General features: G+C 38.4%; 1 protein-coding gene across 1 annotated transcript; it reads left to right on the forward strand.

Annotated features, from left to right (window-relative positions):
- The first annotated feature begins 130235 nt into the window (after positions 1 to 130235).
- On the forward strand, positions 130236 to 874793 carry LRP1 (LDL receptor protein 1). Its single transcript, XM_068228249.1, has 75 exons — positions 130236 to 130344; positions 133675 to 133788; positions 159321 to 159452; positions 164884 to 165012; positions 169618 to 169731; positions 180410 to 180532; positions 187712 to 187966; positions 192784 to 193172; positions 205405 to 205576; positions 211360 to 211494; positions 218893 to 219066; positions 227173 to 227410; positions 234803 to 235025; positions 250710 to 250887; positions 259636 to 259908; positions 266860 to 267108; positions 270132 to 270274; positions 286688 to 286907; positions 290386 to 290562; positions 299227 to 299472; positions 307796 to 307996; positions 310037 to 310241; positions 310325 to 310495; positions 318173 to 318417; positions 318608 to 318610; positions 326537 to 326662; positions 327168 to 327170; positions 340049 to 340276; positions 341466 to 341765; positions 352051 to 352287; positions 375350 to 375523; positions 377934 to 378074; positions 397145 to 397276; positions 411177 to 411457; positions 427810 to 427958; positions 445390 to 445634; positions 456268 to 456501; positions 470437 to 470617; positions 476932 to 477136; positions 488918 to 489107; positions 509166 to 509423; positions 518335 to 518562; positions 520784 to 520930; positions 535823 to 535963; positions 550146 to 550259; positions 557714 to 557907; positions 563039 to 563219; positions 563301 to 563423; positions 564057 to 564302; positions 566233 to 566438; positions 569164 to 569351; positions 576619 to 576836; positions 588774 to 588968; positions 603114 to 603316; positions 617591 to 617752; positions 625449 to 625601; positions 664638 to 664762; positions 667830 to 667973; positions 685055 to 685300; positions 688021 to 688230; positions 688312 to 688400; positions 699367 to 699630; positions 706981 to 707240; positions 724134 to 724312; positions 724554 to 724783; positions 746369 to 746545; positions 752807 to 752955; positions 761212 to 761436; positions 785228 to 785366; positions 795784 to 796038; positions 810229 to 810460; positions 810850 to 811089; positions 814353 to 814538; positions 829417 to 829543; positions 869343 to 874793. The coding sequence occupies exons 1-75, from the start codon at positions 130236 to 130238 to the stop codon at positions 869481 to 869483; spliced, it is 14019 nt and encodes a 4672-aa protein (XP_068084350.1). The 3' UTR covers positions 869484 to 874793.
- The last annotated feature ends 22955 nt before the right edge of the window (positions 874794 to 897748 follow it).

Below are 897748 nucleotides of genomic sequence, written 5' to 3' on the forward strand. Positions count from 1 at the left end.
GACAACATACCACAGTACCTGCCACCCTCCATATACGGTTGGCGTCAGGAGGGCATCCGGCCATAAAAAGGGCCAAATCCACATGTGCGACGCAGTTCGCACCCGCGGCCCAACAAGTGTGGGAGAAAGCGGTAGCAAAAGAAGTTGAAGTTCAAAAACTAAGTCTTCACAACAGCGAAGGTACTCGACCGAATTTCCTATTGCTCTTCTATATTGGCAAAATGATTTAATAAAACTCAAGTGTTTAACTGAAGTAATCTTAAACTTAGCACACGATTGGAGGAACATTATTTTGAGACTGTATACCATTAATGGATCCTACGTATTCTTGCGCACGTTGAATGTCTAATTTTTGAAGATTTAAAACTCCGAAATTATGAATCAAATTCCATAAGCTTAATACATATACAGCACATACTAGACGTAAATAATAATGGAGGTTCCATCTCGATTTTTATCAGAGATCGGAGCTGCCCTTTATAAACATAAAATTATGTCTTCGATTTTAAATAAGTAGTGATCGTAAAAGAATACACCCCTAATGGGCTTGACTAGGAGTGTGAGAAATTATTACAAAAATATGCATTTATATGAAACCGTTTGAATTACGAAGTAAACATTTCAAATGATATCCTAGGTATTAGAAAACAGAAGGTGTGAAACAAATGTAATCCCTTAGAGAGTTAAATGGGGGTTGAGATCAGATAACAAATACAGTGACTCACATAATTATTCGGACACGTTAGTAATTATAGCCTTTGCTACACACTGTCCCTATATTTCAGAGAAAATATTGTACACGCAAACTAGTTTCTGACAGAACCCAGTTTGACTGATTCAACACGGCGTTGAAATGTGTACTTTTAGTTAACAGAAGAGAACCAGTGACCCTGGAACCTCAGAACGCAGTTAACGTACTTCAGCAAAATTATTCGGACACAAGTCAGTTGCCATGCAGAGGTCGTGTACAGAAGAGCCACGGACAGTATGAACTTAAACATTCAGTGAGTTAGAGTACTGTGTACAACGTCGGAGAAAATGGGCCGCAGAGGAAGAGAGAGCACAATCGAACAGCGGCAGATAGTAATTTTTCCACCATGCCAAAGGTAAAAGTTGTCAAATTGCTGAAATGTTACAAATGAAGAAAAGTACAGTCTCTGATATTAACACAAGATTCCGGGAGGAAGATAGGATTGAACATCTACCGCATACGGGACGTCCAAGAACTTTCTGTGTGAGAGAAGAGAGTTATATCACCTGAAAGACAAAAAAGGAACCCAAGTTAAGTGCTCCAAAACTCGTTACGCAGATTGCCGCAGACACCGGAAAGAAAGTGCATTTCTAAACAATACGGAGTGTGCTCAGAAGAGGTAACTTTCATGGTCGTATTGCAAGAAGGAAGCCCTTCATAAATCAAATAAATCGAAGAAGGAGAATGCTGTTTGCCAAAGAGCATGTTAGAGAGGACAATGAGTGGTGGAATGACTTAATATTTGCTAATGAGAGTAGATTTAACATATTTCAGTCTGATGAGAGGATAACAGTTTGGCGGCGTCCTAATACTGAGCTTCAAGAGAAAAATCTGAAAGCAACTGTGAAGGATGGCGGTGGGCATGTAATAGTGTGGGGGTGCATGTCGACGAATGGAGTTGGTGAACTGGTTTTTATTGAAGGTAAAATTGACCACTTCCTCAAGTCAATCGTATGTGGGGGATTTACTTACGTTGCATGTTTCTGTGGTGGTTAGTAGTATGATATGTTGTATGTAGGGGAAGGTGAATTGGAATGATCACAAACACTCAGTCTCCGAGCTAGAAGAATTACCTAACCCTTAGAGTAAATTTTTATATAATATACTTGATGTTTTCCGCTTTCTGTTTTCATACGATGCTAATAAAAGGTCCAAGGAAAACATTTTGGACAAGAATGACTTGGTCTGGAGCGCAAATAATTGAATGATGGTGCAAAATTTATAAAAAAAAATAAAAAGGCAATTCTCCCCAAAATTAACATTTTCATTTATTTTTTCAGTAAATTTGTTAACTGTATTCATAGAGAAACCCCTAAAGACAGCACAGTTTTATAGGTTAAATTCAGTTGTTTCATTTTCTAAAGTGTTGATCCCATAATTGTTTTCATTTAATGGGCTGAATTTTCGGTGACCCGTATGTGCTGTTTAAGTTTGTCAAGCCCTTGGGGGGGGGGGGGGGCGTTGAATCCCCCTAAACCCCGTCTGGGTACGGTCTTGCTCATCACTAAGAGATTCAGGAACTTTATTACAGCGGTTAGTACATATCCAGGGGCAGACGTATGTTCCGATCATAATCCACTTGTCACTGATGCACAAATGAGATTAACAATTTTGCATAAAAGCAAACATTCAAGCAGAATAGTTTCAAGAAACTTAAAGAACTGTCAAATAAAACAACTCTCTCATGAACTCATTGGTGAACTAAAGCAATTAGTATTGAACAGTCTAGAGGTACAGAATCAATGGAAGGAAATGAAAACCATTCTGTAGAAAGTAAGTAAAAAAAAACCTTCAGCCAGACAGTAGAACCAAGAAGAAGAAATGGGTGACAGATCACTCATAGTCTACTGGACTTGATGGAAGAACGCGGGAGTGTTAAATCCAACAAGGCTCAATGTCGGCAGGTTCATAATCAAATTAGAAGAGAAATTAGAAAAGCCGTACACGATTGGATGAGTGAAAAATCTAAAACTGTAGAGACTCTCGAAGAAAAGCATGATGCCTTTAAAATACGTAAAGTCATCAAATAAGTAACTGAAACCTTCAGGCGTAATGTGCCCATTTTTTTTAGAAGATAACTCTGGTAAGCCTTGATACCTTGACAAAGTCAAAACTTTGGGAAATATATTGCAGACCTCCCTTTTTTTTTTTTTTTTTTTTTATAACGGACGACCAGTAAATGTCAATTTTGAATGCACAGATGGGGCAATAATTTTGAAACTGGAAGTAACTCTTGTAGTAAACCACTTAAAAGATGGAAAAGCTTTCGGCTCTGATGAAATTTCAGCTGAAGTTATCAAGCTTTTCAATAACGAACAAATTTATAAGGTAGTGGGCCAATTCAATAACATTAATAACTCCGGATATACCCAAAGACTGGTTACTTTCATTCCCCTGCCAAAGCATTCAACTAAAAAAAATCAGTGACTATCGTTTAAGCCTAATGAATTGTTTGCTGAAATCCTTATTGAGAATTATAGATGCCTAAATAGGAAAGAAATATGAAGACCAGATAGAAGCTACCCAGTTTGGATTTCGAAATGGTTATGGAACTCGTGACGCTCTCTCCAAGAATGCTGGGGACCAGCAGAAAGATGTATTTGCCTGTTTTATAGATAATGAAAAAGCATTTGATAGAGCTCATCAGAATACTTCAACAAAGTGAATTGACAGTAAATATATAGTAATCATTGAAAGCCTCTACAGGCATCAAAAAGCTGTGGTGAAGATTGATGATGCTACATCAGACTCTATAGAAAATAGGCGATGGACTGGACGAGGCTGTGCTTTGGTCGCATTATTATTCAACATCTACTCGGGAACTGTATTTAAGGCAGTAGTGGGAATCAAGGTCAACGGAGAACTAATACGCACGCTCAGATATGCAGATGACACACTACTTCTTTCCAGTAGTATTGAAAGCAGACAAGCTTAGTATAGTTGGGGAAGGAATGGGTCTCACAGTCAACACAAAGAAAACGAAACTGGTGGTTTTCAGTTGAGAAACAGGTAAAGATATTCTGAAACTGAAAAGTCAATAAATCCAACGAGTTGACGAATTTAAATACCTTGGTTATTGGATATGAGATTATCTAAACCCAGATCTGGAATTTAAGACCCGTGTAGAAATGGCAAGATTAGCGTTGAAGAACATTACTGTGTGATAACGCCTTAAATTTAAATCTGAGCCAGCGCATGGTTAAATGTTATGTTTGGTCAGTTTTGCTTGATATAGTTGAAGCTTGGCCATTGAAAACGAACACCATAAAAGACTGGAAGCTCTGGAAATGTGGTTTCATAGAAGAATGTTAAGTCTCTTGGATAGAGCACGTCTTTAATGAACCTGCAGAGAGCAAACTCTAAAAGAGAGCTGCGACCACCATCAAATGCAGAAAAGACGCGGACCTGGGGCATGTGCTGCGTGGTGAAAGATATGCATCATTGCACCTAATTTTAAAAGGCAAAATTGAAGGGCAGCGAGTAGGCAGAAAAAGAATGTCTTGTGTCAAGAACATTCAAGACTGGACTGACATAAGAACCGTTGAACAACTCTGTCGTGTTACTGGAAATAGAACACTGTCCATATTGATTCCCAACGTCCGGGAGACTGGGCATGGCATATAGAAAAAGAAGAAGAAGAACCAATAAGACATGTGCCGCTGTAGAGTGAGTTAGGAATTGAAGACTCCACTTCCAAACCGGCTTCCTTTCAAGTTTCAGGAAAATGAGGTATTGGCGGTTTGAATCTCCCAACAAACTCTTCTAAGAAATCTGGTACGCATTTCATAGCTAAACTTGTTCCTTCCCTGCGTAACTTAGATTCAAAATTGATGTAATTTTTCAAAACTCTCTCCTTTCACCATGTGTACTGCTCCAAAACTCTCTCTTTCCCTACATGAATTATTTTCAGAACTTCTTCAATCCATAAGTAAAATAACAGTTGGTTTGGTTTCCAAAACTCTCTCCATCCTTTTCATTTTTCCCATAAGTTCAATTTAAGTTCATATTTTCAACAATTACTAACACTGTATAAGATATATTGCTATAACTTCCTGGTAGAGGACGAAAGAATCTGAAAGATCTGTCAAAATGGAGGAAAAACAAAGAGAAATCTGAGGTAAGGTAACCTATATTTTTAAAAAATTCCGAGGGTGCGAGTCCTAATGCTTTTAACAATTTCGAGTAAAATTGCTATAAATAATACAAAATAATGTCGGTTATTAATTACTTTTAAAACTCAATCAGGCATTTATGTTCACCTATGTATAGTGTCTGTGAAAATGGAGGAGAACTCTGTACAGACTTATGACAAATAAATAAATAATTACTTTTAAGGTATTTCTTTTAATAATAATAATACTGCCATTGGCTTTACATCCCACTAACTACTTTTACGGTTTTCGGAGACGCCGAGGTGGTGGCATTTAGTCCCGCAGGAGTGCTTTTACATGCTAGTAAATATACTGACAAGAGGCTGACGTAGTTGAGCACCTTCAGTTACCACTGGACTGAGCCAGGATCGAACCCGCCATGCTTGGGTCAGAAGACCAGCGCCTCAACCGTCTGGGCCACTCGACCTGGCTATTTCTTTTCAGAAATAGGCCTGTTTCTCTCTGTAATCTTCCAGGATGCAGTCAAAAGTAGTGTGTTTATGGTTGTGGTGATTTGACAATGCATGATATACAAAAAATTCATGCAGCCTTTTATGCCAACTGTTCAAAAATAGACCAAGATAAATCCATATTGAAGTATACATTTCAAAGTGTTCCTACAAGAAGGCGTTTCGTCAAAGGCATACAGGAAATACAGTTCCTATTTTTTTATATATTTTTTATTTTTTTGTAAAAAGTAAGCAAAGGTATGACTTCAGTCTGTAGTACTGCCTTTCTGAATATACATGGAATCTCAGTCGGAATAGAAAATTTATAAACACGGGCAGATTTATGAACCCGGGAAGCATCCCTAAAGAAAATGGAAGTAGTGATAAACGTAGTAATGTTTTCAAGAGGCATAAGGAGTCGGTTATTACTTTAATTTCCAATCTAAAGTGAGTCGATTCGCACTAGGGTAGAGAAAGGTCTGCACGGCAATATCTTTCTAGTGACAGTAACATTAAAACGTGGTGGAAAAGTTGTTGCAGGGAAAACAATGATTTGTCGGTTAAATATTAATGTTTTAGAAATGTGTTTGTAACATCCTCCAATATTGGCTTCAAATCTCCAGCAACGGATGCCTGCTCTGAGTACATCAGACTTAACGGCCTAGTTGTAGCATGTAAAGTGCCTCATTAAAAAAAAAAAACTCATGACAAAGTTTAGAGCGCAAAAGCAAAAGCATTTTATAAAGACCTTAAAACTCATGAAGAAAAAAAATTCAATTGCCATTTGATTGTCAGAAGAATATGCTTCTTCCCCGGGTTCCTGATCAATCTACCAATTTTTCTGGACATTACAATTTCAGTGATTTATGATGTCTGCTCAAAGGGATGTATATAATTATAATATTCCTTTAATCCAAATGATGATCATTTTCAAAATTCTCTCAGTCCAGTGTACAATTCCAAAACTTTCTACATCCAACCAAAAATCTTTAATAACTTCGCAAATATCGAACCTTGATTTTCATAATTCTGACTGTAATAAATGTGTATTCTCTCAGCTTTAAAACTGAAAAATGTTAGCCACTGTCACCAAAAGGAAATAAGTTATTAGTTTCCCGCGATTTGTACGAAATCATTTATTAGGATGTAGGCAGTTTTGGAAGTGGAGTCTTCAGTTGTAGTGCTTACCTGCGGTCCTCCATACTCTGGCATTCAAAGAAAACAGTAGTTTTATGTCGTTTACTAAGATGAAAGAACCACTCTGTGGGATTCGCTACCGAAGATTTGAAGACATTCTGCAGGCAATCGCACTCTTCGCACATCCAGTGATTAGGCGGTACCGACGGTATCCAAAGGCTTCCGCGTCGCTGAGAACAAGTAGTACGTAACGCTGGTGGCTACATCGAAGCCCTGTGCAATCTAGAAATTCGTATGTAAACCTGTGTTCTGTATATAGAAAGTAAATAGTTTGCAGTGCTAAAAAATCAACCTATGTATTTGTATATGCCAGTACTCAATATATGTGACTTACGTGTTGATTTTGACATTGAGTTCTAATTAAGATACAGTCCCAGCATTTTCCTGGCGAGAACATGGAAAATAATTCTCAGGGTTGTCAACAGTGGTGTTCGAACCCACTATCTCCCGAATGCAAGCTTACACTTGCGCACCCCTAACCGCACGGCAAATTCGCTCTAGTTTATACTACTGCTATCACTATTATTATTATTATTATTATTATTATTATTATTATTATTATTATTATTATTATTAGTAGTAGTAGTAGTAGTAGTAGTAGTACCGGTAGTATTCGCAGTCGAATTTAATCATTCGTAAATGCCGACGAATTGTGTTGAGATTCATCTTTAAGGCTGTTACAGTTGATTTATTTTCAGAGCTAGCGTCGTCGCTGGAATCATAGGTATTTTTAACTGTTCGTATTCTGTTTCTGATTGTCCGGCTTAAAGCTGGACTTCAGCGCTAAGAAGACAATACAAACAATTTAATAATTAATTCTTGTTAATGATATTACTAGTCCGGCTCTTTGGCTGAATGAGTGTACTGATCTTCGGTTCAGAGCACCCCGGGTTTGATTTCCGGCCGGGCCGAGAGTTTTAACAGCGTGTAGTTAATTCCTCTGGTGCAAGGTTTGGGCATTTATCTACGTCTCAATACATACAATCAATATGGTGACTAATGTAGCACATGAATAAATGTGTCCGGTTGGATCCTATCTTATCCGTGGGAAGACGAACTACTTAGAGTCTACTACCCTGATACCAGCCATCGGAATAACCTTTGCTATCTGTCAGTAAGTTTCTTGGGCCGAAATCATGTTACATACGATAAAATGGAAGGTCTTACCAAGTCTTTCCATGTTGCATGGAAAGATGGACAATTTCGAGTGTCGGTTATAAACTACTGCCTACCCCAGGTAGAGTATGATGGTCTAGCTATACTTCCTCTTAAAACAATTATCAGCGCTACCACCACCACCACCTACCCCAGGTGAGAAACTTTTTAACTGATGCCTACTATCTGCGTTTGGCGAAAAGTCGCAGCACCTTGTAGGTACGGCACGAGTATCAGATACTGCGCTCTTACCGACAGACATCAGTCGTGACAAACAATGCATATTCCTTATCAAACTGTTCATTATGCAGTACATACAACAAATGTGTAACTAAAGTACAATTGCTCTAACCACGTTGAAACCTCACGACAGCACCTCAATTCGCAAGAGTCACCGCGGACGGAACATACGTTTATTGTCAGGCCTTAGGACTTGAGATAGGTACATGCTTACCCCTCGCACCTATTACGCGGCATCCACGCGAATTCTCGTCAGACGACCGTAGTACTGGGCTTTCTAGATTACTGTCAAGGAGCAACTGAAAGTCCTAGCTCAGCTAGAAACAATGCAGCTTGAGTACGAGAAAATCAAAGAGCGTCGAAACTGTCTGCTGATTCGTGGCCTAAAGTAATGTGTAGTTAGTTGAATAGTAATGTGAGCAACACAGCGCAGTTTGAGAGAGAGACAGAGAGAGAGGGAGAGAGATTCGTGGATGGCCTCAGGCGAGTACCCCCCCCCCCCGGTGGGTGGAGGTGGTATAATAACACCCACGGTATACACTGCCTGTGGTAAGAACCGACTAAAAGGGGCCCCAGGGGCTCTGAACTTGGAAGCGTGGGTTGGTGACCACGGGGCCCTTAGCTGAGTTCTGGCATTTCTTCCAAGCGTGTCAGGCTTCTCACATTCATCTATCCTATCAGACCTCTTCATTTTTCGAAGCGACGGATCCCCTCCATATTTTTCTCTTATTAGTGTTATAAAGAGGATGGTTGTCTACTTGTACTTCCTCTTAAAAGAACAATCACCACTACTATCAGGCGAGTACAAATATTCCATGTGGGAATTTTTGTGTTTCATGTATAAAACAGTTGGCCGCAGTTCCTGCTGGTCATTGACTCTTAACTTATTAGGAAGAGAATGCCTTGATTGCCCATCCCCTGCCCCAGTATTATCCCGAACAACCACAGACCTACAGGAAGCTTTCTTCGTTTCCCCCGGGCGTTCCAGCCGTTTCACATCAATATGCAGTCTCTTTGGGACCATTTTATTGTTCAGTGCCATCCTTAGTCACGCTATGTGCGTTTCTGAAAGTTGCGTAAGTTTACATCCCAGCGTGTACTTTATTCAGAAATGATCGATCTGGTAAGCAGGGTGGTGATGTTACAATTTATTGTCGTAATGACCTTTAATGTAAAATAATTGCAAGCTTCCTTAACGTAGACTAATCTCGGCGTGAATATGTCGTGGTTGGTTGAGGTGGTTATAGCGGGTGGGCAAAATTAAAACTGGCCCGGAAAATATTTACAATAGGATTGACGCGTGATTAACCCTTGGTAATGAACATCACAGAAGATGAAGAAATGAAAAACTGAGGATCCAGAAGTCCTGACTCAACTTCACTCAGAAAACACCGACAAAACTCAACACGCGAGTGTTCGTCTGGACGCTGCCCATCACAACAGTAAATTAGTAACGGTCCTTTTGGATAATGTTTCGTCACAACGATATCTTAGTTCCCACCTGCACAGATAAACGACCTTGAGATTTCGTCGGACTTCGTTCCAGGCTTTCTTTCACTCGAGCAGTATTTTCTGGTGTTCAAACACTTTTCGAATAGTTACGGTTTTTATTCGCTACGGAGCCCGTTTTTACGCCATTTTGCCACTAAGTTTTAGATTACAGACATTTGCTGGAGATTTTGCCAAAACACTTCCAGTCTTAAACTCTTGTGCAAAGAGTTCCGCACATTTTTTCCCACGAATCGTGCTTCGCATACCACTTGACAATGAACACGCGCTATTTTATTGTGAACACCATTTTTTGTTGCATTCAACTGACAGGGTACCGAGGGAAAAGATGTTCGCTATACTGGGGGACTATGGAATTAAAGGTAGATTATTAAAATCAATCAAAGGCATTTATGTTGACAATTGGGCTTCAGTGAGAATTGATGGTAGAATGAGTTCTTGGTTCAGGGTACTTACAGGAGTTAGACAAGGCTGTAATTTTTCACCTTTGCTGTTCGTAGTTTACATGGATCATATGCTGAAAGGTATAAAATGGCAGGGAGGGATTCAGTTAGGTGGAAATGTAGTAAGCAGCCTGGCCTATGCTGACGACTTGGTCTTAATGGCAGACTGTGCCGAAAGCCTGCAGTCTAACATCTTGGAACTTGAAAATAGGTGCAATGAGTATGGTATGAAAATTAGCCTCTCGAAGACTAAATTGATGTCAGTAGGTAAGAAATCCAACAGAATTGAATGTCAGATTGGTGATACAAAGCTAGAACAGGTCGATAATTTCAAGTATTTAGGTTGTGTTTTTTCCCAGGATGGCAATATAGTAAGTGAGATTGAATCAAGGTGTAGTAAAGCTAATGCAGTGAGCTCGCAGTTGCGATCAGCAGTATTCTGTAAGAAGGAAGTCAGCTCCCAGACGAAACTATCTTTATATCGGTCTGTTTTCAGACCAACTTTGCTTTATGGGAGCGAAAGCTGGGTGGACTCAGGATATCTTATTCATAAGTTAGAAGTAACAGACATGAAAGTAGCAAGAATGATTGCTGGTACAAGCAGGTGGGAACAATGGAAGGAGGGAACTCGGAATGAGGAGATAAAGGCTAATTTAGGAATGAACTCGATGGATGAAGCTGTACGCATAAACCGGCTTCGGTGGTGGGGTCATGTGAGGCGAATGGGGGAGGATAGGTTACCTAGGAGAATAATGGACTCTGTTATGGAGGGTAAGAGAAGTAGAGGGAGACCAAGACGACGATGGTTAGACTCTGTTTCTAACGATTTAAAGATAAGAGGTATAGAACTAAATGAGGCCACAACACTAGTTGTAAATCGAGGATTGTGGCGACGTTTAGTAAATTCTCAGAGGCTTGCAGACTGAACGCTGAAAGGCATAACAGTCTATAATGATAATGTATGTATGTATGTATGTATGTATGTTCAACTGGTCGTTAAACACGTCTGCTCCTGTCACTCGCACGTAATGACACAGCGATGCATTCAGTAGATGCGGGAGATAGGTACGCGCAGATGAGACAGCAACCGATCAGTGCATCAAAATCGCTGTTTCCAGCCTATTCTGTGATGGGCAGTTCTCCTGTTCCTTAACAAGGCAGTTTTATTTTGCCCACTATTTGGTGACGCTCTCAATTTCTGACTTGACTCCATCCTATGGGCATATAATAATACACTGCCGGAAAAAAACATGCAACATCCCCAAGGGCAAGGTCATTTTATTCACAAGCGATGTAACGGGTAGTTCACCATTGCAGGGGTATATGATTACAAATTCAGACCAAATGAAGCACACGTCAAAGTCAAGGGTCACCGAACAGTCGCATTAATACACGGTGAGCCCACTCTGACGGCAATGCAGGTGTGTATTCGCGCATGCAAACGGTCATAAAGGTGCCGAATGGCATCCTGCGATAGATAGTCCCAAACACCTTTTGAAGTAATTCGGCAATGGTTCTTGCAGGCTCTGGAGAACGCGTAAGTTCCCGCTTCCTCATGTCGCATATGTGTTCAATTGGCGAGAGATCCGGTGATCTTGCTGGCCAAGCTAGTAGTTGTACACCACGTAGAGCACGTTGAGCTGCAGTAGCTGTATGTAGACCTGCACTGCCCTGCTGATAAAGTACATCACATTCCTGCCGAAGAAATGATAGTAGCACGGGGACGACAACCTGTGCAATTTAGCGGGCGCTGGTTATGTTATCCAGCGGAAGCACCAACTGTGACCGCGAGTTGTAACTGATGCCACTCACACCATGCAGTGGGGGGTTGGGAATTAGCAGTCGTGGGCGAATGCACTCTGGAATAGGCCTCTCACCAGGACTATGCCATACACGTGTACATCCATCACTTGCATCGACAGACAGAACCTACTCTCGTCACTGAAGACATCAGATCGCCATTCCGCTCTCCAGTCGACTCTTTCACGACACCAGAGCAGCCGTGCTTGGCTGTGTCGTGGTGTTAGTGGTAGCATGGCTAGATCGTAATCCTGCTGCAAACAGACTGTTTCCAATGGTCCTGGATGACACAGCAGGTACAACATATGACCGGATTTCCTTCCTGGATGATGTTCGGTTGGCGATCGCTGCTCGCACAATGCGTCGATCTTGACGTTCGTTTGTACTACGTCCGGACGTCCGGGTGTGGGAATATTTAACAGACCACTGCTGACAGCAAAGCAGCGCCACACTACCGATACATTGTGCTCAACATGTGCAGCAATCCATCGATACGTCCATCCAGCTTCCCGCAAGTCCACAATACGAACCCGTTCAAATGGCTGCAGTTGTTCAACAGGAGCACGTACGCGTCGGCCGGGCATGGTTGTACCCTCGAATGAATGTTGCAAACACTGTTCACCTCTAACCTCAGCAGAGTTACTGCTTGCAGCATCAAAACAAGTGTGCGCACGGACATGCCTCCTGAGCGCCATCTGATCGCCGGTGTCCGTGACAAATGTATGTATATAATAAGAGTTTTGTCTGTACATTGCTCAGAATTTAGAAAGGATAGCATTTATGTATCAGTCATGTCCACAGTAACAAGAAAATGCTGTCTGTCTGTCTGTCTGTCTGTCTGTCTGTCTGTCTGTCTGTCTGTCTGTCTGTCTGTCTGTCTGTCTGTCTGTCTGTATGTATGTATGTATGCATATGTATGTATGTACACGCATCAAGAGAAAACGACTGAAGAGAATTTAATGAAAATCGGTATGTAAAGTCGGGGAATAAGCCGCTACAATCTAGGTCATAAATAATTTTATTCACTCTAAGTGAACTGGTAGTTTAGGGGAAGGCCTAAAATTTAATTCTCAAATATTTATGTTATTAGTGGTATTTTAATGAAAATCGGCATGCAAAGTCGGGGAATAAGTTTGTGGTTCTATCTTAATGAAAATCGGTATTCAAAGGCGGGGAATAAATCGCTATAATCTAGGCCATAAATAATTTTATTCACACAGTGAAATGGTAGTTTAGGGGAAGGCCTAAAATTTAATTCTCAAATATTTATTATTAGAGGTCGTATCGATAAATACTACATAACTGAAGTTATATAGTATTACATTTCCGATCATTTATGTCTTATATGTTGTTACTGTACCGACTATGATCACAAAGATATTCATGAATTTGGATTTTTGTTGCTAAGTCTATATCAGCGCCGAGTCACGAGAAAATGGGTAAACAGAATTTTATGAAAATCGGTATGTACGCTATAAATAATTTGACAAATCACAGAGTCGAAAGAAAACTAAATGTGAAGGCCTACAATATAGAAAGCTCATAACATTGATCAACAATAACATTACATTAAGCATTGTTTGTTGTGATGTGTTTTCTGTTGCCACTCATCTCCGGTAGATAGGATTACTGCTGCGTACCGAGTATTTTTTCATTTGCTTTACGCCGCACCGACACAGATAGGTCTTATGGCGACGATGGGACAGGAAAGGGCTAGGAGTGGGAAGGAAGCGACCGTGGCCTTAATTAAGGTACAGCTCCAGCATTTGCCTAGTGTGAAAATGGGAAACCACGGAATACCATCTTCAGCGCTGCCGACATTGGGATTCGAATCCACTATCTCCCGGATGCAAGCTCACAGCTGCGCGTCCGTTACCACACGGTCAACTCGCCCGGTCGTACACAGTGTAACAGCCTGCCTGAATATTGACGGGAAGTAGGTGGGGAGTTAGATACGTTTCTTCTTTAGTATGCCATTCCTTTGGCTCGTAAATTTTCTGATACTACTGGTACGTAACACACTTGTTCATCATAGCATTCGAGCTATTCAATCGCTACTCTTAGGTACTGATTGGAATGAGCAGTGTGCATTTTTTAGGGAGTGATGGCAGAGGAGTGTTCACGGCTGTCTGTGGCCTCGTCATTCCAGTTTTGGAACTTTGGACTGTTAGATCGGTACCGTAGTACTGTTCGTTGAAAGCGATAAAATGTGCGGTTTTGCATTTGTTAGAGTATTTTATATATAACATTGCTTTTAATCGCTACATTCCTACTGACGATTTTGTAATGACCTATGTTTACTTCAGTTAGGAAAACCACAAAGTCAGTCTTTCTGAGAATCCCGTAGCGAAGCACGGGTACATCCGTTTGTTAATCACTAAAAACAACCGCTAAGTATGCACATACTAATTCCTGGTGCCACTGAACACAATCCGTTTGGGTGTTGCATTTTTTCCGGCAGTGTATGTTGTGACTTCAACATGAATGTACTAAGACAGACGTATGACGCAAGCCAACTACGGATTATTTTGAATATCTCATACTACAACTTAATGCCACAAACTACACAATCAAAGCGAACGGGATGGTACATACATTAATAGATCCCATAATTACTACAAACGCTGACAAGGCACTAGATTATGGGCATATCTTTATGCCCGGTATTTCAACTCACGACCTTGTTATCTATCATATTCTATTCGAACACCTAAATACAAATCACAGTACATAACCTATATAGACATACGTAGAATCAATATTGGATGTCTATGATACACCGCTGATAACGTGCCGTAGAATAACATCGAGTCGTTAACGAACATTGATTGAAAAGTTAAAATGCAAAACAATATCATGCTAAAACTCTGTGGCAAGCATGCTACCCTTGAACGAGTAAACGCTCCCCCGCACCCCCGTCCCCCAGCTGCCCCTTTGTTCATACATAGATGAAGTCGATCATGATGGCTCAGAGAGATGCTACATTCCATCGATACAAACAGTAACAATTCGGACGTTCTCAAGGCATACAGATTGCTACCAAGTAAAGTGAAACGAGAAATACCAAACGCGAAATTAAATTATATACACCGGATGACGGGGACAGCGAACTCTTCAACAGCGTGGAAACAGCTTAGATCCATGGTAATAGGGTGGGCCCCGCTTGTCAATAACATCGAAAATCATAATACCAACGAACTAAACAGACATTTTGTTGCTCTAGGAAAGAAACTGACCCGCGACGAAATGCTTGAAGTTACCAAACCAGCAACAGTGTCTTCTAAATTCACGCCAATATTCATTGATTGATGATGATTGTTGTTTTAAGGGGCCTAGCATCTAGGTCATCGGCCCCAATATACATTAATAAGACGAAAGCCGCAATTCAATTAGGTCAAGAGCAATAGGCCCCCGAGAACGTCTCCATACTTTTTATTTTAAAAAATCGGCATCCTGCTATAAGTTTTGACACACATACTTTAAGTATTGTATTTTAAGAGCATAGTTTCCATCGATTTGGAAGAAAGCCTTCGTTCGGCCCATTCCCAAAATACAAGCATCTGCAGAAGAGAGGGACTATCGCCCCATTTTCATCCTACCAGCCCTCTCCAAATTCACTGAAGTGATAGTGCATAGGCGAATTACATCGTACTTGAGCGATAATACTCTTCTTGATACGCTACAATAAGAATTTTGGAAAGGACACAGCACAGGCATAGCTTTAACAAAAATTATACATTAGACAATCCATAGACATAAGACAGGAACTGTTCTCACCCTCTTGGACGTCAGCAGTGCTCTCAACTCGGTCGACTTTCAAATTCTTCTTGCTAAGCTGCACACACTTTACAGCCATCCTAGTGCTATAGGATGTGTAAGATCTTATCTTAATGGCCATAGTCAGAGTATAGTTACTGTAAATAAGGTCTCAGATTGGGTCTCTCTTGAAAGTAAACTACCTAGGGATCCGTCCTAGATCTTTTTATTTTTATTTTCTGTGTATATCCATGACATATCTTTCTACTAACGGCCTCCAAATTTACCTCCATTCCGTGGTGCCGATGTTCACATAGTTATTCAGAATGCGAATGTAGATCTAAAGTCAGGTTTGAAATGAAGCCAGTGCAATGCTCTTGGTATAAATCCTCATAAAATCCAGTCTATCATAATTGGATATCCCAAACTCCTTAAAAACATCTACTCCATTGTATAAACCTTTTAAATATAACGGTAAACAATGCCATTATACCAATCATAAAGAACCTTGGTGTCGAATTGCCAATTGCTCAACTACTTGTAAAAAGGTGTATGCTTGTATCCACTCCGTGAAACAGCTAACGAATGTCTTTCTTTTCAAATTAAAAACAAAGCTTGTCCAGCACTATTATTTCCTTTACATAACTGCTATACGCGAACCTTTTCTTGAGCCCTGTGGCCTCTCTAGTGCTGAATCGGTAGACCTCGGTTATCTTCGGCATCCGTATACGCAACCTTTGAAACACAAACTATGAATCGCTTATGCATCGCTGTGCGACATCTGACGTAGAGTTTACGAACTAGTACTGTTGTTGCACGGCCGACTGGATACCTCGCTGCGCTCCTTATACCGGCCTTGACAATCGCTTGTGAAGCCCAGCATAAAGCTGTAATTGGAAAGTTTCACCATAATGCCGCTGGAGCGCTGGCCTACTACCCATTGACAGGATGCTGTATACCGCAAATTGCCGCATTTCCAGTTTTATTTTTTGGTTTTGCTGTCGTAAATGTTAGCAATGTGTTCGCAATGAGGTGCTTGTTGGCTTGATAATGAAATCTGATAGTTATGCGCTAGTGAGTTTATTTTTTATTGTGTAGTGTGGTGATTATATATATTTTTTTTAAATTGTGTTTACAAATCTTGGAATTTGAGACATTCTTGTGCACCTTTTCGTACTTCGAGCAGAAATTTTATGGAAACAAGAACAAAGTGATTTCTCGCTGTAACTTCGTCCTGAACAAGGATTTTAATTTATGTGCTAATTCGTTTTTTAATGGTGTATTGATTTGATTTTCTTTAACTGTGTTAGGAAATATTCGAATATATATTGCTGTGTGCCTTTTTTGTATTCCGAACAGGAAAAAAAAGCAAAGGGACACTATCATTTTACGAATTCTCTGTAGACCAGGACAAAACTACGTCTTAGTTTTCCGTTTCTATGTCGGGTATTTACCTTCGTTCTTTCTTTCTCTTTTCTTACTCTGTTTACCCCTCCAGCGTTGGCTTTTCTCTCGGACTCAGTGAGGGATCCCACCTCTACCACCTCAAGGGTAGTATCGTGGAGCGTGAGACTGCGGGTCGGGGATACAACTGGGAAGGATGACCAGTACCTCGCCCAGCCGGCCGCAACTTCTATGCTGAACAGGGGCCTTGTGTCGGGGATGGGAAGATTGGAAGGCATATCCAAAGAAGAGGGAAGGCATCAGCCGTGGCCTTAAGTTAGTTACCATCCCGGCATTTGCTTGGAGGAGAAGTGGGAAACTATGGGAAACCACTTCGAGGATGTCTGAGGTGGGAATCGATACCACCCTCTACACAGTTGACCTCCCAAGGCTGAGCGGACCCCGTTCCAGCCTTCGTACCACTTTTGAAATTTCGTGGCAGGGCCAGGAATCGATCCCGGGCCTCCGTGAGTGGCCGCTAATCATTTTTACCCATGAATTTTCTTTCATAGAATAATCCTTGAGGCGGTGTCGTATTTGCCATATGACAGCAACACAACACATTTTTGTTCAAGATAATCTGAACTTTAACATTTAAACATTGACAAGTAAGAATCACTACTGCTATGACGGTAAGGCCAGCGTATGAAGTGTTGTTACCTGAGCAATGGGGCCGATGACCTAGATGTTAGGCCCATTTAGACAACAAGCATCATCATCATCATCATCGAGCAGAGAACAGTTTACATTTTATTTACTCAAAATACTTTTCTCTCACTGAATTTTTATTTAAAATTCTTCTTCTTTCGCTATTTGTTTTACGTCGCACCGACACAGATAGGTCTTATGACGCGGATGGAATAGGAAAGGGCTAGCAGTGGGAAGGAATCGGCCGTGGCCTTAATTGAGGTACAGCCTGATGTGAAAATGGGAAACCACGGAAAACCGTCTCCAGAGCTGCCGACAGTGGGGTTCGAACCCACTATCTTCCGGATGCAAGCTCACAGCTCCACGCCGCGCGGCCAACTTGTTCCACCCTACTGCATTTCAAGTAAAATTTATTTTCTGAATTTAGCATGGCCAGCTTGCCCGGTATTTAATATTCTAGTGAAAGGTATGAATGAAATATAATCTGAAACTATATATATTGAAATTAACATTTAAACATGTTTGAGTCAAAATATTTATGTTCTGCATACAACGAATATGGAAAAAAGTAAGACTCTTATGTTTTGTCCAGCCCCCTTCCTGAGAGCAGCGCTTGAAGAATTTTAAAACTTTAATTGAACAATGACTCTTAATCTCGATATTAACATCAGAAGACAAAAGCATTGTGGTAAGTTCTGCTATGTATCTAAATGCCATGATAATAAAAACGATTACTATTATTCCTCACAATTAAGGAACGTCAGTTGGACTACTCCATCCTCCGCAGTTTCATTTCACGACGTTGTTTTGGCACATATCAATGAAAGTAGCCTTTAGGATTAATCATTTTAACAATATTAGTCAATGTAACATACTATTTTATTCCCTAAATTAAGATACATCGGCAATCAGAGTCAATATCAGAACGTCAGCTGGACTAAGTCATCTCCCCGCAGTTTCATTTCACGACATCATTTTGGCAAATATCAACGAAAGTAACCTTTAAGATTAATCATTTTAACAGTATTAACCCATGTAATATTCTCCATAGCTCTAAATTACGATAAATCGGCAACCAAAGTCAATATATTTTCCATAAAGAAGTATGCATTTTTACCGCAAATAGGTCGGCCGCCAGCGCCACGTGTCGAGTTGTGTAACTACTCCGATTACAGTACGTGGACCCGATTGTCAAGGCCGGTAAGGAGCTAGCTAGAGCGACGCATCAAGTCGGCCGTGAACTATCACTTGAGTTGTGAGGAAACAACACTAGAGCGCATTATACACCTAGCGCTAATGTGGGTCGTTCGCGTAATGTTCCTGTGATAAATGGAAACATCTACTAACACAAACACGCGTGATCAAAATCAAATGGTTACTCCGAGCATCGAATCATCGAATAAACTGAAAGAATCAAACGATGTCTCGCGAGATACCGACCTAATAACCCTGTCTACAGCTGTACAACAAGGTGAGAGAGAGGGGGAAGATGACTCAAACATGGTCGAGGCGGCAGAAACACAAAACAAGGAGCTTGTATTTGTAACGTTAGTCAATGAGATTAAAGAATGCGACAAAGTAAAATGGATCGGAAGATTGCAGCAGATGATTGATGCACGGTTTAGCAGGATGCCCCGAGGATGGTGGCCGAAAATAACCAAAGTGTTTCAACAACGCTTTGACCAAGGAGCCCGTCAAATTGATGTCAGGAATTTATACAATCGATTCAGACACAAGAGTCAGAATATTAATGCATGTGAAACGGATAACCTCGAAGAAAATAATGCAATACAAATGCCATCTATGGTGAAGAACACAGACTTGTTCCTCAAAGTGAAACCAACGTTATTGACAAATATTGATGAATATTGTAAAAAGAAAGAGGCAAAAACAAGAACTAAGAAAATATTTAGCCAGGAAATAAATCAAGAAATACTCGAAATGATGAATGTAATCATAAAATCGGAACGAGTAGAACAGCAAATAACCACGATCGCCGAAATGAATGATGTGTTGTATGCATGTCAACAGACGTATGAGATGGTGACAGCTAAAGAAAAGAAGGTATCTGGCTGGAAAAGCTCTATCGAAGCCAATATCAACAAATTGAATAGAAAATTGGAAATAATTGATGCCCACCGCCCAAATGAAAGAGCAAGTAAAGAGTTGATTAGAATGTGTAGAGAAAATCGAATTCATTCAAACAAGAGTAGTGATATTCAGAAGATGCGTGATTCGATTCTTGAGAAAATAGCTATTTACAAGAAGAAGATAGTGATAGCTGAAAATCGTATAGCATCTAGGAACACAAACCGAAAGTTTGAGTTTAATAGGACGACCTTCTATCGTGACCTTGAGGGCGATATATTTACAGTAAGTGAAGATATTAATCTTGAAGAAACCAAACGCTTTCGGACTACAATTTGGAAATATGATGAAAGACAAGGTTATGAGCAACTGATCAAAGAACTAAGTCCAGCGGATACGGAGGTAGACATGGATAGAGAAAAAATAAGAGGTCATATCCAGGTGTATAAAGTACCTAGCGAACTGGAAAGAAACAGGACCTGATTTTGTATATAATTACTTTATTAAGAGGATGTATGCATTACATGATAGGTTAGAACAACTAATCTACGAAATAATTCAAAACACAGACTTGATCGATGAAGAACTTTATGCTGGGATAACATATTTGATTCCAAAAGTCCCGAATGCAAACATACCGCAGCTCCTGAGGCCAATTACATGCCTTTCGAATTTATTCAAATTAATCATCAAAGTGTTCGCGGTAATAATAAATGATTTCTGTGACGTGAACAATATTATCTCAAGTAATCAAATGGGAACACGCAACCGATGACAAGGCGCTAAGGAACAAGCACTTACAAGCAAAACCATAAACGAAAAGTACAACAATAAATTGTGTACTGCTTGGGTGGACATTCAGAAAGCATATGATTCGTTGTCACATGCGTATCTAATTTAATGCCTACGGAAGATACATGTGCCAGAAAACGTCATTAAATTTGTCAATAGAACACTTGACAAACAGAGAACAACATTAATATGTGGAAATAAAGTGGTCGGTGATGTGAAAATAGAGGAATATTACAAGGAGATGCTCTATCACCCAAGTTGTTCGTAATTGCTATGGAATCGTTAAGTAGAATAATAAATAAGAACTGCGAGAAGATCCAAGCAGATGAACATGGAAGAATTGAGTGCAACCACCTCATTTTCATCGATGACATCAAAGTGTTCGCCAAAGATGCGCAGACATTTAACGAGCTGAGCCAGTGGACGAATCAATGTCTCAACGACATGGGTTTACAATCAATCAGCAAAAGTCAGCGAACAATATCAATTCGAACCATATCTTTGGAGAGAAGATAAATGACGTGGAAGGATACAAATACCTAGGAATATTAGAAGACTCGAGGAATGTAATTAAACCCGAGAATAAAGTTATCATAGCCAACAAGATCCAATCATGGGTAACAAATATATGCCAAACAAAGTTGAACACGAGAAACCTGTTTGGAGCAATAAATGAGTGTGCGTTGTCAACTATTGACTATTATATTGGCCTGATTCCGTACGAGCACGAAGAATTCAACAATATTGATCTGAAGGTGAGAGGAATCTTAAGAGAGCATAATATCGTCAGAACAGCAGGTAATATGGAACGACTGTACCTGAAAAGACATGAGTTAGGAAGAGGACTACAAAATATTTCTGAGAAGGCCTAATTGATTTTACTTGAACTATATAAATATTTGTCAACAAACACAAGAAGGAAGTTTATCGCAGAAAGTGAAAGAAGAAATGCAACCAATCTGGGACTGATTGAAGAACATCTGAAACGGAAGTATCTAATTGAGGACAAAAACGATGTAACGGTAAAAGTAGTTAAGCAGAAACAAAAAGAGATGCGAATGGATCGAATCATGGCAAAGTCAATGCATTCCACATTGTTCCGTGAACAACAGGAGAAATTTGTAGACGTAAAACAGTCATCGTTATGGCTAATGAGGGGGAATATATATCCGCAGGAAGAAGGAATGTTCTGTAAGATACAAGACAGAAACATCTTCTGTAGTCATTGGAGTATATTCCAGAGGTGCCCTCACGGCAACCAGGGCAATAAGATACTAGACCATCTGGCAACACAATGTGGACGAATGCTTAATTTGGATTACAAGAAACGCCACAATGACGTTGTCAGATGCTTGCGTTTCATGTTCACAAAAAGTATGGGCTGAATAATTCTAAGAAAGAACTATAAAGTGGAAAATGTCATATCCAATCAGCGGATTAGAATAAAGTCTGACGTCATCATACAAACTGAGCTTCGCATTGAACACAACAAACCGGATCTGATGATACACGACCTTTAAAAGAATGAAATCCTGTTAATTGAAGTTGGAATCACATACAAAAATATCTTAAAACAGACTGAAACCACTAAAGGAAGAAAGTACGAGATGCTAGCCAACGAACTCTCACTTACGTACAATGGAGCCAAGGTGACGATGGTCCCTGTGGTAATAACGTGGGACGGGCTAGTTACCAACTTGTTCAAGAAGCACATGGACAAATTGGAAGTGAGCAAACAGCTACAGGCCTACCTACAGACCATCGTACTAAAAAGAACGTGTGAGAGTGTGCTAATCGACTTCAGACGAGGCAACTTAGATAACGAGTTGTGGACGGAGGACTTACAAAGAATGATGGACCAGATGGAGGCGGGCCTGGTGCCGTAAATGGTGTACAAAAAGTGTGTATATAAATGCGGAGAATCATTGGATGTAACATGGACTTGAAAACTAATTGAATAAATGTATTACTATTATTATTATTATTATTATTATTATTATTATTATTATTATTAGACCCTTGCTGTTCCTCAGTATTCGTTATAAATAGGTCAGATAAGTCGTCTTGATATGCCTGTCACAGTCATATTGTTTTGCCTGCGCTTTTCAGTGCTTTTATGAACTTTTAATAAGAAGCGCGTTATGATATACCGCAATTCGTAGTCAGAATTCGTCCATTCTGACGCCACCATGCCGTCTGTTTGGTCAAAATATGTCCATATATTTTTTCGCTTTTTTTTAAATCCTGCAGCTCGATGTAAATCTATGTATTGTGTCGTAGAAGGCTTCTATGTATAACGGTTTTCTTGTGAGCTCATGGGTTAGTCTCGAAGGAGCGTTGTTTGCCAGGCAGAGATTTTTTAAGATACATGCCCTTCATTCGTTTTAATGCAGCTAGGCCATCCTTCTATAGGTGTTCTCAGATAATGTCTAAGGCGTGTGTCATGATGGGACCGTTTGTACGTAGACTTTTTTCTTTTTTTTTTTTTTTTTGCTAGGGGCTTTACGTCGCACCGACACAGATAGGTCTTATGGCGACGATGGGATAGGGAAGGCCTAGGAGTTGGAAGGAAGCGGCCGTGGCCTTAATTAAGGTACAGCCCCAGCATTTGCCTGGTGTGAAAATGGGAAACCACGGAAAACCATTTTCAGGGCTGCCGATAGTGGGATTCGAACCTACTATCTCCCGGATGCAAGCTCACAGCCGCGCCTCTATGCGCACGTTTTTTTTTTTCTTTTAGAAGCATGTAAGTTATATGGAACACTCTGCTATCTGTTGAATATATTTGGAAGGTGGGAAAGGTTAGAGAATCAAAGAGTATCTAGCAGGGAATAGTATTCGTCCGTGATCAGAGGAAGTGTATACTCTCTGGCCTGACAGGTAGTAATCAAACATGGCTGCACGCAATGACATTACTTAGGATGAAAATCACATATATCAGAATATTAATGAAAGTGTTAGTCGCTTAGCAACCTGCTAAGTACAGAATGTATGGCGGGTTAGGGTACCTTCGCCTGTAATTATTAGAGTGATCATTATTTTAATGATTTGATTTTATGATTACTCAAAGTTGGCTGATCTTAGAGACCTAACAATGATTCACCGGCAGGTAATTCTGGAAATAATAAAACAAAACAAACGGTCCAGTAGAACGGACGGATGGATTTGCCAAAGCTGTTTTAGTAAACTCTTTTAATATATATTATTAACGATTTGAACATGGAACTGTCACTTGCGACAACCCACGTCTACTTTTCTTTGCGTTGTTTGATATAAGAATACCAGGAGTCATGTGATAATGTATTTTGGTCTTGACATTGCGGTCAAATCCAAACTTGGTGTCCAACAGCATCTGATACCGCTGGTACAAGGCCTGTACTTATCAACACTGTGGCTCAGTGTGTTCGTAACCTTCGTGGCGTGCAGTTGCTTGTGTGTGATCGCTACGTGTGATTCACGCTCACTTAGAGTAGGGCAGTACGGACTTAGTATTTGTGTGGACATTTATTCGTGCCTTTCAGTGACTACGTCTACTGCTGTCTAGCCTAATGGCATACCTCGCAATTTAATTAGCAGTTAGTGCTATGGAAGGGGGCCTATATGGTGAGGGCGGTCCTTTCTCCATATCACCGTCTAATGTGCTCATACTGAACAGTATACAGCAGATGTCCCATAGCGTCGGGAGTGCTCTGGCGGTGCTAAATACACCACCTACCTACGACTGTAATATGGAGGCGAGTTTTCCACCTGTTGTGCCGGCAAACAAGCGAGCATTAGAAGAACCTTAGGTAACCGATAAGAAACAAGCAGTTACACCAGAAAACGCTACAGGTAATGTTTCAAAACACATGTAGCCTACTCTCCCAGTGAATCAGGGTCTAGCTCAGCTTATAGTCAATGTTATAGTGTTTCTGACTTTAATGCGGTACCAGCTGTGCTTTCCCCTCAGAATAGCGGAACACTGCATCGGATTAGTGCATATGCTTATAACAAAGCTAATCGGTACCACATTGATTATTCAGGGCCTCATTACATCTATGTGGAAGGGAAAGAAGGAAACATAGGTAAACTACTGTATATCCGATGGCGTTTGGTAAAGTGATTTATCGGGAGTGTCCATCTCAACGTCGAAATATTAGAGATATTTCTTCCATCGGGAAAAGTCGTCTTAAAATGGAATTTCATTCAGCACAAGCAGCAAACTGGATCGTTAGTTCAAACTTTTCCTCACATCAATTCGATTACATTCCTTCTCACGTTATCACTCGACAGGGTGTCATTCGAGATGTGCATACAAAAATAGAGGAAGACGAACTGTTACAAGTGATAGATTCTTCTATTAAAATCAGACGAGTCCGTCGTAGGTGTAGGCGCACACTGAAGGACACTGTTTCAACTGCTGTTCCAGTACGGACTTGTGTGGTTACCTTTGACTCTCAGACTCTTCCAGACAGTGTGTCAATATATGGGGCACGTTGTGAGGTTTCATCATATGTGGCGCCAGTACGTATTTGCTACCTTTGCTTGCGCTTCGGACACGTTATTACACGCGCAACTTTTAGTGATACTTCTTTGTACGGGGATGAGGAGTAAGGAGGGAACACTCCCGGTTCCGGTAATACTGCCAACCAGGGTGCGAAATCGCGGGGGGTGGGGGTGGGGGCAGGAGAGTTTCCCCCCACCGATGATTTTATCTCAAAGGTTCTCCCCGACTAGAATGGCCCAGGGGGGGATTATTTCATTATAAAATGAGGAAAATGTAACACACATAAGATAGAAATAATAGGTTGACTGCCAGACCTTGAGCAATGAAACAACGTAGCGGTGGCAACTCCGCACATGCAGCCTATTTTTCATGTTTCATTCTGGCAAGTCCATCTGAGACCCAGGAATAATTTTCCATTGAACATCATTATTTTTATTACAACAGAATTCAAACAAAAACATTTTAGATTTACATTTTTAAGGGGGAGGGGTTAATTTACTTAGAAAGGAGTTATATACCCCTATATAATGTTTGAAATAAACACTAGTACTTAAGCCCTACGATCCCTCTCCCCCCGCCACACCATTTTTTTCCGATTTCGTACCCTGCTGCCAACTGAATGGAAATGAAAACTGAATTGAATCGATAGTATGATCGATAGATATGAATTTTATAAAACCTTCATTATCTTAAGCCAACAACTGTGTCACGCACGCACATTATATAACATATAACGTTTCTCGTCCGCCTCTGTGGTGTAGTGGTTAGCGTGATTAGCTGCCACCCCCGGAGGTCCGGGTTCGATTCCCGGCTCTGCCACGAAAATTTGAAAAGTGGTACGAGGGCTGGAACGGGGTCCACTCAGCCTCGGGAGGTCAACTGAGTAGAGGCGGGTTCGATTCCCACCTCAGCCATCCTCGAAGTGGTTTTCCGTGGTTTCCCACTTCTCCTCCAGGCGAATGCCGGGATGGTACCTAACTTAAGGCCACGGCCGCTTCTTTCCCTCTTCCTTGTCTATCCCTTCCAGTCTTTCCATCCCTCCACAAGGCCCCTGTTCAGCATAGCAGGTGAGGCCGCCTGGGCGAGGTACTGGTCATTCTCCCCAGTTGTATCCCCCGACCAAGAGTCTGAAGCTCCAGGACACTGCCCTTGAAGCGGTAGAGGTGGGATTCCTCGCTGAGTCCGAGGGAAAAGCCGAACCTGGAGGGTAAACAGATGATGATGATGATGATGATGATGATGATGATGATAACGTTTCTCGATGCGAATCTTGTTCCTAGCATGTATTCTGTAGTTTGGCTTTGCTGTGTAAACACCAGTACTAGTACGTAACGTGTACGCCAGATGTCTCACGGCGATGTATAAGCGATTCATAGTTTGTGTTTCAAAGGTTGCCAATACAAATCTCGAAGATTGCCGAGGTATACCGATTCAGCACTAGGGAACCCTGGTATAACTAAAAGTTGCGCGAGTAATAATAAACACTGTAGCTCTCACGGTAGATGTAATAACTGTGGTGTGTCACACGCTACAAACCCCTGCTCACTGCCTCAGCCTCAACCTCAGTGCGTACAATGTAAAGGTCAACACAATGCCCTCTAAAGAGTGCTCGGCCCGGAGTGTAACAAATGATTAGACATAAACGAGGTTTCGGTCAGTATAGCATACAATTCAAGAAAGCTAAGGAAGCTGTTATGAAAAAGTCATATTCTGAAGTGGTTCAGCCATTACCTCTCACACATCAGCAAGTTTTTGCTCTCTTACCAGACAACAAAATCACAAAATTACCGTTTTTCAACGTCGGCGACCTCCTCCGGAGTTACCCAGAACGTCTATCCCCCACCCACCGGTATTTTACCATCCCCATGAAGTCATGGGGGAGGGGGCAGTGGGCCCAAACCCGTATCCAGCTCAGCCGCACTTAATAGCAGCCGTAGTGCTAGTCCCTTGTCTGGCAGCTTTTCGCTGGCATCCTTAACCTAGTTACTCATCTACACGGTATTCTCCTATCAAATCGTGGTATCCCTTCGGCACCGGAACTTCGCGAAATGGTAACACAAAACATTCATGGAAGATTTTGAAATAAAAATATTGCAGTGGAATAGCCAATCAGTGCCAGCTCATAAACACAGTCTTCAAAAAGAATTACATGATTGGCACATTAACTTGGCAACATTATCTGAGACTTGGTTTCACGCTGGTATACAAGTTATATTTCCTGGATATCGCGTCCTGCGTTCAGACTGATTGTGGATTATGGAGGCAGTGGTCTGTTAATAGGCAACAATGTTCGTCGTAGTGCAATGTCCCTTACTTTTCCCCGAGTTATTTCACACCAAGTGGTAGCGGCTCGTATCTTCCTCTCCACGGTGGCATTTGCATTAATATCTATGTATTGTCCATCACGTATTGTAATTCAACTAGGAGAATGGGACAGTTTATTTACCAACTGGAACCCCCATACATTATATGTGGGGACCTAAACGCCTGTAGTGTAACTTGAGGGTGTGCTTTTGCGGACCGCGCTGGAATAGCCCTTCAAGATATGAGGGATGACTACCACCTGGTCATACGCAACGACGGTAGTCCTACCCTTATATCTCGGCCTGGTCATCGACCTTCGGCAGTATATGTTACTATTTGTTCTCCAGAAATTGCTGCCAGCCTAACCTGGGAAGCACGACAATACTCCCTGGGATCTGATCATCTTCCTATCGAAATTCATTTACAACCTACGACCTTCTACCCCACCACAAAATGGAACATCAAACGAGCAAACTGGATAGCCTTCAGCGAGAACATAAGACCCCGAACTTCGTACTGCAACTCTCCCTACCGAACCACTTAAAAATTACGACTGTTTAATACACATCATAAATACTGCAGCTTCGGTTATTATACCAGTGCAACATCCTTTCAGTTTTCCGAAACATACCCCTACGCCATGGTGGGACACAGAATGCTCCTGAATGATTGCAACAGGAAAAGTTGCTTTTATGCAATATCGACGTCTTTCTTCCTGGGAAAATTACTCTAACTATCATCGTATCAGAGTACATTCCAAAAGATTTTTAAAACAGAAAAAAGCTGTCCAGTTGGGGAAAATACTGTGAAAAAATTAGCAGAGAAACCCCGCTTACTACAATCTGTAATAAAATAAGAGCCTTTAAAAGGGCAGAGACTTGCTCCCCACGTTCTTCATTTCAACCTGATTGCGTCGAGGCTGTTCATTGTCATATTGCTCCACCGACTGTGCCGCAATTGCCCGGTTGGTGATTTTCACCCAACTGGGATCGCAATCATTTTCTGTTACGGCCATTTACTTACACGGAACTCCAGCTGGAGTTAAAACATAACACTGCCCCTGGTAAGGACTACATCCAGTTCTCGATGTTATCCCATCTTCCTCGCTCAGCGCACGTTCTATTACTAGACATTTTAACAATATATGGACACGGGAAGAATCACCTTTGGACTGGATTACTCATATTGTCATCCCTATTCTGAAGCCTGGAAAAGACCCTAGTGGCCATTCTTCTTATAGAGCAATTGCTCTTTCCTCGTATGTGGTGATGACTGTGGAAAGGAATGGTGAAAACACGGCTCGAGTGGTGGTTAGAACTCCAGCATCTGCTTCCTCAGTCGCAGTATGGATTCCGCCGTGCGAGAGGAACATTGGACCATCTCAGTATATTCACTTCTGCAATAGAACATGCTTTTGCGATTAATGGATATCTTACGGCTCTCTCACTGGATATCACCTCAGCTTATGATAACGTCAGTATGCCTGTTCTCTTCAGTAAGCTTCAGACATTCCATATCCTTCCAGCTTTTATATATGGTCTTCAGACATTGTTACTATAACGCTATATCTTCGTACGAAATGGATATAGTCGTTTACATGGCCCTCGTCGCGTGTGTAAAGGTCTCCCACAAGGCGCTGTGCTCAGCCCGCTTTGGTATACAGTTCATACTGCTGATCTTGAGCATCTGTTCAGCCTCTCGATTCACGTTTTACAATACGCGGATGATGTGTGTATTTACACTAGTTCCTCTAGCTTCGAGGTTACATCTCTTCGTTTACATTATGTGGCCTGCGATCACTCAAAATGCATGCACGATAATGGTCTTAAATTTTCTCCATCGAAATCTACTGTGGTGACTTTTACCCGGAAGAGGACTTTATCTCAGCTTGGTGATATCCATTTAGGACCATTCACATTTCCTGTGAATCTATCATTACGCCTATTGGGTATGCATATTGATAGTCGACTAACTTGGCGTTCCGACTCGTTGGCTGAATAGTCAGCGTACTGGCCTTCGGTTCAGTGGGTTCCGGGTTCGATTCCTGGCCCTATCGGGGATTTTAATCGCTTTTGATGAATTCTTCTGCTTCGGGGACTGGGTGTTTGTATCCGTACCAACACACTCGTGTTCATATTCATACAACACACTACACTATCAACCACCCCAGAAAACCACAATAGTGATTACATCCCTCAATGTAGGGTTGGCGGCAGGAAGGGCACCTGCCGTAAAACAGGGCCGAATCCACATGTGCGCCGCAGTTCGCACCCGTGACCTCACACGTGTGGGAAAAGCGGTAGGAAAAGAAGAAGAAAAAGTCGACTAACTTGGAGTTGCCAAATTGCTCACGTTCTTCCAAAAATTGAACGAACGATTGATATTCTCCGCTTTGTGACACGTTCCTGTTGGGGAGCTGATCCTGTTATACTTTGGACGTTCTACGATATGGACCATGATCGATTATGGGAGTTTTTTGTATTGGAATGCTCCTGGATACGTCACGAAGAAACTCGACACCATAAAATTTCGGGCGATCCGCATCTGTTTGGGTGCTATGAGATCCACGCCAACAAATGCTCTCTTAATAGAAGCTGGAGAATTATCTTTGCAAATGCGCCGAGAAATGATAGGCAAGACATTTCTGTTACAACATTCCATCTTACATGGAAGATGGCCAAATGTTGTTCCAACAATGGTCAATTAAATAAAAAAATAAGAAAATACTTTTCTTTGAAATGTTTACACTCGTCTTGCCTGGTACGCTAACAGAGTTTGGTGAATCTTATTTGAGTGGTTTGCCCAGGGTCTCAGATAAATTCGGCATCTTTCCTGAAGAATTTTCGCTTTCCATAATATGTGTGCTGCGGGTCAGTATTTCTGCAAACATTTTATCACCTAGCGGTTTTCGCAGGCGCAACCATGATATACTTTTCTTATATTGTAAATATTTAACTACAGTACATTGCACCCAAGATATTGAAACAGATAGTTCTGTTAACATAATAAAATAGAACTGATACCTGGCACCAGACCCCCCCACTGTCACAGGTTCTTGAGGGATTTTCTCTTGCGACAACTACCGACGAATTGAGCTTCGTTCCTTCCTTCCATTAATTGCGGGCAGAAGCCAATTAGGCTTAGGTAAGATTTACGGCTTTATGGTCTCAAGGCTTTTTGTATACATGGGTTGATTTTTAATTGTGGCAACTATTTTTGTATGTAGATACATAGCATACTTACAACGGTAGGTGTTTTACAGGCCTTCGAAGTAACCACCACCGTTGGGTAGCACTCGTTCCTAGCGATGTGAAAGCTGTTGAATGTCGTTGAGAGCGCCTGATCTATGGAGGTTGCGGACGGAGCGGTCGGTGGCTTGGGGAATGTAATCCACTGTGCGGAATCGGACCCCTCGAAGTGGTGCTTTCATTTTAGGGATGAGATCTGGAAAATAAGGAGGGTTGTAAAGCACTTCCCATCCCCAGCGATTGAACAACTCAGTCACAGCTCTTGCTGCATGTGGCCTTGCATTGTCATGCAGAATGATGGGTGGGTTCTTCAGGAAGTGTCCTAGTTTTCTTCTTAGTGATGTTGCCAGGTTCCTTTGCAAAAATGCACAGTAATACTCCGCATAAACGGTACGTCCTTCGGGAACGGTATGCTGTATGATAACACCATCCCAGTCGTAGGCAACGATCAGCATGGCCTTCACATTGTTTCCGGTCGGCCGGACCGTTACTTTTCGCAGTGACCCGTGATGACGCCACTCGTTTGATTGTTGTTTCACCTGCGGTTCATAAGCTCTGGCCCAGGTCTCGTCAGTAGTGATTATCCGCCGTAACAAGGCCTCACCTTCGCGTTCATAGTGCTCCAAGTGCGTACGAGTTGCATCATATCGCAGCTATTTTTGATGTTCTGTCAAATCATGTAGAACCTATTTGGAGGCGATTTTCTGCATTCCCAGTCGCTTATTCAGGATTTGCAGCACAGTCGAAGGCGCCAGCCCTGTATCGTTGGCCACTTCACGAATTGTGGTGGTCCGATCCGCTGGCACTAACACGTACACATTCTGCACATCGTCATCACTTACTGCAGGATGACCACGCCGCAGCCTGTCTGTCACATTTTGTCGTCCGCCTTTGAAGGCCTTGACCCACCGTGCTACAATATGGTAAAGTAATGCACTTTCACCACACGCCTCTTGCAATCCTTTGTAACACTGCCTTGCATTGCGACTTCCAGCGCATTCAACTTTCAACCAGCTCCACTGATCTTCCTTCGAAATCATTACAGCTGTACTCCACGAGCGCGCGCTCAAAACTGCGTTTGTGTTGTCGCTGCATACGTGCATGGCGTGTGGAGGGCGAGTTCATTTATACTGAGCGAGGGTGGATATCTAAGCTACCTGAGGTGTACATTATATTGCCTGGCTACGATTCACGGCATTGTTACAGCATAGTTCTCTCTATACAAAATCAACCCATGTATCACCATTCTCCCATACCACTATCAAGTGTCGCCTAACCACAAGCAAAAGTAAGAGTATATCTGAGTGGAAATTAATAAACTTAATTATTTAGAAATTATCAGCAAAATTATCCGCACTGCCATACAGTATTCATCCGCCAAGACTGGTAACGTGGAAGAGCATAGCAGTAAAATACTTTGCATGCTACATCATTAGTAGTAGGTGTGTGGCTCTTTGGATGAATGGTTTGCGTACTGGCCTTGGTCCACTCAGCCTACGTGATTACAATTGAAGAGCTATTTGACGGTGAGATGGCGACTCCGGTCTTGAAAGCCAAGAATAACGGCCGAGAGGATTCAACATGCCGACTATATGGCACCTAGTAATCTGCAGGCCTTCGGGCTTCGTAGGCCATGGCACTTTGGGGCTGTTGTGGTCTGGGGTTTGGTTTAGTTTTAGTGGTTTTTAATGTCGCATTAACACATCAAAGGTTTTCGGTAGTGCAGGGACAGGAAAGGGCTAAGATCAGGAAGATAGCGGCCATGGCCTAAGGAACAACCCCAGCATTTGCCTGGTGTGAAAGTGGGGAACCACGGAAAATCATCTTCACGGCTGTCGACAGTGGGATTCAAACTCACCATCTCCCGTATGCCATATTTGAAGAAAATCTTGCTGAAAGTTATGCGTTGGGAGCATTTTTCAATTCTAGAAAATAACACTTTCCGGTATTTTACATTGAAAGAAGCCTTGCATCAAAATTGTTCTGATTCAGAATTCAGATTACTGAAGTAGGTGCCTCATCTCATGGTTTCTCAATATTACTAGCATGGTGCAGCCCTTGCAAGGCAGACCTTACGATGAGGGCGGGCGAAATCTGCCGTGTATGGGTAACTGTGCTTTTGAGGTGGAGGATAGTGCTGTGTGTGGTGTATATACTGCAGGGATGTTGGGTACAGCACAAATACTCGGGGATCGAACCCAGTACCGTGTAAACCAAGGCCACTACGTAAAGTATTCAGCCAAGGAGTCAGACACCCACTACTAACGATGTAGCATGACAAAGTCTTTTACTGCTATGCTCTTCCTTGTTACGAGCGCAAATATTAGTTCTAAACTTTTTTGAATGGTTAGAGACATACTCGTACGTTTATAATATCGTATGGAAACTGCCTCTTATGCAGTGGTTGTTAAGGTCCCTGTGAAGTATATCGTCCTCGCGCCTGCGAAAACTGCTGTGTGATAAAATGTTTGGAGAAATACTGGCCCGCCGCACATACGTTATGAAGAGCGAGAATTCCTTGACAATATTCACTCAATATTGAACCTTAGATGACAGAACCGTACCGGACAAAGTTCTAAGATAAAATATTTCACATAGTGGTTATTGCAGGCGCAACGACGATATGAATATCTGCAGGATTACGAAGTGCTCGAGAACTCGATATGAGGCCAAACGACTCAAATAAGATTTACAAAACTCTTTTAGCGTATCAGGCAACGCGAGTGTAAACACTTCAAAGAAAAGTAGACGTGGGTTGTCGCAAGTGACATATTCTCATATTCAAATAGTTAATAAATAATAATAATAATAATAATAATAATAATAATAATAATGCAGAAATTTCTAACCTGGTGCAGCCCTTGTAAGGCAGACCGTCCGACGAGGATGGGCAGCAGCTGCCATGTGTAGGAAACGGCGTGTTATTGTAGAGAAGGATAGTGTTGTGTATAGTGCAAGAGTTGCAAATATATTGGGGACAATACGAACGCCCAGTCCCCGAGCTAAGAGAATTAACTATTTAAAGTTAAAATCTCCGATCTGGCTATTTATCGAACCCGGGGCTTGCTGAACCGACGAGCATTACGCTGACCATCTAGCCACGGAGCTGGACATTGTCACTGACGATCACGTTGTTGATATTGAGGTGAAATTATTATTATTATTATTATTATTATTATTATTATTATTATTATTATTATTATTATTATTATTATTATTATTATTATTATTATTATTAATGGTGTGGTTTACTGTAGTCACGTCCTAGTTCGTGAACCAGGGGCAACGGCTGAGTGGCCTAGTAAGTGGTTCTGAGAGTCGGGATACCAGTTGCTACGGAATGGGAGTGGGCATCTCGGACATATTCTGAGTCATGGGCTTCCTTGTGCTCAGGCGGCTAGGGCTATACAATCCACCGTGGTCCATAACACGTTGGAAGCGAGATCCTCACTTGGATTATGTGTAGGTAGGGTAACATTCTGCTTCATGAATTTACCGAGCTCAGAACATTTTAAGCAAGCCTCGGGCGTATGGGAGTAATGGAGTCCCACTCCCATTTGACAGGCGAGGGAGTCCTTGGAAACAATTTGGCGAACGAAATTGAATTCGATGGGGAGCTATCAATATTAATGGGGCTTATGGAAGAAAGTGGAACTGACTGAGTCAGCAAACAGGATGCATCTGGATGTGCTTAGAGTAAGTGATATTCGGGTAAGGGGAGATAATGAGGAGCAGATAGGAGATTATAAAGTGTACTTTACGGGTGTTAAAAAGGGAAGGGCAGAGTCTGGGGTTGGGCTGTTCAGGAATACTATTGCACGCAACATAGTTTCTGTTAGGCACGTAAACGAGCGAATGATGTGGGTAGGTTTGGCAGTTGGAGGAATTAGGACGAGAATTGTCTCAGTGTATTCACCATGTGAGGGTGCAATTGAGGATGAAGTTGACGAGTTTTATGAAGCATTGAGTGACATCGTAGTCAGGATCAACAGCAAAGATAGGATAGTGCTAATGGGCGATTTCAATGCGAGAGTTGTAAATACAGTAGAACTGAAGGATACGAAAGGGTGATTGGTAAATGTGGTGAAGATATGGAAGATAATTAGAATGGGAAGCGTTTGCTGGACTTCTATGCTAGTATGGGTTCAGCAGTTACGAATACATTCTTCAAACATAAGGCTATTCACTGCTATGTATGTGAGGCTACGGGTACATGATCCATAATAAACTATATCTTAACCACTTCGAATTCAGGAAATCTGTTAGGAATGTACGGGTTTTTTGGGGATTTTTCGATGAAACAGGCCACTATCTGATCTGTAGTGAACTAAGTATCTGTAGGCCTAGGGCAGACAAAATGAAATCTGTTTGCAAACGAATAAGGGTAAAAAATCTCCAGAACGAGGAAATTAGACAGAAGTACATGGATATAATTAGTAGGAAGTTCAGAACAGTGGACAGTAATCAGGTTCAGGATATAGCAACAAATGGGTGGTATACAGGATGGTGTAGTAGCAACAGCAAGGGAATGCCTAGGAACAACTGGTTGTAAGATGGGGAAAAAGCGAACATCATGGTGGAATGATGAATTGTGAGCAGCTTGTAAACGTAAAAAGAAGGCTTATCAGAAATGGCTCCAAACAAGGGCTGATGCAGACAGGGAATTGTACATAGATGAAAGAAACAGACCGATACGAATAGTTGCTGAATCCAAAAGAAAGTCGTGGGAAAATTTTGGTAACAACCTGGAAAGGTTAGGTCAAGCAGCAGGGGAAACCTTTCTGGACAGTAATAAAGAATTTTTTTTTTTGCTAGGGGCTTTACGTCGCACCGACACAGATAGGTCTTATGGCGACGATGGGATAGGAAAGGCCTAGGAGTTGGAAGGAAGCGGCCGTGGCCTTAAGTAAGGTGCAGCCCCAGCATTTGCCTGGTGTGAAAATGGGAAACCACGGAAAACCATTTTCAGGGCTGCCGATAGTGGGATTCGAACCTACTATCTCCCGGATGCAAGCTCACAGCCGCGCGCCTCTACGCGCACGGCCAACTCGCCCGGTAATAAAGAATCTTAGGAAGGGAGGAAAAACCAAATGAAGAGTGTTTTGGGTAATTCAGGTGAACTCATAATAGATCTCAGGGAATCACTGGATAGGTGGAGGGAGTATTTTGAAAATCTTCTCAACGTAAAGGGAAATCTTAATGGTGATGTCGCGAACAACGGAGCTCATGGGGAGGAGGAAAATGATGTTGGTGAAATTACGCTTGAGGAAGTGGAAAGAGTGATTAATAAACTCCATTTTCATAAAGCAGCAGGAATAGATGAAATTAGACCTGAAATATAGTGGGAAGGCAGGGATGAAATGGCTTCATAGAATAATAAGATTAGCATGGAGTGCTGGTAAGGTACCTTCAGGTTGGACAAAAGCAGTAATTGCACCTATCTATAAGCAAGGGAACAGGAAGGATTGCAACTTCTATCGAGGCATCTCATTGATTAGTATACCATGCAAAGTATTCACTGGCATCTTGGAAGGAGGGTGCGTTGAGTGGTTGAGAGGAAGTTGGATGAAAACCAGTGTGGTTTCAGACCACAGGGGGGCTGTCAGGATCAGATTTTCAGTATGTGTCAGGTAATTGAAAAATGTTACGAGATGAATGGACAGTTGTGTTCATGTTTCGTAGAACTAGAGAAAGCTTATGACGGGGTACCGAGGGAAAAGTTATTCACCATACTGGGGAACTATGGGATTAAGGGTACATTATTAAAATCAATCAAAGGGATTTATGTTGACAGTTCGGCTGCAGTGAGAATAGATGGTAGATTGAGTTCTTGGTTCAGGGTACTTACAGGGGGTAGACAAGGCTGTACTTTGTTGTTCGTAGTTTACATGGATCATCTGCTGAAAGGTATAAAGTGGCAGGGATGGATTCCGTTAGGTGGAAATGTAGTAAGCAGTCTGGCCTATGCTGACGACTTGGTCTTAATGGCAGATTGTACCGAAAGCCTGTAGTCTACTATCTTGCAACTTGAAAATAGGTGCAATGGGTATGGTATGAAAATAAGCCTTTCGAAAACTAGCTAAGAAATTCAACAGAATTGAATGTCAGATTTGTGACACAAAGCTGGAACAGGTAGATAATTTCAAGTATTTAGGATGTATGTTCTCCCAGGATGGTAATATAGTAAGTGAGATTGAATCAAGGTGCAGTAAAGCCAATGAAGTGAGCTCGCAGTTGGGATCAGCAGTATTCTGTAAGAAGGAAGTCAGCTCTCGGATGAAACTATCTTTACATCGGTCTGTTTTCAGACCAACTTTGCTTTACGGGAGCGAAAGCTGGGTTGAATCACGATATCTTATTCATAAGTTAGAAGTAACAGACATGAAAGTAGCGAGAATGATTGCTGGTACAGGAAGGTACTCGGAATGAGGAGATAAAAGCTAAGTTAGGAATGAACTCTATGAATGAAGCTGTACGCATAAACAGGCTTCGGTCGTGGGTTCATGTGGGGCGAATGGTGGAGGATAGGTTACCTAGGAGAATAATGGACTCTGTTGTGGCGGGTAAGAGAAGTAGAGGAAGACCAAGACGACGATGGTTTAACTCAATTTCTATCGATTTAAAGATAAGAGGTATGCAACTAAATGAGGCCACAACACTAGTTTAAATAGAGGATTGTGGCGACATTTAGTAAATACACAGAGTCTTGAAGACTGAACGCTGGAAGGCATAACGGTCTATAATGGTGTGTGTGTGTGTGTGTGTGTGTGTGTGTGTGTGTGTGTGTGTGTGTGTGTGTGTGTGTGTGTGTGTGTGTGTGTGTTGTTATTCATCCGTTTTCCCCACACCCCGGTGGGGTTGCGGGTGTGAACTCTCTCGCATACATGGGTTTGGCTCTGTTTTACGGTCGATACCCCTCCCGACGACAATCCTATATTGATTACATCCCTTCATATTGCGTGTTCCTGTGGTGGTTGCTGGTGTGGTGTATTTATGAGCGTATGGCGAGATGAGTTTTCAGACAAACTCAAACATCCAGTCCCGGTGTCAGAGGAATGTATTGTTTACTAGCTGTCGTACCCGATGCCATTCGTTTCTTCCTCCGTGGTCTGTTGACGAATGTGTTGTGTGAAGATTACCAAACAGTTCGTCATTTGTTGCATAATAAAGTAAGCCTACATTGTCTACAGGTGTTGTAAGCCTCTCCCATTAATTGTTATAACTTCACGTTTCCGTGGCCTGCTATAATCCTTTATTTTTCTCTTTGCTTTAGGTTTCCTTAGACTGTAGTACATCCTGACTAAGATAGGCTTTTTTATCTGTCCCTTTACTTTGTAGTATAGTGAACAGATCTTCGTCAAATTTCCTACTCATCACTTTCCATATTAGGCCTACTCATGGTTGCTATTACTAACAACCACACCGTAAGAACAGTACACCACAAAAGCACAGTATGCCATAAACGGCACATTTCGCCCGCCCTCGTCGTAGGGTCTGGATCTGAGATCAACTAAGAACTCTGCAGACAAAACACGCGCTTACAGGATTTGGTCACATCCTTACAGAGTGGCCTGATTTCTGGACTTAGATGGAAGAAACCTCGGCCTTCAGGTAACATTCGAACTCGTCCTAGCCGATGGCGAGAATACTACAGATCAGTGGCGTATGCTGGGATCAAGACATAGACTACCACTAGACTAAGTTACCCCTTTTCGATGTTTGGTTTAGTGAACGCCAAGCCTTAAGCGTTTTTAGCTGCAGCCAATAGGCAACGGAGAAGCCTGCTGTGTTGTCAAGGCTGCTTCACAAGGTACTGCCCTGGCCTCTGTTACTATCAATACTCAGCACTTCATCAGTGGAAATGGTAACCTAAGGTTTGGCAAATTAAAGTCCGGCTTTGTGGCGAAATGGATAGAATGTTTACCTTTGGTCCGATGGTCCCGGTTCAGTTCTCAGAATCAACCCCCTCCTACTCTTAATTCCCCGGGCTTGGGGACTGGATGTCTATGGCGCGTTCGCCTTTCATTCCATCCTCATTAGGTCACCACCAATCCTATACAGATGCCATGCATTATTATTAAATTAAAAGTTTGAATGTTACAGCATTACTAATGGTCGTGCACATCGTTCACTGGTTTGTTAGCTTCCTCGGGAGATCAGTGTTGTTGTTCAACCCATGATCGCTGGTTCGATCGCAACCAACAAAAGGTAACACTAAACCTGAAAGATTGCATTTCATTTTAGTAGATCTACCTATAAAAAGAAAAGTATATTACTCCTATAACAGCAGCCCTGCAGTGTCTTCCTACAGGGATGTACGTAGAAGTAAACGGGAGTGAAATGCCAGCATTCTGTTATATATATAATTAAGTCAGAAGTATGAGGTGAGGCAGAACATACGATGAGTAACTCATGATAGTTCGTTAGCAGTGGCGATCTGATGGAGCGAAGCCTAGCACACCTATCCACCCCGGTCCCCGCACCTATCGGATATTTAACAGCAGCCGCGCGAGGTGAGTCGAAGGGAGAGGGATGCAGCTCTTAGAGTGCGATATCAGTCTCCGATGCCTTGCTCTCAGAAATACGTGCGATGTTTTTTCACATTGCTTTCGAGTTTTGTAAATGGAACAGTGTGCTAGATGCTTACATTATAAGGTGCTTTAGATTTCCATCCAACGAGCTCGATAGCTGCAGTCGCTTAAGTGCGGGCAGTATCCAGTAATCGGGGGTTCGAACCCCACTGTCGGCAGCCCTGAAGATGGTTTTCCGTGGTTTCCCATTTTCACACCAGGTAAATGCTGGGGCTGTACCTTAACTAAAGTCAGGCCGTTTCCTTCTCACTCCTAGCCCTTTCCTCTCCCATCGTCGCCATAAGACCTACCTTGCAAGGTTGAATGGGAAACAGCAGAGGGTTATCAGTCTTGTTCCCAGTAGGGATTAGAAATAGAGTCCTCAGACTTGGCCGATAATCCTACATTAAAACCACCGGTTTACAAAATTACATTAAAAGAAAAACGGTTGAAACCTTCCCTTCAAACTACCCGCCGGCGCTATCACATGTCTAGTTAAATTCTGCCATTACCTTTTGTCGCTGGATCTTCCTCAGACAGACCTCGCCCCTGCCCTCCCGGGCTCGTGTCAAGTTGCACCCCCAACCGCTGGAGCAGCTCAGACAAGAAGACCCTGAAGTGCCCTGCTTTTATAGTTCCATAAGGGGAAGCTTCCAGAACACTTACCTGATAGGCTGGATCCCCCGGTTTTGATAGGCTAGAGAATCTATTTATAAGCCTCTGATAGGTAGATTACAATAGAGGCAGAACCTGCAGAAGTGTTGACAACTACGGTGCATTAAGAAAAACAATCCCCACAAAAAATTACCAATAACAAACATGACATTTTCTAAGCTCTAGGTTAGTTTTTAGTCCATGAGAGTGCACTAGTAAATCGATGGTGGAGCCATATAACAAGAAGAATATGAAATTTCTTGGGAGTTTGCAAGTTCAAGTCAGTTGGCATAGATGGCCGTAGAGAAGGCGCGAAGTTTAAATAGCCGCGGAAGGTGTACCCCTGGTACATTTATATTCTTGTCCTAGACATTAACATTGTTATATAGTCAAGGACAGCGTGTATCTTAACCCTGTTGATTTGTGTTAGTGCAAGTATTTATTTGTGTCGCGAGTCTAAACAGTGTTATCCTTAGCTTACATGATAAATGAATGAATGATCGAATGAATTGCCTGATTGTATTGTATTCATGCATGCATGCATGCATGAGAGGATGCACACTCCTCTCTCCCAATCACGTATAGCCACCAACTAGGGAATTCTTTATTGAATGAGTGATCGAATGAATTGAATGCTCTCAGCTTATATCTACGGAATTCCAGCAGATAAGGTGAGAACATTCTATTCTAAATAAAGAATAAGGGATGAATGAACAGAATTCATGTTTGCATGAAAGAGGTCTCTCCAACTGGGGAGAGAGCTTTCATTATTGAATGAGTGAATGATTGAATGCCTCCAGCCTACATCTACGGAACTCCAGCAGATAAGGTGAGGACCTTAATGGATGGACGGACGGACGGATGGAAAAACATTTCTTTCCCACCCACGGATAACCACGAACTGGAGAGAGATCTCTTATTATGGGATGTGTGTGTGTGAATCGATGGATGAATGAATGGATGAATTGATGAATGCATCCTGTCAGCCTACAGCTGAAGAACTCCAGCAGCTAAGGAAGGAACATTGCCTAAAAAGAAAAAAATAAGAAAATTGCTGTTTGTTATGTGGAGAATTATTGGAGGAGGTACACTTGTTCATAGTATGTAGGGAAACAGAATCACTTTAGGGTGAAATACCTGGGTAGTGATTGTAAAATAAAAAGCATCTATTGTAACCTAGGCAAGCCCACATACGATTAGCCCATAGTTACCTTAATGAAAACAACAATGACAACAACAGTACAACCATAATACTAAAGTTGACTTGTGCTTGCTTTCCTTGATTCTCTTTTCCCACATATTGTTTACTATCTCGAAACATTTTGTTGTCCTACCCGGTGCGATCCATTCTTTGTTTAACAATTTATATAATTGTATAAAATTATTTATCTCTTTATATTTTTATTTTACAATCACTACCCAGGTATTTGATTCTAAGTGATCCTGTTTCCGTACATACTCGGAACAAGTGTGCCTCCTCCATTAATTCTCAACATACCAAACAGCAATTTTCTTACTTTTTCTCTCTTAGACCCTTATTATTATAGATACCCATTAGCCACCACAATATACGTCTTATTTCTCTATTCGTAAGTCTTTCTTTATGGACAGTCCTTTTGCTTATTTCACAGAATTCTAGTAATGCTTTTATGGTTCTACACTCTGACATAATCATGTTTCTCAGTGTCTTTCACTCTAATAATTACTTTCTTACTCAGTTTCATTTCTTTGTTCTGGATCTCTTTATCCCAAGCGTCTCCCATTCCTATTCTATCATCCTTTTCACCTTGGTTACCCTATACTCATCGAGAAGATGTTTAATCTTATGTTAGTATGCTAAATTCAGTATTTCCCTCCCGTTTCCCCTCTAAAGCTTAAACACTTTACACCTGTTTTTAGCTATATCTGCTTGTAACTTGTATCTTCACATAGAATTCTGACTCCACTGTTAGCTGTACATTCTGGTAGCCCCATTATTGTTTTGCAGTACTACCCCCTGTGGGTGGCGGACACAAACGAAGAATTCACCCACGGTATCCTCTGCCTGTCGTAAGAGGCGACTAAAAGGGGCGACGAAGGGACGATCAAATTAGAACCATGAAACTACTTGTGATTAGTAACACTACGCGGGGAACACCATGGGTCGCTTTTACTTGCGCGTATTACCACCATGTTGGGTACCAGATAGGTTTGTGATTAGTAGCAAACGAGGGCTCGACAGCTTTTACAGTCAATGTGATTAGTAGCACTGTATGAGCGACACCATGGGATGAGGGAACCCATGGTTCTGGCTTGCCTATCATTAGTACCCACTATATGAGGAACACCACGGGATAGTACGAGTCCCTGTGGTTAGTACCCTTATGTGATGAACACCATAGGTTTGCGTCGCCTGTAAATGGCGCCGCAATGTGCGAAACAGCGTAGGTCTGTAATACATGTGCAAATTTCATTACCTGTGAGTAGTACCATACTGTGTAGAATACCGCGAGAGTACGCTACTCTTTATTAGTACCGCAACATGACATATACCATGGTTCTACTTTCCTAGCGATAAGTACCATTGTGAGGGGCCACTGACTTGTATTTTGGACCCCGTTTGACTACAAGTATCATCGATTCAGTATTTTGCTATAGAAGCAGTCCCCATCCATCCATCCGTCCGTCCGTCCGTCCATTTTGAATTGTGGTCAGTGGATGTTTTTGGGCTTTTAAATTGTCATTTCATTTCGTACCATTAGGGGTCCGTTGACCTAGATGTTAGGTCCCTTTAAACGACAACCATGATCATTATTTTGCAGAAATTATCTATTACCTTTAGTTCCTTACTGGTGTGATTACTCAGTTCTTGAAGAATGAAACTGTATTAAAATGAAACAATATTAAAATATTCATGAAACAAAATGATAAATCATCGGACTATGTACCCAGACGTACAATTAGTACTTACCTGATTGATTTCACATACAATTGTTGATGGACGCCAGCTACAAATCAATGTAACGGTAATAGAATGAGAGTCTTGAATATCTCTAGGATGTGAGGTAATAAGCTTACTTTCACAGCACAACATATAGGTATCGGGAAAAGAGATTGGCGTTTGGTTTCCCCATTAAAATTTGAGGTTATCTGATCTACTATTGAAATAAAACAATAAATTGTATTTGATTCTAAACAAAATATATTCTTCAAATGCTGATTTTAACGAGTGAGATTTACTGTGACAATTCAGAAGATAATATAAAACTCTGACATTATAACTGAAGGAAACTCTAGGCATGAAATTTGAAATCCTCATGACCGGACATTTAAAAGTTGTACAAGAAATTTATCCCTCGCTGGTTCACGTAACAGTACCTTCAACACTTTGAGTGTTATTACGAAGTACTCCTTTGAGTTGGTATCAGCTGTAGGTATCTCAAGCCTAATTTGGTGATGTATCCTTTTAGTTTCACAAACGATGTATAGGATGGCTTGAAATTATCTTCACACTTCACAATCAACTTCACAAGTAATTCACTGATAACTGTTAGTCTGCATTACGACGACTCAATATTCGGCTGTCACCGAACTGACACAAGAACTCCTCCGAACAGATACACGAAACACACTCCGAACATATGAGGCGGTCCGTTCCAAAACTCGTCTTATCCATCATAAGTGATTTTTCAGGAAAAGCGAAAAACCTGTAATTTTTGTAATATAAGTCTCACTTGTTTAAATGTATTACGACGCGTTCAAGCCCAATGTCATAGGGTCGTCTTACTGAAGAATTTTAAATATAATTAGTAGAACGTCAATAAATTACATTTGTGTTTTGGATAAGACGAGTTTTGGAGCACCCAAAAAAATTAAAAATATATTACCTCGCACAATTTATTTTAAAACAATGAAAAATGAAAGGGTTGAGTATATAATGTTGGAATAAAACTCACCAGTACACTCATGCACCTTTTTGCTATCAGTATAATGATATTCGCAAATAAATTAAACACAGCAGTGTGATTTATCATATTTATATCCTATCCATAGTATTTGGAGAGACTTTTTCCTTTATAGGCTTCATGGCACTCGCAATAGAAGTAACTTGAACAATAAAACATCACTTAGTTGTTAATCAAACTCTCAAATCTCTTCCCTCCTCTTGAGATCCATCACAAAGAACTTCTGTTTCTTCAACAAGATTGTTTTCGTCTACAGAAATTGAGGTGAACAGATTCTTATAAAAAGAAAGCAACTCATTCCTATCCCAATCCATTCCAAAATGCTTTTCAAGCAAACTTTATACGCCCTTTACTTTGGCGGAATTCAAGTTTACTCCTGGCAATAATTCAGGTGGCATTAGCATATCTCGCAGGCGTTTTCCCTTTTTCATAACGGATTTTCCTAAACCGATGTCTGAGTTGTAAAGAGGTTCTCCCCATAAGGGTGACATTTCCCAGTGAGTCTTTGCTAATAACAAATCGTTTCACTGATGAAAATTCAAAGTGCCAAGATGCAGGCATTTTCATCATATTTTCAGAAACCATTTTCCAATTGTTCACCGAGCAGTCTCTGCCAAACTTGAAGACTTCATCATGTTTACTAAAGATGTCTTCATATTTGCTGGATTACAGATTATATGGCATTTCCGTATCTCTCTCTCTCGACTTTAGCAAATACCCTGTCAGAGGGCAGAAATGAGTGGCCTGTCATAGGAAAGACCAATTCAACACTTTCTATATTAGGCGGAGCTGTGTGTGTCAAGAAATATGAGCACATTGCAATCATTGTAGAATTGCGGTTCTGTCCTCCGCAGCCATCCGCACGAATTCGTATAGTAGTGAAGTTTGACAAATCAGTTTGTGATAATCGATGGTAAACTGCAGATGACGTTTCATTAGACCCCTTGTTGAATTCATGCTCCATCCATGTGTATGTAAAAACATTCTCCTTTGTCAACTTGGCATGTGAGGTACCCCTCACAATGGTAAAATTATAGGTGTATAATTGGCGACTCTAATAGGCAATTTGATCTGGAACTTTTGGATTCACAAGATTCTTTTGGCAGTCAAATGGAAATATTGCCATGCTGTCCCTTTCTTCTTGGATCTTTTTGAAAAAAGCTGCAGCACTTAGTTTGTGTACTCTAAGTTCCAAGATTAAATCATTCTTCAGTGATACGTTCGAACTTTCAAGTTTAATTTCCTCCTTGAGCTCTATGCACTTTGAGCATGCGTCAGTAACTGGTGTTCCGAATCCTATGTTGTAGCAACGCGTAAAAATTTCACGGAAGAACCACCGCTTCACCTTGAGTTCTTCAGGTGATTTCTTGTTATACATTTTGTAAAGCTTAGCGATGCTTAAATTTCTGGATAGATACTGTCTGACCGGTGACTTTCCGCGGCAATAGTGACTTTCACAACACTGCAAACTTTCAATGAAACGTTTCACGTAGTGCCTCTTTTCAGTGTACGCTGGTTTGATCCTAGCTCCTCCCCTCTTTTCTGTTGGAAGTTTCCCTGTCGTGAAGTGATTTCTGGCAATCCTCTGAACCCGATCTTTGCTGACATTCAATACATTCAAGAATGTCTTTTGGCAGACCTGAATGTGAAACTGTTCTGTATTAGCAAGTTTTATATACCTTCCACAACAAGAGCAATATTTTCGGTCATCTTAATACACTCTATTCACAGCACAAAACTGCATGAAAGACTAATACAGTTCAAGAACAACTCAAAGAGTGGAAAGACTGGCATAAAACGCGGGTAAATTGTAGCGTGAGTCATGTGCTGAAATTATCCATTCCTATTGGTTGATTGTAAATGGCGAGTTTTGGAACGACAAACGCCGTGGATAAGGTGAGTTATGGAACAATAGCCTAAGTTTGGTGACGGATTTCTGTGGGAAAAGGCGAGTTTTGGCGCTTAATTTTGTGACAGAACTATCACAAACATCACCAAGAAGGCAATGCTACCTCTAACACATTTTTTTAAAATGGATAAGACGAGTTTTGGAACGGACCGCCTCATATAATCCATTTGGTCACTGACGGTTACGTATCCGTATCACTGTTCGCCATCCGTCTTCTTCCAGTTGACTCTAATTGACTTCATGGCAAGTCCCGCCATTCAACTTCTTACAACCGACTGCTTCCAACCAACTGAACTATCCAACTGACTTCCCCAACTGAACTCCCGTAATAGGATACAGCCCTTTATAGAGACATAAAGTTGTCACACCCACGTCGTCTCTCAAGACAGCTATGATGTCACTCCCACCCAGCTACAAATGTTACAGACTGTGATGAAATAGCCTCAGGCAAATAAGGGACTCCCTAAATATTATCTCATCGCTAAATGCATACAATGACAGAGCGATGACTCGACAGGTACTGTAACAGTATTACACCATATGTTGCAATGTCAAAAGGTTTCACAAAACATATCCATATCTGATATTAGGCAGCAACTCTCACTCTACATAATATTGATACTAACACACACACACACACACACACACACACACACACACACACACACACACACACACATATATATATATATATATATATATACATATATACACAATAAATTAACTACGATGAAGCAAGCGATAATTAATACATAGCGAAATCAGATTATAGAACTGAATCAAACAATAATAATAGTTACAATAACTAATAATAATGCAGATGGATACTTGTAACGGGATTTGAACCGTTACACTGCCTTCTTCAGTGCCCCGTATTTCTGCTCCGAAGAATGCTCTGGCTTTTACAAGTGAATTTAGAAGATTTTTCTGCAGTTTATATTCTATACTTGGCATCTTGCTCTCCATACATCTCGTGCTACGTAAAGCTACCAGTCCTTTCATTTTTGCTCGCCTTATTTGTTCATTCCACTTATAGATGTTAGTATTATTCCTATATATTCTATTTTATTGACTACCTCTAACTCTACGCTTTCTAACCACCACTTTTCTTTTCTCTTAAACTTATTTCCATTTTTTACATACCGCAAGTTTTAAATTCTGTAAGCTGTGGTGGGACAGTGAACTGGAACTGGATGTTGTGTATTGCAAGAAGTTAGAGTTTGGAAATGTAACAATATTTTTTTAAATTTAACTTATCTGAAGGATTTTATTTTGTTTGTAAAATTTTGAGAAATGAAGAAATAAGAACTCTGGACCTTGCTGGAATATTTGTTTATGTAGCTGAAATATGTGTGTAATAATTTTTCAAAACATTGCGAGATGGAAGAAGTATTTTGATTCTGAAATGATGTAACTAGTAAAATGTAATTTAAGAAAACCTCAAGATTGGATTGTTAACATTGCAAGAGTGATAAAGTGATTTGTATATCATGATGTAATTTGGTAACATTTAAAAAATGTAAAGGTGCTTTAATTTGGAACAGCCTATACCGCACGCGCGGTTATAGATGTTGAAATAACTGATGTAATTTATCTAGCGTCTGTAGCCCGAAAATCACCATATATGGTTATGCGAATGTATTGGCAAACGAGAATCTAGTGGAAATTGTTTCTTATTGGTTGATTGTAATCGGGCCATATCCGGTCTTCTTGCCGGCTTTGGAAAAATGATGCGTATATTCGGCGTCATTTTCCATCCGACCGCCCTAGCGAGCGTTCGCGCTCGAGGGCTACCCTCGGGAGCTCCTGCCTTTCCGAGGTAAGTGTTATTTCAGTGCTATTTTCATGTTATTTTCAATGTTTTCTGATTTCGTTTAATTTAATTTAATTCCTTTGCGTCTCGGTATTTTCTTGGTTAATGTGATTTTCAAAGTTTTAATATTCAACGTGTCTTGAGTTTGCCCTAGATTCTCGATCTTGTAATTTAAAAGTCTTTCTCCTGTCTTTTACTCAACTATCCTTTCATTTCTGTTTTGGTTTCGTAGTTATTCCGTTTGTCAAATGTGTAAAGTATCTGCTGTTCTTTATGTAACTTTGTCTCTTGTAATTTTTTATTTGTTGTTTTAATAGAATTGAGCTAGAAGGTGTTTCATGTAAGTCTTTTCTCCCCCATAACGTCATACGTTCCATGTACCTCGATAAGGGCTTCCCGCACGTTCCACATCCTGTCTTAGTTGTCATTTTAGGCCTGTAAGTGTTTCCTATATTTGCTTTAATTTTGCGTATTTAAAAGATACTCGTCACGCTTCTATGTTTTGATGTCAATACACCGCCTCTGCGTTATTTACTATTTCCTTAGTCATATTATTACGTATTATATTATTTACTACTGGTATTATTTTATTATCATTATTATTATTCTTATTTTATTATTATTACTTCATGTTTATTATTATTATTATTATGGTAACCATAATTGTATTGTACCGAAACTTGCGGTTACAAATTCAATTTTGTACAATACCCTATTCTGCAGTTTTCGTGATGCTTCTTTGCATACCAACTGATGTTAAAGATAACGGAAGGATTTCATCTGCGAAGACAGCCCAGGAATTTATTTATTTTTAAAAGAAATGGGCTTGTCATGTTCTCATTTCCTTCATTTTACAAAATATCGTTAATAACAAGTACGAACAATATCTTGATAATTTGCAACCCTGCTTTAGACATATTTTTGAATAGGTCTATATCTCTCCCACTACATAGTATTCTTTCACTTTAGTCGTTCATTTAACCTCTGAATTCAATTCTTTTATGGCATTTATAATTTTGATTGACACTCGTATTTTAGCCAGCTTCGCAACGATCGCCCTTCTGCTTACAGAATCAAAAGCTTTTTCTAAATCTGTTGTTGTAATATACAGTTTACCCCCTTTTCTCTGTGTCTATTATTGTTTGATGACAAATATATTGTCTGAAGTTTTCATTCCTCTCTTGAACCCGGACTGATATATGGATTATACAGAGTAATCTTCCGCCAATTTTCCAGCATATAACTGTTGTAAGTTCTGTTGTAAATTCGTTATTCCATTAATAGCACCTGATTTTCCCCTCGTTCCGTTTTTCATTGCCCCTAATACTTCCTCCGTTATTATTGGATCATCCAATAAGGGTATTGTGTTCTCTATAATTCTAAGTATGCCATTCTCATTTTCCCTCGGTTTCCATTTATCCTGATCCCCCAATGAACCCTTAAAATACTCTCTCCATCCATTATTACTTATACTTACTTTATTATTATTATTATTATTATTATTACTACTACTAATCTTTATAAAAAAAATTCTGTTTCATATCTGTTTGGTTTCATTTTCTTTACGACATCTATTCAGTAACTGTACTTGTTTGTCTTGCCAATTTTTCATATTTTCACCTAATATATCTTTGCACTCCCTCCGTACAGAATTCTACCATTGATTCCCGTGATCCTTCATTTCTGCACATTTTAGGGCCCTTATCACTTACGATTTTTTTCTTCTACATTCAATATTTGTATGAGAACAACCTATTTTAAACTTCAGGAAGTGATAATGCTAACATAAGAATTGCAACCCATACAAACTTATAGAAGATAACACAACCCAGTATCTAAGAAAAATCGCATTTAATAACTGAATTTCACTTGAACAAATACTTCATTACCAATGCAAATTTGAACAGATACGTGAAAATTAAGAAATTAAGCTATGTTTTGATTGGACCATCGTCCTTAACAAACGCACTTGGGCTTAGTAGACCGGACATCACAATAGTAAAAAGAATGGTTATAAAAATATTAGCCTTTATTAACGCAGCTATTTCATTATCAAGAAACATGAGGAGGGAAGTACAGCAATCTTGCTTATCACATCCAGACAAAAGAGAACCTGAAAAGATGTATAGTAATAACCAGTGATTTTCCGGAGAAACACAAGAAAGAATCATCCTCATCCCATCTTCAGTCTACTACACAAGAAGTCGTTGGATAATCATTATCATAATGTGCACGTGCCTTTTCCTCACAGAGCTTTGGTGATCAGCAGCATGATCTGGTTTCTTATCCGTAGTTGTTCTAAACAATTAAACCGTATTTGGCTCCAAACCATTGGCTTAAATTATTGAGCCACGGTATTCTTCACCGTCCGGGACTTCGTCTTGCATTAATTTTTCCTTGGAGTATTGCTTGTAGTAGATGGTTCTTATTGTTTCGTATCATATGACCAAGGTAGAGTTTTTTAATCTTGATGATGCTGAGAATTTTAGGTTATTTGTTCATACGATCAAAAAAATTGGTAATTTTGGCTGTGCAGGATTCTTTCAGTATATGTCGGTATATCAACATTTCAGTTGCTTCTAATCTCTTGCACAACGTATCAGTTAAAAGTCCGATTGCGACGCTATGCAGCAGAATGCTAAATACACTGACTGACAGAGCAAATGCAACACCAAGAAGGAGTGGTCAGAACTTTATGCCAATTGCAGGGTAGACTGACGTCACTGAGGTATGCTCATGATGTGAAATGCGCCGCTGTGCTGCGCACGTAGCGAACGATAAATGGGACACGGCGTTGGCGAATGGCCCACTTCGTACCGTGATTTCTCAGCCGACAGTCATTGTAGAACGTGTTGTCGTGTGCCACAGGACACGTGTATAGCTAAGAATGCCAAGCCGCCGTCAACGGAGGCATTTCCAGCAGACAGACGACTTTACGAGGGGTATGGTGATCGGGCTGAGAAGGGCAGGTTGGTCGCTTCGTCAAATCGCAGCCGATACCCATAGGGATGTGTCCACGGTGCAGCGCCTGTGGCGAAGATGGTTGGCGCAGGGACATGTGGCACGTGCGAGGGGTCCAGGCGCAGCCCGAGTGACGTCAGCACGCGAGGATCGGCGCATCCGCCGCCAAGCGGTGGCAGCCCCGCACGCCACGTCAACCGCCATTCTTCAGCATGTGCAAGACACCCTGGCTGTTCCAATATCGACCAGAACATTTTCCCGTCGATTGGTTGAAGGAGGCCTGCACTCCCGGCGTCCGCTCAGAAGACTACCATTGACTCCACAGCATAGACGTGCACGCCTGGCATGGTGCCGGGCTAGAGCGACTTGGATGAGGGAATGGCGGAACGTCGTGTTCTCCGATGAGTCACGCTTCTGTTCTGTCAGTGATAGTCACCGCAGACGAGTGTGGCGTCGGCGTGGAGAAAGGTCAAATCCGGCAGTAACTGTGGAGCGCCCTACCGCTAGACAACGCGGCATCATGGTGTGGGGCGCTATTGCGTATGATTCCACGTCACCTCTAGTGCGTATTCAAGGCACGTTAAATGCCCACCGCTACGTGCAGCATGTGCTGCGGCCGGTGGCACTCCCGTACCTTCAGGGGCTGCCCAATGCTCTGTTTCAGCAGGATAATACCCGCCCACACACTGCTCGCATCTCCCAACAGGCTCTACGAGGTGTACAGATGCTTCCGTGGCCAGCGTACTCTCCGGATCTCTCACCAATCGAACACGTGTGGGATCTCATTGGACGCCGTTTGCAAACTCTGCCCCAGCCTCGTACGGACGACTAACTGTGGCAAATGGTTGACAGAGAATGGAGAACCATCCCTCAGGACACCATCCGCATTCTTATTGACTCTGTACCTCGACGTGTTTCTGCGTGCATCGCCGCTCGCGGTGGTCCTACATCCTACTGCGTCGATGCCGTGCGCATTGTGTAACCTGCATATCGGTTTGAAATAAACATCAATTATTCATCCGTGCCGTCTCTGTTTTTTCCCCAACTTTCATCCCTTTGGAACCACTCCTCCTTGGTGTTGCATTGTCACTGTCAGCCAGTGTACATAACACTGAAGTAGTCGAGTGCGAAGTGTTCAGGATAGGTCTTGGTTTGTTGTTAAAAAATATCATTTTCTGAAAAGAAGTCCTGGCTTATTCAATTCTGCATCGGATCTCACGAGAGAAATCCCATTCATCATTTATATGGCATCCCAGGTATTTAAATTATGGCACTTTCTCATTCCTATCATTGCTATCCTGCTTATAACCAGCCACTTTGTCTTATTTATGTTCAGTCTCAAGCCCATATGCCTTTGCTGGCAGGACCTAGTGTTTACAGGGCACTATGTCTTCTGGTATAGGCTAGAGCAATTTTGTTACTTTCATAGATCTGTCTCTGTCTTATCCTTGGCTTGGACAGTATGAAAGTGACTGAGGTATGAACGATGCTAGTAATGCCAATCCTTATGCAGCCAGTCCCTGCTATGAATGGTGTGAAAATGTTGCTCATAGGATCGGTTGGTGTATGCATTTCAGTGGGCTTGGCAGACTGATATGTAATAGCAACTGTGGCTCGGTGAGGAAAGCAATGGGAAACTACCTCACTCCTCATTTCCCTAGTACGCCTCTTCAGTGATGCCTAGGCCATCTATGACCGCTGATGGCAGAGCTGTTGAGGATCCTACCAGCGGAATTGCTGACGGACTGAACATACTTACATATTCAAGCCCATGATGTTGCTGGCTTCGTTGTTGCTGGCTTCTGTCAACCAAAGTGAGCAGTTTTTGTAGGTTCTGCAGACTGGTTGCAACTAGGACAGTGTCATTGGCATACCTAATATTAATGGTGACTCCATTAACCACGGTTCCTTGAGTCTTTCCATAAAGGGCATCTCGAAACATACTCGTACATTCTGAGAAGATGTTAGATGTAGATAGTATTGAGGAAAGAATGCATTCTTGACGAACTCTTTTCATAATCGAGAAAGCTGGTCATCTACTTTCATTCCAGCATTCTGGTTCCAATAGAGATTTCTAATAATGTGTGTTTCATGTCGAAATGTATCAAATGTTCTTCATAATCTATGAAACAAGCATAAACATCGACATTAACAGCTCGGCATCATTGGACTAATACCTGCAGACTGTATAATGTATCTCTAGATCCAAACCCATTTCTGAAACCTAATTGAGAGGTTCCGATGGGCTGCTCACATTTACGGTATATTCTTAAATGCAAGATGTTCAGGAATACTTTCAAAACTCTTTAAACGAAATGTTTTGTACCCGTTACATTTTTCGTTGGTTATCTTAGGCAGTGTTACAAAACATGATTTCAGCCAATCATGACTTCGATAAGTACTGTTGAATAAGCCAACCAATAAAATAAGTGATTTTTCTTCTTCTAGCAATTTGAGTAACTCAACATGCACCTCGTCAGGGCCCGGAGCTTTTACATTCTTCGAAGTTCGTATGGCATACAGTACTGCACTTTGTCTGCTGTGATATCCTCGCCGTCATTTACTCGAATACTATGGTCAGCAGTTCTCTAGTCCTGGAAGAGCTTTTGTATGTATTCTTTCCAGTCAATTAGTTTCTCCTTTGTACTCGATGCTTCCATTCGTGCTTATGGGAACTCTACCCTGTTTGTTAGGCTTATTCTGTATACCTGTTGCTTTCTATGTACCTATTGCTTGCCTCACTTTCTTGTACATGTTGAATGAGTCATATTTAGAATTTAGTAGTTCTAATTTCTCGCACTCCTCTGAGAGAATTTCCTTTGCATTTCGTATTTTTTTGCCGTATTAGCTTATTCAGTCCTATGTATTTTAGAGGGCCTTCGTTTTTGAAGTTTCTCTCTCATCCATCAGTTGCAAAATTTCATCCGTTACCCAGGATTTGTTTATATTTCTGTCAGTGTCATTTAATTTGGCCTGGCTTGCGTCAGTCACAGCAAACTTTATTTGATTCCACATATCCTCACTATCATTGCAAATCGAATAGATCTTGACGTTGGATGGCACTTTTTCAGCTTAAGATTCATAGTGGGAAGCAGAAGGAAATGGCCAGAGTTTGGCACTGGGATATATATATATATTGGCTTTACGTCGCACCGACACAAATAGGTCTTATAGCGACGATGGGATAGGGAAGGCCTAGGAGTTGGAAGGAAGCGGCCATGGCCTTAATTAAGGTACAGCCCCAGCATTTGCCTGGTGTGAAAATGGGAAACCACGGAAAACCATCTTCAGCGCTGCCGACAGTGGAATTCGAACCCACTATCTCCCGGATGTAAGCTCACAGCCGCGCGCCTCTAACCGCACGGCCAACTCGCCCGGTATATATTTTTATACTTCTGTTGGAGATTCGGAAACGTTTCTTAACAGTGATGTAATCAGTCCAATTTCTAATGTTTTTATCTGTTTTCGATATCCATGTATGAAGACGACATGGAGGCAGCTGGAAGTATGTATTTGATACGATACATTCCTCCTCCTGCAACATATGGACCAGTCGATCACTTCGAGCATTGCCAACTCTTAATCCGTAATTATCAACTATATCAGCACGTCGGCCAGGGTTTATTTTGGCATTGAAATCACCCTAATTATGTTGACTTCAGCTGGGTTCAACGATGTTTTGACTTGGGTGTGAAAGTGTTCGATATCGGTGTCCGATGCATCGCACGTAGGAGCATACACCTGGATGATGTTCAACAAGATATGCTACGTATTAAGCTGTAGGAAAATAACCCTGTCCGATATGGGCACAATTTTTTTCACGCATTTACTGATGTCTGGATGCACTATGAAACCCACACCATTGAAGTGGTGAGTATCATCATTTGCGGTATAATACACAAAATATCAATTGATTACACGTTTTCCTGAATGGGACCAACGCATCTCACTGACTTCAAGAAAGTCTATTTTGAGTCTTTTCACTCCCTGATGGCTTTGTGTCTTATTCTAGTCTGGTACAAGCTACGTACGTTCCAAGTTGCTATCATTCTCATGACTGGTCCGGAAAATTCTTAGCACCCGCTGCCCCATAAAGGGCTTCCGGGGTCAGGGGTCTTTGCAATAATTTTTCCAGTATGCTGAAGACTTTTTCTGGGGATTGAGTATGGCGTGGTTCCCCGTTGCCTTCCTCCCGCAGTATTGAGACAGCTTACGCCACTATGGCTACACTCTCAGATATGTGTCTTATCACCGTATCAGCTGCTGCGTTTGCTGGCGCCGATGTGTTCTTACACTGACTGACAGAGCAAATGCAACACCAAGGAGGAGTGGTTCGAAAGGGATGAAAGTTGGGGAAAAAACGGAGTCGGCACGGAAGAATAATTGATGTTTATTTCAAACCGATATGGAGGTTACACAATGCGCACGGCATCGACTCAGTAGGATGTAGGACCACCGCGAGCGGCGATGCACGCAGAAACACGTCGAGGTACAGAGTCAATAAGAGTGCGGATGGTGTCCTGAGGGATGGTTCTCCATTCTCTGTCAACCATTTGCCACAGTTGGTCGTCCGTACGAGGCTGGGGCAGAGTTTGCAAACGGCGTCCAATGAGATCCCACACGTGTTCGATTGGTGAGAGATCCGGAGAGTACGCTGGCCACGGAAGCATCTGTACACCTCGTAGAGCCTGTTGGGAGATGCGAGCAGTGTGTGGGCGGGCATTATCCTGCTGAAACAGAGCATTGGGCAGCCCCTGAAGGTACGGGAGTGCCACCGGCCGCAGCACATGCTGCACGTAGCGGTGGGCATTTAACGTGCCTTGAATACGCACTAGAGGTGACGTGGAATCATACGCAATAGTGCCCCAAACCATGATGCCGCGTTGTCTAGCGGTAGGGCGCTCCACAGTTACTGCCGGATTTGACCTTTCTCCACGCCGATGCCACACTCGTCTGCGGTGACTATCACTGACAGAACAGAAGCGTGACTCATCGGAGAACACGACGTTCCGCCATTCCCTCATCCAAGTCGCTCTAGCCCGGCACCATGCCAGGCGTGCACGTCTATGCTGTGGAGTCAATGGTAGTCTTCTGAGCGGACGCCGGGAGTGCAGGCCTCCTTCAACCAATCGACGGGAAAATGTTCTGGTCGATATTGGAACAGCCAGGGTGTCTTGCACATGCTGAAGAATGGCGGTTGACGTGGCGTGCGGGGCTGCCACCGCTTGGCGGCGGATGCGCCGATCCTCGCGTGCTGACGTCACTCGGGCTGCGCCTGGACCCCTCGCACGTGCCACATGTCCCTGCGCCAACCATCTTCGCCACAGGCGCTGCACCGTGGACACATCCCTATGGGTATCGGCTGCGATTTGACGAAGCGACCAACCTGCCCTTCTCAGCCCGATCACCATACCTCTCGTAAAGTCGTCTGTCTGCTGGAAATGCCTCCGTTGACGGCGGCCTGGCATTCTTAGCTATACACGTGCCCTGTGGCACACGACAACACGTTCTACAATGACTGTCGGCTGAGAAATCACGGTACGAAGTGGGCCATTCGCCAACGCCGTGTCCCATTTATCGTTCGCTACGTGCGCAGCACAGCGGCGCATTTCACATCATGAGCATACCTCAGTGACGTCAGTCTACCCTGCAATTGGCATAAAGTTCTGACCACTCCTTCTTGGTGTTGCATTTGCTCTGTCAGTGTATAACGAAGCTGCTGCTCTCTGTTATGATGTATTTCAATGGCATTTTCTCCACTGAGGAACAATCCCCCCAACCTACAGGAAGCCTTTGCCTCCCTAAGGAGGTCTGACACTCGGCTTTGAGTGGCTGTCTGTATGGTCTACTGGTCTACTTCATTAAGATAGCAAGGTGACCTTTGGCCAGACAGATAATCTTCATAGAAGAAAAATAATCACGTATTTACGAATATATCTACCCCCTTTACCGACTTGTTACATTGCTCACATGCAATTTCAAATTTGAATCTTAAGTATCGCGTACGGTTAGATAATGACTCAGAAAATAATTATATTGCAATGTACCATTGTAGTACATGTGGCACACCATTTGGAAAGGCCCTTAAATTGTTTAATTTCAAAAACACTAAAGCTAATTAGTAGAGGGCGGATTTTTGGCATATTTGCGTATTTTGTTTGTTTCAAGATATAGTATGCCCATAAGAAATAAAGGCGATGGATACTATTTGAAATCGAATGGCTAGGTTTTATATTGCATATAAATGCATATGTGCGAAATACGCGCATATTCTTGATATACGTGCATATACATGAATAATTGCAGTTTGTATTATATTTTTTTATAAAACAACAAATAATATTGTGTATTGATATTCAGATCGGTACGGTACAACAATGCTAAGAATGAATATGAAAAAATCCGTTCGCCATCGGAAGCCTTTACAATTCATTGTTGTCGACAGTATTAACAAGAGCTTGACATTGTGTAATTTTTTTTTTCGGTGGCTTATTTGTATTCGGTTCGGATGTTGGAATCATGGAAAAATTATGTTTTACGAGACCTGAAGTAGCACAGAGGAGAGATCCTTCCTCGATGCTTGGCAGGGACCAACCTACCCGCCTCCAAAAAGCATTCTTACTTATATTGAAGAATTAAACCAGAAACAGCCTAAAAAGTAATATTTTTTTTTCCGCTATGGTCTTATCACCAGCAGGACCTAATCGGTGCAGACTAATCGTCTTATCCGGATCAATATTTTGTAGCTCAACCTATCTTTATCGTTCATCTTCCGTGTTATACAGTATCTGTGGTTAATGCGCCGAGGTTGGCAAGCCTGTTCATTGGATTGCGAGACCCAACGACATTGGCGAGACCCCTCTCGATGTTGCGAGCTCGCCGGAGCCGCCATGTTGGATGTATAACTTATACTTTCATTTCTTGGTTATATGAAGACCAATCATGCCAAAAGAAGAAGCAGTTAAAAGTATTTTGCTTCAGCAGTTTATATTTGGAGAACCAACCTTATACATAGAGGAAAAACAAGTATTTTGCAGAGTATGCATATATGAGTGCATATATTGCTGTTTTTAGCGCATATATGCATGCATACTTTGCCGTTTTTAGTGCATATGAAGCCGCCCTCTACTAATTAAGCTTTGAGATTTCAGTGAAGGAACAAATACTCCCTCATTCTTCTCATTCAGTGCAAGTTAAAGTTTATGGACGAAATCGTAACTTCAAAATTTTAGGAGGATAAATCCTTGGCATTTGTGAATACGAATTTGCAAAACTTTGAAAGTATATTAAAATAACGTCTTATCCATGGTGATATTTGTCTTAATGTATTTTCGTGGGGAGCTAGTTTTAGACGGACATTTCAATTTGAAATGGAATCTAATAGCTTTTATGTTTGAATGAATGCTCGCTTTTGTCGAGTGAGATATTTAAAATCTTACAAAACCAAATGAAACACAATTCACTGCAGTGAATTTTTATGATGTCTTGTAATACAGTAGTGGGTTATAATGCTGGCAGGGTCCTTGATGAAACTCAATGAAGGATGTGAGGGAGCTGCACACTAGAAACTCATTATAGTGGGGATTAGATCACATCCTCTCAGCTCGGTTACTCATCACTCTTGCATATTGATGACCTGGTTAGAACGTTTCACCGTTCATTAGGTCTGGTATTTTTCAGATTTTCGTGGACGAATTTTGTATTAAGACAGCTTGCAGGTATATTCTTAATTTGTGAGATATCCAACTTTGCCAACGCGAAGATTTGACAAGGGTAAACGCCTGAAATTTAATCCGACGATTTCAGTTCCCATCTACTATCTTGAGAAGACTACTTTAAAATATACAAATCCCTCAATTTATGCGTCTTGTGGACATAAACTAGAACAACATTGGACACTGAAGTGGTGGTGGTGGTGGTGGTGGTGTATGAGAGACCATAACTTGGAAGATATCCGCTCTACTGCAGTATAGAATCCGTTTATAATATCATAATAATAAGTTATCGAATAAATATTATAAGATATACTTATAACTTCGGCTATGTCTACGAAATGATGTACGATTTGACTAGAGGCGGATCCAGAATTCCCTGGGGGAAGGGGGGGGGGGTTGGAGGCTAAATTATTTAACATCCCATACTACAAAGCAGAAAAAAAAGAGTTTACATTTTACAGCAAAGCCAGAAAAGAGAATCGTAGTAAGATGCTACATATCCCCTCCTCTTCATATTCATACAACGCTACACACCATACTACCAACCGCCACAGAAACACGCAATAATAATTACATCCCTCCATATAGGGTTGGCGTCAAGAAGTGCATCCGGCCGTAAATCAGTGCCAAATCCACGTCTGAGACGTAGTTTGCACCCACGATCCCACGGGTGTAGGAAAAGCGTAAGAAGAAGATGTATAAATAATGTAGAGGAAAGTTCTTACAAGGATTTGGCTAGTTCCTATCAAGAATAATCTCCTCGAGGAACTGTCAGACCTCCCCACTGGATATAATGAACGCCTTATGACATTAAGACTTCGGTTAAATGACAACCAACATGCCACGGATCAGCGCATGTGCCCCCACACTAGATTCTGATGATGACATCAAAGAATCATTTTATTCTGATCTGGATGGCATTCTGTCAAACATTAATCAACAAAACAAACTAGTCTTACTTGGAGATTTTAATGCCAGAATGGGTAAGGACAACATTGTGTAGTATGGTATCATTGGCAAGGATGGAATTAGCAGTAAAAATTCTTAATGGTATTCGACTTCTGTCAAAATGTGCTGAACATGATTTGACCCTCACTAACACAATTTTTCGCCAAACGAATCGCTTTAAAACTTCATGGCAGCATCCTAGATCGAAGCACTGGCACCTCAGTGATAGTGTAGTGTTGTCCGCAAGAAAGATCTTCGCGACGTTTTTATCATCAAAGCAATGCCAGGAGCGGATGACTGTTGGACAGATCACCGACTTATCTGATCAGTTATGAATTTGTCACTATCCGCTCAGAGGAGAAAACAGAAGAGCTGTAAACATGCTTTTGATACCGTGAAATTTGGAATTTCAGAATATGCTTCACGATATAGAGAACTGCTTCATCAGACACTGTCAGAGGAGTATCATCAGGATGTAACAAGGCACTGGGAGAGCCTGAAGGCCACTACTCTGAATGCTTGCAAAGAACCGATAGGTTATAAGACTAAGAAACATCAGGATTGGTTTGATGAAAATGAAGAGAGAGAAGCATTGATCTCAGAGAAGAGCCCTGCAAGCGTGTCGAAAACACGTAAACTGCCCCGCAAAGAAAGAAGCCTTTCGTCTTGCCAAAGCAAATGTCCAGAGAAGAACCCGTGTGCTCAAGAATGCATGGTTGACAACCAAAGCAAAAGAGCTGCAAAATCTAGCAAAGATCGCGGTAATTCTTCCAAGCCACGAAAGCAGTTTATGGTCCCACTACCTTTGGTAGAAATCCACTCTGGTCTATTGATAGGAGTACACTTCTAAAAGATCAGTGCTCCATCATGAATAGATGAAAAGAGCAATTTAAAGTTCTCCTAAATGAAGAATCAGTTGTTGATGAACAGGTGTATGACTCGATAGAACAAGCGCCCAACACTACTAACACTGGATGAATTTAAGCGTACTGTTAATCAAGCGAGGCGACACAAGGCCACCGGTCTGCATGGTATACCTGCGGAAGCTCTCGTAGAATGTGATGAGGAACTCATAAGACACGTATTTGAACTGATGGTTAAAATTTGGAACACTGAAGAAATGCCTCCCGATTTCAGAGGCAGTCTTAGAGTTCCAATATTTAAGAAAAGTGATCGAACAGACTATAATAACTGTCGGGGAGTATCATTACCGTCTTCCTTGGGAAAGTTTATTGCTCGAATTTTGGCAAATTGCATACTACTCTTAGTGGTGGAAATACTACCAGAGAAGGCTTCAAGCTTTCCTAATAAAAGAAATAGACAGTGTGCAGAGGAAAGCAGCAAGGTTTGTAACAGGGGATTTCAGGAGAAAGAGTAGTGTATCAGAAATGTTAAAGGAACTAGGGTGGGAAACTTTAAGTAAGAGAAGGGAGAAAACTAGACTTATATGGTTATATAGAGCCTATACAGGAGAAGCAGCATGGGGAGATATCCGTGAGAGGCTTCAGTTGGAAAATAATTATATCGGCAGGACTGACCACAAATGTAAAATTAAAAAAATTTAGTAGAAGCGATTAGGGTAAATTTTCATTCATTGGGAAGGGTGTAAAGGAGTGGAATAGTTTACCAATGGTAGTGTTTGATCCTTTTCCAAAATCTGTACAGATATTCAAGAAGAGAATAAACAGCAACAGAGAAAATAAATGAAATGTTAGAGGGCATTCGACCAGTGCAGGTTAATGTAAATAAAAAATGTGTGTGAATAAATTAATTCCATCCCCTAGTCTAAGGAGTTTGGGCAGCCAAAGTAGGGGACTGCCTGTAGGGGTGAAGTACAGTGGGGACTTCGAGGGCTCTGGGACCGCTACGGTAGCTGTGAAGGCCCTTCAGGAACTCTGAAAAGTGGTGGCAAAAGGGGCTCTGGTTAAGACGCAGCAGGTCGTTAAGCTACTTAGGTTCCAAAATGGGTAAAATATAAATATGTAAATAAATTCAATGTTAATTTTAATCTTATACCAGTTGTATAGTATTATTAGAAGTAATTTCACATACCGTACTGTATATGAGTTGACTATGTTTGTAAGATATTATAAGTAGAATTCTGTAAACAATATAAATTTATTAAGGATGATGTGTGTGTTTAATAGAAAAAATTATTAGCGTAAATTGTATAATATTGTATTCTAGGAAAATTTTCTTCGTCTCCTGTTAATTTAAAATTTAGTGCTTGACAGTAATGTATTTTAGTGTACCATTTGCCACCGAGGTAGACACCTCATTTGCAAATAAAGAGATTTTGATTTTGATTTTTGATTTGAAAAAAATATTTTAACAAGCTGGAATCACAACAGGTTATCGGTCTAGTCACAACAAGAACAGACCATCCGGGGTCATAAACAATATACCCTACACGAAGTTCAGGTTATCACAACGCAAGCAGAGATACATCCCCTTCCGAGTAACCTTGTAACACATGGCCAAGGCAACTCAGTCGATGTGAACGGACCAGAAATAGATCCACAACGAGCTCATGTCGGAACTGTAGGACTGGAACAATCTACGGATCAGATTCAAGTTGAAGAACACTCACCCCTACATAACACAAATGTCACTGAACTTGCGACAGGAAAAGAACTTATTAATTCTGACCTTGCATATACAGACTTTGACGTAACCAGTTTGTTGGCAGACTAGTTAAATAGTTCTAGTTACCCCAACACTAGAAGTCCTCCGAAGGAAGACATGGAACTAGATACTGATGATAGTAACACCACCGAAAATTTGACAGGTCATAGTGAGACTCCTAAACAGCTGGGCCCTCGCCTCATACACTGCTTAACGACATTACCGAAATTCCCTCAAGTCAGATTGTTCCGCCAGAGAAAAACGTTAAAAAGCTAAAAACTACCCAGTCCACCAAAGATGGCGTCCATAAGTCAGTACAACCTTATATCAGCCCAAAGGATCCTCGAAGACAAGGAGGGAAGATAGGTGAGAGACGGTAGTTTGGCAATGTCTGTCAGATCCAAAGGCTCGACAGTTCAGTTTGGTATCAAGATGAATGTTACATTCCTCATGCTATTGACGTACACTATAATGACCTTAAACATTAACTGTATCCAGATAGCCAGCAAGCAGCAGCTTCTTAAGAAATTAATTCTTTTTGCTAGTTGCTTTACGTCGCACTGACACAGATAGGTCTTATGGCGACGATGGGATAGGGAAGGGCTAGGAGTGGGAAGGAAGCGGCCGTGGCCTTAAGTAAGGTACACGCACGCACATTAATGGTGTCCCGACATAAACAATCAACACTGCCCCACTCCAGTACTGAAAAGGAGGGGAGAGAGTAAAGGAATAGTGTTGAAGGCCACTCCAGTACTGAAAAGGAGGGGAAGGGAGTGAACAGGTAGTGCTGAATACACAGTGTGTGTATTCCGACGTTATACTGTAACATTGTAATAAGATGGCTCCTATCCTATCACAGGTGAATCGAGGCCGTATTATTGGCATGTGGGAGGCTCACATGGTCCCCCAAGCAATAGCACAAGCAATACCATGCAGTCTTAAGACAGTTTGGAGATGGATAGAAAGATGGCAAGAACGAGGTGAAGAAGGATTGGTAGACCCGATATAACGCAGCTACAAAACATTCCTAACTAGTATAAAATACTTTTCGGTTAAAACCTCCTTTACCTCTTAATACTGAAATTAACAGAGTAGACTACTTTTTAATTCTTTTATACCGAGCTCGATAGCTGCAGTCACTTAAGTGCGGCCAGTATCCAGTAATCGGGAGATAGTGGGTTCGAGCCCCACTGTCGGCAGCCCTGAAGATGTTTTTCCGTGGTTTCCCATTTTCACACCAGGCAAATGCCGGGGCTGTACCTTAATTAAGGCCACGGCCGCTTCCTTCCAATTCCTAGTCCTTTCCTCTACTATCGTCGCCGTAAGACATATCTGTGTCGGTGCGACGTAAAGCAAATAGAAAAAAAAATATTATGTTAAAATGCTATTTGTTCGGGGCGTCGATCTATACAGTTCTCTTGCCCCTACTTGCACAATATATGAACCTGCATGTAATTGGAATTGCGGAAGTGTTGAGTGTTGAATGTGAGAAACGTTAAGGACGACACGAACACGCAGTCCCCAGGCCAGGGATATAATCATTTACAATTAAAAACCCCTGACCCGGCCGGGAATCGAACCCAGGGCGGCCGGACGCCTTGCCCCGTACAGCGTGGGGCCGGACGAGTAGGTAACGCAATGCTGTACTTCAATACATCCGCCACTGTGCCCATTTCGATCACAACGAAGTCTTGTAGCGGGCTGTCAGCATGCAGCAATGCGTTAAGCGAGAAAGTGAGTCATTGTGCCTTCGACACTACCCCTTCACTCCCTTCCCCCATGTTTTGTACTGGATTGGCCTTCAACACTACCCCTTCACTCTCTCCCCTTCTTTTCAGTACTGGGTGGGGCAGTGTTGATTGTTTATGTCGGGACACCATTAATGTGCGTGCGTGTACAGCCCCAGCATTTTCCTGGTGTGAAAATGGGAAACCACGGAAAACCATTTTCAGGGCTGCCGACAGTGGGGTTCGAACCTACTATCTCCCGAATACTGGATACTGGCCGCACTTAAGCGACTGCAGCTATCGAGCTCGGTAAGAAATTAATTCGTGACCAAGATGTTGATATAGCATTGTTACAGGAGGTTGCTACAGATGATTTAATTCATATCTTTGGGTATGAAAGAATAGTAAATATCAACGAGACCAGACGAGGTACAGCTATATATATATAAGATACAATTCCCCATACAGCTCCCGTTTTTCTTCCCAGTTTCCGTGGTATCAGTTTCAACACAAAAGGACTTCTAATTGTAAATATTTATGCACCTTCTGGTTCTCAGGCGAGAGCCGAACGAAATGACTTCTATACCAGTGATATCATACATCTAATTAAAAATCACAGAGATCGCATGGTTATTGCCGGGGATTTTAATGCAGTTGTCAATGCCAGAGATCAGAGCGGGAGTTTTCAGAACTGTGTAGCCTTATCAACTCTAGTGAAAGGGCTCAAACTGATAGACACCTGGGAATTACAAGCATCATCCGACCCAGGCTATACATATTTTTGCGCTACTGGAGCATCGAGATTAGACCGAATATATGTCAGTCAAAGTCTGCAAGAGCATGTTGGGAATGCTGATGTGTGCCTCGTCGAATTTTCGGACCATACAGCATATGTATGTAAAATAAAGCAATCAGAGCTGGGAGTAGCTCGGGGAAGGGGTGTATGGAAACTCAATACGAATATTCTCAACAGTGAAGAACTGAAGGAACAGTTTTCTGTGCAGTGGTAACTATGGAGGAAACATACTTCACGTTATACAACGAGACTTGAGTGGTGGTTATCTTATGCTAAGCCCAATGTAATCAAATTCATGAAACGGTTTAGTGCTCAGTATACTCGACAGATCAATCAAAAATCCGAATTCTTTTACAAGTGTTTACGTCAGCTCTATAGGGAAGATCCCAGGAATCCATCAACATATCTCCGTATCAAAAAAAAAAAAAAAAAAAAAACAAAACAAACAGGAGCACTTCTCCTCAGATTATACAGAGAAATGAATGAAGGACTTAAAATACGAGCACGGGATCAACGAAATAATACTGATGAAATGTCGTCATTGTACCATCTCATTCGTGAGAGTAAACGAGGCAAACAAAAATATATTTCGAAACTGGTATCGCCAAGTGGGGAGTCTTCTGGGGATGTAAATATCATTAAGAACACAATTGAGCATTTCTTTACACAATTGTATGAGCAAACGAATGATGTTCTTCTTGACAGCAACAGCGCCTTTTTTTGATTCTGTTCGAGGAAGACTGACACATGTGCAAAAAGACTATCTTATTGAAGAATTGCGGGAGGAAGACATTTATGAAGCCATACAGCGCAGTCTGCCTAACAGATCCTCTGGATTAGATGGCCTTGGACGAGTATTCTACCTGACATTTTGACCAGTTATCAAGGAAAACCTTACGATAGCCTTAAATGATGTGTTACATTCAAGACCAAATATAAGTCGCCTAAAAGAGGGATTGATTGTACTGGTACCAAAAAAGCCTAATCCTAAAAGTATAGATGATTACAGGCCAATTACTCTGCTGAATTTCAGTTACAAGTTACTCACCCGATGTCTTAAACAGCGAATGACCTTCTTTATGTCCGATGCTTTAGGGGCACACCAATCGTGTGGAGCTCCCGGTAGGAGCATTATACACTCAGTATGTGTAATAAGAGACATTGTCAGTGATTGTAGGGTAAGAAGGCGGTGTAAACAACTAATATCTTTAGATTTCGATCACGCGTTTGACAGAGTGACGTGCAATGGGACTAGACAACCGCTTTATTAATATCCTACAACATGTTCTCCAGGGAGATCTACGCAAGTCCAATTTAATGATTTTTTTACTAAGGCAATTAACATAAAAACAGGAGTACAACAAGGATGTCCGTTATCGATGTTATTATTTGTGCTATCTCTTGAACCACTATTGAGTAATTTAGCATGTTTACGCGATAGAGATATGATGGAAATCCTTGCCTTTGCTGATGATGTCACCATCATTGCGGACCGAAGAACAAACGTACAATATCTTCAAAAGACTATAAGTGACTACTGCAATATATCTGGTGCACAGCTAAACGTTAATAAATCGTGTTTGTTAAAACTAGGAGCAAGCCATATACGTGATAAACCTTTGCTAAACTGGGCAACGGTTCAGAAAAAGGAAAAAATCTTAGGACTTAGTTGTTTTAACAGTATTCACCAAATGATCCAGCATAACTGGGGCAAAACAGTGAATGTGATACGCGGACTGTTACAGCGAGAAAAATACATTAATCTATCATGAATGCAAAGAATTCAGTATCAATACATACATAATCAGTAAACTGGGATACATGGGTCAAATCCTACCTCTGCTTCGGGTATCCGGTATTAAGATAATGTCTGCTGTAGGATGGTACGGCCAGGTTCAATCCTAAGGGTGAATCGTGATACTTTAATTCTGTCAAGATCTACTGGTGGATTAGGACTCAAGAATATCCAGAATCATGTGACAGCCTTATTCCTCAATCGACACATAAAATTCCTTATTGGTGAAGGTCATCCGTATTCTCCAAATTTTCTCCAACAGTGGTGCAGTTTACAGCAGATGCCTAACCCTTCCCCTTTCCATGATGTGGATAAATTCGCCCCTCATGCACGATATTTGAAATATGAAATGAGCTATCTACCACAAACTTTTATGAACAATAACGTGACCTCGAAGAGCATCTATATGTTTATACAGCGTAGCCAATATGTAGCTCCCAGGATTCAGCAGTCTGTTCTGGTATGCAACTGGAATCGCATCTGGAGGAATATTACGCATCGGGTTCTTCCTCTTGAAAAAGCAAAGTGGTATATAGTTGTTCATGACATTGTGCCGACAAATAGTAAACTGTATAATATTCGTATGACAGAAAGTGTCCAACTCGTTGGCTGAATGGTCAGCGTACAGGCCTTTGGTTCAGAGGTTCCCGGGTTCAATTCCCGACCGGTTCGGGGGTTTTAACCTTCATCGGTTAATTCCAATGGCCCGGGGGCTGGGTGTCTGTCCCCAACATCCGTGCAACTCACACACCACACACACTATCCTCCACCACAATAACACGCATTTACCTACATATGCCAGATGCCGCCCACCCTCATCGGAGGGTCTGACTTACAAGGGCTGCACTCGGCTAGAAATAGCCACACGAAATTATTATATTATGACAGAAAGTTCACTATATACCGTGTGTCGCAGAGGAGAAGACACTCTTCTCCACCGTCTGCATGATTGTGCCCGTGTTACGCAAGCTTGGCGATTTGTGACGTACATCATCAAACGGGCTGCTCGATCCCGACAAAGTATCACCGGAATAGATTGTCCGTCCCACCTTTGGGACAACTTCAGCTCATTTTACATCTGTACTCGTGTTAGTGATTGCAGTGTATGCGAATACAGTGTTAAAAACTTATGGAACTTGGAACTCTCGACACCATAGTTTGTGTCCAGATATTCAAGATGGTCTTGGTCAAGTTTTATCGTCACCAAAAGCCAAATATGTGGGGGGATATAGTACGTTATTGTACTCAATAATGGAAGACTTCTATACTGAAAACAAGATGAATAATTAAGAAACATATTTATTTTTAATGTTTTTCGTAATTCTCCGAAACTTATGCTACTGTTCCAGCTCGGTAAAGCCAAAACGAGTGTGTTGCTATTTTTATTTATTTTATTTTTACTATTTGTATTTATTTTCATTATTTTCATCCTAACGCTTACATAGGAATGCTTGCTAACAAATTTCAATAGTGCCAAATTATCAAGGCGAAAAGAAACCTTTTAATTTTTCAATCTGTATATTTTACTAAGACATTGTTTGCTAATTGTGTAATGTCATCTATGTAATTATTGGTGTTGTATTCTGTATGTGTACCAACGGTACCAACTGTGCCGAAGGATTAGGCACAAGAGCTCTTCATTATTTTTACCCAAGACCAGGTCGTTAATGGTAATCAATTATTGTCATAGCAATGTAAGATTGTTCAAGAACTAACAAGAACCGCCAAGGTAGTGGAAGTGGAAAGGACTTGTAGATCAGGAGACATGAACTATGTAAACCTACCAGCTGTAAAACTTGTAAGCATGTATTTTTACCAATAAAAAGTTGTATTAAAAAAGTCCCCAGGCCAGAAGAATTAATCAAATACGATTAAAACCCCCGACCCGACCGGGAATCGAACCCGGGACCCTCTGAATCGAAGGCCTCAACGCTGACCATTCAGCCAATGAGTCTGATCTTCAGGTGTGTAGAATATCCCAAACTATATTGAAATGAGCTAAATTATCAGTGGTCTTAAAAATAAGATATAAATGATGTCGTAGCTTTATAATAATACCTTAAAATTGGGGGTTTCGTGTAAATGCTGTATTTCTAAGAAACTTGGTACCAGTATCGAAGATTACATGAAGTTGCTGTAAACAGAGGTTATTCCCATTTTAGAGTAGCTCTTTACGTTAAGCTTAGTTGTAGAGAATCAGAATTTCGTTGATACTACCTCCACCGCGTCTTGTACACTTCGTAGTTACAGAGAGGGCTATGTGGAGTACAGCCTACATCGATTTATATTAAGTCTCTAGAAATGAAGTGTGCCGCGCCGTTTTACAAGTTATTTAATCATCTCGTCTACTTCTGTCACCGGGTTCGCATCTCACTGTCGGCAGCCCTGAAGATGGTTTTCCGTGGTTTCCCATCTAAAGTCAAAGGGTGAATTAATAGGATAAGGGTTGCAGTTCCAGAGTTGACTTTTATGAAAGCTCGTATAAAGGCTATAAAAGCCAGTGAAGTGAATCAAAGGGAAGTGCAGCGGGCACTGGCGACATCTACGTACCCTACTTTTGGTTAATATTTCTTGAAGCTCTTCGCTTAAACAATGTACACTATCCCTTACAGCCTCATCAACAGCTTCCTTGTCCATGTTCTTACACATCCTCTGGCAATGTTTCACTCACTACGTCCACACAAAATCTAGCTTGTGTAAGCCTACTGTCCGCCCATTTCACTGCCCTCCAGTACTGTCTCCGTGTGCAGGGGACTTTCGTTAAAGCAACCTAAAAACGTACTTTAGCGTGTCAAATACATATTGTTGGCTACGAAGACCTTTCAAGATCTCATGTGGGTTAAAACCCCCGACGTCTGTAATAGACTAGAATTTGCCTAAATTGAGCGTGAACATTGAATATAACTATATTTAAAATAGCTGCCAAAAGTCGCCGTACCGAGCTCGATAGCTGCAGTCGCTTAAGTGCGGCCAGTATCCAGTATTCGGGTGATAGTAGGTTCGAACCCCACTGTCGGCAGCCCTGAAAATGGTTTTCCGTAGTTTCCCATTTTCACACTAGGCAAATGCTGGGGCTGTACCTTAATTAAGGCCACGGCCGCTTCCTTCCCATTCCTAGGCCTTTCCTGTCCCATCGTCGCCGTAAGACCTATCTGTGTCGGATCGACGTAAAGCAAAAAAAAAAGTCGCCGTGATTCAAGGTAGAACTACTCATCTGCGGTTATTCACGTATATTGTGAAGTGTTTCTTACGCTCTTGGTTATGGAGGACGACTTCTTGTATGCTAATAAGAAAAAATAAGAGTTTTTTAATAAAGAATAAGAGCATTTCATTGAATGGAAGATCCAGAATGACTTCTTCAGTATATGCCAGAAAATCACTTTATTTCTAACTCTTAAAATTAATCAATATTTACTTTTCGGTTATCTTTACTTTTTCGTCATTTACCTGCGAAATTCTTTGCTGTCAGTGTTAGGTTGGACTCGCTTTTGCAATGGAGCACAGAAGTCACGTTCCGCGTAAGGAGTGGGATATGACACCGTTCAAGGTATCCAGAGTATGAAACCGAGCAGTGCTATCTTGAATTTGTTTTCCCACGGTGGTACTCCATATTCACAACAGTTAAATATTGAATTAGGGCTCTGTGATATATTGCCAGTTGCGAAACTTCCTACCCATTCGTTTACCCAAATAATTTCAGTTACGCCTTCTACATTAGTGTATGAGACCGGTGAAAAATAAGCTTCTGTTAGGGCCCGTGGTCATCAGTATCGCAAATCTTTCGATTTTACGGTTGTGTATGTTGGAGTGGTGACAAAACAGGGCTTGATAAGATGTTTGTTTGTTTGTCCAACCCTTATTCCGTTTCTCTACGGGGTCGGGTATGAGGTGAGATGAATCTGTCGTGGCGGGTTTTTATGACCGGATGCCCTTCCTGACGTCAACCTCATCAGAGGAGTTAATGAGATGAAATGAATGACGTGATATATGATAGGAAGGGAGAGGTTGAAACCCGGTGCCGGCACATAGCCTACACCTGCCGAATAGAACCAAGGGGTTTGATCTAGCCTTCCCATACGGAGGACGCTTCACCATCAAGGGCGTCATATGCCCTCACTCCATATGCGCACTGTGTAGAGGTTTGGAATTTAATCCAGGCTTTTGGCATACAATCTAGCGATTAGAAATAGTCTACGCCACCATATCCCCTACCCTGCCGGCCAACATTCTCGAACCGCCTAACCACGGTGTCAGACCGTTTAGACTTCATTCCAAATATTGAATGTGATTTGATAGAATCAGATGATGTTCTTTTAAGAACGAACCATGTCATTCTTTGTTTAACAGTGTGTATTTGTATTCCTTGTTTAATAATGCGTTTTTTTTACGGGTACAGTATGTTGTAGTGTAATATTTATTTATATTGAAATTGTATGGTCGACAGACTGAAAAGCTTTTGAGCTACAAGTCCTGAAAAGTTGGTACGACATTCCTTGCGTTACTGAGATGATGTGTTTTTGACCTTGACCTTGCTTTGGCCTCGTAGGCCTCGAATAATCACGCACATTCTCCATAATCAGACCTTGGCCAGTTGTGTCAAGGAGAAGTATTCTTCAGTCTTCATCAAGTATGGACATGTGTGTAGGAGGGTATAATCCATAACATTCTTTCAGTTTAAAATCACAGTATTATCGGTTGTCTGCCAGAAATTGAAATTGGCTGTAGGTCAGGCTGGCCTTAAAGGAAAGTGGTCCACCAGTCCTTCGAAAAATGAAGGTATTGGCAGTGGCGGCTCGTGAAAAAATCGTCCTACGTGCTACAAGAAACAAGCTAAATACGCTGTTTTAAATCTGTATATTGCCATGATGAACAACGCATACTTCAAACTTGGTAATAATAATAATAATAATAATAATAATAATAATAATAATAATAATAATAATAATAATAATAATAATAATACAACTTTTCTCACAATTTATAACTCAGAACAAACAAAAACAACATTAATTTGGAAGCAGATGAATTATTCGACAACTGTCTACGAGATAAATAATTCATTCGAGAAATATTGTTTTTACTAACCGAATGGCGCAACTTACATCAGTGCAAATAGAATCGTGGGAATATAGATCCCCACTAAGAACACTAATTTAATTTCACTTTATATACACTGCAGTGGATAAATAATTTCATAAATCTCCGTATAAACTTTAGCGCTAACACAATGACAGAAAAAACACGCACCAGTAATATAGCCGCGAGATTAAAAACCGCACAAAGCAACTGAAAGAGCTACCAACTGATTCATTGGAACCTTCCCTATTACCAGAGTAAATGTTTGGCTCCATGGCTAAATGGTTAGCGCGCTGGCCTTTGGTCACAGGGATCCCGGGGTCGATTCCCGGCAGGGTCTGGAATTTTAACCATCATTGGATGTATGTGTTGTCTTCATCATCATTTCATCCTCATCACGACTCGCAGGTCGCCTACGGGAGTCAAATCAAAAGACCTGCATCTGGCGAGTCGAACATGTCCTCGGATACTTCCGGCACTAATAGCCATACGCTATTTCATTTCACCAGAGTAAATTACATTGTAATGCGGGATAACATTTAGAGTCACTCAAAGATTCTTTGACTCACCTACGAATTCCTTATTTTTGACACAAAAGGAAGATGGATATTTTAATAAGCATGTGTGAGATAGATTGCCTCCACTTACGCTTTACTTTCGAGCCCAGATGATGCTACTCTCTAGTGGCAGATTCGCTCACCACGTTCAACATAAGCACGGCCGACTGGATCCCTCGCTGCGCCCCGGGTAGCAGGAGACATCGAGCACTTCTACCCCCTTGCGGGAGAGGAAGTAACTATAGACGGGATCAGTGAAAGTTGATCCCGGTTTATGGTATACTCCGCCGGCTAGGGGGAGTGTTGCAAGCTTGGCTGCGCCTGCGTATTGCTTCCTTCAGGCTACAGGCAAGGGCTCACTTCACATGAGCACGAGCATTGTTCCCCGGGAGAACGGCGCTAGGTGTTCGACAGATCTCGTCCTGATTTGCACAAAACACAAATTCATATCGTACTCAGAACAACGAAAAGGCACCAGCATAATTGTACTGTACATAAATAATATTCCTTACAGTTCCAAGCTACGTGCTGGAGCCCGGTAGCACGTACTGACCGGCCGCCACTGGGTATTGGTAAAACAAAAGGAAGGTATTGGTATAAGAAAAGGAAGGACTATAAAATACCCCCTAGGCCTCATTAACATAATACCGCCGTGGCTCAGGCGGCGGCCTCTCACCGCTGGGTTCCGTGGTTCAAATCTGTCACTCCAAGTGAGATTTGTACTGGACAAAGCGGAGGCGCGACAGGTTTTTCTCGGGGTACTCCGGTTTTCCCTGTTAAATTACATTCCAGCAACACTCTCCAATTCATTTCATTTCACCTGTCAATCATTAATCATTGCCCCAGAGGAATGCGACAGGCTTCGGCAGCCGGTACAATTCCTATCCTCGCTGCTAGATGGGGCTTCATTCATTCCATTCCTGACCCGGTCGAATGACTGGAAACAGGCTGTGGATTTTCATTTTTTCAGTCGGAAGAGAGCAAGGGTTGGCCGACGGAGTTCGGGTAGGAAATATTCAAGTAAAGAGCCTGGCACAAGTAAATGGAAGCAATGCCAGGATTCAGCTAAGGGCTCCGTGGTCGCCAACACACACTCATCTCAAGTTAAGAGCCCCTGGTGTCCCTTATACTACAGGCAGGAGATACCGTTGGTGTATTCTACCACCAGTTAAAATATAATCTGACCGACTTATTAGCAGCGCAGTTTGTTTGGTGCTCAAGGTTTAATCCCTGCATAGTTGGTTGTCTTTTGACAGTGCTTAAATGTGAGAAACCCATATGTAAATAGTTACTTACTGGCAAGTTACCGAACCCTTTTCATGGCAGAATGCGAGCTTTCCCACCTTTATTCACACCGATAGTCATTAATCATAGCATCATCATATTCACATGAAATGCTTGTATACTTAGATGTGTATTTTCTTGAAATACTCATACAAAATTAAGCTCTAACGTAAACAGTCGGTTCTCAGCAACACAAATCTCCGATTTCTTCATACTACACTCATTGTCTAGGCAGTGTTTCGCAACCTTTTATACTTACCCATCGCTCGACACGGCACAACAGAATGTTTTTTCTCCCTCAAAGAAACGTATAATATGGCACTATTAATATAAATGTTACAGGGAAAGTCGGTTCGTAATAAGAGTTGACTCTCCCTAGGCAGATTCAACTCTTACTAAAAGTATCAGTAACAGTTGATTGAAAACAAACAGATCAATTTTTCCTAGGAAGAGTTAACTATGTCTGCTGTGGTTTGGTAAAACTTGATTCGCAGATGCTGCTCTGAAAATGTAACCGCGCGTGCCAAACCTTTGTTATGATTATTAAAACATTCCAATTGTTTGGACTCGTACTTCTTTATTGGAACTTTTCTTTGTTTTGATTACCTCAACACACAACAGGCAGCCGCCAGTCGTCATTACTCGGCTCGTTATTGTTGTGCAATAGTGAAAAAATATTCATTTACGTTTAAATAATTAGTTTAAGTGTGTAATAATAAGTAAATTCACTGACATTTACCAAATTGAAATATGACAGCTCCATTCAAAAAGTGAAAAATCTGAAAACTGCAAAGAAAAAAGAAAGTAACAATGTCAGGATTTTTAGACGATATGACATTATTGAAGTAAATGGTATTACAAAACTAATACACCCTGTCACAGACCAAGACAGCATAAGGTATTATGTTTTTGATGAAGAGTTGTTTGTATTTTTTATTGAAACGCACATATCCACTGGATATGGAGGAAGAGATCGTATTATTCAGCGATTGAAAGGAAAATTTCAAAATGTTACTACAAATGACATTTTACTATGTTTAAGCTTGTGCGAACCTTGTGATCAAAAATTGAAACATAAGAAGAAATGACTTGTTGTAAAGCCTTTGTTATTCAAGGAAAGGAATTCACGATGCCAATCGGATTTGACTGACTTTTCAGTCGCAACCTGATGAAGACTTCAAGTATTTATAATGGTGTACCAGGACCATTTGACAAAGTTTGTTGTGCCCAGACCACTGAAATCAAAGACTACATACGAAGTGTGTAATAATATCATTGATATTTTTACTTTGTTAGGCGCCCCTTGTATTTTTGCAGTCGGACAATGGCAGAGAATTTGTTAATAAGATTATTGACTGTCTGGTTAATATATGGCCTAACTTCAAAATGGTGCACGGCAAACCGCGACATAGTCAGATTCAAGGTAGCGTCGAAAGAGCTAAGCAGGACATAGAGAATATGATAACCACCTGTATGCAAGACCACAAAACATGGAAATGGAGTGAAGGCTTAACGTTTATTCAACTTATGAAAAACAGTGCATTGCATAGTGGGATAAAAAAAATCCCCGTATGAGGCAATGTTCGATTGCCCCCGAAACAAGGCTTATCTAGTTCAAAACTACCAACTGAGGTACTGGCAAATTTAGAAACCGAAGATGATCTTCAATACGCAATTGATCAAATTCAGCAACAACAAGAAAACGAAATTCAAAGTAACGAGAATGGAAATCCTGATGAAAATGAAACAAACCAAAAATTTATCAAGTGGTGAAAAGCTCGTAGATGTTAGTGATTACGTCCTCACTGACCTGGACAAGTCTACTCAGGACATCAAGAGACAGAGAAAGGAAGCGTTCTACTGTCTAGAACAACAAGCTAAACGCATGAAAAAAAAAAAAACCAGATCACATTCATCCGCAAATAGAAAAAGGAACATCAGTTCCAATTCCTGTCCCCGATGTTGACCGCGGTAGAGGAGATGCTCGAGCTATCCTTGGCGTGGTACTGGAGGTTGTCGATGACGGATTTTATCGAATTGGAACGAGAATGGAATTCTAAAGCATCTTTTCTCAATGTAAGTTTTCAAAGCTCAAATAAAAGATATCTCCCTCTCCTCTCTCTCTCGCTGCCTGTTCAGATTTCAATGATTATATTTTTTCAGGTCTCAGTTTAGTAAATGTCCTACGAACATAATACAAGAAAATGAAGTTCCTGTGGATAAAACAATAGCTGTGAAGACGGTTGCAACTTCACAATCACTTGGAAGTGGACAAGGTTTTTTTAAATGCTCTTGCAACATTAAATGTGAATCCATGAGTGTATTTGTAAGAAGAAAAGTGTGCTTTGCAACTCAGTGTCACAAATCTTTACCTTGCTGTAATAAATGATAAACATTTCTATCTCTTTACGTATTATAAAGGTTTTGCATTTTTATTAGTTTTTCTTAAACATTTCTGTATCTTTATGTATTGGTTTTGCCTTTATATTTGTTTTTCATTAGCTAGTACCGTTTCCTTGCAAATAGTCAACTGTTACTACCTCAAATCAGTGAGAGTATACTTTCCGTAGGTATAGTCAACTCTTGCTAGTAAATGTTGATCGAAATTGAACGCTTGCCGCTTTTAATAAAATTTTACTGAAAAGACCAGTAAGAGTCGACTTTACCTAGGGAGAGTCAACTCTTACTGGACAGTCGACTTTCTTTGTAACATAAATACGTAATGTCATCACCTTATTATTATTATTTAATAACAGTAACCCATTACTGGGGGAATTCCAGATTGATCGTGTTGCTATTTCCGTAAAGAATATGCTTGAGATTCAGAATGTTAAAATACGGAAGGAAGTTGTCGATTCGGATCACTATCTTACGCAAATCAAGGTTAGGTTCCAACCAAACAGATCCAGACCTAAAGGCAACAGATTTCCAAGGGTGGATCCGGACTGCCTGAGGAAGAACGCTGACGTTTTCGTACGTGACATACACGATCAAGATCCTAAGGTGTGGTCAAACATTCGCAACACTTTACAGTCATCAGCAATGAAATTCGGGCAGCCACCCAGGAAACGTGAACACAGGTGGTGGAACACAACCTGTGCTTAAGCTATCAATGACAGAATCAAAGCATGGAATCAATGGAATGGACACCGAACAGTCAACAGATGGGACAGTTTCCTGAAGACTCAAAAACTGACCTCAAAAACAATCCGCCGCGAAAAACGTACATACGAGAAAAACAGACTCGCAGAGATAGAACAGGATTTCCGGGAAAACAACACTCGGAATTTCTACAAGACATTCCGTGAGGACTTATCAGGATAAAAACCACCAACATTAAGTTTTCGTCGACCTAACGGATCAATAGAGACTAACAGTAAAGAGAACTGCAAGATATTGGCTGACTATTTCCAAAATCTACTGAACTGCGATCCACCAATTGAAAGACTACAGTTTGAAAAACCTCCAACAAACCCAGACTTACAGCCCCCAACAACTCAAGAAATAAGAGATAATCCATTCGCTCAAATATAATAAAGCCCCTGGGAACGATGGCATAACTGCAGAGATATTGAAAATAGGAGGAGATGACCTCATCAGAAGAATTCATACACTTAACAGAAATATGGGGAATCATGATGATTCCGAAGGACTCGAAGAATGCCATTATCCATCCGTTGCATAAGAAAGGTGATCGAGCGGACCTTAACAAGAGGCATATTCCTTTTACCAGTCATATACAAGGTTCTGTCTAAAGCGCTATTAAGTAGAGTTGAAAAACAAACAGACCATTTGATTGGTGAATACCAAGCAGGCTTCAGAAGAGGTAGGTCGTGTTCTGAGCAAATTTGGAATCTGAAGACGATATTAAGGACACGCCCAGTACCACCACATTTGTCACCTTCATGGACTTAAAGAGTGAAGTTTCTAGGTGAACTATCCTACGTAGCCTACTTCTGTCGAATAGCAACAAGGGGGTCTGCTCAAGTCTTTACATCCGTATCCAGCGGACGAATCACCACCAACTACGTTACTCTGCATGAACAGTGCAGAGAGATTTAGAATTGAATCCGAGCTTGAGCACACGATCATCGCCTTTCCTACTCTGCTTACCGGTGTTAACTTTTAATTCCTATAGCACAGGGGTTGGCTGTGTGAATTGCACCCAAAGATCTTAGTGTTCAATAAAGATGTTAGCGTGCTAGTTTTCAGTCCAAGGAAGGAGCCTCAGGATCGATTCCCAGTCGGCTCGGAAGAATTTTACCTTTCATTTGCGTTAAACATCGCACATTTACTACTACTCCGCTATTACACATACTCTCTCTCTCACATACCCAATCTCTCAACCAGTTCCCATAAATTAACCTAGTACTCATTTCTGTTAAAGGTAGAGTAAACCTCGGAGCTATCTCTGACTTCAGAACAGACAATCGAACGTACATCTTTTCAAACAGACTGAACAGCATCGCTGTTAAACAATAGACCTTATCCATTCAGATTAAAAATAAATGCCTCCATCCCCACCACCATTTAGAATCGAACCTTAAATCTTCGAGTTAAGAGATAGAGATTTGAATCGTATCCTAAGCAAGCTGTGAATGTCATGCTTTGAGATTAATAATTCTAAATGCTAATTGTGTTTAATGTACGCACGTTCGAGGAGAAGAATGAAAGATAAGAGCCCTGTGTAAAGATGAGGTGGATAGAGCCCATTGTAAGGAGAATGTCATACGCTACTACGTATATAAGGAGGTTATACTCTACTAAGTTTATCATGATGATGAGGAGGCGGATAGAGCCCCTTGTGAGGAAACTTAACTTTAAAGATGGTCAGCGTAATTGCCTTTGGTTCATACGACCTTGTGTTCGATCCCGATTGGCCAGGGACTTCAGCAACGTTTACTTAGTTTCTCTTGCTCGGGGACAGAGTGTGTGACTTTCTTAATACGCATCCTTATCCACATACAACAAAATGGCGTTACCAATCACGCAATAATGAATGCATCCCTCCACACAGGGTCCGCTTCAGGAGTGACATCAAAGCTAGGCTTAATTCACGTTAGTGCCGACCCCAGTTAATTGGGAAAAGAATCTAGAGAAGAAGAAGAAGAAGAAGGAGAAGGAGAAAGTTAAGACGAAACGTTTGAGTAAATATAAAGGGCATTGTTTACTGAAGATAGGACATCTGAAATAAAGAATCTGAGGAAAAGATTGTTATTGATTGCGGTATGCTTTCAGTTGGGATCGTGGAAAGGGGAAAACCTGAGAACGTATTTTCAAGTGCTACAATTAGGATTTGGTAACCTATTTTATTGTTTCAAACATAGATATACTAGACACATTTAAGATGTAATTCTAAACTGGGTGGAGTGTCAAACAAGTGTTGTAGGAACTAGAAGTATACATTCTTCTTCTTCTTCTTCTTCTTCTTGGCCCTTTCCCAATTATTTGGAGTCGGCACTAGGTGTAGATTTGGCCCAGTTCTACGGCTAACTCTGGGTGGAAGAATGTCTTCACTATTACGTGTGTCTGTGGCGATTGACATTGTGGTGTGTGTATAAAGAGGTGTAGTATTTGTTTCAAACACGGGTACTTTAAAAGAAAGTGACAAAAAAGTTAGACACATCCTTACCCAGTTCCCGAGACGGGGAATTAACCACACACAGCAAAAATTCCCCACCGGACCGGGAATCGCAGGTGAGACCCTCCGATTCAAAGGCCGCTACACTGACCATTCAGCCAATGAGCCAGATAGAAGATTGTTTAAATAATTAAAAATAAACTGCTTTTGACTTTCCGTAAGAGAGATAGGACAACCAAGTGATTCATGTACTTTACAAAACGGTGTTGCTTTGTTCGGTGATCGTGAGCCATGTGTAATTACTGTGTGTGTGGGCTTGATAGTCAAAGTCATCGTAAAGAGTTAATTGAATAAGCTAAAATAAATCTCACAGGGTTTAATAACTTGTGTGCATAGGCAGGGTCTGGCATTTTCAGTCACTTGAGTCAGGTTTTTCCTGATCCATACCTCTTTTAGCCAACTCTTATTCATTTACGACTACGGTGATAATGGTTTATCAGATTATCTTATTATTTTCTTTGCATCGCTTGATATCCTTTGTTCTCGAGGGATGAAAACTTCTCCAATCCGTCCACCTCTTGTGACTTACAACCCGTACATTTCAAGCACGAAGCACTGATAGACCTAAAGAAATTAGAATAATACCCTCTATAAGAAAATAAAGATTGAGGGAACAGAACTAATACAATAGTTACTAGGGACTTGTCTTTTGGAGAACACATGATGACAATGATATTATTATCAATAGAATCGTCCAGCCGACATGCTGCCCTTCCCTGAAGAAACACTAAGGAAAATAACGTTCCTAATAGTCGTAATCCATGGAGCCCAAGATTATTAAAATATATATAGAAAAATCGAAATTACCACTTGTAAACGTTCCACATCCATATCAGTTGACTTTGTTGTCAGACGGAGATGATCCTGTTCCCAGAAAGAAGCGTGTTCCACGCGTGTCTTGCCTCATTTCTTTGTGCACTCAAGCGAGATAATTGGCAAATTACAGTGCATCTTCATAGGCCTTATTACAACCCGAGCACAAATTGAAGCAGGCGGACACCATTAATATTGTAACACATCTCTGTAAATGTTCATGGAGTCGTCCTCTTCCTTCTCTCTCATCATCTGCTTCCCTTGTTCTCATATATCATGGCAGTTGTAATTTCCTCTCCTGAAACCTAATGCGATGTAGTGTATATGGTGTCGAATATGTTTGGATTTGAGGCTTGAGAAACATGGTTGTCAGCCCTGTGTATTCATTCGTGTATGACCTTTGCCGGGTAACTTGATTTTATGGTATTGGGGCTAGTCTGTTCGTGGGTAATAAGGTTAGAATTGACGACGCAGTGCTTGGGCTTTGTGTGGTCAACATCCCAGCAGTTTTCTTAAGGTAAAGTGGGGAACCATAGGATTCAATTTCAATGATGAGCGACTGTGGAATTCATATTCACCTGTCTACAGACTTCGCGCATGGTGATTAACGTGTCTAACGTTAACTTACCTTTCCTGCCCGGAGATGTTTTAAACTGCATGTTTAAAAAAATCATTCGGCTAGGGAGCCATGATTAGAAATTTCAGATACTCCGGGAAATTTGCATTTTGTCCACTCGAGATATTTGCTTGAAGGGTGCAACTTTATGTAGCACAGGAATAACCATCTTTTATATATCCCATTATTCACAGAATAAGTTCATTTTTTCTTAATTTCACATCACTTGTCCATTATAACATAAAAATATGATACGGTTGAGTTCTCACATAAGTTTTAAATGACACAGAAGTGGTGGTTAGTTACGGCAACCGCTATATAAATGTTGAAGAACTTGAAGCATATGTTCACTGACGCTAACCACTATGCACAAACGGGCTATGGTTAGAAGTTTACGACTTCTAATCGCCGTACTGAAACTAGTTTGCCTGTGGAGAACACTGAGCTACAGTGGAACGGGCACTGCTCCCACATACACGATAATAGACTCCCGTGTAATATTCTGTGACCAACATCCTCAACTGTAGGCTACTAGACTTCTGAATTCAACACATATGGTTCATCGAAATATCAATTTTATCAGTGTTTTTAATGGTAGGCCTACTTCTTCATCGAGGTTGCGGACCCGTTATGATCTCTTTTACTTCTTTTTGATTGATGCACACGAATGAACCATAGGTATTGATGCTCCTGTAGCTCTTACAGTATTTCAGTCAAGATTCACTATTGCAGAAGTGTGAAAGCAGTAGTCAGTTCGGACATCGTGATTTTTTCTGCTTCAGTGCATAATCGCTTTCACTTTTGGTGTAATAATAATAATAATAATAATAATAATAATAATAATAATAATAATAATAATAATAATAATAATAATAAGAAGAAGAAGAAGAAGAAGAATACTGTGACCTTGTCAACGATATCATCTCTCGCAAGTGGGTGATACTGATCTACCGTAGTCGGTGAACGAATACATCAGGAATGAAGCTCGATTTCCTCTCAGATGTCTCATAAATTACTTACCAGTGTCATTTCGAGGTATTGTGACATTACAGTAAAATATCAAACTGGCATCATTCCGTGAATAAAATTGTGTACTTAAGTTAACTCTATCGAAAGAAGCGATTAATAAAAGGGGACCCGCAATGGCTCTCAGCTTTAGCTTGGGGTGGCCAATATACGGGACTCGAGCAGTCTGACAATGTTTCCGCTTGTGTCAGGCGCTGCACTTTCATCTTTGCTATCCGACCGACCGTCCTTGGTCAACTCTTCCCTTCCGATTCTGATTGTATTGAGTTTTCGAGGCCTAGAATGTTTTAATTTTCACGCTCTTCTTCCGTTACCTACTTCCTTTTTCACTTCCGATTACTGAAGGGGATGATTACCCAGTAGGTACTTTCCACTTCTTATTACAGTTAAAAGTTGTACTTTCCCTTAAAACAATAATCACAATCACCTCACTAACAGCCAACAATTTGCGGTTTACAAGAAGTAATGCTACTTAGAGCTTCGGGGATCTCAAGGGTCAAGTGTTCAACATGACACTCTCGGTATTATTATTATTATTATTATTATTATTATTATTATTATTATTATTATTATTATTATTATTATGTCCGACTCGTTGGCTGAACGATCAGCGTACTGGCCTTCGGTTCAGAGGGTCCCGGGTTCGATTCCCGGCCGGGTCGGGGATTTTAACCTTAATTGGTTAATTCCTACGGCACGGGGCTGGGTGTATGTGTTGTCTTCATTATAATTTCATCCTCATCACGACGCACAGGTCGCCTACGGGCGTCAAATAGAAAGACCTGAATCTGGCGAGCCAAACCCGTCCTAGGGTATCCCGGCACTAAAAGCCATACGACATTTCATTATTATTATTATTATTATTATTATTACTATTATTATTATTATTATTATTATTATTATTATTATTATTATTATTATTATTATTTTTACAGCCCGCCCGGTGTCCGTGATCGTTAAGCCGGTGAAGTTTATATGGTCTGACACCGTCGTTAGGCGGCTCGAGTCCTGTTGGTCGAAAAATAATTACCATCAGAATGTTGGCCGGCAGGATAGGGGATGTGCTGGGGGGGGAGGGGAATGCCATGAACACCACGTAACTTAATGCTTTCTCGGGCATGAACGATGTAGTACTCTCACAGCTGATTCTAAAAAAAAAAAAAAAAATAGGGCAGCACAAAAGGTGTTCGTCTCTAAGACGGACACCTAGCTATTAATGGGGGGGGGGGGAGAGGTCGTGGTTCGAACCTACGAATAATATTTCCATCACAACATTCAGCACAAAATGTTCAACATTAAACATATTCGCATGCATGTCATACTCATGAATTTGAGTACCAGTACCAGTCCATCCCGCGTAAATATTCCGCTGAAAACTACCGGCACTCACTATTATGAATCGAAAGTCTAACTACAATCATATATGGTGTAAACCAAAAAATAAAGGAATAAACTCCCATGAAAATTTACCCAAATTTAAATAACTTCCTGCCAAAAGTACAGTGATAGGCACATTTACCCTAAAACTTAGCATTTATTATTTACAGTGAATTTTAAAAGGAAAATCCGTCACTCTACATGACATGCTATAAAACATAGTTGTATTCGGTCTCTGCCCTCAGAAATGCCTTCATTTACTCTTGGCCCTTAGTTCGATATCGTCTCCAGGTCGACTTTCATGATGGTCAGGTCCCGGCACTTGCTTCCGGAACGTAGAGTAGATCCATAATCCTTTCGTCCTACTGCTGCGACGAAGTACACATATAATTCTGTTGAATCCGAGGGTAAACGCGCACTTTGCCACACGAATGTGTCTGATTAAAATGTCCCGAGTTCAGATGATCAAAAATAGGGATTTTACTGAATTTATCGACAGGACCACTAGTAACATAAATATTTGAGGATTAAATTTTATGCCTTCACCTAAATTACCATTTCACTCAGCGTGAATAATATTTATAGCCTAGATTGTAGTGGCTCATTCCCCGATTTTACATACCGATTTTCATTACATTCTCTTCAGCCGTTTTCTCGTGATGCGTGTACAGACAGACAGACAGACAGACAGACAGACAGACAGACAGACAGACAGACAGACAGACAGACAGACAGACAGACAGACAGACAGACAATTCTTTTTCAATTCTGAGCAATGTACAGACAAAACTCTTATTTTATATATAGGCCTATAGGTTTTAGAACGAAATAGCTGTAGGCTAATTGTTAATATGAAAACGCTGATCTTTTCGGTGGCGTAATATTAAAAATATATAGCTCAGAAGTATGCTTGGGTCATATTATTCTTGTATTTAATACATCTTCTTCTTGGCCTTTATTTGACTGCATGGGGTCGATACTGATGAGGATTAAGCTCAGTTTGTGACGCCAACCGTACGTGGATGGATGTGTTAATTATTGCGTGTTTTTGTGGTGGTTTGTTGTGTGATGTGTCATATGGAGATGATGTGTCTTAAGACAGACACAAACACACAGACCCCGAGCTGGAGGAATTAACCAAACACGGTTAAAATCCATGGCCCGGCCGGGAATCGAACCCTTAGAACCGAATGCCGGTACTCTTGCATTCAGCCAAGGAGCCGGACTCCCGAGTTTAATACATGTCTAATAATAAATAAAATGTTGATACGTTTTGAACCTGATGCTCTAGAAGCAACATTCATTTTCCCCTTGATGCAAATAGCCTATTATATTACGTACAGATGTAGTCATTCTTTCAACATAACAAAATAAATAATTGTATTAAAGGCAGACAAAAAATACAAAACCACTTAAAATTAATAAACTGCCATTATTCATAAGTCAATTATAATTTGTTGTTCCAGTAACATAATCTGATTTTCTTGCTTTAGTTATTGTACGCGCAAACACCGCTGCGACGCGGAGCACAGAACTAAACTACAGGACAGTTGACGATGACTGCTTTACTTGAAACAAAAGCAGGAGTAACAACTTGTTGAGTATAGAAGTTGTTCGGACTGTCAGGGTTGATTGTCAGAACATGTGTGCGGTTTTTGTTGTGTGTAAATTGAGCGTCTGACATCACTGGTGATAAGCTAATGGTCGTAGAAAACACACAAGTATCAGCTGGAGAGTACAAGCTGTTCTCGTTTCCTGAACTTTTGTGTCGTAAGTGCAGCAGCTATAACCGCAACGAGACTGCTGCAGTGCAGCTTGGATCTTGATATAGGCTTACTCTCCCAACTCTCGTTGCGGAGCACTGTCTCTACTTCATTGACAAGTGAACTTTCAGGAGAGAGCACGTGTAAACTTCATGGAGATTCCTTTAAGGATCACATGACATATTCAATATTAAGTCGTCTATTCTTTTGTCTTTGTAGGATCATATTGAAAGTGAAACTATGTATTATTAGTACAGCTTCTTTGACAGATTATAAGTAACAGGCGAGAATGATAGCCAATAAAAACAGGTGGGGACAATGACAGGAGGTTACTCGGAGTGAGGAAATTAAGGCTAAGTTAGGAATATAGACGTACGCACAAACCGGCTTTGGTGGTGGGGTCATATTTAATGAACGGATGAAAATCGGTTATCTACGAGAATATCGGACTCCGCAATGGACGGTAAGAGAAGTAGAGGGAGTAGACGTCGATGGATAGACTAATGTTTTAGCGATTTAATGGGACCAAGTGTTGAACTAAACGAGACCACAGAGCTAGTTGTAAATAGAGGATTGTCGAAAGTTTTAGTTGATTCACAGAGGCTCGCAGACTGAACACTGAAAGGCACAGCAGTCTATAATGATGTATCTACAGTATATTGAAAATCGTATGCTAATATTGAATATTCGGGGACCTCTTCGGTTTTAATTCACATAGCCCTGGAGTTCACTCAGCCTATACTAGAAGTCAGTGCCAGGTTAAAAGGACCGGGCATAGATCGTAGTGTTCCAAGTTACAGATAGTGAAAGCCATTACCTTCCACTCCTCCAAGGACCATCATGGCCTGTGCGTTGATGATTTCGGTTTTCTTTAGTTAGTTGCGTAGGCTATATTTAAAATGTTAAAAAAGAAATTAAAATCCTGTCTTCGTCCCGTCGTGGTACAGCTCATTTCAGGAACACCCCTAAGGGAGATGAACTGCATGTAACATTTTTAACTACATACAAGCTCTTCTGCCAGTCTGAAATTTATGGCAGTACCCGAAATCAAACTCAGGTCTCTGAGGATGGAAGTTAACAGCGTTAACTGTTGTGCTACGGAGGTAATTAAAATATGTGAATATTTGTTGACGGAGATCTCACATTTAATAATGGACTTGTGGTACAGAACCAGTGAAGTTAGTTTTCGCTGTACCACCAAGTTCTATTTTTAATATATTTTTTCCGATACCACAAAACCTTTTAGGGTTACTGATTCTTGGGTCTGAATGATGGTGTTATTCAGGGAACAGTTCTGAAGAAAAGTTACAGCAGTTGGTGGCGGTAAACTAATTTGGTGCAGCGGTGAACGGTGTGAAATACCATTCATCCAGTGACGTATTCCATTGCGCATCGGTGGGCTATCCAGCCGATAATAGAGCTGAACCACGTCCTATTCTATTAAATAGAGCGTGGATAGTGGAAAACCATGTAATTAGTGTAGGTAAATATTGTGGCATAATCCGTATACCATTCCATATCTCAGATCTGTATAGATATATTTACATCATTATCCGTGCTAATGTAGACAACTAATTGATTTTACGTTTTTGTAGTACCGGTAATATATATATCCCAGCAGTCCAGAGCAAAGAGGATAGAATAGAGCCTCTTATTGGGATGTGATGGCGAGTAATGTTTTAAGAGGAAGTGCATCTAGGCACAAAAAAAAAAAAATGTGTTGGTGAAATCACTTTATTAAAGTTTAAACAAGTTACATGAACTTTCTTTATCCCAGTTGCTGGGTTCTAATAATTAATACACTTGTTATTCTGGATTGCACACAATATTTAAATGTTTTTGACAGTAAGTCGCTGACGTTTTGAACTCACGTCAGTAGATCCTTATATAGCGAGAAACTCCACTCAACATCTACAGAAACCAATGGAGAATATCTTGTCAGCACTCATAAAGGAAGTTCTGTCAAAAGTTGCAAAGGTTTACACATCTACGTATATGCATATACTTCTCAAGGAATGATCTGAATGCAGGATTTTTTGGACTGGAATTCTTGACTGGATTAATGCCATGGCAAGATCCGCACTGAACTCGTGCCGTGACTGCTGCTCTTCACATCCTGAAGCGAAGGCATGTACCAGCGTACTTTGCTTAGGTTCCGACTTGCGAAGTTCAATGTTCTTCACATGTTTACTGTACTGGATGTGCTGATTTATTTTGTTTCTTTGATGCTTGTCATCGATTGCAATGTTTACTTTGCAGATGGCACATCGAAGAATGATGCCAAGTTAGATAAACTGTACGTTGAATTCTTCTGAAAGTGCATACTACTTCTCCTTCTTAACCTTCGGCATGATTTTATGTTGTGAAAAATACGTTCTGGTCCGAACTGGTAACACTAACACGGCCAACAAGAGAGTACACAGTCGATAGATGGAACCGTTAAATTCATGCCAATGCTAATTGAACTTAGTTAAAACTGTTGCAATGTCATTGTTTAAATTTTAATTTGATTTCACAGTGTCATGTTGGCCATTCTTGCTGGGATTTGAATTACTGGTGGTTTCCATAAATTATATTTTAGTATTTATTTATTTATTTATTTATTTATTTATTTATTTATTTATTTATTTATTTATTTATTTATTTATTTATTTATTTATTTATTTATTTATTTATTTATTGACTATTTTTGACTTATGTTAAAACAAAAATTTTAAAATATGTTCAAGAAGAGAAAAAATAAAAAAAATAAAAATACAGATAAAAGCGGGAGGAAAAGGTGCTGAAGCTGAAATAGGTAAAAGGTGGCAAAATGTTGTCATTTCACGGAAAGGTGCAAAAGGTGCAACGAATTATGTTTATTTAGCTTCATTTCATGTCCCCAAATGGATATTATATTGACCTATCTGTATGAAAAGTAAACTGTGCATCTTATATACAAACGCAGGTGTGGTCTTGGGTTTCACTAGTCATTATATTATTTCTGTCTGGAGTATCCATGGATATATGAGTTACGAATTAATGCAAGTTTAATCTTGGATGATTAAAAAGGGTAGCTTAGTCTGCTGCAGTCGAAGGACCCTCAAGGGGAGGTTCTTATCACTAACATCGCTATGTTGGAATTATTAGTTGCGGACCAGTTCTTATCCTATGTAGCCAATATTTCTCTGTTGTAGGCCTATCTGTTTGCCATTAGGATACAATGGAACTCAAACTATATAACTGAAGATCAGTTAAAAGTTGTGTGTGGTGTGTAAGTTGCAGGGATATCGGGGACAGTACAAACACCTAGTCCCCGAGCCAGAGGAAATAACTATTTAAGGTCAAAATCTTCGACTCGGCCTGGAATCGAACCCGGGACGCTCTGAACCGAAGGAGACGTGTCTAGCACGGCCTGTGTTGAATTGAGCCGTGATTTGTTGCACGGTTGCCCGTCAGTCACTATTGACAATCCGTCTCAGATGTCGCCGGTCACGGTCATCGAGGGTGGCTGGGCGGCCGGTCGTTCGTCTGTTGTGGACGGTGACCATTCAGCCAAGGAGCCGGACAAATTATTTGTAAATATTGGCCACCTGAACGACGATCTGGACTGTATAAAATAATAGGCCTATACGACATATCCAACTTCCATGAAATCCTTTAATTTGTAATTTCGTCCTTGCGTCTGAAAAGACCGCTATGTGACGATGTTGTCGGAGAAATAATGCCCGAGAACGTACAGTATTGAATCTTACAACCGAGCTCGATAGCTGCAGTCGCTTAAGTGCGGTCAGTATCCAGTATTCGGAAGATAGTAGGTTCGAACCCCACTGTCGGCAGCCCTGAAAATGGTTTTCCGTGGTTTCCCATTTTCACACCAGGCAAGTGCTGGGGCTGTACCTTACTTAAGGCCACGGCCGCTTCCTTTCCACTCCTAGCCTTTTCCTGTCCCATCGTCGCCGTAAGACCTATCTGTGTCGGTGCGACGTAAAACAACTAGCAACAAAAAAAAAAAAAAAAAAAAAATGAATCTTACATTACAGAACCTTTGCGACCTGAGTTTAAAGCTGAAATATTTCACATAGCAGTTTTTCTAGGCGCAGGGACGAAATTCAGTTATACACTCTATTGCAAAATGCGCCAAAACATGTCAGTCATTAAATGAATTAAAGTAATTAAGTAATTTTTAGTAATTTCATGTATCGTGTTACAAAAATATTTGTCATGGAGCGTAGGCCCTACTTCCCGTACGAAAAACACATTAACTTCTACGTAGACTTGGACGTCGGGTCTGAAAGCCTAAGCAGCTAAGACTTTAGCATGTTCTCTCCTTCTTATCTACAAACGCAGGTGTGGTCTTGTTTACTTTGATATAGTGTGTTCGTAAATTCCTTGCCCAGATTTTGCAAAAAAGAAGCTCATAATTTTACCTTACCTACAGTAGATAAGAAATTCTAGGGAGGATGAGTGATATACACTGACTGAGCAAATGTCGTGGGATAGCGGAGCACTGATGCGCAGGTGTGTTGTCTGCGCACCACACGCCCCCTGTGCCAGCAGCAGTTGTATAGGAGACCTTGTGAGTAGTGGCTGTGCATGTGACAGGTGTAACATGGAACGTCGTCGTGAGCTGACACCGTTCGAACGGGGTATGGTGGTCTGTGCCCGACGGATGGGAAGTGCGATTTCGGAAGTGGTGCGGGAATTCGGCTTCACACGATCAACCGTGTCCAGGGTGTATCGTGAATGCTTGAATCCGGGTGTCACCGTCCACAACAGACGAACGACCGGCCGCCCAGCCACCCTCCATGACCGTGACCGGCGACATCCGAGACGGATTGTCAATAGTGACAGACGGGCAACCGTGCAACAAATCACGGCTCAATTCAACACAGGCCGTGCTAGACACGTCTCCCAGTGGACAATCCGTAGGAACATGGGTTCTGTGGGGTATGGGAGCCAGCGCCGCACACGGGTGCCACTGTTAACCCAACGTCATCGGGCACAACGATGCGCATTTGTCACCAGTCACCAGGGGTGGACACTGGAACAATGGCGTAACGTGATATGGTCGGACGAATCACGATTTCAACTGCACCATGCCGATGGGAGGCACCGTGTATGGCGCAGACCACATGAAGCGATGGATCCCGCCTGCCTCGAAGATGTGATCCAGGGCGCTGGTGTCTCTGTTAAGGTCTGGGGTGCATTTTCCTGGTATAAAAAGTGGGCCCCGTAGTTGTTCTGGAAGAGATTTTGAATGGTACGCGGTATGTTGAGCTGCTCGGAGACCATCTCCACCCATTTTTAGCCTTCCAGCGCCCAGACGGTTCTGCGGTCTTTCACGATGATAACGCGCCGCCACATCGCTCCCACGTCGCCCGGGAATGGTTCCAGGAACATGCAGCGGAAGTCCAACGACTGCCATGGCCACCCAGGAGCGCCGATATGAACCCTATCGAGCATATCTGGGATGTCCTCGAACGCAGGCTCCGTGCCATGGATCCTGCACCCACGAACAGACCAGCATTGGCGGCCGCTCTCCAAACAATTTGGTGTCAGCTGCGTCCAGGGACTTGTCGACTCACTTCCACGGCGTCTCACTGCAGTTCTCAGGGCCAGAGGAGGCCCCACACGCTATTCGGTGACTATCCCATGACATTTGCTAAGTCAGTGTAATATGTATAAAATAAATAGTGTCTATGTCGTCTTTCCGCCCATCATACAGCCGATTACAAGTACTGAAATGAAAGACCAGACGTTTTTTTATTAGGGGCTTCTTCGCAAAATTGTGGCAGCAAATCTTGAGTGGATAAAGTACTGCAAAGTTAACAACGAAGGTATATCTAAGATAGTTTCAGATACGTGTTAGGGTTGTTGTTGCAAGTTGCTTTACGTCGCATCGACACAGATAGGTCTTATGGCGACGATGGGAGAGGAAGGGTCTATGAATGGGAAGGAAGCGACCGTGGCCTTAATTAAGATACAGCCCCAGCATTTGCCTGGTGTGAAAATGGGAAACCACGGAAAACCATCTTCAGGGCTGCCGACAGTGGGGTTCGAACCCACTATCTCCCGAATACTGGATACTGGTCGCACTTAAGCGACTGCAGCTATCGAGTTCGGTGATACGTGTTAGGTACATTTATAATCTACTACTGAGATACCGTAAGAGTATGTTGGAAATGTTACATATGGACACAACTGCGATTGTCATATTTTTTCGTGCTGTCGCTATTTCCTGTCACCAGTTCCAAATAACTTACTTTATGGAGGGCCTATGATTTGTAGAGAGAGAGCTAGCAAGCCTGCCTCTTACCCAAAAGACCCGGCTAGGCCAGAAATGTGTACTTTGATCTGAGGGCTGGTTCATAGTCCATTCAGCCTACACGAGAAGGTGCTCAAATACGTCAGCCTCGTGACAGTAGATTTACCGGCTAATGAAATGGCTCATGCGGGACAAAATTCCGGCACGTCGGTGTCTCCAAAATTTGTAAAAGTAGTTATTGGGACATTATTATTATTATTATTATTATTATTATTATTATTATTATTATTATTATTATTAGCCTACACGAGAACATTTTAGGAGATACGTGACGATGAGATAGCGGCCCCGGTTTAGATAGCCTACAATAACGGCCGAGAGTATTCGTTATACCATAATGTATTGAAAGAGGAAGCTCGTAGTTTATAGGCGGTGGCGGCAGACCGCGCTAGTGTAGCTATGGGTGAACAGCGCTGCTCGCGTTAATACAATAAGTGGACGCGGCACTATACAAAACGTACGGTACACGAAGTAAATTCTCTAAGACTTCCAGTTGCCAGTATGACCTTTGAATTATTCCCTTTCATGTGCCATGTGTGTACGGTCCAGGAATATTTTAATAGAGGAAGCTGGTAAACACACTAATTGAATGGCTTAATGTTATCCTCTGAAATATTTGAACATCAGTAATTCTGAAATGACTTACAGAGTATTGAGATATAGTTGAAACTATTATGCATTTCACATTATCTAAGACATATACAAAAAGGTTTAACTCACCGTCGAAACCTTGGAGAACTTACGGGACGATTTCGCTGATTTGGACGATACCAGCTCTTTCCTTATTTCCTTCGTACGGAAGAAGAATCTGCACTTCATTTCCCACAAGGTCATATCTGTGATCACTGCTGCATCGAAAGTCTGTGGGTCGGACTATAGAGTCTATGCTGTCCAAACATGCTAAAAGTATATCACCTCATAAATTTTATTCTGAGCGCAGTGTTTCTGAGAAGATCTCTTGTGCTTGCAATAGCAACCTAAACACACGGTGAAGAATATGTCAAGCATCGCAAGCCTTTCTTCGTGCCAAAATATTTAATGAGGGTAAATGTTGCCAGTGGAAGCTCAGGTGTCTCTTCATTACGATGTGCGATCACAATCTAATTGTCCGACTCGTTGGCTGAATGGTCAGCGTACTGGCCTTCGGTTCAGAGGGTCCCGGGTTCGATTCCCGGCCGGGCCGGGGATTTTAACCTTAATTGCTTAATTCCAATGGCTCGGGGGCTGGGTGTTTGTGCTGTCCCCAACATCCCTGCAACTCACACACCACACATAACACTATCCTCCACCACAATAACACGCAGTTACCTATACATGGCAGACGCCGCTCACCCTCATCGGAGGGTCTGCCTTACAAGGGCTGCACTCGGCTAGAAATAGCCACACGAAATTAAATTACAGTCTAATTCTAAGCAGTCAACATCTTGGAAGGGAGGGTGCGATCAGTCGTTGAAAGGAAGTTGGATGAAAACCAGTGTGGTTTCAGACCACAGAGAGGCTGTCAGAATCAGATTTTCAGTATGTGCCAGGTAATTGAAAAATGCTACGAGAGGAATAGGCAGTTGTGTTTATGTTTCGTAGATCTAGAGAAAGCATATGACAGGGTACCGAGGGAAAAGATGTTCGCCATACTGGGGGACTATGGAATTAAAGGCAGATTATTAAAAGCAATCAAAGGCATTTATGTTGACATTTGGGCTTCCGTGAGAATTGATGGCAGAATGAGTTCTTGGTTCAGGGTACTTACAGGGGTACCTTTGCTGTTTGTAGTTTACATGGATCATCTGCTGAAAGGTATAAAATGGCAGGGAGGGATTCAATTAGGTGGAAATGTAGTAAGCAGTCTGGCCTATGCTGACGACTTGGTCTTAATGGCAGATTGTGCCGAAAGCCTACAGTTTAATATCGTGGAAATTGAAAATAGGTGCAATGATTATGGTATGAAAATTAGCCTCTCGAAGACTAAATTGATGTCAGTAGGTAAGAAATTCAACAGAATTGAATGTCAGATTGGTGATACAAAGCTAGAACAGGTCGATAATTTCAAGTATTTAGGTTGTGTGTTCTCCCAGGATGCAAGTATGTTTCAATGTAGATAACTTCAAACATTTTGTAATAAAGTATTGATTAGGTGGAAATCCATTCTTCATACTTGCATTCTTAATTCATCAATACGGACAATGAAGCTGATAGATTATAGTTCTCCCAGGATGGTAATATAGTAAGTGAGATTGAATCAAGATGCCGTAAAGCTAATGCAGTGAGCTCGCAGCTGCGATCGACTGTATTCTGTAAGAAGGAAGTCAGCTCCCAGACGAAACTATCTTTACATAGGTCTGTTTTCAGACCAACTTTGCTTTATGGGAGCGAGAGCTGGGTGGACTCAGGATATCTTATTCATAAGTTAGAAGTAACAGACATGAAAGTAGCAAGAATGATTGCTGGTACAAACAGGTGGGAACAATGGCAGGAGGGTACTCGGAATGAGGAGATAAAGGCTAATTTAGGAATGAACTCGATGGATGAAGCTGTACGCATAAACCGGCTTCGGTGGTGGGGTCATGTGAGGCGAATGGAGGAGGATAGGTTACCTAGGAGAATAATGGACTCTGCTATGGAGGGTAAGAGAAGTAGAGGTAGACCAAGACGACGATGGTTAGACTCGGTTTCTAACGATTTAAAGATAAGAGGTATAGAACTAAATGAGGCCACAACACTAGTTGCAAATCGAGGATTGTGGCGACGTTTAGTAAATTCACAGAGGCTTGCAGACTGAACGCTGAAAGGCATAACAGTCTATAATGATAATGTATGTATGTATGTTCTTACTATGTAGCCTGCCAAGTGTCCGGCCCTGCGGTGTAGGGGGCAACGCGTCCGCCTGTCACCCGTTGGCTCCGGGTTCGATTTCCCGGCCGGGTCAGGGAGTTTTTAATTGAAAATGATTAATATCCCTGGCCTGGGGACTGGGTGTTTGTGTCGTCCTTAACGTTCCTTTCCCCACATTCAACACACTACACTTACACGCAGGTTCATATCATATGGTGAAAGCAGTGGCGAGAGATCTACAGAGGTCGACGCCACGAACAAGTATCATAAAAAATGCCTGGCAAGTGAAAAACTAAATTCTGTTTCCCTCGTAAAAAAAGTTATTTCATTTCCCAGTCCGTGAGTACTATTTTTTTCTTTAATTTCTTTATTATTACGTTAACTTTCTTTAGCCATTGCACGGATATGACTAACAAATGAAGTGAGGGGGGAATCTATCACTGACTCGCAATTTGCGGTCGAATTTAAGGCGAGTAGTCCACAGTGGAAGGGTGATCGTCACAACGAAGGGAATGCAAAATACCGAAATGGCGCTCCAAAGGATCTTGATTAAATTTTGCCGTCAGGACATACCTAAATCCTCTGCTCCACAAGTAGTCCGCCATTTCCAGAGTACTTTTCGAGGTTACTCTTAATGATTCTAAAGTTCTTTATGATGCAAATGTGTTTTTCTGACATGTGATGTTTTCTAAACATTCAAGCTATATTTTGTGTGACGGAGAACCTTTTACGGCCAATGTGGAGTTAAGGGTATCTGCAAGATTATTGATTTCTCGTGTGAAAATTTGTGTGTGCTCACTTCACTGAATTCATTAGGCTTGATTTCTCTAAACTGCTTAATTTCGTTGGCTACACTATTACTGAATAACTGAAAAGCTAACCTGGTGTTCATCCTCTGAAATGAGGTTAGGTCTATGTGAGAGGATGTTATCTTAGGACAACTTCGAAGACCAACGAACTCAGGAGAAATGTCAATTTGATATAACTGTCTGTAAAAGTTGTAATTCACTTCTTTGGCTTTATAAGAGAAAAATAATGTTATCGTGGAAATACGAGGGTCGGGTCATACGTCATGACAACATTTTTTTTCTCGCGAACAGGAGACAACACGGAAAATGTAAGATATGCATTTGGTAATATAGGGCATGTACTTATGTAGAGTACCTGAAGACAAATTCTGACTTCAGGAGATTCTCGTAGGAATGTGGCAGAACACAGGCCATTGGTAAACATTGTTTTATTATGGTATAGACAGCAAATACGTATACACAAGACTACGTACAAAGGGCAGGTCTCCACTGGTTACAGACATTAGAAATAATCACCCAAGGTTCCCACTGTGCGTTGCCAGCGGTGGGGCAGGCGCTGAATACTGTTCGCTGCATGTGTATCGCTAACGTGTGACACCTCTCTTCCGAAATGGTGTTACGATGTCCTCTTTGTTAGCAAACCGTTGCCCAAGTAATGGCTTATTGACTTTGGGGATTAGATTATAGTTACACACCTAATGCTTCCCGCAGCTCTGCATGGCATTGGCGTGCATTTCTGCCGCGGGGAACTGCTATTTTAATATACGATCGTTGCTCCTGCTTGTTGACTTCCATTTTGTGACGCTCTCGCACACTGAACTTGGAGGCATGCTTAGACCCATACTGTTGTTTATATACACCATCTAGTGACATCGTACGCAAGTACATACCGTACGTTTCCATATGCATATCTTAGAGTTTCCGTGTTGTCTCATGTTCGCGAGAAAAAAAAAAAATAGTTGCCATGACTTATGACTCGACCTCCGTAATTACGTATGCACTTCAAAATATGCACGGAATCAGAAAATGCCCACACTCGCCTTTGATGATCTGCCGGGTTTTCAATGGAACATTTTATTTTGTCATTCTTCCCTGAAATTCCCACATTCATCCACGCCCTCTTATTACACTGACTTCCATCACACGTAAAACAAATTACTTTCACCCCAGCTTGTTCCAATTGAAATGACCTAAATTACTATTTTTGACAATAGTTCTCTAGGAGTTGCATTCTTGCTAGCATAAACTGCTACATGCTGGATCCATCTGTGCAACAAAGGGACAAACATAAATACAAGCGCGTGATTGGCAAGGACGTTCTTTTTGTCGTAGGGAGTTTCATCTCCTAAATCAAAAAATCCGTCAACTGTCAGTGTAGTTGCATTAAATCTAATGTCTTCTCTCAATTTCACTTCGTCAAAATCACTATACCTATTTTATAGTCGCTTGTTTTCGTCTTGCTCGTTTAAATAAAAATCTTTAATTGCATTCGCGGCATTTCCATTAATAATTACATTTGAACCCTTTGCATACTCGTCTCAAATGAGCTTCGGTAGGGAGAGGAAGTAACTCATGCTTCAAACAATGTCTGTAACCCTTACGGGATTTGATTTTCTAAAGCAAACTGTTTAATTTAAATTCATTAGAATAGCCCATACCTTTCGGGCTGGTGCTACATTTTTTGAGCATTGTGTCCACAATTATTTTTTGTTTCTTGCTGAGGAACTTAAGACTGTCTTCATCTTCACTCGACACGTTGACTTTATTTGCAATCTGCTTTAATTTAGCTCTGCATGCAGCTAATTTATTTTTGGTTCTAATTAAATTCCTACCAAGGTTTTAAACTTTTCTCCGTAAATTTAGAATCGTTCTAGAAGCATCAACGTCACTATCAGCTACTTTACGGAGCAAACTGAGACCTGGTTCTTTTATCTTTAAATTATCGTCAATATTAAGTATTTTAGATGTCGAGGAAAACTTTAGTTCATTACATTCTAAGTTACTACTGTTAATATAGTCATTGCCAACATTTTCTTTGAGTAACTCTCTTTTTAATGGGGGTTTTCCAATTTTCAGGGACTTGCTTAAATAGGACGGTAAGTTAGGAAACATGTGAGAGGCAGCTCCTGGCTTTAAGCTCCACCTTATTCTCGGAATTTAAACTATTTTCTCATTAATAATAAACGAGTCTACCTTTATAATAAGATCTTCCGAAAAATGACACAAATCCTAGACTTACGCGTAAGCTGCATGTCTTTTCTTGGGATCGCTGTAGCCCACTGAGAGAAATACTCCTCATTTTCAGGTGGAGATACGAAATGTTTACCTTCACCTGACCTGTAAGCAGATCGACACCCTAGCACAAAGGACGACGGCATTTTCACACTCACTATATTCCAAAATATAATTAATACACACAAAAAATCACTCCCGCTACAAGTTAAAACGCGCGCACCCATTATAAACAATGCCATCTGTTCACCCAAAGCGATCGTTGCGCTGCAGTAGCAAATCTCTGCACTGTAGCCACTAGTTTCTCCATTGCTGTAATGGGAAGCGAGTCGAAGTGCTCTCACTTCCTCTTCCTATTCGCTGGTTATACTGACCACGCGCCATGTCGTAATTTACAGGCCTTCCGGCTGAGCAGCGGTCGCTTTGCAGACCAAAGTCCATTCGTGCTGTGCGAGTGGGTAATTAATAAGAAACATAGATTTCCTGTCTGGTAAAAGTCAGCTTATTTGTAACCGTCTTAAACGTGCAAGGTATCCTGACTTGGTGTAGGATTCATTATCGTAGGCACAGTCATGTGTGAATAGTTCATTTTCACATTTGCTAGCGTTTCTGACAATTGTTTAAATCTGGAATCAGAAGGACATACGGAGTCTATTATGATGAAACCGTCTTTATAACCGTGCCCAAGAATATACCGTAATAGGCCTACAGGCCGTCGAGCAGCAGAATCAATAATACGACATTGTGACCGTCCGTTCTCACGCTTACATTCAAAATGACAGCCATCGTAGTCATTTCTGCTTAATTTGCTCAGAAACTGTTCTTTAGTGTTGAGATGGCAGGAGAATCCATTGTGCAGATGGAAAATATTGGACAAGCAAGAGCTTATTTACTGACAGCGAGCTGGTAATCGACAGATGTAGTACTTAACGCAATATGGTGCACATGGGTTTAACGCTGAACTATTACATGCATTAGCATTAAGAAGAAAAAGGTACTGTTCGTGAAGGGAATATCCTTATTAAGTTTACGAAGCCTACTCAACAAATTTCGAGGAAATAAATACGAAATAAACTCGGACTCTAAATATGTAGGAGATAATTTCCTTCATATGCACTGTCATTAGTAGGAGGTGTGGGGTGTTTTTGACCTAAAAGAATCACTGAAAATTATCAATAAAATGCTCTTAAATTTATGGGAAAACGTTATAAAGTACGTAAAAATGACTTAAAAATATCTGACCAAACTCAAATCTGGTGAAAGTGTAACAATGGTTTTACACGGAATATATCCCCGTTCTATTTAATGCACAGTTTTTGTTTTTACAGAAATAATTATCTCCCAGTTTACTTGGAAGGGTGTACAATATGGACAAAATGATTTGCTGGATGTAAATCTGGGAACTCTTACTGTTCTTCGCACTTGAGAAAGATTTCGGATGTTTTTCTCGTGCTGCTGGCATTTTTCATGCACAGAATAATTCTGTACAGATGCCGTAAGTTAACTGTTGTTTCCGATCCCTTCTCATTTTCATTTGGTCTTGGCCTTTTGGTACGCGGGGGGTGAATGGTGCTTGGGACACGTTAGGAAATATATTCTTCTAATTACTAGAGAGTCCTGTATAATGTTGCTACGCACGTCTTGGATATACAAAACTCACGGTAATGAATCCTTTCCTTACCCTTTCGCAGTTACCAACTTTGCTGGTCAGTGTGATTGGCCATGAAAGACATCTGGCAGGGTGGTCCAACAGCCCCTTGCGATCCAGTTTTATGCAACCCTTCAGATTTACTAAAATTCTGAAACACATCGGTCTCTCCCCTTAAACCGGGGTAATATAACGAGATGTGTGTTTACGGGCTAGAAGACAGCAGGGATCGTGAGCGCCACTATTAATTCATTATTGGTACCTCGAATGAACCCGTAAAACGAGTACAGATACACAGAACACGTACTTTAAAACAGGTGTGGACACACAGACCAGGAGCACGGTACTGTATAGACAGGGAAGTGGACGCCGTAGGTAAAGTGTTGCAGTAGCTCTCATGGCAAACGCGTGCTGGGTTTCAAACATAAACTTAATTTTTTTAAATTGACACACACGCTGTATAAGTGACACAACTTTACACAGGCATTGCAATAAGCAAGAATCAGCTCACGTTTCAGCATATAACATGCATATACAAACAAATCCGTGGTTCTAGAAGACATTATAAACTAAACAACACATTTACGGGTGAATAACACAACAAATCCCGATTCGCTACGAGCAGAATTACGTTTAATGATATATGGAATTCAACCGCATTATAGCACTTAAACACATTGTACTTACCTGATGTTTAGTCCCGTGATAATAATAATAATAATAATAATAATAATAATAATAATAATAATAATAATAATAATAATAATAATAATAATAATAATAATAATAATAATAATAATAATAATGTGTGTTTGAGTCATCAGTCCATAGACTGGTTTGATGCAGCTCTCCGTGCCACCCTATCCTGTACTAACCTTTTCATTTCTACGTAACTATTGCATCCTACATCTGCTCTAATCTGCTTGTCATATTCATACCTTGGTCTACCCCTACCGTTCTTACCACCAACACTTCCTTCAAAAACCAACTGAACAAGTCCTGGGTGTCTTAAGATGTGTCCTATCATTCTGTCTCTTCTTCTCGTCAAATTTAGCCAAATCGATCTCCTCTCACCAATTCGATTCAGTATCTCTTCATTCGTGATTTGATCTATCCATCTCACCTTCAGCATTCTTCTGTAACACCACATTTCAAAAGCTTCTATTCTCTTTCTTTCTGAGCTAGTTATCGTCCATGTTTCACTTCCATACAATGCCACGCTCCACACGAAAGTGTTCAAAAACATCTTTCTGATTCCGATATCAATGTTTGAAGTGAGCAAATTTCTTTTCTTAAGAAAGTTCTTCCTTGCTTGTCCTAGTCTGCATTTTATGTCCTCCTTACTTCTGCCATCGTTAGTTATTTTACTACCCAAGTAACAATATTCATGTACTTCCTTTAAGACTTCATTTCCTAATCTAATGTTTCCTGCATCACCTGCCTTCGTTAGACTGCACTCCATTACTTTTGTTTTGGACTTATTTATTTTCATCTGGTACTCCTTACCCAAGACTTCATCCATACCATTCAGCAACTTCTCGAGATCTTCTGCAGTCTCAGATAAAATAACAATATCATCGGCAAATCTTTTGATTTCCTCTCCTTGGACTGCGATTCCCTTTCCAAATTTCTCTTTGATTTCCTTTACTGCCTGTTCTATGTAAACATTGAAAATGAGAGAAGACAAACTGCAGCCTTGCCTCACTCCTTTCTGTATTGCTGCTCCTTTTTCAAAGCCCTCGATTCTTATTACTGCAGACTGATTTTTATACAGATTGTAGATAATTCTTCGTTCTCGGTATCTGATCCCTATCATCTTCAGAATCAAATAGCTTCGTCCAATCAACATTATCGAATATCTTTTCTAGATCTACGAATGCCATGTACGTGGGCTTGTCCTTGATTCGATCCTCTAAGATCAGACGTAAAGTCAGGATTGCTTCACGCGTCCCTACATTTCTTCTGAAGCCAAATTGATCTTCTCCCAACTCAGCTTCAACTTGTTTTTCCATTCTTCTGTAAATAATACGTGTTAAAATTTTGCAGGCATGAGATACTAAACTAATGGTGCGGTAGTTTTCACACCTGTCAGCGCCGGCTTTCTTGGGAATAGGTATAACAACATTCTGCTGAAAATCGGATGGGACTTCTCCGGTCTCATACATCTTACACACTAAATGAAATAACCTTGCCATGCTGGTTTCTCCTAAGGCAGTCAGTAATTCATAGGGAATGTTCCTATTTAGGTCACTCACGGCTCTGTCAAACTCTGACCTCAAAATTGGGTCTCCCATTTCATCAGCATCAACAGCCTCTTCATGTTCCAGAACCAAATTATCTACATCTTTACGTTGATACAACTGTTGGATATGCTCCTGCCATCTTTCTGCTTTGTCTTCTTTCCCTAGAAGTGGCTTTCCATCTGAGCTCTTATTATTCATACACCTAGATTTCCTTTCTCCAAAGGTTTCCTTGATTTTCCTGTATGCAGCATCTACCTTTCCCAGGACCATACAGCCTTCGACATCCTTGCACTTCTCCTTCAGCCATTCTTCCTTAGCTACCTTGCACTTTCTATCCACTTGATTCTTTAATCGCCTGTATTCTTTTCTGCCCTCTTCATTTCTAGCATTCTTGTATTTTCGTCGTTCATCAATCAGGTCTAGTATCTCCTGAGTTATCCACTGATTTTTAGTTGATATTTTCTTCCTTCCTAACATTTCTTCAGCAGCCCTACTGACTTCATTTTTCATGACTCTCCACTCTTCTTCTATAGTGTTTCCTTCAGCCTTTTCATTTACTCCTTGTTCAATATGTTCCTTGAAACAATCCCTCACACTCTTTTCTTTCAACTTGTGTAGATCCCATCTTTTTGCATTCTTTCCTTTCTTCAATTTCTTCAACTTCAGATGGCATTTCATGACCAACAAGTTGTAGTCAGAGTCCACGTCTGCTCCTGGGAAAATTTTGCAATCCAACACCTGGTTTCTGAATCTCTGCCTAATCATAATGAAGTCTATTTGATACCTTCCAGTGTCTCCAGGTCTCGTCCACGTATACAGCCGTCGTTTGTGGTGTTTGAACCAAGTATTGGCAAGGACTAAATTATGATCAGTGCAGAATTCAATCAGCCGACTTCCTCTTTCGTTCCTTTGTCCCAATCCAAATTCTCCTACTGTATTTATTACCTTCTCTTCCTTGGCCTACCACTGCATTCCAGTCTCCCATCACAATTACATTCTTGTCACCTTTTACATATTGTATTATATCTTCTATCTCCTCATATATTTTTTCGATTTCTTTATCATCCGCTGAACTAGTAGGCATATAGACCTTCACTATTGTTGTGGGCATTGGTTTGGTGTCTATCTTGACGACAATAATTCTTTGACTATGCTGGTCGTAGTAGCTTACCCGCTGCCCTATTTTCTAACTCATTATTAAACCAACTCCTGCATTTCCTCTATTTGATTTTGTGTTGATAATTCGGTAGTCGCCTGACCAAAAATCTTGTTCTTCCTGCCAACGTACTTCACTTATATCAACTACATCTAACTTTAGCCTATCCATCTCCCTTTTCAGATTCTCTAACCTACCACAACGATTCAAACGTCTAACATTCCACGCTCCGACTCGCAGAATGTCAGTATCCATCTTCCTGATGATCGCCCCCTCCCGTGTAGTCCCCACCCGGAGATCCGAATGGGGGACTAGTTTACCTCCGGAATATTTTACCCGGGAGGAAGCCATCATCAGTACACCATTCATACAGGGAGAGCTGCATGTCCTCAGGAGGTAGTTACGGCTGTAGTTTCCCGTTGCTTTCAGCCGTGTAGCAGTATCAACACAGCTAAGCCATGTTGAGTATTATTACAAGGCCGTATCAGTCAATCATCTAGACTGCCGCCCTTGCAACTACCGAAAGGCTGCTATTCCCCCTTTCGATGAACCATTCGTTAGTCTGGTCTCTCAACAGATACCCATCCGATATGGTTGCACCTTTGGCTCGGCTATCTGCATCATTGGGACACGCAAGCCTCCCCACCGCGGCAAGGTCACATGGTTCGCAGAGGAATAATAATAATAATAATAATAATAATAATAATAATAATAATAATAATAATAATAATAATTTTCGTACTTTCTTAATCTGTTTACCCTCCAGGTTGGTTTTTCCTTGGGACTCAGCGAGGGATAGCACTTCTACTGCCCCAAGGGCAATGTCCTGGAGTGTGAGACTTTGGGTCTGGGAATATAACTGAGGAGAAGGACTATTACTATGGCCTCTCCTGTTAAGAAAAGCTGATCTGGGCCTTGTAGTGGGGGGTGGGGATTAGAAGGGATAGTCAAGGAAGAGGGAATGGTATCTCATCCATCTCATAGGCCCCTATTACTCTTCGATTTACGGTCCCCAAGACGCCACATCCCCCACCTCACCATTGACCATGAAATAACTCTACCCTTTCCAACTGGTATGGATCAATTTGATTTTTATTTTACTTTTTCACATTGACTACTTATTTAAAACCTCTAATTTACAATACTGTAGAAAATGGCAAAATGTCTTGGTTTATGCAGTTAAAGAAAAAAGAAGAAATAAGCCTGTATTATTGTATCATTTATTTCGTGAATATGTGTAACCAAAAAAAAATCTTCTAAAAGGCTAAAGAACAAAACTAACTCAGTGATATAAAAACGTAAAAAAAAATAATAAAAACATTTAAACAAGAAAAGAGAGAAAAATAGCCAAGACGCCCACAATCATATCTCCCATTCCTATCACCTCTATTTACTCTCTCCCACATCTAGCACATCACCTTTAACCGCGCCCCCCCCCCCCGACCACTCTCTTGGCCAGAGAGTAGGTGTTCCCTACTAGGTGGCCCGCCTCCCCCCTCAGGGGTGGAATGAAAGCTTTTAGATAGATAGATTTGGAACTGCACGAGCAACCACCTGACTCCCTCTATTCACTGTGAATTTCGACCGTTCTAAATTGAAGGATTGTGATGTTTCATCACTTCCTTATGCACTTCCACGTCACAAAGTAGGACGAGCACGTTTACCACATTGATGCTGCCGTTTTATTTTGCGGTTAGATCTCCGTCATCATGGGAATATAATCTAGGTGCCTTAATCAGCAAGCATGAGTTAATAATTTAAAATATATTTAGATATTACACACATGGATGCGGAAAGGCTGTATTGTTTTCAAAACTAGTTGATGTTAAGCAATACGTCTTTTTAATTCACAATGTGTGACCGGACGAGTTGGCCGTGCGGTCAGGGACACGCGGCTATGAGCTTGCATCCGGGAGATAGTGGGTTCGAATCCCACTGTCTGCAGCCCTGAAGATGGTTTTCCGTGGTTTCCCATTTTCTCACCAGGCAAATGCTGGGGCTGTACCTTAAATAAGGCCACGGCCTCTTCCTTCCCACTTCTAGCCCTTTCCTGTCCCATCGTCGCCATAAGACCTAACTGTCGATGCGACGTAAAGCAACTTGAAAAAAAAATCCAAAAAAAAGTCTAAGAGACAACGAGGAAAAGTTGAAAACGTTATGATTACGAGGTAGCTCAATACCAAATACCAGTTTTATAACCAAAGACGAAATGTTGCCCATAAGTAATGGAAAAAATGAACAAGCGTCAAGCTTGCATAATTATAGTGCCAAGAATAACAGAACATTTTGAAAATACATTGGGTGTCGGAAAACACCACCACCCCTCTCCCAGATACATAAATAAATACTGACTTATCAGCTGATATTAGCTATAAAACGAGATACATCACATTCGGGGCATTAAACATAATAAAACTTGATCATCTAAGAGTTGATGCCTTGAATAGTCCTTGGGATGACGTAAAAAATATATAAACGATATCGATAAGAAAGTTGAAACGTTTAGTTCACTTATACTTTGCGTCCTTGACAAACTTGCACCTATAGTAAGCGCATGGCCGAAGTGTCCTGACCTCCTCCTCCTCCTCCATGGCTGACCGAGGATATCACACAAATTATGTTTCACCGCAACGCGTTCCACCGGCTCTACGGACGCACACTCTCTCCCAAGTGCGCTTAAACAGTATCGGATACTTCGGAATAGAGTTAAAGTAGTAATCCGAAACAAGACATTTTCTTTTTACCAAAACCTGGCTGGAAATGTAAATGTGGTAAACACTTCGAAGAAACTTCGTTCCATTGAAATTAGGAAAGCTTTGCCCCAGCCATGTAATCCAGACATCTCTCTGGAGAGATTAAATGCTCATTTTCCTGAAATAAAAACTGAACCGGAATAGCAAACAATATGTCAGACTATAAATTCTCCTCTGTCCAACTACCACCAAATAAGCATTCATTGAACGTCATGGATGTCAGAGAGATTGACGTGAAACGTGACCTACTATCAGTCACATCACCTGCTATAAGACCTGATGAAATACCCATACTCATAATAAAACACATCATTGACATTATTTTTCCTGTCACTACTCATATATACAACACCTGCCTCACAAGTGGCCCCTTTCCAACAAGCTGGAAAAAGCCATTATAAAAATTGTTCCGAAAACTCCCTCATGTACTTATAACAGATTATCGACCTGTTTGCATACTTTCATTCCTCTCCAAGCCTCTTGAACGTGCAATTAACTGACTGTTTGTTTGTACAGCCCTTATCCTGTTCCCTTACGGAGTCGGGTGTGAGGTGAGATGAATCTGTCGTGGCGGGTTTTTATGACCAGATGCCCTTCCTGACGTCAATCTCATCAGAGGAGTTAATGGGATGAAATGATTGATAGTATATATGATAATAGGAAGGAAGAGGCTGTATTTAAATAAATAGAAACTTTTTTACTCCTTACAGTCGGGTTTAAAAAGGGGGCACAGTACGGCCTACTGAAGGTTACAGACGACATGGGACGTGCGTTGGACGAACGGCGTTACTTGCGCTTCTTGATTTTAGCAACGCCTTTGACGCAGTAAATGTAGAAATACTGGTTGCTAAATCGAAATCACTTCACCTTGGACAGACACCTCTAGCATTTTTTCACTCATATCTTACCGAACGAAAACAATGCGTAATTTATCAGAATAGGTCATCTGAATGGGTAACGAAATATTCAGGAGTGCCATAGGGCTCAGTACTTGGACCACCTCTCTCTGTTATATATATTAATGATATATCGGCACGGCTAGGCCGCTGTAAATATCACTTGTATGCTGACGATCTACAAATCTATTATCACTCCAAAATTTCAGACATCAATCAAGCATTAGATTATATGAATTCTGACTTTAATAATACGTGTACACACGCTCATGACAACTATATTTTAATTAATCCATCAACATCTAAAGCTATTATTGTTGGACAGATGAAAAAATTCTTCGCGCTAACAAGCAAAAACATTCCTCCATTAACTTTATCTGGTAAAATTATTACGTACAGAAACTCGGTAAGAAATGTGTAATTATAAATGCGAGTCTGAACTGGGGAGAGCACATTACCAATGTCTGTAGAAACGTGTACGCCTCCCTGCACCCACTAAAATATCATCAAAATATGCTGCCACTAAACATGAGAATTAGACTTACAAATACTGTTATCCTCCCTTTATTTTCCTTCTGTGAGGTAGTACTAATTGATGCCACGAGAGAACTAAACCGATTACAACGTGTTATGAACTCTTGTATTCGATTTATTTTTTCCTTGCGCTATGATGTTCATGTTACCCCCCTTATTATCGTCAACTTTCCCTTCTAAAATTTGAACAGTATAGAAACCTCCACGTGGCAGTATTAATATTTCGAACAGTAAACAAGAAGATCCCATACTACTTATCTTCACAAGTGAATTTCCTTTCATCTTCTCACAAGCATAACACACGCTCCGGCAGCACATTTGCTATCCCTCTCAGCAGGTCAGCAGCATGTAGCCGTTCCTTTGTTGCAAATGGAGCTAGAATATGGAACTCTCTCCCATAAAATTAGAACCATAAAAAGCTTAAATCCCTTAAGTCGTCTTGCCGTGAGCATCTCCTTGATGTGTGTCGCCAGATTGAATGAATCTTGTGGTGTGCTTATGTAGTTTCTAAATTAAGATTAAGAATATTTATTTTGCTTATGTTATTTGTGTCATGATACTTCTAGTTTGTAAGATAAGATTATAAATATTTCTAAATATTTCTCTCATACGTACAATGCCAAAGCATTGTGGTTAAGTGTGAGGACCATGAATCCTAACTTATAATAATAATAATAATAATAATAATAATAATAATAATAATAATAATAATAATAATAATAATAATAATAATAATAATAATAATAATAATGTACCCCTGTGGGTGGGGGGCGCAGACGAAGGTAGTCCCTGCCTGTCGTAGAAGGCGACTAACTGGGTCATGTTGTCACAGTCCCATCTTTAATTTCTAAGTTTTCTTGAGGGTTAGATGTAGACCGAATCGAAATTCGATGTGCGTGCTGCTTTGGGAGGGGCCTTTTATGTGTGCGATTATGCTCGAAAGCCGAGACGGTATCCCCAGCCCTTCGAGTGGGAACGCTATGATCTAAGCAGTAATATCTGCCTAACAACGCAGGTCCTCACACAGCCGAATGCCAGAAGAACATATTATTAACTACTTTAAAAGAAATCTATACGTATCGCCCTGTAGACGCTATGGGGTAAATGCTATTGCGGCTGATTTGAGGAAGGGAGTCCTGGAGCTCATTGTCAAAGTCAGTCTGTATTAGGCATCGTCCAAGATCGGACCCCGAGCAATACCTGATATGGCCAGGTGAATATTGCCTTGGCTTCTTGATTCGGCTACAGAGGCCCCTGATCGGGTGGCTGGTATTCGGAGGGGGGGGGGGGAGTGGGGGGACGATTTCGAGCATGGCTTCGAAACGCCTCAAGTCTGCCCAGGGTGGTCTTCCAGCCAAGTTTTTAAATTTGTTTCCCTCAGGGGAGCAAAACCCCTGGGAACAGCGCAGCATGAAAGCATGGAATCCAGCTTCCCTTGGTTCCTGGTTGCAACCAGAATCGATGGGCAAAATTGCAAGTTCGTGAAGTGTACCTTGTTCACTAGACACATTGAAGGTGTCTACGGCGAACTTGAAGACTTAAAGAAAATGCGCAATGGTAGTTTGCTGTTCAAGACTCACATTGCACTTCAAGCTGATCAATTCCACAAGTGCGACCACTTCTGGCGAAATCCCCGTCAAAGTGGAAGAGCAAAAAGCCTTGAATCTAGTTCGTTGAATTATCTTCCACCGTGAACTCATCTAGAACACTGACGATGAGTTGATGGAAGACATGAAGCATTATTTTACCCGCAAAGTTAACTTTCAGTGTTATTCGAGAAAGTCACGGTTAAAACCTATCGTCGCGATGTGAGGCCGTACATCCCGCCTTCCATGCGGTGCTATGAATTCCTAAGATTCGGACATATGGTATCTCGTTGTTCGCATCCGTCTGTGTGTGGCAGATGTGAATGGGAAGCTCAAGCGCGCGCCATAAATTTAATTCCATGAACGCTCCTTCGAAAACACTAGACTTTAGGGTGATAGCAGAGAGTCTACCAGGTTCGTCGTGTGTTTAGTCAACATATGGGAAGATCGCTGCGCCCAAGGTGGCACTTGCTCCTGTGAGTAACGCCGCAAAGAGTAAAAGCTCGAAGGTGGGGTCATCCCAGCCTTCGACTACAAAAGCCCGTGCCGGCTTTAAAACCTAAACCTGCACTGGGAGGGTGTGTGTGAAGTGTTCCTCCCCCAAGAGGTCGGCGAAAACCGCATCCAAAACAGCGGAGGTGGCATCGCCGCTTAAAACCTAACACTTTTTAAGAAGTCCACACTATGGCATTGTTGCAGTGGAATTGTAACAGTCACGGCAGGCATCTTACAGAGGTGCCCCAGCTAGTCAGTCAGTTCGCGGCGAGTATAGTCTGCATTCAAGAAACCAGTCTTGAGAACAGAACGGAATTATGCTCACCGTGCTTTTACTCGTTGTAACACTTACAGCAAAGAGGTTCCACGAAGAACTCAGCTGGAGGCAGTAGTGGTACGTGTTTCGTTGCCTGTCATAACTACGGTTCGTAATGTTTTTCCCTGCAGGCCAGCGTCTTAATATCAATGACGTAATTTTTCTTATAGATCAGCTCCCACCTCCTATCCTCTTATTGGGTGATTAACGCCCATCATCCATTATGGACCTCTGAATTCCTTGCGCTAGGGGAAGGAAGGTTGAACAGTTAATATGAGAGCTGGATTTATGCATTTTGAATACAGGAGAACCAACACATTTCGGTGTAGCGCACAGTACCTTATCCCACATTGCGCATTGACGTTAGTCTGTGCAGCCGAGCGCTCTTTCCCCTACTTCGGTGGGATGCACGCAATGTCCTCTGTGTCAGTGACCATTTCCCCATTATTCTTAATTTGTGGAAACAGAAATTCATCGAGGCTTCTCCCCGATGGACTCTTAAACGTGCTGATTGGCCAAAGTTCACATCAGTGCCTGTCTTCAACGATACGAATTACCGGAGCTTAGACGGCGGTATGTCTTATATCACACAATTTATTCTTGCTGCTACTGATGAGTCCATTCCATCTTTTTCTGGGACTCTTTGGCGAAAACGAACGAAGAAATTGCAGCAGCTAATAGAGAAAGACGTTGCGCTCATAAACGCTATTGTAGGCAGCCTATTGTGTCCGTCGTGGCAAAGTTTTAAAAAACTTCGTGCATACGCGCGGGGTCTTATTTGGCAAAGTAAGAAAGCTTTATGGGAAAGATATGTGTCGCCTATGATTTCACATACATCGTCTTCCCAAGTGTGCACTAAACTTCGATGTATTTCGGGAGTATAAGGACCATCCTCAGTACCGGAAACTTCCAGTGCAGGCTATATTGTCACTAGTCCACTCACGGTTGCTAACCGTCTAGCAAGTCATTTCGCAGATGTGCCTGGTATCGGGAATTACCATCCTGATTTCCTGGCTCTGAAGCGGGAGACAGAACGTCATCATCTTAGTTTTGTCACTCAATCTTCAGAGGACTATAACCTGCTGTTTACGGGGTAAGAAGTCCGCATCACCTTGGCATTTTGCAAGGACACAGCTCCAGGACCAGATAATGTCCATAACCAAAAGTAGAAACACCTCAGCGAGGATGGCCTCTTGTATGTTCTTGGGGTGTTCAACCGAGCCTGGATAGAGGGCGAGTTTCCGCCACATTGGCGAGAGGGAATAGTAATTCCTCTCCTCAAGCCTGACGAAGATCCTAAGTATGCATGAAGCTACAGACGTAATTTGTCTCGCCAATTGTGAGAGGATGGTTTGTCGCCTACTTGTGTAGTGCTTGAAGAAAAGAGGACTTTTGTCCGAGTACCAGTGTGGAGCTGCCTGCTCTACTACTGACCACTTAGTTCGCCTGAAAATTTTCCATCAAGGACGCATTTTTCCGAAAATAGCATGTGGTGGTTGTTTTCTTTGATTTGGAAGAGGCCTATGACACTACATTGCGATATGGCATCCTTTCAGTCCTTTATCACTGGAATTTCCTAGGTAACTTGTCGCTTTTTATTGCGAATTTTTGTCCCTCCGTCTATTCCATGTCCGAGTAGGAAGGGCACAATACCACATTCAGGAAAATGGAGTCCCACATGGTTCGGTTCTTAGTGTTACTCTGTTCGCGATTGCCATAAACAGTATTGTCGCTGCTGGTGGTTCAGTAGTAATACCGTCGCTATGTGTGGACGATTTTGCTCTGCATTATAGCTCCCGTAATATGGCAGTTGTAGAGCGACAATTACAGCAAGCTATTAGGAGAGTGGAACAGTGGACTTCAGAACATAGCTTTCGGTTTTTCAACCGCAAAGACCTCTGCTGTACAATTTTTCCGGAAGCGCACTCTTCACTCGCATCCTGAACTTTATTTAGGAAATGTCGGTCTTCCTGTAGTTGACACATACCGATTTCTTGGGCTCCTTTTCGATAGTAAATTATCGTGGGAACCACTCGTGCGTCAGTTAAAAGTGAAGTGCTAAGATACTAATATTTTGAGTTTCTTAGCGGCAGTACATGGGGGCAGAGATTAAGGTGCTCCTACGATTTTATAGGATAGGACACATATTTTAACCAGGTTAGAGTACGGCAGTGCAGCATATGGATCAGCAAGACAAAGAGTCCTCTTGAAACCGAATCGCACCAACCACAGCGGAGTTACGTTGGTAGCGGGAGCATTCCGTACAAGCCCCATTGCTAGCCTGCTTGTTGAATCTGGTGTGCCGCCTTTACGTATGAGGCGCCAACAAACGATATTGTCCATGCTGCGAATATGCAACAGATGTCATTTCATCCAAGTTATCCCAGCGTATTCCACTATGGTAACCGTCGGCTACACGCTGCTTATCAGCGAGCAGCGCAACCGGTTGGTATACGCTTGGATAGTTAGTCACGGATTGTTTGATGTACCCTCAGTTCCTCGTCAGACGACCAAGTAAGGTACCTCCGTGGTTAATACGACCTGAAATCCTCGATCTGCACACCGACCCAAAAGTGAACATGGACCCCTCAATTTGTCGCATGCTCCTTATGTCCGTTGTTGGTGTGTACCCAGATTCAGTAGTTGTTTACACGGATGGTTCGACGGCAAAGGCGGAAGTAGGCTGTACGTTCGTTGTCGATAATACGAGGTTACTGTTTCCTCTAGCGGAAACCTGTGGTGTGTATACAGCGGAGCTCTATGCTATCCTTGAAGATCTGCGGTACGCGGTTCAATGAACGTCGGTACTTTATGCTGTGTATGGACTCTTTGAGCTCGTTACTATGCATTGGTACAAGTTTCCCTCGGCACCTTCTGGTGCGACGGATCCAGGATCTGCTTGCCGGGTGTTGGAGTGCTTTAAGAATCACGTTGTTGTGACTCTCAAGCCACATGGGTGTAGCGGGAAACGAGTTAGCTGGTAGGGATGCCACGGATTCAGTCACATTGCCCCCGTTGCCTTACGAGGTTCCAGCTAGTGATATTCGTTCTCCGCTGAGGCATTTGTTAATGATAATTGGCTCACAACCCCTCTTTTAAATAAGCTGAGAGCGATTAAAGGAATTACGAAAGTAGAGAAGACTTCCCTTCTGGTTTTTCGATGAGAAGCAGTGGTATTATGTCGTCTTCGGATCAGCCATGGTATAGCAACGCCCGCCCCCCCTGTGTACTTGTGATAATCTGACCGCAGTACACATCGTTACGGAGTGCGCGGACCTGGCCGATCTGCGCCGTAGTCTAAAGCTTCCAAGTACCATCTCCCTCATTTTACGAGATGGCGAGCAGTCAGTAGACCTTGTTATCCGTTTTATGAGGGATAGTAGCCTATTTTATCGTGTTAAAAAGTAAATTTAACTTTTAATTTGAATGAAATATATGGTTTCATTTCGAAGACGATGCCTTATTCTATTTTAATACATTTTAATATGTTTTTAAATTATATGCCAAAATAAGGCATTGCGAATAAGATCCACTGATTATTTTAACTTCATAATCATTTTCTTTATCATTACATTTTAACCCCCTGTGGGTTGGGGCGGTAGAATAAAACCCTCGGTATCCCCTGCCTGTCGCAAGGGCAACTAACAGGTGCCCCAGGGGCTATCAACTTCGGAAGCACGGGTTGGAGAACACAGGGCCCTTTGCTGTGTCCTGGCATCGCTTCCACATACTTTTGCCAGGCTTCTCACTTTCATCTATCCTATCCGACCTCCCTTAGTCAACTCTTGTTCTTTTTCGACAGCGACGCTGTTTGAGCATTCGAGGGCTAGGGAGTCTTTCATTTGCACTTTTTCGTGGCCCTTGTCTTTCTCTTTGGCCGATTATCTTAATTTTTCGAAGTGTCCGATCCCTTCCATTGTTTCTCTCTGATTAGTGTTAAATAGAGGATGGTTGCCTAGTTGTACTTCCTCTTGAAACAATATTAATCACCACCACCACCATCACTTTTTAATATGTATTCAGTGGGTAAATTTGAAATTTTAATTATTATTACATTTTGTTTCATCTCGTACATTAGGGGGCCGATGACGTAGATGTTAGACCCCTTTAAACAACAAGCAACATAATCATCATTCTAATGTAAAGTACAACGACTATTCAGATACAGTGCGGCGAACTCTGTTCTATGTCTGTTTGGCTGGGCCTGGAATTGCGCTCGATCCACAATATTCGTCCCTAGCACCGTATTGTAAACACGGTCGTAGTTCGCACATTTAGTGAAAATGTCGGGTTGTTGTGTTTTCGGCTGTATCAACAGGCCAGAGAAGGGATTTATAATGAAAGTATTTCCCAGGGAACCAATTCGAAGAATGAAATGGGCCGCCATGGTTGAAAGATAAGGAGGGTTTCCTACTGACTCATCACGTTTATGTGATGTAAGTCCATAATGCTTAATGTTTCTAAAGGTAATCAAAGTACCAAGAATATAGTTGGCTGGAATGACCAGCATGCTATTTTATTTCCCTAGCACACTTTGAGCTAGGTATGTGGGGAAAAAATATGAGAGGAAAGGAAAAGAATTCTGAGATGTAATGCCGTCGCCATAGTTTTCTTAACTCATTAATTACTTCAGAATATTATTTTTCACCTTGGCATTCTAGAGGGCGTTATTCCTCAAAATAAAAGCCGACCTCTTTAACAGCGAAGAAAAATAATTTGTGCTATTAATGGATGAAATGTCCGTTACACCAGGGAATGAACCTGACCATCAATGCAATGGGAAGTCACGTTACCTGGTCACACTGGGCAAGCTACACATGCTTTCTTGTTTATACGAGGCATATTTATCGAGTAGTTGGAAACAGACAATTGCATACTTTTTCGCTGGAGATAGTACATATGGCGCTGTGTGTGGACATATTATTTCAGACATTATAATGAACCTCTCCCCTCCCCCTAAAGAAAAAGACGTAGGTCTTAATATTTTGGCGGTTGTGTCCGATATGTATGCACCAAATCAAGGATTTTGGAGGAGTGTCGGTGTAACTGTTGGACGTCACAAGACGGTAGTGATGAAAACAGGAAAATCTATGTTATTCCAGATTCATTTCACTTTTTCAGGAATATTAAAGGCATGCTCAGTAATAAAAATGTGATCTCTATCCTACCATCAATTACTGAAAAATTTGGCTTACACTCTGTTCAAGTCGAGGTATTCCATGTGGAGGAACTAATTGCATACCAACAGAAATTCAGTTTCAGGTTAGCACCGAAAGTTATTAAATAAAATGTGTACCCATCTTACTTCAATTAGATCCGGGTATTAACTTCATTCTGTCAGTAGTGCTCTGTGGAGTTCCTGGTTGAAGTACTAAATCGTCCAAAATTTTACAGTATTGCTCGGTTCGTAGACTTTGTTGCAAAAATGTTTTGCACTTAGGGGCCGATGACCTTCGATGTTAGGCCCCTTAAAAACAATCATCATCATCATCATCATCATCATCGTCGTCGTCGTCGTCGTCGTCGTCGTTTTGCACTTATGACTTCTCGTAGCACAACCATGGCATTGAGCAAACACGATTCTGATGCATATATTGAAAATATTTCCTCCCTCAACCGTTTTGTGGACATCTTTTCTAATCTTAAAATAGGAGTGAGAGGTGCTTGGAAACATGTAAAACCTGGAATTATTCTGCGAGTTACAGGCTGTATTACTGAATAAGTTTCAGACCTGCTGCAGCACTGCTTTAGACTACAAAGAGCAATAGTGTCTGCAGATCTTCAGTAATTATTGCAAGCAGAATAGTATCATCTGCATATCGCGAATTAATTATAGTGATCCCATCGACAATGATGCCCTCCTTTTTTCCTTCCAGTGCTTCAGAAAATACCCTTTCAGAGAAAATTCTGAAGAGGAGTGGAGATAGAACACAGCGTAGCCTCACTCCTTGCTTTATTTCGATAGCACAGGTGTTTATACTGTCAACATTAATTGATGCGGTGTGATTCTAATATAGTTTGGCAATAATTCGAATATTTCTTCCATCCATGCCAATGTCATGTAGGATATGCAGCAATGTTTCATGTTTCACTTGGTCTGAGGCTTTTTCATAGTCGATAAAATAAGCATCTGCATCCACAGACATATCTATGTATCTTTGCACCAAAACCTGCATCTCTAGCAATGCGTCTCTGGTGCCAAATGCTTTAGGGAAACCAAACTGGGTGCTACCTATGTGTGATTCACATTTGCTGTACATTCTTGCATGTATTACTTTTAGGAAGATTTTGAGGCCATGGCTGATTAGGCTTATAGTTCTGTAATCTTCATGAGATTTAGCCATTATTTCCTTTGGAGTAAGGATGAAAGTGATGTCAACCAATCAGGAGAGATTGATCTATTGGTGTATACTGTTGTGTACGAATGTTCAAAGTACAACACGAACAATTATTTTATTTTCTACAAAAAAATTAAGGTTCTATGAATGTGACACTAACTGCTGTCTTGTGATACTTCTATCAAAAGATATGTATATATATACAACGTACACAGTTCTATGTTTCCAGAACACGAACTAAAGTTTTGTAGCAAAAGTATAAAGTCTCTGAAAGGAAATATTTGGCTAGATGTTTGAAAATAGATTGCCGGTCAACATGAAATCTAGAAAGGTAAGGTTATTTCTTGTTGCCGATGAGCACGCCCTAAGGTGAAAACTCGGTTGACTTTCGTTCACCTGTGCAGACATTTTAGAATAGGGAATATCCCTACGCATGTGCAGTACAGTGTGACAACCGGCTATCTGGTCTCTCCTTTTTCTTCAGCGGGTGGGAGGGGTGCCGAGGCCCGCTCCCCCGCGTGGCATTCGACTCAATCTACATTGCCTCCGACAAGCTATTAATTTCTAAGAGGAAACGAGATAGCAGGGAAGAGTGGAAAAGGTACTACAGGAGTACCTGCCTGCTTGGACGTCAGACGCGTTACCAGGCGAGGTTTGTGTTCGTAGGATGGTGTTAAGGCGTGGTATTAAGGCTCAGGGAGAACCACATTGGCATGTAAAACCTGACAAATTTTGATAGCACATGCAAAAGGATGTGGTTTCTGGATAGGTTCAGGTGTTTTCGTTAGTTGAGGAAAGGTATCATGCACCAGCCATGAGCCATAATCTCGCCATTCCAGTTATCAGAGGATCAGTCCGTCTGGGCACTGCCGTGACTAGCGCCACTGCCTTCGTAATGTACATCACGAAGGCAGGGCTAGCGCGGGCCTTGCCGGTTGCGGAGCCACGCGTCAAGTACCACTAGGGCCCGCCGCACAGCGCCACCTCCGTGGGGTCCCTCGTACCCAGTCTCCGATCCCGGAGAATGAGGCCAAGTCCGCCGCGGCGAGGGCCTCCTGGATGGGGGTGGGTTATGACGCCGGGCCTCATTCCTCTCTGCCCGCGCCATGGTCCGGTAAACAGGGCAACTGCGATGAGAGGCCGGGTGCCCCCCCCCCCTGCGCAGTTGGTTGCACCTCATCAAGAGCCCACACCTCCACTGCCGATGGCCCCACCTCAAACAGTGGAAACACTGCAAGAGCTGCTGAGGGGAACGTTTCAATCTCACCTGATTGCCGCTACCAGCTGAGATCTTCTTCTGATTGGCTCCTCGGTCGACTACTGTCCTGGAAGCAGTCCTGGGTTGCGGCTGGGTGGCTCTCTCCTGGTGGGCCGGTTGCGTCTTCTTCTTCCTTGTGCGGGGGCGACGCCTGCTTTCTGGCTGGGGCGGTCTCTTCTCGGCTGGGGAAGAGGCCTCGTCCTGGTGGCCCTCCTCCCGGCCTGGTGACCCTGGGGTAAAGGGTGGCCCCCCTGAAGCTCTGGCGTCTCCTTCCTGGCTGGCGGCGGCGGCGTCAATCGGTGATGGCACCCGACGACGTTCCTTGTCCTGTGGGGCGCACATCAATGTCTGCACCTCGACAGACCCTCTGGCAGGCCGGTCCTGGATAGCAGCATCCCAACGCCAGGGGGCGTCCTCTTCCACTGCTGTGCTGCCGTCGCCGTCTGGGGCGCTTTCCTGGATTGCGCCCGGGTAACAGGTCCTTCCTGGTAGGCCTTGGTCTGCGTCCACTTCGCAGAGGTGGTCCTGGAGGAGCGGTCTGCGTCCACCTCGCAGTGCTGAGCCGCTCGGCCTGGGTCGCACAGTCGCCGCGCCAGGAGGCGGCATACTCCACCTCCGTGGTGGCGTCGCTGGTCTCCGGCGTGGTCGGGAGGACTTAAGTCGGTATTAACTACCTTATTCCTCGTCCATCCGTCCTTTCTGGCCGTCTGGGTGGCAGTTGAGCTGGTCTCCGTCTCGGCCCTCCTCCTGAGGGCGCCGGCGTTCGTCCCTGGCACGCCGTCCCTCCCTGGTAGTCGGACGACCTGAAACAGAGAAGAGAGCTCGTTCTCCACGTCGCGCATCCGCTCCTGGTTGTGATACCTGATGATGAGGCCTCCTGGTAGAAAGCTCTCCACGGACATGGTCGTCGAGATCTTCTTGCCTCCGTGGAGAGGGCGCCGCATTCTGTCCAGGACGAGGCTCTGTTCAGAAGGTACAGGGTGCCCCGGCCTGTAGTAGACGCTGGTCTCTCCTATTGTGCGTATTCTTTATATACCGGACTCAGTGATGACGTGACTGCAGCTGGCTACTCGACGGTCGAACCAGCTTGCACAAACTGGAACTTCCTTCGTAGCGCACCAGTTTCAAAACCGGCATCACAACATATACCAGACTGAATAGCTCTAATAATAACGTTATTGCCTTTACGTCCCACTAACTACTTTTACGGTTTTCGGAGACGCCGCGGATTCCGGAACTTAGTCCCGCAGGAGTTCTTTTATGTGCCAGTAAATCTACTGACACGAGGCTGACTTATTGGAGCACCTTCAAATACCACCGGACTGAGCCAGGATCGAACTTGCTAATTTGAGGCTAGAAGGTCAGCGCCTTAACCGTCTGAGCCTCTCAGCCCGGCGAATAGCTCTATTAGGATATCCAATGATTGGTCTCCTTGAATAATATTTAATATCTCTGCAGGTATAGCATCAGGTCCAGGTGTTTTTCTGTTTTTGCAGTTCTTGAGTGCATATTCTACTTCCTAGCGAGTTATTAATGGCCCTTCACCTGTCTCACAAACAGAAGGACAAGGTCTCCTGTTATCATGGAAAAGATCAGTCGCATATACTTTCCAGCTGTTCAGTTTTTCTTCATGTTCGATGATGACCTTTCCTTGATTGTTACATAATAGTCCATTTGTTCTAGTATGTACCCCTGCATCTTCTCTAATCTCTTTTGTGCATGTTAGATGCTTAGATTCACATTCTTTTATGTCCTTACGCTGATTGCCCAGCCATTCAGCGTTTTCCGTTCTAATCATTTGGCGAATTTTGGTCTGGAGTTCTTTATACTTTTCCCAGTTCTTATTCTTTATCATTCTCCGTTGGTCCGTCAAATTAAGGATTTCGATAGTCATCCATGTGCTTTTTCTAACTCGTTTGTCTGGCAGTAGATGACGATTCCTTGTATCCAATACAGTTGTTTTGAATAGACTCCAACTGGTTTCATTGTCTTTTGGCATTTCAGTCTCGGTGGTTAGCTGCTCACTTGGGTCTTGTAGTACTGTTCTCCTATTGTTTGCTTCTTAGAGTTTAGCAGTATCAAATTTAGGACTGACAAACTTTTTCATGATCTTTAATTTCGGTTCAATTTTAGCGACCACTGGATTATGATCCGATGAACATCAGCACCAGGAAAAATCCTCACTGGCTTAATGCATTTTCTGAATCTTCTTTTAATCGAAATTTAATCAATCTGATTCCTTACAATACTTGAATCAGTTTTAACATTTGAATTCCAGGTGTACACTCTTCTTGCTTTTAACTTACAGAAGGTATTCACAGAAGGTATTTGTCACAACAAAGCTCTCATGTTGACAAAATTGAACAAACCTGTCCCCGCGATCATTTCTCTCACCCAACTCATAATTATCAATTTTATTCTCTCTCTCTCTCTCTCTCTCTCTCACACACACACACACACACACACACACACACACACGCACACACACACACACACACACACACACACACACACACACACACACACGTCCCAATTTTGCATTGCTTTCTCCAATTAGGATGGTTATTTCCGAATTTTTGGTTATTTTAAGGGGTTCAGTAATGTATCCATAAAACTTTTCTATATCAGCATCAGTCCCATCACGTGTGGGAGCACATACTTATGATATATTTGAGTTAAACTTGATCACTAAAACTCTGTCCGGTAGTGGAATGACGGCCTTGACTGCATTATTATCTTTCTTACCCAGTATGATGCCAACACCATTTAAGTGATTTTGTTCGTTGTTTCCTAAGTAATAGATAAAATGATCTTTGATTCTGCAACTACCTGATCGCTGGCCATCGCATTTCGCTTATTCCCAAGATTTATAAAACTATTTTTTAAGTGTTTCCAAATCTCTGATGGTGTTATAGATCATTCCTCCTTCATACATACTTCTTACATTCCAAGTGCATATCTTCATTACGGCCGACCCGGATATTCTTAGCACCCCCTGGTCACTGAAGGCCTGCCGGAAACTGGGTTCCGAGGTATTCGTTCGTTCAGCCATATTGATTATATCACTGGGAAAATTAATTGACGTGGTTTCTGTTGCCTTCATCAATGCCATTTTAGGCCATTCATCAGCCACCCTTAACATAGGGAACATTCGCTGTTGTAGCTGCCTCTTTGAGGTACAGACACTGCGGTTGATATCTGCTCCTTTTACTCAGTTAACCCCAGCGTTAGGCTGCCTCATCCGCCACCGACACCGTACCGAAGCCCTTCTTCACCGCTGTAGGTACCGTTGAGACGTCTTCACTCGTAACTCTGAGCTGGGTCCCTTAACAGATGCTGCAAATGTTCTTGAATTTGCATTACGCTACGTAGAACAGCACAGTGCTGCAACGCCGACTTGCCCCAGGGGCTCGTAACTTGGGAGCGTGAGTTGGCAACCACAGGGCCCTTAGCTGATTCATGGCATTGTTTCCACTTGTGCCAGGCTCTTCACTTTCGTCTATCCTACCCGACCTCCCTTGTTCAACTCTTGTTCTTTTCCGACCCCGTAGGTTTTAGGTTTAAGAGACCTAGGGAGTGTTCAATTTTCACGCGCTTCGTGGCCCTTGTCTTCATTTGGCCAATACCTTAATTTTTTGAAGTGTCAGACATCCATTTTCTCCTCTGATTGGTGTTAATAAAGGATGGTTGCCTAGTTGTACTTCCTCTTAAAACAATATTTTTTTTTGCTAGTGGCTTTACGTCGCACCGACAGAGATAGGTCTTATGGCGACGATGGGATAGGAAAGGCCTAGGAGTGGGAAGAAAGCTGGCTTGGCCGTAATTAAGGTACAGCACCAGCATTCGCCTGGTGTGAAAATGGGAAACCACGGAAAACCATCTTCAGGGCTGCCGACAGTGGGATTCGAACCCACTATCTTCCGGATGCAAGCTCACAGCCGCGCGCCTCTAACCGCACGGCCAACTCGCCCGGTAAAACAGTAATCACCACCTGCACGCCGACTGACGTGAAGTTCATGCGATGTTGGCGCAGTATCACATCATCTAGCGGGTTAAGTTCCTTACTCCAAAAGATGATTACTGATTATTATTTTTTAGTTAAGTGAAAGTTACGTAATGAAGAGGAACATAGTGTTAAACAGTACGGGTTCTTAGACATTATGCGATATATTAAAATTTCAAAGGCCCTCGTCGGTTCATTGACAAAGCCATTTGTGACCATCCTTCGACACCGTAAAATAACACGGGTAACACGTACTGTAATTCTTGTCGATACGCGACGAGTTTCGAATTGGAAGTTACAGTTGCACACAAGATGTTTTAATTTGAGAAACACACTGTTTGTGACGGTGATTATGGTTTGATTTTTACATCCAGAACCCATGTGTGGATCACGTCACCAACGAGGAGGTACTCGGTCGTGCCGGGAAATATGCAAAGTCGTAGCCTCGCAAAAGGCAGGAAAGCAGTGCATTTTGGTCATATCTTCCGAAATGACACATACAGCCTGATTGCGGATGACAAGATAAAGGGGAAACGTGGACATGGGCGATGAACTTCCGACAGTGGTTGGACATTTAGGGTACGGCAACACAAAATAAAACAAAAAACAAACGAAATGCTCATTGATGGTCGCCACCTTTTGTGAGATGACGGCCTCAAAAGGAGATAAGAAAATAATATAATTAGGTCCTCTAAGAATTGGAGAGTTTTGGAAATTAAGAAGTAACAATGATATTTACCAGAACATAGAAAACATATCAGAAACAACAAGAAAAAGGAGATTGCTATTTCTTGGACACATTTACAGAATGGATGACAATAGACTAACTAAACGAATCTTCAAGTACCTTTGGGAAAAGAAATCAACTACCGCCTGGATTCAAGAAGTCAAGAAAGACCTGGAAAGGAACAACATACGAGAAGAAGAATTATTGGAAAGAAAGATTTTTAGGAAGAAAGTCTTACAAATGGAAGGATTCCAAGGGAGGAAGGAAAAGAAAACAGGCACAAAGTGGACTGAAGACAGGAAAAAGAAGCACAGTGAAACAATGAAAGAATACTGGAAGAAAAGGAAAGAACTAAGGAGGAAGAATTGAAATTGTAACGTGGTCCTTACAAGGCCGGAACGCAATAAGAAGAAGAAGAATAAGAAGAAGAGGAGGAAGAAGAAGAATATAATTAGACCAGTGCCTCGAATTTTGGACTTATTGGTCTGTAGTTAGTGAGGGACATACTGTATAATAGGAGAACATAAATTGCTGGTAAATAACTAATTCACATGGATCAAAACCAAACATTCAAAGCAGCATTACATCTATCGACAACTTGAACTGTTAATGATTGGGTAAATCCATGACATTTACCCCGTAATTTAATTAATATCTTGGTCCATAGTGCTTTAGTAATTTTGTAGCCTGCCGAAAACGCTATTACGTTTGCTTTCGTCAGAGTGAGATCGCCAACAAGGCGGTAGCTGACTGAATAGAGTTAAGTCCAGTATACGAATGAATATCGGCTTTGTCTCTCTGTTCATTTATGTACCGAATGTAATGAGCTCGCCCTTGTGGCTGCATGACATCATCAGTTACTAGTCACTTGGAGAGGGTCCATGCGTGTTGAAGGGTCTTGTTCCTGCCTTCTTGGACGTGCGGGATGGCACATCACTCCATTAGACAGTTACTCGTCTGTTAGGTTTAAATAATACTGACTGTTAGGTTGTTTCAAGTGCATAGACTTCATAAAGTAGTATTTGTAAGGAATAACATATTCACAAAATATTTGTATTTTCCGAACTGTTAGCTAACTAGTGAGCTGACCGTGAAGAAAAGGAATTTTCGTAGTACATGATAAACCATGCTCGTTTATAGAGCATTCGGACCTTAAAATGTAGGACAGCAGTAATCGGATAATTCATGTCATTCCTTCTCCAACGTTTTGCAATTAGCGCTGTCCTTCTCTAATGCAGCGGGCTTGCCAAAAGTCCGAAAATCTGAATGTTATCGGTTAAAATGGGAGATTATCATGTTATGTTCAAATTTCAAGCGGCATTTGATGTCGTTAACAACAACAACAAAAACAAAAGAAACAAAAAGTAATTGAGTGTGAAAAAGTTAGTGTAAAGGAACGTTATGCCAAATGCAAAGTCTTCATTAGATAGAACTTCACCATGTCATAACTCCTATTTCGTATTCATTATGTTTGTAATTTTGTCACTGCTGGTCAGCTCGTCGCAGGTAAGTTTGATTTTACATGTGAATGATAAGGAAATGCAGTATGTGTGTTTCTTTTAAGCCATGTTCAGAGATTTTTATGTGCAGGTACGAAGAAGTCAGTCGCTGGCCAGCGTCTTTGCTTTTGAGTTTATATGGGGGCCAAAGCGAGGCAAATGGTCTTCGGATATTAAAGTTATTTTTAAAACCAACCCAAAGTTCATCGCGCTTAGGTCTTAATTTGTGACAGGTAGAACGTCTCCTTGAGGTAAGGGCAAATACAGTAGGGACAATACGCGACACTTACGGATTTAGCTTTGCTAAAATGGGAGACAATTCGACGGTGGCGCTCCTAGTGACTTGACCTGAAAAAATCGCGCTAAATTCAAATATCAATGGAAATGTATATACGGAAATGGACAAATAAATTACATCTACAAAGAAAGTGTTATTGAGATATTAACTTCGAAGTTGGTAACGCAATTCTGGATAAATGAATGAAGAATTATTTAAAAGGTTATTATTCAAAGACTGAAATTAAACATATAAACAAGATGTGAAATGGCTTGATCTTTCATTTATGCATTACTTTTTTAGCTTTAGCATTCCCGCCTGAACTCTTACGGTTGGATTTGTCTTTTTTCTCATTTAAAAACATTGTATCATCACATTAAGACACTTGACAATAAAAATATCTGCACATTCCTTACACATATGATGCAATGAATTAAAATTTAATAGCTGGACAGTTTTCGTAACATGAAGCCTACTAACACAAAGAAAATCTATAGAATCCCGGCTTTAATCTGAGAAGAGGGATAAAAGAAAGAAAAGTATGAAAATGTTGTCGATAGTGATGCTTTGAGGAATATGTACGTACAATTAGAGTAAAAATGTAACATACCCTTGGCTGTATAGTCGAGGATTTTTAAAGTCGCTGGCCTGGAAATGATCTGAACAGATCTTATAATTCTTTTATAAGCGTAACGTCCCTCCTTGTTGTACACCTTATCCAAATCACTTCTGTGACATTTCAAAACTCAAAGATCACACCTACAACAACACATCGGTATTGAAGGTTAACTGCTGCACTATACAATAAAATATGCGTATTATATTTTAAGCCAGTTAAAATATGGGTCGAGCAGGTCACAAGATTATGAAGTACTATGAGAATCTCTTTGTCAATGGAAGAATATATATGCAAACACAATATTACTTGCATTTTCTTGTCACGAGGGAAGCGAAAGAAAGACCGCTCATTCTTCTCTACTTCATAGTTACTGCAGCCAAACACAGCACATACCTTTCCCCTCATGTTGAGAGGAGATATCAAGGAATGACACACGCTACTATTTAATTATGTCAAATCACTGAAAACGCATACATAACACCAAAAACTTCACACACAAATACACGTGCTCTTATGACAGAATCAGTAGTTCTCGGGTCTACCCGCTAGAGAGAGCTCTAATAGCTGTCCCTCGATATTTCGCTCAGTGTCGCGTCTTGTCTCTACTGTATTTGGTAAGGGTCTCCAAAACAATCACGTGCTTTTAAATCTCCAGAGAGTCGTATGCAGTGTAGTGTTCATTTTGTCAGTAGTATAATAGTGATTGAGTACAGATCAATGATAGATATACGGTTCTTGAAGTCGAGTGGATTGTGTTTGTGTAGTTTATAAGTTCGTGTTCGTGCGTGGGGTATCTTAGATCAAAGAACAAAGGCAGAAGTGTGTACCGTGGATCTTTAAATTAAGAAGAAACGTTCCATAGGTAAATTCCTGGGAAAAGAACGCAGTATTATAATGAGTGTCCTGGATTATTTTTCAGATGCAATGCATCTGAGTAGCGCAGTCACTGAAACGGCTGGAGCTACAGGTTGTTCCGAAAGAACAGTATATGCTAAAAGGAAGACACATAGGGTCCTCCAAATAAAATGAAATGGGGATGGAATGAATACGACTCGTGGACAATATTATCATTACCTCTAGTTAAATAAATCTGGCGGTTGCCTCATCACTAAGAGTTTATCAAATAAATTATTTAATTATGCTTGTTATGGTGATACCCGTGGAGCAGAAAGAGGTTAAAGAAGGTGCCGGGGTGAATGGGTCTATCTAGAATGTCAAAATTAATTTTAAACTTGGACTGAACGTTATATTTCTTTTAGAACTTCAAACTTAACAATTTTTCATAACAATGAACATCGGGTACAAAAGCAATCTTGAAACAAAACTAGGAAGATCCAAGATCAGTTAATTTTACAGATTCTGGGCTTCAAGCCCCTAGTTTTACAATTCCAGAGATACCGGATCCAGTTTACAAAACTTTAATTAAAAATAAGGAATCATTAAGTCAAGGGCAGAAATCCCCTAATTCAAGAGCACTTGCTCCCAAAATACAATATCTAGCCTTCCAGAGGGACTCTTTACCATTATCAAAACTTGAAAAGTGCTAATAGGCTCTCAGTTTCTTATAGCCTGCTCAAGGAAATATGACGTCAAACTATTATAATCTCTGGCCTCACAAGGCACGAATTACAAATGGAAATTGCTTAATACAGGGGTATCTAGTACCCAACCTACAGGGCCTTTGCGAAAAAAGAACAGGTTAAATAAAACGGCCCGAACACAAACTGAATGAAGGCGAACACTGCGCTCCAGATAATGAAACATTAAAACCTATAGGGCTCTCGGCCGATGAAACAGGGGCTATTCCAAAACTACTGAGGTGGCTCGCGTGTAAATAACTTTAACATATTACAGCAAGGTTGCAAAACGTAGTCACCTCAAACCAAGATGAAGGGGAGCTCGAGAGGGTAACTCACTCTCTATCCCCGATTTACAGTTAAAGATTTTATGAAGTTTTTACATTAGCCGAAAGAAAAGTTACATTTTAGAAAAGTATTGATACAAAATCAAAGATTCGGACCTTCCCCTCGAATAAAGCTGCGGCGGTAGCAAGAAAGAATGAATTTATGTGTCCATTACCTTACAGATGTTCTGCTGACCAAAGAAAGAGGCGGCCCCGCCTCCTGCCTTAACACACACTTAGTGAGACGATGATCAGTTGACAAGGAGACATGAAAAGCCGCAGTTTATATACCCTCAAGGAAAGTTCGAGAGAATTCAAGACTAATCCAGACCTGCCCTCTCAAATTTTATTGGTGAATTCAAAGTGAACAAGAAATGCGGGATTGGTTGAAAATTAATTACCAAAATTTATGATTGGTCCGATTCAAACCTGGCGGAAAGAAAAAGAAGTGTTGCCAACCCAAAAATAAATGAACATAGTCAGTTATGGACGACAACCTAGAAACACAGAACTTCTTTAAGTTATAAGTTCTTTCACCTTGCACCAGAGTGCATGCTCAGAGTTTTTTGGTAATGTCATCTGTGGAAAGATGTTCAAACTTCTTGATGAATAGCAAACAAAACAAGGAGAAATTCAGTCAGTTTAGGAAACTTCATAATAACAAAATTACTTAATTTTTCAGTGGTGACATCTTCTGATTAAAGTTCCAACTTCATGTGGTATCAATTTCACCTTTTGACCAATAGAGGAGTTCATTAAGGCGCTTATTTTGAATGCGCGGCGTTGAGGTGTACCTCCCGGTACAATGCTTACTATGTACAAGAGAAGACTTACTTGACTTACTGCCTGTATTTCCTAAGTGGAGCATAGGGCATCAATGAACTTCCGCCACCGGACTCTGTTCTGCGTCATCGTCCTGATCTCTGTCCAGGTCTTCCCTCCTTTCTCCATCCCTTCTGCTATTACACTCCTCCTCCATGTGTTTCTTGGTCTGCCTCTTCTCCTGCTACCTTGTGGGTTCCATTCCAGGGCTTGTCTTGCTATGTTGTCTTTATCTCGCCGTAATGTATGCCCGATCCACTTCCATTTCCTACGACGCATCTCAATATCAATGGGTGTTTGAGGTGTTTTTTTTTTTTCACAGTTCTTCACTGGAGATTACTTGTGGCCACCATATCCTCAGGATATTCCTCAAACTTCTGTTCACAAATGTTTGAAGTCTGCTAATCAGTTGTTTGTTAGTCTTCAATGTTTCACACCCATAGAGCAGTACTGACTTGACATTTGTATTGCAGATGCGTAGTTTGGTATAGGTGTTACGTTCCCTTGATTTTCAGATTGGTCTCAGCATTGCAAATGCTTCTTTAGCCTTATTTATTCTATTTCCTATATCCTCTATAGTTCTTCCCTCAGGGGTGACTATAGTTCCCAGGTAGCAAAACTGGTTGACTTGTTCGATCTCTTGGTTTCCTAAAAATAATAGAGCCTTGTTTCGGTTATTATAACGCATCTCCTTGGTTTTCTTTCCATTTATCTTCAATCCCACTTCTGATTCTTCGGTTTTTAAATCATTCAGCTTTGCTTCCATATCCTTAAAACTATTGGCTAGCAAACACAAGTCATCCGCAAAGTCCAAGTCCTCCAACCTGCCTGTCAGTCCCCATTGAATTCCTCTTCGGCGATTCATTGACTTCTTCATCATAAGATCCAGCACCATCAGAAATAGTATTGGTGACAGCAAACAACCTTGCTTAACTCCTGTGTTTACTGGGATGGGCTCAGCAAACATCCCCTGATGTAAAACTTGGCATGTGTAGTTCTCATACATTTCTTGGTTATTTTTATAATTTTCTTTGGAATCCCAAACTCTTTCATGGCTTTCCACATCTTCTTCCTCATTACATTATCAAATGTCTTTTCAAAGTCTACAAATAGTAGATACAGTGACGACTGCAGCTCCATGGATTGTTCTATAATTATGCGCAGTGTGTTGATCTGGTCTGTACAGGAGTAACCTTCTCTAAATCCTGCCTGTACTTTCCTCAGCCTTGAGTTAACTCGCTTTTTGATCCTTTCTAAAATTATTCGTGAAAGTACCTTACTTGGTATCGAAAGGAGGGTAATCCCTCTCCAGTTATCACATTCTAATAAATCTCCTTTCTTCGGAAGCTTAATCAACAATCCTTTCTTCCAATCTGTGGGGATCTTTTCTTCTTCCCAAATCTTCTTGAAAAGTGGGAACAGAATCTCGACTGAAGTACCCACATCCACTTTCAAGGCCTCCGGTGTGATATTGTCCATACCTGCCGCTTTGCCATTCTTTAGTTGTTTAATGGCCCTTTGGATCTCTGTTCTTGATGGCGGTTCTGTACTGATAGCAACATCTTCCTGCTCTTCTACGGTCATCACCTCTGTCTCTTCTTCCTCGATTGTTTCACGATTCAAGATCTCCAGAAAGTGTTCTCTCCATCTTTCTAGCTGTTCTTTTTATGTGGACAATAATCTCCCATCTTTGGCTTTCACTGGCTTGTCAGATCTAGAAAACTTTCCTGTTAGTCTCTTGGTAATGTGGTAAAGGGTCTTACTATCATTGTTTTGTGCTGCCGTCTCAGCTTGTGTTGCAAGATTATTGATGAATGCTCGTTTGTCACGTCGAAATCTCCTCTTCACTATTTGGTAAGTTCATTAAAGTCATTTCTAGCTTGTGCCTTCTCTTCTTGTGTTCTTGCGGTATTGAGTCTCTTCTTACATTCCTTCCTTTTGATTCACGGCTCAGAAGTTATCCATTCCTCTCTTCCTCTCTCCCTTTTGAGGAAGAAGGACAGGATATTGAACATAATTGGAAGAGCATAGAGAGTACCTACATTAATACCTGTACAAGAGAAGCCCTCTGATTAATTACGTAAAGTATTACATTCTTAAGGAGCCTCCGCGGCTCAGGCGGCAGCGCGCCGTCCTCTCACTGCTGGGTTCCGTGGTTCAAATCCCGGTCACTCCATGTGAGATTTGTGCTGAACAAAGCGGAGGCGGGACAGGTTTTTCTCCGGGTACTCCGGTTTTCCCTGTCATATTTCATTCTAGCAACACTCTTCAATATCATTTCATTTCATCTGTCATTCTGCCCCAGGGGAGTGCGACAGGCTTCGGCAGCCGGCACAATTTCTATCCTCGCCGCTAGACGGCGCTTCATTCATTCCATTCCTGACCCGGTAGAATGACTGGAAACAGGCTGTGGATTTTCATTCATTACATTCTTAGGAATTTAAGAAGCTGCTCATCTCAGGTAACACTCTGTCTCAGGCTGGATGGCTCCATCTTCCTCGTCGGGAGATGTTCCGAAAACTCGTTCTCCACGGTTCTGGTCCTGACTTCTCGTTCCATAATCGCGAATCCTCTCTGAAGCTGCTGGTACTGGAACCGGCTGTGCTGAATCTCGTTCACTGCCGACTGATATAAGCCTGGTAACATGTATATGCAAATTTGTGACCGTTAGCTATTTGGCTTAGCTATAATAAGTATACGGTTACCTGTACGTGATGATTACACGTTACATCTGGCTATGGTCAATTCACCCGCTATTTCAGTATGTCTCTGCATACACGTAGTTCAGGAATTACGGCATCTCCGCGTCGCGATGACTGACAGAACACACGGCACTCTGTCACTCGTTCTGTAATATCGGAATCGAACTCGGCACTTCAACTTCCGCGCGCTCGCGTATTGTCGCGTTTTTGTGTTCTGGACGTGCACTAATAGATTTGTTTATGTCTTTCACACATGTGCATACACTAACACTGTGGCACTGCCTTATACATATTACGATCGCGCGACCCAGTCGGGAAAATAAGACATTCAGTTAGCGCGCGCCCTATGTCTGAAGAAATGCTCTCCCAAAGTTCAACTGTGCGAGGACAGGTATGCATGGTTAAAGTCTCCGCTGGAGATCGAATGTTGTACTAGACTGCTAACAGACCGGTAAAATGTTACTGATAGATAAAACGAATGTTAATTCTCCTCCGCTCTCCGACTTATCACTTCTGTTGCTCCTCCTACACTAGATTTTCATATTCACCTCCCAGGTTCTCTTCCAGCCATATTTCAATCCTTCTTCCCGCCTATCCCTCATTGGTCCTGGCTTCACTTTTGTGTCGGGTGGTTGGTCCCTAAGTTCGATTCCCCCAGTTAACCAGGGTCTGGCCTCAATCTGCCCTTTTGATCTCGTCTTCCGTCCTTTCGGCTTGAAAGATGTTTTCGAACCTTCGGCCTTCTCTCAAGGTTTGTTTTCTTTATATGACACTCTTCTCGAGTTCTTTACATATCTTATATTTTTGCGCACCCTTTTATCAAGCATATCCATATCCAGCCGGTCCAGGCTTTGTCACCTGCGATGTATTGTTTCGCTGGGCAAGCAATACGCTCTTTCGTCTGCACACTTTCTTATCCATAGTTTATGTCTGGTAGGGACAGGTTTATGAGCGGTATTGTCGTGTTTTTGTCTCTACGTCCTTTTCCACGCAGCTGTCTTTCCCTCCTGGCTTGCCGCTAATGTACTGTAAACATAAAACAAACATTTAGATTTCGTGACTACGGAATTGCCCCAAATAATGCTTACGCACAACAGAATGAGCGCGCAAGCATAAGGGCTCTACAGAGGAAGTCTAAATCACGCCAGTTCAAAATGTCTACCCACGGTATTATTATTATTATTATTATTATTATTATTATTATTATTGAGAGAGCACGCTTGGGAACATTGACTGTGTTTCTGGATTGAATAGATCAAAATTATAATATCTCAGCAATCTGCATTGGAATCTGCGATGATAGTGTATTCCACGTTCTTATACCGAAAAGAGGCTATGTTTACGGCAAATGTACCTTCTCTAGTAGTTCTTGGGATCAACGCTACAAACAACCACGCTTTTACCCGTGTTAAATCACGCTCTTCAATAGGATTGATACACTGTCATATTCAGACATCGGAAGTTCGTATCCTGACACTGACTGTGGCTATCATTAATATTGTTTCATCCATGTTTTTCCTCACTGCCTCTAGCCTAGTTGGGTCGTGCCTTATTCCTTGGCACCTATCCCATTCGTAGGTTACACATAAATGCACTGGTATAATGACCAAAAATGTTCCGAGAATGTTACATGAATAAAGAAGAACACCAAGAACAACAACTTCTGCAACAAACACTATGAACATAATTATTTTGGCTTCTATACTTTGATATTTTTTCATTCAGTCCAGACAAATTCTTTTTAAATGTGCTGCGTAACATTCCAGCTGCTAATGGTCTTTGGGAGATGGAGTTTTGTCGTGAAAGCAGCTCTTTAATTTTTGTATAAATCACCTGACATGGTTTAATCGCATTTGAGTATTCTTGAACGATGATCTACCTTGTTACGAATGGAAAACACTGATTGTACACATAGAAGGCAAGTGTCTAACCATTTCCACCACACAACTGGGTACTTTTACCCATCTTAGGCCCAAAAGTTTTCCATTTGTTCACAACACTATAGCAAAAACAAAGCCATTTTTGTACAGACCCTGAAAGGCCGTTGGAGGAGTGGAAAGTAAAGATTTTCAGTATCCGTAACTTATGCACTAAATTGTAACGAATGGGTAGCTCTTTGCCCAGTCGCCTTTGCTCACAGGAGTTAACTTTGTACTCACTTATGCTGTAGGCTGTGTGTGCCGCTCCACACAATTGAAAATTTCTACTTCTTGATGGGGAATCAAACTCGCGTCCTTCCGGGTGAACCGAGAACTCCTTCACCGCCTCGGAAAGGCAACTACTCATATCACTATAGTCAAAACTCAGATGACTTTCTTACATGTGAGTGCATGAATGTAAAAGTGTCCTACATGAAGTATTATTTTGTAACCTGAAATGGTTTCTGTGCCGGCGGACCGTTTCAAGGCCGGCAGCTGACGGGAAGACAGTAGCAATGCCAGTCGCGTCTCTTGGAGTCACGACGCGACGTTGCGTCACGCCCATCCTGTCCTCACAGTTCACACCTGACATTATTTATGAACTATTAAAATGTGTTTTACGTCGCACCGACACAGATAGGTCTTACGACGACCATGGGAGAGGAGTGGGAAGGGAGTGGCCGTGGCCCTTTAAGGTACTTCCCTGTATTTTCGCCAATCTACAGGGGCTGCCTAGCCGTGGCGGTAAAGGAGTGCTCACTTCATCCGGAAGTATGTGGATTCGATTTCCCGTCAGGAAGTAGAAACTTTTAAGAAATGACATTTCCACTTCTGGAGCGGCACTTAGCTCTTGAGACTCTGCCTCAGAAATGAGTACCAAGTTAATTCCTGGGATCTTCCACTTACCTCGGCACTCCCCGGAATTAACCTGTACGGAGATGGCTTTGCTTTCTTACACTGTCCTACAAAGAAATTAATTACTACTTTTTGACTTGTAGGGGTAGCGTGCCTGCCTCTTACCCGGAGGCCTCGGGTTCGATTCCCGGCCAGGTCAGGGATTTTTACCTGGACCTGAGGGCTGGTTCGAGGTCCACTCAGCCTACGTGATTATAATTGAGGAGCTATCTGACGGTGAGATAGCGGCCTCGGTCTAGAAAGCCAAGAATAACGGCCGAGAGGATTCGTCGTGCTGACCACACGACACCGCGTAAACTGAAGGCCTTCGGGCTGAGCAGCGGTCGGTTGGTAGGCCAAGGCCCTTCAAGGGCTGTAGTGCCATGGGGTTTGGTTTGGTAAGATTCTACGAGGCTGAACGTTTCGCTTGCTATTAAGGGTACGTGGCTGCGAAACCTGCGTATTTTAAGTCCCATTTTGTAGGGTCATATGTAGAAAACTATTTGTTCCAAGGCTGCCGAACTGTGTTTACGTTGCATTCGGTAGATAGTGGGTTCGAACCCCACTGTCGGCAGCCCTGAAAATAGTTTTGCGTGGATTCCCATTTTCATACCAGGCAAATGCTGGGAGTATGCCGTAATTAAGGCCAGGGTCGCTTCCTTCCCACTCCTAACCCTTTCCTAACCTATCGTCGCCATAAGGCCTATGTGTGTCAGTGTGACGTAAAAGCAAATTGTAAAACAAAAAATCCACCAAACAACCGCCCGACCGAACAATATGCTCACCTTTTAACGTCAACTAGGGGAAGATACATGCACAATATAAACTAATTTTTCTTCCTTAGTTTACCAACAGGGATGCAAATAGCAACAAATCAGTTTGAACATTCACATTTTTACCGCTTTAGGTACATTTTGACGGAGGTTCTGCTTCACGAGTCATAGTTTTGTTGTGCGAACTTAATACAATAAAGGCTTAACTTACAGGTGTATCCTATTAAAACGGGCTCTCAAAAAGATTATTTTCCCCCAAAACATTTGAACGGATTTAGTGCCATACTACATATATTTCAGGGAAAGATGTACGTTTTGGAAGTCGTTCTTATAGCCTTTACGCATTTAAAGAAATATACTGTTATGGTTCTTGAGAACAGTGTACCTGACGATTTAATTCCTATTTTTTGTCCAAAATGTAATATTTTTGCTAATGGCTGTACGTCACACCGACACAGATAGGTCTTATGGCGACGATGGGATAGGGAAGGCCTAGGAGTTGGAAGGAAGCGGCCGTGGCCTTAATTAAGGTATAACCCCAGCATTTGCCGACAGTGGGATTCGAACCCACTATCTCCCGGATGCAAGCTAACAGCCGTGCGGTTAGGGGCGTGCAGCTGTGAGCTCGTATCTGGGAGAGTGGGTTCGAATCCCACTATCGGCAGCCCGGAAGATGGTTTTCCGTGGTTTCCCATTTTCACACCAGGAAAATGCTGGGGCTGTATCTTAAGGCCACGCCTTTCCTGTCCCATCTTCACCATAAGACCTATCTGTGTCGATGCGACGTTAAGCAAATGTAATATTAGTTAACAGCTGTGGGGGTTGGGTGGCAGTCGTGCCGTCATATTTACATAGCCATTTAAAATACACTTTTGTTTCAGGAACGTTCAAATATGCTTTTGAATTCAAGACCTAAACTGGACAGAAACTTCCATTCGTCAGAGTACTGACTTAGGTTCTTCAAGCGTAGTCTCAATCGGCTAAATGGGGGATGGAACCCAATGTAGTCGTTGCACAATGATTTTATCTCCTAATATGAATTAAAATAGGAAACGATTTTACGTTTTATTAGCGTATTAAACCGGTATAACTTTATCTTCGATAAAATAGCCTGTGTAAATAAATAGATAAATTCTTAGCAACTCACAGTAAAATTGTAGTGCAAAATTCATAAGCGATACCTTAATGATGTTAAGGGCACCTGGACGCGAAAAGTAATGAAAAATAGACCTTTATTCATTCCGCGTTCTTCCTAGTATATTGCATTAGCTTATTTTTTTCTCTCTTGGGATCGATGGCATACATATGTTCCTGTCCTCATACGAACATCATTCATATGTCTCATTTTTTTTCTCTTTTTTTTTTCTCGTTTCACATTTTGGCGAATTGCTGATGACTTTTCACGTCCTGGTGCCCTTAACGTCATTCAGGTATCCGTAATGAATGTTACACTATTATTTCGCTGCGAGTTGCTAAGAATTTATCTGTTTATTTACTCCGGCTGTTTCATCCCAGATGAAATTCTTAATGGGTTAATACTCTATTAAAATATAGAAGTTTCAAATTTATATTCACATTAGAAGAGAAATCATTGTGCGACGACTCCATTAGGTGCCAAACCTCATTTAGCCGATTCAGACTACGCTTGGAGAACCTTAGTCCGTAAGTACCCTGACGAATTAAAGTTTCTGCCCAGGTTAGCGTTCTGAAAGGAAAATTATGGCTTACAGAATGGCTTAGAATATCAAATGATGATGTTACAGTTCAGAATGTGCTTCCAGTCGTATATCCTCACATGGACTCACAACTCATGAGACTTGTGTGGCGACCGTGGAACCCGAGCTGAACCTGGCATTACATCCAGTGATTTGTGTCAAGGAGTAATCTTTATTGTACGAATTTCCTTGGCCACCTCTTGTCGTCTTGGGACTCGTCCCCTCCCCCTTCGCGTTCTTCTCATAGTATATTACATTCTTTCCTTTCTTGGGACTGATGACCTATATGTTGCTCCCCCATCATACGAACATCATTCATGTATCTTATTTTTATTTTTTGTTTCGTTTCAGCGACATGCGGCCCCAGACAATGGCCCTGCGAGGATGGTACGTGTATACCTCTCCGGTGGCGCTGCGACTTGATGCCGGACTGCGCTGACGGTTCAGACGAACCACCCGAATGCAGTAAGTTGCTCTTGTGTGTGTTGAATGGTAGCCATGTTCTTAAGGCGAATGTAGACTACGCTGACATGTGGTATGACGTGTTAATAGGAGAACTAATACATTCATGTCGGAGCACTCGCATTGCGCCTGCATGTCATGTTGTGACATTTTTAAAATCATCGGGCGTCACAGTGCGGATGAACGTGTCTTGACATGCGTCAACCTAAGATCTGCACTGCCAGATTTTCGTCTGACGTGTTGAGGTATTAGGCGTGACGAGTAACGTAAAAGAGCCGTACGTTTGTTTGTTTTTAAAAATCAAGAAACTCTTATCAATAACATTTTGTCATTAAACATTGTTTTACCGAGCTCGATAGCTGCAGTCGCTTATGTGCGGCCAGTATCCAGTATTTGGGAGATAGTAGGTTCGAACCCCGCTGTCGGCAGCCCGCTGTCGCTTCCTTCCCACACCTAGCCCTTCCCTGTCCCATCGTCGCCATAAGACCCATCTGTGTCGGTGCGACGTAAAAGCAACTAGCAAAAAAAACATTGATTTTTTACAGTTGTACTGAGAAATATTCATCAATAAAATATTTTCATTAAAGTATACATTTTTACTTACCTTAGGTACACTAGTCTTTCCTGAAACGATCTACTGTCCCTCATTTGAATCTTTCATTTATATTTATTTGGCTTCATTATGTCCAGAACCGTAGAAATCCCTTCTGTCGACATTCTTGTATACATTTAGAAACGCTCTTCATCTTTTAAGAAGTTCAAGCCACAAGGTATTGAATTCGCCATATTCATTCCTGTTGGCATTTATAGGACGTACCCACCTCCTTGTATTCTCGAGTGTCAATGCTATACCAATAGCTGCTATAATTCCTTCCTCCTCACCAAGTTGCGCTAACATTTCTTCATACATTTAGTACTGTTGCCTTAAAATTAATTCAGCAATGGAATTGTAAAGAATGGCCATCACTGAGGGTCTTAGCTGACTAAACGGAACTTAATTTCATAACCGAACACGTCGGAGTAATGTGATCACGTGAGGCTGATGTGTTGTGTTGACGAGACATAACACCAAGACCGACTCCAATTCTGAGGTCTTGATAACACGTGTTAATATCGAATGGCTGCAAACATCCTGGCTGAAATGCTCTGTCCTTTCCCTTATCGCCTCCATCCACTCTTGCTTGTTACCCTGAATTGTCTGGGGGAATGCATACCAGAAGTGTAGTCGGCGGCAGAATTATGCCCACCACTATATTACGATGTGATATTTGCTCAGAATTGTGTGTCTATAGGAATTGGACCTTCAGCAGGTTGTCGGGAAAGCATATTTAAAATAGCCCCTGGTAGTTTCCAGTATCAGATTACTCATCTTCAGTCCAGTAGTTCTCGTATGGCTTGTGGCTTCAATAATCAATCAAACAAGCAAATCAAATAAACATTCGATCGATCAGTCAGTCAACTCTAATCTGTATTTAAGACTGTCACCCACATGGCAGATTCCCTGTCAGATGTTTACCTAGTCTTTTATTTAAATATTTCAAAGAAGATCGAAATTTGCTGAACATCTCGGGTGTAAGTTATCCCAATCCCTAATTCCTCTATTTATTAATTAATATTTGCCCCAATTTGTCCTCTTACATTAAAACCTTGTCTTCACATTATGATAATTCCTACTCTTGAAAACTCCATTCAAGCTTATTCGTCTACAAATAGCATTCGGCGCCATCTCTCCGCTGACAGTTCCAAACATACCGCATAGTTGAGCAGCTTGTCTCCTTGCGCCCAGGTGTTCCTAGTCCAAAGTTTGCAACATTTCGGTAACACAACTCTTATCATGGTTCGTGGTGTGGGTTACTGTCGGCACGTCCTAGTTCGTGAACCATGGGCAACGGCTGAGTGGCCTAGTAATGGTCCTGAGAGTCGGGATACCAGTTGGTATGGAATGAAGGTGTGCGCCTAGGACATATACTGAATCGTGGTCATTCTTATGGTCAGGCGATTAGAACTATACAATCCACCGATGGACCCTAACCTGTCAGAGGAGAAATCCTCACTGGGACTATGTGTAAGTAGGGTAGCATTCTGCTTCACAAAATTTACCAAGCTCAGAACATGTTAGGCAACCCTCGGACCTATGAGAGTAACAGAGTCCCATTTCGATACGGAAGGCGAGGGACTCCGTGGAAACAACTTGATGAATGGAGTGTAATTCGATAGGGAGATATCAATATCAATGAGGCTTATGGAAGCAGGAAAGTAAAACACGCTGAGTTAGCAAAGAGGTGCATCTGGATGTGTTACGAGTTAATGATATTCGTGTAAGGGGAGATAACGAGGAAGAGATTGGAGATTATGAAGTGTCTTTGACAGTTATGTTATTTGCGAATTGACCACTGAGGATCACGCTACAATTTCATTTTTCTTTGTCTGAAGTTTCCTCTTCCTCCATTACTCCTTCATATGGGCGCTATGCTGCTTCTTCTGTTCGTCCGTCCAGGCTCTTCCCTTCTTTGCAGTTCTTTCCACTTGAAAACCTTCCAAATTTTGAATCATGGTCCAAAATGTTTTCCTGTCCAACATCTTAACTTCCTGGATATTGGACTTCTCTAGATATTTACAAACTTCTTAATCCATGCTGTCCTTGTTCCTGAGATAGTCGAATACCTTTTTGGTTAGTCTGGTTATGTCCATTCTGTACAAATGTCCGAGAATTGATAACTTTCTCTTTTTCATGGTCTTTGAAATTTTCTCCACATTTTTGGAGACTTCATTGTTGTTTTGAAGTTTCCAGTCGATTTCAGTCTGGATTGGGCCCAAGATTTCGGTATTCTTCTTCTTTCTATGATCTTCAATTTGACTTCTAGTTCATCGTGAGGCATTCGTTGGCATACAGACATTCTGTTTTTACTACAGTGTTGTAATGCCTTATTTTGGTATTCCATGCGATGCATTTCTTGTTGTAAATATTTTTAGTCAGTCTATAAGCTCTCTCCATTTTTGAGATATGATCGTCTACAGCAGCTTTTTCTAGTCCGTTTTCTTGTATGATTTCACCAAGGTATTTGATGTTTTAACCCTCTGAATCCGTCCAATCTCTGTTTCAAGGAATTGTGGTCCATACTGTATTTGTCATTCATCTTGAACTTGATCTACTCTTTGGAGATCCTAAGTCTCGTCTTGCTAGCGATCTTTTCTAGGAGGTTGATTTGTATGGCCGCTTCCGCTAAGTTTTCTGAACGTATCGCAAAGTCATCACCGAAAGCCAAGCAGTTGACTTTGATTCCTCCCGATTTTCTTCCTAAGCAGATCGGGGTTATCCCTTGATTTTCAAGTTCGGAATTCCAAATTCTCACAATCTTCTCAAGAACACAGTTGAATAATAGTGGTGATAATCCATCATCCTGTTGCACACTTGTCTTAATTTCACATGACTGAGACAGTTCTCCCATGAATTTCACCTTAGAAGATGTGCCTGTTAAGGTTTCTCTGATAATGTTTGCCAGTTCATTTTTGACTCCAGATTCTCTGATGATCTTATCTAGGGTCTCTCTGTTCATCTAGGCGAAGGCTTTTTTCAGTCAATGAAAGAAACCACTCTATTTTTGCCATTCAGCGCTCTGTGGTGAATCATTGATTTCAAATTAAGGATTTGCTCAGCACAGGAGCGGCCTTTCCGGAATCCACCCTGGTATTCTCCAAGTTGCTTATCTAGGATTCCTTCAGTTCTGCTCAGAAGTATCTTGGAGAGGATTTTATAAGCGACTGGGAGTAGCGACACACCTCTGTAGTTGTAAACATCTGGCTTGTTCCCGTTCTTATGGAGTGAGTGGATCTGTGCTGTTTTTCCATTCGTCCGGTAGCTTTACTGTCTCCCATATTTGCTAGGAAGTATGGTGCAGATCGTCCCGGATTTTCCATTTAAACATTTCTGCTGATATTGTGTCTTCTCTACTGGCTTTCTTGTTCTTGAGACTTTTTAGGGCTTCTTGTATATCCTTTTTTGTTGGCGCCATATCATCTTCTGGGTTCATAAGAGGAGCCAAAAGTTCTAGTTTGTTTGTTTGTTTGTTTGTTGGAGGTGGGCAGTTAAGGAGTTTCTCAAAGTATCTGGCTAATATATTGCAGTTTTATTGATTGTTCAGTCCAATATTGCCTCGTTCGTTCCTTGAAGTTTATACTTGGAAATTGGTATCCTTTGAGCTCTTCCTTAAAGGTTTGGAAGATATCTCTGGAGTTATTCGTATTGAAGTTGTCCTAGAGACTTCGTAAATTTGCATTCTCAAATGATCGTTTGGTCCTGCGGAATATCGCTGATGTTTCTTTCCTTTGTTTTCTGAATTGTTCCAAGCGTTCCATATTTCTTGAACAATTCCATTTTCTCCACGCGTCAGATCTCTTTTCGAATGCTCTCTCACATTCTTCGTTTCACCAGTTTGTTCGTTTCCTCTTTGCTAGGCTGAGTGTTTTCTTAGCGGCTTCATTGGTCTCATGACAGAGATGTTGCCATATCTTTGTTCTAGGAGAGCGGATTTCTTCTCTGAACTTATTTGTAATATATTCTTTGATGTTCATTCGATTGGTGTTGTATTTTTCACTTTGGGCGGATCTTTCTCCTTTCTTGGTGGAAGAAAACGTATTTTAACTTTTGAGAGAGAGTGATCAGAGTCGAATTTACCATTTTTAATCACTTTAACATTCATCACCTCCCTAGTGTTTGTCCCGGTTATTGCTACAGGATCTAATTGGAATCATCCTAGGTTAGGATTTGGAGATACCCATGTCTTTACTTTTCTTGGAAGTTTCCGAAGGTGAGTTGGCATTAGATTCAACTGGAAGGTTTTGGTTGTTTCAAGGAGTCATTCTCCATTCCAAATTCTTGTTTGTTCTCTTGTGTGTTAGGTAGTCTCCTACTATGTCTCTGTATTTTCTTTCTTTCCCTATTTGTGCGTTGAAGTCTCCTAGAAGGAGTTTTACACGGTTCACAAGTATCCGGACGATTATCCTTTCCAAGAGGTCCCAGAAGTCATCAGCTTTCTGTGGGTTCTTTTTATTGTCTTCGTTGATAGGAGCGTGGCAGTTTATGAGAGTATACTTCTGGTATTTCTCACTTAATTGTCAATGGGGATAATCTTTCAGATTTTGATGAGAAGTCTGTGACACAATCTACTATAGTTTTGTTTATATAGAAGGCAGTCCCAAGGAGAGGGGTGTTAGCTATTATCTTTATTGCTGGCTTTCCTTTGAATACTCTGTAAGGTTGTGTATTCACAATGTGGTCATCTAGGAATCTAGTTTGTTGTACAGCCAAAATCTGGATTTATTTGTCGTCCAGGAGCTTTTCAAATTCTTTTTGTTTTCCAGCTCGGAGGAGTGAGTTGACGTTTATGGTCCCAATGAAGTATTTCTCCTTGAATTGGAATTTGGAAGGCATTTCAAGACGCTCCGACTCATCTTGCTCGCAGATGGTGAGACTCTCCAGAATCTTAAGTCCCGATGCATTGCGTACTGCAATGGTGAATTTCTCTTTCAAGTTACCACTTGGGGTAGTGCTCTCATTTAGTGACATTTCCATTCTGCATATGAAATTGTGTTATGTAAGGGTAGGAAATAAATTCCAAAATAAGATCTGATTGTTAGTAGTTTACTCCACTAGGTTCTTCTGCTTTCTCTGCCGTTGGGAATTGAAATTCCTCATCCGCCTTTGAGAGCGTTGACCGTGTTTTACCCTTCTTTCTCAACCGGGCTTGGGACCGGTTATGGCGGAATTATTTTAATTTTTCGTTTAGCATTCTGTGGACCACGTTTCATAATCTTTTCAGTATGTTTAGCCTTGTCTGCCTTCACTCTCTGCCAGTATCTTTTCACCCTTTCTCCAACTTCCTTCTTCTGCTCTTCCTTATAGGACCTCCCTTTCCTCACTAGCGTTTCCCCAGTCTCCTGGAAACCACAGAACGTTTTGACGAGTGGTCTGAATTGATTTCTGTTCATGATATCATCTTCCGAAAACCCCAATTTCTTCAAGTCCAACTTCACTTCTCGAAACCATTTCAGTTCTGTCTTCCTTTTCCTGAAGAATTCAAAGATTCTCTGTGTCAGTCTGTTGCTGTCCATCATCAACAGGTGTCCATAGAACCGTCATCAGTTCAACCACTCCTTCAGTTCCTTGATACAGATCTTTCTTAGATTATTATTATTATTATTATTATTATTATTATTATTCCCAGTTGATCATGTCCATTCTAGACAGATTTTCAATATATTTGTCTTTGTTCTGTTTCAAATTCTCTGTACTAATTCGAGGCTTCCTATTTGTTTTCGGCTTAGGTTTGTTCTGTCGGAATCTTACTTTGATCTCCGAGAGATAGTGGTCCGAGTCGATGTCTAGGCTTGTTATTACTTTCAAGTTCAAGACTTATTTTCGGTTCCTACCTGTTACGCCACATGGTTGATCTGGAACTGTCCCAGCATCGTGTTAGGCGATACCCAGGTTTTCTTCTTGCTCGAGAGTGGCTTGAAGTATATGGGCATGAGTTTTAGGTTGAAATGTCTGAAGAAGTCTATTAGTCTCTGTCCATTTATGTTTGTTCTTATTTTTTACCGGATAGTCATCTACCATTTTTATGTATCTTATCACCTTATCTATCTGGGCATTGAAGTCAACGACCAAATATTTTACGTGGCGTTGTGGTATTTTGGAGATAGTGTCTTCAGAAGTTTTCCAAAAGTTTTTATTTGTTGGGGAGTGTGCGTTGAGAATTGTACAGACTCTGTTTCCAGACCTAAAGGGGGGAGGCGAGATCATATCTGTTAATAAGATGAAGCTGATGACGGACTAAGTCATTTTCCTTTTAACGATGATAGCTGTGCCTAGGATCGTTACATTCGAGTTGTTTTTATCGCCGGTTTTCGCTTGTAAATTCTAAATCCCTCTGATTCCATAGGGTTCTCATCAAGGTATCGTGTCTCTTGTAGTGCCAGTATGTAGATGTTTCATTCTTTCAAAATGTTGGTCAATTCTTTTAATTTTCCAGCTTTTAGGAGCTTGCATTCCAAGCAGACTTTTTTGCCTAGTGCATATCTTCTGTAAAGTAGTTCTGGAAAGCTCCGACTCTTCCCTGCATGACGCTCCGCGTTCTCCAGAAACCAAGCGGTTGGTAGGGGATTTCCGTTTCTAGCTGCTCCATGGAGGCTTTCGTGATGGTGTTTCCATCATTCCCCACGTCCGGTTCTATGGCTAAATGATTAGCGTGCTGGTCTAGAGGATCCTGGGTTCGATTTCCGGCGGGGTCGGGGATTTTAACCTTCATTGGTTACTTCCGATGGCTCGGGGGCTGGGTGTGTGTGCCGAATTCATCAAAGGTAGGGCCCCATCCTCACAGACGCGCAGATCGCCTATTCTCGAAAAACCTGCACCAGGCCTCTTCGGAGGCTACACGCCATTATTATTATTATTATTATTATTATTATTATTATTATTATTATTATTATTATTATTATTATTATCATGCCCTATGTTGAAAATAGTCGGCAGGGCAGGCAAAGCCTGTTCCTCGGTGTTGAAACTGAGGTTGTAAGCGTCACAGTTTTTGTTAGTTCCTCCGCTCTTCAAGCCGTTGGGAATTCTTCTCTTCCGCCTTTGAGGCCGTTGACCATTTTCCATTTCGCCTCAGTTGATCCACGGGCGATTGTTTGGTCAAGCCTTATTCACACCTGTCCTGTATATCTACATGAACGTTCCCATCAGCCATTGGAACGCCCCGTGTTGGGATAGAGGCTCCCAGAATCTCATGCAAGGTTATGTCCAGCTCTTACTCAGTTAAGAGCTGAATTCGCACAAAAGCTGACTGGACACGGAATGTACTTATTCCACGTTGATATCTGCTTCTTAGCCCCGTTTCATGACATGGGGTCGGGAACGAGGCGAGATGAATTTACATACTATAGTTTTACGGCGCGGATGCCCTTCCTGAAATGGAATGGCGTATGGCTTTTAGTGCCTGGAGTGTCGGAGGACATGTTCGGTTCGCCAGGTGCAGGTCTTTTGATTTGACTCCCGGAGGCGACCTGCGCGTCGTGATGAGGATGGAATGGATGATGGATGATGAAGACGACACATACACCCAGTCCCCGTCCAGCAAAATTAACCATGATGGTTAAAATTCCCGACCCTGCCTTCAGTCAAACTCGGGCAGCATAGCATGTGTTCGGTTGTCTGAAGTTCACCACAGTCACAAAAGGCCGTATCAATGGGGAAGTTCCATTTTTGTAGATTCGCTCTGGTTCTACCCACTCCAGATCTAAGTCTGTTTAAGGACCTCCATGTCATCCAGTCCTCGGTGTGAGCGGGAGGCAACACTTCCCGTGGTTCCATCCATTTCAAGAGGCAAGTGCTGAGGCTGTTCCAAAATTAAGGCCATGCCACTACCTTCTCAGTCCTAGCCTTCCCACCCTTCCGTCGCCGAAAACCTTCGATGTGTTTGCGAAATGAAACCAGTAGAAAAATGTTATTGTAATCATGAAAAACTTCAGCCTTTACGTTTTTAAATTATGGGTATTTAAGATCCAAGTTACAAAAACCACTCTCCAAGATATTTTGTATGCTGTTTGTGGAGTGTTAACAACATTGAGGCGGGATTCCACTAGGGCAACATTTGGGCGACATGGAGCGTGCGACAGTGACGCATGCTGTGTGGCATGAGAGATGTTGCGATCTGTCGAACACTCTCTGGTGCCGCATGCCTCAAAAACATGCTTGTCGAATAGTTTCGTCCGGGATCCGACAGTGTATGGATCGGTGCTACAATTTCCGTGCGGCAAGATGGCGTGGGCTATTGAAAAAACTGTGAATTTAACCTATGATTACTACAATGCTCTGGAATTGTGGAATGGAACTTTGAGCGATTATAAAAACAATAGTATTAAGAAAGGATACGTTAAAACGACTCTCAAAAAATATACTGCAGTGTCCAGGAACTGGAGGCAATTAAACAAAAGGCGTTCGGGTATCCACCGAGAGCATAAAATAATTTAGAAAATGAAAATTAGTGGTGCTTCGCCATTGAGAGAAAAAATGCGGATCGGTTATTAACTACTTACATTTCTTCTTGACATCGATGTTCCGAGAAAAACTACGTGAACGTCAGGTGACAATGAGGAACGTGAGGTGAATTGATTTTTAAGCAACAGTTTTCCTATAAATAATAGTACATTACAGTAGCGTAGCCAGGATTTCAGTTTGGGTGGGGGAGGCATTCATCCAGAATTTTATTTTGATAGGTGTCCAAACTTCCAGAGTTTAGGTGGTGTAGAATACCTAAAAAGGAAATTACTGTCCTTGGATCCAAGTAAAAGTGGTGGATTTATGCGGATTCCGGAAGCTAATAGTAATCTTCTTCTTCTTCTTCTTCTTCTTCCCTCCCCCCGCTTTCCTCACATCTGTGGGGTCGCGGGTGCGAACTGTGCCGCACATGTTGATTTGGCCCTGTTTTACGGCCGGATGTCCTTCCCGACGCCAACCCTATATGGAGGGATGTAATCACTGTTGTGTGTTTCTTTGGTAGTTGGTAGTGTAGTATGTTGTCTGAATATGAAGAGGAAAGTGCTTGGTCAAACGCCTAGTCCCCGAGCCAGAAGAATTAATCAGACGCGATTAAATTCGCCGACCCGGCCGGGAATCGAACCCGGGACCCTCTGAACCGAAGGCCTCAACACTGATCATTCAGCCAATGAGTCGGACTTCGGAAACTAATATTAATATATGTTATATATAAAATGCTTAATAAAAGTAGATTCGTTAAAGCTCCTGGCGTGTCTGGACTCCTTGGACGACAAACCACCACCCCCTACCCCCTGCTGCCTCTGTTACTCCCATCCCAACATAAATGCAGCATTTCGTATATTCCGAGTACAAGTGAAATGAATGCAAGAATAAACAGTGTGAGTAAAGATGCAATATTCTGCTTTAGAATAAATACGGTAATGTTATTATTATAATAATGGTCATGTGATAAGCAATAAAGAAGTTACATTTTGTACAAATAATGCGGCTAAGAAACACACACACACACACACACACACACACACACACACACACACACACGTCGAATACAGGTTTCTCGCCCTTGTTGTCCATGGCTAGATGCTGAAGCCAAGAGAATGATGGCCCGCCGTGGCTCGCTATTTCGATATAATAAACAAACCCTAGATGACAAAGACTTCGAATCTTACCGCATCTTAAATCATCGCACAAAGCAGTTAATCAGAAATAAGAAATGTATGTATTTCCAGAATTTAGCTAACAACTTAAATTCTAATCGCGCATGGGACCAACTTGGAGCTCTGGGAATAGGAAAACATCAACAGAGACAGTTGACTTCTGACATTCCACTTAACGAACTGAACGATTACTTTAGTAGAATAAATATTCAACCTACCCCCATTAACAGCACCGACTCACCGCCCTCCCCTCCAGCCAATCCACCATTCACATTTAACATTGTCACAGAAAATCAGGCTGAAAAGGCTTTGCATTCCATTGAATCAAAGGCTACATGTGTAGATGATATTCCTATTATTTTTATACATAACGTTATGGGTGCTGTCCTGCCTATACTACTGACGCACACACTGAACTACTGTTTACTAAACGGAAATTTCCCTACTGTCTGGAAAACAGCCAATATTATAGCGGTACCTAAGAGTTAAAACCCACAATCACCCTCTGACTATCGTCCTATGTCTATACTCCCTGCGCTTTCTAAAGCCTTTGAACGTTTAGTATACGGGCAAGTTCTGGAATACCTAAATCAAAATGCTCTTTTGGACCCTTTGCAATCTGGATTTAAGAAGTGTAACAGTACCGCGACAGCACTTTTGAAGGCTACTGAAGATATAGAAACACTATGGACAAACGATTGCTCACTATACTTATCCTTCTTGACTTCAGTAGCGCCTTTGACACTATAGTAATTCCGACTATGATAAAGAAAATGAAACTGCTAAATTTCGACCTGGCTGCGTTTAAGGTTTTTAGTTCTTTCTTGAGTAACCGTCAACAGCGTGTAACAGTAAACGACAAGGCCTCTAAATGGAAAATGACACTTAGTTTTGCCACACAGGGCAGTATTCCAGGGCCTCTAATTTTGTGTACTTATATCAGTGACATACCATCTGTGACAGGAAATAACACACACCACCTCTATGCTGACGATCTTCAAATATATCGACATTGCAAGACAAGATATTAATAATGACCTCCGACGACTCAATATATACGCACAACGAAACTCTCAATATACTAAACCGCACAAAATCTCAGGCAAACATAATTGGATCACGAAAATTACTGAGCTGCTCAAACATTGTCGCAATCCCGCCTATCCTACTGAATGGTAACATTATTCCCTACAGTAAAACGGTTAAAAATCTCGGCGTAATGATGAATGAAACAGTTGATTGGTCTGATTACACGAAATAAATACGTAAAAAGATTTTTGGGGTCCTTCACCCTCTTAAACGGCAGAGGGATGTATTTCCTTTGAGCTACAGGCCAAACTCATACAGACACTCATTCTACCTATTCTTGATTATTGAGACGTTATTTTAGTTGACATGATAAGAGAAGAAACAATTAAACTTCAATGAGCACTGAATTCCTGCCTGCGATTTATTTACAATATCGCGTACGATGTTCATATCACCCCATACTATCAGGTTGTCTCATAGCTGATGTCTGATGAACGTCTGTAGCTACACAGTTTAACGATGATGCTTAGAATGATAACTGAGAGTCAGCCACTGTATATTTCTTCTAAATTAATCTTTTTATCCCCATTTCACGACTTAAATACACGTTCTAGATTCATTATTTCTATTCCACTGCGCCCCACAAATAAAGTTAATAGATCATTTATGGCGACTGTCGCCAGATTATGGAATTCCCTGCCAGCTCAGGTCACAGAAACTAGCTTTTTAAAATCACGATTTAAGGTCACCTGCCGAGACTACCTGCTGAGGACAGCTGACTTAATGGTTGAAAATGAATGTGTGCATGCTTGAGGATTAGTCATTTTTAAGTGTTTTTAATATTAATTAGTCTTAATATTAATTTACTTAGTAATATATATATTTTTTTCAATTCTATTTCTTTTCAGTTCTATTAATTTATGTAGTTTTAACCATTTTAAGTACATCAGTATTTTATTTAAGATTCTGATTAGTATGTGGTTAAGTGAGCGAGAGGGCCTGGAGCCCTAACTTCGCCACTGTACAGAAGGCACTAATAAATAAATGAATGAATGAATGAATGAATGAATGAATAAATGCATAAATAAATATAGAATGTAAAGCGTATGGGTATATATATTTTGTTAGTTGGTAAAGAAAAATTTCACGTCACAACATATGTTAGGTAGGGTTTACCTTGTCCTATTAATTTCCCTTGCGGTTATGGCAGCGCAGCTGTGAGCTTGCATACGGGACATAGTGAATTCGAACCCCACTGTCGGCATCCCTGAAAATGGCTCCACGTGGTTTCCCATTTTCACATCAAGCAAATGCTGGGGCTGTACCTTAATTAAGGCCACAGCGGCTTCCTTCCTACTCCTAGGCCTTTCCTATGCCACCGTCGCCATAAGACCTACCTGTGTCGCTGCGACGTAAAACAAATTGTTAATCAGTTTCCCTCGCAAGCCTGGGAAACAGAATATAGTAGTATAAAGTTACAGTTTTGTGACGCTAATATTCATGTGTATAATTTTTATTAACGCGCCATAGCCAATGACATGGAGCTGTTGCCATTTCAACACCGTTTTAAGGACCTCCGACCCAAGCCTGCGAACTCGGACTCAGAAGGACAGCGACTCAACCAACTGAGCCTCATGAAAAGGAGGCGTTTTTGTGATTATTGTTATAAATAGATACTGTTAGAAATTTTACAAAGTTTTTATGAGCATTTATTACGGCGTACGTTTTCCAACTGTCCTAAATGCACGAGGCCGGACAGAAGAAGTAGCTGGAAGCTAAAGAGCCTTGTAGGGGTGTCGCTTCTTTCTCTGTTCACTTTTCCAAACCAAACTCCATGGCGTAACAGCCCCGAAGAGCCATCTCCTACCAAGCGACCGCTGTTCAGCCCGGAGGCCTGCAGATTACCAGTTGTATGGTCAGCACGACGAATCTTCTCCTCCGTTATTCTTGGCTTTCTAGACCGGGGCCGCCATCTCACCGTCAGATAGCTCCGCAATTATAAACACGTGGGCTGAGTGCACCTCGAACCAGCCCTCAGATCCAGGTAAAAATCCCTGGCCTGCCCGGGAATCGAACCCGGGGCATCCGGTAAGAGGCAGGCACGCCAACCCTACACCGCGGGGCTGGCTGGTTACTTTTAGGTCTTCTTATTTTAGAATTTGACTTAAGGCATCCTGCATTCGATTCCCGGCATTGACAGAGTTAAGAAAGGCATGGGATGGGGAAGACACAACCTTGTTTGGGTGTAGAGTTGGCCTTGAGTCTCCCGTAATCGAAATATCTACGACCTGGAAGGTAGTCACCTTCATGGGGTGTAGTACCAAAGTGGTTCCTTTTTTTAAGAAGACAAATTAAATGAAAATTCTACTTCCTCACAAATGAAGAACGATATTATCAATTTTACGAACAGTTTCAATAACGCAGCCGGTTTATGTGTAGAGTACAGAAGCTACTATTGTACATGGTAACAATCAAAACCATCAATATCTACTGAAGATCCGTCACCGCACTCAAAATATACCACCATAAATGACGCGGTTATGGCTCAAAAGTATACAGAAAGGTAAGGGACGGGATCTAGTGTTTTAAAGTAGAATCCATATCAATACAACGTGACTTCCAATTTTAAAAATGCTTCATGCATCGACTGCGATTCAAGCCTGGGCCGTTCTGATGGGAAGATAGAACCATTGGAACTGAGTTATCACACCCGCCAATTACAAAATATTTACCCGTACTTTTGATGGTGCAATTTGAGGCTCCAATTAATCTCCGGGCATTTGACAAAATATATAGGCCTACATATCGAACTTAAGCACGCATCTGCGATTGTCTTGCTACTGTTAGAATTAAAAAAAGAAACTTTTTCATAACCTACCGAGGATGTACATAGTTTTGACTTCTCAGTGACGAAATGGCCCTCTTCAAGAAAATTTACTTATATGGCACAAAATGGGAAACTGACGTGCAGCTCAAAATCCTGCCACAGTCTTCCCGACGCTGCAACTTAAACATAGCACATCTCTCAACCACGGTACAACCCGAGGATTCCTAGGACATAGTTGTTTCCTAGAACCGATGTGCAAAATCTGACACTACGTTGTAAGCTTGCAGCTGTTTCTGTTTGTGGCCCCAGTGATCTCGGTGGTCACTTTCTGGCCCCCAACTGAGTAATCCCTTGGTAATTGCCCTTTTACAGTTCCGGCTCCAAGGCTAAATGGTTAGCGTGTTGGCCTTTGGACACATGAGTTCCGGATTCGATTCCCGGCAGGGTCGGGAATTTTAAACTTAACTGGTTAATTTCGCTGGCACGGGGGCTGGGTGTGTGTCGTCTTCACCACCATTTCATACTCATTACGATGCGCAGGTTGCCTACGGGAGTCAAATCAAAAGACCTGCACTTGGCGAGCCGAACTTGCCCTCCGGCACTAAAAGCCATACGCCATTTCATTTAATTTCTTTTCATTTTGTTGCCCTTTTGCTCATGTCTAGATATTAGTCAACACACGGTTACATTCCCAATACTGAGGCCTCTACAGGGAAATATCCCCGCGGATCACAATCCTAAATGTTTTCTTTTCATTCAAGCAGTACAAATATGGAGAATTATGATTAGATCTATTGAGCCTTGCTAGTAATTTGTCGCTACGTTAATTTAACATTTCGGCGTAATTTTTTAATTTGTTCGTACCGTACGTAAAACAACGGCTGATCGTCGCTCTAGTTTCAGGAAATATTTGTTTTTTGGGGGGGCGGCCCCACTGGGCCCCCCCTTGGCTACGCCAGTGGTACATCATACAAGCCTATAATGGCAGTAATTAAGACACGAGTATGTTTATAAAACTCGTGTCTTAATTACCATTATAGGCGAGTTGCATTCGACTGTTTACGCTCGACGATTATAATTATTTTTAAAATATTCATAAATTTCTGTCGAGATGTCGCTTGACAGTTGAGTTTACTGAACAGAGCGTAGAGCGCATGCGTTGGGTTATTGATTTTCAGTGAATGGATCAGAGTCCTTAAAAAAAATGGCGTATGGCTTTCAGTGCCGGGAGTGTTCGGCTCGCCAAATGCAGGTCTTTTGATTTGACTCCCATAGGCGACCTGCGCGTCGTGATGAGGATGAAATGATGAAGACCACACACACACACACCCAGCCCCCGTGTTAGCGAAATTAACCACTGACGGTTAAAATTCTTGACCCTGCCGGGAATCGAATCCGGCACCCCTGTGACCAAAGACCAGGACGCTAACCATTTAGGCATGGAGTCGGACATTTTCACAATGTCATATGTTTTTAAAGCTCTGATAGAAGATTATCATAACCTAGCTTTAATTCAAAATACAAATAGTTTATTGTATAATGTGCCGTGTGGTTGTAGAATATTGGAAGTAGAAGGTGCATTGATGTTAATGTGTGTGTCCAACATGTTTGATTTTGCTATCGTTACCTAATTGGTCAAACAGTTGTATCATAAGGAAAATCTGAACTCTGATTGGTGGAGAACCTGTATCATAAGGAAACTTGAACTATAATGAGCCTCATTAAGATTCAGTTTTCTGGCATATAATGTTTATATTTCGGCATCGTCGAGCATAAAATAAGTTAATTGCCTATGAACATTTGTAATATTGTGATTTATTCAATGCCTGCCGGGCTGAGTGGCTCAGACGGTTGAGGCGCTGGCCTTCTGACCCCAACATGGCAGGTTCCATTCTGGCTCAGTCTGGGGTTAAAGGTGCTCAAATACGTCAGCCTCGCGTAAGAACGTAAAATAACTCCTAGGGGACTAAAATCTGGCACCTCGGCAACTCAGAAAACAGTAAAAGCAGTAATGGAACGTAAAGCAAATAACATTAACATTATTGTATAATAATAATAATAATAATAATAATAATAATAATAATAATAATAATAATAATAATAATAATAATAATCTACGTATCAGTATCGTATGACATTTTCATGCCTATGGATTTCTCGTAAATACATCGTTTAACAGATTAACAACAAACGGTTCTCGTTTCTACACTGTTAACATACAGTTAATCTACTTTTAATTTGGAAATCTATTCGTCGCTACTCTATTTACGCAAAGTTTTCCAGCACTGTTTCATCATAGTCTTTTTCTTCCTCACTATGTCTGCTTATTGTCGTAGTCGCAACGAGTTATCTTTCATTCTCCTTGTATAAGTTTATTAGAAATGTGAACTGTAAGGGGGGAAAATAATCAGAATATGCTTAGGATATTATACTTAAAGCTAACACATTTTAATTTTTTTTAAATGTGATTAACTTGGAGTGTACACGAGAAGAAGCTTCTAAAACTTCCCGTACCTCTAAGCATACCGATCCTGCCATAGTCACGGCCTTCATCTGATAAAGTACTCCATAAACTCATCCCTAATGGCTTTCGCCTCATGAGAATTCAGACGTGGTTGTTTGCCAAGGACTCCATGCCATTTTTTGAAGTTATTATGACCTTCGTCCTTAGGGCATTTGGCAATCGACAATGTACAGTACAGTGATAAAAATGTTACAGAAAATAGAAAGAAAGAAAGAAAGAAAGAAAGAAAGAAAGAAAGAAAGAAAGAAGGAACAACTAGTTAGAAGACATACAAAATAACAGAAAGGACCTGAAGCAGAGCAAAAATGACAGCAAAACTCACTTGAATTAAAGACACTTGTTTCTTTAGATACTTACACCAGTTTTTGCCATGAATGTTTTATTTGCACTGTACATACGTAAGTCTCCAGTTGCCAGTAATAGCTATGTGTGGGTAAGGGAACCCGAAGGTGCACAAGCGTAGCGAACAATTCACTGCGAAAGGATAGCGTTCTACTGCACTCGAAGATGATGTGGTTCACATCTCCCGTGTTTCTTGCGCTACACGGACATTTTGCTGATTGGAGGACTCCAATCCCGTTGAGGTGAGCGGGGAATGAAGCATGGTTAAATCTCATCGGAATGATGGTAGTTACTTGGCCTGTTGTCCATCTGACGTTTTGATAATATGGTTGGTGTGGGGTAGCTGGCTGAATGCAGGCATAGTATCGTCCTTTATGTTGAGTAGTCCTGTTCCACAGAGGTGTCTATTTAACACACGTTTTCCTTTTGCTAGTTACATAAAAATCAGTACAGGGGAGGCGCAATGAAAGATGTAAGACAGTGCGTGCGCCTTGTTTGCCCAGACTGTCAACCAGATCATTGTATGGAAGTCCTGAGGGTCCTTTCACCCATAAAAATGACACACATTTTCCGCGCGATTTCATGACATACGATAATTCTAATATTTCATAGATGTAGGAGTGTGTTCGTATGTTTCTTCGAGGATGTCCCAATTTCCCAATAGCACTTTGAGAATCTGAAATAAGTATCTTACGAAAATTTCTTGATTGTGCGTAATACACTGCCTCCCGCATGGCGACAAGTTGAGCACTGTTGATGGACGCTTTAACGGGAATAGAAGAATGACCATATTTCTGTGTTTGAATTCAAAAATATGCAAAACAAACTGAATATGTAAACTCTGCACCGTCAGTATAAATGTGGATGTAGTCTGACCAGGTAGATTCAATAAAATCAATTACGTGTTTATATGGAGCAGGTTTTTCTGGTAGGTACCTCGGGACATATGTAGAAGCTGGACTCCTTGCCTTTATCAGCTTGGATCACTCCGCGCCATGCACACTTCCGGGATGATTCGTGTGATGCTAGGTTGAGAAACTCGAAACAAGTACATCAATGAAGTATAGCAGTCGCCAGTAGCCAAAAATCGAAGGTTAAGCAACTAACTTTTGGCGGTATTGCTTCACGAAAATTGGTATCGGACTTTGCAATCATCGGTCCAACCTTCTCTAACAAAAATTCAAATTCTTTCTGGCTCATCCTTGTACAATTTTTGAAATGCGCTTTGTCGTCAGCGAACAACTTCCCAAATAGTTCATGCTGTACTGTACTTGATTTGATCGAACAGATTATTCTCGCCTCCACAACTGGGGCCGTTTTCTCGTACGACCATGCTGAATAGCAATGTACGCTGCTGCCGCAGTAGTCTACAAAGACATCCTCCTCGGTCGAAGTCGGCTGAGGAACTGTTGCCTTGATGGAATGACGTTTGTACTTGGTGACACGTCTCCACAAGCGACGCTTGCTACACCCGGCAACACATATAGCATACCGCATCTTTTCTGCCCCGCCGACAACAAGCCCCATGCTACAAACAGCAACATTTGTTGCCACCCGCGTGCTACATGTGACCCTTTGTCGCAGGCAGTGGAATCGTACCTTTACAATAGACGTCAGGTACTCTGCCTGATAGCTCGCCCTCCAGGTAGGCAACCCAATATACATAGCTGCTGGGTAAGGTAATGGCCACAAACCGGTAGGCTGAGAATCTGACATTATTTTTAGCGCTTTCTTTTTCGCTTTGTGCATTTTCGGTTTGTTTCATTTCTCCATTGTGGTGGTACTTCAAGGGGAAAACAACACTGTTATTACTAGATTCCATTTCTTTCATTACTTGTGACCATGACTGAGAAAACAGAAGTAATCGCAACCCAGGGGTCCATATCCAACAGCTTAACTTGACCTAATAATTAGTTACTAATGAATGCACGGATTTGGTTACTTGTTCGATGGCTTACCGATTTATTTGACAACCTGTAGAACCCTTGTTTAAAGACTCCTAATACAGTAGTAGTCTGTATCTACTTTATAATATACCGGCTGATTTGGCCGTGCGGTTAGGGACGTGCAGCTGTGAGCTCGCATCCGGGACATAGTGGGTTCGAACCCCACTGTCTGCAGCCCTGAAGATGGTTTTCCGTGGTTTCCCATTTTCACACCAGACAAATGCTGGGGTTGTACCTTAATTAAGGCCACGGCCACTTCCTTCCCATTCCTAGGCCTTTCCTATTCCATCGTCGCCATAAGACCTATCTGTGTCGGTGCGACGTAAAGCAAATAACAAAAAAAAACACTTTGTAATATTGTGTCAGCTTTCACTGCGATCATGAAACTATCGTTGCCTTTTCCCTAACACATTTCTTTCAATTCTCTGTTAGGTATATGTCATGTCAGAACGCTAAAAACTGCACGTAATACAATTCTGTGAAGGATTGATAGGCCTATGCAAAAGCAAGTTTGCAGTTTGGCGTGATTGCTGATATCGTGACCGTAGCCACGGGACCACGTGTTTTATGTGGGATCCGAACCACAGCGAAGTGACTTTACATTTCAAAAATCCCACATACATTGACCAGGATAGGATGTCATTTCGCTATCCCGCCTGCACCCAATGGGATGATAATAGTGTACGTTATTCGCTTTGAAACAAACAGAAGCGGTTGCTATCATAATTATGCTTAGTAAAAATTGCATGTGGTGTCTTCGTTCTTGTGTCTTCTGCTCTAACCTATATAAGATAATATTCCTTTGCCGTAAGAAAATGGCTATCGATTGCAAGCAGTCGCTCACTTCTGGAACAATTATGAGAGAAAAGAGATTAATATTAAGCTATTCAAGCAGATTTCGATGCTGGTGCATCATATTATAGTTCAGCTGCTGCCACATCGATAAAACGTCATTCAGTAATATGAATCCTTTAAGTCTCTCTCCGAGTTGAGGCATTGACGTAATTGTTCTGTTTTAGGAGTATGTAAGAGGGCAGAACTAAGTATAAATTCCGAGTTTCAGAATTTTTTACTGCTGTTGTGCTTTTATGTAAGGTTTAGTGTTTTTGAGAATAGTTCAGTATTCGGGGGATACTGTGTGGCCTAATTTTCGTACAAGAGACGTATTACGGAGAGCAATGAGATAAGTAGACAGAACATCTCTTTGCTACATCGTCGTGTGACATTTCTCCGAGGACTGTGTTGAAGAGAAGGTACCTTTTCGACGTGCGTAGTGTGGGATAGAGGACTTAATTATATTCAAAACCACAAGTTTTCTTTGTACACATTCTAAATAAATCGTTCCGTCAACTGCTATCAGAATTTACAACACAATTTTATAATTCCACTAGTAAATATATAGTTATACTAGTTGATGTACCCGTGCTTCGCTACGGAATTCTCAGAAAGACTGTCTTTATAGTTTTTCCAACGGAAGTCAACATAGATAATTACAATGATGCCAGTAGGAATGTAGTGATTAAAAGTAATGTTATTATCGTATAAAATACTCGATGAAATGCAAAACCGCTCATTTTCTCACTTTTAGCGAACAATACTACGGTGCCGATCTAACAGTCCAAAGTTCCAGTTCTGGAATGACCAGGCCGTAGACAGCCACGAACACTCCTCTGCCATTATTCCGTTAAATGTACACACTGCTCATTCCAGTCAGCGCCTCGGAGTAGGGATTGAATAGCTGGAATGCTATGATGAACCAGTGTGTTAGGTACTAGTAGTATCAGAAAATATATGAACCAGATGAATGACATGCTGAAGAAGAGAGAGATGTAACTCCCCAGCTACTTCATGCCAATATTCAGGCAGGTTCTTATACTCGGTACGGAGATGAGTGGCAACAGAAGACACAAAGCACATCACAACACCAGTGGTCAATGTAATTGTTGATCAATTTTATGAGCTTTCTCTATTGTAAGCCTTCACATTTAGTTTTCTTTCGACTCTGTAATATTAGGACATCTTATAAAATTATTTATATTGTAGACTATAGTTCCTTATTCCCCGACTTTGCATCATCATCATCATCATCTGTTTACCCTCCAGGTTCGGCTCTTCCCTCGGACTGAGCGAGGGATCCCACCTCTACCGCCTCAAGGGCAGTGTCCTGGAGCTTCAGACTCTTGGTCGGGGGATACAACTGGGGAGTATGACCAGTACCTCGCCCAGGCGGCCTCACCTGCTATAGTGAACATGGGCCTAGTAGGGGGATGGGAAGATTGGAAGGGATAGGCAAGGATGAGGGAAGGAAGCGGCCGTGGCCTTAAGATAGGTACCATCCCGGCATTTGCCTGGAGGTGAAGTGGGAAACCACGGAAAACCACTTCGAGGATGGCTGAGGTGGGAATCGAACCCGCCTCTACTCAGTTGACCTCCCGAGGCTGAGTGGACCCCGTTCCAGCCCTCGTACCACTTTTCAAATTTCGTGGCAGAGCCGGGAATCGAACCCGGACCTCCGGGGGTGGCAGCTAATCACGCTAACCACTACACCACAGAGGCGGCCCCCGACTTTACATACCGATTTTTATTCAATTCTTTTCAGCCGTTTCCTCGTGATGCGTGTACACACACACACACACACACACACACACACACACACACACACACATATACATACATACATACATACATACATACATACATACATACATACATACATATATACAGGCAGGCAGACAGACAGACTTTGCGGAAAATTTAAAAAGTTCACTTCCTTGTTACTGTGGACACGACCGATACAGAAATGCCATTTTTTTTTCAGTTCTGAGCAATGTACAGACAAAACTCTTATTTTATAATATAAATATATACATGCGTTTGGCCCTCTAAAGAGCACTTAGAACCATTATTTAGCATTGGTATTGTTGATCTTCTTGTTCTTCTTATCTTCCCAAAACTTCCTCATCCTTTCACTATGGGCCTGTTCTCTTTTTTGTGTCCACGCGCTTTTTATTTTCAAATTTCTTGCCGTCGTTTTCTTGGGCGCAAACTCGTGGGTGTTGATCTTTTGTCTATACGAAGTCCTTGTAGTTTCCAGTGTGTCAATGTCGACTTCTGGGAGATTTTTTTGGGTGTCTACTAGCCAGCGCACTTTGGTTTGTTGTGTTCCATTGATAACGAAAAAGATGTTATTGGTCAATCGTGAATCATCGATTCGTTCTAAATGTCCGTCGAATTTCATACGTCTTTTACGTGCAAGTGAAGTGAATCGCTCAGTCAATGAATAGAGTTCCTCCGTGCTTTTTCGCATCCAAATGCCATCTTCAAACTTGGGTCCGAATATTTTCTTGAGTATCTGTCGTTCCATTTTCTCTATGTCTCTATTTTTGATGTTTAATGATGTTTCAATTGCGTAGAGTGCTTCTGGGAGAACAACAGTGTTGTAGTGTCGGAGTTTGTCCTTGGTGGAAAGTGATTTCTTGTTGTAAATGTTCCAGGTGATTGTATAGGCTTTATGTAATTTTTCAGCGCGGTTTTTGTTGGCTTCTATTTCGTTGCCAGTGCTCCCGATAACTTTACCTAAATACTTAAACGGTTTTACCTGTGTGACGCTGCTATAGTGGGTCACTAGTGGCACTAGGTTTAAGTTCTTGGGAGTCCATGTACTGTGTTTTTTAGTAAAGGATGTGGAGGCCGGTTTTGACAGCAGTCTCATGAAGCTTCTCGATGGCATGTCTGGCTTCCTCAGGAGTTCGGGAAATTATTGCTAGGTCGTCAGCGAAAGTGAGGCATTTTATGTTGATCTGTTTAGCTTTTGCTTCCTTATGTATTCCAGGCACTTCTTTCTCCCAAGTTTTGTACTAGGTTGAACAGGAGTGGGGACAGCCCATCACCTTGTCTAACACCTGTTCTAATTTCAAAAGTTTTAGAGATTTAACCCATGAATTTCACTTTAGAGGTTGTGTCTGTCATTGTTTGTTGAATTAACATGGTTGTTTTGTTGTCAACGCCATATTCGCGGAGTACATTAAGCAGGGTGTCACGGTCAACAGAGTCGGATGCTTTTTTTAAATCTACGAAAATGATTACTGTACGGTTTGACTGGCGATGTTGGAGAATAATCTTCAGGTTGCAGATCTGTTCCACGCACGATCAATGCGGTCGGAAGCTTGCCTGGTATTCACCGATCTTGTGTTTTGTATCGTGTTCCAATCTGGTAAGGAGGACACGTGAAAGCACTTTGTATGCAATTAGCAGAAGTGAGATGCCTCTGTAATTATTTGGATCCATCTTGTCGCCCTTTTTGTGCAGTGGGTGGATCAAGGCAGTTTTCCATTCTGCAGATATAACTCCGCTCTCCCATATATTTGCATTGATGGCTTGTAGTCGGTCAGTTAGGAGTTCACCCCCAATCTTGAGCATCTAGGCTAATACGCCATCTTCTCCTGGTGCTTTATTGTTTATGAGATTTAATATGATACTTCGTACCTCATCATGTGTAGGTGGAACTGAATCTGGGTTTGGAACAGGTATGAGGAATTGCAGTTTTTCCGTAGGTGGTTCACATCTGTGTAACTTCTCAAAGTGCTGCTTCAGGATGTAACAGTTGGCCTTTGTGATTGTCTCCAGTGTCCCATCAGGGCGTCGAAAACAAAGAGTGGGCGGCTTGTAGTTGCTCAGTTCTTCCCTAAAGGTTCTGTATTCCGTGTGTTGTTTCTTTTGAAGTCGTCATCAATTTATTCTAATTTTTTGAGATGGTATATGCGTTTAATTTGTCTTGAGTATTTTGGACGTTCGCTTCTGGGTTTCTGAAAATATCTTCCAATTCTCCTGGTGGCTGTGCCAATTCTTCCAGGCTCGAATACGTCATTCCAGAGCTTTGTCACTGTCAGAGGTGTTTCCGTTTCCGTGGGTGTTGGCCGAGTTTTCTTGACGATTCTTGGATGGTCTCAAGAAGCGTGTCCCATGTTTGTACATTTGTTTGTAATGATTGCGTAAACCAATGTGCATGTTCTTTCAGACATTCTCTTATTTGATATATATATACACTGACTGACAGAGCAAATGCAACACCAAGAAGGAGTGGTCAGAACTTTATGCCAATTGCAGGGTAGACTGACGTCACTGAGTTATGCTCATGATGTGAAATGCGCCGCTGTGCTGCGCACGTAGCGAACGATAAATGGGACACGGCGTTGGCGAATGGCCCACTTCGTACCGTGATTTCTCAGCCGACAGTCATTGTAGAACGTGTTGTCGTGTGCCACAGGACACGTGTATAGCTAAGAATGCCAGGCCGCCGTCAACGGAGGCATTTCCAGCAGACAGACGACTTTACGAAGGGTATGGTGATCGGGCTGAGAAGGGCAGGTTGGTCGCTTCGTCAAATCGCAGCCGATACCCATAGGGATGTGTCCACGGTGCAGCGCCTGTGGCGAAGATGGTTGGCGCAGGGACATGTGGCACGTGCGAGGGGTCCAGGCGCAGCCCGAGTGACGTCAGCACGCGAGGATCGGCGCATCCGCCGCCAAGCGGTGGCAGCCCCGCACGCCACGTCAACCGCCATTCTTCAGCATGTGCAAGACACCCTGGCTGTTCCAATATCGACCAGAACAATTTCCCGTCGATTGGTTGAAGGAGGCCTGCACTCCCGGCGTCCGCTCAGAAGACTACCATTGACTCCACAGCATAGACGTGCACGCCTGGCATGGTGCTGGGCTAGAGCGACTTGGATGAGGGAATGGCGGAACGTCGTGTTCTCCGTTGAGTCACGCTTCTGTTCTGTCAGTGATAGTCACCGCAGACGAGTGTGGCGTCGGCGTGGAGAAAGGTCAAATCCGGCAGTAACTGTGGAGCGCCCTACCGCTAGACAACGCGGCATCATGGTTTGGGGCGCTATTGCGTATGATTCCACGTCACCTCTAGTGCGTATTCAAGGCACGTTAAATGCCCACCGCTACGTGCAGCATGTGCTGCGGCCGGTGGCACTCCCGTACCTTCAGGGGCTGCCCAATGCTCTGTTTCAGCAGGATAATGCCCGCCCACACACTGCTCGCATCTCCCAACAGGCTCTACGAGGTGTACAGATGCTTCCGTGGCCAGCGTACTCTCCGGATCTCTCACCAATCGAACACGTGTGGGATCTCATTGGACGCCGTTTGCAAACTCTGCCCCAGCCTCGTACGGACGACCAACTGTGGCAAATGGTTGACAGAGAATGGAAAACCATCCCTCAGGACACCATCCGCACTCTTATTGACTCTGTACCTCGACGTGTTTCTGCGTGCATCGCCGCTCGCGGTGGTCCTACATCCTACTGAGTCGATGCCGTGCGCATTGTGTAACCTGCATATCGGTTTGAAATAAACATCATTTATTCGTCCGTGCCGTCTCTGTTTTTTCCCCAACTTTCATCCCTTTCGAACCACTCCTTCTTGGTGTTGCATTTGCTCTGTCAGTCAGTGTATTTAGATATAGCATATCAGATAATCACGAGGGATAAATTCCTCGAAGTTGTTCCTCAAGCACCATTGGTCGGAATTAGCAGGGAATTTACATCTTAGAATCTGAAATATAGTTGAGTGATTTTTCTCCCCATCGTCACGTGAGACTGATTTAAATTGTAGTAGGCCTAATTGCTACTTGTGTGTTGCAGCCCCGTCCGCGTGCAAGGCGGATCAGTACCGCTGTCTGCACTCACAACGATGCATTCCTCTGGACTGGTTATGTGACGGCGAGGACGATTGTGGGGAACTCGACGACTCTTCTGACGAGGACCCGCGTCGCTGTAAGTATTCACTGTATTGTGAACTGTTTGCAGAGGTGGCTACTCGCCAACATCCTGGGAAGGCTGCAAGTGTGATTTATGGATAATGATATTTAAACTAAATACTTCGTCCGAGGTTTCCTAATAGAATATGTTGCTAACAGAAGGTGTGTCGACGTCCTCAGTAGTGCAGTATTGTAAGTGTGTATGTGCAGTCCCTCCCTGCTCCATTTGGAATGGCCTCTGCTGACAGTTTCTCTTCCAGGTACGGTACTAAAATTCTGAAGCAATCTGTTAAGTACATTGCAATTACTAAACTCTACTAGGTTTCAAAAGCTACGTTAGATATCGTGAAACAGTCTCTAAATTTTTGCCTACATAATAATAATAATAATAATAATAATAATAATAATAATAATAATAATAATAATAATAATAATAATAATAATAATAATAATAATAAAGTTCCTAAGAAAGATAGTAGGACCGAGGATCCTGTCAGATGGAAGGCGATGGTACAAACCAAACTGTGAACCCTACCAACACCAAGAAATCCTCTCAGATGCCATCAGAAGAAGACGGCTGGCTATTTACGGACACCTGTATAGAATGGACTCCCACAGGCTGTCCGATAAGATCTTAAGTTTAAAGTAGCCAGCAAGGGTAAAGCCACTGGATCCCAGTAGGTCCACCAGGTAGAGAAGGAGCTCGCAGAACTTAATATAATGATTACGGTAACAGAAGCAACCACCGTTCTACTATCAAAACATCCCTTACAGAAGCAAACCATAATGAGACCAGGAAATGGTCCGAGGAACGCAACATAGAGTTCAGCAAGAAAAATGAGTGGTTACTGGGTCAGCAAAAGAGCTCAAGGTACCAAGAAGAAAGCAGCAGCCTAGCCCACCAGAAGCGGCTAACATCGACAACAACCCAGCTAAGGCAAGTACCGTGGTCCTCAGGCGGCCCAAACAAACCAAGGAAAGAAAAGTTATTGGCTTAAAGTCCCACCAATTTTTAGGTGTTGGAAGACTCTGAGAAGTCATAATATTGTCCCGGAGGAGGTCTACCGACACGAGGCACCTTTAAATACCACCGGACTGAGCCAGGATCGAGCCCGCCATCTTGTGCTCACGAGGCCAGCGATCTGTCGCCTGAGCTACTCAACTCGATTGTCCATAATGTATATGAGGGCTGATCAACAGAGAGTGAGACTGATTTATTTGATAGATATTTATTACTCAGTTGGAAGGGTAACATACCATTAAAAAAGTACTAACGCGTTAAAGTTTGTTCCGTGACGTAGAATGGGAAAGGGTTAGGACTAGGATTGGGAAGGTAGTGGCTGTGGTCTTAATTAAGGTACAGCCGGATGTAAAAATGGCAGACCACTGAAAACAATCTTCAGGGCTGACAAGGTGGGATTCGAACCCATGACATCCTGAATGCAAGCTCACATCTACATGACCTGAAACATGCGGCCGGCTCACTCGGTTCCTTGAAGTATCTCCCCCCAATTTGAATGCATTTCTTACGGTGTTTTAGTCTTCTGAACTCATGGTTTAAGTCTTTTATTTTGAGTTCCTGAAGAATTGCCCTACATTTCTTTAACACCGTTTGTGACTCCTCAAATTGATTGCGCTGTTGCTTTAGCTCGATACGAAGGAATAGAAAAGGTCACATGGGGCTAGTTCAAAGCTGTAAGGCAGATGAATTAGCCTACACATGTTGTATTGCATTTAGTCAAATAATAATAGAACACGACTTAATTTCGCTCAAGAAGTCATCAGTAGTCTTGATGGAATTATGTTAATTTCTATGCAATATTCCTCCTCATTGTCGCCATCCCTGATGCGTAGTACTATCTCTACTGCATTATAGTGCACTTATTCTATTATATAAGCTGTACAGTTAGAAAATGTAATTACTGCTGTAGCTAATTTGTTATCAGTAGAAATGGGCACAATATGGAGAATATTTTGCCAACATACGAAAATATGAATAAATCCATCTTGGGGTCTGGGTGTTTGTATTGCTCTTAATACATATCTTCATTTACATTCAGTACAACACATCACCCTACAAACCACTTCAGAAACACACATTGGTGAATCCATTCCTCCACATAAGGTTGGCATCATGTCTTAAAATTGGGCTAAATACATACAAATTGCTATTGCTAAATAATTGGGAAAAGGCCAGGAAGAAGAAGCACATATGGAGAAAAATTCAATATATGAAATACATATCATGTTAGCGATAAATTCTTTGTCCCTAAACCTTTAAGAGCAAGTTGGAAGGAATTGTGGACGATCTCTGCTACACCAGTACAGCAAATTCTGCAATGCATTACAACTAAGCCAATCTGTTCACCACATTATCCAAGATTGTCCACTAACATCATTCTCAGGGAATCCAGCCGGGTTCTTTCTGGCCACAATAAACTCCATTAATTATATAAAAGTGAAGAGCCTCCGTAGCTCAGGTGGCAGCGCGCTGGCCCCTCACCACTAGGTTCCGTGGTTCAAATCCCAGTCACTCCATGTGAGATTTGTGCTGGACAAAGCAGAGGCGGGACTGGTTTTCCTCAGAGCCCTCCGGTTTTCCCTGTCTTCTTTCATTCCAGCAACAGTCTCCAATATCATTTCATTTCATTGGCAGCCTTGCCATTCCTGACCCAGTCGAATGACTGGAAACAGGCTGTGGATTTTCATTTTCAGTTATATAAAAGATGTAAATCTCTCATTGTGACCCTTTTTATGTTCAGTATTGTAAATAGTTACATTGTGAAGTTATGTTTCCTTTTTTTTTTTTTTTTTTTTCGCTAGTTGCTTTACGTCGCACCGACACAGGTAGGTCTTATGGCAACGATGGGACAGGGAAGGGCTAGGAATGGGAAGGAAGCGGCCGTGGCCTTAATTAAGGTACAGCCCCAGCATTTGCCTGGTGTGAAAATGGGAAACCACAGAAAACCATTTTCAGGGCTGCCGACAGTGGGGTTCGAACCTACTATCTCCCGAATACTGGATACTGGCCGCACTTAAGCGACTGCAGCTATCGAGCTCTGTATGTTTCCTTCTTAGTATACTGTATCTACGGTATACTGTACAGTATGTTGTGATATGATTTTTCATTTTCAATAAATAAATAAATAAATTACAGCAAGTTTACATTGTTATTTTTAAATACAAGTCTGTATAGATTAAGTTCTGGCCATATTTAATGATAGGATATTAAATGAAATTTAATTACTGGTTACTTTAATTGGATTAACAATACTTGCAATATGCTGTAAGCACTTTTCAATATTCCTTTTTGGCAAAAAGTTGCATCTGCCATTGGTTAGAGTTGTTTTGTTTGATGAAGTAGATGGCACAGGTGCTGTGGGTTGCATGGAGAAGATAAAACTGGAGAGTCAGGTGGTGTTGCTAGACTGCTGTTGGAAAAAGAGACTGAGGATTTTCAGACATGTTTCCTAGAAGATTGTCTTGATACAATGTCTGGAAACCCTGTTTCATTGCTAATGGAAATATTAATGGAGGGAGAAAAAAGCATGCAAAATATGAATCAAAGAATAAAGCAACAAAATTGTACATCTTACATAATATAAAAATTGTCATAAAATATGAAAATGTTACTAAAATATTGTGACAATTTTTTGGTGTAAAATTAATTCTACACGCTGCAAACAATAAAAGTCCTCATTTCCATAGCACTAGCAGCGATGGTTTAGAATGTGAAATTTTATCAATCAAATCAATCAATACTGATCTGCATTTAGGGCAGTCGCCCAGGTGGCAGATTCCCTATCTGTTGCTTTCGTAGCCTTTTCCGAAATGATTTCAAAGAAATTGGAAATTTATTGAACATCTCCCTTGGTAAGTTATTCCAATCCCTAACTCCCCTTCCTATAAATGCAAAATATGAATCAAAGAATAAAGCAACAAAACTGTACATCTTACATAATATAAAAATTGTCATAAAATATGAAAATGTTACTAAAATATTGTGACAATTTTTTGGTGTAAAATTAATTCTACACGCTGCAAACATGTTATGCTTGTCTCTATTTATCAGTAACTGCTTTTTTGTGTTTGGCTACAGTTACTGATTATTTCAGTCATACATTTGTCATGTAAATCAGAAAGTATGGTAAAGAGCATATACTCCTGTCTTGTTAAAATGACATTCCCATCTTAATTGTTACAATTCTTGTTTTTTAATTTTCCACCTAATTCAATACATGAAAACGTTTGTCTCTAGAAGGATATTTTGTTACAATATAACACTAACAGGAACATGTTTCGCTCATATCGAGCATCTTCAGCCTCATTTGAACAAAATCTCAAAGGTTAAGTCTTTTATGTTCCGAGCTGTCAGCGGAGAGATGGCGTGGAATGACATTAGTAGACGAATAAGTGTTAATGTCGTTTATAAAAGTAGGAAAGATCACAATATGAAGATAAAGTTGGAATTCAAGAGGACAAACTGGGGCAAATATTCATTTATAGGAAGGGGAGTTAGGGATTGGAATAACTTACCAAGGGAGATGTTCAATAAATTTCCAATTTCTTTGAAATCATTTCGGAAAAGGCTAAGAAAGCAACAGATAGGGAATCTGCCACCTGGGCGACTGCCCTAAATGCAGATCAGTATTGATTGATTTTATATTGAACCTTCTTATAGGTAATTCATTTGTTCGTTAAAATTATTTTACACCATTAAAAAATCACCACTTAGTTAACACATAAATAAAAAGAATTGACAAGTTAAAATGTAGCAGTGATGGACTAGATGTTGATCACAATTTACTTATGTCCAAGTCATAGCAATGTTCTAAACATATGTACGATTTGGCTAAAAATCTCGTTAATTTCCAGGTTTTACTGATGCTATTTAGTGCAAAGTTATTTTTTTCTAAGTTTAAATGTACTGTTTGTTCAATGAGATAGCGGCCCCAGTCTCGAAAGCTAAGTATAACGGCCGAGATGATTCGTCGTGCTGACCACACCACACCTCGCAATCTTCAGGCCTTCGGGCTGAGCAGCGGTTGCCTGGTAGGCCAGGCTGGCTGTAGTGCCAGGGGGTTGGTTGGTTGGTTGGTTGGTTGGTTGGTTGGTTGGTTGGTTGGTTGGTTGGTTGGTTTGTTCAAATGAGGCTGAAGATGCTCGATATAATGAGTGAAACATGTCCCTGTTAGTGTTATATTGTGATAAAATGCCCTTCTAGTGACAATAAACATTTTATATATATTGAATTAGGTGGAAAATAAGAACAAGAATTGTAACAATTAGTATTAAGTTGAATACAGGTAAAAAACATGAAAATCTTATTCTCGTACATTTCAAAAATGGAAATGTACCTGTTAATATTTTAAATTATTGTCAATCTTGTAAGATTGTGTAGGAGTTTCTGTAAAACAATGTTAATTCATTGTTAAACATATTTCCAGGTCATAGAAATCTCACCTGTCCATGGAATCAATTTCAGTGTAGCAACTCAACAGAATGCAGAAATACATCAAGTTTATGTGATGGAAACAATGACTGTCCAGAAGGCACAGATGAGGGAGATTTCTGTAGTAAGTACTCCACTGTGTTGTTCCAATATACATTATTTGCTAATCTGAGGCATTTGATTTCTAAGAACTAAGACCGGACCTCTTTTATCCAAAAATAATGTATATAGTTGCTTTTTAAAAGAAAAGGTCGTGGGGGGGGGGGGGAGGGTGCATGGTGTTGAGTAAGTCATTGGTTTGCAATTTTCTTAGAAACAATTGAACCTATAGTTATAATGTTTGTTGTCCTCGCATTACACTTTTCTTAGAAACAATTGAGCTTATAGTCATGTTCGTTGTTGGTATCCACAAGGTTTGTATCCACATGGGAGGTGCATTATACAGGGTGCATCTAAACATTTGTAACAAACATCAGAGGGTGATTCGTAGAATCAAAACAGCAGAATATATCCTACAATCGTTGGTATTGAGGCACAGGTGTTGCACATGGCTACCACCTCACTGACTTTTTCCTGTCCGTTGTCCAGTTTATTTACCGATGCATTTGGAAGAGATGGCATCATAAACTTGTATTCCCTAGAGGGAAACTATAATATAATTTCATCGATTGCAAATGTTAAAAACATTTAAGCTCTTTAGGCTTTGTCACTTCTGAAATTTTTTATATAAAGGCCAATGGCAGGCATTTACACAAGTGGAGGCACATGCTTTCCCTAGTGCACCGTCACTGCATAATCCTACATAAGAGGTTGGTAGTGGTGTCTCAACGGTGCACTAGCCGCCAGCGTCTTGGAAAGGTGTACCAGTCAACTGATGAGCCCACTGCTACACTGGGGCGAAACGCTGGTAATTTCACAATTGTAAAAGACTAAAGAGCTTAAATGTTTTTTTTTGACACACTTATAGTTTACCCAAAATAGCTGTAATCAATTCGTAATGCAAAAAGCCCCTATTCTTCAATTAAATAGTACAACATTCTTTGGAAACAGTTGTGTATCAGTCAGTCAGTCAGTCAGTCAGTCAGTCAGTTCTTTGGTCCTATTTCAGTGGTATACTGAACATTTCTTCTAATTTTTTGTTGATAAGTATTTCTTATCTGTAATTACCTTCTTAATAGGATCTCCTCAGTATCTGAAGCCTTTCGTTCCTTTCCAACATTACATTTTTTTTAAAACCCAGACTTAAAAGCAGATTGTTTTAACATGGTTCTTCAGTATCAGCACTCGTTTGTGTCGATTTGCTATTGGCTTTACGTCGCACTGACACAGATATGTCTTATGGCGACGATGGGACAGGAAAGGACTAGGACTGGGAAGGAAGCGGCCGTGGCCTTAATTAAGGTACAGCCCCAGCATTTGCCTGGTGTGAAAATGGGAAACCACGGAAAACCATCTTCAGGGCTGCCGACAGTGGGCTTCGAACCTACTATCTCCCGAATACTGGATACTGGCCACACTTAAGCGACTGCAGCTATCAAGCTCAGTTGTGTTGATTTAACTAAGGCTATAAGTCTCCCCTGATATAACTATATTATACTAGGATCATCCAAAAGGATTTCTCTAAAGTAGGTATTTGTTGTATTTTGTACTTGTTTTTTAGGCTTCATACAAACAGGGCATATAAGTAAATAGTGATCGGATTCAATTTCTGGGCCTCTAAAGACTCCTGTATCTAGAACCATTTCAGTGAGTTTTCTGTTGTAAATAGTATAGTTAATTTTGGATCTCTGACCACATACTTCCTAAGTAAACTTATGACTATCCTTGTGCTGAAACATGGTATTAATTATTTTGTAGCGATTATGGTGGACAAAATTTATTTATCTAGTGCCATTTCTATTACGTGTTTCCTTGCCAAGTATTCCAATACATTTTTGCATTACCACCTCTAGCAATGAAATCTCCCATCAGCGTGATCATATCAAACTTGTTTATGTTGTTTATAAAATGTTGAAGTTTGTTGTAAAGTATATCATTTTCTTTATCATACCCCTCTCTTGTCACATAGATTCAATCAATTGCAAGACAACCTCGAGAAAATTTAAGTGATAACTGTATAATTCTTTCATTCCAGAAAATATCATTATTTGTTAAGAATCTTAAACGTTTATGAACCATGAGCATAACTCCTACTTTTGCTTGTATATTTGATCCAACTCCACTGTAAAACTGTAAGTAATTTACAAGTTATTTACAGTTTTCTTTGATCCTTGGAGTTTCTGTTTTGTTTCTGAAATGGCTGCAGTTAATATTATTTTTCTTTGCCAGAATATCATCTAATTGGTTGTCTTTATAGTCAATGCCTCGAAAATTCATAGTTGCAAAATTAAGTACATTTATCTTTTTCCATTCATTACCCTTTTTCATGCATGTGTCTTCATCTTTACGATCAATATTGAGAGGACTTGAAAGCAGCATGTTGTGATTTCAGCCAGTCGCTGGCTAGGAGGAAGCAAGTCTAATGATGTGAGTGCCACCTTAATGTCTCTAGACATCCCTAACTTGGAGAGCTGCCCTGACATGGAGAGCAGACACTGCATGATAGATTCCAGTATCATTTCCTCCACTGCAGGGACCACCACTCCACCTAAGGAAACTTATCTGCCTGAAGCCGTTGGTTCCCTTAAAGGGTCTGGTTATTTACCACCACCCGACACTCAGTGCTAAGCAGTTTAACAGCTGGGTGCCCAACCAGCAAACTCTCCTCCTTTCACATTCTTGAAGTGGGACCTGATAACAGTGGAGTTCAATGCAAGTTTTTTCTGTAAATTTTAATTATGCGGGGAAGCAAAACTTCTCATACCTCTCTAAATGCCACTATTGTCTTATAGTATTAAACAGGTGTTTTAATGAAGAATGCCGGAATTGACAGATACAATCTATTTTTATCAGAGGTGATAGTGATGATTTCTGTTTTTGGGATAAAATAATGGAAATATCAGCTCCTCTTTATATTAATTATTGGAGAAAGGGCTAGAAGAATAAGGGTTATCAGTTTAAAAAAAGGGCAAGGGGCATGAAAGGCTAGAAAATGACTCCCTCCCAACATCTTGCAGCTTAAGTTCCCGGAATGGTACCGTAATTTCAGTAGGAAGTGTCCACGAAATTCTTCACAAACATCTGAACATGCATCAAGTTTCTCGGAAGTTGATTCCAAAAATGTTGTTGTCTGAATACAAAGAAATAAGAATGATTCTTGCTGGGGATCGGATCACTATGTCTGATGAAGATGATTATTTCTTGAATAAAATTATTGCTGGCAATGAAACTTGGTGTTATTTGTACAATCCGGTGCCTAAACAACAGTCACGCGAGTGGAAATCAAAATCATCTCCTCGGAAACAAAGCTTTCTTAGGGATACTTGGAAAGGCAAAGTTATGTTGGAAGTTTTCTTTGACTCTCAGGGTCTTGTCCATCCATTATGAGTTTATTCCAAATGGTCTTACTGTAACGAAAGAACTGTATGTAGATATCCTTCATCGCCTCAGGCACGCAGTGAGAAGGAAACTTCCTGAAAAATGGGAGCAAAACAACTGGTTCATTTTGCAAGAAAATGCACCTGCACATCGAGCAGTTATTGTAAAAGATTTCCTTACCAGACACAGCATAACTGTTTAGAGCACCTACCATACCTCCCTGATCTCTCATCACCTGATTACTTTCTGTTTCCACGCCTGAAAAAACATGTGAAGGGACGGAAAATCATGGATGCTGGTGAAGTTACTGTCAATGCGACAAGAGCATTAAAACTGGTTTTACAAAATGGCTTCCAGGGCTGCTTGCAGGAACTTTTACCTACATTGGCAAAAGTGTGTTATTGCAGAAGGGAACTATTTCGAAAGGGATGCTGTGCAATAGTGTTCGTATGTATATTGTTCTGTGTTATCAATAAATTCTGGAAAATTTTTGAACCGAGTATGTATGACTAGTCATGTCTACAGTTGTGGAGAAGTGGGAAATCTTTTTAGATGTAGGAGATATTCAGCTATTTTTAAACTTCATTTAAATCTTTTCTATTGTAAGCTATTGAGGATGGCCTGTTAAGGACCGTGCAAATGGAATGAATTTTGATGTCATTAGTATGTGGAAGTCATGGTGCCAAGGTGGCTGGCTACATGGCTAGATGGTTAGTGTGCTGGCCTTTCATCACAGGGGTCCCAGGTTCGATTCCCAGCAGCATCGGGAATTTTAACCATAATTGGTTTATTCCGCTGGCACGGGGGCTGTGTGTATATATTGTCTTCATCATCATTTCATCCTCATCACGACTCGAAGGTCACCTACAGGCGTCAAATCAGAAGACCTGCATCTGGCAAGCTAAAATTGTCCTCGGATGCTCCCGGCACTAAAAGCCATACACTCTTTCATTTCATGGTGCTAATGTAAGCATTATGTAAGGGAGCTTAAAAAAAAAAAAAAAAAAAAAAAAAAAAAAGAGGGAAGGAAATACATCAAATGCATATAATTTAAATAAACTTCTCACTGTTAACATGCATATCATTGATAGTGCAATGTTTAACTGCTAGGGGAAAAAAACAACTTCCAAATAATGACCTAAGGTAGAGCTGTTTGTATACATTATTTATATAAACACGAAAGCCCATATCATGTCTTTATTAAAAGTGTAGGGAGAATGTTCTCTCAATCCTGTGATTTTGGTATTTACAGAAAACACCACTGCTTGTGACAACATCAATTGTGAACATCAGTGTCGACTCAGCCAAGAGGGACCTGTGTGTTACTGCAAACCTGGGTACCGACCAAACGGTACTGTGTGCATTGGTGAGTTTTTTGTCTATGATGGTTGTGAAGTCCTGATTGTTTACAAGTTCTGTGTGAATCATAAAGCTAATAATTATATACCTCGACAAAAGTTTAAAATATAATTATATGATATGATATATGATATGATATGATATGATATGATATGATATGATATGATATGATATGATATGATATGATATGATATGATCCTGAATGTTAGTCTTTTAAATATTATTGTTAACAATATGCAAGGCCAGTTAAACTTTTAAAGTTTCTTTCGAAAAGTTCGAAACTGAATTTCCCCAAAGTAGACTTCTCGTGTCACGAAATGAATTATTTTGCATCCGTTATAATTGTACATGGATTCAAATAATTGTTGATTGCAGCACTAGATATTAGTGGTGCGATATTTTGTTTCACAAATATCAATATGTGAATGTGAGACATTTTAAAACATTATGAATTAGCACAAAGGAGTAATTTTATAATTGAAGAAGTGGATTCCAAAATGCACTAAGTCAAAAAATATTATTTTTCAGGAGAAGTTTTTTATATATTTAGGTATTATTCATAATGTTCGTACCATGGCCTTTCTTAATTGCCTCTTAAAGGTAGAATGATTATTATTTTGATAATACAAACATCCATTCCTGGAAAAGTACTGGATTTTATTGAGTGGTTGAGTACATAGATAATAAAAACAAAACCATTTCTGAGTGCTACCTTCATTGGAACATAACTGAAGTAATCTTACAGCTTGACATCAGGGTTATATTACAGAAAAGGTTCTTCTTCATCCCAGTGAACATTGTCATTGTCCTTAGCTAGTGACATGCAGTGGCCCAGAGCTTTATCATACAAGGCTTTGTCCTTTGGATGTTAATAGTTTCTCCACACCCATCTTCTTTAACTAACTTATCTTGTTCTTCTCTTTGATTTCTGAACAAGATTCTTAGAAGGATCTCCAGAAAGAGCCTGATGTATGTGACAAGAAAATTGTCCTGCTAAGGTTTGGTTTTTAAAACATAGAACTTACTGTGAAAATCAACAATGTCTTCTTTTTCTTTGCTTCCACTATTTATTTATTTATTTATTTATTTATTTATTTATTTATTTATTTATTTATTTATTAGTCAGGTTTTTGGAGGTTTTCTTCTTTTTGTCAGCGCAATACTGTTTTATCCTCTCTGAACGTAATTTTCTTTCTGCTTCTGGAATCACTCTTCCTATTCTCTGCTTGCTGATTTTTTGTCTGTAGTCTAGTGTGTTTATCTTTCAATATTTTGGTTTTGTATTTTAAATCTTCTATTGTAAGGTGCAACTCTCTCATGTCCTCTATAAGTTCTGTAATCCATCTAATATTATTCTTACTCGTACTCTTCCATAATTTTTCTATTATTTTTCTACTGATTCTATTTTCTGGTGACTGTATTAGATGGCCTAAGAATGATATTCATTTCTTTTTCATTGTGCTAGTCACAGGTTTTATTTCTTTATTAACTCTTTCATTGGAAGCTAGTCTCCAGACTCCGTTTACTTGATAATTTTTATTTAAACAGGTCCTCAGTATTCTCCTTTCTAACTTGAGTACTCTATCTATTGCAACTATGTTTGTTGTTTTGAATAATGTTTCACTTGCATATGTAATTTATGGCTGGGTGACTGTTTTGTAGTGTTTCAATTTGGTTGCTATTGAGAAACACTTTTTATTATATGTATTCTTGGTAACATGCTGTGCTGTAACCAGTTTATCTTTTCTATTTTTCCATGCTGGTTTCTCGTTCAGGTTATATGTGATTATTTCACCTGAATATTTAAATTTTTCTACAGTTTTTATTTCTTGGTCTCCCAGCTTAATTTTGTTTGCAAGCAGATGTTGAGTTAGCATAATTTCTGTTTTTTCAGATGAAATGTTCAAACCAATATTTTGAGCTATTTCCTGTAAAGATTTTATTTGTTGTTTTGTTTCTTGAATATCATTGGCCAGAAGAGCTAGATCATCAGCAACTCCTTTGCAGTTCAAATGTATGTTATCCTTCTGGATTCCAATTTTTATAATTTTTGGGTTGTTCTTGTACCATTCCCTCATAACATACTCTAGTGCACAGTTAAAAAGAAGAGGTGACAATCCGTCACTCTGTCTTAAACCAGCTGTTACCAAGAATGGTTCAGAAAGTTCTACTCTTAACTTAATTTTAGAAATTGTATTAGTTAGAGTAAGTTCAATCAGTTTGATTAGCTTGGGGTGAAGTCCGAAATGTCTTAAAATTTTTAATAATGATGGTGTGTGGATGGAGTCGTAAGCTTTCTTGAAATCTATAAATGTTATTGAAAGGGGCTTATTTTGTTTTCTCTGATATGCCATGACTAGCTTCAAAGTTATTATTTGTTCAGAACAGCTTCTCCAAGGTCTGAAGCCTCCCTGGTATTCACCTAACTCTTGATCAAGTTGTTCTTTAACCCTTAAATGCACAGCATTGCATATGTGCAAAGAAGAATATATTTGCTTATTATATCTGCTTTATGATTTTACAAGTGTCCATTACAAACAAACTCGCTAGGGGTCGCCAGTGTATTAAAAAATGAACAACCTTTTATTTCATGACTTTTTTTGCTAATCAGCTGGAGTGATGTAAACTTTGAAAAGTTAAAATAAAACAAAATATTGCCATTGATGCTTTCATGGCCTGTACTTATAGACATGGTATGGGCTTTTGGGCTTATGCCGTGTCAAGAAAATAAGGTGAAATTCTTTATGTTTCGCAGAGAACTGTGCTTTGCGTCATCAGAATAAAATCTTGACAGTCCACGATAAAGGCTTGTTTACCTCGGAGAATTCATGAGCCAGGACATCCCTAAGATTGAAGTCTGGTAGTAGCTGCAGTAATCGCACAGCTTTGCATATACCGTTGCATAAAACATTAAAAAATCTTGACATTTTGACTAATTGAAATAAATAAAAATATATTAATTTTGACAAATAATTTTAAAAATATTTCTCTGGAAATAATCTATTATTTTTGTAATGAAAAACCATCATATTTCAAAGAAATAATAAATTGCACATTTAAGGGTTAATCCAATTGTATAGTATCTTAGAGAAAATGTTATAGGTGCAGTCAAGGATGGAAATACCTCTATAGTTGTCTGGATTACTTCTTTCACCTTTCTTATGAATTGGATTAGTTATAGCTGTTGTCCATTGTTCTGGGAATTTTTCTGATATCCAAGTCTTCTGTATTATCATATGGAGGGATGTCTGAGTTGCACTGCCGGCATATTTCCACATCTCTGCAAAAACCTGGTCTTCTCCACATGCTTTGTAGTTCTTCATTTCTTTAAGCACTGTTTGAACTTCTTTTGCTGTAGGTGGGTTTATATTTTCTGGTTTTGTTTTCATCGCAGTATGTGTATCAGTTAATAAGAGCTTTACAGGTTCATCACTGTTCAAGAGCTCGTTAAATGCTACCGCCATGATTTCTGCTTTTTCCTTATTGTTATGCGCTATTTTTCCATTTTTATTTTTCAACAATAATGTGGGAGAGAGGGGGGGGATTGTATTTTTTCAGTAGTATTACCAAATAATCTCTAGAATTGGTTTTGTAATAATTTTCCTCAATAGAGTTTATTCAATCTTTCTGATATTTTCTCTTAATTCTTCTAATAGTTTGGGTGAATTCTTTTCTGACATTCTTGAGCTTCATGGCATTTTCTTCTGTTTTGTAGGTTTGAAATTTCAAGCAAGCTTGATGTCTTTTTTTCATGTATTCTATCACAATCAGAGGTACACTAGGCGTGTCTTTTCCTTGGATTTAATGGAGATAGATCTTCTGCATTCTGTTTAAGAATTGGTATTACGTCATCTAAATTGTCTGTCAGTCTTGTCATTCCTGTTCTTTGCTGATACTGGGCATTCTGGATTAAGTGATGAGGGTTGTATGTCCTTTTCTTTCCAGCTCTATTTTGTCTTTTTCTTAATGGAGTAAATTTAATCTTGATTTTAATTAAGTAATGATCTGAACAAGTGTCTGTTCCTCTTCAAACTTTGACATTGTGGATTTCCTTGTGAAAGACTTTGTCCTCACTCACTCACTCACTCACTCACTCACTCACTCACTCACTCACTCACTCACTCACTCACTCACTCACTCACTCACTCACTCACTCACTCACTCACTCACTCACTCACTCACTCACTCACTCACTCACTCACTCACTCACTCACTCACTCACTCACTCACTCACTCACTCACTCACTCACTCACTCACTCACTCACTCACTCACTCACTCACTCACTCACTCACTCACTCACTCACTCACTCACTCACTCACTCACTCACTCACTCACTCACTCACTCACTCACTCACTCACTCACTCACTCACTCACTCACTCACTCACTCACTCACTCACTCACTCACTCACTCACTCACTCACTCACTCACTCACTCACTCACTCACTCACTCACTCACTCACTCACTCACTCACTCACTCACTCACTCACTCACTCACTCACTCACTCACTCACTCACTCACTCACTCACTCACTCACTCACTCACTCACTCACTCACTCACTCACTCACTCACTCACTCACTCACTCACTCACTCACTCACTCACTCACTCACTCACTCACTCACTCACTCACTCACTCACTCACTCACTCACTCACTCACTCACTCACTCACTCACTCACTCACTCACTCACTCACTCACTCACTCACTCACTCACTCACTCACTCACTCACTCACTCACTCACTCACTCACTCACTCACTCACTCACTCACTCACTCACTCACTCACTCACTCACTCACTCACTCACTCACTCACTCACTCACTCACTCACTCACTCACTCACTCACTCACTCACTCACTCACTCACTCACTCACTCACTCACTCACTCACTCACTCACTCACTCACTCACTCACTCACTCACTCACTCACTCACTCACTCACTCACTCACTCACTCACTCACTCACTCACTCACTCACTCACTCACTCACTCACTCACTCACTCACTCACTCACTCACTCACTCACTCACTCACTCACTCACTCACTCACTCACTCACTCACTCACTCACTCACTCACTCACTCACTCACTCACTCACTCACTCACTCACTCACTCACTCACTCACTCACTCACTCACTCACTCACTCACTCACTCACTCACTCACTCACTCACTCACTCACTCACTCACTCACTCACTCACTCACTCACTCACTCACTCACTCACTCACTCACTCACTCACTCACTCACTCACTCACTCACTCACTCACTCACTCACTCACTCACTCACTCACTCACTCACTCACTCACTCACTCACTCACTCACTCACTCACTCACTCACTCACTCACTCACTCACTCACTCACTCACTCACTCACTCACTCACTCACTCACTCACTCACTCACTCACTCACTCACTCACTCACTCACTCACTCACTCACTCACTCACTCACTCACTCACTCACTCACTCACTCACTCACTCACTCACTCACTCACTCACTCACTCTACATGATTCTATCTGGTTAATGTTGCTGGGTTGTGGGTTCCACTTGAGAAAGTACGCCGATGACCTATGGTAAATCTCAACCTACGCAGAAGGACGTCTCCAACACGCTATCAGTCGGATACCATACTTGCATGTCGCCAAAATTAATCGCAAATATCAGGTCAATACAATATTTCAACTGATTCGCATGTGTCGCCAACAAATTTGCAATTAAAAATGAGTTATTACAGTCTTACACCTAGTTCTTATACTAAGTAGGCATTAAAAGAATTATGAAGTTTCACTATTCAACTTTTATTGACTATTCAGTCCAAATACTAAGGAAATGTTACCTAATATATTGTTGAAAATGTCTCACACAACGTAGATAGCTTCGTAATGTTATAAATATCTCAATCAGTTACAGTTAAGTTGAGATAAAAAGAAATTAAGTTTGGAAAACTTGTAATAAGTAGCTGAAATCTAGGCCATAATTATTGATTCATTAATACCTTGGCCTGTTGAAAATCTAAGTCACATATAAATAATGTTCGAAGAATCAATTGAAAAATTTAAAAAAATTAGTCAAGTAAAACATACTAAATAGAATTGTAAGAATTAGATGCATCCAATTGGTTAAAAATGAAAAGAAAATTACACTCATTACTATATACATCATTCCAGATTATAGTCTTTAAACAGAATGTAGAACGCAGTGAAAATAGCCAAATAAATAAATAATTCATTAAGATTTGGAATCTCTTCTCTCTGAGCTGAATTGCTCCTCAAAGTCACTTAAAGTTCTGTCATTTAACCTTTAACTCAAATATGACTGGTGAAACGAATGTCACTTTGTGCTAAACCTAATATCAGTGTCCATACACAGTAGAAAATCATATGGGAAAGCAATATCTGTTTTCTAAGGACTTCAGTTAAATAATATGCTTGAAAGTTCACTTCGTCTTCATGTTTCATAGGATCTGTCTGATCTCCATATAAGCAAACTCAGGTCCGCTCTAACTCGTGATTGATTTCAAATTAATACTATCATATGGCTTATGTGGTTAATTCACATAATTATTATCTTAATCCATGGTTAAAATTCAATTCAAGTGCATATCTGGCTGAATATAGCATTGCCAAGTGTATTTTATTAAATTTCTAACAAATTATACCACAAGTGGAAAAACTGGCATGTTAGAAGACTCTACCTTCATCTAAAAATCCGTATATGAATGACTAAGTCACCAGTGATGTGTCAACATGCTCACATAAAATCAGGAATTAGGTTATCATGTGTGAGAATACTTGAAAATGGTCATAAATAACTCAGTGAGGGCCTAAATATTATCATTATTAGCCTCTTGGCTCATTTGATGATCCTACATACTCAAACAACACTGTATTGATGGCATTGAGATCGTATCCTAACCTACTTTGAGTGTATCTGGGAATAAAAACAGCAGTTGAAAGCAGTACGTTTCAATATATATCTTAGAATGCATAATTTGCACGTAATATCATCTCACAGAAGACTACTATGACCAACCTCTCGAATAAAAATAATTATCACCATCACAACTTAACATCCGCTTATATTATTACTTCATTCACCATTTACCATTCCAAATATCACGTAATATCCATATCAATGCATTACAAGCACCCATCTCATTAAATACGATGCGTATGTGCCATAACCTTCACATATAAAAAACATTATTCTTACCGTCATAGTGTCAAAGAAAAGTGTATCATAATACTAAGCTGTACTACTATATTTCGTCGTAAACATTCCCTAAATACGATCTCTTAGCTTGCTATTCCGATAAAGCCATCAGACATGTATATTGACACTCATATTACACTTTAACTCTTCACTGATAATGATTTAAAATATCTATTACATTCTCTCACACCACATTGACAATGTTGCGAACGGCTTTCACTGGTATATTACGCCTACATATGGGATTGACAGTAACATCAGATGAATACCTACATCCATGTAATTACACTTCGATTATATAAACGCACGCACAATGTCACAAACATATCAACACCTAGCCAAAAATAAAGGTTTCTACTTACGAACAACGACTCATAGGGGACTTAACTTTGCTTATTGGACCCTGTTTGCCATCTCGCTGTTGGTCATCGGGAATGGTAGGCCTCGCTCCATGGTTCTGCTTTAGGTAATCGGGTCCATCTCGTCTTCTCAGCTGATTTTCAATCCTCCTGGGTCATCAACCTTGTAAAGCGCCACCATAGTTGGAGTAGTCTCTGCCTTGGTCTTTTACAACATCATAGTGGTCTCGGGTACGTTTGGAACAGAATAATACAATGTATTAGTTAGTGTTGTCATCTTGCAATTTATCTTCGTTTCGTAATGCCTATGATATCAGAATAAAATGTGCTCTGGGACGATTAGTCTCAATATAGTAGTTCTAATTGTGCTATTATTGGTCAAAACTCTCTCGTTTGCAGAGCGAATGTGATTTCTCCGTCTTTATTAGAAATGCACTTGACAGCTGGGTGGTTTCTGCTGTCTACGATATGCAGTATCAGACAAATATAAAACTTCTAAGTCCAGCCGTGACGTATTTGCTGCACCAGACTTGCTAACTCCTTTTGCTGGTCTTTGAATTTTGCGCAGTTATTTGATCTATGAAGTTGACGTTGAGCGGGCTGCCGCGGATTTTATCCTCCGTCAATATTTGATCTTTAAATCTGATAGCTGGCACCTTTCTTTGTTCGACTCTGTCTTGCTCGCAGTAGTACTGAATTGTGAAGAATGTTCTAATGGAAGTCTCTTTTTTCTTTAATAATTGGTTTAAATAATCCGCTTCTGTCATTCTTTTTTCACAGCCTTCTAAGTATGGTTCTTTCGGTGACTACCGGTTGAATGGATTATCATTTCGGTTCGTACCGATGTTAGTTGCTTTCACATTGACCTTTTAATGGCTTGAACTCCATTTTTATTCCTACTGATCCAAATATAGAACGGTGAAATGGCACAATACATACATACATACATACATACATACATACATGGTCTAGCTGCCATTATCCTTTTGTCCAATCAGAATGTTGCCAAGTTTTAAGTTTGTGTGGTTTTCTTTTAAAATATCTAGATTTGGAAATTAGTCCATGGGTTCTGCAAATTTTTATGAGTCTTTGGCCATTTCTGTTAGTATATTTATGAAGAGCCCACTTTCCTACTATGTCTCGATACTTCTTTTCCTTACCCAGTTGAGCGTTGAAGTCCCCTTTAAGGATCTTGATGTTATTCATATTTATTTTATTCATTGTCTGATCAAGGAGATCCCAGAGTATTTGTTAGGAATTTTTTTTTCATTGGTAGGGGCATGGGCGTCCGACTCGTTGGCTGAATGGTCAGCGTACTGACCTTCGGTTCAGAGGGTCCCGGGTTCGATTCCCGGCCGGGTCGGGGATTTTAATCGCTTCTGATTAATTCTTCTGGCTCGGGGACTGGGTGTTTGTGTCCGTCCCAACACTCTCCTCTTCATATTCACACAACACACTACACTACCAACCACCACAGAAACACGCAATAGTGATTACATCCCTCCATATAGGGTTGGCGTTAGGAAGGGCATCCGGCCGTAAAACAGGGCCAAATCCACATGTGCGACACAGATCGCACCCGCGACCCCACAGGTGTGGGAAAAGCGGTAGGAAAAGAATTGGTAGGGGCATGGGCATTTATAATGGTGTAAAGTTTGTTTGTGGTTTGTAAAATTAGAATTGCAATTCTCAGTGAGATGGCTTTAAAATCAATTACGGAATGTATTATTTTCAAATTTACTATAAATCCTGTACCAAATTGGGGCAATGTTTCATGACCCTTTGGCTTGGCTTCCCATTGTACACTCTATAACCTTGAGATTCAAATGGATCTTCTGTTAAATTTCTCATTTCTTGGAGCCCTACCACAAGAATATTTTGCCTATCTAATTCATCTGTGAAGTTCTTGAGTTTTATGGTTTTCGGTAAGGAGTTAATATTGTGCGTCGCAATGTAGGTTTTCTATGTTTGTATGTTTGGTTATATGTATGTTTTTTGAGTGTTCATATTCATTCTTGTCTTTTAGGTGACTACCCACCGAATCTGATGTAGTCTTCTCCATCCTTAAGGGGTTGGACGGTGGAATTCTTTTACTAAAAAACTTTTCCATATCTGACTATCAAAGGTTATCAACCTTAAGTAAAGCAAGCTCCGATTTACAACTACGGTTGTTAGCCGCAGAAGATATTTATTCAGCTGCCACTAACGTGTGAAACAGACGCTGTTGGGGTACCGCCACTAACATGTGGAACCGTCGTGCCCTTCATTGCCTCAAGATGTTCATTTTCTGGCTGTAATTTTATGGCTTCCATTATATGATGATTGCAGTCTTTGCTAGGAGCACCATGGGCACTACTACTATTCCGAGCATACTTGCGTTTTTTTTTTTTCCAATTTTCTGGATTCAATTTTCTCTTCCTACTCTTCTCATTTTCTTGTGCATTAACTAAACACTCTAAATCAAAATCACACATTGTTCCACAAGAAATGTTGTGGTAAAATATTACTACTATGTGTTCTACTGCTCATGTGCAGCATAGCAGACTGTGACTAAGAACATTAAGGAATATTACATCAACTGCATTAGCACAGTTTGGAAAAAATCTCCATTCTTCCACCTGATTATCTATGTGACTAGAACAGTGTGGCAAATATTCTTCTCTCAAATGATACATCTATGCCTTCTAAACAATAAAAAACACAAAATGCAAAATAACAGAAAATTGACTTAGTGCATTTTGGAATCCACCTCTTCAGTTGAAAGTGGATATATAAAATTGATTTTAAACTTACAGGTGATTTTATTGAGAAAACATTTTCCTTTTTCAGTGTGAATATAATTTTGAATTTTTAAAATTTTAAATTTGTTAACTATATTTTTCTCCATATTGCTATATATATTTAGGAAACAAGACTCTAAATATTGATTTTTTTTTTTAATCTCTAAAGTTTTTATCCAAAAAAAAATGATAGTCACATATAATAATACAGTTTATTTTATTCAAAACTTTAATGCCCTAAAGACAACATTTACTTTTTTGATAGTTTATAGCAGTAAATGATTTGACTAAACTACAGCTGATGATGCTTTTTCTTTTCAGATGCTGATGAATGTGATGTAGATGGTTCTTGTGATCAGATGTGCATCAATACTGAAGGATCATTCCGTTGCTCATGTAGTTCTGGTTATGTACAAAGAGATATGAGCTGCAAAGCTGTTAATGGTGAGTCTTGTGTTGATCTTGCTGACCAGACATTCTGTAATCTTTGTTTATGCTTCCATATAATTGGTGTGCTTGACTGATTACAAATCAAAAATATGGATATTACCTGTATTTTTAAATGATTATTTTAGATTTTATTTATAGCTGGTTTACTATACACCTTTGATTACTTTTGCATTTTATAATATTACTAATATATCTGAGTTGTCTGTTTGATAACCCTTCACATTTTAATTTTTTAATGCTTGAAATTACAATTTGCTTTACGTCGTACCAACACGGATAGGTCTTACGGCGATGATGAGATGGGATGGGGCTAGGAGTGGGAAGGAAGTGACTGTGGCCTTAATTAAGGTACAGCCCCAGCATTTGCCTGTGTGAAAATGGGAATCTTAAAATTTATTGATCAATCAATGCCCGGTTCAGGTACCACACCACATACATCAGATATTTTGATCTATGCTGTAAGCAGGAGGGAAATGGAAAGAAGGTGGCAGTATTATATTGTCTTCATGCTTTGCAGACGTACTCGGTTCATAGAAAACATTCAGTTGGAAGTATGCCTCATTCTTTTCTGAGAGAGTGTTTAATGGATGTTGGTAAAGAGTGATCATCTCCACTTGGGTGATGATGATGATGATGATGATGATGATGCTTGTTGTTTGAAGGGGCCTAATATCTAAGGTCATCGGCCCTCTCCACTCGGGAAAAACAATGTAGTGAGAACTTCTGTGCCCAAATTGGTGGGTTTGATCCCAGCTGGTGTAGTGGTATTTGAAGGTGTTCAGATATGCCACCCTTATGTTAGTAGATTTGAGGACATTTAAAAGAACTTCTATGGGTACTAAATTCCTACACTTTGACATTTCCAAAATAATGTGAATTTGGTTAGAGGGATGTTAATGATACACAATGTAGAGAGGTATGGTCACAAATGTTGTAAAGTACTCTGAAGACGAAATGACTGCTGGAAGTGACTATAGTCTACTGGAACCTTTAAAAGAACATGTTTAATAGAGAGGCAGATTAGACTGACATTGTTGTGAGTTCCAGTAAAATAATTCATCTTACAGTTTATAGTAACATTTGAATGTTCTTACTTTAGCTTATTCCCTGCTTCTAGAATGAAGAGGTCCTTGTTTCAATCAATCAATACTGATCTGCATTAAGGGCAGTCGCCCAGGTGGCAGATTCCCTATCTGTTGCTTTCCTAGCCTTTTCCTAAATGATTTCAAAGAAATTGGAAATATATTGAACGTCTCCCTTGGTAAGTTATTCCAACCTCTAACTCCCCTTCCTATAAATAAATATTTGCCCCAGTTTGTCCGCTTGAATTCCAACTTTATCTTCATATTGTGATCTTTCCTACTTTTATAAATGCCATTCAAACTTATTCGTCTACAAATGTCATTCCTCGCCATCTCTCCGCTGACAGCTCGGAACATACCACTTTGCAGGTTATAAATTTCATCTTCTTTGTCCGTATTGAAGATCTACTTGTGATACAAATTCTTATAATTTTGTTATTATAGGAATTTGTATCACATACCACTTAGTCGAGCAGCTCTTCTTCTTTCTCTCAGTTCTTCCCAACCCAAACTTTGCAACATTTTTGTAACGCTACTCTTTTGTCGGAAATCACCCAGAACAAATCGAGCTGCTTTTCTTTGGATTTTTTCCAGTTCTTGAATCAGGTAATCCTGGTGAGGGTCCCATACACTGGAACCATACTCTAGTTGGGGTCTAACCAGAGACTTATATGCACTCTCCTTTACATCCTTACTACAACCCCTAAACACCCTCATAACCATGTGCAGAGATCTGTACCCTTTATTTACAATCCCATTTATGTGATTACCCCAATGAAGATCTTTCCTTATATTAACACCTAGATACTTACAATGATCCCCAAAAGGAACTTTCACCCCATCAACGCAGTAATTAAAACTGAGAGGACTTTTCCTATTTGTGAAACTCACAACCTGACTTTTAACCCCGTTTATCAACATACCATTGCCTGCTGTCCACCTCACATTTTCGAGGTCACGCTGCAGTTGCTCACAATCTTGTAACTTGTTTATCACTCTATAGAGAATAACATCATCCGCAAAAAGCCTTACCTCTGATTCCACTCCTTTACTCATATCATTTATATACAGGGTGAAGCGTAATTTGCGCACTCGGGCGTCGCAGCGCGACGCCTCACATGCCAGCAATAAAAAAATGTCTCTTACAAAATTTCGTCTTGCGAGTATATCCGGCAGAAAAACGACGTTGAAGAGTAGCAATCTGGCAACACTGTAACCACATGTAGGGTAACTACCTCTGTCAGCAGAAGTTAGTTGTACTGTACAGTTGGTGCAGTGGATAGAGTTTTGGGTTAGCATGCAGGAGGTCGAGTGGTCGATCCTGGGTTGAGGCGTATGTTGTTTATTTCGTAAATGTAGTCCAGGTGGTGTGGTATCTGGCATCTTAATCGTCAACAGCGATTGCAGTGAGTCCTCTGGAAACCATTTACACTTACATACTACGATCCTAGAAATGGAAGAACAATAGTTTTCATTGGTCAGCTTTGAAAGGCGCCCTGTCCACATCGTGGGTGTGAATTTATTCACACCACTTCATCTACTAGATGTGTAACCTGTTTGTTTCAGCTGTCTATTTCTTATTAGTCTAACCAGGTATTTGTTGTTTCAGTGTTACAAAATGTTGTAAATGTAGGATACATGTGACCTCAGAAACGGTGTTTTACTGTATTACAGTAGGTAATGTCAGATGGAAATTAGCAAATAAAAAATGCTCCTCAACCCAGGATCGAACCATCGACCTCCTGCATGCCAACCAAAAACTCTACCCACTGCACCAACTGTATAGCACGACGTGAACGTGCTGACAGCGGTAGTTACCCTACATATGGTTACAGTGTTGCCAGATTGCTACTCTTCAACGTCCGTTTTCTACCGGATTTACTCGCAAGAGACATTTTTTTATTGCTGGCATGTGAGGAGTCGCGCTGCGACGCCCGAGTGCGCGAATTACGCTTCACCCTGTATATAAGAAAACATAAAGGTCCAATAAGACTGCCTTGAGGAATTCCCCTCTTAATTATTACAGGGTCAGATAAAGCTTCAGCTACTCTAATTCTCTGAGATCTATTTTCTAGAAATATAGCAACCCATTCAGTCACTCTTTTGTCTAGTCCAATTGCACTCATTTTTGCCAGTAGTCTCCCATGATCCAACCTATCAAATGCTTTAGACAGGTCAATCGCAATACAGTCCATTTGACCTCCAGAATCCAAGATATCTGCTATATCTTGCTGGAATCCTACAAGTTGAGCTTCAGTGGAATAACCTTTCCTAAAACTGAATTGCCTTCTATCGAACCAGTCTAATATGTCTAATAAAATCAGAAAGAATGCCTTCCCAAAGCTTACATACAATGCATGTCAAACTTACTGGCCTGTAATTTTCAGCTTTATGTCTATCACCCTTTCCTTTATACACAGGGGCTACTATAGCCACTCTCCATTCATCTGGTATATCTCCTCCGACCAAACAATAATCAAATAAGTACTTCAGATATGGTACTATATCCCAACCCATTGTCTTTAGTATATCCCCATAAATCTGATCAATTCTAGCTGCTTTTCTAGTTTTCAACCTTGGTCTTTTTTGCAAGATTTAAATCTGTATCGTACCTACACAAAACTCAGGGAGATAGTTTTATTTAAAAGCGATTTAAAAAAAAATGTATTTTAATGTTCCTAGTTTGTTTGTTTGTTTGTTTGTTTGTTTGTTTGTTATTTTATTATGTAAGACTAGTAGACTTCTTTCCAAGCTATTTTAGATAACTCTCCAAAGAGAATGTTTCCTGAAAGTCGAGAGCGCTCTTTTGAGTTGCCTATGCTTTGGATAAATCATGATATAAAGAACCTATAACCAAAGAGGAGGTTTTAACAGTGATACACCAAGAAAAGAGCCTCAAAACTGGAATCTCAACCACTTTAAGGAAAATACAACGTTCATTAGTGAGCAGTTCGCTGCATGATCAGTAAACAGTCCAGTCTGCATAATACCATATCCATTTGCAACTTGCCCTGTGATAACTGGAGTGAAGACTAGCATCATACAACCAGTATCTTACAAGTTTGGTTGACATACAAACTTCTTTAGCCCCAGGGTTCTTCTGAATTATAAGTAGCAATATGTGGCAATAAGCTGCAATAGTCCATGGGTGACTAATGGCGAGGTATGTCCTCAGTACTATCTGTATTTAATCAATTTTGACCTTCTTACCACTGCTTGACTTTTACAAGCAATACCACACAGGGTGTAAAACAAGGTAGCGCACCCTCACTATTGCTATTCATTACTATTAGGGACAGTATTCTTAAAATCCTGAAAAGAGAACAAGATAGAGAACTACACACATTGGTATTTGCTGTCCAACTCGTTGGCTGAACGGTCAGCGTACTGGCCTTTGGTTCAGAGGGTCTCGGGTTCGATTCCCGCCCGGGTCGGGGATTTTAACCTTAATTGGTTAATTCCAATGGCACGGGGACTGGGTGTATGTGTTGTCTTCATCATCATTTCATCCTCATCATGATGCGCAGGTCGCCTACGGGCGTCAACTAGAAAGACCTGCACCTGGCGAGCCGAACCCGTCCTGGGATATCCCGGCACTAAAAGCCATACGACATTTCATTTCAGTTCATTTCATTGGTATTTACTGACAATGTAGCCATCTGGGGAGAGACAGAGGTAGAGGTACAAACTAGGGTAGCAAAGTTTAAGCAGTATGAGATGAAAGTTAGTACAACAAAAACTGTTACACCGAAAATGAGTAGGAAAGATACTAGCTGCCACACTGAAAGTGAGTGAAGTTAGTAAATGGCAAGCATGTGAAATAAAGGTTCTATGAACTATCCTTCAAAAATCACAAAGGACCATGTAAGGAACGATGACATCAGAATGGCTGTGGACTCCATAAATGAGAAACTAAGGACTTCGGGACTAACATGGCATGGACATGTGAAGTGAATGTCTGGCACAAGAACACCACATGCCTAGAAAGAAGGGTTGAAGGAAGAAGGCCTGTGGGAAGACCAATGAAGAGATGGCTACATGAGCTGAGAGAGGATGTGGAGAGAAGAGGAGGGAATTGTGAGTCAGTGGTGAGAAAATTTGTCTCTGGACAGACAATGATGGCAAAGACTCATTCAATACCACCGTGCCCAGCACGCAAGGTTTTTTTGTGATAATGATGATGATGATGATTTTTAAAAAAGTTAAAAAATTCTTTATGCTCGACGATGCCGAAATATAAATATTATATGCCAGAAAACTGAATCTTAATGAGGCTCATTATAGTTCAAGTTTCATTATGATACAGGTTCTTCACCAATCAGAGTTCAGATTTTCATTATGATACAACTGTTTGACCAATTAGGTAAGGATATCAAAACGAAACATGTCGGACACATATATTAACATCAATACACCATCTACTTCCAATATTCCACAACCACATGGCACATTCCCGCAAATTCACTTCACCAGCTGTACAATAAACAATTTGTATTTGAAATAAAGCTAGGTTATGATAACCTTCTATCAAAGCTTTGAAAACATATGACATTGTGAAGGTCTCTGATTCACTCATGGAAAATCAATAACCCAGTGTGTGCGCTCTGCGTTCTGTTCAGTAAACTGAACTGTCAAGCGACATCTTGACAGAAATTTAAGAATATTTAAAAATAGAGTTATAATTATCGTCGAGCATAAACAGTCGTATGCAACTCGCCTATAATGGCAATTAAAACACTTGTACGGAAATTATAAAATTCGTTTCACTTGTTTTTTAAACATACTTGTGTCTTGATTATTGCCATTATAGGCTTGTTGCATAATGCACTATTTTTTTTTAGTTCCGTTTGGGCCTGCTATGGACCACGTGGTTCTTATCTCTAACAGCTTTCTTCTTTGACCAGTACTCCTTCATTCTTGCACTGTGAATGTCTTTTCGCTCCTGAGTCCATTTCACACCTCCTCCTGGACGTACTGTTTTTTCTGTTAGTGACTGGAGAGAGTTTGATGTTCTGATCAACGTTCTGTACCTATTCCTGTCATAAATTACACTGGGAGCAATGTCCAATTCTTGAAGGTCTTTTCTGACGAGTCTTGCCCACTTGGCATTAGTCGCTTTCCCTCTAGAGATGGGGTGGAAGATTCTGGAGGTGAGCCTCTGATTGTCCATTCTCATGACATGACCGTAGAAGTTCAATCTCCTCTTCCTCATAGATGTTGTAATGCTCTTCAATTGTTGGTACAGTTCGTTGTTGTGCCTGATTCTGTACTTGCCTTCTTCTTTAATGGGGCCCATGATTTTTCTCATGGATCTTCCTTTCCTTCAGCTCCAGTTTTCTAAGTTGCCCTTTTCTTACCATGTTTAGGCATTCTGAGGCGTATAGTACTGACGGTCTCACTACAGTAGTGTAATGCACTATTATTATATGGCTATTATAATTTAAGGAAAGCAGTAGTAAACTGCCTGACGCCTGATCATGCGTAATATCTGCATCCCATGAGAAGTCGCGGCAGCTTGTAGGTGCGACGCGAGTAACAGATATTACACTAAGCTACAAAATTTAGTTGTGATAAACAGTGCAAGCGATGTGCGTTCACTATTAAATGGTTCATTATACAGTACTTACAGTAAATGTGTAACTAAAGCACAGTTATTGCACTACCAATTTTAAACTTCACAAGAGCACCTTTGTTCACAAGAATCACCACAGATGGAACCCACGTAATTTCAGGCCTTGAAACTTGAGATTAGCCTATGTGCAGCAGCCATGCTTACCCTCTGCACCCCTTACCCCGCATGCACACAACTTGTCATCAGACGACCGTAGTAGTACGCCTCATTATGGCAACACTTTTGGTTTTTATGATTTCCTTATAATTACACAACCTTTGATGGTGCACTTTGAGGATTCAACCAGCCTCTGGGCTGAAGACGTAACAGATAGACTCTATAATGTACCCACTCTGTACTGCAGACTGCTGATGAGACTTGCTGATTTGAAGCAAACCGTAATGTGATATGTGAACCTGTATCAAATTTTGATTTCTCCTATCAGAAAACTTATTCAAACATACATTTTTGTATTTACAGTGCCTCCTGAAGAGCCAGCAACCATCTTGTCAAGCACTTCTGAGGACGTGCGACGACTGTACCTGAACGGCACTGACTATCCTGGAAATAATTCCCTAGCTCAGAAACACGTGTTAGCACTGGACTTCGATCATCGAAACCGTAGTGTATGCTATATTCATCAACCTGGTTTACAGACTGTTCTGAGCTGCTCTAAAGTTGACAATATGTTGGACACATGGGACCTGCCTGCACCATCCATGTTCAAACTTGGCCGTGAGTACATTTTTTGCAATGGGAGGGCTATAGCAGATATTTTGCAGCATGTATTGAATGAGGGTTTAAATCCACTCTGAAGAAATGGCAGTGTTTTATGCAGAACAGTATTTTTCTCAATGATATAATGTAATGTATCTATCTTTTTGTGGACAAATATTAAAATTGTTTTTCTAATTCAAGATATCTCTTATGTTATTTTCATGTTGACAAATTTTTCTAGTAATCAACTTTTTAATATTATATGTTGTAGTTGGGTCATCATTTCACTGACTGGTTTGATACAGCACTCTGAAGTGAATATTTATGTAAACTGCTGATTGTCTAATTTATGAAATCACTTACACAATCTCCATAAGTGATTACTACTTCCCTGTGCTTACTTGTTCTATAATCTACACGGCATGTGCACATTTTTTTTCTTCTTTTACTCTATTGATTCTTTTCCTTCTTTTTACCATGTGCTTTTTTCTCTTTTATATACAAAATTATATTACTATTAACAACAGCAACAGCAGCAGCAGCAACAACAACAACAACAACAACAACAACAACAACAACAACAACAACATGACCAACCTTTTTATACTCAAGTTCATAAAAAACCAGAACACCTTGAAAGACTAGATATAGGAAGTTCATATTCACAGGATGTGCATTAGTATGTTCTGAAGAAATGATTAGCATTTGAACCATGTCGGCTCGCAGGTTCAAGGTCCTCATCGAGAATTCGGCGCACTGCTACTGACTGGTAAAATGCGCCTGCGGCTCTCATTGTCACTATAACCGAAGGTAATGGATCAGTGTGACTTGAGTAGACATGCAGGATGTTTCGCAGATGTATGCGAGAACCATACCATCAAATTAGTGAGTGTGAAAGAGGGCGCATTATTGGCATGAGAGGACTTGATGTATCCATCTGGGAAATTGCTGTTTGTTTGGGACGAAGTATGTTGGAAGTGCAACGGGTGTGTACAGAATGGTTCACAGAAGGCCCTAGAACACGATCAGATGGGTCTGATCGCACCAACCAGACCACCCACCCCCAAGAAAATTGACACCTCATCCGAATGGCATTGCAGGACAGTTCTGCGTCCTCCTCGGCTCTGGTACAACAGTGGAACAGTGTAACACATTGTAAACTATCAGTAGTGACAGTCCGTTGCCGTTTATTATGGTCTGGGTTACCGGCACGTTGTCCACTTCTCCACCTACCTTTGACTAATGAGCATAAACATGCTAGAGTGCAATGGTATATGGAACGACATCACTGGGGACAGGGATGGCAGCAGATAGTGTTTTCGAATGAATCCAGGTTCTGTTTGTTTGAGAAAGATGGCTGCATTTTGGTTCGCCGCAGCCAGGGGGAGAGGCATCACATTGACTGCATTCATACAAGACATACAGCACCAACTCGAGGCCTTATGGTGTGGGGTGCTATTGAGTACAACCACAAATCACATTTAGTGTGTGTCCAGGGCACTGTGACCAGTTTGACCTATGTGAATGACATCCTGCGACCCGTAGCCATACCCTTTCTGCATGACACCCCAGACACCATATTTCAGCTGGACAATGCGCGACCATATGCTGCTGCACGAACACGTGCCTTCTTGTTGTCACAGGATGTCAGACTATTGCCCTGGCCCACCCGATCACCGGACTTGTCGCCAATCGACAATGTGTGGGATATGGTGAGACGACGGGTGTAGCACTGTGACCCAATGCCAACCACCAAAGATGAATTATGGAACCAGGTGAATGCACCATGGATGGCTATACCCCAGGACACCATTCACGCCTTATACACGTCGATTGCATCACGCATGGAGCAAGTTATCAGTGCCCATGGAGGACTCAGGTGCCTACTAGGCAACAGGACACATGCTGAACTTAGGTGACTGAAATACTAATCGTTTCTGCAGACATACTAAAGAACATGTCCTGTGAATATGAACTTCTATCCCTAGTCTTTCAAGGTGTTCTGCTTTTTATGAACATGAGTGTATTTCTAATTAGCTACTACATCCTATGTCTGTCCTGATCTGTTTGCCCATATGTATGTCTTGATTTACCCCTACTGTTCATACCACCTCTCTTCCTGCCAAAATTAACAGAACAAGTCCTGATGAAGTCAAATATAGAAAGACAGAAACATCAAAAGCAACACTTAATATTATGAATAATATAACAATTTATTTATTATTAGTAGCAAATTCTCCCAATATTGGAAGACGTTAAGCAAATAACTCAATCATTTCTTCTGTGGGTTGTTCTTATTTTTCCAATAGGTTTTCATTCTTTCCGAGAAGGCTTGTTTATGTTCTGCGAACCACTTTGGCTTGTACTGTTTTTGTTGTGGTTGCTCTGATGTAGCTTCCCAATTATTTACTTATGCCTAAAGATGTCTGTTGAACTTATGTTTGAGTTTTTGAGATCCTTTCGAAGTTCGTTAAGCCAGGGTGTTAAGTTCTTAAGCGAGGTTATGTAATCTATTAACCTTTTTGTCAATCAATTTTCTGGTAAACTAGTCAGATGGCTGGAGAATTTCATTCATCTTTTTCTAATGTCAATTTCGATGTTTAAGAACTTTTCTGTAACCTGTAGGCCTAACCATGTTGGGTGTATCTTGCCCCTAAGTTTTTCATAATGATCTTCCTCTCTTATTTTTTTATTTCTTCAAGTTCTTGCTTTCTGTTGAGTGTCAATGTTTCACTTGTGTAAAGGACTGTTGATTTTATGACTGTGTTGGAATGCTGAATTTTTGTATATCTTGACATGGATTTTTTGATGTAAATGTTTTAGACTAACCCTAATGCACTTTTAATTTTTCGGAGATGAGTTTGTTGTGAGATCTTTTCAAGGTCTGTCGGTTTGATAAATTCTCCAAGGTATTTAACCCATTCACATACCATTTAATTGAACTTACTTATCTCTTGGTGTACCATTTATTTTCATCACTTTACATGATATTATCACCGACATTGAAAAAGCATGCTTTACAGCAACCTAATGAGAGAAAATATCCAAACTACTGTCAGATGTACTTTTTAAAAGTCTTTGTGTGTATGGTAGATCATAAAACAGTCATCTACATGCAGTGCCACCTTGCACTGGGGGGCATTCAAATGAAAGAACTGCTATATGCCATGATATGCAGACATAACTCTGATCCCTTATACATCCAGAATACTAATTCAATAATAAAAGAAACAGGATAAATAACAAATTAAACTTACAAATTGATTAGGACAAGTTTGTGTTTAGGACAGCGTTGGGAACAAGAAAAGCAATCTTGGTTCTCTGAACAATTTTAGAAGGACAGTGGAGATAAGTAGAAACGCCTATGTAGCATTTTGTAGATATTGGAAAGGCTATTGAAAAGGCTTTTGATATTGTGCGTTGGTACAAACTATTCAAATTCTTAAAGCTAATTGGTTTGGACTGGTAAGACAGGAGGCTGATACTACGACTCTATATAGTATACAGACCGTGATGATATATATCAGAGGAAGTATCCAGGTAGCAAAAAATCAGAAAAGATGTAAGGCAGGGCTGCTCTGTCTCACCGCATCTCTTTATTGTATTCATTCAAGAAGCCATAAAGAAGTTTAAGGCAAGTGAAAAAGGACTTAGAATAAATGGGGACCGTATCCAATGCATTTGGTTTTCAGATGACATACCAATTGTAGCAGACTCCGAGAAGGAGTTGTCAAAGATGCTGAATGTATTGCCATCAGCTTTGTCAAACTTACACTTAAACATTAATATTAAGAAGACCAAGGCATTAGGTGTGAATAAACATCCTGAATGAATTCACACCAACATCAAACTTACTGACACGGTAGTGGAATAAGTCACCAGTTTCCCTTATTTAGGAAGTCTAATAATCAATGACAACATGTGCAGTAAAGAGATCAGAAGGCAAATGATGCTTGCCAAACAGGCAATGAGGGACATGATTTGATCAGTGCAATAGATTTTAGTATTAAAAATACATTTTTGATGTCTTTTGTATGGAGAGTGCTAATGTATGAATGTGAATCTTGGAAAATCAGAGATCAGGATTGGAAACAATTTGAAGCATTTCAGATTTTTTTCTGGAGACAAATGCTATGGATTAAATGGATTGAAAAGAGAACAAACAAAAGCATCCTGGAAGAAATTCAAGGGAAGACAGAACTGATGCTAACAATGCAGAGAAGAAGGGCTTAATTTACTAGTCACATCTTGCAACATAATACCTATCTAATCAATCTGCTGAAAGGAAAAATCATGGCGAAGAAAGGCCGAGGATGACCGAGGGGGGGAAAATTCCTTCAAGACTTGGCACAGAATCTTCATTTTGGTTCCTTCTGTGAAATGAAATGAGGAGCTGAGGACAGGGAACAATGGTTGCATAAACAAGGCATTGATTTAGAATTTGATGATACAGAGTGTAAACTATTTAATTACTCAGTTAGCCTGGACTTTATACTTCATGAATTATCATTACTATTTTAAACATTTGAATTAAATATGTATTAATGATTTTTTAAATATTGTAATTTCATTATAAGAAAATAAGCTGTATTAATCAAATTGAAATAAGTAATTAATGTAATTAAAATAATTAAAAATAAAATAATGCAAATGTTCACTTATTGTTATAAAAACTATAAAACATTGATAAAATCGAAAAGGAAAAAAAAAGGAAACTGATATTGTGTTCACAAACTTTTACTTTTTACTTATGTTACTGTCCGCTGCTTTAATTTTGCTTTCCATTTATTTACATTTTAAGATGTTGCAAATACAATGGGACTTTTATTTTTCAGCTATGATGCATATTGCTCTGGACTGGATCTCAGGGAATTGGTACTTTCTGGATGATATTAATGAAGTTATCTTCTTATGCAATGCAACTCTCCAGTCTTGTGCAATATTGGTAGAGGGTGACTTGAGCAAGCCACGAGGCATCACTTTGGACCCCACGAGAGGGCTGATGTTTTTTACAATGTGGGGAAATTCGCCACCACGACTGGAACGAGCTCGGCTTGATGGTGAAGAGCGTGTTTCACTTGTGCAGCATAAGATAGTATACCCATATGGTGTAGCAGTTGACTTCCCTGCTCGTCATGTATATTGGGTTGACACTTACCTTGACTTTGTTGAGAGGATCAACTATGATGGTACCAATCGCCGAACAATTAAGAAGGGATTTCCTGTGAGTATATTGCTTTTTTTTTTTTAATAATGCTTGACCTCTGTATCCTTCTCTGCAAACTCATGTTTGCTAAAATTGGCAAAGTGAGATGCTATGATAATGTTTTTGATTCTTTTAAATCCCTTGATTTAGAATAACCAGTGGATCAGACTGACATTTTCTGTAGGATTTGTAGTAGGGTGTTTGTAGTGGTCTTGAGCTGTATAATTGGTTATTAATATTAATATCATAAAGCGTACTAGAACAGTTTTTGGGACTTTGCTCATAAATGAAGTGGTTGTTGTCATAAATTAAAAATGGCATATTGCAAGATTTTCTTTGTTGTGATGTTGGTCTCCTATTTCCTGTATAAATTGACAAACTGTAATGGGTGCCATGTTGCAAACATAGGCTGTAGTGTGACACAGTTTACTGACTGTTTTAGTATGCCTTTGAGAATTAATTATACAGAAATTCTAACTTATTTAGTTATATAATTTTTAGTTTTGATACATTGGTCTTCATTGGTAGCTGTGCTAATGCAGCTGTTGATGGTGCTCTGTCTTTTAGTATAGGTCCCGCAACAAGAGCTTGCCAAAGAAAGCTGCGCAGAACATCGGCAGTGTTCGGGTGGGCTCGGTAGTAGCACTGCACGCCCCCCTCACTTCGCTAAATCGCCTTACTCCCAGCAGCTGTTGTTAATGAACCGTCTGCGCTGGCGGTCTGGCCAGCTGGACTGAGTGAAATCTCAGCGCGTGTGTGTAATGCCTTATTGTAATTATAACCAGAGCCAGGACACATTACCCTATAGCATAATGATATTGTTGTACATGCAGAATCAAAAATATTGAATGAAATAACAATAACAAACAAAGAGATTAAGAATTATGTGATCGTAAAATAGCAGTTAACTTACCCAATGGCTTGTTCTAGTCCGCATCTTGTGAAAGAGGTTGAAAGCTGCTCATATCGCCTTCACTGTCATCCGCGCTATCACGAACGCTCTCTCCGTCACTGTCACTATCGTCCTCCAGATTAATGATTATGCTGTCTGATACTTCATCCATTATGTGATCGCTCGCAATGTACTTATTCTCAGTGTCGATTACGTGCCTACATCGACTCGACCATTCTTCTGCCCCAATTGACGCAATTCCTTCCATCAGCAATGTTCTTGCATCATCGAGTCTGAAAGTAACATTCTTTTGCGCTACATAATCTTTAACTTGAGCCCAAATCATTTCGATTGCGTTCAAGTCTGGATGGTATGGTGGTAGACGCAAAATCGTATGCCCATATGTAGCAAGTAGTCTGTCGATTTGATATGACTTATAGCGTGATTTATGGGATTTAATCAAAGCGTACAGTTGAGGTTTTATCATCTCTGTAGAAAACGGAATACCCTTATCAGTCAACCAATCCTGCATAATTGTTTTTCTGGATGATGATGTGGGTGCACGCTCACATTGGACATTATGGTACGAGGCATTATCAATCACGACTGCAGAGTTGGGTGGCAAATTAGGAATTAATTTCTCTGTCAGATATTTCTCGTAGTTTCTATAGTTCATCTCATCGTGATAATCCCCTGTTGTTTGGTTGGATTTGAAAACCAACAAAGCATTTGGAATGAAACCTGCATCTGAACCGGCATGTACCACTATTAATCGTTGCCCTTTCGAGATAGGTGACTTCAGTCCATGAAGAGTACCGTCACTCCAAGCACTTGACTTGGTGTGCGAACTATGCAAATATGTCTCATCAGTGTAAACAATAGGCCTACCCTCTTGTCGGTACCGCTTTATGCTTTGTATGTACTGCACACGTAGGAGCCTTATGTCAGGCTTCTCCATAAGTATTCTACGCATGTCTTCTGTCTTTCTCCATCGAAAACCTAGGCCTCGAACTATCTTGCTTAGTGTTCTTACGCAACCTTTAAACTGTATATCCTCTACCAGTTTCTTACGGATCTTTTCAAGCGTTGGTCTCCCGCCTTCGGTATTGTGAAAATTGTGAATCGTGCGCCTGACCGCGCATTTCTCAAAATCGTCTAATTCACACTTCTTGACAGACTTCGGTCTTCTCTTTCCAGGCGTTGAAAATGAATCCACTTCACCCATTTCGATCTTCTTTGCGTCTCGTATTACATTCCGCACGGACCTTTCCGACACACCCGTAGCTTCGGCCACTTTCTTTTGAATAGCACATAAGTTTCCAGTGGGGTGGGTTTCGTTTTTCATGAATTTATACACATTATAAATAACTTCTCTAGTTTGCCTGTGTAAAGTTTTAGCACTCCCTAATTTAGAATGAAACGGGGGCATCGCTCCGTACACTGATTATAATACTACAACAAATTCACTTTCAGCTACGAAATATAAATAAAATATTAATAATACAAGCACACGCTTCTTGCTTCTTTTCAATACACACTTGATAAAGAGCTGTACACTGTGTCTCTCAGTGAGCGGTTGAGTAACAATGAGCCCGGTAATCAGCATTCGGGCGACACACAGGAGCCCCGCAACGAGCTTAAACTTCGCCAACAGATATTGGTCTCTGCGCACGTTGGAGTTTCGGCAAGCTCTTGTTGCGCTTAGTATAGTAAAGTAGTTAATACAGCATAATAGAGAAAAGTTGTGTGTTAGTGATCCAGTTAGTAAATAATTTTTGTTGGATGTTCGTTGGAAGTAATAATAGTGATAGTAAATAAAGGTATTCAATTAGTCCACTTTAGAATACACCAAATGTGTCTTCAGCCTTAAAAATAAAATATAAAGTTAATGAAACTCTCTCAAACATAACACTAAAAGTCCTATGAAAAATTAATTTTGAAATCTTATCATGTTCTATCATTAAAAACATGACTATGTTCCTGTATGTGATGTGTTTGGTTATGTTTTTAACAATACGACAAAATAAGTTATTAAAAGATTAATTTTACATATGACTTTTAGTGTTATGTTTTAGTGTTTTAAAAAAAATTCTTTTATGCCCACACTGGAGCACTGTAATCACTCCGTATACATTTAAGTCTTAAGAGTATTAGCTACACATTTGGCTTCTTCTGCTTCTCTTTCTTCTTCTGCTAAGAGTATTAGCTACACATTTGGCTTCTTCTGCTTCTCTTTCTTCTTCTGCTCCCAGAACTTCTTTTTGGCTGCCCTTTCTTCGTCAGTTATGGTGTACTGTTTGCGTGTAAAAGTTTTTAGTTTAAGTCTCAAGTCTTTGTTTCTCAGGATCCTCTTCTCTTCTCGATCTTCAATTTGCTGAATTGTCAAGCCTAACTCATCTAAATCATGTTGGACTTCTTTGAACCAATTATTCTTCATTTTAATTTTCCAAAAGTAGTTGAAAAGATATTTCAGTACCCTGGTTTCTGGTAGTCTTTATATGTGGAAGGAAAATGCAACCCTCCTTTCCTACATTGTATCTATTATTGACTCAGTTTCCTGGTATATAACTTCATTAGGTAATAATCGCCATTGTCCATCTACTTAGTGGTTTTTTTTTTTTTTTTTTAAGGATTCTTCTTTCTGTCTTCTGTAATTTATCTGTTGTTGATTTGGTGTACAAATTGAATAGTGTTTCAGTAGCATAGGTTGTTTCAGGTTTAATAACGGAGTTGTAGTGTTTTAATTTTGCATTTATCGAGAGAGATTTCTTCTTGTAGGTTGGCCAAGTGATACATTGTGCTTGTTTCAATTTAGTTGTTCTACTAGCATGTGCCCACGGCTTTGCCCGCGTTTAGTAATTCAACCGTTAGATGTTTCAAAACTCTTTATTTTAAAGCAAGTTAAAGCATTATATTTATTAACTCACATCTTTTTGATTCAAATTGCATGAAATACATCATTTTATTTTTATTATATTGTTACTTTCAATGCTTTAAGATACCGGGTTGATGGATGGTACAGATAATATTAAAACCATGTAAAAGACCATGTTATATAATACAAAATATATTGTTTCCTTAGAGTTGCGGAATAAAATATAATAATGTCCTTCCATTTGGAGGTAAGGTGTATACTGTATTGTGTTTGCCTTTCGAACTCTTGAACAATCCACATACAGTTGACAATGGCAAAAGCACCGTTTTCGAAGATGGAGTCCTACAACTTTAAGCAATTGTCCTATGTCAAAATTTCAGATCTCTGTGTGTCGTAGATTTAACTGGGCTTCGCATACATACACACAAACACTTCCAAATATTACGGGCTGATGGCTCCTCGTGTCGCGGACCGAAAATAGCTTCCTACTCAATGGGCTTACAGTCCGAGGAATACTACTTCGCCCGCGGCATTCTCAGTCATGATAATATTCGTCATCAGTTTCAGAGCCGAATTCATTGCAGAGGGAAGGATTCATATTCCTGAGAAGGATAATCGGTGCCACAATCGTCCACCCCAAGATGTTCGAGGGTACTCCAGGTGACTCCAAATTGTTCAAAATCTCTGTCGTGTAGTTTACAGCCTCATCTGTATGACAAGTCGTGTTGATAGACTTTACAATTTATAGGAAACCGGATAATTCTTGAGCTTCATGTCTTGGAGCAAGATATGTTTCCTCTAAATGTATAAGTGTGCAACCCTGGTCCCCTTTCTCTACGAGGTTTGGGTATGAAGTGAGATGAATCTTCGTAGCGAATTTTTATGACCGGATGACTTTCATGACATCAACCTAATCAGATGACTTAATGATGAAATGAATGACATTATACATGATAGTAAGAATGAAGAGGATGAAACCCGGCGTTGGCACATAGCCCACTCCTCTCGAATAGCTCAAGTCTTCACGTCCTGATCCAACGGACGAATCACCATCAACAGTGTCATATGCTCCCACACTACATAAGACCAAAACTGGTTTCCTACGCCCTGGACTTAAAATGGCTCCTTGAATATTGTGTTCTCTACCTATGTTATGTATGTTGCCTAGCGACAGCGACTTTATGCATTTACTCTTGGTGACAGCACGTTGGATTGTCATATCCCAATGCACGTTTTCCAATGCTTTTTCGTTCATAATTCACCAACGAAAGTGAAAATGAAAATTCCGGCTTCGAGATGCATTAGGACCCCTTTCCATCTTCCTATGTTCAAAATTTCAGATCTCTGCGTGTTGTAGATTTTGCTGGCCATCGCACACAGACACACAAAGACACAGACAAACACTTCCTTTTATAATTATAGATATTCTACTGATACTTTCTTGTTGATAATCTCCTCAAGATACTTGAATTTATTTACAATCCTAATTTGTTTGTTATTATTCAGTGTGATAGGTGGTGTTTCAACCTTGAAGGATGGCATCTTTTCCGTCTTTTCAAATGAGATTTGCAGTCCGACTTTTGCTGCTATTTTTTTTTTTTTTTTAGTTCTGCAATTTGGTGTTTAGCCTCTTCCACACTATTTGCGAGCAGCGCAAGGTCATCTGCAAATGCCAGGCAATTGAGTTCAATATTTTTGCCAACTTGATGTTTGGTTGGCATTTCTTAGTCCACTCTTGCATGATTTTCTCCAGTGTGCAGTTAAATAATAATGGTGAGAGAACGTTACCCTATCGAAGTCCAGCCCGGATTTCAAATGATTCAGACAACTCCCGTCTGAATTTAACTTTTGATTTAGTGTTCTTAATGGTAATTCCAATAATGTTGATAAGTTTCTGGTGTTATCCAAATTCCTTGAGGATTTTAAGTAATGACACAATGGATACTGTCATACACTTTCTTGAAGTCAACAAAAGCGATGACTAACTTTTTGTTTCTCACTCTTCAGTGTTTCATGAGCCACTTAAGACTGATGATTTGATCCGGACAACTTCTTCCAGGTCAAAATCCTCCCTGATATTCTCCAAGTTCTTGGTTGAGTCCTTCCTGAATTCTTGTTATGATAATTCTAGACAGGATCTTATATTTGATATCAAGTTTTATTAATTTTATATTTTATTTTTAAGTACGAAGAAGGCCCATTGGGGCTGAAACATGTATGTGCTATGTGATTTTTCTGAAAGCTTCCTTTAAGACACATTTTGTGTATTGACTAAGGTGGACTAAGTATATATTTTTCTTTATCTGTACAGTTAATATGGAACAACCCAAATATGAGATTCTTAAATTTCAATAATAGTGATAGTTTAGTCATTATTTTTTAGAAAATTGATGTTTAGTAGTTCTGTTGGTGTTCAGTAGATTACATACTGTAGGTTGTATAAGTTAGGTTTACTTTGTTTTGGATCTGGGTTAGGGGAAATAGGAAAAAATTATTTCATTTTTGTTGTTTTAAATTTCTATAGTTTTGTTGGTAGGATACTTAGATGGGTTATTACACAGTGATGTGCCTCCTGCACTTCCTACATGTACATTCTTACAGGTACTAGTGATGATATTTCATATAACATTCTAAGATCCATTGCATGTATCATGAAGTAAACAATTTTTTAAATAAACAATATGATACTGGTAGCTTTGTTCATTTATTTAAAGAAAATAAAATGACTTCAAGAGAAAATAAGGACTTTCTCTATCTAGATAGTTAACAATCTTTGAATTGTTGGTGATAATGGCTGCTCTTCATATTCAAATATTCCACTGTTGGCATATGGTTGAGTAAATCAGCTGGTTTGTATATTTCAATATTTGTAGTTCAGTCTCCGGCATAGTTTCGAGATGTGTTATCGAGTCACTGTCTTAGATGGCTTCCCTTGTCGTCTTCCTCCACAGAGTTCGTCCCGTGGTTTACCAGGGTCCGCTTTCGTGGCTTTTTTTGTCCACTTGGCATGATCGTATGCCTGGTCGGGGCATAGACCTACGATATTCAGGTCATTATAAAGAGTGTCGTGCCATCACTGCTTCGGTCTCCTGCAACTTCCATGCTCAAACCTCTTTCTGCGACAGATGTGGTGTCTGTTTGAAGCACGTGCCTGTACTGTCATAGCCGGTTTTTCTTATCTTGTCTGTAATTGGCACAATTCCATGTCTGTTGCAGATGTCGTCATTTGTGACGTGATCGTGGAGTGTCAGGCTCGATGTCCAGTGAAGCATTCTGGTTTCCATAATTACAAGTTGATGTTCTACTTCCTTAGGTGCAGGCCAACACTCTGCACCATATAGTGCAACTGGACACATGACAGTCTGATATATTTTTGACTTTAACTGCTCAGGAATTTCCTTGTCATAAAGCACACCAGTCATAGACTGCCACTTTAGCCACGCATTACTGACACGCTTGGCTGTCTCGGTTCTGAGGGTCCCATTGGCAGTGATGGTTGATCCAAGATATTTGAAATCCTTTATTTTCTGCAGGTTGATGCCATTGATTTGCATAGCTTTCTTTGCACTTTTGATATATCAGGAATTAAAGTCAGCTTTAATTTCTGTTAGTGTGTAGTAAAATAAATTATCTGTCTGTATTTATTTTTGACTTACAATTAGAATATGCCTAAGTGCAGTTAGGAATTATAGTGTATTTATTTTATTAGATACTATCTTACTTTTATATTGGTGCGTAATTCTTTCAATATTTCAGCATTTAACTTAATGGCAGTTGTAGTTTCTGTTATGACATAGTAGGTTAAAATAATAGTTATTGTCTGTCTGTGTGTTTAGTTTTAACTACATTTGTGTAGTTTGTGTCATACCATACTGGATAGTTGAATACTCTTAAATGAAATCTTTCTAGTATATGTTTCATGTTCCTAATCGTTTCCTACATATTATCATGATGGTATTTTAGTTTAATGGTCTAGTGGTAGAATGCAAGCAAAAAATTAAACTAAACAAGAATAGAAGGCTACATTGATTAACTCAGGAGATCATGCTAAAGATACATGAGTGAAACAAATAAACACTTGGTGAACAAGAAACAAAATATTTGTTGGATCAGAAAACACAGGGTCACCAAAATTATACCGTAACATTTACAAAGCTACACTGTACAAATTAAAGCATTATTGAAGTAATCCATTGGCAAAATTATGGAAATTACCCCTCATCATATACCTACGGCTTTCATTTATACATTAAAAATATTTGCAGGATTATTAAATTGTTGCAGTATGACTTAAAGTCATAGAAATAATGAGACGTTGGTCCGCACTTTCACACATTACATTCAGCTAGTCAAAATCAGGGGAAATTAATTAAATGGTTTACAAATCTCTCGTAACCTGGCATAAACAAATCACGTTTATAATATCAGACATAAGAATAGTCTGGCAATAACGTGGAAATAATGTAATTTCCGAGGTCCACTCAGCCTACATGATTACAATTGAGGAACTATCTGACGGTGAGATGGCGGCCCCTGTCTAGAAAGCCAAGGATAATGGCCGAGAGGATCCGTCGTGCTGATCAAATGACACCTTATAATCTGCAGGCCTTCGGGCTGAGCAGCAGTCGCTTGGTAGGCCATGGCCCTTCAGGGCTGTTGCGCCATGGGGTTTCATTTGGATTAACACATCACATGATATATTCCTTGTCCAACCTCGTCATTGAAATGTATGAAATGGGAGATATAACAAATAACACACAACATAGAAAAGTATCATCACAAAAATTCCAATTGTCATATTAGAAGAATCTCCTGTTATTCATTTTGTCATTATGGGAAAGCATTTCTAGCATATGGCAACTTCAAACATTTGAGTGTATCTTCAATGAATAATTGCAAAACACTGTGTGGTTTAGCAAAATGATATAATCTTCTTCTTCTTCTTCTAATGTATAAAAATGGATATTTGTTTGTTAGTCTCAAATGGACTCAAAGACTACTGGACCAATTTTGCTGAAAATTTCACAGTTTGTTCTTATTACTCCTGAGAGGGTTTGAGAAGTTGTTTGAATGAAATCTGATGGGTAGTTCTTTTTTTTTTTTAAATGATAAGTAATTTTATGTAATTAATTTAATTACAAAGCCACACTAAGATTTGGATTGGCCTTGATGGACAGATTGTCTTTAGGCGACAGCGACTTACACTGTATCATACACTGTAGTCTGGTAGGAAATGCTGTATGTATGAGAACAGGAACACTCTGCCATGTTTTATGAAGTACCTTTCTGGCTAGGAAGTTTATGATCGTGCCTGTATATAAGAGGATGGGAATACTTCTCCTCCTAAATCATTGGAACAATTCACCCAAACTTTGTATGCTTGACTTACTATCTAGAAAAAAGTTCTGTGAGGGCAAGACATTCCTAGCACCCCTAGGAGAGGGGGTTAAATGTAAAAATAATTGAAAACGACCGACATTAGCATTGAATCCGTAGTTTTGGGGTTGCTGAGATGAAATGTGACACTCTGGATACCATATGAGTCAAACTTCAGCCCAATCAGAAGTGGGTTAGAAGGGGTGAAAAAGAAAATGTCCAAAATGACCAAAATTACAGGTGAATGTATGTTCCATCACAGCTCTCAACCAAACTTGGTACACTCATGACTTACTTTCTGGAAAACATACTGTGGGGGTAAGACACCACTAGCACTCCTAGGGGAGGGTTTGATATGTAAAAATAATTGAAAACGACTGATATTAGTGTTGAATCCATGGCTTTCGGGGTCGCTGAGATGAACTGTGACACTCTGAATGCCATTTAAGTCGAAGTTCAGCCTCCAATGGGATGGGGGTTTGAGAAGGGTTAAACAAGAATATGTCCAAAATGACCAATATTTGTGTCAACTCCACAGTTTTTGGGGTCCCTAGCCTGATTAGTGACAGCCCCAGTGAGAGTTTGAATCATGTAAATCATATCTAATGCATGAGGCATAAATACACACATTTATAACTTACTTTTCTTATTTGTTTGAGAGGATCAGCTACTACTCTGACAGTCTGGGCTGCCGCAAGGAGATAGTTTAATGCAAAATTATCTCAAACTAAAACTTAAAATTAAACACACAACAATAACTCTAAGTTTACAAAAGAGTTCATAGACCATCAGTCAACGTAACAATAAGAAGTCTACCAAAAAGTCACTTCAAACAGTTTATACAAATCCTAAAATAAAACATTCAAATAAAGTGCCCAAGCAGAGCCGGGTGCTACAGCTAGTTTCATCATAAATATTTCTCCATTATATATTCATTATAACATAATAATAGTTGATTCAACAACATCTATAAATTTTCCACACAGAAGACTCTTTATCACACATTTCACCAATAAATACGACATGTTGTAAACACACATCATAAATGACAAGAAACACTTCTCTATATCAACCACACATTATACATTCAGCACTCAGATTACTGAGCAAGTGACTGTGCAGTTTGTGTTGCGTAGCTATCAAATTGCATTCGGGGGATAATTGGTTTAACCTTGCTGTTGGCAGCCTTGAAGATGGTTTTCTGTGGTTTCCCATTTTCACACCAGGCAAATGCTGGGGCTGTACATTAATTAAAGTCATGGTTGCTTCGTTCCTACTCCTAGCCCTTTCCTATCCTGTTGTTGCCAGAAGACCTATCTGTGTGTCGGTATGATATAAACCAGAAAAAAGAAAAAAGGATTAAAATTATTACTATTATTATTATTGTTGCGTATATTGCCTGCCTGTTACGGTTTACAATCATCAATACTAGGTCGTAACAACTTTAGAATTCCAGTATCACAATGTGCATTAAATCCATAATAATTGAAAGGTAAGTTTATCTTAGAATTTTGTGATTATTAATGCAATTATAATTTATTAATGGTGGTGCACTTCATTGAAATTTTAATTTTTTAATTTTTTTTTGCTATGGGCTTTACGTTGCACCGACACAGATAGGTCTTATGGCGACGATGGGATAGGAAAGACCTAGGAGTTGGAAGGAAGCGGCCGTGGCCTTAATTAAGGTACAGCCCCAGCATTTGCCTGGTGTGAAAATGGGAAACCACGGAAAACCATTTTCAGGGCTGCCGATAGTGGGATTTGAACCTACTATCTCCCGGATGCAAGCTCACAGCCGTGCGCCTCTACGCGCACGGCCAACTCGCCCGGTAAATTTTAATTTAGGAAGACTAACAAATTCCTATTACTTATGATAAATATGATGTAGAAAACACTTCGAAAATTCACACAAGGCTAGAGAAAGACACATTATGTTTCACTAACAAACTATATCCTTCTTTTCTATTAAAGAAAGATCAACTATCCAGGCAAGGTCTTCTTTATAAGGAAGGAAAGGAAAGGAAAGGAAAGGAATTCAAGTATTTGTCATTTGATGTCTTCTCTCATCCTCGGCATGATAAAGATACCATCCATATCCTGCCATGGTGGTGCAAAAATGTTTAGAACTCCATCCTCTCGAACAATCAGAATCCATCTCCATAATTCCACAATTATCCAAATGTTTACAGATTGAATGTGGTAATTTTCCTGTTTCCTCTTCTTGTTGAAATTGTATTTTGGCAGTTCATTTCCCAATCTGAAAACTAAAAAGTTTAAGAAATCCACTCAGGCATGGTACTCAAATTTGGCAACATAGAAAAGACACTTATAGTAGTGAGAGAGTTTCCCCTATGTGCACTGCTTGTATGGGAGTGTGGCTCTCCATGAGATAAGTAAGTTTTCTAGTATCTTAAGTGATTTTACTAAGATGTAAAATAATTAGATATATTGTAATTAATATGTCTCATCACTTCATTCGTTCACTCTGTTGCATTTCCTTCTTTATCACAATACTAGTTTGATGCTCTTTTAAGCATTTCAGGGAGGGAAATTGCTTTATTGGTAAATTACACTCTTGCACTCAAGCATACATGAAACACATGGAGTAATAATTCTTGGGAATCCATGGTTCATATTCACTTAAATTAGGTTGCATGTCTGCATTCTTGTCTTGACAGTCATTTACCTTGGACTGTTCTCATTTTTAGCACGGCCATTTGACCATGAAAAGACAGGTAGAGTTGGCACAAAAAACAAACAACAAAATGAAAACCACCACCACCACCACCACCACCACCACCACCACCACCACCACCACCACCACCACTGTTTAATTTTAGTCTTTTGAATTCAATGTCAGTAATACATACAGTGTTTTACAAGGGATAAATGCATCTAGTTGTATAATATATTCAGTTTTAGACAAATAATACCTAGAACCCTCAAATTTTGTGTAAATGGGACTTCAGTCTAAATCAGTTTTTGAGCTGATTGATTTTGTACATCATGAAAAATATTTGCTATTTCCAGTAGAAAAAAAACAGTTGTAACATTTTTTTCCAAGTCATGAAATTGACCTCTTCAATATATATTTTTGAATATAGGTCCAGAATCTCTACGATGTTACTGTATTTGAGAATGATCTATTTGTGACAAGCTGGCGCAATCACAGCATTATTCGTATGGACAAGTTCCAGTCTGATAACCATGAAACTATCTTGAACCTGAGCCGCCCATTCCGTATTCAAGTTTTCCATCGCCAGCGCCAGCCTGATGGTAAGTTATTTGTATATTTGAGTATCTTAGTGTCTCGTAGACTCTGAATAGTCTATTGGAGAGATTTAATAGTAAGAATTCTGTTGTTAGTTGGTGACAGAAATATAACAAAATATTCTGTGCAACTAGAGCTTATCACCCTATCTTACATAATCTACTTCACTTTGTAACAGTTGGTTTAACCATGGGATGAGCTAGATGTTTCTTGGCCAGCTTCTGGATTCTCTCGTTTTTACAGATGGTGCAATGGACTCGCAGGATTCCAGGAAACATTACGCCTGATTATAGTACATAAAACACAAACAAGCTGCTTCAGCAAGTTTGTCTCGTAGCAACCCTAATCTCTTAGTAAGTTTGAGGAACAGTTCCTTTGCCAAATGCTTGGTAAACAGATCTGCCAGCATCTCATTTGTTGGGCAATAACAAATATAAATTATTACTGTTTCCTTCAAATCATGTAACCAATGATGTGTAACCGACTCGCTCAGGTAATGAAATCTTGATTGTCCTCAAATAGAATAGTTGGCACCTCAGCATATTTGCAACTACGCATTTCTTTGTTTGCATGTGAGGCTACTGATGACATTGCCACTTGTGGCTTGACCACGGCGTGATTCAATTTCCCAGTAGAATTTCATAAGCACTGGTAGATTTTCTGTCCTTCCAGTCTCCAGCTCTGTCTGCATCTGAGAAACAGATAAGTGATAATCCCATTAATTGAAGTTGAGTGTAATTTCTTATCAGTCATGCCTGCTAAGTAATGCAATTTACGCTTAACAGGTTTCCAGTCCTTTACATCAAATCTTGACTACTGTTGAAATGTCTGACCTAGACACTGTTATTAAATACAGTATCGATTCTGTAACTCACTTAAATTGTGTGTTATTTTTCAACTTCGGCCTGCTTTCTGTCATAATCCAGTTTCCTTCAGAGTTGCCCGTGGTTTTGGTTCAAGTATACCATAGTCGTTGAGCATTCTCACTACCTTTGATCTCTGGTTGAGAAGTTCCACTTCTGTTCAAAAGATAGTTGTTTTGCATCCCCCATATCTTTTATGTCAAAATGACTTCTGATTTTTCTGCTTATTTTGGCTGTAAACTTAATTAATTAATTAATTAATTAATCAATCAATCAATCAATGATCTGCATTTAGGGCTGTCGCCCAGATGGTAGATTCCCTATCAGTTCTTTACGTAGTGTTTTCGTAAACATTTTCAAAGAACTTGGAAATTTATTGAACATTTCCCTTGATAAATATTCCAATCCCTTACCCCTTGTCCCGTGATTGAATATTTGCCCCAATTTGTCCTCTTGAATTCCAGCTGTATCTTCACAATATCATCTTTCCTACTTTTAAAAGCTCTACTGAAGCTTATTTGTCTACTAATGTCATTCCACACTATCTCTCCACTGACAGGTCAGAACATAACACTTACTGTTGATAAATTTGACCATGATAGGTGCTGTTTACTCCTATATTGACTTGTATAATGTCATTAAAAACTATTTGATATAAGATGCTGGAAAGATCTGCCTTGCCAGTACTCACTATTATTTATTCACTGAAAACATTGTAAATGTTTTGAGAAAAACAAATATTATCTTCCTCACCAATAATATAAACTTATCTCATCTGTTAGAAGTCTAAGTACCGGGCGAGTTGGCCGTGCGCGTAGAGGCGCGCGGCTGTGAGCTTGCATCCGGGAGATAGTAGGTTCGAATCCCACTATCGGCAGCCCTGAAGATGGTTTTCCGTGGTTTCCCATTTTCACACCAGGCAAATGCTGGGGCTGTACCTTAATTAAGGCCACGGCCGCTTCCTTCCAACTCCTAGGCCTTTCCTATCCCATCGTCGCCATAAGACCTATCTGTGTCGGTGCGACGTAAAGCCCCTAGCAAAAAAAAAAAGAAGTCTAAGTTCAAAACAGAGCTTTTATATAATGACTTATAACGTAAGTGAATAAAAGAATTTCGTAATTTTCATTTTAGTCTGATTTTAAAAGAGAATTTTTATATCAAGACTTATAATATCAGTGAATAAAGAGTATATTAATGGTACATTCAGAACTACAGTACTAACTTATAATAAATATCAAGATGTTGTTAAATAAGATGAAATTATCTTATTGATAGATTCAATTTATAACAAAAGCAATCTGATAAGAGGATAAAATATAACCTTTTCTGAAAATAAATACTGTAAATACATAAACAAAGAAAGAAACATAAACAAATGAATGATCGTCTTTTCTAACATGCTCTATTATACTTCTATATTATCTTAACCAATACCCTAATAGTAAACATTTTCTTGTGTAGTCAGATCATAAAATATCTTCTTAATTTACCCTCTACTTGCTCTTTATCCTTCAAATATTCATCCAGGTGTTACAGATAAAAATTTTAATCAGTTGTTCAAAAATGGTTGAATCTGGAGGAATGGTTAGACACCACAGATGTAAATTCACTTGTTAAATATACTCGAGCTCTTCAAATCCTTTCTTTATCTCTTTTCTTTTCTTTCCTAAATGATTATTTACTAGTTTATATAAAGGATTTTAATCTGTCATTTTTCATTTAAACTCATATAAAAATCTATTTTTCTTTGCTAGATAAATTTCTAAATGTTCTAAAACGTTCTTGAATTTACTTTTTTGGGCTGAATGTATTAGATCCATGTTACTATTAATGTCTGTGAATTTATAATTATTTACTGCCATTTGTTCTCCCATTGCTGAATATCTCCTATGGTTGATGACATTAACATGTTTCTTATATGTTATTGCCAATCTTCTTCCTGATTATCCAATGTATTGTTGCTTACATGTTTGTCCTTTTAATTTGAAAATACCTGATGTGCACATATTTTTATTCTCAGTTTTATACAAATTAAAAATTATTTTATTAGTAATATTATTAGTTCTGTAGGAAATATTAATGTTCCTTTTTTAAAAAATTTTAGCCAGTTGATAAAGAGTACTTATTTCTAAAAATCAAAACTGCAAATTTCTTTTTCTGCTTTCAATTGTTAAATAAATTTGTTCTAGGTTAATTTTTTTTCCTTATTCATCATTATATTAACAAATTTCATGGAATATCCATTCTTATGGACAATTTGGTGGATTATATCTTTCTTTATCATAATCCTTTGTGGGCATGGGTATTTTCATAACTCTATTAATTAAGCTGTAATAATAGAATCAAAAGCATTGAGCTAACAGAAAACTAGACAGTGCATAGTTTTGATATCAAAGATATAAACTCTAACATACTTACCATAGATATTATGAAAATAGTAAGAGAGAATATAATACAACACAGCAAGTTGAGTAAGGTAGAAATTGAAGATTTTTAACATTATTAGTTTACTTTGGAAAATAACTACATATTCTGTTTTTAACAGCAATATTTACAAACAGTCAAAAGGTCCAGCATCAGGAATGTTAGCTAACATATACATAGATTACATGGAGTACCGTATAATAAAATAGTGAATAAATTAGATTGATTGGTTGCATGGTTGAGACATGTTGATGATATCTTTGTTATTGAACAAAAGGTAACAGTTGTAATCCAACCAGCAAGGTGAATGGACATGCAGTGAGTGCTGAGTGTGTGATAAGAGTGCATTCATATAAAAATGGGAGTGTCAGCTGAGCAATACAGATGTGCAACAGGGAGGTGGCATTGTAGGATGAATGTGAAATTCATTCATAATTAAGCAGATGGTGTTAACATCATTTGCTGCGATGGTGGTATTGGTGATTGTTGGTGGTGAGTTGAACCTGGACCCTGGACTGTGTTGGGAGGATATTGAGAAACTGAAGGAGGATATGAAAGACGTATGTCAAGTCAGTAAGACTTGGGAACTATTGCTGGATCAAAAGAAGAAATTCTAAGACGTGAAGAGTTACTTAAAAACAGAACTAAGTGATATCAGAGAGCTTGGTTCAAAATAACCTTGAATAGGATGAAATTAAGAATAAAGTTCTGGACTTAGAAGAAAGGGTAAGGTAACTTGAGCTGAAGTAATTGACATGAGAGAGGGAAGATAAGAGCAGAAATGTAATTATATGTGGACTGGCTGATTCAGAGAAGGAAACTTTTAACGATATGTTGGACAAAGTAATTTCCTTAATACAGGAAAAATTGAAAGTGGGATTGAGAGTGCCTTTAGGATAGGGAAAACTACAGGAAGAAGACTAGTTAAACTATGTATGGCATTATTACTATATCATTTATTACCCTAGACCACAAATATTTTAGAACAACTCTCCATATTCTAATCACCATCAAGTTATTTTTCTAATGTCTCTAAGGCAACAGAGCAAATACAATCTCATCTAATCTCTTTTCCTTCATTTGATCGTCCTGGTTTTTTTTTTTGCTTAAACTCCGTGTCACCATGGTGCCATTACATCAATTCTCCTCCAGTGACAACGTCGTGAAAAAGTGTTTAAAATTAATTGGGAACTCAAATAATAATACAAAAAATAAAATTAATTGGGAACTCAAATAATAATACAAAAATAAAGCAATATTTACAAATTACACAAGAACAACATGCTCAAGGAAGCATTTTGGAGAATGGACCGTTTTACCAACTCTGTACTTTCACTGTACTTTTTGGAACTACTTCTGTTTTACCCAGAAGTGGTGTCCTGTTTGTTGTTCTTAGTTTATCAGACCTTTTTTCTATTTTTCTTTCTTTTTTCTTTCTCATTCCAGACATTCACTCTATACCAAATTGTTGATCACTCCAACTCACTTGGAAGTTCATATACTCAACATTCAAATTGTGAATGTCCACTGGTTGAACGTCATACCTACATTGATAGTGTTACACCTAGCTACTTAACATAATTTTAGACACATACCCACCACCTAGAGGTTATACAGCATACATCAACACCATGATAAAAATATTACCATATCAACAGGCTTTGCAGTTCATTACTGGAAGAAGATTTTAATGTGTTACATTAACTTGTTTATCTCTTTTGATGATGATGATGATGATGATGATGCTTTTTGTTTAAAGGGGCCTAACATCTCGGTCATTAGCCCCGTTTATCTTTTCTAATTGTGAATGTGTAATCATGTAGTTTTACCTTAAGATTACATTTCCAAAGAAGACAAGTTACTCATACAGTGAAGGGCATAAATATAAATAACTATATTTTAAGCATGACACAAAAGTGCTTATGAACACTATTTGTCAATAAGTTTCATATATATTTCACTGGAATATAGCTGATTGTGTTATGTAAAATTTTATATGTTTTTCTAACTGGTAATTAAGGCTGAGGATGGCCAGTTTTCAGGGTTGAAACTAGTCCCTTATATCTAATTGAAATTTTTGATATTTAATCAAATGTATTGAATAGGTGGACCTCCCTTCCTCTGTTTGTCACTGTTCATTGTCAGTAGGGAACAAAATGAAGTTTATTACATATGATGCTCTGCTGTAACTTAGATGATTTAGCTTGTTAAAAAACAAAAAACAAAATCATACTTTTGTGAAACTGTTCCTACATTTTCTGTGATTATGTTGCCTAAGTTCTTAAAGTTTGACATGTTCAGAGTGCCACTTGGAGCAATATTGCATCCTCATGGTGATCTCAACTCTACATCAGGAACATAGTGACATTAATAGTGAGTCTGAATTTCATTCCAACTATACTGATTTTATTCATTAGTGATTGAACGAAGTGGGGTTGCCAGTGTCTAGGAAAAATCTCCCTCTTTTGCAATCTCTGACTGTGACTATTTTATGTTTTCAGCTCCACATCCATGCCTTAATCGCAGTGGTGTATGTCAACACTTATGTATTCCTGTCTGGAACCATGGTATTGCCACAGCAAAATGCCTGTGTCAGCCAGGTTATATGTTAGCACCAGACAATTCTTCCTGTATTGGTAAGTGTGAAAATAAACAACAAATTCAAACTATTCACAGGGATATTAATTTTAGGTTATGTGAACTGACTGGCAAAAAATGTGGATCACTTTCTAAAATTTGAATTGGAAACAAACACCAATGTACAGAGATAGTTTCCATTTAGGGAGGTTTTATGTACTAACAACAGACATGTAAACAATAATTTTGAAGTTGTAGGAGATAGGAGGCCATAAATGCCACTCCATGAACTGAAGGTGCTCTAAATGTATACCGATATATTAAAAAGATGTTAACAGAGCATGTTGCCCCATTTGTCAGCAAAAACTTGAGACAACACCTTCCCCAATGTCTCTCGTTGCATGTCGGAATTACTTTGTGCCGTTTGGTTACAAACCCCAAACTGGCCAGTACATAGCCCAGACCTCACTCTCATCGAGCAATTCGTGCCAGCACTGGCACCCTCTCCCTTCCTACTATAATGTATCACATCATTCATTTTATGTCTGGCTTCATGGGTAAATGGTTAGCATGCTGACCTTTGGTCACAGGGGTCCTGGGTTCAATTCCCGGCAGGGTCGGGAATTTTAACCATAATTAGTTAATTCCCCTGGCACGGGGACTGGGTGTATGTGCTGTCTTCATCATCATTTCATCCTCATCATGACGCGCAGGTCACCTACGGGAGTCAAATCAAGAGACCTGCATCAGGCCACTCCAGAGGCCACATGCCATTATTATTATTATTATTATTATTATTATTATTATTATTATTATTATTATTATCATCATCATCATCATCATCTTCATCATCATCTCCTCTGATGAGACTGACATCACGAAGGGCATCCAGTCATAAAATCCCACCACGACAGATTCATCTCACCTCATATCCGACCCCATAGAGAACCGGGACAAGAGTTGGACAAACAAACAAACAAACAAACAAACAAACAAGGTGTTCCTATAATCCTATTCTGTAAAACTGTTAATATTTGCAACTTAAAAAAAAATATCACAAATTATTGTAAAAAGAACTAAACAGTGTTTGTGGGGCACAGTCAATGCAATGTGTTGTATTATCAGATTTTTAAAAATAAGGAGGTTTTAGGTATATAAATATAACAATTTTTAAAAATATGAACTGATCCACTTTTTTGCTGATAAGTGCTTAAATACTTTCTCAGTGTGATAGATTATAAAAGCCTAGTTAGATATTGTATCATACCACTGATCAAAATTCTACAGTCGAACAGAATCCTGATATTGTAAGGTCACTTGCTATGTACAGAATTTTCACAAATTTTTTGTACAAAATTCATATACAATGAAGTTAGCGATACACCATTGTTTTCAGCAAAATTTTGTTTGCAGGTATTTACTATTGCACAATATTTCTTTGCCTATACCATGCCGCATAACCCAGCAGTTTACAAAGGAAATTTAATGAAAATGAAATGAAAATCCACAGCCAGTTTCCAGTGATTTGACTGGGTCAGGAATGAAATTAATGAAGCCCCCATCTAGCGGTGAGTATAGGAATTGTGCCGACTGTTGAAGCCTGTCGCACTCCTCTGGGGCAATGATTGATGACTGACAGATGAAATTAAATTATATTGGAGAGTGTTGCTGGAATGAAAGGTGACAGGGAAAACCGGAGTACCCAGAGAAAAACCTGTCCCATCTCCGCTTTTTCCAGCACGAATCTCACATGGAGTGACTGGGATTTGAACCACGGAACCCAGCGGTGAGAGGCCAGCACGCTGCCGCCTGAGCCACGGAGGCTTAAAGGAAATTTAATATGTCCTAATTCAGTACATACATATCTCCATCAATTTAGATGGAGTAATAATAGTCAGACCTGATTCAACTCATTTGAGCCATTTTCAGTGAAAAAAGGTTATAGATTTTTACATAATTGATGCTAAAAAATGTGTTAAAACATAATGAAGAAAAGAATAAAAACAGATGAGACATGACGGAATTAAAACAATAAGTGATTATGGCTAGATTGTGGACCTCTTAGTCTAAAACTTGTGGTGTGTTATAATTTAAAAACGAGGATGAAATCACTGTGCTAAAATTTAAAATGACAGTCTGTCTCCATTGAGTCACCATAAAAAATCATCACAAATAGTTAAGAGGGGAGCGAAAAACTTGAGAACTAAGTTTTAGAAGATAACAAATGCTAGGTAAAATGTATGCGACACATAGTGGAAACCACCAATGAAGTTCAAATCTATAATGGAAAAAATGAGGTTGTATGAGAAACTTGGGCTAATAAGTAAAAAATCTAAGTGTGAAGCAAACTTTTAAACTTGCTTATTAAATAGTTGTCCTCTTGAATGGCCTGATCTTCTCAAATTTAACAGTCCCGTTCTTACTGATCGTGTCTATTGTTGGCTCAGCTGTGTTTGCAAGGATGGGATGAGTGAACGGGGAAGGGGTGGGGGATGCAGGGCTGGTTAGGTGAGGGGGGAAGGAGGAGTGGTGGTGAGTCGGAGAGATGGAGGCGGGGTTGGCTTTTATTATAGAAGTTCTGACAAACATATGGGGTGAATTTTTCAAGTACAATGTTTTTTGTTGTTGTTTAAATTATGAGAGGAGTTCATAAACTGATCTGTATCAATGTGTGTGTATGCTCTTGAGAACGTTGAGCAAGATGCCTTTTTCCTTATAATGTAAGATCTTAAGATCTTTATCTATTGATCGGTGGCGTATACTGAGGGCTACCAAGGCTATCAGTGAAGCCCAAACCTCAAATGCGAGCGACGGAAATCTAAAGCACATTATATTGTAAGCATCTGACACATTGTTCCATTTGCAAACCTTGAAAGCAATGAGAAAACACGTCGCACGTATTTCTGAGAACAAGGCTTCGGAGACTGACATTCCAGCCCAGACTCTCGTCCCTTCCCATCGACTCGCCTCACGCGGCTTGCTGCTGTCTGCCTACAGGTGCGGGGACCGGCGGAGGATAGCTGTCCTAGGCTTCGGTCCGTCAGATCGCCACTGCCATCACCATGCGTTACTCATCGTATATACTTACTCACCTCATCCTTCTGTCTTAAATATATAGATAACGGAGTGCTGGTATTTCACTCCCGTTTACTTCTACATCCTTTTAGGAAGACACTGCAGGGCTGCTGTTATAGGGGTAATATAGTTTTCTTGTTATTGGTAGATCTGCTAAAATGAAACGCAATCTATCAGATTTAGTGTTCTCTTTTGTTGGTTGGAATCGAACCCGTGATCATGGGTCGGACACCACCACTGATCTTCCGAGGAAGATAATTAACCATTGAATGATGGGTACGACCACTGTAAAATTCAACATTGTTATTTAATAATAATAATAATAATAATAATAATAATAATAATAATAATAATAATAATAATAATAATAATAATAATAATGGTGCATGGCATCTACATAGGCTTGGTGGTGATCTAATAAGGATAACATGAATGGCGAAGACGTCATAAACACCCAGTTCCCAAGCCAGGGGAATTAACAATATGAGAGGGTTGATTCTGAAAATTGAACCGGGGCCGTCGGACCAAAGGCAAGCATTCTATCCATTTAGCCTCAAAGCTGGACTTCAATTTGCTAAACCTTAGGCTACCAACTCGATTGTGTTGAGTATTGGCGGTGGCAGAGGCCAGGGCAGTAGCTTGTGAAGCAGCCTTGACAACACAGCAGGCAGCTCTGTTGGCTGTTGGATGCAGCTCAAAATGCTTAAGGCTTGATGTTCCCTAAACCAACTATCGAAAAGGGGTAGCCTAAGTCTAGTGGTAGCCCACGTCTTGACACCAGCATACGCCACTGTTATTGATGTGTATTCGTGACTGGATTCTTTATGATGCTCATTCATAGCTGAAAAACTATTATATTTAAGAGCGTTGCGATGTTTGGCATATCTTGTGACAAAATTGCGGCCTGTTTGACCGACATAGCTGTAATTACAGGTTTTCCATTCTAATGTGTAAACTCCGGAGTTCAAGTACCTATTATTATTGTTATTATTGTTATTGTTGACAGTGTGCGGATTGAAAATAAGTCTGGAGTTGGTGTGGGAGGTTCTAAACGCTATTTTAATGTTGTGTTTTTTAAAGATAAATTTGGTAAATGCTATTGCTATTGAATGTGTAAGTGGAAAACTTCTCTTTAGGAGCGGAGTCTTTTTCTAGGGTAGACTTGGGTCTGCTCTTATATCTATTGATGATTCTGTTGATGAAGGTTCTACTGAAACCATTGTATTCTGCAGTATTGCAAATAGTATTAATTTCTTTTTTGTAATTCTTGTGAGATAAAGGAACAGTTAATGCTCTGAGTACCATGCTATTGTAAGCTGCTTTCTTATGTTTGTCTGGGTGCAGAGAAGCTTGTTGGATGGTATTGTTGGTGTGAGTGGGTTTTCTGCATATATTAAAGGATAAAGTGTTCTTGCTGTTGCATATAATGGTTAAGTCCAGGTAATTAAGGGCGTTCTTGTTTTCTGACTCTCTGATGAATTTTATATGTGGATCAGTGGAGTTGAGAAGTTCAAGTACTGTATTGCTGTTAGTAATACGGGAGTCTAAAATAACAAATGTGTCATCTACATAGCGTGTCCAGTGTTGAATGCCATTAATCTAACCAGTGATGTGAGAACGTTCTAAATGATCGATGTAAATATCCCCCCCCACCCCCACCAGTCCTGCACCCCCCTCCCATCCCCCTTCACTCATCCCATCCTCGCAAACACAGCTGAGCCAATAATAGACACGATCAGTAAGAATGGGACCGTTAAATTTCAGAAGGTCAGGGTGTTAGAGAGGACAACTATTTAATAAATAAGTTTAAAAGTTTTCTTCACACTGAAGTTTGATACCTTGTCATTCACTGGCTCAGAGATGTCCTTCAAAGAGAAAGGCGATTAGTCTTCATGGATGTACACAGCCACCCTCTGCCTTGCTTTAAACTGTCAGATTCTTATATTGCTTTTCTGTGCAGTCTCCAGTGTCTTTAGCTGTAGCATTTCATGCAAAGCTGAATAGCCATCGTTTTTAATCCAGTTATTATTTTAAAGGCCTTTTTTTAGTGTGCGGGTACTAGTCTGATTTTGGTCCCCAAAATGATAAGGCTGTCTCCTTGGCAAACTGCAACTGTTATTTTTATTTACACCGTTAGCATACAAAAAACTCATGTTGCAGCACAATTGTCGTTATTTTCTGTTAACATGATCACTGGAGGCCGGATTTCCATGCACTATAAAATATCAAAATATGCATGCATTCATGCACTATCATATGACAGAATATGCACAATAAAGTGGAAAATATGCACTAAAAATTCTGTTCCTTTTGAAACATTGTACAACTACCATAATTTATCCAGATTGTCTTGATTTAAGCTCATTCGTTTATCTGTCAGGATATTCTTAAACACACGATCTTTCTACGTCACAAGAAGTGAGAAGTGCATTTGTTCCAGAAGCTTCTTCCATTCCATAAATCGAAAGAAACATAATCAGATACCAGTACTCAAAATTTGGATTGAAGCCCCTTTTAACCATAACTTACATCAAAACTTTTGAATGTCTTCAATAACTGGTAACGATTGCCTGCTGCTATAACAGTGACCTGTGACAAGTAAGAGTTAGGAAATTCCAGAATAACAACGGAAGAGGGTTCAGTGCAAAACCAAGGTTTGTAAGCTACTATCTCAGTAATGGAGCGTCACAGAAGTGATACTGTATACAAGTTTTGTTTTATTCATCTAACATAGACGAGCAAATGAGCCGTCAATGAGTAATGCATAATTTAAGGTTCAGTTTATAATAATGGATAACTGGGACACCTTATTCCTAAGATTTACAGAGATCGACGTGGGGACCTCCGGCTTATGTCAATGTTTACTCAAGCAACAGATAAGAAAGTGCTTGGTTATTTGGAATATAGCATCCTTACCTTATATACTAACTTTGGTTGGATACTGTATAACGTGGAAATATGGTCCCAAGTTCTGCAAACCAACATTCATAAAAGGCACTATCATGCAAGTTAACATTATATATGCGCCAGAGTTGGAAGATAAAACATATTGTGCAATATAAAATGTCCAAATATTTGCTATTAATCCAAAATCTTAAAAATATGCATTACGCATGAATTTTCTCTGAAAAAGGCCAAAACATGCAAACATGCATGGAAAAAAGAACAGTTATTTGAAATAGTTAAGCCATAAAACAAATATTTGCAGAGATTGAGAAGTATAAACAGTTTATTTAAAAACATGCATTTGCATGGAAATCCGGGCTCTAGTAATCACTGTTAATTTAAACTGTGCATTATAACTCCAGTTTTTCATACCCATCACTAATCACTATTCACTTTCGTATGTAAAACTAATTAGCACAGAGACCACTGTATATTATAGACCAAGTGCACGTCGCCCACATAGTTACTCCAAGTGTATTAGCGATACATACAAAGATCAGCACTATGTGTTTGTTTTACCAACTACACATTTTGCAAAAAAATAAATAGAAAACACATTGACAACATTTACATAATCTTAGCAGGAAAATTATGCAATTTTTTCTTTTTTCTCCAAATTTTCATTTCAAAATTAAGGGCACACCATTGCAACCTGGCAGTCATACGAACATTTGTCAGCACTAGCTTTTGGAGAGGGCTATGAGCATATAAGCCCTACAGTAAATGGCTATGAACTGTTATAGGAGGTAGTGGATCATATGTTGCCTTTCACTAGAACTGCATAAATACAGCAGGTAAAGCAGAAGAGTCGCAGTTTGACATATGTTCATGATGGTAATTCTGTTTACTGTTTGTCATTGTCAGACATCTGGAACATTCTTTCCATATGTACTTCCTTTTTCAACTTTTGCTCTGCATACTTGTCGCTCAGCTGCTATACAGTACTCTTCCACTTGTGCAGTTTCTCAGAATGATTCATTACACTCTTATATGCCAACAACACAACCTCTTTTAAACCTGGTAAGTTGAGTGTATGGGTGTCTTACAGGCTTAACAAGTGGCATCCACTGGCTTCACTGGTAAACAAACACAGGCAGTATGATGCTAAACTGTAATCTATTTAACTAATTATCATCTACTTTATGTTTTGTGATTTTGCACTTTCTGTTTGATGTAGAACTCCTATACCTAGACCAGTGAGTATGCAATCCTGATCACTTCATCACTCTTCTGTAGTAAATGTTTCCTAGAAGATTATCATGAGCAGCAGTGCATATAGATGGTAGTATCATACTGGAGAGTCAAATTGGTAACTTGTACAATAATATTAAAATTCAGTGATTGAGTGAAAGTTAATTCATTGTTATACCACTATCGTAATTTATTGTCACTATTGTGTTTCATTGTTAATTGTGTAAATTCTTCTCTTTTGATAGTTGCTTCTGCACCAAAGTTTCTGCTGTATGCTAAGGGTCATCCAGCAATGATCAAGGGTATTCCTATGACACCAGGGAACAACCAGCAAGTTATTGTACCTGTTATTAACACACTCATTCCTCTGCTTTTCGATTATGATGCTCACTCTGGGTACATCTACTTTACTGGCTCACCGTAAGTACACACATTACTTGGACATCTTGTTTTAAAGAATGAGATAATATTCTTCTGAACATCACAGGATCAATAACTCTTGTGGAACAAATACATACAATATACTAGAAGAAGTGGTGGTGGTGGTGGTGGTAGTAGTAGTAGTAGTAGTAGTAGTAGTAGTAGTAGTAGTAGTAAAATTATGCCCTTGGAAGTTACGTTGAAATCTATGAGAAGAAGGCCAATTAAGTCAAGAAAACAGTCAAGATAATTGTTTTAGAACAGCTAAACTCAGCAAATACTGATGCTGAAGGAATTACCTTCCAAAACTTTAAAATATTCTGCACCGTTTGGTTTATTAATGTTCACGCGGTGACTTCCTCTATTGCGCCGTGTTGGAGCATTAATTAAATATACACCTGTTTAAACATTGCTCCAGCTACGAAATTCACAACATCGGGTCAAGAATCATACCTAGACTCTGTATTATATCATTTACGGATAATTTACATGAAAACTGGGATATCATGTATGAACACGAGCAATAACAATATGGTGCATATTCGTTTCTCAGGGTAAATTGCTTTCATTGTATTCCCATATACTCTAGATAAGTCGTAGATTCCGTTGAAGAGTAGCTATATGCTCAACCAGTCATTCAGTCTCCATACATTTAGGAAATTGCCTGATCAACGCTTAGTATTCGGCATAAACAAATTCAATTGATCCATATATTATCTTATTACTACGTACTATAAGTTACTTTAGGAATAGAAACGCAATATTAATACTATATCTAGTTTATTAGCATGCTAATATATTATAAAGTGGAATATTAATGCATCTATCGGCAATAAAGAAAAGAAAATCGTATGAAATTACAAAGATCATTCTTAAATTCTTGACTTCTGAGATAAACATAGTTGAAAATCTTTAAATTGCCATTATATTTGTTTACCTTTACGTTAACCTTCAATAATATATATATTTTCAGTATTCAAGTTGATTTATGGGGAAAGGTAGGGACCAAAACTTTATTCATCAAGGGGGAGTGGAATATCTTCCTGTTATTACTGTTTGGGATTGTCTTTGGGGCATCATTTAGGTTTTCATCTTTCTTTTCGGTCTATTTGTCTGAATTTATTTGGATACTTGTTTGGATTCTCACTTCTGACTCATCACGTCACGAGATAAGCATTACGTTGTTTAAATCTGGGTTCAAAAACACCAATGCAGTTATTAACATTCCTATCATAGCCAAAATTGAGTAAATTAAAACTGTACACCATCATATGTACATAATAAACCAAATATCCTTACTACAGAGTGCCATAGATATAATAGTAAATCAGTCTAACCTGCGAAAATCGTGCCACGAATTCCTAATCATATGCCAATGTATTTACTTATTCTCAAATATCTCTTCGCTGTGCCAAGATTTTGTCAAAGAAAACCGTTCTTCATATTAGCGTTGATGCGCTGAACTTCAAATATTTATACATGCGAGACTCCATTTTATTCTTGTATATTTATATTACGTAACGTATAACAAACAAGTAACCTATCAATACCTTCAGCTTGAAAGCCACTACGAAACATATTATGTTTGGCTCAAGTCATACACTCAACTTAACATGGCCTGAATCCTTCACTTGCAGTGCTAATCCTAATATAAATATAATATGTAACACAGGAATTCGCAATTCAATCAGCTATCCCTTACTCATGCAACGAACAGAAAACATATCTCCTCATTCTAACTATATCTTGCCACATTAAAATTCCATTTCCTTTATATATACCTCCATATTTAAAAACATATTCATTTAACTCCATTTAAATAACCTCTGTGTTACGGTAGAAATACTTAATAGCCTGAATATTCTTTCACACACTGCAACTCCGTAATATTTCAACATTTCCTTACAATACAATTATCGTACTGGCCATGACTGTAACTCATATTGACCTCAAATATTAGGTTACGTCTCGTATCTCGCATGCATTTTCTATAACCACAACTGGTTTAACGTTTTACGGTCTGCTCGTATAGATTGGCAATAAACATGCACAAATGCTCAATCTGATCTTGTTTCCATTAACCTAAAATTATCTCATAAGCACCATAGTTATACTGCAGAAATTGGCACATATCATCGGTTAATAATTGGCATTTATACTCTAGTATCCGTTCATTGGCACTAAATCTCTTACTTCTAGCACTCCTGCACACATACGAAATATTTTTCATCAACTAATTTCAAATTCAATACGATGCAACTCATAATACTTATCTCGTAACGGGATTTCGCTGCTGGATTTCTCCTGGTCTAGGACATCTTGGAATAGGCAGCCCTTGCAGTCCAAAGATTACGTCATCTGCGGCTCTGGCTGGGAATCTTGGCTTGAGCTATTTTCATTTTGAGCGATCAATTCCATCTGTTTAAGCTGACTCCATCTTGTCACCAGTTCTCATGAAATGATAAAACAACAAATACATGGTAGAATGCATATTTCACTGGTGATCAATAGGTTATTCAATACGTATTAATTTGCCTTGTGATTCTCGTATTGGTCGTAAATATCTTTCTTAATTTGGTAATTTCTTTAATTCAGCCTACTTTTTGTTAATTCTTTAGCCTAAACAGATATTGTTTCCCACTTGGAAACAATAAATTATGCCTTCCTTAGCATAAATTTGCCGCTATAATATTGATTTCGGCAATGTTCGACTCGGCTGTAGTCTCTTTTTGCTTCTGAATTTGGCTGTTGCAATAATAAATATTCTCCTTCAAATCTTCGTTTTTCCTGCCGATATTTTGCAGATAAAGTCTTCGACGATGTCTGTATATTATTACTTTAATATTTAACGTTGCGCTAATCTTTTTCTTCTCCTTCAGTAGGTTGTGCTAATCCTCTACAACTCGTAACTTTTTTCAAGGTAGCCAAGAATCGGTTCCATTCAAATTTTTTTTTTGGTCCATCATTATTTAATCTTGAGACTCTTTTCTTTGCGACTGGTCGATATCGATTTACTATATCTCTGCTCTGTGCATTTGCATATTGCCTGAAGCTATTGTATGCCATATTTGTCCACTGTTTCCATGACATTTACGGCCGCTAATGTAACGTAATGGTACAGTTCTAAAGGATGCCGAGTATCAAGTGGAGATTTGCTCAAAAGCTGGCAAAAGGCTATAGTTATTCCAATCCATAAGAAAGGGATAAATGATTATTTAGGAAATTACAGAGGTATTAGTCTGTTAAGCTTAGCTTGCAAGATTTGTGTCGGTATCATAAAAAGTAATGATAAAATTGGAAATTAACAAACTTGATTTTGTATAGGTCGATCGTGTTCTGATGGCTGTTGTTCGGTGAAAATTCTTATAGAAAAACAAAGAGAGTTTAATCTGGAAACACTTACTGCTTTCACTGATTTCAAAAAGATCGAGAAAATAAACAGTTATAATTAATTAATGGACATTTTAAATAAAGATGACGTCAATCCACATATTTTACATAATATATCTAAGATATATTAGAACAATTTAATGTCAGTTAGGACTGGGGACAAACAGAATGGAAACCAATTAATAGAGGTGTTAGACAGGGATGTGGACATTTCCCTCTTACTATTTATAATTTACATGAATTCTGTTATGAAACAGTGGAGGCAAGAGAAACATGGCTATATACATACAGTGTTAATAAAAACCTGAAGTTACATGCCATTTTGTTTGCAGGTGTTGTTGTTCTAATTACCCCTACAGAAGATGATCTGCAACTATCAGTCCATAATGTTTAAAAATTGCATCCAAGTATAATATGAGGATATTGAAACAGAAAACTAAAATTATGTCTTTTAAAGGGAAAGAATCCATTCATAGTGAAATTTGTTTGAATTATTAATTACTGGAAAGAGTAAATGAATACTTACGTAAGCTATACATTATCTTATAGAGAGGAAGCTGACTTAATGCATTAAATCGCAAAATATACAAAATATTTGGGAGTTACAAATTAGGTTATAACCATACCCATACACGTGTATAGAAAACCTTAGCAAGACCGGTCCTGTGCTATGGAAGTGAAACACGGACAGTAAGGGAAATGGATGCTAACAGAGTTAATGCTAATGAGATGAAATATGTGATAAGAATACCAGGATATACTCAATGGGCTCATAAAAGAAATGAAACGGTATTGAAGGAACTCAAAATTGCATTAGCAGTACAGTACAGTATATACATGGTTATCAGGAGAGGTGGAAAAATCAATACAGGAATTTCCCAGAGATATTCCCAAGTACTAACCTGAAGGAACAAGATCCATCTGTTGTCCAATGAAACTTTGGCAAAAGAATGCTTTATAGAAAAATAACAGGCCACTTGAATACTTGAATGGATGATTACGATAGTAGTGGTGTTGGATAAAAATGCAGAACTAGAGAGGAAAGTGTTTATTTCATTGTGGTTTATTTTTACCAGTATGAAATTAATGATTTTCTTTGAGTATCTCCACAGCACTACTGCATAAAGACTGCCAATTTCAGTGCATGTGAACCATGCATGACTCTCTCTGATTACACTAGAAGTCAATGAGTCCTGCTGGGTGGTCTCGGCACACACTGCACCGTAACACCGTAACACCTCAGGGTCGAACTGAAGATATGTAATAGTATCTAATATATCCGTTAGAGTTGAGGTATCCCTGAATTTTTACTTAGTTTCTAATGAATTTATTCTGAAAACAATACACCATCATCAATGTGTTAATGTTCTTTTATTGTTTCAGAACTTAAGTCATATACAGATCTTTACCTTATCATCTTTCTGCCTTATCTCCTTTCCCTAAAAGTGATTTTCCATCTACACTTCTGATATTTATGCTCTGCCTTTTCTCTCTGATTACACTGTCTTGTGTTAGTTTCATTGTTGCATTCCTGTATAGTTTTCTAGGATAGCTTCTGCTTTCTGAAACAAGATCTGGTGTTATTTTTACCGCATCACATCGCATTTCTTTAAAAATCTGCTATTCTTTAAAATTCCAATATTTCTTCTTTTATGCACATACACCAATGCATATATTACTTTGTTGGAAATAAGTGTTGCATTGAATAAGTTCTCTAAATTGATTTATTAATGAGATCTTCTGCATCCATCTGGCAGACCTGCATAATAACACTCACAGCTTAGAGTTGACAACACTGTACAACAATCAGGTTTTTCTGATTAGCGCCATTCCGTTTAAGTGCTTTGTGCGCTAAGTCTCGGTCATACTTCAGTTGCTAATGAGAATAAGTAGTGTCGTGTATGTGAACAATACACTGTGTTAATCTTTATAATGAAATTATAACAGTATGTCACGTCGTGGCTGAATGAACACTCCAGATATATTCTGCTATTTGTGTGGAAGTTTCGTGCCGATAAAACAACAGTGCAATATATATAAATAAACAACATAACTTCCGCTCAGTGCTTCGTCAATTAGAAGAGTTATTATTTTTAATATATTGCTGCTCAATATCCCACATGGTATGTACTTTTGAAAAGACTGTACTTGTGTTTACATTGTTTATTTTTTCTTCGATATTTACGCTTTAATTTACTTCAGGCTGATGTTGACCTATTACTAGGTCGAAACTAGTCCCTATGTAATTTAAACTATTTACATTTTGTATTGAAAAGGTGGACCCAAAATAATATATTAATTTACTCAATATAATTGAGTTCGTCAGAAAGGCCTACTGTGCCTACTTCGGCATCAAACTGGGAGCCCAAGACAAACTGTGGGTACTTTCCAGTATAAAGTTCATAGGACCTGTGTAGTGCTGTTACGACATTGGGTGAATGGTGAGCCAACAGAGCTACCATTCGGAATGCCAATAGTGTGGCGACAACCTACAGACCACAGTTCTCACTGCTACTTCTATTAATCAATGCCATAAGACCTGTCTGAGCCAGTGCAACATAAAGCCACTAACAAAAAAAAAGCTGCTTCGGTTCAGTGAATATGAAGGGTTTTAACAGCAGAAGTAAAAGTAAGTTTGTGTATCCAAGCAATATTTCATCCGCAATTCTAGCCGTTCCTTATGGCCCTGGTACAATTAAATGATGGCTCCTCTTCCAAAGATGAGGCAGAAATGGCCGGTGCTACCTTTGACTGTGATTTCTTACCAAAGTTACTGGGAAAGAACCCAAAGTTTTGAAGCAAAGTGCGTTAAATGACTTAGTTAGGGATCTTTGTCTTACAAAGAAATCAGTCAAGGTACTTGGGTCTAAGACTTCGTGAAAGGAACATGTTAGCACCAGGGACGATGTACTATTGGTACAGACAAGGTTAAGAAAAATTTGTACCCTCCTTTTCTGATGAGGGAACTTTGGTTTGCTGCAAAAACGTTCCAGAGGTTATGCTGAATCTTTGAGTACCACGTTATGACCCCAGTCACTGAAGAGTTTTTGCTGATGCCTACAAAGTTAGTGTGAAATGTGTTCTTCTTCACAATGAAAATGAACTTGCATCAGTTCCCATTGCTCATTCAGTTATTATGCAAGAAACAAAAATCTTGAGGTGATGATGTGTAAAGTAAAGTATCAGGAACACAAAAGGCAAATGGTATTCTTATAGGTCTACAAGCAGGTTCCACAAAACATCCCTTTCTTCTTTGTGAGTGGGACAGTTGAGCATGGTCACAACACTAGATTCATAAGGAATGGCAGCCACGTAGACGGTGGATTGTTGCCTTGAAAAAACATAAAACAAGAATCTCTTGTTGACAACTCCAACAAACTGTTACCTCTGCTTTATATCAAACTAGGACTTATGAAGCAATTCGTTAATGCTATAAACAATGAAGGTGAATGTTTCCAGTATCTGTGTCATTGATTCCCAGGCATCAGTAATGTCAAATCAAAGAGGGTACCTTCACAAGTCCAAAACACTATGTGTGCAGCCAAATATTCGGCATTGAAAGCATTCTGGGATATTGTCAAAAACTTTCCTGACGATACAAAGGATCAAGACTATAAACAGTTGGTGGTCAGAATGCTTGTTTCTTTCCAAGATTTACGCTGTAATGTGAGCTTAAAGGTGAACATGTTACATTCAGATTTGGAATATTTCCTTGAGAACTTAGGAATGCTGAGCAAAGAGCAAGGAAATTGGATGCAGATATCCAGGGAAATGGAACAAAAACATGCTGGCAGATTACTGCTGGATACTGAAGAGAGTGATTCCAGCTACACCTCACAAAAGAAAAGCAACAAAATGAAGTTTCATAATATAAGTCAAGATATACAATTGCAACCATGGACTTGCAATTCTACATGTTACCTTGCTTATGAATGATAACTTCAGGACCATTTGCTCCATGTATACCGTGGTTATGCTAATAAATATAACAAGTGTAATATAAGTATGTTCATATGAATAAAAATAACAAAGTATGTTCACATGAATAAAAATAACAAATAAAAAACATTATTTCTTACATGTAATAGTAGAGCGTATTAACCCTGTACTGTATATGCATGAGAGTCTTATATATTCATTTCGATTTTGCGAAGAAACCTGATGTGATACAGGAAAACTGACTTCAGTTCTGGATTCACTATGACTGAAACATAAAAGATACTATTTGAACTTTATGCAATGATCAGAAAGTTTAAATTTGCAGGCTAGTGGTTTATTTGATTTTACTGTATTAAAATCTACATCTTCGATAACAATGCAGTACTATATACGCCTTTACCTTCTCTTTCAGTCATTATATTTCCACTGCAGTTTCTGTGTAGTATTCTTGTACCTCTATTGTTTAACAACCTGATGTGGTATTTTCTGAATTATCCATTGATTTTTTACTAAATCTTCCCTTTCATGTTATCTTGCCATCTTCCATTCTTTTTATCTTAAAGCTTTGGGACTGATTAATCTTCATCCGTTCTGTTCCTTCCATCCTTTCATATTGGTAAATTGTGAAGATTGCAGAGACCTTAAATTTATTATACATATCTTTAAAGATGCAATTTTGATGGAGAAATTACTACTTTCTTATACTCTATGCTGTCAGATGATAATATGTACAAACATTTCTTAATGGAATTATTAATATAGTGTTTTATTTGTCGACAGAACTATTATTGAACGCCAGCGACTGAATGGTACTGGTCGTGAAGAGGTGTTGTCTCGTGATATTCAGGCTTGTGCATCCCTGGCTGTAGACTGGTTGGGACGTAATCTTTACTGGGCAGACTCTGGACTTGGAGCTATCAATGCAGCAAGACTAGATGATTTCACCAAGAGAAAGCAGCTCATTAATGAGTATCACATGGATCCACGTTCCATTGCTCTTGATCCTCATGCAGGGTGAGACTATATATGTTTTCTTTATATGCCTTTTCCCCTCACTATTTTGCCCAGACAGTATAATCTTGTTTTAAATCTGAGATAATTGGTGGGGTTTTTTATTTTTTATTTTTTACTATCCCAATTCCAGGGATAATTGAAGCATAACAGTGAACAAACATCCATGTCACATTTTCCATGTATTGAGAGAAATGGCTGTGAAGTTAAATATTGTCCACGGAGTGGGCCTCTATGGTATGAGGTAACTTGAACTTTTATTCCGTAGATCCAACACGCTGATTTACATGCACACTAATGAATACATAAGGAAAGAATGACATTTTTTAAATAGCTTGTATATAGAGAGAAAGCAACACGAAAAGGAACATAATAGGATGAATACAATGGTAAGTCAGTGTGGGAAGGGGAAACAACAGAAAGAGAAGACGAGGACAAATATAAAAATAAAAAAACCCCAGAAAGACAAGGACAATCTCCATGTTCGCATATGATGCTGTTGTCGAATAGATAGACTCTCTCCTAATCAATCCCATTTGTCCCACATACATTTATTGTCAGCCTCCATTAAGCTCATTTCTGCTTCCCAGCCTCACCAGGAGGGCTGGTATCAAGGCTCGTTTAAGAGCCGTCGTGACAGATTCACCTGAAATGAGCTTGTTGGTGGCTGAGAAGAGATGGATGTGGACTCTCTATAGCTAATTTAAAATATTTAGTGATTTGAATGAAACTTCCTAGATTTTCTTCCGAGCCATACACATCCTGTTAACATCGATGCATACCAACCACTGTTTATTTTCCGTGGGCCCTCCCCATCACGTTACCACAGGTTTCAGGAGTACCTCTGGCTCAACCTCAAAGACAGTCCAAGTTTTATGGCTCTGTTAATGCTTTAGCAAGTTCTTTTTGACAACTATGAAATAAGAACTAGGAGTGATAAGGAAGTGACTGTGACGTTAGTTAAGCTATAACCCCAGTATTTGCCTGGTATGCAAATGAGAGACCATGGCAAACCATCTTGCTGGGCTGATGCAAGCTAATGTTTACACAGTCCAAACTGAGCAGTCGACACACTCGGGTTTGTAAGAGTTAACCAGTGGTAATCAATGTTTGGCAAAAAAGTTAATATTTGCATCAAAATGATCAAAGTTTTCTTTAGAAGAGGTGCAATCTTTTTGTTTGACATCATTCAGACAATAGCAAAGGAGATTCTTCTTCTTTTTCTTCTTCATATTATTATTATTATTATTATTATTATTATTATTATTATTATTATTATTATTAACTAGTGGATGATATTGAATTGGTGGACCTTTCTCTGCTCTTGGATAGTGGGTCAACAATCGGACGATTCCCATCAAACAAAAGCTGACAGCAAGTGTAGTTGAGTTCCACCACCACCACCATCATCATCATTTCCCCTTATCCACCTCCTGCCTGGTCGGGGTATTTATGGTACTTCTCCATCTTCCTCTTTCCTTCCACCATTCCTCTTCCACGATCTTGTCCCAGTCTAAATTTCGTCTTCTTATGCTCCTCTTTACTGATTCAATCCACATAGTTCTAGCTCTTCCTCTTGCTCTCTTGCCCTTGTACTTTGCCTCCAGTGTCTGTCTTCAAATTCTATTGTCCTCCATCCTCTTTATGTATCCACACCACCTTAGTTTATTCTTTTCAACTCTCTAATTTAGCTTTCCTGTCCCAAATTCCTTCCTAACATCTTCATTTCTCACTCTGCCTTTCCTTGTCTTCCCTATCATACTTCTTAAGAATTTCATCTCATTGGCTTGAATTCTACTTCTCTTCCCTGCTGGTCAAAGTCAAAGTCTCAGCTGCATAAGTCACTATGGGTAGTTAGTACATTTTGTACATTACACCAGCTTAAAAAAAAAATCTCTAGCAAAAGGTTGAAGAGGTGATTTACCCTAATTTACGTGTGCTGATTTCAATTATGTGAACCGTTTTTGCCTATCACGTACAGTTTTTTTGCTATTTGAAATCCAAGTTTTGACATATAGTTGTAATTTCAATAGAAAACTCCATAATAGAGAATATGTGTAATTTTAATGGGACATGATCAAATTGCAATGAATATACAAAAAAGTAACATGTTCATTGCTAGAATGTATGAATGTCACTACAAGAACACTATTGTTTGCTGCACTTTGATGTGAATGAACGCTGTGTTGATTTGCATTTGTGTTCCTTGGTAGTGTTATCTCGCACTAGACACCAACAGTAATCTGACGTCATGGAGACGTACCATCTCCCCTGATACCTGATAGATCCTGATGGAACTGCTCACCATGTTTCTCACTGAATGCTCCTAAATTTGCAGGGAAATAATCGAGATGACTGTGCAGGAAATGTAATTCTAAGCTCATGCAGCAACCCAATTTCTGGAAGTTGTACAGCATGGTTTCCACAGTCTGTTGGTAGTTGACACCTTTAACATTACACAGGAATTTGCTGCAAACATCTTTGAATGATTCCCATGCCTGAAGCTGTGTTTCGTTCATCGTTGTACTGAATGTTGGATCCTTCATAAGCTTCTGAATTTGGGGGCCGTCCAAAACTCCTTCCTTAATTTTGGTGTCTGACAGTCCTGGAAATTTCTGACAGAGGTACTGAAAGCAGGAACTGCCTCTATCCAAACTCTTCACGTACTGCTTCATAATTCCCAATTTAATATGTAAAGGGGCAGTAACACACTTTGAGGATCAATTAATGGATGATTTATGTTTTTTCTCCAGACACAAACTGTTTCCTCTTGGGCCACTTGGACACTAACTAGTCACCATCCCTGTCCCGAGAGTCCCACTCACACAGAAAACAGGGGAACTTTGTATATCCTCCTTGCTGCCCTGATATGATACCGCACACTTTTAAATCACAGCACAGTAACTATTTGTATTCATTGTAGTTCAGTTTCTGCAACACCATAGATAAATTGTGATACTTTTCACAAAGAGATGTTGAATGGGCTATTGGCACTGAAGCAAAATTATTTCCATTGTGCAGAAGAACACCTTTGAGACTTCTTTTACTGGTATCAACAAATAGACGCCAGTCCTTTGCTTGGTAAATAGTTCCAAAATGACGAATCAAGCTAGGGATATCACAGCAAAACACAAGTTTGTCTTCATGAACAAAAAACTGCTGGAATTCTTCCTACCGATTTCTGTAACAATACGAATTTGTCCCAGGAAGTAAAAGATTTCTCTCTTTTAATCTTGATCCTGAAAGTTCACCCTTTTCTTTAGTGAGGCCTAGGTCACACACCAAATCATTTAAGTCACGCTGATTATTAGGATATGGAGTTTTATCCTCAACATCCGGTACAAAGGTATCATCATCTGCATCCTCCGCACTTGAAGATGACGAAGACACACTCTCTGGTAATTGTATTGGTGGTTTTGGGACAGGAATATTGGGTCATGTGGTACAGGGGTTATGGCAGATGGTAGGCATGAATACACAATATGCTTTTTGTTTTTTGTATTGAACCCAGACACTGTACATACACAAAAATAACATTCATCAAAATGATTTCTTTGTTCCCGTCGAGCCATTGGGATTCCGAATGGTATTGATGGCAACAGTCCATTGTACCATTGCCGCAGGTTTTCTACACACGTTTTACACACAATATGGGGTGCAAAATTCTTGTCCTGATCACCTAACTTCATGTTAAAATATGCCAAGTACAGGCTTTTTATAAATGGTGTAATATTTCACTTCTGGCCTTTAATTGTATACTGACCACATATATAACAGAAAGAGTTGGGATTGTTCGCACATTTTCGCCTCCGAACATCACTGCCACTTGCCGTTTTAACACAAACTAACTAGCTTATTCACTCAATCAACTTCAAGTGCACGTTGTAACTTGTAGACAAAGGCGTGATACACGTTCTCAGATTCTCCTTTCAGACTACGGAGAAATGCGATCTTGGCATTTTGACCTTGTCTTAAACTTTGGTAGAATGCATTACTCTGCTGTACCCTCCTGCTAATCTCCATGCCCACCCTAACATTTTGCATTAATTCACTTTCTAGGTATTTAAAGCTGTCCACAATTTCCAGACTCTGACTTCTAATTTCCACAGTGCCCTTTCCTTGCCTTTCCGCTCTCAACATCACCATAGTCTTTCTTTTCTCTGTACTGATTTTCATGCCATACTTTTCAATTTTTTTGTTCAGTACATCTAGTTGTTGTTGCATTTCTTTGTTGTCCTTTCCCCAGATCACATCATCATCTGAAAATAGCACCATCTTCATCTCTTTATCTCCATAGGCTTCCTTTGTTTACTTTACAATTTTGTCCATGATTATAATAAACAAAAGAGGTAACAGCACACTCCCCTGTCTTAGTCCAGTCTTATTCCTAAACCATTCTGTCTCTCGAGCTGGGGTCAGTATTCTGCTAACACAGTTGTACATTGCTTGCACCATTTGTAACATTTCTCTTCAGACTCCCTTTTTAACCAACGTTTCCCAAACTCTCTCTCTGGGTATACTGTCATATGCCTATTCTATATCTATGAAATTGATGACCAGATCAATTCCATATTCCCAGTCTTTTCCATCAGCTGTCTCAGGCTAAAGATTGGGTCCACTGTAAATTTTCCACTTCCTCTTGTAACACTCCTTCAATCTTTCTTCTCATTCTTCTTTCTAATATCCTTTCTGGTATTTTAACTATCTGCGATATGTGATTCCTCTATAGTTACCACAAACTTTCTTGTCCCCTTTCTTAGTGGCTGATATTATGATCTCTTTTTTCCAGTCTTCTGGTACACATTTGTTTCCACATACACTTTAGTAGTTGGTACGGTACAACCATTGAATACAAACAGTTCCAGCAGCCTTTATCATTTCCACACTGATTTCATCCATCCCTGTTGCTTTTCCCATCTTCATCTTTTATACCGCTAACTCCACCTCCCACATTGTTATATCATCTTCTGTTGTTAAGTCCTTACACTGTATTGCTTCTATCTCCCCTGTACAGTTGTTCACTTTCAATAGCTTATCAAAATACTCCTTCTGGCTTCTCTTTATCTCTTCTGGGTGTGTTAACAGTTCCCCATCTTCTTTTTTCACTAGCTTTGTGGTAACTCTTTCTGTCCTCTTTCTTCTTATAAGTCCATACAACATCCTTTTACTGCCACTTACATTTGCTTCCATTTTTTGTGTATATTCTTCCCAACTCCTCTTCTTTTCTTCTCCTACCACTTTCTTAAATCTCTGTTTGCTGTTGAGATACTTCCTTTTGCTTTCTTCTGTTTGATCTTGGTTCCATTCTCCCCAGGCTGTCTTTCCTTTCACCACTTTCCTCACTTCCTCATTCCATCACGGTATCTCCTTTTCTTTCAGTCTTGTAGATGTCCTGCCACAAGCACTCTCTGCTGCACTAACAAATGCCTTTTTAAAATTGGCCCATTCCTCTTCTACATTTTCCACTTCAATAACTGGGATTTGTTGCTTCAATATCTTCTGAAAATCTTCTTGTACATTTTTGTCTTTCAATTTCCATACTTTTATTTGACTTTCTCTAAACTCTCTTAGTTTTTTCATTTTTCCCAACCATAATTTTGCCACCACAACTCTATGGTCCTCATCAGATGCATCTCCTGGTAAAGCTGTCACATCCATAAACTTCCTGCAATTTGTCCTTTCCACCAAAAAGTAGTCACTTACTGATTTTGTTCTTCTGTCAACCCACCCATATCTCTTAATTTTCCTGCTGTTTTTCTTACGAAACCACGTATTCCCGACTATAAGTCCATTCCTCTCATAGAAGTCCACTAGTTTCTTTCCTTTGCGATTCTTTTTCCCATATCCATGTGCTCCAATGACTTCTTCCTTTCCTTGTCTCTCGTGTCTGACCTGTCCGTTGAGATCTCCCATAATAATCACTTCCACACCTGAAATTTCTCTTTCTACTTTCTCGAAGAATCCTTCAATATCTTCTTCCCTGTTTCCAGTCTGTGGTGCATATACTTATATGAAGTCCATCACTTCATTCTTCATTTTTAGTCTAATCTTCATTATTCTATCACTCACACATTCTACCACTTCATACTCCTTCAATTGCTTCAAAATGATTAGTGCCACTCCATTTATTGCCTCTTGGCCACCACTCTAGTATAAAGTGTGTCCTTTCCTCAACATCTTCCTTCGGTTACCTTTCCATTTCACTTCACTCAGCCCCAGCATTTCCACCTTCTCCTTCTCCATGAAATCTACTACTTCCTCTGCCTTTCTTGTCAGGGTCATAAGATTTACTATTGCTATCTAACTGTTGGTTACTGGTCGCTGATTTCTCACAGTTCCCCCAGTACCCTGAGAACTGCATATGCTTTAAGCAGGGGGCGCCATAGCCTTTTCAGAGATTGGTTTCCTAGTACCATACCATATATAGGCTATTATTATGATGGGGTCGCTACTTTCAAAGGCATTTTATACCTACTGCCAGGTGTTATTCTAGGCCGCTCCACTGGAGTACAGATGCCTTCTGTAGCCGCTCCTCTGGAGTACAGGCGCTACAAGTTTCCCTCTTCCGCCACTGATGCTGTTGGGATCTTCACCTATACCCTGCGCTTGGACCCTCCATATTTGTGACCCCTGGAGGGAGGGTGTCCCAGTATTTTAAAGGCCATTTTGTTTAACATTGTGAAGTTCCAAGTACTGGCCGTGCGATGCACGACGTATGAGATATTAAGCTGATAAGAACAGATTAAAACTTTTTTATTAAAATATATAAAATTATTACAGTGAGATTATACTTAAGAAATATACAAAGAATCACTGGTGTTTTTGTAAAGCAAAAGTTTTTAACGAGTCCATATGGCTCACTTCACTTATTCAGATATACACGAGAGATATATTTTTAGTGGCACAAGTAGCCCAGTCATAAGTTTTACAGTATTAATTAACATTCATCATCAAGGTATTAAATCAAATACAGTTGAATTTTATTTTAGTATTGAAAGGTTGAACCATCATAATATCTTCTGTCAACTTAATAGTGAACTCACTTCAATACGGAACACTATGAAATTCTTATCTCTTTAATGTCATAAGACTGACGAGGCTCCAAACTTGCTTCATTATCTGGGTAGCATGCCATGTTGTTCTTTACTCCACCAATAAGAAAAAATTGCTGTAAGTTTCACTATGTTAATTTAAACAAACAAAACAACAATAATCATTATGTGATAAGACCAACTCATTTTGCTGCTTCAAAAAGAACTCATAAATGATCAAAATTGACAAACCACAGATGTGTGCAATATACCCACAATATCTGTCTACCACAACTCCACAGAAAATGCTTTGCTAGCCATTGTTTTTATGGTAGGATAATATTAATTGTGATTATTGCTTTAGGTACATGTATTGGGCAGATTGGATACTAATGGGCAATAAACCTGCTAAGATAATGAAGGCCTGGATGGATGGATCCCACAGTGAAGTTTTTGTTGGTTCAAGTAAGTTGCCGCTCAAGAAACCCAATGGGCTTACAATTGACTTTGATAAGAAGAAGTTGTATTGGTGTGATGTCTTCCTGGGCAACATCTACAGGATAAACCTTGATGGTACTGGAGTGGAGGTAAGATTTTATTATCAGTTCCTTCAGTTTATGGACCAGCAGAACGTGCCTTATAATATCATACCTGCCAACTTTCCCGATTTAGGCGGGAGACTCCCGATTTTTGACAGTTCTTCCCGCCTCCCGATTATTCTAATATTTCTCCCGATTTTAGCCTATTTTTCGGCGAACTGCAAATATTTGTTTTTAAATCCCCCAATTTCAGCTTTTTTTTGCCGGTGGCCAGAAGTCCTTCGCTCATTGGCCACTTTCAATCGAAATCGACGTTTATTAATGCAAGAAATGTGCGCGAATTGCGATGTTTATTGAAACCTGCATATCGCGTGCTATATTTGTGTTCTTTCACATCAGTCTAATCGATTCTGTTCTCTTTGGTCATTTCCAGAGACTAGTCATTAGATATTGAGTCTTAGTAATTTAGTGACAGAATTTCAATGATAACGACTAGTAACTTTTCTAGAGATTTTAGGAGCCGTTTGGAGACAATTCTGACTAATTTTATCTCAATATAAATAAGAGTATTGTCTGTACATTGCTCAGAATTTAAAAATAATTATATTTCCGTACCGGTCGTGACCATAGTAACAAGGGGACGTTTTAATTTTCCGTAATTTCGGTCTGTATGTATGTATGTATGTATGTATGTATGTATGTATGTATGTATGTATGTACGCACGCTCGCTCATCACGAGAAAACGGCTGAAGAGAATTTAATGAAAATTAGTATATAACGTCGGGGAATAAGTCGCTACAATCTAGGCCATAAATAATTTCATTCAGGCTGAATGAAATGGTAGTTCAGGGGAAGGCCTAAAATTTTGTTCTCAAATATTTATGTTATTATTGGCCCTATTAATAAATACTACATAACTAAAGTTATATTATATTAAATTTCCTATCATTTATGTCTTATACAGTTTTACTGCACCGGCTATGATAAGAGATATTCATGAATTTGGATTCTTTGCTAAGTCCATATCAGCGCCGAGGTACGAACAGAATTTTATGTAAAGTTGGGGAATAAGGAACTGCAGTCTACACTATAAATAATTTTATCCACCCTGTTCGAAATGGTAGTTTAGGGGAGGGTGCCAAAAATTTAATTTTTAATTACCTATCTTACTGGTCATATTGAAAATTACTACATAATAAAAGTTATAGAGAATACAATTTCCGATTATTTATGTCTTATTCAGTTTTACCGTACTGACTATAATAATGGTGATGGTGATTAAATTTTGAACATAATTGTAAGAATGAGAAAAAAGCCATGAAGGAATGATTGCTTGAATGATAACACAAGAGGGAGTTATGAAAGAAAGGAGGACTCATTTTACATTAGGTGCTCTAATATCACAGATTCGGAAGGAAATTAAATGTGAAGGCCTCCAATATAGAAAGCTCATAAAATTGATCAACAATAACGTTACATTGACCATTGTTTGTTGTGATGTGCTTTGTGTATTCTGCTGCCATTTATCTCCAATAGATGGGATTACTGCTGTGTTTCGAGTATAACAGCCTGCCTGAATATTGGCAGGAAATAGCTGGGGAGTGGCGAGTTAGATTTCTCTCTTCTTTAGCATGCCATTCCTCTGGTTCTTAAATTTTCTGATACTACTAGTACATAACACACTGGATCATTATAGTATTTCAGCTATTCGATCCCTACTCTGAGGCAGTGATTGGAATGAGCAGTGTGCACACTTGAACGGAATAATTACACAGGAGTGTTTGTCGCTGTCTGCAGCCTGGTCATTCTAGCTCTGAAACTTTGAACTGTTAGATTAACACCATAGTACTTTTCGCTAAAAGTGAGAAAATGTGCTGTTTTTCATCTTAACGAATATTTCATACGATAGCATTGCTTTTAATCGCACATTCATACCGGCATCATTGTAATGACCTATATTTACTTCAGTTGGGGAAACTATGACAATCTTTCTGAGAATTCTGTAGCGAAGCACGGGTACATCAGCTAGTTATTTGCTCCAAATAGCATTGCACTTCGCATAATCGCGCGGGCGCTTGATGCAATACTATATTAATCTATGCATTTGCTAAGTAATGGCATGTAAGTGGATGACTGATTCACACATGTGGAGCATGAGTTCATACTATTTCCGTTAGGCTTATCAGAGACCGATCATCTCATTCTTATACTTCCTGTGAGGGAATGTGTATGTTTAGTCCTCAGCCCGAGAGATGTGTAATTTTTAGCCTTGTAGCCTCATATAGCAACAGTCGGACTTTGAGACAAAAAGTGTTATAAATATTTCATAGTATTGTATTGCGCAAGACATGTAGAATAAGCAGTTTTGACCAATTATATCTCCTGATTTTTCCTGATTTTTATATCAAAATCTCTTGATTTTCAGTTTTGTAAAGTTGGCAGGTATGTAATATAAATGTTGCTTTGTGGGTAACCAAACTTGATTCATGACCTCAAGTCCTCTTTGTTAGAACAGTTGCTTGATAGCCTTGATTAACTTTCCTATCTTCCTGCCCATTAAAATTATATATATTGCTACTATTTTTGTCAATAATTGAAATTGTAATAACTAGTTTGATCACTGTTTTGATATTTGTAGTACAGTTGTGTTCTTGAAGAATTATTATTTAAAAATTGAAATGAGAAAAAATCAGCACTTCGTTGTGCAGATAATTTCCTTTATGACTTTACCATGATAACATTTTTGTTGAGTTTCATAAATGTACAAATCTAAAACTAAATCAAACACTATGATTGTGACTTTATAAACTCCCATACCAATCCTGTTAGTATTATTTTTCCTTAAGAAAAAAGGGAAAAGAATTAACAATAAGTGTCCAAAAGATGGAAAAGGGAGGTTACAGTGACTCAGACACACCTCATATGCCACCTAATCATAGCTGACTTGAAATTGAGGGCTGTTGTATCCATGCTAAAGCATATGGATTTAGATTCCATTAAAAACAAAAAAACAAAAAACACACCCACAGATGGTCAATTCAGCAAGTTCTGATTCTGTTGAATTCCTTCCAGGAACTAATCCAATACCTTATTTGCACTTACCAAACATAGAATTAAAAATAAATACTTGTATTGTCTAAGCTGAATTTCTTGAGCTATTCATCGAGTTTCCATAAAAAGTGCCATATCGAAATGTGGCTATTTAAAAACAACAAATGACAGAAATCTTCAAAATTTTCACCTCAACAACACTGGATTCATTCCTTCATTGCCAAATAAATCTTCTTGCTGAGTGGGAATCAAATACTTCTTAAACATATTTCAAGAAGACTTGTTGCAAGAAAAGAAAAAGAAACATTGGAATAAATTGTATTATTTTCAGTATGCTAGTATATTTCCAAATGTGTTAATTTCTTGATGGATGCAGTACATTTGCATCTGTCTCTTGGCACTGGCCAGACCAGAATGTTGATGCTTGTTATTTTAAGGGGCCTAACATCGAAGGTCATCAGCCCAGACCAGAATGTATCTTCCACTGAAGTCTCGGCCTCATATATGACTGTGGCAGTATGGAAGCTACTGAGATATGGGTGGTAAAAAAAGAAAAAAAGGCAATGGCTTTTAGTGCCGGGATGTGTCCGAGGACTTTGGCTTGCAAGGTGCAGGTCTTTTGATTTGACTCCCGTAGATTGCCTGCGCATTGTGATGAGGATGAAATGATGATGATGAACACTCAGTCTCCATGCCAGGGGAATTAACCAACGGTATGGGTGGTGCTGAATAATGATGCAGGAAGCACAACTAGTGGATCTGAGTGTTATGAAAAGTGTTACTTATAGGGACAGTTGTGTTGTGATAGTGCTTTCTGCTCAAGTGAGGAAAGCTGTGACAAGCTACCTCACTCATCATCTTGCCTAATACGCCTCATGTTGGCTCTGCCATCAGTTTTTGCGGTTTCCCTGTAGCCGCATAACCTTTGGTGGTACTATTTGAGGATTGAGCTTGCTTATTCCTCCTCCTCCTCTTCCCCCTGTCAGTAGATGCCTAAAGTCTGCCTTCCATTTTGGGTTTATGATCTAAAGCCATGTTAGGCATTCTTGCTACATGCATTCTTTATTGTTGTTCTTTCCAGTTAAATTTCTGTTGCTGTTACATTGAGAATGTATGTAATTATTTTCAAATTTGTTCATTAGGGATTCTATTCATTTAAGTTTGTCTATTAGAAATTTCATCCCTGTGGCTTAGACGTGACTAACATCTTTCATCTTCCTTATCTATGATTCAAATACATTTATACCACAAATACGTATATATTCAGCTAATGAATGATGGTAAATGAAGTTGGGTAAGGAGATGGAAGGAATAGGCTCTGTCCCAGCATTTGCCTTGAAGTGAAAATGGGAAACCACAGAAAACTATTCTCAGGACAACTGACGGCAGGGCTCAAACCCACCCTGTCTCCTGAATGCAGAACTCGGCTCCATAGTCATAGCACATTCAAAATAAACACCTAATGCACCAAATTTTTAACAAAGCCGGTTTTTATTCTATACCTTTGTTGTTTTCATAATATATTGCTACATGCTATGGGTACACTTTCTCTATGTAATCTCTGCCCATTTCAACTGCATTACACACCTCGGATGGAGCATATGTGATCCTGCACGGTAAAAGTATTGAATTCTACGTCTATGCCACTATGCAGTAATTGTCATGAGGGAGTCAATTAGTGTAAAAATACTTCTTTCAAATGTGTGGTAGGTAGTGGTTTGGGCTATGAAAGCTTCAGATGCTTTCCTTTGTTTTGAGAACCACCTCCCGTGTGATTGGGCTTAAAATAATCTGCATTTAGTAGGACTGTCACCCAGGTGGCAGATTCCCTATCAGTTCTTTACCTAGTCTTTCCTTAAATTATTTCAAAGTACTTGGAAATTCATCAGACATTTCCCCTGATAAATTATTTAATTCACTAATTCCTTTCCCTGTAAATGACTATTTGCCTCAATTCGTCCTCTTGAAATCCAACTTTATCTTCATAATGTGACCTTTCCTACCTTTAAAAGCTCCACTCAAGCTTATTCATCTATTAATGTTACTCCGTACCATTTCTCCACTGACAGCTTAGAACATCCCGCTTGGTTAAGCAGCTCATCTTCTTACTCCCAAGTCTTCGCAGCCCAATGTTTGCAACATTTCTGTAACACTACTCTTTAATAATAGGAATCAATCCTGGGATGTTCCACCATTCAACACTTTATATATTATGTAACATTTATTAAATGAATACCGGTTTCGATTCCCATGGAATCATCATCAGTTCATAGCATATAAATAAATCAAAAGGGTATTAACACACATTCAACATGAAATCTGCCTTAAAACGCACTTAATATGACCGCATAGGATCACTTTAGTCAGTCCATCGTTTAGGTCTCTTTGGAGGGATTGTTTGGGCTTTGCGGCCCTCCCAGTACTTCTTCAGATGCTCCGATCTTCATGCCCTTTCCTGAGTTGAAAATATGCATGTTATTGGTTTGTTTCATGTAAGGGTAAAGCGGAGGTTTGTATTCTTGAGTTTTGTATTCAGTTTTATCTAATTTGTGGTGTCTTCTGTTGTAAGGCCTATTTCCTTCAGATCTTCTCTTACTTCTCTGATCCATTTACATCCTGTTGTGGCATTTTTTGAGACGAGCTTGTGTTGTACTAGTTGTTTCAGAAGTCTCAAATCCTGCATCCTCATGATATGTCTAAAGAATCCCAGTCTCCTCTAATGGGTTCTAGCTCTTAGTATAGTATGCACACTTTTTAGTGATAGATTTTTGTACTCGTTGGAGAAGTAAGAAGGGTTCCGTTAATACTACCAACTGAATGGAAATGAAATTTGAATTGAATCGATAATATGATCGATCGATATGAATTTTATAAACCTTTATTATTTTAAGCAAACAACTGTGTCATACGCACAATATATAATACTATATAACATTTCCCGTTGCGAAACGTGTTCCTAGCATGAATTCTATAGTTTGGCTTTGCTGTGTAAACAACAACAGTACGAGTACTTAAAGTGTACGCCAGATGGCGCACAGCGATGATAAGCGATTCTTAGTTTGTGTTTCAAAGGTTGCCAATACGAATCTCGAAGATAACCAGAGTCGACCTCTTCAGCACTAGGGTGTAAATCTATCACTAAAAAGTGCGCAGATAGTATACGACTTTGTTAGGTATTATCCGCCACTGTCCATCTTTCTGGTATTTTTTGTTGATGCAGGTTCTTCCAATCCTCCTTTCAATTTTCTAGTCTTTGATTGTTGATTCAGGTGAAAAAGTGTTTCTGCTGCATATTTAGCTTCTGGTTTAATATCTGAGTTGTAGTGTTTTATTTTTGCATTTATTGATAGACATTTCTTTTTGTAGATATCCCATGTTAATTTTTGTGCTTTAGCTAATCTATTTGTTCTTGTTTGGATTGATATTTTTTTCATTTAGGCTATGTGTTATTACTTCTCCAAGATATTTAAATTTACTATTTTGATTTTATTACCATTTAACTTCTTTTAGTTGTGTTGGTTTTTGGGGCATAATTTCTGTTTTTTCCAATGATATTTTGAGGCCAGTTTTATTTGCAGTGTTTTGAAGTTCTGATATCTGGGTTTTTATGTCTTTTATGTCCACTGCTAGTAATGCTAAATCGTCGGTGAAACCCAGGCACTTTGTTTTGATTTTTCGGCCAATCTTTATTTTTGGGGGACATTTCCTAAACCATTCCCTCATTACCATTTGTAGAGGACAATTAAATATTAGTGATGACATGGGTTATATATCATAAAAACACATCAAAATTTAAAGAATGTCCTAGGGTCCAGTTCACAAATAATTGGAGTGTGTTTGTACATTGTTGAGCAGAGTTAAAAAAAAAATATATATATAAAAAACTTGAAGCTGAGGAATGTTATAAAGTTCGTAGGTTGTTGCTGTGTATATAAAAACATATGTTAAAAAATGTTCATATATTCATAGTCGAATCGTTCATGAAAAATAAAAAATGTGTCAAAATTGACAATCTTGTAAAAGTGCCGCTGTTAAGGCAATTTACAGCTAAGGCAGTTTGCCAAGGAGTTGGGGGAACATCCTTTGTTGTTCTGTAACAGCTGCTGTATATTGAAAATGTCACTGTTGATATTGTTGTTGAAGGTAAAATGTTAAATGACAGTACAGCCTGGGTTGTATGGCACAGTAGTCACAAAAGGTGGATGTCTGTGGAGAAAGAAGAAAAAGAAGAAATGAGAGCTATCTGTATTCGGACTTTAATTATTGGAGAGTGGTTTAGTAGTACTTACTCCCTTACTCCTCGCTCTCGTTACCCTGCCGCTAGGAAAGCTGGAGGTACACTGCTCACCTTTATCTGCATGGAGCTTATTGCTGACTTTAAGAGGGGCCAGTGACTTGTTTTGGATTGGCTGTGGTGTGGAGGAGGTGCAAGAGAGTGAGCGAGTGATCTGTTGATGTGCTGTTCTCCTTAGATACGTCTTGAGAATAAGGGGGTGGATGACCTCGTAAAGTACGGTATGTTTGTTTTCTCGATAGATTCATTCAGATTGTGATTAAAATTAATTTGTTTATCCAAAGATATATAAAACATTTCTGTTATATTGAGCAGAGGTCCCTTTTTCATAATTTAATGATTTGTAAGTCCTTGTCTATATCGGAAAAATTGTGGTTAGATTCGTGCATGTGTATTCCCATGGCAGAATGCCTGTTATGTTTGACTGCATTAATGTTTGATGTACCTAGTGTTAAAGCTTCTCCCTGTCTATCCAATGTAACTTGCTAAACAAGACTGGCATTGTAGTGTGTAAATACCTGACTTGCCAAACTTATCGAATTTATTCACGGATCCTGGATTGTGGAAATAAGAAAGATTGCTGTTGGTTGACCTGAACGCTATTTTTACCCCGTGTTTTTTAAACAAGTTTGTTACTTGGTATACATAATCGTTGATGAAGCTGAAAACTGAATAACTGTCCTTCTGCTTCTTTTCTTTAATAAGAGTAGATGTTGGTTTATTTTGAATTGTAGATATTATTTGTTTGATGAACTTTCTGTTATACCCATTACAGTGAGCTATTGCCCTGATGGTATAAAGTTCTTTTTTTTAGGTTGGAATGGGATAATGGTACATTGGATACCCTGTGGACCAAGCTGAAAAATGAGGCTTTTTGAAAAAATGGGAATTGGGGTGGATTGAAAATTGCTTGATATTATTGTTGGTTTGTGTAGGCTTCATGTATATATCATATGAAAGGTATGTTGACTTCTTGTGACTGTTAAGTCTAGATAATTTAGAGAACGGTTAGATTCTGCTTCCAATGTGAAGTGTGTACGGGGATTCAACTTATTTAACAAGTGACTTATTTTTGGATTGGCTGTGGTGTGTGTGTGGGGGGGGGGGGGGGTGAGAGTGGGGGGAGTGATCCGTTGATGTGCTGTTCTCCCTAGATATGTCGTGAGAATATGGGGATGGATGACCTCTTAAAGTATGTTTGTTTTCTCAATAGGTTCATTCAGATTTTGATTAAAATTGACTCATTTATCCAAAGATATATAAAACATTTCTGGCAATTTTGATCAGAGGATCCTTTTTCATAGGGCTAACCAATCTACTCAATTAAGTGCCGAGGTTATGGATAGTGGAAGCCTTTACCTTCTACCCTTCCAAGGGCCTTCATGTCCTGTACGGAGATGACTTGACTTTGATCTTATCCTTCAATGGTATGTTTGTGTACATGACCCTCAGCATAATTCATAAAAATCATTGCAGTCCTTTCACGGTTACAGTACATCAGTTTAAGATACCGGTCTACTAATCCATTCATCCACACTCCTATATTTTCTCGCGTCATGATCTTTAATAATTATATTTCAATTCTACAGTTCTTTCATTTCAATGATAACAGTTCCCTACCTCAAAATGACAAAATCAGCCTGGAAGGAGAACCAGAGGACCTTATATTAGTGTAAAGACTGTAACAACACCTGTGTCCACCACATTTTGTGAAATACCATGCAAAATTCATTATTAATCATGAAGGTTGTGTGATTTTGTGATTTTTTTTTTTTACTTTTTTTGTGTATGACAGCCATTTAAAAAATATACTGTATTATGTGCCTTTACATTAATTTATAATGGGGTTTAGTTAAAAGTGTGCAAAAATCTAAATTGTAGGGTATGTCAGTGCTTTGAAAACTCAACCCTCAAAGGATTAGCCACTTCCTTTACCTCAACATTATATCCAACTATTTTTACATACTGCTGACTGAAGACTTCTTCCCTCTGTAGGTCCTCACATATAAACTCTCCTTGTTCATTAAAGATCCCTGAAATGTCTTTCATATGACTGCCAACTATGTTTACCACCATGTTATCCTTAGCTGACTTTTTTGTTAAATTCAATTTCCTATCGAAGTTCCTTCAGTCTCTCTTTACTTCTACAACCATTCCTAGATCTATGTCTTTCTAACCCGCATGTCCTTCTTAATCTCTTTATTTCTCTGTTGTAATATAGTGGGTTCTCCCTCTCCCCCTCCCCCCATTCCTTAGCACTTTCAAAGGTACTTACCTGGTTTTACACTCCTCAACGATTTCTTTGAATCTATCCGATAGGCTCTTCTCATCTTCATTTACCATTTTCCACTGATCATAATTACGTCTTAAAAACTACGTCATGGCTCTCTTATCAACCATATGGTATTATCCAATAGTCCTAGCTTTACAACCTTTTTTTTTTTTTTTTTTTTACTGCATTTCTTAAAAACAACGACAAAAACAGCTTTGTGTTATCTTACTCCATCTATCACCTCAGTTTCTCTATAGAGATCATCTGTCTGGTTTTATCGAGATTATTTCAAAATATTTTTCCCTCTAGTTGGTTCAGTCACTTCCTGATTCAGCTGTACTTGCCATATTAATTTATTTGCCATTTGTTGGTCCTTCCTGTCATTTGCATTACCTTCCCCATTAACATTTGTTAAATTGACATTACCCAATACAATAACATTTCTTTGAGTCGTTCCCCACGTTTATGATTATTGTATCAAATAATTCTGCATCAGCATCAGCGCCACTCTGTCCTGGTGTGTACACCCCAAAAAAAGCAAAAAGTCTTTAAGAGTTGAGTCCTACACCTAGAATTTCATATCTCGACTGGGGGTGAAAGCGCTCAGGTGTTCTCTTTTAATACTCAGACACCACTTATACTCGCCAGACTGAGACTCGCCAGACTGAGACATAATTTACTTATTTTTATTTTTGAATGAAATTGTTTGTGTATTCTTTGTCTTTGGCAGCCTCTAAGTGGAGGAAGATTTTTGAAAATAAAAATGCTCTCCTCCTATCTTTCCTAACCTGTCTGTATGATAAACAATCCACTTCTGTGAGAAATGTTCTGATCTAACATCGTATTTATTGCAAAAATATTTTCACCATCAGAATGATGGCTGGCAGGGTAGGAGAGGTGATGGTGTACAATTTCTAATCACTAGATTGTGTTCCAAAGGCCTGGATTAAGTTCCAAACCTCTCCACAGTGCTCGTATGGAGTGAGGGCATATAACTGTGTTGATGGTGATTCATTCGTCGGATGGGGGTGTGAAGCTGTGAAAAGACCCCTTGGTGTTATTCGACAGGAGTAGGCTATATGCCGACACCAGGTTTTACCCTCTCTCTACATCATCATTTACCGAGCTTGATAGCTGCAGTCGCTTAAGTGCGGCCAGTATCCAGTATTCGGGAAATAGTGGTTTCGAACCCCCGCTGTTGGCAGCCCTGAAGATGGTTTTCCGTTGTTTCCCATTTTCACACCAGGCAAATGCTGGGGCTGTACCTTAATTAAGGTCACAGCCGCTTCCTTCCAATTCCTATCCCATTGTCGCCATAAGACCTATCTGTGTCGGTGCGACGTAAAGCAAAAAAGAAATTATCATCATCATATCATCTCACATCCAAATGCGCAAGTCGCCTATGGGTGTCAAATAGAAGGACCTGCACCGGGCTAGCCGAAAATTTCCTCGGACACTCCCGGCACTAAAAGCCATATGATAAATAAATACCGTATTTACGCGAATGATCCCCGCCACCGAATAATCCCCGCACCCTAACTTTAGGTAGGCTTATTTTGGAAAAAAAAAAATGCCAACATTGACGCAAAAAAAAACCGCATTCCAATTTCGTACCTCAAATTTTTTAAAAATGTGCGGTTATTATTCGCGTAAATACGGGTATTTATGTGAATAATCCCCGCCACCGTATTTACGCAAATAATACCCGCCATCGAATAATCCTGCACCCTAAATTTAGAAAGGCTGATTTTGAAAAAAATGCCAACCTTGACACAAATAAAACCCACACCCCAATTTCGTGCCTCACTTTAAAAAAAAAATGTGCGTGTATTATTCGCGTAAATGTGGTATCCCATGATTCAAGTCCAATTACAATTTCTCGTACTGGTAAATATCTATAAATAATATAAAATAAGTGGTTTGTCTGTACATTGCTCAAAATTTAAAAATAATGGTATTTCTGAATGAATATTGAATTTTCACGACCACATTGTAATCGAAAGCAACTTTCAACCTATTAGGTCGTGTTACGTACATTTAGTACGTGATGAAGAGATGTTAAGTACAGAACAAAAATGGCCAACCAGACACCAGTGGGATCCGAACCCACAACCTCCCGGTTTCGCGTCGGTTGCTCTACCAATTGAGCTGTGGTGGCCTAGGCCATCTTTGTTCTGTTGGAAAGGATCTAAGCTACAGGTCTGGTACTACTACCATCACACTGTTGAGTGCGTTCAAGTTGCCCGTTGAGGGCCAAGTCTTATTAAGCCTTTTTGGTACGAGTCCTACATCCATTATTACAGCCTTATGGTCTCCTATTCCTTCAATTACCTCAGTTTTATCAACAATTTTCCATGGTTTAACCAAGAATACATCTAGTAAGTTACTGAGACGAGTCGGTTCTTGTACTACTTGTGTAAATCCTCCCTCTCATATTAACTTATTTGCCAGTTTCTGTTCATGGGCTTCACTTACAGCTCCATTCCATTCAACTTCAGTTAAATTTAGATCTCCCCCAATTATTACCATATCATTATTATTGTTTTTATGAGTATAATCAATTATTTTCTCAAATATTTCCATGTCTCTTTCCTCTCTTCCAGGCCTGTATGTTCCTATAATTCCCACCTCCTTCATATTATCACAAACTAATTTTATCCCTAATATTTCATCCCTTTCATCGGTAAACCATTCATGTGAACAATAAGTTTCCTTCACCAGAATAAACACCCCCCCTCCCTTTTTATCTCCTCGGTCTCTACGATAGACTGTGTACCATTCTAGAAATACTTCTCTATTACCCACCCCTTCTCTCAGCCACGATTCCACTCCTATCACCACATCAGCCTCATAAGATTCCATCAATGTACCAAATTTTAATTGTTTATGTACTACACTTTGACAGTTTACCAAGAGTAATCTCAGATCCCCTCCCTCCTTAAAACTTGACTGTTTCAATTGGGTAACTTGAAATTCCTTACTTTCCTGAGTTTCATTTTCTAGTTGACTGAGCCAGCTTGAAGTACAGCTGGCTCTTTCTACTAGTTTTCCTGGTCAGTATTATAACTCAAGGTACATATGTTAATAAAATCTAGAACAATATTTGCTATCTTTCATTTACCTGAATTGTTTAGATGGTGGCCATGTTTTGTATAACAGTATCTCTCAAAACTGCTGCATTCAATAACCTGAGTATTCCGAAAATGTTTACAAATTTTAACAATATCTGTATTGACCTTGTCCACTTCAATGTTCACACACGAGTCTGTACTCACTACGTCGTTCGTCCCACCGATGATAAGCACTGCATCGCTGCTCCCGAAGTTCCTAGTTGCTTCTTCTATGTTTTCCAGTACACTGCTGATAGAAGCTCCTGGATATATTTCTCCGGTTGCTGCTATATTGTCGTCGTTTATCACTCCCGCAATTCTCCTTCCTTGGCTATCACAAACACAGCTACCTTTGCTTATTTAGGCCTAACTGGGTCTTGAATCTGAAATCCAAGCCTAAATTTTAACCTCGGCACGGCAATGGCAGCGGATTGCGATGATTTGGTTTCAGTAACAAAAAAAATGCACTTTTTAATTTTCCGTCATTTCTGTCCATATGTATGTATGTATGTATGTATGTACGTATGAGCATCTCGAGAAAATGGCTGAGGAGTATTTAATGAAAATCAGTACATAAAGTCGGGGAACGGACGACTACAGTCTACGCTATAAATCAATTTATTCACGCTGAGTGAAATGGTAATTTAGTGGAAGCCTTAAATTTAATCCTCAGATATTTGTTATGGGTGGTCCTATTGATAAATACTACATAACTAAAGTTACATATAATTAAATTTCCCATCATTTACGTCTTATACAGTTCTACTGTACTGGTTATGATAAAAGAGATATTCATGATTTTGTATTTTTGTTGCTAAATCCATATCAGTGCCGAGCCATGGGAAAATCGGTAAAGAGAATTTAATGAAAATCTGTATGTAGAGTCGGGGAATAAGAAACTACAGTCTAAGCTATAAATAATTTTATTCACTGTGGATTAAATGGTAGTTTAGGGGAAGGCATCAAAAATTTAATTTTTAAATACATATGTTATTGGTCCTATAGAAAAGTACTACCTAACAAAAGTAATAGAGAATAGAATTTCTGATCATTTATGTTTTTTCAGTTTTACCGCACCAATTATGATAAGAGTGGTATTTCAGAGTCGGGAAGAAAACTTTTTTCTTTTTTCTATTTGCTTTTACGTCTTACCGACACAGATAGGTCTTACGGCAAAGAAGAAAACTAAATGTGAAGGCATACAATATCGAAAGCTCATAAAATTAATCAACAATAACATTACATTGACCATTTTTTGTTGCAATGTTCTTTGTCTCTTATGCTGCCACTCATCTCCGATGGATGGAATTACTGCTGTGTACAGAGTATATCAGCCTGGCTGAATATTGGTGCAAAACAGTTTGGGAAATAGATAACTTTCTTCTTTAGCATGCCATTCCTCTGGTTCATACATTTTCTGATACTGCTGGTACGTAACACACTGGTTCATCATAGTATTCCAGGTATTCGATCCCTCTCTGAGGCGCTGACAGGAATGAGCAGTGTGCTCTCTTAATGTAATAATGGCAGAGGAGTGTTCACGGCTCATGGCTGTCTGCGGCCTGGTTATTCCAGCTCTGGAACTTAAGACTGTTACATCGACAGTGTCGTACTGTTCGTTGCAAGTGAGAAAATGTGTGGTTTTTTATTTGATCAAGTATTTCATATGATAGCATTGCTTTTGATCATGGCATTCCTACTGACATCATTATAATGACCTATGTTGATTTCAGTTGGGAAAACCACTAAGACAGTCTTTCTGAGGATGTGAAAAGGCAGGTGGAGAGTGAGTGTCTGCTATTATAATGAAAACTCCCTAGCTTGATTTTGACTGATGGTAGGCAAGAGGGCCTACCATTACAGTGAAAATTCCCTAAACCAATATTCACATGAGAAAAGATGTTTGGTGACTTCCCTGTCGCGTTTCTGGGGTAACGTTGAGAGCTATGCAATTTAATACAATCTTACTCACAACGTGTACACTACCTAACCTAGAATTCTGTATACAGTGTAGAATTCTGTAGCGAAGCACGGGTACATCAGCTAGTCTGTATTAAGTTAATTCTGTTCCTTTCCTTACAATATTTCTACAGTGGAACACTAATAACTTCTTCATTCTTTTGATTTACAATTGGATTCATGTTGTTGCACTGACACAGATAGGTATAATGGCGATGATAAGATAGGTAAGTGCTAGGAGATGGAAGGAAGTTGTCTTGTCCTTAATTAAAGTACAGCCCCAGAATTTGCCTGATGTGGAAATTGGAAACCACGGAAAACCATTTTCAGGGCTGCTGACTGGGCTTCCACCTCACCTATACTGCTCCCTTGTCCAGCCCATTTCCCTGAATGTACCTTCCTATAACTCTATCAGACAGTAATATCATGGTTTGTCAGATGATTTATTTGATTGGGTCTGGTGATTAGTTTAGTAATTTTGAAATATTTTGGCAGACCTCTCGATGTTGGGGTGCATGAATGAAACTTGGTCAGCCATTTTCCCCATCTCCTTCCCAAACTGAGATGAAATATGAGAAATGAAATAAAAATTACGTATATATCTCATGAGATTAGATGGTGGTAGAATTCTGCTGGACATCTGATCTTGCGATACCTTTGTATTGTTGGAATGCTTAGTTCTTCCTTTGTCAGGAAGTTCCATGATTGTCTACTTGAATTTTAAAAATCTGTGCTTCAGTCAGTTTTTGTAAGAGGTTATCTGCTAAATCCAGAACACAGTTCGCTGTACAGGATTCATAAAGCATTCATTGTTCCACCTTAGTATACTATACATATCTCGCAGTATGCCGTTGGTGTTTCTGAGATCCGTCTTGTAACTTCATCAAGATCCGGGGAAAAATTTTCCCTGGTTGTCTTTTTGAAGTTATGAAGATAATTGTTCATACTGTTGAAATATATTGGTTGTGTTGTAGAAACCTGTTACTAGACTCATGCAACATGAAATGATTACTGAAACATTGGAACCCAATTATTTTGCTTGCAGTCTGTACTCACTCAACTGGAGGAGCCTGTGGGGCTAGCCATAAATTCTGGTATTCTCTACTGGACTGAGATGCACACTGGCAATGTGATGTATTACAATTGGCAGAAGAAGGGAGTCTTGGCCAAGGGAAACCCACTCCTCTATGATTTAAAGGCTGTAGACAATGAAACACAGACAGGTAGGTTTCATATATATTAAGAGACTTTTATTTATTTATTATTTACATAGTTTATGCCCACATTGGAGCACTTAAATCAAATCCAAATACGTTTATGTTAACAAAGATTTAACTGAAGATTTAGCTTGCATCATCTTCTTCCTTTCTCAAAACCTCTTCATTCTGGCTGACCTGGCTGCCCTTTCTTCATCAGATATGACATATTGTTTGTGTTGTGCAGTTTTTAATGACAATCTTATTTGTTTGTTCTTGAGAATCCTTTTTTCTTCTCTATTTTCAATTTGCTTCATTGTAATGTTCAGCTCTTCTAAATCATTCTGAACTTCTTTAAACCAATTATTTTTTGTTTTACTTTTCCAAAAGTAATTAAATTGTTGTTTTATTGTGATAAATTTCATTACTCTTTCTTGAACGGCTACCCTTAGATTAAAGTCCCTGGTTTAGGACACATGTGGGACTGATCCATGTAAATTTCATAACCAGGAATGTCATTGAATATTTCCTTGTGTGTGAATTCTCTAGTTCTGTTAATTGGAGAAGGTTCTTTGATGAGTTTAGAAAAGTTCTCTGACCCATCAGTCATTTTCAGTTCCCATTTATGTCTTTTATAACCCTTACTATTCCAGCATCATGGTACACTCGACAGTGAAGTCTGTTCTTACAGGCTCAACATCAAGCATCACTTGACATTTTTTATGACAGCCATTGCTATGATATTCGTTGAGCTAATGCCATCTGTTTTTATTAATGAACTTCGTGGGATTCCCAAAGCAACTTCACGAGTATGGAGGAATGTGTTTAGTTATTTCTGTGGAAATGGCACGAAAAACATTTGACTGTGTATTGGTACATTTTCACTGCATTTAGTTGGCTTTGTTTACATCTTATTGTAGCTATTCCAGATAGATTTATATGCATTTCTTTTTGTTTACAGCTGAATTTATATAGTATATAAGGGTGTAAATGTACTTACATACGAGGGACAACAATGATTATTTATGTGATTTAGAGTACTAATTTCAAGGCGAATGTATGAATCTTAGTGGTATGAGTGAATCTTCATCTCTGACTGGAAGTAAAAAATGTAATGTGTATTACCAGATACCTAAGGCTAACTAATAGTTAATATCAGGCTAAATAATGGTTAATATCATTGTTCAATCCATGTCTGACTCCTTGGCTGTACGGTCAGCATTCTGGCCTTTGGGTCAGAGGGCCGCGGGTTCAATTTCTATGAGTGGTTAACCCCTCAGCGTCGCAGCCGTTTAAAGAGCTTCCTACCCCGCGACCGGATGAGATTTCAACTACACGCGACTGAAATACAATGATTCACTTAAAGCGTTACTACTAGTATAAGAGTAGCCCGATATTCACGAAATTTGGAATTCCATATGGTAGAACTATGTACATGAAGATAATTACATAATTGTTTCACATTTCCTTAGTAATTTAGTTCCGTGTGATAGAGTTCGAAGCACTCTTCGAGACAGAGACCCAAGGCACACTCCTGGCAGCAGTACACCGATGTCTTCTTTTCACCTTGTTTTGAACACGCGATACAACGTCTCTGAGGTTTGGATTTCTCACTCTTGGGTGCTAATTTCCTGATAAAATGAATTTCCTGCAACCTTGGAACTGTATTATCTGATGCGCGCCGGCCTTGAATATTTCGTTTCCCACCCGAGAAGCGTATTTTGTACTCCGTAAACAAACCTTCCATCAGCTGAAACTGATAAGATAACTGCTCAATGTTTGTCCCTGTGACTTGTCTAAATATTATTGGAGAATCTAGGAATCATAATTCACTGTTGAAAACTTCCCTTTGACCTGTATGCGTATCTATAGTCTCCTACACGAAATTTCCAAGTACTGGTTCCTCCTCATCGTCATTCTCATCATTTACCACTGCATCGGCCACAGCCACATCATCTATTTCATTATCACTACTGCTAATACTTCCACTACTACTTCCGACTAAACTTTCATTTGAATTATACAATATTTCAAGCACGTGACTCTCAGCAAGAGCTAGCCATTGACCGCGGTGCGTCACACAAGCTGATGAAGCTGCAGCGGGACCGAAAGCGACAGGACGAAACTGAATGAGGGGAATAACATTCATGACGAATCGAACCAACTCGATACATATTTCAGATTAAAAGGTCGATACATCGTCTTCCAAACGAGATATATACCATGCACAACTGCTTCTCGTGTCGTATGACAGAAAGCAGCACTAACTGATGCCTACACAGAGCGCTCGTGGAGAGTTATGAAAAGACTACAAGCTGAGAAATAAAGACAAATATAATAAATAAACCGCACTCTTAATACAAAATTAGAGCAAAGAACATCACACAATAAGACAAACTTCTCAGATCATCATTTCTTTATTTTATTCTGTGGGAAAGAATGAAGCAAACGGACTATTAAAAAAGCAGGGATTGGTGCTCAGACATAATTGACAAATACTTATCCTTGCAAAAGCAACTACACTTTAACGATTTTCAATTCTTATTTAGTACACTGATAAACCCGAAAATGTCTTCTTGGAAACAAAACAATTTGCATATCCATAACACCAAAACTCTTGGCGCTATAGCCGTAAATGCGAAACCATGTATGGGTCTATACCACATATAGAGGTCGGCGGCTACGGAAGAAAAGGGTGTCTATACCACGTATAGAGGTCGGCGCTGAGGGGTTAATTATTCTGGCTGGCTTGACAACTGAGTGTTCACAATCATTTCAATACACAGAACATACTACCAACCACCAAATAAACACACAGTAGTGATTACATCTCTCCCCATAGGGTGTGGCAGGAAGAGTATCCAGTCATAAAACTGGGTTACATCCACCTGAAATGCTGACTAAAAATTTGGGGAAAAGTCCAGGAAGAACAAAATGATCATTGTTCAGTCTTTGCATTTTCTTCAAATTTCAAGTCAATTTCTATCCTTACCCTTAACGATGATCTTCTTCTTCCTCTCTTCTTCATCCATTCCCTTTTCCAGATTCTCCCTGAGTAGGTTAGTGTACCAAAGCCGTCCACCTTACTTGATCTTTCCACCATTCCTCTTCTAGTACTTTATTGCTATCGACTGCTCTATTTGCAATACAGTACACAACAGACCTCCTCCTCTCACTCTAGGATGTCCCCTAGGCCTTCACACAAAAACTAGAGGACTCAAAAGGGAATCAAAAGATGTTGCATGGAATATTGAAGAGTGGGAGATCAGACAAAGTGGATATTAAAACAATTGAAACAGAGGATGGAATCCTAATCCAGAATATAGAAAACATCAGAGAAGAAATGGGAAACTATTTTGACAAGTTGTTAAATGGCAGTGAAGAAGAGAAGCATGAAAACAATGAACCTGTCAAACATGGAGAAGAAGAAAGACCAATTATGTGGTCAGAAACAGGAAATGCCCTGAAGCTTATGAAAGTAGGAAAATCACCAGGAGTAGATAGATTATCTGCAGATATAATCAAAGCGGCAGGCATACAAGGTCTTCAGTGGCACAATTACTCATTCAGTTATACTGAATTGCGTTGTATATTTCTATATATACGTACTTAACTTCCCGCAACCGACGCAAATACTGGATCTTCAGGATATTCTCCATTCTACTTTGTCGTTCGAGACCACAGCGCATGACCTTGAACGTACCGCGCTGATCACCGGGAGCTAGCAGTTTGCTTCTATAAATCTATTCGTCTGCGACTTCAACATATTTATGGATCTTCATATGTTGTTCGATAGTGTTGTGACTTTGTACCTGACAGAGTGTAAAAACTGACTCATTTGACTGTTCTCCACTATTCATAAACATTGTGAAACTTTACCTATCATTGCGTGTGCCGTACTACCATTCATAATATTACGTACTGTTTTCTTTTAAGTGACTCACAATTTCTACCCCCATCATCAATTTATATTTCATCTTATACCGATCCAGAGTTCATTTAATCTTTTTCATATGCATTGTTTCATGTTTTTTATGTTTTGAACGGCTGACGATGACCTGGACTAGGGTCGAAACCGGTCCCATTTTTAATTACTATTAAATAAGAATGTAATCACTACATTTCTTTCTCTTATGTATTGAATAGGTTGAACCTCTTTTTCAATTATTTAATTTTTAACGTTCAGTGGCTACGTTGAACACTAGGAGTAATTTGGAGAGAAAATAAGATACCAGATGAATGGAAAAAAGGACTGATCATACCAGTATTCAATAAAGGAAGCAGAAAAAAGTGTAAAAACTACATAGGAATTGCCCTGCTACCACACTGCCTCAAGATATTGGAAAAGATCATAGCGAAGAGATTAAGAACAAGGATAGAACATCAGTTTGAAGAAGAACGACATGGCTTCAGAAGCAACAGAGGAACAATAGACCTAATTTTTGCCATTAGACAACTAATGGAAAGGTACTGGGAAAAAAGGAAAGATCTGATAGTAGTGTTCCTAGATATAGAAAAAGCCTATGACTGTTCCAAGTAGCAAAATATGGGAATGTCTGCATAAACTAGGGGCTCCAAGTTCTCTAATTTGTAAGATCCAGTTGCTATATGAAAACTGTGAAAGTAGTGTACAAATAGGGAATGGTAGATCTGAATGGTTCTGAACAAAGAGAGGTGTACAACAAGGCAGTGCACTATCTCCAGTACTTTTCCTTGCACTCAAGGATGTAATCATTAAAGAAATTAAAGGAGGAGGAGGAGGAGGAGGAGGAGGAGGAGGTTCATAATTAACTATAATTGCTTTAGAAAGTAATGATGCATACTTGCAACACCCCACAGTTCCTCAAGACATAACCTCACTACCCATTACTTGTAGCTTGAAGATGGCTGATCTTCACTACTCATATTAAGATTTGCCAATAATTTTAATTGAGCAGGCCACTATTGAAAAATAATAAGATACCTAAACAACTCTATCTTCTCCTTCATTTGTCGTACTTCATTCAATATTCTGACTTATTTTGAGTGGCAATAGGACCAATTGCATGAAATAAATTTCTTGGTTGAAAGCCCATGTTGATGGTGATTAATATCATCTTAAGAGATATTTTTGAGAGAAGCCCAACTTTTTTTCAAACATCACAACAATGTATTCACTTATGAAAATACAGTTATGTCAAATAGGACATGTTTCACCCCTTCTTCTGGGACAATCTTCAGCTACTTAATGAAATCAGAACAATTCCAATAACATAGAAAGATATACGTTGAATAAAATTATATCACTTCATTATACTAATATGGTTTATCTTGCATTAAAAAGTCTTTAAAAACATGATTCTTAATTCTGGAGAACAGTCAAGTATGCCTATGTAGGCCAAATATGGTATTATTAACATAAATTCACTTTAAGTACTATTAATTGTATGGTATAATTTAAAAAAAAAAACCCTTGTGTCCACAAAATCATACGGGTGTGTATTGCGCCATCTGACTAAGGTTGTAGTGTGGTACTCATGCAAGTCACTCCAGATATCATTTATATGCATGCTCCAGATTTATAATCTCATGTTATTAGGCAATATTGACTCCAGCCAATCAGAAATTGCACATGTCATCTGCCCAAGGCTAAACGTAAAATACAGTAAGTGATGGATTATACTTGTATCAAATGTTATTGTATGTAAATACAAGAAAAATTGAGAAAAATTTCAGGAACTTCTCAGCATATTTATTTATGTATTCGATTAGTGGTTTCACCAGAGGTATTAGTACTGAATATCCCTTTGTATCTTAGGGGCATGTACCCAATCTAAAAAGGGTGGGATGCTCCAGGATTTTCAAAGTGGAAATTGTAAAAATTAATCTTCTATGAGACAGTTTAGAGAATGTAATGATCAAACCATGATACAATTAGCCTACTGTGACAGGATTTTCCTATCCAAGCTGTCTCAATTTCAAGTTGGAAAACTGAGAATGCCAAGTTTGAATCTCCTGCATTATGCAATCAGCCGGACAGAACCATCCACTAGGTTTTGGCGGTCTTGTCTTAGTGGCGATATACTCTTCTTGATTGCATGTTATAAATCTCATTCCGTATTGACAGTTATCACTTTACAAATAAAAAGTTTTATATAATCCTCCTTTTCAGTACAAAAGAACCATCTATATTAGATGGAACAATATATATACATGTTTCAGCCTATCTAAAGGCCATCCTCAGTAGAAGCTCAAATATTACATTTATGCAGACATATAAAAACACTGGTGCAGTGAGCAGAATTAAAATACAATGATCATGATTGACAAAGTAAAAACATGTTCCGGTAGAAAATCCTCTTGTCTAAAAACTCGTTTGGTTGACATAAAACTTGCTAATCCTTTTTAAAAAGTGGAACACTGTGTTGTGCAGTGTAGTGAGACCGTCAATAAAGGGAATAATAAGTGTGCATCATCTGTAATGGGGAAACAAAAAAAAAAAAAAAAAAAAAAAAAAAAATCGCATGAAAAGAAATGGCTCAACCGACTTCCTCATTAAAAAGTGGATTATATAAAACTCTTCATTTGTAAAGTGATACTCTTCTTGATGTGTTCATAGGCAATGTCCACATCCGATAGTGCTTTGATTAACAAAGACTTGATTCAAAAAGTTGTAAAACACAAGCAAATAGATTCTGAAACAGTAGCTTTATTCTCTCTCATGGAGGTAATATATCTACTCTTCTTTAAAAATGTGTGGTAATTGAGGTGCAACAACATGACATCATCAAAGTAAGTTTTGCATTAAAGTAGCTGATGACTATGTGTGTATTAGTAATCTTAGATTATTGTGTAGTTAATGAGTTGGAAGAAAAATTTATGTGGGTTAATTGGACTGTTAAAAAAAGTATTTGCTCAGAACCACAGAACTTTTCATGAGATGGCAATAAGTAGGGTATCTTTCATCAGTGTATTCGAATGGTAAAAGACTTTCGTTGGAATGCAGCCATAAAATTAATGGTTTTCTTTGGTCTTGGTATTGCATTATTTGCCAGGACAGATAAACAATCCTTAGTTGGCCATTTGAGGCATTGTTAAGGTACTCAAGCGAACGCTGTAATTATTTCCTCATCACAGGGTACGTTTGAATTGTGAACTTAATTGCCATTGCCTAAATTAAGCCATGAAATTTTGGTTATTGTTGGAGGTACTACGATGAAGTTTGGGGTGTATTGTAGGAGAGGTTAGTACTACTTACAGATGCTCATCAGACAAGAAGATGGCTTCGCTTCAATCTTCATGGTGTAAATGCGCATGTATAATATAATTATTTTTAGTGATGTGTTTCTTTTAAATTAGTGTATTTAAAGGTATATTTATGAAATGCATTGTTGAGGGCACGAGAGTCAGCTTTAAGAGCCACATAATGTATCTTGTGTTGAATGAGAAAAGCAAAAAGGTTTCTGTGTTGTTCTTCTTCATTTCCCGTTTCCAGTCTTCTGGGTCAGGTTGTGAATCAAGCACCTCCACAGTTCTCTCTCTTTTCAAAACTCCCTTGCTTCCGCCAATATTTCTTCTTCTTTTAATCCTCTCTTCTCTATACTCTCCTTCACCGTATCCATCCACCTCTTTCTGGGCCTCCCCCGTTGTCTTTCTCCTATTATTTTCTCCATAAATACTCACTTTGAAACTCTAGCCTCTTCCATTCTCATCATGTGCCCATGTCCGACTCGTTGGCTGAACGGTCAGCGTACTGGCCTTCGATTCTGAGGGTCCCGGGTTCAATTCCCGGCTGGGTCGAGGATTTTAACCTTAATTAGCCAATTCCAATGGCACGGGGGCTGGGTGTATGTGTTGTCTTCATCATCATTTCATCCTCATCATGACGCGCAGGTCACCTACGGGTGTCAAATAGAAAGACCTGCACCTGGCAAGCCGAACCCATCCTGGGATATCCCGGCACTAAAAGCCATACGACAGTTCATTCATGTGTCCATACCATTTCAGCTTACTGGTCTCTATTTTGTCTTGTAGTTTTGTAGTTTAGGGAATCCAATTCTCTCTCTCTGATTTCTATGTTTCTGATTTTATCCCTTTGTGTCTTCCCAAATATTCCTCTAAGGAATTTCATCTCAGCTGCTTTCATCATGTTTTGTTGTTGTCCATTTGCCTGCTGCGTGCGTCTGAAGTGTCTGAAGTAATTCTGTGTGCTGTCAATCTTAAAATTAGGAACTACCTGAAAAGGAAACCGTATGAAAACAGAATTAATTAGTAAAAAAAATTAAAAAGCACATTTTGTTTCGAATTTTAGCTCATCAGTCAGGAATTCTGTAAACAATGTGGCAATATTTTCAATTACAACTGTGTGAATTTGTGTATTAACTGTTATCATCCCGGTCCAATTATTATTTACTTACTGAAAATGTCATCTGTGATTGCTTTCTTCTGTGACATGATGATAGTTGCTTTTGCCTGAAATGTGTTTTCTTCAACATTTGCACAAAATTAGCAATGTTTCCTTTACTTAAAGCCATTTCCTTGGATTTCTTACTTCTTTCTTAGAATCTTGCACAAACAAAGAATTAGAGATAATCCAGGTCTTCACTGTCACTGCTACAACCAGGAGTTATAGTAGCAGCCTGTATTCACATTATCGACTACTAGTGACCCCCTACTATCGATGTTCAAAGTTTCAGTTTGCAAACACACAGGTGAACTGGAGAGGTCTGCTTGCAAGTAATTGTCATAACAGTGACTGGTACAACAGCTAGTGATATTGTATAAAACTTGTTACAGGTTCAAATGAATGTTCAAAAAATAATGGAGGCTGCCCGCACTTATGTTTAGCCACCCCTGGCAAGCCTGTATGTGCTTGTCAGGATGGCTTCATCCCAGCTGCCAATGGCTCATGTATCCTTCAACCTGACTATGTGCCTCACTCCAACTGCCCATCTGACTTCTACCAGTGCAAGCAAAACAGGAGGTGCATTGATCGGCGATATCTCTGCGATGGAGATGATGACTGTGGTGATGGGTCTGATGAAAATGCTGGCCCAGGAGGTGAATGTGGTAAGTTGAAGGAAAAAGTTATTTTATTTCTCAAATGGTGGTACCGAAACAATGTTTTGTCTTCTGACTACTTTATTAATTATACAATTAGTGTACATGGTTTTACAAAAGATATTAAACCTCATCAAAATGCATACTGGGCTGTGTAGCCTTCATATTCTTGCAAATTTTTGGATGTTGTAAGAACCTGTAATTTGCCCGGTGCAGTGGTCTTGTTTCACCTCCATGATCTTCCTTAGGAAGGGGTGGATCCAGGGAGCAGTATTGGGGGAACATTGATGGTCAGCTCTAGTGGGTATGAAAATTTTGTAGGAGTAGTAGTTTGGGGCAATCCTAAAACATAATTAACCTTACACCGTAGCATATAGAAGAGAAAGTGTGATCATTTCTTCACGCACCCATACACTTGTCATCGCCCAAAACTGTGACATGGCAGTCGCTACCTGACTTACCGTATAATCTCGAATATCACCCACCACTGAATAAGACCCACACACCTGAATTTCTAATCACAAAATTTGGAAAAAAATAAATCACATGTTTACTTACCAATGTGTTTAATTTCTACAAATTTGTCACAAAATTGCTAATTTTAAACACTAAAAACACCACAACGAGAAATAAAACTAGTTCAAAGTACAAATCAATCTTGATTCTACTTCATCAGAACTACCACTGTCGAAACTTTGATCACTGTCACCTTCCCGTACATAGCTCTCCTCACTACCATCCATAGAATTTGGAATTTCTCATTTCTCGAAACTTTTCTTCACCAAGTCGTTTGAGATGCAATCTCATCTTTATCCATTTGCATAGAAGTTTCACTTCGGGTTGTTCCACTCTTCCATTCGCTGTCGATGCATGATCGCCGGCAGGCACCATTCACTCTGTGTAGAGCTATTTCAATGCAGCTTTGAAAGGTTGGTTCACACAAACATCCATTGGCTGTAGCATAGAGGTCAGCCCTCCTGGAATTATTGCCAGATCAGTTTTCCTTTACTTATCAATACCTTTATGCTATTTGTAGTTTGCCTGCCATAACTGTCGAGCACAAGCAGGTTCTTCTTCTTTAATAAAGCCCCCGGGCGATGTTGCCGAACACACTTCACCCAGTCCTCAATTAGCTCACTGTCCATCCAGCCGGATTCTTGAGTTTGAATGGAAATCTCAGGTGGCAAAGTTCCTTTTGGAAGTGTTTTTTTTTTCAGAACCACATGTGGAGGAAGTTTGGTTCCGCTAGCGAATGTGCATAACATTACCGTGCGTTGCATTCCGTTACCACCTGTCCTGATAGCGATGCTTTTAGATCCCTTAATGTGACCCGTATTGTCTGTGGTGGCATTTCAAAATAAACGGGTGTCTGATCAGCATTCCCAATTTGAGAAAGCAAATAGGTATTTTACTTCCACAAACGAATAACATGGTGATGAAAGGCCGTCAACTTTTCTTTGTAGACGACAGGGAGACGTGAAATAAATGTACCAAATAAATGTACATCTTTGTATACACAATCCGTTCCTTTAATAAAAGTACCTCACCGCCGACGGCTTGCGTTAAAACCTTCCTTTCTAAGTTCCTTTGTGATCTCTAATGCTTTTAGTTGACACATTTCAGTTGATACACCATAACCTAGAGTTGTGTATTTGTAATGCTGTTCTTTAATTTCAGGAAACTGTGCACTTAGCCCTCAGAAAGCTGTACAATCACTGTTACATTTTAATAACATTTCCTTCTTCTTCCTCCAATCGCAAATACTTGATTCATCAATATATTTTCTGCGGCGGCACGATTTTTGATAGTTTAAGCTTCTGTTACAACTTTGTAAGTTTCTCACTCACAGTAAATGACTGCAAAAAGGTTTTTTGAATTCATCACTTGTTACCACTGATGCTTATTCACTCAGAACACAAAGTATTAATCAATTGCCACACCATGTGGTTCCAGTAACACAGAAGTGAACTACAGAGCAAGATTTCAGCTGTTGCCAAGTCGTATGACATGAAACTGCTGTTGTGGCATTGATGCATCTTTGGAACAAGGTATTATGAGACCACAATACGAAAGGCTTAAGTATGACCCACACCCAAATTTAAGGAGCAATATTTCTGTTAAAGAAATGCAGGTGGTGTTAGGGTTTATATGGTATTTGCTAATGCAGCGCGTCATATTGCGCATGAAAGTTCAGTTTATTTTTAACGTTCATGAATCTGTCGATCTTCACGTAACATACCCTTGATCGAAAATAATGCTTCAGACCTCCAAACAGAATATAATGAAGGCAATCTGAAGGTCTTAGCTTATTTTTTATGCCTTTTGAATGGCTGAATCAATTCTGACCACCAGCTCACCTCTCAAAAACCTCTAGATTTTTCAATAGCAATGGTGATGAAGAAATTTTTATCTCTATGACCCTCTTCAAAAGGGCTACATTTGGTGAGATACCACTCATTTCACAATACTAGGTATGGTGCTTTGGCAGCATAATGATTTCATGTAGTTTGCTCTTTTGTTGTTAGCATGGCATTTTAATGATTCTCTGTATTCTTTGAATGCATTCTTATTGCCGTGATGGAGACATGTATTGTTTATAAACAAGGGCAATACCAAGCACCGATGGGGAGTGTTTTGGACTGAATCACAATTACCTGTGAAATATTTTACTCAGTTACGACCTTTTCAACAAGTAATCAGTAAAGTTCCACTTACTTTACAGAATGCTAGTCTTAACGAAATCACTGGATATTTGAGTTCATACTCTTTACTTCATGTCCGTAAAAACTGTAATACAGTTGATAGATCCCTTACCATGGAAATAGTGGATTGAAATCAGTAATTGTTTCACTTTTTAAAAAGTTCAACGTATAACCTTAACTAATAAAATATGGCGTGATATTGAATTTATTTGGTTTTTAGGCCAGTCATAATTATTTTTGCAAGAGGTAAATCTACGTAATAATTTGTACATACATTTTATGTGTGACCTGTTAAGTCTGCTCAGTTGATGTAGATCACCGTCGTTGAGTCCATATTCGCGCGCTGCCACCATTACGTGCACACTGTTGTCAAGTCGACACAGCTCTGACACGATTTGAAAGGAAGAATGTGATGTGTAGAGCTGTAGTTTGCTGCCATATATATATTTGTTTTGAGAACTATATGAGCCAAATCTTATACGGCAGTGCCAGTCAACGTGCATAGTATGTTTATTTCATAGTAACAACGATGAAACCCAGAGAACGTACGCCATGTGGGCTTCGATCTCCGCAATAAATGACACAGGAAGACAAAGGCCTCAATGTGTCAAGTGTCTATTATCACTAGGTGAGACTGAACACGATAGCTTGGAACTTTTGAAATTCTCTCTTCCCATAAGTTTTATTATAGTTACTGACTTGTGGCATTTCAAATAATTTGCTATTTACTTTACAGCTAAAATAATAGGTTCTTAAAAAATTCTCATCACCAAGCTTCGATCTGTTTGGGGGAATACATTGTTGCATTTACTGAAAACACAAGGAGCACTTGAAAGAATACCTGTGTGTGAGAAGTATGATGCATTTGGAAGTACTGGAGAGATAAGGAAGTACCTAATCCAGAACTGGTGAAGTTACTGGTTCTACTGTAGTAGAAATGAGCAAACTTGGAGAGCTCCTTCGAAACACAGTGCATATACTTCGACATTGGAGGGAACGCTTTAATGTCAGTTGTAATTACGAGTTCCCACATCCAACTAACCCCACAGCCAATCCAGTGCGGAGTGCAGTCTATTCATCTTGCCTGTCAAGGTTGCAGCTGCCATCCATGCAGTGAAACACAGCAAAGCAACTGAACATAATGACATTCCTGTCGAAGTTTGGAAGGAGATGGGGAAATGTGGGACTGATTTTGTAGTAAAACTCTTCAGCAAATGCTTTGAAAACAATGACATACCATCCATGCCAATCTGGATAGGCAAGGATGATGGTATGTACTATCTGCACAAACTACTACCCAATTCGTTTCCTCTGCTACACCATGAAAATCTGTGAGTGGGTTATTGATGCACACCGAGAAGCATCATTACTGTCTCATCAAACCATTGTGGGCTTCATTGAGGACAACAGAACAACAGATCCTATCCGTGATTTCCAGTTGCTGGCAGAGACGCACAGAAAGAAGAGAAGAACGGTCCATATGGCCTTTCTATATTTAGAAAAGGCATTTGACTCATTTAGTATTTAGTATTTGCTCCATACCCATGGTGTCCCAGAGCAATGTAGGGGTAGGAGAACTGCCAGACTTCGCTCAAGGTCAGTGTCCCATGTGTTATATTTAGCTTTCGCCTCATCTAAGGCACTTGCACACTGAAAACTATTATTTTTGTTAATTCAAATTTTTTTAGCTTGGATTTATGGGAATATTGAACTATCAAGAACCGAAATACCGAGACACTACTGTAGTAACAATAAGAATGTAGTGAATGTGGAAGTACTGAGAAATTTGGATAATTTCTCTATATTGCTCCATACAATTTTCTGTTTACACTTGAGTTATGTTATTCCATTAAAAGATCTTGATTAATTAGCAAGTTATTATTTCTTCAGATATTCATCCTAAATTAAACATTTTTTGACAATTTTGGTCTGTGGTATCCATTGTATAACAGTTTTTCTTTATGTTGAGGAAAGTAATACAGGGTCTTTATTTATGCTTGGCAAGGAATTTCTCGCTCGAGCTTGGCCGCCGATGACTGGCCACTACCGGCCGCTGGTGTGCGCGGTTTCCGGCACTTCTTCCAGTTGCTGAGAGCTGAGCTCTGAGATAGTAGGGTGTTCAATGAAGCTACTGCGTACTGTATATCGTATTGCATAGTGTTTTATTGTGATTGTGTATAGTGCTGTAATGTATGTGAAATATTCGTTATGTGAACAATACTTACATTAAGTGCAGAAAACCGTGCGCTCAGACAAGACAAAAGTTTTGAGCGAAATTTTCAGGGAGAGCCATTCCTGTCAATGGGACAATAAAACAACTGGCCAAGAGATTCAAACGTACAGGTTCAGTAAACTATAAAAAATAGACGTAAAGGTCGTTATCTCCTTACTGAAGCATGTTTCATACGAGGATCATAAGTAAAAATCTGTGGCCCCCTCATACCCCAGATTTAACGGCATGTGATTTTTATTTGTGGGGAATGTTAAAAAATGTAGTTTATGGGAACAACCCTCACACACTAGATGAACTTAAAGACAATATAAGAGCTGCAATTGCATCCATCAGTGCTGAAGAACTTGGTAGAGTAACCGAAAACTTCATTAGGAGATGCCGATTACGTTTGGCAGCACATGGGGAACATTTTCAGCATAAACTGTAAAAAATCGTGAGTAAAATGCATGATAAATGCATGATAATGATTTTGAGGATAAACTGTAAACTGGGTGAATAAAATGCATGATAATGATTTTGAGCACGGTATTCTGCCGTACATACGCATGCGCGGTAGCCGGCAACTGAACTGTCACTGGCGGCCAAGGTCGAGTGAGAAAGTCCTTGCCAAGCATAAATAAAGACCCTGTAAAAGTGACATATTTTCTGTAGAGTATGAAGTAATTATCCATTCTGCATCTTTTACTAGTTACTTTGTTGAATGGACATGAAAAATATCACACTCTTGAGTGGTGTACTATATCCAAAGTCTATAATTTAAAATTCCATTTTCATTGGCTTAGTCTTGTAATCACTCATTCACTCCGTTGGCTTCTGAGGGACGTGAAGTTCCCGTGCCGATCTCGCAATCCTCTTCCATCCTTTTCAATCATGAGCCCGCTTTTCCCAGTTATCACTTTGGAAGGTCCGGTATACCTTGTTGATCTCCTTCTTCCAGATGCTTTGGGATCTTCCTGAAGGTCTTTTCCCATTAAGAGATCTCTTGTGTAGATCTACTGGTGCTCTGTTATCCTGCATCCTCAGTACACATCCAGCCCAGCGCAGTCTGTTGGATTCTATCACACCCATTGTAGTGGTTGAGAGAGGGTGTAAATATCATAATTAGATCTTTTCTGCCAGCTTTGGGAGATAGGATTGAACCATGGGCCAAATATTTTTCTATAAACTTTATTCTCAAAGACTTGCAACTGCTGCTGTTCTTTCTTGGTTATACTCCATGTCTCAGAACCATACAGAAGTACTGGTCGAATGATTGTATTGTAGATAATCATTTTTGCATTCCTTGTTAAAAACTTGCGGAGTCTAATATACGGCTCATAGAGTAAAATGTCATATTTGCATTCTTAATTCTAGCTTGGTGTTCCTGTTGCCTTTGGTTTTGCTCATCAATTAATACACCAAGGAATTTAAACTCCTCTACTCTTTTAAATATATATTTCCCAATCTTCAAAGGCAATCTGTCTTGTAATCATGAATATATATTTAATTTCTACTCCTTTACAGTCCTGTTGTTAACTATTAACTGAGTGAGTGGGCTGTATGGTTATGGTTGTGTGGCTGTGAACTTTCATTCAGGAGATAATGGGCTCGAACCCCCACTGTCAGTAGCCCTGAAGACAGTTTTCCATGGTTTCCCGTTTATACACCAGTCAGATGCTGGTACGGTATCTTAATTAAGGTCACGGCCACTACCTTCCCAATCCTAGCCCTTTCCCATCCTTCCGTCGCCAAAAGGCCTATATCTGTAGAATATATATTTTTTAAATACAGTGTTCGTATGGTTAAAGTTAGTTAGTATTGGAGCAACAATAACATAATAATATTTTAGAAACTTTTACTGAATATCTGTTATTTCTAAAGAAGTTTCCAGTCATTTGATTTTATCATACTCACCAAATAGGTTCTATAAATAATATAAAATTTTATGATTTAAGTAGCTTAATGAGCTTGAACCTTTCAATTTTTTAAAATCATATAAACATGAATTAATTTTGCTAATTATATTTCATATGTTGTATTGTGTAGAGAAGAAGAAGTGCAAGGAAGAACAGTTCCGATGTGATACAAACAGGTGTATATCTGTACATTGGGTGTGTGATGGTGATAGAGACTGTGCTGATGGAATGGACGAGGAGCCTGCCCACTGTACCAATACTACGTGCAATGCCATGCAGTTTGCCTGTAATAAGTCTGGCCGCTGCATCCCGAAGATGTGGAGGTGTGACCATGCCTATGACTGTGGAGAGGGTGATAAATCAGACGAAGATATGTGCGGTGAGTTTCATGCTTCGTGTTAATACTCTTGCCAGGGTCTTTAAACATGTTTCATAAATGTCATCAGTTTTTCCCTAAGTTCCTCAAGGTACTTGTAACTCGCAGGATGCAGATGATAAGACCCTGTTGCAGTATTGTTCCCATAAAGTTATTTCAAGCTCCTTGCTTTAATTTTTTTGCAGCTGGCCACTCTTGGTTACCTCATCTTCTCTTCTGATGCCACTGGTGTTGAGGAAAGTGAGAGCTAGAGTATATTTCGATTTCCCATGATCCTTCTCTTTTTATCCACTGTGTACATTTTTATTTGTTGTGGAGTCAGAACGTTTCATTGTGTAGTTTACTTCCTTTGAAAATACCTCATTTGAGTTCTTCTGCTTTCCTTTGGTCATTTTCGTTAGGTATGAATGGAACGAAACCTCAACATTAGGACCCTTCTCCTTCTTCTTCTTCTTCTTCTTCTTCTTCTTCTTCTTCTTCTTCTTCTTCTTCTTCTTCTTCTTCTTCTTCTTCTTCTTCTCCTCCTTCTTCTTCTTCTTCTTCTTCTTAGGTTATGTGCATTTTCTTACATATCAAAACATTATGATCTCTTGGCTAAGGTCATCCAGTCTCTCATCGAACAGTGAAATTATTCCATTTTCAAAAATCATGAACAGAAGTGCTATATGTTTGTGTAGCTTCCTGCAATAATTTTGCAATAATGCCCTCCATTCCATCATTGTGAATGGTCTCTGTGTTAGGAGTTACTAGCTGTAGTGCCCGGACATTTTCACCCCTTCTGAACCCCCATGCTGAACTTGGACTTAAACAGCATCCAGAGTGTCTCATTTCATCTCAGCGACCCTGTAAACTATGGATTCAACACTAATATCGGTTAATTTTTATTATTTTTGCATGTCGTGTCCCCTCCCCTACTGGTGGTAGGGTTGTCTTACCTCCATAGTAATTTTTGCAGATAGTAAGTCATATATGTACCAAGTTTGCTTGAGAGCTATGCTGTAACATACACACATACATCTCTGCCATTTTGGACATACCTTTTCATCTCTTCTCAATTGTCATACTGATGGAGGCTGAAATTGGACTTAAACAGCATTCAAAGTGTCACAGTTCGTCTCAACAATCCAGAAAACTACAGAAAACTACAGATTCAACACTAATATTGGTCATTTTTTATGATTCACTCCCTGCCCCCACGGTGCTAGGGGTCTCTTGCTCCCACAGTTGTTTTTGCAGATAGTAAGTCATATGGGTACCAAGTCTGGTTAAAAGCTATGCTGGAACATATACAAATTTGTCCGTAATCTTGGTCATTGTGGACATTTTCTTTTTTTACCCCTTCTCACCCCCATGCCAGTGGGGCCTGAACTTTGACTTAAACATCTGGAGTGTCACTATTCATTATAGCGATCCCGAAAACTATGGATTCTACATTAATATTAGTCGTTTTCTTTATTTTTTAATTCACCCCTTTCCACCCCCGCCGAGTTGGGTACTATGGGTGTTTCACCCTCACAGTATTTTTTTTTTTTTCCAGATAGTAAGTCATAAGTGTACCAAGTTTGGTTGACAGCTATGCTGGAACATACATACACCCATAAACTTGGCCATTTTGGACTTTTTTCACCCTTTTTCACCCTCCGTGCTGATGGTGGCTGAACTTGGACTTAAATGACATGCATAGTGACACTGTTCATTTCAGCGACCCCCAAAATGATGGATTTGACACCGTTTTCAATTACTTTTATATGCCACCCCCTCCCCACCTCCACCCCTAGGGGCGGCTTACCTCCCACAGTGCTTTCTTTCTGGACAGTAAGTCATATGTGTAGCAAAATCTCTCCTTGGCCCAGCCTACATTCATGCACGTGTTTACTTCAAACACTAGGCCTGTATTCTACTGTAGAATCCTTGAGCTCACATTGCTATGATTACAGGTGTCATTTCTTCATCCGGTTCCTAGAACAGGTGTAGTATGGTGCCAATATCTCCATGATGGTTGGTTTTAGGGCCTCAAAACATGGTTTTTGGCCTACCGAGATTTGTTCTTTGCATTGTGAGGCATAAAATGAACGTTGTCTCATCCTATTCTATATTTTCTATATTCTATATCCTATATTTTGCCTGTATCAGCTTGTGTTAATGTGCCAAAGGGCCTAAATCTAAGGAATTGAGAGAACTGGTAAAATTTGTTGTAGATATGTTTACCTGTAGGGTTCTAGAAAGTAAGTATCCAAAATTTGGTTCAGATTGGTGGAACGGTATGGATTTGTATAAGGAACAGACAGACAGACAGACAGACAGACAGACAGACAGACAGACAGACAGACAGACAGACAGACAGACAGACAGACAGACAGACAGACAGACAGACAGACAGACAGACAGACAGACAGACAGACAGACAGACAGACAGACAGACAGACAGACAGACAGACAGACAGACAGACAGACAGACAGACAGACAGACAGACAGACAGACAGTAATTCATTTTGCTTTATATATAGATTTCAGTGCACTAAATTGTATTCTACTGTTTGATTTCATCACATTATTATTAATTACTGAGGAACAGAGTATACTTAGTGTTTTCATGATTGGTCCCATTCTCACATGTTTCTTAACAAACAGAAATAAGCAAAAGTAAGCTTGATGCGTATTATTAGATTTTTATTTTTATTTCTAGAATTTCCGATGTAGGTAATTATCTTAATGGACAGGACTACCATTCTAACAAGTGAGAGAAAAATCTAATAAACTTGTTCTTTTGCATTTTGTATTGTAAATAGAGTATACAAATGTATATATGCATATAATTTAGTGACCCTAAAAATTGAAACAAATATAAATTTTTGTTTGAGAGTCCGAAGTCACTAAGGTAACAACTAAATGTCACTTCACTAACAGAAAGTTATTATTCAATTTATATATTTTTTATGTGTTGTAAATTGTAATTTGGTTCATTTCCTTAAGTGTTCTGGTTGCTGGTTGCTTGTGACACTGATAAAATGTTTATTTTTCATAGATTTTCCCGAGTGCTTTCCCGAGCAGTTCAGGTGTGACAATAAACGTTGCATTTCTCTGGACTTTCTTTGTGACCTGTATGATGATTGTCAGGATGGCAGTGATGAACGGAACTGTTCCCACAGCTGCAATCCTGAAACTCATGTGAGTCTCTTTCAGCAGCATTACCTTACCAATATCATTGATGTAGAATGTGGTTCTCAAAGAGTTGAAAAGGGTTGCTGTCAATGATGGGCATGATCTGTATAGTTATTAATGCAATGAGTGTACTTTGTCCTCATGGGCAACCTCCTCATGCGGGGAGTGTTTATTCTATGAATATATATATAGTAATACAGTAGATAGAGTTTTTCATTTGTAATAGTTAAAATGATGGGGAAATTGATAGCAAATTACTGACATGTGCTTCTACATTTGTAATTCAAATAAGGTTTGTCATAGTTTCCACAAGGTTCAAAACAATATTATGTTCTCAGTGGACGATGAGTTCAGATTGCTAATAAAATAATTCATATAAGGGTCAGTGAGAGCATGATTTGATCACTTCCTAGCTGTTTGACACAAACTTCATGTTCTCTGCTAAGAATTTTGATGTCACAGAGGCAAAACTATTTCATGAGTGAAAGACAAACTAATGTTTGTTTGTGAAATACTGTAGATGTCTGACAAGCAAAGCAAAGTCACCTCTGTACAGGCCATGAAGGCCCTTGGAGGAGTGGAAGGTAAAGGCTTCCACCATTGTTAACCTCGGCTAATGATGGGGTAGAGTGGTTAGCTTTACGCCTGGCCGCCTTTGCCCCCAGGAATTAACCTGGTACTCATTTTTGGTGTAGGCTGACTGAACCTCAGGGCAATATGCACCTCCGGAAATGGAAATCTCATTTCTTAAATTTTAAGACTTCCTGACGGGGATATGAACCCACATACTTCCGGGCGAACCGAGCACGCCTTTACTGCCTCGGTCAAGCAGCCCCTGTAGATGTCTGACAGACACAAGGAAACAGAGCAATTCCCAGTAACAGAGAAGCTAGTGGTAATAGTTTAGTTTGTTCAGGAAATAGTGAAGACTGGTTTTTTTTTTTTTTTTAATAATGTGGTTGCAGCATTGGCTAACACAAGAATGGAATCTTCGTGTAAAAATGAAAATCAGAATGGGCATTGCAGAAAATGTATTTCTGAAAATAAAACATCTAGTGTGCAACTATGACCTCTTGTTCAAGGCATGTTGTGAAGTGTTTCTTGTTACCAGTGGTGCTTTATTTTGTGGGTTGATGTACGTTAAAGGCTTTGTCATTAACGAACTGCACGCCTTTGAAATGTGAACTATCACAGAATGTTCAAGATCCCGTGTATACCGGGTGAGTTGGCCGTGCGCGTAGAGGCGCAGGCGCATGGCTGTCAGCTTGTATCCGGGAGATAGTAGGTTCGAATCCCACTATCGGCAGCCCTGAAGATGGTTTTGCGTGGTTTCCCATTTTCACATCAGGCAAATGCTGGGGCTGTACCTTAATTAAGGCCACGGCCGCTTCCTTCCAACTCCTAGGCCTTTCCCATCCCATCGTCGCCATAAGACCTATCTGTGTCGGTGCAACGTAAAGCCCCTAGCAAAAAAAAAAAAAAAAAAAAAATCCCGTGTATAGACCATGTCACCAACAAGGAGGCATTCTGTTGTTCTGTGAAATCATTTAAAGTGTTAACCCTTGCAAAATGCAGGAAAGCAGCTTATTTGGGTCACATCTTCCAACAACTGATCATAGAAAGAAAGATAGAAGGGAAACATAAATGCAGGCAGAAAAGTTTATTCTGGGCCTTAAGACAGTGGTTCGACATCCACAATAAGGAAACTTAAAATTGATATGAATGAAGATCCAAAGGTTAGGAGTAATTTGGAACAGGGATGTTCCCATTCGTACGAAAGACTACGAATGATTTCTGCCATTTGTCCCATTTCTTTAATACCTTTCTTTATCTCTGCTTTGGTATTAGGAGTCATCTTTACTGATGTTAATAAGTCTTCACTATACATGACTAAATTCTCAATATCTAGTTGCATCCCCTCTAATCCTACTCTTTGGTTTGTAGTCTTTGTACTCTGTAGTTCCATGGTTATGTCCAGCTCCTCATCCAACATAGTACCTATGTACTACCGCTAAGCTCTCCCGCTTGTGACAGGCCTTGGTTTTCTACATCTATTTCAACCTCTCTGAATTTGACATTGCTACTCTCAATACCTCTACTCTCTTTTCTCTTTGGGGACATAACCTTAAATCATTAAAGGGTTATAAATGAGTTCAATCAATCAATCAATCAATCAATCAATCAATCAATCAATCAATCAATCAATCAATCAATCCTGATCTGCACTTAGGGCAGTCGCCCAGGTGGCAGATTCCCTATGTGTTGTTTTCCTAACCTTTTCCTAAATGATTTCAAAGAAATTTGAAATTTATTAAACGTCTCGCTTGATAAGTTATTCCAATCCCTAACTCCCCTTCCTATAAATGAATATTTGCCCCAGTTTGTCCTCTTGAATTCCAACTTTATCTTCATATTGTGATCTTTCCTACTTTTATAAACGCCACTCAAACTTATTCGTCTACTAATGTCATTCCACGCCGTCTCTCTGCTGACAGCTCGGAACATACCACTTAGTCGAGCAGCTCTTCTTCTTTCTCTCTACTCTTTTGTCGGAAATCGCCCAGAACAATCGAGCTGCTTTTCTTTGGATTTTTTCCAATTCTTGAATCAGGTAATCCTGGTGATTGTCCCATACACTGGAACCATACTCTAGTTGGGGTCTTACTAGAGACTTATATGCCCTCTCCTTTACATCTTTACTACAACCCCTAAACACCCTCATAACCATGTGCAGAGATCTGTACCCTTTATTTACAATCCCATTTATGTGATTACCCCAATGAAGGTCTTTCCTTATATTAACACCTAGATACTTACAATGATCCCCAACAGGAACTTTCACCCCATCAATGCAGTAATTAAAACTGAGAGGACTTTTTCTATTTGTGAAACTCACAACCTGACTTTTAACTCCGTTTATCAACATACCATTGCCTGCTGTCCATCTCACAACATTATCGAGGTCACGTTGCAGTTGCTCAGAATCTTGTAAATTATTTATTACTCTATACAGAATAACATCATCCATGAAAAGCCTTACCTCCGATTCCACTCCTTTACTCATATCATTTATATATATAAGAAAACATAAAGGTCCGATAATACTGCCGTGAGGAATTCCCTTCTTAATTATTACAGGGTCAGATAAAGCTTCACCTACTCTAATTCTCTGAGATCTATTTTCTAGAAATATAGCAACCCATTCAGTCACTCTTTTGTCTAGTCCAATTGCATTCATTTTTGCCAGTAGTCTCCCATGATCCACCCTATCAAATGCTTTAGACAGGTCAATCGCGATACAGTCCATTTGACCTCCAGAATCCATGATATCTGCTATATCGTGCTGGAATCCTACAAGTTGAGCTTCAGTGGAATAACCTTTCCTAAAACTGAACTGCCTTCTATCGAACCAGTTATTAATTTCACAAACATGTCTAATATAATCAGAAAGAATGCCTTGTTTACCTTGACAGAAAAGGGATGCCTCTTTGATTCTTCAAATTGATACCACGTTCTGAAGAGCAGCACTTCCACTTATAACTGCAATACATATATATATATATACAGGGTGAAGCTTAATTCGCGCACTCGGGCGTCGCAGCGCGGCTCCTCACATGCCAGCAATAAAAAAATGTCTCTTACAAAATTTCATCTTGCGAGTATATCCGGCAGAAAAACGACGTTGAAGATTAGCAATCTGGCAACACTGTAACCACATGTAGGGTAACTACCTCTGTCAGCAGACATTACTCGTATTGTACAGTTGGTGCAATGGATAGAGTTTTGGGTTAGCATGCAGGAGGTCGAGTGGTCGTTCCTGGGTTGAGGCGTATGTTTTTTATTTCGTAAATGTAGTCCAGGTGGTATGGTATCTGGCATCTTAATCGTCAACAGCGATTGCAGTGGGTCCTCTAGAAACCATTTGCACTTACATACTACGATCCTAGAAATGGACGAACAATCGTTTTCATTGGTCAGCTTTGAAAGGCGCCCTTTCCACGTCGTGGGCGTGAATTTATTCGCACCACTTCATCTACTAGATGTGAAACCTGTTTTCTTTGTACCCTCCCCCAATGGTCCCATAGATTACTACCAACTATTATTCTTGCCTCGTTCAGGTCCATTACATTTCGTTAGGGCCTTACGTTACCAGTAGGCCTAGCAACATGCTCTGCGAATAATGTCCAAACTCGGTTACAATTTGTATGTGTTATCACCATGGTCCCAATAATTCTGCCTTTCAACATTGCGTGTTGCGTCTGGTAACCGCATGCTGTTTAGTACGTATCTCAATGTATTATTATTATTATTATTATTATTATTATTATTATTATTATTATTATTATTATTATTATTATTATGTTGTAAATGTAGGATACATGTGACCTCAGAAACGGTGTCTTACTGTATCACAGTAGGTACTGTCAGATGGAAATTAGCAAATAAAAAATCCGCCTCAACCCAGGATCGAACCATCGACCTCCTGCATGCCAACCAAAAACTCTACCCACTGCACCAACTGTACAGCACGACGTGGACGTGCTGACAGCAGTAGTCACCCTACATATGGTTACAGTGTTGCCAGATTGCTACTCTTTAACGTCCGTTTTCTACCGGATATACTCGCAAGACGAAATTTTGTAAGATACATTTTTTTATTGCTGGCATGTGAGGAGTCGCGCTGCGACGCCTGAGTGCGCGAATTACGCTTCACCCTGTATACAGCCTTTAAAACACCACTTAATTAAGGAAATATGCAGAGCACCAAACAACACCATCCATTCAGTAGTAGTAGTGGTAGTAGTGGTGGTGGTGATGGTGGTAGTAGTAGTAGTAGTAGTAGTAGTAACCTTTTGATGTTTCACAGGCACCAATCGTGTTCGAGGCAAGCACGATATGAACAGCCTGTCTTGCGTCCTCTAAACTAAAAACAAATACCCCTCGGAGAAATTGCGGTGAAAGAACTTGAGCGTAGCCTCCAGTTCAATGCCGAATTGGTGAATGAACTAAACAAAAAACTCGAGTGCCGCAAAAGAGAAATAAAACATCTCAAAGAAGAAGTTGAGGCAAAGTGGGACTCCCTGGAACAGTACCAAAGGTCAAGTTTACATCTGTTTGGTATTGTTGAAAGTGAGGGTGAGAACACAGATGACATTGTTGTGAGCCTCTGCAATAAACTGGAGGCCAAGGTAACCAAAACTGTCATTGACAGGAGCCACAGAGTAGGTCCAAAGGTGCCTGGTAAGTTCACGTCCTTCCGCTCCAGGCAAGAGGTTTGCTATTGAGCAACAGTTCCAGTTGAGATTTTTCGAGAACTTATTATTCATTCAGTATCAACACAAATGGCAGGAAGCAAGATTTACCTATTAACAATTATCACTACATTAATTATTCTAATGTTACAATGAATACTTCTTATCCAGTTGCACTGCATGGTCTGACTTATGCCTCTTGTTTTAAAGTTGATGTTGCATAGATCGCATCACGCACGAGTTAATGTTATACTTGGGTTTTAAATTACAAAAGTTCCCCTAACAGAAGGTGTCATTGGACCCACGTCTTTTAATGTTATAATGGCAGCATAAATTGAAGAAGATCCATTTTGGTTTTAGACATTCTACACTCCACATAAGTTAGGACTGATTATGTTCTAAATTTTAATTAAAAAAGTGTATTTTATCGCTAGTTTCCTCCATTAACCATAATTTGTTCTGTCCATATATTTTAGATCTTTTCTAGTGTGTTAATTTTAAGATGAAATGGCATATGGCTTTTAGTGCCTGGAGTGTCCGAGGACATGTTTGGCTCGCCAGGTGCAGGTGTTTTGATTTGACACCCGTAGGCGACCTGCGCGTCGTGTTGAGGATGAAATGATGATGAAGATGACACACACACACACACCCAGTCCCCGTGCCAGAGAAATCAACCAATTAAGGTTAAAATTCCCAACCCTGGCGGGAATCGAACCCGGGACCCCTGTGACCAAAGGTCAGCACGCTAACCATTTAGCCATAGAGCTGGACAATTTTAAGATGCCATGATGTTAAAAAGGTTATTATAGTAAAACTTTATATCTTACAAGGATTGTTAAGGTCCAAGTCCAATGACTTTAAGGTTTAGTTCAGTCTGATGATGCCCCTAGGAGAGGGTGAAACATGTACCTAATAAGACTGTATAATATTATGTAAAAGTTTAACCATAAGATTCTTGGTATGTATTGAATAGGCGGTCTTATTAAATATTCTTGTAATATTTTTAATATATGGTCAACTTCAATTTGTAACAAATATGAGAGTTGGAACTTGTAACATACCACTTAGTCGTGCAGCTCGGTTGCTTTCTCCAAAGTCTTCCCAGCTCAAACTTTGCAATTTCTTATGAACAAAGCTCCCAATATCAGGTGTGATAGATGTAGCGATTTGAAGAGAACTTTCCAGTGATTTGCAATCTTGTTGCATGCTTCACATGCTTCATTCTGAAGAAAAAAGTGATGCGAGTCAAATTGCATGTCTATAAATAGTAGGAAACTTTTCCCTGGGAACTTGTTTGAATTAGAATTCTAACAAAGGGACACTGTGAAACTTACTTCTCAAGTTCGATGAGCACTGAAAATTAACTCACTTCATGTGCAAATTCTCATGGATCTCCTCTATACTAACGGGGAACAGAGAAGAAATCAGTCTGAATCTAACGAGAATTGAATTGAAGTCTTTAAATTTGGAGTTGAATTCATAACTTAATTCTGAAAATTCCTGCATAGTTTTGAACATTTTGAACATTACATTTTTCGAGGCCAGAAAATGCACAAAGTTGTTTGCTTTCAATTGTGATTCCCAACATTGGAATTTTGTTTTAGCTGATTTAAGTGATCGCCTGATTTTTACCTAGGAGATGTAAATTTAGTTAATTCAAATGTGTTTTAATATCACCTAGGAAGGAAAAATTGCACATCCATGATAGATCATTAAATTCAATAATAGGCTAAGTTTTCCCATTTTCTCTATAAATATTTGTATTTAAGATTTAATACTTGCTTTAACATTATACCTCAGCTGAGCCACCCGACTCAATACTGTGTGTGTGTGTATATATATATATATATATATATATATATAAAAACAAACAATTTCTTCCACTTTCCTTTCAAGGGGGGAGAGAAAATCCACAAGGGATAGCTGCCCTAGAACATGGGGGGTATGCACAGTAACAGCATCAAAGTGACAGTAATGTACTTAATGCCCTTCCAACTTTCACACTAGTTATTTAAGGAAAAAAATGAGCTTATTTTTAAATTTTGAAATTCCCCTGTAGTACGACTTTAATGAAAACTTAAAAGACATTATTTGAATTCAGTAATTGCTCATTCAGAGATTTTTTTGGTATAGTAAACAACAATATTGCATTACAGAAATATTTTCCAACTTAGCTGCTTTGACTGGGAGTCTTTGATTGTATTGAGTGGTGAATTTCATTTCAAGCTGGTTCAGAGTGTCAGTTACACCCCCTGTTAAATCAGTGAATTTTGCAGTGCCTTTAAGAGGAACAAAAGCTACTAATTCTTCAGTAATATTGAAACATCACCTCGCCTTGTGAAGATTGCTAACTGGGCATTATTGAATGTTCTTTCTACGCTGTAGTCCAAATACTTAGTTAACATCCTGCATGGGAATCGGCCGCGTATATGGTGAGGGGCAGTCGAGGGGGGGTGCCTCCTCTCCCACTCCTCCCACTGCCCAGCCTTCGTCTACATGTCGTGCTAAGCTGATGTTAAGAGTGTGTTGCAGTGGATGATTGAAAGGCTCCTTGCTCACTCCTAGGTCAAGTTCTTAGTTTCTCGCACAGTTTCACTACGTGTGTTTAGGTCTATAGTTTGGTTTGATAATTATATAAGCTTATGGTTTGTCATGATATATATTTTATTTTAAGTTGTACATTGTTCAGCTTTAGACTTGTTAGTTGTTCGACTCTATTATAAAATGTAATGGACATGAATTCAAAGCCTGCTTAAAATCCTGGGAGGCCTCTGCGAGAGCAAAACGGTATTGTTGTATATACAATAATTTCCTTGTATACCAGTAAAACATATTGTCTGTTTTTTTTTTTTTTTTTTTTGTTTTTTTCTGAGCAGAAGTATGCCTTACATTCAGGTTACAGTTTTGTTATAACTAAACTAACTGTGTTGATAAACTTACCCATAATAGGATATTTTATTTGATCCTGTATTGACTTTTCTGAATCTATTAAAGAAACTATTATAGTTTTATTTTGAATCCACCTTGTCAATACACCTTATAATGATAGAAAATTATTAAATTATCATACATGATTTGTGAAAATCATCCATTCCCTTCATCAGTGATGTCTGTTCCTTTATCGTCATGTTGCGATCTTTCCTACTTTTTAAACTCGCCACTCAAACTTATTTTTCTACCAATATAATTCCCGAACAGTATTGCCAACTTAGCGGATTTTCCGCTAAATTTGGCGGAATTAGAAGACTGTCGGCAGAGAAATATATCATTTAGCGGACAGCGGAATTTTTGGTGGAATTCTAGATTTATTACAGCGGAATTTATTGTTTTGTCCATTTTATGTTTCTTAAAAATTTGTATTCGTCTGTCTCCAAGCTATTCCGTATTTCTTGTCAGGTGCTACCAGTCACATGAGGAAAGGATGTTATTTCGATTTGATGTTATGAGATCATGGTATCATAAATTTGTAATGCGTGGGGAAAGGTTACTTATATCTTAGTTGACGAATGACGACAGATAATGAAACTGTGAGAGAGTGGCATTTATATTTATGCTATGAAGGAAGACCGTTTAATGAACTGGCCTGTTCTGTGTGTGGCCCTTGAGGTAGGGGATTCACCTAGTTTGCACCTGGCAGTAAAACGCCTACAAGTTTCAGCTCGCCAGCTTGCAGGCAGGGGGTGAATCCCACTGAAACTCACAGATCAGGTGAGTGCAGACATTTTTTATTATTATTATTATTATTATTATTATTATTATTATTATTATTATTATTATTATTATTATTATTATTATTATTATTATTATTATTATTATTATTATTATTATTATTATTATTATTATTATTATTATTATTATTATTATTATTATTATTATTATTATTATTATTATTATTATTATTATTATTATTATTATTATTATTATTATTATTATTATTATTATTATTATTATTATTATTATTATTATTATTATTATTATTATTATTATTATTATTATTATTATTATTATTATTATTATTATTATTATTATTATTATTATTATTATTATTATTATTATTATTATTATTATTATTATTATTATTATTATTATTATTATTATTATTATTATTATTATTATTATTATTATTATTATTATTATTATTATTATTATTATTATTATTATTATTATTATTATTATTATTATTATTATTATTATTATTATTATTATTATTATTATTATTATTATTATTATTTGAGATCGGATTTTTTGGCAGAATTTTAGCGGATGGTTAGTAGTATTTAGCGGATTTTGAAAATATAAGTTGGCAACTCTGTTCCCAAATTGACATCACTGATGAATGGAATGGATGATTTTCCTGAAACATGTATGTTAAATTAATAATTTTCTATCATTATAAGTGTATTGACAAGGTGGACTCAAAATAAAACTATAATAGTTTCTTTAATAGATAACTAAATGTGTACGGTATCTTTCATAATTGAAAAATCTAATAACTCTGTGGTAAGCGTATGTGCATTCTCCACCTCCTTCCTGATCCTCTCTCCGACTGTAAACACGTGCATTAGTGCATTCACCACAGTTACACAGGTTATCAGACAAATCTTCACACTTTACATGGGGTTGTTGACCTTGCTGTCCCAAGCCCTGTCATGAAACTACAACAACAACATCATATGTACATTAATGTCTTTGTTTGTTTCTTAAATTTAAGAAGGCAGGGACGGTAATATCTTGCTCCAAGCATACCAGGATGCAGTATTTTTTCTACTCATGGTGAAATGAATTTTGAATAATTCTTAGAATATAATTATAAAATTAATGTTGTAATGGTCCACTTTTCAATACTATAATATGCAATATTTTGCTTTACATTAACTAGGGACTAGTTTCGTCCTGGGCTGGCCATCTTCAGCCTTAATATAAAACATCTAATAACTAAACCAATGTACATACACACAATTGACATAAAACAAATGAACCAATAAATATATACAATTGGCATTAAAAATTATGAGAATAAACTAGGCTCCGAATTCTTAGCATCTTGAGTATGGTCATCATCGAGACTCTTTCACACACTAATATTCATAGAACTGTTAGTTCCATCACTGCTAATCATTGCAATTTAAATTGTAAACGGGAACTGGTAAATGTTGATCCTGTAGTCAATCACCAAATCTACTTGAGTGGTGTTAGCCATATGCAAGTCACTGAACGCCACTGTAAACAACCACCAGTTGACGCAGAACTGCTAGATGGTGTTTCAATATCAATCAAACCATGAAGTTTATATTCTATGAATAATTCTTAGTCTAACAGGTAGCATACCTGCCTTCTGCCCTTTACTACTTTTCCAATGGAGTCCTCTAAGCATTCTTGATGGCTTGATATTTTCCTCACCGAGCTCGATAGCTGCAGTCGCTTAAGTGCGGCCAGTATCCAGTAATCGGGAGATCGTGGGTTCGAGCCCCACTGTCGGCAGCCCTGAAGATGGTTTTCCGTGGTTTCCCATTTTCACACCAGGCAAATGCCGGGGCTGTACCTTAATTAAGGCCACGGCCGCTTCCTTCCTCTTCCTAGGCCTTTCCCATCCTATCGTCGCCATAAGACATATCTGTGTCGGTGCGACGTAAAGCAAATAGCAAATAAAAATAAAAAAGATATTTTCCTTATATCTGTATTATTCGAGTTGTTGATGCGTTCGTATGTTGATTTCAGTGACGGGTAATTTCTGTTCAGTGCGCGTGCTAACTTAAGTTTAGAGAGAAGTTTAATTTTCTCATTCACTGTTCGCAAAGCAATAATTACTTGGTGATGAAAAATATCTTGATGTTGTTAGTGGAAGTGATGAATCATATAGACTTTGTTTATGAAAGCGGTCATACGAACGATCCTGAGTAGGACAGCTGTGCGTCAGACAGAAAGGTTTTTCTTTCAAGAATCTCTTCATGAAGCCGATCAGGACTAAACCCCATTAGCTATAAAACTTTATGTTTATCAACATACTAACTTCTCACTGGGAGGTATAGTCTTTATCACTCTATTCTTATGTTCTGTCTGCGTAATATTAGTCTAAACAGTTGTTCATGTTTATTATTGTGTCATCAATAGTAACTTTATTAGACCTGTAGCAAGCAGTGTTGTTGTACAACTGAATATGTTGTTTAATAATGTAAATTACTCATTATGAAGATTCTACGTTCCCACATGGTTGATGTGTAGTACCAAGATTTGCACCAATTTTTAATATAACTTTCCGCCAACGATGTATTATTATATTCTTAAAGGTACAAATAGATACAGCATTTTTCTTGTCCCATTTAAGACCTACTTATACATGTGTTATTCAACAATAAACTAACCCCTACCTAACCCCATGGCACTACAGCCCTTGAAGGGCCTTGGCCTACCAAGCGACCGCTGCTCAGCTCGAAGGCCTGCAGTTTACGACGTGTTATGTGGTCAGCATGACTCGGCCATTATTCTTGGCCTTCTAGACTGGGGCTGCTATCTCGCCTTCGGATAGCTCCTCAATTCTAATCACGTAGGCTGAGTGGACCTCGAACCAGCACTCAGATCTAGGTAAAAATCCCTGACCTGACCGGGAATCGAAGCCGGGGCCTTCGGGTAAGAGGCAGGTACGCTATCCCTACACCACGGGGCCAGCACAACGATAAACTGGTTGGGTAAAATTTACCCAGTGCGTGCTCATACATTACAAAATCAGGTGCATTTACTAGGTATTTGAACTATAACTTATCTACACAATGAACTACAGTCTGTCATGATAAGCTTATTTTAGAAAACTGTGTGATTTCTTGTCAAGGCATATTATTTCAGCAACACCTTCAAGGCATTCCTTAACCACTGTGCTGTGGGAGGAGTTCTAAGGCTGGTATTTCTGTTTTCTCAGATTTGTGCAAGACTTTCTTCAAAGAAGCATAATAGTGGTACTGTTTTATGGATTTCAATAATACTATCACATTCATGTTTTAGAAACTGTTGTTTTAAACAATATGATGCTATCTTGCCTTAATAGCTGAGCTTGGTATGGAACATCTTGAAACATTCCTCAATGCATAGACCCCCTTCACAGCATCACATTCCCCAACTGCTTCATTGTGAGGTCCTGGGTTCCCTGTAAACTGTTCTACTCGGCCCATTTAATTGGATGTGTTCTCCTATCAAAATGGATCAGCAGTGACATGCACATTGACATTGTGCGCACTGTCACTCGCATCTGATTCCAAACCAAGTACTTTGCACACAGCAATGTTATCCGCATTATTCGGATCACCATCCGAATCTTAAACACATTCAGTATAACCACCTGAATCTAAAAAACATTCAATAATATCACTCTTCTCCTAAAACATCCTCTATTTCCATGCTTGATAACCCACACTTTGCTTATAGAAGCCATCTCGACTCATGACCCAGGGGGATGCAAGACAGTGTGTGATAAAGAAAAGGATCAGGTAAAATCTGCCTCAAGGGAGTGCTGAATAGACAGAATTTATGATTATGTTGACAGTCAGGTTCTTCCCCAAGAGGTAAGATAGGTATAATTCAACAAGTCCGCATAATAGGTGCTAGATAGCAGGCAAAGACAATGGCTTCTTCTGGTGGCAGAGATAAACATTCCTTTGAAAACCATTCGAATTTCTGTGATCAAAACACTATCAAAATAGGGATCGAGGTACATCATTCGAAAGTTCAAACCTTCCCGTTCGAGGAAAAATAAGCTGAGACAGAAATGGCTTTGATCATAACCGCTAGATCGCAGTACAATACACGCGTATACCATGCAATTTAAAAGTTTTTCAGTATGTCAGACACACAAATTCAATATAAATATTACACTGTAACATAACTGTAAAAAAACACACTATTAAACAAGGAATTAAAATGCACACTATTTTATGTATATATTTATATTGAACTTGTGTGTTTGACAGACTGAAAATATTTTTAAAGTTACATTTAGCTGAGTCAGCACTGGAAAGTACGGCTTCCTTCTTAATAAAAAAAAAGCAAACAACCAGAAAAAAAATCAGTGTACCATGCGAGCAGTGCTCGTCACTCCGCTACGCACGATGCTCACTACATGATGAACCCTGCTCGGCACTCCACGCTGGCAGGTTAACTAATTAGCTATCTGAAAATGGTTTTGATTTCTTTGTAGTAATTTCCGCTACTACATAGCTCGCCTTGACAAGCGATATAGATTGAGTAGACATATTCTTAAAACACGATTATTGTACTGAAAGCTTATATTTAAGTTCAGTCACGTTGTCTTCATGAATTGTCTCTAAAATTGATCATATGAAGAAGCTTGTTTGGAGTTGTAATGTTGCTTAACATTCAGTTGTTTAAAAATGAAACCACTATATTATGATTAGACACATTGCTCTGTTTTTTAGTTTCAGTAAAATGATACATATTTGTCCATCTGACCTGAAATGATCGTCCATCTGATGTGAAATGATCAAAATGATCTGCCTTTGTCCAGAACTTTTCTTTTCTTCTTACTAAATGTAAAACCATAACCACTACTAGCTATAATTTATATCAACAGGCACTATTTGCATAGCTTTAAAAAACATTGGAAAGTCATGAACACTGCTACTTAAACACTGACCTGTTTCAAAGTGAGAATGTGAGAGCTTTTTTAAAAATATTAAATCACATTCTGACACTTTAAAATATTCTGAGTATCGGGATTCAACAATGGACAAAGACTTCAAAGTGCTACGAGTTGTTTATTACTAAACTGTGATTGAGAGTGTTTTCCCCCTTTCAGTACTTATTGTTATAGCCCTTCCTATACTTAGTCCCAAGTACATGTCGGATTTACAAAATGAGTACATCACTGAATTTGTTAATCGATTCTTAGTTGTTCTGTTGGTGAAATTAGTATAGTCCCATTTAAAGAAACAAAGTTGCTACTGGTTTCTGGGTAATTATCTATGTGATAGACAAACTGGACAATGTTTTATGAGCCTCCTAATACAATTTAAGAATATGAAAAATGGAATGTCTATATCTTCAACAGATCAGAAGATATTTTAGGGGGACAACTTACCTGAATAACCCTGTGTGTATATGTATCAGCCTGTTATAATAGCTGGCCCTTGAGAAAGCCACCTCACTTCAGTATGTAATGAGAGACTTTTGTGAAAAATGCCCATTTCTTCACACAGCTTTGCAAATAGTCAGCATTGTAAGAGACAAATTCTAATCATGTTTACAACTTTTATTGCTTCATTAAAAACCTGGAGAGTCAGACTCCCTGGCTGAACAGCCAGCGCGTTGAGGCCTTCGTCGGTTCAGAGGGTCCTGGGTTTGATTCCTGGCCAGGTTGGAGAATTTAATTGTATCTGATTAATTCTTCTGGCTCGGGGACTGGGTGTTTTTGTTTGTCCCAACACTTTCCTCTTCATATTCATCACAACATACCACACTACTAAGAGAAACATGCAATAGTGATTATATCCCTCTACATGGAGTTGGCATTAGGAAGGCCATCCGGCCGTAAAACAGGGCCAAATCCACATGTGCGACCCAGTTTTCACCCACGACTCTACAAGTGCGTGGGAAAAGTAATAGTAGAAGAAGAATAACCTAGAGAAATTCACTTGCCTTTTTTTGTTGTTGACACAAGTGCTTGGTGGTATAAGAAACAGTGAATCCATTTTGCATTTAGCATTACTGATTTCAGTCTTCTACTAAACCATTGTTATGCCTAGTTGATGTTTTTTGCACCATTACTGCAAATAGCAATACATTTCCCCTGTCCATGTCAAATTGGCTTGTAGCTTCGAGAAACAATATATATAAGCATTTCCCAGTCATGTGATTGGACAATTTTTTACAAAAAGAAATCTCTTCTTCTATTGGTCCATCTGATTCAAATTTGATAAAACACATACATTGAGCTCAATTTGACAATTTGAATTTAAATAAATTCACTATTTTTTCTTTTTTTCTTATTTGTCCCCAACATTTTGAGTCATTTCAGAGAAGTGCCTTGCTATTGTATCATTTGATGGGGATTGTTTCCAATTTATTTTGCATCTTTAGTCCTAATCATTGTTGAAACTTATCACTTGCAGAGGGAAGGATAACTTCTTTAGCAGTAGTGTATGGCTTACCTCTCTCAGCTATTCTTAAAGCAACCTGTTACTAGGTTATGCTGTAAGAGCCTTTTCACTCTTCATGGCTAAATAGTTAGCATGCTGGCCTTTGGTCACTGGGGTCCCGGGTTTGATTCCTGGCAGGGTCGGGAATTTCAACCATAATTGGTTAATTTCGCTGGCACGGGGCCTGGGTGTATGTGTCGTCTTCAACATCATTTCATCCTCATCCCGACGTGCAGGTCGCCTAAGGGAGTCAAATCGAAAGACCTGCATCTGGCAAGCTAAACTTGTCCTCGGACACTCCTGGCACTAAAATCCATACGCTTTTTAAAAAAACCTAAGTGTGCATTGCTCAGCTGTTGGTTCTGAAGTACTTCTATGCTGGAAAAAGTCAATGGGCTATTTTTAAGAGTTGGGTGTTTTGTTTTCTTCAAGGCATTCATTTTAGATGGCTTCATGCTTTCATTAGATAAGAGTTCACAACACAGATTGCAGCTGGTTCCCATATATCAATAAATCCTAACTTCAGATATGAGTCATTGTATTTTTTACATTGTTTTGTTTCTTTTGATTCATCTTCAGAAGTAGGTGGAACTGTTATTTCAAGATATTTACTCATTTTAAAATCTCACCAGTTTGTCATTTACAAGCAAGCATGTCTATAACATTTACTATCTTGGGAGTTACCTCGCCAAGCAGAACAGTCTCTCTGTCTAAAAACTAACAGGGAGGAGTTAAGGAAGATACATTTGGGTAGGATACCTTCTCTTGAGCAAATTAAAGATATACATCAGTACAGACTTTTAGAATTAATTTTAGTGAATGAAGTTGATTCTAGACACTCGGTATGGGAATTGATAAAATTTCACAATAGCCTATTTATGATAATTATGAAGCTCTTAAACATAAGGAAGAGGATAACACAGGACTGTTCAGTTTCTGAATAATCTAATTTTGTGAATAAACACTTAGTAATCCTGTTGAAAAAGTTATGTTAACCAAATTGATTTTTTTTGTTTTTGTTTTAGTTTTACTGTGCTGCTGACAATACTTGCCTGCAGCATTCAAAGAAATGTGATGGTCATCCTGATTGCAGTGATGGAGTGGACGAGTTTATATGTAATACCAACGCTACCCGCTTCAAGTGTGGTCATGATTTCCAGTGTGGTGATGGAAGTTGTATCCGCAAGAAATTCACTTGTGATGGAGTGTTTGACTGTCTGGACAAAAGTGATGAATTGAATTGCAGTAAGTTAAGAGTCTGTTGGATTTTCCACTATAGTTTGTGTCTGCTCAGTGGCTGCTATGTTGTTATGTTATTGCACTCATTCAGTATGTTATACTCTGCGGAAAATGTCACTTGCACCAGGCCAAATTATTTTTACTTTATAAAAACCACCACAGCGGAAACAGCTTTCCATTTTACACAGACCATACTTGTAAGTGCTTCATATTTTCTCTTCAGTGCTATATGTAACATACAATTGGGAGCTCACCATGATTACTGTTTATTATTTGTAACTTGTCTAGTGGGGAGAAAGGATTAAGAAAGAGATTTTGCTTGAAACAAGTTTATTTTTAATACAACTCCTGTTTGCCATTAATCAAAGTTATCTTATGATTCCTTTCACACCTCAGAAATGTTCACACCTCAAAAATTGTCATGTTATTGGACCTCCTCTCTTCCCTACAGACCAATATTTTTGTTTTATTTTATTAACTTCCTCTGCAACTACATTAGTGGAGCACAGAGTTGGTGCTTTAAGATAGTTAAATACCCCATTACAGCATGTAGAACAATGTCTTAAAACCATGTGAAGAAATCTTTAGAAAGTGGGATTAAATCAGATCTACACACTAGAAAATAAAAATCCCAAACACCTTGGCTGGAAATATTTCTTCTAGCTAGCTGATGATTACGATTACTTAAAATGTCTATATTCACTAAATTCAGTAGAAGTCTGCTATAGCGAGTATGGCATATAACGAGAGCCCCGTTATAACGTCAATTTTTGTCTGTCCCTTAAAAAATTCCTGTATTACACTGTGTATTATACTTCAGTTACAGCGAGAGCCCTGTCACTGAGGCATCCGTTATTATGAGCAAGTTTTCCTTGTTACTAATATTTATGTGCCCCAGCGAATATGTTGCATGCGATCTATCACCTTCGGTATCGTTTCTTCACTATGTCCACTAGCGAGTTCTCTCATCGACATCCACAGGTGATGTCGGAGTCAATTAGTAATACCCGTCAAGTGCTGTTCCGTAAAGAAAATTCAAAACGAAAGAGAACTTTTTTTTTCATAATAAATGCGTGAATAACATGTCCAATAACAGTTGTTAACTCGTTAAAAATAAAGGCTGAAGTAAACAATCTCAATGTTATGTACTGAAATTAAGTAAGAATGTGATACACCTCAAGATATGAAAGGGTACATCACTAATTTCAGAGGATAGTTTATATTTTCTCGCGTCTAGTTAAATTTCGGAAAGGCTATTCCCATGTAAATTTAAGTGAGAAGGTTATCATTTCTCTACGTGCGTTTGAAATACGTTTTCATGATACATATACGGTTAGGTTAGGTGATGCTGTTTGAAGTAGAAAACTGAAATGCTTGCCACAGAAACCTCTTGAGTGATACCATATTTCTCCAAATCCAAGATGACATTTTGTCAGATTTTCATGTGAAAAATCAAGGGTCATCTTGCATACGCAGCCTAACAGTAATTAACACCACTGGCAAATACTGCAGTAACCACGCTGCTTCTTTTTACAACCCCCCCGTGCACGGACACGCAAAACTTGTTGACAGTAAATGCCCGCCTCCTTATTATACATCGCTAGCTGTGGTGACCAGTTGTACAGTGCCTATGTGTAACGTCACTGGATCTCGGAAAATAGTGAAGAGAGAATGACATTCTGTTAGCCTCTACATAATCGTTTCTCAAATCTGCAGAATGGCATAAAAAATGCGAGCCTTCGAATTCTTAGAATGTCCCTGGCTACTCTGTAGCATAGTTATAATGCGTCTACTGTTCCTGACGCTTAGTAAAATTAAGTTTTATAGGTAGCAGGAATAATTTTTGATGGATCGTCGTATTGTAAAGATACTTGGAACAGGTATTGCCAGCAATTTTTCAATGGGTTCTCGTCGATATTATGATGCCAATTTTAAGTTAATGGTTATTAAACACTCGGAAATGTAGAATAATTGTGCAGCCGCAAGAAAATATGGCATAGGCCTAACTAAAGCCAATATTCGGCATTTAGCTTGAAGACAAAGATAGCTTAAAAATGCGTACTGTACAAAAAATACATTCAGTGGTCTGCAACAAGGATGCTTCAAAGAAGTCGAAGATGAAATTGTGAAGCATGAAAAACGCAAGTGCGGAATTATACCGCGGCGTAATAAACTCGTTCGTTGTCCTGCAATGTCCGCAATTAGGCATATACATCACTAGCCGCTGAAGTTGGCCGAACCTGGCAAGTGAGACGTGCGTGTAGCAGCAGCCAGTTATATCTGATGCTGAGTGAAAGTAACAGTTTTATAGTAAGCAAAGATATTTTCCTGATGGATCGTCGTATTGTCGAGACACGTTGAATAGGTATTGCTGGCAAATTTTCAACGGGTTCTCTTCGATATTATGATGCCAGTTTTAAGTTAATGGTTTTAAACCCGCTGAAATAAAGATTAGTTTGCAGCCGCAAAAGAATACGCCATAACTAAACCCAATATTCTGCGTCTAAAAATAGTCTAAAATGCATACTGTATAAGAAAGGCATTCATATGATTTTACAAAGCACTTTTTAAGACTAATTTTTTTTTTTATGGTAAAGGTCGGGGTCGTCTTGGGTTCAGAGAAACACGGTACTATGGTTTTTTCAGAATGAAATCAAACATTCACTTTCATGTAGTAACTGATCTTGAAATATAACAAACAAGTAAGCCAGAGTGTGGATATTATCCCTGAAAATGCAAGTTTTGAACAAACTGATTGCCGCTTCATACTGATTTTAACATGTATGGGGGTTTTGCCGACTTTTACAAAAAATCTGATACAGGGTGCGGCAGAAATACCTGACAAATGTCAAAAGTAAATGACTCGGCAACGCAACAAGCCATTTAAAGATTTATTGCACAGTGGGAAAGAGTAGTGTATGCCATTTGCATCACATACACATACACACTAGGTTTTGAAAATAATGTCATCCAAAATGCCGACCATCCTGTTTGATGCACCTCTGAAGCCTCTCCCCGAAGTTCCGCATGACTCACTTGAGCATGTCTTGTGTGGTATTGCCTTGATTTCTTCACAGATAGCAGCTTTCAGGTCCTATAGTGTCATCTTCAGATGTTGCAGCCTTAAAGTTCCACATATCATGAAGTGTTATTTTTCTTGAAGAAAAGAACACAGAACTTGGAGTGCCAAATGATAGACTGAAATAATAACCAGTATTTGTGTGCAAATAATTTGTATTTGTCAAATAATAATTAAATTATATTAGCTACTAAAATCATTTCAACGTACCATAACGTAGTCTGTTTGCATTTCTTATGTGATGAAATTATGTCAGTTTCATTCAGATTTTTAGGTCATTTTATGGGATATTTGCAGTCATTTTATAGGTCAGTTTTTAAACATTTTTAGGTCATCAAAATTCAGGCCCTAGTCATTACTTTCCATCCTGGATATGTTTTCAGAATGGGGAACTTTTTCTTTCAGATATCTCCAGTGAGACCCATGTGAAACAGACTACTCATACTCCTCTGGATTTCACTCCTGCCGATTGTGAACACCCATCACGTATGTGCGACAATAACACTCGCTGCATTACAGTGGATCAACTTTGTGATACTAAGGCTGACTGTGCTGATGGCTCAGATGAAGGGATGCATTGCGGTAAGTAATATATTTCTTAAGCCTATTCACTCTCAAAAAAGAGCCACTGTAAGTTATTCCTTAAAATGGAGTAAGTGATAAGAAGTTAAGGCATGATAACACAGTGATATCATTACTTAAGTGGCCAGCATGGAATTAGACCAGCAAGGTCATGCCACGTTCGTAGAATGTTGCAAATGAACAACAATATCATTGTTTGATATTAAATTCACAATATATGCTACAACATAGTACTTACTGCATTTCCTCGGGTATTAGACCCCCCCCCCCGCGGATTGTCAAGACGAAGTTTAAAAAAAAAAAAAAAAAAAAAAGAAGCTTGCTTGTAAGGAGACCCTCACTGTAATTCGTCATAGCGAAGAACAACGATTCCGCTTCAAAGCAGGTACAGGCTGATAACATCATGAAAATTTGTGAACAGTTTTGTCCCTCTGACCTGCACAATGAAAACATTAATCAAAGTCATGCCGTAAGTCTGTGTTTTGTCCGCCTCCCTAGCATACTGCAGTTCTGATGATGTGCAAATAGATAGTTTTGTATGTCCAATCCATGCATTGCAAGCACGCATCAGTCATGCGATATGTCTGTGTGTTTTGTAGTTAAAAATGTCTGCCATCGTAATGGTTAGCACAATTAGCTGCCATTCTCGGGGGCCTGAGTTCGATTCCAGAGATTTAAGAATGGCAGGAAGGTTGAGATGTAGTAAAATGGTACATACAGCTCACTTCCATTGGGGGCGTGCTTAAAAAGAGCTGCACTATCTCGTGATGAGGACACTAGTTTACTTTAGTTAGGAAATATTCACGGTAGTTGCTATTAATGTACAGCTGTGAACTCACATCCGGGAGATAGTGGGTTTGAATCCCACTGTCGGCAGCCCTGAACATGGTTTTCCGTGGTTTCCCATTTTCACACCAGGCAAATGCTGGGGCTGTACCTTAATTAAGGCCACGACTGCTTCCTTCCCATTCCTAGGCCTTTCCTCTCCCATCATCGCCATAAGACCTAAATGTGTCGGTGCGACCCACCCCCCAAAAAAAAGAACTATTAATGTAGCGGGCAAGATCATTAACAAAGTGGTAGTTCAGTATCTGCCTTTGGGTGTGGCAAGCTCATTGTAACAATAGCCTATATGGATAAAGCAGATATGGTGCCTCAGAAGGTTAGGGCGTCCCCTGCTAAAAGCGACGTGCAACTCTTCAGTTGCTGGAGGGAACTGTGAGAAGTGGGCAACCAGCACCAAACTACATCAAGATTGCGACAGTAAATGTCCTGACACTGACGGGAAAGACAGAAGAACTGGTTGACTTCATGAAAGAAAAAGAAATAGCCATATTTGGACTGTGTGTGACCAAGAAGAGGGGTACAGGAGAGAATCCTCTGAAAGAACGATGCAGGCTGTATTACAGTGGAGGACCTGAAGCAAAAAATTGAGTGGCCATCATACTTAGAAAAGAAATCCAAGAATATATGGAATCTACAAAATGCGTCAGCAATAGGATGATGGTGATGAGACTCCAGTTTGAAGATGGCATGAAAGATCTATTTCAGTTGTATGCCCCACAAAACGGGTTGCATAGATAAACATCTAAAGGATCTTTTAGAGGAAGTGGAGAGACAGATAGAAGATAAGGAAGTGCTATTGATGGGAGATCTAAATGCACCAGTTGGAATGGAAAGACAAGGAAAGGAAGATGTTGTAGGGCCCTTTGGATATGGAAATGTAAATCCAGAAGGCAACTTGTTGGTGGATTTTTGCATGAGGAACCAAATGATTGTTGGAAACACCTGGTTTAGGAAGAAGAACAGTCAGAAGATTACAAGGTATGGTTGGGGAGACATATCAACAAAGACCCTGATTGATTATATAATCATAGAGAAAGAACACCAGAAGAACCTTGTAGATGTTACAGCTATGCGTGAAGAAGCCTTTGATGGAGATCATACAGTTGTAATAGGAAAATTGAAAGTGGGAAAGATTGAAAAAAAAACCCATTAAGAATTAAAGCATGGAAGTTGAAGGAGAAAAGCATACAAGAAGAATTTCAAAGGGAAATAATATCCTTGGTACCCAGGATAGAGATGGGGAATGTTGAAGATGAATGGAAAAGATTTAAGGAAGCACTGGTTGGATTTGCTGAAAAGTTATGTGGTAGAACATCAGGAAATGTGAAAGACAAAGAGACACACTGGTGGAATGATAGGGTAAAGATTAAAGTGAAAAGGAAATGGCGTGGAAAGCATGAAAAACATCTAAAACTGAAGAAGTAGAAGCAAATATGTGGAGGCTAAGAATTTGACCAAGATAAGTTCACTTTGAAACTGTTCTGATATATGTCAGACATATAAGTATTGGTTTTACTATTCTGTCTTTCACATGTCCTGGAATCAAACTCTTTTATATTTACAAGTTCCTCAACGAGGTTCTACTTGCTGAAAATTTATACGCTCTGTAACACTGGAGTTATTCTATGTCCAAAAGTTTGCACATCATTAGGACATAGTGTCGTCTTGTAGACACGACTTTGTAGCACGCGGTGAACCAACATCGTCAAGTTGCCAGTGTAGACTGAAGTACCTAGCTCTGAACCCTGGGCCTTTTATACAAATTTAGCTCTGACATAATGTTTTCTATTATATTGAATATCTCCATATTCCCTAGGTTCATTTCAATTAAATCAATATATGTTTAAAAAGTGCTCAATAGAATGCCATTGTTTTCATGCCAATATCTTAGTCGGTTCAAAAGATAGAAAATTTTCTTTTGTGGAACCTTCCAGTCTGCATGATGCAACTTGTTCTAGATCATGTGCTTGCTTTGCAGCGAACATGCTGGTGTCATTCTGAGCACTGTTACTACACTCGCTGATACTTAGAAATTATTCGCAATGTATTTTACTTGAGAAATACTTTGTCTGGTCAATCCCGGTACACTATCTGTAGCTGATAGTGTATGAAGTTGTGGATATTGTCCTTGTCCTTTTGTGTTTCTTTGTATTTCTCTCTGTTGCCACACTGACCTGTCATATTGTTTCTCCTTTTAAGTTTTCCTTTCATTGTTCCTGTCTTTTCATATATGACTGTTGGTATGATTCTGATTAGTGTTTGTTTCATCCAAGTAAATTATAGGCCTGCTGTCCTCGATATGGAATAAATTCAAAATTGCAAAATCTTTGTCCTTGAGGCAGTAGTTTCAGGACATCATAATAAACATTTTCGTTCATCGTTGTACTTCTTAAAAGCCGCCTGGTGGCTATGATCATTAAGGCGCTGCAGTCTAAACAGTCTGACAGTGAGGTTAGCCGGTTCGAGTCCCATTGGTGAAAAAAAATTTCACCATCAGAATGTTGGCCAGCAGGGTAGGGGAGGTGGTGGTATACAATTTCTAATCACTAGATTGCATGCCAAAAGCCTGGATTAAATTCCAAACCTCCCCGCAGTGCTGATATGGAGTGAGGGCATATAACGGTGTTGATAGTGATTCGTGCGTCAGATGAGGACTTTAAGCCTTGAGCAGACCCCTTGGTGCTATTCGACAGGAGTAGGCTATGTGCCGGCACTGGGTTTCACCCTCTCCCTACTATCATACATCACATCATTCATTTCATCACATTAACTACTCTGATGAGGTTGACGTCAGGAAGGGCATACGGTCATAAAAACCCGCCACGACAGATTCATCTCACCTCATACCCGACCCCGTAGGGAAAAGGGACAAGGGTTGGACAAACAACAACAACAACAACAACAACAACAACAACAACAACAACAACAACAACAACAACAACAACAACAACAACAACAACAACAACAACAACAACAACAACAACAACAACAACAACAACAACAACAACAACAACAACAACAACAACAACAACAACAACAACAACAACAACAACAACAACAACAACAACAACAACAACAACAACAACAACAACAACAACAACAACAACAACAACAACAACAACAACAACAACAACAACAGCAACAGCAACAACAACAACAACAACATTGTACTTCTTAAACTTATGAACTAAGCACAATTAGAAGGCAAGGAATGGATGTTTCTGTACCTGAATACTCTTATTTTATGACGGAGAACAGCCCGCATTTTGCTAGCCATGGGTATCTCCTCGGTCATAGTCTATAGTACGCCCTTCCTGCGTCCAGGTCGGTGTTCGTAAAAGAATCCCAGCTTGCTTCTCAGGGCATCAGATTTTAAAAAATTATTTTATGTGGGATCCCAAGAAGGTTGATGCGTCGACCACGATGTTATCTAAACTTACAGTCTACTCGATGGACGTATCCATCCGACGCATCAGTGGGGTGACACAACAACTCAAAAATGCATTACCTTAATTCTAACGTAGCTTACATTACTGTAACAAACCATAAATAATAATATCTTGAGTTACTTTTTTCAAACTATAATTGTTTATTAAAATCAAAATATAAGAATATTGGAAGAGAGAAATAAGTAATGTTCTCAAAATTCAAAGACTTAATAAATTGGTTATATATACAGCTGATTTGTCAACTTCATTTGACATATGATGACATCTTTTATCTATAATCTGACCTCTCTTTATCACTTTGAAATGAGCTAAATTTAATTTATTTACAATCATCTTACCGATATGAAATATGTTAAGAAATTGCAAACTCCTTCTGGTAAAGTTAAGTTACCACATGTTCATACTCTCTGACTTAAACATACATTCATCATTCATTACAATATGAAGTGGGTATAGAAATCTCCCTAGGTATATCACAGTTCTGTAATATTTACGTTTGTGAGCCTATTATCTCTAAATTCATAGCTTAATATCATCTCTAATTTATTAGCTTGATGTGATCTGAATTATTTCCTATGGTCTGGTCTTCTTAATATAAGCATTGGACGACTCAACAAGTCCCTTGTTTAATATCATGCAATATCAGCTGTTCATAGCCTACTACTATATAATCATTGAAAGGTTGGGTCCTGACTTCATATTCTTATCAAAATAAGACAATCGTAACTGCAAATATATGTCATGCGTAACCTTACTTGAATTAAAATAACCGTTAGATCTCGTATTAGTCAATAAGCATTAGGGAATACCTTTCTTAGAAGACATCACAATATAAATCATTTATATACACAAATGCAGTAGCAGTGATCCACAATATAACTTCACTCATTGTCCTGATTTAATTAAAGGTAAGTATCTATCAGTAAGAAATTCCGTTTAATGAAATCCAAACATAAGGAACATTTATTACTTGTAGTGGCAGTATTAGATGGCCACCGCTTAATATTACTTACCTGACGTTTGGTTAAATATGTTGTAATTATCATATTATGCATTTTCTCGATGACATAGGGGAGAGTCTTGCAGTACCGGCCACCTTAACGTTTTCCCTTATAAAAAATAAAATGCTGTTCGGTATGAGATTTTCATACCATAATCTTGTACTTCATTAAATGCTTTTGCAATGTCAGGGTGTGATTTTCATAAAATCTTACCAAAAGTTTATAATATTTAAAAATACAACAGAGCTTAATTTCCAAGGACTGCAAAAATCTTCTTCCAGTACCGGCCAGTTAGCATTTTCTGAGATTTATATGTCTAATAAATTACTAACATCAAAGAAATACAGAATGAACTTGACAACACATAATTATTGGAACTGACATCCACTAACTTCAAGTTTCATTTAATTTTTGCAATTATTACAAATAAAATACAAAATATTCCCTTGGTCCACACATCCAACATGCGCCCAGTCTTTGCATTTGGTACACTGCACCCATTCTTCATCCAGTGACTCACAACAAATAATGCATAATGTGTTTTCTTCCATTTCCTTAGTATCTACATAATAATCATAATAAACCCGCTTTCCAGCAGTTTTGTTTCCCTTGTTGAATTGGTGGGGTACTTTCGAATGCTCGGCCAATGCGATTGCTAATTATAAAAGTTTGTTCCTGCTCAGGGACGTGAAGGTTATCTAGATACTTCATATAAGTAACCAACTGATTTTACATATCGCAATCAAAGGATTTTTTAATTCGTCCCATCTGAGGAGTTAGATCCACAATCACACCAACTCTAAGTGCTCTCAGACGATCTCCTAACGTACTTCTTGGCGCACAAAAAGCCTCAGCAGCCTGCCTTGCAGTCATTTTGTTAGAAATAATTTAGTTTAGTGCCATCTTCATCCCGTCCTCAGTCCACTTTTATTTTATTTTACCCCTTTTCTCGGTCATTCCACACCGGAAAGTGATAAGAAGTGGATATAATTTTATTTCTTTAAAAGTCCTATTGGCCGGTACTGTACGAAACTCACTTGAAGGAACTTCCCCAACTGGATATTGTTTAATAGACGATATCGTGAAACTCTTATCGGCTATAGCATCCTCAAAGAATGTATATAATATATAAGTAAAAACAAAATCAACAGCTTACCTGGAAATGGAGTACCTGGGGCTTGAAAATAACTTTTCGCGGGAGATCGTAAGCCGGCCAACGTATAACACTCGCATCTCACACAAGCCTTAACGCTAAACGAAACCCCCAAAGTATGACACGCGGGAATGTAGCATCCTTTATGTGCCACCTGTAAGCTACTGCCATATAGCACCTAAAACGAGAACCAGCAATGGCCGGTACTGCAAGCCGGCCGGTACTGTAGGACTCTCCCCTACACTATATTTAATTACCGATATGTGAGATCCCAAACTTGTGTCAATTTTTCCTTAAAATATTCCATTTCTTCTTCCTCGTCGATGTAGAATAAACTTCCCATTGCTTCATATACCATTTCATCTTTCATATCAACTCTATTACTTCATAAATCTGCATTTCAATACCTGTCTCCTCATATCATCTACAACTCTTGCTAAGAATGATTTCCCTCGACACACAAATATTTACATCCTCGTATATGTCTTGTAACAGGTCCATATCTTTTCATTTTTTCGTAACCTTTGTCCTGAATAATTACATTTCAGTGTATCATAACCTATCTCGATAACCAAATAACATATTCCCTACGTATTCTTTAAAAAAATGTCGCCTATATTAATCTAGAATTACAACTTGGAATCTTTATTATTCTTATAAGATGCTCCACTTAAGAGAACTTGGTCTTCAGCAAAGGCACAATACTGTTTGGATCATCTTTCTCTCTCTTGTTACCTTGTAACTGGGTTTTGCATTATATTCACAGAAGACTACCTACTCCTTATAAATCAATCTATATAGATGTCATTCGCAAGAACCTAACATGTGAAAATGTTAATTTTGCAGACTAAAAACGGTATCACAACTACTTTTCAAATACTGCTGACTTAAGAACATTATTTCCTATCAGTTGGCATCAAATTTTGGTTAAGAGGAACTTACCTTACCGTCCTCCGCCTTTAGGTTGGTCTAGATCTGGTCCTTTCTCCTTCGCTGCTGGTGGGCATGACCCATCGAGTCTGGCAGTTGGTTCTGTAGTCGTCGCATCTGGTGTCCGCTGATCACAGCATTGGCACAAGTAATCCCAGGCAGCTCCTCCCTTCATCTTCTCTTGCATGTTCATCGGAAACACAGATACATATAACATCAGCTGACACATTGTGAAGTTTTCTAAGCCTAATAATAATAATAATAATAATAATAATAATAATAATAATAATAATAATAATAATAATAATAATAATAATAATAATAATCTTCTTCTTCTTTTCCTTTCAATATCAAATATTTGATACAATATTAGGATGATGTAGGCTGTCTTTGTGTAATTCCACGATATTATCTCGGTAATGTATAACCCATCTCTTCTTGGATCTTTTAATCGTGCAGGCATCCATAAGGATGATATGATGATAGAATATCGCCTATTACTTTCATGAAAGTATTGCGTTCTGTTGACGTTTCTAGATTTGCTTAATCCTCTTGCTGATATCTTATATATTTCTCTCCTTTTCTTGATATTTTTCTTAATTAATTGCAATGCTTGCTAGCGATATGTATATCTATTCAAGATGTGGGTCATTTTGTCAGTGTTGACCCTCTTTTAACAATCCAACTCTCATGTGTTTGTTTTTTTAACACTGCCATTATGATGATACTTTTTCCCATACTGTGTCACTCTGGACCTCTGTGGCAAACTATGAAGTTTTTTATTGTGTTTAACTTTGTTCTGAGTAATTGCGTTTGCTCTGATCTGATGAGAATCTCACTTATGAAATAGTGGAATGGCACAATAGTATTGTAGACTTCTTTATTAAAATTGTCCATTAAGGTGCGTTTGTGTCCTAGGTGAGTGGAAAACAGTACACACTCCTTGAGCTTAAGTTAAGGTACCGCTGATAATACTGTACTGATTTCTCAGAAATGCCTCAAGCTTTGGCCATACATTTTTTTACTCGAGAAAAATGTGTGTTCCTTATTGCTTCTTCATTATAGGCAAGATTCCTGAAAAACTTCATAACCTTTGATGTTATTCATCAAGCCATAGTTCAGTGACAAAATACATGCAGAAAATTTATCATGTGTAGTATTCTGTGTAGTAAAAGCTTCAATAAAAAAGTTAGGAGTTAACTTTCCTTTGTATTCAGAAAAACCTGTCTTTAATTAAAGAGCTATGAGTGAATATGAATTGAGCTTCTGTATCTTCACATTTCAGATGAAAATATGTGTTCATATCGAAAGGATTGCTCCAACTATTGTCACAATGCTCCTGAGGGTATGGTATGTTCTTGCCCAAGTGACTTGTTTCTGCAACCTGATGGTCTTACTTGTCTGGAATGGCACCCATGTAACATGTGGGGCACGTGTTCTCAGTTGTGTGAGCAGCATAAGGCTCGACACAAGTGTACCTGTCAACTTGGCTATGTGCTGCAAGCAGATCACTACACCTGCAAGAGCAATGGTATGTCTTAAATATGCACTATTTCCAAATTCTATCCCAAAAACAGCTTACTTACATTGCAAATTCTGTAATATATCATTTAATATTGGCCCATGGTCCTACCATTTTGAATTAATTGTGAAAGACACTTAATGAGACTAGGCTAATGTTCTGCTGACATTTGATAATATTGAATCATTTTATATCTATTCTGTTCTTACCCACTTGATGATTTTGATTGTTTTGTTTTAGCAATATTGTGACATTCAGTTGTTAAGTATAGAGTCCGTAGTCATACCCTTTACAGAATTTCTCAATCATTTTTATCTTTAATGCCAAAACCATCTTATTTAACATTGTCAGCCTTTAAAATAATTTAATTGGCAATTGTTGAGAACTTCAGTGGCAAAGTTAAGTTATTACTCACATTAGAAAAATAAGGAACTGTCAGCTATATTATACCTAATAGCGAAAATCTTCATCAACAATATGGATCTTACCTTGTATCATAGGACCAGCTGCCTGCCAATGTGATCTAGGCATGCATTTTAAACTGACCTGAGATGTTTGAATAAGATTAATGTAGCATCAGGCAATCAAGTAACATAACTATGAATTTGTATATGATGATGCTGGATTTAGAATGTTAAACTAGTAGTATTTCTTGTATTATTTTCTTTCCATGGAATTGCTTGTTGTACTCTTGTTGTTAGGTAATTATATTTTAACATTGTTATCACACTACCGTAAGTGACCATTGCACCAGGATACTTCCCAATTGTGATGTATTTGTTGTTGTTGATGATGATGATGATGATGATGATGATGATGATACATCATCTATCCCATCCCATACATTCCCATCCACTCTCCTCTCCAAGTTACGGATGACCACCAACTGGGGAGAGAGTATTCATCGAACCCAGAAGCATATACCTTGGATGTGGTTGTTTATTTTGGTATGTTCAAGATTAGCCATGTAAATTTCAGATAATATTCTGAAACCTGAGGCTCCCATTGGGAGGCCAATTTTGTGATAGATATAGTTATGAAATGTAAAGAAGTTATTGTCCAATATAAACTTAAGTAAGGTTATGAATTCATTGATTTCCTGTTCACTAAGTTTATTATATTTATTCAAATTGTTTTGGATTATGTTTAAGGTTTCTTTTATAGGAATATTAGCATACATGTTTGTTACATCAAAACAAAAAAAATGCAAGGTATGTGAGGGAGATAGTACTACCAATGTATCCACAAAGACGCACATGAAATGCTGTCAGTTGGTACACTTATTTATTTCACTGTAACTTCACATAAACATACAAATACACATACCTAATCAACTGCTGTCACAAACAAAATACACACATCAACAAACCGTCATTTTAACAATTGTCTATCACAGCACATGGAGATTGCAATCTTAAAACACAGTTGAAACAGTTGACTGCTGACAGCTACAGCATGTTGGTTCAACACAACACAAGGTCACAAGTACAATTCCTGTTAAACCATAACTCCTACTACACAATAACTCATCTCTACCATGAAGACCACCTGCTTATATATGTGCCTGGCCAGGCTTCTATAAAGGTACATTTTCTCGTAAATTCTCGAGTGCTTAAGGCCCAGATATAATGTACAGAATATTCTACTGAGTTCTCGTCTACCTAGTACCATTCTGGATATTACAATGAGTTACACAATACTGTAGCAGACTACACATCATATACAGGTAATAATAAATTATATAATATTAATTACAGGTTCTTACATTAACTAACCTCATATAAATATCTATATACATCAAATGTTTCACGACATAACCTCACAAATAATGCGATTGTGAACTAATAATGATACTAATAAGTGGATGTACATAACAAGTAGTAGTAATATAATAATAATAATAATAATAATAATAATAATAATAATAATAATATGTACCATTTCATTGCCCGATTTGCGTCATGATCGGGAGTTGCATTCCTAATACTTGCCATGCATCGCGATAAAAATGGCGGAGGTTACATAATGAAAGAGAAAATGCAGATATAACTAATCAAGTAGGCCATGAGTTGATATTGCAACGATCGGACCTTAGCAATCCAAATGGCCGTGATAAAGAGAATCAGATTGTTGTCCCGAGTAAAAAAAAGACGACTTTAAAAAAAAATCGTATTGATCATCGGAACGAGATTGTGAGCAAGAATTGATATTCAAGAAAAGAAGAGGTTGAATTTACAGAAGAAATCTGCGAATAGTATAATTACGGCGGTAAATAAGCCATAAAGTACGAAGTAAAAGCATCGGGCGTGAAAGCAGTGAATCGCCCATAAGATTTGCCAACACGAACTCATAGCCGAAATTTTAAAGAAGAATTAGAGATCGGCAGCTTATTCTTTAAGCTAGCGACAAACTAGAAATACCTAAAGTATTTGGGCTAAATATTGCATCTTCACGAATAACTTACTAGATAGCTAAAATATATATTCAAAATTATTTATTCCCTAATGCTATCTTTCATTATGTTTTTACCGCACGTAATCGACGGAGATACGATGGCTAGCTAAACCACAAGAATGGGATCGCAATCCGGTGGGAGCCCTTGCCAGCCGACATCACCCACACCCGAGGCCAGTCACCAGTAACCAACGATGACGTGAACCGCAAGTCGAGTCGGGAGCCAAGGGAGATCCAGAATGAAGACCATCCCAGTCGAATAACGAAAGCAAGATAAGTCAAGTTCCTTATATTTAAATTTTCGTAGTTAGAATTACGTATATTTGAATGAACGATAGTAAATATTTAATTTAATATATGATTGCAATATGGTTAATGTTTAATTCTTCAAGATAAAATTCTATGAGTAGGGTCATTAAAAAGGAATCCTTATAGCTTATTTAAGATACGGAGTTAGGTAGTCTTTGACGTTTCAAATCTATAATCAACGAGTAGGAGTGCTTGTTTATTTTATGTGAAGCTTTGAAAACCGACGTTATCGATGTAATTCTGAAGACTTATGCCTTTCACTGGGTAATTCAACTCCAGTCCAATGCAGAATGGTATTAGACCGTCTTCTAGATTAATAGAATTTCACTTGACGATAACTTGACACCAAAAGTAAGTAAGTAGAACCTGAAATATTAACACTCGCATTGTTTTGATGAGAATATGTGATTGCTTGTGTTACGGAATGCCGTAAACCCATGATTGATGATGAGAATATGTGATTGCTTGTGTTACGGAATGCCGTAAACCCATGATTGATGATGAGAATATGTGAATGGATTATACGTATACTGCACTACAGTTAGAGCAACGAATGATTTTGTTAGGTGGAATCGTTGTTATGATCGATAATCTAGATTATAAGCTAAAGAATGGAGATAGGGAAGTGTATATGTAATAAGGAATTGTTATTGGCAGAATGAGTATTTGGAGAAATACGAATAGATTGGAGCAGTTGGTAATATTTAAGCAACATAATGCTAATGTTACGTTACAGTTGATGTTTTCGTCGTGTGAATTACGTAGCAGTATACGAAGTCGGGTTATGTGGCACATGCATACGATTGTAAGAGGTTAATGAACTTACAGGCTACTTATGGTATACGGTCATCAAAAATTATATCCTAAAACAAGGCATTCGCGATTGAAAGTCAACATATATTTATTTTTTTCAGTTGAATCTCACATAATAAGCTAAGCCTAAGTTGAAGTTCTGTCGAACGCAGGTTTGGAGGGAGGAAACGTCTTCATGACTAAAATGACTACTGCTTATGGACAGGCAAATTTCGGATACCATTTTCTGTTTTAATTTCGCAGAAAGATGTTTATTCACGAATGGAAGTATTGCATTCCTAGATGTTTGATTAGCTTGTTTGCATACGTATGTTATGATAGGCTAATCCTATTTATTTATTTTTCAGGTGGTTTTATGACCAAATTAGTTTACCTAGTATAAAGAATATTTTATTTTCGGTTTTATTTTGAGTCGATATATATATAGCTGTATGGTGATTCTTGAACCATATTTATGGAACTTACTTATGTTGTTTTCGTTATTACACAATGAAGACATGAGAAAACAAAGAAAGCAAAGATCATAAATTTATGGATTTTTTTTTTTTTTTAGGATATACAATGAAACTCTAATGTTATTTTAATGATGTCTAGTTGATATTTGAGTGGTACTTAGTTAATATTCTTGATATTTCGACATTATTTTGCCGATATTCCATGGTGTTTCAGTCACTTCAGTGACCTTTCAATAATTATTAAGCAATATAGAAACATTATTTTGCCGATATTCCATGGTGTTTCAGTCACTTCAGTGACCTTTCAATAATTATTAAGCAATATTGAAACATTATTTCGCCGATATTTCATGGAGTTTCAGTCACTTCAGTGACCTTTCAATAATTATTAAGCAATATTGAAACATGATTTCGCCGATATTTCATGGTGTTTCAGTCACTTCAGTGACCTTTCAATAATTATTAAGCAATATTGAAACATTATTTCGCCGATATTTCATGGAGTTTCAGTCACTTCAGTGACCTTTCAATAATTATTAAGCAATATTGAAACATTACTTCGCCGATATTTCATGGAGTTTCAGTCACTTCAGTGACCTTTCAATAATTATTAAGCAATATTGAAACATTATTTCGCCGATATTTCATGGTGTTTCAGTCACTTCAGTGACCTTTCAATAATTTTTAAGGAATATCTAAACATGATTTTCACCGATATTCCAAGGTGTTTCAACCATTCCAACGACATCTCGACAATGTTTAGGGGATATTTTATAAGGTTTTAATAACATTTCGATGAATTATCAATATTTCAAAAATATTGAAACGAGATTGTAATGTTAAATGTCAACGATTTTTTTTATATGATAAGAAAATATTGAATTGTATCTCAATTTGGAATTGGAATTCCTAAGAGTGTAACAGAATATGTAATTCTAATTATACTTCACTCCAAGTACAACGAACTTTCAATAAAATAGGAGATAAGGATTTCAACTGGAATTCTTGTTATTTATTCAATTCATCATTGGAAGAGATATTAGATGGAGTACTTATAAATAATCAATAGATAAAGTCAAAGATCTATTTTATTCTTGACTACAGTTAATTGGAATTGGTTTTGCGGACGGATTTGGGGAAAAGGCTGTGCATTTCTCAGTTGAGTCCACGATATAAAAAAGGTTAATTGATATGTATATCCCTGAAATGTATTGTGCAGCGAACGAATATATGATTTGATGATAAAAGTATGGTTCTCATGTGTTATTCACCGAGATAATCCAGTATCGGTGTAGATAAATGAATGCACATGTTGGATGGGATGGAAGATACAAATAATTTTTTTTTGTTTGCAGATACAGATGATGGTAATATGATTTGGTCGCAGACCTAAGCTGATGTAATTATTTTATTCTTACCTGCGTGTCGTCCTAAATTTTTAGGAGATGATTATATTTATTTGTCCATCCAACATTTTATATTAGATTATTAGCCGGAGTATTTGAGGCAGTGAGGGAAAAGGCACAATACGAATAATGTACCCCGTACGGTGCAAATAATAATAATAATAATAATAATAATAATAATAATAATAATAATATATTTTTAATAAGGGACTGTGGAAAATCTTCAAAAGACACTTGTTAAGGGTCCGCATTCCACAAGTGTGTGGGATTCTTACTCACTAAAAACCACACACCCTTTTCCCACGATGTGTATCATCACCCCGGAACCACTCTCACATTACTTCAGGGTGATATCATGCTTACTTTGTCTTTCAGACTTCTTTTTTCTTCATTTCTCCTTTATGAACGTTTGTACGCTTCCAAATTCTTCTTCTTCTGGCGAAGGACATCCTCCACATACACTGCCACACGATCCCAAGATTCCTGGTTTCGTAGCATCACAGAAATATTATCTGCTGTCAGTTCTCCTAGTTCAGTTTCCACACATCTTCTCTGTATCATCCAGTGGCCACACACAAAGAAGGTGTGAAATACCTCATCGATGTCATCACAGTATACGCATGCTGCATCACTTGCTCTGCCCACTCTATGCAGGAATTTCTGAAAATATCCATGTCCTGTTAGAAGCTGCGTGAGGTAATAGTTTACTTCACCGTGAACCCTTTCCACCCAGATATCCAAGCGTGGTATCAGTCGCTTGGTCCATTTACCCTGAGGGTTACTTTTCCATCTGAGTTGCCATCGCCTCATCCATTGACTGAAGGCACGCTTCTTTGCACTTTTCTTTCCCAGCTCTCGTTGGGTATGCCAGATTTCTTGTCGCTCCAATGCAAGTAGGTCTATTGGGGCTATTGCTGCCACCATGAGGATTGCAGGTTCGGAAACCGTGCGGTTTTCATATGCAATACGTAAAGCTGCTCTTCGTTGTACGGCAGCTATCCTCCGATACCAAGCAAATCTCAAGGATTCAGCCCAGATTTCAGAACCATATAGGAGCATTGACTGAATTGGCGACATGAGAAGACATCGTTTAGTGGATTTCGGGCCTTATATATTTCCCATCAGTCTGCTAAGTGCAGTCATGTATTTTACTGCCTTATCTGTCGCTCTCTGAATATGATTCCAGAATGTGAGCTTGGAGTCAAGTGTCATGCCTAAATATTTTGTGTTCGCAGATGTTTCAGTCACTAACTCTCCAAGAGTCATTGGCACAAGAGTCTCGATCCTTTTCGTCGTCAGAAGAACTATCTCCATTTTGTTTTCGGCCAGTGTTAGAGTGTGACTCATCATATATTCTTTTATGTGCTGCATCACCTGGTTCAGTTTGATTTGAGTCATTTCAACATTACAAGTCACTAACAAAGTGGCCACATCATCAGCGTAGCCCACAATCTTCATGTCCTCTGGCATCTCCAAATGTAACAAGTCATCATACATTATGTTCCAGAGATCTGGACCAAGGATCGATCCCTACACTGCACCAGCCATCAGACATTTTGTCTTTTGTCCATCTTCCGTATCATACAGTTGAATGCGGTCTTTGAAGTAATCTCTCATTATGCACATAAGATATTGTGGTAGCTTGAAAGTTCCTTCAAGAGCTACCAACATGTCGCTCCTCCTTGCCGAATTGAAGGCATTCTTCACATCCAGGGTCACAAGAAGTGTCAATTTACAGGAGTGATGATTGCCCGTTTGTGCTCTTTCTGCACCAAGTTTTCCTTTCTGCACTGCATCCAACGTCGAGTGCCCTCACCGAAATCCATGTTGGAGAACAGATAGATCCCCTGCTAGTTGAACTGCTGCGAGGATTCTGGGCTGCAGAAGTTTCTCCAGGCCTTTTCCAGCTCTGTCCAGCATACATAGAGGTCTATAACCACCAAGTTTTCCTTTATTGATCAAAACCAATCAGGTCATTTTCCATCGGGGACTAAAAACACCCGCTTGCAGGCAGTGATTGTACATATTCAGCAACAGTTCTGGACAGAGTTTTGATATTATCTTTAGCACTTCTGCAGGTATACCATCTGGTCCTGGGGTCTTCTTGTTTCTAAGGGAGCTAATAGCTCTATTCAACTACTGTGAAAAGGGGAATATCATCCAGTTCTTTTTCATCGTCACAGTCAATCCTCCCTGGATGGTCTGGGAATAGGGATAGGATATCCACAATTTGTTTAATGGTTTGCGGATCCATACTCGGGGTTGAAAATGTCCCAAGTTTATTCATTAAAATCTTGTAACCTGGTCCCCATGGATCATCTTCTGCCTCTTTTGTCAACGCCCACCATTTATTGGCTTTACTCTTTCTAATTGTGTTACGGAGTTCCTTCTTCGCTGACTTGTACTCCACTGTATTCTCTGGACTGCCTTTCATCCTCTGAGCCCTGCGTCGAAGTCACACACAATTCCTTGTCAGTTCAGCAATCTCTTCAGTCCACCAGTATGCTGGGCGCTTGCTATTTCGTGGTCTCTTTCGGGACATTGAGGCATTGCATGCTTGGTGGATTAGCTGCATGGTGAGTTCAACACATACGCCAGCTGCTTCTTTCCTTCTGTGACCAAAACATTTTTCTGTTATGTTCTCCATTCCATTCCATTCCATTCCATTCCATTCCATTCCAGTAATAATAATCATCATCATCCTGCTACATTCATGTATATCTGAGACAAAACTAACTGATAGGTATTTACTGAGTCTGCATATTAGGTGTTGTTGAGGTGATTCAGGTGGATTTAACTTTACTAGTATGGTAAAATTGAATTTATCTAGAACTCAGTAGTAATTACCGCATATATTTGAACTGTTATTAATTGAGAACTTCTGGTTGCTTACAGATTCCTCCGTTCCATATGTAATATTCAGCAATCGTCATGAGTTGCGCAGTGTTGATCTCCATACCTTTAATGTGAAGGCCTTGATCATGAGTTTAAAGAACACAATTGCACTTGATTTTTATCATACTCCTGAAGGCAATATGATATTCTGGACTGATGTCATTGATGACAAGATTTACCGTGGAACTCTCATCAGCGGTTGTAAGTGTATTAATCTTTTCCTTTTTTTCTTTTTTTTTTTTTTCCTGCAGAGTATGTGTGCTTTGTGTAGCCCAAGTATTGAAATTGTTACTTTTGTGATAATTTTACAGTCTGCAAGTTGTTCTCCCTTTAGGTTATTTATCTTGAATTTGAGAACTCTTAACAGACGGTCTTGTGTAATTTTACTTCATTTTCTAGGAATATTAGATTAACAGCTATTTTTTTAAATTTAATAATGATGTTATTGGTTTTACGTCCCACTGACTACTTTTGACCATTTTCGTAGATGCCAAGGTGCTGGTATTTTGTCTGGCAGGAGTTCTTTTATGTGCTAGGAAATCTACTGAGACAAGGCTGACGTATTTGAGCACCTTCAAACACCACCAGACTGAGCTAGAATCGAACCTGTCAAGTTTGGGTCAGAAGGCCAGTGGCTAAACCATCTGAGCTGCTCAGCCTGGCTAATTTTCAAACTGCCCTTGATGATAAAGGAATCAAGATAATCAGTCATTTAATAAACACCATTCACTATGTAGATGGTACTATGATACTTGCTGACAATTTTGAAGACCTTTAATTTACAACATCAGCAAGGAGTTGGACATTAAAATAAACATCCAGAAAACAAAATTCATGGTAATTCAACTAGTAGTAGAAAATTACTAACACTGTTATAATTGTAGGCAGAAACACCATTGATAAGGTGTCATATCTCAAGACTAACAGAAGATGGAGTTCCAGTCGTAAAAATCAAATCAAAATCAGAATTGGCATTGTAAGGAGTATGTTTCTGAAATTTACGGTGCAGCTGTCGAAAGTTGTTGGTATGTCTTAAAATGTAGTAAATTGTGGCAAGCTATTGTGCAGTAAATAATATGATCTAGTTTATCTTATATAAACGTATATTCAGCAATCAAGTAAGTTAGGTACAGTTTATGGAACAATGCAAAAAGGTGAATATTGACATAAAACAAAGGAAGCTCTAAAACCGAACTTAAGTGTGTACTTTGCCCTTTGGTGACGTCATTCGGGAATCATTCATAGAATCTCTGGCAGAGTTGGATTGCTCTGTAGATATTTCTCACATAAAGTGTTATGGGTTACCAGCTCTGCTTTACGGTGTGGAAGGATGTATACTAAAAGTTTCATCAGTGAACTGATTGCAGGCCTGAAAAATGTGGATATATTGAAAAATATTCAGGATCCCATAAGTAGACTAAATCACCAATGAGGAGGTACTCCATTGTGCCAGGAAATCATGTGAAGTCATCACCCTTGCAAAATGCAGGAAAGCTGCATATTTTGATCACATCTTCCAAAATGACAAATATAGCCTGACGCAAATGAAAACATGGATGGGAGTGGAGAAGATTATCCTGGAGCAGAACCTCTGACAGTGGTTCGACACCAGGGTGTGACAACTTTTATTCGGAATAAATAAATGTGGCAACTTTGATTCGGAATAAATAAAATGAGAAAAAATTATTCTGTGAAGGTCACCGATCTTCTGTTTGGAAGAATTGTCAGTCAAGATTACACTGTGTATTTTAAGACACAATCTACATATCAAACATAAGAGATGCATGTATGTTTTGTTAAAGGACTAATTCACCAAATGAGTGTTAACCACAAAGATACGAACTGTTACTTATTGTATGATGGCACAAGATACATATTCATAGCTATTGCCATTACAGATCACTCATTTGTCATCATTGTCCCATCAAGCATCACCCACCACAGAGTCCAAGTAACACAGATTGATCTCCAGCCATTGTCTCATTTTAAGGCCAGGAACAAATAAACTTCTGGACCATTGTTTTTGTAACAGTGCATATTAGCACCTTGACTTTAGGCAGTTATTCACAAAGTTTTGAAATTCTACCTTTATTTATCAAGAATAAATAGTTCCTATAGAACTAAGAATTTCAACCAACTGTTTTTACTATAATGGTACATTACTTTAAGGAGGATGGCAGATTCATACATGCCTTTCTTGGCTCCATGATGATGTTGATGCCTTCTTTTCTGCTTTTTCAGCTCTGAGTAACATTGAAGTTGTAGTCCAGACAGGACTGTCTACTGCTGAAGGTCTTGCTGTAGACTGGATTGGAGAGAATTTGTATTGGGTTGAGAGTAACTTGGACCAGATTGAGGTAGCAAAGCTCAATGGCAGTTACCGACGCACTCTAATAGCTTCCGACCTTGAGTCTCCACGAGCCATTGCATTGGACCCTCGCTTTGGGCAAGTATTGGTTCATTTGATGTTAAGCATTTGCTTGTTATGTTTCCTTAGATTAAAACTAATTGATACCTTAAATATTACAGGCTACTTTTTTGGACAGACTGGGATGTTAACTCTCCACGCATAGAACGATGCAGTATGAGTGGTCAAAACCGAATGGTGGTAGTCCGTGTTGACAGACTCACTTATGGTGCCTGGCCAAATGGTCTGACTCTTGACTATGAACTGCAAAGAATTTACTGGATAGATGCCAAGTGAGTAGCTACTCTTCTAATTCCTAAACTAGGTACATTATTATGTTGGTGTTTCCATCCAGCAGGATAGAATCTACATCTACCTACATATATTTCAATGGTACATTTTTATTGTTCAGCAAATCTCTTATGCTATGTAATCTAAATTCAGAAAACTCCTCCCAGGTGATAGCTGTAAGCGCACATAGGAGTGTCCTAGTAGTTATTGCAGATGTCAGAATGAGAGCCTATGGTTTTATTAAAGACTACGAATAATACCAGAGATTTCTTCCAAACCTTTAATGAAAAGTTCAAAGGATACAAATTTCCAAGTATAAGCTTCAAAAATGAAAAACGCAAAAATGGACTGAATAAAAAAATTGCAATATATTAGCAAATGAGAAACTCTTCAACTGCCCACCTCCAACAAACAAACTAGAACTTCTGGCTTCTCCTATGAATAGATGTTGACTCCCATAGGGAATCTGAAATATTTGTCCTGAATGAGTAAATTTATAATACCAATATAAATGGTCCGTTATTGGACATTATAAATTTTCCTGCTAACTCATTCTTGGTTGCCAGCGTTTCGCCCTCGTGTGAGCCCACCCTAGCACACGAGGGCGAAACGCTGGCAACCAAGAATGAGTTAGCAGGAAAATTTATAATGTCCAATAACGGACCATTTATATTGGTATTCTCCTATAAACCCAGAAGAAGATATGCCAGCAAAAAAAAAAAAAAAAAAAAAAAAAAATCAAAGGAGCCCTAAGAAGTATCAAGAACATCTAAGCCAGTGGAGAAACTCAGTATCAGCAGAAATGTTGAAATGGGCTGAACCAAAAATCCTGGACGACCTGCACCATATTTTCCAGCAAATATGAGAGACAGAAAAGCTTCCAGATGAATTGAAAACAGCGCTGTTCCACCCTCTGCATAAGAAAAGGAAACAAACAAAATGTTAAGAACTACAGAGGCATGTTGCTACTCCCAGTCATTTACAAAATCCTCTCCAGGATACTTCTGAACAGAATTGAAGGAATCCTGGATAAGCAACTTGGAGAATACCAGGGGGTTCCAGAAAGGCTGTTCCTGTGCTGAACAAATCCTTAATTTGAAATCAGTAATTTGCCACAGAGTACTGAATGGCAAAAATTTAGTGGTTTCATTCATTGACTTCAAAAAAGCCTTTGACTCATTGGACAGACAGACCCTTGATAAGATCATCAGAGAATTTGGGATCAAAACCAAACTGGCAAACATCATCAGAGAAATCTTACAAAAAGAACTTCTAAGGTGAAATTCATGGAAGAATTGTCTCGGTCATTTGAAATTAAGACAGGTATGTTACAGGGTGATGGATTATCACCACTACTGTTCAACTGTGTCCTGGAGAAGATTGTGAGAATTTGGAATTCTGAACTTGAAAATCAACCCTGATCTGCTTAGGAAGAAAAGTGGGAGAAGACCAAGTTCATGATGAATGACTAATATGGACCACAGTTCCTTGAAACAGAGATTGGATGGATTCAGAGGGTTAAAAAGTTTAAATACCTCAGTGAAATTACACAAGAGAATGGACTAGAGAAAGCTGCTGTAAATGATCGTATCACAGAAATGGAGAGAGCTTAAAGACTAACTAAAAACATCTACAACAAGAAATACATCTCATGGAATGCCAAAATACGGCATTACAACACTGTAGTAAAAACAGAATGCCTGTATGCCATCAAATGCCTTGTGATGAATTACAAGTTGCAGAAGCTGGAGATCCTAGAAAGAAGAATACTATGGAAAATCTTGGGTCCAATCCAGACTGAAATTGGCTGGAAATTAGAGAACAACAATGAAGTCTACAAAAATGTGGAGAAAAATGCAGAGACCATGAAAAATAGGAGGTTATCATTCCTCAGACATTTGTATAGAATTGACAAAACCAGAGTAACCCAAAAGTTATTTGACTACCTGTGGAAAAAGAAGACAGCAACGGCATGAATTAAGGAAGTTTGTAAAGATCTAGAGAAGTCTAACATCCGGGAAGTTCAGATGTCAGATAGGAAAACCTTTTTGGACTGTAATTCGAGATTTGTAAGGGTTTCAAGTCGAAGGAACTGCAAAGACGGGAAGAGCCCGGGCGGATAAACAGAAGAAACAGCATAGCACCCGTATGAAGGAGTACTGGAGGACCCTAAATGCTCAGTTCACAAATAAAAATATTAAATTTTTAAAATTTATTGTGGCAAAGTAAGGGATGCACTCTCTTTCTTACACACTTAACCACACCGGACTGAGTGACTCAGATGGTTGAGGCGCTGGCCTTCTGACCCCAACTTGGCAGGTTTGATCCTGGCTCAGTCGATGGTTTTGAAAGTGGTCGAATACGTCAGCCCGGTAGATTTACTGGCATGTACAAGAAGTCCTGCAGGACCAAATTCCGGCATCTCAGCGTCTCTGAAAACCGTAAAAGTAGTTAGTGGGACGTAAAGCAAAATAACATTATTATTATTATTATTGTTGTTTTTGTTATTATTATTATTATTATTATTATTATTATTATTATTATTATTATTATTATTATTATTATTATTATAATACACTTAACCGGTTGGGAATACTGTTAAACTACTACTTTTAATTGATGCAAAAAATTGAAGACAATAAGATGAAAAAATATTAACAGTATTAATAAAATAATCAAACCTAGTAATGTCATATCATATAGCTTGGGAGAAATCACTACTCATCTATCAAGAAAGTTTAAGTGTCCCCATTTGACTTAGGCCCTGCTTATGCACACAAGATTGTCAAACACTGGATAAGTTCTAATGTTAACAATTTTAAAGAGTTGCAATATCATAACCTATAACAAATAACGCACATCAGGTCGGACGTTTTGTGGACCAACAAAGTAATAATTATGCCTAATCTCATTTGTTTTGAGAGTGAATCATGGTTTCATTTCTAAATGGTACAACATGTGCCAAATTTTAACAAAATGTTTTTTATGTTCAAACAACAAAAATGTTAAGTCATTTAGCAGTTTTAAAAGATTGTAAATGTCATTATACCTAGACCAACTAATAGACATCGCATTTCTGAATATTAGAATAAGTTTTAATTTTAAACTCAAGTAATTGCCATGTCACACCTTAATTATATGACATAATATATAAAAGATTTATATTTAATAGGGTTTTTTAAAGATTGTTATTGATAAGTATGTTAATGGCAAATCATATATGTAAGTTCTGGATCAATGAAATATATTATTAACAAAGGAACGTATGAAAAGAGGCATACAGATTAACACAACGCTAATAATGGAAATAAAAAAAGATTCGTCATAATAAAGACTCGAACCTATATAACTCGTATTAGGAAGCGAGCGTGTTAGCCATTACGCTACGAGAACGCTTGAGGTATTACATAAAATCAGCTTCATGGTCCGTATCGCACTTCGTATCGACTAGGTGGAAAATAAATAAATACTTAATTGTGAACGCTTGAGGTAGTTAGGATACATACATCAAGTTATACCTCGTGTCTGAAAACTGAAAAAGTAGAAAATGAAAGCTCATTTGAAATGATTTCCAAATAGATTTTGATTTTATTTTCTTTACGAAAGCTAGACGTATAAAATGTGTTCCCTAAGCTACCGATGCAAGAGGCTGGTGTGACCGTTGCAACTCAAGGGAAGCAATAATGTTCAAGATCCTGCAATATAATATTGGTCAGTGATACAGTATCATGCGTTTTCAGTATACTAAGCTAATTTAAGTTGAATGTCACCAGAAATAGAGCTAATAATGTTCAACTCTCAAAACTTGCCCGGCAGGTAAACTCTTATCGGGCCCTCAAAGTGACCGATAAATTACGCGCCGGGTAACTACGATTTATGCTGCCGATAACGCTACCTGGGGGTGGTTGAACGGAAACATCCTTTTATGCAAAGGGCAAGTTACGCGCTACTTTACCGGTAGGTGGTAGAACCGGCCCTAAGTTAATGAAAACTATCCACACGTTCTAGCTGGTGGTCTCCTAGTTTTACACTTGCTGGACACCCTTCTCTGTTGACTGCCATCACCACTGTCTTGGTCTCGCTGATGTTGAGGTTATATTTCTGGAACTGGGATTTCCATACATTGAGTCTGGTCTGTACATTCTCTTCTCTTTCACCCCAGATCATGATATCATCAGCAAAGGCCTCTGCATTCAGTTCACCTAACTTTTCCTTGACGTTCTTCATTATATTGTCCATAACAGTGATGAACAGTAGTGGCGACAGTGCACTTCCTTGCTGAACTCCACTCTTGGTCTCAAACCATGATGATTGACCTTCCCCAGTTTGTGCACAGGTAGTACAGTCTTTGTACAACATTTGAATTTTCCTTACCAGTCCTCCAGGCACATTTTTTTTCTTCAGACACTCCCAGATCTTATCTCTTATAACACTATCATAGGCCTTTTCTATATCCAGGAATACAATGACCAGGTTCTTGCCGTTCTCCCAATACTTTTCCATCAGCATGCGAGTGCTAAAATTAGATCCATTGTTGATCTGTTACCGTACTTCTGAATCCATATTGCTCCTCCTCTAACTGTGGTTCAATGATGGTTCTCAGTCTCCTTTCTGTGTTCTTCTCTAGAATTTTTTGCCCATGAGGCAGCAGTGTTATTCCTCTAATTGGCGGGTTTCCGTCTGCTGCCTTTCTTAAACAGGGGAGTTATAACGCCCTTACTCCAATCTGCAGGTATTTTGTTGTCTGTCCATATGGCATTTAGTACTCTGTGCAGTCATTGTATACCGTGGATGCCTGCTGCCTTTATCATGTCCGCATTCACTTCATCTGCACCTGAAGATTTTTCTTTAGGCATAGATTTTAAGGCTGTCTCAGTTTCTCTCCAGATGATGGGAGGTTTCTCATTGTAGGCTTGGATTTCCAGCTCTGTATTGTGTTCTTGAACTTGTCTATTCAGTAGGTGGTCGAAATGATTCTTCAGGACATCTCTCATGTCACATTCTGTCCTAAGCAGACTTCTATTTTCACGTTCAAGTGTCTTTATGGTATTCATTGGTTTCCTTTTACCTCTGATAACACTATACAGTAGTTTCTTATTGCCTCTGCTGTCTTCCTCCAGTTTCTGAGTGAATATATTCCATGTCTTGGTCATTTCTTCTCTAACTGTTCTTTTAACATCCAGTTTCTTGTTTCGGTACAATTATTTGAGGTTTCTGATCTTTGCCTCGTCTCTAATAAAATCTGGTTTATTTTTCTCTCTATCCCTTTCTTTCCACAAGAGATTTCTTTTCCTGATTGCTGCTCTCACTCTTTCATTCCACCAAGGTGTTTCCTTCTCCCTTTTTTTCATACTTGTCTTTCCACAAACTTCAGTTGCTTCCTTAACCAATGTGTCCCTTAGTCTGGTCCATTTTGCTTCTCCATTTTTCCTTTCATCTCTTGTAACAGGGTTTTTATCATCATCATCATCATCTGTTTATCCTCCAGGGTCGGCTTTTCCCTCGGACACAGCGAGGGATCCCACCTCTGCCACCTCAAGGGCAGTGTCCTGCAGCTGCAGACTCTTGGTCGGGGATACAGCTGGGGAGAATGACCAGTACCTTGCCCAGGCGGCCTCACCTGCTATGCTGAACAGGGGCCTTGTGGAGGGATGGGAAGATTGGAAGGGATAGGCAAGGAAGAGGGAAGGAAGCGGCCGTGGCCTTATGTTAGGTACCATCCCGGCATTCGCCTGGAGGAGAAGTGGGAAACCACGGAAAACCACTTCCAGGATGGCTGAGGTGGGAATCGAACCCACCTCTACTCAGTTGACCTCCTGAGGCTGAGTGGACCCTGTTCCAGCCCTCATACCACTTTTCAAATTTCGTGGCAGAGCCAGGAATCGAACCCGGGCCTCCGAGGGTGGCAGCTAATCACGCTAACCACTACACCACAGAGGCGGACAACAGGGTTTTCATCCAGTTCTGAAACTCAGTTCTCTTATCTGTTTTCTGGAGTTCCCATACTTTGATTTTTGGCATTTTCCTGTTCTGTACTTATGGCACATAGCAGTTTTCCAGGTCCGCTACTAATAGACGGGGGCCGATGACCTTCGATGTTAGGCCCCTTAAAACAACAAGCAAGCACTAATAGACGGTGGGCACTGTCAAGACTCTCGTTGGGTATTATTCTGACATTTGTTACCATTCTGCTCCTTTCTTCATCTGAGATGACATAATCAATTACAGTCTTTTGTAGTCCATCCCTACTGTATTATGTTATCTCTTCTTAAACCAACTATTTTTCACCACCAACCCATTCCTCATACAGAAGTCAAAGAGATGTTCACCTTCTAAATTTCTTCCACCATATCGTGAGGTCCCATTACGTTCTCATATCCTGTTCTATCTGTCCCAATCAGTGCATTCAGATCTCCTATAATGATTACTCTCTCTTTACTAATAACTTTTCCAAATCATCAAGAAACTGGTTCTTGTCCTCTTGACAACATCCAGATTGAGGTGCATACATACACCTGTACCAAAGTTAGTTTTTCTTTCCCTAAATGCACAGTCACCTTTATTATTCTCTCACTAACATACTGACATACTGAATGTCAGTGACTCCTTCTAGATCTTTACTCGTGATGAAACCAACACCATTCCTCATCTCTTTGTCTTTTTTTTTTTTTCTAGTGGCTTTACGTCGCACCGACACAGATAGGTCTTATGGCGACGATCTTTGTCATTTCCATGCCAATACAGTGTATACTGTTTTTTTTTTTTTTTCCTTAATTTCTTTCCCTCTCCATTTGGTTTCACTCAGCCCCAATATCATTGATTTCCTCCTTTCCATGAGGTCTACTAGTTCTTCACATTTTCCTGTGAGACTGAGTAAGTTGATGGTCCCAATCAGTGTTAGTCTCCTCCGGGATTTTTGCATTTTCGCAAGACCCTGTCTATCATAAGACCATAAACCATCCTCCCTGACATGAGTCTGCTCATGCTGGCCTCTTAATTTAGTTGATAAATGCATTCTGGGGCTCTTATGTGTTTTGAAAGCAACTACAAATAAGCTCTTTTTCTGGCTTGCTAGGCCTAATGTAATTGAGGAATTTCTTTTGGGGTTTACTCCTTTAGCCTTTGATGATCCCTCCTCATCCCACAAGGCAGTGGGTTCCATCTGTACTACCCCCAGATGAATGGGTTGCTTCCTCTACCAGCTCCACCGTAACGAATCATATAGTCCGCTTTTGCTGCCGTTGAGGTCTTCACTCGTTACCCTGAGCTGAGACCCTTGACCAGATGTTACGCTCATGGAGAAATGTATGTCCTAAATACCTAAAAAATTCCCTTATAGGTATTTTGATTATGTCCATTATTTATGAACGATGTGCATAAATGTGTCATCACAAGAAACATATCACCATTTTGAAGAAAATTGTTATTTCAGTTAAAAGATAATGAATTAGAAATTTGGGAAGTTGAACGTGTTCACAGAACATATTTTTATATTTTTAAAAATGTATTACAGACCATAAAATTTGTAGGAAAAAATATTTCTGTGAATATTAAAAACTTTTCTGTGTATTATTCAGAAAGTTTTTCTTTTTCCCCCTCAGTGTTACCCATAGGTTGAAAGCTTTAATTCTGAAATACCTTGCTAACATGCTTTTAACCAACAAATATTTTACTTCAAGGTCAGATTCTATTCATACGACTACCTATGATGGATTGGAACATCATGAAGTAATGCGTGACCATGAGACATTATCTCATCCATTTGCCATTGCACTGTTTGAGAACTATGTTTACTGGACAGACTGGAGGACTAACGCTGTGATCAGGGCCAATAAGTGGAATGGCTCAGATGTGAGTGTGATTCAGCGAACATTGACTCAACCATTTGACATCCAAATCATGCATCCTAGTCGCCAGCCAAGAGGTAGGTGTGTGGGAAATATATGTATATATTTTTACCGTATTTTGTGCCCAAGAGCATTGATTCATATGTATTTCATGATTGGAATGAGAAGCTGATTTTCTCTCTCTCTCTCTCTCTCAAAGGAAATATCAATATAGGTGAAAGGAACCAAGTGAATTGGCTGTGTAGTAAGGGTTACATGACTGTAAAGATGGTTGTCTATAATTTCCCATGTTCACACCAGGCAAATACTGGGGCAGGACTTAACTTAATTAAGGCCATGGCTGCTTTCTTCCATGTCCTAGCCCTTTATTGTGCCATCAACACTGAACATCTGTCTTAAGCTAGTGCAACTTAAACCACTAACACTTTAAAGGAAAGATAGTCCTGAGTCTACGGCATAAGACAACAGACTTGAACTGAAACACAATGATGATGATGAATATATGTATATATGACTGTGTGTTGCCAATATGAAATGAGCTGCCTTCAATAACACTTTTTATAGCCAAGATCATGGACATCTACCTCACAATTGCCATTTTCCAGTGAGGGTTAACGTTGAAAAGTTATAGCACTTCTGATTTTGGCCCTGAATTTTGAGTAGTCAACATTTACATTGTTAATTACCCCCATTGTATTGCTTAACTGAAATAAGATTTTCAATACAATCCTGACAGTTGCATAAGGAGGAACTTAAAATCAGAATTACAATGAAGATCATTCCAAATTTTCACCCACCCTTTGAAATATGGCATATTTGTATTACTTTTGTTCATAATTTTTGAGATTTAGATAGCCTTCCCTTGACTAGTAAGTTTGGGACTTCTAAAATCAGAGGTCTTGAAGTGCTTAGCACATATTTTTTGAGATTAGTACACCTTAACAGGCCAATGTGTTTTAAAAATCTCACCCAGATCTGATCTCCGACAATCGTTGATCCACATGTCACAGCTGCAAGTAGGATTAGAAAATGATTGCAGGGCAGAATGACTCAGACAGTTGAGGCACTGGCCTTCTGACCCCAACTTGTCAGGTTCAAGCCTGGCTCAGTCTGGTGGTATTTGAAGGTGCTCAAATACGTCACCCTTGTGTTGGTAGATTTCCTGGCACGTAAAAGAACTCCTGTGGGATTAAATTCCAGCACTTAGGCATCTCCAAAAACCATAAAAATAGTTAGTGGGACGTAAAGCCAATAACATTATTTTTAGAACACGATTCCACTTAATCTTTATGGAATGAAGCCTTCAACACTTAGAGGGTATAGATCTGTGCTACAAATATTTGTCATCCGCTGCAATCAATTATTCATCTTTGTAATTACACCTCTAAATTTCATGACTATTGAACAAAACATGATACTGTGATCACCCAAAACGAACACTAATATTACTTACGCCTTTATCTCAAGAAATTGAAATGAAGAAACTATCATGTTGTCATTCATAGTTTGGGAAGTAAAATACTGCACATACTTTTCCATTTATTATTGAAATGAATGAAAACCTACAACCTATTTTCCAGTTACTGACTGGGTCAGGGATGTAATGAATGAAGTAGATGTAGACTATTAGTACGATGGGGTCGCCACTCCCAAAGTGATTTATTAATGGCTGATAGATGCTATGAAATGAGAATGGAGAGTGTTGCTGGAATGATGACAGGGAAAACCGGAGTACCTGGAGAAAAACCTGTCCCGCCTCTTCTTTGTCCAGCACAAATCTCACATGGAGTGACCAGGATTTGAACCATGGTATCCAGCGGTGAGAGGCCGACGCTCTGCCATCTGAGCCATGGAGGCTCCTCCATTTATTATTATTATTATTATTATTATTATTATTATTATTATTATTATTATTAATTTAGAGGGATCTGGATGCTCACGATCATCAATAAAGAGAAACAAAAAAGGAAGAAGTCTGACAGGGTACAAGCACAATGCTGCACTGAAGTAACGCAAGAGCAATTTTGGGGAAGAGATACATGTCGTGGGGAAAGGGTGTGTGGTTTTCAGTGGGTAAGAATTCCACACATTTATGGAGTGCAAACTCTTCACAAGTGTCTCATACAAGATTTTCCACACTTCCTTATTAAAACAAAAAAACAGAAACTCACTCACTCACTCACTCGTAGAGGCGCGCGGCTGGAAGCTTGCATCCGGGAGATAGTAGGTTCGAATCCCACTATCGGCAGCCCTGAAAATGGTTTTCCGTGGTTTCCCATTTTCACACCAGGCAAATGCTGGGGCTGTACCTTAATTAAGGCCACGGCCGCTTCCTTCCAACTCCTAGGCCTTTCCTATCCCATCGTCGCCATAAGACCTATCTGTGTCGGTGCGACATAAAGCCCCTAGCAAAAAAAAAAAACTCACTCACTCATTCACTCACTCACTCACCAAAAGTCATGATGCTTGTTCTGAAAAGGTCTCGTTTCTCGTTTCTGCATGTCATCTGTTCATAGGCCCATTTCTTCAAGGTCTTTCTTGACATTAACATACCAGGGAATTTCAGTTTTTAGTTTTGAGTTAAAATTGTTAAAAGTGTATTGTGTCCATTGAGAGTCGTTCATCCACCGTAGGTGACCATAGAAGCGAGCCCTGCATTTGCGCATTGTGTCCATGATATTCTCTATCGTAGAGTAGATTATTATTTATTTATTTATTTATTCATTGGGCTGATGTCCTTAGATGTTAGGCTCCTTTAAACAACAAGCATGATAATCATTTATTTATTTTACATAATACTTCCTCTCGTGCAGAGGCTTCCTTGCGACAAAGTAGCCTATATTTTACATTAACTTTTAGGAAAGAAATAGATACTCTTAAAAAATTTAAATGGTAATGTAATTGTAACAGTGATTTCGTAGAATTATTAATGAACCCCTTAGTGCAATGATGGCAATTTCCCCTAACATTGTAACTGGCAGAGACATCTGTTTCCAAAAATTGGCAGCATATAACGAGAATTTTTCCCCTTCCTCCAATCTTCAGATCCACTGTGTCGATTTCCTCTAGCTATTACTTATCTCTGTAGTAAGGAATTGTTGGTAAGTAAGTATTCCTTTTCTTGAGGTTGATATCTAAGGGTTGCAACATGTCTTTCAAAGCAGACAGTTGAGTCAATGATGTAACCTCTCTTCTTATTTTTGAAGGCAATGATGTAGATCCTTCTGTGACTTCCATTGTCTGCTAAGCCATGACTCTTCAAATACCTGGAAACCATAGTCTTTCACCATTGTCGCAATTAACGTGCAGATGTTATGATGACATGTATTCCTTAAACTTCACCATGAGGGAAAGATTCTAGAACATGCGCAAGAGTTTCAATCTCCTTCGGACATTGCCTGCAAAGAGAATCATTCGGAGATCTTCCTGGCACCGACCTAACTTCAGAAATGCTTGCTGTCATCTTAATTGTCTCACACCATTTACTACATGACAAGCCTTGATGGTCTTGAAACCAGGAGTTGACAGGAGCATTCATAATCAATTTTGGCGAACTATGGTTCACGTAAATAACTCTTCAGGATTTTAGTTTTCTTTGGCACCAGTATTAGTTCATTCTCTTGCTTAAAGCTTCTTTCTTTTCAGCCATCTAATGTTGTTTCTTCTTGATCGCTCTTTCTGACTCTAGGAAACCCTGAAATGTATCTTGTTTCTGAAAGTGGTTCTGTTGTGGATGTCTTGATCCATGATGGTTATTTTTTGCAGATCCGTCTTGGTGTTAACAAATTATATGTCATAAGAGTTGCCTTTCCTATTGGGTTTGTTGAAATGATTCAAGTCTGTCGTCGGGCTTTCTTGATATATGTCCAAAGAATTTAACCCTTCATTTGTGTATTGTATCTGAAATCCTGCTGCATGTTTTATGTACTTCTTGGTATAAACATACACCTTTTCCTTTCTGTGTCAAGTCATACCATCCACTGAATGCCCTTTCTCTTAGTGCTGTTCTCACTTTTCTGGCGTCAGTTATTTCTAAGCAAGGATGTTGCAAATTGTCAGATGGAGGGACATCGAGGGATTGTAGTGAGGGAGGGACATTGAAGGATTGTAGTGAGAGAGATTTCTTCTGTCAGATTGCTTGTAGCATGGATGTATTCATCACCTGAGCTTAATAGTACCTTACAGATGTTAATGTTCTGAAGATATGCTTTCCAAGTGACACAGAAGAGTACCTATCCCTTATATGTTTTCTCAGTGTAGACCTATCTGTCAGGATGTCTGCAGGTAGAATTTCCTTAAGAACACTTTGCATTAGCATATCTGTATCTGCAAGGAACATTTTTGGAATTTTCTATGGTTTGTTAGCTTGGAATGGGTATGTGAGAGATGTGCATATAACTGTGTTCATAATTATAAATTTCTGTTATAGTGGAGAAGAAATCAATTTCTCAATTTTGTTTTATAATTTTTAAATAGCTGTGTGTAGGTTGGAATATTAATTCATTCGAAAAGTTGACTCCCAGATAGCGGATTATTTCTCCATGTTGCAAACTTTATATATAATAGCTCTTGAATTCAGTTGGGTCTTTGATTAATTTTCCTTGTTCGCTGCAGATTGCCGTGGATTTCATTGGGTTAATATAAAGCTCCATTTCGTGAAATTTCTCTGTGACTATTTTAGAGAGCTCAGGTTGCTGCTGTTCAACTATTGCCTATGACAACCAAGTCATCAGCAAAACCCATGATCGTTAAAGTGGAAGATGTGGTACTAAAGAATATGCATAGTGGCTTGTGAGATAGTCTTATTTAATTCGTCTAAAAGATGATCTATTGTTAAATTGTAGAGACAGAGAGAAAGAGGTGAGCCCTGTAAAACACCCCATTTTAGACTTACGGTTACAGTTACAATTTCTATTTTGGTAATGTTTCCTGTTTAGAGAATACCTATTAATTACTTCAATTTGTCAGGAATTCCTAATGTATTCTAGGTCTCTTGTAAATGATGATGCCCAACATTGTCAAACACTTTCTGACATATAGAAAAATCACTGTTATATCAGTTTCATTCGGCTTTGCGGAATTTAAAACCGAATTGAGAGTAGAGGTGTTGATGTGAGTACCAGGTGAAGATGTAAATCCCCATTGTTGTGGATTAAAAGCAACGTATGCTCTTAGGCGTTTATCAAGAGCTCATTCGATTACCCTCCTAACAATAGAAAAGATTGTGATTGGTCTCCAGTTTGCAATGTCATCAATGTCATCTGTTTGAGAACGTTTCTTGCCTTTCTAAAATATGGTGGTACCTGTTCTGTTTGAAGCATACAAGTGGCTATTGTTGCAATTATCTTGGAAGCTATGTCTTTTTTTCACTTTTTATAGCTCTAACAATGACATGATCGGGTCCAGGTGAAGTGTCTACCGCGATTCTAATTGTTGCAAGCTTCATTTCATCTTTAGATATAACACTATTAAACATGTCATTGTGAACCGTTTGTAGAGCTTTACCAACTTTTGGGGATAATTTTCTCACACTGGATTATTTTCATGTCCTAATGTTTCATGAAAATGGCCATATACAGGTTGAGAATTAATCAGACATCTTTCATTGTTTTCATGAAGGACTGTTCTAACTGCTTTCCTATGTTGATTGTGGTACTGAACTTGTGTAAATTGATATAAATATTTACTCCGTTTTTTTTCTCTATCCCCATTAGCCATACTTTGGAGATTTGAACTTGTTTATATCCTTTTTCCATATTAACATAAGATTTTTTTATGCTCCTCATAAAATTTTCTTGCTGGGTGCTTCAGCTGTAGCAAAAAATCAATAGTAGTGAATAGAAACTTTACAAAGTCTTCTAGAAATAAGAAAAATTCTGAATCATTGATGTCACTTTGTATTTTTCCCTTCCAGAACACCATTTGCTCTTGGCAGTACGAGTTACAGTGTGATTTACTGTTTAATTTTGTTTCTGGCTCAATGCCCTTTTTCTGAAGATGTTCCTAAATTTACTTCAGCACTTACTTAGTGCTTTGATGCCTCAGATATCTGTCTATTCACTAACAGTGTTCGGTGCTCATTCGGATGTGCTTTTGAGAAATGCATATTGACCCCTCGAGTGGACTTAGAGTTGCCCGCAATGATTATATACAGGCTGAGAGTAATTACTTTTGTCATTAGCTAAAATATTACTTCTGTTTGAGTCATACATCTCACTACATGAATTGTCAACAGAGCTAGATAAACTTCAGTTAACCTCGCTTTGTGATCACCAGCTGACCATCGAGTGCTATGGTAACGCAGCACTGTAAGTAAATAAACAAACAAATATGGCTTCCCAGACTGAAGATGTATACACGTTCAACTCGAATAGATTATATCACAAAATAGGCTAATGAAAACACAGATAACATACATAGTATTGTATAAAAATCTATGTACATAACCACAATCACAATCCTATTATGCTGAAAAATACATCACTTAATTACTCTGTAAAGATGAAATGCAATATTCTTGGCTAATAAATTCTCGGTTATTATTATTATTATTATTATTATTATTATTATTATTATTATTATTATTATTATTATTATTATTATTATTATTATTATTATTATTATTATTATTATTATTATTATTTCGGACAACTATAGACCACAAGAATTAAACAACCTTCAAAGAGAAAGTGAACAAGGAACAACTCAAGTTGTCCAATGTATTTAATAATAATAATGAATTATTTTGGGATGATTTAAGGGGTGTTTAATGAGCATTAGTGAATAACTGAATTATATAATTTAATGGTGTTTGAATTGTTGCATTTTACTGATCTGTGGTGTAATTTAGTATAGTGAAGAGTGGGTAATCTTTTAGGTGTGTGTGATCGTTGAAGTTTTTGTTATGTCATGCTCTGGTAATATCATTGGCTTTTGTGTAATGGACCAAAACTTCAGTTCTTCACAATACCAAATCACACATCATTAAAGTACAACAATTCAAACTCCATTAAATTATAATTCATTAATTCAGTAATGCTCATTAAATATCCTCCAAATCATTCCAACACAGTTTAAAATACAACAACAAGAACAACAGTTCTGCAAAAGCTGATGACACATTGCACTCCCAGCTAGACCAGTGTAGATGGAGGAAGCACAGGAGTACTTCATAAATATAAGTTATAAAATTTCAACTGTTATTAGAAGGGTGTAAATAGGATTTTACCATAAATGGTTTTACACTTTTTAATAATATTCATCAATAGAAATAAATCCATAAAAGATTTTTTAAATATTTATATTTATTAAAAATGTATGATTTGATAGAGTCAGATGATGTTCTTTTAAGAACACAACATGCCATTCTCTGTTCAATTAAATTATTTTTTTCCCAGGTGTAAGCTGCTGTTAAATGTTTTCTTTTTAAGGTATTTTCTAAATTTATTTTATCCTGAATTTGTTTTGACAGACTGAAGAACCTAACAGTTATAGATAAGTGGTATGTCGTGTATAACAATACATTTTTGAGCTTGTCCGTGGAAAAACTTGGTTGACTAACAAACTCAGTTATCCGTTACGAGTCTGGTCCTGTTACTGCTGGATATGAGGAATTCTGCTGTACATACTTTATATGTGATCCACAGGGACCCAAAGCCAGTAAAGAAAATTTTACAGCAGAGCTGAACAAAAGTGTCTGGGCTATAAAAACTGCATTTCTATGTTTTGATTTCTTGTGTTACCTATGGATCTTCTTAGCAAATCAAATTATGCTGTAGTTCAAGTCTTCACCGCCTGATGTCATGAAAACTTTGTACAATTGGTAAGAAAATTTGTGAAAGCTGTAACTGCGTTTTTCTCAAAATACAGTTTTCTTAATGGCAACAGTCAATAATTACGATAATATCTCCTGAAGTATTGCATCTAGAGGCATGGACCTTTTTTAAAATAACCAGTATCTTATGCCAATTTTAGAACCACAGAAATCTCAAAAATAAAAAATCTGAATTTAGGTCCCTTTCTGGGCAATGGGTGACAGATAACATTTTGTGAGAATACATTGAAAGAAATGTAGTGCAGAGATATTATAGTTAACCACTTGGTTGAATATGTGGCTGTGTTGTACAAATGTGTTTTACATTCATTTAAAGCTGTAATATTCACATGATCATGACATGATAATATTATTCTTTCTAGTTCCCAATCCATGTGGTACTAATAATGGCAACTGTTCTCACCTGTGTCTACTCAACGAAGGTGGTACCTTCAAGTGTGATTGTCCACATGTTATGCGGCTAGGAGAAGACAATCGTACTTGCATTGGTAAGTTGCAGTCCTCAGCATTGTGAAAATTAATGTATAGTAAGACATTATTATTATTATTAATTTTATTCATGCACAACTCTGCATTCTACCAACCACCACACAAACATACAATAGTGAATACATTTCTCCATGGATTCAGGAAGGGCATCCAGCTGTAAAACAGCAGTGGTTGTGATTATTATTTTAAAAGGAAGTGCAACTGGGCAACCATCCTCTGAGCCATGACCTCATGTGCGTTACAGATCACACATGTGACCCCGCCATGGTATGGGGGAAAAGCAGAAGATAAAGATATGGTGGTGGTCTTCTTCTTTGAATAATAATAATAATAATAATAATAATAATAATAATAATAATAATAATAATAATAATAATAATAATAATAATAATAATAATGCAGGAGATATTACTGTAATGGATTGTTTATCTATTATTATTATTATTATTACAGTATTATTATTATTACAGTATTTTTTTTTTCCACCCTAGAAAGATCTGAGAGCAGGTGAAGCAATCCTGTAATCATTAAGAGGGGAATTCCTCAAGGCAGTGTTATTGGACCTTTATGTTTTCATATACACTATATATATAGATATAAGATATAAGTAAAAGAAAAGGCATAATGCAGATGATGTTATACTGCATAGAGTAATAAGTTACAAGACTGTGAGCTACTGCAAAAAGACCTTGACAATGTTGTGAGATGGACAGCAGGCAGTGGTATGATGAGAAACCGTGTGAAAAGTGTAACCGCAATTCGGGACATATTACAGTTACCATAAATAATAATAATAATAATAATAATAATAATAATAATAATAATAATAATAATAATAATAATAATAATAATAATAATAATAATAATAATAATAATAATAATAATAATAATAATATAGAAATAATAATGATAATGAGATAGGAAAATAATACCAGTAGTAAATAATATAATAATACTTGTAGTAAATAAGATAATACTTAATAATATGAATAAGGAGGTAGAAATATGATGCAGTGGCAGAGAATTCATATAAACCAAAACAGGGAACACTTACAGGCCTAAAAATGACAACTAAGACAGGATGTGGAGGCTGCGGGAAGCCCTTATCGAGGTACATGGAACGTATGACGTTATGGGGGAGAAAAGACTTACAAGAAACACCCTCTAGCTCAACTATATTAAAAATGACAAGTAAGTTTTACAAAATACAGTTCCACGACACAGAAACAAGACATACTTAAGTAAATTAACATAAAACTTGATTTAACAATGAAGGTGATGCTACATTAAAGGTATAGTTTAAAGCGAAAGTATTTAATGGATGAAAGAATTGAAAATACGGCAATTGGAACCTAGGGTAAATTCGGACTCATCAAATTAAACTTTTAAGATAACATTAAGCGAAGAAATAATGAAACACAAAAGGAATTAAACTAAATGAAACGAAACCAGAAAACATTGAGAATAACATTGCAAATTAATGGTTATGAATTTCATGTTTTTGGTCCGTATTGAACTGAGAATAATATATAAGTAATAATAATAACAACAACGTAAACGTTTCCACCTTTACAATACTAAAATATATTCACAAAATTATAAATTACACGGTACTAGTTTCGACCCATCTAGGGGTCATCATCAGCCGTATTGGAGCAAAGATCACTTTTGGCGAAATCCTAAGAAATTGAGGAATTTTCTTAGGATTTCGCCAAAAGGGATCTTTGCTCCAATACGGCTGATGATGACCCCTAGATGGGTCGAAACTAGTACCGTGTAATTTATAATTTTGTGAATATATTTTAGTATTGAAAAGGTGGAAATGTTTACGTTATTATTATTACTTATATATTAACATTGCAAAAACACTGAAATAACACTTACTTCGGAAAGGCAGGAGTTCCCGAGGGTAGTCCTCGAGCGCGAACGCTCGCGAGGGCGGTCGGATGGAAAATGACGCCGAGCTCACGCATCATTTTTCAAAGCCGGCCACAAGGCCGGAAATGGCCCGATTACAATCAACCAATAAGATCAAACTTACCCTAGATTCCTGGACCTTTTTGCCAATAGGAAATCTTGTGACCATATATGGTCATTTTAACATCGTTAGCAATTGCACAAGTTCTGGAACATTACGATTACAACACCAGAATTTCATCATAGGAAACCACACGTGTGGTACAGGTACAGGATGCTCCAAAATAAATCACCTTACAAATTTTACATCAGATTACATAAAAACTACATTAAAAAAAAATCACTTCAAAACACTTTTGCATGTTGAAATGTTCATACAGTTCAATATTCCTTGCGGTTACATAAAATTCCAGTAGGGTCCAGAGTTGCAAAAAATCAAATCCTTCAGACAAATAAAAAAAAATTAAAATTTACATTTCCAAACACACTGTAGTTTCAGTTCTCCGTCCCACCAACCGGTGACATTCTCCTCCTCCCAACGTTGAGCTCCGCTCGACAAATAATTACAGAAAATAACAAAATTTAAATGAACTTAAAAGGGAGGCTTAATGGAGATTTGAAGATTCTTTCAACGCCACAAATTGCACCACACCACAATTTCTTAGCAGGCAGTGGTATGATGAGAAACCGTGTGAAAAGTATGGTTGTTTTACAAAGAGGAATAATCCCCTCAAGAAGCAATGTAAAATATTGAAAGTCTCCCACCTACATCAGCAGAGTTGGCACATATCAATCTGCATTTAGGGCAGTTGCCCAGGTTGCAGATTTCCTATCAGTTGTCTATTTAGACCTTGCTTATATGCAGTAATTTCAAAGAATTTGGAAATGTATCAATATTTAAATTATTCCAAATTATTCCAATCCCTAACTGCCTTTCCTATAAACGAATATTTGCCCCAATTTGTCCCCTTAAATTCCAACTTTATCTTCATATTGTGTTCTTTCTTACTTTTAAAAACACCAAACTTACTCGTCCACGAATGTCATTCCGCACCTACTCTCCCTTGACAGCTCATCTCCTTTCTCCCAGTTCTTGCCAGCCCAAACTTTACAACATTTTTGTAATGTTATTCTTTAGTCCGAAATCACACAGATCTCATCAAGGTGCTTTTCTTTGGATTTTTTTCCAGTTCTCAAATCAAGTAATCATGGTGAGGGTCCCATACACTGGAACCATACTCTAGTTGGGTTCTTACCAGAGACTTGCATCCACTCTCCTTTACATCCTTACTACAACCCCTAAATACCCTTGTAATCATGTGCAGAGATCTGTATTCTTTATTTACAATTCCATTTATGTGAATACCCCAATGAAGATCTTTTCTTAAATGTCTTAAATTAACACCTAGGTACTTAAAGTAATCCCCGTAAGGAACTTTCAATCCATCAACACAGTAATTAAAACTTAGAGGACTTTTACTATTTGTGAAACTCAGAACATGACTTTTAACGCAGTTTTTTATCACACTATTGCCTGCTATCCATCTCACAACATTATCGAGGTCATTTTGCAGTAGCTCACAATCTTGTATTTGATGTATTACTCTATACAGAAAAACGTCAAACTGCAAAAAGCCTTATCTCTGATTTAAGTTCTTTACTCATATCATTAATATATATAAAATAAGAGTTTTGTCTGTACATTGCTCAGAATTTGAAAAGAATGGTATTTCTGTATCGGTCATGTCCACAATAACAAGGAAATGCACTTTTTTACTTTTCTGTTATTTCTGTCTGTATGTATGTATGTATGTACAAGCATCACAAGAAAATGGCTGAAGAAAATTTAATGAAATTCAGTATGTAAAGTCGGGGGATGAGCCACTACAATCTAGGCTATAAATCGTTTTATTCACATAGAGTGAAATGGTAGATTAGGGGAAGGCCTGAAATTTAGGATGATTAGTGGTCATATCGATAAATAATACATGACTAAAGTTATATAGAATTATTTTTCTGATCATTTTTGTCTTATACATTTTTATCATACTGGCTATGATAACACAAATATTCATGAGTTTGTATTTGTGTTGCTGAGTCCATATCAACGCCCAGCCAGGAGAAAATGGGTTAACAGAAATAATGAAAATTGGTATATACAGTTGGGGAATAAGAAACTACAGTCTAAGTCAGGGCCTCTCAAACGCCCAAAATCTCATGTGTGCAGATCGAGGCGCAAGAGCTCCGTGCACTGTGCATCGGTGCCGCTCGGCATGGTTCGGATCAACGCTTCGTCTCTGGGCTACTCGGCTAAGCTTGGCTCTACTCGGCTCTACTCGGCTCAACTCAGCCCGGATTTGGAGCGCTACGGCACAAGTGGGGCAGAGGGAGACAGGCGGAGCGAGCGAGACAGGCGTGAGGAAAGAGAGAGTAAGCGCTATTGCTCCAAATCGAGGAGTGGGGTGTCTGCACTCTGGTCTTTTGCACCGTGCACAGTGAATGCACCATGCGCATGCACCCTGAGAGGCCCTGGTCTAAGTTATAAACAATTTTATTCACCTTGGATGAAATTGTAGTTTAGGGGAGGGCACCTAAAAATTTAATTTTTAAATACCTATATTATTGGTCCCATCAAAAAGTACTACACAACAAAAGTTATAGAGAATACAATTTCCGATTATGTATTTTACCGTACTGACTATGATAAAGAGTAGTATTTCAGAGTCGGAAGAAAACTAAATGTGAAGGCGTACAATATCAAATATGATCAGCAGTAACTTTACATTGACCATTGTTTGTTGTGATGTTCTTTGTTTCTTATGCTGCCACTCAACTCTGATAGATGGGATTACTGCTGCATATAACAGCCTGACTGAATTTTGGCCGGAAATAGCTGGGGAGTTAGAAAACTTTAGGATGCCATTCCTCTGGCTCGTAAATTTTCTGATACTGCTGGTATGTAACAAACTGGTTGATCATAGTATTGTAGCTATTTGATCCCTACTCTGACACACTGTTTGGAATGAGCAGTGTGCACACTTAAGGCAGAGGCTAGCAGCAGCAGCAGCAGCAGCAGTAGTAGTAGTAGTAGTAGTAGTAGTAGTAGTAGTAGTAGTAGTAGTAGTAGTAGTAGTAGTAGTAGTACCTGATCTAGAATTACAATTTAGACCTATTCCAAATTATAGCACCACAATTCACTAAATAACTCAAAATTTAATCCTCAAAAGAGCCATTTTTTAAGAAAAGCTTCTTCCTCTTCACTTTTATTAAATTCTACATGCATTTTATTCCAAATTAGTAGTGAAGAGGGGGTAAAAATTTACACTTTCCAAGCCTCTCGAGACACAACCTACATTTTACAATTCAAACGGTATTCTCCTCTGGCTTGGAGGAAAAATTTGCCTCCTCAAGTCAGATGGTTTCTTTCCCGCCACCAGTGTAGTGAATTGAGATTTTCTGGCTCATCGGTTACTCCTAGGAAACAGGTTGGTAAACGGGCATAGTTTTTTCCCTGGGACTCTCCACTATTCGACCACCACTCCTGCGCCGAAAAAAGACTAAGGGCTTGGTCATTCCAGCCCTGGAACTTTGGACTCTTAGATTGGTAGCATAGTACTGTTCGTTAAAAGTGAGAAAATGTGTGGTTTTTTCATTTGATCGAGTAGTTCATATGAAAGCATTGCTTCTAATCATGCCATTACTACTGACATCATTGTAACGACCTATGTTCATTTCAGTCGGAAAAACTACTAAGACAGTCTTTCTGAGGATGTAAAAAGGCAGGTGAAAAGTGAGTGTCTGCCATTATAATGAAATCTCCCCAACCTGATTGGAGTAACAATGATAATTCCCTAACCCAGTCTTCATATGAGAACTTTTGGTGACTTTTCCATTGTGTTTCTAAGTTAAAGTTAAGAGCTATGCTATTTAATACAATCTTGCTCACAACGTGTACACTACCTAACCTAGAATTCTGTATATAATGTAGAATTCCATAGTGAAGCATGGGTACATCAGCTAGTTTACATATATAAGAAAACATAAAGGTCCAATAATATTGCCTTGAGGAATTCCCCTGTTAATGATTGCAGGATCAGATAAAGCTTAACCTACCCTAATTCTCTGAGTTCTGTTTTCTAGAAATATAGCCACCCATTCAGTCACCTTTTTGTCTAGCCCAATTGCACTCATTTTTGCCAGTAGTCTCCCATGGTGGACTCTATCAAATGCCTTAGGTAGGGCAATCGTGATACAGTCTGTTTGACCTCCTGAATCCATGCAAACAATAATCACACACGTACTTCAGATATGGTACTATATCCCAACCCATTGTCTGTAGTTCATCCCCAGAAATATTTTAATTTCCAGCTGCTTTTCTAGTTTTCAACTTTTGTATTGTATTGTAAATGTCGTTACTCACAGGTAAATTTTAATACTTCATTAGTATTAGTCACCTCCTCTATCTGGACATTATCTGCTATATCTTGCTGCAATTCTACAAGTTGAGCTTCAGTGGAATAACCTTTCCTTAACCCCACCTGCCTTTTATCAAACCAGTTATTAATTTTTCAAACATGTCTAATATAATCAGAAAGAATGTTTTCTCAAAGCTTACATGCAATGCACTGATTGGCCTGTAATTTTCAGCTTTATGTCTATCACCCTTTCCTTTATACACAGGGGCTACTATAGCAACTCTCCATTCCTTTGGAATAGCTCCTTCATGCAAACAGTATTCAAATAAGTACTTCAGATATGGTCCTATATCCCAATCCATTGTCTTTAGCTTCTCCCCGTAAATATTTTAATTTCCAGCTGCTTTTCTAGTTTTCAACTTTTGTACTTAATTGTAAATGTTGTTGAAAATGAAATGAAAATCCACAGCCTGTTTCCAGTCATTTGACCGGTTCAGGAATGGAGTGAATGAAGCCCCATTCTAGCGGCAAGGATGGGAATTGTGCTGGCTGCCGAAGCCTGTCACACTCCTCTGGGGCAATGGTTAATGAATGATTAATGAATTGAAATGATATTGGAGAGTGTTGCTGGAATGAAAGATGACAGGAAAAACTGAGTCCCTGGAGTAAATCTTGTCCTGCCTCCGCTTTGTCCAGCACAAACCTCGCACGGAGTGACCGGGATTTGAACCACGGAACCCAGTGGTGAGAGGCCGGTGGGCTGCCGCCTGAGCCATGGAGGCTCTAAATGTCGTTGTTATCGTAGGTAAATTTTAATACTTCGTTAGTGATAGTCCCCTGCTTTATATGGATATTATCATTGTAGCCAAGAATCTTAACATACTTCTGACTGAATAATTCTGCCTTCTGAAGATCCTCGCATACACACTCCCCTTGTTCATTAATGATTCCTGGAATGTCCACCTTGGAACCTGTTTCTGCCTAAAGTACCTATACTTACCCTTCAATTCTTCACTAAAATTTGTTCGACTGCCTATTATGCTTGCCATCATGTTATCCTTAGCTGACTTCTCTCCTAAATTCAATTTCCTTGCAAGTTCTTTCAATTTTTCATTATTTCCACAGCCATTTCTAACTCTCTTTCTTTCAGACTGGCAGCTCTTTCGTAGTCTCTTTATTTCTCTGTTATAATATAGATGGTCTTTACCATTTCTTAACACCAGGCAAACCGAGCTCGATAGCTACAGTCGCTTATGTGCGGCCAGTATCCAGTATTCGGGAGATAGTAGGTTCGAACCCCACTGTCGGCAGCCCTGAAAATCATTTTCCGTGGTTTCCCATTTTCACACCAGGCAAATGCTGGGGCTGTACCTTAATTGAGGCCATGTCCGCTTCCTTCCCATTCCTAAGCCTTTCCTACCTCATCGTCGCCATAAGACCTATCTTTGTTGGTGCGTTGTAAAACAAAAAAATATATATTCCTTACCAACAATTGCTTGAAACCTATCCCACAGTCTGTTTAGATTTTTATTTACCATTTTCCATCGACCATAGTTTCTGTTTAAAAACTCCATCATGTCTGTTTTATCAGTCATATGGTACTGCCTAATATTCCTGCTTTTACGACCTTCCTATGATACTTATTTTTATCTATGACAAAAACAGCGTTGTGATCACTAATAACATCTGTTATTTCAGTATCTCTATAGAGCTCATCTGCTTTTACCAGCACCACATCCAGAATATTCTTCCATCTAGTTGGTTCCATCACTTTCTGATGTCTGCCTCTGTAGCGTAACGGTTAGTGTTATTACCTGCCGTCCTCAGGAGCCTGAGTTCGATTCCTGGTACTGCCAGAAATTTAAGAATGGCAGGCAGGCTGGTATGTGGTTGAAATGGTACATGCAGCCCACCTCCATTGGGGGTGTGCATGAAAAGAGCTGCACCACCTCGGGATGAGGACAAGTTCACTTTATCACTTTCTGATTCAGTTGTCCTTCCCATATTAACTTACTTGCCATTTGTTGGTCATGCTTCCTGTCATTTGCATTACCTTCCCAATTGACATTTGTTAAATTGAGATCAACTGCTACAATCACGTTCCTTTGCGTATCGTTTCCCACATAGCTGTTTGTCTTATCAGATAATTCCGAATCAGTGTCTGTGCTACCATTTCTCGGTCTGCACATTCCAAAGATATCAAGTTGCCTATTGTCTTTAGAGACGAGCCTTACACCTAGAATTTCATGTTTGTCATCTTTAACTTTTTTGTAGCTGACAAATTCTTTTTTCACCAGAATGAATACATCCCCTCCTACCATTCCTGTTGTATGTCTGTGATACACTCCAGTTCCATGAGAAATTTTCTGCATCCATTATATCATTTCTTAGTCATGATTTAACTCCTAATACAATTACCTGGTATGCACATATCTATTAAATTACATAGTTCTATTCCTTTCTTTACAATATTTCCGCAGTTCAACACTAACATTTTTATGTCATCCCTTCTTCAGTTCCAGATCCCTGTAGCCTTATCACCGCTCCCTAGACCACCCCGATTCCCTGAATGTACCTCCCTGTTATCCTTCTAAAGAGATTTCCTAACTTATACATACCAGTGCGGTTTAAGTGAAGGCCATCTGAGTGCAATTCAGTATGTCTTCATTTGTAGTTTGATTTACCAATCTTGCCTTTAACATTCTTCTGCATTTCCATACAGTACATGCTTCACACAAAAGTCTTCAGAATCATATTTCTGTGTTTGAGGTGAACAAATGTCTTATCTTATGCAAGGACTTCCATGCCTGGTTTTGTCTACATATTATGTCCTCGTTACTTTCGCCCGTACCGAGCTTGTTGTACATTTGGTTAGGGGCGCACAGTTGTGAGCTTGTATTCAGGAGATTGTGGGTTCAAACCCCACTGTTGGCAGCCCTGAAGATGGTTTTCCTTGGTTTCCCAATTTCACACCAGGCAAATGCTGGGGCTGTACCTTAATTAAGGCCACAGCCACTTCCTTTCCACTCTTAGTCCTTTCCTATCTCATTGTCACCACCAGACCTATCTGTGTTGGTGCAACATAAAGCATCTTATGAAAAAAACTTCTGCCATAATTTGTTATTGTAAGTTTGTCCTCTACTTGATTCGATCTTCATGAATCCAAAGATCTTCATACTAGTGCTTTCAAATGCTGTGTTCTATGATCAGATCTAGAACAACTATTCTTCTCATTTTAAAATCAATTCTTTGGAAACCAAACCAATATTCTCCCAATTTGAATTCAACTACTCATTCTATTCTTCTGTAAGTAATTAGTAAAACTTGACTTGTGTGAAATACTGTATTAATCTAATAGGAAAATACTTTTCACATTTGTCAGCATATACTTTCTAAGCTGTAAGAATAAAAGAACTTTCTTTTTAAAATTGAATGGCACTTCTTGTGCCACACACATCGTATATAATAAGTGGAACAATTTTGCTGTGCCTGCTTGTTCTAAGGCAGCCAGTCATTCTGAGCATATATCGCAAATTTCAGGTGCCGTATTCGTATTTACAAATCTCATTGCCCTTCCATATCCTGACTTCAGTTTGGGTGTCCCTCTTATCCCTTTTCATATTATCTAATGTGTTTCCTTGATACAGTTGCTGAATGTGTTCTTGACTTCTTCTACAAGAAGTGGTTTTCCATCTGAGCTGCTAAGGTACCGGTTGAGTTGGCTGCACCTGACTTTTTCTGTTGTTAGCCTTCCCAACAAACGTCACTAGTGGCGTCAGGTCAATTCTCCTTTGCCGTACACCAAGCACCAATTGCCTTTAATCACTTACTGCACCATCACCTTTGCAAAATCATATACCGTATGTGACAGGTATGCATCAAACCGTCATACGGTTATGTAAAAAGTACGTGCAATGGCATCCTGATATAAAATATGTGTGCATTTGTGAAGTGGAAATAGTTTCAGTAGGCTTTCCGGTAAGCTACTTGCTGGAGTCACCGTGGTGTCATAGGTTAAGTGAGGTGCTGCTAATACAACTGTGCTTGGTAGGTGAGTTCGAATCCCACTTTAGCCTGATAATTTTATTTGCATTTTGTACTTCAAGAATCATCCACAAAGCCAATGTATCCGAATGCCCTCATATCGTGGGTTATTTATTAATTATTAGTAAATAAGTATAGAATGGTTGGGACTTTGAATCCGCTTGACTGAGCAACAGCCTGTTAGTGCAGTTAGTGTTCAAATAAATCGTCTTCTGCAGTAATGTGGGGGGTTGATGTTGCTCACGTCTCTAGGTTTAACCTCAAAATACCCTACACGTGACCCCTGGGTGGTGCTAAGCAAGCAACAATATATTTGGCAGCCAGTCTATCACTGCGATCTCCTGGCATTTACTTACAATGACATATCAAACACATCACAACAGCTCTTTTAGCCCCTCAGGGCAGTGGATTTAAATGTCCAGTCGTCTCTGTGCTGTGGGAGGAGTTCTGAGCGCGGTGTTTAAACTTTGCCAGACTTGTGCAAGACTTTATTCAAAGCAACACATCTTTGGCACTATTTTTTGTATTTCTATTTCACATGCATAGACATGATATAGGCTTTTGGGCTATGTCGTGTCAAGAAAATAAGGAGAACTGTGCTCTGCGTCATCAGAAGAAAATCTCGGCTGTCCACTAGAAGGCTTCTTAAACAATGAGCTTTGATCGCCTTCATTGGACCACTTTTGTCAGTTATATAAAAAGGGGTTTTCAGTTTTCTGTCAGTCCAGTACTCCTTTAATCTCTCAGACCTTAACTTCTTTCTTCATCTGAAATCATCCATCTCATTGTCCATCTGTTGGTCTTGGTTTGTAGTCTGGTTTGTCTGTCTGTGTGTTTCTTGATTTTGTGTCTAGCTCCATGGCTAAAAGGTTAGTGTGCTGGCCTTTGGTCACAGGGGTCCTAGGTTCGATTCCCAGCGGGGTCAGGAATTTTAATCATCATTGGTTAATTTTGCTGGCACGGGGACTGGGTGTATACGTTGTCTTCATCATAATTTCATCCTCATCACGGCGCGCAGATTGCCTGCGGGCGTCAAATCAAAAGACCTGCACCTGGCGAGCCGAACTTGTCCTTCGACACTCCCGGCACTAAAAGCCAGACGTCATTTCATTTTCTTGATTTTGTCTGTTTTGTGTTTTAAATTTTATATTGTAATTTGTAGTTCCCTCATATCTTCCTTGATTTCTGTATTCCATTTAATGTTACTCGTACTGTTTAATAATTTTTCTATAATTCTCCCGATGATGCCATTTACTGGTATCCTGAGTAGATATTGAAAGAATGAGATTGGCTTCTTCCTGATTATGCTCATTTCCAGTTCCATTTCCCAGTAGAGTGTTTAACTAGAAGGTAGTCTCCAGCATCCATTTTCTTGGTAGTTTTTGTTTATGCACGTTCTGATTGTTCTTTTTTGAATTTTGAGTATTCTGTCTATTTTTTCAGTGTTGATTGTCTTGAAAATGGTTTCACTTGTGTATGTTATTTCTGGTTGTGAAACTTGTTTTATAGTGTTTGAATGTTGAGGCTGTTTGAGAAGCTTTTTTTTAATTGTATGTGTTCTTTGTGATATATTGTGCTCTGGCAAGTTTGTTTATTTTGTTATGCCATATTGGCTTTTTGTTGAAGTTGTATGTTATCATTTCTCCTAATTATATCAGTATGTCACTGATTTTGATTTCCTGTTGTTCTATTGTGATTTTATTTACGAGTGGTGGATCAGTTAACATGACTTCTGTCTTTTCGAAGGATATTTTGAGGCCGATTTTCTGTATTTCCTGTAGTAATTTAACTTGGTGTCAGGCTTACTGAACATTTTTGGACAGGAGAAGAAGGCCATCAGTGATGCCCAGGCAGTTTAAACTTAAATTTTCTTTGGATCTTCTGATTTTTATGTTCTTGTACCATTCTTGTACCATTCTCTCATAAACAGCAACGGTGACAGGCAGTCTCCCTGTTGTAAACCTGCTTTTATGAGAAATTGCTGAGAAAATTCCTCTCTGAATTTTATTTTAGATTTTGTGTTACATTAAATTTATCTTATTGTGAATATTTAACTTGAAATTGAAATATAAATTATTATTATTAACCTCACCCACCTGTTAAAATTTTAAGTGTGAAACATGAAAATGTTTGTTGAGTTAAAAATATGTAGTATAAAATATGTGTTCCTCCATGAAATCAATTTTGTCATATTTGTGACACTTAAGAAATCACATACTGGTATTTGAATAATGAAACAAACTGCCTGGTTCATAAAAGATCTGTTCACAGTTTAGGACATTCACTGGAATTGTAAAACTGACTTGTTGAAGTTGTGATAAGGGATCCTTCTTTAGGGCTGGCTTTAACTTGGAAAATTATTTACCATTTATTGCAGTAGTAGGTAAGTTATTGTAAGACGGAAGTAAGATCCCTTCAGACTTGATCGTTAAATTAAAGTAAGTTAAATTAAAATATACTTCATCAAAGCATAAAATCAAGCTTTTTCTTAAGCAAGTATTTTTTATACATTTGATTCGTATCACAGGAAAAGCATTTTTCATTTAAGGTAAATTTCAGATTTCTCACTAAGTTTAGGGAGAAAGTAATGTTGTTAATATTATAAAATGAAACAAACAAGCAAGCAAACGAACAAACAAATAAAGCAATCCAAACCATAACAAAAACACCATCAAGAAAATTGTTTAGTTTCTGTAGATGGACTTAAAAGTAAAATATTTCTTGTTTGAAAGTTTTCTTCCTTCAGTTCATGTATACTTGTCTTTATTACATTCTGTACCCTATTTTTCTGGTAGTATGAATAAAAGGGACTATTTTCTACGATTCTACTATTAATCTATCGTGAAGGATTGGTTCTAGCTGCCTAATTATAGAATTACCACTCACCTGAGCATTTTCACAAACCAGCATTATAATATGGGTTTGTAGCATGCTGTTACATATATAGCTGTTCATTAATCTGTACTTGGTTATGTCTGTGTGTGTGGCGTCCTTTCCTCCGTGTTGCAGTGAATGAGCAGGTGCTTCTGTTCTCTCGCAACAATGAGATTCGAGGTGTTGACCTGAGCATGCCATACTATCACACAATCCCAACCATCAGCCTTCCAGCAGTGCTGTCTCCATCGCAACTTGACTTCTTGGTGTCGTCTCGTAGTATCTACTGGACTGACATACAAATCCATGAAGTGAAACGCACAGGTCTTATAGGTGGTGCCACAGAAACTATTATAGACAAAGGTGAGTACATAGGGTCTTGTTTATATCTAGATTGTTTGTGAATGCGATTGTCCAATACATAGTAGTGATGTGCAATAGGTATGAAATTTAAGATTTTGGAAGTTACTACACTTATTATTAATCCAGTTAGTTTCTTTGTTTGTATGCCTGTTACCGTAAGGATCATTGTCTTCAGCAATTTATTCCAAGAGCACGAACTTTTGAGTTTCTGTTTGTTATTGTCAAACTTCTGTTTGGAAAGACATTTTGATGTAGTGTGGCTTTATAATGTACAGGTATGTAATTTTATTTTTGTGTACTTCTGAGAAAGTTCTGCTTTGCAAGAAATAGAAAGAGGGAGATAAATTTTCTTTTTCCTCCTTTGTACTGATATTGAGAATGTGTCTGTTAATGCATGTGTGCATATTCTTTGTGAACTAATGGTATTTGTAGGTTTTCTGAAATGGTATTTCTATTTTCTGTAGAATTTCTTGTATGTAGCATCAGTGGAACCGGACTAGTGCTGATACCAGAACTAGAATATAATATGGATTAGTTTAGTACTGACAATTTTGGACTACTCTATGTATTAATGCAGTTTGATATATTTCTGCATCCTAATGTCATAGAACATTACTTCAGTTTGAATTAACTACTAATGTGCTGTTGATAATGTATTAACTGTTACCTACCCACTAGTGTTGTGAATTGTGATGAGTGAATGATAGTGTGTGTGTTTGTGTGAATTAAACATTAATTCTCATGAATCTTAATGCAATATTAGTTTGGCTAATGGCATGTATATATTAGTTTAAAATGGTTCTCATGTTGTAAATGATTTTATTAATATTTTTTGTCATTTCTGTCTTTAATGTGATTAAGTATAAGAGAGGACTGTGAGTTCTGACTTGGTCAGTTGTTAAGGATAAGTAAATACATGTGTTATGTCTAAACATTAATGTAGATGCATGCAAGCAGAGAAGGTTTTTGGCTAGATACTTCCCATAAAGGAAACAACTCATTAACAGCCTTAAAATATTCAAGCTCTTGATTACTTTAATATTTGCAATAGGTGAAACTTTAGTTTGTTTATATGAAAACCTTAAAATAGATAGTTTTGGTTAGTTCCATTTGCAACCAGAAAAGAGACAGGTGAGAGTGATTGTCCTAGGCTGTGTTGAGAGATGACTGTGTGTTTTCTCTTTTATAGGTATTGTACATCCAACTGGTTTTGCCATTGACTGGATTTCAAGCAACCTCTTTGTGAGTTCAGCTGGAGGCACACACAATCACATCACTGCTTGCAATCTGGAGGGAGAGTTCATGACCACCATCGTGTCAGACAATGTCTTTCAAATACGTTCCTTGGCTTTGGATCCAACTCGTGGGAAGCTGTACTGGAGTCATTTGCATGACAATCAGCATGCTGTTGAGCAGAGTAATATGGATGGATCCAATCGTACAGTTCTTACTACAAGCAGAGACAATCATCTTCTTGCAGCACCACAAAGTAAATAATAATGCAGAATATATAAATAGTTCATTGTCAACTATTGTAGTTTTTACAATGCTTAGTAAAGCTAAAGGTTCCACCTATTCAATACGTTATCATAATGGTCTAATTAGAACATCATATATTTATTTAACTTATTATAAAATACATCTTTGGGACCGGTTTCGGCAATCCGCTATGCCATCATCAGCCATTGAGTTTTTTATAGCAAGGAACATTCAAAAAATTAAAAATATGCAATAGCAAGTCTTATTCTTACATGAAAAACATTAAAAATATAGCTAAATAGCATAGGCCCATTGTACTATACAAATAACATGTCTTTTTTGAAAAATACAATATTATTTAGTGCATCTAAAATTATTTTTTATATATAATTGGGAAAGTCTATGATTTGGTGTAGCTTATGTACAATAGATTCATGTAAAATTGATAAAAGAATCTATTTTTGCCATTTAAACCACAGTTTTTAAAACAACAAGTCCTATTTTACATGGAAAATATTAAAAATTGGCTAGTTAGTATTAACCTTTTTTAAATTTTTTTTTGTACAAGTAACATGTCTTTTTAAAAAATATAGTATTATTTGGTGCGTCTAGAATTGTTTTTAGTTGCTTAAAAAGGCTATGGTTTGATATAGTTGATACACAGGAAATTTTCTATAAAATTGATGAATGATTCTATAAAAACATCTGTCATTTTTTAAAGCACAGTTTCTTAGTTCCTCATGATATGCAACTTGTACTGTTTTAGATAATAAATACAGGTTCTTCTTCCTTAAAACTTATTGACACAACAGTCTGTTTGACTATGTAAGGAGTAGCAGATTCTGATATGTTTTTTCTTGTTTGAGTATTTGAACCTTGCTTCTAGTATTTTCCAATGTGTGGCTGAGGCCGAAACTATGGTTGAGATCTTGAATATTATTTTATGTGCCAGGTGGAAATGGGCCATAAATAGTGTTAATCTCGAACCAGTACGGACCTAAAAAAGGAAATAGTGAAATGAGTATGAGTTATTGAGAACGATATGCGGTACTATAGAAAAGAATTGAAGATATGAAACTCACCTCAGGTTGAATGTAACAGCGTGCAGAGAGAGTGACGAACAACTGCTGAATGTCAAACGCCAACCAGCCGGCTCTGCTACTCTGCTACTCTGCTACTCCTTACATAGTCAAACAGACTGTTGTGTCAATAAGTTTTAAGGAAGAAGAACCTGTATTTATTATCTAAAACAGTACAAGTCGCATATCATGAGGAACTAAGAAACTGTGCTTTAAAAAATGACAGATGTTTTTATAGAAAGAATCATTCATCAATTTAGAAAATTTCCTGTGTATCAACTATATCAAACCATAGTCTTTTTAAGCACCTAAAAACAATCCTAGATGCACCAAATAATACTATATTTTTTAAAAAGACATGTTACTTGTATTAAAAAAAAGGTTAATACTAACTAGCCAATTTTTAATATTTTCCATGTAAAATAGGACTTGTTGTTTTAAAAACTGTGGTTTAAATGGCAAAAATAGATTCTTTTATCAATTTTACATGAATCTATTGTACATAAGCTACACCAAATCATAGACTTTTCCAATTATATACACTGACTGACAGAGCAAATGCAACACCAAGAAGGAGTGGTCAGAACTTCATGCCAATTGCAGGGTAGACTGATGTCACTGAGGTATGCTCATGATGTGAAATGCGCCGCTGTGCTGCGCACGTAGCCAACGATAAATGGGACACGGCGTTGGCGAATGGCCCACTTCATACCGTGATTTCTCAGCCGACAGTCATTGTAGAACGTGTTGTGTGCCACAGGACATGTGTATAGCTAAGAATGCCAGGCCGCCGTCAACGGAGGCATTTCCAGCAGACAGACGACTTTACGAGGGGTATGGTGATCGGGCTGAGAAGGGCAGGTTGGTCACTTCGTCAAATCGCAGCTGATACCCATAGGGATGTGTCCACGGTGCAGCGCCTGTGGCGAAGATGGTTGGCACAGGGACATGTGGCACGTGCGAGGGGTCCAGGCGCAGCCTGAGTGACGTCAGCACGCGAGGATCGGCGCATCCGCCGCCAAGCGGTGGCAGCCCCGCACGCCACGTCAACCGCCATTCTTCAGCATGTGCAAGACACCCTGGCTGTTCCAAGATCGACCAGAACAATTTCCTGTCGATTGGTTGAAGGAGGCCTGCACTCCCGGCGTCCGCTCAGAAGACTACCATTGACTCCACAGCATAGACGTGCACGCCTGGTATGGTGCCGGGCTAGAGCGACTTGGATGAGGGAATGGCGGAACGTCGTGTTCTCCGATGAGTCACGCTTCTGTTCTGTCAGTGATAGTCACCGCAGACGAGTGTGGCGTCGGCGTGGAGAAAGGTCAAATCCGGCAGTAACTGTGGAGCGCCCTACTGCTAGACAACGCAGCATCATGGTTTGGGGCGCTATTGCGTATGATTCCACATCACCTCTAGTGCGTATTCAAGGCACGTTAAATGCCCACCGCTACGTGCAGCATGTGCTGCGGCCGGTGGCACTCCCGTACCTTCAGGGGCTGCCCAATGCTCTGTTTCAGCAGGATAATGCCCGCCCACACACTGCTCGCATCTCCCAACAGGCTCTACGTGTTGTACAGATGCTTCCGTGGCCAGCGTACTCTCCGGATCTCTCACCAATCGAACACGCGTGGGATCTCATTGGACGCCGTTTGCAAACTCTGCCCCAGACTCGTACGGATGACCAACTGTGGCAAATGGTTGACAGAGAATGGAGAACCATCCCTCAGGACACCATCCGCACTCTTATTGACTCTGTACCTCGACGTGTTTCTGCGTGCATCGCCGCTCGCGGTGGTCCTACATCCTACTGAGTCGATGCCGTGCGCATTGTGTAACCTGCATATCGGTTTGAAATAAACATCAGTTATTCGTCCGTGCCGTCTCTGTTTTTTCCCCAACTTTCATCCCTTTCGAACCACTCCTTCTTGGTGTTGCATTTGCTCTGTCAGTCAGTGTATAAAAAATAATTTTAGATGCACTAAATAATATTGTATTTTTCTAAAAAGACATGTTATTTGTATAGTACATTGGGCCTATGCTATTTAGCTATATTTTTAATGTTTTTCATGTAAGAATAAGACTTGCTATTGCATATTTTTAATTTTTTGAATGTTCCTTGCTATAAAAAACTCAATGGCTGATGATGGCATAGTGGATTGCCGAAACCGGTCCCAAAGATGTATTTTATAATAAGTTAAATAAATATATGATGTTCTAATTAGACCATTATGATAACGTATTGAATAGGTGGAACCTTTAGCTTTACTAAGCATTGTAAAATCTTGAGTCAATACGGACAAAAAATGAAGTTTTTAATACTATATAAAAAACTATTGTAGTGGTTTTGTTTTAAATGGTATGCTTCTAATAACTCATTAATTGTTCATGAATAGGAGAGCAAAGGTTGAAAGTAAAAATCAGAGATATGGAAAATATCCATGTAACAGGCTTGAGTGATATATGAAATTGAAAAATGTTACAGCTGTGATTATCGTGATGATCACAGAGCATTGATAACAAAACTGAAAGTAGACACATTAGTGGCTTTGGGAGGGGGGAGGTGGAAGTGAAGCAAAAAGACACAAAACATAAACAAAACAATCATCTCAGGGAGTTGGGAAATGATGTTTGTAGACAAATCATCAATAAAGTTAGATTTCAAGAGAACAGTCTGGGGCAAATATGTGTTTATAGAAAGAGGGATCGGAATAATTTACCAAACCTTCATCCGGCTTGCTGGAGTGGACAATTGATGACGACGACGATAAAGAATAATTTATCAAGGGAGAAGTCCAGTAAATTTCCAACTTATTTGAAATAATTTAAGAAAAGACCACCTGCACATTTTGATGAATAATCTACCACCTGGGTGACAGCCTTGGGTGCAGATTGACTGTTCGATTTATTTATTTATTTATTTATTTATTTATTTATTTATTTATTTATTTATTTATTTATTTATTTATTTATTTATTTATTTATTTATTTATTTATTTATTTATTTATTTATTTATTTATTTATTTATTTATTTATTTATTTATTTATTTATTTATTTATTTATTTATTTATTTATTTATTTATTTATTTATTTATTTATTTATTTATTTATTTATTTATTTATTTATTTATTTATTTATTTATTTATTTATTTATTTATTTATTTATTTATTTATTTATTTATTTATTTATTTATTTATTTATTTATTTATTTATTTATTTATTTATTTATTTATTTATTTATTTATTTATTTATTTATTTATTTATTTATTTATTTATTTATTTATTTATTTATTTATTTATTTATTTATTTATTTATTTATTTATTTATTTATTTATTTATTTATTTATTTATTTATTTATTTATTTATTTATTTATTTATTTATTTATTTATTTATTTATTTATTTATTTATTTATTTATTTATTTATTTATTTATTTATTTATTTATTTATTTATTTATTTATTTATTTATTTATTTATTTATTTATTTATTTATTTATTTATTTATTTATTTATTTATTTATTTATTTATTTATTTATTTATTTATTTATTTATTTATTTATTTATTTATTTATTTATTTATTTATTTATTTATTTATTTATTTATTTATTTATTTATTTATTTATTTATTTATTTATTTATTTATTTATTTATTTATTTATTTATTTATTTATTTATTTATTTATTTATTTATTTATTTATTTATTTATTTATTTATTTATTTATTTATTTATTTATTTATTTATTTATTTATTTATTTATTTATTTATTTATTTATTTATTTATTTATTTATTTATTTATTTATTTATTTATTTATTTATTTATTTATTTATTTATTTATTTATTTATTTATTTATTTATTTATTTATTTATTTATTTATTTATTTATTTATTTATTTATTTATTTATTTATTTATTTATTTATTTATTTATTTATTTATTTATTTATTTATTTATTTATTTATTTATTTATTTATTTATTTATTTATTTATTTATTTATTTATTTATTTATTTATTTATTTATTTATTTATTTATTTATTTATTTATTTATTTATTTATTTATTTATTTATTTATTTATTTATTTATTTATTTATTTATTTATTTATTTATTTATTTATTTATTTATTTATTTATTTATTTATTTATTTATTTATTTATTTATTTATTTATTTATTTATTTATTTATTTATTTATTTATTTTGACAATGCTGAAGTTTGTATACTTAGAAACATATGCATCACTGTAAAAGAATTTGCTTCATTATTAAGTATAACGTTTGGTAATTTAGAAGCTATCATTAAATACCTTTTATATAACAGGAAGGTGAACACCTGTTGGTTCCCACAGGAACAAAATAATAAGCATACAAGGGTCAGTCATCTTCTATAACGGTTTGAAGCAAAAGGAGAACAATTTATGAAGTCTATAGTAACCACTGATGAAATTTAGATTCACTACTGGTATTTCATTTTTAAGCCTCCATGGTGGAACCGTATCAGTTCTATAAGACTTGCACAACATTCTCTTAGGTTTGGAAGGGAGTTATCCAGGTTGATTTTCTTCAGAAATGCTGGACCATCAGTGCAGAATATTACTCCAATATTGTATTGAGAAAAGTGAAGAAAAAGATCTGGTCCAATAGAGTACCAGGAGTAAATTGAGTAAAGAAAAAGATGTGTAAATATCTCTTGGTACCAATCATCAGGACAAATGGCTTTTCTACATTTGATATGCTTTTATATAGTGTAGAGTGCAGGTACTAGGAGTGGGAATAGATTCTGAGAAGAATAGTGCAAACTTCCCTGAAAATAAAACTTGTTTGGTCCTGAGGACAGTTGCCTGATTTCTTACCTAGTATCATACGGTCTCAACAGGAAATTTATAATACCGTATAATCTCGAATACCACCCGCCACCGAATAAGACCCTCACCCTTATTTATTTTGAAAGAACAAAATTTAAAAAAAATAGTTAAGTCAAAATTATTAACAATCTTGACTAACACACATCAAATGATTAGAAAATACAAATAAAAGTAAACAAACATTTCCAGAACGATATCCAACGAGTTCATTCATCATCATCATCAGTATTAACTTTGGAACTTTCATCACCATCATCTTCCCACGAAATGTCATCATCGCTGCCATCCATAGCATTAGAAATGCTACATTTCCTGAAGCTCTTTCGTATGAGGTCTCCAGGGATACGATTCCATGCCGTCAAAATCCATGAAGAAAGCAGCCGAACTTCCCGGCGCTGATTGCGACCAGTTGGTGTCTGCGTGTGATTATCAGCCGCCATCCATTCTGTATAGAGCTGTTTCAAGGCTGCTTTAAATGGACGGTTCACGCAGACATCCAGCGGCTGTAGAATAGACGTCATCCCGCCCGGAATAACTGCCAGGTCGGTTTTCCCATTCTTGATATGTTTCTTCACAGCGTCTGTTATGTGGCCGTGGTAACTGTCGAGAAACAAGCAAGGTCTTTTGTCCCAAAATTCACCAGGGCGACGTTGCCAGACACACTTTACCCAGTCTTCCACAAGTGAACTGTCCATCCAGCCAGAGTTCGAGATTTGACGATAACACAAGCGGGTAGATTTTTAGGAAGCGTCTTTCGCTTGAGAACAATGTTACGGCAGCAATTTGGTTCCGTCGGCAAGAATACACAACAATACCGTACACCGTTGTTTTTCATTACCACCTGTTTCTAATGGTAACACTTTTTGCATCCATAACATTCCCAATCCTATCCACTGGCATTTCAGAGTAGACTGGCATCTGATCTGCATTGCCAATTTGGGAAAGCAAATATGCATTTTCCTTCCGCAACCGAATTATGTATTTAAAGATAAAAATTTCATTGTTCTGTATTGAAAAGTATCACAGGTTAAAATAGAAATAAGAAATAAAGAGGTTCAACCTATTCAATACAAAAGAATAAGAAATGCAGTGATTACATTCTTATTTAATAATGAGTAGAAGTGGTACCGGTTTTCAACCCTAGTCCAGGTCATCATCAGCCAATTAAAACATGAAAAAACAATGCATAGGAAAAAGAAAATAAAAGATCAAGTTCACTCCGGATCAGTAGAAGAGGCGATAATAAAAATGACGGGGGTAGACACTGTAAAATTCAGAAGAAGTAAAATGTAAGTCACTTAAAAGAAACAGTGCATGATTTTCTGAACGGCAGAATGGCACATGCAGTGTTAGGCAAAGTCTTATAATGTTTATGAAAAGCGGAGAACGGTTAAATGAGCTAGCTTGTATACACTGTCAGGCACAAAGTCATAACACAATCGAACACATATGAAGATCCATAATCGTGCTGAAGCTGAAGATGAGTAGATCAATTGAAGTAACTTGCCAGCTCCCGGTGATCAGCGCGATATATTCAACATCAGGCACTGTGGTTTCAAACGCCAAAGTAAAATGAAGAATAGCTTAATGATCCAGTATTTGCTTTGGTTGTGGGAATGTAAGTATATATAGATACATATAATATAATTCAATATAATTGAATAAGTAATTATGATCCTGTAGAATTTTTGGAATAGTTGACATGAAAAAAACAATTGTGAAGAGAAAAAAATATAGTAAAAAGTGCAATACTGGAAACAAATGAAAACATATATGCACAGTGCGCTATTTTTTAAAATGTAAAAAATTCAGGTCATGATTGAAGTAGTCGAAGTCGGCGCAAGTCAAGAGTTAAATTTGAATGAGAAGAACCGAAATGAAGGTGGCATTGTTTTTTTTTTTGAGGTGAAAGAAAAAAGATAGGATTAATTAATAGAGGAGGAGGAATAGTGGAATAAGAGAAGAATAAAAGAGATTTAAGTTAGACGGTGTTGAGGAAGGATAAGATAGGGAGATGGAGGGGTAGTTTAGGGTGAGTTAGGAGGGTGAGTTATTGGAGGTAGAAAATGTGGGTAGGAACTTTTTAAGGCATGGAAAGTAGAATTGGGGTTTCTAAATCTGGAGTATACAGATTCAAATGTAACAACTGCAGCTCCTCCTACATCGGACAAACTGGCCGCGACTTCAATATCACATACTCCGAACATATCAACGCCATTAAATACAACAGATTCTGTGCCATGGGACAACACATACAAGACTCCAAGCATAATTTCACCAATATTGAAAAAGACATGAAAATACTTAAAATCATTAACAAAGGCCCCCTCTTAATCACTACTGAAAATTGCTTTATTCACCATGATTAATACTTCAACCCTAATTTCAATTTAAACGACATTTCTGAAAAACCCAACATCCTTTTCGACTTCCGAATTCTTCTTCTCAAAAATTCTAAATTTCAAAACTCAAATTCTATTTTCCATGCCTTAAAAAGTTCCTACCCACATTTTCTACCTCCAATAACTCACCCTCCTTACCCACTCTAAACTACCACTCCTTCATCTCCCTATCTTATCCTTCCTCAACACCGTCTAACTTAAATCTCTTTTATTCTTCTCTTATTCCACTATTCCTCTTCCTCTATTAATTTATCCTATCTTTTCTTTTCACCTCAAAAAAAAAAAAAAAAGCCACCTTCATTTCGGTTCATCTCATTCAAATTTAACTCTTGCCTTGCGCCGACTTCGACTACTTCAATCATGACCTGAATTTTTTACATTTAAAAAAATAGCGCACTGTGCATATATGTTTTCATTTGTTTCCGGCATTGCGCTTTTTACTATATTTTTTTCTCTTCACAATTTTTTTTTCACTTCAACTGTTCCAAAAATTCTACAGGATCATAATTACTTATTCAATTATATTGAATTATATTATATGTATCTATATATACTTACATTCCCACAACCAAAGCAAATACTGGATCATTAAGCTATTCTTCATTTTACTTTGGCGTTTGAAACCACAGTGCCTGATGTTGAATATATCGTGCTGATCACCGGGAGCTGGCAAGTTACTTCAATTGATCTACTCATCTTCAGCTTCAGCACGATTATGGATCTTCATATGTGTTCGATTGTGTTATGACTTTGTGCCTGACAGTGTATACAAGCTAGCTCATTTAACCGTTCTCCGCTTTTCATAAACATTATAAGACTTTGCCTAACACTGCGTGTACCATTCTGCCGTTCAGAAAATTATGCACTGTTTCTTTTAAGTGACTTACATTTTACTTCTTCTGAATTTTACAGTGTCTACCCCCGTCATTTTATTATCGCCTCTTCTACTGATCCAGAGTGAACTTGATCTTTTATTTTCTTTTTCCTATGCATTGCTTTTCATGTTTTAATCGGGTAATGATGACCTGGACTAGGGTTGAAACTGGTACCACTTCTACTCATTATTAAATAAGAATGTAATCACTGCATTTCTTATTCTTTTGTATTGAATAGGTTGAACCTCCTTATTTATTATTTCAATTGTAACCGAATTATGTGACGCTGAAATGACTACCTCTCATTTTAGGCACCAGAAAAGGCTGTGAAAATGAGGTATGTCTTCGTATGTTCAATCCATTTCTTGTATAAAAGTTACAAACCCATCCTCGGCTTGCTTTAAACCCTTCCAATGAAAGTTCCTGTGCGATCTATAATGCCTTTAGCTGACACACCATATCCCTATTCCCACCTTTATGTCACATATTTATAATTTTTTTTCAATTTCTGGAAACTGTACATTCAGTCCACGAAAAGCTCTACGATCACCACTACATGTTAATAGCACATACATGCGAATACACAACTCATCAATACCTATTTCCTACCGGCGGCACGATTTCCAATAATTTCGGCTTCCCGAATTGCTTTCAGTTTCTCACTCACAGTAAAAGATCACAAACGCTTTGTGGAATTCACGTTGATACTCCGAGAACGTGCATGAGACTGACGCAAGCGCGAAAGTAGCTTATACTGAGAGCGGAGAGCACTGTTGCCAAGTCGCGCCGGCGATGCCCGATTTACGCGCGTTTGGAAAGATAAATTTCCCAAAATTTTAAATAAGACCCGCACCCAATTTTGGAAGCAATGTTTTTGAAAAGACAGTGCGGGTGGTATTAGAGATTATGCGGTATTTATCAATGATCCAAAGATCTCTTAACCAATGTTTTTGACCTTATGTTCATTTTTCTCCCCACATATATTGCCCATAGCAACTCTTGTATTTATATGTTAATTTTGGAGCAAAGGACATAGCTAATATGCTTATTTTCATGCTGAATTACAGGTCTGGCTATGGATTTGGATTCTTGGCGTCTGTACTGGGTTAATGTTGAAAGTTTTACGATTCAGTATTATGACTTTGCTACACAACTTGTTCAGACAGTTCAGCTGCGTGAAGGGCAGAAATCTGCTGTTGTGGCCTATGGTGGAATGATCTACTATGCAGACCAGAGTGACATGGCAATTCATGTTGCCAACAAGACCACTGGTGGGGACGATACCATCCTCCGTAATAACACTCGTGAGTACTTTGTTTTGTCTTGTTTATCTAGACCAAGTGATACTGGAACTGATGATGATGATGTTACTGGTTTCACATCTCATGAACTACTTTTACGATTTTCGGAACTTTCTAGGAGCTAGAATTTAGAATTTATCCTGCAGGAGTTCTTATACATGCCAATAAATCTACCAACACCTTCATATATAGTTGCCATAGCCATTGGATCCCCAGCCAGTAGCCTTTGAGCTGTAGTAGAAGGGGTGCATGTCAAGTTGCCTCTTTGGATCAGTGGTAGAGTGTCGGCCTCCGGATCCCAAGATGGCAGATAAAAACCTGGTAGAGGTAGTCAGATTTTTGAAGAGCAGAAAGAAGTCCATTCGATACTCCGTGTTGTATGATGTCAGTATGTAAAAGATCTTTGGTAATACATTTGGTGTTTACACGACAAAATTAATTAAAATTCGGTTATATATGTCCAAGAGAGATTAGGTTTACCCTGCCATCTAGTAGGCTTAGAGCATAAAGTGGAACATAAAATTGACAAGCAAGCAGCCAGATGGCATCAAGCATTGTAACTTGCACACGGTAGATGAGCCCATATTTATTATTGTTATTGTTGTTGTTATTATAATAATTATTTTTTAATTTTTTTTTTTTGTTTTTTTTGTTTTTTTCGAGGGAGTGCAGAAAATCTTTCAAAAGATGCTTGTGAGGATCCGCACTCAACAAGTGTGTGGAGATTCTTACCCACTAAAAACCACACTCCCTTTTCTCACGATGTTTATCTCCACCCCGGAAACAACTCTCGCATTACTTCAGGACGGATGTCGTGGTAAATGCATCTTGTGCTTCATCTACCTTCTTCTGCTTTACTGTCTGTCATAATCATCCAGATCCTTCTTCTTCTGACGTAGAATATTTTCTACGTAGACTGCCACCTGATCCCAAGACTCTTAACTTCATGGCATTACTGACACGATGCCTTCTGGTGTCAGTTCTCCTTGCATAACTTCTGAGCATCTTCTTTGTGGCAGCCAGTGAACACACACAAAGAAAGTATGTAATGCATCATCGATATCACCACAGTATATGCACACCGGGCTAGTTGCTAGCCCTAGTCTATGGAGAAATTTCCGAAAGTATCCATGACCTGTCAAGAACTGTGTGAGATAGTAGTTCACTTCACCATGATTTCGGCCAACCCATACACCCAGAGAAGGTATCACTTTTCTTCCATTTCCCTCTAGAATCATCTTCCCATCTCATTTGCCATCGTTGCATTCTGCGACTAAGATTCAAAGCTTTTGCCCGTCTCCTTCCTAGCACTCCTTGTGTGAGCCAAATTTCTTGTCTTTCAAAAGCCAACAAGTCAGTAGGAGCTACTGCTGCTGCTGCTAGAATCGCAGGTTCTGATACTGTTCGATATGTGCATGTAGTTCGTAAAGCTGCTCTCCATTGTACAGCCGCAATTCTTGTCTGATACTTTGCAATTTTTAACGATTCAGCTCAAATTTCTGAACCATATAGAAGTATTGATTTGACAGTCGACATGAGAAGCTATATTTTACTAGATTTTGGTCCCTTGATATTTCCCATCAGTCTACTCCATGCAGTCATGGTTTGTGCTGCCTTATCTGTTACCCGTTGGATGTGGTCCAATATGTAAGCTTAGTATCAAGTGTTACACCAAGATATTTTGTGCTCCTAGTTGTTTCAATGACTATCTGCCCAATCTGCATCGGTACAACAGTATTAACCCTTTTCTTCATCAGGAGGACAATTTCCGTTTTATGATCTGCGAGTTCTAACCTGTGATTTATCATCCTTTCTTTAATCCGTCGCATCACCGTATTCAGTTTAAATTGAGCCAGCTCTAGGTTACGGGTTACTATCAGGGCAGCCACATCATCAGCATAACTGACAAGTTTCACATTTTCTGACATCTCCAGCCGTAACAAACCATCATACATGATAATCCAAAGGTTTGGTCCAAGAATTGAGCCTTGTGCTGCACCAACTGTGAGCCATTTTCTTCTCCGACCATCTTCCGTTGTATATCAATGTGCAATCTTTCAAATAGTCTTGCAATATGTACATGAGATATTTTGGTAGCTTGATCGTTTCTTGTAGAGCTTCCAAAGTATCACTTAATCTTGCCAAGTTGAAAGTACTTTTTAACATCTAGGGTCACAAGAAGCATCAGCTTTCTAGAGTGATGATTACTCATTTGAGCTCGTTCTGCTGTCTTCACCACTTCCTTCACCGCATCTAGTGTTGAGTGACCTCTGCAAAATCCATGTTGTTGGTCAGATAGATCGCCAGCTAATCAAACTGCTGAGAGTATTCTCGGCTGTAGCAGTTTCTTTAAACCTTTCCCAGCAGTGTCCAGCATACATAGACGTCTTTAATCCCCGGTTTTCCCTTTACTGATTAAAACCAAACTAGCTATCTTCCAACGAAAACTAAAAATTCCCGCTTTCAAACAATGATTATACATTCTCAACAGCAGTTGGGGACATAATTCAGTTGCCACCTTTAGTACTTCTGCTGGAATACCATCTGGTCCAGGGGCTTTCTTATTTCTAAGGGACCGGGCGAGTTGGCCGTGTGCGTAGAGGCGCGCGGCTGTGAGCTTGCATCCGGGAGATAGTAGGTTCGAATTCCACTATCGGCAGCCCTGAAAATGGTTTTCCGTGGTTTCCCATTTTCACACCAGGCAAATGCTGGGGCTGTACCTTAATTAAGGCCACGGCCGCTTCCTTCCAACTCCTAGGCCTTTCCTATCCCATCGTCGCCATAAGACCTCTCTGTGTCGGCGCGACGTAAAGCCCCTAGCAAAAAAAAAAAAAAAAAAAAATTCTAAGGGAAATAATTGCTGTTATCAATTCTTCAGTTGTAAAAGGTGGTGCATTATCTAGTTCTTTCTCAGCCTCATCATCAATCCTCTCTGCATGATCAGGGAATAGTGCGTGTACTATTTCTTCCATGGTGCTTGGATCCATGATCGGGCTTGGGAGCATCCCAAATTTCTTCATAACAATTTTATACCCTAATCCCCATGGATTTTCTTCCACTTCCTTAGACATTTCCCACCACTTGTCAGCTTTACTCTTTTTAATTGTATTTCACAGTCTTTTATTCATAGTCTTATACTCTACTGAGAGAGCTTCATCGTTATGTCGTGCTCTTTGTGTCCTTCGTCTGAGTCGCAGGTATTGTTTCCTCAGCTCAGCAATTTCTTCATTCCACCAATATGCTGGATGCTTGCCTCTCCGTTGTTTGATTCTGGTCATTGATGCGTCACATGCTTGCTGGAGGAGTCTCATGGTGTGTTCCACGCATTTATTAGCAATTATGCTTCTTTTGTATCCATGACATGTATTCATTATACAGTCTATTCCATTCTGTATTACTTCATGAAATTTCTCTCTATCCATAGTGGCTATGTTCCATCTTTCTGGCTTGCGCATGGTAATTCTTAGATGCGGAGTCTCTTGAAGTACACGAAAAATTATATTCTGATGATCGCTTCCAGTATATTCTTCAATCACTCGCCATTCAGTTATTCTAGATGCATTGTCTTCAGGAGCAAAGGTTACATCTGGTATAGTTCCCTGACATCCTGGTCGCTGAAAGGTTGTCACCTTATCAACGTTGATAACTATTAATCCCAATCTGGCGGCCATCTCCATTGTACGTCGTCCTCTAGAATCTGTTTGAGGCATGTTCCATTCCACTGCTTGAGCATTAAAGTCACCAGCAACAACTAGGTTATTGTTCATCCCTTGCAGGGTATCTTCAAGCCCATCTAGTTTCATCTGGAAGTCAGAAATAGCCTTATTCGGAGTAAAATAACAGCTGACAAAAATTACCTTACCAGCTTGGACCCAAACAAATCCATCCCCGCATCCTTGATTTATAACTGAATATTTTCCAAGATCTGGTACCCATATCGCAGCTGTCCCTAGATTGTCTGAAAACCAACCTGGTTGATCTCTGTCTTGATATTGTTCACTAAGAATCAAGATGTCTGCTCCTATCTCATAGGTCATTTGCTTCAATAATAATAGGACAGAACTACAGTTAGATCATCAATTGGGAGAATATCAAGCAGGATTCAGAAAGGGGAGATCCTATCTGGAACAAATCCTGAACCTTAAAAATCTCATAGCATACCAGAAATCTAGGGCAAAAACATACGTCATCACCTTTATTGACTTCCAAAAGGCATACGACCCACTAGACCGGGAAAGTCTCCTTTCTGTACTCAAAGAATTCGGTTTAGACAACAAAACAACAAACCTCATTAGGGAAACTCTCACTAATACATTTTCCAAAGTCAAATTCATGGGAGAATTGTCGGCTCCTTTTGAGATCAAAACTGGTGTCCGACAGGGACTGTCCGCCATACTGTTCAATTGTGCCTTGGAGAAGGTAATCAGAGAATGGGATAAGACAGCCAGTGATGGAATTCGATTGGGATCGGTAAACAAGGGTATCAAGATCAAATGCTTAGCTTTCGCAGACAACATGGCCTTACTAGCTGAGACGTGGGAGGAAGCCAAGGAGCAGTCCTTTGAACTGCTGAAGCAAGCAGAGAAGATAGGTCTCAAAATCACCTTTGGAAAGACCAAAATAATAACCAACATTAAGAATCCTCCAAAATATTTGAAAGTGGGGGAACAAAAAATAGAGATCATCACAGATTTCAAATACCTTGATGAATGGATCAGTTGGAATGGTCTTGAGAAGAAAGCAATCGAATCTAGATGAACCAAAATAGAAACAGCCTTCCAGCTTACGAAAGACACCTATAACAAAAAATCACTCTCCTGGAATTCCAAGATCAGACACTATAATACCGTAGTCAAGTCTGAAGCCCTTTATGCTGCAGAAATGCTGTCTATAACTACACATGGTCCAATGGAAAAGTTGGAAATAAAGGAAAGGAAAATACTACAAAAAATTCTAGGCCCCAAATTCCATAATAACTAACTTTCACACATCAGCAGTGAAACCCTGTATAGGAAATCAGAAGTGATTTCCGACACAATAAGGAAAAGGAGAATTGACTTCCATGGTCGCATCCTAAGAATGGACCCGAAAAGGATAACTAAAATAATCTTCGACTATTTCCGTAATAAGAAAACCAAGCCGAACTGGTTTAAGAAAACTGAGGAGGACCTATGAGAATTCAAAATTACAGAAGAGATGCTTGTAGATGGATCTGCGAAGAAAATAACCAAAGATAAAATAAAGAGGTTTCAGGACAGAGTGAAGCCCAAGCAACTATACAGAATTTCTGAAGAAGAGAGGAAGGCAAGATCTGAAAGAATGAAAAAGTACTGGAAGGACAGGAAAACACAACTCACTAACCATTGATAGATCTATCACACAAAATAACAACAACAACAACAACAACAACAACAACAACAACAACCACCGCCGCTGCCGCCGCCACCACCACCACCACCACCATCACCACCTTCTTACATCGTACAATCAGCTATATCATGCCTCATGTGTATTGTCTGAAAAAGTGACCAAAATAGGTTCTTTCCTGTGCTTTGCAAGGATTAAGACTTCACACAATTTTTCAGGACAGTGAGGTACCTCATGTTTGGTAATGGAATAATTCCATAACAATGGAATAATATTATTATTTCATGAAATAATAATAATAAATATTATTATTATTTTTTTACAGGGAAGTGTGTGAAATCTTTCATGAGACACTTGTGAGGGTCCACACTCCACAAGCGTGTGAGATTCCTACTCACTAAAACCCACACACCCTTTTCCCACGACGTACGAGGTGTGTTCAAAAAAAGACCGAACTGTGGCTAGAAAAACTTTATTATGTAGCTTACATCATTTCACAGACTGTCCCCTTCAAAATAGTGCCCTGCACTATCAACAGCGTGTTGCCAACGTTTCTTCCACTTTTGGAATGCTTCCTAGAATGCACTTTCTTTGATGACGGGAAGTTGCCTCGTCGCATTCTCCTTGATCTCTTCAATGTCTTGGAAACGATGTCCTTTCAAGGTGGTTTTCAATTTGGGGAATAAGAAAAATTCTGCTGGAGCCAAGTCGGGAGAATAGGGCGGAAAGGCACAACAGAAATTTGGTGTTTTGCCCGATAACTGCGGACCGAGAGAGAGGCATGTGCTGGCGCATTGTCATGGTGCAACATCCAGGATTTGTTTTCCCACAGTTCAGGCCTCTTCCTGCGCACAGGATCTCTCAAATGCGTTAAAACATTCTGGTACAGTTCTTTGTTCACTATCTGGCCTCGGGGTACAAACTCGTGATGGACAATGCGGTTTGCGCGCAATTTACAAAGTTCGGTCTTTTTTTGAACACACCTCGTACATGTCTGCTTGGAACCGCTCTTGCATTACTTCAGGGAGGTGTGCAAATTTCTCTGGTTTCTTCTTCCTTTATTTCTCCTTACTGTCGCTCATGAACATCCATGTCCCTCTATTTCTGACGCAGAATACCTTCTACATATACTGCTACCTGATACCAAGATTCTTGGTTTCGTAGCATCATCTGCACAATAGTTTCTGGCGTCAACTCTCCTTGCACAGTATGTAAACATCTTCTATGAGTTGACCAGTGATAGCATGCAAAATATGTGTGAAATACATCGTCTACATCATTGCAGTAAATACACACCGAGTCACTCGCTCTACCTAATCTATATAGAAATTTCTGGAAGTATCCCTGACCCGTCAATAGTTGCATAATGTAAAAGTTAACCTCACCATGAGCTCGGGCAACCCAATCAGCTAGATGTGGTATCAGCTGCTTTCCATTTTCCTCGAGGATCTTCCTCCCATCTTTGCTGCTACCACTCCATTCGTTGCCTATAAGCTAGCTCCTCAGCACGCTTCCTTCCGAGCTCCCCTTGAGTTCGACAGACTTCCTGTCCCTCTAAGGCAAGTAAATCAATCGGTGCTACCACTGCTACCGTAAGAACCGCAGGTTCGGATACTGTGCGATATGCGCTTGTAATACGCAAAGCTGATCTCCGCTGTAGCTCACCTATCATTCGCCGGTATTTTTCAAACTTCAGAGATTCAGCCCAGACTTCAGCACCATATAGAAGTGTTGAGTGAACTATCGACATCAGAAGTCGTCGTTTGCTTGACTTCGGACCTTTAACGATGCTCATTAATCTACTCAGTGGAATAGTTGTTTTCACCGCCTTATCTGGCACCCGTTTGATATGATCCCAAAAAGTAAGTTTGGTATCGAGTGTCACACCGAGATACTTTATACTTCTAGATGTTTCAATTTCTGTTTGTCCAATATACATTGGAATGAAGGTCGTGATCCTTTTTCTTGTCAAGAGAACGATCTCTGTTTTATGATCTGCCAGTTGTAATCTGTGATCCGCCATCCAGTCGCATCACTTGATTTAACTTGAACTGAGCTAACTCCAAATTTTGAGCTACTATCAAAACAGCTATGTCATCAGCGTAGCCCACTAGCATTGCGTCTTCTGGCATCTATAACCTCAACAATCAATCATATACAATGTTCCACAGATTTGGGAATAGGATGGACCCTTGTGCTGCACCAGCTGTGAACCGTTCCACTCTCTGCCCATCTTCTGTGTGATATCCTGGAGTACGATCTTTTAAATAATTTCTCATTATGCGCATGAGATACTCGGGTAGTTTGAAAGTATTTTGAAGCGCTTCCAATATCTCATTCCACCTTATCGAGTTGAAGGTGTTCTTAACATCGATAGTCACAAGGAGTGTCACACTTTTTGGTGTATTCAACACTTCCCATACTGCATCGTTTGTCAAATGTCCTCCTCGGAAACCCTGTTGACGATCAGAGGTCCCCAGCTAGTTGGACTGCTGAAAGTATTCTTGGCTGCAAAAGTTTCTCTAATCCTTTACCAGCCGTATCCAGCATACATAAAGGCCTATAGCCCCCAGATTTCCTTTTGCTTATTAAAACTAGCTGAGCTGTTTTCCAGCGAACACTAAAACCCCCCGATAGCAGGCAGCTATTGTACATTTTCAGAAGTACTTGTAGACAGAAATCTGCTATCAGCTTTAATATCTCTGCTGGAATACTATCTGGTCCTGGGGCCTTTTTATTTCTAAGGGACCTAATCACTCTCGTCAATTCTTCTTGTGTAAAAAGTGGTACTTCATCTATGAAGTCATCATCATCATCATCAGACCTCTCAGGATGATCTGGGAATAATGTATCTACAATATCCTTCATTGGATTTGAGTCCATGATCGGGTTCAAGAAACAACAATCTTGTATCCCAAACCCCACGGATCATCATCCACTTCCTTAGCCATTTTCCACCATTTGTTGATTTTACTCTTTTTGATAGAATTTCTCAGTTCTTTCTTCGCCGACTTATATTCAGCTGTGAGTGAGGTGTCTTCTTGGCTGACTCGTGCTCTCTGTGCCTTCTGTCTAAGTTGCAGACGACGTCTTCTCTGGTCAGCAATTTCTTTGGTCCACCAATACGCTGAAGGCTTCTTGTTTCGTAATGTATTACGAGTAATGGACAGATCACATGCTCTCCAAATAAGCTGCGTGGTGAGTTTGACACGTTTCTCAGCCGCTTCTTTCCCTTTATAACAACAAATTTGTTCTATTATACTATCCATTTCATTTCTTAAGATAGCAAGAAATTTTTCTCTGTCCATACTTTCTATATTCCTTCGTGTTGGTTTATATGATGTAATATTCATCTGTGAAGTTTCAGGAAAAACACGAAAAGCAATGTACTGGTGATCACTTCCCGTGTATTCTTCAATCACCCGCCAGTCATTGATTTTGGACACGATGTCCTCAAATACAAAAGTCACATCCGGTATGGTTCCCCTACAGCCCGGTCTTCGAAAGGTTGGCACATTTCCAATATTAGCGACCATCAAACCCAACCTAGCGACCATCTCCATAGTTCGATGCCCTCTAGAGTTGTACTGTGACATACCCCATTCTAGTGCTTGTGCATTGAAATCACCAACCACGATTAAACCGTTGTCAAAACCTTATAATACATCCTCTAGGCCATCCAGCTTAGCCTGAAATTAAAATACCGACTCATTTGGCATAAAGTAACAGCTCACTAAAGTATATCTACCAGTGCGGGCCCAAACAAAACTGTCTCCGCATCCTTGGTTTGATACTGGGCATCTACCCAAATCTGGTATCCAAATTGCAGCTGTCCCACAGTTACCCACGAACCATCCTGAGTGGTCTCAGTCTTGATAAGGTTCACTAAGAAGAAATACATCTACTCCTATCTTAAAGGTCATCTGCGTCAAAAGATCATTGACAGTTCTACTCCTATGCATATTTGCCTGAATAACCTTCATCATTTACTACTAGTTTTAGCCTTTTCGAGACCTTCACGAACGCTGTGCAGGCTCTTAAGCCAAGAACATGACTTTGATTAGCTTCATCGACGTTAATGTCTGTGCAAATTATGCACCTTGGATTTGCTTTGCAACCTGCCGCCCTATGCCCGGCTTCTCCGCACTTAAAACAAAGTTTGCTTCTATCTGCACGTTTGCAATTTCGTGCATGGTGCCCATATGAAAGACATCAAAAGCAGCGAGATACCACGATCCTTTTTCGAATTCTACAATCCAACCATCCTATTTTAATTTTACCAATTTCTAGAAGTTTCTGAGCCTCCTTATCATATCTCAATAATAGCAAGTGTTTGACCTCTGCTCTTTGGATTATTAATTGAGACTTTCAGTTCTCCTTCGAAATTCTGAAGATCCTGCCTTAGAGCTTCCTCTACGTCTAAAGCAGTGGTGATGCTGTCCACGTCCCGAATTTCCAAGGTAGTTCGGGGAGTCAAAGTCTTCGTCGCCATCTGTTCCAAGGACATCTCTTAAAGATTTATTAAAATTGTCCCTGTTCTCATTTTGTGTGGCTTTATTGAAAGCGAGAAGAATCGCCCCAGTCTGAGTTTTACAAATAGATTGAATGCTCACACCGCTGTCTTCTGGTTTTATTTCACTCCAAATACCCTTCAAAACATCTGCAAAAGTTTTGCCGTTTGTTTGTTTAATAAGAACAGCATCTGAACGATCCCTTGGTTTTAAATGGGTCCGTTTATCTTTTTTTTCCCCACTATCAATGACCTCCATTCTGCCAGAATCCACCCCGACTGTCAAAGGTTGAATATCTTTATCCTCCTTCATTTCCTTCTTCTTGTTTTTTCTTTCTTGTTGAAATACTTCACCCATTTCTCCTTATCGTTCTCCTCCCTGTTCATCACTAACGGTGTTGCAGGCAATTCGTTTATCTCTACGGTTGTTTGTTCCTGTTTTAGATTTTCCCTAGCTCTCTTCCAGGATGTCCTGCATGTTGCTCCAGCATCGAGAGCTTCCTCCAACTTTCGTAATCCATTCTGGATTGCCATCTTAAGATTCTTAAGTGGAATAGCTAGAATGCTTTTCACCAATGCCCTAGCAATCTCAAGAAGTTCCTCCTCCTTACGCCGTTCGTCCATTATAATTTCCTCACTCCTCCTATTAGGTACTTGCATCATATCCTGTGTTCCAAAACTGGTACATTCAAGTACGTTTGTAGTCCTATTCTGACAGGAAAAAGAGAACTCTGCCGGATCTCTCTGAACTTCTGCCTCCATCATCATGCAAGAAAGGAATCTAACGGGCCGTGACTGAGCCACGGCGGCGAAGGATCCTGTCTTTGATGTCGTATGTTCCTTGAAAGCAACTTATAACCTATAATCCTAAATGATCAAACACTTATCTACAATTAATTTATCTACAGGTCAACGAAATGATTTGATAAAGTTGTAAATCAATACTACAGGTACTAGAAGGATATTCTAGCTCGACTTCTAGTGACGCATATCATTAGTTACTTACGAATACATCATAAGAAGCACACAGATATTCACCCATCGCCTTTGGAAAGACCAAAATAATAACCAACATTACGAATCCTCCAAAATATTTGAAAGTGGGGGAGCAAAAAATAGAGATCGTCACAGATTTCAAATACCTTGGTGAATGGATCAGTTGGGATGGTTTTGAGAAGAAAGCAATGGAATCTAGAAGAACCAAAATAGAAACAGCCTTCCAGCTGACGAAAGACACCTATAACAAAAAATCCCTTTCCTGGAATTCCAAGATCAGACACTATCTCATAGGTCATTTGCCTCAATAATAATAGGACAGAACTACAGTTAGATCATCAATTGGGAGAACATCAAGCGGGATTCAGAAAGTGGAGATCCTGTCCGGAACAAACCCTGAACCTTAAGGCATTCATATACGTTTCATTAAAAAATCCATAATTTTACACCAAAACTTTTAAAAATTTGTTAGTAGTTAACAGGAAGATAAATGAAGACTGTTATCTTATAAGATTGCCCAGTTTACAATTTAAGGGCTGTCCAAGAATTTTTTGTTAACAAAAACGGCACTTTTTTGAGACTACCTAGCAAGTACAAAAATGCATTTATTTTAATATTTCTTTTGCCGAACTATTATCATTAGTGTTCTTGATGTCCCCCTACTAAATGTATTAGTTTATCACTATTACACAAAGAATTATAACACATTCTTTCAAAAATGCAAAATTTCAAACATAATTTTTCATTTCTTCGTACTCAGATTTTGAACGGGGATATATTTTTTCTCACTTCTAGTACAGGACATTCCTAAATTAATTATCTTCAATTTGAGACATTTTTGAGGTAGATATCTGAATTTGAACTCGACTTATTGTTGTTCAAACCTGAGAAGAAAACATAATTTTTAGTTTTGAGTAAATTAAGTTTAAAGTTTTGTATTATGATTAGACCTCTTTCTTTTTATCTGAAAGCATTGGAATTCTCCCGCTGCATAGGTGGGACCTTCCTCTTGAAGTTTCTTGTCCTCTTTCAGCTTTCTTCTACCCCTGAGGTACCTCCTTCGCTATCTTTGTTCAGCAGTGCTCTGAAGCTGACTTCTGTGTACACGTGCCTCATCAGCTTGTGACACTCCTTATGCTGAGTACATACCAGGCACAATCTTCATTCTTCTTAAAACCTCTATTTCAACCTTGCTTCCACAATTAAGGTGTAAAACTGCATCCATGACACCCAGTTTGAGAGTGGACAGCCTCTCATATGTATCTTTTCTACACCTCTTCCATACCATACCATTGAATGACTCATTGGTATTTTGAGTAAAATCATGAAGACATTTTGATAACATTTTTGGATCACAGAGCATTTCATACATAGGCTTCATTGCATGTAGGACTTCTAGTGGTATCCCTGCTTTATGCTCATAATTGTCAAGTAGACTGCCAGCTTTGGCTCGTTGGTATGAAGACCAACTGTCTGTCCCTATAGGCACCGTGCAGGTAGATCGAAATGCTACTACTAGCACTACATAGTGGCCCGTTCTGAAACAAGAGGTGAGGCGCAGTGCGAGAGTCTCAGTACAACGTGTGTAAGATTCGAACAAGTTGCGGGTTTAAAGCGATTCAATTCGGGGATCTAAGTGAATCATCATGCAATAAAGGGAGAAACCTTGTTGTCAGTGGCCACGTGAACGGCGTTGAAGAGTTAATTTCGAATGGTTTCGGATACATCACAGGAAAAGTCACCTGACAAACGTCTGGCAATTTGCCGCCTTATATCGTGAAACTTGAGGTAGGCAAGGTGTAGTTAGGTAAAAATTTATATAGTTTATTTAGTAAGGATTAATTGATGCATGTTTGCTAAGTTGTACGCATTTTTATTTTGTGTTCAGATTGCCCAGAATCGTAATGTCTCTACCAGCGAATGTTCCTGTCCTGCCGGCGCCAGAAGAACTTGCAAACGCGTAGCTGCGGTAGTGTATTATATAAATAATGAAAGTGTTGTCTCCAAAACAGACCGTCCGCAACAGTGGGGAAAACCGAGCCCGAAAACAATGTCGACAGAAAAATATAGAAAAGGCAAACGCGTGAAGTACTGTTCGGTAAAAAGACTTTGAGGGCATCTCTTCCCCCCTTCGAATTAACTGAGGATATTTTAAAACACATCCCTTGCAGTCTTCGTAAAAAGCATCGAGCAGAAGCAAGTACTGAGATCGAACAATCGTGCAGGGCCGTAGTCACCTTATTGATAGACAGGGTAATGAATGATGAGGAGAGAGAAGAATGTGAGGAAATTGTGACACAGCTATTACATTTACAAGTCTCTAATGACGTGTGCTTGCCAGACAAATACACCTTTCGCACTGTGAGTGATGAAATGTCTTTTACCAGCAAAGTGCAGGTTGATACAGATCATATAATTAAAATGTCCCCGGACACTATCTCAATCAGGAAGCCCTCGATGGTTTCAAGAAAAAAAGATAAGAAATCTGCTAGCACGAAAGCAAAGCGGATCAAAACTAGGCGACATAACTTTGATACTTTTGATCTTGCATTTGTAAATGAATCTCCAATTAGGGGAGCTGCTTTGAACATTCTTACAGAAGTGAAATGGAAAGTGAAGCAATAGAATGCTATGGAAGTTCATTTGTTGTTCGTGTTATTCGATGAGGTTGCAAATTCGTTAACACGCAACACACAGACGATGTCATCCACGTGTGGAAAAAGTTCTGTTGGCAATTTCTGTAATATATTGTATATTTTGATTCTTTGAATACACCTTTCTACGTGAATTCTAACACTCGCAATATTGTAAGTACTCTCAACTTCCTCAGCTGTTAATCTCCCGTCATGTAAGAACGGTGGTGTCACGATTCTGATACCGCGGCCAGATAAGTTAGTTCTGATGCCTAAATCCTTTATCAGCCATGACCTCATCGCCAGGTTGAAGGAAAGTAAACCACTGACGGTTGTTATGAATGAGTCGCTAGCTCTTCCACCGTAACATTTAGATTTAAAGCGATCGTACCATTAGGCATGATTGCAATTAAAACTTTTGCAGTGTATCAACCCTTGTATTGAGAATAGAAATACAATCTTTTGATCTACTTGGGGAGGCTGTTCAACTCTAAATTCCGTGCAGTCAATAATGACTCGACAATTACCGTAATTTCTTTTAAATGCTGGAGACATTGTTTTTTGAACACTTTCCTTACTAGGCCAGAATATGAAATGTTTCATAAGCAGTGCAAGTTGCATAAGCACAGTCGTAAAAACACATGAAATTGTTGTCTTGTGAACACTCCCAAAGCAGAATAGGACAGTCCGATTTTCATTTTCATTAGGAAAATGAATAATCTGGTTTCTTCACATAATTTCGAAACATTACAGTTCGGTAATAACGCAAGGCGAAGATGTTGAAGTTCACACCTGTTAAATCATGCATTTGTGTATTGTTCCTTATGGAACTGTAGTCTTGGAAACCTGGACACTTGATGTCTGCACGATCGTCTTCCGTTCCACACATTTTATCATGTTTTGTAATGTCCCTTCCCAGACCAAAATTAAGTGGAATCCATGCTTGTGTATTTACGTTGGTTTCATTTATTGAACAAGAAAACATGAAGTCTGAACAATGAAAACCAGATGCATCTGTTCCCACGGATGCATGCTTGGTTATGTTACTTGGGCAAACTGTACTTGAAAATTTTCCGTTTGATTCTTCCTTTTTTAATCGCTTGAGTTGTCAGTGAAAGCGCTGTAAGCTGGATCCCGGCGACACATTCCTCTTCATGGATTCATCCGGAATTATTGTCGGAACATAGGCTGGTCTTAGTGGGTGTCCAGATCTTTTGTTTCCGATGAAATGTGCACTACATATTCTTTAGTAAGTCGTAGGTTGCCAAAGTGATCCATCAGTGCCAAAAATTAAATTAAATCGGATCAACTGAACTTATTGCAAACATGTGCAGTACGTATGTGTAGGCCTACTTACTTCGTTCGGTCAACTCCTTGTATTATCCATCACTTCCTTCGGTCCACATATATCGCTCGTTTTGGAAAACAAAACTTCACTTCCCATATTTGCGTAAGTATTGGATCATCTGACAACACAACAATTGCGTTTACTTGATCTCCTTTTCTCTGCCATTATCATCTGAGTGACTACACGCTCAGTCATAACAGAACAGCTACTGCGAGTCTGGAGTCTGCCTCACGTGTTGTTCTCTGCCCAGCCGCTAGAGCGACGCGCACGGTGCCTATAGGGCACCTGTGATGGGAAGGCCTGTCTTTATGGGCTGTCAAATGATACAATATTGCCCATATAGCATTTGCCATATCTTTTATGAAACTGTAGTTGGAACGCAAAGCAATTTCAAAATAATTCTGACACTTGTCTATCAGTGCTCCAGTTAATTTGCCACTACCACCCATCTTTTTCTTATGTTGTACAATTTTTCTAAGAGCTGTTCCTAAACGCTTTTGGTAGTGGCTCACACATTCCAGTTTATTGACTTCTGTACCATTGCATGGATTGGAATCACACACTGCCTTGTAACCTTTGGAATCCCCATCCCCATAGAAATCTACATACTCCAGACCTCTACTCTCACTTGAGTGAGGAAATATTTTTACTGTTCCATATTATATGAAGACCTACTGTAATTTTTCGCACAGACTGCAGCATGATCAGACTTCCAACCTAAATAGGATGGGGAATGCTTATCATCATCTGAATGCTTCTTACATCCAATACAGTTTCTAGATATTATCTCACAACGAATATACATCCAAATGCACACAGGTAAACAGGCAACATGACAATATTTTCACTCAAAACACACAGTTATGGAAACCATGGAAGCTGCCATTACCAAAGAGTATTACTGCTGCAAACAAAGAATACGCACGTAGAGCCATCTATGGAGAGCTATTCTGCAACAACGAGCGCTAAACTTGGATTGAAACATCAAAAGGAACCATGAAATTCTCCGTGCAGCAATGTCACGCCCACCTCAGACCGTGACATGGGTGCACTGTTCCCTTTAAATCAATTTTCTGAGCATATTTATGCACGAAATATGTAAGAACTATAAATTTTCTTCAAGTAGAAGAATTAAGCTTTCATTAGGAAAAAAAAAAATGAAAAAGTGAAATTTCCGTCCAAATACGTCATTTCAAATGTATATCTCATAGCTTACCAGAAATCTAGGGCAGAAACATACATCATCACCTTTATTGACTTCCAAAAGGCGTATGACTCACTAGACCGGGAAAGTCTCCTTTCTGTACTCAAAGAATTCTTCAGTTGTAAAAGGTGGTACATTATCTAGTTCTTTCTCAGCCTCATCATCAATCCTCTCTGCATGATCGGGGAATAGTGTGTCTACTATTTCTTGCACGGTGCGTCGATCCATGATCGGGCTTAGGAGCATCACGAATTTCTTCATAACAATTTTATACCCTAATCCCCATGGATTTTCATCCACTTCCTTAGACATTATTATTGTTATTGTTGTTGTTGTTATTATTATTATCATCATCATCATCATCATCATCATCATCATTGCAGCAGCTGAATGCATTGATATTTTCTGTTTTACAACCTTAAGATGGTTCATGTTTGTGGGTTACTGTAGTCACGTCCTAGTTCGTGAACCATGGGCAACGGCTGAGTGGCCTAGTAAGTAGTCTTGAGAGTCGGGATACCAGTTGCTATGGAATGGGAGTGGGCATCTCGGACATATTCTGACTCGTGGCCCTCCTTGTGCTCAGGCGGCTAGGACTATACAATTCACCGGTGGTTCATAACCCGTTAGAGGAGAGATCCTCACTTGGACTATGTGCAAGTAGGGCAGCATCCTGCAACATGAATTTACCAAGCTCAGAACACTTTAAGCAAACCTCGGACCTATGGGAGTAATGGAGTCCCACTCCCATTTGACAGGCGAGGGACTCCTTGGAAACAACTTGGCGAACGAAATGGAATTCGATGGGGAGCTATCAATATTAATGGGGCTTATGGAAGAAAGAAGGTAGAACTGGCTGAGTCAGCAAAGAGGATGCATCTGGATGTGCTAGGAGTAAGTGATATTCGGGTAAGGGGAGATAATGAGGAAGAGATAAGAGATTATAAGGTGTACTTGACGGGTGTTAGAAAGGGAAGGGCAGAGTCTGGGGTAGGGCTCTTTATCAGGAATACCATTGCACGCAACATAGTTTCTGTTAGGCATGTAAATGAGCGAATGATGTGGGTAGATTTGTCACTGGGAGGAATTAGGACAAGAATTGTGTCCGTGTATTCACCATGTGAGGGTGCAGATGAGGATGAAGTTGACAAGTTTTATGAAGCATTGAGTGACATCGTGGTCAGTCAACAGCAAGGATACCGGGCGAGTTGGCCGTGCGCGTAGAGGCGCTGTGAGCTTGCATCCGGGAGATAGAAGGTTCGAATCCCACTATCGGCAGCCCTGAAGATGGTTTTCCGTGGTTTCCCATTTTCACACCACGCAAATGCTGGGGCTGTACCTTAATTAAGGCCACGGCCGCTTCCTTCCAACTCCTAGGCCTTTCCTATCCCATCATCGCCATAAGACCTATCTGTGTCGGTGCGACGTAAAGCCCCTAGCAAAAAAAAAATAGCAAGGATAGAATAGTGCTAATGGGCATTTTCAATGCGAGAGTTGGGAATAGAAGTGAAGGATACGAAAGGGTGATTGGTAAATGTGGGGAAGATATGGAAGCTAATGGGAATGGGAAGCGTTTGCTGGACTTCTGTGCTAGTATGGGTTTAGCTGTTACGAATACTTTCTTCAAGCATAAGGCTATTCACCGCTACACATGGGAGGCTAGGGGTACCAGATCCATAATAGACTATATCTTAACAGACTTTGAATTCAGGAAATCTGTTAGGAATGTACGAGTTTTTCGCGGATTTTTCGATGATACAGACCACTATCTGATCTGTAGTGAACTAAGTATCTCTAGGCCTAGGGTAGAGAAAGTGAAATCTGTCTGCAAACGAATAAGAGTAGAAAATCTCCAGGACGAGGAAATTAGACAGAAGTACATGGATATGATTAGTGAGAAGTTTCGAACAGTAAACAGTAAGCAGGTTCAGGATATAGAAAGTGAATGGGTGGCATACAGGGATGCTGTAGTAGAAACAGCAAGGGAATGCCTAGGAACAACTGTGTGTAAAGATGGGAAAAGGCGAACATCTTGGTGGAATAATGAAGTGAGAGCGGCCTGTAAATGTAAAAAGAAGGCTTATCAGAAATGGCTCCAAACAAGGGCCGAGGCAGACAGGGATTGGTACGTAGATGAAAGAAACAGAGCGAAACAAATAGTTGTTGAATCCAAAAAGAAGTCATGGGAAGATTTTGGTAATAACCTGGAAAGGCTAGGTCAAGCAGCAGGGAAACCTTTCTGGACAGTAATAAAGAATCTTAGGAAGGGAGGGAAAAAGGAAATGAACAGTGTTTTGAGTAATTCAGGTGAACTCATAATAGATCCCAGGGAATCACTGGAGAGGTGGAGGGAATATTTTGAACATCTTCTCAATGTAAAAGGAAATCATGCTTGTGGTGTTGTGAACAGCCAAGCTCATGAGGAGGAGGAGGATAATGATGTTGGTGAAATTATGCTTGAGGAAGTGGAAAGGATAGTAAGTAAACTCCATTCTCATAAGGCAGCAGGAATAGATTAAATTAGACCTGAAATGGTGAAGTATAGTGGGAAGGCAGGGATGAAATGGCTTCATAGAGTAGTAAAATTAGCGTGGAGTGTTGGTAAGGTACCTTCAGATTGGACAAAAGCAGTAATTGCACCTATCTATAAGCAAGGGAACAGGAAGGATTGCAACAACTATCGAGGTATCTCATTGGTTAGTATACCAGGCAAAGTATTCACTGGCATCTTGGAAGGGAGGCTGCGATGAGTCGTTGAGAGGAAGTTAGATGAAATCAGTGTGGTTTCAGACCACAGAGAGGCTGTCAGGATCAGATTTTCAGTATGCGGCAGGTAATTGAAAATTGCTACGAGAGGAATAGGCAGTTGTGTTTATGTTTCGTAGATCTAGAGAAAGCATATGACAGGGTACCGAGGGAAAAGATGTTCGCCATACAGGGGGACTATGGAATTAAGGGTAGATTATTAAAATCAATCAAAGGTATTTATGTTGACAATTGGGCTTCAGTGAGAATTGATGGTAGAATGAGTTCTTGGTTCAGGGTACTTACAGGAGTTAGACAAGGCTGTAATCTTTCACCTTTGCTGTTCGTAGTTTACATGGATCATCTGCTGAAGGGTATAAAATGGCAGGGAGGGATTCAGTTAGGTGGAAATGTAGTAAGCAGGTTATCCTATGCTGACGACTTGGTCTTAATGGCAGACTGTGCCGAAAGCCTGCAGTCTAATATCTTGGAACTTGAAAATAGGTGCAATGAGTATGGTATGAAAATTAGCCTCTTGAAGACTAAATTGATGTCAGTAGGTAAGAAATTCAACAGAATTGAATGTCAAATTGGTGATACAAAGCTAGAACAGGTCGATAATTTCAAGTATTTAGGTTGTGAGTTCTCCCAGGATGGTAATATAGTAAGTGAGATTGAATCAAGGTGTCGTAAAGCTAATGCAGTGAGCTCGCAGTTGCGATCAGCAGTATTCTGTAAGAAGGAAGTCAGCTCCCAGACGAAACTATCTTTACATCGGTCTGTTTTCAGACCAACTTTGCTTTACGGGAGCGAAAGCTGGCTGGACTCAGGATATCTTATTCATAAGTTAGAAGTAACAGACATGAAAGTAGCAAGAATGATTGTTGGTACAAACAGGTGGGAACAATGGAAGGACGGTACTCGGAATGAGGAGATAAAGGCTAATTTAGGAATGAACTCGATGGATGAAGCTGTACGCATAAATCGGCTTCGGTGGTGGGGTCATGTGAGGCGAATGGAGGAGGATAGGTTACCTAGGAGAATAATGAACTCTGTTATGGAGGGTAAGAGAAGTAGTGGGAGACCAAGACGACGATGGTTAGACTCGGTTTCTAACGATTTAAAGATAAGAGGTATAGAACTAAATGAGGCCACAACACTAGTTGCAAATCGAGGATTGTGGCGACGTTTAGTAAATTCTCAGAGGCTTGCAGACTGAACGCTGAAAGGCATAACAGTCTATAATGATAATGTATGTATGTATGTATGTGTGTATGTATGTATGTATGTATGTATGTATGTATGTATGTATGTATGTATGTATGTATGTATGTATGTATGTATGTACAACCTTAAGTTTTAAGTCTTAAAATTTTGGAACCCTTCTCTCTGGTTCAGATGGTTTGATGTCATCCATACGCTGTTACATGATGATTCAGGGTAGGAAACAAGTCAAAAACATTTTACTACTACTGTGGTTCAAATAGTTGCATATGCAGTCAGCGGACTTGTTCTTTTTTCTTTGGCTATCTAAGAGAAATAAAGTGTTATATGTTAAAAGTAGTAAAAATATGGACACTGACGGCTTTAGGTCTTTGTAATGTGGATGTATAGCAGAATGTTCAAGAGTCCATCGGTAGACTACATTACCAAAGATTAGGTACCCCATTGTCCTGAAAAATCGTGCAAAACACAGGAAAGAAGACTATTTTGGTCACATTTTCAGACATTACAAATGGGGCATGATACAGCTGATTGTAGGATGTAAGAAAGAAGGAATACATGAGCAGATAAGATTGTCCAGGATCTGCAACCTCTGACAATGCTTCAGTATCCATGGTATGGCAACTCTAGTACAGGAAACACAAAATAGGAAATCTTACTCCCTGATGGTCTCTAACCTTCTGTGAAGAAACAGCACCAAAAGATGATGAATGTAAGAGAGAACAGGCAAGATTGGATTTTATGTGATTGTTATGTAAGTTTTGTGGGGAATCTGATCCACAGAAGCATGACATTTCAAAAATTTATTGTACATGTAACAGCCTTGATGAAAAGGTAGCAATGATTTCGCTGAACTTTCTTGTTTTCCATTAGATTTTTTTTCATTGTGCTTGTTGTATGGTAAATGTACTTTTTTTCTACAGCAAGTGACTAATATTTATCGTTGACTCTAGGCAAATGATTTGAATGAGGAGTTGAAAAACTCTGTTATATCGTGATTCTTCTTTATTTACCCTGTTAATGGAACTTAAAACCAATAACATTATTCATTATTCCTGTCTTTTGATCATCCACAAGTTGATATCTAGAATCTTCTGCTGTAGCTTTTCTTTCTCAAGCATTGCCATCACTAGTGTTGTGATCACAAATAAATATTATTTATCTTATTATGCTTATAAAATAGCTATTTGTTTATAAATCTCATACCGGATGAGTTGGCCATGAGGTTAGGGGTGCACAGCTGTGAACTTGCATTTGGGAGATAGTGGGTTGTTGGCAGCCCTGTAGAAGGTTTTCCTTGGTTTACCATTTTCACACCAGACAAATGTTGGGGCTGTATTTTAATTAAGGCCATGGCCACTTCCTTTCCACTCCTAGGCCTTTTGTGTTCAATTGTCGCGATAACACCTCTCTGTGTCAGTGTGATGTAAAGCAAATTTAAAAGAAAATATATATAAACCTCATGATACGTAAATTAGAACTGCCAGGCTGAGTGGCTCAGACAGTTGAGGTGCTGGCCTGCTGACCCCAACTTGGCAGGTTCGATCCTAGCTCATTCCGGTGGTATTCATGTCAGCTTCATGTCAGTAGATTTACTGGGAAGTAAATGAACTGCTGCGGGGCTAAATTCTGGGACCTTGGCATCTCTGGAAACCATTAAAGTAGTTAGTGGAATGTAAAGCAAATAACATTAATTAATTATCAATCAGTCACTACTGATCTGCATTTAGGGCAGTCGGCCAGGTGGCAGATTCCCTATCTGTTGTTTTCCTGGCCTTTTTTTAAATGATCCCAAAGAAATTGGAAAATTATTGAACATCTCCTTTGGTAAGTTATTCCAATCCCTAACTCCCCTTCCTATAAACGAATATTTGCCCCAATTTGTCCTCTTGAATTCCAACTTTATCTTCATATTGTGTTCCTACTTTTAAAGACACAACTCAAACTTACTCGTCTACTGATGTCCTCCCACGCCATCTCTCCACTGACAGCTTGGAACATACCACTTAATCAAGCAGCTCGTCTCCTTTCTCCCAAGTCTTCCCAGCCCAAACTTTGCAACATTTTTGTAACGCTACTCTTTTGTCGGAAATCACCTAGAACAAATTGAGCTGCTTTTCTTTGGATTTTTTACCAGTTCTTGAATCAAGTAGTCCTGGTGAGGGTCCCTTACACTGAAACCATACTCTAGTTGGGGTCTTACCAGAGACTTATATGCCCTCTCCTTTACATCTTTACTACAACCCCTAAATACCTTCATAATCATGTGCAGAGATCTGTACCCTTTATTAACAATCATATTTATGTGATTATCCCAATGAAGGTCTTTTCTTATATTAACACCTAGGTACTTACAATGATCCCCAACAGGAACTTTCACCCCATCAACGCAGTAATTAAAACTTGAGAGGACTTTTCCTAGTTGTGAAACTCACAACCTGACTTTTAACCCCGTTTATCATCATACCATTGCCCACCATCCATCTCACAACACTATCGAGGTCACCCTGCAGTTGCTCACAATCTTGTAACTTATTTATTACTCTGTACAGAATAACATCATCTGCAAACAGCCTTATCTCTGATTCCACTTCTTTACACATATCGTTGATATATGTAAGAAAACATAAAGGTCCAATAATACTGTCTTGAGGAATTCCCCTCTTAATTATTACAGGGTCAGATAAAGGTTCGCCTACTCTAATTCTGTGAGTTCCTTTTTTCTAGAAATATAGTCACCCATTCAATCACTCTTTTTTATAGTCCAATAGCACTCATATTTGTCAGTAGTCTTCCATAATCTACCCTATCAAATGCCTTAGATAGGTCAATTGCAGTACAGTCCATTTGGCCTCCTGAATCCAGGATATCTGCTATATCTTGCTGAAATCCTACAAGCTGAGCTTCAGTGGAATAACCTTTCCTAAACCCAAACTGCCTTCTGTCAAACCAGTTATTATTATAAATTAGGATTGATTATTTATTCTTCTGATTTTTAGTATTGTTTTTGAAAAATGCATCTATTGTCTCTGTTACAGCAAATGTATTGTCATTAAAAATCTACGACCCAAATGTGCAGGTTGGTGAAAATGCTTGCTCGATGAATAAGGGTAACTGTTCACATTTATGCCTGCCAATATCAGAGACTCATCGTGTATGTCAGTGTGCCACTGGCTATAATCCTAGCCCTGATGATCCTACTCAGTGTATAGGTATGTATCATTTTATTGTTATTCTTGTCATTATTGCAGTTTAATTATTATTAAGTCTATAAGTACTATCCATTTAACCTGCTCAGATTTAATATCATTGACATATATACAGTGACGCAGCTTGGCCATTCTATCAGGGTAGGCTGTGAAGTGATTATTGTGTGGTATTTCTGTACATTTTCTGGGTATGTAAGTAAGGCTGTACCTTAGTTAAAGTCATGGTTGCTAACTTCCCATTCCCAGGATTTTCCCATCCCTATGCAGCCTTAAACCACTAAAAAAATAAAAAAATGAAACTGTTCACTGAAAACACCTCATGCTATATATAATTGTTATGAATTTTCTAAATACGAGAATATAGACCTTCAAGTTTGAATATATGTCTAAATGTAAATTTGCCTTATATGGCTTTAATTCATTAAAATTTACAGAAGCTGTGATATGTTAATATTAAACATCCATGCTTTTTAGCTTTCACTATGAAATTTGTTTTTCCCTATGTCCACTTTTTTATATCATTCCTTATATATTTTTTGAAACTGTAACAGTGGATAAAAATAGAGCAACTTAATTTTTCTTTACATTGCCTGTCAGCCACAACTCTGTGTCATTTAGTGTGCTTTTGGAAATGAGGCAGTGAGTGAGAGAGTGGGCTATGCCAGAGTTGAATGGAACAGAGATATTTTATGTTTTGTGTTTTCCGTAATAATGAGAAATTTATTCCTGTTAACCATCACATAGTATACATTTCAAACTCTTTAGGAAAATTATTTACAGGATGTAATTCCATCATTCAACCATCTCCTTAGGCCTTTTTCACCTGCAAATGAACAAAATAATCTTGCATTTTCATAGATGTGTCTGCTCTGTAAGGTTAGTTGTCTAGCCTCCTGCATATATATTGCAAAGTTGTCTCTCCTCCAGCTAATTACCTATGAAATATCATGGAAAAGCATTGTTCTATCTTTACATCAGTCTATCTGCCTTCCTATCAATCTAACTCAGTACCTACCCAAAAAACACCATTTCCTGTTTACTGTAGGTCTCTTGTTCCTTGACAAAATATATTTGGTATTATATTATATATTTAGATTATAAATTTTTAAAAAAGTAAACAACATATCAGTCCAAATTTAAAATATTTGTGCATAGAACGCACGTAATATAGAACCTTTTTTTAGTTTTTGTAAGGTTGTGGTAATTACACCAGCTCAAGTTAGCTGCCACCGATCACACATTGTACTCACATCCAACACCTTGCTGTTGTGCAGGAACCACCTTGTTTGTTTTATCACTGATAGACTCTAATCCTAAGTTTCTACACACTTTAGCCCTGTTTCTTTCTAACTTATAATCATTTCCAACTTTTTTCTTTATTCACAAATACTCACTATTACTTCTACTTCATTATCCGCCATGTTGAACACGACTAACATGTGTTTGAAAAGGCACAGCTGTTGGGCACGTTGCATAGCCAACAGGCAGTGCACATCATGAATGCTTCTGTCTCTTTGGCACAGTTCACTCTTGCAAAAAATCAGCTTCTTTTCCCGTATCAAATTTTATTTACCTTAAATCAATAAAAGTCACTTCCACCTGTTTGATACTATATATTTGCTTCAAGCAAATTAATTATTTGTAGAGCATGTTTCATTTCTTGGGAACATCTTTAGCTACATAATATTGCTTAGGTTAGCATCAAAGGGTTAATTGCAATTGTAATAGAATATTTATGGTTAAGGATACTCTTATTTACACAAAATAAATATTAATTCATTTTATGAAAGAGATCTGCTTTAGATTCATTGATGAATTTTGGGTGGCATTATTTTAACCATTTTTGTTTTCAAGACTATAACTAATACAGCTAAATTTTTGCTGCAGTTAAGGAAACGTTTCTCATGGTTCTATATTTGTAATTTGCTAGAAGTGGTATAGTGGAATATTGTATGTGGCTTGACTGGGAAGATTTTACAAAAGGTCAAATTTAGAGGGAATTACCATGTGTTATGGTGGTACTGTTTCACTTTCACTCTGCGTTTTCTCTTCTAAATTGAGTTTCACAGTTGAAACATTTTCATGTTTACGTGGCAAAGTATTACAAGCCTGACCATGTGTCTTATTTGTTATGTTATGTTAGTTCATTGATCTGTGTGAAGCTCTCTGTTCTCTGGATCAAATTTACTCAATTGTAAATGAGGCTTGCTGGAAACTTCAATATTCTTACTTACTGCCAAGTTTCAAGTTGAAGTCATGCAATAAGTTGCTATGTTTGTTCTGGAGTTGCAGCAGACATACTGCAAGTTTGCATTTTGTAGGGATGAGTGTGCTAAAGTTAAGTTCTGAACAAAATTATGTAGCTTACGTCAAAATTATGATTTACAGATTGCAATGTGTTTGACTCTCTTAGGTGTCCCAGAGTTTCTGTTCTACTCAATGACTTCAGATATCAAAGGCATGTTATTAGAAGAAGAGCCAAATGGTACAATAACTGATGTACTGGGTCCAATTTCTCGAGTATCTGTCGCTACGAGTATTGATTTCCATGCAGGTGAGTTAGCATATATAACATTTAGAAATATACCGTTGAAATTTGTGCTCTCTTGATTCACCTGTTTATTCCTTTCAATGGATTACACATGTTCTGACAAAGAAACGTGAATTGTTCAGTCATTTAACATTTTGAAGTCCATTATTCTTAGCATATGCTTCCTGTTTCACTCCTAATTGAATGGATGAAAACCATAACGGTATAAGTGATATTTTTTAAAAAATGAGTTAAGTGCAGGATGAAACTCCGGGAGGATGTATCTTTCCACCAGCAAAGAGATACAAGTGATAGCGGTAATATTCTGGCTCTAGTCATGGATGGTATAACTACAAATAGCATGCTTTATATGAGTGTTAAGATGTTTAAATGCCTTTTCCTCTGAAATGAACAAAATGCTACTTACACCGTTATAGTTTTCATCCATCCAATTAATATCTGCACTTTGAACAGCTGTAGGAAGGGAACACTGCAAAACAGTCTAACGCGTTACGTTAAATATATTTACATTGCAGTGTTGAAGGATTGTTTCTACGTGATGCCTTATATCCACAAATTGTTTTGTTGAATAAGAACGCAGGTAAATCAGGATCACCAGCGCTCCACTCATGCCATGGATTTGGAGGAGCATCACTACCTCCAGTTTCACTTTTATTATCACTGTCTTCACTTTCAGTTATATAATTCACTATTAAATCATCCAAGTTAGTTTTTGCTTCATCAACGTCACTATCATTGGCCACTAATTGTTCTAAAATATCAAATTCCTTGAGGGAAGATGAAACAGAAGTCATGTTTACATTCCATCTTTAACATCAGACAAGGGGATGGATTATGTCCAATTCTCTTCAACTGCCTACTGGAGAAAGTCATTTGTGAATGGGCAAACGCACAAACAGATGGCTTTGGGTTGAGAATCTGTGACATGAAATACAAGCCGTAAGCCAACTGCCTGGCTTTCGCGGATTATGTTGCACTCCTCGCACCCAGTGTGCAAGGAGCTACATCCTAACTCTCCTCCCTGAACCTCATAGCAGTAAAGTAGGAGTGAGGATCGCCTGCAACAGAAGGAAGTTCATCACAGACGTCAGAGATGCACCCAAACCAATTACACGGGGGATACAGTAATACAAAAGACCAGCTCATTTAAATATCTTGGAGAGTGGATAACCCCGAACATCAGTGAAGACTTGGAGCAAGCTGGAGAGAGCTTACCACCACTGTAAGAACATCTGCAGACCTAATTCTCTCTCCCTTAACCTCAAACTCACACCCTGCAGCGCCATAATGAGGCTGTTGGTACTGTACACCTTGCAAGGCTTTAACCACGGTCAGAAAGGGACAATTCCAAAAACTGAACCTGAAGGATCAAGAGATTGTGAGAAAAATCATGGGGAAAAAATACAGAATCAGGAAAAAGAAGGAATTCTACCAATACGAAAGCTATGAGGAAGAGGACACTAATTTTCTATGTTCGAGTAGTCAGGATGGACAAACAGCGACTTGCCTCAAGGGTCTTCATCACCATCTCTGGAGGGAAAGTGGCTAACACCAAGTAGAGAAGACTGATTAGAAAAGACCTAGAACACCTAGAAATTGACCCCAGAGAGATAAGTACAGAATGCTGTGCAGAATATCACACCTTCTCCTGTCACTAACTGCACCTTGGAGTAGGGGTGAAATTAACTCCATTATGAAAAGATACCCACGGTGTGAAGATGAGAGAGTACTGGGCTAAGGAAAAAGCCCAGTAGAGTTAAGAATCATTAGGTCCGTAGTCGGCCTAAACGAACAATACTCCCCCCTCCCCTCCCATCAAAACAAAATTAACAACATTGTTGGAAATTGGTACCACTGCATTGAGCATAGAAAACGAGCAACTGAAACAATTTCAGTTGTACTCAAAACACCGTTAACTCCTTCATGCCAATATGTATATATAAAAACTGTATAGCCTTTGTGACTCAGGTGGCAGCACGCTGGCCTCTCACCGCTGGGGTCCGTGGCTTAAATCCTGGTTACTCCATGTGAGATTTGTGCTTGACAAAGTGGAGGTGGGGCAAGTTTTTCTCTGGGTATTCCGGTTTTCCTGTCATCTTTCATTCCAGCAACACTCTCCAATATCATTTCATTTCATCTGTCATTCATGAACCATTGCCCCACAGGAGTGCGACAGGCTTCGGCAGCCAGAACAATTCCAATCCTCGCCGCTAGATGGGGGCTTCATTCATTCCATTCCTGACCCGGTTGAATGACTGGAAACAGGCTGTGGATTTTCAATGTATGTCCATGTCCTTGGCTGAATATACAGCGTAGTGGCCTTCAATTCCCTTCCGGAATTTTAGCTGCATTTGGTTGAGTCGTCTTATTTCAGGAGAAGGGGTGTTGGTAATCATCTTAATATACATCTTAATCTACATTCAGTGTATCACAGCGCAGTGTGAGGCAACTTGTCTCTTCTGGGATTAAAGAAGAAGGAAACCACTGCTTATGGAGGAGAAGGATCTTCAAAGGCAAATGGAGCAGACCCTGAGAGAAAATCCTTCTTTATGTTAGATCCAACAAGTCAGTAGAGGAGTAATGTTTTGTTGCTTTCGGAGTAAGAGCAAGCCTTGAATGAATGAATACTGAACCAAAATATTGATCTCACTTGTGTCGCAGGAATGCAACCAATGGAAGACGCAGCACTCTGACTTAATTATAAATGCAAACTGAGACCGAGAACCCTAAATGTGATTGTATTAATAAGCAAGAGTGAAGAGATAGTCTAGATGATTGAACAGAGGAGAATATATGCACAAAGCATGTTTTTAAGTAAGTACTGTTTTTAAATATGGCCACTGCAACGCTTCAATCATTCAAAGCAAGCAGCTCAGTGCGTACATCTGTAGGCTAGCCACAAACACCTACTAATGTCCAGGACGAGAAGCGTAGTGGGCAACTGTTTGTCATTACTGAAGACTTGGTGCAAAAAGTTGATTAAAAGGTTCGAGAAACCAGATGCTTTATGATTTTGTCATTAAGTTATGATTTGCCTGAAATTTCAAGGGGTGTTGTTTATTAAATTGTGTCAGGACAGTTAGGTTACTGGAAGTTCTGCTCACGCTGGATACCGAGGATGCTGACAGAGGTGCACAAAACCAGGTGCGTACGCAGTGCTTTGACTTTCCTTGAGTAGTACAGTAATGAAAGTGATGCATTGCTAAGCCAAATTGACACTGGCAATGAAACATGGGTGGCTTATATTACACCAGAATCAAAATGGCAATTACAAGTAATCGTGTATTGACTAATAACTTAAGGGGAAAAAAAGTTAAACCACCGAATCTCTACACATATTACAATCTAAAAAGATTATTAATGGAATAAATGTGAACATGTTTCAGCTCTTGGAGTCATCATCAGCACAAACTTATTCACACTTATTCCATTAATAATCTTTCTAGATTATAATATGTGTATTGATTTGGTGGTTTAACTATACATATATTTTTTTCTCAAAACAGCAATCCATGGAATGGAGACACTCAACAGCACTCAAGAAAGTGAAGTACACAAGAACCTCGTTCATCCGGCCCTCATTAATCTGGATCTCTGGTTTATCCAGATCGAAAATAATAAAAAATCATTTTTACTCGTACAGTATTTCTTTTACGGGGTCGATTCTTCTTGAATGTCTTTTCCGCCAAGGATAGTTAAGGACAGGAATTGGAAGTAAGTCGGCCGCGGTCTATCACAGGTACCGTCTGGGCATTCGCATGGAATTGAGAATGGGTAACCGTGGACTCTTCTGAGTTTCTTGACACATTTGCACACATTCCCGGATGCTCGGACGTAGATGTGAATGACGTAAATGACTGGTTGAAAAATGGCTGTAATTCAGGCTACGATATAATGACAGATGTATAAATTATTGCCTCTTGTTCCTTGGCAGGTAATGATGAGAGTAATGGTGAATTAAAAAATGAAACCGGCGCTCCATCACAAGAAACAGTGACTTATGGAGGTGGAACAATGCAGCTGGACAAACTGATGGCCTATTTAGAACCCAGACTGTAACCACACCGGCAGAACTAATATTAGTATAAGTCTTCATGATCATGCTGCGCGTAAATGCTATACAAATGTAAAACGGAAAAAGTGCGCACATTATTTTAGTGCATAAAACAGAGTTGTAAATGTAAGAAAAGTGTTCTTATATTTCTTGTGTAGTTGAAAAAAGGTATTACTGTACAACTTATGTTAATGTATAACATGTACTGTATTTGTTTTTTTTTTTAGTTTTTCCTGATTATCTGGATTTTTGATAATCTGGATCAGTGCCGGTCCTACTTAATCCAGATAAATGATGTTCTTGTATACAAGCAAACAATTTCAGCTCTCAAACTCATGTGCTCTGTGTTTTGGGATAGGCAGGGTGTGTTGCTTGCAGATTTTTTGTATTGGGGTGACATAATAAATGCTGAGATTTATTGTGAGACCTTATGTAAACTACATTGTGCAATCCAAAACAAACGATGTGGCATGCTCACAAGGGGCATTCTTTTGCTTCTTGGCAATGCGCGACCTAACACGGCTAATCGAACTCGAGACCTCATCGCTTCATTCGGTTGTGAACAATTTGATCATCCTCCGTAGTGCCCAGAGACTACCTCTTGTTCTGCACTTGAAAAAGCATTTAGGAGGTCAGCGCCATGACAGTGATGATGACATAAAAACGATTGTGCTGCAGTGGCTGGCACATCAGGTGACAGATTTCTATGAGGTTGGAATTCAGAAGCTCATTTCATGATATGACAAGTGCCTTAATGTGCTTGGAACTTACGTTGAAAAGTATTTTAAGGTATAGGCTTTCATGTAAAGGAGAATTGTTTAATAAATATCAATACTTTTTTTTTCTATAGCAAAATTGTATTTATTTCAAGAACATGCCCCCCTATTAGGGCCGAGTGAGACTAAATGGAAGGGAACAAAATCAAGGAGGTTGCAAGTTGTTTTAGAATGTTATCAGAGGTGGTAAGGAGTAGAGTGGCTTTTATGCTTCACAAAGATGATGCCGCTAACACAATTTCCATAGTCTGTCACTCTCTCTTGTTCCTCACTGTTAACTACACACAGACTACCTCAGTCACACAGCTCTCCTGTTAGCGCTGTTGAAGTCCACAGTTCGCAGCCAGGCATTTCAATTGGGGGCCACCACCTTCCCATGGTGGGTTCGCTGGGTCCAGTCGACGGAGTCTTGGTTCCTGGTGATGATGATCCACAGGTCCTCGCGTGGCATTCGAAGCTCCGCTGGCTTTCCCCTCGTTCGTACCTTTGTGTTCTGTCAGGGACCATGAACCTTCATAGTCCACCGGTGTGATGCATGGGCCAGGCTCGCATGTCTCAGGCTTGGCTCTGTTGAGTCTCCTCTTTTTCCGGGGTGCTGATCTCAGTGTTCTTACTGGTACATGGCTTCATGCTAGGACGAGTGTTCTGGTCAGGTGGCACCCTCGTTTGTTGGTTGTCGGTTCGGACCCCATTGGTTCTCCATCTCCCAGAGGGGGTCCCACTGGCTGTCATTGCCATCGCTGCCTCCATCTCCTGGGACATCGTCCGAGCCTCCCCCTAGTTCTGCTTCATGCTGAACATCCTCCCTGGACAGTTCACAGTTCCGTGGAGCTTACTGCGGCTGTCGAGCGCCTTGCTCTTGGTCTCATACTGGTACGGCCAATTCACCATCGTGTTGTTCTGTGCTCAGTTTCGGCCTCGAATACCCGCGGTGTTATATCATTGCGCAGAGTTCTCTCTTGCAGGTGGACTCGGCAGTCTGCTCTTGGTTGATAGACACTGCCGCTCCCGCTGAATTCTCCCACAACTTCCTCACAGATCGAACATGGCTGCGGGCTGCGTTGTACTTCCATCTCCTGCCCACGAAGTCCAGCGATCGGGTATTCGGCTCCCTCTGCTGACGTCAATCCAGTCTTGAACTGGGTCTCGATTTTTCCCTCGAGTTTTCCAAATTGGGCCTCGATGTTTTCTTCAAGTTTGCCAAACTGGGCCTCGATGTTTTTAGACTGGGCCTGAATCGAGGAAATTAACTGTTCAAACATCACCACGGTCCTTTGGTCGTTCTTCATTTTCGAGTCCAATAGATTCTAAGAGTCCTGTCACGGTCGCCAGTTGAAGTATCCACAATGACGCACACAAAATGCTGTCAACTTGTGTACATGGATTTATTTACAATTATTTACAAATTAAATGCACATAACCTAAATCACTGCCATCACAACAAAACACTTCACTCCATAAACATCAACAAGCTGCCAATTTAACAACTGCCCATCACAAAATCATGGAGGTTACAACCTTGAAATAGATGACTACTGACTGCCTACATCTGGCATGTCAGCCTAACCACAACACATGTTCACCAGTAAAACTCCTACTAAACAATACTCATCTCTACCACCAAGACCACCTTTTTATATAGGTGCCTGGCCAGGCTTCTAGGAAGATATATTACAAAAATACCTTCTCGTAAATTCTCTAGTGCCTAACAACATGGTTATAATGTACAGAATATTCTACCATCATCTCGTCCGATCTAGAGCCTTTCTGGATGTTACGGTGTGTTTCACAATTCTGTAGCGGATTACACATCATATACAGGTAATAATAAATTATATACAGGTTCTTTACATTAATTGAACTCGTATAAATGTCTGTATACAGTACATGTTTCATGACATAACCTCACAAACACTGCGATCATTCAACTATGTAAATAATTATACTAATACTAAATGGATGTAAACACTTTATAGCCATACATTACAAATAATAATAATAATAATAATAATAATAATAATAATAATAATAATAATAATAATAATAATAATAATAATAATAATAATAATAATTCGAGCTCGATACTTGCATTATTTACCCATGGGTGAGAGAATATTGTTTTCAAGTTATTTCTGTTTATCACACTTGCGTCAGTGCTGCACAAAGATAATGACACTAACACAGCTAAATGTATAGAAGGGATTGAAGCAACATGGCGGTAAACAGTGATTTAGTTTTTTCTACAAGTGGTGAAATGTTCGGTAATAATATGTGTATGAAGCGCAATGGATCTGTTCAATCAATCAGTCAATCAATCAATCAGTCAATACTGATCTGCATTTAGGGCAGTTGCCCAGCTGGCAGATTCCCTATCTGTTGCTTTCCTAGCCTTTTCCTAAATGATTTCAAAGAAATTGGAAATTGATTGAACATCTCCCTTGGTAAGTTATTCCAATCCCTAACTCCCCTTCCTATAAATGAATATTTGCCCCAGTTTGTCCTCTTGAATTCCAACTTTATCTTCATATTGTGATCTTTCCTACTTTTATAAACGCCATTCAAACTTATTCGTCTACTAATGTCATTCCACGCCATCTCTCCGCTGACAGCTCGGAACATACCACTTATGTCTCAAATATTATTACAATATTATAAGTCCACCTGTTCAATACAATACAATATGATCCACTATTTCATATGGTAAAAATTTTTATACATGATACATAAAAGTCAATGGTGCATGTTTCAGCCTCCTTACGGGCATCATCAGCATATATCAATCTTAAAAATAATACATATATGGAGTCATTCTAAACTTATAAATTATAGGTTAAAATGTTTGAGACATACGTCAACTTCAATACGGAACCAAAATGAGAATAGTTACTTGAAACATACCACTTAGTCGAGCAGCTCTTCTTCTTTCTCTCAATTCTTCCCAACCCAAACATTGCAACATTTTTGTAATGCTACTCTTTTGTCGGAAATCACCCAGAACAAATCGAGCTGCTTTTCTTTGGATTTTTTCCAGTTCTTGAATCAGGTAATCCTGGTGAGGGTCCCATACACTGGAACCATACTCTAGTTGGGGTCTTACCAGAGACTTATATGCCCTCTCCTTTACATCCTTACTACAACCCCTAAACACCCTCATAACCATGTGCAGAGATCTGTACCATTTATTTACAATCCCATTTATGTGATTACCCCAATGAAGACCTTTCCTTATATTAACACGTAGATACTTACAATGATCCCCAAAAGGAACTTTCACCCCATCAATGCAGTAATTAAAATTGAGAGGACTTTTCCTATTTGTGAAACTCACAATCTGACTTTTAACCCCGTTTATCAACATACCATTGCCTGCTGTCCATCTCACAACATTTTCGAGGTCACGTTGCAGTTGCTCACAATCTTGTAACTTATTTATCACTCTATAGAGAATAACATCATCCGCAAAAAGCCTTACCTCCGATTCCACTCCTTTACTCATATCATTATATATATAAGAAAACATAAAGGCCCGATAATACTGCCTTGAGGAATTCCCCTCTTAATTATTACAGGGTCAGATAAAGCTTTACCTACTCTAATTCTCTGAGATCTGTTCACAGAAGTAATGCTAGTCTTAATAGTCTTTATGCCTCTTATGAGTGCATATTTAAGAATACGTTTGGTAGCGAAGTGTCGGATCTGGTAGGTGATCTCGTTTCCGATAACCTCACTTTGGACTCCTCGTATTTGAGGTTTAGAATAAGAGATCTGGAACTTGAACTCTCATCATCATCATCATCATCATCATCATCATCATCATCATCATCATCATCATCTGTTTACCCTCCAGGTTCGGTTTTTCCCTCGGACTTAGCGAGGGATCCCACCTCTACCGCCTCAAGGGCAGTGTCCTGGAGCTTCAGACTCTTGGTCGGGGAATACAATTGGGGAGTATGACCAGTACCTCGCCCAGGCGGCCTAACCTGCTATGCTGAACAGGGGCCTTGTGGAGGGATGGGAAGATTGGAAGGGATAGGCAAGGAAGAGGGAAGGAAGTGGCCATGGCCTTAAGTTAGGTACCATCCCGGCATTCGCCTGGAGGAGAAGTGGGAAACCACGGAAAACCCCTTCCAGGATGGCTGAGGTGGGAATCGAACCCACCTCTACTCAGTTGACCTCCCGAGGCTGAGTGGACCCCGTTCCAGCCCTCGTACCACTTTTCAAATTTTCGTGGCAGAGCTGGGAATCGAACCCGGGCCTCCAGGGGTGGCAGCTAATCACGCTAACCACTACACCACAGAGGCGGACTTGAACTCTCATTCAAAGATGAAATAATTAAAATGTTATCAACGGATCTAGAAAATGCTCTGTTGGAATTGAAGAACTTTAAACAAAATAATGTTGAAATGCCAAGACAATACAAAAATGATTTTAAAGAGGTTAAGTCGAAGAATGTTAGGCCTAATCGGAAACATGTTGCATTTAAAGACTCTTTAAATAATAATTTAGTGACATGAAACAGTTTTCAAGTGTTAGAATCTAATGATCATGAGGCAAATATAGAACATGAGTCAGCTGCAGAGTCGAAAAGAAAAAAAAAATCCCGTCGGCGACCGGTACATAAACAAGCCCATACAGTAATAGCGGGGGACTCAATAAGAAATGTTGGACCTGAAGTTGAAAATGGAATTGCGTACTGCTATCCATGCATATGAGTGGGTCAACTTACAGAACATGTAAACAGTGACAGTATTAAAGAAAATCCTGAAGCCCTGATAGTTCATATTGGCACAAATGACCTTCATAATTTCTCAACACCTAGTGACATAATGGTCGAAACTGATAGGCTTATTACTGCAATACAAAGGAGGTTTCCAGCGGCAAAGCTTTGTTTCAGTGGCGTTTTATATCGGCATGATGTTGATTACATGTTATAATTCTCATATTTTGGTCCGTATTGAATTGTACAACTCAACTTTACATTAACCAATTTAACATTACTAAGAGACTTCAAACCAAATTTCCCTTTCGACTCTACACAAGAAGCTACAGTCGCTCCTTCCAGCTAATATTTAACACAGCTGCTTACCATTGAGCACTCCTCTTCACTCGTGCTTTAAGAAGACTACAGATTTACCTCTTCACACGAGATTTACAACAATCTAACTACTTTATATGTTATTATAAACCCCACTTAAAGTATCAAGCATTTCCCTCGCCCCTACAGCATAATTTGAGTGAGCGGCAGGAACGTCTCATTACTAGCTTTAAAATGTATTTAAACTCCACTTGGAGTAATCAGCAACATTCTTCATTATTATTCTGACGTTTGAACTGTTTAGGTTCCAAACTTATCTCTAACGCCCTCAACCAACACAGGGCGCCGCTTTACAAGATTCAACGTAGCAATTTGTGTTCTTACAGAACTACCAATATGCATCTTGTTACCACATTTTTAGATAAGGTCATTCAAGAAAGTGTATAAATTACGTCTATTTCCTACATCATCCTCACATTCATTTGTAATTTATTTTTAAAAAGTCAACCACAATTAAGAACAATCAGGATCCTGATTTTTTATCTTTCAGATTGAGGTTTAGGCTGAAGATGCCCTTAAATAAAGGGCGAAACATGTCCCTATAATTTAAAATCACTTTTTATGTATTGAATAGGTGGAATAAATAAACATTAATTTTTCTTTGATATTATGATGTTGATTATCGCTATATAGGTGCTGTAAACTCCACTCTTGACTGGTTATGCCGTAATGGAGATGTCCTTTTTGTCGATGCTAATAGTTGGCTTAGAGGTAGCGATTTTAGAAAAGATGGGCTACACTTTAATAGAAAAGGAACCTCTAAGTTTGGTAAACTTCTCAATAGAATATCTAGTAGAATGCTCTCGGGAAACTAATTACGAAAATGAGGGGGGATGCTAATCCTAATGCCAAAAACTTAAGTGATACAGAAAATGATTTAGAAAGTATATCAGGAATATAATACAAAATGTAGATAGGGATTCATTTCACAGAGATCAGATACACAATACTAAGAAAGCACCAAAGACATCAATAAAAAGTTTAGTTTAACACTTTAGAGGATACTATCAAAATGTAAATGGACTTCTAAGCAAACTAACTGAACTTAAAATTTCTTCATGTTTAGCTGACTATGACTTCATGGTATTAACCGAAACAAACTTAAATGATGAAATTAGTGATATGGAACTCAGACTCGAAACGTATTCAATTTTCAGATGCGATAGGTCTTCTTTAACAACTATGAAGGCATCTCATGGGGGGTTGATCTGTATTAACAAGAGGTTTAAACCTACTCTGATACCATGCATTAACACATTTGAACAGTTGTGTGTGTCCCTGACTTTTAAAACCACAAAATTAATCATTGGTGCTGTATACATTCCACCAAAGTCTCCTGTCCAAAAATATTTCGAACATTGCAGTGCTGTTGAAAAAATTATGTCAAATCTTGACAACCGTTTATTGCTCATTGTTGGTGACTACAATCTACCACATCCTAATTGGATAGTAAATGAAGAAATATCTTCTGGCCTTATGTCAGAAGGTAACCACACTATGCAGTCCAGTTTAGTTATAGACACTTTTTCTTATCTCTGTTTAAATCAGTTTAATGCTATCCCAAATTTTCTGAATCACTTTCTTAATTTGGTTTTCAGTAACTCCAGGTCCATTGAAGTTTTATTTATTTGTCCGTGTCCGAAATCACTTCAATATATTTACAAATACTCTATTTACACTTTGTCTCTCCAGTATTCAACTGTCGAGATTGCACATTCATTGGCTTCCACCAAATCCTTCATACTACATGGTTTAGGCAGATTTCTACAGGTGATACAGAAAATGATTTAGAAAGTATAACTTATATCAGAAATATAATACAAAATGTAGATTGTAATGAAAGCATTGTCCCCATCGATAGGCACCACCCAGCATTAGAGATTTCTTTACCTATAAATGAGCTATAAAATTCCTTGCCTGCTGAAAGTTTTTATTTTGACTTTTTAAATGGTGAATATAATGGACTAAATTATTATCTGTCACAGTTCAGCTGGAAGGTGATGTTTCAAAATGTATCAATTAATAAAGCAGTAGAAACCTTCTATTCATTACTACATTATGGCATGGTTTAATTATAAATTGAAGTCACTGATTATTGAAAAGAAGAAAGCACAGAAGCGATACAAAATATCAGGTCTCAATAGTGATTATCAGCATTTCTCGAAATTAAGAAATGAATGCAAGCCTGAATCTAAATCTTGCTATACAATGTATGTCTACAACTGTGAACGAAGTATTACTTCCAATCCACAGAAATTCTGGCAATATCTAAGTTCTGAAAGGTCATGTAATAATATTCCTTCAACAATGCATCTTAATGAAGTTACAGCAGATACTGGAGAAAATATTGTCTATCTTTTTGCTAACCACATTTCATCTGTTTATTCTTCTTATCAGAATAGTAGTAGTAGTATGTCATATGATTACCCTTTCTCTGTCAATCTATAAGTTATAAACATTAGTAAGGCAGAAATTTACAACAAACTGATATCTCTGGAATTAAAGAAAACTGTAGGACCTTATGGTGTTTCAACTTACCTGCTCAAGTACTGCTCATTTATTTTATGTGAAGCACTCTTTTATCTGTTCAACTTATCATTAAACCAAGGCGTTTTTCCAGTGGAATGGAAGAAAGGATTTGTTAGTCCAGTTTCCAAAATTGGTGATAAAACTGACATAAAACAATATAGACCAGTTATAATTTCTTATATTTCCAAGATTTTTGACTCAATAATTCTTGACAAAATCACACCTCTCCTTAGAAACATTATCATTTGATGAACAACATGGATTCTTTTGAGGACGGTCAACCTATAGCATTCTTCTTTTATTCTATCAGTTCCTTTTGGATGCAATAGAGAACCACTCCCAAGTGGACTGCATTTATACAGACTTCTCAAAAGCTTTTGATATTGCCGAGCACGATATCTTGCTGCAAAAACTAACGGGCTACGGAATTAATGGGCCTCTCCTCTCATGGTTTGAATTGTATATCAAAAATCGCCTGCAGATTGTTAAAATAAGGAATCATTTTTCTGCGCCTGTTATTGTTACCAATGGAGTTCCTCAAGGGTCTCACCTTGCACCCTTACTTTTTACTCTGTACATAAATGACATTAAAAATATACTTAAGAATTCTGAATTGGTTTTGTTTGCTGACGGTGCAAAAATGTTTATGCAAATTAATTGTCCACTCGATTGTTTAAAACTTCAAGATGATTTACATAATCTTGTAAAGTACTGTATTTAAAATGGGTTGAAACTTAATCATGAGAAATGTAAAATAATATAATTTTTTTTAAACAAGAAGAAAATATCATTTCAGTACAAATTTAGTAATAACAACATTCTAACTCCCGTTTCACAAGTTAATGACCTTGGTGTATTATTCAGTTATAACCTATCGTTTAATGAACATATTGAAAATATTTGTAAGAAAGCATTTCAAAGATTATGTTGCATTACTAGATATTCTAGAGAATTTTCAAACTTAGCTACCTATCGATTGCTGTCTGTGTCTATGGTATGCCCTATACTAGAATACTGTACACCTGTTTGGAGCCCTTCTCATCAGACCTCTATCCAGAGATTAGATTCAGTACAACATAAATTTCTTCGTCTATATTCATTTAGAGCAGGATTCTCATATGATAATGTTGATTATACATCCCTACAACAGTCCTTAAATCTGCATAGCCTGTCACAACGCCGTGAATTATTGGATACACTCTTCATTTTTAAATTGCTTAATTCCTTGGTGAATTGTCCACAACTCATTGCAAAATTAACATACATGTACCAGACAGACGCACGAAGTTCAAGAATACATTGTCTACAAATTGGCATAGAACTAACTACACATTCAGTGGGCCAATCGAACGAATGTCAAGATCTCTAAACAAAGTGGATATTGATATAATTATTTAACTACTCATTGTCAAAATTCAGAAATCACTTACATAATCTCCAGAATTGATTATTACTTTCCTGTGCTTACTTGTAATATAACCTGTGTATATATCTGTACATATTTTTCTACTTATATTCCATTGAACTTTCTTTTTATTGTGTTCTGTTTTGTTTGTTTCTCTACTGTTATGTAAAATGGTATTACCGTTAATAAAGTATTATTATTCTTTGTAAATGAACGAGTCATTGAAGCTGCAGTAAGTCTAGACAAATCTGTTCCTCAATCAGTCAGTCAATCCAATCAATCTATCACCACTGATATGCACTTAGGTAGCTTGCCCAGGTGGCATATTCCCTATCACTTGTTTACATTCTATCGTGGATCACATTCTTCCACACACTTTCATCTTTTGCCTAACAGTGCAGTGCAGTCCCCCTTGACCAGAACCTTAATCGTACTCAACTCGTTAGATATCCTCTCCTCCTGATTTCCCCTATCTTCCCTGATGGCTCCAGTACCTACTTCCTCCTCCCTTTCCTCCCTTCCACCATCCTGTTCCACCTCCCTCTACCTATCATCTACTGTATGTTTCCCTTCCCTGTCTTTCCATTTTCTCTTACCTTCCTTGTTCATCTTCCCTCTGCTGTTCTACCTGCAGGGACTCATACAGATTCCTTATCAATATCTCTCCTGAACACTCCCCCTGACTAGTTTCCTTGGCCCTCAATTTCCTTCACCTGACTTTCACAGCTTCTCCCCTTCCTTCCTCTTCTTCTTGTCTACCACCCATACCCTTTGTGTTGTTGAAGGGAGAGCTATCTAGATTCCTACAACAAAGTATATGTCCCACAACAAAAATTCAATGTTGACAAGAAGGAAAAGTTTCTTGAAGACCTGGAAGACCAAGTACAAGAAGATAACATCATGCTAATTGGGTATTTCAATGCTTAAGTTGGAGAAGATAGATCTGGCGTAGAGAAGGACCCTTCTGAGTATGGAGTGAGAGATATGGAGGTTGAACATCCTACACTTCTCTGTAAGAAATGAGAACATTTTCTTCAAGAAATAAGACAGTCATAAGATAGCTAGATACAGCTGGGATTGTAGATCTAAAACAGTTATGGATTATATGATAACAAATAAAGTAATTGGAGAAGGAGTGAGTTACAAAGTTTTTTCTAGGGAGTGTTTATACAGTGACCATAGGCTCCCAGCGGCTGAAGTATATTACAAGGTTACACATACCTCAGGTACAATGAAAATATCCAAAATAAAGGAGAAGATATAAAGAAGAAAATAGGAAGGCCTTTTGAAACCTAGTATTGCAGAAGTTACCAAGAAATGGAACACAAAATGCAATTGAGGAATGGAACTTAGTTAAAACAACCTTAGTTAACTGTGCAGTAAAAGTGTATGGTCAAACTGGAGGGAGAGTAAAGGAGAAAACTAGTTGGTGGAATCAACGAGTGAAAAAGGCTATTCCATAGGATGTTAAAAAAAATAGCAAACTGTGAAGAAGAATAGAGAAATAGGAAACTATTTGTAAAGAGAATTGTGAAGGAAGAAAAAATCAAGCGTTGGGAGACATTTACAACAAAACTAGAAGAGGACTGTAAAAGGAAACAGAAAATGTTGTATGGAGTATATGGAGTATAAGGTCAGACAGAGATAATATTAAAGCAATTGAAACAGAAGATAAGCCCATTGTTAGGAATGCAGAAGGGATAAGAAGGTAGATGAAGACTAATTTTGACAAGTTGCTGAATGGGGAGGAAGAAGAAAAGATCTGTGAATTTGTTAAACCTTAGGAAAAAGTGAGTGCTATTAAATGCACAAAAAGAGAAAGTGTGCTGTGAGGAGGAAAGTCATTAGGAGCATGTAGATTGAAAACATATATGGTAAAAAGAGCAGGAATACATAGTATGCAATGACTCCACTGAACACTAGGGCCAATATGGAAAGATACTAAAATGCCTGATGATTAGAAGAAAGGGCTGATTATGCTTTTTTTTTTTGAAGGAAGTAGGGGGAAGTGTACCAACTTTAGGTGGATTACCCTGCTGTCACACTGACTCAGGATATTGGAAAAAACAATGGAGAGGAGATCAAGAGCAATAGCAGAACACAAACTTGGTTTCAGATGCAATAGAGGTACAATAGAACTTTGCCATTAGACAGATAATGGAAAAGTACTGGGAAAGAGAGAAAGACCTAATTATTGTGTTTTTGGACTTAGAAAAAGCATATGGCAGCATGCCAAGAAGTAAAATATGGGAGAGCCTAGAAAAACTAAAGGTTCCATAATCTCTAATTTGGAGGATTGAGATGTTGTATGAAGATTGTGAGGGCAGTATGAGTATTCAAGTATGAAATGGTAGATATGAAAGTTTTGAGAGCAGTGTACAAGAGGGAAATGGCAGATCAGAGTGGTTTCAAACGAAGAAGGAGCACAACTAGGCAGTTCACTTTCTCCATTACCTTTCATCACACTCATGATTATAATTATCAAGGAAATTACAGCAGTAGATGCTGGGATGCTGAAGATTTGAGTGTGTTTCTTTTTTTTTTTTTGATGATGTTGCCATCTGGGGAGAGACAGAGCAGGAGGTACAGAGGAGGTTGGATTGTTGGAGCAGTAAGTTTAGTGAAAGTTAACTGTGAGTAAGCGAAAGACAGTGGCAGTGAAAACATTCCCTCAGTGTAACTTCACACCTGAAGGAGAGAGAATTGAATGTGTGAAAAGTCTTGGAATTGTTGTCTCCAATAATGGGAATGTTAAACTGGAAGTACAGAATAGAGTGTGCACAGGATCCAACTTCATATACCATGTGCAGAATCTAGTCTGGGGCAAGGCAGTTCTTTTAACACATTGGCGACCGGCCCCAGAGATCCCCGTAGTACTGCAGTCAGCGGTTGTTGACGGGCCACAGAGATCTCCGTTTTACGCACAGGCATTGTTTGTACAGTAGCTTGTTGTGCTATTTGTTGACTATAATTGTAACTACTTTCAATCATGTTATGGAGTAGAAGGATTGTAGATTTTAGTGTTGATGTATTTTTTTTTCAATTGTAGCCATGTAAACTTCGTATATACTGTAGGTGGGCGTTCTTACACGCCGAGAATCATTGTACAAGATGGCATGCCCATGGCAACATTTATAGGCAGATTCATTATCTGATGTGCCACATGGGTGATGAGCCCTGAGAATTCTCATAGTTTATCAGCTGACAGTAGATGACAGCCGACAGTAGCTGACGGGCAACATGAATTCTCGCTTTTATGCACCTTGTATTTCTTGATTATTGATGAAATTGTGGGCGAGATTATGAGTTCCAAATGGTGTAGTCATGGAATATAAATTATCGCTGCATCTTTCTTTCTTTAAACTTAATGTATTTAACAAAATAATGTTGGATATGCAGAGCTATTCCCTGGAGCTCCAGTGCAGATGTCAACATGTTGCGGTGTATTCAGTTGGCGACGGCTACCAATAATTGTGGTTAATTATGTACAGACTGGTTATAATAGGTACTGAGTGACAGTGAATTAGGTATTTGTAATGATTAACGGTTAACACTAAACAGGGAGTAGCCGTAAAGAGAAATTCTTGCATCGTTCAAAACAATGAGTACACGAATGGCACAAACATGGCATTCATACTACACTGTGCTTAGAAAGACTATTAAGTGGAGCCACAGGCGGTATTGCTCTGAAAAGTATCACAACGTACAGACTACAAAGAAACGGAGTGAGTACATGTTCCAAGCTTGAGGTCAGTATCTTGAATACATTTCGATTTACAGTAGTTTGAGTGCAGCATTGTAATTTCTTTCTTGGAAGCTTGAACTATCCAATTTACATGGGGTAGCAGCCTCCGTTCGGGCCCCTTCGTCAATGTGTTAAGAGCCTAACAGGACAGCATTCAAATAATACCTCCTACCAGTTGATGAACGCCTTGGAGAGCTGTTTATTAAATACATGAGATTAGTAATTTACAATCCTGTGAAATGAAGTTTCCAACATCATCTATGTAGAAGATGAAAGGATAGAATCAGGAATGATTACATCAGAAGGGATATGCAGGTGAACTCTATAATGGAGGAAAGACTGAGAACTGCACAGCTGAAATGGTTTTGGCCATGTAAAGCGAACACAGAAGACACGGATTCCCAGACAGTACTTAGAGAGGATGCTGCCTGGAAAAAGACAAGTCAGTTGTCCCAGGAGGAGTTGGTTGGACCAAATGAAAGATGATGTAATAAAACGGGGAAAGATGTAGGATGATGTAACCTCAAATGTTGCCATGGGAACAAGTTTGAGGCTACAATATCATATGTGTAGTAAGCAACTTCAGTTACCTTTGTAGAAGAGTGTTCTGATTGTTGAATTTTTATTTTTTAACAAGCAGTAAAAGGTGAACCATTTAATGAATAATGTGATTTATGTTTCTGTATTCTCAGAAATACTGTATGTCTTCTTTCTTCTGAACCACATGCACAGTCATTGAACAAATGTGATATTGCAGTCTGTGGTGTATTAGCAGCTTTAGGTGTAGCAGTATCACAGAAATCTCTCTATCCTTGTCTCCACAGTGACTCTTGCTCCTATCTAGAAAGGAGTGTGTGGCTTTTTGAGGCCTAAGTGGAAAAGGCGTTGATAGAAGGTTTTCTTTTTTTCAAATAACTTTTGAATGTAAAATATGTTCTTGAAACACTAGAGTGTGTCAAAGTGAGCAGCTTATTCAATTTAAAGCTGCAATTTATCAACTGTTAGTCTGAATTTTATACTAAGTTGTTTTAGAATTAATTGTGTTTATTAGTTCTTGACAACTATGTCACCATGTGATGTCCTAAGTATTGCATCTCTCATCATTCTCTGGCTCCATATAATAACCAAATAGTTCTATTTTCAATTACAGGGTTACCAAAATGGTTTACAAACATTTTAATATCTTGTATTACCTTTAGTAGTTTGTGCAATGCTTCTCTTTTTACAAATTATATCATGTTTTGACACTGTAGCCAAACACTTTTGAATTAATATTTCGGCTTTCTAATGTGATTTGTTAACAATAATTTTTGATAATTGCATGTTCGCATTGTATGATTATTTCAAGCAGACACACTGTTATGATGAAGGGCTCTTATATTTGTTTAGTCACCTTCAGAATAGCTGGTATATGTATGAAATACCATAATGATGATAGTAATGCAAATTATTCTTACTATTATCATCAGCTGATGACTACTTATATTGGGCTGACAGTGACCATGGCTCAATAACAAGAATCCGACGTGATGGAACTGGTCGAGAGGTGGTTGTTAAACACTTCGAATCCATGGATAGCATTCCTATCGACTGGCTGACAGGTTAGTTCTGTTCCCACTGTTCGGGTGTTTATTATGTACTGTTTGTATGTTACATGTTAAATACACCTATTTGTCTGTACTGAAATTTTTATTATTTATTAAGGATATTCTGAAATTTCAGTGGCATTTAAAATTGCTAGAGCAGTTAACAACCAAACCACTTAACATTATGAATTTCCTTTATTAGAAATATTTATAAATTACTTTTGTATAATTTAATAATTTGTATCTTTTAACAGCACATCAGTATATTACTCGTTTGTTATCGCACTTTGTTGAATAGGTGCGATGTCAGTTGCTACAGTATTATCCATATGTATGCTAGTGAAGATACACTGTTAGTAATCATTTCATTCCTATTAATATTCATGAAAATTTTGAAGATCTACATTTATGATACTTAAAGAAGTAAATTAATGAAATACAGTATTATCATAGTCCTTTTCTGCCATAAACTACCCAGATGTTATACAACAAGGAAGTGAATAAAATATCTCTTCAGTTTAACAATTTTCATTATAAACCAGCAATTACCTTTCATAAAATGGGGAATCTTGTATAAAGATAACCAAAGAATTTGTCATGTTGAAGGATTTATTCTCTCAAAGATTATGACAGCCTACAGGCATCATGTACAAATTCTTAAGGGTATTTTGGTTTGTGTGGTGGTGAACAATTTCTTTCTATGGTTTTGATAGGCTTTGCCATTGTTTTTGCTTCTGATCATGAAGTAGTGAACAGTCAGCATTTCCTACATTCGAGGATTCAGCCCTCTACCTTAATAATTTTAACAGCATTATTCAGTGTTTCAAAAGCTACCGATACTTGACTCATGACCATCATAACCATTTCACCAGTTTCAGGGCACAAATTATCTGGATTATTTTCAGAAAATCCAATTAGAATTTCACTACTTTACAACCAGGAGCAAAACATATCAGTCTTCTACTAAGACAAGTATAGATGTCAGTTGATAGTTCTTCTTTCACCACTTGTGACGAGGCATACCAAAGCAGGTTAATATTAACAAATCATAATGAACTCTTGGTTAAGTCCACAGCAGCTGTAGGATAAAGCATTGATCTTTAAGTGTGTTCTAGCTTTTATTCTGATAAGACATTGTTTTAGGGTCATAGACGGATAGTGGAAAACCAAGCGAGTTGGCCGTGTGATTAGGGGCACACGGCTGCGAGGTTGCATCGGGAGATAGTGGGTTCAAACCACACTGTCAGCAGCCCTGAAGATGGTTTCCATGGTCTCCCATTTTCACACCAGGCAAATGCTGTAGCTGTGCCTTAATTAAGGCCACAGCTGCTTCTTTTCCACTCTTAACACGTTCCTGTCTCTCTTGGTGCGATGTAAACTTCCTTGTAAAAAAAAAAAAAGATAGTGTTAACATGTAAAATTTCCAATAATTGCAATAGAAATGCAGGCTATCTGCCTACCTTTCAAGATCTGTGAAGATACATTTTGATCATCATCATCGTCATCATCATTTTCCAGCTCCAGTTTCCTGGGTGTGATGTGCAAGTGCTCAGCACTTCTTCCTGTCAGATTATAGATTCTGTTCCTCTATGTCCTCCCACTTGGTATTCCTCTTGCTGATCTCCGATTTCACTGTGTCTATCCATCTGTTCCTTTGTCTCCCTATAGGCTTCTCCCCTTTCACTTCTCGGTCAAAGTAATTCCTTGGTGTTCTCTTTCCGTCCATCCTCAAAACATGTCCAAACCATTGTAGCCTGCGTCTTCCTAAAAACTCGGTAACAGGTATTTTGATGCCAGCCTCCTTCCTGTTTGCTTCATTTCTAATCTTGTCCTTCCTGGTCTTTTGGTTCATTGTTCTGGTGAATTTCTTTTCTGTTAACTGGTATTTTACTTTGCCTTGTTATGGAGGGTATATGTTTCGAGTCCATATGTGAGAATTGGAATGAAGTGGGTATAAAACATGGTCAGTTTTGCTTTCTGGGGTATTTTATCATCCTAGAGTAGTTTTCTCACTTGAAAATAAAACTGAGAAGCTTTCTGAGTCATATTAAGTATTTCTTGGTTTACTGCATTATCTTTTGAAATGTTACTTCCAAGGTATTTGAAGTTAGAAACAGACTGCAATAGAGTTCCCTCCAGGAAAATGTTTGAATCTGTGCCTTTCTTCTTCTTTTATCCTTTAGCCTGCTGTGGACCACGTAAATAACTCCTCATGATTTAAATTCTTTTGGTGCCAGTACTCTTTCATCCTCCTGCTTGCTGCTTCTTTCCTTTCAGCCATCCATTGTTGTTTCTTCTTGGTCACTGTTTCTGGCTCTAGGAAACCCTTATAAATGTGTGTAACTTTTTTCTGAAGGTGGTACTATTGTGGATGTCTTGATGTGTGATGTTCATTTCTTGCAAATCCTTCTTCGTGTTAACAACCATTTTTCATAAGAGCTGCCTTTCCTATTGGCTTATTGATGTGGTTGAAGATTTCCTTGGCAAGTCTGTCATCAGGCATTCTTGAAATATGTCCAAAAAATTTAACTCTTCGCTTTCGAATGGCATCTGAAATCCTACTGCATGTTTTATATATTTCTTTGTTATTGCGTAATCTATATGTGTCAGTACATTTCTTTGGACCGAGAATTTTTCTTAAAATCTTTCTTTTCTTCTTCTCAACTTCTTCAATGTCTTTCCTGGTTGTTAAACCCAGGCATTCTGAAGCATACAAGCACTCTGGTTGAATTACTGCCTGATAGTGGCGTATTTTTGTCCTAACAGAGATCGCTTTCTTGTTGTATGTGTTTTTCGTAAGGTGGAATGCAAGCTCCATTTTTCTGGCTCTCTTGCGGTTTGCTTCTTTATCAAGTCCATTGGGTTGTATAATTTCACCAAGGTGTTTGAATTTAACAACTTTATTTATCTTATCATTGTTTGTTGTTACTATGTATCTTGGGGCTTCTTTAATGTTGGTCATGATATGTGTCTTTTCAAATGATATCTGCAGGCCGGTTTTCATTGCTACCTCTTTTAAAGTGTTAACCTGTATTATCACCGATTCATTATTTTCTGATATTAGTACAAGATCGTCAGCAAATGCTAAGCAGTTGATAGTGATGTTCTCTTTCTTGTATCCTATCCTTATTTGGTCTTTAATGCCTTTTTCTGCGAGTTCTTTTTCCCATTCTTTGATGACCTTATCCAGGACACAATAAAACAGCAGTGGGGATAGGCAATCTCCTTGCCTTACGCCTGTCTTGATTTCAAAGGGTTCAGATATCTCTCCCATAAACTTAACCTTTGAGTATGTGCTTGTTAAGGTCTCCTTTATTAGCTGTAATGTCTTGTTATCTGTACCCATTTCTCTAAGGATGTTAAACAATGTGCTCCTATCAACTGAATCATATGCTTTTCGAAAGTCAACAAAAACTGCTACATACTTCTTGCTCCTGGCAACTCTGTCCTTCAGTATTGTCTTGAGGTTCCAAATTTGTTCCACACACGATCGTCCCTTCTGAAAGCCTCCCTGGTATTCGCTGATTTTGTGTTCAACTTGTTGTTCTAATCTTGATAGCAATGCCATAGATAGTATCTTGTATGTCTCTTGAAGGAGTGAGATGCCTCTGTAATTGCTGACATCTGTTCTGTCCCCTTTCTTGTGTAGTGGCTGTATTAATGCTAATTTCCAATCATCGGGAATCTTACAAGTGTTCCAGATTTCTTGCAGTAACTGGCATAGGTTCTTGATCATTTGGGGGCTCACATGTTTCCATAGTTCACTCGTTATTGAGTCTTCACCAGCTGCTTTGTTGTTCTTAAGCTTCTTGATTAGATTTGTGATTTCTTTTTCATCTGGCGGTGTTGAGTCTGGGTTCTGTTGCGTTTGTTCTGTGGTGAGCTTCTCCTCTGGCACTGGGCAGTTAAGTAGCTGTTTAAAGTATTCTGTTAACAGTTGGCAATTTTCTTCATTGTTTGTTGCGATGGTGCCATCCTCTTTCTTGAAACACAAGCTTGATGGTTGGTATTTAGAAAGGCTCCTCTTAAATGTCTTGTAAAAGTCCCTCGTGTTATTCTTTTGGAAGTTTTGTTCTATTGCAGCCAGGTGTTCTTTCTTGAATTTTCTTTTTTCTCCTCTTATGATTTTTGTGGTTCATTTTCTTTGTTCTTTGAAGCTGTTGTAATCTTCCTCTTTCTTTGATGAGTACCATTTCTTCCATCCTTGTAGTCTGAGTGATATTGCCTGTTCACATCTTTCATTCCACCATGGATGTTTTCGTGATTTCTTGAGTAATGCTGTTTCTTTGGCTGCTTCTATCATGGTCTGCTGCATTTGCTTCCATTCAGTTGTTTCAATGTTCATCAGTTCTTGGTACTTGTTGCTGTTCTGTTTCAGCTTTTGAGTGTCGAATCTTAGTACTCTGTTGTTTGTGTTTTTCTTCTTGCTGCTGGGAATAAACTTTATCTTCATGATTGTTAAATAGTGATCTGTTTCTATGTTGGCTCCTTTCTTAACTTTAACATTCATAATTTCTTTTTGACTTCTATGGGAGATTACAATGTGATCAATTCGATATTCTCCTAATAGTTTGTTTGGTGATGCCCACGTCGTTTGTTTCCTAGGAAGCTTCTTGAAATGAGTGGACATCAGTTTCAAATTAAAGTTCCTACAGAACTCTATAAGTCTTTGCCCATTTCTGTTCGTTCTTCTATGAGCTGGGATATCCCCCACTATTCTCTTGTAGACTTTCTCGTCCTACCTGTGCGTTGAAATCTCCAAGTAGTATTTTCACATGATTATCAAGAATTTTTGATGTCACCAATTCTAATTCTTCCCAAAAGTTATCTACCTTTTGTGAGTTAGTTCGATTGTTGTCATTAATTGGCGCATGAGCATTGTTGAGGGTGTATATTTTTCTTTTCACACTTAATGGTTAGTAGTGAGAGCCTTCCATTTGGAGACTGGAAGTCTATAACTGAATTTAGAATCTTTTTATTGATTACAAATGCTGTTCCTAAATGTGACATATTCTTCATGATCCTTATGCCAACCTTGCCTTTCAGGATTCTATAGTTGCTTGATTTCATCGCAATGTCATCTGTGAATCTTATTTCTTGAAGTGTCCGACTCGTTGGCTGAACGGTCAGCGTACTGGCCTTCGGTTCAGAGGGTCCCGGGTTCGATTCCCGGCCGGGTCGGGGATTTTAACCTTCATTGGTTAATTCCAATGGCTTGGGGGCTGGGTGTTTGTGCTGTCCCCAACATTCCTGCAACTCACATACCACACATAACACTATCCTCCACCACAATAACACGCAGTTACCTACCCATGGCAGATGCCGCCCACCCTCATCGGAGGGTCTGCCTTGCAAGGGCTGCACCCGGCTAGAAATAGCCACACGAAATTATTAATTATTATTTCTTGAAGTGCCATGATCAGAATATTTTGCTGGTCCATTACATCTGTAAGTTGTTTAAGTTTTCCTGTTTTTACGAGTGAATTTATGTTCAGCGTGCCAAAAAAGTGTTTCCGTTTAGGTCTTAATTTTGGTGTATTCAGTTTGGATGCGTGTGATGGCAATGGGTTTCCTAGATGCTCCGACTCATCTATGCATGATGGTTTGGGCTCTCCAGAATCCGATGGCCCAAGTGCACTGCTTGTAGCAGTGGTGGATTTCCTCTTGAGGCTGCCACCTGGAGTAGTTACCGTAAGAAATGTTTCCATCATGCGAGTTAATGGGAGTTGTTGGGGAAGCCGACCGGGGTCAGCTCAAGATACCACTCAGGTTGTAAGTCTTAGGGTTGCTCCTTTCCAGTGGATGTGTCTGGATTGTAGCTCAACTGTCAGGGATAGATTATTCTTCACCTTCAACACCATTGAGGTTATGTATTCTATTTCTATGAAAGCTGTTGGTTGCCTTCTTCGTCTGTAACCCAAATAGGGGCCCTTACTGGGTGCTATCATCTGGAGCCAGATGAACCCTAGTTTTTTTACGAGGTGTTACTCCTCCCCCCCCCCCCCCCCCTCTCCTTCCTCATACTTGCGAGATGAAGCCCCGGGCTTGGGACCGGTCTTTCTTGTTGATAGTCATTTCAACAGTTTTTGTTTTACAATATTTAGTCCATATTCTTTAAACCTGCTGTTCCAAAGATTTAGTTTCTCCTGTACTTCTGCTTCATTTTCTCCCCAGATCAGAACATCATCTGCAAATATTAGAGTGTTAGGCTCTTTGCAATGTTCTTTGATGGACTTTATGATCCGTCCATAACAATGATGAACAGGAGTGGTGACACGGCACTTCTCTGTTGGACTCCTCTTTTGGTTTCAAACCAATCTGATCTTCCATCCCGTACTTGGACACAGCTTAAACTCTTTTGATAGAGCATCTTTACTTTGTTGACCAGGAAGTTTGGCACACTTATACCTTCTAGGCATTCCCAGATTATCTCTCTAGGCACACCGTCATAGGCCTTCTCGATGTCCATAAAAACCATCACTAAGTTCTTGCCATATTCCCAGTGCTTCTCTGTTAGCATTCTGATGGCAAATATAAGGTCTGTAGTGCTTTTGTTCTTCCTGAACCCGTGTTGCTCCTCCTGCAATAACGGTTCAACTATATTCATGATTCTTCTTCCAATTATCTTCTCCAGAAGTTTAAGAGAGTGAGAAAGTAGAGTGATACCCCTATAATTTCTTCTTGATGTACTGATTTCTGTTTTTTGTTATCTAGTTATCTAATCTCTTCTTTGCTGCATTTCTTTCTTTTACAGCAGTTTTCACCCTCTCATTTCACAATGGTGTTCCTTTTTCCCTATATATTGTACTTGTCTTTCCAAGTAGTGAGTCAGCTTCTGAAGGCAGGGTGTTCTTGAATGACAGCCACTCTTCTTCTATGCCTCTTTTTTCTGTTTTTGCTAATTTGGCTGAGATCTTTCTTTAGTATTCTTCCTTCTTCCCATCTTCTCCTAGCAACCAGATCTTTATCTTTGGCATTTTCTTGTGCTTGACATTCTGCAGACTGTACACAACCAAAAGGCGGTGATCACCATCTAGACTTTCACTCGGAATCTGGCTAGCACATCTATGAGTTATTATACAGGTGTAACTAAATATGTGGGAAAGCTCTTGGGATTCGATAAAGGATCTGACAACTAGCGGAACATGTCCTGTAAACATATGGTTTATTTGCTTTCGTTTCCATGTTACAGGCATTGTTTGTGGTGTACATAACACAGACCACTTCATTATGCAGGTTGGTCATTTGTGTTGATAAAGTGTAATTTACTACTTATAGTTCTCTACAGAAGGTGCTGTCCTGTGCTTCCCTTCCCAACTGTAGTGTGTGATTTTATGGATGTTCCTCTTCTGAAACCAAGAGCTATGTATGCTATGGTTATTCATTGCACAGAAGTCTATCAGGTTTTTTCCCTCCTGGTTTTTGCCACCATAGCCATGGGGGCCTATGATGTCTTCGCAGCCTTGTCTATCTGTCCCAACTTGGGCATTTAGGTCTCACATAATTGTGATGTAGTGTTCCTTTATTTGGTCCTCTAGATCTACAAGGAACTGATCTTTTTTCATCTGTTTGTCATGCATATACTTGGAGAAAGGTATGGAATACCTGGCCAACACGCAATTTCATTTTAATGATTCTGTCACTCATATAACTGATGTCTGCCTGCACATGAACATTGTGGAGAATGAAAGCAACTCCATTTCTACCTTCATTAGGGTTCCCACTCCAGTACAGTACATAACCATAACGGTGGCGTGTTGCTTCAGTGTCGATAATATTATGAGATTTTAATTTACACCGTAAGCGATATTCTTATCTGTGGGCAAGTCATGCTCAGCCATATTTGAGTAATGTGTAGGAAGACAAACAGCTGACTGGTGTGTGGCGCGCACACCGACGAATTTCATTGGTTACGACAAGCAAAGAGTTGCATGCAAGATACGTCTGTCTCCATTTTCAAACCAAAATTGAAACTTTAAGGGATGTCTAGTTAAACATCAACTGAACATTGTTTATGCAATGGAAGATCTAAACGATTTAGATGTTGTTTAGGTAGACGATGTCTAAGGCTTAAAATTAGTTATCATTTCTGCAATCGGCCCTGAGTGTTCATCTGTCCATGAGGTGTACAATGATAGAATAGTACATTTCTTTTATATATGTATTATCTGTAAATTAATTATGTGGTTAAGTGTAAGAGGGGGCCACGAGCCCTAACTTCACCACTGCTAAAGTCAGTCGGTCGGTCGGCGTTTACCAGTAAGGGTAAGGATATTGAGGGTTCCAATTCTGCGCTGTTTCTTTCTGTGTAATGTCGGTCTTTTCCTGCATCTCCGATGAGCTTTGGGTTGTTGGCCGTCATAAGTTCGTGAGTTGCATGAAGAGTTGTTGTCCTGTCGTGTAATTTTAATACTTTTACATCCGAGACTTGTTTTGGTTTTGAAAGCAACAAACTCTTCAACTTTGTTCAGCTGACTTGCTAGGCCTAACACTGTAGAGGTTTTTCTGTCAGAGTAATTTCCCTTGGCATTTGGCAGTCCCCTGCCACATCTGCAAGGCAGCAGCGTTTTGGTGAATTTATGTGTCATTTCCTACACAAAGGCTTCACCAAGCCTCCTATTTGTTTCAATTCTCTTTCAAAATTCTACTTTTAGTATTCAAATTCTTTGGATGGGACATGCCTCTTTAAGTTTTTAGAAAATACCACAACCATGAGAAAAATTTCTTCCAGTCTCCAAAAATTGATTATATGGCATGTCATTATATAAGGTTTTCCTTGTGTATTGCATAGTCACACACCACACACAACATTATGCTCCTCTACAAAAACACGCATTTTCCATACACGGCACATGCCACCCATCCTCGTTGTAGTGTCTGCCTTACAAGGGCTGCACCAGGCTAGGAATAGCCATACAATATTATTGCTTACTGCATTGCATTTTCTTACATTTGGATTGGGTTTCATTTCCACTTCCAAAGGAATTTCATACCTACTACCAGATTTTAATTACCCTGTTCCTCACGTGGAGATAGACAACTTTTGATAGTCATCCCTAATCTGGAAAATAGTTGCTGTGTGACAGATTTTGGTGTCATTTCCTTCACTGAGGGGTCATCACTTGATCTATAGGGTCTTTTCCACCCAAAATGGTTGGCTTTTCTAGGCAGATATATTCTTCACTCTCGCTAAACACTGGTGTAGAGTACTGGCTGTAAAGTCTACTCTGTTACCATAACAGATACCTAGCAAGTCAGTCAGTGTTCCCGGTCATTTATATTGCATGTTTACACAACCATGAAAGGAATACTAGACAGAAAAATTGGAGAAAAAGTGGAAAAGCATCTAAAATACAAAAATTCAGTGTCTGGAAGGTAATCATTCTCATTATAGATAAAATGTGGAAAAACATTGGTAGTACAAGAAGATTAGATTATTGACATTTATTGATTTAGAAGTAGCCTCCATGAGATTTATAATCATTTCATAATCATCTCCAATATTCCTTGGTCTTGTGATATCTGAAACTCGTAATAAACTATGAGAATAGATTTACATGCATTAACATCATTCACAATATTCTTGTACAACACTTCAAGAGAACTAGATGCGCATCTTGTTTCTTTTACAAAAGTTATCATTACAATTGACAGTTTTGTATTATAATCTACTTTCTCATCTAATATCTTTCCGATACGTGTGTAACACTTCTGATACCCTCTAAGTTTCCAACAGAACTGTAAACTTCTCTTATTTTGAAAACAAAATCTAACACCAGGTTACAATAATAACAGAAGGTTTGCTTTTAAAAGACTTCTCTATATTTCCTGGTTTTCCAACTGATTTTTGACAATTAAACACCTGACTTCTTAATCTGGAGTGCTCTTACATAATCGTTTACGTCGGCAAAGGAATTCATTCAATAATCTGTCATATAATATTTTGGTTATCAATCAACAATTTCATCAACAATTTCATCACCAATCTCGATTATCAAATCGTATCGGACTAGATAGGCAAGGTATGGCCATCATATACAGATTGAACTTAGCCCATTTAATTCAAGTCGTTCCATGGCCTCCGATACATTTCTATCATTGATATTCTCACCATGTATTTACATTTATTAAATTTTTACTTGAGAAAACTGCGATATTTACTTAATTCTGTATTACGTGCCACGAGATTATTATTACCCACCATAACTTAACGAGATACTTTGGGGTTCATAGCTTATCATTTTTGCCAATTCCTTCAATCCGTTGCCTGTTGTTCATTTAATCGAGCGAGTTATTTGGGTTCCTGATACACTTGGACGAATAGTGATCGGACATATGATTTCATTGATTTTTATTTTCACCATAAGCTTCCAATGTCTTCACCGACTCCAATCCAACATTCATTGGAAGGTTATAATATATAATCATTTTACACTTAATATGCCCAATTTGGACACTCAGACATGTTGTTTTCCTATGGCATCTCCCGTTACAAAAGGCAGTACCAATTAATGCTTGACACATATGTAAAGGTATTCATGTTCAGCTGATGATGACTGTTTAAAGTCGAAACCGGTCCTGTAAACTAATCCTTACAATAAAAACTGTATTGATAAGGTGGAACCCTTTCTTGTCTATACATACTTACTATTTTCTCTATCATTTTACAACACCAACCCCGAGAGATAACAAAAAAATTGAACAGAAGGAGACAGAGTTTGTTTGTTTGTTAGTCAACACTTGTCCTGTTTCTTTATGGGTCGGGTATGAGGCAAGATGAATTTGTTATGGCGGGTTTTTATCCCTTTCAGACCTGAAAGAAAATTGGAGGTGTGAATTTTTTTTGTATGTCAAAAACTGAATAAAATGCTCCTCAATACACATATTGATAGTTTATTTTACAAAATAAAAACTATCATCCGAAAAACAGGACCCACACAATTGTGCGTATCAAAATTCAAAACCTCGTATCACATACGATGATGTATCTTCAAAATTTACGTTCACTAACCAATGTACACACTTCATTGAATATATTCCGGTATTCAGTAAAGCTTCTAGATTAATATAAACGCAATAAATAAATACTTACTTTTGGCACTACTGCTTCCCGCCATCTCGCCGATCAACTGTGCTTTTTAAACTCTTCTTCCTTCGCCCTGGCGGTCAAGCACATACTAAAAGCAATTGAAATACACGCCACGTATCCTGCACAATCACTGCAGTCCGGTCTAGCGCCGAAAAAACATCAAATACGGTCAGGGAACTAAAATACGAACCCGCACAATTGTGCGTACATGGTCGGAAAGGGTTATGACTGGATGCCCTTCCTGATGTCAACCTCATCAGAGGAGTTAACGAGATAAAATGAATGACGTAATATATGATAGCAGGAAGGGAGAGGATGAAACCTGTTGCTGGCATGTGGCCTGCTTCTGTCGATTAGCACCAAGGGGTCTGCTCAAGGCTTAACGTTCCATCCGACAGATGAATCACCATCAACAGCGTCATATCCCCTTGCTTCACATGAGCACTACGGAGAGGTTTGGAATGTAATCCAGGCTTTTGGCACGCAATCTAGTGATTAAAAATTGTATACCAGCACCTCCCCTACCCTGCTGGCCAACATTCTGATGGTGAAAATTTTAACTGAAGAAGAGAGAGTAAAAGTATTAATTCCGAGGTCAGGGCCATACAGCATCGTAGTGGTGGATAAGTGAAAAACATGCCAAAACAGAAGTTTACACTTGTTGGACATTAACACCAGCTTCCAACGAAAATGAGCCAAAAAACAAGATGAGAGTGATTTGTGTCTTAGTTGATCAGCAGTAGATTGTTAAGTTCATGAGAAATATATCACACAAGGCAAAAAGGGTAGAGTGCAAAATGAGGACATATGGAAGGAATTAAAAGGGTGCTAGAATAGAGGAAATTAGACTCAGTTGGACGTACTAAACAGATGAATTAAGAAATAATGCCAAAACAAACTATGGATTTGAGATGAAAGAAATGCCAAAGAAGAATAAAGATTACAAATAAATGGACCTGAAAAAGTACTGCATAAACCAATAAGGCTTGCTTTGGAATATAATGGATATGGAGTGGTGGAAATTCAGAGCAAATAGAAACGAGCAATATTTGTGAAAATCATCTGAGTAAGGGGAATTGATGAAGATCGCCATGATGATGTATTTTCTTAAGAGTGTATGGATTTATGAATCAATTTATTCCTCTTGACAAACAAGGAATAATGCATAAATACAGGCAATTATGTACCACCAACCTTCAAAACTGGATCTCTCTTGTAAAATGCCATGTATTTGCAAATTCAGTTAACAAGACATTCCATATGATTAGACAAGTTTAACCCTGGAGTGGTGGCATGGGGTATTTTGTGACCTGGCGCAAATTTATTTTGTTTGATTGCACATATTTTTAAACTGCAACTTTGGAAACGCTCATTTGAAACCAAGTTATTCGTGCTGGGTGAACAAAGAGACTATGGCTGCCACATACCTCTTCCCACATTCCTTGCCTTTTGTGTGAGATCAGTGGCATTGTAGTGAAAGGTGTTGATTCTTAGAAAGAGGGATTATTGTCTAGCAGTGCAATAAAGTGTCTTGTAAGACCCCATGCCACCAGTCCCGTTTGTTGGAAGTACATCAGTTGCAGTGTTGAGTGCACCCAGTGAGTTACTTGTGTAATCATATTAGGAAATCATTTGGTCAGTCCCTTATCGCCTAAATGATTTATCAAGAGTATGAGGGCAGGATGTTATGTCTTTTACAGTCTGTGGAGGAGGAAGAAGTTTTAGTAACAGCGAGGATGAATTTATTAGAAGCAGTAAACTCTAACACTGACACGTGATAGAACGCTAATGAAGAATTACATATTGGTGATGATGATTTCCGTATTTACCCATTTCTCAACCACAACAGGAAAGGATGACGTTGCAAACTGGGACAAAAATTCCTCCTACTAAAAACTCACGTACTTGAACTCTCGACATTGACAGTCATTTACCATGTCTGAAACTCATAGCAAGAAGTGCATCATCACCTGAAGAAGCTTCGAGCATTTGTTTCTAAAATGATAATACGTTGCAACTCATGTAAACTGTACAAACCTGGAAATTGAAAGTCAGGGGAAATTATAGTCACAACCAAATAACTTATCAAGATATGGTTCGCCATGAAGAGGATTATTATTTTCAGTAGCTTAATTATTTTGGAAGAATCCCTCCCCACCACCCAGGGATATACTGCAGGAATGACATTACATAGTTAGCAGAATCTAAGCCTGTCAGCTGAATTATGCAAGATAATATATTTAGTAAATTTTTTTCCTAAGCATGGCAAGTTTTTACTTTTATATGCTGTGGAACTAATTAGTATTGGATATATTAATTTATTTTTGATAAAATATCATGCCATTGAGTAAATAAATCTAATACATCAATATATAATTAATAAAAATGAGTAATTTTGTCATTAAAGCTAATTCAATCATAGTGATCAGAAAGTACCCCACGCCACCTCTCACGTTGCACCAATGAGTGCTACCTGTCCAGGGTTAAACAAAAATTCACTAGAATTACAGAAATTATAAAGTGACTTCACATTTCATCTAAGTTAATACAAGTTTCTTGTAGGGCATTAATCAATCCACAGATAGGCTTTCTTGAACAAATGATCAACATAATTTATCACTGTCTATCTTTACATGTACAAGTATATCTTCAGACACACCATTGCTTTAGATTTGAGATTTCTGCAAGAGTAAAAATATACAAGACAGTAAAAAATTTCTAGGACTTGTAATTGTTTAAATAATTCAGTTGGTAGTACTTGTTCTGTCTTTTATGCAATTCCTTACTCTAGAAAGAGAATGCTACTTCAGATTTTTAATGTTTCAGGACTGGCTGTTGACTGGATTGCTGGCAACTTGTACTGGACTGATCCCAAGTTTAGTGTTATAGAAATGTCAAGGTTGAATGGTTTAAATCGTTACGTAGTGGTTGCTGGTGATATGGAACGTCCTGCAGCTATTGCTCTGGATCCTGAACACGGTCTTCTCTTCTGGAGTGATGTTGGTAAACAGCCTCGTCTAGAGCGTGCTCACCTTGATGGCTCTGGGCGCATGGTTTTGGTCAATCACACCATAGTTCATGTCAATGATATTGCCCTTGACTATGATGTAAGTTTAAAGAATAGTAATATTTTACGACAGCCACTATAATTATTAAATGTGGTAGAATTCTTTATTTTCTTCCCCTCCTTCGTTCATATATTTGTCATCATTGTTTACCTACACTATTTCCCATTACCTAGCTGCAACTGGATTGGTTATTGAGGAGGTTCCCCTCCATTTTACTCTCATCATCATCATCATCATCATCATCATTACTTATCCATCACAGTGTTCCAATCCAGGTTCTGGTACCTTCTTCTCTTCTTAACAAAGTCGTTTCATCTTGAGCTGTGTTTTTTTTTAAATTCCATTGTTTGCTTTGGAATCATTCCCTCTTTCATCCTTCACTTCATGAAGATCATTTCATTTTATATTACTTTATCATTTAACGTTTCTTTCATCATGTCTAAAATTCATTCTTTTCTGTTTTCATGGTGTCAGTATCTGATTTTTGTCCCTCTTTCCCAATGGCCAACCTCAGTCTCATGTCTTCATAGGTATATCTAGTAATTTGCACAGTAAATAACATGATCCTGTTTATCTTTTATAAACACATATATTCAGCAATCAAGTAAGTTATGTACAATTTATAAAACAATGCAAAGAAGTGTGTGTTGAAATAAACAAAGGAAGCATTAAAAACAAACTTCAGTGTGCATAGGTCAGGAATCATTCATGGAATCACTGACAGAGTTGGATTGCTCTGTAAGTATTTCCTACACTTCCGCTTGAGACAATCTGCAAGTCTTCAATTCTCGGTCTTGATAATCCCAAAAATTGCACACACCAGTTTGTGTTTCAGTGTGTACAAGGCCTTTGTCCGTATAATCAGCTGGCATGTCTCCAGAAGCTACGTGCTCCAAATTCGTGGCTCCAGACTAAACAATTTCTTGAACAAAGTGATGGCAAGCATCTATTTGTGGCCCAACTTGGCAGCTTTGATCCTGGCTCAGTCCGGTGGTATTTGAAGGTGTTCAGATATGTCAGCCTCATGTCGGTAGATTTACTGGCACGTAAAAGAACTCCTGTGGAACTAAATTCCGGCACTGTAAAAGTAGTTAGTGGGGAGTAAAGCCATTAACATCATCATTATTATTATTATTATTATTATTATTATTATTATTATTATTATTATTATATAATTCGCTGGGGCCATCATGGACCACGTTAAGTCTTGTTGCATTTGACACTGAACTTCGCCTTCTTTAGAGCCCAAATTTCCCTCATTCTTTGTGAATGGGCCTGCTTACGCTCCTCTGTTCAAGGGCCACCGTGTCTTCTCTTCGTTTGCTCGTCTCGGTTTAGCCCGTTCATCAATATTTTCTTGCGGAAGAGATCTCTGTTGCTGTTGTTTGAGTCATCAGTCCATAGACTGGTTTGATGCAGCTCTCCATGCCGCCCTATCCTGTGCTAACCTTTTCATTTCTACGTAACTATTGCATCCTACATCTGCTCTAATCTGCTTGTCGTATTCATATCTTGGTCTACCCCTACCGTTCTTACCCCCTACACTTCCTTCAAAAACCAACTGAACAAGTCCTGGGTGTCTTAAGATGTGTCCTATCATTCTATCTCTTCTTCTCGTCAAATTTAGCCAAATCGATCTCCTCTCACCAATTCGATTCAGTATCTCTTCATTCGTGATTCGATCTATCCATCTCACCTTCAGCATTCTTCTGTAACACCACATTTCAAAAGCTTCTATTCTCTTTCTTTCTGAGCCAGTTATCGACCATGTTTCACTTCCATACAATGCCACGCTCCACACGAGTCTTCAAAAACATCTTTCTAATTCCGATATCAATGTTTGAAGTGAGCAAATTTCTTTTCTTAAGAAAGCTCTTCCTTGCTTGTGCTAGTCTGCATTTTATGTCCTCCTTACTTCTGCCATCGTTAGTTATTTTACTACCCAAGTAACAATATTCATCTACTTCCTTTAAGACTTTGTTTCCTAATCTAATATTTCCTACATCACCTGCCTTCGTTCGACTGCACTCCATTACTTTTGTTTTGGACTTATTTATTTTCATCTTGTACTCCTTACCTAAGACTTCATCCATACCATTCAGCAACTTCTCGAGATCTTCTGCAGTCTCAGATAAAATAACAATATCATCGGCAAATCTCAAGGTTTTGATTTCCTCTCCTTGGACTGTGATTCCCTTTCCAAATTTCTCTTTGATTTCCTTTACTGCCTGTTCTATGTAAACATTGAAAAGGAGAGGGGACAAACTGCAGCCTTGCCTCACTCCTTTCTGGATTGCTGCTTCTTTTTCAAAGCCCTCGATTCTTATCACTGCAGACTGATTTTTATACAGGTTGTAGATAATTCTTCGTTCTCGGTATCTAATCCCTATCGTCTTCAGAATCATAAATAGCCTGGTCCAATCAACATTATCGAATGCCTTTTCTAGATCTACGAATGCCATGTACGTGGGCTTGTCCTTCTTGATTCGATCCTCTAAGATCAGACGTAAAGTCAGGATAGCTTCACGTGTTCCTACATTTCTTCTGAAGCCAAATTGATCTTCCCCCAACTCAGCTTCAACTTGTTTTTCCATTCTTCTGTAAATAATACGTGTTAAAATTTTGGAGGCATGAGATACTAAACTAATGGTGCGGTAGTTTTCACACCTGTCAGCACCGGCTTTCTTGGGAATAGGTATAACAACATTCTGCCGAAAATCGGATGGGACTTCTCCTGTCTCATACATCTTGCAGACTAAATGAAATAACCTTACCATGCTGGTTTCTCCTAAGGCAGTCAGTAATTCCGAGGGAATATCATCAATTCCAGGTGCCTTGTTCCTATTTAGGTCACTCACAGCTCTGTCAAACTCTGACCTCAAAATTGGGTCTCCCTTTTCATCAGCATCAACAGCCTCTTCATGTTCCAGAACCAAATTATCTACATCTTTTCCTTGATACAACTGTTGGATATGCTCCTGCCATCTTTCTGCTTTGTCTACTTTCCCTACGAGTGGTTTTCCATCTGAGCTCTTAATATTCATACACCTAGATTTCCTTTCTCCAAAGGTTTCCTTGATTTTCCTGTTTGCAGCATCTACCTCTCCCAGGACCATACAGCCTTCGACATCCTTGCGTTTCTCCTTCAGCCATTCTTCCTTAGCTGCCTTGCACTTTCTATCCACTTCATTCTTTAATCGCCTGTATTCTTTTCTGCCCTCTTCATTTCTAGCATTCTTGTATTTTCGTCGTTCATCAATCAGGTCTAGTATCTCCTGAGTTATCCACTGATTCTTAGTTGATCTTTTCTTCCTTCCTAACATTTCTTCAGCAGCCCTACTGACTTCATTTTTCATGACTCTCCACTCTTCCTCTATAGTGTTTCCTTCAGCCTTTTCATTTAGTCCTTGTGCAACATGTTCCTTGAAACAATCCCTCACATTCTTTTCTTTCAACTTGTCTAGATCCCATCTTTTTGCATTCTTTCCTTTCTTCAATTTCTTCAACTTCAGATGGCATTTCATGACCAACAAGTTGTGGTCAGAGTCCACGTCTGCTCCTGGGAAAGTTTTGCAATCCAACACCTGGTTTCTGAATCTCTGCCTAATCATAATGAAGTCTATTTGATACCTTCCAGTGTCTCCAGGTCTCGTCCACGTATACAGCCGTCGTTTGTGGTGTTTGAACCAAGTATTGGCAAGGACTAAATTATGATCAGTGCAGAATTCAACCAGACGACTTCCTCTTCGTTCCTTCGTCCCAATCCAAATTCTCCTACTGTACTACCTTCTCTTCCTTGGCCTACCACTGCATTCCAGTCTCCCATCACAATTAGATTCTCGTCACCTTTTACATATTGTATTAAATCTTCTGTCTCCTCATATATTCTTTCGATTTCTTCATCATCCGCTGAACTAGTAGGCATATAGACCTGCACTATTGTGGTGGGCATTGGTTTGGCGTCTATCTTGACGACAATAATTCTTTCACTATGCTGGTCGTAGTAGCTTACCCGCTGCCCTATTTTCTTATTCATTATTAAACCAACTCCTGCATTTCCTCTGTTTGATTTTGTGTTGATAATTCGGTAGTCGCCTGACCAAAATACTTGTTCTTCCTGCCAACGTACTTCACTTATGCCAACTACATCTAACTTTAGCCTATCCATCTCCCTTTTCAGATTCTCTAACCTACCACAACGATTCAAACTTCTAACATTCCACGCTCCGACTCGCAGAATGTCAGTATCCATCTTCTTATGATCGCCCCCTCTCGTGTAGTCCCCACCCGGAGATCCGAATGGGGGACTAGTTTACCTCCGGAATATTTTACCCGGGAGGAAGCCTTATTATCATTATTATTATTATTATTATTATTATTATTATTATTATTATTATTATTATTATTATTATTATTATTATTATTATTATTATTATTATTATTATTATTATTATTATTATTATTATTATTCCCTACTTAGGAGCCCGATTGAACAAGCTTAGCTAATGTGTTGGCCTTCTTCTCCCAGAATCTCTTAATCCTCTCGCTAATAGTCTTCGTTCGTTCTTCTGTCCAAGTTATAATGGCTCTGGTATTGGGTTTGTCTTCAAACTGGTGATTATCGATTTTGGTGAATTCACTGAATTTTCTGAATTTACATCTGTCCTCTGTCCATGTCTTCTGAGATGTTGATTTCCTGGAGATCTGTTTCAGTTTCACGAAGCCAACTGTTACTCATTTTAGATGAAAGGGCCAGGTTGGGAATTCTTTTAGTTAGACTGTTTCTGTTCATTCTGATAATGTGTCCATATAATTTCATTCGTGTTTTCCAAAAAGTGCTAGATATTTTTCACAATGATAATATATTTCCTGGGATGATTTTTTCCTCCATATTCCCTCTATTCAAAGTGGGCCAAAATTTTTTCTTAAAGTTTTCCATTCCTGTTTCTCTGTGTCTTTGGTTAGAGACCCACCACCAATGATTAAGGGTTTTGAAGCATATAACACTTCAGGTTTGATTACTGTATTATAATGTCTAAGTTTTGCTTTCCAAGATATTGATTTGTTGTTGTACCTGTTCCATGTGATCCTGTAAGCTTTCTGTAACTTGGAAATTCTTTCCTTATTTGCTTCGCGGTTTAAACCAGAGGGCTGAATAATGTGTATATATATATATATAAAATAAGAGTTTTGTCTGTACATTGCTCAGAATTTAAGAAATATGATATTTCTGTATCAGTCGTGTCTACAGTAACAAGAAAATGCATTTTTTAATTTTCCGTAATTTCTGTCTGTCTGTCTGTATGTACGTACACGCATCATGAGAAAATGGCTGAAGAGAATTTAATAAAAATCGGTATGGAAAGTCAGGGAATAAGTCACTATAATGTAGGCGATAAATAATTTTATTCATGCTGAGTGAAATGGTAGTTAAGGGGAAGGCCTAAAAGTTAATTCACTGAGCTCGATAGCTGCAGTCGCTTAAGTGCGGCCAGTATCCAGTGTTCGGGAGATAGTAGGTTCGAACCCCACTGTTGGCAGCCCTGAAAATGGTTTTCCGTGGTTTCCCATTTTCACACCAGGCTGTACCTTAATTAAGGCCACGGCCGCTTGCTTCCCACTCCTAGCCCTTTCCTGTTCCATCGTCGCCATAAGACCTATCTGTGTCGGTGCGACGTAAAGCAACTAGCCAAAAAAAAAGTTAATTCTGAAATATTTATGTTATTAATGGTCCTATCTTGATGAAAATCAGTATAAAAAGTTGAGATATAAGTTGCTATAATCTAGGCCATAAAGAATATTATTCACGCTGAGTGAAATGGTAGTTTAGGGGAAGGCCTAACATTTCATTCTCAAATATTTATGTTTTAGTGGTTGTATCTTAATGAAAATCGGTAGGCAAAGCTGGAGAATACGTCACTAAAATCTAGGCTATACATAATTGTATTCATGCTGAGAAAAATTGTAGTTTAGGGGAAGGCTTGTAATTTAATTCTCAAATATTTGTTATTAGTGGTCCTATCTTAATGAAAATTGGTACGCAAAGTTGGGGAGTAAGACGCTATAATCTAGGCCATAAATAATTTTATTAATGCTGAGTGAAATGGTAGTTTAGGGGAAGGCCAAAAATGTAATTATCATATGTTTATGTTTTTAGTGGTCGTATCAATAAATACTACATAACTAAAGTTATATAGTATTAAATTTCCGATCATTTATGTCTGATACATTGTTACTGTATAGGCTATGGTCACAAAGATATTCATGAATTTGGATTTTTGTTACTAAGTCTATATCAGCGCCGGGTCACAAGAAGATTGGTAAACATAATTTAATGAAAATAGTTATGTAAAGTCGGAGAATAATGAACTAAAATCTAGGCTATAAATATTTTTAAGACGCCCTAATTCACAGATTCGAAAGAAAACTAAATGTGAAGGCCTACAATATCGAAAGCTCATAAAATTGATCAAGAATATCATTATATTGACCGTTGTTTGTTGTGATGTGCTTTGTGTCTCCTGTTGCCACTCATCTCGGATAGATAGGATTACTGTTGCGTACCGTTTTTTAAAAGTTTGCTTTACATCGCACCAACACAGATAGGTCTTATGGTGATGATGGGATAGGAAAGGGCTAGGAGTGTGAAGGAAGTGGCCTTGGCCTTGATTAAGGTACAGCCCCAGCATTTGGCTGGTGTGAAAGAGGGAAACAACGGAATGCCATCTTCTGCGCTGCCGACAGTGTGGTTCGAATCCACTGTCTCCCAGATGCAAGGTCACAGCTGAGCACCCCTAAGCACATGGCCAACTCGCCCAGTCGTACTGAGTATAACACCCTGCCGGAATATTGGCGAGAAGTAGCTGGGGAGTTAGATAACTTTCTTCTTTAGCATGCCATTCCTGTGGTTCATAAATTTTCTGATACTACTGGTACGTAACACACTGGTTCATCATAGCATTCGAACTATTGAATCCCTACTCTGAGGCACTGAATGGAATGAACAGTGTACACATTTAATGGAATAATGGCAGAGGAGTGTTCACGGCTCTCTGCGGCCTGGTCATTCCAGTTCTGGAACTTTGGACTGTTAGATTGGCACTGTAGTACTGTTACATGTGATAAATATAATTTTTGATCCGTATTGATGATATTTGATTGGAATAATAACAATAAGGTAATTTATTAATTTGACCACCTAATCAATACAATAATACATAAACTTGACCACCTAATCAGTACAATAATACATAAACTTATGGTATTAATTAGGTGGTCAAATTAATAAATTACCTTATTGTTATTATTCCAACTGTAGTACTGTTCGATAAAAGTGAGAAAATGTGCAGTTTTTCATTTGATCGAGTGTTTTATATGATATAACGTTGCTTTTAATTGCTACATTCCTTCTGATGTTTTTGTAGGGACCAATGTTGACTTCAGTTAGGAAAACCAAAAAGTCAGTCTTTCTGAGAATCCCATAGCGAAGCACGGGTACATCAGCTAGTTTCTCCTAAATATCTGAATTGGTTCACTTGAAAAATTTTGCCGATTTAGTTATCATAGGTTGTCCATCTAAATATCGTGAAGCTCCTTCCATATATTGAGTTTTCTCATACGAGATTTGAAGTCCCGTTTTGATGGCAATTTCATGTAATTTTTCAGTGGAATGAATTGCTTCTTGCCTGTTATTGGAAAGGCTTGCTATGTCATCTGCAAAGGCCAGACAGTGCAAGTAAATTCTATCTTTAACCTTTTCACTGTTGAGTTTTGATGACCAGGCGAGCCCTATGGGCTGGGTTTTTTTAAAGGAAGAAGCACTTTTACAGATACATATTTACCGATACTATTAATGGTGTGCATATTGCCTCCTTAGCCCCGCAGTCCAATGTGGTGTCAGGGTTGAAGTGACATATTTTACACCATATTTTTACAGTCGGATGCCCTTCCTGATGCAAACCTCAGTTGAGAATATGAAATGGATGATGGTGAGTGAAACTGGGTAAGGAAGTGGAAGGCTTCGGCTGTGGTTTATGAATAGGAACTGTCCCAACATTTTTTTTTGGGAGTGCAAAAGGGACCCCCCCCCCCAAAAAAAAATCTCAGGACAGCTGACAGTGGGGTTCGAAGCCACTCGCCTGCCGAGTCCACAGTTTGGCTCCATAGCCGTAGCATATGAATATGTGCGGCTACTCCACTCGGTGATACTATTGCTGAAATAATAATATGAAATTGTTGATCCAAGAACTGGTATTATCAAAATCATTTACATTTGGGGAAAAATAATTTATCTGAGAAAGAGGTGACAATTCCGCATGAGATTCATCATTACTACTTTGTCTCGCACTTTCTTGTAGTTCAGTATCACCACTTAAATATTCTTCAACTTCGTTATAAAAATATAGCTCTCCAGAATCACTATTTATGAGGAAACATTGAATTTCTTCGTCAATATGAGATGAATGTATACTTAAAGACACCATGATGGCTACACATTAGCGGGAAAGATGTTCCACTCCAACGAAGCTGAAATAACACCAGTTCACTTTCAAAACCCGCAAAGTGGAGTGTTATATCTGCCATACAGAACTTCTTTGAGCATTTCCATGGAATCTCAAAGCATGACAATATATCGCGTTCGTTTGTGAGATCGGTGAAGGACACCCTGCACCAAAACGTATATGTACAGGTTTGAGGGACTAGGCACGGCCGCCAGTAACGTAATTATACGGGTTTGGCAGTGAATGGGTTAAGTAGTCTGCCAAGGGTTATTCCTTTAATTTCCTTTTCCCAGGTCCTGATTACTTTCTCAAGTATGAGATGAACAGTAACGGAGATAATCCGTCTCTTTGACGGACCCCTGTGTTAATATTAAAAGGCTCAGATATTTTGCCTAGGAATTTAACTTTTGAAGTAGTGCCAGTTTATGTTTTTCTGATTAATGCCCATGTTTTTTTATCCACTTGAAATACGTCTAGAGTATTGAAAGGTGTTTGACGGTCTATAGAGTCATATGCTTTTTTGAAATCTACAAAGTAATGACAGTTTGTCTGGTTTTGCGTATTTGTAGGATAGTTTTAAGATTAAGGATTTGTTCTGTACAAGATCTTCCTTTTCAGAAACCTGCCTGGTATTCAGCAATTAGATGGTCTGTTTGTTTCTCAAGTCTAGTGAGCAGGGCTTTGGAAACATTTTTGTAAGCAACTGGTATCAAGCTAATTCCTCTATAATTATTGATGTTGGTTTTATCCCCTTTCTTGTGTAGTTGATGGATTAGTGCACATTTCCAATCTTCAGGGATTTCTTCAGTGATCCAGATGTTTTCAAGAATCAAGTGGATTTTTCGGGCTATGTGCTCACCTCCTATCTTCAGCATTTCAGCAATTCTGCCATCTTCCCCTGAGGCTTTGTTATTTTTGAGACAATGGGTTATTTCCTTGACTTCTTCCAATGTTGAGGGTTCTGAATCTTGATTAGATGAGGGTGTTTCAAAGGTGAGTTGTTCTTTAGGGGATTCATAGTTTAAAAGATCCTTGAAATACACTGCTAGAAGTTTGCAATTTTCTTGATTATTAGTTCCTAATGTTCCATCCAGGCATTTGAAGCAAAGACTAGGTGCCTGATAATTTGATGATTCTTCTTGGAAAGTTTTGTAGAAGTTACATGTATTGTTTTTTGTAAAATCTTGTTCAATTTCTGCCAATCTGTAGTGATCATATTTGCTTTTCTCAGATGTTTGTTTCTGTATTTTGGTGAATTTCCACTAGGTTAGTTCAGTTTTATGAGAATTCCATTTCTGCCAGCCTTTAATTCTAAAGGTTTGGCAACTATGAAATTCTTGCCTGCTGTCTTGTAGGGGAGAGAGGCAATGATTTGGATGATTTCTTCATTATCAGGAGGAAGCGAATCTGTTGAAACGAAGGATGAACCAGAAATTATAATCTTTGATGCTGGAGGGCAGTTGTATAAGGACTCAAAATATTGAGCTAATCATTCTCAATTGTCATGATTATTCAGAAACATTACGAAGGGACTTGGTAGCCAGTAAGTTCAGATTTGAAAGTATGGTAAAGTTCACAAGTTTTGTTCCTCCTGAAGGTTTCTACAGTGGTCTTAGGTTGAGCTTTATTATAAACATGTTTTGCTTTACATATCAGGTTTGTTTGATGAAAAATTCTTTAATTTTTCTATCTCATTCCAGCAATTCCAGGCCTGGGACAAATTTTTGAAAGCTTCATCACACTCTTCAATCCTCCGTGGGTGTTTCTTTTTCTCTCGCTGAATTGGTCGTTAGAGTAATAACATCATGAACCTTCTTTGCAGTGTCTTTCCACTTGTGATGATGATGATGATGATGATGATGCTTGTTGTTTTAAGGGGCCTAACATCGAAGGTCATCGGCCCCTAATGGTGCGAAATAAAAGAACAAAAATTTCAAAGGCATCCACTGACCAAAATAAAAATAAAATATGTCATGAAGAATGAATGGATGGACAGGAACCCAACAAAACACAAAACAAACAAACAAGAACTCAATAGAGATCGAAAATAACATTATTACCGACCAAGGAACCACTTATAAAGCACAATGATGCTTGGTGTCTAAAGGGGGTGCAAAATCCAAGTCTAAGGCCCCACAGAACGGTACATGTCGCGAGTAAAATAGAACCATGGTATGTGTCATGTTGAGGTATTAATCAGAAGTAGCAAAGACTCACGGTGTGCCACAAAAGATGATACTACTCACAAGTATTGTACTTCGTACAGGTAACGCAGACCTATGGTGTTTCGGACACAATGGCGCCACTTACAGCCAACGGAAACCGATGTGTTTCCTCACCTAGGTGTACTAGTCACGGGTGCCGGTCCCAAGGGCCCCGTGGTGTTCCTCACATAGTGAGTACTAATCACAGGTAATGCAGACCCACGGTGTCATTCATATAGTGGTACAACTCACAGGCTACGCCCAGACCCGCGCTGTTGCCCACATGGGTACAACGCACGGGTACTGGAATCCACCCGGCCAGGCTTTTTACTGCAACAAATCACAAACCTATTTTCGTACCAAGGTAGTGATACCACTCGCAAGTACATGCAACCCATGGTGTTCCCTGCATGATGGTACGAATCAAGAGTAGTTTCATGGTTCTAATTCATTCATCCCTTGGTCGCCCCTTTCAGTCGCCTCTTACGACAGACAGGGGATACCGTGGGTGAATTCTTCGTCTGCCTCCCCTACCCACAGGGGGTCTTTCCACTTGTATGATTCTAGATAATCAAATTATTTCTGAAAATCATGAATGACATTTTGATTTATCTTGAGTTTGGTGATCTGAAATCTATCAATCTTGTGCATTTGGGATTTGTGATTGGACTTTGCTACAAACTGTATTCTAACCTTAGTTAGATAACAGTCCAAATGAATATTAGTACATATATATATATTTTTTCTTATTTAAAAACCTTTATACACTGGTGGAAAAAAATATCCAAACACCAAGAAGGGGTTGTGCTAGATTAACGATGATGTTGCACTTCATCAGGCTTGCTTGGGTCGTACTGTGCAAGAGCGTTAGTTATAAACATGTTTCCTCACCTAGGTGTACTAGTCACGGGTGCCGGTCCCAAGGGCCCCATGGTGTTCCTCACATAGTGAGTACTAATCACAGGCAGTGCAGACCCACGGTGTTGTTCATATAGTGGTACAACTCACAGGCTACGCCCAGACCCGCGCTGTTGCCCACATGGGTACAACGCATGGGTACTGGAATCCACCCGACCAGGCTTTTTACTGCAACAAATCACAAACCTATTTCGTACCAAGGTAGTGATACCACTCGCAAGTACATGCAACCCATGGTGTTCCCTGCATAATGGTACGAATTGGACGGAGTGACTGTGAGTGGGTCAAGAATACCTTTACAATGATGAAGAGGCCAGTGTGATCAGCTCACTGCAGTTGAACGAGGCCGTATAATAGGGCTACGTAAAGGTGGATTTTCCTTCCACGGTATTGCAGAACGACTTGTCAGGAATGTCTCCACTGTGCATGCATGCTGGCAGCAGTGGTCGCGAGAAGGTATGCTCGCAAAAAGACCGGGCTCTAGACGTCCCCATGGCACCACTGAGCGGGTGGACGACTGTATTCGGCGTATGGCTGTGGTGCAGCGGACTGCGTCTACAGAAGCAATTCGAGCATTAGTTGTCACCACAGTGACGCAACGAATTGTTTGAAATCAGTTACTTAAAGGACAGCTCCAAGCCAGGCGCCGTGTGGCATGCATTCCACTTACCCCAGACCACTTCATTGGTGTCAAGCGAGAGCTAATTGGAAGATGGAGTGAAGGTCCATTGTGTTTTCCAATGAATGCCGGTTCTGCCTTGGTGCCAGTAATGGTCGTGCATTGGTTAGAAGGAGGCTTGGTGAGCACCTGCATTCAAACTGTCTGTGGCATTGACACGCTGGACCTACTAATAGTTACAATTCTTGTTTCATTTTCCTCCTAAGGCAGATAAAAGCGAAACAATAATTCTAGTAAATAAAGACAACTACATTAAGAAAACTGAAGAGTTTTTCTCGCACAAGTCCTATACTGTGGTGAACAAAGATCTAATCTCCAGAATCCAACAAGGTTTAAAATCTATCCTTAAAAATTTTAATTTTTTATTTAAAGAACAAGAGCGACAGAAACTGATAAACATGAACCCGAAAATACCAAAAGCAAAGGCTATGCCCAAAATACATAAAAACAACATACCCATTAGACCAATAATAAATAGCAGGAATAGCCCCACTTACAACACATCAAAATTTATACACCAAATTTAGAGAAAACCTTACAAGTTTAATAATACCTCTTCAGTCAAAAACTTGATAGAATTCTGTGGAAAATTAAAAAAGTTCAACCTTGCAAATCCATCAGAAAATAATCTCATTTGATAGCACTAAAATGTACCCCCAACATACCCACTAATGAAACAGTAGAAATAATTAAATCCAATTGATCCAAATATAGCAATTTAAGTAAATTGGAAATAGAAGAATTTATTAAATTACTCAAATTTGTATTAAATAACAACTACTTCTCTTCCAATAATAAGATTTATCACCAATTAAACTTGGCAATGGGGGACCCCAGCTCAGGGATACTGGCAGATATTTACATGGATAACTTGGAAGAATCTAAAATTAAATTGGCTTAGGTATGTGGATGACATGCTTGTAATAATAGACCACCGAAAAAATAATATTACAAAAGTTGTAGAATTTTTAAATAGGGTAGACAGTTGCATAAAGTTCACCAAGGAGGACGAAAACAGTGGTTGATTAAATTTTCTAGATGTAACTGTAACATGTACAGATTTTGGATTTGACTTTCAGACATACAGAAAACCGACACACACACCAATTACAATAAAAAATTATTCCCTTCATCTGAAATCCCATAAACAGGCATCCTTTTTCAGCCTAGTGTATAGAGCCTTCAAAATACCTTTATCACCAGTTAACTTAAGGAAAAACTTAGATTTATAAAAGAACTAGCAGTGACTAATGGTTACAAAACAGAGTGAATCGAATCATTAATAAAGTAAAACTTAAACTGGCCGCTAATCTTACTGCAGAAAAAACTCAAGAATCAAAATATGCAACTTTCACCTACACCAACCCTGCGATTCACCAAATTACTAATTCCTTGAAAAAACAAGATTTATAAATAGCCTTCAAAATACCTAACACTAATAAAAACATATTTTTCAATCATAATACAGTTAATTTAAATAAATATTAATATCAGGGATCTGGAATATGCAGGTTAACATGCACACAGTGTAATTTCTCATGTTGGCCAGGCTGGGCACAGTTTTACTACAAGATACATTGGAACACTATAACGCATTAAAACATAGCAAGTATTCTGCAATGGACAATCACATGAAAGAGACTGGCCATCAGTTTAGTACAATAGGCAGGGATCTCAAAATAATAAAAAGGATCGAGAAAGGGAAGTTAATGACAGAGTTTGAGAACATTTATATTCATTTGGATCAGTATTTCAATTGGGAAAAAACCTAAATGATGCATTTGAAATAAAAAGCCCATTAATAGAACAATTGCCAAAATTGCTACAACTTTTCAAATCAGATAACAGTAAAATCTTTAAAATATTAAATTATAAACCCTCCAACACATTAACAAACACAACTCCCACCTTGAAAACACAGAGACCTCCCTCCACAAGCTACGTCAGTATCCAACATCCTGCCCACAATCTCTTCCCCCACGTCCCCTACTTGCCCGCCACCACACCCGCCCCATGCATATAACACAAGAAGCAGACACACAATAACAAATAATCTCAGTACTGCAACAGACACAGCTAGGCATTACAGCATGAAAAAGAGGGTTAAGTGAAATTCCAACCACAAGATTTTCTGATAACAATTACAAACACACTCATAAAATTATTTTGTTACAGATACATTCATCCACAAATGTTGCAGTAAAATCAATACACCAACTACTGAGCATCATTTATTTAGTCTCCCTTTTAACCACAGTTCAATAACAAACACATCAGCTTAAAAATAGGCCGACTCAAATCAGATGAAGATCGGTGAAAACTACTAGTATGACGTATCCAGTAAACCTTCAATGCGCAATCTTTTAATAATGTTGTTGTTTCTCAACTAAGAAAATAAAATACAGCGAAGGAGAAAAAATCGCAAGTTTAATCTTCTAACATCACTAATTTCAAATAGGACATTTAACTTACAAGAATAACTTAGCACTAGTGTTAGAAAAAACTGGGGGGGGGAATCCAAATCTTACAGTTGTTTAGAACTTTACTATGACTTGGACATCAGTATTTTATGATCGATGTCTATTCCATCATAGATATATTTTAATTGTAAATATTTTAATTATATGTTATTTAGTCATAATATTTTATGGATGTAAAACAATTTTAACGAACAAATTAATTATAAGAGGGTTCAATGTAAAGACTCTACCTTGAGATAATCGTTTAAAAAGGCTGAAGATGCTCAACATAACGAGCAAAACATGTCCCTGTTTATGTTTGTATTGTAATAAAATGTCCTACAACAACAAACATTTTAATCTATTGAATTAGGTGGAAAATGAAACAAGAATTGTAGCTATTAGTATTAAGTTCAATACGGGTAAAAAGCATGAAAATAGTTTTATGCAACACTGGACCTACTGGGAGTTCTGGTCTGGGAAGCAATTTCCTATGGCAGCAGGAGCACTCTCGTGGATATTCCATGCACCCTGATTCCAGATGTGTACGTCCGTCTGGTGATTTGTCCTGTTGTGCTGTCATTCACGAACAGCATTCCTGGGGATGTTTTCCAACAGGATATTGCCCACCCCCATGCCACTGTTGTAACCCAACATGCTCTACAAAGTGTTGACATATTGCCTTGGCTTGCTCAGTCCCCCGATCTGTCCCCAATCAAGCACGTATGGGACATCATTGGACGAACTCCCGCATCATCCACAACCGACGTTAACCTTCTCTGTATTGACTGACCAAGTGCAACAGGCATGGAACTCCCTCCCACAAGCTGATGTTCGGCACCTGTATGACACAATGCATGCACATTTGCACGCCTGCATTCAACAGTCAGGCAATTACACTGATTATTAATGGACCAGCATGGCATATTTGTGATGGCTTTTCTCGCGTTGATATTAACCTGTAGTTTTGTACCTTTAATCAATTAAATATATTACCTCGACAAATATATTGCCAAAATTTCTTTTTTCTACATTCCTTATTTCATGGTGTTTGGGTATTTTTTTTCCACCAGTGTATTTTGGTTACCTTCTTTATGGTACTTGGTGATAGGAGCACACAGTTATTGCTGTTATGAGATTGCACATTCATTTTGATAACAAGAAAACATACACTTTCCAAAGACAGAATAACACTGGCTGCATATTGTACAATGGATGGTCGCTGTGATTGTTGTAGCTTGGGCATGTGGGAAGCAGGTACATCACTTTCATGTTCAACATGAACTCTTGTTCTATGATAGAGGCGTCATTAACCTATGTTCTGCAAATAACTCAGTTTTTATAAAAATGTAGCATAAACCCTGTTTGCAGTTATGCTTCAATTATAGATTTAGTGACTGACAGTGCTTTAAGACAGATATATATATATATATATATATATTGAAACAGATTAAGTAGTATTTCATTTTTCATTATAAGTATGATTACCTGATCTATGCTTATAAATATGTTTTTATATTCCAGTATACTGTATGTTCTTAGCACTAGACTTGACGGTTTAATGTTTTTTAAATCATGTTTATAGACCAGAAATAACTTCAGGTTATATTTTTCTTTTCATAATTTTCAGGCTCAAAAATTATATTGGTGTGAATCGACTACAAATACAATGGAGCGCATGAACTATGATGGAACAGAACGAGAAGTGGTGCTAGAACATCCTCAGGACAGCCCATTTGCTATCAGTATTTACAATAGCAAGGTGTACTGGATTGACTTGTAAGTTGGTTCGTGGTTAATACTCCACTTTCTTTATGTAAAAGTAAACTTATCAGATTAGTTTTTGTCCACGCATGTCCATATTTCTGACTTGCATGGATTACTCAAACTCACAGATGACTTCTGAATGACTGAAACTGGTGTCATTCAAATCTTATTTTGTAAATTTTTACTATGGTTGTATCTCACAAACAATTTGTTAAACAATACTATAGAAAGATAAGAACATGCAAAGGAACACATAATAGGATAAACACAACAGTAGGTCAGTATGGGAGGAGAAGTAATAGAAAGAAAACACAAAAGGACAAGGACAATGTCTATACTTTCACTCTCTGTTGTTTTAAAATGTACTCCTAGCTCATCATGCATAGTTCTTCTACATTCATTCTTCTTAGGCACCAGCAAGCTTGTTTCTGCTTCCTGGTTTCGTTAGCAGGGCAGGCATCAACACTTATTGAGGGGCCATCTTCATAGATTTTCAGTCTTCATGTGGGAACTTCGGGGTAAGAAGAAAGTCAGGAAGATGAAAAGAGACAAAAATTGAAAATAAAGCAATGTCAACATAACTTCTCTCATTATGGAAGACTGTCTTTTAATAAACATGGTTGGCTTGATGGTTTAATGGTTTCTAAATCAAGTTTATGTACCAGAAATATTCACTTGTTGACAGGTAGATTAGATTAACTTTTTCAATATACGTAGGTGGTTTGAAAAGTTCTCGGAATGTACTAGAATTAAGTATCTTACCTCGGTGGAACTGCATTTATTTTTCAACATAGTCTCCCTGTAGACTAATACATTTGGTCCAGCGATGTTCCAATGCCTTGATCCCATCTCGAAAATGAGATTCCTCCAGGCCTGCAAAATACCTCTCCAATTCGGCTGTCAGTTCTTCCCTTGTAGAAAATCTCTGTCCACTGAGGAAAATTTTCAGCTTGGGGAGTAGATGAAAGTCTGATGTTGCCAAATCAGGTGAATAAGGTGGATGTGGCAACAATTTGTACCCCAGTTCATGAAGTTTTGCCATGGCAATAACACTTGTGTGCGGCGGAGCGTTGTCCTGATGAAAGATGACCTTTTTCCTTGCCAAACCAGGCCTTGTTTCGCATATCTTTTCCTGTAGTTGGTCTAGGAGGTTTGCATAGTATTGCCCCATAATTGTTTGGCCAGTAGGAAGATAATCTATCAGCAGAATGCCTTTTGCATCCCAGAAAACTGAGGCCATGACTTTTCTGGCCAAACGCACTGCTTTGCTTTCTTTGGTGGTGGTGAATCAACATGTTTCCACTGCTTTGACTGCTGTGTTGTCTCTGGGGTATAGTAGTGGACCCAAGTGTCATCTGTAGTCACAAACCGGCGCAAAAAATCTTGTTGGTTGCACTGAAAATGGGCCTGACTTTGTTCGGACATTTCCAGTCTGGTGCATTTATTGTCCAGTGTCAAGAGCTGCGACACCTATCTTGCGGATAATTTTTTCATGCCCAATTTTTCGGTTAAAATATAATATACCCGTTCAGAAGACATCCCTACAGCTTCAGTAATCTCCCGCACTTTCAGTCGACGATCCTCCACGACCATTTTATGCACTTTTGTGATAAATTCTGGGGTCGTAACACTTTTTGGTCGTCCACTACGCGGATCATCATCCAAGCTCTCCTGACCAAATTTAAACTCGCTGGTCCACTTGGCAACAGTTGAGAATGAAGGAGTAGAGTCCCCCAGTGTGTTCTGAAAGTTGGCATGAATTTCCTTTGCTTTCATACCTTCCTTTACAAATTATTTTATCACTGCTCGAATCTCAGTTTTTTCCATTGTCACAAATCACTACGCGGGAACAACAACAAAGAGTCGTCACTACCACACTCCTGCAGCTAGAGCACTGACGCGCCACATGTTCACTCACAAAAGATGTATGATTATTGCGTGGGAACCTTGTTGCACTAGCACTGATATCTAGCGGTGATTCCGAGATTTTTTCAAACCGTCCTCGTAATTCTTGATGTATTAGATCACTAAGTTAACGAAACATATTTAAAACTGTAGTACATGTTTCATCCCTTTATGGGACATCTTCTGCCACTGAATAACACATAAAAATGGCACTGTTCACATATTGATATGGGGAATTATAACCCCTCTCTGGTCTTAAAAACACCAAGTGATTATCTGTTTAACAGTGCTGTAGTAAAATGCAGTACTGTACATTATATTGTTGATAGTAAACACACACGCACACAAAAAATTATATTAAACTTGATAAATAATAGTACTGGTACGTGAGTTGTGTTCAAGTCACATAAAAAACATTGGATGACTGTGTATTAGATCATACTTTGGTGAACTGCAATATTGTACTGTGCACTGTCATATGCTGTGACACATGAAAAAACATTTTTAAAGTTCCATTGATATTGATAGTACAGGAGTTGAGTTAAAATTATGTTAAAACTGCCTATTATTGAATGACTTATACTGTGCAGGTGGAAAACTAGTTGAAATGAGGGATGCCAGTAGCAGAAAACATCTCTCATAAGTAACAGTGAACAGCTTCTGGAAGATTCTCAGTTAGCACAAGTTGAAATGCCCGGTCCTGAAGGACTGAATTTTAGTGACTGTAAGACTATGTTCTCAAGCTTGAATGAAGAGTCAAAAGAGCAATGAATATATTAGAACGAAAACTACAAGAAATCTTAGAATAAATTAAAAGGATGTGGAGAATTAAATACTTACTCTCCGCTGGTCTCATTGAATGGACTGTAACTTGTTGTTGCGCCTGTGCTCAACTGATTGTTGCGTTGAGGCGAGGCGGAGGGGGGAATGGGAGGAGGGACTGCTGTGGGCGGGGCAAGAGTAGAGCTAGGAGAAGTATGGGTGATAATAATTTTTGCATTGTAATTAATATCTTTTTGACCGAACTCGATAGCTGCAGTCGCTTAAGTGTGGCCGATATCCAGTATTCGGGAGACTGTGGGTTTGAATCCCACTGTCTGCAGACCTGAATATGGTTTTCCGTGGTTTCCCATTTTCACACCAGGCAAATGCTGGGGGCTGTACCTCAATTAAGGCCATGATCGCTTCCTTCCCACTCTGAGCCCTTTCCTGTCCCATCGCCGCCATAACACCTGTCTGTGTCGGTGCGATGTAAAGCAACTTGTAAAAAAAAAAACTTTTTGCTTAATGATTCTTAATATTTTGTCAAAAAGGATGTTGTGTTTTTTCTGAAATTTCATTTAGATTTCCTATTTGGTTGAATCTTTGATCTACCGGTTTGTGAATAGAAATTTTTTCGAAATTCTTTAGAAAAATGTCGTCGTTTTCAATGTGTAATATGCTAAGATCGTTACATAAGGAAGAAAAAAGTGGCTGAAGTCTGTCATAAGGGCTCTCATGGTAGAAAATCTATTACTGTATTTCTCCAAATCCAAGACGAAGTTTCTTTCTCAGAATCTTGCATGAAAAATGAAGGTTTGTCTTGCACTCGCGTCCTAATAGTAGTGAACACCACTGGCAGGTACCACGAAAAACACGTTTCTTCCTTTTACCCCTCGCATGCTTGCGTGCATGAAACTCGTTCACCTTCAGTGTCCGTGTCTTTATTATACATCACTAGCCGTGGCAACCAGTTGTACAATGCCTCTGTGTAATATCACTGGTTCGCAGAAAATAGTGAAAAGAGAATGACATTCTGTTAGCCTCTACAAAAACGTTTCTCATATCCGCAGAATGGCATCAAAACATTCAAGCACCGAGCTCGATAGCTGCAGTCGCTTAAGTGCGGCCAGTATCCAGTATTCGGGAGATAGTAGGTTCGAACCCCACTGTCGGCAGCCCTGAAAATGGTTTTCCATGGTTTCTCATTTTCACACCAGGCAAATGCTGGGGCTGTACCTTAATTAAGGCCACGGCTGCTTCCTTCCCACTCCTAGCCCTTTCCTGTCCCATCGTCGCCATAAGACCTATCTGTGTCGGTGCGACGTAAAACAACTAGCAAAAAAAAAAAAAAAAAAAAAAAAAAAAAAAACAACATTCAAGCCTTCAAATTCTTAGAAAGGCCACAGCTATTCATTGGCAGAGTTATAACGCATCTACTGTACCTGACACTTAGTAAAATTAGGCTAACAGTTTTATAGACAGCAGGAATATTTTCCTGAAGATTCGTCGTACTTTAGAGGTTTACATAAAATCAGCTTCATGGTCCATATCGCACTTCAATAGATTCACAATTAAATAAATACTTAATTGTGAATCTATGTACTTTAGAGGCACGTGCAACAGGTATTGCCGGCAAATTTTCTATTGGTTCTCTTTGATATTATGGTGCCAATTTTCGGAAATAAAAAGTAATTATGTATCTGCAAGAAAATACGGTTTAACTAAAGCCAATGTTCAGCGTTGGCGTGAAGACATAGATAGTCTAAAAATGCGTACTGTACAAGAAAGGCATTCATATGATTTCACAAAGCACTCGTTAAGCCTGATTTAATTCTTTTGAAGGAAAAAATGGGGGTCGTCTTGCATTCAGGGTCGCCTTGGATTCGGAGAAATACAATATATTTCTTGGAATCGAGGCATTCTTTGTGTCTGATAATAAAACTTCTGCCAATCACACTGTTAAAATTTTAATTTATAAACTCCAGAGTTTTGTAATTTATAAGTAATATTGACACTGTGTGTATTGTTAAATGATATGTAATTGGTATTTTGTCCTGAAAGGCTATGCTAAAAGTTTGCTTTTTGAAAATATTAGTACTTGGATAAATATTGTTATTGTTGTACATGAAAGTGAGATTTTTTTTCATTTTTCGAATCTCTAATAAGTGTACTAGAATGTTTATTTTTATTTTGGTGATGATTCTGTCTGCAAAGCATCTTTTAAAACCATTATTGACTGTGATTGAATAAATGGTGTTGTTTCTTTCTTTCTTAAAATATTTTTTTGAGAAAGGGGAACATTGAATGCTCTGAAGACCAGACTGAAAAACGTTGCCCTTTTATGAGCTCCTGGATGAAGGGATATGTGATGTTTGAGTTGATTTCCTGAAAATATTGAAAGAAAGATCTTTCTCATTTCTCTAAACTGTGAGATGAAGGTAGTTGAGCAACTTATTAATTTTGGATTCTAAACTAAACTTAATAAATGTGTTTAATGACTTGATTTGACCCAAAATTGTGAAATATTTGAAATCTGCTGCTCAATTATTACAAAAATGCCATCAACGTATCTTGCCCAAAATAAAATCCCATTGATGTTATTAATGATTCTAGTATTTTTCAAATTAGCAACATAAATTCTTGATGCAGGTGTTGTGCCTGGTACGCATTCTGTCCAGTTTCTCCGTAAATGAGTAACAATCCACATACTTCTCGCTGGAATACATCACAAGGCTGTGAATAAGCTTTGTGTTGTGACTTACCTTGATGGAGGGGAGTTCATGCAGCTATATACTTACATGCCATTGTTTGCTGTTGTTGTTGTTGTTGTTGTTTCAACAGGGCATACTTTGCCCTACCTGTAGACTGCGAAGCTTGGAACGTGTACAACGTAGCTAATTGGTTGCTTGTTTCCTAGCCACAGACCATCACCTCCTCATCGTCACCCAACCCAGCTCAATACCCTATGCCATGATACATACGGCCCATTACAGAGCCAAGTAAACATATCAGTCTGTGGAAGCGATCAAGTATACAACTTCACTTCACTGCAGGCATTTGGTGACAAAATAAAAAAAAAATTTAAAAATGTACCAAGGGAAAGAATTTGGCAATGCATGAAAGAACTTCAAGTGCGAGACAGCATCATAGACAAAGTGAAAATGTTGTATAGTGGGAATAGAAGCTGTATTCAAGTAGGATGTGGTTTGTTGGACTGGTTTGGAACAAAGAGAGGAGTGCAACAGGGCAGCTCATTGTCACCACTTCTATTTATTATTGTAATGGATGTAGTAATGAAATCTATTAAAAGGAAAGAACATGGAGATATCAAAGCCTTCACATTTGCAGATGATGTTGCGATCTGGAGTGACTGAGAAGAGAAATTGGGAGAGAGAATGCAAAGCTGGAATGAGGAGTTTAAGAAATGTGGTTTAAACATCAGCAAGACCAAGACGGTGGTGATGAAAGTGTATGGGGAAGAAGCAGAACCAATAGTCGTGTTACATGAAGCCCAACTGGACAGCTTTCCAGTTTTCAAATACTTGGGTGGCGTTATATCAAAAGACAACCTAGCAAAATATGAGGTGAACAATCGAATCAATAAGGCAACACAATTTTACCACCAGGTAAGACACCTGCTGTGGGATGAGCAAATACCCATGAAAACAAAAATGACATTGTACAAGTCCTATTATACACCAATTCTTACATACAGTCTCGAAACCACAACACTGACCAATAGTGATAGGCAGCTGGAATGAAATTCCTACGCACTATGATCCGCAAAACCAGGAAAGACAAGATTAGGAATGAGAAAATTAGAGAAGAAGTAGGAATAGATGATTCTCTCCTCAATAAGATTCAGATATCAAAACTGAAGTGATTTGGTCACATGAAGAGGATGCCAGTAAACAGAACTGCAAGGAAGAAATTTGACAGAAAAGTAGAAGGAAGACGACCCGTGGGAAGGCCACGAAGGAAATGGATAGATTTAGTTAAGAACAGTGTGCTGCTGAGAGGTCATGATTGGGACAAGTTGGTGGAGGAGGAATGGTACAAGGACAGGATGAGATGGAGGAGGCTCATATACCACACCCGGGAAACTGGAGATGGTTTAGGAGGATGATGATGATGATTACTAGCGTGGAATTCGAACCTTCAAGCACCGTCCACTATAACGACTCCTACCGCGCCTCTGCCAAGTGAGTTGTTGCGAGGCTTGATGTGCTGAACGCAGTTTTCAGCCTAAATAACACCTGCTCCTGGTCTGCGTGTTCACCTCCTGTTGTAAGGTACGTGTTCTTCGTATCTGTGCTTGTTTTACAGGTTCATTCGAGGTATCCATAATGAATTAATAGCAGTGCTCACGATTCCTGCTGTCTTCTGTCCCCTAAACACACATCTCGTTATATTACCCTGGTTTTGGGAGAGGGACTGACGTATTTCAGAATATTGTAGTAAAAGTGGCAGGATGCATAAAACTAAATTGAAAGGGTCTAGTGAACCCCCTTGTATACACTCACAAAAATTAATTGGTTCTTGTTGTTATTTAACATAATTTTCATTGATTATAGTTCCTAGTTTCAAAATGTAAATCATTTTTAAGCCTGCACTGTCACTTGTAAACATTATATTACATAAAAAATTATGTTTGAAATTAACTGTTTTTTTTCTTCCTGGTTTAAATGTTTGTCACTAACTAAAGATTTTAAGATCATAATTAAATCATGATGAGAACAATTACTTTTTACCAAGTGGGATAAACATATTTACAATAACTGGTAGTAGCTTGTTTCTTATAATGGAAAATGAAAACAAATTGTTCTTCATTTCTAAAAAATTCTAACAAAAAACATTTGTGTATTATTTATTCTTTTAAAAGCTTGTCATCACAGAAGATATTTTGGTAAATTATTTGCACAATTTAAAGAACATTGTATTTCAGTCAGTGACTGGAGACAAAAAATAAAAATGCTTTAAAGACTAACATTAGTGATGACGACTTTGTTAAAGTTGTCCATATCATATCGATAAACATTGCCCGGTGATCATCGTTCTTGAGAGTTTTGGTATGTAGTACATAATGTACTACTGCAGTATAAGATGACAGTGGTACTGCTGTAAGTTAAATCATTCATCACGGATAGCCAGTTAACTGTTGTGAGGTGGGAGTCGTGTGCAAGTATGTGCCATCTGCATTGACACATCTACATTATCATCATCATCATCATCATTTCCCCTTATCCAGCTCCTGCCGGGTCGGGGTATTTATGGCACTTCTCCATCTTCCTCTTTCCTTCCACCATTCCTCTTCCACAGTCTTGTCCCAGTCTAAATTTTGTTTTCTTATGCCGCTCTTCACTGATTCAATCCACCTTGTTCTAGGTCTTCCACTTGCTCTCTTGCCCTCACACTTTGCCTCCAGCATCTGTCTTGGAATTCTATTCTCCTCCATCTTCTTTACATGTCCAAACCATCTTAGTTTATTTTTTCAACTCTCTCGTTTAGCTTCGCTATCCCAACTTCCTTCAACTTCCTTCCTAACATCTTCATTTCTCACTTTGTCTTTCCTTGTCTTTCCTATCATACTTATTAGGAATATCATCTCACTGGCTTGAATTCTACTCTTTTGCCTACTAGTCAAAGTCCTAATCTCCCGTTACCACAAACTTTCTTGTCCCCTTTCTTAAACACTGGTATTATTGTCCCCTTTTTCCAGTCTTCTGGCACACATTTGTGTTTCTATACACACATTAGTAGTTTGTACAACCATTTCGTACCAACAGGTCCAGCAACCGTTATCATTTCCACACTGATTTCATCCATCCCTGTTGTTTTCCCATCTTTATCTTTTGTACCACTAACTCCACCTCCCACATTGTCTATTGTTGAGTCCTCACACTGTATTGCTTCCATCTCCCTGTACAGTATTTCACATTCAGTAAATACTCCTTCCATCTTCTCTTTATCTCTTCTGGGTGTGTTAACAATTTCCCATCTTCCTTTTTCACTAGCTTTGTGGTAACTCTTTCTGTCCTCTTACTTCTTATAAGTCCTTACAGCATCCTTTTACTGCCACTTACGTTTGCTTCCATTTTTTGTGGTTGAAATTCTTCCCAACTCTTCTTCTTTTCTTCTCCTACCACCTTCTTACATATCCGTTTGCTGTTGAGATACTTTCTTTTGTTTTCTTCCATTTGATCTCGGTTCCATTTTTGCCAGCCTGTCTTCTTTCTTTTCACCACTTTCCTCACTTTCTCATTCCACCATGGTGTCTCCTTTTCTTTCACTCTTGTAGATGATCTGCCACAAGCACTCTCTGCTGCACTATAGATGCCTTTTTAAAATTGGCCCACTCCTCTTCTACATTTTCCACTTTAGTAACTGAGATTTGTTGCTTCAATCTCTCCTGAAAATCTTCCTGTACATTTTTGTCTTTCTATTTCCATAATTTTGTTTTGCTTTCTCTTATCTCTTTTTTTAGAGATGTTCACCATACTGGGGAACATACGGAATTAAGAGTAGATTATTAAAATTAATCAAAGGCATTTATGTTGACAATTGGACTGCAGTGAGAATTGATGGTAGAATGAGTTCTTGGTTCAGGGTACTTACAGGGTTAGACAAGGTTGTAATCTTTCACCTTTGTTGTTTGTAGTTTACATGGATCATCTGCTGAAAGATATAAAGTGGCAGGGAGGGATATAGTTATGTGAAAATGTAGTAAGCAGTCTGACCTATGCTGACGACTTGGTCTTAATGGCGGATTGTGCCGAAAGCCTGCAGTCTAATATCTTGGAACTTGAAAATAGGTGCAATGAGTATGGTATGAATATTAGCCTCTCAAAGACTAAATTGATGTCAGTAGGTAAGAAATTCAACAGAATTGAATGCCAGATTGTTGATACAAAGTTGGAACAGGTTGATAAATTCAATTATTTAGGTTGTGTGTTCTCCCAGGATGGTAATAGAGTGAGATTGAATCGAGATGCAGTAAAGCTAAAGCAGTGAGCTCGCAGTTGCAATCAGCAGTATTCTGTAAGAAGGAACTGAGCTACTGGATGAAACTATCTTTACATCGGTCAGTTTCCAGACCAACTTTTCTTTATAGGAGCAAAAGCTGGCTGGACTCAGGATATCTTATTCATAGGTGAGAAGTAACAACATGAAAGTAGCGAGAATGATTGCTGGTACAAACAGGTTGGAACAATGGCAGGAGGGTACTCGGAAGAAGGATATAAGGGCTAAGTTAGGAATGAACTCTATGGATGAAGTTGTACGCATAAACCGGCTTCAGTGGTGGGGTCATGTGAGATGAATAGAGGGGGAGAGGTTACCTAGGAGAATAAAGGACTCTGTTATGGAGGGTAAGAAGAGTAGAGGGAGACCAAGACGATGATAGTTAGACTCAGTTTCTGATGATTTTAAGATGAGGGGTATAGAATTAAATGAGGCCACAACACTAGTTGCAAATCAAGGATTGTGGCAACGTTTAGTAAATTCTCAGAGGCTTGCAGACTGAACGCTGAAAGGCATAACGGTCAGTAGTGATTATGTATGTATGTATGTATGTATGCATGTCATCTCTTTTAGTTTTTCCATTTTTCCCAACTGTAATTTTGCCACCACAACTCTATGGTTGCCATCAAATGCTTCTTCTGGTAAAGCTGTCACATCTATCAACTTCCTGTGATTTGTCCTTTCTGCCAAAAAGTAGTCAATTACTGATTTTGATTCTTAACACATCTTACTGAATATTAATAATACGATTTAAGTGTGGGCAAAGGTCGGTGTCAGAAAGGTGTGTTAGGTCGTGGGAGTTGGCTGATTGTGAAGGATATTAGGGGCAAGCGGCTATAAGCTAATTGCTTCCAGTGGTTATGGAAGTTTACGGGAGACATATCTTTCAAGGTAATGAAGTTGGGTGGAGTGGAGTTGGGAAAGGATCATTGGAAAGGTGTATAGGTAATTTATTATCTTGATTCTTGTTTGTGGTTGGAGTGTGTAAGCTAATCGCATAGCGTGTCTGTCTAGTTTAACATCTTAACTGGGCGTGACGAGTTAATTTATCTACTAATAGTTGTTAATCACATAATGACGAGTTAAGTCATCTAGAGCCATCGAGAACTGTTATCTGCTGTCTCTCTTTGTTGCTGAGTGTAGTTCTATGATCGCTTTACAGATGTCAATAGATCCCAGCCTTGCTGTGCCACATTGCACGCCAATATTTGATTGCAATTATCGTTCTGCAATGTGATTTTATTTGACAGAAATAAATATCACACGAGAACACGTTCATTTTCTTATATAAATTACTTTATTGTCACTGTAAGTCACAACACACAATTATACACAGTAGCAAATGACACTACAACACTTGATAGCGGAGTACCCTGAAGTCCATTCTGACAAGTACAGATATCAACAACACTAACTCGCGCACTATAACATGCACTCTCTTGAATTCCCCGACTCACCTCAGAGCCCAACAGTCACTCGCAGTCCATCACTTGCCTTCGAGTTCAACGTGACTCTGAGTCCAACACTGACTGACTGTCTCACTGACTGACAGCTCGATATATATACTATTCGATCAACCGTCTAGAATTATCAATTTCTGGAAGAGTTCTTACAACACTCTAATGGAACACACTCGAAACATTGATCGACCAGCTCTTCGAATGGATACTCAAACTTTCTTTTACTGTTTACCAATACACATGGAAATCTCTACAACATTCCTAATGTCTCTACACGTATCTGGATAATGAAACCTTACAGTAAGTTTCCAGAACCCTTCATATATATAAAATTATAGTACAATAAGTCTAACATATGAACATTATGGAATTTTCTACCACTTTCGACTATATAGATTTTGAGGTTAAACTTATACACAATACGTATTTGAGGTTATACAAATTTACTCTACATATTTACAGCTAAACCATGTACTAGTCATGTTTAACATTTAATAAAAGATAATTTAGCATTAAATAAACTATAATTAAAATATATTAAACATAATAATTGAAGGTTTTACACCATTTACGATGTCGTACCTACGACACAATTTCTTCCGTACATAATTGCTAGGTATGCTCATTTGGATGATGAAACTATTCTACATCTCATTGATTCAGATGATGAATTATATGAGAGCTCTTTGGATAGAGAGGATAACACAAGTGTTGACACTCACAGGGAGCTTGCTTCTGTATCATTATAAATAGGGACTTGAAGAAAAATGATGTTGAAGATTGTCTTGCTATTCTTTTTGAAACATTATGTACAGTACAGTACTTTACTACTATTTTTCACTGCATTTCTTGCTATCTATTGTAGTAATATGTGTAATGTATTTCATTAAACAGTGGCATCGTTTCATTGGTTGCAGTTGCAATAAGTCAAATCAAATATTGAGTTATGGTTTGAATTACCAAATGCAAATCAAATGAAACCACTTTTTCCTTTCCAAAAATCAAATTATGGTAAGTATGTCTCTCAGTCATGGTCATCCATCAATGGCTGCTAATTTCAGATTACCACCGGTCATAAGACATAGCGTGCACGGTTCTAGGTAACATTGTCTGACCATCGATCCATACCATACATCACAGCCCGTTCGGTTGCTAGGATTACAGTACCGTCACACCTTTTGTGACGCTAACTTCCATAACGCAAATTTTTAGACGACTACTAGCCATAAGACATATTTATGTCAAAACGGGCAGGACTAGATAACTCTTCTTTTGCAAAGGCATGCAAAAGAATAAGAAATGTAGTAAATTACATTCCCATTTAATAATAAGTAGAAATGGTACTGGTTTCGACCCTAGTCCAGGTCATCGTCAGCCGATTAAAACACGAAAAACAGTGCATAGGAAAAGGAAAAGATTAAGTACACTGAACTGGACTAGGGTCGAAACCGGTACCATTTCTACTTCTTATTAAATGGGAATGTAATTTACTACATTTCTTATTCTTTTGTATTGAATAGGTTGAATCTATTTATCAATTATTTCAATTTTAACTGTAATATTCTTCAATACGGAACAATGAAATTTCTAACTTTAAAAGGCATGCATGCATAATGGGCGGGACGAGTTCCTCCGTCATTTGCGGAAGAGTAATGGGTGTGATAAGGTAAGTCATCACCCATATCATGATAATGGGTGAGATGAATTAACTCATTTTCCGTCAAAATATATTTCCCGCTACAAATGTTCGTTTCTTAGTGTGAACTCCCCAGTTAAGAGGCAAAGGAGTTAGCGGTGGTCACTGTGCAGGTTACTTGGAACCTCAGGCAGTGCCAGTGCACTATGAGAGGCTTGGTCTCTTTTGCAAAATTTGGTGCCCGCTAGACCATCAGATGATACAGATGTCAGTTCCCATTGGGAACTTCATATATGTCCTGAATCGGGCGTAGAATATCTGACCGTCTTTTGACACAGATGATCTGCTGTGGGCAGTTGAATGTTTGTGAGGACAAATATACACAATTTCATCACACACTCTGCTTTCCCCAATGTTCAAGGTCTATTCTTTATCATATTGTGACAGACCGCATAGGATTTTGTATTTTGTGCACTGTGGGTGCCAGAATACCTCACTGAAGTAGACCAAACAATTGGATACTTAAAGAATTTACCGGCAATTTTGTTACATACAATTTTATTTTGTACAAATCATTGAGAAATCTTAGTAGGCATAAAATATATTTTTATGTATACTTCAAGAATTTACTGGGATTCTAGCCTCATAATTTATTTTGTACAGAATATAGAATTCTCCAGTGTGCTCGTAAATAGTCAATAATTTTGTTCTCATTCCTATATTCTTCGTATTGTGCTATGACCCATTCAACCCTTTCGTCAAGATGTATTTTCTCTGTTTGTTTATGGGTGGATGTTGACGTTTTGAGTCTTTCAATATCGTGACTTACCTTAGCTTTCTCTTTTGACTTACCTTAGCTTTCTCTTTTTGCACGTAATCGAGCAAATGGTAAAGTGAAGAGTGGTTTTGACTGACCATCCTGTTTATTCTATTGTGCCAAGCTTCACAGGTGTTGGTTGTTCATGGAAGTTATGAAATGACTCAGTTATAGTCATATCATGTGCCAAGTGGAAACATTGATGTTCTTTGCCACCTAACATAATAATGACAAATTCCTTGTAGATCTTCACAAATTTCTTTTCCTAGGATCTCAAATACTTCAGGGACATGTTGCACAGGAATAAAGACAAATGCAATGATTGGGTAAAACTGTGTGTATTTCAGTGTTCTGTCAAACCTTCGGCTTGCAATTTATGCCACATGCTGTGTGGAAAAGGAAAGAAGCAATCTGCCACATTTGAGTTAGGGAAAGCATTATTCACTGCTGATATTACAGAAATTTCATAGTTAGTTTTGATATGTTATCATCACTAAATGATGGCTCATTTCTTCTTTTATGTTAGACGAACAAAACAAAACTTGTATCAAACTTCTGTGATGTCGCGATACTGAGATAGCAGTTTACAAACCTTGGTTTTGCACTGAACCTTCTGTTTCCATGCACTATCAAATCTCAAAATATGCAATGTATTCATGCACTATCATATGGTGAAACATGCACAATAAACTGGAAAATATGCACTATCAAAATTCTATTCCTTTTGAAACATTGTACAAAAACTAATTTCTCCAAATTGTCTTGATTTAACATCATCTGTTTATCTGTCAGCACATTCTTAAGCACAGGAAATGACCTTTCTACGTCACAAGAAATGACAGGTACATACTTAAATGAAGACATTTGGGACAAAGTGAGGTCAAATTGTATGTCTTTGCATTTTCAGCATAAGACCTTTTATATAAGCTTGACAAATTCAAAATCAGGATTTGAACGGATCATTTTGTTCAGCTTTTATCTCTAACTGCCGCAGTGACTTCTCCGTGCGATGACTACAGATGATGATGTCTTCAATAACTGCTAAAGTTTGCCTACTGCGATAACAAAGACGTGTGACAAGTGAGAGTTCCGAGTAGGAAATTCCAGGATAACAACGGGAGGTTGCTTTTGCATGGAAATCCAGGCTCTAGTAATCACATTGGAGACCTGTCCCTAAGTTACCTAAAACCTTCTGCTTAAAAACGTAAAATATTTCAGCATATATTTCTTTATCCTGTCTTTTTTTGTCATTGTGGATACAACAGGGAAAAACAATCCTCATACAGTACAGTGTATGCTATAAAATTACTTTACTACTTTAGGCACAATTTGAATGTCCCATTGCAAATCCAATATTTTGACCTTTCTAATATGTTCAAGTTGTTGTCTGAGCAGAAGACTAAGGCACCTGTCTGTGTTTGTAAATGAAGCAGGCACTGTTCGCCATCTATTGTTTCTTTTTATAATTTTGAGGGAGATCTTCAATTGCTTCTACAAAATTTGGTTCAGGGGGTAAGTTATCTCTTCTGACATGGTTCTCTTTAAGGTTTCCCTTTTCGGGAAATCACTGGACGTGCCAGCAGTTGGGTTTTATATGACGATCAATGTTGATTCAATGGAGCAGTCAGCTGTTTGCTTAATTTCCTGTTTCAATTCTTCAGCTTGCATTTCCTGTTTCAAATCTTCAGCTTTGCAGAGGCCCCAGTCAGGAATATGGCTTGTGTTTCGTTTTTGTCAAAATGGTTAATCCATCTTCAAATGTAATAATCATTGCATTGTATTGGGCTGTATCATCCCATTTCCATTTGGACCTATGTTTGAGGTACATGTAGCCTTTGTACATATGTTTTCTACCTCCTTTTGTGGTTGGTGTGAATTTAGGAGTTACATCCAGTCTGAAATTTTGTGAGATTGAGATTTTTCTGACTCTTCGAGGGCTGTAAATAAAATAGTGACAATATTGGTAGAACGTAATATTTAACGAACTAACAAGTAAAATTGCATTACATTCCTTCAATGTGGTCATCCGCAAAGTCTATTACCTTTCGCCAAATGGTCAGAAATCCGTTGGTGACCACTGGCAAGGCGTTGTCTGTTGATGACAGCGATAGAGCGCCCTACTGCGCGGAGTACAGATGTTACGTCAGGAAATCAGTGGCCTCAAAGGGGTTCCTTCATCTTCGGAACAGGCTGAAGTCACAAGGACTCGTATCTGGTGAGTACGGAGGGTATTCCAAGACTTCCCAATGCCACCGTTGTAATAAGAGCTTGACATTGTTTGCGACATGGCATTGTGCGTTGTCATGCAACACGATAGAGTGATCATCTTGCAATAAACGTGGATGTGTGCTTCACATAGCCGGACACAGATATTGCTCCAGAAATTGACAGTAGTCGCTGTTGGTGGTTTGTCACTCAGGCACAGCATGCTTAAGAATTACACCCTCATAGTTGTATGCCACAATCAGCATAAGTTTCATCCATGGGTTCCTGTGAGATCAAATATTCTGTGGTCATGGCGAACCTGGGTGACACCATTCATTTGATTGACACTTTAATTCATGCTCGTAGACTTGTGCCCACGTATCATCAATGGCAGCATTACGCTGCAGAAATGCGTCTCCTTTATTGCAATATCTGTCCAGGTGGATGACAGCCAGTGCATACCGGCACCATTTCTGTACATCAGTGAGTTGATGTGGAACCCAAAGGGACACAGTTTTCCTCATGTTAAGACATTTCGTCAGTATGTGCCACACCCTTTGATGTTTTGATTATTGAGACCAACCTCTACGGATAATTTCCGGATAGTCCATCGATGGTCTACGGAAAGGAGACCACTCATTATGTCAATCTGATCATTAGGAATGGACGGCCAACCTGTGCAGTGCAAATCCGCAGTCTCATTCTGAACCGCACGAAACGCCTTCACCAATCTTGCAACCGTCCTATACGATAATTCACTCTCACCACAGGCTTCACATAATCCTCAATAACATTCTGATGCATTTTTCCATGGGCAACCTCGATTTTAATCCACGAACACTGATCACCTTTTGAAAACATGCTTTAGAGCAGTGAAATATACACTCTTCACTCAGTGCCACAGAGCAATAACACTCCCAACTGGATGCTCGTCAGATGCACACTACACATCGACAACAGCACAACCTGACCGCTTCCACATTCTGTTTGCACATGCTAGATCTCCTGCGAGTGTCTGGACTACGTTGCAATACTTTATTTACAGCCTTTGTAATTGTTTCCATGGAAAGAATTCACATTCTAGAACTGTGAATTGTTTTTATCCATACTGAAATTTGATGTGTGGCTTTGCTAATTTCCTAAAGTATGATGACAAGTCCTGTGACAAAAAGTCTGTGTTATGTTTTGCTTGTAGCATAAAGTCTGGATATGATGTACATATGAAGCTTGTCATTCTTCTTTTGTGTTTTCTTCCCATTTCTCCCTCTTCCCACACTGACTGTCCTTATTTTTATCTTTCTATCTTTTTGCACGTGACTTGATTTGCACTTGTTTGTTCTCTTCTGTTACTAAAAAATTACACAGATGTAATGAACTTCAGTTCTTTTAGATTGTAATTTGTAATTCAAACTGTGGCTTTGTTCATTTATCTCATTTGCTATTAGGCTATTTATGACTTTGCATGATTTCTGGGAGAAAGAAAGTAAAACAAGAAAGTCTGACAGCAAACACAATGTAAAGTAAGCTAAATGTGCAGCTGCCATTTTTAATTTGAATTATCTTTAATTGCATAAATTATAGATAAGTGAGCATTCTACATAATAAACTCAGAAAGGTTTCGTTTTTGCTTTTGGACAGGTCCTTTGAGCGAGGGAGCATCAAGGTAGCAAGCACAAACAATGTGTCGGATTACACCGTGCTGGTACGAGGGCTAGGAGAGTCACTGAAGGATATCCAAGTCTTCGCCAAAGCTAAACAGAAAGGCACCAACCTATGTGCAAAGGATAATGGTGGTTGTGCTGAACTGTGTCTGTTTAATGGCACCCAACCCATATGTGCTTGTGCACATGGCAAGGTAGCTGCTGACAAGCAGACATGTGAGGGTAAGTGATTCCAGAATAATGCCATGATTATTCATTCAAGGTTGAGAAGAATAAAATGTGTTAAAATTTGGAATTTGGCTTGTGAGACAGGTATTCTTGATCTGGAGTCCATTACTAACATTTCTGTATGAAGTAGTTCTTTTGGACATGGGATTTTAATTACGTCAGTTTTTTTCAGTTCAGCATGCGTGTGCACACGCTCTTTCTGTCTTGCCTTGTATGATCTGTTGGATCAGGTTGTATTTGTCATTTTGGAAGACGTGATCAAAGTAGGCTGCTTTCTTGCATTTTGTTAGGTTTAGGACTGCATATCTCCACACCTAGCTCTATCCTATCCCATCATTGCCGTAAGTTCTTGTGGGTACTGCAATTGACACTGTTCGGAATGAAAGAGAAGGAAACCCCTGGTGGAGTGATGGTATCCAGAGTGCCATAAGAGAATGAAATATGGCAAGAAAAGAGATGGGCAAGGAGAACCAGAACAGTGTAGAAAAGAACATGGACAGGCTTAGAGAATTAGATCGACATTACAAAGAACTGAAACTGAAAGCAGAAAGAATAATTAAGATGGAAAAAGAAAAATGTTGGACAGAGTTTACTGAGAAATTGAAAAAAGACGGTAAAAGCAGCAAGAAGCTACTATGTAAGGTCGTGAAAAATAAAAAGAACCCATTTATTTCAATAAATGCTCTAGAGAAAGAAGATGGAACTATCACATGGAAGAGTAAGGACATGCAGAAAGAAAATACCTCATTCGGTCCTTTGAGCACACCATGATGTATTTGTGTAGTAGCCGTGGTATTTTGGAGGGGAGGAAAGAGTGGGAGAAAGAGCGTGCACGCATTGTGTTAGTTGTTATCTCACAGCGCAAGCGGTCGGGTGTGTCTAATCAGTGAGTAGCGTTAGGGGAGACCTAACAGCGCGAGTGATCATGTGTTTGTGATTTTCTACAATTTGATTTATTTTTATTGTTATTGATGGCAATATGCATGTAAGTCAAATCTAGCAAATCATTAGCTGGTTGTTAGAGGAACATGAAGAAAAACCCATTCACACAGGATACACACAATGACTCACACAACTCAGTTTTATGTTTCCAGGAAAAACTTTCAGTGGTTATACAGAGTGCTGAACATCATCTGGGAAAGAAGGGAAGGTCCCAAAAGCCTCGAGAAAAGGCATCGTTGTTCCCCTCTTCAAGAAATGAAGCGGGCAAAAATGCGGCAACTACTGAGGAATGACACTTCTGTCACACGGACTCAAATTGATGGAGAAAATTATTGAATGACGATTAAGAGCCATTATTAAACCACAACTTGAAGAGGGACAGTACAGGTTTAGAAGCAACAGAACAACGGATCTTATCTTCACTATTAAGATGATAATGGAAAAACGCTGGGAGAAGGGGATTAATATCATCTTTGTCGTCCTGGATACAGAAAAGGCATATGACAGCTTGCCAAGAGACAAAATACGGGAATGTCTGGAAAGAAGGAACGTACCAGTATATCTTACCAACAAGGTAAAAATGTTGTACAACCACTGCCAAAGCTGTATCCAGATAGATGGTTATTCTGACTGGTTCACTACAAATAAAAGAGTGCAACAGGGCAGCACTTTTTCACCTCTCCTGTTCATTATGGTGCTGTATGAAGTAATGAATAGGGTGAAGGATGAATCTAATGAGGACTTCAATGCATTAATCTTTGCAGACGATATGGTGATTTGAGGAGGAACAGGAGAAGACGTTCAACAGAAATTAAACACTTGGTACCAGCAGTTTAAGCAGTTTGGCTCAAAAATCAGTCGCTCAGAAACAGTAGCGATGCAAGTCACCATACAAGCGCTACAGGTTAGCGTCCGACTCAATGGCAAGAAACTAGAAAACGTTAACCATTTTCAGTTATCTTGGTAGTATTGTAACTAGTGATGTAAAGTCCACTGCTGAAATCACTTACAGAGTCCAAAAAGGAGCACAATTTTATCACCAAATTAGGTCTCTTCTATGGGATAACCAAATACCTTTAAGTACAAAGAGAACAGTTTATCAGGTATATTTCGTGCCAGTAACTGCATATGCCCGTGAAACCTGTATGATCAACACTAGAGATAATAGCAGACTTCAAGCTGCAGAAATGAAGTTCCTGAGGTTAATGCTACAGAAAACAAGAAACGATAAGATCTGAAATGAAGAGATCCGTCATAATACACAAGTAAAGCAGTCGCTAAGAGAAAATGTAAGAACAAGACTCAAATTGTATGGCCCAGTAAAAAGGAAAGATCAAATGAAAACAGCAGGAAAATAGCTAGAAAAGGAATTGGAAGCCAAAAGACCTAGAGACAGACCAAGGAAATGCTGGATCAGTCAAATAAAGCAAGACTGGAAAGAAGAGGAGTGGAATAGCACCAGGTTGAGAAGGAAGAAATGTACCTGGATAGACAAAGATGGAGAGCGTTCTTGTACTGCACTCGGGTGACTGGAGACATTGCAAGTAATCAGCTTCATTTTCCGTATCAAATTCTAATCACAGAGACTTACAATAATTGAAAATATTCCACCTTTTTTACACTTTTTATTTGTTTTTTTAGCAAATTAATTAATTATAAACAGTACATGTTTCGTTCTTATTTGAGAACATCTTCAGCTGTTGTTTAGCTTAGGTGAATCACTAAGTTTTTGAGTACTTTATTATCGGGTACATTGTTTCTCTTAAAAACTATATGAATATAAATTAAATTAAAATGGTGTTAAAACAATGTGGTGGTTAATGGGTTGATGAAATGAGACAGGATGAATACATACTTAGCGTACTTAAAAAAACTATATCTATTTATTAGATTAGTTGTTGTTAAAAGTTTCAACACTGTTACACTAAAAATATCTGTTTGTCTTCCAGTTAAAAGTTTTTTTTAAAATGATTGACCTCTTGACACTGTTCTAATTATTGTTGAATGTTCATTTCTTTCACTCCTTCCAGGTTGGCTGTTATTTATTTTGAGCTTACTTTATGTGCCTTAAATTGAGTCTAACACAGAACTATGAAGCTGATTGCCATTCACTTCTTGAGAAGGGAGCTTCGTCTCAATTTCTTACTGTTGTTAAACTCCAATTCTACCATGACCCTGGAGGAGCTACGTTTGAAGCTGCTTTACGTCTTGTATAATAATAATGAGCACCTACATTGTAATATAATTGTGTCCTCAAAATTTCTTTTCGTTATGTCCAGTAGTTTTGGCTTGACGATGAATCAGTCGGTCGGTCGGTGTTCTTTTATATATATAGATATAGTGAGCAGGAAAACTAAAGAACTTGACGGACGAATTAGATAAACAGAAAATTGTAGTAGCAGGACTCCAGGAGATGAGAAATACTACAGAAGAACCATTTGAATCTCAAGGCTACAGAATTTGCAACAGGAAACCTGGACTAAGGGTTATGAAACAATGTCCCCAATTTGGAACTGAGTTTATAGTCAATGTGAAAATAATAGATTCTTCAAGCTATCTCACCTAGAATTGCAACTTTGAGTTTAAAAGCATCCAACAAATTGTATACCATCATAAATGTCCACGCCCCTACTAATGAAAAGAAGTTTCTAAAAAGGACTAGGAAAGAAGTGAAGTTTTGGGATCTCCGTGATGAAACAGTAAACCAAGTAAATATTAACAACGTTAAGATCCTGTTAGGGGACTTCAGTGCCCAACTCAGAAGAGAAAAGAAATACTGAGATATCATTGGGAACTGGGCTCCACATAAAATATACAAATGGTCAAAGACTTGTTGAACTCTGCAGAGAACACAAACTGATCTCGAAATCCACATACTTCAAAAGGAGGCCAAACAACCTTAAAACTTTGAAACATCCTGGTTGGAGAAAAGGGGAATGACAGCTGGATCACGTATTTATGGACAAATCCTTCTACACAGAAATCAGAGTGTGCTCATCACACTGCTCAACCCCTGCGCCCGGCCATTTTCTGTGTAACTTACTGCTACAGCGCATGTACATAAACAAATTAGTCTAACTTCACTAACCTTCTACTTATTATCGTGAAATTTACTTGAGACCTTTGGTAAGAGTCCTAATAATGTTTCCTGGTGTGGTAAGTTGTGAAGCAATGACCTCCGTGAAGGGGCACACAGCAAAATTTGAGGAGATCAGTTGACCAGTAGTCTTTCCAATATGAGTTTTTTTACCTGTCTTATCAATATAAACAAAGCAAAAAAAAAATTTGCTATTCACAACTAGTTACATCAGGCCACTTCAAGCCCTTAGGGGATATTTTGTGTAATGAAGTAGTTTGCTGGATACAAGTTTGTCTGCTCGGCAAAAGGTTCAAAGAAATCATCACAAAAAGTAAGCCTTACTACTTCGTCAATATTTTGAGGTTCATCAAGTCTTACAGTTATGCCAGGAACTCCTGGGAAATCCTTTCAAGTCGGTGAACTATTATTTTCTACCCATTCGTCAGAAGAAATAGACATATCACTTCCATTTACACTTACAACATTACTTTCAGCGTCGTTCTCGACCACCAATACTTCACGTTGTTTTGGAGGGTCACATCATTATTATCAACCGAGACACTTTTGTCAGAATAGCTATCAACTTGGAACTAGTGATCATCAACATCACTGGGGCAATCCAAATACTTATCCACATATACTTCATTAAAAATCGTGTCTGCATCTACGCTCTAGTTCAGTCCAGGAAGTGCCATCTTACCCACCACATGGTTCCTTGAACAATGTAAACATGAGGTCGGAAAACTTAGCAAATGAATCAAAAAACAGAAGAAGAAGGTAAAGCAAAGCTAGCATGGCATAAAAAAAAAGCTTCAACACCGAGATTCTAGTGACCTTGAATGCCAGATAGTTTCAGAGGTTTTGACAGATGTCGCGGAATGTACAAGTCTCGTGAAGACAAGTTAACTAATCTCCCGTCCACAACGCTCGGCCAGCGAAACACGAGTAAACTCGTCTCCTGCCCGCCAATGTGTTGAGAGGAGCAGATACAGGTTCATATCATTACATAGCCAAAATCAAAAATAAGTTCACACCACTAAAAAAGAAACCGAAACCCAATAAGTGAAAGAGGAACTTTGATCCACACCAATTAGAAATGATAAATATAGGGAAGTCTCATAAAGCATAAAACTGACAGATAACTTGGAAGAATTGGTTCCAATTTTCAGGCAACAAGCTGAAAATATAGCCCCATTGAACACACATAAAAGACATGTCTGGTGACCTCAGAATGTGATAAAATTCATGAAGAACATCAGGCATGGTTAAAATTTCAAACACACAAAACAGAAGAAAGTGCAACCAACCTCAAAAATATCAAGAAAAAGTTCACACAAATTATCAGGCAAACCAAGAGACAATTACAGAAAGATCTAATTGACTCAGTAGAAGAAAATTACCTCAAAACCAATTCCAGAGACTTTTACAAAATGTTTGGAAGACAACTACAAAAATTTGCCTCTCTCGTATTAATGCTGTAAAGTGAGGATAGAAAAATGACACATAATGACAAGGAAAATGCCAAAATCATGGCAAAAGCATTCATTAAACTTTTGAATTGTGAAGAATCCCAAGAAGTTTTAGCAATTAATACAAGCATACCCATCAACCCATCAACCCCCCAACAGTCCAAGAGGTGGAAACAGCACTCAGAGAGTTAAAAAATTATAAGGCATGCAGAGAAGACCAAGTTTTGGCAGAAATGTGGAAATATGCCAATGATACAGTTTGAACATCCACATGGCCCTAACAAAAATCTGGATAACAGAAAAGTTCCCCAAACATTGGACCACAGCCATAATCCACTCACTTCACAAAAAAGGAGATAAAAGCAATCCAGATAATTACAGAGGTATCTCTCTCTTAGACTGCACATACAAGTTTTCCTCCAAATCCTATACAGGAGATCAGAGAGCAACTAGAGAAAGACTGAGGTGAATACCAAGGAGGCTCCAGATCTTGGAGAAGCTGTGCAGAACAAATCATTTTAAAATTAGCCATAGCATATTACAAGAAGCAAAACAAACATCTTGCAATAACCTTTGTGGACTTCAAGAAAGCTTATGACTGTATCCATAGACCTTCAATGTTGAAAATCTTAAGATATTTCGGGCTCCATCCAAAATTAATCAAATTGATAGAACTCACCTTAACCAACACTAAATCAAAAGTCAAGCTCAAGAGGGGAATTCTGTGAGCCATTCATCATAAAAACATGTTTAAGACAAGGAGATTGCTTGTCACCACTGCTTTTCAACTGTGCCTTGGAATATATAATGAGGGAATGGTACAAGATGATACAAAAGTACACCCCAATTGGAAGACCTAAAGACAACATAAGTTTAAATTGCCTAGGATTTGCCGATGACCTTGCCCTCTTGCCCAACAATATTCAGGAAGCCAGACAACAAGTTATATCACTACAGGAAATAGCACAGAAAATTGGTCTTGGAATATATTTTGAAAAGACAGTAATCATGTTAACTCTCTTGGTGCCAGGCAGTAGTGCGAGCATCCGCCCTTTAAATTGCCAGAGCCGATCTGGTCAGCCGTTAACAATCCAGTCGGAAATTGCCAGAGCCGATTACATCAGCCGGCTTAAAATTCTGTGATATACGTCATTTTGAGACAACCTGTAGTGAAATGCATACTTTCGTTACAACCTGTAGTAAAAGGGCTACACGTTATTGTGTGCCTGGTCTTGCTTTGGCAGTTCTAAGAAGGTGTATACCTTTCACAAGAGTCGTTTCCTGTGTTTACAAATACCGCTAACCGGTCAGTAAGAGATTGCTCCTTGCAGTGAGTGGATTTGTGACAGGAAAATGGCATGTTTTTCACATGGTAATTTTTCAGCATGTATTGATGACAATAAATTAATGCAGTATTTAGAACAGTGCGAAGTTAACGCTGATGATTTATCGGATAGCGATAGGAAATTTAGTTCAGGGAGTAGCGATGAAATTATACCGGACACGTCCGCGGAATCACCGGAGCTAAAGAAGCGAAGTTTAATTGTGTCTAACAGCACTAAAGCTACTCTGAATATGGTGATAGATGAAACTAGTGATAACGAATATGATGATGATGATGTCTCTGGAGAACATTTTGTGGAAATTTGTCCCAATGAACCCGACAACATTCCTCAACCTTCTGTCTCCTTCAAGGAAGTTCTTGGACCTAAACATGCCCTACCGTCTGATTCTCCACCCATATCACACTTCAGTTTACTTTTCACTTACTCTCTGCTAAACCTTATAGTCACATGTAGTCCTCTATCATTACCTAAATGCCGGGCTCCGCGGGCCAAGTGTAGCGTGCCTGCCTCTCACCCGGAGGTCATGGGTTCGATTCCCGCCCAGGCCAAGAATTTTTGCCTGGTCCTGAGGGTTGGTTCGAGGTTCACTTAATCTAAGTGACCCTAAGTGATTGCAATTGAGGAGATATCCGAGGGTGAGAGGACCCCAATCTGGAAAACCAAGAATAATTACTGAGAGGATCTGTCTCACTGACCATGATTCACCTCGTAAACTCCAGGTACCGAACTGAGCAGCGGTCGCTTAGTAGGTCAAAGCAAATCACGGCTTTAGTGCCATACATTTCTTAATTTCGTAAATTCTGTTGTATGGTAAAATTATTTTTCTAATATATACTACAACCGAAAATGAGAAACTATTTTTTCTGAAAACAAAAAACTATAATATCAACTACTATTTTTTACTTATTTAGTAATTCAGAATTATTTTAATACTGTGTTGTCCACACGTAGAAAATTTGTTGTCAGTATTTGCCAAACATCGATACATACACGCAAATTTTATCGGTGAGTAAAATTGTCTTGTTTTTATTAGTGACATATGTTTGAATTTTTATTTTTTACGTTTTTATTTTTCTCATTCAAATTAGTTATTCTATAGAATTGTATTTAGAAATACATTATACATAATTACGTATATTCTTTTTTCAAAGTAGATATTGAGAGAGAAAGTGCGAAAATATTTTTCTCTTCCTAAAAATAAACGTTTTCGACAACTATAAATCAACAATAAAACATTTTTGACTCTTTATATCACTCCAAACCAGTTTCTTATTCTACGTAGTCGATATGTAGAAAATTTCATGCCGGTATTTGCTATACACCGGTAGATATACGCGAATTTTAAAATACATGTATTTCCACTGAAAACGGCCTGGCACTTTACAGTAGTAGAGTGGAGGCGGAGCTCTGGCCTCTTCCAGCTGATGGGGAGTGGCCGACTAGATCGGCTCTTGGCTCCAAGAGGGTTAACTGATCCAAAACTCATAAACAAAATTGCCATAGGAAACTAAGAAATCAAAATTGTAGATAAATTTAAATATCTGGGAGAAATCATAACATATAACCTCAATGAAAAGCCAGCATGGCGTAACAGAATAAATAAATTGACCAGAGCACAATATGTCACCAAGAATACATACAACAAAAAGGGCCTGTCCGTAGCAACAAAATTAAAACACTACAAAACAGTCACTCAACCAGAAATAATATACGCAAGTGAAACCATCTTCAAAACAACTAACACTGCACAAATAGATAAAATTACTCAAGATAGAGAGAAGAATCATTAGAACATGCATCAACAAATCATACCAGAAAGATGGACACTGGAGAGTAGCTTCTAATGAAACAGTCTACAAGGAAATAGAACCAGTAATGAGCACAATCAGGAAGAAACGCATTTCATTTTTTGGACATCTAATCAGGACATCAGAGAAACTTCATAGGTTGGACCATTACTAAAATTGATTATAGGTCTGATAGCGGTGCCAATTTTATGAATCTTAGGTAGAGCTCTGGCTGAAGGAAGTGTAGGGTTCACGTTCATTAAACTGGAAATTTTCTGTTCACTAAGAAGAAATTGTAAATTTTAAGAATTGTTTTTCTTTTGTATTTTGTCAATGGGGTCTCTTTGAGTTTGGAAAAATTACTCTCTTAAATACCTGTTCAAATTTAACATAATCATTTTATATATCATTTTATCAGTTTATTTACATGTAAAACTAGGATTGGTCAAGAAGTTGGCACTGGTGGAGAGAAAAATTTTGAGGAAGATCCTGGGACACCAAGAACAGAGGATGGATCATGCAAAAATAAAGGGAAAAAAGAATTGTACCTCAGGACAGAAAAGATCTTGGACACCATCTGGAAGAGGAGAGTCATCTTCTTCAGGCAGATCTATAGAATGGACCTGGGAAGGCTGCTGACCAACCAGGTGGTAAGGTTTTTGAGACCAAGAAAACTATGGAGCACTGGCATCTGGAGGTGAAGAATGACCTGAAAGAAATTGGAATACAAGGAACAGAAGTTAGCAACAGGGAAGCTTTCAAGTTGAGAATCAAGAATCCCAAGAGTTTCCAAGAAAAATTTAGGTCGTGGACGTAAGCACTATGGATTGCAGAGTGAAAGAATGAAGGAATACTGGGTGAGTATCGAAGCCCCCGAAGAAGAAGAAGAAGAAGAAGACGGAGATAATATTGATATTCGTTAAACTGAAGACCAGGCCAGAAAATAGGAACGAAGGTTGATAAAATGCACAAAAAGGAAAAAGCTTCCTGTGATTAGATAATTATAGAATTCACACATTATCGGAGAAAAGCAACGGGAAACTACCTCACTCCTTATTTCCCTAGTATGCCTCTTCAGTGAGACCTAGGCTATCTGTGACAGCTGTTGGTGGAGCTGTAGAGGATCAAACCAGCCTTTGGGCTGAATACCCAACATGCAACAACATACACGTTATCTAGAACCAAGAATGCAGCATACAAAGAAGTCTAATAGCAAAACTAAACTAGTGGGTAAAGGAAAAAAGAAAAAAGTAAATAAATGCAATGTAAATTTTAATCTTATACCAGTTGTACAGTATCATTTGAAGTAATTCCACATACTGTATATCAGTTGACTATATTTGTAAGTAGTACAGTTGATATTATTAGTAGAATTTTGTAAACAATATAAATTTACTAAGGATGAGCTGTGTGTTTAATAGAAAAAATCATTAGCGTAAATTGTATAATATTGTATTATAGGAAAATTTTGTTCTCTTGTTAATTTAATATTTAGTGCTTGACAATAATGTATTTTAGTGTACCATTTGCCACCGAGGTAGGCACCTCATTTGCAAATAAAGAGATTTTGATATTTTGATTAATCCACCATGGTTAAAATATGCTTCATGCTGCTTTCATAACTGCAGTTATAGAACCTACTTCTAACTACTTCTAACTACCATATTCTAGGCATTAATTCACTAAAATGTTAATACAGTCCTTATCCATGGCATTTTGTTGCAAACCATTTGAGAGTGTGAAGGTGAAGTGTGAATGTATTTACATCAAAACTACTTCTTTCCTGTTATGAACAGGCTTATATACAGCTAGTAATTATAATATAAGTACAAGAAATGTACACGTAATTTAAAAGTAATTTATGTTACATCATCATCATCATCATCACTTACTGCCATTTTCCTTCTTGAGAAATCACCTATTCTATGACTTGTACAACTTAGAATGAATTATATTGCACTATACTGTAATGAATATTTATGGATTTGATTTTATTTGTTACAGATTATGATAGCTTCTTGGTATATTCTCGTGTTCAGAGTATTGACAGTATCCACATGTTTGATGAGTTTAACTTGAATGCTCCATTTCCAAGTATTCAGTCTTCGCAGTACATGAGAAATGCTATTGGACTCTCATTTGATTACCAGCGCAGCAAGATCTTCTATTCAGACATCCAGCGTGGCAGTATTAATTCAGTCTTTTTCAATGGGACCAACCATACGGTCATTGTGGAACGTGAGTTATCATCAATTATGTTTACTATGTGTTCTTGCTTATGGTTAGGTACTTAGCAGTTCAAATTTGGTTTTCTGTTTTGTTATAGATCATGAATTTTATCTGAATGCATCAGGCATTCATATTTCATAAATATCTATGTGGTATTAGCATAATAGGTATGTTACCTTGTGCACACAGTTCGTGAAATTTACTGACATTAGCTGTACCATACTACTGGTGAACAACTGGTAGATCTCGGATAACAGCAACAGTGATGGATCGGTTTAGTGAAGGACTGTATGGAGGTAGTGCAAGCATTTCTGATTACATGCGAGCAGAAGATTATGAGAAAGCTATTTTCCTACAAGAATTTGACAGGGACTTCAACATATTCAGTAGCTACTCAGACCCAGCAAGAATCTGCAAGAGCGTTCACTAAGGATGCTTACTGTCTCCCAGATTCTGCAGTGCTTTTGCTGATGCAATCTTAAATGAGGCCTTGGAAGGAACAAGAGGGTCTGAAGGTAGCAGGTTGAGTTGTGCGCACTCTGAAATTTGCGAACGATTAAGCCATGCTATTAGGAAACCCTAGTTCCGTCGGCAAGATGATTTTATGGATACGCAAAGTGCCTTAAAAATACAGAATGAAAATCAACGTAACAAAGACAAGAATGTTGTGGTAGGTAAATCGAGGATAGATTTCAAAATTTCCATTCATGATGATACACTTGAACAAGTGTCTTTTTCATATACTTGGGTAGGATCATTTTGGAGAACAGCTGTTATGATCTTGTAAAGCGTTGTCTCACCAACGTTTCCTTGGATGACCTATGGATCTCCTTCCTTTTGAGTAGTACTTGAAAATTTCTCTGAAGAATGGTCAAAGGAAGATTTCTCAAACATGCTTTTTTCCACCTGTCTTGATAACCATGTATATATTGACCCCTTTAGGTCCATATAGTGGGATACCTACCTTCCTTACCTATCAGCAAAGTTCATGAGATCTGTCTCTTGGGTCGTATCGGGTTCTTCATCACTTGCTGAGGTAAAGGTAGGGTTCAGTAATTCTAATCTATCTACTGGAATGAAAGGTCTGTTTAAAAGATTCCTATTTATTCAGGAAAATTCTGAAGCATTCTGATATATCAACGGTATCATAGAAGTCAATTGTGTCCACTGGACACCACAATCATTTTTACATAAACGTCAGAACACTGGTGTGAGACTTTAACGTAACTGCCTGACGGGCATTCATACTAGAAACTATTGTCTCAATTATTAATCATTTAAGAAGGGAAAGTCTGGAAATCCTTAAATTCGGCTTCCATGTGAGACCACATGTACCATCATAGTGATTCGTTATGGTCCAGCCCTCATAACACGAACTCTGGACTCTGGGTATAATTAAGGCAGTCCAATTGGTGTGTGCCACACAGTGGTTCTACAGCATGGACCCTTAATTGAATCGATGTGACCTGCGTCTATGTCATGGACCGACATCTAATCTTCTAAGTTACTTTAAAGTCATTGTACCGGGCGAGTTGGCCGTGCACGTAGAGGCGCGCGGCTGTGAGCTTGCATCCGGGAGATAGTAGGTTCGAATCCCACTATCGGCAGCCCTGAAGATGGTTTTCTGTGGTTTCCCATTTTCACACCAGGCAAATGCTGGGGCTGTACCTTAATTAAGGCCACGGCCGCTTCCTTCCAACTCCTAGGCCTTTTCCATCCCATCGTCGCCATAAGACCCATCTGTGTCGGTGCGACGTAAAGCCCCCTAGCAAAAAAAAAAAAAAAGTCATTGTGGATGATGACCGCAAGGAAATGATGCTACAATGGCATATGGCCCTAATCTAAGTCACTGAGGTTGATGACCCCATGACCATCCAAGTTTCTAGGCTGAAGGCTAAACACAATTAAGTTACATTGGTTGATGACCAAAGTTTTCACTTTACTATCCCAGCACATTCACTGCTCAATCAATCAAAGTTCAATAATTACAACAATAGCAATGCTCACAAACTTTGTGGCAGTAAAATCCATTTCCTTCGGATATGTCCCCTTGAACGTTACTTTATATTTTAATATTCCCCCAGAAAAACAAACTAAAATTTCCACAATGCATCTCCAAGTTATTCGCTTGATTAAAGTTATTTCAAAATGCGGTTTCACTGAATTTAATAATTAAATAAATTTAAATGATTTAGCGAAATGTTAAAGAACAGTAAATTTTATCTCCGCGGACTCTGGTTTCTTCACAAATTCCTACGCAGCTGTGATGTAAATTCAATATTGCGATGTTTATCTGGCTGGAAAAGAATTGTTACATAATTCATGTCCAGTTATATATCTTGTCTCCTGATCTCACACTTTTAAAATCTAATCTAGTTCTAACTGTTATTAACACTTGGATATCCTAATAATCTACGTACAAACCAAACAACTCGCCATATAATTACGATGTCATATCTCGTCATTACCATTTATGAATTTTGCACACCCCTCACAGACAAACCGATCATCACAACCATCGCTCTATATTTTGGACAACCCTGAATTTGGTTACTCTGTTCCTTATACTCAAAGTTCGTGATTTCAAATGTTCATTACGTCCCCAATTACAGTATTTCACAATACTCAGATCATTACCGGCTATGAATTTCAACTAAATCCAGCATTTTAACGTTTTCCCTGGCCGAGAATACAGTACAATCTCAATTCCACGCCTGTCCCGTTATCACAGCTGAGGCCTCTCGCCCCCCAAGTTCGCTTGGCAGTTACATGAAACACCTGGTTTATTCACAGTTGACTGGCTTCTCAAAATGCTCTCTTTAAACTCTGCCGACAAAATTAAACAAATACGATATTCTAACCAACAAAATGCACAGATTATGCTTCAAGATGCCCACACTAATTATACGCGTCGCCAATTGATACCGCTGTGGATTTCTATGAATTTCTTTCCATTCCCAACATAAAACATTCCTCGGGCTTCCATGTCCCGGCTTCAATGACAGGACTCTAACCTGATTCGCACATCTCATCTCAACTCATATAAAACATTCCTCGGGCCTCCAGGTCCCGGCTTCAATGACAGGTCCAACCTGATTCACAAATAACATATCAACGAAACTAACCTCTGTTTCCCAGCTCCACAATTATCATCGACAAAGAACTGGAATAAAATCCTCACTAGAAATCTCGACGTCTAATATCGCACAATCCATTAATCATGAATAACTTCGCATAAATGATATCGTATTTAATAACTTGATTTTTACGAGAAATGACTGAAACATTCTACTAGATCTTTTTATTGTCAGTCAGACACAGTTTAAAATGGACATAGAAAACGTTTCTCTCCGTGACTAAATTCATCACCCTAGGTTCTCACCCGACAGCGCGCTTCCACTCAATTGAAAATGAGTGACCATGGATTATTATTATTAACGTCAAATTGCAGACAGAAAAATTTTACGTCGAATGAACATCTTAATTTGGCATCACAAAATATAGGCAGTACACTTCACACGGATGACGATCTACATTGGACGTGATATCACTTCGGAACCCTATTCAATAACTTTTTACAACATTATACGGCACTCACAAGACTTCAAAATTTTTATCCAAGTGGAAAATGAAACAAATGACTCTTTTAGTCGTACTCTCACATTTACAAAACTTAGTAGGGTGACCACTGCGTCGTATATCCCCATTCAAATACACCTTTTGAGATCATGAGACAAGATATAAGAGGTAGTAAGATGGAAAGTCACCTACCTCATTTAGTCATGCCAGTGTTCGTCATAGGGCTCACCTGCGACCCTGGCATTTTATTTAGCCACTTTTACATTCATGGCTTTACAAACCATTATGTTTCTTCAGGTTTCCTGGAATAAAGCATAAAAAAAAAGAAAATCCCCTTCACTTGTTTGCTGAGTGCACACGATGGATTATAATTATTTCCGCACACGAATTACTTAATCACATTAGAATTTATTCAGTACTTTGACCGTCTTATCTGGTACAATTATTTCACTCAAGAAAACTATCTCCTCACGGAGTCAAGACCTAGCCACACTGGCTGAAATCTGCAGTTGAACTCAGTCTACTTTCGTTGTTTGATTTCGCAGAGCAGCTCAACAATTTTCGTCCGCTTTGTATCACAAATGCCGGAGAAGGAGACTTCGTCATGGCGTCCCTTCATATTTATAGCAGTTACCCCCTCTCTTCGGATATCGCCCTTTGCCGCCAAGAAAATTTCTATAAATTTTCTCACTTAACTAAACTGTAATTTCAAGAGTTTTGAAAGTGACTACATGCTTGCTACATTTCTGGCGGTAGTGTTCATGGACATTTAAAATTTTTACGGGTTCGATTTGCGAGATGATTGACCTCCTTTGATAGGCACTATATTTTTTTGACTTGGCTTGGATCACGCCATGTACACGCGCTTTGAAATAGTTCACAAAAATGACTTGAGATTCTTCCGCCATCGACACGTGTGGCTGACGTCACGTACCCCAGAGCGTGGGACCGAAGGTAATCACCCCCTCGTCACGTGTCAAATCCATGCTATCAAGAATCCAACTTTTAAGTGATTGTCGATTTATGCATAATGTTCTTAGGGCACAAAGGTCATGGGTTCAATATTATACTACTGATTCAATTTTGAGTTACTTCAGTACTGTCTCATTTCATTTATGATCCCATTGAGTATATCTTGCTGTTCTTCTCATGTATTTCATCTCATTAGTGGTAATTCTATTAGCATCAGTTTTCCTTATTGTCCATGCTACACTTTCATAGCATAGGGCTGGTCTTGCTAAGGTTTTATCTACATGCATGCAGGTATGTCTTTGAAGTAAGGATGACTAAATAACCTGATTTATAACTCCCAAAGTTTTATGATTTTATGTGGTAAGTCAGCTTCCTCTCTGTAAGATAATTTATAGCTCAGATAAGTCAATTTATTTACTCTTTCCAGTAATTCATTGTTTAAACAAATTTTGCTTGGAATGGGTTCTTTCCCTTTAAAAGCCATAATTTTAGTTTTCTGTTTCAGTATATTCTTATTATACTTAGATCAGTGGTGAACTGTTGGCTTTTGGATTCCAAGATAGTGGGTTCAAAACCAGCAGAGTTAGTAGGATTTTTGAGGGGTGGGAAAAAAATAAGTCCATTCAACACTCCACTCCATCTCTGGAGACACATTTGGTGTTCACCCAAGAAAATTAATTAAAACTCAGCCATCGATGCCAAAGAGAAATTTGGTTTACACTGTCATCTAGTGAGCCTAGAGTAAAACAGAACAGTGAAATTGAGAGCAAGCAGCCAGATGGCGTCAAATTCAAATTCTTGCATGTGGTAGATGAGGCCAGATGTTTATTATTAATGATTATTATGATTCTTCTTCTTCTTTTTAATTACATTTGGATACAATTTTGTGCAAATTGTGAACAAATCATTGCAGGTCGTTTTTTGTAGGGGCAATTAGTACAACATCATCAGCCACAAGATAGCACACAACATGTTTCTCTTGCCTCCACTGTTTCATAATAGTATTCACGAAAATTAGAAATAGCCGAGGGGAAAGTACACATACTTGTCTCCATTGTCTGTCTGTCCCCTATTCTAACGGATATAAAATTGTTCTGATAGACCTTACCTGTATTATATTATATGTGGATTCACACAGTTAAAATGTCCATTTATTTAGATCTGTTTATTTTGTCAAATGCTTTTTTGAAATCAATGAATGCAGTGTGTGTTTCCAGATTAAACACTCTATGTTTTTCTATAAAGATTTTCATTGTAAAGTAGCCATCAGTACAGGATCGACCTGTACGAAACCCGTTTTGTTCATTTCCAGTTTTATCATTGTAGTATTTTTACTGCTTACTTTTTATTATACTCATACAAATATTGTAGACAGAGTTCAACAAACTAATTCTGCTCTAATTGCCTGAATAATTCTTTTTCCCTTTCTTACATATCAGAATAACAATGGCCTTTTGTCAACTTTTGGGAAGAATCTTCTTTCCAAACCACATTTAGAAATCTTAGAAACCTGTAAATGAATTCTTCACTTGAGTATTTAAAGAGTTCCAAATTAATTTGTTCTTCGGGGGGAGCTTCATTGTTCTTTAGAACCATTTTAAGTTTGCCAGGGTAATTTATTCAGTATCATCTAAAATGTAATTATCTCAACTGTCTTATTGACTTACCTGACTTACATTCAAAAATAAAAGGTGGGATTCTCCACCTGTTCAATACAACTTAAAATGTGATATAAATTAAAATGTCACATTTTTACATTTGACCACCTGAAAACATCATTTCTCATGAACACGCACCCGTTAACCTACGGCCTCAGTCCATTCACATATTTGAATATACTACTGAAATATAGGTTTAAAAACCATTTTATACCCTGATAGTCAAGCTATTTCAGTAAGATTTAAGCAAGATACAAGCCACGAAAGCCTTTTACTTGATTCTAAAAAATCCGACCAGTTTATGTTGGCTTTCCGATTATAATCTGTTGAGGAACTATCTTTAACAAGCATCGGACAATAAATGCTCTTCTCTCTTATACTATATAGTAATACTGTGAAAAATTTAGCTAATAATGTATATAGGCCTATGCTGAAATCTCCCATGATAGAACGTTCAAAAAGATTTTATATATTGCTTCAAGATCAATACTTTTAATTTTAATCAGCTGTGTAGATAGTCTAGACAGAAGATTTTACAAAAACTTGGTGGCTGCTGTAACTCGATACACAATCGTAGCATTTAACATCACCAGGTGATAGAAATGCACAAGGTTGTACATAGATCAATTTTACCTTTTGCTTAGAAATTTATTATGATGTATATATGAGAGTTTTATGCAGTCAAATGTTTTATATTGAGACACAATTATAAATTGCTAGACTTTTAGAACGTTTATTTGTGGATATACATATGTAATTTATTCATTGTCCTTGTTTGCTAAACCTAGACTGATTATGGCATAAAATATGCCAAAACTGGTACCTAAAAATTATTAATAAAATGTGACATTTTAATTTATATCACATTTTAAGTTGTATTGAACAGGTGGAGAATCCTACCTTTTATTTTTGAATGTAAATCTTTTTTCAACCAGTTATGTTTTTGACGTTAAATTACCTGACCTTCCTGGAAAATACTTGATCCATGTTTCAAGGGGTGTAAAATTAATTTTTCGGTTATCTTTCATTTCTTAAGTGCTTGAAAATTTTGTATGTTTTGATGTAAGGTCTCATTATGTCTGTTTCAAGGCAGGAGAAATTTTTCCTTCCAGCTTTCTCTTTGTTGCCGGCCCCGCAGTGTAGGGGTAGCATACCTGTCTCTTACCCGGAGACCCCGGGTTTGATTCCCGGCCAGGTCAGGGATTTCTACCTGCATCTGAGGGCTGGTTCGAGGTCCACTCAGCCTAGGTGATTACAATTGAGGAGCTGTCTGATGTTGAGATGGCGGCCCCGGTCTACAAAGCCAAGAATAACGGCCAAGAGGATCCGTAGTGCTGACCACACAACACCTCGTAATCTGCAGGCGTTCAGGCTGAGCAGTGGTCGCTTTGTAGACCATGGACCTTCAGGGGCTGTTGCGCCATGGGGGGAGAGTTCTCTATGTTTTTTCAAACTTCTGTTCTTCTGCGGCCCTTTGTCATTGCTCATTGGTATTCTAACTTTTTGGTTCATTAATATCTCATGAAAGGGAACCTCTGTGGCTCAGGCAGCAGTGCACCGGCCTCTCACCGCTGGATACCATGGTTCAAATCCCGGTCACTCCATTGGAGATTTGTGCGGGACAAAGTGGAGGTGGGACAGGTTTTTCTCCGGGTACTCTGGTTTACCCTGTCTTCTTACATTCCAGCAACACTTTCCAATATCATTTCATTTCATATCATCTGTCAGTCATTAATTATCGCCCTAGAGGGGTGCGACATGCCTCGGCAGCTGGCACAATTCCAATCCTCGCCGCAAGTTGGGGGCTTTGTTCATCCCATCCCTGACCTGGTCATTGACTGAAAAACAGGTTGTAAATTTTCAAATATCTCATGAAAGCCTCTCTCATGTTTGTACTTACTTTCTTAATATGAACATCCCAGAGTCTTAACCTTCTCTTCTTCGCGACCAATTTTTGTTACCAAGAAATTTTTGAGTGCATATTATTAAGTAACTTTCTGTCATTCCTTGTCACAGTGGTACACCTTCTTCCTGGTCCTGAACATCCTGCTCAGAAATATTATGAGGGCAAAAGTAAGAAAATGTGATGTTGTTGGTCAGCAATTATATAAAACTAGTTCCAAACCAGAATGAGGTAGAAACAAAAGAGTAAAGATTTGTATCAGTTAACTCAGTTCCATTTTTTTATTTTATTTTAAAAAAATTTTTGTTTTTTGCTAGTTGCTTTATGTCGCACCGACACAGATAGGTCTTATGGCGACGATGGGACAGGAAAGGCCTAGGAGTTGGAAGGAAGCGGCCATGGCCTTAATTAAAGTACAGCCCCACCATTTGCCTGGTGTGAAAATGGGAAACCACGGAAAACCATCTTCGGGGCTGCCGACAGTGGGATTCGAACCCACAATCTCCCGGATGCAAGCTCACAGCCGCGCGCCTCTACGCCCAGGGCCAACTCGCCCGGTCAGTTCCATTTTTACAATCAATGTAGGAAGACTATTTGGACAGTATTCTGATGTGAAACACCTTTATGCAGTATAAACTGAAATTGCTTATATACTTTTTCAGCTTCTTTTCAAAGCCCAATTGTAGCGTGTGACTGGAATATGCTTTGAAAGTTTAAAATGCTGAACTTATTGTGCAAAATGTAATTTTTAATGACATTGTTTCTAAAGAAGAGTAAAGTGTTGCAATAAAGAGAACTTCAGTGGACATGGCCAGTGGTCGCAGTTGCATCATTTTATGGACAGTTAAGAACGGAATTACCTATGACATTTCATTCGTTGATTGGTACTAGCTTGCTGCAAACCAGCTTTGTACTGCTCACTGTGGAAAGAGGCAGGACAGTTCTCATTTTCAAAGGCAGAGACACTAATTGCCCGGCTAGCTGGCATCCAATAACCATCTGTATCATGATTTGGAGGATAAGGTTTCATCAAAACCAGAGGGGATTCAGTAAATCACCAGTGATCTAAGCATATCATTATTAGAGGCTGGTTTGCATTCTGCTAAAATGAACAAACACGATGCCTGCGTTGTATTTTCAGATATCAGGAAAGCTTTTGACAATGTGGGGCACCTCCATCTACGGAAGACTCACGATTCAACAGGTATTCCTGATAAATTAACAAATCTCATTATGAATTTACAAGAAGGCGTTAGTATGCAAATTGAAACACACAACTAAAATAGACCCCATCCAGTTTAAACTTGGTGTATTGCAACATTCTCCACTATCTCCTGCTCTGTATGATTTAGCAGCAGATCATAATTCTTGCAGAATTATGCAAAGAATCCATAGCTAGTCAATATGGTTTTCTCTAATCAAAGGAGGAGGAGGACTGACGGTCATGAGTTTCTCGGACGATGCTGTAATCACCGGTAACAGTGTGGAAGCAGCAGCTGAATTGAGAAAAGGTGCACTCAAACGTTTTAAATAAATGGGCCTTGACCTCATTGTAGCTGTATGCATCAGGAAAGAGAAATATTCAGATGAAAACTTCAGTATGAGTCTACAAGAAATAAGAATACATGCTCTCGGTGAACCAGTATGTTATCTAGGCATAAACTTCTCCAACAAACTGATATTTGATCCTCTGAAAAAATGATGAGACCATGCAACAACTCATTATCTTACCTTTCCTACAAGCAGACCAGAAATTCCAAATTAATAATAACTAGAGTACCCACGCTGCTCTGCACCATTCATTATAAATAAGTCAGATAACTTGTATTGATATCCCTGTCGTAGTCATATTGTTTTGCCTGCCCGTTTCAATGGTTTTATAAACATGTAATAAGAAGCACGTTACGGTATGCCGCAGTTCGTTGTCAGAATTTACCCATTCTGATTTCATCATGCCGTCTGTTTGGTAAAATTCTATCCATATATTTGCTTTTTCACCCACCGTTCTTGATGTAAAGCTTGGTATTGTGTTGTAGAAGGCAATGACATTTTTAATCGCAGTTCGTCTGCATGGAACGGTCATATTGTGAGCTCGTAGGTTAGTCTTAATGGAGCGTTTTTTGCCAGGCAGGGAAATTTTTAAAGATTTATAGCCTTCACTCATTCTAGTGTATCTAGGTTATCCTTCGATAGGTGTTCCCAGATAATGTCTAAGGCATATGTAATGATGGGGTCTGTTTGTATGTAAACATTTTTCCTCTTAGCAGCATGTAAGTTATTAGGAACACTCTGCCATCTATTGAATATATTTGGGAGCTGCGAAAGCTTATAGAATCAAAGAGTATCTAGCAGGGAATAGTATTCTTCTGTGATCAGAGGAAGTATATATTGCCTGCCTTGACAGGCGGTAATCAGGCATGGCTGCATGCAGTGACATAACTAAGGATGAAAATCACATACCAGAATATTAATGAAAGTGTTAGTCGCTTAGCAACCTGCTAAATACAGAATGTATTGTGGATTAGGATAAGCCTTCACCTGCAATTATTGGAGTTATCATTTAATGATTTTATTTTATTATTACTCACAGTTGACTGAACTTGAGAGACCTGCCAATGTTTCATGATTCATCAGCAGGTAATTCCGGAGAGAATAAAACAAAGGTGCTCAAATATATCCACCTCTTACATAAAATCAGCTTCATTGTCCATATCACACTTCAATATTAAGTATTTATTTATTTTCCACCTAGTCGATACAATGATTGCTTAAGGCAATGTAATGGTTAAAAGTTGATTTAATGTAATCCTAATACCAACCAGGCAAGCAAAGAAGCTAACACCTACCTCAGCTTAAAGATGAAAATAGCTAAAGTGACAAAAGATATAGTGTTTTTGAAGGAATGCCTTAAAAATAATGTTAATTTTAAGGACACTTCGTCTTAAGCATTACTTTATCATTTTATGTATTTTTCATCTAAACAGTGTTATGTGGCTGAAGATGTTGATAATATACGAAAAATGTACCACTTTTAACCATTAAATTGCCTTAAGCAATCATTGTATCAACTAGGTGGAAAATAAATAAATACTTAATATTGTCAGCCTCGTCGGTAGCCTGACTGGGAAACTGATTACTTCGGATCGAGTAGGGGTGTTTCAGTCGCCTTAACAAAGAATACTGCAATGTATTTGAAATGTCGACAAACTGTACAAAATGTACAGAAAACAACAACACGGTTCCACTGATATATTTTTTGTATGGGGCAGTCATAGTTTCTCCTGAACATAGTGTTAAAGCTCAAACCAGTCAAGGGTCACTTTCAGAAAATCCAATCACTCTTCTTTAATTGTCATGGAATGACTTAAATGTTAGTAGTTGGTGTGTAATCAATACTTCGAGATTCACTGGAGCCTCCTTTCCCTCTGAAAATTTTATCTCCTTATGAAATATTGAAAGTACTGTATCTACTTACATGTTAGACCATACTTTTTTCCATTTTTACAGCTGCAAAAAGTAACAAGTGAGAACCTCCCATTTTGTAGGGTGAACATATGACTTTTAGGCCTACATACTGTATTTACTGATGTAATGGATGCCACCAGATAATGGACATAAGGGACGGACACCAGTTTTTCCCCCTAAAATTGTGGAAAAAATTCCTCGCTTAATGGGCATTTAAAATCTTAAAATAGGATTGATTGCTGTAGCCTGTGTAATGAAACTAGTAAATGGAGATCTATGGCTGAACACCCAATACCTTACACTTACTGCAAAGCATAGCAATTACTTCCTTAGCAAAGGGGATGACAGAGTGCATTATTTTTAGAGTGTGTGGGTAGTAATTATTGGTGATGATGGGGAATGAAGGATGGAGTAGTCATGTTCAGATTCAAGTTGTTGAGCAACAGTGCACAAAAAACTCTAATTGCGACTGATCAGTTTTTATGTGCACAAAATAACCCAGTATTGTTAGAATGCCTGATGGTTGGTTGTGTTGGTAAACACTTTTTTTTTTCTTTCTTTGCAGTGGATAGGATTAAACGCCAAGTTAGTAACTGCACTTTGTTTCTGATTTTATGTTGCAGTATACCATCCATGTTTTGTTACATTAGCTACACAACTGATGGTAGTTGTTGACTGATAGATCGATCTTAGAGACCATCAATACATTGTAGTCGCTACTGGCTTGCTATATTACTATTCATTGCTGTTGCTATTATTTCACATTTGAGATGGTGCTGATTTTAATGCATCTAATTTTTGTGTTATAAATTCTTATTTGCGTAAAAGCTCCCTAGACTTTAGTTATAAAAATTGGAAAAAGAGTGCCTCTACTTTTGCCAACTGAGATTCAATACTGTATTTTTGCTGCTTCTGGTGCTCTTAGTTGAATCATATCATGAGTTATGGTGAAACCATAACTTCAAAACTTCTGTAATTATATACTCTAACACTGCAGTATTGATTTCAGGACAGTCTAACGTCTATGGTTATATATTTTATTCATTTTATGGAAAATGTTCAAATTTGTTGATTAGTGAATTAGGGAATTTGTAAAATAAAGTAACGAATTATTAATAATAACATCGTTGTGCAAAATCATTGATAAGAACTCATACGTGTATATACCACTAACAATCACCACCACAAAACAAAATCAACACGCATAATTTTTATTTTCATATATGATAAATTTCATTTTGATCCGTATTGACTATTGATCACAAGTTAATAAAGTAGGAATGGATGCACCTATTCAATACATGTAGATGATTTAACTATGTTTTATTCATAGATTATTCATTAATGATTCGACCTCTATGTTGTGAGGTCATCCTCAGCCATAGCAAAAGATCCATAATTGGTACAATATCAATAACTGAAACACAAAACACTAAAATATGAAACACTTAAAAGTCTTGAGTTTGGTTTATGTTGTCATTAAAGATGAAAGCAATAATTCATTGTCCATTTCTTTATTATAGCAGTAACAGTAATTAGCTGATAAGCGTGAAGTTAATATGTGGCTGCAAAAGACACAGCTTTTAATTTGAAAACTTTGGTAGAACTACACTTTTTGCTTCTCGTGTTATTCAACTCCATAATTTAAAACAACAACAAGAAGAAAAATACCTCTGTTAGCACCAGGCTATTGTACAAAAAAACAGCTCACTATCAAAAGGAAGTTATTATGGCATTGTTATAGTTGATTCATTAACATTTGAAATACAATGTGTTGTTATTGTAGCTCTGTGAAAGACGCTGCTACCAAGTGTAATCCTTGTTCTTCTGTGACTACCTAATTATGTTGGGTTGGAGTCTTGTATGCTAGCTTGTTAATATTGAAAGCAACTTCCTATAACCTGCTAGGCCTAACATAATTGAGGAGTTTTCTTGGTAGCAACTTTGGCATTGGTTTACTTCCTTAGACTCTTCAAGAGCTTTATTAGCCTCCTGAGTGTGAGTTCTTCCATCCTTAGTGATCAGTTTTCCCTTAGTTTGTCAGGTTTAGTATTGGCTCCACAAAACTCTGTATGCTGTGAAAAACAAGAAATGATTAGGTCCAAATAACATCCCTATGAAATGTCTTGATATGATAGATGAAGATAATATCCCATTAATATCAGATCATTGCAGCACTGTTGAATTGGTTTAGATAAATTTGTATTGCACTGTAGATAAAGGTAAACAAACAAAAAAAAGATTTGTATGAGTGGTGATTAAAAACATCCTTAATCAAACATCTAAAATTATATCATGTAGCCTTATTATTACTTTTCTTGTTAAATGAAATAGAGGAAGTATAGTAGTAAACACCACTGGTTGCAGGGCAGGGCTCTGTGGAAGGGTTGGCCTATGAAATGTTACATAACTCACTCTATTGGACATGCAACAATGATGCCACCATCAACAAGAAAGTCCTGGACGATGAAGATAGAGAGGTGGAATTGGTCATCAAACTTGGCGTGAATGACAAACCACGAGGGATTGAAGTGGATAGCTGTGATTCGTAAGTTTGATTTCTGAAATATTTTATTATTTTCAAATATTTAGACCGTATAGTTTCAGCATTCTCATCAGTTAACCAGTTAAAAATGTCTTTCTCTGGAATGGAACTTACCTATGTGATAGTCTTTTTGTGCTGAGATGAATCAGTTATGTTCTTGTCTCTGCAAGGTACTCTTGTATCATTTTGTAACAAATGTAACTTGTAACTGGTTTCTGCAGGTTTTCAAGTTTAAAAAAGGAAGTGATGAAAGAAATCTGAGACAGAATCTGTAGTCAGTTATAAAATGAACTGTGAGAAGTCAGCTAATTGGGCTGTCTGTTCCTATGTATGAGTTGCTCAATTAAATCCAAATACAGTATGTTTGTTCAGCAGACCAAACTGTTGATAATTGCTCAGAGATAAGACGGTGCTTTTTGGGTAGTGTCTACTATAGTTGTTCAGTTATCTTCTGTGTGTGTGTTGAGCCATATATCCCTGGAATTTTTCTTTTTTGATCCAATCCCCACTGCTCAATTTGCTAATTTATAGTCTAAAGGATCAACACAAATAATCAATACAATGCAGCATTCACACAGTCACCTTTCTTCTGGAAATAGACTTAAGACATTGTGTACAGATAAAGAATATTATTTCATTGCACTGATGTATGTTTCATTAGCGTTTGTAATATTTAATACAGTGGAACCTCGATTCTCTGCTTTTGGAGCGACCATGGAAGAAGAAGTACAACACAGGAAAATGGAAAATCCTGGAACGAATGAAGCATCAACAGTTTGGCTAAATATAACAAAAATGAAATATGTATAATTTTAATCTTGCAAACACTTGTAACCAAACTACAGCCGCAATGGGCCTTAGCCTACCAAGCGACCACTGCTCAGCCCGAAGTCCTGCAGATTATGAGGTGACGCATGGTCATTGTGACGAATCCTCTCGGCCATTATTCCTGGCTTTCTAGACCGGAGTTGTCATCTCACCACACGATACCTCCTCAATTAAAGGTAATTGTAGGCTGAGTGGACCTGGAACCAGCCTTCATATCCAGGTAAAAATGCCTGACCTGGCCGGGAATCGAACCCGGGCCCTCTGGGTGAGAGGCAGGCAAGTTAGACCGCGGGGCCAGCTTCAGACATTTATTACCAGTACCCAACTTAAAAATCTCAAAACTTTACAGTTCGTCAGTTCCCCGTGAAAACTTCTTTCAGTTCAGCAACTTTGATCAACCATACTCTTCAAAAAATCTAATACCGGTAACGCCAAGCCAAACAACAATTGACCACAAGTAGTTTTTAACCTGCGATCAGTCGCACTGTGAGGTTCAATCTAACATTTTTACAAATTTTGCTACAATTCATTTGTCCTTAGCTTTGAATCAATGTCCATTTGAAAATACCTCATTCGGTCCTTTGAGCACACTATAATGTATTTGTGTAGTATCCGTGGTATTTTGGAGGGGACGAAAGAGTGGGAGAAAGAGGAGTGCAACAGGCTTTGGCAGCCGACACAATTCCTATCCTCACCGCAAGATGGGGGCTTCATTCATTCCATCCCTGACCCAGTCACTGATTGGAAAACAGGTTGTAGGTTTTCATTTTTTCACCTTAGTGCAAGCAATCCTGTTTGATAACAAAGCTACAAGAAATGAAAGAAGAAAATGTTGATAAAATGGCTCCTATTCGTAACATATTTGTAAACTTATGCAAAGTGAGCTATAACATTGGTGACTATGCAATGATTGATGAGATAGTTGAACCTTTTAGAGGTAAATGCAAATTCCGACAGTTCATTGCAAATAAACCTGCCAAGCACGGAATAAAAATATATGCACGTGTTGACTCAAAGACATATTTCACTAATAACATAGATACACATGCTGGGAAACAATCCTATGGACCATATAAGATACCTAATGACGCAAGTAATATTGTGTAAAGGTTGATAACAAGTGTTGACAACACTGGGCAAAACATGACAATGGACAATTACTACAGTAGTGTTCCTCTTGAAATGACTTGTACACAAATCACAGACTGACATTGGTGGGCAAAGTACGTAAAAACAAACCACAAATCCCACCAGAGCTACTAAACATAAATGAGCGATCTCACTGCAGCAGCATGTTTGCATTTGGAAAATATCCTAACAAGTGTACGTACCAAGCAAGAAGTTGAAGAAGAATCTGTTACTTGTCTCATCAATGCATGCCGATGACGAAATTGATGAGGAATCAGGAGACTACGGTAAATCAGTAATAATAACTTTCTACAACATGACTAAAGGAGGAGTCGATGTTGTTGATAGGATGAAAAGCAAGTACAGTGTCACCCAAGTTAGTAATGGTCCTCCTGAACTAAACCATGGAAAGAAAACAAGGTGTACTTTCTGTCCACTAAGGAAAAAACCAATTTATCCTGTGTATGTGCAGTGGATTCTGTAGGTATATCTGCAATGAACATACTGATTCAACCGCTCACATATGCCAGACGTGTGCTGTACAGTCAGATTCAGATTCATAAACAATGACAGTGATTCAACAAAATGTTGAAAAAAATGTAGTCTGCTTTTATTTTCATGTTAGTCTATTTAATTTTCTGGTGTTGTTCATTTGGGAACAGCTATGATTCGTGTTAAATGAAATTTATGTTTATCACGTAAGTTTCCCTGGGAATAATTGTGTGTTGCTTGTGTGAAGATGCTGAAAAGAACATTATTACCATAGTAACCTAGCTTTAGACTGTAAACCAGTATAGACTTCACTAATATTCCAAATTGTATTTGTGATTTAGTAAATAAGTTGATACGTTCATAGGCTACTTTTATCAGTAGGTGCTATTTCATTTGAAATAAGTATAATGTTTAATTTTAACTGAATGTCGTACTCAAAAAAAAATGTTAAAATTATCAGAATGCATAAAAACATAAAAATAAAATAAAAACAGAAAGAAACATACAAAATTAATGATTTTATAAGAGAAATACAGATGTTAGGTTCCCCTAAATATGTGAGTGATTCCGTGTTAATTCTCTAATCTAATAAAATAAAGCACACCAGATACAAAAGCGCCCAATATGATGGCAAAATCCCTTTTCTTTAATATACCATTGTAATTTGGTCACCGGTATACTGTTCGTAGTCAGTTTCTGGAAATATTGTACTGCGGGCATAAATTAGGCCCACATCGACTTTTAAAGGTTATGTTGAACTTGAGAATGTGGATTTGAATGTAAGTATTGATTCTCAAAAGTTCTCGAATGCATTATACATTCAATTCTGCCCATCACTAATCACAATCAAATTGGAGAGAAAAATAATATTATCAAAATTTCATAAATTACGCTTATTCGTGACCTTGAGCTCAACTGGAAAGCGTGCTCGCTGTACAAGCCAGTATGAGTGGGAAATGATACAAACTTTTAAAATGTAATGTGCGCAAATAGAATTACTGCAGTTTTTATAACACTTTAACACAAAAACATAAAATACCCAGTCTGATATTAGGACCAAAACAGTAATAGGCAATCCGGAAACCTCCCCTGGCTTTATGTATGTAAGGTGCAACATCTGTTCTGGCGTCGGTAACATAATCGTATACGATAATATTAAAATACTAAATTTGTGTTACAAAGGAGTAGTTTTGATTCTTGCCTGAAAGCCCAGTGACTATACAGTGCCCTGAGGGAAGTGCCGAAAACCTGTTCAGCGATACAATCGTGAAAAGTAAAAGATTAAATATCTAAACTTGGACATACTGTAGACGTTTTACAAGTACGAACCTTTGACGAAAGTCGTTCCATCGTCAAGTAGAGCTGTCTAAATGTGCTCTCTCTCCTTCCAGTTATTGTGGCCACTCTCTGTTTTATGATTTCCTAGGATTATCTAAACAATACCATCCGAATGAGATGCTAAGATGGTCCCTTATGCAAGTTCACCGCCGATCGCTTTTCCAGTACTCTAATTATCGCAATGATGGGACGTTAATGCCAAGATCCACAAGTATGCTGTAGCCATCCTTTTGTGAGATAGCGTTTCTTGAGAAACACTTGATCGAGGATTTAGTGTTGATGGGACTGACATTTCTGGACAGTTGATCCGGAAAATGGTTTCTTCGAGGAATGGATAATGCAGGATTTTTACAACGTGATTTAATTAGGATGCTCCCGGGACCACGTAATTTGAATTAATAATCTGGGAAAACATAGTTCCTGGGGACGTATAATCAAGGTTCTACTGTACATGATTTGTCCTTGGTATTGGTACACTGTTTTTGTTTTCATATCATGAGAGTGAAACACCACATAAGCAATGTTCACCATCAGTAAGAAGTATGTTTTTAGAAGTATCCTATGCTGGAAAGCCATCGGACTTCCTCAGTTATACACATGGCGCATAACCACCACACTTAGTTACGACATGTACATAGCCTGCATATGAAATGCTAAGGATTTGTTAACTAACATATCATCAAGTGGCTTTGTATTTCTACCTTCTGACACCATTTGAAATTACCATATACCATTTTCAGCTATCAAGCATCACTTTTAAATTTACTTGCCTTGAAAATAATGGTTCTTATTAGGAATTACCTACAAGACAAAGGATGAGAAAAGATATGATCATAAGGGGCAAATAATAACCCTTTGTTGTACAGTTTATATTTTGACTCTTTGGGCATATTCAGCCCAGTTTCATGGCCGGATGCCCATAGTGATACCAATACTATGTGGAGGGATGTGGTCACTAATGCACATTTCTGTGCTGTCTGGTAGTGTGATGTGTTATGTGTATATGAAGATGTTTATTAAGATGATTGCAAAGTCTTCAAGCCGGAGCAATTAGCCATACACAGGAATCGAACCTGGGACTCTCTGTGCCAAAGGCCTGTATGCTGACCATTCAGCCAAGAAATCGAATATGGATTGAACAATGATGTTAACTATTATTTTGTCTGATGTCTAGTGATACATTCTACAGTTTACCGTCCAGTCTGAGATGGGGATTCATTCATAATGCTATGATCTATACCTTCACCTTCACTTGACAGTTATTGAAATTTGTCATCTAAATTGCATAGGTACATTTGCATCCTTATGTTGTCTTCTTTCATACTGAATCACTTATTTGTTTCAGTACTGTGATAAATGGTACTGTGAACACAAAATAACATCTGTGGATCTATTTGTAATAGCTACACCAAGATGTAAGCAAACCTGACTGCAGCTGAAAAAATGCTTTGAAAATGTGCTAACACACAGTCAACTGTTTCCTGTGTTATCTTCATGGAAATAACAAAACTCATTCAGGAACTTGCTCCAGGAAACACACAAATTCACTCAGTCAAAAACAGATTGCAGAAGCTCAACAAATAATTTAGCAATGGCTCTCAAAATAAGTGTAGAGTGGCACTTGACTTTGGACCTGTGATAACAGACCTCAGTCGAGTGCACATTGATATTGGATTAGTAAGGATTAAAGACGAGCTATGATTTGGAAATGTAAAAATATAAAGGTCAAGGAAATTTGTCAGGAAATTTTCAATGGCAATAGCCTATCTAGAATATTGGCTTTTATATATATTTTTTTTTTTTTTTTTTTTTTCCTGTCTACTTTGACACATGAAATGAATGTATTCAACACCTTGCCAAAAAGATCAGCATTGGATCCTTCCATATTGCTCTAGAATATACCTGATGTTATTACTATCTGCTTTTAAATTGGTGCATCTGTAGCCTTTAGAGAGTAGCTATTGTATGGTATGTGGGCCATTATTCTAGGAAAAGTTTGGTCAAGTCTTCGACTTTGCCTTCAGAATCCAGAATAGCCTTATAATGGATTAGGGACCAGAATATCTAGCAGCTGTTTAAAGAAAGAAATCATGTTAGGTAATTATACATAATTCACATCTTTATTACAGTCAACAACAATGCATTGCTGAAGTTCAGTAATGTTCAGTATTTACACAAGTCAGTTCCTATTAGCCAGTGGAACAAGTATAGCACATAAGACACAGCATGATAACATTACTCTTTTATAATATATTTGCATTCTTTTGTGTAGAAGTCCAAAAGCGATTGCATGGCATATGGATTAATATTTGTTTTTCATTATCATTTTCACTCTCTAATTAAGTATTTTCAATTTGTGATAGACTGCTATAATCAGTAATGACCAGAGTTAAATTTCTGAAATTTAAGCATTAATCTATCAGAGAGTTCTCATAACAAGCTTCTGTGTTTGTTAAGAAAATTACATTTATATCTTAATTAGATATCTCCTATGCTGCAGGCTACTTAGACAATATTATCCTGTGTTACAGCCGAATTTATTGGACAAACTGGAACTCTCACAACCCTTCCATCCAGCGTGCCTACACAAATGGTTATGGTCTTGAGTCAATTATTACAACAGAGATTCGTATGCCCAATGCTTTGGCACTGGATCATAAGGCCCAGAAGCTGTACTGGGGTGATGCTCGATATGACAAAATAGAACGAGCAGAATATGATGGTTCCAATAGAGTGGTAAGCATCACAACAATGTTCTTATTTCTATATAAATCTATATCAGATTTTATTACATTATTTTTTAAGCTTATGAAAGTGTGTGAAGTTATAATGGATATTCAGCTTATGTGCTTATTTCTCTCATTCTGTTTAAGAATTGGTTATATACTGTTCTTTTATTAAGTTGATTATTCTTTTCTTAGGAACATGTAAAATGAATACAATTTAAATGATAGGAAATATGGGATGAAATGATTTCATTCATAGTCAGTGAACTGCAGTATTCTGAAATGCCTTTCTTTTCCCGTACTGTATATGTGTACACAGTATGGGCACTCCAAAGTATCTCTCAGTGTTGACTCTTCTGATCTATAGAGAATATCCCCTCCACTTCTATATAAGGGAAACAGAGATGTCCTTCTTCCTTGAGGTAGTTGCAGCTGTTTGCCAACATGTTGCCCTTGGGCATCCTGGGCCTCTCATTGATTCTGTGATGGCAAGAGTTTTCTGTACAGGATGATCTCCATCACACTGCTTGACATGCCCATCCCAGCAGAATTCTCTCCCCTCCATCTTCTCACCAATAGCGGTGATACCGAAGGATCCTCACACATGCTCATTACATACTCAGTAGATCAGAGTAATACCCAATGACCACTGCAGCATTTGCATCTCTGTAGTGTATTAATAATTAAGTATGTTCTATTGGTTCCACCTTTCCAATACAAAATGTTCCGTAATGCGAGTTACAATACAAGTTGTTTATGCATGGTACTAGTTTTGACTCCAGATCTGGGTCATCATCAGCCAATGACACAAATTATACAAGGCAAAAAAAAGTCCTAAAACAATGTACAAGCACATAACATAAAACATGTGTGGATTAAACTGATCAGTTAAAAAGATTAAAATTGTCTGTGATGGATGGTCACAGTGATGTTAAAACTTGGCTGTGTGTATAATACATTAGAATGGGGCACTTGAAAGCCATTAAAATATTTTTAGATAATTATTCTTGATGCTGAATGTACCTTGTATAGAATATTTTATTTGTATTCCTTTTATCTATCTAAATTTGGAAATGTAACTGCTAAATTATAAATTCTTCTTCATCCATTCCCTTTTCCAGATTACCTCTGAGTAGGGTAGTGTATCAAAGCCCTCCAGCTTACTCGAACTTTCCACCGTTCCTCTTCTAGTACTTTATTGCTATCGACTCCTCTATTTGCAATACAGTCCATAACAGAGCTCCTCCATCTCATTCTAGGACGTCCCCTAGCCCTCTTTCTAGTCTCTGTATCCATAAATGTCCCCTTGGGTATTCTTTCTCCTGGCATTCTCATCATGTGTCCAAACCATTTTAACTTTGCTATATCAGTCTCTTTTTGAAGTTTACACACTCCCACGTTTCTCCTTATTTCCTCATTTTGTATTCTATCTCATTTTGTCTTTCCCTGTATGCTCCTCAAGAACCTCATTTCAGCTACTTGTATCTTACTGTACTTTGGTTTCACTTAGTTAACGTACAGGCTGCTGAAGCATAGGTCAGTATAAGTTTATAATAGGATGAGTATAAAACCTTCTTGCATTTCATTGGCACAGCTTTGTTTCATACAATGTCTCTCATACACTGGTAGAAACTTACAGACTGCTGTATTCTTAAATCAATTTCTCCATCCAAATTTCCATCTTGTGATATCATGCTGCTCAAATATTAAAAAATTTTTACTACTTCAAGAGGTTCATTTCCTATTTTTATCACTCCCCTGGATTTTCTGTTACGTCTTGCAATGATCAAAGTCTTACTTTTCGCGTACTAATCTTCATTCCAAAATTTCTTATCTCCTCATTCCATAAATCAACTTGTGTCTGTACTTCCTCTGCATTATCTCCCCAACCTACAATGTCATCAGCAAACAGCATAGACTTTACTTGGTTGCCCATCATCTTCTCCTTGATATTATGTAGAATTCTATCCATGATGATAATGAAGAGTAAGGGAGACAATACACTTCCCTGTCTTAAGCCTGTCTCAACTCTGAACAATTCAGTTTGACCCACTTTGGTTCTAACACAGCTTTTGCAATTTTGATATAATGCTATTACCATCTGCATTGTTTCATTCCTATCTGTGCCCCTGTCAATGTTTCCTGTACGAAATTCCTTGGGACACTGTCTTATGCCTTTTCAATATCTAGCAACGTTACTACCATGTCTTTTCCATATTCCCAATACCTTTCCGTCATTTGATGAAATGTAAATATTGGGTCAAATGCGGACCTCCCTCTTTTAAATCCATACTGGTGTTCTGCTAATTTTCCCTCTACTCTGTCTCTTATTCGTCTATCCAAGATTTTTTCAAGATCTTAGCTGTATGAGGTATCAGTGTCACTCCTCTGTAATTTTCGCATTGCTTCCTGTCTCCTTTCTTGAAAATTGGTATAATGACCCCTTTGGTCCACTCTTATGGAACAGTCTTTTCTCTCCATATCACTCTGAAGAGTCTATACAACCAATGTAGACCAACTATTCCTGCTGCTATTATCATTTCTATGGTGATCTCGTCAGTTCCTACTGCCTTGCCTCGTTTCATTGTTTTAATGGCCCATTCAGTCTCTGCCATGGACACCTTGTTTTCCTTATCTGCCATCTTCACTAAATCTGGTTCTTCGATTTCTCCTTGTACCAAGGTATTATGCACATTGTAAAGCTGTTCAAAGTATTTTCCCCACCTCTGCAATATATCCTGCTTCTTTGTCATCACTTCCTCTTGTTCATATTTAATGAAGTTATCACATTCACCTGAGTTTTTCTTCTTTTTTAACCCACTGGAATAAAATCTTTTTGTTTCCGGTTGTATCTTCTTGCAGAGGTTCAGTGAATTTTTGCCAGCATTTCTTTTTCTCTTCTTGAATCACTTTGGAGCACTACTCCTTGCAACGCCTGCATTCTGTTTTGCATTCTGTTGTTCTGTCTCTCAGCCATCTTTTCCAAGCTTGTTTCTTCCTTTTAACTATATCTTTTAGTGTGTCATTCCACCAGAGCGTTTCTTGATCTTTCTTCCTTCCTGAAACTCTTCCATAGGTCTTTTCTGCAGACTTGACCACGACTGTTTTAAAATATGCCCATTCTTCTTCGACCTTCCCGACGTCTTCCTTAGGTATACTTGTTTTAACGTGTGTCTGGAACTCTTCATTTATTTCCTTCTCCTGCAATTTCCACACCCTTAGCTTTCTCTGCCTAATCTCAGTCATCTTTTGTATCTTTCCCATCTTTAACTTAGCTATCACAACTCTGTGATCTCCTTCAAAAGATTCACTTGGGAGGGCTGTTATCTACCAACATTTTCCTGTTACCTTTCTCGACCAAAATGTAATCTATCATAGTTTTGATTTTGTTATCCCAACTATATCTTGTTATCTTCTGACTGTTTTTCTTTCAAAACCATGTGTTACCAATGATCAGCTCATTTCTTCTACAAAAGTGTACCAAAATATCTCCAACCTTGTTTCTCTTCCCATATCCAAATGGACCTATAATCTCTTCATCTCCATTTCTTTCCTGACCTACTTGGGCATTCATGTCTCCTATGATCACAACTTGTTTGTCCTGTATATGGCCTTCTAGATATTCAAGGTATTCCTCTATATCCGTATCTGTATTTCCTGTTTGCGGAGGATACCTTTGAATTATATCTGTAATACCAGTTTCAAGTCTCAATCTGACCTTAATCAACCTGTCATTTATGTTTTCCACCAATTCTAGGTATTCCTTTAGGTCTTTTCTAATTATGAGACCTACATCATTTTTGGCTTCTCTTTCTCCACTATAGTATAAGGTGTATTCTTTCTTTAGTTTCCTCTCACCTTTTCCTTTCCATTTGGTCTCACTGATTCCCAGCAATGCTATAACTTCGTCAACCATAAAATCTGCAATTTCTTCCACTCTCCCTGTTAGTGTCCCTACATTGGTGGTCACTATCTTGATGTATTTGGTTGCTGGTCTCCCATTTCTCACATTTCTCCCAGCATCACAAGAATTGCCCGTCCCTTGTGGGGAATACCCTAGTCTTTTGCACGTCACTTGTGGGGAACGCCCTAACATTTTCCAAGGCTTCAGTACACTTGTCTTCATATAGGCTTTTATTATGATGGGTTCGCCACTCCCAAAGGCATTTTAGAGCTACTACCAGCCAAAATTTGTAGGCCGCTCCTAACATGGAGAACAGGCGCCTTTTGTAGCCGCTCCTCTGGAGTACAGATGCTACAGCTGATATGGGGTTTCAGTGGCATTCCCTGTTATTTATTTCCCTATAAACAATTATGTCATCTGCATACAATCTTATTTTCTATGTTATATTGTTCCCTAAATCATTTGCGTATATTAAGAAAAGTAACGGACCGATTATACTACCCTGTGCAATTCCCTTCCAAACTTTCTCTTCCTGTGATATATTATTTCCTACTTTGACTTTCTGAACCCTTGAATTTAGAAATGTTCTTATCCAACGTATAACCCTTATGTCCAATCCTATTCCCTCCAATTTCTTTAATAATATTCCATGTTCCACTCTATCAAAGGCTTTGGAAAGATCTATGGCTATGCAATCTAACTGGCCTCCTGAATCCAACTGATCTGATATGTCCTGCTGAAATCCCACCAGTTGTGCCTCGCAAGAAAATTTCTTTCTAAATCCATACTGGTTCCTCATGAACCAATTTTTATCATCACATATCCCTCTGATGTACTTTGCTATTAAACTCTCCAGTATTTTACAAACTATACTGGTCAGGCTGATTGGTCTGTAGTTCTCTGGTTTCCTTTTATCACCCTTTCCTTTATAAATTGGTATTATTTTAGATTCCTTCCATTACTTTGGTATTACACTATTATTTATGACATAGTCAAAGAGAAATTTTAAATAAGGTACTATATACCACCCCATTGTCTTTAATACCTCCCCAGTAATTTGATCACTTCCTGCTGCTTTTCCTTGCTAAAGCAGTTGGATTTCTCTGAAAATATCTTCATTTGTGAATGAGAAGCTTCTTTTTTCCCCTGTGTGTCTCTCCCTCTCTATCTTCTGTTACGGTTTCCAAGTCCTGACAATCTTCTACTGAATCTCTGAATTCCCTACTAAAGAGGTTTGCTTTCTCAGTATGTGTTAAATAGTGTTCACCCCCTTCTCCCACCATTGTAGGAATTTGGATTCCTTTTCCTTTTTGATTCTTAATATATGAATACAGCTTTTTCCATTTCCCTTTGTGGTCATTACCCTCTTGAAGAATGCCATTCATATAATTCTCTTTTGCTTCCTTTTTCACTCTATTCAGTTCCCTCATTAGCTGTTTTCTAGTTTCTCTATTCTCCCTACCCTCTTTGATTTTCCTGTTTACTATTCTACATTTTCTTTTTAATTTTCTTATTTCCCTTGTATAATAAACAGGGTCTGAGGTCATTTTACCCTTCTTAACAGATACAAATCTCTTCTCTCCTTCCCAAATGATTCCTTTAAATTTAGCCCAAAGTGTATCCACATTATTCCCATCACTTATCCAACAACTGAATTGTGATTTAAGGTAAGTCCCAAATTCATCAACTTTAGTTTTTCTGTATAATTTCTTGTCTTGTGTGACCCTCTTATTAAGCATTTTTTGGTACGAGTCCTACATCCATTATTACAGCCTTATGGTCACCTATTCCTTCAATTACCTGAGTTTTATCAACAATTTCCTATGGTTTAACCAAGAATACATCTAGCAAATTATTGAGACGTTGGTTCTTGTACTACTTGTGTAAATCCTCCCTCCCAAATTAACTTATTTGCCAGTTTCTGTTCATGGGCTTCACTTGCAGCTCCATTCCATTCAACTTCAGACAAGTTTAGATCTCCCCCAATTATTACCGTATCATTATTGTTTTTATGAGTATAATCTATTATTTTCTCAAATATTTCCATGTCTCTTTCCTCTCTTCCAGGCCTATATGTTCCTACAATTCCCACCTCCTTAATATTATCACAGACTAATTTTATCCCTAATATTTCATCCCTTTCATCAGTAAACCATTCATGTGAACAATAAGTTTCCTTCACCAGAATAAATAGACATTTCTAAAACTCTTACATAATCTCTTGATTTTTATATTTACATCATGTACAGCTTTGTTCACACATGAGTCCTCTAAAAGGTCATACGTGGGTGGCACATTAACTACAATTAATTTTTAGTCAGGTAGTTTGGAAATCTTACCTCTGAGAATCGTAATTAGTTCCTCACCTTCATTTGCAGCAATGTCATTTTACCACTCAAAATCACCACATAATTGTCCTTCTCTAACACAGGATCACAACTTGAAAGGACGTCTTCAGTTCTGGCACCTGGTTTTATTAGTCCTAAAACCTCAGTTTCTGGATTCTGCAGCTCATCCTTGATGCCTTCTGCCATACCCCGCCCTTGACTCTCTGCGTAGAGATGAATCTTTGGCGATCTTGACTTTCGGTTGGTTTTCTTCTTCTGTAGCTTACCTCCACTGGATTTAAAATTATTTGGAAAACTTGGTGTGTCTTCTTCTGGAACTTGCTGCAATAACTGAAATCTATTTTGGCACTGCAAAGAGTTTTTTCCCGGTTTTAAGTTGTACGTAGTTTCTCCCATATGTTTAACATTAGGCCTAAAATGGCTACGCATCACATCCGTCCACGGCGATCTTTCTTCTCCAATGTCTTCTTTATCTTCCAGTTTCTTTATTCTGTCCTTTAAGCTTTCATTTTCATGTTTCAGAGCGCATAAGTCTTCTTGTAGCACTCCTAAAATCTTAATTATAGTTTCGTACTAAAATCTTAATTATAGTTTCGTAAGTCTCTCTTTCTTGTTGTTCTGCCTCACTATCAGTTTGTTTACACTCGGGACACAGCCACTCACTTTCTTCAATATCAGTCCTATTTACAATATTTGCACAACGAAAATGGTACCATTCATCACACTTACGACACAGAATCCCATTTTTAACTACTGTTCTGCATCTGCCACATTTTTCACTGCATCTTACACCATTATCTACTACGGATATCACAGACTCACACACAGTAGTCGCCATCTTGGAAACCTCTTGTGCGTAGTACCACATTGGTAGGTACACAATAGGTTTGTGATTAGTAGTGACAGTATATGAATAAGGGTGGGTTTTGAAGTACCTGTGATTAGTACCACTCTATGAGCGACACTATGTGTCTGCCTTTGCCTATGATTAGTACCCACTATGTGAAGAACACCACGGGATAAGAGTCCCTGTGATTAGTACACATATGTGAGTAACACCTAGGTTTGTGGTGCCTATAAATGGTGCCACAATGTGAGAAACACCATAGGTCTGTGTTACATGTGTGCATTACATTACCTATGAGTAGTACCATAATGTGTGGAATACCGCAAGTCTATGCTACTTTTGATTAGTTCCGCAACATGGCAAATACCATGGTTCTACTTTCCTAGCAATAAGTACCATTATGAGGGACCTGGATTTTGGGCCCCTTTAGACTACATGCATCGTTGATTCAGTGTTGTGCTTTAGAAGCAGTCCCTTGGTCAGTAATACTGTTGTTTAACACATTGCGGGTCGAATCCACTGATAGTTTTAAATTAATGTCCATCCATTTATTCTTCATCGTCACGTTTTGAATTCTGGTAAGTGGATGATTTTGGACTTTTAAATTGTTATTACATTCTGTACCATTTGGGGTCAATGACCTAGATGTTAGGCCCCTTTAAACAACAAGCATCATCATTTCCGATGAAGAAGGAAAGATAAGATCCGAGAGAATGAAGAAGTACTGGGCTGACAGGTAACTGAAAAATTCTTTGTATAAAGTTAGCTAGAGTGGTCCAATGAAGGCCATAAAATGTAAATTATAATATGAAAAGCAAATCCACAGCCTGTTTCCAGTTATTCGACCAGGTCAGGAATGGAATGAATGAGGTCCCCATCTAGCGGCGAGGATAGGATTTGTGCTGGCTGTCGAAACCTGTCGCACTCCTCTAGGGTAATCATTAGTGACTGACAGATGAAATGAAATGATGTTGGAGAGTGTTGCTGGAATGAAGATGGCAGGGAAAACCGGAGTACCCGGAGAAAAACCTGTCCCGCCTCCGCTTTGTTCGGACAAATCTCACTTGGAGTGACCAGGATTTGAACCATGGAACCCAGTGGTGGGAGGCTGGGTGCTGCTGCCTGAGCCACAGAGGCTCATTAATAATAATAATAATAATAATAATCACATCCTTCAAGAAGAGAAGACTCTGCTTCTATGGACACATTAAAAGAATGCCACCAGAGAGAACAGCCAAGCGAATTCTGGAATACATGGAGAACAGGAAGACACAAACTAGCTGGCTTAAAGGGGTCAAGGAGGATATGGAGGAAAATAATATATTACAGCAGGTAGTATACAACAGACAGGAATACAGAAAAATCATCAACAAAATTAAGGGATTCCAAGATCATAGCAAAAAACGGACTGGCAACAACTGGTGACGAGAACGTAAAGAAGCCCACTCCGAAAGGATGAAGAAGTACTGGGCCGATCGAAAGAGGAAGAACCGTAAATGAATGATGCTTAACGTGGTCCATAGCAGACCCATTCGAAAACAAGAATAATAATAATAATAATAATAATAATAATAATAATAATCATCATCTTGAAATAAATAACAAAAAGTGAATGCACCATCTCTAAGATACAAATTATTAGTGATACTCATTTGTATTTACTAGATATTTTCTTTCCTAAATAGATAACAAGTTGTTAGTGCCTTCATCATGAATTTCTTGTTTTTAACCCTAGACCGGGCGCGCCAATTTCTGTCACACTACCGGGCGCGTGGTTGACTTTGTCAACCAGTTACGTTTTCAGTTGTTTACAGGCTTCCTATCGCATGAACATTTAATTTAATGGTGTTTTATCTTTTGTTTCAATGTTATTCTCGAAATAAAATTAAAAACTTGTATTAGTGATTAATATGAATGTACTTAAAATGGATAACCATGAACACGTGAACTAATTCTGATAGGGACATGAATACTGCGCCTATTTAAAATGAGTTAAGCACTAGATACATAATTAAATTAAAATAATGGACATATTTTAATATTTGCACAATTATACATTAATAATAATTTCGTGTGGCTATTTCTAGCCGAGTGCAGCCTTTGTAAGGCAGTTTGGGTGGCATCTGCCATGTGTAGGTAACTGCGCGTTATTGTTGGGGAGGATTGTGTTAGGTGTGGTGTGTGAGTTGCAGGGATGTTGGGGACAGCACAAACACCCAGCCCCCGGGCCACTGGAATTAACCACTGAAGGTTAAAATCCCCGATCCACCCAGGAATCAAACCCAGGTTAAATTCCCCCGACCCGGCCGGGAATCGAACCTGGGACCCTCTGAACCAAAGGCCAGTACAGTTACCATTCAGCCAACGAGTCGGACAATTATACAATGAAATGATCAGATATAATAGCAAAAACGTGGCTGGATGAAAAATGAACTTTGTCGCCATGTCCAAGAAATCTTTCACACCTTATCGCCTGAGCAATGCCATAATTTCACTGCGATTCGCAAATTTAGCATCGCGCTCATGGCTGTAATTCACTTCCTCCCGCTTCCTAGAAATGTATAAACTAGTCCAGTATAATAGTTCATCGACCATCTCAGCGCTAATCAACTGCATGAAACAGTCAATTTCTGTTGATACCTTCTTCGTCTCCCCTTCCGGTCCTGGCAGTATTTTTACAATATTCCTCGCTTTGACACTCGAAGTAAGATTTAAAAAGTCTGTCTTGGACCACATTGTTCCTCGATCTCTCCCGGAGATAAATTCCGTTTCATTATCGTCTTCATAGATCCCATGGTACGAATCGGCCACTTGCACCGTATCACTGTTATGATCCTGATCCGATACGTTTATAATTTCCTCCTCCCCCATCCTAAAAATCCGAGGCAGAGTCCTCTATTTCATCGGACAACTGGCTCAAAATATCAGCTATATCTTCATCATTGACAAAACGAGACCTAAAATAGAAATCTACTACATGTAATTACACCTGACTTTGCCTAATCACCCAAAAAGTACAGAAGAAAGGAAATTTTAAAGAAATATTACTTACATGACCAGGTGCGCAGTTGACTTTGTCAACCAGCTTCGGGTTCCAAGAGTTTGCTCGAGATAATTACACACATATCTCTTCCACTGTTGTCGAAACTCTACTGAAGTGAAGGTCAAGAGTGAAAGAAAAGGTATTAGTTGCGAAGTGGTGAAAGACTGACAGTTCTAGGAATTACGGCGTAAAATAGCGCACTGGTTGACAAAAACACCAGCGCGCCCGGTCTAGGGTTAAAATTATTTTTTATGAGCTTTAAATGAAAATTGTTACATATATGGCACTTGAAATACTGTATATTAAGATTTGCAGAACTCTGTTTACTGAGAAAGCTGTACAAAATGGGTGACCAGTGTCAAACCTCACCTAGGAGGACACCATTAGATTGTCAAGAATCACCAACTAGACAGTGATAATGATTCAGGAACTTGTCAAATTCATTAAGGCAAGGTACATATCCATCTCTGGACTAAGTGAGACCAGGTGAAAGGGAAGAGGAGAAAGGATGCAGGTGAAAGGATACAGGCTGTTTTACTGTGGAGGACCAGGGGAAAAGAATGGGGTAGATCATATCTTAAGAAAGGGTGTACAAGAATATGTGGAAGAGGTTAAATACTAAAAAGTTTTAAAATTTGCCATTTCTTACTTTTATGAAATTAGTTATTCATTGTAATTTTTTTTAAATCGGTGTTCAAAATTTTTGCTTGATCATCTGTCAAATGGGAGCATTTCAAGGTCAGTATTAAGAGTATACCATGTGTAATTAAAAGAAGAGAATGAAGGTCCTTCACTAGATGACTTAATGTCACTTCACTTGTTTGTTTGGAGGGTTTTGGGTTTAATTCTCGTTACTTCCAGAAATGTAAAATTGTGGTTAAATATGTGGTTAAAGGTACATGCAGCTCACCTCCATTGCAGACATACCTGAAAAGAGCTACACCACCTCAGCTTAAGGACACGTATTTATTCAGTTAAGTTAATTAACATGATTTTGTAGATTATAACATTCAGTCAGTTCTTTGAATCTGAATATAATTAACCTGAGAACTTTAACAATCATGTAGAAAGAACTGTTAGAGTAAAGTAGTCATGTTTTCTAAAATATCAATATTTTGGGACACTGAAAATGTCAATCTTCACAAAATGGATGGCATTTACACTGCCACAAACTTATCAACACAGACACAGAATGGAATACAACAAGATGAGGAATTGAAGCAATGTTCAAATCTGAGAATTACAACTTGGAAGGTGGATCAATCAAACAATTGAACTGGGAAGGTTTGAAATTTAAGAAAGAACATTTTACGAATTAGCTGCTGAGTGATGCTGTTAAACCAGCCGATTGTAGGGAACACATACTTTTGGAAGAAAAATAGACCAAAGATTATCAGTAGGGAACAGAGGACCAAAAAGAAATGGATGTTGAAGAACTGGGATCAGTGAAGAGAAAGCCTGTCTATTTGAAGACGACAGTGTATGAAAATGTAGAGGTTGTTCTTGTTCTTTTTGTTTTGTTTTTGTTTGTTCTTGTCTCCTCTTTTGATTGTTCCCTATTCCCACTCTGACCTGTGATTTTGTTCATCCCATTGTGTTCATTTTTAATGTTCCACAAATGAATGTAACAGACTGTATCCTTCTTACAGATCCTGAATAAGGTTAAGCCCCAGCATGCATTTGACATTGCTGTGTATGGGGACTACATCTTCTGGACAGATTGGGTTCTGCATGCTGTGATCCGAGCCAACAAGTACACGGGTGATGATGTGGTTTGGCTACGAACAGAAGTACCACGTCCTATGGGTATCATTGCAGTAGCTAATGACACCAATGATTGTAAGTCTCGTAAACATGTTTTATTATCTAGTTTTCCTTGATCTAATTCATGTAATTCTTTTATGTTGAATGATTAACCATTGCTGCCTGTATTGGGGGAAAAATACCAATATTTTGCACTTAGATTCCAGACCTCTGTTTGAGTTTAATTCCAAAGAAATTCAGTTGTTTAGTGATTCTCTAAAATGTAAACTTACTGATGTTTTGATCTATATAAACAGATGATGATTTGTGCTTTCAAAGAGAAGTCTCTTAAGTATGTCAAGTTTAGAAACCATAGGATGGTGGTGCCTGGCTGTGACATGATGGACATCTAATTGAATTGTACAGGAAGTTCTGTAACTCAGTTGCCTGAGGTGCTCAAGATCACACCTTTTTCTGGCAGAGATAGTAGGCATTTCAAAGTGCCTAAGTGTCATTAGGCTATGTCAATAGATTTGTTAGCCTGGTAGGCCCTTGAATGTTTCTTAAGATCATTCAAAGTTGAGGGGTATACACTCATGTAGTTATTGTGAATCATCACAATGTTTGTGATTCAAGAAATTTAAACCAGTTGTTTGTAGAAAAATAGGAACATTTAGAGGAACACATAACAGGATAAACACAATGACACCGAGCTCGATAGCTGTAGTCGCTTAAGTGCGGCCAGTATCCAATATTCTGGAGATAGTAAGTTCGAACCCCACTGTCGGCAGCCCTGAAGATAGTTTCCCATGGTTTCCCATTTTCACACCAGGCAAATGCTGGGGCTGTACCTTAATTAAGGCCACGGCCACTTCCTTCCCACTCCTTACCCTTCCCTGTCCCATCGTCACCATAAAACCTATCTGTGTCAATGCGACGTAAAGCAACTAGCAAAAAAAAAAAAGACCACAATGACACATCATTGTGACAAGAACAAGGACAGTCTCCACATCTTCATGTACTGGCATCTTCAGATTGGTTGGCTATCTCTTGTCAGCCCCTGACAAGCTGATTTCTGCCTCCCAGCTTCATCAGGAAGGTGGGTATCAACAGTCAATGAGAGGCTATCTGGATGTTGTAGGATAAACACAGAAAAGAGAAGAGACAAAGAGATAAAGATGAACACAGTTGTTTAAAATAAAAGCTTATGACCAGGGAACGAATTTATATGTATTAATAATTATTGAAATATGTACATATATATTTAGTTATTTTTATTGAAATATGGAATTATACATGGACTTAAAAATACACACATAACATTAATTTCTATTTAATATCAAAGTTCAAAGAAGCTAAACAAAGTAGATCTACATGCAACGTAATGTTATACTTCTCATTTTAATATATTTGAAGAACACACAATCTTTTATTCTCTGTTACCCAAACAATGGATTACAAAATGTTCTTTTAAGTGCTGGAAAGTGAAGATTCTCCTATTATCTCTAAGGACAGATTTATATTGACTGAAATTGCGGTCAACATCAGAAGAGGTAATGGGGGCATAATTCAACTTCACAATATCTGCTGGAGTTGAATCCAATGTTAATTTTACACTTAAATCTCCACACAGCATTGCAGCAACCTTTGTCATTTCTTCATATCCAGGGTTCTTTGAAAGTACAGTGGCCATCTTCATGTTTTATACATCCGCAACTTTACCTGTACCACAATTTAGTTGTTCCACAGTTTTATTCACAATTTCACAACTTTCAGAAAGTGAGAGATGCGAGTTTTGGAGCCGTTTTAGTGTTTTTGCATGAAAAATTATGATGAATGTAACATTAGTCATTTCTCACACTTGTATCGCAGACAACTCTTTTTGCAGCTTCAATTGAGGCTGCATCTTCAGAGTCCATGGCACGCAGAACGTTCTTAATGCAGTCTATATATTCAAAATAATATTCAATCGCTTGCAGCCACGTACCCCACCTAGTTAGAATCGTATTTGGCGGCGATGGAATCTCTGGGCACATTTCTTTCAAAAGATTAACTGTTCTGTGGGCTTTGAGAAAAAAAATTCACTGAGAAAATCAATAAATGTACTTTGGGGTAACTGCCTCTTACCACTTCTGCCACACGATGAAAGGCATGTGCTACACATGTTAAATGAGTCATCTTAGGATATACAACACATATTGCTTCTCCAGCTTTTATCATATGAGATGCGGCATCGCTAATAAAAGTTAACACTTTATTATACTTAACGCCCTGTGGCCAGAGGATACCCATAGCCTCACTGAACAGTTTTGCTATAGTTTTGTTATCGCACTTTTCTAGAACATCACAGTGTAAAAGAATCTATTTACAATAATCTTCGCTTAACAAACCAATGATTACGTTACCAATTAGCCTGCCTTCTTTGTCTGTCGTCTCATCAATGGAAACCTAAATTGGACCGTCTTTAATCTCTTACCTTATCTTCGGAACAGTTTCATCGTATATGTCTGAACAGTACGTTTTTATGAACGTTGACTCATCCGGGACGGATCGTTTAGTATATTTCTCGAGGAATTCCCCGAAGCACTATTATTCAGTTTGAAGAGAGGTATGTCAGCAGTGATGAGAGTACAGCAAAGATCGATGTTGAACTTGGACGTTACACTGGAAGTTGCTGGTTGTGTAAGAAACAACTGTCTCTGCTTGGAATCTCGTTGTTTGTTAGCCTGGTGTTTACTGGTTGAAACGTGCTGTTGCACAAGGAACCTTTGAGTAGATGTCACTGTACAATGACACAAATTACAAAATAATATCGTACTGTCAGTTGATAAACTTTCTTCTTTAAATTCTGATACGTAACTTTTCAATTTTAAACTGGTTGACTGAACTACTTTAGGCATATTGTAACAACGTTAATGTCTTCAATGAATATCAATATACAACAGCACACACTGAAAGTACAAGAACACTATGATCCGTCTCACTGCTAATTCAAACTGTGAATGACTGGTAGTGAACTAGATGGAGTTATGAAGCAATCAAAGGGAATGCCCGAATTACGAACTAATCCGAAAACCACTAGCACATCGTCGATGAATGAGATTTCCCTAGTTACGAAATTATGGCACAGACACAGTCGATATTATGTAATGCAGCTTATCAGTGCTGTACGTGTGATTCAGATGGTCATGGTACTGACCGGCTGATCTCCACCACTTCGGGGCTCAACCTCTCTCTTTCTTCGCACCACCTATCAGATTATTTTATCAGCCCAGATGTGGACAGGCGTGATAATGACCTGCATACCAGTTAAAATATTAATTTTTCAAATATAGATTTTAAATTTATTTCCCCATTATTGAGAGGACTGCTAATTTAATATAATTTAATACTTTTTAGCCGAAATATGGACTATATTGATTTTAATGACGAAGAATATGGAACATATGTCTTGAACTCCAAAATATGGAAAAATATGGAAAATGAATACTCCATTTTTCAGCTCCACGCGTCATGATTCGTAAAGATAATGCAACATATAATTAATTTTAGCTTCCTAAAGAGATATGTATTTACATATAAATCCGTTCCCTGCTTATGACTTTTAGTGCTGGGAGTGTAAGAGGAATTGTTTGGTTCAATTCTATAGCTGCTTTTCCTGGGACACCCCATGGTGGTATGCTGCATGTACTGCTGTGTGAGTATGCTGTCTCTGGGTAGGAGTGATTGTACAGGCTAGGAATGAAAAGAAAGCAGCCATGGCCTTGAGAAAGGTACCATCCCGGTGTTTACCGAGAGTTGAAATGGAAACCACAGACAACCATTTTGAGAATGACTGTTGGGGGAATCGCCCTGTCTACAGAACTAGCAACAAAAAATGGTCATGCTGCTAATCTGTTCAGGTAAAAGACTAGGAACAGAGGACAAATACAAAAGCATAAAAGGAACCCAATGGGTCTACATATAAACCATTTGTTTTGTTGGCTTTATAAGACACTTGCAAATTCTCTTTCCCACCTATCATCCTACGGTAATGAGTGCAAACAACATCTAGACATCTAGACAGGTACCATTGTGTTCAGGGAGACATGATCAATGATTGTGAATCGCAGATTATAATAATAATGATCAATTTTTAAGTGCCTCTAACTACTTTTATAGGTTCTTTAAGACTCTTAGGTGACAAAAATATTTTCCCATAGGAGTTCTTTTGCATGTCATTAAATCTACTGACAAGAGACTGGCATATCTGAGCACCTTCAGATATCACTGGACTAAGCCAGGATCAGACCTGTCACAAAGCCCGTGCTCTACTATCTGAGCCACTCAGCCCTGCAAGAATCATTCAAATAATTACACGTCAGAGGAACTTGCATTTAAAGTTGTTGATATGTACTCTGCTCTGTCTCGGAGGATATTATGCTAAGATATCTTAAGACATCTGCTGAACCACTGTCATCATCATCAATTTGCCCTTCCATCAAGCCAGGTAGGGTGTTTGAAAATGAGCATCTTCCAAAGTTGCCTATTCAAAAAGATTTTATTGTCCATGACAGATTCCCACTTCCATCCTCTTCTCTCCACGTCTTCCCTCAGTTGGTCCATCCATCTCCGTCTTGCTCTTCCAGCTGGTCTTCTCCCTGTTATTCTTTTTCCCAAATAAGCACATGGTAACCGTGTGGTATTAATTTGTTTAACATGTCCAAACCATTTAAGTCTAGATAACCTAAGTCTTTCCTCCAATGATTTATTTAGACCTAGGTTAGATCTGATCTAATCATTTTTCACGTGATCAAGTCGTGTCTTTTAGAAGCAGTTCTAAGATATTTCATTTCACAAGCTTGAATATGTAAGGATGGGAATGATATATGACTTGTACAGGATCATTTTTTGTTCTTTGTAGGACCTTTTCATCCCATAGTAGGTGTCTAATGATACTGTAAATGTTAGAACCTTTGGTTACTGTGTTTGTTTTTCTATCTCAGGTCTGTTATTACTAGCTATTAACCCTCTACTGCATACTGTTGCCTTTAGGCAACAAATAACTTTTCACCTGTATAAATGGATAAATATTGTAGACAGAGGTAGTTTTACGGCACACCTTCAACTGTACAATCAATTAAACACATATCCCAGTGATGCCTTGTTTTTTTTTACATAACATAAGTCAAAACAGCCCTACAACCAAAGGTACTCCTTCCACCCTGTCAACATCCACACGAACCAACCACCGTTTATTTTACGTGGGCCCTCCCCATCACATTACCACAGGCTTCAGGAGTACCTCTGGCTCAACCTCAAAGACATTACCGACCTACGGTTCTGCAAGTTGTACTTGCACCTTGCAGTATGTACCCATGGCTAGTAGGTAGTAATGTTCGGTCTTTGAATGTTAAAAGCTTAGCGTAAAATCGTGAAAAATCGTATATATATTAAACTATGGCAATCCACATCACATATGAGTGTTAAGCTATTAGCCCCAGTTAAGAATTGTTGGTACATCTAATACACTGTAGTTATACCTGTAGTTATATGTCGCATTCTGTATTATATCTGCTGATTTTCAATGCTACCGTTTTTGATGGATTCAATTTCATTCCATAATTATCAAACTTCTAACACCATGCATTCAGATTATTTTACACTCCCTCGTCTGTTTTATCCCATATTGCCACATCGTCTGCAAACATCAGAGCTTGAAGATCTTCGTTACCTTTTCCTTTTAGTTCCTTGAAAATGGGTATCCATAACTACTATGAATAGAAGAGGTAATAAGGCACTTCCCTGTTGTGCTCATTTGGTTGTATTGAACCATTCAGAGTGTTCATTTCCAATACTGACACAGCTTTTGCAATTAGTATATATCATTTGGATCTTCTTAATAAGGTACTCCGGTACACCAAGTTTTCTACGACTTTTCCCAATAGATGATCTAGGAACATTATCATACGCCTTTTCAAGATCCATAAACACAATAATTAGGTCTTTTTCTCTTTCTCAGTATTTCTCTGCCAACATTCTCAAAGCAAATATCAGATCTGTTGTGCTTCTTCCAGCTCTAAAGCCATGTTGTTCCTCATCTAAGATAGGCTCTAGATATCCCTTACTCTGGCTTCATGATTTTAAGGCAATGTGATAGGAGGGTAATGCCTCTGTAATTTTCACTTTTGCTTCTACTCCTTTACTTAAAGATAGGAACTATCATCCCTTTTGTCCAATCTTCAGGTATTTTGTTATTATTCCATATTGTTCTGAGAACTCTATACAGCCACTGTATTCCTGGTGGAGCACCAGCTTTAATCATGTCAGCTGTAACTTCATCAGCTCCTGCTGACTTACCACTTCTCATCTTATCGATAGCTTGCTCTACTTCTGTCCATGTAATTGGGATATCGTCCTCTATTGTTTTCTGTCCTACATCCTCAGTAGAGATCTCATTAGGGCCATTTAGGAGCTTGTCAAAATACTGTCTCATTGTGTCCCTGATATCTTTTATAATGTGAACTATATTCTCATCTGCTGTCTCCAGAGCTGTAGTTGCTTCTTTATCTGATCTTTTACTTTTTACTATTCTGTATATTATTTTCATATTCCCTTTACTGTCTTCTTCCAGTTTAGTTGTAAATTCTTGGCAACTTTTCTCCTTTTCTTCCCGTATAATTCTCTTGACTTCCAACTTCTTGTATGTATATTCTTTCGCCATCTCTTCGAATTTATTGTTGTCTGTTGATTTTTCTGTCAGACATAGCCACATCAAGAGTGTTTTTGGCTTTATTCCTTTTTGTTATGGCTTCTTTGACTTTATCATTCCACCAAGATGTTCTTTTCTCTCTTAACTCTTCTGCTTGTTCTTTCACATATTTTATTTACACTACCAACCAGACTTGTCTTAAAACCATTCCATTCTTCATTACCTCTCTTTGTGTCTGTAATTGGTATTTTAGTTCTGATTTCCTGTTAAAACTTTTGTTTGACTGCCAGATCTTTCAATTTCCAGTCTTTGATTCATGGTTTTTTCTTCTTGTTTACTTTTTGCTATTTGCTTTACGTTGCACCTACACAGATAGGTCCTATGACGATGATGAGATAGGAAAGGCCTGGGAATGGGAAGGAAGCGGCCATGGCCTTAATTAAGGTATAGCCCCAGCATTTGGAAATGGGAAACCACGGAAAACCATCTTCAGGGCTGCCAATAGTGGGTTTCGAACTCCCTATCTCCCAGATGTGAGCTCACAGTTGCGCGCCACTAACCGCACGGCCAACTTGCCCGGTCTTGTTTACTTTAATAATAGGTTTGGTGACTCTTAGGTCTGCAATGAGGACTATGGTCACTATTAAGGCTCTCATTAGGTATCACCTGTACATCGTGCACCTTTTCTTCACTTGCTATTTTTTGCTATTTGCTTTATGTCGCACCGACACAGATAGGTCTTATGGCGACGATGGGATAGGAAGGGCATAGAATGGGAAGGAAGCGGCCATGGCCTTATTTAAGGTACAGCCCCAGCATTTACCTGGTGTGAAAATGGGAAACCACGGAAAACCATCTTCAGTGCTGCCGACAGTGGGGTTCGAACCCACTATCTCCTTTATGCAAGCTCACAGCTGCGCACCCCTAATCGCACGGCCAACTCGCCCAGTTTCTTCACTTGGCCTATCAGTGACGATAAGGTCTGTCACTGATCTATACTGACCATTCCAGCTGTATCTCGTTATCTTAAACCACGAGTTCTTGATCAGAAATTGGTTTTGTGTACATATATCAAGCAGAAGTTCACCCTCCTCATTTCTATTACCAAATCCATAAGGAACAATAATTCCTTCATAACCTGACCTATCAGTTCCTACCTGGACATTAAAATTCTCAGTTATCATTATGTACTCTTCTTCAGTGATGTTGATTAATCTCCCATTGATGAATGAGATGTCTGTTACTATCAATGTCTTTATGGAGTACAAAACCAACTCCATTCCTCGCCACCACAGGATTACCACTCCAGTATAATTTATATCGATCCTCTAACATTCATGTGTTGCAACTTTTCCATTTGGTTTCACTCAGTCCTAGTATGTGAATATGTCTGTGGCCGATGACCTTAGATGTTAGGACCCTTTAAACAACAAGCATCATCATCATCATCATCATGAATATGTCTATGATTCATTAAATCCGTGATTTTGTTGCATTTTCCTGTTAAAGTCATAACGTTTAAGGTTCCAATCCGAAGCTTGTTTCTGTGATCGGTTCTTCTCGTGCACCTTGAATGAACATCGGACATGGTTTCGTCAGTTTCAATAGTTGGTACTTGAAGTGTTGTCAACATTCAGAATATGTTTCTTTCTGAAGCTCATTTTGGTTTTGAAAGCAGCTGCATTGAACTCCTGTACTGACTTGCTAGGCCTAACATACTAAAGGATTTTCTGTCTGGGTGGTCACTTAGCGTTTGGCAGTCCCCTGCCTCACTGCAAGGCAGCAGCTGATGAATTTGTGTTATTTCCCACACAAAGGTCTCATCTTGTCCAACCTTCTAAGGGAAAACTCCTCTGCTTGCAGCTGTTGGTTTGCTTGGTTTGGTATTGGCCGCCAGACACTCGCAGGTAGTATTGTCTACTGTCGCATACGATAGCAGAATATCTTCTGACCTGACAGTGGTGCTGAACCACTGTACCTTTCTTTATGTTGACCATTATCAATATACAATGAGGGCAATACAATGACTCAGGGAGGAATTCAAGGTCAAATCCCAGAATGGAGGTGACTTATGGCATATCTTGAAACTCTTAAGGAGCGAAAATCTTCCAATCTTGGGACCACTGTTGCACCATATCAAAGTTCTCACCGATTAGTCTCGCAGCTGTCTTGAACGAAGTCTGGTTAGACAAGCATCAGTATGAATAGGAAGATACTAATTTTGGAGTATCTTGCAGTACTCGTTGACCAGAACATTACACCTGCAGAGATGAGGTGGAGGGATCTAGCTCAGAACTGGAAGCCATTGGGTGGGGGTGCAATTAAAGATACCGAAAATCAGTCGTATTGTTGTATCGATTTCAGGATCAGTCTTTCTGATGTGAGGGCCGTGTAACCACACAGAGGCGCAATATTCAGTTGCTGATAGAACGAGACCAATAGCCAAAGAGTGAAGAGTTGAAGAATTAGAGCCCCGTGTTGTTCTGCATAGTTTCTGGATGATGTTTTGTGATCTCAGCTTTGTAGCAGTCTTCAACAAATGTTTTTTGAAGGGTAACATTCTATCCCAAGTAAACACCCAGGTGCTTCAGATATTGATTGTGTAGGAAAAGGATGTTATTAAAATACATGCTGAGATCCATGTTAGCCATGCAGTTTTTCAGATGGAAGGAACAAACTTCAGTCTTGGTCATACTTGGTTGGAATCTCCATTTGCAGAAACAGTCACCTGGAACACTCAGATCTATTGTGAGGGTAGACTCAGTTGTTGTTATGTTTGAATTCCTAGTGGCTATTACCCAATCATCTGCGTATCCATACTTTCTTGATTTCGTCCTAGGCATATCAGCTATATACAAGCTGAAAAGGAGTGGAGGTAGGATAGAACCTTGTGGTAGTCCAACACTTAGTTTTCCTGGTGTACTAACTCTACTGCCTATGACAACTCTAAACAGTCTGTTACTCAGCATGTTATTGACAAGGTTGGCAACAGTCTTGCAGGGAATTAATCTGAGTAGCTTGTAAATCATATCTTTCTTCCATACAGTGTTGTAGGCAGACTTAAGATCGATGAATGCCACAGATGTCTTCAAGCACTATTGGAATCCTGCGATAACGAACATAGTTAGTGACAGCACCTGGTCTGTACAGCTGTAGTGAGGCCTAAATCCTGCTTGCTCTATGGGTATTTCCGCTAGGAATTTTGGAGAAATTGTGTTCAGGAGAAGTTGTTCCATTGGTTTGAAACACATACTCAATAAGGTGATTGGTCTGTAGCTCCCTGGTTTACTGTTGGGTTTCCCAGGATTCAATATAGCAATGATTTTTGTTTGCTTCAATGAGGAAGAATTGTACCCATCTGTAGAATGTTGATAGCAAACTAACACAACCATATATGTGCATTTTTACCACATTTGACAAGGAATCTGGGATATACCCTGTCAAATCCCAGAGCTTTACCAGTTATCATGTCCTTCAGGACTACTTCAACCTCACCAGCAGAAAAGGGATGAGAATAATCCAAGTTTAGTTGTCTTTGGGCTTTCAGATATATAAGTTCCCTCCGGACTTGTCGAGCATGCTTCACATCCATTATTACTCTCAACATAGAGGCTATGTGTGCAGCAACATTATTAGGAGTTATTGTGGGTATCTCACAGCAGGAACCAAGCTTGCCTGCTAGATTTCTTGTGGTCAATAGATTCCACAGTCTCTTTTCACTTTTGTCTTCAGGAGCTATCCAAGCTTTGGAGGAGCTCGTCAACAACTTCCTGGTTTCTGCTAGTAACAAAGTCTTTGTTAAGTTCCTCAGAAACATCTGTCCAGCCAGGAATGTATACTTTTCAGTAGCCTTCTTGAATATGTTTTTTGAAAACAGTACCAACAAATCTGCTGTAATTATCAATATTTGGGGGGATCCATCAAACATATTTATCTAAGTCTCTTGAAAATTTATTTCAGTTTGCTTTCCTGAAATTCCACCATGGTTCAGGATAGAAGGCCACTAAAGGTATTTGAGTACCAACATCTAGGACTACAGAGCGATGTTGACTGTGTGGAAAATCAGATAGAACTTCCGTGTAGTGGTTAGATGTTGGCCACAATTGTCTATGGACACAAAGGACAAGTCTGGGTTAAACTCACATCTCCATCAGCAGATCTCCATTTACATCATCTTGAGTGTCATTGCAAGGACATTAATACAAGTGAATTATCTTAATATTGAAATAATGTACATATTGCAGTACACTACAAAATTTTACATTAAAGTACAGAACAAGAACAACTCGTGATCAACAGTCGGCACTGCGGTGATGCAGATGCTGAATTGCAACAGTTATAGACTCATTGGCAAGTGTCATTATCTAATTTAAGAATTTTGTATTTAGGCTTCAAAATTCAGCAAATTAAGGAGAAAAATCTATTCTTCTTTCTTCTTTATGGTTTCTGCTGAGATGCCGGGACCATAACATCATTCCCAACTGTGTGAAGCTGAATCACATGGTGAATACTCCAAAGGCTAGGAGAATATATAAACGCGCTAGCAAGGCTTCTGTGATCAAGAGAGATCATTACACTCATAAGGAATTGGATTCAGTCTCTCGAGAGTTGTTTCATTTACACCTGCTGTTAAGCAACACTCTCTCGCAGGAATTGTGGTTGTCTTTTGATTGCATTACTGCTATACAGGCTGAACACAAATTCAACCAGGTATCATTCAGACTGAAATCTAAGTTCCTCCGACTAGCTGAAAAACAGCTGGTCTCTCGCACGAACCCAGATGCTAGTAAAACTCTCATCAGTCTTTTCAAGAAATCCTTGGATGAGAACCAAATGGCAGTTCTTGCTAGGGGTCTTAATTTCCCTGCCACTCCACCTAAAATTCCCACTGAGGAGTTAGTTACTTCCGTTGAGGCAGCCATCCACAAACTACCTACAGATGAGGCTGAGGAGTTAAAACAGAAATGTGTGAGACTCATAAGGTCCGCTGTTGTACCCGTGCGAAATTTAACAAGAGGCAAGAGGAGAGCTCTGAAGGAACCTAGAGATGATTCTGAACTGACCATTCTCTAAGCTGATAATGGTAATGCGACAGTGGTTATGGACACTGACGAGTATAAGATCTCGGCTATATTGTCCGAGCCTGTTTACAGACTGAGCTCACATGACCCTACCACTTGTGTGACGAACGCCACCGTGAGGTTCTTAATGCAGTCTTCAATTCCAAAAGAGGAGTCTAAACATCTGTCCCTGGGGATGCAGTGCCACCTAGATTATATGGACTTCATAAGATTCATAAAGATGATGTTCCCCTCAGACCTATTGTTAGTGCGATAGGTTCTCCTACATATGCTCTGGCTAAATACCTAAGCAAATTGCTTCAGCCACACATAGGACGTACTGAATCATACGTTAGGGACACTCGGTATTTTGTCAACAAGTTGTTAACCATAACCCTTCAACCTAATGCACTTTTGTTGAGTTTCAATGAGGAGTCCTTCACTAAAGTGCCAATTGACTCGGTCATGTCTCTCATTGAACATCTGTTCTCTGAGGACATTACTAAGCTATTTTACCACTGCATGTCTTCCAGCTATTTTTGTGAGGTGGGAATTTTTACAAACAGACGGACGGAGTGGCTATGGGAAGTCCACTTTCACCCGGATTTATCCGTGGATATCCTCAAAGTTAGTGTCTTGGCGGATACAAACTGTATGTCAGTGCGGATAATTTTGCTGATAATTTCTAAATAATGACGTTTATTGATTTTCACTTAGGTATACTCTTGTCTTTGCTTGAGGTTAGACGACCCTTGGCATTGGTATGGAAGAATAGTAGTGATGTCTTGAAAAGATAAAGCTGCAAATATGACTTAAGCCTAACTGGCTCCTGCCCACAATTAATGGAAGAAAGAAACAAAGGTCAATACGTCGGTAGTTGTCGCAAGAGAAAATCCCCTATAAACCTGTGACTGTAGGGATTCTGGTGCTAGGTGTCACACCTATTGTATTATGTTAACAGATCTATCCGTTTCCATGCCTTGGGTGTAATATACCGTAGTTAAATATTTAAATAATCTGCGGATAACTATTCACGGATGCGGATGAAGGAATTGCAGATGCGGATATTATTTTATATATCCGCGCAGGGCTCTAGCTATTGCTTCAGTGTCCGTCAAACCTAAGATTTGGAGGAGGTATGTTGATGATACATTTGTGATCTGGACAGAAGGTCCTGAGAAACTTCATATATTTCTAAACCACTTAAATCAGCAACATTCTTCAATTAAATTCAGACAGATGCCTTCCTTTCTTGGATATTCTAGTAAGAAAGAAACCGGACGGCTCCTTAGGACATTAGAATAATAACAGTAAGTTATTTATTAAATTGACCACCTAAACAATACAATAAGTCATTGTCTTGGATGATTTACATTGATCTATTAACTAAAAATGGTACATGTTTCGCCTAGTATGAAGGCATCATCAGCCATATTCTTAACCTCAAAATAAAAAATAAGCACTTGAAATAACATATAATAAGATGAAATTGATTTTAAAAAGTCTTGAAGAGACTTAAACTAAAATTAACATTCAAAATAACAATGCTGGTTTTAAACATTTTTTTACAGTGTGAAGAATTACAAAGGTGAAAGTATTAAAATTATTGACATAAAAGTTGCTATAAGTAAAATAGACAAAGCAACAGACTGTGATGAACAGGTAGTAAGATTGCTAAAAATTAAGTTGACTGATTGGCGGTTATAATTACTCTGATGAGAATGACGATCAGTCATATTTATTCAAAAAGTAATATTGAGGAAATAATGTTGAAGTTTGGTCAGGAGATCACTAAATTCCTTTTCAGGAGACAAAAGACGAAAGTCGTAGGCATATGGTAGAAATGTAGAACACATTGATGAGAAGATAAAAAGTTGTAGATTAAAGGTTGAAGAACAGTGTTAAAATTGGACCTCTGTGGACCATCTCAATTTGAAGTGTCACAGGTGAACAATGTAGTGGAAGTAGAAAATGTTTATTGAAGACTTTATTTGTAAAGTGTGGTAGTATGTTTTATTTGTAATGACTTAACCTGTACTGTGTAATATTTGTAACATATGGTATTTGTAAATAGTAGATTTCTGGAAGTATCGAGAAATGTTACATGAATTTTTGAGCAGAGTGTGTTGTATTTTGTTGGTTATGTCTTCTAGAATATATTTTCTGACTGTTCTGGAAATGGAAGGTTTGCGAGCATGTGTATTCGAGAATGTTATTTAAAGTTTGCAACGGGAGTAGGAATTGTGATTGGTGAACCTAGGAGGGCATAGGCGGACTCATGCTTTCTGATTGGCTACTCCAAGGCCAGGGTTTACCTATATATTGAGAGCGAGGCAGCGTTCGTGATAATTCGGTTTTGTCTTGTCTGCTTTAGTCTGTCTGAAGTTTTACGTCGTGTGCGACGCCTCGCTAAGGGGATGGGCCACCTTCGGGTAAGCACTCTTGCATTCCGTTCCGGCTAAAATTTCCGTAATGTTCAGTTGCTATTTCGTATAGGAGTCTGCCCTAGCCTAACCTAGATTCGCCAAATTAATTATTTATGACGCCTTAGCTTTTCAGCTGGGCTTGCCTGTTTGCTTTCGAGGCATTCCCATTTCTTGTTTCACTAAATATGTAGATTGTAGTTTAATTATTTACCTTGGGGTTTGCCTCTGGTAGTTCGGTGTCTCTTGATGTACGCTAGAGTTTTGGAGAGTACGTTTACTTCACTGTAAATTGCATTGTACAACTGGATTTGTAACTAGATGTATAGTTGGTTTGAAATTTTGAACTTGTAGAAGGACATTATCATAGAACTTCTAAATTATGTGTATCACAGAGAATATAGTTCGTAAGTTGCAAGTTGGCGGATTTGTTCGGAATGTATTCGTAAAATTGTTTTGTATATAACATTTTTCAAATTTCAGGATCATGGTTGATTTGTTTCGGAATCTGCAATCTAAGCCATGTCCATGCCCTCGGTAGGTCCTGCCTGTTTCCACCTTCCTGGTTTATTGTCCACTAGTTGGCCCTACTGATATTTTTGTATTATGTTGTTGTTGGCGGAGATCCGCGTAATTTCAGCTAATGTTTCTATGAGTGTGTAGTGGTTTCTGATATTGTGTAGTTGCTCTTACCTTCCCCCCTTTACTGTGTTTAGTGCTTTGTTTTGTGTAACCACTGTAGTAGCAAATGTTACATGAAGCGATGTTAAAATGTTGTGAAGAATATGAGTTTATTGACAGTTGAATCATTTGACAAGGTGAAGGTAGTTTGTACGTTTGGTAAGAAGTCTACAGTTGTCAATACACTTGATTCATAACGTACAAACTACCTTCACCTCGTCAAATGATTCAACTGTCAATAAACTCATATTCTTCACAACATTTTAACATTGCTTCAAATTGAGATGGTCCACAGAGGTCCAATTTTAACACTGTTCTTCAACCTTTAATCTACAACTTTTTATCTTCTCATCAATGTGTTCTACATTTCTACCATATGCCTATGACTTTCGTCTTTTGTCTCCTGAAAAGGAATTTAGTGATCTCCTGACCAACCTTCAACATTATTTCCTCAATATTACTTTTTGAATAAATATGACTGATCGTCATTCTCATCAGAGTAATTATATTGTAAGTGATAAAAATCATTGTTGTCCGTATTGAAGATACTGAATGTAGGATGCTAAATGGTTTATCTTGTCACCTATTCAATACATATAAATTTTACATTTAGGAATTTATTATTAATTCCGCTTGAGACATGTTTCGCCCTTCATTGAGGGCATCATCAATTAAATTACCTCCTCAAGGCAAAAATCAGGTACCTGATTAGTATTTAACATGCACAAATTAATACATATTACAATGGGAAAATTAAGTACGAAAAACTCTTGTACAATGGTGATGGTTAAACATATTTAAAGAATAAGAAGTCGGCACCAATGCTTAAAATTACTGGGTAATTATAGCAGAGTTCAGCAGTGGTGCTCTGAAGAATAATTGATGCACTCATAGAAAATTATAAAGTTTATAAAATTATTTACAGTATAACAGTCGGGGGGGGGGGGGGGGGGAAGGGTATAGTGCTCGGCGTCAATGTTTTTAACAAAAATTACTGCCAATGGTTGGTAACTATACAGTAAATTTACATTATCCTATTTGAACAGTTGAGAATTTACAGTTTATATACATATTTACAAGAGAGCAGCTTGGTGAGCAAGAATATAAAAAAAGTATATTACCAAGTGCGTCCCGTTGCTTTAATCATTGGAAGATGATTGTAGCATTGACATATCAGAAATATGCAGAGTGGTTTCATCTTAGTTAATAATCATAGGGGGCAGGGAAAATATTCCATAGCCAAATGAGGTTCTAAAGGCATCAAACAGAAAGTTGTCTGGTTGTAGCACCGGGTTCGGTACGGTGAACTGGTCAGCGTGGACGGAGACTCAATGGGTGTCATTGAGTAAATAGTGCATTTGAATGGCAACAATGATGGCAGTTATTTGTAGGTAAATGTATTACTGGGAATATGTTGCAGGTTGAATCCTTCGCTTTTTCTTAGTTGACTTCTTGTAGCTTGGAATGATGTGTGAAAACATCGTTGTGAGATGCCGGTGAGACTTAAATTGATAGTATTTCGTAAATGGATGTATGAAGGACCTCAGGACGAAGTTACAGTTTTTTGTTGCTGGTCTAGTGAAATAGAATGGAGTTGCTTATGCTATGAACTGCAGTGGAGAGATTAGAATGTATACGGTAACTATTCCACATCATTCCAAGCTACAAGAAGTCAACTAAGAAAAAGCGAAGGATTCAACCTGCAACATATTCCCAGTAATACATTTACCTACAAATAACTGCCATCATTGTTGCCATTCAAATGCACTGTTTACTCAATGACACCCATTGAGTCTCCATCCACGCTGACCAGTTCACCATATCGAACCCGGTGCTTCAACCAGACAACTTTCTGTTTGATGGCTTTAGAACCTCATTTGGCTATGGAATATTTTCCCTGCCCCCTATGATTATTAACTAAGATGAAACCACTCTGCATATTTCTGATATGTCAATGCTACAATCATCTTCCAATGATTAAAGCAACGGGACGCACTTGGTAATATACTATTTTTATATTCTTGCTCACCAAGCTGCTCTCTTGTAAATATGTATATAAACTGTAAATTCTCAACTGTTCAAATTGGATAATGTAAATTTACTGTATAGTTACCAACCATTGGCAGTAATTTTTGTTAAAAACATTGACGCCGAGCACTATACCCTTCCCCCCCCCCCCCCGACTGTTATACTGTAAATAATCTTATAAACTTTATAATTTTCTATGAGTGCATCAATTATTCTTCAGAGCACCACTGCTGAACTCTGCTATAATTACCCAGTAATTTTAAGCATTGGTTTCGACTTCTTATTCTTTAAACTTATATGTTCAACCATCACCATTGTACAAGAGTTTCTCGTACTTAATTTTCCCATTGTAATATGTATTAATTTATGCATGTTAAATACTAATCAGGTACCTGATTTTTGCCTTGAGGAGGTAATTTAATTGATGATGCCCTCAATGAAGGGCGAAACATGTCTCAAGCGGAATTAATAATAAATTCCTAAATGTAAAATTTATATGTATTGAATAGGTGACAAAATAAACCATTTAGCATCTTACATAGAGTAATTATAACTGCCAATCAGTCAACTTAATTTTTAGCAATCTTACTACTTGTTCATCACAGTCTGTTGCTTTGCCCATTTTACTTACAGCAACTTTTATGTCAATAATTTTAATACTTTCACCTTTGTAATTCTTCAAATTATAAAAAAAATGTTTAAAACCAACATTTTTATTTTGAATGTTAATTTTAGTTTAAGTTTCTGCAAGACTTTTAAAATCAATTTCATCTTATTATATGTTATTTCAAGAGCTTATTTTTTATTTCGAGGTTAAGACTATGGCTGATGATGCCTTCATACTAGGCGAAACATGTACCATTTTTAGTTAATAGATCAATGTAAATCATCCAAGACAATGACTTATTGTATTGATTAGGTGGTCAATTTAATAAATAACTTACTGTTATTAGTCTAATCAAATATCATCAATAGGGATCAAAATGATATTTATTACATGTAATCCTTAGGACATACCGTCCATCGCAAGCCTACCCTCACAAAATGCTATCTTCATGCAGATTCTCAGCCCCATCCAGCACAAAAACAAGTGGAGGTGGACACACTCCAAGTCACGTTCAAGGGTAATGGTTACAGCGATTTGCAGATTCATAGAGCCCTGCATCTCAGAGAAACGACTAAGCAAAGCTCACAGAAGGAAGAAGTGAAGGAAATTGCCTACCTGCCTTACATTCACAGCACCACAGATCTAATTGCCAAGGTCCTCCGCAAACACAATATAAAAACCGTGTTTGGTACTGTCACTAAAGTGCTCACAGTCTGGGTAAAACCAAGGACAAATTTTCCTCACTTTCACATCCTAGGGTATACAAAATTCTCTGTACTTGCGTCAAGGTATACATTGGCCAAACATGCGAGTCCATTGGTACTTGTATCAAGGAACATGAATGAAATATTCGTCTCAACGAGCCAGACAAATCAGCAATAGCTGAGCACGCTCTGTCATCTGGTTATAATGTCATGTTCCAAGATGCTCGAGCTTTTATTCACACTAGACACTACAGGTCCAGGATCATACGGACGGGAAGATGTGGAAATACGTAGAAATCCTAATAATTTCAACAGGGACACTGGCTATCTATTAAGTAATATGTGGTTGCCAGCCATTAAGGATTTATGTAGGTGTTCCCCTCCCCTGTCCCTTCACTATTGTTATTTTGTTTCAGTGTTTTCAAAATTTGTACGATCCTCATCGCCAGATAATTCATTCGAGTTTTGTATCTATGTCATACTTTCATATGTGTGTACTCCTGTTGTTATGTGACTCCCTCTCAGACTGATTCTGATGGTTCCGTCAGCTTCCTTTGCGAACGCTAGCACTGCATCATGTCCAGTGAGCCATTTGGTGATGAGTGAACGTACCACTTCCACTTCTGTTATAACATCTAAATTCAAACTTCATTTCTTGAGATGCCTTTCTCATGAACAGTCCAGCTTTACTTCTGATGACGCAGAACAAAGTTCTCTGTGAAATGTAAAGAATTTCACCTTATTTTCTTGACACGGCATAAGCCGAAATGCGTATATCATGTCTATAAGTATGGGCCGTGAAAGGATCAATGGCAACATAGTTTATTGTTTATTATCAGTTTCTACTTATTTTCTTCCAGAATTCCATGTGAAGTGTGGGAGCAGGTCTAACCCCCAGTACCTTCTTCAGCTGCGCTTTTGTTCCTAATGGTTTTTGATTTTATAATTGGGTCCTACCCTTTGCCTATTGGGTTTACTGGGCATAATTATCAGGTTTCCCTGCAGTAAGTTTAAGTAGAAATTTTTGGGACATGTTATTCACATTCATGTGATTTCATCAGAACAGTGCTCCTCCGGGCTTGGGTGTTCAAGCATACTAGCACCTGACAAAGACATTTGATGACAAATGAATAAGTTAGAGTAGAAATGTGACAAGTTCTCAGGCCACCAGATTTATTGCCTCTCAATTTCTTCTTGAAATCTGAGGATGTTCTGATTATTGGCACATTGAAGCATCTAGTACATTTTTTCATGCCTGTAAACCAGCCATCACTGTGCCTTAAATTGGCATGTAGGTATTGATAACTTTGAATATTTGTGATAGAATCAAAGTGATGGAGAAATAACTATTGATGGCATGTTCTTTTTCCTTTTATGCAATTTTCTATAATCATGTATACTTAGGTGGATCAAAATCATTATACTACCTTTATTATCGTGTGTTTCTATGATTATTTGATCAATTATTATATTCATGCCAACTTGATGTGATAGAATCTCTCTCATTCCTGTTGTTAGTTTAATTTGTGAAATTCAGCCAATTAACAGCTCCCTCAGGTACCTTGAGTTGCATTGTGACAAGTCACTCAAACGCCTGTTGCACCACAACAAAATATTGCTGATGTATGCCTTACTTACTTACTTAAAGGTCCTGATCTGATCCTCTTTCTTATATTCGAAAATGATGGCACGTAGTTTTTCCTCATTACAGATGTCTACTTACAGTTCTAATTTAAATTTTATTTTGAAATATTTCAGTCCATCCAATAATAGTTGTTTCTTCCCAAAACTGTTTAGAAATGATAGTATATTCTTTCTCACAGACTATAATGTATTCATAAATATAATTATAACAGTGCAGCAGATGAGATTATTGGTAACAAAAGTATTCCTCATTAAATTTGTAATGCTGCTTAAATAGCAATTATTATCCTAAAGTCGATTATACTGGGTTGTTCAGGTATGTCCAATCCATGTCGTATCCAGAATGGTGGGTGTGAGGACATCTGTAAGCTTGATGTAGCTGGAGCAGTTTTATGCTCATGTTACGGGGATCGCAGATTGCTTGTGGACGAGCGTCGCTGTGTGGATAACAACAACAAAACATGTGGGGAACATTACTTCCAGTGTTCCACAGGCTCTTGTGTACCATTCCATCTCACTTGTGATGGGGTGTCACACTGTGAGGACGACTCAGATGAAGATATCCAGTACTGCAGTAAGTATTTTTAACTGTGAAACTAGGTTTTAGTAGTAGTTAGATCCTAGCAAACACCAACTTGCAAACACCTATCCTATATTTATTTCAGACTCTCACTAATTCAGACAAGACAGAGCAGGGGAGAGAAAGAGAGAGAGTGTGTGTAAAACAAATGAATTTATTATCAAGGAGAGCTTGTTGTAAATATTTTATGCACAGTGCAGAATTAGTGTTGACAACTGATTTCTGTAAAGCTGCTGCTTATTTTCCTCACCTTTTTAGGTGGTTGTTATTTTAAAGAAATATCCTTTCAGGGCCAGTTTCCTACTAGGCAGATGTTGTTGTATACCTCTTCTGTCATTTAGTGGCATTATTAACCCGATGAGTGCTACGCCCGCCTATAGGCGGCCTGACGTGGCCGGTCCACCAGTGCTACGCCCGTCTATAGACGGTGCGTGAGAATTTTAATTTTTTTGAGTTTTCCGGTTCACTTTCTAGTGCAAATTTGATCTCTGACATATTCTGCCATCTGTTGGGCATTTTGTAGAACTAATTGATCAGAGATTATAGCTGCAAGAAGTAACTTAGAGTTTTTTGTAGACGTCTGTGGACTTTATCTGTGATGTAAACAAACATGGTGGATCAACAATCTATTTGCTCTTGCAGCGATGTTATTTCCGATCACAGAATCTTTCAGTTATTAACCACTGCGAAAAGCGATGATGGAGATGATTTAAGGAATTGTTAAGCGATTTTGAAAGTGAGAGTGATAGAGATAGTGCCGAAAATATTGTATGTAAGAGAGAAACAGAGCGTCCTTATAAACGAAAGAAGGAAAACACGGTGTACCGTTTTCATCGTCCTGATAACGGAATAAATGATGTCATACGGCGTTAAAATTTGCCATGCACGGTAATGAGATCACAGAGATTATGTAATTGAGCCATACATCTAAAAAGAACGAATGTATTAAGTTAAATAGGCCGTGATTTCAGAATATATAATACGGACGCATAAAATCAAGGAGGCCATGAATGTGACGGCAAAGATGTTCATTTGGCGAATCAAGTATGCCTAGGTCACGAAATTAGACATAAAGATATAAAGGATCCATGCGGCCGTGATAAAAAAAATAATAGAAAGTTTTTAAAATTGTTAAAAAAAGAAGTGGGTGAATAATAAAAAAAATTTATGCAAGACTTCGAAGCAAGTTCATCCACGAAGAAAATAGTCCTCGCGGGAAGAAGAAGGGAGATATATAAAAGAGCAAGAGCTAAAGATCCAGCACATTGAAGAATTTTTAAAGTTACGCCGATATCTGACCTAATATCGAGGCGGAAAAGCAGAAGAAATTGAATAATATTTAGATAGTAGTCGGAATACAAACTGAAGGTCGTCGCGAAATACCAAAACAAATTAGACTTCTCATATGCTGAATGTCTAAATGAAAAACTAAGAGCTAATTCGATAATTTACTTGTTAAAGTCTGTTACGAGAAATTGACATTGAATTTCTGCTATAATAACCTGATACAAAACTATAATCTAGCTTCTTTGTAGTACATTTTGAAGGCTATGGTTGTGACATTAATTACGATGCTGGAAATGTTTCTTTCACATGTGACTAACGGCTACAACATGAGAGGCTAAATCGGAGATGGGGCTGACTTTCCGACATAGACCGCCCAGCTGTTCCTGCTAGCCCGAGTCTTAAAAATACCGCCAGATGATGACGTAACGGATGTTGGAGACTATCTACACAGCCCTAAGATGACAACATCGGAGCCTAACCCAGTCATCTAACATCGGCAGTCGCAAGTTAAGTTCCAAAGAATTATTTTATAATCTTGAAATTTATGTGTCGTAGACGTAGTATATAAATACTTGCAGTAAACATTGGTATGTAGCTTGTTATGAAGTTCTTCGTGATGAAATCTCAATCGATACTATCTTTGCAATGAGGTTATCCTAGTTGATTTATCATTATGGGAGTAGGTATTCTTCGAGTGTATATAATCAGTGTCATGATATAGGAATGCTTAAAGTTAAACAAGGAGAGATTTCAAATGATGTTTTCAACCATTATGGAAATGAAACGACGTACACAATGTGGTATATTCCAGACGTAACGTTTTAAAGAAGATAATTAATTGCTGAGTTGTTTAGACTTGGTTACTATTACGACGCGACTACATGTGAGTAAATATTAACTTATTTTGTTTATACATGTGTTTCCTTTACAGAATAACGTGATCATGTGTATTACAAGTGAAACTTAACCCAGAAATGCACCGCTGTAGTATATTAACGATATGTTAAGACGATTTGCCGCCTAGATGGAAATGATTAATGTTTATGTAGGAAAGTAAGGATTTGAGCGACATGTTGATGTGGTTATACGTATAATTATTCGTTGAGATATATTTATGGTAATGAATGACGCGGTATTATAATATTTAATATTGGTATATGGAGAGATAAATATACTTATGAATTTTTGGTAGTAAATACGATGTGTTACTAACCAGTAATGTTATTTAACGTATGCGGCATGATTTTTAAAATAGTAATGCAAGATATGTTGGGTTAATGATACATGTATACAAGGAAATACGTCGCAGAATTCGTATTTTGGTTACCGTAAACTGTCTTCAGATTAAATCTCCAAATAAGGAATAAATAAGGGTAAACTTGTTGTCTTCATGGAGAATATGTCAACGTTGTAATGAATGTTATTTGATATTTGGTCTCAAGGATATATTTTAATGGATAAAGCGACTTCATAATTTGAATCTCTACCACAATTAAATAAATAATGTTACTAAATACATTCCTACGAATTTTATGGTACTTGATTGGACATAGGTGCAACCATAAATCATGATAGGTATAATTTCTGATAAAACTACGATAATAACTGATCATTATACGATACCTACATTTAATTTTAGGATGTAATATGATTATTTTTACCAAATGACATGGTCAAACTGACCAATATTTTTCATTTAATGATCGATATATGTTTGAAATAGCCATTTTGAGCTATTATATACTTGGAACTTACTTGCAACTGCTGATGTTACGATTTTGGAAGATATGCATTTGTTTAGTGACAAAATATGAATTCAATATCAACGAAAATAAGCGTTTAAAAAAAAACAAGAGCCGAAGGACTCTAACTAAACATATTTATTATACATTTTTCTAAGGCTTAGGGACTTGGTTTTTTTTAACCAATATTAATTTATCTGCTTACCAATTGATTGTCGTTATTAATATGAGATACTTAATTTCAAAGAATATTTGACTACATCCTCATCAAATATGACTGATACCTACGATTTATGTGATTATGAGAATTTTTCTTTGTTTTTATGATGCGGATAACAAGTATTTAGCAAGAGGATGAATTGAATCAGATCGTAGATAGTTTAGGTTTATATTTGATGTAAATGACTGTTATCATATTTTCTTTTATGATTCTAGAATCATGAATAAAATTGTAGATTTTTACAATTTAGAGGTTATTATTGAAAATAGGCTGATATAATTATGGTAGATAAGATGATTTTGTATTAATTAAAAAAAATTTTTTTTTTCTTTCTCGAATGAATGGACATGGACAACTTAACATCGATTCCGACGGATGGTTGGTATCGCTGGTAATTTATTAAAAGGAAATGCGGTTTCCCAGTTGACCTCACGTAAAAAAATACTATTCACAGATGCATTTTAATTATCCCTGAGAGGTGTCGCGTGGCAATTTAGGAACTATTTTGATGACAAATGTGACATATGAAATGAAGATTGCGCCGTTGCTTAATTTTTTTTTTAATGGCGCGGTCACTGATTTATTCATTGATTGATGGAAGCAAGTATAGCTACCGACACTAAGCATCGTTTTCATAAATGCATTGATCCATTCTACTGATTCGAAGAGATGATAGTCGGAGGAGGGGAAAATAGCCGGAGCATTCGATAGGTCGCCCATGATGGTGCAAGAAAATTATTCCCCCCAGGATGGTGCAACGGTGAGTACAAAAGCTATTTTATCACTATTTTCATAGCGGACGGATTACTTTTCTTCACCAGAGTTTCAAGTTACTGTGACAGACTCTGAGGGCCAAGTAGTGTTTGATGATGACCTGAAAATCATTGATTTTTAGAAACTTTCTTGCCAGCGGAGTTGGTGCAGATAGTTGAACAAATCGGCATCACCAAAACCAGTAGAAAACATTTAACTATCACCACATTCCAGGTTTGGAAACTATATTAAAATATCAACTTATATAATTCTAAGAAGTTACATGTATTAGTTGCCTACAGATTTTAGGAAATAATATTATTTTGGGCTCTTTACTTTGTATAAATATAATGCACACAGGGGCACATAACTGTAATTTTGTTTTCTCTCAAAATAATATTGAACGTGTAGGATTTCCCATTTGCATTTAGATTTATAATTAACACATTACATACAAATGAAAAACTCAGCACTGAGGTACCAAACAGTCAACTGGTAACTCAGCACTTAAAAGGTTAAAAGTGAGATGCATCTCAAGAAAAACGTGAGTTGTGAGCTGAGATTTGTTAGTTTGGTATCAGTAAAAACTACTTCTCTCCGCGGAACCATGTCTCTGCTGCTTGGAGACGCAGTAATGAAAGTCCAATTATTTTCATCCAGCCAACTTCAAAGAAAGCTTTCTATGAAGTAACAATACTGTGTATTCATGTCAGTTTGACTACGCAGCACTGTTTTAATAATTTCAAATCAGGAACCATGTCTCAGCAAGAGAGGGGATGGAGCATTGGTCATGCTCAAGGTTGTGCCAGGCTTGAGATAAGCAATTCTGTTAATTCTTGGTTCTAAGTGTTAAGATGTGGCTTGCTTTTATTAATACATCTCATTGTTTGTGGTCCTCCTCCTCAATTATTTTCAATCTAATTGTCTACCATTCAGAATCAGGAACAAATCCAGATATGCAACTTATGATTACTTGGGTATTCAAATTCTTTAAAGAGAGCTTTTCTTCAAGGAACTGAGGTACAACAGAAGAACTTTCTTTACCGTGTTAGTTCTTTTAATGTTCTTAGCTTCATTAGAAGTTCATCCTTTCATTTATTTAGACAAGGTCTGACACCTATAACTGGGGCTACACAACATATTCAATTAAGTTTTAATTTATATACCGTAAAGTGGGGTAACTTCGGCCATACAGGGTAACTTCGGCCACTGACGAATATCAATACTTATTGTCTCCTGCCTCCTAAACTGAAAAAGATAAACCATTTGCAACAACTGAAATGCACGTACAATAGAATGCTCTATCAAAACTCGGTAGTCCAAAGAACATTGGCGGTCTCATTTTTGAGTCAATCCATTTTTTTCGCAGCCCCGACTATTGTCTTGTCTGGTAACAGCAGAAAACAAACTGTTCTCTAGCCCCAGCATTCAATTCTCCATTCCAGTGGTTTATGGGGTCCAAATGTAAGTACGTCTGGTAACTGATCAACCTAATTTGATGCATTTTATTCAAATAGGTTCTTCAGGGAATAGTTTTGTGATGAAAGTTGTCCACTTCCGGGGTAACTTCGGCCATGCCAAGAACGTATAGGAAAACATTACGCGGCCACATATTTTGTAATTACGAGCCTGTTTACTTCAAGAATGCTTTAGAAGAGATTAATAAAGCCACAATAACAATAAACGGGGAAGTTTATCCCGACAGGGAGGAGAAAGACGGTTCCTATTTTCAATGATAAATAGACGGAAATCAGTTGACATGGACAAGGCGCAATTAAGAACTTGATTGACGGCCCAGATATTTTCTAATTTAGAAGACAGTGTATTATGAGAACAGTCTACAAGATTGCTTCTTTTTCGATCGCCTTTTCCCTCCATACTATTGGTCTTTATGATTTTCGCACTTTTTATTTATTATCTTTTGTACCATTACGAATAATTACGCAATGCAACACGTAATTTGTAATATCATACAATGCTTGTACGCTTAGGCTAAATAAAATAGTTTCTTCTTTGTGAAAAATGTGAATTTGATCACTATACTTCTGTTTCACCACAAATCGTTTTAATTTTTTTGTGATTGTTGATACTGGGCTATTTGCAGGCTTTTAAAAAACATTCACAGTGGCCGAAGTAACACTACATCGAAGAAAACTTTGTTTTAAGAGATATTTTTATGGCGGCCGAAGTTACCCCAAAACATGGGGTAACTCCGGCCACTCTTTCGATAATCATAATTCTTTACTGAATAACAATTAGAATTATGTTCATATTTAGAAATGAAGAACAAACATGGCAGAACTTATATTATATTTTTCAGAAAATTAGAGGGAATATTTCATATTTTAATTTTAAAAATATACGAGAAAGTGGCCGAAGTTTTACGGTACTTCTGAAGAAAGTTTAACAAAGAATACTGTATATGAGAACCATCATTATTAATTTATTTTGTATGATATCAAATGTGAAGTATATGAAGAATTTTAATACAAGCTCAATAATTGAGGAATTTTGCAGAAGAATGGCTCATCTGTACAAATGGCCAGTTACTGGGCGAGTTGGCCATGCAGTTAGGGGCGCGCAGCTGTGACCTCGCATCCGGGAGATAGTGGGTTTGAATCCCACTGTCGATAGCTCTGAAGATGGTTTTCCATGGTTTCCCATTTTCACACCAGGCAAATGCCGGGGCTGTACCGTAATTAAGACCACGGCCGCTTCCTTTCTATTCATAGGCCTTTCCTGTCCCATCGTCACCATAAGACTTATCTGTGTCGGTGCGACGTAAAGTAAATAGCAAATGGCCAGTTCAAGTAAGTATAACTAAATGTGTCAATCAATTCTCAAAATAAAGTTTTAAACAATTATTTACAAATATTGTAGAAATTAAAAGAAGGCAAATACTTTCATATACTGTAGAATGAGTGAGCATTCTGTGATTGTATTACAACATATATTTAATGTTCATATATAGTCAACTCTGGTTTTAGTGAACGTTTGGCTGTAGTGGACAAAAATTATTGATCCCAAGTCACTTATGTTTAAACGTACACAAAATTTATAGTGAGCCCTTGATTTTGGCTGTAATGGACCTATAAACCGTAACAGCTAAGGAAAATCACCACTGCAGTAGAAAGTACAGTTTTTCTTTCCAGATTTTCTTGTATAAACTTGACTATTTGACTTCTTTTTTGCTGAAGATCTTTTGATAGGACATAGTGGCTGAGAATAGGAATATGATTGTAGAGGATGACTGAAAGTAGACTACGATTTGGTGCTCATTTCAGTTAACAGTTTTCAGCATGAAAATATCAAAGTGTTTTCTTTGAAAGAAAAGACAAACATTGTCTCTGATATTGGGCATGGCCTTTCTGAAGTGATTGTGGGTTGGAAGTATGGCTTGAGTAAATCTACCTTGAGCAACATCGTTAAAAAACAAGGACAAAGTTCTGTGTGCCCTAAATACAAACAAGCCTCAAACAAAATGACTACCTTACAGCTGATCAAGGTGATGTTGACCAAGCATTGCTGAAATGGTTCACTATTCAGAGATCTGCTGGGGTTGCTCATAACAAGTTGGTGTTGAAGATGAAGAATGAGCAGCTATCAAGTTGCTTGATGTGATTTGGGAGTTTGTGTGTAAGGAAGGGTGGCTGGATTGGTAGAAGAGACATGATATTACAGCTGTGAAGATAAGTGGGGAAGTGAAATCGATGGATCCAGAAACATTAGCGGAATGGTTGACTTCAAAGTGGGCAAAACTTTCCTCCAGTTACTGACCCGATAACATTTTCAATGTTGACAAGGCTGGACTGTTGCCAGACATAGCACTTACGTTTAAAGGGGGTAAATATATGGATGGTAAAATGTCAAAAAAACAATGAAACAGAAAAAAAATTAGTAATGCCAGTTATTTCCACAAATTATATTACGCATACTGAAACATATTTTATTAAATAACATCCAAATTAGCATGGCAATTTTAAATGTTCTATCAGGATACAAATACCCAGGATCCGGGATATTTTGATCATCGAGTATAGAAACAATGGCTGATGATGCCCAAAATGTGGGCGAAACATGTCCCGTTTTTAATGTATATAAAAACCACGTTGTATTGAAAAGGTGGACATTCAAAAAGTGTTACTTTGGAGAGAAAAAAAATAGAATGGTGAATGTCGTTGACCTATCATACTGAAGACCAAGGCTAGTCTAAACTGATCCCATTGAACACTTCATGCCGATATCACTATTCAAGCTACTTAATTGTACAATTCTCTACTCTCATGACATTTATATGAACTGGAGTCACAAATGTATGAATGAGGCATTAGTTTTGATCATTTTTCCCATTATTTTCTTATTTTGTGAAATAATTTGATTTTGAGGTAATAAGCCCATTTCATAGCATTTTTTGCTTTCTGTACCACTTCAACTTGGGTCTTATACAAGTTACATCTACATAAGCATAAATACCACTCTTACAAAAAATTCTGTGGGAGTTGTTATTACCAAATAATAGAGTCTTTACTTATGCTGTAATTATTGTTTTTTTATTACCAAATTTTTGTTCAGTCTTTGTATCTTCATCTTGTCCGGCTCCATGGCTAAATGGTAAGTGTGCTGACCTCTGGTCACAGGGGTCCCAGGTTCGATTCCCGGCAGGGTCGGGAATTTTAACCATTATTGGTTAATTTCGCCGGCACAAGGGCTGGGTGTATGTGTCATCTTCATCATAATTTCATCCTCATGACGTGCAGGTCGCCTATAGGTGTCGAGTTAAAAGACCTGCTCCTGGCAAGCCAAACATGCCCTCGGACACTCCCGGCACTAAAAGCCATACACCATTTCATTTCATTTCATCTTCATGTTAACGTTGATCTGTTTGTTCATTTATTTTTTACAGCTCAGCGTATATGTCGGCCCAACTATTTCCAGTGCCACAATAGTCGTTGTATCTTCAGCAATCGCACTTGTAATCACGTGGATGATTGTGGAGATGCAAGTGATGAATTGAACTGCACCTGCTCAGATGACCGTCATTTTCGGTGTGCATCGGGTCAATGCATTCTATCTGACTTCCTTTGCGACACTGATCCTGATTGTCCTGATGCAAGTGATGAAATGGGATGTCGTAAGTGTGACACTGCTTTTATTTTTCTTCTTAGTTTAAGAGTGCTATTTCTGAGCCTTTCTTTCAATGTATATTTTAAAAGTGTTGCACTGCTAGTTTCGAAATATGTTTTATTAATTTTATTTTCCTGATATAAATGTTAAATGTCAGGTCTTCGTTAGAAAGTCAGAAGGGAAACTGCAGTTTATATTCAAATTATAATCATAATCATAGGATTGGATTGTTTTCATATTTAAATCTAGAAGTATGAAAGGTCTAGTTTTAGGGCATCATAATTATATAGAGCTATAACAGTTGTTGTAGTTCTGCTTGAGAACATAGGACATACTAATTTAGGCTTTCACGGCCAGTATTAACTGACAAGTGATGGTCTTCCTTCAAGATCAGTATGATGTAAAAATGTTTTCTTATCAACTATTGTGCACTTGCGCTTGTCAAGATGAAATGACTAACAGTGAGGAGGACCCACACTATCATTGTAAATGCAGTATGTCAGCATTTCAGCTGCAGTGTAGCAGCTCTTGTGAACGACAGAGGTGGGGTGTGCAGTCATAATAGCAATCAGGAGGCTTGATGGTGGTACTAGTACCAAGTTACTTCTTCTCTCTCAGGTTTGTGTTATCAAGATATGTACATTGTGACCATTCTGTGGCCATTTTCCATCCATCGCTCTAAATAGAAATGCCCGATGAAGAGGAAAATGTTTGAGCAAACTAAGAGCTTATGTCAGTTAGATCTGTTTTAGAGTGAATAGATTGATGAGATAATGAATGAGATCAGGTGTGCTGTCCCGTCTACCGTCAGGAGAAACAAGAAGAGACTCGCGAGAGAAATGTATTCCTTCCATACCTGCCATTTATTGTGGACTGGAACAACTAGATTTTAAAGCATCACGACATCAGGACTGTCTTTACAATCACAAGGAAACTATCCCAGAAGTTATCCTTAGCTAAAGATCCTTGGGACTTTCACACCTGCACTAGAAAGAGAGAGAGAATCATATACCTTGGTGTGTGAAATTAATTAGGACCATAAAATATAGTATTAACACCAGGCTGAAAGAGCATAAACATCATTGTGACTTTGTATAACTAGAAAAATCTGCAATGCTGGAGCATGCCCTCTTTTTCTTCCTCACCTACAAAATAAGTTTTGAGGAAATGGCACTCCTGGCTATCACCTGCCAGTTTGATGCTTATATCTACCAAGAAACTATTGAAGTAATGAAATGTGACAAATCTTTCAACAAAAAGGAAGAGAGACTACAGGTTAGCAGAGCTTGGCAACCACAAGATAGCACAGAGAATGGCTGCATTGGCTCACACAGCACAGGTCTTGATAATGCCAGTCTGGCAGAGAGACAAACTAATAATAGTGCTACCCCCTAGCCTGCTCACTGCTACATAAGCTCATGAACCACCCTGCTTGTGTCATTTCATCTTGATCTGTTCAGTAGTTGGAAATGATGTAAAATTTAAAATATATCAAGGGAAAACAAACACTTATCAGTAAAATGATACTTCATCAAGTAAGAAAGGAGGAAAGGAATATAAAAATATACATCTCTGATGCACGATGTGCATTTCCTAATACGGTATAAGGTATCCGGCATTTGAGTCAAACAGATCTATATATTTAAGGGAAATAAACAGGTGTGTAAATGTAAATCAAATGTTTATATGAAATAAATATGAGGATGCAAATATGTTAAACAGGACATCAGGTCAGCGGAAGGAAGAGGCATCAGAAAGGAGAGACAAGGTTAAACATGAATAAAACATGACAAGAGTAAACTCTTTCTTCTTAACTTCTCATATCGGGAATAAAGATTTCTCACAAATAGCCCTCTTAACATATAGGGTTGCTTGCCACCCCCTCTCCCCTTCCCTGTATTAAGCTGGAAAGCTGAATTGAGCTCACTGGAGCCTTAGAAGAAAATATAGTTGGTTTTTTTTGTCAGTGTCTCTCCTTTGCTCCCCTTTCCTCACACTAACCTGTCAGTTTCTTCATCTGTTTTGTAAGTTCCTGTCTTCAATCTGAGCTTTGTCTAGGATTTATATTTGCATTTGTTCCTAAGAAAGCTAAATATTTTCTTCTGTTTTCAATGTTCTATGCATGCTTTCAATAACAGTGCAGTAAGGAATTTTTAAATAAGATTCTTACAGGATTTAGTAATATTTCTCATTACAATGATATCTCACTTTATCTTTGTCATTTTCAGGTCCTCGTAATTGTTCAGAATTGAGGTATCACCAAAGTATAATACCATGCAACACTACTACAGCATGTATTCATGTACTGTGGTTATGTGATGGTGAGAATGACTGCTGGGATGGGAGTGATGAGCAGAATTGCCATTATACCTCAAGTGAGTAGTTATTACATATGCCCCAACATGCAGTCTGCACGCCTCTGTGAATTAGCTAAGTGCCTCTACAATCCTCATTTTGCAACTAGCTCTGTGGTCTTGTCGAAATCCACCACCCCTTATAATTAAAACATCCAAAGCAGAGTTTAACCAACATCACCTTGGTCTCCCCCTGCTTCTCTTAGCATCCATGGCTGGGTTGATCATTCTCCCAGGTACCCTGTCCTCTATTCACCTCACATGACCTCACCATTGAAGCTTCATTCATCATATTAATTTCTGACTAGTCCACCTGAGGGCCATGATTGTTTAGGCATCAAGTCATTTTGATCTGACACTGTGGTGTCTGCTTTCAAAACTAAAAAGAGCCTCGGATGCAATGGAATTCAAGTCCCGAATATGACAACATCCTCTTGTACTTTTGCTAGGTATGATGGCTGGCAGCCCAATGATAATCAATGAAGATATGCTAAGAGGAAAATCTACGTGAGGAAAAATAAAATAAAAATTGGAACATTGAATATTATAACCCTGACAGGAAAATGTGATGAACTAGTGGACCAAATGGAAAGGAGGAAGTTTGATATTCTATGATTCAGTGAGATGAAATGGAAAGGGAAAGGTGTAAAATCATTGAGGAAGGGTTATAAGATCTATTGGCATGGACACGAAAAGGAACCCCGTAATGGCGTAGAATTTGTCATCAGTAAGAACATTGACGTAGTGTTAGATGTAGAATATGTCGATGACAGAATAATTAATCTAAGATGGAAAATAGGGAAAGAGGTCCTAACCATAATCCAAGTATATGCTCCTCAGTCTGGGTGTACTCAAGAGGAACTAGAAGAGCATATTGAAGAGAATAATATAATCACGATGGGAGATTTGAATGCCCAAGTTGGTGTTGATAGAACAGGGTATGAAAATGTTATTGGTCCAAATGGCTTTGGAAACGGGAACCAAGAAGGTGAAGATTTGCTGGACTTCTGTTAAAGAAATAACCTCATAATTACAAACACCTTTTTCCAAAAAAGACCCAGCCATAAAGTAACAAGATACAGCTGGGATTGACAGCAGAAATCTTTAATCAATTATATTATCTCTGATAAGGAAACTGGTTTGTTTATCACCGATGTGAAAGTATTGCCAGGAGAAAGCATGGACAGTGACCACAGATTACTGATGGCAACCTCTAGAAACATTCCAGTGAAAAATGTGAAGACCAGGCAAAAATCTAAAATAAGGGTGTGGACATTAGATGAACCTGAAAAAAAAGAAAAAAAAAGAGGAATACCAAAGAAGGATCCATCACCAGCTCCCGACAGATGAAATAGAAATGGGAGAAAAGGAATGGACATGATTCAAGAAAATACGTGTGAGCTCAACTGTTGGTATTGTAATGAAAACATGTTTTATACCAAAAAAAAAAAAAAATGGAAACTTCCTGGTGGAATGATTCTGTTTAGCAAGCCAGAAAAGATAGGAATATGGCAAGATGAGAAAGAGATAAAGAGAACCTAAAAGGCGCAGATAAGGATTATGTAAAACTAAGAGAACTAGAACAGAAGTGTAGAGACCTAAAACTCAGAACAAAGAGAGTAATTAAATCTGAGGAAAAAAAAAGGCTTGAATTTACTGACAAATTAGTAGAAGACGGTAAAGGAAATATGAAACTTCTCTACAGAATTGTGAAAAACAAAAGAACTATTCTTGTACCAATTAATGCATTGGAAAGAGATGATGGAATTATAACGCGGAGAGAGAAAGACATTCGGGAAGAGATGAAAAGGTATTTTTCTTCCTTGTATAATGGACCAGACCCAGCAGAAATCACTCAAGAAGATTTGGATACTGAGAACAAGGCTGGAAAAAGTGAATCCCCATTGACTTGGTTTTAGATTGAAAATGGTGTGAACACTACGAGCAAAGACAGATCACCTGGCCTTGATGAGGTGAGCTCAGACATGATTAATGCTGCTCAAACTCATGGACTTCAGTGGCTATTTAGAGTGATGAATGCTGTGTGGAATAAAGAAAAAAATCCCGACTGAATGGACTAAGGGTTGTATAGTCCCCCTCTTCAAGAAAGGAAATTCACTGATATGTGGCAATTATAGAGGAATCACACTCCTTTCTCATGGACTTAAGTTGATGTAGAAAGTGATAGAAAAAGATTACGAAAGATCATCGAACCACAGCTTGAGAAAGAACAATACGAGTTTCAAAGTAACAGATCAACAACAGATCTCATTTTTGTTGTTAGGATGATAATCAAAAAACATTGGGATAAGGGACAAAATGTCATCTTTGTCTTTCTTGACCTAGAAAAAGCCTATGACAGCATACTGAGGTATAAACTTTGGGATTGCTTGAGAAGGAGAAACGTTCCAGAATCTCTCATCAGTAACGTAAAAATATTGTACAAACACTGCCAGAGCTGTGTAAGGATAGGAAATGGCTATTCCAACTGTTTTGTAACAAGTAAAGGAGTGCAACAAGGCACCACTTTGTCACCTCTCCTATTTACCACAGTGATGGATGAGATAATGAAAGGAGTGAAACAGCACAGCAAGAACAGTGCATTCAAGGCATTTACATTTGCAGATGATGTGGTGATTTGGGGAGGTAATGAGGAAGAGTTCAAAGAAAGATTAATGCTTAGAATTGTCATTTTAAGGAATTTGGACTTAAAATCAGCCTAAAGAAAACAGTTGTTATGACAGTCAATGGACAACATTCAGGAGCAAATATCACAGGGGGACAGAAATTGCAAGAAGTTAACCACTTGCAATACCTCGGTAGTGTCCTGACTGAAGATAACCGGTCAAATGCTGAAATCACAGAGTTCAAAGAGGAGCTAACCATCAGGTTAGAAGCGTTCTCTGGGACAGCCAGTTTCCAGTACTAACCAAATGATCACTTTATCAAGTTTACTTCTTGCCCATAATAACCTATGGCCTTGGAACTTGTATCATCACAGGCTGAGATAAAACAAGACTCCAAGCTGCAGAAATAAAATTCCTCCAGACAATGCTACGAAAAACCAGAACAGATGAGGTCCTTAACGAGAGGATTCGCCAAGAGATTCAAATAAGAGAATCGTTATGTGATACCATTGAAAAGGTATGGCCTTCTAATGAGAATGGATTCTTGCTCAGTAGCTAAGGAATGGTCGGAGGAAACCTTAGACGGCAAAAGACCTAGAGGCAGACCTTGAAGGAGATGGATCGAATAAGTCAAACAAAATCTAGAACACAGAGGAGTGGATTCAAACCAAGTACAGGAAGAAGAATGGTACCTGAATTGACTGAAGTGGAGAGCGCTCATACACTGCACCTGGGAAACTGGGGACGGTTAACTGATGATGATGATGACTGTGGTTAGTAAGTTTGAGTCTTTTAGTGGGAAATAAGTAAAATAAATAAATAAATTAATTAATTAATAAATAAATAAATAAACATTAGAACATTGGCCGGCAGTGTAGGAGAAGGGGTGGTATACAGTTTATAATAATATGATAGATAATTTTATAAGTATGTAAATGTTATTTAATTCATCCTTAATGAATGGGTTTGATTAACAAAGTTCTTGAAACTTTCTTAACCTGCGCTAGAGATGGTGGTGGTGGTGGTGGTGGTGGTGGTGGTGGTGGTGGTGGTGATGTCATTTCTAACTGCCAATAATTTTAACAGTTGCCAAGTTATTAGAATTTTGTCCCTTAAATATGCTGGAGGGCAATGACTCAGAGTTGCCACATCAAAACTCTCTTATATGCTACCAACCTAAACCCCCCATGGCACTACAGCCCTTGAAGAGCCTTGGCATACCAAGCGGCCGCTGCTCAGCCCGAAGGCCTGCATATTGCGAGGTGTCGTGTGGTCAGCGCGACAAATCCTCTCGGTCGTTATTCTTGGCTTCCTAGACCGAGGCCGCTATCTCACCATCAGATAGCTTCTCAATTCTAATCATGCAGGCTGAGTGGACCTTGAACCAGCCCTCAGGTCCAGGTAAAAATCCCTGACCTGGCCGGGAATCGAACCCGGGACCTCCGGGTAAGAGTCAGGCACGCTACCCCTACACCACGGGGCCGGAGCTACCAACCTTAGCCTGGATTAAATTCATTATCTTGGGAACAGAAGACTAAGAGCCAACCTCCTCCATCATTGCGGTCTACTTTCTCAGTAGATCAATAACAGAAATGTAGTCTAGTTGTTAGATCATGTTGTCTCAATTGATGAATGACTGTAGTTGTTATAGGGTTATAGTTTTAATAATTGTATGGTGATTAAAACAGAAGTTGACCTTGTTCCAATCTTTTGGCTGTATTTTGGAGATACTTCCAATATCTTTCAATACTTCCAATACTTCCAGTGCTACATGTCCTACCATGTAGCATTTTACACAGACCATTTATTAACTGGCAATAATTTGTATTGGATAAGTGGAATTAATACATGTAAATTCTTTTTTAGAATTTTATCCTAGATATATAAAGTCAATACGGAACTGAAATGAAGTTCATTACTTGTAAAAAGATATTTCCAATGCAAGCATTTGGCATTTATCATATCTTTTCATGCCAATGAACATTTCCATTAGTCTTACTTTCTTTGCAAATCTTTCTATTTGGAGTCAAACACCCAGAAAAGTACATGCGTAATTTCTTCATACTAGTCCTGCTTTCCATTTACTGTATATTTCTCTACAACGGAGTCTACTATAACAGAGAAAACTTTGCAATTTCCAGCCAGATTTGACATAGAATACTATCATGTTCTACTAATTCCTGTGCTGTTGATGCCTTTGAATTTTTCTGTACTGAAATAACAATACATATACAGTGGAACCTTGATTATCTGTTCCCGGAAACTACGTTTTCCCGGAATATGCGTTCAAATTACGTGGTTCCGCGAGCATCGTAATTAAATCACGTTGTAAAAATCCCACATCCGTTCCTCGAAGAAACGATTTCCCGGATCAACCGTCCAGAAATTCCAGTCCCATCAACGCTAAATCCTCGATCAATCGTGTCTTAATAAACTGTATCTCACGAAAGGACGGCTATGGCATACGTATGGATCTTGGCGTTAACGCCCCATCATTGCGATAATTAGAGTAAGTACCGAACTGGTACTGGAAAAACGATCGGCGGTGAACTTGCATAAAGGACCATCTTAGCATCGCATTCGGGTGGTATTGTTTAGAGAATCTCGGAAAATCATAAATCAGAGAGTGGCTACAACAATTGTAAGAAGACACGGCGCATTTTGACAGCTCTGCTTGAAGACGGAATGAGTTTCGTCAAATGTTCGCACTTATAAAATGTCCACATTATGTCCAGGGTTAGATGTTTATACGTTTAAATTTTTTCGATCGTACTGCCGAACAGGTTTTCGGCACTTTCCTTAGGGCACTGTAGAGTAACTGGGCTTTCAGGCAGGAATCAAAACTGCTCCTTGTTAACACAAATTTAGTACGGTACCGTATTTTAATATTATCGTACAGGATTATGTTAGCGAGACCCGAACAGATGTTGCACCTTACATTAAAAAAGAAAGCCACGGGAGGTCTTGGGATCACCTATTACTGTTTAGGTCCTAATGTAAGACTGGGAATTTTACGTTTTTATGTTAAAATACCAAAAACCACAGTCGTTTTATTTGCGCACGTCACATTGAAATTGTTTGTATCATTTCCAACTCGTACTGACGTGCAGCGAGCGCGCTTTCCAGATGATCTCAAGGACATGAATAACCATAATTTCTGAAGTTTTGATGATATTTCTTTTATCTTTCCAATTTGATTGGATTAGTGACGGGCAGAATTGAATATAATGCATTCGAGAACTTTTGAGAATCAATACTTACATTCAAAACCATGTTTTCGAGTTCAACATAAACTTTAAAAGTCGATGTAGGCCTTAATGTACGCAGCGGCGGTACAGGTACAAGATTTCCAGAAACTGCCTACAAACAGTAATACCGGAGACCAAATTACAATGAAAGATTAAGAAAAGAAGGGATTTTGCCATCATGTTGGGCGCTTTTGTATCTAATTTGCTTTATTTTATTCGATGAGAGAATTAAAAACTTGTAGTCTATTGTCGTTTGGCTTGGCGTTATTAGATTTTTCGAAGAGTTTGGCTAATCAAAGTTGCTGAACTGAAAGAAGTTTTCACGGGAAACTGACAAAGATTCCCCTGTAAATTTGAATATAAATTATCGAGATTTTGAACTTACGTACCGGTAATTAATGTGGTTTCACGATCTAACATGCCTGCCTCTTATCCAGAGGGCCCGGGTTCGATTCCGACCAGGTCAGGCAGTTTTGCTTGGATATAAGTCTGATTCCAGGTCCACTCAGCCTACATGATTACCTTTAATTGAGGAGCTATCTAATGGTGAGATGGCAACCCTGATCTAGAGAGCCAGGAATATCGGCCGAGAGGATTCGTCACACTGACCATGCGTCACCTCGTAATCTGCAGGCCTTCGGGCTGAGCAGCGGTCGCTTGGCAGACAAAGTCCCATTGAGGCTATAGTTTGGTTTGGTTTAGGAGATTTGTAAGATTATAATTATACATATTTCATTTTTGTGGTGTTTAGGCAAATTGTTGATGGTTTTCATTCATTCTCGCATTTTCCGTTTTCCCGTATTGTACGTTTTATTTTCATGGTCCCTTGAAAAATGGAGAATCAAGGTTCCACTGTATAAAAAATAAGGTTCCTGGAAGGACACCATATTTCACGATTGAAAAAGCCTAAAGAGCTTAAATGATTTTAACAGTACATATGTTGATGTACCAACACTTAGAAGGATCTATCATTCTCATAACCATTTTCCTTTTATTTAAAATAATTGTCAAGTGGAAGTTAATGACAGATTTGAAATCGATGTGAATTATATGGACAAAGATCCATTTAGGAATATAATAGAAAGAATTCCAGTACAAATGATCAAGAATTGTTGGTTTGGTTATAACAACGTGCATTCTCCACTCCCATTGTTGCTAACAAACATGAACCGCTTATTGCAGAAACCTCTCATGTCCACTAAGAGTGATTTTTTGGGATATGGAAAGAACTAAATAATTCTTCACGTAGAGTCACGATGTGAACCAGTTTTGATGTATATTAACTGCATGGTATGTACATATTTTCCACAACTTTGAATGTTTAATTAATATTCATTTTGGGGATGTAAATTGTTGAATTCGTCAGACATGAGGGGTTTAACAAATGAAAATTTAAGTGATTAAACTATTTCATGTAAAAACCATTACTAAGAGTACATAATTCACCACAGTATTACATCAGTTATGTTTCTTTATCCTCATACATGGGTTCGGAGTATAAATTATTGTAGAATCGCTGAATTCCTTCATAATGCGGTAGGTAAGGTTTACATTTTTTAATCTGCTTTTTTTTCCCCCCGCTTGTTTTGGCACTTCAGAAGGGAAAGCTGGTTGTGATGGAAAATCTGGAATTAGCTCTCCTTCTGCAAGTCTGAAGGTATGTTCTTGCAATCCACCAATGAAATTTTGAGTTTTCACCACACCAGGAGTAAGTTTGCTGTAGGAAAACTCCATAAAGTCTGAAATTGAAAAACGTTGCTTTCTTTCTCGCGGAATTATCCTTCCTTGTGATTCCACAGACACCACTTTCTTCTTGTAATGCGCTGTCCACCATGATTTGAAGTCAAACATTTCTTCTTTATTTACCATGTGTAATGTGAGAGCACTCTTAGAGCTAGAAGAGAAGATTAATTCTGTATACTCCACTGGTAAGTACACTCTAACAGTCTTTTTCACGTTTCTCTTCACAACACTGAAGTTCTGTCACATGGCAGGTAGCTGTGCCCTCTGATGGGGAAATATTGATGCATTGAATCAAATCTTCCTTTGGCTTTCAATGTCAACATGAGCTGGATTAAACAATGATTTTCGTTTTGGCTAGCACAGCCATCAGAGAAAATATGGAAATGCCGAATATTTTTGCCAACATATTCATTTATATAATTTAAGATAAAGGAGTAAACTTCATTGTGGCTCTCTTTAGCTGTTGTTTCATCATATGTGTAGAATACAGCCCTCCCAGATTTTAAATCGTGTATATTGAAGACATTGTAATTAAGCGCATGCAAATAGAACGTGTCTTGAATGGGGATAACTGAAAGCATCAGATGTTGCATGTAATCAACACAAATCCAGCGACATCTTCAGAATCTCTGCAAATGTTCTGCACACAGTCTATATTGTCCTGTGGAACTTCTCAGCTTTTCTTTTATGAATTAATAGTTCGGCTGCTGCCACACGATGATGCAAGTGTAATGGACTAGTATAACTTGAAAACAATTCTCTAAACCCATGGGTAAATAGTGAAAATATCGAGCTGGTTTAGTAGGTGGTGGTGGTGTTGTTGTTTTTATTATTTAAATTTTTTGGACACATACTGTACATCGTTTGCTAAATTTTAGACTCCTAAAACAGCTTTTTGGTGCCAGCTCCATGGTGTAGGGGTAGCATGCTTGCCTCTTACCCGGAGGTCCCGGGTTCGATTCCCAGCCAGGTCAGGGATTTTTACCTGGACCTGAGGGCTGGTTCGAGGTCCACTCAGCCTACGTGATTAGAATTGAGGAGCTATCTGACTGTGAGGTAGCGGCCCCGGTCTAGAAAGCCGAATAATGGCCGAGAGGATTCGTCGTGCTGACCACATGACACCTCGCAATCTGCAGGCCTTCGGGCTGAGAAGTGGTTGCTCGGTAGGCCAAGGCCCTTCAAGGGCTGTAGTGCCATGGGGTTTGGTTTGGTAAAACAGCTTTTTGATTTGTTTTGGAATAGTAAACCAAAAACATTTGGTTTAAAGAAATGATGAATTGAAAATTACTACTGAGCAAATTAATAATAGAGAAGAGAAGAAGATTCAATGTACAAAACTATCACTTAAAACATCAAAACATAAGCAGTATGTTATATCAGCAGAAGAACAGGCTGCAAGATCATCTAGAATGAAGTTTTGGGAAGAGAAGAAATGATCTAGTTTTAAAAAAATGAACTTATTTTTTGATGTACTTATTTTTGAAGATTTTATTGTATAAGGTTGATTTTGGTGCTCCAGTGTGGGTGTAAACAGTGTAAATAAATAAATAAATAAATAAATAAATAAATAAATAAATAAATAAATAAATAAAAAAATAAATATTTATTATTCACATAGTAATGTATAGACCTTATTTTTGTGGTCGTAACAAAACTTGTGAGGTTATGTCACGACACGTCTTCTGTATGTATGAGTTTACTTAATGGAAGAACACGTACTTAATAGTTTATAATTTATTATTACCTGTAAATATGATATGTATAAATCCAGTGTAATATTGTGCAATACACAGTAATAGTCCAGAACAATGCATCTTGTCACTAGAACTCTATAGCAAATTCCATTCGTTGTAAGTAGGTTATGAAAGACTCTAGAAATTACGAGAAAACATGTTGTGTCATTCTTTTCTAGAAGTCAGGCCAGGCAATGTATATAAAGAGGCAGTCTTGGGAGTTGTAGCTGAGTTGTTCACTAGAGTTGCTAGTGAAAGTCCTTGGTTTTTAGTCTTCTGTTCCCAAGATAATGGATTTAATCCTGGCTAAGGTTGATAGCATGTAAAAGAGCTTTGATGTGACAACACTTAGCATCCATGGCTGTGTTCATTACTCTCCCAGGTAATCTATCCTCCTCTATTCATCTCATATGACCCCACCACTGAAGCTTCATCCATCATATTCATTTCTGACTTGTCCACCTGGTGGCCGTGATCGTTTAGGCATCAAGTCTTTTTGATCTGATACCGTGGTTAGTAGGTTCAAGTCTTTTAGTGGGAAATAAATAAATACATTTAATTTTTAACCACAAGGACTCACGCGCAGACTTGTAACATGCGGACTTGCGCGTGGTCTTAAAGACTACAATTACACTTAAGTGAAATATCACTTTAAAATGGACTGAATATTGATTTGTTGAGTTTTTATTAAGTTTTGGTTTTGTTATAGGCTTCTTTTGATGGTTTTATCGTATTTTACTGAATCATATTGTTTTTATTCGCCATTACAACACACAACGTATAATAAAGTGACATAAGCAATATTAAAAAACCACACAAATTTTATTAAACATACAAACTCATAATGCTACATAAAACTAAAATTTCTGAAATTGAAATGGACATAAGAAGTGAAGTATATTTAAAAAAAAAAACTGCTACATAAAACTAAAATTTTCCAGACCTGATAAGGAAATATCTTTACATAGTTCAACATAACGTTTCGTCAAGGTAATATCAACACAGGAATAGTTGAAAACTCCTTTTAGTCCTCTTCTTCGAGGTTTCCATTAGCACAGTCCACACAAGAGAATATAGTGTGTTCCCTGCAAATGTAATTTGAACAGTGCACACATGTTGTTTTGGTCTTTCTGTTCTTTTTCCTTCCACAGTAAGCACACATTCCTCAATACTGCAGTTCCCTTACAGCGTCTCGGTTCATTGCTGATCCCTAGAAATTCCTGGAGCCTCATTTTGATGCCGTGGGGAATGCATGCCAGTGATGTGCGATACTCCATGTAGTCTCTGCACAGTCTTCTAGAAAGTGTCTTCAGAAATTACCTTCGGTTCATCCTGTCGACTTTACTTTGGACAATCATGTAACTGTTTATGCCACCAATATTTAGAAGGGAGTAGAATAGAGTTACTGATCAATGGTTGCTGATTCTTGAAATGGAATAATTACCCTTTAACTCATCAACGGCATGTACTCAACCTTTCATAAGGTTATAAAATGTCAACATATCTGGTTTATTGGCGTCGCCTGATGAGGGGTCAATTGCATCATCTGCTCACATGGATGAGTACAATAAGACAACCTTGTTCTTTTTGGGGACGTATGATAATAAAACTCCTTGACTAAAACCAAATATACTGCTTTTTTCTGGTCTGTTCTTTGTTTCAACAAAGATACGTGGAATTTATTTTCCGTTTATCTTTCCTGACAGTAATTTACCGACCAATGTAAGTCGGTGATTTGTCAGCAGGCTCTGAGCAAGAGGAAGAGTTGTGTACCTGTTGTCTGTGGTAACATTTCTCCTGTTTTGTGAAATTGTTTCCACCAGCCTCTCAATGACACTGTGAGCACTTTTACTCACTGAAAACTGTCCATCAGGCTGCTTGCCTGTGTATACTTCCATGTTGCAAGTATAATATGTTCTTTCGTCTGCAAGGGCGTGGACCTTGATGCTGTACTTCGCGGGCTTGTTAGCAATATACTGTCGAAATGAACACCATCCCCAAAACCCCTCAAGCATCTCATCTATGGTGATGTATTCTTCAGGCAAATAATTCATTTTGAAGCTGTCAACAAAACCTTCAAATATTTCTCATATCAGAGCAAGTTTATCTTCTTTCCTCCTTTAGTTCCTGGTGTGGATGTCGTCAAAACGAATAGCTTGCTGGAGGAATTGGAATCTTTTCTGACTCATAGTAGTACGGAATTATTCTACACTAGTTCTGTCCATTGCCCATAAATCTCTCGAATTAGTGTGGGAAGAGTTTAGTACCCCAGCTAAGTACAAAAGTCCAGTGACTGCTTTGATCTTGGCTCTTCCTAGTATCAACAGCATTCCTGTCCGTTTCACAATTTTTTCTTGCCTGTGCAATCCAAATATTGGTGTACGTAACAATCTGCTCCAGTACACCATCCAGGAAAAACAGCATCCAGGATTCCAACGGAGAGGTGACATTTCTGACTTGGTTTGTTGGTCCAGGCAGGTGGGTAAAATTATTACACCATCTGTTCCTACATAAGTACTACAGGTTAGCTATGGGAAAAACACACTACTTTCCATAAATTATACTAAGAGGAAATGCTACGCCTAATTACAATAATCAGTCTGAAAGGAGAAGTATTACGTAACTTTTGGCCTCTTCACCCCTTCTTTTGGTTGGTGTTGGTTAATACCAGTATAAATGGTTCGTTATTGGACATTATAGCCACCGGCCACAATTAGCCTATGCAGTGGCGTCCACAGTATGCACTAGCCAGCATCTTGGTAGATGTGCTAGGTACCAACTGATAAGCCCAGCCTAGCATACGGGGGTGAAACGCTGGCCACGAGGAATGAGTTAGCTGGAAAATTTATGGGGCCGATTGCCGAAAAGGCATTTAGACGATGTCTACGGTTAAACAATGCCTAAGTATGGCTGCCGCATTGCAGAGACATTATTTATCACTTAGACACTGTCTAAAACCGATGTTCAACCGGTCATGTTTAAACACTGCCGAGAACACTGTTTAACCTCAAATGACAGGAGTGAATCATAATCAGAGATTATGTATCGTGAAACATGTAATTTGTATTATCATGTTGAGACGATTCCGGGAAGAAAGGTTAGTCCGACGGCCTCTCTGTGGGTCGCCCGCTGCTAAATCGCAGCAATTCGTTAGACGTGCACGGGGAGATAATCATAAAATAAGGTTTCGCTTTACGAGAGACTTGTTTCTTGAGACTGACAAAGTGACAGTCTGGTAACTGTCAACTTGAATACAATTCTTGGCAATCGATATATTTTATTATATGCATGGGGTAATTTCCATGGAATTATAGGTCACTTTGACTACATACATATCACAATTACGTGTCCCAATCGTCTGAGGGCTGTCACATACATCAACCGGGAGAGATTCACTTATATTTACTGCCAAGTAAACACACATAATAGTGAAAACTAAAAAGTAGGTTGTATGCGATTTTTATATATATAATCGCATGGGTTTTCGGCAACTATCAGATAGGAAAAGGCAAGTGGTGGTGATTATCATATAAAGAGGACTGGGGAAGAAGAGCCGTGGCCATAATAACAGCCCTAGTATTTGCCTGGTGTAAAAATAGGGAAACTACAGAAAACAATCTTCACGGCTGCCGATGATGCGTTTCGAATCTGCGATCTCCAGAATGCAAGCTACATCTGTATGGCCCGTACAACACACTCGGTTACACATTACTATTGCTTCATCTTCTCTTCATTGAAGCTACTGTATTTATGAGTAAATTACACTCGCTGTAACAACGCTATAATGAAAGCTACCCTTCCCCGTACGGTGGCGTGTCTCTTTAGTGTCGATAATATTATGAGATTTAATTTGCACCGAAAGCGATACTCTTATCTGCGGGCAAGTCATGCTCAGCCATATTTGAGTAATGTGTAGGAAGACAAACAGCTGACTGGCGTTCAGCGCGCGCACCGACGAATTTCATTGGTTGCGACAAGCAAAGAGTTGCATGAAAGATACTTCTGTCTCTATTTTCAAACCAAAATTGAAACTTTAAGGGATGTCTAGTTAAACATCGACTGAACATTGTTTATGCAATGGAAGATGGTGAATGATTTAGACGTTGTTTAGGTAGACGATGTCTAAGGCTTAAAACTAGTCATCGTTTCTGCAGTCGGCCCTTAATGTCCAATAACTGACCATTTATATTGGTATTATAAATTTACTCATTCAGAACCAATATTTCAGATTCCCTATGGGAATCAACATCTATATCATGGTTTTGGTTAAGTTCTTAAGTTTGCCATGCCTCCCAATTCCAATCCATTTTAGAGGCACATTGTATGGGGCATGACATTAAAGCACACTGGCCCACACTGGTGTACCTGTAACTTAAAAAGATGCAGTTAAAATCACTTCACTCCTTTTCACAGCTTTTAGAATTACTGTATTAACATGCAGAGTAATATGCATCAGAGTTATTTACAAACATACACATGCATGAGAATGAAAGAATCTCCACTTTTAATAATTCGTGATTAAAACTTTTTTCAGCCATTTGCAGAAGGCTAAATGTTAGAAATTCACATTCACATTCCTTGTGCGGTAAGATTTAGCAATACTCCAGTCCATGCTGTACTCAACATGTATAATTTTGTGTTTTTTCAAATGATGCTCTCCAACTCGTAGCATACCGTATTTACATGAATAATACCCGCATATTTAAAAAACAAAACAAAATTGAGGCACGTAATTGGGGTGTAGGTTTTATTTGAGTTAATGTTGGCATTTTTTTTTCAAAATCAGCCTTCCTAAAGTTAGGGTGCGGGGATTATTCGCGTAAATACGGTAATTTGCATTCATACTAGTCGGGATTCCAAAGTACTCTCTGTCTTTAAAAAAAAAGGAATGCTCCAGTGAAGGATGAAGGATAACCTAGGAAGTCATTGAAATATCGATATTTACTGTCTTCAAATTACACTGACATAAACATTACTTTGCTTATTTTGAAATTCTCATCTCATATTCAATCCATTAATAACATATTCACATATTTCTACAAATCAAACTTGTTTGACATTGAATCCAAAAAGACACAAACTTGATCGGACTGTGCCCTAACTGCATGCCATTGAGTAAAACAGCCTTTCTTTCGTGTGTTGGTATTATAATTACACCATTCTCCCACAAGGAATAAACAACTCATCCATCATTGTTCTCCAAGTTACAGCCATTTCTGTTCCAGTTATAAGGTATCAATATTAAAGTTGTCACTTGACATACTGAACAAATTCCAGGTGTGAACCATAGTTCCAGTTCATCTCGGACTGATCAGTCCAAAGGAAATTTTATTATTACTTCCTGTTTTGTTTCAGCTGAATATTAGACTAGTTATTATGGAACAAATGGTACTTGGTCTATTAATGCTTAAGTGAATCATAGGTCTTGAATCTCATTATGGCTTTAGTATTTTGAATACTCTTCAAAAAATTCTGAAATAAAACTTAAACCTAGATCATCGTAATACTTGGCATAGAATGTGTATAGTGTATATTTACAGCTAATTTGGGATCATTTTACAGCAGTGTTACCTGAGCATTGTCCAGAAAATAAATTCCAGTGTGACAGTGGCCAGTGTATTCTACAAAACTGGGTTTGTGACAGGGACAACGATTGTGATGATGGAGGTAGTGATGGACCCAGCTCTGATGAACGTGGTTGTGGTGAGTATTAATTTTTAGAATGGGGATTGTTGGTGTCTGTAAAATACCTTGATTTTGGGACCTGAATTTTACATGAAAGACAGTTTGCAATTACACTGATTGGCATGAAAACAACACATTTTAAATATTGAAGGAATTATGTTTAATTGTGCAACAAATGCTATTTCAGTCCTCCATCTTACAGTTCTTGATGGGAAAGGTCATCTATTATATTTTTGTAAGGGAATAATACATTAAAAGTGGTTTATGAATCTATCCCTGTGATCATCACAATCTTCTCTCTTCCATAGCTTGAAAAGTGTTTGTACACAATATTATGCAGTGAAGGTTGTTATGAGCTTTCTCCACCTAGCTTTGCTCTTCATTCACTTAGGAATGTACTGAGCAAGTAGCTGTGCAGTTTGGGTCACGTAGCTATCAGCTTGCACTCGGGAGATAGTGGGTTTGAACCCCATTGTCGACAGCCCTGCAGATGGTTTTCCGCAGTTTCCCATTTTCATGGCAGGCAAATGCTGGGGCTGTACCTTAATTAACCCGGAAACCGTACATCGAGGCACTGAGTGCCCCAGGGAATTTTTAATTCGCAGTAATTTAGTGTTTGCAATGTCTATAGTCTCCTACTTCCGTGACTGTTCTTTGACCTTCGTACTCTCTCAGCTCATGCACTAATTCTATCGAGAGACGACCGCGTGTATATGAAAACATATATCTGGGGCATACATTTCCCTGGTGTATGGTGTATTTCTTTGTAGCCAGTTTGGTTTTTCAGACTGTTTTAACATGTACCTTTGTACATTGTGATAAGTGTTTGAAAATGATTGCCTTGAGAGTAGTGAACCGATTTTACCAGAATCATATAGGTCTTAGCCTGATATCCTTGATGATTTCATCGGTGCTTCAGACGATGATGGAAATAAACGTTGTTGAATGAGATGATGTGATAAAACATATATTTTCCCTTTGTGCTTCAGATGAACTTACTTTCACGTTGGCAGAAGAATTAATGAAATCCTGGGTATGATGAGGATTGGAAATCCCATCATCACATGGAGGAAGCCACCTTTCTATTGTGCAAAAGGTGGTATTTGCAATATCCAGTCAGTCTCAGGTGTGGAATATATAATGACTGTCCAAAGAGTCTTAAATCATTATTATTTGCAGTGAACGAAAGATTTTCGTATGCAAAAACCATATGCTGGAGTTGTGCTCAAATTTTGCAAAGTGAACCTTATAGTAGCACCAAAAACCAAAAGGTAGATTTTTTAAAAATATGACTTTTTTATTTCATTACCAGCAATTACAGTACTGTTCTAATTTGCAAATATATATTCATGTATTGAAAATAATCCATTTCACTGATTTCTTGAGGTTTTAAAATAAATCTTAAAGTCTGGATGTATAAAATACATGTTTCTTTTGTGGGGTACTCAGTGCCCCAGTGTATAGGTAGTGTCCATGAAACATGGATGTACGGTTCCAGGGTTAAGGCCATGGTTGCTTCCTTCCCACTCCTAGACCTTTCCTAACCTATTGTCGCCATAAGACCCACCTGTATCGGTGTAACGTAAGCAGATGAAAAAAAAAAAGAAGAGGAATGTTTCTCTTTCAATAAAATGGATTTCTAGGCATATCTGTCGGATTTACAAACATTTCTGTAGAGAGAACATGTTGTTAAGTCCTGAGGATGCTGCACAAACTGTCGCCTTGGTGAAAGGTGGTCATAACAGGAGTTATGTTGAATGGATGGTGAGAACTACGGTTTCATCAATTTTCAGAACATCTCAAAGATATAGGGAAATTGTACGTTATTCTAGGAGACCAGGAAGAGCCACATCAGCTAGGGACAATCAGTTCCTCCAGCTACAAGTTCTCCATGACCATTGTACCACTGCTGTTGAAATCTGAAATAGACTTCAGGAAGTATGAAGAGTGAATATTAGTGAGGAAACTATCTGAAGGAGGTTAGGAGAAGGGGCAGTCTTCATTCCACATAACCTTCTGGGTGTCCTGAAGTCACCCGATATCATCGCATTGCTTGACTGCATTATGCAACAGAACATTGTGATTAAACAGTTCAACAGTGGTAGCTAGTGTTGTTCACTGAAAAGTTTTGATTTGCTAAATGTGAATGTGACATATTTTTTTTTGACTTTTTCGTTGAAGTAGTTTTGGGCTTGTTAGTATGTTTATTGATTAGCTTCTTTATAAATTTTGTGCTGAATCTGTTGTTCAAAGCTATTTTGCAGATGTTCCTGGTTTCTTTTTTCAAATTTTTCTTTGAGTGCAGGATTTTTAACGCTTTTTCTAACATGCTATTGTAGGCAGCTTTTTTGTGAGCTTCAGGATGTATTGAGTTTTGTTTAATGGTGTTAGCAGTGTAAATTGGTTTCACGTAAATGTTAAATGCCATGTGATTATTCTTATGACGTGATAGTGTTATGTCTAAATAATTAAGCGAGTTATTGTTCTCCATTTCCATAGTGAATTTAATATTCTGATCTAAACTGTTGAGTAGTTCCAAAATTTCATTTCTTTCGTTGATGCTGCTATCTATGATGGGTAGCACATTGTCGACGTAACATGTCCAGTATTTTATAGCTTTGATCTTATCTGTGATGTTTGTGTGTTCTAAGTGGTCCATATATATGTTCAACAAAATACTCGAGGACGGTGCTCCCATAGGTAAACCTCTCTGTTGGTAGATTTTATTCTCAAAAATGAAATAATTATTACTAAAAGAGAATTTTAATAGGCCTATGACTCATCTATTTTACAATGCTTAATTTAGATGGATAGATAGATAGATAAATGTCTTTATTGGTGTTGTTAAGGCCATTGGGCCTTCTCTTACACTAAACCAATTAGTATACATTAAAGTCACAAGTAATACTACCGTAATTAATACTAGAAGAGACAATTAAAATACAACTGAATTAAAATTCCACCACAGTAGGACATACAACAGCAATGATGATGATGATGATGATGATGATGATGATGATGAGAATAATAATAATAATAATAATAATAATAATAATGTAGTAGCACGATCACTGAAAGGCCAGAAATTCACAGGTCACTCACATCCTGTTGTACCTCTTTACACTCTTTTAAATGAACCTGTAGTTGGTATTCCTCTGACGTCGTCCGGTAAACGATTCCATTCTTGTGTGGCAAACACCGAGAATGAGCTGTTATATGCGGCAGTTCGATGGTGAGGGATGATGAGCAGGTTGGATGTTTGAGCCCTTGTATGTCTGTCATGAACATATGAGAAGTAATGGAAATGCGAAGAAAGGTAAGATGGGGAAGATGTAGTAAGAACTTGATGGAGGAGAGCCAAAGTATGATGGTTACGACGAACATGGAGTCGCGACCACTCTAATTTTAGGAAAGATGGTGACACATGGTCATATTTTCTTAAATTGCATATATATCTCACACATGCATTTTGAGCACGCTGTAGCCTTGGGGAAAATTGCGGCCTGACGTCATTGAAAACAACATCACAATAGTCGAAATGTGGCATTACAGGGGCTTCAATTAATTTCTTATTAAGCTTCATTGGAAATATATGTTTATTTATATAAAGAATGTAAAGCTGAGTAAACTTTTTGACAGATATGTAAGACATGTGCAGACCAAGTCCTGCGTTCGTCCATGATAACACCGAGATTCTTCACTTGTTATAGAAAAGGAATTGGAACATCATGCAGGATTACTCTTGGCAACGGACGTTTAGTTATACTTGTTATTTGACTTTGATGGCCAAGAAGGATTACTTCTGACTTTGTAGGGTTCAATTTCAGGCCGTGCGCAGGAGACCAATCACTAACAGACTGTAAGTCAATATTTAGTAAGTCGATATTTTCCTGGAGGTCTCATGCTGTAGAGTCTGTGTCTCACAACACAATAACAAAGGGACAAGAGTGTTAGCACGACCTGGAATAATAATAAACAAATAAAATAATATCAGAGTACCTACCTATTATCCCGAAAGAAAGGTCGTTGCCAATTGCGGAAGCAAGGGCGCAAGAGTTCGAGTGAATCAAATAAACAAAATAACTAACCAATTGGCTAAAATAATAATTCCTTGATAAATTGAAGAACAAACTTTAATAAGACAAATCATTTAAGAACATCTGACCTCCAAAATAATAATTTGAATTTCCGAGCAATTAATAAATGAAAAATCAATTCAAAATATAATATTAAAATCAACCTTTAAGAATGAGCGTAGAAAATCTTTCAGAACAATTAATCAATGTAGTTGAATTGAAAATTAAAAACATTTAAGGTAACTACCACCATCCAATCTGTAATTCAATTCTGAGCACTTAAGAAATGAGAGATGCACTCAAAATAAAAACTTGAATCAATTATCTCAATATGCAGGCTGAAAACTTCTCCAATGGGTTATCTCGGTTACCACAAACGGTGTAAGGAACAGTAGTAACCCAAAACACACATTATTTCAGGAATCCGGCAGAAATTATGCAATGACATGCAAATAATTCACAATTAGCACAGTTAATTAAATATTCCACAATGAACAGTAACTTCAATCAAACCAGTCACAAGACCAGGTTAACAATCCTTCCCAAAATCAGATGACAGTCAAGGTATTAATAATTAGCCGACACTCATGTGTCAAATACAAGGAGCAACGCCCCCTTTACGTTTGCACTCTGTTACACCGAGTAACAGAATGACAACCGCCATGATCAAATTCCTACATAAGTACCGAGTAAATCATCAGAAAGGCTTTCATCCTAAAACTTATTCTTTTCTTTTACTTGCTCGGAAGGCTTGAAAATATTAAAATAATAAAATAATTATTATGATTAAAAGAGGAAATGAAATTAAACCACCATAAGCTTACACAAACACTTCGTGTATAATACTTAGTTGGGAGCTCCGCAACGTAAATATACTTTTACTAACATGGAACCTTAAATAATTGCATTAAGGGAAACATTAATATATTTCATACCATCGAATTGAAACCCCAAAACTATGAGTATTACATAATGTATTACATAGACATGATGAAGACCAGATTTTTTATTCTTAAATTTTTAAGCTTGGAAAGTCCGAAGGTTCAGCAGTAGAATTTCTCACATATTGTAGCGTTTAGTACTGTTCATGTCTCTTAACACAAATAAATAGCAGGTTTCGATGGGGTAGATAAACCAGTATACATATGCTTGAAGTTACTTACAAGGTCAGACACAAGAAGAAATGAAATCTTTTAAAAACCAAACAAACCAGTTCTTCGGCCCTTACGGCCTGATGGTGAAACCATCACCCGGGATCAAGTCCCACAACCATTTCTCTTCTCTTTACGGATAATTTTATCTTAAAACCAGGATCAGAAGCGTAGGTTTCAAGGCGTCTTTTTCCAATTCAGCAACAAGAATAAAAAACAACTGCCATCAACATTATTGACTAGCTGCGTTCACCGGCCTAGCAAGGTTAACTTTTTTCCAGCCAGATAGCAGCACCACATAGTTATTTCGTACGACTAGTTCCAACTCGACCGCCAGATGGCTCACCATTACCAAATCAGAGAAAGTTCAAAGAATCTTGATGTTTGAATTCACGGTGAGTTTGACAGTAAGGTAACGCATGAATGAAATCCAGAACAGATCGTACCATAGCGAGGAATAATTTTAAATCCATTACATGTGTAGAGTTGAAGATCGTCAGCGTACATATGATATTTGCAGTGTCTTAAATTGGATGATATGTCATTCACAAAGAGTGCAAAAAGAAGAGGACGAAGTACAGAGCCTTGAGGGACTCCTCTCTTCACGTGGCGCCACGAGGAAATGATTCCGTTATTACTTTTCACATATTGTTGACGTCCGTGAAGATAAGAATGCATCCAAGCAATCGTACTCTGAGAAAAATGTAGAGCTTTCAGTTTTACAAGTAAAATGTCAATGTCTTCGCTGTCGAAAGCTTTACTGTAATCTAGTAGTACCAGAACTGTGAATCGTCCTCTGTCTGTTGCTTGTCTAACATCCTCATTCACTTTAAGTAAGGTTGTAGTTGTACTATGTCCTTGTCGGAAATTGGACTGGAGAGGATTAAGGAGATTGTGCGTTCGAAGGTACTCGGATATTTGTGTATGGACTACATATTCTAATATTTTAGATAAAGCTGATAAAATACAGATTGGACGATAGTCTCCCTCGTTTGAAGGCGTTTGACTTTTTGGAAGAGGTAGCACAATAGCCTTCTTCCAGAGACTTGAATATGTGGAATATAGAAGAGAGAAATTGATTATATGAGTTAAGGTTGGTAATATACAATCAAGAATTAGTTTGACCATGTCAGTCCCAATGTCATCAATTCCTTTTGCTTTCATGCTTATTCTGAGGACTGTTTTTCTGACTTGGAGGGGCGTCACGTGACTGAAATAGAATTTCTCTCCGTCAGGAGTAGGGTGTGTACCATAATAATTCATAAGTCTCTGTTTGTCGTCACGTCGTACTGCGGAGCAGCTAGCAGTAAAGTACTCGTTAAGAGTCTTGAGAGGTACTGTAATTTCTTCTCTGGTCTTGTTCTTTGTAAGTCCAAGCTTATTAATAGATTTCCAAAATGTCGCTGTTCTACCGTCAGGCGTAATTAAGCTGTAAGTGTGTCACAGTTTAGCGTTTCGTATTTGTTGTGTTGTCTTATTTCGTAACTTCTTATATTCGTCAAAGTTTTGTACAGTAGGGTCATTCTTGTACTGTCTGTGAGCGCAGTGTCTTTGTTTCATTAGTTGTCTAATTTCGTCATTTAACCACGGGGAGGGTCCTTTCGATATTCTCGCTCGCCACTTTGGGGCATGCTTGTCAAATAATTCCGTTACTTTGCTATTAAAGAAGTCAACTTTGTCATTTAGATTGTTATAATTCGTTATGTCATGCCAGGGTATTTTGCCTGCGTCCTCTAAGAGTCTATCTTTATTTATATTTTTCAATGGTCGATAGGTGATAAATTTCTGGGAGGGTTTCGGTGGCCGGAGGTTATACGAAATGTATATTGCGTCATGTGCAGATATACCAGGTACGGAGGTTTGACCAACATTGAGAACTCTGTCTGAGTTGCTGGTAACTATAAGATCTAATAGTGTGTGCAAATGAGATGTATGGTGAGTCTGAGAGAGAGGTAAGATTTCCAGATTATAGGCTTGAAACAATGTTTTAAGTTGTGTGGATTCGGAAGAAGTTGCGTCAGTTAAGTCTGTATTGAAATCTCCCATAATTATTGTGTGAGGGTAGTCTGGCAGTAATTTAGTTAAGTCAGCTTCAAAATCCTCTAAGTGACCTGTATTCGGAGGTTTGTAAACTACTCCTACAAGGGCTTTAATCCTGTTCGTTGTTATTTCTATGAACATGTATTCTGGTTTTCTCTCATACCTGCCTGGTGAATGACCGAACAGCTTAGGTTTGAGGCTAGTTAGGAAATAGCCACATACCTCTCCACCCCGTTTGTGAGTGCGGTCATTTCTCAGAAGCGAGTAGCCTTCAAGATGACACAAAGAAGACTGGCTATTATCTTTTAACCATGACTCAGACACTAGCAGAACATGGAAAACAGGTGGAGTGAATATTTCTACAATCTCGTCCATTTGGTTGGCTGCTAATATACTTTGCGTGTTTATATGACAGACGTGTAGGGCTCTGGGATGTTGCGAGACAAAATTCTTTAGGATACTAGCAGTACTTTGGTCAAGGTTTGCGCTAGAGGGTGAGGGGAGTGGGGACAGCGGAAGGATGGGAGAGGGTAGCTGGTGTGAGGCGACATACAGTAGCTGTTGAAATCGACTGGTGACGTCAGAGGAATTTGTTTTGTCACTTGTAACTCTTGCCAACTTGGAATGATGAAGTTAACAAAATGTACAGATAAACACAAAGAGCTAGGAGGAATTTAACGTTAATTGAAGTAGTGAGGTGCAGGAATATAATCAACTGTGCCTAGAATTACCTATTATTTTAAAGCGCGACTAAATTAAGGGTGTTGTGTCTAAATTAATAAAATAAAAATAAAAATTATTTAAAATTGAAAGTTATTAAATTAATCATAAGGAAATAAGAAAGTAAATGCAATTATTTATTAAAATATATAGATAAATTGTTGCAAAAAAGAAATTTTAAGTAAGCTAAATGAAAATAAATGATAATTCACTAAACTATTCTAGTCCGACTCGTTGGCTGAACGGTCAGCGTACTGGCCTTTGGTTCAGAGGGTACCGGGTTCGATTCCCAGCCGGGTCGGGGATTTTAACCTTAATTGGTTAATTCCTATGGCACGGGGGCTGGGTGTGTGTGTTGTCTTCATCATCATTTCATCCTCATCACGACGCGCAAGTCGCCTACGGGAGTCAAATAGAAAGACCTGAACCTGGCGAGCCGAACCCGTCCTGGGATATCCCGGCACTCAAAGCCATACGACATTTCATTTTTACATTCCACTAAACTATTCTAAGATAAAATTTAACGATCTTGAGAGAAATAAATATGGGCTAATCTAGGAATATAAACACTCAGTTCGGTGTACTCAGTTCAGTGAATTGTTACATTTAACTGCTGTCACTGTCCTTAGGAATGTCACTCAGCCGGTTAATTCTAATTTTACTGCCATATGGTTTCTTGATAATGATGTCTCCACTCGAGGTCCAACAATTGCTCTGATTAAAGCGGAGAATAGCTGCCTTATGAATTGACAACCTGGTAGAGGTTAGATCCTCGCGAATAGTTACTGGGGTACCTTTCAATTTTTGCTTATTGCGAAACACTTCCTGCCTTGTTCGATATGATGTGAATTTGACAATGATTGGATGAGGTTTCCCTGGATATTTAGGTCCGACTCGGTGACTCCTATCAATGTCTTGCAAATTCACATTCACACCTATCTCCCTAAAAACATTTATCGCAAGTTCGTCCGTATTTTCACTTACACTTTCCTGTACCCCAAAAATACTAATGTTAGCTCTTCTACTGTACTGTATTGTTCCAGTGAGTCGTCACATCTTGCAGCAAAGTCTTCCGTCATCTCATGGATTTCTTTAACCCTGCTCTCGAGTTTTGCGTTCAATTCTGCCGCAATTTCAGAATTGAACTGGAGAGATTTTTCTAATTCCTTTATGACAAGTTCTGACACACGCTCCGATATGGAGGCTACTATCTTTTCAAGGAACTTACCAGAGCTGATGGTTTCGTTTAGTATCCTGGTGACTGCCTCTTCAACAGGGTTGGCACTGCTGTGGTTGGCACTACTGCTCGGGTCACTGGTGTTGCGCTTGCTACGGCCCACATTGCCTGAGAAATCACTACTTGATATTGGTGAACTGATTGTTACAATGACTGATACTCGCTGGTTTGATTCAACATTGTATCATAAACTCGTGAAACTCGTGTACCACTTATTATATAGCTCCCTTTAGAATAGCACCTTCTAATTCACTGAAACTGAGGAGCCGGTCTTACGCACGTCCGTCGCCCATGAGAAAGTAATTTTGTTAAATTATTCCGTATTAGATTTATAGTGGTCTTAACGGGGATATTGGCATACATATTGACGACATCAAATGAAAAGATCTTGTGGTGTTCTGGTACCTTTATATGTTTTATTCTTTCACAAAGTTCTATGGAGTTCTTTATCGTTGTATTCGCTTGGTAGTGATAATGTGTACTAAGGAAATCTTGAATAAATTGAGATAATTTGTACGTCGGGCTACCCCTAAAATTTAAAATTGGTCATGTAGGGGTGTTAGCCTTATGAATTTTTGGTAACGATTTTGCTACGGGTAACCTAGGGTCCATGACAATGAGTCTTTTCTTTTCAAATTCATTGAAAAGGAAAGTACTATTATTGACTATTGATTTTAATTCTTTTGCAGGTTATTTAAGAGATCCTTCTTGATTATGTCAAATTTGTTTTCCGCAAAAAACGTGTGTGTTTTATTAATATAATTGTTCCTTTCCTTGATTACTATTGCATTCCCTTTATCAGATTTAGTTGCTATTAGGTCATAAACCTTTAATTTTATTTGAAGTTTTTAACTTTCATGTTAATGGATCGGTCTGTGTTATGATTAAATACTTGTTTATGCTAAGGTAAAAGTTTGTTTTTTATAACATATTTTATCTCTTTGTGTTTTTCTAAGGGTAATTTGTTGACTGCCATTTCTGTTTCTACTCAAGTGGTAATTAAATTATTTTTGAAAGTGGTGGGCCAATTCTGTTTGGATTCTCAATTGTGACACCGCTTTATGCATCAGAAAATATATGCTCATTTTTTAAAATTACAACATTTTAATAACAACACTCAATCTTAATCTGATTTATTATTAAATATCCAGCTGTTGTTTATAATTAATTGACATTGATTTTATCAAGTTCAGGTACAGAACATTTGGGACTTATGTAGCCAAAGAAGATTACACTCTTTACTCAACACTGTTACTATCCCAGTGATCTTCAAGTTATTATGAAGATGATCCATTTTAGCTTTGGACCTTTTTTAAAATCTAAAAAGAACATCACTAACAAAAAAAAAAAAATTTTCACGAGTATAGACACTATCTATTAATATGGTTGTTTGATCCTGTATTGACTTGTTTGAATCTATTACAGAACTGTTTTAAAAAATCTGATAAAGGGAATGCAACGATTATATTATTATAATGATTATATTATGGGAACGGATGATTTTCCCAAAACATGTATGGTAAAATAAATAGTTTTTCTGTCATTATAAGGTATATTGACAAGGTGGGCTCAAGTACAACTATTTTAAATAGTTCTGTAATAGATTTATGACACACACGTCTTCGAGTGCACTGAAGGCCAAATGAAGCATTTCATCCTAGATGTGCGCAAGGTCAGGTTTTTGATGTTTTGAACCAACATGTTTATTTCAATATTCTGGATGATCAGGTGTTGCCTTTCAGTCAACATACGCATGATGAGTATGCTATTGATACCCCAATTTTTCAAGATGACAACAGCAGAGTTTGTCAGGCTGGACGCATATGTGACTGGTTTTATGAACACTCCCCCACTGTATTTCATCTCGACTGGCCTGCAAAATCACCTGACTTTAACCCCATTGGAAATCATTGGGACATATTGGAACAGCGGGTAAAATGTTGACATCAGCATCCCTGCAATTTGGTGGAATTGTTCAATCAAATCCTCAGGGAGTGGATGCGATGCACCTGCACAACATTGTGGACTCACTTCGTAACTGAATCCGGACAGTTATAAAATTCAGAGGCAGAGTTACACAGTATTAAATTATGCTTGTAATGATTTCTCCAGGGATGACTAATTTTTTGTCCAGTGAGCTTAATAGCTTCCTACTTACTTGGCAGTCTTCCTCTTTCCTGGTAGAAAAGTCATCCCAGAACTTTTTCTTTTGTTCTTGGAATAGTCATTTTAGAGTGGACTTTTTGATCCTATATTCCTTTGCTTGCTCTTCAATTTATCATTTCTTCTATCACCCATTTTTTGTTTTACTTGATCTAATTTTCTTTTCAGCATATTTCTTTCTTTTACTGCTGTTTCCACCTGGTCTTTCCACCAAGGCGTTTCCTTCTCTGTCGGTTTTTTTCCACAGATTTCCTCTGCTTCCTTTACAAGAGTTTCTTTGAACAAGGCCCACTCTCTTCTACCCCTCTAATCTCAGTTTTGGGTAACTTTATTGTTATACTTGCCTGGTATTTTTCTTTCCTCTCGGAGTCCTTCAACAACTAGGTCCTGAGCTTTGGCATTCTATTAAAGAAACTATTTAAAATAGTTTAGGTTGATGATTGAAAATTATTTATTCTATCATACATGTTTCAGGAACAATATGCATTCATCAGTGAAGTCAAATCAAGGATTTATACAAGTCAACACAGGATCAAATAAAATACTTATTATGGTTAAGTTTATCAACAGCTTTGGCATTTTCGTGCACTTAGCTTTGGCGACATGGACATCTTTAAGATCAGCTATTAATAGCCAATGGTCGCTATCTAGACAATCACTGGGTATGACTTTGACATGATGAACACACCGATCAGCTTTGCCATCAGTGATTATATATTCTATCACAGTCTTGAGTTTTCCATCCCAACTGTATCTTGTTATTTTATGACTCCCTCATCTAGTACCATGTGTATTGGATGGTAAAGTTGATTTGCTTGCAGCAATCAAAATACACGTCTTCTCCGGAGAGCCATGAGGTGCGATGATGTTTTCACAACCTTCTCTCTCTTTACCAACTTGGGCATTCAGATCACCCATAATTATGGTGTTCTCCTCCATTAATTGTTCTCTTAGTTTGGTAAGGAATTATTCTTTCTCATCTGTGGTACATCCTGTTTGTGAGGTGCATATACTTAATATAATGTGTGATGCACATTTCCATCTTGTAATCTCATCTGGGTGGTCCTATCATTCACATAGGTCACTTCTGTCTGTACATCTAAATCTTTGTGAAAGAGCAGACCAACTCTGTTTTTGGATTCACTCAAGTTCCGACTCCAATATAACATATACCCTTTTCTCAGAGATTTCTTTCCACAGCCTTTCCACTTCATCTCACTCAACCCCAATATCCAAAGCTTGCGCCTGTCCATAAGGTTTGCGAGTACTTCACATTTGTTAGTGAGACTGAGGATGTTGAGGGTTCCAATTCAGAGCTATTTCTTGATTAATGTCTGTCTATTCCTGCACTTCTGATGAGCTTCGTGTTGCTGGCCATCATAATTTCATGAGCCACTTGAAGAGTTGTCATGTCATGTCAGTGTATTTGGCTTGCTAAGCCTAACACTGCAGAGGGTTTTCTGTTAGGGTAATCCCTTGCCACATTTACAAGGTAGCAGCACTTTGATGAATGTATGTGACATTTCCTACACAAAGGCTTCATCAGGCCTCCTAAGGAAGAAAATTAAAATAGTGAAAACACTAAAACTCTATAAAGAAACAGCTAAAATATGAGTGATCCACAAGCATTTAAACTGTGTTGATAAAAATTCATAAAAGTCTTGTAAAAGATAAAACATTGACTTGATTATGAAGATATTAGGTATAAACCAGTGCCCATTTTTGTTTCTTGGAAAATGTCAAACTTGAATGAATCATACACCACCACCAAGAGATGGCAACAAAAAATTAACTCTCAAGGGCAAAAGATAAAGAGATACCAGGAAATCATCACTTATAAGTTGGAAAAAGGGAAGATTATCAGTCACCATACATACACAGCTCCAATTAGTGCAGCCGTACACTGAACGAGAATCTAACTTTTCATTTGTTAAAACATAAGATGTTCAATCTCCACGCACAGTCTCCCTGTCTTCTCATCATACGTTCTCGCTCCGACTCGCTTTGTTTTGACAAGTCAAAACATGGCTGCCCTTTGTGAACTTGCCTCCGTAAGAGGTGCTGATATCAGGCATGCAGATCGTCTATGTTCTTCTACCTCACTGGTTCATTAATTCATTATCCATTCATACCAAAACTTTCAACCATTCATCCATGAACTCATTCATCTGCCATTTAATTCACCTATAGAGGAATTCATAGCCATTCATCCATGTAATTATCCAGCCAGTCTTTAACTCACCTATTTATTCATCCATCCACCCATACATAAATACAGTCGCTCATTCATCCAAAAAAAGAAAAGTAATAATGAAAGAATGCTGATCAACAAACCAATCAGATATACATAACTGCAAGCAACCTGCCCTTAATGTAATAAATCTTTAGGCAAGAGGTCGAAACCATTCTCTTACCACCTTCAATAGTCGCATTTCTCCAACCATCTTCTTGCATCCCTCACATTACCTACACCCCAGAGAGGGCCTCTAACCCCTTCAGGAAAACTTGACAGTAAATAAGTAAGTAAGTAGATTATTTTATTATATCCCTTTCAGCCAAACTCCATTCTGCCCAAGTATTTATGAAAGCTTTCTCTCTCTGTGTGTACACTCGCAACAGGACTACTTAAGTAGAGGTTCAGATATTTTAATTGTAGGATGTTCCCCATTTAATATATCAGAGATTTTATTCCAACATTTCATAATAATTGTATAAATCTTAAAAAGGACTCTTATCATTAATTATTTTCTACACCCCCTGCCCTGTTTTCTCTTTCATAGAAAACTGATGGTGTATTTTGTTCCTTCTTACAGTGTACAGCTGTGGCCAAGGTCAGTTCAAATGTAACAGCACAGAGTGTATACCAGCAACATGGCAGTGCGATGGTATGCAGGACTGCCATGATGGCTCTGATGAAGTGCAATGTCGTAAGTATATTTAGTTAGTTATTTTAAACACTTACATCATGGAAATAAATTTGAGTCCCTTAAGTATTTGTGACACATAAGTTCAATGTTCATCATCATCATCATCATCATCATCATCATCATCATCATCATTTTCCAGCTCCAGTTTCTTGGGTCTGTTGTACAAGCATTTGCCACTTCCTCCTGTCAAAGTATAGTTTCTTCTCCCACTTTTCATTCCTCTTGCTGATCTCTGACTTCTATAAATCGATTTATTGGCCTCCCTACTTGCCTCTCCCCTTTCAATTCTCTGTCAAAGTAATCCTTTGCTGTTCTCATTCCATCCATCCTCGTAACATGTCCAAACCACCATAACCTGCGTCATCCTGTAAGCTCAGTAATAGGTATTCTGATGCCAGCCTCCTTCCTGTTTACCTCATTTCTCATTTTGTCCTTTCTGGTCTTTTGGTTCATTGTTCTAATGAATTTCATTTCTGTTGACTGGATTTTACTATTAGCCTTGTTATGTAGGGTACAGTACATGTTTCAAGTTCATAGGTGAGAATGGGAATGAAGTAGGTATGATGATGATGATGATCATCATCATCTTTCTTCCAAGTATTGGGCCATGTGTTCCATTACAGCCTTGCATTTTCCCTTCATCTCTTGATCGGATGTCCTAAAGACCTTTTTGCTCTGGGTTGGTATCAAAGAATCTCTTTTGGCAATCTACCAGGTTCCATCCTTTTTATATGATGTTTCCAGCTTTCCTGATAACTGAAGATGTAGTCAGTTATCGGTTGCACTTTCAGTTCTTTTAGCACATCTTCATTCCTTTTATGGTCCCATTTTGTATACCCTGCTGTCTGACACATGAATGTCATTTCTCATGCTGTAAATCGAGACAAGTCTTGAGATCTTAATGTCCATGCCTCACATCCATATCAAAGCATTGGTTTAGCTAGGCTTTTATAAAGGCGCAGTGAGTATGTTTCTGAACAAGTGATTGTTTCATGATTGTTTATTACTCCTGTAATTTTTGTGCATTTATTAATTTCTGCTGGTATATCTAATTCTGTTTGCTATGATAAGTTGTACCCGAGATAAGTGAACACATTTAGGTACTCTTTCCAGTATTGTATTAGCATATTTTACTAGATATCAATTCTCTTCCCTTGAAGAAAATCTGAGGAAACATTTCTTAGATTGAAAACTGATCGTTATAGGCCATCTTACGTCGTAGCCAGCAATGAAACATCATCAGCATATAATATGGCGTCAAGGTGTTCAAGGCGTCTATTTATTGATATTGATCCATGGCGTCCTTGTTTCCAAGTTTCCATTATTGCATTCATATATATTATAAAAAGTAAAGGGGGAGGCCGCAGCCTTGTTTTACACCACCATTTATTGATTTCTGCTCGGTCTGATTCTTGTTCACTTTCACAGAAATGAGATAGGATTTGTAGATGTTCTTAATAATCTGTTGAGAGACATTGTTTTGTTTCAGAATTTCAAGTAATTTGTTTCTGTTTACTCAGTCAGAACACTTTTTAAAGTCTACAATATTGCAATGTTGGTTTCCAAATTGAATTATCTACATTTTTCTATGAATATCTTCATAGTGAAATATGCATCAGTGCAGGAGCGCCCTTTATGGAAACCTTGTTGTTCATTCCCCAATTTATTTTCATAATGTTGCTGCAACTTATCTTTAATGATATTTGCATATATTTTATAACCTGAGTTAACAGTGCTAATTCCTCTGTAATTTTCATTGAATTTTATGTCACATTCTTTATCAAGAGGGATAACTATTGCTTTCTGTCAACTTTCTGGTGGATTGTCTACATTCCAAATTTGATTTAAAAAGCTGAGGAATCTTTGTTTGAAACTTTTACTTGAATATTTAAACAGTTCAGCATGTATTGTAAGGGAAACACATAGTCAATTTTTCTTTCTGGAGCATTTTATCATCCCAGAGTAGATTTCTCACTTGAAAATAAAATTAAGAAGTTTTTCAAATCCTGTTAAGTATTTCTTGGTTTATTGTGTTATCTTTTGAAATGATATTTCCAAGGTATTTGAAGTCAGAAACTGATTGTAACAGAGTTCTCTCCAAGAAAATGTTTGAAATTGTACCTTTCCTGTTGATAGTTATTTCAACAGCTTTTGTTTTACTGCTGTTTAGTCCATATTCTTTAAACTTGTCATTCCAAAGATTTAGTTTCTCCTATACTTCTGCTTCATTTTCTCCGCAGATCAGAACATCATCTGCAAATATTAGACTATCGGGCTGCTTGCAATTTTCTTTAATAGATTTTATGATCTGAACCATGACAGTGATGAACAGGAGTGGTGACAAGGCACTCCTTGCTGGACTCTTGTTTTGGTTTCAAACCAATCTGATCTTGCATCCCGTAGTTGGACTGCTGAAGCATTTTTGGTAGAACATCTTTACTTTTTTATCAATCAGGAAGTTTTGCACACCTATACCTCCTAGGCATTCCCAGATTATCTCCTGTCACTGTCATATGCCTTCTCGATGTTCATAAAAACCGTCAACAAGTTCTCACCATATTCCCAAGTGCTTCTCCTTTAGCATTCTGAAGGCATATATCGGGTTTGTAGTGCTTCAGCTCTTTCTGAACCTGTGTTGCTCCTCCTCCAATAGCTGTTCTACTATATTCCTGATTCTTACTTCAGTTATCTTATCCAGAAGTTTAAGAGAGTGAGAAAGTAGAGTGATACCCCTATAATTTCTGCATTTCTTCCTGTCTCCCTTATCATATAGGGGGATAATGATACCTTTCATCTAGTTCTCTGGTATCCTGTTCTCTTTCCAGATGACAGAGAGAACTCTATACAACCACTGTATGCCTTGTGCTCCAGCTGCCTTTATCATGTCAGCATTGAGGTCATCAAACTGGGAACTTCCTGATTCTCATGTTCTTTAGCTCAGACTCCACTTCTAGCCATGTTAGCTGGTGTTGTGCTCCTTCACTAGCACGTAAACTGCAGTCTTCAGTGGTATCAACTCAAAGACTTTCTCAAGTAAATGAAGTATTGAAATAGTTGTTCATTTGTTTTCTGATACCTTGATCTGTCTTTACAAAATTCCCATTATCTGTTTCCAGTGCAATGATATTGCCATGTTCACTTCTGTTTTTGACTACTGTATAAAGCAACTTCCTATTAATTTCAGTCTTCTGTTAGCGAAATAGTGAATCATCTCAACACTTTTTGTTTTCTTCTTTAATCAGTCGCTTCACAAATAGTTTCTTGTTACGGTACTCCCATGCTAGGTTCTGAATTTCATCTTCTTGGTGGACTGATTTCTGTGTTTTGTTATCTAGCCTCTTCTTTGCTCATTTCTTTCTTTTACAGCAGTTTTCACCCTCTCATTCCACTATGGTGTTTCTTTCTCCCTGCGTATTGCACTTGTCTTTCCACATTGTGATTGGGCTTCTGAAAACAGGTGTTCTTAATGACAGCTACTCTTCTACTCCTCTTTTTTTTTTAATTCTTTGGTAATTTGGTTGAGGTCTTTCTTTGGTATTCTTCTTTCTTCCCGTCTTCTCGTAGCAACCAGGTCTTTATCTTTGGCATTCTTTTGCACTTGACATTCTGCAAGTGGACGTTCCCAATGTGCGCAACCAAAAGCTGGTGGTCACCAACTACACTTTTACTTGGAATAATTTTAACATCCATGATGAACTGGCTAACACATCTATCGGTTATTATATAGTCTATCACTGTCCTCTGCTTCCTATCCCAAATGTAGCATATGATTTTATGGCTGTCTCTCTTCTGAAGCCAAGAATTTTGTATGCTCAAGTTATTCTGTGCACAGAAGTTTTACTAGGTTTTGTCCCTCCTGGTGTCTGCCACCATAGCCATGGGGATCCTGTGATGTCTTCGCAGCCTTGTTTATCTGTCCCAACTTGGGCATTCAGGTCTCGCATAATTGTGATGCTGACTTCCTTTACTTGATCCTCTTGATCCACAAGGAACTAATCTCTTTCATCTGCAGGCAGCCTGCCTGTGGGGCATATACTTGGAGAAAGGTGTGGAATACCTGGCCAATTTGTAATTTAATTTTAATGATTCTGTCACTCATATAACTTATATACATATCCAGTGGGCTTTGGGTTGTTGGCCATCATAATCAAGTAAATAATATTACATTAGTCTTGGGACTAGTAATGTAGTGAAACACTCTTCAAGTTGAACACTAAATCAACAACCAATAAATTGCAGAAAGTAGATAGAAGAATCATCAGGACAATCATCAGTAAGAAACACCAAGTTGATGGGCAATAGAGATTATTACCTAATGAAGTGGTATATCGTGAAAGCAAATCAATAATAGATACGCCGGGCTGAGTGGTTCAGACGGTTAAGGCGCTGGCCTTCTAACCCCAACTTGGCAGGTTCGATCCTGGCTCAGCCCGGTGATATTTGAAGGTGCTCAAATACGACAGCCTCGTGTCGGTAGATTTACTGGCACGTAAAAGAACTCCTGCGGGACTAAGTTCCGGCACCTCGGCGTCTCCGAAGACCATATAAGTAGTTAGTGGGACGTAAAGCAAATAACATTATTATTATTATTAATAATAGATACAATGCAGAAAAGGAGAATTGCCTTTTTAATCATATATTTAGACTGCCAGAAACCTGACCAATGTAGCAGTTATTTAGTTACTTCTGGAAAAACAAAACAAAGAACACTTGGTTCACTGAAATCATAAATGATTTAGAAGAATTAAATTTAATCACTGCTCCAAATTGAAGGCAGAGAAGTGAAGAGAATTCTAAGGAATAAACACTTGCGATTTAAACTCATAACATTTGAATGAAGGAAGTACACCATTACTGACAACCAAAGGGCAGCCAAGTCTGACAGGATGAAGAAGTTTTGGGAGCAGAAGAAGAAGAAGAAGCTGAAAAGCTGACTCTATTTAATACTATTAGACTTTAATGTATAAGAGTGATTAAAGTGCACCAATGGGGGCATGAACTATATAAAAGAGATTGCACCTCAATACAAAACAAAAATATAATTTATAGCTTATAATTTGGAAGAGTTGTTCTCATGTCTGGTAATTTTAACACTTTTGCATCCAAGGCTTGTTTCGGCTTTGAAAGCAACAAACTCATCAACTCTGTGACTTGCTATGCAGAACACTGTAGAGGATTTTCTGTCGGTGTAATCTCCTTTAGCATTTGGCAGTCACCTGCCACAACTACAAGGCAGCAGCATTTTGATGAATTGGTGTATCATTTCCTACACAAAGGCTTCACCAAGCCTCCTAAGGGAGAACTTCTCCGCCCTCTGGTTCTCCCTTAGTTTGTCGGGTTTGGAACTGGCAGCCCAACCCTCGGTCAGACAGATCTTAAATGTCATGGCACAGAAATTTTTACAAGCCCCAAGTATTGTCTTGGCAATTAGGTAACACATGATGTGTGTTAAATGTTTGTATGGCAGAAATAATACAAGTTCCCAGATATTATAATGCAAGGATAATTACAAGTCTCCAAGTACCATACTGTCTTGGCAATTATTTAAACACTTGAACCAAAAGATAGTGTAAATTAATTCTCAGATATTATGACAGTGAAATAATACAAGTCCACACGTCTTGCCTTAGCATATTATTCAGTCAGCTTGGGAGTCACATGTTAGTGAAGATTTTAAGTTCGAAAGTTATACTGCAGATCACATACTTTGTATTTTGCACTACTCTTATATTAAGTGAACGGCTGTCTCATAGAGCTATCGATTTAGCAAATCTCACTGACTGGCAAGAAGGAACTGAACAAATGCTCTGATTCTCACCAGCATTATATAGCTAGGTAGCAAGTTGCTTGAGTGACCGCTTGTCTGTATTGCATCGGCTTTTGTATTTCTTTTTGTAGGAGCCATAAGACTCTTATAATTGCCTGAAAATGTAGTCATTCCTTTAGGTACTGTAGGAATGCACTTGTTACTGGTGTAGTTTTTATTTTATTCCAGTGATTTAGGGAGATGAAAATCTACAGCCTGTTTCCAGTCATTCGGCCGGGTCAGGAATGGAATGAATGCAGCCCCCATCTAGCGGCAAGGATAGGAATTGTGCCGGCTGCTGAAGCTTGTCACACTCCTCTGTGGTAATGATTAATGAATGAAGGATGAAATGAAATGAAATTGGAGTGTGTTTTTGGAGTAAAAGATGACGGAAAACCCTGAGTACCCGGAGAAAAACCTGTCCCGCATAAATCTCACATGGAGTGACCGGGATTTGAACCACGGAACCCAGCGGAGAGCGGCCGATGCGCTGCCACCTGAGCCACGGAGGTTCCTGTTTAGGGAGATATTAAGATGAATTGTAATGCCAGCTGGTTCTTGGTGAGGTGTAGCTAGCACAAGCTGGAAGTGATGCGGCATTCGTCATTCCCTCCACACTGGAACTTGTGTGGCTGTTGTACTGTGAATCACTAGAAATAATTCATGTTTTCAACTTAGAATATTTACTGTACCAGTGTTATTGGTATAATATGGTAACTTTTACTAAAGCATTTATATTTACATCTCTTGAATTTACAACTTGGATGGGAGATAATGGATTTCAAGTACAAATTCCTTAGAGAGAGAAGGAAAGTAAAAGGTCTGGTACTGAGTATCAACTAATGGCATAGCCATGTTGAATTGCTTTATCTCATGATATCTTAGAAGTTAAAAAACATTGGGCATGGTCACCATTTAGATGTGTGGCCCACATGGTGTTCACTAGAGGAGGAGCAGAGGGACACCCTAATGCAAGTAGACTCTGGCTCAGGGTGTTTGATCAGTAGCCCGTGGCCTAGCCGGGGATGCTGATGACTAGATTGTCATTGTCCAGGTTTGGATAAGGCACTTTGGATTTGATTTTAATTAAGTGTCAAGATGAAAAGTAGAAAAGTCAGTTAGGAAAGTAATTTGGTGAGGATGTGGTACACAAGGTATTACCATTCACAACCTGTAAAATTAACCTCCTCCTTTTCCCCTATGCAGCTCCTGCTGGGTCAGGGCATTTATGGAACTTCTCCACCTTTCTCTCTTCTTCCACCATTCGTCATCCATAATTTTGCCTAGTCCAAGCTTCTTATTCTTCTTCTCTTTAGAACCTGTAAAAAATGTCCTTATAAAGCCTCAGCAAGTCACTCTTTTTTCCCTGTATTTTTCATTTGAAGGCTTCATTGCATGTCAGAATATTGCTTTTGTACAGTAATGTGATAATTACTCAATTTGGTTAATTGCATTCTGGAGGCAGATATCAAAGAAAGTTCAGGTTTGACCAAAAGAGGGAGGAGGGAGGTTGTCTTTTAATTTTAGTTTGCGGTAGTGAAAGATCATAACACCACTTCCTTTTTAATACCTTTTAATATAATGAATGAATGAATGGAGTGATTGATTGATTAATTAATTAATTATCTGATGCAATATGATTATGTAGAGGAGCGTCAGTGTCCCGACACAGACTTCCGGTGTAATTCCACTGGCCGGTGTATCCCCTGGGCCTGGGTGTGTGATGGTGAAGATGACTGCCGTGACAAGTCTGATGAAACAGTAGATCAAGATTGCCTACACACCTCCATACAGTGTGGTCCCAACCACTTTGTGTGCCACAATGGCAAGTGCATCGCCAAGGTGAGTTTCAGTCTCCTAATATGAATAATGTTCTTTGTGACTTAAACTAAGAATAGGGTCTCTGTCTTTTTCCTAAAAGGAGTCTTCCAAAGAAGGTCTTGTCAACTGTGCCTCTGAAGACTCAAAAACTGCACCAGGACATAGGTATGATCCACTTGGAAATAACCTGGCGGTAGTGAAGCAGTGGATGACAGTGATATGTTACAATAGCTTCAACAAATACTACAATCACTTTCTTGGAATATAATAATGATAGGGACAGTTTTAAGGTCGCCAGCTTCTTTGCAGGTCCCCCAAATTAAGAGAATAAGAGTTTGTAGTCTTGACATTAAGGCCATGGCCGCTTCCTTCCTTCTCCTAGGCCTTTTCTATCCCATCGTCGCCGTAAGACCTATGTGTAATAATTAAACTTATGTTTTAAATGGTCCACCTTTTCAATACTATACAGTAGAAATCCGTTATAGCGAGAATTCATAAAAGCGAAAAAATTACTCGCTATAACGGATTGTCGGATGAAATGTAGTATTACATTCCTATTTAATTAAAAGTGGAAGCGGTACCGGTTTCGACCCTAATCTGGGTCATCATCAGCCAAATAAAATGCAAAAAACAATGCATAGGTAAATAAGATATTAAAGAGTGAGTCTTTCACAAAAACAGTTGAAGAGGCAAAGTATGTTAACTCATTGCGGACCGTGGACGGCGAAAGACGTTTAAGCTTGCTCCTATGCTGCGGGCCGTGGACGGCGTAAGACGTTTAATGTTCCGCGCCAAGCAGTGCTGTTTATATTCGTCATCTATGCATTCTTACACCTTATTCAGCGTTATTAGTTGTAGCAGGAAGTTGGTTGACCTTCCTGAGATAACCCTCGCGTTGAGTGGGCTCATGTTTATCTTAGCTGTTTTAGCGGGAATATCTCGGCACTTCCTCGCACGTCAAGACGGTACTTGAGATTCCAATGCAGTGCGTGTCGTTCTTACTGAGTGTAGTATAATGGCTTATAAAACAAAGTTTCTTACAGAAGATTAATTATTAGATATTGTTCACAATGATTATTCTGGTGATGAACTTATTCCTGAAATAGACTCAGATAGTGAAAGTGACGAGGAAATTCCGATTCCCGAATCCGATAGGCCTATAGAGAAAAGTGAATTGCCTGATACATTATCATCCTAGTTATTGTCCACCCGTTCCGCCATTTAGAGTGAATTCAGGTATAAACGTTCAAATAGAAAATAAGCAGGATATTTTGAGTTACGTGAGTATTTTCATGAATGACGAATTTTATCAGTATGTGTGTGAGCAGACAAATCTATACACGAGTCAAGTGATAAGTGCGGTGCCCCGGCCTTTCACAAAGAATTCAATCATGCAATCATGGAAACCGATTAGTCCAAAATCCTGATATAAAATGCACTGGACGGAAGACCCTCTTCTTCATACCCCGATATTTTCCAATACAATGTTCCGAATACGTTTCCTTCATATTCTTTCATTTCTTCACTTCGGTGACAGTAATCATTATGCTGAAAATACAGATAGGCTGTATAAAATTAGACGTATTTTGAAACCTGTGACACCAGATATCACACCCTAAATATTTACTAGAGGTAAGCACAAAGTATTTTTTTTCTAACATTTATAGTTTAGGAGTAATTGTCAATTGTATTAAGTGATGAGGCCGGCCCCGTGGTGTAGGGGTAGCGTACGTGCCTCTTACCCGGAGGCCCCTGGTTCGATTCCCGGCCAGGTCAGGGATTTTTACCTGGTCCTGAGGGCTGGTTCGAGGTTCACTCAGCCTACGTGATTAGAATTGAGGAGCTATCTGATGGTGAGATAGCGGCCCCGGTCTAGAAAGCCAAGAATAACGACCGAGAGGATTCCTCGTGCTGACCACACGACCCCTCGTAATCTGCAGGCCTTCGGGCTGAGCAGCGGTCGCTTGGTAGGCCAAGGCCCTTCAAGGGCTGTAGTGCCATGGGGTTAGGTTAGGTTAGGTTATTAAGTGATGAACGTCAAGAGGGCCGGGCATGAAAATGGCTGGTCCAGGCATTCAAGTATCCCGCTCAGAAGCAGGTACTGAACGTGTTAATGGGGATTAGCACTGTGCAATTTTAAATCGTAAAATCTAGAAGAAGTAGAAAGTCAGTCGCTTATAAGAAGTAAGGCACGATCTTCTGAACAGTAGCACAACACACGCAAATTTCAGCACTGTCTCATAATGTTTACAAGAAGAGGTGAAAAGTTAAATGAGCCAGCAAATGAGGCGCGATGTCATAATATAATTAATGAATATGAAGTCCCAAAATTGTTTAGAAGTCGAAGACGAGTCGCTTGATTGAAGCGAATTGCTAGCTCCTGAAGATCAGCACAACACACTCAATGTCCGGCACTGTGCTTTCAAATGCCGACTGTACTCGGTGAATAGCTTGACGAACCAGTCTGTAATTGCTTCTGTTGCAAAAATGTGTGTGTGTGTGTATATATATATAATGCAATTTAATATAATTTAAGTACGTAAACAGGATCTTGTAGATTCTTTAGAACAGTTGATGTAAAAAACAATTGTGAAGAGAAAAATGGTAAAAAGCGCAATACCGGAAACAAATGAAAAGCATATATGCACAGTGCGCTACTTCTTGAATATATACACTGTTTTATTCAATCTAGTTATCTATATATTTTAAAAAATTTATGAAAACTAAAGTCAGCTAGTCCGGCCATTCTATCCAGTCTATTTCCTTCACTTTTTAAAACTGAAAGGTATTCACAGATTTGTCATCGGGTGCTATAAATCACTTGACTTCTCCTTCCTCAAATTATTTGATCTTTTCATTTTTGTTGTCTCGTTGAACCAATCATATCCTTGGTTCTAATTTAGGTACAGAGTTTGTTCTTGCCTAAGAAAACTCATTGGATCAAGCTCTTTCATTTCAGCTCTCAACTATTCAAATTGGCTAATTCTGAGGAAAGTTATGAGTGCACATTCAATTTGACGTCTCATTTCTTCAACATTTTTTTTCCCATTGAAGCAATCATATCTTTCGTTCTAATTGAGGTATGCAGTTTGATTTGGTCTAAAAACACTCAGCGGATCAAGCGCTTCCTTTTGAGGTAATAACTACTTAAATGGGTAGATTCTGAGAAAAGTTATGAGTACATATGTTCCATGACAAAGATCTTTGAAGGACTTTTTAACAGTTCGGCACGTTGTGTTGTTCCAAGGAGCATTTAATTCAATTTCTTTGTGTGATGTATTTTCAAGTGTTTTGTTGCCATAATATTACATTCTATTAATACAGCAGGTCATGTGCTTTATTTCATTAACTCAAAACTTTGCAAATACATCCGTGAGGATAGTAACGAACAACACCATACTTTTTACATTGCGGGCAGAGCCAGAGGGAAACTGCTAGTAAGTTTTAATGTGGAACAGTGAACATTTATAATTTAAGAACATTGTACTTTTAACGTATATCATCCATGTACTTAATAGTAATGTCAAGTTTTAATTCTCATATCATTTAACGTAGACGATTACTTAAGCTAGGGTGAAGAATATTTGCAAATTGACAATTTTTTTATGTATACTATGTGACATTCTTATTGTATCAGTGATGTTTTAATTACATGTTATGTTAGTCAGCTGAAGATGACCTTCACAAGGTCGAAACTCGTACTGTAAAATAACAATACCCAAATAAAGTATTGATTAGGTGGAAGTTTCAAAACTTCAGATCTGTGAATATCAAAGATCAATACGGACATGAAACTTATAGATTATGGCTTATATAAGTTTGCAATTCAATGCAGTGTCCATAAAGTTAACCTAAACAAATGATAGAATTAAGGGGAGAGAGTGCTAATCAAATGGCATAAGCTATATGAGACTCACCTTTCGTTGTGATATGTGGTGCATGGCCTACTGTTTGCCTTACTGACGGGGAGGAGTTGAGATTGGTTTGTGAGATTCAAAGGGAACACGGGAAGGGAAAGGGCGTGGCAAGGAAAGAGGAGAAGGTGGAGAAAGGAGGTTTGGGGGGATGTTGGAGATGGGCTGAGTCACGAACTCGTGGACAAAGACCTAAAGGATTTTCATAAATTTGTAAACAAAATAAATGTTGACATCTTACAATGAGATAGCAATTAAGTTTAATATTGGCAAAAGTCATATGTAATTAATTGTATATAGGGTATTAATTGGTACTGTCATTATGTAAGCATGTAGTATTAGTTCCTGTAATGGAGTATGCTGTTTAAAAAAAAAAAAAAACATACGTCCTGCACAATCTTCTACATGTAACTAGCCTCATTTAATTCCATACCTCTTATTTTTAAATCATCAGAAACTGTCATCTTGTTCTCCCTCTATTTTTCTTACCCTCCATGACCGAGTCATTATTCTCCTAGCAATATGTAAGGTACTTGTAATGGTTTCAATGTCATCATCTTGCAATTTCTGTTATAAAAGATTTTATAATATTCCATTCATATACAAGGCTCAGAGGTAATTAAATAATTTCTAGATGTTTTATTAAGGTTTAGATTTCAATTACAGATGTATATGATGATATAGATAATGGTTAGATTGATTGATTTTATTCTAAGATGTGTAGAACTAGGCAGTTCTTCGGTGATAGCTTCAAATAATGTCTTACACTGCAATAGTTATGACAGTGCTATTTAACACCTACTGTATATGATTTTTCATATTTTTCACCCCAATGTTGGATCAAAATGAGTTTTTTTGTTACATTGTATTTCAGTTGAATATTACTAGACCATGATCTATAATTTTACTTGCTACTTATGGAAGGTTACAGTTGCATGGACTAATCACAGGTAACAGCAGCTTACGGGAAACATAATGCAAAAGAATGTTTGGATTTTTAAGTTTTGTTAAGTCTTTAGGTTCAGTCTGCAAAAATGTTTATTATTTGAATTCTAGATAGTTCCTTCTGTTAATTGTATAAGTAGAACATCATCATAGTCTTGGATTTGCTCATTCACAGTTCTGTTTCAAGTGTGAATTTTCCATAATGAAATTGTTATGAATCATGTTTTTTGAACTATTTAATAATAATTTTCCTTAATAAGAGACAGCTTCCTGATTCCTCTGGCATTCCCTAGGAATACTACTGTGACTCCGATTATGACTGTGATGACAAAAGTGATGAACCTGATTCCTGTCAGCACTCATGTCAGGAGAATGAGTTCTTGTGTGCAAACAAGCATTGTGTTGCGGAGCACTTCAAGTGCAATGGAGTAGACGACTGTGGCGACAGTTCTGATGAGTCTTCAGAAACTTGTGGTGAGTTGATGTTAGTCATAAACTGTTATTAATTAAATGGAGTTCGTTCTTAGTCACCATGGCTATTCTGTTTGTGTGCAGGTCTCGGCACCACCTGCCATACTGACGGTTCATTCCTGTGTGAGAATGGTCTGTGTGTGAACGAAACCTTGTTGTGTGATGGAGCTAATGACTGTGGAGACTTCAGTGATGAGGCTTTGTGCAGTAAGTAGTGCTGGCTCTGCCCTTTGTCTTTCTCATCAAAGACTTCAATATATTTTCACAACTTGTATTAATGGACATATGTTCTGGGTTTTAGCCTTGCAAAAGAGGCTGCATGATCTGAACTGCGTAGCCAACTTGCTTGGCGCTTGAAAATTTAACTAAGATTTTGTATTAAAGCGTGTTAATTTAGGTACCAATTTTGACAATTTCAGGGCTCCACTTAAGCGTGGAGTTGCTTCCCCTTAATTGTGTCAGGGTTTTCTCATTCATTCTGATGTGTCTAGAACCCTTAAGACAACTGTTATTCTTATCTGACCTGAACAGTGTTAAATTTATGAAGTATACATAGTCTTATTTTTCACCTCGTGTCTTCTCTCTCTTTCTGCAACCCAGTAACACTTTAGTTCTGGAGGGGTTGAAGCCATTTTTCATTCTTCAGCATCATATTCAAATGTACCCTTCTTGATAAAAATTAGTGTATACGTAGTAATAGACCTATAATTGTGCTTAACTGAAATCCTGAGAGTATAGAATTTTACCTTAATTGATAAATGATGATACTCCAACTTAAAAAAGTCTGAAGTATTTCCTGTCTGAATGTCTTATTTTAACTCACTGTTTACTTTGTTGCAGATATCAATGAATGTATGAACCCAGTATGTGCACATGAATGTCACGACCTCAAGATTGGTTTCCGCTGTTCCTGTCACCCAGGTTACAAGCCTCATGAACGTAATACACATCTCTGTTCTGACATAGATGAATGTGCTGATCGGCCCTGCAGTCAGAAATGCCGCAACACTTTGGGTTCGTATGTGTGTTCCTGTGTTGAAGGATATGCTCTGACTCGCAATCATCATTCCTGCAAGGCCACATCAGGTAGGTGTATATAACTGGTATCATCATCCACAAGCTCTGTTTTCTGTGGATGATATTTACTCATTTCCATGTCATCTGTATATATTGAGTCAAGATTTCAGTATTATAGAAAATTATTATTTGAAAGAAGACTTTTATACAGACAGTAAAACTTGCTCAAAGTGGAATCTCAAGGGACGAAACATTTTTTCCAACTTAAACATGTCTCCGCATTACACAAACTTTTTTTTTTTTTTTTTTGCCTTAAAAGACCATTTACCAGCACTACTATACAATAAATGATACAGTATACAAGGGAAGTATTTTTAAATAATATGATGTAGAGCGTACCTCTATCTGCTTATGCAGGATGCTCTGCTATCCTGTTTTATATACATAGAACTGTAGTACACTGATTTGTCATTATTATTATTATTATTATTATTATTATTATTATTATTATTATTATTATTATTATTATTATTATTATTATTATTGTTATTACTGCACTTTATTATTGTTATTACTGCACTTTATTATTACACATATACAGCTTGATACATGGTACGTAATTTTGACACTAACACAACACTGTATGTATTACACTATTTCACAACACTGAATATATGCTCCTTAAAATTTCCATCACAACACTCTACACAGTACTTTACAACACTAAGCTTTCTTTGTGTCTTTCTGTATGTAGTCCTAAGCTGAGTACATTAGTTCAAGAAGCATGGAGGAGTTACATATAATGGCAAATTGCTTTAGGTTACAAATACACTCCAGGGCTTGTTCATGGGTTTTAACCTGGTTTTGATCTTAATCTTTTTGCACATCTCCTTCTTCCAACTCCTTTTCTTTTTCTGCTTTTCTCACTTCTAGAAGAGCTGTAGCTGATTCGAAATTGTGATGTCATAAGTTTTTCAACACTTCGAATTAAGTTCTCTGCTTTATAGGGAGCGTTTCTTGCTTGACACAATTCGGATATTGCCAGTGCGTTTTCAAGCATTTCAATTATTCCATCATCTGTATTGCTGTACCTGTTTATCTTAGGAGACTGACTACTGGCCTTTCCCTCATGGATATTCCTGAAGTTTCCCAGTTAAGAAATAGAACGGCAGGGACGTCCAAAGACGTGATTCATTTTGTCCTTCCAATGACATTGATCATACCAGTACCAGAAATGCACAAATATTATACGCAGGACTACATCAGTTCATAATATTTTCCGCATTATACAAGTAGATTTTTTTTTAATTCGTTATTCGTTTCCGTTTCCATGTTGAGGGGATTCTGTATTATACAAAATGAAAAACTTTTACTGGAGAGAGAGCAAGAGAGAGAGAGAGAGAGAGCACAGAAGATATGTCAAGAGTGTTGATACCCATCCTCCTGATGAAGTTGGGAAGCAGGAACGAGCTTGTCGGAGGCTAACATGAGATGGATGTAGAAGAACTAGGATTGATGAAGAGAGAGCCTATTTATTTACTGACGGCAGTTTGTGTGAAGATGTGGTGGAGATTGTCCTTGTCCTTTTGTGTTTTTATGTTTGTCCTCGTCTCCTCTTTCTGCGCACCCTCCCCATACTGACTGCTCATTTTGTTTGTACTGTTATATGTTCTATTCCTCGTTCTCTCTCTCTCTCTCTCTCTCTCTCCGACTTGATATTATTTGAAAGAGTAAAACAATGGAATTTCCAGCCTACAGAAACTATGATGAATAGTTAGTGCCATATAGGCAAGTTCCTAATACTTGAAGGATTGCATGAACAAATGCCACTCGTCAGGTCGTGCACAGTTTATCAATCGAGTTGTTACATATTTTCGACATCCTGCAGAGGGGTGTAGCCCAGATGGACTTTGGTCTACCAAATGACCACTGCTGTTCTACCTTAATCTCAACATAATGTGCAGACAGACACAATGTGGCCTTTTTATGTATTTTTCAGATGTGGAGCCGAAGCTGATCTTCTCAAATCGTTACTATATTCGCCAGTTGGACCTTGCAGGGCATGCATCATTACTGGTTTATAACTTGACCAGTGCTGTGGCCCTTGACTTTGACCTACAGGAAAACTGCTATTACTGGAGTGATGTAACCATCCTAGGCAGCAGTCTGAAGCGCATCTGTGGTGGCAGTAACAGCACACCTGAAGTATGTATTCATGTAGTTTCACTCATTGTCAACAGCAAATTCATGTTCTGTATGGTTTCTTTTGTCATCTTCATTATCCAAATTTCACACATGGTTCTCTTCTTTATAAGTTAAGAACTTCATTTTCCCGTATTGAACTGAGATTCACAATTAGAATTAAAGAAGGTTCAACCTATTCAGTACAAAATGTGTTGTACAAGGTGTTCACAGCATTAACACTAAAAAACTTCTTCCCATAATCCAAAATAACCTAAAAACATATAGTGGGCTAAGTAAACTCAAGATCCAGGACTTCATGCAGGTCCTGGAACTAGTGATACACAACAACTATTTCACATTTGACAAATGTATATACCAACAAGATGGATTGGCTATGGGGTCGCCGGCCTCAGGAAATTTGGCGGAGATATACATAGATTTCCTAGAAGACACGGCAATTAATAACAATAATATTTTCTCAAACATACTTTTCTGGTCCAGATATGTTGATGACACTCTAGTAATTCTGCATGACAGAACGGTTAATGCAGCTACCACCCTTAACAATTTAAATAAGATAGATCCTAATATAAAATTGACATTGGAATCCGAGACCAATAACTCAATTAATTTTTTGACCTCACAATCAAGAGACTTCCTTCTTCACTAGAATATAATATCTACAGAAAACCAACACAAACAGCGACAACTATCAGAAGAGACTCCACACACCCACACGCACACAAGTGCGCCACTTCCTATAGTATGGTAGACCGTGCACTAAAAATACCATTATCCAAGGAAAACCTAAAGAAAGAACTGAATACCATACGTGCCATCGCTAAATGTAACGGTTATAATTCTTCATTCATAGAACGCATTATCAACAAATGTAAACGTAGACTAATGACAACATTAACCAAAGAAAGACTTAACCCTGCCCTATACGCCACCTTCACTTTTAATGAAAACATACACAGTGTAACTAACATCTTCAAGAAACACAATATTAAAATATCATACAGAACCAACAATAGAAATATGGATATAGTTCACAATACCAAGTCAATAAACAAATCCGACATTCACGCAAAATCAGGTGTTTACTGTTTCCAATGCAATAACTGTTTTTCCTCATACATTGGACAGACCGGAAGAAGCTTCAAAGTTAGATACTTAGAACACGTCAATGCCATTAAGTATAATAGGTTTTCTGCAATAGGCCAACACATACATGACTCGAAGCATAATTTCACTACCATAGAACAAGACCTAGAAATTCTCAAAAACATAAACAAAGGCCCTTTACTCGATGTTACGGAAAACTGTTTTATTCACTTAGTTCAATTTTTCAATCCTAATCTAAACCTTAATGAAATTTCAGAAAAACCTAATATCCTTTTTGATTTTCTAATCAAAGTCTTTAGAGGTATCAAAATCACGGAGAGGAAATCGATCTTTTACGCTCTCCAAAACACTCTTCTGTTTCCCACACCACCGCCACTCCTCACCCCTGACCTGCCTTGAACTCCGCCTTCCCATCCCTTCCATTCCATTCCTCTCTTCTTCTCCCCCCTCCCCCTCCTCTTCCCACTCCTCCCACCCTACCTTCACACTCACTCAACTTACTCACACCCATCTCACTCGTCCACAACTCTTCTCACAACATTTCTCACAACATACAACCAGCAAGCTAAACAAGGTGAGTCTCATATCCTATCATATTCGGCCGTGATCCCATTTTTAGCTATCCATTTCATTAACTTAGTTTTTTCTTCCTTTTAAGCTTCACCACCCACGTTGAGTTGAGACAACCTTAAAAATCAACCTTATTCAACCTCTCAATGTCAGGTGTCCCGGCCTTAGACAAATATTTGATGGTCTTGCCAACCACATACAACACTGGACCTGGACTTATATATGTCTCCATTGAACAACAATAGAAGACTGGACAATTTTACTGCATCGTTGTATTATCATATGAAGACTTTTATTCTCATTCATCAGACCAATTTTATTGTACAATACTCACTTGCCTTATTAGACTATAACGCCTCTATGTGTTATATTATATCACCATATTTTACACATTATTCTTCTAGCTTTTAATGAGAAAACAGCCTATCATTTGTATTTTGCAATGTGTGTATTATCTATACAACTTTTATGACATGTACTCTGCCCACTTTGTGATTTGTAGCTGATGATGATGCCATTAAGCGTCGAAACCAGTACTAGTAATAATAAATAATATGTTGTGAACACCTTGTACAACACATTTTGTATTGAATAGGTTGAACCTTCTTTAATTCTAATTGTGGTTCTCTTCTAGCTCTTCAAAACTATGACAGGCTTAAGAGTTATTTTCCATTCTAAAGTGAAAATGATCTGTAACAGTGTTATGTCGAGCTGGAATACGATTTTTAAAAAAAATTTAAAAAACACCACCTTACATTATAAAGGATAGCGTATATTAAGTGGGTGCGTATTATCCGAGTACCGTGCTATCCTAACTGTAAGTCATCTTCTATTCTTACAAAGATAAAATCGAAATGTTTAATTTCCCTTAAATGTCATGTTACTTTGAAGTGCGTGTATCCACCCTTCCCAGAATAATTGTTACTTTCTCTTTCTTCTTTTCCAGCAATTTAGTATAGCCTGTACTTTGCATTTCATAACTTTTCATAAGATAGATCATGTTATGACTCCTTGTTGAAAATTTTAATATTAAGTTTTATATCATTAGGTCCTTCACTCTGCTACACTTCGAAATGCTGATGGATTGGCTGTTGATTGGGTGGCCAGGAATCTATATTGGTGTGATAAAGGTCTGGATACTATTGAGGTTTCCAAGCTAAACGGCAGCTACCGCAAAGTACTCATTAACCAGGGATTACAAGAACCTCGGGCCATTGCCCTCCATCCAGCAATGGGGTGAGTATTACCATGTTATAAGTTTGTAGTGATTCTGACATTTTAGAAACATTTAGAATGTCCCTTCAGAGGTTAATTCAGGTAACAGGTCACTTTAGATTTATTTGTAGGTGATAATGATGATGATCTATTATGTAAAAACAGTTTGATGAAGATATGCTGAAGAATATTATTTTGCTGTTTTGAATCAGGAGGTGGGGGTGGTGGGTATTTTCTTTCAATTTTCAGTTTTATGAGCAGTGGAACAAGAGTGAATTATTGTCATAGTCTTAACCGGTCTCTGTGACCATGGTGAAAAAATAAATAAGTCCTTTTCCTCACTTATCCCGCTCAGAGTTTGCTTCTTTATGATAACTTCCCAGTTTATTCAGGTCTATTACTCATGCTCATCTTGCTGCTGTTGGTAATGTGGTCATAATAATACACAGTTGTTTAATATAGTGGTCCAAGTACCACACATCCATGGTTTGTATAGCTGTCAACAGTGCTGTATGTAATACTGAGTCAGCAAGCAGATACTTCAACAAGTGTGGGAATAAGTGCTGTGACTTATGAAGACAAAATTACAGATTTATTCTTAAGAAGAAGTGTTGTGAAGAGGGAGACGGTGAAACAGAGAGTGAATGTATTACCTATACTGAAACAGAAACCGAGGAAGAGAAAGTAGTGCTTCAATGTGAGTAACTGAAAATGCACGTTCTGAATATTTGTATGGGAGGAACAGATACAAATGGTCAGTTTCAATTTTGTAACAGAATATGTGTAAACATCATTATGATACACCAACGGCCGTAGCCGTGTTGAAACACTGGTTCCTGTGAGATCTCTGAAGTTAAGCAACATTGGGCGTGGTCGAGAAGTGGATGGGTTGCCACGCGCTGTTGGTGGGGGGGTAAGGAAATGGAGGAGCGGAAAGGAAATGGCCACCCTACCGTACGTAAACTCCGGCTCAGGTACACCTCTGTGGAGGTTCGGACCTGCCTTCGGGCAGAACACACCCTTACCTTACCTTCATTATGATACAGTGATTCGACTTCCTGATTTGTGACATGCAACGGAAGTTGGAGGCAGTACAGAATCAATACCAGCGTGGTCACTGGTTTTAGTGACAAAATGGTAAATTTAGTAGTGAATTTGAGGAACTCAGTGATATGAGAACCAGTCGTTATCAATGTTCTTGTCCAGAGCTGTAGGATGTTGACACACTTGAAATGAAGGCATTTCTCGGTAATCCTATTTATTCAACCACTTGATAATAAAGACATAACTTCATTTTTCACAGTGGATGGCATGGGCCAAGAAATATTTCTTGTTGTGAGGTCTGCAAAAAGATTTTTAATACCTCTTGTAGATAGCATTTTCACAGCCCAGGAGACAGAGGACTGCAGAGAGTTACTGATTCTAGAGCATGTACATCAAACTTGATGTTGATTAGGAATTCATAATAATGTTATTCTATGGGTACAAATGCAAAAATAGATTAACCTTAAACATTAAGTTTCAATAATAAAGGACAGCTATATCTTTCAAAGGTTGTACTTTGAACAAGTCTGTTTGCAATGATTGGAATTTATGAGCACAAACACTGTATTAATTTGTGATATCTGAAATTATCTCTTTTCAGTTTCGACTCAGTTAATTTATAACTTAGGTTCTTCAGTCTGACGAAACTAATTTTGAATAATCGAAACAGACTTTCAATGTATTAGGTCGTGTTACGTACATGTAGTACGTGTTGAAGAGATGTTAAGTACAGAACAAAAATGGCCAGCCGGACACCAGTGGGATCCAAACCCACAACCTCCCGATTTTGCGTCGGTTGCTCTACCAATTGAGCTATGGTGGCCTAGGCCATCTTTGTTCTGTTTGAAAGGATCTGAGCTACAGGTCTGGCACTGCTGCTAGCACACTGTAGTGTGCGTTTAAGTCACAGAACAAAGATGGCCTAGGCCACCATAGCTCAATTGGTAGAGCAACCGACACGAAATCGGGAGGTTGTGGGTTCGGATTCCACTGGTGTCTGGCTGGCCATTTTTGTTCTGTACTTAACATCTCTTCAACACGTACTACATGTACGTAACACGACCTAATACGTTGAATGTCTGTTTCGATTACAATGCGGTCGTGAAAATTCAATATTCAATATTCATTAATTTTGAATAAATACACTTATAAACTACTTGAAAAAGAAAACATATGGTAACAGTATTATACGTCAAAAAGAAACAAAAAACAGAATGGCATGTTTTACTCTTGAAAGAACATCAGATTTAATCAAATCACAGTCAAAAATGATTGGAATGTATAAACATTTATGTTTATTTCTGTTTAAATCCTTGGAAACTTGAAATTTGAAACTTATCTTAATGAAGTCTTCATGTCTCTTCACTGTAACAAAATACAAGTTGTTGCAATATTAGTACTCTCGTCATTGGCATTAGTTCAGCTGGCTAGTCAGTCTGTTGACGTCCGCCATGCCATGCCCCCCCTCCATTCTGTCTAGGTAAGTATAGTTCACTTTGAGCCCCATGAACTCTGCCATTTCCTCTTTAAACATGTCTTCAGCATGACATGATTCATCAGCACCTGACATATCACCAGTTTCTCTTATTTCCACAGAATTGTCTTCCTGGCGTTGTTTTCTTCCTGGATCATCCTGCCCATTTTGAGACATTGAGATGGAGTTGCCTTTACTGTTTGGCCTCGTAGCTAGAATTTTAGCAGCTTCTTTCTTAAGATTTTGAATTATTGTGGCAGGAAGTCTGTTGTTGGTTACTATTGCACGTCTTTGGTCTGCAACTCTTTGTTCTTTGACAAAGGAGTACTGGGGGAATTTGTCCACAACAAACAACAAACAACTTCCCCTATCAGCCATTGGGACGCGTCGTGTCGGGGTTGAGGGCCCCCACTCCAGTGTCTCATGTAGAGTTATGCCTAACCCCTACTCAATTCAGTGTTGGACCCCTATGCAAGCTGACAGGGCACGGTCATCATCATCATCATCATCATCATCATCATCATCATCATCATCATCATCATCATCATCGTTGTCGTCGTCATCATGGTATTAAAATTGCTTTGCAAATCGTGAGGAGTTTCTTAGTGAGCATTTATTGGACTGCCTATTATACCAGTAATTTTCTGTTGTGCCATTTTTTGCTTATGTCATCTTTTTTGGAACTGTACTTGCAGGTTTTTTTTTTTTTTTAATCTGTTGTGGAAATATACTTTTGCTTGACCTGTATATATGTGGTGTTGCAGTATGTTACTTGACATGATTAATTAGAGCATACAACATCCCCCTGACATAGGAAGCTTTCAAAAAGAAATTAACATTACAGTATTTTCAGAATAGCAATTAGCATATCATCATTTTAAAATAGCCTTCCATACAACAATACAAACAGCCAACTAATTTATAATCATCACAGTATTATTCACAAAAATACCAGTCTTTTAATTCCGGCATTAATAAACTTAACTCTTCTCAATGTAAAGCTACATGTATTGGCCAAGCAAGAAGAAGTTTTATAACACGCTATCAAGAACATACTATTGCAGAGAAATACGATAGGTACTCGGTTATGAGTACTCACACGATAGATTTCAATCACACTTTTACAACCATAGATTAGGACTTAAATATTCGCACAAAGGCATTTTAATGAATATTTTAAAAACTATTTGCATAGAAATAGAGCAGAAATTAAACCCCAGCTGTAACTTAAATGGAATGACCTAAAATATTAATATTCTGCCATAGGAGTTCTCCAAAATATTTTCCGAGAAAAAAAACATCTACTAATGACTGCATGAACTCCCCTCCTATATGTTTCCCCTACCATTAGCTTATCTCTCCTGCCCCTACCATGTCTCCTCCTCAACAGTTGCTGTATGAACTCAATCAGTTGCTGGCAACACGGATCTAAGACATGATCATTCTAAAGGGACCAGCAGGGAAGTGAGTACTCAGCTCGTTTTTCTAATCATTTTAAGTAACTGTAATATTTTCCATACCTCCTACAATAAAATACTAGAACTTCTATATCTAGGCTTCTCAACAAATATTTTGGAAAATATTCAAGCTTTAGTGGTGAATGTTCGCATCCGTACTGCAATAAAACAGTATCACCGCAATATTAACACCTCACGTCCTAAAGTACAAATTGATCAGCTTAAATGGAGAGCTTTTAACTAGTCTAATTTTAAATGTCAACACAATATCATATTTTATGACCTGGATTATCATCGCCACAAGATGCAAGATACAAGAACTGTAAATTAAAAAAGACTACAGTGTTATTAATATGCAATGTTCGAAAATCTTCAAAAATTAATTCTAGAGTGTTTAATTGTTAATTATTTGGTATCTATTTTGATATACCTTTCTATGTTTGTGCCTTCTATAAGTTGAAGATGTCTGCAACATGGGACAAAACATGTTTTAAAATTTTTTAGAATAGTTAAAAGTGTGTTTCTTTTCAAACGATAATACAGTATTCTAATATTGAAAAGGGTGGACTCTTCTCAATTTCATTTGAACGGTTTCCTAGCATAATAATTTATTTCATGTGTAATACAGGGTACGGCAGAAATACCTGACGAATTTCAGATGTAAATAACTCAGCAACGCAACAAGCCATTCACAATTTTGTTGTGCAGCTTAAAAGAGCAGGGTTTGCCATTTATGTTGCATACAGTAGATTGGAGCGGACTAAAGGTCGTATTGGCCACAGCTTTCAAGCAGGTGTTATTGTCGTGGTGCGCACAGTCTTGGCCTTGGCCTTGGAGAACACGTGCATCTTCTCGCCCGGGCTAGTCAGTCAGTCAGTCACCCATTCGCTAGCATGGTGTGGAGTGTTGAACACCGAGGTTTCGTGATTGAGACTTATTTAAAAAATGCCGACTCTGTTACCACAACACAGCGTTTGTTACGCAGGCACTTTGGCTTAGGTCGACATGAGAAAGTTCCGAGCAGGAACACCATTCTGTTATGGCTGAACAATTTGAGAAAAAGTGGTTCGAGTGTGGAAACAAAAGCCGCCCAGTAGGCCTCATAGCGTCCGAACACCAGAGACCGTCTGTGCAGTGAGACACCGTTACACAATTTCCTCAACGTTCGGTGCGTAGGCATTCACGTGCTCTGGGAGTCTCGGATCACACCGTAAGGAGGATTTTACACGCAGACATGAAGTTCCATCCATACAAAATGGAGGGTGTTCAGAAATTCAGTGAACGTGTTTGGGCCAACCACAGAGCATGTTGTGAGACTATCCTGGAAGCTGCAGCAGCTGACACCAATGCCCTGGCAAGTGATGAAGCGCACTTTCATTTGTCCGGCTACGTTAATAAACAAAATTTTCGGTACTGGTCCGCAATCAGTCCTCAACAGATCTATGAGCGACTTCTCCACAGTGAGCGTGTTACTGTTTGGTGCGCTGCCGCTGATTTCGGAATTGTAGGCCCTCACTTTTTTGAAGAGGAGGACAGAACTGTAACAATAACATCAGATCGTTACGTACAGCTGTTATGCAACTTCCTGCAGCTGACACTCACCAACTTAGGGAATCCTGCTGTGTGGTTCCAACAAGATGGTGTCACTGCACACACAGCCAGGGTGTCGATGGGTCTCCTCAGAGAAATGTTTACAGGACGTCTCATCTCCTTAAGGGGTGACATTCCATGGCCAGCCCGTTCCCCTGACCTCTGAGGATATTTGAAGGATTGTGTCTTCCGACATAAGCTGGGAACACTACATGACCTGAAAGCTGCCATCCATGAAGAAATCGAGGCAATTCCACAAGACATGCTCAAGCGAGTCATGCGGAACTTCGGGGAGAGGCTTCAGAGGTGCATCGAACAGGACAGTCGGCATTTGGATGACATTATTTTCAAAACCTAGTGTGTGTGTGTGTGACACAAATGGCAAACGATACTCTTTCCATCTGTGCAATAAATCTTCAAGTGGCTTGTTGCGTTGCCTAGTTATTTACGTTTGAAATTCGTCAGGTATTTCTGCCGCACCCTGTATTTGAAAAGAGAGGGGTTCACATAATCTAAAAATGAAATCTCTAATGGAGGACACTCCTGATCCTTATTCTGAAGCATTTCAGATAGATCACACTTTTCAATGAATGAATGAGTAAACTATTGGAATGTTTTCTCTTGCCACCCATATCCAATCATCTTTGTCCTTCTCACATGCTTCCGTTGTAGCTGTACTGTCAGTCTCACTTAAGTTGTTATTATCATGAGCAGTTTCATTATCACCTTTGGTGACTTCTGATCCACTATCTAACATTCTTTCAAGAAGACTGAATGCGTTCATATTCACTGCGCCAAACTCTATTCTACTAAAAGACATGCAGGCTAAGGGAGTATTGCTGCTAATTTTAAGATTTGACATAAACAGAACGTACAAGGGTAGGACAACAGCATTCCTCTGCTACTCAAAGAACCTCGAACACTGGAGGCACCAGAAGTTGCAAAACATGTTCTTTTAATTTAGAATAGTTAAAAGTGTACTGTATTTCTTTTAAAATGATAATAATACAGTATTCTAGTATTGAAATGGGTGGACTCTTCTCATTTTGATTTGAACTGTTTCCTAGCATAATAATTTATTTCATGTGTGATATTTGAAAAGAGAGGGGTCCATATAATCTAAAAGTGAAATCTCTGATGGAGGACACTCCTGATACTTATTCTGAAGCAGAATTTTATGGCACAGAATTTTGTTGCCAACAATTTTATGGGGTAGGCTGAATGTACAAATTCTGGTAGAAACTTTGTACTGTATTTATATTTTATTTTTTGTACATCTTTTGTGTTGTATCTAAAAGGAGGTGGTACTAAATTTAGAGATGTAGCAGCCTGTGCTGGACAGATGAGACATGTCCTCTGAGTTGAAGGCCATAGAAGAAGCAGCAGGGCTAATCATCCAGGACAAATGGTTTAAAAGTGCCACCTGATTTTAGGAACAGTTCAGCTGTGGAAACACTATTACAGATTATTGCTAGATATGAATTAATCAGATGTTGATCACCCTACATGCTAGTAAAATTTTATAGTTCAAAATTTTGTCGCCAACAATTTTATGGGGTAGGCTGAGTGTGCAAATTCAGGCAGAAACTTTGTACTATATTTATATTTTATTTTTTGTACATCTTTTGTGTTGTGTCTGAAAGGAGATGATACTACGTTCCAATTTGTTGCTTGTAGAAACTAGTACACAACTTTTGTTAATCCTCAGATTTTCCATTCTCAGGTTTATCTTTTGGACTGACTGGGGAGATCATCCTCACATAGGCAAGGCAGGTATGGATGGCTCAAACCAGCGAGTGATCGTAAATGAGTCTCTGGGATGGCCAAATGCAATCACCATTTCATTTGAAACCAATGAACTGTTCTGGGCTGATGCACGTGAAGACTTCATAGCAGTATCTGATCTGGATGGGAACAATATTAAGGTTGTTCTTAGCCGTGGTGAGTGCATCAAAAATGATTAAATACCTGGAAGTGAGTTGTGTTGACAAACTGTGTATATTTCATTGCATATCTAAATATAGCAGTTAATTTTAACACATTCACACCCACCATCTGAGCGGGCTATTTAAATGCCTGGCCCAGCTATTCAAGCTCTTAGTGGCACAGCAAACAACAATGAATTATTTTTGCAATAAGTTCTAAACTAAACAAGATATGGAAACAAAATTTTGGACATACCTTAAAGAAGTCCTCTAGTATCTCTGGAGGGTGTGGTAGCTAATGTCACACTTTCCTGGGTGAATGGGAACACTGCACTTTCCACAAAAATACCGTGTTTCACTAATAATTTTATTCTTGAAGCACACTTTGCACCTTCTTGAGGAGAACTATGCTTTGTTTGATGGTGGAAACTTCAACTCTTTTCTCTTCCCATCTAATCAAAATGGTGGATCCTTGGCCGGTGCCCTTTTTGGTGGCAAAATTGCAGGACGTGGACTTAGACCTGATGAAGTGAAGGGTGCTGAGATGTCGGAGAGAGGTGACTGTACTTGTACGTCGGGTTCACTTTTTCCTGGAGCAAGTTCCTAACTACTGTCTGCATGAAATTCAGGAATGTTATTTTTTTTTATTTTTTTTTGAGGATTTGAGTTCTGAAAGAGTTGAAATGCATTGAAAAGTGAGCAGTGTACAGTAAATAAAATAATATTTTTTGGGCCACTTTACTGTTTTCCTTGTGAAAGGATAGAGTACCGAGTACTGCTCTACAGTGTAAACACCATGCATGTGTTGATTATAGTCAGTCACGATTCTGGTTTCAGTTGGTTTTTTTCTAGATTTGTTTGTTTCAACCATTTCTGCCGAGTGGATGGTAGTTACCACAGTAATAACATTTTTATTATTATTGAAAAAATGCGCGCATGCCGTGCAGAATACCATTACATTACATTTACATTACATACACATTACTTTTCTTTGCTATAAGCTACGATGGATTTCTGTCTATTCCTGCATTTTTGTCCCTCCAAGAAACAAGCAATATATCCTCGTCCCTTCTGAAAGTCATTTTGCCCCGTTTGAGAATTGTCTGGTGTTTCTTCAGATCTTTCGGTACATCCCTGTTTGAGCGTATTGTTCCACATACAGCAGTGTTCTGTTCCCGTAATTGTTTTGCAAGTTCAATGTTCTTGTAATAATTATCCATATATACTGTATAACCCCTGACCAAGATAATTTTCAAGCATGTGAAAAACTGTGCTTTGTAAATTCGCACCACTTGCATCATATATCATGAGTTTACAGATATACGCCTTGTTAGACTCGCAAACCATCCTTAGTAAAATCCCATATTTTATTTTACTGGGGTTGTATACACAGAATCTTAGGCGCCCTCTCCAGGCTAGCATTCCCTCATCCAGAGCAATTTTCTGTTTGGGAGTATAAAGCTCTGTAAATCTGTCACAAAATTTCTGTAAAATGGGTCTAATTTTTTATAATCTGTCAGTGCTGTGCTCGTATTCGCTGCTGTCACTAAAGTGGAGAAATGACAGGATACTTTCAAAACAATTTCGTGACATGGTTTTTGAGAAAGTAGGAGTGGAGAAAATTGGATTTTCTGTCCAGTACATTCTGAGGGATGGTTTACTAATGATGCCGGTAGTGAGCATCAAACCCAGGAATTGTCTCATTTCTGAAACTGTCACCGGACTCTAGGTTTGTGTAAGAGAGTGTTTAGAGAAGGGACGTGGCGCAGCACTGATTACCTGACTGGCATACAGATTTGTTTGCTCGCACAGGTATTCGAGAATTTCAGCTGTGAGAAATAGATTTACAAATGATACCTCGTTAGAGTTTTCTGTTTCAATATATAGATGTGGTTTAGCCATAAATGGGATAGCAGGAGGGCGAAATAAAGGCAAAACTTCAGGTACTCTGCTTTCTGTCATGTGTCCAGAAGAATCTTCTTCATTCATCGCTGTCACTTTCACTTAGTTCAGGAATTACTTCATCGCCTGAGTCTGCATTGAATAGTATGTCTGCAATTTCGTCAACACTTATATTATTCCTAAACGCCATGGCTACACTTCAGAACATGACTATACACATGCTTGTGCAATCACAAACCACCTACGCAGCTAGCTTGGCCAGCACTAGCCTTTGTTCTGAAATGGAATAAAAAAATGCATTGGAAGGTAGTGTCTCCAAGCCCATGTGGTTTCTGGAGAGTAGAAGCAGGTAGAGGCATTCATATGGGTATTACCCTCATCTCTGTCACACATATTTGTGACAGAAATAACCACAGCAGTGTAGGAATGGCTACAATTCAAGGTTGTGCTTATCCAGGCTAACTCAAATACGGTCCAGAGGATGGACACGTGCTATAGGCAATAACTCAGATACGGGCGTGAACGTGTTAAGTACCTGTACATCAGAGGATGATGATGATGATGATGATGATGATGATGACGACGATCCGACTCGTTGGCTGAATGGCCAGCGTACTGGCCTTCAGTTCAGAGAGTCCTGGATTCGATTCCCGGCCAGGTCGGGGATTTTAACCTTCATTGGTTATTTCCAATGGCCCGCGGGCTGGGTGTTTGTGCTGTCCCAACATCCCTGCAACTCACACACCACACATAACACTATCCTCCACCACAACAATACGCAGTTACCTACACATGGCAGATGCCGCCCACCCTCATCGGAGGGTCTGCCTTACAAGGGCTGCACTCGGCTAGAAATAGCCATACGAAATTAAATTTAAATGATGATGATGTTTGAATTTTAGCACATCTACGTCTAAAGCTTCAAGAGAGGTCATAAAATTATCTTCTTCTTCTTTTTCTTCTTCTTCTTCATCTATTCCCTTTTCCAGATTCTCTCTGGGTAGGGTAGTGTACCAAAGCCCTCCACCTTACTCAATCTTTCCACCACTCCTCTTCTAGTACTTTATTGCAATCGATTCCTCTGTTTGTAATACAGTCTACAACAGAGCTCCTCCATCTCATTCTAGGCCATTCCCTAGGCCTCTTTGCAGAGTGTGTATCTATGAATGTTCTCTTTGGTATTCTCTCTCCTGGCATTCTCATAGTGTGTCCAAACCATTTTAGCTTTACATTACCCCCTGCGGGTGGGGGACGCACATGTAGAATACACCTGTGGTATCCCCTGCCTGTCAAAAGAGGCGACTAAAAGGGGCCCAAGGGGCTCTCAGCTTGGGAGTGTGGATTGGCGACCACGGGGCCCTTAACTGAGTATTGGCTTTGCTTCCACGTACTCGTGCCAGGTTCCTCACTTTTGTCTATCCTATCCGACCTCCCTTGGTCAACTCTTGTTCTTTTCTGACCCCGACGCTATTAGAGCATTCGAGGCCTAGGGAGTCTTTCATTTTCACGCCCTTCTTGGCCCTTGCCTTACTTCATTTTTCAAAGTGACGGATCCCTTTTTCTTCTTTTTTCTCTCTCTTTACCCCCTGTGGGTGGGGGATGCAGACAAATAATACACCCATGGTATCCCCTGCCAGTCGTGAGAGGCGACTAAAAGGGGCAACCAAGGGATGATTGAATTAGAACCATGAAACTATTTTTGCTTCGTCTCATCACACGGGGAACACCATGGGTTGCCTGTACTTGCGAGTAGTACCACTATATTAGGTACAAAATAGGTTTGTGATTAGTAGCAGCAAAGAGTGGGTTCTCCTGTGGGCTTCCAGTACCCGTGAGTCGTACCAATGTGAGCAACACCACGGGTCTGGGCTTTGCCTGCGAGTTGTACCACTATATGAGCGACACCGTGGGTCTGCGTTGCCTGTGATTAGTACCCACTATGTGAGGAACACCACGGGAATACCGGCGCCCATGACTAGTACATCTAGGTGAGGAACCTCATTGGTTTGTGTTGGTTATGATTGGCGCCATTGTGTGAGAAACACCATAGGTCTGTGTTACCTGTATGAAGTACAATACTTGTGAGTAGTACCATCTTGTATGGAACACCGTGAGTCTTTGCTACTTTTGATTAGTACCCCAACATAACAAATACCATGGTTCTACTTTATTCGCGACATGTACCATTCTGAGGGGCCTTAGACCTGGATTTTGGACCCCTTTAGACATCAAGCATCCTCGTTTCAGGATTGTGCTTTATAAGTGGCCCCTTGGTCAGTAATACTATTATTTATGACCTTTTTTGAGTTGGAACCCCTGGTTTATTATTTTTTTTTTGTCCATCCATTCATTCTTCATGACATTTTCTTTTAAATTTTGGTCAGTGGATGGTTTTGAACTTTTTGTTGTAATTTCATTTCGTACCATTAGGGGCCGATGACCTCGATGTTAGGCCCCTTTAAACAACAACAATCATCATCATCATCATCATCATCATCATCATCATAGCTTTGCTTTATCAATCTCTTCTTGAAGTTTACACACTCCCATACTTCTGTTTATTTCCTCATTTCTTATTCTATCTTGTCTTGTCTTTTTACCTGTATGCTCCTCAAGGATCTCATTTCAGCTGCTTGTATCTTACTTTGGTTCTGCTTAGTCAACGTCCAGGCTGCTGAAGCATAGGTCAGGATAAGTTTGCATTTCTTGCATTTCATTGGCACATCTTTGTTCCATACAATGTCTCTCACACACAGGTAGAAATTTCCTGTGAAACTTCCTGGTAGAACCTCCTATAAGGTAATAATGTCAGATTGTATAAGATTAACTACAGACAAGTATGATGATAATGGCATATGGCCTCTGGAGAGGCCTGGTGCAGGTCTTTTGAGTTAACACCTATGGATGACCTGCACTTTTGCGAGTATGGGGCCCTACCTAAGATAAGATCTAATGTTGAAGACAAGACAAACACCCATTAGCCTAGGCAGAGGAAATAATTAATGAAGATTAAAATCCCCCAAATCAGCTGAGAATCATCTGGGATACTTTGGACCAAAGGCATGCTAACCATTTAGGCACAGCAGACATACAATTACAATAGTGAAAAACAAACAGGACCACAGAAATCCTAATCTTGGGGTTAGTAAACAAGAGTTAACCAAGAGGGATTTTATAGAAAGTATGGCAAAAGAAGTCCAGCACAGGTATGTTGAAGCTTTTTCTGAGATCCTATGGTTACCATGATCATTCTAAAAGTAGTTAACTTGCTGCTAGTGGAGAGGTTTCTCATGTAACAAAACTCAAATCTGTGAATCTTTACTATTTTTCTTGGCTTTGTCAGTGGTCAGGCTGTTTTTAAAAATGACCTGATAGCTCGGTAATTATTTCTATTTGTATAATGTTACTTTTACCACAAGCACCTGTTTGTATAGAAATACAAACAAACAAATGGCACTTTTCAGAGCCAGTACTGACCATTATGTTGGTAAATATTGAAGGCGTAACATCAGCCAAACAACAACTGCTTGGTGAACTGTATCCTGTAAAGAGATGTGATGTCTTATGCGTTCAGGAAACTCATTGAGATTTTTACCACAGATGCCCTAATGTACCTGAAATGATGATAGTTGTCGAAATACCACGTGCAAAACATGGAAGCGCCGTCTTTGTGAGACCGGAAATAGAAGTCACTAGTGCATATTATACAGTTAATAATTATATTAAAATCATATCTTTGGAGCTCAGCAACTGTGTGTTTACCTCTAATACAAGTCACCCACTGCAAGGTTTACTTCACTCCACTAGAGAACTTCAACCGAAGTAAAATATGTATAGTGATAGATTGTTGGAGTCACAAAGACACACACAAAATGCTGTCAATTGTGTACACTATTTTATTTAAAAATTAATACACAGTTCAATATAGGAATTTTGGAGGACAGACAAAAACTGTCATTATAGCGGGGTTCTCGTTATATCCCGTACTCGCTATAGCGGACTTATACTGTATTTTAAACAGTGCATCAATTTTAACTTTTGCTTCAAGCTGAAGAAAACATTTTACAGAGTCATATAACATAATAAAGGAATTTTACTGGTATCAGTGCACGAGTCATATACAGTGTTAATAGTAGGTTAGTTAACAGATGACAACCTACAGTTATCAATGTAATTTGACAATGCTCATATTGTACAAGTTTATGAAATCATGCATTTGTCAGTTCCGAATGTAGTAAAATAATGAAGTATTTCAATAAGATATTGTAAGACATTCTTGTGCGAATATTTGAAAGGTTTTGGGAAGCTTTTTAGTTTGTTCCAGAATTCCTAACACTGGATTAGAGACTCATTTGTTTTTCTATCTGTTATGAACTTTTGGATTGTGTTTACAAGGATGAATACTTTATGAAAACAATCATAAATTATGGTTTTGTGGATTTGACATCAAAATGGCTGTGGAAGTAAGGAGAAATTGAAGGAACTTACTAGAAAATTGAATCTAGCAAAGAAGGCAGCTAAGGATAATATGATGGCAAGCATAATTGGCAGTCATACGAATTTTAGTGAAAAATGGAAGGGTATGTATAGGTATTTTAAGGCAGAAACTGGTTCCAAGAAGGACATTCCAGGAATAATTAATGAACAAGGGGAGTGTGTATGTGAGGATCTTCAAAAGGCAGAAGTATTCAGTCAGTAGTATGTAAAGATTGTTGATTACAAGGATAATGTCGAGATAGAGGAGGAGACTAAGGCCAAAGAAGTAATAAAATTTACATATGATAACAATGACATTTACTATAAGATACAAAAGTTAAAAACTAGAAAAGCGACTGGAATTGATCAGATTTCTGGGGATATACTAAAAACAATGGGTTGGGATATAGTACCATATCTGAAGTACTTATTTGATTATTGTTTGGTCGGAGGAGCTATACCAGATGAATGGAGAGTTGCTATAGTTGCCCCTGTGTATAAAGGAAAGGGTGATAGACATAAAGCTGATAATTACAGCCCAGTAAGTTTGACATGCATTGTATGTAAGCTTTGGGAAGGCATTCTTTCTGATTATATTAGACATGTTTGTGAAATTAATAACTGGTTCGAAAGAAGGCAATTCGGTTGTAGGAAAGGTTATTCCACTGAAGCTCAACTTGTAGGATTCCAGCAAGATATAGCAGATATCTTGGATTCTGGAGGTCAAATGGACTGTATGGCAATTGACCTGTCTAAAGCATTTGATAGGGTGGATCATGGGAGACTACTGGCAAAAATGAGTGCAATTGGACTAGACAAAAGAGTGACTGAATGGGTTGCTATATTTCTAGAAAATAGATCTCAGAGAATTAGAGTAGGTGAAGCTTTATCTGACCCTGTAATAATTAAGAGGGGAATTCCTCAAGGCAGTATTATCGGACTTTTATGTTTTCTTATATATATAAATGATATGAGTAAAGGAGTGAAATCGGAGGTAAGGCTTTTTGCGGATGATGTTATTCTCTATAGAGTGATAAATAAGTTACAAGATTGTGAGCAACTGCAGCGTGACCTCGAAAATGTTGTGAGATGGACAGCAGGCAATGGTATGTTGATAAACGGGGTTAAAAGTCAGGTTGTGAGTTTACAAGTAGGAAAAGTCCTCTCAGTTTTAATTACTGCGTTGATGGGGTGAAAGTTCCTTTTGGGGATCATTGTAAGTATCTAGGTGTTAATATAAGGGAAGATCTTCATTGGGGTAATCACATAAATGGGATTGTAAATAAAGGGTACAGATCTCTGCACATGGTTATGAGGGTGTTTAGGGGTTGTAGTAAGGATGTAAAGGAGAGGGCATATAAGTCTCTGGTAAGATCCCAACTAGAGTATGGTTCCAGTGTATGGGACCCTCACCAGGATTACCTGATTCAAGAACTGGAAAAAATCCAAAGAAAAGCAGCTCGATTTGTTCTGGGCGATTTCCGACAAAAGAGTAGCGTTACAAAAATGTTGCAATGTTTGGGTTGGGAAGAATTGAGAGAAAGAAGAAGAGCTGCTCGACTAAGTGGTATGTTCCGGGCTGTCAGCGGAGAGATGGCGTGGAATGACATTAGTAGACGAATAGGTTTGAATGGCGTTTATAAAAGTAGGAAAGATCACAATATGAAGATAAAGTTGGAATTCAAGAGGACAAACTGGGGCAAATATTCATTTATAGGAACGGGAGTTAGGGATTGGAATAACTTACCAAGAGAGATGTTCAATAAATTTCCAATTTCTTTGAAATCATTTAGGAAAAGGCCAGGAAAACAACAAATAGGGAATCTGCCACCTGGGCGACTGCCCTAAATGCAGATCAGTATTGATTGATTGATTTGATTGAAAATAAAAATGCAGTCATTGCAGTAGACAGAAAATCATTTGCCAAGACAAAAGCAAGCACTTATACTGTTTGTAACCCCACCTTTTACAGAAGAAGGGCACATAATACAAGGTACATATAAAACAAGTAATGATTTAATAATCCTAAACAACAAACCTGAAAGAATAACGTTAGCCGATGATACGCCCGGAAAAACATTTTAAAATTTCAACAACACATGGCAACGCAGGATAACCAACATCACAACTAGAGAAGGATGTATGGAAAGCAGGCCAGGAAATGCTACAGAGGATAAGATCTTACGTGACGTTGTAGGGAAAGAAACGTAACAACATTAACCCTTTTGTCTGACTTTTACTCAACATATAGAATTTAAACAAGGTATAAAGAACACCAATTAAAAGGATAACATCATCAATTAAGAAAAAGTTTAATGGAACCATGAGGTTCCTATCGGAGGTTCTTCAGAAAAGTAAATATCTACACAAAATTACAATTACATTTAAAAGGTGAGCATAACTTCGACGTTGAAATTTACAAGGGAAATTTAACGGGGAATATGACATTACAACCATCTTACAAGGCAAGTTGAAAAATGTTACCAGGAAAGAAAACAACGGAAAGTAAATTTAGCACAGAGGCCTGTAGAGGGGCAGTCCTCTCCTAATACACATCAGTGAGGGATGCATAACTCAACAGGTGTACGCTAAACTGACGCGGAATTACTGGAGGCAACTCAGAAGGAAAATTAAAATTTACATTTACACAAAAGGTTAATAAAGGAATTGCCTCCAAAACAAAGGACATGCCTAGCTGACGAACTAAGGCATTACAAAATCAAACCAGTGAAAACCAGGGTCTAAGGTAAACTCCGAACAAATTAATTTACATTTTAATTTAACACTTGAGAAAAGAAAACATGCTTACCCCGAGATGGCTGGAGCTGCTGAGCGGACCACCTTACAAGGTGCGTCTGATCGTTAAGATGCATGAAAACCAAAGACGCTGAACCGAGCCTTGTTCCTGCTGAGAAGCCAAAAGGCCAGAAATTGGGAAATACTCAAACAGCCAATCAGGGAAGCTACCTATGATTCGACCTGAAGTTTCACCAATACAAATTAATGTTATTTTCACCAATAGTATTACAACACCATGTATGGTAATGTGGGAAATATATTCTAGAGGTTTTGATTGCAAAACTCGGCGATTTGGTGATCGAAACCTCCACGTGGCAACTACAGGGTTATACAAAAATGGGTTACAACAAACATATTACTGGAGATCTCCAATATCAATATCTTCCAACACTCATAATGATTATTAAATATTAACAGTTCACAGTCTTTCCTGTAAGTCTTAAAATTTCACAAAATTTAAAACACATAGAAATTGACATGAATTTACACCAACAAAAAAAAAATATTTCAATTGACTTCTTCATGACAAATCCAGAATTAAATGTTTCCACTGACTCTATCAACTCACCACCGGCGACACTGTTGATTAGATTAAATATGAAAGTGATATTACCTCTTCTTGACAACAACAGTATTGTGTATGTAGCAGCAATTGTTGAGCATGTACACAAAATAATAATAATAATAATAATAATAATAATAATAATAATAATAATAATAATAATAATAAAACAATGAAATAGAAAAATATGAAATTAAAAAAACCAAATTTAATGCCAAATTTCCATTAGGCATACTTAAAACTGAGAGGTCTAACAAATGACAACTATGGAAGGATTGTGGAACGTGGAAGGAACCCTAATGAGGCTATGAGATAGTATCTCATTGTGGGGAAAGGGAGACGCACGAAAAACATCCTCAAAAAAACATATATATCAAACAAATTAAATATAACTTAAAACAAAAGGAGGCCAGCTAAATTTTGGAAATATAACCCAAGTACCCTAAACTAAAATCATACTGACATAGAAAACTACAGCTCTTCTGATAGTGGATTGTACAATTTTTTAATTTACATAGGTTACGAATTTAGAACACAAAAAAAAAAAAAAAAAACAAGTTGCCTCGAAAAACACAAATGCTACTATGACTGCCATAGAGACACAGTCATTCAAAAACCTAAAACTGGTGAATGTGGAAGTCTAGAGGAAAACCCCGTTATGGGAAAACAAATTACATTACCACCAAAAGTTACATTAAGCAAGAGAGGGCCGAAACACAAGAATAAATTTAACGGAAGTGAAAAGCAATAACATAGCGCTTACCTAGAGGGTCAATGTCCCAAAGCGGGACGGACACCGAGTGCGTCCACCCGCTAAGGTGATCCAAATTCAAAGACACGGACAGTAGACTTAGCTCTCACGAGGAGCCAAAAACCGGAAATCGCATGATTACAAGGTAACCAATGAAAACACAGAATTTCCCTAGATCTCCGTATTCACCAATGGAAAAAGGTCGTTATTCTAACCAATTAAAATACACTTCCATATATGGACAAGTTCTAGAGGATTTGATTACAAAACATAGCAGTTCCATTATCGAAACCTCCATGTGTCAGTACAAGCTGACACAAAAGTTGGGTTTTCAATTTTAAATACAATTTACAACAGACTGATGACACAACCACAACTACAGGAAATTTTAAATACCCGTCAGTTACAATCATTTAAAAAAATATCTTTCAATGTATTCTTCAGTACTGTCTCTGTCGAGAATCCTAAAAACCTTATTCTAATTAACGTCTTGTAATTCACATAAATTCTCAAAACAAATTTTACAATCTCAAAATGACGATGACTTTTATCCTTAGTATCTTTTCTTGATGACTGTTCACCCACAGGTCACATCTTCCCTAAATTGCATAAAGAAATATACTACAATAATATTTAAACCACAAACTCTTGATGACTGTTCAAACCGCAACAGTGTACAACAAATTGCTATGTGAAGGGCAAATGCAAAATCACTAGTATTATTGCAAAATGTTTGAGAGAAAGTTTTCAGGAATTGTGCTGAAAGAACTCTGGACCCTCCTCTGTGACAACATGCCACTTCATATATCTCTGCTAATTTGTGAATTTTTGGTACAAACAAGGACAGCTGTATTTTACATCTATCTTGCTCACCAGATCTGGCCCTGGCATCATTATTCTATTTTCTAAATTGAAATTCTAATTGAGTGGATGACTGTTTCAGTCAACTGAAATCATCAAAAAGTAATCATGGATGCCAATCAGGACTAAATTTAGTTTAATATTTTGATCAGTCATCAAAAAGTGGCAAGTATAATTTGTATACTGGTCCAGGTAGTTCTCTGGTGGGATTAAGTAGGTTAAATCCTATTAGAGTTCATACTTTGTTGCTAAGTCCACCCCACTGATGATCTCATATTGCCAAGTATGATATGTTTTTCTAGTTTTTCAGCTTAAAATAATTTGATTGTTGTATTCTGTTTCTAAGAATTAAAATTTTCGTTGAACAGTTGCACATCTCTGTTCAATAGATGGTCGTCATTCATATATTCAGTTGAAATCAAACAGTGCTTAATGCCCGAAAAGATAGTTAATGTAAAGAAAAAAAATCTAGTACTGTATTTCATGTAGTAGTATCTGACAGAATACAGACACTATACGCAGAATTAGTGTTTGTGAATTTTACATGTCTGTCAACCTGTTCATGTATTCTTCACTTTTAGCCTCTCATCTTTTTTTTTCAGCAAGTCATTCCAAGGTTCTTCCTCATCACGTATTTGCCTTAGCAGTGTTTGAAGACTATGTATACTGGACAGACTGGGAAACGAAATCTGTCAGTCGATGTCACAAGTATAATGGTAGTGATGCAAAATCTCTTATTGTTACCATACATCGACCAATGGACATACAAGTACTGCATCCATATCGTCAGAAGAACTGTGAGTACATTTTTAATATGAAGAAAATATGATGTTTTCCAGTTTTATTTTCTCTGTTAATGATTTATTTCAGTAGTGTAAATATTTCCCTAATGATACTTTTCTTTTAAAAATCCTACCTCTGCCAGATCTGAACCCCCATTGGGTTCTGAAAGCTGACTCGCTACCATTAATCTACAGAGGGAACTATTTATTCAATGGAAGTATGGTTATTATATGAGGGGCATTCAATATCTAATGCAACGCATTGTATTTCTTGGCCAATTTCAGTTTTTTTTTAAATTGGAATTTTGTTTGTGACACCTTTGAATATTCCTGCTTCGTCTCGTAGAGTTTAATTAATTTCCGATATGTGGCAGCACTATAACTAGCCTTCAAGATGGCATCTGTAATGGAGCTGCATACCAAACAGAGAGCAGTTATCGAGTTTCTTTTGGTGGTAAACCAGGGCATCGCCGATATTCGTAGGCACTTGCAGAATGTCTGGAGACCTGGCAGTGGACAAAAGCATGGTGAGCCTTCTCCATGACAACACAAGACATCACGCAAGTTTGTGCATCTGACAGGAGCTCACAAAACTTCATCCACCCTACAGCCCAGATCTCATGCCTTCTTCCATCTGTTTGGCCCAGTGAAGGATGCACTCCATGGGAAGCACTACGTGGATGATGGGAAAGTTATCGATGCAGCACGACGTTAGTTCTGACGTCGACTGGTTCAGTGGTGCCTTGCAGGCATACAGGCCCTCACGTTATGGTGGTATAAGGCTGTAACATTGAATAGAGATTATGTTGAAAAATAGGGTATTGTAGCAAAAGTATTTGGGAATAACAAGGTGTATTTGAATCCTCAATATAACCAACAAACTTTAAAAAAAAAATGTGTTGCATTATATATATTGAACTCCCATCGTAGTTTGAATGAAAGCTTTTTACAACTTACAGTATGGAATATGTATTTTGTACCAAGATGAGAGTAAGATCTGAAAAAAGGAAGGAAAAAAAATTGCAAAAAGAAAGAGAACACCTGTTATCACAGGGCGTGTCTCACAAGGGTTGCTATCCTTCCTGCATTCTGTGTGCCGGTAAACAAGAATGTGGTCTCCATCACACTATTCCCATAACACATTTCCCATATGCCCATAGTAAACCAATGAATTTCAAAGAAAGGATATTCAGCCCCAGCATTTGCCTGGTGTGAAAATGGGAAACCACGGAAAACCATTTTCAGGGCTGCCGACAGTGGGGTTCGAACCTACTATCTCCTGAATACTGGATACTGGCCGCACTTAAGCGGTTTCCCATGTTCACACCAGGCAAATGCTGGGGCTGTACCTTCATTAAGGCCATGGCCGCTTCCTTCCCACTCCTGGCCCTTTCCTGTCCCATCGTCGCCGTAAGACCTATCTGAGTCGGTGCGACATAAAACAACTAGCAAAAAAAAAAAAAAACTAACATAACCATAAGAAAAATATATGAAATATAAAACAAGGATACATTAAAATTCACTTGTTAAAAAGCACTGGGTATTTCTTGATATATTCTGTCCAGTGCCAATTTAAAACATAACCGTTCTCAACTTGCTTGCAATTGGTGTTGAGAAATGTATAGAACTGGTTATAAAAATCAAGTTTCTTGAAAAAATTATGGCGTGCAAGTAAGCCGGTAAGGTTGGATTGTGGAATGACTACAACTGAGTTTAGTTGAATACTTGAGTTATAATTCTTAAGAGTTCAAGTTCTTTAGCCAGAGGGCTGATTCAATTCTAAATCTTGGGATGGGAGGAACTTTTCTTGAAAATACATAGACTGGGTGTAGGCTTGTCTTCACAAGATGATAAGAAAAGAAGTCTGAAAGGAAGAAACAGTAACTGAGGAGCGAAGTCGTCTGATCTAATCCGTGTTAATGAAAGTACATTTGAGTACATATGCCTGTGCCAGTCTTGTACCATTGCAGACAGGTTGTATGCTGTCTTGAATGAACTGTCTGTGGGCTGCTCACAGGCCTGTGGCAGCGAATGTAGGGGAAGGAATGAGGATGTTAGTAAGCGAAGGGTGGGAATGGGTAGTTCTAGCATTATAAAGAGTTGTGAAGGATTTTTTAATAATCTCTTTGACTAAAACGTTAGTATTTTCAGATATTTCATTCAAGTTATAATTCAGGTAGCATCTTCGATCTATATTAATGAATATTTTCTCAAAGATGTCAAGAAGATTACCTTTGTTCATTAATTAGAGGATGGATAAATCTTGATTAATAGAAATGAATGAGTGGTTAAAGTCAGCCATATGAGTGCTCACCACCAAGAAACTGTTATATTTGTTGTCATTGACGTGTTCATTATAACGGATGTGGAAGTTTGTGCCTGACACTGATTACATATTAGTCTGTGAGTGTTAGGTAATACAAATTCTAGGATGACCGTAAATTTGTCTATTTCTTGTTTACATAATTTGCAGTTTTTGTAGAGGTTATCTTTAATCAGTTTTATGGTTTTTGGTACCAGTATGTTTGAATACATATTTTTAAAGTCAAATGAATGTATTTTGTGATGGGGTTGCTGTGCCAGATTCTAAGTTATATTGCAGAAACCTATGGAATTTTTAATAGATTTGTTGTTCTTGAAAGTGTAATATTTCTTTAGGAAATTATGAACGGAGATAGAGACTTTGTAGGGCAGGCTGTTCTTAAAATTATTTACAGGTCTTATGGATACACCCTCCTTGTGAACTTTTGGTAGCGCCCTTGCTGTGGAGATGTTTGGGTTCATAATAATAAGTTAATGTGCTTCTTGCTTGCTGAGGATAAATGATGTGTTCTCAAGTATTTGTTTTAGATTCCTCTGGATTTTATTAGTTGGGTCTTTCTTGACTGCCTTGAATGAAATGTCTGAAAAGAAAAATTCAGCTTTTTGTACGTAATCATATTTGTTTGTAATAACCGTTGTATTGCCTACGGTCAGCTTTATCCTTGCTTGACGCTATGATCTCAGACTAGAATTAGATGTAAAGGTCATACCATCTGATTGTGTAGCCCCTCAACATAAGCTGCTTACAGCAGACTTAGGGATCTGTAAACATCGTAGAGGTGGGGGGATAAATGCCTCCGAAAAGATCAAGTGGTGGAAGCTTAAAAACTAAAAGGAGACAGTAGCAGGCAGTGTAAATTTTCCTCTCATCAACCTGAATGTGATTGACAACACGTGGGCCACATTCTGAAAATCCGTCACTGCAATCACCACAGCAACCTTGGGTAGAACAAAACCTAGTTCCCACCATATTAACAAGCAAATTTGATTACGGATTGTCCAAGTCCAAGAAAAAGTGCATGAAAAGAAGAAGGCATATAGAAACTGGGTTTCACAAAAGACTCCAGAGAATAGGGAAAGTGATGCAAGTGTGCAATGGACTAGTATAACTTAGAAACAATTCTCTAAACTCATGGGTAAATAGTAAATGGCATATGGCTTTTAGTGCCGGGAGTGTCCGAAGGCATGTTCGGCGCGCCAGGTGCAGGTCTTTTGATTTGACTCCCGTAGGCGACCTGCACATCATGATGATGAAGACGACACATACACCCAGCCCCCGTGCCAGAGAAATTAACCAATGATGGTTTAAATTCCTGAGCCTGCTGGGAATTGAATCCGGGACCCCTGTGACCAAAGGCCAGCATGCTAACCATTTAGCCATAGTGCCGTCTGGGTAAATAGTGAATATATTGATCTCGATTAGTAGGTATCGTTATGTAGCAAAAGATCTTAGAGGTCGATGCTAATTAGGAACTAATATTTGGAGGCCCCACGAAGAAAAGAAAGAGAAGGTGGTGGTATTATTATTATTATTATGATCAAACTTAAAACCATAGCTGAAGAAATTGCCCCAATCAAAAGGAGAAAGAAACATGCGTGGTGGAACGAGGAATGTGACAAAGCAATTCAAGCAAGACACAAGGCATGGATAAATGATCAACAGAGGAAAACGGAAAAATCTCGAGAAGAACTAATTAATGCCAGAAGACAAACAGCTAAAGAAATTAGGACAATTAAAAGGAATTATCAAAAGGAAATGCTTAGCACTATAGAAGAAACATTCAATCAGCATAAAACAAGAGACTATTACAAAACATTCAAGCAATATCAATCTAAATTTACCCCTCCCACACTTATGTTAAGAAATAAAAATGGTAAAATGGCACACAATAATCAGGATAATGCTAACATTCTTGCAGAATACTTTAAAGAGTTACTTAATTGTGAGGATCCTGTGGAACATTTAGAATTTGATCCTAACCCAAAAAATAAAACTCCATTACAAAAGATTATACCACCAGTTTACAATGAAGTGAAAATGGCAATTAATGCACTTAAAAACTACAAAGCAGCAGGAGAGAATCAAATAGTAGCAGAAATATGGAAGAATGCTAATGATCAGACTATTCAAAACCTACATAAATACATCATTGATATTTGGAACACGGAGAAGCTTCCTGAGGAATGGAATACAGCGATAATCCACCCGCTGCACAAGAAAGGTGTTCGCTCCGATCCAAATAATTATCGGGGGATATCCTTACTTGATATTACATACAAGATTTTATCCAAGATTATATACACAAGAATCCAAGAACAACTCGACCAAGAACTTGGAGAATATCAGGGAGGATTTCGACCAGGTAGAAGCTGTCCAGATCAAATCATTAGTTTAAAATGGATAATGAAGCACCAAAGAGTTCGAAGTAAGGGTCTGGTCATCACGTTTGTAGATTTTAAAAAAGCATACGACAGTATTCATCGTGACTCATTATTAAAAAGCCTTAAAGAATTTGGCTTACATCAAAAACTTGTTAACCTCATTAATATGACTTTCAAAAATACGAAGGCAAAAGTTAAATTTAGAGGTGAATTATCAGAATCATTCACTATAAGAACTGGACTTCGACAAGGAGACGGACTTTCACCATTGTTATTTAATTGTGCATTGGAGAAGGTTATGCGTGAATGGAACAAGAAATGCCAACCAACTATCAAGATCGGTAGAAATATTAAACTCAACTGCCTTGCTTTTGGGGACGATTTAGCATTACTTGCAAATACAATAGAAGAGGCTAAATTTCAAATTGAACAACTAGAAATTATAGCTAAAAAAATGGGATTACAAATTTCATTTGAAAAAACAGAAATGATGCCAACTTTTAAAGTTGATTTACCAGTTATTCAGCTGAACAGTAATAAAGAGATTAAAATTGTTCAGAAATTCAAATATCTTGGGGAAATAATAACATGGAACACAAATGAAAAAGAAGCAATAGAACACAGAACAACTAAATTTAAACAAGCACAAAGACTTACCTGGCTAACCTATAAAAAAAAATCTCTTTCGATAAACGCTAAGCTGAAACACTATAATTCCATAGTTAAACCAGAGGCAACCTATGCTAGTGAAACTTTATTCAAATTAAATGTAAAATCTACAACAGACAAATTACAGAAAACTGAGAGAAGAATTCTTAGAACAATTATTAATAAAAAACACCAAGTTGATGGACAGTGGAGATTGTTGCCTAACAACATTGTCTATCGTGAATGTGAATCAATAATATCTACAATGCGTAAAAGAAGAATTTCCTTTTTCTGTCACATATCAAGATTAGCAGACACCAGGATATTGAAACAACTATTCGATTACTTTTTGAAGAATAAAATCAATAATAATTGGTTCAAAGAAGTTCAGGACGATTTGGAAGAATTGGGTATAACTCGGCAACAAATCAAAGACAGAAAAGAGAAGAGGATTTTGAAGAACAAAAGCATAAGTCTCAAACTAAAAGCAGTTGAACGGAAACAATATACTATATCGGACACACAAAGGGCTTCCAGGTCGGAGAGGATGAAAAAGTTCTGGGAGAAGAAGAAGAAGAAATTAACTCAAATGTATTGATTTCAGTGCTCCAATGTGGGCGTAAAATATGTAAATAAATAAATAATATTATTATTATTATTATCTATGTAGTTATGTACAATGGGTTGTCAGTATGGACTTTATTTTGGTATAAATTGTACTCGTATCATTTATGGTTTGTGTGTTGTATGATCTGTCTTGTGTAACAAAACGTGTGAAGTTTTGTCACGATACGTCTGCTGAATGTATATTAATACAACTTTATTTAATGTAAGAACATGTAATTAATAGTATATAATTTGTTATTACCTGTAAATGTGATTTATGAATCCAATGTAATGTTGTGCAACACAGGGTAATAGTCCAGAACAAGGCATCTTTGTCACTAGAGTTTTACAGAATGTACTATCCATTTGTACATAGGTTATTGGAAACTCAAGAAGATACAAGAAAGCATGTTGTGTCACACTTTTTTAGGAGCCTGGCTGGGCAAGGTATATAAAGAGACAGTCTCGACCTGAGTTGAGTTGAGTTGTTAACAGAAATCGTTAGTCGAATTAAGTGTGTAAATTCATGTTATGATTTTGTTGTGTTGGTAGACGGTTGACATGCTAATGTGACAGTCAAATGTTTATTCAAGATGGTGGTTCATTAATGTGTGTGTATAATGTGTATATAATTTAACCGGGCTAGTTGGCCATGCGGTTAGAGGCTCGCAGCTGTGAGCTTGCATCTGGGAGATAGTGGGTTCGAGTCCCACTGTCAGCAGTCCTGAAGATGGTTTTCCATGGTTTCCCATTTTCACACCAAGCAAATGCTGGGTCTGTACCTTAATTAAGGCCACGGCTGGATCCTTCCCACTCCTAGGCCTTTCCTGTCCCATCGTCGCCATAAGACCTATCCGTGTTGGTGCAACATTAAGCCAATTGAAAAAAAAAGTATATGATTTGTAAATAAAACAATGTACACAATTGACAGCATCTCATGTGTGCGTCTTTGTAGTATGGTAAAAGATATGTCACAGAAAACATGAGGCTAAGTAAGCTGTCGCTGAAGCTAGGTGCAGTCACTTTAATTACCTGTATGCAACACTGGACTCAAAGGAATGAGAGAAAACTATCTTCTGGCTGACCAAAGATAGGACAAAGTCAGCACATGATATTGAGTACTATCTGTGCATAAAAGGCAAAGATGGTCTGCGATTATAGGATAAACATTCTCAAACGTTGGCAATAACACTTGGAAGAGATTTCCAACATCGAGTTCCCACATCCTCCTATTCCAGAAAGTAATCCAACAGCAGGTCCTATCTCACACATCACACCAGAGGAAGTCACCAGTGCCACCAGGAGTATGAAGCACCAAAAAGTGCCAGGACCAGATGATCCTTCGGCAGACTCCTGGAAATTGCAGGAATTAAAGAACCCGTGATCAACTGACTGACCAAGTTTTTCAATAACATAGTTGACTCTGACTCTGTTCCCAGTGATTGGGCTACAAGCATCACTGTGCCTATCATTAAGCAAAAAAGTGACCCAGCAGAATGTGGAAATTACCATCCAGATCACCTCCTGTCGCACACAATGAAGATTTTTGAGAGAATCCTCGTTCAACAACTGTGTGGCATCACCAGCATTAGTACCAACCAGTCCGGCTTCGTCAGGGGTGCTGGAACAACCGACACTATCTTCACTTCCAGAATGCTCATTGAAAAGCACTGAGAGAAACAACAGCCACTGCATATTGCCTTCCGTGATCTTGAAAAGGCTTTCGACTGTGTTCCACATCATGTGATCTGGTATGCACTTCATGACCATGGTGTACCAGAAATGCTTAGCAATTGGATCAAGATGCTTTACATGAACACCACAAGTCATGTGTGTTGTGCTGTTGGCATCTCAGAGATCTTCCCAGTGAAAGTCAGTGTACACCAAGGCTCCACATTGTCCCTATTGCTCTTTGTTCTCTTCATAGACACAATTACACGGGACCTGCAGTGGAGTGTCTCTTGGACTCTCTTATATGCAGATGATGTCACACTTGCTGATACCACCGAAAGTGGATTGCAGCATCAGGTTGAAGATTGGAACAGCCATCTCTCACAGTACGTTCTTAGACTGAACAAAAAGGAGACCGAATACCTGGAAATCAACCCAAGCAGTGGCTCAGTACAAGTTTATGGAGAGACCTTAATGAAGACCGTAAGCTTCAGCTGTCTATGATCTGGCCTACAGACTGATGGTGGGATACGTAATGAGGTGCGAAGTAAGATGAAGGCACCATGGATGAGATGGAGGGAAGTAACATTCGTACTCTGCGATAGAAGGATGTCACTACACTTGAAGTCCAAAATATACTGCATGATAGTACGTCCTGTTGCTTTATACGGTATTTTATGTCGACCAGCTGACAAACTTTGATGTATCCACAAAGACGCACACAAAATGCTGTCAGTTGGTACACTTGTTTATTTCACCTAACTTCACTTAAACATACACATAACCAACTGCTGTCACAAACAAAATAAACACATCAACAAAACGCCATCTTTAACAAATGCCTATCACTAAGCCACACAGAGATCGCAACCTTAAAATAATTGCCTGCTTACAAGCATGTCATAATACGTGGTCACAAGTATAACCTTCTACTAAACCATAATTCCTACTAAACAGTAACTCGTCTCTACCATCAAGATCACCTCCTTATATACATGCCTGGCCAGGCTTTTTGAAATATACATTTTCTCGTAAATTCCAGAGTGCTTAAGGCCTAGATATAATGTACAGAATATTCTACAGAGTTCTCGTCACCGACTACCATTCTGCTGGATGTTACAGTGTGTTTCACTATTCTGTAGTGGATTACAAATTATATGTACAGGTAATAATAAATTATGTACAGGTTCTTATATTAACTAAAGTCGTATAAATATATACAACAAATGTTTCATGACTTAACCTCACAAATAATGCGATTGTAATCTAATAATGATGCGAATAAGTGGATGTACATCAAAAGTCATAATAATAATAATAATAATAATAATAATAATAATAATAATAATAATAATAATAATAATAATAATAATAATAATTTGAGCTTGATACTTGTATTATTTACCCATAGGTGAGAGAATATTGTTTTCAAGTTATATCAGTTTATCACACTTGGGTCAAGCTACAGAACGCCAATTACACACCATGGAAATGCGTATATACTGTGTTGGTCGATTGGCATCACACTCTTGCATCATGTCAAAAATGACACCGTTTTATCATTGCCCAGCAAATGGGCATTGCACCCATCTCTGAGAAGGCACGGGTAAAACTTCTCCAATGGTATGGTCATGTCGTGCATTCTGCACCTGGAACAGTTGCCAATATCACCCACACCATTGAAATTAATGGGCTACAACCATGTGGACGTCCTAAGCAGCACTGGCATGACACAGTGAATGGTGATATAACGACACTGGACCTACGACCACATGATGTCCAAGACTGTGCAAATGGTGAGCCAAGATAAGAACAGCGGACCCTGCAGCAATGGATAAACACTAGGAGGAGGAGGAAGAAGAAGATCGTTATCTTTTTTGTCGTAAAGCCTCAAATGTTTTTTAAGAAAAGTCATTGCTGAATACAAAATTATATGAGGCATATTTGAGTGCTTTGTCTGCGCTGTTCCCATTTGAATGGGGCTCTTTTCAGAGGTTTGTCAATGAAAATATCTCCAGTATACTTTCCACAAAACAGATCACATTGGACAAAGAGACAGATACACTCATTCGCAACAAAAATCTTAACAAAGCATCTTTTTTGAGAGATATACATCATTCTGGAACTCAAACAGAGCCAATTAAATTCTATTCACCTGTAATAAAGCTTTCAGACATACAATTAAGTAACACAGAAATTAATGTTTTGGAGAAAGGTCCTAAATTTAATTGGCCTAGTTCATCAAATTTAAAAGGAGTAATCAGAAGCAGAATGTGCTATCCTAATGATTCCATTTGAAGTTCATGATGAGGCCAGGTTTCAGATTAGGAAAAACCTCTCTAAATTAATTAACAAATGCAAAACGGCAATCTCACAGATTCCTAAAAAAATCGTTTGGAGTTTTACGACAAAAGTAAAAGATATATGATCTGATTGTAATTAAAGTCAACAAAGACAACGCAACAGTTATTATGCACAAAGATAATAATCCACCAAACAGAATCTAATGTGGAAGTCTCGTATCATCCATCGGGCGGACATGTCCCATCCACCTAAGCTGAAGACCAATATGGATGCCTCTCTACTATTAGCATGCTCTTTCTCAAGAACATCTAGGTTGGTCATGTGGTCATGTTGGTGGAAGCGCTCAAGCTTTTTAAGGTCACATCGGTATAGGGTCCAATTTTTACAGCCATACAGTAATATTGAGATGACAACAGCCTGGTACACCATAAGCTTCATGTACACGGTCAGATCTTTGTTGGTTCGAACCCCACTGTCGGCAGCCCTGAAAATGGTTTTCTGTGGTTTCCCATTTTCACACCAGGCAAATGCTGGGACTGTACCTTAATTAAGGCCACAGCCGCTTCCTTCCCACTCCTAGCCCTTTCCTGTCCCATCGTCACCATAAGACCTATCTGTGTCGGTGCGACGTAAAGCAAGTAGCAAAAAAAAAAAAAAGATCTTTGTTCATGAAGACCCGGTGCGATAGTCGCCCAAATGCTCCATCGGCAGCACCAATTCTCTTCTCCACATCCTCTTCATTGTTAAAGCGCACAGATAAGGTATTACCCAGGTATGAGAAGTGGTCTACCTGCTTCAGTGATGTATCTGAGATGGAGATGTTGAATTGTGGAAGGATTGTGCCTGGTGAAGGTTGTGCTAGGACCTTAGGCTTTTGAACATTAATTGTGAGACCAAATCGACCACATGCACTCTTGATTGAAAAAAACCTCTACAAGAACTGCAAACTAAGTAAACAAGAAATAGGCAATTTTATAGTCATCCTAGAATTTGTATTATCTAATAACTATTTTACTTTCAGTGGGTCCTCCAATGGAAGGCCTTCCGATGGGCACCCCAACCTCAGGGATAATAGCAGAGTTCTATATAGATTATTTGGAAAGGATGAAAATTTTTAATAATGTTAAAGGAATGTTCTTTTGGATGTGTTTTGTAGATTACATTTTCACCATAATTGATGATAGTACCACCAATAGTGACAGGGTATTGGAACATTTGAACAAAATACATTGACGGGTTAAGTTTACACTTGAATCTGAAAGAAATAATTCATTAAATTCTTTGGACTTAGTTTGTCAGAATTTATATAACTATCATATGGAAGTTTTAGGAAACCTACACTGGCAGTCAGTCCAATAAAATAATAATCGGTACATCCTGAGGCCTAAAAAAAAAAAAACCCTCCTTTTCCAGTTCAATTTATAGAGCTTTTAACATCTCTTCATTGGATGAGAGTCTTAAAAAAAAATTAAACACTATTCATCTCATAGCAAGGAAGAGCAGTTTTAAGAGAGATTTGATTGATGAGGTCATTAATTAGATTAAAAATAAATAAACTTCTACTCTGCTCAGAGAACCAGTTAAGAAAAAAGGAAGCTACGCATTATTCACATTCAGTAACAAAAACATCTACAAAATTACGAATGTATTAATAGAATATTAATATAGCAATCAGAACAATCAACGATAATGCCAACCTTTTCTTACAATCATCATAAAGTGAATAATACTTCCAATAAATTCTCAACATCTGGAGTTTACAGACTAAAATATAATCGATGTCAGGCTAGTTATGTAGGTCAAACAAACCACAGCTTCCAAATCTGTTATATTGAACACGTCGGTGCCAATAAATATAACAAGTTCTCTGCGATATGCACTGATATGTCCAACTTTAACCACTCATTTTCTTCTATTAACCAAGATTTTTCTGTTCTCCAATTAATCAACAAAAGTACTGTAACGTGTTGGCGGGGTAAATAAGTAAATAAATGAGTACAGAACCTGGTAGCAACCTATTTATAAGATTTATTAACTAAGCACTACAATTACAGATTTACACACGCACAGACGATAGCAGAGCCACAACTTATACAAGTACACGGTTACACACTTATACGGTTCGCGCTCTCTCTCTTAGTTTCTCATGTCCCATCTACAATGACACACGCACGCGCACGCGCGCGCGCGCGCACACACACACACACACACACACACACACACACACACACACACCAATTATGTACACTACACTCACTCAGCCACTCAGTCACACTCGCTAGCACTGTCACGGTCCACAGCCTACTCGTCAGTCTCGCAGGTCGGGATAGTATCTGCTGTTCACTCAATCCGTCGAACCCTGTTCGCAGTCTACACACGTCATCACCCAGTGTACCCTTCTTCGCCGCTTCAGAACACCCAAGGTTCTTCTCTAGCAGCCGGCCACAAGGGACTCGCACACACACGACGTCAGGTGAACAGGAACGAGTCCTTGGCTCCAACAGGCAGACACTCCATCAGGCTGCACTCTCCCAGGCCATCACTGACTGCGCTTCAGCGAACTCAATCTCGTTCTCATTCACTCTTCCTCACTAATTCCATCTCTCACTGACTGACTGACTCAAAGTTACTCCTCTCCTTATATACCTGCTCTGGGCCTTCCAGAACAGTCCGTATGCTAGATGTATCCAGGAACCTCGCGAGATAGAAGACTCCAGATTAATCTTCCAGTCGTTTCTGTAGTTGTCTGCTGCGGGACCGTGGGCGGAGGTGAGAGTGGCTGGCCTAGCACTAAAGTGCTGCATGTGATTGGCGTGGCTGAAGTAAGGGGGTGGGCCGAATACGGTGACGAGGCGGGCCCGTAGCAGGTTGGCATGGCGGACACTATAACCATTACAGTACTATCTGAAAATACTAACATACTACTATTAACATTATTTAAAAAATCCTTTGCAGGTCCTCATAATGCTAGAACAACCCATTCCCACTCTTCGCTTACTAACCTCCTCATACCTTCCCCTACATTTACCGCCACAGGCCTGCGAGCAGCCCACAGTCAGTTCAGTTCAAGAGAGCTCAACCTGTCTGCAATAGTACTAGACCAGCGCAGACATAAGTACTCAAATGTACTTTCATTTAACATGGATTAGATCAGTCTACCTTACTCCTCAGTTATTGTTTCTTCTTTTCAGATTTCTTCTCTTATAATTTTGTGAAGACAAGCCCACGCCCAGTCTCTGTATTTTCAATAAAAGTTCCTCCCATTCCAAGATTTAGAATTGAATCAGCTAAAGGAACTTGAACTCTCTCAAGACTTAAAACAGCTTTCTGATCCCAGCTTGGCAGGTTCAATCCTGGCTCAGTCCAGTGGTATTTGAAGGTGCTCAGTTACATCAGCCTCCTGTCAGTAGATTTACTGACACGTAAAAGAACTCCTGCAGGACTAAATTCTGGCACCTTGGCATCTCCGAAAACTTTAAGAAAAGTACATAGTGGGACGTAAGGCCAATAACATTATTAAGATTTAAAACTCAAGTATGAAACTATACTCAGTTCTACTAATTCTACAGTCCAACCTTACCAGCTTATTTGTAGGCCATAATTTCTTTCAAGGAAGTTGTATAAATGACTTTTATAATCAATTCTATACATTTCCCTATACCAATTTCATGCAAATTGACAACAGTTATGTTTTTAATCAGCATTGGACAAAACATATCACGAACTACCCAGTGCTTTTTCAATGTGTGAATTTATCCTTGTTATATTTTTTTAAATAGTTTGTCTTAGATGTCTCAATGGGATGAAATGTTCCATTTTTCAAAAATAATGTTATTCTGAAAAGAATAAAAATAAGTGTATTGTAAAGGTGGAATTTTTACCTGAAAATATATCGCTGAAATAACTCTTTCAATGTTCTCTCCATGAACTATCTTAAGCAAAACATAATTAATTTTAATCATATTGTTAAGGTTTGCCATAACCTAACGTACCAGCCTGATGAATTTTATTGTTTGAGACTGCTCACTTGAGATTTAATGAATACATTTGATTTGAATACATATTTACTGTGCATTCTTGTTATTTCATCAATATACGAAGTCTACTATTATCGTATTTAACAAAAACATTCTGTATTACTATCAAGAAAATATTGATGTTACAGTAGCAGTATATCTGGCTTATTTGCTATGTTTTAAGTTCACTTTTGATTGGCTTGTATTTTAGTGACCCATAATCCTTGTGAGAACAATGGTGGCTGTTCTACGCTGTGCCTATTAGCTCCAGATGGAAAACACCGCTGTGCTTGTCCAGAGAACTATGTTCTCGCTGCTGATGGTGTTACATGCATTGCCAATTGCTCTTCAGCTCAGTTTGTGTGTGAATCAACATATAAATGTATTCCTTTCTGGTGGAAATGTGATACGCAGGTGAGAATGTTCTTCAATTCGTAACTTTTAAAGATATGTCGGATGGAAATATCACAAGTTACTTTTAAATGTTCTTGTCAATAATCCTTTATATTTTAGAACACATTTCTGTGGATCAGGCTGAGCGATTCAGACATTAGTGCACTTTCCTTCTGAGTCCATATTGGTAGGTTCAATTCCAATTCAATCCAGTGGTATTTGAACGTGCTCAGATATGCCTTCCATGTATTGATAGATATACCAGCTCATAAAAGAACTTGTACAAGATGTAGCGGTAATTCGGCATTTAACATAACAATTAAGAGGATGGAATTTGAAAAATGAGATAAATTTTAAAATGTTAAATCCATTGTAATATCAAACTTAAACAAGGTAAATACACGGCAGCTAAAGGCAGGATGTGTTGGCAGCAGGAGCCTTACGAGGTTGTGGATCAAAGGACTTTTGTGGCTGAAACTCCGATCAAAGAATAATTTAGTTAATACCTATTTATAATTTTTAAAAAGCACAAAGGAAAAGGAACTAGGGAACACTAGTATAAACATGATATAAACACGTAACCCTGGTGTAATTAAGTCTCAGTCCTACAACAATCTTGCCAGTACTAGTCTTGAATGCTTAAGTGCGGCCAGTATCCAGTATTTGGGAGATAGTGTGTTCGAACCCCACTGTCAGCAGCCCTGAAGATGGTTTTCCGTGGTTTCCCATTTAGATGAGAAAGTAAATGGGTCAACTGTGCAGAGTGGCTCGATATTCAAAGAAAATTAAAAGTTGATAACGTGAAGTGACCACCTACGTCAAAATAATAAACTACAGGTCATACAAAAGCAATTTAAAATAAAACATATTTACTGAGGTCAAGCTTAGTGAGAAATTTTGTTTTAAGGTACAGAAACTGTTAGAAAAGCTTGCATCGTGCAAAAAACAATGGACGTAAAGCCTCTGTATACTATCATAAATTACAATCGATTCCTGATAGAAAGATCTACAGGTAAACTCCTGTGACAAATTAAGATATAAAATGAAGTTAAATTAAGTTACATTAGGAAATTTATTAGGAAATTTAAGATTGCTTACCCCAAGAAAACCAAAGCTTCCCATGGAGCACAAAGCTCCCGGAAAACACGTCCGCTCTACATAGTCCCAAAGACAGAATGAATCTACCCTGCAACATGCTTTCCGAAGGTAGCCAGCACTGGGTGTGCAACGGGACACAGCAAAATGAATGACTAATGACTGCACAGGAGTTACCTTTCAGTTTATATAAACCGATCAAATTAACATTTTTAATGTGATGCTTGTTGTCTTGTCCTTGGAAACTTCTCAAAGCTTATGTCTTTTAAAAGTCCCAGAAAAGTTTGTACATGTAATACAGGGTGTCCCACAAATTCATATGATTAAATTTAATACATTGTTTTAAATGATCTAGAATTTACTTGAAGTAGGCCAAATATATAAGCTCTCACAGCACATGTCTCAAAAGACACTATTCTGGCACCTCTGAATCTCTGAAAACCTTATATTTAATTACTGTCGTGGGACTAGTAGTGGCTTGTTCTGCGCTATTCACTGCTTGTGTGCCTTAGTTATTTTGTTTACTCATATTGTTGTATACTTCAGAGTTCCAAGTAATTGGACTGTCAGATATTTATGCTGATGAATAGAGCCTACTATTTTATATTTTGAAAAATAACTTCCCCCCCCCACTGCTCTATAGTTTTGGCTACCTGCTTGCAAATAAGCTCTCCATACCTGTCAGAAATGGTCCCATAGAGTGAAGTATAGATCGTTGTAGAATTTGCTGTTACTTTTAAATGAGAAAAATGTTTATGCCACTATCAGTTCTTTTCTACAACCTCAATAGAGAAAAGCTGTTTGAGGATAAATTTTGGCAGTAGGAATCAGAACCAGTTTTGGTATAGAAATTAAAGTTGTATCTATAGCTCTACAATCAATAGTCACATCAAACAATCTATAATATGAATGCTAAAAGAAGTATAGAAGGTGGTATATCTACTCAAAGAGCAAGAGAAGACTGTAGCTTCTCAGTGGATTGCTTTGCATGCAGGAGTTCAGGGGAATGAAATAGCTAACGTGCTGGCAAAGTGAGGAACTGCTCTTGCTCTTCAAAGTAAACAAATATCCTGCTGCCTTTTCTTTCAATAAATAAAAATGCATTGAATATAAAATTATAGACATAATCCATGAAACAAGCCATAGCAATATTTTGTCTTGCTTACCTCTACTGTATTAAAGTTTTTGGTGTCCACTGAGTGATCTAGGTTTCCCTTTCAATTAGTTAAGGTTCACTTTCCCTTTCAATAAGACCGGGTTTAGTTCTTAGCATTGTCATGAACCTAAATGTTCAATCTGAAGCCAGCTTAAAAGACTGGAGCAGGTTGTCTTAGAAGCTTTCCTTAATTCTTCACAGACAGAAACGTACATACATGCCTTACTTTACTTTCTCTTAGGGTGGAAACACGTATATGTGTTCTGTTTGAATTTTGCGGCTTTGCTAGACAAGGAAGTACATAAATATGCCCATAGATTGCAGAAGCAGTTCCTTCAACTCTACTGATGAGGGAAATCCCATCAATATCTTTCAAAGTTTTTCTACTGTTAGTGGGAATTGAATAATACACACGTTATGTGATACATTGTTTTTGTGCGCATATTTATTACGTATTTTCATGGTTCTGGGGTGAAATGGCGTCTCAAGAACATATTAATGATGCTGATATAGTGCCAATATTGGATTATACAGACAAAGAAGTATCAGATTTTAGTGTTTGTGACCCTGAAGACGAAAATTCTTTCTCCATCTCACCTGAGAGTAACAGCTGCACAGGTGATACTAGCAGCGATGGAGTGAATGGGGCATAAGTACTGTAATAACAGTCCTGGAACTACTACTCTTATTCTTGTTCGTAATATTGATCAAAGGTCAGTGTTGCCATCAAACTTTGATAAACCCACCCTGTAGCATATTTATTATTTATGTTATTTGTGTGGAACATGGGTTCAACTGCTGTGACTTTTCTTTAATTTTTCTACTTTTTGATGAACAAAGCCATAAAATGAAACCAGAACATCATTGAAAGTAGCTTTTGGTACATATATTTCATAATAGTGGACTAAAGTGTCCCGAGCAGTGTAGGTGCACTATGGCTATGGAGCTAAGCTCTGCATTCAGGAGACGTATGAGTTTGATCCCTGCCGTTGCCTGTCCTGACAATAGTTTTCTGTGATTTCCCATTTTCACTTCCAGGCAAATGCTGGGTCAGTTCATGTTTATATGCCACAGCTGTTTCCTTTCACCTACTTACCCAGTTACCGAGCTCGATAGCTGCAGTCGCTTAAGTGCGGCCAGTATCCAGTAATCGGGAGATCATGGGTTCGAGCCCCACTGTTGGCAGCCCTGAAGATGGTTTTCTGTGGTTTCCCATTTTCACACCAGGCAAATGCCGGGGCTGTACCTTAATTAAGGCCACGGCCGCTTCCTTCCACTTCCTAGGCCTTTCCCATCCCATCGTCGCCATAAGACATATCTGTGTCAGTGCAACATAAAGCAAATAGCAAAAAAGAACTTACCCAGTTTCACTCGCAATTGAATCGTTGAAGCCAAGAAGGGAAAGATTCCACTTTTTTGACAAAATGAGGTGAAATAGCCATGTTGTTCTTTGTTTTAAAACACATCTCTTGAGCTAAAAAAGAACATTCCACCAACCATTATGCACCAATAACCCAGTAAATATCTCGACTTTCCAGCCAACAGAGTGCTCTGTGGTGATGCGCACACTACAGTTAAGGTCTGTTCTGCTTTGAAGTTATGTGAAACTGTGTGTATGTGCAGGAAGTTAATCTGTTTGTGATATGTTACCAGATTATTTAGAGCATATTACTTTATTACCAATGTTTCAAACAATCAGAATCTGAAGAGAGCCCTACCAAGAAGAGAAGAGGTCCTGGAAATATTGAGGAAATGATGAAACAGCAAGACTTAAGGGACAGGAGTTTGTGACAACATCTGGAAGGTTAGTAGAGAAAAAAGAAACTGGGCCTGATTGTGATTGTAGAAAAAAGTGTAGAGTTTACTTAGGAGCAGAAAGGAATGATAATCAATACTGTTTAAAGTGTCAGGCACCAAAAGCAAACAGGACACATTTCTAATAGGTTTAATTGAGTGTCATAATGTTGAAAGGCATCGGTCTAAAGGTCCAGATTCAAAACAGTTCACATTATCGTTTAAATATTACTCTGTGAGGGATACCAATAGAGTAGAAGTTTGCTGTAAGGCTTTTATGAGCTTACATGCAGTTTCTAATAAGGTGGTTTATCAGTTAACGACTATTTTAGCAAAGGGTGATCAACCTATTGACATGAGGGGAAGACATTGTAGTCAACAGAAAATTCTGCAAGACATTTTATTCAAGGTGAATGAACACATTGAATCTTATCCCCCCCCCCCCCCCCCCCCAGAAATATCTCATTATTCTTCTACACCATTCACATACCTAGAAGCGGGCCTGACATGCAAGCAGATGCATGAAATGTTTCTTGACAAACACCCAGAACTCAAAAATGTTATGAAATATGAATATTTTTTAACCTACTATAAGGAAAATTATGGATACTGATTCGGAAGGCCTGAAGTAAACGTGTGTTCAACATGTGAAGATTTTCATATAAAGATAAAATCCTCAACTTCGAATGACAATGCAAAGCGAATTGCCATAGCAGAACTAATGGTACACAAAAGGAGAGCATATAAATTTTACAAAAAAAAATGTAATATGTCACTGATCTATGCAGTGATAGGAGGGAATTCACTGTGACTTCATGCAAAATGTTCCTTTCCCTTGCATGTCTGTACAAGACGTGTGTTATCGTAGAAAATTATGGCATTATGTGTTCATAGATTAGGAAACAAAAAAGCTACAATGTACACATCATGAGGGTGTGGCAAAGAAAGGTGCAAACAAGGTGTGTTCTATGTTGTGTGACTATATTAAGAACAGCATTGACCCTAAAGTAAAAACTCATTATGTGTTCATTGACTCGTGCACTGAGCAAAACCGAAATCACACATTGGTGAGGTTTTTTTTAAATGTTTCTGACTATTATTAAGCAATTTAATGAGGTGCATGTACTTCTTCCTATTAAAGGTCATACTTTTTTACCCTGTGACAGGAAATTCGAAGTGATTCATCGCCATGGCAGGGTTTGTTCCCCTGATCAATACGACAGCATGGTTAGCACTGCTAAAACAAAGCAGCCTTCATTCATCGTTAATACAGTAGTAAATAAAGATATTTTGAACTTTAAAAGACTGACGGCCGCAATTGTTTAAAAAGACTTGTGTTAATGTTGGTAATAAACAAACTTTCAAAACAAGTACACTTTCACAGCAGCAAAAAGAGGATATGTTACTGCTTATACGTTTATAGATAGTATAAGCAGTGAAGTTTTCAAGCTGTACGAAGGAGGTTAAGCTAACCTGCCTATTGGAAAAGTATATAATGGAAAGCTTCCCATTGAAATGAAGAAACTTGAAGCAAAAATAATACATTATATGCCTGATATATACAAAGAGTTTTATAACAATATTTTACAATGGCCTACAGCTACCACTTGTCAGACTGAAGACGATGACAGTGAGTAAGGACTCTGCAAAGACTAAAAGGTGAAGAAATTATGCCTTTTCTGAAATTTATATATGTGTCTATGACTTATTTAATCCATTTTTAGTGTTTTAGGGCAACAAAGTCGTGTAATTAACACATTGACGATGGGCCCCAAACAGAGGCTACTACCCCATGTAGACCGGGTAGTTCAAGCCTCCAAGAAAGAAATTACACTGCTGCACTCAAACTACTGTAACTTGAAAATTATTCAAGATATCGATCTCAAACTTGAAACATGTACTCCCTACGTTGCTTAGTAGTCTGTACGGTATGGCTCTGTTTACTAGTCTTTCTAAGCACTGTGTAGTATGAATGCCCTCTTTGTGCCTTTCATGTACTTATTGTATTCAAGTATACAAGGACTTCCCTTTACAGTTACTTCCCGTTTAGTGTTCACCATTAATCACTAGAAATATGTAATTCACTGTCACTCTGTACCTATTATAACCGGTCTGTACCTAATTAATTAAAATATTATTGGTAGCCATTGGCAACTAAATACGCCACGCCATATAGACATCTGCACCAGAGCTCCAGGGAATAGCTCTACATATCCAACATTATTTTGTTAAATACATGAAGGTTTAAAGGAAGAGAAATGCAGCGATAATTTATATTCCATGACTACACTATTTGGAACTCCTAATCTCGCCCACAATTTCATCAATAATCAAGGAAATACGTGGTTCATAAAAGCCAGTATTCTCGTAGCCCGGCACCTACTGTCAGCTGTCACCTATCGCCAGCTGAGAAACGACAAGAATTTCCAGGGCTCATCACCCATGTGGCACATCAGACAATGAATCTGCATATAAATGTTGAAATACTTTGTCATCTCATAGGGCACGTTGCCAGTGATTCTCGGTGTGTAAGAACACCCAAGTACATATGAAGTTTCCATGCCTACAAAGACTGTACAATTAAAAAATTACATCGACACTAAAATCTTCGATCCCTCTACTTGATGACATTATTGAAAGTAGTTAAAATTATAGCCAACAAATAGCACAACAAGCTATAAATTATGCCCATGCATAAAAACGGAGATCTCCGGGGCCCGTCAACAACGGTTGGCCGCAGTACTACGGAGATCTCTGGGGCTCGTCGTCAATGTGTTAACAGTGAAAAAATTGTTTGTGTATTAACCTTACTATTTTACTCAGTTGAGACCAAGAAGGGAAAGATTCTACCAACTTGGAAAACATATCAGAGCTGAAATAAAGATTTGAAAAACAAACCACTAGTGTGGAATATTGCTATTGTGGTTATAATGAATAAGTTTGTAATTTAAGTTTCTTCATCCAACTTTTAGTTTGGTTGCTATGAAGGTTTTGTTTTCGAAAGTAGGGCCAAGTTGAATTATTCACTTCTTGCTCTTACTGGTTCAATTATTCATTTCATTTTCATTAGCTCCTCAACTGAGGTTGATGTCGGGAAGAGCATCTGGCCATTCAAACGTGCCATATAAATTCATCTTGCCTCATCCGCGACACTGTATCAGAAAATGAGGTTAACAGGTAGACATACTGTACCCGTAAAAATGTGTTCATATCTTTAAGGCGCTTGATATTAAATGAACGAGCAGGATTCTTAATCTAGGGAGTGGCTTTATCATTGGAGCTGGAGAGATTATTATGATAAATTGAGTTTATTGATCATCAAAAGCAAGTTCGTATCACCTTCGTACAGCAGCGTGGAAGTGTCGTGGCTGGTTGGTACCTCCAAGTCCTGGGATGGTGCTGGACATCGACTGGGCAGGGACCACACCTGCTCGGATGAGGAGTTCTGGAATGTCTGGAGGTTCTGGAAATGTCTCAACGTTCTGGAAGTCTCGACGTTCTGGAATGTCCCGACATTCTGGAATGTCTCGAAGATTGGCACAAGTTCCGGGGTTCGATTCGAGACGTAATTCACACCTGAATTTCCTGCACGGCACTCCACACATTCAGGGCACTGTCTGAACAGATATGACCCTTTAATTATGGTTATTGCACTCTAGATATTAAATCAAAACGTTCTGGAATAATCACTCGAAGAACAAGTACTGGTAGAAATGCAAGTTCATAATGCAAGCCCACTGTAAGTCAGAATGTTCTAGAGGATTACTGTCACTGCAGTCCTAAATGCATAGTTCTGAAGATTTAAAACATATTGGCAATGAACTGAATAAGTAGCACTCGGAAACTGTCCTGTTGCATTAATAAGCGAAGTGAATAGCCATTAAAGAAAATAATATTCGAAAGAAAAAGTCTGACTTCATAAATTACGGATCACTCAAAATACTGGAAAGTTCTAGGCTTTCGGGAAATGCAATATGCGTATTCCGAATTGTCACAGTCTTTAAGAATCAAAACATAAGTCCCTGTGCAGCACTTGGAAAGCATTGCATATTTCACAATTAAACGTAATGTTGAATGTCCCCTAAGTTCAATGTTCCAGAAATTGATTCAAAAATATAAGTTCGAATAAGTTCGAAACGTAAGTTCAATGCGATACACAACACACGTGAAAATTCAATCGTCGTCGAATAAGTAAGTCCTTATGTGGGTGGCACTTCAAAAAAAAAAAAAAAAAAGTTCCAATGTGTAGAGATAACAAAGTTCCAATGTGCCAAAATGTTAAAGTCCCAACACGACACTCGAAGAAAATAAAGTTCCGATGACAATGTTCCAGTACGTCACCTTAAGAAAATAATAAAGTCTTATCGCGACACTTGGTGAAAATAACTAAGTTCCAATGAGACGCTTCAGAAAAAAACAAAGTTCTTATATGGCACTTTAAGAAAATATCAAAGTCCAATCACGACACACGAAAAAAAAACAAAGTCCCAATGTGTCAATATGACTAAGTTCCAATACGATGCTCTCAAAAGTAAAGTCCCATTCAGGCACTTCAAGAATATGACAAAGTCTTGATACAACACTTAGAAAATACCGAACTTGGATTTCGCAGACTGTCGACTAGAAGTTCGACACGCACAAGACTTCTCTTGTCACCCGTGTCACAGAGACGGCGGAGTGACAGACACTGAATTCGTAGGTCGGGTGGGCCTCCTTTTATACACGTTCGCATGGAAGTGTCTAGAACTCGGGTACTATCTACCCTTATAACTTCTATAATACTCGGCGGATTTTCTTGAAATCTTAAGATATGATGTCCATTGTAAAGGCTTTCAAGTTGGCAGTGTCAAAATAGCGATGAATTAGCTCAAAAATGTACTTTTGAGGACGAGCTGGATCATTACCATATATGGTAGCGGATAGCTGGCTTACGGCGGCCACGTCACTCGCTGGGTACGTCACTGCGTTCGGCGGGCTGCCTACCTTCCACCTTGTGCGAAGTTCAACAAACATACTTCGGACTTCTGTCGTAGCGGTGTTCCCGGTACAATACAGAGGACTAATGTGTACTTACAGTCAACCATTGCCAGATCATATCATGGAGTGTCCTTTGTGCCGTTCTTCCAGTGAAAATATTATGGGATGATATTTATTTTGCCTTCATACCACTTCAAAATTGGGTTTCCACTCTTAAGGTATGTGGTTAATTTGGTTATATTTTCATGGTTTTAATTAAATTTTCCAAAATTTTGCTTGCATCTTTTTTTTTTTTTTTTTTTTTAACCGCTCATTAACAGCCATTAATTACCACCATCCACAAAGGTTTATTTTCTCCTTTGACCCATCTGTTTGGATGAGAACATAGTGGAGAATATAATGTACTGCACAAGGAAGTGTGTTATTACCAGGGCCTGGATTTTGCTGGCTGAATAAAGACCAAAAATAACCTATAAAATGACCTAAAATTCCTCAAAATATGACTTAGAATGAGAAAATGACTTAAAAATATAAATAAATATATAAAGGAAAATATGCATTTTCCTAAAATAGTAAATATGTGTACTGTCTACATTACCTTTAACTCAAATGCAGTGAATACAATTATTATCAAATAATAATAAGAAGAAAGAAAGATTAATATTTCAGTCCTTTTTAAAAATGCGGTTATTACAAGCAGCATACAGTATATATGTGGTCATTATTAGGATATTGTACAGTAGCCTCTGTGGCTCAAGTGGCAGTGCATTGGCCTCTCACCGCTGGGTTCTGTGGTTCAAATCCCGGTCACTCCATGTGAGATTTGTGCTGGACAAAGCAGAGGCAGGACAGGTTTTTCTCTGGGTACTCCAGTTTTCCCTGTCATCTTTTATTCCAGCAACACTCTCCACTATCATTTCATTTCATCTGTCAGTCATTAATCATTGCCCCAGAGGAGTGCGACAGGCTTTGCCGCCGGCACAATTCCTGTCTTCGCCGCAAGATGGGGGCTTCATTCATTCCATCCCTGACCCGATCACTGACTAGAAAACAGGTTGTAGGTTTTCATTGGGATATTGTACAATCACTGCAACCCACTGATATTCTGGATACCACATGTTTATCGCGATCCCCATGTATCTGAATGGAAAATCTTATATTTGCTGCCCCTTTTACTTCACATATGAGGACAAATCAGATATAAACAGGATTTAAAAAAAAAAACATTTATTGAAAAACAAAAGGCTATTAGTTTTTTCCATATAATTTCCTGCTTTAGAAATACATTTCTCCCAGTGAGAAGGAAGGTATTTTTATCGCAGCATCGTAGAATGAAGCTGGTTGTGTCAGCAGCCATTTGCGCACAAATTCCTCCACGTCCTCATCATCTTGAAATCATTGCTGTCGTGGAGTTTCTTTAAGCGGTACAAACAAATGGAAATTGCAGGGCGATAGGCTGTAAGGAGGATGAAGAAGTTCAGTCCAGTGCATTTCCTGCAGTTTGGAGACTGTTAGAGCTACAGTATGGGGCCTGGCATTGTCATGGAGGAGGATCACCTGTCGAATCGGTTGGTCTGATCTTTTGCGGCGATACGCATCCCTCACCTTGTTCAACAGCTTGCACTAGTAAGCACAATTGATTGTGCGTCACTCATGCAAAAAATCAGTTTTCAAAGTTTTCAAAGTGAGTAATAACCCTTTGTTTGAGTATTCTCTTTTATTGAAATCTCAGACTATACTCAGATATGTTGATTATCCTATGTAAATGCATAAAAAACTAAATTATAATGTACAATAATTAAAAATAACTTGAAAACAAGATATTATAACAAATTGCTAAAAATGATAAAATAATGAGGAAAAATTGAAAAAAGAAAAAAAAAAACAACTTAAAAGTAAATAATGGCAAAAAATGACAAAACTTAATAAGTGGGTGATTAGAAATGTGTATGATGCACTTAAAATATGACTGGGCATCAAAATTTGGTCCCTGGTTATTACCTCTACAGGTAATAACTTATGAATGACATCATGAAGACCGCAAGAATGAAATGATGATGGCCAATCATCATGTGATCTTGGGAAAGTATAAGAGGGCCTGATGAGTTGTATGTTAGGCCCCTTTAAACAACAAGCATTATGAAAGTATAAGAGGAAGGTGCAAAATTCTGAATGTAGTGAATGGAAAGGTTGAACAATGGGGATTGAAGATCAGCATGGAGAAGAGCAAGGCAATGGTGATGAGTAGTGAAAAGAAAGAAGAAAGAGGAACTATTAAAATTGGAGACAAGGAACTTGAAGTACTTGGGAATAGAACTGATGTAAAATGCTAGACTGGATATGGAAATCGGTGGAGGAATACAACTTGGGAGTCTCTTCTATCACCAGGTACGGAATCTAATATTGAAGGTTGTAGAAGCAATGTACAAGAGAAATTGTGTACCTGTAATGACATGTGTAGCAGAAACCTGTACAGTGACACACAGAGAGATAAGAGTTACAGTAACTACAGACAACTGTAATGAAGCTCTTGAGGAGTATGATGTGGAGTTAGAAGTGAAGACGTATGAAAATATTTAAGAGTGGAAAAGGTAAATTTAAAAACTAGACCAAACCATACTGAAATGGTTTGGATATATCAAACAGATAAATGAAGAAAGAATGCTAAAACAAGTTCTGGAAGGGCAGATGACAGTGAAAAGAGGTTGAGGAAGACAGAGATTACAATGGATGGACTTCATGAAAAATAGTACAAGACAATGGAACTTTGACTAGAACACAGTGTTGGATTAGGAGTGGTGGAGAGGAACCATATTTGCCCCCACCCAGTGTCAACTGGGAAACGGAAACTATGATGATGATTTTGCCTCTGAAGATGCCAAAATATGGCATATGAAAAGGAATAGTGAATGGATAAGACATGAAGAGCAGGAAGACGCAAATTAATTGGCTTAACCCTTTGGCACTCAGCCTATATGCAGGTGTTTGTTCGAAGACACTCAGACCAATTTTTGTGATTTTCCAAAGCAAATTACAAAAATTTAACACGTAAAGAGTTTAACACACATTAAAATAAAATTAATCACACTAATACAGGAAACTATGAGCATTTCAGAAATGAATATACCTTGAAGGTATTGTTATTGGTTAAGCCCAAAAAATTTATTAAATTTCAAAAATAAATTTTTAAAAATAAATTATTGTTTTCAATGACAGAAAAATTAGACATTGTTGCGTCTTCCTTCTTTACTCTTAGACGTGGATGAAAGAACATTTAATTCTGAATAATTTGATATCAATATGATGTGTGTGCTGCAATTCACTCATGAAGCATTGCACAAAGTTATTCAGTGTACATGTAATGGTCATCGAAGTCAGGGCCTCGCGGTCCGATGCACGGTGAGCAGTTACGACCGTGTCACTTCCCACATAACGGGAATCACTTTCGGCAAAAGAAGGTCATTATTACTGTCTAAATCATCTGAAAATTCATGGATATCGGCCTCATTCGGCCTTGAATATGGCCTAGCCATTACTATAAAAAGATGACGCAAGCACGTGCAACAACGGAGTTATGAAAAGGGGTAAAATTGTAGTTTATGAAGTGCATCGAACACACGATATACCAAAGAAATGAAATAAACTATAAACAAAACTCATAGCAAGATCAACTTGTTGTATTCATAAGCCAATCAAAACAGATCCATTCAATAACAACTTCAAATAACCACAACATAAACATTCACGGTCAACAGATTTCATTTGTCGAAAATAAAAATATTTTGTAGGGCTGGTGGATATATCTGTTGAGTTAAACGCAAATTCAACGCTTTAATGTACCGTCATGATCAACTGTTACGATTTAACAGCTACGCAAATGATCAAAATCCGTAATAAAGACAGAGCCGATGTATCGGCGCCGTGAGTGTTTTCGCCATAATCTCTCGCGCCGATAGATCGGCGCGCTGAGTGCGAAAGGGTTAAAGGAATAAAGGAGGACATGGTGGAAAAGAAATACCACAGAATGCAGTTTATATGGTAATGGACATTATTATTAGAGGACCATCAACAAGATTACAGGATTCCGAGATCAAATGATCAACCAAGATCGCATGAATAGGAATCGGGCCAGCAACACCTGGTTGCAAGAGCGTAAAGAAGCCCATTCCAAAAGGTTGAAGAAATACTGGGCTGATCGAAAGAAGAAGAACCGGAAATGAATGATGCCCAAAGTGGTCTTGAGTACAAACAAACAAACAAACAAACAAACAAACAAACAACAAAAACCTAATTGCTGATATTGTGTTACTTAGTATATCTAAGAAATGAGAGTAATAGGAAAGAATGAGTGATGGCTTCTATGAGAACAACAATATGGAAAGGTATCAAAAGAAGAATTACCTGTTAGTACTTTTCTCAAGTGCTGTTATGAATAACGAATTGTTTCAGTGTATAAACTGTTTTATGAAAAAATTCCATTATAGACCGTTGAGGCCTCAGGAGAAGAGGAAGGACTTTGGTTCTAATGTCGTAAGAGGCAACTGAAAGGGGTGCCAGGGGCTTTTAACTTAGGAGCATGGGTTGGTGACCACGCGGCCCTTAGATGAATCCTGGCATGGCTTCCCCTTGTGACAGGCTCCTCACTTTCATCTATCCTATCCAACCTCCCTTGGTCGACTCTTCTTCTTTTCTGACCGTGACTGTATTAGAACATTGGAGGCCAAGGGAGTCTTTCATTCTCACACCTTTCGTGGCCCTTGTCTTTTTTTGGCTGATACCATCAACTTTTGAAGTGTTGGATCCCTTCCATTTTTTCGCTCTGATTAGTGTTAATAGAGGATGGTTGCCCATTTTTACTTAAAACAATAATCACCACCACCACCACCACCACCACCACCACCACCACCAACATTCCTGAGGTAGAGGATTGGAATTGCTATCCATTGGGGGAATACAGCCAGCGTTATGGGCATGTTTCCAAATACTGCTCCATTAGACAACATTTTGAATTTTTGATATTATGTTGAACCTTGATTTAAGTTGTTACTTTGATCTTAGTTGAATATTTTCCTGGCAGTTTGTATGACCATAATAAGAATAAATCTAATTTAAAATGGATTGCTTGTTTGTGGCAGATAAGTTATTACTGGATTACACTATTTTGCATGATGTTCCTGTACCCTTCAGGTTGTTTTTGGTAAGAAACTGTTTGTAAATAACTTAAGTATAAATTTGTCGACATCTCTGCTAACCAAGTACAATTCTTTGAACAGGATGACTGTGGTGATGGATCTGATGAACCGAAACATTGCCCAGACTTTCACTGCCTCCCAGGTCAGTTCCAGTGTCATAATAATCTCTGTATCCATCCATCACAGTTGTGCAATAGTGATGATGACTGTGGAGACAATTCAGATGAACAGGACTGCAATAACGTGAGTATCACCCTTTGAATCTGATACCTTGTAAAATTAACAGAAAGATTGTTCAGTAAATTTTGGGATATTGAATTTAATTTTTACTAGTTTTTATCACTCATCATTGACCCGGTGACATCTTGAAATGTTGTAATGTTTTAAGCCATTTTGACATGTAAAGAGATGAATTTAGCTTGCTGGCAAGTTCAGTTAATGTAAAGAATAGAATAGAATTTATCGTCATTAATCAATATACAGTAGAAGTCCGCTATAGCGAGTACGGCATATAATGAGAACTCCGTTATAGCGACGACTTTTTTCTGTCCCTTCAAAATTCCTATATTAAACTGTGTATCGCCCTTCGGTTACAGCGAGAACCCTATCACTGACGCATCCGTTATTACGAGCAATTAAGCGCGCGCGATTTTTTCCGTTACCGATATTTAAGCACACCAGTGATGATATTGCATGCGATCGATTACCTTCGGCATCGTTTCCTCGCTATGTGCACTAGCGATTTCTCTCGTCGATATTCGAAGGCGATGTCGGAATCGATTAGTAATACCCGTCGACAGCTGTTCCGTAAAGAAAATTCAAAATAAAAGAGAACATATGTTCGTAATAAATGCGTAAATAATGTGTCGGATAATGGTTGTTAACTCGTTAAAAATTAAGGTTGACTAAACAACTGCTTAATTTTGAGGCTAAATACTGCAATTAAGTAAGAATGGGATACACCTCGAGATATGGCAGAGTGCTTAATTGATTTCTGAGATTAGTTTATATTTTGTCGCGTCTGGTTAAATTACGGAAAGGCTATTATGAAAATTTATAGCGAGAAAGTTATCATTTCTCTACTGACGCTTGAAGTGTGTTTTCATCATACGTATAGTACGATGTATAGTACCATACGGATAGGTTAGGATATGTGACGCTGTTTGAATAAGAAAACTGAAACGTTTGCAACGAAATGCGATCGATCATCTACGGTACGGTATAGTTTTGTCACTTTGTGCATTTGCGAGCTCTCTCGTTGATATTCAAAGGCGATGTTGGAGTTGATTAGTAATACCCATTGACTGCTGTTCTCTAAAGAAAATTTGAAATGAAAGAGGATAACACGTTTTTGTAATAAATGCGTAAATAACGTGGCCAATAGCAGTTGTTAACTCGTTAAAAATAAAGACTGAAGTAAACGATATCTTAATTTTAATGTTATATACGGAAATTAGGTAAGAATATGATACACCTCAAGATATGGCAGAGTACATCACTGATTTCAGAGGATATTTCATATCTTCTCGCGTCTAGTTTCGCTAGCTGCGACAACCGGTTGTACGGTGCCTCTGTGTTTCTCAAATCTGCAGAATGGCGTCAAAACATGCGACCCTTTGAATTCTTAGAAAAGCCATGGCTACTCAGTGGCAGAGTTATAACGCATCTATAGTACTTGACGCTTAGTAAAATTAAGGTTTATAGACAGCAGGAATATTTCCGTGATGGATAGTCGTATTGTAAAGATACGTGAAAAAGGTATTGCCGGCAAATTTTCAACGGGTTCTAGTCGATATTATGATGCCAATTTTAAGTTAATGGTTATTAAACACTCAAAAATGTAGAATAATTGTACAGCCGCAAGAAAATACGGCATAGGCCTAACTAAAGCCAATATTTGGCGTTAGCGTGAAGATAAAGAGCTAAAAAAATGCATACTATACAAAAAATGCATTCAGTGGTCCGCAACAAGGACACTTTAAAGAAGTTGAAGATGAAATTGTGAGGTATGTGCACAAAAAACGCAAGGGCCGAATGGCCATACCGTGGCGCAATAAACTCAGTCATTGACTTTCAACGTCCGCGATTAGGCCTATACATCGCTAGCCACTGAAGTTGGCCGAACCCGGCAAGCGAAACGTGCGTGTAGTGGTAGCCGGTTATATCTGACGCTGCATAAAAGTAACAGTTTTGTAGACAGCAAGAATAATTTCCTGATGGATCGTTGTATTGTAGAGACACATGGAATAGGTACTGCCGGAAAATTTTCAACGGGTTCTCTTCGGTATTATGATGCCAATGTTAAGTTAATGGTCCTTAATTCCACGGAAATGAAGAATAATTGTGCAGCCGCAAAAAAAAAAAAGAAAAAGAAATACAGCGTGGCGAATGGCAATGTTCGGTGTCTAAAAATAGTCTAAAAATGCGTAGGCCTACTGTACAACAAGGCATTCATATGATTTAACAAAGTTCTTATTGAGCCTGATTTAAATTTTTTGAAGGAAAAAGAGGGGTTCATCTTGGATTCGGAGAAATATGGTACTATATTTTTTTCAGAATGAAATTAAACATACACTTTCGCGTAGTATAGGAATCCCCCCCCCCCAAAAAAAAAAAATAATTAAGTAAACTGTAGTGTGGATATCATCTGCAGAAACACAAGTTTTAAACAAACTGACTGCCATTTCTCACCAATTTTAATGAGCATGGGGTGTTTTCCGACATTTATACAAACATCGGCTATAACGACAATCTGTTATAGTGAGTAAATTTTTCGCCGTCATGAATTCTCGCTATAATGGACTTCTACTGTACATGTAATAGACGAAGTCAAGCAAAAATTGTTCTTAAAATTATGAATATACAAGGTTTCACAATATAGCTAAATTAGCTATGTTGATTTCCCTTTCAAGTAGCAATAACAATATACTCTTTTACACTTCATCTCCCTTGCAATATATCCTGTATTAAATATTTTATGCTTTACCTACAAGTAATATGTCTATATATGTATTTACATATCTTTACTAATTTAAATGGAGGTAATAATAATTTCGTGTGGCTATTTCTAGCCGGGTGCAGCCCTTGTAAGGCTACGCAGTGGCCTCCACGGTATGCACTAGCCATGCGTCTTGGTAGGTGTGCTAGGTACCAACTGATGAGCCCAGCCTAGCACACGAGGGCGAAACCCTGGCAACCAGGAATGAGTTAGCTGGAAAATTTATAATGTCCAATAATGGACCATTTATATTGGTATTATAAATTTACTCATTCGGAACAAATACTACAGATTCCCTATGGGAATCAACGTCTGTATTATCTGGTATGTGAGTTGCAGAGATGTTGGGGACAGCACAAACACCCAGCCCCCGAGCCATTGGAATTAACCAATGAAGGTTAAAATCATCGACCCGGCCGGGAATCAAACTCGGAACCCTTTGAACTGAAGGCCAGTACGCTGACCATTCAGCCAACGAGTCGGACATTTAAATGGAGGTGCACTAATCTCTTCAAATTCCTGCACAATTTTAATGCTTTTCACTGTCAGCTAATGTTTTAGAGTAATTTGAAAATTTCATTGACCTCTTAATTCCAATGAGAGCTTGTCAAAAAAGTATAATTCCTGTAATTATATTTTTGCATTTTCCTTAATCTAGAGGAGTGTATTATTTCTCCTTCTTGTTACCGGGTGAGTTGGCCATGTGGTTCGAAGTGCGCAACTGTAAGCTTGCATCGGGGAGATGGTGGGTTCAAACCCTAATTTCGGCAGCCCTGAAGGTGGTTTTCCATGTTTGCCATTTTCACACCAGGCAAATGCTGGGGCTGTACCTTAATTAAGGCCACGGCCATTTCCTTCCCACTCCTAGCCGTTTTCTCTCCCATCGTCGCCATAAGACCTATCTGTGTTGTTGTGACGTAAAGCAACTAGCAAATAGTTCTCCTTCTTGTATTATGCTGATGTACCTCCATCCTTAATGGGTAATTAATCAGGTTTTCTTTCATGTCCATTATGCATTCGTAAGTGTGTATTGAGGGAAGAGTCATTATTCTCAGTTCATGAAAAATGGCTATACACAATTCCTTGTCTGAAATTCCCTGTATGCATGTGATTGTTTTCTTTTGCCATATAAAAGCATCCTGAGCCCCTATGCAATTCCCCTATATAATTGTGCTATACTGTAGATTTGAATGAAAGAAAACATTGTAAGCAGATTTCATTTGAAGTTTTTGGAATATAAATATATCACTCAGGACAGTTTCTTACACAGTTGTTGTGTATGAACATTCCTGCTCAGTTTTGAATCTGAATGTAATCCTAAAATTTTCACTGACTTGTTACTGTTCTCCCTAGTTGTATTGCTTAGATGAAAGGAAATATCTTCAGTTTTATTGCTGTTTCAGATAAATTTGTTCCCATTGAACTGTGCTAATGACTCCTCTAACCTCTCCCTGTTTTGATTAACTACATTTTCGAATTCTTTGTCTGCTGTTATGAGAATAATACAGACTTGCCTGGTAAGTTCCCAGATAAGTCATAATGTATACAAGAAAAAGGAATGACCCTACTACTGACCCTTGTATTACTTCTACTGTTACTTGGAGTAACTTCAAGTGTTGATCGCCAACAATTACCTTTTAGCTTCTGTTTGCGAGGAAATATTTAACTAATGATAGTTCAAGACCATTAGTGCTTAAATTTAGAAATTATCTTCTCATGTTACACTGCATCAAGATCAATAAGTGTGGTACAAGTAATTTTGTGGGACTCAAAATGATTGTTTCAGAGATTGCACTTTCTCCAAGTTGGATGATTTCCCTGCCCAGGAACTAAATCGAGAAGCATTCATTAACCCATAGAGTGGGGCTCACTTCAGGTGACACTGTTGGAGTGAGCCCGATAGTGGGCTCATCATGCGAGGTGCAGAAAATATTTTTTACTTTTTATCTCCGTTGCAAAACAAGCACTAGGTTTGAAACTTTCTCCATATGTTCTGAGAGGTTCTGCCATGTGATAGAATTTTTTCACATTCATGCATCATGAATCCCCTTGTTTTCTGGTACAGTTGCGTAATGCAAGTACAACCTATGTGGCGCTTACCTATTGCTGGTGTGTGAAGATAAGTCAATGTGCTCTGTGATATTGCAAATTTTGATTAGAATGTGTTCAGCTCTCATAAGTTATTTTGTTGGCATATAAATAGCTCTTTTGTAATTTTTTTTTAAATTCTACATGTAGCGTTTCCTACTTGTTGTGAACATGTCTAAAGGAATTGTAGATCTTCCGAGTGATGATATAGGCCTATAGGATTTCCTTGAACTCAGTGACTGTAGTTTAGAAAGTAATGGCAAAACTATCCCGCTATTAGATGCTCCATCCGAATAGGCTTACTGCCTAGATGCCACGGCCAGGTGCTGAGTTGAAGCTCTGATAAGAGTAGCGAGTCAGAAAGTTAGAGTGATTTGCCTCCCACTCCACATATTGGGATGTAACAGGATGTAGGAGAGCCTAATTTCCAGCTACATACCAAACTGGAATTTAGGGCAAAATTTAAAATAAAACAAGCATCGGACAAAATATTTGAGCATTTCATTGATGATTAAGCCAAAGCCCAAAAGCCTATACAATATCATGTCTATAAGTACAGGCCGTGAAAGCATTAATGGCAACAATAATAATGCTATTTGCTTTACATCCCACTAACTACTTTTACGGTCTTCGGAGACGCCGAGGTGCCGGAGTTTAGTCCCGCAGGAGTTCTTTTACGTGCCAGTAAATCTACCGACACGAGGCTGTCGTATTTGAGCACCTTCAAATACCAGGATCAAACCTGCCAAGTTGGGGTTGGAAGGCCAGCGCCTTAACCGTCTGAGCCACTCAGCCCGGCACACATTGATGATTAACTATCTGAACTTATTTGCAGAACAAGCTAATCTGTATGTTCAGTAGTCAGTCAGTACAAGCTAGTATAGGAATGGCTAAAATGAAAAGAAGTAGAGAGGGGGATTGGGTCACTACTAACAAGGGCATAATTCAAAAGCTACAGTTATTGCATTATTTTTCTCACAACAGATTGTTTGTCACGTTTGTGTTTCACAAGACCATGCCTGAGAAACTTCTTTCCTTCCTCTGAAATTTTTATGATCGGTAAGTATCCCCGAAACTCTACAAAGTGAAGCCAGTTTTAGACATCCTAGTAACAAAATTTAAAATCTCCTATTTGCCAGAAGGTCATCTAAGTATTGACAAAAGTTTACTCCTTTGGAATGCTCGCTCGTAATGGTAAATATACATTCTGAAGAAGAAATCTTGTTTTGGGATGGAATTTTTAAATTATATGAGGCCAAAGCAGGATATGTGTAGCATGTCTTGTGGTACACAGGCAAGGAAACTGATTGGTAAATGAAGTTTGTAGGGTTGAATATTTCTCAGCATACCAAGCACTGAAAAGTTTTGTTTGTTCTAGCCGAACTTCTTCTAAATAAGGAATACCTCGTAGATTTAAATAGCTATTAAAGTAGCCCAGAACTCTTCAATCAGCTCAATAAGTTTCAGACAGACGCTGTCGGTACTGTAAAATCCAACAGAAAGAATGTTCCGAAGGACGTCATGGGGAAAAAGGTTAAAAAATGTTGAGGTGGTTTTTGCCTATAAAATAAGCTCATGGCCTTGAAGTGGAAAGACAAGAGAGATGTATGCATGCTGAGTAGCATTTGTAATGCAGAAATGCGCTCTGTACGAAACAAGAAAGGAGAAATAAAAGAGAAGCCAGTCATATGTATTGAGTACAGTGACTCAATGGGAGGGGTGGACTTAGCGGATCAATATATCGTGCGATACAGTCCAGCTAGAGGAAAAAGAATACAAAGTAGACACCTACAGAATATAACGATGTTCAGTGCTTTCGTGATATATATAAAACATGGCGGCAAATTCACTCAGTTTGAGTCTCATGTTCAAATGGTGCAGATGGTGGTGATTGTAATCTTCAGGTATGCAAATGCTACCCCTAACGCAGCCTTGCCAGTTCTTCATTTTGGTAATTAGGTTGATGGGGTTGTAAATATAATTTACGTATCTCTTCATATGGTTATGAGTATTTAAAGGTTACATGCATCGGAGAGTGCATATAAGTCGCTGGTAAGACCTCGCTTAGACTATTATTCCCATCTGTTGGACCCATATCAAGATTACTCGATTCAAGAACTGGAAAATATCCAAAGGAAAGAAGTATGATTTCTTTTCTTAGGCGATTTCCGACAAACGAGTAGTGTTATGAAATTGCTGCAAACATTCAGTTAGGTAGACTTAGGAGTAAGGAGACAATGTGCTCAACTAAGTGGTATGTTCCAAGCTGTCAGCAGTTACATGAGGTGGAATGAAATCAGTAGACAAATAAGCTTGAATGGAGTTTTCAAAGTAGGAAAGATCATAATATGAAAATTAAATTGGAATTCAAGAGGACAAATTAAAGTAAATATTTGTTTATATGAAGAGGAATTAGGAATTTAAATAATTTACCAAATTTTTGATGGACTTCCATCTTCTTTGAAATAATTTAAGAATAGTTCGGGTAAACAATTAATAGGAAATGTACCACCTGGGTAACAGCCTTGAATATTGATTATTGATGATTGATCAGTTGATCTTGAGAAGCACAGTACATGATCTTGAAATGTCTTCAAAGATCTATTCAGTCAAAAGCAGGAAACTATTAATGTATTGCATCCATCTCCTCAATATTAATTTATATGATCTTCCAAGATGTGCCACCAGCATTTCAAGTGGAAGGTTCTGGACCTTCTGCCACATAGTTCAGACCTTGTGCATACATCTACACTGTAAGACTATTACCCTAAATTTATGTCTATGCTTCCCCAGAATACTTTTATCAGTATGTTTTACCTGTAGTGTTTTGACAAGTATAATCTTTCATTTCAGTACACTTGCCTGAATACACAGTTTAAGTGTCATGGTAATGAAACTGTTCAAGATCACTGCATCTCTCTCAACAAGAAATGTGATGGTATCGAGGACTGTATGGATGGAATGGATGAAAAGAACTGTCCACCCAAGACATGTTCTACTAATCAGGTGAGTCAGGTTTTGTGAATGTCCTATTGAAAGTCACTTTTGTATCTTCTATTATAGCTTCATGCATTATTATGTATTTAAACCTGGACTCAGTTATAAGTGCTTTGATGTTGACATCCATTTACAGTGAAACCTCTAAGATGCAGACACTCCCCTGATGTGGATATAATTTATGTTGTGACATAAATCCTGAAGCAGCAATGATAACGTTATTTCTTTTTTCTTTTTTTTGCGGACACTGCAAGGTATGGGCACATACACCTATGCTTTAATCTTTTCACTACGGATGCAAATAAAGGAAAATTTGAACTGCAAGACAGTGTAGGTTTATACAATCCAAAAGACTTGTTTTTTTTTTCAAAATGGCGCCCGGTAATGACGACGTAGTGTTTTATTCTCCGAGTAAATTAACCGTAAAATGTGACGAAAAGTGCGGAAAATGTCGAAAATTAGTGAAAAATGGAATGTTGTGTGATTCATGTGATTGATGGTGGCATTATAAGTGCGGAAATTGCCCTAGAGACGTAAAAACTAATGAAAATGTTGACTGGATTTGTGAGCAGTGTGTTCGTAATGTTGTTGTTGGGGACGGCGTTGACGAAGCACCGAAAATAGTCGATGAGGAATATAAAAGTGCATTAGAAATTATAAACATTCTAAAAAAGGACAATGAGACTCTTAAAGTCGAAAATCAAGAATTAAAAGAAAGACTGCGATCGCTAGAATTTGGGACTGACCATTCTTCGAGTGATATACCGGTACAAGTAACAAACTCGAGCACGTGGTATCAAGTAGTTCGTGGATGGCCGGCTAAGAAGAAATCTACAACTGAATTTCCGGAAATAAACATCAGAAATAGGTTTTCTGCCCTAAATAATTTAATTCTGGAAGAAAGTGATCGCGCGCGTGAAACCAAATCATCGCGATCCGTTGCCGTGCCGAGTTTAAAATTTAGGCCTAGAATTCAGATTCAAGACCCAGTTAGGCCTAAATCAGCGAAGGAAGCTGTGTTTGGTGATAGCCAAGGAAGGGGAATTGCGGGAGTGATTAACGACGAGAATATAGCAGCAACCGGAGAAATATATCCAGGAGCTTCTATCAACAGTGTTGTGGAAAACGTAGAAGCAGCAACTAGGAACTTTGGGAGTGGCGATGCAGTGCTTATCATCGGTGGGACGAACGACTTAGCTCGCGACGACGCCAAGAATGTAGGATCAAAACTTAAACATACACTAGGGAAGCTGACCCACACTAACGTTTTTGTAGTGAACGTGCCCCACAGGCATGATTTGAGTAGAGACTCGTGTGTGAACATTGAAGTGGACAAGGTCAATACAGATATTGTTAAAATTTGTAAACATTTTCGGAATACTCAGGTTATTGAATGCAGCAGTTTTGAGAGATACTGTTATACAAAACATGGCCTCCATCTAAACAATTCAGGTAAACGAAAGATAGCAAATATTGTTCTAGATTTTATTAATCTTAAGATATGTACTGTAAAACAGGCAACTCCCTTGAGTTATAATACTGACCAGGAAAACTAGTAGAAAGAGCCAGCTGTACTTCAAGCTGGCTCAGTCAACTAGAAAAAGAAACTCAGGGTAGTAAGGAATTTCAAATTACCCAATTGCAACAGTCAAGGTTTAGGGAGGAAGGGGGTCTGAGATTGCTCTTGGTAAACTGTCAAAGTGTAGTAAATAAACAATTAAAATTCGGTACATTGATGGAATCTTATGAGACTGATGTGGTGATAGGAGTGGAATCGTGGTTGAAAGAAGGGGTGGGTAATAGAGAAGTATTTCCAGAAGGGTACACAGTCTATCGTAGAGACCGAGGAGATAAAAAGGGAGGGGGGCTGTTTATTCTGGTGAAGGAAACTTACTGTTCACACGAATGGTGTACCGATGAAAGGGATAAAATATTAGGGATAAAATTAGTTTGTGATAATATGAAGGAGGTGGGAATTATAGGAACATACAGGCCTGGAAGAGAGGAAAGAGACATGGAAATATTTGAAAAAATAATAGATTATACTTGTAAAAACAATAATAATGATATGGTAATAATTGGGGGAGATCTAAATTTGCCTGAAGTTGAATGGAAAGGAGCTGCAAGTGAAGCCCATGAACAGAAACTGGCAAATAAGTTAATTTGGGAGGGAGGATTTACACAAGTAGTACAAGAACCGACTCGTCTCAATAACTTACTAGATGTATTCTTGGTTAAACCATGGGAAATTGTTGATAAAACTGAGGTAATTGAAGGAATAGGAGACGATAAGGCTGTAATAATGGATGTAGGACTCGTACCAAAAAGGCTTAATAAGAGTGTTACACAAGACAAGAAATTGTACAGAAAAACTAAAGTTGATGAATTTGGGACTTACCTTAAATCACAATTCAATTGTTGGATAAGTGAAGGGAGTAACGTGGATACACTTTGGGCTAAATTTAAAGGAATTATTTGGGAAGGAGAGAAGAGATTTGTACCTGTTAAGAAGGGTAAAATGACCTCAGATCCTGTTTATTATACAAGGGAAATAAGAAAATCAAAAAGAAAATGTAGAATAGTAAACAGGAAAATCAAAGAGGGTAGGGAGAGTAGAGAAACTAGAAAACAGCTAATGAGGGAACTGAATAGAGTGAAAAAGGAAGCAAAAGAGAATTATATGAATGGCATACTGCACCATCCTGAGGGGTAGTTTCATCCTTGCACCATATTGGGCGACCATTTTTAATATGAACGCTAACTTGGGTAACAATTGCTCCGGCTATTTTCCCCTCACTCTCGCATCACTCTAATAGATCATTTAATGGATGAATGCATAATAAATTTGATGCAAAGTGTCGTTGGCTAAGTTCACTTTAAATATTCATCATATACGCAGTTATCGCCTCATAGAATTCTAGCGATATCGTAACTTAAAAATTCTCCTATCAGAATATATGATATGGTAATCCTTACTTTGCCTCGTGACACCTCTCAGGGATAATTAAATTGCTTTTTTGAACCATACTATTTTACCGTGAGGTCAAGTGAGGCACCACATTTCTACTTCAATAAATCATTATCGATACCATTCATCATCCTAAATCATTATTATGTTTTCCAAGTCCAATCATCCGAATATAAGTGAAGAAAGTAAATAAAATATTTTTTTTAATGGATTAATTCAAAATTATCTAAATCCTAAAAATATTAGCCTATCTCCTAAAATAATAACCTCTAAATTAGAAAATCTATATTTTATTTCTTGATTCCGGAATCACAAAAGAAAATCCACTAATAATTATCATCATTAATTATCTTCTTCTTCTCTAATAAAGAAATCTTTAGGTTGAAAATAAATCTAAGTCCCTAATCCTCATTAAATTTCTTAATAAAATATAGTTTAAGTCCATCAGTTCTTGTTTCTTCTATATAAAAAACAACTGATAATTAAAAAAAATAATTTAAAAAAAAATGCTTATTTTCATCATTATCACTTCAACATTCCATCACAATTCACTCATTTCGGCGTCTTAACGTTAGTAATCACAAGTAAGTTCCAAATATTTTGGCCCAAAAATGGCTATTTCAAATATATTTTGTTCTTAAAATGAGAAATATTGTTCTCCTCGACCGTATCATTTGATTAAAATATTCAAATAACACCTTAAATAAATGTAGGTATCGTTCAAAGTCTAATTATAATTGTAGTTCTAATAGAAATTGTACCAAACATGTTTTAGGGTTTAGCAATAATTAATCAGGTATCACTGATTCCGTAGGAATGCATTTGGTTACCTCTTATATTTAATTGCGGTAAAGATTTTAAATTATGGGATTATTCTTTGAATCAAATTCATTCTTGACAACAAACTTCCAATAATATTTAGTACAACGTTGGTATAAATTAACTATGAAGACAACAAGTTTCCCTTCATTTATTTCCTACTTGGATATTTCTTCCGAAGACAGTGTATGGTAACCCAAATATACGAAATGTGCGATGTATTTCATTGTACGCGTGTACCATTAACCCTATATACCACTCATTACCATTTTATTATTCTGCCGCAAATGGTAATCATCACCATCGGCCCATACTACGTCGTATTTACCGCCAAAACTACCTATAAATATATCTATCTTTCCGTCTACTAACATTAATTACCATAATGTCTCATAATTCAATCACATAAACATATCACGACGAATAGTTATTCACAATTGCACATTAACATGCCACTCAAATCGTAAATTCTCTATGTAAACATTTATCATCACCAACATGACGGCAAATCATTCCAACAATATATTACTTTACTACAATGGTGCTCTTTTGGGTTAAAATTCATATATTATACGCGGAAACACGCTAGCCTAAAAATGAAATGCATATATAAATCAAATAAGTTAATATGTACTCACATTTCATTGCGTCGTTTCGGCAATCACATTTAGGTTATTCGTAAATCAACTATCTTCTTCAAGAATATATAATTAAGGTTACGTCACTTTAAATACGATGTTTTTATCCCATAATGGTTAGAAATTACATTCCAAATCTCTCCTGGTTTAGCTTTAAGCATTCCTATATAATGGCATAGATTGTAAAATCTGGAAGAGGTACCTATTCCCCTATTAATAATAATAATAATAATTCAACATGGACAATCTCGTTTCGAAGATGGTAATGTCTGTGATTTAATCACGAAGAACTAGGTAAAACAACGTACCAAATATACACTATAACTACCACTACAAATTTACTGCATATCAATTTCAAGAAAATAAAGTAACTCTTTGGAACTTATCTTGTGATCACTGACGTTAGATGGTCGGCTTTGGCCTTGATGTTGTCATCTAGGGATTGCGTCGTACGGCTCCATCCTCTGCTACGTCACCATCAGGTTGTGATTTTGGGACTCGAGATAGCAGAACAGCTGGGCGGTTTCCGTCAGACAGCCGGCTCCATCTTTGGTTTAGCCTCTCATCATGTTGTTGCAGTCAATCATAACAGAAAGAAACATTTCCAAATCGTGAATTAATTTCATATTCATATTCTCAGGAATAAATATCAGGTCTGTCTCTAATATCAGGTTTTTTAGGACAATACTTCAATATTAATCTTTGGTAGCAATTTAACAGTTAAATTGTTTCAAGTTATCTCCGTAAATATTTTCTTCTGTTCGGCTAATCAACCTATACTGCGTAATATTCAACTTGGTTGCTCGCACGGACTTGAGTATCCACTCCGACTACTGTTCGGGTATTTCCTAACTCTTTCTTCACGATATTCCTTTGTGTATGTTTGTTTTCCAAATATTCTCTCACTTCGCAAGTTCTCCAGTCGGTAACTTCTACAATATCTCCCTTCTATTCACACGAAGATTGGCTTTACTTCTTGAGGATAAATTTATTTCGATTTACGTTACGGATTTTTCTTATTGTTCAGCTTCTTGTTCTTGTTTTAACAATTTTGAAACCCTCTATTATTTTATCACGGCCGCATGGATCCTTGACAATTTTCCGTCTCGGTCCGTGATCTAGGCATCTTTAATTCATCAAATAAATATCTTTGCCGTCACGTGCACGGCCTTCTTGATTATATACACGTTCGTAAAATGTATACACTTCGAAATCACGGCCTAATTTATTTAACATATGCATTCCTTTCTGACATATGGCCCAATTACGTAATCTTCGCGATCATTACCGTGCATGGCAAACTTATAACTTCGTATGACGACCTTCATTCCGATATCAGGACGATGAAAACGGTACAATACTTCAAGAGGGTAATGACCACAAAGGGAAATGGAAAAAGCTGTATTCATATATCAGGAATCAAAAAGGAAAAGGAATCCAAATTCCTACAATGGTGGGAGAAGGGGGTGAACACTATTTAACAGATACTGAGAAAGCAAACCTATTTAGTAGGGAATTTAGAGATTCAGTAGATGATTGTCAAGAGTTGGAAACCGAAACAGAAGATAGAGAGGGAGAGAGACAGAGGGAAACAAGAAGCTTCTCATTCACAAACGAAGATATTTTCAGAGAAATCCAACTGCTTCAGCAAGGAAAAGCAGCAGGAAGTGATCAAATCACTGGGGAGGTATTAAAGACAATGGGGTGGTACATAGTGCCTTATTTAAAATTTCTCTTTGACTATGTCATAAATAATAGTGTAATACCAAAGGAATGGAAGGAATCTATAATAATACCAATTTATAAAGGAAAGGGTGATAAAAGGAAACCAGAGAACTACAGACCAATCAGCCTGACCAGTATAGTTTGTAAAATTCTGGAGAGTTTAATATCGAAGTACATCAGAGGGATATGTAATGATAAAAATTGGTTCATGAGGAGCCAGTATGGATTTAGAAAGAAATTTTCTTGTGAGGCACAACTGGTGGGATTTCAGCAGGACATATCAGATCAGTTGGATTCAGGAGGTCAGTTAGATTGCATAGCCATAGATCTTTCCAAAGCCTTTGATAGATTGGAACATGGAATATTATTAAAGAAATTGGAGGGAATAGGATTGGACGTAAGGGTTACACGTTGGATAAAGCATTTCTAAATTCAAGGGTTCAGAAAGTCAAAGTAGGAAATAATGTATCTCAGGAAGAGAAAGTTTGGAAGGGTATTGCACAGGGTAGTATAATCGGTCCGTTACTTTTCTTAATATACACAAATGATTTAGGGAACAATATAACATCAAAAATAAGATTGTATGCAGATGACATAATTGTTTATAGGGAAATAAATAACATTGAGGATTGTTCAGAATTTTAAGGGACCTTGAAAGTATCCAACAATAGGTTGAAGAAAATAATATGAAGGTTAATGGAGGCAAATCAACTGTTACAACTTTTACAAACAGGAGCTTTAAAACTGAATTTGAATATACTTTGGATGAGGTAGTTATCCCAAAAGATGGCAAGTGCAAATACTTTGGTGTGAGATTTGAAAGTAATTTGCACTGGAAGGGTCATATTGATGACATTGTTGGGAAAGCATACAGATCACTACATGTCATAATGAGGCTACTTAAAGGATGCAACAAAGAATTAAAAGAAAAAAGTTACTTGAGTATGTTTCGTCCATTATTGGAATATGCAAACAGTGTTTGGGATCCTCACCAAGAATACCTAATAAAAGAAATAGATAGTGTGCAGAGGAAAGCAGCAAGATTTGTAACAGGGGATTTCAGGAGAAAGAGTAGTGTATCAGAAATGTTAAAGGAACTTGGGTGGGAAACTTTAAGTAAGAGAAGGGAGAAAACTAGACTTACAGGATTATATAGAGCCTATACAGGAGAAGAAGCATTGGGGAGATATCCGTGAGAGGCTTCAGTTGGAAAATAATTATATTGGCAGGACTGACCACAAATATAAAATTAGAAGGAATTTTAGCAGAAGCGATTGGGGTAAATTTTCATTCATTGGGAAGGGTGTGAAGGAGTGGAACAGTTTACCAGGGGTAGTGTTTGATCCTTTTCCAAAATCTGTACAGATATTCAAGAAGAGAATAAACAACAACAGAGAAAATAAATGAAGTGTTAGAGGGCATTCGACCAGTGCAGGTTATTGTAAATAAAAAAATGTGTGTGAATAAATTAATTCCATCCCCTGGTCTAAGGAGTTTGGACAGCCAAAGTAGGGGACTGCCTGTAGGGGTGAAGTACAGTGGGGACTTCGAGGGCCCTGGGACCGCTACGGTAGCTGTGAAGGCCCTTCAGGAACTCTGAAAAGTGGTGGCAAAAGGGGCTCTGGTTAAGACGCAGCAGGTCGTTATGCTACTTAGGATCCCGAACGGGTAAAAAAAAAAAAATTGCAATGTAAATATTAATGTTATACCAGTTGTATAGTATCATTTGAAGTCATTCCACATACTGTATATCAGTTGACTATATTTGTAAGTAGTACAGGAGATATTATAAATAGAATTTTGTAAACAATATAAATTTATTAAGGATGAGTTGTGTGTTTAATAGAAAACATTGTTAGCGTAAATTGTATAATATTGTATTATAGGAAAAATTTTCTTCTCTTGTTAATTTAATATTTAGTGCTTGACAATAATGTATTTTAGTGTACCATTTGCCACCGAGGTAGACACCTCATTTGCAAATAAAGAGATTTTGATTTGATTTTGATATAAATAAATGCAGAATACTATAGCAATTTCCTGGAAATGCTTGTGTATTTAGGATGTATGTGGTAGCCTACTGAATCTTGGCAATTACAGTGGCATTAGTACGGATTTGAAGGGTGTGTCATAAATATGTTGCCTTCATTTCTACAACTTTTCACTTAGCTAATTATCAAGGCAAGACAACAAAGCTGTCCAGTAGTTCTGTGTAGTCGCTTTCTTTCAATACATAGCTGTGATGTCTACAAGGAAAAGTCTAACAATTCTGGTAAAGGTTAAAGTAATTGACTGTGCTGAAAAAACAAAAAGAAAAAAAGTTTAGTCTGCATGTGCTTGTAGATAAATTTGGTGTGGGAAAGAGACAAATAAATTCAACTCTCCAACAAAAAGACAGCATATTAAAACAGTGGTGTGAGAATTGTGTTGACAATAGGACAAAAATTCCAAAAACTCATTGTCTTGCTATTGATAAAGTTCTGTTTTAGTGGTTTTTTACTGCAAGAAGATAAAGTTAAGGATATTAACTCTTTGAATAGTTGGCTGAAAAAACTATTTGTGGGGAATTTGCTGTGTCGCTGGCCTGCAAAATCGAACTATGGTAAGAGAGAATCTAGCATTATTGCAGGTTGTAAAGAAGAAGATGCTTATAATGCAGACAGAACTGGTCAATTTTTTCATACTCTTCCCTTCAAAACTTCAAGTTTCCAGAGAGAAAAATGTAGTAGAAGAAAAATTTCTAAAGAGTGTCTGACTGTGTTATTCTGCTCAAACATGGTAGGTGAAACATCAGAACCTCTTGTTTTTGAAAGGCATGAAACCCTCAGTGTTTTAAGGAACTGAATGTACGGATGTTACCATTAGAATGCAGAACTAATAGAAAAACTTGGATGACATGAGAAATTATGACTGACTGGCTTCTTTCTTTCAATAAAAAGAATGAAGAACTAAAACAGGAAAGTTTTACTTTTCGTAGACAATGTGACCTATCCTGAATTAAATTTAAAAAATGTCTAGTAAGCATTCTTTCCCGTGACCAATACTTCTATCTGTCAACTTGTTGATCTAGGTATCATTCACATTTTCAAAGGCCAGTACAGTTCACAGAATGTGAGACTGTTCATAGCAAGCCTTGGCACTGCGTCTTTTGCCTCTGATCTCACAAAAATCTGTCACTGTGCTGGATGCAGTGATTGAATTGGCTTTCAAAGCTGTAACTAAGGACACAATTCAGGAATGTTTCTTCAAGGCAGGATTTTGTGCCTAAAGGAACTTGGAAAATAAAGAGGAACAAGAACTACTACAAGATTAGATTCAGGACCTTTTGAATCAGGTAGTGTATGATAATGTTGACGCTAGTGAATACATCTTGATTCATAGGAGTGTACAGTTTGAGGAAAATGAATTGGATAATTCTGAGATGTTGAAAGATGCGCAAGCAATAGAACTGAAAGTTCATGAATGTAGTGACTGTGAGGAAGATGGTAAAGATGAAAACTCCAGTTTAGGTAGTTTAGATAATTGTGCTTTGGCTTAACAAATGGTGGAACAATTGAAGGCATTCACTCTTTGTTACCGAGGTGCTGAAAGTCATCAATCATTACAACACTTGCAGGCCATTTTGGAAAAGAACATAATCCACGTGAAATGTTCTCAACAAACCAGTCTAGACAAGAAGAGAAATATATCATAAAACATTGAGAGTTAGGATGTTGAAGTACAATATACAGTACAGTAGTAATTCAAGGTGATTCTAATTAAAGGTTTTACAGCTCTTAACATACAATAAAACTCCATACTAAGTTATCTCTTAAAATGTCTTATAGGTAGTACCATGACGAATAGAATACCAAGTGAGATCACTCACCGAGCTCAAGCGCTCTCCCGCAGAGCAGCGCTAGTGGAGCCTAACACCAACGCTACACAGTCAGCTGATTTAATGGAAATTACATTCATACACAAATAATCAAATACAACACATGAATAACACTGTCAGAGAGTTATAAATAATATTATCAGTCCGCACGAGGAAAAAATCTTTGAACTTCGATAAGAGAACACACAAAATAAAATGAAACATTACAGAAAGCCAAAGCAATATTGTGCTTTACATAGTTAAAAAATCCTTTTTAAACAGAGCAAATTAAACATACATCAGACAGTAAATAACACTTGACACTTTTCTCAAATAAATTAAATGAAGTAAATTACTCACCAAAACTAGTTTGAGGCCACTTTTGATAGTTTACGAGTAGACTTAGCAGATTGTCGAGCTTGCATTTCTCTGTGGCTTTCTCCCACTCTGAAGAAGAATTGACACTATAGTGGGAGACCAGTATTGGAATAATGTCCAAAGTGTGTTCAATACAACAGCCAGCTCCTGATGGCACAACTGAAATTGCCTCAATCTAGTCAAGACACTTATAAAAAATATCGCCCCACGTTAAATTGAATCTCTTCTCTTAGTTTAACCTCATCGAATATATATATATATATATCCTGTACCGTTTATTCTCGTTCATTTCATCTTTAAAATAATCTGAAATAGCACTTAAGCAATGAGGATTTACACCATAGGGACATTTTAGTCCTTTGCAGAGTTTCCTCAAATGGCTTTGTGGGGGAAGAGGTAACAAATTATGTCTATATCCTATCCTCTAGGTCAGGACTGTCCAGTGTTCGTTTCTACGTGAGCACATTCACATGATAACTAAGGGTATGCGGGCGCCAGGTACGATTCCACTAATTTGACTACTGTTATTGGTTTAACATTAAGAATTTCATTCTTCATGTTCCGTATTGAATCAACATCAACGTGCAGTGACATCCAATCTATTAAGTTCAAGCTCAAGCCACATTCGAATACTTTCTAGATTTTACTGTACATACTTTTATGTAGAAACACTCATAACTAAGCATGTGTCTACTTCTTTTATAGTGTTAAATATGGCTACAAAGCCTTCATAAACATAACCCTACTGTTCAACAGACAAATATGTCACTAAAAGCTGATTATTATACTTCACTTTCAATATTTTCTCCTTTTTTAACTAAAATACTAAGGTGTACACCTTATAAGAACAATCTTTTATCGCACTGACTGTCAGCTTATAAATGTATATACTTTTAATTATATTCATGTTTATATTTAATACTATTAATGTAATATTACTGTAGGAGTCACGATTAATGTAATATATCTTTGTATAGTTGTCCTGGCTGATGAGGACATCAAACATTGTCGAAACCGGTACCAAATGTAAATAAACGTGATGTTTTAAATGTAAACCTTCACGTAATATATTGTATTGAAAAGGTGGATATTAACTTTCCCATTTCTCTACTGTTATTGGTACCACAATGACTAAACAATAATAATAATAAAAATAATAATAATAATAATAATAGTAATAATAATAATAATAATAATAATAATAATAATAATAATAATAATAATAATAATAATAATAATAATAATAATAATAATAATAATAATAATGGGCCGATGACCTTCGATGTTAGGCCCCTTAAAACAACAAGCATCATCATCATCAATAATAATAATAATAATAATAATAATAATAATCCACAGAAAGTAGAAAAATTTTGGGAAGGTCTGGAAGAAATCCTAGGAAATACTTCAGAGAAAAATGTTGTAATTCTGCTAGGAGACTTCAGTGCACAAATTGGAAGGAATGAACCATCAAGAACCACAGGAAAATTCACGACTCACAGCAAGACAAACATGAATGGTAAGAGGTTGATAGAGTTGTGTGAAAAATTCAATTTGAACATCATGACCACCAAGTTCCAGAAGAAGCCAAAGAAACAAACTACATGGATATCACCTAACGAATTATTGGGCGAATTTCAGATTGACCATGTTGCAATCAGTTATGAAAACTCCAGAGAAATTCAAGATGTACATGTAGCTAGAGGAGCAAACTTCGACTCTGACCACTATCTGACAAAAATTAAGATGAAATTAACACCAGAAAGGAGAAAAAGTAGTGGTACAAAAATTACAAGATACAGAATAGAAGATCTGAAGTTCAATCAGCAGACTGTGAATGAATACCAGAACAGGATAAATAAAATTCAAAGTCACAGTTGGACTGAGATGGCAACATCAATACAACAAGCAGCGGAACAAACAATCCTATGAAGTAGAAAGAAGAAACATCCGTGGTGGAATGAAGTTTGCGAAGAAGCACTACAAAGAAGGGCTCAGACATGGAAGAAATGGAACTCAACTAAGAAACCAGAAGACTGGGAGGCATTCAAAGCACAAAGGAAAACAACAGCTAAAACGATAAGAGGTGAACGGAAACATTATGACACACAGCAACTAAAGGAACTAGAAGAAGATTTCGTGAAAACAATACACGTAATTTCTACCAGACATTCAGGAAGAACTTAACAAGATACAAACCGCCAACCCTATGCTTCAAAGATGACGAAGGAAATCTAATCACTGGAAATGAACAGAATTGCCAACACCTTGCAAATTATTTCCAGAAACTACTGAACTGTAAAAAACCTGAGGAAACTCTAATGTTTGAGAAACCCAAGAACCAGACACCGGACTCAGAACCACCTAATAAAGAAGAAATCAGGGGAATAATAACAGGACTGAAGAACAATAAGACATCAGGTGAAGATTCAATAGTTGCAGAGTTATTGAAATATGCCGGAGAACACTTAGTGACTCAGCTAGAAGCACTGTTTGAGGAGATTTGGCAGACAGAGAGCATCCCAAAGGAATGGAAAACATCATTAATACACCCGCTGCACGAAAAAGGAGACAGAACAAACGTTAACAATTACAGATCAATATCATTGGTACCAGTTGCCTCTAAAATTCTATCCAAGGCACTACAAAACAGGACTGAAGGGATAATAGAAAAAGAACTTGGTGAATACCAGGCAGGATTCCGGAAAGAGAGATCATGCAACGAGCAAATTTTCAACCTAATCTCCATAATACAACTACGTGCACTCACAGCCAAAAATCTAGTGATTGTATTTGTGGATTTTAAGAAAGCCTGTGATTCAGTTGACAGAGCAACCTTGATAAGCACGTTAGAAGAGTTTGGGATAGATAAAAAAACTAGAAATTTAATCAAAGAAACCATCACTGACACTACATCACAGGTTAAGTTTATGGGTATGTTGTCAAAACCATTCAAGATCGAAACAGGTGTCCGACAAGGGGACGGGATGTCACCACTCCTGTTTAATGTTATACTTGAAAAAGTGGTCAGAGAGTGGAGGAAGAGACTGACGGAATTAGGAGTGGAAAATGGAATATCACTGGGAAGATCTGGAGTCAAAATTGACTGTCTAGCATTCGCAGATGATATGGCAATACTGGCAGAAGACACTGAAACAGCCAAGGTACAAATTGAAACACTTCAAGAGACTGCTGTAAAGACGGGACTTCAGATATCCTTCGAAAAGACGGAACTAATGATTCAGGACAAAAAGGATCCGACACAAAATATTGTCACCAAATATGGAACAATTAAGAGTACAGAAGTTTAAATATCTAGGGGAATGGATAACCCCAACAGGACTACCAGGAATAGCATTACAGGAAAGGGCAAGAAAGATGGAAGCAGCATACCAGTTATGTCGAAATGTCTACAATAAAAAATCAGTTTCATTCACTGCAAAAATCAGACATTACAACACTGTCATCAAACCAGAAAGTCTGTATGCGATCAAATGTATTCCACTGAACAGGAAGGGCTTACTAGAAAACATTGAAAAGACAGAAAGGAAGATCTTGAGGAAGATACTAGGGCCCAGGAAAGTGGGTCAAGAATTTAGACTGCGACCAAATGAGGAACTATACAAAAGGACCGAAAAAATCACAACATCCTTCAAGAAGAGAAGACTCTGCTTCTACGGACACATTAAAAGAATGCCATCAGTGAGAACAGCCAAGCGAATTCTGGAATACATGGAGAACAGGAAGACACAAACTAGCTGGCTTAAAGGGGTCAAGGAGGATATGGAGGAAAATAATATATCACAGCAGGTAGTACACAACAGACAGGAATACAGAAAGATCATCTACAAAATTAAGGGATTCCAAGATCAAAGTAGCAAAAAACGGACCGGCAACAACTCGTCACAAGAACGTAAAGAAGCCCACTCAGAAAGGATGAAGTAGTACTGAGCCGATCGAAAGAGGAAGAACCGTAAATGAATGATGCTTAACGTGGTCCATAGTAGACCCATTCGAAAACAATAATAATAATAATAATAATAATAATAATAATAATAATAATAATAATAATAATAATAATAATAATAATAATCTAGAATTAAAAATTATATGAAAATATATTTACTCACATAATTAATGTGAAATCTGGCACTGCATGCTCGCTGCAAGTTGAGGAAAGTCTGGTGTGTAACCGGAACAGGCTGCTCTTAACGTGTCATCCAGGTGTGAGTCTGTCAGGCAGGATTGGTATTTGTTTTTTTGTTATGTTCATAGACGAAAACGTGACTTCACAAAGATAGGTTGAACCAAAACAAGATTGCATCTTCAGAGCAACACTGCGGGTAATGGGATATTTTTTACCATCCACCAGGAGGATTTCAAAGAAAGGTCTGACTGAAGGCTTAAAATTTCCATTTCTAATTCCTCAGGATTATAATTTTCAAATATTTCACACACCCACCCTCCAAGCTCACAAACGTCAACAGAAGCAAAGGGATTATTGACAAACATGATCACTGGTTCGAGCATTGAAAACTGGCTAAATCTGCTACCAAATTCGGACCCAAGAGTTTCAAGATGTTTAGCAAGAGATGAAAAATCATGCTTGCTGCCATTTACTGTATCTGCCATAGATTTCAAATTTGGAAAATGAGAATGGGAATTTCTATTTAAATGGACAATCCATACCTTAAGTTTCTTTTCAAATGCTGTGACAATACTTATCATACCTGAAATATTATGATCTTTTCTTTGCAATTTGAGATTTAACTCGTTTAATTTTGAGGTGATGTCTGCCAAGAATGCTAATTCGATTAGCCAAGATATATCAAGTTCATGATAATATTTCCCAGGAGATGATTTTATAAAGTCTCGTATCTCATTCAGCAGGCAGCAAAACCGTTCGAGTGTTTTCCCCCTACTAAGCCACCTTACGTCTGCATGAAGGATGATGTCACCATACTCCGAATCTGACATACTTAAAATATTTCTGAACAATCGATGACGAGTAGATGACGATCTTATATAATTCACGACATGAGTTACAATTTTCATGACATGATCAAACTTTAAAACCTTTACGCATAAAGCTTCTTGGTGAATAATACAATGATAAGAAAGAAATTTTGGAAATGATTCATCCTTAGCCCAAAGAGAAAGAAATCCATTATTTCTACTGGTCATAGATGGTGCCCCATCTGTTGTTATAGCGACAAGCTTTGACAGTGGTAAGTTACTCTCTTTGGTGAATTTAATGAAAGCATTAAATATGTCTTCTCCCCTAGTATGTCCATGAAGTGGCAATAGCTTGACAAATTCTTCCTTTACTGTAAAATCATTAAAAACCATTCTAGCACATACACGCAACTCAGCAGTGTCAGACATATCATCACTTTCACCACACTGGAGTGAGAATTGTTATTTCAAATCCTGATGTAATTGAGATTCCATATTATTAGAAATCTGTTCAGCCGGCCTAGCAACAGTTTGGTGAGACAACTGATGTCCTTTAATTGAAGATATCAATTCAGATTTATCTTTGTGAGATTCGAACAGAGATTCAGCAGCATTTAGCATATCTTCTTTCACTGAAACCTTTTTTCCTTTTAGCTAGGACGTAACAAACTTTGTAAGAAGCTATTGTCACAGTTGCGCGTTTGCTGATCTGTCTTCTTAAACGCACATTGTTGCAATGCTAATTGAGATTTTAGGTCTTTCACTTTGTGTTTTCTTAGTTCAGAATTAACAGGAAATTCACTGTCAAATTTTTTGTGATTAGTCAAAAAATGTCGTTGTACATTACTTCTTTTAGGAACAGACATGCTAGCATTACACAATAAACACACAGACTTTCCTTTGTTTTCAATAAAGCAATACTGGTCCTCCCAATCACTGTTAAAGTTATAATTTCTTTGCCTTTTAGCCATATTAAGAAGAGTTATGTTTAATGAAATATAACTGATTATAAACTGAATAATTTAAAGTTTAAATAGTAATGAAAAATAGCACACGAAACATGTTGAATGTACAACTTATCACAACACAAGGCACTCAAAACGTATTCCGTAAGCCCTGCATAAGCTCACAAGTAATACTGAATGTTCGCCTGAAAGCTAGGAACTGGGAACATTCCAATTGCAAGACTTTCATAAATCGTTTGTTCATTGTTTACGGCACAGCTTTGTTGGGATTAAAGTTATTTTGTGGGCAAATTGGGTGTCCCATTGTTGTCCTGGTGAAACTGTGTCATGGTAGGTAGTTTATGGCATTGCAGTCAAGTGAATCATAAGGAAGTGGTTCTGTTTGGCAGAATAAATATGCAGCTATATTGGGCTCCGTGAGTAGAGAGGGCCTTATACCTGGCACTAGCCCCCCCACAGTGAGAGGTTTGTGGAGGATTTCCCTTTGTCGCAACTACTTACATGTCGAATAGCTCTCTTTCTGAACCTTTCTTCTATCTCTTCAGTAATTGTGGACACTAGTCAGTTAGGCCTAGATCACATTTATAGCTTACTCAAAGCTCTTTGTGTATTTGGAGGTACGGATATAACAAATTTCCTGACTTTGAGGATGGTATTTTTAAGAGAAAAGTAAGAATATTTATTGAAATGCAAAAGTATTTTTTTCAAATATTAAGTAAAATTTAATTTGGAAGTTAATTGCGAAGGGCACCATAAAAGGGCACCTTGGACTCCATGGCACCTGCAGGCACCGCGTTGGACAGGGCTGTTCTAGGTGATGTTATTCTAAGTAATAAACTCTCTAAAAGAAAATCACTGCTGCACTTCATACCATTGGGAGATTTTACTTGACATTTCTTTAACACAGTGTAATAATTTTCTGCTTCTTACTAAGAAATTTACAATCTAAATGTGACCCCCCCCCCCCCTATTCACAGAGGAGAGCACATAATACAAGGTACATATAAAACAAGTAATGATTTAATAATCCAAAATAACAAACCTGAAAGAATAACGTCGGCCGATGATACACTCTGAAAAACGTTTTAATTTTGACAACACGTGGCTTCGCAGGATAACCAACATGACAACTAGAGAAAGGATATATGAGAAGCAGGCTGGGAAACCCTACAGAGGACGAGATCTTGCATGACGTTGTAGGGAAAGAAACGTGAGAGCATTATCCCTTTAGTCTAATTTAGTCAACATATAGAATTTAAACAAGGTATAAAGAACACAAAGCAAAAAGATAACATCATCGATTAAAAACTTAAATCGAAACACGAGGTTCCTATCAGTGTTTCTTCAGAAAAGTGAATATTTACACAAAATTACCATTACATTTAAATAAGTGAGCATAATTTCGATGTTGAAATTTTCAATGAAAATTTAAAGGGAAATATGACATAATTACAAACATTATACCAGGCAAGTTGAAAAATGTTACAGGGAAAGGAAACAACGGAAAGTAAATTTAGCGCAGAGGCCTGTAGAGGGGCAGTCCTCTCCTAATACACATCAGTGAGGGATGCATAACTCAACAGGTGTACGCTAAACTGACGCGGAATTGCTGGGGGCAACTCGTAAGAAAAAAATTAAAGTTTACATTTACACGAAAGGTTAATTAAAGGAATTGCTTCCAAAACAAAGGATATGCCTAGCTGACGAACTAAGGCATTACAAAATCAAAACGGTGAAAACCAGGGTCTAAGGTAAACTCCGAACAAATGAATTTACATTTTAATTTAACACTTGAGAAAAGAAAACATGCTTACCCCGGGATGGCTGGAGCCACTGAGCGGACCACCTTACAAGGTGCGTCCGATCGTTAAGACGAACGAAAACCAAAGATGCTGAACAGAGCCTTGCTCCTGCTCAGGAGCCAAAAGGCCGGAAATTGAGAAATACTCAAACAGCCAATCAGGGAAGCTACTTCTGATTCAACCCGAAGTTTCACCAATACAAATTAATGTTATTTTCACCAATATATTCTAGAGGTTTTGATTGCGAAACTCAGCGATTTCGTGATCAAAGCCTCCACATGGCAACTACAGGGTGATACAAAAAATGGGTTACAACAAACATATTACTGGAGATCTCCAATATCAATGTCTTCCAACACTCATAATGATTATTAAATATCAACACTTCACAGTTTTTCCTGTAAGTCTTAAAATTTCACAAAAATTAAAATACATGGAAATTTACATTAATTTACACCAACAAAAAAATATATATTCAATTGACTTCTACATGACAAATCCAGAATTAAATGTTTCCACCGATTCTATCAACTCACCACCGGCGACCCTAAAAATTGAAATTCGGTGTTCTTAATCTGCCCCTGTATGAAATTACTTACATTTGGCTAAGGAAAGACTGCATTTAGCTCACATTAAATTATGAGTTGCATTCTTTAGTTGCTTTCTGAGAGATAATAGTATCTTTTTGGCATCGGTATGAGAACTAGACTGACCCTGAATTTGACTTAAACTAGGATGACCTTGAACTTTAACTTCAACCTCACCACCTACTGTTGTCATCACTGCTTCACTCACTTCGTGATTCTCGTTCCTTATCCTCTTGATACTGTCCTCACTCCTTTTGATACTGGGTGCCTTTCGCAACTTTACCTCAGTGGAGAGGTATTTTGGTAAATTTGAAAATATATGAGGCACCGCTCCTGGTTTTATTATCCGCCTTGCACGAGGAAGTTCAATGCTTTCACCATTCACAGTGAAACAGTCCCCCTTTATAATTAAAGATGCCGAAAAATACAGGTCACATATTCTGCTTTTGGCCAACAATTGCTTATCTTTTCGCGGAATAATTCTAGTCCACTTCACAAACAGATTATTTCCATTTGGTGGTGTAAAATATCGTCTACCATCACGCTTCCTTCCGCAATTCGATTTACAACCAGGAATGAAAGAGTACGACATTTTGTCGAAATAATAAAAAACTAGTTGATTGCACACACAAAGCACTGCACAGATACTAACACGGACTTTCAGTAAATATTAAAACAAACTAATAGGAGTTAAAATTATCACCATGACTTTGCGCACGCTCGCTATACCTTTGCTGGCAATTGGGCACACGTGTCATTGCAGTTGGATCATTGAGACTGCAGCGCCACACTCCAGCAGGACCACCAACTACAATGTTAAGAGAGTGGAGTGATCACACTTGGTATTCTATTCGTCATGGTAGTACCATATATGCATGGCGAGGGATAAATTTTGCTTATGTAAGCATCTCCTTCCATTAACAGACATCTCCTAGATTTTTATACCCAATCAGTTTCTGTATTAGAGAGGTTATTGTAGGAAAAAATTAACTTTGCAGCAGAACTAACAAAACTTGCTAAGCCTGGAGAATACTTGATCCTGTTATTTTAATGTTTTATATAGTTTATATTTCATTACTCTTGGATTATTTACAAGATCACTTGTTCTGAGTTTGGATATTTTAATAGCATATGTTAAGAATATCCTTTGCATAGGACTGTAGAGCATTATTTATGTGTTATTTACATTTTTGGTATTTTGTTTACAAACATGGCAACCATATGTTGTGTTACTACATGTGACCATGTGCCAAAAGATTATGTTATTGATATATAATCGGTGCTATTCTGGGTTATTGATTCATTTGCATGGTTGGTTTGTAGTTTAGATTGTGTTGTTAAGATTCTTTCTGCTGCTTTACGATGTCTATTTTAATTTCTTTGGAGATACTGTCTTTCATTTCTCATTTCTAAAGATAATAGGCAACTTGATATATTTGGAGTGTACAGACCGGGAAAAGGTAGCACTGACATGGATTCAGAATTATTTGATAAGATAATCAGCTATGTAGGAAACGACAAGGAAAGAAATGTGATTGTAGCGGGAAATAAGAATTTACCAGATGTCAGTTGGGAACGTAATGCGAACGACAGGAAGCATGATCAACAAATGGCAAATAAGTTAATATGGGAAGGACAGCTGATTCAGAAAGTGATGGAACCAACCAGAGGGAAAAATATCCTGGATGTGGTGCTGATAAAACCAGATGAGCTCTATAGAGAAACTGAAGTAAATGGTATTAGTGATCATGAAGCTGTTTTTGTCGTAGTTAAAAATAAATGTGATTAGAAAGGAAGGTCTTAAAAGTAGGACTATTAGGCAGTACCATATGGCTGATAAAGCAGGCATGAGGCAGTTTCTAAAAATTAACTATGATTGGTGCAAAACGGTAAATAAGAATGTAAACAGACTCTGGGATGGGTTTAAAGAAATTGTTGAGGAATGCGAAAACAGGTTTGTACCTTTAAGGGAGGTAAGGAATGGTAAAGACCCACCTTATTATAATAGAGAAATAGTCTAAGAAGGAGGTGCAGACTGGAAAGAAATAGAGTTAGAAATGGCTGTGGAAGTAAGGAGAAATTGAAGGAACTTACTAGAAAATTGAATCTAGCAAAGAAGGCAGCTAAGGATAACATGATGGCAAGCATAATTGGCAGTCATACAAATTTTAGTGAAAAATGGAAGGGTATGTATATGTAATTTAAGGCAGGAACAGGTTCCAAGAAAGACATTCCAGGAATCATTAATGAACAAGGGGAGTGTGTATGTGAGGATCTTCAAAGGGTAGAAGTATTCAGTCAGCAGTATGTAAAGATTGTTGGTTACAAGGATAATGTCCAGATAGAGGAGGAGACTAAGGCCAAAGAAGTATTAAAATTTACATATGATAACAATGACATTTACAATAAGATACAAAAGTTGAAAACTAGAAAAGTGGCTGGAATTGATCAGATTTCTGGGGATATACTAAAAACAATGGGTTGGGATATAGTACCCTATCTGAAGTACTTATTTGATTATTGTTTGGTCGGAGGAGCTATACCAGATGAATGGAGAGTTGCTATAGTAGCCCCTGTGTATAAAGGAAAGGGTGATAGACATAAAGCTGAAAATAACAGGCCAGTACGTCTGACATGCGTTGTATGTAAGCTTTGGGGCGGCATTCTTTCTGATTATATTAGACATGTTTGTGAAACTAATAAATGGTTCGATAGAAGGCACTTCGGTTTTAGGAAAGGTCATTCCACCGAAGCCCAACTTGTAGGATTCCAGCGAGGTATAGCAGATATCTTGGATTCAGGAGGTCAAATGGACTGTATTGCGATTGACCTGTCTAAAGCATTGGATAGGGTGAATCATGGGAGACTACTGGCAAAAATGAGTGCAATTGGACTAGACAAAAGTGTGACTGAATGGGTTGCTATATTTCTAGAAAATAGATCTCCGAGAATTAGAGTAGGTGAAGCTTTATCTGACTCTGTAATAATTAAGAGGGGAATTCCTCAAGGCAGTATTATCGGACCTTTATGTTTTCTTATATATATAAATGATATGAATAAAGGAGTAGAATCAGAGGTAAGGCTTTTTGTGGATGATGTTATTCTCTGTAGAGTAATAAATAAGTTACAAGATTGTGAGCAACTACAACGTGACCTCGAAAATGTTGTGAGATGGACAGCAGGCAATGGTATGTTGATAAACGGGGTTAAAAGTCAGGTTGTGAGTTTCACAAATAGGAAAAGACCTCTCAGTTTTAATTACTGTGTTGATGGGGTGAAAGTTCCTGATGGGGATCACTGTAAGTACCTAGGTGTTAATATAAAGAAAGATCTTAATTGGAGTAATCACATAAATATGATTGTACCTAAATTAATGGTAGGCCTACAGATCTCTGCATATGGTTATGACGGTTTTAGGGGTTGTAGTAAGAATGTAAAGGAGAGGGCATATAAGTCTCTGGTAAGACCCCAACTAGAGTATGGTTCCAGTGTATGGGACTCTCAGCAGGATTATCTGATTCAAGAACTGGAAAAAATCCGAAGAAAAGCAGCTCGATTTGTTCTGGGTGATTTCCGACAAAAGAGTAGGGTTACATAAATGTTGCAAAGTTTGGTCTGGGAAGAATTGAGAGAAAGAAGGAGAGCTGCTCGACTAAGTGGTATGTCATAAAAGGAAAAGAAAGTTCCACCTGATCAATACTTTTTTTATTTACATGTAATGCTGATTATCACATGTCTAGGACTGGTTTCGACCTCTTAACAAGGTCATCCTCAGCTACATTAGGTGAAAATGCAAATAAGATTCTAATGTAGCTGAGGATGACCTTGTTAAGAGGTTGAAACCAGTCCTAGACATGTGATAATCAGCATTACATGTAAATAAAAAAAGTATTGATCAGGTGGAACTTTCTTTTCCTTTTATGACAATTGGTAACTATCAATATGGAAAAATTAAATTTATAAATCAAGATAAGTGGTATGTTCCGAGCTGTAAGCGGAGAGATGGCGTGGAATGACATTAGTAGACAAAGAAGTTTGAGTGGCGTTTTATAAAAGTAGGAAAGATCACAATATGAAGATGAAGTTGGAATTCAAGAGGACAAACTGGGGCAAATATTCATTTATAGGAAGGGGAGTTAGGGATTGAATAACTTACCAAGGGAGATGTTCAATAAATTTCCAATTTCTTTGAAATCATTTAGGAAAAGGCTAGGAAAACAACAGATAGGGAATCTGCCACCTGGGTAACTGCCCTAAATGCAGATCAGTATTGATTGATTGATTCACTTGGTGGTAATGATATTTGCTTGTATGGTTGCTGTGGAGTGAGTAACGAGATATTATTTGACGTACTTTATATGAAGATTTCTGTAACAGTATTTTTGATCAGTTTTTGGTTTTCATTTGTTGTTATTAAGGTAAATTTTGAAGTGTTTTGCTTCTGTTTTTCTAATCTTTGACATTACAAAGAAGTGTTGATAGATTTTTTATCGTCACAGATCTTAAGATCAGGGAACACGCATTGTCTGTACGCCTGGTGGTTATACTACACATTCTTCTTATACTATTAATCTCACTTTAATCATATAGACTTGGCAGTTAATAATTTATAAGAGCAGGAAAATCAAAGTAACAAATCACAAAGCTTGTTAGCAACATCACATTACATGTTATGATATGGAGACAGAATTCGTGAAAGCCAATAAAAGAAGCAACAGATTCTATGAGTGTTGTAGATCATTTTGCAAGGAATATCTCTTAAGTTTGAAGGAAAAACCACGATTACCCTGTCCCCACTGTGGTAAACACTACCTAAAACTCGATACACACGTAGTTGATCTCGTCTGGATATCCATTGCAAAATAATAGTAGAGAGACAGCCTACCACAAACCACTCTGCTACCTGGCCAAAAAATACTTTGAGGCAAGAAAAATGGAGAGATATACAAAGCTACAGAGAACTTACAAGCAATACTCAAATCCACCGAGGGCAACAAATAGAGATAAAGAAAAGAGACATAGTAAGTACCGATATCAAGACGTGCAGTAGTTCTATTACAACCAGCAAAGAAAAGTCATCAGGAATGCTCTGAATGACCAAACAACTCGCTGTACGGGTGGTATCGAGGATATTGAGAATCATTTTTCATTTATTTTTGACACACCTAACAACTGTGAATGCAAACACTACAACGACCTGCTGACCGATAGGGAATATGCTGTACAAGAGGAAACCTTCGATGTAATGGCGCACAAGGGTGAGGTAATCCTGGCTATGAAGAAAATGGCTATGGACTTATCAGCCGGATCCAACAGAGTTCTAGTCAGAGCTATCAAAGATGTTATGGCATCAACTACCATAGCTAAAATTGGTACGATAATAATGTTACAGACTGTGTATGTTCCGTTATTGTTCACAAAGGCACATACCATTTTGTTACCTAAAAATGGAGATCGAACAGAATTGTCAGACTGGAGGCCATTCACTGTATGTTCAGTGCTTTGATGTATCATCAAGAATGTCTTTGGCGTAAGATTAAGAAGTTACATCAAGTTTAATGAACATCAAAGAGGATTCATCAAATCACCTGGCACCGTTATAAACACTGCTTTACTTAGATCTGTGTTAAATTCAGCAAAACACAACAAACAAGATGTTAACCTGGTCTTCCTAGATATAAGCAAGGCTATCGACAATGTGGGTCATAAACACTTAAGCAAAAATGTTAGCTACATCAGCTGTGCCATGTAAGCTGAGCAATATAATTTGCAAGCTTCAGGAGAATAATAACCTCAAATCCAGGTCAATCTCAAGAAAACTAATCACATAAAATTACGCTGTGATGTAATGCAAGGATCTCCATTGTTACCAGTTTTATACAATCTCACTACAGACCACATTTTTCAAGAAATTGGTGAAAAAGAACTATGCGACGTGCATGTTATTCTCTTGCAAATGGAATTCAACAGAATAATGGACTTTGCAGATGATACAGTTATTGTAGGAAGAAATCAAGACTCAGCAGTAGAACTGACAAAACTAGCTTTAGAAAGGTTTTGTGAACTTCGTCTAACAGTAAACCCTGAAAAAATTAAATTAATATCAATAGGGGAGAAATAAACGAAGGGCTCATTACAGTCGAAGGAGTTACAGAGATTAAGTGTATTTCGAGGAACGAACGTGTGAAATACTTAGGGGTAAATAATGCAGATGCTACTGTACGTTATTTGATTACAAGAAGATAATGCCACTCCATCAGAAACTCGCCTCATTATCATCCTGGCCCTGGCTTCATCCAGATCAGAATTTCTCAATTCTAAATAATTGTTCAGTTTGCCCTACGTTGACTTACCAGTTCCTGTGCATTCCAGCAGGAAAAATACCACAGCAGTTCTTGGAAGATACTGATGAATATGTTAGGAGTACACTAAAGGAGATCTTATCCCTTCCTGCTGACACTCCGGATTCTGTGATTTACTCAGATAAATGGTAAGAAAGGCTAGGTGTTTTTAGGGCAAGTTGGGAAGCCTTGCTTCAGCATATAAACAGCTGCAATATTCTGAAATGGGAGGGGAACTAATATATTGAAGCCACTAGAAATGTAGGTGAAGAAATTAACAGATCAAATGAAATGGCGTATGGCTTTTAGGGCCGGAAGAGTCCGAGGACAAGTTCGGCTCGCCAGATGCAGGTCTTTTGAGTCGACTCCCATAGGCGACCTGCGCGTCATGATGAGGATGAAATTATTATGAAGACGACACATACATCCAGCCCCGTGCCAGAGAAATTAACCAATTATGGTTAAAATTCCCGACCCTGCCAGGAATCAAACCCAGGACCCCTGTGACCAAAGGCGAGCATGCTAACCATTTAGCCATGGAGCCGAACAATTAACAGATGATTTAACTGAACTAAACGTGAAACTGAGGATATGAAAAACGGACACTATGAGGAAGAATCTGAATTTGAGAAATGGTGCCAGCTTAGAAGCAAAGCTCAGTGTGTGTGTCTGTACATGGAGCAAGGAGTTCCCACCTGCAAACAGCTGGGTTAGAAACCACGATGGTCTTTCTAACGCAGAATGGGGAGACGTGCTGAAAATGGCATGTAACGTTGCACCTGTATGAGCTGTACCGGGAAGGTCCCGTGATGGTAACCACTGCAGAATATGCAGTGAGACTGAAACTTTATCTCATGTCTTGAGTTTCTGTGCCTTTGGTGAAGCTTTTTGAAACACCAGATATCACAACATCAGGTCATTCATAGCACAGATGCTCCGTGAGAAAGGATTTCAAGTGCATGAGAAAGTCCATGGCATCGGAGTAAATGTCAACATGAGAAGGATAGACATGATCACCATTAAAGGGAAAGAAGGATATATATTAGACCCCACAGTAAGATTTGAAATGCACTCTGACCAACCAGAAGAAGTAGACAGAGAAAAGAAGTCTATCTACCTGCCTACAGCACCGAAGTATATAAATACGAGCTGGACGATGTAGTAGTGAGGGGTCTCATGATCAGTGCGAGAGAGATAGTCCCTAAGAAGCCAATAGAGCTGATGAAGACCTTCAACATCAGTTACAAGAAGTTCAGCTGGGGACTAAAAGCGCTCAGGGGTTCTCTTTTGATATTCAGACCCCACTTACATTTGCCCGACTAAGACATAATTTACTTTTTTTTTTTTTAAATAATGAAATTGTCAGTGAATTCTTTGTGTTAGGCAGCCTCCAAGTGTAGGAATATTTAGAAAATGAAAACATATCATTTATACAGATTGTGAACTTATTAAAAACTAGTTCTGTTTCTTCTGTATGTATCTTAAGAATGCAAAAGTCCATTTTAGATCAGAAAGAGATTCATGTTGCTTAAAACATGGCTTCAGTCATGGCCAAGATAGTTTGATATTTGAAAGGCAAGCAAGTTCATGGCTGTCTCGATTGTGCATGGTGATAGATAATTGCAGATGTGGAGATTGTTGTCCTTTGTGTTTTCGTGTCTGTGACTATTATTTCGGATGCTCGTTCTTCTCATATTGACCAGTCATTGTATTTACCAGTATCCTGTTTTATGTACCTATTCATGCTCCTTTCGATATATGACTGTATTTGTCACTTGTTTGTTCCTTTCATTACCTACAAGTGGTCCATGTTGAAGAATGATCATCATGTAGAATTATTGTCATTATTGATTTGTTGTTGTTACCAGGCTGAGTGGCTCAGACGGTTGAGGTGCTGGCTTTCTGACCCCAACTTTGCAGGTTCGATCCTGGCTCAGTCCGGTGGTATTTGAAGGTGCTCAAATACATTGACCTCGTGTCGGTAGATTTACTCTCATGTAAAAAACTTCTACGGTACCAAATTCTGGCACCTCAGCATCTCTGAAAACCATAAGAGTAGTTAGTAAGACGTAAAGCAAATAACATTAATTGTTGTTGTTATTGTTGTTGTTGTTGCTACTAGATAGCAGTAAAAATTAAATATCAAGACTTTGATTTGAGGGACAGGATCCATACTGGGTGTTTCTTTAGCCTCCAAAATACACTGAGATTCAAAACTCTTTCATGGCAAACAAAGATAAAGATCTACAACATCATTATTTGCCTGATTGTATTATTGAATTGATTATTTTCCTCCAGATCTACATTATATGTACTGTATATGATCCATTAATGGAGAGAAAAAAGAACAGGTCTGACCTAAACCACCTCACAAAAATAAAAGGAAAAGAATGCCACCAGATACGCAGACATATGAACAAAACCAGAAATAATAATAATAATAATAATAATAATAATAATAATAATAATAATAATAATAATAATATTAATACACTATCGGCAGCCCTGAAAATGGTTTTCCGTGGTTTCCCATTTTCACACCAGGCAAATGCTGGGGCTGTACCTTAATTAAGGCCACGGCCGCTTCCTTCCAACTCCTAGGCCTTTCCTATCCCATCGTCGCCATAAGACCTATCTGTGTCGGCGCGACGTAAAGCCCCTAGCAAAAAAATAATAATAATAATAATAATACACTGTTGTATGGCCCAAGATCAACCCTTATTGGTGGTCTATTGGCCATGGCAGAAGGCAGTATGGCAGTATGATAATAAGAAACCAAAATAATAAAATATTTACTGTGTAGAATACAATAGTGTTGGCAGACAGCATCTGTGATTTAAACAAACTGCATATCACTTCCGGCTGGATTCGCAACTCAGCACAATCCATCCTGAACACTGACCTCTCTGTTGCTCAACTTAAGTTGCAAACCCAGGTTTCGCGTTACATCCACTGTCGTGCCGGTGTGCAATTATTTCCATTACATTTCATTACTAGTGTCTACTGTTAAACTCCATTATCTAGCTACAGCACCAAGCATTTTGATTTACCAACTGAACATAATCATGATACCTCGCTATTATTTACAAGCTCGCCAAATCTACCATTGTGCCGCTGATTCACAATCATCCTCCACCTCTGATTATACCACCTAGTCTTATTCTTCCACCACGTATCAGTTACGTACTCAATTTCAACCCACCATTCAGAATTTCAGGCCCATCTCCTCATTAAATTAAACCATCACACTTACCAGTCCATACTCATAATCACTCTTGACGGCCTTCACACAATACTATCATCTTCACCCAATTAATTTCCTTCCTCCAATACCATTATATCCATCAACCACTTCTCAATATTTACATACCATATACTACTCATGATACCTCACTATTATTTACAGACTCATCCAACATACCATCGTATCGCTGGGTCACAGTCAACCTCCATCTCAACTTATACCAACTGGTCATATTCTTTCACCACGTATACATTTCGTCCTCAATATCAACCATACTTATTCTCTTTTAAAATTTCAAACCACTCCCCACAATAAATTAAACCATCTCACTTGCCATTCTATACATTACCAACAATACATCACTATCTCCCTTTTCATCCACCAGCCTTAACTCATCACAATCTTTACAGCCACTCGACTACCTTATTCACTAACAATTGACTTAGTCCATAAGATCATGTACCAGCCATCTCCACACATTAACTTAATCACGAAATCTTGTGATTATTTACAAAATCACCAAACATTCCATCGTATCATTGAATCACAATCATCCTGAAACTACTAGTATTCACCAACCAAAATATCTCAACTATAGTCACATAAGCCTCTCACCATATTAAATTATGCCACTACATTTTACTGTCTCACTATGTTAAATTATGCCATCACATTTTACCATTTAACTTTTACCCTTATCACCTAACCATTTTTTACAATCACTGTCATCCTTACTTACGGTAAACACATTCATAAACTGAGTTGAACTGGTCAATGTATGCAGATGTAAGAGAAGATGGCGACTACTGTGTGTGAGTCTGTGATATCCGTAGTAGATAATGGTGTAAGATGCAATGAAAAATGTGGCAAATGCAGAAGAGTAGTTAAAAAAGGGATTCTGTGTCGTAAGTGTGATGAATGGTACCATTTTCGTTGTGCAAATATTGTAAATAGGACTGATATTGAAGAAAGTGAGTGGCTGTGTCCCGAGTGTAAACAAACCGATAGTGAGGCAGAACAACAAGAAAGAGAGACATACGAAACTATAATTAAGATTTTAGGAGTGCTACAAGAAGACTTATGCGCTCTGAAACATGAAAATGAAAGCTTAAAGGACAGAATAAAGAAACTGGAAGATAAAGAAGACATTGGAGAAGAAAGATCGCCGTGGACGGAAGTGACGCGTAGCCATTTTAGGCCTAATGTTAAACATATGGGAGAAAATACGTACAACTTAAAACCGGGAAAGAACACTTTGCAGTGCCAAAATAGATTTCAGTTACTTCAGCAAGTTCCAGAAGAAGACACCAAGTTTTCCAAATAATTTTAAATCCAGAGGAGGTAACCTACAGAAGAAGAAAACCAACCGAAAGTCAAGATCACCAAAGATTCATCTCTACGCAGACAGTCAAGGGCGGGGTATGGCAGAAGGCATCAAGGATGAGCTGCAGAATCCAGAAACTGAGGTTTTAGGACTAATAAAACCAGGTGCCAAAACTGAAGACGTCCTTTCAAGTTGTGATCCTGTGTTAGAGAAGGACAATTATGTGGTAATTGTGAGTGGTACAAATGACATTGCTGCAAATGAAGGTGAGCAACTAATTATGACTCTCAGAGGTAAGATTTCCAAACTACCTGACTCAAAAGTAATTGTAGTTAATGTGCCACCTAGGTATGACCTTTTAGAGGACTCATGTGTGAACAAAGCTGTACATGATGTAAATATAAAAATCAAGAGATTATGTAAGAGTTTTAGAAATGTCTATGTAGTAGATACTTTAGGTCTTGGCAGGCAAATGTTCACTAGGCATGGGTTACATCTGAATGGTAATGGAAAAGCAAATTTCTGTAGACAAATTGCTACAATTATCAACAGAGATTTGCAAACTAATCTGTACTTAAGAAAACCCATACCACTAAACTGGCACATACAGGAAAACTTGCCAGAAAACCCAGACCCTTAAATCAAGATCTGTGTACAAGGATCTGGGTTCCAGGGACGTTCTCCACTCATGAGTCAAACGTTACCCAATTGCAACAGTCAGGTTTTAGGGAGGAAGGAGGTATGAGATTGCTCTTGGTAAACTGTCAGAGTGTAGTAAATAAACAATTAAAATTCGGTACATTGATGGAATCTTATGAGACTGATGTGGTGATAGGAGTAGAATCGTGGTTGAGAGAAGGGGTGGGTAATAGAGAAGTATTTCCAGAAGGGTACACAGTCTATCGTAGAGACCGAGGAGATAAAAAGGGAGGGGGGGTGTTTATTCTGGTGAAGGAAACTTATTGTTCACATGAATGGTTTACCAATGAAAGGGATGAAATATTAGGGATAAAATTAGTTTGTCATAATATGAAGGAGGTGGGAATTATAGGAACATACAGGCCTGGAAGAGAGGAAAGAGACATGGAAATATTTGAGAAAATAATAGATTATACTCATAAAAACAATAATAATGATATGGTAATAATTGGGGGAGATCTAAACTTGCCTGAAGTTGAATGGAATGGAGATGCAAGTGAAGCCTATGAACAGAAACTGGCAAATAAGTTAATTTGGGAGGGAGGATTTACGCAAGTAGTACAAGAACCGACTCGTCTCAATAACTTACTAGATGTATTCCTGGTTAAACGCTGTGAAATTGTTGATAAAACTGAGGCAATTGAAGGAATAGGTGACCATAAGGCTGTAATAATGGATGTAGGACTGGTACCAAAAAGGCGTAATAAGAGGGTCACACAAGACAAGAAATTATACAGAAAAACTAAAGTTGATGAATTTGGGACTTACCTTAAATCACAATTCAGTTGTTGGATAAGTGAAGGGAGTAATGTGGATACACTTTGGGCTAAATTTAAAGGAATCATTTGGGAAGGAGAGAAGAGATTTGTACCTGTTAAGAAGGGTAAAATGACCTCAGACCCTGTTCATTACACAAGGGAAATAAGAAAATTAAAAAGAAAATGTAGAATAGTAAACAGGAAAAAAAAAGAGGGTAGGGAGAATAGAGAAACTAGAAAACAGCTAATGAGGGAACTGAATAGAGTGAAAAAGGAAGCAAAAGAGAATTATATGAATGGCATTCTTCAAGAGGGTAATGACCACAAAGGGAAATGGAAAAAGCTGTATTCATATATCAGGAATCAAAAAGGAAAAGGAATCCAAATTCCTACAATGGTGGGAGAAGGGGGTGAACACTATTTAACAGATACTGAGAAAGCAAACCTATTTAGTAGGGAATTCAGAGATTCAGTAGAAGATTGTCAGGACTTGGAAACCATAACAGTAGATAGAGAGGGAGAGACACATAGGGAAACAAGAAGCTTCTCATTCACAAATGAAGATATTTTCAGAGAAATCCAATGCTTCAGCAAGGAAAAGCAGCAGGAAGTGATCAAATTACTGGGGAGGTATTAAAGACAATGGGGTGGTATATAGTGCCTTATTTAAAATTTCTCTTTGACTATGTCATAAATAATAGTGTAATACCAAAGGAATGGAAGGAATCTATAATAATACCAATTTATAAAGGAAAGGGTGATAAAAGGAAACCAGAGAACTACAGACCAATCAGCCTGACCAGTATAGTTTGTAAAATACTGGAGAGTTTAATAGCAAAGTACATCAGAGCGATATGTGATGATAAAAATTGGTTCATGAGGAGCCAGTATGGATTTAGAAAGAAATTTTCTTGTGAGGCACAACTGGTGGGATTTCAGCAGGACATATCAGATCAGTTGGATTCAGGAGGCCAGTTAGATTGCATAGCTATAGATCTTTCCAAAGCCTTTGATAGAGTGGAACATGGAATATTATTAAAGAAATTGGAGGGAATAGGATTGGACGTAAGGGTTATACGTTGGATAAGAACATTTCTAAATTCAAGGGTTCAGAAAGTCAAAGTAGGAAATAATATATCACAGGAAGAGAAAGTTTGGAAGGGAATTGCACAGGGTAGTATAATCGGTCCGTTACTTTTCTTAATATACGCAAATGATTTATGGAACAATATAACATCAAAAATAAGATTGTATGCAGATGACATAATTGTTTATAGGGAAATAAATAACATTGAGGATTGCTCAGAATTGCAAAGGGACCTTGAGAGTATCCAAGAATGGGTTGAAGAAAATAATATGAAGATTAATGGAGGCAAATCAACTGTTACAACTTTTACAAACAGGAGCTTTAAAACTGAATTTGAATATACTTTGGATGAGGTAATTATCCCTAAAGATGGCAAGTGCAACTACTTAGGTGTGAGATTTGAAAGTAATTTGCACTGGAAGGGTCATGTTGATGACATTGTTGGGAAAGCATACAGATCGTTACATGTCATAATGAGACTACTTAAAGGATGCAACAAAGAATTAAAAGAAAAAAGTTACTTAAGTATGGTTCGTCCATTATTGGAATATGCAAACAGTGTTTGGGATCCTCACCAAGAATACCTAATAAAAGAACTAGATGGTGTGCAGAGGAAAGCAGCAAGGTTTGTAACAGGGGATTTCAGGAGAAAGAGTAGTGTATCAGAAATGTTAAAGGAACTTGGTTGGGAAGGGAGAAAACTAGACTTATAGGATTATATAGAGCCTATACAGGAGAAGAAGCATGGAGAGATATCCGTGAGAAGCTTCAGTTGGAAAATAATTATATTGGTAGAACTGATCACAAGTACAAAATTAGAAGGAATTTTAGCAGAAGCGATTGGGGTAAATTTTCATTCATTGGGAAGGGTGTGAAGGAGTGGAACAGTTTACCAGGGGTAGTGTTTGATCCTTTTCCAAAATCTGTACAGATATTCAAGAAGAGAATAAACAACAACAGAGAAAATAAATGAAATGTTAGAGGGCATTCGACCAGTGCAGGATATTGTAAATAAAAAATGTGTGTGATTAAATTAATTCCATCCCCTGATCTAAGGAGTTTGGACAGCCCAAGTAGGGGACTGCCTGTAGGGGTGAAGTACAGTGGGGACTTCGATGGCCCTGGGACCGCTACGGTGGCTGTGAAGGCCCTTCAGGAACTCTGAAAAGTGGTGGCAAAAGGGGCTCTGTTTAAGACGCACCAGGTCGTTATGCTACTTGGGTTCCAAAATGGGTAAAATATAAATATGTAAATAAATTCAATGTTAATTTTAATCTTATACCAGTTGTATATTATTATTAGAAGTAATTTCACATACTGTATATGAGTTGTCTATGTTTGTAAGATATTATAAGAGTAGAATTTTGTAAACAATATAAATTTATTAAGGATGATTATTAGCGTAAATTGTATAATATTGTATTCTAGGAAAATTTTCTTCGTCTCTTGTTAATTTAAAATTTAGTGCTTAACAATAATGTATTTTAGTGTACCATTTGCCACCAAGGTAGACACCTCATTTGCAAATAAAGAGATTTTGATTTTTGATTTGACTTACTAACCAAAAACCCACCTCATCTTAATTACAGCCTTCCAATACCATCTAAATTCACTACTTCTCCACTCATTCCAACATAGAACTCTGATCACTATTGCATTTTCGATACATTTGACACCAATCAAGCTCACTATACATTTCAAATACAGTGACAATTAATATATACACTTCACCACCTACCAGTTTAACTACTTAATCACTCTTATCTCGTTACAAGTAACACACACACACTCTCTCTCTCTCTCTCTCTTTCTCTCTCTCTCTCTCTCTCTCTGAGCAGTATTTTCACTTTGTTTATGGGCATGGGCATTTACCACATCTTGTGCTCCCCCCCCCCCCCCCCCACATTCACTCCCTGTATCTTCCTTTCTTCTCTCACCCTGCCCTCCATTCTCAGCTCCTTAACTATTGCCGTGATCTCCCTCATCTCATTCACTGCTTCTCTGGCTCCTTCTAGGATCACTTCAGAGATAGTATGCACATCCTCCTCTGCCCTACTAATTTCTTCTTGCTGCAAGCTCTGTTCCAATGCTTTCAGGTTCGTCACTGTCCAATTTCCGTGGCTCACTACCAGTGTCTGGCCCCTAATATATGCTCTCAACCCCTGCAGTTTTGCCCTCACTAAATGCTTCTTCAAAATTCTGAAATTCGTTATCTCCTCTCTTCCCTAATCCCTATTAATCCCAATTTTCTCACTCCGTACAGATTACCAGCGTTCCTTATCACTATATCTGCCATCAATTAAGATATCAGCGATACTTTTATGGGTCTGCGCCCTCTCACCTCGCCTATCCTCTCCACATTGTCTATGTTGACCTCACTGAAGTTGATTTTCATTTTCTGTTTAATGGCATCCACCACTTTGTAGATAATGTCTACTTTCATTTCCGTCTTGTCTTCCTCCACCCCATAAATAAATATGGATTTCTTCTTGCGGTCCTTGTTGCAGACTGCTATTTCTTTCTTCAAATTTACCACTTGCTCTTCCATGTTTTTTATTCTTTCCTTTAGTGACACCAGTTCTCTCTCGCTGTCCTCCATCTTTGCCTTAGTATCTCCCGTGTGTTCTTGGATCCACTGTCTCGTCTTTTCGTGCTCCTGGACTTGCTCATGTAGCAATTTCTTTAGCTGCTCAAATGGGCATAACTCCTCCACTACCTCCTTTACCACCTTCCTTATAATTTCAATGTCTTCCCAGCTCATGTTGCTACTACTCTGTGGCCCCGGATTTACCTCCCCTCCTCCAATGACCAGCAGCATAGTAACCACCATTGCCCCAAGAAGCACCTTCTCCTTCATTGCCATCTCTACCTTACATTCTTTTTTATTATTTGTTCTCTTCCTCATTCTTCCCTGCCATCTCCCGATAGTGACCATGTACTGTTCAATGCAGATCATCTTCCGAGCTTCCTCCACACACTCCACTTGACCCAACCGCTCTCCCACTCTTTCACCACTCCACACAGCCGGCACACACCGCACGACACGTCTGACCTCCTTGCTGATTTAAGCTAGACTGCCTGATTGTATTATATTACTCCAAAAAATGGATAACTGGGGGAAGACTGACCAAGACTGGGTTGATATCTTCGGAAATAAAAGTGATAAATCCTCAGGCCTATACAGATGAAGGAGAATGCAGGCAAGGGTGCAGATAAAGAGATGTATACACCTAGACTACCTCAATCACACTGTCTTCTCATGGGCGTTGTTGATGTCCACATATCGCAGCTAGATAGTTCAATCGATGGCCACCACCTTCCCATGGTGGATCCACTGGGTCCAGCTGACGGTGTCCCTGTTTTCCATAGCAATGATCCGCAGGTCCTCGCGTGGCAGTCGACACTCCACTGACTTTCCCCTTGGTCGTGCCTTTTTGTTCTGCCAGGACGTACGCGTCTTTGCAGTCCACCGATGTGCTGTATGGGAGAGGCTTGCACGTCGTGGTCTTGGTCCCGTTGAGTCTCCTCTTTTTCTGGGGTGCTGAATTCAACGTTCCTACCGGCATATGATTTTGTGCCGGAAGTAGTGTCCTGGTTACTTGGCACCCTCGTTTGTCGGTTGCCGTCGCCACAAGGATCCGTCGTCCCGTGGATTTGTCATCTTCACGACACCGGAGCCGCCATCACTGCTTGCGGGCTTATCCTGTGTCTTCAGAGCTGTCGTGCTTTCACACAGGGCACTCGGCTTTTCCGCTGGGCCTTGATCTACAGACTCCACCATCGTTACAATGATCCCGTCATCCCGTGGAGTTGCCATCTGCACGACGCCAGAGCCGCCATCACTGCTTGTAGGCTTCACCCGTATCTCCAGAGCTGTCGTGCTTTCACACAGCGCACTTGCTGTTTCCGCTGGGCCTTGAACTACGGACTCCACCAAGGCTCATACTTCGTTGTCCAACGACTTGATATGGCCCTTTATTTCTTGAGACTGGGCCTCGATTTTCCTCCAGAGTTTTTCAGACTGGGCCTCGATTTTCCACCCGAATTTTTCGTATTGGGCCTCGATACCCTCGAGTTTTTTGGACTGGGCCTGAATCAACACAGTTAGTTGTGCCAACATAGTGCTTACCCGGTCGTTGGTTTCTTCCTCCAAGGTGACTGCGAAGTCGAAACTGCCTGGGTCCTCCTCATCAATCAAATCCTGGCGCAGCCTCTCCTGTAGGTCCGCTTTGCTTCCAGCCGTCGGTAAACCTCAGGATGCCAGCGCTTTCCGTAACATCGCGACGGTCATTTTTTCGATCTTCATTGCTGAGTCTTGAAGTGTCCTGTCCACGGTCGCCAATTTATCGTTCTACATTGCGATTTTATTTGACGGAAATAAATATCACACGAGAACACGTTCACTTCCTTGTATAAATTACTTTATTTACACTGTACGTCACAACACAGAATTTTACACAGTAGCAAATGACACTATATACAACACTCAATAGCGGAGTACCCTGAAGTTGATTCTGACAAGTACAGATATCAACAACACTGATGCGCGCAGTATAACATACTCTCTTTCTAATTTTCTGCCCGACTCACTTGAGTCCAGTACTCAGACTCCACCTCGGAGCCCAACAGTCACTCCCAGTCCATCACTTGCCTGGGTCCCAAGAACTAAGAATTGCGAACCTAGAACAAAGAACTCTTCACTGACTGACAGCTCGATATTTATACTACTCGATCAACCATCTAGAATGATCAACTTCTGGAAGAGTTCTTATAACACTGTAATGGAACACACTCGAAACATCGATCGACCAGTTAGTCGAATGGGTACTCGAACGTTCCTCCAACATTTAAAAATGTACATGGAAATATCTACAACATTCGTAATGTCTCTACATGTATCTGGATAATAAAACCTTTCAGTAAGTTTCCAGAACCCTTCATATATACCAAATATAGTACAATAAGTCCAACATACGAACATTATGGAATTTTCTACCGCTTTCGACTCTCTAGATTTTGAGGTTAAACAATACGTATTTGAGGTTATACAATTTTATACTATATATTTACAGACAAACCATATACTAGTCATGCTTAACACTTAATAAAAGATAATTTAGCATTAAATAAACTATAATTAAAATATATTAAACAAATTGAAGGTTTTACACCAGTTACGATGTCGTACCTACGACATCATTTACACTAAAATCCCCAGACAGCTGCTTTGAAAGTATTTCTGCTCTATATAGCCCTTATATTCTCAGCAATTTTGTTTCATTCATATGACAGGAAAATTTTGAAAGAGTTGGTGAATTTGGTGAAAGCAGAGGAGTAGTATAACATGTGTGGGTATTTCTGTCATGGTGTGAGGAGATGTAATTGAAGGAATTTCTCAGGTAGGTGGGTTGTAAAGAATTTCATATTTTATGAAGGATGCTTAGGGTGTGGTAAATGTGCTGAATAAGACGTGGCCAGGATAAGTGTTTAAATGATGGTAATATATGATCAAAGTACCTCAGATATTGCTTCATGTTCCTTTTCTCGTTCCTGTCTCTCTCTATATATGACTTGATAATGAAGAGTCAGTGTGGGAGGAGGAAGCAACAGAGAGGGGACAAGGACAAAGACAATCTCCATAACTTAATACACTGCCATCTTCAAATAGATATGTTATCTCTTTATCAGTCCCAGTACTTCTCCATCTTCATCTTCTCAGCCCCCTTTAAGCTCTTCTTCATCAGGAGAACGGGCTTCACTCATTGAGGGTCTATTTTGACAGATCTTCTGTCTTGATGAGGGAAGGATAGGGTAAGAAGAAAGCCAGGTAAATACAGGGAAAGGGAAAAGACAAAATGAACACAGGTGGTAAAAGGCTAGGAACACATGATACACACAAAGAATCTCATATGAGGAAAAATTTCCTAGTAACTAGCTAGTGTGTGACTTAAGAACTCCTGTGTGATTTTAGACAGGTTTATTTTGGCTTTAATTATTACAATAGTAGTCTGAGAAAACAGTATTACATACATACATTATTAATAATCTTCATCATAATGGCCCGTATTGGGTCCGTATTGACTTAATCACTGTATATAGAGAGATGGATAATCTGCCTAGTCAATACTGTACTATATATATTCTAAATTGTAAAATGTAAATACATTTTTAATACTTAGTAATGACTAGGCATATTATCAATTTCTTCTTCTTCTTCTTCTTCTTCTTCTTCTTCTTCTTCTTCTTCTTCTTCTTCTTCTTCTTCTTCTTCTTCTTCTGTTGAGACCATATTGGATCACTTTAATCAACCCTTTGGTTTGCCAATTTCTTGGTTCGATCTGTCCAAGCCTTGTGGTCCTCCCTGTACTTCTTCATATGTGTTGATATTCTTGCCCTTTCTTGTGCAGAGAATATTCTAGTGGGGATTTTCTTCTTTGTGAGTGTAAAGTGGAAAGTAATATTTTTAAGTGTTGTGTTTACTTTTTTCTTATCCATAGTGTCATCCAATGTAAGGCCGATTTCTTTCAAATCCTCCCTAATTTCTTTTATCCATCTGCATCCAGTTGTAGTGTTTTTTGAAGCAAGACTGTACTGCACTAGCTGTTTCAGAAGTCGTGAATTCATCTCTCTATTATTTTTACTGTACACACACATACACGCACGCACACACGCACGCGCACACACACCGTTCCATCGTAATTGATGGGTTGGCTAACTAGGCTTCTCCACCAGTTTCAGTCTCTGAACCCCTCTTCGATGCTTTCCAAGATATGTCCTCACTGTTCAATGTCATTTTTCACCATGTCCTTGTACCTGAGTCTTGGTTACTCTCTTGGTCTTTTATCTCCAATGTTTTTGTTTTTTTAATTGATTTTACATTACCTATTTATTGTTTCAGTTCCTTTGTGCCAACAACAAGTGTGTGCCATCTGTGTGGGTATGTGATGGAGATGATGACTGTGGTGATTCCTCTGATGAGAGTAGTAACTGCAAAGACCGCAAGTGTCCCTCTGATCATTTCAGGTAGGTTTGAATTTTCATTTCATTTGCAGTAATGAAAGACAACTTTGGAAGTAAGGGCATCGTTAATATGAATATATGCAGGCTTCGTTAAAATGTAATATATTTATAACTGAATATAGAATATTAACTTAGTTCTCACAAGTACCATTCCTCTTCCTGTAATCATTAGAACTGGCTATTTTATGAAACTACAAAATGAAACACTGAATTGATCTGACCATTATTAACTGGATTATAGCACATATAAATACCAAGTGGAGTCGCCATACGTGTTAATATGCTACGGCTATGAAGCCAGGCTTTGCATTTGGTAGACAATTGGGTTTTAACTCCACCGTCAGCTGTTCTGAGAATAGTTTTATGTGGTTTCCTATTTTCACTTCCAGGCAAATGCTGGAACTGTTCTTATTAATAGGCCACGGTTCCTATTTGTAGGCCACAACCAATTTCTTCCACATCCTTACTCTCTTTCATTCATCATCATTCATTCCATATTCATTAACTACTCCACTGAGGTGGGTGTCAGGAACAGCATCCAGCCAGAAAAGCATGCTGTATAATTTCATCTCACCTTATCCCCAACCCCATATCAGGAAACAGGACTAAGGGGTAGATATACATTATAAAACAATTCTTCTCCTTCTCCTTCTCCTTCTTGTACTATATCTTCACTGAATGTCGGCTGTCATCAGGGCGATCTGTGTCATGTTCTCAGCAACTCAGAAGAGAGTGGGGGCCCGGAGGCCATACCATTCTCATAGATTCTGTTGCCAAGATATTCTCCTTCTTCCTGTACTTTTCCTTTCTTCAAGTTTACCTTGTAAGATAAGCTGAAAGAGTCTATATTTGTCATTTCAAATGATATGGCCAAATTACTCCAGTTTCTTCTTTTTTATGTTGTGCATGACTCTAGCTCTTTGTTCAGGCATTGTAGTACTTCAGTGTTACATATTCTGTCAACCCGTGATATTTTGAGCAGGCGTTGGTAGCACCACATCTCAAAAGATCGAAGGATTTTGATGGTGTTCTCTGTTAGGGTCCAAGTCTTGGCACCATAAAATAAGACAAAAAATACATAACACCGAAGTAAACGGAGACAGATATTGATCTTAAAGTCCCTATTACAGGGAAGTTTGCTCCTTCTCTTGAATGCAGTCCTTGCCTGTTCAATCAGGGACCAAATATCAACAGCATTGTTTGAGCTGTGATCAAATATGCTGCCAAGATACTTAAGCGTTTGACTTGCTCGAGTGATGTGCTAGCTATTGTCAAGTTAATATGTTGAATGACATGTTTGCATATGACCATCACTTTGGTCTTTTTCATGTTTAAACACAGAACTGCTGCAGCACTGGGTTCAACCACACAGTTTAGTAATGTCTGTAGATCTTCAGCACTTGTTGCAAGCAGAACAGTATCATCTGCATATCGCAAATTATTTATTGTGATCCCATTGACAACGATGTCCTGCTGTTTTCCTTCTAGTGCTTCAGAAAATACCCTTTCAGAGTAAATATTGAAGAGGAGTGAAGATAGAACACAGCCTTCTAATCAATCAAACACTATTAATCTGCATTTAGGGCAGTCGTCAAGGTGGCATATTCCCTATCTGTTGTTTTCGTGGCCTTTTCTTAAATGATTTCAAAGAAATTGGAAATTTATTGAATATCCCCCTTGGTAAGTTATTCCAATCCCAAAATCTTCTTCCTATAAATTAGTATTTGCCCCAATTTGTCCTCTTGAATTCCATCTTTATCTTCATATTGTGATCTTTCCTACTTTTAAAGACACCACTCAAACTTTTTCATCTACTAATGTCATTCCACGCCATCTCTCCGCTGACAGCTCAGAATATACTGCTTACTTATTAAATGACAAAGTAATTTATTATCATCCACATATTCAGTACTAGATAATCCTTATTTAGGATATAATTATTTTACATTAGTTGTTATGATACCTGTTTTGCTTGTCCTTGCAAGCATCTTCAGCCATTTTAACCTTTTAAAATCTAGGTGAGGGCCCTGTATTATTTATACAACCTATGAGATTATCCCTTAAATTCTAATGTTACATATATTTTTTGAGAATAGTACATAGTTGTTACATTTGAACCTTCTATACAATGGATTGTTGTTTTGGTTAAAAATTACACCATAAAAGTATCATAATGAACAAGATTTCTTATAATGTTTTTTATTATCTTCACTTCAAATGAGAATAACAGTTGTGATTGTAACATCTATATATCAGTGTACTAACACAAGAGTTGACAATTAATATCATTTATGCATATTGTGTAAATTATTTTAATTATTTTAATCTTCCACATATGTTGCAATGTGTGTGAATTAATAAAATCCGTAAATATTAAACAATTCTTCTTAAAATTGGTAAAACTGGAATTGTAATCAATAATGTCAGAGGCAGAACCACTGGTTGAACAACAAATGTGTGGATTTGTGATCAATCATTAGCGAACGGCAATGCATCAATTATGTTGAATAGTTTAACAAATCGTCAGATGTTAGAATAGCTTGTGCTAGTCGAGTCTAACGTCTAGTCTAATGGGGAATTCTACTTGGAACGTAGATGTAATTAAGTGTAAGTTTTGGTAAATGGAATTAAATGATATTAAAAATAGTAAATTGAACTAATTAATGCTTACCTCTTTGACTATTGGAGAATTGATTAGCAGAGTACAAAACTTTGCTTCATTAACTACATAAAAAGAAAATGAGTACCTGGATAGATTTTTATTGAACCCAGGCTACCATGACACGTTTTCTAGTCCATGGATTTTACTGCAAGCTGTGTCACAAAAAGATCTTCCATGAGCCAGATGCAAGCTGCGTAAAATTATGTGTCACAAAAGAAAAGTGTTAACACTATCACACAAATATATATGTCAAAAGAACATTGTCATTAGTTGAAAGTTCTTTGACATTTTATGTATGTATATTGTACAATATTCCTTATTAATTAAAATCAGAATAGAAGGATATGAAGAAATATGTTACAGGGTTTGTCTTTTTGGATTTTTATATAGTTGATTTATTTGAAACAGGTGTGATTCAGGACGCTGCATCCCCATGTCATGGCTCTGTGATGGTGATATGGACTGCAAATCAGGTGAAGATGAGCCAGAGTCATGCACGAGCTCCACAGCACACACGTGTGACCCCACATACTTCAAGTGTGCTAATGGCAAGTAAGTGAGTTCTTTTTAATTATAACTGGGTTGCAAGTGATTATCTCTTACTAATAAATATAGTCTGGCTCCATGGCTAAATGGTCAGAACGCTGGCCTTTCAGTCCAGGGGGTGGCGGGTTCAATTTCCAGCTGGGTTGGGGATTTTAACCTTCCTTGGTTAAAATCAGAATAGAAGGATATGAAGAAATATGTTACAGGGTTTGTCTTTTTGGATTTTTATAGAGTTGATTTAGTGTGTACTTCAGTTAATTAATTTTGTAATTTCTATTTGAAATGGCTCAGGGGACAGGGTGTGTATGTGCCGTCTTAATCATTAGAATTCATTTTAGGTAGAGCCCCATTCAGATGTAAAGGTCGCGTCAACTCAAAAGACCTGCACCAGGCCTCTTTGGAGGCCACACGTCACTAAACTGAAAAAAATAGCCTTTATTTTTGCAGTCTCCATAGTTATGATTGAAGTGTGCATATGAATCATTACTCCTTATTAAAACAGAATCATGAAATGCAGTGTTCGAGTATAATTCAGTATTGCAGCTTGGTGAGAGGCGTTTATACCAGCAAGTTATGAACTCTTATTGTTCTGCCTTTAAAAAATTGGCTCTTAAACTTCAGTAAATTGGTTTATAAGTGGTAAAGATGCATTTCTTCACTATTTCAAGAAGATGATGAAGCTTATAGTATGATCAGTGGTTATAGTATGATCAGTGTATATGTGAGAAGCAATGGAGTAAAATAGAACATCGAAATTAACCCGCAATCAGAATTAACCCACGAGCATCCCTGATGGCATTTGATTCAAATGTCTGCAGACGGTAGCTGAGGTCTGATGATGATGGTGAAGATGTTTATTATGATTATGATGATGATTATTATTATCAATATTTATCATTATTTATTATTCCAGTATTACTGTATGTACTTGTGTAATTCTCACCATCACAAAATGTATACAGCCTAATTTCTTCAACTGAAAGTAGGGGGAATTTTTTTGCTTATTTGACATGCCCATTTTCTTGAACATTTACTGAGCATTTCCTTGAGTGTTCCAAAATGCAGGTGGCATGTAGCATCCTTTCTATTTTGAAATCTGATATTTCCAATTCGCAGCACTGACTAGCACTTTGCGCTTGTTCTGTGATTTTGTAACTGTTTGTTATTATACTGCAATGAACAGCTATACATAGTGTAAACTTGTGGTAATCAGTTACATTGAGATTTACAAGAATAACGGTAGCAGTCTTTAAGTTTTCAGTGTCCGAGTGCAATATGCGGTACTGACGGAAACAGGAAAATGCACTTCTAGCTACCAACAATTATTGTAAAGTGTTTCATGGCCCTAAAATTAGTCAGATTTCACAGTGAGAAGAGGAACTTCTAGAAAACTTGATATCATTGCATTATGCTGGATGTACTGTTTTTCATGAAATGCTGCATATTAAAAGACATGAAATAGCTGCAGCATATGAGATTAGCATCTAGGGATTGTAAGGTAAGCCGAGGCTGGATAGCAAAGATCATGAGGGGAAATTATCTTTACTGAGCGAGTTGGCTACAAGATTTTGTTCACATAGCTTTTGGGTTGCGTTTGGGGGATATTGGGTTCAAACTCCACTGCTGGCTGCCCAGTAGTCTCCTGTTTGTGTCAGGCAAATGCTGGTCTGGTACTTTAATTAAGTCCATGATTGCTCCCTTCCCTGTCCTAGCCCATTATCACCAGAACACCTGTCTGTGTCCGTGTGTATAGCAAATACAGAGCGATCCATATAAAACTTGTCACCAGTGGTGAGTTGATAGTTGGCGGAATCATTTTTGACTTGACAAAAGAAACTAAGGAACTAACTTTTTTTGAAGAATTTGACTAAATTTTTGTTGTAAAATATTATGTAAAAATTTGTGTGTTTTATTTTTGATGAAGTTGTATTTTAAAGTATTTTCAGGACTCACTGAAGAGACAATTATTTACTTAATCATTGACATTGATATTGGAGATCTCCAGTAATGTTTTTTTTGTAATCCATTTTTTGTATCACCCTGTAGTGCCACGTGGAGGCTTCGATCACGAAATCGCTGAGTTTCGCAATCCAAATCTCTAGAATGAATTTCCCACATTACCATATTTGGTGCTATAATTCTATTGGTGAAAATAACACTAATTGGTATTGGTCAAACTTCGGATCGAAACATAGGTAGCTTCTCTGATTGGCTGTTTGAGTATTTCCCAATTTCCGGCTTTTGGCTCCTTAGCAAGAGCAAGGCTCTGTTCAGCGTCTTTGGTTTTCGTACGTCGTAACAATCGGACGCACCTTGTAAGGTGGTCCGCTCACCGGCTCCAGCCATCCCGGGGTAAGCATGTTTTCTGTTCTCAAGTGTTAATTTAAAATGTAAATTCATTCGTTTGGAGTTTGCCTTATACCCTGGTTTTCACCGCTTTTGATTTGTAATGCCGTAGTTCGTCAACTAGGCATACCCTTTATTTTGGAGGCAATTCATTTTATTAATCTTTTGTGAATATGTAAACTTTAATTTTTTTTTTTCCGAGTTGCCTCCAGTAATTCCGTATCAATTTAGTGCACACCTGGTGAGCTTTGCGTCCCTCACTGATGTGTATTAGGAGAGGACTGCTTCTCTATAGGCCTCTGCGCTGAATTTAATTTCTGTTGTTCCCTTCTCTTGTAACATTTTTCATCTTGCCTTATATGATGTTTGTAATTAGGTCATTGTTCCTTTTAAATTTTCATTCTAAATTTCAACATCGAAGTTATGCTCTCTTATTTAAATGTCATTGTAACTTTGTGTAAATATTCACTTTCCTGAGAGAAACATTGATACATCTGAGTAACTCCCCCTTTTAAACAGAAGGAAGCACATAATACAAGATACATATAAAACACGTAATTATTTGATAATGCAAAATAACAAACCTTACAGAACGATATCAGCCGATAATCAAACAGGAAAACATTTTACCTTTTACAAACACGTGGCTTCGCAGGATAACCAACATGCCAACTAGAGAAAGGAAGTATGGGAAGCAGGCCCGGAAACCCTAGAGGACGAGACCTTACGCGACGTTGTAGAGAAAGAAACGTGAGAACATTAACCCTTTGTCTAATTTATTTAACATATAGAATTGAATCAAGGTATGAAGTCCACAAGGTTAGATAACATTATTAATTAAAAAACTCAAATCGAACCACGAGGTTCCTATCAATGTTTCTCTCAGGAAAGTGAATATTTACACAAAGTTACAATGACATTTAAATAAGTGAGCATAACTTCGATGTTGAAATTTACAATGAAAATTTAAAGGGAACAATGACCTAATTACAAACATCATATACCGAGCTCGATAGTTGCAGTCGCTTAAGTGCAGCCAGTGTCCAGTATTCGGGAGATAGTAGGTTCGAACCCCACTGTCGGCAGCCCTGAAAATGGTTTTCCGTGGTTTCCCATTTTCACACCAGGCAAATGCTGGGGCTGTAACTTAATTAAGGCCACGGCCGCTTCCTTCCCACTCCTAGCCCTTCCCTGTCCCATCGTCGCCATAAGACCTATCTGTGTCGGTGCGACGTAAAGCAACTGTTAAAAAAAAAACATCATATAAGGCAAGCTGAAAAATGTTACAAGAGAAGGGAACAGAAATTAAATTTAGCGCAGAGGCCTATAGAGAAGCAGTCCTCTCCTAATACACATCAGTGAGGGACACAAAGCTCAACAGGTGTGCACTAAATTGATACAGAATTACTGGAGGCAACTCGGAAAGAAAAAAAAAAAAAAAGTTTACATATTCACAAAAGATTAATAAAATGAATTGCCTCCAAAATAAAGGGTATGCCTAGTTGACGAACTACGGCATTACAAATCAAAAGCAGTGAAAACCAGGGTCTAAGGCAAACTCCGAACGAATGAATTTACATTTTAAGTTAACACTTGAGAACAGAAAACATGCTTACCCAGGGATGGCTGGAGCCGGTGAGCGGACCACCTTACAAGGTGCGTCCGATCGTTACGACGTACGAAAACGAAAGACACTGAACAGAGCCTTGCTCTTGCTAAGGAGCCAAAAGCCGGAAATTGGGAAATACTCAAACAGCCAATCAGGGAAGCTACCTATGTTTCGATCCGAAGTTTGACCAATACCAGTTAGTGTTATTTTCACCAATAGAATTATAGCACCAAATATGGTAATGTGGGAAATTCATTCTAGAGATTTGGATTGCGAAACTAAGCGATTTCGTGATCGAAGCCTCCACGTGGCACTACAGGGTGATACAAAAAATGGGTTACAAAAAAAACATTACTGGAGATCTCCAATATCAATGTCAATGATTGAGTAAATAATTGTCTCTTCAGTGAGTCCTGAAAATACTTTAAAATACAACTTCATCAAAAATAAAACACACAAATTTTTACATAATTTTTTACAACAACAAAAATTTAGTCGAATTCTTCAAAAAAAGTTAGTTCCTTAGTTTCTTTTGTCAAGTCAAAAATGATTCCGCCAACTATCAACTCACCACCGGTGACAAACTGAACTACTCTAATGAGTCATAACATTTGAATCAATAATAAGACACATGTGCAACTTTTTGAGATGATAATGCACAATTGGGAGATAACATACATACATACATACTGTACCCGCTCAAAGCCTGAGTCCCAACCAGCATTTATCTCAGGGGGTGTCACGGTCCGAATCTATCGCAACTAATAAACAGTTTTAAAAAATGAAGATATAAGATCTCCAATTGAATGTATGGGCGCCATCCAGTCAGTACTACAGGGTTGAACGGGACACTCTAATCATTAACTTTAAGGCTCATTGTAAAAACACACAAAAATGTATTAACTCAGATCAGAGGGAAAAATTGGAATGCTCCGTCCTAGGAATGGGGACGGATATTTAAACGGTCATCAAGGGTTTACTATGCTACAAGAACTGGGAACTGTTTTCCTAGAAAATGCTAAAGGAGCATTTTATTTAAGATATATAATTTTAACAAAATCCGTTGACCCTTATTTTGCCGGTAATTTAGCTAATCATTCCTGAAAATTTCACATACTATTGTACACTTTTCACCACTCATCCATTTGGGTGGTGGAACCGTTGATTTCTGAGGGTTTCAATTCGACTGTTGTGAACACAATGACCATTGATGGTCATGGACCAATTACCTGTTGGCCAAGTGGGCGCGATCACATGAATCATGTCATCGCCTCCACTTTTATTGAGATGAGACCAACCCGGGATAATACAAAACTCCTCCTGGGTTCCTAACCAAAATAAGCTAATCGTTAACTGAAGGAAACGAAAAAGGACTCTAACCTAATGGTCCAGATGTAGGGATTTGCCATCACATAACAAATATCAACTTAACTTATTATTTACAACAACTTGGCATTATTACGTTATTTCGCCGGCTGACTTCCCTAGTATCATTCAACATCATCATCCGAAATAATAATAAAAATATTTTTGTTTTATTATTATTATTATTATTATTATTATTATTATCATCATCAGTGGAGTTCATGATTATCGTAACACGTAATCATCATTGATTTAACCTTTCATTTTCATTTTTTCACTATTGTTATCATCATCATAATCCTCCGAAAAATTCTTCTTCTTAATCTTCTTCAAATTATTATTATTATTATTATTATTATTATTATTATTATTATTATTATTATTAGTTTGAAAATTTTATATTTTAATTTCAATTCCCACCATTATTATTATTATTATTATTATTATTATTATTATTATTATTATTATTATTATTATTATTCTCAGAAATAATATAATACATTCTTCTTCTTATTCCTCTTCAAATTATTTTATTATTAGGAATTAATTTCACTTGTTACACGACCTTTAACTATTATTATGTTTAATGCATAACCCTTTACAATTCCAATCTAGTTTGGCACTTAATCAATCATTTAAGACATGATTTACTTGTAATATTATTACTATTTCAAAATTTTATATTTTAATTTCCAATCTTTAGAATATAGTCACATATGTTAAATCCAAATATGAACCATCAAGCTCTGAATTCACATTGGTCGGGACATAATAACGGTATTCAAACCCGCAACCTTATTTTCGTACTGCCGTTAATTTCTGGGAACACTATGTCCTCCCACGACAAATCTCAAATCCCATGGCACCTCGCAGTTGGGCAAATACATCCAATCTCTGCCAGTGCTAAATTATTCCTTCCTTTTCATTTTGAAGTCCATTTATTCCACTGGAACTCTTCAAAACATTTATTTCATTAATTAATTTTCAGTGCATGGACTCCCATACCACTCATAACACTGGAATCGGCTTATTATTTTGACATAGGCCTCAAGATACAACTCTTTCTTCATCAACTTCAGTACAACTCAATTTCATCTCGTGCTGGATTTTTGTCCCGCACGACTTCCAACATCAAAATTGGGCTCAAACCACTCTGGGCTTTCAACATAGCATGACCATCATATATAAGTGCCTCTATCACTTTTAAACAAATATTTATGATTATTATAGAGTCCAAAGACGTTAGGTCAACAATTTATGTTAAAATCAAATTTACTGCCTGAATGAAAGTCTTCCACGCCACATGTTATCTCAACATTTAAATTACTTTAACTTGCAATCATTCTATCAAACTAGGCCCGTGCCATTATTCACAAAGCATTATTATTAAACACGCATTTACACATTACCCATGTTCATTTATCACTCTGATACTTCTACTGATTATTATATTTCTGTCCACTGGCGAAACTTTGCGGCACAAATAATCAGACAATTTACAGACAATTCAATGGACTTCATTCCGTCCCACAACAGTTAAATTCACTTGGCAACCCTCTATCTCTGGATAATCCTACAACATGCCTTAATATCTATAAAGTTTCCGATAACTGAGAAACACATTTGAGCACATCTAAAATGAAAATTTATCTTATTTTTACGTGAAACGTGCTCCTGTATAATTACAAACATTTCAAGCACTTGAACAAACAAATCAACCCTAATCTACTCTATTAAATAATCAAAATTATGATGAGTGCTTGATCTAATAATGTACATACTAATTTGTCCCTTTGTCTGTCTCTGAATTTACATGAGCCGAAGGCGGTTCGTTTCACAATCAAGTTACCATAATGAAAGAAGATGATTTCCTCCCGCTAACATTAGCAAGCTACAATCTCAGCCTTGTAGTTTGCTAAACTGGACGAGAAACCTCGCCCCATCCAGTTTTAGCACTGCATCCTACTGGTATTCATGCCAGCTTGAAGAGGTAATCCTTGGCACTTTTCAACATTACACATTTTAAATCTTATAAAAACTAATAACTTTTTGCACTTGGAATATTTTCCACTCTAAATTTAACACATAAATTTTACACTCTTGGCTTTTTATCTAGCCCACTTAAGGTAAATATACATTCTTCGTTCCTTCCCTGGACACTAGGAACATGGGATACCTCGGTATCACTTTCTACGGCCCGGCGTGCACTCGATTCTCCCGTCTCACGTTTGCGTGGCTGGCCTGGTATCAGTAATTGACTGTTCACTTGGTAAAATTACATTGAACACCTGTGACCGTTCTCGCGTAACATACTTACTATTCTTGATACAGAATCTCACCCTCCTATCCGTAGGTTTTGATTTAATGCGTTCTGTAAATATTTTGAACTCCTGCTAGTAGACTGTTCAAGACTGTAATACGAACTAATTCACTTCATGTATCACTGTGCTACGTATCACCTCAAACAATATTCCACGAGTGAGTACACACACGTACTTGCGTAGTAACGGCTCCGACAATTCTCCACAAGTAAATCTGCACCCTGGCGTAGTAATGGCTCGAACAATTCTTCACAAGTCCGCACCCTGGCATAGTAACGGCTCGAACAATTCTTCACAAGTCAGTTGCTTCCGTCTCCACGACCATGTATTTATATTCATCTCCCCCTCCTCCGAGTTCATGAGAGGTCATCTCAAGGCGCGCAGTTCCAATATCCTCACACGGCTATTTGCGGCCCTGCCAGTGACTTAAACTTGGGATCCACTGGTCTAATTATATTATTATAGCCTCTATGCCAATTTTCAAATATTATCGTCCGCTGGTAATTAATATAATCGTGAATTTAGCTCCCATTCCCCAGGCGGGGGATTTTGCGCCATTTGTAGCGTCTCTTGCCTGCAGCCAATCATCTAATAGCGTCCATGAATTCTCAGAATTACGCCAGTCAATCTCCCTCAATTAATAACTTTTAATAATTTTTATTATCTGGTTAGGCTTCTAAATTTTGTCATATCTTGAATTTATAATCCATTTAATTTAATTTAATTTAATTTAATCCGTGGAGTTAACGTTGATAGTGTTTCTTACAATACGAAGTTGTCGGGACTGCTTCTGCCCAGCGAATTTTACGATTGGTCCAAGCTTACACGGGACTGAGAAATTTCATTTTTTTTTTAAGTACCAACCTTGCACCCAGCCCCCTTTTGGTTCACTGGAGTTCCCCTGACGTCATTTCTAGGAATCCTGCCCTCGGCCCACACGTTGTTCCAACTATAACTTCGCCCGCGGCTATGAAACTTTCCACTGACTCGGAAATAACTCTGCCTTTCTCCTTTTTCCCTCGTCACAATTTCTGAGAAAACTAATTCTGCTGGCCATTGTATTTCTTAATCTTAGAGGAGACAACAGTCTGGGGCAGGTTTCACAATACAACTCGAACTGGCCCATACTTACAATATATAAAGTAAGATATTCTTGCTTCTGAATATGAAAAATATATTCCTCAATTATTACGTACAATTGAATGACACCTATCACACCCCCACCAGGGCGCAATACATACATATGATAATGTCTGGTGATCTGGGGGGGGACAATTTTTTTGAGATTTTTCGGTCAGCAAAGAAACGGTTACAGTACAGTAGAAGTCCACTATAGCGAGTACGGCATACAACGAAACCCCGTTATAACGACAGTTCTTGTCTGTACCTTCAAAATTCCTGTATTAAACTGTGTGTTATCCTTCGGTTACAGCAATAACTCTATATCAGTGATGCATCTGTTATTATGAGTGATTAAGCATGCACGACTTTTTCCGTTAAATTGAAAACAAGAAATAAAGTGGTTTAACCTATTCAATACAAGGAAAATAAGAAATGTAATGTTACATTCTTATTTGATTAAATGCCGTACCAGTTTCGACCACTCTTCTGGGTCATCATCAGCCGATTAAATAAAAGTATAAAACAATATATATGGGAAAACAATAAGTAAAGGATAAGTCTTTCACTAAAAGCAGTTCAAGGAGCAGTATAACACTATAGGGATTAGCACTGCGTGATGTAAGATCCTACAATCCAGAAGAAGTCAAAGATCAGTCATTTAAATGAAGCAAGGTGCAAGTTCTTGAAGATGTTACAGATGGTTTGTGGTGGGACGGGGGATACATTTAGTGTATCCAGATTAGGTGTGTTAAACAGTACAAACTCAGTGAATAGTCGGTGATGACTAATAATATGGGTAATGGTGTACGAATGCTAAATTAAGTAGCAATCTGCCTGTGCGCTGAAGCAGGAAACCCTGGGCCAAAGGACGTGTACAATAGGCACCAGAAAGCAAAATAGTTATGTGGCAGACACAAAATATTACCAAGCTCCAGCGCCAGACCAAAAAAAGGAAAAACACCGCGAAGCATAATCACAGATCAAAACCTTAACATATCAGCAGAATTAGTGCAGAGCTCACTGGCCCATTCTTCCAGTAGGATGTTGTATATAAAAGTCGTATATAAAAGTTCCGTGTTTGTCAGTCTCTCACTTGATTCAATATTGAAACGTTCACCCAAGCTGTGAGTCCTTTGTGACACAAATGTACAAGATTTTGTAGCTAAGTAATTAAGCGCATAGTAAGCAGTAGAAAAAAAAAAGGGGGGGGGGGTGGTAGTTACTGTAGGACAGCTAGGAAAGCTCAAATAACAGAGTTCAAAATCACAAATTTTTTTATAGATAACACCCAAAGAAGAAAGAGTTTTACAATTAGGGATTTCCACAAATACCAACATTAAATTGTGATATCATTATTTCAAACCAAAAATAACTTAAAGAATTTAAAATATGTTATGGTGCTCATTGAGGAAGACGTTCATTAAGGTCGTGACTAAAATTTTACAATATTGCTTTGGCAATACAAAGAAGACTATAAAAATAACTGATCATTAGACCAAGATTAGACTTAGGTATAATTACGTAGATACAAATAACATGACCATGAAAGGTAATGCTTATGAGATCGTGACTAGAGTTCTTTCATAATAAAACACTGTTATCGACATTAATAAGAGATCAAAATAATTAATTTTACACCGTAGGAGAATATGTACAATAGCTAAACACCGATATTCATAGTAGATGAATCACGAAGGCCACTTTTACAAATTTAGAATCACGGAAATTATGGAAAGGAAAAAGATTAGAGGGACAGGAAAGGAAAGTACTGGAAATAATAAGCAATGTTAACAGTGATAAGAAAAAAGAGAGAGAAAAAATAGGAGTGACGAGGGTGAGAGATGGTAAAAATCAGGCTGCAATAATTGAGTTATTCTACCACACGCACACAGGTCGTATATAAACATTCCGTATTTGTCAGTCTTTCACTTGATTCAATATTGAAACGTTTGCCCAAGCTATGAGTCCTTCGTAACACAAATGTACAAGATTTTGTAGCTAAGTCAGGGCGATAGAAGTTCATCAAATAAGCAGTGAGAACTGCCCTGCAAAGGGCTAAGTTTGAAACACGAACAAGGCCCGAGGGGCAAAGTTGTAGAAGATTAAATCCAAAGTGTCTAGAATAACATAATAAAATTCTGCTCACCCAGCATAGCGAAGATAAGAAAGATGTCACGTAGAAGATAGAAAAATTTTAAAATCGCAACGGACCAGCCATGCGAAACAGTTTCTGCTCCCTCCACTCAGATTAACACAGAATGCCTGACTGCCAGTAACAGGGCAGCTACGACTTATATACGCAAGAGAAGCTGAGCCGAGAACATGCAAGAACATTGTGACGTAGTAGAATGGACGCCAGGAAGGAGAAGCAACAAACAGTCACAGGTAGGCCATGTGAGCAGGTGGTGCAAGATGAGTTGAGTTGCAATATACACAGCAGCAAGTCAGCGAAGTAGGCAGAAGGTAAGATCAAACATCAACATAGTGAATAGGATTAGGGAGCACGTAACAAAGAGCAGCATAACATACATAATGTCCAGCACTGTGCTTCAAAATGCAAATGAATAGTGGTGAATAGTTCAGTGATCAAGCCTGCAAATACTTCTAGGCGCAAAAATATATAATACAATTTGATATAATTGAAGTATATATTAATATTTATATGATCTTCTATGATGGATTCTTTAGAGATGCAGAACAGTTGACAATTTACTGGCATGTAAAAGAAACCCTGTGGGACTAGATTCCAGCACCTTGGCATCTCCAAAAACCATAAAAGTAGTTAGTGGGATGTAAAGCCAATATTATTATTATTATTATCAACAAAGATTTAGCATCTTCATGCCATACATCTACTGAAACTAGTCTAAGTTCTTCAAAAGTGATGACCCAGTTGTATGCAAATAATGCACCAACATCCAGAGATCTTGAAATTGTTGCACATGGAAGAAGTTCAGGTCTATCGTATAATTAAATATAATCAGTGTTTTTGCAGAAATGATTGCTCTTCAAAACTAATTCAAGTACATTTTGAGCCAAAATGTTCATGCTCCCATACAACATGTGAGGCCGTTGTTACAGAAGTAACTGCATCGTTTTCAGTGCAAAAAGTACAGTAGCAATTAAACAGACACTTCGAATCATGGACATGTTCTATTATTTCCCATTCGTGTTCAATTTTGTCGACTGTACTGTGGTGAGCAAATGAAACTGTTGTACCTAAAATCACAACCAGGAGATATCTCAAATAATGTAATTAAATATTTAAGTGAAATGATGGTTGAAAATTATCTCACAAGTAAGGTTTCTGTGATAACACAAACAGCAATTTTGGTTCAGTCGAAAGAAAAGGACAAAATAACAGATTCAGAAAAATAAATTTTTGGACAGAGAATTTTTAGATATAGGATGCCGGATGCGGTGTACACATTATTAGCAATGCAATACAGTTGGTGATTGCTTGCTCATTCATTTGGAGACTGTGATAAGTTGAGAAGATTTACTTGTTTTTCATATACAGTACGTACCAAAACAAAGAACACTGAAAATTATTGTTCATCTGTTGTCCAAGTTTCCCTAGCAATAATAGTTTGACATACTGGTAAATTCAGTGTTATGTTGATTTCTGCAATTATGGTTCTTACAACAAAAGAGAAGGTATTTGTCATTGAACATTATTTCCGGTTGTTCAGAGTGGGCCAAGTTTGGTTCCCATTAAAGACCAGCACGATGTGCAATTTAATAAGGATGCACCAAATAATAGAACAATGTTAGCTGTTGTTGACAAGTTCCATCATATGAGTTTAGGCTTTTAACGAAAGTCGATGGCATGGTGTCCAAGAATTGTCACCATAAACAAGAATCATGGACGACTTTTCCCAAAGCGTAGTCTACGACTAATGTTGGTTTGAGCAATGTTTAAAGAGCTGGGTGGATTTGCATACCACATTCAAGTGGACCAGATAGTATACAGAGCCCTTATTTTACCCCATTCATGCAGGATTTGAGCAGCTGTTGTCATGTCAGAAACTTACCTATCCAAGGACAATCGATGCAGCAAGAGCAACAGCCCAGACTACAGGGGAGTCACTTACCCTTCTGCAATGACTCTTTGGAGATAGCCCAATTTCTCAACGAACTCCATTCCCGAACCTTCCTGCTCCCATGATTTCATGGTCCCCCATACCTACATATGGGGCATGTTGAAAGAATAAGTCTTCAAGACAGATGAGCCACATACAAATTTCCCAAATTATGGCAGTGTAAAGACAGCAGTGGGAATTCATTTGAAATTTCTTATTTTATTGTATTAAATTTTTTAAATAAGATTTTATTCTGGTTGGACTTGAAAGAATTGTTTCAATTTCATAAATGTGGACCTATCCAGATAATTTAAAATTCTGTTTTAAAATCTCTTATTTATGGGTTTATCAAAATTATCATTAATTTATGGTTTTTAATATTTTCATTTTTCATCAAAATTTGTGAAACTGCCTGTACCTACACACGCACATTCGGAAGAGAGTTTCCTGTTGCGTAAACGATGACTTTTCTTTAACATTTATTATGACTGTGTCAGCAAGGAAGAAGAAACTTTTGATTGGAGAAAATAAAAGTAAATGTAATTGGTGAATGTGAAAATCAAAGGTGAATTCTGCATTCTGATTGATTCTCTTTGGTGATTGCACCATTTCCTGTTTCTCAATTTTGCCCCAATTCTTTGGTGAAAGGGAGGTAGCATCTGTGTCTTTGATCATCTGACCATCTTAGCGAGTGGACATGCTCGTCCTTCGGTCCCCTCATGGGAAACCCGGTCTCAGGGTAAGCACTCATAAAAGACTTATTGTGTAGTGAGAATGCAAAAGACATACAATTTGACCTTTGTCCAAAATATCTTCATTTAAGCATGCATCTGTCACTTCTTGTTTTAGAATGTCCTGTCAGATAAACGGATGAGCTAAAATCAAGATAATTTGGAGAAATTAGTTTTGCAATATTTCAAAAGGAAATGAAAATGTAATGATGTTGAACTAAATTTTAATAGTACATATTTTTCGGTTTATTGTGCATTTACGTGATAGTGCATGATTTCATGCATATAAGATTTGATAGTGCATGGAAATCCAGGCTCTAATCATTACATTGATTCTTTCCCCTCTATAATCTTCCCATACTGCCTTTATGATGTCACCCATCACCATTATGAACAGTATAGGTAACAACACATTCCCTTGTTTTAGTCCTTTCCAAACCATTCTGATCTACCCAATGTTGTCTTCACACAACTGTAACAGTTATCATATAGGCCTATTGCTGTTATAATTGTTATTAGTTCCTTGCCAATGCCCCTGTATGTCAGGCTTTCACAAACTTTTGATCTGGGTGTTGTCGTATGCCTTTTCCAAGCCTATAAAAGTCATCATTATGTATATTGTCACCTCCCCCCTTCCCCTTTGGAGCAGGTAACATTAATTTAAAGCACACACAAAATCAAATTAATAAACTTGAAGGAACATATGTCAACTGATCAGACACCAATTATAACATCGCAAGTTTCAAAAACACACACAAGGCTAGAAGCAAAAATAAGCAGGATTACCAACATGACAACTAGAAAAAGGATGTGGGAAGCGGACTGGGATCCCTAAAAGGTTGTAATCTAACATGACGTTGTAGGGAAATAGACGTGAACGCGGTCACCCTTCAATCTGCATTTACTAACAAATAAGGCAAGCTTAGCATAATTGTACAACAGAAATTTAAAATAAAGTAACATGATCAGTAAAGAACAACAAAGGAGAAATGAACCACGAGGTTCCTATCTATGGTTCTTCAGAAAACCAAAATTTTATATCACAAGTTCATCTCCACAAGAATCTGTCCAGCGACAAACAATAAAATATTTATAAGATTATATTTAAGAAAAGGAGATCAACTTCTGCAATTAAAATCAATTACAACAATTTTACAAGGAAAATAGAAAAGGAGATTTACAGACTATTACATTTAATTTACAAGGAAAATTGACAAAGGAATTTAAAATCTAATGCAGAGGCCTTTAGAATTGCATAGAGAGACGCATAGCTCCAAACAGTATACATTAAATCGACGCAGGACAACAGGAGGCAACCTTCCATTCATTGAGTCTCAACTGTACTTGTTCCTCAGTTTCTCACCAGATCATAATATCATCAGTCATGCTAGTAAAATAAGGGTACTCAGCCTCATCCTAAGGACACCTCGTGTAGCTATGGGGCGCCCATAGGTCGATCTACTGCTTTATAGCTTCCATGTCAACTGCTTTGTTGACCAGGTTCAAACTGGAACTCTTAGGATGAAACTCCATATTCCTTGGCACTGGAATCTCATTGGTCTACAGCACACAACACACACAGTTAGACCCGTTACGTACGTCTGCTTCAAACGCACACTTTATGGCCTGATTTTTGACCCAAGATACCAGGATCAAAAATACTACTACAGGGTTATTAATTAAACGCCTACATTTATTTAGTAGTGACGTCGTAGTGTCAAGCCCTTTGTCTCTGCTCAGGATATTTATTATTATGAGGGTTTTAGTAGTCCCTTCTTTGTTTCGAGTGATAACGGTAATGATGTTAATAATAATAATAATAATAATAATAATAATTCAAGTTCATGCTCAGAATTATAACCCGAATGTGCACTCTCATATATCACCGATATCACTTCTTGTCATACACCAATTGTTTAAGACATTACCACTATTGTTTAAAACAAAAGTTCACATACAAAAGGAACTGCTACTCGAGACAGTCACACATCTGTTTCTCATGAGACAAAAACACAGACTGCCCATGGACGACGCTCCCCAAACTTTATATTAGCTGAGAAGTTTCCCCCTCTCTAATATCCCATACACCCTATTCTTGGTGCATTAGTGACGCAATAATGCAATAATCAGGTGGCCAGTGGTCTCATATTATTGTTAAGACTCGCCCGGACAAAATTTGATTGCAGAATCGCCAGTAATTAATGAAAAACTGCCTTCAATTTTCAGCTTGCTCATGGGATTCCCCGTGTCACATGGCAATGAAGTCATTTATCACATGGCATCTGTAACTTTCCACTGTTATGTAATCATATATTTTTTCTTTTAACAGGAGATTATTACCCTAAAGGAATAAGAATCTCTTATTTCTTTCACATCGTACGATTACCAGAAAACAGGATTTTATTACAACTAGTAATGAGAAATCTGGGAAAGAAGACAGGAGGGCATTGGATCAAAGAAATTCAAGAGGATCTCAAAACAGTTGGACTCAAAATTACAGATGCAGAGAACAAGAATAAAATTACCACCCTTCTTTAAAAAAGGACGTCACACACTCTAAATAAATTCACAAATCACGAACAGCTCTTTTGAATGGTTATACAGTGCAGTATTATTAAAATCGTTAATTCCTTTAATACAGAAAACGAAGTTGGCCAAGCTGTTTTAAGGATGGTTCCAAGATTAAGATGCTAAAAATTTACCTCTCCTACTCATCAATGACTTGTGGTGGGGATAACTTTTCCCTCCTTTCCATGCAGGGATTCCCTAGCTCTGCTTGGGGGCATATAATTCCTAGCCTCGCCCGTGGCGTTCCAAGCTTCGAGATCCCACGAACTTGTTCCCAGACAAAGAAATGTGCATCCACTTGATCCCTAGCCCTTGGTTCATGTCCCTGTCAGGTACAATACATACATATTCATTATAGACTGTAATGCCTTTCAGCATTCAGTCTGGAAGTCTCTTGTGAATTAACTATAAGCCTCCACAATCCTTTATATATAACTGTGACCTCGTTTAGTTTCACACCTTTTATATTTAAATCATTAAAAACAGAGTCTAACCACTGTCATCTTGACCTCTCTCTGCTTTTCTTGCCTCCATAACAGATCTCTTATTCTCCTAGGTAACCTATCTTCCTCCATTCACCTCAAATTATCCCACCGCATAAGCCATTTTATATGTACAGCTGCATCCTTGTTTAGCCTTTATCTCTTCATTCCTAGTACTGTCCTGTCAAGGTTCTCACCTATGTGTGCTAGCAGTCATTCTCACCATCTTCATATCTGCTACTGAATTTTGGGGAGGGAGAATTTTTGTGGCTTATAAAGTGATAATTTGGTCTATTGCACCTCTTCCCATGAACTTCTCTTAAATATTACTGTAATATCACGTTTAGAAGAGATTTGGAAAGTGGCAAATTTTGTTCTTACTCTGTTCTCTGTTCTACTTTTTTAAATAGATTGTTCCATTTTTATCTGTATTAATTAACTAATGCTTTCTGTGTTTATAGTTGTATACCGGGTCGGTGGCACTGTGACTACGACAATGACTGTGAGGATAATTCAGATGAGATCAACTGCACGCCCCGTAACTGCAGTGAGTCAGAATTCCGTTGTGCAGATGGCCGCTGTATCAGAGGATTGCACAAATGTGATGGTGAATACAATTGTGACGATCACAGTGATGAAGTGGATTGCAACAGAACATGCAACAGCGATGAGTTCCAGTGTAACAACCCTCACCATTGTATTTACATGTAAGTAACATTTTCAAAACATATAATAGAGGATAGAACTTATAAGATTTTCAGTCTGTTGAAACACAAAATGTAAAGATTTTTCAATCAACATGAATTTGAAACAAATAAAACTTTATAAAAATAATTTTTAAACAGTTCTTGAGAATGTTTACTGCACATGACGGTCCCAACATTGGTCACAAAATGCTGCACCTAGAAGTATGTATGTATGTATGTATGTATGTATGTATGTATGTATGTATGTATGTATGTATGTATGTATGTATGTATGTATGTATGTATGTATGTATGTATGTATGTATGTATGTATGTATGTATGTATGTATGTATGTATGTATGTATGTATGTATGTATGTATGTATGTATGTATTTATTGTGCCGGTAAAAGAGCCCGACTCTCAGATTATATTTTAAAGTAAGCAAGTATATGGTTCTCAGGGCAAAAACTGGGTGACTAGTAGCTAGGGCTCGGTACAGGAGGTAGGGTCCTATCTACAAGAAAACTTTGACTGAACATGAGTTTATTCATATAAGACATGAAATTGCACATCACCTCCAGGTAGATATAAGTTGTCTTCCACACAGTCCTATAATATGGCTCGGATTCTCCAGTTCACCAAGCCGGGCAGGTTGGATCACGCTCCAGAAGATTCCAGGGACTCCGTACAGAAGCGGCTGGACTGTCTGGGTTGGTAGAAGGTAGAGATGCCTCAAACTTTCGAGGCCCAGGTTAAACCCCGATGATCCTGGTGATGTTGCAGATAACCATTTACTACCTCAGTCCAATGTGACTGAGAGGGTTGATGTCTCCAAGGTCACTCGCAGTACTGATAAATCTGAGTTCATAAAAACCTTGGGTGATTAACCTATTAGCGAAGTCACTGGTTATCATTCATCAAGACTTTCAAAATTTAACACTCGTAAAAATGATATGTATCTGTATACGAGGAAAATAATTTCAGAGTTCACCACTAGCAAAAGTCTTCGTCTCTGAATAAATACTGGCAAAAAAAAAACATAAGTCCCTTCTCATGAAACTATGACCAAATTTAAGGTTCACCACTGGCGAAGGTACAAGTCTTTGAATGAACACGGACGAAAAACATAAGTCCATCCACATGAAAATCTGAATAGATTTAAAGTTCATCACTGACGAGATTTATAAAGTTTTGAATCAACACTGGCGAATGTACAAGTCTTTGAGTGAACATGTACGTAAAACACAAGTCCATCCACATGAATAAATTTACAGTCTATCACTGGCGAAATTTATAAGTCTTTGAATCAACACTGGCGAATGTACAAGTCTTTGAATGAACATGGACGAAAAACACAAGTCCATCCACATGAATAAATTTATAGTCTATTACTGGCAAGGTATCCAAGTCTTTGAATAAACACAGGTGAGATCCTAAATTTATGTTTTAAAGACGTTGAATGAAGTTAGAGTTCATCACCGGCAAAGTCTATAAGTCTTTGAACCAGTACCGGCAAAATCACAAATTTATGCTTACGGGAACTTAAAGCTCATTCAGAGATCATCACTAGCAAAGTTTATAAATCACTGTTTATTAGAGGAATGAGTCTCTTAACACTCGTAAGTATTGCAGGTTCAATTTATGAAGAATTCGTTCCTTAGCATACGTAAATAATACAAGTCCAATTATGAGTTTAACACACGTAAATAATACAAGTCCATTTCATGAATAATTGGAAAAATTCCAAGCTCGAACACCCATAAATATTGTAAGTTCAATTATGAAGACTTAGAAAATGTTCTTCAACACTCGAAATATTGCAAGTCCACTTGAGAATACTTGGAAGAATTCGTTCTCCCACACTTGAAAGAAAATACAAGTTCACTTTATGAATACTTAGAAAATTACAGAGTTCCTCGTCGGGACTATCACTACACGACTATAGTAGCAGCGAGAGTGTCTACGCTGACTACTCAGCTGTAACTGAGTGAACAGGCTACAGTGGGTCCTCCTTTTATTCGATCCGGGACGTCTACGTCACAATACGGCTTGACTGAATATCTCCTGAATCCCTCGATGGATGTACTTGAAACTCAGGCATTGCGACGTTCAGGTGATCCCCAACAAGATGACATATCGCTCAAGCCGCTAGCATAATTATTACGGGAGTTACAAAATTTTCCCCGTCGAACAATCTGGAAGACGTGACGTGGAATCTAGAATATACGAGTCCAGGCTGGGAACACGTGATGTGACGGGCGGGCGGTCTAGCTAGCCCCTGTGGCTACGTCACAGCTCACAGCTGTCCTTCACTCGCTTGCTTGCCCCGCTGACGGTAAACAAACCAGGCGTGCTCAGAACTTTACGCGTGATAATTAAATGTCATTTATACTAAAAAAATACACTTGTACATGTCGTAACCAGAACAGTATGTATGTATGTATGTATGTATGTATGTATGTATGTATGTATGTATGTATGTATGTATGTATGTCATAACACTATTAGATTAACTGTATTATGGCTAATATATACACAGCAACATAAGGTATGAATAACTTCAGCATTTACTTCACTTCAGACTGGACTACAGAAGGAGATGTAGATTTTGTATCCATTTCACTGCTTCAGGCGTTGCTGAATGACGGTCTTCTATGCTTCCAGGGAAATAGATAAGATATAAAGATTTTTATTTCTTGTTTGTGAATTATGAAATGTAGTATTTCTTCTGTTTGCTAGTGACTGGAAGTGTGATGGTGATACTGACTGCAGTGATGGATCTGATGAACTCAACTGTAGTGATCCATGCCCTAAGGGTCAGTTCATGTGTAACAATACCCAGTGCATCATGCCAAGCTGGCTCTGTGATGGAGATGATGACTGTGGTGATGGTACTGATGAGCATTTAGCTATGTGTAGGAAGCAAGAATGTCCTGCTAGCCGCTTCAGGTGAGTTAACTTGCTCTGATTAATTCCATGCTGAAATTAACACATTTACTTTATTTATGAGTCACACATTTCTGTCTTCAGGTGCAGCAATCATGTGTGTATTTCTCTTATGAACATTTGTGATGGATACGACCACTGTGGAGATGGGTCTGATGAAGAGCCAGAAACATGTAAGAATAACCTTCTCTTCTGTGCTTATATTAAATTATAAGAGGAGTCTTATTCCATCCCTATTTACTATTGTTGCAGAGATGTTTATGTCTATTAGGCATAAGAGAGATTCAAGAAGTAAGATGGGAAAATTCTTGGAATTATCCATACGTAGAAATGTATATATCTATTTAAGTTATGTAAAATAGAGGAAAATTTGGTGTTGTAGTTAAATTATTAGTGAAATTTAAGGGTAACCAGCAAACCTATTTACAGTGGAATCTAAGTGCGGCCAGTGTCCAGTATTCGGAAGATAGTGGGTTCGAGCCTCACTGTCGGCAGCCCTGAAAATGGTTTTCCGTGGTTTCCCATTTTCACACCAGGCAAATGCTGGGGCTGTACCTTAATTAAGGCCACGGCCGCTTCCTTCCCACTCCTAGCCCTTCCCTGTACCATCGTCGCCATAAGACCTATCTGTGTCGGTGCGACGTAAAGCAACTAGCTACAGTGGAATCTCGTTAGTACGTTCCTCAGTGACGTTTTCCCGTTAATCACGTTGAATTATAAAAGTCCCGTCCCAAAGCACTAAATTTCATGTAAAATATTACTTTAGCACATTTTCACACTCCTGCTTATTAGGTTCAAATTTTGACATTCGATATTTTGGCCAGTCCTTGCGCATTTGTCAGTCCAGTTGGATATGAAGCTACTGACATGCTTGTGTGTTAGTGATGCAATGTGTGGTAGGTTGAGAGAGAATGCTTAATTACCCTTAAGGGCAGCTGGCGCCACGCATTTTATGTTGTAAACATTGGAACATGCCCTGGAGCATTGACATTGACATGGACATGACATGTTTGGTTTCCTCTGCTAGTTCGGAAAAGAGTCGAGAGAACGGCGGCCGTCTGCCTTCACATTGCTTCATATTGTACAATATTAGAGCGATTAGCATTCAATTGCTGTGTAAAGCATCATCTTGTTGAATTCTGTTGTGGTAGTCCTCACTTTTAATATCATACGCACATCGTTATTGCTCATTAAGTACTATGAGTTTGATTTCTGTTCCACTCCAACAGTATGAATCTTCCTGAAACCGCCAACAACCTCATTTGAGCGGCGTCAGTTCGGATCGTGTCACTTTGGCCAAGGTTAAGTGATTGCCTAAGCTTGGCACGGTAGCAATCGAGAACTCAGCTCAGTTTACCAGCAAGTGTGCTCCACGTAGTGTCATCTATTCATTCAGTGATAATAGCTTGCCGTATGGTGATATAGTGTACTTGGCTATTTTTATGTAGGCATTATTTACATGTTTGCAATGGAAAGGAAGAAAGTGAGGTAAATAACAAACAGTGAAAATCTACAAATCCTTCAAGAAGTGGATTGCAGTCCAAATATGAATCAATCAAGCAAAGAAATTGTTCCACCTAATCGATACTTGTTATTTTACGTTTGGCAGATTAATTCACAAGTAGTATATGTTTCATTTAGATCGACTAAACATCATCAGCTACACTGTTTGGTTTAGGTAGAAATTCTGAAAGTACAGAGACATACAATTCCATGTGAATCTTAAAACAATTCTCTAGTATGTTAAAAACTTTGGGTTAGATCTTTAAAAATCAAATGAAGTGCCGAGGGTAGGGGGGGGGGGGGGAAGGAGGCTGAGGGATGTTAAGAACTTAGTTATGTCTATTTTGGTTAAATCTTACACCTAGTAAATATCTAAAAACATGCTATAGTAGATGACTAGAAAATGTCTTTGTTCTTTTTTGGTGTTCCCATAACTTAGAAGATAGCATGTGAACTGTTTTCTTATGGCATCGTGTTTGAACTATGTTGAGCGTGTGGGTGTAGCGTGAAAGTTAAACATTCCGCTGTCAACTTTAAATACAGTTGTTAGCAAATGTAAACTGATTGAAACTGCTTTTTAAGGACTTGGTGCTCAAAGAAAATGTAATCACCAGGGTCAGTTTCCAGAATTAGAAGAAGCTGTTCTAAAGTTGTTTGTGCAAGCGTGAACTTCAAACATGCCGGTAGACAGTACTGTGGTTCGAGTTCAGGCAACACTTACTGCTTTTTAGATGTGTGCCAGGTGAAGCTGCTGCCCTGGATAATGTCACTACAATATGCAAAACTACTGAAACATGGAGAACTAACAACGCTTCCGGCAATTTTGAAAGACTATACTCCTGACTATATCTTTAATGCAGATGAAACAGGGCTGGTTTCTTTTTTCATCTTCTTCCAGATAAAACTGTGGATTTTAAGGTCACAATGTGTCATGGTGGCAAACCTAACAAGGAAAGGCTTACAGTTCTCCTGCGCTGTAATGAAAGTGCAACTGATAAGTTGGTACCAATGATTATGAAAAAAGCACACAATCCATGCTGTTTCAAGAATGTACAATCCTTTCCATGCAAATACACTTACTACACAAAAGCATGAATAATATTGCAGTATTTGAAAATTTATTATGCGCATGGGATACAAGGCTTGGTATAAGAAGTAGGAAAATTGCACTCTTCATTGATCAGTGCCCTGCTCATCCCCTAAATGTTTCTAATTTGAGAATCATAAAGATCATTTTGCTCCCAGCAAACTGTGCAAGTAAGCCACAGCCGTTAGACCAAGGCATAATACGGCACATGAAGCAGAAGTATCATAAGAGGCAGGTACAGAGAAGATTGGCTGCAGTGGGATCGAGGAGAAAAGTCACTATCTTAGATGCCATGCATTTCATTAAGGCTACCTGCGATTCTGTGGAGCAAAACACTATTCCCAACTGCTTCAATCCAGCCGGCTTTTGCTGTGTTTGCGCTGATGACGTCGCACTAGATAATTTTTCTGAGAGTGAAGAATGGCACCGAATAGCAGAAGAAGTAACTTTCCAAACATACGTCAATGTTTATGATGATGTTCCAGTGTATGAAACTGGTGACATGAAATACTTGAAGAATGGTAGATGGAAAAAAGCATCAGTGTAGGATGAAATTGATGACGAACCAGATCCTGAATCAGGTCCCATGGTGTCAAAAGTGATGGAGGCAATGGACATACTGAAGCAATACATGTGTAGTTTCGAAATTGATGATGAAGTAATGACTTCATTGAACAGGATGGATGATACAGTTTTAAAATTAAAACTAAGAAAGCAATCAGCGATACTAATATATTTCAAACCAGTGTAAATATTTGTCTTCGACTGTGAAGTAAGATGTATTATTAGAATTAAAGTTCATATACTGTAATTCAATTTTATGATGTTATTTCTTCCCCCCTGTAAGTTACTGACAAACCTATGTTTATGTTGTGACTGTAGTAGTGCATGTAACTAATTCTTAAGCTTGTTGATTTCACGCGCATGTCTATGACACGCTTTATTTTTACACGTAAATACAATATAGCATTTTCAGTTGTATGTTTTCCCACTCTTGACGTCCAATTTTTTCAGTCCCTTCAACAACGTACTAACAAAGTTCACTGTAATTTCAATGTTAGGCATTTTTTGATGTGTTGATTTTATAATGCTTGCGTGACTCAAATGGTTTGTCAGCTTTAACAGCTTAAGTCTTGGTGAGCTCATTCATAATTGGTGGGACTGGCTTTTTCAGGAATATCCTATTTTTCCTATTATTTCTGTTCTAGTTATGCTCTTATTTTGGTTAATGGTACTCCACATGATGTCATGTAGGACTGTCATCCATTAGTAGATCTCTGAAACATTATACGTAAAATTCAGTGAGATTGTGTAAGGCCAAACTACCTTATTTACAGATATTTTTCCTAATACTGCTTACCAATGTTTGTTAAAATCTGATATCTCTAGGGCTCATAAGTCCTAATTCCACTTGCAATCTTGGAGCTCCTTCAAACAATCCAACAGCTGGGCTGAGTGGCTCAGACGGTCGAGGCGCTGGCCTCTGACCTCAACTTGGCGGGTTCGATCCAGGCTCAGTCCGGTGGTATTTAAAGGTGCTCAAATACATCAGCCTCATGTCGGTAGATTTACTGGCACTTAAAAGAACTCCTGCGGGACTAAATTCTGGCATCTCGGTGCCTCTGATAACTAAAATTAGTTAGTGGGACATAAAGCAAATAACATTAAATAATCCAACAAACTGATACCTTCTCTGGTGTCTGTTTCTCGACCTACGGATAATTGAAAAAAATTTTCTATCTTCTTGAACCTCTCTTAATATCAATGGGATCTATAGAAAAAGGAAAATGTAACAGGCTGAGACAGCAAGGAAGATAGATTAGGTGTTTCACCAAATGGTGATTTAATCTGAAATGAGAAGTAGAATAAGAAATAGGACATATATTGTGAATATTGTGTTTCTATGAGGTGTCGAATTTGGTTGGATACTCCAGAGAGTATTATTGATCATTAAGGAAGCAATGACTTGCTTAGGTTCTGTTGGGTATGTTAATGAACAGTTAATGAAGATAGGGCCGAAATTCTTATTACAGAAACAGATGTGGGTGCGTTTGACAAGATTTTCAACACTTTCTAAAGCAATCGTAAGGTTCCACAGAGAATATTTTGTAGTAATCACAAGTGATTTCTATCCCAGGGTGCAAGATAGAAAATTACAAGAATTAGGAGGTAAGGGGTGTGCATGGAGATGGTATGGAAGCCAATCATAATAGAAAATACTTTATAAATTTCTTGTACTAATATGGCATTAACATAGTAACATGTTATGAGAATGTTGGGAAAGAACAAATGATATATCCTGGTTGAATGACTTGTCAGCATTTGAGAGTCCATGGTGATAGTGGAGATAGTAGGGAAGAAAGAGAGGAGGACTCAATGAAAGTTTATACAAGTACATGAACTGTGTATTCCTGCAGGGTGAGAGATAGAATGAAAGTGTAGGAAAGCTAAAACAACAAGCTCACAATTGTGGCCTACCTGTACTTTTATTTTTCTCAGCCATGCAGTACAGGCCATGTAGTCGTAAGCTTGCGTTTGGGAGATGATAGGTTCAAATTCCACCATCGGCAGTCCTGAAGATGCATTTTCTTACCTTCCATTGGCACACCGGGAAAATGTCAGGATTGTTCCTTAACTTAGACTTTGGCCGCTACCTTCCCAGTTCTGACTTTTTCCTGTTCCAGCACAGTTGAAAACCTGTTTGTATTAATGCTGTGTTAAATTAGTAGCACAAAGAAATGTGCTCCAGTCTTCTATTGCACTGATTTTAGGCTTTTGGAGCAAACATGGGGATGTCTTATAAATTAATCAAATTAGAGGTAACTGGTGAGACTGTGAGCTTCAGATACATAGATGGATTGTGATGGTAATGAATTCAGTACAAAAACTTACCCATATATGGAAGGACATCTCTATCACTGTAAAGATGAAACTCATCCTCATTTGAACTCTAATCATCCCGATTATGACCTTTTTTTTTGTCATCATCATTTCCCATTATCCAGCTGTAGCAGAGTAGGGGCAAATATGGTTCCTCTCCACTTTCTTCGGTCTTCCCACCACTCCTCCTCAAACACTGTGTCCCAGTCCAGTTTTCTTTCTCTAATACTGCGTTGAATTGTGTCCTTCCATCTCAATCGTGGTCGTCTGCGGCCTCTCCTTCCTTTCATTTGCATTTCAATCACCTTTTTTGGCATTCTTTCATCACTCATTCACTTTATGTGCACAAACCATCATAATCAGCTCTTCTCTGTTCTGTCATTCATTTTTTCCACTCCAATTTCTTCCCGGATTTTCTCATTCCTTATTCTGTCTCTTCTACTCTTCTGTATCATACTCCTCAAGAACTTCATTTCGGCTGCCTGTATTTGACTCTCATCCTCCTTGTCATTGTCCAAGTTTCTGCTCCGTAAGTTGTTATGGGTACGTAATACATCTTGTACATAGTTTCCTTTGCTTCCATTGGGACAAAGATGTGCCAAAACATGTTTCTTACACTATGATAGAAACTGCTTCCAGCTTGAATCCTCTTACTAATTTCAGCATCCAGTCAAGCATTCTCCATTAATTCACTCCCCAGGTATTTGAACGTCTCCACTACTTGCAGGGGCTTTTCTGCAAGTCTAATCTGACCTTTCCCTTCTTTCTTCCCTCTAGTCATAACAAGAGTTTTACTCTTTTCTACACTTATTTACAATCTACATTCTTCGATCTTCCCATTCACCACACCCAACTGTTCTTGAACATTCATGTCCTCTTCTCCCCAAATCACAATATCATCTGCAAATAACAACATGTTCATTTCTCTCCCCCCATATGCTGCTTTCGCTGTTCTCATGATTTCATCCATTACCATTGTAAACAGGATTGGCAATAGAACACTTCCGTGTCTCAGCCCAGTAGTGATTTTGAACCAACTTGTCCTGCCAACTTGTGTTTGCATGCAACTTCAACATTCCTTGTACAATGCCATGATCATTTTTATTAATCCCTGTCCAGTTCCTTTTTGCACCAGACTGTCGCAAACTTTAGTCCTGGGGACACTGTCATATGCCTTTTCAATGTCTATGAATGGCATCACCACATCATTCCCATACTCCCATCGCTTTTCCATTAGTTGTCTGATAATGAAAAGGGCTCTATTGTTGACCTTCCACTTCTGAAACCAAACTGATTTTCTTGTATCTGATTCCCAACCCTCAACATTATCCTACTTTCCAGTATCCTCCCCATTATCTTTGCATTGTGGGATATTAGAGTAATTCCCCTGTAGTTCTTCAATACCTTCTTATCGCTTTTCTTGAAAATTGGGATGATTATTCCTTTTTGCCAATCCTCAGGGACCTCCTTATTCTCCCAGATAATCCTGAGAACTCTATATGTCCACTGCAGGCCTACAGCTCCAGCTGCCTTTATCATCTCCACTGAAATTTCATCTATTCCAGCAGTTATTCCATTCTTCATCGTTCTTACTGCCATTTCAATTGTAATTTCTTTATCCATTTCTTCATCAACTAATTGCCTTTCCTGGTGGTCCATTGAATGACTGTCGTTAGTTCTCTTGTTCAGCAACTTCTGAAAATACTCTCTCCATCTATTTCTTATTTCTTTTGGCTTTGTTAATATTATACCACCTTCATCCTTCACAAATCTGGTGTTTACTTGATTTCTCTTTTTGTTCTTAAGATACCATACAATAATTTCGTGCTGCCCTGCATATCATCTCTCAATTTCTGTGTGAATAAGGTCCAGCTTTTTCTCTTTTCTTTCTACACTACTTTCTTGGCCAAATTCTTTGCCTCCACATATTTTCTTGTACTTTCTTCAGTCTTAGATGTTTTCCATGCTTTCCATGCCATTTTATTTTCTTTCACTTTAATCTTTACCCTATCATTCCACCAGTGTGTCTCTTTGTCTTTCACATTTCCTGATGTTCTACCACGTACCTTTTCTGCACATCCAACCAGTGCTTCCTTAAATCTTTTCCATTCATCTTCAACATTCCCCATCTCCGTCCTGGGTACCAAGGGTATTATTTCCCCTTAAAATCTTCTTGTATGTTTTTCTCCTTCAACTTCCATACTTTCATTTTTTTCCTCTCTTCTTAATGGGGATTTTTCAATCTTTCCCACTTTCAATTTTCCTATCACCACTCTATGATCTCCACCAAAGGCTTCTTCAGGCATGGCTGTAACATCTGAAAGGTTCTTCCAGTGTTCTTTCTTGATGATTATATAATCAATCATGGTCTTTGTTCGTCTGTCTCGCCAACCATACCTTGTAATCTTCTGACTGTTTTTCTTCCTAAACCAAGTATTTCCAGCAATCATTTGGTTCCTCATACAAAAATTCACCAACAAATTGCCTTCTGGATTTACATTTCCACATCCAAAGGGCCCCACAACATCTTTTCTTTCTTTCTTTGTCTTTCCATTCCAACTTGTGCATTTAGATCTCCCATCAATAGCACTTCCTTATCTTCTATCTTCTATCTGTCCCTCCACTTCCTCTAAAAAGTCATCTAGATGTTCATCTATGCAACCCGTTTGTGGAGCATACAACTTAAATAGATCTTTCGTGCCATTTTCAAACTGGAGTCTCGTCACCATCATCCTGTTACTGATGCATTATGACCTATACAGTGGAAATTTGGATTTTGAAGATGGCTGATCATCGGAGAATTGACTCTAGAAATGTGATGCTATAGGAGATTACTCTGAATACGTTCGACGGTACACCAAACTAATGAATCAAACCTGAAACAGCTAAGCATCGGTGACTCTTTGAAGCTTCATTGAGCAGTACAAGTCGGGGACTTTGGTCACATTGCCAGGAGACCAGAGGCAATGGAAAGATACATCACAGAAAGTGAAGTTGATGGGCCGAAGACCCACAGCACTACCAGAGCAAGAGATTGACCGGGATGACCCTACACTACAAACTTATGTAGGGTTGGGCTGAGAGAGAGCTAGTGAGTAATTAATGAGCAAGACTCCTCATTTTAAACAGTGGGGAATTGTAGTGAAAGTACTTCAGTAATATAGAGAGTAAAGCCATATGAAGAATAAACTGTTGACTGAAGCTGTGTTAATGAATCTGCTTTAATGGTGGACCATGTGATATCCTACCTTGCAGATGAATTTGGTTACAGATAATAAGAGAATGAAAGTGAGACGTATGAGACAATGGATAGGCTTCTTATGAAAGAATTATCATGTTAGAGGCATGGAAACAAGGCACCACTGTGTTAGCTTCGAATAGAGAATGATAGAATCACTTCATTTGTTTTTAGAGGTTTGTAGATTTTTTAAAAATGACTTGTTCTATTCAAATTCATTTCATTTTATGTCTTGTCAAATCGAAATGTCTGCAAACGGTAGCTGAGGCCATACGATTATTATTATTATTATTATTATTATTATTATTATTATTATTATTATTATTATTATTATTATTATTATTATTATTATTATTATTATTATCATCATCTTAAATCATCTCCAGCTACTTATGATAAAAGTTGAATGGGTCCCAACCAGCAATTACGAAGTGCCATCACACATCTAGCTGTCCACGGATTTCACCGTAAGTTCTGTGAAAATATTTTCACCAACTGAAATAAAACTGTGTGTGCAAACTATGTCAAAGAAAATGCAAAAGATACCATCTTGACAAATGGAAAATTGAACAATGTCTCTGAATGATTATAGTAAAGAACAGTCCTGTACCTTAATTTTAAGCACCTTTGTGCACATCTGGACACGTTAAAATCATTTATTAAATGTTACATCCTTTGTGTGGCTATTTGGCTGCAATAGAAGTTGTTGATTCAGTTGTTTTCCCAGGTTATCTTTTGAGACAATGCTGCCAAAGTACTCGAAATCTGGGACACTGTCCAACTTTATTTCATTGAGCATGACAGCTGGTTCATCTCCTTCCTTTTGCACCATCATCACCACTATTTTTGTCTTGCTGATGTTCAGGCCATTGTCATTAAAAATTGACCCTTGATATTTGAGACTTAACCTGTCTCATCCTCTTTGAATATTTGTGACAGCACATCCAATAAGAGACATCTGTGTCAGTGCTCATTCAGATAGTAATAACAACTACAGTACAATAATGTGCCATATATTAAATGCCTGTAGTGTCTAATTTAGTGGCATCAGTGCCTTTTAATTAGGCATCATCTGTATTGAACACAGAGCTTGCTTTATGTACTTACTATCTCTAAAAGGGAATCTAAGCATTCCATGATACATCTGTCTTGAAGAATTTATACACCGTGTTCTTGTTTTACAGCGTATATTTTTGCATCCTGCTGAAAATTATCCTTAAACAAAATGAGAGCCAATTCAATTTTTATCACCTGTCAAATGTACTGTAGGCCTATGAGTGTCTTGCCAAATATTCAAGGAAGGAACTGTTTTTGGTTCTCTTTCATACTGAAACCCAAAGAACAACTCAAGCACTTCATGTTTTAGGATTCTAATGCAGTAGAACCTCGATTATCTGTCTCTCAACTGACTTATTGTTGGATTATCTGATTGTGACCAAGGAGTTGGCTATGTGGTTTGGGTCACATACTTGTGAGCTTGCATTCAGGGAGATGATGGGTTTGAACTCTGCTGTCAACAACCATGAAGATAATTTTGCATGGCCTTCCATTTTCACACTAAGCAAAATCTGGGGCTGTACCGTAATTATGGCCGCAGCCACTTCCTTTCCAAACCTATTCCGGTTGTCTCCCATTGTTGCTGTACGACCTGTATGTTTCAGTGCAGTGTGAAACAAATAGCAAAAAAGAAAATTCTATGTACCTACTAGATTATAACAAACATATTGGTCTCTTATAAAGATAAAATATTGAAGAAGACATGCTGCACAAGGCTAGTTACCATTCTTGACACTTCGTATTCATATCTGTTGGGTGGGTGGGATCCTTACAGGCTGCTGTTGTGACCAGTCTACCAAACCTTACCGGCTTATCATGAAGGTTTTAAAAAGTAAATTGCAGGATTACATCTCATCAATAATTGTCAGTTTAGCTTGAGTTCTCACATCGAATTTAAAAGTTTTCTGTGCCACCGTGTCTTCAAAAACAATTAATAAGAATGCAAAGTTTGAAACAAAAGTTAGAATGATAAGTTTTGAAAACGACCAGTCGGTGGTGTGGGAAGTGATAAGGAAGAAGAGACTGCAGTAATCTTTATGTAGTCTCTAGAGCAAGAAGATGAAACTTCATCTTTGTATTTTACTCTGGAGAATTACAATGGAGATCAGAAAAAAAAAAAAAAAAGTTACTGGTAGTAAAGTTCAGGTAAAATGTATAGACTTCTTTAGCAGAACATAAAATAGTAAGAAAAGTTGAATGGATTATCAGCCTTTTCTGGTTATCCATTCCTCCCCTCCCCTTCACTACAATGGATAGTCAAGATTTTATTGTAGTTTTTTCTTTCTTATTTTTCAATGTTTCTGTTAACTTAATCTGTTATTGTTGAATATATGTAAAACATTGTTTTCTTTAAAAACTCTGTCCTTTACTGCAGGTAGACAGGCAGGTCTGTGTACTCATGATGAGCTCATGTGTGCCAATGGTAACTGCGTGAACAACACCTTGGTTTGTGATGGTGACAACAACTGTGGAGACAATTCAGATGAAAAAGACTGTGACAAAAAAATTTGTGCATTTGGCGTCTGCTCGCAGATATGTGTAGAGAAGAAGTTTGGCAACTATACTTGTCATTGTGCACCAGGATACAGTATGACCCCTAGTGGCCGTGGGGCCAAAAATCGTACTTGTATTGCCCAAGGTGAGAGAGAAATGTTGTTATAACTTTTACTTATTCAGTTATAGTTGGCAGCAACTTGAGAGACTTCTAAAGGCTTTTAAAATGGCACTCTTCAACAAATACACCTTTTTGTCAGTCACTGACTTTTCTAAGTCATGCCTACTGATTACAAATCTGGCTATGAAAACCATGTTGCACATTATTTTTATGTGTCAGAGAGGTATATTGTTTTTAGTAGTATACGCTTTGTAATGTTTGTATTTTTGAAATCATCTACATTGAATAATAAAGGAATACATTTCTTGCTCTCTAATTTAGATAGGATATACAGTATTATTTTAAAGAAAAACAAAGATTATCAGCAGAATATACAAAAAAGAAAAGGTTGACATGTGCAGCAATTGTATGTTGTTAAAAGATAAACAATTTGATTTTATGAAATATCACATTTAACTCTTGGAAAATTGAAGACTTTATGAACTAAAGTAGTAGAAATCTCAAATTGATAGAGGCTCTTCACTAGCAGTAGTCCATCGTATAGAGATATTTACTCACTCGCAGTTATTTCTTCCTCTTATCGGAAGGGCAAACTCTAGAAACCAGCAGCAGTCCATCAATCATGTTGGGATCCCATTTTTCTTAATATTGTTATTCCATTGTAGAAGGTCTTTGTAGAATCTCTCCCCTCTATCTAGATGGAAATGAATGAAAAATGTTTTCTTTGACATTGAACATCCTAACTTCTGGTAACCATCTGAACTGACCTAAATGCGTTTCAGTCTACTAATTCCTATAATTAACTGTGGCAAAATGTTGCAAGTTTCCTGCAATCCACTTAATGTGTCACTAGTGTTTATGATTTAGTGTTCCTATCACCCTGTCACAATCTGCTTAAAATATTTGTACCATAAATTAAAACTACATGTTCTTTAAGTTAGTCCTGAATTAAAATACTTGGACTAGCTGGGATTTAAATCCAGGGCCTCAAAGTAAGAGGCAGGCATGCTATTGTACACCTTGGCACTGAAATGAAAATGAAATGGCGTATGGCTTTTAGTGCCGGGAGTGTCCGAGGACAAGTTCGGCTCGCCAGGTGCAGGTCTTTTGATTCGACTCCCGTAGGCGACCTGCGCGTCGTGATGAGGATGAAATGATGATGAAGACGACACATACACCCAGCCCCAGTGCCAGCGAAATTAACCAATTAAGGTTAAAATTCCCGACCCTGCCGGGAATCGAACCCGGGACCCTCGTGGCCAAAGGCCAGCACGCTAACCATTTAGCCACGGAGCCGGACTGACAGTGTTACCAATGTCTCGAGAATTGAAGAAGGAAAAAAATGACTATTAAACAGATTTTGAACCATGGGAAATATCCAGCATAATCCACTGGTATGCCGTGATTGGACCAATTGTCCTCTTCAGAAAACTGTGGGTGAAAATCACACAAGCTATCAAGAGAGGAAGCCAGTATTATGAAACCAGTAAGAACTGAAACAAACCATTGTGATGGGTCAGCACAATAACAAAAGAACAAAGAGCTGCAAATAGGAACTGGTACTACAGTCTAGAAATTTTTTAAAAGCCCTAGCACTGAGCGAGTTGACCATGCAGTTAGAGTCCCACAGCTGTGAGCTTGCATTTAGTAGATAGTGGGTTCGAACCAGACTGTCGGCAGCCTGCAAATGGTTTTCCATGGTTTTCCATTTTCACACCAGGCAAATACTGGCACTGTACCTTAACCACTTTGCAGTGTCAACTACGTATAAGCATCAGGTAATTATTCGCAAGTTGTGTGAACAGCTTATAAGCGTCATCCATGCCCGTGTGTTTATTACAGATTGCATCAATTGTTATACATACATATGACATCTATTGGCCTTATTTTGTAACAGAGTACTACATTTATTTTTATTTATGAGGAATATCATATTCCATGTAGAATTCATGAGGCTGTGCACATGTTTTCCTTGTGGTCAGCAGTCAATGCAGAATGGTTTCTGTGCTAAAACCCCCGAGTGTAAACAAACAAAGTTATTTAGCAGTGATATTGAACATCCTCTTTAATATTGAGCGAATGCTCTTGCTTTGCAATGAAAGCAAAGATGAAAGTGACAATTATTCTTACGAATCGAGTGATGAATTCCACAATGACAAACAGGAATGTGAAGAAATTGAAGAACCACACAACAGATTCGATTTTGCTGGCAATAGTAGGATTCATGCTAATTTTGGTAATTATCCTGAATTATTGAAAATATTTGAACATTTTCTTTGTGATGAAAAATTATCTGAAGTTAAAAAGAAATGTAACATGTGGAAAATTAATGTTCAGTTAAGGGATTAATTAAGACCACAGCTATTTCCTTCCCACTGCCCGTTGTCACCATGAATCCTATCTGTGTTGGTGCAGTGTAAAAAAAGTACAACCCTAGTAACAAAACTTAATGTAAGAATATTAATAAGTCACTTATCAATAAACGTAATTAAAGAAAAGGATAGAAATATAAGAAACAAATTACAATTAACATAATATCTAAACAGATAGAAAAACCCCTGAAGAGTCTGATGGTGACAGTGGTGCTCAAATACTGGGAACTACACTCTAAAAGAATGCTTAAAGCATTCAAAGTAGGCATTCCCCATGAAGACGTGCCCAAACTTATCTCCCCAGATTTATGGTCCGAAGGGGCTAGTCATTTTTCACCTGTACAGACAAGGATTCCAATTCACAGATTAATCTACTACTTTGGAATGAAGAGGGGCTTAAAAGCACCTTAGATATAATGTCCGGTAAACCTTTTAGTCGACACAACATTTTCATATTGACAGAGACGATCATAACCAGTAATGTAGAAATTCCCAGATTCTACTCACAACAGGTTTTTGCCACTCAGTAACCCGAAGGAAGACCTGTATAAGAGATATCATGCTTGTATGAACATTTCATAGGAAAAGCTTCCTTTATCTACCAAGAGTATAACACTATAGTACTTCACACCGAAATATCCATGACCATAGGACTTTATATCAAACCCTTGATTCTGATAGGGGACACCATATAAATTGTTATGACTGCCTTCGTGAAGCAGTCGCAGGAAATAACCTCATAGCCAGCGACCTAAACTGTAGGATAGACCTTAGATTAGTGACCACAGGAGTAAATAACTTTTACAGCTAATGACTGAAGAAGGGTTAATGCTCTTAAAACAGTGAACCACTATAAAACATACTTTGCTCACAGTGGCAGTAGCGCAACAGACCTAATATTCTACAAAGGCACATGCCTTAACATAACAGATCATTGAGTGTGCTATTCGGCAGCAGAGGTGTCCTTAAACAAGCATTGCCTCATTATGGCAACTTCCAGCATTGTGGGATGTCAAAAAATATAACATGAACACAAAAGCATGAAGTCCATCTCAAGAAAATTAGATGTAAAACATATTGATGAAAAATACATACAAGATTACCACCCTTGAAAACAAAATAAAGGAGAAAAATCTAGATTATGCAGCACTGATCATCAGAAATACTTAAAACAGCAGCTACTACAGCCACCTAATGAATCAAAATTTCCAAGGTAGTCTAATCAATGTTGCCACCTAGTGAGGAGATGAGGTGCTCTTCATACAGCCAAACATAGTAACAGAGAGAGCTAGACACACACCATACACAAAGAAGGGAATATAAAAACCTTCTTAAAAAGAACAGTAATGACTTCACAGAACTTGAAGCAAACAGGAAGGTAGAAAAACCCCTATGTTGCCTTAAACAACAGGGAGCACAAACAGTGGGGAATGCACATTGGGAAGAACACTCCATGAACATCCTCAGCCAACAAAGATCCATGGAACCTACACCCCACTGATAATCAATATAGCCCGTTACACCATCATTAAATTCACATTGGAAGAGATTAGAGATGTCATATCAAAATTAGAAAACAAAAGACGTCAGGTCTGGATGGTATCTTTAATGAACTTCTAAAGACATAAGCAGACATAGTACTTCCAGCCTTCATGAACATAATGAACCTCTGTGTTTGTGTCAGCAATATCCCAGAGACCTGGAAGGCATCCACACTTAAGATGTTTTACAAAGGGAATGGTGACCTGCGTGAACCAAACTCTTACAGAGGAATTGCCTACGAAAACAATCTATTAAAATTAATAACAATATTAATGAATCAAAGGCTAACAGAAGAAATTGACATCCAAATCCCCAAAGAGCAATTTGGTTTCAAGAAAAGAAGATACACAATCCAGGCAATCAGGAATCTTTTTGATGATATAAAAGACACTGTTAAACTTCTTTGCAGAAAATTCTGTGCTGTATTCATTGACCTTTCCAAAGCATTCGACAAACTGAATAGATTGATCATCTCTTCCAAATTAGACCAGATGGTTCACAGAAACAAGGAGTTTACTGTCCTGACATAACGTATTGAGGATTGGCCATATTGATAAGTAATTCCTCATGATGTTGTCATTTTATCAGTTGCTGAAGTTAGTCAGTCAGATCACTTGTGGGAGAATGCACTTTGCATGGCGGTGTTGCTAAATCTGCACATAGTTTATGACCAGCTTGAAAGCACCAATTGAAGGAAAAAATTGTACCAGGGGGGGAATATGAACACTGATCTCTATGCTGACAGGATCGCGCCATAGCAAGTATGCTATGGCGACACCGGCTGAAATCCACAGTGCGTTTGATTCTGATTTCACATCATCGGTAGCTGCTAGGCGATCGGTCATTTACGGAAATGTTCGTTACGCAGCCATGTATACAGTGGACTTTGACAAAAATTGCAATGCAAGCCTTCTTCAATTGGTGCTCTTAAGGTAGTCTTAAGCTCTGTGCAGATTTAGCAACATGGCCTCCCAAAGCCCATTTGACCTCGCCTGTGAAGCAATGTGATTGGCTAACTTGAACAGCTGATAACATGACAACCGCATGAGATATCAAATTATCGTTTTCAAATTATTTACCCTGTTCACATTATTTCTGACCACCTTGTATTTACACCGACAACATTGTAGTTGGATCACATGACATAAAGGAGTTGTAAAATTAAATTAACACTATAGAAATATGGGCAGACAAAACATGACCTGAAGATCAACTCAGAAAAGACTAAACACATGACCTTCAGAAAAAAGGGAGGATGTCTCTCCTAAGAAGGCATAATATATCTCACCAAGCTCGATAGCTGCAGTCGCTTAAGTGCAGCCATTATCCAGTATTTGGGAGATAGTGGGTTCAAACCCCACGGTCAGCAGCCCTGAAGATGCTTTTCTGTGGTTTCCCATTTTCACATCAGGCAAATGCTGGGGCTGTACCATAATTAAGGCCACGGTTGCTTCTTTCCCACTCCTAGTCCTTTCCTGTCCCATTCTCGCCACAAGACCTACCTGTGTCGGTGCGATGTAAAAGTAACTTGAAAAGAAAAAAGGAGTATATTTCAGACAAGCAAGTCTGAAGCAAAACTGTTCAAAACTGAAACAGATGTCTGACAAGGGGATGGGATGTCACCACTCCTGTTCAATGTCATACTTGAAAAAGGGGTCAGAGAGTGGAGGAAGAGATTGACAGAATTAGGTGTGAAAAATTGAATAATACTGGGGAGATCTGGAATCAAAATTGACTGTCTAACATTCGCAGATGATATGGCAACTCTGGCAGAAGATGCAGAAACTGCTAAGGTACAGATTGAAACGCTTCAAGAGATTGCTGAAAAGACAGGACTTGAGATATTGTTTGAAAAATCAAAACTAATGATTCAGAGCAAAAATGACCTAACAAAGACTATTGTCACTAAGTATGGAACAGTTAAAAGAGTGCAGAAGTTTAAATACCTAGGAGAGTGGATAATCCCAAGAGGACTACCAGGAATAGCGTTACAGAACAGGGCAAGAAAGATGGAAACAGCATACCATTTATGTCAAAATGTCTATAACAAAAAATCAATCTCAATCACAGCGAAACTCAGACATTACAACACTGTGATAAAGCCAGAAAGTTTGTATGTAATTGAATGCATTCCATTGAACAGGAAAGGATTACTAGAGAACATTGAGAAAAAAGAGAGAAAAATCTTGAAGATACTAGAGCCTAGGAAAGAGGGACAATAATTTAGACTGCAACCAAATGAGGAACTAGACAAAAGGACCAAGAAAATTGCAACATCCTTTAAAAAGAGAAGACTTTGCTTCTATGGACACATTAAAAGAATGCCAACAGAGAGAACAGCCAAGAGAATTCTGGAGTACATGGATAGCAGAAAGACGCAAACTAACTGGTTTAAAGGAGTCTAGGATGACCTGGAAGAAAAGAACGTAACACCGGAGGCAGTATACAATACACACAATCTCAGGATGGCCATCAACAAAATTAAGGGATTCCAGGATCGAATGAGCAGAAAACGGACTGGCAACACCTGGTCGCTAGAACACAAAACAGCCCATTCTGAAAGAATGAGAAGTACTGGGCTGATCAGAGGAAGAAGAACCGGAAATGGACAATGCTTAACGTGGTCCATAGTAGACCTATCCAAAGAGAAGAAGAAGAAGAAGAAAAGAAAAAGAAGACAAGCATTGCTTCAGACCATCACCAGCTTCAGACATCTAGGTCTAACACTTCAAAGAACAGCACACTTGTTCCGGGTTCACACAACATAAATAGAAGAAGCTTCTGTTAAGGCTATATGTGACATCAAAACTATCTCCAGCCTTTCTCCGACATCTGTCATGGTTCTCTTGAGATTAAAATAGTCCCCATCCTGACTTATGGGATCAAACTACCTTGGGAAAAATTAAGATCTACTCTGTATAGAGAAGGTCAAAGCCCACTTCCTGAAGGCTCTCCTCAAAATTCCCACTCACAATTATTTTACCGACTCGTAGGAGTACCCTTTTTAATGGAGGACCTGAGATATAAATTCACTCTGCCCTACCTGGACAAGTGGAGGAAATAGCTTGATCAAAGGGAGGAGAAAAGAAAAGAAATTTGGCCTAAATTGGCAGTTTTTTGTTGGTTTGTTACCATTTTCCTTTTTGTTGCTTACTGGGAGAGTTTGAGCAGCAGCTTGTGTGGAGGAATGTGGTGATGTTATACAAACATGTACGGGTTTAGCTTTACATTAATACATCAATCACTTCTACATTGCAAACACTAAATGAATCAGTTTGAAAAAACATTCTGGTAATTATACTGTTATTTCATGGTTTTTCTTTCAAGGTATGTAACTGAATATAATCATCTACTGTTGGTTTGCCTGACTTTGCTTATCTTTATCAAATTATTACCAAAGAGGTTTTGAATCTTTAATCATTATTTGAAAGGAAATTATAATTTTGTTAATTTTTTCCAGGAACGCCTGCATTTTTGATGGTGGCGAGTGACTCTGAGTTGCGATTCTTGAATCCATACAAGCCTGGAGAAGAAACTTCTCCTAACCAGTTGACAGAAGGTTATAAGATGGACTCAGTTGATGTGCTTTGGGACCCTCAAGAGAGTTTGGTATTTTGGACAGACCATCTCCATAAATGCATCCAGTTTCAACGTATGAAATTGTCAGAGGCTAGTAAGGGTCTGCGACGACTTCGCCGTGACGAGTCCATTAGCACTCTGGTAAGTTGGCATATTCTGTATTATTGTTTCATGTATTCTAGAAAGGGTGGTCCTTGAAGTCCTATGCATAGTTACTTTCTTGTACACCCAGTTGTTTGTGATAAATGATGAGATTGTTATGAAAACATGTGTGGCCAGACCAAAGGAGGAGTGAAAAGATTTCATCTTCATCACTTCAGCTCGGCAAACAAACAGTATCAAATTAGGAAATTTTTTAATGCCTATTTATATTAGAGTGGATTATTGGATTATCATGGAAATATAGAGAGGAAATTTAAAACTGAATGTCTCAAATATTTGAAATATTTCAGCTTGTCATTTGACTCTTGTTTCTCTGCTACAACTTACACTGGTCCATTTTGACTTGGTAAAATATATTATTTTCTGTGATTTCATTTTCATGAACTACATTCTTATGCCCGTTTTGGTAGTGACCAGATTCAGTTTAGTCTTATGACTTGAAGAGTATTTTAATGTAATTTCTCACTATTGGTTTGTGCCCTGTGTTATCTCTGTTTCACCAGGCAAGTTGGCCGTGCGTTTAGGATCACGTGGCTGTGAGTTTGCATCCGGGAGATAGTGGGTTTGAATCCCACTGTTGGCAGCCCTGAAGATGGTTTTCCGTGGTTTCCCATTTTCACACCAGGCAAATGCTGGGACTGTACCTTAATTAAGACCATGGCTGCTTCCTTCCAACTCCTAGGCCTTTCCTATCCAATCGTCGCCATAAGACCTATCTGTGTTGTTTCGACGTAAAGCCACCAGCCAAAAAAAAATATGTTTCCTGTTCTTTAAAATTAAACTCTGTAGAAGTGAGACACATTAATTAGTTCCATCACAAACTCCTGCCGAGTGTATACTGAAAGCCAAAATGGTACATTATGAAGATGTGCTTATGTCTTTCCGTATGCAGAAAGGCTGTTTTTTCAACCTCCGATCATGCATGTAGGTAAAGAAGAGTTAGCCGGGAGCCAGGTTCTGTGTGTCATGTGATTTTGCAACATACCCTCCACAACCTCTGCTACTGTCGGCTCCAATCCGCCAGTAATAGCCACTAAGATCAGTACTCCCGTCAAGTGTTAATTGCATAGTGTGATACGTTTTCTGCAAGCAGAAGGATGTAGCGCTGCTGAAATCCATTGCAGAATGAGTGTAGCATATGATGAAAAATGTATGAGTGGCGGTAGTGTACAGGAATGGTGTCGGAAATTTAAAGAAGGTCGAACAGACATTCTTGATAAAACTGGGCAAGGACACAAGTCTGTCACTACCGTACCCATGGTTGGGTGTGTTGATGAGTTTGTCCGCTACAAATGGAGGTTTATGATCAGCAAACTATCTACAGCAATCCCAGACATTTCACGGTCTTCACTGTACACAATTGTGACTCAACACTTCGAATACCGGAAACTTTGTTCTCATTGGTTCCGAAGAATGTTAACTGACGATTACAAAACTCAGCGAATGGTGTCATCCATAATGTTTCTCACGCTTTACCATAGTGAGGGGGAAGAGTTCTTCTAAGTCTATCATTACTGGCAATGAAACTTTGTCCTGTATGACACTCCATCAAATGCACCAGTATGGGAAAATAGACAAAGTTTGTTTTTTTTGTTTTTTTTTGCTAGGGGCTTTACGTCGCACCGACACAGATAGTCTTATGGCGACGAGAGACCAAGTTTTATCATTGGGTCTCCCAAAAATTAATTTTGCAAAAGGAGCTCTTTCTTTCTCATGTTGACCTTCTTGCCGGTGTGTCACAAGATGACTGACTGCTTTCTGTTTTGTGAGGCTTTATTCTACCATGGGTGGAATTTGACTCATGAAACAACATGAAATTTCTCAAGGACTTCTCTACCATTGACAACACTTAACCACTACTATTTAAAACTAATGTATCCAAATCAAAACAGATATACTGGGAATTGTTGCCTCTTGTCTGTCTGTCTGTCTGTCTGTCTGTCTGTCTGTCTGTCTGTCTGTCTGTCTGTCTGTCTGTCTGTCTGTCTGTCTGTCTGTCTGTCTGTCTGTCTGTCTGTCTGTCTGTCTGTCTGTCTGTCTGTCTGTCTGTCTGTCTGTCTGTCTGTCTGTCTGTCTGTTAGGTCATCATCCCAGAGGCTGGTTGGATCCTCAAATAGCACCACCAAAGGTTATGCGGTTATAAGGAAACCACAAAAACCAATGGCAGCACCAAAATGAGGCGAACTAGGCAATACGAGTAGTGAGGTAGTTTGCCATTGCTTTCCTAATTGGGTCAGAAAGTGCTATAGCGGCACGACTGACCCTATGAGCAACATAACACTCAGATGCACTAGTTGTGCTCTGAATGTCAATACTCGGCACCACCCATACCCCAGCAGCTTCCATATTGTCACAGCCATGGATGAGACTGGGACTTCGGTGAAAGCTACACTTTACTCTGGCCTGTGCCAAGGGATGGATACAAAAGTACTGTATCCATCAAGAAATGGCAGCAGGCAAATGTTGCCTCTTATGTATTTTATATTTTAGACAATGATTTTTACACATTCACACTTATCCATCAACAACATTATAGTGTAAACAAAAGACTACTTTCATTTGAAGATACAAATGAGTAGTGCAAAACTTTAATCGTTATTATTAAAATGGATGTAAAACATCAAGTCAAGTTTTAAGTTTTAAATTGTATTTTAATTTTTCACAAATTTGCAGGACAACAACAAAGATTTTATAATGTTACAAATTGCACATTTAAGTTGTGTTTTTTTAATTCTTGAAGATATTACCAAGAAAAGGAATGAAAACTTTACAGTATAGAATTTTTATAATTGTTTATAGTTTGTAATGTATGGTTCTTAAGTTTATCATAGTAGCTGAAGATGGTCTAAACAATAGACCGAAACTAGTTCTACTATAAAGGAGATAGAATAAAATTGTATAACACAATTTGTAAGTGTTGATTAGGTGGAAATGTCCAAAACAAAGCTAAAGCTACTGGAAGTGAAAAATCGACATGGAAAGCATTAAAATAATAAATTATGGCTCAGGATGGGAATCACAAAAATTTCATGGTGTTCTGATTTTGATCCTGCATACAAGATTACAAATTTCTCCTCAGTTGTTAACACTTTTGACCCTTGTCAGACTGAGTCATGATGACAATTCTACAGATGTGAGTGATATACAGTAATGTGAACTAAACCTAAACAAGTCGTATAGTTCCAAAACCTGCCTTCTCCTCAATAATAAAAAAAAAGAGATATTGACACCAAATTATAAAATGGCGGAAGCTCTACAGATATCAACTCTTGGTTTGTTCCCAAAAAAATCTTATCTCAGGCAAAATCACCGACAAAATATTGAGTTTATTTCAAAAAGAGTCTAATCCTCAACTAATTTGTTCCAAAACACTCCTTCTCCACTCCATTCCAAAAACTGCCATATGCTGCAGTGCATAAATATGGTGAAGGAAGTTGTAATTCCAAAACATTCCTATTCCATGTAATGTATTTATTAACTTTATACTGTATCAATCGTGACTAATTTGCCACAATAACAGATTTGGCTGGCATGTTTTTGTTTTTCAGGTTGTTTACACCGGTTATTATTTTGTAAACAGAGTAGCTGAGGCTGAGAACAATAGAGTGTTGTTTTGTTGCATCATTGTTGCATGAGGTTGTGATTATAGAGCTCTGGTTCTGATAGGTACAAAGAAGAATATAACATCTTAATCCGAAATGGATAATAATAGTTTTGTTCGTCCTCAAGAAAGAGGTCGTAAAAGAAAAATTATTGAAGAAGAGTGGGCTAAATAAAAAAACCTGCGAAGCTAAACGATATGAATGAGCTCCTATCGAGTCATTTTGCAGAAAACTGGCGAGATAATCTAGATCTGGCTATCTGTGTTCTCATTCTGGACAGAGGGTGTGAAAATGTTGAAGACGAAGAAGTGTGCGAACATGAAGATGATTCTTGGGAGAATGAATTAAGAGTTTAAAATCTTTTGACCAATGATGACATCAAACCCCTTTTTCATACGGTTTTGTATTGTCTAACCCGTTATCAATACACAAAAGAATACATTATCATTCAAGGTTACGACGCAACCATGATTCTTTCATTCTAAAGCCTGCATGCATCATTGTTATTCCCAAAACTACCTTTTGCATATTTCAAAGGATTGTTCCATAAACTGCCTTATCCAGTGGAAATTGCTCCAAAACCTGCCTACAGCCATGTGCGTTTCTAGAAGCTGCCTTATCCTTCATCAAAACTTAAATATAAATAATACACACTTATGTGAGCAACTTTTCAATATACAGTTAAATTCTACAATTCAAGATGGTCAGGTATACCTCAACATATCATGTTGAAACAGTTTTTGCTCTTTCCTGTAAAAATTAAAAAAAATGGATTAGGCAGGTTTTGGAACTATACGACTCAAAACGTTTTGTTGTATTTTTTGTTACCAATCATGTTTTGAAAATTGGGTTGTTTATACCATGCCATGCTGTTGGTTTATTTCTTGTTTTTAACAGTGCCCTGTTGTTTGTTACTGGGATAAAATTATTTTGTTGTATTAATATGTGATCGGTGAGATAATATTGGAAACTTGTCATTCGAAGTCCAATTTTTGATTCCCAAGCACTTCAAATTAACTATTTTTTACCAAATGTATTTTCCTTTATTTTTAAAGTAACTTCTCTTTTGAATTGTCTGTCTTCTCTTCAGTATTTATTGCATTAGGAAGGCTCCTATATTGTCATATGTTTATCAGTTTGATCTACTAATCACCCATTAAGGGCCAGTTTCATAAAAATTGCTAACTGTGGTTTGCTTTTAATTGATGTTCATGAATGAACTTATTTTTTATCTCTATGTGCATTGTATAACTGCAATCTTGGATCATGTGAACTTGGTTTAGTGCTGACCTGACATCACAGAAAGACGTTTGATAGCAGTACCAAGTAGGAGTGAAATGTAAGGGTAAAGAGTAATTATATTGCATCATTTGTCAGTCCTGGGTACTCTTTAATCTTATTAACACTTAGTTTTGCATGAAGCTTTTGTTTATTCTTTGCATATTTATGCAAATAACAATAATATTCTTTCATCTTCATATATCTTGATTATGTACTGTTGCATAAACAAAAACAATAATGAATGGTGAAAAGAAAAGATTGCTCACGGCAAATTTTAAAAAAAGAATAGCAAGAAATCTTAATAGATCTTGTTCTCAAACATACAACAGTAATTGATTACAAGAAAACCAATAGTATCACTACCGAGAGGAAAGATGATGCTTGGAAAGAAATTGTGTTGAATACATCTTCAGGAATTTTATTTTTAAGAGATAGACAATGCTTCAAATTGTGTTATGAAAATACAAAGAAGCGAGTAAAGAAAGCAAATGCACATGACAAAGTTCAAATGTGCAAAACAGGACGGGGTAAATATGTGCCTCCTTCCTTGGATGAAAGCAGACAGTAATTCATTGCAACGTTTAAACTGCGCAGTTTTCTTCCAATTGCACATGACCTGGATGACGATGTAGACTTCCATTCACAACTCGTTAGTGATGTAAGGGATGTGGATGACATGACTCCAGTTTCAGACACCAGTTCAGGAATAATTTGCATGGCCAGTGAGAATGAGAAGAGTAAAGAAGTAAGAAATACAGTGGAGGTAGAAGTTGACTGTTCTGATTCACATCCATCGATATCACCGCCTGACAAAAAGAGAAGGATGACATTAGGGAAATATTTTAGAATGGAGTGCTTGGAAAAGGAACATGATATAAAAATGAAGATTCCGAATTTGGAACTAGAAATTAAAATTAAAAGAGCTCAAAAATTTTAAAAATGCTACTTTTTGAAGTATTAAAATTATAGCTATAAAATTTTACCTGAAAGTGTTAATCAGTGCAATTCTCAGTGCCGTGTTTTATCTTCTATCCATCTGATTCACTTCAGGAGTGTCATCCAGGTCCTGTCTTGCATAGCAGATGTTGTATAGAAGTCCTCTAGTATGTTGTTTGTCTTCTCATGCAGATCTTGTATAAGCTGTTTGAAGCTGGTACTAGCTGGAAGTATGAGCTCGCATCTCAGACCCTCTATTAAGAAGGTCTCCCTGGTAAGCTCATGCACTAGCCTCAATCATGCATTCTGTGCAACTCCTAAAATTCTCTTCAAGTATCTAGCCTTTACTCGCTCCAGTTCTTCCAGCTGTTTGTATGTGAGGTATTCTCCCACCAATTCTAGGCCATACATCAGAACAGGTAGTATCTTCAACCTAAACAGGTCCATAGCTGTCCGATCAATAGTTGTGTGATATTTCTGATTTCATTCATGGCTCTAGTGGCCACCACTGCTCTAGATCTTTTATGTAATCTGAAACTCTTTCCCGTTGTTTGGATTGTGATACCTAGATATTTAAAATTGTTAGCCCTCTTGAGTAGTTTCCCATTGCGTTTGACGTTTTCTGCTTCAGTGAGTCTTCCTCCTTTCGTAAACACTACCAATTCCATCTTCTCTTCGTTTATCTGGATGTCGTTTCTCTCCGCCCATTCACATATTGTGTTTATTGTTACTTTCAGTTTATCTATATCTGTCGCTGCGATGGCCATGTCATCAACGTATATGTATGTGCTTGTTCCTGCCATTCCTTTGGTGACATCGTATGTGAGGACATTAAACAGGATAGGACTGAGTGGATCGCCTTGGAGGACACTGTTCGTCTGCGACAGGCAGTCAGATATGCCTATTCCATCATCTATCTGCATGTAATTTTCTGCCAGTATATTTAATATCAGGGTCATTGTGCTCGTTCTTCCATTTAGTTCCTTCAGTTTATCTATTAGGGGCTGCCTGGCCGAGGCGGTAAAGGCGTGCTCAGTTCGCCCGAAAGGACATGGGTTCGAATCCCCGTCATGAAGTCGTAAAATTTAAGAAACGAGATTTCCACTTCCGGAGGTGCATATGGCCCTGGGGTTCACTCAGCCTACACCAAAAATGAGTACCAGTTTAATTCCTGGGGGCAAAGGCGGCCGGGCGTAGAGCTAACCACTCTACCCCATCCAGAGGTGCCAACTATTACAGATTGTCCGTAATGATTACGGACTTCACTTTGTGATTACGGCATTATGGTAGAAGGGGAAAAGCAACATCGTCACAATAAAAATTAATTTCTACGAAGAAAAAGGAAAGAAGTAAAAACATGTTCAATCCCTTAGAGCATTACTGGTCAACCCTCCTCATTTCATTGTTTGTAAGTTGGCAACTAAACATATTTGGCAGTTATATAGTCGTCACTTCCTTTTGTTTCCCGCGAGCGTTGTGAAATCACGGCCAGCTACATACAGTAGATATACGCTGCTCTCTTAGCTATAATTCATTCCATGTTAAGAAAACAGCATTGCTCTTACGGATTTACCAGGAGTAAACACCCATATTTCCTCGTCATTAAAGGATATTATACTGCACTTTGTAATGTATTATGAAAGAGAGATAAAAGGATGAGGCATTTTTGCCCTGAGTTATTAAAATAACTACATGACATTTCTTTTTCATTAATATATTCGCAGGGAGGAAGCAGAATGGCAGGAACAACTATCACTTCTTTGCCTTCCTTCATTTTCCTTGTTATGTGTTCCGCTGGTACAAGCCTCGTGTAGTCCGTCACTCTGTGAACCGCCGGCAGCTCACTTCTGTAGTGAAGTCATCTACAGTATTTATTTGTTGCGTGTGTATTTTTAGGCTTTAAATCAGTGCATACTTATCTTGTGTTGAGTGATAGTTGGTTGTTTATTGCATAGTATTTGTATGTGTTCTATTATTTTCGTACTGTACAGAAGTTGTTATTGAAGATTTTGGTGGTGTTGTGTGCAGTGATACATCATGGCATAACTTGTACTGATAAAAAAAATGCCGTGTGTTTTATTTCTGCTTGGTTTTGTTATTTAGCTGTTCATTCTTAAGCGCATTTTAATTTTACCACTTTTTTCACAACCGCATTTAAATTTTGCTATTGCTTTTGTGAGCGATATGACAGCACAGTAGTACCCCGTGTTGCCTGGGGAAATTTATTAAATGTAATTAAATGCACCCCTCACCCCTCGAGCCCATAACAATATTATTTTTCTATTTTCTGCCCCAATTTGCCTTATGCTCCATTGCTGAGGTTTTTCACGTGGCGTAGTGTACCTCTGATTCCGTACAGACCAAAAATAGCCCCTGTAAATCCCTGTCCCCTTTACTTCATAAAAGTCATTTGCAGCTTATTTTCTTCCGCTTTTTATCTTGAACTTAAATACTGAATTTCACAAATTTGTGTGTCGCCGTTTACCTGTGATGGTGTTGAGCAGAGCCGTTCGATATGGCAACCCTGTTGTCATAAGAGCAATGCTGTTTTCTTAACATGGAATGAACTGTAGTATGATGCGGGAATGATGCATGAAGTCGGCCGTGAGGTAGGCTCTACTCCTTGCTACTCGCTACTCCTTGGTCTACTGTCCTCCAGTGCGTGCACTGTGTGCGTAGATCGTGCGGTATATTTAGTGCATTTCAGTTCTAATTACCCTAGTAGTTGATTCAAAAAGAAGTGATTGGTTTTGTGAAATGAAGCGGAGCAATTGTCAAATTGCATCTGCTTCTAAGAAGACAACAGTGTTACACAAATATGGAGACGGTTACACAAAGGAATGGCCATGCCTGCTTGCTTCTCGTGTTAGTGGAAACCACGTGTTCTGCAGTGTGTGTTCGTGTGATTTCTCTGTGGCTCACGGTGGACGAGATGATTGCAGAAGACACATAGAATCCAAGAAACATCACACATACGGTGAATCAAAATTACGGAACCAGTCTGTTTCATCGTTCTTCATAAAAGGTAATGAAACTGCAGTGACAAATGCAGAATTGCTGTTCACATCATTTCTTTTGGAGCATAATATTCCGGTATCAGTTTCAGACCACGCTGGAAATTTGTTTAGGTCAATGTTCCCCGACTCTAAAATATCTCAGAAATATGGTTGTGCAAAAACTAAAACCTCTGAGACAAAAAAGGAAATAAGTGAACTTTTGTAAATAACTCCATTTTTCTTTGGGTACTGATGGTAGTACGGATTCAAATGCAGTTAAACTTTATCCTATAGTTGTTTCTTTCTTTAATGCTCAAAGAGGCCAAATATCAACTCATCTATTGTCATTGTTAGAGGGTACCAACAATACAGGTGAGGGAATTTTCTCTGTTATTAATAGTGAATTGTCTTCTTTAGCCATTCCATGGGAAAAGTTGCATTTATTTTTCATCTGACAATGCATACACAATGATAGGGGCAAATAAAGGTGTTGCCAAATTTGTGAAGGACAGGCATTCTTCTATTTATGTCCTGGGTTGTTCATGTCATCTCATATACATCTGTGCACAAAATGCAGCAGCTCAATTACAAGTCAATGTAGAAAACGTTTTGGTTCAGTTATATTACTATCTTGATAAGAGTTCTAAAAGGCAAAACACGTTGAAAGTTTATCAGGCTGTTTGTGGCACAGAGGCTCCACGAACCTACTATGCTGGCGTAGCAGGGGGAGAGGTGATACTCCCCCGTGGCGCATCCCAGGTGGCGGATAGGGGGGCCCTAACCGGCTTGCCGGCGCACTTGAGGGAAATAAAATACCTCTCGCGGACCAAACACACTACCCACTGCGGGTGCAAGACGCACATCTAGAATACACCTGTGGTATCCCCTGCCTGTCGTAAGAGGCGACTAAATAGGGCCCAAGGGGCTCTCAACTTGGGAGTGTGGATTGGCGACCACGGGGCCCTTAGCTGAGTCTTGGCATTGCTTCCACTTACTTGTGCCAGGCTCCTCACTTTCGTCTATCCTATCCGACCTCCCTTGGTCAACTCTTGTTCTTTTCCCATCCCGATGGTATTAGAGCATTCGAGGCCTAGGGAGTCTTTCATTTTCACGCCCTTCGTGGCCCTTGCCTTTCTTCGTCCGTTACTTCATTTTTCTAAGTGACGGATCCCTTCTTTCTTCTTTTTTCTCTCTCTTTACCCCCTGTGGGTGGGGGACGCAGACGAATAATACACTCACGGTATCCCCTGCCTGTCATGAGAGGCAACTAAAAGGGGCGACCAAGGGATGATTGAATTAGAACCATGAAACTACTTTTGATTCGTACCATCACGCGGGGAACACCATGGGTTGCCTGTACTTGTGAGTAGTACCACTATATTAGGTACGAAATAGGTTTGTGATTAGTAGCAGCAAAGGGTGGGTTCTCCTCTGGGTTTTCAGTACCCGTGCGTCGTACCCATGTGAGCAACACCGCTGGTCTGGGCGTTGCCTGTGAGTTGTACCACAATATGAGCGACACCGTGGGTGTGCATTGCCTGTGCTTAATACCCACTATGTGAGGAACACCACGGAATACCGGTACCCGTGACTAGTACACCCAGGTGAGGAACTTCATCAGTCTGCGTTGGCTATGAGTAGTGCCATTGTGTGAGAAACACCATAGGTCTGCGTTACCTGAATGAAGTACAATACTTGTGGGTAGTACCATCTTGTGTGGAACACCACGAGTCTTTGCTACTTTTGATTAGTACCCCAACATGACAAATACCATGGTTTAACTTACTTGCGACATGTACCATTCTGAGGGGCCTTAGACCTGGATTTTGGACCCCTTTAGACATCAAGCATTCTCCATTCAGGATTGTGCTTTATAAGTGGTCCCTTGGTCAGTAATACTCTAATTTTTTTTTTTTGAGTCGGATCCACTTGTTTTTTTGGGGGGGGGGGTTCATGTCCATTCATTCATTCTTAATGACATTTTTTATTTTGGTCAGTGGATGATTTTGAACTTTTTGTTTGTCATTTCATTTCGTACTATTAGGGGCCGATGACCTTGGTGTTATGCCCCTTTAAACAACAAGCATCATCATCATCATCATCAGGCACAGAGGCTCTCACTTCTTCAGTCTATCGATAGTGTTCTTGAGCAATGGGAAGCTTTGACACTCACGTTTTGTAGTGAGACCCACCATAAAAATGAGACCACCAAGCAGTTTGAAACCGTGAAATCTTTCATACAAGACCCACGCACAAAACCGTTTTGCTACTTTCTTCAGAGTACACTTCCTGTTTTTAACTTGGTGAATATATTTCTGCAACAAGATGCTCCAGCCATACATCTTCTTAGGAGGAAGTCTTTTAACTGACCTATTGGTCAGATTTGTTCAGCCATGTTCTATTCAGTCAGAATCGGCTGATACATTCCCTAAATATATTGTACATGGATCTAACATTGATGAGAATTGGGGCAACAACGTAGAGCTTAAAAATGAAAGTGGACAAATTAAGTATAAAACCTTAAGTAATGTTGTATTTGCAGTACTAAGTGTACCTCATAGTAACTCTCCCACTGAAAGAGTTTTCAGTGTTAGGAAAAATAAGACAGAATTCAGGCCTGCATTAAGTACATACACACTGGAATCACTTATGCTTCTGAAGACGAAAATGTCATCTCAGGGGGAAGCATGTTTCAAGAAAACCGACAATGAAAAGCACCTGCTGGGTGCGAAACAAGCTACAAAGAATTTTTTATTGCAGAACTAACAGATAATGAGCAAATTTTATTGTGTAATATGATATACTTTAGAACAGATTGCTGTAGGAAAGGGCAAACGGGGTGCTTTGGATTGGACTCGTGAACGTTTTGACGGTGAGAAGGGGGAAGGAGGGAGGGGGGTGAGTGAGTTAAAAATGGGATTACTGATAACCCACTTCTGCCCATCACGTGCCGAGGTTAACAATGGTGGAAGCCTTTACCTACCACTCCTCCAAGGGCCTTCATGGCCTGTACGGAGGTGACTTTGCTTTGCTTTGCTTTATTTTATCTATTAACACCTTTCTGTTGACCATATTGAAGGCTTTTGAGTAGTCAACAAAAACCACATACAGTTTTCCTTTTGGTCTTTCTATCGTCTGTTTTATTTGCTCCAACAGGTTTTCTACTGCCAGGGTCGTGGACCTTCCCTTTCTAAAACCAAACTGTTCCTCTGGTAGAATGGGTTCTAGCTTCTCTGCCAGTCTATTGGCAAGTTTCCTGTTAAGATTTTCAGTGATGTAGATTCCAACGCTATTCCTCTATACGAGTCTGGGTTCTCTGTGTCTCCTTTTCCCTTGTATAATAGTTTGATTGTTGACTTTCTCCATTTGTCGGGTATACTTCCTAATTCTAAACATTTATTTAGAAGGGGCGTCCATATCGGTAGATATTCTTGTGCTGTCTGCTTTAACTGTTCACTTATTATTCCATCTACTCCTGGAACTCTGTTATTCTTCATTTTCTGTATTGCTCTCTCTATTTCATCCGTGGTGAAAATCTCATCAGCTTGTGGAGTCCTAGGTGTCTTAATCATGGGTCTTCTTTCTTTTGAGCAAATTACTATTCTTATATGATCTATCCATGTTTCCATGGGTATGTTGGGCTGTATTTTCTGCCTTTTCGGTCTCAAAGCTCGGTAAGGGTCTTCTTCTGCCTCCTCTACCATTTTCTTATGTTCTTCTTTCAGGTGTTGCTTTTTCGTCTTTCTTATTAGGTTCTTGTATTTCTTTCGTTCTCGTTGGTATTCTTCAGTGGTTGCGCTTGCGATTTGTTCTCTAGTTTTATGTAGTGATTTCAGTGCCAATTTTCTTTTTTCAAAATATTCTCTTGTCAAACCATGGCCTCACTTGCCTATTTGTATCTTGTGTGGAAGCTCCATTTATTATAGTTGATTTCAGCTATGTAGCGGACTCATCAGTATTTCCTGCTCGTATTGCTCTTTCAACCTTATCTTTTTTGTCACAGGTGTAGAATGTATTGGAAGTGGAAAGTGTTTATTGAAGACTTTATTTGTAAACCTCCCGTAGTACTTACTGTATGATCTGAAGTGTGGTGATATAATGTTTTATTTGTATTCCATGTAACGACCTAACCTGTACAGTGTAATATTTTGGTAACATATGGTATTTGTAAATAGTAGATTTCAGTTCTGTGTTTACTGGAAGTGTCGAGAAACTTGTCACATGAATTTTTGAACAGGGTGTGTTGCCTTTTGTTGGTTATGTATTCTAGAAAGTATTTTCTGACTGTTCTGGAAATGGAAGATTTGCGATCGTGCGTATTCATGAAACTTATTTTAAAGTTCACGACTGAAGTAGGAGTTGTGATTGGTGAATCTGGGTGGCGATAGGCGGGCTCATGCATTCTGATTGGCTACTCCAAGGCCAGGGTTTACCTTTTAAAGAGAGCGAGGCAGCATTTCGTGATGTTGGTCTGTCTGTGGCCTGTGAGCCGTCTGTCTGGTTGTCCGAAGGTTTGACGTCTCGCTACTGGGATGGGCCATTTAGGGGTAAGCACTCTTGATTCCTGTTCCTTCTTAAATTTTCTGTAATGTTCGCTTGCTTTTCATATAGGAGTCTGCCCTAAACTCACCTAGATTCGCCACTTAATTATTTATGATGCCTTAGCTTTTCAGCTGGGCTTGCCTGTTTGTTTTCGAGGCATTCCCCGTTCCTTGTTTCGCCAAATATGTAAATTGTAGTTTATATATTTACCTTGGGGTTTTCCTCTGGTAGTTCCGTGTCACTGATGTACGCCAGAGTTTTTGAAAAGTACGTTCAACTTGACTGTAAATTGTAATAGCGTATTACGTTTCTTCTTACCTACTAAATTGCATTGTACAACTGGATTTGTAACTAGATGTATAGTTTGTTTGAATCTTTGAACTTAAAGGAAGCTATTGTCAAAGAACGTGTATTAATAATTGGTGTGTCTCAGCAGAACATGCAGGTTGTATTTTACTATCGTTATGTGTCGGTACCTTCCGCATGGTGGATTTTGTTCGGAATTCATTTGTAAAGTCCTTTGTAAACAATATTTTTGAAAATTAAGGATCATGGTTGATTATTTCTGAAACTGTAACCTAAGCCATATCCATGCCCTCGGTAGGTTCCCAGCTCCTTCCCACCTTCCTGGTTTATTGTCATCTAGTTGGCCCTACTGATATTTTCTAATGTTGTTATCTGCAGAGATCCGCGTAGTTTCAGCTGATCTTTCACTGAGTGTGTAGTGGTTTTTGGTACTTTGTAATTGCACTTAATTGCCTTCCTTTACTGTGTTTAGTGTTTTGTTTAGTGTAACTGCTGTAGAAACGGTTACATTTTTCTTTCATTTTCTCTTTAATTTTTTCCATGTCCAGGATCTTGCCAAATGTTATATTTCGTCTTTCTTCTAATTCGATAGTTCTGCCGTTTCCTATATTTAATTGTACTGGAATGTGTTTATGGATAAGTGCTTGTTCTTTTTTCACTGTGGTGGCAGGGTATTTTATTCTAAAGCCCTTTGTTATAATTAGGTCTATTGTGCTAGCTCCGTTATGCCCTATGTATGTCCAGTCCTCCTGTCTGTTGTGTATTGTAAATCCTTCATTTGTTACATATTCCATTACTTCTTTGCATTTTCTATCTTGCCTATTTATCTCCCGCAATGATTATCTTATCCATACTTCTACTGTGATCCAAGGCCATCCCTAGTTTACCTATTATCTTTTAGTCTTTCTGACCTTGTAGATTTAACCTCAAATCTCAAGAAAAGCATTATTTCTCTGAATCTGTCACGAGGCATTGTTGATTTTACTATAGGATTACCGCACTTCTCTGACCACAATAAGTCCAGCCTTTGGCTGCTATGGCACTGCGAATGTACAGTATAGAAAGAAAGGCTTCCATCTCCTCTATTTTTAGATACCAATCATCTGACATCAGTACACAATGTGCCTCTGTCTCAATACATGTCACAATATGTTTCAAAATCTCGTCCGTGATCATAAGTTGCCAAGCACTTCGCAAGTCTCATTCACATTACGTTTAGCATGTGCAGTAGTTCCAGCATGATCTCTGAACACATTTTGAGCTCCACGTGTACCAGCTGTAACATCACCAATTACCCCAACTTTCTGGGTCGTGCCATCAGGAGATACAATTTCTGTACCTGCTGGAAGCTGAATCAGGCTCTGAACACAAAACCTGCCTCGTTTCATTGATGGCGTATCCTCTCTGTTGTTGTCAAATTGTACAATTCCGTGATCGTTAGCGATGGCCTCCTCTCCCGATGAAGGAACTAAACAGTGCTTCTGGCCACGCCCCTTTTGACAACCGCGAGAAGTTCCTGGCATTGCAAGACCTGATTAAGTACAAAGATAAAGTTTATCATAGTTTTTCCACCTGAAAATAATATTTACAGCAAGTAAAAATGCACCAGGCTATATAAATCTTAATAGCCCGAACATAAATATCACAGTAATAAAGAAACAGTAAACTAAATACCTTTAGGCCTGAAATTTGCAAAGAATCTAAATTATAGTCCATAAATTATGAAACAAAAGTTTAGAAATGCATACCTGCTCTTTCAGAATTTGCTACAGCTTCAAATAGCATGACATCATCATCTTCTGATGACAAATCTGAAGGTACAAGCTGTGATCCTTCATCAGACGAAAAATCCAAGGGTTCCCCTTCAGATTCATCATCGGAAATGTCATTTATGGCATCAATAATATTTTTTTCAGTAATAAGGCATTGATGTGCGGCCATTGTCAACTATTCGCACACTATTTACACACTGATACTGCAAAACTAACAACCTATTACACAACAAAGCATGAGTAATAATAATAATAATGTTATTTGTTTTACGTCCCACTAACTACTTTTCTAAGGTCTTCGGAGACGCCGAGGTGCCGGAATTTAGTCCCACAGGAGTTCTTTTATGTGCCAGTAAATCTACTGACACGGGGCTGTCGTATTTGAGCACCTTCAAATACCACCGGACTGAGCCAGGATCGAACCTGCCAAGTTGGGGTTAGAAGGCCAGCGCCTTAACCGTCTGAGCCACTCAGCCCGGCCAAAGCATGAGTAGTGTCCTTACTGCATGATTGTTCAGATGTGACTAAGCGGTTTTGTACCTCTCCCTTCTTCCGCAGCCAGTGCAATGTTGCCAGCTTGGGCACAGTATATATGCTTGGAGAATCCTGATGACATATGGACTAAAGGTATAAGAAGCTAAATGGAAGAACAGATGTTAACATATTATTATCAATGGCGGGTCAAATCTGACCCAGCTGCGGTTCTAGGTATATCTGGATTTTTTTAACAGGGGGTTGCACCCCGAAAACTAAAAATTATTTTTATTTTTTTTTTATTTTTTTTTTGCTATTTGCTTTACGTTGCACCAACACAGATATGTCTTACGGCGATGATGGGATAGGAAAGGCCCAGGAATTGGAAAGAAGCGGCCGTGGCCTTAATTAAGGTACAACCCCGGCATTTGCCTGGTGTGAAAATGGGAAACCACGGAAAACCATCTTCAAGGCTGCCGACAGTGGGGCTCAAACTCACTATCTCCCGATTACTGGATACTGGCCGCACTTAAGGGACTGCAGCTATCGAGCTTGGTAAACTAAAATTATGTGTGGTTGTTAAAAATCCTTATTTATAAAAAATCATAAAAATCTAGCACTCCAGGTAGAGACACAAAGAAGATAGGGAAAAAAGAACTAACAGCTGGGTCACAAATGACCTAGCTGCGGTTCTAGTGTTTAATTTAACGTTGGATCGAACTGAAATGATCTTGGATTAATTTTTATGCAACCAAAATTCTAAGTTCAGTTTCACTGAAGTTTAATTTTGTTGCTCTATCTTGGATTAAAATTTTATGCAACTGGCCCTAAAGGTAATATTTTTGACTGGGATAAATTAGTATTTAAATGTGCCAAAATATTTGAAATTTCATTTGTACTTCATGTCAGCTCTTCAGTGAATTTTGTTGAAAGTTTTAGTATGAACACTATTGTTATCTTCAGGTCTATAACCTGAATGATCCCCGTGGATTGGCTGTGGATTGGGTTGGACAACGGCTTTACTGGGTGGATGCCGGAACAAACGCTGTGATGGCCTCCTTGCTAGATGGACGATCAATTGTGACTCTAGTTGAGAAGGATGTGGATCACCCACAGGATATTGTTGTGAATCCACTCACTGGGTAAAGAGCTTTTAATCACTTTGTGATATTATATGTGAATCAATATACTTGTGATGTCAAGTCATATACAGAAAGTAGGAACAGGGAGCTTCCTCTTCCAGTGCTGACTCATCATTTTGTTTATCCTATTATGTGTTCTTATTCATGTTTCTGCCTTTCTGTAAATGACTTCATCCACCACTTCTTTGTTCCTTTTCACTGCTTATACTTTGATATCATGTATTTTTTGATTTCCTCACAGATTGATGTTCTGGTCAGAGTTGGGTGCCAAACCAAGCATCAAAGTTGCTCGTATGGACGGTAGCCTGCATCACATTCTTGTCGACACACATGTACTGTGGCCTACTGGACTGGCCATCGATTATGCTGGTCATCGATTGTATTGGGCTGATCCAAAGGCTTTCACCATTGAGAGTATTAGAGCTACATTTACTGAGAATGATCGTCAGATTGTAAGACGCTTCCAGCATGGTAATTGGCTTAACACTGACGTAATGAATATTTTAAGCTCTGAACAATTGAAAATGATGTTCAGTAAACACTGATATAATTTCTGTATACTGCACTGTTATAATTGTCATCTTTTTTTTTTTTTTTTTTTTTTTTTTAAGTTTTATTTACTTACCTTTACAGATAAGCTATCAGATCCACATCATGATAACTGTTCGGTGATCTGAAGTCCAGGGAAATGCTGGAATAGTACATTGTTAAGCTTTGTTACTCTTGCATAGTCCACTACAGACTAAATAACGCAGGTTATCAGGTAGTTCGTATACTCACATATATAAATGACACTTGACCAAAGAAATACATACTCCCTTTCATAAGGACTAACTAACCTACTTACATATATTTCATACATAAAAGGTGGAAACTGCTTCTCTATCATGATTGCAGAATTACCCCATACCATTGTTAGGAAGCTTTCATGGAAGTATCAAAATGCTATTAATTCCTTGAGTTTCAATGTGTATTGTCTTAAAAGTAATTATACAATGTAATTATTCACGAAGATTCTGCAATTATTAGTAATGATCACTGTAAAGGTTTATGTAAATATTGTTTATTGTGCTAGAGGGGAATGAATTGTTGTCATCTTAATATCTGAAGATATTGTGATTAGAGATGTGCGTTTACAGTCTTGAGCTAGGACCGGACTGGCTCTTCGCTGTGCGAGTGTTTCAAGCTAAGCTCACTGTGGGGCAGGGACCGAAAGACCAAGACTGCCCAAAGTACGGTCCGAGCCTAAAAGCTCATGGACCAGCTCGTTAAATGCTAGCGTCCATCTATAGCGTAACTACAGGAAACATAAAGCATAAATTGTTGTGTTGTGTATTTGTAAAAACAGGTATCATCAAATGATATATTTATTGGTTTAGTGATGCAATAGTAGTTAAATTAACAATCTGACAATTACAAATGTTACAAAAAGAGGCGCATAAACAAAAAACTTTTTAGAATATTTTGATCTCCCATACACGCTGATCATCATTCACTAGAAATAAAAATATTTGCAATTTTAAACCTTAGGTGAATTTATATAATTAATCGTACAATAATGAAAATCCACAGCCTGTTTCCAGTCATTCAACCGGGTCAGGAATTGAATGAATGAAGCCCCCATCTGGTGGCGAGGATAGGAATTGTGATGGCTGCTGAAGCCTGTTGTTCTCCTCTGGGGCAATGATTAATGACTGACAGATGAAATTATATTAGAGAGTGTTGCTGGAATCAAAAATGATAGGGAAAACCAGAGTACCCGGAGAAAAGCCTATCCCACCTCTGCTTTGTCCGGTACAAATCTTGCATGAAGTGACTGTGATTTGAACCACAGAACCCAGCGGTGTGAGGCTGGCACACTGCCACCTGAGCCTCAGTGGCTCTGCTGATTATATCTTATCCTGTCCTTTGGTACATCAGAATTCTTCATTGAAAGTATGCCTCAATATTCTTCATTGAAAGTATGCCTCAAAACTGTATTCAAACAGTGTACTTCACAGGGGATTTGAGAAAAGCCTTCTTGAATTTCAAACACATTCTTCATATTACAAAAGTAACATTTGGAGTTCAGCCTCTCCCTGTATACAATACTTCTTTGCTGCATTTTACAGGCACCTCCTTATTCATACTATGCCTTTAAAATTCTGATAAAAACCTGTTTTTTGCTCTGTCATTCTTTCTATCTACAGTAGAGTCTCGATTATCCGACCTAAACGGGACCTGGAGTATGTCGGATCACCGAAAATGTCGGATAATACAGAACAACTTTGAAAATGAACTGAAGCAAACAGGAAGGCTGTACTCTAGCACTAAAACAATGTCATGTTTTACGGTACTATATTTAATGCATTATCAGATCAATTGTACATTGCATGCAGTATTGAATGAAAGCATTCCAAATGTCTTATGTAAAGAAACTTGTCAACAATGTCTGCTTGCCTGCTGATCCACGTTTTCTTGCTGCGAGATCCTGCCATCGATGAAAAATCAGCACCTCTGTTGCGCTTGCTTCCGGCTGTTGCTCAACATAGGTTAATGCCATTTCCAATGCACTTAATCCTTCACTGTGAGTCATCGTTTTCTCCTCTTGTTCTGCAATGCCTCGTTCTTCTTCATCATCATCCTCATTTCCATTAGCATTCACAAAATCAATAATATCAGGGTCAGTTAGTTCAAACACCTGATCTTGTGCACACCACTTACTCGCATCTTCAGTCGTAGCATCCTCACAGCCAGGAATGCAATTCAGTAGGGGCACAATATTTTCCATGTCTTCTTCTACCACCTCTCGATGTTCAACCTCACTCAACAATATGTTCCAAGACTTTGCTAATGTCGTTGTTTCAACTTCTTCCCAAGACTGCGCTATCCAATATGCCACGTCTTTCATGTTGATTTGTTTTAACTTTTCTATCATGTCATTGCCATTGTCCATTTCCTCTATCAGGGATGAAAGGAGTTTCCGCCGATATTTCCTCTTCAATGTTTCCAGCACACCTTGGTCCATTGGCTGGCATAATGACGTCACGTTAGGAGGGAGGAACATGACTTTGATGTCACCACTTCTAAGTTGCTCTTCATTTGGGTGTGATGGAGCGTTGTCTAGTAGAAGAAGCGCTTTTCTCGGGAGATTATTCGAAGCTAGAAATTTTTCTACATCTGGAACAAACTGTGTAAAAAACCAGTCTTTAAATATGTCAGCAGACATCCAGGCAGCCTTCTGATTCGTGTACTGGACTGGAAGAGCATTAACAGAAATGTTTTTAAAAGCCCTAGGCTTCTTTGCTTTACCGATCATAAGCAATTTTGCTTTTAAGTTCCCAGTAACATTACTACAGGCAAGAACAGTAACTCTTTCCTTACTACGCTTGTAGCCAGGTGCAGACGTCTCGGCTTGGGCTGCGAGAGTTTTTGATGGCAGCATCTTGAAATTTAGCCCAGTCTCATCACAATTAAAAATCTGATCACCGGTTAATCCTTCAGCAAGAATTATTTCTTGAAATTCCTTTTTAAATTTCACAACCTCATCGGATTTAGCTGACAGTTTTTCTCCACAGATATTAAGCTGCCTAATGCCGTACCGTTTTTTCCACCGATCAAGCCACCCCGCACTGGCAGTAAAATTAGGGTCCCCTTCATTAAACTCCTTCTGGAAATACACCGCCTTTTCTTGCAGAATAGGGCCCGATATTGGCAGGCCCTTTTCCCGGTGTTGAGTGAACCAAAGAAATAGCGCTTCACTTACTTTTTCGTACTCACATTTTTTTCATTGTTTTTCTAATTTTCAGTGCATCACTTGTTGCTCTGGTAGAGCACCACTTTTCAATTTCTTCCCTCTTTTTTTTCCAGTCTCCCACTGTAACACGTCCAACACCATAATCTGAAGCCACTTTTTGAAGAGTTTCCCCTTTGTCCAGTCTCTTTAGTGCACTCAACTTGTCTTCCATAGAAACAATCACTTTCTTCCGTTTACTCGCCATACTCACAAAGGATATGAAAACTATAACATCCGCACCCAACCAATACTATAATGAACAATGACTGAAGACTCACTGCACCTGTCCTTGAGAGAAAAGCCGGTCCTACCGCCAGCGGTCAGGCCAGTGCTTGTCCCAAGGTCGCACCGGGTGTCCCTGAATTTAGTCTCCACCAAAAGTTCAAATTAAGTCTACCAGTGTCGGATAACACGGAATGTCGGATAAGCGAAGGTCGGATGAGCGGGACTCTACTGTACTGTCAAAACTTTTAGGTTTTTTTATGACCTCCAGTGTTTTTATAGTGGTAAATAAATGTTCATTACAAAGCAGTTGCAAGTGCTCCAGTGAGATCATTCCTTTACTGTTAGAAGACAGTATGGACGTCTGAGAAAATTATTGATTATATGGAGTTATATAGAGTAAATTCATTGAGAACTGGTTGGTTGTTATCTAAGGAAGATCTTGTAAGTTGGCACTATTAGCTTTTATTTTTTCCAGTCGATTTAACATCACACTAACATATCAAAGGTTTTTAGCAATGCAAGGATAGAAAAGGTTTAGGATTGGGAAGGAAATGGCCATGGCTGTAGTTAAGGTACATCCGCCTCATTTTCCTGGTGTGAAAATTGGAAACCATGGGTAACCATCTCCAGGGCTGCTGACAGTGGGATTCAAACCCACCATTTCCCCTTTGCAAGCTCACAGCTACACAACCCTAACCACACGGCTACTTGCTTGCTACTGCTAGTTTTGATATGGGAACATTTGAAGTTACCATCACCCTACAAAGATACTTTCAAAATTCTGAAGTAGTAACTAGTGGAGCTACTGTTGAAGAAGCTTCCATGTGAAGCAGATGCTGTGTATTCTCTGTGGCAGAGAATCTTGAGTATTTCTGATTCTTAGCAGTGTTATGATTTCTTTGTGCATTACACTCTTTTGAGCTGATATTGGAACTTTATACAATATAAAATAAATAAATCTCAGTACATATCCATTTCGAATGACCTGCATAAGCAGAAACGTATCAGGAAGTAGAAGAAGAAGAGATATCCATTTCACAAATAATTTCACTACATTTGTTTACAGTCCATGAATATTATCATCGTTAGCATATTAAAATCACACTGAAGTTCCAGGCTCAAATCAACAAACAAAAAGAATCAAAAAAAGGGTAGCAGTGAAGGGTATGGAACATGTTCTAGAGTTTTTCTCTTAATTTCCAGGAAACGTATCCTATATCCTCCTGCTCCTTGTTGATCCATGAATATATTAAAACATATACTGTATCGTTTATTTAATAAGTATGGGAGGGGGGAAAACATTCCAGATTGTCCTTATTTAGAGACTTGCCACTCATCATCAAGTTTATTTCTGTTAGAACATCTGAAAAGCTCACTTTGGGTGCGTAAATACTGCTGTCTGCTACTAACTGCTCATAAAAAGTTAACATTTTCTACAGAAAACACCTGCTTAGCTGTAGGTAATATCTAAATTATTGTGAAAATTCTACCATAAGTTTTAATGTCACAAAAATTACTTGCAACATAAAATACATTGAATTTGACACAAAATCTTACTTAATACAGAACTAACTAAAAATAAAATCTATATCTTATAGTAGTCCAAAACAACATAAACTTCCCTTTAAAGAAAGTGTAACACTTTATATTTTTTTAAATCTCCATTTAGTGTGACAAAATTCATTTTTATTTTCAAAACATCATTACAGAATTAAGGAAAGAATCTTCCCATTTCTATTTCAAAGATGATAATGCTTAAAACGTTTCCACTTAAAAAGATACAGTCTTTTAAATTACAAGAAGCAGAATCTGACAGATTTTTCTGATTACTGAAATTATTGATTTCAACAATGCAACTTGCTTTACGTCGCACCGACACAGACAGGTCTTATGGCGACGATGGGACAGGAAGGAGCTAGGAGTGGGAAGGAAGCGGCTGTGGCCTTAATTAGGTACAGCCCCAGCATTTGCCTGGTGTGAAAATGGGAAACCACGGAAAACCATCTTCAGGGCTGCCGACAGTGGGATTTCAATGACATAAGTTTAAGGAAATGAATTGCAAACTTGTTGGATAGGATTACTTGATAAGTAGGCTGCAGTTACCACCACGAGTCTTCTGGGCATGCTCCTAATCAAGCTCCGGATGTCCTATTGTAGTTCGTTTTCCCATTCTTCTTGCACTGCCACCTTTAGTTAGCCAGATTGTTGAAAACTCTTTGCTGAAGACGACAACCAGTCATGTCCCATATATGCCCAATAGGGTTGAAATCTTGACTCGTGACTGGCCAGTTCAGTTCAGAATGGAAATGTTGACCTCCAGAACTCACTCTGTGGCACACTGAGTAGCATTATTGTGCATAAACACAAAGTTTTTGTCAAAAACGAATGGAAATGGCATTACATGATTAATAAAAATCTCCTCTATGTGCATTAACATAGCTGCAGCAAAGTACTTAAATAATAATAATAATAATAATAATAATAATAATAATAATAATAATAATAATAATAATAATAATAATAATAATAATTTGACTATCACTGACTACACTTATTAACACTTAACACAAATACAGTAAGCCAATACTTGAAATCTATGCATAATATGTACACACTCTAAATCTGTACACGTATGATAGCTCGCTACATCAACAGCTGACTGTCTCCACTCACGCCATCAAACCATTATTGATCTGCCAATGCAGTATCACCAACACAACTCCATAACAACTCGCTGCTGATCCGCTTCCTTGCAGTATCAAAGAAGCTAAACTACGATAACGACACAAACTGATGTACATCTCTGTGCAACTCAACTCTACTTCTCTCAACACTCCTCATGTATATATTGGCTATGATTCTAGACAATTCTGCTTTCTAACCATATAAACTTACTACAAGATAACTGGAATATTCTATAATAACATCGGGATTTCATTCGGGAGTACCTGTTCTAGAATTGTCTTGAAACAAATTTGTCACAGTGGCACATAACATAAAGATATCTACAAACATCTAGAATATTATACACCCTGTCCTTTTGCATGAATATTCCAGAGCTCAGTTACATTAACACATACACACACTAGGGGTTTTCCTAACAACGTGGGAAAAACGGGAAGTTACTTACAGTGATAAACATGATGTAACCTTAACCTAACTTCCCTTGAGTAACATACATATAACCAGAAGTTTCCTGAATGACTGAATACATCAACAGTTATGGAAAATTTAGCCTAACCTATAATACATGAGATAAATACACATGATTAAACCTAAATACATAACCCAGCCGATAATGCAAGAAAAACTATTTTTAGTTACACACATAACCTAACTTGTGTGCCGCAAGAGAACCATTCTCAACGAGTACAAGATCGATATGGTTATCTGAAGTTACCACCATCCCACCATAAGGGAACTTCCTCCAAACACGGTAATCTCTGCAGAGGTACAGGAAGCAAAGCATCAGGGCACTGAAGAGTAGGTGTCCCTACTGATCCTCAGTCCAACGTTCATGCACCTGCACAAAATTGAGACAGCCTCTCTGGTATTGTGGTACTAGTCCTCTGTCTGGTTTTCTAGAGGCTAAATTTGCCTCATGGAGCCTCCTTCTGACTGTGTTCTCACTCAAAGCCTTACAGTGGACCTGCATCAGACTACTACAAGCCTCAACTGCTCTAAGATGTCGGTTCCTCAACACTTGTAGCCTCAAAAAGCAATCTTGCAAGGCAGAAGTGCACCTAGGACCACCTGAATCAGGTTTTCTGTGGAGGTATAATGATTCTGAAAACATTTTACAGCCCAATGAATGCTTGGTAGGAGACGTATTCAAAACCTCTGCAACATGGCAGTAGCTATGGCCATCATTCACTAATGTTACTGCTTTGGTCGAGTCTACGGGATTTGGAGGCATGTTGATGAGTTGTTTCTTGCTCAGAACCTCCTCAGGTAATGTTCAGATACTGGACAATGAGCATCAGAGGTACAAGAGCTACTACAGTGCTGAAATAATGGTTTTCATGAATGGAGCAAAATGAATAAGAAATGTTCAGGAGCACTCACGATTGTGTGAATGGGTAACAATATTGCATTAAAAATCCTTCTGTTGTTATTCATTGTTGCTACTCCTTTGGCAATGTTCATAGAACACTAGCCAATCAATAAGTATTAAAAGTCGTAAGGTAAGTCGTATTCAGTATAGAATTTAACTGAGCTTTCTACCAAAATATTAAGTGCATACCTGGCATCTTTCCCGGTTTAGGTGGGAGACTCCATTTTCCGTAGTTTTTCCCGCCTCCCGATTATTCCATTATTTCTCCCAATTTTAGCTTATTTTTGGTGAATTTCAAACATTTGTTTTAAAATTCCAACCGTTTCGGCTTTGTACGTCAGTGGCCGGAAGTTCTTCAGTCATTGGCTACTTTGAAACAAAATATCGACGTTTATTAATACAAGAAATACACGCTAATATGCTATGTTTATTGAAACCTATATGTCGTGATGTGTATATCGATTGTCGTCTCTCGTTCTCGCGTGCTATGTTCATGTTCGTTCACATCAGTCTTGCCAATTCTAGACACAAGTCACTAGATCTGGAGTAGTTTTTAGTAATTTAATGACAGAATTTCAAAGGAAGGGACTAGTGACTTTTCTAGAGATTTTAGGAGCCATTTGGAGACAATTCTGGTGAATATTAATTTATGATTTGATAAATTTGGTAAATGAAGTAAGCTAGTCAACACTAGCATTGCGCTTCATATAATTGTGTGGGCGTGTGATGCAGTATATTAATCTGTGCATTTACTAAGTAATGGCATCTAAGTGTATGACAGATTCACAAATGTAGAGCACGAGTTCATACTATAATTGGAAGGTTTATCAGAGAGCGATCGTCCCACTCACATACTTCCTGCGAGGGAATGGAGATGTGTAATATTTAGTCTTCTAGACTTGTATAGGCAACAGCTGGGTTTTGGGACAATAAGCGTTATAATAATATTATGTACCATAGAATTTCTGTATTGTTTGTAGTTGTAGTGCAGTATTCTTAATTGTTATAAGAAGTATTAGTGATTTTCATGTGTGATCATAATTATGTACAAAGCTAAGGCATTGGACCGAGCCAGTTGGCCGTGCAGTTAGGGATGCGCAGCTATCAGCTTGTATTAGGGAGAGACCCCACTGGCGGCAGCCCTGAAAATGGTTTTCCATGGTTTCCCATTTTCACACCAGGCAAATGCTGGAGCTCTATCTTAATTCCTTACCTGGGAGACAAAAGAGCGTATGTCCATTTTTTGTGATTCTGAGTTACGGCCATTTTTGTGTTCGGAATAATCAACCACATCTATGGAATAAAGGCGGTTATCCTGTTGCCATCCCTGTGGATTTAGTGTGTGGCATAAATATGGTAGTTCAGAGTGCTTTTAGGACAGAAAGGGTACATGTGGGTCATCCGCCTTTTGCAAGAAACCTTTTAATGCTGCAAGGTCACACATGGGACATCAGCCTTTTTTCTTCTAAGTAATTTCTCTGCGCGAAGAAAGAGTCAACAGAAATTCATCCTATGCGTACATTATTGGAGTACAATAATGAAGTGTGCTTATTATTGTGAACGTTATTATTGTTTCCTGTGTTACGAGAATATAAAAGACCTGCATTATCACATGCAAATTAGCGTGAAAACAACAACAGTGAAATATTGTAAGCCACAAGAAGGTAAAAGTTTTGTGAGACTTTGGTGTTTGAACGTACGCAAAATGAATAGTTTTTCAAGAGGAAAGATGATATTGCAACTTGCTCTAAAGCAAGCACGTGAAGTGAGAGGTAAATATATTTATGTTACTAAAGAGTTCCTACATTTTCTTACTGACTATGCTTTGTGGAGTTAAGTCCTAATCACCAACTTAAATGTATAGAATGAACTAATACTAACTACAACTGATTAAAATTAGATCCCATTAACGTATGCTGTATTTTTTGTAATCCCTTAATCATCATTATTATTGTTTTAGTGCTATTTATCAACATTAAACTTAGCTCCAAACTTCCAACCACAAATATCGCATATTGCTAATTTAAAAAAAAAAAAATTCTCAAATGAAGATACACTGGACGGCAAGCGTTCACATGAGAAACCTGTTGATAAAGAGCATATAGAAGACTTGCAGGATGACATTGCATCAGACTTTTCTGAATTGGACCCAAATTACGAACCTGAAGGCAGTGAAAGTAATGAGCTTTCTCTAGATGGTCAGTTTGATTGTTTGTACCCATGACATTATGCCAATTATAATTATTAATATTAGTATTATTATGTGTGGAACAGGAAAACTTGGAGATCGCTAATTTATAGAATCGCCGATGGTCGGATTCGACTGAACGGATGACATCATCATTTTTTTTTTTTATCATCATAAAGTTCCTTTTAATTTCAGACTGTTAAAATAACTCCACAGAGGCATGTGAGTTACCTGCAGCTAATGGAAAAATAAAAGAAGGAATAGTACATCATGGGAGAAAAATGATCAGAGACCCCTCAAGTTGGAAAAGAAATAGTGCTAAAAGAAGTAGGTTCATTGAGGCACTTTATAAAACAGTGAAAGGTGGGAAAGAAGTCCCAGCATGCACATTTAAGCCTCCATGTAAGTGTAGGATGAAATGTGCTGAAAAATTAACTGAAGAGGAATGAAAAAATATATATTAGTCACCTTTTGGAAGTAGTCTAGTTCATGGGAGCAGAAACGTCAGATAATAGGAATCTTGGTGAAGGAAGTTCCAAAAAATAGATACAGAAGTCGTAAAGAAATGGGTAGTTCTACAGAGAGAAGAAATATGAGAGTACTCTACACACTGGAAAATAAACACAAAATAATTCCTGTGTGTAAAATTGTTTTTGAATATGCTGTGTGTCACTGACAAGTTTGTCTGGGTTTCTATGTACAAAAATATGAACGGGGTAGATACATGTGATCGAAGAGCAAAATCTACGCCGACCAATAAAATACCAGAGACAGTGATACAAAGTGTAAAATCTCATATTTCAAAATACCCAGAATATTAGAGCAATTATTCCAGACAAAGGTTAGAAAGGAAGTATCTTGGGCCTCATCTTAATATTTCAATTATGTACAGAGTATACATCACAGAATGCAAGGAAAATAACTTCCCTGAAGAAAATGCAGTCAAAGATTGGTTATATAGAAAGATTTTTAACGAAGATTTCAATCTCTCTTTCCTGTTCCCTAACAAAGACACTTGCGACGATTGTGGTCAGGTAGCAAAAACAATTGAAAGGTGCTGAAAATGAGGAGGAGAAGTAAAAAATTGTAAAATAATTGGAAAATCACCAAACGTAAACTGATGGCAGGTACGGCTTTAAGAAGAAAGATGAAGAGGAATCAAAAGTAGATGCAAGGAAGAGAACAATCACAATGGACCTTCAGAAATGTCTTCCTACACCCTGCCTATCAAACTGCCAATCCTTTTATTTGCACAAGCTCTAGACACTGAATTTGACAACCCATGACGCTGTTTCAAATGATGGTTACTGTATGTTGTGGCATGTACAACTGGCTTCTGATACAGTTCCCATAACTTCAAGAGATCAGCCGTAAATTTCTTCTGAAAGGCCACACACACATGGAAGTGGACAGCATTCAGTCAACCACTGAAAGGAAAAAGTCGATATTCACCAACTTGGAGATTGCTGTACCATGTGATTGGGTTCAGTTCATTAGAACGTGCCAGGTAAAGAAGCTGCTAGTAGTCCATGAAATGCAATGTAATGATTTCAAAAATGTCACATCTTTAACTGAAAAATCTAGATCCCCTTTCACAAATTGCAAGAAATCTACTACTGGTGTAATGTTTCTAATCTCAAAAGTTATATGGCTTAAAATTTCAGCTGATAAAGCTGGAATTATTACCTACAAGACATCCTTCAACGACACCTGTTTTCAAATAAGAAGATGTACAATATTATAGGGAAGGATCCACCTTTCAATACTCCGTAGTAAAAAGTAGTTACAACCTGTTGATTGGGACCGGTTTCAACACATTTCAAGTGTCATCATCAGCCAATTAGCGAAGATCTTAAAACAACTAATATATTGAACACAGGCAAAATATTAACATTGTATCATATTGTAGCAATTCAGTTAATGTTCAAAACACAATAATCACAGTCAAGAGAGTAAACAGAACATCACTATCTTGCGCCGAAAACAAATATATTTGAAGTTCATAAGCAGATCAAGTATGCACTTATGTAAAGTCGTTGCTAGGCAGGTCTTGTAGGCATTTGTTTCTCTGGCCGAAGAGTAAAAGGTGACGTGAATGAAGTCTTAGGAAAACAGTGTAGGATTTAATTTCGTCAAAATCAAAGTGGATATATAGGTTTTAAAATAATTTTAAAACGTTAAAAAAGAATAAAGCCAAATAAAAATATATTAAAAAATGGGAAGAAATAATGAAAGAAATACGAGGTTCAGCTCGAAACAACTTGCCGTAGTAATTGATAAAGAAATGATAAATAGAGAAAGGGGGTGGGGAACGTTTATTAGAGGGTGGTGATGGTGGTTATTGTTATTACAGGAAATAAAATTTGGCAACAATCCTTTATATAACACTAATTCGAGGAAAAAAGAGGAAGAGAACCGACACTTCGAAAAATGAAGATATCGGTTAAAGGAAGACAAGGGCCACGAAGGGCGTGAAAATGAAAGACTCCCTAGCCCTCGCAAACCTAATAGCATATTTTTATTTGGCTTTATTCTTTTTTAACGTTTTAAATTATTTTAAAACCTATATATCCACTTTGATTTTGACGAAATTAAATCCTACACTGTTTTCCTAAGACTTCATTCATGTCACCTTTTACTCTTCGGCCAGAGAAACAAATGCCTACAAGACCTGCCTAGCAACGACTTTACATAAGTGCATACTTGATCTGCTTATGAACTTCAAATATATTTGTTTTCGGCGCAAGATAGTGATGTTCTGTTTACTCTCTTGACTGTGATTATTGTGTTTTGAACATTAACTGAATTGCTACAATATGATACAATGTTAATATTTTGCCTGTGTTCAATATATTAGTTGTTTTAAGATCTTCGCTAATTGGCTGATGATGACACTTGAAATGTGTTGAAACCGGTCCCAATAAACAGGTTGTAACTACTTTTTACTACGGAGTATTGAAAGGTGGATCCTTCCCTATAATATTGTACATCTTCTTATTTCTCTATTCAATACGGAACAATCATGAAGTTTTTAACTTTAAACCTGTTTTCAAGAAATTGATATCGGAAGATATTGTAGAAATGCTCTCCTGTTATCAAACGAAATTCCAACCGTACAAAGCGGACCCCAACCCATTAGTTCAGCAAAATACACGGACCTGCAAATGTTAACTCAGTGGGTTCCACGGCAGTGCAATGCATTTTACAGTGATCTCCCTCATGGAGAAGACGATGAATATCCTAACGGTGAGTGATACTTCTACAGACATAAATTGAAATTCACCAGAGAACGTTTCATTTGGGAAAAAGTAATTTAAAATAATTATCTTACTCAGAACTTCAGTGACAAATATTATGAAAGAAAAAAAAAAAAATTCTTAATGTGATAATTATAAAGTTTTGTGTATTGTACCAGTAAAAGAGCCCAACTTTAAGATTTTAATTTTAACGTAAGCATGAAATAGTTCTCAGGGCGAAACTGGATGGACACTAGCTAAGACTTGGTACAGGAGGCAGGGTCCTATCTACAAGAAAAATTTTAATCAGATTGAATAAGAGTTTATTCATGAAATGCATATCAAATTGCACATCACCTCATTGTAGATAGGAGTTGTCTTCAACATCGTCCTTTTAATGGTCCGGGTCTCCAGCTCACCGGGCCGAACAGTCTGGAACACATTCCGGAAGATGCCAAATACTCCGTTAAGATGAGGCCGGAACACCCAGGTTGGTCGTGTATGAGTAAGTCTCGAACTTCCGATGTTCTGGATGATCTCCGATGGTCTCTGACGATGTTGCAGGTAATCACTCATCACCTAAGTTCAATGTGGCTGATAGACTCAATGTCCACAAAGACTTCAAAAATGTGTTCTTCGTCACTCGCAGAATTTACAAGTCAAAGTTCATAAAGACCTTGAATAATTGGTTTCTCACCACTGGCAAAATTACAAGTCACTGTCCATAAAGACTTTAAAGAATTCGTTCCTTAACACTCGCGAAAATGACAAGTCCATGTTCATAAAGACTTTGAATAATTTTAGAGTTCATCACTGGCAAAAATTACAAGTCAATGTCGGTAAAAACTTTGAATAATCACTGGCGAAAATCACAAGTCAATGTCCATAAAGACTTTGAATGATTTTAGAGTTCATCACTGGCAAAAGTTACACGTCAATGTCCACAAAGACTTTGAATAATTTTAGAGTTCATCACTGGCGAAAATTATAAGTCAATGTTCATAAAGACTTTGAATAATTTTAGAGTTCATCACTGGCAGAAATTGCAAGTCATTGTTCATAAAGACTTTGAATAATTTCAGAGTTCATCACTGGTAAAAATATAAAGACTTAGAATAATTTGTTCCTTAACACTCACAGATATTACAAGTCCATGTTCAGAAAGACTTTGGATAATTTTAGAGTTCACGCGCGCACAATTGATAAGTCCCATATGGCCGTGATGGTTTAAGTTCCGAATGAAGACTGTAACTACTCGAAGATAGCCTCTGACGACTACAGCAGCGTGTAGAGCCAGGCTGAATACTCGGCTGTGACTGACTGATCAGGCTAAAGTAAGCCCTCCTTATATTCGGTTTGGGGGCTTCTACGTCATCATATAGCATGATCCCTTGAAGCTGGTTATCTCATGAATCCCTCAACGGATTTACTTGAGATTCACGCTTTGCGATGTTTATGTGATTCCCTTCAAAATGACATGCCGCCCATGTCGCTACCATAATTATTAGAGGAGTTTTAAAATTTTCCTAATCTAATGTTCGTGAAGGTGTGACGCTTGAATCCAGAACATACCAGGTCAGGCCAGCTACACTTGGCGTGTTAGGCGGGTGATCTATCTTGCCCCTGCAGCTACGTCACACACACAGCTGTCCTCGACTCACTCGCTCGCTCGTTCCACCGAATGTAAACAAACCAGCCTTTCTCGGAATATTACGCGTGATGATTAAATGCAATTAACTATCAAAAAATACGCATGTACAGGTCGTAACAATTAAAAATAGGAGAGGATTTCCACCAATCAATACTTATTTATTGCATATATTAAACTATAGGACCGGTTTCGACCTCATATACAAGGTCATCTTCAGCTGAACCATATGAGGTCGAAACCGGTCCTATAGTTTAATATATGCAATAAATAAGTATTGATTGGTGGAAATCCTCTCCTATTTTTAATTGTGCAATTCGTCAATACGGAAATGAAGATTATAGATTACAATGTACAGGTCGTAACCGGTACAGTATGTTATATTATGTTCTTCTTGTTCATTTAGCTACAAAACAGATATAAACTGATATTACAAACAGTTATTTACATACGAACTCCTCTAATAATTATGGTAGCGACTTCGGCGACTCGTCATTTTGAAGGGAATCACATAAACGTTGCAAAGCGTGAATCTCAAGTAAATCCGTCGAGGGGTACATGAGATAACCAGCTTCAAGGGATCACACTATATGATGACGTAGAAGCCCCCAAACCGAATATAAGGAGGGCATCCAGAAGTTTTGTAAGGAATTAAGAATAAAAAGACGTATGTTCATTTTCACCGTTTTCTACATAAATGTATGATATGCAGAATAAATAGATATGAAACATTTACAATTCTACTGCATTTGTATAACGAGGAATTGGCATAAATGCCCAGCCAGTTATTGTTTTATCTTATGCTGTAAAATTAACAAAATGGACATAAGCCCTTTTGCTTCTCAGGTATGGAATTAAGGCCTACTTCCTTCCCACTCTCAACCCTTTCCTATTGCTTCATCGATGCAACATAAAGTAGATTGTAAAAAAAAAAAAAAAAAAAAAAAAAAAAAATCATAAGGCATCAGCATAAGTGGTCAACTGTTTCAACGATTCTACAGAAAAAGCATGTTGTTGGTACCTATGAACTTTCTGAAAAGTTATGTTTAAAATTGGTATGTATCAACATATGCATGCAACCTTCGTTGTCTTCTGTGGAGGAGCTGGAAAATTAAGATTTTGTTTTTGACTACATACGTGAAATTAGTTTTTTAAATTATTGAATATCATACAAATAAATGCAACTGGATTATGGTGGTTAATTCGATTTAGCAACTTTTAATTTAGAATTTGGCTACTTTTGGCTAACACTAGTTGGCAACACTGGTTTGGATGCTTCCGTTGTTGAGTGCTGTGATATATACACTATGTGATCAAAAGTATCCGAACACCTGACTGAACATGACGTACAAGTTCGTGGTGCCCTCCATCGGTAATGCTGGAATTCAATATGGTGTTGGCCCACCCTTAGCCTTGATGACAGCTTCCACTCTCGCAGGCATACATTCAATCAGGTGCTGGAAAGTTGCTTGGGGAATGGCAGCCCATTCTTCACGGAGTGCTGCACTGAGGAGAGGTAGCGATGTCGGTCAGTGAGGCCTGGCACGAAGTCGGTGTTCCAAAACATTCCAAAGGTGTTCTGTAGGATTAAAGTTGGGACTCTGTACAGGCCAGTCCATTACAGGGATGTTATTGTTGTGTAACCACTCCGCCACAGACCGTGCATTATGAACAGGTGCTCGATCATGTTGAAAGATGCAGCCGCCATCCCTGAAGTGCTCTTCAACAGTGGGAAGCAAGAAGGTGCTTAAAACATCAATGTAGGTCTGTGCTGTGATAGTGCCACGCAAAACAACAAGGGGTGCAAGACCCCTCCATGAAAAGCATGACCACACCATAACACCACCGCCTCCGAATTTTACTGTTGGTATTACACACGCTGGCAGATGATGTTCACCAGGCATTCGCCATACCCACACCCGGCCATCGGATCGCCAGATTGTGTACCGTGATTCGTCACTCCACACAACGTTTTACTATTGTTCAATTGTCCAATGTTTGCGCTCCTTACACCAAGCGAGGCATCGTTTGGCATTGACCTGCATGATGTGTGGTTTATGGGCAGCCGCTCGACCATGAAATTCAAGTTTTCTCACCTCCCACCGAACTGTCATAGTACTTGGAGTGGATCCTGATGCAGTTTGAAATTCCTGTGTGATGGTCTGGATAGATGCCTGCCTATTAAGACTATGACGACCCTCTTCAGTTATCAGTGGTCTCTGTCAGTCAACAGACGAGGTCGACCTGTACGCTTTCGTGCTGTACGTGTCCCTTCAAGTTTCCACTTCACTATTACATCAAAAGCAGTGGACCTAGGGATGTTTAGGAGTGTGGAAATCTTGCGTACAGACTTCTGACACAAGTGGCACCCAATCACCTGACCACGTTCGAAGTCCGTGAATTCCGCGAAGTGCCCCATTCTGCTCTTTCACGACGTCAAATGACCACTGAGGTCGCTGCTATGGAGTACCTGGCAGTAGGTAGCAGCACAGTGCACCTAAGGTGAAAAATGTATGTTTTTGTGGGTGTCCGGATACTTTTGATCACATAGTGTATATATGTGTTCAGTGGTGTTCTGCCTTGTTTGGTTTGAGTGCACATGTGTTTCAGTGAAGTTCAAGTATATCCAGTATTTATAGTGGGCTGAATGTTATTTTGGTACCCGAATCCCTGAAGGGGTTTGTTTTTGTGTTAATTGGCTGTTTATAGATTATAATACAAATTTTTATCATATTGTAGTGTCTTTGCTTGGTGTTTGATTGTTCACTATTGCCAAAAATTACAATTCTTTTTCTTGAAACAGTTTTCGGAACAGTTTCCATCCATTATTGAATCCAGGATAGGTGCAACTTTTGCACCTTTTGCATTTTGTACTGTTTGTTGATGTGATACAGAAGTATCACATGATCGAAAAAGTAATGTTTCAAAACATGGAAACAAAGAAGCACCGATAAAACATGAAGTGTATAGACAGTAATAAAAAACTGAATTTTGCTGTTAAAAGTGAAGGTGATGGAGGGTCACTATCAAAGGGTAGAGATTTTATGTTGCTCCTGTTGCTGTAGGAGGGACGACATAGTTCGGGACCAACCACAGCAGTTTTGATGTGTTATTTGATTTTGATTGTGTATGTGTTGTTCGAATGTTTTAAATTTGGATTGTAAATTGAGACATACCAGACTGCTTACTTTATTTGCGGTTATACGTGAACATACGTTTTTCCAATTGGAACGTGGCTGAAGATGACCCAGTGTATATGGGCTCGAAACTAGTCCCAGTTATATAGGACACTATACAAGCTAATGGTATTGAATAGGTGGACACTTCTCTACCTTTTGATACTGATCAATTTTTCAATACGGACCATTATGAAATTCATAACCTATGGTGATGGGGGTGATAAATGCCAAACGCTTGTTTGCATAATTCAGTTTGGAGCATATTTTGCCACTCAATTGTGCAGATCATGCAAGTCACCTTCTCAGAAAAATGTTCCTGGACAGCGATATTGCAAAGAAATATGCCTGTGCAAGAACAAAATCTGGAGAAATGGCAAAGAAAGAGAAAGAAGAAATAGTAGAAACTTTGAAGAAATGGCCATTTTCTGTTTCAACTGATGGAAGTAACAAAGGAGGTTGTAAACTTTATCCTATAGTTGTTACCGTATATAAGATACCTTAACAGAATATTAGGCAGAGAAGGAGGCCTTCGGAATGGCGAAGATAGTGTATGAGGCAACCCATCCTCTCTGGGGAAAATTAGAAGAGGAAACCACTGCCTTGTGGACAAAATGGATCTTCAAAGGCTAAGGGAGTAAACCCCAAAAGAAAATCCTCAGATGCGTTAGGCTTAGCAGGTCAGCAGATGAGTAAATTTGTACTTGCTTTCAACTATAATACAAGCCTCGGATGGAAGTTTGAAAATGAAAATGGAATTGACAAGTCTCTGGCTACAGTTGCACAGTATGATGGCAGTGCTGATGTTTGTGCAAGTGCGGCTACTCCAGAGATGGCAGCACGAGCATTGAACCGTTGTTGGTTGTTGATCTCTTTCATGGGGTTGGAATGCGGTACAAACAAGCACATCCATCAAGAGGGCAGTGCAAGGTGGAATCCTTCATCCTGTGCCGTAACTTATCGCATATGGGTGGGATTTCTTTGCTATTTTGTGAAATACTGGAGTTCTTGCTTGTGAGTGGTTCTTTTCTTGTGCTATAAATGATGATATGTAACAAATGTGTGTTGAAGTAATATAAATGATTTAGTTTCACGTGCTTGTAGTGTAAATATCAAACAGAGAAAATGAGGGAATGATGCAATTTTGAAATGACATTGCACCGATCAGAGAGTAGTTCAGCAGGCATGGATGTAGGAGCGCCAGGGTTGCGCATTTCTACCGCGCAATCCAAATTGAATTCTGACCATTGTGTAATCAAACCTTTATTAAGAGAACCATTTAGTACACTTTCTTTTATGGAGAAAAGCAGAATTATAAATGAAGGACAACCACGTCCAACTCTGAATGTAACTACACAACAAAAGTCGTGTGTTTGTCATTTCAACAGAAATATTTATGAAACGGACCCTTGGATTAGTGGGTGTGAGATCATAAATAAACTTTTCTGTTGGCCTTCTTTGTTGTTTTCTCAGGAAAATTGTGTTTGGAATGATGGTGATTACAGTGACTTGAACAATATTTATAGATTTATTAAATGACATAAAGACTCTGCTAATCACATTAAGTGTGAAAAAGAACTACACATGTTTGGTAGAGGGGCAAGGACAGAATTTTCTCTCAGTGAACAATATAGGCTTTCAATAGAGCAGCATAATCAAAATGTTAAACAGAATAGGGAAATACTTAGTCATCTTATTTCTGCAGCATGCTCTCTCGGTAAACAGGGCCTAGCATTCAGAGGGCACGATGAAAGTAATTCTTCTAAAAATAAAGGTAATTTTCTGGAATTGTTAAATGAATTTGCCAGGATAGATGGTGCACTCAAGTCACATATGGAAAATTCTACTTTCTCTCATGGTACGTCGTCTTCTATTCAGAATGATTTTATGTTTTCAATTGGTGAAGTCATTACAGAAACAATTATGAAAGAGGTGTCAGAAGCCCCCTTTTTGGCTCTCATTTTTGATGAGAGCTCTGATATTTCTATGAAATCGCAAATGGCTACAATTCAGCAGTACACAACTAAAGGAGGATTTGTTGAAGAACGATTATTGCATTTTTCAGATGTTAGCTGTGACAGGTCTGCTGATGGTTTACTGCAAAACACCCTTCAAACAATTGACGATTTTAAGTGTGACGCGAAATTAATCGCTCAAAGGTACGATGGTGCGGCCGTAATTGCTTCAGAGCATAATGGTTTACCGGCAAAACTTCGCAGTCATTTTAAAGCTGCAATGTTCGTTAACTGTTATGCTTATAAACTTAACCTTGTTCTTTCTCAGTCTGCTGGTTTTATTAAACAAGTAAAGGTCTTCTTCATTAAAATTTTGGATTTTCAAGCTTTTTCTTCAAGTCTTCAAAACGAACACATGCACTTGATCTAATTGTCAAAAAAAGGTTGCGCTCGGTCTCAGCAACCCAATGGAATTTTCACAATTGAATTATCGAAACTATAAGCAGTCACCAAGCTGATTTTGAACAGTTATTTGAGACTATCATGGAAAATGAAGATTCTGAATGGAATGCTGATGCTGTTGTTTGTGCCAGAGGTCTTCTAAATATGCTAAAAGACATGGATTTTCATTTCTTGCTTATGCTATTTTCTGGTATATTTCCTCATTTAGACATCTTATTTAAAGTGCTACAGAATAAACTGTCAGATATTGCTTTTTGTAACAAGCAAATTGAAACCTTTGAGAAACACGTAAGTTTAAGAAGCATTTTTGAGAATTTCTGGAAGGGTATGGATGAATTTGTTCCAGAAAGTTGCCCTCCATCTAAAAGATGTCTACATTCAGTCCCTGAAGAGGACAGAAAGATGGCATATAAACATCTCTATAATGAGATTTTAGACATTATCAGATTAAACATAGATCAGAGGTTTTCTGAAAACTCAAAGTTCTTGGACTTGTTAAATGGTTCTCAGTTTGCTACATTTTCACTCGTTCCCAAAAGATATTTTCAAATTCCTCTAAGATAATTATTTAGAATATTTTGATTTCATGCGTTTGAAAAGTGAACTTTCAGTGGTGTATAAAGACAATGATATGAAAAAAGACATTGTGATAGAGCTCTACCCGTATATTACATCATTGAAGTCGTGTTTGATTTTCCCAGAGACAACAAAATTGATCCAGTTTTAGCTATTCCTGCCACAGGTGCCTCTGCAGAAAGATCATTTTCATGCATGAAGAGAATAAAAATTTTTGTTCGTAACTCACAAGGTCAGGCTAGGCTTTCAACTCTTGCATTGATGAACATTGAAAATGATCTCCTAGAAAGACTGCGATCAACCCCACCAGTTTCAGGGACAGGTGATAGAAGTGTTTGTCAGGAAAACTAGAAGAAATGATCTGCAATTCAAGAAATAACATATGATAATAGTACTGAATATAATTTTGTAAATATAAGTTGATTTTCAACATTTGAATTTATAACTGTGTACATTTATGTTTATAAATCATTATAAGGTGTTTTGTTCTATAATCGGTCTGTTTGCATTGTTATTTGCAATTTTTTTCAGTTACATCCCCTAAACCAAAATTCAGGAGTCGCCATTGTTATCTAGAGATATTATTGGAAGGATATACACTTTTACATACTTAAGAATTAAAACAAAGGCTTTAGGAGAAAGCACTGCCTTATAAGTCCACCTGCTACTTGTAATTTGTCCATGAATACTCCTAGCCGAGTGAATTTCATATTTTAATACCTAGAATTTCATAGTATTTTCTGCCTTGCTTCTTGTTTCAGAGGAGAGACCTTACAAGTTGGATGTGTTTGAAGACTATTTATATGTGACAATGTATCGTACAAACAACATAGCCAGGCTCAACAAATTTGGTCATGGTAACTTGACATTCTTGGTACAAGGACTGAACCGGGCCTCAGATCTGGTGGTGGTTCAGGAGCAGAAGCAGGAACAAAACCGTAAGTACTCAGAAACATCAGTCTAGTCAACCGCATGCAGTTGGATAGTCACAATAATAGTGGATAATGCACTCATTTCTATATTTTCCTTGTAGCAGTGAGAGTCTGTATGTCTCTATCTTATTCTCTCTCAACTCTATAGTCCTGTGTTGATTGTGGCCTCCGTAATCAAAGTGTTGAAAGTATTCCTGCATTAAATGAAGTGTTTTTCCTCCAAAAGTTTACAAATCTTTCTTCACCTCCAAATCCCTGGCTAACAATGAAATTTTAACCTTGTGCAAAAAGAATAATTTCCTTCACAATTTCTTACAGAATACCAAGTATTTCAGAACCTGTGACTAGACTTAACAAAGAAATAAAATTAGCGAAAAGGTTGTCAAATGATAATTTCAGTAAGGAAGTGAAAAGTGAAAACAAAGCAGCCTAATCCAGGCTATGCCAGATGGCCCATAAATGCCAGAGTGTTAGATGATGATGATGATGTGTTGACAGATGATAGCAACTCCAGTGCTGATCCAAGGTTTGATTTTCATCATTCTTCAGTCTCCAGCATGGAGGAAATTAAAGAACTGAATCGAACACTTCATCCATCTGATGCTAATATTTTCAGTTGTTAGCAAGAATTTACAATCATAAAATTCACTCAAATGCATTGTCGGCGGCGGCGGCTGTAACTTGATCTGAGTATATATAACTTCTTCCTGCATGCATTGACCAGTCAGTGTATGGATATGTGTGTGTGATTACTAAACAGACCAATCCTGGCATAAAACATACGCCCATACAAATCACACTGAATAGATGCAGGAGGGCGGGGTTGTAATTCACGGAGTTTTCTTGCTTGTCGCTTGGCCTTTTGATGTCTGCGGCGTTCTCTTCCAAACAAGTTGGCAGCGGTGGATGTAGTGTTCCACCACAGTGAATGGTCCACAGCACATTCTTCCCATGTCTGTATATTTATACCAGTTGTCTTCATGATGTGTTTCAGCTGGTCCTTAAAATGCTTAAGAGGGGCTCCATAAGGTCTACTGCTGGAGCAAAGTTCACCTTAAAGAATTTGGCGGGGAAGCCTGGTATCACCCATGCGGTGAACATGGCGTAACCATCTCGGTTGATGACCGATGATTGTTGCCTCAGTGCTATTTAGCTGCGCTTTATCGAGAACTGCTGTGTTGGTCACATAGTCCTCTCATTTAATATTCAAGATGTATCTCGTTTTCTGTTGGTGGAAGCGCTCAAATTTTTTGATATCACGGTGATAGAGTGTCCAAGTTTCACAGCCATACAGCAGCGTGGAAATGACAACAGCTTTGAACACCATGAGTTTGGTATGCAGTTTTAAGTCATTATTCATGAAGACTCTGTGCATTAACCGTCCGAATGCTGCATGAGCAGCCCCAATTCTTTTATCAATTTCTTGTTCACAGGTACATTGTTTAGACAAGATGCTTCCAAGATATGAAAAGTAATCAACCTCTTCCAGTGTTGTGTCTAGGATGGAATACTGAACTCAGGAAGAGTTAATCCTGGGGCAGGTTGTGCAAGTACCTTCAATTTTTCCGCATTAACGGCAAGACCAAAGCAATCACATGCAGTTTTAAAGCAGTTGACTGACTGTTGTAGTTCTGCAGATGTTAGAGCAGGAGGTGCAGTGTCATCGGCATACTGCAGTTCTGTCACCCGGGTAACCAGAGTACGTCTTTGTGAGTGAAGTCTTGCCAGATTGAAAAGGCCTGCATCAAAATGAAATTTAATCTCCAGATGATTCATGCAGCATGGCAGCTATGTACAGTGCGAAGAGTGCAGGAGCAAGCACACAGGCTTATTTCAATCCAAGAGTGATGGGGAACGAATCCGATACTGAGTTACCATGAAGAACGTGTCCAGACATGCCATCATGAAGAGCTTGAACCAATTCCACATTACGTTCAGGACATCCAAAATGTCTCAATACTTTCCACGTAGTAGCAGATCTTGGTACTGAATCAAAGGCTTTTTTTCAGATCATAGAAAATTAAATACAGAGGCTGCTGTTGCTGTCTGCATTTTTTCTGGAGTTGTCTAGCACAGAAGATCATATCTGTTGTGCCTCTGGAGATTCGAAAACCACATTGAGACTCAGGCAAAATCCTCTCTGAGATAACTCGGAGCTGGTTTAATAGAATCCTTGCAAGAATTTTACCTGCAATTGACAAAAGTAATATACCACGGTAGATCCCACATACACTATGATCACCTTTGTTGAAGATTCTTCAAGTCGTTAGGTACTTCTTGATTTCCCCAAATCAAGGGGACGAGTGTGAAAAGTGCATTGTCATAGTTTATTGTTAAACTAGTTTTATTGGAAAGAACATGTGTTATTGGTCTCCAGTTTCTATGGAACCACAAAATACTTGGTCAGCACAAGAAATATACATTTTTGGCAGGAAGAAATGGAACCAAAAGCAAGAACCTTCTTTCTTTTTTTTTTTCTCTATGCTCAATCAAATCAGACCATTATTAAATAAATCAGCATGCAATTGCTACAAATGATAGTGTTCAAAGAGCAGCTGCATTTGAGGGCATCAAAAGAAAATTTGATGCCTTTTCAAATAATTTTTATATTATGTGCTGTAAAGGGAACAATTACTTATCTTTGAAAGGTGATTTGGAAGTCTATGGAATTATATTAACAGATACATTGCAAAACCAGAAGCACACTTGTAGTTTTACAAGACTGTTGATATTTTGTTATGGTGGACATTGAAGGGACTTATTAGAAAATCGAATCTACTAAAGAAGTCAGCTAAGGATAACATGATGGCAAGCATAATTGGCAGTCATACACATTGTAGGAAAAACGGAATGGTACGTATACTCTAGGTAATTTAAGGCAGAAACAGGTTCCAAGAAGGACTTTCCAGGAATCATTAATGAACAAAGGGAGTGTGTATTTGAGGATTACGTAGGGAAAAAGTATTCAGTCAGAAGTATGTAAAAATTGTTGGTTTTAACGATAATGTCCAGATAGAGGAGGTGACTAATACTAACAAAGTATTGAAATTTACCTACAATAACATTTACAATAATATACAAAGATGAAAACTAGAAAAGCGGCTGGAATTGAGAAGATTTTTGGGGATATACTAAAGACAATGGGGTGGAATATAGTACCACATCTGAAGAACGTATTTCATTACTGTTTGCATGAAGGAGCTATACCAAATGAATGGAGAGTTGTTATAGTAGCTCCTATGTTTAAAGGAAGGTGTGATAAACATAAAGCCAAAAGTTACAGGCCAGTCAGTGTGACATGTGTTGCCTGTAAGCTTTGGGAAAGCATTATTTCTAATTATATGAGACATGTTCGTGAAATTAATAACTGCTTAAAGGCAGTATTATTGGACCTCTATGTTTTCTTATATACAGTATATAAATGATATGAGTGAATGACTGGAATCAGAGATAAAGCTTTTTGTGGATGATTTTATACTGTATAGAGTAATAAATAAATTAATTACAAGAATGTGAACAACTGCAAAAAGACCTCAGCAATGTTGTGAGATGGACAGTAGGCAATGGTATGATGATAAATGGGGTTAAAAGTCAGGTTATGAGTTTCAGTAATAGTAAAAATCCTCTCAGTTTTAATTACTGCATTAGTGGGGTGAAAGTTACTTTTGGGGATCATTGTATGTACCTAGGTGTTAATAGTAAAAATCTTCATTGGGGTAATCACGTAAATAGGGTACAGATTTCTGCACATGGTTATGAGGGTATTTAGGGGTTGTGGTAAGGATGTAAAAGAGAGGGTATGTAAGTCTCTGGTAAGAACCCCAGGTAGAGTATGGTTCCACTGTATGGGGCCCTCATCAGGATTTCTTGATTCAAGAACTGGAAAAATCCAAAGAAAAGCAGCTCGATTTGTTCTGCATGATTCCTGACAAACGAGTAGTTTTACAAAAATGTTTCAAAGTCGAGCTGGAAAGAGTTTGGAGATAAGAGACGAGTTGCTCGACTAAATGGTATGTTCTGAGCTGTCAGTGGAGAGATGGTGTGCAATGATACTAGTAGACGAATAAGTTTGAGTGAGGTTTTTAAAAGTAAGAAGGATCACAATATGAAGATAAAAATTGGAATTCAAGAGGACAAGTTGGGGCAAATATTCATTTATAGGAAGAGGAATTAGGGATTGGAATAATTAAACAAGAGAGATGTTCAGTAAGTTTCCAAATTCTTTGCAATTATTTAAGAAAAGACTAGGTAAACAAGAGATGGGGAATCTGTCACCTAGGTGACTGCCCTAAATACAGATCAGTGGTGATTGATTGTTGTTTGGAAGCCATTTCTTTTCAATTTTGACTCAATTAATTTAAACTGTTGCTGTTGTGATCATGGTCATGGAACCTTCAGTTTTATGTGGAATCCAAACTACGGGGACTTGACTTTTCATAAAATCCCATGTGCTTTGACTGGTATTCAAACCACAGTTGCCTTAGTGAGAAGTCAGCAACAAATTTGCTGGGCTATTTGATGTGATTGAATATCAAAGCTTGAGGGGGGGGGCAGACAAATTTGTTCCCATAAGAGATATCTGAGAAGAGTTTACCACATTTGCTTGTAAGAAATTGTATTCCTTACAAATGATGAACAGCTTTTTGCCTCCAAAGGACAATACACCTTTAAAATAAATTTAACAAGCCATAAAAGTTTGACATCCAAATTGTAATGGTGATAGAATATATGATCAACAATACCATATCTTCACAAGATCCTTGTACTTGTATATTTAATATTGATTGATTTCTTTATGAATATGCTAACCAGTAGTGTATACAGAAATTAAAATTTTGGTTGCTCTAGCAATGGAATTCTTAAAAGCAATATTCTCTGTAAGAATAAGGATGAACTTTCACCAGGGTTTCCCAGTCATAAGACCAGAAAAGCAGGCTCATAGTACAGTAGAGTCTTTGTAGTCCAACACTTCACAGTCCGACACAGTGAGCCCCAGTCACATGACGTTTTCATTGTCAGAGAAAGTTCTAAAAAAGGAACAATGAATAACAATTTTCCAAGATAGGCCTATTTATGTAGAAGATGGACTTTAAAGAAATTAATCATGTTATAAATTGTTGTTTATTGAATGAAATGTCTTTTTCATTTAACATTTCTCTATAATACAGTATTGTTTTGCTTTTAACATGTACTCTTAGCAGTTCTCAGAATTATTTTAAGTTTTTTCAATAACTGTTTTTTTCATCCAGTAATCCAGCAGATCTCTAGATTTACAAGAAATAAATGTCATCTTATGGTCCATATTGAAAATAAAACTTATATTTTTTAAAGGAGGAATAGTCCACCTTTTCAATGTACTGAATTGTTAATGATTTTATATATTTTTAATATTTAATATCTTGAAAAGGTGGACTCCTTTTCTTTTAAACAATATAAAGTTCTCTATAATCTGACAAGCTCCGGTCCCATATGTGTCAGACTAGAGGGACTCATTTGTATTTTGTTTTGATTAATAAAAGATGGCATATGTGACCAATGATCATTCAGATAAATGTCATCAGAAAAACTGGAGCATAATTGCTCTTTGTCCCTTTTAAGATGCTAAGTGCTTTTCTAGTAAACAGTTTTGTCACATCGGACACAAAATCAGAAGAAGGAAAAAGGAGCGAGCAAAAGCAATTTGCAGCCATTTTTCTGTATTTTGAATGTGACAATTGACTTTTATTGATGTTTGATTGTTGCTACTATGTTCATTAATATTGCAAGTAATAAGTTGTGTTCCTTGGCATGAAACAAAGTACTGATACATAAATCTGTCCCCGTAACAAGAAAGGATGGTTCTCAAAATGATGGTTCTCAAAATAACTGCATTAGTTTAAATGTTGCTGACAACAAACCTTACCTCTCCAGAATTACAATGAGAACACTGCCTAGCAGCCTAGAAAATACCTGTTTTTTGTCTTTATTTATAACTGACAACTGATCCTTTCACAGCTTTTTGCCTCAAATCAATAAACACAGTTGTTTTGTCACTTCAGTTAACTGCTGGTTAGTATGATACCTTAGAGAGAACTTCAATTTATATACACACACTAGTACAGGAGAACATTCATTGTCCTGCATGATTCTTTTCTCCATTTATTTCAAAAATTGACTGATGTCTAATTTTTCAAGAAATATACCTTTTGGAGAAGCATCTTCTTTTTGTTGCTGGTATATTTGGCTAATGTAGTATTTACTACTTTGTTATTGATTTCCTTTTTACAGTTACAAACCCCTGTGCTAAGTCTCCTTGCCATGAGTCTGCAGTATGCTTCAGTGGAGGGATTGTTGACTTGAATGGTTTAGGGCATTCCTGCCTCTGTCCTAATGGATTCATAAAAACAGTCACCAACAGCAACAAGGACTCAGAACAGGTAATATAATATTTTGGATGCTTTAAATGGAAGTGTTCTTGATTTCCGGAACAACAAAGAACTCCTGTGGGACAAGATTCTGATACCTGTTTGTCTCTTAAAGTATACTGAAGGGATGTTAAATAATAATAATAATAATAATAATAATAATAATAATAATAATATATATATATATATATATATTATATTATATTATATTATATTATATTATATTATATTATATTATATTATATTATGACCTTTCACACACATCTCTAAATTCTGGGTTGTTGTTGAAAAAGTGCCGGCCCCGTGGTGTAGGGGTCTCACCCGGGGGCCCCGGGTTCAATTCCCGGCCAGGTTAGGGATTTTTACCTGGACCTGAGGGCTGGTTCAAGGTCCACACAGCCTACGTAATTAGAATTGAGGAGCTATCTGACGGTGAGATAGCGGCCCCGGTCTAGAAAGCCAAGAATAACGACTGAGAGGATTTGTCGTGCTGACCACACGACACCTCGTAATCTGCAGGCCTTCGGGCTGAGCAGCGGTCGCTTGGTAGGCCAAGGCCCTTCAAGAGCTGTAGTGCCATGGGGTTTGGTTGTTTTTTTTTTTTTTTTTGTTGAAAAAGTTATACCTCGGCTGGTGTCATGCGGAGATGCAAAAGATTCCACTCTAGGGACGTGAAAGTTCATCGGGTTGGGTCACAGAATCGTATCGTTGGCTCTACGTTGATCTGACTGATATATGAGGAAGTTTATTAATTGATATCTTAAATCATCATAATATACCTTATTATTTTAAATCAGAAGACCAGAGATATTACTTTTCGTGGAAGGTTGTTCCATTTAATGACTAACATTCAAGATGACAACTACTATATTAATAACATAAACGCAACACAAAATGGATGTTAGGAGTGACTGAATGTAACATTAATCAAAAGAAAACAATCTTAATCTTTGACTGTTGTTAAAAGTTCGTTTCACATCATCATGATCTTATGATAGGTTGGTCACAACATTAAACAATAAACTTGGAAATTAATCTCTAAACTCAAAAGAAAAACCAACCTCTTATTGCTGAAGGCTTAATTTATAAACAAGTCCATCATTATCATATGTCTTTTAACATGGTTAAAAATTATAAATCTTGTCGACTTGGCACACCTATATCATAGAAAGAAAAGAAAGATCCACCTGATCAATACTTATTTATTAAATTTCTTAATAACAGAACCAGTTTCGACTCCTCACAAAGTCATCTTCAGCTGTCTTATACATTTACATTAGATTACATATTCTTAAGTGTTGTGCCTTGCTAATTGAAAAAATTTTTGTATTTGACTGACATTAAGTAGTCATGTTTCAGAGTGGTTAGTCCAATGTTTATATGTTTAAGTTTGTTTGAAGACTTAATACACATATTAAAATGATAACTATTTAAACACATTAAAGAGATCACAATACACGATAAAACACTTTACTATGTACATATATACTATTACCATCAAAGTTTTGTGGGTAAAACAAGTTCTTAAAATAACTTTGTCATTTTTCGTTATTATAATTCGTCAGGCATAAAAAGATAATATGCTTTAGTTCAGCTGTATTATGCTCTTGTAATATTTTGTATTAGGCTTTATACCTTGTCAAATGAAAGAATATGTGTCAGAAGCTGAATTGACATTTTTCAAAGTGAACAGTATTACGTTCATAATGATGGTATATCAGGTAACCTGAAACCTGTGTTAAATGACCTATTAAGTATAAACTATATAAATTACATTAAAATACAACACTTTTACCGGCAGAAGGCCAGAAATGGACAAATCACAATCAACCAATAGGACACCGAATTCCTCTAGATTTCCGTTTTTTGCCAATTGGAAAAGTCGTTATTCTGACCGATCCAATTACATGACCATGTGGTCATTTCCTAACTTGCTGATGTAAGCGGAATTGCATCACCTAATCTCTCCACGTGCAGTACCTACTGTTCCAAAAGTTATGTACCATACTCTTTGTGCAAAAGCACAATATTACAATTCTTCAAGTAAAGAATATAAAATGATAATACCATTTAGCTCTTCTTCACACAATAATTAAAAAATAACTTCCAATAAATTCTTCAAGTTACATTAAAACAAATTTCTTCCTTCAGTCCAGAATGTTTTTTTCTTCACGCTTCTTGAAATTAATTTAGCTGTTACATAATACTAATACTACACAACAAAATTAAATTAAAATACAAAAGTCATTGCTGTTGCAATGTTAAAAATATTCAAAAGTTCATAAGTCCCAAATATTATTCTTGAGGTTTCCCTAAATTGCATAAAAGACATATTACAAACATATTCAAATTAAAATTTTCTTCTAGTTACATTAAAATAATTCCTGCAGAGTCCAGAGTCCATATTTCTTCATTTTCCACAATACTGATTTTTTTAGAGACTAAAATGGAATTCTGCTGTCCTTACTTGATGACACTCAGATCACAATTAGATTTACATGAAGAAAAATGTCCAAATACAGTACTCGTATTTTATTATTTTGCTTTCCCCCTATTTTTTATTTTACCCGTTTATTTTCCCGCGTTCACCATCGTTTTCCCCCTTCCCCTTGAAAAACGATGCATGGAGGGTTTACTGTATCTGTCTTTCCAGTACTTATCTTGGCATTCTTCATCCATTTGACATGTCCAGAACACATCGATCTATTCTGTTCCAGTTTGTCCTTTTTTTTGCACATTTAGCATTTTTCATATGTCATTTCTCACCCTATCCGTTCTTGTACCATACTCCTCAGGAATTGCATTTCAGCTGCTTGTACTCTACTCTCATCTCTGAGTCATTGTGTGGTGTGAATAAAAATGAGCACACACTCTTTACTCTTGAATTTAGAGCAGGCACTCACAATGAGGTAAATAAAAACCGCTGGTCAGTAGCAGTCAGTCACAGCAGAGCGGTGCCCTTGAGCACACACTCGAGTAGCAAAGTGGGCGCTCCAGATTTCTAGTGAATAAAGGTGAACCAAGCACTCATTCCTGTTGGTGTTTGCTCGTGTTTCCTTGAGCTGATTAAGTAGATGACTTGAAGTGATAGTGTCAAGTTCAAAGCATGGTAGACTTTATGATGATGATTAATCTGAGAAAAAAATTATATAAACTTTGCAGAGCATCATCTCAGTTTGATTGCAGAGTGTTTTATAGGTTCAGTAAGGAACATGTTGTATGGTTAACAGACCATTTCCTTGGGCTGTCCAAAGAACAAGAGGCGGTGCACTAACAAATGTAGAAAAAATGAGAATTTTCTTGCGGTTTATGTTCGTGATCCTAGGTTTCAGAGTGGAGTTTGAAGACATCGGTGTAAGTTGGGGCACTATGTGAAAAACATTTTTGCACGTTTTGACATCAGTAGAGATGAAAACAGATTATTGGATAAAATTTACAACAAACTTTGCTGAGGTGCAGGAAGCACAGGCTAAGTGGCAAGAATGTTTTACCTTCCCTTATGCTATCAGAGCTATGGACTGTACCCATGTACAAATTATAAAGCCACATGTTCGTGGGGATGAGTACATTAACAGAAAAGTTCTTTTTTTTTTTTTTTCCTACAAGTGTGGTGTTTTTTTGCACTGACACAGATAGGTCTTATGGCAACGATGGGATGTGAAAGGGCTAGGAGTGGACAGGAAGTGGCCATGGCCTTAATTAAGGTACAGCCACAGCATTTGCCTGGTGTGAAAATGGGAAACCAAGGAAAACCATCTTCAGGGCTGCAGACAGTGGGTTTCGAATTCACTATCTCCCAGAGCTGCGCGCCCCTAATCATACGGTCAGCTCATTTGGTATTAACAGAAAAGGCCTGCACCACAGTAATATACAGGCCGCTTGCAGTGGAAAGGAAGAGTTCACTAGTGTAGTTTTATCATGGCCTGGCTCTGTCCATGACTTCCGAATGTGGAAAAACTCCGATGTTTGCAGAGTCATGACCAGACGTAATGGAAATGCACTCCTGCTTGATGACATGGCTCATGACACCGTTTCATAACACTGGTCACTCCTGAACAAAGGAGAGAGCGATTCATGATAGAAAGATTCTTTGGTCAGGTAAAACAGCGTTTCGCTATTTTGTAAAGCAAGATTAGATTAGCCGCAGAGAAAATTCTATGTGTCATTTTATGCTGTTTCATTCTTCACAATGTCGTGAAGTATATCCAAAATGAAGATTCTGAAATTAGAGTTTTTCATGACAAAGAGGACGATAATGTGTTGGTTGAACATGATGGTGTTCGTATTAGAGAGCGGGGACAACAAAGGCGAGATGAAATAACAACAGCAATATATGTCTTAAGAATGAAAATACAATGTTTTGAATTATGTTGATGTAGGCCTATGCATTTGAAACCTTCTACAATTAATATGGTCTCTGATTTTAAAACCTCGAACTTATGTACTGAAATGCTTACACTCTTTAGCCATGGCACGAACAATGTATATGGCATGTGCCCGACCTTGATCAATGTCATTAAGTGGCTGCTCCAGACACTTGAGTTTACGTTATGCTTGCACTGTACATTTTTACTCACCTGAAATGTAGAGTTGAAGCTCATTGGCAGTAGGACACTTAGACACACAGCAAGCACACACTCATGGAATTAGACTCATTTTATTCACATCATCCACTGTCCAGGTTTTTGCTGCATATGTCCTGAAATGCAACTACTTTTGACTTACACTCTTTAGTCCTGACACGAAAAATATACATGGCATGTGCCCGACCTTGATCAATGTCATTAAGTAGCTGCTCCAGACCTCTCTGTTCTACCCACTGTTGTCTTCACACTGCTGTAACAGTTATCATATAGGTAAGTAATATCCCGTGTACAATACTTCTTTAGCCCTCATTGTTACAGCTTTATTCCTTATTGGGCCGATGACCTAGATGTTAGGTCTGTTTAAACAGCAAGATCATCATCATCATCATCATCATCACTATTCCTTATTAATCTCCTTACCTGATGGTAAAAGGCACTCCCCAGTTGTATCCTTTTACTAATTTCCATATCCATTCTTCCATTTTCTGCCAGTTCATTTCCCAAGTATTTGAAATGTTCTACTATTTCCAGTTCCTTGTCTCCAATTTTGATAACTCCTTTTCCATCTTTACTTCTTTACATCACAATTGTCTTACTCTTCTCCACGTTGATCCTCAATCCCCATTATTCAGTCCTTCTATTCAGTACATTCAGCTGTTGTACCTCCACTTCATCTTCTCCCCAGATCACAACATTATCTGTACCCTTTGCATCCCTTGCATCCTTTATGATGTCATCCATCACCATTATAAACACTCACTTGTTTTAGCCCATTGTAATTTCCAAACCATTCTGTTCTTGCCACTGTTGTCTTCACACTGCTGTAACAGTTATCATATAGGCCTATTGCTGTTATAATTGTTATTAGTTCCTTGCCAATGCTCTTTATGTCAGGCTTTCATGAACTTTTGATGTGGGTGCTCTCATATGCCTTTTCTAAGTCTATAAAAGTCATTATTACATATATCCTTCCTATATTCCCAGCTCTTCTCCATGATCTGTCTCAGAATGGTTTATACTGTTGACCTTCCACTTATGAATCTAAAAACCCCTGTGGGTGGGGGACGCAGACGAAGAATACACCCACGGTATCCTCTACCTGTCATAAGAGGTGACTAAAAGGGGCAACCAAGGGATGATTGGATTAGAACCATGAAACTACTTGTGATTAGTACCACCACGCGGGGAACACCATGGGTTGCTATTACTTGCGCGTAGTACCACTGTGTTAGGTACCAAATAGGTTTGTGATTAGTAGCACGCAGTAGCACCGCGCGCTCAGGCGTTTACGGTACCTGTGATTAGTAGCACTATATGAGTGACACCAGGGTTCTGGCTTTGCCTATGATTAGTACCCACTGTGTAAGGAACACCACGGGATAGTACGAGTCCCTGTGGTTAGTACACTTATGTGATGAACACCATAGGTTTGCGTTGCCTGTAAATGGCGCCGCTATGTGCATAACACCATAGGTCTGTATTACATGTGCGAATTTCATAACCTGTCAGTAGTACCATAATGTGTGGAATACCGCGAGTCTACGATACTTTTGATTAGTACCGCACCATGACAAATGCCATGGTTCTACTTTCCAAGCAATAAGTACCATTATGAGAGGCCGATAACCTATATTTTGGACCCCTTTAGCTTGCAGGCATCACCGATTGTTATTGAGCTGTAGAAGCAGTCCCTTGGTCAGTATTACTATTGTTTTCCATCAGTTTCTGAGACTGAGGCATTGTGCGTCGGCTCCACTGATTGTTTTAAATTCATATCCATTCGTTCATTTTTCGTCCTCACGCTTTGAATTCTGGTCAGTGGAGGATTTTTGATTTTATTTTTTCATTGCATTTCACCTCATTTCGATGACCTAGAAGTTAGGCCCCTTAAAACATCAAACACCATCATCATCATCATCATCATCATCATCATCATCATCATCTGAATCTAAATTGTTCCTCTTGTAACTGACTTTCCACCTTTTCTCTAATTTTTTTTTTTTTTTTCGAATATCCTTTCCATTATCTTGGCAACATACGAGATTGTTACTGCACATATTCTTATCTCCTTTCTTGAATATCGGTATATTAACCCCCTTTTCCCAATCCTTGAGCACTTTTCCCTCTTTCCATATACACTTGAGTATTTTTTAAGTCCACTGGAGTCCCACTGGTCCTGCAGCCTTGGTCAATGCTACTTTATCCCATTTTGTGCCTCTTGTGTTGTTAAATAGGATTGTTTTGAAATTGAAGATTTGTTCTGCACAGCTTCTTCGTGGTTTAAACCCTCGCTGGTACTCTTCCTATTCATTGTCCGTGATTGGTTGGTTTCTGTTTAGTAGCACTTTACTCAGAATATTATGCCCTGCAGATACAAGAGAGTTCCCCCTGTAATTGTTTGGATCTGTTCTATCCCTCTTCTTGTGGAGTAGGTTTATAAGTGCAGTTTTCCAGTCGTCCAGCATTTCTCACTTTTGCAAATGTCCTTGAACAAGCAGTCCAGTTTGTCTGTTAGACACACTGGAGCCATTTTGATAATTTCTGCTACTAAAAGGGAAAGTCGCATACTGGGAAATTGCTGATCTTATGTAAATTTTGTACACACATTAAATGAGCCAAGAATAATACAGTGGCCACAATATTTATTTTGAAATTAGTTCTTGCGACCTACAGAAAGCATTAAAGCTTGTATTAGTGTGCTCGGCTATGCAGAACTGCACCACGTACTTGGTTCTCTTTTCGAGAGGCTGCTACTCCATACCCTACCCACAGCTCGCACCGTCCAACTGCAATTTGAGACCATGCTTATGTATGCTTATAGTTTTTGTTGGAGCAAGTACTTGTTCATATAATGGCAATCAACATACACTAAGTTATATTTGCTTTGGAAGAAAACTATGGAATATATGGTATTAAGCTTGTGAACATTCAGAACACGATGTGGCAGGCGGTATTCACGGTATGTTGATGTGTGGATTGACAGTAAGTTGCAAACCCAGTACCTTCATTTCCTTGTCCCCATATTTTACTCCTCTCTCCTTCACAATTTCATTTCTTACCATATGAATAACACTGGTTATAACACACTTCCTGATCATAGTCCATTTTTGTTCCAAAGCCACTCTGTCCTCCCCATATGTGTCTGGACACTGCTGCAACAATTTTTATACATTGCTCACACATATTCTATGATTTTTTATTCAAATCCTTTCTGTTGCATTATGTTTCATACCTTTGCTCTGGGTACACTATTGTAAGCCTTTTCTAAATTGAGGAATGTCATTGCCATATCTCTTCTGTATTCACAAAGTTTTTCCATGAAGTGCCTCATACTGAAGACAGGGTCTAGTTTGCATATGATATCATATTTGTATCTTGTGATAAAACTTAAGTGCACTGGACTTTTTAAAACGAATATGATTGCTCAGTTTGCAGTTCATTTTTAAAAGCAGTGTGTTTAGACTGAAAATAATAATAATGGTGATGGGAATGTTAAAAAAATTTCAGTGTCATATATGTGCTTTAATTAAATGTATACTTATCCATTGACTTCAGGGAAAACTGGTGACCTTGAGGTTCTGTCCTTTGGAACAATCATCATCATCATCATGTCTGCAAGTGGTATGTTCCCCTGTCTGTTAGCCATAAGTGTCTTTTTTTTTTTTTTTCTTTCTGGATATAGGTGGTATGCACTATGCCACGTGGTCTTAAGCCTAAATCATGTGATCTGCAATGCATCAAAGGTCGCTGCGAGATGACTTCAGATGGTCCAGTCTGTGTTTGCCAGCCAATGTACGAAGGTGATCGCTGTCAACATTACATTTGTTCAGGGTACTGCCACAATAAAGGAACCTGCTTTGAAGATCTCATGGCCCATGTACCAGAAGGTGCACCAATTCCAGTCAAGGTACTTGTTTTGGATATTAAAACGAGACATTAACCTATTCCCTTACAGTGAAGGATACAACCATTATTGGCTACTAAAATCAGAAAATAAATACTGGAACTACTGATTTATTTTGATTGTGATTTTTCAGATTATGTTTGTAATAGAATGTGTAACAAGGAAGGTAGTGGGCCTCAGGTCAGGGCAAGGTAGTTACAAAAGAACCAAAAAATGCCTTGGTTTTCACATTATACTTCTATCCATTTTTGCTCGAAGTTTTCAATTAACTAAGTAATTAAGTAATATAACTAAGTAACAAGATATATTATACAGTATAAAGGTTACAAAAATAACCGGCTTCAAAAATAATTTCAAGTGATGACAACACAACTATAAAGGCTCACAGAACAATAATAGAATCCCAAATAGAAAAAAGAGTGCACATATTATGAGCATGCAAGCCCCATTATACTAAAATAAAGAACAAGGCTGGAATGTGTACATATAGCTAAGGAAATATGAGTGTTAAACACTCGATTACCTTAAACAGAAAACCACAAATTGCGGCAAAATCAACCTTAATTGGGCATATCCACCTGAATATAAAAGAACTAATGTCATACTACATAAGTGGCCAATAAGAAAATTTACTCAAAATGTTCAAGGAGTTAAGATGGCCAAAATTAGCAGAAGGCAAGGGACTCAAAAGCATAGGAAATCCTCTAAACAAATTTAAATAGACAACATCCTACTAGGTAGGGGGACCAGGCATCCTTTTTTATAGGCATGTCCTCCTTTTTAGACCATTGTCTGCGTTCCGGGTGAATTATTTAAATAAACCAAAATGTGAATCTGCTTATTTTGGGGTAATCTATTTTACTACTGCATTTTTACAAGTATTCTTCATTACGCAACAGCATCATTGATATTATATTAATAAATAGAGATGTGATTGTGGAATATTATACTTGCAATTAATCTACGCATGCCTTGTATTGTTATGATAGACACTATTTATCATTCTGTGTATTGCTTGCTTCTCTCTCAGCAATACCCTGTCAGTGTACTGTATGTTAACATGTGACAGCTGACGTGACAAGCTACAGGAGATAACTGGGATATGCAGGAAGAGCGTTTTCTGTTCCATTTTCCACATTCACATTCAGGCTACACCACTACATGGACATGCATTGATGAAGTGATGCATTATTCATGTATAGGTGTTGTTTCATCAGTTAATTGTGTGTTGATCATACATGCTTTTTTAAACCAGGAGAGGTCTCATTCACTCCTTGGGACATGAGAGGTCATGCTGGATCTTTTAGATCAGGTTGTTCAAATGTCTCATTTATTTATTTTAATTTTTTAGCTAACATAGGACTACTTAGTCAGATTTATGGAGGTGTTTCTTCTTTTTGTCAGCCCAGTACTGTTTCATCCTTTCTGAACGCAATTTTCTTTCTGCTTTTGGAATCACTCTTCCTATTTTCTGCTTGTTGATTTTCATCTGTAGTCTAGTGTGTTTATTTTTCAATATGTTGAGTGTATTTGATTTGTATTTTAAATCTTCTAAGGTAATATGTAACTAACTCGTGTCTTCTTTAAGTTCTGTGATCCATCTAAAATTATTCTTACTCTTACTCTTCCATATTTTTAAAATTATTTTTCTACTGATTCTATTTTCTGGTGACTGTATTAGATTCCCTAAGAATGATATTTGTTTCTTTTTAATTGTGCTAGTCACAGGTTTTATTTCTTTAAAAACTGATCCATTAGAAGCTAGTCTTCAGACTCGGTTTACTTGATCATTTTGATTTAAACAGGTTCTCACTATTCTCTTTTCTAACTTGAGTACTTTATCTATTGCAACTGTGTCTGTTGTTTTGAATAATGTTTCACATGCATATGTAATTTGTGGCTGGGTGACTGTTTTGTAGTGTTTCAATTTGGTTGCTATTGAGAGATACTTTTTATTATATTATGTATTCTTGGTAACATGCTGTGCTGTAACTAGTTTATCTATTCTGTTTTGCCATGCTGGTTTCTCGTTCAGGTTATATGTGATTATTTCACCTAAATATTTAAATTTTTCTACAATTTTTATTTCTTGGTCTCCCAGCTTAATTTTGTTTGCAAGTGAAAGTTAAGTTAAAATAATTTCTGTTTATTCAAAAAAAATTACCCAATATTTTGAGCTATTTCTTCTGAAGATTTTATTTGTTGTTTTGTTTCCTGAATACCATTGGCCAGAAGATCTAGATCATCAGCAAATCCTAGACAGTTCAAATGTATGTTATCCTTCTGTGTTCCAATTTTTATATTTTTCGAGTTTTTCTTGTACCATTCCCTCATATCGTACTCTAGGGCACAGCTAAAAAGACGAGGTGATAATCCGTCACTCTGTCTTAAACCAGTTATTACCAAGAATGGTTCAGAAAGTTCTCCTCTGAACTTAATTTTAGAAATTGTGTTAGTTAAAGTAAGTTCAGTCAATTTGATTAGCTTTGGGTGAAGTCCAAAATGTCTTAAAATTTTTAATAATGATGGTCTGTGGATGGAGTCGTAATCTTTCCTGAAATCTATAAATGTTATTGAAAGGGGTTGTTTCAATTTCTGTAATATGCCATGACCAGCTTCAAAGTTATTATTTGTTTGAGCAGCTTCTCCAAGGTCTGAAGCCTCCCTGGTATTCACCTAACTCTTGTTCAAGTTGTTCTTTAATCCTATTATATAGTATCTTAGAGAAAATCATGTATGTGCAGTCAAGGATGGAAATACCTCTATAGTTGTCTGGGTTACTTCTTCCACCTTTCTTATGGATTGGATTAATTACAGCTGTTGTCCATTGTTCTGGGAATTTTTCTGATATCCAAATCTTGTGTAATATCATATGGAGGAATGTCTGTTTGTACTGCCAGTGTATTTCCAGATCTCTGCAAAAACCTGGTCTTCTCTACACGCTTTGTAGTTCTTCATTTCCTTAAGCACTGTTTCAACTTCTTTTGCTGTAGGTGGGTTTATATTTTTTTGGTTCAGTTTTGCTGGGGTATGTGTGTCAATTAATAAGATTTTTTCAGGTTCATCACTATTCAAGAGCTTGTTAAATGCTTCCACCATGATTTCTGCATTTTCCTTATTGTTATGCACTATTTTTCCATCTTTATTTTTTTATTTTTTTATTTTTCTGCTAGGTGCTTTATGTCGCACCGACACAGATAGGTCTTTTGGCGACGATGGGATAGGAAAGGCTTAGGAGTTGGAAAGAAGCGGCCGTGGCCTTAATTAAGGTACAGCCCCAGCATTTGCCTGGTGTGAAAATGGGAAACCACGGAAAACCATTTTCAGGGCTGCCGATAGTGGGATTCGAACCTACTATCTCCCGGATGCAAGCTCACAGCCATGCGCCTCTATGCGCACGGCCAACTCACCCGGTATCTTTATTTTTTTAACAATAATGTATTTTAGCAATTGTTTACCAAAGGCTTTGTAATAATCTCTAGAATTAGTTTTGTAATAATTTTCCTCAATAGAGTTTATTAAATCTTTTTGATATTTTCTCTTAATAATTCTAATAGTTTGGGTGAAATCTTTTCTGACATTCTTGAGGTTCGTGCTGTTTTCTTGTGTTTTGTGGGCTTGAAATTTCAACCAAGCTTGATGTCTTTCTTCATGCATTCTATCACAACCAGAGGTCCACCAGGCATGTCTTTTCTGTGGATTTAATGGAGGTAGATCTTCTGCGTTCTGTTTAAGAATTGGTATAAGGACATCTAAATTGTCTGTTAGTCTTATAGTTCCTGTTCTTTGCCAATACTGGGCATTCTGGATTAACTGATGAGGGTCATATTTTCTTTTCTCTTCAACTCTTGTTTTGTCTTTTTCTTCTGAATCAAGTAAATTTAATCACTATTTTAATTAAGTAATTATCTGAACCAGTGAAGAATTTGTCCATACATATGTGGTCTAGCTCCCATTCCCCTTTTGTCCAATCAGGATGTTTTCAAGTTTTAATTTTGTGTACGGTAGTTTTCTTTTAATATATGTAGATTTGGAGATTAGTCCATGGGTTCTCCAAATTTCTACGAGTCTTTGGCCATTTTTGTTAGTATATTTATGAGGAGCTCACTGTCCTACTACACCTCGATACTTCTTTTCCTTACCCAATTGAGCTTTAAAATCCTCTATAAGGATCTAGATGTTATTCATATTTATTTTATTCATTGTATGATCAAGGAGATCCCAGAAATTATAGACTTCTTGCAGAAGTTTTGATAGGAAATTTTTTTCATTGGTAGGAGCATGAGCATTTGTGATGGTGTAAAGTTTGTTTGTTGTTTGTAAAGTTAGAATTGCAATTCTTGGTGAGATAGCTTTAAAATCAACTACAGAATCTATTATTTTTAAATTTACTATAAATCCTGTACCAAATTTCATGACCCTTTGGCCTGGCTTCTTATTGTACACTCTATAACCTTGAGATTCAAATAGATATTCTGTTAAATTTCTCATTTTTTGGAGTCCTACCAGAAGAATATTTTGCCTATCTAATTCATTTGTAAAGTTCTTGAGCTTTCCGGTTTTCAGTAAGGAGTTTATATTGTGCATTGCAATGTATTTAATACACTTATGTTTGATTCTATGTTTGTATGTTTGATTATATGTATGTATTTTTGAGTGTTCAAATTCATTCTTGTCTTTTTGGCGACTACCCACCAAATCCGATGTTGTCTTCTCTATCCTTAAGGGGTTGGACGGTGGAATTCTTTTACTAAAAGACTTCTCCATATCTGACTATCAAAGGTTATCAACCTTAAGTGGAGCAAGCTCTGATTTACAACTATGGTTGTTGGCCACAGAGGATATTTATTCAGCCGCCATTACATGTGAAACAGACACTGTTGGGGTACCGCCACTAACATGTGGAAACGTCGTGCCCTTTATTGCCTCAAGATATTTATTTTATGGCTGTAATTTTATGGCTTTAAGCCAACCCTCCTCTTTTTTCCGGGCTTGAGACCGGCAACTGCAACTACTGAGCTACTCAATCGACCCAACAGATCCTGCAGGCAAAATGTCTCATTCTTCTTCTTCTTCTTCTTCTTCTTCTTCTTTTATGACCACATAGGATCACTTTAGTCAGTCCGTCGTTCAGGTCTCTTTGAAGGGATTGTTCGGGCTTTGCGGTCCTCCCAGTACTTCTTCAGACGCTCCGATCTTCGTGCCCTTTCCTCAGTTGAAAATGTGCGTGTTGTTGGTTTGTTTTGTGTAAGGGTAAAGCGGAGGTTTGTATTCTTGAGTTTTGTATTCAATTTTATCTTATTTTTGGTGTCTTCTGTTGTAAGGCCTATTTCCTTCAGATCCTCTCTTACTTCTCTGATCCATTTACATCCTGTTGTGGTATTTTTTGAGACGAGATTGTGTTGTACTAGTTGTTTCAGAAGTCTAGAGTCCTGCATCCTCATGATATGTCCAAAGAATCCCAGTCTCCTCTTACGCATAGTATCTGTAATGGGTTCTAGCTCTTTGTACACGACTTTGTTTGGTATTAACCGCCACTGTCCATCTTTCTGATATTTTTTGTTGATACAGGTTCTTCCAATCCTCCTTTCAATTTTCTGAAGTCTGTCAGTCTTTGATTGTTTATTCAGGTAAAAGAGTGTTTCTGCTGCATATGTAGCTTCCGGTTTTATAACTGTGTTGTAGTGTTTTATTTTTGTATTTATTGATAGACATTTCTTTTTGTAGATATCCCATGTTAATTTTTGTGCTTTAGCTAATCTATTTGTTCTTACTTGGATTGAGATTTTTTCATTTAAGTTATGTGTTATTACTTCTCCAAGATATTTAAACTGAGTTACTATTTTGATTTTATTACCATTTATGGTGACTTCTTTTAGCTGTGTTGGTTTTTGGGGCATAATTTCTGTTTTTTCAAATGATATTTTGAGGCCAATTTTATTTGCAATGTTTTGAAGTTCTGATATCTGGGTTTTTGCTTCTTTTATGTCCACTGCTAGTAATGCTAAATCGTCAGCAAAACCCAGGCAATTTGTTTTGATTTTTCGGCCAATCTTTATTTTGGGGGGAGATTTTCTAAACCATTCCCTCATTACCATTTCTAGAGCACAGTTAAATAATAGTGGTGAGAGCCCATCTCCCTGCCGTAGTCCAGTTTTAATTTCAAATGTCTCTGATGTTTCACCCCTAAACTTCACTTTTGACTTGGTATTGGTGAGAGTCAATTTTATCATGTTTATTAATTTGGGGTGTAGTCCAAGGTGTCTTAAAATTTTAAACAGAGATTCTCTATGGATGCAATCATAAGCTTTCTTGAAATCTACAAATGTTATCACCATATCTCTGTTTCTTCTCCTGTTATAGTCCATTATCAACTTAAGACTCATGATCTGATCAGGACAGCTCCTCCAGGGTCTGAAACCTCCTTGATATTCTCCTAGTTCTTTCTCAAGTTGTAAACTTATCCTATTAAGGATGATTATTGAAAATATTTTGTATGTTATGTCTAGGAGAGAGATTCCCCTGTAGTTATTAGGGTCGGTTTTGTCCCCTTTTTTGTGCAGAGGATGAATGAGGGCTGTTGTCCAGTGTTCTGGTAGTTCTTCTTTAATCCAGATACAGATAGAGACAAGTTGTTGATGGAGGGTCATTACTGTATACTAATTTTTTTTTAACTTGTTGTGTTATTTTGTTTGTTTTGGGATTTATTTTTCTTCTTATAACTTTATTTTACATTGAAAACTTCTGGGTTTTGTTAATTAAAAATATTCAGTTGCAAAATTAGCTTGAAATTATAATTCAGTCAATGGATACTAATTATACTGTAAACTTCACTACTTCTAACAGTAATAAAATTATAGCAATAATTGCAATAACAATATACAAAATTATACAAAATACAAAAAATATGTACAGTAATACTTTAGGCACCTCACTTTCCCACATGCCTACTCATTCACCTTCGTCACCTCCTCCCTTGTTCATGTGATACAAGTTGAAACTCCTTGTGCTCCTGGAAGATGTGCGACTAACATGTGCTGCACTGGGTTTGATTTTCCTGCGTTTGCGCTAATCGTAGTAGGCACAATGACTGGGTGCTGCTCCCGCCTGTTCACATTCCACCTCAATTGGCTAACCACGCTCTTTCAGGATGCCGCATATTCTCATCTTCATCTTCCTGGATAAGCAATCAATTGTTTTTCGATAGATATTCGAGGCACAGTTGCCATGAGAGCTGTTCTTTAAAAATTGCCATCTAAAGATGGATTTCTGTGTATTTTCCCTTAGGACAATGAACACATTTATCCCAGCAACTTTCAGTAACCTATAAAAAACAGTCAGTGGCCAGTGGCAGTTAGTCCTTGAAAGTGAATAGGTCCCTTTCTGTTAATTGACAGTGTCTACACCTCCCTTTGTCATGTTGCAGAAGGGTAGGAGGTCAGGCTTCCTGGCCTCTCCAGAACTCTCATCAGTTATTGTGTCAGAATCATGGAATGTGGAAATTGAAAAGACGAGCATAAGAGAGCAACGTACAGTCATCTCTAAATTTAAAAAAATATTACTCTTGACTGGCTTCATTGGATCAATGAATATTGGAGAAATCTCATTTTTTGTTTTTTTTTCGGACAGTTCCAACAGTCATTAAACAGAGGGCTTCAAGAAGCGAGATGCCTACGGGAAAGGACATGAACCACTTATCAATAGACACATTCCTCCCAGTGTCTGATATTGGCTGTGCCATTCTCTCAACAATGGCTCTCGGTGAATTGTCACTTCTAAATAGTCCTTCTGGTTGTTGACCAGGATAAATTCCCATGTGAATTGCGCAATATGTTATGGCACAAACTAATGCAAAACCATTGATGCCATGATTGGCATAAACTATTGAAAAACAGATTTCCCACAAAATGACTCCACATTTCATCAATTGTGCAATATTCATTCAGTGAATATGCTTTAGAGCATCATTTGTCAAAAGCTTGAAATATCTCACAGATTTTAGAAAGACAAACTGACTGAATTCTCTCATGTCCATCATGAACATTATGGAATCTCGTACTTCTGTGTAACAATATGTAATGACACAGATTAATTGTTATTCGGAAAATTTCTACACTTGTCCCATCTCTTGCCCGCATGTCTTCAAGATTTTCATGGGAAGAATGAAGAATGCCAGCAAAGTAAAGAAGCCCAAATATGTCTTTCATTTCTGTAACAACTGTAGGAAGAGCATCACCTTCACAAATAAAGTTCACTCTGCTTTGTTCTACCTACATATATGAAAATTCCACAGTTTTTTCAATTTCGGAGTCTGGAAAATAAATCCTGCAAGCTTCTATCGGCAAGCGAGCATTGCAAGCTTCACCTTTGGGTCCAGGTACATGAGAAATTAGATTGCGCCGGTGTGTCATGTACTCACCATGTTGTAACACCATCTTTACCCATGCCTATTATAAATAGTGTTTCTTCTGGTAGGGGACTAAAGTGACATGTTATCTGTTTGTTGCAACGTATTTGAATTACACATCAGGTTTTTACAATCTTGTTCAACCACTGATTCCTCTGAGTCTGTGTTGTGTTCACTACAGTCCAAGTTGTCCTCTTCACCTTCATCATCTTCAAATTCCCCAGCACCCTCTTGCTCTGCATCAAACAATCCCTTCATTCTCTGTCTAGTTCTAATCTGAGCACTTGGTTCCTTCTCTACACTCTCCATGAGCTTCCAAATTCTATTTTCTTTGAAATCCATCTTGAAATGGGAAAACCGACAAGTCACGTGTAGTCAAAAAGACCAGGCTTGAAATAATTCATGTGTAATTCAACTTACCGCACAACAGTCAACTGGCAGACTGCAAGAATGTGTTGCTAATACTTTCTGCTACAATATTAGATGAAGTATAGTGGGGAGGCAGCGCAGCAAACAACAGTGGTGATGTGAACAGTAAGGACCTGGTCTAAAAGACCATAATGTGGCCTCTCCTGGATTAATTCAGTGACAGATTTTTAAATTGGCACATATGCATTCAGAATGCCTAAACAGAAGAGTAAATTTACATACGCTCTTGCAAATAAGCATACAGATTTTAAGAAAGGCAGGAATGTAGAAGGTAGAATGGAAACCTTTTTTGAGAGAAGCACTTCCCCCAGGCTTTGAGTGCTGGTATCAAATTTAGAGGATACTAAATGTAACAAATGGGTATCCCAGTGTTGAACGGGCTCATTCATATTGGATAACGCTCTTACATGTAGTTCTACCCTGTCTAATAAAGTTCTAAGAGTTGGCAATTTATCTGCCTTTACCACAGGTAAATTAAATAAAGATCGGGCGAGTTGGCTGTGCGGTTAGGAGCACACAGCTGTGAACTTGCATCTGGGAGATAGTGGGTTCGAACCCCACTGTCGGCAGCCCTGAAGATCGTTTTCTGTGGTTTCCCATTTTCACACCAGGCAAATGCTGGGGCTGTACCTGAATTAAGGCCACAGCCACTTCCTTCCCATTCCTAGGCCTTTCCTATCTATCATCGCCATAAGATCTATCTGTGTTGGTGCAACGTAAAACAAATAGCAAAAAAAAAAATTAAACACAGCTTGCATGTGCCATTGGATTTTTAAACGAGGATTATCATATCTCTCCTTTAGTAGGTCTAAGGCTATAGTGTAATTACCACTTGTTAAAGCTGAAGTTTCAAGAAGCTTAGAAGCAGGTCCTTGAACCGATGACCTCAAATAATGAAACTTTTGTATTTCCAGCAATAGTTCATCTTGGTTAACTAAAGGTTCGAACATCTCATAAAATTCCTCCCATCTTTCCTCACTTCCATCGAAATGGGGTAATGTGATCTAGGGTAAACATGCCTAAGGAGTATTTACCAGAGGTCTTTGGGAAAAATTAGAAGTCAAATTGGAAATCTCTTCTGATTTCTGTGTTTGATTGATTCTACAAATTTCAAAGTATATGTTATCCACTTCCTCTCGGTCACTAGTCTGATCAGGAGACTGTATTTCAATATTAGTCAGCATTTCATCGTAACGACTGAATGCAGCTTCATAGTTTTTTTTTTTTTTTTTCAGTCTTTTAATTAGATTATCAATGTTACCTTTCTCGTCCGTCCAAGAGGACAGATATTTATGGAAAAGGTTGAGTTGGCCCTTGTATGCAGTGTGAGCATGAACTAGCTTTTCATCAGGCAGCATCTTGTCGGCCGGAACACCTGAGGCAGCCCCAGACTGCGTCGGAGAATGTTTCCCAAGTAAAACTAGAACTTATCCTGATACGACAAAAAGAAAGGCTGGAACAGTTTAGAAATCAAATTAGTTTGATAAAAAGTTGTACCTATGGTTCCCAGGTTTTGGCACCATATGGAGTTAAGATGGCGTCAGCGAAGGATGTAAGTGATGATAGCTCCCAGTTCTCTTGTGAAATAATCGGGGATAAGTGCGGTGTATTGAAAAGGTGGACCCTTTTAAGTTTCCTATCTTCCGTGTAAACAAGAAGCGAGTGAAGAATGGTATCCAGTGTGAAAAGTGCTTAATTTGGTGCCATTTTGAGTGTATATGTAGTGCTCGTTTTGCTAAAAATGAAGATACTTGGACCTGTATGAGCTGTGGCGAGTGCAATTTGAATAGTGGTAACAAACATAGCCCTACAACGGTCAACGAATCGCTGGCGTCTCATTCCTTGGAGGATGGAGGTAATAATAATGCACTTGTAATTCTGTCTTTATTGTAACAGGATTTACAAGCATTAAAAGCGGAGAATGAGATTTTAAAGGAGAAGATACGTTTACTGGAATCGAAAGTACCGGTACCAGTAAACACTCAGAACACAGGTGGCTCCGTGAATTCTAGCGAGTGATGTCAAGTTGCTTCAGATTCTAGGAGGAAAAGTGTACAGATAAATAAGGACAACTTCGTAATTGATACCAAAAATAGATTTTCAGCCCTGAGGGAAGTAAGAGATACACAAGGACTTATTCGTATGGGAAACAGTCAAATGTATAGTGCAAACTCCGTCACGAGAAGCGGCAAAGTTAGGCCTAAAATCCCACACAGTGCACCGGCGAAAGTGTCGAACATTCTAATATTTGGTGATAGCCAGGCGAGGGGAATTACGAAGAAAATGAATAATGAAGATATTGCAGCATCGGCCGTCGTCTATCCTGGGGCTCCAATCAAGAAGGTATTGAAAAACACGGAGCAGGCGGCAAGAAATCTTGGAAGTCGTGATGCAGTAGTGATCATCGGCAGGACGAACGACATAGCTCACAATGACGCTAAGAATGTCATTTCTGAAATTAAATGTACACTAGGTAAGCTGACTCACACTAACATCTTTGTAGTGAACGTGCCCCACAGGCATGATTTGATTACAGACTTGTGTGTGAACATTGAAGTGGACAAAGTTAATACAGCTATGGTTAAAATTTGTAAAAATTTTCGTAATTCCCAGGTAATTGAATGCAGCAGTTTCGAGAGACACTGTTACACAAAGCATGGCCTTCATCTAAACAATTCAGGTAAACGAAAGATAGCAAATATTGTTCTAGATTCTATTGATCTTAAGATATGTACTGTAAAAAAGGCAACTCCCTTGAGTTATAATACTGACCAGGAAAAGTAGTAGAAAGAACCAGCTGTACTTCAAGCTGGCTCAGTCAACTAGAAAATGAAACTCAGGAAAGTAAGGAATTTCAGGCTACCCAAGTGCAACAGTCAAGTTGTAGGGAGGAAGGGGGTCTGAGATTGCTCTTGGTAAACTGTTAAACAATTAAAATTCAGTACATTGATGGAATCGTATGAGACTGATGTGGTGATAGGAGTGGAATCGTGGTTGAGAGAAGGGGTGGGTAATAGAGAAGTACTTCCAGAAGGGTATACAGTCTATTGTAGAGACCAAGGAGATAAAATGGGAGGGGATGGGGGTGTGTTTATTCTGGTGAAGGAAACTTATTGTTCACATGAATGGTTTACCGATGAAAGGGATGAAATGTTAGGGATAAAATTAGTTTGTGATAATATGAAGGAGGTGGGAATTATAGGAACATATAGGCCTGGAAGAGAGGAAAGAGACATGGAAATATTTGAGAAAATAATAGATTATACTCATAAAAACAATAATAATGATATGGTAATAATTGGGGGAGATCTAAACTTGCCTGAAGATTAATGGAATGGAGCTGCAAGTGAAGCCCATGAACAGAAACTGGCAAATAAGTTAATTTGGGAGGGAGGATATACACAAGTAGTACAAGAACCGACTCGTCTCAGTAACTTACTAGATGTATTCTTGGTTAAACCATGGGAAATTGATGATAAAACTGAGGTAATTGAAGGAATAGGTGACCATAAGGCTGTAATAATGGATGTAGGACTGGTACCAAAAAGGCTTAATAAGAGGGTCACACAAGACAAGAAATTGTACAGAAAAACTAAAGTTGATGAATTTGGGACTTACCTTAAATCACAATTCAGTTGTTGGATAAGTGAAGGGAGTAATGTAGATATACTTTGGGCTAAATTTGAAGGAATCATTTGGGAAGGAGAGAAGAGATTTGTACGTATTAAGAAGGGTAAAATAACCTCAGACCCTGTTTATTATACGAGGGAAATAAGAAATTTAAAAAGAAAATGTAGAATAGTAAACAGGAAGATCAAAGAGAGTAGGGAGAGTTGAGAAACTAGAAAACAGCTAATGAGGGAACTGAATAGAGTGAAAAAGGAAGCAAGAGTATTATATGAATGGCTTACTTCAAGAGGGTAATGACCACAAAGGGAAATGGAAAAAGCTGTATTCATATATCAGGAATCAAAAAGGAAAAGGAATCCTAATTCCTGCAATGGTGGGAGAAGCGGGTGAACACTATTTAACAGATACTGAGAAAGCAAACCTATTTAGTAGGGAATTCAGAGATTCAGTAGAAGATTGTCAGGAGTTGGAAACCGAAACAGAAGATAGAGAGGGAGAGACACATAGGGAAACAAGAAGCTTCTCATTCACAAATGAAGATATCTTCAGAGAAATACATCTGTTTCAGCACCGACACAGATAGGTCTTATGGCGACGATGGGATAGGAAAGGCTTAGGAGTTGGAAAGAAGCGGCCGTGGCCTTAATTAAGGTACAGCCCCAGCATTTGCCTGGTGTGAAAATGGGAAACCACGGAAAACCATTTTCAGGGCTGTCGATAGTGGGATTCGAACCTACTATCTCCCGGATGCAAGCTCACAGCCATGCGCCTCTATGCGCACGGCCAACTCACCCGGTATCTTTATTTTTTTAACAATAATGTATTTTAGCAATTGTTTACCAAAGGCTTTGTAATAATCTCTAGAATTGGTTTTGTAATAATTTTCCTCAATAGAGTTTATTAAATCTTTTTGATATTTTCTCTTAATTCTTCTAATAGTTTGGGTGAAATCTTTTCTGAGCTCAGAACACTTTAAGCAAGCCTCGGACCTACGGGAGTAATGGAGTCCCGCTCCCATTTGACAGGCGAGGGACTCCTTGGAAACAACTTGGCGAACGAAATGGAATTCGATGGGGAGCTATCAGTATTAATGGGGCTTATGGAAGAAAGAAGGTAGAACTGGCTGAGTCAGCAAAGAGGATGCATCTGGATGTGCTAGGAGTAAGTGATATTCGGGTAAGGGGAGATAATGAGGAAGAGATAGGAGATTATAAAGTGTACTTGACTGGTGTTAGAAAGGGAAGGGCAGAGTCTGGGGTAGGGCTACGGGAGTAATGGAGTCCCGCTCCCATTTGACAGGCGAGGGACTCCTTGGAAACAACTTGGCGAACGAAATGGAATTCGATGGGGAGCTATCAGTATTAATGGGGCTTATGGAAGAAAGAAGGTAGAACTGGCTGAGTCAGCAAAGAGGATGCATCTGGATGTGCTAGGAGTAAGTGATATTCGGGTAAGGGGAGATAATGAGGAAGAGATAGGAGATTATAAAGTGTACTTGACTGGTGTTAGAAAGGGAAGGGCAGAGTCTGGGGTAGGGCTCTTTATCAGGAATACCATTGCATGCAACATAGTTTCTGTTAGGCACGTAAATGAGCGAATGATGTGGGTAGATTTGTCAGTGGGAGGAATTAGGACAAGAATTGTGTCCGTGTATTCACCATGTGAGGGTGTAAATGAGGATGAAGTTGACAAGTTTTATGAAGCATTGAGTGACATCGTGGTCAGGGTCAACAGCAAGGATAGAATAGTGCTAATGGGCGATTTCAATGCGAGAGTTGGGAATAGAACTGAAGGATACGAAAGGGTGATTGGTAAATGTGGGGAAGATATGGAAGCTAATGGGAATGGGAAGTGTTTGCTGGACTTCTGTGCTAGTATGGGTTTAGCTGTTATGAATACATTATTCAAGCATAAGGCTATTCACTGCTACACATGTGAGGCTAGGGGTACCAGATCCATTATAGACTATATCTTAACAGACTTTGAATTCAGGAAATCTGTTAGGAATGTACGATTTTTTCGCGGATTTTTCGATGATACAGACCACTATCTGATCTGTAGTGAACTAAGTATCTCTAGGCCTAGGGTAGAGAAAGTGAAATCTGTCTGCAAATGAATAAGGGTAGAAAATCTCCAGGACGAGAAAATTAGACAGAAGTACATGGATATGATTAATGAGAAGTTTCGAACAGTAGACAGTAACAAGGTTCAGGATATAGAAAGTGAAAAAGTGAATGGGTGGCGTACAGGGATGCTGTAATAGAAACAGCAAGGGAATGCCTATGAACAACTGTGTGTAAAGATGGGAAAAGGCGAACATCTTGGTGGAATGATGAAGTGAGAGCAGCCTGTAAACGTAAAAAGAAGGCTTATCAGAAATGGCTCCAAACAAGGGCTAAGGCAGACAGGGATTGGTAGGTAGATGAAAGAAACAGAGCGAAACAAATAGTTGTTGAATCCAAAAGGAAGTCATGGGAAGATTTTGGTAATAACCTGGAAAGGCTAGGTCAAGCAGCAGGGAAACCTTTCTGGACAGTAATAAAGAATCTTAGGAAGGGAGGGAAAAAGGAAATGAACAGTGTTTTGAGTAATTCAGGTGAACTCATAATAGATCCGAGGGAATCACTGGAGAGGTGGAGGGAATATTTTGAACATCTTCTCAATGTAAAAGGAAATCATCATGGTGGTGTTGCAAACAGCCAAGCACATGGGGAGGAGGAAAAGGATGTTAGTGAAATCATGCTTGAGGAAGTGGAAGGGATAGTAAATAAACTCCATTGTCATAAGGCAGCAGGAATAGATGAAATTAGACCTGAAATGGTGAAGTATAGTGGGAAGGCAGGGACGAAATGGCTTCATAGAGTAGTAAAATTAGCATGGAGTGTTGGTAAAGTACCTTCAGATTGGACAAAAGCAGTAATTGCACCTATCTATAAGCAAGGGAACAGGAAGGATTGCAACAACTATCGAGGTATCTCATTGATTAGTATACCAGGCAAAGTATTCACTGGCATCTTGGAAGGGAGGGTGCGATCAGTCGTTGAGAGAAAGTTGGATGAAAACCAGTGTGGTTTCAGACCACAGAGAGGCTGTCAGGATCAGATTTTCAGTATGCGCCAGGTAATTGAAAAATGCTACGAGAGGAATAGGCAGTTGTGTTTATGTTTCGTAGATCTAGAGAAAGCATATGACAGGGTACCAAGGGAAAAGATGTAAGCCATACTGGGGGACTATGGAATTAAAGGTAGATTATTAAAAGCAATCAAAGGCATTTATGTTGACAATTGGGCTTCAGTGAGAATTGATGGTAGAATGAGTTCTTGGTTCAGGGTACTTACAGGAGTTAGACAAGGCTGTAATCTTTCACCTTTGCTGTTTGTAGTTTACATGGATCATCTGCTGAAAGGTATAAAATGGCAGGGAGGGATTCAGTTAGGTGGAAATGTAGTAAACAGTTTGGCCTATGCTGACGACTTGGTTCTAATGGCAGACTGTGCCGAAAGCCTGCAGTCTAATATCTTGGAACTTGAAAATAGGTGCAATGAGTATGGTATGAAAATTAGCCTCTTGAAGACTAAATTGATGTCAGTAGGTAAGAAATTCAACAGAATCGAATGTAAGATTGGTGATACAAAGCTAGAACAGGTCGAAAATTTCAAGTATTTAGGTTGTGTGTTCTCCGAGGATGGTAATATAGTAAGCGAGATTGAATCAAGGTGTAGTAAAGCTAATGCAGTAAGCTCGCAGTTGCGATCAGCAGTATTCTGTAAGAAGGAAGTCAGCTCCCAGACAAAACTATCTTTACATCGGTCTGTTTTCAGACCAACTTTGCTTTACGGGAGCGAAAGCTGGGTGGACTCAGGATATCTTATTCATAAGTTAGAAGTAACAGACATGAAAGTAGCGAGAATGATTGCTGGTACAAGCAGGTGGGAACAATGGCAGGAGGGTACTCGGAATGAGGAAATAAAGGCTAATTTAGGAATGAACTCGATGGATGAAGCTGTAACCATAAACCGGCTTCGGTGGTGGGGTCATATGAGGCGAATGGAGGAGGATAGGTTACCTAGGTGAATAATGGACTCTCTGTTATGGAGGGTAAGAGAAGTAGAGGGAGACAAAGACGACGATGGTTAGACTCTGTTTCTAACGATTTAAAGATAAGAGGTATAGAACTAATTGAGGCCACAACACTAGTTGCAAATCGAGGATTGTGGCGACGTTTAGTAAATTCTCAGAGGCTTGCAGACTGAACGCTGAAAGGCATAACAGTCTATAATGATAATGTATGTATGTATGTATGTATGTATGTATGTATGTATGTATGTATGTATGTATGTATGTATGTATGTATGTATAACATCAAAAATCAGATTGTATGCAGTTGACATAATTGTTTATAGGGAAATAAATAACATTGAGGATTGTTCAGAATTACAAAGGGACCTTGAGAGTATCCAATAATGGGTTGAAGAAAATAATATGAAGGTTAATGGAGGCAAATCAACTGTTACCACATTTACAAACAAGAGTTTTAAAACTGAATTTGAATATACTTTGGATGAGGTAGTTATCCCAAAAGATGGCAAGTGCAAATATTTAGGTGTGAGATTTGAAAGTAATTTGCACTGGAAGGGTCATGTGGATGACATTGTTGGGAAAGCATACAGATCATTACATGTTATAATGAGGCTACTTAAAGGATGCAACAAAGAATTAAAAGAGAAAAATTACTTAAGTATGGTTCGTCCATTATTGGAATATGCAAAAAGTGTTAGGGATCCTCACCAAGAATACCAAATAAAAGAAATAGATAGTGTGCAGAGGTAAGCAGCAAGATTTGTAACAGGGGATTTCAGGAGAAGGAACTTGGGTGGAAAAATTTAAGTAAGAGAAGGGAGAAAACTAGACTTACAGGATTATATAGAGCCTATACAGGAGAAGAAGCCTGGGGAGATATCCGCAAGAGGCTTCAGTTGGAAAATAATTATATCGGCAGGACTGACCACAAGTATAAAATTAGAAGTAATTTTAGCAGAAGTGATTGGGGTAAATTTTCATTCATTGGGAAGAGCGTGAAGGATCGGAACAGTTTACCAGGGGTAGTGTTTGATCCTTTTCCAAAATCTGTACAGATATTCAAGAAGAGAATAAACAGCAACAGAGAAAATAAATGAAATGTAAGAGGGCATTTGACCAGTGCAGGTTATTGTAAATAAAAAATGTGTGTGAATAAATTAATTCCATCCCCTGGTCTGAGTTAGGACAGCCAAAGTAGGGGACTGCCTGTAGGGGTGAAGTACAGTGGGGACTTCGAGGGCCCAGGGACCGCTACGGTAGCTGTGAAGGCCCTTCAGGAACTCTGAAAAGTGGTGGCAAAAGGGGCTCTGGTTAAGATGCAGCAGGTCGTTATGCTACTTAGGTTCCAAAAGGGGTAAAAATAAATAAATAAATAAATAAATAAATAAATAAATAAATAAATAAATGCAATGTAAATTTTAATCTTATACCAGTTGTATAGTATTATTTGAAGTAATTTTACATACTGTATATGAGTTGACTATATTTGCAAGTACAGAAGATATTATAAGTAGAATTTTGTAAACAGTATAAATATATTAAGGATGAGCTGTGTGTTTAATAGAAAAAATTGTTAGCGTAAATTGTATAATATTGTATTCTAGGAAAATTTTCTTCTCTTGTTAATCTAAAATTCAGTGCTTGACAATAATGTATTTTAGTGTACCAATTGCCACCAAGGTAGACACCTCATTTGCAAATAAAGAGATTTTGATTTTGATTTTATTTTATTTTATTTTATTTTATTTTATTTTATTTTATTTTATTTTATTTTATTTTATTTTATTTTATTTTTATTATTTTATTTTATTTTATTTATTTTATTTTATTTATTTTATTTTATTTTATTTTATTTTATTTTGGAAAAGGTAAAGAATGGAAGTCCATCATAAAATAAGTGAAGGATTGTGGAAGGGTTTGATGTGATGTTGGAACCATAGCTTTAACAATTCTTTGACATGTATTAAACTTATTAACAATAAAACTACAACCATTAAATGGGTTCATTCTGCCTTGAACCAAAGGCCACCTATTAACAAACAAAAATGAGATATTTAAAGCCGAGGCCTGGCATTGAAAATGAAAGCAGCAATGCTGTGAATTAACTTTAAGCAGACCAAAGCTAGGCTCATAAGAATTACAATAGAAGCCAGTAGGTTTAATACAAAACCTGGATTTGAAATTACAGTTACATATAGAAATGTTGACTACAGGATATAATAATTACAAATGAAAAAATTAGCTGAATTTTTTTAAAGATGAATACTTGAATGTAATAGGCATGAGCTTTTAAACCTTGAATAAATATTCAAACAAATGGTGAAGTGCCAAAACAAAGATTGCAGAGCAATCAATTAAAAATTTCCTTTAACCATCAAGGTTAATATACTTCCATATGTTTTTTTCTTTTTTAATTTAAATTCAGACTAGCACAAGCAAGGAAGAGCTCACTTCAAACATTGATATAGGAATTAGAAAGATGTTCTTGAAGAATTTTGTGGGAAGCGTGGCATTGTATGGAAGTGAAACATGGACGATAACTAGCTCAGAAAGAAAGAGAACAGAAGCTTTTGAAATGTGGTGTTACAGAAGAATGCTGAATGTGAGATGGATAGATCAAATCACGAATGAAGAGATACTGAATAGAATTGGTGAGAGGAGATTGATTTGGCTAAATTTGACAAGAAGAAGAGATAGAATGATAGGACACATTTTAAGACACCCAGGACTTGTGCAGTTGGTTTTTGAAGGAAGTGTAGGTGGTAAGAACAATGGGAGTAGACCAAGGTTTGAATATGACAAGCAGATTAGATGTAGGATGCAGTAGTTACGTAGAAATGAAAAAGCACAGGATAGGGTGGCATGGCGGGCTGCATCAAACCAGTCTATGGACTGATGACTCAAACAACAACAATTAAAACTTTAACAAACATTCTTCAAACCCATCTAGCAGATGTAGAAGTGCAGCGTGCTCCTTTTCCCACATAAGTTGCACCCCAATATCCTTGGTGACAGGGGGCAGGTTAGCCTTGACTTGTACAAAGTGGTAGAGGTCAACATGCCTGTGGCAAAAAATAGAGTGCAGGAACTAGTAGAAGTTTAAATCACATGCTGCTGGTCAAAGTCCATTCCTTCTATGGAAGTAAGTTGTCTGCGTAGAGCCTCATAAAGAAATAGCCAGCCAGACCACTAGCTAAGGCAGCGAGCCCTGTAGATCTGATGTAACCAGGTACCAGGTGAGTCAGAAAGAGATTTGATAAGAACCGAGAAAGACCAATCCAGTTCAGATTCAGATGAGTTGAAGCAAGATGCCATCCCTTTTTATTTGAGAAAGGTGCGCCAGAGAATACTAAACTTACCAAGTAAACTAAACAAAAATTACCAAGCAGAAATAGAACAAATTAAGTTAAACATTTCTAATGTAAACCTTGAAAGAATATCCAAATTATAAATAATCGATGAAAGAACGTAATTAATATTAAATAATATAGCCAGTCAGAGACACGGAAAAAGAATTGTAGTCGCAGAAGAATATGTTAAGTCACCTAACCAATAAGAAATGAAGTTGCTGTTGATGAAACGGTATGACTTAGAGAGAGGCCTCCAAAACAGAGGTAAGACATGTTTGGCAAGCAGCCAGCAGTGCAATAAAATTTAAACCACAAAGCAAGCAGCGTCATCAAGTGCAACTCCTAAACAGGCGATCAAAGAAAGAGTCCAAACAAGGAATACGCAAGTAATAATTTAAGTTTACCAAGTAGGTAACATGAAGTAAATCTCAATAAACTGAATTAAATAGGGCAAACAAATGAATTATAATACTGAACTACCAGGATCTTCATGTAAACATGAACACACCTCATTAGATTTCCTCTCCTCTTGATCTCCCATGTCTTCTGTGATGGCTGCAGTACCTAATTCCTGCTTCTTTTACTCTCCCTCATGACCATGTTCCACCTCCTTCTCTACACCTGTTTCCCTTTCGTACCTTACCATTCGTCTTACCCTCCCCTCCACTGTAACACTTTGCTGTTTCTCATGTTCCCTCTGCTGTTCTACCTGGAGTGACTCATACTGATTCCTTATCAATACCTCTCCTGAGCTTTCCCCCAGACTAGACCTCTTGGCCCTGAATTTCTTCCTCTCCTTCCTATCTACCAACAGTAGTACTGTAGTGTATTAATTTAGTATCCTGCTTGCTTTATAGTCCTCTTGTCAGTATACAGCACTTCTTTTCTTTGATTTTTAATTCACAGAATATGTTCTTTTACTTTACCCTCCCCTCCACTGTAACACTTTGCTGTTTCTCATGTTCCCTCTGCTGTTCTACCTGGAGTGACTCATACTGATTCCTCACCAATACCTCTCCTGAGCTTTCCACCCTGTGATGGCTGCAGTACCTACTTCCTGCTTCTTTTACTCTCCCTCATGACCATGTTCCACCTCCTTCTCTACACCTGTTTGAGGGACACTTTCCTTCATTCCTGTCCTCGTTAGAATCCTAATTATCTCTCTCAGAGTCTATTTTCTTCCCTCATACTCCTTAATGCCTGCTCACACCCACAGTACCTACATCTGTATTCCTCAGCCATTCTTTAATTTTCTTCACTGAAATAATAAATGTTATGAAAAAAATCAATAAAAGTAAAAGAACATATTCTGTGAATTAAAAATCAAAGAAAAGAAGTGCTGTATACTGACAAGAGGACTATAAAGCAAGCAGGATACTAAATTAATACACTACAGTACTACTGAGATAGCCCGCTTGGTGGCCATGATTGTAAAGTCTTTATGGTTTGACACCATGGTTAGCCGGTTCAAGTCCCATCGGTTGAAAGAAAATTTCACCATCAGAATCTTGGCCAGCAGGGTATAAGAGATGGTTGTTCTAAACACTAGATTCTGTTCTAAAAGCCTAGATTCAATTCCAAACCTCTCCGCAGTGTTCATGAGGAGTAAGGACTTACAATGCTGTTGATGGTGATTCATCCATCGAATCGGGATGTAAAGCCTCGAGCAGACCCCTTGGTGCTATTCTACAGGAGCAGACTATGTGCCAGCACAGTGCTTTACCCTATCCTTTCCTATTATGATATATCACTTACTAATTCATTTCATCTCATTAACTCTTCTATCAGATTAACATCAGGAAGAGCATCCAGTCATCACTACAGAGATTCATCCCACAGTATACCCAACCTCGTAGAGAAATGAGACAAGGGCTGGACATACATACATACTACAGTACTATGTGGGTGTATCCTATTTATAAAATAATAGGAATAAATGGGTTACTGAAACTGTAAAGCCCACTGTCGGCAGCCCCGAAGATGGTTTTCCATGGTTTCCCATTTTCACACCAGGCAAATGCTGGGGCTGTACCTTAATTAAGGCCATGGTTGCTTCCTTCCAACTCCTAGGCCTTTCCTATCCCATCGTCACCATAAGGCCTATCCGTGTGTCGGTGCGACGTAAAACCACTAGCAAAAAAAAACTAACTACGTAGACAGATTAGTAGTAGTAGTTGCAGCAGCCTACTAAGCTCTAATAGAAAATAAAACTGCCATTAGGTTAAATTCCGAAATATCAAAAGGATTGTTCAAGGTTTATGTACCAATAAAATAAGCAGTCTGGTCACCCCCCTCCCCTGCCCATCCCTTAAACTAACTACCCTACACTGCAATAAAATTACTACTGTAATTCCAAACTGCACTTAGGTGAATCCTAATTACAACAGGTTAACTGAAACAATAAAACTGAAGTTAAAACTAAATACTTAATTGACATTATTTATTTATTTATTTATGTATTTATTCATTCATTCATTTATTTATTTATTTATTTATTTATTTATTTATTTATTTATTTTGCCTTCCTTTGTTCTGTTGAAAATACCCTCCCATTAGTCTTTTTATTGATCTTGGACTGTAGCCTGGTGTGTGTGTCTTGAATTATCTTAATTTTTTCTGTTGTGTTTTTGAGATCATCTATTGTTATTTGTAGTTCTTTAATATCCTCCATAATTTCCATGATCCATTTAATCTAGGTCTTGCTATTCCATAATTTTTCAATTATTTTTCTGTTAATTCTGGTGTCATGTGTTCTGATAAGATGTCCAAAGAATGATATACATTTTTTTCCTAATCATGCTCAATACTGGTTCAATTTCCTTATAAAATGTTTTATTTGATGCTATTCTCCATTCTAAGTATTCTTCTTTCTGTCTTAAGTATTTTGTCTCTTTCAGCTGCATTAAAATATATTATTATTATTATTATTATTACTATTATTATTATTATTATTATTATTATTATTATTATTATTATTATTATTATTATTATCATCATCATCATCACCATCATCATTATTATTTGAAATATCAAAACTACAAGGAAATATTTCTAAGACAGCGACTCACTAACTTCTCTCAAAACTATGCTGGAGATCTCTTGAATTACAAATATCAAAATATATGAATCAGCTGATTTACTATGTCGTATTCCAACAGCGGAATAGATAATAGACATTTAACCAAAAACAGTTGTTTGACTAACACATCAGAATAATAATGATCTCATATCAGATGTAAGGCTTTTCAGGCGTTTGCTCTATTACCAGCATTTCGTCTTAGGTCTGACACTAGACTCATCAGAGTGGGATGTGTCAGACCCTACCCACTGATGCTGGGGTGTATGCAGGTGAACTTATCAGAAGCCCTTATAAGAGGCACAGTCTGATAACTGCATACAGGAGATAAATCTCCACAATTGAATTATTGCCCGCCTAGCAATTCGGAATGGAAAATTCTAAATTCCCATCCCTTACATCTGATATGCTTTTGACATGCTCTATTGGTGAAAAATATCTAATTCCCTCCATGGGAATTAGAATTTTCCATAATAATGATCACTACATAAATATGTACCTATAAAAATTTAGGCTAACTAGGATCTTATAATCTTGTTAATATTGCCACTTAAAACATCGTCATAAAGCTGTGTTCTCTGCAAGACCAACCTTGAAATTAAATGAAATAAAGAAGTAAATAAAAGAAATCAAGTTACACAAAGTCAAAAGAGATTTTAACTAATGTTTTTTAAAAGTTAATATTCAGCAGTATTTGTAAAAGTATTTTGACTCCTAACTTCATGCTGACTTACTGTTGCAGTGTACTGTAAATAAGAAAAACACTATTGCATAAGTCTTTGTCCCCCATATGTTCTGAAAATATTGTATTTTTGCCTATAGTGTAGCTGCCCACCACAGTGGACAGGGGAACGGTGTGAGACGCCAGTGCATCAGTGTGTTGATTGGTGTTACAACAATGGTGTTTGCTTTGCTCCTAAAAGTTATGTAACACTTTGTCATTGTCAGCCAGGCTATACAGGTCAGTACCTATTTATTTACCCCCTATTACAGTAATTACATTGTTGGGAACATTATTAATTTTAGACATTTTTTTGTATTTTAGAATCTGTTCCTATAGTTTGCCATCCTATAGTTTGCCAATAAAGACTACTCTTACAGTATGTTCATAAACTTGAGTAAGATGAAAGAAAATGCCTAGTATTCTCTAATACATGTTATACTACCTTGGATTCTCCATCGGATTACCGTTCAGTGTCTGTACTCCCACCCTTCCCAAAAGCACTCAAATGTCTGATTCATACACAAATCACTGAATAACTGACCAGGAATTCCCTCCTTGACCCTTTTCAATCTGCCTTTAAAAAAGGACATAGTACTGCAACAGCATTACTGCGAGTTATATACAAGATCAGACATGCAATAGACCAACGATATGGGACTAAAAGACACTACTAACCTAAACAGTGCCTTTGACGCAGTTAGCCCTGAGTTACTATTGCATTTGTATAAATTTGTATTTGTTTTCATTACACAAAAAAAAGGTGATAGATCAGATCCAAATAATTACCATGGGATATTTCTGCTTGATGTCACATATAAGATTTTATCTGGGATTATATACCCATGAATTCAGGAACTTGACTGAGAACTTGGGAAGTGTCATGAAGGATTTTGACTAGAACGAAACTGTCCAGATCAAATCATCAGTCTTACGTGGATCAGAAAATATCAAAGAGTTTGAAACAAGAATTTAGTCATTACTTTCATTGACTGCAAAAAACCGTATGACAGTATCCATCATGACCACTACTTAAAATCCTTAAGGAATTCAGCTTACACCAAAAACTTATCAACCTCATTGGAATCACCCGTAAAAATACTAAATCAAAAGTAAAATTCAGATATGAATTGTCTGAATCGTTTCAAATCTAGACTGGGCTTCGACAGGGGCATGAACTCTCACCATTACTGTTTAACTGTGCAGTGGAGAAAGTTGTGCAAGAGTGAAATAAGAAATGCCAACCAAACTTAATTGCCTAGCATTTGCAGACAATCTTGCGCTGTTTGAAAATAGTGTGGAAGAGACTAAACTTCAAATTGAAGAACTCAAAAAAGTAGCAGCAAAAGTCAGACTAAAATCTCATTCAAAAGGACAAAAATGATCTCAACCTTCAAGGTTGAAACACTGAACAATAACATACAAATTAAAATTGTAAATAAGTTCAAGTATCTTGGGAAGATTATAACCTGAAACACAAATGAGAAAGCTTCAATAGAAAGCACAACTACTAAATTGAAATGAGCATAACAAATCATCTGGCCAACCTGTAACCTCTTTCGTTACACACACACACACAAATGAACAAGATGATAATAATAATTAAGGTAAACTAAAAATGTTTAGATGCGATCAAACATAAACAAAAACCATATGCACATTTAGCACAACAAAACAAACAGTAATGATCAGGTTAAGCTACATGACGGCTAAGGAAAGGATAGTGGAAAGCGGTGGGACCATATCAGGCAGTGGAAAGGTATTGTCAGTGCTGATGAAGCGAAATCAATGGTGATTCAATTTAAGAATACAATTTACTAGATAAATAAATTGGATGGGAAAAACATGATATGCAGAAGTGACAACACTGATTAAATAGCATTGCAAACGAAACTTGCAGAATACTAATAACAAAGATTACATTGAGCGCACCAATTTCAGTGAGGCTAAATTTACGTTATTTCCAAAGGAACATCACATTGAACGTGTAAATTTTATGGCACAAATATTTACATTGAATACACACACACAAAGAAGGAAGGGGAACTCAAGTTTAAGAATTCATCTTAGTACAGGGCTCAATTAGCAAGCGGCCTTGACAATAACACTTCAGAAAAAGTTGCCTGTCCTAAATGGGAATATCCTAAGATGAAGCGGATCTACAAGAGACAGCCCGAAGGGGGAAAATTTACGATTTACATTTACAACCAAAAAGGAATTTTAACATTGTTCACTTTAACACAGTAAGAACACAAAAGAAAAAGGGAACTGCCTCTTAACAAACATGATGTGACTCGCCGCAAATGCTAAGTCATTTTAATTTTAAATTTGGTGACTGAGAGAAAGCGGGTAAGCTCTGGCGCTAAAGAGAAATTAAACTGAACACTACATTGAAGATTACTACCAGAAAAATGAAAAAGCCAAGTGCTTACCTTATAAGAGTGAGGGGAAATAGACCCGTCACCTGGAGAAGGCAACCTCTCTCGTCGCTGGTCAAACAAGTAAGACGGCTTGGACGTGTTCGGCTCACGCCAAGTGCTCCTCTGCCGGAAATGGTGAAATCGTGAAACAACCAATGAGCACCCCGCAATTCTTGCATTCACCTATTGCAATTAGTTTTATTATGGCCACTGAGGGCCCAGAAAAATCTGCTAACAAAATGAAGCATATAGCTTCGAGAAATATCCCAAACTGATGCAACCGGAAACTCCCGGAAGCATCCTACCCTATCTGGCACGTGTGCCACTGTATGTCCCACAATTATTTCATCTTACCTCTAATGTTCCAAAGACCTGATAAAAATTTTCACAATAATTAAATAATTTTGAAGTAGTGTCATAACCAAATAATTCTAGATACCTTTACACACAGGAGACATAAAAACAAAAAAGAACAATAAATGAACACATGAACATACAAAATTCCCCAGAGTCTTCCAAGTCCAAATACATATTTCACAATCACTACATTCCTCCCCGCCCTCAACTTTGAGCATAGCTCAAATAAAAATAATTTTGTTACACTTTATTTAACAGTCCAGTTTCTGCGTTAGGTTTAAAAAAAAATTAAACAACTTAGTGTCCACTGAAAAAAAAATAAGACATGAAATACAGCACTGTTGGAAATATTATTGAATACTCAATTTTTTTTTGTGTCACTTTGATGTCTGCTGAAAATAAAATACAACACTGTGGAAAACAAAACAAAGGCATCTTCTGCATTGGATTTTCAGTTTGTTCTTTGTTTACACGGTAGGACCACTAGTAATTTCTGACCATGTGACTGACAACTCGGCCGATGTCACCAGTCCCCACATTATTTCAGTTCAAACTGGGTTCCATGCAGTTCATTCATATTGTGAACCAACGAAATAGCGAGATTGGGCACAGTCTAGCACAACTGGCGTTATCAGGACATCTGACTGCTGGGTTGTGGTGTCGGTTGACATGTCCAAAACATATAATGATGTGCCCCACCAATAGGCACGTCAGAAATTGTCAGATAGACATGCATCAGTGTTATCTGGATATCTGGTATGGGACGATGGTCACCAAAACGTAGAAGGTACCCCTCAACTAGGCACATTCGGTCGTCAGCCAGGGAACGGTTGTCGTCACCTGTACATCTGGTCACTGGGTTGTGGTGTAGAATGGCAGAGCCCAAGACATAACGTACCTCTCCACTAGGCACAACAGTAGAAACGGGGATTGCATCCCCCTCCGGCCACTGCAACATAAATTTATATGCAGCAGACAGGGAATTCCACAAGCTAAAGCCACCCTGGTGGACAAAAGCTTTGAGGCACCTAACTGGTGTCTCCATGACCTCCATTGGGAGATCCCCCCCACAGACTTGGGATTACCGTAGCTCCCTCCCCCCCCCTTGAGGCAAGCACTGTAAATAAGTTCAACACAAAATTTAGAAAATGGTGAAAAACTAAAGAAAATTCTACTGGAGATTACCCTCATTCAGAAATTTTTTACCACAATCCCTAGTTATGAAGATCTTAATTCTACCCAAACTACATACTAGATTATACCTAAAAATGACCATTTTCATTACAACTAAGACAACTCCTAATTAAATTATTAACTATAGATCGAAAATGGATTTGCTTGCCAGTATATTAACTAAAATATTGCTTGCAACTAATCCCTTATAACTACCCCAAAACAAAAATAATTTCTAATGTATCATCTCATAACTAGGGTATTTTTACTTGAGATAAATGAACACGACTGATCCTCTTTCTATCAGGATCACTAACTAACAATGACACAGGCGTTAGGAATTTCAATATCGTGCAGGGACCTCTAATTCTGGGGTATAACTTACTGATCATGTGATGTTTGGAACATCACAGCATGTGATAAATTATTGAACTGTCTAATTAATTGATAAGATGTATATATTTAATCGCTGATAGGTCATTTTTAAATTAATATGTGTATATATATATATATATATATATATATATATATATAGGGTTTTAATCGTCCATTTCACATCATCATTTCATCTCTTTGTATCGCGGCTATAACGTATTCTGAACGAACCACATATTGGGTAAAGTATTTCAACATCATTCATATTAATAGCTTGCAGTAAATTTTCCAATAGCCATTGTGAGGTGACCAGAGTCAGCAGGCTAATTTCAGCCCATTTCCAGGAAAAGTACGTCATCAAGGTTACGAGAGACCTTACCCTCTCCACCTCATGAAGAGACAGTTGATACATTATGAACGCCCACTTTTCGAACTTTGCTACCTGACGCTTTATTTCAGCGGGAAAGTTCAGCCTATGTGAATGAACGTAATGAAGCAACGTGATGGATTCACAGCAATACATAGGAGAAGGGATGAGACCTCGAATCTTACTGGACCATGTGATATGGCTGATGGAAGGAGACTTTTGAACCTATATACGTCGAAAACAAGAGCTGGAGAGGACATTCTTATTCTCACTCTTAGACACTGAGACACTCTTGGAAGACACTCTTACTACGATTCTACGTCTGCACATGGGAGAAGATTTTAACTTCGTTCACTTCGCATCAGAGTAGTACCGTAGGATACTACTGAAAAGTTACTCTCATTGGGACTTGTTATCTCAATGACGAGAGGTATAGTCAACGGGAGACAGGTTTTGACTAGTACAGGGAAGGAGAGCTTTTATTATGAATGTAGCTACGCTACTGTTCTGTAATACAGAAGAATACAAGTGTATTCTCTCCATGAACATAACCCATGATGGTTTTGCATTTAAAATTAGGACTCATTACGACTTTATGTAAGGAGTACAGTAGGAAGTGTTAAAAAGGCAGGAAAAGCAGAAGTAGGACTGGAATCCAACAACAGATGATGCAGCCGGTACGACAGATCCACCCATCATCAGCTTCAAAATAAGAGTCTACATATGATAAGCTAAAGGCATAAGTTACTGCAAGTCTTCGCGCAACAGTTCATTTTCTTAGAGTTAATTTCATTCAATTTTTCTTTTGTTTCCGTAAGTTCAGATTTCGTTAATACGTTGTTACATCATGTTTTTCATCCTAATAAATAGCTGTTTTAATTTGTATTTTATGAAATGATTATTAATGATCCTTAAATTCCAAGTTAGTGTACTTAATGGTTAGTGTCCTGTCACCCTACCCCTGGGAGTTTTTTGGGTCTCATGACGTATTATTATTATTTTTATTATTATTATTATTATTAATTATCAACTATTGTTTTCAAGCCATAAGCTTGAAGGCTGGCACCCATGGGATATTGTTTATTGAGAAACAATGAAATATAATTTATTTATATTACTGTTAAAGTGACCCACCACGTTATAATACTGTCACACATCTGTGGGCTGAGTGGGTACGTCACAATTACATGGTCTGCAGCACTACTAATGGGATGAATCTTTACGTAGACCTGGTCACCTACAGACAGATTGTGCGGTCTTCACCCGTTATTGTAGTTACATTGAACTTTAGCGTAATAAACCTTCAAATTTTTACGCGCTCAGTTCCAAACAGCACGGATCGTTTCTGGATTAGCGACATCAGGCAGAAGATTGTTAATGGACCATAGATTAGAAAGTGGAGAACTAGGCGCGAACGCGAGCATCAACGAAGCAGGAGTTTACTTATGACTTTCATGAATGGCATTGTTGAAAGCAAATGATAGCCAATTAAGTGATGAATCCCACTTGGAGTGGTCAGAAGAATGGGTGGCAATAAGAGCAGATCTTAAGTTTCGATTAAATCTTTCAGCATAATTAGGCCTGGGATAATAAGGGGTGGTAGTTACATGAGAAGGAGATACGTCAAAACAGAAATTACGGAATTGCACAGACGTAAAAGTTCTAGCGTTATCACTCACCAAAAATTGACAGGGTCCAAATGAAGCAGATCTGTTTCAAGCAAGAAATTGTAGTATTAGCACTAGCCATATGAGTTGGAAACAGCCATGTAAAAAGTGAGAACACATCAACGCACACAAGTATGAAACAATGGCCGGTCAGTGATCGCGGAAAAGGACCAATGTAATCTATAAACAAACTCCATTGGGTGAGAAGCTTGCTCAGATGACAGCAGACCTAGGCAGGTATTAGGAGCAGGTTTACTAATATTACAGGTTTTACAAGATTTGACCATGGTGCGGATTTCACCATCCTTGGATTTCCAAATGAAATGTTTATGAATTTTCTCTCTAGTTTTGAACACACCAAGGTGTCCACAACAGGGGATTCATGGAAATATTTGAAAAGAGCAGGAACTAAATTAGCTGGAACAACAATTTTGGGGTTTCTGTGGCCACGAGCAGTACAACACAGAACACCATTCTTACTGACATATGGTTTGACATGTTCACCAGACTTTATCCTGACAATAATACCCTTTAATTCAGGATTGTCTTCCTGATGTTTAGAAATATCTTTGAAAAGGAAAGGGGAATTGGTAAAACGACATTAACAAAGGCCGAAACTTGTTCAGGAGAGGAATCTGCAAGCTCTGATTGAGGATCAGAACTGCCAGGAGAGAACATCCTACTGAGACTGTCGGCAGCAACATTTTCAGTGCCACAAATGTGGCGAGCTTCAAATTGAAAAGCTGAGATGCGTGTGCCCAACACACAAAACGACCAGTTCTTCTTGGTTTGGCCAGTACCCAACTCAACACCTGATTATGTATTTCAAGATTGAAAGGTAGATGTTCAAGATACATTCTAAATTTTTCCAAGGAGAAAACAACAGCTAAGGCTTCTAATTCATAGACTGAATAGTTGCGTTCAGCAGGATTTAGACTATGGGAAGCATAAGAAATTCAATGGCGTCCATCTTGAAATTCCTGAAGGTGAACACCAGATATACCTGTAGATGAGGCATCGATTTGAAGAATGAAATGTTTAGAGAAATCTGGCATCGCCAGCACAGGAGCATTACACAAGGCAGATTTCAGATCATAGAAAGCTTCAAGTTGAGCATCACCCCACTCAAATTTAGCATCTTTTCTCCTCGAGGCGTTTAATGCGGCTACTCCTTCAGCAAAATTGGGGATGAATTTATGGAAGAAATTGACCATACCAACGAACCTAGCCGCAGCCTTGATATCTTTAATGGTTGGAAAATTTGGAATAGCTGCAGTACGAGATTGGTCAGTAGAGACACCTTTCTCCGATACAGTATACCCTAAGAGGGATATCTGAGGCTGTGCGAAAGTAACTTTGCCAGCCTTAAGGGTTAGTCCTTCTTTACGGAGTCTTTCAAGGACTTCATTGAGATGAATAAGGTGCTCTTCAAATATTTCACTGAAGTTAACCAAATCGTCCAAATAATTATAGACGAATTTGAATTTAATGTTTGACGGAACATTATCGAAGAGCAGAGTTAGGACTGCAGCTCCCGTGGCAAACGCAAATGGCATGCATTCAAATTCATAAAGGTTCCAGTCAGTGCAAAAGCAGTGATGTGCTTGGATTCCTCAGCAAGATATATCTGATAATATGCCTGATTCAAATCAAAAGTGATAAAAATTTTGGCATTAACAAACCAAGAGAAACAAGAGTGTAAGTCAGGAAGAGGAACAGATTGAAGCACAACTGTCTTATTCAACATCTGATAAGCAATTACAGGGCGAAAGCCACCCTGTGGTTTAGGGACCAGAAATACGGGAGAAGAGTACGCAGATTTAGAGCGACGTATTACACCATCAGCAAGCATTTGGTAAATGTTAGTCTTAAGGGCTTTCATCTTGGGAGGCGACAACCGATACGGAGGAGAACGAACAGGTATATTGTCAGTTACTTTAATTTTATATTCCAAAACATTGGTCACACCTAACTTATCTGTAAACATGTCAGGAAATTTATCACAAAGATTCCTAAGTTGGTTGGCCTGATCATCAGCCAAATGATTAAAGTCAAAAGCTTTAGGTTCACTAGTTTCCTCAGAGACAGCATTAACATGATAAGGAAGAATAGGGGAACGATTACACAAGTTAAAGATCCTAACGGAAAATTTAAACTGGAACTCATTGTACTGAAAGTCCAATATCATACCAGTTTTGGCAATAAAATTTGCACCCAAAATGAAAGGATGAGATAAATTTTTGCCACTAGCATGAGCATTTTCCACGTGAAATTACGGATTCTAATTTTGACTTTGACATCCAATCACATTCAAGGAATTAGAATTAGCTGTATGGCAGGTTAAAGACACAGGTTTTAAGGAAGGGAACTTACAAACAGATTTCATGGAATTATACCAGTTTTCACTCATCAAGGTAGGCTACTTCCAGAATCAACCAAAGCACAGACAGGTTCATTGTTCACCTCTAAGCATATGTAACGTAATTTACAAGGGGGAATAGCCAAGATACCACAAGATTGTGGGGAAATTAACTCCAGGGTCAGACTGAGGCTTATCATCAACTACAGGATTGGGTAAGCCATCTTCTAACTGACAGCGATAACTGATGTAACATGATACTACACTATTTGGTTTGGCACAAGAACTGGCAATTAGTCGTCTGGAATTGTCATTACCAGAATGCCCAGACCTGGAAGAATTGTGAGGACACTGTCTAGAGAAATGTCTACTTGACCCACAGTATCTGCAAGATTTAGTTGGGGAAGAAACTCTACCAACATTAGGATTTGAATTGCCTAGGGCTCAATCTTAGGACAATTCCTCTGGAAATTCTCAAGTTGACCAATCACGGCAGGTTTTGAATTGCCTAAGGGCCCAGAAAAATCTGCTGACAAAATGAAGCATATAGCTTCGAGAAATTTCCCAAACTGATGCAACCGGAAGCTCCTGGAAGCATCCTACCCGATCTGGCACGTGTGCCACTGCATGTCCCACAATTATTTTATCTTACTTTTAACGTTCCAAAGACCTGATAAAAATTTTCACAATAATTAAATAATTTTGAAGTAGTGTCATAACCAAATAATTCTAGATATCTTTACACACAGGAGACATAAAAAAAAAATTAAAAATGAACACATGAACATACAAAATTCCCCACAGTCTTCCAAGTCCAAATACATATTTCACAATCACTACACAACCTATAAGAAGAAATCTTACTTGATAAATGCCAAATTTAAATACTTCTACTCCTTTGTTAAACCTGAAGCAACCTGTGCTAGTGAAACACTATTCAAGTTGAGTACCAAATCAACAACAGATAAGCTGCAGAAGACAAGTAGAAGAGTCATCAGAACAATCCACAACAAAAACACTAAACAGACAGATAATAGCTATTATTGCCTAATGAAGTGGTATACTGAAAAAATGAGTCAATAATAGACACATTGCAAAAAAGGAAAGTTGCCCTTTTCGACACATACAGTAATCAAGAGTACCAGAAACCAGGCTAGTGAAACAACTATTCAACTACTTTTGGAAAAATAAAACTAAGAATAGTTGGTTCAAAGAGGTCCAGGATATTATTTAATAGCAATGCAATGAATTGAAAGTAGAGAAGAGAAGAGGATTCTGTGAAACAGAGGCACAAGACTGAAACTAAAAACATTTGAATGAAAAAATACGCCATAACTAATGAACAAATGGCAGCAAGGTCAGAAAGAATGGAAGAGGTTTGGGAGCAGGAGTGGAAGCTGAAAGCCAAATCCCTAGGTAATACTCTGAAGACTTAAATGTATATGGACTGATCAAAGTGCTGCATTGTGAGCATAATATATGTAAATAAATACATTGTTTTCAAAGTCATTAACATTAGCTAGCACAGCTTTGATTCCTGACTTTGACAAATATCTAAGACCATTTTTGGAGTGGAACTGGACATACTTAGCCTCAGGTGGAGCACTTGATTACAGAAGTGGATTCATATTCTACTCTTGTCATGTAATGGTTTTCCCTTTTCATCTGAAGCAATTTCTGGGATAGACTGCTGCTGCTTCCTTCCTAATTCTAGTAACAATTAATTAAAACTTCAGTCGCTCATACTCTCATCTCGTCAGTCAACATTTCTGAAACATTATCCATACTGGTTTATCATACCTGACTCCACACACAGTTGATATCAATGTCGACAGCCATATACATGAAGAAACAAGACTATGCATTGATATAAAGTATGTGCAATAATTGCTTATTATTTATCCTATCACTTGGATTTTTTCTGTTTGTATCATTTCAGGCCATCGCTGTCAGCATTGCTCCAATTTGACTTGTCATAACAGTGGAGTTTGTTCTCTGGTTTTGGGAACTCCAAAATGCAACTGCCCTAATGGCTACAAGGGTTTGCATTGTGAAATATCTGAATGTCAGGATTATAACTGCACCAATGGTATTTGTCAGCTGACTGATTCAGGCCCTCACTGTTCATGTCTCCCTGGCTGGAGTGGGAAGCGTTGTGACATCAGCCTTTGTCGGGACCACTGTCAGAATGGAGGTAATTTTTTCTTTTTTCATAGAAATAAACTTCAAGTATTTTCACAAAGCTTTCATAATGCTCTAGTGGACGGTCAGCTGTTGTATCATAGTGATAAAGTAGTCAATACCTATTAAATGTTAGTTAGTTTTGTGTGTGTGTGTGATCCATTTAGTGCAATAAATATTGGTATTTTAGTGCTTGTTTGTAGTATCCAAGATTAGTGAAATTTATTTAAATTTTTCATTGAGTAGTTCCATTGGTGTTCGGTAGATTATCTGTCCGCAAATGAACACACCAGGGTTACGTTGTAGACACATTTGTGCGAATAAGGATATACAGTTAGTGTGTTGGAACTATGACAGTTCACACGTATCATAAAAGAGTGATTGGAAGTGCTTCCAGGCAAGGTATATATGAAGATGGAATGAGTTAATTCATCTACCAGCAGTTGTTACTCAATCGGGTAATGACGAGCTAACTTGTCTAGAGCCTTCGAAAATTGTTATCTGCTGGGCGGAACATGTTATCTCATGTCTTATCGTTATTGAGTGTATTTCTATGATCGCTTTATAGATGTCCATAGGTTCCAGACTTGCTGCGCTACAGTGCGCACCAATATTTCATTTTATTTTCTTCCATACATAATAACTAAGCGCACTCGTTTGGATGATAAACTATTCTTCATCTCAAGGATTCGGATGACAAATTAGATGAAAACTCTTTGGATAGCAACAATAGCACAAGTTGTGAAAGTGACAGTGAACTTTCTTCTGAAAATGAAGAAGAGGGAGAAAATATTAGCTTGCCTACAACAAGTGATGCAGCCATTTCGCACTGGCATAGCCAGGGTTATACTCGTGCTCCTTTTACGTTTGTATCGGGTAGTAAAATAAATATTGAAGCAGTGGCAAGAAGTTGAATCAAATATTGAATTATGGTTTGAATTAACAAACTCAAATCAAAATAAACCACTTTTCCTTTTCTTCTTCTTCTTCTTCTTCTTCACATTCTCTCTGGGTGGGATAGTGTACCAAAGCCCTCCACCTTACTCGGTCTTTCCACCATTCCTCTTCTAGTACTTTATTGCTATCGACTCCTCTATTTACAATACAGTCCACAACAGAGCTCCTCCATTTCGTACCAGGCTGTCCCCTAGGCCTCTTTGCAGTCTCTGCATCCATGAATGTTCTCTTTGGAATTCTCTCTCGTGGCATTCTCATCATGTGTCCAAACCATTTTAGCTTTGCTATATCAATCTCTTCTTGAAGTTTACACACTCCCACGCTTCTCCTTATTTCCTCATTTCATATTCTATCTCGTCTTGTATTTCCCTGTATGGTCCTGAAGAACCTCATTTCAGCTGCTTGTATCTTACTTTGGTTCTGCTTAGTTAATGTTAGTTGCTGAGGCATAGGTCAGTATAGGTTTATAATAAGATGATTATAAAACCTTCTTGCACTTCATTGGCACATCTTTTGTTCCATACAATGTCTCTCACACACTGGCGGAAACTTGTGGACTGCTGTATTCTTAAATCAGTTTCTCCATCCAAATTTCCATCTTGTGACATCATGCTGCCTAAATATTTAAAATTCTTCACTACTTCAAGAGGTTCATTTCCTATTCTTATCTCTCCCCTGAAATTTCTGTTACCTCTCGTCATGATCAAAGTCTTGCTTTTCGCAGTACTAATCTTTATTCCAAAATTTATTTATCTCCTCATTCCATAAATCAACTTGTGTCTGTACTTCCTCTTCATTATCTCCCCAAACTACAATGTCATCAGCAAAGAGCATAGACTTAACTTGCTCGTCCATCATCTTCTCCTTGATATTATATAGAATTCTATCCATGATGATGAAGAGTACCCGTAAGGGGGACAATACACTTCCCTGTCTTAAGCCTGTCTCAACTCTGAACCATTCAGTTTGACCCAATTTGGTTCTAATACAGCTTTTGCAATTTTGATACAATGCTATTACCATCTGCATTGTTTCATTCCCAATCTGTGCCTCTGTCAATGTTTCCATACCAAATTCCTAGGGACACTGTCATATGTCTTTTCAATATCTAGAAATGTTACTACCATGTCTTTTCCATATTCCCAATACCTTTCCATCATTTGATATAATGTAAATATTGGGTCTAATGTGGACCTGCCTCTTCTGAATCCATACTAGGATCTTAGCTGTATGAGGTATCAGTGTCACTCCTCTGTAATTTTCACATTGCTTCCTGTCTCCTTTCTTGAAAATGTTGTAATGACCCCTTTCATCCACGCTTTTGGAACAGTCTTTTCTCTCTATATCACTCTGAAGAGTCTATATAACCACTGTAGACCAACTGCTTCTGCTGCTATTATCATTTCTGTGGTGACCTCGTCACTTCCAACTGCCTTTTCCCTTTGCGAAAATCAAATGATCGTAAACATGTCTCTCGGTCATGGCCATCCACCAACGGCTTCTTATTTTAGATGACCACCAGCCATAAGACATAGCCAGCATGGTTGCTAGGTAACACTGCATGACCACTGATCCATACCTGACATTGCAGCCGCAAGAGTTTTACTGTACTTCTGTCACTCCTTTTGTGATGCTAACTTTCATAATGCATATTTTCAGATGACCACCAGCCGTGAGACATATTTATGTCAAAACAGGCAGGCTAGATAACTCGTCTTCCATGAAGGAATGCACGCGTAACGTGCAGGATGAATTCCTTTGTCATTCACAGAAGCATAATGGGCGTGACGAGTTCCTTCATCATTCGCGGAAGCATAATGGGTGTGATGAGGTAACTGTTTGCCCACATCAAAATAATGGGCGTGACAAATTAACTCTTTTTCAGTCAAAATATATTCCCCACTACAAATGTATGTTTCTCCATGGAAACTCCCTGGTTAATTGGTTAAATGGTCTAACTTGAGTTATAGTGAAATAGCAACAGCACACAGTCAATGATCATCAACAGAGGGTGTGGTGGCACAGAAATGATGAAGACAGTGTGGCCATCACTATATTCATACTGCTGCACAGATGTTGTAGTCACCGGGCGAGTTGGCTGTGCGGTTAGAGTCGCGCAGCAGTGTGCTTGCATCCAGGAGATAGTGGGTTTGAATTCCACTGTCCACAGCCCTGAAAATAGTTTCACATGTTTTCCCAGGCAAATTTTGGGGCTGTACCTTAATTAAGGCTATGGTTACTTCCTTCCCACTCCTAGGCCTTCCCTATCCCGTTGTCGCCATAAGACCTATCTGTGTCGGTGCGACGTAAAGCAAAAAGAAAAAAGTTGTAGTCCCTAAAGGAGATCAGTGGGTACATGGACAATGAGCAATTGTCAATGAGCACAATAGTAGTCACTTTGTTCTCGTTAATACAGACAATAAACCATGAATGCACACTCAACTGAAATAGTCAACGGAGAATGCGAGCACAGTATCAAAACGCATGTACAGTAAGTTACACTGGATAGGTATCATTTGCTAGATTAATGTGCCGAACGGATACTGTTCATGAGCGTCATTACACCACTGTAGTGTTAAGTCTTATAATTAGTTTACAATGTTCATTACAGTATTTTATAAGGTTCAAAATATGACTAAAATTATTTACATTAAGTAATGCTGCAGCTTCACCTTGCTTACACTGTATAATAGGTTAATTTGTCTGAGGTGCACTCTTTTCATTCACTGAGGTGAAGGGTCACTAACAAGCAAGGATAGTCTTAAAAAAGACTAAATATATTGACTAAATACATTTTCATAAGATGCTACCAATTTAGTATAGTTCAATCACACATCTGGTGCACATTGTGAACACACAATCACAGGAGGAATTCCAGTAATGAACCAGACCAAGACAAGAGAAGTAGGACAGAAGAGTATGAATCATACAGCAGATTGTGACTATAACCTACCAAGTTACATACGTGCCAATACCGGTTTGTTGTTTGTCCAACCCTTATCCCATTTCTCTACGGGGTTGGGTATGAGGTGAGGTGAATCTGTCGTGGTAGTTTTTTATGACTGGATGCTCTTCCTGATGTCAATCTCATGAGGGGAGTTAATGAGATGAAATTAATGACATGATATATGATAGTAGGAAGGGAGAGGGTGAAACCCAGTGCAGGCACATAAGCTACTCCTGCCGAATAGCATCAAGAGGTCTGCTCAAGGCTTAATGTCCTCATCCGATGGACGAATCACCATAAACAGCATCATATGCCCTCACTCCATATAAGCACTGCGGAGAGGTTTGGAATTTAATCCAGGCTTTTGGCACGCAGTCTAGTGATTAGAAATTGTATACCACCACCTCCGCTACCCTGTCGGTCAACATTCTGATGGTGAAATTTTTTTCGACCAACGGGACTCGAACCGGCTAACCACGGTGTCAGACCGTTTAGACTTCAATACCTTCACAATCATGGCCACCAAGCAGGCTACATGCCAATACAGGTTATCAATTATGTGGAATAACGATGACATGAGCCTGTTGCCATTTCTTGATGGATGCACTACTTTTGCATCTGTCTATTGGCACAGGGCAGAGCAAAATATAACTCTCCTGAAGTCCCAGTCTCATCTGTGGCTGAGACAATATGGAAACTACTGGGGTATGGGTGGCGCTAAGTAATGACATTGAGAGCATGTTTGTTATGAAAGGTGTTACTCATAGGTTAAGTCATGCTGCCATAGCACTTTGTAGCCCATTGAGGAAAGGAATGGCAAACTACCTCACTCCTCGTCTTGCCTAGTACGCCTCATTTTAGCGTTGCCATCGGTTCTTGCAGTTTCCTTATGACAGCGTAACCTTTGATGGTGCTATTTGAGGATCCAACCAGCCTCTGGGCTGATGACCTGACAGACACAATGATGATGTACACGGCAATGATAAGATGACCACAACCTGTTCCAATATGGAAATACTGTAAAAACGAAGAACGTTCATTCACAAGGCAGTCAGCATTCCTTCCCAGAGACAAGAAGCAAGAGAGCAAGCTCACATGCACATAACCCTAACCGCATAATGAATATATGAACACGAAGCATTAAAGATGGTTTTTGGATGTGTTCCTTCTGGAACGGGTAGCTACTGCACGGATGGTAGGAACAGTACTGTCACTACTGTCCCATTTATTTCATTTCACGTTTAGCAGATGTGCTAAACATGAAGCATCCTTGTGACACACAAGTTCCATGTATGACCTTACTTTGTGCTTTCAGCCATCCACCAGAAGAGAAATTTAATTTTCATAATACAGCAACAATACAACCAGACTCAAAACCACCAACAAAAGAGGAAATCAAAGAAATCATAAAGGTACTAAAAAATAATAAAGCCCCTTGGGAAGATAATATAGTAGCTGAATTGTGGAAATACTCTAGTGACAATATAATACAATGTTTAACAGGAATTGAAGAAATCTGGACAACAGGCACTTCACCAACAGGATGGACATCAACATTAATACATCCACTACACAAAAAGGGGAATATATAAGGCCCTAACAACTATAGGGGAATTTCCCTTTTACTAATTAGATATAAGATTTTGTCCAAGGCACTCTTAAAAAGAGCTGAAGAAATACTATACCCACAATTAGGAGAGTATCAAGCAGGATTTAGTAACGGAAGGTCATGTTCAGAACAAATTTTAAATCTAAAGAACATAATAGCTATGAGAAAGATCAGAAACTCTAAATTTGTAATCACTTTTGTAGACTTTAAAAAGGCCTATGATTCAAATGATTAAAGTAACATTAACAAACACAACATCCAAAGTAAAAGTTTTGGGAGAACTCTCAAAACCATTTGAATTAAGATCAGGTGTACGATAGGGAGATGGTTTGTCACCTCTACTGTTCAACTGTGCATTAGGGAAGGTAGTTCAAGAATGGAGGAAAGCCATCAATACTAAAGTTGTTCAACTAGGAAGAAATCCATATAAAATCATTACAGATTGTTTAGTTTTCGCAGATGACATGGTGTTAATTATAGAAACAAGCGGCCAAAATAGGTTTGCGTAGTTTTCGCAGATGACATGGTGTTAATTATAGAAACAAGCGGCCAAAATAGGTTTGCAAATATCATTTGAAAAAACAAAGTTCATGAGAAACATCATTAATGCCCCCCAAAGTATCACAATTAACAATAACATAATATCTCAGACAGATTACTATAAATGCCTGGGAGAATGGATAACAAACACAAAAGAAAAGGTAGCTATTGATATAAAAGTAAACAAAATGGAAAGGATATTTCATATGACAAAAAGTATATACAATAAGAAATCTCTATCCTGGAACTTGAAGTTAAGACATTATCGAACAGTGGCCCAGCCAGAAATTTTATATGCAGAGCAAACTTAAACTTAAAAGAATTGGGGATCTTGAAAAATTAGAAAAATTAGAAAGAAGAATTTTGAGAAAAATACTGTGACCTATAAGAAACAACGACGCTGAATTTAGACTATGATCAAACAGAGAGCTGTATTTAAAAGTTGAAAAACTGACAACTGAATGAAAAAAAGAAGACTCCAGTTTGTTGGACACATTTATAGAATGACTAACAATATACTAACTAAACAAATCTTCAACTTATCGAAAAGGATATGAAAAGCGCTGCAATTAAAATAGATACGATAGAAAACAGAACATGAAAGGCAGGATTTCAGGAGAGAAAAAGATTAATTGGAAGAAAATGGACTCGAGAGGAAAAGGAACAACATTCTCAGAAAATGAAGGAAGTTTGGAAACAAAGAAAGTTAAATGCAATGGAAAGTAACCAAAGTTGATTTATCGTACTCTCAAAAGGGTTATTAGAAGAAGAAGAAGAAGAAGAAGAAGAAGAAGAAGAAGAAGAAGAAGAAGAAGAAGTTTGACACCTCTTCTTGTTTTAAACCACTGAGATCTTCCATCTTCTACTTGCACACTACTTTCACAACCACCTTACAGCATCTGAACTTTTTAAATTAGTGTTTCTGGGATGTTATGTTTTTGTAAACTTTCCCATATTTTTCCTCTCTTCACCCTGTCATATGCTTTTTTCAAAGCCAAAACACTGTTATCAACTCCTTTCCTTTTTCCCAAAATTTTTCCATTAGCTGCCTGAGAGAAAAAATTAGGTCTGTGGTTCCTCTATTTCTTCTAAATCAATGTTATTCCTCTTCAAATTGATCTGCCACTATTTCTCTCAGTCTGTGTTCTATAATCTTCTCTGTTATCTTAAGGCAGTGTGACAAAAGGGTGATGCCTCTACAATTGGTGCACTTCCTTCTACTTCCTTTCTTCCAGTCATCTCGCGACGTGTTCTCTTTCCATATAACTCGTAGTGTTTGATGTAGCTACTGTATTCCAGGGATTCCAGCTGCCTTAATCATGTCTGCTGTTAGTTCATCTACTCCTGCTGACTTTCCAGCTTTTCATTTTTTCAGGGCATTTTCTGTCTCTTTCCAAGTAATTAGAGGTTGTTCCTTCTGTAATTCATTGGTGACTTTCGTAACTTGTTCTTTTTCACACTCCCTATGCACTAATTTTTAAAAATAACTCTTCATCTCTTCTCTGATTCCTACCATGTCTCTGATAATGATCCCGTCCTCTGTTTCAATAGCTTGATTTCTTCCCTATTTGATGTTTTACTTTTCATTAACCCGTATAACATTTTCTGATTTCCTTCATTATCTTCCTCGATTCTTTGGGTGAACATTTCCCAGCTCTTTTCCTTTTCTTCTTTCACTACTCTTTTTTACCTGGAGTTTCTTATTCCTGTATTCTCGTTCCAGTCTTCCTACTTTTTCATCGTCCTTTGGTACAATCCCTGACCCTGATCATGTTTCTCAACAACTTTGTTTTTCTTTGCTATGTTTCTTTCTTTAATTGTATCCTTTACTCTAACATTCCACCAACTTGTTTCTTTCTCCTTGACTTTACCTTTCATTTTACCACATACCTTTATAGCACAGTTAACTATTGTTGTTCTAAGTGCATTCCACTCTTCATCAACACTACCTGTTTCATATTTTGGCACTTTAGTCACTATCAAATTTTGAAAATCCCTCTTGATTTCATTTTTCAGTTTCCATTCTTTAATCTTTGGCAATATCTTTACTGCAGGTGTAACTTTAATGGTGCAATTTAGATCCACTACTAGAAGTCTGTGGTTGCTATCCAAGCTTTCACTTGGGATAACTTTCATATCCCTGGCTTTTTCTCCAATTACTTTATCAGTTATCACATAATCAACAGCTGTCTTTGATTTCCCATCCCAGCCATATCTGATAATCTTATGGCTATCCCATTTTTTGAAGAGTATATCTTTTATTAAAAGATTGTTTCTTACACTCAAATTTAAAATATATTTGCCCTCTACATTTCTTGTTCCATATCCAAAAGGGCCCATCACCAACTCCTACCCAGATCTATTGGCCCCAACTTGGGCATTCAGATCGCCAATTATCATAACACTGTCTTCTCGCATTTGATCTTCCAGATCATCCAGTAACTCGATTTTCTCATCATCACTGCATCCTTGCTGAGGAGCGTACACTTGGACTATTGTAAAACTATTCTTCCCTAACTTTACTTTGGCTTTCATTATTCTATCAATTACAAAGGTAACATCTGTGACGTGTGACATCTTTGTGGAGTACCAAACCTATTCTATTTTATACTTCCTTTCTATTACCATGCCAGTACAGTTTGTAACCTCCTCTTAATAATTTTGAATTTGTCCCTTTCCATTTTGTCTCGCTCAGTCTCAGTATATGAATCTTCCTTCTTTCCATCATATCTACAATCTCTTCGCTCTTGCCTTCCAGAGTTATCACATTTAGAGTTCCTATTCTCAGTTTATGTTTGTATTTTAGTCCAATCTGAGTATTTTTTCTTTTATTGATATTATTACTTCCTGCATTCCTAGGATTATCTTCAGACTCTGGAGGGTTGTCATTTGTTCAAAGGGTACATGGAGTTTGGCCTTAATTTGGTTTATTCTTCCAATTCCTCCATCTGAAGCTCATTCTTAGATTGAAAATAACACTCTTCTGCTGACTTGCTAAGCCCAATACATCAGAGGATTTTCTTTCAGGGTTTACTCCCTTAACCTTTGAGGATCCCTCCTCTTCCCATCAGGCAATGGGTTCCGTCTGTACTATCCCCAGATGGATGGGTTGCCTCCTCCATCATTTTAGTTGTATTGAAAACTTTCATTTTATGCTTTTACTGCCGTTAAGATCTTTGCACGTATCCCTGTGCACAGAGCCCATGTTATACCTCATGGGACTGGGTCCCCAACAGAACTTGGCCGCTACCGTATCTTCGACTACAATACTTTTGCCCACCCCTACGGCATGGATGCACCTGACAAGATTTATCCATGTAGACACAGATCATCTCTGACATCTCATGGACTGGGTTAAGGAGGCTGTCTGATGTCAGATGTTTAATTATTAGTGTCCCCAAACATTGACTCCATCTCAGATACTTTCTTTTCTTTATTCTGTATTTGGGATGGCAGAAGTTCCTTGCTTATACCCTGTCAGAAAACATGAATGAGATCAAATAAAGAGTTTGGAATGCATGGTTTCTAGAATCATTTGATTTCCTTGTGGTCTGTAGCATCTTTTGTTCCCCTAAGTTCAGTGAAAGTTAGGCATCTGTGGGACTCAGAATATTTTTAACATCATATTGAATAGCAGGTGTTAAAACTTGTGCACTCCTTTTGTCAAGTTGAACTCAACGTTGAAGTATTAGCTGTCCACTCCAGTGCAGAGTTTCTTCTCAACATGGACACAGCTTGTAACTTAATCATTTCTGTGTAGACTATGCTGTGATTATATTTTTGTTGAGCCACCTAACATAAGATAACATATGAGAACACTTTTTCCTGGTTTATGATAGTTTACAGGTATCCTAGTTGCTAGGCAACTTTCATCCTTGAACATTAAAGAGAATTTGTTATGACATGGTTTGTTTGTAAACATGGCTATGCCTTTGTCTACTGTCAGGGAATTTGTTATTCTACTACAGTTAGAGAGTGATAGTGATTTTGATGAAACAACTACTGACTTCAATAATTTGAGTGTACAATACAGTATTACCCCTCTTTTACACTTTTCAAGGGACCAAAGAATACTGGTGTAAAAGGGGGGAAAGTGTAAATCATGGGAAACAACTTGTACAGGTATATATAAAAATGCTCTGGAAAAGGAGGTAAAATGTTACACAAGTGCATATTATTAATTTATAGAGTATTTCAGTCTCAATCGATTTACTGTACTTACCTCAAATAAAGGTCCATGTAAGTTAATTATTGTGCTGTATTAACTGTTGACTAAACTGCCTTTGTAATTCTCCTCATCCTTTGCCCAGAAGAAGGTTACCAGTAGGTGGTTAAAAATTTGTGTAATATATTCTTTTAACATACAGTAGTTACTTTCTTAGAATGGCTATAGAATGATCTGAGATGCAATATTTTCTCAGACTGAAACATTTTAATTGCTACTATTATACCTGTATTTACAACATTAACATAAATTTATTCCAGATGGAAAACTACACAATCACTGCTTCCTACCAAAATAGTCCAGAATCGATCTCTGTTTACACTTCTTATTTCTTATGACCTCTATTTGTTTTTCAAATTCATAAAGGTTATGAAAATTATTTTCACCCCCCTCTACAGATGACAGATACCTGCATAGAACATCCACTGTTGCATCAACACTGATAGGCATTACTTCATTGTCTTCCTCTGCTTCATCACTGTCACTGGTGGGAGACTCTGCTGCTGTTTGCTCAGCAACCAACTTCTCCACACTTCTTTCCTCTGCAGTGATCACAAAATTATCTACCAGGAGAAAAACTTCAGTAATGCAGTCTGACTGCAACATTCTCCATATATCAGGTAGCAGGCCTCCTCCTCCTCCTCCTTCTTCTTCTTCTCTTCTTCTTCTTCTTCTTCTTCTTCTTCTTCTTCTTCTTCTTCTTCGTCTTCTTCTTCTTGCAGCTGTGATTTGGGATAATTCCTGAAAAATCCTGCTTTCAAGAAACAATTTGAGATGGTAGTCTGCTTCACGGCTTTCCAAGACTTGGCAATGAAGTGAAGTGCATCCAGGATTGAAACTTTAAATGATGATGGATCCTTTCCAGCATCCGTAAGGAATAAAATTTGCTGCGCCAGGTTCTTCCTATAAAGTGACTTAAAAGGAGTAAATAACCCCTAAATCCATAGGTTGTAGCTAGCTTGTGCAGTTAGCAGGCAGAAATTTTAACTGCACATTCCTCAAATTAACATCCACGCGATGTGCAGGACAACAGTCAATGAAAAGAAGGATTCTCCTATTTTGCACACCCATTTTTGAATCCAGAGCAATTAAATGCTGTCAGAAAAGATTTGAGGTCATCCAAGCGTTATGAGTGGCATCGTAGGCAGTAGGTAATGATCGCATATTCTTGAAGCAACAAGGCTTTTTAGATTTCCCTATAACGTAGTGGTGGAGCTTCTCAGAATCATCAGCATTGGCTCTCAACATCACTGTGAGCATCATCTTGCTGTGTTTCCCACCATGGCATTTATCTCCTTTGAATGCCAAAGTCTTGCTGGGCAACACACTGAAAAACAATCCAGTTTCATCTAAAGATGTTCATGGGTTCGTAATCCTTGGTCAGCTCGTGCAATTTTCTATCGATCCATTCTTCCATAGGTTCATCACTAACTGCATTAGATTCCCCACAAATTGTTTTATAGGTTAGGTTATAGCTTTTCTTAAATCGGTCGATCCACCCATTGGGCGCGCTGAAATTTTCAGTGCCAAGAATGTTTGCCACTTTAAGTGCCTTTTTCCTAAGAGCACACCATCAGTTGGAATGCCTGCAGCTCTGGAAGTTTCAAACCAACTTTTACAATTTTTTCCATTTTCTCGTATTTGCAGCAGGCGCGGTTCTGCCTTTAGGTCACATGGTCACGTGCCCCTCCACCGATTAAAACTATTATAAAAATCAGAGAAACATTATGCACAATTACTGTCACGACCACCTTCAGTGAGTTCAAGAGGCTATGATTCACCATGGTTGTTCTTGTTCTAGCAGCCCTGGACTAAACTAGGCAACATAGTAAAGGTCTAATCCTGGATGGGACCGACTCATTCTTATACCTGAACATTATCCCCTCATTCTGCGAACTGTGAGGGGTGAAGGGGGTAATGGCAAATTCCATTGACCCGGTCACAGTATTTCTACGACGTAACACTTCAGCGCTGGTTCGTATTTTGAACTTACTTCTCCTACAGCCTACTAGATAGCACCCAGCTACACTTTCTTGTCGGCATATTTATTATTAACGCGCGCAAAGGTAGTGTTTGTAGCAAACCTGTGCTTACCTTGTACGTCTGTTAGATTAATCGTGTCCATCGGTGTCGATGTTCATTGTAAGTCTGAAAAGTGTGTGAAGATTAGTGTGATGTATTTGAGTGTATTCCTCTGCGAGCATAAGTGTTTTTAAAATGAATCAAGTGAGCTACTTACAAACAACATCTCTTAATTACGAAAACAGATTATTAGCTAAAGAAATGGGCCGACCAAGACCAGAGCTTAGCATAAATCGTGCAAAGATAAAAATAGAACCTACAATCGCAGTTTCATATACAAGAAATAAGAAGGTAGATGATAGATAGATATTTATTTCATTAATTAATTACAACGAGCCAAAGGCTCATACAGAGGAATTGTACAATGAATAATATATTCAATGGCGGATTAATTTAATTGATTTAATTAATTCCTAGTGTTCCTAATTCATTGAATGTGCCCCACCCATTTCTATCACCACGAGCCGCCACTGATTTGCAGTATGACTCACTTGATGTAATGCTTCCTCTGTTTTTCACAATTGTATTCGGTGTGGATACAGGAAGCTGCAGTTAGCGTGCTAATGAAAAACGTGCTCTGCAGTACGAATCAACCTTTTCTAATATTCAAACTTTCTCATCCATAGTGTTTCTTTCCTTTTTTTTGCCATTACTAGCAGAAAAACAATAAAGCAATAACAAAGAAGGATTCATAAATACACACGATGGGAAAGGAAGATTGCAGCAATTCACTTTGACCGCTCGACTCTCACAACAAGAACAAAAAATGTAACAAATAACAAAAATTAATGTGACGAATCAGCAACAACTTTAACAACTCAAACAACAAACGCAAGTGTAAAACCATAACTGTGAAATAATAAACTCTTGGGCAAGACAAACACTGAATCACCTGATAACGTCGCCTTCTTGTGGCTTATACTGTACTTAGCAATAAAGCAAACACCTGATATCTTCTTCTTCTTCTTCCTCTTCTTCTTCTTCTTCTTCTTCTTCTTCTTCTTCTTCTTCTTCTTCTTCTTCTCCTTTGCAGTTTTGTTGGGCTCTGCATTTTGCCATTACCTAGATACTGTATGTATGGTGTTATACATGTTTTTGATTTTTATTGGGTGTTTGTTTATTTGCATTCAAAAGTCATAGGATTATGATGGAAAGTTTGTGCGTATGTGAGATTTAGAGAGTTAATTCAACTCGTCGGATTTGAAAATAAGGTTTAGGATATTGTGGAAAACACCCGATATCAAAGAATGCGCCACGTTGGTTAAGCGGAAGTTCAATACTGAGAGTTCTAAGAGTTATTATAGACCATGGTTGTTTGATTTGGTCGTCATGCCTTGGTTACTCAAAGCGTTTTAGGTTAGTTGCGACGCCATTTTATCTCGAAACATAAAATGTTGCAGACGTAAATTTGAGGATTTTAATATATTGTGAGCATAGGAAATCTCAGGGGACCAACAAAAAATGTTGTAAAAGACGGGAAAACGTAAAAGCTGGGAATGTAAATGCGGGGTAATACTGTATTTATGTGAAAGTGAAAGTAGTGAGACAGACAGTAGTAATGCTCTTCAGTACCCTTAGTGCCAATGGAAATATAATTATCCTGATTTACTTGAGTTCCCATATAATGGCTCATTTTGAGTTGTGGTTGTAAATAGTTTTCATGGAATATAATTAGATTTGCTAGAATGTTTTATGTTGTTTGCTTCCTACAGTTTTCCATGCTGCAGAAATGAAATAGGAGTTGAGCGGAAAGCATCGAGTAGAGATAATGGAGTTAAGTATAGTTTGGCTATATATTTACTTTTCATAATTTGATTTCTAATTCGTATGCATGTTTATTTAGGTAACTGTACTGCAGATACCAAAACCTTGAAGTGTACATGTCTGCCAAGATTCTCTGGGCGCCGGTGTGAGGTGGACCTTTGTCCATGTGATTGCCCACCAAACAATCCTCTTTGTGAGTGTCCACCTCAGCCATCCAAGGATTGCAGCACAAACTCTGTGGAACAGTGCCGACCTGACAAGTGTGCTAATGGTGGCATTTGTGTTATGGTGAAAGGAGAACCATTGTGCAGGTAGTCATTTCAATCTCAAATAAAGCATTATTATCTTTGTTCCTCATAAGTATAATTTTGTCGATAATCATTTCACAAGAGATTTCTTTGTGTAGGCAAATGTTAATTAATGTCTTGATTCAATCATTTCTAAAAGCTATACCTCCTGTATACCATCTTTGATTTTAATTTTTCTTCTAATGGTTGATACAATTGTTTGTTTGCTTGTTAATCCTTGACAAGACTTTGAGATAAATATGAATATGATTTTCAAATTTATTTAAAAGGATGAAGTTGATACATTTCCCAGTTACCTGTTGTCTTTCTCTGTCTTAATTTCTCATATAATATCATTGTAAATACATGCATTTGTCCTTGGTTTTATTAACACTTTGATTATTATATGATAGATGTACCAGTCAATATGGTGGAAAAGAGTGCAACATATTCTATGGCGAGAGCAATCCGTGTGACAAGTTTTGTAACAATGGTGGAGTGTGCAGACTACAGGACAGACAGACACCTACTTGTCGATGTCTCCCGGGATGGACAGGACCACAGTGTGAAGAGAGATCCTCTTGTAGACAGTTCTGTTTCAATGGTGGGACATGTATTGAGTCCCCTGATGCCAGTTTTAAGTCAGCTTGCAAGTAAGTTCAATGATAGTTTCCTGTGCTATTTTTTCTTTGTTTTACCTTTATTTAAATACCATCCCTAATTTCCATCTCCATAGCATCCATAGCATAACGGTTAGTTATTAGCTGCTGCCCTAGGAGGTCTGGGTTTGTTTCCCGATACAGTCCGAGATTTTAGAATGACAAGAGTGGTTTAAAAGGTACATGTAACTAACCTCTGTTGGGGTGTACCTAAAAAGAGAAAAGCTGCACCCCCATGGGACAAGGAGACAAATTTACTTTTACTTTACCATCCTTAACAGTTGTATGGAATATGGAGAAGAGATTCTTTAGAGGAGCAAGTGATGGTGTATTTTTCTTTGTTTCTTTAGAATTATTAGTTTTAATCCTCAGTCCATAACGTAGTATGTTGTAGCTTTCCAAAAACACAGTCTGGTATGTTTTTCATCTCACTCAATGTAGCATTGACTCTGTTTAAATTATGTTTATATCTTGGCTTCTGTTTATAGTTTTTACCCCACAAATCACCTTCCGGATCATCATCATCATCATCAGCAGCAGCAGCAGCAGCATAGTCATCATCATCATCATCATCATCATCATCATATTATTATTATTATTATTATTATTATTATTATTATTATTATTATTATTAGAGAGGAGGGTAGGAGAGATGGTGGTAAGCAGTTTCTAATCACTAGATTGCATGTCGAAAGCCTGGATTTAGTTCCAAACCTCTCCTCACTGTTCATATCTAATGAGGGCATATCACACAGCTGATGGAGATTTGTCTGTTGGGCGGGGACATTTTGCCTTCAGCAGACCCCTTGGTGCTAAATAGGAAGAGTAAGCTGTATGTCAGCACCAGATTTCACCCTCTCTCTTCCTACTGCCATATATCATGTCATTCATTTCATCTCATCAACTCCTCTGATGAGGTTGACGTCATGAAGGGCGTCCAATCATAAAAACTCTGTATGAAGTTTCATCTCGCTACATGCCAGACCCTGTAGAAAAACAGAACAAGGGTTAGACAATGTTATTGTTTTTTTTTTTTTTTTTTTTTTTTTTTTTTAAAACCTTCTATGCTGTAATAGAAATGAAAACTGCCATTAAGTTCAATGCTGAAATATCGAAAGTATTACATAAGGATTTACTCACCAATGTAGCAAGCTGTATACTATCTAATAAAAGAACTGCACTACAATTCTAAACTGCACTAAGGCATATCCTAATTACAACAGGTTAACTTAAAAAATAGTACTGAAGTTAAAAGTATATACTTGAATTTTAAAGAGATTATTATTTGTTTTGTTGAGTGAAAGTAGAACGAATGACCGGTTTGAGCAAAAAGTGGATTAAGACAAGGAAGTGCTCTGTCACCTTTGCTCTTCATTGTAGTAATGGTCGAGCTAATGACAAAAGTGGCAAGGAAAATTGGGGAAGAAAAATGAAAGTGATGATGTTTGCAGATGTCTTGTTAGTCTGGGGAGGAGAGGAAGAGGATATCTACGAACAGCTAAATGTATGGGAAGTTCAGGTGGAACGATATGGAATGAAAGAGCGAGATAGTGCTTACAACTAGAAAGAAGAAGAGACCTACGAGAGGGATAATGCTTGGAGAGGAACAATCTGGGATGTATCATAGAGGAAAGTGGAAGAAATGATATGGAAATAAGAGCATAGAAGACAAGCAGGAGCATTCCTGAAAAATGTCAGAAGCCTGGTTAGGAGCAAGGATGTCCCTCAGAAAAGCAAAAGAGTTATACTCAGGACATACTGAATACCTGCTTTGATGTATGCAGCAGAAACTTGGGTATGAGGCAGAGAGTCGTGACTTGGATACCGGCAAGTGAAGTGAAATTTCTGAGAAATAGGATAGGAGTGACGGTGGTGGTTGTTATTTTAAGAGGAGCTATAACTAGGCAACCATCCTCTATATAACACTAATCAGAGAGAGAAAAAATGGGAGGGATCCGACACTTCAAAAAATGAAGGTATCGGTGAAAAGAAGACGAGGGCCACGAAGGGCGTGAAAATGAAAGACTCCCTGGGCCTCGAGTATTGTAATACCGTCAGGGTCAGAAAAGAACAAGAGTTGACCAAGGGAGATCGGATAGGATAGATGAAAGTGAGGAGCCTGGGACAAGTAAGTGGACGCAATGCCAGGACTCAGCTCAGGGCCACGTGGTCGCCAAACCACGCTCCCAAGTCGAGATCCCTGGGGCCCCTTTTAGTCGCCTTTATGACAGGCAGGGGGTATCGTGGGTGTTATTCTACCGCCCCCACCCACAGGAAAGAGGGATCTAGACTTAGATGGTATGGACACGTTAAGAGAATGACAGAGGAAAGGATACAGAGTAGGATGCACGAAATGGAGATAACAGGAAAACGACCAAGAGACAGGTGGATAAAAGGAGTGGAAGAGTGTGTACAGGGAAGAGGAGAGGACTGGGCAAGAGTGACAAGGGAGAAGTGGTGGGAAGACAAGAGGAGATAGAGAGGGTTATGTTCCTACCAGACCTGGCCATCAGCTGGAAACTTTATATGATGATGATGATGATGGTTATTTGTTTTCTGCCTATGAACTAATGGAAATTAAAACTGCCATAAATTGCTGAAATATCGGAAGTACAAGGGAAGACGTCTGAAACACTGATTTAATAATGTTCCTCAAAACTATGCCAGGGACTTGAGCTATCAATATCGAAATATACAAACCAGCTGATTTACTCTGCTACCTGTTTCTATTACGTTCAGTGATGAGCATCTTTCGCACCTGCAATGAACAAAACTGTTGAAACTCCAGACAGTATGCTCATATTTCATAAGAGAAGTGTTTTATGGGATGTGAATGATTTTCTTGTAAATTTAATCTTTGATCATACTCACGAAAATATAGATCAGGGTCTCTTTGTTGCTAGATTTAACCTCTTCATGTCCTTCATATCAGTGTCTCTTGTGTCTTCCTACCATTGAATCACTCGTGGCATCTTTCCTCATACCTCATAAAATGTTTAATATCTGCCAGCCAGTTTTGAATCGTTTGCTGCAAGAATAAAATATTTCAGCCATGTTTCAGATGCTGTTGGTTATCTTCAGTATGTTTAACATATAGAATGATAGTTTGCTTGTCAGTGGATAAAGAGGGCCTGTATATGACATCATATAATCAAGGCAATAATGCTCATAATAAGAGTAGTGACAGTATTTTCAAATTGAACTTACTTACATATTCTGCAATTATAGGATTGTCCTAATGATGTTCATTGTTTCAGGTGTCTTCCTGAGTTCACCGGATTACGTTGCCAGACACCTGTGCAGGATATTAACCTGGCGCCTCAGATGTCTGACCAAGATGATAGTTCAACTATCATTACAATTGTTGCAGTCATCTTGTCATTGCTGCTGTTACTAATAGCTGGTTCCCTACTGGCATATTGCATTGTACGGCATCGACGGAGGTAAAAATTTCACTAAAAAGTAAAATACACATATCTCCTAAGCATGTTTTCAAAAGGTGATCAACATTCATGAATTAAAATCGAGGTTTCCCATGGCAAAATTGCATCAGAATGTTATCGTGGATTACGTGAAGCCTGTGGCGAGAATGCATTACTGTGCAAAATGATTGCATCATGAGTCAAGGCGTTTCATGCAGATTGGAAAGAGACCGCAGATTTGCACCGCACAGGTCAGCTGCCTATTCCTCAAAATCAGATTGACATCGTGAGCAGTTTCGTTTCCGTAGACCATTGATGGACTGTCCGGGAATTATTCATAGAGGTTGGTTTTAGTCATCAAAATGGTGTGGCATATAGAGTAGAAGTCCGCTATAGCGAGTACGGCATATAACGAGAACTCCGTTATAGCGGCAACATTTTTCTGTCCCTTCAAAATTCCTATATTAAACTGTGTATCGTCCTTCGGTTACAGCGAGAACCCTATCACTGGCGTATCCGTTATTACGAGCGATTAAGCGCGCGCGCGATTTTTCCGTTACCGATATTTATGCACCCCAGCGATGATATTGCGTGCGATCGATTACCTTCGGCATAGTTTCCTCGCTATGTGCACTAGCGATTTCTCTCGTCGACATTCGAAGGCGATGTCGGAGTCAATTAGTAATATCCGTTAACAGTTGTTCCGTAAAGAAAATTCGAAATGAAAGAGAACATATTTTCATAATAAATGCGTAAATAACGTGTCCGATAATGGTTGTTAACATAAAATCAGCTTCATGGTCCGTATCGCACTTCAATAGATTCACAATTAAGTATTTAATTTATTTTCCACCTAGTCGATACAATGATTGCTTAAGGCAAAATATATAAAAATTATTTATAAAAATTAATTATAAAAATTAAATTAATTAATTAAATTAATTATAAAAATTAAAATTATAAGGACACTTCCTCTAAAGCATTACTTTGTCAATTTTATATATTTTTCATCTAAACAGTGTTATGTGGCTGAAGATGTTGATAATATACGAAACATGTACCACTTTTGACCATTAAAAATTGCCTTAAGCAATCATTGTATCGACTAGGTGGAAAATAAATTAAATACTTAATTGTGAATGGTTGTTAACTCGTTAAAATTAAGGCTGACTAAACGACCGCTTAATTTTGAGGCTAAATACTGCAATTAAGTAAGAATGGGATACACCTTGAGATATGGCAGAGTGCTTAATTGATTTCAGAGGTTGGTTTATATTTTGTCCTGTCTGGTTAAATTACGGAAAGGCTAATATGAAAATTTATAGCGAGAAAGGTATAGTTTCTCTACCGGCGCTTGAAGTGTGTTTTCATCATACATATAGTATGGTTAAGTTAGGATACGTGACGCTGTTTGAATAAGAAAACTGAAACGTTTGCAACAAAATGCTATCGATCATCTTCGGTACGGTATAGTTTTCTCACTTTGTGCATTTGCGAGCTCTCTCGTTGACATTCAAAGGCGATGTTGGAGTTTATTAGTAATACCCATTGACTGATGTTCTCAAAAAAAAGTCGAAATGAAAGAGAAAAACACGTTTTCGTAATAAATGCGTAAATAACGTGGCCGATAGCAGTTGTTAACTCGTTAAAAATGTAACTTCTGCAAACTTATTGTAATACTGAACAGATAAACGTTGACTCAACTAAGTGAAAATAACAAGGATAATGGGCGCCACCTGCAAAACAATTGCAGGAATATTTAATTGTGTAGAGCAACGAGCCACTCTCTCTCTCAAGGCGACGGTCATCAGGCTGACGAGGCTCCAGACTTGCTTTGTAACCTTACCTGTTTGCTATATAACCCCTGAAATTAAATTTGGGTAACATGCCAGGTTCAGCCTTACTCCACTGACAAAAGACTCACTTAAAGTTTGATTCTATGACTTTACTCCCAGAATAAGAACTAATATGTGACAAACACCAAAAAATAAACACTTATGCAACCCACTTAGTGCTTGCTGTTTACATAGAGCTAATATACACAATACCACCCAACAAAATCATCTCTTCACGAGATTTACTCGTTTGCCGTCTTACAAAGGCAAATTACACATCATTAAAATCTTCAATAAACATAGAACATCGAATAAGAACTAATATGTGACAAACACCAACAAAATAAACACTTATGCAACCCACTTAGTGCTTGCTGTTTACATAGAGCTAATATACACAATACCACCCAACAAAATCATCTCTTCACGAGATTTACTCGTTTGCTGTCTTACAAAGGCAAATTACACATCATTAAAATCTTCAATAAACATAGAACATCATTATACTTTTAACATACCTCCAGGTAAGAGCCCCTTCGCACTCCACTGTTACCGTGAATTCTAATCTGGTAGAGAAAAGTACGACGACTATTTCTCTACATATGGATGCAACCTTCTTAAGACGAGCATCCCTAACCTTATTTACACTTCTTCGTCGACGTCTTGAATTCTTTCCAATTGCTGGCTGGACAGAAAGTGTTACATCTCCAGAGGCAAGCAAATAGCAAAATTCTTCATCAACTGAAGCTGCATACTCGGGTGACAAGTTCCAAACAAACACTTTCTTTTACAGAAAGTCCACTGCAAAGCCGGTAAGTCGTTGAGATTATACCATGTTCACTCCGTAACTGCGCAAACTGCGCAAATATGTCGCTCCCGCAGACCAGTACAAATGAGAAACACACAGTATCAGCATCAGAGTCAGAAACAGAATGAGAATCAGAATCAGAATGCCTCGCCGCACACGCGTACCCACTTATATATCCTTGCTACACGTGGTAATCGCGTCCTGAAAAGTTTAGTGGTAGCAACGCTCACACCGGCACTTCTTCCCGCGTCACTCTGTCAACACAAACCTCGCTCAAAACAAAGCCCTCGCATTGGCTATCGAGTATATGATGTGACATAGACCGTCCACTCATGTATGTCCACATTGATTCACTCCAATTCTTCAACCGATACAACCTGCCGTACCCCGTGTTTTCAAGCCACCTGTTGCAACACATCCAACTGACTTCAACCGTCCTTCCCGATATAGTCGCAGTTTTCCCGGTTGCACAATCCTTACGGCTAGGCCATATTTACAGACTCTTACCCAAACGGAAATTTATACAAAATATAATGATGAACATATGCAATGTTCCCTAACTATACATTCTTCTTATAATATTACGTTTTATACATGGTAAATAAACAAAATTACATGATTTTAACCTTGCAAAAATATACGAAAATTTCCTAACCTAAAACTCGGGGATCGTACATACGTACGGTTACAATACCTCCCCTTGATTTGTGAAGATTATATACAATACATCTGAGCAAATCACAGTCTTTTCAGTACAGCAGCCTACACAGCCTGTCAAAGTCACTTAGGATTTAAAGAAAATTCACATATTCTTCTTAACATACACAAAACATCTGAACTTACAATACTTCACCTTACATACCTCTTAAGATTGTGAATATTGTGTGTACCAATCATGTCACCTTTGTTATACAACAGGTGATAAGCACATTTGCCAACTCTCTTACCTACTGTGTAAGGTCCCTGATACAATTGAAAAAACTTATGAATTTCTTTGTTGTCTGCAGATGAAATGTGTGGAACCTTTAGTAACACCTCCTCCCCTACTTCAAAACTATCTCCATGATGCCTCCCCTGCTGCATCATTCTCCTATCAGCTGCCTTCCTTAAATTCTGCCTCGCTAAATCAATCACCTTTGAAGATACCATTTCTGCTGAGGGTAGATCTACCCTGGTTGCCAATCTCACACAAAAACTCTCTTCCCATTCTTTCACACACAACTTACACAGACTTACATTCGGAACACATATACATTTCACAATCCAAACATCCCTCCTGTTCTGAAAACACACCACAATCGCACCTCTTTCATCAATACTCTTCCACACTTCAATGAAATCATTCGTACGATCTTCAGCATCAGATATTCCACTCAACATACGTTTGAATCGACCTCCTGTTCTCTCATACACATTGTCACTCTCAATTTCTTTGAACTTTTTCCAAATACCAACAAGCTTTCCAACACAATTACTCCTCATAAAATCTTCAAACCCTGAATCCCCATAATATTCACAACCACTCTTATGATTCTCATTATGCACAAAATGTGACCTAACCTCCACTTCACAAAGAATTTCACCCACAGCATCGACAGTTTTCCTCCACTCATCCTTATCGGACATACCAGCTTCAATCACCTCAATCTCATTCACACAACCCTTCTCACACTTTCCTTCACTCACACTCTCTCTCTTCCTGAAATCACTACTATCACTGAACTCGAGATCCCGACCATTACTACTAAATTCTCCCACTTCCATCGCTGTTCCCACTCGCACATCATTCATGCCATCAACACTGTTGCTCTTGACCCTCTTAACGGAAGTTTCATTAATCTCAAAATCATCACTACTCAGACACATTATCGACGTAACATTAATCTCCTCAATTACACCATCCTCTACAACATGATATGTCTTCCTCAAAGACTCCTCCTCCACAAAATAATCTTCATCACCTTTACAACTAACTTCCTTTTCAATTTCTGCAACTTCCCAAAGAGCATCAATTACCACAGTGTTATCACCATCAATTTTAGCACATAGTAGGTCCTCCGACAAATCCTCCTCCTTTTCTTCACACCCCTTACCCCCAAAATCTCTCAAATCATCACCTTCCCTCCCTACATTATCAATTCCTTTCTCCACACTACTACCCCAATCATTAGCTGCCGTGCAATGCTTATCAATTAAATTACTTACCTCCTCCCCTACATTACTAATTTTATCACTTAATTCCTTCCCCTGATTACTAATTTGACTACTTAAATTATTCACTTGATCAATCAATTTGACCAACTGCTCCAATACTAACTTCATAAACTCATTATTACCCCCCATGCTACTTTGATTTTGATCACTACCTTCCCCTTCACCCCCCATTACAATTCCATACACTTTTTCCATAGACATATTATCACTCTGAAAACTACTTTCATCAAACTTTGTGTGCTTGTGCCACAACTGCTCTCCTCATCATTAACTGACATACTTCCTTTATGCACCTTTCTCCATCTCAGATTCATTACACTACTATTACTCTTACTATTATTCATATTCCACTGATAAAACATAGAACTCAAAACATGACAACACCGATACATAACTCCTAACACAAGCTCACTAAAACACTGGACCAAATGTGCCTACCAAGGTCATATAGCAAGTCTGGATATCATTCTGCCTCACGTTGGCGGCGCCAATTGTAACTTCTGCAAACTTATTGTAATACTGAACAGATAAACGTTGACTCAACTAAGTGAAAATAACAAGGATAATGGGCGCCACCTGCAAAACAATTGCAGGAATATTTAATTGTGTAGAGCAACGAGCCACTCTCTCTCTCAAGGCGACGGTCATCAGGCTGACGAGGCTCGAGACTTGCTTTGTAACCTTACCTGTTTGCTATATAACCCCTGAAATTAAATTTGGGTAACATGCCAGGTTCAGCCTTACTCCACTGACAAAAGACTCACTTAAAGTTTGATTCTATGACTTTACTCCCAGAATAAGAACTAATATGTGACAAACACCAAAAAATAAACACTTATGCAACCCACTTAGTGCTTGCTGTTTACATAGAGCTAATATACACAATACCACCCAACAAAATCATCTCTTCACGAGATTTACTCGTTTGCCGTCTTACAAAGGCAAATTACACATCATTAAAATCTTCAATAAACATAGAACATCGAATAAGAACTAATATGTGACAAACACCAACAAAATAAACACTTATGCAACCCACTTAGTGCTTGCTGTTTACATAGAGCTAATATACACAATACCACCCAACAAAATCATCTCTTCACGAGATTTACTCGTTTGCCGTCTTACAAAGGCAAATTACACATCATTAAAATCTTCAATAAACATAGAACATCATTATACTTTTAACATACCTCCAGGTAAGAGCCCCTTCGCACTCCACTGTTACCGTGAATTCTAATCTGGTAGAGAAAAGTACGACGACTATTTCTCTACATATGGATGCAACCTTCTTAAGACGAGCATCCCTAACCTTATTTACACTTCTTCGTCGACGTCTTGAATTCTTTCCAATTGCTGGCTGGACAGAAAGTGTTACATCTCCAGAGGCAAGCAAATAGCAAAATTCTTCATCAACTGAAGCTGCATACTCGGGTGACAAGTTCCAAACAAACACTTTCTTTTACAGAAAGTCCACTGCAAAGCCGGTAAGTCGTTGAGATTATACCATGTTCACTCCGTAACTGCGCAAACTGCGCAAATATGTCGCTCCCGCAGACCAGTACAAATGAGAAACACACAGTATCAGCATCAGAGTCAGAAACAGAATGAGAATCAGAATCAGAATGCCTCGCCGCACACGCGTACCCACTTATATATCCTTGCTACACGTGGTAATCGCGTCCTGAAAAGTTTAGTGGTAGCAACGCTCACACCGGCACTTCTTCCCGCGTCACTCTGTCAACACAAACCTCGCTCAAAACAAAGCCCTCGCATTGGCTATCGAGTATATGATGTGACATAGACCGTCCACTCATGTATGTCCACATTGATTCACTCCAATTCTTCAACCGATACAACCTGCCGTACCCCGTGTTTTCAAGTCACCTGTTGCAACACATCCAACTGACTTCAACCGTCCTTCCCGATATAGTCGCAGTTTTCCCGGTTGCACAATCCTTACGGCTAGGCCATATTTACAGACTCTTACCCAAACGGAAATTTATACAAAATATAATGATGAACATATGCAATGTTCCCTAACTATACATTCTTCTTATAATATTACGTTTTATACATGGTAAATAAACAAAATTACATGATTTTAACCTTACAAAAATATACGAAAATTTCCTAACCTAAAACTCGGGGATCGTACATACGTACGGTTACAAAAATAAAGACTGAAGTAAACGATATCTTAATTTTAATGTTATATACGGAAATTAAGTAAGAATGTGATACACCTCAAGATATGGCAGAGTACATCACTGATTTCAGAGGATATTTCATATCTTCTCGCGTCTAGTTACGGCTATTTACATGTAAAATTTTCGCGAGGAGGTTATTTCTCTACATGTGTTTCAAATATGTTTTCATGATAGGCTATATATACGGTTAGGTTAGGTGACGCTGTTTGAAGAAGAAAGCTGAGGTGTTTGCCACAGAAATCCTGTAGTGATACCGCATTTCTCCGAATCCAAGACTTTTTTCCTCAGAATCTCATGCGAAAACTGAAGGGTTGTTGCATTCGCGGCCTAACAGTAAGTTAATGGATACCACTGGCAACTACCGCGGTAACCACGCTGCTTCTTTTCACACGGGCATAGAACTCGTTGACAATAAACGACCGCCTCTTTACTACACATCGCTAGCCGCGACAACTGGTTGTACAGAGCCTGTGTGTTTCTCAAATCTGCAGAATGGCATCAAAGCATGCGACCCTTCAAATTCTTAGAAAAACCATGGCTACTCAGTGGCAGAGTCATAACGCGTCTATTGTACTTATTACATAAAATAAACTTCATTATAAAGCCCGTATTGTCGTGAGTATACGTTGAAGGTTAGGTCAAATGTTCCACCTTTACAATACTAAGATTCTTTATTAATTAAATATTTACATGATTTTTAATTATATCGGGACATGTTTCGTCTACCTTGTAGACATCATCAGCCATAAAAACTTTTGAGAAAAAGCTACAAGGACAAGGACAAAGTAACACATTAAAATAATTCAGATAACCGAATATGTCATTTAAAATGGTGAAGAATTCAGAACTGTTTTGAGCACAGCACTTAAGAATACCGTTGACATTAAAATTAAAATTGTCCACATGGGATGATACAGTAAAAACTTGCGTTAAAATTCTTCCTTTTTGTGTGATGTGTTCATATATAATATTCTGTTATGTCGTGAAGGCTTGATAATGAATTGCTCAATGTTCATTCCAATAGGATAATAACGATGTATAAGAAATCCAGCGAGCATATGTTAAAGCCGTCTTATTGGTGTAGTATTGGCATTTCCTGTTGAGAAGTTAGGTGGAAAATTTGAACGTGATGACGTAATGTGGAATGTGCAGTAGAGGGCCGTTCTCGCCTGTCTGACAGCGACTAGTTCAGTGTGGAAGCCTGTGGTTGACTGAGAGCGAACTACGGAGGTCGTGTGTGAAGGGAGCCGCCATGGCACACGACCTCCGTAGTTCGCTCTCAGTCAACCACAGGCTTCCACACTGAACTAGTCGCTGTCAGACAGGCGAGAACGTCCTCTACTGCACATTCCACATTACGTCATCACGTTCAAATTTTCCACCTAACTTCTCAACAGGAAATGCCAATACTACACCAATAAGACGGCTTTAACATATGCTCGCTGGATTTCTCATACATCGTTATTATCCTATTGGAATGAACATTGTGCAATTCATTATCAAGCCTTCACGACATAACAGAATATTATATATTAACACATCACACAAAAAGGAAGAATTTTAACGCAAGTTTTTACTGTATCATCCCATGTGGACAATTTTAATTTTAATGTCAACGGTATTCTTAAGTGCTGTGCTCAAAACAGTTCTGAATTCTTCACCATTTTAAATGACATATTCGGTTATCCGAATTATTTTAATGTGTTACTTTGTCCTTGTCCTTTTAGCTTTTTCTCAAAAGTTTTTATGGCTGATGATGTCTACAAGGTAGACGAAACATGTCCCGATATAATTAAAAATCATGTAAATATTTAGTTAATAAAGAATCTTAGTATTGTAAAGGTGGAACATTTGACCTAACCTTCAACGTCTAATTTACTTGACGCTTAGTAAAATTAAGGTTTATAGACAGCAGGAATATTTTCGTGATGGATAGCCGTATTGTAAAGATACGTGGGAAAGGTATTGCCGGCAAATTTTCAACGGGTTCTAGTCGATATTATGATGCCAATTATAAGTTTATTAAACACTCGGAAATGTAGAATAATTGTGCAGCCGCAAGAAAATACGACATAGGCCTAACTAAAGCCAATATTTGGCGTTAGCGTGAAGACAAAGAGCTAAAAAAATGCGTACTGTACAAAAAATGCATTCAGTGGTCCGCAACAAGGACGCTTTAAAGAAGTCGAAGATGAAATTGTGAGGTATGTACACGAAAAACGCAAGGGCGGAATGGCCATACCGTGGCGCAATAAACTCGTTCGTTGACTTTCAACATTCGCGATTAGGCCAATACAACGCTAGCCGCTGAATTTGGCCAAACCCGACAAGCGAGACGTGCATGTAGCGGCAGCCGGTTATATCTGACGCTGCGTAAAAGTAACAGTTTTATAGACAGCAAGATGGATCGTTGTATTGTAGAGACGCATGGAATAGGTATTGCCAGAAAATTTTCAACGAGTCCTCTTCAGTAATATGAAGTTAACAGTCCTTAAACCCGCGGAAATAAAGAATAATTGTGTAGCCACCAAAAATAAAGAAATACAGCGCGACGAAAGTCAATTTTCGGCGCCTAAAAATAGTCTAAAAATACGTAGGCCTACTGTACAACAAGGCATTCATATGATTTTGCGAACTTCTTTTTGATCCTGATTTAAACTTTTTGAAGGAAAAAGTGGGGTTCATCTTGGATTCGGAGATATACGGTACTATATTTTTTTTCAGAATGAAATTAAACATACACTTTCACGTAGTATCGGATTACGAAACAAACAAGTAAGCCATAGTGTGGATATCATCTACGGAAACGCAAGTTTTGACAAACTGATTGCCGTTTCATACCGATTTTAAAGTGCATGAAGGGTTTTCCGACTTTTATACAAAAATTGGATATAGCGACAATCCGTTATAGTGAGTAAATTTTTTGCTGTTATGAATTCTCGCTATAACGGACTTTTACTGTACTGACGAAATGTCTTAAGATGAGGAAAATTGCGTTTCGTTGGGTTCACATCAACTCACCGACGTACATAAATGGCACTGGTATGCACTGGTTGGTATTCACCTGGACAGATACCGCGACGAAGGAGACGCATTTCTGCGGCGTATTGTCGCCATTGATGAGGCGTGGCCACAAGCCTACGAGCCTGAATTAAAGAGTCAGTCGAATCATTAGCATCACCCATATTTGCCACATCCCCGGAAATTTCAACAGGAATACAGTCGGATGAATATATGCTAATTGTGGCATATGACTACGAGGGTGTTATTCTTACACGTGCTGTGCCTGAGGGACAAACCGTCAACAGTGACTACTATTGCCGATTTCTGGAGTGACATTTGCATCTGGCCTTACAGCGCAAACATCCAGGTTTATTGCGAAATGATCCCCCTGTTGTGTTGCATGACAATACACATTGTTATGTTGCAAACAGTGTCAAGCTCTTATTGCAACAGTGGCATTGGGAGGTCTTGAAACACCCTCCGTGCTCACCAGACTTTGACCTGTTTCCGAAGTTGAAGGAACCCCTCTGTTGTCATCAACAGAGAACACCTTGCCAACTGTCCCCGTCTTGAAACACCCTCCGTGCTCACCAGACTTTGACCTGTTTCCGAAGTTGAAGGAACCCCTCTGTTGTCATCAACAGAGAACACCTTGCCAACTGTCCCCAATGGCTTCAGGACATTTGACTTTGCAGGTGACTACACTGAAGGAATGTAATGCAGTTCTACTTGTTAGTTCATTAAACATTGCATTCTGTCAATATTGCCACTACACAGCCCTTGTACAAAAAAATGTGCGTACATACAGTATGTAAGACAGCTGGTGTTGTGAAGCCTTTATTGTTAGACACAAGAAAAATAACAAATATGTGACTCGTTGCATGAAAAGGGACCACCCAAAGCTGGGTATCTGGGATGTAAAAATTGCATTTCTGTGTTTGACTTCTTGCGCTACCTGCGGGTCTTCCTAACAAGCTAAATTAGACAGCAGTTCGAGTCTTCGCCATTCGATGATATGACAGTTGATAAGCAAAATTAGTGAAAGCTCTAATTTGCGTTTTTCTGGATATACATATATAGTTTTCTTAATACCAACAGTTAATAATTAATATCTTCGAAGTTCAGGAGTTTATCATCAATCAATCACTGCTGATCTGCATTTAGGGCAGTCGCCCTGGTGGCAGATTCCCCATCTCTTGTTTTCCTAGCCTTTTCTTAAATGATCGCAAAGAAATTGGAAAATTATTGAACATTTCTCTTGGTAAGTTATTCCAGTGCCTAACTCCCCTTCCTATAAATGAATATTTGCCCCAATTTGTCCTCTTTAATTCCAACTTTATCTTCATATTGTGATCTTTCCTACTTTTAAAGACACCACTCAAACTTATTCGTCTACTGATGTCCTCCCACGCCATCTCTCCACTGACAGCTCGGAACATACCACTTAATGTAGGATGCTAAATGGTTTAATTTTGTCACCTATTCAATACATATAAATTTTACATTTAGGAATTTATTCTTAATTCCGCTTGAGACATGTTTCGCCCTTCATTCAGGGCAACACCAGTCAAAATTATCACCTCAAGGTAAAAATCAGGTACCTGATTAGTATTTAACATGTACAATTTAGTATACATTACAATGGCAAAATTAAGTACGAGAAACTCTTGTACATGGTGATGGTTAAAACAATATAAGTTTAAAGAATAAGAAGTTGGCACCAATGCTTAAAATTACTGGGTAATTATAGCAGAGTTCAGCAGTGGTGCTCTGAAGAATAATTGATGCACTCTTAGGAAATTATAAATTTTAAAATTATTTACAGTGCATCAATTATTCTTCAGAGCACCACTGCTGAACTCTGCTATAATTACCCAGTAATTTTAAGCATTGGTGCCGATTTCTTATTCTTTAAACTTATATTGTTTTAACCATCACCATGTACAAGAGTTTCTCGTACTTAATTTTGCCATTGTAATGTATACTAAATTGTGCATGTTAAATACTAATTAGGTACCTGATTTTTACCTTGAGGTGATAATTTTGACTGATGATGCCCTCAATGAAGGGCGAAACATGTCTCAAGCGGAATTAAGAATAAATTCCTAAATGTAAAATTTATATGTATTGAATAGGTGACAAAATTAAACCATTTAGCATCCTACATTCAGTATCTTCAATACGGACAACAATGATTTTTATCACTTGCAACATACCACTTAGTCGAGCAGCTCGTCTCCTTTCTCCCAAGTCTTCCCAGCCCAAACTGTGCAACATTTTTGTAACGCTACTCTTTTGTTGGAAATCACCCAGAACAAATCAAGCTGCTTTTCTTTGGATTTTTTCCAGTTTTTGAATCAAGTAATCCTGGTGAGAGTCCTATACACTGGAACCATACTCTAGTTGGGGTCTTACCAAAGACTTATATGCCCTCTCCTTTACATCCTTACTACAACCCCTAAATACCCTCATAACCATGTGCAGAGATCTGTACCCTTTATTAACAATCATATTTACGTGATTACCCCAATGAACGTCTTTTCTTATATTAACACCTAGGTACTTACAATGATCCCCAAAAGGAACTTTCACCCCATCAACACAGTAATTAACACTGAGAGGACTTTTCCTATTTGTAAAACTTACAACCTGACTTTTAACCCTGTTTATCATCATACCATTGTCCACCGTCCATCTCACAACACTATCAAGGTCACCCTGCAACCGCTCACAATCTTGTAACTTATTTATTACTCTGTACAAAATAACATCATCTGCAAACAGCCTTATCTCTGATACCACTTCTTTACACATATCATTGATATATATAAGAAAACATAAAGGTCCATTAATACTGCCTTGAGGAATTCCCCTCTTAATTATTACAGGGTGAGATAAAGCTTCGCCTACTCTAATTCTCTGAGTTCTATTTTCTAGAAATATAGCCACCCATTCAGTCACTCTTTTTTCTAGTCCAATAGCACTCATTTTTGCCAGTAGTCTTCCATGGTCTACGCTATCAAATGCCTTACATAGGCAATCGCAATACAGTCCATTTGGCCTCCTGAATCCAGGATATCTGCTATATCTTGCTGAAATCCTCACCTGGAATCATGAACTCCTTTTTAAAATTGTAGCAGCTGAGTACGTACACATAATAATAATAATAATAATAATAATAATAATAATAATAATAATAATTAATTAAAAAGGGGAATAATAAAAATGTAAAACCAAATTAACACCTAGTTCGAAATGCGAAAACTTTAAACTTACAGGTTTAACAAACGACAACTATGGAAGGATGTGGAAACATGGAAGGAACCCTAACAAGGCCATGGGAACGTATGCTGTTGTGGGGAAAGGGAGGCACACAGCAAAGACCCCTGAAATAATCTAGTGACAAATAAAGTACAACCACAAATAGAAAAAATAAAGGACAACAAAAGACATAGAAAATAAAACTAAAGAACACAGAACTGAAAAACATACTGACGTACAATTAAATACTCAAGCACTTCAGATAGTAGCTTGTATAAAACTTTAACACAGAAGTTGAGGCAGGATTACAGGAGGCAAACTCAAAAGGCAGTTAAATTTACGTTAATTACAATTTACATAGGTTACAAATTTCAGAACAAGAAAAGAGATTTGCCTCTGAAAACAATATGCTATGACTGTCTGTCGAGGCACATTCATTCAGAAAACCCTAAATTGGTGAATGTTTAAGTCTAGGGAGAAACTCTGATACGCAAAATTAAAGGTTACTTAAATCAAACAAAGGCCGAAACAGAAGAAAGAATTTGAATCAAATCAAATATAAGATGATAGCGGTTACCATGAGAGGCCGCTAACCCCAGAAGGCAGGAGCCCCGAGACGGAACGGACGCAGTGTGCGTCTGGCCGCTAAGGCAATCAGTATTCAAAGACGCGGACAGTTGCCTCGCTCTCACAAGGAGCCCAAAACCGGAAATCATGCGATCACAAGTAGACCAATTAAAACACAGAATTTCCCCAGATCTCCATACTCACCAATGGAAAAGGTTGTTATTTCGACCAATGAAAATACACTTGCTTACAAGGGAAAATTCTAGTGAGTTCCATTGTATCATATGGAAATTTCGTAATTAGAAATCTACAGGTGTCAGTACAAGCTGCCTCAAAAGTTTATTGGTACAACCACAACTACATAAAATTTTAAATACCAAGATCTCTTTGAACATAATTCTTGTAATGTTCATTTACAGTTCCAAATAATAAATAAATAATTTTCTTGACCAGTCCAGAAAGATAAAATGGTAAAAACAACATATAGATATTCCTATACTGTTAGTTTTAAATCTTAGCTGTCCCACCACAGGTGACAAAAATGCTCAGTATCTTATGCCAGTTTTAGAACCATAACAATCTCGAAAATGAAAAATTCCACTTTAGGTCCCTTTCCGCGCTACGGGCCCCATGTGACAAATTTCTAACTCTATGCTGTAATTAGAACTACCTATAGTCTGTGACAAATGGGAATATGAATATTATTGAGGGAGGTCACAGGTGTCCTTTGCAGTCGTTTCTATAAATTAAAAGTATTTTGGCTTCGGCGATTGATATTTAACACAGTGAAATTTTTCACAGAGGGCAACCAATTGAGTGGGTAGGATAACGTGACAACATAGCAACTACTTGCTTGGACATTTCTGAGTAACCTCCCGAGACAAAACACTTCCCATTTGACTCTGACTGCACTGCCACAATTCATTACTTGGGTTACACCCATCATTGCAGGTGATATTAGAAGATTAATGTTCAAAAAGTTATTTTTATATTTTTTCTAGTGGGAAGCCGTTCACTCATGTACGTATGCAAGAAAACGTAGAGATCAGCAATCCAATGTACATGCGTGAAGATGTAGACGAGGAGGCTGATGCTTTAGAAAGAAGTTTTGCATTAGATGCTGACAAGGTAAGCTTGTGATGTTCTTGTGAAGATTTTAAAATAGAAAACTTATTTCCTTTTAAATGATCACAGAAGTTGTAAAAGATTAGCTCATGCTCCATGCCATGGATGTGATGGAGGGATGTTGCAGGTGCCAACTCACAGTGGTAAGCCTGGTTGCACTTTGACACTGAGTGCAGGGCCATGAGTTTTTGGTGTATATTTTTGATATTTTAAAACATTAAACATTAATATTGTTGCTTCTTCTTTCAATATCTTTTTAAAAATTGACAAAAATATAAATTTATTGAATACTGTCTGTTAATAATTGAGCATTAATAGAATTGTATGGAATGCCTTGGACTTAATTGTTATGGTGACAGTATGATGCTCACTGCCACTTTGCCAGAAGATCTTCAACTAGTAGGAAAATTGCATTGTGTTTACCAGTTTATTCTGAATCGTTACAAATTTCATTGTGTTCCGTATTGACAGTTGTCAGTTACAAAATAAAATGTTAAGTAAGGTCAAACTAATCAATACTTGTACTGTATTATTCGTGATAAGTTACAGTTGGCCAGTACATGTTTCGGCTTATTTCAAGTCATCATCAGCTGACAAAGTATAGTAAAGAATAATCATCCTCCTATTAACTGAAAGACATACATAAAATATACATTAAAACATGAATCTTCATGAGGATAACTTAAAATTAATGTACCTTGAAAACAGCAGAATGTCATGTTAAAATCAATGTACACACATAAAATAAATGACCCTTTCTAGGAATTCTTAAAATTAATGTTTCTTAAAAACAAAGAATGTCGTGTTGAAACACTGCATATGAATTTGGGTGCGAGTGCTTGAGTCCTCAGTTGTATTCTAAGCACTTATTAGATCAATTAACATAAAGGGAGGCGTGTATTTTTTGGTTTGAAGTTAAAGAATGTGTGTTATTCATGGAATGGAGCTAGAAACATTAACTCACTGCACATCATAGGAAATTCTTAAAAATTTGTGCTTCTTGATGAAGAGAACGTCCTGTTTGAAGTACTATTTCGTTGGATTCTTTACCATTGTTTGCTGCTTGCCGGAAACAATCCAAAACATGTACTGACCAATTGCAATTGTAATTCATCACAAGTAATGCAAGTATTGATCAGGTTGACCACATTTTAGTTTATTCTGAGCCTTAATATTCATAAGACAGAGTACCTTAAAATAGACTCGATTTTTAAAGATGGTAGTTACCTACCACTATCTAAGTTCTTCCCTATATAACGATGGCTGTGTGAATGAAGAAGTAGGTGCAAGAATCATCGCAACAGGGCTGCAATGGAGGAAGGTCGCAGGTGTCATTTGTGAAAACAAATGCCAACTCACAGTTGTAAGCCTGGTTGCACTTTACAGCACTGAGTGCTGGGGCATCTCGAACGGTGGATCGGGTTGGCACCAGTTCCTGAAAAGATGCGCAAGTGCAGACTTCATTGGTGTAGAGATGTCGTAAGAGCTGAAACCGGTACTGTCATCAACACTGCATACCAGCTTCATGTTGATGGACAAAAAACCAATGGAATGACCAAAGTTGCAATGGTTGGACACTATCAGTAGTGACCTGGAGCTCCTAAACATGTGCCCTGAAGATGCAGCTGGTAGAAGAAAGTGGTGTTTATTAATCCATTCAGTGGAAGAAGAAGCGGATCAAATGAAAGTACAGTAGTTTCATTTTGCAGTTCCCGACGAGTGATAAGATTTACTTTATTTTCGATTAAGCATGAATAATTAAATTAACTTATGGAATTGAGTAGACTACAACCAGCAACTCAACGCAAAGTGTTGGGCGGTGGTAAATAACCTAACTCCCTAAGAGGGCCAAGGGCTTTGGGTGGATGAGCCATCTGAGGCAGGTTAGAGGTCACCTCATTGGAGGAAATGTTGCTAGAATACACTACACAGTCTGTTCTTCATGTTAGGTGCAGATGCAAAAGACATCCAACTCCATGTTAGGAGCAGCCTGTTAGATATGAGGAAGAACTTTACAAAAGAAAATATTTATAAAATCCTCCTATCAATACAATTCAAGTCATCTGTTAGATGAAGCAAAGTCTATACATGTTTCAGCCTAATCTCAAGGCCATCTTCAGTAGTAAAACAATGATTACATAATATACAAACAAATTAAAAAACGTAATGATGTGAAGTGACAGTGATCATGATTAGTGAGTTAAAAACACATTGAGGTGCAAAGTCCTCTCGTCTAATAGAAACATGTATAGACTTTGCTTCATCTAACAGATGACTTGAATTGTATTGATAGGAGGATTTTATAAATATTTTCTTTTGTAAAGTGATAACCGTCAATATGGAATGAGATTCATAACTTGCTATGAGGAAGAACACAGGAACCCACCTCATTATTATTCCCGAGACAACCCAATGTCCTTACTCAGTTCTGATTGTTCAAATCTAATATTAAATATAATTCTGGAGTTTCAAGTCCCACAATCAGAACTCTGAGGGGAAGAGGATTGAGAGAAGCCTCAAATCATAGCAATTTGCTTTGCAGAGAGATAGGTTTACAGTGAAAACTCGATTATCCGTTCCCAGAAACTACGTTTTCCCAAATTGTTCGTTCAGATTACGTGGTCCCAAGAGCATATTAATTAAATCACGTTGTAAAAATACTGCATTATCTGTTTCTGGAAGAAACAATTTCCCAGATCAACCGTCCAGAAATTTCAGTCCCATCAACGCTAAGTCCTCGATTAAGCGTTTTTCAAGAAACTGTATCTCACGAAAGGATGGCTATGGCATACCTATGGATCTTGGCGTTAATGTCCCGTCATTGCGATAATTAGAGCAAGTACTGTACTGGAAAAGCGATCAGCGGTGAACTTGCATAAGGAATCATCTTAGCATCGCATTTGGGTGGTATTGTTTAGAGAATCCTCAGAAATCATAAAGCAAAGAGTGGCCACAACAATTGGAAGGAGATAGAGCGCATTTCGACAGCTCTGCTTGAAGACGGAATGAGTTTCGTCAGATGTTTGTACTTGTAAAATGTGTACATTATATCCAGGGTTAGATGTTTATTTTTAAAATTTGTTTTTATTGTATCGCCGAACAGGTTTTCGGCACTTCCCTCAGGGCACTGTATAGTTACTGAGCTTCCTGGCAGGAATCGAAACTGCTCCTTCTTAACACAAATCTAGTATTTGAATATTATCGTATACGATTATGTTATCGAGACCAGAATCGAAACTGCTCCTTCTTAACACAAATCTAGTATTTGAATATTATCATATACGATTATGTTATTGAGACCAGAAGAGATATTGCACCTTTCATATACACTGACTGACAGAGCAAATGCAACACCAAGAAGGAGTGGTTCAAAAGGGATGAAAGTTGGGGAAAAAACAGAGACGGCACGGACAAATAATTGATGTTTATTTCAAACCGATATGCAGGTTACACAATGCGCACGGCATCGACTCAGTAGGATGTAGGACCACCGCGAGCGGCGATGCACGCAGAAACACGTCGAGGTACAGAGTCAATAAGAGTGCGGATGGTGTCCTGAGGGATGGTTCTCCATTCTCTGTCAACCATTTGCCACAGTTGGTCGTCCATACGAGGCTGGGGCAGAGTTTGCAAACGGCGTCCAATGAGATCCCACACGTGTTCGATTGGTGAGAGATCCGGAGAGTACGCTGGCCACGGAAGCATCTGTACACCTCGTAGAGCCTGTTGGGAGATGCGAGCAGTGTGTGGGCGGGCATTATCCTGCTGAAACAGAGCATTGGGCAGCCCCTGAAGGTACGGGAGTGCCACCGGCCGCAGCACATGATGCACGTAGCGGTGGGCATTTAACGTGCCTTGAATACGCACTAGAGGTGACGTGGAATCATACGCAATAGCGCCCCAAACTATGATGCCGCGTTGTCTAGCAGTAGGGCGCTCCACAGTTACTGCCGGATTTGACCTTTCTCCACGCCGACGCCACACTCGTCTGCGGTGACTATCACTAACAGAACAGAAGCGTGACTCATCAGAGAACACGACATTCCGCCATTCCCTCATCCAAGTCGCTCTAGCCCGGCACCATGCCAGGCGTGCACGTCTATGCTGTGGAGTCAATGGTAGTCTTCTGAGCGGACGCCGGGAGTGCAGGCCTCCTTCAACCAATCGACGGGAAATTGTTCTGGTCGATATTGGAACAGCCAGGGTGTCTTGCACATGCTGAAGAATGGCGGTTGACGTGGCGTGCGGGGCTGCCACCGCTTGGCGGCGGATGCGCCGATCCTCGCGTGCTGACGTCACTCGGGCTGCGCCTGGACCCCTCGCATGTGCCACATGTCCCTGCGCCAACCATCTTCGCCACAGGAGCTGCACCGTGGACACATCCCTATGGGTATCAGCTGCGATTTGACGAAGCGACCAACCTGCCCTTCTCAGCCCGATCACCATACCCCTCGTAAAGTCGTCTGTCTGCTGGAAATGCCTCCATTGACGGCGGCCTGGCATTCTTAGCTATACACGTGTCCTGTGGCACACGACAATACGTTCTACAATGACTGTCGGCTGAGAAATCACGGTACGAAGTGGGCCATTCGCCAACGCCGTGTCCCATTTATCGTTCGCTACGTGCGCAGCACAGCGGCGCATTTCACATCATGAGCATACCTCAGTGACGTCAGTCTACCCTGCAATTGGCATAAAGTTCTGACCACTCCTTCTTGGTGTTGCATTTGCTCTGTCAGTCAGTGTATAAAGGCATGGGAGGTCTTGGGATTGCCTATTGTTTTGGTCCTAATATAAGACTGCAAATTGTACATGTTGTGTTAAAATGTCATAAAAACCGCAGTCGTTTCATTTGCGCAACGTTGCATTTAAAAATTTTGTATCATTTCCCACTAGTACTGACTTGTGCAGCAAGCGAGCTTTCCAGCTGAGTTCAAGGTCACGAATAACCATAATTTCTGAAGTTTTGATGATTTTTTCTCTTTCCAATTTGATAGTGATTAATGATGGGCAGAATTGAATATAATGCATTTGAGAACTGTTGAGAATCAATACTTATATTCAAAACCATATTCTGACCATCATAAAAAAGTTAAAAAAGGGCAGCTTAATGAACACATATGAAGACCTGTACATTCATCTAGACCAACTTGTAAAGAAAAATTATAACCTTAATGAGGCTGTAGAATATAAGAATCCATTATATTATCAAATTCTAGTATATTTGAAAATGCTTGAGAAGGATCACGAAAAAAGAATTGGAATTTCTCCTCCTACAGATAGCCCTACAACTTATTCCTCCTCAGTTGAAGCTATAGGTGACAGCAAGGAAGTTCTTGACACACCTATATCCCCCGCTCCTCCACCTCCTCAGGTGCAAGAGCAAGGAAGAACGCATCATCAATATTACACCCGGCGCAAAACTGTGAAAGAATGACATGAGTTACTGTTCCAAAGGAAAGCAGGCTTAATAAGATTTGACAACTAGGAATTAGTTATATCTTCATCTACATTAATAATAAGAGCCGCACTGTGATATCAGGATTTCTTCATTTCGATAATTACTTATAAATTGTATAATTTTTAATTTATAAATTGATCTTTTTTCATGAATTATTAAGAAAAGAATATTTATTAGGACAATTTCTCTATGGAATATTGTACAAGTGTTTCCTTGACGACTGCTTTCTATTGTAGAAATAATTTATATATTTTCTCTTGAGTTATTTGTTTGTTTTAATCTTGTCAATCTTATGTTAATTTTAAGGACACTTCCTCTAAAGCATTACTTTGTCAATTTTATACATTTTTCATCTAAACAGTGTTATGTGGCTGAAGATGTTGATAATATACGAAACATGTACCACTTTTGACCATTAAAAATTGCCTTAAGCAATCATTGTATCGACTAGGTGGAAAATAAATACTTAATTGTGAACCCGATCTAGAGAGTCGGGAATTGCGGCTGAGTGGATTCGTCACACTAACCATGCGTCACCTCGTAATCTGCAGGCCTTCGGACTGAGCAGCAGTCACTTGGTAGGCGAAAGCCCGTTGGTGCTGTTGTTTGGTTTGGTTTAGTTTAGGAGTGTTTGTAAAATTATATTTATACGTATTTCATTTTTGTGATGTTTAGCCAAATTGTTGATGGTTTCCATTCATTCCTGGATTTTCTGTTTTCCGTTGTTGTATGATTTTTTCCGTGGTCCCTCCAAAAACAGAGAATTGAGGTTCCACTGTATGTGGATCCTGAATGTGCGAGGTCTCCTACTGACTGGAAAACTGTCAATTATCAAGAGAGAAGTGACACTGCATGGAATTAAGATCTTGGGACTGTGCAAAATACACTGACCAGGTGCTGGGCATTTCACCACACCCAATGGAAACACGAAATATTTCTCCAGACATAATCATCTAAGCCGAAATGGTGTAGCGGCCGTTGTTCCAAAAATGCTATGTAGTGCAGTCATCAGATACTATCCAGTTATCTCTGAAAACCATAAAAATGTAGCTAATGGGACATAAAACAAATAAAATTATTATTAATATTTAGTTAATGATAGAATAATTTCTATCAAGTTAAATTCGACACCTTGTAAATTAAATATCATACAAGTGTATGCACCAACAGCTGCAGCTCCAGAAGGTAAGATAAAAGTATTCTACAGCCAATTAGAATGCTTTATTGATGGCTTTTCTCAAAGGGAAGTTCTCATCAGTCAGGGTGACTTGAATGCCAAGATTGGTGACACACAACACCTTATTGCGCATGTTTGTCGCTACGGACTTGGGACTATAAATAATAGAGGAGAGCATCTTCTGCAATTCTATGTAGATAAGGACATGGTTGTTACCAACACACTTTCATTTTCACCGTCGTTGTTGATGTACATGGATATCCCCTGGTGACAGGGTTTGAAACCAAATTGATTTTATCCCAATCAGAGGTCGCTGGAAGACCTCCATCCTAAATAACAGAAGTTACTTTGGTGATGTATGTGGTTCAAAACATGTCCTGGTCATTATGAGAATGCAACTGAAAATCAAAGTCACAGCAAAGATAAGAGAAAGGAAAACTGGTGATACAGCTCTCCATAACTTCTGTGAGGCTGTTCGTCCCAAACTGCAGACATTAAGAGGTGGTGGTGGTGGTGGTGGTGATTATGTAAGAGGAAGTACAACAAGGCAACATCCTCTATCAGACATTAAGAGCAAATCCTACTAACTCTGCAGAATTAGCATGGAGCAACCTGAAGACCACTGTGAGCAGTGCAACTAAGGAAATATATGGAAAGACCTCATTATTTTGGAAGCCATGATTAAGTGCCAAAACTTGGAAAGGAAACAACTAAAAAGAAGCAATGTTCAAATTGATGAGTATTTACAAATGTTTGCATCACTTTCTCAGCAGATTCAAAAACAACACAGGCTTGAGGGAGTTTACAGGTGTCCTTTGTGGTCGTTTCTATAAAGCAAAAGTATTTTGGCTGGTGCAATTGATATTTAACACAGTGAGATTTTCCACAGAGAGCAATCTGTTGAGAGGGTAGGATAATGTGACAACATTACAGCTGCTTGCACGGACATTTCTGAGCAACCTCTTGAGGCAAAACACTTCCCGTTTGACTCCAACCAGATTCATAAAATCTGTGAAGAAATTGAACAACAACAACAACAACAACAAGAAGTAATAGTAGTAGTTAAATATCTGAAAAAGCATAAAGCACCAAGATGAAATGAAATGTCGTATGGCTTTTAGTGCCGGGATATCCCAGGATGGGTTCGGCTCACCAGGTGCAGGTCTTTTTATTTGACACCCGTAGGTGACCTGCGCGTCGTGACGAGGATGAAATGATGATGAAGACAACACATACACCCAGCCCCCATGCCATTGGAATTAACCAATTAAGGTTAAAATCCCCGACCCGGCCGGGAATCGAACCCGGGACCCTCTGAACCGAAGGCCAGTATGCTGACCGTTCAGCCAATGAGTCGGACCAGCACCAAAATATGATAGCATCTCGGGGGAAATGAAATGATTAAGGAAATGGGAGAAGAAAGGAGGAGGAATAGAGGAATATGTTTAATGCACTTAATTTGCAACAAGTTATGGGACAGTTGCATATGACAACAACACTGGTTCACTTCCAACTTCATACCACTTCACAACAAGGGATCAACAAGAAATTGTAGGAATTACGAAACTATCTCACTAATATCACATGCCAGTAAAATCTTACTGCATGCCATAAACGAATATCTAAAGCCTTTCATTAGATATCAGCTCCCGTCATAAAAGGCTGACTTTGTCAAGGGAAGAGGAACTAGAAAACAGATCCTAAATTTTTGTCACTTGGTTGAGAAGGAACAGCAAATCAACATTTTCATGTTTCTGTGCTATATTGACTACCTTTGATTATGTTTTGTGGACAAAGTTACGGTGTGTTCTAGAGAAATGGGAATTCTGTCTCATCTCTTTTCACTTATAAAAGGCTTATACATTAACATCTTGGCCAAAGTAAGAATGAATTGTGAATTATCATCAACTTTCAGAATGTTTAAAGGCAGGAGTCAAGGATGCATCCTATCACCCCAGCTGTTTAACATCTACAGTGAATATATCACGAGGCATGCCCTAGACAATGTGGAAGTAGGATTCTCAGCTGCTGGGAAGAGAATCAATAATCTGTATTTTGTGAACAACACCACACTTGTAAGCAGCAATGTACAGGAATTTGCTGAGATAATGGGTTGTGCACAGTATTAACCCTTTCCGCTCGTGTGTCGACCTGAGGTCGACAGCCGTCATTCAGCGTTATAGCTCGTGTGTCGACCCTGAGTCGACACAATGTTTCGCCGCTCGTTTCTAGGTTACCTGGAATGCCAGGGCTTTTGTACTTCGTTTCGTAAGTGCTGGTCCCTTCCGGAAAGCGAAATAAACCAAATGGGTGTGTTTTAGTTTCTCTTTGCTTGGCAAAATTGCTCCGTTTCCTTGGCAATGGAAAGTAGTCGCCTGAGGTAGTCGCGTGAAGCAACATGGCGGCGCACAGTCTGACCGAAGCTGAGATTCTTGCGTCTATTTCGGCTGATTTTTTTATAGTGACCATGAAAATGATGAAAATTTTGAATCTGGCGATGAAAGTGATATATCTATTAGCGATTCAAATGACGATATTGATATCAGCATCGCAATAAATCATGGAGGAGGCGATAGTATTTTGACTTGTCCCGGTCCCAGTCATACATTGCCGACTTCAAACGTACCTTGGAGATCGCGGAGAACGGGTGATGCAGGATTACCCAAATTTCCTTACAGATTAGTCAGTGTATTCTTAAATTGTAGCAATAGACTTAAAAGAGAAGTAGAGTACTGGTAGCTATTTTTACTGATCAGTTGATAACCTCTATTGTCCATGAGACAAACAAATTTGCCGAAATGAAGATATAGCAAAATACTCCACTTCAGAATAGATCTATCTGGTTTTCTTGGAAAGCTGTGACATTAGAAGAGCTGAAGGCATTTATTGGTGTAATTATTAACATGGGGATGAACAGTAAGGCAGAAATGCCGGATTATTTTAGTGCAGACTGGCTGGATAAGCAAGCAGGCTCCATCCAAGCATTTGCTTTGAATGCTTCCACACATTCAAGACATACCGTTAAGAAAGTGAAAAACATGATTTAGTGTCATGTACAGACCATACATTCATTAATTTTGTAGTTTATTCCTGTATATATTGTTACAGCCAGTACTTAACACCAGGTTTTAAAATATGAAGAATACTGACAGAAATAAATACGAGTTGGGAGAAATCAGGACGTACAAATAATTCGAGTGGAAAGGGTTAAAGTCACAATCTTGGAATGGAGATTAATTGGAGCAAGACAAAGCTAACGATAGTCAATAATGCTGAAATTCAGCTATCACAGCACCTAAGCAACCTCCAAGGAGTCCGTCCGTTAACTTATCTGGGTTCAATAATCGAGGATACTGATAGCTTTGAAAAAGAAATCAAGTGTTGTATCTAGCTATGGCGAAATTAAAGATGTTCTGGCAAGATAGAATAATTACATTGAACATGAAGAAGAAGACTAGTCCACCCACTTCTCCTCTCGATCTTCATGTATAGATGCAAAATTTGGACCCCACGAACCTACTACACTGGTGTAGCAGGGGGAGAGGTGATACTCCCATGTGGCACGTCCCAGGTGGCAGATGGGGGGTAGGGTTGCCAGATGTACGGTTTTGCCCGGAACAATACGGTTTTTTCTCATTTTGTTCCGCGTATGGTGCACTATTTAAACCGTACGCCCAATGTTCCGTTTTTTAAAATATCATGGTTTAGACAATAGTATAGTATCAAAAAAGTGCGCGGTTATGATCAAAATATTCTGTATTCTGACCTGACCAATGATCAGCCATCATAGTCGAGAACAGCGCTTCTGGCAGTGTTCTAGCGGTACTAGCGGGCATGTAGTCTCCTCCATTATATATATATATATCAGTGGTTTAATTGGCCCAGAAAAACTGAAGAACATTTTGATGGTACTTAAGTTTGTCTTAAGTAAATCTCCATCGAATGCATGTACTGAAAGAGTATTTTCAGTAGTGGCAATAAAATGGAGAGATGACAGAAACAGATGCTGAGTAGATATAATAAAAAATGAACTTATTGTGTACTTCAACTATGATGACAATTGTAAGGAATTTCTCAAGAAAGTTTTGTTGAATAAGAAACTGTTACAAATTGCTTCTTCAAACGACAAGTACTTGTGAAATGTTAATTTCAATGTAAAGACTAACGCACTATTACTTTTTAATAAGTTAAGTACCTATATATTTCATGCTGACGCTGTTATATTAACGGTATTTACTTGTTAATATATACCTGGTATTTTCTCTTAATCATCGCTATGGTGTCTTAATTTAGCGCTATTTGGCAAGGAAATGGAAGTGTTCCTTATTTGCCATCCGGAAATCTGGCAACCCTAGATGGGGGGGAGGGTCATAACCGGTTTGCCGGCGGACTTGAGTGAAATAAAATAGCTCTCGCGGACCAAACACACATCCCCCTATGGGTGGAGGAAGCAGATGAAGAATACACTAAAAGGGACGATCGAATTAGAACCGTGAGACTACTTGTAATTACAATAGTACCATGACACAGAAAACACCATGGGTCACTTTTACTTGCGCATAGTACCACTATGTTAGGTACAGAATAGGTTTGTGATTAGTAGTGATAGTGTGTGAATCAGGGTGAGTTTTACAGTGCGTGTGATTAGTACCACTCTATGAGCGACACCATGGGTCTGCCTTGCCTGTGATTAGTACACCTATGTGAGGAACACCATAGGTTTGCGTTGCCTGTAAATGCTGCTGCAGTGTGAGTACACCATAGGTCTGTGTTACATGTGTGCATTACGTTACCTGTGAGTAGTACCATAATGTGTGGAATACCGCAAGTTAATGCTACTTTTGATTAGTACCGCAACATGACAAATACCATGGTTTTACTTTACTGTAAGTACCATTATGAGGGGCTGGTGACGTGGATTTTGGACCCCTTTACACTACAAGCATCATCAATTCTTTAGAAGCAGTCCCTTGGTTAGTAATACTGTTGTTTAATGCTAGTTTCTGGGAATGTGGGGCATAGCGGGTCGGATCCACTGATTGTTCATTCTTCATCATCACGTTTTGATCTGGTCAGTGGACAATTTTAAATTTTAAATTGTCATTACGTTTCGTACCACTAGGGGCCAATAACCTAGATCTTAGGCCCCTTTAAACAACATGCATCATCATCATTGCCAAAAATTGGACCATAAAAGCTAAAGACAGAAACAGAATCAATGCCTTTGAAATGTGGTGTTGGAAGATGATGATGATGATGTGAATACCACAGACAGTTAGGTGAACAAATGATTCTGTCATTCAGGCAGTTGGAATACAATACAGACTGTACCAAGTTGTGTACCAGAGATTCCTGCCATTCTTTGGTCACATTATGTGGAGAAAGGATGACAACCTGGAAAAACTAATTGTGCAAAGAAAAGTTTATGACAAAAGGTCATAAAAATGAGTAGCAAAAATATGGGTTGATCAAATAAGATAGATCACTAACTTGTCATGGAGACCTATTATCCAGAAGATGCAAAATCACACAGAATGACATCAACTTATAAGAGAAACAGCAAAGCCCTTGGGTCATGACACTTAGACATGAGTGTAACAACTAGAGAGAGAGAGAGAGAGCATAAAGTATAAGGTTCTTCTGAGACAGTGCCTAAATCAACCATAAAATCAGAGATTTGTTAATAGACATAGAACATCATATTGTCATTGCAGCTCAAAATACCGTTATGTGACTATGTTCTTGGAGAAATATTGACCGTACCACATGTATCACTTAGAACGGAAGTTCGTTGATAGAGTTCATGCAATACTGAACCTTGGATGACAGAACCTTGCTGGTCAGAGTTCAAAGCTGAAATATACTATGTATCAGTTTTTCTAGGCGCAGCAATCATATTTTTGAACCAAACTGAAGTTTTTTAAATGAAAGTGGGTAGTTAGAGGAAATTACAGGAATTAGTGGAATTAATTATTTTGCCTTTTTTTTAAATAGGCAATGAGAATGTGAACTTTATACAGTGTCAGTAAAGTTTATTAATCTGTAAGAATGTTATGAGTCCGCCTCTGTGGTGTAGTGGTTAGCGTGATTAGCTGCCACCCCCGGAGGCCCGGGTTCGATTCCCGGCTCTGCCACGAAATTTGAAAAGTGGTACGAGGACTGGAACGGGGTCCACTCAGCTTCGGGAGGTCAACTGAGTAGAGGTGGGTTCGATTCCCACCTCAGCCATCCTGGAAGTGGTTTTCCATGGTTTCCCACTTCTCCTCCAGGCAAATGCCGGGATGGTACCTAACTTAAGGCCACGGCCGCTTCCTTCCCTCTTCCTTGCCTATCCCTTCCAATCTTCCCATTCTTCCACAAGGCCCCTGTTCAGCATAGCAGGTGAGGGCGCCTGGGCGAGTTACTGGTCATTCTCCCCAGTTGTATCCCCCGACCAATGGTCTGAAGCTCCAGGACACTGCCCTTGAGGCGGTAGAGGTGGGATCCCTCGCTGAGTCTGAGGGAAAAACCGAACCTGGAGGGTAAACAGATGATGATGATGAAGAATGTGATGATTTAATTACAATTTTGAGAAATGTATTTGTTTTAAATATCACTGGAATACCATCTCTGATGTTTAAGAAAATAAGTGAGAAACCCTAATTTATGAATGAATTGGGAAACTCAAGTATGTTCTTGTTCATAGTTCAAATTGACTGTATACACCCAGACGATGACAAGTTACTTACGAATTTCAGGGTGATCTGGTAGTGTTCAAATTATCGTGGTAATTGATTTATTGAAGAGGTAATTTAAATGATGGTCGCTTGATACCAACCACTGACCCAGTCATTAAATCTATTAGTCAGAATCTTTTTTATCCTGTATGTAGTGATGATAAAATTTTAGCAAATTAAACTGACTGCACTACATTTTTAAAATCAGTTACCTCATCAGAGCACTTCCTGTGATCTGGACACAGTCATTCTCACCAGTGGCCTTCCAAGGCAGGAACAAGCTCTAAAAGCCGGTCTCCACTGATTAACATTTAACAAAAAGTGTTAAATTAACTGGTGACACCATCAACATGTTAAAAATTAAATACTGTTTCATTTAACATTGTGTCCACACTTAATAAACATGTTAAACTTGACTTTCTTTTGTTTATATATAGGTAGTTCATCATATCAGTTTGTGGTAATACATTTAGGCGGTGTCTAGTATTTTCAAACAAGGACAATGGACTCGGATGAAGAGGAGTTAGCCTTTCTTATTGCCACTATTGCTTCTTGTTATGATTTAGAAATGCAGTTTTATTAAGCACATTTCCTCCCCTCATCCTGCTCATTGCTTCAAAAGCAAACCACTTTGAAGTATAAACTTCATCCACTCCCGCCAGCGACTTCTGACTTTTCTTAATTTTTTGCTATTCTTGACTGGTACTGGGAGCGGAGGGATGCTAGGTTTTTTATTTTTCAATGCACTCGCGGGGACACTTATAGATAGAGATCCTGGAAACTGTTGGCTTTCTTCGCTTTATCTCTGTATTCCTTTGATGACACAGCCTTTTTATTATATAATTGATTAAGTCCAGAGTAATCTCCTTGCTCCATTCCATTTCTGACTATAAATTTTAGTATAGTGCAGAGAGAACAACATGCATGCGCATACCAGTACCGGTACTGTATTTGCAGCTTATAACAAAGAGAATGAGTGTTGCAGAGTGTTGTAACTACAATCCTACTTCACGAGAAGCACGTTTTTTTGCATCGTTTGGCTATCTGTTGACATGGAAACAGGAAGGAAGTTGCCGAAGCTGTGCCGATATCTCACGAACAACGAATTGACTTGACATGTTTTCCACTTGGAGCGGAAAACACGCCAACATGTTAAAAGTGTTAACCTAAACATTCTGAGTTAACATGCAAAGTCAATTGGAAGACACAATCACAATATACATGTCAATTGTAACATGTTAAATTGAACATGTTGGTGTTAAATGTTAATCAGTGGAGACCGGCCTTTACATGCATGCATTACAAATCTCTTCTCCCATTACAAAAATATAGGTATCAGTAATCAGACACTCTACAAAATGCATTTCAACAAAAGTCACTAGAGAAATATATACCAGGAGAATTGGCTGTGTGGTTAGGGCCGCGCAGCTGTGAACTTACATCCGGGAGAGAGTGGGTTCGAACCCCACTTTCGGCAGCCCTGAAGATGGTTTTCCGCGGTTTCCCATTTTCACACCAGGCAAATGCTGGGGCTGTACCTTAATTAAGGCCACGGCTGCTTCCTTCCCACTCCTACACCTTTCCTATCCCATCGTCGTCATAAGACCTATCTGTGTCGGTGCGACGTAAAGCTAATTATACAAAAAAAAAAATATATATATAACATCCTTAACACAGCACCAAAAAAAAATTATCGTGAAGACACAGAACCTCCACCCCCGCATACTTAATACCACTAGCAGCAGATTCAAAGATCGTGAAAACAAACAACAGGGTGGGATAAAAGTCGCTATTCCCAAAAATATTTTTATTTTTAAAAGTTTGTTAAAAATGGAGGTCCTGTTTCATGGTACACAATTCTAATCATTTAAGCACCATGTAAGAGTTTTTGTGATCTGTTAGATATATATACTTATTATTTATTAACAGTTGGTATAAACACAAGCTACACTTGTATTATTTACATCCAAAGAGTATATAGGTGGCACAGCCCACAGAGTAAGCAAAGTTCTCACACTGTTATTCCTTTGGCCTTAAGCATAGCTACATAAAAGAATTGATATCAACCTAATATTTACATTTTATTATTTACATAAATTGTTATTGCTTGTTCACAATACCCCCACATTACTCTCCCCCCAGTGTTGATTTAATTCCACAATGTCTGCAAAGTGGACAGGAAGTTTACTAACACATCGCGATCTGGTAATTTTGTGGGGTATTGGATCGCACTTATTTTTGACCATCATTAATGGTTGTGGGTCGACCAGTTCACTATCACAGTCCTTCAAGCTAAACACTGGTTTGAACCTATCTATGTAAATGTTTTTTTTTTACCCCTAATCATCAGTTTGAAGAATTTTGGAGTATGCTGAATGACTTCATACAGACCTTCATAAGGTTTTGTGAGCCCAGTCTTGATTCTGTCAACTCCCACAAACACATATGGTCATTATGGATGAATAGTGTTACTCAATTTTTGTGATGACAGTCAACTGATTTGAGGTTATTCATCTGCTTCTTAAGGGTAGTGACAAATGTTGGCAAGTCTGAATCTGACTTGAGGTCAGGAACCTCAAAAAAAGCTTTAGGATTGTGCCGTAAACCATTTCTGAGACTTTTGAGAGTTAGCCTCTTCTCGAAAAACGCAACAAAGTCCCATGAGGATAGTTGGAAGTACATGAGTCCACTTTGTTGCAACGTGGGAACGTATTGAAGTATTCAGTGTACGATGAAACCTTTCTATCCATTTGATTGAGGATGATAGGTAGTTGTTCTTGTTAGTCAACAAATCTTGGCTATTGCACGAAACAAACTTGACTGAAATTGCATTCCCTGATATGTCACTATTTGGCATGGAGCTCCAAATCTAGTGATCCAGGAGTTGAAGAATGCTTGAACTGCAGTTTCGGCTTGGGCATTTCGGAGTGGCATGAGTTCAGTCCAGTTTCTAAATCTATCTATACACGTAAGGCAATGGGTGAATTCATCTGAGGGTGGTAAGGGGCCAATGAGATTAATATGAACCACCTGGAAACGTTCGTTTACACTAGGAAATTGTTCAGTGGGTTCTTTGATATGCTTGGAGATTTCACTTTTGTGGTAAGGTATACATACTTTTGCCCATTGGTGAATGTCTTTCCATAAGTTTGGCCAAACAAATCTAGAAAATATAAGTCTCACTCATATCTCACACCTGGATGAGCCATGTCATGGTAATGTCGAAAGATTGAAAATCTGAACGGCTTGGGCACAAATGGTCGAATATTATCCGTTGACACATCACACCAGAGATTGGTACCATCAGGCATGGTGTGAAGCTTGAACTTAAGTGAAGTGTCAGAAATTACAATAATAATTATTAAATTAATGTTGTAATGGTCCACCTTTTCAATACTCTAATATGCAATATTTTTGTATTACATTACTAAACCAGGGACTAGTTTCGGACTTGGCTGGCCATATTCAGCCTTAATGTAATAACATCTAATAACTAAACAAATGTACAAACACACAATTGACATAAAAACAAATGTACGAAAATACAATTGACATTAAAATCTGGGATGAACTATGCATAAAATTTGATAAATAAATAAATTAGGCTTAGCATCTGGAGTATGTTCATCATCCAGACTCCTTCCTGCAGTAATATTCATATAATTTTTAGTTCCATCACTGCTAATCATTACAATTTTAATTGCAAAACAGGAACTGGTAAATGTTGATTTTGTAGTCAGATCATCAATCACCAAATCTACTTGAGTGGGGTTAGCAGTGTGCAAGCCACTGGACACCACTGTAAATAACCACCAGCTGATGCAGAACGGCTAGATGGTTTTCCACATCAACCAACGTAAATAAAATTAAATGTTCCTGTAGTGCTTTTTAAATTATGCCGAAATGCTGTTGGACATTGTCAGGACGGCACATGAAGATATGGTTAAAACTGACAATTCTTAATTTGTGGCTGGTATAAATTCACAATTCATTGTGGTGTCCATGAAGTTAACCTGAATAAATGATGGATAAAATGAGATAAAATTAATGAATTGAAGGAGAGAGCGTGTTAGTCAAATGGCATAGGCTATATGAGACACGTTGCGGCATGTGGTGCGTGGGCTATTGTTGTGTGCCTCATACTAACGGTTGAGAGGTCATGGAAAGGAAAGGAAAGGAAAGGAGAGGAGGGTGGAGGGGAAGGGGGTGAATTAAGGCGGGGTCGAAGGATGTGGGAAAAGAGATGACTGCTGAGGAAAGGTGCTGTGAATATTATGAAAAACTGAATTATGACCTCCTGGTTTGACGTTTATAAAAATGTGAATTAGAAGGACAAACAGGACATTTGGCTTTTCTGAAATGTCATTAACATTATGATTCGGGTTGAAATATTGATCTATATGTATGAAGCAGTGTTCAGTAATGTTAAGGAGGGGTCCTTTGTTGATGATTTTGAGAATTTCCATATGTTTCATGTCTGTGAATTTGTGATTAGAGTCATGCATATGCTGTCCTACAGCTGAAAATTTATTGTACCTCAGGGCATTGATGTGTTCCGAGTACCTTATATTAAAATTCCTCCCGGGCTGTCCGACGTAAGAATTATCCCCCTTCCCTTCCCTCTCCTTTCCCTGACCTCACATCTTGCCCCGCCCCTTCCGTTTCCTTTGAATCTCACAACCGTTAGTATGAGGCACACAACAATTGGCCATGTACCACATGCCGCAATGAGAGGTAAGTCTCATATAACCTATGCCATTTGACTAACATGCTCTCTCCTTCAATTCATTAATTTTATCTCATTTTATCAATCATTTATTCAGGTTAACTTCATGGACACCGCAATGAATTGTGAATTTATACCAGCCACAAATTAAGAATTGTCAGTTTTAACCATATCTTCACGTGCCGTCCTGACTATTTCCAACAGTATATCAGCATAATTTTAACAAGCACTGCAGGAACATTTCATTTTATTTACGTTGGTTGATGTGGAAACACCATCAGCTTGCATACTGCTAACTCCACTCAAGTAGATTTGGTGACTGATGATCTGACTACAAAATCAACATTTACCAGTTCCCGTTTTGCAATTGAAATTGTAATGATTAGTAGTGATGGTACTAACAATTTATGAATATTAATGCAAGAAAGAGCCTGGATGATGAGCATACTCCAGATGCTAAGAATTTAGAGCCTAATTTATTTATTTTTCAAATTTTATGCATAGTTCATCCCAGATTTTAATGTCAATTGTATTTTTGTACATTTGTTTTTATGTCAATTGTGTGTTTGTACATTTGTTTAGTTATTAGATGTTATTACATTAAGGCTGAAGATGGCTAGCTAAGGCCAAAACTAGTCCCTGGTTTAGTAATGTAATTAAAAAATATTGCATATTATAGTATTGAAAAGGTGGATCATTACGACATTAATTTAATAATTATTATTGTGATCACAATTCAACACAGATCAAAACCATGAAGTTTATATCCTATGTCAGAACTTAATCAGGGTTTCTGAAGCTCTTCATCTTGTCTCTGTAAAATCACCATTTTTTCATAACTGATTGGAAAATACCTAGCAAAGCAAAAATCATGATATATAAATCGTATTATTTGCCAATATTGACCTATGGAGCAGAATGTTGGACTTGGACAAAAAAGATCTGAGTAGATTACAAGCGACTGAGATGCGCTTTCTACGAGGGATCTTGGATAAAACAAGGAGGGACAAGATAAGAAATGAAACCATATGAAACACGCTACAGATCAACCCTCTAAAAGAAACTATGGAGAGAAGTAGGCTGAAGTGGTTTGGCCACATCAAAAGACAAAAGAATGGGACAAGAAACATTACCAAGAAGAGCTCTAGAATGGTGGAGGATGACGTAAATCGGAGAGGACTACAGTGGCAGACAGTGATGAACGATAGAATGTGGGAAAAAAGAGAAGATTTAAAGATGCTCTGTGAACGACATGCATAAGCAGAAATGTATCAGGAGGAAGAAAAAGAATAAGAGGAAGATTGACATTAACTCTTTCATTCATGACTAATGATCATCCACAACATTTTCTCTACATGAGACATGTCGCAAGTCTGTAGTGAACTGCGATATATACTGAAGATATCTCAGTTGAATTGCTGACGCCTTCTCATTCTTCTGCTTGAAGGTAAATCGTCGCTGCCAGGACAAAACCTCCTATGTGAAATATTTTAGCTTAGAACTTTGGTTAGTAAGGTTCTGTCTTCTAAGGCGCAATATTGTGTGAATATTGTCCAGGCATACTCGCCCTTCATAATGTATGTGCTGTGGGTCAGTATCTCTCCAAAAGTATTATCACATAGAAGGTTTTGTCCTGGCAACGACAAAATGTTCATGGAGCGTGGTCTGTATAGACAGCAAACGTTCTTCCTTCCAGTGTCCGACTTGTTCGCTGAATGGTCAGCGTACTGGCCTTTGGTTCAGAGGGTCCCAAGTTCGATTCCCGGCCTGGTCAGGGATTATAATCGCTTCTGATTAATTCTTCTGGCTCGGGGACTGGGTGTTTGTGTCCATCCCAACACTCCCCTCTTCATATTCACACAACACACTACACTACCAACCACCACAGAAACACGCAATAGTGATTACATCCTTCCACATAGGGTTGGCGTCAGGAATGGCATCTGGCAGTAAAACAGGGCCAAATCCACATGTGCGATGCAGTTCGCACCCGCGACCCCACAGGTGTGGGAAAAGCTGTAGGAAAAGAATAAGAAGAAGTTCTTATTTCCAGTAGGTATCTGAAGTATTTTATTCCTAGATAAATGCTAAGAAGTTCCTGATCATAAGTAGAATAATTCTTCTGAGCATTGAAGAACTTCTTTGAATAAAATCAAATAGGTTTCCAGTATCCATTCTTTCTCTCTTGTAGTGCTGCTCCTGCTGCAAAATCTGATGCATCCACGAACAATGCAATTTCATGATCCATGCTCGGGATTGTTAGGAGAGCTGCCTGTGCAAGGTGCTCCTTACACTTCTCAAGCTGCTGGGTTGCTTCTGGAGTCCAATTAATTGGCCTTCGGTCGTTTTTCTTGGTCCCTTTTAAGAACTCATTCAAAAGAGCTTGATTTTCACCAGCAGATTCCAAATCTCGACAATAAAAATTAATGGTGCCAAGGAATGTTTGCGTTATCAATAGTTGCTACTCTTTTATGGTCTGGTTTAGTTCCTTCCGATCTAATAAGGTACCCCAAGAAGGAGACTTCTTTTACTCCTATTCCCGATTTTCCAACATTGATTTTGAGGCCATATTTATGGAGTCATTCGAACAGAGTGGTTAGGTGTTCAGTGTGTTCCCCTTCTGAAGTAGATGCTTTTAATATGCCATCTAAGTATGCAAAACAGAAATCAAGTCCCCACAATTATTCATTAATAAATCTCTGAAAACTCTGCGTTCCTTAATCCAAATAACATGAAGTTGAATTCGTACAAGCCAAATGGGGTGATGATGGTTGACTTGTGTTTATCATCCTCTGCTAATGGAATTTGATAATATGCCTTCATAAGGTCCAGCTTAGAAAAAATAGTCTTGTCTTGAAGGATGAGGTTAACATAATTTACACGTGGAATTGGGTACGGTCTGGGAGGGTGCAGTCATTGAGTTGTCGATAATCACCATAGATTACATTAAATCAACTTCATGATGCGTATTGCACTTTAACAGATTCACAACTAAATATTTTTTATTATTCCCATTGTTGATACATTAGTTGCTTAAGGCAATTTCTTAGTAAATAGTGGTATGTACATGTTTCGTATTTTTGTAACATCTTCAGCCACGTAACACTGTTTAGATGAAAAATTAATACATTGACAAAGTTTACAATGCCTTGAGAGAAAGTGTCCTTAAAAACCACTATTAAACTAAAGTTGCCTAGCAACTAATGTATCAATAAGGTGGATAATAAAAAATATTTAGTTGTGAATCACCACAGATGCACCATTGGTAACCATGTGTAGAGGAATAGCTAGCCCACTGAGACTTAGAAGGTTGAATTGTATTGTTATTTAATATAAACTGAAATTCTTGTTTTGCGATGGCCAGTTTATAAGGCTCTAACCTGTGTGGTTTGCAGAAAACTGGAGGGCCACTGGAGATTATGAGAAGAGTCGACAGTTCAGGGAATTTCAGAAAATTTGCATGTAATATGGAGGGAACTCACAGCTTTGGCAGCGTCAATGGTTGTAATGTCCAAGAACATTTAATGAGGTGTTATCAACCAGTCTTCTGTTTTTGAGATCAATCATAAGGTAAAATGGTGTAGGAAATCTGCACCGATTATGCCTTTTGAAGTATCTGCTATGATGAAGGGCCACTTAAAATTACGTTTTAGTCCTAAATCAACATTCAGTATTTTTAAGCCAAAAGTTGGAATTTCTGAGCCATTTGCTGCATACAGTTCGAATTCAGTAGCTCTTGTCTTATCTCTATGTCTTGCTGGTAAGACGGAGACATCAGCTCCACTATCTACCAGAAAGCACACACCAGTATTATGATCTGTGACAAATAGGTGATATTGGCGGCCTACTACACCATCTGCTGCAGACCATTCAGCCACTCATGTGCCTGCCCTTTCAAGTTTACCTGTTCCTACCAAGCACATGGTAGCACACACTTCTCAGGTCTACAATTTGCACCAAAACAGAAGTAATAATAGCAGTATCTGCCAATTTTGTTGTATCTTGACCTACTACGACTCCTACTTCACCATTGCCATCTGTTTTGTCCCCTGCTTCTTCGTAACTCCTTCTCTAATTCCTCAGTTTGCTGGAGTAATTCGTGAACCTCAGAAAAAACTTCACTTTTTGAAGTGGATGCTTATGGCTGATAGGATGTAGCATGAATGTCATTGACCGATCTCATTTCCATTATGTGATCAGCCATTAGAGCTAACTCTTCTAGATGCTCATCCGAAATGGTTAATATTCCTTGAATGTTTCCGGGAAGTTTGTCAAGCCATAACGTTTTTAAACATTTTTTAAAAACATTTTCCCCTAGATAACCTTTCATTTTACAGAGCAACTGACTTGGTTTCAAGTCTCCAAGCTCCAATTTGCTCACGGACTTCTTTATTTGCCGTTCTTCACTTTCTTTGAAAGTTATCAAGAGTCTTTCCTTCCCCAATGAATATTTATTTGATTCCAAACTGTTAACCAAGTCCGAAATATTTTCGACAAATCGCGGTTCAAATTGCCCTAGTAGATAATTAAATTTTACAGTTTCTTCTTCTTCTTCTGCTTTCTTCGAATGGGCCAATTAAGGACCACGATATTGAACTTTTCTGCTTGGAGAGGGACTTTATATTTGCCCAATATTCGCGCATTCTCTGGCTATGCTTCTCCCTTCTTTCCTTTGTCCAAACAGTGCCTCTTTTTTTACATGATGGTCTGTCCTGAAACCTCTTTTGTTTGATTATTCTGAAAGATGCTTGGTTTCTGATGTTGTTTTCAGTTACTCCCAGTTCCTGCATGCCTTTTGATCAGTCCTAGTATCTTTCTCAAGATCTTCCTCTCCAGGCCCTCCAGTTTGTCCAACAATCCTTCCCTGTTCAGCATCAAGCATTCTGTGGCGTATAGGGCTTCTGGGCAGATAACTGTCTGGTAGAGCCTTAATTTGGTGTTACGAGAGAGACATTTCTTGTTATAAATGTTCTTGGTCAGTCGATATGCTAACTTAATTTGTTAATGTGGGTTGTTAGTGCTGCCTCTTCTGACATATTTGGTTCCAGCCATTATCCCAGGTACTTAAATCTGTTGTCTTTCTCAGTCTGGCCCTATTCCAACTGTAGTTTGCTGGGAGTATCTTTTCTAGAGATACTTGTAATCTCATGTTGGAAGCCTGGTGTTTAAGTGCATTGAGTTGTTTCACTGCTACTTCTACAGAGTTCGCCAGAAGTGCCAGGTTATCTGCAAATGCCAAACAGTCAAATAGTAGCCCCTTCCGTTTGTGTCCCAGGTTAATACCACTTGGTATCTTTCGTTCTTCCAGTTCTTTCCGCCACTCTCTGATGATCTTGTCCAATGAACAGTTGAAGAGAAGGGGGGAAAGTCTAACTCCTGTCTTTATTTCAAAACTTTCCAAAAGTGTTCCTCTAAACTTTACTCATGATCGTGTATTACTCAGGGTCTTTTGCATAAGGCTGTGGGTCTTCTGGTCCAGGCCCATTTCCTGCAGAATTCTCATGAGCGTAGTTCTGTCTACTGAGTCATATGCTTTTGTAAAGTCAACAGAGGTGACTACATACTTCTTGCCTGCTAGTTTAACTTGCATTAATACCGACTTCAAGTTGAGGATGTGTTCAGCACAAGAACATCCTTTTCTGAAACCACCTTGGTATTCCCCCAATTGTGGATCCAATTGAGTTTCAGCTCTGTTCAGTAAGGCCTTAGATAATATCTTGTAGGTAACTGAAATCAATGAGAACCCTCTATAGTTGTTCATGTCAGTCAAGTCACCCTTCTTGTGTAAAGGGTGGATCAGAGCAGATGTCCAGCCATCTGTTAACCTCTCCAGTTTCCCAGATGTTCCATAGGATCTCTGTCAGCTTGCTGATTGCTTCGTCCCTGGTCCATTTCCATAGTTCAGCAACTATTGCGTCTTCTCCCGGTGCTTTAATATTTTTCTGAGGTGGGATTATGTTTGTTACTACTTCTTCTGTTGGAGGAAGAGAGTTGGATTATCTGGGTCTGTCTTGATAGACAAAGGAGTCTTAGGGGACTCGCAGTTGAAGAAATTCTCAAAGTATTTGGCCAATAGGTGACAGTTGTCTTTTTCATTTGCTGGCCCCGTGGTGTAGGGTTAGCGTGCCTGCCTCTCACCCGGAGGCCCCAGGTTTGACTCTCGGCCAGGTCAGGAAATTTTCTCTCGACCTGAGGGCTGGTTCGAGGTCCACTCAGCCTACGTGATTAGAATTGAGGAGCTATCTGACGGTGAGATGGCGGCCCCGGTCTTGAAACCCCAGAATAACGGCTGAGAGGATGCGTCGTGCTGACCAGATGACCCCTCATAATCTGCAGGCCTTCGGGCTGAGCAGCGGTTGCTGGGCAGGGCACGGCCCTTTCAAGGGTGTTAAGTGCCTTGGGGTTTGGTTGTCTTTGTCATTATAGGCCAAGTCCCATCTCTTCCCCTGAAGTGTAGGCTGGGTGGGGTATAGTGCCTGAGGTTTCATTTGAAGGTCTTGGAGTTTCTGGAGTTCTTTTTCTTAAAGTCTTCATCCAATTGCATTACTTGGTCCTGGGTGTATTGATGCTTAACCTGTCTGATTATTCTGGCATTTGATTAGTTGATTAGTCGATTAGTCGATGCTGCTCTATGAACTTATCCCTATTTGCTTGAGACTTTTGTGAGTTCGATTGTAGCCAAGCTACCTGTCTCTGTGCAATTGTTTGGTCATAGATACTGGTCCACCAGGTGTGTTTCTTCTTTTTCATTAACTTCATTAACTTGCCACTTCTGTGTTGTCCCGTAGTTGGTCCCAGTTGTAACTCTCGTATTCTAGCGCTTACATTTTCTCTGTAATCATGTTGCTTGATTTCAGTTTCTCCAGGTCAAACTTAGTGAGTTTGAGTGTTTGCGCTCTTCTTGTGTTTCTGAGTAAGAACCAAAATTTTATTTTGGAGAGGTAGTGGTCCGAGTCCAGATTCGCCCCTCTTAGTACCCTGACGTTTTGTGTTTCTCTGCAGGACTTCCTTGAAATGGCCACATGGTCTATCAGAAAAAGTTTGTTAGTTTCTGTTTTAATTTCAGCAATATCAAATTGTGCTTCAGCCTAACAAAACCAAATGTCAGGCTTCTCTACCCAAAATGGAGGTAATTTTACACTGACCTTGTCAATTTCAGTTTTAACTCCCATAGTTTTTACAGCTCCGGCTGGCTCCATGCTAGTTTTCTTCTTTCTTGTTGTTATTTTTCAAGTCTAGGGTCACCAAGTTGTAAGAGTTTTTGTGATCTATTAGGTATATATACTTATTATTTATTAACAGTCGGTATAAACACAAGCTACACTTGTAATATTTACATCCAAAGAGTATAGGCTATAGGTGGCACAGTCCACAGAGTAAGCAAAGTTCTTACACTATTATTCCTTTGGCCTTCAGCATAGCTAGAATCAATATCAACGTAACAAAATTAAATATCTTCACTTATATAAAAATAACCTATTATTTACATTTTGTTAATTATGTAAATTGTGTACATGGTGTAGATGGTAGAATATAATGGGCAATCTTTATTGATTTCCTCAAATGACTCTTGAATCAGCTTTTGCAAGTGACACATGTCTTGTGATTTCTTAAAAAAAAAAAGTCATCTTTCTTGATACCCCAAAGTGAAAATTACACAGTGTTAGGTTGCATTCCAGGGTGGCCATTCTGCCATGCCACGATGGCCAAATCTAATCGTGCAATTGCTGGATCAAAAAGTTTCTCACACCTACACAGAAGCTCTCCATCCTGTTGCCATATCAACTGTAACACAAGTTGATAATGTAGGAATGGATCCGCCTATTCAATACACTTAGATGTTGTAACTATATTTTATTTATAGACTAGCTGATGTACCCGTGCTTTGCTATGGAATTCTACAATGTATACAGAATTCCAGGTTAGGTAGTGTACACGTTTTGAGTAAGATTGTATTAAATTGCATAGCTCTTAATGTTACCCTAGAAAAGCGACGGGGAAGTCAACAAACGTCTTTTTTTTAATGTGAAGACTGGGTTAAGGAATTTTTATTTTAAAGGTAGGCCCTCTTGCTTACCATCAGTTACAAACAAGTTGGGGAATTTTCATTATAATGGCATTCTCTCACTCTCCACCTGCCTTTTTACATCCTCAGAAAGACTGCCTTAGTGGTTTTCCCAACTGAAATCAACATAGATCATTTCAACAACGCCAGTAGGGATGTTGCAATTAAAAGCAATGCTATCATATGAAATACTCGATCAAATGAAAAACCACACATTTTCTTACTTTTAACGAACAGTAATACGCTGCCGATCTAACAGCCCAAAGTTCTAGAGCTGGAATGACCAGGCTGCAGACAGCCGTGAGCCATGAACACACTTTCATTTTCGGTGGGAGGGAGAGAGGGGTGCGAGGAGGGGGGGAGTGAAGAGTGCCAGGGCAAAAACTATGCCCTTTTACTCATCTGTATTCTGGGAGTACCTGATGAGTTGGAAAATCTCAATTCATTACACTGGCAGGAGAAAATTTATCTGACGTGGAGGCAAATTTTTCCTCCAAGCCAGAGGAGAAACCCCCTCTTAGCTACTGATTTGGAATAAATGAATGTAGAATTTAATAAAAATGAAGAGGAAGAAGCTTTTCTTAAGAAATGGCTCAGTTCAGGGTTGAATTTTGAGTTATTTAGTAATTTTATTGTGGTATTATAATTTGGAATAGACTGAAATTGTAATTCTAGACCAGGTCATAAGTGATCCTCTGCCATTATTCCATTAATTGTGCACACTGATCAATCCAATCAGTGTGTCAGAGTAGGGATCAAATAGCTAAAATACTATGATGAACCAGTGTGTTACGTACCACCAGTATCAGAAAATGTGTGAACCAGAAGAATGGTATGCTAGAGAAGAAAGTTATCTAACTCCCCTGCTATTCCCCGCCAGTATACAGGCAGGCTGTTATACTCAGTACGCAGCAGTAATCCCATCCCTTGGAGGAGTGGCAGCATAAGAGACAAAGAACATCACAACAAAAAATTGTCAACGTAATGTTATTGTTGATCAATTTTATGAGCTTTCGATATTGTAGGCCTTCACATTTAGTTTTCTTTTGACTCAGAAATATCATTCTTATCTTAGTCGGTGTGGTAAAACTGAATAAAACATAAGTGATCGGAAATTGTGTTCTCTATAATTTCTGTTATGTAGTACTTTTTGATATGACCAATAACATAGGTATTTAAAAATTACATTTTAGGTGCCTTCCCCTAAACTACCATTTCATCCAAAGTGAATAAAATTGTTTATAGCTTAGAGTGTGGTTTCTTATTCCCCAACTATATATACCGATTTTCATGAAATTCTGTTAATCCATTTTCTCGTGGCTCGGCATTGACATGAATGTAGCAACAAAAATACAAATTCATGAATATCTCCGTTAACGTAGGCATTATGGTAAAAATGTATAAGACATAAATGATAGGAAATTTAATTCCATATAACTTTAGTTATGCAGCATTTATCGATAGGACCTCTAATAACATAAATATTTGAGAATTAAATTTTAGGCCTTCCCGTAAACTACCATTTTGCTCAGCGTGAATAAAATGATTTATAGCCTAGATTGTAGTGGCTCATTCCTCACCTTTACATACCGATTTTCATTAAATTCTTAAAGCCTTCTTTTTCATGATGCGTGTCCATACATACAGACAGAAAGACATTCAGAAATACCATTCTTTTTTAATTCTGAGCAATGTGCAGACAAAACACTTATTTTATATATATAGATTATTCATTAATGGGTCTAGTTTTGATCTTTATGTTGTGAGGTCATCCTCAGCCATAACATAAGATCCATAACTGGTACAGTATCAATAACTGAAACACTTAAAAATCATGTGTTTGGTTTATGTTGTTATTAAAGATGAAAGCAACAATGCATTGTCTATCTATTTATTGGGTTATTATAGTAGTAACAATGATTAGCTGATAAGCATGAAGTTAAGTGGCTTGGCATAACAGTTTGAATCTCTCATAAGGAATTGAAGAGTCTGACAATTATTTAAAACATATTATATGAACACTGGAAATAAAGAGATAAAGAAGGAAGTGCAGATTAGAAAGAAATAGAGTTAGGAATGGTTGCGGGAGTGAAGTGAGATTGAAGGAGGTCACTAGAAAAATTGAATTAATCTAAAAAATCGACTAAGGGTAACATAATGGCAAACATAATTGGCAGCCATATGAATTTTTGGGAGCAATGGAAGGACATGTATAGATACTTTCAGTAATTCATAACTGGGTCTCATTAAATTTCCTCTTGAGACACATTGGAGCCAGTTTGTTTGTTTGTGACTGCCGAACAGTTGTACCTTTCTTTTTTAATCTGTTTACCCTCTAGGGTTAAAATTTCCCTCCGACTCAGCGAGGGATCCCACCTCTACCGCCTCAAGGGTAGTGTCTAGGAGCGTGAGACATTGGGTCGTGGATACAACTGAGGAGGAGGACCAGTATCTCGCCCAGGCGGCCTCACCTGCTATGCTGAGCAGAGGCCTTGTGGGGGGATGGGAAGTTTGAAAGGGATAGACACGGAAGAGGGAAGGAAGTGGCCGTGGCCTTAAGTTAGGTACCATCCCGGCATTTGCATGTAGGAGAAGTGGGAAACCACGGAAAACCACTTTCAGGATGGCTGAGGTGGGAATCGAACCCACCTCTCTTCAGTTGACCTCCCGAGGCGGAGTGGACCCCGTTTCAGTCCTCGTATCACTTTTCAAATTTTGTGGCAGAGCCGGGAATCGAACCCGGGCCTCACGGGGTGGCAGCTAATCACACTAACCCCTACACCACAGAGGCGGATGATGTTATTTTCGAGGTTACTTAAAACGTTTATTTGCCCTGGCGAAGAAAATATGCCCGAACATAGAAGTAATTATCTCAGAAATGTAATTTGCCTTTTTTAGTTGTTGTTGTTGTAGTAATTCCCATTCATTCTTCAATAGCTGTTCCTATTTTTCCTAAAGTCACTATTTTCTCTTTCCAACAGTAGGATCTTTCTTCTCAAATCATCCAACTCGTTAGTTCCAATTTCTCCGTTAGAGTACTCCTTTTCTTCAGTTTCATCTTCCCTAAAATTAACATAGACAAGTTATTCTTTCAGTTGAAAAAAAAAAATGGAATGTTATATAACATATATAACATGTAACATATATATAGTGCTTCTTCACTCATTTGTTCAAATCAGCAGCCGGCGATCTTAGAAGTTCAGCAACATCTGTATGTCGATTTCTCTGTTTTCCCCTCTCAACCCTCCTGCCACTTTTAGGAGTTAATATATTTCCTCCTCTTACATTTCCCACCTCTTACATCCGGTTTTAATTCATGGCTGCTTTTATTCTGATAATTTAGAAGTTATTGTCTTAAAGGGATTTCAAAGCACGTAATAGCAAAATTAAGCAAGCAAACTCAACCTAAAGTAATTGCAAACTTTGTATCAACTTAAAGCAGCATGTATCGAATAAAGACAATAATAATAATTTATCATATATTATAAATACGTACCGTGTTTCACACTAAATTTATCATTGCGCCAACAAGTGTTTTCCCACAGTCTGGCAAGATCTTAATTTTTCGGGAATGAAAAATACTTTGTGTATGATCCTTTGGTTTTCCTCTAGTAGCCTAAACAGCTTGCTACTGCACAGCCCGACATTTTCAAAAGTGCGATCCGTGCAGTTTAATGAGAAGAATAAAAGAGCTTCAGATTATGTACGGCATGTATTTCAATACATAACGTATGTTTAACACAGCGACAAGCCATGTAGCCACAGAGCCAGTTTATCGCAGTGCTCCACGCGTGACGTCACCTGCGCAGAAGCAACGCATTTTCGTCTCTCTTATGACACACCATTATACTCACATCACGTCGCTATTGACATTTCCTAGGCTTTTGATAGGGTAGATCATGGGAGATTACTGATGAAAATGAGGTCTATTGGACTAGATGAAAGAGTGGTTGAATAGGTGGCTACATTTCTAGAATTAGAGTAGGTGAAGCATTATATGATCCTGTAATGAATAAGGGGGAGGTCCCACAGGGCAGTGTTATTGGACTTTCATGTTTTCTTATATATATATAAATGATTTGAGTACAGATCTGGAATCACAGATAAGGATATTTGCAGATGATGTTATACTGTATAGAGTAGTAAATGAGTTGCAGGGTTGTGAGTGACTGCAGCGGGACATAGACAATGTTGTGAGATAGACAGCAAGCAATGGTATGAAGGCAAATGGGATGAAAAGTCAAGTTGTAAGTTTCACCAAGAGGAAACGTCCTCTCAGTTTTAATGATTGTGTTGATTGGGTGACAGTACCTCATGGGGAACAATGTAATTATGTAAGTGTTAATATAAGGAATGATCTTCATTGGGATAAACATATTAGCGAGGTTCACATGGTTTTGAGAGTATTTAGGGGTAGTAGTAAGGATGTAAAGGAGAGAGTGTATAAGTCTTTGGTAAGACCACAGTAAGAGTATAACTCCAGTGTGTGGGACCCGCACCAGGACCACTTGATTAAGAAAGAAAATTGCCTAAAATGCTCCAACTACTGGGGAATAACACTTCTTTCTCAAGAACTCAAATTTCTCGGTAACTAGAGAGCAGATAGAGAATCATCTTAGGGCCGCTTCACACTAGGCGACAGGAATCGGTGACCAGAATCAGTTGCAGAGTAGCTCTGGTGAATTCCGTGTCGCCGTGCGGTAGTCGGCCGCACTACTCAGCCGCCTTCCCCGTCCTGGTGACAGTTTTTGTAACAAGTTCTCAGGTAGAGGAGTGTCTCTTACTGCTCTTATTATTGTCGAAAAGAAAGAAGGGAAAGCAACGTAGGTTCACATCCTATGTTGAAAGATCGTTTAGAAAAAGGACTTTTCTATAAACTATCCCATGATTTATGTGATAATGGTACCAAGTTTTTTTATAGTTACCGGTACTTCACTTTTCTCTGTAGACTACTGAGAAGACGGTACTATAGTTGTTCGTACAGCCTCATTTTGAAAATTGTTGGTTGATTCCCTTCAGCCTTCATTTTAAAAGTAAAATCAAGAACGCTCGCAACAAGGTGCCTTAAATATTGTTCTCTCCACAACTTAATTAATAATTTAAAAAATTTCCTGCCTGCCCTTGTATGGGCAAAATCTTCTCCGTTATCTTTCTATTCTGCCTGACTCTTTCCCAATCAATTGAGGTCGGCATCTGACCCAATTTTACAGAGCGATGTATTTACTATTGCATGTGGTGTGTATAGACGAACAAAAGCACCAAGTCCCCGAGGCAGTGGCGTTAACCATACGAGATTAAAATCCCCAACCGAGCAAACGGCCACGCGGTTTGTGCCACGGAGCTATCATCTTGTGTTCAGGAGATAGTGAATTCAAACTCCACTATAGGCAGTCCTGAAGAAGGTTATCCATGGTTTCAAATTTTCACACCAGGCAAGTGCTAGGGCTGTACTTAACTTAAGGGCACAGTCACTTCCTTCCCACTCATATCCCTTTCTGTACCCTCCTCGCCATTAGCAAATTGGAAAAAAAATCCACAACTCTTTCAGGAATCGAACCCAGGACCCTGTGGACCGAAGGACGCTGTGCTGAGCATACAGCCAAACAAGTCGGACAGCAAAATCTCAATTATATTGAGCATTTAATAAAAGTGTTGTCGCTTATATTTGTAATATTTTAATTACAAAGCTCATTCCTCTCCTGGGATGTTCTTTCTGTGAAGTCGCTGAAAAACTGTGGCATTACTTCATACCATGTATTTCTCTTCCCAACTTCATTACTATAGCCTGTTCATCACACTTTAAGTTCCAGATGGACGCTGCTCAGTTTATATAATTAAATCATTCATACTGAATGTAATATATTTATTTAGTACAGCATGTAATATTCTGAAATGGAATACGCAACAGGAAGGAACTTGAAATGCACAATGACACTGAAGGGTGTTTTGAATGGAATGCAAAGAGGATGAGTAGCTGGGATACATAGTCGCCTAGTGTGAAGACTCCAATACAAAACAATGGTTCACCAGCTGTCGCCAGCCGGGGTTGCTGAATTTGCTTCGGCGACCGGTAGCAGGAGTGAGCTACTGCAAGGTCGGTCGCCGGGCCTCTTTCTGTAGCTCGGCTACTGAGTCGCCCAGTGTGGAGAGCTCCATTTAAAACAATGTTTCACAAGCACGGGCGGCTGGTCGCCGATTCCAGTCGCCTAGTGTGAAGCGGCCCTTAGAGTCACAGTTAGAAGAGGGACAATATGGCTTCAGATCTAATAGGTCCTCAACTGGCCTAATCTTCAGAATCTGTATATTGCTTGAGAAATATTAGGAGAAAGGCAAAGATGTATTCATTATTTTCCTGGATATTGAGAAGGCGTATAACAGAGGGCATGATTACTTCAGTGGCATAGCTGCTGGCTTCTCATGCGGAAGGCTAAGGTTTGAATCCTGGTTGGTCCTGAGTTGAAATTTTCATCTCAAAAATCATGTGGCATCAGGAAGCGCATCCATCCTTAAAACCCTGGTCAAAACCAAAATAAGCCTGACCAGCTACAGCGACCCCAGAAATAACTGGGATAAGCTGAAGAAAGCTTTTTATTGAGAAGGCATGTGACAGCTTGCAAAGATAGAAGAATGGGAATGCCTAAGAAAGAGGAGTGTACTGGAGGGACTGGTGTGGTAAGTTCCAGTGCTGTATGAGCACTGTACCAACTATGTGTGATCTGGTGACAGACATTCATCATGGGTGACATAATGAACAACACCATGAAAACCTCTGGTGAATTTAAAGCAATGGCTTCTGCTGACGGGGGGGAAACTGATTTGAGACTCAATAAATGGCAGGTTAAGTTCAAGAAATTTAGTCTCAAGATAAGTGAAGCCAAAACACTAACAATACAAAGAGGGATGACCAGAAACATTATGCTAGGAAACCATCCTCTGGAAAGTGTGGAAAAATTTCCATATCTCAGTAGTGTAGTTTCTTGAGACACTCTAGCCACAAAGTAGGTGTCAAATAGAGTGCAGAAGAGCTCTCACTTTCACCAGTAATTAAGAACTGTTCTCTGGGACCCCACGGTACCAAGAAAAGCAAATCTTGTAATGTTCAATCCGTACTTGATACTGATCTTAATCTTCAAGGTTACCGGCATCTGAAATTAAATTCCTTGGATCCATTTACAATTCAAAAAACAAAACTGGACAAGTTAAGGAATGACATGGTGAGAAAGGAAGCAAAGTTTGAGGCATCATTGTTAGATCTGATCAGCATATCCAGATTGAGGTGGTTTGCGCATGTGATGTGGATGGAGCCAACAGGGACAGCTAACGTTAACTTGGAGAGGCACATGGCAGGAAATCAGATGGTGGAAGACCGGGAATCCACTGGCTGGATATCATAAAGATGGACCTTGCAGCTAGCAGAAGGAAACTAATGATGATGATTGTTGTTTAAAGGGGCCTAACAGCTAGGTATCAGCCCCTAATGGTATGAGGTGAAACAAAATGAAATGATAATTCAAACTCCAAAATGTATCCACTGATTAAAATCTTAAACGAATGATGATGAAAAAAAGACCATGAATCCAAAACAATCAGTGGATCCGATTCACAATGCCCCATATCCTGAGATGATGCTTTTTGTCCAAAGGGGTCCAAAGTCCAGGTCACCGGCTCCTCATAATTGTACTAATCACTGGTAAAACAGAACCATGGTGTTCCTCATGTAAGGGTACAACTCACAAGCAATGCAGACTTATAGTGCTCCTAACTTAGTGGGACTAATCACAGGCCACGTATACTTGTGGTGTAGCTCATCTAGTGGTACTAATCATAGGCTACGTAGACCCACGGTGAATCACAGATTATGGTACTACCCACAGGTAACACAGACCCATGATGTTCCTCACATATTGGTACTATTCATAGGGAATACAGACCTGTTCTGGACACAAGGGAACCAACGCAATTCAGCACAGCGTGTAGTAGCTCCTCCTGCATGGACGCCAGTCCATGTGCCGAGCACCCGCTCCCCCGCCTTGGTGGAATGCACACAAAGGTACTAATCACAGGCAATGCCCAGACTCACGGTGTTCCTAACATAATGGACAAAGCCCTCATTGACAACTATCGGCCAGTGTCTCTTACATCCCACATATGTAAATGTATGGAACAACTGGTAGCCTCTAATATACAGGAATACTTCCGGGAAGGTAATCTGCTAAGTGAAAGCCAGCACAGTTTTGTTCCAGGAAGATCCTGTAAATACTTTATTAACAAAGTTTATTGATGAGTGGCAGTTCTCCCAGGAGAAATCTAAAATTGTTCAGGTAGACTGTGTGGCTTTGGACTGGGCTAAAGCTTTTGACCAAATCCCTCCTGAACAACTTTTATTAAAATTAAGGCAGTTGAATGTTAGGGGAAATGTACTGGCATGGTTGCGGTCATTTCTCGAGGGTCGAACTCAACATGTTGTGTCTGATGGAGTTTGATCTTCAACCGTTAAAGTAATCTCAGGAGTATGTCAAAGCACCATCTTGGGACCTTTATTATTTAATGCATTTGTCTCTGATTTACCTAAATGTGTGACCTCAACCATAGCCCAGTACACTGATGACACTGTAATGTACAGGGATATACAATGTGCAGATGATCGTCTGAAGTTACAGTCAGACTTGGACACTATAGCTCTGTGGTGTTACGTCAACGGTCTCAACATTAATGCTGGCAAATGTAAATACATTAGGTTAAGTAGATCTCGACACCCAGTAGAATGTATATATAACATTAATAATGTACATATGGAGAGAGTTAAAACCATGCATTTGTTAGGAATAACCATTACTGAACAACTAAAATGAAACACACAAACAGAGGAAGTTAGATGCAGAGCTGCCAGGGTGCTCGGTTTTATGCACAGAAGCCTCCGTGGGTGCAAGTCGATTGCTATACAGACGGTTTATCTGACACTAGTGAGACCTATACTAACGTATGGTCTACCTGCCTGGCACCCTACCACTGCAGCTAACCTTCACCAACTAGAAGGAATCCAACGTCGCGCTGAATGACTAATTAACAAGAACAGCTGCCTGCCTTCCCTCCCATCAATCAGCTTCTTGTATAAACAGAGCAACGTCACCTTCTTACACAAGTCCCTCACAGGGGCCATTCACCTTTCACCATTCCCTCGACTCTTCTTATCCTACAGCTCCGTCCGCGTAGGCAAAGGGGTGTGTCTTATACCCCCCTTTGCGCGAAATGAGTCCTACAAACTAGGTTTCTTTGCTCGATCAGCATGGCTTTGGAATGATCTACTCGCCAACATTAAATGTAGAAATGTAATTATAGTTAAATGTTATGTTAGGAAGCACATACGGTGAGAAAATGCATGTATATATGTGGAAGAATGAACGAGGGTGTGAAAGGTTGTATAAATGAGAAATATGTATACATTAGGCTATACTTTGTTACTTTACCTGTAAATAGTGTATACTGTATGACTGTTTTAGTTTAGGATTTAGGTAATTATTTCAAAGGTCAGGGGGCACTACGTGTAGGGGGCTTGTCCTTTTCCCCTGGCCTTCCATAGGTACTGTAAAGGTTTATGGTAAATAAAGAATGAATGAATGCATGAATGAATCAATCGTAAGTAACGTCGACCCATGGTGTTCCTCATTTAATGGTACTGATCACAATTAATTGCATGGTTCCAATTTCATCATCCCCTGGTCACTCCTTTTAGTCACGTCTTATGACAGGCAGGAGATACCGTGCGTGTATTCTTAATCTGCATCCCCAATACACGGGGTCAGAGAGAGAATATGAAAGGGAACCGTTATTTTGAAAAATGAAGTACCAGACAAAGAAAGACAAGAACCACAACGGGCATGAAAATGAAAGATTCCCTAGTCCTCTAATACCACCGGGGTTGGAAAAGAACAAGACTTGACCAAGGGAGATGGGACAGGATAGATGCAAGTGAGGAGCCTGGCACAAATAAGTGGAAGTAGTGCCAGGACTCAGCTAAGGGACCCATGGTCGCCAACCCATGCTCCCAAGTTGAGAGCCTCTGGGGTGGGAAGGAAACTACAGGATGTCATGAACTACGTATCATATCTCGGCCAGGCATGGCGGAAGAGGCTTGCCAATAGTACCCAGGTAACTGGAGCTGTACGATGATGATGATTTATCAAGAATTAGATTATCAAATGAACGAATAACAGTTACACACCCCTTTACTTTGTTTATACTTTGGAACTCAAGAAAACACATGCTGTCACATTTATGCCACAAAATGCTATAGCTTCTGCCTGATACAAATATTTCTTTACAGAATAACAATTCCATGCCTCTCTATCTGACGTGTTGAGCTCTTGTTTGCTTCAGTTCACTCATATTCATACTGACTTTCTGCAATGTTTTAGAGGTCAGGAGATTATTTTACAGCTGGTTCCAAGTTGGTGAGTCATATGTCATAAAAAATAAACATTGCAGAAATACTTCCATAGAAAAAAAAAATTACTGTAATTAATAAATACATTATTCCTCTCATCTTTATCAACAGTTATGGTTACCCTTTCTTCACATATTCCTTCATCCCACTCTTCGTCTTCAATTCAGGATGTATCCAGGTTCGATGGCCCTCCTTTGGTTGTGTTCTCTATGTTTCGTGAAACTTCCTCACCCATATCGCATTGAATCATTTTATTATTTTCCACACATGCGGAATTATTGCTGCAATATCCTTACCAGTTTCAAGATTATCTTTACTTGTACCAGTTGCTGTCTTGGCAACTATCTTTTTTCTCACATAAGTACTGGTACCATGTTCACATTTAGGTAAGTTAGAAGATTGGCCTTTTAGATTAAGAGTTGGCTCCACTGTTCTTTTCAGTGCAGTCTTTACATCTTTCTTTACACTTTACTTTATTGAAGTCTTGAATTTGTCCCTTGTGAAGTGTTCTGAAACACTATGCCACTTATTTTGGAAGGTTTGAAGTTCTTTCTAGCTACATTAATTTCCCAGGATTTAAATCATTTGGGTGTGTTTTCATGATTAGCAAACCTATTAAGAGCTTTGGTTTTTCCAAGAGTAAAATTTCAACCAAATACACAACACTGAAGCACATTACAACTATCACCGATTTATTTCAGAGCTGCAATAATCCCATTGCTGCTTGGTGCCTCACCGTGTTTGACACTGCAACATTTATCTCTGAAACACATGATCTTATTTTTATGTGGAAAACACTGTTATGTTTGTTTATTCAAGGCTTATATTTTCAGTTGTATATCATTTAACATCACACTGCTCCTTTAATAATGTGTGCATAGTTATTCCTCAGCGCACTACTACTATTATTATTGTCATTGTTATTGGATTGCCACTTGTGTATTTGGGCCAGTTTTATGGCCGGATGCCTATCCTGATGCTAATCCTGTGTGGAGGAATGTCTCTGTTACTTGTTTCTGTGGTAGTGGGTAGTGTGGTATATTGTGTTATGTGTACCGTATATGAAAACAAATGCATTTAGCAAACACAAATACCAGTCCCCAAACCAGAATTAGCCATATGCAGGGAAAATTATGTTGGCCTGGCCAGGAATCAAACCCAAGTCCCTCTGAACTGAAGACCAGTATGGTGACCATTTGGGCAAGAAGCTAGACCCTTGGGGCACCATTAACATATTATTTGATTTTGTGCCCTGAGGAAAATAGATGTTTCAGGCCAGATGTTGGATACAAGATAAGAAGACAAGGAGAGAATCAGCAATGAAGAGATTAGAAAGAGGAGTGGAGTTTCAAAACTACAGGACAGGATAGAAACAGGCAAATTGAAGTGGTTTTGACACATGATGCAAAGGGGAGAAGACATAATTCCAGAGAAAGTGTTTACATAGAAATGAGCAGAAAAGAGACTACAAGGAAGGCCTTGAAAGAAAAAAAAAGGTGTTTAGATACAGTGGAAAAGAGTATAGAGAAAAGAGGAAGAAAGATAGAACAAATATTGAAAGCAGGATAAGAGCGGTAGGGACACAGGCAACGATGAAGGTCCTCGATTCATAACTTGACCGAGGAGAGAACTGGAAATGGGAACTGGTAGAAGTGATCGATACACCATTTTTCATTTATTCTACACATCTTATACTTATGGCAATGCCATTTTCACAGTAAACATATCCTATGAAAATCAGATGAGAGTTACAAATTTGTTGAAGTGTTTGGATATTTTTAAACATGAAATGATACTTGCATCAGTAATTGACAACTGATTTTGCACAAGCTTACCCATTTCAAGCAAATTAGACACACATTCACATTCCAAAAGTTGGTCTTCTAATCCCTTACCTAGTTTTGTAATATTTTCTTCACAATTTGGTACGGTATTTACCTATTGAATACTGTAATTCATTTTGGAAAAACTAAAAAGGAAAAATATGAATCATGAATAATTTCCTCTTTATCTTCTATTATTTGAGAAGAAAAACCAGATGAAACATAGTTGTTCTTTCCTGGCCTTTTCTCAGTTAGATACTTTGGACTATCATCTCATCCGAACTTAGGAGAGTTTTATGGTCATATGTCCTTCCTAAGCCAACACTGTGTGGAAGGATGTACCGTATTCACTATGGTGTGCTGTGTGTAAACAAAGAGATGTGTGCAAAGAAGAAAGCTAGACATGGCTAAAATTCTTAACACTGTCTGGAACTGAACCCAGGGCCTCTGGAACCAAAGACTGCTATGCTGACTGTTACGCTAAGGAGCCAAACGTAAAATGTTCATGACGAGGGAAATTATTTCCCATGCCATCAAATGTGCATTTTTAGTTGTTTTTCTTTCCTTCTTAGTACTGAAGAATCCTCAGTTTATAATTACTATTAGTAGTACAGGTGTAGTTGTGAAGAATGTTTCTGTGTTACTGCTGCTGTATATCAGTCAGTAAAATATACATTGTCTGTGAAGTCTCAACAGATATAAATTTATACAAATTGTGTGGCCTTTTTTCAATGCCCTATATTATATTGTGCTTGAGGGGGACCATGATCAGCTCAGTGGCTTAGCCTTCCCACCCGGAAGGCTGAGGTTCGAATCCTGATCAATCCTGGGTTGAGATTTTTTTCTCAAAAAATCACATGGCTTCTAGAAGGGCATCTGGCCTTAAACCCTGGCTAAAACCAAAATGAGCTTGGGTGGCTTCAGGGACCCCAGAAATAACTGATATAAACTGAAGAAAATTTATTATATTTTGCTTACATTTGAGATATTTCTCTTATAAGCCATTTGCACAGCCAACAATAGTTTGTATTATGAAGTGTTTTTGCCTCCTTGCTACATTTATTTCACATGTTACATATCCATGTCCTTTTATCATTTCTTTTTTAAATTCTGTGAGTTGAAAAATTGGAATATTTTCCTTAAGTTCATACCTAGTTAAAAATTTTTGTTCCAGATTAATACTTCCTTATCAGTGAATCAAATGAAATCATGCTTCACGTAGCAAATATAATCAAAATATACACAGTTTGGAGATTTGTTTTTTAAACTTTGTAATGTTTGTTATTCCTTGAGCAGATTAAGATCAGAGAACTGGAAAAGTGGATAATCCTGTTGTAAACAATCTTCTATGTGTTGCCTGACTTTAATGCAATCTGATTTTATTTCACAGAGTGGCAACTTTGCAAATCCTGTCTACGACTCTATGTATAACACGGGAGTAGCATCAGGTGTGGCAGTTAGTGAAGAAAAGACAGGGCTGCTGCTTCCAGACTCGCATCCTCTTGCTCCAGACTGCCGCGACAATCTCTAAAATTTGTACATCTGCAACACGTTTTTTATGCCAAAGATGTCTTGGAATATTCAAGCAGATTTTTTAAATCTAATCTACATAATTATATAGAAATGAAAGAGTGTGCAAGCGTTATGGTTAAACACCATAGAATCAAGATCAATCGGATGTTTTAAAGAAAATGTTTTATTAATCTAGGATAAATTTTCAGAATCTGAATGGTTATAGACATTTTGCCACTTGTTACGTTTGACAACATCTTCAGTACCTGCTGCCCTGGGTCTATTGCTTTGAACAATCCTGTCTGTGATAAGTTCCTTTGTGTATAGTTCATAGTTATAATGTTTCTTTGAAAGTGTCTCCTCACATTGCACATATCATAGCGCTGGTCGCTGGCATGCTCTTACCCTGATGTGGTGCAAATCTTATCTGTGTGTTTTTCTGGCAAGAGCTAGTATTGAAGATAAAAGTATTTCCTCTCAACACATGTAGGTTTTCAGTTACTCTGCTATTAAACACTATTTGCCTACTCTCGTGGAGTTGCTTTATGTTACAAGTGTGATACTGGACATATCTCAAAAGTCTGTAGTTCATAACTTGAATGTACATACTAGCAGTTAACAAATTTAAAAACATAATTATGTCTAGAAGATCCCTGTAAAAAGAAAATAAATTTGACTCGCAGGTTTTAAAGTCAGGGAAGTTCTTGCAAGAATCAGCAGCTGTTTAGTTATGTGCATGACTTATATCAGCCAATAATAATAATAATAATAATAATAATAATAATAATAATAATAATAATAATAATAATAATAATAATAATAACAACAATAACAAATATTTGCAGCATCATCATCATCATCGTAGGAAGAGTGATAGCACAAGCAGCAGCATTCAGAGTATACAGCAGCCAATATTTTTTAGTACTAGTACACTGTATATTTGTCAGTTTGTAGGGTTTTTTTCTCTTGAGTCTCTTGTATGGTTATACCAGGATGCATAAAAATGACTAATATGACGACTTGCTGAATCACATTTTAACAGCCAGGGTGTGAATGTTCTTCACCATGTGCAGTGCTGCTGTCACCATGAGGGAAAGAAGCAGCATGTTTTGTCAGCTTAAACCAGCAGTATGTGTGTAAAAATTCTCCAATTTCTTTTGTAATACGCAAAATATTTGGTATTGTCTTTTTGTGAATTGGAAAGTAAGAAGTATAAGATGTTCTCTTACAGAAGTACGGTATGACATGTATACTTGGTATATGTTTCAAATGACTACTGCACATGAATATGCGTAAAACCTGCTCCTGGGTTGCAAGTATTATAAGAAAGAGTTGAATGAAAAATGATTTTTTTTTTTTTTTTTTTTTTTTTTTACCACTGAAAGATCTTTCTTCTCCAAGTGGTTGAAAACTATTCCACAACAAAATCTACCTTCAAGAAATAAGTCATGTGCCTGATCTGCATTTTGTTGCCGAACTTGTCCAGAATTGTAACAGTTTCATTAATAATGGTTTAAAAGTGAAAATTCCAAGACACAGATGGAAACTAGATTCCAAAGCAGTCCCACACATTTTTTTAAATGTTCAGAAATATTTATCACAAAACATCCTAGCAAACTTCAAATATTTGCCAGTAAACCAGAACAGATGTTCCTTCCACTCATGATTACAGTAATCTGTATTGGATTCCCCTAGTATCAACTTTCCAGGTTCTAGCGCTGGTAATATTTATGTGGCAGCTTGTAGAGGTTTGATACATTCATTATTAAATATAGTATAGCATGTTCACTTGAGCACTATATGCCTACATCTCTGCTTTAGGTTACAACTAATCATTGCAACTGAATTTGATACACAGTCAGTTTTGTGGTGAATTACTTAAAGACCGCTTATTTCAACTACACACATAAACATGCGAGATATTGATAAATTTACCTACGAACCAAGTTTTGAAGTTAAGCCATTACTAATTGTAAAATATTTCCTACACATTTTTCACCAATTTCTTTTGAAACAAGTAACATTGTATCCTCTTTTTCATCAAACACACATCATAAACAAATGCAGTCGCAGATTGATAAGCGTAGTATACAATCTTGAATCACCAAAAAAAATGAATGCACTGTTTTAAATCATTTATTAAGACATGAAATTCCAAATTGAATGACTCCACATCCCATATAAAAATACAAGTTTACAGTCTGCTGTGCCGCTATTAGTTACACTAGCGCCACATAATGAACATATCAACTAGCCGTAGTCGTCACATTATTTTCATTTCTATTCTTCCTGGTTATACTAGAGTACAGAGCTGTATTTTAAATGTATGCCAGTATGTTTCCTTTGTCATCCGGTGATCTTTAATTACAGAGCAAATACAGAATCATAATTTTAAATAACAACTGAGCTAAGTATATTTTTGATCTTCTTTCTTTATATTTTAAATGTGTGAAAAATATGACTTTACACCTTTCTATACTGTGTACTGCGTAGAAAACCTGTTGTGAGATCAAGACATCACTGAAACACTGATGTGAAATATTTTAATCCATACTAGTGTTTCTTTTACAATATCACAGGTAATATATCAGAGATAAGATACAATTATAATATAAATCTTTGAGTTATGTAACCATCCTCACTAATGCAGATGACTGAAGACTGATTATTCATTTAGAGTTTAGCAACCAAATGTAAAGCTTAAAATATAAATACATACTATAGTGTAACTTCATACAATGCAATAAATTTTGTATGATTGTTTGATTAGGAAAACACTGATCATTACTGAATTGTTTATTATAATGTTCATGGATAGAAGGCTGTACCCTGAGGAATATTACTTTTGTGATGGAAAGAATTTTATGATGAGACTAGTAATGAAACCTGATTTCATAACTATATTCATGCACATCTTTTTACCATTCTGGTATAAAATAGATGTATCTGTTGAAGTTTTGTAGGATGAAGCATTTTAATAGAGTGGAAGGGATTATTCTTCAACTAGAATTGAATAACATGGGCACTGTGATCGATGTGTTTTTTATTTCATTTGTTGCACTATTACTTGGACCATTCTCATCAGAAATGAAAAATATTTCAATAAATCAAGATATCTAGCAAAGTGCTTTTCTCATGAAAACATGAAAAGCTCTATCATTAAAAGTCAAATGTGTTTTCTTTGTATTACCAATATTATGCTGCTGTTATTATTGTTGTTGATTATGATTGTGATGAAGATCATGAACTTTTTCCATTAGCAAACAATGATTAAACCAACCATCTCCAGCTGCTAGTCATTGTTTTGAAATAGGAAGTCCAAGAAGCTGAGCTTTAAGCGCATTCTATAGATCCTTAGCTTCTTGGAATAAGTGTTAGTTATTTGACTTTTCTTTATGAATGCTACTCTAATCCATATGCAGATCTACTTCCTGTAACAAAAATTAAAGTATATTGCTAGAAAAAATCCTTTCAGAGTATTCTGAATTGACACAAATTAAAGAAACCCAACAATATAGGCTTTCTGATCTTCATAGAATGTAAATTACTTGGCTCCACTTCCTTATATCCATGAACATGAGACTTTGGAACTTAATTTACAGTCCATATAATCAGCTTCGTGAGTCATAGGTTGAAAGTCCTTCATTTTAGCAGAGGTGTACAAAACTACATTCTGTGAAATTTTTAGATTTGAATCTCTAATAAGTAAAAATGTATATGCATGTCAGTGTCACTCTTCATTAAGTATTACATATAGTTGTAGAACAATCTTCTCAGTTGTAAAAGTGTATTTTAAAACTCTTGCCAGGTCTACACAAAGATAGTTGTAGGTATGCACTGTTCCAGCGAACTTGTCTACCATGACTACAGGGTTGTATATATATTTTGAAGTATGAGAAAAATTGTTAGAAATTGTTGAGAAGAAACCTGAAAGTAATTCAGAGCTGTTTTTTTTAAACCAAGCTCAATTTCACCAATCAAAAACAAGCTGCCTCATTACTAGAAAATTAATTCATATGTATATACTTTTCTCAGGCAGTTCTTGTTTTCTTACAATAATTTTGGGCAATACAAAGTGTGTATTAATAAGTCATATTATGTCTACAATCAGATACTTTAGATATTGGAGTTACTGAAATCTGAAAATAATAATAAAAGTAACAACAATAATTAAAATAGAAAATGTAGTGTACAGAATATTCGGTGGGGTAAGAATATAAACACTTATCCTATGATGATTTAAAAAAGTTACTTTGCACTCTCATATTTTATTACATTTAGAATTTCAGATAAGTTGTAATTATCTCTCCTAAGCATTTATATAATATATGCACATTCTTATGTTGTAACTTGACATCTTTATCGAATTAAGGTTGATAAACATCTTTTTAATTGCACAAAGATTTGCCAAATTAAGTTGAATGTTATCTTTGTTTTTTCTATGTGTATAAGTGTGTTCTTGAAGTATGAGCTTGTTATTTCATAAAACTCTTAATAAAATGTCCTTTTGGATATTTTAATGTCAAATACACCAAAAAATAATTTATATACACATGTAAAAAAAAAAGGAAGATGCCTTCTTATGATGTAAGTTTGTGTTGTTTGGGTATGGAATTACACTGCCCATTTACACAAATAATATTAGATATAAAGTTAACAATATTTAAGATTGCATACTCTGACCACAAAACAGTACAGTGACTGATAATTTTGAGTGCAGGTGCCAAAAAAAAAAAAAATAGACTTTATAAGTTTGGTTGTATGAAATTTTTACAGGGTTTTTCCCTGTGCTTGGTGCATGAATCACTCGCATCCCTGTTTCCTCAAGTGTTGTGCAACTGCCCAATAAATGGACTGGGACTGTCAAGCTTTTTATATATACATGATATATATATATATTGCTTTTTATTTTTGTATTAATATTTTTAGAACATGTCATAATGTGCCAATTTTTCATGTAATATACTTCCCTAAGCAACTGATTAAAGAGCATTGTGTGTGTGTGTGTCAGAGGGCAGAAAATAATTCGAGGGAATGATTCATCCTGGAGTGATAATATAACAGCAAGTGTAATATAATGTGATTTTTTAAAAAATATTTCATCATAACTGTTAAGAAAACATTAAAAAGTAATTGTAATGTGAACATCATGTTCTCTTGATTGCTTACAATTGCTTTCTGATAACTTGCCATTTGTCTCAACTGTGACATATTTTTGTACATAATAAGTTAGCATATACTGTAAATCTTACTGATTTATAAAAGACTGTATTTTGGGGAGCAGAAATGTGAAACACAAATAAAGTGATCACATTGTTCAAACCCATAATGTTCCTCGTTCAAAAAAAAAACTCCTTCCTTTGCCTTTTGAAAATTACTAATTTTTCAAAGTTTAGAGTATAACTGACAAGTTTGTTAATACTATACTATTGCTTCTAAATTCTCACCAACACAGCCACACTTTGGATTCCAGTCAATGAATGCAAGACGTTTGGAGTGAATATAGTGAATATTACAATACTGTGATTTGAATTTCTCATGAAATGTAGATTTGATGGTGAGTGATCGTAAGATTTTAAAACGCCTAAAACTAGGTAGAACCTAAATGTGCATTGAAGTACGACTTATCTCAAATTAGAAGGGGCTCAGACGCTTTCCTCCTACTTCAAAAGGATAACTTATGGCATTTATTCCATTTTGTGTTCATATTGAAACATCACTGTTTTTCAAACAAGCAAACATTTTTATGACCAGGGTGAAATGCTAAAAAAGGATATCACTTCGTGCATAGCTGTAGTTGTTATTCAGCTGATTTCATCATAAGCAATAAGTTTCATATTGGTGTGTATTAAAATACAAATTACAAATTGGAAAGCGAAAAGCTAAAAATGGTTCCCCCGAATACTTTATTAATATAAAAGTTACATGAAATTGGGACTAGTTTTGATCTTCCAATGAGATCATCTTAAGCCAAAAATTATATAAAATCGACAAGTCATGATACAGAAACATATGAATGTTGAAATAAGATTGTACAACAAAATTAAAATTGATGATCTTAGCAGTTGTACATCGTCGAATTAAAATTACATTACAGTTCTGTTAAAACATTAAGTGAAGTTTCACTTCCTTAGTTTGTGGTTTGAAATGATTTAGTACAGATTCACATGAATGAAAATTTGCATTGTGATACATAGTTTATGGAATTGGCTATTGCTCATTTAGAGTAAAATTAAAATTATGTCACAATACTGCTAAAACATTATATGAAGTTTCACTTTCTTAGGCTTGTGGTTTTACCGAGCTTGATAGCTGCAGTCGCTTAAGTGCGGCCAGTATCCAGTAATCGGGAGATAGTGGGTTCGAGCCCCACTGTCGGCAGCCCTGAAGATGGTTTTCCGTGGTTTCCCATTTTCACACCAGGCAAATGCCGGGGCTGTACCTTAATTAAGGCCACGGCCGCTTCCTTCCACTTCATAGGCATTTCCTATCCCATCGTCACCATAAGACATATCTGTCTCGGTGTGACGTAAAGCAAAATAGCAAAAAAAAAAAAAAAAAAGGCTTATGGTTTGAAATAATTTAGTACAGAATCATATGGATGAAAAAATTTTGCATCGTAATATGTAGCTTATGGAATTTGACTGTTACTCATTTAGAGTAGAATGAAACCATGTGGCATTCCATTAGGAACATCTTGATATGTTGGAAGAAAGGACAAAATCGAGTGAGGTTTGTTTTCCAATTCGGATCAAATTCATGAATGTGTCCATAATTGTGAAGCCCAAGGTATGTTGCTGGTGCCGTGACAGAAACCACAACTGTGGTACTTTTTTCCAACATATGAAGATGTTCCTAACGGAATGCCACATGGTTTCATTCTACTCTAAATGAGCAACAGTGAAATTCCATAAGCTATGTATACATACATACATACATACATACATACATACATACATACATACATACATACATTATAATTATAGACTGTTATGCCTTTCCGTATTCAGTCTGCAAGCCTCTGTGAATTTACTAAACGTCGCCACAATCCTCTATTTACAACTAGTGCTGTGGCCTCGTTTAGTTCTATACCTCATATCTTTAAATTGTTAGAAACTGAGTCTAACCATCGTCGTCTTGGTCTCCCTCTACTTCTCTTACCCTCCATAACAGAGTCCATTATTCTCCTAGGTAACCTATCCTCCTCCATTCGCCTCACATGACCCACCACCGAAGCCGGTTTATGCGTACAGCTTCATCCATCGAGTTCATTCCTAAATGAGCCTTTATCTCCTCATTCCGAGTACCCTCCTGTCATTGTTCCCACCTGTTTTTGCTAGCAATCATTCTCGCTACTTTCATGTCTGTTACTTCTAACTTTCGCCCCCATAAAGCAACATAGGTCTGAAAACAGATCGATGTAAAGATAGTTTCGTCTGGGAGCTGACTTCCTTCTTACAGAATACTGATGGTCGCAACTGCGAGCTCACTACATTAGCTTTATGACACCTTGATTCAATCTCACTTACTATATTACCATCCTGGGAGAACATACAGCCTAAATACTTGAAATTATCGACCTGTTCTAGCTTTGTGTCACCAATCTGACATTCAGTTCTGTTGAATTTCTTACCTACTGACATCAATTTAGTCTTTGAAAGGCTAATTTTCATATCATACTCATTGCACCTATTTTCAAGTTCCAAGATATTTGACTGCAGGCTTTCGGCACATTCTGCCATTAGGACCAAGCCGTCAGCATAGGCCAGACTGCTTACTACATTTCCACCTAACTGAATCCCTCCCTGCCATTTTATACCTTTCAGCAGATGGTCCATGTAAACTACGAACAGCAAAGGTGAAAGATTACAGCCTTGTCTAACCCCTGTATGTACCCTGAACCAAGAACTCATTCTACAATCAATTCATCAATTCTCACTGAAGCCCAATTGTCAACATAAATGCCTTTGATTGATTTTAATAATCTACCTTTGATTCCATAGTCCTCCAGTATGGCGAACATCTTTTCCCTCGGTACCCTGTCATATGCTTTCTCTAGATCTACGAAACATAAACGCAACTGCCTATTCCTCTCGCAGCATTTTTCAGTTACCTGGCGCGTACTGAAAATATGATCCTGACAGCTCTCTGTGGTCTGAAACCACACTGGTTTTCATCCAACTTCCTCTCAACTACTGATGCACTCTCCCTTCCATGATGCCAGTGAATACTTTGTCTGGTATACTAATCAATGAGATATCTCGATAGTTGTTGCAATACTTCCTGTTCCCTTGCTTATAGATAGGTGCAATTACTGCTTTTGTCCAATCTGAAGGTACCTTACCAATACTTCAGTGCTAATCTTACTACTCTATGAAGCCATTTCATCCCTGCCTTCCCACTATACTTCACCATTTCAGGTCTAATTTCATCTATTCCTGCTGCTTTATGACAATGGAGTTTATTTACCATCCTTTCCACTTCCTCAAACGTAATTTCACCATCATCATTTTCCTCCTCCCTATGAGTTTGGCTGTTCACAACACCACCAGGAAGATTTTCTTTTACGCTGAGAAGATGTTCAAAATATTCCCTCCACCGCTCCAGTGATTCCGTGGGATCTGTTACGAGTTCACCTGAATTACTCAAAACACTATTCATTTCCTTTTTCCCTCCCTTCCTAAGATTCTTTGAACGTTTAGTATACGAGCAGGTTCTGGAGTACCTAAATAAAAATGCTCTTTTGAACCCTTTGCAGTCTGGATTTAAGAAGGGGCACAGTGCCGCGACAGCACTTTTGAAAGTTACTGAAGACTTTAGAAATGCTATGGACAAACGACTGCTTACTGTACTTATCCTTCTTGACTTCAATAGCACCTTTGACACTATAGACATTCAGACTAGGATAAAGAAAATGGAACTGCTAAATTTTGACCTGGCTGCGCTTAAGTTTTTTAGTTCTTATTTGAGTTACCGTCAACAGCATGTAACAGTAAACGACAAGGTCTCTAAATGGAAAATGAAACTTAGTGGTGCCCCACAGGGCAGTATTCTAGGGCCCTTACTTTTCTGTATTTATATCAATGACATACCATCTGTGACAGGAAATAACACACACCACCTCTATGCTGACGATCTTCAGATTTATCGACACTGCAAGACTTCAGACTTAGATGAGACAATACAAGATATTAACAATGACCTCCGACGACTCAGTATATATGCACAACGAAATTCTCTTATACTAAACTCCACAAAATCTCAGGCAGTCATAATTGGAACACGAAAATTACTGAACTGCTCAAACAATATTGCAATTCCGCCTATCCTACTGAATGGTAACATTATTCCCTACAGTAAAACAGTTAAAAATCTCGGCATAATTATGAATGAAACACTTGATTGGTCTGTTCACACGAAAATCATCTGTAAAAAGATTTTTGGAGCGCTTCACCACGGCAAAGGGATATATTTCCATTTGAGCTTAAGGCCAAACTAATACAGACACTGGTTCTCCCGATTCTTGATTATTGTGACGTTCTAGTTGATATGACAAGAGAAGAAACACTTAAACTTCAACGAGCACTGAATTCTTGCCTGCGATTTATTTACAATATCGGGTACGATGTTCATATTACCCCATACTATAAGGCTCTCTCATGGCTGAAGCCTGATAAACATCGGCAGCTACACATTTTAACGATGGTGTTTAGAGTATTAGCTGAAAGTCAGCCACTGTATATTTCTTCTGAATTCACCTTTTTATCATCATTTCACAACTTAAATACACGTTCCAGATCCTCTCTTTCTATTCCAGTGCACCGCACTATGCGTTTGTAGTGACCGGCGCCAGCTTGTGGAATTCCCTGCCAGCTCAGGTCAGAGAAACTAGCTCTTTACAGAGATTTAAGGTCACCTGATGAGACTACCTGTTGAGGACAGTTAACTGAATGGCTGAAGTATGAATGTGTGCATGCCAGAGATTTTACTATTAATTAGTTTTATTATTAACTTAGTAATGTATTTAAATTTGTTCTCAATCATATTAATTTTTGTGTTCGGTTTTAACTATTTAAAATATCTCGGTATTTTATTTATGATTTTGATTAGTATGTGGTTAAGTGGAAGAGAGGGCCTCGAGCCCTAACTTTGCCACTGAAAAAAAGGCAGTAATAAATAAATAAATAAATAAATAAATTCTTTATTACTGTCCAGAAAGATTTCCCTGTTGCTTGAACTAGCCTTTCCAGGTTATTACCAAAATCTTCCCACAACTTCTTTTTGAATTGAACTATTTGTTTCCCTCCGCTTCTTTCATCTACGTACAAATCCCTGTCTGCCTCGGCCCTTGTTTGGAGCCATTTCTGATAAGCCTTCTTTTTACGTTTACAAGCTGCTCTCACTTCATCATTCCACCAAGACGTTCGCCTTTTTCCATCTTTACAAACAGTTGTTCCTAGGCATTCCCTTGCTGTTTCTACGACAGCATCCCTGTATGCCACCCATTCTCTTTCTATATCCTGAACCTGCTTACTGTCTACTGTTCGAAGCTTCTCACTAATCATATCCATGTACTTCCGTCTAATTTCCTCGTCCTGCAGATTTTGTACCCTTATTCGTTTGCAGACAGATTTCACTTTCTCTACCCTAGGCCGAGAGATACTAAGTTCACTACAGATCAGATAGTGGTCTGTATCATCGAAAAATCCCCGGAAAACTCGTACATTCCTAACAGATGCCCTGAATTCAAAGTCAGTTAAGATATAGTCTGTTATGGATCTGGTACCCCGAAATCTACTCTAAATGAGCAACAACCAATTCCATAAACTATGTATCACGATGCAATTTGTCATTCGTGTGATTCTGTATTAAATTATTTCAAACCACAAGCCTAAGAAAGCAAACCTTCACTTAATGTTTTAACAGAACTGTGACATAATTTTGATTCAAAGATGTATAGCAACTAAGACTGTTAATTTTAATTTTGTTGTAAAATCTTATTTGAACATTCATGTATTTCGGTATCATGACTTGTGAATTTTGTATAATTTTTGGCTGAAGATGATCTCATGGGAAGATCAAAATTAGTCCCAAATTAATGTAGCTCTTATATTAATAAAGTATTAGTTGGAACATTCTTAGCTTTTTGCTTTCTAATTTGTCAGATGATCTCATACAGAGTTTACTCGTAGAGTTTAAAATTTAAAGCTCAATTTTACTGTAAGGTCTAGAATCTCCTCTGGGCTAGATGAATACCAGTGAGGTCAGTGTATATAATAAAGACTTGCTTGGTACCTGTTCCACTTATAGTCTTGAAACTTATATAACGTTATTGGCTTTACATCCCACTAACTACTTTTATGGTTTTTGGGTCTTGAAACTTATACACCTGAGTATATACTTACGATTATCTCTTGGAGAACACTTGATAAGAACATTTCAAGAGAACAAACTTAAGAAATCAAGTCATATACAGTATATAGAAAAGAACATGGAACAGGAATGTATAATAGGATACATACTTACAAGTCAGTGAGGAGGAAGGAGCAACAGAAAGAGGACCCAAGAACAGCCTTGAAAACCAAAGAACAGACTTCAAATCTTCATACACAGATGTCTTCACATGGATGGGCTCTCCCCTTATAAATCTGTTCTTCTATCCATTTCTTCTCAGCCTCCAGTGAATGCTTCCAAGTTAAGTGGTTGTGTAAAACTATAAAAAAATCTAAAAGGAAATGAGTTCAAGAAGGAAAAACATGAGCATTGTTGATGGGAGATCTAGAGAGCAGGAGGCTTACATTTCCAGGTCTTTATATGCACCTTGAATATTTAATACTACACAAGTCTGTCTAAAACAGGGTTGCCTAAACATTTTTACATGGAGAGCCAGTAATTACGTAGAGCGATTGGACATGAGCCAGTTGTACAGTTTTGCAAAATTTTAAAAATTTCCTATTTTAATGGAATGTAAAAATAAGTTTCATCCAAGATTTTAAATTAATTTATGGTGTCTTCTTCATCCATTCCCTTTTCCAGATTCTCTCTGCATAGGGTAGTGTACCAAAGCCCTCCACCTTTCTTGATCTTTCCACCATTTCTCTTCTAGTACTTTACGACTCTTTTATTTGCAATACAGTCCCCAACAGAGCTCCTCTATCTCATTCAAATCAAATCAAAATATCTTTATTTGCAAATGAGGTGTCTACCTCGGTGGCAAATGTTACACTAAAATACATTATTGTCAGGCACTAAATTTTAAATTAACAAGAAATTTTTTTTTTCTAGAATACAATAATATACAATTTATGCTAACAATTTTTTCTATTAAACAAACAGATCATCCTTAATAAATTTATATTGTTTACAAAATTCTACTTATAATATCTCTTATACTTACAATCATAGTCAACTCATATACAGTATGTGGAATACTTCAAATAATACTATTCAACTGGTGTAAGATTAAAATTTACATTGCATTTATTTACTTTTTTTTTTTTTTTACCCATTTTGTAACCTAAGTAGCATAACGGCCTGCTGCGTCTTAACCAGAGCCCCTTTTGCAACCACTTTTCAGAGTTCCTGAAGGGGCTTCACAGCTACCGTAGCGGTCCCAGGGCCCTCGAAGTCCGCACTGTACTTCACCCCTACAGGCAGTCCCCTACTTTGGCTGTCCAAACTCCATGGACCAGGGGATGGAATTAATTTTTTCACACACATTTTTTATTTACAATAACCTGCACTGGTCGAATGCCCTCTAACATTTCATTTATTTTCCCTGTTGCTGTTTATTCTCTTCTTGAATATCTGTACAGATTTTGGAAAAGAATCAAACACTACCCCTGGTAAACTGTTCCAATCCTTCATGTCCTTCCTAATGAATGAAAATTTACCCCAATCGCTTCTGCTAAAATTACTTCTAGTTTTATACTTATGGTCAGTCCTGTCGATATAATTATTTTCCAACTGAAGCCTCTCACGGATTTCTCCCCATGCTTCTTCTTCTGTATAGGCTCTGTATAATCCTTAAGTCTAGTTTTCTCCCTTCTCTTACTTAAAGTTTCCCATCCAAGTTCCTCTAACATTTCTGATACACTACTTTTTCTCCTGAAATCTCCTGTTACAAATCTTGCTGCTTTCCTCTGCACACTATATATTTATTTTATTAGGTATTCTTGGTGAGGATCCCAAACACTGTTTGCATATTCCAATAATGGACAAACCATACTTAAGTAAGGGCCGGTGACCTTCGATGTTAGGCCCCTTAAAACAACAAGCATCATCATCATACTTAAGTAACTTTTTTCTTTTAATTCTTTGTTGCATCCTTTAAGTAGCCCCATTATGACATGTAACGATCTGTATGCTTTCCCAACAATGTCATCAACATGACCCTTCCAGTGCAAGTTACTTTTAAATCTCACACCTAAGTATTTTCACTTGCCATCTTTTGGGATAACTACCTCATCCAAAGTATATTCAAATTCAGTTTTAAAGCTCCTGTTTGTAAATGTTGTAACAGTTGATTTGCCTCCATTAACCTTCATATTATTTTCTTCAACCCATTGTCGGACACACTCAAGGTCCCTTTGTAATTCTGAACAATCCTCAGTGTTATTTATTTCTCTATAAACAATTATGTCATCTCCATACAATCTTATTTTTGATGTTATATTGTTCCCTAAATCATTTGTGTATATTAAGAATAGTAACGGATTGATTATACTACCCTGTGCAATTTCCTTCCAAACTTTCTCTTCCTGTGATATAATTTCCTACTTTGCCTTTCTGAACCCTTGAATATAGAAATGTTCTTATCCAACGTATAACCCTTACGTTCAATCCTATTCCCTCTAATTTCTTTAATAATATTCCATGTTCCACTCTATCAAAGGCTTTGGAAAGATCTATGGCTATGTAATCTAACTGGCCTCCTGAATCCAACTGGTTTGATATGTCCTGCTGAAATCCCACCAGTTGTGCCTCACAGGAAAATTTCTTTGTAAATCCATACTAGGCCATCCCCTAGACCTCTTTCCAGTCTCTGTATCCATGAATGTTCTCTTTGGTATTCTCTCTCCTGGCATTCTCATCATATGTCCAAACCATTTTAGATTTGCTATATCAATCTGTTCTTGAAGTTTACACACTCCCACGCTTCTCCTTATTTCCTCATTTTGTATTCTATCTTATCTTGTCTTTCCCTGTATGCTCCTCAAGAATCTCATTTCAGCTGCTTGTATCTTACTTTGGTTCTGCTTAGTCAACAACCAAGCTGCAGAAGAATAGGTCAGTATAAGTTCATAATAGGACAAGTATAAAACCTTCTTGCACTTCATCGGCAAATCTTTGTTCCATACAATGTCTCTCACACACTGGCGGAAACTTGTGGACTGCTGTATTCTTAAATCAGTTTCTCCATCCAAATTTCCATCTTGTGACATCATGCTGCCTAAATATTTAAAATTCTTCACTACTCCAGGAGGTTCATTTCCTATTCTTATCTCTCCCCTGAAATTTCTGTTACCTCTCGTCATGATCAAAGTCTTGCTTTTCGCAGTACTAATCATAATTCCAAAATTTATTCTCTCCTGATTCCATAAATCAACTTGTGTCTGTACTTCCTCTTCATTATCTCCCCAAACTACAATGTCATCAGCAAAGAGCATAGACTTTACTTGCTTGCCCATCATCTTCTCCTTGATATTATGTAGAATTCTATCCATGATGATAATGAAGAGTACCAGTAAGGGGGACAATACACTTCCCTGTCTTAAGCCTGTCTCAACTCTGAACCATTCAATTTGACCCACTTTGGTTCTAACACAGCTTTCGCAATTTTGATACAATGCTATTACCATCTGCATTGTTTCATTGTTTTTAAGTGTCTTTTTCTGAACAGAGTATAAATAGCTTCTGATTTACATAGCATTGGAAAGAGTCCCACTATAATGAGGCCAAAAAAAAGTGTGACCAGATGCACATCATTTATAACTTGGCATTTGAAACAGATTAACTTTTATAAAAGAAATTTTATTTCACTTTTGATTTATGGTGTATTGACCTTTTTTGGAAAACATAGTGCTACAACTGTAAAAGTGCAAAAATTCTATTCTAATGAGAAGAGTGGAACTGGTGTTTTGAACTTAACAAGTTGTTGATGTGTGGTGATTAATTTACCATGCAGAAATAAGGTAGCAAAGACATGGTCAAACATTAGCAAGATCTTTTGCTCTGTCATAGAAAATCAGCAAATTTCAAGAGGAGAAAAGTCATGCATGTGAACTGTTATGAGACCCTAACTACTTATCCTGCCTATCATTTTTAGTTGACATGACCATCATTTGAATGACTTGAACCTGGTTTTGCAAGACAAAGATAAACTTACTAATAATGTGTACAGTGCAGTTAAATAATTTCAGTATAATTTGAAGGTTATTATTATAACCACTAGAAAAAAATGCTTGATAGTAAAATAACTTTAGCTCATGTAGGCTGGATTTGGCCCCTGGACCATAGTTTGGGCAACCCTGGTCTAAAAGAAACACACACTAATTCTTAGAGCATTGGAAATGAGAATAATAAATAATATTATTTGTTTAATATCCTTTCTAACTACTACCAGTCTTATCAGATGGTGAGGTGTTGAGAGTTTTGTTCCACAAGAGTTGTTAAAAGATGCTGGGTGGGCTGAGTAGCTTGGATGAGACCAACCTGGTATGTTTGATCCTGACTCAGTCCAGTGGTATTTGAAGGTGCTCAAGTACGTCAGCCTCGTGTTGGTCATTTACTGGCACGTAAAAGAACTCTTGCGGGACAAAATTCCGGCCCCTTGCCATCTCTCAAAGACTTAAAAATAGTTAGTGAGAAGTAAAACCAATAATAATATTATTAAAGGTGCTGGAAGCCGACAACATACAATCGTTGCAATTCTTCTTCACTGCTCCCTTCTACCTCTTGGCATTAGGCCTTCCGACCATCTTCAGTACTCTGTTCTGTCCCATGCCAGTTGCCTTACTCATTTGGGTTTTTTCCTTGGAGTTTGCAGTTTCACTGGCCATCTCATCCCAGTTAATCCACGGACACCCTATTCTTTTAGTTGCCCCACATCTAGCTTCAAACATTTTCTTCCTCTCAGCATCTATGCAGACCAGGTGACTGAACCATTTGAATGACTTCTTGTCAAAATCATCCACTACAGTTTCCACCTTAAGCTCTTCTCTTACAATTTTGTTTCATATTCTATCTCTCCTAGTCTTGTTGACAACTCAACGTAGTTACAAAATAAAATGTTAATTAAGGTCAATCTAATCAATACTTCCTTTACTCATGATCAATTTCAATTGGTCAATACATGTTTTGCCTTATTTCAAGCCATTAGTGATTGGCCAATCTGAGACGGGGTCCTGAAATTTCTTGAGACTAGCGCAGGCATTATTTCTTGCAAGAAATTTCAAGAGATCTTGAGAGCGTTGTCCCCGAATTGTGTGGTGAGCAGCGTGTCATAGGCCTACAGGTAGGCGGAGCTGAGTGTTCATGCCGAGTATGCGAATAGCCAACCTTGCAGTAGCAGTGATTGGGGGGGCGGCCATGAAAATTTATAGACAGGTCAAAGGGATATTGCGGAGTGGGGGTTATACATCAAAATAGAAAGAAATTGCTATAAATCGGTTAGTTTTTTACTATCTCTTAGCGAATTTTGATAGAGGGTTGACAGTCTACCAACTTAAGCATGGTAAAAATAGTGCTATACAATAAAACTTTCACCAAAGAAACAAGAATTCGCATGCACTACACTTAAATACAAGTACAGCGTAATTATACAATTAAAAGATCATTTAGTGTTTGACTACACACTAACAAAGTAACAGACACTAGCAGTAGCGGCGATTGGGAATTGAAAGTCAGGGACAAAAATATACAGAGAACAAACAGTACCCGGGTTTGTGGGATATAGCGGTTGGGGGGAATTTCATCAATTCTGAAGAAAAAAAGCTACAAATTGGTAAGCTTTTTGATGCTCTCCCATCAAATTTTGACAGAGAGGTAGAGGTTGACAGTTTACCGATTTAAGTGCAGCAATATAATAGTTTTGTGAGATTTTGATTCAATACTATACAATTAAACTTTCACCATAGGAACAATATTACACATTTATTAGGTACAATTAAATAAGTGTACGGTGTGATTATACAATTAAAATAATTTAGTATTTGACTACGTAATAAGAAACTAACACACATTAAAGAGACTTGCAAACTAACAAATGCGCGCAGCAAACGGGTGAATCATACCTGTGTCCATGACCTTGGCAAAAAATGTACCCTGCTACCCTTCCTTACAGCATATGCAAAGTGTCCACTACCGGTACTTGCTTTGGCACCATACAGATTGGTTATCCAGGATGAACAACATTTTGTGTGTATTTCTGCTAATAATTTTGTTAATAATTAAAGAAAATAAAGGAAAGAATCAGCTGGTAAGACAACAGGTCTTCTATATGATTTTTTCACGAGAGTTTAATGCTCATGGAAACAAATAGGTGAAGCACCTTGGCTTTGTACGTGGACATGTATATACGTAGTTGATTGGAGAAGCAACCGTCGCTCTCACTCGACTGTATGCGAGCTCGAAGAAAAGTAGTACGTCGCATTAATTTCATTTTATTTTAGTTTATTACATCATTGCCTACGCTATAATACAAGGCCTTGAAATACACTCGTGGAAACGGATAGCATCCTAGTTCACCATTCAGCCGCTAGGATCGTGTTCTTGCCCCCTTGTATTCGCATGGCCGTATATGTCAATAAGTAAATTCTATCCTAAATAAAAAGAGCTGAATTTTTTTGCGAGTATTGACAGTACTTTATTTATAGAGCGGTGCTGCATTGGCTTGATATGTTATTGAAGTTTCAAAACTTTCCTTTTGAGGGGCTTCTTATCAAGTTTCAAAACTTTCCCTCTTCTACTTGAGTGGCTCGAAGCAATGTTGTCTAATAGAGGTCTTAGAAATTTTCATTGTAAAAAAACAGCTGGTTTGTCGTGTTTACATTTTCTACGTTTAATTTCATTGTTGAAAATGTCTTTCGAAAAAAAACGTACACTTTTTAGTAACTCTCTTCGGGGTAAGTACTGTGTAGCGGAGGTGACAAATTCTGTCGTTCACTGCAGAAGTGCCACAGACGATGATTTTCGGTATCTGAGGGCGCCTCGATCTTGAAAACGAATAAGACCCGATGATGGACTTTGAATAGCTGGAGAAGGGATATGTTATAAACAGCCTTTACAGTATGTTCGTTCTTTTGCCACACGAACCATGTCATTGTATTCCGCTTGGCGTCTTAGGTAGCTGAAGAAGAGCTCGATGTCATCGCTTGTTAGGTTCCTCATCAATGCATCATGCAAATGTATACTTATGAGGTATTTTACGCAGGCCACAGTGGATTGGGTAGTCAAGATCTATGCCTGATACATTTCCCTCATGAATCTTTTTTACTTTCTCTGAATGCATTTAAATTTTCTTAATATAATGACAAACCAAAAACCAAACCCCATGGCACTACAGCCCTTGAAGAGCCTTGGCCTACCAAGCGACCGCTGCTCAGCCCGAAGGCCTGCAGATTACGAGGTGTCGCGTGGTCAACACGACGAATCCTCTCTGCCGTTATTCTGGGCTTTCTAGACGGGGGCCGCCATCTCACCGTCAGATAGCTCCTCAATTCATATCACGTAGGATGAGTGGACCTCGAACCAGCCCTCAGGTCCAAGTAAAAATCCCTGACCTGGCCAGGAATTGAGCCCGGGTCCTCCGGGTAAGAGGCAGGCACGCTACCCCTACACCACGGGGCCGGCTCCTTAATATATGACAGGAAATTATTAATTAACCAACTGAGGCGTTCATCTTCAGTACTAAAAGATGCTCGTTTGTTCTCATTCCTGGAATATGTCCCATGTGAGGTGTTGCAGACTTCATGCGCATCGAACAATTTCATAAAATGCTCCATAAAACAAATTATTTATTTAAACTGTATGTAATGCTCTCGCGACAAACCACCTCCATACTTTTCAAACCAGAGATTCCGGGGGGGAAATAAAATACGGTATTTTTAGCTCTTGCTGCATTCATTTTCTCCAAATTTGTTGGGCAAATTATTTTTCTGGTTGGTTTCCTAATTTAAAATTTCTGAGTTTGAAGAGGCCTCTCAAATGATCGCCGGTCACGGTAGCAATGTTTACAAAGAAGTCCCGTGGCAAATTTTGGGATCCCCCGATTCCTTAGAGCATTAATACTATAGAGTGCGCTTAGCGCCACCTCGTCCATGTTGCGGCTTGAAGCCAACATCTCGATCAGCTGACTGGGGCGTAGTTCGAAGCAGAGTCCGAGAGGATATAAGGAAATTGTCAAATAGTGACATTCGGAAAGGCGGCGAAATCGGAATATGAGATGTACCCTGCTTAGCTGTTGTGGCTAAGCGTGATTTACAATAAAAACCGTGGTCATAAATGCGTAATTACGACGGAAATGTTTAAAACCAAAAGAGACCTACGATAGGATACACCCTCATTATGATCGTTTTTTTTTTTGCAAGTATTACATCCCCGTGAGTAACACTAATTGTTTAATGTTAATTATTTATTATAATGTAAGAGACAAGTAATTTTTTCCAATTACCGCATCATATTGAGATTAATAGCTGAAAGGTAACCCTTGAAAGTTGTCCGTAAGGAAGTGTAGCCTAATTTTAAATATTAATGCGACTGACATCTACAATAAACTCTTCATAACTTCCAGAAACAACTTTAAAATACTGTATTTACCGTGCTTGGTGTACTTTTGACTGAAATAGGCCTACTTCAAACCAATGCCCAACAACACAAGATGCACAGAGTGACACACAGCCTACAGGACCATTATGGAAAGAAAGAACACAAGTATCATACTTCAGTGAACCATACACCACCAACAGATGGCAACAAAAATGAACTCTCCAGGGTAAAGGATAAACAGGCACCATAACAAGAAATATTCACTTACCATAAGTTATAAAAATTCAAAATACAGTAGGGTCAATTGCATATAAATTGGCACTGGCTGTAGTACCTATTTATGCCCATGAAGCAGGGATCTGTTATAGTATGATGCTTCAACATAATAATAATAATAATAATAATAATAATAATAATAATAATAATAATAAAGGGATACATAAAATGCTACACAGGTAAAATTTCACTCCACTGCCACCTACTAAATTAAGCTTAGTTTTTAAGCCCAACATAAACTAATGTACATGCCACATTTGAAGTAGGCCTAAAAATAGGAGGTCACATCTGAAGAAAAGAAAACATCCTGCAGCATTCAGTAATGTTGTTCCCAAAGTACAGAAACAAGACATGCCTATATAAAAGTAATTTAAGAATGAATTTCTGTAAAAATCAACCTGACTCATAGACAGAATGATTAGAGGGAATATGCCTAAAAGTAGAACACTAATATAAATCAGTGAAACTGGCATACCACACCAGCATCCTCTTACATAAGCAACTTGAGTCTATATAAATATTACAGTCACAGGAAGCATAGAAATCCTCATATAGGCCTACACACTCTAATACGTGTATATAGCAAATGCAATAATTATATTATAAAGCCCTCGTACTGTGGATATTCTCTGCTTTGAACAAAGATTATGGCTGTTCAAGATATCAAATATATTGTTCATGAGCCTAACAAATTTTACAGTCTCCTCACACCCTTGAAACTGAGGAAGATATAAGTCTCTCTCACAATATGTCATTGCACTTGCAACACTTTCACTGAATGTTTGTGTGGTGAGCTTTACTTTCATGGGTTCCTTCTCCCAGTGAATGTGCCTCTTGCGAAGTTTTGTTCCTAGATGAAGGCCCTCGATACTCTGAAGTTTCTCTAACTCTTCTATGTACCTCCAATCTATGAGATTATTACCCCTGGCAAAAGTTCTCTTAGTTCCTAAAGTATTCATCACTAATTTTATAAAATGGCGAGCATCTAGAAGAATAAACACTTTAGAATCATTTGAGGGATTTTCAAACCAGTTCACCATATTATTTTCATCAAAAGAAGCTCCCAGACAACGGGCCATGGATAAATTAGAAGCAGCACCATCAAAAGTAAGTGAGACTACAATTACATTTAGGTCATTTAAAAATTTAAGGCACTCAATCACTAGATTTGCTCTCTCCGAGCCACTTAAACCGTTAATCAAAAAATAACCCACTGGAATTTTCCAGTGTCCATTTAGTGAGACCATCATAAACACTAAAGCCTCCTTGGCTTCTGGTAAATCCTGATCCTCGATTTCAGTACCACAATTCACATAAACAAGATATTGTTTTCAATCAAATTCAATGTGCTTCCGGATGCACATTTCATCCATCATCAGTGCACACACTAGGGGCTTTCCATTGATAGCCACCTCCTTCCCTTTCGAAACGAGAGCAGTTGCGGCCTCTGAACTGAATCCTGGCTTACCATCCACCGACTGATACCACCTCCGCAGTGTACTTGGATGGGGCAAACCTTGAGGAAATACATCCCTCAAGTAGCTGTATGCACAACTTGAATAGAAATTCAATGTAAGTGCAAAGCAACGTAGTTCAGGAGGATACTCTGCTCTTGTATCACCATCCTTTGTTACATCAGAAGTTGGGCAGCAGCAGGAGAAAGACATTTCTGGAACAATGGAAGTTGAAAGGTGCATTATGCTTTTTCACAAGTTAATTTATGGTATTACATTATTTTTGAAATATTTGTTTAACAGAGATTGTGATACAATAAAAACAAATTACAGACTTCTAAAGGCTCCAAATTTTATGTATGTATGTCTGTCTGTTAGGTCATCAACCCAGAGAGTGGTTGGATCCTCAAATAGCACCACCAAAGGCTAGCAGATACAGGGAAACCGAAAAAAATTATTTAAGCTGTTGTTTTCTTACCTCAAGCGTGCAAGCAGCATCTTCAGTTATCATCATTTTCTCCTTCAGATGGTTTACTAAGGCTTTCCCATTCTGCAACTGATTAATAGCTCACCGATACTTCTGCCTTTCCAATTTTAGCTTCTTATGGGATTTATGAATAACTTCCCTGGCAACCTGCATGAAGGTCTGGGCTTTCCTTGGTGACTTTACCATTTCCTCAGTGTAATCACCAAAATAAGATTTTCTGAACACCTTTGTTTTAGGAAGAGACTCATTCTCCTCTTCCTGAGGAACACTGAAAAAATATGAAAATTATAGGGGACAACAACAAAAAACGTCTTACCTATGTGTAATATAGTAACCTGATATGCTGCAATAGATGTTGCAGTTGAACAGTATGTTAAATGTCTTAAACACAAATATTTCACATAAGGATGACAGGACACATTCCTGCATAAATCTATGGAAAATAATAAAAAATAATAATAAGAAAATCTGCTCACACACAACTTGTTGATGCAACAGGATCCACTTGAAGTTTCCTCTTCACAGGAGGTTTTCTCCTCTTCTCAGCTGGTAAAAGGTGGGGTGGAAATTTAAAAATTTTTGGTACTGCATTTGGCTTCAGTTTAACTCCCACACCAAATGCTTCATTATCAAAACATTCCGGTGAAAAATGCTTGAATGCTTTCCACGCAAGAAATTCTCTCTTCTTAATGCAACTACCCATTGCTTTTTCTTGTCTCATCAGCAGGAAAACTGAAATCAATAAAAGCACAGTATTCAAAATTGCTGTAACCGGGAACCAATAAAATAAATTACATGTAATTGTACGTATTCTACAGACACCTGACAACAACTGTATGAAACCCCTTACATCATCATATTTACGTAAATATTTACTTACCCGTGAAAAGAAATGCCAGATCCTTTTTTGAAGGTCTCCTTGCATCCATACGCTACGCAATAGTGCACCATCGCTTCATTAAAAGTAGCTAAAAGTCACTTTTAAGTACGCTGATCACTATTTTCGCCTATAACACAATGTTCAAAACTCTCGCTCTACCCACCAGTCAGCTGATTGAGATCCTTGCTTCAAGAATGTGACGTCATCAGCCATCTATTGGATATATGATCGAAGCCCGATTCTTATGACGTAAATGGTGAAGGTGATTGTGATCAGAACCCGAGAACGAAGAATTATCTACAATCTGTATAAAAATCAGTCTGCAGTGATAAGAATCGAGAACTTTGAAAAAGAAGCAGCAATCCATAAAAGAGTGAGGCAAGGCTGCAGTTTGTCCCCCTTCCTTTTCAATGTTTACAATGTACAGGCAGTAAAGAAAAACAAAGGCTATTTTGGAAAGGGAATCACAATGCAAGGAGAGGAAATCTAATCCTTGAGATTTGCTGATGATATTGTTATTTAATCTGAGACTACAGAAGATATTGAGAAGCTGCTGAATGGTATGGTTGAAGTCTTGGGTAAGGAGTACAAGATGAAAGTAAATAAGTCCGAAACAAAAGTAATGAAGTGAAGTCGAACGAGGGCAAGTAATGCAGGAACTATTAGATTATGAAATGAAGTCTTAAAGAAAGTGGATGAATATTGTTACTTGGGTAGTAACATAACTAACAATGGCAGAAGTAAGGAGAGCATAAAATGCAGACTTGCACAAGCAAGGAAGGGCATTCTTAACAAAAGAAATTTGCTCATTTCAAACATTGATATAGGAATTAGAAAGATGTGTGTGAAGACTTTCATCTGGAGCATGACATTGTATGGAAGTAAAACATGAACGGTAACTAGCTCAGAAAGAAAGAGATATAAGCTTCTGAAATGTGGTGTTACAGACGAATGCTTAAGGTGACATGGATAGATCGAATCGTGAATGAAGGGATACTGAATCGAGTTAGTGATAGGAGATCGGTTTGGCTAAATTTGACGCGAAGAAGGGATCGAATGATAGGACACATCTTCAGACACCCAGGACATGTTCAGTTGGTTTTTGAAGGAAGTGTAGGCTGTAATAACGGTACGGGTAGACAAAGGTATGAATATGACAAGCAGATTAGAGCAGACGTAGGATGCAATAGTTACGTAGAAACGAAAAGGTCAGCACAGGATATGTTGGCATGGAAAGCTGCATCAAACCAGTCTACGGAATGATGTCTACAACAACTATAATTCTTCATTAACTTTTCAGTTCTTCTAAAAATTACCATAGCTAGCATTAGACTTTTCAACTTTCATCTTAAATGTGTACAGTGAACCATCTTTCTGACGTGAAAGTAAAATGTATTATTGAAGAAAACTTTGACACTACTCCTATGAAATATCTCTTTGCAGTCAATTTGCTCCAACTTCGACGCCGACAATAGATTTTTTCTGCGTATTGGTACATAATACACATTTTAATAGTACAAGAAACAATTGTGTCATTTACATAGATATTTTTTTTTGCTAGTTGCTTTACGTCGCACCGACACAGATAGGTCTTATAGCGACGATGGGATAGGAAAGGCCTAGGAGTTCGAAGGAAGCGGCCGTGGCCTTAATTAAGGTACATCCCCAGCATTTGCCTGGTGTGAAAATGAGAAACCACGGAAAACCATCTTCAGGGCTGCCCATTATCTCCCGGATGCAAGCTCACGCCTCTATGCCTCTACGCGCACGGCGAACTCGCACGGTTACATAGATATTAGCATGAATATTCCCTATACCAGTTGCCTCATTGTTTATGCCATTTTGGCTACACTTATCTTTATTGGACCGTGAGAGTTGGCCATGCGGTTAGGGGCGCGCAGCTGTGAGCTTGCATCCAGGAGATAATGGGTTCGAAAGCCACTGTCGACAGCCTTGAAGATGGTTTTCTGTGGTTTCCCATTTTCACACCAGGCAAATGCAGGGACTGTACCTTAAAAAGGCCACGGCCGCTACCTTCCGAATCCTAGGCCTTTCCTGTCCCATCGTCGCCATGAAACCTATCTAAGTCGGGGCGACGTAAAGCCTCTAGCAAATAAAATATCTTATTTGGAAGTCTTAGTTTCACATAGGTGTTAAAAACATCTAATTCAGACACACAATGATCAGAACAACCTGAATCCACACACCAATCTAGATCACTCTCAATATTACCTTGCTTATAGATGAGAACAGAATTGTCAAGGTAATTATGTGTGTGTGAACGTGTTTTGATGTTTCAAAAGGAGGTAAGTTAATTTGATATTCAGTTTCAGTAAATTTAGCTTTTGTTTGGACGTAAATGTTAGGAAGCTTGTTAATGTAAATATAATTGTAACGTAAATGTGGACCAATTGCATAAGGTCGCAGCTTGCCTTTCATTTTATTAAGATTTTTACTGAGTGATTAGCTTCATTTATTTTACGAATCAGTTTCTTATTTTAGCCTCATTTATTTTGATTTATTTTGCTTTGATGTTTGAGACGCATTGTACGTCTCGGAGCTTAAATGTAAATAAGGATTCAAATTAAAGCTAGCAAGGACTAGACTAGACTAGACTAGATTCAAATATTATCAATGGGAGCTCAAAGCTACGGAAACATGCCATCACGTTTTCTCGGATTTCTTGCATAATGTTTGAATGAGTATGTGTGGTAAGGTGGAGTTTGGATCCACAAACTTTGATAGCGTCATCTTCATGACTATTTGAATATCGAGATGAGTGTGAATTAGTGTTTGATTCACGAGTTCCTCGAACGTAGTTTTGTATTTCAGGTTCTGAATATTAGAATCCATTTTTGTAAATTTATTATTATTATTATTATTATTATTATTATTATTATTATTATTATTATTATTATTATTATTATTATTATTATTATTATTATTCATGCAAGATGGACATACGAAAGTATATGCATGTTTACAATATTGCAGATCTTCATTTACAGATTAACTGCTGCTAAACGGTACGTCATATTGACAAAAGATTGTACTGTAAGGCGCAGTATTTAGCGATCTAAATGGCTGGTCCTATGATATTTTCTCGCATCTCATCTATCCATGGGTCAGATTGAGTCAGAAACGTTGAATAGGTTGAAATTTGTGTAATATTATCTTACATTGCATTACTTTTCGGATAAATATGTGACAGCATTTGGCTCACATATGGGTACTGGGTGGGCCAATGTTCGTGTAGAGTTTGATCATACTATTCTTCCTGATAGTGATTGAAAGTATGAATTATATAGATAAAGAGTCCAAATTTACTTAAAATCGAGAAATACAGACAAATCTAAAGTATAAGCGATACAGATACGACAAAAAGTCATAAGACCAAGGTTGAAGATCACTCCTAATTCAACGAAGATTGTGCCATCCGTTATGTGATAGGAATTCCCGTTTATCCCACGAAATACCTCGAAGTGAAGGTCTGCGCCATCATTAAAATCGCTTCCATATTTGATATTCTTCGGGGATAAAAATGAAAAAAAATGGAAAACCAAGCTCGATAGCTGCAGTTGCTTAAGTGCGGCCAGTATCCAGTATTCGGGAGATTGTAGGTTCGAACCCCACTGTCGGCAGCCCTGAAAATGGTTTTCTGTGGCTTCCCATTTTCACACCAGGCAAATGCTGGGGCTGTACCTAAATTAAGGCCACGGCCGCTTCCTTCCCACTCCTTGCCGTTTCCTGTCCCATCGTCGCCGTAAGACCTATCTGTGTCGGTGCGACGTAAAACAACTAGCAAAAAAAAAAAAAAATGAAAAAATTAAAGATCTGTGAAGTTTTTCGTTCGTTACAGGCTGAAACGTATAATTTTGCCAAATTTCAATTTTCTTGCTTGTCTAGCAGATTATGCTGTAATCTGGATTTTGGGTGAGGGGGTAAAATTATGACTTTCAGGAAATTAAACCAAAAAATGTCCAGACGATTATTATTACCCCTCAAACGGGTATCTGTACGAAAATTTCACCAAAATAGTCAATGTACAGGCACACACAGTCGTTACTATTTTATTTATATAGATAGATAAGGAATCTGCTCCACGTACATCACATTTTGGCTACGTCCGCTGGACTTAACCTGCAAAACCAACCGTTCATGATATCTCATTATTAATCCTCCTGTCGAAAAATTCACATGAGAACAAAAGTTTTAGAAATGGATTTCCATTAAGGATTGTAGATTTCGATTAATTTCGGATGTGCATATTTTGAGGAAGTGCAAAATCATGGTTCCGGTTTCGGATAAACCCCCAGTAAATTTAGGTATTCAGAAATAATATTGGCCCCAAATCCTACACAAGAACAGGTGGATTCTAAGGAATAACTTACCAAGGGAGATGCTCAATAAATTTCCAATTTCTTTGCAATCATTTAAGAAAAGGCTACGAAAACAACAGTAGAGAATCTGCCACCTGGGCGACTGCCCTAAATGCAGATCAGTAGTGATTGAATTGAATTGAACCAAGTTTGGTAGAAATATATTCAGTAGTTTTCAAGTTATAAAAACTCATACAATCAAACCGACAAACAGACACCAAAGTTAAGATATATGCAGATGGTCATTATTACAACTGAAACGGATAACTGTACGGAAATTACGCCAAAATAGCCAATGTATAGACAGACGATCGTTGCGATTATATTTATATAGATGAGAGATAAGCATGGGCACGTTTGAAAGCGCAAACCTTTATTTCGAGATTTACTGCTCGTAAACCGTACATCATACCAACAAACGGTTTGCACCCTCAGACGTCCCCTTTATCGCTCTACATGTTTGGTGTTAAAACATTTTCTCGTATCTCACATACTTATGGGTTCGATTGAGTTACGATATTTGAATGGGGTGAATTTTGGGTACATTTTCATCATTTTACATTATTTTTCACATACTTATGTGGAAGCTGGAATCATGAAATTGGGTTCGCATATAGCCATTGGTCGTGTCAATGTGCGTGCCAAATTCGATGACTCTACCTTTCCTATAAGTGTGTCAAACTAAGTAATACAAGTGTAAAAAGCACAAAATTTACGAATTATCGAAATATACAGCCAAATCTACCTATAAGGGAGAGTGAGTGAGAGAGAGAGAGAGAGAGAGAGAGAGAGAGAGAGAGAGAGAGAGAGAGACGACAAAATATCACAGGACCAAAGTTGTAGATCACTCGAAATTGAACGGAGATCGTGCCATCCGTTTTGTGATAGGACATACCGTTCAGCCGCGAAATACCTCGAAACGAAGGTCTGCACCGTCATTAAATTGCCTATATTTCGATATTATTCGGCATAAAAAGTGAAATATTTAAAGATCTTGGAAGTTTTCCGTAGGTTACCGGCTAAAACGTATAGATTTGCTTA

Source organism: Anabrus simplex, chromosome 6 (assembly GCF_040414725.1).
Source record: "Anabrus simplex isolate iqAnaSimp1 chromosome 6, ASM4041472v1, whole genome shotgun sequence".
Lineage (NCBI taxonomy): Eukaryota > Metazoa > Arthropoda > Insecta > Orthoptera > Tettigoniidae > Anabrus > Anabrus simplex.

Coding starts and splice junctions, on each gene's coding strand:
- LRP1 (XM_068228249.1), top strand. CDS start 130,236: ATGGGGAATCAAACTCGCGTCCTTCCGGGTGAACCGAGAACTCCTTCA. Junction 550,260..557,713: donor CTCTGATGAAGTGCAATGTC/GTAAGTATATTT, acceptor ATGATTATGTAG/AGGAGCGTCAGTGTCCCGAC. Junction 667,974..685,054: donor TTCAAGTGTGCTAATGGCAA/GTAAGTGAGTTC, acceptor CTGTGTTTATAG/TTGTATACCGGGTCGGTGGC.